General features: G+C 40.6%; 2 protein-coding genes and 1 pseudogene across 6 annotated transcripts; 1 reads left to right on the top strand and 2 right to left on the bottom strand.

Annotated features, from left to right (window-relative positions):
- Positions 1-527,917: 527,917 nt before the first annotated feature.
- On the bottom strand, positions 527,918-1,114,759 carry EFNA5 (ephrin A5). Of its 5 annotated transcripts, XM_089654422.1 has the most exons (7): positions 1,114,628-1,114,759; positions 1,110,606-1,111,886; positions 623,287-623,579; positions 553,111-553,176; positions 552,596-552,676; positions 536,202-536,258; positions 527,918-532,096 (listed from the first exon to the last, which is right to left on the bottom strand). In XM_089654422.1, the coding sequence occupies exons 2-7, from the start codon at positions 1,110,728-1,110,730 to the stop codon at positions 531,975-531,977; spliced, it is 744 nt and encodes a 247-aa protein (XP_089510548.1). In that variant the 5' UTR covers positions 1,110,731-1,111,886; positions 1,114,628-1,114,759; the 3' UTR covers positions 527,918-531,974. The 5 variants fall into 5 exon arrangements, with proteins under 5 accessions (XP_089510548.1, XP_089510547.1, XP_089510550.1 ...); XM_089654421.1 differs by lacking the exon at positions 1,114,628-1,114,759 and having other exon boundaries at positions 1,110,606-1,112,401; XM_089654424.1 differs by lacking the exons at positions 552,596-552,676; positions 1,114,628-1,114,759 and having other exon boundaries at positions 1,110,606-1,112,401.
- On the top strand, positions 742,775-744,172 carry LOC149444895 (paraneoplastic antigen Ma2 homolog). Its single transcript, XM_089654420.1, has one exon. It carries the CDS (start codon positions 742,877-742,879, stop codon positions 744,170-744,172), a length of 1,296 nt encoding a protein of 431 aa, XP_089510546.1. The 5' UTR covers positions 742,775-742,876.
- LOC149444894 (U2 spliceosomal RNA) lies at positions 954,838-954,952 on the bottom strand (annotated as a pseudogene).
- Positions 1,114,760-1,153,433: the final 38,674 nt, after the last annotated feature.

Genomic DNA, 1,153,433 nt, shown 5'->3' with positions numbered 1-1,153,433 from the left:
CACTGCTGCAATGGGAGTGTGGAGTGCGATCGTACCTGTCGAGAGGTTCTGCTTTGGATTGGCCTGTCTCATACCGGTTTGGGGTAGAAGGGTTGTTCTGACACTGGTATGGAGGTTGAGAGTCATGGCGTGCAGAGAAGTAGGCTTGATCTGTTACATCCTGACGAGAGTTCTCTCGCTTGCAGCACTGAGGAATTTGTGTTTTTTTATGCTCTGTTACTTGCAGTGTCTGGCTTATTTCCCTGAGGACATTGTTGGTTTCCTGTGGGAAGGTAGTGTCACTGATTGGTCTGAAGTGTAGGTCCAAGTACTCTGAAGTGCGTTGCGAGGGATCTTGCTCTCCTTGATTGAGACCAAGAACATTGCTGCGGTTGCTGCGTTCACTACTGAGGTTTATGGCTGCTTCTACGGTTTCTGCTTCAACCATGGCAGCTGCAGCTTCCTTTTCTGCAGCTTCACTTCTAGGTGTGCTTGTTGAGGTTCAAAGAGGCTTCTAGGCGTGACTTTTTTGCTTCTAGGTGCCACGTCACTGGCTGACACCGAACCGAAAACTTGTGATCTTGTTTTGCGTGAGGATGAGTGGCTGCAGTGTGTTGCTTGGCTGTATGGAACTGGCTGTAAAGTCGATTGCAGGGTCTCTGCAGACTATAGCTCTTCTGTGTAGCCAATCCTTTTCTTAGTTTGCACTAGCCAGAGTTTTACTGTCCTGAACTCGCTCCCCGTACTCCCGGAGTCTATTAGTTACAATAATATGATATGGCATAAATCAAAAGCAAAGTGTCTGCTTTTTGAAGAATCAAATAAAGAATAGTACATTCTTTGTCGAAAAAAGGGTGTCAATATTTCTGACCATGGCTGTATGTGAAATTGTACAATAGAAATAACAAAACTCCCATAGATCTTGATATTAGTTCCAACTGAACAAACAACAGATAATTTGTTTGTTCCCATAATCTAAAGGAAGTGTCTAGAGGAACGAATGTCAAAGATCTTTTACATAAATCTGCAAAATTGTGAAAAAACAGGTATCTTCTGTACTAATAAATGAATGAAGGTGAAAGGTTAAAAAAATGATGTGTCCAAGAAACCTATTGAATATTTAAACTAGGTTGTATTACACCCAATGGCTTAGATGAAGTATTGAAAGTTAATACAATCATATGATCTGTTCCAACACCTTTCAACTTTTTTTCATGATTCTCTTCATCTACCATTATTTCTTTCTTTTTGAGGCTACATCCATCTGGGATCTCTGGTCATGGTTAGACACACATCACCCCTCACCCACCTTTCTCTCTCCCCCCCCTTTAGGTCATTCCACATTACAAATCCTATTGGCTGCTGCTGGCAAGGATCAATATTCAGGTCTCTCCCTTCCTATAGATAGTAGCTTCTGTTCTTGAGATGTTTTTTGGACACAGTCCAAGGTCTCAGGAAGTGGACATTTTCAGCATGTCCAATCATATACTGTGTGTGTATATATATATATATATATATATATATATATATATATTTTTTTTTTTTTTTTTTTAAATCTTATAGATACATTTTTTGGTTTGATGATAATAATCTCAGTATAGACTTTAATGATATTCACTTAATATTGTATTATTTCTACAGTTTTTGGCTAAATTGCTGCTAAACAATATGAGTCTGTTTGTACTTAGCTGTGCTGATCTGTTCTTTATAGAATGATAGTTTGTGTGTTAACTGTTTTGATGCTATTTCCAACCAGAATGCAGACCAGCAGGGGTTAACAATTAACTAACACTAATTAATCTCCAGAAGCAGGTAATTGTAATGTACAGCGCTGAGCGAACTATTGGCGCTTTATAAATACTGTATAATAATAATAATAATATAATAATTGTAGGCTGATGAAGAAAGTTTGTTGTTCTTCCAAAAATGCTTTCCCTAGAATCACACACATTCACTTTCTCGGTAGTGTTACCAGGCTGCTCATGCTTTCCTGCACAGTGTTCCTTGCCAATGAAGCATCAGTTCCAGCGTTCCGCCGATCCATTGATTCATTAGTGCACACAGTGGCTGAAGCTCCTGCACTTTTTGCTACTCTCCTGGCTTTGCATCACGCTCTCCAGTGGCTTTCTCTCCATCCAGCTCCCAGTGGATCAAGCCACCCATCTGCCTGTGGTTATGGACTTCTGCCATAATGACATTCCTGCAAACACTTTATGCTTGTGAGTACAAATATATATGATTTTATTGATTTTTTTAATAAATTGACATACTCCACTATATTGGTTCCTTGGGCACCTCTCTCCCCTTCCCCATTTATTCACTTCTTTTCTAATAAATAACTGTTAAAAAGCATAGAAAATGGCATATCCAATTTCTCACTGACTAGTATGCAATGTCAATAAATGCCATACAACTGAATGTGGTCTATTTTTATTACACTATTAACACAACTTTCACCAAAGATTCACTTATTTTTCAAGCTGGATTTTATTATTATTATTATTATTATTATTATTATACAGTATTTATATAGCGCCAAAAGGTTTGCTCAGTGCTGTACATTGTAGTGGGGGACAGTACATGAGACAGTACAGTAACAAAACAATACACGAGGGGTTCGAGGGCCCTGCTCTTTTGAGCTTACAATCTAGGAGGGAGGGGATAGTGGTACAGGAGGAAGTGGCTGTGGGGGATGGAGCGGTAGGAGGAGTGGAGGAGATCAGCAGTTAGGTGAGGGTGGGGTAGGCTTCCCTGAAGAGATCGGTTTTCAGGGTGCGCCTAAAGGTGAGGAGGGTAGGTTACAGTCTGATGGATTGGGGTAGTGAGTTGGATGGGGGAAGTCCTGGAGAAGTCCTGCAGTCGGGCGTGGGAGGTGGAGACCAGGGAGCTAGAAAGTAGGAGGTCTTGTGAGGAGCGAAGATTACGGGTTGGGTGGTGTTTGGGTATCAGGTCGGTGAGGTAGTTTGGGGCAGCGTTATGAATGGCTTTGTATGTCAGTGTTAGTAGTTTGAATTTGATGCGTTGGGCAATCGGGAGCCAGTGGAGGGAATGACAGAGGGGGTGGCAGAAGAGGAGCAGTTGGAAAGGTGGATGATTTTGGCTGAAAGTTTTTCAAATCTTTTCTGAAAAAACAAACAAACCTGTAAATAGACCCAAAAGTGTATGTTCATTCAGAATTTGAATTGCAAATGTATTAAAACACCTGTTGAGTTTTCACTGCTATTGGGGCTCTTTTAGAGAGATTTAACCTAACTTCTTGTCCTGCTCACAGTGTTTTATGAGACAGGAAGTAAAGGAAACTCTCCAATAGCACCACTCAAACAGAAACAAAAAATTATCTAATAAAGTAAAGGATAGCTAGAACCTTAGTCTGGTATTTTTGTCAGTGTCTTTTATGAACATTTCCCTCTCTTCCTGTCTGAGGAAACCATTGTCAGCAGGACAGGAGGTAATGTTAAAGCTCTCTAAAAGAACTGATTTATCTGAGGTTAGCAGTAGAAACCTAGCAGAAGTTATAATCCTTCCCCACTCTAAAACTAGAAAAAACTTAGGAGGGCCAGCATTAATAGTCACTTAGGCTTTAGTGCATTTCAAAGTGTCAGCCCAAAACATGGAGCTAGCTCACAGGAAGAGAAAGCAGAAGGATGACCTCATTATCAATCATCATGCTGGGGATGGGTCTTTGATTAAGTTGTACTGCCTGATTGCAATAAAGTGGGATCAGGGTCCTAGCTAAGGGTCACCATGCATGTTACAATCTAACTATACAATTTGTGTACAGATTGCATTGCTGGTAGATCTAAAGGAGATTGTACAATCATGTTGTAAGGTGTGTAATAAGCTTAAAGCGGAGTTCCACCCAAAAATGGAAGCTCCACTTGTTTGCCTCCCCCCCCCCCTTTACTGCCATATTTGAACTTTTTTGGGGGGAGCAGAAACCTGGTTTTGACAGGGACCTGCTCCCACTTCCGGCTCAGTTCGCCACGGCAAAGTGATCCGGACATTTGGCCCCTCCTTCCTCTCACAGTATCCTGGGAACCTGCACAAGTCCTAGAAGACTGCTGGACCAATTAGGATACGCAGCGCCACTTGCGCATGTGCAGTGGGCACCCGGCTATGAAGCTGCAAGCTGTCACAGCCTGGTGCCCACAGTTGAGATGCTGGCGCCGCGGAGAGAAGCGACGGTGTGGGTGAGCACATTGCTGGATTCTGAGACAAGTAAGTGTGTGTTTATTAAAAATCAGCAGCTACAATTTTTGTTGCTGCTGACTTTTAATAAACACAAAAATGGCTGGAACTCCGCTTTAACATGCCTGAATAGAAAAGTGGTGGAACAGCATTACATCTCCTTGTGCAGGTAAGACTATTTAGTTACATAGTTAAGTTTAAAAATGATAGTAATATCCATCAAGTTTACTGTCTTACAGCAACTGCAGCTGTTGTCCACAGAAAAGGAAATGATCCCTGTGCAAATTCTCCCTGACACCCCAGAAGACAGTTGGATCACTTACCTAGATGAAAACATTGTTATATAAGCCTTTAGTCATTTGGATATTATAAGTTGCTAAAATACTTCTAGTTTTTTTTTTAGATTTCACGGTTGTGTTTCCTGATGTTGCCTAATATGGTAAAGCATTCCAGAGCTTAAAGTGTAAATACGGGCAAAACTTTTTTTTCAGTTTGAATAGAGTGGGGAGGGATTAGAACGCCTGTCATTTTTTTATTGTTGTATGTGTCCCCGTTAGGGAGAGGTAACCTCTCTATTTGTACTATTTGCCATTATCATTAAAACTGAAAGTAAAAGATAATCCCAATGTTTGGATTGTTCCCAGAAAAGTAATAGAGGGGAAATTTTCCATTGAGGATAGCAGTTCTGGTGACCTGGGGGTCCCCAAGGAATTCCCTTAATTTGCAGGAATTTCCTCTCACTTCCTGTTATGGGACAGAAAGTGAAGGGAAATCTCTACAATGGGACACAGCTAGTGTGTCTTGCTCTATCCAATATATATAGAAAAAATTGTGCCTATAGTTCTACTTTAGCCAAGCTTGAATAAATCTTGCTTAAACTGATAGAAGGTCTTCTTTTCTACATATACAACTGCCCCTGGTTTGTCTTTGGATAGAATTCATTTTCCAAATCTTTCAACTGGCCTGTTAATTAAGATTCCTATCTTTCAGTGTAATATTTTACTTTTCATTAATCGGAAAACTTTTACCTTATAGTAGGTATTATTTATTATATAAGGATATACTATATTTATATATACATTATTTTTATTAGCATTATTAGATGTATTTTGATACCTTTTAATACACCTGCAGATTCTTTTATTATCTGTTTGCCAGAAGTTCAATCACACTTGAGCAAACACTGGATTTTTGCTTTGTTGTATATATTTAACAGTCATGTATGAAATCTGTTAAAAATTCTGCGACAGATGGGTTAAATGCTTAGGTTTGTTATGATATGCATTTACATAAAATATCTTGGATTGGGCCTATCATTAAGTGTACCAACTAATATGAAAAACTATTCTCTAAAGACACCTGCAATTTTCAGCTGATCATGGCAAGTGATTAAAATAATTATTTTGTTTTACATGCACCAACAGGGATTTTACACTTTTAGACAATTAGAAGTCTTGTGATTTTAATCACTAGTTAATTCCTTAATGTGCTGAATTAAACATGGTTCCAAGAATCAGGGCTAGTGCTATCCAGAGTGTGAACACTTAAAACAGCCATGTAATGACTCAGCCAAATTCCTTTGGGATGACCTGAAGCTCTTGCTAGATATTTAAGTTTAATTATTTTGAAAAAACGAAGATGCAAATGTCAAGTAACTTTTTGCTTTTACAGTAAAAAAAACTTTATAGCTGTGCTCCTAGTAGAAGAACATCAGAGTATGTTTACACAAAATACACTTTTTTTTTTTGCATTACTGGCTAATTATCCAGAGATAGGGACTGCTCAACCAGATCTTGCTAGCGGAAGCCACAATTAATGTATAACATATTAGGAAGAAACAAAAACCCACACACAAAGCTGCACTGATGAGGTACAATATCAAAGTGTATTTCCATATAAAAAAACATTTTTACTTACAATCAGGGACCCTAACTCAAGAAATCATCCAAAACATCCCCATAACAGGTGAAAGGGGATTCACAATGATTGGTGATATATATATATATATATATATATAGTATATGGTGAAAGAAGTAATTCATCAATATACTGGACACTTGAGTCTATAAGTACAAAATATACTACATAGTTTAAAGACTTTGCTGAAAAAAATCCAGTTATCAATGTACATTGAAGGGACCTATTCATTATTAATAAGCTGATGCTCTTGCAGTGTTCTAATGAGGAAACGTGGAGTATCAGCATCCCTTTAGAAGTACCATTTGGGAGTATCACACCAAAAATGATTTATTTTTGATGCAGAGGATGCCTAAAACCTGACTTGTATCTTATTGCAGAGTTTTGGGAAAATCAGTGAGCCAATCACACAGCAGGAAATGACACATCTGGTGGAGTGCTGTACACCAACACCTCTGGGTTGGCATGTTGCATTGAATTTTACAGAAAATTACAGCAGCTGCATATTGAAAAATAAAGGTAATTTTGAATAACATTCAGTTACAATATGGCCTATTTTTCCCACAAACATGGCTTGAAAATCACTTTTCCTTATTCACTATTCCAAGATAATGTTGTTTTGCACAGTGACAATTGTTTACTCATTTAAAAAAATCAATCCAATTGCATTATAGGACTGGAATTGCCAGAAATTTTCTCTCAGCTTTTCAGTATCCAAATAGATATCTCAGTCTTGTAATTTGGAGAAGGCCTTGTTTTTCACTACTTAATTAGTTTAACAGTGAAGAGTTGAGTGATTTTGGAGAAACTGATTATTCCACAAAATTATTGATTTGGCTGTCAGCAAAATAGAAATCCTCAGTTCTGCTTATTGTGTTGCTTAGACAAATGTTGTGTACTGTTGGGTTTTTTTTTTGTCTTTTTGAAAAATGAAAAGGTAAAACAATAAAACAATGAGGCTTTTTGGTACAAGAACAGGTCCAGTGTAGTTGAGAGAAGCTTCCATAACCCTCCAGGAGTATAGACCTTCCAAGATATAAAGCCCATTATACCCATAAACCAATAAAAACCACCTTCATGTAACCTTCATGACTCCAATACATTTTAGAAATATGACAATTTTTACCAAAATCTCTAGATTTTCACTAAGAAAATTAATACACAAAACGTTACTCATCCCTACTGCTTAATAATCCAAAAGTGGATAAGTACCTCTATATTCTCAAATGATCTTTGTTTATACTGTAGATCCTATCACATTGTAAGCTAATTTCCACCTTTGCTTTAAGATGACACAGGACCAATTAATTAATGCCATGTCATGCTATATAACTAGGATAAACCGATTCACTTCAATATTTTCTAACATACAGTACTAATAATTCCATATTTATTATTTTTTAATTGAAACCTTGAAACATTTCATATAATAAGTAAGTTAATTTGTATTTTACAGAACTTTCCAAATTATTACATCATTTTCATCCTTTCATTGACTTGCTGAGAAAATTAATATCTTCACCTTCCAATTAAATTATATCTTGGTAATAATTGCAGTAACTTATACTCTTGTGGCAGATATTTCTTTTCCCTAAGGGAGAAACAAAAGTGTTAGTTATTCATTACAAGCCCTGTAGAGTCTCCTTAGCATTCTAAATGGTCACTAACTGCTTGCAGGTTTTTTACTTGACAGCCATCCATCACTTTTTCTGCATACCTTTTCCCTATGGATATATTTGGAACCAAGTCACAATGCATGAAAGTCCATTACTTAAAAAAATAACCTATACCTGAACATTAAGATGTTAGCATGAAAAATTAGGCCACATATAAAAATAATCACAGGTAGAATTATAGTTACATTTAACACTTCATTTGAGTAAGTGGGTGAACAGTTAAACTAAAGTATTTGTGTTTAATTAAAAAATAAGCTAAGTAAATCATTGTTGGGAGTCCTATTAGAATAGTACTCTACATTTTGGTACTTTATAGTTATAAGGAATATAATCACCTTAATGTAAAGAAGAATAAACTACTTTTTTGATCATAACACTCCTTACAAAATAGAAAATTTATGGTAAGGGTTATTGCAGATTTTCTAAACAGTGATTTCTCTATTTTTCATAAATGTAGACCTTTAATATTGTGGGACCTTGGGCCATGTTACTTCTTTTTCATGATGTGGAAACCTTTAAAGAATATTTAGCAAGTGTGACCATCAGTCTAAGAACTCTGCCTCCTTCTAGCAAATACTCTGCAGCATGGTCAGGTGAAAACGTCTCCTCAATCAGGAGTGTTTAAAGAGACATTGTCATTTTCAGACAACTCATCAACCCCTACAGCACAGGTGTCAAACTCGCGGCCCTCCAGTTGTTGCCAAACTACAAGTCCCATGAGGCATTGCAAGATTGACAGTTACAAGCATGACTCCCAAAGGCAGAGGCATGATGGGACTTGTAGTTTCGCAACTGCTGGAGGGCCACCAGTTTGACACCCTTGCCATACAGGGTTTATAATGCCTAGTCTTCCTCACCCAAGGACCTGGTAATTGAATGTAAGAACATTAATGGCCAGTTCAAGCTGCCCACACTAAACCTCTTTGATTTAATGTGTTGGAAGTGCTCTATTATAGCTGCAGTGAGCCAGAGTTAGAGGGCAGTGTGATGTGTTTTTTACCACAACACACAGCTCCATTTTTTCTTTTTTTCACAAACTTTATTTGAAGTACACAAAAGTGACATTTTATTCATGTCACTGTACAGCAGTGTTTCTCAACTCCAGTCCTCATGGACCCCCAACAGGTCATGTTTTCAGGATTTCCCTCAGATGAAACAGCTGTGGTAATTACTAAGGCAGTGAAACTGATCAAATCACCTGTGCAAAATAATGGAAATCCTGAAAACATGACCTGTTGGGGGTCCATGAGGACTGGAGTTGAGAAACACTGCTGTACAGCAATGTGGCGCATTCTGCTGCTGTACAGGTGCCTTCCCGTGCACTGTGAAAAAATACAGCATGTCTGTATTTTAACACAGCTCAGTGCACTGCAGCTCCCAGCACATACTGTAGAAAACTATTATTTTCTGTATATTCTAGCGGAGACTGGCGTTCCAGTGTGGAAAAAGGCTGGTCACCACAATTCATGGTACCCTGACCCAAGTTGTGTCTTGCTACCTGTCTGGCTTTCTTATTCATTCAGTTTTCCCTCAGATTTTGCTTTTGCCTCCTGCCTGTCATGATCTTGCCTTGATCTCCTATCACACTTTCCTGCCACCTGAAGTGACCTCCAGTATCTCCAGCTATGTTCGTGCCTTGTAATTCTGTGCTGCATTTGGTCCTGCCTGTTCAGTCAGCTGTCATATTTCAGTACAGAGAGGATCCACTACAGTAAGCTTTGTGTAGTATTGTAATCTTTATTTACAAATAATTTTGCTAAGGATGGAATCAGTCAAAACTCGAGCAATGTGTGCTCTTGCAAGTGCCATTCTGCTCATCAAACGTTGACTGAACCAGGTGGAAACTGTTGGCCAAACCATGGCTACATCCTCTCAGATGTAGTCACTGTTCAGTAGAGCTACTGTTTTTAAACAAATGTGGGTGCCACCCCTGCCAGAATATAGTAGCCAATAGTGGAGTATTATTGTGGGTGGGGGAATTAATTGATTTTCTATTGCTCATCCTGCAAGCTGAACAAGAGAAAATTGAACCATATATGTCTAACTTTAGAACCAAACTCTTGTTTTGTAAGAGACAAACTCAGTATTCCCAGCATAGTTTCTATTATAGGTCTCACTTTTCACATCAGTTTGTCTTTCTATTGTATTACATGTTTACCAACAATGAAACTGCTCAAAGACTAGTTGTATTTCATTATATGAGTATAGCACCCTCTTAGTTCAGCGAGGGGGAGCTAGACCTTAATGGTTAGCAGCTCTGGTGTGATAGTCAGAGGGGTCAAATTGTAGTCAGGGCTGAGAGACTCTGCAGGCCATCCCCTCTGGAATTTCACCCTGCTCTGAGGCTTTCGGAGGAGGGTCTTGGAGGCAGTGGGTGGATCTGAGGAGTGGCTGGTTGCACCTCAGCCAATCCCCAACAGAAGGAATTGCAAGGGGCTGGGACTCCCATAAAAGTGTTGTAACCTGCTCAGTAGTACGAGTGTGGTGGTGGAAGAGTGTGAGGGGTTGGAAGAAGATGTGAGGCTGGAAGAGGAAGGCTGCCAGGAGGCCTAGTGGGATGGGGCCTGCCTGTGAGCCTGGAGCTGGAGAGGCAGAAAATGTGGAGCTCACTGGCCCCCTGAGCAAGGACCACCTATACGGTAAGGAAGGAGCAGCCCGGCTGATAGGACTGGCAGCTGCCATCCCACAAGTGGTACAGGAGAGGATCTGAGTGAGTACACCTGCCCCCCCTGGGCATAAAGGGGAAGGAGCACTCTGGTGGGAAACCAGATTAGCCCCCTACTAGTGACTGTTCACCTCATCTAAAGGAACAGGAGCCAGATCCCCAGCTCAGGAACAAAGTCTCCAGATTGTTGGGTGAAGAGGAGTTCATCTAGGGCCTGGGGTGGTTCAACCAGGAGATGCTGGCTAGCACTCCAACAGAGACTGCAGTAGAAAAGTGAAGCTTGTAAAGAGCTGAAATAGTGAAAAGTTCTAATCCTCTCAATACAATAACAAAAACAACATTCAAGGACTGATTTCTGTCTTTGGATGAAAGCCTGTATGAAAAATGCTGAATGATTGACTGTGCAGGGCTATAGGGGGACCCAATTAATCAGCTATCCCTAAGGGGGTTCTTTTGGCAACCATCAGTTTCACATTGGTTTTACATTTATCAGGGAATTTCTGCCAGTCAGTTGGCTCAGACAAATGTGCATACACAAACTTCTGTACAAACCTTAGCCAAGCCCACATGTATGAGAAAGAATGCACATGGTTCTGCACATGCATCACAGCAAAAATAACGGCAGAAATGCATGCACAACCAAAGTCAGCATTGGCACCAGATGACCTAGTTAAGGGAGGCTCTAACTCAGTGTCAGTGCTGACTGGTCATCAGCATGTTCCTTGCACCCTGACTTGTATTCTGCATGTGAATCCTGCTATCAACCTGGATTCCACCTTACCTGTTCTGTACTGTTTTTCTTGGTATTGGGTTCTTCCATGACCTTGATCAAGCTCCGGACTTAATACTTAGTACTATTGCCTGATCATTGCTGACCTTGGCTTGATCATGACTCTGCCTGACTCTGCATTACGCCATTGTCAAGTGCCTACTTATCTAACCTGCTGATGCAGCTACCTGCTTCTGTGTATTGTCCTGCTACATGTCAGATGACATCTTCTGTAAGCTCTGCCAGCCAGAACGTTCACACAAGCCAGAGTTCCCCTTTAACTTCTGCTGACTATCCTATTGACTCCTTGCCTGATACTCCTGCCCACAAATCCTGCTGAATCTTCCTGGTCAGTATCTCCAGTTTGAAGTTCTGGGAGCTACATCATCCAGCACAAATGTTTCTATTTTCCCTTTGCACCCTCTGTTCCACCTTCCCCAGGTCAGTGTCCAACCTCCATGCCATTTGTTTGACAATCCTATTCACCTAGAAAATAGCCAAATAGTCATTATTGAGGAAATTGTGACCAGGAAGTACTGCAAAAAGAAGCAAGATGGATTTACACTCTGAATGCGACTTCCCCTCCAGGCCTGAATGAGGCATTAAGCTATACATCTTTCTTGTAATAAGTGGTAGGGTAGGACCATCCCATTGTATGGTATACTCTTCTGGGGAACAAATATTGGTCTTTCAAGGCTATTATGAGATGGGATTGATGTAGTCAAGTTATCTATGCTGATACATTATGTCCAATATATGTGTAGTCTTTATATGAGGCTGTATTCATATTGTTTCTGCTATAAAAGTTTGCAAATAAATAATTGTTGTTCATAAATTTAGGCCAAGATGTGTTCTACTACATGTCTTTGGTGAAAATAACCCAAATTAGGATGTATTATTTAGTTTGTAGGAAAGTTATAGAGTTAACAAACTATGGTACAGTATATATCTGAATATTGATCAAACAGTCAAGTATTGACGGCCAATCTAATTTCTTGAGGTCCAAGAATGTCAGAACAGTACAGATATCCCCCAAATGACCCCTTTTTGCAAAGTAGACAGTCTGACATATTTCATAAGAGGCATGGCGAGTTTTTTGAAGTTGTAATTTTTTTGTCCTAATTTTTTGGAAAATGAAAAAATTTAAAAAATGCAGCAGTACAGCGTCATCATAAAACTGGCATGGTGGTGATCAGGGACACTGACTGCTGACAGTACGAAAAAAAAAATTATAATTTTTTTTTTATTAGTTTTAATTGTTTATTACATTTTTTCTTTTTTTAAGATTTTTTTTCATATTTCACTATGACCAAAGTAGTATAATGTTACCATAGTAACATTGTACTACTTTGGGGAAGTAATCAGTATTTATTTATTTTTTTGCACAATTTGCCTATAGCAAAGAATTACTTTGAAATAAGCAAGCATTTACCTGAATGACATCGATTCATTCAGGGTTTTTTTTGTGCTTAGCTGTGATTTGGCCACGGCTAATCACCTGACAAAGCTGGGCTGTGATTGGCCCAGCTTGTGCATGTGATCGCTGTGACCATTCACAGCTAGACACACTTGTATACAATGGATGGCATGAAAGGAAGCCATCCATTGTATACAACTGTCATGTGACCTGCTGTGATTGGTCACAGCAGGTCACATGGTACTGGAAACGGAGCCGGTACACAGATCTGTCATTGGCCGTGTCCGAGGTACATGGCCGGTGGCAGATCGCGTCGCAAGCGGCCCTACGGGCAGGCAAACTGCGCATGCCTGAAAGGACGCCATATGGCGTCCACCCAGAGGGACGAGCTGCTCGCCCGGCCGCCTTTGTGCTATTGGCCGGGCAGGAACTGGTTAATGCCCCTCACCCCCCATAGGACCTTCCTGGTGGGTATAGTATGTCTTATCACTAGTTTTGTTCCTTCTAGTATGGTGGGATGTGTGACATTGTCCGCAGGACATTGTACATTGGAATTTTTAACAAAAAAATGTTTTTTGTGTCATGATTCATCATAATAAAGTACAATTGATTTAACTGATATGTGTTTATGGTTTATGTGGCTCTAAAGTCCATCTTTTCCCTTTGCCTATTTTTTCCCCCCATTTTTTTGGCTCATTGGTATATAGACTAATGTGCAAACAGGACACATCAGACCTCCTCTAACAGAACTGCCAAGAAGTGTGTCCTGTAAAGATATTTGTGTTAAAGCTTGTTTAGTGTAATGCAAATTTTCATAGATATATGCCATATGTTGTTTCTGTGGCCAGTATGTTTGCCTAATCCATGCAAAAAAAAAATTACCGGCAGAAAATCAGTACCTGATCCTCCTTATGCTGGTTTAGCTGCGCTGTTTAATGAAACATGTATACATAACAATGGATACATAAAGATTGAACATTCATGGCTCTAAACTGCTGTAGCACAAGTGATGGAATGGACTGTATCCAATAAACTATCTGTCCACCTGGAATGTACCCAGTGGTTGTATGCAAAATAATCCAGAATACAAATTAGATTAAGTTGGGTATTGTTAACTGGAATATGTAGTTCATCTGTGGCCTCAAACCAAGGTGGCCAGTGCAAGATCTTGCTGTGGTGGTGGGTAGGACAGATTCCTGTTGAAACAGTGTCGCAGAATGATGGATCCATCTTTGTTCAGGCATTCTCCAGGGTCAACATCTACTTCAGAGGCTAAGATGTTGGCTTAGAGTCTACACAACTGGTAAATCTCATTCTTGTGCAACTGTTTGCTGTGTTCACAGATGTATGATAGATCATCCCTAGGCTGCAACCTTTCACCTTTTGCTGCAGGCTGATGAGTTTTCAAATTTAATTTAAAAATGTAAAAATAGGACAGTCATCAAATTGGAACTCACTGGGGTTAATTTATGAAAACAGGAAAATGCAAAATCTGGGGCATGGTAGCCAATCAGCTTCTAACTTCAGCTTGTTCACTTAAGCTGTGACAAAAAAGCTGGAAGCTAATTGGTTTCTATGCAGAGCTGCACCAGATTTTGCACTCTCCACTTTTAGTAATTCAACCCCAATAACTGTTTTTAAATTATATTTATGAGGAATGTATTCATGCAGTCACTAAAACGTTCACTGAAATAGGATTACCTCTATTTTATGTGGTGCAAAATTTTGGGAATTACTGTTTTTTTGAATTGGAGTCTTCTTACGTAGATGCATTGCTTTGTGATGGATTCCCTCTAAGCCTTAATGGAACAAAATATAATTCATGTTATTTGGTGAATAGTTTTTCATTTTAGCTTTGCTGTATTCTGCAAAACAAATAAGATTTTAATTGCAGACAGCACACTCATCTACAATACATGCTATAATTGAATTGGACTCATATTCGTTTTAAGCATTTTATACAGGACATATTTGAAGACTTGCAATTTTATGTACACTTGGCTAATTCATAGAAAATCCCCAGTCTTTCAAATGTCTGGCCTACATCAGTATTTCAAAAGAATTTTAATTTGTTAGCATATCCCCTTTACTTGTTTTAATAAAGAGAATAAAGTGAAAGGGGTCCATTTCAATCACTTTCCATCATAACAATTCCTTGTGTTTTACTGGAACATGAAACCTTAGAGAGTTATGCCAATAGTTACACTGAAACAACATTCTTTTATTTCAAAATATGTTTATGCGAAGAACAAAACAGACAAGAGGAAGTAACTGCTCCCAAATTTTTCATGGGCACTTTAATCCTTTATTAATATGCAAATTTTGTTCTCTAGAAAGTTAATGTCGAATAAGATTTTTTTTCCTAAGACTGCTTCGAAATTGTCTTATTTTCCCAAAAGTCTCTTCTGAATGATTCTAAGTGAAACTCTGTTTTTATGCAAATTCCCTGGAGGATTTTGAATGCATTACTTTTCTTTGAAATTATATGAATTTCACAGAGCTGCATTTGTAAGACATTTAATAATTTATTTATCTTAAATATCCTTTCTAATAGACATGTCCCCTGGAGAGGCTGTCAATGTAGTGTAGATATTTGAAGAAATTTAACTCCTGATATAAATAAAGGAAAATAAAATATTTACTTAAAAAACACGTATTTTGGTCTGGTCTTTGAAAGATTAGTTTATGACAAGAAAATAACAAGCAGAACAGTATTTTCACCAAAAAGTGTGTATAGAGATTTAGATGGCAAAGACAGTGAACAGCTAACAGACTCCGTATTACTAAAGTGTAATACTTTATAGATCCCTGATGTAATGATACCCAGAACCTAAAGAGCTATCACATACAGTATATCCTCCAGCTATACTGATAGAATATATAGGTTGTCATTGTTGACATACCCTTCTAGAAATGCTAGCTCCTTGGATGCCATGCTGATCTATTACATTCAGTGCTTGTTGACCCTAAGTAAGTATCCATTTCAGAAGTTCTGATTGAACCTGCTGCTTGTTTCCATTTTAGTAAATCACAAAGCTGACTACAGTTCAATAACTAGCATTTATAAAATGTGCTGGGCAATTGCTGCCTAAATATTTATTTTCTTACATTTTTCCTTTACTTTCTCTTTGCTAGAACATAAAATTATTATATCAACATAGCCCTGTCATGTTACAGATCTTTTGACAGTTCTTTCATGGTGTATACCCTAGTGTGGATTAGCTGGCTGTGAAACTGGTGAGTATTGGGAACTGGAATGCACTCACACCCGGAAGGATACTGGATTCAAATGGCATGGAAAGTTTGAGTCTTCTGGTATATGACTCCTCATTTGCAGAAGCAGTTGTATCATATATCAAGAAACATCTTTTGAAATGAGCTTCTCCTAAAGTGAGTCTCTTGTATAAGCGTTTTTTTTTTTTAAGTTAGGTAGGTGAATGCTTAAGCCCCTGTCAGATTTTTTATTTTTATCTGTTTCCCTGTTGTAGATTTTCCCTCACTACCTGTCCAGTAAAACGTTGCCCCCAGAACAGAATGTGGTGAGAAATCTCTCTAAAGGAGCCCCAAATGTCAGTAAAACATGAGAGGGGTTCTAACCCTTCCCAATTAATTAAAAAAATAATTCTAGTATCTGTATTATATCTGCTATTATCCCCTTGTTTTGGGAATCCAAAAGAGTGGCCATCCAACAATGGCCCCTACCCTTCATATTCCAAATCCTTGGGTCCCTGCACAGGAACTTCAGCATGAAAGAGCCTATTCACCATAAATTAGTATGTTTTTGAAGTTGCTGAGGACAACAATGCCCTCAACAAATTCATCCCACCCACATACAACTTCTGGGGTTTGGGAAAAGTAAAACATTTTTCCCTGGAACCATTCCCCATTTAATAATACTTTTTCGTGCCAAAGTCAAAAGTTCTGTGCCTTAAGATCCCAGTCTAACACACCATGCAGTGTGTACTCCAAGAGGAACATGAAAGTGTTGACAATCCCCGCTTTTTCATGGTTCACCATTCTTGTCACCTATTTAAACAGTAATGAGAAGCTGCACACATCCGGAATCAAAAGCAACTGACGTGGTGAACAGTACCTCAGCTACCTTGAGCCTGTACTCATCCCCTACTCACACAGATAATCATTGATTGCTGCATAGCCAATCTTAAGTTCCAGTGCATATAAAGTGTTTGGCCATTAGCCTGTGTTGTTGCTGTATAACGACCAGAAGACTTACAGGTGATCACTTAAAGTGGCTGCACACTCTTCTGGTGGTGAGAGACCTGGAAGGCGGGCCACCTAACTAGTAACTGGACTATCCTGGGTTTGATGAACTTCAAATTTTGAACACCAAACCAGAACCCCATTGAAATCAATGGAATCCTAATCTGTCAAATTAAACACGTGACTTTTCTGGGCTAATAAACAAGGGGTGTTAAAAAGATAGCATGGGAGTGGGTGGAGTGGGCCTAGGAGCAGTGATTTTTAAAATTCTTAGAATGAAGCAATAAAAATGTCACAGTCCTTAAGGGCCTTTGGGTGCCCTAATCCTGCCTGTGGTGGGTTCATCTATGTGATGTACAGAAAGTACTGCAGCTGCACTGATATTTACAAAGGAAAAAAGTTTTAAAATTTCAGGCAAATGACATGTTATCGACAGCTAAGAGCAGTACACAGACACTGTTGTCTGCTCTGTATTTTGGAAGACCTTTGGAGGGGTTTGTATGCTGTTTCTGTTTTTTTTTTTTTTTTTTTTAAAGCTGGCAGTGAAAGTAATTTTCCAGCAATTTACACTGTATAATTTTTTTCTTCATAAATGTCTTGTTTTCTGTAGCACATCCTAGAGCAAGAAGAAACAAAATGTGTAGAGTCATCCCCAAAACATTCACCAGACCTTTTTAGTCTGGTAGTGGATTTTTAAGGGGTACCTTCCCTCTTTGTAAATCTATCATCAATCATGTTGCCCATTACTTGCTGACTCATTAAAAAACAACAACCAAGTGAACACAACCATAACCACCACCAACCACAACTGGCCACTGTCATTGCACAGATATAGCCAGTGGCCATATTGTGGCAGTGATTTAACTTCTATTTTTACCCCTTTGCTTATAAAGAACGGGAATTCCCTGTGACCTTAGGTCTTCCTAGGGATGCTGGGGTGCAAACGGGAAGCTGTTGTAAATAGAAATACCACTTCTATATTTGATTTTAAGTAATTGTCAAACAGGTGGGGGCTGAATGGACCTAGTTCAGGTGTTTGTCCAAAGGCCTGAACAGTCAAAGGTCATTCCATCCCTATACCTAACCAGGAAGTGATGGCCCACCAGCTTGAATACATGTGTCAGGTACACGTGTGAAATCTCCTTGTGACCAGCAGGTTTGCCATTCTCAAACAGGACCTTGCCTGGCAAATGGCAAATGGGAAGGAGTCAGTTATCTCTCAGTCTGGCCCTAGAGAGCTGCCATATATTCTGGACTAGTGTGACTCCTGTCCTCCCGGCATAAGAGCTGCAATACATATGCTAAAGGTTTTCCTGGGCCATTGTATAGGCTGAGGGGTTCTTGAGAGGGACTGGTGGTTCTGAAGAGTCAGAGTATGGGCTATTAAGGAGGAGGAGGTCATGGTGACTGTGCTGTTACTGACACCAAGGTGTTGGACACCAGTTCCAGTGGTGTGCCCTGTTCTGACACATTCCAAAACACAAAAGATTCCCTTAGTATGCGGTGGAGAAGATATAACATCCCTTGCCATTTTTGCTAGACCATGACAGCTTGGGATGCAGCGAGAGGAAAATCAGCTGGAGAGCAGCCTGGAGACCCTCATTGCTTAGGTTTCCGATATAAAGAATTCCTTGATTTCTTTCATTCATATGCTGGAGAATGAGAATGAGCGCCTTTCCTGCTTCTCCCCCTAGGAGGATTCTTTGCTGGTTTTTGCATAGCCCTGACCCTGGAGAAGTCCCTATTTATGGCTTCCTGAGACCCCCCATAATGATCAGCATTAATGCTATCATACAAGTAGTGTTCTGGTGAGTGCACATCCATATAAGGTGGTGGATTCTGTGACCTGTAGTGCCATAGACCATTTATAATCACTATTATTGCTGATAAGCACTTACGTACCATTTGGCACTTCTGTGACCTGTAGTGCCATGGACTATTTATATTCACCATTTATGCTCAGGTTTTAAGAGGTTTTTTATGATTCTATGATTTTATATGATCTGAGATGTTTTATTAAGTTTATATCACTTGAATATCGTATGACCACTTTTATTCAGATAAGCACTTTACGATAGCATTTGACACCTATGTTTTAGCGCTGCGCTTACATTTGAATTAACAGTGTTTTTAACTGTCAAAAGTGAGTGCCACTCAAATTGTGCCCTCCTGTTTTTGCTGCAAAAATTGGAAGAGCTAGCCCAGCCACAACACACCTTACCCAGCCCAACTGGTCAGCAGGTAAAAGCAGCCTCAGCTCGATTTATCCAGACCACGCCTCCCTGTTTTGCCCCACTCCCAGGGAGAACATGCCTCCAACATGTTTGCCCCCCCCCCAACGGAGAATCACAATGATCTTCATAATTAAGCCCAGGGGTGGGGTGAAACATGTTGAAGGCTTGGTCTGGATGAATCAAGCTGAGACTGCTTTTTCCTGCCAACTACTCAGGCCAGGTGAGGTGTACAGCGGCTGGGCTATGTCTTCCTTTTATTAAGCATGCTTTGGGTCTGGATGGACCATTTCTTACCCTGCGCCCTCACTAGTCAGTGGCATCCAACTCATTAGACCTTGACAGCCTGAGTGGGGACCCTTTCTCCTATTCCCCTTATCTACTTTGTTTGCCTATCAGACTGAAGTTTTCAGGGATATTTTAATTTAATATTATTACATCCCCTTTACTTGGGAGCACTGAATGTCTTGATGGGCTACTTATAGCCTCTCTAGCATTTTATATGCACAACCTTTTGACATTATGAAGTAGTTCATTTGCAGCTAAGAGTGAATGGCTAAGTGGCCTTTATAGTTTTCTCCTCCTCGCATAATGTACACAATGTAGGTGGGCATGCTTTCGTTAGGTATGTGAACAAGCAAGCAGTAAGTGAAGAAATCAAAAAGAAGCAGTTATCCAGTATTGGGACATGGGCATCTCACAGCTATGCTCTGACATCTGAGTATTTTGTTTGGCTGCTTTTAGTTATATCTCTGCTTGGATAAAGGCTCAAACTGAAACCAAGAAGCTAGGTAGCAGATTCTCCTGCCTTTAAATGATAGTGATTAGAGATGATGAGAAGACACTGATTCACTCAAATCTATTTGCTCATCCCTAGCATCCAAGTTTTCATCTATGATGATGATGAAACATTGCTTTTTCATTCAGTTTCGATTGCAGATATTCTGTTGTGTGAAATGAAAAGTATTATATTTTTACTGCTCTATGATCTGTATGATCTAGGCAGATTTTGAGATTCCAGTCTGATAGATAAACATTTGTAAGAACATTAGCTAGAGACAGATGGACAAAGTTAGGGACAGAAACTAAAAAACTAAAAAAAAAGCACACAATGTGGAAGACAGGAAAGGCATGTGTTCATACCTGAGTCAGATGTGACCACCAACCACACTGCAGTTAGTTGAAAACAACAAGTGACTTTTTGCTTTGTTACACTAAGAAGCATAATTATAAGGCATTTAAGAACAATGTGTAGTCATAGATTTCTGGTGACATGTAATGCCCTTGGGTGACATGAAGCTTAGTCTCTCCCTTTCTCTCTCCCTCTCTTCCCTCTCTCTCTTTCTCTCTTGCCCTCCCTCTCTTCCCTCTCTCTCCTCTCTTTTTCTCCCCCCTCTCCCTCTCCTTCTCCCCCTCTCCCCCCCCTCTCTCTCTCTCTCTCTCTCTCTCTCTCTCTCTCTCTCTCTCGTAATGAATGCACACATTTTACAAAACACATCCCTATTAAGGCTACCGTCACAGCAAACCACATCCATTGAGTTCCTTCAAGGTATGCACAAGTTTGCAATCTTCCTCCTCCTCCATCCTCCTCCAAAGTTTCCTTTATGTGAAAATTAACTGAACATCTTACACCATGTGTGCACTGAGTCTTAGAGTATGCACATGATTTAACCTCTCATTAAACAAATGGCAAGGTGCGCATGCGCAGTGGTCCAAGATGGCGGCCGCAAAATCACGGAGCTCCGACGACCCTCGGACCTACCGGTTCTCCTGTTCCACTTCTGCTGCTGCTAGAGACCCAGGAGCACCTTTTCCAAGGTCCTCCCATAGCCGCCCATACCACCTCCTCCAGACCCGCAGCCCTCGGTGCTGGACCACGTTTTTACTAGGCCTGGATCCCTGGCCTCAAGTAGCGGTGGCGGCCCCGGGGATCTCTCCAGATGATCTTCTGAGATGGATGGGATGGATGTGGACCCCCCCCCACAGCTTCACAGCTCTTCCCAGCGACCCCAGCTCTGACAGTGGACACCGTAGAAGACAAACTGCAAGTATTTTTGCGTAATATTACCACCACTATCTCTGCTGAAGTTGAAAAATTGGCCCTGGAGCTTAGGGGGGAGATCATTCAGATAGGAGACTGCAAAGACCACTTTGAGACTAAATTTGATGAACTGGTACAATATGTCCATGTTCTAGAGGAGGATAACGCCAACCTGAAACACTCTGTGTCCCAATTACAGCTTCAACAGGAGGATTTGGAAAATAGGGAGCGCCGCCAGAATATTCGTATTCGCGGCATAGCTGAAATGGTCTCTGATTCTCAACTCCAACATCACCTATTGTCCTTATTCACCACTCTAGCTCCTAGGGTCCCAGAGGTTGATTGCCGGTTGGACCAGGCCCATAGGTCGCTAGGTCCGAAACCCTCCGAGGGCACCAGGCCTAGGGATGTTATTGTACATTTTCACTACTTTGACTATAAAGAAGCCTTGCTCTCTTCTACTTGTAATAAGCCTTCTTTGGAATTCAAGGGAGGCAGGCTTCAACTCTTCAGTGATTTATCCCCCATCACCCTGGCCAAAGACAGGCCCTGAAGCTGGTCACTCTTCATCTCCAACAACATCATGTTTCCTACTGGTGGGGGTTCCCCTTCTAGCTCATGGTCTCCAAGGATAACACCCAAGTCACACTCCATGACCTGCATGAAGCGGACTTTTTTTTCAAACAGCTGGGGCTCCCTCCCCTGCCTGGAGGCATCTCCACCTCCTCCAACCCCATCAACATTCAAGACTTCCTGGTTTGACGAGCTCTGCCACCTGATGGTCTTGACCATAACAGTTTTGCTTTTTTCTGAGATAGGCATCTGCCACAATTAGCCAGTTGCCATGTTGCCCCCTGGAATTTCAAGCCTTCGGCCTCGATGACTCGAGATATGTCCACTTTCCCGGGTGTATATCCTTGTTGATATCTTTGTTTCTAGCCACGATCCTTACGGCTTTTGTTTTGAAGTATATATTTTTGTACACTAGGTTTCTTGCCTTGTTAATTGCTTGAATCCCTATCCCTGTTTACTTTCTGTATTTTTCTCATCGATGATCATTTTCTTGTATATTCTGGTTACACAGCTGATATAACTAATGTTGTTTTATGATGACTTTAAGGCTGTTGTCATATAATGTCAAAGGTCTTAACTCCATTCAAAAATGGTGGATGGCTCTGAAGGAGTTCAGATCCTCGGGAGCAGATATTATATTTGTTCAGGAAACCCACTCCAAACAGGATGGCTCTGTCCACTTTGCCTCTAGGAATTTCCCACAGTCCTCTTCAGCTTTTGACGCCTCCAGGAAAGCCGAAGTGGCTATATTGATTCAGAAAAACTGCTCTCCTCCTCCAGGGTTGACCCACTGGGTCGCTATATTTTATTGGAATGTATGTACGAAGGTTCCCCACTTGTCCTTTTGAACCTGTATACACCTAATTCTGGTCAGCTGAAATTTCTCTCTCAAACGCAAGAAAAACTATGTTCACTATCCACCCCACACATGATTGTTGGAGGAGATTTTAATTTGATTATGTCTCCTCACAAGGATAGGAAGGTTCTTTTTGCATCTACTCCTTCAAAAAGACAATGCTCCTCCTTGACAATTTTCTATAAACTGATACAAGAGCATCGCCTTTTTGATGCCTGGCGGCTTAGGCACCCTCTTTATAGACAGTTCACATTCTACTCTACTCCGCATCGCATGTTCTCACAATTGGATTATTTTTTGTTACCGCTCCCCTGATCCCCTTTATGGTTTCTTCCAAGATCAACCCTATAACTTGGTCAGATCATGCCTCTCTAACGCTTAACCTTCCTTTCCCTACCTCCCCCCTAAAGTCTGTCACTGGCGCCTCAATGAAAGTTTTCTACATTCAGACAACCTTCAAGAGGAACTCTCTCAGGGGCTGGAGGCATATTTCCAATGTAATGTTGGTTCAGTTGCCTCCTCTTCCACCCTATGGGAAGCTCACAAGGTGGCTTTTAGAGGCCTTTGTATCTCTATGGGTGCTCAATTGAAGAAGGTTTCAGTAAGCACCAGACAATCACTTTTACAACAACTCTCTCTGGCTGAAGGAGGGGTCCTAGACAAACCATCTGTCACTCGGTTTTGGAAGGTAACCCACCTACACAACCAAAGCAAAGCCCTTGACCTTTGCAAAACTGCCCAGTCTCTTGCCTAGGCTAAACAGAAATTCTATGAATTCTCTAAAAAACCTCATTGCATGCTTGTGAATAAACTCAAATCTCAGACATCCCCATCACTACCAGGTCACCTACTCCATTTGGATGGCAGACCCACATATGACCCGCACGTAATGGCTACTGTATTTGGGGAATATTATGAGAAGCTCTGCAACTTCCTAGAAGAGTGAACACAAATACAACACCTCCTGCGCTCAGGGACCCAGATCAGTAGAGGGCCAATGGATCAATAGTTTGAAGAGTATAAAGGTGTATGGACGTTTGTCCAAAACCAATCAAAGGCTATGCAGCTCCAATACAAAGCTGGGGAAGCTTGATACAAACTGTAGTGGAGAACAAAAACAGTGCTCACAAACCTTACGCATTACCTCCTACAATAAGGAGACACATGCGAATCCTATCTGAAGGGGAAATTCTCAGAATGACGCTGACGTGTTTTCAAGGGGGGTCCCTTCTTCATCAGAGCTTGATATTCATGAAATTTTGGCTAATTGGTTGGCCAGATGTATATCCAAGCTAATAAAATAAACTTATATATAAAATCTATATATAAAATCGAGCGCAGTGTATAGGTGTAAGTACGGTAGCTGCTTGCACAAAAAGGCACCTCGGGAACCTCCAAAGTAATTGATAAAGAATGAGAGTGCAGCACTAACCCAAATAGCGATTAAACATATGATAGACCACATATGATAGTGGATCAGTAAAATGTCAGTGTAAGTTCATCAGATGTGCTGAAAATGCATACAGTCTCCAATATGTAAAGAACCAAAAGTAGTGACTTTCAGAAATGATAATAGCCAAATAATGCACTAACCAGATAGCGCATATTAAAGCGCATGGAGCATTTAAGACCTGCCCCTGGTGCTCAGCCACTGTATCACTGGAGCCAGGAGATGTCATCTATAGGGTGACCACTAGATGTCATCTATCCGGATGGAAGCTGAGTCCAGCCACTGTATTAGAGGATCAGGCGGATGTCATCTATAGGGCGACCACTAGATATCATCCGTTCCAGGAGGAGCTGTGTCATGGATCCAGGGATGTCACTTGCAGATGTGTCCTTTGCTCAGCACAGCCCCAGGACCTTCAGAATTACAGGCTCCCCAGAAATAAAGAGCCCGTGGAAAAAGGCCTCAAATAGTGTGATATCGTTTATTAAAGTATTTAAATAATCAGAAAAGAACTTACTAACAACGGTTCAGCTGCTCATAAACGGCCAGACCAGAGGTACATGTACACAGGATATAAATAGCTTGGCACTTCCCTAACGCGTATCGTGTGAGTACACATCATCAGAGGGACTGTGCCAGTGGTAAAAGGAGTGTTTTTATACATAAAAAAGCGCCAAAATACACCGCAATGTGGCGGCGCCGTTATTGCCGGTTCGCACATGCGCAGTAGCGTTCGCGCGTTTGCGCATGCGCACTAGCGTTCCAAGCTAATACACAGAGACCAGGTGGGTTTTGTGCTGGGCAGACATTCCATGGATAACACGAGGAGGGTTATCGATTCTATCTACCTCATTAATAAATCCTTGACTCCTGCTTTCTTGTTGAGCTTAGATGCCCAAAAAGCATTTGACCGACTCAGTTGGCCTTATATATTTCTGGGCCTGGAGAGATTTGGGTTTAGCAGCCCATTTATGGCAGCCATGAATGCTCTATATTCCACCTCCCAGGTCAAATTAGCGTCATTCCTGTCCCCCTCTTTCCGGATGTCAAACAGTACACGCCTGGCATGCCCGCTTTCCCCCCTGCTGTTTATCCTTGTTTGGATTCCCCGGCCATTGCCATTAGATCCAACCCGGATATACAGGGGACACACACTAATGACTGTGACTTTAAATTGTCTCTGTTCACTGATGACATTTTGCTGACATTGACGGAACCCCATACTTCCTTACCTGTTTTGCACCGTACTTTACAGCTCTTCGGTGCCTTGTCGGGATATAAAGTTAATGCGTCCAAAACTGAAGCACTACCACTCCATATCTCACCTACAGTCCTATCCTCCCTTCAGTTGAACTATCCCTACAGGTGATGACCTCACTCCCTGAAATAGGTACTAATCGCACTTCCTCATATCACTCCATTAATTTCCCTCCTTTGTTCCATGCAATTTCTCAATCTTTAAAATCATTGGACTCTCTTCCTATTTATTTCCTAGGACAGATCAACATACTGAAAATGACTATATTACCCAAACGTTTGTACCTGTTTGAGACACTTCCTGTCCCTATCCCCATGCCCAAATTGCATTCTCTTCAGAAGTCCTTTCTCCATTTCATCTGGCATAACAAATCACATCGGATTGCTCGTACTGTCCTTCTTTCTCTCCCTCTCTTTTTTTTATTTTACATTTACCTTTGTGACAGCTTGTTGTAATATGTCTGAAAATGAATAAAAAGTTAATTACAAAAACAAATGGCCCAACATAGGGGGACAGATGCAGCAGGTTAGGACTCAACATTTTTCCAACACCTTAAGGAAAAGGGACATTACTGTATTTTGAGGGCAGTGAGGTACACATTTTGGAAAGAGAGGATCAATGGGATTCAAAAGGTGTAAACTGGACCTATTAGTGAAACTAAAACAACCATCCTGGGTTACCTGGTTAAAATTGCTGGGGTATGTTCCCAACATTCATTAGAACTGGAGAACTAGCTTGGGTAAACTATGAAATGTCTTCAACATTACAGAAAAATTCCAGTTTAATGCAACTAACCACTATAGCTATGCCATGACCTTCAAGGAGATTCTTGTCGTTGTTAACAGTTACTCAAGGTACAGTAAATACGTGCTTAAGTCCAGCTTTATATGATTTCTACAGTCAGTGAAGGAGCTGGAAGTTCAGTGCAGTGTGTAAAGCCAATAAAAGTTGTGCAAATTCCACACTCCCATGCTTCCTTGAAGACAGGAAGAGAAAGTCCACTCCACTGAAAGGGGTTGATTTACCAATGCAGTACAGTTCAATTTGTAAAAAAAAGTGAAGCAATTGTTTTATATAAGCATTTGTTTGCGGGGGAAAATAGATTTTGTCTGTATTTGGATGGCTGGAGTATAACAGCATCAACTTTGCAAAGAGAACATTTTCTATTTATTTAGGGTCCATTAAAGTGTTTTAGTGAGTTGACATGTGTTGCATTAAGGTAATCTATTCACTTGGGTGTGTCTCAACACACTAAATAATAAACTTTGTGGCAACACAGTGCACCATAGCAAACATAGCATTTACACCTGTTGTGAATTACTATAATTACTATAACAAACATTCTTTTGTCTAGCCATGATCCATGCCAAAATGGAAGAGACTGTATCAGCCAAGAGAAATGATGGCATTCTTGGGTGACACATTACCTACCCCCCAGTTTTTCAGAAATCTTTGTTGTTATAAATATATTTAAATAGCTCACTGGAAACCTCCTTTTTTTCTTTATACAAACAAAACATAGTAAACAATGATCCTTAGCAGCTGGAGTCAATATGTTCCCCTCACAGAAAAAAATGGTAATGATAGAAGTGACCAGTGCTCTCAAAATAATAAGTTCTATATTGTGTCTGTATAAGTGAAGATCAGATGTCATACATCCATCAACTTCTTCCTATGAATCCAATTTTCCTATACAGTGATCTCTAAAAAAAAGAAATATAATAGAGTGCAGTATGCTCAATGCACCATGCTTCAAATCCTGTCCAATGTGCTCACATTTATAATAAATAACCCTATGCGTATTTGTTTACTAGTGTTCTTCTTTATCTATTCTTACCCTTCATATACTTGGTGTATATCTAATCAATTATTTTCAGATTCACTTAAGTTCTGTGTCTCCTTGTGTCTGGTATGTCAGTGGTTGTCTCACATCAAGATCCTCACGATTTCACCCAAACTACAAAATACCAATATAGTGCAATACTGTTTTCTAAAAATCTCTCTCAGGTAGAAAGCCACTGTGCATTCCCATTGTATCACCCATTCTCAAGTTTATCACCTCACCAAAAACACTCCAAGCTCCTTAATACACTGTGCTTTTAATAAACCATTCCACCTTCTTCCTGCTCTTTAGCAGCATGACTTGTTTGAATGGTCACCAAAAAAAAAAAAAGACTAATAGAGTGTGATATTGCTTATAAACAATGCATGAACATACAACTTAAAACCACTCACATTTCTATACCCCCAAAATAGTTCATATCCCATTAAATGATACAGGTTTACCGCATGTACTCCATGCACTTTACCAGATTGGAATTAATGCAATCGTGTACGCTGGAAGTGCCAGAGCAGTCATTTTGGAAGTGGTTACAGGCATTTTTACACTGAATGTTTGTAAGTGCATCGATTGTAATAAATATATTATTTAATAAGGATTTACTGCACTATGGCCTCTGTATGATATCTCTTGCTTGGGAAACCTGGAGAGAAGCTGAAGATAAGAAGAGAATTGTTGAAAGTGGAAGAGTTTGGTGGACAGTGATTTGAAAGGCACCAATCTGGTAAGGTGCATGGAGTGACACTATTAAACACGTGCATGAGGTGGATCTGTATCATTTAAAGGGATATGCACTATTTTGGGGGTATGGAAATGTGAGTGGTTTTAATTTTTTTTTCATGCGTTGTTTATAAGCAATATTACACTCTATTAGTATTTTTCTTTTATGGGAACCATTCGAACAAGTCAAGTAAAGAGCAGGAAGAAGGTGGATGATTTATTAAAAGCACAGTTTGTTGGAAGTTTGGTAAGGAGCTTGGAGTGTCATTGGTGAGGTGATACACTTGGTGGATCCTTCTGTGGGTAATGTTAATATATTATAATGTGAGTTGCTTTCTATCTGGGAGATATTTTTAGAAAACTGTATTGCACTATATTGGTATTTTCGGTGTAATCGCGTGGATCTTGATGTGAGACAACCACTGTCATACCAGACAAAAGGAGACACAGAGCTGAAGTGAATCTGAAAGTAATTGACTGGATATACACCAAGTATATGAAGGGTAAGGGTAGATAAAGAAGAACACTGGTGAACAAATACACATTTGGTTATTTATTATAAATGTGAGCACATTGGACAGGATTTGAAGCATGGTGTATTGAGCATACTACACTCTACTATATTTCTTTTTTTTAGAGATCACTGTATAGGAAGATTGTATTCATAGGAAGAAGTTGATGGATGTATGACATCTGATCTTCGCTTATACAGAGACAATATTGAACCTATTATTTTGAGAATGCTGGGCACTTCTATCATTACCATAAAATCTTTATTGCTGCCTTGGTAGTTCTTTTCTGAAGATATACCCCCTTTATACGCCTCACATGCTTGGAATCACATCATCTCCCAGGGATTTCTCCCTTCTTTCCCTTTTTCTTGATCTTTTTTTTCCCCCTTCTCTATCACCTTATCCGCTGCTCTCTTTTGCTCTTTTCTCTCCCTTTTTCCTTCTTTCTCCTTTTGGTTTAGGATGCAGTAACTACATTTATTCTAATCAGATTCTCAACATTATGCCCCTCTGCTCTCATGAGCCTTTTGTTAGCCTTCCAGTCCTCCTATTATATGTTTACCATTATCTGCACTAGCCAATTACGAACTCTTGAGTTACACTATTGCTGATGGTATAATTTTATGATCTTGCTTGACTACTATACGGAAAAAGTCACACCAGCACCAGGGACTTGTATGTTTGCATAATCTTCTGTATGTTCTTATTTTGTTGTATTCTTGTGCACACTTCACATGTCCCTTACATTCTTTTTCTTTCTATGGTACTGTATTCTATGATACACTATATGTATTTTACTGTAACTGAACTCACCTATGTTCTGTTTAAACATTAATAAACAAATTTGACAAGAAAATTCCGAATGAATCCAGAATGAATGCCAATGCACATATACAGAACATTGTTGAATGAGATTTTAGCAAGTTATCACAACACATAGATATGAATCCAGTGATAGTATATCAGTCCAATGGAGTGGAGAATGTTTGAATACTTTAAATACTCAATCATGTGCAAGGGACACTGAGGAAGCAAGGGGTTTGCTAACAATTATTTTTCTAACAATTGATTGAATAACTAAAGTGAACAGGAACTCTAGGCATTTAGGACCAGTCAATCATGAAAAAAAAACACCCCTGTCAGTCAGTAAGAATGTTTCCAAGAATGATTGGCCAGAATTTCAAATCTTTTAGCAGGTAAACCATGCAAGATCCATTTTAATTAGGAACTACGCATGTCAGGTGTCTCGCTGGGTGAACAATATGTGTAAGTCACAAGATAGGCCATACAGAATTACGAATCCTCTGACAGGTAAAACAGTAAACATATATGTACCTCAATTATGTATATAGCTATGTGCCTAGGGTTTCACTTTAAAGTGCAAATATATTGCATCGTACTAAGCTTTATTTTGAAGTAATTTACTAAAGGGGAAATTGGATTACCTAGCAGTAATAACATAGTTTTACAAATACAGGTTTTACAATTGCTTAGTGGACATGTAGATGTGTATACGCAGTGGGATGCCCTAACACTCATTTTATTGCCTATCAAGTCTGCAGTTAATGCATAGTCTCGGTAGCTGATCAGCTTAACATGTTGGAGTGCAGTAAAACAAATGCTTGTCGGCAGGGAATAAAGATGGTGTCTTTTTAAATAAGATGGATGATAAATAGCCAAGTGTTATCTCCTTAGGGATCTGATAACATAAGTAGAATCAGTTTTCACAATATACATATGTAAGATTTTGCCCAGCTGGCTAAAGTTGTCAGCTTTATCAAATAACTATGGGTAATGTAATTTTTTTTCAGCTTTAGTTAGCCAATATAGAGCCTCAGAAATATATTCCATGTTTCTGCTTTTATCAGTTACTATGTAACACACAAAAAAAATCTAGCAACTAATAAGACAGAACGTGAATATACTCCAATTGCTTCGCATTGTTGATTCCTCGGGGAAGATAAGATGAGCACAACTTTTGATTTGTTGTCATTAGTGCTCAAAAATCATGTTTCATTGTCTAATAAAAAAGAAGCCAAATGACCAAACCCCTTTGATAATGTGCCATTGCCACGAAACGCGTTAGGATTAAGGACACCTCTCACACCATTTATTATCCACTGGTTTCATGCATCTGACTGTCGGCCATCTTTTTGGATTCTATGCATCAGCTTTTTGGACATTACCATGTAAGTGTATTACTTACTTTTTTACCTTTGAATAAAATACTACACTATCAAGATTTCTTTCTTTTGGGTCTTATTGCTGAGCCCCTGAGATGATCTCCTGATAAGAAAGTACACCAATCCTGGCGATAGAGGATACAAAGTGATTTCGTGTTACTGTAAAGAGGCGCACCCCCCCTGGTGGTAGGAGACGGCAAGAGTGGTGCACTGGTGTCCTTGAGGGCTTCACGCTGAGGACCATCTGGCTGTGACCAGGAGTAGGTCATTATACTCCAATGCGCATGTACTTGCGCTATCTGGTTAGTGCATTATACAGTCATTCCCCTATCACGGAAGTCACGGATTTCTTTGGATACATCACAGAACTTATGATTTTAGCATCACCATCACTATATGCACCTTGATTAGACGGATAGATCTTCATTACTCATCTGATTATTGTTTTAACAATTTAAGAATGTGGAATCTGGTGCATGTTGAAATATGAACATTTAAATCTGTTATTCATGCTAATTCCCTGTATTATACACTCAAGCGCTGCATTTTTTTATTTGAAGTCCATTAAAATATTATGTCATATGATGGGTTAGATTTGCTAAAAAAATATATACATACAGTATATATTTTTACTTCACAGCAAAGTAAATGGTCACCTAACTTATTAAATGAGGTGAAGCTTTGTGCACTTTGTTACCTAGGTTGCGTGTATTTGTGAATACACCCCAATCCTTGTAGGAGTATTAACGTGTACACAGCTAGATCTGAGAGTTCTTACACAAAAGAGATAGTTCCATCTGTGTTAAGGAGGTGTGGGTGGGACAGAATACAAGTGGAGAGCAGTGGCAAACAAGGCTTTTATTGAGTGATTTTGGGGGCATTTGATAGGTATAGCAAGGGTTAAGTCTGGGGGCACACAGCAGAGGGCAGTTCAGGCAGGCAATGGGTAAAGTCTGAGCACACAGCAGTAGGACAGGCTGGCAGGCAATGAGTAAGTCCGGGAACACAGCAGAGGGCAGTTCGGGCAGGCAATGGGTAAAGTCCTGGCACACAGCAGAGGGCAGTTCGGGCAGGCAATGGGTAAAGTCCAGGCACACAGCAGAGGGCAGTTCAGGCAGGCAATGGGTAAAGTTTGGGCACACAACCCAGGGCAGGCTGGCTGGCAATGAGTAATTCCTGGCACACAGCAGAGGGCAGTTCAGGCAGGCAATGGGTAAAGTCCGGGCACACAGCAGAGAGCAGTTCAGGCAGGCAATGGGTAAAGTCCGGGCACACAGCAGAGGGCAGTTCAGGCAGGCAATGGGTAAAGTCCGGGCACACAGCAGAGGGCAGTTCAGGCAGGCAATGGGTAAAGTCCGGGCACACAGCAGAGGGCAGTTCAGGCAGGCAATGGGTAAAGTCCAGGCAAACAGCAGAGAGCAGTTCAGGCAGGCAATGGGTAATGTCCGGGCACACAGCAGAGGGCAGTTCAGGCAGGCAATGGGTAAAGTCTGGGCACACAGCAGAGGGCAGTTCAGGCAGGCAATGGGTAAAGTCCGGTCACACAGCAGAGGGCAGTTCAGGCAGGCAATGGGTAAAGTCTGGGCACACAGCAGTAGGACAGGCTGGCAGGCAATGAGTAAGTCCAGGCACACAGCAAATGGACAGGCTGGCAGGCAATGAGTAAGTCCGGGAACACAGCAGAGGGCAGTTCGGGCAGGCAATGGGTAAAGTCCTGGCACACAGCAGAGGGCAGTTCGGGCAGGTAATGGGTAAAATCCAGGCACACAGCAGAGGGCAGTTCAGGCAGGCAATGAGTAAGTCCGGACACACAGCAGAGGGCAGTTCAGACAGGCAATGGGTAAAGTCAAGGCACACAGCTGAGGGCAGGCTGGCAGACAATGGATAAGTCCGGGCACACAGCAGAGGGCAGTTCAGGCAGGCAATGGGTAAAGTCCGGGCACCCAGCAGAGGGCAGGCTCGCAGGCAATGGGTAAGTCCAGGCACACAGCAGAGGGCAGTTCAGAGGGTAGCAATTCAGGGACTCACCAGCCGGCAGTGGCCTTAGCAGAGGAAATCTAGGCAGATAGGCACTAACTCCTCACGGGCCTTCAGAGGGCTGTGTGTCTTGGCCGCAGCTTCAAGATTACACAGACAATGTAGAACCACAAGTCCCAGCAGTGCACAAAGCAAAGCACAGTTCAATGCATCTCTTAGTTAGGCCTGTAGCCAGGTGTGGCTCTGTACACCCTGACTCAAGCTCTGCCCATTTTAAGAGTCCTCCCTCCCACATAGGGACAGTATATGGCCCTTTCAATTGACCAAGCCCCAAGCTCCCTATGCCAACATGTCTGGCTTTTCACAGCCACAAGACAGCATGCTGTCTGTGCATCCTACTGGGATAACTCTCACCTCCCACCCCCTGCAGGGCACAGGAACTTCAATTTATAAACAAAGCAGGCAAGCTGACTGTTGGCCACAGGTGTTAACAAAACAACACAAAAATAAAATAATATTTCTGCTGTCTGTCACAACCTGCAATATACATATGTGCATGAAACAGCATTTCCAACACAATATACAGTTTAAGTTCCTTGACCTATAGGATATTTACAATTTACCCACAAAACCAGGTTTACAATACAATGTACAATACAAGTATGAAGTTAGTTTACCTCTCAACCTCAGGTCTGGTCATGTTGGCTGCCGGGTGTCCCATCACAAAAAGAACTCTACAGCTTGGTGACAACCATTATATTCCCCCCTCCTTTCTGTACTGTGGCTAATATAATGCTCCCTAATTGGTTACTGTACCTAGAAAATGTATATTGGGTGCAGCCTGATTGGAAGTTCAAAGACGGCTGCTGTTTACAACTCATGATAAAGGGACAACAAAAGACCTGAACTTATATAGCGGAAAACTATATACATTTATACCAGTATTGAAGCTAAAAATAGTTTGATGCTGCAAAACACTCAATGGTTTATATACTGTATATTTCCATCTAACTAAAATATACTTGTAATTATAATGTTATTTATATCTGTTAATGGAGATTTCACATAAATTCATTATCTAACAACTTTAATTCTCCAATATATGATAGCTAAAGTCCAGTTTTGTTTTCCCCTTCCATAGAATTGGGTATTTAACCATTTGCCGCCCGCCCTATGGCCGAATGGCGGGCGGCAAATGTCATCAGCGTTCCGGGTGGACGCCATATGGCGTCCTCCCGCACATGCGCAGATTGCACTCCTGCAGAGCGGCGCAGCGGCGCGATCTGTCACCGGCCGTGTACCTCGGACACAGCAGATGACAGATCTGAGTATCGGCCCCGTTGCCGGTACCATGTGACCTGCTGTGACCAATCACAGCAGGTCACATGACAGTTGTATACAATGGATGGCTTCATTCATGCCATCCATTGTATACTAGTGTCTAGCTGTGAATGCTCACAGCTAATCACATGCACATGTGATTAGCTGTGGCCAAACCACAGCTAAGTACTAAAAAAACCACAAAAAAAAAACCCTGAATGAATCGATGTCATTCAGGTAAATGCTTGCTTATAGCAAAGTAAAAAAAATACTGATCACTTCCCCAAAGTAGTACAATGTTACTATGGTAACATTGTACTACTTTGGAATGAAATGAAAACGAGAAGCGCACCAACCTTGCGCATTACCTCAGTAACCAAAATTTATTAATTGTAAAAAATATACTCACAAACAGCGAATAAAATCAGGCATGTAAGTCCTCACAGGGACTTGAAGATAACATGAGTCCCATCAGGGGAGTGGGTGTTCAGTACAGCTGACGCGTTTCGGAGGGGGTCCCTTCTTCCTCAGAGCTAACTGAACTGTGAGTGCTCTCTCCTATATATACTCCTGGACTGAACCTAGGCCCTCCCCACTGGGTTGGGCAGTCTCAGGTTAGTAGGAGGGGCCAAGATATCGTCAACAGACAATCACTATTTGTAATGCCATCAGAGAGAAATGATATAGACAAACGTAAAATATAAAATATATAAAACCACATTTTGCATACACCACTTAGTATGCATGTAATATATCAACTTAGCGATGACACCAATGGAAATGATGATGATAGATAATACATGATGAAACATAATATATAGTAAATACTTAGTCTTATTCCATGATTCATTAGTGAGCGATGTATCAAGTGGACAATTCATCCAGAGGGCTTGTCATGATGCTGGATGAGTGTATAGCAAATAATGTAAAATAGACTTAAGTTGTTAGTCAATGGATGTCTTAATGGATAGGTGTCCATAGTGACACAAACATATGTATATATATATGTAGACATATAAACCCACACACAAACCTTCAACCAGAAGCTGTGTGATGTGTGCTACCAGGCAGCTGCATGTGCTTCATGATCGGATGATGGAGAATCCATGTCTCTGATGGATAGGATTGGATCAGTAATCTTGGATCCATAATATTGTGTAGTCAGCAGCAGAGGGAGATCTTATGCTTCCCTCTATAGCTGCAGGCTTACCCTGTGTGTGGAACGCACGCTAGTATGGCATGACTGCGCATGCGTGGACTAACATGCACATGCGCAGTATGAGGAGGACAGGTCCGTCGGCGCGATCACGTGAGCGCGCATCACGCGCATCTGACGGCCACTCTGTGCGCGTACACCGACACCGCTCTATTGGGCAAGATACCAGACCTGCCACTCCGCCCCCATCCTCTGACGAGGCTCTAGTTGGGGGAACTGTCTGGGGATTCCCCTCTGACGAACTTGCTGTTGAGTCCACGTCATGTCCAATCAAATGGGGTGGTCAGAAGGCCCTGGCTGCCACACTCCAGAGGTGTAATAAAGTGAAAGACATCAGCATGAGCATATGTATACATGTGTATACACTACATACACATGCGTGTATCTCCTTAGGTGCATATGACAGTAGTGTTGCCGGTGGGTATAAAATATGAGACATATAGGTATGTGTTCACATGAACGCCATCCATGCATCATGTATAGGACATATATAATATATAATGATAAATACAATAAGATAAAATAATAATATGATATAAGATATAATACAACTAAGACTCTATACACATAATTGCACATTAGATATAGAGGTAAAAACCACGATATTAGGCGCTTAAGCACCCTAGTACTGATAAAAGACATTAAAATGATCCAATGATAATGCCCGGCATCTTCTGGGACACATAAAGAGCAGCGCTTCTCGTGCATATGCAGTGGGCACGCAGCTGTCACAGCCGGGTGCCCACACTAAAGGGAGAACAACTCCGCGGAAGTGGAAGCGGGTACCTGTCAAATTCAGGTACCCGCTCCCCCTTCCTCCCCAAAGGTCCACAGTCTCTGGTCATCTCCTGTACTATGTCTGCAGTCCATTGGTTCAGAATATTTTTTTTCTTGTTTTTCTCCTCTAAAACCTAGGCACGTCTTATTGTCAGGTGCGTCTTATGGAGCAAAATTTTTTTGTTTGTTTGAATTTTTATTTTTTACACTAATGTACAGTTTGGAATATGCTGAAGAATTAGGGACATCCCCCAGTGCATCCCCAAAAAGGTTGGAGGTTCTGTTCACCAAAGTCCACCCCTTTCCGTAACATCAGTTTTGAATGTATACTCTAGTAATCATTAACAATGCAAACAAATTATTTCCTTAAAGCATATCTATGGTTGAAATGTAAAACATATTCATTTCCACATTGTATTCAAATTATTTCTAGACTACGTTTGTAAACGTACTTTGTTAAGTTCCCACATATTTTTTCCCTTAAATTCTATGACATACTGTATATTCATTATGCCCTCTGAGCCTGCCTTCTGAACTACAGAGATGCTGAGAGGAGGAGTTTCAGGAGGCAGAGTCAGTAGAGGAATCACAGCTTGCAGGCAGCAAGGTACCATGGGATATGTAGTCCTTTAGAAATTGAAAGTAAACAGCAGAGGATAAACTGCACATCATTCATGGGAATCCAGGAAGTTGTGGAAAGAGATGGTCAGCAGATAAGCAGCACTCACAACATGGAAGGTGTTTTTCAAGTAAATTTATATCAAAATGTCAAACATAATTATTGCATGTATTGCTATTACAACAATGATGTCATAAAATGAAAGTATATGCTGTGGCCAGAGATTTCATATACAGTACTTGAATAATATTTTACTCGTAGTCTTTTCTGTTAGCCTTTTGCTATTGTGCACCATTTGTCTTCACGCAAATGCCAGATGCAGGAACATAGGCACACTTGTAACACTCCTATTAATCATTTTTTTCTTAGACATCTTAACTACTAAAATGTGACATTCATTTTATGACAGGCAAGTATTTCAGCTGGTGTTTATTAACATACTGAGAGTTCTTTATGTCAACAGTAATTATCAGTATCAAAAATGCTTTGGGATTTATACACCTTTTTTACAAGCATTCACTTTTCGAAGTGAATACACACCTAGCAAAGTTAAAATTGTAGTATATTCTCTTTGTGAATTTGTCATATAACCTTCCTATTGCCTTGATCTAAATTAAGATTACTTTGCAACAATGGTAGGCAAAGCACATTAGAGGTGTAACTAGGACCTTCAGGACCCCAGTGCAAAAAAACATGAAGGGCCTCCGACCCAAGCCTGGACCCTTCCAGGGGCCCATTACTTCCATTGCAGAGCCCTTTCTCATGTTCTGCAGCTTGCTCCCTTCCTGCCCCTACATTAGATCCCCCCCCACATTAGAGGTTTCAGCATTCCCTGAGCCCCCTTTGCATCAGAGTTCCCCTTTACACTACATCAAAGTTCACAGGGTTTTCCTTACAGTGCAAGGGGGAAACTCTACGGACCCTGATGTAAAGGGGAATGCTGAAAATCTGAATTAAGGAGGGGTTCTTACATCAGAGTTTCCCTTTACACCACAGTCTGCAAAGAGAATACACTAAAGGGGTTCACTGATGTAGGAAGGGAGAAAGGATTTAAAGGGGACCTTTAAATTAGTGTCTCCCCTTACCTTAGGGTCTCCACTTTCTCCTTAAATCAGTGCCCCCCCCCCCATAGTGTGACTGACTGTGTGGCTTTGATCCTGCTCTCCTCCTACAGACTTTAATCCTCCTTTCAGACTCTTTAATGTCACCATGCACACTTGTGCCAAAATTTTATATCCCCCCTCATTCCCCCCTTTTGCATCAGACCAGTGGTGAACAACCCCCTGCCAGCTCAAGCCGAGACCGAGCGGCTGATTAGTAATCAGCTGAGCTTGGCTCTGAAGGGGGACACAATTTACTAGTCAGGTGCACAAGCAGGGGGCATAGGGGGGAGGAAGCTTGGGGACAAGTGTAGTTTTAACGGGCACTTTTCTGCTGTTTATGTACAGCTGAAAAGTGACTTTTTTTACTGGCAACACTGCTTAGGGCCCCCCACACTGGGGGGATCACCAGGGCCCGGTCACAAGTGCAACTTTTGGTAGTTCAGCCACTGGCAATAGTTTATTTACTTATTAATATCACTTCAGCAGTGGTAACAATTAACTTCTGCTTTGTCAAATCCAAGTCCTTCACTGATGTGAGAATCTACCCTGGCCGTTTAAAGAAATTTATATTTTGATTTAATTACTCTTTAGTCTATGTTCAGCCACAATAAATGTATTTTCTACAGGGTTCTAATGATAAGGACAATATACATAATATTATATTATACTGTAGTATTACAATTAATCAAACTGGATTTGTGATAACATTTATCTTTCTAAGTAGCCTCTATGGCAACATTTCACAAAGCATTCCTTTGTAATAAACATCTTAAAAATAACATTTTTAAAAGATGTTTATAGCACTGTGAACAATAACTGACTAAATAAAGAGAGCTAAAACCCTCTTACAAAGCTGCATATATTAAAAAATATTATATACTGTGAATATATATTCACAGTGTTCTTTTATTATATAAACTCAAAAGTCCCAGTTTGACTTGAATGCTACTCAAATTTATATATATATATACTTTCATTGGGGGGCGTGGTCTGCCGCGGCTGGATGATGGCCGCTTAGAGTGAGAGCTCCCGCCGGCCGGATCCCTCTACACCGCCTTACGGAGGAGCGGGGTGAGTGAGTGCTGTCTCACTATGGGGAAGTCGGACCGGACATCAGCCGGTGCCCGATCACGATCCCCACGGAGCCAGGGAACGCAGGGGCGGCATATACAGGAGCTCTTCCGCTCCCAGCAGCAGAGGGAAAGACCGCAGTCATCTCCTTCTCCCTCTGCATCCCCCTCGCCCCCTCCCTCTGCTGCCACTGATATAACAGCTCCCTCCTGCTCTGCCTTGTCGGCTGCTCCGGACACAGTGCCACACCATGACATCCATCCTGCATCCCAATCCCTGTCCTTAAGGGATCTTCATGCAGTGGCAGCAGACATCAAGGCCACCCTGTCTGCCACGCTCACTAATGCCCTAGGAGATTTAAGGGAGGATATAAGGGCCATGGGCTCACGCATGGAGCAGGTGGAATCCACCTCCAGGCAAAACAAATCTGCCATTTTAGACATACACCAAAAATCAGTGAGGCACACTTCTACTATCAGAGAACTTTGCAGACATGTTGAGGATCTAGACAACCGTGGCCGCAGACATAACATTAGAATACGTGGTCTCCCAGAATCAGTGGAAACTAACGATATCCCCAAAGCGGTAATGGCCATATTTAATGACCTCCTTGGTCGCCCGCCAGCAACCCCAATTGACATCGAACGTGTACACAGAGCGACCCGCCCTAGGAGGGGAGACGCAGACCCACCCAGGGATGTCATTTGTTGCCTTGTAAGTTTCCCGCTCAAAGAGGATATCCTCAGATGTGCTAGAGACAGAAGGCATCTTTCATATGAAGGCGCAGACTTACAACTGTTTCAAGACTTATCCAGCATTACCCTACAACAACGCCGTGCATTACGTCCCCTTCTGGACATGCTCCGATCACGTAACATCACTTACAGATGGAGGTTCCCGTTCTGCCTCTCTGTACAAGCTAACGGACAATCATGCAACCTGAGATCCCCTGAAGAATTGCCATTGTTTTGTTCCTCCCTGGACATACCTTTGATTGACCTACCTGACTGGTACAGCTCCATAAGATTGCCACCAGTTCAGGGCCCGGGATCGGTGGACAGTGCTATGGATTGGCATGCTCAATCTAACCGTAGAGGTCGGATGCCTCCGACGACTCCTCCGAGACTCCCCACAGGGGGCGCAACAGCCATCCTCAGCCCGACGGCCTCTCCTGCACATAGGAAGCCGCGGCGCGAAATCTAATAGTCCGGAATCCCCACACAGCAATACCTTTCCGGCGCATGTTTTCGCCAGGTTTCTATATTTTGCCAATTCCACGAACGCTTTCTTACAGTTTTGCCACGAAAGTTCCAGTTACCTCTTTGTGCACTGATCAATGCCTGTTGAACTTACACTTTGCGACACATACCTCTTCTCCACCAGGATGGCATCCTCTGCTCTACAGAACTTACATACAGTTATGGCCCTGTATACACTTAAAGGGCCTCCTCACTTCTCCCTACATGATATGGGAACGGACATTGACCGTATGCAAACCGGTTTCACCCCCCACATTGGGGAACAGTTTTTTTTTGGATCCATCCAGGTCATCGCTCAAACACACTCAGCTTCCTCTGGCAGTCTCTCCGCCCCCCGCTGTTTCTTGACCTGCGCCTCTTCACAGCCTCCTGGGCCCTCTGACCATCCGTCTGCATTCTGGAAGACTTCCATCCTTCAGCTCCGTCCTTATGGTATTAAATGAGCTTCACTCTTACGTCCCTGAAGATGTCCTGCGGCCTGCAAGAGACTGCTCAGTATTACGCTGTTCGCTCCCCCTACACCTTGGACTGCCCGGCACATCTTGGTCCTTCGGATGACGCCTCTGCCTGATCTGTAATGTATTCTCTTTGTGGGATTGTGTCAGTGACCTAATTTCTCTCTTGGGGGGCGGTTTGAGGGGATATGGTTACTGTATGCTGGGATGGGCAGTAGCGTTATAGGGATTGGTAGCGGCAATTACTGTACATGGAGTTTGGCTGTGTGGATGAGCATCGCCTCCCTCTGCCACTAGATAGTTCACTCGGAGGATTCAGAGGTCATTTTGTTCTATGGGTGTGTGGGTTTTTTTTTTTTTTGTTTTTTTTTTATATGTTCTTGTAGGTGTATGTGTACATGTATGTATATGTGTATATATATATATGCATATCAGCTAGCTCATTTCAGATTATAAGCTTGCATGCCTGGTTTTGATCCTAAGAAGCTTAGTCGCTCACCGGTGGTTGCTTAGGGGTTTCTGTGTGTTAAGCCTGTTATGACACGATTTCACATGTTTTGCTGTTGATGTCTAATTTTCCTTACGCCTTATGATACGGTTTGCCTGTAATATTTGTGAGGGCCCCTCACTACTCTACTCATAATGCTGAGTCCCTAACCGGTCTTGATCTCACACTAGTATAGGCTATCCTGGTTTGTAAGCGTCCGCGCACTTTTTCTACACATAGTGTACTGTTGCTCCTCGTTTTGCGGCCCCCAGTCATATTGCGCCTATGCCCCTTCTCCCAGTTCTCACCCTTTGAGCGTTACGTTACATTTCTTTCCCCGCAGAGGACAGGTGGTCATTTTCTGGTTATTTAATCTATAGGACTCCCGACACTATTTGCACCCTTCGTACCCCGCATCCTTCCTTTTTCCCTCTACATCATTGCTCACAGAGGGATGCCGGCCGGCAATGGTTCACTTCCTAGTTCTACGTCGACTTTGACCCCCACACAGTGAGCTCAGTGAGCTTATACTGATTCCTCTATTCGGCTACTATTATTATATCTTTTCTGGTCTCTCTCCCTTTTTTTTCTCACGCTTCTCTCTTTTTCTTCCTGAACTTCCTTTCCCTTTTTTTTTTTTTTTTTTCTCACGTGGAACAGCGGGTCTGTTCCCCAAGCCGTCTATTACCTATTTTCCTCTTTTTCCTTTTCTTGTTCTCATACGTCTGTTTTCTTTTTCTTTCTCCTTCTACTTCCCCCCCCCCCTTTTTTTTTTTTTTTTTTTTCCCCTTCTCCCCTCCTCCTTCCCCCCCCCTCCTGATCCGTAGTACACCGTTACATCTGACTTAGACGACACTAGATAGCAATCATGCTCTCTTCCACCTCAATGGCGGGTCATTTGTCTTTGAAAATCCTCTCACTAAATGTAAAGGGATTGAACACACCGGAAAAACGTTCCATGCTTCTCTCCTATTTACACAAACAGAAAGCAGATGTGGTCTTTCTGCAAGAGACGCACTTTCGACAAGACTCCATTCCCAAGTTATATAATTTCCACTTTCCTACGGTCCTCCATGCCACTAACCCTCTAGCTAAATCAAAGGGGGTGGCCATATTGTTCGCCAGGCACCTTCCGTTCCAAATAACAGATTCCCTGGCGGACCCCGAAGGTAGATATTTGCTTATAAAGGGAGTCTTTGCCAACAGACCAATCACACTTGCTAACGTATATGCGCCCAATATTAAACAGGTCCCTTTTATGCGTTCACTTACCTCCACTTTAGCGGCTTTTCAATCAGGGATGCTGATACTGGGAGGTGATTTGAATGTATGTCAGGGCAGGGCTGTGGAACGGACAGGTAGGCCTAGTGGCAGGGTAACGCACTGGCTGACGACAACCACCACCAACAGACTGAAGTCCCTCAGGGCGCGGAGTCTAAGTCCCAGGCTGCCCTTCACCAGGGCCCCTGATGGTGGGGATGGACTTGACGCAACCAGGGACCAGGTCGCGGCCCCCGAGACACCCCAGCTGCGGTAATGGCCGCCGCCAATGGCGTGTAGCTGGTGAGAATGACAATAGCGTAGTCAGACAAGCCGGGTCAATAACAACGGGACAAAACAGTACAGAACAGTAGACAGAGAATCACAGGTCACGGGCCGGGTTCAGCAACGGAAGGTCAGATCAAAGGGAAACACAGAGAATGGTCTTAGTCACAAGCCGAGTCAGAATACCAGAAGAGTCACGAGCGTATACACAGAGCTGTAGCAAGACAAAGACACAAGACACAAGTGCAAAGAGCATGTGCAGATCCCAGGCTTATATGTACTCAGCCACACCCCTCTGGGGGATGGACCTCAGAGACCTGAAGGCATAAAAGATTCCCATCATGCTCAGCAGAAATCCAAGATGGATGCTAGCACATGGAGTAACATAACCTCTGGGAAAAGGTAGGACCTTGACAATGTACCTTTGAGCCCCCTGATAGATTCCTCTTCGGGATGTTCTTTTTTGCCTTACAAGGCTCTGAAGCAAATACGCATACAACTTCAGCTCTTGCAACTACACGACTCCTGGCGTATCCTCAACCCTACCGTCAAAGACTACACTTTTTTCTCTCCGCCACACAACAAATACTCTAGGATAGACTACTTTTTTCTGTCGCAATCAGATCTTCCATTCCTCCATGCTGCTACCATAGAACCGATGACTCTCTCAGATCACCATCCCATCACTATGTCTCTACGGTTCCCCACTGCTCACTCACGCTCAACATATTGGCGTCTGGATGCTTCCCTTCTAGCGGACGCTGCTATTGAACAAGAGATCCGCTCTAAGTTGATTGAATATTTCTCTTTGAATAGCTCATCGGACACCTCTCCCCTCACGCAGTGGGAAGCTCATAAGTGTGTTATATGGGGTATCCTCATGGCTACTGCGTCGAGACGTAGGAGAGCCAAGCAGGAGCGCCTGAGACTCCTCACAGACAGGATTCACTCCTTGGAGAGAGCACATAAGCGGACTCTGGCTGCGTCGACCCTTGCAGACCTTACGAATACTCGCTCACAACTTCTTACGGAATTGGGTAAGGTTGTTAGGAAAAAATACATTCTTTCTCAAAAACTGTACTACGAATTCGCAAATAAGAGCGGGAAATTTCTAGCTAGAGCGCTTCGTGAGAAACGAGCCAGCATGACGGTACATAAAATCAGGGGCTCTGATGGCACCGAGGCTACATCTGACCCCGATATTGCCTCCCACTTTGAACGCTTCTATAGAGATTTATACAATCTTTCTCCGGAACGTCCCCCTATACATACAGACAGGTCCAGAACCTCCTTGATCTCCGAATTCCTTCGCCTTTACGGTCCTGCGGCCCTCTCCGAAGATCTGGTTCAGGCTATGGAAGGGGACCTGACCCTAACTGAGCTTCAGTCCGCGACAAAACAGATGAAACCGGGTAAGAGTCCGGGCCCTGATGGTTTTACAGTAGCTTACTATAAATCTTTCCTGGATATCCTGAGTGTCCCATTTCTTTTGGCTTTCAATACTCTCTCTCATCCTTCCCGATCGCAAAACCGCCTTTTGGAGGCTCACATCACAGTTATCCCTAAGAGTGGGAAAGATACCACACAGGTCTCTAATTACAGACCCATCTCCTTGCTGAATGTGGACATCAAGTTATTTGCGAAGATCATCGCTAATCGTCTTCTTCCCCTGCTCCCCTCCCTGATTGACCTAGACCAAGTGGGTTTTGTCCCTGGGAGAGAAGCAAGGGACAATACCATTAAGGCCCTTAACCTTAACCATTGGCTCCATAAGTCTAACTCTCCTGGTTTTTTTCTCTCCCTGGATGCAGAAAAGGCCTTCGATAGGATTGCGTGGGACTTCTTGAAGGCATCTCTAGTAGCACTGGGTTTAGGTGAGAAGATGCTTAACTTCATAATGGCCCTATACTCCGATCCGACAGCTCGAGTGAGGGTGAACGGTCATTTATCGAATTCCTTTCATCTAAGGAATGGCACACGGCAAGGATGCCCCCTCTCTCCGCTCCTGTTTGTCCTCTCCCTTGAACCTTTGCTACGGAAAATTCGCTCGAATTCCGATATCAAGGGGATTAGGGTAGCGGACAAAGACTACAAGCTCGCAGCCTACGCAGACGATATTCTCCTATTTCTTGCTGATCCTCACATCACCTTGCCCAACCTACTGAAGGATTTTGCCCTCTTCAGATTCTTATCGAATTTTAAAATTAACTTCTCCAAGTCGGCTGCCCTTAACATTACCCTGCCTGCTGAGCTTGTCTCCTCCTGTGAGCTCCAATTCCCATTCCATTGGGAAAAGGAATCCTTAACCTATCTCGGTATTCAGCTTACCCGTAATCTGGACGACCTCTATGTGAAAAATTTCCTTCCCGCTCTGCGCTCTCTGCAGGAAGACCTTAATAAATGGCATCGTCCTTCCTTCTCTTGGTTTGGAAGGGCAGCAATAATCAAAATGAATATACTTCCTCGCCTTCTATATCTCTTCCAAACATTGCCAATTCATTTACCCCTTGTCTTTTTTATATCGTGCAAAAGACTTTGCTCATCATTCCTATGGCATCATAAGCGTCCGCGCATTGCTTTCTCCCAAATGACCCTTCCTAAGCTTAGAGGTGGAATTGGCTTCCCTGACCTTCACCGCTACTACTGGGCATGTCACCTTTCCCGGGTAGTTGATTGGCACGTTCACACTGCCTCCAAGGACTGGATATATATAGAAGATGCGTGCTCACCCTTACCCCTGGCATCGATTCCTTGGCTTCTGCCGCAGCACACGCCTCATACCCTTCTCACTCACCCTTTGGTGGGGCCTACCTTAAAAACTTTTCGCTTGGCTTGTAAATTTGCATCCATCTCCGAAACACCCAACCCGTTAACCTCTATTCGTCTCAATCCTGCTTTCCCTCCAGGAATGCACAAGGACTTCTTACTGAAATTTTGGCCGCATAAACAGATCTTGGTGAAACATTTTCTCCACAAAGGCAAGGTGAAAACACTCAGAGAACTGACTGAAAGTCTAGGTGTCCACGATTTCCCTTTTTGGGTATATTTTCAGATTAGACACTATCTGCTTTCACAGAAACCCCCGTTCGACTGGGGCCGTTCTCTTACCCCTTTTGAAACTATCTGCGCTAAAGCTGAACCACGAAAGCACCTGATCTCGGAGATCTATCCCCTCCTACTGGAGAATCGGACTTATGACTCCCTCCCATCATGTCGAGCGTGGAATAGAGATCTTGAAACTAACCTATTGGACTTAGACTGGGACCGGGTATGTAAGCATTCTCATAAATGCTCCCTCAATGTCTCGACTCAGGAAAATGGCTACAAAATAGCCTCGAGATGGTACCGAACCCCTTGGAAAATTCATCGGTTCAACCCCGCTTTCCCCAACAGTTGTTGGAGATGTGGGACCTCAGATGGATCATTCCTTCACATCTGGTGGTCTTGCTCTGTTCTGCAACCGTTTTGGCAAGAAGTACACAGGCTAGTGGTGTCTGTAACTACCTTGCCTGTGGATTTCTCTCCGGCTCAATTCCTCCTTCATCACTCTTCCCTTTCCGGGGGGCAGTATTTCAAATCCTTAGCTATGCACATGATCAATGCAGCCAGACTCTGCATCCCTGTTCTGTGGGGTTCCACACGCCCTCCTTCTATACGCGATTGGCTCACCCGAGTGGGTAAAACGGCAGTTATGGAAGAACTGATTGCGACTGCACTTGATACCCCTACGAAATTTTCCCACACTTGGGCCTGTTGGACTCATTTCCTGACCACCCCTGCATATCAGTCTCTTATGGACCAACCTGTTTGACTTGACTTAGGTTCCCTACTGTTGTAACTCAGTTGTATTTGACCCGATGGTGGTCAACATACTCCTCCTCCTTCGTGTACATCCCACATTTATTTGCAACTAATGTTAATTTAGACTTCTACCGCACCTGATATGACCCGTATTGATGATCCAATAATTTTTGCAGTCAACCCCTCCCTCACTCCCTTCTACCCATATGTTTCCCTCCCCCCCCCCCCCCTTTTTTTTTTTTTTTTTTCTTCTCTTCCCCTTTTCTTTCTCTTTCTTTCCTTCGCGCTTCTCTCCTTCCTCTTTTTTTTCTCCTCTCTTATGCTTGTACAAGCTCCAGATAATTATTCCGCAGAGCATTAGGCATGATGTCAACATCTTATCTCCTTTCCCATTAGCGATTTCCATGACAATCTACTCCCATATACGCTCTCCGCCACCTCCACTATCTCAAACCTGTAGTTTGGACTTCTGCTTAGATATTGTACGCACCTTCCTTTCCTCCATAGCACCATACTTTGAGACATTACTGTAGAATGCCTGGTGCCTCCTTGCTCTATTCGTTTGACAAGCACACTGGAATATTGCAGGCACAACCTTGTCGTGGTTTTACTCATCCAATTTGTTCATTTCTGCATTGGATTGCATGCTCTTCTGTATGATATATGTTTTGCCACATGACCTATGTTCAACCCGTTTGAAATTTTATTCTGTCTTGTATCAATCTGTGTGTTTTGTTTTCAATAAACACCTCTTTTTTGGAAAAAAAAAAAATATACTTTCATTAACTCCATATGCTTTATTATTCACAGAGCACAAACATGAAAGTCATTCTTAAGACAATTTAACCACTTCCCGTCTGGCCCATGTATATAAACGGCCTGCCTGCACCTTGCTTCTGCGCACAGCACCGCGATCCGGTGCCCGCTGTGTCCTGTTCGAGGTCCCGATCATGTGATCACTGATTGGCCAATCAGTGATCTCATACAGAGTAGTAAGCAAGTTGTCACTGAAGGATCACAGAGGTCACAAGGTACAAGGCTAATCACAACAGCCTTGTACCATGTGACAAGATGTGACCAATCACAGCTCACACAGTAGTTCTCAATGGCTGCAAGAATGCAGCTAGAGAGAAGGAGAAATGATTGCTTTTGCAGCCTTTATGGGTGTAAAAGCAATCAGTGTAAAAAAAAAAATCTTCATCCCCCCCCCCCCCCACTGCTAGGGTGACGGTATGTAAAAAGAAAAAAAACCCATAAATAATAATATAAAAAAATTTAAAAAAATGTTTAAAAATTATAATTTTTGGTTATAAACTAATTTGGGTTATTTTTTTTTTTTACTAAAAAGATAACAGAATACATTATGGCCAAGATTTATGATGAAATACTATTTATATGCAAACTTTTATAAGAAAAACACTTTTTTCCAAATTTTTTGACTTTTTCATTTAAATAGCAATAAAAATAAAAATCCGAGTGGTGAATAAATGCCACCAAAATAAAGCTTTATCTGTCTCAAAAAAACGCTAAAAAATTCATATGAGTACAGTGTTGCATGACCGCGCAATTGTCATTCAAAGTGTGATAGCACTGAAAGCTGAAAATTGGCCTGGACAGGAAGGGGGTGAAAGTGTCCGGACTGGAAGTGGTTAAAAACAATACACATTTATTCAGCATAATAACAATGCATTACCCCTAACAGAATATCCAATGCATGCATGCAAATTGGATATGCAAATTGGATATGCAAATTGGCCTGGACGCACTTCCAGGGCATTTATTGAACCCATTGTAAAATCCATAAATTGGGAACTTTAATCTGAACCCTACTCAAGTCAAAGGGACCAATAAGCAAGGGCTTTTCAAACAAATGGCATAAGGAACTGGACACCGTCATGGGAGAAATGTACCAATGCAAATAAAAATTGAAACATTGTTCAGCAGGTAAAGGGTCCTTTTTTATGTGACTTAAAGGGGAAACACTATTCCTTTCTAATAAATGCTTGGGAGATTTCTTGTATGTGGTATTATGGACTTGTACGATTCTCACATAACATTAGCAATGCCATATTTCTTTGTTACTGTTACATTATTGTTTGGCTTAAAGTGTTTCTAAAGGTAGATGGTATTTTACTTTAATACATTCTCAACCTTAAGGTAAAAAAACCTTCTGTGTGCAGCTCACCCCAGCCCCCTTAAAGTTATCTGAGCCTGATCTTAATCCAGCGATGTAAAACAAGAACAGCGGCTCTCTACGCTCTCTCTTTCCTCATTGGCTCAGAGACAGTAGCGAGAGCCATCGGTTTCCACTACTGTCAAACACAGTCAGTGGAGATGGAGTGGGGGGAGGGGCTCAGTCATGCTCTGTGTGTCGATGGACACACAGAGCTGGCTCTGGATTGAGCCCACACAAGTACTTTCATAGCAAGTGGCTTGCTATGTGGGCACATGTCGGGGGGGAGGAGCACCGATGGGGACCTAAGAAGAGGAGGATTGGAGTTGCCCTGTGCAAAACCATTACGCAGAGAAGGTAAGTATAACCTGTTTGTTGTTTTTAAAAAATAAAAAGTATCCTTTACATTCACTTTAAATAAAGACAAGCCTCCCTATATTAAACAATTTCAAATCCAATAAAGGCTTTTGTTTACTTGTTTTTTTTCTAGCAGTTGAAGCCCCAGTAGAGCTAAAAGCTATAGGAACAATTGCCTTTTTAAAAAATGTAGCTAATGTCCTCTAATTTTTACCAATTGTCCTGTGGCAAAACAGTATTTTTAGTATAGCTTGTGACTTTTTTTTTTCAGTACCAAACTTTGTTGTATTAACCACTTGACCTCCAGAGGATTTACCCCCCTTAATGACCAGGCCTCTTTTTGCTACTCGGCGCTGCACTAATTCAACTGATAATTGCAATGCTGCACCCAAACGAAATTTACGTCCTTTTTTCACACAAATAGAGCTTTCTTTCGGTGGTATTTGATCACCTGTGCGCTTTTTATTTTTCACGCTATAAACAAAAAAAGGCCAAACATTTTGAAGAAAGACAATATTTTTTACTTTCAGCTATAAAAAATATATAGTAAACTCAAAGTTAGTTATAAATTTAGGCCAAAATGTATTCTGCTACATGTTTTTGGTAAAAAAAATCCCAATAAGTGTATATTGATTGCTTTATGTGAAAGTTATAGCGTCTACAAACTATGGTATAGATACTGCAATTTACGCCTTTTTGTGCTATACAGGGCTGCGCTAGTTTAACAGACAATTGCGCGGTCATGCAATATGGTACATAAATGAAATTTACATCCTTTTTTTCCCACAAATTGAGCTTTCTTTCGGTGGTATTTGATCGCCTGTGTGGTTTTTATTTTTTGCGCTATAAAAAAAAAGGCTGACAATTTTGAGGAAAAAAAACAATATTTTGGACTTTTTGCTAAAAAACATGTCCAGTAAAAAAAAATTTAAAAATCAAATTTAGTCATAAATTTCTGCCAAAATGCATTCTGCGACATGTCTTTGCTAAAAAAAAAACCCAATACGTGTAAATTAATTGGTTTACTTGAAAGTTATAGCATTTACAAATGGCGGGAAAGATACTGGGATTTTTAGGTTTTTTTTATACTAATAATGGCGGCGATCAGCGACTTATGTTGGCGATCAGTGATTTATGGCGGCAATCAGCACTGACACTGACACTGTACTAATGGCACTGGGGAGGGAGGGGTTAACTTTATTTTTCAGGGCAAGGCTTAACTGTGTGAGGGGAGTGTTTTACTAGGGGGCGGGGGTGTGTGCTGGATGGGGACAGGCTGATTGGGAGAGAGAAACTCTTCTGTCCCGATCAGCTTGTCCTGGAGCTGTCAGGGAGCTGACAGAAAGCACAGCTACTGCAGCTGTGCTCTCTGTCAGTGATAGCCGCCGATCGCCGGGACATAGCCGGTAACGATCGGCTGTGACCCGGCGACTGACATCAGCGGCTGTGATCGGCGGGACAGGTAGGCCTGTTTTAAAACGTGGTTTTGCCCAGCTGTGCCGCCCTGCCACCGTATTTATACAGTGGATGGGCGGCATGTGGTTAATAGTCTATTATAAGGCTGCTTTCACTGTGATCTGTTTTTCCTCCACTTTTGCATTAAAGAATTCCCATAGAACTCTTCACACTGATCCCTTGCAGGTCTGGTGTATTTTTCAAAATCTTGCTTGCTGCATTTTTGGTGCGGTGAAAAAAAGCACCAAAAACGTATTTCCCCATTAAAATTAATAGAAAATGCAGCAAAACGCATCAAAAGCACACCTGCATTGCATTTTTGGTGTGTTTTTGAGTCACATGTCCTTTAAAAAAACACACACTGCAAATTCAGCAAAAACGCATATGCATTTTTGATGCAGATTAGTGTGAAAGTAGCCTACATATTGAAGCAAAGTCCACAAAATCATTTCAAAACCACAACTTTGCATTCCAAAGATGAGACAGTTTTTTTTATCCTGATTTAAAAATTAGAGTACCATATTTCAAAGACAATAGCTACATACATAGCATAGTAGGAGAGTGTGTAAGTAGCTTGATTGAGCTGCTATGTAAGAGGGAGAGTTGATGCAGTTTTTATTAAATAAAAATAGAGTGCATTATTTGAGAGACAACAGCCAGAAATATAGTACAAACTCCATAGACAGTATTTAAACACTTAGTAGTAGGTCACATTTTCAAAATGACCCACAGCATGCAGCTTTTCAGCTTCAAAAATCAGTAATAAAATTAACACATTTTCTATCTATCTATCTCTCTCTCTATCTATCTATCTATCTATCTATCTATCTATCTATCTATCTATCTATCTATCTATCTATCTATCTATCTATCTATCTATCCCTCTATCTACTGTATCAAAGAATAAAGGAAATAATATTGTACAGACTCCGCAGGCAGTATTTGATTACCTGGAGTAGGTTAAGGTGACAACATTTTCAAAATGAAAACCTTGCCCACTTTTAACCACATCCACAATATACTTCCTCCAGAAAATCTTGCCCCGTTTTTTTATTTTTAAAGAATCTTTATTGAGTTTTGTTGTTTACAAAATAACAACCAACAGATGAGTTTGAAGGTATAGCATGACAACATGACAGTGTAGAAAAATTCCAGACACAATTTATTAGAAGCAAGAAGTATGGCACTCAAATGAATGGAGGTTAAGTGGCCCCAAGGATGGGGTAGATAGAGACCAGTATCTTAAAATAATCGTGCCTTAATAAGAGCAGTGAAGAATGTCAGAAGTTACCTTAGTTGAGAGCAAACAAGATGGGAGATATGGTGTTAAAGTGATAACTTAAATAATGTTTCTGGGTGATAGAAGTGTAGCGATATGTCGACCCATATCCATTATAGAAATTGCAGGTAGTGATCATGTATGTAGGCTGAGAGAAAAAAGATAGAGAAGAGAAAAGAAAAAAGAAACATGAAAAGGGATAACCAGGTTGAGAAGGAAGGGAGGCTAGTCGAAAAAGGGGGGGTGAAAAAGATTATAGGCAAGAGTAGAGGATGGAAGGGTGGGGAAAGAGAGGGGATGGGCAGAGAAAACTTCCCCAAGAGGCCATTGACTGAAGCAGACTTAGGAATGTCGATACAGTAACAGAGACTGAGTTTTTTTTTTGTGTTGGAATTGCTGAGAAGCAACAATGAGGGTGAGGTATAATGTGAAGAGTCGTTGTTTATGTTAGTTGACATAGATCCGTTGTCGGCTGTATGAGGCCCCTCTGTTATCCTGTTAAAGGCATGTGACTGTCAAAAAAAAAGAAGAAAAATGCAAGAAAATAATGTAAGCCCTCACAATTTGTTGATGGAGAGAGGAGAGGATACAGATGAAGAAAGAAGAGAAAGCAGAAGAGGGTTGAATACCTGGTAAAGGTGTAAGGGCATCACCTGTCAGACACAACAAGAATAATATATCTCAAATATGCATACAATAAGCAAAAGAAAACAGTACATCAAGAATAAGATTATGGGACCTGGTTCGTTACTGCCGAACCTTGAAGGAAGAAGTGTTGATCCGGGACGGAAAATGATCTAGAAATGTAAAGCTTCCACTTCCGGTTGTAATAACCCGCTCTATGATTATTGGGTGTATCTAACTGGAGGAGAAAATGAAGGTCCTGTTTAACATCTGAAATGCTTGGTGGATAGTTCTAGACCCATTTTTTAGTATATCTCTTCTCGCTACCAATAGGCAAGTGGAAAGCCACTGTTTATTATCTCTAAGTGTTGCGAGCTGCGTAGAGAGAATTCCTGAAGTAGGTTGTTCCAGATTGCCAAAGAGAAGGAGTAATGGATCCTTAGGTATTTGAAGATTGGTGATAAATGCTATAAAGTTAAGTATTTGGTTCCAGAAGGTAGATAATGGTGGGAAAAGCCAATATCTGTGTTGTAATGAAGGTTTGTAACATCCACAAAGTGGGCAGGTAGATGCGGAAGGATTAGAACTTGAGTATAGGCAAGGCATATATGCACAAAGCATGATCTTAAATTGTTGCTCACGCCAAAACTCATTGGAGTTAAAGGCACATGTATTGTTAAACCCTGTAAGCATTTGATCTACAATAAAGGCATTGTCAAAGTCCTTAATCCAAGAGTTCACGGAAGTGGAGGTTTTTAGAGGTTTCGTATAATGCAAATTTAATGGACCATATATATTAGATATTTTGTGTTTTTGATTCCTGGCTAGTACATCTATCATTGATGTGCGAAAATGAGTAGATTTGGTCGGAACCACCAAATTCACAAAGTTCCACACTTGTAAGATGTAAGTGGTGAGAAGGTAGGTTGAAGGAGCTTAGGATTTGTTGGAAAGGCAAGGGAGAACCAGAGGAGGTGTCAAACAGTTGTCTTACAAATCTAAGATCATGAGTATGCCACATTTCATATGCTGCATGTAGTTGTGGGAGAGAAAAAGAGGGGTTATGATGAATAAGAAGAAAGCGAGACAGCCAAGGAGAGACCACTAGTTTACGTCTAACCTCTTGTTGTCTTGTTGTAACCTCTAATGTAGAAGGGCTATGAGATCAAATGGATGGACCATAGCGGATTCAAGTTGATAGTTAAAGTATTTGGACGACTGGGTCAGCCAGTCTAGGCAGACACGTAGAATACATGAAAGATTGTAAATTCATATATTAGGAAGTCCAGACCTCCCTCACTCCTAGGAAGAAATAACTTGTGTAGTGCAATGTGTGGGTGACGCCCCTTCCACAGAAAGCTGGAGATCGCCTTGTTAAGTTTGGTTATATCAGTGTGCCTAAGCAGAAGCGGGATAGTTTGTAGGGGATACAATAGTTTCGGAAAGCTCACAGAGGTGAGACCTCCCCAGGAGCGACAGCGGCAGGTCTTTCCACATCTCCAACTCTCCTATAATTTTTTTGAATTGGCGAGTAATTAAGTGTGTATAGAGATGAGGCGAGTTTCCCTATTTTGATGCCTAGATAGTTGATGTGGCTTGTGGCAATTTTGAAGAGGGAATTTTGGGCCCATGTAGGAGGGAGAGCATGGTACAGAGGAAGAACTTCAACTTTTGTGAAATTTAGGATGAAGGCCCGAGCAGTGTCGGAAAGCTAAAAATGTGGCGTGAATATAAGGCAAGTCTAGGGTCGGGTTGGATGTAAAAATTAAAATATCGTCTGCGAATAGCGCTAAACGCAGATTCTGCTGGGCAATTTGGATTCCATGGAGATGGGAGCTAAATAATAGAAAGCGATCTAAAGGTTCCAGTGCTAGATTGAAAAGTAAGGGGGATAGAGGACATCCCTGCCTTGTTCCTTTATGAAGCTGTATGGGACTGGATATGCGGCCTGCTGCTATTACATGTGCCATTGGTGCTGAAAACATAGCTTGGACCAAATGTGTGAAAGGACCTGAAAAACCAAATTTTTGCAAAGCTAGGTAAAGCCATAGGAAACTGACATTGTCAAAGGCTTTTTTCGGCGTCGAGAGAGATAATCGCTAGATCCTGGAGTGGGTCAGTTTTGGCTTGGTTTAAGACTGTTAATACTTTGCGTATATTTGATGCGGTCGAGCATCCCTGTATGAAGCCCACTTGTGAGGGGTGGAGAAGAAAGGGTAAGATAATGGCTAATCGGTTTGCAATGATTTTAGAGAGTGTTTTTGCGTCCAGGTTTAAAAGGGATATTGGCCGGTATGACCTCGGGTCAGAGGGGTCTTTGTCTTTTTTTGCTATTAATTTGATATGGTCTTGGAAAGCTGACGGGAGGTATGCCCCTCCCTCCTGAATTGATTGGAAAACTGACTGTAAAGTTGGGGAGAGGGTTTTGGCCATGAGCTTATAAAATTCTGATGTGTACCCGTCAGGGCCAAGTGCTTTGCCATTCGCTAAGGATTGTATAGCCGTGAGAATGTCTGACTGTGATACAGGGGCATTCAGGGATTGGATCGCTATAGGATCTATTTGAGGAAGAGTAATGCTTTCCAAAAAAGAGTTGGCTTGGGATAGATTTATAGGATTAGGACCGTACACTTTTCAATACAGAGATGATTTCCTCCAGGGAGTGTTTTAATGCCCCCTGGGAGTCTTTCAGAGATGTGATCTGTGTAGGAGTGAACGGTTTACAGCACAGTCAGGCCAACAATTTACCTGGTATATTTCCAAATTTGTTATATTGTAAGTCAAGGTAGGATTGGTGTATAGATTCTTGGGCCGCTGCCCATATATCGAATTGGTGTTTAGCTTCCACCCATGCTTTCCTGTGTTCGTGGGTGTTAGAGTCCTCTAAGTTTTTCTGGGTCTGTCTGAAGCGGTTGCTGGCCTCTGTGACTTTGTGGGTGAGTTTTTTTTTTGTAAGCGGATGTGAAAGCGATCATTTTACCGCGCAAAACTGCTTTACCTGTTTCCCAAAATAATTTTGGGTTAGAGAGATGGGCCGCGTTTGTGACTTGGAAATCCATCCACCTTTCGTGAAGTTGCTGAGATAACTCTTGATTGTCTGCTAGAAATGAAGGGAACCGCCATATTCTCGGGTGCTGCATAGGGTTTAGGTAGTTTATGGAGATGGAAATTGGAGAGTGATCTAAAAATAGCAATGTCGTGTATGGCAGACGATGTAATGTGTTGCAATAAAGTGGAATTGCAGAAAAGATAATCAATTCTAGATAAAAAGTGGTGGACAGGAGAGTAAAAGGTGTATTCCCTGCCATCTGGGTGGGCCAGACGCCATACATCAGTAATTTGCAATGCTTCCACAAAGTTGCAGAGTGACGTGGGCGCTAAGTGGGAAGTATTTGGGAGCCTTCGACAGTGGTCGACTTTTTTTTATATCCTCCTGTTCATTCATGTATGAGTTAAAATCTCCTCCTGTTACAAGAGGAAGATGAATATATTTCGATAACTTCGAGGACAATTCTTGGAAGACTTGTTTAGATCATGAATTCGGGGCATAAACGCTAGAGAGGACCAGAGAACAAGAACCCCACCTAATGTGAGCTTCTATGAATCGTCCAGCATCGTCTGAGTCTATGGAGATTATTTCAGGGGTAAGTCGTTTATGTATGAGTATGAGCACTCCTGCTTTATTTTTGAGTGAGGGGGAGCCTATGACTTGACCCACCCATAGTTTTTTCATACGGGTGGAATCAGATTGTGTCAGGTAGGTTTCTTGAAGTAACACTACGTCTGCATTCAGCCACCGAAGATGGCGGATTATAGTCATGTGTTTATGGGGTGATCTCAGGCCCTTAACATTCCATGAGAATATACATGTCATTATGTGAGAAATGTTGCGATGTGTATAAAGGTGAAAGACTTACAGTTGTGTGGGGTAGGTCTGTCTGACTCCACGCTACCATACAGCCTCGTGTGTAGTGGTCTTGGTGTCTGAGGTAGTTGGGGTTCTCTGGGGAAGTATAAAGAGAGGGGAAAGAGAAATTTAACAGCTTTTCTAACATTCTGGCTTATTTGTTATTTCGTGATGCTGTCTATGATAAAGTGATTTACTATTATTATTATACAGTATTTATATAGCGCCAATAGTTCGCTCAGCGCTGTAAATTACAATGGGAGACAGAACATGCAACAGTACAATAACAATACAATACGATACACGAGGGCTTCGAGGGCCCTGCTCCTTGGAGCTTACAATCTAGGAGGGAGGGAATAGTGGTACGGGAGGAAAAGCTGTGGAGGATGGAGTGGTGGGAAGAGAGGAGGAGATCGGCAGTTAGCAGGGGGCGGGGTAGGCTTCCCTGAAGAGGTGGGTTTTCAAAGTGCGCCTAAAGGAGAGGAGAGGAGGTGATAGTCTGATGGATTGGGGTAAGGAGTTCCAGAGGATCGGCGATGCCCTGGAGAAGTCCTGGAGGCGGGCATGGGAGGAGGAGACCCGGGAGCTGGCGAGAAGGAGATCTTGTGAGGAGCAGAGGGTGCGTTTTGGGTGGTATTTGGATATTAGGTCGCAGATATAGTTTGGGGCAATATTATGGACAGCTTTGTATGTCAGTGTTAGCATTTTGAATTTAATCCGTTGGGCAATCGGGAGCCAGTGGAGGGATTGGCAGAGGGGGGGTGGCAGAGACGGAGCGGTTGGTAAGGTGGATGAGTCTGGCTGCCGTATTCAGGATCGACTGAAGTGGGGATAGCTTGCGGTGAGGGAGGCCAGTGAGGAGGGAGTTGCAGTAATCGAGTCGTGATATGATGAGGGAGTGGATGAGTTGTTTAGTGGTTTCTGGGGTTAGGAATGGGTGTATTTTGGAGATGTTGCAGAGGTGGAGTCTGCATGAGTTCGTTAGCGATTGGACTTTGGGCTGGAAGGATAGCTTGGAGTCAAGAATGACACCAAGTACTTTGGCTTGTGGGGTGGGCCTGATGGTGGCATTGTTGGACGTGATGGAAAAGTCAGTGGGGGGGCGGGGTGCGCGGGCTGGGGGGAAGACTAGGAGCTCAGTTTTGGAGAGGTTCAGTTTAAGGAAGTGGAGCGACATCCAATCTGATATGTCGTTCAGTAAGCTAGTGATTCGGGGGGGTGAGCTGAGGGGTCGCGAGATAGATTTACGTGTCATCGGCATAGAGATGGTAGTTGAAGCCGTGGGAGTGTATCAGTTGGCCAAGGGAGGAGGTGTAGATGGAGAAGAGAAGGGGCCCGAGGACCGAGCCTTGAGGGACCCCGACAGAGAGGGATACTATAGTTTTGCTTAACTTCTTCCCTACCGCGCTATAGCCAAAGGATGGCTGAGTGTGGTTGTCTAGTTCTGGGACGACGTCCATGGATGTCATACTAGAACAGACCCCCTGTGTGCCCCCAGCGGCGCGCACCCAGTGCCGCCAGTAATCTCTGTGTCTTATGGGCACAGCTAATCACGGGATACGGTAAATGGCCAATCACAGAGGCCTTTTACCACGTGATCAGCTGTGTCCAATGACACAGCAGATCACCAGGTAAATACAGTTGCTGGTTATCAGCTGCACTTTCCTCATGCTGTCACAGCATAAGGAAAGTACTGCCGATAACCTGCAATTGTCAGAGAAGTGATCAGCACTGATGATCGCTGCTCTGATGATCAGTGCCCAGCAGTGCCACCCACCTATGCCCATCAATGCTGCCCACCCATGCTCATCAGTGCCACCAACCTGTGCCCTGCAGTTCCACCCACCTGTGCCCAGCAGTGCCACCCATCAGTGCTGCTCAACAGTGCCCAGCAGTGGTGTCAGTCAGTGCCACCCATCAGTGCTCATCAGTGCCTCCTATCAGTGCAGCTTCATCAGTGCCAGCTTATTAGTACTGCCTATCAGTGCTGCCTGTCAGTGCCTCCTATCAGTGCCCATAAGTGTTGCCTATCCGTGCCACCTTATTAGTGCCTCCTACCAGTGCACATCAGTGCTGCCTATCAGTGCCTCCTATCAGTGCCCATCAGTGCTGCCTATCAGTGCCCATCAGTGCTGCCTATCAGTGCAGCCTCATCAATGCACATCAGTGAAGGAGAAAAATTACCTGTTTGCAAAATTTTATAATAGAAACAAAGAAAAACTTTTTTATTTGTTGCTTTTTTTTTGTTTATTACGCAAAAAAATAAATACCACCAAAAGAAAGCTCTATTTGTGTGAAAAAAATTATAAACATTTCATATGAGTTAAGTGTTGCATGACCGCACAATTGTCATTCAAAGTGCGATAGCGCTGAAAGCTGAAAATTGGCCTGGGCAGGAAGGGGGTGACAGTGCCCAGTAGGCAAGTGGTTAACAATGTTACCCGATCACTTGTTTTGCTATTAGGAAGATATGCTTTCCTTTTACTACTCAGTGCCCAAACCTCTTCTACATGCTTGTGGCATTTGTTATCATGTGGAGGTCCATGTTTTGTTGCACAGGGATCCACAAGTGTTCTGTGCATCCCTGTGCAGGCGGTCCCACTGCTGTCACTTTGGATGCAGCGGCTACATAGAAACAGGCACTGCTCCCAATGTGACATCAAATGCGAACGTGCACATAGTTCCCCATGCATATGTAAACGGTGATCACTCCACACATGTGAGGTATCGTTGTAAACATCAGAGTAAAAGCAATAATTCTAGCAGCAGACCTCATGTTTAACTCAAACTAGTAACCTGTAATGGCTTTTAAAACAACACCTTTGAATAATTTAAAATGCCATAGTTTATTGCCATTCCATGGACATGCACAACTTTAAAGCATGACTAGTAAGGTATCTATTTATTCATCTTATTTTATATTTTAACAAAAATTGGGTATTACATTGTGTGCACTAAAATCCATTTAAGTGTATTTTTTTCTGAAGATTTGCTTTTTAAATATTTGTTTTGCAAATATTGTACAGCATGAAACATGGTTGAACTGGATTGACGTTTGTCTTTTTTCAGCCAGACTAACTATGTAACTATGTAATTGCAAGAACTCCAGGACTTCTGCTTTCAAAAATATATAACATTTTGGGCTTTTTCTTGCGAAAACAAAAATGCAGATTTTAACATGTATGGGAGAAATGTCAGAATTGTCCTGGGTGGCAAGTGAATAAGAGTTCCAATTTCTACACTGTTTTCTGCAGGCGGATATTCATTTGGCCCTGCCTGATGTTTTGCAGATTAATCATGTTTCTTCATATAGGCATATACAAGTACCTTTTCAAATTTCCAACCAGAATTAAATTGACTTTATCTGTTAGTACTGAAAGTTGACTTTGCAAGTACTGAAACAGAGTATACAAGTTGAGACAAAGAATTATTGTATCTACACAAAAATAAAGCTATTTCTTTAAATTGTTGAAGAACCAGGCAGAGGAAAATAGGTAGACCATATTCTGGTAAAGGTAACACATTAGTTGCATCTGAAAAGGATGTGTTTTTATAAAATCTAATATAGTTGTACTAGGCAAGGGATCTGATGCCACAAATGGATTAAACGTAGAAGCTGCGATTTACAGATTTTACATATGTCAAAAACACACGTTAGGAAGAAACAGACTCTGCAGGTGTGGAAGACATTACAGAGTGGGAAATTTCAGATTTCATAGTAGTAATGCCCAAAGAAGGTGTGTCTGTACAGAAGACAACAGTTTCTACAATTGTTTGACACTTGTCTGAACCTGAAGTAGGTTTTTTACTTTATAAATGGATCACATTCTCATGTCTCTGTTTCATCAGCTATAGTTTCTTCTAAACGTGCCTGTTTGTTCATCTGCACAATCTGACATTAGAGACTGTGTAGAGTTAAACTCAGCTGTTTCAGCAGGGCTTCAGCCACTATTCAGTGTATTCTGACATCAAGGGGTCCCCCTGTCTAAATACAATGCCCAGGCAGGGCGAATTACTCTATCCACCTCGTTTGTGTGGATAGAGGAATCTGTTCCTTTTTTTTTTGCCATTCAACAACTCATCTATAGGCAGCTATAGAAATGGCAGAATATTTTTGCAGGTATATTTTTAGCTGACCAGGAGTTGAGACTACTTCAACCACTTTTTTTAGGAAAGCCCGTAGTTACTTTTGTGAACCAGTTTTACATTTTTTCTTTGGTGAACTACTTTTACTCACTTTTGGATATCCCTTTAGAATATAGATGTGAGTCTAACCTTTTGGTAACACAACTTCATTTTAATTAATATACCTCTGTGAAATGTATGCATACTAGTGTGGTAGAAAGATTTGCAGTCTAGACCTCAACATTGTTAGATGGCAAATTACTTTTCTCTGTTATATTTGGCTTGATGTCTGTTGACCTGGGGTTAGCACTTGGTTTCGAGGAATTAGCCTTTTGGAAACAAAGAAAAAATAAGTGCAGCTCTAAAAATAATAAGCATACAAAACTGAACAAATATGGATAACAAAAACATGAATATTAAACTAATATATTGCTATAGAGTGTCCACATATAAACAATATATTCAAGAAATACTGACTAAAAAGTTCAATAAAAAAGAAGAGCCCATATGCTCAAGTGTATGTGCAGCAGGGATAAATAAATCCAAATTTCAAAAAAGGCAAATTCATCAGCTTTAATATTCCACTGTGTTACATATGTAAATATGCATAAATTGTGTATATATATATCTATATATATATGTGTGTGTGTGTGTGTAAATACACAAACTCCTTCACACACTGCATGTTCACCTTGTGTGCACATGGAATACCTTACAAATGTATGTGACCATTTATGAGGATGTGGTCATACAGCACTCAGAACACACAGATGTTTGGCCTCCAAAAAATGACACAATCAAGCACTCTAGCCCTGGCAAACTGAGGACAAGTAAAAGAAAAAGACTGTCATAGTGTAATAAAGTTGGTTGCCAGATTTATTAAAATGTGCACTCACATCATTAGGAGACAAAGGAGTAATATAACAAAGTGTCACTGCTATCTGATCAGCCGCTGTCTCCTTCCATGAAGCCGCTTCTGTGCTAGTGTGCGTGGTGACTTCACTTCCTATAGCTCAATCCGATGCATTTCGTCATAGTAGACATCGTCAGAGTGAGTGGCTACAGGTTTATTTCTTTGCTAGAATCACTATTTATATATTTGTACATTGCAATCATGTTTCCTCTCACATGTCTGCTCTGCAGGGAAAATAAGTTTAATGTGTTTAACGATTCCTCATAACTGAGATCCTTCAGTCCCCTTACTAGCTTTGATGTCCTTCTCTGGACTTTCTCCAGTTCCAGTACATCCTTTCTGAGGACTTGTAAACAGAACTGGAAAGCATACTTTTTATAGCCAGAAGGTGGAGATTCATGCTCCTTGTTGAAAGGAATTGGCTCCCGTTCCTCTCTGTAGCCACTGACCCCCGTCAGCCCCCTGGCCTTGATCAGTGTCTGTCCTCAGGCCTGGAGCCCCCTTTGAGACACAGGAAAATGCACACAGACACAAGGTGGTATCTCAGAAGGAACTGAATTTATTCTTCCGTGTTTAAACTTATATATGAAACTTAAAACAATACATAGAAATATAAGAACCAATCAATTGACAGGTATGTATTAACCAATCAGAATATTACATACGTCAGTAATGCCCAATCATTTGGCATTTATGTTAATTATTATTATGTGCGTCAAGCATTAGTATAGAAAGTAGACAACTTCCCTATTTAACGCTGGCTATAGTTATTAATACTCTTGCAACAGGAAAAAGCCCACCGCAGACTTTCAGTCTTGTGCTAGGTAGAGGAAAAAAGGAAGTTACATCTGAAAGGAAAAGAGGAACCTCAGACTCTTATCGAAAGTAAGAAACAGTCTTAAAACACAAATTCATCTTTAAGTACTGACATAAGTCTTAAAATGGATACTTATCTTAAAATGGCAGATCTTAGGCTAAGAGACAAAATGGCGGTATGGTAATGCTGAAAGGCTAATTCCTTCAAACCCCCTCTTAGGTCACGCACGTGACCTTACACCTTTTTTACAGGTTGGTACCTGGGGCCCTTAGTAGGTCCTTTATCAAGATACTGATTCCACATGGTTCTAGTAATGGTGGCGTCAATAAGTTTCTGCATTAAACCTCGGATGCAGGGGATACAACAGCAACCACACAGAGTTAATACTGCAGCAGCCACTATAGAAATCAGCATAGTTTTCATCAGAGTTCCCCATCTACCAAACCAATTTTCAAATAAACCAGCTAGTGGATTTTCTACTCCTGAGTTTTCAGCCAATTCTTCAGACAACATTTGGAGGCCTTGAAGGGCTCTAGTAATGCTTCCATCAGGAGCGGTGTTATTGGGGATAAAAGTACAGCAGTAGGAACCAAACATTTTACATACCCCTCCTTTCTCAGCTAATAACATATCAAGAGCAATGCGGTTTTGCCAAGCAGTAAGGGATGTTGCATCAAGTTGGGCAGAGACCCCCTTTAGAGCATCTCTAGTATAGTTAACAAACCTTTGTTGATTATAATAAATGTAATTAATCCAATCCACATTTTTGTTAGGCTGTACCCATATAGCAATAGAGGCAAACCCTGCAGCAATCTGGTCCTGAGCTTTAAATTCATCAGGGACTCCTCTTGGTACACCTATAGCATCTATGTAAACTCTATTATCAAAGGAACCACGGGGTGCACTTCTTTTATACCTTCTAGATCTGGATTTTTCCAAGATGGGCAAGCTTCTTATCCCATCTTCTACTTTGATCATAAAGAAAGGCATGAGAAGATGGGTCAGAGCGCAGCTTCCCTTCCATCTGCTGGGGAGTCTGGCTCTGAGTCTCATATCTCCACACAGCCACCACACATCTGACAGTTGCTGCCGGTGGTCCTGAAACCATTCCTTCCGGTAGCCTTCTGCGGAGGTGCGGATGGTCTTAACACAGTAATTAGGTGGGAATGTACCTAAATCTTTACCCTTAGCATCATCATGTTCAAAGCAGGTAAAATTTCCTGGTACCGGTTTAGAGGCCAAAGGTAAATTTCGTAATCCAGTAACAGGGAACTTCTTAACAAAATCAGAACATTCCTTCTCAGTGATGTTATTTTTATACATTCTAATTAGGCAGGACATATTAGTTTCTTCTTCTAACAAAGGAACTGTGGCAAGTAGGGGGCGGGGATTGGCACATGAAACACAGTCTCCCTGTCCCTTACTTTTAGTGGTCCATCTCACCCATTCAATCCATTCATTTTTGTCAGAGTAACCAGTTTCAATGCTTAATCTGTCTTCTGATTGCATCACTACTCCTGTCACCTCATTATCCAGTCGATTCCTAACTTTGGGGAATGAATTGTCTATGGTATTGACATGGACTCTTGGGGAGGGTTTTACCTGTAATATGAGGTTGGCCCAGGGGTCTGTTCCTGACACAGTTATTCCCAACCTATATTCCCCACTATCTCTGACCTTTGGGTTCCTTATTGTGAAAATGATATTCCCTTGGCCTTTTGCTATAGAGATTCTTTGATAGGTGCCTATGTCCTCTAGGGGAATTCTAGCTGATTGGGTCTCCCATTTATGAGGGTCTGTTGTCCACCATATATTCTCCCAGTAACCACAGGGCTTATTACTCCCACACATGTACACATTATAAGGTCCAATATCATAAGTAACTTTAGTCGGGTCAAACACCTGGTTTTTAGTCAGAGTAAACACTATGGTCTGGTTTGAATCCTCAGTAGTCAAGACTGGTGTTTCCTGTAACCCCCATCCCTTATCTTGTACAAAGGACATTCTTCTCATCCTTCTCTTAGTGCGGGTTAGACTTCGTTTCTTTCTGACACTAGAATGTTGTGTACTATGGTTTTGTGTGTGCACTGGTTCTGCATTATCTGGGTCACTAGCTTGGATGGAGGTATTACATATACTCTTAATCACTCCATAATCATCTGGGTGATAAATACAGTTAGTTATTGTCCATACTGGGAGGAACACAGTCAGGGTTGCTAGTATGAGGAAGCAAAATGTCTGCCCAGAGTTCTGTGAGAGCATCAGAAAGGTCATCTTCTTCAAAGACTTTTACACCGGCTTCACTTCCTTTTCTTCTTCTGTATCTGTGTCTTTGCATTTGTCTTGCTTCTTAGGGGCTTGGTTCACCCTTTTTACACGGCTGGCATGGATCCAGGCCTTGGAATCCTCAGTCAGGACAGCGGTCCTGGTGACAGCGATCACAGAAGTGGGGGGCCCAAAGGGATACTCTTGCTTCCGATTCCTATGGAGGGCTTGTATCACCACACGGTCCCCGACTTGGAAAGAGTGAGTTGGTTCCTGTGAAGAAAGAGGAAAGGTGCGAGCAACATTTCTTTCAACCTTGTCCAAAGTTTCAATAAGTTTTCTCACATATTCTTCCTGAATCAATTCCAAATCCCGTCTTTCTACCATGAGTGGCTGTCTGGCCCAGGGAGTGGGAAAGGGCCTACCCATTAGAACCTCAAAGGGGGAGTAACCTGTCCTTTTAGAAGGAGTCATCCTTACCTCTGCCAAGACTGCAGGCAGTATTTTCTTCCAGTTTGCATAGGTACCTCCAGTAGCTTTCCTAATTTTATCCTTGATGGTCCTATTCATCCTTTCCACTATACCTGAGCTCTGAGGGTGGTAAGGAATGTGAAACTTCCACTCAATTTTGAGTGTTTTCACCAAATCCTGACATACCTTGGCCACAAATGCTGGACCGTTGTCAGAATTAATCTGGAGTGGACATCCCCACCTGGGAATAATTTCCCGTGTAAGGATCCTCACTACAGTTTGGGCATCTTCTTTTGTGGTTACAAAGCTTTCTACCCAGCGGCTAAACATGTCCACAATTACCAAAAGATATTCTTGTCTTTTTCCTTCCTTTGGCATGTGTGTAAAGTCTACCTGTAGGTGAGTAAAAGGTGTTGATGGGTATGTCAGGTGTTCATGTCTTGCCTTGTGAGGATTGTTTGGGTTATTCCTTATGCATGTAATGCATCTAGACACATATGATTTTACCAAAGAGGGAAGGCCAGGAATGAAAAAATCATTATCCAGCAGTTCACATGTAACCTGCCATCCCCTGTGACCTACTCCATGATACTGTGAGATGAACAGAGGTGCACTGGCCTTTGGAATGCATGGTCTCCCCTCTGTGACACAAAGTCCAGTTTGTGGACTTTTTGTCACACCAGCTGCATTCCACTGCTCAATATCTTCTGAGGTAGCATATGTCTGTAAATCCTGCAATGTTTGATCCAACAGTGGCATTTCAGGGGTGAGCATTGGCATTTGTATCATGGCAGGCTGGGTAAGGGCCGCCTCTTTTGCTACTTTGTCAGCTAAAGCATTTCCCTTTGCAATATCAGTTTGTTCATTTGTGTGTGCCCTACAGTGTAGGATAGCAAGGGATCTTGGCAGTTGTATGGCTTTGAGTAAAGCCTTCACCAGAGATGAATGTGAGATGGATTTTCCATCTGCTGCAATAAATCCTCTCTTTTCCCAAATTATTCCAAAATCGTGGCACACGCCAAACGCATATCTGGAATCTGTGTAAATATTTACATCCTGACCCTCAAAAAGCTGACATGCTCTTGTAAGGGCTATCAGTTCAGCGGCCTGAGCTGACTGGTATGGGATGGGTTTTGCTTCAAGTACTTTATCTGGCAACTGCACCACCGCATATCCTGCATGGTAAACAGTGTCAGTGGGTCTCGAGCAAGAGCCATCTACAAAAACATTCTGTGCCTCTGGAAGAGCCACAGAAGACATATCCTGTCTTGGGGAGGTGTCCTGATGAATCAATTCCAGGCAATCATGCTGTGGAACAACTTCATCCTGCTCTCCCTGTAAGCCTAATAAGGCATTCAAAATTGGAGCTGGACCTGAAGTGGGAGAGGTATATTTTATTCTCAACTTAGGGTTTGACAACAGTATAACCTCATATCCACTAAGTCTCTGGGCTGACATGTGTTGGGTATGTATATTCTTGAGTAGAATAGACACATTGTGGGTGGTATGTAAGGTGGTCTCATGTCCCAGAGTGAGTGACGTAGCCATTTGGACCACCATGGCGCATGATGCTAGTGCCCTGAGACATGCAGGCATGCCTTGGACCTGTACTGGAACCATTTTTGAGAAAAAAGCAACAGGGCGGAGTTTTCCTCCATGCTCCTGGGCCAGGACCCCTGCCATAGTTTTACAATTTTCCCTAGCATACAGATGAAACATTTGATTATATGCGGGCAGACCAAGACCAGGGGCTATTACCATAGCATTTTTCAGATACACAAAAGCATTGCACATATTATCTGACCATTTCACAAGATCTGACATTTCTGAACCTGTGGCTTGTCTCAAAATGTTGTCATAGTAGGAACAGTCAGGTATCCATTGGCGGCAGTAACCAATCATACCAAGAAAGGTGAGCATGTCTTTCTTGGTCAATGGGCGGGGCAGACCCATAAGAGCCGCAGCTCTTTTGTGGCTGACTTTCCTTTCACCTTTTGTGAGAACAAAACCAAGGTATTCAACAGTTTTCTGACACCATTGTAGCTTTTTCTTAGACACTTTATGACCACATTCACATAACCAGTTCATGAGATCTACACTATCCCCTTGGCTGGCTGCCCGATTAACACTACAGAGAAGCAAATCATCTGCGTATTGAACCAAAACTGAACCATGGCGAGGAGTCCATGGCTTTAAGGTAGCCTGGAGGACAACAGAGTAGACCACAGGCGAATCTACATACCCTTGCGGTAACTTACACCAAGCAAGGGTCTTTTTCCTGTAATGAAACGCAAAAATTGGGCGTGTCTCCTTGGCAACAGGGATTGAAAAAAATGCATTTGTCAGATCAATCACTGTGAAAAACTCAGCATCAGCTGGGATGGAGGAAATGAGTGTTGGTATATCAGGCACTATTGGGGCAATGGGAATCACAAGATCATTAATGGCCCTCAGGTCCTGCACAAATCTGTAAGAGCCGTCCGGCTTCTTAACTGGATTTATTGGGCTGTTGTATGGTGAAATCACCTCTTCAAGGACTCCTTCCTTGAGAAAGTGTTCCACCATGGGCGCTATTCCTTCCTCCTTTTCTTTTGACAAAGGGTATTGTTTGTGAAACACAGGTTGAGCCCATGGCTTCAGTGTGGCCTTATATGGAGTGCAGGAAATAGATCCCACATCCAAGGCACTTTTTGCCCAAACTTTGTCATTAATTGTTCCAGCAGGAAATGAGGGGTCTTCTTTAGTAATCATTGTCATGGCAGGGATGATTGGCATTTTGGCAGAGTGAGCCACAATACCACCTCTCTTTGTGGATTTCAAGTTGATGTTCAACTCTCCCAGGAGATCTCTCCCTAACTAATTAACTGGACAATTGGGTATGATTCTGAATGAGTGATCTAGCAGAGTGAAATTTTTCTCTGGTACAAGTGGGCCATTCAGAAATCATCTGTTTTACAAATAACATGACACTGGGTTTTAGATTGGACAGGAAAGTCTGAATCAGTAGACTATGCATGGTGTCTTACAATGTCAGTCCTGCCTCTTGTGTCCATGTCTCATTAAATCTTTTCCAAAAATCTAACACAGTTTCTCCTGACTTTTGCTTGCAGGCTACTGCGGTAGGGAGGGAGGATCTAGATTGGAAAGCTCGTTCCATTTCTTCTGAGACCTCTCTCCACATATTATCCCTACCATCTTCTGTGTTTAATTTATAATTTGTGGCAGTAATGTCGCCTGCTTCTAAGATGGATATGGTCCCAACATTACCCCAATTCCAAGGGGAAGTTTGTCCCAATATTCCATCGAGGATAAGGCGCATATCCTCTTGTGTGTAATTTCTACCTTTACATGCTTTCTTCAAATAGCTCACAGTAGCCGTTGAAGAAACAGTGGGTCTTGGACAATGTTTGACAATCCTATTTATGTCTTCTATCTCAATGGGTTTCTTTAATAGATTGTCTCCTATTGTCATGAAGGGCATCTGTTGTGTATTGGAATCAATACCATATTGGGTATTATGGCGTGTGTGTGATGGACTTAGCATGTCCACTATACCTAGACTATTAGCTGCTCTGAACAGCAGAGAGCCTGAACTAGCGGATTCATCAACAAGTGAGTCATCTGCTTCAGTAGTTGAAGAAACAGCTATTCCCCCTGTCGCTCCCTGTGTGGTAGGACTTTGAACCACACCCTGGGAGTGCGCGGGAGTTTGAACTGTACTAGGCTGTGTGGTAGAAATGTGAACAGCACTAGGTATTTGAGGGGTCTGTGGAAGTGTTGGTGCTGGAGGTGCAGTGGGGTGTTGGACTGCATAATGTCCGGCTAAAAAATCAATATCTTCTTCAGTAAGAGATGGATAAAGTTTTGTGGGCTGTGGGACAGGTGGGACATATGGGGGAGGGAATGGCATGAGATGGTGTGTGGGTCTGTCTATTTCTGACTCTAATGCATGTATTTTAGTGGCATCTACATTTCTAGCTTTGGCTTTATTTTGTTTCCCAGTTTGTCTATGAAACCAGAGAGGGGCAAATTCTAACCAATTTTGTCCTCCCTGGCCATATATTTCTGATCCCACTCAGGGTCTCCCTCATACCATGGGAAAGCCTGTTTATCCCCCAGACAGAGACCCCTAATCATATCCATATGAAAAGTATCATTACTCCCATCACGGGGGAACGGGTCAACACTTCCCATGAATTCACTCCAGTCTGCTAATTTATCCACCCAGGGGTTAACTAGATAGTAATCTGTCCCACAGATACGGGCTACATAATCTTTACATATCTCACCAACATTTGGGGGGGGGAGTTTATCCTTACTTTGACCACTTCCCATTTTTTACACTTACAAAGGTCTGTGTTACAAATCTGTCCTATAGGCTGTCCCAAAAGACAGGGGTCAACTTCCAAATGACAATTTACTTTATAAAAATGACTGGACTTAAGGTATTTATTGGGTCTTTCTCTAGTGGTTGACCAAAAGTGGAGATTATAACCTGGATATACAATACTTCTAATAATATCCTGACTCTGACTAACTCCCACTTTTCTAACAATAAGCCTACAACACAATTTGAACAAGACATTCACATAGGCACCCAACTCCGTGTCACCATGCTATCACCTTCTCTAGGTCATCAGCCAATAAGGCCTAGCTAAAGGGGTGGTGCGTCTTACAACGGAAGTTGACAATACCTTCAGTAACCGCTGGCCCATACACTTACCAACTGGGCACTTGTGTCACACAAACAAATTATCTTATACTTCTATGCGATAGGAAGAAAAGCAAAGAGTTGCAGGACAGAACTGATCAACCCCGGACTTTTTTCTGGTTTCTTTCATCAAAGAAACACTTTTCAGTCTCTTCTCATAAGAGACTTTGCAGTTCCCAAAACTGCCTCTAGTCTTTTTCCAAAAGACCTTGTGCTCCCCACAGCACTTTGCGCCTGGCCACTGGCGTCTTATGACGCTGAGTCCAGTGCTACCATAGGGCATGAGATTTCAATCAGAGCCTTACCGGCAAGACAGACTAATTGACAAAAATGACAAAAAATCTTACTTACCAAAGGGTGATTATCTCATCCCGGACACGAGCCCCCAATTGAAAGGAATTGGCTCCCATTCCTCTCTGTAGCCACTGACCCCCGTCAGCCCCCTGGCCTTGATCAGTGTCTGTCCTCAGGCCTGGAGCCCCCTTTGAGACACAGGAAAATGCACACAGACACAAGGTGGTATCTCAGAAGGAACTGAATTTATTCTTCCGTGTTTAAACTTATATATGAAACTTAAAACAATACATAGAAATATAAGAACCAATCAATTGACAGGTATGTATTAACCAATCAGAATATTACATACGTCAGTAATGCCCAATCATTTGGCATTTATGTTAATTATTATTATGTGCGTCAAGCATTAGTATAGAAAGTAGACAACTTCCCTATTTAACGCTGGCTATAGTTATTAATACTCTTGCAACAGGAAAAAGCCCACCGCAGACTTTCAGTCTTGTGCTAGGTAGAGGAAAAAAGGAAGTTACATCTGAAAGGAAAAGAGGAACCTCAGACTCTTATCGAAAGTAAGAAACAGTCTTAAAACACAAATTCATCTTTAAGTACTGACATAAGTCTTAAAATGGATACTTATCTTAAAATGGCAGATCTTAGGCTAAGAGACAAAATGGCGGTATGGTAATGCTGAAAGGCTAATTCCTTCACTTGTCACATGATGTACATGTGTTCCTTTGGACCAGTGATGGTAAATAACAAATTCAATCACCAGGTGGGGTTCTCACAAGTACAGTTTTGCTGTAGAGGTGAAATAAGTCCCTTCTATAAAGTTCTATATAGTGCAGGTGAGTAACCCCCAAATAGATTTTACCACTTTCTGTTATGTCCCTGCCAGCAGTAGCCTCTAGCGTTCCACAGACCGGAATCCGCCAAGGCGTGGAATCTAAGTCCCAACCTGCTTGTTCACCAGGGCCCCTGATGGTGGAGATGGACTTGGAGCAGGCCGAGACCAGGTCACTACCCCTTGGTTCACCCAGCTCTGGTAGAAGCACCACCGGAGGTGTATAGCAGGTGAGAGCCTGATGTGAGGAGGTAGAGAGTGCAGAGTCGGGCAGGCCTGGTCAGTAACGGTGAAGGTAGAACGGTACCAAAACAGTAGACAGAAGGATAAACAGGTGACAAGCCGGGTTCGGTAACAGGAGATCAGAACGTGCAGGATTAAACAAGAGAATGGTCAGACAAGCCAGGGATCAGAACAGGAGACAATCAGCAAATCAAGGTCAAGCAGGGTCAGCAACAAGGCAATCGCAATACAGGAAACACAGGATACAGGTAAGACCATCCGGAAATTAGAACACAGACCTGTCCTGTTTTAAATAGAGCGCCCTGGTTGGTGCCAGGCACGCGTCCGCGATCGTGAGTGCGCATGCGCGACCGCCGCTGCCATCGTGGGTGCCCAGGTCCCAATGCTCGCATGCTAGTGCATACCGCGCATGTGCAGACCCGTGCGCGATTGCGGCCAGATCTGAGGTCCCTGACACTTTCATACAATATCATTTTTAAAATTTTAGTAAGTGAATTATTGTGATTATTTTGGGCTTTTATAAATCACTTTCACGAACGCAATCCAATTTCTTAGCATTACCAACCTAGAAGCTAGTGACTTATCCCTATATAAATTATACCATTCTTACTGGGCCTAAGGAGATTATTCATGTTTTGTCGGTCAATTAATAAAATTGCTTTAGGCTTTTCTGTTTAAATTACAAGATGGGACTGATGGCTGCTGGATGATTTTGCATGCATACACCCAGGATTATTAGGAATATCAACATTATACAGGATATCTGTACAGGAAGGTATCAAGAGTGTTGCATAAACAAAAATGAGTAGGACCTTATGGACTCACAGGACAAGTTGAGTTATAATGAAATGCACACTTACAGATGCTTATATACCATGCTATATACTGTATAAGATAAAATGGTAGAAAAGGAAAGCCATGTAAACGCAACTTGGAAACTTCAAAGACAACAAGTACTAGGTCCAATTCTATTTAATCTATATGTAAGTGATATAACTATAGGTTTGTTGGGTAAAGTATGTCTTTTTGCTGATGACACAAATGTGTGGAATAGGGTTGATATCCCTGGAGATGTATGCAACAATGAATATGATTTGGCATTGCTGGAAGATAGGTAAAAAAAGTGGACATTGCAGTTCAATGTTTCTAAATGTAAAATAATGCACCTAGGGAAAAAGAATCCCTTGAGAGAGTGCAACATTGGGAGTACATTGTTGGCCAGCACTTCAGAGGAAAAATATTTGGGGATACTTATTTCAGATGATTGCAAAATAAGCAAACAGTGCAGCCAAGCATTGGGGAAAGCAAATAAAATTCTAGGATGCATCACTAGAGGGGTCGCCAACAGGAGGAAGGAGGTCCTATTTCCCCGATATAGATCTTCAGTTAGACCTGATTTAGAATACTGTGTCCAGTTCTGGAGACCTCACTTACAAAAAGATATTGATAAGATAGAATGAGTCTAGAAACTGGTAACAAAAATCGTGAAAGGTCTGGGGAATTAAACATTTCAAGAGCAACTTCCAGAACTTAACATGTACAGTCTGGAGGAAATAAGGGGGAGGGGAGACATGATTGAATTGATGCTTGGAATACTTCCAGCAGAGGCAGTGAGCCAGTCAACAGTATTATTATTATTATTATTATTATAATACAGTATTTATAAAGCGCCGATAGTTCGCTCAGCGCTGTACATTACAAAGGGGGACAGAACATGTAACAGAACAATACCAATACAATGCAAAACATGAGGGGATCGAGGGCCCTGCTCTTTCGAGCTTACAATCTAGGAGGGAGGGGCTGGTGGCACAGGAGGAGATAGCTGTGGGGGATGGAGTGGTAGGAAGAGTGGAGGAGGTCGGCAAGTTAGCAGGGGGTGGGGTAGGCTTCCCTGAAGAGATGGGTTTTCAGGGTGCGCCTAAAGGAGAGGAGAGTAGGTGATAATCTGATGGGTTGGGGAAGGGAGTTCCAGAGGATGGGTGACACCCTGGAGAAGTCCTGGAGGCGGGCATGGGAGGAGGAGACCAGGGAACTAGAGAGAAGGAGGTCTTGTGAGGAGCGGAGTGTGCATGCTGGGCGGTACTTGGATATTAGGTCAGTGATGTAGTTCGGGGCTGTATGGTGGACAGCTTTGTACGTCAGCGTTAGGATTTTTAATTTGATCCGTTGCGCAATCGGAAGCCAGTGGAGGGATTGTCAGAGGGGGGTGGCGGAGACAGAGCGGTTGGAAAGGTGAATGAGTCTGGCAGCCGTATTCAGGATCGACTGAAGCGGGGATAGCCAGCGGCGAGGCAGGCCAGTGAGGAGGGAGTTGCAGTAGTCGAGTCGTGATATGATGAGGGAGTGGATGAGCTGTTTAGTGGTTTCTGGGGTTAGGAACGTGCGGATTTTGGCGATGTTGCGGAGGTGGAGTCTGCACGAGTTTGTTAAAGATTGGACTTGGGGCTGGAAGGATAGGTTGGAGTCCAGAATGACACCCAGTACTCTGGCCTGCAGGGCGGGTTTGATGGTAGCGTTGTTGGACGTGACGGAGAAATCAATGGTGGGTGGTGTCCGGGCTGGGGGGAAGACAAGAAACTCGGTTTTGGAGAGGTTCAATTTAAGGAAGTGGAGCGACATCCAGTCTGATATGTCGCTCAGTAGGTGTGTGATTCGGGCTGAGACCAAGGGGGTGAGGTGGGGGGTTGAGAGATAGATTTGTGTGTCGTCGGCATAGAGGTGGTAGTTGAAGCCGTGAGAGTGTATGAGTTGGCCAAGGGAGGAGGTATAGATGGAGAAGAGAAGGGGCCCGAGGACAGAGCCTTGAGGGACCCCAACAGAGAGGGGGAGTGAGGGGGAGGTGGTAGCATTATAGGTAACGCTGAAGGAGCGTTGTGACAGGTAGGATGAGAGCCAGGAGAGAGCAGAATCTCTGAGGCCGAGGGAGTGTAGTTTTTTGAGGAGGAGGGGGTGGTCGACTGTGTCGAAGGCCGCAGAGAGGTCAAGGAGTAGGAGCACTGAACAGTGACCATTAGCTTTGGCGGTTAGCAGGTCGTTGGAGAGTTTGAGTAAGGCAGTTTCGGTGGAGTGTAGGGAACGGAAGCCGGACTGTAGGGGATCGAGGAGGTTGTTGTCGTTGAGGTGAGAGCATAGGCGGGTGTAGACTAGGCGCTCGAGGAGTTTAGATGTAAATGGGAGCAGGGAGATGGGTCTGAGGTTGTTCGGGTCATTGGGGTCCAGGGAGGGCTTTTTAAGTATGGGGGTGATGTGTGCATGTTTCAGAGGGGAGGGGAAAGTGCCTGAGGAGAGGGAGAGATTGAAGATGTGGGTGAGGGAGCGTAGGATGGAGGAGGAGGAAGGTCGTAGGAGTTGTGAGGGGATAGGGTCGAGGGGGCAGGTGGTGAGGTGGGCATCAGAGAGGATCTTGGAGACTTCCTCGATGGTAGTAAGGTCAAAGGTGCGGAGTGTGGGGGGAGCTTCAGTATGAGGAATGTAGGGTGGGGTGGAAGAGGACAGTAAAGTCCTCATGCACACTGGACATTTTTACAGCTGCTGTTTTTGGCTTTTGACGTTTTTTTCTAAAGCCAATAAACCCCACCCCCCCCCCAGCATGTTATCCTATGTGTTCATGCACACATAGGCTGTAATCAACGTTTTTTGGCAGGGGTGTTTTTTGCCTGGAAAAAAAACCCAGGACTAGTGGGTTTCTAGAGGAGTTTTTTAGCTGTAAAATGCTCTAATGCTGACAAACGCAGCAAAACATGGTAAATTGCGGCAAACCGGCATTTTTGGACTTTTTTTGGAGGGGTAAAAAAATGTAAACGCAAAAAAATGCAGCAAAACGCCGCTAAGCACTAATGCAAAAACGTTAAAAAACTTAAATTTTTAACGTGACTTTACACAGTAAATAATATCAAACATGCTTGAGACAAGCATAGATCTGTACTCAGACAAACAAGTTAACAGAAAACAAAGCAACCCCCCCCCCCCAGAAACAAAACCCCAAAAAACAAAAAAATGGGCAGACTTGATGGACCACTCGATCTTTTTCTGCTGTCACATTTCTAATAGAGCTTTTAAGAAATTGTCATTCCAAAAGTAGGCATATTAGGAAATAAACATGGGTACCAATGTTTAATTCCAAATGTTACTTCATGACATGAAGTCTACCACCACTTCATTGACACCAAGAGACACGTGTACACCCTGGTGTGTCAACGCATTAAGAAACATATCACAATGAACATTGTAATATGCATGTTTACTGTGCTCATACAATCATAGAAACATTGTAAACCCCTTACAACAGGATAGAGTTCTAGTACCATCAGATAAAAAGCAAATTAATATTATGTAAAAATACATATTCATTGTAAGTGCCAGAGAAGTATTGCTGAAAATGTTTCTTTGATGCTCATAGTTTGACTTACTAAAAGTATTCACTTGACAAAGTGAATGTTCACTTAGTCTAGTACACAGAATAAAGCTGCGTTCATTGTTAGAGCCTCCGCTACTACATTTTCCTCTCTGCTTAAATGGTCATCATGTCCCTATTCACAAGGACAAATATAAAAAGGATCTACCGTATTTTTCGCTCCATAAGACGCACTTTTTTCCCCCCCAAAAAGGGGGGAAAATGTCAGTGCGTCTTATGGAGCGAATATGGAGCGGCCGGTCCGGTATTTCCGCTGCTGCCGTGTCAGAATACCGGGCCGGCCGCTCAGCTCTGCAGTGGGACCTTAGAGATGACTGCTGACCTATGGGGAGGGAGGGGGAGCGGGTACCTGAATTTGACAGGTACCCGCTCCCACTTCCGTGGAGTTGTTCTTTCATGTTACCTGTTCCTCTATCCAGCGGCGCGGTCTTCCCGGCTTCTGTAGTGTGGGCATGACAGCCGGGTGTCAAGTGCGCATGCGCAAGAAGCGGTGCTTTTTGTGAATAGTAAGGCGGCACCTGGGACACATGACAGATCCCAGAAGCCGCCGGACCAATCACAAAGCGCAAGTGCTTCTCGCTCATGCGCACTGGGCACCCGGCTGTCATGCCGAGCGCCATTACAGAAGCCGGGAAGACAGCGCGCGGCTGGATAGAGGAACAGGTAAGATGAAAGAACAACTCCGCGGAAGTGGGAGCGGGTACCTGTCAAATTCAGGTACCCGCTCCCCCCCCTCCCCAAAGGTCAGCAGTCATCCCCTGTACTATCCAAAGTCTCTGGTCATCCCTATGCTGTCCGCAGTCTCTGGTCATCCCTGTGCTGTCCGCAGTCTCTGATCATCCCTGTGCTGTCCGCAGTCTCTGATCATCCCTGTGCTGTCCGCAGTCTCTGGTCATCTCTGTGCTGTCCGCAGTCTCTGGTCATCCCTGTGCTGTCCGCAGTCTCTGGTCATCCCTGTACTGTGTCCGCAGTCTCTGGTCATCCCTGTACTGTGTCCGCAGTCTCTGGTCATCCCTGTACTGTGTCCGCAGTCTGGTCATCCCTGTACTGTGTCCGCAGTCTCTGGTCATCCCTGTACTGTGTCCGCAGTCTCTGGTCATCCCTGTACTGTGTCCGCAGTCTCTGGTCATCCCTGTACTGTGTCCGCAGTCTCTGGTCATCCCTGTACTGTGTCCGCAGTCTCTGGTCATCTCCTGTACTGTGTCCGAAGTCTCTGGTCATCTCCTGTACTGTGTCCGCAGTCTCTGGTCATCTGTACTATGTCCGCAGTCTCTGGTCATCTCCTGTACTGTGTCCGCAGTCTCTGGTCATCCCCTATACTATGTCTGCAGTCCATTAGTTCAGAATTTTTTTTTCCTGTTTTCTGCCTCTAAAACCTAGGTGCGTCTTATGGTCAGGTGCGTCTTCTGGAGCGAAAAATACGGTATATATTTATTGGCCAATTGTATCCTACACTTTCTTAGTTCATGTGTAGAATGCCCTTCTGCCCAGCTACTGCTCCCCTCTGGCTTTTGCTGGCAGTTCCCAGTTGCATTTTGTTGGAATAGCAGTTATGGTCATGTGTCATGAGTTATTATTATTATTATACAGTTAAAACCTCTGGTGAACCACTCTACCTTTAAAGATATATTTTTGGTCCTTATATGTAAAATAGGAAAAATAGGAATTCCAGGAAATTTATTTTTCATAATAAATGACATAAAGTTTTTTTTTTCAATGAAACATAGTAGTTAGTCATTAAAATGGCATTTACTTCTATCAACGGTTCAGAAAAACTCAGATGCTTTCATAATGATAATTGCCCAGTATTGCAAGTTGGACTGATTAAAATTCAGAATTCAGAATGCAATACTTGGAGCTTATGAAAATTATCACAGAATAAGAAGCAGAGAGAACAAGAGGGTCAAGAAAGAAAAGCTTACTGTTATTATGTTTTGTATCATGTAACATTTGAGATAGTAATGTTTCAAGCAAATGTTTCCATTTTATGTCTAGGATTTTTCATATAGTTTACTACATTTAACAACCCAAATTCTATTACTTATAATATACATATGGACGTGCATTTAACCGCTTCCACGCTGCCCTGTAGCAGAAATACTGCTACAGGGCAGCATGGGTGTGCAAAAGCACGTATATATATATGTGATTTTGCAGTTGCGGGTAGGGTACCCATGCCGCAATTCGCGGCCTCGGCTGTCAATTACCAGGTTCTGGTCGATGATTCCCCGCCGCCACCTGGCAATCTTCAAGAATTACCAAAGGGGGAGAGACCTGTGTATATACAACACAGATCTCTCCCCTGCCAGCTCCTGCACACTGATTTGTATGGCTCTGCATTGGTGTCGCTGGAGATATCAGTGACACAAAGTCAGTTCCCCCCAGTGTCAGATTGCCTACCGCAGTCCCGCTATAAGTCAATGATTGCCGCCATTACTAGTAAAAAAAAATAAAAAAAATTCCAGTATATATACCACCATTTGTAAACGCTATAACTTTCACGTAAACCAATTAATTTACACATATTGGGATTTGTTTTTAGCAAAGACATGTAGCAGAATACATTTTGGCCTAAATTTATGATGAAATTTAGTTTTTCTTAATTTTTTTTACTGAACATGTTTAAAAAAATTTAGTTTTTTTCTTAAAATTGTTGGTGTTTTTTTGTTTATAGTGCAAAAAATAAAAACCGCACAGGCGATCAAATACCACCAAGAGAAAGCTCTATTTGTGGGGGAAAAAGGACACAAATTTGCATGATGGTGTAAATGTCAGTTAAAGTAACGCAGTGTCATATCGCAAAAAATGGCCTGGTCAGAAAGAGGGGGGGGGGGAAATCTTCTGGAGGTCAAGTAGTTAACTTAAGGAGTCCACAAACAAATGTTTTCTTTGCAAACATCCACCCACTACTAGGTAAAAAAAAAGTATTTATTGAGCTGAACAGCACAGTACATACAGTACCTTTGAGTTCATTAGATAACACCATGCTGTGCAACCCTAATGATGCTTGCAACAACTGAACTATATTAAGCTATCTAGGAAAATTGCAACATTGACAAGATGTTCACCCTCATGCACCACTCATGTAGCCTTAGACTGGGTTAACATATATGCGGTGCGGTATATCACATGTGATTCACACAGGAACCGCACCACATTCTTGTGCAAATCACATGCGATTTGTGTGCTGCATTTGTCCGGAGCACATCGTATTGATTTTTCACCATTGAAGTACTTTATTGATTTTTCACCATTCAAGCACTTTATATATTTTTTCTAATTTATATTTCATATTTTGATTGAACTATCACATTTGAAATTTTTATGGAATATTTTGTATATATGAGTTAGCGCAACACTATTTATATATGTTTTATGTTTTAAGTGTGGGATCACTTTTTAAGTGTTATTGCAGCTGCTCTATTTTATTAGCTCATTCACAAGTTTGATAGCGCACATTGTTTTATTTTATTTTATTTTACTTTAAAGCAAATGCCTGCTTTGCTATAGGTAACCTAAAAGCAGATAAAAACCACACACATTTGTGCAGGTTTATACATAATTACATGTATTTTAGATTAACTTGACCTGGTATCAGCCTCTTGCAATGCCTGTATAGTAAGGCTGGCATTTGAAAGAAAGAAACATTGCATGGAGTCAATCAATTCATGTGATGGCAAGAAGCATGCTGATTTGAAAAGAAAAAAGATTGACAGGAAAATTAGCTCATCAATGTGCTGCTTCTCCTTTTACTGTACAGTATCAGGCTGGGTAACATCCAGGAATCAGGGGAAATGGAATGATGCTTACCATGAGACTAAGGATATCTAGTGGCAAAAAAGTATTGTGGTGGGAATCTCTGGATTTCCATTGCTTCCCTTTTCCTCTATTGCATCTGTGTACTGTCACATGGGGACATGTAAGCCACTACATTGGTGATACATAGCTTTTACAGGACTTTCATTTTTCTCCTGGGATTAGAACAGAGCAGCTATATAGGGAAATGGAGGTAATACATCACTTGTTGTTTTTTTATATAACTTATTATGGGTGGTCCATGCCTGCCTGGTGTTTGCCATGTGCTAGGGTGGCCATCTTGTGAGTGTTTAAAACATTCTTTGTTTTTTCCACGTTTTCTACATTTTGCCATTTTTAATGTAGGATATACTTTTGGATAACTTTACTTAAAGCATAACTTTCTACATGTCCTTGTTGCTGATTTCCTACCTTAATTGAACATGTCATCCATCTTCTGGTTCACTCAGTAGTTGTTCTGAAATAGCCTATTAATTTTTAAATAAAACCATTAATTCTCTTTTGCTTCCTGTTTGTAAGACCAGTGGCTGTTATGCCTCCTATTCCCTCAGTCACTGGTCTTTTTTTTTTTTTTTTTTCCATAAAAGTTTATTTAGAAGTGACAACATGTTACAGGAAAATATAAAGAAATGCACAGACAGCATCAATCAGGTCATAGATACAGCTTAAACCAAAATACAGGAAGAAACAACATGGTAGAGTGCGACACTGTGGATAACAGAAGCATGGCAAATTACGGCAGAGATAGGCCTGTAGTACTCAAGGTTCAAAAATGTACAATAGAGAAGGTAATAACAGCTTACTTCCACCAAGTGAATATTGGCGTACTGGCCTATGCATGGAGGAAATGAACCTTCAGAGCCTAAACCAAAAGCAGTGCGCTATCATGAGGCCAAATGAGCATCGCAGTATAAGAGAAGATGTCATGAGTACCATTGACTATCCTAGAAGATATAAGCTAACCATACACCAAGTAATCCTGGATAAAATGAAGACTAAGCCTGATCGAAGACTAAGAGGTTGTCGAGAAAGAAAAGAAAAAAGGGGAATAGAAAGAAAGAAAAGGATAAGAAAAGGAAAAGAATGGGAGTCATAGTAGAGAGAGAGAAGAGAAAGAGGGGGAAAAAAAAAGGGGGGGGGAGAGGAGGGGGAGAGGGAGAAGGGGGGATAAGAGGCCAAAAAAAAAAAAAAAAAAGGGGGAAGCAAGGGAAGCGAAAGGTCCGGGCTGCGAAGTGTGTGTCAACAGTGTTAATGGAGATCATAAATGAGAGTGTCAAGAATTTAAACACTCACCAAAGCTAAGCAGGCAAATATAAATTACCGGAAAGGAGGTCATTACCACGCAGATTATGAAAGAACCAAGGGCATAACCAGAGGTAGGGCTGAGCTCGATCAGGTATCCCCACCCATGAGAGATCCGAATTCAGGGGTAGTTACAAAGTGGGTCCAGCAAGCCCAAACATGTGAGTATTTAGTTGGCATGTCAAGTGCAGTCGCAATCAGTTCCTCCATTTCCGTCACTTTGCTTATTCGATTGAGCCAATCGCGTATAGTTGGGGGGTGAGTGGAGCCCCATAGCACAGGAAGACAGAGTCGGGCCGCGTTGATCATATGCATCGCTAGGGACTTGAAATATTGACTCCTAGGAATGGGGGTATGATGAAGCAATAGCTGAGCAGCAGAGAAAACTATGGGCAAAGTGGTCACTGAAGTCACCAACCGGTGGACCTCCAGCCAGAATGGTTGAATAAGTGGACAGGACCACCAAATATGCAAGAAAGAGCCATCAGGTGTCCCACATCTCCAGCATACATCAGGGACAGAAGAGTTAAACCGATGAAGTCTGGAGGGAGTACGATACCATCTAGTGGCTAATTTGTAGCCATTTTCCTGCGTCAAAACATTATTCGAGCAGGAGTGGGAGTACATAAAAATGCGGTCCCAATCCGACTCCGATAAATCCGTCTTTAGGTCTCTGTTCCACGCACGGCAAGAGGGGAAAGAAGTGCAAGTCCTGCTGTCCCCTAGGAGAGGATAAATCTCAGAGATCAAATGCGTCCGCGGTTCGGATTTAGAGCATAAGGATTCAAATGGAGTAACAGGGTGAGTCCAATTATGGCGGGATTTATGGAAAAGCAGGAAGTGTCTAATCTGAAGAAAGGCCCAAAGAGAGGGAATTCGCGGATATTCAAGCTAACCTTCAGCTCCTGTAATGTTTTCACCTTGCCGGAGTGAAGAAAATGTTTTACTAGAATCTGATCGTGTGGCCAGTAATTTGATAAAAAATCCTTGTGCAACCCTGGGGGAAAATCTGGATTCAGGCGGAGCGACGTCAAGGGACTAGGAGAGTCTGAAACGGACGACGTTTTACAAGCCTTGCGGAAAACTTCTAACGTGGGACCTATCAAAGGATGGGAGAGGAGAACCTGAGGTGTGTGTTTCGGCAATAGCCAAGGGATCGATGGTAGGGGAGTGGGCGAAAAAGCCTTCTCCAAAAGGACCCAGTCTTTGGAAGCAGAATGAATGTGCCAGTCGACTATGCGGGAAAGATGACACGCCCAGTAATAGCGGTGTAGGTCAGGGAGCCCAATGCCCCCGCTGAGTTTGGGACGAGTTAGCTGAGAGAACGAGACCCGCGGACGCTTGTGATTCCATAAAAAGAATGAACATAGTTTCTTACAAGAAGCAAAGAATGTCATTGGAAGTAGAATTGGCAAAGTTTGGAAGAGATAGAGGAGACGCGGAAGTATATTCATTTTAATAATTGCAGCCCTACCAAACCAAGAGAAGCAAGGGCGATGCCACTTGTTTAGGTCTTCCTGTATGACTTTGAAAACCGGTACGAAATTTTTGGCATAAAGGTCGTCCAGATTACGGGTGAGATGTATACCAAGATATGGAAGTGCATCCCTCACCCACTGAAATGGAAAATGAGATTCACAGAAGGAGACGAGATCAGTGGGAAGGGTTATGTTGAGGGCGAATGACTTTGAAAAATTAATTTTCAGGTTCGACAAAAAGCGGAAAAAAGCAAAGTCTTTCAGCAAACTCGGTAGAGTGGTGCGAGGGTCAGCCAAAAAAAGAAGGATATCATCCGCATAAGCAGCAATTTTGTATTCTTTGTCTGCTATCCTGATCCCCTTAATATCTGGATTAGCGCGAAGTTGTCTCAAAAGAGGTTCAAGGGAAATGACGAACAAAAGCGGGGATAGGGGGCAACCCTGACGAGTGCCATTTCCAAGGCGAAAAGGGTTTGATAAGTGTCCATTAACGCGAACTTGAGCTGTAGGGCCCGAGTATAGGGTCATAATAAAGTTCAGCATTTTCTCGCCCAGGCCCAAAGCTACCAGCGATCCCCGCAAATAATCCCAAGCAATCCTGTCAAAGGCCTTCTCAGCGTCCAATGAAAGGAAGAAGGCCGGAGAGTTTGATTTGCAAAGCCAGTGTTGGAGATTAAGGGCCTTGATAGTGTTGTCCCTTGCTTCTCTACCAGGGATAAATCCCACCTGATCCAAGTTAATGAGGGATGGGAGCAAAGGGAGAAGTCGGTTAGCAAGCATCTTTGCAAACAACTTAATATCCACATTTAGCAGGGAGATGGGTCTGTAATTAGACACCTGAGAGATATCTTTACCGCTTTTGGGGATGACGGAAATGTGTGCTTCCAACAGCCTATGATGTGGCCTAGGGGACTGAGAAAGAGTATTGAAAGCGGAAAGAAATGGAGTACTCAGAATGTCCAGAAAGGATTTATAATAAGCCGCAGACAAGCCGTCAGGACCCGGACTTTTGCCCGCTTTCAACTGCCGTACTGCGCACTGCAATTCGCTGAAGGTCAGATCTTGGTCCAGCGATAAAACCGTCTCCTCAGAGAGAGCATTTGGACCATGAAGACGAAGAAATTCAGAGATTAGGGACACTCTAGGCCTGTCAATGTGCATTGGGGGACGTTCTGGTGGAAGATTATAAAGGGACTTATAAAAATGTTCGAACTGAGAGGCAATATCAGGATTGGATGTGGCCATCACACCCCCAGGGCCTCTTATTTTATGTATAGTCATATGGGAACGTTTTTCCCGAAGAGCCCGAGCTAGAAACCTCCCGCTTTTATTGGCAAACTCATAATAAAGCTTTTGGGAGAGGATGAATCTTTTCTTGACCACTTTGCCCAGCTCAGTGAGAAGTCGCAAGCGAGCATTTGTGAGTTCCGAAAGAGTCGACGCAGCCAGAGTCTGTTTATGTGCCCTCTCCAGAGAGCGTATCCTATCTGTAAGTAGCTGCAAACGTTGCTGTCTGTCTTTCTTACGTCTCGTTGCTGCCGCTATAAGGCAACCCCGGATAACACATTTATGAGCTTCCCACTGCGTAAGGGGGGAGGTATCCGAAGAGCCATTTAAAGAGAAATATTCACGCAGATCAGAGCGAATGTCTTGTTCTATAGCACAGTCTGCTAGAAGCGAGGCGTCTAAGCGCCATAGCTTCGAGCGAGCAAATTTCTCCGGGAGCCGCAAGGTTACGGTTATGGGGTGGTGATCGGAGAGGACCATCGGCTCTATAGAAGCAGCATGTAGAAATGGGAGGTCTGATTGTGACAGAAAAAGGTAATCAATCCTAGAATACTTATTGTGCGGCGGAGAAAAGAACGTGTAATCCTTAACAGTGGGGTGGAGTGTGCGCCAGGAGTCATGCAATTGCAAGTGTTGCAACTGCAAATGTATCTGCCTAAGGGCCTTAAAAGGCAAAAACGAACTGCCGGAGGAGGAGTCTAGCAATGGGTTTAATGGGACATTCAAGTCCCCCCCCCAGTATCAGCATACCTGATTGAAACTCAGCCAAAGTAGCAGCAGTCATACGCATGAACGTGACCTGTTTGGTATTGGGAGCATAAATGTTGGCAAGTGTGATGGGTCTGTTGGAAAAAGAGCCCTTTACAAACAGATATCTGCCCTCCGGGTCAGCAAGGGAATCCTGTAGCACGAATGGAAGATGTCTGGCAAACAGGATAGCCACTCCTTTCGATTTAGCCAGTGGATTGGTGGCATGAAGAACAGTAGGGTATCTGAAGTTAAAAAGCTTGGGTATGGAGTCCCTGCGAAAATGCGTTTCCTGGAGGAGGAGTATATCCGCCTTTTGCTTATGCGCGTAAGAAAGCAACATAGATCGCTTTTCGGGAGTGTTCAAACCCTGAACATTGAGTGAAAGAATTTTTAAGGACAGCAGTCCCGTGTTAGAGGCGGGAGAAAGCATGACTGTCGAGCTTGTTCGCGGAAGCCTGATGACACAACTGCAAATGTGCAGGGAGGGAGGAGAAAAGAAAAAAAAAAAAATGGGGGGGGGGGTGGAGTAGGAGAAGAGGGAGAGAAGTAAGGGGGTAGAGAGCGAGAGAAAAAAAAAAAGAGAAGGGGAAAGAGAACTCCCAAGAGAGAGAAAAAAAAAAAAAAAAGAGAGGGAGGAAAGGGGGGGAAAGTACTACACGGCTCGGGGAGAAGACCAGCTAGTCCACGTATGAAAGGAGAAGTACAGAAAGAAGGAGGAAAAACAGAAAAAGAAAAAAATTAGAGCCAAAGAGAGAGAAAAAAAAAAAAGGGGGGGGGGTGAGAAAAACGAGAGAGAAGAAAAAGTAGAGGAGAGAAAACTAATAATAGTAGCCTAATGTAGGAGGTCAGTGAAAGCTCACAGAGCTCACTGTGTGGGGAACGAAGTAAGCGTTGAGCCAAGAGTGAAGCAACCGCCGGCCGGTCGCCTTGTAAAGTGCATAATCAAAAAGACAAAACTAAAGGAGGGTGAGTGTTGAAAAAGGGGGGGCTCAAGCAAGGCATGTAATACTGTGTACAGTAAAGGCCAAGCTAAAAGGGAAAAGACCTTGGACAACCCCAAGAGGTGATAAGCCAGGAGGCGTATGCGGGTGCCCGCGGCGGGCACGCTGGCAAAAAGGGGCAACAGTGACGGGATAATAGGTCACAGATATTCCATTATACGGATTGAGAAGATATCGAGGGGCTAACCAATCCTGCACGAGGACAGGGCAAATTATATCCATATAAGAACAGAACCTACAGGCAGGATATGTAAAACAGTAGATCTGTGAGAGGCCGTAAGGAGTAATACAGGCTTATCAATTAAAGAAGCAATAATACAACATAACATATGAACAAATGCCATACAGGAAAAACAAATTTCAATTTTCAATACAAAAACTGAGGTCAGGAGAGAACCCTAGAAAACAGTATACCCCAGCATCAGGCATCCGTACTACTCAGGATCCCCAGACTCAGTGCCAGAACTGTTACCCCATGGAGACGAGCTCATCTAATTATAGCAAAATATGGAACGGATTCTACCAAAACCCCTGTGACACCCACGAGAATGAGCAGCACCTCTCCCATAACCAATGCTGAAAGGAGGGGGGGCACACCCCCAGGACTGGGGGGAAGCATAGAGCCCCAAGACAGCCGTAAGCGCTTACATAAAAGCAGGTCACAGGGGAGTACACCAACCGGCTCCGTGAGGCCTCAAACAAAGTGCGCAGAGGTGATGGTCATTCACGCGGCATCGTTCAGAATGTAACAGGGCTCCCATCAATCCCCTGGCAGCAGCAATGTGAGGTAGATCCCTCTCCCCCCCGTCCCACCCAACCCCCCTAAATAACAACTGCCCCTCATCAAAATCTCGTATCTAGTGCAGAACTCAAAAAGGATATCAAAAGTAACCACGGGTATCATATAGAGCACGTGTCCGAAGCAGGAGCAGAGGCAGCTCCCTCCGGTCAAATAGACCCCAAAAGGCTGCAAAAATCCTTCAGATGAAGCCGGGTCGCGGCCTGGGCTTGTAGTGCAGTACAAACTGGAAGGAGCCGGCCTTCCCGAGAGCTTTCACCAAACCGGAACAAGAGGAGCTTAAGACAGGAAGTGAACCGGGCACCCGGAAGGAGATAGAGACCCCTGCCGTGGGAGCAAGACCATTCTTCTTCAGTAGGCAATATACTGCGTGGAGATAGCTCCACGATGCAATAGGCGCAGAGATCCAGAGCAAGAGCAGTAGGCTTGTTAGAGCAAGGAGAATCCGCAAACCAATGGGGTGTATACCGGGTGTCGATCTTGAACAAGTCTCCTGACCTGTACGCTAATAAATATCACCCCAAAACCTGGGGAGGTGGCATATCACATGGATGACTAAAGCCTGCGGGAGCGACTGTAACGAGGCAACAGTAACCGTTGGGGCAAACCAGTAGAGCCCTACTCAAAGCAAAAGTAGCTGGCCAATCACAAATCAACAGGAAAACTGGAAAAACGGAGGCTGAGAGCCTGCTGGTGTAGCGGATCATTGGTTCTCGTGCCGAGGCTTCCTGTGCGCCGGGGAGGCCGTGGGACTGGAAGTGTCCATAGAGGCCCCTGCAGGGAATCGTGGAGGTGTCGAAGGGACCATCCGGCGCTGTCGCTGAGCAGGGTTAGGCCCGCCCGTTGCACCATCTTCAGCTCTCAGATCTGGGGCACGTGGCAACCTCATAGACCCGTTCCAATCGGGTAAGGCAATCGGAGGAATATCCAAAGCAGAGCAAAAAGATGGCAGTTCTTCAGGAACACGTAGGTTGAAATTACGGCCATTCACTTGAGCAGAAAGGCAGAACGGAAACCGCCATCTATAGGGGATGTTGCGCGTGCGGAGAGTATATAATAGGGGGCGCAGCGCCCGCCTTTGTTGCAGGGTCAGATTGGATAGGTCCTGATATAGCTGTATCTCCGCCCCCTCATAAGCAAGATGTCTTCTCCCCCTGGCGCATTTGAGGATATCCTCTTTAAGCGGGTAACTTTCAAGACAGCAAATTACGTCCCTGGGAGGGTCTGTGTCTCCCCCCCTAGGACGGGTCGCCCGGTGTACACGTTCAATAGCAATCATGGTTGAAGGTGGGCGACCTAGGAGGTCATTAAAGATAGCTATTACCGCTTTAGGGACATCACAAGGTTCCACTGATTCAAGAAGGCCCCGGACCCTAATGTTGCGTCTGCGTCCACGATTGTCTAAGTCCTCAATGTGTCTATAAAAATCTCGAATGGTCGACACGTGCAGCGCTGATTGTTGTTGTAAATCAGAAATTGCCGCCTGATTCTGCCTGGTATCCAGCTCCACCCGCTCCACCCTTGTGCCCATAGAGCGGATGTCATCTCTCAATTCAGTGAGGGCAGAGGTTAATGTGGTGGTTAAGGTGGTCTTTATATCAGCTGCCACAGCCTGGAGGTCCCTTAATGATAGGGAATGTGTAGCACGTGAGGAATGTGAGGAATCCAGCTGTGGCACTGTGTCCAGCACAGCATATTCGGCTGTGCTTGCAGAGCCTGTGTCAGAGACTGCAGAGGGAGGGGGAGAGGGGGAGGGAGCTAGAGAGGGAGAGGGCTGCGGCCCGTCTTTCAGCTGGGAGCGGAAGAGCTCCTTTATATGCCTCCCCTGAGTGTTCTGACCCCGCGGGGACCGCGATCTGGCCCCAGAGGGTGCCCTGTCGGTCTTCCCCATAGCAGAGGGGAGATGTCTCACCCGTCAATGCAGAGCGGCAGCAAGGTAGGAACCGGCCGGCGGGAGCTCCGTGATTACGCGGCCATCTTCACTCGCGGCTCGGCCACGCCCCCCCAGTCACTGGTCTTGGCACATCCCTTCTGTAGTTCTTTCTCCAGGAAGGAGTTCTGTAATTCAGCCCAGCTTACAGTGGTGGGTGGACCGAAACTCTCAGACACATTCAACATGTACAGACCTAGTGTACCTACCCACATTCACTACAATTCCCTGTGGTTGATGGGAACTGTAGTTCCCTTTTACTGCAGAAAGAGAGAGAGAGGAGAGGATATGATTCAATTCCTGCTTTTACACCTCCTCCTTGGCAGAGCAGATGCTGTTATCTTTTGAATTACAGAGATGAGTTCATGAAAATTCAATTAAACTTTTCTCCTAAATGGTAAGGATTTTCAAAACTGTATTAACTGTTTAGTGTTTTATGTCAGGGGGTGCACTAATATGTAATTTTTTTGCCTATCCCTGAGTCTTCTTTAAGCTAGGATTTTGTATATTTAGCTTTTTTGATTGACTATCATGATTTGCTCCTTTGGTGATCTTTCTTTGACCTTTACCCAGTATGTGTCTTTTTACCTTTGCATCACTTCACATCATTTTGTCATCACTATGGGGGGGTTGTTGGTGGGTGTCACTGACATCCCCAGTGACACAAATACAGTGATCAGTGCTAAAAAGAAAATCACTAACACCGTACTAATGGCACTGGGCAGGAAGGGGTTAACATGAGGGGCGATCAAAGGGTTAACTGTGTGCTGGAACTGTTTTACTAGGGGGCTGTGCAAGTGTGCTTCACTGTAAGCACACTGCTTTAATTGGCTTGTGCACAGCCATTCAAAGCAGTGTGCCCGAGCTGACAGGGAGGAGAACTGTTAGTAAACAAAACAGTTCTCCTCCCTATCAGAGATCATCGGAAATCACCAGGCGCCGGAGAGTAATCACCGGCTGGGACCAGGTGATTGACAGCCGCGGCCACAAATGGCGGTGCGGGTAGGGCGCGTGTGCGGCTCACACGTGCCCCCTACCTTGGAATTGCAAAATCAGATTTTGCACACACATGCCACCCTGTAGCAGTATATCTGTTATAGGGCGGATGGGAAACGGTTAATTTGCTATGCATACAGTATTACATCTGAACTATATATAATACTATATATGTTAGCACTTTACATAGTAGAAAAACGGTGGTCAACCAGATGAAAGGCAATGCTTTTGTATTCATCCTTTCTTACTTTGTAATTTGCATGTGCCCTCACTCAATCTGTACAAAAGAACACCAAGTAACCAGTATTGGGATATGAGAAGATGTCTACATACCCGTTTCAGTCTGAAAAAGTCTTTCTCCAATGAAACCAATAAAGCAAGCAGTTAACTTTTAAATCACTTATGTAAACAAAGGCTATTTCTTTTGAATAAATACATTAACTTACAATTAAAGGCAAAGCTTTTTTTTACATTTGGATAGAGTGGTCAGATTTAGAAACCCCTTATGGATTTTTAATGCTGTCTGTGTTACAGGGAGATTCATCTTTCTAATTGTTTTAACCATCAGTGTATTTAGGTACAAAAGTAAGGGTAAATCCAAACTTTTCAGTTGCCACCAGAAAAAAATAAAGGGGGACTCTTCCAGTGGGTACACCTGTTCACATGACAACTGTGTAAGAGGATATTCCTCACATGAGAAAGATATCCTCCCACTTCCTGTTGAGTCAAGCGCTTAACTTTTGCCACATCTTGTTATGTTACAAATAAAAAACGAAAAAAAAAAACACATGTACATAAGTATTCACAGTCTTTGCCATGACACTCAAAATTGAGCTCTGGTGCATCCTGTTCCCACTGATCATCCTTGAGATGTTTCCACAACTTGATTGGAGTCCACCTGTGGGAACTTCAGTTGTTCGGACATGATTAGGAAAGGCATTAACCAGTTGATATAAGGTCCCACAGTTAACATTGCACGTTAGAGCACAAACTAAGCCATGAAGACTTCCGAGACAGGATTGCATCAAGGCACAGATCTGGGGAAGGGTACAGAAAAATTTCTGCAGCATTGAAGGTCCCAGTGAGCACACTGGCCTCCATCATCCATAAATGCAAGAAGTTTGGAACCACCAGGAATCTTCCTAGAGTGATTAAGGGAGAAGGGCCTTAGACAGGGAGGTAACCAAGTACCTGATGGTCACTCTGAAAGAGCTCCAGTGTTTCTCTGTGGAAAGAGGAGAACCTTCCAGAAGAACAACCATCTCTGCAGCACTCCACCAATCAGGCTTGTATGGTAGAGTGGCCAGACAGAAGCCACTCCTCAGTAAAAGGCAAATGGTAGCCCGCCTGGAGTTTGCCAAAAGGCACCTGAGGAACTCTCAGATCATGAGAAACAAAACTCTCTGGTCTGATGAAACAAAGATTGAACTGTTTGGCCTGAATGCCAAGCGTCATGTTTGGAGGAAACCAGGCACCGCTCACCATCTGGAAATACCATCCCTACAGTGAAGCATGGTGGTGGCACCATCATGCTGTGTGGATGTTTTTCAGTGGCAGGAACTGGGAGACTAGTCAGGACCAAAGGAAAGATGAATGCAGCAATGTACAGAGACATCCTTCCTGAAAACTTGTTCCACTGCGCTCTGGACCTTAGACTGCGGCGACTGTTCATCTTGCAACAGGACAACGACCGTAAGCACACAGCTCACATAACAAAGGAGTGTCTACGGGCCAACTCTGTGAATGTCCTGGAGTGGCCCAGCCAGAGCCTAGATTTGAACCTGATTTAACATCTCTGGAGAGATCTGAAAAAGGCTGTACACCAAAGCTCCCCATCCAACTTGATGGAGCTTGGGAGGTCCTGCAAAGAAGAATGGGAGAAATTGCCAAAAAATAGGTATGCAAAGCTTGCAGCATCATGCTCAAAACGACTTGAGGCAGTAATTGATGCTAAAGGTGCTTCAACAAAGTATTGAGCAAAGGCTGTGAATACTTATGTACAAATTTTTTTTTCATTTTATATTTTTAATAAATTGCAAAGATTTGAAAACAACCTTCTTTCATGTTGTCATTATGGGGTATTGTTTGTAGAATGATGAGGAAAATTTAATCCATTTTGGAATAAGGCTGTAACATAACAAAATGTGGCAAACGTTAAGCGCTGGGAATACTTTCTGGAGGATGCACTGTGTATATATATATATATATATATATATATATATATATATATATATCATGCTTTAACACTCCTAACTCTATCCTAAATTATTATTATTATTATTATTATACAGTATTTATATAGCGCCAACAGTTTGCTCAGCGCTGTACATTATAATGGGAGACAGTAAATAAAAAAAAAAGTTGGGTACACTTTAATATCTTTCAAAGCTATCAAACAAGATGGTAAAATTTCAGCCTTCTCAACTTAGTCTTACAGAAAATACTGAATACCTAGAAAAATATTATCTCTAATGAAGGTCCCACCACAGTGTTATGTAACATATCAACTTCTGTCTTTACATATTTTCCATTTTTGGGTTGATTTAACCTGTAACTACACAGGACAATCCTATACTAAAATCAGCCATATCCCCCAACACTGTTATCCTTATCTGTAAGCACCAGCGAACTAATTTATAACTAATACATTCTAAAAAAAAAGCAAAGTCTGTGGTTTTTATGTGATTTTATCACATAGTAGCTGTAACGTGCTTTCACTTTATGGTTTGAATATTGCCAGTCATTTTCTAGGTAATGGCTTACATTTTTGTTATAGGAAAACATGGTAAACAGAAAAACAACAATATAAATTATTTTTCCACCATTTCAATGTTGTAGGTTTGAATTTGTTCTAATCCATGCTGTGTTTCATTTGTCATGCTGCTATATTTATTTTTATGTCAATATGTTCCAATGCCAAACAAATGTTCAGACAATTCAAGCAATAACATATTTTGTGTCCTATGGAAATGCCGTGAAAACTCAATCAGGAATTCAGGAATATTGTACTTTATTGTTATGCATCAGACACAATATTAGAAACATATGACAGGACTCTTGTACCTGCATTTTAGAAAAGTACAATAGCTGTTTGCCTAGTCAGTGAACACATTAGTCTTTCTTTTACCTGTAGCACACTTATTTCTTCAAGTGAAAGGTTTTGAAATTTATATTAAAAATGGCTATTAGAGAAGAGTTTAAAATTATTGTAAACGTTCAGGGTTTTTTTAATTAAAATAATAAACATGTTATACTAACTTGTTCTGTGCAATGGTATTGCACAGAACAGCCCTGCTCCTTTTCTTCTGGGGTCTCCTGCAGTGCTGTCCACTCCTCCTCTTCCATGTCTGCCCCGTAGCAAGGGCTTGCTATGGGGGCTGGCATGTGGGCTCGCTCACAAGCAAGGCTGTGTATGTCATAAACAAACACAGCGTGGCTCAGCACCCCCCCCCCCCCACTTCCTCCTGACAGGATTTGAGAGACAGAAGCAGGGAGATATTGTAGAAATGCTGCTCTTGGGCACAGCACTGGATCAAAAGTGGGGCCCAATAAGTATTTGCAGTGGGGGGGGTGAGCTGGGGGGGGGGGGTTGGGTTATTACTAGAAGATATTTTTTTTAAATAGTATTTATTGAAAATTTGCATATATACAATGGTCCACAAAACAAAATTTGTGATGAATGACCCAACACTAGATTCATTCTATAGTTGCCAACATCCCATAAATCATTTTATTCCAAAATTATCCTTCCATTTCTGAAGGAACCCTGGGTCACCTCAAGAATGAGCTGTCAGAAGTTCTTTGTAAGAAATGGACACCGCCATACTGGACCTCCAGTCCTGCAGGTTTTTTCAAAAAATGAAATATAAATAATAAAAATAAAAACTCTCTTTTATTGGGAAAGACTCAATATGAAATAATTCTGCTTCATGTTCGTTAAATGCTTAACTTCTAGATGGGGAACTTTTATAGGCTCCACCCTATCTGATTTGGATTCATGCATCCCTTGTGACTTACTTCAACTTCCCAGAGAGGCTTCACCAACAATATGGTCACACTGGTAATAGTTGATCTTACTGCAACTCCAATTCACTCACACCATAATGTAGCCCCACTGATCTTTTGAACATCACTGTATACTGATGGGGTTGGGCTTGATGTTTGAGTCGAACATAAGCTGTTGGCCCACCATGCCCCATAATGCACTGCCCCCTGACAGTGCATTGTGATTGGACAAAGCAATGCACCTGACTACAGGTCAGGTGCAATGCCTTGGACAATCACAGTGCATGATGATGTCACATGGGGGTGGGGTGACCCCCCTTGTGACATCATCACAGTATTTAAGAACTGTCAGGCCGGTGCAGCTGTCAGACAGCGGGAGCCACTGTCAAGACCAGAGCTTTTTTTTTTCTTTTTTTGGGGTGATGGCGGGCATCGTGATTGATGTTGGATCTACTTCAGGGGACATTTTTTAAATTTTTGTTTTTAATAAAGGACTTGTCAAAGACTGTCTTCTGTAATTTTTTACACTATATTTTTTTGTGTGAATAAGTAGCAGTATCATGTTCCCCATACTCATTCATATGGGGGGCGGGATCTGGGGGTCCCCTTTTTAAAGGGGGCTTCCAGGTTCCAATAAGCCCCCCCACCCACCACGGTTGTGGGGAAGAGGTCCTTGTCTCCATTAACAGTTGCTTTGGGGGGAGCCCCCCTGCCTCAAAGTACCCCCTCCAAGTTAAGGGCATGTGGCATGGTATGGTTCAGGAGGGGGGGGGGCTCACTGACAGCTGAAACATTAAACATTGTTTTTGCTACTAAAATACTGCATGACTTAATAATATAACTCATGCAGTATTTTAGTAGCTGTGCGGTATCTTACCACATACTCAGATGTGGTAAGATATCGCTTAGTGAATTGTCCCTGTTCAAAGTTTGAAGTTGAACTTTTGTTTGGTTCGAATGAACCAAACAGGGGGGTGTTTGGCCCATAACTACTGTAGATCACCCAGGACTATGGTCTTTGCTCTCTATTACTTTAGGTTATTTGATTTTTATGAGCGTCTATATGTTTACTTGCCTAACTGTTTGAATATGGTGTAGACTCCCTTGGGCCAGCTCCAACCTCTTGGGTTGGGGGTGAACCCTATGGGGCTCTCTATCCATGCCTTCCTATTCCTTCAGGATGTTCCTATAACTTGTACTAGCCATAAACAGCATCATGGGTTTAACCAATTACAACCTGTTTTGGTAGATTCACTCTTGTCAGGTCCATATCCTTACCTCATGCTGTACTGATATTATGATTTGCATATTTTAGGAAGCCCAATAAAAATATTTGAAAGAAAAATCATTACTGAAAAAGTTAGCCCTCTAATATATCTTTAGGTTTCCCACATTCATTTTTTTGCTATGTCCAGATGGTCAAGAAACCCCTCCACTCCAGTGTTTTTGTATTGCGTGATTGGTAGTCCCTGGTTACAGGTGTATAATGTTATGACTTACCAATTAGGATAATATCACAAAAAGTGCACTCACCACACAGGAACCATATTGGATATGGTAGCCAAAAAATGATCCCTACAACTGCCTAGACTTCCAGCAGAGTTAGTGAGTCAGTCAACAGTAAGTGGATTCAAACTTGCATGTGACAAACATAGATATATACTCAGACAAAAAATAAATAATAAAAGGCAAATACATATAGGAATAAAAAATATGGGGCCGACTTGATAAACCTCTAGGTCTTTTTTTCTACCATTTCCTTTCAATGCTTCTGGTGCTTCTAGGTCAGGAGATTCCCATGCCAAAAATATAGATAGAGAGAATTTATTACATCATTACATGTTTTTGCTAATTCTTAATCAGTGTGGCTGTGGCACCTGGAAAATTGTTATTGATAGTGTTCTTCTATGCTACTTTTAAAATAAGCATTTATTTAAGTTACATATATATTGGTTGGTTACATATATATGTGTCAGGGCTCCCAGGTATGACCAGAGGTGTGTGACTGATGCAGGGAAACGCAGACTTCAGATATGTGATAAACAATACAATTTATTAACACTAACCATACAAACATAAACGCAGTGCAATACTAAACATAATACAGTGCAAACAAACCAAACCAAACCACCCACAGATAACAGTACATACAAGCAAGCGTCGTCAGGCAGGCCGGGTCAATATCAATTGGGCAAGTAGGTACAGGGGGGAGCAAGCAGAGAATGGTCGGGGTCACAGGCCAGGTTCAGCAGGTAGCAAGCAGCGTAGTACAGAGGGTCAAGCAGAGGGATGGTCAGGGTCACAAGCCAGGGATCAGGACAGGTAGCAGAGAATCAGACAGGAACAGAGAGCAGGAACAGGATACAGGGCCCAAGAGAAACACAACACCAAGGCAGAGTCTGTGGGTCTGGCCATCCCTTAAATACCCCAGCATCATCAGTTCCAGGTGTTAGCTGGCTGAAAGGTTGAGTCTCTGATTGCTGGGAGCACCCGCTGGCCAGCCCTGGTACTGCAGATCAAAAGGCAGGTGAGTCCCACCATTGCTGGCCAGTCCATTCCTAACAGTACCCCCCCCCCCCCCAAGGAGCGGCCTCAGGACGCTCCAAACAGTCCTAGCTGGGCAAAATGTTCCACCGCCCGGGTCTGGTAACTGGCGGGATATCAAAGACTGGCACACCGGGCTGGACTCCGGGCAGAGGCACACCGGGCTGGACTCCGGGCAGAGGCACACCGGGCTGGACTCCGGGCAGAGGCACACCGGCCTGGACTCCGGGCAGAGGCACACCGGCCTGGACTCCGGGCAGAGGCACATCGGGCAGAGGCACATCGGGCAGGACTCCGGGCAGAGGCACATCGAGCAGAGGCACACCGGGCAGAGGCACACAGGGCAGAGGCACATCGGGCAGAGGCACATCGGGCAGGACTCCGAGCAGAGGCACACCGGGCAGAGGCACACCGGGCAGAGGCACACCGGGCAGAGGCACATCGGGCAGGACTCCGGGCAGAGGCACATCGGGCAGGACTCCGGGCAGAGGCACATCGGGCAGGACTCCGGGCAGAGGCACATCGGGGAGGACTCCGGGCAGAGGCACATCGGGCAGGACTCCGGGCAGAGGCACATCGGGCAGGACTCCGGGCAGAGGCACATCGGGCAGGACTCCGGGCAGAGGCACATCGGGCAGGACTCCGGGCAGAGGCACATCGGTTTACCAGGCGAAGCAGCAGGCAGCGGGCCACCGGGCGGAGCAGCAGGCACCGGGCCCCCGGGCGGAGCAGCAGGCACCGGGCCCCCGGGCGGAGCAGCAGGCACCGGGCCCCCGGGCGGAGCAGCAGGCACCGGGCCCCCGGGCGGAGCAGCAGGCACCGGGCCCCCGGGCGGAGCAGCAGGCGTCGGGCCCCCGGGCGGGGCGACCGGCGTCGGGCCCCCGGGCGGGGCGGCGGGCGCCGCGCCCCCAGGAGGGGCGGCGGGCGCCGGGCCCCCAGGAGGGGCGGCGGGTGCCGGGCCCCCAGGCGGGGCGACAGGCATCGGGCCCCCAGGCGGGGCGACAGGCATCGGGCCCCCAGGCGGGGCGACAGGCATCGGGCCCCCAGGCGGGGCGACAGGCATCGGCCCCCAGGCGGGGCGACAGGCATCGGGGCGACAGGCATCGTGCCCCCAGGCGGGGCGACAGGCATCGTGCCCCCAGGCGGGGCGACAGGCATCGTGCCCCCAGGTGGGGCGACAGGCATCGTGCCCCCAGGCGGGGCGACAGGCATCGGGGCGACAGGCATCGTGCCTCCAGGCGGGGCGACAGGCATCGTGCCCCCAGGCGGGGCGACAGGCATCGTGCCCCCAGGCGGGGCGACAGGCATCGTGCCCCCAGGCGGGGCGGCGGGCGCCGGACCCCCAGGCGGAGCGACAGGTCTCGGGCCCTCAGGCGGAGCGGCGGGCGCCGGACCCCCAGATGGAGCGACAGGTCTCGGGCCCTCAGGCGGAGCGGCGGGCGCCGGACCCCCAGGCGGAGCGACAGGTCTCGGGCCCTCAGGCGAAGCGGCGGGCGCCGGACCCCCAGGCGGAGCGACAGGTCTCGGGCGCTCAGGCGGAGCGGCGGGCGCCGGACCCCCAGATGGAGCGACAGGTCTCGGGCCCTCAGGCGGAGCGGCGGGCGCCGGACCCCCAGATGGAGCGACAGGTCTCGGGCCCTCAGGCGGAGCGGCGGGCGCCGGACCCCCAGGTGGAGCGACAGGTCTCGGGCCCTCAGGCGGAGCGGCGGGCGCCGGACCCCCAGGTGGAGCGACAGGTCTCGGGCCCTCAGGCGGAGCGGCGGGCGCCGGACCCCCAGGCGGAGCGACAGGTCTCGGGCCCTCAGGCGGAGCGGCGGGCGCCGGACCCCCAGGAGGAGCGACAGGTCTCGGACCCTCAGGCGGAGCGGCGGGCGCCGGACCCCCAGGAGGAGCGACAGGTCTCGGGCCCTCAGGCGGAGCGGCGGGCGCCGGACCCCCAGGAGGAGCGACAGGTCTCGGACCCTCAGGCGGAGTGGCGGGTGCCGGACCCCCAGGCGGAACGACAGGTCTCAGGCCCCCAGGCGGGGCGGCGGGCACCGAGTCACCAGGCACAACCGTGGGCTCCGAGTCAACTGGGATGACCGCTGGCACTGGGTCAGACATTGGATCGTCTGGCTGGACAGCGGGCATCGGGTCACCAGGCATCAGGTCATTTGGCTCGACAGCGGGCACCGCGTCATCTGGCAAGGCAGTGGGCTCCGAGTCAACTGGTATGACCGCGGGCACTGGGTCAGACATTGGATCGTCTGGCTGGACAGCGGGCACTGGGTCACCAGGCATCAGGCCATTTGGCTTGACAGCGGGCACCGCGTCATCTGGCAAGGCAGTGGGCTCCGAGTCAACAGGCACGACAGTGAGCACCGGGTCATCAGGTACCGGATTGTCTGGCTCGACAGCGGGCATCGGGTCACCAGGTATGACAGCGGGCACTGGGTCACCAGGCATCAGGTCATTTGGCTCGACAGCGGGCACCGGATCAGGTACCGGATCATCTGGATCAACAGCGGGCATCGAGTCAACTGGCCTAATAGGATCGTCAGGCTGGATCAGTTCATCATGCTGGGTAGAGGCATCAGGCCGAGTAGAGGTTTCAGGCCGAGTAGAGGCTTCAGGCCGAGTAGAGGCTTCAGGCCGAGTAGAGGCATCAGGCCGAGTAGAGGCATCAGGCCGAGTAGAGGCTTCAGGCCGAGTAGAGGCATCAGGCTGAAGAGAGGCATCAGGCTGCGTACAGGCATCAGGCTGAAGAGAGGCTTCAGGCTGAGTAGAGGCTTCAGGCTGAGTAGAGGCTTCAGGCTGAAGAGAGGCTTCAGGCCGAGTAGAGGCATCAGGCCGAGTAGAGGCATCAGGCCGAGTAGAGGCTTCAGGCCGAGTAGAGGCTTCAGGCTGAGTAGAGGCTTCAGGCTGAACCACGGAAGGCAGGCTCACCGGTTTGGATACTGGCAGGATGGTATTGGTTGGAAAGAATTTTCGCTTTTTTCTGGTTTTAACTACTGGAGCACTGCAAGTAAACGCAGGTCTGCAAACGAATGGAGCAGCTGGAGTCAGAGAAGAACTGGAGGATGGAACAGGAGAGGGAGCGGTTGCTACAGAGGGCTCTTTTACAGGGTTAAAGGCAGGATAGGTGCAGCGAGTGGGAACAGGGTACTGACATGCGGTAGATAGCAGGGCAGGAGGAGCTGTTGGGAATGCAGGAATAGAGCTTTGAGGAAATAGATTAGAAGCAGGACTGGGTCTTTGTAAGCTGACTGAGGCTGGGTGCAACAAATCTGTCCATGTCTGCAGTATGGGTTGAACAAAGCTGAGCTTACACAAAGCCTGTCTGGTCAATGACTGTACTGCGTTTATACAATCTCTTAGTGTCTGTGGTGAACATGTGGAATAACGCTCCAGAAAGTAACCCACATCATCCTCTAATAACCACACCAGGGACTCTACCTGGTCTGCACTAAATGGTGGCAAAAATTCATCCCTGCATTCGGGGGAACCAGATGAAACCAACTCAGCACAAACTTCAATCAAAGGCTGCACCTCAGAGAACTCTGTGCCCTGATCTACTAGAACATGAGCGAGCCGTATACATTCTAGCAGTTCATCCCGGGTATACTCCTTCAGAGTTTGATAAGCATACTCCCTGTCATCAAACACTAGCAGATATAAATATTCAACCTCATCCAGATCCATCCTTCCCATCAACAAGCCAAGATGGCTTCCCTGTGCAGCCACTTCTGGTCAGGATTGGCCTTGGTGTAATGTCAGGGCTCCCAGGTATGACCAGAGGTGTGTGACTGATGCAGGGAAACGCAGACTTCAGATATGTGATAAACAATACAATTTATTAACACTAACCATACAAACATAAACGCAGTGCAATACTAAACATAATACAGTGCAAACAAACCAAACCAAACCACCCACAGATAACAGTACATACAAGCAAGCGTCGTCAGGCAGGCCGGGTCAATATCAATTGGGCAAGTAGGTACAGGGGGGAGCAAGCAGAGAATGGTCGGGGTCACAGGCCAGGTTCAGCAGGTAGCAAGCAGCGTAGTACAGAGGGTCAAGCAGAGGGATGGTCAGGGTCACAAGCCAGGGATCAGGACAGGTAGCAGAGAATCAGACAGGAACAGAGAGCAGGAACAGGATACAGGGCCCAAGAGAAACACAACACCAAGGCAGAGTCTGTGGGTCTGGCCATCCCTTAAATACCCCAGCATCATCAGTTCCAGGTGTTAGCTGGCTGAAAGGTTGAGTCTCTGATTGCTGGGAGCACCCGCTGGCCAGCCCTGGTACTGCAGATCAAAAGGCAGGTGAGTCCCACCATTGCTGGCCAGTCCATTCCTAACAATATGGTTGGTAATGACACCCATCCACCCAGTTCAACCTGAGTGTGTGCATGTTTATGTCACTACCATTTTCCATATTCCAGTACATTGTGCTTGCTAAGAAACCTGCCTGTCTAAAAGTGTTCTGAATTTATCTACCCCCCCCCCCCCCCGGATACCACCAATTGTGGAAGGGAGTTTCACATCCTTACAACTCTAACAGTAAAGAACCCTTTACACAGTTTAAGATTGAACTGTTCTCATCTAATTTCATTGTGTGGCTATGTGTCTTCTTTATAGACCTGAGATTAAAAAGTTTCCTTCCGAAGCTAAAGTCATCATGATTTATATATCTCACTTATATCCCCTCTAAAGCACCTCTTCTCCAGCGAGAATACGTTTAATAATTCTAATCATTCCTCATAACTGAGACTCTCCAGCCCCCTTATTGGCTTTGTTGCCTTTCTCTGGACTCTCTCCATATCAGGGCCTTGGTCCAAACCTGGAACCTCTGCTGTGTCTCTTCTTATTGAGCCACCTGGAATGCTGGACAACTCCCTGGACAATTCCTTGAATGATCCTGTTTTGACCTTGTTTGTCGTGAACCTTGAACCCTTTGCTTCTCCCATAAACTTTCTAATTTAAGTCATGTCTCTGCATTTCCTGTTTGCCAGAATATTGTGCCTTTTTCAGCTAATATCTCGTTCTTGTCTCTCCTGCTGCCATCTGTGCCTTTGCTACCACTCTTCACTGACCTTTGGCTTGCTCCTCGACTATGCTTCTACCTGATCCCAACCTGCAGCCATTTGTTACTGAAATTTGGCTTGTTTACTGACTACGCTTTTGTTTGATCCCTACCTTCTATATCTGCTACTAGACCCTAGCTTGCTCACCTCCTGGTGGGGCAATCCTGAGGACTGTGACCTGGTACTAACACGCAACAAAATCCATGTCCACCATCATGAGCTCTGGTGAATACCGGTAAATGCTTAGACTCCGCCTCAGGTGAGCCCATGTCATTTGCCAGGGTGATGTGCTTGTATGCTTATCCTACTGGATGCTGGGAGCCTCTCTGTTGCTATAGCTACTGGTCTCCATGTCTGACCCCTGAAATTGACACTCCAGTTCAAGGATGTCCTTCCTGAAATTGATGACAAGAACTGGACAACATACTCAAGATGTGTCCAAACCAGAGTTTTGTAAAATGGTAGAATTACAGTTTTATCTCTTGAGTAAATAACCTTTTTAATGCATTCTTTTAGTCTGCTGGCCTTACTTGCTGTATCTGGGCACTACATGCTATTACTGAGTCTGTCATTGACCAGGTCCTCCAGATTCTTTTCCATCCTCAATTCCTCCAGAGGTTTTTTCCCTTAGTAAGTAACTTGCTTTCATATTTTTACCTCCAAAGTGCATTAATTTACATTTTTCAATATTGAATCTCATCTGCCATATAGCTGCCCACCCTCTAGGTCTTATTGTAAAGTTGCAATAGCCTGTTGTGAAGTTATTGCTCTGCTTAGCTTTGTATCGTCAGTAAATTTCCAGCCTCTATATCGTTTATGAATAAGTTAAACAGAATTGGTCCCAAGATCAAGCCTTGGGTTATCCTGCTCATAACTCTAGACTATTCAGAAAGTATTGCATTAATCACCACCCTCCGGACACATTCCTGCAACCAGTTTTCTATCAAGGTACAAAAGATATAATGAATGCCAAAGGACCTTAATTTGTAAATTAAGCTTTTATGGGGTACTGTATCAAATGCCTTATCGAAATGCAGATACACAATGTCCACAGGCCTTCCTCTATCCAAATGATAAGTTACCTCCTCATAGAATGTTAAAAGGTTGGTCTGTCAAGAATGTTCTTTTATAAATCCATGTTGGTTACTACTAATTATACTATACGTATTGGTAAATTCTTGGATATGGTCCTATATTGTCCCTTCCAATAGTTTAATATGTTAGGCTGACTGTACTGTGGGTTCCAGGTATATATCTCGGCCCTTTTTTTAATATTGGTGCCATATTTGCTTTTCAGTAATAAACTTGTACCATTCCAGTCAGTAAGCTGTCCTTAAAAATTAGGAATAATCTTCTGGCTACAGCATGGCTAGCTGTAGTGTCATTTCTCTCTGATGCTTCGTTTCTCTGGTATCAGCATGAGTCACTTCTGACAAGTTTTCCCAACATGAGATTAATGTGTGTAGGGGGGGCTGGTTTTTTTTTCTGATTAATAATCATTTCATCTGAGTTGTCAGTATTTCAATACTCTCTGTAAATTCCCTATGCAACATTCATGTCTACAAACAATTAAATACATTAATGTACATACATGATGTTAGAAAATTGCTATATTTCTTTTAGATACAGGTAGGCTTTAAAACTGGAGAAACAATCATTTCAGACTGGTGTCAGAATTCTTTAGGAAATGAAGGCCTATCAGTGTGAGGAATTCATAACAGAGACGTTAAAAGAAAGGTGAAATGTATTTTAGCGTCTTGCTAACTAAAGATATTACTGAACAAATGAACTTCTCTTTCTCCACTTTCTTGTGAAATTATACAAACACATTTATCTGAACAAAGACATGCCAAATGAAAAACTTTAGTGCAACAGAGAAAACCTTCAAAGTGGTAATTATTGTCCCTCAGCAGACCGCTAAACCTGCAACAATTTTACAAGCTAAGATTAAGATGTAATTACAAAGATTTCCATAACATAAACATAAAAATGATCATATAACGTAATATAAAAATAAACCCATACATGCTCATGTGCACCAATATAACCCCCTATGCTACAAAAAAAGGTAACATACTATTCTTTCAGGTCCTGAAATGTAATAGACAATTTAAACTTGAGCCTGAGGCAGTACACATTTTTGATGATTTTGTAACATATTTTTTCCTGATATTATATATAAATGTGTATTTTCTTTCTTCTCAGGAGGATAAAAAATAAAACAGGGATTTGCAGCATACCCTTTACATCTATCTACTTAACTACAGAATTATGAGACAATGAAGATTCATAGGAAGACCACAAAATAAAAATGATTTGAGCAGAACATAAACATCCACAACATACAAGCTTTATTATGCACTATTTGCAATAGCTGTGTAGAAATAAATCATTGGCTAGATTAAAAAAAAAAGATTCCCCCATCAACGCAAATACCACATGTGATTATTTAAGGTGAGCAGTGGGCAGCTGGAGGAACCAATTAGCACCGCAGGGAACACTGAAGTTCGACCGGAAGTGTCAATTTCTGCACAAATTTTAGCCTACCATTTCTCTTTATCAGAGCAGTGTTCAGCACAGGTAGCAGGAAAGATAAATATTTGTATTCTTTACAGATACAGTTTTGTACATATTCAATTAACAATTGAGCCACTTTAAAATATCACGAGGTCCTGCCTAAAACCCCACTGAATCCTCTTAATTTATTAAATTAATACATTCCGGCTGCATTTTCTATTTTCTATATGCTACTTGCTGCAGCGAGGAATAAAAAAAGCCTAATAGAGTTAGACTGCAGTTCTCGTACAAAAACAGCAGCCCAGCTCTCTGATACACCCCAGGACGATGGAGCTATGTTGATTAAAGCAGTGCTCAGTGGGGTATGTCTGACTGATTGGATGTGAGAGCAGCGATCTGACTCTAAAGCCTGGTACATACAGGTAGTTTTTTTTTCAGTATACTCAGCGTGCTAAGCAACCTGCTGCTGTAGGATGGGACAAAGTCCCCTTTTGCAGAGTGGAGACAGCATATAGCATAATCTGTGCAATGACACCTGCAAGTATTTGCTTAATACAAAAAAAAAAAAAGGTGCATTGACTCTACAAGTATTCTGAACAATTTGGGAGCATTAACAAATTTCAAATCTGGAAGGAAAAATCTCTTGCTTTTTTCACTTGACAAGTACATACCTTCTATATGACTGCTTACAGTGTATAGAGCATAGTGGTAAGCATGCAATCCTATCATTTTTTCAAAGCACCGTTATATTGAGATTGATATTGGCACACTCCTGGATTTATCATACCTTTACAGACTGATCCATATCACGTTTTACTGTGATTTTACCTTTATTCACCCTAGCGCTGCACTTTATTATTTATAGTAAGATACACTAAGCAGTGTCTCCGACCGTGCTAGCGGTGTTCCGGCTCTGACGTCACCTGGGTCCTCCCCACGCGTATTGTCATGAACCAAGTGACCCCTGATGAAGTCATGTGGTTCGTGACAACACACGTGGGGAGGAGCCACGTGACGTCAGAGCCGGAACACTGCTAGCACGGTCAAAGACGCTGCTTAGTATGAAAATATTTTTAATGGTATTGACTAAAATTAATAAGTCTTTCTATGAAAACAATGTGTCTTGGTGCATAAGAAGTCCATATTCCTCCAATCTATATCTGGTTATGCTTCCAGCCTTGTTTTCCCAGTGTGTCCCAACATGGTCTTTACCATGTAACTATAGATCTGTTTGTTTAACTTATATATTTGGGAAGATACTGCAGAGTTTAATTAAAGACCACATAGATGAGTTCTTGCTGGAAAAAAAATTAATTCATGAAAGACAGAAGTTGTAAAACAAATCTGATTTCTTTTTATGAGGAGGTAAGCAAAACCCTAAATAAAGGAATGGCTTTGGACGTAGTAGACTTGGATTTTGCTAAAACGGTTGACACAGTTCCCCACACATGGCTAATGTGTATGATGTCCTGATGTTCGCAACCTATATGCTACATAGTGTAGTTCTGACCTTCACATTCTATACACAGTATTGTGTGTTAGACAATGAAGGAGTACACTGATCGCACTCTGTATGCTTTGTTGTATGTTGCATAGTCCTTTCTATTGAACTACACATGATATTTTGTGCATTACAATGTTCTGACAGTTACATTATATAAACTATGTTGTACATTAAATAGCGCTGATAACTCCATATTCCGTTTTGTTTGTTACATAGTTCAAACTGCTGTGTTATGTATGTAAGATAGTCCTGACCACTGCATTATTACTTTACAGTCCTGAATGCTGCAGTTTATATGCTTTGTTCTTTATTACACATTTCTTAGCAATGGGTTTATTGTCTTAACAGCTACTGATTGCAAAGTAGTCCTCAACTGATTTAAACTAGTTCTGCTTTTAGGTAGGACCAGAAAAAGTGTTAGCTCTCTATATTCTGTGCGCAGAAAAGCATATATAATGGAGGATGTTCCCTCTTTAACCACTTCAAGTTTAGACACTTTCACCCCCTTCCAGACGAATATTCATCTTTCAGCATTGTCACATTTTGAATGACAATTACTCAGGCATGGAACACTGTATCCAAAAGAAATTTGTATAATTTTTTTGAGACAGCAGAGCTTTCTTATAGTGGTATTTAATCACCACTGGGTTTTTAATTCCTTGTTATATTAATTAAAAAATACCAAAAGTCTGAAAAGAAATGTTTTTTCTAGTTTCTGTTATAAAATTTTGCAAGTAAATAGTCTTTTTTTTATAAATTTTGGCCAAAATGTGTTCTGCTACCATTTTTTTGGTAAAAGTTACCCAAATCAGTTATTTAGTATTTTGAAAGTTTGGAGTCTACAAACCATGGTATATATAAATTTATTTCTTGAGTCCCTAAAATGTCACGACAGTACAAATTCCCCCCAAATGACCCCCTTTTAGAAAGTAGACAGTCTGAGGTATTTAATAAGAGGCATGGTGAGTTTTTTGAAGTTGTCATTTTGTACCAAACATTTTTTTGAAAATGATGAAAGTAATAAAATAGTTTTTTTTTCCCACAAAGTTGTAAATTTAACAAGTTGTTTATCTCACACAGCACAGGCATACTTACAATTACACCCCAAAACACATTCTGCTACTCCTCCCGAGTATGGCGATATCACATGTGTGAAACCTTTGCACAGCCTAGCCACATAGGGGAGCCCCACATTCAATGAGTACCTTCAGGTTTTCTAGGGGCAAAAAAATACACATCTAATTTCTTGACTACCTATTACATTTTTTGATGCCCTGGAGCACCAGAAACACCCACAAAATGACCATATTTTGGAAAGAAAACACCCCAATATATTTTCTAAGAGGTATAAGGAGTTTTTGAAAATGTCATGTTTTTGCCTCAAGTTTTTGGAAAATGTGGAAAGAAAATGGAAATGTATGCAATGTTGCCAAATAATACGATATTTCTAACACATCACACAGGCATTATTAGAATAACACCTCAAAACACTTTCTGCTACTCTTCCTGAGTATGAGGATATCACATGTGCAAGACCTTTTGTTTGGATTGTTTATGTACCGGAAGCTTACCCCACTCTGCTTGGCACCATGCTGACCCTCTTCACCTCTCGAATAGTCATACAGTAGAATTCTGAAACCCCTTGAAATACTTTCATCCCTATTGCTGGAGGCTGCTGATGGGGAATCTTGTATAGTGAGGGTAGAAGTGAAAATGGAGGAGCTGCAAAGGAAGAGTAGGTGTTCAGCCCTATTCCTGTCAATGGTATAATTAAGGTGCTGCTCCCAATGCAGACCTGCGGTGGGAAGTGATGTGACTCGTCATACACGTGGTACCCAAATGACCGATGGTAATGCAATAGATGATACTCTATAGGCAGAGACTGCAAAATACTATGCTGTGGTCTAGAGTAAATGTGTTATAAAAGATCCACACAGCTGTGCCCTGGGGAGAAAGATAGGTGATGACAGTGCCCTACACCCATGAAAATGGTGGAATAGGATGGTTGCTGAGAGAGCTCCCCCTGCAGGCTCCCTGTACAGTAATCAGCGGGTAACAGAAATCTCCCAATGCATACTTTCCAAACATGTGACCACAGTGACTGCCAATCACAGCAAGGGAGATTGTCACCAGCACACCAAGGATCACCAATAGCGGTTAAAATCCAATAATACACTATCTAGTCTTTCACTGCACATGCTCAGTTGCTCTGTGTCAAAACTGTAGAGGCAAATCTGCTGACAGCCTAAAGATCACTGCTGTTCAGGTGCGCTGGGTTGCAGCAAAATGGCAGCCTCTTGCAAAAAAGAAACGAGCAATGCTGGAGGCAGATTGCAGCACACACTAATTTTGGCAGCATAATTATTGATATGGAATGTGTGTTGCTTGCTAAAGAACTTAATGGACCTGAACTCCTCCTCCTGCTATTTAAAAATGTAGGCATCTTGATGCAGACCTTTTCCATTTTTTATTGAACAAAGAATAAACAAATTGGGACTTTGGTAGTGAGAAATTTGGTTCACTACTTACCTATATATTCAATGAGCACTGCCTCACTGGGTGACATAATAGACATTGTTGGCACCAGATTCTCCAAAGGCTACAAGCAGCTTCTTACTATTATTTTTTTAGCAGCCAAAACGATAATTTTACATATTGTAAATGGATTTATCTATACCACCATTGCACTGTTCTTAGAGAAAGTAATCTGTGTGTTGCAGATGGAGTGGGTGGAGGTTAATTTTGTTTTATATAATTTATGCAAATCTTTAATATTTAACAAAAAAAAACAATTAAAAGATCAATGTTTTCGATATATTCAATGGTATTTAACTAGACCAGTTGCAAAAGATCCCCCAATGGACCTCCCACCAGCAACTCCAAATTCGCAATTTTCCCCAATGTGTGAGGATTCTACCTTTCTATGTGGGTCTACATAACCAACCAACTAAATAATCAGCACCTGTTATCCTGGCAGAAGAGGATATTATTACAGGGCTATGCATATAGGACTTCAATGGCCAACTGGTTTGACCTTCTTCTTGTTTATAACATTATTCAATTTTAAAAAATTGTTATGGGATTTGGAGTCCATAGGTGGACTATGTTCATATTGACCTCTAGGGAGTAATAAGGTGACAAGTATCCTACTCTTCTCTTTGAGGCCCCTAAGCCTCATCGCAACCTTTCCAGGTCCCCTCTCCCTTCTTCCTCCCTCACCCCTTTTAGCATTTTTTTTCCTCTTTTACTTTCTCTTTCTTTGTATGTTTTCACTCCTTGATTATCTTATTTGTTTATGGTCTTACAGTTGTACTCTTACAACTTGTATTATGTGGTACCAAATAGTATGGCTTTTGGAAGCTCATTGAAGCTATTGAAGCTCATTTGAATAAGAAACTGTTGTAGTATAGATATTCTCATTTTCAAAATAGATCATCCTATTTTTTGATATGGTCTACCACAGATCTTATATTACTATGCTGTTGTTAGTCCTTCTTTGTTTCATATTGCTCATTGAGACCTATTTTTATGATGCTTGGCCAAGGCTTTGACCTTCCTTTTGTATGTAAATTGTTATCATACTTTTAAAAAAATAATAAAAAGATTGAAAGTGAAACAAATGGTTATGAACCTGTGGTTATAATTCATAGGAACTATAGGGTATTTGAAGATGCTGGTTCAGGATCCTTTTTACGCTTAACTCTTAAATGAAATATTATAAGAAACATAAATCCTGACAAAATTATTTACTATGAATGCAAAATGAATTCAGTGAAGAATTCTTTTGTCAGTCATAAACTTATAAACCTCAAAATTGTAACCATCAGGTCCTGATGTTTTCAATAATAGGAAGGAATGTTTGTCACCCCTCTACCCTCCCTTTCTGTAATCAGGGTCTAACAAATTCAGCTGACAGAGGGTCAACTGACACCAGAATACATTTCTGCTTTCAAGATTAATTTCATGGGACTTATGTATGCCTTCAAAATATTTTTAAAAAAGAAACTCTATTTCTTTCTGTAATACGTACATTTTCCTCCCACAATATTGGACTTTACAGATTTTAGGTTTAGATTGACAAATTTTAACTAACTGCTAAGAAATGTTCTTATCTAGCAGATTGGCATTCCCTATCTCCTGCTAGCAGGAAGGTCTCCAAATTTTTTTTCTCAGCTCCAAATATTTGGTGTACCCTTCATGGGAGAAATCATTCAAAACTGCAGCATTATCATCCCTGAAATTTGCATTCAAATCGACTAATTGTAGATCTTTCATTTTTTTTAATGAAAAATCTCTCTTTTCATAGGACCCCTTTAATTTAATTGACATGGAGAAGAAATATTTTTTTCATGCCATTTATTACAAATATAAATGTTTCCTTATTTTAAAAAAAAAGTCCAAAAGAATTGTTAATTTTTAATAAGAAAGATGCTTCCAAAAATTGTATTCTTAATTTTCACAAGTAAAAATATTTCTGAAACGGTATAAAATCTGAATGATGTACACTGTGTATTTTATAAATAATCAGTTCATGAAATTGTAAACTGATGTACACTTGCATTTTTTTCTCCTTTTCATTGCATAGGTCAAAGTGAGCTTCTTAGAACCATTTTTTTCCTATTTAATGGAATTGATTTAGTAAGGATATAGAGAATGCTCACTTGACAAAGTAAAGCTATATCCAGTATGAATCCCAGTCATGATAAGGGGAAACATATTTTTTCTTTGCACATATATGGATTATTGCATAGCTCTTATGCATTCACTTAACCATGTAAACATTTACTTCACTATGTGAAAATGGTTAAGCTCTTTAGAAATCAGCCTTAATATGTAGTTAGTAGCATTTTCCCAATTCGTCCTTTGTTTAAAAAAATAACTTTTTGGATCCTAGGGAAGAATATAATCTTCTCTGCTGTTAAATAATCTATTTTACATGAAAGAACAGTCACTGGGGTTGAGTTACTAAGGGAATCATAAATGTTCATGTAGCAGGTGAATGTTCACTTAACTTAAAGTCATTGTAAATGCTCATTTATTAAAGTAAAATAACAAACATATTATACTTACATGCTCTGTACAGAGAAGCCTTGATCTTCCTTCTTAAGTTCTCTGCCAGTGGTCCTGGCTCCTCCCCCCACAAAATGCCACCATAACAATCTGTCCCACTCTGTGTCCATTGACACACAGTGTGCGGCTCAGCCCCACCCCCCACTCCCTCCTCACTGGCTGTGATTGACATCAGCATGAGCCAATGGCTACCATTGCAGTCTTTGAGCCAGTAAGGAGAGAAATAGCTGAGAGAGATGCTGCTCATGTGCACATAGTTGGATTTAGATTGGGCTCAGGTGAGTATAATGCAGAGAATGCATTAAGGTAAAAAACCTTCTCCCTTTAGAACCACTTTAAGCTGGCCATACTGTGCATGGATGGAAATTTGAATGGTTCAGCAGAGACTTCCAAATTTTGGTCCATGTATGGGCAGACTGGTTGGTCAGTAGATCAACTTCTATACAACCAGCCTGTTGGAAACCTTTGTGCTATCAGCACAGCCAGCTATAGCTAGAAGTACTGATCAGTGTATTGTGATGGTCTGTGGATTGTGAAGTCTCCCTGCCATCTGAACACAATAGCTCTGCTCAAGTTTCAAGGTTTCATTTGCACACGTTTGGGTATTTCAAGTGAAACTTTAATGCTAGCAGGAAAGCTTTTTATTACAGGAGAAACATACTATGTTGTATCCGCAATAAATGCTTCTTTCTGGCCTGCTATCAAAATGCTTTAAATGTCAGCATGCCTTGGTCCTGAGATAAATGAACTCCTGTGCACATGTGAAGCTCAGTGTATAATGTCATCAACGAGGGAGCTTGCAACACTGGAGAGCAGGTAAGTCCCAAGAATTTTGGCTCTCCTTTGAAATGAACATAGTTTCAACTTACTCACTTTGAAAAATAATTCTTCTGTAAGCATTTACTAAGCCAACCCCACTGACATCCAAAAAGTGTAAAGAAAGCTTGCTTTGCACTAATACAAAAAAATACACTAATAAAGAAAATAGAAATGTAAACTTTCCTTGTCCTCAGTTTGATTGTTTAACAGCTTTCTTGACAAACCCTTACAAAAAAAAAATCTATTCCTTTTTAAATAAATACAATTTTAGATAGATAGTTAGATAGATAGATAGATAGATAGATAGATTGATAGATAGACTATTTGAGGTGTACTTTGCACTTCTCCTAATAGTTATATGCCTATAAAATACTTTAATGTATAATTTCTCAGTAAATGGTATATCATATTACACATGCTTGGTTGAATATTTCATATTATATTTTAATTATGTTAACTTTTGAGATATGCTACATTATCATTACTGCTGCATTTACTTCACTTCAGTTAGTTTTGAGAGGCATTATTTTACCTTTCAGAATCAAATCACTCTTTTGCATTTGTGAACGGATGTTAATCTAATGAAATGCATCCTTCAATGGCCCTCTAGCAATTTATTGAAGGATTTGGCATGACTCAGTGATTAAGTCTTTTGTACAATTACATCTTAAACAAATGTCAGAATCATCTCTTTAAGTATTGTGCTATGATAAAGCCTTCTAAAAAGTTTTCCTGTTTAGTTTTACAAATTGCAGATGGTTCAAATATACTTTTTTACAGCTTACTGTTGCTGGTATATAAATACTTAAGGTGAAATGTGTCCAACATATAAACCAGTTAGACTCCAGAGCAATGTTCACATTTCAACCATGCATCTATTAACTTCAGAACTAACTTTATTAAGTTACTTATGTACTTATAATAAATACATGAGATACATTGTCTTTTTTTGTAAATTGCTTTTGGTAATACCACTTCCCAGATTTTATTTAATATTCTAGAAATTTTTATATGTTAAAAAGTAAAAATTAGAAAACATTCTTTTCCAGATTGACTAGTATTAATTTACAACAAATTACAACCAGTGCTTCTGTGAATACAATGAGCTAATTTATTTTTCAATTCATCTTGTTTTTTATAACCCTACAAAATATTTTAATAGAAAAAAATCATGGCAGTTAGTTACAAATTAGGTCATATTTTGTTTCTAATTTTGTGTGTGTTCTGATGCTTAAGTAAAAAAATAAATAAATAAACAAAATAAACAAATATACATGTATAACTTTGTCACAGGCTGGACACAGTGGATATTTTGAATGCTATTGGCATGGTTTAACTTGGAATTTCAGTTCTGACTTTGTTTTTGGATGCACATAGTATGTAAATAACATTTTGAACATATTGATAAGATATGCAAGATAGCTTTTCTGTAGCTTGCATGGTGTCTAGTACAATTATATGTTTTTGATTTGCTGTGGTATTTTTATGGTTGTTTATACTATAAAATGATCTTATAAGGTGACACAGCTTGTGTTAGGTCTATTATTTTTTGATTCATGTTATTCTACTTATGTTTAGGGCATAGTTTGTATTTTTTAAGTTTAATTTAGATTGGTGTGTTGGTGTCTTAAAATTTTTTTTGATGTTTTGCCCATATCTGCCTTGCAGAGCTCAGAATTCTGGACCTTTTTCACATATGTGCTTTGTCACTTTTGTACCCCTACTAGACAGAACTGAATCCGACCTGCGATCCCCTGGCACACGCATGATTCAACTGTTTCAGTGCAATTTATATGAACATTCTTCCTTTACTTATTTAAAACTGTGAGATTGACCAAATATTTTTCTTAGCTTAGAATATTTATCTTAAAGTTCACTTAAGAAAAAATAAAATAAAGTAAATGCACATTTTTTTGTAGGTAAAAAAAATGTGCCTTTTATTTATTTTGGAGCCTGTAAAGCATTATATCTGCTAATTGCTGGTGCCATGCAGATCTCCAGCAGACTGTCAGTTTAATTCATGTCCTTGAATGAGCAGTTCAACACTAACAGGAAGACTAATGAACTACCACAGTGGTGTGGTAGTTCATTCTGAGCTACAAGCAAACATTCGCTCCAACACTCCATATCCTTGTTCTGGACATTAGCTCTAGTGGGTTGCAGAATTGGGACATCCTATTGCGGAGGAGGAATGGAATAGAATATTCCCATTTAGCCTTAAACTATCTATGTCATGTATTGCTTGGGAAATTAACCTTAAAATATTGTTGAGGTGGTACCTGACACCTTCTAGACTGAAATCAATATATACTGTACCTCTTACTATGACATCTAGTGGAAATGTTGCGAGACTCCTGGCATGAATACTTCTTATGATGCTCCAATAATCAATCTCAGCCACTAAGAGATCCATATTATTCCATTTTTGCTGCTCGTCAGGCAAACCATATACATTGGAAGTCTCCCCAGGTTTCTACCTTGGTTGAATGGTTGAAAATACTTAATGATATAATGGAAAGATTGATGGTTACTGACTGCAATACCATTAAAAAGTTTGTAACACACTATATTGCCAAAAGTATTGCCAAAAGTACTGGGACACCCCTCAAAAATATTCGATTCAGGTGTTCCAAACACCTCCATGGCCACAGGTGTATAAAATCCAGCACCTAGGCATGCAGACTGCTTCTACAAACATTTTTGAAAGAACGGGTCCCTCTCAGGAGCTCAGTGCATTCAAGCGTGGTACCGTGATAGGTTGCCACCTGTGCAATACGTCCATCTGTGAAATTTCCTTGCTACTAAATATTCCATGGTCAACTGTTAGTGTTATTATAACAAAGTGGGAGCAACTGGGAACAACAGCAACTCAACCACAAAGTGGTAAGCCACGTAAAATGACAGAACGGGGTCAACGCATGCTGAAGCACACAGAAGTAGCCAAATGTTTGCAGAGTCAATAGCTAATGACTTCCAAATTTTGCTTGGCCTTCAGATTAACACAACAACAGTGTGTAGATAACTTCATGGAATGGGTTTCCCTGGCCATGCAGCTGCATCCAAGCCTTACATCACCAAGTTCAATGCAAAGTATTGGGTGTAGTGGTGTAAAACATGCCTCCTCTGGACTCTAGAGCAGTGAAGACATGCTCTCTGGAGTGACCAATCACGCTTCTCTGGCAAGTCATCTGGGTTTGGCAGTTGCCAGGAGAACGGTTCTTACCTGACTGCATTGTGCCAAGTGTAAGGTTTGGTTGAGGGGGGATTATGGTGTGAGGTTGTTTTTCAGGGGTTGGACTTGAACCCTTAGTTACAGTGAAGGGAACTCTTAAGGCTTCTGCATACCAAGACATTTTGGACAATATAATGTTCCCAACTTTGTGGGAACAATTTGGTGATGGCTTCTTCCTTTCCAATATGACTGTGCACCAGTGCACAAAGAAAGGTCCATAAAGACATGGATGAGCAAGTTTGGGTTGGAGGAAATTGACTGGCCTGCACAGTCCTGACCTCAACCCGATAGAACACCTTTGGGATGAATTAGAGCAGAGAATGTGAGCCAGGCCTTCTCATCTGACATCAGTGCCTGACCTCACAAAAGCGCTTCTAGAAAAATGGTCAAACATTCCCATAGACACAGACCTAAACATTGTGGGCAGCCTTCCCAGAAGAGTTAAAGCTGTTATAGCTGCAAAAGATGGGCCAAATCCCAACTCTTTGCAGCCCACCCTTTGCAGCTGTAACAGTTTTAACATTTCTGAGAAGGCTGTCCACAAGGTGTAGGACTAAGACTGGGAGCCATTAAAGTTCATGTGTGTGTAAAGGCAGGCATCCCAATACTTTTGGCAATATAGTGTATTTGGCCAGCCTGGATTGTGTGTAAAGATTTACAGCAGTTTAAATATTTAATGACGCACTTCAATTCAGAGAGACTGCAGTATGTACTCTTACCTACTCTCATTCTTTTTTAATACCTTTTTCATTACTACTATTTTTTTTTCATTTACATGCTGTACCCTGAGACTCATATTCACCCCCCCCCCCCTTTTTCTCTTTATTTCCCACCCATTTGTTTTGCTGATATAGGAAATGGGAAGCAAACTGTTTTTGCCTTATATCTTATTTGATGGCCTTTTATTTAAATTTGAAATTTTTACCGTGGGTAAATATGAGCCATTTTTCTACCTCTGTGAATGGACATCTCTGATGCTATATTACATGTTTCATAGACTTAAAGAAGAAGTATAGCCAAAGCTCTTCTGGCTATACTTCTCTTACGGATCACAGAGGTGCAGTTAGTTCTGCACTTCTGTGACCTGTTTTCAGCAGACAGTGTGCTAAAGTCCACTGTTTGCTGATGTCGGTCTGGTTCTGAAAAGATCCCCACCATATGTTCTGGATCCACCCAGAACTCTGGACCAGCACCTGGCTCAGCCTCTCAGCAATCCACTGATAGCCTGTGCCAGCTCCACCCTCCCCCTCCATAGTCCAGAGCTCCAGTGAGCGCTGAGGGGGCAGAGCAGACAGCCAGAATCTGACAGCCTCAGCTCTCTGCTCAGAGTGGAGGAAGAGAACTGAGTGATAGCAGTGTTTCATCACTCAGTTCTCTGTGCAGAGCCAGCAGGGGAAAGACGCAGCATTGGATCAATGCTGCATCCACTAAGGTGAGTATAATGGGGGGTTTGTTAATACCAGATACTTCTCTTTTATTTCAATATGCTTCCTAAATTAAAGTCAAGAAAATGAAAATAGAATACTGAGTCCTGATGACATTTCCATCCATGTAATAAGGTATGAGCCTCATTAGCATATTACACTATGGTTTGTCAGTCCTATCATACAAAGTAAGGCTTTTTAACTCCCCAGTTAGTTGTTGCAAGATTCTTTGGATTATGCTTTTAAAAAGCACATCTTCAAGTAAGTCTGAATACTGCTGAAAAGTCCCCTAGTCCTCAACGCTGCTATTGTTTTCTTTTACTTTTTTTTACTTTCCTTTGTTCTGCCTGTAGATTATGCTCAATGAAGTCTCAACAACATCATCTCCTAGAGCATTAATCCTCAACTTGACTACTGTTATGCCCTGGGAATTTTTGACAACTCAAAATTCCTAAGACTGAGTTATAATGACGTGATTCTAGTGTCTCATAATGGGTTTAGTATTACCGTATTACTTATTGCAAGATGAAAAACCTCTTATGGATACTTGTTTATTTAGCCCCCTTAATAAAGAGCATTGCAACATTTCTATGGCTCTACAGTTTTACCAATGTCTTTATTAACTACCTTTTTTCTTGGTCCTACCCCTTTCACCTCCTAAGCCTCTCTATTTGTTATTGAGAGCAGTCATGACTTTGAAAGCTAGATGGAAGTGCAGCTAAATCCAATGTAAATGATATGCTGAAATAAATATATATATGTGCACTTGCAAAACTGTGTAAAACTACAGCACCTAAAATAGTAAAACCAAATGCAGCAAGTTCACTTTTTATGGAGAAGTAATAATATGCCTTCGATTTTTACTGCTTATACTTCTTGGTCTATTGACTGTTTCAAAATTGATATTTTTCTTTGAAGGTAACCTTTAGTAAAATATTTTTTTATTAAATTCTTAATCTGAATTATACAGATCTGTTTTATCCACCCCCTGCCCTCCATTTTTCTAAAATGGCTGCTAGGGGGAGCAGTTTTTTTTAAGTGGACAGTTAAAAACATATTTTTTCTTACTGTTGGTGCACATGCCTGATTGGTGCACAATGTCTATGATCCTGTTTTTATCACACAATTTAGACAAATTATACAATGATTTGTGTTATTTTTAACAAAGAAATGTAGCAGACATGTTAGCCTAAATTTATGAACAAAGATTATTTGTTTGCAAAATTGTATAACACTAACACTAAAATTGTATAAAACTAAGAAAAAAGTGTTTTAACAAAATTTCATTTATATAATAAAAAAAAAACCCAGTGGTGACAAAATACCTCCAAAAGAAAGCTCTATTTGTGTGAAAAAGTTATATAAATTTATTTTGGGTACAGTGTTGCATGACCAAGCAATTGCCAGGTAAAGTTGCAAAGCGCTGAACAGAAAAAAAAATACCCTGGTCTTGAAGAGGGTAAAACCTTTTGGAGGTCAAAGGCTTTAATCTGGTAGTTATGTACAAACATAATAAACAGCCTTGCCAGATTTCATAGTATGCAGAACTGGTAGAACCTACAGTTGTGTTCAAAATAATGGCAGTGTGTTGAAAAAAAGTGAATAAAGCTCAAAATCCTTCTAATAGCTTTTATTTCCATACACACAAAGGCATTGGGAACACTACACATTCTATTTCAAATCAAAACATGAAGAAAAATAGATCAAATTTGTGTTATTCCTCTAAATAAATTGAAGAAAAGTGAATATTAGACTGTTCAAAAAAATAGCAGTGTTTGTATTCTTCTTTACAAACTCAAACATTCACTATATAAGCTGAAAAATGTTTGAAGATTTTGCTTTCCTTTGAATCACTTAATTAATATTTAGCTGTATAAGCACTGTTTCTGAGAACTGCTGTACATCTGTGTTGCATGGAGTCAACCAACTTCTGGCACCTGTGAACAGGTATTCCAGCCCAGGATGATTGGACTACATTCCACAGTTCTTCTCTATTTCTTGGTTTTGCCTCAGAAACTGCATTTTTGATGTCACCCCACAAGTTTTCTATTGGATTAAGATCCGGGGATTGGGCTGGCCACTCCATAACATCAATCTTGTTGGTCTGGAACCAAGATGTTGCACGTTTACTGGTGTCTTTGGGGTCGTTGTCTTGTTGGAACACCCATTTCAAGGGCATTTCCTCTTCAGCATAAGGCAGCATGACTTCTTCAAGTATTCTGATGTATTCAAACTGATCCATGATCCCTGGTATGCGATAAATAGGCCCAACACCGTAATATGAGAAGCATCCCCATATCATGATGCTTGCGCAACCATGCTTCACTGTCTTCACAGTGTACTGTGGCTTGAATTCAGTGTTTGGGGGTCATCTGACAAACTTTCTCCGGCCACTAGACCCAAAAAGAACAATCTTACTTTCATCAGTCCACAAGATGTTGCGCCATTTCTCTTTAGGCCAGTCAATGTGCTCTTTGGCAAATTGTAACCTCTTCAGCACATGTCTTTTTTTTAACAGTGGGACTTTGCGGGGGTTTCTTGCAGATAGCTTGGCTTCACATAGACGTCTTCTAATTGTAACGTACTCACAGGTAACTTTAGACCTTCTTTGATCTTCCTGGAGCTGATTGTTGGCTGAGTACTTGCCATTTTGGCTATTCTTCTATCCATTCGAATGGTAGTTTTTCGCTTTCTTCCACGTCTTTCAGGTTTTGGTTGCCATTTTAAAGCATTTTTGATCATTTTAGCTGAGCAGCCTGTCATTTTCTGCACTTCTTTATATGTTTTCCTCTCTCCAATCAACTTTTTAATCAAGGTACGCTGTTCTTCTGAACAATGTCTGGAACGACCCATTTTCCTCAGAATTTCAGAGAGAAATGCACTGTAACCAGCATGTACAACATTTGCTGCCTTCCTTCCTTAAATAAGGGCAATAATTGCTACCTGTTTTTCAAAGAATGAATGACCTCACTAATAGAACTCCACACTGCTATTATTTTGAACATGCCCCTTTCAATTAGTGATTTAATTACACAGAATCAGCAGCATGCATGTCATGACTGTTGGGTCTGTTGGATTTCTATTACTCTACTACACTTGCTAGTAAACTATTTGCCATGTAGAAATATTATTTCTACCAAAAACAGTGATTGATCAGGTTAGTGATGTCTGACTGCTAATATTTCGAACACAACTGTATATAAATGGATGTTTATGACTGTGAGACTGTTCAGCAGATATGTTGCAAGTAATGTGGCAAAAGTTCAAAAAGACATGTACTCAGCATATGGTATAAAACTGCTTTGAACAGTGGATGCTATGGGGCCTGCTGGTGTAAGGGGACCCCATTACTGATTCTGTTGCAGCAAATTAGACATACAAAATCTGTGTGCATGTAGAGATAGCACAAATCCAGCATTGTATTATTAGGGGTTTGAGAGGTTGCTACTGACACTAAGGTGTCTGTTTAATAAACCAAAACAATTCTAGGATTATCACAGTTTATCTTTTGTCTGCATATCACAATGGTGTCTCTCTGCTGCACTGAGGCTGTTTAAAAAACAGTGAATTGGAATTGAGCTCATATAAGAGCTATGATAAACAATGGTGAGACATTATTGGGAGGGATTGCGAGGAATGCTTTTGAAGCTGCAAAGCCCTGTCTTGTGTGAGGCAACCTATGATCCACTTTAAAGGACCATAGGTAATTCCTCAGAAAGAAGAAAAAAAAAGATACATGTAAAAATGTCATAAGTTCCTGTACTGTTGGTATGTCATGTATCACAATCTCTCTGCATAGAAACAGCTGTCAAAGGAGATCGTTGGTTCTCGGGCTCTAAAATAGGCACTGTGGATTTGTTGAACTCAGACTCTGCAATCAGCTTTTCAGGCCTTCAGTTACAACCTCAGAAAGCTCATGGGACAGGAGACCCAAATATTGAAACATCAATAAAGTAAATAGACTAACAAACCATACCAATTGGTATGAATTGGACATGGTCCTTTTATTGTTGGTATTAATATTTATAAATAATAAGTATTTCTTAGCCAATAGCCAATATTAACATTAAATAATACACACAATAACCAAACCAGTTGTTAAAATTTTGTTCAGCTATTACAGCTTGAACTGATAAAAAATTGTCCCCACACGCCAGGCTTAACCAAAATAGGCCTGGCACCACACCTGGGCCACGCCCAATTCCACACAAGATTGCAAGTCAAGGTTAAATAAATCCAATGCAACGTCAGAAAGATGGACATTATCTGTATGATAAAAACCATGTAAACCGCCCTCCAAATCAATGTGCCTGAAAGACAAACCACTGATAGACGGCATAAATTTTGACACTGCTCCATTAATACTTTTACAAATCTTCTCCAAATATTTAAGTTCCGGGGTCAGCAACCAACATAACTGCAGAACTATTTCAGAAAAGACTGGCAACGCATTAGGTAGAACCAAATGCAAGTGAAAAAGGTCACATTTTGATTTGATAAAACAAATCCAACGTTTTCTGAAAATTAAAGTCATTACCTTCCAGATACACAATGATGATGTCAGGTGCAGACCAAGTGGAATATAACAAAGATAAAGCAGGGCTCCAGCCAAACCATGACATTCTGCACCTGTTGTACCAGCAAACAAGAAAATCATTGCAATCCAGTCCTAAATTAACTCCAATAAGTGCGATGAGAAGCACGTAACTTGGCCCAATACATGTATGAATGTCCTAAAATCCAGATGATGCTTGGGACCTGTGAATCAGAGAAACACAAATTAGACCTAAGACATAACAGTTCGATTTTTGACCACCCAAACCTTTAATAGCAGTGGAAGACCATCCCGTTCTGGAAGCCTCAGTTCATTTATGAAGGACCATCGTAAACTGAAAATTAGTAAGCAGACAATTGGTATCAAGAACTGAGAGATGAGACACAGACTGTGGGCGAACCAGTAAATATCTAGACACCAAAGTAAATGCACAAATAGGAGATCCTGGAATATTATGAATAAAAATACAGCAACCTCTTACCTCTTAGGATCAGTCCTACTATACCTTAAAAATTTTTTAGGATAACCATCCTCCAATTATAAATCAAAGTAAAAAAGACCAACAGAGGCAGAACAGGACCGGGGAACCAATTCTGAAACCCAGAAAACCCTGAAAAAACAAAGACTAAAAGAAACTTGAAATAAAGTCTCAATCGAAAAAAAGAAACTTTTCCATTAGCAAGAATCAATAGGCATAAATTTGAAGCAGTAATGGGAACCCTTGAATCAATGTGAGAATAACACTTGCGATATCCTTTAAGCACTTGCTTTACTGAGAAAAAACTGGAGCAAGGCAGGAGAGCACACCACTTCTTAAAAAGGAGACCCCAGCCAAAAATGTAACCACATGTGAGTAATAATAAGAACAAGACATTAGATAATCAATAAAGGACAGAAGCAAATGTTCTGAATAAGACAGAGGATGCTAACCAACAGAATTAAAAAAAAGAGCACCACAGAAGCCACGTAGTATTGTAATTCGCCCACGTGGTGGGAGCCAACAAATTTGCTGCACCGCTGCACAAACATTTGTTAAACCAATGACTACAGACTGTTGGGGAAAGATAACCATTAGGATCCGCATCAGTGACAAGGTTAGTATGTCCAGGCACATATTTAGATTTTATCCAAATATTCAAACCAAGACCCTTAAAGACCAGACGATGGAGAACAGACAGGATAGGTAAAGAATTAGACGATATGCAGTTAATAGCATAAAGCACGCATTTCTTTTCAGAATGAAACAAGAAACGAGAATTGTGCAGCTGCTCGCTGAGTTCCAAAGCCACCAATATAGGAAACATTTCCAAAAACACTAAGTCCTTAGTCAAACCCCAGTGGAACCACAACTGAGGCCAAGGGGAAGCTGACCAACGTCTTTGCCAGTATACACCATAGCTGCAAGCACCAGAAGCATCGATGAATAGCGCAATCAGAGAGGCATCACAAAACGGAGCATACCAAAAAGAACAACCATTGTAAAATGACAGAAACTTATCCCATACTTTTAAATTATCTTGCAAAGCAGAATAGATCCTAACAAAGGGATATGCAGATTTAAAACCAGAAATTCCCTTATACAGCCCTTTAGAAAACACCTTACCAATGGGGGATGATGCGCGTCACAAAGGCAAGCAGGACCAACAAAGATCGCAAAGTATGGAAAATGCCTTTCGGCTTAGAAATGACAAAGGAGACCAAAAAAGTGTAAACTTTTGATGATGATAAACATCTTTAAGACAGCATTCAGGTAGCGTAGAAACCGTGGAAGGAGGAATACTAACAGTCGGAACAGACCAAGCTTACAATCAGTCACAGCAGACCAAGCTTGTAAAATATTGTCCAAAGGAATAATAGAAGTAGAAGACAGAACACGCTTAAAATTGTCAGAAAAACAAGAAAAGGAATCAGCCAAACATGACAATAAACTATGGTTAGTAGACTCACCTCCAGGACATTGAGACGAGGTAGCCGTAGCAGATGTAAATAAGGTAGAATGATTAATTATCTCTGCTGGCTCATGTACAGCTACAGGAGACATAGCATGCCCAGTGGAAGGAATAACATTAGAAACAGCAGGTAAAGAATCAGAAAGAGAAGAATCAGCAGCTGAGGACACAGATGGGTGAATAAAGTCATGTCTTGTAAATCTCCTTATATAGGCTCTTTTCCAATGGCAGAATTTAATGACAGGTAAGTAATCAATCAATTTAAAGTAACCATTAAACAGTCAATCAGGGTCTGTCCCTATCCCATAGATAGGGGTCACTAATGAACTTCTCCTACCTTCATTCACACTAGTGCAGTGACTTTTTTTTTTTGGCACTGAAAGAACGTCAGTCACTGCAAGGGCACACAGAAAACAATTGTTTTCTGTGTGCCCTGCTCACACTGCTATGCAGCTTAGAGGCGCGGTGCAGTGAGCTGCGATAAAATGTAGACATGCTGAATTTTATAACAGCATACTGGATGAAACCACAAGTTACAACACAGCAGTTCAATACAACACACTGAATGACACCTTGTGCAGTTCAAATAAAGCTGCCAAAAAAGTAAATAAGGGAATTGTGCAATGTGGAAAAATGTTGCTTCATCACACTGTCCCCTCAGCTTGGCTTATTCCAATGCTCCTGTTTAGTGTGCAGGCAATGTGAATGGGCATTGTAAGTGTTGCTCCCACCCTATAAACATTAACCCCCATCCACCCCCACCCCAAGCTGACACAAATTACCATCCCCCACTTGAGGATGTGCTTTTTATGAATATAAATGCATAAAAACGCATGTTAATGTATAAGCATAGCTTCAAAAAAGTGCAGGCAAGCATTTTAAAGCATTTTACTGATCATTTATGCAATGCACAGCACCACGTGCAGGCAGTATGCCACCACAGTGCTTTGCAATGAGCTGCAGTGCATAGAGCTGAATGAAGTGTCATTTTATGACATTTAACCATTTCAGGACCTCCCTATAGGAGAAATACTGCTACAGGGCAGCACGGGTGTGCAAAATCACGTATATATCCGTGATTTCACATTTCTGGGTAGGGGGAGCGTGTGCACGCCCTACCCACACCGACGTACACTCCACTGCTATCAATCACTGGCTCCCGGTGATTACTCACCGGGTGATTGCCATGGATCTCCAACAGGGAGGAAAACTGTTTGTAAACAAAACAGTTCTCCTCCCTGTCAGCTTGTGCACACTGTTTTGCTTTGATCGCCCCTCATATTAACCCCTTCCTGCCCAGTGCCATTCGTACAGTATCAGCGGGTTTTTTAGCACTGATCACTGTATTGGTGTCACTGGGATGTTAGTGACACCAAGTGACATACTGCTAAGACAACTCTCTTTCACTAACTACTGATTACTAGACCACCCCCATTTCAGAACTAGCATGTAACAGTTGAAAGGGTGGGAGGACTTCACAAAGGATCTGAGATCTGAGATGCTTAACCCTTTGAGGACCATAAGGTTTTGGAACGCCAAAAGAATCAATTTTTTTGTTTTTAAAGTTCGTACACTTCAGTTGCTGTAACTAAGCCATTTCATGAAATAATTGGCAAAAAGCTAGATCCATTTGTTGTTTGTTGATAAGAACTAATATTTTGACTCAAACCAAAAAAAAAAAGAGTTTTAAGTTCTTAATCAGATGATACACGCAATTACAAACATGGGACAAATACATCCCTTGGTCCTCAAAGGGTTAAAAAGACTAGGGAGCTGCCGAGGACAGATTAATTAGCTGAAAATGAAGGTTAACAGTTAATTACCTTCAGGATTTTTTCTGCTTAATTGTTAAACCCCTGCTTACTATTGTTAAAAATGGGATTGGCGTGCGCTCTAAGCTCCCGATTGGTGTCATTGGAAATAATAACCTTGTTAAAATCATTCTTCCTCCCAAAATCCTTTATATGCTTTGGCACTCTATGATTTATTTGCCCTTAAAATATTTTAATGTGCTGCAATTTCTGCTCCAGCAGACACAAACTGAGTTGGTATACTCTGAAAAATTCTAAGGATTTGGGATTCATGGCACTGCCAGACTTCAGTTTACACTACTTGGCATTACAAGCCCTCTTGCATTTATTGTGTATTTAAAGATTACACAAGCCTGCAACATTCCAACCTAATACTGACTCCGTGTCTCATGCTATTGGACATACAGTAGCTATGTCCAAACGAGGTATTCCAGGGGTATGTAATCACACTCCACTTTGGCAGAATAGATCTTTGCCTGAGCTTTAAATGCTTCCACTTTCTGAGTTCTGGTGTAGACTATATATCACTCATTTAGATCCTAACTGGTGGGCGACTCAAATCCTTTTCCCATCTAAAGAAAACATTTATGCTGCTGAATTCTCTGCTTTTGTAATACCTTCTGCTAGACATGACTCACCAAGCAATTTGGGCCCATATTACATGTCCTGGCAGGTGATAGCTTGGCTGCTGCTTTTGTTTGCTTCTCCCAAACATATGATCTTGGAAGTCTACACAACCTTCCAAGACCCCACAGCATGAGCCCAGGCTTTCAATAGAAAGATTGATTTGGGTCTTAAAGAAGATGAGAACTGGGATAATAACCAGTTATAACCAGCCACCAATTAGTCTCCCTGAAAGCTCATCCATCTATTTATACTTCATCTTACCTACAGTCATGGCCGAAATTGTTGGCACCCTTGATATTTTTCCTGAAAATCAAGTATTTCACACAAAAAAGGTATTGCATTAACACATGTTTTGCTATACACATGTTTATTCCCTTTGTATGTATTGGAACAAATATAAAACAGAGGCAGAAAAGCAAATATGACATAATGTCACACAAAACCCCAAAAATGGGCTGGACAAAAGTATTGGCACCCTTAACTTAATATTTGGTTGCACACCCTTTGGAAAACATAACTGAAATCAGTCGCTTCCTATAACCATCAATAAGCTTCTGACACCTCTCACCCGGAATTTTGGACCACTCTTCCTTTGCAAACAGCTCCAGGTCTCTCTTATTGGAAGGACACCTTTTCCCAACAGCAATTTTAAGATCTCTCCACAGGTGTTCAATGGGATTTAGATCTGGGCTCATTGCTGGCCACTTCAGAACTCTCCAGCGCTTCTTTGCCATCCATTTCTGAGTGCTTTTTGACGTATGTTTGGGGTCATTGTCCTGCTGGAAGACCCAGGATCTTGGACGCAAACCCAGCTTTCTGACACTGGGCCCTACAGTGCGACCCAAAATCCTTTGGTAATCCTCAGATTTCATGATGCCTTGCACACAGTCAAGGCACCCAGTGCCAGAGGCAGCAAAACAACCCCAAAACATCATTGAACCTCCACCATATTTTACCGTAGGTACTGTGTTTTGTTCTTTGTAGGCCTCATTCCGTTTTCGGTAAACAGTAGAATGATGTGCTTTACCGAAAAGCTCTATCTTGGTCTCATCTGTCCACAAGACGTTTTCCCAGAAGGCTTTTGGCTTACTCAAGTACATTTTGGCAAACTGTAGTCTTGCTTTTTTATGTCTCTGTGTCAGCAGTGGGGTCCTCCTGGGTCTCCTGCCATAGCGTTTCATTTCATTTAAATGTCGACGGATAGTTCGCGCTGACACTGATGCTCCCTGAGCCTGCAGGACAGCTTGAATGTCTTTGGAACATGTTTGGGGCTGCTTATCCACCATCCGGACTATTCTGCGTTGCAATCTTTCATCAATTTTCCTCATCCGTCCACGACCAGGGAGATTAGCTACAGTGCCATGGGTTGCAAACTTCTTGATAATGTTGCGCACTGTGGACAAAGGCAAATCTAGTTCTCTGGAGATGGACTTGTAACCTTGAGATTGTTGATATTTTGCCACAATTTTGGTTCTCAGGTCCTCAGACAGTTCTCGTCTCCTCTTTCTGTTGTCCATGCTTAGTGTGGCACAGACAGACACACAATGCAAAGGTTAAGTGAACGTCTCTCCTTTTTATCTGCTTTCAGGTGTGATTTCTATATTGCCCACACCTGTTACTTGCCCCAGGTGAGTTTACAGGAGCATCACATGCTTGTAACATTCTTATTTATCCGCAGTTGTGAAAGGGTGCCAATACTTTTGTCCAGCCCATTTTTGGAGGTTTGTGTGACATTATGTCGAATTTGCTTTCTTTCCTCCCTTTTTTTGTTTTGTCCCAATACACACAAAGGGAATAAACATGTGTATAGCAAAACATGTGTTAATGCAATACGTTTCGTGAGAAATACATGATTTCCTGGAGAAATATCAAGGGTGCCAACAATTTCGGCCATGACTGTATTTGTTGCCATTTCAGTTAGCAAAATATAAACCATCTTATAGCCCTTATGCCTTAAATGTCAAGGGTCCCTTGCTCCTTTTTCCACCCGCTCTGGTCCTGCCCATAGATACAGGCTTACTTGAAGCAAGTAATAACTTTTTCCAACACATTATGGGTTCCCCAGTAAAGCTAGACCCTCAGATATGATGCTGAGTTATCCTGAGTATTTAGAATTAAATATTTATCTTCACTCCTTTTTACAAGCTTACTGCTAATAAGCTGATACCTAAGGTGTGGATCCAAGTTTCACAACAATGAAAAGAGGATATTAAAATGCTTCAGTATAAGAATCAAATCTATGACTATATAGTTTGCTTGAAAAATATTCAGAAATTTTTGAATATGTGGCTGGCAGAATCTTATACTTGCTGTCTATTAAATGCAGATCTAAGGGACGGAGAGAGGTAGTGCAACTCTATTTCCTCGCCCGTGCAGAATTTTATTATTAACAGTGTCTTTTATGTGTTTAGGTACATTGCCATATACTTATTTGTGATCTGCTATTACTAACAGTGGGCTATATTCACAAAGTGGTATCCACCGCTTTAAGATCCATAGTAAAATACCTCTTAGCATTCAAAAATTCTTTTGCAATTCATAAAAAAATGCTTGTAAATTAGGGTAGGAGTAACTTCATTGAAATTTGCAGTATGCAGTATATCTCAAGCGGTATTTTATCGCATGAAATTATACCCACTGGGATGGATGGAGAGGAATTAGAACACCGATCTGTGCCCTGTGGTGTATTTAGGTTTTGTGCTGCCCTAGCAACACAAAAACTGTCTGCAATCACGGACACCGACCAACACCCCCCCTTCCCCCTCCCATGGAGAGAGCCTGACATTTACCGACAGCATCCCTGCCCCCCACCTGGGAGAGCCTTCCATTACCCACCCCCACCCCTTCCCTGGCGATAGAGAGAAAGACACTCATCTTTACAGCTCCAGACATCCCCGGGAATGAGAATCAAGCTCTACATACACCATCAAGTAGCCAGCAGCCTCTCTTGGATCCCACCTCATTCCCGTTTTGCACGTGTCCCTTCTTTCATCCCTTCTTCTGGGAGGAGGTGCTGCCCCCTGAAAAATGGCACCCTAGGCAAGTGCCTTGTTTGCCTTGTGGTAAATACTCCCCGGTCTGTGCCCTTGTTAGAGAGATTCATTCCTTATCATTGAAAGTGAAATGGAAAGTAAATCCCACATTTTGGTTTGACATTGGAACACTAACAGAGGGGAAATCTCCCCAATGGGAAATCGATGGCAAAAAAAACCCAACACTGATGGGGGCTCTAACTGCCCCTTACTCTATCCAAAATGAAAAAAAAATGCTTTTAGTTGCACTTTAAATACATTTTTGCTGTGATATTTGGTGAATAATTGCTATATCTTTGGACAGGTGTGTTTTATTTTCCTAGAGAACAGCCATTGGGGGAGATTTACTAAAACAGCCCGGAGAATCGGGTGCAGCTGTTCATAGTAACTAATCGGTTTCTAAATTCAGCTTGTTCAATGAAGCTTTGACATTAATACTTAGTAGCTGTTTGGTTACTATGTACAGATGCACCAGATTCTATGTTCTCCAGTTTTAGTAAATCTCCCCCACTGTCATTTTCTAATGTTCTTGGAAATATCACTCTGGTATCCATCTGCGAAACCTTTAATTTGATGAAACCCCTCTCCTAACAGCTCAAGCTCCACACCTTTGTAAGAATACAAATGTCTATTCCTAATTTGATTCTGTCTTGGGAAAAAATGTTAAAAATATATCTCCAAAGATATTTGTGAAATATTAAAGTATTCGCACTACATATGACATATGTTTTAACAAGGGATTAGACCATTGTGATATGCATGTACATTGCTTTATATTTGGAGTTATTGGGAGGTTTATGCAGCAAATGATAAATACGATGTATGGAAATAAAACATCCTCTGAAAATCTGATGAAATGACAGTAGAAAATAAATATATCTTGATAAATGTAACATTTCTATATTTGTATCCATATTTTGGCTTCTGTACATTACTGTAGAGAGACTACTGATCCAAAAAGATAGAGACTACTCCAGATTGGCTATTATAATTTTAAATTCCTTCAATATCATATGCCTGGACCACTACTTACTTAACGCATGCATTTATTTCCTTTAGTGGGCTGACCTTAATGCTGTCTTATGTGTTATTTACCAAGTGTTTTTGGTTTTTGAGGTAAATCTTGCATAAAGGGATAGCAAATTGACATTTTCAGCATCACGTGATATTTGGCAAAAGCATGTCAGATCACCTAAATACCACATGTGATCGCTTTAGTGAATGGAGCTCAATGTTACTAAGATCCATATAACCTTTATTTTTAAATAGGACATGACACTTTTGTTTTAGGTATTCATTAACTGATTACCTCAAATTGTATGGACTTTGCTATATTATTTTGCACTTATTCCTACAAACAATTTGTGATTGGGTATCTCATTTCTTTTGTCTTCAACAATTTAATAACTTGCCAATTGTCTATGTAATACATTTCTTTTGTGTATGCTATATTCCAGAAACCTTGACTTATCTATTAATTTGATTGAATATGTACAACATAGGTGCATGTCGTTGTCGGCATTAATATTGTTACATTATACCCATTTCAATACAAATAAAAATGCTTTTGGATCAAGAAAGTCAATTACCTGCACTACTGCCCCTCTGTTCCCTGACAACTTCTATTCACAACACTGGTCAACTAGTAGTGTGCTGACTATGTTGACAGCTCTCCTGCTTTCTGTCCCTGTCATAGACATATTTTATGATAATAAAAAATAATGAAAGTTATGTTACAGCTGACTCTGCCAGGTACCACTGAGAGAGATTGTCAGGGCCCCCATCAAAATTTTGCTATGGGTTCCCATGGTCTGTTGCTATGTCTCTGAATGGGGAAAGCATCAGGGATAGCTGAGAGTTTCACTTTGCTTCTGAGTCGCAGGTTTGGGTCTATAGCTTTAGGAATACCATTGTTTGAACAGCCAGGAATAAAAAAAGAAAAAAAACACAGTACAGTTAATTACACCAAAATAGCACAAAGCAAAGCGACATGCACATGATGTACACAGAAAATTTGACAATCTGATGTGTGTTTAAATAAACATCTGCAGTTTCAGGTAACCTATAATATTTATTGCTTAGCATCATATGTGTTTATTTATCTAACATATTTACCACTGCAGAAAAACTTGTTTTATGTGTAGAAATAAATTGCTAGTTATCTATTTAATGTGACTGGAAACTCAGTTTAACTGAACTTAATGGATATTTTAGTATTGATCATTGGAGTTATTATTTTTCAATTGAAAAGGTAAGCACAATTATCTGTAATGGTCTGAAACATATTGTTATATCAGAAACCAAGATGTAAACTAGTAGTATACAGAGAGTATTAAGCAAAATGATATGTAGAGATGAGCGAATCGAAGTATCCGAAGTGGAATTCGAGTCGAATTTCGGAAAAATTTCGATTCGTGCCGAATCCGAAAAACAGCCTAATTCGGACGCGCGAATCGAAATTTTTCCGAAAATGGCGGCTGACATGTGCGGCGACGGAGCGGGGATGTCGGGGAAGGCGCGCAGACAAGGCGCGCTGCCCCATAATGCATTCCTCAACGACATGTGATCGCATCAGCCAATCAGCAGCCAGCCAGCCAGCACTGTGTAATGGTCGAGGTATATATAGCGGCCATTTTGGAAATCTTCATTTGCCTGCAGTCATTGAACAGAGGCAGACCGCTCTGTACTAGGGACAGGGACAGAGTTAGGGCCACAGAAACAATACTTGGGGACAGAGAGAAGTTACTTAGGGACAGAGAACCATTACTCAGGGACACAGACTTGTTAATGAGGGCCACAGAATCGTTCTTTAGGGACAAAGAAACGCTAGTTAGGGCCACAGAATTCATACTCAGGGACAGACAGAATTGTTACTCAGTGCCAGAGAATTGTTACTTAGGGCCACAGAAACGTTATTAGGGCCACAGAATTTTTACTCAGGGACAGACAGAATTGTTACTGAGTGCCAGAGAATTGTTACTCAGGGACAGACAGAATTGTTACTGAGTGCCAGAGAATTCTTACTCAGGGCCACAGAATTCATTCTCAGGGACAGACAGAATTGTTACTCAGGGACAGACAGAATTGTTACTGAGTGCCAGAGAATTGTTACTCAGGGACAGACAGAATTGTTACTGAGTGCCAGAGAATTGTTACTCAGGGACAGACAGAATTGTTACTGAGTGCCAGAGAATTGTTACTCTCACAGACACAAAATTGTTACTTGCACAGACACAGAATTGTTACTTGCACAGACACACAATTGTTACTCAGGGCCACAGAATTCATACTCAGGGACAGACAGAATTGTTACTGAGTGCCAGAGAATTCTTACTCAGGTCCACAGAATTCATACTCAGGGACAGACAGAATTGTTACTCAGGGACAGACAGAATTGTTACTGAGTGCCAGAGAATTGTTACTCAGGGACAGACAGAATTGTTACTGAGTGCCAGAGAATTGTTACTCTCACAGACACAAAATTGTTACTTGCACAGACACAGAATTGTTACTTGCACAGACACACAATTGTTACTCAGGGCCACAGAATTCATACTCAGGGACAGACAGAATTGTTACTGAGTGCCAGAGAATTGTTACTCAGGGACAGACAGAATTGTTACTGAGTGCCAGAGAATTGTTACTCTCACAGACACAAAATTGTTACTTGCACAGACACAGAATTGTTACTTGCACAGACACACAATTGTTACTGAGTGCCAGAGAATTGTTACTCAGGGACAGACAGAATTGTTACTGAGTGCCAGAGAATTGTTACTCAGGGACAGACAGAATTGTTACTGAGTGCCAGAGAATTGTTACTCAGGGACAGACAGAATTGTTACTGAGTGCCAGAGAATTGTTACTCTCACAGACACAAAATTGTTACTTGCACAGACACAGAATTGTTACTCGCACAGAGACAGAATTGTTACTCAGGGCCACAGAATTCATACTCAGGGACAGACAGAATTGTTACTGAGTGCCAGAGAATTGTTACTCAGGGACAGACAGAATTGTTACTGAGTGCCAGAGAATTGTTACTCTCACAGACACAAAATTGTTACTTGCACAGACACAGAATTGTTACTTGCACAGACACACAATTGTTACTGAGTGCCAGAGAATTGTTACTCAGGGACAGACAGAATTGTTACTGAGTGCCAGAGAATTGTTACTCAGGGACAGACAGAATTGTTACTGAGTGCCAGAGAATTGTTACTCTCACAGACACAAAATTGTTACTTGCACAGACACAGAATTGTTACTCGCACAGAGACAGAATTGTTACTCAGGGCCACAGAATTCATACTCAGGGACAGACAGAATTGTTACTGAGTGCCAGAGAATTGTTACTCAGGGAAGACAGAATTGTTACTGAGTGCCATAGAATTGTTACTCAGGGACAGACAGAATTGTTACTGAGTGCCAGAGAATTGTTACTCTCACAGACACAAAATTGTTACTTGCACAGACACAGAATTGTTACTCGCACAGAGACAGAATTGTTACTCAGGGCCACAGAATTCATACTCAGGGACAGACAGAATTGTTACTGAGTGCCAGAGAATTGTTACTCAGGGACAGACAGAATTGTTACTGAGTGCCAGAGAATTGTTACTCTCACAGACACAAAATTGTTACTTGCACAGACACAGAATTGTTACTTGCACAGACACACAATTGTTACTGAGTGCCAGAGAATTGTTACTCAGGGACAGACAGAATTGTTACTGAGTGCCAGAGAATTGTTACTCAGGGACAGACAGAATTGTTACTGAGTGCCAGAGAATTGTTACTCAGGGACAGACAGAATTGTTACTGAGTGCCAGAGAATTGTTACTCTCACAGACACAAAATTGTTACTTGCACAGACACAGAATTGTTACTCGCACAGAGACAGAATTGTTACTCAGGGCCACAGAATTCATACTCAGGGACAGACAGAATTGTTACTGAGTGCCAGAGAATTGTTACTCAGGGACAGACAGAATTGTTACTGAGTGCCAGAGAATTGTTACTCTCACAGACACAAAATTGTTACTTGCACAGACACAGAATTGTTACTTGCACAGACACACAATTGTTACTGAGTGCCAGAGAATTGTTACTCAGGGACAGACAGAATTGTTACTGAGTGCCAGAGAATTGTTACTCAGGGACAGACAGAATTGTTACTGAGTGCCAGAGAATTGTTACTCAGGGACAGACAGAATTGTTACTGAGTGCCAGAGAATTGTTACTCTCACAGACACAAAATTGTTACTTGCACAGACACAGAATTGTTACTCGCACAGAGACAGAATTGTTACTCAGGGCCACAGAATTCATACTCAGGGACAGACAGAATTGTTACTGAGTGCCAGAGAATTGTTACTCAGGGACAGACAGAATTGTTACTGAGTGCCAGAGAATTGTTACTCTCACAGACACAAAATTGTTACTTGCACAGACACAGAATTGTTACTTGCACAGACACACAATTGTTACTCAGGGCCACAGAATTCATACTCAGGGACAGACAGAATTGTTACTGAGTGCCAGAGAATTCTTACTCAGGGCCACAGAATTCATACTCAGGGACAGACAGAATTGTTACTCAGGGACAGACAGAATTGTTACTGAGTGCCAGAGAATTGTTACTCAGGGACAGACAGAATTGTTACTGAGTGCCAGAGAATTGTTACTCTCACAGACACAAAATTGTTACTTGCACAGACACAGAATTGTTACTTGCACAGACACACAATTGTTACTCAGGGCCACAGAATTCATACTCAGGGACAGACAGAATTGTTACTGAGTGCCAGAGAATTGTTACTCAGGGACACCTAATCGTTGAATTAAATAGTATGTCAGACAACATGCAGAGGAGTGGCAGAGGAGGCAATGTTTTAGGAGCGAGCAGACGTGGCAGCAGAGGAAGGGGTCGAGGCAGCAGTATTCGCAGCCAGAGGCCAGTGCTCCCGGTGTCATCCAGCGGTCGTGTCTCCACCGACAACCCTGCCGTCATTGATTGGTTGGCTCGGTCGTCTTCCTCTTCCCAGGTCACCTCTGACACCTACAGCCAACGGTCGGTGGGTACGTCAGACACAACCGTTAGTTGGCATGGCCCGGGACCAAGCCCACTGAAATCACGTGTCCTCTACCTGCCCCTGTCCTTTGCTGTTCCCTCACCAAGCGAAGTATCGCATGCTGTGGGCTCAGCCCCACTGTACAGTGAGGAAGAGCTAACAGAGGGCGGTCAGGAACGGGGGGAGACATCGGCCTTTTCAGCAGCCAAGCGAACAAGTACTGGCGAGGAGAGTGGCTCGGTAGCCGGTCTAGAGACAGGTCTGTCTCCTGACCCAGACGCAGCCGAGGGGGCTAGTAGTGAGGCGGAGACCCTACTTGATGATGAGGAGGTTGATCGCACTTGGCAGCCTCGTCGTCATCAGGCAATTTCTTCCGCATCATCAGGAGAAGAGGGTGGCAGCTTGGCAGCGAGCAAAACAGTCGGTGGGTTGCCCAGGAGACAGCAGCAGGGTCGCATCAGTGTCAGTGGAGCCAAACGTCCACGGAGTAGAGCACCAGCTCCACTGCAGCCTACCACCACGGCCAGTAGTGGTGCCGGTGCGCACGGAGGAAGTAGCAGTCAGCCAGTGAAGAGTAGCGGGGGCAAAGTTTCCTACTCGGTGGTGTGGCAATTTTTCCTCAAGCCGCCCGAGGAAGTAAACGTAGCCGTATGTCGACTATGTGGCCAGAAATGCAAGCGTGGCCAGGGGGCCCATGTTGGGACTACAGCGTTGCGTCAGCATATGCAGCGTCACCATTCGGTGGCCTGGGAAAACCGTGATAAACATACGGCGGTTCTGCCTGCCCCAGCCCCCGCTCCATCACCCGCTCCGTTACTTGCTCCGTCACCCGACGTCGTCAATCGCCCTCTATCAGCCAGTCAAGGCTCCAACACCTCTGCTGAGGGGAGTTGTCGCTCATTGGCATCTTCCGCTCGTTCAGATGCTCCTTCTCCTGCTACTCCTCTTCTCGGATTCCGTCAACAGTCTTTCTTGGAATCCGTATCCAAGAGACAACAGTTTGCGAGCACGCACCCGACGGTGCAAAAGCTGAACGTCCTCCTGTCCAAGTTGCTGGTGCTGCAGTCCCTCCCTTTCCAACTGGTGGACTCAGCACCTTTCCGAGAAATGATGGCTTGTGCCGCGCCGCGGTGGAGAGTGCCAAGCCGTCATTTCTTTGCCCAAAAGGCAGTGCCAGCCCTGCATTCACATGTAGAAGAGATGGTGGGCCAGTCTTTGAGCATGTCGGTCTCTGCCAAAGTGCACGGCAGCGCCGACGTGTGGAGCTGTAACTACGGTCAGGGACAGTACATGTCATTTACGGCCCACTGGGTGAACGTGGTGCCGGCACAGCCGCACCAGCAACTTGGACAGGTCACGACGCTTTTGCCTCCACGTTTGCACGTCCTTGGTCCAGCAAGCATGTCCGCCTCTACCACCTCTTTTTCCGCCGTGTCCTCAGCCGCCACCCCCGTGCCAAGTCCCATTACCCGACCGGCATATCACATGTGCAGGGCGCAACGGTGTCACGCTGTGCTGCACCTGGTATGCCTTGGCGAACGTAGTCACACAGGGGAGGAACTGCTGAGTGTAATGAACAGAGAAATCGACAGATGGCTGTCTCCGCGCAAACTAAAAATCGGAACCATGTTGACTGACAACGGAAAGAACATGGTGTCTGCTCTGCGTCAAGGAAGGTTGTGCCATGCGCCATGCATGGCTCACGTGTTCAATCTGGTTGTCAAGCGGTTCCTAAAATCCACCATCCCACTGCAAGACATCCTTAAAATGTCACGTAAACTGTGCATGCATTTCAGCCATTCCTACACCGCAAAGAACACCCTCATTGAGCTGCAGCGGCAGAACGGAATTCCACAGCATCGCCTGATCTGCGACGTTGCAACAAGGTGGAATTCAACCCTACACATGTTAGACCGCCTTTACGAGCAGCGAAAGGCCATCACCGATTTCCTGATGTTACAAGCGGATAAAGGTACTCCCCTGTGTAACTTAGATGTCAGCCATTGGCAGCTCATGCGTGACACCTGCCGCTTGCTCAGGCCCTTTGAGGAGGCCACGCTATTCGTGAGTCGGCAGGACTATGGGATGAACGACGTCATTCCTCTGTTGCACGTCCTGGAACAAATGCTGTTAACAATGGCTGGTCAGGGTGCGGTAGACGTGGCGCACAGATCTCAACGCCACATGACCCCTGTGGGGGCAGGACAGGAAGAAGAGGAGGAGGTAGAGGAGGACATTTGTGCTCAGGAATTATTGAGTGAAATGGGTGGTTTTTCCACTCAGCGGACAGGAGTGGAGGAGCAGGAGCATCTGGTAGAGGAGGAGGAGGAGGAGACAGAGGACCCAGACGCACCGTGGCAGTATGCTGTGGAGATGGAGGCAGGGAGTCCCTCGCATTCCTTGGCACAAATGGCCCATAGCATGCTCGGTTGCTTGCGTAGCGACAGCCGAATAATAACCATCAGACAGAGGGATGACTTTTGGCTGTCCACCTTGTTGGACCCTCGCTACCGGTCCAAAATGGTGGCCTTTTTCACACCTGCTGAGAGGGAGGCCAAAATTACGTACTATAAAAACCACCTATGTAGTCAGTTGGTCTCTGCCTTTGTGCGCCAACGTCCATCCTCAGACACTGTGGGCCCTGTGCGCTCGCGTTCCGCTGGCATGGCAGCAGGGGAGGGGTGGGGTGGTAGGAGCAGTGGCAGCTCCACCAGCAGCGGCTGCCTCAGTCTGCAGTCGATGATGAGTAGCTTTCTTCACCAGCGCAGTGAGGAAACTACTAACCAGCCGCAGCAGCAGCAGCAGCATCAGGTGGACCTGGAGCAGGAGCTCAAACAACAGGCTTGGGCCTACTTGGACAGCACCCTGCCAACCGAGGTAGACAATCCCCTTGACTACTGGGCAACGAAACTTGACCTTTGGCCCCAACTAGCTGAATTTGCCCTTGAAAGGCTGTCATGCCCGGCCAGTAGCGTGGCATCGGAGCGCGTGTTTAGTGCGGCAGGAGGTATTGTAACTCCGCGGAGGACACGACTGTCCACCCAAAGTGTGGAGAGACTCACGTTTGTGAAAATGAATCAGGCGTGGATTAGTCTGGATTTCAAACCACCAGTTCCTGACACAACTGACTAAATCCGCCATGAATCATGCCTCAAACATGTGCCACTTTCAGGTCTCCTCACACTGCTGGTGTGTTGAATTTTTTGACATAGGGTGCTGGCAGATTACGGGCCTCCTATAGCTGCTGCCAGGCCCCTAATCTGCCATAGGCCCCTATATACCGCCTCCTCCTGCTGCTGCCAGGTCCAGAGTCTCTCATGGGTCCCTGTACGGCCTCCCATTGCTGCTGTCTCCATCGCCACACTCTGCTGCCATGTGCCACTTTCAGGTCTCTTCACACTGCTGGTGTGTTAAATTTTTTGACATAGGGTGCTGGCAGATTACGGGCCTCCTATAGCTGCTGCCAGGCCCCTAATCTGCCATGGGCCCCTATATACCGCCTCCTCATGCTGCTGCCAGGTCCAGAGTCTCTCATGGGTCCCTGTACGGCCTCCCATTGCTGCTGTCTCCATCGCCACACTCTGCTGCCATGTGCCACTTTCAGGTCTCTTCACACTGCTGGTGTGTTAAATTTTTTGACATAGGGTGCTGGCAGATTACGGGCCTCCTATAGCTGCTGCCAGGCCCCTAATCTGCCATGGGCCCCTATATACCGCCTCCTCATGCTGCTGCCAAGTTCAGAGTCTGTCATGGGTCCCTGTACGGCCTCCCATTGCTGCTGTCTCCATCGCCACACTCTGCTGCCATGTGCCACTTTCAGGTCTCTTCACACTGCTGGTGTGTTAAATTTTTTGACATAGGGTGCAGGCAGATTACGGGCCTCACATAGCTGCTGCCAGGCCCCTAATCTGCCATGGGCCCCTATATACCACCTCCTCCTGCTGCTGCCAGGTCCAGAGTCTCTCATGGGTCCCTGTACGGCCTCCCATTGCTGCTGTCTCCATCGCCACACTCTGCTGCCATGTGCCACTTTCAGGTCTCTTCACACTGCTGGTGTGTTAAATTTTTTGACATAGGGTGCTGCAAGATAACGGGCCTCACATAGCTGCTGCCAGGCCCCTAATCTGCCATGGGCCCCTATATACCGCCTCCTCATGCTGCTGCCAAGTCCAGAGTCTGTCATGGTCCCTGTACGGCCTCCCATTGCTGCTGTCTCCATCGCCACACTCTGCTGCCATGTGCCACTTTCAGGTCTCTTCACACTGCTGGTGTGTTAAATTTTTTGACATAGGGTGCTGGCAGATTACGGGCCTCCTATAGCTGCTGCCAGGCCCCTAATCTGCCATGGGCCCCTATATACCGCCTCCTCATGCTGCTGCCAAGTCCAGAGTCTGTCATGGTCCCTGTACGGCCTCCCATTGCTGCTGTCTCCATCGCCACACTCTGCTGCCATGTGCCACTTTCAGGTCTCTTCACACTGCTGGTGTGTTAAATTTTTTGACATAGGGTGCAGGCAGATTACGGGCCTCACATAGCTGCTGCCAGGCCCCTAATCTGCCATGGGCCCCTATATACCGCCTCCTCCTGCTGCTGCCAGGTCCAGAGTCTCTCATGGGTCCCTGTACGGCCTCCCATTGCTGCTGTCTCCATCGCCACACTCTGCTGCCATGTGCCACTTTCAGGTCTCTTCACACTGCTGGTGTGTTAAATTTTTTGACATAGGGTGCAGGCAGATTACGGGCCTCACATAGCTGCTGCCAGGCCCCTAATCTGCCATGGGCCCCTATATACCACCTCCTCCTGCTGCTGCCAGGTCCAGAGTCTCTCATGGGTCCCTGTACGGCCTCCCATTGCTGCTGTCTCCATCGCCACACTCTGCTGCCATGTGCCACTTTCAGGTCTCTTCACACTGCTGGTGTGTTAAATTTTTTGACATAGGGTGCTGCAAGATAACGGGCCTCACATAGCTGCTGCCAGGCCCCTAATCTGCCATGGGCCCCTATATACCGCCTCCTCATGCTGCTGCCAAGTCCAGAGTCTGTCATGGTCCCTGTACGGCCTCCCATTGCTGCTGTCTCCATCGCCACACTCTGCTGCCATGTGCCACTTTCAGGTCTCTTCACACTGCTGGTGTGTTAAATTTTTTGACATAGGGTGCAGGCAGATTACGGGCCTCACATAGCTGCTGCCAGGCCCCTAATCTGCCATGGGCCCCTATATACCACCTCCTCCTGCTGCTGCCAGGTCCAGAGTCTCTCATGGGTCCCTGTACGGCCTCCCATTGCTGCTGTCTCCATCGCCACACTCTGCTGCCATGTGCCACTTTCAGGTCTCTTCACACTGCTGGTGTGTTAAATTTTTTGACATAGGGTGCAGGCAGATTACGGGCCTCACATAGCTGCTGCCAGGCCCCTAATCTGCCATGGGCCCCTATATACCACCTCCTCCTGCTGCTGCCAGGTCCAGAGTCTCTCATGGGTCCCTGTACGGCCTCCCATTGCTGCTGTCTCCATCGCCACACTCTGCTGCCATGTGCCACTTTCAGGTCTCTTCACACTGCTGGTGTGTTAAATTTTTTGACATAGGGTGCTGCAAGATAACGGGCCTCACATAGCTGCTGCCAGGCCCCTAATCTGCCATGGGCCCCAATATACCGCCTCCTCATGCTGCTGCCAGGTCCAGAGTCTCTCATGGGTCCCTGTACGGCCTCCCATTGCTGCTGTCTCCATCGCCACACTCTGCTGCCATGTGCCACTTTCAGGTCTCTTCACACTGCTGGTGTGTTAAATTTTTTGACATAGGGTGCTGCAAGATAACGGGCCTCACATAGCTGCTGCCAGGCCCCTAATCTGCCATGGGCCCCTATATACCGCCTCCTCATGCTGCTGCCAAGTCCAGAGTCTGTCATGGTCCCTGTACGGCCTCCCATTGCTGCTGTCTCCATCGCCACACTCTGCTGCCATGTGCCACTTTCAGGTCTCTTCACACTGCTGGTGTGTTAAATTTTTTGACATAGGGTGCAGGCAGATTACGGGCCTCACATAGCTGCTGCCAGGCCCCTAATCTGCCATGGGCCCCTATATACCACCTCCTCCTGCTGCTGCCAGGTCCAGAGTCTCTCATGGGTCCCTGTACGGCCTCCCATTGCTGCTGTCTCCATCGCCACACTCTGCTGCCATGTGCCACTTTCAGGTCTCTTCACACTGCTGGTGTGTAAAATTTTTTGACATAGGGTGCTGCAAGATAACGGGCCTCACATAGCTGCTGCCAGGCCCCTAATCTGCCATGGGCCCCTATATACCGCCTCCTCATGCTGCTGCCAAGTCCAGAGTCTGTCATGGTCCCTGTACGGCCTCCCATTGCTGCTGTCTCCATCGCCACACTCTGCTGCCATGTGCCACTTTCAGGTCTCTTCACACTGCTGGTGTGTTAAATTTTTTGACATAGGGTGCTGGCAGATTACGGGCCTCCTATAGCTGCTGCCAGGCCCCTAATCTGCCATGGGCCCCTATATACCGCCTCCTCATGCTGCTGCCAGGTCCAGAGTCTCTCATGGGTCCCTGTACGGCCTCCCATTGCTGCTGTCTCCATCGCCACACTCTGCTGCCATGTGCCACTTTCAGGTCTCTTCACACTGCTGGTGTGTTAAATTTTTTGACATAGGGTGCAGGCAGATTACGGGCCTCACATAGCTGCTGCCAGGCCCCTAATCTGCCATGGGCCCCTATATACCACCTCCTCCTGCTGCTGCCAGGTCCAGAGTCTCTCATGGGTCCCTGTACGGCCTCCCATTGCTGCTGTCTCCATCGCCACACTCTGCTGCCATGTGCCACTTTCAGGTCTCTTCACACTGCTGGTGTGTTAAATTTTTTGACATAGGGTGCTGCAAGATAACGGGCCTCACATAGCTGCTGCCAGGCCCCTAATCTGCCATGGGCCCCAATATACCGCCTCCTCATGCTGCTGCCAGGTCCAGAGTCTCTCATGGGTCCCTGTACGGCCTCCCATTGCTGCTGTCTCCATCGCCACACTCTGCTGCCATGTGCCACTTTCAGGTCTCTTCACACTGCTGGTGTGTTAAATTTTTTGACATAGGGTGCTGCAAGATAACGGGCCTCACATAGCTGCTGCCAGGCCCCTAATCTGCCATGGGCCCCTATATACCGCCTCCTCATGCTGCTGCCAAGTCCAGAGTCTGTCATGGTCCCTGTACGGCCTCCCATTGCTGCTGTCTCCATCGCCACACTCTGCTGCCATGTGCCACTTTCAGGTCTCTTCACACTGCTGGTGTGTTAAATTTTTTGACATAGGGTGCAGGCAGATTACGGGCCTCACATAGCTGCTGCCAGGCCCCTAATCTGCCATGGGCCCCTATATACCACCTCCTCCTGCTGCTGCCAGGTCCAGAGTCTCTCATGGGTCCCTGTACGGCCTCCCATTGCTGCTGTCTCCATCGCCACACTCTGCTGCCATGTGCCACTTTCAGGTCTCTTCACACTGCTGGTGTGTTAAATTTTTTGACATAGGGTGCTGCAAGATAACGGGCCTCACATAGCTGCTGCCAGGCCCCTAATCTGCCATGGGCCCCTATATACCGCCTCCTCATGCTGCTGCCAAGTCCAGAGTCTGTCATGGTCCCTGTACGGCCTCCCATTGCTGCTGTCTCCATCGCCACACTCTGCTGCCATGTGCCACTTTCAGGTCTCTTCACACTGCTGGTGTGTTAAATTTTTTGACATAGGGTGCAGGCAGATTACGGGCCTCACATAGCTGCTGCCAGGCCCCTAATCTGCCATGGGCCCCTATATACCACCTCCTCCTGCTGCTGCCAGGTCCAGAGTCTCTCATGGGTCCCTGTACGGCCTCCCATTGCTGCTGTCTCCATCGCCACACTCTGCTGCCATGTGCCACTTTCAGGTCTCTTCACACTGCTGGTGTGTTAAATTTTTTGACATAGGGTGCTGCAAGATAACGGGCCTCACATAGCTGCTGCCAGGCCCCTAATCTGCCATGGGCCCCAATATACCGCCTCCTCATGCTGCTGCCAGGTCCAGAGTCTCTCATGGGTCCCTGTACGGCCTCCCATTGCTGCTGTCTCCATCGCCACACTCTGCTGCCATGTGCCACTTTCAGGTCTCTTCACACTGCTGGTGTGTTAAATTTTTTGACATAGGGTGCTGCAAGATAACGGGCCTCACATAGCTGCTGCCAGGCCCCTAATCTGCCATGGGCCCCTATATACCGCCTCCTCATGCTGCTGCCAAGTCCAGAGTCTGTCATGGTCCCTGTACGGCCTCCCATTGCTGCTGTCTCCATCGCCACACTCTGCTGCCATGTGCCACTTTCAGGTCTCTTCACACTGCTGGTGTGTTAAATTTTTTGACATAGGGTGCAGGCAGATTACGGGCCTCACATAGCTGCTGCCAGGCCCCTAATCTGCCATGGGCCCCTATATACCACCTCCTCCTGCTGCTGCCAGGTCCAGAGTCTCTCATGGGTCCCTGTACGGCCTCCCATTGCTGCTGTCTCCATCGCCACACTCTGCTGCCATGTGCCACTTTCAGGTCTCTTCACACTGCTGGTGTGTTAAATTTTTTGACATAGGGTGCTGCAAGATAACGGGCCTCACATAGCTGCTGCCAGGCCCCTAATCTGCCATGGGCCCCTATATACCGCCTCCTCATGCTGCTGCCAAGTCCAGAGTCTGTCATGGTCCCTGTACGGCCTCCCATTGCTGCTGTCTCCATCGCCACACTCTGCTGCCATGTGCCACTTTCAGGTCTCTTCACACTGCTGGTGTGTTAAATTTTTTGACATAGGGTGCTGGCAGATTACGGGCCTCCTATAGCTGCTGCCAGGCCCCTAATCTGCCATGGGCCCCTATATACCGCCTCCTCATGCTGCTGCCAAGTTCAGAGTCTGTCATGGGTCCCTGTACGGCCTCCCATTGCTGCTGTCTCCATCGCCACACTCTGCTGCCATGTGCCACTTTCAGGTCTCTTCACACTGCTGGTGTGTTAAATTTTTTGACATAGGGTGCAGGCAGATTACGGGCCTCACATAGCTGCTGCCAGGCCCCTAATCTGCCATGGGCCCCTATATACCGCCTCCTCCTGCTGCTGCCAGGTCCAGAGTCTCTCATGGGTCCCTGTACGGCCTCCCATTGCTGCTGTCTCCATCGCCACACTCTGCTGCCATGTGCCACTTTCAGGTCTCTTCACACTGCTGGTGTGTTAAATTTTTTGACATAGGGTGCTGCAAGATAACGGGCCTCACATAGCTGCTGCCAGGCCCCTAATCTGCCATGGGCCCCTATATACCGCCTCCTCATGCTGCTGCCAAGTCCAGAGTCTGTCATGGTCCCTGTACGGCCTCCCATTGCTGCTGTCTCCATCGCCACACTCTGCTGCCATGTGCCACTTTCAGGTCTCTTCACACTGCTGGTGTGTTAAATTTTTTGACATAGGGTGCAGGCAGATTACGGGCCTCACATAGCTGCTGCCAGGCCCCTAATCTGCCATGGGCCCCTATATAACGCCTCCTCATGCTGCTGCCAAGTTCAGAGTCTGTCATGGGTCCCTGTACGGCCTCCCATTGCTGCTGTCTCCATCGCCACACTCTGCCATGTGCCACTTTCAGGTCTCCTCACACTGCTGGTGTGTTGAATTTTTTGACATAGGGTGCTGGCAGATTACGGGCCTCCTATAGCTGCTGCCAGGCCCCTAATCTGCCATAAGCCCCTATATACCGCCTCCTCATGCTGCTGCCAAGTCCAGAGTCTGTCATGGGTCCCTGTACGGCCTCCCATTGCTGCTGTCTCCATCGCCACACTCTGCCATGTGCCACTTTCAGGTCTCCTCACACACTGCTGGTGTGTTGAATTTTTTGACATAGGGTGCTGGCAGATTACGGGCCTCCTATAGCTGCTGCCAGGCCCCTAATCTGCCGTAGGCCCCTATATACCGCCTCCTCATGCTGCTGCCAGGTCCAGAGTCTCTCATGGGTCCCTGTACGGCCTCCCATTGCTGCTGTCTCCATCGCCACACTCTGCCATGTGCCACTTTCAGGTCTCCTCACACTGCTGGTGTGTTCCATTTTTTGTCATAGGGTGCTGGCAGATTATGGGCCTCCCATAACTGCTGCCAGGCCCCTAATCTGCCATGGGCCCCTATACCGACTCCTCATGCTGTGACGTTGCAACAAGGTGGAATTCAACCCTACATATGTTAGACCGCCTTTACGAACAGCAAAAGGCCATCACAGATTTCCTGATGTTAAAAGCAGATAAAGGTACTCCCTGTGTAACTTAGATGTCAGCCATTGGCAGCTCATGCGTGACACCTGCGCTTGCTCAGGCCCTTTGAGGAGGCCACGCTATTCGTGAGTCGGCAGGACTATGGGATGAACGACGTCATTCCTCTGTTGCACGTCCTGGAACAAATGCTGTTAACAATGGCTGGTCAGGGTGCGGTAGACGTGGCGCACAGATCTCAACGCCACATGGCCCCTGTGGGGGCAGGACTGGAAGAAGAGGAGGAGGTAGAGGAGGACATTGGTGCTCAGGAATTATTGAGTGAAATGGGTGGTTTTTCCACTCAGCGGACAGGAGTGGAGGAGCAGGAGCATCTGGTAGAGGAGGAGGAAGAGGAGACAGAGGACCTAGACGCACCGTGGCAGTATGCTGTGGAGATGGAGGCAGGGAGTCCCTCGCATTCCTTGGCACAAATGGCCCATAGCATGCTCGGTTGCTTGCGTAGCGACAGCCGAATAATAACCATCAGACAGAGGGATGACTTTTGGCTGTCCACCTTGTTGGACCCTCGCTACCGTTCAAAAATGGTGGCCTTTTTCACACCTGCTGAGAGGGAGGCCAAAATAACGTACTATAAAAAACACCTATGTAGTCAGCTGGTCTCTGCCTGTCTGCGCCAACGTCCATCCTCAGACACTGTGGGCCCTGTGCGCTCGTGTTCCGCTGCCATGGCAGCAGGGGAGGGGTGGGGTGGTAGGAGCAGTGGCAGCTCCACCAGCAGCGGCTGCCTCAGTCTGCAGTCGATGATGAGTAGCTTTCTTCACCAGCGCAGTGAGGAAACTACTAACCAGCCGCAGCAGCAGCAGCAGCATCAGGTGGACCTGGAGCAGGACCTCAAACAACAGGCTTAGGCCTACTTGGACAGCACCCTGCCAACCGAGGTAGACAATCCCCTTGACTACTGGGCAACGAAACTTGACCTTTGGCCCCAACTAGCTGAATTTGCCCTTGAAAGGCTGTCATGCCCGGCCAGTAGCGTGGCATCGGAGCGCGTGTTTAGTGCGGCAGGAGGTATTGCAACTCCGCGGAGGACACGACTGTCCACCCAAAGTGTGGAGAGACTGACGTTTGTGAAAATGAATCAGGCGTGGATTAGTCTGGATTTCAAACCACCAGTTCCTGACACAACTGACTAAATCCGCCATGAATCATGCCCCAAACATGTGCCACTTTCAGGTCTCCTCACACTGCTGGTGTGTTCCATTTTTTGTCATAGGGTGCTGGCAGATTACGGGCCTCCCATAGCTGCTGCCAGGCCCCTAATCTGCCATGGGCCCCTATACCGCCTCCTCATGCTGCTGCCAAGTCCAGAGTCTCTCATGGGTCCCTGTACGGCCTCCCATTGCTGCTGCCTCCATCGCCACACTCTGCCATGTGCCACTTTCAGGTCTCCTCACACTGCTGGTGTGTTCCATTTTTTGTCATAGGGTGCTGGCAGATTACGGGCCTCCCATAGCTGCTGCCAGGCCCCTAATCTGCCATGGGCCCCTATACCGCCTCCTCATGCTGCTGCCAGGTCCAGAGTCTCTCATGGGTCCCTGTACGGCCTCCCATTGCTGCTGTCTCCATCGCCACACTCTGCCATGTGCCACTTTCAGGTCTCCTCACACTGCTGGTGGGTTCCATTTTTTGTCATAGGGTGCTGGCAGATTACGGGCCTCCCATAGCTGCTGCCAGGCCCGTAATCTGCCATGGGCCCCCGTACCGACTCCTCATGCTGCTGCCAGGCCCGTAATCTGTCATGGGCCACTGTTGTCGCTTGTTGGCATATTCCGCTCGTTCAGATGCTCCTTCTCCTGCTACTCCTCTTCACGGATTCCGTCAGCAGTCTTTCTTGGAATCCGTTTCCAAGAGACAACAGTTTGCGAGCACGCACCCGACGGTGCAGAAGCTGAACGTCCTCCTGTCCAAGTTGCTGCTGCCAGGCTCGTAATCTGTCATGCGCCCCTGTACCGCCTCCTCATGCTGCTGCCAGGTCCAGAGTGTGTCATGGGCCCCCGTACCGACTCCTCATGCTGCTGCCAGGCCCGTAATCTGTCATGGGCCCCTGTACCGCCTCCCCATGCTGCTGCCAGGTCCAGAGTGTGTCATGGGTCCCTGTACGGCCTCCCATTGCTGCTGCCAGGCCCGTAATCTGCCATGGGCCCCTGTACCGACTCCTCATGCTGCTGCCAGGCCCGTAATCTGTCATGGGCCCCTGTACCGCCTCCTCATGCTGCTGCCAGGTCCAGAGTGTGTCATGGGTCCCTGTACGGCCTCCCATTGCTGCTGTCTCTATCGCCACACTCTGCCATGTGCCACTTTCAGGTCTCCTCACACTGCTGGTGGTTTCCATTTTTGTCATAGGGTGCTGTATGGCCTCCCATTGCTGCTGCCTCCACCGCCACACTGTGGCTCCACACTCTGGTTTTGGCCCCGTGACTGCCCAAATGAGTGAAGTGTGCGGTGATTCTAAGATCGACGGCACTCATCTGCATGTCATACTGACTGACAGTATTATTTCTCTTCCCCAGCAGACTCCAAGGGCATTTAAATTAAAGGTACAGTGTTCTGCACTAATATTAAGTCTCTCTGAAGCCTAGAAACACCCTTTTTTAAGTTAAATTCACAGCGAATTTATTCGACTCGAATCGAATATTGTCCACGAATTCGCCGAATCAGTCGAATCGAATTTTTCATTTCTTCGCTCATCTCTAATGATATGCATAGGAATATGACTGCGTTATAAAGCTGGCCATGCACACATATTTCTTTTCATTAACATTTGGACTGGAGGCATACAAATTTAACAGATTGCTCTATTCACACTAAACAGCAAAGATCAACAAACTTCCTGTGGTGGGATCACAATTTCTGCAATTTACAATGAGTTTGATGAACAGCCCATGAAATGAACTCAAGCACTTTCATCATCACTACTGGAAAAATCTTTTCTGCCCTACGTAGTCAAAACTGGTTGGCACCAGTGACGAGTTGCATAGAGATGTGCAGTATTCTTTTTCAAATGCTGATTTATGTATTGACATACTGTATCTCCATAGTCCTGGTCTATCCAGACAATAGGATAATTTGTTATACTGGCACCATCCACAGGTAACGTATCCTTTTTAATAAGACTCAAATGCAATTTTACTTCAGATAAGTGCTGGAAAGATAATGTTGTCCAGTCTTTTAAAGTGAAAGAACACAAACACTTTCCTGTGTCCTGTGTCTTTGAAGAAATAACACTGCTTTGGAAAACATGAAATAAACAGAGAGGGTCTAGTTAGAACTGAACTAGTTGGTGCTAAACGGGAAGGAAGAATATCACAAAAATAAACAAGTTGTAGTGGCTCTAAATTACTACTAGATGTAAATATACATTCTAATAACCTGATGCAGTTTAGTAAAACAACAATAGTGCCAGTTATGCTAGCTGTTGTGGTGCCTATTTCCCTTTTACTTTTGTTTTGTACTGTGTCTCCCCTGTGTCCATAGGCAGCGCTCTGCACTGATTCACTGACTGTATGGGGCTGGTAGTGAATTCACAAGGGAGGGGAGATGCGGCACCCCTCCGTTTACCCACCTATCGCAACTGAGTCAACATTGTTATTTAGAAAGCCACGCTTCCTGCTATCTGTCATTTTATGGTATGTGGCGTTTGCTCCCTGTCAGGTCCATGGTCTGTCTGTGACTGGGAGGGTAACACAATATATGTCAATGAATATACAGGTGAAACTCAAAAAAATTTGAATATCGTGCAAAAGTTCATTTATTTCAGTAATGCAACTTAAAAGTTGAAACTAATATATGAGATAGACTCATTACATGCAAAGCAAGATAGTTCAAGCCATAATTTGTCATAATTGTGATGATTATGCCTTACAGCTCATGAAAACCCCAAATCCACAATCTCAGAAAATTAGAGTATTGTGTAAAGGTGCAATATTCTGGGCTCAAAGTGTCCCACTCTAATCAGCTAATTAAGCCATAACACCTGCAAAGGGTTCCTGAGCCTTTAAATGGTCTCTCAGTCTGGTTCAATAGGAATCACAATCATGGGAAAGACTGCTGACCGGACAGTTGTGCAGAAAACCATCATTGACACCCTCCATAAGGAGGGAAAGCCTCAAAAGGTAATTGCAAAAGAAGTTGGATGTTCCCAAAGTGCTGTATCAAAGCACATTAATAGAAAGTTATGTGGAAGGGAAAAGTGTGGAAGAAAAAAGTGCACAAGCAGCAGGGATGACCGCAGCCTGGAGAGGATTGTCAGGAAAAGGCCATTCAAAACTGTTGGGGACTTTCACAAGGAGTGGACTGAGGCTGGAGTCAGTGCATCAAGAGCCACCACACACAGACAGATCCTGGACATGGGCTTCAATTGTCGTATTCCTCTTGTCAAGCCGCTCCTGAACAACAAACAACGTCAGAAGCGTCTTACCTGGGCTAAAGAAAAACAGACCACTGGTCTGTTGCTCAGTGGTCTAAAGTCCTCTTTTCTGATGAGAGCAACTTTTGCATCTCATTTGGAAACCAAGGACCTATGGAGGAAGAATAGAGAGGCACACACTGCAAGATGCTTGAAGTCCAGTGTGAAGTTTCCACAGTCTGTGTTGATTTGGGGAGCCATGTCATCTGCTGGTGTTGGTCCACCGTGTTTCATTAAGTCCAGGGTCAATGCAGCCGTCTACCAGGAGATTTTGGAGCACTTCATGCTTCCTTCCGCAGACAAGCTTTATGGGGATGCTGACTTCATTTTCCAGCAGGACTTGGCACCTGCCCACACTGCCAAAATCACCAAAACCTGGTGACCGTGGGATTACTGTGCTTGATTGGCCAGCACACTCGCCTGACCTGAACCCCCTAGAGAATCTATGGGCCATTGCCAAGACAAAGATGAGAGACATGAGACCGAACAATGCAGAAGAGCTGAAGGCCTGGTAGCTTCCATGCCATGCCGCATTGAGGCAGTAATTGCTGCAATTGGGGCCCAAACCCAGTACTGAGTACATATGCATGCTTATACTTTTCAGAGGTCCGATATTGTTCTATGTACAATCCTTTTTTATTGATTGCGTGTAATATTCTAATTTTATGAGATTATGGATTTGGGGTTTTCATGAGCTGTAAGGCATAATCATCACAATTATGACAAATCACTGCTTGAACTATCTTGCTTTGCATGAGTCTATCTCATATATCAGTTTTAAGTTGCATTACTGAAATAAATGAACTTTTGCACAATATTCAAATTTTTTGAGTTTCACCTGTAGATGTGTCCACTGAACCTAGAGGATACAAAAAAAAAAGAGAGAAAACATGCAAACCTATATGCATTAGTCCAAAAACATCAGATAAAATCTGGGATTAGCTTTGATGCTACAGTCTTGATACGTGAAGCAAACCTGGAGGGCAACCAGTTATTTTTACATGAAGGGCATAGCATGCGTAATCCCTTAAAGGTAAAAGTGGAAAGATCACTATGTTTTTTTAGTCCACTGACTGTCATCAAGATTCCTTGGGCATTGCTTGAGCTGTCAGCTATGTCAGCTTGGATCTTGGTAGATAGTTCTGCAGTGAACTGCAGCTGAAACCAAGGAATGAAGAATCAAAGTCTTCAAGGACATTGCACTTTTGCAGTTGCCAGATGTAGTTTCATCAATGACAGGCCTAGTCTGAAGATGCAGCTGGTTTGTAGTATCTCTGTAGTATCTCCTGAAAAAGAAGATGATGATTTAAAGCTGCTAATTACACAGTCCATGAACTGCTGAACACCAATACTGTAATGCAGGATCTCAGCATTAGTAGATTACTGGAGACCTATTGAAAGTTGTCTTGTTTCTATCATGATTCTCTAATTTGGACTTGAATGCTCAAAGGAAGTCCCATTGTCAGAATTAGTATCTCCTTTGAGGAAGGTCTTGAATTCTCTCAAAGATATTTTTACAAGTGTGCGTACGATTGAAATCTTTTTCTTACTGAACCGAGAAGCCTTGATAACAGCTTAGTTTGGTTCTTTGAGCAAAAGGATCATTATAAAGATCACCTTTGTGCTGTCCTTGTACCTTATGAACTCTTGTCTCCTCCCAGTAGAAGCATGATTTTCGCTTTATCTTCTGATGGTGATATGTAGACTTGAGTCCAGGAGTCCAGGCCTGGAAAACCCGGACTTGGACTCCCCCTTAAGCTCCCAGATATGAACGCATGCGAGGTGACACATAACGTCCATCAATCACCTCGCCTTTCATACTGTCACAAGGGGTAGAATTATATACAGTATCTCACTCTGGAGTCTATACCTATTTTAATACAAGAAAGGATTTTGCTCGCTTTAGAAACTGCAACTTGGCATTGCGTGCCACTATTGAGCTTATTATCTACCAGAACTCACAAATCCTTCTCCACCATTGATTCCCCCAGTTGTACTCCCCCTAGTATGTATGATGCATGCATATTCTTAGCCCTCAAGTGCATAACTTTACATTTATCAACATTAAACCTCATTTGCCACATAGTTTCCCAATTAAACACTGCAGGTTGGCTTGTAAGTTGGAGACATCCTGTAAGGACGTTATTCCACTGCAAAGCTTGGTGTCATCTGCAAATACTGAAACGGTATTTTGAATCCCAGACCCTATATTGTTTATAAATATATTAAAAAGTAAGGGTCCCAACACTGAACCCTGGGGTACACCACTGACAACCCTAGACCATTCAGAGTATGAATCATTAACCACTACTCTCTAAATACGATCTATTAGCCAGTTTTCTATCCATTTACATATGGATTTTTCCAAGCCTGTAGACTTTACCTTACACATTAGCAGTGTGTTGTGGGAAACTGTGTCAAACGCTTTTGCAAAATCCAAGTATACCACATCCACCGCCACCCCTCTGTCCAAGGTTTTGTTCACCTCCTCATAAAAATAAATCAGATTTGTTTGACAACTTCTGTCTTTCATGAATCAATGCTGTCTGTTGCTTAAAATATTTTTTTACAGCAAGAACTCATCTATGTGGTCTTTTATTAAACTCTTCAGTATATTTCAAACTATAGAAGTGAAACTAAAAGGTCTATAATTACTTGGTAAAGATTTTGATCCCTTTTTAAATATAGGCACCACATTGGCCTTACGCCAATCTAGTGGTAGTATGCCAGTCATTAGAGAGTCCCTAAAAATGAAAAACAATGGCTTTTAAATGACAGAACTCAATTCTTTAAGGACCTGGGTCTTTTCGCCTTTCTTCACTATTGCAGCTTGTAGTGGGTATAACATCCTTTATAATGAAGACAACATGAACACAACATTTACAAAGTCTCTGTATTTGTTTATTAGGTTTTCTGTTGTAGTTGGAAGACTAGAAATATTCAAGCCGATAACTGAGAAATTTGCAACATTCCTAGTGCTGGTTAAATCTTTGATGAACTTTGAAAATAAAGAGAAATTTGTAAAGGAGACTTGATGTTCCTCCTTAAACCTGTTGCCTATTTTTCATGGAAATTAACCACTTGAGCTCCTGAGGATTTACCCCCCTTAATGACCAGGCCTCTTTTTGCTACTTGGCGCTGCACTAATTCAACTGATAATTGCGTGGTCATGCAATGCTGCACCCAAATGAAATTTACGTCCTTTTTTTCACACAAATAGAGCTTTCTTTCTGTGTAATTTGATCACCTGTGCGCTTTTATTTTTCACACTATAAACAAAAAAACGCCAAAAATTTTGAAGAAAAACAATATTTTTTATTTTCAGCTATAAAAAATATATAGTAAACTCAAAGTTGGTTATAAATTTAGGCCAAAATGTACTCTGCTACATGTTTTTGGGAAAAAAAATCCCAATAAGTGTATATTGATTGCTTTGTGTGGAATTTATAGCGTCTACAAACTATGGTATAAATACTGCAATTTACGCCATTTTTCTGCTATACAGCGCTGCGCTAGTTTAACATACAATTGCGCGGTCATGCAATATGGTACATAAATGAAATTTACATCCTTTTTTTCCCCACAAATTGAGCTTTCTTTCGGTGGTATTTGATCGCCTGTGCGGTTTTTATTTTTTGCGCTATAAAAAAAAAAGGCTGACAATTTTGAGGAAAAAAAAACAATATTTTGGACTTTTTGCTATAAAACATGTCCAGTAAAAAAAAATGCAAAAATCAAATTTAGTCATAAATTTCTGCCAAAAAGCATTCTGCGACATGTCTTTACAAAAAAAAAACCCAATACGTGTAAATGAATTGGTTTACGTGAAAGTTATAGTGTTTACAAATGGCGGGATTTTTACGGGTTTTTTTATACTGATAATGGCGGCAATCAGCGAATTATGGCGGCGATCAGGGACTTATGGCAGCGACCAGCGACTTATGGCGGGACTGCGGCGGACATTCTGACATTGGGGGGTACTGACTTGGGGTCACTGACATCCCCAAAAACACTAATACAGTGATCAGTGCAAAAAAACTGACACTGTACTAATGGCAATGGGGAGGAAGGGGTTAACTTTATTTAGCAGGGAAGGGTTATAGGAGTGAGGGGAGTGCTTTACTAGGGGGCGGGGTTGTGTACTGGGCGGGACAAGGCTGATCGAGAAAGTGAAACTATTCTTTCTCGATCAGCTCATCCTCGAGCTAACAGAGAGTTGACAGACAGCACAGCTGCTGCACCGTTTACCGCCGATCGCCGGGACATAGCCGCTAACGAGCGGCTGTGACCCGGCAACTGACATCTGCGGCGGTGATCCACAGGACAAATAGGGTGGCAGCGCGCCTCGCACGCGCCCCCTATTTGTTTACAAAACACACGTTTTAAAACGTGGTTTTGCCTGTGAGTGCCGCCCTGCCACCGTATATGTACAGTGGCTGGGCGGCATGCGGTTAAAGGGCAGTTTTGCTACAGCTCGGTTTACACCAATGTCATCATAGCTAAGACCTAGTAGATATGGGTCTTTCTTGGCAAATTCAAATGCAAGAGGAAAATCACTGAATTCCTGAAACATCTAGTTGTCTCCATTGTTTAATCTAGGAAAATACTGTAGACTTTTAAATAAGGCAAGTGCCTTCAGAGCTGTCATAAGTTTCCATGTCTCTCCCATGTGTGATAAAGACCCTTGTCTGGTTTATGAATGTTCAAGTTTCTAAAAGTCTGTTACCTTGTAAAATGATCCATTCAGCTTAATTTAGAATTGCTAGACAAAATGTGTGTGTGTAAAAAAAACCTTATATATATATATATATATATATTCTGAATACCTTTTTTCTTTTTTTATGTAGCATCCTCCTAGTTAGGTGCTAGGATGTTTATAGTTAGGTTAAGCATAGCTGTGTTTCTCTGCTTACCAGAGAGGCTGTCAAGTAAATTCAGTGTGGTATTCTGCTTAACAGAGATTGATTAGTTAGGTCTGCTCATGTTGCTCCAATGCTTTTGGAGTTGGTCTGAAGTTCTGCCCACCTTCAGGAAGCTATGAGAGCCTTCCAAAACATGGGTAGGGGCTAGGCAGATGAACAACATGAATATGGATACAGCCCTGGCCAATTGCAGGAGAAGTCAGTCCCATTGCATACTGGGAGTGGTATTTATGTTCTGGGAGCACATGGGCTCTGGGCCTTTCCCGGGAGTGGATTACAGGTGGGTCAACCTGAGGGCCTGAAGTTAGAGAGAGTGACCCTGTTTTTTCTGGAAGCTGAGAGGAGCTGTCTGAAAATGATCTATCTAGTATCACTGGAGATAGTCACTTGGAAGATTGGAAGGAAGTAACCATTCTGTCCTTGGACTTGTGAGTACAGACACTGAGAGGTCTTGGGGACTATGTGTGCTTCGCTACTTCTCTGGTGCTTGATAGTCAGCATGGGTCTAAAAAGGAAAGGGAACACTGGATAGTGATCTGAAGAGCTTGTCCAATTGATGCTACTGCAAATGATTTTGCTAAGTTGCTATTACTTCTAGACTGTCACAGTCTGCCATAATGGGCCTGTACCTGAGGAGCTCAACCCTGTTATTACTATTATAGCCAAAGGGACTTGGCTCACTCCTAAAATTACTTGCTGCTATATGTTACAAGGAAATCTGCTATCTGTTCTTAACCAGGACTCCTGCATTGCTCAACAGAGAGTTGAGTTCAGATGTCTTCAGTGTGAATAGTTCTGATTTTGAAGATTTTGGGTTATCCTACCACAATTCTCCATCCCTATTCCCAATTCTACAATAAAACTCCAAAAACAAAACATCCTCTAGACTAGTTATTGAGGAGACAATGAGTGGAAGTGTGTGTGAGTGTATTTGGCTGAAGAAATACACTGTGCCTGGCTGTGAGGCGAAGCAAAGGGGAGCCCGTGGAAAACATACAAGCTGCTCTTTTGGGGGTAGCTCTACATTTATAAGTGATTACATGATCTCTGTTCTCAGCTGCATAAAGTTGGGGTGGATACTCCTTGTGATAATGGGGGAAGTGGTAGCATGTACTTGTATGGAGGACTGACACAGTCCAGTGTAAAATGCAGAGAAATAAATATACTGTGGAGAGCTGGGCATGTCAACAGGAGTCAGAGCACACAGCAGTACACCAGTCTTCCCTGTGATGAGTTGTGCCAGGGGGACATGTCAGCAGAAGTCAGGCTGTTCTCTCAGGTAGAAGTCAAAGACGAAAACTGACTGCTGCTGGGATGGATGCATGTGTGTGTGTGTGTACGCATAAGTTTAGCAAAACCTTTATCTAGACTTAACATAAAAATTAAAAACTGCTAAAACCTTTGCACTAACTCTACATATTCCTTTGCCCAAGAATCATATTCTTTAAATATACAAAGCACAGCTTGAAAAATTACACAATTATTTCTACTAATAATTTTGGTTCAGTTTCCTGATGTGCAGATACTGCAATCTTCTACTTAAATTTGAAATACAAAGTGACAAGTGACTGAAAAATTATAATCCACTCAAAGAATATTACAGGAATGGTAAAATGGTGTTGTAATGGTATTTGATTGCATTTCTCACCAAACCTATTTTACAGTGCAAAGGATGATAGATATGAAATATTATGGGTATATTAACTTCCACATGTAAATCTCTTTACAAATTTGCATCACATTATTTTGTTTGTATCAAAGAGTTTGGCATGAAATTCGTAATATCAACAAGCAATCATGCCATGGATTCCTTGCACCTTCAATAACCGCCAAACAGTTGACTGTCGATACGCTATTGCCACTATAGTAGCTTTACGTATGTACAATAATTTTTATTGTTTTAACAATTAGCTCACTCCATCTGCCTAGGGTGGTTTTATATCCACTCAGTTAATGAATATGCATTCAGTTTTTCAGGTCATATACCTCTCAGGCTAAGGGTATCATTTGAATTCTGTTGTGCTGTCATACCCCCCAACCACTATTTCTATGTCAGCAGTATTTGAAAATTATGGTAGATACAAGATTCCATGGCTAAATGGATGAAGTCAATCCAGGATGAGTTCAGAGTGAATACCAGCTTGATTGTGGACTAGCTGTGCAATGTAATGTAGGTATGAACTGGAGTCAATCAGTCAGTCAAGCATGCTCTGATGAGTTTCATTCAGAGACCAGACTTTCTCAGAGGGGTATGGTGCAACTCCATCTATGTAAGTTTTTCAATAAACAGGGAAAACAGTACAAGTCCACCAAAAGAGACTCACCTTTATACCTTAAATTATAGATTGAGGTGCCCTTTAATTGTCTCATTTCCAGTGGGTTGTACACCAGTGTGTAAATTATTTAAAGGTATATTCAAGCATGAAATAAAGAAATATAGAGTAGATGATAACCTTAGCATAGAATCATCATCCATTCGCAAAGGTCATGCTGTGTTGAACAAGATATTTTTTTATAGGGAGGTACATTTATATCAGCATGCTGGCAATGCTGTGCAATGTTAAGTCCAAACAAATGTATAAATGGGCCCTATTGGTTTGGGACCCACTGAACCCATTGTTCAGTTTTATTTTAATTAGGTTTTCTAGGTCTTCTTGTTCTAGGCAGTTTCTGGTTCTGAAAAGAGATTGACGGTGATGCTTTAATCTGGAAAGCAGCAAATCATTGTAAGTATATACCTTTAAATATGTAGGTTCCAGATGTTCCTGTCATCAGCTGAATCTTTTTTCAAGCTTAGCTCATCTACCATTAAACTTATTTTCAGTCAAGCAGGATGGTTCTCCTTCTCCAGGAGATGGTTCATCAGGTGAATACAGAGGGGTGAAGCATGGCTGGGCGACTGTCCTTTAACTGCACCATCATCTTCAGCTTCCACATCCATGCCTCAGCCTCACCAGTCTGTGCCAGCCCATCTAAATTTATCCTCTGGACCTTCTGCATTAATTCTGGGAACTGGGGATCAGTTTGCAACTACACCTCTCTCCTCCCCCATGTTACGGCAAGCTGGAAGCTTTGTCAACTTTTGGAGGTTTTGTCAGTTCAAGCACCAATGGACTGCATTGTTTAAAAGGGTCCTTTAAAGCCAACACATCAGATTGCAGCAGCCTGCATCTCTTTAGTCTTACTGTTTTCCCTCCACAGAACCAACATCATCTGTGCATACCCAGTGATCTCTTCAAGGAGAAAGTACATTGTAGGCCTGCACTGTACCTGAATGGGCAGAGACAAAGTTACAAAGTCATATGATCGCTAGAAGGAAGAGGGAGGACTTCCTCCCAAATGAGTCTCAAGTCCCTGGTCACCTTCAAGAGAGAAAGCAGACATTTTAAAATGGCAGGCAGCTCTGGGAATGATACAGCTACTGCTCAATGACCTGTAGACCTGTACGGCTTTTCCTTGTAAGCTGGATCTGGATCTGCTTTGACAGCCTGCACCCCTGGTCCCTGGTGAGCAGTCTACCTTAGACCAGGAAAGGAATTTTATCTCAGTTACTTAATGCTGACACTTTTAGGGTTGCTGTCCCTTCACATCCTTCCCCTGCTGAAGTGTGGGTAGGGGAAAGATGAATCTCCTGTTATCTAACTTTGGTAGCCAAACAAGTGTCACATCTTCCTTCATGTCACATGCTCCTTCTGTGCTTTTTTTTTTCTTCAAGCCCATCTTCTTCATTACTCTTATCTTCTATTAGGCAGGGGTTTCTGAGGGTTGCTACAAAGAGGCCTTGGTTATCAAAAAGGAGGATAGGAGGAGGCCTCTCACTGGGACATTTAATAACTATCTGCAGGCTTTCTGTATCTTTTCCATTGTTTGGGGGAGAGGAGAACTAAATTGTGCTCTGGAATTTTTCATCACCTACATAGGTGTATAAGAATTTTGGAGGACTTTCCTGGTTTCACTATGATGCAAAAATTATTGGTTCCTCACCAAGTGTAATGAGGTTCAAATGATGTAGGACTGAGGCTAAACATTATTGCCTCTCAACAAAACACAGTTTTGAAGACGTTCTATGTCAGGGACCTTCCTTGTAGTTTTTATAAAGGGGTGTGCCTTTCTTTTGGTGAATCCCAGTGCATGTTTGCCCAAACCTGTACATTGAAACATGAGTGTTCTATTTGTGGGAATTTGCACTCTGCGATTTGTTTTTTAACGTGTCAATAAGTATCCTTCTATGACTAACATAGATCTTTTGGTAAAAGCTTGGACTCCAGTAACATTAGTAAGAATGTGGCCCTGTTAAGTTGGCCTTGATTATTGCAGGCTGAAATCACTGTTTCTGCATGTGCACCTCACAGAGGATCTGTAAGTGTAGTATAGATATCTTTCAGTATGCAATGGTTGTTTTTTTTGGAAGCCTGCGTTTATTTTAGATGACATGTTTTTTTTAATGAGGCAGTGGGGGGTTGTTGGCTTTGGAGCATTCTGGGATGGTCAGTAGTGTTCAGGTTTATGGTCTAATTTTTAATTTTAATATGGCCTAACTCAAACTGCAGTTATGCTTGATTGTTCCCTGTGGCACTCTCACTTGTTTTACGGGATAATCAATTTAGTAACAAATGTATTCATTTGCAGGCAGACAACAAAGACTTCCTTTATACTATTAATTGTCTTGCCTTTAAGTCATCACACTGCTAAGGAATTTATTTTTATTCTGTTTACATTATAAGATTTGTTTAAAAGCTAAACACTTGGCAAAAAATACATTCACAAAATTCAGAGAGCTGGCCCCTACAGCAGAAGCAGAATTACTTCCTTTCCCAGATCACATGTTTCTTTTGATCTGAAGTTAGTTAATTACATGGTAAGGAATTCTGCTGCTAACAGTACCTGGAAAGTTTATTCCTTGGCATGGGAAAAATGTTGCTCATTTTATGCTGCTTGCAGCTCCTCCCCTTTAAATGATTCTCCTGCACTTTTCTTATGCTTTCTGTGATTTATTACATAAAGATTTTTTATTTGTATAATTTGCTTTCAGATGTTTCCTTATTTAGAAGGTTACATACTGATCCTGGGTGTTTATCCTACTTTATTGTTTAAAAGTTTATGAATGGTCTTAGGAAGCAACCTTTTACTCATGATAACCATCCCCTATGTCATTTCAGCTGGTTGGTGACTTGATTGGAGCTGCTACTTCACATTGTTCTAATGCCTATAAAGTGTTGTTATTTCAGACAGCATTGCCTCTAGCCTTTTTGGAGCCTAAAGGCTGAGTAAATGTCTAAAACTGGCCATACATTGAGCAAATTTCCTACAACTTCTGAGGAAGTGGCCAAAATTGTTCAATAGATGGCCCTGTTGGCTGTTCCCTGACATCCTTTGATTAAAAAATCCAAGGATCTTGATAGAAAAGTTTCAGCCAGACAGGGGCTGCATTCAATCAGATGCAACAGCTGCTCCAGTGTTTTGACAGTTGGCTGGGGCAACTCTCAAAAGACAAATGCCACAGTGGGAGAATTGTCCATCTGTATAGCATGGATAGAGGAATAAGCTACTAGTGATGGCCTGAACACCCCCGTTTGGTTCACGGTCGAACATTCCAAACTGAACGAAAGTTCAGCTGCGAACTTCAAACAGAGGCGACAATTCACTAAGTGGTAACTTACTGCATCTGAGTATGCGGTAAGATTCCACACAGCTACTAAAAACATTCCCCACTGACAGCTGAATGGGAAAAGAATTGCTGACAATTAAAATATTTTTAAAAAAAATGCATGGTCCCCCCCCCATCCATATCAAGCCCTGGTATGGTCTGGTATGGATTTTGAGAGGAACCCCATGTTGATGGGGACAAGGGCCTCTTCCCCACAACCATGGCTGGTGGTTGTGGGGGTCTGCGGACAGGGGGCTTATGTGAATCTGGCAGTCCCCTTTAATAAAGGGGCCCCCAGATCCCAGCCCCCCCATGTGAATGAGTAAGGGATACATTTTAGCGCTGCTCATTCACAAAACAAAAGTGTATTGTAAACAAATGACAGTAGACAGTGTTTGACAAGTCCATTATTAAAAACAAAATAAAAAAAGTCCCCTGAAGTAGATCCAACATCAATTACAATGCCTGCCGCCACCGCTGACCCAAAAAAAGGGGGAAACAAAATTCTCCAATCTCAATGCTGGCTCCCACCGCCTTACAGCTGCGCCAGGATGACAGTTCTTAAATACTGTGATGACATCACAAGGGGCGGGGTGGCCTGTGGCCAGGTGCTTTGGTTTGGCCAATTGCAATGCACTGTCAGAGCACAGTGCATTGTGGGGTGCGGAGGGTGAACAGCCTACTGAACGCCCTTACTGCCAAACACACGAACAGCCAATATTCGAGTCGAACTTATGTTCAAGTCAAATATAATGCCCAACACAAGTTAGTATTTTTTTCAGCCTTCAGGGTGAACGAAAAATCCATGTATGAAGAGCTTACATTTCATTTAGATAACTCTGACTTACTTCAGGATGCTTGCTGGAAGCTTTTGTTTACATACATTACAGATGATCTGCTTAGTAAAGGAAGGTGATTTCCCTTCAATGCGTTAAATAATATTCTTTGCTGCTCTGAAATGTTAGTCACTCAATTCATATCAGTCAAACTGTCTTTAATTTAGTTTTTTATGCATGCGGATATTCCCCCTCTATCTTGCTTTCAATTCAATGCTGCCTTTAACCACAAGCCTACAGGGCACTTATACCCCCTTTCTGTCCAGGCCAATTTCCAGCTTTCAGCGATGTCGCACTTTGAATGACAATTGCGCAGTCATGCAACACTGTACCCATATGAAATGTTTATGTTTTTTGTGACAGATAGAGCTTTATTTTGGTGGTATTTAATCACCTCTGGGTTTTTATTCTTTCTTAAACAAACCAAAAACCACTGAACATTTTGAGAAAAAAAAAACATTTTTTTCTTAGTTTTGTTATAAAACTTTGTAAATAAGTGATTTTTCTCCTTCACTGAAGTGCGCTAATGAGGCTGCAGTGATGGGCACTGATAGGCTGCACTAATGGACACTGATAGGTGGCACTGATGGGCACTGATGAGGAGGCACTGGTAGGTGGCACTGATGGGCATTGACAGACATCACTGATGGGCACTGAAAGGCAGCACTGATATATGGCACTGATAGGTGGCTCTGATAGGTGGCACTGACTGGCACTGATAGGCGGCACTGACTGGCACTGTTAGTTGGCAATGACTGGCACTATTAGGCGGCACTGATAGGCAGCACTGATAGGTGGCACTGATAGGTGGCACTGATTGGCATTGATAGGTGGCACTGACTGGCACTGATGGGTGACACTGAAAGGCAGCTCAGATGGGCACTGATATTTGGCATTGATGTGCACTCGTAGGCACTGATATGTGGCATTGATGTGGCATTGATGGGCACTGGCAGGTGGCATGGATGAGCACTGAGAGCTGGCACTGATGGACACTGACAGGTGGCACTGCTGGGGCTACGCTGATCATCAGGGCACACTGATCATCAGTGCCCTGGTGATCAGTGCACATGTCCCCTCCGAGGAGTGCCGATTACTGGCTCTCCCTCTCCTCACAAGCTGTCAGCGTGACAGCTCGTGAGGAGAGAAATTGCGATAACCGGCATTTCCCTGTTTAAATGCGATCAGCTGGGATTGGACACAGCTGATCACATGACTGAGCCAACATCTTCAGCTCTTTCCGTGGATCGGTGATCCGCTGTTTCCAAGGGTGATCAGTGCCCTGGTGATCAGTGCACATGTCCCCTCCGAGGAATGCCGATTACTGGCTCTCCTCACAAGCTGTCAGCGTGACAGCTCGTGAGGAGAGAAATTCCGATAACCGGCATTTCCCTGTTTACATGCGATCAGCTGTGATTGGACACAGCTGATCACATGACTGAGCCAACATCTTCGGCTCTTTCCGTGGATCGGTGATCCGCTGTGTCCAAGGGACACAGTGCACCGCCGATTGCCGGGCATGCACGGGGAGAATGGGAGGACATCATATGACGCGTTGCATTGCTTCCTCACTGCCTGTCAGTAGCCCCTGGAGCGTAGCCTTGGGCTTCAGAGCTAAGGGAGATTTAGATGCATGTCTAAACACTTAGCAGGCTGCGGGCAGGTTGTAGATGCGAGAATCACACCTGTTTAGGGGCGGACTGACCATTGGGGAACTCGGGCACTGCCCGAGGGCCTGGAGTCTGTAGGGGGCCCCATGAGATGCCCATGGTACCTTTCATAGGCTTTTTTGGGTGTGCTTGGAGTGTGGGCGAGGACACAGGTGCCCCATGATCCCCTATTGCCCGGTGGGCCCCATGAGTTGTCAGTCCACCCCTGCACCTGTTCCCGCATGCGCAACCACCCGCAGCCGAATTGTGCTGCTCTTGTGAGACACGCAGGGCTGTCATTCAGTCTAAATGGCATCCCCATGCAACTCAGCCCAGAGCATAATCACAGATGTGGGAACCACATGGTCAAAAGGTGAATGGGCTGCAGTGCCCATTAATGTAAACCTAGCAATACTATTTTTTTTATTTTTAACAACTTTATTGATTTATTTTTATTACCAAATAAAGTGCATTTTTCATATTTTTGGGGGTGGGAGGGTGGCTTTGGAGAGACATAATGGATCTAAACAGACCCTGAAGACTGAAAACAGTCCCTTTCTCTGCAGCCTGAGCGGTACGGTAGATGAATGGATAGGGGTCTGTATAGACTCCTATTCATCCATAAAATAGAATACAGTAAACAGTGTTTACTATGTTTCATTCACAAACTGACAAATACAAGTAAATACAGCATACTATGTGTCAGTGTTAGTGATTGATGAATACAGAAGTGATCTGTACCGATCGCTGTCTGTATTCATTGAGGAAAGTATGGGGGCTGGTAAACACTTGCTTACCAGCCCCCCCCCCACTCTCCATTGCAGCTGGTGGAAGGGTAAGTAGAGAGAGCTGGCTAGCAGCACTGCATGGTGGGGCCACGAGAGATTGGGGGTGCAGCAGGGGATTGGGTTTTTTTTAATGGAATGAGGAGAGCCACAGCTGCGCTCTTCCTCCTCACCCAGCTCTCCATCCTGACATATGTCAGTGCTGCAGCCAGGTAAGGAGGGAGAGCCAGCTAGAAGAACTGCATGGGGGGGCACTGAGGATTGGTGGTGCCACAGGAGATGGGGGGCAGAGAGTGTTTGCACTGAATCGGGAGAACCACAGCTGTCTATCCTGACAGCTGTCAGTGCTGCAGTTGGCGGGAGGGTGAGGAGGGAGAGCTGGGTGAGGAGGGAGAGCTGGATAGTGGCATTGCATGGGAGAGCTGCGGGTGATGGGGGGCCTGGGGCAGTTTACACTGAAGAGGGAGTCACAGCAGCTGGGATTATTTAACCCTTTATGTTGTGGCTTCCATGCAATTACTGGTGGGAGAGGCAGAGGAGGGAAGCCGGTAACTGCTTGGGAGTCACAGAGGTTCGGTGCTGGGGGGTAAATGGGGGGTTTGGGTTTTGGGAAATCGGTGCTGGGGGACATAGATAAGGGGGAGGAAGGGGCCAGAAAAAGGGGAGATGCAGCTTAGAAGCTAGGTAGGAGAAGTGGAGGGGAAAAGGTAGTGGGTGAGAAGCACAGCAGCAGTCGTGAGTTGAGGGGTGTCACATTTTAGGTTAGTAGCTCTGATCAGCATCTTGTTAGCCACTAATTAGAGTTGTTTTGTTCAGCAGAGTCTGCTGAACATTTCTGCTATGAGCTCATGGTAACTGAAGTGACCATGAGCTTATAGTAGAAGCAGGAATGTAAGGAATGTCAGGCTCGTAAGGCGTATGGACCTGGCCAGCTAGAAGCAGTGCTGTGTGAACCTGACTGTATAGACCTGGCAGCGAAAAGGTTAAAATCTGTTTTCTTGTATATGCATAGATTCCAGTTGTATAGTTGCATATCACCCATTACAGTGGACCCTAGACCATTGTAAGTGCAAGAAACATTCTCAAAACCAAGATGGCCAACAGAAATCCAGAAAGGCTGAGCAGCTTGGAAATATCTTGCAAATACTTCTATAGGAGGAGACCCTTAGAGGTAAAAAAAAACCACGCTGTAATAAATTTTACTATTATTGATTTTATCTTGGGTGGAAATTAAAAAGAATCATCTGTCCACTATGTTGGACATCATGCATCACTGGTTATATTTCAGCTACAATTCATACTATTACTGGGACTTTGTTTTTATTGAAAATAATACAGCTGCAGTAACTTTTTTTGTTGTAAATCAATTTATTTATGCTATTAGAATGTAATTTGCAGTTTTTGTAAAAAAAACCAAAACATTATTTTGTGCAGACACGTTCCATTATGTGAGTAAGGCCTCATGCACACTGGATGCTTTGCTAGCTCTTGTAGCTGCTTTACCTCCTGGCAGCAGCATTTTGGCTTAAAAAACACTTGACGCATGTAACACATGTAAGTGTTTGGGTGTTAATTCATTCAGTTGCTCAGAGTAATAATTTATTCTGGTAATTGAAATTAATTGGCTTACATGCATGTACACGTGTCAAGCGTTTTTTCAAGCGTCCTGGATGCGCTGGCAGTGGGCTGTTTTCTTCATCTAAACATCTCTGCCTCTAAACTCCACTAAACACTTAGTGCATGGACACATAGGCTAACATGAAGGGGCGTTTAGAAGCATAAAAGAAAAAAAAATGCCAGATGCCCCTAGAAGCAATGTTAAAGACATCCAATGTGAATGAGGCCTGATAGTTAATGTCTTTATATTTTAAAGAGCTCACATGCAGAACATGATAGAAAGGCCAAAAGGATAATGGAGAAAATACCATTTAAATTGTTTCTTCAGTTAAAACTTCAAACGCATTGAGTCCACTTGAGTGGACATGTGAAAAACTCCTTGGAAAATAAATTTAAAAAAATTAGTTACATTATTTTTTTTTTTGTATCCAAAGAGTAATAAAAACACTGAGGAAAAAAATCCTGACCGTCGCTTTCTTATTTCATTCATGAAAGAGTTTATGAACTCTCTGGATTATTTTAAAAAAACTTTTCAATAGCAGCTCTCTGCAGTCCCCTCCTTAACCACTTGCCCTCCAGAGGATTTACCCCCCTTCCTGAGCAGGCCATTTTTTGCGATACGGCACTGTTACTTTAACTGACAATTGTGCAGTCATGCAATGCTGCACCCAAATTAAATTTGTGTCCTTTTTTTCCCCACAAATAGAGCTTTCTTACGGTGGTATTTGATTGCCTGTGCATTTTTTATTTTTTCGCTTTAAAAAAAAAGGACCTACAATTTTGCTATTAAACATGTCCAGTAAAATAAATTAAACAATCTAATTTCGTCATAAATTTAGGGCAAAATGTATTCTGCTACATGTCTTTGCTAAACAATCCTAAAACATATAAATTAATTGGTTTACGTGAAAGTTATAGCGTCTACAAATAGCGGTATATATACTGGGATTTTTTTTATTTTTTACTAGTAATGGCGGCGAACTTATAGCGGGACTGCAGGACTGCGGCGGGCATTCTGACAATGGGGGGAACTGACTTGGTATCACTGAAATTCCGAGCGACACCAATACAGTGATCAGTGCCACTAAAAATCACTGACACTGTACTAATGCCCCAGGGCAGGAAGGGGCTAAACACTTACCTGAGTCTTCTCTCAATACAGCGCTGTCTCATCTGCAGCCACTCTTCTCCACAGCCCCCTCTCTCATAGGCTTGACTGAGAACAGTTTGAGTCATTGGCCTGTGAGGAAGGAGTGGGAGATAGTGCTGAGCAGCACTGTTTGTGTCTATAGATGCACACAGTCCAGCTTGGCATTGAGCCCATACAAGTGCCCCTTTTGAAGAGACTTGCTAAAGGGGCACTTAGAGAAGAGGAGAAGCAAAGAGCACCTACGGGGGACCACAGGAGTGTAAAGGAGGTTCAGGGCCATTCTGTGCAAATCCATTGTAAAAAAAACCTTTACTACCATTTTAAGCGCATAAATATATCCTTTCATTGCTTCAGGATTTGGACTGCAATGGAGGCAGCTGAGTTGGGCCTCAGTCTGGAATGTATTTATGGATTTACTGGTGGGATACTGGGAATTTGTATTTATATGTATGTCCTGTACTGTTAATTTATTACATTTTGCCTTTTTTTATTTTTGCATGTTCCCCCAAGATAGTGTGGATAGTAGAGTAGAGTACCTCTTTATAATTTGAGTGCACAAGCAGGACAGGATCTTGCAAGGATTAATTCTGAAAATATTTCCTTCTTAAGTGATCAGCTCCTTCTATTTTGGCATTGAGGCACAGGCATGTGTTGGGATAGATAACTGTAACTGCTATAAGGCCAAGGATCTTTTGGACAAAATGAAGCCATCAAAATGCAGTTTCCCTCTATTTTTCTGTTTATTTTTCAGGAGTAATGCTGTGACTTAGTGTGATTTGTATGTATAAATTTCATAAAAAGAATCCAGAAATTAAATAACAGAGCCATTTATAAGTTTTTTGCTGTCTATAGATGTTTTTTTTACTCAGAAACTGCAAGCTGGAAGGTAACCGAGGTCTCTTTAGAAAGGATATTGTTCATCTGTACAATATTGGGCTCCACACTTTGAATGATGGTCTTCAATTAGCAATTAGTTAGCATCAGGGGAGGAGCAGGCTTTTTGTTAAACCTGGCAAGTGGGTATTGTTGCCAACATTAGTGGGTGAACAAAGCTTGAGGTTAACGTTTTAATTATATTTAAGGTTTGATGTATGGTTACACTGGTTTATGATTGATTATTCTTTATATGATACTTTTTTTAAGGCAGAACTGAAGACAAAACTTTCTTTTTTTATTTTGGAGTGTGTGTGTGTGTGTGTGTGTGTGTGTGGGGGGGGGGGTGTTAAAACCCTTGTGTTCCATTGGGGAGCCTTCCCTTTACTTCCTGTATCATAGCCTACAACAGAACATTTTCCCTAATTTTCTGTACTATGACCACTCAAAATTTGGGATTTTGTTCATATTCACCTTTGCTGATAATGGTCACCAGGGCACACCTCCCGAATGGGGATACAGGCAGTCATACACATCTCAAAGGTGTTCTAATCATTCTCCCCTCTATTCACAGTAAAAAAAAAAAAAGAATTTAAATTCTATTAAAGGTATCCTGACAAATGTTTCCACTTTTCTGATGTCTAGTTTTAGTTGTTTATTTCTTTATTACTAATATTTATTTCCTTTTCTAGGTCGGTGTGTCTAAGTACTAGGATTTTGCCTGAAAAGACTAATGGGCTTGGGCTATTATCCCAGGTCTTTTATTTTGCCATCTACCATCAACCTTTTGCTTGAAAAGATATGTGTTTGTTCGTGTGTTTGTCTGTCTAGAAAGTAATACACAAAGCACTGTCTTACAATATCCTGTTTGAAACTAATTGTTCAGAATGAGTCATGGTGCCTGCCAATATTTTACTAATAATTCTATTATAACTACTAACTGCTTTTACTAACACTGTCACTACCATATCTGATGTTAATTTATGCATTTATTACTACTGCAAGTGCGCTGACATAAAGAAAAGCTAGTTTTAAACTATTTTGAGAAGACACCTTTTAAGGCTGTATGTATGGGGTGTTTTACTTTACCAAAAACATGAACAAAAATCTGTACATTTAAATTTTATGGTCCTGCATTTAAAAGTGTATGTAAAGCAAAAATGTTGTATAGGACAGTGCAATTGTTAAAACCTCTTTTGTTTCCCTTCATTCTAGAAACCTGTGAAGTGACAGGTGAGCCACATTTGCAGTTGTCTGAAATACATCTCCCTGCTCTCACCTCTTATTCTCATGACAACTCTAAAATGTTGAATTTTCCCTTACTTATTGACAATGGTCACCAATCTATTGTCAGAACCTTCCCAGTTGGGATACAGACAGCAAAAAAAACTTGTTGGAGGATCTGCCTACTCTATCTTCCTTCACTAAAAAAGTTCTTGCATTTCCGTGCACTTTAATTACTCTGCTTCCACCATATAATTTATATCATTGTAATACTACTTATACTTGCAAACAAGCATTTTCATCACTGTATCTTAAAATATAAAATTATGTATTGCTGCATCCTCAGCTTTGCAATGTGTAAAATCAAACTATGACAGTAACAAAATCTTAAATCAATAATATAGAAGCCTGGAAATGTTAAACACATGTAAACTGACTTGCATGGATTATCTGGTTGGATTTCACATAAATGGACATATAGCTCTTAAGTGGTCACCTCTTCACTGTTAATATTTATTACCTTTATGTTGAGAAATTGCTTTCTTGTAATGCAGACTAAATATACAGTGTAAAGAGTGTTCTTAAGCTTGAGAAATCTAAGCCATGGGCCAGGGCACCTCAGATGAAAAGCAGATGCATCTTATAGAATGTTGCCTTGAGATCTCTTTGCTGATGCTTTGATGGATTAGCACTTAAACTTAGAAGCACCAAAATAATATCTTCCTGGCTTCTGAAAGGTTTAGATTGAACTGATTACAAGAATGTGGATTCAAGACACAAACAGCACTCAGAAGCCCCTAAAGGATCAAAAGGCCATCATTTATCATCATTGTTAACTGTAATGCAAGTACCAGGTACATGGCACGTCCCCGCCAACTAGAATTAATGCTAAAACATGATTATTTATACGCAAGTCAAGAGTCTTGTCAAAATATTGCTCTTTCAGTCTTGTGTAAATGATAAAGTTCACAAGCTGACTTCTTTTTTGGTTTAACTACACCAAGATGTTTTCTTTCTAATATAATGTACTCTTGTCAACGGTCTAATTGAATCCTTTAGGTATACTAAAAGAAATTAAACTTTGGAAGCCTTTTTCAGTGTGTATAAGCTTGTCATCATTCTCTTGAAATTATTATAGTTCATAGCATGTGATCAAATCCTTGTGTGTTTTAAAAAATGGACATAAGCAAAAAATACTGGGAGGGGGAATTCAAAATGCTAATATAAAATTGTCTTGAAAAGTTAATTACACATCTGCTTTGTTTTACTACAAAATATGATCCAGCAGATTATTCTTATTGAGCCAAGAAGAGTGGAAGCTAAATAAAAAAAAAACTACACCCAGAAAGGAGAATGCCACATGTGCATTCTTTTTCCTGCTAAGAAATACATTTATCTACATTTTAATTAATAATGCTTTCTATGAAGTCTTGACAGTGATTAATAGCTTGCTCTTATGTATCATAAGCACTATGAGAGCAATGTTTTAAGATATATTACAGAGCATTGATATTAACTACTCAACCCATTCTCTAATTCACTGACCATTAACACAAAAAGGATAATGATTTCTACTGGCTTTAAAAGCAAGTGTGGCTTGGAAACAAATTTTGTTCTCATGGGAATAGCACACCTATCAACCATCTAATGTTTTAGCTTTCACTCATTTATACATTTATTCAGCCTACAGAGTATAGATTATGTTTTGTATAAAAGGGCCTGAGGTTTAATAGTGCATTTTCTTTTCAATGCATGTTGTTTTGTTACTGTGATATAATGAAGAGCTTAAGTGATCGAACATATCTTAATAATTAACTGCAGCAAAACATATCCAAAGCAGTAATAAAAGCTGAATCGTTACTAGATTGGCAGAACAGTGGCTAAGTGGTTAGAACTTCCTCCTGGCAGTGCTAAGGTCATTGGTTTGAGACCCAACCACGGCACCACCTGTCTGGAGTTTGCATGTTCTCCCTGTGCCTGCATGGGTTTCCTCTGGGTACTCCAGTTTCCTCCCACACTCCAAAGACATGCTGGTAGGTTGATTGGATCCTGTCTAAATTTGCCCTAGTATGTTTGTGTATGTATGAATGTAATTTAGGGACCTTAGAGTGAACACCCCTTGAGGGTTAGGGACTGATGTGAATGTACAATATATATGTAAAGTGCTGCATAAATTTACAGCACTATATAAGTACCTAAAATAAATAAATAGATGAAATTAAGGTAAAAAGGTAGACCTAAAGTGGAATTTTCAGGCTAAACCTAACTACTCTTAAAAATGCTCACTCACCTCTCCTGACATTTATGCTGACTATTAAATACGGTGTTTCCTTCCCTTATTCACAAACTTCCCCAAAACGCATATAAACACTTTAAACCTCAAAAAGTGTGATAATCTTATGAAGTATGCTTAGTATCCCAGGTATATAAATACAAATAAACCCCCCTAGTGCAAAATAATGACAATCAAATACAGTGTACCCTTCCCTTATTAACAAACTTCCCCAAAACGCATATAGACTTAAACCCCAAAAAGTGTGATAATCTTATGAAGTATGCTTAGTATCCCAAGTATAAATACAAATACAATAAGTGCTCTGAACAAAAACCACACAAGTCCCAAAATAATAAAATAGTCCTTCAAAATATCAAAGTCATTCAAAATCTCAAAATCAACCTCGAGGTGAAGACAGCCTCCAAAGTGATTTCTGAAACAAAAAAACCCAAAAAATTATAAACACAAGCTTAGTAATCCTCCAGGCAGGGTACTGATATATAATAATAAGTTCCTACAGAGGGATCTTCACAGCCGCAGTATAATACTCGTCTCCACATCAGTCTCCAAACGATGCCCACCATAAATTAAACCACAATAGCATAATTCCATAAAAACTTAAACAGAATATACTTTATTCATGTGCTTACATATATCTTCATCTTTAAAATTGCCATAAAACAAGAAATCAGCCCAGCCAGACCTCCGGAAATCCTCTGTCAGTGATCGCTGTGTCCGTAGGATCACATGACTAGATAAAAGGCCAATCACAGCAGCCTTTTACCACATGATGAGCTGTGTCCAATGACACAGCTGATCACAAAGTAAATGAAGTTGCCAGTTATCAGCAGCACTTTCTTCACAATGTCACAGAGCAGCTCTGCACTGATAATCAGGACACTGATTATCAGTGACCTGATTATCAGTGCTGCCCATCAGTGCCCATCAGTGTTACCCATCAGTGGCCAGCAGTGCTTCCCATCAGTGACCAGCAGTGCCACCCATCAGTGACCAGCAGTGCCACCCATCAGTGCCCTGCAGTTCTGCCCAGCAGTGCAACCCAGCAGTGCCCAACAGTGTAGCTAGTCAGTGCTGCCAGTCAGTGCACCATCACTGCCGCCCATCAATGCCCATCAGTGCTGCCTATCAGTGCCCATCAGTGCCCCCTATCAGTGCCCATCATTGCTGCATATCAGTGCAGCATCATTAGTCCCTCCTCATCAATGCCCACCAGTGCTACCTCATCAGTGCAGCCTATCAGTGCCCATCAGTGCTACCCCTTGGTGCCTTTAAGGAAGTTGGGGTAGGGTTTCTGATCATGTTACCGCCGTGATTGGCTATCACTATGATCACATCATCGGAAAGCTCCCGATCGCAAGTAAAGGTCAGGAGCTTTCTACTAGCCATTAAGGCCCACCCACTGAGAGGCCATATATATGCGTACGGCCAGCGGGAAGGAGTTACAATAGAAATGAAAGGCAAAACATTTATGTATACATAGAAAAAAACATTATAAATACCTTTTTTCTCTTTTTGTAAGTGATTGCATACCCTGTGTTCTCAGCTGCATAAGGAGCTCAGGGAGGATAAACAACATACATTGATCTTCCCAGTGAATGGATGTGCATGGGGGTGTGCCAGCACAAGCCTGATCATTGGATTAGCTCCCAGCACAGCCAGAAAACTGACTATGCTGTGATGTCTTGCATGTTGTGATCAGTTTTTAATAGGAAAGCAGTGGGACTGGCAGGAACACCAGGAATTTCACACAAAGGAAGCAAAACAAAGAGAACAGGATACGTTTCCATACATGTACATGGTACAGCAGTCACATATCAGGAACATGAAATGTCTAAAGTATGTCTTAAGGCTTTGATTAGATTATTTGGTAGATCTTTCCATTTGTTTAAGTTTTCACTCGCTTTCTATATAAACAGACAAGTGAGTATCTCTAAGTGGGAGCATAGTTTACATTCCCCAGTTTTCCTTTATCAACCTCTGTTATGTCAGTTAAAGCTGCTTTAATAAAACATAGCTACCTGTCCTTGCATTGTAATATTTGCAGATCGCTAGCAGAGTATGCAGCAGAAGGTATCACTCTTCCAGCGAGTGTGTTGTCACTTTTTGTGTATATTGTAGACGTCTTGTCATTTATCTATATCAACTATATTTCAGAGAAGTGTGTGTGTTCCTTTCCCCCCCCCCCCCCCCCCCCCCAAGGTGTCTGTGATGAAAACCAACCTATAGTTCAACCGATCAGAACATATTCACAGACACAGATCAAGCATTTTTTTTACACATAACTTATGAGAAGCACAACATGTAATAGAAAATTTATACCAAAGCGGCAGTACTTGTGAGAATAAACTCTATCTTTATATCACATAATTAAACATGTTCTATTCTTTGTACTTATTCTACTTTTTTCTTTTGAAAAATATCTGACTATAGACAGTGCTGGGTAATGGGATGACATGAAATGACAAAACCTGCCAAGATAAGGCATCCCCTCACTGGATCAAAGGCCATGCCCATAACAAATCTCCTTCAAATCAAGCATCTGCCAGGAAGTGAAAGAAACTCATCTTACTGTCTCTCTATACTCTATTATATATCTCATTAAAGTGAAACTAAACTGTACCTGAGCGCCACAAACTGAAAACACTATTTAATTCATTTTTACAGTTCAAAGCAGACTCACCAATCCATCCAGGTATGTATGCTTTATTTGTTGACAAATCACACCCCAGCCATCTTGATAAATGGCAGATGGTTCATGTAGCATTTTCTTCCTTGAATCTATCTTCCATTAGCTCAGGCATGCAAGCAGGAGGGTGTGCTTACCTGAGAAAGCCCATCCTCCAGATGAAATAAATAAATGGCCATGAATACTCCTGGGGTATATGACATCACTATGGCCTAGGCCAGAAACCAAGAAGCAACTGAAGACACTGACTGGTGAATGTGTGTGCATGTGTGTGTGACCCCTCTACCTTGCAGTCATTACATACCAACATTGTAGCAGCACCTGGGCAATAGGGGATCTTGAGCTTCCGCTAATTGGTAGCTCCATCACATAGTGTCCTGTAGTTCTTGAACGGTGTGCATGTAAGTGGTACTCTTTCCAAGGAATACCTTGCCCCAAGGGTATATCACCTATATTGTCTTGCATCTATGAAGTAATGCAGGTCCTGACTTGAACTCAGTTTTCAATGTTTTACTTTTCACAGTTTTTTTTTTCTTCATTGTTTTCACTTTTCACAGCCAGGGTTGTTTTTCTCTTTTTTTTCACTTGCTTTTTTTTTACATGTTTAAAGAAATCATTTTAGGCCTGAAGATTAGCTAAAACCCCCACATATTATATATTTAATGAAAGTACCCTGGAGAATAAAATAGTGTTAGCGCTATTCTTTTAAGTCACATGATATTTGTGCAATGGTTTAACAAGTGCAAATGTTCAGTAAAAAATACACTAGGGTACACAAACACAATATATTACCCAATTCTTGGTAATATATAAAAGATGAGCTGGGCTGAGTAAATATTTACTCAATATGTCAAGCTTTAAAATTGTGCATGCCTGAAGAATGATGACAAATTTCAGTACCCTATATTTTCTACAGGTAATGCTTTAAAATCCCCTACATGTCATCACTTGAGAAGTAACCATAAATATTGGACTTAAAACTATTTCCCTTACTCCAGTGTGCACGATGATATGTAACACATGTAGTGCAAGTGATGTTTCTGTACATTGGTTACCTGACAGCCGTGTTTATTTTCATGTGTGCATATAAGTAGGGGTAGGACAAGCAAAAATATTTTTTGGACAGGTTTGTGTGCTTGAGTGTAACTTTATATTTGACACTTTTTCTCTAAAGCTTTATTTAGATCACATACGAAAAGTCCCCTATGTGACATAAACTCTTTGTGACAGATTCTCTTTAAAGGGACATCAGGGTTCTTTTAGACCCCTGATTTCTCATCTGCCTTCTGTTGATGCTAATGGAGTTAAGCTGGCCATACATAGATTTAAATTCCCTGCTGAGCCGGATTAATTTAGATACATATGTTGGCATTGTGGTTGAACAGAAGACAATCTACTGATCAACATCTGTTCAACCAACCTGTTGGAAAATATCCACTCATTCAGCACTTCAGGCTATAGCCTGCAGGGCTGATCAGTGTATTTTGATGGTGCGAAAGTCTCCCCGCTATCAGAATACAAAGACACAGAAGGTAGGATTCCCCCATCCACATCGAGAGTGGATATAGCCTGCAGGGCTGATCAGTGTATTTTGATGGTGTGAAAGTCTCCCCGCTATCAGAATACAAAGATACAGAAGGGAGAATTCCCCCATCAACATCAAGAGTGTGGATGGGGGAGTCAGGTCAGGTATTTTTTGTTCATGCCTCTGGTTGAATGAAATGAATAGACTTATCTGTAGGCAGCTTTAGGACCATGCTCTATTAGCTTTTTTCCCTTGCCACAGTAAATGACCACAGAAACCAGAAGTGAAGTTATGCACATTGCTTATGGGTTCTTTGCAGCTTAGGGAGATCATGAATGGATGTTCCTTGGTCTCCCTCTCAGCCCTGGGACCTAAAACCAGACACAAAGCCTTCTTAAACAGTCTCCTTCCCTAGAGGGGAGGGCTTTCCCAGAAGAGTGGAGGGAAAGCTAGGTCCACGCCATAGATGAGAAGTTTACCAGAAATCAGTCAGCTGACAAAACAGACAGGACATGTATCAAAACTTGACACAGGACTTTAGAGCCTTCTCTCCAACAGCATGAATGGCACATGATATCATATAGATCATCCCTGGGTCCAGCTCTCTGCAAGATAAAGCACAAAAGTGAAAGTAAAACAAAATGCAACAAGGCTGCTAGGGGACATACTACATTTGTATAAGTATATATATACAGAGGGAAGCTACCACACTCTGTGTGAGGTAAATGCTTAGGTGCTCACCCACAAAAAAATGTATACAAATCCAAAACAGGTGCAAGGACACTCATGGGACTTGTATAAACATAAATCAAAGCAACATTTAGTGAAAATGCTTTGATGGAGCCAGTGGCGTAGCATGGGTTGTCAGCGCCGGGGGCAAGGCAAGTAGTTTGTACTCCCTAACCCATGGACTTTTAACACTCCCTACCTTACACTAGCACAATATTAAACTGTGGCCATGGAAAATCAAGGGGTTCCTTCACTCACAGCCTGAGCCGCTGATTGGCTTCCCACAGCCTTTTATTATTGGTTGAATCTAAGATATCTCTTTGACTACAGTAGGCTACAGGCAGCCAATCAGAGGCTCAGGCTGTAAATAATATCAGTATCCCCCCCCCTTACATCAGTTACAGGGAATGAGGGGGAGAGGGAAGGGAGATAGGGAAGGATGGAGGAGATTCCATTCCTTTAGATCCCAACAGAGGTCTGTACTTGCTCTATACCTGGTGTGACTTAACGCGGTACCCGACCCCTGCCTTTCTCAACAACTCATGACAAAGGACCAGCCAATCTCACACCATGCAGTCACTTGCGTAACAATGCCACTCTCAGCTGCACCCTGCACAGAGATTTTCCAGCTCGCGGGACCACAATCTATGTGACAGCAGCCTGAAAGCGATTGTTACTGGGTTAGGTTAACTACGCAATAACCCTTCTCACTGCCACCACCGCCTTTTTACAGAGAAGGAGGAAACTCACAAATCCTAGCAAAAACTATGATATTAGCATAAGCGTCTGCAACACACACTGTCACCACAGGCAGGTATATTCAGAGGGTATATTACATACAGTAGCACTATTCAAGAGACAGGGATTCTTTAGTTTGCATTAAAGCTTTAGACACAGTTTCAACACTTTTCAAAATATTTTATTACTAAAAAGGTCAAAACGGTGCAATTCAAATATTTCCATAAAAAGTTGTTGCAAGGACATAAAGAGAACAATAATGCAACAGAGAAATAAAGGAAGGAGATATGAAGGCAGAATACTTGCAAAGTCCTGCTTTAGCAGTTTCCAATTGTCCGAGAAATAATGTTGCTATGGCTTTCAAGTCCGTTAAGATGTTTCTTGATTGATGTTAAACGAGAGCTCCCCTCACCAGGCCTGTCAGTCCTTTTCTAAGATATTAAAGGGGTGTCACCTGAGAACAACTGACCAATCATCTAGGTTAGGGAATGGGTGCTAGGATTTCCATTCCCAACTTCAATTTCATAATAATATTTATAACCTCCAATATGTGCAGGTGGTTTTCTAGCAACTGGTAGATTAATATAAAGAATTATATTTCAAACCCAGGGATACCAAGCACAGCATACCTTTGTCACCCAGGAGGGAAGAGACGGCTTTCTTCCCTTTCCTATGTGCTAACATAGTCAGGTAGGACCTTGTTTGGTTCGGCATGATATGATCTATTCAAATATATCCCTAATATTAATGTGCCACGTTCCTGTTGAATTTCATGAATTGTTACATGTGGAATAGACGTTTTATGGCACGCTCTGCATTCCTAGAGCTCTAATGGCCTAACAGGTCATGCGTGATGGCTGACTGAGTTATTGTTTTATGATAGGGCAGAGGAAAGTGTCTTTGCAAAATAAACATCCTGTCGAGACTAATTAGCTGTTTACAGCTCTGGAGCTGGCCTATATTTGTATTTTACTTAGGATAAGAGGCTCTTTTGAAGTTTTGTTACAACTTACAGCTACAAATTCCATTTTCAAGAGGAGGGGAGAAAGATGGTTGTTCATGAAAAACAAAATGGCTGAGACCTTAACAAGATGGCTATCGCGTACATTTTCCATGTCTCTATTGTGCCTAATCATTACACCTGGGATTATGATGTATCTGATTCTTGGTCATAGGTCTAGTCTGCACTACATGAAGTTTATAGTAAGGGCTCATTCACACTAGCAGTTGGGTGGGTGATAAGACCCTAAAGTTGAGTAGCACTTTTACCAAACCTCAACCAATACTCCTTTTAGGTAAAGAGGCAGCCACTACAGGTGTGCACATGCTGCATTGCTTCGCAGCAGGAATTATATCCTTGTCACTTTGAGCAGTGAATGGGGCCACTCTGCAAGCACTGCGCAACCACATTCAAGGGCTTAAAGCAGGTGGTGAGGAGTTGACACAGCAATTTCACCTGCAGATCATTCTTCAGTGTGCAAAGCTTGTGGAAACTTAGGGATGCCCCCAACAGAGCAACCATTACCACAGGCCTCCAAGACTCTTAGACTGCCCTCACAGAGAAAGACTGAACCCACAAACACTGCACCAACAGACACCGCACCCACAGACACCGCACCCACAGACACCACACCCACAGACACCACACCGCCAGACACCATACCCAGACACCTCACCCACACTCTTCTTTATGATTTGATCACAAGACCCCCATCTTGCCCTTTCTGAAGGTGGACATTTCCTCTGGTCCCTCTCCAGATAGTACAGGTGTACAACATAAGTCCCAGCTGAGGGTACACACCAAAAATGTACAGCACACAGGGGAGAGTCTCCCAACCTGTGTTCAGTGAGATTGCTCAGTTACTTGCTATGACACATGCTCATAAAGCTGGTAGTGGTTCACATCAGAAGTCTCAGGACTGATTTGAAAATGGCGAATAGGAAGCCTTGTTCTTCGTCGAGGAAGTAGGCAGCCTTCTATCCATAGCAAAGCTCCTCCAGCCGCCCCTTCCACCAAATACCTGGCATGCCTCCCTAATCACTATCTCCAATTATGACAGTGGCTGGACAGGTGGGGCGGGGGAAGGCTAGGATCGAAGTTAGGATTTAGCTGAGCTTGTCATTGGTTGGAGCGGTACCTGATAAATATTATGTGCTGCCGAGGAAGTGAGCGAGGCACGAGGGAGTAAGTGGAGTGGTACATGTCAGTAAACTGTGACCCAGCACTGCACTAATACACAGGAAGGTGACAGGGTGCAGAGACGACTGCACACCTCTGCCCCCAGCTTTCTCAAGATACTAAAAGATGTTAGTGGACAGACTTATCTGATTTGGGTATATATCTACTGTATCTATATCCAACTATCTAACTATCTGAGCTGCAATATGTTTGTTAGGTTTGATCAGGTTCCCCCCCTATATCTGGTGGCTGATTGCTTCTGCAAGAAATTTCCAGGAACATAAATATTTATTCTTCATGTTGTATACTTTGGATATTTGTTCTATGTATTGTTATTTCTCTGTTTTTGTCAGTTGGGGGTATTAGCCACTGATTGAGCTCTGCTGTGTATGGAAATAAACAGGATTTAAGTGGCAGTGCTCTCAGGTGTGCTTTGTTTTGAGTAAGCTTGGCACATGTCAACTACCCTGTTTGGCTAGATAACAGGCATACCAACCTGGAGCAGTAATATTTGCCTAAATGTTTGGATTTTGCCTAAGTGCACTAGCTCAGTAAGTGTTTTGCTGATCCCAGTGTTAACAAATGTATACTTGTTGTTTTGAGAGACATGTTCTTTGTTTTAATAAAAAGATATCACATCATAGCTCACAGGAGAATGTCAGTCGCACCTTTAGACTATTGGATGATAATCCATTAAGAGCTCGCACTCATGATACATTACGTATTAATTCTGATGATAATGCTGGCTCTTTAAGATTATTATTCTGCAAGTTGGAGAGAAATATGATTAAAGAAACCAAAGTTTATTCAGACAAGAGTGTATTCACAAAGTTCCTGTCCCTTGAATGTATTCAAAGGGGTCTGAGAGTTAAAAAATTTCAAAGTTGATGATAAAAAAGCAGTGGACAAGCACATTATCAGCTTGCACATTCAATTTGATGTAAATCATTATTCTTTCAAAGACAAGAAAGATTGATAACTTACAAAATTAATTTTCATGTTATAACAAGAAATTATCCTCTTGAAGGATGTTTCTGAATTTGCCGACCTGGATATACAGTTGAATGAAAAAATGTGCAATATATATATGTAAAGTGCCTGTAATAACTTTAAACAGTAAATAAATACATAAAATAGATCGTATGGAAAAAGATATTGTTGCCATAAAGACAAATAGGAAGTTGATGAGAAATAAATTGAACTATGAATCCAATAATGTTTATACCAGGAAATGTAAGCATTCTTAGCATAGACCTATACATAATATCATCAAAAAATATGTGAGTTTTTTGGTTACCAAAGTTGAATATGTAGATGATAGTATGGCTTTAACAAATTCAGACCTATCACCAGAGCACTTAACTACTTCTATGAGTCCCACAAGAGCAGGAACAAAAAGGCACACAACAAAGGTATAAAAAGACTTTATGAGAGAAGAAACAGGTACAGTATAGGCGGCAACAGCCAATATTCCATCTGGGCTCAGACACGCAAAATGTGAAAATGTGCTGATTCTTTCCGATAGGATTCTGACTTCTGATTAGTTATTCCTCTTGTCTAAGGAACTCAATTTCTGTTCATATTAACAGTTTAATTTGTTTGAAACCATTTTGGATGTAAATACATTTGTGATAAGTATTAAAGTTACAAAGCATGATACTAATGCATGAGGAAAATAAACAAATTAAGTTTGATTTTAGAGATTACTGTATCATAAGAGATCTAGAGGATCTAGCTGCTGAAAGAGTCCTTGTCCTTGATTGGTTGGAGATGGGGATTTAGTCAAAAGTATTTAGTTTAAAACTTGAGCAAGAACTCATGAATCTTGCAGCTAGGGTATCTTTTGGCACCCATATTTGGCAGGACAATTTGACAGTGAAAGAGAGGTTGGATCCTAAAAGTTTGGAGAGTGATACCTCTATAGTTATTTATAATGCTAACAAGGGTGGCTTAGTAGTAGTAATGGGAGCAGACATGTATAGGGGCAAGGCAGCAAGACAACTATTTGACAGTAAGAAATACTTGGCACTCAGTTCTTATTACTCTTGTGAATAAAGGGGTTCGATTGGGCATCTTTAGTCCCACAAAAGCAGAATTATTAGTCTCTGAATATCAAGTTCTGCCTAAATTCTATCACCTTGTGAAGACACAAAGGGCTTAAATCCCTAGTGTGGAAGACCAATTATAGCAGGCATCAAATCCCTTGATGACAGGATCAGCCAATAATTGGATGGACAACTTCAGACTTTGGTGATCCAATTGCCCAGTTATTTCAGAGACACCAAACATCTTCTTAATGTGATGAATGATTTGGCTTGGGAGGAACAGTTCATATGGGTTACATGTGATATTGCAAATTTTTATCATCCACCCCTCATAACTTGGCTGTTGAGGTGGTTTCTTTCTATTTGAAATATCATACTGGGCTCCTCATTGAACATCACTTGATGTCTTGGAATATTTTTTAATTCACTATTACTTTATTGTTGATGGTATTTGTTACCTCCAGAGGTTGGATAAAAAAAAACATTCACACTCACTTGCCAGCATTTTCATGGGTTGGTCGGAGCAGTCCCACAAATATGAGGGTGACAATCTGTTTAGCATACATATTATTATTATTATACAGTATTTATAAAGCGCCAATAGTTCACTCAGCGCTGTACATTACAAAGGGGGACAGAACATGTGACAGAACAATACCAATACAATGCAAAACATGAGGGGATCAAGGGCCCTGCTCTTTCGAGCTTACAATCTAGGAGACCTATTTGCATTATATCAATTACCTGATTTGTGAATGTGATATCAAGGTAACAACGTAACCGTGATGGGTTTCTTGCTTATCTTAATGATAATCATTTAAATCATAACTTTACTGGCTGCATGGATAGCAGGGAGGTTTTATTTGTAGATATACAAATGGTAGAGGAACAAGGCAAGGTTTCTACTACGTTACATAGGAATCCCCTGGTAACAGCCTTTTACAAGCTTAGTCAGGTCACCCTAAGCACACAATCAAGGGTATCCTGGTGGGGTATTTTTTGTGACTGTGCCACATCTACAGTGACAAAGATGACTTTGATCAGTATTGCCAAGTCTAAAAATAGGATAGAGCTTTTGTGTGATGGCAGAAATTATGAAAAAGAAACCAACCTTTCAGCCTTGAATTTAAAAAGGTGAGCAGAATTATAGACGTATAATAACTCAAATTGTTTAATGATCAAACTTTCACCAGCATGTTACAATTAATGTTGTTTCTAGGTGAGCACCCTCTCTGGGTGATGCCCTTTCTCTTTCAACCTTGTTGTACTAAAGGCAATTACCACTGTGGCATTACCAGCTGTCCTTGTTGCTCCCATGACATGAGCAGTGACATTGTATGGTCTACTATGACTAGCAAAACATTTAAGATTAAAACCTTTTTGAATTGTAAAAACATATTTGGTATATATATATATATATTTATATATAAAACCTAAAATTTTGTTCAATTCAACAGGGGGTTGGACTACAAGGAGACCTATAAATTGCCTTCATGACCTTATTTACAACGTAGAGAAAGGTCACTCCATAAATGTAGCCTTTCATTTTAAGAACTGTTATACAGGGGATATTTCTGCTGTTTTGATTAAAATTATTGAAAGGGTGAGAGCTCTAAAGAGGAGTGAGGACGTGTTCTGTCTCCTATGCCACATCTTCTGGACCTCTTTCCCATGGATGGGCTAAGGTCAGATAAATATTTATGGTCCAATGACTGACTCTCCATCATTGATTCTCCCAGGGAAGCCCCTCCCAATGTTTATTTTGCATGCGTATTTTTGGCACCCAAATGCATAGCCAACAGTGGTTTGACCAACAGAGGAAATTATGGATTATCTGGCTTAGTACTCACTAATAGGGATGGGATTAATGTTTGAGTTGAACATAAGTTCTACTCAACTCATACATTATCCGTTCATGTGTTCGTCAAACACATGAACAGTACGGGGGTTCAGTGGGCTGTTCGCCCGCAGCTCCGCACAATGCACTGCACTCTCACAGTGCATTGTGATTGGCCAAAGCAATGCACCTGTTTTGTTTTTTGTTCAATAAAGGAATTTTTCGAAAGTCTGGCGTCTTTATTTTTTACTCAATTTAACCCTTTAGTGAATGGGTACCCCTTACTCATTCACAAGGGGGGGAGGAAGTATCAGGGTGCCCTCTTTTTTAAAGGGGTACCCTGATGCTAATGAGATTCTCTGCCTGCAGACCCTTATAACCACCGGACCAGGGTTGTGTAGAAGAGGCCCTTATCCCAATCAGCATGAGGACATCATCCCTGTGCCAAAAGCACATGACCTGGTCAACTGCCCTGCCAGGCCTGTGCTCAGATCAAGGGTCTGGTAGGAATTTAGCAGGGACCCCATGATTTTTTTCTCCCATTTTTGGGGGGTGGGATTCCTACCAGGTCTAAAGGGTCTGGTATGACTTTTAGAGGGAACTCCACGCACTTTCCCTCCCTCCCATTTTTGGAAGGTGGGTTTCCCTTTAAAAGTCCTACCTGGCCTAAAGGGCCTGGTATGGCTTTTAGGGGGAACCCCACGCACTGTTAAAAAAAAAATTACTGTGTGGTCCTTCCTAATCCCTCACTCCTAAAAATAAATTTCAGTCCTGCTGCAGCAGATTCTATACATTTTACAGATGTGCAACTTTGCGAACCAAACATGGGGGTGTTCAGCCCATCAGTACTCACTAAATGTTCATAGTTGCATAGTTACATAGTTAGCCTGGCTGAAAAACGACAAAAGTCCATCCAGTTCAACCATTAAAAATAAAAAAAGTAATAATCCTAAACCCACAGTTGATCCAGAGGAAGGAAAAAAACCCAGCAAAGCATGATCCAATTTGCTCCTGCAGGGAAAAAAATTCCTTCCTGATCCCCCGAGAGGCAATCGGATATTCCCTGGATGAACTTTACCTATAAATGTTAGTATCCAGTTATATTCTGTTCAGTTTGATACTAATATTGCTATACATATTCTTTGGCATGTGTAGTTTGTACTGTCTGACCCAATGTTCAACCTTCTTTGTCTTTGTTCTAAGATATTTATTTGCACTGCACTCTTTTATATTACCTTTGTACCTGTTTGTGCAAATTTATCATTGCAAAATAATAAAAGGTTTTAATGCAAAAAAAAAAGTGTACCCCTCTATTTTTAGCACAAGTTGTCCCGATCGTGGCGTCAGACCCCAGACCTTCTCACCAAAACTCATGACCGAAGGACTAGTCGATCTAAAACCGAGTTGCCACGTGCCTAACAATGCCACACCCAGCTGCACCCTGCACAATGATTTTCCAGCTAATTGGACCACAATCGATGTATCGGCAGCCTGAACGATTGTTACTGGGTCAGGTTAATTACGCAATTAACCCTTCACACTGCCACCACCTCCTTTTTGTACAGAGAAAGAGGAAACTCGGCAATATCAGCTAAAACACTATAATGTTGAGATAATCGTCTGCATAATACGGTCACCTCAGGCCGATTATGCAGAGGGTTAAACACACACAGTAGCACCTCTTTAGAGGCAGGAATTCGTAAATTGCAATAAAGCGCTATAGAAACAGTTCAACACTTTCAGAAGGAAAGATTTATTACTAAAAGGTCAAACGGGTGCAATAAAAATATTTACAGAAAATATGTAACTAAGATATATATATATTTAAACATACAGAGACTAACAGCACAACAAAGAGATATCAGAGAGAGGTGACAGGGTTAAGGTACTTGCCAAAGTCCTGGGTTAGCAAATCCAAGTTTCAGAGCGAAAGGGTACGGGTCTCCCCAGGTGGTACTGATGTTAAAATGAGAGACTTCTTCAATTCACACTCTTAGGCCTGACAGCCTATTTTGTAGTCCCCAGCAGGGGGTGTCTCTGAAGTCAAGGATCAATACCCCGCTTAGGGCGTGGAGGTATGGGTGGATACCTCAACTAGAGCCAAAATCTCCCCTAACTCATATTTTGGCCCATAACTTTCCAGCTGCCCAAGTGACTTTAGATTATTATGCAGACACGTCTAAGGGATTGATTAGATATGAATTATGAAAGTATACACTGTACTGTTCACGAGATCTACTTTTCTGTTTTCCTATTTATCCGGGACAATGCGAGTGACCTATTAAACCGTTCGCCATTTCGTGGCCAATCTGACGATAGGTCTGGTTTTTATGTAAGTCTCTCATATTCCAAGATGTGAGACATAGAGGAGAAATGGATTTTGAAAAGTGGTTATCTGATTTTGTCACCTACGCTGAGTTAGGTTTATTAGGTTGGAATCTCTTTCAACTCCTGGAAAAGCTTGCCTTATCTCTTACGAGGTGTTACAATTTGCAAGTTCTTTGGACGGGGAGGCCCCGGCTTCCTTGAGGGGCTTTATAGCTCCTATGACCCTTCTGTGACATTCCCAACTCACACACATACTGGTCAAATGTCGCTGGGCCTCTCTAAGGAGGGGGGGGGAGAATGAGGGAGAAATATATTTGTCAGGATGGTTAATCCCTTTGCCAAGATGGAGGTTGAAGCCAAAATGGTTGAACCGCGTCCATCTCTGGGTATACGCTGTTACACAAGTATCTAAGTTTCCAATATGGACACAAAGTCAAAGTGTTCCTTGAATAACAGATGTTCTAGTTCATCTATTTAGTTTGTCAGGCTACTTGCATCCATGAACATTCATTTTATTCTTGTACTAGTGTTCTTTCATGTTCTTTCATTATTAATTTTTGAATGATAACCTGATTCTATTACTCTTTTTTCATTGGACTTAGATGATGCAATTTGTATGCCATCCAGTTGAGCCACACTCCCTCCACTATTCCACTATCTCTATATTCCATTCCCCATAGACCCCTCCACTCCATATGGCATATATTTTTCTGATCTCTAACCCCCCATTTCCTAGTTCAAAAACTCCTTCTGCTTTTTATCTACATTCTTTTCAACAGAGCTGTGCCCTCCCCATTTAGGCTCCCACAGCCTCCTTGGCATGATTTGTGTCACAGGAAATATTTCTGAAATTACTACCTTGGAGGTTTGTTGGTAGCTACAGTAAGTCTCTACTTTTTTTTTTTTTTTTTAGGATGGTCCATCTTACTCAAATGTTGTAATTTGTACCAATGTGTAACATGACTACTGAAAAAAAAATTATTGAAAACTTGTGTTTAAAAAATTGTGTTTTAAAAATATGTTCCCCCAAACCAGTGTTTTTTAAAATGCAGACTAGCTATAAACTGCTGCCATTTACTGATCTGCTCACACTAGAACACTCTCAACCTTAAGATGTAGCATGTGCATCACACTATTTGAATATAATTGCTCTCTCATTTCTTTTGCACGGTCCTATCTACCCAACTCCAACACAACTGGCAGCTGGTTCACAATGCTTTTATGTAGAGCTAACAGCACAAGAGGACATCATGTGCAGAGTGTGACTGATCCTTGTCTGCTCCCAAACTCCACCTGACATGAACCACACTTTCAATTTTCATCTGCTCCATCTTAGTTTTTAAAGTACTTCAAAGTTTATACCCTCCATTGGTCAATGTCTGAAGTCAGCACCAGAAAACAACACTGGTGTAGTGTGAATACCTGTTAACATTTTGGTGATTCTCACCAAAATATTTTCACAATTTTCAGTTCCTGGACACGTGCAGTAGGGTCCTCTATCTTGCCTTGCATGCCAATCAGACAGAAAAATAAACATTTTTTAAAACTGGAGAAACAAAATAACCACCATTGTAATTATGTATTTGTGACAGCTTCCTCTTGTCTCTTTTGCTTAACACTAAACTCATTTCTTTACATCAATCATTCTAAAATATCAAGTATACCATGTCCCTATCCTCCACTGATGCACTTCATGGCTACTAGGGTAGAGCAAGCAGTGCTGTTATTTCTAGTCACATGCTTCATTTTATGCAAACTACAGTTCCCCCGGAACTGAATGTGTTTTCAGGTAGATATGTAGTCTATCTTGGGGACAAGAAGAAAATGGCTACATTCACATACAGTATACATGAAGGCATGGAGAATGAATGTAGACACCCTAGAAAAGGAAGTTTGAGAGAAGCAGGAAAAAGCTTACATTTGAGAAATTAAATGAAGGGAGAGATAGAAGGTGCATTCTACTTTTATTTAAGAAAAAAATGTTAGTTTAGTGTCACTTTAATGCTGTCATCAAGCATCCCAGTGCATTGGAATTATTCTTAGCTACATAACAAGATACTGTACCTCCAATTACGTAATTCTTTTCATCCAGCCTGTAAAAGGCTGTTTTTAAGAATGGTGACAGTTCACTATTGTGGATTTCCCCTCACTTTCAGTCCCAGTGACAGTGGTCATCAGCTGAAATAAAAGAAGAGAAAATTTCCTACTGGGTATACAGGAAGCCACTACAAAAAAAAAAACCTGTCAGAAGTCCTAACCCCTCACCACACTATCCAAAAATGGCTTTAGATACAGTATGCTTAAATTCAAACAAAAAACAATAACATCTGTATTTAATACGTAGAGTGACACTAGTTATCTTTGAAAACAGGTCAAAATCAGAAAAACCATCTTTTTGCCATTTATATACATTGAAAATAAATCATTCTATTGAAAACAATATCACAAAAAAGCAATTTTTTTACAAAAATATACTTATAGTACATATAAGTATTGCAGCACAGCGGGTAGCAAAGTGGCTGAATGGTTAGCATTTCCACCTTGCAGTCCTAGGGTCATTGGTTCAAATCTCAACCACGGCACCACCTGCCTTGAGTTTGTATGTTCTCCCTGTGCTTGCATGGGTTTTCTCCCACACTCCAAAGACATGCTGGTAGACTAATTGGCGCCTGTTTAAATTGGGCCGAGTATATGTATGTGAGTTAAGAACCTTTGATTGTGTGCCCCTTGGGGCACACAATCAAAGGTTAGGGACATATATGTATGTAAAGAGTTGTGTACATTGACAGTGCTATATAAGTACCTGCAATAAATAAATATTGCTAACTTAATAGGCATATAACAGAAAGGTAGAATGAGGTCTTGGCTGTTAGAGGTACACAATTGCTAGTTCTGAAGTGATCAAAATTGCTTTTCTCCTGCTTCTATGGAAGCTAGTAAGTATACTATATATATATAGTATTTAGGTACATATAGTTGTTTATTATTTGTGTATTATTGTTTATTAAGGATACTCCAGAACATCACCCCCTTCAAATAATTTTTCCCAAACTGAAAATTTTTATTTTAATTTGTAATAAATACAAAGGGCATTTAAGTCAAACAGGGACTTTTAATTTTGCAGGTATAAAAAAGCATGCTAGCGTGTCTGTACTGCACGCAGTAGTAAGTGGCAAGTGTGTCCTATTACTGATAGGCCGTGCACATGTCGCAGCCCAGTCCAGAGACTGTTAATCAAGATGGCAGACAACAGTGTTAGTGTGTTAGTTGCATGAAACTGAATGTAGTGATGAAGTTTCTTGTGAATGAAAGCGTAAAACTGATGGACATCTACTGAAGACTTCAAGTACAGTATGGTGATGAGAAGCTCAGCTGCAGTAAGACATTCAAATAGTGTAAACATTTCAAAGATGACCGTATGTCCATCACTGATGATCCTGGCCGTGGTCATTCCCAGCCCACAGCAGTCATTCCTGTAAACATTGAGTGCGAGGATTACCTTCACCTTGATAGTTGATGCATAACCTGTTGTGAAATTGTACAAGAGCAGGGGCGGACTGACCATTTGGAAACTAGGGCACTGCCCGAGGGCCCGGGGTCAGTAGGGGGCCCCATGAGATGCCCCTGGTACCTTTTTAATAGACTTTTTTGAGTTTGGGCAAGGACACAGAGGCCCCATGATCCCCTATTGCCCGGAGGCCCCATGAGTTGTCAGTCCACCCCTGTACAAGAGACAAATCTTTCTGTGGGAACGGTGAACACAATGATAATGAAGTGAAGCAGACTGTCCTAGGATGGTTCAGGGTTATTGATAAAGCTTTCTATGCCAAGATTTCCAGGCAATAGTTAAATGCTGGAATAAGTGTATAAATGTAGCAGAGGAGAATGTTGAAAAAAAATGCAGTTACAACTCCTTGAAATTCTTTTATAATATAAACTCAAAAGTCCCGGTTTGAATTGAACACATATTCATATACTCACATTGTTTCAACACTAACAGGAATTCTAGGTCCTTGTCACTGGGGATCACAGAATCCACCTGTGATGTTGTGTCAGTGGCATGATATTCTGGAATTACATATTTTGCATGTGTAATTGTTTTTGTAACTTTTATTTGCTTGGCTTAAATGCAGCAGCGGCACCCCCATCTACAGTAGATCATTGTAGCTTAAAGCAATAGAAAACTTGTTCCAAAACAAAAAAAAGTTTCCCATTACAAAATAATATCATAATGTGCTAAATGCATTGTATATTAGCACATTATGTGAAACTTAACTTAAAACGAAGCCCTCCAGCGGTGCAGTGTCACCGCTGACAGGGCTTTCATCTTTCTGGGTTCCTGGGTTGCAACTGATTGAATGGCTGAGCAGCCATTGACGTTACTTCTGCGCATGCGTACAAGAGTTTTGGCCAAGGCACTCAGCTCTCTAGGAACGGGTATACCGTTCGTACAGAGCACATGCGCCGGTGATGTCACCTGCTGCAGCTCTGTACAATATCTCCTAAACAGTGCACGTTTAGAATATATTAATTTTACCTACAGGTAAACTTTATTATAAGCTTACCTGTAGGTAAAAATAGAAATGAGAGATTACTACCACTTAAAAAAAAACTCTTCCCCTCTGAAGAAGAATGTACCTCATATCCTGTGATCTCTGAAAAGAGTTTTGTCAATCCCAGACCAGAGGCCTAGCCTGGCTGAAGGTAGAACTCATAGGCAGCTCCCAAACCACTCAAACCACTTGAATGCTATATACTTTGGAATATAAGGAAGATTGGGGTTCTGGTTGATAGAAGGAGAAAATTGATATTTCATATCTCCCTGAATCAAGGATAACATCAGTGGATCTACTGCCACCATCTCAGAGGGAGCTCTTAATGCTACACTTTGAGGTGGTGGTGCAAAAAACCTCTTTGCAGCATTTATTTATGGTCGCAAGATCCCCCGCACTAGAAATACAGCTGCAGGGAAAAACGTATGGCCATAGACTTCCTGCCTTTTACTAAATGAGGTACTTATATTTTTTTGGAGGTACTTTTTTAACTTTGGGGCTGCAGAGCGTACACTTGTTGCGGACATAGGCAAACTTCACTGCATACTTGTGCAGTAAAGTAATGTGCAGAAAAGCACTACATATTTTTCCTCTCTATTGCCATAGCTATCATTATTTTTTTTCCTCATAAGGCAGGTCAGGTAAACTCAGGCAGAGGCTGCAATGTAAACTGAGCCTCAACAACATTGTGTCCCTATGCGAAAACAAAACGGTTTCTTGCACCACCAGCTCAGGTGATGGCTACTACGAATACCACTTTGTGGGTGAGGTTAGAGAGGAATGTCTCTAATGGCTTTGAAAATGCTCTCTGGTGTGCCAAAAAATATATTAGATCTTAATCAAGGTGTTTGAGGCCAATGTTTTCTGAAGCAAGATAGAAAGAGCAGAAACTTGACCTTTGATAATGCTTAGAGCCAAACACTCATCCAGACCCAACTGGCCTAGCTAATTTCCCACAAGCCAATTTGTAAATTTGGACTATTGGGTTTCACGAATGTATTACTTACTGGGGATGGGCCGATATGGGCTTGAGACACTAGTCTGCCCTCCTGAACATGTTATGCCAAGGAAGCCTTCAGCACAGTGAGGGAATTTGTTACTGTGAAGCTCTAACATTAATTGACCCTTTTTCTTCTGCATATTTTCCTTGACCTGTACCAAAAGCCTCTGGAGCAATAGAACACAGGGCATGCTCTAAACAAACGAGGCACTCAAATCCTGGTATCAGAAAGAACCAACTGCTAGCCTGCAATATATGAAGCTATACAGAGGCTAGAAACAAAATACTTCAGGTGGTGTCCTCTAAACTGCCACTTTGAATGGACTTTGCCATCCTTTTTCTGCCTGCTCTCATAATGAGAATAACCATAATACCTGTAAGTAAGCTGACTAGGCATTAGCTGGTAACTTATATACTGCATTGAAGTGACAGTAAAATATAGAAAATCTCTGCTAGATAAAGCAGTAAGGAACATCATTATAATAAGCTTGTCAAATGCTGCTCTGTATCATTTAAATCTAAAAAATTCACACAGGGAATGGACACTCTTGGCTGACTTAATAAAAAAAAACCCTTCATATAGCATTAATTGACAAGAAATAACAGTGTCAAGTGTGACAGTTTTAGGGACAGGAATATGGCTGAGGATAGCAAGATAAATGCTAAGCCAGTCATATATGGCAATCCTATGATTTAATATTCTGGAAGAACTACAGGATTGTGAAATATAACAAACCATGAAGAAAGGAACACTTGATGACTGAAAACATGTAACAAATAATAATGATATCATATACTAGTTAGAAGAAGTCAAACTAATAAGCAAACACATGTGAAAGCACACACTTGATGAAAGAAAACTTAAACTAATGTGAACATTTTCATACTGTAAAAAAAAAATATATATATATATATATATATATATATATATATATATAATATTCCAAATGCACTGATATTTAAAATGAGGACTGTCATTGTGGTTCGCTTTGTAAAAATTAATGTTATTTATCATTTTTTTAATTTGATTACAATGCTTTCTAAATCAATGACTCAAAGCAAGTATTCAACAGGTGAAGTTGGCAGGTTTCTAGCAGCTTTCTAATCACTTTCTACATGTACAAAGTTTAGTATCACAGGTATCAGAAAGCATAAATGGAGGCAAACTGGTTAGGTATGTACAAGTGTGCATGCCCACACTGAAAAAAAAATACTTCTGGTGTTTCTAAAGCCGAAACTTTAGAATATAAATTCTAGATTTCCCATCGTCTTTTACTCTGTTGAGGATGAATCTCTCCAGAGGAAAGACAGACAGCAATAAAACCAGACTGGAGTGTCAGCACTTCCCCATTCAAAATTAGTTTTGGCTTCAGATACAGTATACTTTAACCCCTTTAACATGAATAAAGTAAGGAATAAGCTTTCATTATCCAACACAGATACCTTAATCAAGCCACAAAAGTTAGTGAGTCTCAATTTATTAACCACTTCTCGTCCATCAATATTTTTTAGAGTCGGAAATGCTGAACAAAGTAAAAGTAATCCAAGCAGCTAAAGAGCAGCTATATTACTTTTACAGGTTGAATTACTTTGGTTAGATCTGATGCTTTGGAGGCCAGAGGAGACATCTGAGGTCTAATAGTCCCCAAATCAGTCCAAAAAGAGCACCTGTCAAGGCTCATGCTATCACAAGGGATGTTGTTTATCTCTTATGATGGCAATAAAAGTGATTAAAAAAAGTATACATTTACAGTGTAAAAAAAAACCTTCCACAAAACAAATAAAAAAAAATGTAAAGGGTTCCCGTTCCCGCCTGCTCCCATGCAAATGAGAATGCACTTGTGAAAATGGTATCGCTGTGTCTGTGTTGGAGTGAGTGTAAATTGATTTTACATATATATTTTTTATTCATAGAGTTATTTGGCACACTTGACCGTAAAAGTCTGAAGAAGCCGTTGTTACCGCGAAACGCATAATTTTTCGCAACTCATATATTATGACCTTTGTATTATATCTTTTTTTTTATATTGTGTTGGAATATAATTTGTGATGTATTTTATATATATGAATCTGTCTCATTGATCTATTCTATTTATATATACACCGATAGGTCACCCTAGATTTCCCTGTTTTTCTTTTCCTTTTTTGCATACTCCTTTTTAGGGTGGTGACCTCTTGGTGTATATATTTTTTACCTCACTGCTGTACATGCAGCCTCACCACATATAAATATATTTTGACAACATCAGAGTGAGAACAATCATTCCAGCATCTGACCTCCTGTGTAACTCTAAACTGGTAACCTGTAGGGGCTTTTAAAGCCTTGCCTATGGAGACTTTTTAGATACTGAAATTTGGCGCAGTTCCACTGGCATACGCAATTTTAAAGCGTGATATGCTTGATATCTATTTACTCGGCATAACATCATCTATTATATTTTGCCAAACCATTGGGTATTATATTGGGTTTTTGTGCATTAAAATTCATAAATGTGCATTTTTTTCCCCAAAACATTGTGTTTGAAAAACTACTGTGCAAATACCATGTGACATAAAAATATGCAAAACCCACCACTTTATTCACTAGGTCCTAATGTTTGGGGGTTCTAAGTGATTTTGTAGCAAAGAAATTATGTTTTTTACATGTAGGAGAGGAATGTCAGAATTGACCCAGACTGGAAGTGATTAATACATTTTATTTTTATGCTTTGTAAAATCAAAGTATGCTTTTAACATATTTATACTAATAATTAGAAAATAATTATATAATATTAATTTTTATATTCCACAGTTTTCAGAAAAAAGGAAATGCAAACTTCAGAGGGCAGTAGAGGCTTTGGCGTTTAAACAGTTAAATGACAAATTAATGAGATTCAATGCCAGTAGAGAGTGGCGCTTAATCAAAAATTAAGTTGAAGTTGAGACCCCCATGTAGAACCAGGTTCTAGGATCCAAGGGGTTTTAAAGAGATACTGGTACTGATCCAAAGACTAACAGAAGTACTTACAGGCACTAAAAGGTGCCTGTGCTTTATCACCATTAGTAGCTTATGAACATTTTAGGCTAACTCAGGTTTATTTGAAATGTCCATTTGTAACAGCAAAGTATGACTACAGGCACTAGATTCCTGCAGTAAGTAATATATAACTGGAAGAGTTGGGTGATCTCTTTATCCATCAATGACAGCTATCCTCTGATCTTTATTTTTTGGAATTTAGCCTTCTCTTTATTTCACTTTCTTTTTTCTCTTCTCTTTTTCTTTTCCTTTTTAATTCCACACTTCAATATACTCTTTGCTGTTACATTATCTTGATGGTTTTAAATAGGATCTTTTTGTCTGTTTGTCTGCTTGTATGTGCACATGTAATGATCTTTAGCTGTACCCAGGTGGTGCTATAGTTCCTACAATGAGTCACCATACTCAGCTGTTCAGCCACCAAACAACATGTATCTCCCAGACATCTGCACTGAAAGAATATGATTTCATTTTTTTATATTATTTAACAAGATTTTCCAAAGCAAAAATTTAATAAAATGATACTTCTCACTTATTATTTAAAATGTTAGGCAGAAATCTGTAGATTTTTATTTCAGTAAGCTTCCTAATAAAGGCTAACAAGAAGGGCTTATGGGGAAGAATTATCCATGTATCTGTGAATCTGCTAACAATATATTAACCATATTTGAATATTAAACATGATTGCAGGAATGTAATTATATATGTATTATTCATTTATTTTGATGTGTGTGGCTATCTTTACAGCTGGTGGTTGAAAAACTGACTAAAGACTGACTAAAGGCTCAACTTTTGTCTACTAATGTCTTGTGCTTTTACTTGCCCTAGCAGAAGAGCATTTTGCACTCATCCTGTTATCACGGTAAATTAGAAATGAAGGTTCCTAGAGCGTTTGGACCTTGCAAGTGTTGAAAGACAATTTATGCATGTCTGTAGCTCAGAGGCCATATACACAGCCAAAAATTCAACCTTTTTTCTTTCTTTCAAGCCAGTTTTTTTTTTTTTTAAGAGGGCTTATGTTTGTGGCTCATTCTTTTTGATGTTTTCCATGCAGGCAGGCAAACAGGCTGGTGTTAATATTGCAAAGATCCAGATGTTTATTGTGACAGCCTGTTATGGGGTAACAGTCTTGATGTCACAGGTGATATCTAACAGGTGGTGAGCATTTTTTAAATTTTAATTTAAAAAAAATGTAAGGAGCTGAGAAAAGAAACCATGGAACTGGATCAAGTTGATTATTTCTAATAACCACATCAGTAGAAACACTGTTGTTTCTGGGAATCTTTAGAGTGAGTTTAAAAAAATCATCCATCTAGGAAAACCTTCTTGGGCATTTAAAGAGGAATTCCAGGATATTTTTTTCCCATGCAGTTGGTCTGTGCCCACAGTGCATGGGTTAACTGCTCATTTTTGTCTAGGGGTGAGGAGAGTGGAGATATACTTACCTAATCTGCTGATTCTACAAGCACAAGACTGGTCCCTGCTGCTTCTGCACCCCTTCATGCTAGCAGTTTTGTGCATGGACTGTTCGTGATGTCATCGTGCCCATAGACCGGCTCTGGATGTGAGGACAGCAGGAACAGTCCACATCTGGATGTGGGGGAGCGCTGTTTTCTGAAGGCTTGAAAAATCGGGTAGGTGAAGCCTTTCTGTCATCCCTGGACAAAAAGAGCAGTTAACCCATGCATAGTTCTGCTTTAAAATTAATATTACCCAACAATGTCTAGTACCTTGGCCTTTCACCCTAAAGTGGAGTTAAGTTATCACAAATAATATTTAGTTTTGTAGAGCATGTTAAGTAAAAAACAAATTTGCTTTTTAAAGTCCAATTTCAGACAAACTCCCCTGGCAACCAGTCATCAAATCCTTAACCCCTTGGAAGCCCCCACCTTTGTTGGTATTTTATGTTTACCCTTTTCAGATGTTTTCAGGCTTGCCCCGTGATACAGGGGGGTTATCTTTGCTTCCTCTCTGGTACTCAGTGGCCCTCAGTGATACAGAAAAGGATGACATCAGTGGCACTCTGCACCATAACACTGACTGCAAGAGGCCATTAGGGTACAGATCCTTTGTACCCTGCACTCACAGTATAACATCCTTCTTTTTATTTGAATGACACCAAGTGCTATTTAATCCAGAAAACCAAGAATATCTAACAGAGAAAGAAATTACTGTGGAAGACAGCTCAATAAAAAATGTGAGTATTGCAGCTAAATCTGATTTTGTTCTTCTAATCGTCATAGGAGAGAGTTTAGAAATGTAGCCCACAATTAAGCTTTAAATACAGTTTTCTTTGCATGCACTGCACAAATTCTGTAGAATGTTTGTGCACATTTTCCAGCTGCAGCTGGGCATCATATGTTTAGAGGAGTGACTATAGCAATTGTCAAAGCTGGTTGTAGTCCAAATCAGGACTGTGCAGAAAGAGGTGACAATGCTACGGATGAACTGCATCATTTTTGCTATTCACGAAAAGAGATTACCTGTGGATATGTTGACCTGTGGACCTTGTTGGTACAATTATTAATAATTGCTTGGGTATAGGAACATGTTCACCAACATATTTGGTTAACGTTTTGGGTTTACATACACTTTTACTATATTACCCAACTGGTACAAAGAAAGAGCATAGTTAGTTGTATCCTATGTCCATCAGTAGGGAATTAGTTTTAAACAATCTCATTGAAGTATTCTCATAAAAGCTGTTTTCCTATTGGTTGAGGTTTGTTCAGAAAAATGTGTCCTTTTTAAGTTCAATGTTTTTTTTATTAAAGTTTCAGACAGGTAAGTATACAATATACAATGCATCTTGAATGGAAAAAGGAAAATAGCATACATATGTATACATTTTAAGAGAAGAACATACATCCAACAGTATACATACATTGTAAATCAACAGTAGAAGCAACAAAATAAACAAAGAGTCAAACAAGTCAGACATCTCCAAAGCACAGTCAGTAAATCCACCTCTCTAGACATACATATCGATGTGACATTCAACATTTGTAAAGGTTAGTAATTGCCAAGTATTACAGAAATTACAATCGGCTTGTAGCTGCTTATGCTTTGTTATACCACAGTGTCCAAGGTTGCCATCTATCACTTATACTTAAGTATGACCCCTCGGTCATAGCAAACATAGTCTCGTACGTATGTTGCAAATGTACCACTTCCATCACTTCATAAATTGTAGGGGGTAAAGGTGATTTCCAGTGTCTCATTAGTACTAATCTAGCAGCAAGAAAGATATTTGTCACCACAGTCCTTAATGGATAAGGAATGTTTTCAATTCTTAGGTTCAGTATGACTAAGTTGGGAGACATCTCTATGGAAATGTCAATTATACTGGAAATGGTATGGAAAATAGAAAGCCAAATTTGGCTAATTTTTGCCTGGGTTTGATTGGATGACATAGCATAAAAATCAATTTTGCAAATCATCCTGTCAGTATTCTCTGAAATATTATTTTCAAATTCATTAAAATGTTATTCTCAGTTAGATATGTACTGTACATTGGTTAGTTATAATCAGTATGAAAATGCTTTACCTAAAATAGGTACAGATGTCTGTTTAAAATACACCAGTGTTTGCCACTGACTAAACTGAGCTCCTTTTAACAAGTACCAGAATAATTTCAAGATCAGCAAAGGAGCATGAAAAATAACAGTCATGAATTTTCCTGTCTACACTAGAGCATCCCCATATTTTCAGAATTCCATAACAATGGAGTCTATTTATTAAAGGAATATATGTTGTTTACTTTGAAAAAATGTTTTTCATGGAGCTTATTAAGTTTACCTTTTGAAAAAAAAAATAATAAGTGCACATGTTTTGTAGGTTAAAAAAAATGTGCATTTATTATTGTTTTTCTAAGGAGCCTGTAGAGCATTGCATCCACAATCAATAGATAACAGGTGCAATGTCAGGCTCCTGTAGACCCTCAGAATAGATGTCTGCCTGTACCCATCATATGTGCAGACAGTTACTGGAGAGCAGGAATATCAATGAAGATAGGGGGAGCAGGAAGATCAATGAAGATAGGGGAAGGGGGAGTGCTGAACATTTACATGTTACCCTAAGGGCTCATGTACACTGCAGCTGATAAACTCACATTTAGGAGCTGTCCAGTGTTTTTTTCAGCAGCCCCTGAACTCACCCTAATGTTTTCCTATGTGTCCATGTACACAGTCGTTTACAGGCAGTTGAGTTTACAGTCGTTTTTTTTAATGCAGAAAACTTCAGCGTTCAGCAGTAGATTTTATCAGCGTTTAAAATGCAAAATGCTTGTAAACACAGCTAAATACGGCTACAAGCGCTTATAGGCGTTTGCAATTTTTTTTTAACGCTTCCATTTCCAAATGCTGTCCAGAGCCTTTTTTCATCATGAAAAATGCATGCAAAGAGTTTTCCCGGTACTCAAATGGACCTAGCACACCATACTTTGAGGTTTTGCATGAAAAAAAATGTTAGACACTGCTGCAATAATTTCTGCACAGAAATGAGCTGGAACACATCCAAACACCACAAAAAAAAAGTGACAAGATAGAGCATATCATGCCTTCCAGATGCTGTATGTATGGCATAAAAAAAATCGACAAAGGACATTCTGGAGTTTATTACTCAACACTATCATCTCCTAACATATTTTTGGACACTATAGATCTACAAGCTATGGTAATTTTTGTCACTCCCATGTCATAAATACAGAACTAAACTGGAATTGTATGCTGGGACATGTATTTACAGAGGATTGAGCATGCCCTGCCACCTTTTACATGGACATAGGGTGAAGCTTATGGTGAATACTGAGTCTTGTGGTTCCTTAACAGCTAGAAAGCCATACATTGGGTATATTGCTTTTCTGGAAGTCCTGGCATATCACGTGTCCCTGATATATAGCGTGTGTCTGGCAGGGCACTCTGTGTTGTGCATTTTCAAAGTAACCTAATAGCCATAAATTGAACAAGACTGTCATGGTAGAACAGTATGTCATGTTGCTGCTCTAATCTAAGTTTAACATACATTGTTGGGTTGGAACAAAAAGGTTGGGACTTACAGTATCTAAGCAAATGAAGATAAGTATTTTGTATTTAGCACAAATAAGTTTAGTGATAACATTGTTGCACAGTTAAGTTTTTACCTCTACCACCAAAAACTATACTGAAAAATTCTTCATTTTAGGATTATAGTCATTAAACACAAGTAAAGTGCTTAAATGAACTCCCCAAAATGGTGGAAGCTGCTGCCTTGTATAAATGACAGAGATACACTCCTGAACTAATTAGAACCCATTATCATTGTCACCATTTTGGGATTTGAGCGCTTTAGTTGTATTTAATGACTGTTGCCATCCCACTGTCCCAGTGGTCACTTCTGGGCTGCCAAAAAATTACTCATGCACCTGGCTGTGCACAAAATATTGGTCCAATTGTTGCAATATAATGCCTGGCTTCTTTTTTCAGTTTACTATTTTAGGATGAAAACTGTTATTATACCAATATAATATGAAGTAATTTTTTTGTGTTGTCAAAGCCTTTCTTTCACTTAATCTGAGGGTTCTCCTATAGCCAATGTGATCTCTTTTCTTGAAAAGAAAAAATTCCAATGGCAATGCAAGGAGCGAGGTGTAAGAGTACCTTGTGTTATTAACCATTAAACCAGAAGCAGTAGAAAAGTTTTAATACAGGGAAACTGCTGAATAAATACCAAATTGGACTAAAATTGCACTAAATGATAACATTAGCTAATTATGAATGTTAAATACTTTGAAAGGATCGTACTTGAACTCAGATACTACAACTAGAGATGAGCGAAGTATTCAAAAATTCGATTCGGCTGATTCGGCGAATTCGAGGAATAAATTCGATTCGATGCGAATATATTCGCTGCGAATTTAACTTATAAAAGGGTGTTTCTAGGCTTCAGAGAGCCTTCATATTAGTGCAGAACACTGTACCTTTAATTTAAATGCCCTTGGAGTCTGCTGGGGAAGAGAAATAATACTGTCAGTCAGTATGACATGCAGATGAGTGCCGTCGATCTTAGAATCACCGCACACTTCACTCATTTGGGCAGTGACGGGGCCAAAACCAGAGTGTGGAGCCACAGTGTGGCGGTGGAGGCAGCAGCAATGGGAGGCCATACAGCACCCTATGACAAAAATGGAACCCACCAGCAGTGTGAGGAGACCTGAAAGTGGCACATGGCAGAGTGTGGCGATGGAGACAGCAGCAATGGGAGGCCGTACAGGGACCCATGAGACACTGTGGACCTGGCAGCAGCATGAGGAGGCGGTACGGGGGCCCATGGCAGATTACGGGCCTGGCAGCAGCAATGGGAGGCCCGTAATCTGCCAGCACCCTATGACAAAAAATGGAACACACCAGCAGCGTGAGGAGACCTGAAAGTGGCACATGTTTGGGGCATGATTCATGGCGGATTTAGTCAGTTGTGTCAGGAACTGGTGGTTTGAAATCCAGACTAATCCACGCCTGATTCATTTTCACAAACGTGAGTCTCTCCACACTTTGGGTGGACAGTCGTGTCCTCCGCGGAGTTACAATACCTCCTGCCGCACTAAACACGCGCTCCGATGCCACGCTACTGGCCGGGCATGACAGCCTTTCAAGTGCAAATTCAGCTAGTTGCGGCCAAAGGTCAAGTTTCGTTGCCCAGTAGTCAAGGGGATTGTCTACCTCGGTTGGCAGGGTGCTGTCCAAGTAGGCCCAAGCCTGTTGTTTGAGGTCCTGCTCCAGGTCCACCTGATGCTGCTGCTGCGGCTGGTTAGTAGTTTCCTCACTGCGCTGGTGAAGAAAGCTACTCATCATCGACTGCAGACTGAGGCAGCCGCTGCTGGTGGAGCTGCCACTGCTCCTACCACCCCACCCCTCCCCTGCTGCCATGGCAGCGGAACGCGAGCGCACAGGGCCCACAGTGTCTGAGGATGGACGTTGGCGCAGAAAGGCAGAGACCAACTGACTACATAGGTGGTTTTTATAGTACGTTATTTTGGCCTCCCTCTCAGCAGGTGTGAAAAAGGCCACCATTTTTGAACGGTAGCGAGGGTCCAACAAGGTGGACAGCCAAAAGTCATCCCTCTGTCTGATGGTTATTATTCGGCTGTCGCTACGCAAGCAACCGAGCATGCTATGGGCCATTTGTGCCAAGGAATGCGAGGGACTCCCTGCCTCCATCTCCACAGAATACTGCCACGGTGCGTCTGGGTCCTCTGTCTCCTCCTCCTCTACCAGATGCTCCTGCTCCTCCACTCCTGTCCGCTGAGTGGAAAAACCACCCATTTCACTCAATAATTCCTGAGCACCAATGTCCTCCTCTACCTCCTCCTCTTCTTCCTGTCCTGACCCCACAGGGGTCATGTGGCGTTGAGATCTGTGCGCCACGTCTACCGCACCCTGACCAGCCATTGTTAACAGCATTTGTTCCAGGACGTGCAACAGAGGAATGACGTCGTTCATCCCATAGTCCTGCCGACTCACGAATAGCGTGGCCTCCTCAAAGGGCCTGAGCAAGCGGCAGGTGTCACGCATGAGCTGCCAATGGCTGACATCTAAGTTACACAGGGGAGTACCTTTATCCGCTTGTAACATCAGGAATCTGTGATGGCCTTTCGCTGTTCGTAAAGGCGGTCAAACATATGTAGGGTTGAATTCCACCTTGTTGCAACGTCACAGCATGAGGAGTCGGTACGGGGGCCCATGGCATATTACGGGCCTGGCAGCAGCAATGGGAGGCCCGTAATCTGCCAGCACCCTATGAAAAAATGGAACACACCAGCAGTGTGAGGAGACCTGAAAGTGGCACATGGCAGAGTGTGGCGATGGAGACAGCAGCAATGGGAGGCCGTACAGGGACCCATGAGACACTGTGGACCTGGCAGCAGCATGAGGAGGCGGTACAGGGGCCCATGGCAGATTACGGGCCTGGCAGCAGCAATGGGAGGCCCGTAATCTGCCAGCACCCTATGACAAAATGGAACACACCAGCAGTGTGAGGAGACCTGAAAGTGGCACATGGCAGAGTGTGGCGATGGAGACAGCAGCAATGGGAGGCCGTACAGGGACCCATGAGAGACTCTGGACCTGGCAGCAGCATGAGGAGGCGGTACTGGGGCCCATGGCAGATTACGGGCCTGGCAGCAGCAATGGGAGGCCCGTAATCTGCCAGCACCCTATGACAAAAAATGGAACACACCAGCAGTGTGAGGAGACCTGAAAGTGGCACATGACAGAGTGTGGCGATGGAGACAGCAGCAATGGGAGGCCGTACAGGGACCCATGAGACACTGTGGACCTGGCAGCAGCATGAGGAGGCGGTACTGGGGCCCATGGCAGATTACGGGCCTGGCAGCAGCAATGAGAGGCCCGTAATCTGCAGCACCCTATGACAAAATGGAACACACCAGCAGTGTGAGGAGACCTGAAAGTGGCACATGGCAGAGTGTGGCGATGGAGACAGCAGCAATGGGAGGCCGTACAGGGACCCATGAGACACTCTGGACCTGGCAGCAGCATGAGGAGGCGGTACTGGGGTCCATGGCAGATTACGGGCCTGGCAGCAGCAATGGGAGGCCCGTAATCTGCCAGCACCCTATGACAAAAAATGGAACACACCAGCAGTGTGAGGAGACCTGAAAGTGGCACATGGCAGAGTGTGGCGATGGAGACAGCAGCAATGGGAGGCCGTACAGGGACCCATGAGACACTCTGGACCTGGCAGCAGCATGAGGAGGCGGTACGGGGGCCCATGGCAGATTACGGGCCTAGCAGCATCAATGGGAGGCCCGTAATCTGCCAGCACCCTATGACAAAATGGAACACACCAGCAGTGTGAGGAGACCTGAGAGTGGCACATGGCAGAGTGTGGCGATGGAGACAGCAGCAATGGGAGGCCGTACAGGTACCAATGAGAGACTCTGGGCCTGGCAGCAGCATAAGGAGGCGGTACTGGGGCCCATGGCAGATTACGGGCCTGGCAGCAGCAATGGGAGGCCCGTAATCTGCCAGCACCCTATGACAAAAAATGGAACACACCAGCAGTGTGAGGAGACCTGAAAGTGGCACATGGCAGAGTGTGGTGATGGAGACAGCAGCAATGGGAGGCCGTACAGGGACCCATGAGAGACTCTGGACCTGGCAGCAGCATGAGGAGGCGGTACGGGGGCCCATGGCAGATTAGGGGCCTGGCAGCAGCAATGGGAGGCCCGTAATCTGCCAGCACCCTATGACAAAATGGAACACACCAGCAGTGTGAGGAGACCTGAAAGTGGCACATGGCAGAGTGTGGCGATGGAGACAGCAGCAATGGGAGGCCGTACAGGGACCCATGAGATACTCTCGACCTGGCAGCAGCATGAGGAGGCGGTACAGGGGCCCATGGCAGATTACGGGCCTGGCAGCAGCAATGGGAGGCCCGTAATCTGCCAGCACCCTATGACAAAATGGAACCCACCAGCAGTGTGAGGAGACCTGAAAGTGGCACATGACAGAGTCTGGCGATGGAGACAGCAGCAATGGGAGGCCGTACAGGGACCCATGAGACACTGTGGACCTGGCAGCAGCATGAGGAGGCGGTACTGGGGCCCATGGCAGATTACGGGCCTGGCAGCAGCAATGAGAGGCCCGTAATCTGCAGCACCCTATGACAAAATGGAACACACCAGCAGTGTGAGGAGACCTGAAAGTGGCACATGGCAGAGTGTGGCGATGGAGACAGCAGCAATGGGAGGCCGTACAGGGACCCATGAGACACTGTGGACCTGGCAGCAGCATGAGGAGGCGGTACTGGGGTCCATGGCAGATTACGGGCCTGGCAGCAGCAATGGGAGGCCCGTAATCTGCCAGCACCCTATGACAAAAAATGGAACACACCAGCAGTGTGAGGAGACCTGAAAGTGGCACATGGCAGAGTGTGGCGATGGAGACAGCAGCAATGGGAGGCCGTACAGGGACCCATGAGACACTCTGGACCTGGCAGCAGCATGAGGAGGCGGTACGGGGGCCCATGGCAGATTACGGGCCTAGCAGCATCAATGGGAGGCCCGTAATCTGCCAGCACCCTATGACAAAATGGAACACACCAGCAGTGTGAGGAGACCTGAGAGTGGCACATGGCAGAGTGTGGCGATGGAGACAGCAGCAATGGGAGGCCGTACAGGTACCAATGAGAGACTCTGGGCCTGGCAGCAGCATAAGGAGGCGGTACTGGGGCCCATGGCAGATTACGGGCCTGGCAGCAGCAATGGGAGGCCCGTTATCTGCCAGCACCCTATGACAAAAAATGGAACACACCAGCAGTGTGAGGAGACCTGAAAGTGGCACATGGCAGAGTGTGGTGATGGAGACAGCAGCAATGGGAGGCCGTACAGGGACCCATGAGAGACTCTGGACCTGGCAGCAGCATGAGGAGGCGGTACGGGGGCCCATGGCAGATTAGGGGCCTGGCAGCAGCAATGGGAGGCCCGTAATCTGCCAGCACCCTATGACAAAATGGAACACACCAGCAGTGTGAGGAGACCTGAAAGTGGCACATGGCAGAGTGTGGCGATGGAGACAGCAGCAATGGGAGGCCGTACAGGGACCCATGAGATACTCTCGACCTGGCAGCAGCATGAGGAGGCGGTACAGGGGCCCATGGCAGATTACGGGCCTGGCAGCAGCAATGGGAGGCCCGTAATCTGCCAGCACCCTATGACAAAATGGAACCCACCAGCAGTGTGAGGAGACCTGAAAGTGGCACATGACAGAGTCTGGCGATGGAGACAGCAGCAATGGGAGGCCGTACAGGGACCCATGAGACACTGTGGACCTGGCAGCAGCATGAGGAGGCGGTACTGGGGCCCATGGCAGATTACGGGCCTGGCAGCAGCAATGGGAGGCCCGTAATCTGCCAGCACCCTATGACAAAAAATGGAACACACCAGCAGTGTGAGGAGACCTGAAAGTGGCACATGGCAGAGTGTGGCGATGGAGACAGCAGCAATGGGAGGCCGTACAGGGACCCATGAGACACTCTGGACCTGGCAGCAGCATGAGGAGGCGGTACGGGGGCCCATGGCAGATTACGGGCCTGGCAGCAGCAATGGGAGGCCCGTAATCTGCCAGCACCCTATGACAAAATGGAACACACCAGCAGTGTGAGGAGACCTGAAAGTGGCACATGGCAGAGTGTGGCGATGGAGACAGCAGCAATGGGAGGCCGTACAGGGACCCATGAGACACTCTGGACCTGACAGCAGCATGAGGAGGCGGTACAGGGGCCCATGGCAGATTACGGGCCTGGCAGCAGCAATGGGAGGCCCGTAATCTGCCAGCACCCTATGACAAAATGGAACACACCAGCAGTGTGAGGAGACCTGAAAGTGGCACAAGGCAGAGTGTGGCGATGGAGACAGCAGCAATGGGAGGCCGTACAGGGACCCATGAGACACTCTGGACCTGGCAGCAGCATGAGGAGGCGGTACGGGGGCCCATGGCAGATTACGGGCCTGGCAGCAGCAATGGGAGGCCCGTAATCTGCCAGCACCCTATGACAAAATGGAACACACCAGCAGTGTGAGGAGACCTGAAAGTGGCACATGGCAGAGTGTGGCGATGGAGACAGCAGCAATGGGAGGCCGTACAGGGACCCATGAGACACTCTGGACCTGGCAGCAGCATGAGGAGGCGGTACGGGGGCCCATGGCAGATTACGGGCCTGGCAGCAGCAATGGGAGGCCCGTAATCTGCCAGCACCCTATGACAAAATGGAACACACCAGCAGTGTGAGGAGACCTGAAAGTGGCACATGGCAGAGTGTGGCGATGGAGACAGCAGCAATGGGAGGCCGTACAGGGACCCATGAGACACTGTGGACCTGGCAGCAGCATGAGGAGGCGGTACGGGGGCCCATGGCAGATTACGGGCCTGGCAGCAGCAATGGGAGGCCCGTAATCTGCCAGCACCCTATGACAAAATGGAACACACCAGCAGTGTGAGGAGACCTGAAAGTGGCACATGGCAGAGTGTGGCGATGGAGACAGCAGCAATGGGAGGCCATACAGGGACCCATGAGACACTCTGGACCTGGCAGCAGCATGAAGAGGCGGTACAGGGGCCCATGGCAGATTACGGGCCTGGCAGCAGCAATGGGAGGCCCGTAATCTGCCAGCACCCTATGACAAAAAATGGAACACACCAGCAGTGTGAGGAGACCTGAAAGTGGCACATGGCAGAGTGTGGCGATGGAGACAGCAGCAATGGGAGGCCGTACAGGGACCCATGAGACACTGTGGACCTGGCAGCAGCATGAGGAGGCGGTACGGGGGCCCATGGCAGATTACGGGCCTGGCAGCAGCAATGGGAGGCCCGTAGTCTGCCAGCACCCTATGACAAAATGGAACACACCAGCAGTGTGAGGAGACCTGAAAGTGGCACATGGCAGAGTGTGGCGATGGAGACAGCAGCAATGGGAGGCCGTACAGGGACCCATGAGACACTCTGGACCTGGAAGCAGCATGAAGAGGCGGTACAGGGGCCCATGGCAGATTACGGGCCTGGCAGCAGCAATGGGAGGCCCGTAATCTGCCAGCACCCTATGACAAAAAATGGAACACACCAGCAGTGTGAGGAGACCTGAAAGTGGCACATGGCAGAGTGTGGCGATGGAGACAGCAGCAATGGGAGGCCGTACAGGGACCCATGAGACACTCTGGACCTGGCAGCAGCATGAGGAGGCGGTACGGGGGCCCATGGCAGATTACGGGCCTGGCAGCAGCAATGGGAGGCCCGTAATCTGCCAGCACCCTATGACAAAATGGAACACACCAGCAGTGTGAGGAGACCTGAAAGTGGCACATGGCAGAGTGTGGCGATGGAGACAGCAGCCATGGGAGGCCATACAGGGACCCATGAGACACTGTGGACCTGGCAGCAGCATGAGGAGGCGGTACTGGGGCCCATGGCAGATTACGGGCCTGGCAGCAGCAATGGGAGGCCCGTAATCTGCCAGCACCCTATGACAAAATGGAACACACCAGCAGTGTGAGGAGACCTGAAAGTGGCACATGGCAGAGTGTGGCGATGGAGACAGCAGCAATGGGAGGCCGTACAGGGACCCACGAGACACTCTGGACCTGGCAGCAGCATGAGGAGGCGGTACAGGGGCCCATGGCAGATTACGGGCCTGGCAGCAGCAATGGGAGGCCCGTAATCTGCCAGCACCCTATGACAAAATGGAACACACCAGCAGTGTGAGGAGACCTGAAAGTGGCACATGGCAGAGTGTGGCGATGGAGACAGCAGCAACGGGAGGCCATACAGGGACCCATGAGACACTCTGGACCTGGCAGCAGCATGAGGAGGTGGTACGGGGGCCCATGGCAGATTACGGGCCTGGCAGCAGCAATGGGAGGCCCGTAATCTGCCAGCACCCTATGACAAAATGGAACACACCAGCAGTGTGAGGAGACCTGAAAGTGGCACATGGCAGAGTGTGGCGATGGAGACAGCAGCAATGGGAGGCCGTACAGGGACCCATGAGACACTCTGGACCTGGCAGCAGCATGAGGAGGCGGTACAGGGGCCCATGGCAGATTACGGGCCTGGCAGCAGCAATGGGAGGCCCGTAATCTGCCAGCACCCTATGACAAAATGGAACACACCAGCAGTGTGAGGAGACCTGAAAGTGGCACATGGCAGAGTGTGGCGATGGAGACAGCAGCAATGGGAGGCCGTACAGGGACCCATGAGACACTCTGGACCTGGCAGCAGCATGAAGAGGCGGTACAGGGGCCCATGGCAGATTACAGGCCTGGCAGCAGCAATGGGAGGCCCGTAATCTGCCAGCACCCTATGACAAAAAATGGAACACACCAGCAGTGTGAGGAGACCTGAAAGTGGCACATGGCAGAGTGTGGCGATGGAGACAGCAGCAATGGGAGGCCGTACAGGGACCCATGAGACACTCTGGACCTGGCAGCAGGATGAGGAGGCGGTACGGGGGCCCATGGCAGATTACGGGCCTGGCAGCAGCAATGGGAGGCCCGTAATCTGCCAGCACCCTATGACAAAATGGAACACACCAGCAGTGTGAGGAGACCTGAAAGTGGCACATGGCAGAGTGTGGCAATGGAGACAGCAGCAATGGGAGGCCGTACAGGGACCCATGAGACACTGTGGACCTGGCAGCAGCATGAGGAGGCGGTACAGGGGCCCATGGCAGATTACAGGCCTGGCAGCAGCAATGGGAGGCCCGTAATCTGCCAGCACCCTATGACAAAAAATGGAACACATTTTCCACGGGGGCCCATGACAGCCCATGGCTGACATCGAAGTTACACAGGGGAGTACCTTTATCCGCTTGTAACATCAGGAAATCGGTGATGGCCTTTCGCTGTTCGTAAAGGCGGTCTAACATGTGTAGGGTTGAATTCCACCTTGTTGCAACGTCGCAGATCAGGCGATGCTGTGGAATTCCGTTCTGCCGCTGCAGGTCAAGGAGGGTGTGCTTTGCGGTGTAGGAATGGCTGAAATGCATGCAAAGTTTACGTGACTTTTTAAGGATGTCTTGCAGTGGGATGGTGGATTTTAGGAACCGCTTGACAACCAGATTGAACACGTGAGCCATGCATGGCGCATGGCACAACCTTCCTTGACGCAGAGCAGACACCATGTTCTTTCCGTTGTCGGTCAACATGGTTCCGATTTTCAGTTTGCGCGGAGACAGCCATCTGTCGATTTCTCTGTTCATTACACTCAGAAGTTCCTCCCCTGTGTGACTACGTTCGCCAAAGCATACCAGGTGCAGCACAGCGTGACACCGTTGCGCCCTGCACATGTGATATGCCGGTCGGGTAATGGGACTTGGCACGGGGGTGGCGGCTGAGGACACGGCGGAAGAAGAGGTGGTAGAGGCGGACATCTTTTGTGGACCAAGGACGTGCAAACGTGGAGGCAAAAGCGGCGTGACCTGTCCAAGTTGCTGGTGCGGCTTTGCCGGCACCACGTTCACCCAGTGGGCCGTAAATGACATGTACTGTCCCTGACCGTAGTTACAGCTCCACACGTCGGCGCTGCCGTGCACTTTGGCAGAGACCGACATGCTCAAAGACTGGCCCACCATCTCTTCTACATGTGAATGCCGGGCTGTCACTGCCTTTTTGGCGAAGAAATGCCGGCTTGGCACTCTCCACCGCGGCGCGGCACAAGCCATCATTTCTCGGAAAGGTGCTGAGTCCACCACTTGGAAAGGGAGGGACTGCAGCACCAGCAACTTGGACAGGAGGACGTTCAGCTTTTGCACCGTCGGGTGCGTGCTCGCAAACTGTTGTCTCTTGGAAACGGATTCCAAGAAAGACTGCTGACGGAATCCGTGAAGAGGAGTAGCAGGAGAAGGAGCATCTGAACGAGCGGAAGATGCCAACGAGCGAGAACTCCCCTCAGCAGAGGTGTTGGAGCCTTGACTGGCTGATAGAGTGCGATTGACGTTGGGTGACGGAGCAAGTAACGGAGCGGGTGATGGAGCGGGGGCTGGGGCAGGCAGAACCGCCGTATCTTTATCACGGTTTTCCCAGGCCACCAAATGGCGACGCTGCATATGCTGACGCAACGCTGTAGTCCCAACATGGGCCCCCTGGCCACGCTTGACTTTCTGGCCACATAGTCGACATACGGCTACGTTTATTTCCTCGGGCGGCTTGACGAAAAATTGCCACACCGCCGAGTAGGAAACTTTGCCCCCGATACTCCTCACTGGCTGACTGCTACTTCCTCCGTGCACACCGGCACCACTACTGGCCGTGGTGGTAGGCTGCAGTGGAGCTGGTGCTCTACTCCGTGGCCGTTTGCCTCCACTGACACTGCTGCGACCCTGCTGCCTCCTGGGCAACCCACCGACTGTTTTGCTCGCTGCCAAGCTGCCACCCTCTTCTCCTGATGATGCGGAAGCAATAGCCTGATGACGACGAGGCTGCCAAGTGCGATCAGCCTCATCATCATCAATTAGGGTCTCCGCCTCACTACTAGCCCCCTCGGCTGCGTGTGGGTCAGGAGACAGACCTGTCTCTAGACCGGCTACTGAGCCACTCTCCTCGCCACTACTTCTTCGCCTGGCTGCTGAAGAGGCGGATGTCTCCCCCCGTTCCTGACCGCCCTCTGTTAGCTCTTCCTCACTGTACAGTGGGGCTGAGCCCACAGCATGCGATACTTTGCTTGGTGAGGGAACACCAAAGGACAGGGGCAGGTAGAGGACACGTGATTTCAGTGGGCTTGCTCCCGGGCCATGCCAACTAACGGTTGTGTCTGACGTACCCACCGACCGTTGGCTGTAGGTGTCAGAGGTGACCTGGGAAGAGGAAGACGACCGAGCCAACCAATCGATGACGGCAGGGTTGTCGGTGGAGACACGACCGCTGGATGACACCGGGAGCACTGGCCTCTGGCTGCGACTAGTGCTGCCTCGACCCCTTCCTCTGCTGCCACCTCTGCTCGCTCCTAAAACATTGTCTCCTCTGCCACTCCTCTGCATGTTGTCTGACATACTCTTTAATTCAATGATTCTGTGTCCCTGAGTAACAATTCTGTGTCCCTGAGTAACAATTCTGTGTCTGTCCCTGAGTAACAATTCTGTGTCCCTCAGTAACAATTCTGTGTCCCTCAGTAACAATTCTGTGTCCCTCAGTAACAATTCTGTGTCTGTCCCTGAGTAACAATTCTGTGTCTGTCCCTGAGTAACAATTCTGTGTCTGTCCCTGAGTAACAATTCTGTGTCTGTCCCTGAGTAACAATTCTGTGTCCCTCAGTAACAATTCTGTGTCCCTCAGTAACAATTCTGTGTCTGTCCCTGAGTAACAATTCTGTGTCCCTAAGTAACGTTTCTGTGGCCCTAAGTAACGGTTCTGTGGCCCTAAGTAACGATTCTGTAGCCCTAAGTAACGTTTCTGTGGCCCTAAGTAACGTTTATGTGGCCCTAAGTAACGATTCTGTGGCCCTAAGTAACGTTTCTGTGGCCCTAAGTAACGTTTCTGTGGCCCTAAGTAACGGTTCTGTGTCCCTAAGTAACGTTTCTGTGGCCCTAAGTAACGTTTCTGTGTCCCTAACTCTCTCCCTCAATACAGCCAGGTCTGCCTCTCTTGAATGACTGGAGGCAAATGGAGAATTCTAAAATGGCCGCAATTTATAGCTCGACCATTACACAGTGCTGGCTGGCTGGCTGATGATTGGCTAATGCGATCACATGTCATGAATGAATGCATTATGGGTCAGCGCGCCTTGTCTGCGCGCCTTCCCAGAGATCCCCGCTCCGTCGCCGCACATGTCGCCGCCATTTTTAGAAAAATTTCGATTCGCATATCCGAAGTCTGCTAATTTTCGGATTCGTCGCGAATCGAAATTTTCCTAATATTCGAAACGAATTCCACTTCGCCAAGTTCGATTCGCTCATCTCTAACTACAACCATTGTTGCAGTACACTTCACCCGTAGGAGCTACTAGGTACAGTATGAGAAAACTAGGCAAAGTTTGGTTTGCTGGACTTTTTAAACCTGGTGGGAAATTTATGATACTCAAATATAACACCAATTCCTATTGAAGTCTATAAGAGGCAAACCTGTCACCTACCATCGTACGACGCTGCTGCTCTGCACTGCAATGCAAAATTATAGATTCCTTTTTGGCTGGTGTTTGTGAAAAAAAACTTGTCAGGGATCCTGAGTAACACCATTGACCAAATATGGTGTCACTCATAAACCCTGTCCAGTCTGTTTACAAGTGTCTGCTGTCTGAGGATCTGTCAATTTGCAGCAGTAGTGCTAACAGCTCTATATTACAGATCCCTGACCTGTTTGTATGCCAAGGGGTCATGCTTGTGAATTGGCAAGATATGGACATTTATTTTGGCTTTTCACTCAAACTTATTTAAAGGATCTGCCTTTTGTGTGCATGTACTTGTTTGCCTCCAAAACATTTGCAGAGTATATTGACTGGCTTAGTTAATTCATCTCAACAGGGCAGGCTAGATAAAATGAGCTCACTATGTGATGCACATGGTGTCAGACCACCGCTCTTCTCACCAACCTGTGACAGACTGGTTAGCCTCACACTGTGCTGTCACTTACGCAACAATGCCACTCTCAGCACTACACTACACAAAGATTTTCTAGCTTGCAGACCACGATCTAGGTGTCCACAGCCTGTGAGTGATTGTCACTGGATTTGGTTAACTAAGCAGTTAACTCTTTAAACCCATACTACCTGCTTTTACCGAAAAGCAGGAAAATTTCACAAGATTAGCAATACCAGCTAGGATTTTCAAATAAACATCTGTACACACACACTGTCACCACAGACAAGTATATTCAGTGATTTATACTACCATAGCGCTCTTCAAGAGACAGGGATTCTTTTAGTTTGTACTAGGGTGTTAGAGTACTCCAGAGCTGTCAACTTCAGGAGCAGTCTCCTTCTTTTCTGATATCAGGGGGGCTTTGTCAGAGACCATCTGACCAATAGGCAGCTGGCCATGGGAGGTCATTGCGTTTATGGCTGTACCATGGCCCTCCCTTACACACCGTTTTATACTAATATTAATATCTTCCAATAAGTACAGGTTGCCTTCTGGAATCTGGTAGATTATTGTTGACTTTTGTGTCCAGGGATACTAAACACAGGGTATCTTGGATAGGCTTGTCACCCAGGATGTATCTGATTGCTATCTCACCTTCTATATACTATGGCTTAGATATGTATGATCTCAACATTTTTGGTTAACACATTTTACTGCATGAGGTCTCTTCTTAATGGGTTTTATTGCACTACAAACCATGGGTGACAGAACTGAAGGGTTTTGTGACTGTTTTACCATGGGTCACAGGGGAGTGATAATCTGTAGATTTTTATGGTTAGCAGAAATAAACAGACATCCTCTCAAAACTTCAATTAGATATTTACAGCTCTGGTAGATGTCTGTGTACTGGTGTCTGCTGTCTGTAAGTTGAGTTAACAGGCTCTTTGAAATGTGAGTTAAAAGGCTATGGAGGTGCATTCCTAGGTATTTGCTGCTTCAATGCGTAACTGTTCTACAAAACCGTCATGGCTGACCTATGATTCTTAAATAACATGTCCTCCAGATACAGCTTTTCGCATGCTCAATACATGATATCATTATGCATTAACCTGCACATTGCAGCAAAGTGAAACATTTTTGGTTATTGTCCAAGTTGGCTGAAGTGTATTACACTGCTGCTTTCTGAACTTGAACTGAAATAATTTTTATTATATTTTAAGTGTGCCTCAATTATAAATTACTTTACTATATAATTGATGCTATCATACATTATTGTGCTTAAAAATTTTAGCAACTAGCAAATATTTTTTCTGTAAATCAGTGTACCGTTCTATACCAGTTTTGCTATACCAGAAAATGTTAAAACTTACACATCAAAGTCTACACAATGGTAAAACTAAATAGTTATTGTCAGACATTGTGCTGTTTTAAAATTGTTGCTGCTTAACATAAGACAATGTTTGTGAATCTTTTTAAACCCTAGTTATGGTAAAAGATTACCTTATGCTGTTTTACTTTTAAATTGTCTCATATCTGTGTCAGTCCACCCCTGATTGGAGCTCAACTGACCATGACCCTTTATTGTTGGTTTTATGGTTGGTTAAATTAAATGAACATACACCAATTAATTTATTAATGTATATTTAAATTAGTGTAAAACAAACACAAACATGAGATAGGCACTTTGACTGCAGCTAAGCTAAATCTAAAACAATTACCTGTAAATATAACTATCCACCAGTTCCTTGTTTAACAGAAAGGCTGGCACCAACCCTCACCTTGGCTGTTTCAACACAGCCCCGAATATCAGTGTTTAATATGTCTACTTCTATAGCCAAAAAATAAACACAGGGGCTGATTTACTAAAACTGAAAAATACAAAATCTGGTGTAGCTGGTCATGGTAGCCACTCAGCTTCTAACCTTAGCTTGTTCAATAAAGCTTTGACAGCAAAACCTGTAAGCTGATTGGCTTCTGCACAGAACTGCACCAGATTTTGTACTCTTCAGCTTTAGTAAATCAACCCCACGATGCCAGGCAACCTCCCTTTGAGCTTTGAATGATGGAAAGAAAATCTATTGAAATACACTGTAAGGCATTTTCAAACAGTTATTGCCAAAAGTATTGGGACACCTGCCTTTACACGCACATGAACTTTAATGGCATCCCACTAGAGAATAAGGGAAGGAAATGGGCAAAGGGAGAAAATGGACTTTAAAGGCACAGAATACATGAGCACATATCAGTAAAATCATTTGTACTTTATTATGACAATATGTCATGGCAAAAAACATTTTTAGTTAAAAAGTTCCATTGTACAATGTCCCCGCGGACAACGTCACACATCCCACCATACTGAAGGAACAAGACTAGTGATAAGACATACTATAACCACCAGGAAGGTCCTATGGGGGGGTGAGGGACATTAAGCCACTAAAAGAATGGCCCAACATGTTTCACGACAACAATCACTTCTTCAAGGGCTGAATAGTATAGTCAAGAGATATATACATATATATATATTAGTGGTATCAACTTACATCATATACATGTGAACATCCATATGGATATATCATAGAACTTACATATAATATTAATGTGTACCAAGAAACCAAAGACCTCCTAATCCCAGAAAGTCAACCTCCTCCACTGCTCATAGAAGGTAGGGGGCCATCCAGGAGCCAGATATGGGGGCACAAGAGTGGCCAGCAACCAGGGGCCTCATAGATCTGAAAAAAAAAACATAAAAGGGGGGGGGGGAAGGTCATGATATATACTAGCCTCAAACTGAAATATGCACAACATATGGGCTGCAAATCTTCCTTAACACCAGGCTATAAAAGTGATAGTAGTCCTGGTTGACTAAATATTACCTCAAAATAATGTTATGTAGCAAAAATCAGGATTTCAGGATGTTCCAATAAAACAGCCCTGAAAGGCAGAGACGTTCCGAAAGATATTATAATATATATACAGTACATTAATATTATTACATTATCAATATGTTATATTTATTTCAAGAGGGGGTTCTCCAAAATGCCCCATGATTAAATGATATAAGTTTAATGTAAGTATCAAATTGTAAGAAGTATACCTTGACCTGTGCATCAGAATGTCAACAGAGTACACAAAAAGTGCAAGAAGATGGATCCAGCCTTCTACTGGATAGTGAGTCTAAAGGCATAAACAAAATAGAAGGAAAGGGAATTATTATTTAGACCAATTAAATATAAACAGCAGGTCATCCTAATACAGTTAGGAATAATCTCTCTCACCAATATTGAAAGATGTCAATATTCAATAAAAGCACGCAAATTGTCTAGTGGGAAAAGGAGCGCAACCCCAAAGATCAGGAAACCCTCCACAAGGTGCATGGATTCAGAAACCCACAAGGCTGGACATCCCCAGGAAGAATGGCGCCGAAAGGCCCAAGGATGTGGCCTATTATAGCGTCCCATGCGCGGCGCATCCATGCCAGGACATATCTCGTCATCGCGTCCAGCCATTAGTGGTGATGCCGGTGCACCACCACCACGCATGCTCCAGAGAAGCACAGTGGGCTAGGCCTACTCAGGTGCACACTGAGGGACGGCACCCGTCAAAACTGTGCCGCAAACATCCCGCCAAAAGGACAAGAGATGCCGCAGCCACCCGGCTGCAGATCGGGCCCGGTTAAGGAAAGGTCTCAATACCCAGGGCAAGGAGGAGCAACTGCAGGTCTGGCCTCTAGAGGTCAGAAAGAAAAAAGGAGCTAGGCACACATAATTAGTAACATATAGCAACCACAATATTAATAATTACTGCAACATGACATACAATTTTAAACAAAAAATTAGGAGTGAATATTAATAGCATAATATGATCCGAACATGGGCTACAGCATGGCATAAAATTACACAAAGGGGAATCATCAAAGACCCTTAAAACACTTTCCAACAGATTTTGGATCAGACATAAAGATATATAGGACATTGTGGAAACACAGAAAAACAGAAAAAGATCAATACATTGGAAACAACCAGATATTACACACAGCTATACCCATAACTAAAGCACATATATGTCCAAGTGGGAGTAAATGGATTGAACATTTAATGATATGCAAACCCATTATATACAGTTTGATTGGATATAAGCCAGTAACAATTACATAGACCTATTATCGCCATTTTCATTGGCTTATAGAAACGGTTTTATGATATTATCTCATTTAGACCTGGAGGGTGGGTTGCATTAAGACATTTTATCCACATAGTTTCCTTACATAGTAATTTCTGATCCCAATTACCGCCACATGGATCTTTTGTAACTACCTCCAGCACAGTAAATTTGGCCTGTGATGTGTCAAATTATAATCCAAGATGGCGACTAATAGGGGTGACCATCTTGGCATATGAAGAATAATAGATATGGTCATGTATTCTCTGGTTAAACTGATGTATAGTCTTGCCCACATAGTAAGCTCTGCATGTACATAACATAAGATAGACCACTCCCTCGGTTTCACAACCAAATACTTCCCCATTAGGGAGTTGGAAACATGTTCCCATCCATACCCACGGACAATAACTACATTTACCACAAGCAGTAACTCCCCTAGATGAAACAGTGTCCCGAGCTACCAATGTATATTGACTGGACGTTACTGTATCTCTGATGGACCGGGCTTTCGAAATACAATTTCAGAATAGTTTGAAATGTATTTATGCAAAGTGGTGTCCTCACACAAAAGATACCAATAATGTTGCAATATATTGCGTAATTCCTGATGTTGTACCGAGTATTGAGTTATACATCTCACCGAGGAACAGTTGGTTTTACATTTGGATGTAGAATACAACAAAACATTTCTATTCTATTATATGCATTGCGTAATAATGTTCTTGTCAGGAATCTAGGAATGACCAGAAAGGTGTGGACTGACACAGGGAAACGCAGGTCTCAGGTACAGTATAATAATACAGTTTATTATTAGCCACCCATATATATATATATATATATATATATATATACGCACAGTGAACAAACTAACCTTCCACTAATCTTAGTAGGTGCAGGAACACAGGCGTAGTCAGCGCTGGAGAGGTGGAATGGTCAGGCCGGCCGTAGGGTTCTGTAACGACTGCCTGGTGGTACCTCTAGCTGTCCTCAAGGCAGGATTCCCCAGGGTGCGGAGTCTAAGTCCCAGTCTGCTTATTCGCCAGGGCCCCTGATGGTGGGGATGGACTTGGAGCAGACAGGAACCAGGTCGCGGCCCCTGAGTACACCTGCTAGTGGTAGAGGGATCCGCCAGAGGTATGTGCAGGTAGAAAGCCTGATGTGAAGAGGCAAAAGGTGTGAGCGGGGACGGCTGGATCCGTGCAGGGTGGATGGATGGCAGAGTAGTTAGCGTGGTCAGACGGGCCAGGTCAGCAACGTGCAGGCAGCAAGGTACCAAAGGAGCAGGCAGAGAATGGTCAGGGTCACAAGCTGGGTTCAGTAACTCACGGGCAGCGCGGTACAGGGGATCAGGCAGAAAGATGGTCAGGCAAGCCAGGGGTTCAACAGGAGACGGTCAGCAGAGGTTAGGATCAAGCAGGGTCAGCAACGAAGCAGGAACACAGGATACCAGGTACAGGGGTTCATGGGAAAACATACACCAAGGCCCTGATCACAGGCCTGGTCATGCCTTAAATACACCTTCTGCAATCAGCCCCAGGTTTGGCTGATTGCAGGAGTGAGCTTCTGGCTGCTGAGAGCACCCGCTGGTCAGCCCTGGTACTGCAGCCCACACGGCAGGTGAGTCCCACAACCAGTGCTGAGTCCATTCCTGACAGTTCTACTATAACCACGTATTAGCAGACGTTGTTGTAATAATTTGGCTTGATGTTTAAAATCTTGTAGATACGTACAATTTCGCCGCAAGCGGATATATTGTGCAAAAGGAATGCTTCTAACTAGTGCGGGAGGATGAGAACTATTAGCATGAAGTATCAACATAGTGGCAATACATCCCGTTGCATCTACAAACATTTGCAGATCCAAGAATGCAATTGTACTCTGATGTCAAGTCATGGTAAACGTTAAATTAAATGAATTCCTGTTGAGTGACATCATGAATTCATCTAGCATATCGACAGTGCCTGTCCAGATGACAAAGATATTGTCAATATATCTGAACCAGCACAATGCATGGTCCAGGTATTTGGTGAAAGCCTCATCTGAGAAAACTCAACGCTCCCAAGCTCCAAGATATAGGCTGGCATAAGCTGGGGCACAACAAGTGCCCATAGCTACTCCCTGTATTTGGAGATAATACTGATCCATAAACATAAATCAATTATGAGTCAGTATATAATAGGTCCACAATAAAATTGCCTACTGCCCACTGAGTACGGTCCTGTTCCCTCAGAAAGGATCATGTTACGTCTATCCCCCATGCATGGGGTATACTTGAGTACAAAACTTCAACATCCATAGTAACCAATATGGCATTAGACGGGATGGAAAGACTGTCCACATTTTTCAGTAAACCCAAAGTAACCTTAACATAGGAAGGAAGGAATACGTATAATATGGGGCATCAAGAAAAAAATCTACAAACTTACTAGCATTCTCAGTTAAAGAACCTATTCCCAAAACAATAAGTCTCCCAGGTGGATCAGAAGAGCTTTTATGGATTTTAGGTAAAGAATAAAAGGTGGCCTCTCTGGGGTATGCGGTATTCAAAAAAGTGTAGGTGTCTTTATCAATGAGGTCCTCAAGGAAGGCCCCATTGATAAGGTCATTGGATTCGGTAGAGAAACGTTGTGTCATCCGTGCTGGAATACGTTTGTACCATTGTGAGTTGTTAAGAATGGCAAGACACATATGCTCATATTGGTCTGTAGACATAACAATATTCCCTCCTTTGTCAGATGGTTTAATCACCAAGTTGGTTCTATTTTTAAGATGGTTCAACACTTTCCTCTGTATGGAAGTAATGTTAGTATCTGAAGTAGTAAGAGTTAGGCTTTTAATGTCCTTAATAGTAGCCATCAAAAATGTACAAATACGTGGATTAGTTGTAAGTTCAGGGAACTTAGTAGACTTAGGTTTTAATTGTTTAGAAGAAGAAACATAGTCAGGACTGACAGTATTAGTCGTAGGGTTATCTGGTTCACTTTCATCAAGCAATAACATTAAATCTTGAAGAATTCTAAAGTCCTGCATAGTAACATTTTTCCTACATTCCACAAGCTCCTTTCTTGTTTACTCCTAATACAATCCATATCAAAGATATATCTGTAAGTAAGTTTCCTCACAAACAGATATAAATCCTTAATAGTTTCATACTTATCTAATCTAGCAGTAGGACAAAAACTTAGCCTCATGCATAAAACAGCTAACTCATGTTTGTAAAGATGTTCAGTAGTCAAATTAATTACACAGGTCTGCGACTAAAAAGCTGTTTGATTATTTTCATTTAATTTCCATGTATTTTGGTGTGCTGAAAACAAATAAAATATTGAAAAAACTCCTAAACGTCATGATTTGCCACAAAATGCAAAATTGTCTTCAAATTTATCAAATTTTTGGTATTTTTTTTATATTAAGGGGTTTTAACCAAATTTAAAGTTCAAATTACTATTAATTAATTCACATAAGTGCATTTAAGATATAAAATGCCAAAAAAATCTTAAAGGGGTTGTCCGAGTTATGTAAAAAAAAATATAGCACTGTAAATCTGATGGTCAGCAATATATACATAAGCTAAGCAAGTTTTAGGGAAAAAAATTCTATTTCCTCATTTCCCTAGTTCTGTTCTTGACCTTTGTTGTTATTTGCAGGTGAACAATCTCTGCCTCTCCCCCCCTGCAAAGGGGGTGAATACAAGTGCTGCTCTGAGTGACATGCCTGACTACTGGGATACTCAGCAGCATGCTGTATGTGTAAGCCCTGAGTCTGTGCTTCTAATGGTAGAAGGGGTTAATCTTTCCTGAAGAATCCAGTGGGTGGGATACAAAATACCCTTGTTTTCTGTGTCTATGGGACAGTCGAGACCGACAAAATCACTGGACCAAGAAGAGTTGGCAGCCAGGGTGCTAACAGTCGGTGAAAAAAATGTCCTCCGAGAAACTTTGGTACCTTCCCATAAAGTTCTTCTACCACCTCTCCACATAAAATTGAGATTGATGAAGCAATTCGTAAAATCACTTCCAAGAGATGGAGAATGCTTCAAATACTTGCTCACCAAGTTTCCAGGCCTGTCGGAGGCAAAATTGAAGGATGGTGTGTTCGTCGGACCAGACATTAGAAGACTTATAGTTGATCAAGAGTTTGTCAATACCATGACGGATCCTCAAAAAGAAGGGTGGATTGAATTTAAAGAAGTCGTACAGAAATGTTTAGGCAATAACAAAGATCCTCACTACAAAAAGACCGTCGGACGAATGCTGAAAGCATTTCAAGCTTTAGGTTGCCTGATGAGTTTGAAAGTGCACTTCCTCCAGTCCCACCTTGACTACTTTCCTGAAAATGTTTGAGCTGTGAGTGAGGAACAAGGTGAAGGATTCCACCAAGACATTAAAGAGATGGAAAGGAGATACCAGGGAAAATGGAGCATTACAATGATGGCAGACTACTGTTGGATGCTTCAGAGAGACATTCCAGATGCTACTCACAAGCGTAAATGCACCAAGAGGAGCCTCACAGGGAAGAAGAATCGAGTTTAGTGTGTGTAGGTGAGCTCATTTCAGTTCAAAAAAGGATTTTCATGAAAAAATTGTAATAAAACTTTAATTTTATAAGTCTATTTCCATTTATTTTGAGGTATTGCCTTATTTAACATAGTTACCTAAATTGTCAGGAAACGTGATGTCCTATGACAAAATGGAGGTCATTTTCGGATTCAGTGCACCAAAAAACATAAAGATTACGTGGAATAACCAAAACAGCTCTTGAAAAAAATTTTTTTGCAGACCTGTGTTACATTCAGTTGGTTGTCCTTGGCTTGTTGTGAAACAATGTTTGCTTTGTTATGCGGGTTGTGCGTATCATGTAAGTATCAAGAGTGCTTTGCTTGTCCCCTTGATTGTGTGAATTTGGTAATAAAAAGTCATTAGTGCTGTGCCCCAATGTGCTCTGTGAATACCCAAATTGTTTAGTATTAGTGTTTTTATTATATAAAGTTGATGTAGCTTGTGAAGCTGAGGTAAATACTGTCATTATATTAAGGGCCTGTGTGGCTGTAGGGCCCATATAAGTTGGTGCATTAGAGAAAGTGGTTACAGATTCTAGTGAATGTTCTGAATGGGAAGAAAGTGTGCCTATGTCAGACATAGAATTCAGACATAATTTGGATGTTTTTTAATAGAATTAAGTTGATGAATAGGATTTCCCCCCATGTATTGACATTTTTGCGGTCCACTAGAAGGGTCAGATAGTGACATTGGAACATGTGGACTCAGTGGCTGTAGCTGAAGTGAAGAAATAGAGGAGATTCTGTCTCGTCATCCTGAGGGTGATTCCCATGTACCTCTGTAATTGGGAGGGGGTATTTGCCATCGATAGGCAAAGCCCTCCCCAAAAGCAGCTCGATCCTTAAAGATTTTATCTTGTTTCTTAGTAATGATATCTTTATTCATTTTAGCTAAGTACTCCTTAAGTTCCTGCCATTTTGAATTATAAAGAGAGTTATTTTTGATTGCTTCATCCCACCGTCCCACGCATCCCAGTCTTAGTCCATAAGGTTCAATACTGAGTTGGTCCACCCTTTGCAGCTATAACAGCTTCAACTCTTCTGGGAAGGCTAGCCACAAGGTTTAGGTGTGTGTCTATGGGAATGTTTGACCATTCTTCCAGAAGCGCATTTGTGAGGTCAGGCACTGATGTCAGACGAGAAGGCCTGGCTCATAGTCTCTGCTCTAATTCATTCCAAAGGTGTTCTATTGTGTTGAGGTCAGACCAGTCAGGTTCCTCCACCCCAAACTCGCTCATCCATTGTCTTTACGGACCTTGTTTATGGACCTGGTGCACAGTCATGTTGGAATAGGAAGGGGGCATCCCCAAACTGTTCCCACAAAGTTGGGAGCATGAAATTGTTCAGAATGTCTTGGTATGCTGACTCTTTAAGAGTTCTATTCACTGGATAAGGTTCAAGCTCAACCCCTGAAAAACAACCCCACACCATAATCCCCCCTCCACCAAACTTTACATTTGGCACAATGCAGTCAGGCTAGTACAGTTCTCCTGGCAACATCCAAATCCAGACACATCCATCAGATTGCCAGACAGAGAAAGGTGATTTGTCACTCCACAGAACACGCCTCCTCTGCTCTAGAGTCCAGTAGCGGCTTTACACCACTACATCAAATGCTTTGCATTGCACTTGGTGATGTAAGGCTTGGATGCAGCTGCTCGGCCATGGAAACCCATTCCATGAAGCTCCTATGCACTGTTGTTGTGCTAATCTGAAGGGCACACAAAGTTTGGAGGTTTTTAGCTATTGACTCTGCAGACATTTGGTGGCTGAGTTGCTGTTGTTCCCAGTTGCTTCCAATTTGTGATAATACCACTAACAGTTGACCATGAAAAATGCAATAGCAAGGAAATTTCACAGATGGACTTATTGCACAGGTGGCAACCTATCACAGTAGCATGACTGAATTTACTGAGCTCCTGAGAGCGACCCATTCTTTCAGAAATGTTTGTAGAAGCAGTCTGCATGCCTAGGTGCTTGATTTTATACACCTGTGGCCATGGGAGGTGAATCCAATGATTTGGAGGGGTGTCCCAATACTTTTGGCAATATAGTATACATACAGTGAGGAACAGAAGTATTTGAACACCCTGCGATTTTGCAAGTTCTCCCACTTCAATTCACATTGTAGGTGCATTCCCACTCTGAGAGACAGAATTAAAAAAAAAAAAATTCAGGAAATCACATTGTATGATTTTTAAAGAATTTATTTGTCTTGCACTGCTGAACATAAGTATTTGAACACCTAAGAAACAGCAAGAATTCTGGCTCTCAAAGACCTGTTACTGTGCCTTTAAAAAGTCCACCTCTACTCCACTCATTAATCTAACTTAGTAGCACCTGTCTGAGCTCTTTAAAGACACCTGTGCACCCCACAGTCAGTCAGACACCAACTACTACCATGGGCAAGACCAAAGAGCTGTCAAAGATCTGTCAAAAGATACCAGAGACAAAATTGTGGACCTCCACAAAGCTGGAAAGGGCTATGGGGCAATTGCCAAGTAGCTTGGTGAAAATAGATCAACTGTTGGAGCAATTGTTAGAAAATGGAAGAGGCTAAAGACAACTGTCAGTCTCCCTCAGACTGGGGCTCCATGCAAGATCTCACCTCGTGGGGTATCACTGATGATAAGAATGGTGAGGAATCAGCCCAGAACTACAAGGGAGGAGCTGGTCAATGACATGAAGAGAGCTGGGACCACAGTTTCAAAGGTCACTGTCGGTAGAACACTACTCCGTCATGGTTTCAAATCATGCATTGCATGGAAGGTTGCCCTGCTCAAGTCATCACATGTCCAGGCCTGTCTGAAGTTTGCCAATGACCATCTGGATGATCCAGAGGAGGCATGGGAGAAAGTCATGTGGTCAGATGAGACCAAAGTAGAACTTTTTGGTCTAAACTTCACTCGTCGTGTTTGGAGGAAAAAGAAGGATGAGTTGCATCCCAAGAACACTATCCCTACTGTAAAGCATGGGGGTGGTAACATCATGCTTTGGGGGTGCTTTTCTGCGAAAGGGACAGGATGACTGCACTGTATTAAGGAGAGGATGAATGGGGCCATTTATTGTGAGATTTTGAGCAACAACCTCCTTCCCTCAGTCAGAGCATTGAAGATGGTCGTGGCTGGGTCTTCCAACATGACAATGACCCGAAGCACACAGCCAGGATAACCAAGGAGTGGCTCCGTAAGAAGCATATCAAGGTTCTGGAGTGGCCTAGCCAGTCTCCAGACCTAAATCCAATAGAACATCTTTGGAGGGAGCTGAAACTCCGTGTTGCTCAGCGACAGCCCTGAAACCTGACAGATCTAGAGGAGATCTGTGTGGAGGAGTGGGCCAAAATCCCTGTTGCAGTGTGTGCAAACCTGGTCAAGAACTACAGGAAACGTTTGACCTCTGTAATTGCAAACAAAGGCTTCTGTACCAAATATTAACACATTTTCTCAGGTGTTCAAATACTTATGTTCAGCAGTGCAAGACAAATAAATTCTTTAAAAATCATACAATGTAATTTCCTGAATTTTTTTTTTAATTCTGTCTCAGAGTGGGAATGCACCTACAATGTGAATTTCAGACCCCTCCATGATTTCTAAGTAAGAGAACTTGCAAAATAGCAGGGTGTTCAAATACTTCTGTTCCTCACTGTATATATATATATATATATATATATATATATAGAGAGAGAGAGAGAGAGAGAGATTTATATAGCGCCAACAGTTTGCTCAGCGCTTTACAATATAATGGAAAACAATATAGCAACAATACAGTTCAATACGAGAGGGATAGGAGGGCCCTGCTCCTTGGAGCTCAAAATATAGGATATATATATATACACACTAAGCATTATATTTACCCGCTCTGTGCAATGGTATTGCAGAGAGTGGCCTCGAGAGTTTATTCTTATGGGGTCCTGTGCTGGCACTCTCGATTCCTCCTCTTCTCAGTTCACCACATAGAAAGCTGCTGCCTATGGTTGCACAGCTGAAGGATCGCTCCCAAGTCAAGCTGTGTGCACCTATTGACACAGACATCCCAGCTCGACCCTGCCCTCCTCCTCACAGCAGCAAGAGCCAATGCCTGCTATCTCTGAGTCTGTGAGAGGTAAGAATGAGACCCAGGACCGATGCAGCACCGATACAGGACTCAGGTAAGTATTTAGGGAGGGGCTTGCTGAGAAAGACTAGTAGAATATTTTTTAACTTAATGTAAGTAATTAAGGTTCTGGCTTTAGAACCACATTAAAGTGCATTTCCACTTTTCCAATCAAATTTGAGAACACCACACTATGGAGATTTACTAAAACTGGTGCACTCAGGATCTGGTGCAGCTGTGCATGGTAGCCAATCAGCTTCTAACTTCAGCTTGTTCAATTAAACTTTGACAAAAACATAATCTGGAACTGATTGGATTGTTATGCAGAGCTGCAGCAGGTTTTTCACCATGCAGTTTTCATAAATAACGCCTTATTTGTTGTGTTCCCATTCACATGTCATGCCTAAAAAATCTTTAGAAATATTTCTTACCTTTTAGATCAGGGGTGGGAGACTCTAGCTGTTGGGGAACTGCATGCCTCATGAGCCATTGCAAAATGGACAGTTACAAGCATGACTTCCAGAGGTGCAGGCATGATGGGACTTGTAGTTCTGCAACAGCTAGAGGGCCACAGTTGCTCACCCCTTTTTTTTTACATGTTTCTCAAAACAAGGTGTCATTGATGTCTGCAAGGTGTTTGAACAATATTAGAATGAATCTGTCCCAAGGTCTGCCCTCATTATACAAGGCAAGAGGGTGGTTTCTACATTTTTACATTCACAAGGCAGGAGGCAGGATTATGTGTGGAGAACAATAATCTGACAAGACAGACAGTGTTCAAATCTAGTTACAACAGATTTTAAAGTTCTGCTTGCACAGTACAATCCAGGTTATTTATGGCAAACACAGCTGCCCAGCCCCCTCACAAACAAAGATAACTACTTTGCATTTTTTTACTTGTTTTGCTCTGTGAATTGGGATATGTAGCAAATATAATGTAGGTGTTATCCCAATGTGGTGAATGTATCGGTATAATACTAGGTGATATCACAAAATAATAAACCAAAATGTAATAAAATGAAAAAAACCCTGACGCCAAAAAGCCACTTTCACCCCCGAAAGTACAAAAACATTCAAACTTTAATTCAGCGTCTCTGTGTAAAATAACCAGTGAAAATATTTCCTTAGTGAATATTCTTCTTCCCTAAAATCCAAAGAATCCTCTTCCTCCTCTTAGTGCCCTCAAGAAAATATAAATTTCATATAGTGCATTGTCGACAACGCATGATATTCAACATAAAATGCATTTTACAAAAATTGTGCCAATGCGTGCAAAATCCACTCCACCATGTGTGCACCTTTAACCATCTGTCATCCTTACTCTTACCATCTTATAAATTAAAAAAAACTTCTACACCATCTTCCTTTGTGGTTAGGTTACTGAATCCGCCCGCCTTCACATAGGAGGTGTACTTCCAAAGAAATTGCGTAAATTATAGTATCATCAAAATATTTTCACTCTTCTCCTGCTCCCCTCTTGTAAAAACTCCCAGTGCTAGTGTGCACATGGACCGCCACCTCTTATCTTATGCACCTTACCAGATAACAAGATCCATATGCTTTTAGAAAAAAAGGGGGGCTCCTCTCACTGTATATATTATCCAGTTCTCCAATGGCATCAAAACATGTGACGAAGTATAACCAACATAGTGCAGTAGGCAATAATAGGGTTAAAGCTCCTTTAATGATCAATTTATGCTTACAAAAAGAAAAGGATAAGATGTCTCAGCATGTATAAGACTGGCAACACAGTGTAAAACCCTTTTCCAAAATAGCCACTCTGCAACTCTCGGTTTACGTCCGACATCACATCCTGACGTGTTTCGTCACTTCCGGCTTCATCTGAGGCTCAAAGCATGGTCAAATTTGGTCCAGTGGAGGAAAAATAAGTTGTCTCCTAATCCCTTCGACCACAACTGGATATTCCCTGGATCAACAATCTTTGGTGTTATTAGCTATAAATGTTAATTTCCAGTTACATTTTGTGCATTTAGGAAAGCACCCAGCTCTTCTTTTAAAAACAATCTAGTGTGCTGGCCAGATTAAATTTTAACCACTTGCCTACCGGGCACTTATACCCCCTTCCTTACCAGGCCAATTTTCAGCTTTCAGCGCTGTCGCACTTTGAATGACAATTGCGTGGTCATGCAAGATTGTACCCATATGAAATTTTTATACTTTTTTTCTCACAATCTAGTGTGCTGGCCAGATTAAATTTTAACCACTTGCCTACTCATCAGTGCTGACCACTTATATGCAGCACTGATAGTCGGCACTGATGATGGGTACTGATAGCAGCACTCTGCAACTTCCGGTTTATGTCCGATGTCACATCCTGACGTGTTTCATCACTTCCGGCTTCATCAGAGGCTCAAATCATGGTCACCCACCTGTGCCCACCAGTGCCACCCACCAGTGCTTATCAGTGCCACCCACCAGTGCCCAGCAGTGCCACACACATGTGCCACACACCTGTGCCCAGCAGTGCCACCCACCTGTGCCCAGCAGTGCCACCCACCTGTGTCCAGCAGTGCTACTCACCTGTGCCCACCAGTGCCACCCACCAGTGCCCATCAGTGCAGCCCAGCAGTGCCGCCAGTCAGCGCCCAGCAGTGCCGCCAGTCAGCACTGATAGGCGACACTGCTGGGCACTGACTGGCGGCACTGCTGGGCATTGACTGGTGCAACTGTTGGGCACTGACTGGCACAATTGCTGGGCACTGATTGGTGGCACTGACTGGCGGCACTGCTGGGCTGCACTGATGGGCACTGGTGGGCACAGGTGGGTGGCACTGCTGGGCACAGGTGTGTGGCACATGTGTGTGGCACTGCTGGGCACTGGTGGGTGGCACTGATAAGCACTGGTGGGTGGCACTGGTGGGCACAGGTGGGTGGCACTGATCGGCACAGGTGGGCGGAGATGGTGGGTGGCACTGCTGGGCACCGATCATCAGGGCACTGATCATCAGTGCCCTGATGATTGGTGCCGATCCTTGCTCTGACAACTGCCGGTTCTCAGCAGTGCTTTCCTCACGCTTTGACATTTGTATTTCCCTGTGATCAGTGTGTCATTGGACACGGCTGATCATGTGGTAAAAGGCCGCTGTGATTGGCCTTTTACCACATCGCGTGATCAGCTGTGTCTGTAGGACACAACAATCATGGATAGCGCATATGACGCCATCCCAGAACTGGCCGGCCGCAGTGTAGCCGTCATTCGGCTATCTGCAGTCGGCAACTGGTTAAGGGAGTCTATTCTACATGTCCACAATTCATACTGTGAAGAGTCCTTCCAGCATGTGGAGATTAAATATTTTTTCCTTCAGATATAAAGAATATTCCCTTGTCTTTTGTCATGACCTTAAAGTGAATAACTCTATACCAAGTTTACTCTAAGGACCACTTATGTAGTTATTAATGATGATCATGCTCCCCCTTAATTACATCTTCTCAAGAGAGAATAAATTCACTTCAGTTAATCTTTCATCATAGCCAAGGTTTTTCATGCCTTTTATCAGTTTGGTTGCCCTTCTCTGTACTTTCTCCAGGTTCCCTATACCTTTTTGTGGATATCCTTATGAAATCTAATACTTTGTAAAGGGGCAAAATTATGTCTTACTCTGGAGTTTATATAACTTTTAATACAAGATGTATTTTGCTTGATTTAGTAACTGCAGTTTGTCATTGAATTATATTACTACTGTTACCAGAACATCCAGATCCTTCCCTACCACTGACTCCCCAAGTTGTACTCCCCCTAGGATGTATCATACATCCATGATGTTAGCTCCCAAGTGGGGAGATCTGCAATTTCATTACATTTATAAGAGATATACTTTTTACCCAAACTTGCCCAAGCATTACAGGATTAAATATCTCAATAAATTGATAACCGGGGATGATAAACAATTTAAAGCAAATAAAACTCCTTTGTTGTCAGTTAGGAAGAGGATTCTATTACTCCATACAGAAATAAATGCCCTCAATTCAATGTACAAATTAACAGAAACAGTTCAAGTACAACAACATTTCTAGTGATTCCTCTGCCAACCCAATCAGAATGCCAAGTGCCAAAACACCAATGACACCTCCAAACGGCAGCAAAACTAAAGGCGCATGCAGCATAGAGTAACTACAACATTTGTCCATGATAAAGTCATACTTAATAAATGATCTACAATTAAATGAAGATAAAAAGGAAGACTCAAGTTCCATGTTCTTTTTTATATCTGTATTTATACAGATAGGGGAAAGAGGAGATCTGAGATCTGAAATGGACAAATACATTTTATAAGAAAAATTATGAAACATAGGGGTTACCCTGGGTATAGATGTCAGCAAACCCAATACGAATTGCATTTCTTTAAGTTTGACTTTTTCTTGTTGACCAATCCATTAAAGTTTTCAATTTAAAAACTGTATTGGCAGGTAAACTAAACTCAATGCAGACAGTGTTGGTGGTAATTCCTTACAATTTCCAACACGTAGTGGGTAATAAAAATTTGTAAAATCTCTGAAAAAAATGTAAATGGGTAACAGGTCCAAGATATTTGAAGGAAGATTTAGTAGTCCACAGAATCTGTCTGCCTTGCCCTGTAAATTCCAATGCATTGTGTCAAAATGACAAAATTATGCCTAAATCTCCTGTTTTTCACAGAAATTTTAGGCAAATGAAAGCTCTTTTTGCTGATCTTTACTCAAGCCCAAGTTGGTAATAAAAATGGTCATTGTTGAAATTGTATTTTATGTTTGTTCCTAACAGAAACACATATTGATGTTAGTTTATTTGATCAGTAATAGACCAATATATTTATTTTTCATACTTCAATGTGTTTCTTTATAAAATAATGCACTTTGTTGTGTTTTGCTTTTGGATCGTACACATATTGTATGTAAATACTGTGTCTTCAAGCTTTCCTTTTTGGGAATATTTTGTTTTTCAGCATCTTACAGAAGTGTTTAAATTGATTATGCTAACATGACAGCACCTAGGGCATCACATTTCAGTTAACGTTAAAATTAAATTTATGAGAAATTCAATCTTTTATCTTTGATAATTGATTGACAGATACAATTCAAGCTGCTTTCTGTACAAGGTCTTCGTTTGCACAAAACACTTTCAAAAGCGTTGTATACAGTACATAGCTTGTCCTTGTACTGCATGGTGTCATTTAAAATACATTTTTGCTGTATGGAAGCAATTATAGTTATAAATGGAAAAAGGGTTACATGCAGCTCAGCAAATTACAATGAGTTTACATGTGCATCCCGATGTTTTCTTTTTAATCCTTGAGATAAAGGAGGAATCAAGGACATTTTATTCTCCTTCTTGTCCAGCGTAAACAACATAAACCAGTATAAGTATTAACAAAATAAAATATCACTGAACTCAATAAACCCCCCCTCCAAAAAAAAAAACAAACTGTTTTTATGTTTTACCTTATTATATGTTTAAATCAATAGTGACCACTTAAATGCTGTTAGAATTATACATGCAAAATATAATTTAAATAAACAAATTTTAACTATTTTTCTATGCCTGTTATGGGATAATGCACCGAATTTCATTCATTTAAACAAATGTTCTTGCTTTAAATTTGACATTACATTTAAAAAAATAAACAATAATAATAACAACTAACAATCAAGATAAATTTTATTGAACATACCAGTTTTAAAAGGGATCTGTTATCTATCCATTGTGAGAAATCACTTTTCTCTGACTGAATAAGTTTCTCTGACACTTACTAATGCAAAGCCTAATTCTAAGCAATAAAACAATTAGTGGACCCTGAGCTCCAATTTTAGGTATTGTCCCCTGCAAATTTAACATTCAGACTCCTGTCCACCGCATCTCCAGGTTGAATGATGCCTAGCACCTTTCAACCCATTTCCTGTAAGGCCCAGGGCATCAAAGCTCTCCTGCCTAGGATTACAGGAGTATTCTGCAGAGAGTAGAACACATCAAGGATTTGCTAACTACTGGAAGAAGAATAGAGTAAAGAAGATCTGTGAAAATACTGAATTTTGCCAAAACAACCCAGAAAAGAGCTATATATATTGTTTTTTCTTGGTTAAAGGGGTGTTTTCAGGGGAAGAGTGGGTATATGTATATACCCTTGTACCCTTGTGAGTCTGGAGTTAAGCTTTAAATTCCCACTAAAAATAATAATGGGAACATGTCAACTTTTCTTAATCACATTACTATTTTGAGTAAAAGTACTTTTGCATGGCACAATAAAAAAAAGGTGCCCCCAAGCTCACTGCCTACATAGCCTAAATCACATGATTGCTGGAAGTTAATCATTTGAGACCTAATTCTCTATCTGACATAACCACAGGACTCATTAAGCTGCTTTGGAATGCCTTACACAATTTTCTCTTAATTGCAATGATACCAGCTTTCATTAAAATTTTTATTAGATTTTGTCAAGCTTCAGTGAATTTGTATTCATTTCAAACAAGCAGTCAACCGAAAGGAGATCAAAAATTTAGTTTTTCCTTAAAGGAGCCCCACAGTAAAGAAAATACACTGCCACTGCTTACCTGTTTGTTTGTTTTTTGGGGGGGAGTTATTCTAGATGCCTGGCTGTAACCCAAATACATGGATTAAATAATATCTGATTCCAAATATTCTGATGCCAAATATAAGCATGCAGCATTGATAGTTTTCTCAGTACAGGTAACTTTTAAGGTTTTAAGGCTTTTTTTGCTTTTGAGTGTAGCATACAGCTTATATGATAACCACATGGCAATCGCTGTAATTTAAAAATAAGCAATATATTTGAGAAAAGTAGTCCTTAATACAAAGGTATTGTTTAACATTTAAACATTGTAATTTATTGAATATTCACTATACTGTAGGTTTGACAACTGTAGACTCCCTAGCGGTCTGATTATGTCAGTATTTCTGTGCTCAAAGTGGTAAATTTTTTTTGCATGGAAATATGTATTTTTTTTATTATAGGCCTGTAATTTTTAGGAATAACTCACTGAAATCTGTCTGAACAAGAGTCTAGTAAACATTCCGGGTATGTTAAAATTTGAAACACGAAATCATAAATTATAAATTTAATAAATAATCATAAAAAATAATATAATATTAAATTTAATTCAATAATGTAATCAAACCAAAAACACTGAAATTTGAAATATAGCGCCAAGTTCGCACATCACTGAGCAAAGTCGCAAAATCGTTTTCAGTGTCTGATGACGAATTTCCCTACGAATCATTATCACTCAATTCTGCAAGTAGTTCTAATTCGCTGTTCTCTAGCTGGTCTAAAACCACTTTTAACCTAAAGGGACACTTTTTGGACACCATGGATGTTTCCCAGTTTCCAGGCAGAAAGAACAGTAAAAATGCAGGCAGGGCACAGGAAAAAGCAGTAGGGACAAAATGTATGTGAAATGCTTTGATACAGTAATGTTTTACTATGTGATTTTAGTGTATTCAGTGAATGTCACTTTTTCACATTTTTAAATTTCCCGCCGTTCCGTCCCCGTACGTCCTAACGTTGCAGGGAACGGAACACAGAAAACAGATGCCGGCATCAGCCGGAGGACATTACAGGGGACACTGCAGGAGGGACATCTCAGGAGCGCAGGACAAGGTAAGTGAAGAATAGATCCCAGAGCAACGCTGCAAGGTATTCCCGAGTGTAGCTCGGGGTTACCGCTTGTAGTGCTGAAACTTTACCCCGAGCTACACTCGGGAATACCTCCACGGAGGTTAAGGGCCAATTAGACCAATGATCTTGCTTTTCTAGCTAACACTTAGCAGTGATATGTAGTAGTACTAGAAGTGCTAAAACATGTCAAAATGGTACAGATGATTTAAAACTAAATTGCATTAATATGTACAATATTATGCACAATATGAAGAGTATAAAATATTTATATTTGCATTTGTGTATAGGTCTGTGGCTTAAATAATATTGATGTTTTTAATGATAGTCCAGAGCTGGTTTTGGAAAATGCGTGTCTGCCTCCACAGATTAGAAGTACATTAGTGTCCAGTAATTGTGACTTATTCTGTGACTTTAGGAGATATAAAACTCTTGCAAGTAGCTGGTCCTGTATTTATCTTTGAACCGGTAATAGTACAATAAAAATGCTATATGTATATTTCCTAATATAACTTTTCAGTTTCTGTAACACACATCTCTCTGCGTTAGGAACAATTAAATTTTGAACCAGAAAACTGTAAAACAGAGTAAAATAGATATAAATAATACACACCTAATGGATATATAACCTATTTACAAATAACACAAAGCATTGCACAATGATGAGCATTACACATATTTTATTAGATATGTGAAAATATTTCATGAATTTAACCCAGAACGTTTTTTAATTTGAAATGCATAGTCAAGAATCATGTCTACTATGAAAATTGAACACAAGCCTTTTACAAAAAGAGTGGGTGCAGATGCTCCAAAGGTCATCTTCCAAGCAGCTTTGTGTGATGAATAAATATGTGACCACAAAGTTGATTCTCTGAATAATAAAGAGAAGTTTATGTCCACATGGCTTCTCAAACAGAGCTGCTTTGAAGGTGACCATGTTTGCATCTTTACTCAGGCTATGTTTAGCACCACAACATGTAGAATGACAGCCAAGGAAAGTACATGAAAAAAATAACATATGAAATATTGCAACAACACAGTTGATTACTGTTGGAAGATACTCATATGAAATATGTAAGCTTCTTTGAATTTTGCCTGAACACAGTCCTGGGAACATGTGAACATCCAATTATTGTCTTATCAGTTGGCAACCCCTTATTTCAAATACTGCTGTGTTCATTAATTTATTAATCTTGCAAATACTGTGAATCCTGCTACTACCTATAATTAACAAAAATCTGTAAATTGATAATGAGCTAAGCACTAATCATTATTGAAGTTGGTGTATGAAGATTAGTAAGTGCAAGCCTAAACGCTAATCTGTTGTACAGATGGATTAAGTCCTGAGCAAATAAAATGTAGTTCTTTTTTTGAGCAGTGATATAACAGGTGGAAGGGGAATCTTGGCATCTAACGCAGTCACTGTAACAGAATAAAAGTGGGACTTCCACTAGATTCCATTTCCCAAAAGAGCAGACCAACTTGCCATGTAGATCAGACAGCGATAGCAAACATTTGTTCAGATTAAATCACTCAAATCCCAGTTCAGATAACTTACTTAAACTTTCTATTAATAAATTGATGAAGTTTAATTTTTTAGAGGTACTTTCAGATAAGTTTTGAAATCCAGCTAAAGTGCATGTCCAGCAAAACCTTTATATTTGGACTGTTATATTTACTTTACATATTGAGATGGAAAGAACCTATAAAGACTATTTTTGTTGATTGAACTATTTTACCCACTTGTCCTCCAAAGGATTTACCCCCCTTCCTGATCAGGCCATTTTTTGCAACACGGCGCTGCATTACTTTAACTAACAATTGCTCTGTCATGCGATGCTATACATAAATGAAATGGGCTTTCCTTCAGTGGTATTTGATCACCTGTGCATTTTTCATTTTTTGCACTATAAACAAAAAAATACCGACAATTTTGAAAAAAAAACCACAATATATTTGACTTTTTGATATAAAACATATCCAGTAAAAAAACTTAAAAAAATAAATTTCTTCAGAAATTTAGGCTAAAATGTATTCTGCTACATGTCTTTGCTAAAAAAAAAAAATCCCAATACGTGTAAAGGTTTACGTGAAAGTTACAGCGTTTACAAATGGCGGTATACATACTGAAATTTTAATTTTTTTATACTAGTAATGGCAGCGATCAGCGACTTATAGACGGACTGCGGTGGGCATTCTGACACTGGGTGGGAACTGACTAACTGCCACTGACATCCCAATGACACTAATAAAGTGATCAATGCTAATAGAAAGCACTGTCACTGTACTAATGACACACAAAGGATTTCCCAGCAACACTTACCAGCCAGCCTGCAAAACAACCAATTTGGCCGTCTAACCGTTGGCGTTAAAAACAGAGGGTTTTGTTTGCACACATTTGCAAATACATGCGTTAGCCACAGTCCCACGTCAAGGGTCCTATGTATACTGTGGATCTAACTAAAATTTCCAAAGCCTCCATAGTAGGAGCATATGTATAAATGGATAGGTTAAAGACAGGTGTGCCTGGAGGAGCCCATCCCTCCTTAAAAGGTACAGGGATACACGTGACGCCCAGCTATACCAAAATGACAGCAAAGGCATCCAGTGTGCCCCTGCATCCAAATTAGCCAACCATACAAAAAATTGCAACCATCCCAACCTATAACCAACCTTAGCAGTAAGGTGCACATGGAAGGGCAATGCACATTACAAACAAACAAAGGATAAGGCAGGGCACAGATGATGGATGGAGCGGCTGCTCCTGCGCTCCAAGCCTCATTGTGAAGCCAAGTTCCGGTTTCCAACTTCCAGTTTCCATCTTCTTCAGCACCGCCATTACACTGGCAGCGCCACTGAGGGGACAAGTGCAGGAGAGGTCCGCTCTCCTCTGCTGAGAGGAGACACCCTCTCCACCACCGCGGGGGACTCAAGGAGAGGTCCGCTCTCCCCCGCCACAGGGGACACGTGGAGAGGTCCGTTTTCCACCACCTTGGGGGATCACTGCAGAGAAATTACTGCACTGCCCTCACACAGAGCTCAGTGGCCTTAGTATACTGCAGTATACCTCTGAGCATAGCGCTACAAAATAAACTGTAAGCCACTTGTTATTTACTGTTCCAAAACACATTGATTTTCTTTGTAGAATTTTCTGCTAAAATACGACTGGACTTTAATAAATGAATAATAAAAATATAAAAGTATTATACAAAAATCAGTTTAAGGAAAAACTGCAATAACTGAAAATATGTGCCTACTAACAAAAATCATATTGTCATATTAAAAAGTCTCTTTTTAAAGATGCAGGAGATAAACAAAAAAATACAAAATGTTCACTACAGGTTTAAAGCTGTAAAACTTGTTATTTTGATTGCACCCTTTTGCTATTAAGCTATTGCTGTTATGTTTAAATTGACATAATAAAGCTATGTTATAATTGCAGTTTTTTATATTTTGGACTCTTTATTGTAAAGAAAAATGTAATTTCATAAGCTTTAAGGGGGCGTGGTTGGGGGCAGGGCTGGGGCAGGGTTGGGGGACAGGCCAGGGGTAGGGTTGGAAGTGGACCTGGGCAAGGTTGGGTGGGGCAACTGGTGGAGAGTAAGGTTTGTGCCTGGCTAGTAGGTCTAGACTCAAAATTTTAAGACCTGGATTAAGGGCAGGTGTGGCTGCCATGGTGACGTTGGATTCACGTGTATATATACATGATTTGCATGTCCGGGTAGGGGGCGGGAAAGTGGTTAATACAGATAATGGCCCACTCTGTTATATTTTTATGAAAATCAGCCAGAAATATAATCAGTCACACCATGTTTAACAATAAATTACATTTATTTAATTTTCTAACTACTACTAATTAAACTATATTATGAATGGTTGCTACAGGATATGTACTTCTACTTTCTTTTAGAATTTAAAATCCATGCAAAATAGCAAGCATGTGACTAAGGTTCAGGGGCGAACTGACAACTCATGGGGCCCCTGGGCAATAGGGGATCATGGGGCCCCTGTGTCCTTGCCCACACTCAAAAAAAGCCTATAAAAAGGTACCAGGGGCATTTCATGGGGCCCCCTACTGACCCCGGGCCCTTGGGCAGTGCCCGAGTTCTCGAATGGTCAGTCCGCCCCTGCTAAGGTTTATTGTTTCTTTACAAGTACCATTTATTGGAATTACATTTTTAGGAAATAGTCATATTGTTCTTTTCACTTTTTATAATATGTACTGTAGGTGCAAATTTGCAATAGGCATTTACATTTTTGTAAACAGGAACTATCTCAAATATTTAATTTTCTAATCTAAAACTCACTACATGAAGATCTAATGATATATTTGGCAGGACCATGAAGAAAGCAAAGGATGTAACTCGGCAAGAACAGAAAGTGGGATTCAAATATGAAGTATTAAAGAACAAATCCAAAGTTAAGTCAATCATTAGATAGGGGATTGTATGAAATAAATAACATGCGTGTGGCCATTAGGTCCAAACTCCTCAACAGCAATAGAAACATATCTTACTTGGCAATTTGTGGTTATTGCTCCAGAAAATCCTCTCTTATTGGATGCCATCTTTAATCATAATAATACTAAAGCTGCATTGTAATGTACCTGTACGTTAAGAAGTTATGGTGATCATTAATGTTATAAACTATGCCTATAAGGTGTAATGCACTGAATTATTTAGTTAGTAGATGATTTTACTCATGCTTACATTATTATTATTATTATTATACAGTATTTATATAGCGCCAAAGGGTATGCTCAGCCCTGTACAGTAGCAAGGGGGACAGAACATGAGACAAGACAGTAACAATACAATACACGAGGGGTTTGAGGGCCCTGCTCTTTCGAGCTTACAATCTAGGATCTCCTGATTTTTTTAGGCTTAGTGCTAGATAACTTATTTCATTGCATTATGAAAGAATATGATGTGTATGTTACATTGGAACTAACCGTATGCCAGTTTGTTTTTTCCTGACTGCACATACACACATCAAATAATATGATGTCATAGCTGATTGCATGTGCAGCACCAAGGCAACTGCAGATCAAACAGAGGCTAAGGTAGCCCATAAATAAGTCATCAACAAGTCAGCAGGTTGAAAGAAAAAAATGACTTGATTCCCTCTTCTACACACTCGATGTGGATGGGGGAAACCTCCCCAGTGAACATATTCTGAGAGCGGGGAGACTTCCTCACTATCAGAATACACTAATCAATCCTGCTGGCTATAGCCATTATTGCTTATCAAGCAGGGAAAATCCAATAGGGGGTTGCACAGGTGCCAATCAGTAGAATAAAAAAGGATGACAGGCGCATGGAATAAGCAGTCCGCGTAATCTCTAGGCTGAATGTGGGCTCAGAGGTTGGCGGAGGAACAAACAGTCTGGAGACACCTGGTGAGCTGTGGTAAAGTGAAGCAATGACTCTGGAGTGGATAAGAAGAGAAACACAGCTCCTCTGAGTGTAGACTGTAAGATGTATTTAATGGTGAACATAAAATAACCACTCACATGTAGAAGATAATAGATAAAGTAAAGCTGGCTGGGCAGCAGGGAGCGCCAGGATGAAGCCTGTATTACAAGCATGGTAAATCTGAGTGAACTTCGGCTGGACAGCAGGGAGCGCTGGAGAGGTGTCAGGTTGAAGCCTGTAGTACAAGGCTGGCAAGTCTGAGTGAACTCCGGCTGGACAGCAGGTAGTGCTGAAGAGGTGTCAGGATAGAGCCTGTAGTACAAGCCTGGCAAATCTGAGTGAACTCTAACTGGACAACAGGGAGTGCTGGTGTCAGAGCCTGGGATCAAACCTGGGCCTTCTGCTATACTATACTCTGCCTGATCTATTGGATAATCCTGCCTTGTACCTTGTTTGCTCTTGAACCTTTAACTCCTAGCTCCTCCCATGAACTCCCTATAAAAGCCATGTCCATGCACTTCCTCCTTGCCAGATTATTGTGTCTTCCAGCCAATATCCCGCTCATCTGTACTACTGCCGTCTATATCGTTTATGACCGACTTTTGGCTTGTGACTGACTTCGCTTTCATCTTATCCCTAAACTGTTTGATCCGCTTTTGGTTTCCAGCCTGCCCTTCTTTGGTGGGGTGATCCTGAGACTGCGACCTGGTAGTCACATGCAGCCAAATCCATCTCCACCATTAGGAGCTCTGGGGAAAACCGGAGGATGCTTAGACCCCGCACTTCAGGTGAGCCTGCGTCATTCCCAGGGTGATCCGCTGGTGTACCAATCCTGATGGTTTCAGGTAAGCCTTACAACTGCTGTAGCAACTGGTCCCTGAACCTGACCCAGACCGTGACAGCTGGAGAGGTGTCAGGATAGAGCCTGTAGTACAAGCCTGGCAAGTCTGAGTGAACTCTGGCTGGACAGCAGGGAGCGCTGGAGAGGTGTCATTATGGAGCCTGTAGTACAAGCCTGGCAAGTCTGAGTGAACTCCAGCTGGACAGCAGGGTTCACTGGAGAGGTGTCAGGATGGAGCCTGTAGTACAAGCCTGGCAAGTCTGAGTGAACTCCGTCTGGACAGCAGGGAGCGCTGGAGAGGTATCAGGATGGAGCCTGTAGTACAAGCCTGGCAAGTCTGAGTGAACTCCGGCTGGACAGCAGGGTGCGCTGGAGAGTTGTCAGGATGGAGCCTGTATTAGAAGCCTGGCAAGTCTGAGTGAGCTCCAGCTAGACAGCAGGGTGCGCTGGAGCGATGTAAGCTGAAGCCTGGAGATGAAAGCCTGGCAATTCCCTGTGTACTCCGGAGCAGCGGCGATGGCGTGTGACATCATAGACATGCCAGGCTTTCATCTCTAGGCTTCAGCTTCAGCGCACCCTGCTGTCCAGCTGGAGTTCACTCAGACTTGCCATGCTTGTACTACAGGCTCCATCCTGACACCTCTCCAGCGCTACCTGCTTTCCAGTCGGCCATAATGTTCATTGCTCTAGATAACAACTCTGTTGTGTTGTGCCTTGTTAACCCCTTATGAACCTACTTATCTTCTACATGTGAGTGGTTACTTTATGTTCACCATTAAATACATCTTACAGTCTACACTCAGAGGCACTGTGTTTCTCTTCTTAGCCAATCAGTAGAATTACGTCTATATGACCAGCCTGCCCAAACATGGGGAAAAATGTGGATGAGCCCTGTTGAATTGACATAATTTTGATTCATGTATGGCTGGCTTAAGATGGCAGTTTCCTTCACAGCAAAGGACAGAATGGTTTAGTACCTCTTAATTTATTTCAAATTGGGGAACAGCAATTTAGGGGTTTTTTATGCATCATATACCCTCACTGATAGTTTAGGGAAGGTGCATAGATGACATGCATTTTTTTAGAGATATGCATGTCTTTAAAGGGTTATGTGGCAGAGTTAGATAGTAATAAAATGGGATGCACTAAGCTTTTGAGACTAGTATGGAAAATTTAATTTTTTTATCTTGTTGTTACTGGTAAATAATAGAAACTTCACACTTAATCGAATTTTAAATGCACAGACCATAATGGGTATATCTCAAAGAGAAGTTCTTCTCACCTATCTTGGATTGACAACATACCGAAAGGCCAATTTGTCAGAGTAAGGTGTAAGTGTAATGAATCTGAAGACTATATAAAGGACTTAAAAAGGTTTATTGAGAAAGGATGCAATGAGAAAAGATTATAACAAGATATTGAGACCATAACAAAGATGGACAGAGGGGGCATATTAAAACAAAAAGCTTTTCAAATTAAATATGAGGTCAGATTATAAATGTAATTATGCCGTTATTATATGTTTTTCATCTTTATAGCAAGAGATTAGGAAAATATTTGAAAAGCACTGGTAATATTTTAAACACATTAAACATGTTTTGACAATTTCCACTTCTTGAGGAGTAGCCTCCAGAAGTTCAATCCTACCTTTAGCCCAAAAGTCCACGTGGGTGCAGAATAAGTCCAAAAAGGTTTCCCTTCAGTGTCTGAGGACTCTCTCGAACTCTTCAGGCCTAAGTCTTTACACCCACTGGATGGCGTGCCACACAAGTCTAGTAGCTGGTCATGCACCCATAGTCTAGAAGGTGACTGGTTACCCTGCCGCCAGGGTCTAAAAGCTGTCTGTCTTCCTCACAGGTTGGATCCCTAAAGAGGTAAAACATCCAAAATACACATGCCCCCTATGCAGTACATATCCCAACACTGGGACCCCAAAGGGCAGCTGAAGGCCTAACACCAGAATCCCTGGTCTATGCCATTACCCTGATGCCAGGGTGTCCCATCTCAACCAGACCTTCCACATCTGGTTTGACAGAAACCGACCCACCACCTAAAAGCCACACAGGTTTACCCAAGGTATTCATTACCCAGCAAATGTCAATGAATGCACCTGGGATTGAAGAGATACTGCCTAGGTCAGATCAAGGTTCAGATGGAACTCTTGCCCTTTCCCAGAAGGCCTCTGCTACTGAAGCTGAACTGGGGAATACAGTTATTACTTCCAAAGTGGGTACCCAGATTATCAAGCCTTAGTGCAACAAATGGCTGCAAGGGAGACTCAGGAGGGGCAACAAATGGGATCTTAGACTGAACGGGTAGCCCATGCCAGGCATTCAACAAGCTTGGAGGCATAGCAAAATTAGACCCAACAGTGGATGAGACCCTAGTACCGAAGACTAGCTTGGCAGCAGGCACAAAATCATCAGAGGCAGGCTGGGCAGCAGGCAGTGGAGCATCAGAGGCAGGCTGGGCAGCAGGCAGAGGAGCATCAGAGGCAGGCTGGGCAGCAGGCAGAGCAGCATCAGAGGCAGGCTGGGCAACAGGCAGAGGACCATCAGGCTGGGCAACAGGCAGAGGACCATCAGGCTGGGCAGCAAACAGAGGACCATCAGGCTGGGCAGCAAACAGAGGACCATCAGGCTGGGCAGCAGGAGCAACACCATCAGGCTGGACAGCAGGAACAACACCATCAGGCTGGGCCTGCAGGAGCAACACCATCATCAGGCTAGGCAGGAGGAGTAGCTCCATTAGGCTGAGCAGCAGGAGTAACACCATCGAGCTGGACAGCAGGAGCAACACCATCAGGCTGGGCAGCAGGAGCAACACCTTCAGGTTGTGCAGCAAGAGCAACACCTTCTGGCTGGGCAGCAGAAACAACACCTTCCGGCTGGGCAGCAGGCACAACTCCCTCAAACTGGGCAGAAGATACAGGACCCTCCAGCTGGGAAGCAGGCACAGGATCAGAAAGGTCAGGCAAGTAATAAGGTCAGGACCACAAGAGGCAGATGGACCATCAGACATGAGACCCTCAGAGGCAAGCAGGTTGTTGGACACAGGACTGTCAGAGGCAAGCAGGTCACCCTCTGGTTGGGCATCAGAAACAGAACCCTCCAGTTTAGCATTAGGAACAGGGTTACTAAGCTGGACATCAGGAACAGGACCATCAAGCTGGGCATCAGGAGCAGGACCCTCAGGCTGAGCAGCAGTCAAAGGACCACCAAGGTGGGCAACAGGTAAAGGAACATGAGAGACAAGCTTGGCAGAGGATAGCAAATCACCAAAGGCAGATTTGGCAGCAGACAGCAGGGCCCCAGCAGCAGACTGAACCCCATCGGCAAACATAGAGGCAGGTAGAACTCTATTAGTAGGCAGCATAGAAGGGGACTAGACCCCATTAGTACAGTTGCAGGAAAAAGTATGTGAACCCCTTGGGATTACGTAGAGTTTTGCATGAATTGGGCATAAAATGTGCTCTGAACGTCATCTAAGTCACAACAATAGAAGAACACAGTCTGCTGAACATAATACTACACAAACATTAGATGTTGCCATGGTTTAATTGCACATAACATGTAAACATTCACAGTGCAGGGAGGAAAAAGTATGTGAGGCCCTAGCTTAATGACTTCTCCCAGAGCTAATTGGAGCCAGGAGTGGCCAACCTTGACTCCAATCAGTGTGATGATATTGGATGTGTTGCTGACAGCTGTCCTGCCCTTAAAAAGCACACACCTGTTTTGGGTTTACTGGTTTCAAGAAGCACTGTCTGATGTGAACCATGCCTCGCAGAAAAGAGCTCTCAGAAGACAAGAATTGTTGACTTGCATGAAGCTGGAAAGGGTTACAAAAGTATCTCCAAAAGCCTTGATGTTCATGTGTCCACGGTAAGACAGACTGTCTACAAATGGAGAAAGTTTAGCACTGTTGCTACTCTCCCTAGGCGTGGTCGTCCTGTAAAAATGACTGCAAGAGCACAGCGCAGAATGCTGCATGAGGTAAAGAAGAATCCCAGAGTGTCAGCTAAAGACCTACAGAAATCTCTGGCACATGCTAACATTTTTGTTGACACATCTACAATAAGGAAAACATTAAACAAGAATGGAGAACATGTAAGGACACCACGGAGGAAGCCATTGCTGTTCAAAAAGAATATTGCAGCACGTTTGAAGTTTGCAAAAGAGCACCTGGATGTTCCACAGCACTACTGGCAAAATATACTGTGGACAGATGAAACCAAGATTGAGTTGTTTTGGAAGAACACACAACACTATGTGTGGAGAAAAAAAGGCACATCCCCACTGTAAAACATGGCGGAGGGAGCATCATGGTTTGGGGCTGCTTTGCTGCCTCAGGGCCTGGACGGATTGTTGTCATTGATGGGAAAATGAATTCCAGAGTTTATCAAGACATTTTGCAGGAAAACGTACGACCATCTGTCCGCCAACTGAAGCTCCGCAGAGGATGGGTGATGCAACAGGACAATGACCCAAAGCATACAAGTAATTCAACAAAACAATGGCTGCAACAGCCCAGTGGCCCAGTCAGAGTCCTGACCTCAACCCGATTGAAATGCTGTGGCATGACCTTAAGAGAGCGATTCACACCAGACATCCCAAGAATATTGCTACACTGAAACAGTTTTGTGAAGAGGAGTGATTCAAAATTACTCCAGATCGTTGTGCAGGTCTGATCTGCAACTACAGGAAACGTTTGGTTGAGGTTATTGCTGCCAAAGGAGGGTCAACCAGTTATTAAGTCCAAAGGTTCACATACTTTTTCCTCCCTGCACTGTGAATGTTTACATGTTATGTGCAATTAAACCATGGCAACATCTAATGTTTGTGTAGTATTATGTTCAGCAGACTGTGTTCTTCTATTGTTGTGACTTAGATGACGTTCAGAGCACATTTTATGCCCAATTCATGCAAAACTCCACGTAATCCCAAGGGGTTCACATACTTTTTCTTGCAACTGTATACAGAATGCCATGAGGTTGGGCAATGGTCTTGGGATCAGTGAGGTCATGCTGAGTTCCTGGAACATAGGCTGGATGCAGGGTGATTTGGGGAAAGGATGAGGCCCCCGCTTGGTTGAATGAGACAGTCTGTCCAAAGGATGTATGGAACGCCTAAAACAGGCTTGAACAGATGTAATTTCCATAGGGTGAGGCCTGGTTGCTGAGAGTCCCAAATATAAAAAGGCAGAAGGCAGGATTGAGGATAAATCAGGAGTAGCCTGGCCCATGTTTGAGTTAGTGACAGGCATGGTGACAGGCTTGATTGGAGCAACTGGCATGGTGACAGGTGGAGACAGAGCAGCTGGTCATGGCAGGTAGGAACAGAGCAGCTGGCATTTTGTGGTTGGTGGGAACAGAACAGCTGGCATTGTGGCAGGCTGGAACAGAGCAGCTGGGGTCATGACAGGCAGGAACAGAGCAGCTGGCACTGTGACAGGTGGGAACAGAATAGCTGGCATGGTGGAAGACTGGGCCAGAACAATTGGCATCATGGTAGGCTGGACCAGAGTAGCTGGCATAGTGACAGGTGGCAACATGGCAGCTGGTGTGGAGGCAGGAGAGGACAGGGGTAGAATTGTATGAGTTGGAAAAAACTTCCTTTTCTTTTTAGATTTAGACACAGGAGTCCTGCAGGAGTGGTGGCAGGGCTATAAATATATTGTGCAGCAGATAGAGGAGTAGCAGCAGTACTGGGATCTGGTAGAAAAGAAGGAGCAGTAGCAGTGGAGAATTTCTGAGGGGTTTCCAGGGACAATGGAGTAGTAGAGGGAGCTTTCACTGGATTAAATGCAGGAAATAAGCAGCTAATGGAGACAGGATGGTGGCATACAGTTGAAAGCAAAGTATACTGAACTGCAGCAGTGGTTGCTACATGTAATGGAGGGGGGAATCTCTGAGCAAACTGGTGTCTAGAAGCAGAGGTGGATTGGTACATGTTAGCTGAAGCTGAGTAGGATATATATGACCAGACTTGGAGGAGGAGCTGAACAAAACTCAATTTACAATTCCCTTGTCTGACCAAAGAGTGTAGTGCATTGATACAATCTCACAGAGCCTCTCGTGGATATACTGAATAATATTCAAAAAAGTAGTGCTTGTCTTCTTCAAGTAGCCACACCAGAGATTCTAGCTGAGACACACTAAAAGGAGAAGAGTAATCATCACCAACTTGAGGGATGCAAGACAAAGCCAACTCTGCACAAACCTGAATTAGGGGCTGAACTTCACCAAACAAAACTCTGCCTTGATCAGCAAGAGAGTGAGTCAGACGGATGCATTCCTGCAACTGTTCCCTAGTCTGCTCCTTCAATATTTGGCAGCAATATTCCCTGTCCTCTGTTACAAGCAGTGCATAGTACAAAACCTCCTCTGAGTGCATCTTGCAGCAATCAACAAATGCTGAGACCTAATTCCCAGGTGCAGCTGATCTGATTGTTAATGGCTTCAGCGTTATGTCAGGGATACCACAGGCATCCAGCAAGGGTGATCAGATCAGTGGGCTGTACCTTGAGGAATCAGGAATAAGGGCTGAATAAGGTTAAAATAAGTTTATTAAGACAAATTACACACTTCTAACACTGGTAAACCGTAAACAATGCAAGTGAGAAATGAATGTGATGAAACACATGATGAAGTGCAAAAACCCAAATCAAACCTAACCAACTACAGTATATACAAAATGGAGGGAACACACATGGACAGTACAAGGTCAGGACAGAGACAGTGGACCAAGGGAGAAGGGAGCTAGGTACTGGAAGCAGGATACAGGGAGCAGGTCACAGGGTCAGGCAGGGACACAACTTGAAGAAAGAACACTGAAGCACTGAATCTCCCAACCAGGGGTGGACTGACAACTCATGGGGCCCCCGGGCAATAGGGGATCATGGGGCCCGTGTCCTTGCCCAAACTCAAAAAAGCCTATGAAAAAGGTACCAAGGGCGTCTCATGGGGCCCCCTACTGAACCCGGGCCCTTGGGCAGTGCCCGAGTTTCCAAATGGTCAGTCCGCCCCTGCTCCCAACAACCCATGTCAGATGCAGCCTAACTCTTTGGAAAGACTGACTGCTGGGAGAGACCCACTGGTGGTCAACGGAACTATACCCTTCGATTCCAGGAACAACAGTTCTGAGAGACTGGGTGGATGGGTGGATGTATTTCTATGTCTATTTGCTACAGCAAAGCAGGGGGCTAGCAAGATCACTAGGTATTTCACACAAAGGAAGCAAGGCAAAGAGAACAGGATACTTTTTAACACAAGTACATGGTACCAAAGACACATATTAGGAATATGAAATGGATATGAAGTTGGGGTAACATACTTTTAAGGAACGAGCTTTGAACTGAACAATTAAACATTTTGTTTGCAATTGTTTAATAAAACAATTACATGATGTGACGAATTGTCCCTTTGTGATACCATTTTGCCCTTTCTGTTCTGGTTTTTATCCCCTTTGTAAAGCTGGACATGTTTCACAGACATTCTACACTGTTTGTTTAGGGAAATGTGACCTTGTAGTCTTTCACTTCTATAGAGTTCCTAGGTATTGTTGTATTGTATGGTTTGTTGTGGGTGGGGAAAACCTGGTGCCAGTCTGTCTGGTGTGGGTGGGGTGAAGTTGTATATACTGAGCTGTGTTTAATAAAGATTGTCAGTTTCACCCTACACGAAGTTCTGACTCGTGTTTTTAGCTATAATACCTGCCTTGGGAGAATGCTGGAAGACTTGCCGGAAATGAGGACCATTGGGTGAGACGCACTGCTCCGCACGAGGAAGCCCAGGCGGAACGGTTCCGCCACAATTGGTTGGCAGCGGTGGGATCTTTCCTCATTGCGGAGAAAGTCCAAACCACCAACCGGGACCCCATCTTTTTCACGGAGACATCCCTGCTCAGCCAGATGGATATACGGGACCTCCGGAAGCCAGCCCTCCAAAGCATGCTTGTCGCTCGGGGAGGTATCGCTGGCTCCAAGACCAGAGAGGAACTGTTGGACGAGATTATGGCTCTGGACCAAGCGGATGCGCACCCCACTTCACCTGATGCACACTCCGCTACGCTTAAAGCGGACACTGCTCCACCAGAAGTGAACTCTGCTTCACAGGAGGAGTTGGAGGAACAGAGCAGCTCATCGGCCCCTGAAACACCAGGCCCACTTAGCACCGTACAGAGACCCCTATACCATTCGGATTTACGACAAGAGGTGGAGTGGCGTTTGTCTCTGTTTGGCAGCGCTCCCACCCCTGAACAGATTTCCAAGGCCCTGGATGATGCCACCCAACTGCGGCTTAGTCACTCCCGGTCATCAACCGAGGACTCGGTCTGGGAGAGGATTACCTCCTGCCTTCTCCAGACTGCAACCGGACCAAAGAAAATTCCCTACACTGCTTTTAAAACTTTCTCAGAGGTGGATGGGGACATTGATAGCTTTCTTCAGGACTTTGAACGTTTGTGCACCATCCATGGTGTGGCAACCCAAGACCGGGTCCCCATTTTGAGCAGCAAGCTAACCGGTCAGGCTGCAGACGCATTCAGGACTGTACCCGACAGCTACTGCTTGGATTATGATTTTGTTAAGGAACACTTGTTGGCCCGCTACGCTCTCACCCCAGAGGCGTATCGCTTAAAGTTCCGGACACTCAAGAAGAAACACCAGGACACCTTCACTGAATGGGGACATCAGTTACAACACACTGCCAGCAGCTGGGTCCGAGGGTGTCAGATCACCAAGCTAGAGGAACTGTTACAACTGCTCTTACTGGAGCAGTTTTACAATGGACTTCCAGGGGATGTTCGACATTGGGTCCGGGACAAACACCCCCTAACCTTAGCCGACGCTAGTCACTGGGCAGATGAGTACCTGGACAACAGGAGGCTAATAGAGCCCACCATTCCCCCTGCACCTCGTCCACAACCAGTGGTGCCCACTCTGGTCACCCGAGAATGCCTCAGACCACCCACACCTTCTGACCCAAAGTGGTCTGGCCCACGCTGTTATGGCTGCAACCAAACAGGGCACATCCGCATTCATTGCCCACGGAATCCACCAAGGCTCCAGAGCAGCCAACCCCCTCGGGGCACTTCCAACCGATCTACCACTCCCTATGGCCGAGCCTCTGCCTACTCTCTACAGCACCACCCGAGTGACACCGCCTCTTCATGGAGGAATTTTACCACCGAGGATGAGGACATCGGGGTCTTTCATGAGGCTAACCCTCTCCAGGCTGCCACCCCGGACAATCGCCGACACCACCAACAGGTTGTCCATGTTAACGGTCCTCAGGCCCAAGGATTACGGGACACTGGAGCCACACTCACCCTAGTCCAACCTCAACTGGTACCAGACTGGGCCAAGACCGGGCGATCTGTGGCGTTACGGGTAGCGGGAGGCCATGTCTACTGGATTCCTACCGCAAGGCTTCATCTGGATTGGGGGGCCGGGGTCAGGGACATTGAAATTGGAGTAATGCAGAACTTGCCAGCTGAGGTTCTCCTTGGAAATGATCTGGGAGTCCTGGTCTCCACTTTTTGGCACCGAGACCCCTGATGAAGCTCAACCAGTACCGATCGGGGAAGCAAAACGCCAATGCAGATGGGTTGTCCCGGCAAGCCGAGTTGGAGAAGTGAACCTCTGAACCGACCAGCCCCAAGCGGACCTGTTTGAAGGTCTCGCCGGGTCTGGCGGGTGTTACACAACGGGGGAGCCTTGTGACGAATTGTCCCTTTGTGATACCATTTTGCCCTTTCTGTTCTGGTTTTTATCCCCTTTGTAAAGCTGGACATGTTTCACAGACATTCTACACTGTTTGTTTAGGGAAATGTGACCTTGTAGTCTTTCACTTCTATAGAGTTCCTAGGTATTGTTGTATTGTATGGTTTGTTGTGGGTGGGGAAAACCTGGTGCCAGTCTGTCTGGTGGGGGTGGGGTGAAGTTGTATATACTGAGCTGTGTTTAATAAAGATTGTCAGTTTCACCCTACACGAAGTTCTGACTCGTGTTTTTAGCTATAATACCTGCCTTGGGAGAATGCTGGAAGACTTGCCGGAAATGAGGACCATTGGGTGAGACGCACTGCTCCGCACGAGGAAGCCCAGGCGGAATGGTTCCGCCACACATGAATATCACTTTATTGGAAAGAATAAAATTAACCCTCTAAATGCTCACAACCCTGAGAAGGGCAGGCATTACTATCAAAACATGTCAGAAGTGTGGCTAGAGCAGTGAGTGTCATCATCAGAGCGAGCAGTTCCTTTATTGTTTTCCAGCTTTTACACAGTGGTAGAGCATCCCAGACCACCTAGGTTCCTGTGGGTTAAGACACCTCTCTTCTTTCTGGCAAAACATCTTCTTAATCTCTAATCCACTCCTGAATTTACAACTTGTTCCCAGAGGTCTGGCCGTAGTAATGTGGTGGTCCTTTTCACCACTCGAGTAGTAACAATATGCTCCATTCACAAAGCAGTATCTACCACTTTAAGATCAGCTGTAAAATACCTTTTAGCGTTTTTCAAAACATTTTGTTGCAATTCACTAAAAAACGCTACTAAAATAAGGCATACTTTATTTCATCGAAATGTGCAGTATTTATCTCATGAAACCATTCGGTATTTTATCTCATGCAATATCATATCCAGTGCAGAGGGATTAGCGCTACTGTCAGTTTTTATTGCTGTCTCTGTCCCTATTAGGGAGATTCAGCCTCTCTATTTTTACCGTATCTCATTATCACTGAAAGTGAAAGGAAAAAAAATTCCCACATTTTGGGTTGACATCGAATACTAATAGTGAGGAAATCTCCCCAATGAGACACATATGGCAAAAAAATGGAGGGGCTCTAACCCTCAATTACTCTATCCAAAATGAAAAAAGGTTTTGTCTTTACTTACACCTTAAAGTCTTTTTTGCTGTGACTTTTGGAAATGTCATTGCTATATCTTTGCACAGGTCTGTTTTGTCATTATTCTCTGATATTCTTGAAAATGTCACTCTGGTAGCCATCTGCCAAATCTTCAAATTGAGGACACCTGTCACCTAACAGATCAAGTTCCACACCTTTGTAAGAATATCTGTCTATTCCTAATCTAATTCTATCTTGCGAAAATTTTCACCAAAGATCTCTAAAGATATTTGTGAAATGACATACTGTATGTTCTTATAAAGGATTAGACCATTGTGGTAAGCATGTATGTTTGGAGTGATTGGAAGTTTTCTGCACCAAATTATGTATATACTTATCTATACACGAAAAAGTCTCCGAAAATATGATGAAATGACAGGAGAAGGCCTAGACATGGCGGCGTAGGAGAGCACGGAGCGGGTGCTCTCCGAGTCATCTACACCATCCCAGATGCCTGCAGAAGGGTGACCTGGGGACTTAGCCATGAGTGACAGCTCCAGAGCAGGTCCGGCGGCCCGGGAGTGGAGAGAAGAAGGTGTGCTGGGCGGCGGGGCTTGCTGAAGGAGGTCCGGACTGACGTGCGGGGCTGCTGGGAGAGCGGGGAGTCACGGAGTCGACACGTGGGAACCGCAGAGCACTACTGGGAAGGGGAGAAAGCCGGCCGGCATCCGAAGTGAGAGTGAGGACACCGACTCGCTCCCCCCTTGCAGCATACAGGAGAAACCATATGTTCAATGGATAACCTGCTCCCCGTGTGTGTTAAGTTTATACACAGGGGAGTAGGGTCTGAAAAAGAAGACCCAGAGGAGTCCCCCTGAAGAGAGCAGTGGGAAGCTGAAGCTAGCAGCTGGTGGCTCGTAGCTGCCTCACCAGAAGAAAAGCAACCAGAGGGTGAGTGTGAGCAGCACGACCTAGCAAATTGTGATCAAATAGTGACTGCATGCTTAAAGAGGGGTAGACATCCTGGGGAAGATTGAATGAGTGTAAGAGGAACTAGCAGCCCTGGAAGAAGAAGGAGAACATAGTGGGAAAGTGGAAAATAAGTGCGTGTTGAAATCTAGATACCTGGTCTGTAGCTGTTAAACCAAGGTGGTTCCTGTATTTAACTGAATAAAACTTACAGAAGAGATGAAGAATAAAAACGTTAAAAGTAGTGGGCTAAAGGGGTCCCAAGTAGGCACGATAAAAAAATATACGTCTCAAGGTAATGTGACTCCAGAAAGATCTCAAGATATCGGTGATAAAAGTGAGCTGGAAATGAGCTTGGAAGCTAGCCCTAGACTCTCCCTGGGAATAAAGCATAATAGCCAACAAATATCAGAGAATGTGGAGAGGAAAGAACTGGAAAGTGAACTACAAGTACCAAATAAGAAAGAGATGACAGATACGTTCAAAAGTCTAGAAAAAACAATAAAACAAGAACTGACAATCATACAGAGCGATTTAGGGCAGTTGCTATTGCGGATGGCGGAGACAGAGGAAAGAATTAAAAACCACGCCCAATCTATCTCTGGTTTAGAAAAAAGGACAAAAGACATTAAGAAAGAGCAAAAAAGATTGCTGTATAGGATGGAAGTACAGGAAAACAGGGAGAGAAGGAAGAACTTCAGGGTAAAAGGTATCCCGGAGTCCGTAAAGGGAGAGGAAGTGAGAGACTTTATCTGTAAAATCCTAAACTCCATAAGAGATAGACCAGAAACAGAACAGGTGAATCTGGAAGAGGTTTTTAGAATTGGAAGGATTCAACATGGAAATGGAGAAAAGAAACCCAGAGATATAATTGTCCAATTCCAAAAGATGGGTGATAAAGAGGAGATATGGAGAAAGATTAAGGGAAGATCAACTATTAAATATGGAGAAATAAATATACAGATATTTGCAGATTTAACAACAGAGACACTTTGGAGAAGAAGATCTCTGAAACCCCTGTTAGAGCAAATGAAAAAACAAAATGTGCACTATAGATGGGGTATTCCTGAGTGTCTAATCGGATGGAAGAATGGAGTTACAGCCTACTTGAGATCTCCTGAGGATTTAAGAGACTTTTGTGATAGACTTGATTTGCAAATTATAGAAATTTCTGGTTGGGAGGAGGAGGTAGGAGACAGTGGGGCCAGAGTAAAGGAAGACTGGCAGTTAATTAGGAGAGGGAGATAGAGGAGGGTTTTTCCTTTTTTTTTTTTTTCTTTTTTTTTTTTTCCCTACTTCTTGTTTGCTCGAATGAAGTACCTCTTAGTGGAACCATCTTGAGTTTATGAAATAGACAAGGGGCATCTGGGGGGGTGGGAGGTGGGAGAGGCCGTTCATGGGAGGAGCTCAACCCCAAGGTATAATATCTATGAAGGGTTTAGATCCTCAACAGATTTATAGGCAAACTACAAGCCTAAAATGGGTGGGAGGGAGGGAGGGGGAGGGGGGAAGGCAAACTACAAGCCTAAAGCGGAAGGGAGGGAGGGAATTGGAAGGGGAGGGGGGAGAGGAGTTTTTTAAAACTGACATCTGGCATAAAAGAAGAGATAGAGGGAAAAGGAAGAAGAAAGGAGATGGTAAAATAGAAAGATGACAAATAAACAAAATATGGAGGAAATACAGTTCATAACTCATAATGTAAATGGGTTGAACTGTCCAGGCTAAAGATTTAGGTTATTCAGAGAACTACAGCATAGAGCGGCCTCAGTGGTATTCTTGCAGGAAACGCACCTCGAGTTAAAAAAAAACCTTAAGTTGAAATCTAGATACCATCCGGTTTGGTATTATGCGGACTCCCCAATTAAGAGAGCGAAGGGGGTGGCTATAGGATTTGCAAAAAATGTTAGGTTTGAACTAGAAGATAGGAATACCGATCCGGATGGGAGGTTTCTGTTTTTGAAAGGCAAACTGCAAGATATCGAGTGTACGCTAGCAAATATATATTGCCCTAATAGGAAACCAGAGATGTTTTTGAAAGGGGTTCTGAAGAAATTGATGGATGTTTCTAAGGGATACTTAATAGTGGCAGGAGACTTCAACCTATGTATGGACCCACAAATAGACACAACTTCTACAGTGCCGAGAGAGGGAAACAAGTCGATGAGATTATTGAAGAAGGTGATGAGAGAGAGCCAACTGGTGGATAGCTGGAGAATAGCGAATAACAGAAACAGAGATTATACCTTTTATTCTAACGCTCATAAAACATACTCCAGATTAGATTATATATTGATAGACCATCGTCTCATCAAAGATTTGTCTAGTGTTAAGATAGAAGTAATGACCCTTTCGGATCATGCCCCCGTTGCATTAAAATTAAGATGGGGAGGGAGGTCGTCGGGAGGCCTGACATGGAGGCTGAACGAGGCACTTCTCATGGATCAAGATATTGAACGGAAAATTAGGGAGGAGATAGGGAGATTTTTTGAAGAAAATGAAACGGGAGATGTATCAAGGGCTACAGTGTGGGAGGCGCATTAAGTATACATAAGAGGAATCCTAATTGCGATTGGGGCAAAGAAAAAAAGGGAAAGGAGAGAGATTAGTGAGCTTTTGAAAGAAATAGCTGAGTTGGAACTCTTACATAAAAATAATATAATGAAAGAGATAGAAGAAAAAATGATAAAAAAGAGGGAAGAATTAGAGAAAGTATTGGAGGAAGAAAAAACGAGATTTTTTTATAAAATCACGGGAGAAAGATATAGATGGGGAGCTAGGCCGGGAAAGTATTTAATGAGAACTTTGAGGAAAAAAAAAACAGAAACTATATAGATAAAATAAAAAATTCCAAGGGAGAATTAGTCCACTCAACTAAAGAAATCGCAAAGGTTTTTAAGGATTACTATAGTAAATTATATAATATTGCCCCCAACGACCCTACAAATAAGATCAAAAAGGTAAATGAGGAGAAAAGAAGAGAATATCTAAGAAATGCAGGATTACCAAAATTAAGCGAAGAATTATTAAACTCCTTAGAATCTGAAATCTCACAGGAAGAACTAAAAACAGCATTAAAAAGCTTTATGTCGGGGAAAAGCCCGGGCCCAGATGGGTATACTGTGAGGTACTATAAAAAATATAGTGACTTACTGTTACCTAAATTAAAGAGATATATGGATGCGTTGGGAGGAGAGATGGAGATGAGACAGGAATCCCTACAGGCCCAGGTGGTTTTGATACATAAGGAAGGTAAAGATATCTCCCAGTGCTCAAGTTATAGACCGATATCATTGCTGAACATAGATACGAAGTTGTATGCAAAGGTTTTAGCGAACAGGTTGAGGGATCTGATGCCAGATTGGATACATGGGGATCAGGTGGGCTTCGTCAGAGGAAGGGAGGGCCGAGATAATGGGTTGAGATTCCTGATGCTTATTCAGAAAAGTCAAACGGGAAAAAATCCAGTACTGTTGCTTTCAATAGACGCGGAGAAGACGTTCAACAGGGTTAATTGGAGCTTCATGATGGATACGCTAGAGCAGTGGTTCTTAACCTGGGTTCGATCGAACCCCAGGGGTTCGGTGAGTCAGTCTCGGGGGTTCGGCGGAGGTGAAGACTTACACCCGACTCATATGATTCGTGCAGTAAATATTCATTATTATGTTTTTGTTTTTGTGTGAAAATCATATTTTAATGGTTTTGTTCTTTGTTCTTAACGGTTTTGTTCATTTTGTGCACCTATGTATAAATATATACCTAAATATATACCTATGTTTTGAATTTTAAAAATCATATTTTATTTTTCCAATTAAGAAGGGTTCGGTGAATGCGCATATGAAACTGGTGGGGTTCAGTACCTCCAACAAGGTTAAGAACCACTGCGCTAGAGGCTTTGGGACTGGGTAATAGGATGAGGAGATGGATTGGAAGACTGTATGAAATGACAGGAGAAAATAATTTCATTACATGTAATGGGGTTGATTAACTAAAGGCAATAGACGGTGCACTTTGCCAGTGCAGTTGCTCCAAGGCTCAGGAAATGAGGGGGACCTCTGCTGATTTCCATCATCCAATCACGTGCAAGCAAAAGTGTAGGTTTTTTTTATATTTTCCTTGCTTGTGATTGGGTATTCTTTGTAAAGGTGAGCTTCCACTCATTTACTAAGCTCTGGAACAGTGCACAGTCTATTTGCCATCAACCCCAATGTTTCTGTGTTTTTATCCATTTTTAGGTTTCTATGCATTGCTGTTGAGAGACTGTTCCAAAAATGTACAGACTACTCCAAACTGGCTATTATATTTTTACAATCCTTAAAGGATAAGTTCACCTTTATACAAAATGTAATAAATGCACATATTTTCAGGTAAAATGTGCATTTATTATTTTTGTTACAGGAGCATGGAAAGCATTGCACCAGTGATCAGTAGATTGCTGGTGCCATGCAGGTCTCCTGCAGATCTGTCAGAATATTTGCTTGCTTGTATGGGATGTCCAAGCAAGCAGATATACTGACAGGAAGAATCAATGAACTACTACGGCGCTCCACAGCACTGTGGTAGTTCATTGAGAATTACAAGCTGCTAAGGCTCGGGACTTGTAGTTTCTCATTCACAGGACACAGTGAAAGAGTGGAACAGCCTGCTAGGCGGAGCCCCTCTCAGTCTTGTTTTTTTTTTTTATCTGACAGCTACTGAGGGTATATTCATAACATGCATTCATAACATGTTACCCTGAATATGAGTGTATCATGTAACATGTTATGAAAGGTGAACTATCTTTTAAATATCGCATGCCTGGACCACTACTTATTTAATGCATTTATTTATTTTTTACTCTAGTGAATTGCATTTAAGGCCCTTTTTGAGGTATTTACCAAGTAATTTTGCTTTTTGAGGTAAATATCGCATAAATTTACATTTTTAGCATCTCATGCTATATTTGGGAAAAATCTGTCAGATCACCTAAATACTGCATGTGATCTGCTTTAGTAAATGGAGCCCAATATGTAACATCTAATTCAATCATGCCTGAAAGAACAACAGCTAGTAAGGCTAAACTGTGATGTGATGGAAATTGAATACATTGTAACAAAAACCAACAGGTTTATACATGTTTACCAGAGTGATTGGTGCTCTGAGCAAAGTGCTTGTCCCTTACTAATAAGCAAGGTATTGTCAAAAAAGGGCTTAGTGAGCTGGGCACTGCCATGGGGGCGTTTGACAAAGCAAAATAAAACAAAAATAAAAATCTTTACAGCAGGGACAGGGTCCCCTAAATCTGACTTTGAGGGTGAAATGGGAAAATCATCAATCCTTCAAAGTGTCTGTAAACCCCTGAAATTAAAAAGAAACAAAGCATATGCTCCTCTAGTGTGTGCCTGCCTCAATCTATAGCTGTCAGGAAAGGCAAACCAGCAAGCAGGGTGGTTCCTTTGGACTGGTTTCTGTGCGCAGCCATAGGCCAGCATAATGTACTTTACATGCATTTAGGAAATGTGCACATGCTCGTACACCTGTGCTCATGCCCATCCTGCTCATGCCCAGCTGTGTTCACATCTGCGTGCACACACTCATGCACATCTGGCACCAATGTTGGCACCTGGGCTATTTAAACTGGGCCAGTGCTCTGTCTCAGTCTGTCTTGTCTGCAGAGTTCTTGTGCATCTGTGACTCTGCTTCTGATCCTGGTTACTGACCTGGCTCATCTTGACCATTGCTGAACTCCACCTGCACCAAACCTGGCTTGTTTCCTGACCTTCAATTCTTTCTTACCCAGGGGCGGACTGAACATTGGGAAACTCGGGCATTGCCCGAGGGCCCGGGGTCACTAGGGTGCCCCATGAGATGCCCCTGGTACCTTTTTCATAGGCTTTTTTGAGTTTGGGCAAGGACACAGGGGCCCCATGATCCCCTGTTGCCTGGGGGCCCCATGAGTTGTCAGTCCGCCCCTGTTCTTACCCATCGCTAGGCTGCTCCATCTAAACACCTACATTCATGGTACAGCTTATTTAGGAGGATTTTCTTCCTCATTGTATATCACCTCAGTCTAGTCACGTCAGTGGGCTGATGTAAGGGTTTACTAATCACTTTAATTTACACGCTTAGGAGATGCCATTAACCTCCCTGGCGGTATTCCCGAGTGTAGCTCGGGGTAACATTTCAGTACCAAAAGCGGTAACCCCGAGCTACACTCGGGCTTACCCTGCGGCACTGCTCCGGCAAGTGTTCTTCACTTACCTTACCCTGCGCTCCCACGATGTGTCCCCTGCAGCGTTCCCGGCCATCTCCTCCGGCTTCTGTGTCCTGTCCCTGTGACGTCGGGACGTACGGGCGCCGCCGCCGCCGCCGGCGGGAAATTTAAAAATTTTAAAAAATGTCATTTTTTTTTTTTTACATTTTACACAGTAAAACATTGCTGTTTCAACCCATTTCACATACATCTTGTCCCTAGTGCTTTGTCCTGCGCCCTGCCTGCATTTTGTCTATTCTTTCTGCCTGGAAACTGAGAAATGTCCATGGCGTCCAAAAAGTGTCCCTTTAGGTCAAAAGCGGTTTAGATCAGCTAGAGAACAGCGATAGTAAATCAGAACCACTTGCAGAATTGAGTGATAATGATTCGTGGGGAAATTCGTCATCAGAAACTGAAAACGATTTTGCGACTGAGCTCAGCAATGTGCGAACTTGGCGCTCTATTTCACATTTCAGTGTTTTTGGTTTGATTATATTATTGAATTAAATTTTTTATTATTTTTATATTATTTTTATGATTATTTATTAAATTATAATTTATGATTTTGTGTTTCAAATTTTATCATACCCGGGATGTTTACTAGACTCTTGTTCGGACAGATTTCAGTGAGTTTTTCCTAAAAATTACAGCCTACAATAAAAAAAATACATATTTCCATGCAAAAAAATGGTACCGCTTTCAGCACCAAAAATCGGAAATAATCATACCGCCAGGGAGGTTAAGCTGTATGTACTGTTACAGAAAAGTACAATTTTAATGGACTGCATCAACGACAAGGTATTCTAGTGTCACATATTTTGGATGTGCAATTAATTGTCTACCTTTTAAATTTAGCTTGGCTATACAGAAGCAACACCCCTGATTAATCTTAACTTGAAAACAATAAGATTTTTTTTAGTCGTTTTGCCTGCCACATGACATTTTTATGTTCAGCAGCAATAGGCCTGAATTGAACAGCAAAAGTAGAAGTTATAGGAAAGCTTACTTTTAAAATAAAGCTAAAGCTCTCAACTTTGAACACATTGGACAGTAGTGATGAACCAAACATTCTCTGGTTCAGTTCAAAGCAGGTTTAGTGAACATTAGAGAAGTTTGGATGCTGAATCAGAATCTTGCTGAAGTCAATGTGAGCTGAATATTAAAAAACATTTTCTAGGCTAATAGGCAAGGGGTTGTTTTACTGAAAATTATGTTTGACAGGGAGAGTGATTTTAGCAAAATGTAACGTGAAACATTCGAAGTGCAAAGTTCCTTTAAATAACATGCCTTGGGGGATGTCCTTAACTGGCCTGTGATGGCAAATCTGTGTGATCTATGCAACCTACTATAGCAAAACTGACATTTACAGAGAAAAAGTGCTTTTAAATTGCCATCAAAATTACAGCTCCTGTCCACTTTTTTCTGTTTGTAAACAAAACAGCCAGGGATTTCATTCAGTTACACCAGACCCTTTTCTTAGATGAGGGTCTGATATAGGTGTTAATGGGGGGCATACGCACATACAAAAAAAGGTCATTCAGGTCTGGTATAAATTCTAAATGGTTCCACATGCAGGAAAAAAAACATTAGATGAGGTTACCTCTACCATTTCATACCAGATCCTTATCTGAGCATGAAGCCTAGCTGGACAGGAAAGGGAGGGATACGTTTGTGCCCCTACCCTCCTAAACCATACTAAGCCACATTTCCTCAACATGGGGGTGCCTTGCCAGGGGGAACAAAGACCTCTTCCCCACAATTATGGTCTGGTGGTTGAAGGAGGTTTGTGAGCATAGCACTTATCAGAATCTGGAGCCCCCTTTAATAATAAGGAAGTACCCAGATACCTTCCCATGTAAACGAGTAAGGGGTACATAGTTCCCCTACTCATTCACAAAACAAATGTAAATAAACACACATATTGTTTTTCCACAAGTCCTTGCCCGTAAGCCCTATAGCAGAAGCACTGCTACAGCGCGACACGGGTGCACAAAATCACATATATATATATATATATACGTGATTTTAAATTTCTGGGTAGGGGGCACGTGCGAGGCAAATGCACCATACCCCTGCTGCCTTTCACGGCCACAGCTGTCAATCACCAGGTTCAGGCCAGTGATTACTCGCCAGTGCTCGGTGATTGCCAAGCATCTACGACGTGGAGGAGAACTGTATTCAAAGTCGTTCTCTCCCCTGTCAGCTCCTGTACACTGCTTTTGCATGGCTGTGCATAGCACAGCCATGCAAAGCAGTGTGCTTACAGTCAAGCACAAACACAGCCACACAGTGTAAAACAGCACAAAACACACAATTAGCCCTTTGACTGCGCCACATGTTAACCTCTTCCTGCCCGGCGCCATTTTTGTTAGCGCTGATCACTGTATTGGTGTAACTGGGGATGTCAGTGACACCAAGGCAGTTCCCCCCAGTGTCAAAATGCCCACCGCAGTCCCGGTATAAGTCGCTGATTGCCGCCATTACTACTAAAAATAAAAAATATAAAATCCCAGTATATATACCACCATTTGTAAACACTATAACTTTCACGTAAATCAATTAATTTGCACATATTTGGATTTTTCTTTTTTAGCAAAGACATATAGCAGAATACATTTTGGCCTAAATTTATGATAAAATTTGATTTTTAAAATATTTTTACTAAACATGTTTAATAGCAAAAAGTAAAAAATATTGTTTTTTTCTCAAAATTGTCATTTTTTTTTTTTATAGCACACAAAATTAAAAACACACAGGTAATCAAATACCACCAAAATAAAGCTCCATTTGTAGGGAAAAAAAGGACATAAATTTCATTTGGGTGCAGCATTGCATGACCGCACAATTGTGAGTTAAAATAAAGCAGTGCCATAACTAAAAAAAAAAAAATGCGGCACTGAAAATTCATAAAGTGACTGATGCATCAAGTGTGAGCGCTATATTGCGCTAAAGTGATAACAGTATAAATCAAGTGTACCATCATGAGTTGACGGAATAAATAGTGACTTATAAAACCATCATGACTTCAATATATAAGTACTGAAGTTATGACATATGATCAATAAAATCTGGAAAAAACATGTAACAGTCGAATTTTCCCGTGAAATCCGTGCACGTGACTTCCGTGATAAGGATCAGTAGTATGATTGCACTCACCAGAAGCACAATATTATTGCGCATGTGTATATATTATCCTCTGTGGTCATCTGGGTTCAGGCAAGGAATAGGAATCATCTGGCACACAGACAGCATACAAGGCATAACTCCAGACCTCACTCACAGGACCCTCTCAGCAGGGGCAGACTGACAACTCATGGGGCCCCAGGCAATAGGGGATCATGGGGCCCCTGTGTCTTCGTCCACACTCAAACAACACCCAAAAAAGCCTATGAAAGGTACCAAGGGTGTCTCATGGGGCCCCCTACTGACTCCAGGCCCTCAGGCAGTGCCCGAGTGCTTGAATGGTCAATCCGCCCCTGCCTCTCAGTATACAGGAACAGATCTTCAATACTTCTTCACCACCAGACAAAAGTAGCTCAAAAAAGGATGTTTCCACCTTAAAAAGCTCATTAAACACAAGCCAGAAACAATAAAGTGTGGCTCCGCTTCCAAAAACACCGCTCATACACGCGCACAGCGCTCAGCTCTCAGGCTACCATTCATGAGGGGGTGATGTAACTTGTTTACTGGTGACATCACTCAAGCCTCCGCACACCCGCTTCACCTCTTTTTCCCCGAGCGGCTGCAGCGCCCACGCAGGGCTTTCTCACCTCAATTCACCCGGTTCTAAGGAAACCCGTTACAATTCTGCCACCATTTTGTTGCGCCATGTTCGGGTCTGACATCATTGATTCATTTTCAGTTTTCTAGACAACTGCTTAGAAGAACCCATGGTGCTGATTGTTGGGGCAAGGTCAGATGAGTCTGGGCATTTAAAACCTTTGAGATTGACATAACCTGGTCTTCCCAGACGATGATTGAGAACAATCCATGACACTGGCAGGTATCAGCTTGGCAAAGGGGGCAGTACAAGATATTAACTCTGCAGGGTGCCCAAACTTTTGCAGACGCCATTTTTTTGTTTTCTGTTATTTTGAAAGTGTAAATGATGGAAATAAAATCTAACTTTTGTTGACATATTATAAGAATGTCTAATCTGTAATTTGATGCCTTTTGGAGATTTTTCCATCTTTCTTTGGCTTCTTTATGCACATTAATACAAATTTTTAGCTGGGGTGCCCAAACTTTCGATCCCCACTGTATATGCCTCAGCACCCCTGTTGAAGCATTTTCACTTCACACCATCATAACAAACAAATAAATAAAGTATTTCCCTTATAAAACAGCCATGCGATATGGTAGAGAACCTACCATAAAGAAGAGTAATGTGGTACCATAGCTGGGGAGCATAGGGAGAGCAGCTAGAGAAGGTCCCTCTGTCAGTTTGACTTATCTTCTGATCCTCTATATTTCTCCATGCAGCACAAACAATAAAAAAAGGAAATTCTGGTGGGCGAAAGCACCTGAAGTGAAACACACTCCACTCTCTACCACGCATGTCAATGCCAATGTCACAATCGACATAAACCACTGCTCAAGTGGATCTTGAGGATTTGGGTCTTAGTTTGCATGCAGCTTTGAAGCAATAGATCTATTTAGCCTCAGAGTGAAGTATCTTCTTGTCCTAATCATCACCCCTGTGGTGGGGATAGACTCTATTCAAAGCCAAGAATAATGGAATGTGAGTTTTTTTTAATGATGTCAATACACAAAGTGTTAAATAACCAAGCTATGTAGATTGACATTAGAAATGTCATATAAATGGTTGTACATCCATTTCCAAGACTGATATTTAGTTTTGCCTAAATAGAATGCATTGTATGCACATTTAGGTAGATATATTTACTATTCACAGCAATAATCATATAAATAATAATAAAACATATACAGTATGCTAGATCCTCAATGTGCATTAAATAAAATAAATAAACAAACAAACAAAAAAGACCGCATAAAGTGCTAAAAGAGCAAAGTGGAGAGTGTAATCCAAGTAAATCATGAATTATCAGTAAGTATTAATAGATAGCAACTAGATATTTAACAGCTTTGTATAAAATGCAAAATGCAGCTAGTTTACATTTTAAACAGAGATAGTGATTTTTAGAAACTTGACGGTTTTCATTTAGACATTGTATGCTTTTCATATGCTAACATCAGTTATCATTAAGAACTCTTTCTGAAAATTGGTCAATAAACTAAGGCAGGGGTGTCAAACTGGTGGCCCATCATGTCTCTGCCTTTGGGAGTCATGCTTGTAACTGTTAGTCTTGCAATGCCTCATGAGACTTGTAGTTTGACAACAGCTGGAGGGCAGCCAGTTTGACACCTGTGAACTAGGGGATACTTTCATATACCAAGTTTTGTTATTCAGCTTTTTTTGACACATTGCTCTATGATAGGTGTTATTCATAATGGCAAGGACTTGCTGTTGTTCAGTAGTTAAGTTGTTAAGGGAATGGCCAAGGGGCATATTTTCTCTATGTTTGATGATCAATCAAGTAAAAAGTTAAAATGTTTGGGGGGTTAGGAACTTTTTTTTTATTAACAAATTTTATTGGACTCACTGCACCACCTTCGTTGGTGGGTGTGTGTTCCAAGCCTAGAAGTGGGCTAGAAGTGATGGTCCTAGTGCTTCTACGTACGTTTCACGGTGAAGTACGTTTCACGGTGACTTCCTGAAGCGGTGTCTTCAGGAAGTCAATGCAGGAGCTACCAAAACACTGATGCAAGGAGCCATAGCAGAAGTGGAGCTTAAGTACCCTCCTAGCAGGTGTGGTCAGGTGGAGCTGATTGCTGGAACTTGCTGACTGCTGGGAGACACCTGCTGGTGGACACTAAAACTGCAGCTTTCCACAGAGGGAAGCACAGTGCCACCAGCAGGTGAACCAGGTCGTGACATACCCATTGGATTTGCTGACTACCTATCACATTTTCGGAGAACCTACAATTCCATGATAGTATAAACACCCCCCAAAGTAGAAACTCTAAGGTATTTGCTGATAAGTATGTTGAGTCTTTGGAAGATCTCATTTTTTTCAAAGTTTTTGAAAATAGAAAAACATTTTTATTTAACTCAAAATTGTCACTTTAATGAGATTTGTAACACATGAAACAAACAAAAGAGGGCAGAAATTAAATGACAACAGACCAGAAATAAACAAACAAACAAGCAAACAAAAAATGGACCAGAAATGACACCTGGAACACATTTCCGGCCCGAACCGCCGGTCCCAGCGCTCCAAAGACAACCAGACATCATTTTGGATTTGGGTATATCATGGGCACAGTGAAGGAAATACGTATTTTATCCCCTGCTGATTTTGAATGTTTGCCCACTCACAAAGAAATGATCAGTCTACAAATCGAATGGTAGGTGTATTGTAACACCGAGAGACAGAATAGCAACAGAAAATTCAATAGAAATGCATGTCTAACAAATGATGCACTGATTTGCATGTTCATGAGGGAAATAAGTATTTGATCCCCCATCATTCAGCAGGATTTCTGGCTACTAGGTGTCTTTCGTACAGGTAGCAAGATGAGATTAGAAGCAGTCTCTTAAAGGGAGTGCTGCTAATCTCATTTTGTTACCTGTTCAAAAGACACCTGTCCACAGGAGCAATCAAACAATCAGATTCCAAACTCTCCGCCATGGCAAAGACCAAAGAGCTGTCCAAGGATGTCAGGGACAAGATTGTAGACCTATACAAGGCTGGACTGGGCTACCAAACTATCGCCAAGCAGCTTGGTGAGAAAGTGACAACAGTTGGTGCAATCATTCGCAAAGGGAAGAAACACAAAACAACTGTCAGTCTCCCTAGGTCTGGTGCACCATGCAAGATCTCACCTTGTGGAGTGTCAATGATCATAACAACAGCGAGGAATCATCCCAGAACTACACGTGAAGATCTTGTCAATGATCTCCAGGCAGCTGGGACCACAGTCACCAAGAAAACAATTGGTAACACACTACGCCAACAAGGATTGAACTTGTGCAGTGCCTGCAAGGTCCCTCTGCTCAAGAAAGCACATGTCCAGGCCCATCTGAAGTTTACCACTGAACATCTGAATGATGCAGAGGAGGATTGGTTGAAAGTGTTGTGGTCATATGAGAGCAAAATTGAGCTCTTTGGCATCAACTCAACTTGCCGTGTTTGGAGGAGGAGGAATGCTGCCTATGACCCCAAGAATACCATCCCAACTGTCAAACATGGTGGTGGAAAGATTCTGCTTGAAACTTTTTTAAAAAAGGAATATCAGCTTTATTACATAGACATACTTTTAAGAGATACATAGTTTTTTTTAAAAAACATTCACTCTGACAAATATTACAAAAAACTTTCTTCACAAAATGAGAGAATACCCAAGAAAGGGAGAAAGTTACTCTGACGCGCTTCAATCATTCCACATTTTTGATCTTCTTCAGGGGGCATAGATACAGAGAGAATTTCTAATGAACACATAGAAATAAATAATAATATGCATATACAGTTGCAAGAAAAAGTATGTGAACCCCTTGGGATTACGTGGAGTTTTGCATGAATTGGGCATAAAATGTGCTCTGAACGTCATCTAAGTCACAACAATAGAAGAACACAGTCTGCTGAACATAATACTACACAAACATTAGATGTTGCCATGGTTTAATTGCACATAACATGTAAACATTCACAGAGCAGGGAGGAAAAAGTATGTGAACCTTTGGACTTAATAACTGGTTGACCCTCCTTTGGCAGCAATAACCTCAACCAAACATTTCCTGTAGTTGCAGATCAGACCTGCACAACGATCTGGAGTAATTTTGGACCACTCCTCTTCACAAAACTGTTTCAGTGTAGCAATATTCTTGGGATGTCTGGTGTGAATCGCTCTCTTAAGGTCATGCCACAGCATTTCAATCGGGTTGAGGTCAGGACTCTGACTGGGCCACTCCAGAAGGCGTATTCTGTGCTGTTGCAGCCATTGTTTTGTTGAATTACTTGTATGCTTTGGGTCATTGTCTTGTTGCATCACCCATCCTCTGCGGAGCTTCAGTTGGCGGACAGATGGTCATACGTTTTCCTGCAAAATGTCTTGATAAACTCTGGAATTCATTTTCCCATCAATGACAACAATCCGTCCAGGCCCTGAGGCAGCAAAGCAGCCCCAAACCATAATGCTCCCTCCGCCATGTTTTACAGTGGGGATGAGGTTTTGATGTTGGTGTGCTGTGCCTTTTTTTCTCCACACATAGTGTTGTGTGTTCTTCCCAAACAACTCAATCTTGGTTTCATCTGTCCACAGTATATTTTGCCAGTAGTGCTGTGGAACATCCAGGTGCTCTTTTGCAAATTTCAAACGTGCTGCAATATTCTTTTTGGACAGCAATGGCTTCCTCCGTGGTGTCCTCCCATGTACTCCATTCTTGTTTAATGTTTTCCTTATTGTAGATGTGTCAGCAAAAATGTTAGCATGTGCCAGAGATTTCTGTAGGTCTTTAGCTGACACTCTGGGATTCTTCTTTACCTCATGCAGCATTCTGCGCTGTGCTCTTGCAGTCATTTTTACAGGACGACCACGCCTAGGGAGAGTAGCAACAGTGCTAAACTTTCTCCATTTGTAGACAGTCTGTCTTACCGTGGACACATGAACATCAAGCCTTTTGGAGATACTTTTGTAACCCTTTCCAGCTTCATGCAAGTCAACAATTCTTGATCGTAGGTCTTCTGAGAGCTCTTTTCTGCGAGGCATGGTTCACATCAGACAGTGCTTCTTGAAACCAGTAAACCCAAAACAGGTGTGTGTTTTTTAAGGGCAGGACAGCTGTCAGCAACACATCCAATATCATCACACTGATTGGAGTCAAGGTTGGCTCACTCCTGGCTCCAATTAGCTCTGGGAGAAGTCATTAAGCTAGGGCCTCACATACTTTTTCCTCCCTGCACTGTGAATGTTTACATGTTATGTGCAATTAAACCATGGCAACATCTAATGTTTGTGTAGTATTATGTTCAGCAGACTGTGTTCTTCTATTGTTGTGACTTAGATAATGTTCAGAGCACATTTTATGCCCAATTCATGCAAAACTCCATGTAATCCCAAGGGGTTCACATACTTTTTCTTGCAACTGTATAAACAATTAGTCAATAGCATTTATATCATTACCATAATAGCACTTAAAAATAAATTTGAGTCAGAGCAATTGTAAGATGATGGCATCTGGGATGAACCGAAGCCCTAATGGAGTGAACATTCAAGGAGAACAAGGATGGTCAGATGTCGATCCCATGGAACCAACAGCAACTAGGAAACATCAGATCACCCTCTACACCTTCTACGAACATCACAAGAGACAAAATTACATACAAGGCTTATCTCATGGGCCTAAAAGATGATACTCAAAGTGATCGAGAGAAAGTAGGACTAACCATGTTCAAGCATGGCCAATACGCATAATAGACTGAGGTATTTTTAATTCAGTGGTGAAAATATCACTGGTCCCACAGGACTGCAACTCAGGGCAATTGATTAAAAGACTGAAATACTTTTTTCTTCAATGGTGAGAGTGTCACTGATCCCATAGAACAGGAGCCCAAGATAGTTGAACTGTGATGGAAATCAAAAGATTCTGAATATACTGGCACAGACTGTCTTAGATAATATTAAAAATCATCATTATTATAACTATCCACAATACTTACTGGAATATAGAAATGTAGAAGTATCCTTGCCTCAGATTAATAAAGTGTGGAGATATAAAAAAATCACAGCAGGCAAAACTGTATCCAGATAGGGTATCTATAATAAAAATCACACCAAACAGTGAGAGTACTGACAACTTAACATGATAATAAATGTTGATCTCCCACAGAGGGACAAAGATCTTTGCTCACCAAACCATCAAGATAGCTCAGGAAACCACTTTAAAGACAAGAACTCCAAACCACTGATAGACAGAGTGTAGGAAGCCTCAGTAAATATGAGCTGCATCCAGATTTTTGTCTATGGGAAAGGTAAAATCAAACCATAAACACCCTGACAACATTTTTTTTAGTGATAACTACTTCTCTTCACCGAAAGGACAAAGATAAATGCTCCCCAAACCATGAAGATAATATGAAAGACCACCTTCAAGACAAGAAGCCAAAAACCAACTGCAATAATGCATCCACTAAATAAGGTTCACTGTGGGATAATTATCTCAGCATGAGGTGATCTTATGCACCTGTGCCACCAGTCCAAGGATGAAGTGGCAAAAGCCACCAATGATGCCAAAATGGCATTTCCGTGGGGCCACCCCAGCGTCCGTGAAAGAGAGGGTCTCCCCCTGCATCTGCCGCCAACACCCGTCGTAATGGACTTGACGTCATGACGTCACTCCGGAGCCCGGTGTGAAGATGCGGCCACGCAGGCAACTCCATGCTGTGACTCCTGGGCAGTCATAGGTCACTTCCGGCACCAGAGATTGCCCCCCTGCAGGCCGCAAAAGAAGGGACCTTCTCCGCAATGTCAGGGGCGCTGGATAGTTCACAGGGAAAGAATTCCCCTCCAAACCAGCCATCACCCATGCCGGATGTTCAAAAAGATAGCCACCCATCAGCGTCATCCCGGGAATCATCTAAAAATCAACTAAGAATACAAAAAAAAAGAATTAGTAACAAAGATATTTTTTTAAATATCAAAAAATCAATATCATTCAATTCCACAACATATACAAACAACAATAATAATAGTGATAGTGCACATTCCCTAGACAGACGCCTAGCTTAGGCAAGTACTGTAAGAAAACATCTATATTTTATAATGTATGAGAGTGAGTCCAGGGATTATGGGCAGACTACAATATAGATAATACTGTTTTTTATGAAGAAGGAATTCAGTCGGTTTTACCAGAAGTAAATCCCTGCAGAAAGGATATTGCTTCATTCAAACCTGGAGGTACAGTGGCCTGCATCCTGTATATCCATTTTTGTTCTAACTGTAGGAGATTTTTATTCCAATCCCATCCGCAATCAGGAATATGAATACGATTCAAAACAATAAATTTAACTTGTAGTTGTGAGCTAATGCTGCATTTCTTCCAGTGGGGAGATATTGATGTCCAATTTACATACTATAAACGTGTTTATAAATGCAACTCCAAAATTCCTGTTTGGTCTTACCAATATAAAATGCGCTGCATTCACACGACATAAGATATACCACCCCTCTGGTCTGGCAGTTAGCAAAATGTTTTAATGTATGGAGGGTCCCATTAGGTAACAAATTTACTTTCTTCTTGTCCACCAAGGGACAGTACATACAGTTTCCACAGGGATATGTCCCATAATCCTGACAGTGCTTGTCTCTAGATTCCTCCTTATATTCACTATGGACAAGTTTGTCCCGTAGTGAACTAGCTTTTCTGAAAGTTATAGAAGGAACAGTATTTACAAATTGTTTCACCAAATCATTGTCTGTTAAAATTGACCAATGACGTTGCAGGATTTACTGGATGCATTATTGCAGTTGGTTTTTGGCTTCTTGTCTTGAAGGTGGTCTTTCATACGATCTTCATGGTTTGATGAGCATTTATCTTTGCCCTTTGAGAAGAGAAGCAGTTATCACTAAAAAAAATTGTGTTTATAGTTTGATTTTACCTTTCCCATAGATAAAAAATCTGGACACAGCTCCTATTTGCTGAGGTTTCCTACACTTTGTTTATCAGTGGTTTGGTGTTCTTGTCTTTAAAGTGGTTTCCTGCGCTATCTTGATGGTTTGGTGAGCAATGATCTTTGTCCCTCTGTGGGAGATCAACATTTATTATTAAGGTAAGTTGTCAGTACTCTCACTATTAGGTGTGATTTTTATTATAGATACTCTATCTGGATACAGTTTTGCCTGCTGTGATTTTTTATATTTCCACACGTTATTAATCTGAGGCAAGGATACTTCTACATTTCTATATTCCGGTAAGTATTGTGGATGGTTATAATAATGATGATTTTTAATACTATCTAAGGCAGTCTGTGCCAGTATATTCATAATCTTTTGATTTCCATCGCATTTCAACTAACTATCTTGGGCTTCTGTTCTATGGGATCTGTGGCACTCTCTCCATTGAAGAAAAAAGTATTTCAATCTTTTAACCAATTGCCCTGAGTTGCAGTCCTGTGGGATTAGTGATATTTTCACCACTGAATGACTTCGGGGTCTGCCTGAATCTATTGAGCAAGATCAGCTCCGCAGCGTGATTATGCATATCTTTAATGGACTTCTGGATAGACCTCCTGACTCCGTGATCGAGATGGAACGCATCAACCGCACACTGTGGCCGAAAGGTCGAGAGATAGAACCGCCGAGAGATGTAATCTGTTATCTAAATAGCTTCCACCTGAAAGAGGATATTTTGTGCAAAGCACACAATAGAATACAGATCACTCATGATGGGACTGAAATTCAGATATAGCAAGATCTTTCAAATATAACTCTGCAGCATCGTAGAGAACTCCGCCCACTATTGGACACCCTTAGATTACGTGGCATACACTACAGATGGAGGTTCCCATTTGGGCTCTCCGCTACTGCGCTCGGTCACACGGCTCAGCTTTGTGTTCTTGAGGATCTCCTACTCTTTTGTGAAACACTGGACATTCGATCACCTCACGTTCGTGAATGGTACAGTGAATTTTGGCCTTCCTCTATTCCTCGCACTCCCCCACCTGAGGACAGGCTTTCAGCTTCATCGATAGAGATTCTAGATTCTGCTCCTCCAGATGACAGCAGAGGGCACTCCTTCACAAGTCCCTCCAAATCCCTGGCTCACCATAGGCCTCAACAAGAGGCCTGATGCCCAGGAAAGTGCAGCAGGTCCAAAGCCAGCTAAGTCTGGTGGACAGTTTTGCAGTTTTTCTGTATAAGTTTTATTCCTTATGTCTTGGTTTCTCTCCTGTTCTCTCTCTCTGGAGCTGTCCTGTATCACCTTGCCTTCTGCAGCTGTTTGGTATTCACCTTACTTACCTAACACATGTGTAACTTGTTTTTTTTTACCTGAAAAATCAATGTGTCACATTGTGGTTGCTCATTATCATGATGCGGCAATGGGCATTCCCCATGGGCTGTGTATAGTAGACTCCACCTGTAGTACTTTGTCTTTTTTTGCTGTCCTTCCTAAGAACCATACAGTAATAACCTGTTTGAGATTTTATCGCATATTTCATTACGCTATTATCTGTTAGCTATGTTATTATACCTAGCTGGTTGCTCTATGCATTGTACGTACACTATGATTTACCGTGATTTTCTGATATGACCTTTCTATTCCCCAATGCTGCCTTACACATATGCACATTGCCAAATAGCGTCTGGATCCTCCTCTGTAGCTTACAGTCTCCCCTGGTAAGGCCCATAGCTCCCAAGTATCCACAAATCTTTTAACTGTCTTGGACACCCACCAAAAGTGCATGCTCTCTGAATTCGATTTTCTTCCGCTGATTATATCTGGAAGCCCCTTCCACATCCATTGGCAGGATTGTAGGTTCTTCCCTGCCTCTGGATACTTACCCATCCCCACCCCTCTGCTACTATCTTTGTCTTTCACACCCCCCACCCCCCACCCTTTTTTTTGTCTCATGCTCCCTCTCCTCTCGGCCACTCGTGCCCATTCCTCCTTGTTACTACTAGGGCTGCACCTCCTACTGTGTCCTGATACTTCTAGTTACCACACTTATGGCTCACCAAACACAACACGATCATCTAACCACATTGAAACTGATTTCTCTAAATGCTAGGGGCCTTAACGTCCCCAAAAAAAGGTCGCAGCTCCTCCTTTTAATGAAAAAGCAACAGCGTGACATAATCTTCCTCCAAGAAACACACTTCCAAATGAATAACAATCCAAAATTGACAAACCCAGCTTATCCAACTGTCTACCACGCAACTAATACTCATTCCAAAACCAAAGGTGTATCCATACTCATATCGAAACGTCTGCCTGTTCACATTGCCAACTCCTTGGTTGGTAAAGATGGCAGATACATTTTCTTGAAAGGCATGCTCCATAATAGGCCAGTCACGCTGTCAAATATCTGCTATCCGCATACCAAACAAGTTGCCTTCCTTAAGTCAGTAGTGAATCTATTGATTCCTTTTCATACCGGTGTTCTCATTCTCGGAAACGATTTTAACCTCCCGCTTCACCCTTTGCTTGACACGTCTACTGGCACTTCGGCGTTACCATATAAGGCTCTTGGGTGTATTAAACTACAACTTCAATCCCTATTACTTCACCATACCTGGTGCACCCTTCATCCTAATACGAAAGACTTTACCTTCTTCTCACTCCCTCACAACCGGCACTCAAGACTGGACTACTTTTTCATCTCTCAAATGGATTTGTCTCTCCTCACGAAAGCCACCATTGAACTTATGGTGCTTTCGAACCATAATCCCATTACCATTACCCTCACTTTCTCAATGACCAAGCCCCGACCAGCCTCGTGGAGTATGGACACATCCTGTCAGGGCTCCCGGTAAGACCAGAGATGCGTGAACTGACACAGGGAAACGCAGGCTCAAGTATGGTGTAACAATATAATTTATTAAGGGTTATACACAAATATAACGCACAATATAACAAAACCAAACCTCCAGCTGATAACGGAATGTACACAGATAAGAGCAGTCAGGGCTGGCGAGGTGGAGCGGTCAGGCGGGCCGGGTCAGGAATCATCGGGTAGACAAGACACAAAGGAGTAGGCAGAGCGTAGTCAGACGGGCCGGGTCAGGAACAATCAGGCAGACAAGGTACCAAAGAAGCAGGCTAGAGAGTGGTCAGGAATAGCCGAGGTCAGAAAAGGCGGAGTTCATTCAGGGTCAGGATCAAGCAGAATCAGGAATCAGGCAGGAAGCAGACAGGATGCAGGTACAGGGGCTCATGGGAAACATACACCAAGGCACTGACTGCAGGTCTGGCCATTCCTAAATACACCTCCTGCCAGCAGCCTCAGGTGATGACTGACTGCAGGAGTGAGCTTCTGGTTGCTGAGAGCACCCGCTGGCCAGCCCTGGTACTGCAGCCCACAAGGCAGGTGAGTCCCACCACCATTGGCAAGTCCATTCCTGACACATCCTTAATTACCGATAAACTGCACACAGCTTATTTAGCATCTTGTCTTCATTCGTATTTACTTGAAAACTCTGGCCCGGAATGTTCTCTTATTACTATATGGGAAGTGCATAAATGTGTATTGCGGGGGAAATTATCGCCTTTATGGCACACAAACGTAAGGACAGACAGGCACATCTTGACGCATTGCTCAAGAAGGTGCGGGACCTCGAAACGGTGCACAAACAGCCGCAAGCCCAGAAAACACTTCAGGCCTTACACGAGGCTCCGGCAGATCTACTCACAGAACTTGACCTAATTACTAAACTTAAATTTAGTTTAACAAAGAAATTGTTTTATGAGCAGGGCAATAAACACGGTAAACTTCTGGCGAGAGCATTACATGCTCAACATGCAACTACGATCAACTACGGTCCATACTAGACTAGCCACTACAATCCAAGACTCCCAATGGCCACTCCCTAGTCAATACTGAGGACATAGCAAATCAATTCGTCCGCTATTATACTGACCTATACAACATACACAAATGTACCCCTACAGCCACCGCTCTCATTAACAGACAGCAACTTATTAAAGACTTTTTGTCGCAATATAGTCCAAAACCAACAGCTGATGCATACGTTAGTCTCTTGAACAGACCCATTTCTAGAGAGGAATTTCTCCTAACCTTAAAACACATGAAACTGGGAAAATGCCCAGGCTCTGATGGCCTACCCACTATGTATTATAAGACTTTTTCTGTGAAAGTCACGGACCCCATTTTTACGGCTTTTAATGGCTCTCATCCGCATCAGTTGCAGCATTCTTTAGAAGCCCATATTTCCATGATCCCTAAAGAGGGTAAAGACCCCATGCTGATCCCTAACTACATACCCATTTCGCTCTTAAACGTTGATCTCAAGCTATATGCAAACATTTTGGCAAATTGTCTGCTCCCACTCTTACCTTCTCTGATCTCGTTAGATCAAGTTGGCTTCATTCTGGGGAGGGAGGCCAGTGACAATAATCTGAAAGCACTTAATGTTCAACACTGGCTGACCTCCTCCGCTCAACAAGGATTTTTCCTGTCTCTTGATGCAGAGAAGGCATTTGACAGAGTGGCTTGGGATTATATGCGAGCCACCCTGGAAACCATTGACATACCCGCCACTATGCTGAATTACATTCTAGCTCTGTATTCTAAGCCATCAGCTTGTGTTTGCATTATTGGTCACCTGTCGGATGCCTTCTCCATATCTAACAGTACTAGACAGGGTTGCCCTTTATCTCCCCTGCTCTTTGTATTAACCCTGGAACCTTTCTTATGACGGTTGAGATCTAACGCCAAGATCGCGGGTGGCCAGATTGCAGGAAGCACACACAAGATTGCTGCATTCGCAGATGATGTTCTTTTTATTTTTAACTTTTACTTTCCAATCTCCAAATCAACTTCGCTAAGTCATTCCCACTTAGTATTTCTCTACCCCAAATGGCAGTAGATGAGTGTAAAGCACGTTACCATTTTCTCTGGTAAGACAAGTCTGTTACGTACATAGGTATACAACTTCCACGGTGTTTATCGTATCTATATGACCTGAGTTACTTACCCATTTTGCACAATATTCAACACGATCTACAGACATGGCATGAGGGCCTTCTTTCAATGTTCTACTCCAACTAGACTACACACTTGCCCAATACCTCCTGCATCATTCATCCTTGCCCCGCTCTGTTTACCATAGATATTTACCTATGCACCTTGTAAATGTTGCCAGATGATGCATTCCATTGAAATGGAACTCCACACATCCCCCGACTGTCGTGGAATGGTTTCAGAGTATCAGTCACACTGCTGAAATGGAGGCACTTATAAACTTAACACATGACACTCCGACTAAATTCACCCATACATGGGCTTGTTGGTTCCACTATCTGGACTCAGCAGATTATCTAAGAGACAAGTCTACGCATACATAGTACAATCAGTAAATCTTGACCCCAGGTCTTATACCTCTTTCTTTCCAGAGAGGAAGCGGAGGTACTTCCTGGCCTATTTCAAACCCCGTTTTCAAAAATGTTTCTTTTTTCTCATTTTTACAGATTCCCTACTCGGGATCCACTGACACAAAAGAGTTTTATTGGTTTCTTTATGTATGCTTTGCTTGTTTTGCTATATCATTACCTGTTGCAGGATTTGTTCATTATTCTACATTGAGTGTTCTGTAATGCATTGTGGTTGTTTGCTTCATTGAACATTGGACTTATGTGATTCCCCCCCCCCCCTCTTTTCTATTCATTGTTACTGTGAGAGACCATGATGCCTTCTTGTGTGTTTTCTTTTATACTGCCATTAAGAGTTGATATGCAATTTCAATGTACATGTCTGTATTCTTGGCTTGTTATACTGAATAAAAATCCTTGAAATATAAAAAAGGCCCACACTGCAAACCTCTGTGCACCAACCCTGAGGATAGCAGTGGCCTGCACTTGTAGATTATACTACTTTAGGAAGTCAGTGAATTTGCAATCATTCTAAATCCTCACTGCATGTTTGTGGTGTGACTTACACAGTGCCAGACCCCTGCCCTTCTCACCAACTGGTGACAAAGGGCTGGCCAATCTCACATTGCGCTGTCACTTACGTAACAGTGCAACTCTCAGCTGCACCGTGCAAAAAGATTTTCCAGCTTGCGGAACCCACAATCTAGATTCCAGCAGCCTGAGAGCGATTGTCACTGGATTAAGTTAATTAAGCAATTAACCCTTTAAACGCCATCATCGCCTTTTTACCCGAGAAGGATGAAACTTACAATCTTAGCAATAACAACTATGATTTTAGAGTAAATGTCTGCAACACGCACTCTCACCACAGAGAGGTATGTTCAGAGATTTGTAATACAGTAGCACTGTTCAAGAGACAGAGATTCTTTTAGTTTTAATTAAAAGCCTTAGGAACAGTTTTAACACTTTTCAAAATGGGGTTTAATAATGAAAAGGTCAAAAAGGTGCAAATAAAATATTTACAAAAAAAGGTGTTACAAAGAAATAAAGAGACAATAAAGCAACAGGGAAATTAAAAAGAGTTGAACATGAAAACTACTGTACTTGCAAAGTCCTTGGTTTTAGCAGAATTCAGTCAATAAGCAAGGTGTTATCGGCTCTCATACCTTGACAGTTGTTCCTTTGTTGATGGTACACGACAGCTGTCTAAGGTTCTTAAAAATTTCCTTTTTCTGTGTTATGTGGGGTGTTGACAGAGACTATCTGTTTAAGGGGTGGTGTATCGTAGCCCTTCCTTACACACAGTTTTATATTAATATTAATATTAATATTTTCCATTATGTACAGGTTGCATTCTGGAAACTGGTAGGTTATTGTTGGACATTATATTTCATGTCCAGGGATCCCAAACACAGAGTATTATGGATGGACCTGTCACCCAGGAGGTAGAAGGCCACTATCTCCCTCTTCATATATGCTAGTTCAGTATGACTGTGATTTGTTCGATATGTTATTCCCCATTCAAATATATAATTAATATTAATGTGTCTTGGTCCTGTTGGATTTTATGAACTATGTGTGGACTTTGTTAAGTGGTGAATTGAGCAGAGGTCCCAGAGAGGTCACCCCATGTCTTACTGCTTTCTGGGTAAACATTTTATGGTACACTATGTGTTCCTAGCACTTTATTTGCCCTACAAACCATGTGTGACAGAACTGAAGGGTTTTGTCAAAGTTTTATGATAGGTCAGAGGGAACTGTTAATCTATAGCATTTTTTATGGTCAGTAGAAACAGACATCCTGCCAGGACTCAATTAACTGTTTATAGCTCTGCAAGGCCTGTGTGCTGGTGTCTGTTGTCCCTAAGTTGAGACACTGGGCTTTTTTGGAAATGTGTTAAAAGTTAAGGCTATGAATTCCATGAATTGCAGGAAGAGGGAGGAGGTAAAATTACTGGGCGCATGACAAAAATGGCTGAGACCTGAACAAGATGTCTTCTGCCTACAGCTTCAATGTGCCTAATGCGCATAACCATTACATATGGGACTATGGTGGGATTAGCAGAAGAAGAGGAGGAGGAAAAAATGGACTAGGTGAATTAGCATCATTTGCAGAAAACTGGCTGTTCTGCAGCAGGGAGGAGGAAGAAAAGGAATATTTAGTTAGCCACTTAACTACCTCCCCCATGTGCTGTGGCTATATAGATTGGCCACTCTGAGATAAAAAAAAAGGAGACATGACTTGCCTGTAGAGGGTGCAACCTGACTACTGCTTTGTAGACAAACAAATAAAAAGTACTGCTCTAATGCTCCTATCACTGATATTACCCAACTTGGCAAGTAATGAACTGCTGCAGATCGTATTAAAACAGGTTTTCAGGCTACAATATGCTACAGGAAAATGGCAATGATTGCACACAGGATTCTGACTCATTGTGACCAAAACTAAACCAGGCAATGTAAGATGGCTTAATTTCTGCTCTCCACCGTCAGGAGAGGTCCCTCAGATGCTTTTTGCCCTCTAGTGGCCTTAATAGTTGAGGCAGGCCATTGCTCTGTCCTGAAGAACCTGCTCATTCCTTTCTACCTCCTTGTGCCTCTCTTTTTAGGTCTGATATGAAATTCCTAATAAAAGGGATTTTCTTTTGCACCATAATTTCTCAGCTTTCTCTTACATGTCTCCTTCCTTCATACTTCTCTACCCAACTTGCTTGGCACTCTCTCAACTTCACACAAATCCAAGACCCTGAACCTGATTTAGTATCCTCAACTTTTCTGTCAGTTTTATAAAAACTTTAATTTTTACCTGTCCCATCTCCTTATCTTACCTGGGCATCAACCTCAACCCTTCCTTTTTTTTACTATACAAAGCAAATTACCCTCCTCTCTTTAAATAACCTTCTGGCCTTCTTGCCTCTTGGTTCTCCATGATCCATGTCCTTAAAATTACATATTTACTAAACTTCTTTACTACCTTGGGGTCAATCCCAATTCCTAGCTATGGTACATTAAACATGTTGAGAAATCTCCTGAAACTTATATGGAAAATAGGCAACAATAGGATCCCCTATGTAGTTTGCAATACTCAGCCAGCTGAAGTCTAACCAGTGAACCATACTATAATAATTTTCCCAGAGAACCAATTCAGCTTTCGATTTTAGCCTTGCCAGGTGTCATTGAGCACTTTGTGGTATTAGGAATTTATAACAAGTACTCAGTTTTGATATTTATGGACTCAGAAATGAAAAAGTTTGGCAGGGGAAAAAAAAACCTTGAAAAATTTATAAAATGATAGACGTACGCTTTCGCTTTTGAGATTTTACAGTCAGCACCTGTTGTAAACACAAGAGTGGATGAGGTCCCAAAAAGTGGTAGCAAGAAAGTTTCTCTGGTGCCTTCTTCTCTATAATGGCAATTTGCTATCTTATATAGAATACATTTTTCTGTTTTATGCAACATCTGTGCACATTTTAGCTTTTAAAATTTTCATGTGCAGAAGATCAAAAATGGCAGAATGGAAAATTGTTTATGGATACTTGAGTACAGCATTTACCTTCAGCAGACATTTTGGAAGCAATTGTTCTATACTGAAGTCCTCCATCACACATTTTGACTTTGCTGCAGGTGGCTCACCCAGGCTTGTTCCAGGAAGAAATATCTTTTGATGAGAACAAATATAAATTTAGAAGAAACTGAATACGATATGCTGGACATGATCCTCATTTTCATACTGCAATGCTTGCAAGGGAATATAGTTTGTTTTAATTAAAACTTTGGACTTTGTTTTTGCAGAATGAATAAATTCAGGTCATTTTGCTCCCAATTTTATTCCTTAATTCTTTGCTAATGCAAAAAGAAAAACAGATCAATTGTTCTTTTTATTGTTTGCATAATGGCCCTGGCACTTCACAGTGGTGTTTTGCAAACAGCTGAGATTTTCTACATGCATGATTCATTCCCATGTACCACCTGGGGTATACACTAGCATTTTAGATTTAAAACTCTCAGGCATCTCTTCCAAGTTGCTAAATTCCTAATTGGGTTCTGGATATGTCACTATGAGTCACACAAAATATTCCTTTAACAGATTGCAGAAAAATGCAACAATTTATGGCTCTTTGTTAGGTTGAGCTTCGTTTAAAAGAAATAAAAGAATTAAGGTGAAACTCTTAAGAAGAATCATTAAAATGTGTTTATTCATATGTTTTTCAGTGTAAGCAGAGAAACTTTTTAAAATGTCAATTAGTAGAATATATGTTACAACATTATGAGTTTTTGTATACAATGCAACTGCAGTATGGCCTATTGATTAGTTTAAGTATGAATAAATTACTGAGATCATTCCAATCAAGTGTAGCCCTCTTTTAGGGGAGGAATATAACAAATGGTTCTCCCCAAACAGGATAATTGGCTAAACCTGTAAGCAAATAAGAAAAGGAGAACCTTGGCAGAGTGCGCTTGATTATAAAGTTGGCAGTTCCTTCACTGTGAACAGAAGGGGTCCCCTTCCTGGGAAATTACTGGGGTAAATATAGCTAATAATAGAGATACCATCAGATGAATGTTGCAGCAAAGTTCACTTGCAGGAACTCCTTAGGATCAATGCAATGAGGCATTTTTTGTGAGCTTTTCAACAGCAGAAACCATGGGGTGGCACTGGAATTAAAAGTCAACCTATCTACCCTGTGTATAGTCTATAGTAGAGTCTAATCTGTCATGCAACTGGATCTCTAACTACCAGAAATGACCATCTGAGATACTCTGTCTGTCGCAAGGATTCAGCTGTACACTCAAGAAGCTATGGCCAACTTCAGCAGAGTATTAGAAATTGACATCGAAATACTTGCATATTAGTTACTTCTGGCCTGAATATAGCAGTATGGAAAGGAGATGTGGCCGAAACTCTCTTTCTCTCTCACCACTTCATCTGTCTGGGGTTTTAAAGCCAGCCTCTCAGAAACAAGAACACATAAAATTTACATAACAATATTTTAGCAGCTAATGCTAGAGGGCAGAAGATCCCCACTTTTGTTTTTTTATTACACTCACACACAGGGGCAGACTGACAACTCATGGGGCCCCCAGGCAATAAGAGATAATGGGGCCCCCTGCCTACACTCAAGTCAAAGCCACACCCACACAACACCCCACCTACATATTGCAGCTCAGCTGCATATAAAGGGCATTAAAAATAATTAAAAAAAATAATAAAACAACATTGTGGGGCCCCCCTCCATTCATACCATGCCCTTGGGGTCTGCAATGGGTTTTGAGGGGAACCCCCATGTCAAAATTAAAAAAAATGGTGTGGCCCCCCCAAGATCCATACCAGACCTTTATCCGAGCATGCAACCCGGCAGGTCAGGAAAGGGGGGACAAGTGAGTGCCTTCCCCCCTCCTGAACCATACCAGGCCACATGCCCTCAATATGGGGGGTTGCTTTGGGGGGTCCACCCCCCTAAAGCACATTGTCCCCATGTTGATGTAGACAAGGGTCTTTTCCCCACAACCCTGGCCTGTGGTTGTGGGGGTCTGCAGGCAGGGGGCTTATCAGAATCTGGAAGCCCCCTTTAACAAGAGGGCCCCCAGATCCCGGCCCCCCCATATGAGCAAGACAGGAGACAGTCTTTGACAAGTCTTTTATTAAACAAAGAAAAATGTGGAACATTTGTCAATGGGGAACCCTGCTGACAGCTGAAACATTAATGCCTGGTTTTCACTACTAAAATACCGCATGACTTGATAAAATAACTCATGCGGTATTTTAGTAGCGTTTTTGTGTGAATTCAAATGTTTTATTTTTTTTAAAAAACTATGCGGTATCCTACTCTTACCACATACTTGGATGCGGTAAGATACTGCTTAGTGAATTAGTGAGCCTCTAACCGTGCTCCTTAGTGACCCCAGGCCCTCGGGCAAAGCCTGAATGGTCAGTCCGCCCCTGCTCACACATAATTGGGTATTATGAGTGAGCACAAGTTCACCTTACTTACGAATCATTGATTTGCAAAGTGAACATTAACATCTGTTTGGTAACAAACACATTAGAGGTACTAGTAAGCAGGGACAGAGATGGTGCAAGCACTTGAAGAGTGCTTGAAAGGAGGAAATTGTGTCTTGTGCTATGATGAATTAAAAAAAGGATTTCTGCTCTTTGCTAGTCACCCTTCTTCATGAGATCACTGGTGCTAGAAAGGGTTTCCATAAATCAAACAGAAGAAAAAGTTCAGATCAAAGTTCCAAATTTTGTTGTCACCAAGGCATGCAGCTAAAACATACTTTACATCCACGTATACATTTCAGCCTTCTAAGAGCCTTAATCTGATATGACTTAAACAACTTAAATCACAGTTTTCTAACATACCATCTGCCTTCTAATAAAAAAATGGGAGACACCCTCAATCAGCAATTAACCTGTGATGTACTCCACACTTGTCATTTGTCTATAAAAATAAACATTTTATGAAATGTTAAAATACTACATATCTACTAAATACTACATACTTTCCTAATACTGCAGCAGAATAGGAAATGCACGCTTATACGTTGTGTTACATTAAAATGACAAATATATCGCTAAAACACTTTGTTTGGAGAAACCTATTTTTAAAAAATAATTTTACTCTCAATTCAGATTAAAATAGTTTACCTAAGAAATAAGTATACATCCCAGCGATGATTGAGGCCATTAGCGGCTCTTGCTTCTAACTTATGAATTCAAAACACTTCATGCTCTAATATATTTTTATGTAAGTTTCCACCTCTATCTGGAAGATTAACGTTTGCTATTCCAGAGAACATATTGGACTTGATTTACTAAAACTAGGGAGTGCATGTGCATGGTAGCCAATCAGCTTCTCTCTTCAGCTTGTTCAATTTAGCTTTGACAAGAAAATGGAAGTTGATTGGTTTCTATGCACAGCTGCACCAGATTTTTCACTCTCCAGTTTTAGTAAATAAACCCCATTGCTCCCTTTATGTCCTTCTAGGAATTTTCTGAACACATTAGATGGTTGGAGATCATCTGGATTACATCCTACCCAATAATGCTCCTTAATCCTTACTCCAAGAGGGGACATAGTGCAGTCCACATATTGCAGTGAAAATAGACTACACTCTCTTAAGTACACAACAAAGCATTTGTTCCAATTTATAAAGTTCTTTGTGTAGAATTCTTGTCCTGTGGTTATTGATTTGGCCACTATTGCATTATGTATCCTACCATAACGAAATTTCACTTGAAGGCAGGTTTGGTCCATTCACAAGTTCACACTGAACTTTGGCTGTTTGGGCATTTGTACAACGTTTGGTCAATTTTTGCATGTTGTACTGTAACCTGTAGACTTAATTGAGATAATTTTCAGAAAAAAAATTAGACAAGCACTGCAGTTAAACCTCTCGAAGTCTGCTGTTGTAGAACCCAGCTAGGCAGCACTCTTGAGTTTGTTTTCACTTTAGCTGAAAAAGTTTGGGAGTAAATTAGAAATAAATTATTATATTATTATTATACAGGATTTATATAGTGCCAACAGTTTGCTCAGCGCTTTACAATATAACAGGAGACAATACAGCAACAATACAGTTCAATACAAGATGGGTAGGCGGGCCCTGCTCCTTGGAGCTTACAATCTAGAAAGAAATAGGTACTTATAATAGGTAATTAAACAAAATTAATAACAACTAATAACTTATTGTCTTATTCTGTACAGGAGATGGAGACAATCACAACCACCATAGGTTTTTATAATAGTAGACTATCTATCTCAGTGGTCACTAAATGGCAGATAGCAGTCCGGAACCGGACCGAGGAACAGTCAGGTCTGGACCGCAGCCATACCACTGCTATGGCTGGGTATCCTCTTCCGGGCCTCTCACTCAGCTACCAATGTCATCCTCACAGTGGGCAGGGTGAGAGGTGCTGCAGATCGGGACTGAGGGGCGGGAGCTGGTGATTACCCAACTTGTTAATATGTAACGACTTCTGCTCTCTGCAGCTCGAGACAGAAAGTGTTAGTCTTTTCATATTAGCAAACCAGGCAATTGCCCACCTGTTAACATAAAAACTTGGGCAGCTCCCGCCCCTCAATCCCGATCTGCAGCTCCTCCCACCCCTGCCCACTATGAGGATGACATCGGTGGTGGGCTGGAGGCCCAGGAGAGGATACCCCAGAAGGATTAGTGCTTCTGCTCTGCCTAAGGTACCATAGGACTGTGCAGGAGAAGGATTGCATTAAAAGGGGCACTGTGTTATGTTAAGGGGTGCTGTGTTGTGATAGGGGTGCATTGTTGTGTTAAGGGGTGCTATGTTCTGTTAGGGGCACTGTGTTGTGTTAAGGGGCACTGTGTTGTGTTAGGAGCTCTGTGTTATGTAAGGGGCGCTGTATTGTGTTAAGAAGCACTGTGATGTTTAAAGGGGCACTGCGATGTAAAAGGGGGCAGTGATGTGAAGGGGAACTGAGAACACTGTGGGACTTCTTTAAAAAGGGGACTTTGATGTAGTGGGACTACAGTGTGAAAGGTATGCTAAAGATGATAATGTACCAGGGGACTGTGATGTGTTATATTGCTAACGTGGTTCAGACCTCAGCTGGAAGGAAATTTTGCTGACTGGACATCCATAAATTTTAATTCAAGACCCCTGATCTATCTGAACTCTTAGACAATTTAGCACTTTGAATGGATATAAAGAAGCGAAGACTGCAGATAGACAGGCACAATGTATGTAGGATGATTTGTTTAATCTGTGTATCACCTGAGTCTAGTCCTTCAATGGGTATATGTAAGGGTTTACAACCACTTTAAAAGAACAAATAAATGCATTGGCATAGAATGTTTGGTGAAGCCAATCTTATTTTGTAGAGTTTAAAGTTTTAGAGGGTATACAGGTGGATTACCCAAGACCTAGGGTGGGAAGGTAAGATTAGGGGACTGTAAGAAAGGGGGGGCAGGCTCCGACCGAAGGGAGCATAGAAAATCAGGATCTTATAGCTATACATCAAAATGATTCATTTGCAGGCCTGCATATCTTCTTCAGAATTCATGTGAATAATTATAATGTAATATCAGAAAAACCCTGAAAAGACATTACACCTCCCGAAACAACAGAGTGCAAAAGCTCTCCCTGTGGCAAGGTCTTTTTTAATAGATTTAAAGAGTTGGAAGAAGTTTAATTTAAATGTTAAAGCAGGAACAGCCAGAATGTGTGTGCAAAGGTATTTGGGAGATTGGGTTGCCCGTCAAAAAGGAAAACTTGGGCACAAGTCAGTTCCTCTAGGGATACATTTAAGGCCTTGACGTTCGACAGGGAGCCATATTTCTTGTAGAAGGCACAGTAGGGATATAATAGTATTTGTAAGGAAAAAAGACGTTTGTCTAGGTTATTATGTACATGTTTTAATAAGTGTACAAGGGATAAAACAAAATCAAAGGGGATAGGGGACAGCCTTGTCTAGTTCCATAATGAATGTCAAAGAGAACCAAATCAGTGCCAATAATATGAAAAGTTCTTGAGGGTGTGGAGTGCAAAGCCTTAATCCAAAATTACATGGGTTTTGAAATCCCTATATGGGATATTACCTCTTGCTTCCCTAATCTGCCTGAACTGGAGAGATAATCTGCTGGAGAAGTGGACTAAGTCTAATGGCTAGAAGTCACATTTCAACAAAGATATTGGCCTATAGGTGGCACAATAGAGGGGATCTTTACCAGGTTTTGGGATAACTGAAATCTGAGCCATGACTAGGTGGTTAGCATGCAAAGTAAAAAATATGTGTGACATACATTTCTTGCTCACAAGTTGAGCGAATGAGGAAGTGAGGGATGCTTTATGTTTTACTACAACCTGCAGATGAAAAACCTATATATGTGGAATTGAATGCTATGATAATTTTATGCTAAGGGTTTTGGGAAAACAAGCACAATATTTATTAGCCATAAACAATAGATCTGCCAGAAAACTTTTTGTCACACCTTGTATTTTTTACATAGGTTTTAATAATTTTTTTTGTTAGGAATATCAGTCTTTTCAAATTTTTACATGGAATAGACACCACCTTAATGTAAATAATCTTACCCATAATTTTAATTTTTTTAACAAATAATATTCCTATGTGCAAATAGAGAAAGCAACATTTGCTTATCACTTCTGCAGGGTCTGCTTCCTGCTTTGCACTCATTTTCCCCAGAGCTTAGTAAATGTGGTAATGCTCTGCTGTTTTCCATTATCCAATCATGTGCAACCAAAAATGTTTGTTTGTTTTTTCTATGCATCTGATTTGGTATTCTACTCAATGAAGCCTTACCACATTACATTTACTAAGGAAAATGAGTCTATTTGCCTTTAGTAAATCCAACCCTATGGGTTTGCCTAAAGTGTTTTTGCAATCATATCTTTTTTTAGTTTTATTAACCACTTGACCTCCTGATATTCTGCTACATGTTTTTGGTAAAAAAAATCCCAATAAGTGTATATTGATTGCTTTGTGTGAAAGTTATAGCGTCTACAAACTATGGTATAGATACTGCAATTTACGCCATTTTTTTGCTATACAGCACTGCGCTAGTTTAACGGACAATTGCGCGGTTATGCAATAGGGTAAATAAATGAAATTTACATCCTTTTTTTCCCACAAATTGAGCTTTCTTTCGGTGGTATTTGATCGCCTGTGCGGTTTTTATTTTTTGCGCTATAAAAAAAAAGGCTGACAATTTTGAGGAAAAAAAAAAATATATTGGACTTTTTGCTATAAAACATGTCTAGTAAAAAAAAATTTAAAAATCAAATTTAATCATAAATTTCTGCCAAAATGCATTCTGCGACATGTCTTTGCTAAAAAAAAAACCCAATACGTGTAAATTAATTGGTTTACATGAAAGTTATAGTGTTTACAAATGGCGGGAAAGATACTGGGATTTTTAGTTTTTTTTTATACTAATAATGGCGGCGATCAGCGACTTATGGCGGCGATCAGCGACTTGTGGCAGGACTGCAGGACTGCGGCAGACATTCTGACATTGGGGGGTACTGACTTGGGGTCACTGACATCCCCAGTGACACCAATACAGTGATCAGTGCAAAAAAAAAAACACTAACACTGTACTAATGGCACTGGGGAGGAAGGGATTAACTTTATTTTTCAGGGAAGGGTTATCTGTGTGAGGGGGAGTGTTTTACTAGGGGGCGGGGGTGTGTGCTGGATGGGGACAGGCTGATCGGGAGAGAGAAACTCTTCTGTCCCGATCAGCTTGTCCTCGAGCTGTCAGGGAAGTGACAGAAAGCACAGCTACTGCAGCTGTGCTCTCTGTCACTGATTGCCGCCGATCGCCGGGAGATAGCCGGTAAGGACCGGCTGTGACCCGGCGACTGACATCCGTGGCTGTGATCGGTGGGACAGGTAGGGTGGCGGAGCGCCTCGCGCGCACCCCCTACCTGTTTACAAAACACACGTTTTAAAACGTGGTTTTGCCTGCCCGTGCCGCCCTGCCAACATATTTATACAGTGGCTGGGATGCATGTGTTTAAAAGTAAAGAAAAGTTAAAACTCCTATGAGGTTATTTTTCGCTGCCTGTGTCCTGATGGGGAAAATTTCCCTTTATTGTTCTGAAGACGTAACAGGAGAGTGAATGGAGTTCTTATATTAAAGAATTGTCACAGGAACAGGTGTGCTCATTGAAAAAAATTACCTCACCTTTTGAAAACTCATGACAACTGAAATATTTTAGCTTTTGCTTCACTTTCTTACTTAAATGGTCACCAGGGCAAATAGAGGAATGAATCTTTCAAGTGGTGACATAGACAACAATTAACACCTGAAGGGTCTAACCTTTCCCCACTATATCTGAAACTAAACATCCTCTGGTGGCTAAACTACACATCTTTATATTTAAAATATTAACAATAAAATAAAGGGCAAGAATGTTACCCACATTTTATATTTTTGAGATTTAATATCTCTTCACTATGATTTGGTTAATATTAATAAGAATTCTTTGACCATCAGTGAAAGCTTTAAAACAACAACCAAATATATTGGTGAATAGTATGGAGGTTTAAACTAACACACAGAAATATATCTATTTACAATTAAAAAAAGGAAAAAAATAAAAGAATAAATGAAGAAATTATAGAATATAATACTCATAACATTAATCCACAAACAGGAAGACAGACAACACATAAGGCAAGCATGTATAAGTGCCAGAGAGATGTCCTGATAGCTGTGTAGCATGAAGGCCCCTAGGATCTTTGGATCTTCTCTCCACTGTCTCCCCCCAAGACCTAACCTATCTCTCATAGACTTGCATGGAGACATCCCGATTGTTGGAACTATCTAATCCATCTACTAAATCTGATCACATCCAGGATTGGACAATTTCCCCATCCCCTATATTTAGCATAAGCCCTTTACCAGCACCTCCTCTCACGTACCTTACTTGTGAGCCTGACAGCGGGAGGAAGGCCTCTTGTACAGCTCTGGTTCGAGGGCCACTGAAGGTGAAACATCAACCACAATATCACGGCGGGGTATGAGTGCCTGTTCAGTCCTGTAGTCTGTACAGGGATTGCTGGCACTTCTCTGGGAGATGGGATGGCTGGACCAGCTGGCGGCAGAGCAGGTTGGCAGCAGAGCAGGCAGGCAGGCAGGCAGGCAGGCAGGCAGGCAATGAAGCAGGCTGGTAACAGACTGTATGCAGGGTCAGGCAAGCCGGGTCGGTAACAGATAAGCGGATCAGACATGAACGGTAAGCAGAAGAATAGTCAGGTCACAAGCCAGGGTCAGTGTGGGAGCAGATCAGGCAGAGTCAGCAGGCAGAGGCAGAGGCAGAATCCAAGAAACAAGCTGGGGTCAATCACAGGTAATCACTCACAGGAACAGGAATACAAGAGGGGGAGCTGCAGATCAGACAGCACAGGCTAATAGTACTGCTGGGTTTAAATAGTCTGATTGGTGCCAACATTAGCAACGGGCTGTCACGTGTGTGCATGTGCGCACAAACGAACGCAAATGCACATGACTATGTGCAGCAGAACGGGCCCTCGCACATCTGCACCTGCTCTGCTGTGCACTATGGAGAGCATCTTCGTGACACCTCCCATTGTGATGGGAGAATTAAGTATGCCAGGTCATGGCTTTTGCTCGGAGGGAACACTAGGTATGAAAGGGAACACTAGGTATGAACATTAGGTATTTTCCCATGCCTGGGAAAATAGTGCATTCCTGGACAGATGGTCATTCCTATTGCATATCTAAAGAGAGGATACTTTGAAGTGGACATAGTAAACACAAAAGAGATTTAAATGGCCTGGTCTAGATAATTACATCAGCCCATAAAGTCTGAGATAAGGTAGTTAATTTATTTGTTGTCCCTTCTCACATACAGTATAATAAAGTATTCTCTGTAGCAAGCACATGTTCAGCACATCAAAACATTCCTACACTACAAAGCTATGTAGTAAATCAATTACTAACCGCTGAACCCTTGTTCCTATGTATATGTACAGTATACCTATATTAAACCAAAATATATTATTTCTAACCTTGTAACATGTTTAAAATATAGTTATACAAATATATATTTACAGTTTCTAATGGAGATTCTACATAAACCCCTCATAAGGCAACGAGAACATAAAAATTTCAAAGTCATATCAAAATGACTTTAATACAATTATCTGAATTATTGCATGTCACTGAAAATACACTAGACTTTCACTTTATGTGAAAAAGGTTGACTCTTCACACTAGACAAGTGGCGAACTAGCCCTAAATTAAACTCTGCCCTTGTACCTTCAAGTTTTACATTTTAATTAATTCATAAAAGCCTAATTCCACCCTAACACTTTTTCACCTATGCTCTACACCTTTTTCAGATGTCTTCATAAAGGTCACAACAAGCACAGGATCTTTTTATCTCTTCTCAAGTGCTGGGTGGACATCACTCAGTGATACAGAGAGTGCTGATTATGCAATGATGAAACATTGTAGTGGAGTGCAGGGTGCCATGGTTATGCCCCCAGTGGGTCGAGCCATGATGCTCTGCACTCAAAGGATGTGGTTGTAATGATGATAGGCATTATTCAGGCCTGAAGAGGACCAACAATGGATTTCAGGGATTGCAGGGAGGGTAAGTCTGGAGGGGAAAACAACAAAGAGGAGGTATATATTGCAAGCAAATCTATTATTATCTTTAAAACTTGCTGGGGGATTTTATTATTTAATTTATTTACTATTTTATTTAATCTTAATGTGGATCTGAACTTTAACAACCCCTGATAATTATGATGGTGACATTTTGGCATTATGGGGTTGATTTACTAAAACTGCACAAAAACCAATCTGCTTCCAGGTTTTATTGTCAAAACTTAATTGAACAAGCTGAAATTAGAAGTTAATTGGCTACCATTCAGAGATGCAATAGATTTTGCACTCTCCAGTTTTTTTAAATCAACCTCTATGTGAATTAATGACATCCGCCTATACAATGTGACTATGAGTGATGATGACCAAACAAGAAGGAGAACTGTTCTGGACAAGTGCACTTATGACCACTGAGCTTCTCCAAAGCTTTCATTGAGTCACCCTATGTGTCACTCTATGTAGGGTAGCATGACAGAGTCTGCAAAGTCTGCAGATTTCTGCAATGGGAAGAATAGTACTATTCTAGTCAAATTCTGGCATTTAGTTAAGGGTTCATATTTACTAGGTTTCCAAGAGTACTGTTTGTACCAAGTTATTTCTTTGGGGAAGAAGTAGTAAATTGCAACACAAACAGTCTGTATAAACTTTTTCTACATTTAATAGTAAGCTGCATTATCATTGCTCTCTGAGGGACTGACCTACTTTGCAATATACTCCCCCATGTCTTTTTATGACAACACAATGTCGTACAAAATATCTGGTGAAATTAGAGTGAACTTTTGTTGACAGAAAAGAACAACTGCTTTGCCCAGCTTGCCTATTTATCTTTCCACATTTAGGTCATTTCTGGCCATCATATATCAAGAAGATAACCTTGTACTGACTTTAGGCAATTTAAATATATATTACTGTTTTAATCTTTGTTATTTTTATGTGTTTTTTTTAGTGTCCCTAAAATAATGGGGCAATAGTGTTAAATTCAATGTACAGACCGTGAAGGAGCTCTTAAAAAATATAGGTAGCTGGCAACATGCACCCTCTAATTGACCTATTGGATTGAAACGCAATGAGGGCATTATGAAATGAAAAGAGGTAAACTTCTGGTGTCATCAGATCATTTAATATTACTAAGCTTAAAGTATCCTCAAATTATTTTTAAGTTTACAATTTGCATACTCCCTTTCTTCCAACCACATGGAATATATTTTCTCCCAAATACACAGTGTTTAATATCATATAGTAAAAAGCAAAACATATAAAAATAGATTGGTTTTATGTGTTTAATACATTTATTAGTTTTAACAAAGTCTGCAATGAGCTTGTTGGATAGAATATCAATAAAATAAGGTAGACCAGGCCTTGAAATTTCCACTCACCTGCTCGCCAATGGTGAGTGGAAATTATGGTGGGGGTGAGTGTGTCCCCCAGGGGCATATTTGCCAAAAGGCAAACAAGGCGTTTGCCTAGGACGGCACTATTTAGGGGGGTGCAATATCTCCCCCCTTTTTCCCACGGAAGGGACACTTAGTACAGGGGTGGGCTAATGTGTCTTACCTGGGTCATCGACCCCATGTCCCAGTCCCACGTTGATCCGGTCCACGAGGCGCTGCTGGCGGAGGGGTAGGAAAGTTGTCAGCGGGTCCGGTGTCTTCATTTCCCTGGATCGCAATGTGTGGGCAGGATGACATGCTGCCCCTGTCATCTTGCCATACCCCTGGATCACTCAACAGTCTATGGCAGCTTGTCCCTCCCTCTGCAAGCTCCGCCTCCTCACCGATGATTGGCCGCCAGAACTGTAGCTCAGGAAAGGCACACACGCGGCCAATCACCAGAGAGGAGGTGGAGCTTGGAGAGGAGCAGCGCGAAGATCAAAGAAGTGAGGGAGCAGCCGGCACAAGTGAAGAGGAGCTTGGCCGGAGAAGGAAGACAGCTTACCAGTAAGTGTCTGTGTCGTGCAGATGGTGCACATGGTGCTGCTGCTGCAGCCAGGTATGCTGGCTGTGGATGGGAGAGGGAGGGAGTGAGCCCAGGCTGGAGCAGCGGTCAGCAAGGTAAGTATCATTGGTGCAGGGGTGGACTGACCATTCGGAAACTCGGGCACTGCCTTAGGGCTCGGGGTCAGTAGGGGGCCCTATGAGATGCCCCTGGTACCTTTTTCATAGGCTTTTTTGAGCTTGGGCAAGGACACAGGGGCCCCATGATCCCCCATTGTCCGGGGGCCCCATGAGTTGTCAGTCCGCCCCTGCATTGGTGTCAGTGGGAGGAATAGTGCCCCATCATTGGTGTCACTGATACCAATGATGGGGCACTATTCCTCCCAGTAACACCAATGATGGGGCACTATTTCCCCCCCCCCACTGACACCAACGATGGGGCACTATTCCTCCCCCCACTGACACCAATGATAGGGCACTATTCCTCCCCCCACTGACACCAACGATGGGGCACTATTCCTCCCCCCACTGACACCAATGATGGGTCACTATTCCTCCCCCCACTGACACCAATGATGGGGCACCATTTCCCCCACACACACTGACACCAATGATGTACATGTGTCTGTGTATATATGTACATGTGTCTGTGTGTGTGTATTTCTGTGTATGTACATGTATCTGTGTGTATGCATGTCTGTATGTGCCTGTGTGTGTATACATGTGTCTGTATGTGTGTGTGTGCTTGTGTGTGTACATGTGTCTCTGAGTGTGTATGTACATGTCTGTGTGTGTGTGTACAGGTGTCTCTGTTTGTGTGTGTTTGTTGGTGGCGAGTAACTCTTAAGGCCTGGCTAGTAGTTCAGGACTTGAAATTTTAAGTTCTGAGGTAGACTACTTAAAAATAAGGGTTCTATTAAAAAAAAATTTAAAAAATTGTGAATGTCTCATAATTCGCCATAATAAATTATATCCATACTGTTTGTAATATGTGTGAAATGTCAGTTTCTATTTGTTGCCCTCACTGGGAGAATGTAACATTTCCTAAAATTGAATCCTAAATTAAAAATAGCCACAAGAACATTTGATTAAAAGAGTTAAAGAACATTCATGAGTAAAGAAAAAAAGCCTAACACTATAGGCTAGGAACATTCAAGCACAAGGGTAAAGGGAGACCTCAGGACTGTGTACAATCAATGGTGATTCCCATAAGAAAGTTACAAAAATGACTGAACTTCTAGCTGCAGTGTGAAGTGTAACATTTAGCAGTGGTATTTTGACAACTTACTGATCAGGGTTCCGTGTAGTTAGGGAGCCAGCACCCTTCAGCATCATAACAACCAGTGACTCATCCACGCTCAGCACATTCAACTGTCAGTGGGGATTCAGTGTAAACAAACAAATAGTGAGAAAAAAGCTTTGCCCCCCTTCTAAATTCATAACAGGCCTTTTAGGTCTGCTATGCATTTTAAGAGCAAACCGTTGGCCATTGACCATATCATATATGTCATTGACCATATACATTTTTGGTCAATTACTTCAATGGGATCCTGCATGCCCATTCACCCTCCAACCCCCTTCAATTCCTGGCCAACCAGGATTAAACATCTGGTATGGTTTTTTGAGAAAGACCATACCTTTTTTTCCTGACGTTTGTGTGGGGTTCCCCTTTAAAATTCATATCAGACCTGAGGGTCTGGTATAGAATTTTTTTTGTGTTGCATCCCCCTTAAAATCTATGCCTGACCTAAAGGGCCTGGTATGAATTTTGGAGGCATCCACACTATTTTCTAAACCTGTCATTTGGGAATCCCCAGCTGACAACTGAGGATATGATATGCCGGTTGGAGATGAGTCATTGGTTGTTAGTATGCCAGAGGGTGCTGTCACCCTAAGAACCAGTACCTCTGACAACAACCTGACAAGCAAAACAAGCTTCTTTTCTCAGTAAAATTCTTTCCTATTTAACCTCTTAATTAACTCCATCTTTCCCTTCTTCCCTAACCTTTTTTAGCTGATACTTTGTTGTTTATTTCTATTTTAAAATTTCATAATATTTAAATTTTTTGATATTATAGGTTTTGTGTTTTAATTTTAAGTGTCACATTACCAAAGCACAACATTCTTTTTAAATATCTTTGCAATGCTTTGTATTACAGTCATAATTTTATTGTTATTTTAAACATGACAAATGATAGAATACAATGTAACACTATTTTTTAAACAAACACTGATCATTTAGGAAAATATTATTTTTTATTTTATTAGGTTTTTATCTTCAGCTTTTTATTGCAGAAGAGACTTGCTATATTTCTTCAATAACACAGAATTACCTGCCTGCTCACAGTTTTTTGCTGAATTTACACTGAGCTGCACATGCAATCCCATCTAAGCCAGAATGACTGACTTCCATGCACATTACATGTGATGAAGTCATCCCCCACTGGCCAAAGTGAAGAGGCCAATAAAGTTATTTTGAAGAAGATGACAGCTCCAGCAAGGGAAGCACCTATTGCATTGCTAGAAGGTGTAAGTGAGTATACTGGGGTGTTTAGTTCCACTTTAGGTAATAACAAAATAATTACTGAATAAACTGTCAATAGCAGAAATGCAGACATTGCTATACATGGGTTTTTAGAGGGGTGAGACTTGTCCTTCTATTTGCAATAAGGGCTGGACTTTGCAATTATGTGCTCCATAGCAACTACACCAGGTCATTAAAACTGCATGCATGCACAGTGTGGTCTCTCCTCCAACTAAGCTCAGTAGCAGCCTCCTTTTGACTATGAAATATTGGTATTATTTTGCCTAATGCCTGTTTTATTTACAGACATATTTAAGATATTTTTGAAAAAAATGCCAAATCGTTGGTTTTGATTTTAATTTATGCAAATAGCTTTAGAGATTCCAAAACGGACTGCATATCCCCTGATCTACTGTATGACTTTATATGAAATGATAGATAATCCTATACTTACTGTAAACAAGTATACAAAAAGAAAAACGGAGTTTTAATTCCCCTTTAGTTTCAGCCTGATATAGAGATTGCATATTCAAAACAATAATATAGTAGATTCAATCTACTGTGGTAAACAACACAGAGCTCTGAACCAAGGAAGCAATCTATCAGTTTCTCATCAATGCAATGCAGGAGTGAGAAACTGAGAGATCAGTTAGTAAAAACAGGACATTGCACACACATTACATATAGCTGAGCACACATTTAACCCCTTAATCGCACTAGACGTTAACGCCTTTCCAGCCAGTGTCATTAGTACAGTGACAGTACAGTGTATAGTATTAGCCATGATCACTGTATTAATGTCACTGGTGATGTCAGTTAGTGAGTTCCCCCCAGTGTCAGTTAGTGAAAGATTGCTCACCGCAGTATCGCAGTCCTGTTATAAGTCACTGATCACCGCCATTAGTAGTGTAAAAAATAAAAATTCCAGTATACTGCATTTACCATAGTTTGTAGGCGTTAAAACTTTCATGCAAATCAATCAATATACATGTATTGAGATTTTTTTTTTTATCAAAAACATGTAGCAGAATACAATTTGTCCAAAATGTATTAACAACATTTTTTTACATTTTTTATTGGATATGTTTTATAGCAGAAATATTTTTTTTTTTTTTAAAGTTTCTGTCTTTTTTTCGTTTATATTGCAAAAAAAACCCCCAGTGGTAATAAAAATACCCCCAAAGGAATGCTCTATTTGTGTGAACATAATGAAATACTGTAAATTTTGTTTGGGTACAGCATTGCTTGACCGTGCAATTGCTAGTTAAAGTAACGCAGTTGGAATACCAAAAATGGCCTGGTCACTAAAGGGGTAAAATCTTCCAGAGCTCAAGTGGATAAAGAGGGAGATCATTGGAATTAGGTTATTTGAAACTAATAACAGGAAACTTTCTGCACAGAGAGTATATTGCTGGTATCTCCATGTGCTGGTGTGGGTTTCCTCTGGGTACTCCAATCGCTTACCACACTCCAAAACATACTGTTTGGTTAATTGGCTCCTGTATATAACTGGTCCTAGTATAATATTTTACTGTGTGGACCCAAGATGGCTGCCTCACCATTTGCCCCAACAGCAATTAATGTGCTTTGAGTCCTAAGGAAAAAAGTGCTATAGATATACAAAACATTACAATTAGAAAAATGTATAATGTGGTTGAATAATCTTGTGGCTGCATACTGGATATGTGTTTTATTGTTCTTACATTGTCCCTGGCCCAACTTGAAAAAGTCCTGGAATCTCTCAGTTTTTTTTTTTATCTTGTCTTTATCCATGTTTTTTTATAAATCAAGTGCACTTGAGGCTGCTTTTTTCTGTGATTCAAATCAAAAAAGGAAACACAACCCTAGAGCAGTATGTTCACTATTAAGACAGTTGCATGTTATTAACTGTGAATGTACTGTTTGTTGATAATTCCATCTAATGATTGATTTCTCTCGAATGGGAACGTTGGAAAGTGAGTCCTGCTGTCAGAATACAATAACATAGTGGGGAGGATTCCCCCATCCACCTTGACTGTGTGCACGGGAGAATCCGTTTTACTTTTTTGATCAGCCATCTGGTTGAGCAAAAGAAAATGGAATGTTGATGAGTCATTTTTGGGAGAGAGGAACAGGGTAAACTGACCTGCTGAGAGAAGGGATTGAATTACCTCAATGCATTTTCTGTAAACTGTGATGATATGCTCCACTGTGCCTTCAGTTATAGATATTATTGGGGGTTTGTTTTAAAACTCATTTACTTTTTGTTAAGAATTTTTAGATACTTGAATGCCCATAACCTGGTCAAATGTTCACTTTAAAGGCCATCAATGCAGTTTTGATTTTCATGTTAATCTTCAAGCATGAAACTTTATTGGAGTGCCAAAATTTTATTTTAGGCAATTGGAAATATAGGTGTCCGTTAATGAACCAGCGGTAAATGATCGCTGCTCAGTTCTCCGGCATTCTCGGAGAACACAATTCTCCTGTGAATGCCTTTTATGAAGCAGTGTAGATCAGTTCTCCGAACGGAGGGAGAACGATCTACAAACGCTGGAAAATGGCTGCTTTTACAATAATCTTGTGAGATTACAGTAACAGATCAGTTTACTAAGCAGAGGTAAATTATCGCTGCTTAGTTTGCGGTTCCTCCGATTCTCCAGCTCTGGGCTCGAGAATCTGGAGGGAGAACACAGATCTCCAGTGAAGGGCTGACATCACTCCTTGCTGATATCCTGAGTGTCATAAACTGTGAATGAACAGAGAATAGCTGCGATTCAGAGGATTCTCTGTGTCATAAACGGACACCTACGTTTTTATAAATTCTCTAAGGAGAAAAAAAGAAGAAACTATTTACATTTAAGTTCAATTTTACATATTTTACTTATTTTAATGATAGTGTAGTCAAATCAAAGCAAATTATACTGATAGAAGCGTATTCCAGTAAATGTTATGTAGTTAGGTAGAACTGCTGTTCTGCACTTTAGCATTTATACTAAAGTATGTGAAGATTTCAGAAAGTTAGAAATAAAAATATTAATATGTAAGCTATATCTAAAACTAGGTCTTTCTGTTGGATACAAAAATATTTTGTGTGTGATGCTCCTAGCTTTAGTAGTAAAAGAGAAATATGTTATGTATCCCTGCCTACATCAGCTTAAAAGGAAACCCACTAATTTAAGAACAATGTTAATCAACAGAACATAATGGAGAAAATGAGAACCCAAAAATTAGAACTTACCAAGGCAGTCAAGAAATCACTGGCATTGTTAAAGACAGATACACCCAATAATCACAATTGCATGCTACTATGCAAGGTCTCTGAAGTACCCCTACTCATACAATATTGTAATATTTAAAGACAGCTAAACAGTTTACAAGGCATCAAGATACTTTAGCATTGTTCTTGTGCCTTTGTTAACATATAATTTGGAACTAGGTTTCCAACAAAAAAGTAGAACAATCAATACCTCTAAAGTGATTGCAGAATGGCTTTAAAAGATGATAGCAAATATCATTCCAAGGTATCAGCACACCTCAGTAGTTACTCGCTGTATTAAATGATGGTACAGCCAGTGAATTAAATTATTGCATTGGTGAAGTGGAGTGAATCATGTTATGCTATGTATTTAAATATCTATGTAGATTCAAAAGAAAAATATCCAAATGTACTTTTATGAAAATAAAGGTATGGAGGTATTTAGATGTCACACTTGACATAAGAGTCAAACAGTCACATTTTTACAGTGATACTAAAGGTCCGCCTTTTTTTTTTTTAAAATAACAAACATGTCATACTTACCTGCTCTGTGCATAGTTTTACACAGAGAAGCTCCGATCCTCCTTTTTTTGGGTCCCCCACAGCTTCTGGCTCTTTCCTCCTGCTGAATGCCCCCAGAGCAAGATGCTTCCATACGACACACAGAGAGCTGCTTGGCCAACCTCTCACTTCCTCCTCCCTGACGGTGGTTGACAGCAGAGGGAGCCAATGGCTGTGTCTCAGCCAATGAGGAGGGAGAGACCTGGCAGTGCTGCTGCTCTTTTGTACATTGTTGGATCGAGATTGGGCTCAGGTAAGTATTGGGGAGGTGAGGGGAAGCGTCACATTGAAGGTTTTTTTCAACTCCATACATAGAATGCATGAAGTTGAAAAATCCTTAGCCTTTACAACCACTGTAAGAAGAGCTGTGCACCAGAAACAATTGTTGGTTTATTTAAAAAGGGTGGTGTGAATAACAGAGGCTACATGTATTATTCATTAAAGTGATATGAATGTTATTTTCTTTAAAATGAAATAGAGATTATACTTACCTGCTCTGTGCAATGACATTACACAGATGGGTCCCTTACCTCACCTTCTAGAGTCCTCCACTGGTGAACTCTGCACCTACTTTCCTGCAGGTGCTTTCTCAGCAAACCACATGCTCAAGGGGCACCTGTTCAGGGTTGCTCCTGAGTCAAGCTCCCCACTCTCTTCTCACAGGATTTGACTGTCAGCAGCAGGAGCCAATGGCTCTCAGAGTCTCCTGTGAGAAGAGGAAGAGAGAGAAGTGATGGTGCAGATGAGAAAGCACTAGATCAGTGGAATAGTCAGGTAACTGTTTAGGGAGTGGTAAAAAATGTTTTTTTACTTTAGAACCACTTGGGGCAATTTTGTAATTGTTTACATATATTAAAATTTGTATTTTTTGCTAGAACTTTACTTAAAACTCACAAACAAGATATATTTCCTTAACCTCCCTGGCGGTATGATTTCAGATATTTGGTGCTGAAAGCGGTATCATTATTTTGCATGGAAATTTGGCGGTTTATATTATAGGCCTGTAATTCTTAGGAATAACTTACTGAAATCTGTCCAAACAAGAGTCTAGTAAACATCCCGGGTAGGATAAAACTTGAAACATGAAATCATAAATTATAATTTAATAAATAATCATAAAATATAATAATATAATAATAATACATTTAATTCAATAACATAATCAAACCAAAAACAATGACATTTGAAATATAGCGCCAAGTTCGCACATCACTGAGCAAAGTCGCAAAATCGTTTTCAGTGTCTGATGACGAATTTCCCCACAAATCATTATCACTCAATTCTGCAAGTAATTCTAATTTACTATCGCTGTTCTCTAGCTGGTCTAAAACCGGTTTTGACCTAAAGGGACACTTTTTCGACGCCATGGACGTTTCTCAGTCTCCAGGTAGAAAGAACAGTAAAAATGCAGGCAGAGCACAGGACAAAGCACTCGGGACAAAATGTATGTGAAATGGTTTGGTACAGTAATGTTTTACTATGTGATTTTAGTGATTTTTGTGAATGTAACTTTTTGTCACTTCCCGCCGTTCCGTCCCCCGTACGTCCCGATGCTTGCAGAGGACGGAACCTAGATGACAGATGCCGGCATCCGCCAGATTACATTGCCGGGGACACTGCAGGAGGGACATCGCGGGAGCGCAGGAAAAGGTTAGTGACCGAGGGATCGCGGAGCAGCGCCGCATGGTAAGCCCGAGTGTAGCTCAGGGTTACCGCTTGTGGTACTGAAACTTTACCCCGAACTACACTCGGGAATACCACCAGGGAGGCTGCAGCAGAAGCCATGAGGAATAAAATGGTAACTGTTAAAAATTTATGTCACACAAAATTTGCGCAGCCATTTATCATTTTTCAAGAAAAAATACACTTAAATTAATTTTAGTGCACCAACATAATATATTATCCATTTAAAATTGTGCACCGCTGTGAAATGGCAAAAACTAGAGTACCTAAAATTGTCCATAAGTGACATTTTAAAAGCCTTTACAGGTTGTCAGTTTAGAGGTAAACATGAGCTCTAACAATAGAATTATTGCTCTTACTCCAGCGTTAGTGGTGATACCTAACATGTGTGGTGTAATCATCAATAATATACATGTTGCAGAACTACATGCAAGTTTGTATTTGCACAAGAGCTTGCACTTTTTGGGCAATTTAACTTTGTTGATATCACAAAGTGTGAGCAAGCCCCTTGTTATAGCTTTAAGCAGTGACAGATATTTTTCTTTATTGAGTCATCAGGGTTCCATAAGACCCCTGATATCTCCGCTGCCCTTTAAAGAATCTGATCAAACACAGATCATGTTTGATTTGATGCTTTCCTGGCTGTACCAGCCAGGGACTGACAGCACTGAAACTGGAAATGATGAAATCCTCATTGCTTCCAGCTTCATTAGTCACAGAGGAGATGGGTGAAATGTTGGGGAAGAATATCAGAACACTTAAGGAGAGTCCAGGAACATTGGCATGTCATATACCTTAGTTGGAGGCCGAGCTGACAAGAGGGCTTTCCTTGTGAATCTGGTCTGAGCACCTCTGAATGTGGTGACAGAGGTACAAGGCTCATTGGTAGCAGATGACTAGCAGGTGATGGCCAAGGACAGAGACATAGTCATGGTGAGCCAGGGTCATACATGGTACAGCAGAAGGAAGTGTAGTCAGGTAGGAGGCTGAAGTGAAGCAGGCAGAGCAAGGTCCAGCAGTAAGCCAAGGTCAGTACTAAGAAAGCAGGTAGAGTGTAGTCAGGCACAAGCTTAGGTCTGAATCTAGAATACACAGAGCAAATTCAGGAGCAAAACTGGTCAGCACCGGGAGGTCAGTTAGCAAAGACAGGAGCTCAGGAACACAGGTCACAAGGAAGATGAAGAACATCCAGTGATTAGCACACACCAGGGCCTCCTTTAAATGGGAAGGTTGGTGCCATTCTTAGGATTGTGCAAAGACCAATGCGCATGGATGTGCACACAGATATGTCAATGCATCAGTGCATATTGGTTACTGGCCTTAGCTTGTCTGTATGCTGGAACATGAGCATTAACTGCACAAAAATGACCATCAGTTGTATTAGTTTCCTGACAAGTGGGTAGCAGCAGGGGTACCCCTTCGAGCCCTGTAAATATGATGAGATGGTTGAAAAGCTGCTCAATCACTTACAAGAGAGCCATTTGCAGGCACTAAAAAGACAGTACTAGGATGCAGCTGCAGCCATGGTCTTGGTATAACATCTTGCTGCCGAAGCAATATACTGTTGTACATATACTGGGCAGCAGGTGGTTAAAATGCATTTAAAGACTAGAGTTTTGCTTCTATTCCTAGATATAAACATTTTCAAGGTAAGTTAGAATGTTAAATATCTTAAAAGAAATACAATTTACCACTATAATGATAAATGCAGATAAGCTGGATTTCTTATGCAGACTGGATTTCTCATGCAGGCACAAGATAGCATTGCAATGAAGATAATTGAGAACAAGCCACACATGCGAACATTGTAGTCAAAGAGCACACAAGAACTGCAGAATAGTAAACTTGCATGACTAAATATTGGTTCCCAAATGGCAGTCAAGAGTTACACAAACACACCGACATGCAGATAATACACCCCAGTCTCTGGTAGGAGTAGTCAAGCACTCCCAGAATCACTCAAGATTATAGAAACAGAATGATAGCGGTCATAAGAGCTGTCCAAAGTGGGTACTAAGATGGCAGGTGAGAAATCAAAGGCAAAAGATAAAAGGGAGTCAGTTATGAAGGAGAAAAAGCATTAGAAAAGAGGAAAAGAAGGATATTAGCTGTGCTTGACAGATAGAGGTAAGAAAGTACAGCCCATGGGGATTGATTTGCTAAGGACAAATAGGCTGTTTCCTGTGAAATAAAAGTCAATTTTTGCAAATTAATTTGCCCCTTACCTAAACTGGCATACAAAAATTAATAATATTTGTATGCATGTGTGCCTAAGTAAAGGGCTGGATTATCATTCCTTTTTGGGGGGAGTTGTCTCACTTGCTGTCCTGGTGAGCAGATCTTCACAGTGGGGCACAGACAACAATAAAAACTGACTCTGTTTTGAAAATGTTTTATTACTGCCTGTGCCCCCATTAGGCAGATTGTGCTTACTTACTGTCCATACAGGAAATGATGGACAGAACCAGACTACAAAAGCCTCTAAGAGGCTATCCAAAACGAAAAAAGCTACATATTTTGCCTGAAGTTGTGATTTAAATAGAAGTTCCCTAAATATCTGTGCTAAAGACGAAATAAATTTCTGGCATATCGGATGTTACATCAGCAACTTGAAATAAATCACAGAGATAAATTACAGTGCCTAAGGTTCTTCCAGAAGCCATTAGGGGTTCCTTGATCAGTGGTATACTGATCTTCTGGTCAACCACAGCATACATAGAGTACATCTGGTACTGATGTTCCTCAACTGACCACTAACAAAAGATGACCCTACAACTTTCACTGACTGTGTTCCTTTTTTTCCAGTAAAAAGAAAGCATAGGTTTCAAGTTAGAGAAGTACATTTGCCTTTTAATTTTGTTAATGTAATTGATATATTTACGATTTACTGATCACACTAATGTACTGTAAGCTGTAGAAATAATAACTTTTTGCAGGGGATCTAAAAATTATTTTAAGAGTTACTTTATGTTAAAAAAAATGAGAAAGTCTGGCTTATACAGCACAAATGATTATTTATACTAGATTGGCTAGATAAAAAAATATTTTGCCCAGTATTTATTATTTAGAAGTTCTCTGCTTTTAGCAAGTTCCATAAAATCATAGGAGCCCAACCGTGTTCTGTGCATGATTACAAAAGAAACCTTTAAATGATTTTAATAGCAGCAGGAAGAAACTATTGAATGAGAAAATATTATTGGGCATATTGTGACAAGCTGCAAAAAAAAGAAAAAAGCTAGTCTAAAATGGATTCATGAGTTTTATAGCACTGTTCATCTCTGATGTATGTCAAATGATTACTATAACCATAAGCAGAAAGAAGAAATCAAATAACTCTATTACCAAGAAACATAAAATATCAATGGTATTTTAATACTTATCAGAAAGACAGCAAGATATGGAACAAATAATAATCCAGCTTGAAAAAGGAAAATCTCTGATCAAAATAGAGAAAAGGCCCTGCAGGGACATAGAGATTTCCTATATAGCACTGTATATAAAATGCAATCTATTCTAGAAGAAAATGCCAGGCAGCTAAGTAGCATACAGTGTAATATAGATGTGTATATATATATATATACAGTCAGGTCCATAAATATTGGGACATCGACACAATTCTAACATTTTTGGCTCTATACACCACCACAATGGATTTGAAATGAAACAAACAAGATGTGCTTTAACTGCAGACTGTCACCTTGAACTTGAGGGTATTTACATCCAAATCAGGTGAACGGTGTAGGAATTACAACAGTTTGCATATGTGCCTCACACTTCTTAAGGGACCAAAAGTAATGGGACAATTGGCTTTTCAGCTATTCCATGGCCAGGTGTGTGTTATTCCCTCATTATCCCAATTACAATGAGCAGATAAAAGGTCCAGAGTTCATTTCAAGTGTGCTATTTGCATTTGGAATCTGTTGCTGTCAACTCTCAAGATGAGATCCAAAGAGCTGTCACTATCAGTGAAGCAAGCCATCATTAGGCTGAAAAAACAAAACAAACCCATCAGAGAGATAGCAAAAACATTAGGCATGGCCAAAACAACTGTTTGGAACATTCTTAAAAAGAAGGAACGCACTGGTGAGCTCAGCAACACCAAAAGACCCGGAAGACCACGGAAAACAACTGTGGTGGATGACCGGAGAATTCTTTCCCGGGTGAAAAAAACACCCTTCACAACAGTTGGCCAGATCAAGAACACTCTCCAGGAGGTAGGTGTATGTGTGTCAAAGTCAACAATCAAGAGAAGACTTCACCAGAGTGAATACAGAGGGTTCACCACAAGATGTAAACCATTGGTGAGCCTCAAAAACAGGAAGGCCAGATTAGAGTTTGCCAAACGACATCTAAAAAAAGCCTTCACAGTGCTGGAACAACATCCTAGGGACAGATGAGACCAAGATCAACTTGTACCAGAGTGATGGGAAGAGAAGAGTATGGAGAAGGAAAGGAACTGCTCATGATCCTAAGCATACCACCTCATCAGTGAAGCATGGTGGTGGTAGTGTCATGGCTTGGGCATGTATGGCTGCCAATGGAACTGGTTCTCTTGTATTTATTGATGATGTGACTGCTGACAAAAGCAGCAGGATGAATTCTGAAGTGTTTCGGGCAATATTATCTGCTCATATTCAGCCGAATGCTTCAGAACTCAATGGACGCCGCTTCACAGTGCAGATGGACAATGACCCAAAGCAGACTGCAAAAGCAACCAAAGAGTTTTTTAAGGGAAAGAAGTGGAATGTTATGCAATGGCCAAGTCAATCACCTGACCTGAATCCGATTGAGCATGCATTTCACTTGCTGAAGACAAAACTGAAGGGAAAATGCCCCAAGAACAAGCAGGAACTGAAGACAGTTGCAGTAGAGGCCTGGCAGAGCATCACCAGGGATGAAACCCAGCATCTGGTGATGTCTATGCATTCCAGACTTCAGGCTGTAATTGACTGCAAAGAATTTGCAACCAAGTATTAAAAAGTGAAAGTTTGATTTATGATTATTATTCTGTCACATTACTTTTGGTCCCTACAAACTGTTGTAATTCCTACATCGTTCACCTGATTTGGATGTAAATACCCTCAAATTAAAGCTGACAGTCTACAGTTAAAGCACATCTTGTTTGTTTCATTTCAAATCCATTGTGGTGGTGTATAGAGCCAAAAATGTTAGAATTGTGTCGATGTCCCAATATTTATGGACCTGACTGTATATATATATATATATATATATATATATATATATATATATATATAGTGCTCTGCAAAAATGAGTACATCCCAACAGATTTGTCAGAAAACCTTTACTTTTCTTTCAGAATCAACATTTTCTTTGGGACAATGGGACACTAATATACCACAAAATACACCCACAAATGCAGGCCGTTGATTGCACAAACAACAAAGTATTTTTCCTAACAAATTCATTCAAGTCCACATTGCAAAAATGAATACACCCCAATGAAAGTCTAAGGAGCAAAGCTAAATTTTAAACAACACAATTTGAATTAACATGAATTCAACTACAGCTAATTATTCATTAAACAGGTGTCCAGCAGAGTTGATTATAAAAGGGCGTTACTTAACAAAGAAAACTCCTCCCATTTCATGCTGTCAGCAATGGCATCACATGGAAGAAAAATGTCACAAGGCCTGAGAAAGAAAATAATTTCTTTACACAATAAAGGTGAAGGCTACAAGAAGATCAGCAAAGTTTTACTTATCAGACAGAATACTGTAGCAAAAGTGAAACAAACATTTAACAAAGATGGAACTACAACCATCTCACAGAGATGTCCAGGCTGTCCATGGAAGTTAACACCTCCACAGGAGAATCTTCTGAGAAGGATTGAAGAAAATCACCATGCAAGTTCACTGCAGTTAACTAAAGAAGTAGAAAGTTAAACTGGGGTGATTGTTTCGCGTATTTTTTTTGTCATAATTTTTCGGAAAATGTCACCAGTGCAGTACAGTGTCATCATATAACTGGCATGGCGGTGAACAGGGACACTGACTGGTGACCGTATGAAAAAAAAAAATATATATATATATATTTTTTTTTTTTTTATTACATTTTTTTTATTTTTTTGAAGATTTTTTTTTCATATTTTACTATGACCAAAGTAGTACGATAGTAACATTGTACTACTTTGGGGAAGCGATCAGTATTTTTTTTTTTTTTTACACAATTTACTTATAGCAAAGAATTACTTTGCTATAAGCAAGCATTTACTTGAATGACATCAATTCATTCAGATTTGTTTTGTTTTTGTTTGTGCTTAGCTGTGATTTGGCCACAGCTAATCACATGACATGTGCATGTGACCTGCTGTGACCATTCACAGCTAGGCACTAGTATACAATGGATGGCATGAATGAAGCCATCCATTGTATACAACTGTCATGTGACCTGCTGTGATTGGTCACAGCAGGTCACATGGCACCAGCAATGGGGGCCGGTACTTAGATCTGTCATCGGCCATGTCCGAGGTACACGGCCGGTGACAGATCGCGCCGCTGCGCGGCTCTGCAACCGCGCGAACTGCGCATGTGCGGGAGGACGCCAAATGGCGTGCACCCGGAAAGGTAATACATTTTTGCCGCAGCCAAACGGCTTTAGGCCGGAAGGCTAATGGTTAAATTCAGTTGTGTAATGACATGAGTACAGATTAAATGTTTGAGAATCGTTATAAGAATTTTGAAGCACTACTTTTGACTATTCCACATACTTCATTATGTTTTAGAAAATAATAAGCCACAGAGTTCAAGAAGGCAAATATATCCATATGCTGCTAATTTTATTTTCACCTTTCAATAACTTTATTTCGAAAAGGGCATACCATTACTATAAAAGCAAACTCTGTAAGGTCTAGCATGTCTGGAACCACCTCAATACTGTACTGAATAGCCTATAGGGAACAAGAATCTGGCTATGGTGGCTACCACATGGTGCAGTAACCCTTTCAAAATATGTTAAACTACTCTTCCTGCAATTAAAAAATTAAGTAGAGCACTAACCTAATAAACATTGTATGTAAAAACACAGAAAAAAACAAACATTTTAAATACTTATTGTTTTTAAACACTTTTTATTCACTTTTATGTGCCCTTGAACTTGCTAAACAATCGGACTATTCTGGGAGAGTCAGTTCCCTAGCACAGCCTCCCCCCTCCTTGCATGTCATATCCTCTCCTTTTCTAAGAGGGTTTAATTAATTTCTGTGCTGGCCAATCTTCACCCCCTCCACTTCTTCACCTCTTTACATAACCTTTTATGCAGCTTCTGGGGCAAGAGAGTAGGGGAAAACTATACAGTGTCACTTACGTATTAGGGCTGTGACATCACATCCAAGATGCTGGCAACCAGCAGCAGTCTCAGAATTTTTGGATATCTGTACAGAGAAGCTTTACAGGTAAATAATGTGTAAAATATGGTAAAAACACATAAAATATTATTGTACAGTAGATGTGGAAAACGTAACAGTGATTTGTGGAACACATGGCTGCACCACAGAGCTTGGTGGGAGTAGCACTCTAATCAGACAAGTCAACAGCAAAAGACACATCCACTTTCTTTCAGGCTCCATCCACACTAGGTGTTTCAAATCCGCCCATGATTTGAAAACGCGCTGTCAAAGTGTGAAAACGCATGATTGCGTTTTCAGGTGTCATTCCTTTGAATGGCACCTAAAAATGTGATGTGCATTTTTCCCCGCGGCAAATGTGACACAATCACAAACAAAAATTGCAGGATGCGTGAAGCCCAATAAAAATTCTGCCCGCGATTTGAAAAAACCTTGTGTGAACGGGATCTTAGCGTGCTGCTAATTCACTGCTTTTTTCCTTCTCATTGCTCAAAGGTACATACTGTAGCAGTCACTTTCTTTTAACCACTTCTTGTCTGGTCCATGTATATAAACGGCCAGACAGGAGCAGTGCAGGGACAGGTCGCTGTCTATAAATGTCCTCCCTGCTTGTGCGCGCTCCCTGGGAGCGGGCAGCACCGATCATTGTACGGAACCTCTGTGTGAGGTCCCAATCATGTGATCACTGATTGGCCAATCAGTGGTCACATGAAGAGTAGTAAGCAAGATGTCACTTCTGACATCATTGCTTACTACGTGTGAAATCTGTGAATGATCACAGAGATCACATGGTACAAGGCTCACAACAGCCTTGTACCATGTGACAAGCTGTGACCAATCACAGCTCACACAGTATTTCTCAATGGCTGCAAGAATGCAGCCAGATAGAAGGAGAGATGATTGTTTTTACAGCCTTTATGGGTGTAAAAGCAATCAGTGTAAAAAAAAAAAAAAATCTTCATCACCCCCCCACAAGTAGTACAGTGTCACTATGGTGACACTGTACTGCTAGGGTGACAGTATGTAAAAAAAGCATAAATAATAATATGAAAAAGTTAAATAAAAATGTAAAAAATAAATTTTAAAAAATTATAATTTTTGGTTATAAACTAATTGGGGTTATTTTTTTTACTAAAAGGATAATTGAATAAACTTTGGCCAAGATTTATGAAGAAAGAATATTTATTTGCAAAATTTTAAAAGAAAAACACTTTTTTTCAAAATGTTTGGACATTTTCATTTATATAGGAAAAAAAATAAAAATCCCAGTGGTGAATAAATACCACCAAAATAAAGTTTTATCTGTCTCCAAAAAATGCTAAAAAATTCATATGGGTACAGTGTTGCATGACCGCGCAATTGTCATTCAAAATGTGATAGCACTGAAAGCTGAAAATTGGCCTGGACAGGAAGGGGGTAAAAGTGTCCAGACTTAAAATGGTTAAAATGCCCTTTTCTTCTCCTGAAAGGCAAATAGCAGACACTTTATTTTAGAGTGCTGCTAATCCATTATTTCCCTTCTTGCCTTTCCTCCTTCTGAAGGGTGCATAGCAATCACTATTTACTTTAGAGTGCTGCCCAAACACAATTTTTTGCTCTCCCCTGCAAGAGTGTTTAGCTGCCATTTTATTTTAATGCATATTATTTACATATACAAAATTTACATTCTTACAAAATTTGGCCAAGTTATTTGTACTGAAACCACTCCCTTATAATCCCTTATAATCTAGCAGAACGTTTCTGGCCCTTTTCTCCTTTTTCGTATCTTTCTCGTCCTCTTCAAGCGTGCAGTGAAGCCATGTATTTTGAGCCTCCTAATTCCTTCCTTCCCCTTCTTCCTCCTCAGAGGCACAGAGCAGCCATTTATTTTGAATTTGCTAATGTGTCTTTCTCCCCCTTGTCCATCTCATGAATCATGTATTTTGAGCTTGCTAATGCATACTTTTTCTCCATATTCTTCTCCCCCTCATGGACATATAGCTGCCCTTTATTTTGAGCCTGCTAATGTGCTCTTTCCATCCTTCTCCACCTAACAAGCACATAGCAGCCATTTATTTTGGGTCTGCTAATGCACCTATTGTATCATCCTCCTCCACAAAGGTTTTGAGAAGTCACTTGCCTTTCTAGTGCTGCTCTGCACCATTATCCTCCTCCATTAATCTTGCCCTATCAAAGCCAACAGTCAACTTTGCTGCTGTGGAAGCAGATAACAAAATTGTCCCCAAATGACTCCACCCATTCATGACAGTTCAAAGCATTGGTTGTACAATGATCTTCATTGTACCAGCAATCAAAGTGTAATAAAAAAAAATTGCTGATACACCCCCCCCCCCTTTCAGAGTAGTACATCAGAATTGATACATTTTCAAATATACTGCATAGTTTGTGGACGTTATAACTTTCCTACAGACTAAGTAATATACAGTTATTGGGATTTTTTTTAACCAAAGGCATGTATCAGAATACATTTTGGCCTAAATGTATGAAGAAATTAGATTTTTTATTGGATATGTTTTATAATAGGACATTTTTTTCATAATTTTAAGTCTTTTTTAATTTATATAATAAAAATAAAAAATCCCAGTGGTGATCAAATACCACCAAAAGAAAGCTTTATTTGTGTGAAAAAAATTATATAAATTACATTTTTATACAGCATTGCATGACATTTGCTCGATAAAGTAGTGCAGTGCCAAATAGTAAAAAAATGGCCCGGTCATGAATGTGGGTAAAATCTTTTGAAGCTGAAGAGGTTAACATAAAAAAGCCAGAATATTGTCATGGTTCCATGCACAAAACCACAACCCTTCACTAGACCAGTTTCACAGGGAGACACCAGTCAGATTTTAATCTACAAATTTAATTTATGGTGTGCTATTTCCCAGAAAAATAGAAGAAATATTGTCCTTACTCTATGCACACTAAGCAATTTTAGTAGGCTGAATATTTACAGGGATATATGAAACAGGTTTTAAATATTTTACAAAACTATATAAAAAAAACTAATTCAGAAATATTGTAATGACTCCATGCACAGTTGTTGAGCACAGTAGTTAAGCACTTTTGGTAGGCTGCTGTTTCAAATGAAGACACCAGGCAGATTTAAAAAAAAATTTAAATTATGTTATTTTACAGTAAATAATGCACAAATATTGTGCTGACTCATACACGCTATGAAAGTAGCTTTTGTTAGGTCACAGTTTCACAGGGTGAGGCAGGGCAGGTTTATAATCAAGAAATCCAAATTAGTGTATTATTTCACAGAAAAAAATCCAGAAATATTTTACAGACTCCATTCACAGTATTTAAGCACTTTTACTAGACCACAGACGGAAGAGATCAGACAGCTTTTAATGAAAAAGTTAAAAATGCATGCCAGACCCTTATTTGAGTCTTCAGCCTGGCAGGCCAGGAAAGGGTCAATAATTGGTGTGGACTTTGAACAACTTCCCAAGAAATAATGAAAGCAAGGTTGCTATAATTGCAAAATATAGTGTAGCATATAGTATGTATCGGCATGTGAATAGATTAGGACAGCCATATTTATTTAAATAAATAGCAGAAAAATATTTCATGTGTTGGAAAATGCAGCAGAAGTTACATCACAGCATCAGCACAGCAGCACTATCGTGTACAAACCAGGAAGGCCAATCATGAAGAAGAATAAAGCAAAAAAAAGTTATAGATTTTTTTCCGACGCAGAGAATCACAACAGCACAGTAGCATTGGTACCAAAAGCATTTAGGACATAGCTGGGAGGCCGATGTTTGCAAAGAATTAGACAAAAATAGAAATATATATTTGTTTTCTTCAGAATGTGGTAGTATCAGGGGCTTCCAATATGACCCTGAAAAGAGAGCAGATAAGAGGAAAACGGCACCTATATAATGATAGAATTTTTACCCAGGGTGCTATAGCCTCACAACAAGAAGGCTGGTGGCAATTATGACTGTTTAGGTAAAGAAAGAAAAACAAATGATTTTCTCACTGATAGAAACAGACAATAATTGTCAGGCATGGGCAGGAGGATTGCTATTATTATAAGGCCCCTTTCACACAGGCGTTCCATATGTCCATTTTTCATCTGTCTGTTTACGGATGAAAAACGGACCCCTATGTAATTCTATGGACTTGCGGATGTAAACGGATGAACATCTTTTTACATCCGTTGCTGTCCGCATCCGTTAACATCCTTTTTTGAACGGAAGAAAACCATATTTTTCTTACACAAAAAAACCCGGAACAGACAAAAACCGGATGTCAACAGATATAAATGGATGTAAACGGTCCAAAAATGGATGTAAACGGATGAAAATGGATGTAAACAGGTGAAAACGGATATAAACAGATCTAAACAAATGAACAATGGATGTAAACCAATGTAAACGGATGAAAAACTAATGTAAACGGATGAAAAATGGATGAAAAAACAGATTAAAAAAAGGATGTAAACAGATGAAAAAACTGATGTAAACTCATCAGTTTTTTCTTTGATAAAACGTGACTGAACTGAAGAAAAAAAAAGGAACGCCATTGTGAAAGGACCCTAACAGTCCTAGGGCACCCAAGGGCACACTGAGGATGGAAAATCTGGTAAACAGTGGACCTTGTCAGATTGCACCTGTCAGCGAGAGTGCCCTAAAAATAGGTAAAATACAGTCTGAGTCTACTCACTATATACAGATACGCTGAAGCAATTCTATTCACAAAATTACTGTGCCACAAGTAAGCATCTCAAAGACTCACAGAAACCTCAGAACAAAAGAACCGTTAGAAATTCCTTCCATTACATATGCTTTTGGGAACACAGAATGTACAACACTGTTATATCCTAAACTAAGGAAAAACTTAATTTAAGTAATTATGGAACTACTTTGCAAACATCAACTGTTGAAGCAATAAGTGCCCAGATAGGAAGTGTGTAATATACAACAGTGTACAGGTGAAACTCGAAAAATTAGAATATCGTGGAAAAGTTCATTTATGTCAGTAATGTAACTTGAAAGGTGAAACTAATATATGAGATACACTCATTACATGCAAAGCAAGATAGTTCAAGCCATGATTTGTCATAATTGTGATGATTATGCCTTACAACTCATGAAAACCCCAAATCCACAATCTCAGAAAATTAGAATATTACATGCAATCAATAAAACAAGGATTGTACATAGAACAATATCGGACCTCTGAAAAGTAAAAGCATGCATATGTACTCAGTACTTGGTTTGGGCCCCTTTTGCAGCAATTACTGCCTCAATGCGGCATGGCATGGAAGCTATCAGCCTGTGGCACTGCTGAGGTGTTATGGAAGACCAGGATGCTTCAATAGCGGCCTTCAGCTCTTCTGCATTGTTCGGTCTCATGTCTCTCATCTTTCTCTTGGCAATGCCCCATGATTCTCTATGGGGTTCAGGTCAGGCGAGTTTGCTGGCCAATCAAGCACAGTAATCTCATGGTCATTGAACCAGGTTTTGGTGCTTTTGGCAGTGTGGGCAGGTGCCAAGTCCTGCTGGAAAATGAAGTCAGCATCCCCATAAAGCTCGTCTGTGGAAGGAAGCATGAAGTGCTCCAAAATCTCTTGGTAGACGGCTGCGTTGACCCTGGACTTAATGAAGCATAGTGGACCAACACCAGCAGATGACATGGCTCCCCAAATCAACACAGACTGTGGAAACTTCACACTGGACTTCAAGCATCTTGCAGTGTGTGCCTCTCCATTCTTCCTCCATACTCTGGGTCCTTGGTTTCCAAATGAGATGCAAAAGTTACTCTCATCAGAAAAGAGGACTTTGGACCACTGAGTAACAGACCAGGCCTGTTTTTCTTTAGCCCAGGTAAGACGCTTCTGACGTTGTTTGTTGTTCAGGAGCGGCTTGACAAGAGATGTACGACATTTGAAGCCCATGTCCAGGATCCATCTGTGTGTGGTGGCTCTTGATGCACTGACTCCAGCCTCAGTCCACTCCTTGTGATAGTCCCCAACACTGTTGAATGGCCTTTTCCTGATAATCCTCTCCAGGATGCGGTCACCCCTGCTACTTGTGCACCTTTTTCTTCCACACTTTTCCCTTCCACACAACTTTCTATTAATGTGCTTTGATACAGCACTTTGGAAACATCCAACTTCTTTTGCAATTAACTTTTGAGGCTTTCCCTCCTTATGGAGGGTGTCAGTGATGGTTTTTTGCACAACTGTCAGGTCAGCAGTCTTTCCCATGATTGTGATTCCTACTAAACCAGACTGAGAGACCATTTAAAGGATCAGGAACCCTTTGCAGGTGTTATGGCTTAATTAGCTGATTAGAGTGGGACACTTTGAGCCGAGAATATTGCACCTTTTCACAATATTCTAATTTTCTGAGATTGTGGATTTGGGGTTTTCATGAGCTGTAAGCCATATTCATCACAATTATGACAAATCACGGCTTGAACTATCTTGCTTTGCATGTAATGAGTCTATCTCATATATTAGTTTCACCTTTTAAGTTGCATTACTGAAATAAATGAACTTTTGCACGATATTCAAATTTTTCGAGTTTCCCCTGTATAATGTACAGCATACTGTATAGAGTGAAGAGGCCAGGACTATCTATGGTATAGAGTATAGCAGCCAGAACTATGTAATATACAACATAGCTTATAAGGTGAGTGATCAAGAGCCTAAAGAGTAGAGGGGTTAGGGCTTTATAATACGCAAAATATCATATAAAGTACAGGGATCGTGACTATTTAGCAAAAGTACAGTGATCAGGACTGTGTAATAGATAATATACAGTAACTTATTGAGTGCACATTTAGGACTATATAGAGAGAATACAGTGCAGCAGTCAGAATTATGTAATGTAAAACTTTGTGTATACTGTACAGTAATCTGAGTGCAAAGTTCATGCCTATGTAATTCCAAGCACAGCTTGCACAATGGAATAGTCAGGAGTAAGTAGGCCTGTTGATGGTGGTCAACATGCACTTTTATACTGGTGGTCAGTGCTCAGTGCATCTTCTTATGTTTGTGATCATTGTTTAGTGTGCACGTTTACATTAATGGTCAGTGCTTGTCATGCACCCTTAAATTGGTGGGTAGTTTTCATCACACACACTTACATTGATGGGCAATGACCAGTGTACATTCTTGGTGGTAAGTGCTCCGTGTGCACCCTTACCTTGGAGCCCACTGCATAGTGAGTTCTCTTACATGATGATCAGTGCTAGATGTGTTTCTTATGAATTGGTGGTCAGAGCTCAGTGTGTCCCCTTAAACTGGTGGTCAGGGCTCAGTGTGCTTCCTTGGTGGTCAGTGTGCCTCATTACACTGGTGGTCAGTGCATAGGGTGCCCCCTTACATTCATTAGTGCTCAGTGTGCCCCTTTATGTTGGTGGTCAGTGCTTAGTGTGCCCCATAACGTTGGTGACCAGTGCTCAGGTTCTCAACTTGATTACCCTCTCACAAGCAATTGTTTGAAGTATCCTCATGTAGATGGTAGGGAGTAAAAAGACAGGCAGTCCAATGGTCATGGGCAGTAAGTCCTTTGCTCATATTTAGTAGCTTGAGGAGGTGTCCCTTTGCTGGGTGCCTATTTCTCTCAGTAACAAAGATATGGTTGTCTTGGGGTGGAATTGCAGGCTGCAAACATCAACTTTGGGGAACACGTCCTTGATGTTTGGTGCTAGCAATGCTGCTTGATTATAGTACCTTGGCCTGGTTATAATGAAAGGGGTCAACTACGTTTATGGACTCATTAAGTGACAATAGCATTGGAGTACAGGTGGCAAGAAAATGTTTGAGGACCTTGGAAGCCATCGGCAACTAGACCAACCTGACAGCAAGGGAGCAAACAGTTCCCCTAGAGCACTGGAGCTGAAATTCAGTGTACCTTGCTCTGTGGACAGTGTGTTCCTTTTTTGTTTTTATACACTTGTAGGTCAATCTTCTGTCTCTCGCTTACCATGCTTCACCTTCATGGCTCTTAAATCAGTTCCTTTCACTCTTATGTGTACTGTACAATGTGGTCTGAGCACTATAAGCAAAAAACAAATTCTTCCTACAAACAAATTTAGCACTATGGCTTTCACTCCACCTGTATACTGTTGACAGACCTAGCAAAGAAGAATCTGTTGCTTTATCATTGTGTTTGCCATCTTAGCTCATGAAAGAGTTTGGTAAAACTACACGAAAGATATATCTTTTTTTTTTTAACACTTGTCGTCATAACTTGTGGGTGATTTAAGTACCTATCATTCCTATCTGTATGTATTAAGCTTGCATTTAAAATGCTTGTTATTATATGTGTTTTGACACCTGCTTTAACTCTTTATTATGTAATTTTAGCATGTATTGTCACATATATTTATTTATAGTAATAATGACAGTCTTTAAAGTATTTTATATAACATTACTGTGCTCGGTGAAGTAGTGGAGGATCCCTTAACTCATCAAATCGTTAGCACACAACTAAGTTAAATAGTAGTAATCAGGACAGCTTGAGAAAAGCCAGAACAGAAGCAAAAAAAATTCCTAAACAAATTTTCAATTGGTAAAGAAGTTTTTTAAAAAGTGAAAATGCACTAAGGTTTATGTTGCACATTCTCTGACATACAACCAAAGGATGCTCAAGATAGTATAGTTTTACCAGCAGATCTCCAGTGCATTTAGGGGGATTATGCCCACCCCTGTAACACTAATTTACACAAAGAAACACTTAAGAAACATTTTACTCTTGGATAATCCTTCAAAGGATTTACACAAATACATACTAAGTATGTCCTGTAGAATTTAAGTAATAATAATAATTAAGTGTAATTACAGTACACCTTTGGTGAAATTGCACATATTTTGTAGTCATTTGTTCAAGATAACATTATTGAGAAGTGCATGGTAGCCAATCAATTTGTAACTTCAGCTTGTTCAATTAAGCAATTAAGCTTTGACCAAAAAAACTGGAAGCTGATTGGTTTCTATGCAGAGCTGCATCAGATTTTGCACTCCCAAGTTTTAGCAAATCAACAACAATGCAACAAAGAAAGCAAAGAAAATAAAGAAATCCATATACTGTATGTATTATCTGGGTTTAAACTGTGTTGACAAGGTTACTGCCAAAGAATAAGGCTCATAGCTGAAGTACCAAAATTGTTCTGGTCCAAAAGGGGCATACAGTTTTGAGAATTCCAAGGTCCAAGTGCTAAAAATGTTGTAGAAGCCACATTTCTATCATGAATCCATCATCTTGAAATATTACTCATGTCTGCATTTTATAACACGTCTTCCTTTGTTTTATTGATGAGGCATTTACATTTTATTTAACCATAAAATATTAAGAAATCCATATTTTCCTGACAAATTTTTGTTTTTTACAGTTAGGTCCAAGAGTGCAGTGGTAATTGATGTGTATTGTATAAGTTCTTTTTATACTTCACTATGAAAGTATAAGTTTTCTGTATTGCTTAGGGGATATTTATTATTATTTGGAAGACTTTCTGAGTCATTCATTCACCTTTTCTGCTGGCTTTTAATTTTCAATTCCAATTAATAAAATTGACAGGTGTATTTTTAGGACAAAGCTTGGGCTAAGATGGAGATTGTAATGGCTTGTTAACAAGAGATTTAACGTCTTGATGACAACAGCCTTAAATTAAATCAGTTTATGGAAAAGATAGACATCACTAAAGCAGTAAACTATCCTATTAACACAAATCAAAGTACCGTATTTTTCACTCCATAAGATGCACCTGACCATAAGACGCGCCTAGGTTTTAGAAGAGAAAAACAAGAAAAGAAATATTCTGAACCAATGGACTGCGGGCATAGTACAGGAGATGACCAGAGTCTGCGGACACAGTACAGGAGATGACCAGACTGCGGACACAGTACAGGAGATGACCAGAGACTGCGGACACAGTACAGGAGATGACCAGAGACTGCGGACACAGTACAGGAGATGACCAGAGACTGCGGACACAGTACAGGAGATGGCCAGAGACTGCGGACACAGTACAGGGGATGACCAGAGACTGCGGACAAAGTACAGGGGATGACCAGAGACTGCGGACACAGTACAGGAGATGGCCAGAGACTGCGGACACAGTACAGGGGATGACCAAAGACTGCGGACATACAGTAGTACAGGGAATGACCAGAGACTGCGGACATAGTACAGGAGATGACCAGAGACTGCGGCACAGTACAGGAGATGACCAGAGACTGCGGACACAGTACAGGGGACGACCAGAGACTGTGAACACAGTACAGGAGATGACCAGAGTCTGCGGACACAGTACAGGAGATGACCAGAGACTGCGGACACAGTACAGGAGATGACCAGAGACTGCGGACACCATACAGGAGACGACCAGAGACTGCGGACACCATACAGGAGATGACCAGAGACTGCAGACACAGTACAGGAGATGACCAGAGACTGCGGACACAGTACAGGAGATGACCAGAGACTGTGGACACAGTACAGGAGATGACCAGAGACTGCAGACACAGTACAGGGAATGACCAGAGACTGCAGAAACAGTATAGGAGATGTCCAGAGACTACAGACAGTACAGGGGATGACCAGAGACTGCGGACACAGTACAGGAGATGACCAGAGACTACAGACAGTACAGGGGATGACCAGAGACTGTGGACACAGTACAGGAGATGACCAGAGACTGTGGACACAGTACAGGAGATGACTAGACTGCGGACACAGTACAGGAGATGACCAGAGACTGTGGATCCAGTACAGGGGATGACCAGAGACTGCGGACACAGTACAGGGAATGACTAGAGACTGCGGACACAGTACAGGAGATGACCAGAGACTGCGGACACAGTACAGGAGATGACCAGAGACTGCAGACAGTACAGGGGATGACCAGAAACTGCAGACAGTACAGGAGATGACGAGAGACTGCAGACAGTATGGGGGATGACCAAGAGACTGCAGACAGTACAGGGGATGACCAAGAGATTGTAGACAGTACAGGGGATGACCAAGAGACTGAGGAGCTTTGGGGAGGGAGGGGGAGCGGGTACCTGAATTTGACAGGTACCTGCTCCCACTTCCACGGAGTTATCCTCCCTTTAGTGTGGGGACCTGGCTGTGACAGCCGGGTGCTCACTGCACATGCGCGAGAAGCGCTGCGCTTTGTGAATGGCCCAGCGTCTTCTGGGATCTGTCATGTGGTCCAGAAGACACCGGACCATTCACAAAGCGCAGCGCTTGTCACATATGCGCAGTGGGCACCCTGCTATCACAGCCGGGTGCCCACACTAAAGAAGCCGGCGTGGGAAGAATGTACAGCGCTGGACCGAGGAACAGGTAAGGTCCTGCTGCAGAGAAGAGCCGAGCGGCCGGCCCGGTATTCTGACATGACGGCGGTGGGAATACTGGACCGGCCGCTCCATATTTGATCCATAAGATGCACTGACATTGTCCCCACTTTTTTTGGGGGGAAAAAAGTGCGTCTTATGGAGCAAACAATACGGTATATGTAAACCCAACCACTAAAACTTCATGTAAGCTTTAACATGTTAATGCCATATTTTATATAATGACAATATATACTATAAAATAAAATCATTAAGCATAATGTATACATAGTCTGCCCTGTGAATTTTGTCTCAGATATTAAAAGTTTCAAAACTGGTAGTGTTTTGGCTTATGGAGGTAAATGAATCATATGCATATATGGCAATAAACAGAATTTCAAGGTAACATACATGTATTCACAAAAAACATAATTTTATTATACAGTATGTGTAAAAGAAGACACATAAAGCTTTCAATACAAATATATATATATATATATATATATTTATATATGGTCCCCACATTATCCAACACCTACAAAGTATCTTAAAAGTGAGACGGTGATATATTTTAGAAGATAGGCAGGGGTTCTCAATGTGTTTCCCAGAGTAAATCTGCTTCTTTCACAAGCAAGAAGGGTGTAAACTATAATATAAAAAACATGATTAAATATATAACATAGAATATTTCTTATCAACAAAAATGACAGAATACACAATATTTTTCAATATTTCTGTGACTATACAAGGGTGATGTTCCCCCATGAGAACAGCTGTCTGGGCCCCAAGGCCAAGAAATGTCAACAAGACTTAAAGCAGGTTTTACAGCCAGATAATAATAAACCTAGCATATCTTAATTGTTTACGGGGGTAAAAGGAACTGACAACAGCTATTGTTAATCCCATGAAGGCTCTCAAGTATAATTGTGTTGCAGAGAAAGGGAAGAGAGGACAGAAAAGAACAAACAGTAGGAAAAAAAAGAAAAAGAGGGAAGAATGGTGGGAGCAGAGGGAGTGGTCCAGGACTCATTGGATTGGTGAGGTTTATCCAGTGGAATATAAAGATCCTGCTCAAAAGCAGTGACTGTGTCTTCTCCTTCTCATGTTTTCACCCATTACAGTGCTGTACTAGATTCACAGATATTGCAAATTGATGCTAACTAGGGATGGATGAAAATGGTGATTCCATAGTTCATTTTCAATATTGTAATATCTGCAGCTTTTATTAATATAGTGCTACCCCGAAAGGGCCGCTTGAATATTTGGGTCCCCTGTTGCTTTGCCTCAACCCAAAGAACAACCTCTACCCCTCTGGTACACCAGGTTAGATTCAGTCCCTGCAAACAACAGTGCAAAGGACACGATGAACAGATTAAGATTGTCAGGGATCTCCTCGATCCCTGCCGCGGTGGTCCCGGCGCAGGCGCAGTGCACCACCCTGTGCAGGGACACGGGCACTAGGTCCGGGCCGGCCGCGGCGTTCGAGTTCGCGCATGCGCAGTAGAAGCCGCGGCCGCCCGCTGGGCACCAATGGCAGCGCAGGGCGGGATATTTAAATGGCCCTGAGCTGTCATTCAGTGCCTTCTGGTCTTCCCTGCATCCTGTGAACCTGTGATCCTGTGCCCCTTGTAAGTTTTGACCCGGATTGTACCTGACCTTGCTGCTTTCTCCTGCTCTGACCCTTGCTTTACCTGACCTCTCTCCTGAATGCCCCCTATTGGATTTGACCTGCTGTTGCTGACCTGGCGTGTGACCCGACCATTCTATGCCCGCTGCCTTGTACCTTGCCGTCCTCTCTGTTACCGACCCGGCCCGTCTGACCCTGCTCATCCATCCATCCATCCCTTGCAGCAGGGTCTTCTGACCTCCTCACATCAGACTCTTCCCCGTGGGAGCCCCTTGCGCATACTACTACCACTGACGGGCGCACCCAGTAGTCACGACCTGGTCTCAGGGAGCTCCAAGTCCATCCCCACCATCAGGGGCCCTGTGAACAAGCACCCTGGGACTTAGACTCCGTGCGCTGGGGACGCCTATTCAGTGGAGTGCTAGTAGTACCGCCGGGCGGTCCCTTACAAAGATTGTCAAATAATGCTTTACTAGATAGTATTAGGTCAGCAGAGAAACAAATCATAAACTGTGAATATATCCCCACGATGCTAAACTTAGAATTAAACAAAATTATAACATTGTACAATGAGACAGCGGTACCAGTAAACCTTATTGTGAAACTGACAAACCTCCAGTAGGTCTATGATCTCAGGAACAAGAGGGGAAAGAGGAGACCCTTGGTCATTCAGCTCCCTCTAATCCCTGATACTGCAGGAAAAATAACAACACAATATACTAAATCTGGGCAGGAGTTCCCCTTTAAATGACTGAGCGGTAATTCCACATTACTAATACAGTCAATGGCCTCTCTGTAGATGAAGTCCCTTTAAATAGGGGAGTCCTAGAGGTGAGTGTATTACCTAATTCCAGGCTACTTATGATGAGGCACAGTTTTTCACTATGCAATGGTAACAACTGGATGAAAGAAATAAGCAGATAGTACTCCTAAACAGCAACTTCAAGGGAGGATTGTTGGGCATTCACCCGCTCACCAAACCTCTGGAGAGTGGCACAACCGAATTCCGCTGCATGATATCTGGCTCTTGGCAGTACAGGATGCTGCTTGATGGCCCCTGGGCAACCTGTCAACCCACTGGTGAAGAGACCTGCACAATGCTTAGTGATTGCCCGGTCCAATTTTCAAATAATGCAGTGGTCCCTGGAATGCTGAGGGTTGCTCCACGCTGTGATGTGGTACAGAGCAAATGAGCAGGGTTCACTTGGTGCACTGCTGAACTGTGGTCTGGAACTCCTGGGAAGAAGTCACACTCCCGTCTTTCAGCCTCCAAGTCCCCGTCCCAAGAGAGCTAACATGGCTGCAGCAAGGAAATATATATTTCTGCCCAGAATTCCTTGGGGTTTCCTTACTCCTGGTAGTTGTAGTCCAGATAATGCTGAGAAGTACTATATAACTAGGCTGTAAGACTGAAATTCCCAAGATCCTCTGCTTTCAGACATACTTCCCACTCTGTCAGCAGGAAATGACAGGATTACTCTGTCTGTGCAGCAAATGTCTGCAGAATGACATAGCCTGACCCAGCTACATCAAATAAAACCTGGTGATCCTACCATAAGTTTCCTTTTTTTATCCACTACCTTTTATAGATTGCAATAATCTACCCCTGCCTCCCAATTCTGTTTCTGCTAGTCACCCTGTTGTCAGCATCAGAAAAAAACACCCTAAAAATACCATATAACTAAGTGTCATTTGGTTATAGTTTATCTTTACTTTAAGACAACAGAATTATTGGTTATTTTTCATCGAGGGCTTCTTGACTAAAATTGCATGCCACCAGTCACTTGTTTTTAAAGAATTTACTTTTAATTACTTAAGTTTGTTGACAATTTTTAGATGTGCAGACACATAAGAAATCACGAACAGTAGCACAATGCTTTAAATTAGCTACATTGCCGGTTGCAGAGATAAATGCATTCCTAGCTTGAAAATAGGAAACAGCAATTAGTTGAATGTAATTACTTCATTCCATGATCTTGTGGCATTTTTTATTAGAGAAACTCTTTTACTGATCACTAGGGATGAGCTCTTGGTTCAGTCCAAACACAGGTTTGGATCAAACTTGGCATGTTCGGGCGTATATCTGAAAACTAGACTTTTGGCTTTTTTTGTCATGAGCGGAATATCATATATAGTAGCAGTCCCCCCTACTAGGTACCACATATGCAAGGGTATGTGGCCTGGTATGGTTCAGGGGGGATAAACACTTGTCCCTTTCTTCCTTGGCCAGCCATGCTGCATGCTCAGATTAGGGTCTGGTATGGATTTTGGGGGGACCTCATCCTTTTTTTAGTTTTTTTTCGTGGGATCCCCCTTGATATCTATACCATCAAGGATAAGGGTCTGGTGGGAACTTTTGGAACCTCATGCCATCTTTCTGGAGTCCCCCATTATCATCTATTTCAGACCTTCATCCAGCAGAAGGGTCTGGTATTGGTGAAGGGAATTTCCACTTTATAAACAAAAGTAAGTGGCCAATAGCTGTCATTTACCAGCAGTTTCATTTTAATCTTTGTAAATGACTTGTTTTGCTGTAGCAGGTTGTTTATATCACACAGATACAACATTTTTGGGGCATTTTAAGGTCATCCCCCAGGCATGCATATAGGAATTTTTCTTTTTTAATGTTGCCCTTTAAGTATTATTAAAATCACTGCTCCCCACCAAACAAAAATTTCAAGGTCAGGTGCAATGCTCATGATGATGTCATAAGGGGGCAGTTAAGTGACTTCATCACAGTATTTAAGAACTGTCAACCTGGTGCAGCTGTCAGACGGCAGGAGCCAGCATCGAGAGCAGAGAGTTTTTGGTTTTTTTTTGGCGGCGGGCATCGTGACATTGGATCTACTTTGGGGGACTTTTTTAATTTGTTTTTAATAAAGGACTTGTCAAAGACTGTCTCCTGTCATTTTTCTACTGCACTTTTTTTTGTGAATGCTTAGCATTAATCTACTCCATACTCATTCACATGGCGGGGTGGGATCTGGGGGCCCCCTTGTAAAATGGGGCTTCCAGTTTCTGATAAGCCCCCTGCCTGCAGGCCCTCACAACCACCAGTCATGGAGACAAGGTGCTTTGGAGGGAGCACCCCCCATATTGAGGGCATGTGGCCGGGTTTGGTTCAGGAGTGGGGGTGCTCGCTTGTCCCCTCCCTTTCCTTACCTGCTGGGTTGCATGCTCGGATAAGGGTGTAGTATTGATTTTGGGGATCCCCTACGCAATTTAAAAAAAAATTGGTGCCAAACCAATTCACCAACTAAAATACCGCATGACTTAATATTATAACTTATGCAGTATTTTAGTAGCTCTACAGTATCTTACTGCATACTCAGATATGGTAAGATATCGCTTAGTGAATTGTCCCTGTTCGAAGTTCGCAGTCGAACTTTCAGTGGGTTTTAATGTTCAACCATGAACCGAACAGGGGGGTGTTCAGCCCATCACTATTTTCTAATGGGTGTAAACACCTAGGCAAGGGTGACCAGGGTAATAAATGCAATTCTACAGTAAACATGGACTTATCAACAAACAAAACATATTCAATTACTGACTGAGCCATGCCCATTGAATAGTTAAATGTACATTTAGAGTCTCTACTGCAAAGTTGCCTATATTCCTTTCTGCCATACAAGTAGATGTAGAAAACCCTATAAAGTATCTGATTGACAGGGAGAGAACCTTGATCCATTGAACCTGCTCCCCCAAACCCTGTTCAGAATGTATAGTTTATGGATGTACGCTCCCTTGCTCGAGTAATGCAAATTAGAAATCAATTTGTTGGTTTATTTGTTTCAACAGCAGGTCAACTGCATTGGCAAGAAGACAATGTTTAATTTTTCCAGATCTATGTTGACTTTGAATTTACACTAATGCCATTTTGCTTAAAATAATATATTTTTTTCATTGGATTGTGGTGCATGTTGGTTTGTTCTCACTGTTGCAAAGCTGTGTTTTTCAACACTGTAAAGTAAGGCTTCCATTTTCCGAGAGAAAAAGAATTGGGTGAAAAAGAGAACCGTACTTTTTTATCAGTTTGAGTTTTTTGTCTATGAGAATTGAGGAATTTACCCCACGTACAAATGTACATTGTTTTTTTCACCTGTGTGAGGTAAGGTTTAAGTTCTTTGAAAATGGAAACTTTACCTCACATGGGGGGAGGGGGGGATATCCTGCTTTGTGCTTTGTGCAGCTCAAGCATTTCCTAGAACAAGAAAAATAAATAGACAACAACAAAATGCACTTGCCATAAACATTTTTAGTAATAGCATGCAAAATACTGTATATGCTGTATATTAGACAGGTGTGAACAAATGCTGTTAATTAAGAATGCCTTTGGAAATAGAAATGTTATTAGTTTAGTTTTATCAATTATCAAAATGGAAAGTAAATGAATGGAAGAGAAATCCAAATCAAATCAATATTTAGTGTGACCACCCTTTACCTTCAAAACAGCATCAATTCTTCCAGGTACATTTGTACACAGGTTTTGAAGGGACTCAGCAAGTAGGTTGTTCCAAACATATTGCAGAACTAACCATAGATCTTCTGTCAATGTAGGCTGCCTCAAATCCTTCTGTCTCTTCATGTAATCCCAAACAAACACAGTGATGCTGAGATCAGGGCTCTGTGGAGGCCAAATCATCACTTCCAGGACTCCTTGTTCTTCCTTATGCTGAAGATAGTTCCTAATGACATTGTATGTATAAATATGTATATAGATCTTGGCTTTCCTCATGGTCTGATCCTTCTGGAGTGGCCAGAGGTGAGGTGACTGGTGTACAGCTCATTGATGTGCTAACATTTGTGGGAGCATCGGAGAATCCGTCCTCACTCTCCTCCTCTCTTCTCTCCTCCTCTACTCCTCACCTCCCTCAGTACCTGACCGGTTAGATGTTGTCCTATAAAAAAACATAATAAAGTATATTAAACAAAAGTACCATGTGGTTACTTTTGTGAAATTGTACTTGGATGTGGTCAGATGTACACACACTCACATCCATTACATCTCAGCAGCTATTTATCTAATTCTAGTAAAAAATACAGTACTACAATAAAGGTTAAATGGGTCCTCCCTAAAAACTACAATTGTGCTTACTCCCTCTTACTCTGTCGACTTCTTAGGAATTATAGCTCCCTAGTATATAGATGGGTTTTTTGGGCTGGGGCTCCACTCCTGGGTGCCTCCTTCTGGGCTGTCAGATTATGTCACACACAATCCCAAACAGACTTCCATATCATGCAAAGTGCTTTTCCTAAAACAAACAAAATAAATGTGTGTGTCTATTTACTATATATATGAGTATATATACATACTGTGTGTGTGTATATACTGTATATATATTTGTTTTCTTTTTTGAGGAAATAAAATAATTGGTAAAAAGTATTGAATAAAAATAATTTAAAACATTTATTACATTTTAAAAAATGATTTCAATAAAAAAAAATATTGGGTGTCATGGATGGGAAAGGTCCCACACGTCAGGATGAAGCTGCACAGTGGCTAGAAGCTAAGCTTGTGTGATGACTTTACCCATGCTGACATTTAGCAGAAAACCAGCACATGCAGGGATCAGAAGAACAATACACAGAAGGCCCACTGGGAATTCATCCAATGAAAATACAATGGTTTCTTACCACTGTAATGTAAGAACACCTGTAAACACGAACACATCTAAATGTGACATTTACATGAGTTTACACATTTAGGAGCATCAAGGATTTTTTCTGCTTAAAAGCTCTGCAGCTTTGAAGGTTTCTTTTCTGCCTCTAACTTCTTCAGCCGCTAAATGCTTGTAAACACCTAGGTGTGCCTGGACACATAAGCTAACATGGAGGGGTGTTTAGATGCAGAAGAAAAATAAGATCAAGCGCTTGTAAATCAGGCAGCATTTTTTAGCTCAAGCTTGCATCAGCCCTAAATTAATTTTTCATTTGTCACATTTATGTTCTACTACCAATTATTTATATATATATATATATATATATATACATATATATACACACACTATATTGCCAATAATATTGGGACACCTGCCTTTACACGCACATGAACTTTAATGGCATCCCAGTCTTACTTCGTAGAGTTCAATATTGAGTTGTCCAACCCTTTGCAGCTACAACTGCTTCAACTCTTCTGAGAAGGCTGTCCACAAGGTTTAGGAGTGTATCTATGGAAATTGTTTACCATTCTTCCAGAAGCACATTTGTGAGGTCAGGCACGGATATCAGACGAGATGGCCAGGTCACAGTCTCCTCTCTAATTCATCCCAAAAGTGTTCTATTTGGTTGAAGACAGGACTCAGGACAGGCCAGTCAAGTTCCTCCACCCCAAACTCGCTCATCCATGTCTTTATGGACCTTGCTTTGTGCACTGGTGTGCAGTCATGTTGGAAAAGGAAGGGGTCATCCCCAAACTGTTCCCATAAAGTTGGGAGCATGAAATTGTCCAAAACATCTTGGTATGCTGACGCCTTAAGAGTTCCCTTCACTGGAACTAAGGGACCAAGCCCAACCCCTGCAAAACAACCCCACACCATAATCCCCCCGCCACCAAATTTTACACTTGGCACAATGTAGTCAAGCAAGTACCGTTCTCTTGGCAACCACAAAACCTAGACATGTCCATTGGATTGCCAGACAGAGAAGCATGAATCATCACTCCAAAGAACTTGACTCCACTACTCTAGAGTCCAATGGTGGCATGCTTTACACCACTGCATTTGATACTTTGCATTGCACTTGGTGATGTAAGGCTTGGATGCAGCTGCTCGGCCATGGAAATCCATTCCATGAAGCTCTCTATGCGCTGCTATTGTGCTAATCTGAAGGCCACATGACGTTTGGAGGTCTTTAGCTATTCACTTTGCAGACAGTTTGCTACTTCTGTGCACTGTACATTTCAGTGTGCGCTGACCCACATTTTACGTAGCCTACCACTTCATATGCTTTTGTTCCTAGTTGCTCCCACTGTGTTATAATACCACGAACAGTTAACTGTGAAATATGTAGTAGCAAGGTATTTTGGATGGAGTTATTGCACAGGTGGCAACCTATCATGGTTCCATGCTTGAATTAATTGAGCTCCTGAGAGCTACCCATCTTTTCACAAATGAACCAGAATCCAATGATTTTGAGGGGTGTCCCAATACTTTTGGTAATATAGTATTGTGTATATATATATATATATATATATATATATATAGTTAGGTCCATATATATTTGGACACAGGCACAATTTTAGTTTTTTTCAGATATTTACCAAACCATATCCGAGCTATAGTTATATAATGGATATGGGCTGAAAGTGCACACTCTCAGGTTTAATTTGAGGGTATGTACAAGCAAATTGGAGGAAGGGTTTTGGGATTACAGCTCTTAAGAGTAGCCATCCCCCCTTTTTCAAGGAACCAAAAGTAATTGGACAATTGAATCAAATGCTGTTTCATGGCCAAGTGTGGGTTACTCCTTTGTTATTTCATCATCAATTAAGCAGGTAAAAGGTCTGGAGTTAATTCTAAGTGTGGTATTTGCATTTGGAATCTATTGTTGTGAACCTACATCATGCGTTCAAAGGAGCTGTACATGTAAGTGAAACAGGCCATTGTAAGACTTCAAAAATGACACAAATCCATCAGAGAGATAGCAACAACATTAGAAGTGGCCAAATCAACAGTTTGGTACATTCTGAGGAAAGAAGAATGCACTGGTGAGCTCAGCAACATAAAAAGGCGTGGACATTCACAGAAGACAACAGTGGTGGATGATCATAGGATCCTCTCTAAGGTAAAGAAAAACCCATTCACAACATCCAGACAAGTGAAGGACATTCCCCAGGAGGTGGGTGTATCATTGTCAAAGTCTACAATCAAGAGAAGACTTCACAAGAGCAAATACAGAGGGTTAATCACAAGGTGTAAACCATTCATAAACCTGAAGAATAGAAACACCAGATTAGACTTTGCCAAAAAACATCTAAGAAAGCCAGACCAGTTCTGGAAAAGCATTCTTTGGATGGAAGAAGCTAAGATTAATCTGTACCAGAATGACAGGAAGAAAAAAAAGTGTGGAGAAGGTTTGGAACAGCTCATGATCCAAAGCACACATTGTCATCTGTAAAGCATGGTGAAGGCAGTGTAATGGCATGAGCATGCATGGCTTCCAGTGGCACTGGGTCATTGGTGTTTATTGATGATGTGACAGAAGACAGAAGCAGCCAAATGAATGCTGCAGTGTTTACAGATATACTGTCATCCCAGATTCAGCCAAATGCAGCAAAGTTGATTGGAGGGTGCTTCACAGTACAGATGGACAATGATCCAAAACACACTGCAAAAGCAACCCAGGAGCTTTTGAGGAAAAAGAAGTGGAATATTCTGCAATGGCCGAGTCAATCACCTGATCTCAAACAATTGAGCATGCATTTCACTTGCTGAAGGCAAAACTAAAAGCAGAAAGACCCACAAACAAAGACCAACTGAAGACAGCTGCAGTTAGAGCCTGGCAAAGCATCAGAAAGGAGGAAACCCAGTCTTTGATAAGGTCCATGGGTTCCAGACTTCAGACAGTCATTGCCAGTAAAGGATTCTCAACAAAATATCATAAATAATCATTTTATTTATGATTATATTCATTTGTCCAATTACTTTTGGTCCCTTGAAAAAGGGGGGATGGCTACTCTTAAGAGCTGTAATTCCTAAACCCTTTCTCCAATTTGGATGTACATACACTCAAATTAAACCTGAGAATGTGCACGTTCAGCCCATATCCAATATATAACTATAGTTTGAATATGGTTTTGTAAATACCTGAAAGAAACTAAAATTGTGCCTGTGTCCAAATATATTTGGACCTAACTGCCTAACTGTATATATATATATATATATATATATATATATATATATAGAGAGAGAGAGAGAGAGAGAGAGAGAGAGAGAGAGAGAGAGAGTAAGGAACAGAAGTATTTGAACACCCTGCGATTTTGCAAGGTCTCCCACTTAGAAATCATGGAGGGGTCTGAAATTCACATTGTAGGTGCATTCCCACTCTGAGAGACAGAATTAAAAAAAAAATTCAGGAAATCACTAGGTATGATTTTTAAAGAATTTATTTGTCTTGCACTGCTGAACAAAAGTATTTGAACACCTGAGAAAATCAGTGTTAATATTTGGTACAGAAGCCTTTGTTTGCAATTACAGAGGTCAAACGTTTCCTGTGGTTCTTGACCAGGTTTGCACACACTGCAACAGGGATTTTTGCCCACTCCTCCACACAGATCTCCTCTAGATCTGTCAGGATTTGGGCTGTCGCTGAGCAACACGGAGTTTCAGCTCCCTCCAAAGATGTTCTATTTAATTTAGGTCTGGAGACTAGCTAGGCCACTCCAGAACCTTGATATGCTTCTTACGGAGCCACTCCTTGGTTATCCTGGCTGTGTGCTTCGGGTCATTGTCATGTTGGAAGACCCAGCCACGACCCATCTTCAATGCTCTGACTAAGGGAAGGAGGTTGTTGCTCAAAATCTCACAATAAATGGCCCCATTCATCCTCTCCTTAATACAGTGCAGTCGTCCTGTCCCCTTCGCAGAAAAGCACCCCCAAAGCATGATGTTACCACCCCCATGCTTCACAGTAGGGATGGTGTTCTTGGGATGCAACTCATCCTTCTTTTTCCTCCAAACACGATGAGTGAAGTTTAGACCAAAAAGTTCTACTTTGGTCCCATCTGATCACATGACTTTCTCCCATGCCTCCTCTGGATTATCCAGATGGTCATTGGCAAACTTCAGATGGGCCTGGACATGTGATGACTCGAGCAGGGGAGCCTTCCGTGCAATGCATTATTTGAAACCATGACGGCGTAGTGTTCTACCGACAGTGACCTTTGAAACTGTGGTCCCAGCTCTCTTCATGTCATTGACCAGCTCCTCCCTTGTAGTTCTGGGCTGATTCCTCACCTTTCTTATCATCAGTGATACCCCACGAGGTGAGATCTTGCATGGAGCCCCAGTCCGAGGGAGACTGACAGTCGTCTTTAGCCTCTTCCATTTTCTAACAATTGCTCCAACAGTTGATCTATTTTCACCAAGCTGCTTGGCAATTGCCCCGTAGCCCTTTCCAGCCTTGTGGAGGTCCACAATTTTGTCTCTGGATTCTTTTGACTGCTCTTTGGTCTTGCCCATGGTAGTAGTTGGCATCTGACTGACTGTGGGGTGACAGGTGTCTTTAAAGAGCTCAGACAGGTGCTACTAAGTTAGATTAATGAGTGGAGTAGAGGTGGACTTTTTAAAGGCACAGTAACAGGTCTTTGAGAGCCAGAATGCTTGCTGTTCCTTAGGTGTTCAAGTACTTATGTTCAGCAGTGCAAGACAAATGCATTCTTTAAAAATCATACAATGTGATTTCCTGAATTTTGTTTTTTAATTCTGTCTCTCAGAGTGGGGATGCACCTACAATGTGAATTTCAGACCCCTCCATGATTTCTAAGTGGGAGAACTTGAAAAATCGCAGGGTGTTCAAATACTTCTGTTCCTCACTGTATATATATATATATATATTTTTTTTTTACTTATTATTTTTATTAACATTTGGATAACATTTGGATTCCATTGACTTCAATGTGGTTCGTAGTCAGTACCTGAATATCTTGTTTTATTGAGCATTTGGTGACCAACAATCCTCTTTTTTTTTATGCCCAACCTAATGTTTTATTTTGCAGAGTAGAGTAGGACTTGATCATGGAGGGATCACTTTGACACAGTTGGCCATTCTGAACATGTAATGCCAATGTATGTGAACCAAAAATAAGCAAAGTTTGCAAAAAAATATTTAAGGGTATACAGCAGTGTGCAGATCGTTGATTCAGAATTTTCAATTTTTTAAATGTACCCTACTGCTTGAAGCAAAAGTTTTGTATAGATGTGAGCAGCTAATGATTGATGAACAACAGGGAAGAAGAAAGTAGAACAAAAGTGGTACAATACCTTATTGCTCGAATTCAATGGTAACACATGTAGTAAGCATGTAATATGCACTTAATAGACAATACACTTAAAATGCGCCACACTTAACTGCACATGTGTGAACAAGGCCTGAATCAAACTTCTGCTTACTACATGCTAATGCCCTGGACCATGTTTATATGGCCTTTACATGAATCCATCTGTAGCAATTCTGATCAACCAAAGACTACAGTTTTTTTTAAACCTATCAACTCCATTTTTACATCTAAAATCAATGCAGGATGTTAATAGGATCCCAAGTTATAACAACATTTTGTTTTTAATTAACAACACAAAGCTCAAATAAATGAAAGAGCTTGTCAGTGAACAGAGAATCATTTGGAACAAGGAGGAAAATATTTGAGATCTGAGTTTATCAAGTAGACAGCTCCTGCTTTGTACAAGATAGAGCACAGAGCACTCAGGAAACATTTCAGCCACAATGAAAAAGTAATCATAGGAGAATGTAGCAATAATAGCATCCAAGTTGCTTACAAATATTGGCAGTAATTAAAGGTTGTATCTCGGGTGAAACTATTTAATGATATAGCAGCAGGGTAACCAGTCAAAATACATTCCACTGAGATATCAATGTCTGTTCCAAATTCAAGACAGCACTTCACTTCAGAAACTAGGGAAATAGCAAAACAAGTAAAATAAAAGTCAAGTGCAATATTTAATCACAAACCTAAATCAGACAGACATTAACGTGCTGTGAAAAAACAAGTGATATTAAATTTCAGGCTTGTGACTGTTATGGGATTTATCTAAGCAGAAAAAATGCTTATATCCTGCTGCAGTGCAGTATTTTACTGGCTCTGGTTTCTATATCAATACTATTTAGTACCAGATACAGAGATTTGTTCACTTATATCCTTTTTTTGCAATAGTAAATCATAGAAGCCAACTGTGCTTTATACCCAAAAACCCTGGTTATGAATGTCTATTCTTGAGTGCCACCCAACTTCAATAGTGATCTAAAGCATTACCAGCATAATACATTCAATTATTACTATGTGTTATTATTTTCTAGGCTTGTTAAAGCCCAAGTCTGCCTAAAACAAAACAATAAAAAAATAAGTACAAGGGATATTATTTGCCTTCAGTGGGATGTGTCCTTTGTGTTCCTGTGTCTTCCCTTCATTGAAATCGTCTTCCTCTGTTGCCCCCTCCCCATCTTCTAATCTTCTGGTGCAGGGGGGGTTAATAGAACTAAAGGGCTGTGACAACCGCTCATCAAGAGTGCCCAACTATGCCCACCCTTTCCACCTAGCTGTTACATTCACAGAGGATGTTACTATAGCTTCTATGAATGGAAAACATCCTATAAATGGAGGAGGAGGACCTAGCAATCTTCCACCCATGCTCAATTTTTTGATTATGTTTCATGCATATAAGCTGTAATACGACCTCTATGAATGGAGCAGCTTGGTAGAAAGGGCAAGTATAAGCAAGCCTTATTAATGAGTGCCTGTCATAGCCCTTTAGTTCCATTAACCCCCACCACATATAATATTACAGCGGTGGGGGTGGTCAGACCCAGCAGCATCTAACTGAAGGTCAGTAATGTCTCGTGTGCTGATCTTCTATTTCTTTATTTATTTGTTGTTGTTGTTTTAGGTAAACTTAGGCTTTAAATGCAGTTCTTCTTTAACTGACCCCTTCCCAACACCCCCAACATCTACTATTCACCTGTTCAGGTTCTTGCCATATGGCCCACTGGGAGCTGCACAGCTGCTGCATAATCACCTAGCTGAACACCTTCTTCTTCTGCACATGCATCAAAAAATTGCCATTTATACCTAGGGAGTAGCTGACCATCATTATGTTGCTTGAAGGACTGTAGGACATCTAATGGAGATTTTTCATTCATACACCAAAAGAGAAAGCCCAGCTGTATGACTTTGCAGCTCCAGTTAAATGATAATTGTACTTTTTAGCGATTCTTTAATGTCTATAACAAAGAACCAGTATTGTCAGAAATGCCATTACCTACCCCTTTGGAAAATGGTAACATTCCCTGAGCCAAACATTTATTATGTTCTGCCCTTTGTTTTGGGCTAGTAAAACGTGCATAAAATAGTTAAAACTCTTACCCTGAAATATTAAAATCCTGTATTTGTTTCCTACCAGTAACATATGGAGTGCTCCAGTCTCTTCCTACCAATATAAAATATACTAGTAAGTTCATTGCTTTCTGTCTAAGCTAGTCATAGGTCATTTACAGATGTGACCAGGGACATTACAATTTAAACATTTCTAGGAAAATGAAACATGAATGTCTCTTTGTGCTCTTTGAATCAAAGTGTAATGCATAGCTGAAACTTGTCAACCCTAAGACTTGGTATTGTTGATCAGGCATCTGATGTACTGCCTGCAGCAGTGGCCATTATTACCATCTGCATTTTAGCATTTTTCTTGCAAAGTCTTCCAAGTGCAAAACCATGCCCAACCATACATTATATGTTATCGCTAGTAGTGCAGCTGTTCTGAGCATTGCTAGATAATCATAATATGTATGGCTAACAAATGAGCAACTGCTGGTTTAGTCTAAAATGAAAATCTGCACTGTTAGAGAGTTGAAGCATGCTTGAAAAAAGTATTATAATTATTTCAACAAAATAAAAATTGGCTGAATAATTGTTTGCCCTGTTTTTTGAACTTACACTCTTGGAGACTACAGCAAGGATCTTACTGCAGGTACAAGTGGATAAAACTGTGCCATGTGTTACTGTGTGAAGACACAGGAGGATCTCTTTTCCTTTCCATTCTTTTAAAAACTTTGAACATTCTATATTGTAAGCAGGGGTCCAAGTTCTATGCCTTAAAAGACATTGCCAGAAAATAAATATTAGAGCTACTACTGCTGACTTGTTTTTAATGGTTCATTCTCCAGAACCATCATTTTCATCTTTCCCTACCTACATGGTGGTTATCTATCTGGAACAGATATGTGACGTCCTCACTAGGTATACTGTAAGTGGAGTGCTTTTGGCATAATTGATTTTGATGAAATCACCCTTAACAAAATTTTGGGTGAAGCAGAAACTTTTCACTATTCACTCATTGTCCTGCTTTGGTAAAATTTGTTTGAAAAAAAAGATCTAATTCTCTTATTTATTTAAAGGATTTTAGGGGTGGTTATTAATTATAGTTTAATTTTTTAATGTAGTGTTCAATTACTCTCAATAAACATATACGAAAAAAACTGCCACAAAATAAATAAAGTGCCAAAAGAATTAGTGACAAAGAATTAATGAAATATCAAAACAATCAAAGAACGTCCACGATAAGGTGTAGTTCATATATAGTTCCTTCAAGTGATATATATTCACCACAACCGTGAATTCCTTTGTGCTCAACACCCCATCAAAGTGCTAACTCACCAGATGCTGGTGTTTAATCAGCGTATCTTTCAAATATCAGTAGATGTGGAGTAAAGTAAGGGTCCCAACACTGAATCTTGGGGTACACCACTGATGACCCTAGATCATTCAGAGTATGAATCATTAACCACTACTCTCTGATTACAATCTTTTAGCCAGTTTACATACAGATTTTTTCAAGTCCGTAGACTTTGCTTTACACATTAGCCGTATGTGGGGAACTGTGTCAAACGCTTTTGCAAAGTCCAAGTATACCACGTCCACCACCACCCCTCTGTCCAAGGTTTTGCTCACCTCATAAAAAGAAATCAGATTTGTTTGACAACTTCTGTCTTTCATGAATCCATGCTGTCTGTTGTTTAAAATATTTTTTCCAGAAAGAACTCATCCATGTGGTCTTTTATTAAATTATCCAGTATCTTCCCAACTATATAAATGAAACTAACAGGTCTATAATTACTTGGTAAAGATTTTGACCCCTTTTTAAATATTGGCACCACATTGGCCTTACGTCAATCCAGTGGTGCTATGCCAGTCATTAAAGAGTCCCTAAAAATTAGGAACAATGGCTTTGAAATGACAGAGCTCAATTCTTTATGGACCCGTGGGTGTATGCCATCCGATCCAGGTGCTTTATTCACCTTTATACTGTCCAAATATTTCTGGATCATATCAATTGTGAGCCAATGTGGATCATCTGGGGCTGTGTCAATACCATGCCCATTATGGTCAAGAGCTCCCCCATACTCCTTTGTATACACAGAGCTGAAGAAGGTATTAAATAAATTTGCCTTCTGTTTGTCCCCAGTCACCCACTCTAGATTATTTTGTAAAGGGCCTACATGCTCAGACTGGACCTTTTTATTATTAATATATTTGAAGAATTTTTTGGGGTTGGTCCTGCTATCTTTTGCAATCTGTCATTCGTTTTTAATTTTTGCGGCCTTTATTTCCTTTTTGCATATTCTGTTATACTCTTTGAAATGTTTAAACGGTGATAGCATTCCTTAATTTTTATATTTAATAAAAGCTCTTTTCTCATTATCTATAGCTTTTTTAACTTTGGCCGTAAGCCACATAGGTTTGATTTTTAGCATTTTTAGCATTTTTAGCATTTTAAACTTGTTGCCCATGGGAATATATTTTGCAGTGTGTTCACATACAGTCTTTTTGAAGACCTCCCATTTCTGTGTTGTGTTAATCAATGGCAATATTCCCTCCCAGTCGAAGTCTTGGAGAGCAGCCCTTGGAATATTAGCTCTCTTGAAATTGAGCGTTTTTATTTTGGTCACTGCTACCCAGATGTTCTTTTATATGGACATTCGTAATACGCTCTGCATGGTTTGAGATTACCAGGTCCAGCAGAGCATCATTCCTAGTAGGGGCTTCTATGAAATGTACCATAGAATTGTCCTGTAGTAGGTTTAAAAATGTTTGCCCTTTAACTGTTCCTGCAGTACCATTACTCCAGTGAATTTCCAGGTAGTTAAAATCCCCCATTATTATCACTATCCCAGCCCTTGCAGCCCTTTCGATCTGTGCAAGGAGCTGAGCTTCCACCTCTTCATTAACACTGGGAGGCCTATAACAAACTCCCAATGATTACCTTTGTAGTACGCACCCCCATGTGCAGTTCCACCCATAATACTTCAGCCTCATCACACTCTCCATCAACTAGGTCCTCTTTCACACTCACTCTGAGATCACTTCTCACATAGAGACAGACACCACGACCTTTCCTATTTACTCTGTCTCTCCGAAAGAGAACATAGCCAGGAATATTAATGGCCCAGTCATGTGAAGAATGAAGCCATGATTCAGCAATACCAATTAAATCATAGTTCTCTTCATGCACCAAAGCTTCCAACTCACCTATTTTACTTGGAAAACTTCTGGCATTGGTGAACAAACACTTTAATTCATTGACACTTTGTTCACATGTATTTTGCATATTTTTTTATTTTCATACAAATGGTACCAATTCCACTGGTATTCAATTTCATGAATACTTAGTTTCCCAGGGAAAGGCCATGAACTTGCATGCTTAAATTCCATAAAGGGTGTGCCAATATTTGCCTTAAATGGGGTTGGTGAATGCTAAATAGAGGGGATTTGAAGTTAGCCAATTATGAAAGGCAATAGATTTGCCAACCAATCAGAGATACTCTATGAAAATTAATAGAGGAGAGGCCTATAACTATAAACGCTAGAGAGAGAGAGAGAGGGTCTCTTTTGAACCCCAGGGAAGAGAATGGGACCTGTAAGTCCAGTTCCATGGTAATTATGGAATATATCCCTTGCACTTATATCTAAATGTTTGTCTTATGTCTTTTCTGTCTCACTGTTTGTATTTTGTAATATGTTCGAGCTTTCTTAAAAATGTTTATTTTATGTAACTAGATAGATTTTTGTGTTAGTTTCCTATTCACCAATAAATTTTGGTTGTTGTGTTAAGCCTTACACTTCTGGGTAGAAACTCTTAATTTACCAAATCATATCAGAGAAATATTATATTTCATAATCTATACTGTAGATTTGGACAACACTGCTAATTTGATTTCATGTTTATTTGTTTTTAAACTAAGCACTTTATTGTAGGGATTCACCAATACTGGTATTGGTGCCAATACCTTGTATTTTAATAAATACTCGTACTGGTGAAAATACTCCTGATACTTTAATCAATACTGTGCAGTGCAATTTGTGTTCATGGACACAAATTACACCACAAAGATTAATATGCAATTTGAACAGGAATGCAATTCTTGTCCAAATCACATGTGGTTTCCCCACTGCTCTTGTGTGAAACCAGGCTTGTCATAGTCCGAGTTCACACAGAAGCAGTGCAGGAAATCTCCCTGCAGACATCCCATGCTGAGTTTCAGTGGTAGGAGAGGAGAGAAAGCGTCGGGGATTTGAAATCCCCGCCACTTTCTTTCCTCTCCTTGCAGTAATGACAGTTCAGGCTAGAGGGCTGTTGATTGGTCAGCACCATCCATGTGATGGTGCTGACCAATCAGATACCATCTAGCCCATACTGTCATAGATGCAAGGAGAGGAGAGAAAGCAGTGTTGATTTCAAATCCCCAGACTTGTGACGCGGCTTTCTCTCTTTGTAGCGATGACAGTTTGGGATAGACAGCATCTGATTGGTCAGCACCGTCCATGTGACAGTGCTGCTGACCACTCAGAGGTTCTCCAGCCTGAACTGTCATCCCTACAAGGAGAGGAAAGTAAGCGGCTAGGATTTTGAATCCCTGCCACCTTCTCTCCTCTCCTACCACTGAGACTTATCATGGGATGCCTGCAGAGAGGTTTCCCGCACCGCTCCTGTGTGAACTTGGGCTATAACAAGTCTGGGTTCACACAGGAGCAGTGGGGAAACTGCATGCAATTTAGACAGGAATTGTATGCTATTCTTTGAGGTAAAATGTTTGCATCCATTAACGCAAATTGCACTGCAAAGTATCAATAATCGGTATTGGCGAGTACTTGACCGAAAGTATTGGTATTCGTACAGTACCAATAAAAAAATGTATCAGTGCATCCCTACTTTATTGTAATAAGTTTTTATATGGAAGCAATGTTAATCATACCTAGCCAACGAAATCCAATGAATGCCAAGCTCACAGTAACACTATGAAATCTTTAGAAGCCAGAGAGTGTTAGCATAGGGTTAATGCCAGTGCTAAGCAAGTTAGAAAGGCACACATGCCTTTATTTGAAGATGTGTGAATTTATATTCAGCTGCAATATCACACATGACCATTGTGACAAATTCAGAGTGCACATCAACAAGGAAACGTGCAAGCAAATATCAGATAACAGCAAAACCAATGATTCCAGTATTGAAAGGATTTGTCTAATCTGCTTTTTTCTTGAGCCTTAAAAATGTCTATTTGCATAGTGCCCCTCACTCTTTTATGGCTGGGAATCTCTGGAGATTTGCTCCCAAGTAAACTACTACAGTCACAGTGAGCAACAAGCGTTAGTGAGGTAAGATATCTAGCTGTGACTGCATAATGCCTTTGTTTCCACCACATGCATTGCCTAATTCCCAAATTTTTCCCTGGCACTGATAACACTGTTCAACACAATTTTTGTCACAGACCTGCTCTGACCTGTTCCATATGTAATTTTTCCTCTTGTTTGCAAATATGATATCAAAATTTTTCTATCACCCATACTTCCGGAGTTATGTTCTAGTAACGTTTGTACGTTACTGTAAATTAGCCATTACAGTTTTGTTTGGGTATAACAGAGGATTAATACGAAAAATTCCATTGTTGTATGTTGTCAGCAACAACCAAAAATGCTGAGTCATGTATTTATAATTACTTGGCCCCTTGCCCTAATGGCCTAACTGATACCAGCAAAAATGCTGAGTCATGTATTTCTGTGTGAGTGGGACAGTAGTGACAGGAAAAATCATTACATCCAAAAACAGTGGCCAAAGAGAACATCACTAGTCCCAGGACACTTGTGGAGCCAAATAAAGTATATCTACCTCCACTCCATATAAAGTTGGGTCTTATGAAAAACTTTGTAAAAGTGATGGATAGAAGTGGACTTGGATTTGCATATCTAAGAAAGACATTTCCAAGGATCAGTGAAGTGAAGATCAAAGAAGGGATCTTTGTAGGACCTGACATTAGGAAGCTGATGAAAGATGAAAACTTTGATGGTCAGTTGAATGAAACTGAAAGAGCTCCATCTGTTAAATAGGTTACGTGTATTTGTAATTATACCCCAATCCCTGTAGGAGTATTTACATGTACACAGCTAGATCTGAGAGTTTTTACACAAAAGAGGTAGTTCCAGCTGCAATATACATTTATTGAACATTTATTGTTTGGGTTACATAATATATACAAATTACAGGCCAAGCAGTATTTGCAACACAATGTACCATTTAAGTCCCTTGAATTATATGATATTTACAAATTACCCACAAACCATGTTCACAATACAATATACAATACAAGTATGAAGTTAGTTTACCTCTCAACCTCAGGTCTGGTCATGCTGCCTGCTGGCCATCCCAACACAAAAGGAACCCTACAGCTTGGTGACAAAGCCTTCCATTCTGTACTGTGGCTAATATAATGCTCCCTGATTGGACACTGTACCTAGCAAATGTATATTGGGCACAGCCTGATTGTAAGTTCAAAGAAGGCTGCTGTTTGCCACTCATGTGAGATGTGCTAAGGGGACAACAAATTTTAAGACTGTTAGCCACGACTTCATGGGAAATAAAAAGGAAGACAACTACGCAGAATTAGTGGATACTCTACTGAAATCTTACCAGAAACTGGGATGTAACATGTCTTTGAAAATGCACTTCTTGGATTCACACTTGGATTTTTTCCCTGCAAATCTAGGAGCAGTCATCGATGAACATGGGGAATGGTTTCATCAGGATATTTCAGTAATGGAAAATAGGTACCAGGGCAAGTGTAGCTCCAGTACGTTTGCAAACTATTGTTGGACCCTTAAGAGGGATGTTCCTGAGGCGCAACACAGCAGAATATCATATACAAATACCTTTTAGAAGACTACGTTACAATATGCACCTATATATGCATATTGTAAATATGAGCAACATAGTGTAAATTTCAACTGGATGTCACTCCAAAATGTTACATGATGGAGAATTTCTAAGCAGATATCTGAGTTTGCAACCAAACACAGAACTAGAATAACCCCTGTTCATTTCTGTGACAGACATTTTTTTTTTATTTTGTTTACCAGTGATCAGTCTGAATTGCCATCTAATGCACTCATTTTGGTTGGAGAAGACATAAAATAAGTGATAGCATTGCATATGCAACTGCAAAAGCTTTTGAAATTTGCAGCTTATGTGCCTGTGTGGGGTCCCATTTGAAGATAAGAGCCTCAGTCAAAGGATGAGAGGTGGCAAGTGCATATAAACTTACTTTGTTTTAGGACTCACTTTGTTCCCCCCTTTGTACAACAGCAGATGAGCCAAAAGCAGTAGTAATACTAGCGTGACAGTCCCTTTGTAATGGAAACTTCAGGTGCTCTTGTCACAGGCAGGGTAGAGCCTTGGGGAACTCTCAGAAGTTCAAAGACCCAGAAGGCAAGCTAATTGGGTGGAGTCTCCAGATCAGATATGGGGAATTCCCAGGTATGTTGATAATATAGAGTTTAATAGTTAAATTTTATAAAATGTAGGGTTTCGACTAGTGCTGTATTTCTTTATTTGTTGATTACTTCACAAATAAACCTTAGTATTGCTGGCTGGACCATATTGTTAGGCAAATTCAAATCTTATGTGCAATTGCATTTAAGACTTTTTATGAGACTTACTACCTTATTAAGATTCCATCAATCCAAATATTAAGTCGGGGAGGAGCCAGAGCATGGCATCACCAAGGAGAATGGTATAGGAACTCTGCTTTCCTGTGAGAAAAAACATGAAGGAGACCTAGGAGCAGTGACATAACCCCACCCAAATCTTACCCCGCTCCCATAGATGCTGGGTGCTTAGGGCCAGTGTTGGGAGCCTCTGAAAGGGCAGCCTCGAAGGAGATAGGAACCCGCTTTCTCCCCTGGGGAGAGGTGGATGACATCCAGGTCTCAGTGGAGTGAGCAACCACATGACCACTGCAAGGACTGCTCGAAGGAAGCCTGGGAGCAGAGGGGAAGGAGAAGACAGTGCCATGGACCATAGAGCCACAGTGAGTGACCCCACACCAAGCAGAGAGCAGTGCTGAAGCCACCCTAAATCCTACAGACACTTGGGAAGTTGAATCCTTGAGGTGGTGAGTCTTGAAACACACTTGTGACATGTTTTTCAAGATGTTGAAAGGTGTAGGAAAACACTCTCTAGTGCGCCAAGTGTGATAAGATAAAGATGAAGGAGGAATAAAGAGGAAAACAGAAAAGTAAAAAACAAGTGGTAAAGAGGAGGAGGCTAACAAAATAAGATTATGGGGTCACCCCATGGCTTTAAAAAGAAGAGGAGGTGTCCCTGGGAAGCAGCACTGAAGAGGCAACATACAATCATCATAGGGTGAGATAAAATAAGCACCCCACACGGGACTGTATATATTTTTTTGGTGCCAGTCCACAGAAATCACTATGAGGAGCAGATCCATAAAAGGAGGTGGGGTGAAAACACCCCAAACAAGTACAATCACAGTTAAAAAATATCTGCCCCTATAGGAAAGAAGTCCAGAGGGAAAAACCCCAGAGAGACTGCTTGGAGTAAGTAACGAAAGAGAACAATATAGACTGGAAATATAAATCAGGTCAAAGGAACTTTGAATATGACAAGTGAAGTAGAAGGGGTAAATATTGAGGAACAGGAAGTATGCTTGCAAATGCCCAACAAATTGGGAATAGCAGAAATGTTCACAAAACTTGAACAATCGATAAAAAAGGATATGGCAGTTTTGTATAATGATTTGGGTCAAGTATTACTTCTAGTGGAAGAAACAGAAGAAAAACTGGACAAAAATGCTCAAGTAATAACTAAATTGGAAGAACGAATGGAAAAAATGGAGAAAAGAGAATATTATATAAGATGGAAGATCAGGAAAATAGAGATAGACGGAATAACTTGAGGATCTGGGGTATACTGGAAACATCCCAAGATGAAGATTTAAGGGATATGATTAAATCTTCAATCCAATAAATAAATATTCAATCCAATAATGGATAAACCAGGAACAGAGCAATAGAAGATTGACAGGATACATAGGATCAGGCAACAGCAGCGTATGACAACCGAAACCCAAAGAGATGTGATAATTTGTTTCCATTACTATGAGGATAAAGAGCATATCTGGAAGAAAGTGAGGAGGATTCCAGCAATTAAATATGGAGACGCAAGTTTGAAATTTTTCTTAGATATAGCCCCAGAAACTCTGGCGAGAAGGAGAACCCTGAGACCAATGCTGGAACAGATGCGGAAAGAAGGTGTTCGATATAGCTGGGGATTTCCAGCATGCCTTGTGGGATGGAAAAATGGATGTTCCATCAGACTGAGATTCCCAGAAGACCTGTGGAATTTCTGTGATAGACTGGAAATACAAATCCCTGATATCCCAGGATGGACAGAAGGAGTTAAGAAAGTTTGGACTTAGAAAATGAGAACTGGAAATCGGTCCCTAAGAAGAGGCTTTAATAGAGGAGAAAGAGGGGGAAGGAAGAGGATAGGAATTAAACACAGATCCCAGGAGGGGATGCATAGCCCCCCCCCTTTGGGTTGTTGTATGTGTGTTTTTTTTCTCTTCTTCTTTTCCCCTCCTCAGTGTTTTACATCTCCCCCCTTTTCCCATAGTATATGGGGGGGGGATCTGGGGGAGATTGGAGAGGCGTTTTAGGCATCAATAGGTTTGAGTGGGTGTGAGGAGTGGATGGGAGGAAGATAAGAGGAGGGAGGGCAATAGAGGAGGGTTTGAAGAGAAATGTAAATTATCAGGTGAGGCGATGGTTGCTCACCATTTTCCCAAGGGGGAGGGAGAAAGAGGGGGAGGATAAAAATAGACGCTCTAGCAGATATCTTCTCGTTACAAATTAGTTACATGGTAAATCACTTAGTTATGTTCAGCAAGGAACATGACCTACAATGTGAAAGTATTGAATAACCTGGGAAAAAGACATAAGATTCTTGGAAATTCACCAACGTTCTATTGGAGTAATATTTTTGCAAGAGACGCACATATCCCACGACACAAATGTTAAGTCATATTCAAAACATTTCCCGATTTGGTATTATGCAGATTCACCAATAAGGCGAGCTAAAGAGGTTGCAATTGGGATAGCAAAGAATGTGAGATTTAATATCAAAGAAAGGTTGACTAGATATAGACTTGTGAGCTTAGAGTTAAACGAAATGGAATATACAGTGGCAAATATTTACTGTCCTAATTAGAATCCAACTGTATTTTTGTAAGCCATGTTAAGGAAATTAATGGATTTTAAGAGGGACAGGTTGATCGTGGCAGGAGATTTTAATTTTTGTTTGGACCCTCAGATAAATACATTGTCTAATGGATGGAGGGAAGGAGATAAACAGTTAAGGTCCATTAGAGAAATGTTATACCAGTGTCAGCTGTTGGACCCTTGGAGAATTAAACATTCAGGGGAAAGATACTATATGTTCTATTCATCTGTGCACAAAATGTACTCAAGATTGGATTATATTATGATTGAGCACATATTGGTGGAATGATTAGTTAAGGCCGACATTGAGGTGACATCAATATCGGATCATGCTCCTGTCATGGTAAAGCTGCGTTTATTAGAAGAACAAAACAGGATGAACATGTGGAAGTTGAACAAGACACTCCTACAGGATCAGGAGACTGAAATGAGATTAAAAAAAGAGATTGAGCAATATTTTCAGTCAAATGAGACTGAGGAGGTCTCGGTAGTAACAATATGGGAAGCACAGAAGGCGTATATAAGAGGTATTCTGATGTCTATAGGGGCAGAAAAGAAGAAAAGGCGGGAAGAGAGAATAAGAACATTAATAGAAGAATTATATGAATTAGAACAGCTACATAAAAAGAAACTAGATACAGAGGTACATTAGAAAATAATATTAAAAAGGGAAGAATTAAAGGATTTAGTGGAGCAAGAAACAAAGAAAGTGTTTAATATGGTGGCAAAAGAAAGATACCAATGGGGGAATAGACCAGAGAAATATTTAATGAGAAGATTAAAAAAACAGAAATCAGCAAATTACGTGGAGAGAATTAGAGCTGAAACAGGTAAAATGGTATATTCAACAACTGAAATAGCTAAAGTATTTATAAAATATTACAGTAGGTTATATGATGTAAAACTTAAGAATCTAAAAGAAGAAGAAGTAGAAAGAACGAGGAAAGAGAAGTTATTCTTAAAAGCAGCCAATTTATACAAACGAAATGAAGAAAGTTTACTAGCACTAGAAAAATCAATCTCACAGGAATAAATACAAACAACCTTAAAAACACGATGGCAGGGAAGAGTCCAGGACCAGATGGGTATACAATAAGGTACTATAGGAAGTTTAAGAAACAACTAATTACGAAAATGTGTGCATATATGAATGCAGTTGGAGAAGGGGTGGAGATGAGAAAGGAGTCAATATACTACAATTATCCCTAAAGAAGGAAAGGATACGTTCCACTGCACCAGTTATAGACCAATTTCGTTACTGAATATGAATACAAAATTATATGCAAAAATATTAGCAACTAGGATGAAGGATTTAATAGCGGAGTGGATACACTTAGATCAGGTGGGATTCGTCCCTGGAAAAGAGGGAAGGAATAATGGCCTGATATCATTGCTTCTTTTACAGAGGAAAAAAGAGGAGTCCCCTGTGCTATTCCTGTTGATAGACGCCGAGAAGGCCTTCAACAGGGTAGATTGGGGATTTATGATGGATACATTGTAAGCAATAGGGATAGGACCTAGAATGATGCAGTGTTTAAAAAACCTGTATAGTTACCCATCAGCAACTGGAAAGATCAATGGCTCACTGTCACCAGGGTTTAAAATGTACAATGGAACCCTAGGCTAACATTACCAAATCTAATGAGAATATTAAAATACTATGGAGAATTATCAAATTTAAAGGTAAACCTCTTAAAATCAGAGATTTTAAATATTAGGGTCTCAAAGTCGGAGAAAACAATATTAAAAAATGAATTTCCTTTCACATGGAGGAAAAAATAACTAAAATATTTAGATATAAAGTTGACCTCGTCTCTAAAAAATATATACAAGGTAAATTACATCCCATTAATAAATATAGATAAAGAACGAGCTGAGGGGAAGCTCAAGAAGATCATTCTCCTGGATAGGAAAAACAAACTTTGTGAAAATGGTGATAATACCAAAAATCTTGTATAAATTTAATATGCTCCCGATATATATACCAATGATATATTTTGGGACCCTACAAAAAATTTATATTAAAATATATGGGCAGGAAAAAAAACAAGTAAAATATGGTGTCCTGTGCAGAGATAAATTAAATGGAGGTTTAAATATGCCAGATTTTAAGAGATACTATTATTCGGTAATACTGTCATGGTTGGTAGATTGGGTATATAATATAAGAGGGAAAAGGTGGGTAAAAATAGAAAGTGCACTTAGTGAGGCACCATTAGACAAAATTATTTGGATTACACAATGGAATGTTTTGGATTGTTTTCTAATAATGTTTTCTAATAACACTATCATATTAACATGGAATGTGTTTAGGGTATGGGATGTAATTCACAGACAAATGGGATAGGAGTATAATTCACCGCTAATTCCACCTGTAGGAACAAGTTTCTTTGCAGCAGGGAAAGAGGAAATATCAGGAAAATGGATAAAGGACGGAAATGCACAGTTAAAGGATATGAAGAAGGAGGAAATATGTTCTTTTCAAGAATTGAAACACAAAAAAGATGTATTTTATGTAGTAGATGAGTGGCGATATTTTCAATTAAGACACTTTGTAGTGGCACTTCCACAGCCAGTAAGAGCTGTAAAGGATCTACATTTATTGGAACAAATGTTGAGTTTAGGTACTATACAGAAACACAGTACATTGTGTATATACAAAATATTTACTAAAATAACCAGACCTATCTCTCAGCTGGTTTTGGAGAGATGGGAGACGGAACCTGGAACTCAATTAAATAAGCAGCAAAGAAGGAAAATATTTAATTCCGTACACGGGGCTGTGGATATGAAAATTGTTGAAAATAATTATAAATGCTTGGCAAGATGGTACATTACACCTAGTATAGCACACAAACAACAATCAGAGAATTCACAACTCTGTTGGAGAGAATGTGGGATAAAAGGGACTATGGCACACATATGGTGGGAATGCCCTAGAATACAAGAATATTGGCAGGACATAGTACAACAAATGCAAGAAATCTCAGGAGTCAAAATCTTAAAGGACCCATGGGTTTGTTTATTCCATGGTACTGAGCTGTCAGTGAAACAGTATAAGAATGATTTTTCATTTTTTAAATGTGGCACAGGGATTGATCCCAACGTTTTGGGGGGTCCAGGTGATACCAAGAGTAAAGGATTGGATACTTAGGGTAGAATATATTTAAAGGATGGAGGAATTATACCATAGCAAAGAGGATAAAATGGAAATGTGTTTAAGAACCTGGAAGGGATGGAGTGAATTTAAAACCTCAAAAAAAGTATATAGAACTGATGGGAGAGTAAAAAAGAGAGAAAGATATCCTGTGAGATGAAGTTGTGAAGGGAAGAGGGAAAGAAGAATAGGAAAAGAAGAGAGAGTGAGAAAATATGTAGTTTAGAAGAATTGAAGGAGAAAAAGAAGATAATAGAGGATAATGCGAGAGAAGGTGGGGAAGGGGGTGGGAGGAGACGGTATTGTGGGGATATGGTATGGGAAAAATAAAAAGGGGAATTGTTGAATGTTATGATATTATGTAAGGATTTTAAAATTTTTGTAAGTAAATGAAACTAATAATAAAAATATAATTAAAAAAAGAACAAATAGTAAGTAACACAACTTAACAGTAAGAGAAAAGAATGCAAATAAGAAAATAAAGTTGCTTATAGACTCGAGTTTACCTTATCTGTGGTCACTCCTTGGCTGAATGATCTGGAGGGAAAAAGAATCAGCTAGGATGGCTTTTCCTAGACAGTTCCTACTGATCCTCCTAAGCAAAGCACACCACTAAGGCATCTGCTCAGTGCATAAACATGCACACAAGACTGATATGTCAATGTGTTTATGCTATGATAATTTGAAAGAGTTACAGTCTGACAGTTGGATCTCTGGACTGTCATGTCTATGGACCACTTTAGTTTACGTAACTGCTTTTTGAATGCAGATTCTAAAATGTGCATCAGTGTTGCTGTGGTCAGGGTCTGTTGCACTGGTAAAAACTTCAGTGTAGACTTTTTCCACTGGTGGCCACCACTTACCTAAAACAAATGTTACTGGGATTTGTTCAGCATATCTGTCACAGTAAAGTGATAGTTTTTCAAAGTAAAGTTTTTTAAGAATCTGTAAGAAAAAATCTACAGCAGAGATAAAGTAAGTGTAAACCAGTAAATGCAAAATATTTGTATCTGATCTTTATATTACTGAAAATGTATATATTAATTAATTATGTAATACCTATACAATTGTTCATTTAAAATCATACTGTATTCAGAATAAATCAATGTATTTTTATTAAAACAGCTACTACAGTAAAAAAAAAAAAAAAAGATTCCATCAATCCTATTAAAAGTTTTTAAATACCATTAGCTATTGAACTTTAATTTTATGCTTGATTTTAGCTACTGAATCAACAGAACCAGACAGGACTGTGTTAGCATGTTTAAGGTTTTACAAATGCATTTAACTTCAATGACAATAGCATTTTACTATGTCGTAGCTGTTTAGCACTAAATTACCATAATCTTGAAATAACCAGTCTTCCGTGTACATCGGAATTTGTTGTCTAAGTATTTTCTTTTCTTTCTCTCCCAGATCCAGACATCATTTTTATGAATACAGTTGTTATTACAGGTCTGCTGACAAGGCAGGTGGTTATTCCTTTGAGACTCTCTACATTTTAAGTGTTGAGAGATAAACTGTCTTACAGTATCCAATAGGGAAAGACAAAAGTATAGGCTAGCAGAAATGTTTCCTTTGTTTTTATTCCTTAGTATATATCCTTGAAGTTGATGACATCATGTTATTAAAATATTTAAATACTTCTCTTTAACTTTGCAAAACGTATCATTCTATTGTGAAAACTTTAATCTTTTAAACAAAAATAATAAATAATAGTATGTCACAGAATAGAAAAAATAGCTTTATTTCACTTTCATGTATAATCACAATTAAAAAAATTATAATTTTAGTCTGGAATATGCTTAGTCATGTGTAAATATTCCTATGACTTTGCTTCTATTCTAATCCACACCTCCTTATTGGCATACATCTTATATTTAAGGCCCTGTTCCCACTTCACATAGTGGGAATGTGCAATGTTGGGGTCTTTTGTGTGCAATTTCAGGGTCATGCATAAGGCAGCCCTAAGCAAAAGGTAATTTAAGGCAGGTGAGGAGGTAATACTAGTACCTAAACATTTTTTTTACCTTAATGCAGGGAATGCATTCAGGTAAAAAATGGTTAGGCTTTAGATCCACTTTAAAGCAAACCTTTGCTCAGACTATGCACACTAAAGTATTTACATATTCTGAAGCTAAAAATTGCAAGGGGTTCCTTTTAATATTCCAACTAGACTCTTACCCAGGCATTCAGGTTGAAGTACCAGGAAAAGACAGTGAACAAACACCATAACTTTCAGAACTAGTCTGGGCCACATACTTTCCAACACTAGGGCGGTGCAGTCATTATGGGGATATGGCAAAACTTGCACCTTGTCCAAATTTTAAGGCATGATGGTCTGTCACGGTGTGGTATAAGGCTCAGAAACCAGTAGCTATAGCAGTAGAGGGGTTCACCAGCATAATAAAAACATAAGCAGGTCACCTTTGCAAATTACATGGGCTCACCTAAGGCATGGGGTCTAAGCATTAGCCAGTATTCACTAGAGCTTCTGATGGTGGAGATGAATTTCACAGCATGCCGATTCCAGGTCACAGTCCGCAGGATTGCCTCACCAGGAAATGAGAAAGTCAGGATCAAATAGCAGATAAAGCAGATAGGGAACAAGCAGAAGCACAGTTAATGAACAAACCAAATAGACGGTAACAAGTGTTTGCGGGTTGGAATTAAGCCAAAGTTGGTAGCGAGTGGTAGTGAACATACAGATGGCAGCAGGAGATCAAGGAGCAAGATATTGGCTGGAACAAAGCACAATAATCTGGCAAACAAAAAGTGTAAAGACATGACTTAAATAGGAAGTTCATGGAAGGAGCAATGAGTTAAAGGTTCAGCAGAAACAAGATAGAAAAATAAGGTTGTACAAGGGATCAGACAGGGAGCTGTCCAGCATTTCAGATGGCACAGCCAGAAACTGCAGAAGTTTCACATTCAGACCCAAACCCTGACACCCCTCCTTCCAAGATAGCCCCTGGACATCTTAACATTTTAGGCCTGGGTTTGTGAGGAAACCTTTGGTGGAATTATCTTGTCAATTTGGGAGTATACCGCAGATTCACAATAATTTTCCTCTGTTTCATATTCTCTCCATTAAACCACATACTGTAAGATTCTGGAATCAAGAATTCTTTCAACCACAAAATCTTTTTCGCCCTGTACCTCAATGGGTGGAGGGGGTGGAGTAATTCTCCCAGAAAAATGTGTAGTGATATGTGAAAAACTGGGTGAATCTTCACACTGTCAAGAAGTTGTAAGCAAAAGATGACCAGATTGATTTGAGCAGATATCTAAAAAGGTCCCACAAACCTTTTGGTCCAGCTTACAAGATGGGACATTCAACTTTTAAATTTTTGGTAGTTAGCCAAATCTTGTCACCAACACCAACAAAGTAGGGAGTGATCTGCGATGCCTGTCAGCTGCCTTTTTGTAATATTCCTGAGCCTCTTTCATAGCATCGATCAGTGTCTCCTGAATCTTCTGCAATGTAGTTAATCTGTCATTAAGTGCAGGAATTTGAGTTGAGATAGGGGATCAGGAATAAAAACTGGATGATAGCCAACATTTTAAAAAGGCTTAGAAAAGTGAAATTATGCTTAGAATTGTAATAAGTGAATTCGGCTGTTAGAAGATAGACCACCCAATCACCTTGAAGACAACTGACAAAGCACCAAAGATACTGTTCTAGAGTTTGATTGGTCTTCTCAGTCTGATATTTAGGTTGCAGATGAAAGGCAGCACACAAGGTAATTGTAACAACTAAAGCTGAGCAGAAGCTTTAGCAGAATTTTGAGGTCCATTGTATTCCTCTGTCAAACACAAGAGACAATGAGAATAAGTCCAAAAGCCATTTTGTAATTGAGGTTAATGTATTTAGGAGGATGATTGAGTAGTGGATCACTATTATAAGATTAAGATTGAGAAGATTAAGAAATGTCTTGTGGCCTGTAGGAAGTTCTTTTGAGGCAAAATTGTACATTCAGAGTTGCTTTCCTGAGGAGACCCAGACAACATCAATGATAAGGCATCTGCCTTGCCATTCCTTGGCCCTTGACCCAATACAAAATAGCACAATTGATTCTGAAAGAGAATTGGGTTCTCTAGAAGACAATCTCTTGGCAGAATGTATGAACTGAAATCTTTTATGATGAGAACAGTTACAGGATACTTGGACCTTTCTAGCAGATGCCTCCTCTTGGAAAACACTTACTTAATTGCCAACAATTTTTTTTTTCCAATGTCATAATTCTTTTCAGCTGAAGACGTTAACCAAGAGAAATAAGCACAAGGATGAAGCTGCATCTTTTCTCTAAATTGCTGACAAAGTATAGTTCCCATAGCAGAATCCAAAGCATCAGCTTCCATGATGAAAGGTAGTTCAGGATCAGAATAAACTAGTACTAGCACAGAAGTGAAAAGATTTAGTTTACTAAAAGCAGCCTGTGCCTCAGGTGGCCACAAAAAGGGTGTCCCTTTCTTTGTCAGCTGTGAAATTGGAGCAATTACCTTAGAGAATTTCCTAATAAAACTTCTGTAGAAGCTGGCAAATCCAACAAGTCATTGTATTTCCTTAACGTTTCTAAGGATAGGCCTATCCACAATTGCTTTGATCTTATCAGGACCCATGCTCATCCTTCTAGATAAATGATCCCAAGAACTGAATCTGGGTTTGTTCAAACTCACGTTTCTCGAGTTTTATGTAAAGTTGCTTCTTCCTTATTTTTTTAAGATAGTGCAAACATGTTTGCAGTGATTATCCAAGTTATCAGAAAAGATAAGAATATCAACCAGATATGCAGCCACAAACTGGTCCAATATATCTTGCAAAACATGATGATGATGAGGATGAAATTTTGACAATTTGTGGGAGCAATGCAAAGGCCAAAAAGCATGATCAAAGACTCAAAATGTCCATATCTTGGTTTAAAAGCAGTTTTTCTTTCATCTCAAGGATGTCCCCAGTAAATCTAGTTTAGTAAATACTTTAGCAGAGCAGAGTCTTTCCAGCATTTCAGGAAACAGGAGGAGTAGATAACTTTGTTTTATAGTGATCTTGTTCAAATTCCGGTATTCATTGCATGGATGCAAGATGGAGTCCTTCTTTTTCGATAAAGAACAAGGCTGTCCCAGCAGGAGAGGCTCAGTGTCTGACAAAGTTCTTCTTAAAAAATCCTATCAAGCCACTCCCTGCACACCTTTATTTCAGGTTCTAATAGAGAATAAATGTGAGCAAAGGGTATTTCTTCCCAAGGAAGGAGTTCAATCATAGGGACGATGAGCTGTTCAGCATTCTTTTTCCTCTCAGAAATTAATACAGCAGGTTGCATGTGAAAGTATATTCATCATTGGAAGGAAACTTGTATAATGACACCGATCTCCACGGAACTTGAGTGGTGCAGGCATACGTGTGTTAATGTTCAAAAAAATCTTTGCTGGTAGGTAACACCAAACTCTTGAAGCTGAGCAAATTATTGTCTGAAGGGAGCCATAGCAGTTTCTATAGTGGCCTTCATGTTTGTGGCCAGATTATTCTGTCATGGTCTGGGATCAAGCTTGAAGATTGAGTAGCTATACTATTGCTACTACTGAGTACTGCTATAGTAGCTATAGCAGTAGAGAAGCTCACAAAGACTATAAGGATAAATACACAAGCAGGTCACCCTGGTGGATGATGCAGACTCACCCAAGGTGCGGGGTCTAAGCACTAGCTTGTCTTCATCAGAGCTTCTGATGGTGGAGAAGGATTTTGCAGCATGCTGGTTCCAGACTGCCATCCTCAGGTTTGCCTCACCAAGAGGTGAGAATTCTGGGGTTAGGTAGCTAATGAAGAAGAAGACATAAACAGAAGTGTAGTTGCTGAACAAGTCAAAAAATCTGTGACAGGTGGTTGCAGGTTTGGTGAAAATATTGACAGCAGCAGAAGCACAAAGAACAAGATTTTGGCTGATGCAGAGAACAATAATATGGCAAACAGGAAATGCAGAGACATGATCTAAATAGGAAGTTTATAGAAGGAACAAAGAGTTTAGTATTTCATGAACCAAAGGTAGCTACAATCATATAACTATGATTATTTAAGATAAAAAAGATATAAATTAATCTTGTATGAAATTAAAATAACATAGTAGAAATGTATACAGATTTCCAGTTGTCTGGGAGGGGGGCCTTATAAACTCATATAGAGAGTATGCTCCACCAAAAGGCTAAAAAAGTATACCCACCTCTCTTAAAAAAACAATATGGTTTAATGATCAAATGCCCTACTTGTATACTGCTTGACAAAATGGGTAACTACTGTGTATCATAAGCACCCACCTAAAGATCAAACAAGAGCATACAATCTCTTCAACCAGTCATGAGTAGCACAAGAGATAGTCTCCATTCAAGTAATTCTGTCATCATCATTGGCGTTCTTAGGTTTACCAGTCTCGTGTCCACCGCAAACATCATGACGTCATCAAATCACTCCCCTATGCATTATCCCCCTGATAAAGCCACGTAACCATGTCAGATTGTGATCTTGGAAGTATGATTTTTTTAGTAGAGTTGGGGGTATAGATATTAGTGAGACTAATTTCTAGACGTGCAATTAATTTTGTTATGAATCAAAATTTGGATGAAATGTGCATATTTCAGAGATTCAAATGTATTCAAATCTCTGAATCACAATAATAACAAATTTCAACTAAGCAGAAATAAACTATAACGAAAACAATAAATTAATTTGTATTCATTCATTGCATTCAGATGACATGATGCAATAGTTTGGGCCTTTTGTTAATGTTCGCAGCATCCGGAATAATGTAACAACATAACGAAAATCCAAATTGATTTGAATACATTTGTTTTCATTCTAGTGAGCGTAGTGTAAACATATAAGATTCTTTTTATATTGAGGTTGAACTTGAGAGACCATTCATTTAATTTGTATGTATGTAGCCCAACAAACAAAGTCAATTGAGAATGGGTTAATTAATTCAACTTAATATCATAACAAATGAATACGTATTAACCACTTAAGGACCACCAGCCCACAACAGACTGTGGATGGGTGGCCTGTGCAGAGAAAGCAATGTCTGGTACTTTCTGCCTGCTTCCAAGTTTAGGGCATGTGTATGAGCACTCTCCTACCAAAGAGCACTGATACTGTCTGTATCAGTGGACATTATGTAATAACGGAGGATTCTATAAAAAAGTATGATGACTCCTATCTTTTCTCAATCTGAAGAGGATCAATCCATACCTTCAACATACATGGAAAGTCAATCTTTGCAAGATATACCTCCTGCAGTGAAAACAAACTAGGAACATTGTCCCAGATTTTATGATGTGATCGTTGAATAAATCCTTGGACCTTTTTCTTAATTTCCGTGGTGTGCTGGTGACATACTTTCACTCTAATTGTCTTCAGTTTCCAGACGGTTGTCGCTGCAAGACCCTTCTACATTCACAGCTATTTTGCAGGAACGTGTGCATCGGGACTAGTGCGTTTATAATTTTGGCACATAAAGTCGCATGACAAGACAAAACATATTCATTTTGATGGTACCATCTTAATCAATGCAACTGAAGTCTCAGTGATTAAAAAAAGGTTCCTGCACTTTTCTGCAACTTTGGTGTGACTTGCATGCCATAGATTGCTATGTTAACTCACAAAAGTGACAAACAAGTTACAAAGAAGTTGCAAGCAAGTTACAAGAAAGCCACACAACATTGGGGTCACAGCAGTGTAAACTGAGCCTAAAAGAAACTTTCAAACGAGGAGTGGAACCCCAAGTCCTGGATGGTAATTGATCAGCCAGGGTGATAGTAAGGTAAAGGAGTGTGAGTAAGGATACTAGGCCAACTGGCAACATAAAAATGCAGGAAAACAAAAAATGTTAGCAAAAATAAACTGTACATGCAAAACATGTCTTTTTTCCTGCGTTGGAACGGTAGGACAGGTACTTGGGTTCCAAGGATTGGCTACTATCTTTGTAACACCCTGCTGTAATGCAATTTGCAAGCTGTTAAGAGAAACACAAGATGATAGTGTATTGATATTCAGTGGCACTCACGCTCTGTAGAACAGCCTCATGCTGTATGCGGAACCACAGGACTTAGTTGGGAAGCAGTGTATCAAAGGACTACATTTCCCAAAGGAGCTGGCGTGTGGGCGGGGGCATTTATATACAAAAGCCTGGGAGACTGGACAGGAAGTGAGTGGAGGAAGAGCTGGGAGCAGGAGTGAGGAGAAGGTTGTGCCGACTGCTGGAGTATCGGAAAAGGCCACAGAGCTAGGGAAGAAAGAAGCAAGGAGGAGTCACTGACCGCCAGCCTTGCCACCCTGTTCATCAAGACATTCTGTTAGCAGGTGACCCGGAGTGTGGTGCCCGATTGGAATGCTGGAAGTGGGTCCAGAGAACCTTTGGGGGCCCCCCATAGAGAGTGAGAGACTGCCAGGACCTGAGTGATGCCACAGATTGGGTGAGAGAGTCCCATACACCAGCCAAACAAGTGAACACTGACATTCCTTTCAAATCTGCCATTTTCCCACACACAGTTGCAGACATTGCATATAGTTACCAAGTTCCCCCGGATGCTACTATTGAACACAGTTGCAGCATAGTTCAATCATCAGAGATGACCCCAGTGCATGCCTTTGGAAGGCAAAACCACATCATTCTTCCCTTAAACCATTGACCTACTATCTTTAAGGAACATCTGCCACCATTGCCATTAGTTACTGCAGCCCAGAGAGGAGTTGCCCTTTGCCAGCAAGTAGTTCTGCCAACTTTTGACACCTATCTAGAATTTTCAACCTGCTTTGTACATTCAAGGGACACCACCCAAGTCAAGTGCCACTTAAGGGGATAATACTTGTCCTTCCCTCTTTTTTTCCTTGTATTTATCCTTTGAGGGGCTGCCACCTTCATCTCTTCCCACTTAAAATGTCTGGATTGTTGTAGTGCACCAACTGAGCCCAAATGAGTGTGCAGAAAATTCCTCACTGCATTTTGAGGGACGTTGACTACCCTACTTAAAGAGATCTTTTCTATTTCAGATTTAAACCTTGCTATCAGATCCTGATGACTCAAAGTGAACTAGCTCCACCCTTGATAGTTTTCCTTGCTCACTGGGTACAAAAAGCACTTCTGGTTTGAGGTTTTGGGTTAACTTCTGAATAGCAGGCCTGCCAACACTGATTTAGATTTTGCTGTATGTGTTTGTTACTTTGCTTAGAGTTACTAAGAGTGGTAATTGCCATTACGTGCACATATACCACTTCATGCTGTTTGACCAAGCTTACAGCTAAGTTTAATATAAACATCATATCAGTTCACTCTAATCTGTGTGTGAGTCTATTTTCTGATGATAATTTACTTTGGTCAGAAGAGAACTGCAATGTCAACAGGGGTTGGGCTTTCAGAGAGCGACGAAAATAACTCAGCAACTCCTAAGAGGATAGTGCTACATCTTGATCATAGAGCAAACATATTTACCGAGTTAGGTGGACATGTCCTGCCAGGTCAAAGAGTCAAAGAGGTGCTATTTGGGTGATCGCTGTCCTGACGATGAAACAGCATCATTAGAATGTGCATCTTATAAGACACTGAAAACGTCTACTATGAGGCAGAGCTACAGACACTGGTATCATCCCATAGGAGCTGGGTTTGCACTGTGTATTCTGATGGAGCCATCTGAAGCACAGAATTAAGTGGTTTATACCTGAGTGCCATGAAAAGGCACGGGAACACATGAGTGTCATTATATTTATTTATGCAGTTTTTAAAAATAAAAAGATTTTATACTCTGGCACCCCTCTTGCCTTTCTCTATGGCTTATGTGGTGCAAGAAACATTGTAGAGAAATATAGGAACTGGTGTATGAAGGAAATCCCCTAGGAGAAAAAAAAGTTAATTTTGACCCACCTTAATAATAAGAAGTCAAAATATCTGGAGGGTTCTCCTGTGTGTGGAGGTCTTTCACAGATGCAGGCTATGGACATCATGTTGAGAAGCATTAGATAAACACAAGAAAAGTGTTATTAACCACTTGCCCTCCAGAAGATTTACCCCCTTCCTGACCAGGTAAATTTTTTGTGCTACAGCTCTGCATTACTTTAACTGACAATTGCGTGGTCATGCAATGCTGTACCCAAACTTAATGTATATCTTTTTTTTGCGCTATAAACAAAAAAATACCAAAAATGTTGAAAAAAATAATATTTTCTAATTTCTGTTATAAAACATATCCAATAAATTCAAGTTTGTCATCCATTTAGGCCAAAATATATTTTGCTACATGTCTTTGGTAAAAAAAACCCCAATAAGTGTATATAAATTGGTTTATGTGAAAGTTATAATGTCTGCAAACTACAGTATGGATAAAGGAATTTACACAGCTTTTACTTTCTGAGTGCCTCACTCACATTTCTTGTGGTGCTAAAATGCTAGGGCAGTACAAACACACCCAAATGACCCCTTTTCGGAAAGTAGTCACCCTAAGCAATCTGCTAAGAGGCATATTGAATCCATGGAAGATTTTTTTTTTTTGTGGAAAATGACACATTTTTTTTTACACAAAAGTTGTAATTTTAAATGGTATATTGCTCGCACATGCCATGGGCATATTTGGAATTACACCCCAAAGTAGACTCTGCTACTTCTCCTGAGTATGGGGATGCCACATGTGTGAGACTTCTTGGCATCCTAGCTGCATACAGGAGCTCGAAATCCAATGGCCCCTTTGAAAGACTTATGGTGCGTAAATTCCTCATTTCACTTCCTCACTACCTATCACAGTTTCTGAGGCTCTGAAATTCCAGTACAGCACAATCCCCCTACAAATGACCCCTTTTTGGAAAGTAAACATCCCAGAATATTTTCTAAGAGGCATGTTGAGTCAATGGAATACTTTATACTTTTTTTTTGCCACTAGTTTTTTTGAAAATTGTATTTATTTATTTTTTTTACACAATGTTGTCTCTTAAATGCTATACTACCGACTATGTGGATACCACACGTGTGAGACTTTTTGGGAGCCTATCCACATACGGGCATACCAATGACCACCTTGAAAGCCTGAAGGTGTGTAACTTCCTCATTTTGCTTTCTCACTACCTATCACAGTTTCGGTGGCCCTGAAATGCCAGGATAACACAACCCTGCCACCCAAATGACACTCCAAGGATTTTAATAAGAGGCATGGTAAGCATTTTGCAGATCTCATTTTTTTCTCACAAGGTTTTGAAAAAAAAAGTTTTAGTTTTCTTTCTTCATTTTCCAATTTGGATGGTTGTGTCTGCGTGAATTGAAGACAGGACGAAAACATTCCATTTATCCTTCCACTTTACTGCGAGCAATTCATCATTTCTCAAACAGGTTTTTTCCCCCTTTCCAAGATGGGTATTCACAAGCTGTTGGGGGAAGCCCCGGCGATTAGGTCGTATGGTGCCACATGCGCCAATTCCAAGATATATACTATATAGTGGCACGCTTGAATAAAAATTGTCCATGTATAAGTAGTACCCCATATTGGAAAAGGATACTACCAAGTCCCAAACTATCTTGCTACTACTCCACATGTAGTCTGGGCATCCGGGGGGCTCCATTTTTTCCCTCGTAAATATAAAAATTACATAAATATATGTTGCCCTCCCACAGGTCTTATACATTTTGACCCCATATCTGGCACACTTGCTGGGGAGAAATTTGAATGCAAGGTGGCCAGAAAAATTAATGAGGGACTCATCAACGCAGATGTTTTGCTGGAGAGTATACACATCTGCAAAATTTTGGTTAAGGTGATTTACGAGGGGCTGAATTTTGTGGAGCCAGTCATATTCAGGGTAACCCCGAGGATGACATAGTGTATTGTCATTGAAATGCATAAATCTCATTATATTCTCATATCTATGCCTGGCCATGGCAGCAGAGAACACGGGCATATGATGAATCAGGTCTGTGGACCAATACAACTGCAATTATTTTTTTTTAGTAATGCCCATGTTGAGGGTTAGGCCCAAAAAAACTTTAAATTTGGAAACCCTAATAGGTTTCCATGCAAATTATCTGGCAAGGTTTGAATTTGGGTTGGCAGTGATAAATTGTTGTGCGTATAAATTGCTTTGATCCACAATCAATCCATACAGATCTTTTATGAAAAACAGCTCCAAAAAATCAAGGGAAGTTGTTAAATATGCTGTTTCCACCTGAATTCTGAGTTGGGCAGTGAATGAGAGAAGTATGGGTGCTGCAGAATTTTTGGGCTGCCAATCAGAATTTGCAAGCACATCTGAAAGGACACTATGGGCTCTATGGGCCTGTGTTCGAATTCTTGGTGGCTGCGGGACACTACTTGTGCTAGCCACCGCACCATTTTGTACTGCAATTATGGGACTCGCCACATCACCAAGTGATACTGTAGTGCTGGTATGAAAAAGACCAGGATGTAGTAGGCCGCTGGTGCTCACCAGTTCACCAAAAGGTAGAGCGGCACTAGTACTGGCATTCTGCTGCATATGAGAATCATCATGAAATTGTAACACCTCAGCAACCTGGGAACAGGGTCAGGTATGCCTGACCTTAACAGGGACCTCTACTCCATCGTCTGAGCTATCTGTCAGGGTGCCGCTGCTCTCTACAGGTTTGTATTCTGAGGCAGATTCTGTCAGTGAGGCTTCCCTTTTGCTTTCATCTGACAGGGTCAGAATCCTGTAGGCATCTTCACTATGTGCCTTTCGTTGGGCATTTTGGCCACTAGATTTATAGGTACCTAGGGCGACTCACAGGAAAAAGAGCACCTGGCTGTGAGGGACTGCTTGAACCGCTACAAAAATTGTACCTGCTAGTGCTAGCAGAGATCAGGCCTGATCTTGCTAACTTTGAAGTTTTGTGTGCAATGTATCAAGTGACAGTGATCTACTGACACTGCACTTGCTGGTGGAGGAAGGGGGGGGGTAATGCAAGGTGCTGGCAGGTGTCAGGGCTGATCCTGCTAACGCTGCATTTTTGGGGACACTATAATATTGTGAATGCTGGTATAGTGCTGATCTGATTTAAAATATTGATCTGTACACTTTACTAGCAATGGAGGTTTATTGTATATGTATGTATGTATGTGAGTGTGTTTCTGGCAATCAAAAGGTTAAAGGTGATGACTGATGTAGTGGTGGGCAATATGACGCTATCTGGGAGGGACACTAACTGATGCTAACTGATACAAATGCTATCTGAAGTCGCCTGTGACACTAAGTGCCCAGTCATAGCAGTGTGATTTTAGGTGCGATTTGTGAATTGAAATTGCAACTGAAATCGCATCCAATGAATGTGAACGCCAATGTCTTAACATGTGCGATTTGCTGCAATGCAATTTCTAAAATAGTTTGGCACAGGAACAGGCTGAGATCTGATTCAGTACAGCCGATCAGCAGATCTAGGCCAAACATCATTTGTCTGAATCTGCTGAGTGATCGGTGCTGTACCGAATCACAGCACCGCTGGGCCGCAGGTGTGTGTGCACGTGCCCCTTGTCTGTGAACATGATGGGAGCGTGGATCACACATATATATATATATATATATATATATATACATATATATATTTTTTTGTGTGTGTGTGATTTTGTGCAGGGAGTCCGCTCTGTAGCAGTAAAACTGCTATAGGGTGAATGTTAACTGGTTAAGCACATTTTTACAAGACTGACAGGAGCTGGATTGGATATTTGCTATTTAAACTGCTTTTTTGCCAAATGAGGAGCTGGAGACGTGTGCAGTGGATTATGTGATTTTTGAGCATGTGGCACTTGATATTTTGTTAGATTGGAACATTGGACACTTTATGGATTTGAAGCACTGGTCAGTCAAATTGTATTTAACTGGGCACTGGACAATTTCATTTCATTATAATAATGCTCTTTATTCATGTACATATTTAAGCATTATATGTATATGTAATTAGTGCTGTATTTTATTTAATTGGACAATATTCTATATTCAAAAGACATGTGCATAAACAAATATTAAATACTCACCAAAGTCTCCAGGCAATGCTGGAGTTGTGGTAACATGAGATGGTGCATGGCACTTTTATATGCAAGGTCTGTGATGCTGAAGTAGATTGTTGTCATCAATTTTTTCTCTTTACAAGGAGTGCGTTGCATTTGAGTAGAGGGTAAGAATGTTTCTGCTTCTGCAGGGTCCTGAAAAGAACGCTGCTGACTGTTTTGTGTCAGAAATGAGGGGTGACCAGGATTGCTACTGTGACATGACTTTGCTTGAAGTGCAGTGCTGAGTATACATACGCAGATTTATACATCCCTGTTTATCATTAAAGAGAAAAGGCAGAGACAAGGCAGTGCAAATTTCTAGCCATTTGTAGTATTAAAAAATGACAATTTTGAGATAAAATAAAGTGAATAATTTCATCATTATTAAGCATTAGCATTAAACCTGATCCGGGCACACTTAGGGCTGCATGAAAGTTTTGATGAATGATGGTACAGGGTCATTTACCTGTTCCTTCATATACAATCTCATAGTTGGTCTCACTTAGAAAAATGGCAACAATACATAGGACAGCTGTGTTTGTATGATCTTCAGAACAATACTTGGAAGGAATCTTCAGTGAAGTCTTTTCGAAAGCTATATATTATTTGGATCAAATCATACATTTTGCAAAGCTAGAGTTGCAATTTAAAAGAGGTTCTAGCCTCTCTGCCTCCAGTCCTCTTTTATGACAGTACTGTAGATTGCAGGTCAATCCTAAACAAGATTTACCTTATATGATAACTACTGGCTACAGATAAGTCAAACATTAATAAATGCTGACCTAACCAATATAGAAAAATCTAAATAAAAAATGACTGTATATAAAGGGCAAGTAACAACCTGTCAGCATTTCGATATACTGTGTATTTAAAATATTTGATATTGCATGTTAAGCTAGCCATACACCGCTCAATTTTCTCTCATTCAGCCCATGGGGTGAACAAGAGAAAATCAATCCGTTCCCACATCCACGTGCATGGATGGGGAATGTCCACTGCCAGTTGCATTCAGTGGAGCTGCCAAATACAGACTCTGTTTCATAGTGTACAGTTACTGTTTAACCAGTAATTTTCCACCTGGCTCACTCAATTTCAACTTATGTGATCTGGGTGGTGCTTGCAGGGTTATCTATGTCTTGAATTCTAGTCGATTCAGCAGAAATCATCCAAAATTCAAATTGTCAATGGCCAGCCTTACTTGTCACCAATCTTGTCTCCAATTATCTTCTCCACTCCTCCCAAGACCCCCTGCTCTCTAGCTTCCATGTCTCTCATGCTCATCTCCAGGATGTCTCCAGAGCTTCTTCCATCCTCTGGAACTCGCTACCCCAATCTGTCTGGCTGTCTCCTACTTTGTCCACTTTTAGGTGATCCCTGAAAACTCATCTCTTCAGGGAAGCCTATCCTATTTTCAGATAACAACTGCATCTTTTATTTCTGCCATCAGTTCATGCATCACAGTTATTACCTTTGTTCCACTTGCCCATCCCTATTAGATTGTAAGCTCCCAGGAGCAGGGCCCTCCTAACCCTCTTGTATTGAAGTGTATTGTTGCTGTACTGTCTCCCTTTATATTGTAAAGTGCTGCACAAACTGTTGCTGATATATAAATCTTGTATAATAATAATAAGCGTAATAATTTGATTTAGGCATGCTTCTATTTTAATTCATGTGAATATTGTATTTTACTCCATGGTATTCTACTACAGTTACACTCGAGATAACTGAAATAATAATTTCTGTCTTCACTCCTGTTTGCAAAGGGGACCAAGGTCTCTTTCACATTAACAGCTGTTATAACATAAGAAATAGCCAGATGAGTTTAACAGTATACACAATGACATATATGCAATGGTGGTTGCCAGGTGCCTCTATTTATATATTATTCCTGATCCTGCATACCCAAGAATCCTTGGACAAGTGCAGTGAGCTAATCTGAAACCAGTGTTCAAGGCTGTGCACTTGTGGATTCTCTTTTTTTTAAGAACAGTTTCCTTTGTCTATTTAAACACAAATATACAGTACATAAAAGAAAAGGTCAAAGATCAGTACTAAAGGTTCTTCAAGACAAGACAAAAGGGTGGTGCATTCTTTCTTGATACAGCAAAGTAAATCCAGTACAGACTAGTACAGCATAGATAGCTTTTCTTGGCAATTAGAAAGCAGCTTAGAATTGTGCAGATGCTGTTGTGTTATTTGGTCACTGTAAAAGACAGCCTACTTTGTTACATGGAGGCTTCCATTGCTGTGATAATGAAGTATATGTGTCTGCAGGTCTGACAGGTGAGGTACTGGTACCCAGGTGTTACTGGCAGCATGGTGGTGCCATGGCTTGCATGGCGATGAAATGAAATTTGCAGAGAAGCTGTGTGTTTACTTACTGACAGGGACAAATATACTTTTGCACCCCTTTCTAAGACAACTGTCTTGTGTCACTCTTCTAATTCCCTGCTCAGCAGTATACAGTACGTATTTAAAATGGATGTACAGTATGTTTTGCACATATTTTCCAACATGCAATAATGTGAACAAAGCCTTAGACTAGGTTGCCTCGAGACCGAAAATACTTTCCATGGGAAACACTGCCTTAGAGAATGGAAGAGAGGTTAAGAACTAAGATGGGTAGAGGCTGAAAGTGGTAAAGGAAACATGGCAAGATATCAATTTTGTAAGGAGACATCCACCCAAGCCAAGAATACTTCTCTGTGAACCTACAAAGCAGCCTACATTCGTTAGAGGCTTACAATCATTAAGCTCATACACTGATCAGTCATACCTTTATGATCACCCACCTAATATTGAGTAGGTCCCCCTTTTGCTTCCAAAACAGCCCCTTTTTCTGTCAAAACAACCCTGATCCATCAAGACATGTGTGCCACTAGACCTCTGAAGGTATGCTGTGATATCTGGCACCAACGCCTCAGTAGCACATTCTTTCAGCCCTGTAAGTTGCAAGGTGGGGCCTCCATGGATCTGACTTTTTTCAGCACATCATACAGATGCTCAATGGGATTGAGGTCTGAAGGATTTTGGAGGCCAAGTCAACACCTCAAACTCGTTGTTGTGTTCCTAAAACCATTCTTGAACCACTTTTTCAGTTTGACAGAGTGCACTATCCTGCAGAAAGAGCCCACTGCTATCAGGGAATACCATTTCCATGAAGGTGTATACTTGGTCAGTAACAATGTTCAGGTAGGTGGTATGTGTCAAGTAACATCCACATGAATGGCAGGACCCAATGTTTACCAGCAAAACATTGTGCAAAGCATTACACTGCTTCTGCAAGCATGCCTTTTTCCCATACTGCATCCTGGTGTCATCTCTTCCCCAGGTAAGCGATGCACTTGTACCCAGCCATCCATATGATATAAAAGAAAATATGATTTATCAGATCAGGCCACCTTTATCCCTTGTTCTGTGGTTCAATTATGATGCTCATGTGCCCATTGTAGGCACTTTTTGTTTTAGACATGAGTCAGATTGGGCACCCTGACCAGTCTATGACTACACAGCCCCAAGCACAACAAGACTTCAGGGACATGTTTACAGGCTGCCTAATATACTCCACCAACTTTCAGATACTATTGTATTGAGATAATTAGTGTTTCCACAGAAACTGCCCTACTAAAACTCCCTAATGACCTACTAACTGCAAAAACCAACGGCCATTACTCCATACTCATACACCTCGACCTTTCCGCTGCCAAGAATGCCCCCCACCCCCATATTCAGAATTGGATATGAAAAAACATGGTGAAAATGATTAGGCACAAGACTGTAGAGGCATAATACAGGAAATAGGCATAGAAAGGAAATACGAAGTAGTATACAATAAACCATTTTTGCATTCAGCATTTAGTGTATTCAGTAAACTACAGCATAATTCAGTTATTAGATAAGTCCCCTCAGCCAACACTAGCAACATGCCTGGGGCACTATACCCAAATATTTAAAGAGACTAATGTGAAGGGGGAGGGGAATGAGGCATTAAGATGCATCAGATTTATTTAGGTGTAACAGGCTGGGTAGCAAATAGGCTTTAAAGTTTGGCTGGTTAAAAGGTAGAGAGAGAGACTCCCAGGATGTAGAAGAAGGGGATACAATTCTGAAATGAAAATCTGCAAAATAATGTGCATTTATTATTTTTTTGTAAAATGGTGTACTTATCCTTTAAAAGGGCAGACAGTGTCTCATATACAGTAAACTATCTTGCCAAAAGTATTGGGACACCCCTCCAAATCATTGGATTCAAGTGTTCCAATCACCTCAATGGCCACAGGTGCATAAAATCAAGCACCTAGGCATGTTGACTGCTTCTAAAAGAGAAAGAATGGGTCACTCTCAGGAACTCAAGCATGGTACCGTGATAGGTTGCCACCTGTGCAATAAGTCCATCCATGAAATTTCCTTATAAATACTCCACGGCCAACTGTTAGTGGTATTATAACAAAGTGGAAGCAACTGGGAACAGCTACGAAGTGGTAGGCCATGTTAAAGGACAGAGCGGGGTCAGCACATGCTGAAGTGCACAGTGCGCAGAAGTCACCGTCTTCAAAGTCAATAGCTAAATATCTCCGAACTTTGTGTGGCCTTCAGATTAGCACAACAACAGTGAGCAGAGAGCTTCATGGAATGGGTTTCCATGGCCGAGCAGCTGCATCCATGCCTTACATCACCAAGTGCAATGCAAAGCGTTGGATGCAGTGGTGTAAAGCACACCACCACTGGCCTCTAAAGCATTGGAGACATGTTCTCTGGAGCAAGGAATCACGCTTCTCTGTCTGCTGGCAATCCAAAGGACGTGTCTGGGTTTGGCAGTTGCCAGGAGAACGGTACTGTCCCAACTGCATTGTGCCAAGTGTAAAGTTTGGTGTGGGGGGGGGATTATGGAGTGGGGCTGGGCTTGGCCCCTTAGTTCTAGTGAAGGGAACTCTTAAGGTGTCAGAATACCAAGACATTTTGGGCAATTTCATGCTCCCAACATGACCCTTACTGTTCCAACATGACCAGTGCACAAATCAAAGTCCATAAAGTGATGGATGAGCGAGTTTGGGGTGGAGGAACTTGCCGGGCCTGCGCAGAGTCCTGACCTCAACTCGATAGAACACCTTTGGGATGAATTAAAGCAGAGACTACGAGCCAGGCCTTATAGTATGACATCAGTGCCTGACCTCACAAATGCGCTTCTGAAAGAATGGTCAAACATTCCCATAGACATACTCCTAAACCTTGTGGACAACCTTCCCAGAAGAGTTGAAGCTGTTATAGCTGCAAAGGGTGGTCCAACTCAATAATGAACCCTACAAACTAAGACTGGGATGGCATTAAAGTTCATGTGCGTGTATGGCAGGCATCCTAATACTTTTGGTGTATCTTGCCTACCTGATCTATGCTGTACAAAAATCATCCACCTTGGTCCTTATAACATAGCTTTCCAAGGCAATTGTCAGGATTGTGAAAAACAATAACAAGAATAAGATTCTCCTTTTTTTGCCAGTTTAATGCTAGAACTTTGACATACAGCCAAACTTCACATTTGCATTCTATGTGCACCTTGGTTTCTGTACACCTGGGCCACACAGGATCACATCTATTAGGGCCCTTTCACATGGGGCAGATTCCGATTATACCAGCAGAGGATGTGTCCATTAATCCCCTGCTGATGTGAGCAGAGTGGGCAGATGACAGGTTTGTGTCCATTCAGTTTCTGCAGTGTGGACACAGGCCGAGCCCCTTCTGCTCTATGGAACAACTGGTATCCATTTACTCCGCTGTCCATTTACATTTGACTGCCCTCTAATTTGATCAGCCTAGACTGTGGGGGACGGACCCCCTTACATTTTTTTTAGCAGACCGGATCAGACTGGAGGTAGGCATATGTAAATGGACACAAGTCAGTTTACACCCACCGATTCTTAGAGGTGAATGGAGGGTTCAATCAGGTCTGCCTGAAAAACTGACAGGCGGACCTGATCAGACCTTTTGTGTAAAAGGGACTTTAGGGACAAAATGTACTGTATACACAGTCACTGCTATTTGCCACCTGTCCAAATGAACATGTTTAACATAATAATACCTATTTAATATACATGCTACCTAATCTCACATGTTATTATTGTATCACATTAATTTTCAGGAACTTATTCTATATTGTGATGCCATCTTAGGAATCCAGCCACTCTAAGTCTTAAAGTCTGCAAATGTTACATTAGTATTCTTGTGAAAGCATGCTAGTGAGTTCTCCATCTGTTAATCAAGTGTATTATGTGTATGCTACTTTGTTAAATTATTAGTAAAGTGGGTTGCTGAAAACTATAGACTCAGTGTCTCCTCTTATCCTAATTGTCCAGTGTCTCCTCTTACCCTGGCTGCCTATAATCAATAAAGGATCCCATAACAACCATATGCAAGGTGCTTCAATGGGACATTTTGGGGCAGTTATGAAAAAGTAAGAATAACAATGGACATGCATGTGTATCTCTGAGAACAATTTTGCTTAGGCCTAGGGAATCCCGATCCCGACACATCTCATGCTGAATTTGCAGGACAATCAGACAAAGTTATCTAACCTGTTTGAAGACTGTTTCCTCTGGTGAGTATCCAAGTCTTCAAAGAATGAAGTGGATCTTCGAAGATGGGCCCTCCCAAACTGCAGTCCAGAAAGAAAAGGACTTAAGACCTGGTCTGTCACCAGAACATTGCTACAGGTAAGAAGTCAGGGTGTTCAGATAATTGTTTAAACTTGTACATGTTTAGATGTCAGTTGCATGTATGAAGACCGTGTGGGAAGTTAAGGATCAGGAGGTAAAGAAGGATTTTTTTTCTCCTGCTGCAGCAAATTTGATCATACTTTATTTGGATTTTTTTGCTTTCATCAGGATCAGCTGTGTGTATAGAATTGTGTATATGTAGGTTTTCTATTAGTTTGTTTTTTTCAGTTGGTTGAAAGGAATGGATTTTTTTCTTTTTTCAACCTAAGTAACTATGTAAGTTTTTCCTTTAACAGAAAAGTCTGTAGTGTTTCTACTATAACTGCAAGATATTTGATTTTGTTGATACAAACGAACCCACTGCTGGGTTGTAGGATAAATTATAGCATAAAACACAAAGCACATACATATTTACAGTTACAAAAAAATCATTGCATAAATAAAAGCAAAAAAGGAGGTGGGATGGGAAGAAAAAGAACCCTTCAAAAAGGCAAAACATTTGATTAAAATGTATACTGGGATGAGGTTCTATAAAATCAGGTAGTGCTATGGCTTTCAATAAAAACTGAAACTGTGACCAAACCCTTATTTTTAATGAGGGTCTGTTATAGGTGTTAAAAATGGCTTGGGGACCCCCTTATTCATGCCAGTCACCTCGGGCATATCTGAGCTTGCAAGCGCTTAAGATGTGGGAGCGCCAGATACTGGCCCCAGGTCCTATGTAAAGAAGTAAGGTGTACATAGTACCTCTTCTCATTTACAAAAAAATGTAAACAATAAATAATGACACCACACTTTTTGTCCCACAATTTGCATCCATTGTCAATCATGTTGTCCAGCGATGTAGATTCACATCGCTCACAATGAATGATGCCAGCTGAAACATTAAAAGAAAAAATCTTGCCATCCTGACATAATCTGCCTCTGTCAGTCACTGAATTACATATTCCTGGCACCACTGCTAAATCCTAGGTGATGTCATTGACCAAAAATGGCCAGCACTCTCCGTGCCTTTATTTATATGACTGGAGAGTCCCAGCCAGTAAATTATTAGGGTTTGATAATGTCAATGGTTGCTAAGGACACTGCTTCCCTAACAACCATTGACGGGAAAAAAGCTTTCATATATAGTAGTGGTAGCAATACTGTTACTTTTTATATGATGTCATCTTCTGCCAAACGAGTTAAAGGAGAAGTCCACTTAAGGGCAATTTGTCTCTGAGCCACAAACAGCACACATATAACAGTGATCTGCACTGGAGGCTTAAGAACAGAAAAATCAACGTACCCAATAACCCTATGAGTGGGTCGACTGAAAGGTTCACATCTAAAAGTCCATTATGTGTGCCCACAACCTCCACCCAATACCTCTGGAGTTTAGGACAATGCCACAATAAGTGTATCAAGGACCCCAGATTGACACATCTGGGACAGGCCGAGTCAGCCCCTAAGCCAATAGCACACAAACATTCCGGGGTCCTTTGCACTCTATCAAGAATAAAGATCTGGGTTAACCTGTGTGAAGGAGAGAGTGAAACAAAGGGAAGTGCCCAAATGATCTCTTCCCAGACGTTGTTCGATATAGACTCAATATCCTGTTCCCACTTTGCTTGAGAAGGCAAGGGGAGTTTATGAGCAGAGCTCTCAAAAAGGGCTAAATAAGTTGCTCACCGGTACAAAGGAGAACCCAACTAAAGAGGAAGAAAATTGAGCTTGCAAACCATGACACAACTGGCATATTGGTAAAACCCCTAGGATTCAAAGAATATTCCATTACCAGCAGCAAAGGATTGAAATAAGCCATTCTCATATAATTGTGCAAGAGTATGGACTCTGGCCCGCTTGCAACTGTGAAAACCCTGCAAGGCGAATAACTCAGGGAGCCTGTCATTGCCCTGTATGTGTTTCACTCATATTCAATGCACACTCACATGTTCCCATGGATAAAATAAAAGTTAGGTATACACCAGTTAGGCCTGCCATGACTGATGCCAGCCACTTTTCACAGCTGTATCCTCTGCATTTAATCCTCAAAGTAAAATCTTAGCATGTGCTCTTTGGCTCTGGTAAATTTAGGCTTAGCCTTACTCAGTAAATTTGTTCTACTGTTAACCAGGTTATACTACTGTATCATTTGCAACCTCTTGAAGTAAAAGACATGCCTGAATTCTTTCTCTCAGGTCCATTTGACCTATTATGACTGATTAAAACTGTCATGCTGCTGAGAGGTGGTAGGGCTTTATCACTGAGAGGCCGCATATATGCGGCCCCATGTAAACAGCTCTCTGTGTGGAAAGCATGTGCTCTTCCAGCAGAAACACCAGAAAGCTACTGATTCATACTAGCAATCAGGATCTTTCCAATCATATGACCGCTTTGACAGTCAATCACAGCAGTCACATGACCCAAATGCCCGCCTCTGCCTCCCAGCATTTAAAAGCTCTTAAAGGGACAAGAGGAGGCATTGGGAAGGGAATAATAAGAGCCTAATAGAAATTGGTAGGCAGACTGATTTCTACTTGCTGGTCAATGTGTGTCAGAGTGAAAACATCCTGCTGCATAGTATTTTTAATTTGCATTAGTATATTTTACCAATGGCAGTGCCCAACTTCCCATCCTTTGTTTGACAGTAGTTTGCTTATTAGTAATAAAAATGGCCAATATTTAATAACAAAATTGGTTCCACTAGCCTTAAGTTGATTTCTCTTGTATGTTTGGGTATGCTGAATTTCAAACAGAATTCACCAAACCCATGATAAATTGTACGGGTCGTTTGATTTGTTTGTATCTAAATTGTCCCTAGTATGTGTATGTATACATGTGAGATAGGACACCTAGACTGTAAGCTCTTTGAGGGCAGGGACTGATTTTGTAATATTTGTATTTGTAATAAATAAATTAAACCCAGGCAGATTCACTCATTGCCACTCTGCAAGAAAATAAATGTAACAATTGACAGCCAGGCAGTGGTTTATGATGCCTTAGGAAGATAATGTAATTTATGTGTTCCAAAATGGAACTTGTGCACTTGTACTAACGTATATGTTTAAAATATGATATGAATAAAGGCTCTGAACTTTTTCAAAAATAATTGTTATGGATGTCATGGTCCAAAGCTACAGTTACATTAGGAATACTAAATCTCTAGGCCCATTTATTAAAGAATGTGGTGCCTTTAACATTTACCAGCCCACCTACAAAGTTAGATGGAAACACTAGGAGTGTACATTGGAGTTTTTCTTTCAATGTTTAGTTTTGCATAGATACATTTAACTTGCTGTTTGGAGTTCCTTCTTCTCAAACAGCAAGCTTTAGCATTATTAGTATCGCCCCATAGTATTATTTCCTTTGTAGGTTGATCCTAGTGTCTGTAATCTTTTTTGTTATATTGGATGATCATACTCTATCTTACATAAATATTGATAACAAAAGACATGACTATTGCATGGCAGTATATCAAGAAAACAATCTGAATTTACAATCAAAATTAAGGTATCGTTACCTAATGTGACAGAGTCTAGCAGAATCTGAAATCAGACACTGCTTTTTTCATGTGGGTAGATTAACAAAGTCAGATTTCTCATTCATCTAATTAAGTTTAAGAAAACCATAAGGCTTTTATGAATTATTCAAATTACTGTCAGTTTAGACCAAGTCAAATGTAAGGCATTGTTATTTGTGAAAGCTTCTGTGTTTAATTTCCAATAATGTTGATAAATAACATTATAAAAAGCAAATACTAAACATAAAAAATGGCTTCTATACTTCCTGCTCTTAGTCAGTATAAAATAACTGCTGTCGTGTTACATTTCCAGTTCGAAATATTAAAGACATAAATCAAAATGAGATTATTTTACAAAAGTGGAGTTGGATAGCCTTGTTCCTGCAGCTGACAAATATGTTTTTTTTTTTATTTTTTTTTTGCTTAAATAAATGTCACTATCCCTGCAACCCTACTGAGCCATTCTATTAGATATTCCAAAAATGAAGTTATTTTGCATTATAATGCTCTATTCTTAGTCAAATATGTGTCCTGAATCGTGCATTAAGCTTATAATGTCGGCAATCTAAAATGATGGTTTTTTTTACAATACATACAGTAGCTAGTATATGTAGGCTTTTTCCTCCAGAGGCCATGCATTAAGCTAATTCTCTGCTACATAGAGTCTTAAAATGCATTTGCAAAACCACCATGCTGGCATGTCTTTTATTTGAATCTCTTTTCTTAGTCATATGAGGAATTTCATGCATGATAATTGGGAAACAATGTTGAATAGTAGGCACAAAAGAGGGAGGATAGGCAGGACTGCATTGCTCACAGATAACTGGCATTGTAACCACTCCTGTGAGCCTAATTACAGTGACATTTCCCCATAGACCACTTTTACTGAGCTACACCTATGGCCAGAGAGATGTGGGAATGCACAGTTCTATTTATGCCAAAGTGATATATAGATAAAATTAAACTAGGAATACCTGAACAGTGAAAATATGAGCGTAAAGCCCTTTAACCCTAAGCTGCCAGTCCCTGCTCTCCTCTTTTGATCAATTTTGCTATCTTTTCCTTTTTTTTATCATTTTTCACTTACAGTATTCAGAGCCTGTAAAAGACCCCCCCCCCCCCCCCCCCAAAATAAAAAAATTATTTTTTTTTTCTGAGAGCACAGCAGAAATAGAATAAAAAGATGGTGCTACTGATTTTGGAGATTTGTGTGTTAGTTGCACACATTTTTATCAAAAAGATATTTTCTATAAAAGTACACTAAAATCAATATTACTGCACACATAAATAACAAAACTTACAAAGTTTTAGTAAATAAATAACAAATATTTGGAAGTTTTAAATTGTGTTCATTTGTGATGCAGTGAAGTTCAAAGATATGCAAAACTGTAATTAAAGGGGCGGAGGCCCTCCAGGATGACCTCTTGACTGCTGTGCTCCAACTACAGAGGAAGAAACACAGTAACCTACAGCGGCAGCCACCTCTACTCACGGCTTGACAGCGGGCCACACTCCCCACATTGAAATATATCCAGCAAAAAGAATAAGCCCGCCAAACCCCCAAGCTCACTGTTTTCTTCCTGCAGCCCCAGCATGAGGAGTCCCAACATGGCACTGGCATACAACATGGAATGGCTGACTCATGTTCCCCCTGTCTGATAAAGAGGACTCCCTCACCAATTTGCTGGTGCCCAAGGACAGGACAAAATGATCAGCTCTTTATCTTTCTGCTTCTCCCAGCCACAGGGCTCCTGTAAGCAAAAAGCACTATGGGGCACACAGCACAGATCATGATGATGATGGGGAATGCAGGTACTCTCCAGCTGCTAATAATTGAAGTGCTTGTGAGCTACTATGGTGTATTAAAATACATTTTATACTATTAATATATAAAAAATATTTAATATTTTTGTGGTAGGCTTACACTATGCACATACTCATATTCATATGTGGCTCTAATTAATATAATATAAAATTGTGTCCCACTCCACTGACAATCCCAATTATATTTATGTGATCAAATATATCAATAATATATTGATATTTCAGTTAAAACATTGTGAAAAGGAAATATTTCCATAAACCTTAAAATGTGCCGTGTGAAATTCTCTGATGACAAAAATTATTAAACTGATCAGATTAAATATAATCAAATAAATATTAATTAAATAAAAATAAATGTAAATATAAACAATAGTCCACTTCGTGATAATATTGCAAAAAGTGCTCCTTCTCCTCTATACACTCACCTTAATTTTTTGACCAATCCATTAAGTGAGGTCAAACCAGCTTGTGTCCTTTATATGGATTAGTGGGTGTTTTTCAAACTATATCTTTATCCCAGATGAATGGATGGATAGATGAGTGTAGTGATGTGCTTTTTCCACTGAGGGCCTTGCCGTCCTCCAAAGCACTGTAATGCTTGATTAAGATGGATGGATGGATTTCTCCCTCTCTCCTCCAGGAGGTCTTTCCACTTCCTACAGCTCCTCTCCTTATTACTCCATGTATTGGTAACATGCAACCAAAAGAACCAAATCTAGGATACAGCCTTTCCTACTAAAAACACAGACTCCTTCCCAGGTAAAATTTATCCCATTTTGTATCCTAAAGAGAGTTTGAAACAGCTCCACAACTGGGGCCTGACCTCAGCCCCCTCTACTGAGCTACATAATAGCAATCCACCTACATGAATCCTTCTCACATGGGAATCGGTAATACCTAAATGCGCCTGTGTAGTGGGGTTACCTTCACACCTACTGGTGGTTTTTCTTTGCTGTATTCTAATCTGTATTCCCTCTGCAGGGAAAACACACTGCCACTATCTCTCTTTGGTGCAGGTGCACACTGTTGTTTGTTATTGTTATTAAGTCTCCTGTTATTGATTTATGTTTCAAAAGCTTTTTTTCTCTTCCATGCCAGTGCCAAATCCCTGTTTCAAGGATGGTGTATTTCTGAGCTTCAGTATAGAACCTTGATTGCTGTTATTATGTCTCATTGGGTGTTAATTTCTCTTGCTGTCCATGTCTTTTTTCACAGCATTTCTGTCCCTTCTCAAATGGTGCTTAAGATAAAACTAAAGAGTTTAACAGGCTGTACAAGAGGGCTATGCTAGGAAGTTCTTCTCCAAAAATGACGTGTGTTCTGCATACAGGAGACCCATTTTCGTAAACTTCATGCCCCTAAATGCCATCACTCGAAATTCTCAAACTATGTTTTCACTAATGCTGATACTAAAAGGAAGGGTATGATGATTACAATAAGGCATTTGATATATGTGGTGCTTCAGAGATAGCACTTTGGATCCCCTGCAAAAAAAATTACCTGGGCACCCATTTTTTTAGGTGAGTAGAGACCAGTGAACATTTGAATTTAGAGTTCAGACCTCTAACATTCCATGACACTAATGTAAAGTGCATAAGATATAAATAAGGAGTATCATTAACAGACTGTGTAGATGCTCCATACCCCAAATTTCCAGCCTCTGTTACCACCTCCATAGCCTACACCAGGGGTAGGCAACTGTGGCCCTCCAGCTGTTGGTGAACTACAAGTCCCATCATGCCTCTGCCTTTCGGAGTCATGCCTGTAACTGTCAGTTTTGCAATGCCTCATGGGACTTATACTTCTACAACAGCTGGAGGGCCACAGTTGCCCACCCATGGCCTACACCATTAAAATTAGAATGAATGGGTGAAAGGAGCCAAATGTGATTCTAAAAGTAAAATACCCAATCCTCCCTCCTGGCCCAACAGAGAACAACATAGCGGGCTTTCTCCCCAAACTTGAACAACCTGTAGGGGGCGTGCCCTAAAACATCCATGAGTGAGAACAGGAACAAATCAAACTACAGTACACAAAAAAAATCCATAGGTAATAACTGTACTCAAAAGTCATTTTGAAAAGAGCAGTCTAAAATGGTGACACATATGCCTGGATACATGAGCCACAGTAAGCCATTTTTATATGAGCTCCAGCCATGAAGCTAAAGTTCAAGGAAGGCCATCCAGCCATGCAGAGGCTTCGCCAGGTGAAGTAAAGAGTTACATCTTGCCTCCATGAACTACACGCAATTTGGCCAGATAACGCATACTGTAGGCCAAATTTTTGTTGTGCAACCTCTTCTTAACCTCTTCTTAACTTCTGTGTATGCGGCCCACTGTTTCTGTGTGGCAGCAGACAAATCTGGGAAAATCAAAATATTGCTCCCGTTATATGTCAGGACACCGAGAGTATGAGCTGCTATCAGAATTTGCTCCTTATCCTGGAAATGTAGGAGTTTGATGAGGAGGGGCCTTGGCGTCACTTCAGAAGGCAGGGGGCACAGAGATACACGATGGGCCCTTTCAATGGCGAAGAGTGTAGAAAAAGTATCCACTGGCAGAGCAGATTTGAAGTTGTAGTAGTATGTTTCCATAAAACATTCAGGATCCTTACAAATGGTGGTATTCCCCAGACAGACTAGCAATGATTTTTCCTAACCGCTCTCTTCTGTACTGGAGGAACTGTGGTTCAACAGGAGCACTTGCTCACATATGGTTAAGTTGTTCAATACTTGTAACTGCACCAGATCTGAAGTTGGCCCTATTGGAAGTAAGCATTGACACTTGTGAATACCATACCTTTCTTACTCATGCATTCAAAGTAGCCAGATTGTCCATAGCCAGACAGTTGAAACAAACAGTACCCCTGACTGTTCTTATAACTATTTAAATGCTTAATGACTATGCGCATCTTGAACTCATATTTGCTCAAAGCTCATCCCACTCTGGAAAAATGTAAGCGGTTACGGTCTCCTTGGCTTCCAAATCCTAAATGTGCTATCCCAACTATTTTCTCAACAATTTAATTAGCCTTCACAGTATTCCCACCCTTTCACATTGAGTACCTGCATGTGTCAATGCCTACCACTCAGGGAACATCTTAGAAACCAAAATCTCCTTATCCATGCTTTTGAAGCCCACCCATCTAATTACTATTGTGCCACTACTGGCTCATCTTATATCCTCTCCTTCTTCTAATTTCTTTTCTACTTTTCTATCTTTACCTGGTTATCATTAAGTTTTGCACTGTTCAACACAACTCTTGTACTTTAGGATATGTGGTAATACATCTCTTTCATTTACCCAACATAATGTATTGTATGCATACCGGACTTATTTTGTTCTGGACATGTACACTTTAGATTCTCAATAAAATAAATATTGGCAATAAAACTGTAAGTAAGCAACTTGTTGCTTTATAGCCACACCTCGTGGTTAACACCCAGCAATGTTGTGTCTGTGCTGCATCGGTGTGCTTTGCAATATAATGATACAGGGATACAGTTTCTCGAAATAAAGCATTTTACAACAAATGGCAACTTGTTTCAACTCACTGCCTCACATGGGTTGGAAAAGATGCAATGTTAAAAAAATAAAATAAAAAATGTTCAAGCACTGTGATGTGTTGTAACAATTCACTGCAGCCTACCATAACACATGCCCATTGTTTGAAGTGGTCCCTTATTGTGTTGGTGTACTGCAGTATACCAACTAGGTATTCACTGAATGTACCTGGGTTCAGTTTGAAGTGGGTTCAGCAAAAAGTGCTAAAGCTCGGGTGCCAAATTTTAACGCCCTTGAAGTAAATGAGACACAATGATAAAAAAGAGCAATGGCCAATTTATATGCTAGTATGCTAGGGAATGTTTAACTAATGGCATGAGGGGCTGGGTACTTCCCTGGGGAGCATATACCAAAGCAAAAAAAAGAAAAAAACTATTTGGGATCAGACATTTTACTATTGAATAAAATGAAATAATACAAATGCAAAATTCCTTTAAGTAACATGCTTGGGATGTCTTTATATGCAATGGCACATCTGTATAATATATACAAATTACTGCACCAAAACTGATATTAAGGTGGTATTAAAGCCAAAACCAAAAATGTTATATATTACAGCACACTAATGCTTGTATAGACCTTTTAAAAGATTTTTATTTTGTAACAGCCAACTCATTTTAGGGGCCTAGCACTCCCCCTTCATCAGAGATAAAAACTAGTCAACAGAGAAATTACAAGATTTCCATAAAATATGTTAAAAGCTATATATAACTATGTATATATAAAAATTGGAGCAGGTAACTCCTGTTATACTGCAAATCTTATCTTTTGGGGATCTAATTAACGGTGGGCTCCCATAATTCCATCCATATAAAACATCCAAAAACAAATGAAAACGAGACCTCCAAACTGCAACACTCGGATTTCAGAAAGAAAAAAGTGAGGTAATTAGAACCTTTTTGGGCAGTAAGAGAAATGGGTGTTACTCTTGTCTCAACCCCATACAGGGTAATTATATGAGAAAGGAAGCATTTTTTGTCCATCCTGGTAATGGTCATAAATATACCATTGGAGGATTTCATACATGCCAAACATCTTATGTTGTGTATGCACTAATATGCCCATGTAATATAGTTTATGTTGGGGAAACAACACAAAAATGATCACATATCACAACATTACTCCTCCATTCTTGCCAAACAGCCGGGCTCACCGGTTCCCAAACATTTTATGGAATATGATCATAAAGACACTGATTTAAAATTTATGATATTGGAAGAGGTAAAAAAAAGACAGGAGAGGTGGAGACAGAATTTTAAATTAAAACAAAGGGAGGTATGGTGGATCAATCCACTCAATTCTCTGCACCCTTTTGGTTTAAATAGGGATTAGGATTTGTATTTTTTTGTAATGTAGTATATTTATATTTACGTTGATTGTCCATGATTTCTTTCAGACTCATGAGAAATGGAACGGAACGACTGGCATGAAATAATTGATTTTTTCTGTTTTCAGGTTTTGTTTTTGTATAGTTGAAATTACAGTATGTTGATTATAATATACTGTAATATATGAGAAATTTATGTTTATTTTTTTTTTCATTTTGTTATGTAAAGGTATTTCCTAATATGAGAGTAATGCTATAGTGGTATAGATAAGATGCACCTGTGAAACCACACCCTGTGTTTAGGTATATAGAGTGATCTTATGATGTCTAGCATTACAATTGTAGCTTGATGAAGAGCAGTGTTATGCTTGAAACTGCGTAGTCGTGTTAATTTTTGAAGATACACTTGAAGTAAAGAAAAAATGTTTGCAACTTGGAGATCTCATTCTCATTTGTTTTTGTATGTATGTATATATATATATATATATATATATATATATATAGTGGGGTTAGCTCAGGTGGGGGATCACCTTCCCTGGGAAAAAGGTAGACCACACGGCAGGGTTTTCTTAAAATCTGACTGGTGGTCAGTTTTATTCAAAGGTTGCAAATATCAAAAACAAACAAAACAGAAAATAAACCCTTGCCATCCAGGCACTAACTAAACACAGAAGTTTTCCTCTCTCACTGGTGAAGGGCTTCTCCCTGTCACCAACAAAAATGAAACACTAAGCAAACCTTTTCCTTGTTTGTATAACACACACTTTCATTCACAGCTCTCTCAGGAATGGCTCTCTGAGTCCCAGGCCATGAGCAGCTTCTTGCTCCAGCCCTGCCCTATTTATACCACCTGCTGGTGGTCATCAGTGGACCACAAAACCCAGGTCCGTAACCAACTCTGCCATTGTAGCCCAGAAAAGCCGGAGTGGAATCCGCCTTACTCTCCCAGGTATGATTGCATGCGAGGTGACACATAGCGTCCATTGATCACCTCGCCTTTCATACTGTCACATATCCCCCCCCCCTCTGCTCAAGCCACTGCGGCTGAGCAACTGTCCCAACCAAGCAATGGACCCAGGAAAGGGCATCTACATTCTCCTGAAGTTTCCCCACTCTGTGCTCCACTGTGAATTTAAATGCTTGTAGTGGAAGAAACCACCTTGTCACTCGACTATTTTTCTCCTTGTTATCGCACATCCACTTGAGCGGGGCATGATCAGTAACCAATTTGAATTGTCTTCCCAACAGGTAATATTTCAGGGCCTCCAATGCCCATTTGATGGCCAAGCATTCCTTCTCAACAATTGCTTAATTTTTCTCATGTTTGTTAAGCTTTCTACTCAGGAAGACCACGGGGTGCTCCTCTGCTTCTCTGATTTGGGACAGTACAGCATTGAGTCCCACATCAGAGGCATCAGTCTGTACCACAAAGTCTGTTGTGAAATCTGGGGTCACAAGCACAGGTTGGGCACAGAGAGCTTGTTTCAGCCTTTGAAATGCTGTCTCCACCTCAGGATTCCACTCAATCATGACCGACCCCTACCTTTTGTCAGATCTGTCAGTGGGGCTGCAATGGTGGCAAAATTGGGTATAAAACGCCTGTAGTATCCTGTGATCCCAAGAAATGCCCAGACTTGTTTTTTATTTACAGGTTGGGGCCACTTTTGAATAGCCTCAATTTTATTGACCTGAGGCCTAATGAGACCTCGACCAATAATATAGCCAAGATATGTGGCCTCCTGCAAGCCTATGGCGCACTTTTTGGGGTTGGCAGTAAGACCTGCTTTCCTAAGCGAATTTACTACCGATTGCAAGCGGGACAAATGAGACTCCCAGTCTGGACTATGGATGACGACATCGTCCAAATAGGCAGCTGCGTATTGGTGATGTGGTCTTAACATTCTGTCCATCATTCTTTGGAATGAGGCAGGAGCACCATGCAAACCAAACAGCATCTGCTTATATTGGAAGGACACCTCGTGGGTAGAGAATGCCGTCTTTTCTTTTGTAGATTCCGCCAATAGCCTTTAGTCAAATCTAAGGTAGTTATGTAACGAGCCATTCCTAACCTGTCAATGAGTTCATCCACCCAAGGCATCGGGTACGCATCGAATTTAGATACATTGTTCAATTTCCTGAAATCATTACAGAAACAAATTGTTCCATATGGCTTTGGGACCAACACTATAGGACTTGACCACTCACTGTGAGATTCCTCGATCACTCCCAACTCTAACATGTCCTTTATTTCATTTGCCACTGCTTCCCTCCTGGCCTCGAGTATTCTATAGGGCTTTACATTTACACGGACACCCGGCTGGGTAACTATGTCATGCTGTATTACTGTGGTCAGTCCAGGTAGGTGAGAGAAAAAATCTCCATTCTTTCTCACAAACTCCTTAACGTCATTCTGTTGGGCTACTGACAAGGTTTCAGTTATAGGCACCTGAGGGGCCATGGGGACCACGTCCTTTTGGGGGCTTGGTACTGCCTCTCTCTGTCCTTCCAAGGTATTAAGAGATTAACATGATATATTTGCTCAGGTTTCCTTTTCCCTGGCTGGTAAACTTTATAGTTTACTTCACCTACTTCACCTACTTTCTCCCTAATTCCAAAGGGACCTTGCCATTTTGCGAGGAATTTACTTTCCACAGTGAGAACTAGCACCAGCACTCTATCCCCAGGGTTGAAGGTACGGATCCTGGCACCCCGATTATAAACCCTTCCCTGGGCATTTTGGGCTTGCTCCATATGTTTCCGTACAAGCGGCATGACAGCTGCGATTCTATCCTGCATCTGTGAAATATGCTCAATGACGCTTCTATAGGGCGTGGTCTCTCCCTCCCATGTTTCTTTTGCGACATCTAGCAACCCTCTGGTATGTCTACCATACAGTAGTTCAAAAGGCGAGTACCCTGTAGAAGCCTGAGGTACTTCTCTATAGCAAACATGAGGTATGGTAACAAAAAATCCCAATTTCTCTCATCTTTGTCCACCACCTTTTTAACATATTCTTAAGCGTCTTGTAAAATCTCTCCACAAGCCCATTGGTTTGGGGGTGGTAGACCGAGATACGGAGATGGGAGATTTTGAACAACTTGCATAATTCTTTTATGTCCCTGGACATAAATGGCATTCCCTGATCCATTAATATCTCTTTTGGAATACCTACACGACCAAATACCTGGACAAGCTCTCTGGCAATATTCTTAGCCGAGGTATTACGCAAGGGAATGGCTTCCGGATACCGGGTGGCATAGTCCAGTATCACCAGTATGTGCTGATGGCCCCGGGCAGACTTTACTACTGGACCCACTAGATCCATGCCCACTCTTTCAAAAGGTACTTTAATTATGGGTAAAGGGACCAGTGGACTACGAAAATGGGGCAAAGGTGCCGAATACTGACATTCTGGGCATGACTCACAATACTCTTTGACATCTGCATATAAGCCTGGCCAAAAGAATTTCTGGGTTATCCTCTCCTTAGTTTTCTCTATACCCAAGTGTCCACCCATTATATGCCCATGGGCTAAATCTAGTACCATCCGGCAAAAGGGTTTGGGGACCACTAACTGTTCTACCTCCTCCTCCCTTTGCTTTACCACTTGATACAGCAAGTTATTTTTAAGAGCCATGTAGGGAAAAGACACCCCTACATCATTTTCAACCGGTTCCCCATCAATCATTTTAATGTTTTCTCGGGCTCTATTAAGTGTGGAATCTCTCAGTTGTTCCATACAAAATACAAAAATCCTTTTTCTGACCTCTAGGTCAGGCACTACATTCTGTCCATTCTCATTAGAGCCAGAGATCATCTCTTGTCCAGTATCCTCAATGTCTGGGTTGGAACCCAGCTCCTCCTGCTCCCCAGCCATTACAGAGAAAGGAAAAGGATCTACCCCTTCCTCGGACACATCAACAGTTTCCACTTTCACTGTGCAGTCAAAGGGGTCAGGAGTGAGTTCCGGTGCTTCCCCAACAGGGGGAGCTCGGTCCTCCTGACTCCTCTCCTTGTCCCACAACCTCCAAAAATGGGGAAAATCTCTCCCCACTTTGGCTTCATGAAGCAGTGAGGGTACCACTCCCACTAAATGTGTCACAGGGCCCCAGGGAGTATCAATCTCAACCATAGCAGTCTGGTAATTACGTGTATCACCATGAATACAAATAACCTTAATAGTGCTAGGCTGTAACCTTGCAGGGTTTACAAAATCACCTTTGACTAAGGTCAGAACACTACCAGAGTCTAGCAGAGCAGTTACTGGCTTTTCATCAATTGCAATCACACACATTTGCTGTTCCATGCATTCCTGATATGCTGCAGTACATACCACAAGTGCAAAAAGAGACATGCGTTTCCCTAAATAAGCATTTTCACATTGCATAGGTTCATCATTTAAGGAACAGTTTGCAGCAATATGACCTAACGCATGACAACGATAACACTTTATATGTTCTGCACCCAGACCTCTAAATGGCCTCAGGGACCTTCCTGACCTATTTGGCCAGTCTCTAGGTACTGAGCTCACAGTCTCTTTATCTGAAACAATAGTCTTGTAATTTTTCCCTGAGCCTTTGACCCCTGGAACAGTCTTACTGGATCCTCCAGGTAGTTTTTCACCCATAGCGACATTGGGGTAGGGCCCAGATGAGTGCAACAAGTCCTCAGCAGCTGTATATCTCTCCACCAGGTCCACCAGCTCGTTTGCAGACTTAGGGTCTCCATGGCCGATTAACTTCCTCAAAGTGGCAGGCAGCGCACGTAAATATCGGTCCATGACCACACACTCCACAACCTGAGGGGCTGACAATACCTCTGGCTGGAGCCACTTCCTGGTGAGATGTATCAAGTCAAACATCAAGTGGCTTGTCAGTACTATAATGCCACTGATGCACCCGCTGAGCCTGGACTGTAGTGGTGACACCCAGGCATGCAAGGACCTCAGCCTTCAGCTTCTCATAATCCTGAGCAGCATCTGGTTCCAGGTCATAATAGGCTTTTTGGAGTTCACCTATCAAAAATGGTGCAAGCAGTCCTGCCCATTGCTCTTTTTGCCATCCTTCCCGAACAGCAACTCTTTCAAAAGTTGTGAGGTAGGCTTCCACATCATCATCAACTTTTGCAAAAAATAGCTGTCCCGTGCCATTTTCTGTTCCACTGGCAGCAGCTCTGCAGACTCCTTCTTTAATTCCAATAGGTGTTGGGCCACCTCCTTAAGGAGCTCTCGGTCTGCTTGTTGGGCCTCTGCAAACCGGCAATTCGCTTCCTGTTGTGCTTGTTGGGCCTCCATAAACTGGCGATTTGCCTCCCGTTGTGCTGCATTGGCCTGCAGCAAGGCTTTTATCACTTCCTCCATCTTCCCACTTGCTCAGGAAGTTGCCTGCCAAATTCCACCATAAATAGAAAGAGAGAGGGAGAGAGAGCCAGAAAGGACATATATTGCTCAAGTGACCAGAACCAAGAAGGAGAAAGAAAGACAGGAAAAACGTGCTCTCATTCTCGTTGAAGAAACAAGCCAAAACACACACACACACACATACACAAAACAGAAAAAACAGAAAAAAACACCAATACACCACCAATGAGAAGTATAAAAACCAGTTACATATAATCCACAAACAATATGGTATTTCTGCAAAGTGGGTCCTGGTATTAACTGTAGCGCCCCTCTAGATAGACAGGGGCAGCTAGTTATTTTTTTTTTGTTTGTTAGAAAGACTGAGTAGCAGCTTGGGCATGAGACAGTGGGTCAAATGTAGGTCAGGGCTGAGGGCTCTGCAGGTCAGTTCCTTGATACCTCTCCTTGCTCTAAAAACTTGGAGGAGATTCTAGAAGCAGTAGGCAGGGGTGAGGAGGGCTCTGAGGAAGAGGCAAGTCCTCAAAACGCGTCAGCCTTTTGGATGTCTATACTCCCTATTGCGGACTGTTACTCAGCGCGGTGTTGACCCAGCTGTTCTTTATGATGTGCCTTGACTATATTGTCGTTTGTGAGTACAACACATACTTTATTTTTTATTAAACATTTTTTATGGTAATGCACTAGGCCTGTGCGCCCTCTGTTTTTTCTTTCCTCATTCAGTATGTGAGGAGGGGCTGGCCTGCACACTTAGAGAAGTCTGGCCAATCCCCAAGCAGGAGGCTTGGCATGGGGCCAGGGCAGCCTTTAAGTGTGACTGAGCATGCTCAGTAGCAGGAGAATTTGGGTGGAAGATGAAGTGAGAGGCTGAGATGCAGGATCCTGGGAGGAGGCCCAGTGGGAAGGGGCCTACCTCCAGGCAGAGTTGCTGGAAAAGAGGATCACTCAACCTCAGGAGATCCCTGAGAGAGGACCACCTATGCAGCAGGGAAGGAGCCAGCCCAGCAGCTCACAGGAGAGGAGGAGTGAGTACTCTTACATCCCCCAGACCAGTTAAGGGAAAAGGGCATTTGGGTAGGAAATCTGACTAGCCCCCATCTGGGACTGCTTGCAGTAAAGAGACAGATTCTGGGTCCCCTTACCGGGGATTTACCCAGTTCAGCTGAGGAGAGCATTCATCTGAGGTCTGGAGTAGTACATCAGCAGAGGCTGGAAAGCTCTCCAGGATGAAACCTCTTTTTTCTGTATATAGACTTGTATATAGTTGCTAAAGAGTTGTCCTCAGTTCCAATTTATCCTTTGGGCATCCCATACACCCCTCAACCCCATTTAAGTTCAATACCCCTAATAAAACAAAACAAAAAGCAAGCTTAAGGACTGTTTACCATCACCAGAATGCAAGTCTGTGATAATGTGAGTTGCCTGGCTGTGCAGGACTATAGGAGGACCCAAATACTCCTAAGGGGGTAGTGGTGCTACATAATTATAGGGACACAATATATGAGTGTGCTGTAGCTAAATACAAGGAACACTAAAGCAAAGGCTGAAAAAAGTGCAGACCAAGTCAATGTGGTGTTGACTGCTAGGAATGATGAGAACATAGTTTATAAGGCAGAGACAGAAAGGATGAAGAAAAGGAAGCAGAAACAGACAAAAAACAAAAGTGTTTGTTGAAAACCCAGCCGGAAGAGGGAGGGAAGTGGGGCTAAAACAGAAGATACAATAGAGAAAAATCAAGACTGACTCCCCCAAATAATATAGGCACCTGGAGTGGAAAAGCACCTGACATTTGTGCATATTTAAGACTTAAATCCTCCATTACAAATGAAGAGTCTGGGCAGCCAGTGCATGTGGACAGGGACTAACCTATGCCAGAATCCCTGTAGGAAGGGAAGTGATAGTTGTAAAAAAAACCATACTGGAGCTGGACAGGTCAAAGGGTTAGGGGAAATGCAAAAGAAAAAAAAGGAGAAAACAAATAAATAATTAAAATTAGATGAATGCATATAAACCGGGACCATGCTATGCCTTTAACACTCTGGGGAGGGAAGTGGTAGGCATGGATAAGACCATACAGGGGCTGGAAAGGTCAGAGTCAATGTTGGATTAGGGGTGAAGAGCAAAAAAAAAAGGATGAAATTATGTGAGCAGGGACCATGCTATGTCAGCATCACTGAGGGGAAGAAGTGGTAGATATTAGAAAGACCATACTGGGGCTGGAAACGACACAGGGTAGGGGATGGAGTAAAAAGAGAAAAAAAGAGAATAAATACATGTGAGCAATGACTATGCTATTCCAGCAGCACTGTGGTAAGGCAGGTGGTAGGTATGTGGAAGAACTTGATGTGACTGAAAGAGTTAGAGGGTTGGGGGTGGGGCAAAAGAAAAAATACAGTATATATATATATATATATATATATATATATATATGTAAAAAATGAATGTGTGTGAGTAGGGACTATGATATACCAATATCACTGTGGGAAGGGAACCTAAATAGGTTGTAAGGTTGAGGGCGGGGCAAAAAAAATAAAAAATACTTACAAGTAAAACACTATGGGTAGGGCAAGGGAAAGAAAGAAAGTGTAAAAAAGAAGATTAATACAACCATCATATCTAATAATTGGTAGGTATCAATATAATAAATGTTTGATTTTGGGTTTAATACCCATTTAAGGAAAAAATGCTGTTTAAATTACTGGTAACTGCATAATGCCAGCACCCTGGTCACTGACAGATCTTGGTCACAGCTTCTGATTGGGAGTCAGCGATATGGGCTCCCAAAAATATGAATGCTGTGAGAGCCAGTCACAGGAGTCACATGATAGAGAAGCCACACTGTGTCATGGGCCCATTTATAGGGCTCCTGGCAATTGACATGAGGGGGCTAAAGTGTGTTAAATCTGCAAAGCTGGCCATAAATTCTTCTTTTTTTCTTTCAGCCAGTAGGCCGAATAAAAAAAACCAAACAGATTCCTCCATACATACAACAACAAGAGAAATATTTGGCGCGCTAAGAAGAACAAAAACAGATGTAATTAGTGATTATCATATCCATTTCCGAATATTTACAGTAGCTGGCCATCCTTCCAAGATTCTTATTATATTTCTATCCTTTATTTATTTCCTCTTGCTCTACATTATTTTCATTTTTCCAAATGGCATAGGTAGCATTATTATTATTATCATCTAGAATTTTTGTATACTCATTTTCAATAATATGGTATCACCTCAAAAGTACAAGGAGTGCAGCGCTACATCAAATTAAATGGGAAAAAAAAAAAATACAGTAAAATAATATCAATATAATTATATTGATATTATTTTACTGTATATTTTTTTTTTTTTTGCCATTTAATTTGATGTAGCACTGCACTCCTTGTACTTTTGAGTTTATAAGAAAGGTTTTGTGGTTCCTTTTAGTGCATTGGTCGCTTGTCTGATTGCGCTCACTAACTTATATATTTTTTAATATGGTATCACCTGTTTATGTACAAACATTTCTATTTTTACATATTTATTTATTTATTTATTTATTCGTACAGGAGCCTTATGGTCTCTATGGTATAGTGCTTAGTGAGATACATGCCTAATTTGCATTATTCTCCCTTTATATCCTCCTTATATGTTTATTGTATTTTAATTTAAGAGTGCTTAGTCTAACTAGTTTAAGAGAGGAAGGCTTGATATATTTTTTGTATTAACGTATGATGACACTTGGGTCTCGCCATGAGTTGGCTGAGCCCTACAGTCCACCACTAGCATTTGCCAATATATGACCCCTCTATGGCCTGATATCACTCCCACCTGCTCTGAGGAGCCACACTGACCAGGAAGTACTGGGAGCCACCAGCACAGCCAAGGACAGTGCTTTGGAGACTTGCCTGCAGCGGGACTAGCCAGGAGTTGCACAGGGGTTGACTTCAGGTTGACAAGTGCTCATTTGACTACTACTATTGTGAGTTGGCAATTTTGTGGAATCAATTATTTGCTTATATTGCTGCACTTAGATGGCACTGATTCTCTCTCTTTTATGCTCCATCCATACAAGTGGGGTGACTGGAAGAATCAGTCTCGCTGTGCCATTGTATTCTGACAGCTGGACAATTGGCTGCAGCCCATTTTCAAAAAAAATTTCCAATATTTCCATCCTACAGGAGTCAATAATTAGAGATGGATCGAAACTCTACTGGTCTCTGCTGAACCAGACGAATTTCGATCCATCTATGGCCAGCCTAAAGTGGTTGTAAAACCTCAATTCAGTGCAGCCCCCCCAATACTTACCTGAGCCTCATTGATATGCACAAGAGTCTCAGCTCTTCGGGAACTCTCCCTCCTCATTAGCTGAGACAGCAGCCTGAGCAAATGGCTCCTGCTACTGCTGTCAGTCAGCGCCAGTGAGCCAATTAGGAGAGAAAGGGGGAGGGGGTTGAGGCTAAGCTCTGTGTGAATGGACACACAGAGCAGCGGCTCAGGAATAAGTCTGCTCCTGTGCCCCCGTAGCAAGCTGCTTGCTACGGGGGCACTTGGCAGGAGGGAGGGGCCAGGAGCACAGCAGGGGACCCAAGAGGAGGATTGTGATTGCTGTGTGTAAAACCACTGCACAGAGCAGGTAAGTATGACATGTTTTTTATTTTTATTATTTAACTGTAAGTATTTGAGTTTCCAATTTAGGACCTGTCTGCCTTTAGTCATCTCTATTTTATGGTGGATTGAAGGAACTAGTATCTTACACGATAGAGATAAGGTTCTTTGTGTTTCCTTTTCAGTGCACGTGAAGTGACAAGGCATTCAATTTCTTTTTAGAACAACAGGTATTTTCTTTACTGAAATTGTTCTTAGTCTGAAAAGTGAAATTTAATATAGTCAACACAACCAAAGGACTAGTAAGCTGCAATTTATTACATTTTTGCTTTTGGGTTTAGGAACACTTTAAAGCACAGCAACACACCAGATTAAGGACACATTTAAAGCAGCTTAAGATCCACACTGGATGTCAGTACCAAATCCTTTTGTAGACATTTTTGCCATACATGATCACAGTCTGACAGTCCTAGTTTTGAATTTGTATTACTTTTATTTCCTTTTTTTATTATTATTTTTTATGTATGAAGCTAAAATATGTGTTCTTGGAATAGTTTCTACTTTAAAAAAATGTGGCCTTAGATGAATTGAAATTTGGCTGGTTCAGCAGGGAGTGGACAAATTTAATTCTATGTGTGACTACTGCAGTTGAACAGAAGTCGATTTACTGATGACTTAAGTTCAATTGCCCTGTCGGATAAAAGCCACTTGGTTAACGGGTGCAGCCAATGACTCTAGAGCTGATTTGTGTATTCTGAGTCTCCCTGTTCTCAGAATACAATAGTACAGTGGGGAGGATTTCCTCAACCACCTCGAATGCATGGATGGGGGAATTGGTTCAGTTTTTATTGTTCAGCTTGAAAACTGAACCTTGTATGGCCAGGTATGAAGGAGAAAAAGCTAATATGTAAGAGTCCCACACATAATTGAATATTTGTGTTGCATAGCAAATGTTAACTTTATGCTTTATTCCTTTTTGCTTTTCGTGTATACCAAACTTTAGGATAAAGCATCAAAAAATAATTCCAGGCACCGGTATGTTATACATAGTTACATTGGTCCAGCTTGGACCAATGCAACTATGTATATACCATACCTGGCAGATACCCCTGGAAGCTGTAAATCACTGAAGGAGACACTACTACTCCAGAGACTTCCACTCGCTTAACCTCCCTAGCGGTTTTCCAGAGTCTGGCTCGGGTTAAATCTTGCTGTCAAAAGCGGTAACCCCGAGCCAGACTTGGGCTCTCCGCAATCTAATTACCTGGTGCCGATCCGTGTCCCGGGTACTGCGATGCCAGCAGCCATCCCCTCTGTCCGTCCCCAGTCTCCTTCCCTGCTTCTCTGGTTCCCTGGTATCTCACGCTGATCAGTGTGATCAGCGTGAGTCTGCCGCGCTGTGCCGTCGGGGGGCGTGGCTTGCAGAAGGCGGCAATTATAAAAATAGATAACTGTCAAAATAAAGTGTTACTCTAGTGCATACATTGTAACTTTACCTCAGATATTTCCATACTGCAGTTTTTCAGTTTCTGTGACTAAAAATGGTTTTGCGCTCATGGCTTCCAAAAAGCGCCTCGCTAGCGCTAAAGCGGTGTATGATGAGCTAACGAACAGCGACAGTGAGGAGCTACTTGAATTGAGTGATAGCGACTCATGTGGCGATTTGTCTTCAGACACCGAAAGTGAAGACATCGGCGAATCTGAGATTGACGTGAGTGATCTGTGCACATGGTGCACTATTGATTGATATGCCAGCGACGCCAAGATTTCTATTTATCAGTGCACCTGGTATGAAAATCCACGTTTAAGGTGACAACCCCTTGGCGTACTTGGAATTGTTTCTGACCGATGAGGTTATTGAAATTATTATGATGGAGACAAATAGGTACGCAGCACAACAACTAGCTGCTCCACACAGCCGGTTTTCATGAAGCAGAAAGTGGGAGCCTGTCACCAAAGAGGACATTTGGCTGTTTCTCGGCCTAATTATTCTGCAAGGAGTGGTGGGGAAATCGCTGCAGAAGTGGTACTGGACCACCAACAAAATGCTCTCCACACCGTTCTTTGGCACCGTCATGTCGAGTACAGCTTTTCCCTCATCATGAATTTTTTGCACTTTGCAAAGAATGAGGATTTTGATGAATTGACTCATCCAGCTCCCAAGCTAAAAAAAATTTGGGAAGTCTCCCAAATAATTGTAAGAAATTTCCAGCAGAGCTATGTGCCAGAGAGAGACATCAGCATAGATGAAAGTCTAATGGCCTACAAAGGTAGGCTCAGCTGGATACAGTATATCGCGTCCAAGTGAGCACGATTTGGTGTCAAATCATATCTGCTGTGTGAATCCTCTACCAGCTACATCTGGAACACAGTCATATACACCGGCAAAGGCACAAAATTTTATCCCAAGTACAGCAACTACGGAATGGCAACATCTTCCGTCCTGTCACTGATTGAGCCTCTGCTAAACCAAGGCTACTGTGTAATACTGGACAATTACTACACCTCTCCAGAACTTTACGAGGTTCTTCTTCAGCACAAAACGGATGCCTATGGAACCGTTCGGGCTAACTGGCGCAACCTGCATCCATGTTTGCAAAAAACAAACTGAAGTCGGGAGAATTAGTTGCCTGGCAGAAAAGCAAAATGATTGCACTTAGATGGCGGGACAAGAAGGCTGTGTGCCTAATGAGTACCGATCACAATGTCTTCATAGTGATGGCACAAACAAAAGGTGGGAAAAACATTCAGAAGCCTCAGGTTGTCATTGACTACAACAGCACCATGGGAGGTGTCGACAGAGCTGACCAAGCTATGACTTTCTATCCGGCGATGAGAAAGCAGCAGAGGAAATACTATAAAAAGATTTTCCGGCATCTTCTGGAACAGTGTTTGTGGAATGCCTATATTATGTTCTGCAAAAACAGTGACAATCTTGTGGTTCAAGCGGACTTTATCTGGAAAGCTGCGGAATTCATTTTCCTCAAGCATCAAACACATTCAGTGTCTGTGGGTAGATCCGGACAGCATGCTGTGGGAGTTGTCAACCCAGAACGTCTGACTGGACGTCATTTTATGGACCACATCCCACCAACCCCAAAAAAGGCAGCACCTACACGGATGTGCGTGGTATGTTGCTCTCGGCGAGATGAGAGTGGTAAAAAAATTTGCAAGGAAATGAGGTTCCACTGTCCTGATTGCGATGCCCGACTTTGTGCAATCCCGTGTTTCAAAATTTACCACACCCGCGATGTTTTCTAAAACAAAATGCAGTGTCTATATAATATTGTTTGGACAGAGTTCCGTGTTTTTGATTTGATTACATTATTTAATTTATTATTATATTATAATTTTTTATTATATTATAATTTATGAATTAATTTATTAAACTTTATTGCACCAAAGATGTCTACTAGACTCTTGTTTAAACAGATTTCAGTGAATTATTCCTAAGAATTAGAGGCCTACAATAAAAAAAAACACATATTTCCATTGAAAACAATGTACTGCTTTTAGCACAGAAATACTGACATAATCAGACCGCTAGGGAGGTTAAGGTCTGGAGCAGCTACACCTTTGTTTACTGAACACAGTAGGTCTGCGAGGCAGGGCAGTGATGTCACTCTCTCCACCTCACCCACCATATTCTCCAGCGTATAAAACAACTTTTTAACCCATGAAAATCTTCTCAAAAGTCGGGGGTCGTCTTATACGCCGATATACGGCCTGTTGACACTTCCGAGCCGGTGTAGCCAGGGGCGTATTTGCCTAGGGCGGCACTTTTTAGGGGGGAGACGTGGTGCCGCCCCCCCTTCCAACGGAAGAGACACTAAGTACAGGGGCGGGCCGGGGGCTCCGGTCCCAGTACCACGACGATCCAGTCCAGGAAGCGCGGCTGCTCCTTCATTCAGTTCGGCCGCTCCCTCATTCGATGTTCGCGTGGTCTGCTCGGCTCCGCCTCCTCACCGGTGATTGGGCGCCAGAATTGTAGCTCAGAAAAGGCACACAGGCGGCCAATCACCAGCGAGGAGGCGGAGCTGAGCGGCCCCGCGAACATCGAGTGAGGGAGCAATGGTAAGTGTGCCGTGCAGATGGTGCTGCTGCAACCACGTATGCTGGCTGCAGCAGCACCATGCTGGAACAGGGGTCAGCAAGTGTCATTGGTGTCAGTGGGAGGAATAGTGCCCCATTATTGGTGTCACTGATACTAATGATGGGGCATTATTCCTCCCACTGACACCAATGATGGGGCACTATTCCTCCCCCCACTGACACCAACGATGGGGCACTATTCCTCCCCCCCACTGAGACCAACAATGGGGCACTATTCCTCCCCCCCACTGACACCAACGATGGGGCACTATTCCTCCCCCCCACTGACACCATCGATGGGGCCCTATTCCTCCTCCCCACTGACACCAACGATGGGGCACTATTCCTCACACCCACTGACACCAACGGTGGGGCACTATTCCTCCCCCCACTGACACCAGTGATGGGGCACTATTCCACCCCCCACTGACACCAATGATGGAACACTATTCCTTCCCCCACTAACACCAATGATGGTGTACTATTCCTCCCACTGACACCAATGATGGGGCACTATTCCTCCCACTGACACCTAAGATGGGGCACGATTTCTCCCACTGACACCAAAGATGGGGCACTATTCCTCCCACTGATACCAATGATGGGGCACGATTCCTCGCTCTGACACGAATGATGGGGCACTATTCCTCCCACTGACACCAAAGATGGGGCACTATTCCCCCCATTGATACCAATGATGGGGCACTATTCCTCCCACTGATACCAATGATGGGGCACTATTCCTGCCACTGATACCAATGATGGGGCCCTATTCCTCCCACTGACACCAATGATGGGGTGCTATTCCTTCCAGTGACACCAATGATGGGGTGCTATTCCTCCCACTGACACCAATGATGGGGTGCTATTCCTCCCACTGATACCAATGATGGGGCACTATTCCTGCCACTGATACCAATGATGGGGCACTATTCCTCCCACTGATACCAATGATGGGGCACTATTCCTGCCACTGATACCAATGATGGGGCACGATTCCTCCCACTGACACCAATGATGGGGTGCTATTCCTTCCACTGACACCAATGATGGGGTGCTATTCCTCCCACTGACACCAATGATGGGGTGCTATTCCTCCCACTGAAACCAATGATGGGGCACGATTCCTCGCTCTGACACCAATGATGGGGCACTATTCCTCCCACTGACACCAAAGATGGGGCACTATTCCCCCTACTGATACCAATGATGGGGTACTATTCCTCACCCCCACTGACACCAACGATAGGGCACTATTCCTCCCCCCACTGACACCAACGATGGGGCACTATTCCACCCCCCACTGACACCAATGATGGAACACTATTCCTTCCCCCACTGACACCAATGATGGGGTACTATTCCTCCCACTGACACCAATGACGGGCACTATTCCTCCCACTGACACCTAAGACGGGGCACGATTTCTCCCACTGACACCAAAGATGGGGCACTATTCCTCCCACTGATACCAATGATGGGGCACGATTCCTCGCTCTGACACCAATGATGGGGCACTATTCCTCCCACTGACACCAAAGATGGGGCACTATTCCCCCCACTGATACCAATGATGGGGCACTATTCCTTCCACTGATACCAATGATGGGGCACTATTCCTGCCATTGATACCAATGATGGGGCACGATTCCTCCCACTGACACCAATGATGGGGCACTATTCCTGCCACTTATACCAATGATGGGGCACGATTCCTCCCACTGACACCAATGATGGGGTGCTATTCCTTCCACTGACACCAATGATGGGGTGCTATTCCTCCCACTGACACCAATGATGGGGTGCTATTCCTCCCACTGAAACCAATGATGGGGCACGATTCCTCGCTATGACACCAATGATGGGTTACTATTCCTCCCACTGACACCAAAGATGGGGCACTATTCCCCCTACTGATACCAATGATGGGGCGCTATTCCTCCCACTAATACCAATGATGGGACACGATTCCTCCCACTGACACCAATGATGGGGTGCTATTCCTCCCACTGACACCAATGATGGGTACTGTTCCTCCCACTGACACCAATGATGGGGTGCTGTTCCTCCCACTAACACCAATGATGGGGCACGATTCCTCACTCTGACACCAATGATGGGGCACTATTCCTCCCATTGACACCAATGATGGACACTTTTCCTCCCACTGACACCAATGATGGGACACTATTCCTCCCACTGCTACCAATGATGGGGCACTATTCCTCCCACTGACACCAATTATGGGGCATGATTCTTCCCACTGACACCAATGATGGGGCACTATTTCTCCCACTGACACTGATGGAGTACTATTCCTCCAACTGACACTAATGATGGGACACTATTCCTCACACACTGACACTAATGATGGGGCACCATCATTGGTGTCAGTGGGAGGAATAGTGTCCCATCATTGGTGTCAGTGGGAGGAATAGTGCCCCATCATTGGTATCAGAGCGAGGAATTGTGCCCCATCATTGGTGTCAGTGGGAGGAATAGCGCCCCATCATTGGAATACCATACTAAAACACCATACCATATTGAAATCAAATCTGATGTTTTTTAATTTTTATTTGGTGTGCGTTGGAAGAGGGGTAGTCTTATACGGCGAGTATAGTCCAAACCCTATATTTTAACAGGAAAAGTAGGGGGTCGTCTTATACGCCCAGTCGTCTTATACGCCGAAAAATACGGTAATTGCTTCAGAATGGAAAACATTCACTGTATGGTGCCAGTGTTCACAATGTAGGAAAGCAGCCACTTGGCATGGGGCCCAGCAGCAAGTTAAGATCACAGGATTAGCAGTATCTGCTTCAGTTATTTCCAGCTTCTGGGGACATTGGCTAGGTATGGTATATTTGTAGTTATTTTGTAGTTGAACCAATATAACTATGTATAACATACTAATGCCTGGAATTAGTTAAATACTGCCTGACAAAATGCATTGTATAAAAAAAGAACCCTTGCGCATCATTGTGATCACAAGCTCAACATTTACCTTCTTCTGTTCAGAGTCTGAAGTAATTACACCTTGTCAGTTATATCAGTTCCCAGTTTATAATGTAGATGTATTGATGAGGGGGCGTGTGAACTGACACATGCTGAGTGTGATAATCTCTATATCAAACAAAACCTATGAGATCAAGAGAGGTGTTAGATTAGACAAGAATTCTGTAGCAAATATTAAAGCATTATAATGGATTTTAGCTAAACAAAAATGGGGGGAAAAAGCGTGGGGTCATCCACTAAAGTCCTACCAGACCCTTGATCTGAGCACAGGCCTGGCAGGCCAGAAAAGGAGGGGGGACGAACAACCCTCCCTGCAGCTTATCAGGCCACTTGCCCTCAGCATGTGGAAGGTTTGAAATGGGAACAAGGGCCTCTTCCCCACAACCCTGGGATGTATTTGTGGGGGTCTGCTGTGGGTGACTCATTGGAATCTGAAAGCCCCCTTTAACAAGGGGGCCCCCAGATCCCAGTCTCCCCCTTGGGAATGAGTATGGGGTACATATTAACCCTACTTGTTAACCAAAAAAGTGTAAAATGTGAATAAAAACACACCAGTTTTTGACAAGTCCTTTAAATAAAAAAAAGCCACAAAAATGGTTCTATCATTGTAATCCATCATCAATCATGGCGTTCAGTATTGTCATGATGACACCGACCCACCAAAATTTTAAACAAACGCTGCTCGCTGACCCCAAGTACTCGCCACAATCTGACATCTTCCAGTCAGATGTAAACAGTTAGGTGGAGCTAGCGTTGACGTCACCGCTAGCTCCACACAATTGTGCTGTAATTGGCCAAAGAAATGCACCTGACCTGTGTTCAGGTGCATTGCTTTGGTCAATCACAATGCACTGTGAGAGTGCCGTGCATTGTGGGACTCAGCGGGCGAACAGCCAGCCAAACGCCCTTACCACTCGTGTGTTCACCGAACACACAAACGGCCAATGTTCAACTCAAACATGAAGGCCATCACTATTAGAGACATGGTTAGAGTTAGGGTTAGCAGTAATTGTTAGCATTTAAATGCTGACCCTAACACTTACCACTAACCCTTACCCTAATGATTACCTCTATCCCCACCTCTATCCCTAACTCTTAACCCTAATCCTAGCTCTTAACCCTAGCCATTAACTCTAACCCTAGCTCTCAACCCTAACCCTGGCCTTTAACCCTAACCCTAACATGTGACTTTGGTCATATAAAGGTTCCAGCATTATTTTGAGGTGACTTTGATGCTACTTTGAGTGCCAGAGAGTGTAAAGTCACATCGAAGTCACATGAACAGTCTACATGAACAGAACTGTCATACTTTTCTATTAGTAAAAAAAATGCAAAATGCAGCAAAAACATGTGTTCAAAATGTAAAATGCACCGTAAAATGCGCCAAAAAAATGCATCAACCACAACCTGCATAGATTTGAACCTAGCCTTAGTGATGGAGTGCAGTTAAAACAAAAAAAACCTCACTGCAAGCTATTGCATCGCAATACAGTAACATACATATTTTACTTTACTTATCAGAGATTACTATCATGCTACCAGCAAGATTGTCATGTTACCAGTATGTAGGCAGGTGCAACTATATAGCCTACCACTAGGTGGCTCTGTTCCAGAATAGAAATCATTGTTATCAAGTGCTATGCCCATTTTCGTTAGAGTCCTCCTGTAGTGATGCCATGGGTCAGTCATGGCCTAGTTTTAGGACAGGATGGGAGGAGCCCTAGTGCAGTTGGGGAATGGGAACCAATCACCCCACACCAGTACAAATATAAAAAGCATGTGGAGGCCCTGTACAAGGAAAGGAGACCTGCACCCAGGAGAGTCGGCTATAGACTTCCTGACCATTATGAAGGTAAGGGCTAGGGTGGGTTGCAAAAGGCCTTCTGGGCCAGGCCAAGAGTTCCGTAAGTGAGGCTATTCCCTTGGAGGGTCTTGGGAGAGATGTACCTATGGAGGAGTGGACTACAGAGATCTCATTCCAGTGATCCCGGGTGGAGGAAAAGACTGTCAGAGGGAAAATGGCTGCTTAAATTGCTGAATATGTGTTCATGTACAGCATGACAGCTGTGGATCATCCACTAAATATGATTCCCAATACACTGTCAAGTGACTCCTGAATGTACATCGATGTGATGTGACTGCTTTGTGCCATTTTCCAAGTACCACCAATAGAGTACAGAAACCTTATTTATGTGTGGACATTTCTTCCTTTGGGGATATAAAGGTCAATAGCCGGGAATGCCATGTGGAGGCCTCAGGCATGGAGAGGGTCATTATATGGTGAAGGGAATAGCCTCAGTAGGAGGGTTAGTGTTTTAGGACAGGAGTGGGGCAGGGACTTGTGCTTTAAAGACAATATCCAGCTAATCAAAGAGCCCCTCGTACAAGACTGTCAAATCAGAGAAACTGACATGTAAAACAAAATGAAACCCTAGAATTACTACCATATTTGAGAGAGTCCCATTTTGTATGAGACACCAAATTATTATTAGTGAGCTTTCCATGCGAGAGCAAATCCTTTTTTTGAGACACGCTTGTGTAAAACAGTTAAAGTAACAATACCATCTTACTTGCTATTTTTCTTGTACAGTAAATGACATCAGTGTCTTGAGTCAAATATCTCATCTATTTCTTGGATCAGTCCATATTACCATTCTCCTGGATACTCAAGTTATTCAGTTACTGTTTAAAGGACCAAAAATAACAAAAAAAAAGATTGGGCTTACACTGTATTTAATGCTAGCCTTTATCAAAATGAAAAAAAACCCAAAATATTTAATGCCCAATTTCAGCCAACAGTTTTTATTTAATTTTGGATATCTCATAGGGTCAGACTCTATATCAGGTATTTATTGCTATCTAGGTTACTGTGTCGTTTTTTCTTGAGAGGAGAGCAAGGGGTGAGAAATCTTTAACCCCCCCTGGCGGTATTCCCGAGTGTAGCTCGGGGTAAACTTTCAGTATCAAAAGCGGTAACCCCGCACTACACTTGGGATTACCATGCAGCGTTGCTCTGGGATCCCTCTTGCACTTACCTTGTCCTTCGCTCCAGCGTAGTCTCCCCTGCAGCGTCCCCAGCCATCTCCTCCAGCGATGCCGACATCCGTCTTCCGGGTTCCATTCCCTGCAAGCGTGGGGACAAACAGGACATACAGGGGCCGGAACCAGCGGGAAATTCAAAAATTTTAAAAGTGACATTCACTCAATACACTAAAATCACATAGTAAAACATTACTGTATCAAACCATTTCACATACATTTTGTCCCCAGTGCTTTGTCCTGTGCCCTGATTGCATTTGTACCGTTCTTTCTGCCTGGAAACTGATTAACGTTCATAGAGTCCAAAAAGCGTCCCTTTAGGTCAAAAGCAGTTTTAGACCAGCTAGAGAACAGCGATAATAAATTAGAACCACTTGCAGAATTGAGTGATAATGATTCGTGGGGAAATTCGTCATCAGACACTGAAAACGATTTTGCGACTAAGCTCAGTGATGTGCGAACTTGGCGCTATATTTCCGATTTCAGTGTTTTTGGTTTGATTACATTATTGAATTAAATGTATTATTATTTTTTATGATTATTTATTATATTAAAATTTATGATTTTGTGTTTCAAATTTTATTATACCCGAGATGTTTACTAGACTCTTGTTCGGACAGATTTCAGTGAGTTATTCCTAAAAATTAAAGGCCTACAATAAAAAGACATATTTCCATGCAAAGAAAATGTACCACTTTGAGCACAGAACTATTGACCTAATCAGACCGCTAGGGAGGTTAATAGGCATAAAACAGTTTTAGTAGAATGAAGAAATGTTAAAAACTTCTGACAATGTTTTCACTGATGTCTCTAACTTCCTGTTCTGGTGACAACAGCACCTCCCAATCTTTGTACAGACGTCACAGAGACAGAAACTGAAAGATAATCTCTCCAATTGGGTTACAGACAGAAATAAAACCTTAACAGAAATTGTAACTGCTCTCCACTCTATCCAAAGAAAAAATTCACAGAAGATTTTAAATCCTCAATAAAAAAATAGACTCAGTATCAATTAAAAAACATAATGTTGCCTTGAATACCCTTATAGTTGTATGCACTTGTACACATCATCCTAGATAGAATACATAATACATCAATTCATCAAACACCAATCAACTAGTCTGCAGCTTCTTATTATTTCTTCAAAATGATAAACACAATAACGAGATCAGTCCAGCCACTGTATATAGCTGACAATAATACTGATTTACTAAAGAAGTAGATCAGGTTTACCTTGAAAGTGAATTTTCACTTATCTTAATGAATGAGGTGAAACAAAATCAAAATTCGGTTTGAAAAGAATAACTAATTACGTGAAGAAAAAATAGTTTTTTTGCTTGCACTTGATTAGATAATTAAAGTCAGCACATATTCATCTCATTTCCTAAGCTATTAGAATTTTTTCTTAGTTTAGTTAATAAGATGAATTTGTGCTGATGTCAATTGTCCAGTTATGTGCAGGCAAAAAAATGCTGTTTTTTCCCAACAAAGTTTTTTAAATTACAGCTTAAATTGAGATTAAAAAATACATCTTGAGTACAGGTATGTAAGTCTGTGTACACAAGAATAGTTACATCAACATTGCATACAATTAAAATGTTATGTTTTTAATATGTTAGTCAGCTCTTACCTACAAAGGAGTATTCCATTAAGGCAGGGGCGTCAAACTGGCGGCCCTCCAGGTGTTGTGAAACTACAAGTCCCATCATGCCTCTGCCTTTGGGAGTCATGCTTGGAACTGTCAGTCTTGCAATGCCTCATGTGACTTGTAGTTTGGCAACAGCTGGAGGGTCGCCAGTTTGACACGCCTGAATTAAGATATTACGGTCTTTTTGTTTATTTATTTTGTTTAGCATTTCCTTGAAAATGATTCAATTGTTTGGTAATTTTCACAGTTAGCTGGTTATAGACTAGGGTATAAGTATTTCCTGTCCTTGCTAGCTGGGTCAGAAACCCCATACTGCAATGTTTTTATAAAAGGGAGTTTCCATGAAATATAGGAAAAATTTGTACCACTTGACCTTTCATGAAGAAGCTGCTGTATTTAATCCAGATCAGAAGCAGAGACTATTAGGCAAGACATCCTGTATTCTAATAGTTTATTGTTGCACATAGAGTCTGTGTGTATCTGATGACAGAATAATCTCTGTCCGATTGTTTTTTATCTCACATGTACAGTGCCAGATAGGTAGGTCTGTGCTGCTGTATGCCTGTAGTGGTCACCTTGTAGTATATTTCCGAGGTGAACAAATTTATTGAAATAGAGTTTATATGCATTCTGTCCTACTTAAACTTTAGTTCAGGGCTCAATAAACAGCATAGAATAGAGCCAGGCTACAGTTGTGCTCAAAAGTTTACATACCCTGGCAGAAATTGTGAAATTTTGGCATTGATATTGAAAATATGACTGATCATGCCAAAAAATGCTCTTTTATTGAAGAATGATGATCATATGATGCCATTTATTATCAAATAGTTGTTTGGCTCCTTTTTAAATCATAACAATAACAGAAATCACCCAAATGGCCATGATCAAAAGTTTACATACGCTGGAATGTTTGGCCTTAGTACAGACACACAAGGTGACACACATGGGCTAAAATGCCAATTAGAGGTTAATGTCCCACATCTGTGGCTTTTTAAATTGCAATTAGTGTCAGTGTATAAATAGTCAATGAGTTTGTTAGCTCTTACGTGGAAGCACTGACTAGGCTAGATACTGAGCCATGGGGATCAGGAAAGAGCTGTCAAAAGTCCTGCGTAACAAGATAATGGACCTTTAAAAAGATGGAAAAGGACATAAAAAGATATCCAAAGCCTTGAATATTCCAATCAGTACTGTTAAATCACCTATTAAGAAGTGGAAAGTTCGGGGATCTCTTGATACCAAGCTAAGGTCAGGTAGATCAAGAAAGATTGCAGCCATAACTGACAGAAGAATTGTCCGGGATTCAAAGAAAAACCCACAGGCAACCTCAAAAGAAATACAGGCTGCCCTGGAAAAATGATGGTGTGGTTATTTTTAAGGAGTATAATACGGTGATACTTGAACAAAAATGAACTGTTTGGTCGAGGTGCCAGAAAGAAGCTATTACTGCACCAATACCACAACTGTATATATTTGGTTTCCCAAAGGTAACTAAAGGTCTGATTGCATAGTAGATTAGAAACTGTTAGGAATTGAGAAGCAGAATAGCTAGGCTGTCACTGAGTTCCTATGTCACACCACAGAATGTGCAGATAAGAAGCTGCTGCTCAGTCTGATCAATCATGGTTGGAGAATCCTCTCATCATCACTGATGCCGTATTTAGCTCTTCAGAACCATAACAGATGTTGAATCTGTGATCATATCCCAGGTACCCATGCAAGTAAATTTTACTGCAACTTTAGTTCGGAGTTATCTTTGCCTATATATACCTGGGGATATGTGTACAACTCCACCAGGGCTCATTTTGGGTTAATTTACTGATGTCATTTTTTTGTATTTTGGATGTATGTACTATAATGTAGAAATAACAAAACAACATAACCAGGCAATGAATTCCGAAAGAGCAGGTTTTATTGGTGTGAGCTGCAGCTGAGATCAAGTTCAGACTTGCTCTGAGATGTAGGTTTCTCAGGCCCCTTATATAACAAGGTTTCACCGTAGAATTACATGTGGTGCAATATGATTGGTTATCAAGACATACGTCAATGCAATTAACATACAAAAATAATGTAATGTCTACACATACACGCATTATATTTGTGAACTCTGTGGAGAGGTCATCTAGAATTAGTTCAACTTTTTAAATGTACATATAATATATCATATGTTACTATTTACGTTTCTAGAAATAACAACAATTGCTTAACAATAATAAATACTACTAATTAGTTATTAATATGCTAATTAACCACTTGCCCTCCTGAGGATTTACCCCCCCCCCTTCCTGATCAAGCCATTTTTTACGATATGGAGCTGTGTTGCTTCAACTGACAATTGTGCGGTCATGCAACACTGCACCCACATGAAATTTGTGTCCTTTTTTCCCACAAATAGAACTTTCTTTCAGTGGTATATGATCGCCTGTGTGGTTTTTTTTTGCGCTGTTAAAAAAAAACCCTACAATTTTGAGAAGAAAACTATATTTTTGACCACCTCCCGCCAATAGGAAAATGAAGGCTGGGACGAGACTCTTGTGGATCCAGGTGGGCATCATATGACATCCTTCCCGGATCGCGCCTTGCGCATGCCTGTGGGGCCGTGCTGCGGTGAGATCTGTCACCGGCTGTGTACCTCAGACACAGCCAATGAAAGATATGTGTACCAGCCCATTGCCAGTACCATGTGACCTTCTGTGACCAATCACAGCAGGTCACATGACAGTTGTAAACAATGGATGGCTTCCTTTCATGCCATCTATTGTATACAAGTGTGTCTAGCTGTGAATGGTCACAGTGATCACATGCACAGGCTGGGCCAATCACAGCCCATATGTGTCATGTGATTAGCTAATTACAACAAAAAGACCTGAATGAATCTATTTCATTCAGTTAAATGCTTGCTTACAGCAAAGAAATTCTTTGCAATAAGCAATCAAATTGTGTAAAAAAAAATAAAATACTGATCACTTCCCCAAAGTAGTACAATGTTACTATGGTAACAGTATACTACTTTGCTCATAATGTAACATTAAAAGAAAATCTAAAATAAAAGAGAAAAAAATTTAATACAAAATAAAAAAAAATAAGGAAATTGGAAAAAAATGTAAAAATAATTATAATTTTTTTTTTCGTACTGTCACCAGTCAGTGTCACTGATCACTGCCACACCAGTTATATGATGATGCTGTACTGAATTTGTGACAGTATGTAAAAAAACAATTGTGAAAATAATTTATTTAATTTCTTCATTTTCCAAAAAATTATTACAAAAAAATTACAACTTCAAAAAACTTTTCATGACCGTGCAATTGTCAATGAATTGTGTGAGAGCTCTGAAAAGTGAAGATTGGCCTGGGCAGGAAGGGGGTAAAAGTGCCCAGTATTGAAGTGGATAACAACTTCCCTTCCAGCCCATGTATATAAATGGCCAGGCGGGAGCAGTGAAGGAGCGGGTGGCTGTTTTTAAATGTTCTCTTTGTTTCCATGCCTGTGCACGCTCACTGGCAGTGCGCTGCGCCGAGATGCGGTGCCCGCTGTGTTCGGAGGACACAGCAGAACACCGATCGCTGTATGGGACCTCTGTGTGAGGTACTGATCATTGGCCAATCAGTGATCACATGCAGAGTAGTAAGCAAGATGTCACTTGTGACATCATTGCTTACTACTAGTGAAATCTGTGAATGATCACAGAGGTTACATGGTACAAGGCTATTCACAACAGCCTTGTACCGTGTGACAAGCTGTGACCAATCACAGCTCACTCAGTATTTCTCAATGACTGCAAGGATGCAGGAAGAGAGAAGGAGAAATGATTGCTTTTACAGCCTTTATGGGTGTAAAAGCAATCAGTGTAAAAGAAAAAAAAATCTTTATCACCCCCCCACAAGTAGTACAGTGTCGCTATGGTGACACTGTAGTGCTAGGGTGACAGTATGTTAAAAAAAACATAAATAATAATATAAAAAAATTAAATAAAAATGTAAAAAAATTTTTTTGAAAAATTATCATTTTTGTTTATAAACGAATTTGGGTTTTTACTAAAGAGATAGCTGAATACATTTTGGCCAGGATTTATGAAGAAAGATTATTTATTTGCAAAATGTTATAAGAAAAACACTTTTTTTTTAATTGTTTGGACTTTTTCATTTATATAGCAAAAAATTTTAAATCCGAGTGGTGAATAAATACCACCAAAATAAAGTTTTATCTGTCTCAAAAAAATGCTACAAAATTCATATGGGTACAGTGTTGCATAACTGCACAATTGCCATTCAAAGTGTGATAGCACTGAAAGCTGAAAATTGGCCTGGACTGGAAGGGGGTAAAAGTGTCTGGACTTGAAGTGGTTAAACATGTCCAGTAAAAAAAAATTAAAAAATCCAATTTCGTCATAAATTTAGGCCAAAATGTATTCTGCTATATGTCTTTGCTTTAAAAAAAAACCCAATACGTGTAAATTAATTGGTTTATGTGAAAGTTATAGTGTTTACAAATGGCGGTATATATACTGAATTTTTTTTTCACTAGTAAAGGTGACGATTAGCGACTTATAGCGGGGCTGCAGGACTGCGGCGGGCATTCTGACACTGGTGGGAACTGACTTGGTGTCACTGAAATCCCCAGTGACACCATTACAGTGATCATTGATAATAAAAAGCACTGACATTGTACTACTGGCACTGGGCATGAAGGGGTTAACATCTGGGGCGATCAAAGGGTTAACTGTGTGCCGTTTCACTATGGGGGCTGTGTGTGTGCTCCACTGAAAGCACACTGCTTTGTATGACTCTGCTATACAAAGTAGTGTTCAGGACACGGGAGAGATGTGTGTTGTTTACATGCAGGTCTCTCCTCCGTCAGAGATACTCGGCAATCACCAGGTACCCTTGAGTAATCACCATTCAGGACCCAGTGACTGACAGCCGAGGCCACAAATGGCCCTACCCCTACCCAGAACTGCATAATCACATACAGTATATATATATGTGATTTTGTGCAACCGTGCCGCCCTGTAGCAGTATTTCTGCTATAGGGAGGCACGGAACTGGATAACATCAATAATATGAAATATATGGGCTAATATAACCATTGCATTACATGTGTACATATATTTTGGATATTGTTATATGTTGGGGGCAGTAGTTCTTTTGCCCAATTATTTTTATCATGGCTTATTTTCCCAAAAAGAGAATCGCCTTACAGGTGCCCAGGTAATTCCAATAACCCCCACCCACACACACCCAATAGAGGACCATATTTGCTAGGTGAATTTTTACTTTGTTTCACCTTATTGACCAAGAAAAGTGAAAATGTACTTGACCATGTAAATAGTGACCATGTTCTACTGAATCAATTGCACTGTTTCTAATTTTTTATAATGTGGACAAGTTTATATGGCTGAAAACTTGTGTATTGCACACATAAATTCTAGCAAACGTCACTACATATTGTAATATTACTGTGTTATACTCTTAAAGAGGAGTTCCAGCCCCCCCCCCCAAAAAAAAAATTAAAAGTCAGTAACTCCAAATACTGTAGCAGCTGGCTTTTAATATTAGGGCACTTACCTCTCCAGGGATCCAGTGGTGTCCTCACTCTGAGCTGATTCCTCAATCGCCGCAGCAAACTGAGCCGGAAGTGGTACTGGGTACCTGTCAAAACCAGGTACCCACTCCCCCTAACAGGTGCCAAATGTGGTAGTGGAGGAGGCAGATAAGCAAAGCATCCACTTTTGTGTAGAACTCCACTTTAAGCCTCCCAATACACAGCTTGTTGGGTTTTTCCCACCTGATCAGTGCTGCCGGCTGTAGCCAGCAGCACTGATCATTATGTATCCAGCAGGTTCAGAACACAGTAGCACAGCGGGAATGATTCTGCCATCTACCTCAAATGTGTGGGTGGGGGATAAAATTTTGTTTTAATAAATGTAACTGCTGCCTTAGTGAACCTAGATTAGTATTTATTTACCACTTCAATATCGGGCACTTTTACCTCCTTCCTGCCCAGGCCAATTTTCAGCTTTCGGGATTGTTACACTTTGAATGACAATTGAGCAATCATGCAACACTGTACCCAAAAAAGGTATAATTTTTTTCACACAAATAGAGCTTTCTTTTGCTGGTATTTAATAACCACTGAGTTTTTTATTTCTTGTAAATAAACAAAAAAAAACCCAAAACTTTAGAAAAAAAATGACATGTTTTTCTTCATTTCTGTTATAAAATTTTCTTCGTTAATTTAGGTCAAAATGTATTCTGCTATATTTCTTTGGTAAAATACCCCAAATTAGTATATACTATTTAGTCTGCAGGAAAGGTATAGAGTCCACAAAGTACGGTATATATATCTGACAATCAATCAATCCTGATGTACTGACGGCCAATCTCATTTCTTGATGCCGAAAAAAAGACAGTCCAAGGTATTTAGTAAGAGGCATGGTGAGTTTTGTGAAGTTGTAATTATTTCTCACAGTTTTTTGAAAATTAAGAAATAAAACATTCACAATTTTCTTTTTTTTACATATTGTCAACAGTCCAGTACATCATTATCATATAATTGGTGTGGCAGTGATCAGGGACACTGACTGGTGACAGTATGCAAAAAAAAAAATAATAATAATAACTTTTATTTTTTTTAATTTTTCAATTATTTTTTTTTTTTTTATTACGTTTTTCTTTTATTTATTATTTGTATTTCAACACACTGTGACCAGAACAATACAATGTTACCATAGTAATATTGTACTACTCCGGGCAAATGATATGCATATTTTTTTTTCTACTCAGAAAGAAGGAGGAGCATCCCGCTCGGACATCAATCTGCAGGAAGGTGTTAAATCAGAAGTTTATATCAATAACATGGTGCTATTAGGATATCATAACACACCCAACAGTGCACCCTAGAGACAAAGACATGTCTACAACAACAAAAGAGGTATATCCAGTTGGTGACCTCCCTTGGGCAGCTTTACTGCTACAGGGCGGTTACTGTGTGCAGAATCACGTATGTATACGTGATTCTGCACTTCCTGGTAGGGCATGCGCACACGTGCCCCCAGTGTGCTGCTTCTGCTATGATTAGTCACAGCAGAACCTATCAGCGGATGTCGGCCAATGGATGATCGCCGGCACCCTCTGATCAGCCAGGAGCTGAACAAGGCAGAGCTGTGTCCTGTCATTGGCGATGTGCTTGATTTTGTTTCCCTGCAAGGCAGGGAATAAAATCCATCACATCCCTTAGTAAAAACACCAAATTGTACACATATAAACACTGGCTAGGCACACAGTTAACCCTTTGATCACGCTAGATGTTTAACCCATTCCCAGCCAGTGTCATTAGTACAGTGACAATGTATATTTTTAGCAATGATCACTGTATTAGTGTCACTGGTTCCCACAAAGTGTCAGTTAGTGTCACATTGTCCATCACAATATCTCAGTCCCACTATAAGTCGCTGATTGCCGCCATTACTAGTATAAAAAATACATACAAATTTCAGTTTATATACCATAGTCTGTAGACGCTATAACTGTTGCACAAACCAATCGATATGCGCTTATTGGGATTCTTATTTTACCAAAAATATGTAGCAGAATACACATTGGTCTAAATTAGTTTTTTTTGTTTTTAGAGTAAAAAATAAAATAACTCAGTGGTGATCAAATATCACCAAAAGAAAGCTCTATTTGTGGGGAGAAACATACATTTCATGTTTGTACAGCGTTGCATGACCACACAATTGTCAGTTAAAGTAACGCAGTGCCATGTAGTAAAAAATGGTCTGGTTAGGAAGGGGGGTAAATCTTCTGGAGGTCAAGTGGATATACACAAATACTTTATCAGACCTGGTAAATGTCACTCAGGTCAACCAGTGTGCAGGAAAATTAGAATTATGGTCATACAAGTATCTTTTTTTTATTTGATCAGCCAGCGAGGTGGATGGTGGACTTCTCAGCCATTGACTGATGTAGAACAGGAATGGCCATAGGGAGATCAAAATTCAGATGATCACTGCTGAACTGGCTGAATTTTCTTTGGCAAGATTCGGCCACTGTGAAAGTTTACTAGGATGTGCTTGTTCAAGGTCATCGTACTCAGGGATAATGTACAGTGATGTCCCCATTCATCTCTTTTCATCCATCTATATCCAGTAACTTATTTTTAGTGCCACCAATCTTCAGGGTTATACCTGTGCTCAGTGTGGTTACAGGGAACTTTGAAAGCATTCTAGTGCATTTCACAAAAACAGGAATTCATATGATCAGGTTATTGCATTCTTGTCTAGAATTGATGCCCTGAAAACACTTGTCAGCACTTGTAGCAACCATCAGAATTTTTAAAATGTTCTTATGGAGAGTAATGGAAGGAGAAAACTCTGGAAAAGTGTATGTCCTTAAAGTAAAAAATGTCAAGAGAAAAAATAGTAGCTTCCATTGTTGACCTACATTTGAAAATATTAGTTGACTGGCTATTATGCTGCCAGCTACTTAACTGCAAATCAATGCAGATCACCACTAGGGCATATAGAAAAAAAGTTTTTTTTATGTGCCATGTTCACATCACCAACGTGGAGACAAGGTCCCCTTCCCATGTTGAAGGCATTTGACTGGTGTAGTTTAGGAAGGGGAGTGCTGGTTAAGGTTCTGGTGTAGATTTTTGTCTTTTTTTACATGGGGTTCACTCTTAAAATCCATAGCAGACCCACAAGGTATGGAATTTGGGGGAGGGCCACATGCCAAATTTTTTTTATATTTATGGGGTGCTCCTTAATAACCATACCAAACCTTCTTCAATGATATGGTCTGGTATGGGGGACCCCGTGATTTTTTATGTGATAATAGTATTGATTTTGGAGGAGACCCATCCTCTTTTTATTTAACTTTTTTTCAATACCTATTACAGACCCCTATCTAGAATGGGTCTGGTATGTATTTATGTGTGTTTTGTGTGCGCTTGTCTTGGAAATCCAACAGACTCTTATCCAAGAGAGGGGTCTGCTAGGGATTTGCATGGGGGACAACATGTGCAAAATGTTTAGAAAAAACTAACTGCAGTGCAAACAAATATTTGCTATGGAGTAGCAAGCAATAGATACACAGAAGACATATAGATTTTTTTAAAATAAATATATTTTAATGAAAGTCACATATAATGCTTATTCACAACAAACTACATTAGATCCTGAGATTATCTGGCCATGAATGTTTTTATGTGGTAAGCCTTAAGCCAGTCTGTCCTGCCTTGGAACTCAGCTCACAAGGGCCATTGCATCCTTGATCGGGAGCATATTATGTTCCTCTTGCATTGGTCCATTAGGATTTATAAATGCTGTGTTGCATGCCATTCTCAAAATTGTAGTAATCACGGACACTCACAAAGTTGTGCAGCACATATGTTGCCTTCACCACACTCACTGCATGTTGCACTTTAATGTGTACAGCAAAATGTAATAATCTGCACTTTTTGGCTAGGATGCATTCAACCATCCTGTGGGTCCTATACAGTCTTTGTCTTGACGAAGGCCTCTCTGGTAAGGTTGTATTAGATGTTGATGCCTCCAAGTGCCTTATACCTAACTAATACAATAGGATAAGCTGGCGTATGTGTTCTAAATAATGTTCCTCAGGCAGATGCCAAACTTGTTGATACCTGAGTCCCTGCTGCTACTATAAGAATCACCATCTATGTATGTATTTGTAGTCAACATAAACTAGAGCATGCAGTACCAGGGAAAATATTATTTGTAATTAATGTACTTCAATGCATGGCAGCATGGCAAGACTAATTTGTTTTCCTCTTATCACGCCAACACAATTTAGGAAGTTAGTTACTTGCCAAAAAGGTCAATGATCTCTTGCCACTTTGCTTCTGTGGGTGTTGGCATTACAATCTGGTGTAAATTTCTCCATATGGCTTTGCAGGTTGCTAGGACAAATTAGTGTACTGTTGACTTACCAAGGAGGAATTCAAATGCAGTGAAGAATACAAATGCCCTGTATCTAGAAACTTGAAAACAACAAAGATGTCAGATTAATATTATGTTATTGTTTTTCCTATTTTGCAGTTATGATCCTGCAAACCAAATGGAGGAGCATCTATGACATTGTATTAAAAGAGGTATAGACTCCAGAGAAGAGATATCATTTTACTCCTGTACAAATCATTAGTAAGACCTCATTTGGAATATGCAGTTCAATTTTGGGCACCAATTCACAAAAAGAACATTGGGGAACTGGAGAAAGTACAGAGAAGGGAAACCAAACTGATGAGGCATGGAGGAGCTCAGCTCTTAGGAAAGATTAGAGGAACTGAATTTATTCTCTCGTGAGAAGAGGAGATTAAGGGGAGATATGATCACCATGTATAAATACATCAGTGGCTCATATAGTAAACTCGATGTAGAGTTATTCACCCTGAGGTCATCACAGAGGACAAGGGGGTACTCTTTATGTTTGGAGGAAAAGAAATGTAATCTCCAAACACAGAAAGGTTTCTTCACAGTAAGAGCTATGAAAATGTGGAATAGACTCCCTCAAGAGTTGGTTCTTTAAAAAAGACCTGGATTATTTCTTGGATACACAGAATATAACTGGTTACTATTTATAGGTAAAGTTGATCCAGGGAATATCTGATTGCCGCTCGGGGGATCAGGAAGGATTTATTTCCCTGCAGGAGCAAATTGGATCATGCTTTGCTGAGTTTTTGCCTTCCTCTGGATCAACTGTGGGTGTAGGATTATAACTTTTTTTAATGGTTGAACTGGATGGACTTTTGTCTTTTTTCAGCCAGACTATGTAACTAAGGATGATGCCTTCTTGAGCATGGTAAACAATTAGTAGAACAAAGGAGTGTGGAGGATAGCAATGAATATTACCTTGCCATGGCCACAGTCCTTATTGTCCAACAACTGACAGTTGAAAAAAGAGCAGCCATGACCCTGGACATGTTTATTGTTCTTAACTCCTATATTCCTACCCCTACCAAAGTGATTCCCATGGTCCACAAGATGCATTAATGGCACTTCCACCAGCACCATTGGCCAAGTGCCATCCCCTACATCCCTACTACCATTCCTCCTCACCTCCTCATTTATTATACCCATAACCTGAGCTGCATCCATTCTATGGCCAAGACTCACATGCAATGGACCATAGTCTGGGGTTGCAAAATCAGGGAATGCCAATGCTTGCACACCAGCAGCTTCTCAAGACCCAAGAAGAGACCTCTATATCATGGACTCTTTACTCGAGTACAAGGTAAAGCTGGCACCTTTATACAGGGACTGCACTCCCTTGTTCCAGCCCCACCATATTTGTTTGTTTTGTTTTATCAAAATGTTTTCTAATGGATGTTAAATCCATTATGTTAAATTAAGATTATGTTAAATTAAGATACGGTATACTGTATGCAGGGGAGACACTATGAGATTGATTTACTAAACTGGAGAGTGTAAAATCTGGTGCAGCTGTGCATGCTAGCCAATCAGCTTCAAAATTTCAGCTTGTTCAATTAAGCTTTGACAGAAAAAAATGGAAGCTGATCAACCACAATACATTATTTTAGGTTATTTGTTTCTGTACAACAGATAATGCATTTCACAATGTGTTATTCCCAACATTGCATGCATTACACATGTGGCTCTCTATTTAATCATATTTTTATTAAATTTAACATTTTAAATATTACAAAAACAATGAAGACTTCCACCCCACCTTTTCAAGGCTCATATTGTGGTTCTACCAAAAGAGGGTAAAGATGAGTCTTTGGTCACCAACTACCACCCGATCTCTCTACTAAACATGGATGTAAAAATCTATGCAAAGATCTTAGCCTCTAGGTTGCTTCCTCTACTCCCATCTTTGATTTGCACAGTCCAAGTCGGCTTCATCCCAGGAAGAGAGGGCCAAGATAACACCATCAAAGCCCTGAATCTACATCACCTGCTGACATCCCATTCTCACCCTGGATTCTTTCTCTCATTAGATTCCGAGAAGGCATTCGACAGGGTGGCCTGAGACTACATGTTTGGGGTGCTGCGTTCTCTCAGGCTCTTTCTTCATATGTATGCCTCCATTCAAGTCTTATACCTTAGCCCCACTTCATGCATCTGAGTCAATGGTCACTTGTCGAACGCCTTTGAGCTTAGCAACAGCACAAGGCAGGGCTGTCCGCTCTTTCCACTACTCTTTGTCCTGACTCTGGAACCCTTTCTGAATAAACTCCAGCTGAATTCCAACATAAAAGGTGTTGCTGTTAAGGATCTCATTTATAAACTCTCTGCGTTCGCCGATGATATACTCCTTTACCTGTCAGACCCCATGTCTCTATCCCCAACCTACTCCAGGACCTCAATATGTTTCACCAGCTACCTAATCTGAAGATGAACTATACAAAATTCTTTGCACTCAACATATCCCTTCCTGAAACTTTAGTCGCTCTATGCAAATCCAACTTCCCTTTCATTTGGGCAAAGGAAGCAGTCACCTATTTGGGTTTTCAAATCCCTGTACACTTGTCAGAACTGTACCCAAAAGCATTTTTGGTGGTGTTGGATCGCATTCGTCAGGATCTGCAAGCATAGGTGAACCTGTGTATTTCCTGGTTTGGCAGAGCTGCCCTCATTAAAATGATCAGTCTTCCTCAATGCCTTTATCTTATGCAAACTACTCCAATACGCTTTACTCCTACTTTCTTCGGAAACTTCAGATGCATAAGCTCCGCTTTTGTCTGGCAAGGTAATCCCCCAAGATTTAAATACTCTCGCCTTATCCTACATAAATGCAGTGGTGGTATTGGCCTTCCTGAAACCAATTGCTACCACAGTAAACATCTCTCAATAAACATCTTACGAAAAAGAACAATGTAGACATTCTGACATATCCAAAAACAAATAGATAAATCATATATTGTCCAGAAACATGCGAGTTTAAGCAATTTATAGAATACTAATATTCCCTTACTAAGCTATTTTCCTTTAAATTATGATTTAAACTAAATTTAAAAATTACATTCTTTATGCTTGACAAAATGAAGTTCTGCGGAAATCCAGGTCATACCAAAAAAGGAAAAAAATGGAATGCTCTAGACTTCTAGGCAAATTATATTTATCAGAATAAACAGCATAAAAAAGGGAAATAAAACTGCATAAAAAAGGGAACAGACATAACATTTATACAAAAAGGAAAAAAAAGGGGAAAAATAAATGTCTCTACAATGGAGCCATACTATTATTAGTTCCATTTGGTAACCCAGGTCCTGAATTCTGGAGAGAAACTAAAAGAGAGACATGGGGTCCAAGTATTTAAAAACTGTCCTGTTTTATACAGTAATTTTCCTGTGACAGCAGACATTCAAAATCACAAATGTCATCTAATTTCACCACCCATTCTGCCATTGAAGACACCGCAGCAGACTTCCAATGTCGAGGAATTACAGCTCTTGCTGCTGAAAGGAAATGTATAAAGACATGTTTTTTTGTACCAATTTAATAGGATCCAGAATGATAGAGTAAAACTTCTTTGGGTGTATTATCAAGTTTGGTATCCATTAATGTCTAATATCTGACATAATACCCTTGCATCTATGGCAACACCATAAGGTGTCTGAGACAGTGAGACAGATACCATTCAGAGTTTCTGGACATTTATACTATCTGGTAATCAACTTAAAATTCTCTTCTTGTGCTTTGTTGGCTAAAGACACTTTGTGATTTAAAAAAGGGCCTCTAATAGGGTAGGTTGTGTCTGGATCTGTTGAACATTTGGAATAGATTGCAGAAATGAACAGAGGTGATGCCTCTGAAGCCAATGGCCCACAGCTCTAGGTTCCAATGAACCTGCTCCCGTAGAAATAAGGCTAGGCTAATTTTCTATCACCATAGCTATTCTAGCAGGAGGAAATGCCAGATTATTAAATAAAGGTGACATAAGACCTATATATTGAGAAACCTGAATTTTATGGATGATCCAATCCAGTACCAAGTAGCAAGATTTTGTTTTGTTAACTTTGGGAATGTTTTAATATCCTTCTTAAGGTTGGGAAAAACCAAAGGTAGAGCCAGTAGATCCAATAACATCATTGTTATTTTGTCTGGCAAGGTAATCACCCAAGATTTAAATACTCTCGCCTTATCCTACATAAATGCAGTGGTGGTATTGGCCTTCCTGAAACCAATTGCTACCACAGTAAACATCTCTCAATAAACATCTTACGAAAAAGAACAATGTAGACATTCTGACATATCCAAAAACAAATAGATAAATCATATATTGTCCAGAAACATGCGAGTTTAAGCAATTTATAGAATACTAATATTCCCTTACTAAGCTATTTTCCTTTAAATTATGATTTAAACTAAATTTAAAAATTACATTCTTTATGCTTGACAAAATGAAGTTCTGCGGAAATCCAGGTCATACCAAAAAAGGAAAAAAATGGAATGCTCTAGACTTCTAGGCAAATTATATTTATCAGAATAAACAGCATAAAAAAGGGAAATAAAACTGCATAAAAAAGGGAACAGACATAACATTTATACAAAAAGGAAAAAAAAGGGGAAAAATAAATGTCTCTACAATGGAGCCATACTATTATTAGTTCCATTTGGTAACCCAGGTCCTGAATTCTGGAGAGAAACTAAAAGAGAGACATGGGGTCCAAGTATTTAAAAACTGTCCTGTTTTATACAGTAATTTTCCTGTGACAGCAGACATTCAAAATCACAAATGTCATCTAATTTCACCACCCATTCTGCCATTGAAGACACCGCAGCAGACTTCCAATGTCGAGGAATTACAGCTCTTGCTGCTGAAAGGAAATGTATAAAGACATGTTTTTTTGTACCAATTTAATAGGATCCAGAATGATAGAGTAAAACTTCTTTGGGTGTATTATCAAGTTTGGTATCCATTAATGTCTAATATCTGACATAATACCCTTGCATCTATGGCAACACCATAAGGTGTCTGAGACAGTGAGACAGATACCATTCAGAGTTTCTGGACATTTATACTATCTGGTAATCAACTTAAAATTCTCTTCTTGTGCTTTGTTGGCTAAAGACACTTTGTGATTTAAAAAAGGGCCTCTAATAGGGTAGGTTGTGTCTGGATCTGTTGAACATTTGGAATAGATTGCAGAAATGAACAGAGGTGATGCCTCTGAAGCCAATGGCCCACAGCTCTAGGTTCCAATGAACCTGCTCCCGTAGAAATAAGGCTAGGCTAATTTTCTATCACCATAGCTATTCTAGCAGGAGGAAATGCCAGATTATTAAATAAAGGTGACATAAGACCTATATATTGAGAAACCTGAATTTTATGGATGATCCAATCCAGTACCAAGTAGCAAGATTTTGTTTTGTTAACTTTGGGAATGTTTTAATATCCTTCTTAAGGTTGGGAAAAACCAAAGGTAGAGCCAGTAGATCCAATAACATCATTGCCCTTTCCAGCTGAACCCATAACTCTGTATGTAAATAATGAAACCAATCTACTACTCTTGCAATTATTGACGAGTAATAATATAATGTCACATTGGCGGCACTCACCCTTCCCTTCATTTTAGGAAGTGATAGTGTTTTAAAGTGTATTCAGGGATCATGATTATTCTAAATAAAAGCAATAAGCAATCATTGTAGTGTTTTGATGTACGTCATCAGGGTAGCAATTGGTAGTGTCTGAGAAATATATAGAAAACTTTGGCAGGACATCCTGCTTAAACCTAAGCTTGAGGCTCCTGTGAAAAAAATAAAAGTCAGTAGTTGCAAAAACTGTAGTTGCTGACTTTAAAAAAAAAAGCCAATCACCTGTCCTGTGATCTAGTGGTGGCCTCACCTCAGCCAGGTTCACCTGGTCCTGTGTCCCTGGCGTCAACATCCTAAGTGTGGGCAGCTTGTGGCTTCACAGTGTTGCATGACTGCGCAATTGTAATCCAATGCGTAACAGCACTGAAAGCTGAAAATTGGCCTGGGCAGGAATGGAGTTATAGTGCCCAGTGTTGAAGTGGTTAAGAGAGAGGACATAGAATTTTGAGGGAGTGTCATATATAGAAGAAGGCCATTTGCAAATAATGCTAATTTTGTATGATGACTTCCTATATGAAGGGCTATTATGTTAGGACTTTTACGTAGTGCCACAGCTGGATGTTTCATTGTTAAAACATAAAGAAGGGGAGACAGTGGACCATTTCTAATTTCAAAAATAGGAGAAAAGGAACCATTTATCTGGATTCTAGAGGAAGGGTGTGAACTGAGAGCCATTATACGAGCTAACATATTAGGTCCCAGACCGATTTGTGACAGGGTGAGCTGTAGAAACCTCCATCTCACAATGTTAAAGACTTTCTCTGCATCTACAGTATAGTCAAAAGACACATTGGGATTCTATGGATTTGTGCATACTGCAAGAGTAAAATGTTTTTCAGGGTACTGTCCCTTGCTTCACATCCTGATGTAAAATCCACCTGATCTAAGTGAATTAAATGTGGAAGCAAGGGTTGGAGCCTATTTACTAAAATCTTTGCATAAATTTTAAGGTCTACCCCAATTAAAGAAATAGGTAAAAAATTAGAACATAACGAACGGTCCTTGTCAGGTTTAGGAATCAATGCGATATGAGCCTCTAATGATTAACGGGGAATTATGTTTTACATAATTAATTGAAAACTTTAGTTATATATGGTACAAGGAGAACTTATTAGGTCTTATAAAATTTATGGGTATCCCCTTTAAGGCCTGGCTTTTGCCTAATGGAGTAGATTTAATAGCTTACTCAATTTCTTCTTTGGTAAATGGTCTTTTCAAAGAGGAGCTTGTCTCTACGTCTAGGGATACCTTTAATATAATTTGCTATGATTTCTTCTTGTGATTTAGTACCCATTGAGTAGGTTTGCTCAGGGATGTTGTACAATTCTCTGTGATGGTCACTAAATACTTGTAAAAGGAAATTTCTGAATTAGGGCCCTTAAGATGGGAGATAAACATATGTGAGCTCCTTGGATGGAGAACCCTTCCAATAGTTTACCACATTTATTACTAAATTTATATTTATAACAGTAGTCGAGCATCTAAAAGCTATTCAGTATGTAGAGCTAACTGTGATGATTGAATGATTACAGTTAACATTCACTTAAAATTACCTTGCTTGAGACCTGCAAAAGCACAAACACCCTTCCTCACTGCTACTTTATGAGCTGCTAAGGGATTTGTGTGTCACAGAGTTTCACTGCAATTGCGCACTTACCTTTCACTAGAATTTTTCTGGGTGAAGTCACAAATCTTGGTATAATGTCCAGATGTGTCCTTTTTTAAAACCCAACTACTCATCCACTTTTTCTTCAATAAAGCTATTGTTATGAAAATGATCAAGGCTATTGTAGTTAACATCACTTTTGCCAAAAATCTAACAAAGAGAATGTGATCCTCATTCTCTCTCTCTCTCTCTCTCTCTAACCACAAACAAAATAGGGATGTGATGTCAGACCAAATAGCCTAAAAATGCACATTAAAGCAACACAGATCAACATGCATATGATTGCATTTCAATGAATATCAGTGCAGTGCAATGCACATACATTTATTGGACCTATCACTGGCTTGGAACAAGCATGGTAAAGTAACATAAAACTCATAAGTCCTTGTCTACATAAATGTCAGGCACTCAACACATATTATCAGCCCACTTGGACATTCCTATATTCTGACAACTGCTTTCAATAAATGGAATGGTGGTCACTTTGTGAAGAACTGCTGGAGCTCTAGAGAAAGCAGATGCTAACTGAAAGTATGTATATTGGGTCACCTAAATTTTGAGACCTGATAATAAATGAGAATTGTTACATACACTTAAAAATACCAATATTTAAAATAAGTCAGTGCTTTTCCTGACCTCTCACCCAGCACTTGATGTTGTTTAGAGAGATGCAAGATTAAGTTTTAGTTACACAAAGCCAGTAATTCTCTCCCACTCTACATTTCATACTAACATGTTATTTTGTGTTGTGAGAATGGAAAGAGAGATTTGGTTCCCACCGATAATTTTTTTTTACCCTGGACCCACTAGTCTTATAAAACAGCCCTTCCGCTTCTTGGTGTTTTTGTACACACTGCCATTTAGGTAGGTAGCTTGAGTCAATCACTAAATCGGTGGAGTTCATAGATACGATTCCTCAAGCCTCTTAGGAAATCTTTAATATTTGGATATACATACAGAAAAATATAATAACTTTTTACTACCCTTAACATCAGTTTGCTTTTTAGATGAAAACTGCAGTTCAGTAAAAACCTAATGTCAGAAAAATAATTCTTGAATTTAAAAGTTCACTGTGAGAAACCATAAGCACTCCAAACATAGGCTTGTACAATTGAAAGATACGTGATGATTCCCAAACCATGAAGATAAATAAATTCTCACTTATTAAACCTTTCTCCATCATATACAGTAGTAACTGACCACTGCCAAACTGGATGGGCTTGTCAAACCTGTCACCAGTCTCAGCATCAACAGTTCCAGTAATCAACACTGCATTCTAAGTATTACCACCAGTTAAACTCTGCATTGCAACTTAAAATAGCAGTAGCAGTGTTGGAGACTTATGTCTGTTAACAACGTCTGGGAAAAAGAAAATATTTTCAAGAGGAAAATGCAATTATAATAGTTAAGGAAGTAACTTCTCTCTTCTCTAAGCAACAACACTAATATTGAAGCAGTATTGTCTGGTTTAATTTGTTAGAATAATATATTGCAACCTCCTAAAAATAAGGTTTATTCATTTCTGGCATTCTTCAGAGTAAATTAAAGGAAAAAAGTAAGCTATAATTAAAGAATCTTGATTTTTGTCTACGCATTGTTATTGGAAGAAACAGCATGCTCATTTATCAGCCTATTTAATGTCAATATTTTGTGGCAATATAATGACATGTTCTTGTTAAAATGAGAGGGAAACATTTAAATTGGAATAATGTGCTGTTAATGGTTAGCTTAAAGCCTCTCAAAGATTACCACATGCTGTAGTATTTTGTATAAACTTATGCCTCAAAAATGAAGCATATGTTAATAGCCATTTTTACTACCTCCTAAATTCTATTTATGGTGTTTATTTTCACTGTTAAAATGATATCTAGTTGAAACTCTTATATTCTTCATATATTATAGTATCTGGGATAAAGCCTACCTTCTTTGTACCATAATATCCAATCACATTCTCCTTTTTATCCTTCAGGTGTCAATTCTGTAGTGGTGACTAAAGCAAATGGTCATTTGTGTTATTCTGAATTTGTGCTAATTGGCTGGAACTGCAAATGATTCAGATTGGTTCTGGTCTACAACTTTTTTGAGCATAGAATGAATTAGGAAGAGATAGAGGAGGTTTTCATGAATGTCTGTATCCCCCATTAGGATAAGTTGAAGATTCATAAAATATCCTGAACAGATTATCTGCTTTTTGCTCTGATTATGTGAGCCATTGTTTTGGGATTCCCTAAAATTTTGCTTTGTATAATTATATTTTCTAAGTATAATGCAGAAAATCTGAACTGGAGTAGTAGCCAATTGCAGCTTTGATGGCGCTGCATTGGCATCCACCCAACTTTTACATAATTCTAAAATAGTATTTTAAATGTATTATGGGTATACTCAGGGTTGATATACAGTAGGTTGATACATGGTTGATATATAACCATTAATACAAACAGTTGCCTGAATAACCAAAGGTAACCGTAAAACATTTATATTTTTTACCATACTGTGTCCAGATGTCTTTTACTGTCCAAATTCAATGGATGGCCACTGCTCTAGGTCGGTCCACTAGGTTGGTGACTTTATTTCTTGCAGGACTAAGGGAGTGGTTTATGGCCTTGAATGCCAGTGTGGCTTACAATATGTTGGCAGAACAAAGAGACCACTATGGAAAAGAATTTGCGAGCATGTGCAGAATATTAAGAAGGGATACCCTAAACATAATGTATCCAAGCATTTTCTATTCATCATAATAAGGGCCCTTCCACACTTACCTTTTGGGGTATTGAGAAATATAATAGTCACTGGAGGGGCAGTCATAAAGTTTGCTCGCTGAGCAAGGCCGAATCTAAGTGGATTTATACAATGCAAACTCAAGTTCCAAAAGGCCTCAATGTGGAGTTTGATCTTAATTGTTTTATAAGTGATTTTTAGTTATTTATCTCACCTGGTTGTCTAATATCCTTGATCTTATATATGTTTTTAGAGTTATTTTATCTAGTTGGTATGCTGGCCCTAATAGGCAGATATTTATTACATATGTTTATGAACTAGATGTGAATCCTATGTTATGGGAGTGTCCACATAGTAGTATTATACATTTTATACAATTTTTGCAGTCGGTTTACATCCACATTTTTTCCACCTTATTTATATTATATTAATTCTTTTATATTAATATTCTCTATATACATATTTTTTCTATCCTTGGTTTTATTTTATTTCTAGTGATTTTTTCTATATGTAGTCCACACGATAGTGGGACACATTTACCTTCATTTAATTACCGTATTTGCCGGTGTATAAGACGACTTTTCAACCCCTGAAAATCTTCTGAAAAGTCGGGGGTCGTCTTATACGCCGGTATACGGCGAGCCGGTGTGTCAGGGCGGCACTTTTTCCAGGGGCGGTGTCCTCCAACGGACACTAAGTACAGGGGTGGGCAGAGGGGCTGCTGTACCTTACCTGGCTCCGGTCCCGGTCCCACGATGATCCGGTCCAGGAAGCGCGGCTGCTCTTTTAGTTCGGCCGCTCGATGGTCGCGCGGCCGCTCGGCTCCGCCTCCTTACCGGTGATTGGGCGCCAGCGCACACAGGCGACCAATCACCGGCGAGGAGGCGGAGCCGAACGGCCCCGCGAAAATCAAGCTGCCGAACTGAAAGAAGGAGCAGCCGCTCCTCTCCCCCACTGACACTAACGATGGGGCACTATTCCTCCTCCACACTGACACCAATGATGGGGCACTATTCCTCCTCCACACTGACACCAATGATGGGGCACTATTCCTCCTCCACACTGACACCAATGATGGGGCACTATTCCTCCTCCACACTGACACCAATGATGGGGCACTATTCCTCCTCCACACTGACACCAACGATGGGACACTATTCCTCCCCCACTGACACCAACGATGGGGTACTATTCCTCTCCCCACTGACACCAACGATGGGGCACTATTCCTCCCCCACTGACACCAACGATGGGGCACTATTCCTCCCCCACTGACACCAACCATGGGGCACTATTCCTCCTCCCCACTGACACCAACGATGGGGCACTATTCCTCCTCCCCACTGACACCAACGATGGGGCACTATTCCACCCCTGACACCAATGATGGGGCACTATTCCTCCCACTGACTAATGATGGGGCACTATTCCTCCCACTGATACCAATGATGGGGTGCTATTCCTCCCACTGATACCAATGATGGGGCATGATTCCTCCCACTGACACCAATGATGGGGCACTATTTCATCCACTGACACCAATGATGGGGCACTATTCCTCCCACTGACACTAATGATGGGACACTATTCCTCACACACTGACACTACTGATGGGGCACCATTAGTGTCAGTGGGAGGAGTAGTCCCTCATCATTGGTATCAGTGGGAGGAATCATGCCCCATCATTGGTGTCAGTGGGAGGAATAGCACCCCATCATTGGAATACCATACTGAAATACCATACCATATTGAAATCAAATCTGATGTTTTTTCATTTTTATTTGGTGTGCGTTGGAAGAGGGGTAGTCTTATACGGCGAGTATAGCTCAAACCCTATATTTTAACAGGAAAAGTAGGGGGTTGTCTTATACGCCCAGTCGTCTTATACGCTGGCAAATACGGTATGTCCAATGTGCGTTTTTATTCAATACAGCCTGGCTTAATACGTTTTTATCCATCAAATAAAGTTGATGCAGATTTTAATCCAGTTACACCCGCAGCCAATATCTAGGCTGTATTCCGGGCTCTATACTTATTAGGTTTCCTTTTATGTACATATTCCTGGTTCGTGTGACCATTAGAGGGATTGTTCATATGCAGATTTTATGTAATCATTGCTGGACTTCAAGAAAATGGCCACCGTGGGTTGTTCCTTTTGCTAATTGACGCCCAGGCTGACTATTTAAGCATTCTGTCACTAAGGGGCAGTTTCCCTGAGGAAGTCATGTGGTAATTGTGACACAATGCGTCGGTAACGTAGTGACAGGACGGGGAGTGGTGACATCATCACGGACGCGGACGCCATCTTGGAAATCTAGTGTACATACCCATAACATGGGAAAACGTTCTGTGTATACTATGGCAATGTGAGTGGGCATTTTTTATATATATTCTGGCTGGCAATAAAGCTTTGGAGGATCTTTTTCACGCTATGGAGGATCTTTTTTATGTTTGTTATGACCCTATGGTAGAAAGCGGATACATGTGAGTGCCAGGTTACAGGAGAGTGATCCAGAACATTGGAGGCTACCAGGCATTCAGGAGGGTACATCTGGAGAAGTGGTTATCTATTGGTTGATGTGATTATTCTACTAAGCGAGTAGGCCCTTGTGGTCACATAAAGGAGGTGAGGAGGCACTTTGGCCACTTACGGATATCACATCACAGTGTGTGGCACCTATTGTCTGTGGGTTCATTCACATGTGTGTGCGGGAAATTCTTGCACCTTGGAATTGCTAATATGGACTGCAATATAGCATGATGCATTGCATTGGGACACTTTTCTTCACATGTGCTATTTATTGTGTTCCCCTGTGAGGAATCACTCACTTCACTAATTATTGGTCCCCCGATTGGGGATATATATGTGGGGGAATCACGAGTTCAGTTTGTGACTGTATTTGTTTTTTATGCTCACGTATGTTTAAATTATTATATTTAGCGCTACACCATTATTATTGTAGGTAATTATCATTTACTTTGTGGTTAAAGTTTAGGTGGCAACTGCTTTTGATATGGTTCATCCATTCTTAGCGCAGGAGGTTTTCTTTCATTTTTTCGGTCCACGCTATTCACACCTCACACACTTAAGGTGTGCTCATCCATCCCCAGATGTATGATTTCCTGCGGCAGCATACATCTTCTTCCCCTCTACCCCTGGTACTCTACCCAAGATGGTCCAGAAGTCCAGATCACCCAGCTTCTCTGGCCCAAGGTAGTCCTCTGTTGTACAGCTACCTTCTCCCCATGATGCTGCCTCCCTTGCTGCTTGCTCAGCATCCCAGATCCTCACTCTGGACCTGCCACAAGTTAAGGGCTCTACAAACTCTTAGGTCTCTGGCCTCTGTCATGACAGTAAGCTGTGGGAGGTGATATGGGAGACAGTGGTGGACTTTTTTACTAAACAGGACATTCACACCATGGCCGCCTCCAAGGTTAATGCTTTCTCATGGAAGATCCATTACCTCCAGCAACAGATTGACACTGTAGAGAAGAGAGTGACCACACTGAAATCCGCTTCTTCCACCACAGATCCCCGGCTAATGGTTTTAGAGGCATCTCCAAATATGTGGCACCATCTTATTTATATTCAGCTGCACATCAATGATGGGGAGAAGTGGAACAAAATAAATAATTTACACCTGAGGGGCATCCCTAAGGTGACAAAGGGCACAGACCTCTGCTCAAAGGTGACAGCTATCCTTAATCAGCTATTGAGTAAGCCCCCAACATTGGAGCTAGAGCTGGACTGGGTTCACCTTGTACAGAGCCCCCAGGCCCCACCTTCAGCCTCCTCAGCCGATGCCTCGGCTGGACCGCCCAGAGATGCCCTCTGCAGGGTGCACCCCTATGTGCTCAAGGGAAAGATTCTGCAACAAGCCTGGTCCAGGGGTCCGGTAGACTTTTACGGAGTGACCGCCCAGATATACTCTGATATCTCCTGCTAAACCTGCACCGTGAGAGGTATGTTGCGCCGTCTGCTTGAAGTCATTAGGGAGTCAGGTGCTACCTACCGGTGGAGCCACCCATTTCAATCATTGCATGTAGAGATGAGCGAAGAAATGAAAAATTCGATTCGACTGATTCGGCGAATTCGTGGACAATATTCGATTCGAGTCGAATAAATTCGCTGTGAATTTAACTTAAAAAAGGGTGTTTCTAGGCTTCAGAGAGACTTAATATTAGTGCAGAACACTGTACCTTTAATTTAAATGCCCTTGGAGTCTGCTGGGGAAGAGAAATAATACTGTCTGTCAGTATGACATGCAGATGAGTGCCGTCGATCTTAGAATCACTGCACACTTCACTCCTTTGGCCAGTCACGGGGCCAAAACCAGTGTTTGGAGCCACAGTGTGGCGGTGGAGGCAGCAGCAATGGGAGGCCATACAGCAACCTATGACAAAATGGAAACCAGCAGGAGCGTGAGGAGACCTGAAAGTGGCACATGGCAGAGTGGGAGCAATGGGAGGCGGTACAGGGACCCAGGTCACACTATGGGCCCAGCAGCAGCGTGACCAGGCGGTACGGGGGCCCATGGCCGATATGGGGCTTGGTGGCACCTATGGAAGGCCTGTAATCTGCCAGCAACCTATGACAAAATGGACAACCGCAGGAGTGTGAGGAGATTTCAAAGTGGCACATGGCAGAGTGGAAGCAATGGAAGGCCGTACAGGGACCCAGGTCACACTGTGGGACCAGCATCAGCGTGAACAGGCGGTACGGGGGCCCATGGCCGATTTGACCTCATTCATCCCATAGTCCTGCCGACTCACGAATAGCGTGGCCTCCTCAAAGGGCCTGAGCAAGCGCAGGTGTCACACATGAGCTGCCAATGGCTGACATCTAAGTTACACAGGGAGTACCTTTATCCGCTTTTAACATCAGGAAATCTGTGATGGCCTTTAGCTGTTCGTAAAGGCGGTCTAACATATGTAGGGTTGAATTCCACCTTGTTGCAACGTCACAGCATGAGGAGTCGGTACGGGGGCCCATGGCAGATTACATGTCTGGCAGCAGCTATGTGAGGCCCGTAATCTGCCTGCACCCTATGTCAAAAAATTTAACACACCAGCAGTGTGAAGAGACCTGAAAGTGGCACATGGCAGCAGAGTGTGGCGATGGAGACAGCAGCAATGGGAGGCCGTACAGGGACCCATGAGAGACTCTGGACTTGGCAGCAGCATGAGGAGGCGGTATATAGGGGCCCATGGCAGATTAGGGGCCTGGCAGCAGCTATGTGAGGCCCGTAATCTGCCTGCACCCTATGTCAAAAAATTTAACACACCAGCAGTGTGAAGAGACCTGAAAGTGGCACATGGCAGCAGAGTGTGGCGATGGAGACAGCAGCAATGGGAGGCCATACAGGGACCCATGACAGACTCTGGACTTGGCAGCAGCATGAGGAGGCGGTATATAGGGGCCCATGGCAGATTAGGGGCCTGGCAGCAGCTATGTGAGGCCCGTAATCTGCCTGCACCCTATGTCAAAAAATGTAACACACCAGCAGTGTGTGAGGAGACCTGAAAGTGGCACATGGCAGAGTGTGGCGATGGAGACAGCAGCAATGGGAGGCCGTACAGGGACCCATGAGAGACTCTGGACCTGGCAGCAGCATGAGGAAGCGGTATATAGGGGCCTATGGCAGATTAGGGGCCTGGCAGCAGCTATAGGAGGCCCATAATCTGCCAGCACCCTATGTCAAAAAATTCTACACACCAGCAGTGTGAGGAGACCTGAAAGTGGCACATGGCAGCAGAGTGTGGCGATGGAGACAGCAGCAATGGGAGGCCGTACAGGGACCCATGACAGACTCTAGACTTGGCAGCAGCATGAGGAGGCGGTATATAGGGGCCCATGGCAGATTAGGGGCCTGGCAGCAGCTATGTGAGGCCCGTAATCTGCCTGCACCCTATGTCAAAAAATTTAACACACCAGCAGTGTGAAGAGACCTGAAAGTGGCACATGGCAGCAGAGTGTGGCGATGGAGACAGCAGCAATGGGAGGCCATACAGGGACCCATGACAGACTCTGGACTTGGCAGCAGCATGAGGAGGCGGTATATAGGGGCCCATGGCAGATTAGGGGCCTGGCAGCAGCTATGTGAGGCCCGTAATCTGCCTGCACCCTATGTCAAAAAATTTAACACACCAGCAGTGTGAAGAGACCTGAAAGTGGCACATGGCAGCAGAGTGTGGCGATGGAGACAGCAGCAATGGGAGGCCATACAGGGACCCATGACAGACTCTGGACTTGGCAGCAGCATGAGGAGGCGGTATATAGGGGCCCATGGCAGATTAGGGGCCTGGCAGCAGCTATGTGAGGCCCGTAATCTGCCTGCACCCTATGTCAAAAAATTTAACACACCAGCAGTGTGAAGAGACCTGAAAGTGGCACATGGCAGCAGAGTGTGGCGATGGAGACAGCAGCAATGGGAGGCCATACAGGGACCCATGACAGACTCTGGACTTGGCAGCAGCATGAGGAGGCGGTATATAGGGGCCCATGGCAGATTAGGGGCCTGGCAGCAGCTATGTGAGGCCCGTAATCTGCCTGCACCCTATGTCAAAAAATTTAACACACCAGCAGTGTGAAGAGACCTGAAAGTGGCACATGGCAGCAGAGTGTGGCGATGGAGACAGCAGCAATGGGAGGCCGTACAGGGACCCATGAGAGACTCTAGACTTGGCAGCAGCATGAGGAGGCGGTATATAGGGGCCCATGGCAGATTAGGGGCCTGGCAGCAGCTATGTGAGGCCCGTAATCTGCCTGCACCCTATGTCAAAAAATTTAACACACCAGCAGTGTGAAGAGACCTGAAAGTGGCACATGGCAGCAGAGTGTGGCGATGGAGACAGCAGCAATGGGAGGCCGTACAGGGACCCATGAGAGACTCTGGACTTGGCAGCAGCATGAGGAGGCGGTATATAGGGGCCCATGGCAGATTAGGGGCCTGGCAGCAGCTATGTGAGGCCCGTAATCTGCCTGCACCCTATGTCAAAAAATTTAACACACCAGCAGTGTGAAGAGACCTGAAAGTGGCACATGGCAGCAGAGTGTGGCGATGGAGACAGCAGCAATGGGAGGCCATACAGGGACCCATGACAGACTCTGGACTTGGCAGCAGCATGAGGAGGCGGTATATAGGGGCCCATGGCAGATTAGGGGCCTGGCAGCAGCTATGTGAGGCCCGTAATCTGCCTGCACCCTATGTCAAAAAATGTAACACACCAGCAGTGTGTGAGGAGACCTGAAAGTGGCACATGGCAGAGTGTGGCGATGGAGACAGCAGCAATGGGAGGCCGTACAGGGACCCATGAGAGACTCTGGACCTGGCAGCAGCATGAGGAAGCGGTATATAGGGGCCTATGGCAGATTAGGGGCCTGGCAGCAGCTATAGGAGGCCCATAATCTGCCAGCACCCTATGTCAAAAAATTCTACACACCAGCAGTGTGAGGAGACCTGAAAGTGGCACATGGCAGCAGAGTGTGGCGATGGAGACAGCAGCAATGGGAGGCCGTACAGGGACCCATGACAGACTCTAGACTTGGCAGCAGCATGAGGAGGCGGTATATAGGGGCCCATGGCAGATTAGGGGCCTGGCAGCAGCTATGTGAGGCCCGTAATCTGCCTGCACCCTATGTCAAAAAATTTAACACACCAGCAGTGTGAAGAGACCTGAAAGTGGCACATGGCAGCAGAGTGTGGCGATGGAGACAGCAGCAATGGGAGGCCATACAGGGACCCATGACAGACTCTGGACTTGGCAGCAGCATGAGGAGGCGGTATATAGGGGCCCATGGCAGATTAGGGGCCTGGCAGCAGCTATGTGAGGCCCGTAATCTGCCTGCACCCTATGTCAAAAAATTTAACACACCAGCAGTGTGAAGAGACCTGAAAGTGGCACATGGCAGCAGAGTGTGGCGATGGAGACAGCAGCAATGGGAGGCCATACAGGGACCCATGACAGACTCTGGACTTGGCAGCAGCATGAGGAGGCGGTATATAGGGGCCCATGGCAGATTAGGGGCCTGGCAGCAGCTATGTGAGGCCCGTAATCTGCCTGCACCCTATGTCAAAAAATTTAACACACCAGCAGTGTGAAGAGACCTGAAAGTGGCACATGGCAGCAGAGTGTGGCGATGGAGACAGCAGCAATGGGAGGCCATACAGGGACCCATGACAGACTCTGGACTTGGCAGCAGCATGAGGAGGCGGTATATAGGGGCCCATGGCAGATTAGGGGCCTGGCAGCAGCTATGTGAGGCCCGTAATCTGCCTGCACCCTATGTCAAAAAATTTAACACACCAGCAGTGTGAAGAGACCTGAAAGTGGCACATGGCAGCAGAGTGTGGCGATGGAGACAGCAGCAATGGGAGGCCGTACAGGGACCCATGAGAGACTCTAGACTTGGCAGCAGCATGAGGAGGCGGTATATAGGGGCCCATGGCAGATTAGGGGCCTGGCAGCAGCTATGTGAGGCCCGTAATCTGCCTGCACCCTATGTCAAAAAATTTAACACACCAGCAGTGTGAAGAGACCTGAAAGTGGCACATGGCAGCAGAGTGTGGCGATGGAGACAGCAGCAATGGGAGGCCGTACAGGGACCCATGAGAGACTCTGGACTTGGCAGCAGCATGAGGAGGCGGTATATAGGGGCCCATGGCAGATTAGGGGCCTGGCAGCAGCTATGTGAGGCCCGTAATCTGCCTGCACCCTATGTCAAAAAATTTAACACACCAGCAGTGTGAAGAGACCTGAAAGTGGCACATGGCAGCAGAGTGTGGCGATGGAGACAGCAGCAATGGGAGGCCATACAGGGACCCATGACAGACTCTGGACTTGGCAGCAGCATGAGGAGGCGGTATATAGGGGCCCATGGCAGATTAGGGGCCTGGCAGCAGCTATGTGAGGCCCGTAATCTGCCTGCACCCTATGTCAAAAAATGTAACACACCAGCAGTGTGTGAGGAGACCTGAAAGTGGCACATGGCAGAGTGTGGCGATGGAGACAGCAGCAATGGGAGGCCGTACAGGGACCCATGAGAGACTCTGGACCTGGCAGCAGCATGAGGAAGCGGTATATAGGGGCCTATGGCAGATTAGGGGCCTGGCAGCAGCTATAGGAGGCCCATAATCTGCCAGCACCCTATGTCAAAAAATTCTACACACCAGCAGTGTGTGAGGAGACCTGAAAGTGGCACATGGCAGAGTGTGGCGATGGAGACAGCAGCAATGGGAGGCCGTACAGGGACCCATGAGAGACTCTGGACCTGGCAGCAGCATGAGGAGGCGGTATATAGGGGCCTATGGCAGATTAGGGGCCTGGCAGCAGCTATAGGAGGCCCATAATCTGCCAGCACCCTATGTCAAAAAATTCTACACACCAGCAGTGTGAGGAGACCTGAAAGTGGCACATGGCAGCAGAGTGTGGCGATGGAGACAGCAGCAATGGGAGGCCGTACAGGGACCCATGACAGACTCTAGACTTGGCAGCAGCATGAGGAGGCGGTATATAGGGGCCCATGGCAGATTAGGGGCCTGGCAGCAGCTATGTGAGGCCCGTAATCTGCCTGCACCCTATGTCAAAAAATTCTACACACCAGCAGTGTGAGGAGACCTGAAAGTGGCACATGGCAGCAGAGTGTGGCGATGGAGACAGCAGCAATGGGAGGCCGTACAGGGACCCATGACAGACTCTAGACTTGGCAGCAGCATGAGGAGGCGGTATATAGGGGCCCATGGCAGATTAGGGGCCTGGCAGCAGCTATGTGAGGCCCGTAATCTGCCTGCACCCTATGTCAAAAAATTTAACACACCAGCAGTGTGAAGAGACCTGAAAGTGGCACATGGCAGCAGAGTGTGGCGATGGAGACAGCAGCAATGGGAGGCCATACAGGGACCCATGACAGACTCTGGACTTGGCAGCAGCATGAGGAGGCGGTATATAGGGGCCCATGGCAGATTAGGGGCCTGGCAGCAGCTATGTGAGGCCCGTAATCTGCCTGCACCCTATGTCAAAAAATTTAACACACCAGCAGTGTGAAGAGACCTGAAAGTGGCACATGGCAGCAGAGTGTGGCGATGGAGACAGCAGCAATGGGAGGCCGTACAGGGACCCATGAGAGACTCTGGACTTGGCAGCAGCATGAGGAGGCGGTATATAGGGGCCCATGGCAGATTAGGGGCCTGGCAGCAGCTATGTGAGGCCCGTAATCTGCCTGCACCCTATGTCAAAAAATTTAACACACCAGCAGTGTGAAGAGACCTGAAAGTGGCACATGGCAGCAGAGTGTGGCGATGGAGACAGCAGCAATGGGAGGCCATACAGGGACCCATGACAGACTCTGGACTTGGCAGCAGCATGAGGAGGCGGTATATAGGGGCCCATGGCAGATTAGGGGCCTGGCAGCAGCTATGTGAGGCCCATAATCTGCCAGCACCCTATGTCAAAAAATTCTACACACCAGCAGTGTGTGAGGAGACCTGAAAGTGGCACATGGCAGAGTGTGGCGATGGAGACAGCAGCAATGGGAGGCCGTACAGGGACCCATGAGAGACTCTGGACCTGGCAGCAGCATGAGGAGGCGGTATATAGGGGCCTATGGCAGATTAGGGGCCTGGCAGCAGCTATAGGAGGCCCATAATCTGCCAGCACCCTATGTCAAAAAATTCTACACACCAGCAGTGTGAGGAGACCTGAAAGTGGCACATGGCAGCAGAGTGTGGCGATGGAGACAGCAGCAATGGGAGGCCGTACAGGGACCCATGACAGACTCTAGACTTGGCAGCAGCATGAGGAGGCGGTATATAGGGGCCCATGGCAGATTAGGGGCCTGGCAGCAGCTATGTGAGGCCCGTAATCTGCCTGCACCCTATGTCAAAAAATTTAACACACCAGCAGTGTGAAGAGACCTGAAAGTGGCACATGGCAGCAGAGTGTGGCGATGGAGACAGCAGCAATGGGAGGCCATACAGGGACCCATGACAGACTCTGGACTTGGCAGCAGCATGAGGAGGCGGTATATAGGGGCCTATGGCAGATTAGGGGCCTGGCAGCAGCTATAGGAGGCCCGTAATCTGCCAGCACCCTATGTCAAAAAATTAAACACACCAGCAGTGTGAGGAGACCTGAAAGTGGCACATGTTTGAGGCATGATTCATGGCGGATTTAGTCAGTTGTGTCAGGAACTGGTGGTTTGAAATCCAGACTAATCCACGCCTGATTCATTTTCACAAACGTGAGTCTCTCCACACTTTGGGTGGACAGTCGTGTCCTCCGCGGAGTTACAATACCTCCTGCCGCACTAAACACGCGCTCCGATGCCACGCTACTGGCCGGGCATGACAGCCTTTCAAGGGCAAATTCAGCTAGTTGGGGCCAAAGGTCAAGTTTCGTTGCCCAGTAGTCAAGGGGATTGTCTACCTCGGTTGGCAGGGTGCTGTCCAAGTAGGCCCAAGCCTGTTGTTTGAGCTCCTGCTCCAGGTCCACCTGATGCTGCTGCTGCTGCTGCGGCTGGTTAGTAGTTTCCTCACTGCGCTGGTGAAGAAAGCTACTCATCATCGACTGCAGACTGAGGCAGCCGCTGCTGGTGGAGCTGCCACTGCTCCTACCACCCCACCCCTCCCCTGCTGCCATGCCAGCGGAACGCGAGCGCACAGGGCCCACAGTGTCTGAGGATGGACGTTGGCGCACAAAGGCAGAGACCAACTGACTACATAGGTGGTTTTTATAGTACGTAATTTTGGCCTCCCTCTCAGCAGGTGTGAAAAAGGCCACCATTTTGGACCGGTAGCGAGGGTCCAACAAGGTGGACAGCCAAAAGTCATCCCTCTGTCTGATGGTTATTATTCGGCTGTCGCTACGCAAGCAACCGAGCATGCTATGGGCCATTTGTGCCAAGGAATGCGAGGGACTCCCTGCCTCCATCTCCACAGCATACTGCCACGGTGCGTCTGGGTCCTCTGTCTCCTCCTCCTCCTCTACCAGATGCTCCTGCTCCTCCACTCCTGTCCGCTGAGTGGAAAAACCACCCATTTCACTCAATAATTCCTGAGCACAAATGTCCTCCTCTACCTCCTCCTCTTCTTCCTGTCCTGCCCCCACAGGGGTCATGTGGCGTTGAGATCTGTGCGCCACGTCTACCGCACCCTGACCAGCCATTGTTAACAGCATTTGTTCCAGGACGTGCAACAGAGGAATGACGTCGTTCATCCCATAGTCCTGCCGACTCACGAATAGCGTGGCCTCCTCAAAGGGCCTGAGCAAGCGGCAGGTGTCACGCATGAGCTGCCAATGGCTGACATCTAAGTTACACAGGGGAGTACCTTTATCCGCTTGTAACATCAGGAAATCGGTGATGGCCTTTCGCTGCTCGTAAAGGCGGTCTAACATGTGTAGGGTTGAATTCCACCTTGTTGCAACGTCGCAGATCAGGCGATGCTGTGGAATTCCGTTCTGCCGCTGCAGCTCAATGAGGGTGTTCTTTGCGGTGTAGGAATGGCTGAAATGCATGCACAGTTTACGTGACATTTTAAGGATGTCTTGCAGTGGGATGGTGGATTTTAGGAACCGCTTGACAACCAGATTGAACACGTGAGCCATGCATGGCGCATGGCACAACCTTCCTTGACGCAGAGCAGACACCATGTTCTTTCCGTTGTCAGTCAACATGGTTCCGATTTTTAGTTTGCGCGGAGACAGCCATCTGTCGATTTCTCTGTTCATTACACTCAGCAGTTCCTCCCCTGTGTGACTACGTTCGCCAAGGCATACCAGGTGCAGCACAGCGTGACACCGTTGCGCCCTGCACATGTGATATGCCGGTCGGGTAATGGGACTTGGCACGGGGGTGGCGGCTGAGGACACGGCGGAAAAAGAGGTGGTAGAGGCGGACATGCTTGCTGGACCAAGGACGTGCAAACGTGGAGGCAAAAGCGTCGTGACCTGTCCAAGTTGCTGGTGCGGCTGTGCCGGCACCACGTTCACCCAGTGGGCCGTAAATGACATGTACTGTCCCTGACCGTAGTTACAGCTCCACACGTCGGCGCTGCCGTGCACTTTGGCAGAGACCGACATGCTCAAAGACTGGCCCACCATCTCTTCTACATGTGAATGCAGGGCTGGCACTGCCTTTTGGGCAAAGAAATGACGGCTTGGCACTCTCCACCGCGGCGCGGCACAAGCCATCATTTCTCGGAAAGGTGCTGAGTCCACCAGTTGGAAAGGGAGGGACTGCAGCACCAGCAACTTGGACAGGAGGACGTTCAGCTTTTGCACCGTCGGGTGCGTGCTCGCAAACTGTTGTCTCTTGGATACGGATTCCAAGAAAGACTGTTGACGGAATCCGAGAAGAGGAGTAGCAGGAGAAGGAGCATCTGAACGAGCGGAAGATGCCAATGAGCGACAACTCCCCTCAGCAGAGGTGTTGGAGCCTTGACTGGCTGATAGAGGGCGATTGACGACGTCGGGTGACGGAGCAAGTAACGGAGCGGGTGATGGAGCGGGGGCTGGGGCAGGCAGAACCGCCGTATGTTTATCACGGTTTTCCCAGGCCACCGAATGGTGACGCTGCATATGCTGACGCAACGCTGTAGTCCCAACATGGGCCCCCTGGCCACGCTTGCATTTCTGGCCACATAGTCGACATACGGCTACGTTTACTTCCTCGGGCGGCTTGAGGAAAAATTGCCACACCACCGAGTAGGAAACTTTGCCCCCGCTACTCTTCACTGGCTGACTGCTACTTCCTCCGTGCGCAACGGCACCACTACTGGCCGTGGTGGTAGGCTGCAGTGGAGCTGGTGCTCTACTCCGTGGACGTTTGGCTCCACTGACACTGATGCGACCCTGCTGCTGTCTCCTGGGCAACCCACCGACTGTTTTGCTCGCTGCCAAGCTGCCACCCTCTTCTCCTGATGATGCGGAAGAAATTGCCTGATGACGACGAGGCTGCCAAGTGCGATCAACCTCCTCATCATCAAGTAGGGTCTCCGCCTCACTACTAGCCCCCTCGGCTGCGTCTGGGTCAGGAGACAGACCTGTCTCTAGACCGGCTACCGAGCCACTCTCCTCGCCAGTACTTGTTCGCTTGGCTGCTGAAAAGGCCGATGTCTCCCCCCGTTCCTGACCGCCCTCTGTTAGCTCTTCCTCACTGTACAGTGGGGCTGAGCCCACAGCATGCGATACTTCGCTTGGTGAGGGAACAGCAAAGGACAGGGGCAGGTAGAGGACACGTGATTTCAGTGGGCTTGGTCCCGGGCCATGCCAACTAACGGTTGTGTCTGACGTACCCACCGACCGTTGGCTGTAGGTGTCAGAGGTGACCTGGGAAGAGGAAGACGACCGAGCCAACCAATCAATGACGGCAGGGTTGTCGGTGGAGACACGACCGCTGGATGACACCGGGAGCACTGGCCTCTGGCTGCGAATACTGCTGCCTCGACCCCTTCCTCTGCTGCCACGTCTGCTCGCTCCTAAAACATTGCCTCCTCTGCCACTCCTCTGCATGTTGTCTGACATACTATTTAATTCAACGATTAGGTGTCCCTGAGTAACAATTCTCTGGCACTCAGTAACAATTCTGTCTGTCCCTGAGTATGAATTCTGTGGCCCTGAGTAACAATTCTGTGTCTGTGCGAGTAACAATTCTGTGTCTGTGCAAGTAACAATTTTGTGTCTGTGCGAGTAACAAATCTCTGGCACTCAGTAACAATTCTGTCTGTCCCTGAGTAACAATTCTCTGGCACTCAGTAACAATTCTGTCTGTCCCTGAGTAACAATTCTCTGGCACTCAGTAACAATTCTGTCTGTCCCTGAGTATGAATTCTGTGGCCCTGAGTAACAATTCTGTGTCTGTGCGAGTAACAATTCTGTGTCTGTGCAAGTAACAATTTTGTGTCTGTGCGAGTAACAATTCTCTGGCACTCAGTAACAATTCTGTCTGTCCCTGAGTAACAATTCTCTGGCACTCAGTAACAATTCTGTCTGTCCCTGAGTATGAATTCTGTGGCCCTGAGTAACAATTCTGTGTCTGTGCGAGTAACAATTCTGTGTCTGTGCAAGTAACAATTTTGTGTCTGTGCGAGTAACAAATCTCTGGCACTCAGTAACAATTCTGTCTGTCCCTGAGTAACAATTCTCTGGCACTCAGTAACAATTCTGTCTGTCCCTGAGTAACAATTCTCTGGCACTCAGTAACAATTCTGTCTGTCCCTGAGTATGAATTCTGTGGCCCTGAGTAACAATTCTGTGTCTGTGCGAGTAACAATTCTGTGTCTGTGCAAGTAACAATTTTGTGTCTGTGCGAGTAACAATTCTCTGGCACTCAGTAACAATTCTGTCTGTCCCTGAGTAACAATTCTCTGGCACTCAGTAACAATTCTGTCTGTCCCTGAGTAACAATTCTCTGGCACTCAGTAACAATTCTGTCTATCCCTGAGTATGAATTCTGTGGCCCTGAGTAACAATTCTGTGTCTGTGCGAGTAACAATTCTGTGTCTGTGCAAGTAACAATTTTGTGTCTGTGCGAGTAACAATTCTCTGGCACTCAGTAACAATTCTGTCTGTCCCTGAGTAACAATTCTCTGGCACTCAGTAACAATTCTGTCTGTCCCTGAGTATGAATTCTGTGGCCCTGAGTAACAATTCTGTGTCTGTGCGAGTAACAATTCTGTGTCTGTGCAAGTAACAATTTTGCCTTGACGTTACGCCGCCGTGTCAGGAGGTCCGGAGGCCCACCCATGGTTTTCACTGGTCAGTGTATAGAATCTTTTTTTCAAGCTGCTTTTACTGGCTACAGGCTGCAGGCATGTGTTTTGTAACTCCTTATGGTTTTTACGTATTGGATGTAATAAATATTTTTAAAAAACATACTACACTATGAGTATTTTTACTCCTTACACCTGGCACTGAGTTCCCATACCTCAGCCCCAGCATTTTTAGGTTCTTTGTGTGGACCCAAGGAGCAGTGTGATCCGACCAGGCCAGTATCGTCTTACCACCGACGGACCATCTGGGTACTATAAAGCAGCGCCTACATGGGACCCCGGCTACATGAAACCTGTACATGCGCATTGTAATTGCGCTTCTGGTAAGCTGGCAATTTATCTATTCCTGGGATTGGATTACATCTATACTCCCTGCGAGTCTCCCATCACTGAACTGTCTATCATCTTTAATATTTATATTTGACGATCGTATATATTTCAATTGCCACTTGGACATTGTCTGTAGCGCTGCACTTATATTGTTTTTATTTTGGTTGGAAGGGCTTGTAGTCCCTTTTTGTGCATTTGCCGCTCACTGGAGTGCGCTCACTTTTCCTTATTTTACACAGTCTGAGGGTAAAGGTGATGGACTGGCCAAGCATGTCTCCATACCTAAACCCTATTGTGCATCTGTGGGGCATCCTCAAACAGAAGTTGGAGGAGCGCAAGGTCTCTAACATCCACGAGCTCCGTGATGTCATCATGGAGGAGTGGAAGAGGACTCAAGTGGCAACCTGTGAAGCTCTGGTGAACTCCATGCCCAAGAGGGTTAAGGCAGTGCTGGAAAATTATGGTGGCCACACAAAATATTGACACTTTGGGCCCAATTTGGACATTTTCACTTAGGGGTGTACTCACTTTTCTTGCCAGCGGTTTACACATTAATGGCTGTGTGTTGAGTTATTTTGAGGGGACAGCAAATTTACACTGTTATACAAGCTGTACACTCAATACTTTACATTGTGGCAAAGTATAATTTCTTCAGTGTTGTCACATGAAAAGATACAATATAATATTTACAAAAATGTGAGGGGTGTACTCACTTCTGTGCGATACTGTATACAGTATGTGTATATACAGGTGAAACTCGAGAAATTAGAATATCGTGCAAAAGTTCATTAATTTCAGTAATACAACTTAAAAGGTGAAACTAATATATGAGATAGACTCATTACATGCAAAGCAAGATAGTTCAAGCCGTGATTTGTCATAACCGCGATAATTATGGCTTACAGCTCATGAAAACCCCAAATCCACAATCTCAGAAAATTAGAATATTGTGAAAAGGTGCAATATTCTAGGCTCAAAGTGTCCCACTCTAATCAGCTAATTAAGCCATAACACCTGCAAAGGGTTCCTTAGCCTTTAAATGGTCTCTCAGTCTGGTTCAGTAGGAATCACAATCATGGGAAAGACTGCTGACCTGACAGTTGTGCAGAAAACCATCACTGACACCCTCCATAAGGAGGGAAAGCCTCAAAAGGTAATTGCAAAAGAAGTTGGATGTTCCCAAAGTGCTGTATAAAAGCACATTAATAGAAAGTTATGTGGAAGGGAAAAGTGTGGAAGAAAAAGGTGCACAAGCAGCAGGGATGACCACAGCCTGGAGAGGATTGTCAGGAAAAGGCCTTTCAAAAGTGTTGGGGACTTTCACAAGGAGTGGACTGAGGCTGGAATCAGTGCATCAAGAGCCACCACACACAGACGGATCCTGGACATGGACTTCAAATGTCGCATTCCTCTTGTCAAGCCGCTCCTGAACAACAAACAACATCAGAAGTGTCTTACCTGGGCTAAAGAAAAACAGACCTGGTCTGTTGCTCAGTGGTCCAAAGTCCTCTTTTCTGATGAGAGCAACTTTTGCATCCCATTTGGAAACCAAGGACCCAGAGTATGGAGGAAGAATGGAGAAGCACACACTGCAAGATGCTTGAAGTCCAGTGTGAAGTTTCCACAGTCTGTGTTGATTTGGGGAGCCATGTCATCTGCTGGTGTTGGTCCACTGTGCTTCATTAAGTCCAGGGTCAACGCAGCCGTCTACCAGGAGATTTTGGAGCACTTCATGCTTCCTTCCGCAGATGAGCTTTATGGGGATGCTGACTTCATTTTCCAGCAGGACTTGGCACCTGCCCACACTGCCAAAAGCACCAAAACCTGGTTCAATGACCATGGGATTACTGTGCTTGATTGGCCAGCAAACTCGCCTGACCTGAACCCCATAGAGAATCTATAGGGCATTGCCATCAGAGACATGAGACCGAACAATGCAGAAGAGCTGAAGGCCGCTATTGAAGCATCCTGGTCTTCCATAACACCTGAGCAGTGTCACAGGCTCATAGCTTCCATGCCACACCGCATTGAGGTAGTAATTGCTGCGAAAGGGGCCCAAACTAAGTACTGAGTACATATGCATGCTTATACTTTTCAGAGGTCCGATATTGATTGCATGTAATATTCTAGTTTTCTGAGATTATGGATTTGGGGTTTTCATGAGCTGTAAGCCATAATCATCACAATTATGACAAATCACGGCTTGAACTATCTTGCTTTGCATGTAATGAGTCTATCTCATATATTAGTTTCACCTTTTAAGTTGCATTACTGAAATAAATGAACTTTTGCACGATATTCAAATTTTTCGAGTTTCACCTGTATATGTGTATATGTATATGTATATATATATATATATATATATATATATATATATATATATATACACATGTTACATATTTATATGCAAATTAGTAGCCCTATCAAAATTGTATTCAATAAGATCACTTGACCTGCATATGGGAGACCGAGAATAACCGGAATGCATGTCAACACTCATAGACGTGTGTGAGGTCCTATACAAAATTCAGACCCTTCAGTATATAAATCTGTAAATTAAAGATCCAAAAGACCTCACGTTTGCAAAGTAGCTTCAACACGTCATCACACAGCATTAAGTATACAGGGTATGGAGAAAATTAAGAGACCTTGCGGGGAAGGGGGTGATGTGTTCAAACTACTTTGCAAATGTGAGATCTTTTGGATCTTTCATTTACAGACACGTATACCAATGGGTCCCCTGCTTTGCAATTGTTGGTAAATGGGGGTTCCTAATGATTTTATATCTAAGGGGTTCTGCTTTGAGACATCTTAGCTGGGTTTTCCATGTGTGTAGCTCGTATGTCCCAGAGAGCTGGCTGTTTCTGAGCTGATTATTGACAGCTGTCAATAGAGTATATAAATATGCTCTGTAACTGGTGTGATAAGGTTATGAATAAGCGTGAATATGCAAAATAAATCAACCTTGCTCTCTTTTCCCCCATTGTATGTTGTTCTGCCTTTTTGGATTTTATAATATTTGAATAAAGTGGATTAAGTTGAAGTGCAACCATCAAAGATTTATTTCTTACCTACTTTCCAAATGAATGCAAGTGGTGATGTGGTGATTTGGATCTATCTATGGGACATCCCTCAGTGAATTTTCAAAGGAAAATGAGGAAGTTTTGGGAGGGAAGGCTAAGGAAAGGGTAATAAGGGTGCTGTTGAGAAAGAGGGTAAGGGAAAAGAGAGGAATAGAAAAAGGAGAAAAGAAGGGGAAGAGGGGAAATAAATGATATCAGGTAATTACTCAACCACATGGATCACCTAAGTTTTTATGTCATTTGAATCCCTGCACAAGAAAGCTATATATTCATGGGTGAGAATAAATTAATTTTAGTATAACCTGGTGCTTAAAAATTTATTGAATGAGACTTTGTTAGAGAAAATAATGTCTTTCATCTTCTTGATTTGATTTCTTTTGGTTAATCACAATGACAGACAGTGGTTGCTTCCACATTGCCGGGATACAAATTCTGGCTGATTTTATTAGGTGAATTAGTAATAATCACTTGAATGTTTTCCTATCTATGTTATTGTGGTGTAATGGAGAAAAGGAAGGATTGAATAGGATCATAAAGTATATGACGTTTTGAGAGATGGACCATTCCTTGTTCCAAAATGACTTACGTACACTACACAAATAAAATATATGTAAGATGTCAGTGCCCATTTTGCTATATCTTCAGCAATTATTTAGGGTTGATGGGGATATATGGTGGAGCTGGCTTGCACCCATCTTGACGTTGCAAGCCTTAATAGGTATGAATGTGGGGTGTCATTACGAAACTTCAACATTGGTTAGCTCTCCTCAATTCCCCACCAGTCAGAAAGGTAAGAGAAATACTGTATAACAGGAATAAAAGTCTAACCCATTCTCACTTCCACCAGCGCTAAAAAAAGATTATTAGGCTGGAGTTGCACATAACATAAAAAAATACATGAATGACGCATACTGCATTCTTCACAAGTACTTGATGTAGCACAGAAGCTTATTCAAAAGAATACTAAAAATAAAACTAAACCTAAAATATATATTACCCAAATAATTTCCAACTCTGTAGGCTCAATTCACAAAGGTAAAACACCGAAATCCAGATACTTTTTTTCAAAGAAGTGACAATAATTTGAGTCCAATAAGATTTGAAAGCTACACATGACTGAAATTAAAGATTCTTTTTCTTGTGTAAAGCTTTGGGAATTAATCAATATGGAAGTAATAATTCATACCTGCACAGAAGTCTGCATATGTATCTAATTATTCTATGCATCCTTTGGCTGTATATTAATTTCCAATAATAGCAAAAGTTAACACCAAAATGACAGTCTTTCCTCTCCTCTCCTCTCCTCTCCTTTTCCTTTTCTTTTCCTCTACTTTTCTTCTCTTTTTCCTTTCCTTTGCTCTTCTTTCCTTCCTCTCTCTCTTCCTTTCTTTGACTCTCCCTTCTTTCCTCCCTCTCTCCCTTCCTTCTGTTTTCTCTCCCTTCCTTCCTCTCTCTCTTCTTTCTATATTTTCTCTCTCCCCCTTTCCCTTCTACCTTCCTTCCTTTTTTTCTCTCTCCCCCTTCCTTTCTCTCTTTTCCTTCTTTCCTTTCTCTCTCTTCCTTCCTTTGTTTCTCTCTTGTCCTTCCTTTCTCTGTTTCTTCCTCTCTCTCTTTCTTCCTCACTTTCCCTCTTTCGTTCTCTCTTTCTTTCGCTCTTTCTTTCTGTATCGCTAAAGGACTTGCAAAGCTCAAGCATACTTCACGCTATGTAGTGTAGATTCATGCTACACACACACAACAGGAAGGTCACAATGCATAAATCAAAGTAAACACAGTTCATCTGACATGGAAATAACAGCCCATTCCAGTATTCCTTCAAACACCCTATGCACAACAGCAACCCACAGAGCTATGATCTTCACATTTGTGTCATACAATAGTGAGCGAGGGACTACTAGTAAGGCTAAGTGTCAGAAAATCTATGTTTTTGAAGTATGGTATTGGAGAAAAGTGTTTAGAGTTCTTGAACTGAAAGAAAAATAAATCAGTCAATACGCAAGTAAATACATTCAATCTCTCAATTGAAGGGCTGACACAGAAATTAAAGCTAAGATATTGTGGCCCAATAATATGAATGAAAATACTCACTATAGAAGGCTGTTTTGCTAAGAAGAATTCAAAGCAGAAAGATATGGGGGTAAGCAATAATGTTAAAACATGAGGTATCAGAGTGATCTTACTAACTAGAAGGGATGTGTGTACAACAAGGATTAGTCAAAATTACAAATCCTTTTGCAGGTAAAAAGGTAATCATATATCAAACATACAGTATGTTTAGATGTTTTCTTAGAAGTCAACTTTAAGGCAGGTAATATTCAGCACCTACAGACTAAATTTGAATCTGCAAGATCTTGGAGAAATAGGTGTTAAGCTGACACCCAGGACTATTGTAATTAAGTTTGATGGGGGGGGGATCCATTAAACCTTTGCTATGGTGCCATGTGATTTGTATTTATGTCCCTGAGAAGAGGGAAGGCTCAGGAACTTGTGTGCTGCAAAGTATTTAGTAGTAGGTAGGAGGTGGGTTAAAGTGGATGTTAATGTTTATATTATAAATCACCTTAATCAGTTTAAAAATACTTTTAGAAATTAAAAATAAAATGATATCTACCCTTTTTCTTTCTTTACAAGCAGTCACATAACTGCTATTCTATAAAATGAGCTTAGAGTGGAAACTCTTTGTGTTGATCAGCTGATCTGCTGACATCACACATTCCAGCTGCTGCCTCTCAAACAGAGCAAGCATGGCAGCAGTATTCCAATCAGAGTACAGGCTTGCCATACTTCACAGGCTTCTGCACACTTGGACTTCCTTTTGATGGGCTGGGTGTGGGGGTGGCAGCAGAAGTCTGACTGCGACAGTACATGCACACCATGCTCATGCATGGCATCCTGTAGCTTCCAATTAGAAGGCACAGGCACAAACTGTCCATGCTAGATGTGGTCAAATTAACCACTTGCCCTCCAGAGGATTTACCTCCCTTCCTGACCAGGCTATTTGGCGGCCCGGGCAGGGCGGCACGCGTGCCCGCGAACTGGAGATGCAAATCACGGATATATACGTGATTTTGCACAGCCCTGCTGCCCTGTTGCCATATTTCTGCTCACCAGGTATTTCACAGCCAAGTGAGCAATACAACATGTTTCACTGCATATCTGAAATATAACATTTTGGGGTGACATACATTTTAATTATAGTGACCAGGTGTGGTGTTCATACCTAAGTATTTACAGTTGTTAAACATATAACACTTTCTATACTCTGTACAAATTAGTTCCATTTCCATTTGTAATGTACTCAGAAGGTTGTACATGTTTTATGAATGCTAGGACTTGTTAATAAATAACTGTATAACTACTCTGTCTTCCAGATTACAGGACATAGCAACAGGATAATACTAACTTAACAGTAAAAACCTTTGGCATTAAGAAGGATAACTATGCAACAAAAATCCAGTTGATAATATCAGCATTAGCTTTCAATACAAAAAGCTTGCTAAAAAAAGTATGTAGCAATTTTCTAAGTACAGTGATTTGTGGGTGGAATTTTAAAAAGGACCCACACAGCTGTGTTGGTAACAAAAAAAGCTGTAAGGGGACAAGTTTGCAGAGATGAGGCCACTAAACTGTATAACTCACATGCTGGGTTGCTTTATATCAATGACATGGTCCATCCCAAAATTGTGGGTGATTGGCTGTAAATGTAATATGAAACAAAGGGAAGGAAACGTGTATTTGTATTAAGTATGCTATCATAATAAAAATAGCCATTCTCACTTTTCATGGTAGTGCATGTACATCAGCACTCTCTTATCATCATATAAACTTTTTCTCCAGGTTGACATTTCAAAAATTTCTGTCAAGGCAAATTTTTCAAAATAATACATATTGATAAAGGGATGGCTTAACTATGATCTAGAAGTTTGTAAGAAACAAAAGCACAACACTAATGTATTCAAAGAGTTTGAAAAAAAAATACAAGAGCTTCACACCAATGGTTTCAGAGACCAGAATTATTTATTTATCGCAAGTTAGCACAGTGATTATTAGAAAATAGTTTTACGGGCAGCCGCTGAGTGGTACTGCTGGAAACCAAACATTGTAAAATGTGTTACATCCTACTTAAGAGGCATTAATGCCAGTGACCAAAAATTCATGGACTTTTTAGGCACAGAAAAACAAATATATAAAATATTACAAACAAACTTTATTGATACATGATTAAAACACTGAACCCAGTGGAAATATGAAGTAAAAAGCATCCTTAGTCGGACAAAGTATATATCGATTAAAATGTGAACCTTCCGGCTTTCAATAGTGTATAAAGTATTGTTTCATAAATAGCTTGACATGTGAAGCTTCTTTGGTTGCTGGGTCAATTAGCAACATGAAAAATTAGATGGATCTTGTCAAGTGCCTGTGGTAGTGAGCCCTTTTAGCTCAGAGTCCCCAGGGCACAGAGTCTATGCCTCAGCCTGCTTCTTCACCAGAGCCCCTGATGGTGGGGATGGACTTGCAGCAAGCTAGAACCAGGTCACAGCCCCCAGGTGATGATGCAATGACCACACGCGTCAGCAGAGTACAATAGCAGGAGACAACAGGAAATCCGATAGACAAGCCAAGGTCAGGACGGGTGGAAAACAAGCACAGTTGGTGGACGATGCTGGGGTCGGTACACATGTAGTCAGATACAGAAGTAGCAACAAATGGGAGCTCAGAGAACTAAGAAGTTGTTCAGGCAAAGTGGGCTAGACTGAGCATGTCTTATATAGACAAGCAAATTAGGAGGCGGGCCAGGAAGTGATGCAAGGGTAGGAAATAAAACCCAGAGAATAGCAGGTGATGCCCATAGGTGAGCACAGACAAACCACACATGTGAAATGAATCAGGATACAAACAGCACTGCAGCAAGGAGGTAAGAATACACAAACAAGAATCTACAGGCTAACTTGTGACACATCTGTGCTTTGGATAACACTGGCACGTTATATAGGGGGTGTCCATCACCAAGAATCAGTACTAGGGGCCTAGAATCAGTACTTTATAGTCCAACTAGGTAGCATAATATCCAGATTGTAGTAAAATAATCACTCCGCACTGTAATTATCCATAAGGGGCCTTCTATAGTCCTTCACTTCTTCACTAATGTGGCTTCCTAATTCAAAGCTATTACATTGTAGGGATCCTTGTACTGTATGTCAAAACAGTGTAATATAGGCTGCTATTAGCCTTTTTGAGAAATTACGCAGACTGTGGGGCTGAACTCTCCTTGCCACTTATAGCAACCTATATTACACTGTTTTGACATACAAGGACTTATACAATGTAATAGCCTTGAAATAGGAAACCATATTAGTGGAGAAGTGAAGGACTATAGAAGTCCCCTTATGGTTATTTACGATGCTGAGTGATTATTTTACTACCATCTGGATATTATGCTAACTAATTGGACTATAAAGTACTGATTCTAGGTCTCGCAGGGATTACCACAATGCATTGCTTAAATTGATTCTATGTCTTTATTGGTTAAGGGCACCCCCATATACTGTGCCAGTGTTATCCAAACTACAGATGTCTGCTATTTTATGGTCTTAAGTGACCCAGTAATCAAAGAATCTCCTGAAGAAGCGCATCTCACAAAACATGGTGAACTATTTATGAAAGGATACTTTATATACTATTGAAATCTCACAAATTTTAATCAATATATTCTATTGTCCAACTAAGGGTGCTTTTTACTTGATATTTTCACTGAGTTCAGAGTTTTAATGATGTATTAATAAATTTTGTTTGTAATGTTATATATTTGTTTTTATGTGGCTATAAAGGCCATGATTTTTTGGTCAATGTCATTAAAGCTAGCACAGTGGCCAAGTGATTAGAACTTCTGCCTGGCAGCCCTAGGGTTGTTAGTTCAAATCCCAACCCTGACACTACCTCCCTGGAGTTTGCATGTTCTCTCTGTGCCTGTGTGGGTTTCCTCCCATGCTCCAAGGCATGCTAGTAGCCTAATTGTCTCCTATCCAAATTAGTCTTAGTATGCATGAATGTGAGTTAGGGACCTTAGAATGTAAGCTTCTTAAGGGCAGTAACTAATTGTACAATATATATATATATAAGCACTGTGTAAATTGATGGTACTGTATAAGAGTTTAGAGGGATTATTTCTTCCTGCACCCCCATTAGGGAGATTTGCCCTCTTTATTATTCCTGTTTACCATTATCATTGAAAGTGAAAGTAAAAGAATATCCCAAATTTTTGTTTGTCCACAGAAAAGTAATAGAGGGGAAATCTTCCAAAGGAGACACTAGTCCTGGTGACCATTTAAGGGATTCCCTTAATTTTCAGGGATTTCCTCTCACTTCCTATTTTGGATATGGGACAATAGGACAGAATGGGACACAGATGGCAAAAAAAAACCTGACAGGGGTTAGAACCCTCCCTTACTCTATCCTTACTTTCATCATATTTTCTACAGTACCACTTTTATTATGTGTTGAGGATACATTTTGCATTCAGAGATCTTTGGAGAATTCAGAAAAAAAGTTGCTCCTTCTTCTTTAGCAGTGTGTTATTGTGGGTTGTGGGGAATGGCCTATTTCCACAACCAGCTGCTGAAGTCTGTGTAAAAAATGCAACTTTTCTCCTGAACCCTCCAAAATCTTTTGAGTATTTTCCATCCCAAACAGTACCTCAAAGGTACTGTACAAACTCCCGAAATATGCAGATTCTAATACTTTGGATTTTTATGATAAAATTAATAATTCTGGACTCAGAAACCATTGGTGTGGCATTCTTGCATTTTTTTAAACTCTTAAAATATATATATATATATGTCAGAACAGCTTATTCTCTGAATTTGAAACCAATGTGCCCCACACCCACACACACAAACACCCACCTTCCTCCAGCAAATGATAATGTAGGTCTCATGTGGCTATTATAAACTACTAATAATGAAGGCTTTATGAATATATAAGATTTTCGTGAAAAAGGTGATGCTTTTTTGTGTAACTTTTTATATTTGCAGTTTGTTAGTATTATATTGCCAAATCAACTTTGTGCTATCACATATTGCATAAACCATATACTGTATGTATTGTCATAATCAGTTCTTCAATGTCTTATGATTACATGGGTTTTACTAGCTCCTAACATTACAAGGATAAGCTCTTCAGTCATCTACATAAGTGGATTTTCTCAATCCACCTCAAAGCACAAAATCTGTCTCATGAATCCAATTTCAGCAGCTTTTCTGTCCTGTTCACTTTCAGCTTTGTTTGAATTATACAGCATGTGAATGTGAAACATGCTGTGCTGGTTAATTTAGACAGGCTGACATAAAATGAATTAAAACCCATCCTAAAGATTTCATGTGATATGAGCTATATTCCATGTGTTTGGTGTCCACTGCCTGCCTTTATTGGCAGAATGCATCCAGATACAGTTTCACGCTAATGTTTATTACAGTATTCATTCATCTATTTGATGTTGTGCAAGATGTATTACTGATTCAAGCATGCTGAATTTATTTGTTAAATTATTTAAATTATATCCTGTGCAGTTTTGTGTTCTTCCACATGGAACAGGAGATATTGTATCTCACTGTCATACTGTTTTTATATTAGATGCACTTACACTTTCAAGTAGTTATAATGACTACAGAACATATAAAACGTGTTATTTCTCGGTGCATACAGTACTTGAGTCTGTCATTTTGTTCAATGTAATATGGCTGATTGATTCCGAAGTCTGCGATTTCAGTTTTGGAGGTTAATATTATTTAAAACTGGGCTCCAGCAGAATACCTTACTGTATTTGAAAACTGCTCTACCTCTCCCTACTTTCCCTTTCATAAGATGTTATATAGTACAGGTACAGATAAGTAACACTACCGACACAATTTTATGCAGTTCACCCCTGCTTTACCCTGTCTATTAAATTATAATTGTAATACATGTTAATATTTATAGTAATGGCCAAAAATATTGGCACCCCTGCATTTCTCTCAGATAATGCATCACTTCGCCAAGAAATTGTTGCAATTACAAATGTTTAGGCATTCTCAGGTTCCTTTCTTTTGTTTGTATTCGTATGACACAAAAAGTGGAGAAACAAAAAGCCAAATCTGACACATTCCATGCAAAACCCCAAAAATGGACTGGACAAATTTATTGGTAACCTCAATTTAATATTTGGTAGCACACCCCTGAAATCAATCTCTTCCTGTGACCATCAATGAGTTTCTTACACCTCTCTACGGGAATTTTGGACCACTCTTCTTTCACAATCTGCTCCAGGTTTCTCAGATTGGAAGGGTTTCTTTTCCCAACTGCTGTTTTAAGATCTCTCCACAGGTGCTCTATGGGATTGAGATCTGGACTCATTGCTTGCCAGTTCAGTACCCTCAAGCACTTTGTCTGAAACCATTTCTGGGTGCTTTTTGACATGTGCTTTGGGTCATTGTCCTGCTGTAAGACCCCTGACCTCTGACAGAGACCCAACTTTCTGACACTGGACCCTACATTGCACCCCAGAATTCGTTGATAGTCTTCAGATTTCATAATGCCACTCACATGGTCATCCAGTACCTGAAGCAGCAAAACAACCCCAAAACATCAGTGAACCTCGACAATGTTTGACTGTAGTGACTGTATTCTTTTATTTAAAGGTCTCATTTCTTTCTCTGAAAATAGTAGAATGATGGGCTTTACCAAAAAGCTGTAATTTTTTTTCATCTGTCCACAGCACATTTTCCCAAAAGGAATTTGCCTTCATTAAGTAAGTTTTGGCAATCTCCAATCTGGGTCTCCTACCATAGTGTCTCTTTTCATTCAGATGATGATGTATACTGTGAGCTGACAGTTGTAACCTGTACCTGAAGGTGAGCTTGAATGTGTCTGGAAGTTGATCAAGGTTCTTTATCCACCATTTGAACCAGGGGCGGACTGACCATTTGAAAACCCGGGCACTGCCCCAGGGCCCGGGGTCAGTAGGGGGCCCAATGAGACGCCCCTGGTACCTTTTTCATAGGCTTTTTTTAGTTTGGGCAAGGACACAGGGGCCCCATGATCCCCTATTGCCCGGAAGCCCCATGAGTTGTCAGTCTGCCCCTGATTTGAACAATACTTTGTTGCAATCTTTGATTGTTTTTTCTCTTTCATCCATGTCCAAGGAGTTTCTTGACATTGCTGCGCACAATGGATACAGGAACATTAGCATCTCTGGAAATGGACGTATAACCTTAAGATTGTCCATGATTTTCCACAATTTTTGTTCTCAAATCCTCAGACAATTATTTGCTGTACTTTCTCTTCTCCATGCTCCATGTGGCACATAGAGACACACAACAGAAAAGGTGAATCAATTTTTATACCATTTTAACTGGTTGTCGGTGTGATTTCTATATTGTCAGCACCTGTTAATTTCTACAGGTGAGTTTCATTACAAATTACAGGAGCATTACAAAATTGGAATGCAAATATTTTTTACAATTTTGAGAAGGTGCCAATAATTTTGTCCAGTCCATTTTTGGAGTTTTGGATGGAATGTGTCAGATTTGGCTTTATGTTTCTCCACTTTTTTGTGTCATACCAATACAAACAAAATAAGTAAACACGAGAATGCCTAAACATTTTTAATTGCAACAATTTTCTGACAGAAATGCAGAGGTGCCAATATTTTTGGCCATGACTGTATATGCTTGGGAGTTGTCAATAAAGTGCAGTGTAGAGATCACCCACTCTCTTGAGTCAATGGGGTTAATTTACTAAAGACAAATAGGCTGTTCACTTTGCCAGGGAATTTCTACTTGCAAAGCACTTTCCCCTTAGCTTAGTTATTGGGGTGAAGCACTGCTGACTTCTATAATCCAATCACATGCAATTAAAAATACAGATTTTTGTTTTTTTAACTTTCATTGCATGTGTTGGGTATTCTTTGCGCAGAGAATTTTTACCATATTCATTAAGCTAAAGGAACAGTCCCTTTGAAAAGCTAACAGCTTATTTGCATTTAGAAAATCATCCCAATGTTTTCAGTATAAAGAGTCATAAGTAAAGATTTATGTATTGCATTGCACTCATATAACCACTAGAGAATCCCATTACAATTTACTGCAAGAAAGCAGAGTAGCTTCTGCATTAGTTTAAAGGGCACTTGTATAAAATTATAATAAACCCCCACAATCTGTCTTTGCACTAGTTTCCAGTAATCCCCTGCTATATTCATAGCTGGTGAATGATAACTGCACTACAACTGCAGAGAAGGGGAGGAACCACTGTAGAGCCATATGTATATATATAGTGTATTAACAGTACTTCCCTAGACATAGCACAGGGTCATCTTAATTCCCTTAAAATAATAAAACACTGAAAGTTCTTCTGAGGCAAGGTGTTATACAGATCAAAGTACTTACAAATTGCTAAGAGTCCAAGAATTTGAAATGTTCTCATCCAAATTAAAAAAAGATTCAGTATGCAGACTACAATTCCAATCATAGAATCATTTTTTTTCTTTATCCGCCACATGATCGATGCTCATCTTTAAGGAAGATAGAATTACCGTTTGTGGATTGTGACAGTTCTACATATAACTACTTATATCAGCCTCAGGGACCTAACCATATGTCATTATAGACCACATAATCATTATCCTATAGAAAGACCTCTTCTGACTGGTTAAATTCCAGATACAGTTTAAGTTAATTTACCGTATGCCATTTTGTTCATTTATGATTTCCTAACTTATGATTATATAGCATGTGTTTTTTCTTATGATTACTTAGAAACATAAATGAATATATATGTATTTGAATAAGCTGAATATACACTAGTAGATTTTCAAACAACATGCATATGAAAATTCTCATCAGCCTGTCTGATGACTTAACAAATGTTGTCTGAAAGAACATCCAAAAAGGTGTGCTCTTAACATTCACTTTGGTAGTGTATGGACCTTCCCAAATGAAACCTACATATATGGTTTATTAGAAATTTGTTCATTCAAGAAAAATTTTCATCCTTCAAATTTTATAGTCACTGTGACAAAAAACGAACCATGATTTGAGCCTATTACTGATTAGAAAATCGAATAAGTGTTCTTAAAAGTAAAAGATTTCAAACAAAAGTCTACTAGTGTATGGCCCGCTTAAAAGAAGAAAAGAACATTCCAGTATTTGTGTCTTGTGAGATTAGGAAATGACTAGAACAAGATTATTTGCCTTTAAACGATCATCAGTCTAAAATAAATAAATAAAAACGACTCAACGTTTTTGCTATTTGTACCTATAACATAAGTTGCACATTTGCAATGTTTTATTTTTTATTACTTTAAATGATGACAGCTTTTTAATATACTGTGCTGTCAACAATTGTGACATACCCCTGGTATATTACACTTAAGGTAGAAAGGTCTCCAGCAGGGTGAGGTAGTGATATAGAAGCAGGATTCACACACTAGACTATCTTTATGCTTAAAGTGTTACTAAACCCACAACAGTAAAATCAGTCTGTATATACAGTAAAGCATGCTTGTTCTACTCACTGTGGAACCTAAGGGGTTAATCCTCCTCATTGTGTAAACAGGATGTCTGATCCTGTCTTTTCTGATCCTCCCCTTCTTCTACTGTCCCCAAATTATCTGCTGATAAAACAGAGCCTTGGGGGCAAGCTGCACATGCTCAGTTTTTTTTTTCTTTGGAGAGTGCATGTGATCAGCACAGGGCCAATCAGCGGATCAGGTCCAGACAGAGGGTCAGGGGTTATGCAGCCTCATTGGACAATCAGGGGAGAATTAAACCTTCTCCTACAAGCATTAACCAGTGCTCTGTTGGACACTGATAGAAGTCACAAGACTGCTCTAACTGTTGATGAGAAAAGGTATTTAGCAGTTTATATGTACTAAATTAATTGCATTTCCATGTTCTGTGTACTGTGGGAGACCAGATACAGTGAATTCATTGTCCTGGGTTTAGTAGCTCTTTAATGCAGGCTGATTGTGTACCACCGTGACCCCTGTTCCTAGATCACTACGTACAACTGTTATAGGTCAATGCACATAAAAGTGGTATGTTAGTTATACATATAGAGGTTGGTTTACTAAAACTGGAGAGTGCAAAATCTAGTGCAGCTGTACATGGTAGCCAGTCAGCGTCGAACTTCAGCTTGTTCAATTAGGCTTTGACAAAAAAACCTGGAAGCTGATTGGTTTCTACACAGAGCAGCTCCAGATTTAGCACTCTCCAGTTTTAGTAAATCAACCCCTCAGTCTAATAGTTAATAGCTGCTATCCTCTTATATTTCTTGCAAAACATACATGTTTTTGAGTTTAAAACTAGATTATATGGCAAAAACTGAAAATCATTTTCAGGTGATTTAAAACTTTACATTTTGCCAAACAATTACTTTGAATTTGGTGTCTCCTAGTAGAGTTTTTAAGTAATACTCAACATCTTTTTAGACCATATGTATCACCAATAGTACATTGAGAAATCTCCTGAGCATGTTTCCGAAATTTTCTTTAAACAAGACATTTAACAAATAGTTTTTTTTACCTTTTCATTAGTTCCTTTAAACAACAGATACAGTCAGGTCCATAAATATTGGGACATCGACACAATTCTAACATTTTTGGCTCTATACACCACCACAATGGAAATGAAAGAAACAAGATGTGCTTTAACTGCAGACTGTCAGCTTTAATTTGAGGGTATTTTCCAAATCAGGTGAACGGTGTAGGAATTACAACAGTTTGCATATGTGCCTCCCACTTGTTAAGGAACCAAAAGTAATGGGACAGAATAATAATCATAAATCAACCTTTCACTTTTTAATACTTGGTTGCAAATCCTTTGCAGTCAATTACAGCCTGAAGTCGGGAACGCATAGACATCACCAGATGCTGGGTTTCATCCCTGGTGATGCTCTGCCAGGCCTCTACTGCAACTTTCTTCAGTTCCTGCTTGTTCTTGGGGCATTTTCCCTTCAGTTTTGTCTTCAGCAAGTGAAATGCATGCTCAATCGGATTCAGGTTAGGTGATTGACTTGGCCATTGTATAACATTCCACTTCTTTCCCTTAAAAAAACTCTGGTTGCTTTTGCAGTATGCTTTGGGTCATTGTCCATCTGCACTGTGAAGCGGCGTCCAATGAGTTCTGAAGCATTTGGCTGAATATGAGCAGATAATATTGCCCGAAACACTTCAGAATTCATCCTGCTTTTGTCAGCAGTCACATCATCAATAAGTACAAGAGAACCAGTTCCATTGGCAGCCATACATGCCCACGCCATGATACTACCACCACCATGCTTCACTGATGAGCTGGTATGCTTAGGATCATGAGCAGTTCCTTTCCTGCTCCATACTCTTCTCTTCCCATCACTCTGGTACAAGTTGATCTTGGTCTCATCTGTCCATAGGATGTTGTTCTAGAACTGTGAAGGCTTTTTTAGATGTCGTTTGGTAAACTCTAATCTGGCCTTCCTGTTTTTGAGGCTCACAAATGGTTTACATCTTGTGGTGAACCCTCTGTATTCACTCTGGTGAAGTCTTCTCTTGATTGTTGACTTTGACACACATACACCTACCTCCTGGAGAGTGTTCTTGATCTGGCCAGCTGTTGTGAAGGGTGTTTTCTTCACTAGGGAAAGAATTCTTCGTCATCCACCACAGTTGTTTTCCGTGGTCTTCCGGGTTTTTTGGTGTTGCTGAGCTCACCGGTGCGTTCCTTCTTTTTAAGAATGTTCCAAACAGTTGTTTTGGCCACGCCTAATGTTTTTGCTATCTCTCTGATGGGTTTGTTTTGTTTTTTCAGCCTAATGATGGCTTGCTTCACTGATAGTGACAGCTCTTTGGATCTCATTTTGAGAGTTGACAGCAACAGATTCCAATTACAAATAGCACACTTGAAATTAACTCTGGACCTTTTATCTGCTCATTGTAATTGGAATAATGAAGGAATAACACACACCTGGCCACGGAACAGCTGAGAAGCCAATTGTCCCATTACTTTAGGTCCCTTAACAAGTGGGAGGCACACATTGAAACTGCTGTAATTCCTACACCGTTCACCTGATTTGGATGTAAATACCCTCAAATTAAAGCTGACAGTCTGCAATTAAAGCACATCTTGTCAGTTTCATTTAAAATCCATTGTGGTGGTGTATAAAGCCAAAAATGTTAGAATTGTGTCGATGTCCCAATATTTATGAACCTGACTGTAAATCTAAAGATTGTATTTATTGTTTTCATATGTCTCATTTATAAATTTCTAAAAAATCGGATTATCTTGCACAGGGCTGATCTAATAATCTACAGATTAGCATACACCTTTGTTTAGATAACTACTGAAAGCATAATTTTGAGTTAAAATTAGACTAAATCTTCAAATGCATTTCACATTGTTATATAACATAGGTAATATGCAGTATGGGATTAGGTTCATATTATTTCAATGTTTTCACACTAGTGACTTTCTCACAAAATATCACTGATACATGTTTCAATATTAAGAGTTATACTGATCTTCTAATCTTCCAGCATAAAATGCAGCCATGCCTGATAATTAGCACAGTTTGGGTTTGATGATAACAATTTTTTCCCCACTGTCTGTTATTGGGAGACAGCATTAAATTCTAAAGCAGCCTATAGATTATGCAATTGTCTTTCTTTTTACCACAGGTGGAAGGAAAGAAAATTGCTTGATTCCCCCATCATCACACTTGGTGTTGATGGGGGAATCCATCCTGCAGTGTTATTTTGTCCTGCTGGCAGGGAGCCTTCCCTGCCAGCAGAACACAATGCTGGCGAGTATAGCTGCATGTGCAGAATTCTGATCAATGGATTAACTTCAGTACAACCAGCCTGCCCATAGATGGAATGAATTTCAGCAGATCATAGCTGAACCATATGATATTCAATCCATCCATTCGATCAATGGCTGGCTTTACTCCAATCTTGCCCAAATGAGCTATTTCCTTTACTAACATGTGGCTGCTGTCAGCACTGTATAAATATATATGTGGCGTCAGCTACCCTGAACAGCACACTATAAAGCACTGTGTTCCAGAAGCGGTATGGGGACTTCCCATCTGGTGCCAGAACAAAACTGAGTTGGACTGAGCATGACTTATCCATTTACAGAAAGCCTTATATCTTGTCGGGGAAGAGGCAGGTGGATGTTATCACAATCTCTACCTCTTTAAATTACATGTATTTACCTATAAAATACAAGGTTGCCTGTAAATAGTTGATCAGCACTCAGCCTAACTTGATTTTTTTCCTGGCGTGCATGGGAGGACCCTGTAGTACTGCTGGAACAAAGCGCTATACACTGTATGTAGCTGATACTACATAATATTTATACAGTGCTGACAGTGGCTGCATTTATCTGTAAAGAAAATAACTTAGCTTGGCCCAAACAAACTATTTACAGTAAAGTACAAATGGAGTTGGGCTTTAACCGGTTGCCGACCAGCCACAGTACATTTACTGCGGCAGGGCGGCACTGTGGCACAAAATCACGTATATATACGCAATTTTGCATATCAGGTAGGGGGCGCATGCGTTGCGCGTGACCGCTCTACCTGCGCCGCTGATCACAGCCGCTGGTGTCAATCACTGGGTCCCAGCCGGTGATTACCCGCTGGAGCCCGGCGATTACTGGCAATTACTGACAGAGAGGACAGCTGCAGTGTTTACACTGCAGCTCTCCTCCCTGTCAGTTTTCAGCACGCTGTTCTGGAGAGTTCAGCTTTCTGGATCAGTGTGTTCCTGTGAAGAACACACCCCCCGCCCCATAGTGAAACACTCCACTCACAAAGTTAACCCTTTGATTGCCTAAAAATGTTAACCCCTTCCTCCCCAGTGCCATTAATACAGTATGCTAAATTTATTGGGAAGCTATCCAAGTATAAAAAAGATAATGGTGTACACACATGTGCAAAATTGCAGAAAATCCAAATGCAGAAATAACATGCAGCTTTAGACTGTATGATGCACTAACCAGTCAGCAAAGAAAGATGGCCGCCAGACCTCCGTGATCCGGCGGTGTGATGTCACGGCGTAGCGAGGCTCCTCCTTAACGTGTTTCATATTAACATACGTTTTCAAAAGGGTGTTGCCATAGCCACCGGACGTCAAGCATTCCTTATATAGGCACAGATTGCGCGCGCTAATTAGCGGGCGCCATCTTGCCAGAGATCGACACAGACTGCGCATGCGCGAGTAATGCGGGCGCCATATTTCTGTGCATCTCACTATTCGGAAAACACCTATTTAATGCGGATTTAATGCGGATTGCTATTCCATCAGTTTTTGGCTATTTTAGATTATGTTATAGTATATACTTTTAGTACCATTATTTAGTATATATGTATATGTGTGTGTGTATATATATATATATATATATATATATATATATATATATAAATATATATATATATATATATAATTTACTCTTAGCGCTGCATTATTTTTTGTTTCTATTTGTCTATTGAGAGGATTTGTGGTTCCTTTTTTGGTGCATTGGCTGCTGTTTCAATTAAGCGCTCGCTGAGCTTTGCATGTTTACATTAGTACAGTGTCAGTGTTTGTTTTTTTTTGCACTGATCACTGTATTGGCGTTACTGGGGATGTTAGTGACCCCAAGTCAGTTCCCCCCCAGTGTCAGAATGTCTGCTGTAGTCCCGCCATAAGTTGCTGATCTCTGCCATAAGTCGCTGATTGCCATCATTATTAGTATAAAAAAAATGGAAACGAATTTAAATTTTTTGAGGGCCTAACCCTCAACATGGGCATTACTAAAAAAAATTAATTGCAGTTGCATTGGTCCACAGACCCGATTCATCATATGCCCGTGTTCTCTGCTGCCATGGCCAGGCATAGATATGGTATAATGTGTTTTATGCATTTCAACGACAATACACTCGGCCGCCTTGAGGTGACCCTGAATTTGACCGGCTCCACAAAATTCAGCCCCTCGCAAATCACCTTAACCAAAAATTTGCAGATGTCTATACTCCCTATGTCTATACTATAAATCTGCGTTGATGAGTCCCTCATTAATTTTTCTGGCCGCCTTGCATTCAAACAATTTCTCCCCAGCAAGCATGTCAGATATGGGGTCAAGATCTATAAGACCTGTGAGAGGGCAACAGGCTATACATATAAGTTTTGGATTTATGAGTGAAAAGATAGTTACATGGAGCCCCCCAGATGCCCAAACTACATGGGGAGTAGTGGCAAGATAGTTTGGGACTTGGTGTCATCCTTTTTCCACATGGGGTACCACTGATTACGAGGACAACTTTTATTCAAGCGTGTCAATATTTAGACATTTGTACAATCTTGGAACTAGCGTATATGGCACCGTGTGACCTAATGTGTGACAACTAGAGATGAGCGAATCGAACCAGGCGAAGTGGAATTCGATACGAATTTCAGGAAAAATTTGATTTCCGTCGAATCCGAATATTTGCCTACTTCGGGTGCGCGAATCGGATTTTTCCCGATCAGCCGGCAAAAGTGTCCCTGCAGAGAGCTCCGCTATTTCTGACAGTTCTCTGACAGAAGGAACACATGTACAGCGGTTGAAACATTGTATCTATTTGTTTCCATTTAGGATACAGATGTTTTTATTCGGAAACAGATGTTTCAACCGCTGTACATGTGAAGGAGCTGTCAGAGAACTGTCAGAAATAGAGGAACTCTGCAGATACACTTTTTGCCGGTTTGGAATTATTCTTATTTTCATCCTACTTCTTCTTCTTCTTCCTCTTCATCCTCATCCTCTTCTTCTGAGGATGAGGATGAAGAAGAAGAAGAAGAAGAAGTAGGATGAAAATAAGAATAATTCCAAACCGGCAAAAAGTGTATCTGCAGAGCTCCTCTATTCTGCAGATACACTTAGAGGAGCTCTGCAGATACACTTTTTGCCGGCTTGGAATTATTCTTATTTTCATCCTACTTCTTCTTCTTCTTCTTCTTCATCCTCATCCTCAGAAGAAGAAGAAGAGGATGAGGATGAAGAAGATGAAGAAGAAGAAGAAGAAGTAGGATGAAAATAAGAATAATTCCAAGCCGGCAAAAAGTGTATCTGCAGAGCTCCGCTAAGTGTATCTGCAGAGCTCCGCTATTTCTGACAGTTCTGTGACATTCCCTCCATACAGCGGTTGAAACATTGTATCTATTTGTTTCCATAAATGGAACCATTTATGGAAACAAATAGATACAATGTTTCAACCGCTGTATGGAGGGAATGTCACAGAACTGTCAGAAATAGGCTATTTCTGACAGTTCTGTGACATTCCCTCCATACAGCGGTTGAAACATTGTATCTATTTGTTTCCATAAATGGTTCCATTTATGACCCTTGTGAACAAGTCGGAAGTGACGAAACGCGTCAAGGACGTAAGGACGTACAATACAATTTCAAACCGGAAGGAGCGGCACGGCCATCTTGAACACTGGAATTCAGCTATATGGACTGTGGGAGAGGATGGACGTTGGCGTTTTCTATGTAAGCTATGAATAAATTTGTGAAATCCCTTTATATACTTCATTGAGTCTTGTATTATCTGCCCCTTTTGAGGAACGGGGAAGGTGGATTGGAAGCATTTAAATTAAAGGTACAGTGTTCTGCACTAATTTAAAGGCTCTCTGAAGCCTAGAAACCCTTTTTATAAGTTAACTTCGTAGCGAATTAATTCGCATCGAATCGAATTTCTTCCTGAAATTCGGCGAATCGGCCGAATCAAATTTTTTGAATAATTCGCTCATCTCTAGTGACAACCATTAGAAGTGGGTCGATGCAGGGAGGAATATTCTAATGGTGGGCATACCACACACTTTTTCTGGCAGAGAGTTCTTCTCTTTTTTTCATTCAACCCACAGGCTGCATACAAAAAATAAGAACATAGCATATATACCCAACAAGGATCAGCGATGTACTGATACAGCACTGGACTTTGAATGGTTATACCAGGATGATGCCTACAGCTGCAGGCATTATCCTGGTATCATTTTTTTCAGCCGGCGATTGGCTTTTATGTAAAAGCAATCCTAGTGGCTAATTAGCTACAGGATTGCTTTTACAAGCAGCGGGAGATGATGCCCCCTCCACTGCTGCCTTCCATGGCCTTTTCGGGCAGTCCCGTGCCATCAGGGGAACCTGAGAATGCAGCCAGTGTTTCTGCCAGCTGACCATAGAGCTGATTAGAGACCAGAATCGTGCCAATCATCTCTATAGTCTAAGAAATCGGGAGCTAGGAGCATTTCATCACTTCAGATTTACAGGATATAAACAGCACCATTTGTAAATATGCAAAGCATCTGATTACACCGATCTTGGTTTGATTAGATAATGTAAGGGCAGAGGAGATATCTAGAGTCTGATAGACCCCAGATTTCTCAAAAAAGAATATATGACAATTAGAGATGAGCGAATCGAAGTATCCGAAGTGGAATTCGAGTCGAATATCGGAAAAATTTCGATTCGTGCCGAATCCGAAAAACAGCCTAATTCGGACGCGCGAATCGAAATTTTTCCGAAAATGGCGGCTGACATGTGCGGCGACGGAGCGGGGATGTCGGGGAAGGCGCGCAGACAAGGCGCGCTGCCCCATAATGCATTCCTCAACGACATGTGATCGCATCAGCCAATCAGCAGCCAGCCAGCCAGCACTGTGTAATGGTCGAGGTATATATAGCGGCCATTTTGGAAATCTTCATTTGCCTGCAGTCATTGAACAGAGGCAGACCGCTCTGTACTAGGGACAGGGACAGAGTTAGGGCCACAGAAACGAGAATTGGGGACAGAGAGAAGTTACTTAGGGACAGAGAACCATTACTCAGGGACACAGACTTGTTAATGAGGGCCACAGAATCGTTATTTAGGGACAAAGAAACGCTAGTTAGGGCCACAGAATTCATACTCAGGGACAGACAGAATTGTTACTCAGTGCCAGAGAATTGTTACTTAGGGCCACAGAAACGTTATTAGGGCCACAGAATTTTTACTCAGGGACAGACAGAATTGTTACTGAGTGCCAGAGAATTGTTACTCAGGGACAGACAGAATTGTTACTGAGTGCCAGAGAATTCTTACTCAGGGCCACAGAATTCATTCTCAGGGACAGACAGAATTGTTACTCAGGGACAGACAGAATTGTTACTGAGTGCCAGAGAATTGTTACTCAGGGACAGACAGAATTGTTACTGAGTGCCAGAGAATTGTTACTCAGGGACAGACAGAATTGTTACTGAGTGCCAGAGAATTGTTACTCAGGGACAGACAGAATTGTTACTGAGTGCCAGAGAATTGTTACTCTCACAGACACAAAATTGTTACTTGCACAGACACAGAATTGTTACTTGCACAGACACACAATTGTTACTCAGGGCCACAGAATTCATACTCAGGGACAGACAGAATTGTTACTGAGTGCCAGAGAATTCTTACTCAGGGCCACAGAATTCATACTCAGGGACAGACAGAATTGTTACTCAGGGACAGACAGAATTGTTACTGAGTGCCAGAGAATTGTTACTCAGGGACAGACAGAATTGTTACTGAGTGCCAGAGAATTGTTACTCTCACAGACACAAAATTGTTACTTGCACAGACACAGAATTGTTACTTGCACAGACACACAATTGTTACTCAGGGCCACAGAATTCATACTCAGGGACAGACAGAATTGTTACTGAGTGCCAGAGAATTGTTACTCAGGGACAGACAGAATTGTTACTGAGTGCCAGAGAATTCTTACTCAGGGCCACAGAATTCATTCTCAGGGACAGACAGAATTGTTACTCAGGGACAGACAGAATTGTTACTGAGTGCCAGAGAATTGTTACTCAGGGACAGACAGAATTGTTACTGAGTGCCAGAGAATTGTTACTCAGGGACAGACAGAATTGTTACTGAGTGCCAGAGAATTGTTACTCAGGGACAGACAGAATTGTTACTGAGTGCCAGAGAATTGTTACTCTCACAGACACAAAATTGTTACTTGCACAGACACAGAATTGTTACTTGCACAGACACACAATTGTTACTCAGGGCCACAGAATTCATACTCAGGGACAGACAGAATTGTTACTGAGTGCCAGAGAATTCTTACTCAGGGCCACAGAATTCATACTCAGGGACAGACAGAATTGTTACTCAGGGACAGACAGAATTGTTACTGAGTGCCAGAGAATTGTTACTCAGGGACAGACAGAATTGTTACTGAGTGCCAGAGAATTCTTACTCAGGGACAGACAGAATTGTTACTGAGTGCCAGAGAATTGTTACTCTCACAGACACAAAATTGTTACTTGCACAGACACAGAATTGTTACTCGCACAGAGACAGAATTGTTACTCGCACAGAGACAGAATTGTTACTCAGGGCCACAGAATTCATACTCAGGGACAGACAGAATTGTTACTGAGTGCCAAAGAATTGTTACTCAGGGACAGACAGAATTGTTACTGAGTGCCAGAGAATTGTTACTCTCACAGACACAAAATTGTTACTTGCACAGACACAGAATTGTTACTTGCACAGACACACAATTGTTACTCAGGGCCACAGAATTCATACTCAGGGACAGACAGAATTGTTACTGAGTGCCAGAGAATTCTTACTCAGGGCCACAGAATTCATACTCAGGGACAGACAGAATTGTTACTCAGGGACAGACAGAATTGTTACTGAGTGCCAGAGAATTGTTACTCAGGGACAGACAGAATTGTTACTGAGTGCCAGAGAATTGTTACTCTCACAGACACAAAATTGTTACTTGCACAGACACAGAATTGTTACTTGCACAGACACACAATTGTTACTCAGGGCCACAGAATTCATACTCAGGGACAGACAGAATTGTTACTGAGTGCCAGAGAATTGTTACTCAGGGACAGACAGAATTGTTACTGAGTGCCAGAGAATTGTTACTCTCACAGACACAAAATTGTTACTTGCACAGACACAGAATTGTTACTCGCACAGAGACAGAATTGTTACTCAGGGCCACAGAATTCATACTCAGGGACAGACAGAATTGTTACTGAGTGCCAGAGAATTGTTACTCAGGGAAGACAGAATTGTTACTGAGTGCCAGAGAATTGTTACTCAGGGACAGACAGAATTGTTACTGAGTGCCAGAGAATTGTTACTCTCACAGACACAAAATTGTTACTTGCACAGACACAGAATTGTTACTCGCACAGAGACAGAATTGTTACTCAGGGCCACAGAATTCATACTCAGGGACAGACAGAATTGTTACTGAGTGCCAGAGAATTGTTACTCAGGGACAGACAGAATTGTTACTGAGTGCCAGAGAATTGTTACTCTCACAGACACAAAATTGTTACTTGCACAGACACAGAATTGTTACTTGCACAGACACACAATTGTTACTGAGTGCCAGAGAATTGTTACTCAGGGACAGACAGAATTGTTACTGAGTGCCAGAGAATTGTTACTCAGGGACAGACAGAATTGTTACTGAGTGCCAGAGAATTGTTACTCAGGGACAGACAGAATTGTTACTGAGTGCCAGAGAATTGTTACTCGCACAGACACAAAATTGTTACTTGCACAGACACAAAATTGTTACTTGCACAGACACAGAATTGTTACTCGCGCAGACACAGAATTGTTACTCAGGGCCACAGAATTCATACTCAGGGACAGACAGAATTGTTACTGAGTGCCAGAGAATTGTTACTCAGGGACAGACAGAATTGTTACTGAGTGCCAGAGAATTGTTACTCAGGGACAGACAGAATTGTTACTGAGTGCCAGAGAATTGTTACTCAGGGACAGACAGAATTGTTACTGAGTGCCAGAGAATTGTTACTCGCACAGACACAAAATTGTTACTTGCACAGACACAGAATTGTTACTCGCACAGACACAGAATTGTTACTCGCACAGACACAGAATTGTTACTCAGGGCCACAGAATTCATACTCAGGGACAGACAGAATTGTTACTGAGTGCCAGAGAATTGTTACTCAGGGACACCTAATCGTTGAATTAAATAGTATGTCAGACAACATGCAGAGGAGTGGCAGAGGAGGCAATGTTTTAGGAGCGAGCAGACGTGGCAGCAGAGGAAGGGGTCGAGGCAGCAGTATTCGCAGCCAGAGGCCAGTGCTCCCGGTGTCATCCAGCGGTCGTGTCTCCACCGACAACCCTGCCGTCATTGATTGGTTGGCTCGGTCGTCTTCCTCTTCCCAGGTCACCTCTGACACCTACAGCCAACGGTCGGTGGGTACGTCAGACACAACCGTTAGTTGGCATGGCCCGGGACCAAGCCCACTGAAATCACGTGTCCTCTACCTGCCCCTGTCCTTTGCTGTTCCCTCACCAAGCGAAGTATCGCATGCTGTGGGCTCAGCCCCACTGTACAGTGAGGAAGAGCTAACAGAGGGCGGTCAGGAACGGGGGGAGACATCGGCCTTTTCAGCAGCCAAGCGAACAAGTACTGGCGAGGAGAGTGGCTCGGTAGCCGGTCTAGAGACAGGTCTGTCTCCTGACCCAGACGCAGCCGAGGGGGCTAGTAGTGAGGCGGAGACCCTACTTGATGATGAGGAGGTTGATCGCACTTGGCACTTGACTCACATAGCTGCTGCCAGGCCCCTAATCTGCCATAGGCCCCTATATACCGCCTCCTCATGCTGCTGCCAAGTCCAGAGTCTGTCATGGTCCCTGTACGGCCTCCCATTGCTGCTGTCTCCATCGCCACACTCTGCTGCCATGTGCCACTTTCAGGTCTCTTCACACTGCTGGTGTGTTAAATTTTTTGACATAGGGTGCAGGCAGATTACGGGCCTCACATAGCTGCTGCCAGGCCCCTAATCTGCCATGGGCCCCTATATACCGCCTCCTCATGCTGCTGCCAAGTCCATAGTCTGTCATGGTCCCTGTACGGCCTCCCATTGCTGCTGTCTCCATCGCCACACTCTGCTGCCATGTGCCACTTTCAGGTCTCTTCACACTGCTGGTGTGTTAAATTTTTTGACATAGGGTGCAGGCAGATTACGGGCCTCACATAGCTGCTGCCAGGCCCCTAATCTGCCATGGGCCCCTATATACCGCCTCCTCATGCTGCTGCCAGGTCCAGAGTCTCTCATGGGTCCCTGTACGGCCTCCCATTGCTGCTTTCTCCATCGCCACACTCTGCCATGTGCCACTTTCAGGTCTCCTCACACACTGCTGGTGTGTTGAATTTTTTGACATAGGGTGCTGGCAGATTACGGGCCTCCCATAGCTGCTGCCAGGCCCCTAATCTGCCATGGGCCCCTATATACCGCCTCCTCATGCTGCTGCCAAGTCCAGAGTCTGTCATGGTCCCTGTACGGCCTCCCATTGCTGCTGTCTCCATCGCCACACTCTGCTGCCATGTGCCACTTTCAGGTCTCTTCACACTGCTGGTGTGTTAAATTTTTTGACATAGGGTGCAGGCAGATTACGGGCCTCACATAGCTGCTGCCAGGCCCCTAATCTGCCATGGGCCCCTATATACCACCTCCTCCTGCTGCTGCCAGGTCCAGAGTCTCTCATGGGTCCCTGTACGGCCTCCCATTGCTGCTGTCTCCATCGCCACACTCTGCTGCCATGTGCCACTTTCAGGTCTCTTCACACTGCTGGTGTGTTAAATTTTTTGACATAGGGTGCAGGCAGATTACGGGCCTCACATAGCTGCTGCCAGGCCCCTAATCTGCCATGGGCCCCTATATACCGCCTCCTCATGCTGCTGCCAAGTCCATAGTCTGTCATGGTCCCTGTACGGCCTCCCATTGCTGCTGTCTCCATCGCCACACTCTGCTGCCATGTGCCACTTTCAGGTCTCTTCACACTGCTGGTGTGTTAAATTTTTTGACATAGGGTGCAGGCAGATTACGGGCCTCACATAGCTGCTGCCAGGCCCCTAATCTGCCATGGGCCCCTATATACCGCCTCCTCATGCTGCTGCCAGGTCCAGAGTCTCTCATGGGTCCCTGTACGGCCTCCCATTGCTGCTTTCTCCATCGCCACACTCTGCCATGTGCCACTTTCAGGTCTCCTCACACACTGCTGGTGTGTTGAATTTTTTGACATAGGGTGCTGGCAGATTACGGGCCTCCCATAGCTGCTGCCAGGCCCCTAATCTGCCATGGGCCCCTATATACCGCCTCCTCATGCTGCTGCCAAGTCCAGAGTCTGTCATGGTCCCTGTACGGCCTCCCATTGCTGCTGTCTCCATCGCCACACTCTGCTGCCATGTGCCACTTTCAGGTCTCTTCACACTGCTGGTGTGTTAAATTTTTTGACATAGGGTGCAGGCAGATTACGGGCCTCACATAGCTGCTGCCAGGCCCCTAATCTGCCATGGGCCCCTATATACCACCTCCTCCTGCTGCTGCCAGGTCCAGAGTCTCTCATGGGTCCCTGTACGGCCTCCCATTGCTGCTGTCTCCATCGCCACACTCTGCTGCCATGTGCCACTTTCAGGTCTCTTCACACTGCTGGTGTGTTAAATTTTTTGACATAGGGTGCTGCAAGATAACGGGCCTCACATAGCTGCTGCCAGGCCCCTAATCAGCCATGGGCCCCTATACCGCCTCCTCCTGCTGCTGCCAGGTCCAGAGTCTCTCATGGGTCCCTGTACGGCCTCCCATTGCTGCTGTCTCCATCGCCACACTCTGCTGCCATGTGCCACTTTCAGGTCTCTTCACACTGCTGGTGTGTTAAATTTTTTGACATAGGGTGCTGCAAGATAACGGGCCTCACATAGCTGCTGCCAGGCCCCTAATCAGCCATGGGCCCCTATACCGCCTCCTCCTGCTGCTGCCAGGTCCAGAGTCTCTCATGCCATGTGCCACTTTCAGGTCTCTTCACACTGCTGGTGTGTTTAATTTTTTGACATAGGGTGCAGGCAGATTACGGGCCTCACATAGCTGCTGCCAGGCCCCTAATCTGCCATGGGCCCCTATATACCGCCTCCTCATGCTGCTGCCAGGTCCAGAGTCTCTCATGGGTCCCTGTACGGCCTCCCATTGCTGCTTTCTCCATCGCCACACTCTGCCATGTGCCACTTTCAGGTCTCCTCACACACTGCTGGTGTGTTGAATTTTTTGACATAGGGTGCTGGCAGATTACGGGCCTCCCATAGCTGCTGCCAGGCCCCTAATCTGCCATGGGCCCCTATATACCGCCTCCTCATGCTGCTGCCAAGTCCAGAGTCTGTCATGGGTCCCTGTACGGCCTCCCATTGCTGCTGTCTCCATCGCCACACTCTGCCATGTGCCACTTTCAGGTCTCCTCACACACTGCTGGTGTGTAGAATTTTTTGACATAGGGTGCTGGCAGATTACGGGCCTCCCATAGCTGCTGCCAGGCCCCTAATCTGCCATGGGCCCCTATATACCGCCTCCTCATGCTGCTGCCAAGTCCAGAGTCTGTCATGGTCCCTGTACGGCCTCCCATTGCTGCTGTCTCCATCGCCACACTCTGCTGCCATGTGCCACTTTCAGGTCTCTTCACACTGCTGGTGTGTTAAATTTTTTGACATAGGGTGCTGCAAGATAACGGGCCTCACATAGCTGCTGCCAGGCCCCTAATCAGCCATGGGCCCCTATACCGCCTCCTCCTGCTGCTGCCAGGTCCAGAGTCTCTCATGCCATGTGCCACTTTCAGGTCTCTTCACACTGCTGGTGTGTTAAATTTTTTGACATAGGGTGCAGGCAGATTACGGGCCTCACATAGCTGCTGCCAGGCCCCTAATCTGCCATGGGCCCCTATATACCACCTCCTCCTGCTGCTGCCAGGTCCAGAGTCTCTCATGGGTCCCTGTACGGCCTCCCATTGCTGCTGTCTCCATCGCCACACTCTGCTGCCATGTGCCACTTTCAGGTCTCTTCACACTGCTGGTGTGTTAAATTTTTTGACATAGGGTGCTGCAAGATAACGGGCCTCACATAGCTGCTGCCAGGCCCCTAATCAGCCATGGGCCCCTATACCGCCTCCTCCTGCTGTTGCCAGGTCCAGAGTCTCTCATGGGTCCCTGTACGGCCTCCCATTGCTGCTGTCTCCATCGCCACACTCTGCTGCCATGTGCCACTTTCAGGTCTCTTCACACTGCTGGTGTGTTAAATTTTTTGACATAGGGTGCAGGCAGATTACGGGCCTCACATAGCTGCTGCCAGGCCCCTAATCTGCCATAGGCCCCTATATACCGCCTCCTCATGCTGCTGCCAAGTCCAGAGTCTGTCATGGTCCCTGTACGGCCTCCCATTGCTGCTGTCTCCATCGCCACACTCTGCTGCCATGTGCCACTTTCAGGTCTCTTCACACTGCTGGTGTGTTAAATTTTTTGACATAGGGTGCAGGCAGATTACGGGCCTCACATAGCTGCTGCCAGGCCCCTAATCTGCCATAGGCCCCTATATACCGCCTCCTCATGCTGCTGCCAAGTCCAGAGTCTGTCATGGTCCCTGTACGGCCTCCCATTGCTGCTGTCTCCATCGCCACACTCTGCTGCCATGTGCCACTTTCAGGTCTCTTCACACTGCTGGTGTGTTAAATTTTTTGACATAGGGTGCAGGCAGATTACGGGCCTCACATAGCTGCTGCCAGGCCCCTAATCTGCCATGGGCCCCTATATACCGCCTCCTCATGCTGCTGCCAAGTCCAGAGTCTGTCATGGTCCCTGTACGGCCTCCCATTGCTGCTGTCTCCATCGCCACACTCTGCTGCCATGTGCCACTTTCAGGTCTCTTCACACTGCTGGTGTGTTAAATTTTTTGACATAGGGTGCAGGCAGATTACGGGCCTCACATAGCTGCTGCCAGGCCCCTAATCTGCCATGGGCCCCTATATACCACCTCCTCCTGCTGCTGCCAGGTCCAGAGTCTCTCATGGGTCCCTGTACGGCCTCCCATTGCTGCTGTCTCCATCGCCACACTCTGCTGCCATGTGCCACTTTCAGGTCTCTTCACACTGCTGGTGTGTTAAATTTTTTGACATAGGGTGCTGCAAGATAACGGGCCTCACATAGCTGCTGCCAGGCCCCTAATCAGCCATGGGCCCCTATACCGCCTCCTCCTGCTGCTGCCAGGTCCAGAGTCTCTCATGGGTCCCTGTACGGCCTCCCATTGCTGCTGTCTCCATCACCACACTCTGCTGCCATGTGCCACTTTCAGGTCTCTTCACACTGCTGGTGTGTTAAATTTTTTGACATAGGGTGCTGCAAGATAACGGGCCTCACATAGCTGCTGCCAGGCCCCTAATCAGCCATGGGCCCCTATACCGCCTCCTCCTGCTGCTGCCAGGTCCAGAGTCTCTCATGCCATGTGCCACTTTCAGGTCTCTTCACACTGCTGGTGTGTTTAATTTTTTGACATAGGGTGCAGGCAGATTACGGGCCTCACATAGCTGCTGCCAGGCCCCTAATCTGCCATGGGCCCCTATATACCGCCTCCTCATGCTGCTGCCAGGTCCAGAGTCTCTCATGGGTCCCTGTACGGCCTCCCATTGCTGCTTTCTCCATCGCCACACTCTGCCATGTGCCACTTTCAGGTCTCCTCACACACTGCTGGTGTGTTGAATTTTTTGACATAGGGTGCTGGCAGATTACGGGCCTCCCATAGCTGCTGCCAGGCCCCTAATCTGCCATGGGCCCCTATATACCGCCTCCTCATGCTGCTGCCAAGTCCAGAGTCTGTCATGGGTCCCTGTACGGCCTCCCATTGCTGCTGTCTCCATCGCCACACTCTGCCATGTGCCACTTTCAGGTCTCCTCACACACTGCTGGTGTGTAGAATTTTTTGACATAGGGTGCTGGCAGATTACGGGCCTCCCATAGCTGCTGCCAGGCCCCTAATCTGCCATGGGCCCCTATATACCGCCTCCTCATGCTGCTGCCAAGTCCAGAGTCTGTCATGGTCCCTGTACGGCCTCCCATTGCTGCTGTCTCCATCGCCACACTCTGCTGCCATGTGCCACTTTCAGGTCTCTTCACACTGCTGGTGTGTTAAATTTTTTGACATAGGGTGCTGCAAGATAACGGGCCTCACATAGCTGCTGCCAGGCCCCTAATCAGCCATGGGCCCCTATACCGCCTCCTCCTGCTGCTGCCAGGTCCAGAGTCTCTCATGGGTCCCTGTACGGCCTCCCATTGCTGCTGTCTCCATCGCCACACTCTGCTGCCATGTGCCACTTTCAGGTCTCTTCACACTGCTGGTGTGTTAAATTTTTTGACATAGGGTGCTGCAAGATAACGGGCCTCACATAGCTGCTGCCAGGCCCCTAATCAGCCATGGGCCCCTATACCGCCTCCTCCTGCTGCTGCCAGGTCCAGAGTCTCTCATGCCATGTGCCACTTTCAGGTCTCTTCACACTGCTGGTGTGTTTAATTTTTTGACATAGGGTGCAGGCAGATTACGGGCCTCACATAGCTGCTGCCAGGCCCCTAATCTGCCATGGGCCCCTATATACCGCCTCCTCATGCTGCTGCCAGGTCCAGAGTCTCTCATGGGTCCCTGTACGGCCTCCCATTGCTGCTTTCTCCATCGCCACACTCTGCCATGTGCCACTTTCAGGTCTCCTCACACACTGCTGGTGTGTTGAATTTTTTGACATAGGGTGCTGGCAGATTACGGGCCTCCCATAGCTGCTGCCAGGCCCCTAATCTGCCATGGGCCCCTATATACCGCCTCCTCATGCTGCTGCCAAGTCCAGAGTCTGTCATGGGTCCCTGTACGGCCTCCCATTGCTGCTGTCTCCATCGCCACACTCTGCCATGTGCCACTTTCAGGTCTCCTCACACACTGCTGGTGTGTAGAATTTTTTGACATAGGGTGCTGGCAGATTACGGGCCTCCCATAGCTGCTGCCAGGCCCCTAATCTGCCATGGGCCCCTATATACCGCCTCCTCATGCTGCTGCCAAGTCCAGAGTCTGTCATGGGTCCCTGTACGGCCTCCCATTGCTGCTGTCTCCATCGCCACACTCTGCCATGTGCCACTTTCAGGTCTCCTCACACTGCTGGTGTGTTGAATTTTTTGACATAGGGTGCTGGCAGATTACGGGCCTCCTATAGCTGCTGCCAGGCCCCTAATCTGCCATGGGCCCCTATATACCGCCTCCTCATGCTGCTGCCAAGTTCAGAGTCTGTCATGGGTCCCTGTACGGCCTCCCATTGCTGCTGTCTCCATCGCCACACTCTGCCATGTGCCACTTTCAGGTCTCCTCACACTGCTGGTGTGTTGAATTTTTTGACATAGGGTGCTGGCAGATTACGGGCCTCCTATAGCTGCTGCCAGGCCCCTAATCTGCCATAAGCCCCTATATACCGCCTCCTCATGCTGCTGCCAAGTCCAGAGTCTGTCATGGGTCCCTGTACGGCCTCCCATTGCTGCTGTCTCCATCGCCACACTCTGCCATGTGCCACTTTCAGGTCTCCTCACACACTGCTGGTGTGTTGAATTTTTTGACATAGGGTGCTGGCAGATTACGGGCCTCCTATAGCTGCTGCCAGGCCCCTAATCTGCCGTAGGCCCCTATATACCGCCTCCTCATGCTGCTGCCAGGTCCAGAGTCTCTCATGGGTCCCTGTACGGCCTCCCATTGCTGCTGTCTCCATCGCCACACTCTGCCATGTGCCACTTTCAGGTCTCCTCACACTGCTGGTGTGTTCCATTTTTTGTCATAGGGTGCTGGCAGATTATGGGCCTCCCATAACTGCTGCCAGGCCCCTAATCTGCCATGGGCCCCTATACCGACTCCTCATGCTGTGACGTTGCAACAAGGTGGAATTCAACCCTACATATGTTAGACCGCCTTTACGAACAGCAAAAGGCCATCACAGATTTCCTGATGTTAAAAGCAGATAAAGGTACTCCCTGTGTAACTTAGATGTCAGCCATTGGCAGCTCATGCGTGACACCTGCGCTTGCTCAGGCCCTTTGAGGAGGCCACGCTATTCGTGAGTCGGCAGGACTATGGGATGAACGACGTCATTCCTCTGTTGCACGTCCTGGAACAAATGCTGTTAACAATGGCTGGTCAGGGTGCGGTAGACGTGGCGCACAGATCTCAACGCCACATGGCCCCTGTGGGGGCAGGACTGGAAGAAGAGGAGGAGGTAGAGGAGGACATTGGTGCTCAGGAATTATTGAGTGAAATGGGTGGTTTTTCCACTCAGCGGACAGGAGTGGAGGAGCAGGAGCATCTGGTAGAGGAGGAGGAAGAGGAGACAGAGGACCTAGACGCACCGTGGCAGTATGCTGTGGAGATGGAGGCAGGGAGTCCCTCGCATTCCTTGGCACAAATGGCCCATAGCATGCTCGGTTGCTTGCGTAGCGACAGCCGAATAATAACCATCAGACAGAGGGATGACTTTTGGCTGTCCACCTTGTTGGACCCTCGCTACCGTTCAAAAATGGTGGCCTTTTTCACACCTGCTGAGAGGGAGGCCAAAATAACGTACTATAAAAAACACCTATGTAGTCAGCTGGTCTCTGCCTGTCTGCGCCAACGTCCATCCTCAGACACTGTGGGCCCTGTGCGCTCGTGTTCCGCTGCCATGGCAGCAGGGGAGGGGTGGGGTGGTAGGAGCAGTGGCAGCTCCACCAGCAGCGGCTGCCTCAGTCTGCAGTCGATGATGAGTAGCTTTCTTCACCAGCGCAGTGAGGAAACTACTAACCAGCCGCAGCAGCAGCAGCAGCATCAGGTGGACCTGGAGCAGGACCTCAAACAACAGGCTTAGGCCTACTTGGACAGCACCCTGCCAACCGAGGTAGACAATCCCCTTGACTACTGGGCAACGAAACTTGACCTTTGGCCCCAACTAGCTGAATTTGCCCTTGAAAGGCTGTCATGCCCGGCCAGTAGCGTGGCATCGGAGCGCGTGTTTAGTGCGGCAGGAGGTATTGCAACTCCGCGGAGGACACGACTGTCCACCCAAAGTGTGGAGAGACTCACGTTTGTGAAAATGAATCAGGCGTGGATTAGTCTGGATTTCAAACCACCAGTTCCTGACACAACTGACTAAATCCGCCATGAATCATGCCCCAAACATGTGCCACTTTCAGGTCTCCTCACACTGCTGGTGTGTTCCATTTTTTGTCATAGGGTGCTGGCAGATTACGGGCCTCACATAGCTGCTGCCAGGCCCCTAATCTGCCATGGGCCCCTATATACCGCCTCCTCATGCTGCTGCCAGGTCCAGAGTCTCTCATGGGTCCCTGTACGGCCTCCCATTGCTGCTTTCTCCATCGCCACACTCTGCCATGTGCCACTTTCAGGTCTCCTCACACACTGCTGGTGTGTTGAATTTTTTGACATAGGGTGCTGGCAGATTACGGGCCTCCCATAGCTGCTGCCAGGCCCCTAATCTGCCATGGGCCCCTATATACCGCCTCCTCATGCTGCTGCCAAGTCCAGAGTCTGTCATGGGTCCCTGTACGGCCTCCCATTGCTGCTGTCTCCATCGCCACACTCTGCCATGTGCCACTTTCAGGTCTCCTCACACACTGCTGGTGTGTAGAATTTTTTGACATAGGGTGCTGGCAGATTACGGGCCTCCCATAGCTGCTGCCAGGCCCCTAATCTGCCATGGGCCCCTATATACCGCCTCCTCATGCTGCTGCCAAGTCCAGAGTCTGTCATGGTCCCTGTACGGCCTCCCATTGCTGCTGTCTCCATCGCCACACTCTGCTGCCATGTGCCACTTTCAGGTCTCTTCACACTGCTGGTGTGTTAAATTTTTTGACATAGGGTGCTGCAAGATAACGGGCCTCACATAGCTGCTGCCAGGCCCCTAATCAGCCATGGGCCCCTATACCGCCTCCTCCTGCTGCTGCCAGGTCCAGAGTCTCTCATGCCATGTGCCACTTTCAGGTCTCTTCACACTGCTGGTGTGTTAAATTTTTTGACATAGGGTGCAGGCAGATTACGGGCCTCACATAGCTGCTGCCAGGCCCCTAATCTGCCATGGGCCCCTATATACCACCTCCTCCTGCTGCTGCCAGGTCCAGAGTCTCTCATGGGTCCCTGTACGGCCTCCCATTGCTGCTGTCTCCATCGCCACACTCTGCTGCCATGTGCCACTTTCAGGTCTCTTCACACTGCTGGTGTGTTAAATTTTTTGACATAGGGTGCTGCAAGATAACGGGCCTCACATAGCTGCTGCCAGGCCCCTAATCAGCCATGGGCCCCTATACCGCCTCCTCCTGCTGCTGCCAGGTCCAGAGTCTCTCATGGGTCCCTGTACGGCCTCCCATTGCTGCTGTCTCCATCGCCACACTCTGCTGCCATGTGCCACTTTCAGGTCTCTTCACACTGCTGGTGTGTTAAATTTTTTGACATAGGGTGCAGGCAGATTACGGGCCTCACATAGCTGCTGCCAGGCCCCTAATCTGCCATAGGCCCCTATATACCGCCTCCTCATGCTGCTGCCAAGTCCAGAGTCTGTCATGGTCCCTGTACGGCCTCCCATTGCTGCTGTCTCCATCGCCACACTCTGCTGCCATGTGCCACTTTCAGGTCTCTTCACACTGCTGGTGTGTTAAATTTTTTGACATAGGGTGCAGGCAGATTACGGGCCTCACATAGCTGCTGCCAGGCCCCTAATCTGCCATAGGCCCCTATATACCGCCTCCTCATGCTGCTGCCAAGTCCAGAGTCTGTCATGGTCCCTGTACGGCCTCCCATTGCTGCTGTCTCCATCGCCACACTCTGCTGCCATGTGCCACTTTCAGGTCTCTTCACACTGCTGGTGTGTTAAATTTTTTGACATAGGGTGCAGGCAGATTACGGGCCTCACATAGCTGCTGCCAGGCCCCTAATCTGCCATGGGCCCCTATATACCGCCTCCTCATGCTGCTGCCAAGTCCAGAGTCTGTCATGGTCCCTGTACGGCCTCCCATTGCTGCTGTCTCCATCGCCACACTCTGCTGCCATGTGCCACTTTCAGGTCTCTTCACACTGCTGGTGTGTTAAATTTTTTGACATAGGGTGCAGGCAGATTACGGGCCTCACATAGCTGCTGCCAGGCCCCTAATCTGCCATGGGCCCCTATATACCACCTCCTCCTGCTGCTGCCAGGTCCAGAGTCTCTCATGGGTCCCTGTACGGCCTCCCATTGCTGCTGTCTCCATCGCCACACTCTGCTGCCATGTGCCACTTTCAGGTCTCTTCACACTGCTGGTGTGTTAAATTTTTTGACATAGGGTGCTGCAAGATAACGGGCCTCACATAGCTGCTGCCAGGCCCCTAATCAGCCATGGGCCCCTATACCGCCTCCTCCTGCTGCTGCCAGGTCCAGAGTCTCTCATGGGTCCCTGTACGGCCTCCCATTGCTGCTGTCTCCATCGCCACACTCTGCTGCCATGTGCCACTTTCAGGTCTCTTCACACTGCTGGTGTGTTAAATTTTTTGACATAGGGTGCTGCAAGATAACGGGCCTCACATAGCTGCTGCCAGGCCCCTAATCAGCCATGGGCCCCTATACCGCCTCCTCCTGCTGCTGCCAGGTCCAGAGTCTCTCATGCCATGTGCCACTTTCAGGTCTCTTCACACTGCTGGTGTGTTTAATTTTTTGACATAGGGTGCAGGCAGATTACGGGCCTCACATAGCTGCTGCCAGGCCCCTAATCTGCCATGGGCCCCTATATACCGCCTCCTCATGCTGCTGCCAGGTCCAGAGTCTCTCATGGGTCCCTGTACGGCCTCCCATTGCTGCTTTCTCCATCGCCACACTCTGCCATGTGCCACTTTCAGGTCTCCTCACACACTGCTGGTGTGTTGAATTTTTTGACATAGGGTGCTGGCAGATTACGGGCCTCCCATAGCTGCTGCCAGGCCCCTAATCTGCCATGGGCCCCTATATACCGCCTCCTCATGCTGCTGCCAAGTCCAGAGTCTGTCATGGGTCCCTGTACGGCCTCCCATTGCTGCTGTCTCCATCGCCACACTCTGCCATGTGCCACTTTCAGGTCTCCTCACACACTGCTGGTGTGTAGAATTTTTTGACATAGGGTGCTGGCAGATTACGGGCCTCCCATAGCTGCTGCCAGGCCCCTAATCTGCCATGGGCCCCTATATACCGCCTCCTCATGCTGCTGCCAAGTCCAGAGTCTGTCATGGTCCCTGTACGGCCTCCCATTGCTGCTGTCTCCATCGCCACACTCTGCTGCCATGTGCCACTTTCAGGTCTCTTCACACTGCTGGTGTGTTAAATTTTTTGACATAGGGTGCTGCAAGATAACGGGCCTCACATAGCTGCTGCCAGGCCCCTAATCAGCCATGGGCCCCTATACCGCCTCCTCCTGCTGCTGCCAGGTCCAGAGTCTCTCATGGGTCCCTGTACGGCCTCCCATTGCTGCTGTCTCCATCGCCACACTCTGCTGCCATGTGCCACTTTCAGGTCTCTTCACACTGCTGGTGTGTTAAATTTTTTGACATAGGGTGCTGCAAGATAACGGGCCTCACATAGCTGCTGCCAGGCCCCTAATCAGCCATGGGCCCCTATACCGCCTCCTCCTGCTGCTGCCAGGTCCAGAGTCTCTCATGCCATGTGCCACTTTCAGGTCTCTTCACACTGCTGGTGTGTTTAATTTTTTGACATAGGGTGCAGGCAGATTACGGGCCTCACATAGCTGCTGCCAGGCCCCTAATCTGCCATGGGCCCCTATATACCGCCTCCTCATGCTGCTGCCAGGTCCAGAGTCTCTCATGGGTCCCTGTACGGCCTCCCATTGCTGCTTTCTCCATCGCCACACTCTGCCATGTGCCACTTTCAGGTCTCCTCACACACTGCTGGTGTGTTGAATTTTTTGACATAGGGTGCTGGCAGATTACGGGCCTCCCATAGCTGCTGCCAGGCCCCTAATCTGCCATGGGCCCCTATATACCGCCTCCTCATGCTGCTGCCAAGTCCAGAGTCTGTCATGGGTCCCTGTACGGCCTCCCATTGCTGCTGTCTCCATCGCCACACTCTGCCATGTGCCACTTTCAGGTCTCCTCACACACTGCTGGTGTGTAGAATTTTTTGACATAGGGTGCTGGCAGATTACGGGCCTCCCATAGCTGCTGCCAGGCCCCTAATCTGCCATGGGCCCCTATATACCGCCTCCTCATGCTGCTGCCAAGTCCAGAGTCTGTCATGGGTCCCTGTACGGCCTCCCATTGCTGCTGTCTCCATCGCCACACTCTGCCATGTGCCACTTTCAGGTCTCCTCACACTGCTGGTGTGTTGAATTTTTTGACATAGGGTGCTGGCAGATTACGGGCCTCCTATAGCTGCTGCCAGGCCCCTAATCTGCCATGGGCCCCTATATACCGCCTCCTCATGCTGCTGCCAAGTTCAGAGTCTGTCATGGGTCCCTGTACGGCCTCCCATTGCTGCTGTCTCCATCGCCACACTCTGCCATGTGCCACTTTCAGGTCTCCTCACACTGCTGGTGTGTTGAATTTTTTGACATAGGGTGCTGGCAGATTACGGGCCTCCTATAGCTGCTGCCAGGCCCCTAATCTGCCATAAGCCCCTATATACCGCCTCCTCATGCTGCTGCCAAGTCCAGAGTCTGTCATGGGTCCCTGTACGGCCTCCCATTGCTGCTGTCTCCATCGCCACACTCTGCCATGTGCCACTTTCAGGTCTCCTCACACACTGCTGGTGTGTTGAATTTTTTGACATAGGGTGCTGGCAGATTACGGGCCTCCTATAGCTGCTGCCAGGCCCCTAATCTGCCGTAGGCCCCTATATACCGCCTCCTCATGCTGCTGCCAGGTCCAGAGTCTCTCATGGGTCCCTGTACGGCCTCCCATTGCTGCTGTCTCCATCGCCACACTCTGCCATGTGCCACTTTCAGGTCTCCTCACACTGCTGGTGTGTTCCATTTTTTGTCATAGGGTGCTGGCAGATTATGGGCCTCCCATAACTGCTGCCAGGCCCCTAATCTGCCATGGGCCCCTATACCGACTCCTCATGCTGTGACGTTGCAACAAGGTGGAATTCAACCCTACATATGTTAGACCGCCTTTACGAACAGCAAAAGGCCATCACAGATTTCCTGATGTTAAAAGCAGATAAAGGTACTCCCTGTGTAACTTAGATGTCAGCCATTGGCAGCTCATGCGTGACACCTGCGCTTGCTCAGGCCCTTTGAGGAGGCCACGCTATTCGTGAGTCGGCAGGACTATGGGATGAACGACGTCATTCCTCTGTTGCACGTCCTGGAACAAATGCTGTTAACAATGGCTGGTCAGGGTGCGGTAGACGTGGCGCACAGATCTCAACGCCACATGGCCCCTGTGGGGGCAGGACTGGAAGAAGAGGAGGAGGTAGAGGAGGACATTGGTGCTCAGGAATTATTGAGTGAAATGGGTGGTTTTTCCACTCAGCGGACAGGAGTGGAGGAGCAGGAGCATCTGGTAGAGGAGGAGGAAGAGGAGACAGAGGACCTAGACGCACCGTGGCAGTATGCTGTGGAGATGGAGGCAGGGAGTCCCTCGCATTCCTTGGCACAAATGGCCCATAGCATGCTCGGTTGCTTGCGTAGCGACAGCCGAATAATAACCATCAGACAGAGGGATGACTTTTGGCTGTCCACCTTGTTGGACCCTCGCTACCGTTCAAAAATGGTGGCCTTTTTCACACCTGCTGAGAGGGAGGCCAAAATAACGTACTATAAAAAACACCTATGTAGTCAGCTGGTCTCTGCCTGTCTGCGCCAACGTCCATCCTCAGACACTGTGGGCCCTGTGCGCTCGTGTTCCGCTGCCATGGCAGCAGGGGAGGGGTGGGGTGGTAGGAGCAGTGGCAGCTCCACCAGCAGCGGCTGCCTCAGTCTGCAGTCGATGATGAGTAGCTTTCTTCACCAGCGCAGTGAGGAAACTACTAACCAGCCGCAGCAGCAGCAGCAGCATCAGGTGGACCTGGAGCAGGACCTCAAACAACAGGCTTAGGCCTACTTGGACAGCACCCTGCCAACCGAGGTAGACAATCCCCTTGACTACTGGGCAACGAAACTTGACCTTTGGCCCCAACTAGCTGAATTTGCCCTTGAAAGGCTGTCATGCCCGGCCAGTAGCGTGGCATCGGAGCGCGTGTTTAGTGCGGCAGGAGGTATTGCAACTCCGCGGAGGACACGACTGTCCACCCAAAGTGTGGAGAGACTCACGTTTGTGAAAATGAATCAGGCGTGGATTAGTCTGGATTTCAAACCACCAGTTCCTGACACAACTGACTAAATCCGCCATGAATCATGCCCCAAACATGTGCCACTTTCAGGTCTCCTCACACTGCTGGTGTGTTCCATTTTTTGTCATAGGGTGCTGGCAGATTACGGGCCTCCCATAGCTGCTGCCAGGCCCCTAATCTGCCATGGGCCCCTATACCGCCTCCTCATGCTGCTGCCAAGTCCAGAGTCTCTCATGGGTCCCTGTACGGCCTCCCATTGCTGCTGCCTCCATCGCCACACTCTGCCATGTGCCACTTTCAGGTCTCCTCACACTGCTGGTGTGTTCCATTTTTTGTCATAGGGTGCTGGCAGATTACGGGCCTCCCATAGCTGCTGCCAGGCCCCTAATCTGCCATGGGCCCCTATACCGCCTCCTCATGCTGCTGCCAGGTCCAGAGTCTCTCATGGGTCCCTGTACGGCCTCCCATTGCTGCTGTCTCCATCGCCACACTCTGCCATGTGCCACTTTCAGGTCTCCTCACACTGCTGGTGGGTTCCATTTTTTGTCATAGGGTGCTGGCAGATTACGGGCCTCCCATAGCTGCTGCCAGGCCCGTAATCTGCCATGGGCCCCCGTACCGACTCCTCATGCTGCTGCCAGGCCCGTAATCTGTCATGGGCCACTGTTGTCGCTTGTTGGCATATTCCGCTCGTTCAGATGCTCCTTCTCCTGCTACTCCTCTTCACGGATTCCGTCAGCAGTCTTTCTTGGAATCCGTTTCCAAGAGACAACAGTTTGCGAGCACGCACCCGACGGTGCAGAAGCTGAACGTCCTCCTGTCCAAGTTGCTGCTGCCAGGCTCGTAATCTGTCATGCGCCCCTGTACCGCCTCCTCATGCTGCTGCCAGGTCCAGAGTGTGTCATGGGCCCCCGTACCGACTCCTCATGCTGCTGCCAGGCCCGTAATCTGTCATGGGCCCCTGTACCGCCTCCCCATGCTGCTGCCAGGTCCAGAGTGTGTCATGGGTCCCTGTACGGCCTCCCATTGCTGCTGCCAGGCCCGTAATCTGCCATGGGCCCCTGTACCGACTCCTCATGCTGCTGCCAGGCCCGTAATCTGTCATGGGCCCCTGTACCGCCTCCTCATGCTGCTGCCAGGTCCAGAGTGTGTCATGGGTCCCTGTACGGCCTCCCATTGCTGCTGTCTCTATCGCCACACTCTGCCATGTGCCACTTTCAGGTCTCCTCACACTGCTGGTGGTTTCCATTTTTGTCATAGGGTGCTGTATGGCCTCCCATTGCTGCTGCCTCCACCGCCACACTGTGGCTCCACACTCTGGTTTTGGCCCCGTGACTGCCCAAATGAGTGAAGTGTGCGGTGATTCTAAGATCGACGGCACTCATCTGCATGTCATACTGACTGACAGTATTATTTCTCTTCCCCAGCAGACTCCAAGGGCATTTAAATTAAAGGTACAGTGTTCTGCACTAATATTAAGTCTCTCTGAAGCCTAGAAACACCCTTTTTTAAGTTAAATTCACAGCGAATTTATTCGACTCGAATCGAATATTGTCCACGAATTCGCCGAATCAGTCGAATCGAATTTTTCATTTCTTCGCTCATCTCTAATGACAATGCCCATTGAAGTTATAGGTGTTATTTGCATTCCCTGTGATTGCATTAAAAGTGATCAGCAATAAAGAAAAAATGAAAGGAACAGTGTAAAAATAATTAAATAAATCAAAATAACTTAAGAGAAAAAAAAACCTTGCCCCCCCCTCCCCCGCAAGTGCACACCTGTGTGTGCACTAGCATTGACCCTGTGCCAGTATGTAAACAGCAGTTGCACCATGCATGTGAGGTATCGCCATAAACGTCAGATAAAGGGCAGTAATTCTAACACTAGACCTTCTCTGTAAATCTAAAATGGTAGCTTGTAAAGACTTTTAAAACGTTGCCTATGGATATTAAAAATGTATGCAGTTTGTCTCCATTGCACGGGGCATGCACAGTTTTAAATCATGTCATGTTTGGTATCTATTTACTCGGCATACCATCATATTTTATATTTTAGCAAATAATTGGCCAATATATTGTGTTTTTGTGCATTAAAAGTAAAAAAGTGTATTTTTTAAATTTGCATTTGAAAAATCGCTGTGCGAGTACTATGTGACATAAAAAATTGTAGTACCCACCATTTTATTCACTAGGGTGTCTGCTTTAAAAAAATATATAATTTTTTGGGGTTTAAATTAATTTCCTAGCAAAAAATACAGATTTTTTTCATGTGAACAAAAAGTGTCAGAAAAGGCTTGATCTTCAGGTGGTTAGAAGAGTGAATGATGTAATGATGTGTGGCATAAACTTCTAATGCTGGACATAAAATGCCCCCACCCCCCAAAACAACCCCTTTTTGGAAAGTAGACACCCCAAACTATTTGCTGAGTGGCATGTTGAATCAATAGAATTTATTTTTTTTACCACAAGTTTTTGGAAAATGACCAAAAAAAAATGTTTCTTGTTTTACACAGAATTGTCACTTAAATGATTTACTGCTCACACATGCTATGGGTATATGTGGAATTACTCCGCAAAATACTTTCTGCTACTTCTCCCGAGTATGGGGGTACCACATGTGAGAGATGTTTTTGCAGTCTAGTCAAGTACAGGACCCCAAAATCCAATAAGCACCTTCAGATTTTAAAGGGCTTTATTTCCTCATTACACTTCCTGACTACCTTACACAGTTTCGGAGGCCCTGAAATGCCAGGATAGCACCTAACCCCCCCAAATGACCCCTTTTTGGAAAGTAGACACCCCAAGGAATTTGATAAGAAGCACAGTAAGTATTTTGCAGATCTCATTTGTTGCCACAAGTTTTTGGAAAATGAAGAAAAAAAACAAAAACATATTTTTTTTTCTTTTTTTATATTTCAAAACCTTGTGAGAAAAACTAGATCTGCAAAATACTCACCATGCTTCTTTTTAAATTCCTTTGGGTGTCTATACTTTCCAAAAAGGGGTCATTTGGGGGGGTTGGTTCTATCCTGACATTTCAGGGCCTCCGAAACTATGATAGGTAGTGAGGAAGTGAAATGAGGAAGTTACGCACCTTCAGGCTTTCAAAGTGGTCATTGGATTTCAGGCTCCTGAAAAGTCTCACACATGTGGTATCCCCATATTCGGTAGAAGTAGCAAAATGTATTTTGGGGTGTAATTCCACATATACCCATGGCTTGTGCGAGAAATAAATCATTTAAATGACAACTTTGTGTAAAAAAAAATGTTTGTCATTTTCCAGAAACTTGTGGAAAAAATAAATTTTCCATGGACTCAATATGCCTCAGCATATAGCTTACGGTGTCTACTTTCCAAAAAGGGGTCATTTGGGGGTGTTTGCACTATCCTGATATTTTAGCACCTCAAGAAATGTGATAAGTCAGAAAGTCAAAGCTGTGTAAATCCCATTATCTATACCATAGTTTGTAGATGCTATAACTTTCACACAAAGCAGTCAATATAAACTTATTGGGATTTTTTTTAACCGAAGACATGTAGCAGATAACATTTTGGCCTACATTTATGACAACATTTTTGTTTTAATAATAAGCAGAAGATGCTATAAAATAAGTCCTCAATAATAAATAAATCCGTGCAGTCCAAATCCTATAAGTTCAAAATTAGATCAAATCCTTCTCAAGTGATAATGTGTTCGAAAAATCTTTCAGAAACTGTAATTTTCCTCAAAAAAAGAAAAAATATCACATAGTGTACTATCTTTTAAATTTAAACAATTATAAATTATAGTGACTTCATTCCAGTGAATACTCAATCACATTAATAATCAGTGAAAAAGTGAACAAAAATAAAAAAAACTGTGAATCCAAACAGTGAAATACCACTGTGAAAGTGACTCACTCTTCAGTGCTCATACTCAAACAAACACTGTGACACTTCTAAATGCAGTAAGGAATGCATACCCTTACCAATATTCCAAAAAACAGAAGCTTTTTATATCTTTCAAAAAGATAGGTGGGAGATAGTCCTCCTGTGGATCTTTACCCAGTTTAATCCGCCTTCATAATACTACCAGGATCCAAAAGCCTTGAGACTCCATATGTCCCCATCAAACATATAAGTATAAGCATGTAAGGGACAAAATAGTGTAATACCGCTAAGATAAATCATAAAATTGACCTTTAATTAAGGTGGTTACATTTTGCCAGCTTTAAAAACGCATTGAAATACCATACTACAGCTTTGCTGTCCTCCAGGAAGTGACCAGGGTAAATCAGATGGTCTTTCCCTCATCCAAAATGGCCACCAGTCGACTTCCGGTTCCCGTGTGCGTGTTGACGTCGCTTCCCCTTGACGCGTTTCGTCATCGACTTAATCATAAGATGCCCATTTCACCATCTGCCCCCTGGATCCTGTTCCCTCACAACTGCTACGGTCATCCTCTTATTCTTTCAATTAGTTTTTATTAACATTTTTAAGAAATATTAACATTAACAATAAAGTGAGTAACTGTGACAATAGTGGAATAAGTACAAACATGTCAAAGTTATCAAAATTGAGCCAATAGGATACGGCAACCAACACGTACAGATAATCAATCGTGAATGGTATTAATGACAGTTCCAAAATTATTACAAAAATTTAGACAATAGTATGCTGGCAAAATGCCCAGATAGACAGCATAAAAATACATGGTTGATGCCCAACAAAAGAAAAACAAATTAAACAAAAAACAAGGGGTAGAGTTATCACAGTGAGAAAAGATCTTGGACCAAAAAAAAAAAAAGGACGGAGCAGCAAGGAAGCTAGCGTTCCATAAAGAAAAAAACAAACAAAAGGGAAAAGGTCTAACAGAGTACATATATGTGCTATATGCAATTTATAATATCAATGGTTGTCATAGAATATCAAAGGGCAGGGAGCGGGAACTCAACAGTCCAGCGTAACCATCTAGTATTAAAGACCTTTAGAGTATGATTTGAAATTGCACAGGACCGTTCATACAGGCACTGAAAATGCACTCTATGGATAACTTCTGAAACTAGAGGAGATGTAGTGGATTTCCATGCTTTAATAAAAGTTAATCGGGCTGCAATTAAAATGTGAGCTACCACTGTTCAGGACTGGATTGGGAATACATTCAACGTAAGATTTAACAATGCCAAATGGGAATTGGGAGTTGTGTATACTCTGGACACCCTAGAAATCAATTTAAACACGTCTTTCAAGAAATTCTGGATACACCCACACTCCCACAACACATGTAGCAAAGTGCCAATACCACCACAATTCCTCCAACATGAAGGAGATGCATCGGGATAAATTTTTGAAAGTTTTAAATGGGGTTAGATAGCTGCGATATAGAATTTTTAGGGAACTGTCACAATGATTAGTGCATTTAGAAAGACTGATATTACAGGACCAAGCCACTTGCCAATCCTCTGGAGTAAACAATCTATGAAGATCTCTCTCCCATTTGCCTACACTTGTTAACACAGAGTGATCTGAATCATGTTGCAAAAAGTTGTAGAACCATGATATGCCCCTTTTAATCCCAATGGATTCGTCAGAGCTTGCCACATCTTTGAGTCCACCTCCACCCATGCGTTGGGAGTGGCGCCAAGATAAACCCAGATCTGAAGGTATGGATAATGGCTGCCCCTAGGCTGCAGAGCAGTGATATCCGAAATAGTGTAAAAACCTGCATCTCTCATAGGCTTCGTATAAGGATTAGGGATAATATGGTCATAGGTTGCCAATGGTAAGTCTCGCCTTAATTTAGGGAAAGCTGGAGTAGATGTAGATAGACCCATTAGCCTGGCTTCCAAAGTTGCCGAGGTCGAAGGAAGATAGTTACGTATTAACTTCGGAGAGATAACTTTTGCAAATAATAATGCCTGGAGGTCCTGAGCCGGGACTGTACTCCTCTCTATTTATACCCATAACTTATCCGAGGGAAGAAACCAATGCTGGAGTTGATCCAATAATGCCGCAAAGTAATAGTTGGATATTACAGGGAGACCTACCCCCCCCCCCTTAGACTTGTGTTTAATGAGAGCAGAAAACAGAATTCTAAGTTTTCCTCCATTCCAGATATATTTTTTCAACGTAATATCCACTTTACCAAAGTAGGAATGGGGAATAATGATCGGAATTGTTCTGAAAAAATATAAGAATTTAGGCAGGATCAGCATTTTAAAGGCCGCTAGTCTACCCAACCAGGAGAGCTCTGTTTTTCCAATGACTGCCAACTCCCTTAAAAGTGCCAGAAACAGTGTCTCATAATTATCCCTAAACACGTTAGAAGAGGGAAAGGATACACGGATACCCAAGTAGTCTAGACTTTTAGAGGACCAGCTATACGGGAACCTATCCTGCAGGCATTGTAAAACTTTCCTTGAAATACCTATAGGGAGCGCACAAGATTTGGTAATATTGAGTTTATAGTAGGAAACCCTGCTAAACGTATATCCAAGGTGGATGAAAGTGCTGTCAGGGAAGTCAAGAGGTCCGTCACAGTGAGAATAACATCATCTGCAAATAGACTGATCTTATGAGCCATATGTGCAATCTTTATACCAGAGATCAAGGGATTCAGTTTAATAGCTGTCACCAAGGGTTCCATCACTAAAGAGAAAATGATAGGGGAAAGAGGACATCCCTGTCTAGTCTCGTTGGTAATTGAAAAAGGATCTGACATAGCGTTGGATGTAAAAACATGCGCAGAGGGCACAGTGTATAACACCGTAATAGCTGATTTAATGTACCCATGCATTCCAAAATTGCCAAGAGTAGCGTCAAGATATCGCCAATGAACTTTATCAAAAGCCTTCTCAGCATCCAGGGCCAAAAATACAGTTTGCGAGTTACGGATTTCACTGATTCGTAACAAATTAAGCACTCTTTGTGTACTATCCGCTGCCTACCTTTAACAAAACCCACTTGGTCTGATTGGATAATAGAAGGGGTCACTGTTATTAATCTAGTAGCAAGGATTTTAGCATAGATTTTTAAAAAGTGAGTACACCCCTAAGTGAAAATGTCCACATTGGGCTCAATTAGCCATTTTCCCTCCCCGGTGTCATGTGACTTGTTAGTGTTACAAGGCCTCATGTGCAAATGGGGAGCAAGTGTGTTAAATTTGGTGTTATCTCTCTCACTCTCTCATACTGGTCACTGGAAGTTCAACATGGCACCTCATGGCAAAGAACTCTCTGAGGATCTGAAAAAAAGAATTGTTCCTCTACATAAAGATGGCCTAGGCTATAAAAAGATTGCCAAGACCCTGAAACTGAGCTGCAGCTTGGTGGCCAAGACCATACAGTGGTTTAACAGGACAGATTCCACTCAGAACAGGCCTCGCCATGGTCCACCAAAGAAGTTGAGTGCACGTGCTCTGGTCATATCCAGAAGTTGTCTTTGGGAAATAGACGTATGAGTACTTACAGCATTGCTGCAGAGGTTGAAGGGGTGGGGGGTCAGCCTGTCAGTGCTCAGACTATACGTCGCACACTACATCAATTGGTCTGCATGGCTGTCATCCAGGAAAAAAGCCTCTTCTAAAGATGATGCACAAGAAAGCCTGCAAACAGTTTGCTGAAGACAAGCAGACTAAGGACATGGATTACTGGAACCATGTCCTGTGGTCTGATGAGACCAAGATAAACTTATTTGGTTCAGATGGTGTCAAGCGTGTGTGGTGGCAACCAGGTGAGGAGTACAAAGACAAGTGTGTCTTGCCTACAGTCAAGCATGGTGGTAGGAGTGTCTTGGTCTGGGGCTGCATGAGTACTGCCAGCACTGGGGAGCTACAGTTCATTGAGGGAACCATGAATGCCAACATGTACTGTGACATACTGAAGCAAAGCATGATCCCCTCTCTTCGGAGACTGGGCCGCAGACCAGTATTCCAACATGATAACGACCCCAAACACACCTCCAAGATGATCCAAGATGATCACTGCCTTGCTAAAGAAGCTGAGGGTAAAGGTGATGGACTGGCCAAGCATGTCTCCAGACCTAAACCCTATTGAGCATCTGTGGGGTATCCTCAAATGGAAGGTGGAGGAGCTCAAGGTCTCTAACATCCACCAGCTCCATGATGTCATCATGGAGGAGTGGAAGAGGACTCCAGTGGCAACCTGTGAAGCTCTGGTGAACTTCATGCCCAAGAGAGTTAAGGCAGTGCTGTAAAATAATGGTGGCCACACAAAATATTGACACTTTGGACCCAATTTGGACATTTCCACTTAGGGGTGCACTCACTTTTGTTGCCAGTGGTTTAGACATTAATGGCTGTGTGTTGTTATTTTGAGGGGACAGCAAAATGACACTGTTATACAAGCTGTACACTCAGTACTTTACATTGCAGCAAAGTGTAATTTCTTCAGTGTTGTCACTTGAAAAGAGATAATAAAATATTTACAAAAATGTGATGGGTGTACTCACTTGAGATACTGTATCAGCATGGATGTCACACCACCTCCTCAAACTCAATCTTTCTAAGACTGAGCTCATAATATTCTCTCCAGCCCATGCCCCCTCCCCTGACTTCTCCATCAAGATCAATAATACAACCTTCAGTCCCTCCCCTCATGCCAGGGTACTAGGTGTAATCCTAGACTCCCATCTGTCCTTTCAGCCCCAAGTCCAATCACTGTCCAAATCTTGTAGACTTCACCTCTGTAACATCTCCAAGATACGCCCATTTTTAACCACTGAAACCAGTAACTTATTCACTCCCTTGTTATCTCTTGCCTTGACTATTGTAATTCCCTCCTCATTGGCTTACCTAATTGCAGGCTATCCCCTCTTCAGTCTATCATGAATGCTGCTGCCAGACTCATCCACCTTATGTACCGATCCATGTCTGCCATCCCTCTCTGCCAATCCTTCCACTGGTTTCCCATTGCCCAACGATTAAAATTAAAAACAATAACAATAACATATAAAGCCATTTATAACTCTGTCCCCAATTACATAACCAATCTTGTCTCCAAATATCACCCAAACCGTCCTCTCCACTCCTCCCATGACCTCCTGCTCTTTAGCTCCCTTGTCTCCTCCCTCCCATGCTCGTCTATAGGACTTCTCTAGAGCCTCCCCCATCCTCTAGAATTCTCTACCCAATCTATCCAACTATTGCCTACTCTGCCCACTTTTAGGCATTCTCAAAAACCTATCTCTTCAGGGAAGCCTATCCTGCCTTCAGCTAATAACCAACTCTTCTATTTATCCTATCAGTTCGTCCCCCACAGTTATTACCTTTTGTACCACTAGCACCTCCCTCTTAGATTGTAAGCTACAAGGAGCAGGACCCTACTAACCCTCTTGTATTGAACTGTATCGTTTCTGTATTGTCTCCCTTTATATTGTAAAGTGCTGAGCAAACTGTTGGCGCTATATAAATCCTGTATAATAATAATAGAAAGGATAACTGGAGCACAGAAATAAAGATGCCAGATTAGACCAGCTACTCAGGAACGCATATTCAAAACAATCCTAGTGTTTCCAGTGCTCTTAGGACAAAATGACTGAATAATTACTGAAATTCTGGTAACTAAAAATAAGCAATTACTAGAATTATCTGAAAATGCATTTTCAGGATAAACATTTCTTTTAAAGTATGTTTCGAGATTTACGCAGACCAGATAAACATTTTTTTACTAATACAGTGTAATAATGCCTTGTTGCTCAGTGTCACTCTGACCATTGTGTTCCCACCTGTTGCATATGATTAAAATTGTTCCTATTACTTCATTTCTTCTGTTGTTGGCATGTCATGATTTTTTCATCTACCTCTTGTGAAAGCCATTACCACCCTATTAACATTGCTCATCATAGAAGCTGTTTAAACAGTATTGCAGCCTTTTCCAGGTGCTAGCTATCCTTTGTAGGCTTTTTGCTACCAGACACTTTGAAGTCGATTTACTAAAACTGAAGAGTGTCAAATCTGGTGCAGTTCTGCACAGAAACCAATCAGTTTTCAGGTTTTATTGCCAAAGTTTAATTAAACAAGCTGAAGTTAGAAGCTGAGTGGCTTCCATGCACAGCTGCACCAAATTGTGCATTCTGTAGTTTTAATAATTCAGCTTCATTAGCTAGCAATTTCTTGCTGTTTTCTATGCAACTGGTAATATTTACAACACCGAGTGTATGGCAGATATGAAGCACTGTAACTTTTTAAAGTAACTTTCTACATAAGATATTCCTCACCTTAAATCTGCAGTACTGATAGATTTAGATGACTCAACCACTATTGGAACAAAGGTTGATATTACAAATTTCACTTATCGGATGATTCTGCTTTATTGTCATTGTTACTGAAGTAATAAGGAAGGCACAAGGGTTCATAGCACATGCCTAAAATAGGAGTATCCCTAATGATTAGGCAACCATTGTTTGATATATGTGTTTGTGGCAGAATTAAATGGTCGACTCTCAGAGATTAAAAAGGACCTTACCCCATTCCCCCCTATAAATTGTCAATCAAATATTAAGTGTTTAAACAAGTACACTTACTAATGTCTATGTGACTTTTTGGTCACTTCCATTGGTTTTCTTGCTGCCCCATGTGCCTTGTTCCCACTCCACTATTTTCATAGTTTGCTGTCAGTATTGTAATATTGAGTATGTATGAGATGAGATGCATGATGTCATGCATTTCATCTTGTGCATGCGCAATATGGCATTAGATCTATCTGTTCAGTACAAAAAAGCCTTCCACTGACATTTTGTGAGATCTCAAAGGGGAAGGTCTAGCAACTTATGCCCAAGGCCAGGGCACAGTGAGAAGGATCTAATGGTTCTGTTTCTTCACTGCTTGTGGTGTACCTCCAGCTACTTACTGCTTGACGTAATCCTCCTACATTATATTTTGGTTAATACATTTTACTGCTGTCTACAACTGATATGGTCTTGTGCATTGTGTGTTTTGTTCCTTACCTCACTTGTTTAGTTGGAGCTCCCTCTCCTCAAGTACCTGGTAGCACTCGCCATTCAGCTAAAGTCAGCAGTTTCTTACTTAGTGTTTGACTACCTACATATAAACATGTAGTTCATGTTTGTCACTTTTTGCATGGGTTTCAGTTTATGGGATTGTGTCATTTAGTTTCTACTAAGGCTGCTTCAGGAGACAGGGATTGTGAGAGCTGCAGGTTCTAGGTCACAATGTTGTTTGGTTTCCAGTCATCTTGTCACATGGACGTCTGATAAAGACAGGGAATACAAGTGGCCATTTCAGCACATATGACTATGTAGACTAAGACCACTGTGTTCACCAACAGGAGAAATGAAAATGCCATTAAAGTGGTTGTAAAGGCTGAAGGCCTTTTACCTTCATGCTTTCTATGCATGAAGGTAAAAAACTTTCTGTGTGCAGCAGCTCCCCCAGCCCCCTCAATGCTTACCCAAGCCTCATCACGATCCTGCGATGTGAATGACAGCCTGGGTCTCTGCCTCCTCATTGGCTCAGGCAGCAAGCAGGAGAATTGGCTCCCCCTGCAGTCAATCACGGACAGTCAGCCAATGAGGAGATAGGGGGCGGAGCCAAGCTGCAGGCTCTGTGTATGAATGCACACATGGAGCAGCGGTTGCCTCCATAGCAAGCTGCTTGTTGTGGGGGCACCCAACAGGAGGGAGGGGCCAGGAGAGCCTACGGGGAAGCCGAGAAGAGGAGGATCTAGACTGCTCTGTGCAAAATCACTGCACATAGTAGGCATGTAAATATGTTTGTTATTTTAAACAAAAATTAACCTTTAGAATTGATTTAAGCCAACACTGGAGTGCATGTAGATCAAAATGGCTGCAAAGAGGCTGCATAAGATTAGTGGCACCTAAATGTGAGAAAGAACTTAAAACAAAGGTAAATGATGTTTTATTAAAACCATGGCAACTGTTCATGATTCACAGTGCATTGGCAAGCTAAATGTAATCACATCTATATCCTTTACTAAGTGTAATATTCCTTCACTGTTCTTAGGTCAGTTCAAGTATTTTTGGCAGCTACCATGGGTGTTCATCTGACTCATAAACTATGATACACGTAACAGTAAGGTAGGCAACCACATAACCATCTTTACACATAAAACTTCTATTTTAGATGCAGTAGAGAAATATTATAAATGCAGAAGGCTCCTAAACGTTTCGTTTGAAATTCTTAAGAGTCCTATGAATTTCTGATATTGTTCTGCTTAGTCTAAAATATAGATTTTACAGTACAAGATGTCTGTGCTGTTTCCTGCCTTATTTCTATTCAGGGCTTACTTTAATGTATAAGGGTGAATTGTGTGATGTGACAACATCTGAGTTTCATCTAAACATTTACTGTGAGTAATAAGCAAGGTCTTTTGGTGTTCATATCACTACACTATAGGGGATCATTTACTAAAGACAAATATTCAGTTCATTTTGCAGGGGAATGTTCACTTTGCAAGGGAACCTACACTTAGCTAGTCACTTTGCAAAGACTACCCAATCACATGCAAGGACTTTTTTTTTTAAATTGTATTTTTTACATGGCCAGGAATCATTTATACCATTGTATAAATATGACCATATGGATAGTTGGGCAATAATGCTAACCTGCTGCATGCTTAGATTAAGGAATCGATGAATTTTGAGAAGGGGGGTATGAATATTTTTGCATGCTTTTCTCTCTGTAAATTCCCACCAGATGTGAAGGGCCTGCTATGGATCTTTGGAGTAGACCCATGCCATTTTTTCATGCTTGCTGTAGGATGTACCACAGCAAAAGCTAAATTATACTTAAAATATCTTCCTGAAGTACTTAACTGTCTCTCAAATAGACTAATGTCATTACTAGAATTTCATATTCTAGCATTTTGTACAGTGACCATTACTGACTAGACATGTGCATGCTGGAAATTTTCACTTTGTTTCAGATGCATTTATTCATTTTGTTTCGTCATATTTGTTATGTTGACCCGATTTGTTTTCTGGAATTCACTTCACTTCTTTAACATTCATTTCGTATATTCGTTGGTATGGGTGAATTCAAAAAATTTTCAAATACTTACGGAAAATCGATATATATTCAATATATTATTGAATCGGACAGATTTGAATCAGGATTCCATATTTTTGGACACTAGTGCAACCCACCTAGAGAAATGGAATGAGCTGATTGGACAATATTGACTAGCATCATGTGCATCTGAATTTACAAATGGCATGAAATTCGGATCTATTTGTTATCCAAATCAGAATTATTGAACACATTAGAAAATGTAATTTATTTAGCCATAGGCCCAAACTACTATTGCATCATGTGACGTCCTACGAATGAAATAAATGAGTAAAATGCATTTCTTAATTTCGTTATAACTTTTTTTTATTCATTGACATTCATTTTTATGTCCATTCAGAGATTCTTATACAGTGGGGATCAAAAGTTTGGGCACCCCAGCTAAACATTTTTATTAATGTGCATAAAGAAGCCAAGGAAAGATGGAAAAATCTCCAAAAGGCATCAAATTACAAATTAGACATTCTTATAATATGTCAACAAAAGTTAGATTTTATTTCCATCATTTACACTTTGAAAAAATAACAGAAAACAAAAAATTGGCGTCTGCAAAAGTTTGGGCACCCTGCAGAGTTAATATCTTGTACTGCCCCCTTTGGCAAGTATCACAGCTTGTAGCCAGCCAACAGTCTTTCAATTCTTGTTTGAGGTATCTTTGCCCATTCTTCCTTACAAAAGTCTTCCAGTTCTTTGAGATTTCTGGGCTGTCTGTCACGCACTGCTCTTTTAAGGTCTATCCATAGATTTTCAATTATGTTGAGGTCAGGAGATTGTGAAGGCCATGGCAAAACCTTCAGTTTATGCTTCTTGATGTAATCCCCTGTGGATTTCGAGGTGTGTTTAGGATCATTATCCATTTGTAGAAGCCATCCTCTCTTTAACTTCAGCTTTTTCACAGATGGCATCAAGTTACCATCCAAAATTTGCTGAAATTTTATTGAATCCATTTTTCCATCTTTCCTTGGCTTCTTTATGCACATTAATACAAATTTTTAGCTGGGGTGCCCAAACTTTCGATCCCCACTTTACATCTGAATCTCCAAAAATGAAATTTTCATTCTGAAAAATGATTCAAAACAAAGCAAAACACACATCTATTAATGACACAACCACTGATGTTATAAAAATCTAAAGATCATTCACTGCCCAGAAACTAAACTCCACAGGACCTATTTGACACCTATTGTTGAACCCCAAAGTAGCTTAGCAAAATTGTCACCTGTGTGAAGGCATATTAGTTTAATGCTGATGATGAAAGCAATTGTTAATTTGGTGGTTGAGCCTACCTAGTTTCTCTGCTGCTTAGTAAAACTTTTCAGCCATCTGTAATAACAAGTGCAAATTAAAGTAATCACACCCTGGGGAGATTTACTAAACTAGTATAACGTACTGGAATACAATAACGTAGTGTCATAATAAAAGCATTTGTAAAACAAAGCAATAATATTTATTAAGGTATTAAAGGGGGGTATTTACTAAAACTGGTGTACACAGAATCTGGTACAGCTGTGCATAGTAACCAATCAGCTTGTAGATTTTATTGGAAGAGCTTAATTGAACAAGCTGAGGTTAGAAGCTGATTGGTTATGATGCATAGCTGCACCAGATTCTGTGTACACCAGTTTTAGTAAATATCCCCCCCCCCCCTTTAATACCTTAATAAATATAATTGCTTTGTTTTACAAATGCTTTTATTATGACACCACGTTATTGTATTACAGTACATTATACTAGTTTAAAATGTTTTCTGAAGGGGGCATGGTTTGACCTCAGAGGAAGATGTTCGCTTAGACCCAGAGCTTCTGCCACCAGAGGAACACTATTGGCACTTTGAGAGGATACACCTGAACTAGACTTGGTCAGATTTTGGGGATGTCATCCTGCAGCTCTTCAGGCACCCACTCCCACTCTCCACGGGACTCTAACGGCAAGCTAAGCCTGAATATCCCTGAGATCTTCTGCTCGGAGACAAACAACATGGTGGCCTCGGCACAGAACCACTTACAATTAGCTACCACCCCCACTTCAGGATCACAGAGCTTGCCACACACCACTAACACTGCAGAAAGCTGGAGTCCACAGCAGCAACCTAGCCTAACTGACCTCCAAACCATAGCTGCCGATATCAAGAACACCTTGTCAGCTGACATTCAGGCACTGACAGGCCATATACAAAAGGCAGAGAGAACCACTGGGCTGCAAGGGGTAGTCATTTGATGAGTGGTTCAGACAGTGGATGCTCACACCCTCCAGCTTTGTGACATGCACCGCCACTTAGAAGACCTGGATAACCGAGGGAGGCGCCATAACCTGAGGCTCCAAGGCCTACCTAAATTGATAGATCAGGAACAACTCCTTCACACAGTAGCATCCATCTTCAATAATCTTTTAGACAGACCCCAAGCCACCTCCATAGAAATGGAGCGTATTCACTGAGTGCTGCGGCCAAAAGGTGGGGACCCAGACCCACCGAGGGATGTTGTCTGTTGTATAGTAAACTACCAGCTAAAGGAAGAGACTCTGTGTAAGGCTCGCAACAGAATACAGATATTCATATCTTCCAGGACCTCTCAAGCATAACCCTCCAACACCGTTGAGACCCTCGGCCTTTATTGGATCAGCTCCGCACCAACGGCATTCACTACAGGTGGAAATTTCCCTTCTGCCTCACTGCCTCTACACAAGGTCACACAGCATCCCTCCGAGTCCCAGAAGATCTACAGGAATTTTGTGACACCCTGAATATCCCTAGGGTGGACGTGCCCAACTGGTATGCTGAATTCCACAACTCATCTTTTTAGAAGTACCCCAGCGAGGGAGGAACCCATAGAAGCTCAGGAACTGCAGCTCAGATGCCAACGCTCACTTCCAAGAAGCCACCCACAATCTAATCTCTCAGGCTCACAGCAAGGAGCAAGTCCTACTAAATCTCCAGATCATAGGAGAACCCACCGTGATCAGTAAAGCGTGGACACTTCCCTCAGGCTGAGTCAGATAAGTTACTGTTAGACCCCCTCAATTCTTTGTTTTTCTCTCATCTTACTACTCCCCTACAAACCTGACCGGAACCTTATCTCTCCATGAGGTACATCAGCTTTACTCAACCCCTGTAATCTCTCATAGAACATTTCAGCACCATTAACCCCTATATCACATCTTTTTGCTAAGAACGATTCCCCTTTGATAACCTGAAGTCTTCAACACCTTCTGGCTCCACTACCCTCCATCGGCCCCTGTGTTAGATCACCCACATACCTATTGACCCTATGAAGTCTAACAAACTATGTCAATACTGAATGTTTCTTCTATCTGAGGAACTCATACCCTTCCAAGGAAATGCTCCCTCTCTTCCTCCCAATCCCGCCACTTTGCCCTACATCTGGCTTTCTGACCCATCCTAAATATTTGCTTAATGTCTTGATACTAACCATACTGTGCCTTTTAAAATCGCTGGTCAATGACTTGATATGTAGCTCTCATGGATATATACCTCCATTCAGCCTTATCCTTTTTGAACATGCCTTACAGACTACATGCTTATGGGTCCTTACTGACACATAACTATACCCAGGGGTTTCACCCCCCTCAGACTGTACCAACCAAAATTATTTCTCATTCAAATAAATCTCTGACAGTTACACCAAACAAATCCAGCTGTAGAAAGGGATTGCTACCACCCTCCATAAAGTAGCGTATGGTTTCCTCTACTAGGCTACATACTGTATCCTGATTATCACTATACTGCTACTGGTGCGCTTGGCTATACAAATATATAGGCACAAGATCTCTACCACCACCAATTGCTTAAAGGCTAGATTTCAGGGAATTATGGAACAAGTGCTTTCACAATGTGCCAAACCAAAACTCTTTCCTGTGAGAGGGAGGTCATTTTCCTTTCAAGAGCTTCATGACCTCTCACTTAACCACCTTGGACATGCCAAATATTGTAAACTATCTTTGTTTTGCCTCACTGGTATACTGATATATCTATCTGGCTGAATTGGGGGTTCTTGACATATGTGATTTTATCTATAATGCACTGAAAGCATAGAAGAGATCCAGAGCTGATAGCCAATCTTTTGCTTATGTCCACCTTTACCATCATTGAGGTCTCATTTCCTTCCCTCTATTCCGAGCCAGGACACTGATACCTGGGACAATCCAGTCGGCCTGTGATGTACCTTGGTTGAAGGCCAAGTTGACGAGAAGGCTTCCATTGCGGCTCTGGTCCGAGCACCCCTGAATGTGGTGACAGAGGCTCAAAGAAGCACAGGTGCCAATAGTTTGATAGCAGGTGATTGCCATGGTCAGGGATGTTGTCAAGGTGAGCCAGGGTCATGCACAGTGAGACAGCAGCATGATCAGAAGGCAGGCCTGAGTCAATACCAGGTTAGCAAGCAGAGCGAGGTCCAGTAGCAAGCCAAGATCAGCACCAAGAGATCGGGCAGAGAGTAGTCTAAGGCAAGCCGGGTCAGCAACGGAAGATCAGTCAGTACAAGCAGGAACACGGGTCACAGGAATATGAAGAACATCCAATGATTAGTACGTAGCTGAATCTCCTTTAACCACTAGCCTACAGGGCGCTTATACCCCCTTCCTGCCCAGGCCAGTTTGCAGCTTTCAGCGCTGTCACACTTTGAATGACAATTGTGCGGTCATGCAACACTGTACCCATATGACATTTTTATAATTTTTTGTGACAGATAGAGCTTTACTTTGGTGGTATTTAACCACCTCCCACCCGCCATATAGTCCAATGACGGGCACAAGGTGGTTCTCTCGTTCTGATAGGACGTCATATGAGGTCCTTCCATTCTCACCGCTCATGCGTGGCTCCAGGAGCGCGCAGTGCGGCAATCGGCGGTGCGCTGTGTCCCTCGGACACAGTGGATCACCGATCCACGGAAAGAGTTGAAGATGTCGGCTCGGTCATGTGATCAGCTGTGTCCAATCACAGCTGATCACATGTAAACAGGGAAATGCCGGTTATCAGCTTTTCTCTCCTCTCAAGCTGTCACGCTGACAGCTCGAGAGGAGAGGAGAGCCAGTTATCGGCATTCCGCGGAGGGGACAGGTACACTGATCATCATGGCACTGATGATCAGTGTGCCCTGATGATCAGTGTGGCCCCAGAAGTGCCACCAGTCAGTGTCCATCAGTGCCAGCTGTCAGTGCTGAACAGTGCCACCTGCCAGTGCCCATCAGTGCCACATCAATGCCACATATCAGTGCCTACCAGTGCACATCAGTGCCCATCTGAGCTGCCTTTCAGTGTCACCCATCAGTGCCAGTCAGTGCCACCTATCAATGCCAATCAGTGCCGCCTATCAGTGCCAGTCAGTGCCGCCTATCAGTGCCGCCTATCAGTGCTGCCTTTCAGTGCCCATCAGTGATGCCTGTCAATGCCCATCAGTGCCACCTACCAGTGCCTCCTCATCAGTGCCACCTATTAGTGTCCATCAGTGCATCTTATCACTGGACATAACTACAGCCTCATTAGCGCACATCAGTGAAGGAGAAAAATCACTTATTTACAAAATTTTATAACACAAACTAAGAAAAAACTTTTTTTTTTTCAAAATTTTCAGTGGTTTTTGGTTTGTTTAAGAAAAAATTAAAAACCCAGAGGTGATTAAATACCACCAAAATAACGTTCTATCTGTCACAAAAAAAAATGATAAAAATTTCATATGGGTACAGTGTTGTATGACTGCACAATTGTCATTCAAAGTGTGATAGCGCTGAGAGCTGGAAATTGGCCTGGGCAGGAAGGGGGTATAAGTGCCCTGTAGGCTAGTGGTTAATCACCTCTGGGTTTTTTATTTTTTCTTAAACAAACCAAAAACCACTGAAAATGTTGAAAAAAAAACGTTTTTTCATAGTTTTTGTTATAAAATTTTGTAAATAAGTGATTTTTCTCCTTCACTGAAGTGCGCTAATGAGGCTGCAGTGATTGGCACTGATAGGCTGCACTGATGGACACTGATAGGTGGCACTGATGGGCACTGATGAGGAGGCACCGGTAGGAGGTGGCACTGATGGGCATTGATAGACATCACTGATGGGCACTGAAAGGCAGCACTGAAAGGCAGCACTGAAAGGCAGCACTGATAGGCGGCACTGGTAGGCTGCACTGATAGGTGGCACTGATAGGCGGCACTGACTGGCACTGTTAGGTGGCACTGACTGGCACTGTTAGGCGGCACTGATAGGCAGCACTGACAGGCACTGATGCGCACTGATAGGCGGCACTGACTGGCACTGGTAGGTGGCACTGATAGGTGACACTGATAGGTGGCACTGATTGGCAGCACTGATAGGTGGCACTGATTGGCATTGATAGGTGGCACTGAGTGGCACTGATGGGTGACACTGAAAGGCAGCTCAGATAGGCACTGATATTTGGCATTGATGTGCACTGGTAGGCGACATGGATGAGCACTGAGAGCTGGCACTGATGGAAACTGACAGGTGGCACTGCTGGGGCTACACTGATCATCAGGGCACACTGATCATCAGTGCCCTGATGATGAGTGCACATGTCCCCTCCGAGGACTGCCGATTACCGGCTCTCCTCTCCTCACAATAACCGGCATTTCCCTGTTTACATGCAATCAGCTGTGATTGGACACAGCTGATCACATGACCGAGCTGACATCTTCGGCTCTTTCCGTGGATCAGTGATCCACTGTGTTCGAGGGACACAGCGCACCGCCGATCGCCGCGCTGCGCGCTCCTGGAGCCGCGCGCAGCGCACCGCCGATCGCCGCGCTGCGCGCTCCTGGAGCCGCGCATGCGCGGTGAGAATGGGAGGACCTCATATGATGTCCTCCCAGAACGAGAGAACCACCTTGCATCCATCATTGAACTATATGGCGGGCGGGAGACGGTTAAATAGGTAGCATAGAAATGCACCTATGTGTCAGTGCACACTGGATATTAGCCTGGGCTTGTCTGCGTGCTGGTACACATGAACGAGCATTAGCTGCACAGGATTTAGTAGTAGCTGCATGGGAATTAGCATTAGCTGAAGAAGAATTAGCATTAGCTGCACTAGTTTCCTGACAAGGCATTTTCCTTCCCCAATTTATCCTCCCCCTTTTAATATCTCCCTCTCCTCCCTCCCACCTCCCTTTCTCCCATTTCACCTTCTCCTCCCTCTTTCCTCCCTTCCTCTCCCTCCTCCCTTACCCTCTCCCACTACCCTACTTTGGCATCCCTACAATTTGGCTCCTACTACACACTGCACTCTACAGTTACTAGTCAGAATTTATTTCCTAATGTGATGTCATACCAATTAACGCTTACAACCATTCCAGCACCTTGCTCCATGTTCCACAAGCTATGCTTTGATTGGGACGGCATTATTCAGCTCCGGAAACTCTTCATGTTATTCAGACCAACTGGTGTGACAAATTATAAAGATCTGTATTGCAACTGTTGTCATTGACAATCCTGAAGAACAAACCCTGGAAAACTGACAAATCTTTTTACCCCTCCTATATGTCTATTTGTGTACTCCTACGCTTAACATTGACAAGATCCATAGATTACTTAACCTTATGGTACATACATAGGTCACATCTCTTAACCCAGGGTCTTCCATAATGTTTTTGTATTTTGGCGTGAGGTAGATCACTCCTCCACAATATGTATACTGCACAAAAATAGTACCACGGCCATTCTTGAGGTTTTAGACTTGTACCCGGCACATAACTGAATTGGATGGGACCCTTATTATGCCTCTGCAATGACCCACACTACCTTGCTAAAACAAAAGCCAAGGCTGTCTCAATTACCATGGGCACACCGTGGACTCCCTCTGTATATATTGTATCTAAACTGTGTTTACACATTTTGGTATCCTTATCTATTAAAAATACTACTATGTGCAACCTTTATATTTGCATATATACTATGCATATAGTTGCTCTGATTGGCCAGGCGCACCATCTATTCTTTGATCTCCTTATCTACCCCCCATTCGATGGTGATTACTGCACCTGATACCATAATTATTTTTTTTTATATACGGTACTTCAACACCACTGACATCTCTCGGACATAACCATTTAGAGGTTATATAGTTATATAGTCACCAGGACAGGTGAACAGACTCTCACTTGTCACCGGAACATCACACTTGGGCTGTATAGTCCACATCTTTATCTTTCCCTCTATCTCTCTCTTCTTTTGTACTAACACCTCCCCCCCCCCCCTTTTTTTTCTTTTCCTTTCTCCCCTCATTCCCACACCCTCACCCTTCCAATCCTCCCCTTCTCCTTCCCCCCTCTTGCTCTAACAATAATTCACATTACCAACTCAACCAAAAGTACTACTGACTCGCATGGCAAATCCCCAATGCTTACATGACAAACTGTGACTAAAATTAACTTTGTTGAATGCTCGGGGCCTTAATATACCAGAAAAGAGGTTACAACTTCTGCTCTCTATGCGTAAGGCCAAAGCTGACATTATCTTCTTGCTGGAGACCCACTTTAGGTCTGACTTCATCCCCAAGCTTAGCAATTCTTCCTATCCCACAGTGTTTCACGCTACCAACGATGACTCAAAGTCTAAATGGGTATTCGTCCTCATTTCCAAAAATTGTCCTCTGTGCATCTCTGGGAGAGAAGGTACCTCTTTTTAAAAGGAGAACTCCATGGGAAGCATATCACATTGGCAAACATTTATGCCCCTAGAGCTCTTTATACCATTTCATAGGGGTATTTTAATTTTAGGAGGCAATTTCAACCTCTCTATCCATCCATTTCTAGATACGTCAAATGGGATCTCCTCTCTCTCCTATAGAGCTTTGCGAGTTATCAAATCACAACTAAGAGAACTATTTCTACATGACACATGCCATACGTTACATCCCAAGGTTCGAGATTATACCTATTATTCAACTCCTCATCAAAGATACTCAAGGCTAGACTATTTCTTCCTTACACAAAAAGACCTCCCATTGTTGACATTGGCATCAATTGACCCTATGATTTTATCTGATCACCATCTCATCTCCAGGACACTACAGTTATCGGATGTAGCTTCCCACCCTTCGATATGGCACCTTAATCCCTCACTACTTATGGATCCCACAATTCTGACCACTATACACCAACACTTACAGCAATATTTGTTGTGAAACGATACCCCTGATATGCCGACGATAACTCAATGGGAAGCACATAAGTGCGTCATGCGAGGTGAGCTAATTACTATTGCTTTCAAGTAACAAAAAGACCGTCAGCTTCATTTAAACAACTTATTTAATCACATTTCTTCACTTGAACGAACTCACAAGCAGTCGCAAGCAGCCAACAATCTTCAAAATGATATGCAGGCTATGACAGAGCTCCTTGGTGAACTAAGTAAACTAAAATAAAGTTTTCTATGAGTATGGAAATAAATCAGGGAAACGCCTGACGAGCTTTACAATCTAAATGAGCAGCTGCGACAGTACACTTCTTAACTAATTCTGCAGCAGACACTGTGGTATCAAATGAGGAATTGCTAAACTATTGTGAACTATTATTATAAACTGTACAACCTTTCCTCCTCAGAGCAGTCTATAGATGATACAATTAGGTGCAAGACCATAACTGACTTTTTACAACAATACAGCCCTAAACTGGTAACGACCAATAAGGCCACACACCTTGAACGCTCTCTTTCCTTGGAAGAGGTGAATGTAGATCTTAAACATTTGAAGACAGGAAAGAGCCTAGGACCAGATGGCCTTACCGTGAGTTACTACAAAACTTTTGAGGACACCCTCTTACCCAGGTTCCTGTCTGCTTTTAATTCCCTATCCTCCCTCACCCCCTCTTCCCAGGACTTACTACAAGCACAAATAACAGTAATCCCCAAACAAGGCAAAAACCCCACCTTGGTTACCAACTATAGAATTATAGACCAATTTCACTTTTGAATGTAGACCTCAAATTATTCACAAAAATCGTAGCCAACCGCATACCACCATTATAGTTGAAACCTATCAATCTTGACCAAGTGGGTTTCATCCCAAGGAGAGGCAAGGAACCATAATTTAAAGGCAATAAACATACACTACTGTCTGACCTCCACCCACCACCCAGGCTTTTTTCTTTCTTTGGATGTGGAGAAGGCTTTCGATAGAGTGACATGGGATTACATGACTACGGTGCTCAAGGCACACGGAATACAGGAACACATGCTTCATTTTATCTTGGCTTTATATTCAAATCCCACAGCAAAAGTCCTAGTGAACGGTCACCTGTTGGATGCCTTCACCATATCCAACAGAACTAGACAGGGCTGCCCCCTATCCACTTTAATTTTTGTCTTAACATTAGAAACGTTACTTTGTCGGCTCAGGGCGAACCCAGATATCAAAGGGGTCACTATCTCAGGCCACACCCACAAACTTGCTGCCTTCGCAGACGACATCCTCTTATTCTTAACAGAGCCACATACAACCATTCCCAACTTACTTAAAGATTTAGCTTTGTTTAAATTCTTGACAAATTTACAAATCAACTTTTCTAAATCCCAAGCTCTAAATGTGACTCTACAAAAAGATTTCATCTCACAATGTCAAACCAACTCCCCTTTTGGATGGCAATGTAACGTGATCACGTACCTGGGAATCCAACTCCCTACCAGTCTCTCTGATCTATATGCCCTAAACTACTTAGCAATCCTTAATAATATCCAACAAGATCTACGGAAATGGATGGCGGGCCTATTCTCTTAGTTTTGGATGGTGGCCATCATTAATATTCAATATTCTTCCTAGAATACTGTATATTATGCTGACGATCCCCATCAGACTACCTTCTACCTTCTTTCCTGCACTTCGGAAAGCATGCACAGACTTTTTGTGGGAATCGAAAAACACCCTAGATTGAGCTTTGACAATTCTGAAGACAAAAGGGAACAGTTGGCCTCCCTTATATTTTTCGATATCATTGGGCTTGCCATCTCGCCAAGGTAGTTAACTGGAATGTACACTCTCCAGTTAAAGCTTGGGTCCAGCTTGAACATAACCTTGCCCCCCTACCCTTACACCCATTCCCATGGATTACACCACGCCATATTCCTCCAGAATGAAGGACACACCCTTTAACCACTTGCCTACAGGGCACTTATACCCCCTTCCTGCCCAGACCAATTTTCAGCTTTCAGTGCTGTTGCACTTTGAATGAGAATTGTGCGGTCATGCAGCACTGAAATTTTTAGCATTTTCTGAGACGGATAGTCTATTTAATCACCTCTGGGTTTTTTTATTTCTTGCTAAACAAACCAAAAACAACAGAAAATTTTGAAAAAAAAAAGTTTTTTCTTAGTTTCTGTTATAATATTTTGCAAATAAGTGATTTTTCTCCTTCACTGATGTGCGCTAATGAGGCTGCAGTGATGGACACTGATAGGCTGCACTGATAGGTGGCACTGATGGGCACTGATGAGGAGGCACTGGTAGGTGGCACTGATGGGAATTGACATGCATCCCTGATGGGCACTGAAAGGCAGCACTCATATATGGCACTGATAGGCGGCACTGACTGGCACTGATAGGCAGCACTGACTGGCACTGTTAGGTGACACTGGCTGGCACTGATAGGCAGCACTGATACATGGCACTGACGGGCACTGATGCGCACTGATAGGCGGCACTGACTAGCACTGGTAGGCAGCACTGATTGGCACTGATAGGTGGTACTGATTGGCAGCACTGATAGGCGGCACTGACTGGCACTGATAGGTGGCACTGACTGGCACTAATAGGTGGCACTGAAAGACAGCTCAGATGGGCACGAATATGTGGAATTGATGTGCACTGGTAGGCACTGATATGTGGCACTGAGGGGCACTGGCAGGTGGCATTGATGGGCACTGAGAGGTGGCATTGATGGACACTGGCAGATGGCACTGATGGGGCTATACTGATCATCAGGGCACACTGATCATCAGTCCCCTGATGATCAGTGTACATGTCCCCTCTGAGTAATGCCGATTACCGTTTCTCCTCTCCTCATGAGCTGTCAGCGTGACAGCTTGTGAGGAGAGAAATGCCAATAACCAGCATTTCCTTATTTACATGTGATCAGCTGTGATTGGACACAGCTGATCACATGACAGAGCTGACGTCATCGGCTCTTTCTGTTAATCGGTGATCCGCTGTGTCCCAGGGACACAGTGCACCATCGATCACCATGCTGCGCACCCTCGAGGGCACACATGCGTGGTTAGAGTGGGAGGACGTCATACGACGTCCTCCCAGAAGGAGAGTACCACCTTACGCCCATCATTACCTCATATGGCGGGTGGGAGGCGGTTAATTAGCCTTACCCTACAAATCTTCCAGATGACTTTTTGGAAATATAACCTCTCCTTATCGCCTGGCCCTTTAACACCTATCCGTAACAATCCAGACTTCCCTCCTGGCATGTCCAAATCCTTCCTTCCTGATATCTGGCCATATGCAAAGCATTTCTTCCACAAGGGGGCCTTCCTGTCTCAATACTTGCTTGCCACTCGCATGATGGGTCGATCATTTCCCTTCTGGCCCTACATGCAACTGAGGCACTACCTAGGCCACTCTGCATCACTCTCTGACTGGTCTCGACATAGCACTCCCTTCGAGGCATTATGCATGGAGACAGAACCACAAAGACACGTAATCTCAGACATCTATACCATCCTATTCACAGACAACCATCCTAAACCAAGCAAAACTTGCTTACGATGGGAACAAGAACTCAACATAGATATCAGCAAAGAGGAATGGGAACAAATCTGACTCTATATCCACAAGGGTACAGTCAATGTCTCTGCACAGGAAAATGGTTTTAAAATTCTCTCATGTTGGTATAAAACCCCCACTTCGACTTAATAAAATCTTACCGAAGATTTCCCCCAAATGTTGGCGATGTGATAATGACCTAGGGTCCCTCTTGGACATTTGGTGGTCCTGCCCACTCATGCAACCCTACTGAAAGAAAGTTCACCACCTCATCAATCAAATCACATCATACATGCTAGACTACACCCTGGCACAATTTCTCTTGCACCACACTTCCCTGTCTAGAAAAACATATCACCGGTCCCTAGCCTCACACCTAATAAATATGGCAAAGCTATGTGTACTGTTATGCTGGCACAGGACAATTCTTCCAACAACAACAGACTGGCTCCACCGCATTCATGAAATTGCCCAAATGGAAGAACTGGTCTATCAAGCTAGGGAGACGCCAAAATAATATACATCCACTTGGCCGTGTTGGCATCACTTTGTAGACTCACCCGAATATGCGCAACTCATGACATCAAACAACTAGACAACAACAGGGGGGATTCCCCTCCTCTCCTTCACCTTTCCCTTGCTTCCCCTCCTTCTTCCCATCCCACACCCCTTACTCTAATCTACCTCTCTCCCCCTTCCCCTTTTTTTTCTTTCGCTCCTCGTCCTCTTGTTCCTCCCTTCTATCTCTTCCTTTTCAATTTATTGACATCTCTGCGTATAATCAGCAGACATGAAAGACTCATTTGACTCTTTTCCCTGACCATCTACCATGTTATCACCTTGAGTCAGGTACTTCCCTGTGCTTTTGACCTAGAAAATACTAGAGAGATCCATAACTCATCGTTATCTTCTCTAATAAGTTACTACTCCAGGTTTGGAGTTTGCAATTTTTTGGTTGATTCTAATTAATGTTACTTTGTGGTAAGCTATGAGGTTTTCATCTATTGTCTAACAAATTCAGCTGTCTCTAATGTACTGCTTGCAATGAGGGGAGATAGTGATTCACGGGTACCCCCGATATATCTCTTTGGTTGGTAATCTGCTCTCCCACTTGACTGATTGTACACTGATTAAATCATTGTTTGCTGACTTCCATGTATGTATCCTTTCAAAATTTCAATAGAGATCTTGAAAATAAAATGTTTTCTGAAACATCTGTGAAAAATAAGACAGCTAAGTGATCAGTTTAACTTAATGATAGGGTTTCTTTTTTCAGTAGTCACATATATATAACATGATACATTAAAATTAAATCAAATTAGTTTTTTTAATTATTCTACTGAAAATAAATTTGAAAATGAAAAGCCCAGTGGCAATTCACCTATGTGGTTCTTAAAAACTAATTAACAGATTTTCCTCAGTCTTGGCAGAAATATATATCCCAGGCTGCCAAACATCAAAAGAGAAGAATGTCCCTAAGATTATCTGATTAAGGCTTGCCGCATCTGAAATTAAGAATGTGTCCCAAATCTCTCTTAACTGTTATAATATTGTCCACAGCCAAGAACAAATAGTTTACATTAGATGAGCCACTGATCATAAAACTGTCTGGGAAAAATTACCGGAGATAATATTTGAAATGCTTTGCTTTGGAAATAAGAATTTAAATGCATTTTATGAAACTGGATGGAGCATTATTAAGAATAGAGAATGCATAATGTAGTCACCAAAATGAACTCAAGAATCAATCCATAAAAAGTAAAAACACAAACTCTATTGCATATTTATTTTTTCACTTTAAAGACAAATAGAAAACTATGTTAAGTTTGTGTTCCATTTAGTGAAATCATAATTATTATTTATGCTTTCTTTATTTATAGAGCACCAGCATATTCCAAAGTACTAAAGCAATTAAAGTATACAATGCAGTTCAATTAATCATACAACAACACACACTTTTAATGACCCTGTAGCCAGCTTTAAAATCCATGTAAATAAGATCCCTGTAAAGACATAGTAAGCACTTCTCCTGCTGCCCGCACCACCAAATGCTGCTCCACTGAAGAGGAATCTCATGGTAAAGTTTCTTCTGAAACTGACTGTTTCTTAGTCCACTGCTGTGCTCAATGGCTTCTTCTGCTGACCCCTACATCAATTTAAAACATAATAGTGTCATGAGGGTCAGCAGGAGAAACCACTAAGCACTATGGGGGACACAGAAGATGAACACTCCTGGAAGTGGGTGGAAATAGAGGTAAGTATGTGCATTCTTCTGTACAGGTAAATCTTTTACTTAGACTTTAATATTGGTGATAGGTCTACACAGAACCCAGTTAACCTAACAGTAGGTTTGCTTGTATTAAGAAATCTGAGCATCAAAACAGAACTGGCAGCAAAAATAAGTTCCCTGAAGCAGACATTGCCTGGGATGTTTGTCCAGGCAGTCTTTGATGGGGGCAGGGAACATTGGGACTGGTTGATCCTCTTAGGTTGAGCCCTTGTATAGCAGAATTAGACTCTGATTACACTTTTCAGAAATAAAATGGTCACTGTCAATGTGATTTATGAAATCAGATATTTGAATGTCCAGATAGCTCAAATAGATAATGACTGGAGACAACACTAAGAAAATTAACCTTGGTAGAACTTGTAGGTGCAGCATTGTTCCTGGTCATGTGTCCACCATTGTGTATACTCCATGGAAATGTATGTCTGGAGTCTGTAATGCTTAACACTAGAGAAAATGATCTAGTACTAATATAATGTTCATAATGATGATAGCTCTAGAGATACTATGGTTATTACACCTGAAGTGTAATTTAACCCCTTTGGCATCTCCTGGCACTTTAAGGGGTTTTAAATACTGGGAAGGTGGGACTGGGTTTCTGATCATGTGACCACCACGATTGGCTGTCACAGCGGTCACATGATCGGAAAGCTCTCTTGCAAGTAGACATTGGGAGCTTTCTGTTAACCGCTGGTAACTGTGCCAGGAACACGCAGGGTACGCACTCTCATCAAAGATATGTTTACCTTTAAGCATGCATATATGTGGCCTCTCAGTGTTAATGCTCACCCACAGAGAGGTTGCATATATACATGCAGCCAGCCAGCACCAAGGAGTTAATACATAAAGGAGGTACTGTACACTCAATGGTTGCATTAAAAGTCACCACTAGGGCACTAACGGGCACTGCTGTGCGAAGGCATGAATGAAGTTTACTTTGTTATTTTGTACACTTCAAGTAAAGTTAAATAGCTTTATTTAACAATATACACACACACACACATATACTGTATATATATATATATACACACACACATATTATATTGCCAAACGTATTGGGACACCCCTCCAAATCATTAGATTCAGGTATTCCAGTCACCTCCATGGCCACATGTGTATAAAATGAAGCACCTAGGCATGCAGACTTCTACAAACATTTTTTGAAAGGATGGGACACTCTCAGGAGCTCAATTAAGTCAAGCATGGTACTGTGATAGGTTGCCACCTATGCAATAATTCCATCCTTGAAATTTCCTCTGTAGTAAATATTCCACAGTCAACTGTTAGTGGTATTATAACAAAGTGGAAGCAACTGGGAACAACAGCAACTCAGCCACAAAGTGGTAGGCAACGTAAAATAACAGAGCAGGGTCAGCGCATGCTGACGTGCACAGTGCGCAGAAGTCACCAACTGTCTGCAGAGTCAATTATTATTATTATTATACAGTATTTATAAAGCGCCAATAGTTCGCTCAGCGCTGTACATTACAAAGGGGGACAGAACATGTGACAGAACAATACCAATACAATGCAAAACATGAGGGGATTGAGGGCCCTGCTCTTTCGAGCTTACATTCTAGGAGTCAATAGCTAAAGACCTCCAAATTTTGCGTGGCCTTCAGATTAGCACAACAAAAGTGCGTAGAGAGCACTGCAAAGCATCGGATGTAATGGTGTAAAGCACACCACCACTGGACTCTAGAGCAGTGGAGATGTGTTCTCTGGAGTGACCAATCATGCTTCTCTGTCTGGCAATTCGATGGACGTGTCTGGGTTTGGCAGTTGCCAACAGAATGGTACTTGCCTGATTGCACTGTGTAAAGTTTGGTGGACAGGGGAATATAGTGTGGGGTTGTTTTTCCGGGGTTGGGCTTTGCATCTTAGTTCCAGTAAAGGGAACTCTTAAGGTGTCAGCATACCAAGACATTTTGGGCAATTTCATGTTCCCAACTTTGTGGGAACAGTTTGGGGATGGCCCCTTCCATGACTGTGCACCAGTGTCAGAGTCCTGACCTCAACCCAACAGAACACCTTTGGGATAAATTAGAGTGGAGACTGCGTGCCAGGCCTTCTCATCCAACATCAGTGCCTGATCTCACAAATGTGCTTCTGGAAGAATAGTCAAGCATTCCCATAGACACACTCCTAAACCTTGTGGACAGCCTTCCCAGAAGAGTTGAAGCTGTTATAGCTGCAAAGGGAAGGCCAACTCAATATTCAGCCCTACGGTCTAAGACTGGGATGCCATTAAAGTTCATGTGTGTAAAGGCAGGTGTCCCAAAACTTTGGCAATATAGTGTATGTCATCCTTTGTCCTCTTATAAAGTGTGTAAAAAAAGTCAGACCATGTCACTAAGCTTATAAGTGATTAGACAGCAGAAGACTAACCATGGCCACTGTAACTTTACAACATTTTTGCCAACCAATGTTTTATTTTTCCTTTGTTTCACCTAGTGATTCAACACAGTTAACACAGATAACACAAAGTCAAAGGATGACAACAATCTCTCACCTTTCTGTTTCATGAAAACAGAAATGTGATTGTACTACATAGCATGCCCCTCTCATAGTATCTATAACTGTCACAAATTAGCCTGCAGTTTCTTGTTTGTGTATTCTTATCTCCTTACTGCAGGGCTGTTCCTGATCCCTTTCACATGTGTGTTTGTCTGTGCTCACCTATGGGCATAGTCTTCAGTTCTCTGGGTTTTATTTGCTTCCCTTCCATCACTTCCTGGCCCTCCTCCTTGTTTGCCTGCCTATATAAGACATGCTCAGTCTAGGCCACTTTGCTTGAGCAACTTCTTAGTTGTCTGAGCTCCTGTGTGTTCCTATCTCCTGTATCCTGCTTTTGACTACTTGTGTACAGACCACGGCTTCGTTCTCTGACTGTGCTTGTTTTCCGCTCATCCTAACCTCGGCTAGTCTATCAGATTTCTGTTTGTCTCCTCCTATTGTACTCTGCTCCACATCCTCAGCTGGGCATACCCAGGGGCCACGACCTGGTCCCAGCTTGCTGCAAGTCCATCCCCACCATCAGAGGCTCTTGTGAAGAAGCAGGCCGGGGCTTAGACTCCGCACCCTGGGGAACCCCAAGTTGACTATCTACAAGGGCTCACTACCACAGGTGCTGACAATAACACAGAGGAGCATGGTTCTGTAGAGAACAATGCAATTGATAATGGTCAGTATAGGCAGAAAGCACAGACAGGGCTGGTACTAGACTATTTTGTGCCCTAGGCAAGACCAGCTACTTGTGCCCTTCCCCCCCCCAAAAAAAATTATTAAAACTTAAAAAAAAAACAGCTTAGAATATTAAATCAACAAAAAATTAAATTTCTAAATTTCTTTTAATTTGCAAGAATAAGTGGTGGACTGACCATTTGGAAACCCAGGCACTGCCCGAGGGCCTGGGGTCAGTAGGGGGCTCCATGAGATGCCCCTGGTACCTTTTCAGTCTGCCCCTGCACCAGCACCAATACCAATACAAAAGACAAAATCAGTGTCACGGATGGACTGTATCTGTGGCTGGCAATGGCAGGGTCACAGTTGCAGTGAATGGAGGATGATGGATCCACACTCTGACAGATAGCAGGCAGGAACTCCCTAGGCAATGGGGGGAGATAAAATGCTGTGGCAGCAGGCAGCCCACACACACACAGAGAACACCTGAACAGAGTGATCCCACACAGTTACAGATTCGACACAACACACCAACTCTGATACAGATCAGCAGACCCAGCAGGCACTAGAAGGACAGGCTTTGGGATCTTGATGATGTCATCACTCACTGACTCATTGCACATGTGACGAATGGCTGGCCGGCCGGTCAGGTCACACTCACACAGACACGAGACATCAGAGTTAGAAATTACCTTCCTCCACAGGTGCAGCTCCACCTCCGATGATAAATGGGAAGAGAAGGGCTGAAACTCCATAGCGATCAGCAGCCGCCAGCTGGCTTGCAGTAAGGGACTGAGTCTGAGAGGAACACTGGAAGGTGCTGCAGCTCAGCTACCTCACTGGCCCCAGACATCCGACATCTTCCTCTGTCCTTTCTTCCTCCCCTCTGGCGCCCCTCCCCTCAGATGATGTGGCAGCATCCCACACAGAGAGATTGCCATCCTGTGCTGTGCCCAAGCACCCCTAGATGGCAGTAAGCCCTAGGCAGCCACCTAGTTTGCCTAGTGGAAGCACCAGCCCTGAGCATAGGTGATCAGCTCACAATATTTCTGGCAAGATCAAAAAGTATTTTATTTTACTTATTAAATAGGTATAAAAATTGCTTTCAAATGGATACTTCACACTATAAGGGACCACATGAAATAAGTTAACTGTTAGGGTGTACATACATATTAATGTGGAAGTTCAGGCAAAATCTAACTAGGGCTAAATCTACTCTCACCCCCATTCTAAGCCTATTCTATCTAATCCTGTAAAGAAAAGATCTGCATACGTACCTATTCCCTATACGTGTACCCCTACCCATTCAGTAAAGGGTTACATTTAGAAAAAATAAAGGTGCCAGACTTTTGAAAACCTCCTTTATTTTAACAAAAAAAAAAAACTTTTTGGCAAGTCCTTTCATTAAAAAGAAAAAGACAAAACAATGGTTCCATTATTTGAATCCATTGTCAATCATGACATCCAGCATTGTCACGACAATGCCAACTTGTCAATATAATTAACCCGATGCCCGTTGACCGTTCGCACCCGCCCAGCACTTGCCACAATCTGACATTTGCCAGTCAGATGTAAACAATTGGGCAGAGCTGGAGGTGATGTTACCGCTAGCTCCGCCCAGTTGTTCTGTAATTGGCTAAAGCATTGCCCCTGACCTGTGATCTGGTGCATTGCTTTGGCCAGTCATGGCTCTCACAATGCACTGTGAGAGTATGGTGCTTTGTGGGACACGGTGGGCTGTTCGACGAACACACAAATGGCCAATGTTCGAATCAAACGTATGTTAGGCTCAAACATCAAGCCCATTCCTACTGGTGGAGGCTGCCACTGTTTGATTCACAATCAGCATGTTAATTCCAGAACAGTTAAGAATCTATTCAATACCAATTTGAGTCTTGTAAATGCCTTTCGCTCTGTATGCACTATAAAGTCAGACAATGACAGTCTTTAGCAGACAGATAATGAATATATCTAGTTTTAATAAACATATATCTCTTACATAATCATCAAAAAATGCTTATTGTTACATCTGAATTCTTACCCAGGGTTTAATTGCCACAACTTGCCCATAGTCTTATAAATGTTTCCAATCCCTGCTACAGTTTTCTTTTCCATCGTTCTGTGCATTTGCTGGCATCTCTCATGGAAAATAAAAGGCCATCTTATAATTTCTTGGGTCTATGTCAATGGTCAATTATATTCTATGCTATATTATTTTCTCTGGTAGAGCCAACACATGTGCAGAACAGCAGGGAAGAAAGACAAAGCTCCTCCTCCTCTCAGAGGGCCCTGTGGGGGCCCACCTGCAGACTTGACCCCAATCCATGCTGCCTGCATCAAAAGATACAGACAGCATGCCCCCCCACCTTCACAGGATCTGACTGACAGCAAAGCCTGTGAGAGCAGCGAGAGCCGGTATAGATGGGCACAGCACTGGACCTAGTGAGGACCCAGGTTAGTATAAGGGGTTGAGGAGGCAATGCTGGTAATGGAACATTTTTTACCTTAATGAAGGGAATGCATTAGGTTAAAAATGCTAAAGCATTTTAACTAATTTAAAACAAACCACTTTAACAAATTAGATTTGTGACAGGTTCACTTTAAAGAGAGTTCCTTTATTTATGTATTTCCAGCAGAAATATAATATATATATATATATATATATATATATATAGGGTTTGTTTAACAACACGCTGTTAGAAGTCATTGGGTGTGTCGGTTGTGCTGATTTTCAAAAGATTTTGTAAATTATCTCTTAAGAAAGATAGCTTTTCAAAAGGAGAAACATTTGAGATGAGACAAGACATTTCAGGTTTAATAAGCATCACAAAAAAGTGTAATTTCCATATCTGATTCAACACCTAGTTGCTAATATTATGCTCAACATTTATTCTACAGATACCTACTGTATACATGTTTTATACCTTATCTATTTTTCATCCAAAATATTGTGAGTGATAGTCCAGTCTGATTTCAAATAGACTATTGTCTACGGGAGCTAGCGTTTTAAGCAAAAAAAAATGAAAAGGAAATGCCAAGGATTTCACTTCACTTTTAAAGCACAACTAGAACATTCCTTGTTTGATGCTCTAAGCATGTCATTTGGTTTTATGAGTGGATGACAGGTGCACTTAAAGATAAAAGGAAAATAAAAAGCATTTCAAGCTTCAAGAGGTGTGCTGCTGACTCAGAGAAAAAAATGCTAAATCTAACTAATGACTTTTCCAATTTGTGGCATTGATTATTGCATAATGGCAGATTTGTCTTTGGATAATATTTCTTTTTGATTTAAAGAAACATTTAGGGGTCTATAAAAAAAAAAGCATAGTTATTTGTCCTGTGAATTTGCACGTACACTTGTTCTGTGTGAACTGAGAAAAAATAAATGTTTAGGTTATTTTCTTATTTGCATGATTGATAGTTCTTTTATTATTTGCATAGAGAAATACCACAATATGGCCAGTAGATCGAGCTGAGAAGCAAAGGAAATACATACTTCTTTGTAATAAGAGATGCAATGCAACAACTCTATAGAATGTTAAAGCGAATTAGCAAATATATGTAACCATGTGAAGCAAGTGTCATGATCAGGGGTCAGGCTAGAAGACCAGTTGCTATAGCAGTGGAAAGGCTCACACCAATACAAGCAGGATAGGTACACAGGCAGGTCACCGTGGAGGAGGAGTGGGTTCACCTGAGGTGTGGAGCCTAAGTACTAACCGGTGTTCACCAGAGCTCCTGATGGTGGAGATGGATTTTGCTGCGTGTTAGCACCAGGTCACGTTCCTCAGGATCACCCCACCAGGAGGTGAGGAAGCGGAGGTTTAGTAGCGTATTAAGCAGGTGAGGATCAAACAGAAGCATAGTCAGTAAACAATCCAAAGGTCGGTAATGAGCAGTCGCAGGTTGGGATCAGGCAGGAGCGTAGTCGAGGAACAAGCCAAGGGTCAATAATGAGCAGTAGCAAAATAAGGATGACAGTAGAGAAGGCAAGGACTGAGATACTGGCTCAAGAGATCACAATAATCTGGCAAACAGGAAGTGCAGAGACATGGCTTAAATCAGGAAGTTCATGGGAGGAGCAAGGGGTTCAAGGTTCATGACAAACAAGGTCAAGGCAGGATCATTAAAATAATTGTTCAGCATTCCAGGTGGCTCAGCAAGACGAAACATTGCCACTCACCACAGAAAGCCCAGGTTCAGACCCAGGCTCTGACAGCCATATATACTCACCTAATTTTCCCCTCAGGTTTCCTTGCGGGCATTGTTTCTAGGTGTGGGAGACTGATTATCCAGTACTGCAGATGTGTAGGCATTGGCTGGCCCCCAATAGAGCCCTTGTGTTAAGCTCAAGCCAATTTTGGATCCTGAGAGCACCCCTTTACTGGACAGCCAATAGGAAATGTCTACAACATGCAGGCAGTGACATGGACACTTGCAGAAGAACCCTACCTAGTCTGGACTCGGGCATCATATGACCATGGCTTTAGGTCATTTAGGTTTTTTTTTTTCTAATGCCAGCAAGCATTTAGAAGAGGATGGGATGTTGGTTAAAGGTTAAGTTCACCTTTTACAAAAATATAAGAAATGTAACTGTTTTTGATGAACATGTTACGTGTTACACCTTAAATACAGGTGTAACATGTACAGAAAGGTAAAGTTATCCTTCAACACTTGCCCAGACGTGGGCTTTAAATTACTGTATGTGTGTCATACCTGCAGGGAAAATTCAAACTGAGAATATGATAAAAATAATAGACAGACAACATAGGGTGCCTATTTCTACCCTGACAGTTCCACTAAGCACCCCAATCTATTATTTATCCCCTTGAAAATCCTATGTCAGTAACACTTTTCTGATATTCTGATAGTATCCTTATCAGCACTATTTATACTCTTCCTTTCCTCCAGCTTTCCATATGACAGTATTTAGTTTTGGTCATAATTTGCTCAAATATCAATGGATTGTAGGGGGCCTGGAGTGCATGTAGGTATATATACATATATGAGAAACAGCTTTGTTTTTTTATAACATTATAATATTTATAAACTGTATTTCAAGTTTTGATGGAAGAAAAAAAACCTATAAAATATTTTATACTTAATATTAAACTAGCAGCAAACTCAATGAGTGAATCAGATTAGCCAGAAGTTTCTTGCGATCAACATTCCATGCTCCTATCCATGAGTTGCCTTAGGTCTACAACCTGGTGCTCTTCTGCTGTTGAAAAACAATTACTGTCAATAGGAGGCAAAGGATTGCAAGATTTTTAGCTTAGCTACAGCTGGACAGCCTCTGGATGTATAAAGTGAGTAATACACAGTTATCATGTACTGGCATTAAATAGACATAACCTTTCAGTTTTGCAGAACTCATTTTTATGATAACACAATGTTCAATGTATGTTACAGATCAGTCAAAAAATGTAAAAGTGAATGAAACCAGCAAAAAGTTCAAACCCACTGGTTGTAGATGAAAGAGATGTCATCAAGCAATTTATTTATAAAGATCACTGTTTTTAAGGAAAATACAGGTGCTGGCAGTTTGCCTATTCATAAGGCTACTGTGTGATACTTTCTCATTTAGTATTTACACTAATATAAAATGTATAATGCAGATATTTGTACATATTTATAAAGACTTGTCCTTTTTTTCCCAATGAACATTTCATGAGATATATACACAGGGGCAGACTGACAACTCATGGGGTCCCCGGGCAATAGGGGATCATGGGGCCCCTGTGTCCTTGCCCAAACTCAAATAAGCCTATGAAAAAGGTACCAGGGGCATCTCATGGGGCCCCCTACTGACCCCAGGCCCTTGGGCAGTGCTCGGGTTTCCAAATTTTCAGTCCGCCCATAGACAGGCAGTGTGCTGCACAATGATTTTGCTTTATTGTACCACATATCTCAGTGCAAGTTTGTGTAAAGCAAATCAACCATGAGCTTGACCAAAAATGTAATTACAGCTACATCAATCTAAGCAATCATCTCAAATAAATTCTGATCCTGCATCCACTGACTCAATGGGGTTTATTTACGAAAGCTGGAGAGTGCAAAATCAGACTCACGTCTGCATAGAAACCAATCAGCTTTCAGGTTTTATTGCCAAAGCTTAATTGAACAAGCTGAGATTAGAAGCTGAGTGGTTTCTATGCAGAAGTGAGCCTGATTTTGCACTCTCCAGCTTTCGTAAATAAACCCTAATGCATCAATAATAGGTTTTGCATTTCCTAGCTTTCAATGTGTTATCCCTATTTTCTGTACTCTTCTTTCTGATCATAACTCCATTTGTCATTTGCAGGTGTCCTGTCTCCTTCACTGTAACTACACCATGCTCTGTACTTTGTCTCCACACTACTTCACCTTCTTTAGGCCTGCGTGTTGCTTGTATTGTACTATGGTTATTTAACAGTGTCTTTCCTTCTGCCTGACTGGTTCATTGTCAGACCAAGGGGTTTATTCATAAAACAAATTGCATAGCAATTTGTCCGGAAAAGATGTGAACTCATGTTGTTATGTGCGAATTGGCAAAATATATATTGTTCAGACTATTTTTCTCCTCTAAATGAATGTTCTTTTATTATTTTCAGCAGTAAAATACCACATTATGGCCACTAGATAGAGCTGAGGTGCATAGGAAATACATACATCTTTGTAAAAAGAGACACAATGTAACATTTCTAGAGAACACTACAGGGAACAAGCAAAATAAATGTAACCAACTGCAATTTACCTGCAGTTGACTTTCTTCTGACATGAATGGCTATAGAAGAAATGACGATGTAAAGAATAGGCTATTGAGGCAGGTTCCCACACTTCTGTCTTTTTACATGAAGACACACCTAGAAAGTTGTTCATCTCTTGTTTGAAAAGACCTACTGGCGATTCTGAACAAGCAAACATTTTTTTTTCTTGGGGCTGTATATTTCATAGTGTGGTTTACTTAAATTTCCTGGAAAACAACGGAAGCCTTTCATCTTTCACCAAAAAAGGGGAATGCCCCAAAATAAAATGCATACATGCATGGCTAAGGGTCTGGTATGGTTTTTGTTATCTTTTTTTTTTACTTGCCTCCTCCTAAAAAAATACTACCAGACCCTTATTGAAGCTAAGGCTCTGGTAGGAATTTTGGAAGAACCCCACATAATTTATATATTTATTTATTTAGTTAATCTCTGCCTCTCCCTTTCCTGGCCAGCCAGACTGCATGCCAGATAAGGGTCTGGTATGAATTTTCCATTGAGCTCTGAGCCAATTTTTCTAAATTTATTTGTATAATTTATACCAAACTACTACATTTTTTCCTCATGCAAGGCATGTGGCCTAAAATGTTTCAGGAAAGGGGGGGGATCATGCTTGTTGCCCCTTCCATTCCTGTCCATCCAGGTTGCATGACTAGATAATAATTTATTGTGGATTTGAAGGGGGGTCCCATGCAAAAAATGATGTAGTTTCCCCAAAAAATCTATACCACATCCTTCATGCAGTTTGGATGGCCAGGAAATGTAGGGGAAGTGAGCATGTAGCCTTCTTCCTGAATTATACCTGGCCACATGCAGGATTGGGAGAACACCTTGATAAAATGGCCCCGCTGGCAAGGTACCTTGTCCCCATGTTGATAGGGAAATGGAACTCATCTCCACATGCCTGACCAAGTGGATGTGTGGAATCTGGGAGCCCCCTTTAATAAGGGAGCTTAAAGATATTACCCCCTCTACATGAATAAGTGAAGGCTAAATAGTACCCCTTGTTACTAAAAAAAAAAAGTAAATACACACACACTGTGATTAAGTTGTTTATTAAATGTTTTTTTTTAATAAACATTGTCCCCTAATGTAAGGTCCAAGGTCAAGTAAAGGTCAATCACGTCATCTAGTGATGTACTGTAGATCCAGCATCAGTCATAACGAGTGATACCATGACAGCCTATCGATGTGGTGACAGATCAATTCCCTTCCTTGCACTACCACCACAAATATCAGCTCCATGATCTGTTGCTGGTCAATGATGTTACCCGAGATCCCCTGGTCATTTTGTTTACAAACAGGTAAGAAAGGAACTGTCATTTAGCAATAATATATTTTTTTATTTTTTTTATTTTTGGTGGAGTACATCCTACAGATGCACCACTTTACGTGCACGTTTAGGCATCATCCAAGCTTGTTATTTAAAGAATCATGTATTTTTAATGTTGCCTTTAAAGCTGCATCAAAAGACTAACTCCCCACTAAATGTATTTTTTTTACATTTTTTTTTTCATCATTGGTACATGTTCCCCATGGCAGGTCCCAGCTAGCCATGATTTTTGTTTACCCAAGGCTTACAAATTTATCTTGAAAAAGGCCATAACAAAAATACAAGATTCATATCCCATGGGGTTCCCTTGCTATGTTCTACTTATACAGAAATCACAAATCTCTACAAGATCCTAACCCAGGCTAGTTCACCCATCACTAACTAATATATGTAAGGCAATACCTTAGATTAAAGCTTGCATTTATTGTATGTTCTCCATAAATTGAGGGAAAATGTAACGTTTCTAATCAGGACTTGAAGGAATGCAATCGTAATGAAAACATTGATAGTGATGTGTGCACAATGAGTGCAGTGTATAATACATAGGCAATGCATACAAAATAGAATGAAAATATATAGTGCTGGTCAAATGTGCTAAACCTACAAGGTGATTATCCCAATATTGCAGAGCCATAAAAAACATGCAGAGAACAAAAAGGGACTTTTTAAGCACCAAAACTACAAAGAGAAAAAAATATCTTATATAAAAAATACAAATGTATTGAACATAGTACAGCAATGAAAAAACATAAACACAACACACAAAACATAATTTTGATGTGGATGGCAATGATTAGGCTATATATCACCAAAGAGAAAAACCCCCAACGCATTTCAATTAATTGAATTTATAATTTGATTCTTCTTCAGGGGGGAAGGTGAGATGCCATAAACAGTATTCTAGAAAATAATAAAGTAATTCAGTGAAGAGGGAAAAAAAAACACACACACACCATAAGAAGAGTGACTAATATAACCATTTATAAAAACAGAAATTCAAAGGATCCCTGATGGTTAATTCCAGGCATCGTCTATGCAAACAGACCCCTCAGTGGTCCAACTGAGTAAATGAATGCTAAACATGATCATAAAAACCATAGATTAGATATATTAAGTCTATTGGCATGCTATGTAATATATGTGAGAAAAGAGAAAAGGAACTCACATAACATTGTCTTATGGAGGTCAATAGGGAATTGAAAATAGTAATACACCCCTCTATCAAGCACTTACATCAACCCAGACATCTGAAACACAGGGAGATATCCATATGGGGAGAGGCAAAAATATAAAAAAACTGCCTTGCCCTAGATGAAATCTATAATCCACTTAAAGTATACAGATAGATGGAAGGCAATAAATATACCTGGACTAGAACACTGATGAGCTTCCCCTGTATGAGGTATCAAAGTGTTAAGGATCCGCCAGGTGGTGCCTCTGGCAGCCCACTTGACAGGATTACCCGAAGCGTGGAGTCTAAGTCCTGGTCTGCGTTTTCACCAGGGCCCCTGATGGTGGGGATGGACTTGGAGCAGAACCAGGACCAGGTCACGACCTCCGAGCAATCCCACCAGTGGCAGAGGGAACCTCCGGGGATGTGTGTACACCAGAAGAGAGCCAGATGTGAGGAGGCCGGCAGGACCAGGCAGGATAAACAGGTGGTTGTCACCGTGGGGGACGGCGAGGTACAGAGTCGGCAGGCAGAGAGTTGTCAGGTCACACGCAGGGTCAGTAATGTAGTCAGTCCGCAGAATGGTCAAACAAGCCGGGGCTCAGGATAGGAGAAGGCAGCGTAGTCAGGGGCAATCCGGGTCAAACTCAGGAGAAGGCAGCGTAGTCAAAACAATCCGGGTCAGAGCTGGAGCAGGCAGAGAGGTCAAACAATCCGGGTCAACAATCACAGGGCACAGGAACTCAGGTTACAGATCAGACCTTGCGGCAACCTGTGGCAGTGAAGGGCATCTTTAAATATCGCGCCCTGTACTGTCATTGGCCGCCCAGGACGCGCCCCTGGATGTCATTGGCCGCCCAGGGCGCACCCGCAGCTCCTACTGTGCATGCGCGGATTCATGTCAGCCGCGGCCCGCCGTGACCTGGTGCTTGTATCCCGGCGCAAACCGCCGCTAGTGCGCGTGCGCCGGGGAAGGCGCCGTGGCGGTCCCTGACATTGCCCCCCCTATGGGCACCCTCTGGGAGCCCCACTGATCTCTCCACCGCTGGTGGTTACGAAAGAACTCTAGGATGAGCCTGGGGGCGTGAACATTCTGAATGGGTTCCCATGAGTTCTCCTCAGGGCCATAACCCTTCCATTTTATCAGAAACTGCGTCTGGCCATCCCTCCTTTGGCAACTGAGAATCGTTTCTACTTCATACTCTTCTTGCTCACCTATGGTGACTGCCTCAGGGCATCTGGATTCTTGATCCGGGAAGGGGTCCGGTTCGGCTGGTTTCAGAAGTGACACGTGGAACACCGGGTGAATCCTGAAGGTCTCCGGCAGCTCGAGTTCGTAAGCCACCTCGTTGAAGTCTCGCTTGATTCGGAACGGGCCAATAAATTTCGCTCCCAGTTTCCTTGATGGACACTGCATCTTCAAGTTGGCAGTAGCCAGCCAAACCCGATCCCCAGGTTGAAGCATCAGTTCCCCTCTTCTCTTCCTGTCAAATGCCTTTTTGCTGTCCTCCTGGGCTTTCACGATGGCCTCCTGAACTGTCTTGTTATTGATCGAAAAGAAATTCAAGATATCTTGAGATGTAGGTACTGAACTTTCAGGCATCAGATCAGGAAGAAATGTAGGATGATAACCATAATTGGTAAAGAACGGGGATTGCCCCGTAGCAGAGTGGTTTGAGTTGTTGTAGGCAAACTCCGCTGATGGTAACAGCGTCAGCCAGTCGTCCTGTAGGTAGGACGTGTAGCATCTGAGGTATTGTTCCAACACTTGGTTGGTCCTCTCCGTTTGCCCATTGGTCTGGGGATGGTAAGCGGACGAGAGTGACAACTTGATTCCCAATGCTTCACACAAGGCTTTCCAAAACCTTGATGTGAACTGGACTCCCTGATCTGACACTATATCCTCGGGAACTCCATGTAGCCTTACTATTTCTTTGATAAAGATCTGTGCAGTTTCCGGCGCTGATGGTGTCTTTTCCAGGGGCACGAAATGGGCCATCTTAGAGAAGCGATCTACAATCACAAATATGGCAGTGTAGCCTTGAGATGGTGGGAGTTCGACAATGAAGTCCATGGCTATCATTTGCCAGGCCCTCTTGGGAATTGGCAACGGACGCAACAATCACCCAGGCCTTGCTTCTGGAGGGTTTATTCCTTTGGCAGGTAGCACAAGTCTGAACAGAGTGCTCGCAGTCCTTGACCATGTTTAGCCACCAGAACGAGCGCTGCAGAAGCTCCAGGGTCTTCGTAATTCCGAAATGGCCTGCCATAGGATGGTTGTGGCAGTGGCCCAGGACCAAGGTTTGGACTCCTTCCGGTACTACGATCCGATCCTCCTTCCAAAACAACCCTTCGCCGCTCTGGAGGGACGTCCCAGGCGGAGCTGGTAATCCCACGGAAGCGTCGAGAAGTTTGGAGCGCAGTTCCGTCTGTAGAACAAGGAAGTTTCCGGAAGGTAAGATCGTGTCAGGTTTCGATGTATCGTCGGGGTCCTCAAACATGCGAGACAGAGCGTCTGGTTTCGTGTTCTTAGAGCCAGGTCGATACGTGATGTGGAAGGAAAACCGGGAAAAGAAAAGAGCCCATCTCGCCTGGCGCGGCTTCAGTCGTCTTGCCGTCCTCAAGTACTCTAGGTTTCTGTGGTCGGTAAATATCAGGATGGGGTGTGTGGCTCCTTCCAGCAGGTACCGCCATTCTTCTAGGGCAGTTTTTATGGCCAGGAGCTCCCGATCTCCGATATCGTAGTTTCGCTCTGCAGGAGTCAATTTCCTGGAGAACAACGCTACAGGATGCAGTAGCTCCTTGGTGTCATTCCTTTGGGACAGGACCGCTCCCACCGCGTTTTCAGAGGCGTCCACTTCCAAAACGTATGGGAGAGAAGAATCCGGGTGGCTGAGAATCGGAGCAGAGGTAAATAGTTTCTTGAGCATTTCAAAGGCAGTTTGTGCTTCGGGAGACCACTTAAAGCGGATCCCCTGTTTAGTCAATTGCGTGATTGGGGAGACCAGACCGGAGAAGTTCCTGATAAACTTTCTATAAAAGTTCTCAAACCCGATAAAACGCTGTACGCCCTTCTTATCGGTGGGTATCGGCCAATCCAGGATTGCCGTGACTTTCCGGGGGTCCATCGCGACTCCCGCGGGGGAGAGAACCAGTCCCAGGAACGTGATCTTATGCTGTTCGAAACAGCATTTGTCTGCTTTAGCGTATAGCCTGTGTTGGCGTAAACGTTCCAACACCTGCATCACGTGATTTCGATCAATCTCCAGTGAGGGAGAGAAGATTAAGATGTCGTCCAGATAGACAACCACGAAGACATCAAGGAAATCACGAAACACGTCATTTATAAAATGTTGGAAGGTGGCCGGAGCGTTACAGAGCCCGAACGGCATGACCAGGTATTCAAAATGACCGAATCGCGTATGGAGAGCCATTTTCCATTCATCACCTTCCCTGATACGAACTAGATTGTAGGCCCCCCGTAAGTCTAGTTTAAATCTTTAAATATCACGCCCTGTACTGTCATTGGCCGCCCAGGACGCGCCCCTGGCTGTCATTGGCCGCCCAGGGCACGCCCGCGGCTCCTACTGCGCATGCGCGGATTCCTGTCAGCCGCGGCCCGCCGGGACCTGGTGCTTGTATCCCGGAGCGAATCGCCGCTAGTGCGCGTGCGCCGGGGAAGGCGCTGCGGCGGTCCCTGACACAAAGTGTGGAACCAACAAAATGTTTCTACAAATGGTCTCTAGAAGGTATACAAAAAATAAGATACTAAATGTAACTACTCATAATCAAACAACAGGCTAATAGTCACAGGTATACCTCTATCTTATGCCAAGATGGAAACAGACCAGAGAACCGCTTTCAGAAAGTGAACTGGGACTAAACAGCTTATATAGCTGTTAGATATCAGTGAGACCAAATCAAAAAGCACACCAGTTGCTCATTAGGTAATCAAACACTCAGTGGATGGGAGAGATTGCCGCCAACATCTGGGCTGGCATGACATCACTTCCGGAGCATGCGCCGCGTCGGAATGTCTTGGAAAATAAAGAAAAAGAAAAACACTTTTTACTTTACATAAATTACAGAAATAATTATACAAAAAAGGAAAAATAACGACCAAACTTCATAATGAGAACGTATACAGATGATCAGTACATAAGACGTTTGTAGGGTGTTTGTACCAGCTAAATTGTTTGAAAATATATAGTGCTGGTTAATCCCAAAATTGCAGAGCCATAAAAAACATACAAAGAAGAAAAAGGGACTTTTTAAGCAACAAAACTACAAAAAGAAAAAAAGATCTTATATAAAAAAAAAATGTATTGAACATAGTACATCAATGAAAAAACATAGACACAATACACAAAACATAATTTTAACGTGGATGGTGATGACTAGGCTGTATATCACCAAAGAGAAAAACCTCAATGCGCTTCAATTCATTGAATTTATAATTTGAATCTTCTTCAGGGGGGAAGGTGAGATGCCATAAACAGTATTCTAGAAAATAATAAAGTAATTCAGTGAAGAGGGAAAAAAAACACACACACACACACACACCATATGAAGAGTGACTCACATCGCCATTCAAAAAAACAGAAATTCAAAGGATCCCTGCTGGTTAATTCTAGGCATGGTCTATGCAAACAGTCCCCTCAGTGGTCCAACTGAGTGAATGAATGCTAAACATGATCAAGACCTAAAATGTTGGGCCCTGAAAGGGGTATTCTTTAATAACAGAGCGGGTGATATCAATGATTCTTTTACAAAAAGAAATTAAATGGATTTATTGTTTAAAAGCTAATGTATTTCTGGGATTATATTAAAAAATAAGCTTTAAACCATTCTTGGAAGGCTTTGTTTCTGGCAAATCAGAACATGATTTGCAATTATGTAGCCCTGGATTGTGTGTCTTGGTTTTCTATAAAATGGAATTGATTTCTATATTTATATTATTTTCTGTATTCTTCTGTTTAAATTATGGATAGTTTGTGTTTTGTCTGAGATCGCTCTGTATTGGAAGATATGGGAAATTCTTTTCCCTTTATCTCCCTTTTGCTGTGTCACTTTATTATCTCTTTTGAGAACCTTTATATTGCATTTTCAACATTATTGTCTGTATATTGCTTCTGTTATTAATTTTCTTTTTTTTTTATTTGTTTTTATGAATGGCGATGTGAGTAATTCTTCATATGGTGTGTGTTTTTTTTTTTTTTTTTTTTTTGTTTTAGGTATCTTTGCTGGTCTTCCTTATGGCGTCGCCTTGCATCCAGCACGTGAGGCCCCCCATACACGTCCACTCCTGGAATGGGGGTTCTTTTTGGTTTTTGGTCCCTTCTCTCCTATGCTTAGTTTGAGCATTTGTTTCCCTGTCTCCCTTTTCATCGGAGATATGTTGCATTGCACACACGGGTTGGCGCTGATCATGCCTGACCGGAAATGCCATTCCGACGTGGCGCATGCACTGGAAATGATGTCATGCCAGCCCAGATGTTGGCGGCGGACATCTTTACTGAGGGGAGACAATCTCTCCTATCCACTGAGTGTTTGATTACCTACTGAGCAACTGATGTGCTTTTCCATTTGGTCTCACTAATCTCTAACGGCTATATAAGCTGTTTAGTGCCAGTTCATTTTCTGCAAGTGGAAGCTGTAGCTGGGGCGGTTCTCTGGGCTGTTTCCATCTTGGTATAAGATAGAGGTATACTACTACTGATGTATTAAGTTCAATTAATTTGTATTTTTTATATAAGATGTTTTTTCCTTTTTGTAGTTTTGGTGTTTAAAAAGTCCCTTTTTCTTCTCTATATGTTTTTATGGCCATACAAAGTAGAATACAATTTTATAGAGAATTTACAAATTTCCTTTTCAATAACAGTGTACAAAAGGCTCACATTTACTAAGGTTCATGTAAGTTAAATTGTTCTTTGTAAGAGCAGTAGTTTGACAAAATACCCTTCTAGAGGTCTCTATATTGTATAATAGATATATGAAATGCACGCAAAACAGTGTAAAAATGCATTGTGCACTTTTGCGCCATCCACTGGGTTAATGACCAGATCTCAAAAAAACTTTACCCTGCAGAAAGCACTTCAAATAATGTGCAAAAATATTTATTTTATTTATCCCAGTAAATAGCTGCATACAGCAACTTTTAGGCACAGAGTGTATACAGTACGTCACTACTATATATTGGATAGAGGAATATTATCTAATAATCCATCAACAAAAGAGAAATTTGTGCACATTATTCAAAATCCCTGTTGCATATGAGCCTTTTTTGAAGTTCAAAAAGTGTATATGCTAGCAGAAAAAAATTACTGATGTTTAAAAATGAATGCAAATTGATATCACACTCCTGTAGTGTGGTACGTCTACATCCTGGGCCACAGCAAGAAATATATAAAGTTGCCTATACCAAAAATAAATTTCTTAACTGAACAAGAGAGGAAAGTCTGAATGAACAAAATGCCCTTCTAGAGTAACCTACATTGTATTACAAATGTATGCAATGTACATTGAACAGTCCAAAAATCCCTTGCACCATGGTCACCATTCTTTTGGCATTCACTGAACTGAAGCCCAGAAAAGACATCAAATAATGCAAAAATAGCTATTTTATGTATACATTATTAGACAACAGTTTAACAAAATATGCTATCCAGTAATGTTTTGAGCTTCATAAAACAAAATTCAAAATGGAAAAAGACAGGAAAGTTTTGAAAGTGCTAACCAACACCTTACTACAAGGGTTAAACTTGGGTACAGGATTTATGAGTTCCTATGTAAACCAGCTGCATTTTAGTAACTCATATGTTTTACTAAAGCTGGCCATACTCAATGTTCTTTTGAATGTTTATATGAACATTTGCACAAAACTTTGTACAAAAATTTTCAGTGGCTTGAAGAATGTTGATTGGAAGTACTACAAAATTTCCTTTGCTTTTAATATTCCATTTTGGAATAAACAGACTTTAATTAAAATGAAAACCACTTACACTGTTAGAAATTCATTTGTTCAAGAAAAAGTTTTTATCCTGCTTCTTCAAATTTCTTCATCACAGCAAATGAATCTGAATTATGATTTGATAGTTGTCCTGTGGACAGATTCTCTGACCTGAGCTGTGGATCTCTGCAGTTTCTTCAGAGTTACCATGGGCCTCTTGGCTGCTTCTCTGATTGAAGTGTTACTAAACTCAAGATCCTGCATTCTCTATATCTGGTCTTCCACAGTACAGAAAACATGGGAATGGAATTATTTTAGTAAATACAAACTGCTAAATACCTTTTCTCATCAGAAGTTAGAGCAGTCTTGTGACTTCTATCAGTGTCCAGCTGAGCACTGATTAAAGCTTATAGGAGGAGTTTTCTCTAGGAGGATGTAGAACCCCTGACCTCTGTCTGGACAATGCTGATTGGCCACTGATCACATACACTCTCCCAAGAAAAAAAAGCTCTCTAGCAATACACACCAAATTGAGCATGTGCAGTGTCTACACACAATATGATTTATCAGGAGATAAGAGGTAAACACTGGAAAAAGGGGAGGATCAGAGAACTCAGGATCAAACAGAATTTTTACGCAATGCAGAGGATTAACCCCTTAGGTTCCACAGTGAGTATAACAAGAATGCTTGACTGCATATACAGACTGATTTTACTGTTGTGGGTTTTGAAACACTTTAATGGCTGTCAGTTTAGGTGGACGGCCATATCTTGGTAGATTTGCAGTTGTGCAATACTCTTTTCATTTTCAGATGATGGATTGAACAGTGCTCCATGAGATGTTCAAAGCTTGCGATATTGTTTCATAACCTAACCCTGCTTTAAACTTCTCCACAACTTTATCCTGACCTGTCTGGTGTGTTCCTTGGCCTTCATGATGCTGTTAGTTCACTGGTCTCCTCCTCCCATGCCCGCCTCCAGGACTTCTCCAGGGTGTCACCCATCCTCTGGAACTCCCTGCCCCAACCCATCAGATTATCACCTACTCTCCTCTCCTTTAGGCGCACCCTGAAAACCCATCTCTTCAGGGAAGCCTACCCCACCCCCTGCTAACTTGCCGACCTCCTCCACTCTTCCTACCACTCCATCCCCCACAGCTATCTCCTCCTGTGCCACCATCCCCTCCCTCCTAGATTGTAAGCTCAAAAGAGCAGGGCCCTCGAACCCCTCGTGTATCACATTGTATTGGTATTGTTCTGTCACATGTTCTGTCCCCCTTTGTAATGTACAGCGCTGAGCGAACTATTGGCGCTTTATAAATACTGTATAATAATAATAATAATAATAATGTTCTCTAACAAACCCCTGAGGGCTTCACAGAGCAGCTGTATTTATACTGAGATTAAATTACACACAGGTGGACTCTGAAGGCAACTGGTTTCACTAGATTTTAGTTAGGGGTATCAGAGTAAAGGGGGCACACCACATTAGAGTAAAGGAATACAAATGCACACCACATTTTCAGATATTTATTTGTAAAAAATTGTGAAAACCATTTATCATTTTCCTTCCACTTCACAATTATGTGCCACTTTGTGTTGGCCTATCACATAAAATCCCAGTAAAATACATTTACTTTTTTGGTTGTAGCATAACAAAATGTGGAAAATTTCAAGGGGTATGAATACTTTTTCAAGGCACTCTAAATGTACTGTATGTCTAAAGAAAAATTGGCAACTATTGCTGACAACCTTCTAAATACACAATGTGCCTGGTTTTCATGCTGGTCCATTTACTTCAATACTTTTATAGTTATTTATCCAAAACAAGTATGTAGCTAGTGAAGTCAGAGATGTTGATATTTGTTCCTTGTCAGTGACTTTAAAATCATTTAAAATTTGGAATCAGAATGAGAGCAAGGCAACTTGATTGTTCAGTAGCTGAGAGTTTTCATTTCCCTGAGATTTCAGAGAAAATTGGGAAATATTATGTGGAGGTATTTACAGTGGAAGTAAAGTAAAAGAGTAGCATCACAAGACTCCTATGAATGGGGTGATTTACTAAAACTGGAGAGTGCAAAATCTGGTGCAGCTGTGCATGGTAGTCAATCAGCTTCTAACTTCAGCTTGTTCAATAAAGCTTTGACAAAATAAAACTGGAAGCTGATTGATTTCTTTGCAGAGCTGCACCAGATTTTGCACTCCCCAGTTTTAGTAAATCAGCTACATGGTGTAATTATTTAAAATATGACAAAAAAACAACAAGTTCAAAAAACTTGCCATTCCTCTTACTAAATACCTCAGACTGTCTACTTTCCAAAAAGGGGTAATTTGGGGATATGTGTACCATTATGACATTTTTGGGCCTCGAGAAATGATATCGTCAATACAGCAGGATTGATCGATTTTCAGATATATACCATAGCTTGTAGACTCTATAACTTTCCTACAGACTAAATAATATACACTGATTTGGGTTATTTTCACCAAAGAAATGTAGCAGAATACATTTTGACCTAAATTTATGAAGAAAGGTTATTTATTTGCAAAATGTTATAACAAAAACGATGAAATACACATTTTTTTTTATTTTTTTTTTTTTTATTTAGCAAAAAAGAAAAAAACCCAGTGGTGATCAAATACCACCAAAAGAGAGCTTTATTTTTGTGAAAATGATAAAAATTTAGCTTGGGTACAGTGTTGCATGAGTGCTCAATTCTCAAAGTCCGACAGTGCTGAAAGCTGAAAATTGGCCTGAGCAGGAAGCTGGTAAATGTGCCCGGTATTGAAGTGATTGATAAAAAGCATCTTCTATTTTAGATGTTTAGGTTTTATCATTATGATATCTTCATGTGCTCCTATATACTCTTTTAATTGCGATCATGTGTTTAATTGTGATCATTGTGAGGTGTTTCCTCTACTATGATTGAATAATCAAGATGTATATTGTTCTCTTTTTTTTTCTGGGACATTATTGTAACAAGTCTGTATACCATCTGTTCCTCTGTCTATTAGTAATAATACACTTTCATCCTTTTCCAACATAATAATTGAAACATAATATTCTTTCAGAAAAGTATTTAATCAGTTAGGCAGAAACAAGGCCTAGCTAGGAGTTCTAATTGAATATGTCCATAATTTCAGAGACTTTTGTACCTCTCTGTTCTTAGTTCAACACTTGCTTTTGTTGTCATATAGTTAATTTTAAAAATAGCACATCTTGAGCACGGAAATTATGTTGGGATTTTTCTTAGTATAATTGCACAGGAAGACTTAACAGAATTCAGAAATAGGCAACAGCATTAATAAAGTGAATGGAAGCGCTAAATTACTGTAATAGATTATAAAAATTAGGTTTGTTCAATTTAGAAAAATAAAGACTCAGAAGGGGTGACCTAATTATAAAGTATAAATATAGCCAAGGACAATAAAAACGTTGACTAATGAACATTATATGCCAAGGACAAAACAAAGGACAAAGGGGACGTCACTTCAAAAGGAGAAAGTTGTAATTTGAAGATTTCTCACTGTATAAGATTGTAATGGGAACAGACAGTTATCAAAAGACTTAATTTTAAGTGTTGAGATTTAAAAATGTATATATTTAAAAAGTCAGCTTACAACAGATGTTTAACTCCTTTGTAACCAGATGTTTTTGATGCTGAGAATTTAGGAACACTAGCATGCAGTTTGGTTAACTTGACAATAATTCTACTCAGACTAGTCTGCATGTCTAAACAATGTTTATATATTTTTGATGCTTTTATTTGATTTTATTAAAGCCCTGCTTTGTTTTTTTATTATAAGGTGACAAATGTTGAAAATAATTTTTTATTTTTGTATTTCTGTATTTGGGTTAATATTAGTTTGTATTAGTTTGTATGTAATTGTATCTGACAGTTACACTCCTGATTGTCATTAGGGATGGGAGCTATCAGTGACAACTAGGACTGAGAGCCACTAGCCATACAGTTTTAGTTTCTGGCTCCCAAGACATTTGTTTTTACACATATCCAACATGAGCTGTGATTATTACATTCCCAACCTAACCCTGTGCATAGATTGTCCAGCTGGTAGGACAACAATGTAAGCACCAGCAGACTGAGAGTAATCATCACTAGGGAAGGTTAACCAGTCAGTTAACCCTTTACACAAAATAGCCACTACCACTTGTTTTACCAGATAGATGTGCCATTCACAGTATCCTGACCTTAAAATGTCTGTATTATTCGCTGTCACACCCAGGGCCGCCATCAGGAGGGTACCACACTACTCTTGTAGGGGGCCTGGGCACATAGGGAGGCCCAAACAGCAGGAGGATCGGTGGGGCAGGGGATGGTAATTGCAGAACGATGCCCTGTGTATGTGCTTCATGGACAAACACTGTTCTGACAGGAGTGAGAGTCCGGAGAGCACAACACAGAGCAACTCCTCCTGGCTTTGTAGTGGTTTCCCCCTGTAGGTTGAGGGTGCATCAAGCTTGCAGGAAAACTGTACACAATGAGGGGGGAGGGGAAATGATAGTTTGAGCCTGGGATGTTTGTACAGGAGGGGGGATGGACAGCTATCTGTCTTTGCTGGGAAGTGTAATGAGGATTTTGGGGGGTGGGTGTCATGCTAGGAGGAGGGATTGGGAGGGAATTTGAGCCAGGAGGGGGATTGAGAGGAATGTGTATGCTAGGAGGGGGATTTGGGTAAGGAGAAACAATTTGTGCTGGGAAAGTTAATTGCTAGGGGGTTGTGGATTTGTGGAGGGATTGGGGGGAATTTGTACTGAGAGGGGGGATTTGGGTGGGATTTGTGCTGGGAAGGGGGATTGGGTGGTATTTGTGCTAGGAGGAGGGATTAAGGGAATTTGTGCTGGGAGGGGGAATTGGGGGGGGTGATTTGTGCTAGGAAGAGGGATTGGGGGGATTTGTGTTGGGAGGAAGCAATGGGGTGGGATTTGTGCTGGGAGAGGGGGATTGGGTGGGATTTATGCTAGGAGAAGGGATTGCGGGGAACTTGTGCTGGGAGGTGAAATTTCTTATAGGGAAGGGGGTTGTGCTAGGAGGAGGGATTGGACGGATTTGAGCCAGGAGGGAGATTCAGAGAGATGTTTGTGCTAGGAGGGAGGGATTTGGGTAGGGAGGAAGAATTTGTTCTGGGAAGGTTATTTGGGAAGGGGTTGTGGATTTGTGGAGGGATTGGGGGGAATTTGTGCTAGGAGGAGGGATTGGAGGGGATTTGTGCTTGGAGGGGGGATTGGGGGCAAAGATTTATGCTGGGAGGAAGAATATTTGCATTTTGAGGGGGGGGTAATTTTGGCTTGCAGACAGAATTTATGCTTAGGGGTGATGTGCTGATTAGTGCAGTTTTTCTTTGAGGGGGAGGGATTTATGCTGATACAGGATGCTGGGATCAATAGCCACATTCCAGGGTAGTCAGGATTTCAGGGTAATCCTCTCTGGATTGGTAAATTCTCATTTGTGGCCTGGAATTCAGGGGCTTGGAGAGACTTTAGGGGAAAGAACCTACAATCCCTGGATGTAGAGACTTTGGTCCCAAAAGAGATAACCCACCTGCCTCGCGGCTTTAAAAGCACCTGTCTATGATGTGGAGTGGAGTAGTCCACAGCTGTCTGGTGACTGAGACTCTATTTTGCTGAGCTCCAGCAGCTTGTTTTGTACCCCCAAACAGACAGGAACCCTAAACCAAGGGACCAAAGTACTAGAGACAAGGCGGCACCTCCAGCACTGAATGTTTGTAATGACATGGGGTCCTGGGGTGTGCTGAAGAGTCTATTGATGCTAGCTGCTAGGGGATCTATTGTTGCTGGGTGGGATATGATTTTGTGTGGCGATCTATTTTGTCTGGGGAGCTCTATTGTTGCTTGTGGGGGGGGGGGCTTATGTTGCTGGGGTCAGTTGTTGCTGGAAGGGATCCACCATTGAGGGAGGGGTTTATTGTTGCTGACTGCTGGAGCGTCCATTGCTGCTGGCTGCTGGGAGATCTATTGTTGTTGGAGTGGTATTTTGCAGTGGGGGTGAATTCCTGCTGGGGGGTCTATTGCTGCTGAGGGAGGTCTATTTTACTGCTTTTCTTGTTATAATTAATAGATGCCATACAACTTACTTAGAACCACAAAATGATACTAAGTTCTATATTCTCTAAAAGGGGCGGTACTGGGAGGTGGGTAGGGGGTGGAACCAAGGTACGGTCCTCGGAGGTGAGTAGGGAGGGGAGACAAGAGGTGGCTCAGAAGGTGGGGAGGTTCTACACATATTATCTGAGAAAAAAGCCCTGACTAGAGGTGAGCCAATTTGTGGAGCTAACTATACCAGGATTATGGACTGTTTTCCTTTTAGCTGAAGGAAGCTGTAAGTGTTTGAAAAACCAATAAGGACTATTTACTTTAACAAGTGGCTGGCTGGTGATTCTCCATATTACAGATTTTAAAATGAAAAAATACAAGTGCAGTTTGGTTCATACTTGGTCTGGCTCAGAGTAAGCCCATTCTAATGTTTGCAATAGTCCCTGGCCTTCAGCAAGTAACTCTCAAGATATTTAGTACTTTTGCTCATAAAATGAGTGCCCGCAGCTGCTGATGTGGCCATCTTTTCTTGTCCCAGGAAATGGTGTCTGAGAAGAAATGCTAAGTGGGAGAACTTGCACAATCGCAGGGTGTTCAAATACTTCTGTTCCTCACTGTACATACCCATGGTCATGTGTACCCTGCCACTGAGAGTACTGTCTAGTCACAAAGACACATTCCCTTTCACATGCTGGTGGAGGGCAGGGATAGCCTTCAAGGCAAAATAATGCAACACCAGCATTTTTATCAAGCTTGCATCAAAACATTGGGCATGGGAGTGATACGGAGACATTTTGTTCTTACACTCCAATAGCTTCAGAAAAAAACACTTGCCTTAAAAGGGATGCTGCTGACAAAGGTTGTTTAGGTAATGAAGAATTCTGCAAAGATTCAAGTCTTCACTTGACCCTACTCAGCAATCTGATGGTCATGTCTGGGTTTGGCGGTTGCCAGGAGAACGGTACTTGCCTGACCGCATTGTGCCAAGTGTAAAGTTTTGTGGAGGGGATTATGGTGTGGGGTTGTCTTTCAAGGGCTGGGCTTGGCCCCTTAGTTCCAGAAAAGGGAACTCTTAAGGCATTAGCATACCAAGACAGTTTGGACAATTTCATGCTCCCAACTTTGTGGGAACAGTTTGGGGATGGCCCTTTCTCTTTTCCAACATGACTGAGCACCAGTGCACAAAGCAAGTTTCATAAAGACATGGATGAGTGAGTTTGGGGTGGAGAAACTTGACTGGCCTGCACAGTGTCCTGACTTCAACCCGATAGAACACCTTTGAGATGAATTAGAGCAGAGACTGCAAGCCAGACCTTCTCATCCGACATCAGTGCCTGACCTCACAAATGCGCTTCTGGAAGAATGGTTAAACATTCCCATATACACGCTCCTAAACATTGTGGACAGCCTTTCCAGAAGATTTGAAGCTGTTATAGCTGCAAAGGGTGGGCCAACTCAATATTGCACCCTACAGACTAAGACTGGGATGCCATTAAAGTTCATGTGCGTGTAAAGGCAGGCGTCTCAATACGTTTGGCAATATAATGAATATCTACCTTTGTCCTCCTATAAAGTGTATAAAAAAAGTCAGACCATACCACTGAGCTTATAAGTGATTAGACAGCTGAAGACTAACTATGGCCACTGTAATGTCCCAACTTTTTACCAACCAATCTTTTCTTCTATTATGGAAAAAATTAAAACTTCCATTCTGTTACATGCATCAGGCTATTCACTTCCCCTCCACTGTCTTTGTTACCCCCTACCTGCAACCCTTCCCCACCGGGGGGAAAAAGGGGTGGCCACCCCTGCCTGATGAACCAGTTCTATATGTTTCTTGGACCCCCAACCAGTTCACTGGTGTCTGCAAGCATGATGACACTGATTTTGGGAAACCTTACTGTGAGAGAATTTGAGCTAAAAGGAAGATGAACAATGCTCCTCCTACCTCTCACTTGGTAATGCTGGAATTGATAACCCGGGACATCTTCCAATATTGCTTAAACCTGTAAGCTTTAACCTGACTGCAACTTTATGCATTAGCATCATATTTCTCACTAAGTGTTTCAAATAAACAGTAGAGGTAGCCGGAATAGAGAAAAGGAAGAGAAAGGGTATTGCATTTAGCCCATATGACCTTTCTGACCTATCTGAGCTCTTTTTACTAGGAGTAATAACCTGCAGTTGCCACTGCCTCTGGCTCTAACACCCTAATCTTAGGGGCAGGGAAATGGGGGTCTCAGTAAAAAGGTGAATCAGTAAGTCTATTCCAATTTAACGGGATGCTGGCTTGTTGATTTTCTGATACAGAAAATGAAGGGAAATAAAGGGCCACAGAGAGAAAAAAATAATCTGATAGGGGTTTTAACCATTAGTTACTCAAGGCTTTGACCTTGTTTATACTTTAAAGTTATATACCACCAGTTAGAGAACTGCTGCTAAAACAAAATTGATTACACATGTATCCAGATACTGCTATAGATGGAATCATGTTCTGCATTCCATGTCTGCAAACCTGGTGATAACTGTTGGCCTCTGGATATAGAACAGTGTCTTAACATGAAACTCATTAGATGTCCCTGCAAACTATTCATATTCAGAAAAAATTATTTAAATTCCAGCTTTAATAAATATATTGTATTGAAAGCAAAGCCAAATAAAGAAGCAAAAGTTGACTTTTTTTAATTAAGTTTATTTGTACGGACACGTGTATATACAAATACAGTTTATGATTTTTTTTTACATTTTCTTTTAAATTGGTATAATGTAAGCATTTCAAAACAGCACTCAATGAATAGTAAGTGCAAAGCAGGGAAGTACAAGCACAGGACCACACTGAGCTGGACTTTCTTACCCAGATGCACACACAATGAGTGGCTTCAATGAGATGTCAGGAGTAAATATGAAAAAGCAGATTTTGTAGCCTCGTGGGTAACCTCCAACATGCCAGCATCTATGAAACTGTACAGACAATGGCAGTAAGCCTATCATAGAGAGATTTGTCTCAGATCTGAGAAAGGTTTGGGGGTGAATGCCTGGAAAAAAAATGGTGGTACCAAAAAGTAGGACAGATCTGCTCATTCACTTCTGGAAAGGAGAAAGACAGAAAGAGCAGAAGTAACAGAAACAGGGTAGAAATTAAGACATGTAACCAACAGTTACATGACAAGTTAACAGAACTGAGTACAACCCTTAAAAAATATTGGAGATACATATAATCTTACAGTGATTAACAGACCGTGAAGATTGTGGCTCTTTCAGACACAAAAAATGCACTACGCAAAGTTTAAATGGCTAACATATAATTTATGAGTTAATCATTCATTCAAAGACTCACCTTTAATTTAAATATACCATATGAATGGTAAATTTGCATGGAGGACAGTATGCCATCATGAATATAAGACCCCCCACCCAAAATTACCAAAAAATCCCTATGTTCCCTTATCCCAACATGCCAAAAATACACAGGGCTCTAACATCAGTTCTATAAACATTTAGTACAAAACATCATTGATAGTTACATGTTGTGTTGTTCTGGGTCATGATTCGGTGAGGACAGTGGTGAGTGATCATGTTTTATAGATGAACCTTTTTTTTGTTGCTTTCAAGCTTCATTTGATGAAAGCCATGATTACTTTTTATGTTATTGTGGTCTGAAATTCTAATGTATTCACTTAGAAAAGACATAAGAATTGAATTAATACTTTATTATCAAACACTATATACAACATAGGTTGCTAATAATACAGAATTTAAAGAATGTAGTTTTTTTCATTATCTTATAATCTTTGCCATCCAAGAAGGTATAGTACAAAACAATATTCTAATCTAACATGAAATGTTATTTTGTGTATTAAAGGATACACAGTATCCACCGAACAGACTAATGCTTAATCCCCCTGCTTCAGGTTGCAAAGCCTCTGGCCACCAGGAAAATGGGTTAAAAATGTACCCAGCCTGGGCCATAAAAGTTTATGGGGAAAAAAAGAGAAAGAGAAAGTAGCTGAGAAAAGAAAAGAAAGCCAAAGAGACTTCAAGTGCAATGAGCAGCTTTAATATTTGCCCCAAAATCCTTCAAATTTGTTTTTTAAATGTTAAAGAAAATAGTCTTTCAGTATTTAATTGCTTCAAAGATTTCTTTGTCCATCACAAGATTCATCTTGCTCCCAGTCAAATTGTCTATGGATACAGGGACACGTTGTTCCTTAAAAACATGGTGCACTTTACTGGATTCATACTTTTATCATCTGGTGGGTAACTGATGCAGCCAGTCACAAAACCTTTTTTTAATATTTATTTATTACAGTGCATTACCTATGTATAAAACATATGTATATAGAGCCTTGAATTTACACCATGCTTTTCATACTATTCACTCACATCATCCAAAGCAGCATTAGGTGAACCACAATTCAAATAGACAAGAGACAATTTGTACCTGTTTCAAAAGGCAATTTAGCTGAAGCAAGATAATTTTAAAATTGGTAGGGATACCCTTTCTTGTGATTTTGCTCGTTTGATTCTATCAAATTTCTTAATACAATTTTTTTAATATCTGGTTATTTTAACCTATAACTTTACCAGCACAGGGATTTATGCTCTGTTATTAGGAAGGTGTTGCTTTAGGAAGGGAAACAAAACTTTTTTTTTTTCCTTTAAACAAAATAATATTTAAAGCACAAACATCTAAATCAATGTTAAGGCTGTTAAATTAATTAACATCCATCAACAATAATGCACAGGAGCAGCAGTGGTATTGCGAACACATTTTAAATACCAAATTTAATGTAATGTAAAACAACCTAATGCATGTATCTTATATATTTTATTATTACTATATCACAGAATTTTTAATGGCTGTTAAAGAGTGTGGACATCATTTATAATTGCTTTTAACAATAAAATTAGTCCTGGGTTTTTTTTACTTTGTAGGTAGATTTTTGTGCTAACACTGTAAAGTTGTTCAATGAGGATCTACATTATATGAATGACTCACATTGTTGTCAAATACGCCTACAGCATAATACAATAATTCTTTCTTAGGTTACTTGTCTGTGCTTTATTGTAGTTTATGATGTAAAAAAAATTGCATAATACTATTGTTCTAGATTAAAGCAACCCAGGTCAATGAGAAGTTTTGAAGGCCCTAGTTATACCTCTCATTGCATTCTGATCTAGAGGAAACACACAGTTGTGAAAGTTATAAAATGTTTTTGACTAGCTATGACCATTTGTGTATGTCTGAACCTTTTTTTTTTACAAATACAAATATATTAAAAGTATTATTGTACTTGATTACTTTTTCTTTTTTTATATTAAACATAATCACAGTTTGTTAAAGGCTTTATTATGTAAAGTACATTTGGTGAATATGAAGTGTCTGCATCATGTCCTTTGCTATACATCAATAATAATCATAATAATACAGAAAAATAAAACTCAAGGCACCCTGAAAAGTTATCAAGTGTCCATAGTTCCAACAAAACAATAGGTAGCTGTTCATTTATTCAACCAAGTCTTGTCCCATTGCTAAATATTTATCAGTAACTACTTATTTAAGCAGAAAAAACATGTATCCATCCATTAGTTTAAATATTCCTTGGTTATGCATATATCAGTTTGAAAATATTTCCTTAAAATCTTTGGGAACCTTCTGAATTCAGCATTTTACAAGCAAAATGCAATGTTGTTGTTTACACTTATTGGGGTAGATAGCAACACAATGTATTGCAGACACTCTGTCCCTACAACTGGGTTCAAATGGGGTTAAAACCTCACTTGACTATCTTTCAGGGTCAGACTGTTTTCCTTTGCAGTTGATTATAAACCATGCATATCATTCTGATAAATAATTTTTTGAGACTGTCTTATAATAGTACAATGAAGTAATTTCAGTACAAAAGAAAAAAATGATAAAAACTTAAGTTCAGTAACAGACTTACTTTTTTTCACATATATTGTAGGACTTTGATCCAGGGCAGTTATCTATGGCTGCCTCCAAGAATTTAAGCATGGTCATCTTATGTACAAAATGCATGTGAGTTGTGAAACAGCAAAATAAAATTGTAGCACCTTGGAGATCTATTTTATGGTATTATCTGCCTATATTATAAATAGTAGAACAGCGTTCTGCACTCTAGATGACTTAAAATATAGAAAAAAAAATATTTAATAAAAATCCCCCATGCCCCTCTGCTTATCCCTTAGTGCAGGTAAGAGTGCTTAGGAGTGTCAATATCGTCTTCTTAGATAGACATTTCCTTGGGAACCCTTAGGAAATTCAAATTATCACTGTTTTAATGCATGTTTAACCACATTTGTTAATAGCGCTGTTCATCAAAGCTGAATTTCGTTGCACATTCTTTTTCATTTCATCCAAAATCCATTTTTTGTTGGTTAGTGTCTCCTTGACTGTCTGCACAAAAGTGTGTGATTTCCTAAAACCGAATGATAAGAGAATTTTGTTTCACTAGTGTTGCTAATAAATTTTGGCATGTCATTTTAAGTTCCTTTTAAAAAGTCCTGGAAACAAATGTGTCGTCTATATTGTATTGTATATTAAGTACTTATTTTTCTGGAATTTAAGTTCACTTGATATTGGGGAAAAAATAAGAATTAAATGAAAAGCAGAAAAAAAGGTTCTTTCTCGGGTGAAGCAATCAGATGGATCTTTGATGTTCCAAGACCCTGTTATATTCTGCAGCTGGTCTGTGAAGTATACTGTGCTATAACGTCAAAAGAATTGCCAGGAGAAACAATAGGGTTGTCAAAAGCCAGTTTGGTATTCTCAGTGTAGGTGCTGAATTTTCACCACGGGATGGCTCAGCTGATTCATGAATTGTGTCATCTGTTCAAATACAAAACACACAGTCAATAATTTAACTGTAACATCCATATTCTTGATGACTGTCATGTTACATTACACATTAAATAATACACTTTCTTTCATTATATGTTTCCCCCATTCTCCATTCTGTTACTGTTTTTTCTATTTGAAACATTTTAAGGTGATCGTTTCAAGCATTTATGACATTCTTTAAAAATATATTTTAGACTACTTTTATATGTAAAATGTACACAAGTATTCTCATGCAAAAATATTCATATAAGCATTGTCTTTATAGAACATATCCTTCAATGAGGCTACCACTACAGTAATAGATATGTTGAGCAGAAGACCTTTCCTTTACACTGGTGAGCACCTAAAAGGACAGACAGTATATTGGAGGGTCATTTCTCAGCATTAGATAATGTTATAGTCAGAAAATGGAGCAGACACTGTAGCCATCTGACAAAGGTTTATTTAAATTTTACTCTAGCATTCAAACCTGTGCAAAACTTAATAGTACATTAATAGCCCCATTGAAAATGCAAATATGTATTTAAAAAAAGATGAAAATCCTGTTAAACCTTAGATAGTTGCCTAAATGGGCACTTTAAAGAAATAGTTTCTGAAGAAAAAGACTTAAAGGTCCGTTTTTTCATTTAAATATTTTACTACATTTCATGGCAAAAAGTTTGTGGCTGCCTGACCATCACACTTACTGTATATGAGTTTTTTTTCCATTTCAAAACCATGAGCATTAATGGGGAGTTGCCCCCAACCACCCCCTTTTGTGACTTTTGAGACAGCCTACACTCTTCTGAGTGGGATATTCATAAGATTTTTGAAATGACTGTGGGATTTTTCCCCTATTCAACCAAAAGAGCATTTCCATCGGGGAACAAGATCAAAATTGCAAAAGGATTGAGGTCAGGGCTCTGTGAAGGTCACTCAAACTCCTCCACACCAGTCTCATCAAACAATGTCTTTATGGACATGGCTTTGTGCACAGAGCCACAGTCATGCTGGAATAGAAAAGTAAACTTGTATGCTCTAGCATTAAAAGTACCTTTCACTGGAAACTCAATCATTTGGAGGAGTGCCTGCATACCTTTAGCCATAGAATGTATCCAAAGTTGATTGCAGTAAAATAATGTGCAAACTGTCACTTAATTATAAAGACATTTGCCATGCATTTGGAGGCTTATTTATTTTTATTTTTGGCAGGCATGTGAATTAATATCCCATGTTAAGGAGGTGGCGAGCATGTAGTTTGCTGCCTTGAAGAATCCAGCCTGCATACTATTCAGCATTGAGAGATGTTTTAATGGGATTATTAAACAAAGAACAACACTCAAAGTGTCAGTTTTAATGTCTAATATGGCCCTGAATCTTTGGCAAACCCAATGCCTAAGAGGAAAATGATGTGGGGTGTTTATGTGCAACCTACCAACTCCTCTAGGTGGTTAATAACTCACCTCCTCTGATGAAACACTAATAAGGAACTTTATACCCCTCAATCATGCATTAGTGTGTGGCATTACAGTATACCCAATACAGTATTAGTGGCAGTGATATTTAGTGGAGATCCCATGCAACAACCACTCGAGTGCTTACAGCACAATTAAAACCACTCTCCTCTCACATCTTGGTGACCGAGAAGTGTAAAAAAGTGCATTCTCTCATTTGAAATCCTGACCGAACAGAACAGTCCATATTCAGACAATGATGGACACTTTTAAGAAATTGAAAACTTTTAAATACATTTTAATATGTGAGCTTTAATTTTTAACCTGTCACATATAAACATTCAGTGGTGAATGGTCAAGGTGTCCAAAGAAAGAAGAAAGTGGGACACGAGTGGGAAGCAAATTAGATGCGCAGCTACAATATGTTACATATAAACCCCACAAATACTTATGCTATCATTCCCAAGTGATATGGGGGCTGGAAAGCAGGAGCAACAATAATTTGAAAACAGTACACTTTTTTTTAAAACACCTTCAGTCCTGAAGACTGGTATCTTTAGGTCCTGCAGACTCCCTGGCCTACATGTTTAGTAGGCAGAACTAGTGGTGATACTGATAGTGATTTTATTTTATTTTTTTTATATAATTCTCCAAAAAAGAAAAAAGAAAACAGTTTTAATAATATGAAGAGTGTCTGGCCTCATTCTCTGGCAACACATTTGATACTAAATGTAGCTACTGCCTTCAAATATAACTAAATAATGTTTGTCACTCATCAGGTTAAACATTTGTCAACAAATGTGTGGTTTCTGCAAGTGAACCCAGGCAGATAGACCTGCCATGACTTTTAAACAATTTTATGCTCCTAAAAACTGACAAACCTTGTGATATTCAAAATAATTATAAAATGTTTAATACATATGTAGCATGTTGAAAATAACATTTATCTTTATCCTGAACATTACTGGTCTACAGGTAAGCCCGAAAAACTGTATAAATGTTGCTATACCTAAGATAAAGCAATGTGACAAAGAACATTGCAATTATACATATCTCAGTATGCATGATAGATGAGCTAAAATATTACGACTAGATAAACTGAACGATTAAGTACACATACTAAACTTTTCGCAAAGCAGTCCTCTCTGTATACCACTATTCCAAGATACAGCTGCTCCATAGCAAGGATGATGTTATAGGAGGTGAAATGATAAGGAGTTAATATAGTCTAATGATTTGTATTAGATGGATATAAGCAATGGTGATGTAATCTAGCAGTTGGTATAGAGAGGGAGCTCCTTAGTTGCTTTGAAAAAGATTTTGGATGTAACTGTACAGCTGTGTTACTAAATAAAGTTAATTGTGTACAGTAACATTTTCTTTTATTTTGACTTCCTTCAACAAATTCTAAAACAGCTGATACGTGTCTTTAGTATGTGTCCATAAAATTATCAGATCATCTGGTAAGGCAACATAATTCACAAGTATAAATAATTTTCAGCATAAATACATGAAACAACACCATAATTTTATAACATTTCAAATATGTTAAAGAGCAAATTCTTCCACCATGCTTTCATTTCTTCTTCTTTTAATACAAATCTTTTTTTTCCTACATAAAGATACCAATTAATGAGATTATTTCTTTTTTAACAATAGAGTTTTTTTGTATTTTAGGTTGCAGGGTCATAGCTCAACCTTAGAGCTCCAAGACTACAGCATCACGATTTAAGCAGAATGCCGTTATCACCATCCTTTCTATTTTCCCAATTGGAAATAAGAACAAAGATAAGATTTAGAGGTTGGTGTGGAATTACCACATTCTTCCTGAGTTACAACAAGGCACTAATTTTAACCAGACCCTTGTGTAATTATTAAAGGTCAATGCCACCAAGAACTGATATTTCATATTATGAAGTTACCAGTGGTTTAAATCACTTGTCCATTTTTTAGATCACTCTGAAGTTCAAATGATAAGAGTTTTCTGATACAGTCTGCATCTCCACCTTCTGCCACAAGGTTTCATTGAAGTTGTCACTTTTCTTCACAACTCCAACTCCTACTTATGTCCTTGTTCTACATTGTATAAAATCCTTCAGGACATTTTGGAAAGGCTACAGCAGGTGAAAAAGACTGAAAATCTGGTGAGAGCATCTAGCCACTGGAATCTCCAAGAAACATAACCATTTGGCAAGTGATTAAACCTACCACTGAATATAGTTGTAATAGCTGAACTTCTATAGCTGAAATTTAATTTTTAGGTGGATTTAGCTTTTAACACACCAGATTACACCCAGCACTGAATTTTTAGTGTTAGTCATAATTATCATCTAACTAAAATGAGAAAGTTGCTAAATTATTTTAGATTATGTTGTCATTATGAATCATGGACAGCCTATGTAAGCACTAAGCAGGGTTTGACAATGTTGTAAGCTGTCCAGATATCATGGCTTTGGCTTAAATATTGGATTTAAGAAGTTATTTCCTAACCCCTTGCCATCATTTCTATACATTAAATTATTCACTTTTAAATGCAATAAAGACATTTTACAGAAAGACAGGCAGGAATGGTGGAAGAAGCAGCCACACACAGCTCTATGGTAAACCCAGCATCCGCCCCAAATTTAGCCCCACAAAATGCAAAGACTCATCTCACTGACTGAATTCTGGGCTGGTCAGATTGGCAGGTAAACTTGGTGCTTCAATGAGATCAAAGCCTGCAGGGGAAAAGAGAGGAGTACCACTATGCTGCATATGAGTACTAGGAGGTTATGATAATGGGTGTGTGCTGTAGTCGACTGTTCCCCATGCTCTTTGTGTACACGGTTACTGTAAGCCAATGTGTAGAAAGCAGATTTGGGTATGTAGTTTACAGAGTAACTGGAGACTGTTACTGTCACCATAGTTAAGCATATTCTCCAAGTTTTTTTTCAATTGGTTGTTGGAGTATTCACATGATTTTTATGGTTTTAGGAGTTTATAGTCTTTTCAGTATCTGAACATATATTCATTAATCAATTGGAATGTAAGAATACATGTGTGACATCACCATAAAGTGTCCCCATTATGCATTAAGCATTTTGAAGTACAGCACTAGATGGTATAATTTTATAAACAGAACACAGACAATAAAGTGCTGAACTTTAATATGTACAGTATGCATCTTTATAAGGACCTCATGTCTAGTGTTTGTTAAGTGTCTATATACAGTCAATCTACAAGACGTCTCCGTGGTCTCATTGTGGATTAATGCAGCATTTAGGGAACGTAAAAGGCAACATAACACTTTAAGCACTGGACATAACCTGATTGACTTCATAGAATTGACAGATCATGAATTAATAAAAAGTAGAATAAGCCATCACCATGGCAGATGAAACTAGAACTGTGAAAGGATGACAGGGGGTGAAGGTCTTGAAAGAAAATGTATGAAATGCTGACTAAACCAGACATCACAATAAAGTGCTGTGAAAAGGACAGTGGAATTTAAGCAATTAAAACATATAAATTATTTTTGACAAATTTAAAGCAAGTTCATTGTGTTGTTTATGAATGGTAAGCTCCTCCTCTGGGTAGCAAGCATCTTAAGGTGCCTGCATGAACTCTCACATTCTTTGCAGAGTGCCCCAGTACTGCCATAGTACTTCAAAGACAGTAAAGACAGAGTGTCCCAGAGTGCCCCACTACTTTAAAGACAGTCAGAGTTTGAGAGTGAGTAGCTCTGCATAAAAGATAAAAAAAATGCTTGAAAGAATATGTAAACACCTGTTCGCCAGAAAAAAACAGAATACCATCCCTAAACCATCCACTCCATGTCCTTTAATGCCCATACTTTACAGGTACAGATTAATAATGCTTCCATATAGAAATCCCATAAACGTTTCCTGCATTTTCTCCTAAGTTATTTTAAATATCAGTTAATTGTGTTGTTGGAACAGATGATTAAAGAGCAATAGAAGGACTGAACATTTTACCTTTCCTTAGGAAAATGCTGTTTTAGGTGCTCTATTGTGTCAGCAATGTGACTAGCAATGAGATCAATTTTGAAAGTGTGAATAAGAGATCAGACTGGCTAATTCTTTAGCAGAAATCATGGCATACAGGTGAAACTCAAAAAATTTGAATATCGTGCAAAAGTTCATTTATTTCAGTAATGCAACTTAGAAGGTGAAACTAATATATGAGATAGACTCATTACATGCAAAGCAAGATAGTTCAAGCCGTGATTTTTCATAATTGTGATGATTATGGCTTACAGCTCATGAAAACCCCAAATCCACAATCTCAGAAAATTAGAATATTGTGAAAAGGTGCAAGATTCTAGGCTCAAAGTGTCCCACTCTAATCAGCTAATTAAGTCATAACACCTGCAAAGGGTTCCTGAGCCTTTGAATGGTCTCTCAGTCTGGTTCAGTAGGAATCACAATCATGGGAAAGACTGCTGACCTGACAGTTGTGCAGAAAACCATCATTGACACCCTCCATAAGGAGGGAAAGCCTCAAAAGGTAATTGCAAAAGAAGTTGGATGTTCCCAAAGTGCTGTATCAAAGCACATTAATAGAAAGTTATGTGGAAGGGAAAAGTGTGGAAGAAAAAAGGTGCACAAGCAGCAGGGATGACCGCAGCCTGGAGAGGATTGTCAGGAAAAGGCCATTCAAAAGTGTTGGGGACTTTCACAAGGAGTGGACTGAGGCTGGAGTCAGTGCATCAAGAGCCAGCACACACAGACGGATCCTGGACATGGGCTTCAAATGTCGTATTCCTCTTGTCAAGCCGCTCCTGAACAACAAACAACATCAGAAGCGTCTTACCTGGACTAAAGAAAAACAGACCTGGTCTGTTGCACAGTGGTCCAAAGTCCTCTTTTCTGATGAGAGCAACTTTTGCATCTCATTTGGAAACCAAGGACCCAGAGTATGGAGGAAGAATGGAGAGGCACACACTGCAAGATGCTTGAAGTCCAGTGTGAAGTTTCCACAGTCTTTGTTGATTTGGGGAGCCATGTCATCTGCTGGTGTTGGGCCACTGTGCTTCATTAAGTCCAGGGTCAATGCAGCCATCTACCAGGAGATTTTGGAGCACTTCATGCTTCTTTCCGCAGATGAGCTTTATGAGGATGCTGACTTCATTTTCCAGCAGGACTTGGCACCTGCCCACACTGCCAAAAGCACCAAAACCTGGTTCAATGACCACGGGATTACTGTGCTTGATTGGCCAGCAAACTCGCCTGACCTGAACCCCATAGAGAATCTATGGGGCATTGCCAAGAGAAAGATGAGACATGAGACCGAACAATGCAGAAGAGCTGAAGGCCGCTATTGAAGCATCATGGTCTTCCATAACACCTCAGCAGTGCCACAGGCTGATAGCTTCCATGCCACGCCGCATTGAGGCAGTAATTGCTGCAAAAGGGGCCCAAACCAAGTACTGAGTACATATGCATGCTTATACTTTTCAGAGGTTCGATATTGTTCTATGTACAATCCTTGTTTTATTGATTGCATGTAATATTCTAATTTTCTGAGATTGTGGATTTGGGGTTTTCATGAGCTGTAAGCCATAATCATCACAATTATGGCAAATCACGGCTTGAACTATCTTGCTTTACATGTAATGAGTTTATCTCATATATACTATTTTTTCGAGTTTCACCTGTATAATGCTTAGGCTATTGGCTACATGAATGGTGAAGGAGAGCTCTGAAGTATTTTACTCTCTAGGAATAAGTTGATTAAAATTTTTGTGTAAACCAATCAGTATATGATTATTGGGGTTTTTAACCAAAAATATGTAGCAGAATAGACATTGGAGTAAATTTATGAAAAAAAATCAGATTTTTAAAATGTATTTATTGGATATGTTTTTGATAGCAGAAAGTAAAGCATATTATTATTTTTTTTTTTTTTTTCAAAATTGTTGGTCTTTTCTTGTTTATATTGCAAAAAATAAAAAACCCAGTGGTGATAAAATACCACTAAAAGAAGGCTATTTGTGGGGAGAAAAAAATAACAAATTTCATTTGTATGCAGTATTGCATGAATATGCGATTGTAAGTTAAAATAATGTATCACTGTGTATACAAAAATGGCCAAAAAAAGGGGGGGGTAGATCTTCCAGAGGTCAGCGGTTGGATTTCTTCAACATTGTGCTTTTTTTATTCCTCATGGTAAGCAAACATATGAGGTTTTTGATAATAAATAAATGCATACCATTTGATAATTTCTAGAACTATTGGGCATGACCCATGACAAAAAGCTATAATAATCTATTAGTATGCAAATGTCAACTTTATTGGTTTAGTTTTACCTGGAGAAAATGGTAAAATAAACAAACATGGTCTAAATATAAAGTAAGTGCACTTTAGAATTTCATGTGTCTGTCAACAGTAAAGGCTCAAACTTGTTGGGTTTTACTCAACCCATATTAACCCACAAATAAGTGGAACTTTAAAAGTGTAAAAAGTGTGATTGTGGCTTTTGTGAAAGCTTGTTAACATTTTGTAAGGGTTAAGAAAGGAAAAGAGTAACAACTACTGACATTTGCAGCTTGAGCCATTTAAGTCCCAGCTGGAAGAACTCCTCTTATCATGGAGGACTGGCAAAAAGACAAGGGAGAGACCAGACAGGCCTGCTAAAACAGTGCTTATGAAGAGTCACATGGAGTGACACAGCTGGGGAATCTTGTAAATTGTCAATAAGAAATATCCAGATATGATTTTTGTAATTTTAAATCCCAATTGAGAAGGACTGAGAGTTCAATGGGTTGCTACTGCGCAATTGTGAACTGTGTGATGGGAATTTAGCTTTACCATACTGCAAGCTTCTGCCCCTCTAGGAACTGATTACTCACTTATTCTATTTAGAAAATAATGATTGTAAAATACTTATGAATGATTCAATATTTATTAATATTAGACAACCAGACTGAAACATCTGTGTTCATTCTTACTATATATATATATATATAGTTGATTTACTGCAAGCACACACACACACACTTGTATAGACACTTACTCATACTGCGTGTATATATAATAAATTCTACATCTTACAACAGAGGAAGAAAATACTACATATAATAGACAACAGACTTGAGCGGAACAGGCCTACAAAACTTTGGGTCAGTGTACTGAAATACAACTAACGTTTATTAGAAATGTGCTATATGTGCAGTCATACCTAATATTCTGTCATTGGGTAAGATTACTTTCTTTCAAGTGATGTCTGTACAGTGGGTACTCTGACCATATAGGGTGACTGCATTTACTCCTCCAGTGTGTCTATGGAAGAGCACTATAGCCACCCTTGGACAGCAGCATTGTCACCCTGTAGAGATGGTAGTGTTAGATGGACTAGTAGATTTAGATTGACTTTCCATTTGTGACTAACAAAAAAAAGCCCAACTAACAGCTTTTAACTTTTTAACTTTTTAGCTTTTTAACCTCTTCACACTGACAGTATGCATATGTGCAGCCTCTCGGTGGGTGGGCCTTGACACCAACAGGTCCTATATATGCATACTAAAATGTAAAAAAATCTGTGTTACCTACACTTACTTGAGATCATGTGACCAATGTGACAGCCAATCATGGCGGTCACAGGATCATAAACCTCGCCCCACCTCCTGGCATGAGAAATCCCTTAAAGGGCCAGAAGACACCGGGGTTATGGAGTTAAGCAGTTTCAGCAACAGTTTTTTTTTTTTTTTTTAAATAAAGGTTTTAACTAAGTGAATAAAAGCTGACCATCATAAGCACCTCATCAGTGTTAGGTGGTTTGTCTCAATCCTTAAACTGACACTTTAGGTGGACAGCTGGGTCTGTTAAAGGAACTAAAAAAATAATAGACTTGCTGGCTGGACTAATAGGTATTAAAACTATGTTGAATTGGGGTTGAGAAAAATATAAACTGCTGTGTTAATGCTATTAACAGACTACATCATATATGTAATGTTTTATTATGTTGCCCATAGTTATACTTTAAGAATACATAATTAAGGAATTTTAGAATTTAAAATCTGCTTTCTTCATAATTTTAATTCTTCCCAATTACTCATTATGCTATCTCTTCACTACAGCCATTATTAGGTAAAAATACATAGATTTTGTTGAAAACCCAATGCAACCATTATCCAAGTTACAGCCATTATGTTTAATGTTTTACCAAATTTATCAAATAATTCAGTTAAAAGATGTTTAGACAATGAAGCAATGTGTATAAAATTTCTTCTGCAGGCACAAACACATAAATGCTCATATGTTATGTTTTACGATCAGTGCTTATAGTGGACAACCGGAAAAAATCCTGATGGCAGCCAGTTAAAAAAGGATCTAATGCTGGTGCCTCAAGCCAGTATGGGCATCTTGATGCTGTACACATCACCATTGGGTTTGTATGTTAAGTCAATAATAACCTGAAATTTGTTAGCAAAACATGTTGCGATGCACAGAATCAGATCGCATGGGTGTGAATACCCATGTGATCAGATTTTGGTGCGGACAACAAAAAGGGTCCTGAACTATTTTGGTGTCGATGAGGAGCAACCTGAGCCATACAAATGTATGGCTCAAATTGCAGAACATAGACATCGTATGTGATTTGCACAGAAATGCGGTGAGGTTCCTGTGCAAATCAAATGCGATGTACCGCACCGCATCAGCATGGACCAAGGCTTAATATCATTTACAGAATTTATTTTATTGGCTATTTTAGATATCACTTAATTTATATCATAATATATCTATGGGAATAATTTTTGATGGAGATATGTTTCTTAAATTCAACAGCTGGATTTAATTTCAGAATGGATTATTAAATTATAATGCTCCCTGGGCAAAGTAAGCTACGAGCACAATATATGTAAAATATAACCTCAGTAAACTGCTCATTTGTTATAGCATTTTATGCATATCTTGATTGTGGGATCTAAACACTCCAAAGTAGTACTGTGTGAAAATTACTGTTAAAGGTATTTCATGTAGGAAAATGGAGGGACCATACACAAACATATGCACAAGAGTCATACATTCTACAATGGAGGGTCAAACCTTCAACTCAAATAGAAAAGTACCCATAGGAGTAACATTATAACCAGCTAGATAGGCTGCTATACCAATTTTCCCCTGTATCACTAAAAGTAAAATGTGAAAATGCCTCACACTTTACATCTGTCTGTAGGATTAACAGTTTATGGGATGCAATTTACTTAGCATTAGGACTCCACTTTTAGTAGCAGGTAGGAGAAATGTATTAGATTTAGATTACACAAATATTTGATGATACCTAGCTAACCTGGAAACCGTTACCCCAAACTGAAAGGGGCAAAGTAAAGCACAACTTATGACTTGAAATAGGGTGAGGAAGAGGATAAAATATGGGATAGAGCAGCTTGTTTAATCATCATCTGCCATCTACTTTTTATTAGTATAGCTGTCCTACTTTCTGTGTGTATTGCCTTTTTAAAGGTGCAAGCGTGCTTTGCAGCATTTGTACTGCATATTGATCTTTTCTTGTTGGCCTATATGCTGTCTATGAGATTGTTATGTACCAGCCGGTTGTGAACGCACGGCTCAGGTGGAAGTATTGCTAATGATTCAAAAATACAGACTTTGCTGAACACAGAAAAAACAGCCAGGAAGTGTCTTGAACTAATAAAATAAATTCTCAAGAGTAATGTTACAAAATGTGAATTTATTGGCAGAAGATTGGATGAAATCTGTCAGACAAAAGAGAAAAAATGAGGTACCCTATTATTAAATTATATTTTGAGTAAATATTAGGGGTTTTTTTGCACAAGGTATTGATGTACAGCAATGCTGAAACAAACAGATTGCTTTCCCTGCTTAAAAGCAATAGCTTTCATCTGTTTGAGTTTATTCCTTCAGTTTTTTGCTTGAACGAAAAGGTCAAGTCAGGTCATCATTTGTTTTCTGTATATTTACCAAAAACTAGAGCAGCTAGATGTTAATTTCAAAATCAATTATTTGATTTATGAATGATATGAAAGGCCTTCCTTTATTCCCATTCAATATTATGAGTTAAAAAAAGGCAAATTGTACAGTGGAAGTTTGTACACTGCTCAAAAAAATTAAAGGAACACTTTTTAATAAGATATAGCGTCAAGTCAAATAAACTCCTGGGATATTGATCTGGTCAGTTAAGTAGCAGAGGGGGTTGTTAATCGGTTTTAGCTGCTTTGGTGTTAATGAAATTAACAATAGATGCACTAGATGGGCAACAATGAGATGACCCCCCAAAACAGGAATGGTTTTACAGTGTCACTACAGGTAGCATGAGGAGATACTTGGACCCTACAGAGATTGCACAGGCAGTCCAACTCCTCCAGGATGGCACATCAATACATGCCATTGCCAGAAGGTTTGCTGTGTCTCCCAGCACAGTCTCAAGAGCATGGATGAGATTCCAGGAGACAAGCAGTTACTCTATGAGAGCTGGACAGGGCCAAAGAAGGTCCTTAACCCATTAGCGGGACAGGTATCTGCTCCTTTGTGCAAGGAGGAACAGGATGAGCACTGCCAGAGCCCTACAAAATAACCTCCAGCAGGCCACTGGTGTGAATGTCTCTAACCAAACAATCAGAAACAGACTTCAGGAGGGTGGCCTGAGGGCCTGAAGTCCTCTAGTGGGCCCTGTGATCACTACCCAGCACCATAGAGCTCGATGGGCATTTGCCATTGAACACCAGAACTTGAAGGTCCGCCACTAGCAACCTGTGCTTTTCACAGATGAGAGATGGTTCACCCTTAGCACATGTGACAGATGTGAAAGGGTCTGGAGAAGCCATGGAGAACATTTTGTTGCCTGTAACATCGTTCAGCATGACCGTTTTGGTGGTGGGTCAGTGATGGTCTGGAGAGGCATATCCATGAAGGGAAGCACAGATCTCTACAGGCTAGACAGTGGCCCCCTGACTGTCATTAGGTATTGGGATGAAATCTTTTGACGCATTGTCAGACCCTATACTGGTGCAGTGGGTTCTAGGTTCTTCCTGGTGCACGACAATGCCCAGCCTCATGTGGCGAGAGTATGTAGGCAGTTCCTGGAGGATGCAGGAATTGATACCATTGAATGGCCCCCATGCTCACCTGACCTAAATCCAATAGAACACCTCTGGCATATCATGTTTCAGTCCATCCAAGGTCGCCAGGTTGCACCTCAGACTGTCCAGGAGCTCAGTGATGCCCTGGTCCAGATCTAGGAGGAAATACACTAGGACACCATTCAACGTCTCATTAGGAGCATGCCCCGACATTGTCAGGCATGCATACAAGCACATGGGGACCATACAAACTACTGAGTACCATTTTGAGTTGCTGCAAAGGAAGTTCAGCAAAATGGACTGGCTGCATCACTTTTTCACTCGGTTTTTGGGGTATCTTTGCATTCAGTCCTCTATAGGTTGATAATTATCATTTCTATCAAACGATGGGACATCCTTACATTCCTAACATATTACCTAGTCCATATCAGTACATATATAAAGCATATGTTTCCCCATTGAGATCCAATGTGTTTTCAAAGTGTTCCTTTAATTTTTTTGAGCAGTGTATTTTGTTTTTTCAGAGCCACATGTATATCTTTAATATAAATAAAAGTGATAAAATGCTATATTCTAAGAGAACATCTATCAACTAAAAGTAAATATAATCCACCCTTAGTAGATGAAAATGATATGCATGTTCGCATACATATTCCTGATATGGAGGAATCGAGCTGTGTGCTAGATTTGGCACAGTGACCCAAATTGGCATAATAAGGGGAGAATGAGAATGAGAACCTTCCCAAAAGTGAAGCAGAAACTCCTGGTTGTCACCAAGATAGGAAAGCACAGAACATGAGCATCAGAAAGCATCAGAAAAAATGGACATTCAAGTCAAACCAGGACTTTTAATTTTACAGTTATAAAAAGGGATGCTAGTGTGGTGGTACTACACACAGTAGTAAGTGACAAGTGTGTCCTATTATTGATAAGTGGCGCACATGTCACGGCCCAGTCCAGAGACCATTAATTAAGATGGCAGACACTAATGTTAGTGCGTGCATGGAACAGCATGTGGTGATGAAGTGTCTTGTGAACAAAGGCATAAAACCCACAAATATCTACAGAAAACTTTAAGCACAGTACAGTGATAAGACGTCCAGCCACAGTAAGATATTTCAATGGTGTAAACATTTAAGAGATGGCCGTATATGTCCATTAATGACAATCCTGGACGTGGTGGCTCCCAGGCCACTACAGTCATTCCTGTGAACTTTCAGAGCATGAAACACCTAATCCAGGATAATCAATGCATAACCTGCCATGAAACTGGACAAAAGACAAATCTTTCTGTGGTCAGCATTTCAGCACTGATGACGAAATGAAGTAGGCTGTCATAGGATGGTTTAGGTGTATTGAAAAATCTTTCTATGCTGAAGCTTTCCATGCATTAGATAAGTGCTGGGATAAGTGTATACATTTAGCAGGGGAGTATGTCACCAAATAAATGCAGTTTCCACTCCTTGAAATGTTTTCTTTTGTTATATAAACTCAAAAGTCCCAGTTTGACTTGAATTCCCCTCATAGTATTAAAACACATCTAAACCTCCAGACCAAATACAAAATGATGGTCCCCCAGGAGCTGTTTGCCATTTTGTGCAAGTCTGCATAGATATTTGCACATTATGGCAAACTTACCTAGCAAAGTGATCCCCTCAAGTGCAGCACAGTTGCCAGCGCTTACATCTTCACCAGTCTTCTTCAGACGTCTTTGACTTCATGATTGGCTGAGCTTGAATGATGTAAATCCTATGCATGTGCAAAGGAGTTAATTCCCCTTGGCACAGAATGAGTGCAGAGACTGTGCACTGAGCTGCCCAATTGTTGCTCAGTGTACATTTATAGAAAAAAACATCAATGATAGAAGACACATACATAGTTTCTTCTGTCATCCAAAACGTCTGCCTCTCAGCACTTTTTACAAAGTCCCACTTTGCAGTTGTAGGCAAGAGTCTCACTCTGCAGTTATAGGCAAGGAACAGGCTTTTCTACTCAGGATGTGGCTGCTTCAGAAAAAAAAAATATCTGTACAACAGTTCACAAATTTTGTTTTATTCACCCAAATTGTATTTAGCTGATTTAAACTGATGCTTCATTTGGGCTTTAATCTGTCTCACTGCTTCTATTTAACATTGATAAACGACCTCTACTGTGATTTCAACTGTTCCTTTCAACCTTGTATGTTGCAAATATAAACAGTTAAACTCTCCAATGCTTTCCTTAGCAAAATTATTAGTGGCACAGTTAACTGACCAATTGGTGTAAATCACATTACCAAAGGTAGAAAACTGCTGCAGATCCCCACTTAGTTGGTCCTGGCTTACAGATAGTGAAATGTTTGATGGTAGACAGCTCAAATTCCTGCCTCTGCCCTTGTAGTGAACACAGACAGCTCTTTTTCCTACCTACAGTTGTGTTCAAAATAATAGCAGTCAGACTTCACTAACCTGATCAACCAATGTTTTTGGTAGAAATGATATTTCTACATGGCAAATAATTTACTAGCAGGTGTAGTAGAGCAATAGAGATCCAACAGACCCAACAGTCATGACATGCATGCTGCTGATTCTGTGTAATTGAATCACTAATTGAAAGGGGCATGTTCAAAGTAATAGCAATGTGGAGTTCTATTAGTGAGGTCATTCATTCTTTGAAAAACAGGTGTCAATTATTGCCCTTATTTAAGGAAGGAAGGCAGCAAATGTTGTACATGCTGGTTACAGTGCATTTCTCTCTGAAATTCTGAGAAAAATGGGTTGTTCCAGACATTGTTCAGAAGAACAGCGTACCTTGATTAAAAAGTTGATTGGAGAGGGGAAAACATATAAAGAAGTGCAGAAATGGATAGGCTGCTCAGCTAAAATGATCGCAAATGCTTTAAAATGGCAACCAAAACCTGAAAGACGTGGAAGAAAGCGAAAAACTACCATTGGAATGGATAGAAGAATAGCCAAAATGGCAAGGACTCAGCCAACAATCAGCTCCAGGAAGATCAAAGAACGTCTAAAGTTACCTGTGAGTACTGTTACAATTAGAAGATGCCTATGTGAAGCCAAGCTATCTGCAAGAAGCCCCCGCAAAGTCCTACTGTTGAAAAGAAGATGTGCTGAAGAGGTTACAATTTGCCGAAGAGCACATTGTAACCTCAAGAGCACCTGTTTTCCAAAAGAGAAATGGGGCAACCTGTTTTCCAAAAGAGAAATGGGGCAACATTTTGTGGACTGATGAAAGTAAGATTGTTCTTTTTGGGTCTAGTGGCTGGAGACAGTTTGTCAGACGACCCCCAAACACTGAATTCAAGCCACAGTACACTGTGAAGACAGTGAAGCATAGTTGCGCAAGCATCATGATATGGGGATGTTTCTCATACTACGGTGTTGGGCCTATTTATCGCATACCAGGGATCATGGATCAGTTTGAATACATCAGAATACTTGAAGAGGTCATGCTGCCTTATGCTGAAGAGGAAATGCCCTTGAAATGGGTGTTCCAACAAGACAACGACCCCAAACACACCAGTAAACATGCAACATCTTGGTTCCAGACCAACAAGATTGACGTTATGGAGTGGCCAGCCCAATCCCCGGATCTTAATCCAAAAGAAAATTTGTGGGGTGACATCAAAAATGCAGTTTCTGAGGCAAAATCAAGAAATACAGAAGAACTGTGTAATGTAGTCCAATCATCCTGGGCTGGAATACCTGTTCACAGGTGCCAGAAGTTGGTTGACTCCATGCAACACAGATGTACAGCAGTTCTCAGAAACAGTGCTTATACAACTAAATATTAATTAAGTGATCCAATGGAAAGCTAAATCTTCAAACATTTTTCAGTTTATATATAGTGAATGTTTGAGTTTGTAAAGAAGAATATAAACACTGCTATTTTTTTGAACAGTCTAATATTCACTTTTCTTCAATTTGTTTAGAGGAACAACACAAATTTGATATATTTTTCTTCATGTTTTGATTTGGAATAGAATGTGTAGTGTTCCCAATGCATTTGTGTGTATGGAAATAAAAGCTATTAGAAGGATTTTGAGCTTTATTCACTTTTTTCAACACACTTCTATTATTTTGAACACAACTGTATATGCCCAGCTGTTAACCTCATAAAACTCACAATTGACAGCCTTCCTCCCCCTCTTTGCTCTCAGCTGAGTGGTGGATAAGCAGAGAGAACCTGAGAAAGCATCTCCAGCTCTGGTGCTATGTGTATTTTGCCTGGTGCAGACAAAGTAAAAAAAAATAAAGCAGATACCTCCTAATTAACAAGCAGTTTGTGCTCCCTTTGTAAACTAAGAGTGAGACCTCTAAGAAGACTGGTGTATGTTTCATGCCTGCACCACTCTTTGTTAATTCCCCCCTCTTTGTCATAAATGTCCACAGAAAAATTTTCCAAAGTTACAAGTTAAGCAAAGTCATGGAAGCATGACAGCAAAATCTTACTTGCCACTGGTTAACTAACACGATGTACTGAACAAAATCAGCAATGACAATAAATTCCTCTTATAATAATTTGCTGTTTATTTTATTTCATTTTAACTGTCTATTTTAATTGTTTGGGAGATGGGCTTGTTTTGACAGATGGGCTAGTAACACCATGGGAAGTCATAACACATTTTGTTTTGTTCCAAAACGTTGTAGTTATTTTTAGAAATTTGCCTGCATGTAATATGTCCCATTTTGTCCTTTACTTACAGATGTGCAACTCAGAGAGCTCTCTTTACTGTAATAAGGTTGGTCGTATCAAAACATGAAAAAACTGTTAATTGCTTAACATATGGCATACTACTGTTTGTTGATTTAAATCTCTGTTGTAGGCTGTCATTATTTCTACCACAGGCAATTGTTGCTTTGCACAAGTAAAGGTGCCTCAAGAGGCTTAAGACTTGGAAGCAGATCTTGTTTTTTTTAAATACATTGCACCCCACTAACCTTACAAACTAGGGTAGTTTATTAGGGATACAGAACCATATGTTCCTTGATTACCGTGTAGTCAACCCCTTCCAGCTCTCTTTGAATTCTCATTGGCTACAAAATGTGGAGTGGAGGATTAAGTTAGCCATAATTTTCCTTTTTCTAACTTCTAATTAAAATATCTCTTGACATGGAAGAAAATCTTCCATTTTGCAACAGTTTTATTTGCTTGTTTAAAAGATTTCCACATTTGCTTACTCTTACTACACTATGACTACAGGCAAAACTTTATTTTTTTAGTTTTGAACAGAATGGATATGATTAGAACACTTGCTATTTTTTTTAATTGCTGTCTGTGTCCCTATGAGGGAGTTTCATCCTTTTTATTTGTCCTGTTTACCATTAGTGAAAATAAAAAAAAGTAAATTTCAAATTTTAGGTTGTCCTCATTAAAGTAAGAGAGGGGAAATCCTCCAACGGAGACACAAGTTCTGGTGACTGAGGAGCCCAAGGAATATTCTTAATTTGCAGGGATGTCCTCTCCCTTTCCTGCCTTGCCTACAGGACAGGAAGTGAAGGTAAATCTCCCCAATGGAACACAGATGGATAAAAAAAAAAGTGACAGGAGTTATAACTCTCCCTTACCCCTGCTTCACATATATGCGGCCGTGCGGGTTGCATTTTGCGCAGGCACGAGGGCCCATTCATTTGAATGGACTTCCGTGCCCCATGACACATGTCCCTGCACTTCTGAAAATGCAACCCGCACGGGAACCTTGGTTCCCAGTATGGTTGCGTGTTCCAGTGCGGGTGGCGTGCCATTAGAATTAATGGCACCCGCTCGCGGGTCCGCATTCCTCTGTGCGGGTGGTGCGGCTGCATGGATTTTCATGCGGATCTGCAGCACCAGCACATATGTGAACCTAGCCTTAATCTATTCAAAATTGAAAAAAAAGGTTTTGCTATGTTTCCACATTAAATACCTGGAAACCAGCTGAGAGAGTCAATTACAAAGTTGTATTAACCACTTGCCGCCCAGCCACTGTAGAAATACGGCGGCAGGGCAGCACGGCTGGGCAAAAGCACGTTTTAAAACGCGCTTTTGCAAAACAGGTAGGGGGCGCGCCGCCGCCCTACCTGCACCGCCGATCCCGGCAATCACTGACAGAGAGCAGGGCTGAAGTAGCTCTGCTTTCTGTCAGTTCCCTGACAGCTCCTGACACGCTGATCAGGAGAGAAGAGTTTATCTCTCCCGATCAGCATGTCCCTGTGCAGTACCCACCCCCGCCCCCTAGTAAAACACTCCCCTCACACAGTTAACCCTTTCAGTGAATAATAAAGTTATCCCCTTCCTCCCCAGTGCCATTAGTACAGTGTCAGTGGGTTTTTTTTTGCACTGATCACTGTATTGATGTCACTGGGGATGTCAGTGACCCCAAGTCAGTTCCCCCCCAGTGTCAGAATGTCCGCCGCAGTCCCGCAGTCCTGCCATAAGTCGCTGATCGCTGCCATTATTAGTATAAAAGAAATTAAAAATCCGACTTTCTTTCCCGCCATTTGTAAACGCTATAACGTTCACGTAAACCAATTAATTTACACGTATTGGATTTTTTTTTAGCAAAGACGTTGCAGAATACATTTTGGTCAAAATTTTTGACGAAATTTGATTTTAAATTTTTTTTACTGGACATGTTTTATAGCAAAAAGTCCAAAATATTGGTTTTTTTTCTCAGAATTGTCAGCCTTTTTTTTTTATAGCTCAAAAAATTTAAAACGCACAGGCAATCAAATACCACCGAAAGATAGCTCTATTTGTGTGAAAAAAGGACATAAATTTAATTTATGTACCGTATTGCATGACCGCACAATTGTCCGTTAAACTAGTGCAGCGCTGTCTAGCAAAAAAATGGCGTAAATTGCAGTATCTATACCATAGTTTGTAGACGCTATAACTTTCACACAAAGCAATCATTATACACTTAGTGGGATTTTTTTTTACCAAAAACATGTAGCAGAATACATTTTGGCCTAAATTTATAACCAACTTTGAGTTTACTATATATTTTTTATAGCTGAAAGTAAAAGCTCTATTTGTGTGAAAAAAAGGACGTAAATTTCGTTTGGGTGCAGCAGTGCATGACCGCGCAATTATCAGTTGAATTAGTGCAGCGCTGATTAACAAAAAGAAGCCTGGTCATTAAGGGGGGTAAATCCTCAGGAGGGCAAGTGGTTAATGAGGGTGAGGGGGGAATTCTGTTAAATGCACCTCTAAAATTAGTGAATGATGGCTCATTGTATTTGAAAAGGCATCAAAATTAAAAGAAAACTAAATCTGTATCTGCGGGAAAAGATCCCTTAACTACAAAATACCATTTATCTGCTTTGTAAAATGTGTGTACCTCTAAATAAAATTAAAAAAATGCATACATATAGTTTAACCTCAAATGAAAACATTAATGGTAAACAACAGAGATGGAGTTACACATTCAAATGCTTTGAATTTTTAGTTTAATTATGATGTCATTGTTGTCTAGCTGGCTCAACAATGGGGAAACTGATTTTCACCAAATAATTACCCTAACCCCCAAAAGTGTTATGTTGCTTTATTAGTAGATTTGCTATGATAACTACAGGAACTGACACATACAAAAACTATCACAAATTACAAGGTCACAGACAGGGGTGTATTGTGTCATGCGTATATCAATAAAGAAACACATGACCACATCATGAAGCACTAATCTAAAATCAAAGTTTTACAAAACTTTTAGGAAGTACATGAATACATATAATCAAACACAAAACGTCATCTGCATGCGAAATATCTATTTTGATTTCATAATTAAAATTTTAGTTTAAAAAGGAAAATTTAATGCAACTTTTGCAAGCCCAAAAGAAAGCAGGTATGCATAATGTCCTCCATGCATTGCATAAACATGCTCAAGGAATGAGGGTAACTATGAAAACCGTATCACCGCTCTACATAGACAACATGCAAGACATGCAAGGCTTGGAATACAAAGCACCAAAGGGAGAAAACAAGTTGGTTAAAAGAGATTTCTCTAAGCATACTAACCTGCTGGTTCTAATGAATTTTCTACTTTGTCGTTAACATCGAAAACACGGTCATGAACACCTATAGTTTTCATACAGCTGTCTATAATAAAAATAGAGATAATAGCCAAATATGTTAGTGAGATCTTTCCAGCTCCACCACTTTCTTTATGTTACTTTTTTATTTTTAAATTTATGGGTTTTTTTTGTACTGCATGTTTTGCTTAGAGCATTTTTGAGCTATGGGGCATTTTCCTTATGCCAAGCATACAGTATTGTTTTCAGTCAATCTAGACATCAACAACATTTAAGAAACAACAAGTTAGCAGGGAGGCATGTTTGTAACAATGCTCAATGAGGAGTGATTAGAAATAAAGATGCAAAGTAAATCACAAACGTTGATTACTGGTATCACAAAAGGCTTAATATTTACAAACAAACAAAGAAAGGAACAAAAAAAATTTAATGCTTTTAATTGTAGCACACAATAAAACATGCATCTGAGGGCCATGTCTGAAGCAGACATAGGGCACTTACTTGCTGGCCGTACATAAACTCTGAGCTTTAAGCAGGATCTTCTTCCATTATCTGGAATTGCTGAAGCTGAAGAAGAGAAAAAAAGTTTCATTTTAAACTTTTGTTCAAAGTTATCACAATGTAGTTGTATACTCTTAGAAAAAGGTTCATGTGCAAATTGATTGCATTTCTATGGTGTTTGAAGCTGTTGGAAAATTAAGATGAAGGGCATGAATTTAACCATTAAACCAGTCTTCTTTAAATGCATACAAGTTTGCATCAGAAACTGACTAGCAAACATCTACCATCCATCACCCAGTTGAGGCAAGGGAACTTTTATTGGAAGTGACTTAAATGATGAATTTGGGTCAATTTAATTTTGGTTTTTTTTCTGTTTTATGTTTTACCCTCATGTTTAATTGTTTACCAAATACAATTTTAATTTTTACAGGTAAAAATACAATACAGAGTGCTGCCATGACACCACTTTCAGAAGGAATATTAGGCTTTCCAAACAAAAATGGACATAACTGTAGCTGTTTGCTTTTAGACTGTGTTGCTCTAGATTAATGTTTGTAGGAAATTATAGAAAGCAAGCAGAAAAAGAAGAGAGAAGGGTTCAGTCACAAAGCAAATTTGTCTCTTATTCGCTTTTACAAATGATTATTGCAATGTGATAGCAATAGCCAGAAATGCCATACTGTAGTAGTTCAGCCTGCTGATTGTAATGCTATTCTAATATAGGTGTACGTTTATTAAGAGATAATTGATCTCATTTCAGTTCTCAGGAAAAAAATAGGCTCCTCTGTCCCCCTGTTTATGAAGCAGAAAACATTTTGTTTTCAGGAGAAGTGAGTTTTTCCAGAACAGCTGAGATCTGTGTAGAAGGGGGAGGTCTGCATGTGATCTCCTGAGATAATTGTGTGGTTATAGATAACCTGAGTCTAAACAGTGAAACCAAAGTTAAAAAGACCATGCAATTACATGAAAATATTTTTTGTTTTTATTTCAGGTACTTATATAGTGCCGTCAATTTACATACAGTATATATTGTACATTCACATCAGTCCCTAACCCTCAAGGGGCGTACAATCTAAGGTCCCTAACTCACATTCATACATACACATACTAGGGCCAATTAACCTACCAGCATGTCTTTGGAGAGTGGGAGGAAACCAGAGTACCCAGAGGAAACCCATGCAGTCACAGGGAGAACATGCAAACTCCAGGCAGGTGGTGCCATGGCTGGGATTTGAACCAATGACCCTAGTGCTGCCAGGTGGAAGTGCAAACCATTTAGCCATTAATAAGCACTGATCACTGATACTTTTTGATGTACATTTGGCACATTCTTTAAATGTTTTGGGTCCTTTTTATTGCAAAGTTTGGCATTGTTTACGTGTACTTTGCTGCTTTTTAACATGCTGTATATTTTAACATGCATTTTGGTGCGGATTTTTAAATGTGCATTTTGGTGCTTTTCTAAACACACATTTAGGCACTTTAATGTACATTTTGGCACAGGTTATCTTAACCCGCATTTTGGTGTGGTTTGTAATACACATTTTAGCACTTTTCTTAGCATGTATTTTGGCACTTTTTTAACGTGCATTTTGATTTGGGTTTTGGTTTTCATATTTTGGCAAACCGAACATCTGCTAGCCACTTTTGGGTGCCATGAACCAATATTGACACCGCAAACATGACATGCATTTTGCATGCGTTTTCAGAACACACACAAAAACGCAGGTAAAAAATGAGCCAAAATACATGTTAAAAAGCACCAAAATGCACATAAAAATTTCAACACACATTTTTAATAAAATGTGTGTTGAAAAAACCAGTAAACTGTTTGTTAAAGAACTACACCAAAATGTGCATTAAAAAGGCCACAAAAAGCCAAACTGAACCTTCTTGGGCATGGAGTGTTGTGTGTTTTTTCAATGTGCATTTTGGCGCGTTGATAGTGTATTTGTCAAAATGTGCAACAAAATGCATGTCTGCTGAAAGCATTTGGGGTGCCATTAACAATGAATGGAACCCAAAAGTGCACTACGCATTTTAACACAATTTTAGCACAATTTGGAATTGCGGCAAGAATTGTGCAATTCTGCCAATAATTCTGCATTGCTCAGATGTAAATGGATCCTAAACAACAATACACTATAACTACACTGTAAGTGTGTGTATACATATATACAGTATATATACTGTACAGTATATTTAAAACAAATATACATATATAGTTACAATTTATATCAATGTTTAACCCCGCTAGTGCTGATATTAGGAAGAAAAAACCTTCTTCCTTGCATAATAGCAGCTTCTCACCAAGATTCTCCAAGGATGGAGAATCTGGGATGGAGATATTTTAAAGAGATGGCTGTCACGATCACGGCGTCAGACCCCAGCCATTCTCACCAAACTCGTGACCGAAGGACTAGCCAATCTAAAACCGCCATGTCACGTGCATAACAATGCCACACCCAGCTGCACCCTGCACAACGATTTTTCAGCTAATGGACCACAGATCGATGTACCGCCAGCCTGAGCGATTGTTACTGGGTCAGGTTAATTACGCAATTAACCCTTCACACTGCCACCACCTCCTTTTTGTACAGAGAAAGAGGAAACTCGGCGCTATCAGCTAAAACACCATAATGGTTGAGATAATCGTCTGCATAATACGGTCCTCGCAGGCCGATTATGCAGAGGGTTAAACAAACACAGTAGCGTCTCTTTAGAGGCAGGAATTCGAAATTGCAATAAAGCGCTATAGAAACAGTTAAACATTTTCAGAAGGAAAGATTTATTACTAAAAGGTCAAACGGGTGCAATAAAAATATTTACAGAAAAAGATGTCACTAAGATATATATATATATATAAACATACAGAGACCAACAGCACAGCAAAGAGATATCAGAGAGAGGTGAAAGGGTTAAGGTACTTGCCAAAGTCCTGGGTTAGCAAATCCAAGTTTCAGAGCAAAAGGCAGGGGTCTTCCCAGGTGGTATTGATGTTAAAATGGGAGACATCTTCAACTTACACTCTTAGGCCTGACAGCCTATTTTGTAGTCCCCAGCAGGGGGTGTCTCTGAAATCAAGGACCAATCCCCGCTTAGGGCGTGGAGATATGGGTGGATGCCTCAACTAGAGCAAAAATCTCCCGTAACTCATATTTTGGTCCATAACTGTCCATCTGCACAAGGGACATTCCACCCGTGGGTAGATTATTATGCAGACAAGTCTGAGGATTAATTAGATATGAATTATGAAAATGTGCACTGAACAGTTCACGAGATCTATTTTTCTGCTTTTCTATGTATTCCAGCCACGAAGATTAACCTATCAAACTGTTCGTCTCCTCGTGGCCAATCTGACGATATGTCTGGTTTTTATGTAAGTCTCACATATTCCAAGATATGAGACATAGGGGAAAAATGGATTTTAACACAGGTTATCTGGTCGTGTTTCCTGGGAAGGTTCTTTGAACTCCTGGGAAAGCTTGCCTTATCTTATACGAGGTGTTATATGGTACAGCTCACCCAGACAGCTAGGCACCTAGCTCAGAGATGTTTTATAGCTCTGGGGTTCCCTGCTGCTTTGGCCTGCCAGTGACCCACAACCAGCACACACACACTGGCCAAATGTCTCCTCTCAGAGAGGGAGGGGGAGGGAGTGAGGGGAGAAAATGGATACCCTTAACAAAATGGAGGCTTGCGTCAGCCTCTGGGTATACGCTGGTTACAATGGCCAGTGAGATCTTTAGATTTCACCTTCATAAACTCTCCATCTCTGTAAAAGTGAATGACAGAACAGTGTCCTATGATGAGAAGTGAAGAAAATGTTCTCCGCTCCTTACCTCAGCTTGATAAACTGGCACACCTGAGAGATCAGCTGTGATCATCAGGATCTCAGCTTTTCTCCCTTTCATAAATGGACACCTTAATTGCTTCAGCTCTATTAGGACCAGTCAATCATGGCTATATAGGAACAATTTGAGCACATCGTGAGATAACTGATCATGGATGGGTTTACACCAAATGATAAAAGGACTGGAATATGTTTGAAGATATTATTGCAACTACCATTCAATGAACAATTTTGATGATAACAGGTAGATCTCTAAATTCCCATCATTCTTTTTTGAAAGAATGTAACTTGCAATGAAACTCTTATTGTTAAATAGGCAGTATAAAAAATAACTATTTAAAAGAGAACTTCACTTTCATTATTAAAAATGATATGACAAATACAATTGTTACGCAAATCATTTTGTAATTTACTGTTTTCATTGCAGACTGCAGCCAATATAGTTTTCAAATACTGTAAAAAAAATCCTATGCAACCTGGTGATCTAGAAACATATTTATATACATATAATAGGAATTTCAGTTTTGGTGAGAGTCCCTAATTGTTGACACTGCAACTTTCCTCATTGAAATACTAATACTTCACCAGGTGATTATAATGCACCAGACCATCCCATAACATGCTGGAAAGAAAATGGCATAACAAACAGCTATTACTTCAGAAGAGAAACCTGCAATAATGTTTATTAAAATGGTTGTGATGAACAAAGAGGTTATCTTTTTTTTTTAACAAAAGTGCAATTGCTCTTTAATCTTTCAAAGGAAATAGGACACCAGGTGTGTTCAGTTCCCTTCATTTAAATTTACGTGTTAATTTTCTCACATATCTGCTTTACACCACTCCAATCTGCAGAAAGTAACTTGCAGGTCCAATTATTCAGCTTATGTCATAATGAAAAAAGTGAGAGGTGGAGATTGGCAGAGGAACTTCACAATACAAGTCCTAATCAGTGAAAATCAATATGCTAATACCACCTTTACACATCGGGTATTCTAATCAGCTCCCATTAAAAAAAAATAGCTGAATGGTTTTGATAAATGTTCTGATTCATTTAACGTTATGGTACATGTGTACATGTCTAAATAATTTAAATTATGATAGCACATTAATTAAAACATAAGTAGCAATAAATCTATATGTCTGAATGTCTTGAAAGTTATGTGGAAAAACTTTAGCAATCTGCTTGTGAAATTTTTTCCATATGATCATACAGCCTAATTTGGACAATGTTTCATAAAACTCCTTAAATTATCTTCATGCATACCACCAAACAGGCAGATGCTCTTGGAATGTGAGATAAAGCATCCCAGAACAGGGACCTCAGCTTCCAGTGTAATGAAAAAAAAATCATTCTCATAGCTATACAGCAACCACAAACCAACCTGTTCACATTTTGGTTAGACTTTGAACTTTTAGGTTAATTAAGGGAACCCCTTGGGGAAAAAAATTAATGAGCAGATAATTTATACAAGCAGTCTGTGAATTTTAACGATGATTAATTGCTACCTTTCTGAGGGTTTTTACCACATTACCAATTGTAGGGCATTATTTTGGGACATAATTTAGAGCAGCAAATGAATGGTTAGCTGATAATTCATTATTTTTGTTTTTTAGAATTTACATGCTGTGTTTATTTAAAAAACATTCACCAGCTGCATTGATCTGTGCATTCACGTGATCAAGCAACATTTGCCAGTAATTGGATTGTCCCATTCTTCAAGGGGAAATACAGATCTCAGTAGCATTTGCTTTATTTTGTAATGTGAACAATGTTACATTTGCTACCAAATTGATGTGTGCTATTCATTTTGTTCTGAATCAAATTTGGACAAAATTTTCATTATTTAGGGATTCATATGTATTTGAATCTTTGAATCACAATATTAACTTAGATTGTAAGCTCTAGCCAGCAGGACCCTTTGATCCCTCCTGTATGAATTTGTATTGTAATTGTACTGTCTGCCCTTATGTTGTAAAGCGCTGCGTAAACTGTTGATTCTATATAAATCCTGTATAACAATAACAATTAACGAATTTCAACTCATTTCAATATATCCAAAATAAATTATAATGAAATAACAAATGTATTAGTATTCATTTGTTTCATTCAGATGACATGATGCAATAGTTTGGGCCTTTTGTTAAAGTGTTTCTAAAAGCTCAAGGTTTTTTACCTTCATGCATTCTATACAAGAAGATTAAAAACCTTCACTGTGCAGCATTCCCCCAGTCCCCCTAATACTCACGTAAGCCCCCTCTCAATCCAGCGATGTGCACTGGAGTCTCGGCTATCCCTGTTCTCATTGGCTTAGACAGAAGTTGTAGCCATTGGCAATCACAGCCACTGAGCCAATGAGAACAGAGAGGGGGTGGGACCGAGTCACAACTCCATGTGTGAATGGACACACATGGAGCAGTGTGTGCCCCCATAGCAAGCTGTTTGTTTTGGGGGCAGCCAATAGGAGGAAGAGGCCAGGAGCGCTGGCAGGGGAGCCAAGAAGAGGAGGATTCGGGCTGATCTGTGCAAAACCGCTGCACACAGCAAATAAGTATAGATGTTTGTTATTTTTTCTTGAAAAAAATAAGCCTTTAGAATTACTATAATGTTTGAAACATCTCAAATAACGTAATAACAAATTGATTTGGATCCATTTCATTTTTTTTGCATTAACATTTATTATAAAAAGTGCACTATATATGGAATAGAAGTGAAAGGATGGTTGCTGCACAACTAACCCTAGGAGTCCAATGTTGAGGGATGGCCTCAGCTGTTCTGGCCATGCCCTTAGATGAGTTTCACCCCGCTCACCCATCTGTGACCAAGCCCCCGGCGGGCGGGGTGAAATACATCAGAGGGCGTGGCCAGAGTAGCTGCTGAGGACATTCCTCATCATTGGACTCCTGAGGGCGGTTGAGCAGCGTCCATCCCTTCACTTGCATTGGCATGTTTGGAGCGGTGCCATAAGGTATACTTTTCACTACATATGGAACAAAAACATAGTGCAATAAATACAGTAAAGTATAAAAGTGGCATAAGATGATGATTCCTACTTATTGTGTTTGGGTTGGATGGAGGTGGCTCTATCAGAATCTCTGAATCATAACATAACAAATGAATCCAAAATTAATTTAAATCCATTTGCTCTTTAAATACAAATCGATTCAGAACAACAAATATATGAAACAAATCTGAAAATACGAAACAAATTCTAAAAATGAATCATCCTAACATAACGAATATGACAAGAAGAAATTATTCACTTATATCCAAAACACAAAATTTTCCATTGTGCACATCTCTATTAGCAAAATCCTTCTCTACTCTCAGTAGGAAAATACAGCATCCCATAATAATGGTGGTGTTGTGCTTATGTGGGCTGGAATGTGGCGCATGTAAAGCCACGGGTTGGCTTCAGTCTATATTTTCCTTTGGCTACTTGGAGACTTGCACCAGTAGTCTAAATTTCCTTTTACCGATTAATAGCTGTACTGTTAATGGCCACCTGTATACTTATTTGTATAAATTATGTACCAAGATACAGCTATTACATGCATTTTCTCGCAAGATATTTTGTATATGTCAATATTGATCACCAAAGTTATTTTAATCTTCAGACTGGCTAAAGTTTACCTTTTTTTGGTGGTTATGAGTTACTGTTCTCTGGAAGGCATGAACATTTATTATAAATCCTTCTCTACTCTCAGTAGGAAAATACAACATTCCATACTAATGGTGGTGTTGTGCTTGTGTGGGCTGGGATGTGGCGCATGTAAAGCCACGGGCTGGCTTCAGTCTATATTTTCCTTTGGCTACTTGGAGACTTGCAACAGTAGTCTAAATGTCCTTTTACTGATTAATAGCTGTACTGTTACTTATACTTATATATATATATTACCTGCATTTTCTCTCAAGATATTTTGTATATGTCAATATTGATCACCAAAGCTATTTTACTCTTCAGACTGGCTAAAGTGTACTTTTTTTGGTGGTTATGAGTTACTGTTCTCTGGAAGGCATCAGTGCTCTGTGGACTCTACCTTCTCATTAACAGGTAATAAAGTCATCATTGCACAGCATTTGTAATGTGTTTTAGTTAAATCTGTCATTAAGCGATTCATGCTCATTTTCATCTCCATAGTACTTAAGAATAGCATGTATTTAAGGTTTAGTTTTATACATAGAAGTGTCTTTAGAAGTGAGATGAGGAAAGGAATTACTTGGCACAATTTAATAATCAACACATCGTAAGTGTCAGCTCATTTCACACAGCTTTTTTAACGTTTGACATCAAAACAACCTTTCAAGAGGAAAACAAGTGGTTGAGACAAAATAATCTACATGATGAGTCAACTGTGCATCAAAACCCAAACATTCTTTTTTGGAAACGAAATACACAGAACCCCAAACTTCTTTTAACTATATAAACCAGGGGTCCTCAAACTACGGCCCGCAGGCCGCATGCGGCCCGCCAAGGACATTTATCTGGCCCGCCAGGTGTTTTGAAATATTTGGCATCCCCCTGCGTACTTTCACGGCGGCATCCCCTGCATACTTTCACTTTCATTCCACCAGCACCGCTCTGACTGACTCTGCCTCTCCCTCAGCTCCCTCACCTGCCCCTCGGCTCCGCCTCGGCTCCACCCCCAGTGATAGTACTGTGTGCTGGGGATGAAGATCTGGCCGGCGCGGCGAGTAAATGATAGAGAGGTGGAGCCTGTGATCTCTGGAGGGGCTGCCTGCAGTTCTCCCGCGCTGGGCAGTGACAGACAGCCGAGGAGAAGGACACTGATCAGACTGCATTGAATTGATGGACACTGGTGAGGCTGCATTAATGGACACTGATCAGACTGCATTGAATCAATGCAGTCTGATCAGTGTCCATTAATACAGCCTCACCAATGCCCATCAATGCAGTCTGATCAGTGTTCATCAATGCAGCCTCACCAGTGTCCATCAATGCCATTGATGGACACTGGTGAGGCTGCATTAATGGGCACTGATCAGACTGCATTGATGGGCATTGGTGAGGCTGCATTAATGGACACTGATCATACTGCATTGATGGACACTGGTGAGGCTGCATTAATGGACACTGATCAGACTTCATTGATGGGCATTGGTGAGGCTGCATTAATGGACACTGATCATACTGCATTGATGGACACTGGTGAGGCTGCATTAATGGACACTGATCATACTGCATTGATTGGCATTGGTGAGGCCGCATTAATGGACACTGATCAGACTGCATTGATGGGCATTGGTGAGGCTGCATTAATGGACACTGATCAGACTGCATTGATGGGCATTGGTGAGGCTGCATTGATGGGCACTGGCGAGGCTGCATTGATGGGCACTGATCAGACTGCATTGATGGGCACTGGTGAGGCTGCATTGATGGGCACTGGTGAGGCTGCATTGATGGGCACTGATCAGACCGCATTGATGCGCAGTGCAGTCTGTATGTCTCTGTGTGGGCAAAGTTAATGCTGGTATATTGTTTTTGTAGTGCTGTATATATATATATATATATATATATATATATATATATATATATATATATATAGGTATTTTACTAATAACTAATTTTTTGTTGAAAATATAGTCCGGCCCTCCAATGGTCTGAGGGACACTGAACTGGCCCCATGTTTAAAAAGTTTGAGGACCCCTGATATAAACTATAGTTTTTTCTTAACTATACTTTAAGCCAAAGTTCCCGGGATAGAAACAACAAATGTATGAATGTATGAAAATATGTAGTATGGGCCTTAGCATTCTAAAAACTAATGACCACCAAACATTACTTGACACTGTATCAAGGACATATTTTTTTTTTTTTTTTTTGCTTCATCCTTAAAGGGCTAGTTCATCTTTACCAAAAACCACCTATGCAGACAAGGGACTTCTTTAGATAAAAACAAGCTGAGCAGTTTTGACTAAAGTTGATTTATGACCTTGCTATAGGTGTAGGCCATTAATGTACCTGATGAAGCTTGACCTGTAAATTCCCTTTAAGGAAGTTTTCTACTTTTGTTCAAAGCAAATACACCATTTTTACACAATCATTGAATTGTTTTAATAACTAGAACTAATATGGCTCTATGTCAGTACTATGAAGCCATTTAATCATGGTGTAGATATAAAGATTGTTTCAGCGAGCCACTCTTGGGAGGCCTACATAGCTATAACCAATGACTTTTCTATCAGCTTGTGTATGGCTACTTCACTCCAAAATGTCATTAAATTGGTTGAAAACCTCTGAAGTGAAAATTCAACAAAGCATTTCCTTCTATAGTGTGTACTTGTGTCAGTTGATTTATGGTTGCTCTCTCATTCTTTTGCTATCTCCATGAGTCACTTCTGATCGTTGTTGGTGCATTCACACTGCCCCACTGCAGTTTGGCTTCAGTGCAGGTGAAGCACAGCATGTGCATGTTACAAGTACAGGTTAACAATGGTTTCTCATAGATTTGTCCCACATTTTTTGTGTATTTTCTGAAAGCGCACAAAAAGTCCTGGATTCTGCATCTTTGATGTGCTCTTAGAAAATGTGCCACAAATGCAGGGCATAATAAATGTTTATGGGAAAGCATGGGTAACAAAACTGCAGGTACACTGCACTGCACTTGCACTGCCACCAAACCACAGTGGCAGTGGTGTAAAAGTGTTCTTATCCTGACACCAGAGAGCCCTGCCCTCATATATGAAAGTATCTGCTGGAAGAGTTATCTCAGATATGTGATGCAGTCCCAATGATTACTACAATGATTATTTGGGAAGACTTGTAGATATCTGTTGTGCACTCCAAAATGTTATAGTTATAGTAAATGAATCTTGATACTGTACATGTACTGTTTGTTTTCCCTTTATTTTGCCTTGTACTTATCCCTGTGTGTATAGTTGTTCTCCCTTATAATATGGTATATAGCTCAGTTGTTGAGCTGATTTAAGACAGATTATTAATCTAGGAAATGAATCAGTGATTTTCCAGCACAACATCTGCACACTAACCAACACAGTGTCTGAAGGAAGAACTGGCTGTGTAACAAACAATCAGCTTCTCCCCTTTGTCCTGACTTTCACTGCTTATGGTCTCATTGACATGCAAATATAGCTCACTATGGGTACAGTATAATATCCACATTTGTATTAGGTTTCAGCAAAATACAGATCAGTTTCTTGTTTCAATATAACTATAATAGAATTAGGTTTTATATGCATTTCCTATCGATTTAGAATGTGAATGATTAATACACAATCAATACAGTTAATATGATAAATATGAGTTCACGTTTGGTGATCAATTTATGTAACTGATATGCATTAACACATAATCAATAAATGTGTCAATGTTTCACATAAATTCTCAAATGATCTCAAATGAATAAATTAACATATGTTTCTAGCTTGCAGATAATTTATATTTCTAAATTAACATTAATAAGGGTTTGACCTTTACATATAATAATTCTGTACATCTGATTGTTTGCTATGCAGATCAAAAGGAAGGCAAACATGCCCTGTACAGGAGTCAGTATATGCATAGCTAATATCTTGGTACTCTTTAAAAATTAATGATTGTAAGTGACCAAGATCAGGGTAGTATCACTATGTTTACATGTTTTTCTCTAGAATAAATTGTTGATACTGATAACGTGTATACATTGTTCCATCATTTAGTTATATTTCATCTTGTCTTTGAAGGGAGCTAATTGCTCCCATAATTGCCCAACAAGTCAGCGTTGGGGTCCAGGCATTACATATAGCTCACATGCAGTGCACATAGCAGCCATTGAAAAGTGAATTAAATTATGCTAGAACTGCTTGCCTGACAGCCAGTGTCACGGCTGGGACATGGTCCCCTGTTGCTGAGCAAGGAAGGGATTGTTCAATGAACTACACTGTCATTGGAACAGAGCTGCAGTATGTACAGAAGGGGAGAGAAGCAGGCTAGAAAAAATCTGAAAAAGAAGGGAACTGGAAGCTGAAAACGAGGAGAACTGGAAACACAGCCTTCCTCATTATCACCTCTATCAAAACACAAATATAGGGAGACGTCTGCTTGAAAGCCATATGGCACAACACCCTCTTATTCCAGCCTCACCTTAGATTATAAGTAGCACTGATAGGGTCACAATTGAGAACCTCAATACTAGTTTTGCTCTAGAATGTCACATCTCAGCTAGGCTCTCCAGGAATGGTTAACGTTTATGCAGAGACCAGTAAAAGATAAGCAAACCAGAATGGACGGTTTTAGGATTCACATTTTTCAAAACCATTGGAGGCAAATTTTATTTTAAAAAAATGATTAAAAAAAACCTGTTCCCTTATGGAGAGAGTGCAACCGGATCACTTTGAATTGGTATTCAACCTGGATCACCCCAGTTTGTGTGTTTGCAGGTCTTTGTCAGAGTGGAAGTTTATTATTAATGAATAAAGATGTTTGCTTTTTATCAACATTTTTTAATTTAGATAATAAAATGTTGTTTTTTTTTAATTATTGTGTTTTTGCATAAGTGTATTTGTATTAATGTCCAAATAATGCACTTGCAAAAAATGGAAAAATAGCAGTTTTTAATTAGAATGAAACACAACACACCACGAAACTGTCAAATAAAATCCTGTTTTCCCTTTTGGTGGTACATTATTACATTTTTATGGCCTCTAGATGGCACTGCATACTATTACTCTTTAAAGTAGTCTCCTCTATCTAAAAGGCAAAGGTTATCTAAAAGTTGCAAAATTTCACCCTTCCAGAGGCTGAATACCCTGCAAAATTATGTGTATTGCAAGTCCTTCTATAAAGCTGGGGACAACAATAAAAACAAGATAACATTTGTTATTTCAACATAATAGATTTACCCATTCTATTGCACCAGAATAAACACCCTTAAAAAAAGATACCTATTAACATTAATTTACTTGTATATATTCTTAAACTATTGCTTACATTAGCATAGACAAAGGCAGAAGGTTGCTAACAAATACCACAAGAATTAGTTATTCTGTAGCTGTTGTATAATGTACCAGCTCTATGAGATTATTTATTTCCCAATGAATCAAATCAGTATTGGTTCTGACTTCTACAAAATGAAATCTGATTATCCCTTTGTAATATATTAGGAAATACAAAAATAGTTATGATAGAACACTAATAATACATGACAGTACATAGATAATCTGACATAACGATAATAAAACATGATGGAATGTCTACAAACAAAACAAGCAGTGTATTTGTCTTGTGCTTCATATAATCATTGTTTTTCACAAATTATTACAAAAACAATGTTTTTTTATTTGACCTGCACTTGGAAAACATATTCATTGTTCTGCATATTACAAAGCAGGAAAATAATGGATGCAGGTATTATCGTACAATAGTTATATAAATAACTTGGAGCAAACGTGCTATAAAATGTATACAAGTAAGATATCCAACTGAAATATATCTCATTGATACACATTTGTGTTGTTAGGCTTTCTTATTAAAATAGAACTGATCTCAACAGTGAAGATGTGCTATGTTATAGGAAAATGTACCTTATATCTGGAATAGTAGTTCACTTCCTTTTATATTAAGATGTCTAGGCACTTTTGTGCTTACAACCTCATAGCTGTTAAACTACAGTGTAAATCTAAAGCTTACATTTGTTTGGTTCAGCCTTCAGATTCCTCCATCTAAGCCAAACAGCCAGCTGCTGTCATAAACCTAAACAGCAGCTGCATCTAACTGGATGCAGCTACTGTTTAGCCCAAAAAAATGTGGTGTGTCTCCTTTACGTTTTCAGTCTAAAGATGTTGGGTGGGAAGGTGGCAACAGGTACTATAAACCATTAATTCACCTAGAGGGAGGTATAGGTTACAGCTACATAGTCAATATATGGGAAAGCCATCACCCCAATAGTAAGCATGAAGCAAAGAAAAAGAGCAAACACTGGGGTATTCAAGGGATGACAGATGCTTTACAGATACATCTTTAGTCTATAATAAAAAAAACCTGATATGATCTTATTTTTTTTATTTATCGACTAAAGTTGTATGTATAAAGCATCTGTCATATTTGAAATTAAATCCTGAAGAAGCCATTTCACCACAAAATGCGTTATCTTAAATAGTGACAGTAGCTAACTACCTTATATGCGTTTTTAATATTCATGGTATTTTTGTAGTCATTTTTTATATATGTTTATTACATTGTTACAATAAAACATTGAGGTTTTTAATATTGTCTCTTTGTATGGATGAATACTAGTCAGTCATCCTCGATCACTATTTTTTTCTCTTTGTCTATGGAAGGTGGCAACAAGGTCACCCACAGAGTAAAGTTTGGCTAATTCATTATGGCCTGGCCAAAAGTTGCATAGTGCATGGCCAACTTAATTCTCTGCTGCTTCTGTCTGCTAGTGCCAGGTGATCTGGAGTGAGATGTGGTCATATCTATACTGTGATGCTCACTGTTGTTCTTGCTAGTGGCTCTGGCATGAGGAAGCAAAGCACAACCTCTACCAAGACACCAAGTCATGGTCAGTAATGACTGTAGCTATGAACTTTTAACATTAACCATTTTGGAAGGAAGATAGGATCATAGGCACTGGGGGGGGTCCTCTTTCCTATTTCTGGTTGATTCTACTGTATGTCTGCACTATTTATTGTCCATTAACACATGCCTAAAAAAGGGTCCCTGCATGGTCTGAAGCATTGCTTTTCTATGTGTAGTGCTACCCCCGTAGGAGCCACAGGAATACTATCCTGGTTTTCCACAAATACTTTGCCCTGCAGCCAATCACATAGGCTCATGCACACGTTTCTCCAATAGTCTGTCTAGGGGTGTTGTTTTTATTTTTGGAGAACTTGGATAGGGATGGGGAATTAGGTGGGATACTCCTGAAATAAGAACTATGTACAATTGAGGACTTTAACCTCCTTGGCGGTATGATTCTTTCCGATTTTTTGTGCTGAAAGCGGTACCATTTTTTTGCATGGAAATATGTAGTTTTTTATTGTAGGCTGTAATTTTTAGGAATAACTCACTGAAATCTGTACGAACAAGAGTCTATTAAACATCCCGGGTAGGATAAAATTTGAAACACAAAATCATAAATTATAATTTAATAAATAATCATAAAAAATAATAATAATATAATAATAAATTTAATTCAATAATATAATCAAACCAAAAACACTGAAATTTAAAATACAGAGGCAAATTCGCACATTGCTGAGCAAAGTCGTTTTCAGTGTCTGATGACGAATTTCCTCACAAATCATTATCACTCAATTCTGCAAGTGGTTCTGATTTACTATCGCTGTTCTAAAACCGCTTTTGACGTAAAGGGACGCTTTTTGGATGCCATGGACTTTTCTAAGTTTCCAGGCAGAAAGAACATTCAAAATGCAGGCAGGGCACAGGACAAAGCAGTAGGGACAAAATATATGTGAAACGCATTGAAACAGCAATGACAGCAAAAATGACATTTTTTAAAAATTTCAAATTTCCCGCCGGTTCCGGCGCCCGTACATCCCGACGTCACAGGGACCGGAACACAGAAGCCGGATGCCGGCATCGGCCGGAGGAGATGGCCGGGGACGCTGCAGGGGACACATCGCGGGAGCGAAGGACAAGGTAAGTGCTGCAGGCACCCCCTGAGCAACGCCGCATAATAAGCCCGAGTGTAGCTCGGGGTTACCGCTCTTGGTATAGAAATTTTACCCCGAGCTACACTCGGGAATACCGCTAAGGAGGTTAAGTAATCTCTTGGATAAGCTATGACAAAGTCTGTGCTTGACACAAACGGTAGACTTCAGCTTTAAGGCAGCAGTAGTAAAAGTAGTAGCAAGCTTGAGTCCTTTGTAGCAAGAGGTTAAATGGACAAAGGTCTTCGGAACACCAGGTTGTGCCCCCTTTAGCCCAGACGCACAGCTGACTTCCTAGCACCAGAGGGGGTTGAGTAGCACACAATCTCTAAGATCCTTTAACCACTTGGCAACCGTGCTATAGCCGAATGATGGCAACAGCACATTTGTCCAGTTCTGGGAGGGTGTCATATGACGTCCTCCTAGAACACACCGTCTTGCGCGCCCCCAGCGGCACGCAACCGGCAATCTCTGTCCTACGGACACAGTTGATCATGTGATGTGGTAAAAGGCCAATCACAGCGGCCTTTTACCACATCATCAACTGTGTCCAATGACAAAGCAGATCACTGGGTAAATGCAGTTGCCGGTTATCGGCTGCACTTTCCTCACGCTGTCACAGTACTACCGGTAACCGGCAATTGTCAGAGAACAGATCGACATTGATCATCAGGGCACTGATCATCAGTGCCCACCAGTGCCACCCATCAGTGCCACCCACCAATGCCCAGAACTGCCTCCATCAGTGCCACCCAGCAGTGCCACCCTTCAGTGCCCAGCAGTACTGCCCCTCAGTGCCCAGCAGTGCCACTAACCAGTGCCGTTAGTCAGTGCCACCCATCAGTGTCCATCAGTGATGCCCATCAGTGCCCATAAGTGCCGCCTATCAGTGCCCATCATTGCTGCATATCAGTGCAGCATAATCAGTGCAGCATTATCAGTGCCCATAAGTGCTGCCTACCCATACCACTTCATCAGTGCCCATCAGTGCTGCCTATCCGTGTCACCTCATTAGTGCCCATCAGTGCTGCCTGTCAGTGCCCATCAGTGCTGCCTATCAGTGCAGCCTCATCAACGCACATCAGTGAAGGAGAAAAATTACCTGTTTGCAAAATTTTATAATAGAAACAAAGAAAAACTTTTTTTTTCAAATGTTTTGCTCTTTTTTTGTTAATAGTGCAAAAAATAAAACACCCAGCCACGATTAATTACCACCAAAAGAAATCTCTATTTGTGTGAAAAAAATGCTAAAAATATCATATGGGTACAGTGTTGCATGACCGCGTAATTGTCATTCAAAGTGCACTGAAAGCTGAAAATTGACCTGGGCAGGAATAGCCCAGTAGGCAAGTGGATAAGGGTGTCTATACTCACAAGGTCAAAAAGCAGATGGACGCCTTCCTCTGTGATACCAGACCAATTCAGTTTACAGCCGCTCAGTCAGCTTCAATCGAGGCTGCACCTCAGCATTCAGGTCCTCAGGCCACCCACCAGAGGCCACATGGCAGTAGTTGCCTGGGAGGGCAATGTGCCCTCTCCCAGGCTGGAACAATCCTATACAGGAAAGACCCAGAGCCCAATGTGCTCAGCAAATATATACAGTTACCCAGCATGCCATCAGAGCCACTTTCTCTGAGATAGGCTGAGTCTGCATCAGTAATCATGTTGCCATCTGCATTGCTCCACACCTATGATCTAGAAATTTCCCAAGCTTTCTAGATGCAGAGGAAGCTTTCATACTGGCATCAGCTGGGCAGGATGAGCAGACCTAACTAGCAGAACACAGCAACACTGATTATAGTGTGCAAGTTATGCTTTTACATAGCAACAATGACATACAGCACACACTGTCTACAGTGGGACAACTAAATGTACCTATCAAAATACAAACTAAATCTAACTATCTACACCTAGCACCTATCTAGGAGGGAGCGACATCTGCAATCTTACCAGAATAATGAGCTTTGCACTTTGAAACAAGCTTGTAGTTATGCTGGCGACATATTTTATCCATGTTGTACATCATGATCTGACATACATTGTTGCAGCACCCTTTTAACACCTTCCCGCCACTCGCAGTTGTGACTGGGCGTCATATGATGTTCTGTCAAAATGAGTCGCTCACGTGGCCGCAGGGCTGTGCAGCAATGCGATCTGTCACTAGCTGTGTCCACGAGACACAGCCGATGATATATCACTACACCGGCCCGTTGCCAGTGTCATGTAACCGCTGTGACCAATCACAGCAGATCACAGGTCAATTGTATACAATGGATGGCTTCCTGTCATGCCATTCATTGTATGCAATTATGTCGTTAGCTGTGACTGGTCAAGACAGTCACATGATACAGACAGGGCCAATCACAGCCCATCTATATCATGTGATCAGCTTTGCCCAATCACAGTTATTCACAACAAAAGACTGAATGAATCAGTTTCATTCATTAACAATGATTGCAAATATCAATGAAATACATTGGTATTAGCAATTATAATGTGTTAAAAAAATGTAAAAATAAATCCTGATCACTTGCCCAGAGTAGTTCAGTGTTACTATGGTAACATTGCATTGCTTTGGTTACAGTGTGCTGAAAAATAAAATTGTAAAAAAAAGAAAAAATGGAATATAAAATAAAAAAAATAATAGAAACATTTGAAAAAAAATACAAATTCACTTATTAATATTATTATTATTTTCATCTAAGAAATGTAGCACAATACATTTTGACCTAAATGTATGAAGAAATGTTATTTATTTGCAAAATTGTATAACAGAAACGAAGAAAAGTGCGTTTTTTTTTCAAAAGTTGCAGGTGTTTTTTTTTATTTAGCATAAAATAAAAAACTCGGTGGTGATTAAATACCACCAAAAGAAAGCTCTATTTGTGTGAAAAAAATGATAAAAATTTAATATGGGTGCAGTGTTGCATGACCGCACAATTGTCATTCAAAGTGTGACAGCGCTGATAGCTGGCCTGGGCAGGAAGGGGGTATAAGTGCCTTGTATGGGAGAGGTTAATCACTTGGTAAGCTGCAGTATGGTGTGCTAGAGGAATAGATCACATGGTCAGTAGTGTGAAATGATCAGCAACTGGTAGACCGTGTACCAGTCTCATCTTTTCCCCACCTGGTGATGTTAAACCCCTCCTTACCTCTGTCATGTGTTTTCAGCATCAACATGAATGCCTTAGTGTGAAGGGACCCTAATGGTCCCTTCACACCCCCCATAGGCTGATGACCTTTAATTGTATTCATTAAGGAAAAGGGCACATTTTTTTACAGTAACAGAGCATTATAACCTTTGTAAAAAGGAATTCTTGATTTGTTATCAAGAAGCATATTAAAGGTGTTACCCACAAAAATAATAAAAGTGACAAGAATTATTTAGCACTTGCTTTTTTTACAGTAAAACTCAAAGCACGGTTTATTAATTCTGAAATGTTAATGAAGGATACTGGTGACAGGTATCTCTAAAAAAGTTTGTAGAAAAGGTTTTTCGCTCAGTTTCACTCTTATCTTCACTTACAGGATATGCAAACCCAGTGACTAACAACTCATACATGCTTTAACATGTTATTAAAATAGGTCATATTCAAGACTTTTAAACTTACAGATTTCATTAAAATAATACCTGTTGATGATGCCCTGAAGGTACTTGTTCAGCCACTTCCTTTTATATGGTAACAACACTCTGTCCCTGTCTCCCATATGTTCTCCTGCATCACCCTGTCACATGCACAAGCATGGCCCACTGAGAAATGACCTGCAACAATTGCTGGAGAGGAAGTGGCTTCAAACAGGCTGCAAGAAATCACCAATGTTGATGGGCAGCAAGGGATGAAAACGTGACTTATGTATGCTTTAGCAAACCAACCTCTTGCCCGCCACCCCATAGCAGATGTACTGTACAAATACGTGATTTTGTATTTCCGGGTAGGGGACATCCACGCACGTGCTGCCCTACCTGCGCTGCGATTGGCACCTGAGGATGTCAATCACCGGGTCCCAGACAGTGATTTTTGGCAAGGACTCGGTGATCGTCAGCGAAACAACACAGATCTCTTTCCTGTCAGCAAAATACAGACACTTACCTGTCCCTTGGTCCAGCGGCATCCTCACCATCACTGGTTTCACCAGCTGCCTTCTCTCCCTGGCACTGGCATCTTCAGTGTGAGCACTGGGCTGTGACAGCTTGCGGCTTCACAGTCGGGTGCCCACTGCACATGTGCGAGAAGCGCTGTGCTTTGTGAATGGCCCCATAGTCTTCTGGGACCTGTCACATGTCCCAGAAGACTACGTGGAGGGAGGGGGGGAGGACAACTTCTGCTTCCGATCGCCTAGGTCAGTGGTGGGCAACCTTTTTTTTCAACTGAGCCAAATCTCGCCAAAACCACGATTGAAATTTATTTTGAGAGCCACATTTTTAAAACTGAAAATACATCTCCCATATAGTAATTCATCCCCCATAGTAATTCATCCCCCATATAGTAATTCATCCCCCATATAGTAATTCATCCCCCATATTAATTCATCCCCCATAGTAATTCATCCCCCATATAGTAATTCATCCCCCATAGTAATTCATCCCCCATAGTAATTCATCCCCCATATAGTAATTCTTCCCCCATAGTAATTCATCCCCCCCATAGTAATACATCTCCCATATAGTAATTCATCTCCCATATAGTAATTCATCCCCCATATAGTAATTCATCCCCCATATAGTAAGTCCCCCATATAGTAAGTCCCCCCCCATATAGTAAGTCCCCCCCCATATAGTAAGTCCCCCCCCATATAGTAAGTCCCCCATATAGTAATTCATCCCCCATATAGTAAGTCCCCCCCCATATAGTAAGTCCCCCCATATAGTAAGTCCCCCATATAGTAATTCATCCCCCATATAGTAAGTCCCCCCTGTGTCAATTCACTTACCTTTGCTCCGCGCGTTCCTCTCGCCGTGCTTCCCGCGCCGTTCTGGTCTTCAGAGCAGACTGTGAGAGGAGAGGAGTTCGTCACGCTGCCCCGCCTACATCCTGGCTGCCCCGCCTACATCCTGACAGCTGCAGAGTCCTGACTTTTGGGCGGCCGCCCGAGAGGAGGGAGGGGAGCGGGCGGCCGTCCGAGAGGAGGGAGGGGAGGGGAGGTGAGGGGGCGGCCGCCCTGCACACGCCCGTCCGAGAGGAGGGAGAGGAGGGAGGGGAGCGGGCGCCCGGCACACAGAAGAGCCGCATTTAAGCTTGTAAAGAGCCGCATGTGGCTCGCGAGCCGCGGCTTGCCGACCACTGGCCTAGGTGATAGCAGCGGAAGTGGGAGTGGGTACCTGTCAAATTTGGGTACCTGTTACCCCCCCCTCGCTCCCCAAAGGCGCCAATCCTTAACAGGGAGCGTGGGGCAAAGACTTCAAGTAAAACCTCCCCTTTTGGATGAAGCTCCACTTTAACCCTTTGATCGTCACAGATGCTAATTTCTTCCTTCTCGGTGTCATTAGTACAGTGTTGGTGCTTTTTATTAGCACTGATCACTGTATTAGTGTCAGTGAAGAGGTCAGTGGCAGTTAGTTCCCACCCAGTGTCAGAATGGCCGCCACAGTCCTGCAGTCCCGCTATAAGTCGCTGTTCGCTATTACTAGTATAAAAAAATTTAAATTCCAGTATATACAGTATACCGCCATTTGGCTATAACTTTCACATAAACAAATGAATATACACTTCTTGGGAATTTTTTTTTAGACATGTAGCAGAAAACATTTTGGCCTAAATTCATGAAAAAATTTAATTTTAAAAAATTTTTTATTGGTTATGATTTATAGCAAAAAGTAAAAAATATTGTTTTTTTTTTTTCAAAATTGTCAGTCTTTTTTTTATGGCGCAAAAAATGAAAAAGACAGAGGTGATCAAATACTACAAAGAAACCTCTGTTTGTGGGGGAAACAAAATTGTATAAATTTAATTTATGTACAGTGTTGTATGACCGCACAATTGTCCGTTAAAGTAACGCAGTACCGTATCACAAAAAATGGCCTGGTCAGAAAGGGGGGTAAATCTTCTGGAGGACAAGTGGTTAATTGCCATTCATTTAGGATTTACATATACAGTACACTGCTCAAAAAATTAATGGAACACTTTGAAAACACATCAGATCTCAATGGGGAAAAATATCATGCTGGATAATACTGATATGGACTGGGTAATGTGTTAGGAAAGTAAAGATGCCCCATTGTTTGATGGAAATTAAAATGAACAACCTACAGAGGACTGAATTCAAAGACACCCGAAACTCAAAGTGAAAAGATGATGCAGGAGGCTAGTCCACTTTGCTGAAATTCCATTGTAGCAACTCAGAATGGTACTCAGTAGTTTGTATGGCCCCCACATGCTTGTATACATGCCTGACAATGTTGGGGCATGCTCCTAATGAGACAACTGATGGTGTTGTGGGGTATTTGCTCCCAGATCTGGACCAGGGTATCTTGTTCCCTCACAACTACTACGGTCACCCTCTACTTCTATCCTATGCTCTCTCTCACACATCTTCAATCTGTTCCTCTCTACTGGCAGCTTCCCCTACCCCTTAAAGCATGTACAGATCAATCCCATACTTTTACTACTAGACCACCAGCTCCTTCTCAATAAACTCCACTGCCTTGGACTCCAAGATTCAGCTCTATCCTGATTCTCCTCTTACCTCCTTCAGTGTTATCTATAACTCTGTCTCCTCCTCTTCACTTCGTTTTTCTGTAGGAGTCTCCCAAGGCTCTGTATTTGGACACCTTCTCATCTACACTTCCTCTCTTGGTCACCTGATAACCTCCCATGGCACCACCTACGCCGATGACACCCAAATCTATCTCTCTTCTCCTCACCCTTTCAGTCTCCTCTGACATTACTAACTTACTAACTGACATATCAGCATGAATGTCGCACCGCTTCCTTAAACTAAATCCCTAGCCGGAAATGCAAAATCACGTATATATAGGTGATGTTGCACACCCGTGCCCCTCTGTAGCAGTATTTCTGCTATAGGGCAGACAAAAACCTGACATTTTTACATGGGTTTGTGTATATATTATATAATATATATTTATATATATACTATATATACTGTATATCATATACCTTATCTTTTTTGCTTCACATTATGGTAGCTGTGCTGTCATTCTTAATAGATACATTTTTGATACCCCCACCATGATCACACCCCCCAGTTACCACCCACACTGATCACACCCCCCACACCGACTTTCCCCCCACACACATTGACACTGTCACTACCTGGTAAAATCACTCTGAAGAGTGATCCAAGCTCTCTTCAGAGGTCACCACAATTCATGTCAGGACAGGAAATGAGGGGAAATATCCCCAAGGTTTAAACTGACAAAAACAAACTGACCAAGCTGCGTCAAAGTATACCTTGTTTGTTGTATTGTTGGGTCAGAAGCCAGACCTTCCCCACTTTGTCTTTTCCCCTATGTTGGCATTGTGTCCACAGTAGCATTTGCATTGGCAGAGATGAGTAGGACTGGTCATAGAGGGATTACTTTGATGCAGCTGACCAGCTTAAACATGTATTGCAATATGTGTGAACTAAATATCCCTATTTATTGCAGAGTCTGCTTGAAAGGGTATATACCAGTGTGCAGAGGGTCCTTCAGAATTTCTAGTGTTAATATGTGGCTGCACCCCTTTAGCACCTGATCGATAAATGCATGCACTAGCTGTTGGGATTTGAGCACAGGTATATCTTGTTTATCACCCTGATTGGATCAAAGATAAAAATAAAGACCTAATTGGAATCTGAATTCCTCTATACTCTCTGTCTGGAGAAGGCACATAAGGCTTTATTGTAAAATTGGTCAGTATACACACTGGGGACTGGCAGGAAGGGTAGTGGGAGACATTGCCAGGCAGTGGATGCTCAGCCACAGGTTATTAGAGCAGTCCCGATGGAACTCCACACCTATTTACAGCAGTGAATAGCCCTGCCACGGCATGGTATTGGTCGGCTCCATACCCAGAAGACGTGTGACCATTTCCAGCCTAAATGACAACAGCTCTGGCTTATCTTGACACCGAGTCTCAAAAGTGAATCCCACCCACCGACCATTCTGTGCAGCCATCTCTCGGTAGAGGGCAGGCCTGTTGTCAGGGTGCTTACAATTTTGTTGCTGCAGTGTGTTGGGGTGAGGTCCGACATGTCTAGGCACGGTCTGTGCTGAGGGATAGGAGGGGATGAATGGTTTTGGTTCGGTCTGTGCCCTTGTAAGTTTTGCACCTGGGGAGATAGCATCGGCTGCCCCCCCATGCTACGCCACTGCATATATATATATATATATATATATATATATATATATATCCTAGATTGTAAGCTCGAAAGAGCAGGGCCCTCAATCCCCTCATGTTTTGCATTGTATTGGTATTATTCTGTCACATGTTCTGTCCCCCTTTGTAATGTACAGCGCTGAGTGAACTATTGGCGCTTTATAAATACTGTAGAATAATAATAATATATATATACACACAGTATATATTGACCATGTCAGTACATCCACTACAATGTGATGCAAAAAAGGTTGTATTAAGATAATAAACAAGTCTATGTACAATAAAGTGGATTTGAGACATATACCATATATTTAGACATATACCATACCAGAAATGATATAACAAAGATAATCACTATATAACATGTCAGATCCAAATATACAGATACAGTAAAAAGATATATAATACCTGGCTTATAGCATACAAAGACAGTAAGACAATGGAATAGGCAGAAAAATGAAGTCCTCCTGGAGACCGGTATTTCAAAGTATAGAAACCCCTTTATCCTAGAAAACCTCCCCGAAAGGAGTTTTTCTAACTCAAAATGGTAGTTATGTACTTAGTCTTCTTTACGATCTTCTACACCTTTTTTTCCATCACAGTGGTCTTAGTGTTCTGATTTCCTTTGTTCCTATGAATGGCATACTGTATATAGGGGGGGTGGGATGACTCCCTGAGTGATGATAAGAACCCATGTGTTACTTATGTATTGTTTTGGATTAAGAAAAGGTATGCAGGATATAATCTCTAATTCCTCTAACTCTTCTGCAATAAGCACCATCCTCTTTACATTGTGGCTGTACCTCCCCTGCACACAGTGGGGAGACAGTTTGGTTATGCAGATTCACCATGTATCATAGAGGATATGGCCTCATTTTTTTAAGCTATTTTCATAATTACAATATAGGAAAACTGTGATCATTACAAATGAGTTTAATGCTGAAAGCAACATACCACACTGCTAAAGCAGAGCTTAAAGGTATCACAGCAGAGATAGTGCTAGAACAAAAAACATTAGCCGAATGCAATTACACATTTAATAAGAGCGCATTCAATAGCTCTTTTAACAATTTTATTGGAAATTGCTAGAGTTAAGTCCTGTGTGAATATACCTTGGTTCTTTTTTTTTTTCCTTTACTTTATTGAAGGTACTTGGTCTAACTCTGTGTTTTAATTTCTATTCACCACGTACATATGGAGCCATCATAAAACTGGCATGGGTTATTGAAGCTTTCGCAAATTGCCGATTATAAAGGTAGAGATACGAAACAGCACAGGATATAGAGAATTGTTTTATCACTTAATAGTAAAGGGAGATGGGGCAGAAAAAAATAACTTTTGTGGGTTTGCCTTGAAAGCGACATTTAATTACACATAATTTCCTGCATTTTAAAAGCTGCAATTCCGCAGCACTACACCAAATGTTGCTATAGAACAAAACACATAAACGACTTCCAGCACGTACAAAAAGAAGCATGTGCTCAAAGTATCATGCCTGCTATAGGTGAAAGTTAGTGAAGTGCCCTCAGCACTTACAGCTTTCTCTACATAGTTTAAGTGACCATGCATGAGTCTTTTTATTGTGTGTTGAAAAGATCGTTTCTATTCTACTCTAGGGAAGTCAGCCCTCCTGTAAGCTAGCTCCTTTGTTATGAATATGGAACAGATGGAGATGAATCTATCAGCTCTGCTGGAACAAAAACACTTACAAGCAAGCTCTATTAAATACTCTGCTCAGCTCTTTGATACCAGAAGCTCTTTGTGAACTGCTGTGGTGCTCCAATTCTTTAAAAAATGATATAGTTCTTATTAAAGCAAAATTACTTTCTCTAATAAAATATGTATAATCTTCTTAATAATATACATCTGTAAACTATTGAGAAATAAGGAATTAGCAGTCTTGATCATTTGTTCTTCCTTTAGGGAATTAAATGTTCTTTAGGTATTTCCTAGAAAGCCTTGTTGCATTTTAGGTATATTTGGCAACAAAAAGATATTGCCATTTTTAAATAATAAATATCTTGTGTAAATGCCTGTTTGTGTTTGTATTTTTTGTTTTCACATGAAATATATTATTATTATTATACTGGATTTATATAGCACCAACAGTTTGCTCAGCCCTTTACAATATAACAGGAGACAATACAGCAACAAAACAGTTCAATACAAGAGGGAAAGGAGGGCCCTGCTCCTTGGAGCTTACAATCTAGGAGGGAGGGGCTAGTGGTACAAAAGGTAGTAACTGTGGGGGATGGACTGGTTGGAAGAGTAGAAGATTCCATTATTAGCTGAGGACAGGATAGGCTTCCCTGAAGAGATAGGTTTTCAGAGATCACCTAAAAGGGAGCAGAGTAGGCGCTAGTCTGATAAATTGGGGTAGAGAGTTCCAGAGGATGGGGGAAGCTCTGGAAAAGTTCTGGAGACGAGCATGGGAGGAGGAGACAAGGGAGCTAGAGAGCAGGAGGTCTTGCGAGGAGCTGAGTGTGCGGTTTGGGTGATATTTAGAGACAAGATCGTTGATATAATTTGGGGCAGTGTTATAAATGCCTTTATATGTTATTGTTAATGTTTTGAATTTTATCCGTTGGGCAATGGGAAGCCAGTGCGATTAGGTAGGCCAATGAGGAGGGAGTTGCATATTTGACAGAAACTGTGTCCCCTTATTCTGTGCCTTATAAATAGGGATGAACTTCGAGTTCCAGTCATCAAAGAGTTTGGCCAAAACTCTAGCCGTTCAAGGTTTGTCGAACTAATGGCTAGATTTGGCCTGTTTGCCCACCAGAACATCTGGCTGCTGCAGCAGGAAGTGATTCATTTATCGGTAGGATTGCGTCTGCCACTAATGAATGACTGACAATCGATCTACGTTGTAGATGGCATGGTTGATAATGGATTGAGAGCATAGGACCTTTTTTTTTCTTTTTGAAAGATGATGCAGCTGCAGCTATTTACTATGTACATTTTTGAGTGAGTTAATAAAAAAGGAGTACCATGTATACCTTACTCCCTCACATGGTGAGGATGTATATTTGGGGACCCTCCTATGTTACACAGGTCTTATAGATTTTGAAAAATTCCTGATTCCCCACAGACCCCCTCCTCTATACCATGGACATGGGGAAGGGTCTCTTGTTCTCATCAATGTGGGGGTGATTTGCCAGAGTGAGACCCTGATAAGGTATCCCCTCCATGTTAGGGGTATGTTGCCTGGTATGGTTCAGGTAAAGGAAGGGCATGCTCATTGTTCCTCTCCTTTTTGGCCAGATTGGGGGGGGAGACATACACTCTAAACTTTCAGTGAAAGAGGATAAAATAGCTTGAGGATACATGAAAGGAATCAAGCTGATGCCCCTTTTTATTTTAGTGGAAAGCCCCTTTTAGCAAGATAAAGCAGCACATGAATTTAAACATTGATTTAATATATACAAAAACAAAGTGTTTTGTTCACTAAAATGTACAATCTATAAAATAATATCTACACCCTAAAAGTGACAAGTGACAGAGAAAAATAATAAAGTACCTTTTTCCTCAACTGTACTACTGACAGGATTCTTATTTTTAAGCAATGCAATAAAATAAATGTCAGAAAATAAAGACTGTTAAAAAATTAGGTTGTTTGTACATGTAGATATAACATTCTAAATTCTATTAAATTTGATTTGGAATCTTTAACCCACAGTGCTTTAACTGCATAAAGGTTCAATGATCTCTGATATATGGAGTGTCAAAACTCATAAGAATTAGAACATTGATTTACTGTTGAATCTAAAGTTCAGTCACTTAGGTTCTGTGGATAAACTTCCTTAAGAAATATTGATAAAATGTCCAGTGTTAAGAAACTCAGAAGTCACTAATCCATGCAAAGAAGCAATGGTATTCAATGCTGAGTAGACTGTGGGGTCAGCTTATAAAGATCTGAAAACCCTGACCTATCATTACTTTATTAGTAATTTGTAGCACATTGTTAGCCACTTTACAGATATTTAAAAAGAGCCAAAATTCCATGGAGTACTATAATAGACATAGGGACTGATTTAGTTAAAGAGACAGTGTTACCATGCCCATGCAGGGCAAAGTGACAGTATCTATTTAAAGGGCACCCCACCTCCTTATACTTGCCTTTCCTGCACTCTTTTGAAACTCCTTTTGCCACAGTCAGCAATTTATGTCTGTGATTCGGGAGAAACAGTGACTTCATTCCCTTGGGCATGTGACAGCATTCATTACACCAGAGCACTGTCTCAGAGAAGATCACAGTGCAGTTGGCTGCAATGGAGGAAGATGCAGGCAATTGGAGTAAAAGGGAGTTGAGGAGGGCATTTTGCAGAGACACTGGGCTTGATTTTTTAAAAGCAAATAGGCTGTTTGCTTTGTAAGGGAATTTTCAATTAGTATGGTACATGAGTTGAAGTTCTGCTACTATCCATCACACCGTTTTTTATTTTCTTGTCATTCAGTAAAATTTACAAAGCGAATTTTCACCGCAGTCCTTAAGCAAAGGAACATTCCCTTGCAAAGTGAACAGTCTTTTTGTCATTACCAGTGATGAAACAAACTTTCCTGAATTCAATTTGAGCAGGGTTTTGAGAACATTTCTAAAGTTTGGGTTCTTTAAATCTGAGCCCCATTAAAGTCAGTGACAGCTGAATGTTAAACAACAGTAACAACCATTTTCTAGGCTAATAGGCAAGTGATTGTAAAACAAAGGGCGTGGAGGGGGGCACTGCCATGATAAACATGCAGCAGAGCAAATAGGAGTTTGTAAAAATTCCTTTTGGGGACAGCGGCAATTTTAGTAATGCTTAAAGTGAAACATTAAAAATGCAAAGCTCCATTAACCAGTTCCCACCCAGCCCATTGTAATATGAGGGTTGGGCGGTACTTTTGTCCTTCCAGGTGGATGTCATATGGCGTCCTCACAGAATGCACCTTGTGCGTCACTGTGCTGCAACACTATCTGTTACCAGATGTGTCCACTAGACACAGCTGATGACTAATCACTGTTCTGGCCTGCTGCTGGTACCATATGATTGCTGTGAACAATCACAGCAGATCACATGACAATTGTAAACAATGAATGGCTTCCTTTCATACCATTCATTGCTTACAATTGTGTTGCTAGGTATGAATGGTCACAGTGATCACATAGTACAGAGGGGGCCAATCACAGCCAATCTGTACTACGTGGTTAGTTGTGGCCAATCATAGCTAATCACAATAATATATACTGAATGAATCAGTTTAATTAAATAAAAATGGCTGTTTATAAAAAAAAAAGGAAATGTAATAAAAAAATTATAAAAAAATATATATATTTTTATTATTATTTTTTACATACTGACACCAGTCAGTTTCTCTGAAAAATGTGGAAAAAAATTTTAATTTCTTCATTTTCCAAAAAAAAACAACTTGAAAAAAATTGCCATGTCTCTTACTGAATACCTCAGACTGTCTACTTTCCAAAAAGGAGTCATTTGGGAAATATTTGAGCTGTCTTGACATTTATGGGCTGTCATTACATCAGGATTATTTGATTTTCAGATATATACCATAGTTTGTGAACTCTATAATTTTCCTACAAGCTAAATAATAAACACTGAGTAAGGTTATTTTCACCAAAGAAGTGTAGCAGAAAACATTTTGGCCTAAATATTTTAAGAAAGATTATTTATTTGCAAAATTTAATAACAGAAATGAAAAAAAAACACTTCTTTTTCAAAATGTTTGGTATATTTCCATTTATTTAGCAAACAATTAAAAAAATCCTGTGGATTTGTGTGAAAAGCTCTATTTGTGTGAAAAAAATTATAAACATTTCAAATGGGTACAGTGTTGTATGACCACGTAATTGTCATTCAGCGCTGAAAGCTGAAAATTGGCCAGGGCAGAAAGGGAGTAAAAATGCCCGGTATTGAAGCAGTTAAATAACATGTCTATGGGATGCCATGACTACATGTGAAGTGGCGCATTTGTGCATGTATACAGTACAACCTACTACAGCAAACCTGACATTAAGAAAAAAGTGGCAAAATGACAGCTCTTAACTGTTTCATTCTTTTTGTAAACAGTGACTGGGAATTTCCTTCATCTATAACAGACCCTTATCCTAGATGAGGGACTAGTGTGGATGTTAATGGGGACACCCACACAAAAAACAGCATAAGGGTTCCCCATAATTCATACCAAGCCCTTTGAGTCTGGCATGGATTTCAAGGGGGGAAATTCACTTAAAAATCAAGAAAAAAGCATGGGGTTCTCCCAAACATCTACACCAAACCCTTTTCTGAGCAATCAGCATAGCAACAAAGGAAAGGGGAGGGTGAGCATGCACTACCTCTTCTGAACCATACTCAGGCCCACAATTTAAATCCATAGTCAATCACATCATCCAGCAGTGTGTATACTTATCAATCACAAACTATACCTGCTGGAAGAAAATAATCTGACAACCCTAACAGGATACAAATCACTCACCAAATGACAGCTCCCCAAACCATCATTGAAAATATAAGGAAAGGAGTGGGTTAGTGGTGGCATCATAGCCCAAAATGACCATGGTAATATTTGGTCAATGCTATTGGCCAAATATGGCCATGTGGCCATATTTAGGCAATGATATGACCTACTATGCATGCCCCTTTTCTTACATGGCTGATTAAGTGTATGGGCTGAGTGATGTCATTGGTTGGTAAGTACACGGTGGGTAAAGGAACCTGCTGCTTTCTTGGAAACCACTAACAGCTAGAAGCTGTCAGGTTCATCCATACTGTCATCTTTATCCACACTTGGACTAAACACTCAGCTCATCCCTAGTGTTTAGTAAATCAACTGTCTCTTGGCCTTACATGGACAGGTAACAGTGTATTTTTAAAGACTAGAGGGTGTTTACATAGCAAGGTGAATATTCAGCCTATAGTAAAGTTTTTAGTAACAAAAGGTGTCACTTTGAATGCCAAATCACGTTCAAGGGAAATGAAAAACTGATTTTTTGCTTTTATATGATTGGATTATTGAAGTGAACACAGCTGCATCCCACTAGCTCAGTGAAAATATACTTTGCAATGTAAAAATATACTGTGCAAAGTAAACAGTCATTCATACTGAAGTAATTCTATCCCAGTGAAACACACATGAATTCCATGAAATCAAATGTTTCACCAACATAATGTTCTATTTTTACCAGATCTATGCTAGATTATTTATTGGTATTGCTGCTGTAATTAACAGGAATTTTGTTCATCATTAGCCTTATCCTCTTTTCACTTGCTTGTGGCTCTCCAACTGTGTGGATACAAATCTGTATGCCTGGTGTGACAAAACAAAAATAATAACAGGCTCTGCCCATTTTAATTATAGCAGCTGTACCAATAACGTTGCCCATTATATAGCCAAGCATGCCAACATAATGGTTTTATCTAGATTACAGTGGTAGAAGGAAAAAAATGAGTTAAAGATTTGAGATTTTGAAAAAGGATTAGAACAACAGATTTTGCAGTTACAACAATGTGGGTAATAAGAAGCTGAGAAACACCAGGGAAATTCAATTGATGTCTTTTTTTCATAAATAGAGAAAAAGGTGTTAAACTGACAAAAAAGAAAGAAAATTATTATATCACTTCCTTTTTAAATAGGTCCCTATAAAATCTGCTTCCTGAAAATAGAAAATATTGTATTGTTTTACCAAGATAGAGAATGGAATCTCAAGTCAAGATGCAATTTGAATTCATTTACAGTTGTATTGATACAGTTTGTACAGATCTTAGTGTCAAAGCATGGTTTTTGTTCTTGTATGAAAAGCCACTTCTACATTGTAACACATTTCTATTGACAGACACAGGCCAGCAAGCTCTGTTATATTACATTTTGCAAGCAAGTCATAAAATATTTCTCCATAGGCATTGTGCCGTCCTCATCCGAAGGAGCAAGAAAAGCCAGTCAAAAGTGCCATGAATATTTATAAAAGGCTCTCTCCTGCTGAGGCGAATAAAATACATGAAATCGTACATACCCTGTAAACATTGCAATATGACCATTTTCACCAGTGCAGAGCACCTCATATTGGGGGAGGAAAGTACTTGCTCCCACCACCACCGATACCAAGAGAGAAAAGAGAGAAATCCCCTGGCAATTTACCTCTAAAGAGTCTCTCTATGGACTAATAGGTTTATTTTCAAATACAAATACAAGTGATATCACAGTGGCTCAAATATCAGCAAATTCTAATTTTGAGTTTATAAAGTTGCAAAAGGCCACTTGCCTAAAAATGTGGGAAAATATTCTGCTGCATGCAACAGAGTGCAAAAATACATTTAAATATAAATGTATTCTCCTATTATTCTGGCTGCTAAGTTTCTGTATTTCCAAGTATCCAGTATACAGTATGTATAAAATGCTATATAAATAAGCATATCTTCATAAAACATATGAAAAAATATGACTGGATCTTGTATGAACCAGTAGGGATCCTGCTGTTCATCCAGAAAAGGTAGAACCCCCCCCCCCCCACACACACACACACACACACACACACCATATTGGTTAAAAAAAGGAAGTATAATGTATAAAGGTGATGTGGGATCCGCATTCAATCAGTTAAACTGAAAGGAGGTCATCCAAGGAGAACAGGAGTGAAAATCTGTTTGTATTTACTAGTGATGAGCAAACTAAGCAAAGTTTCACAGACCTCTTGAAACAATATAGAAACCTGAACACAGCACCATACCTAACTTCTATGAAAGCTGAATCTTGATTTTTTTTTTCTGTCCTTTTTCAGCCAATTTACATGCAAGAAGATTTCTGGGTTCTAAATGAATGATTTCAGCCTGCAACAATTGGAAATTCAGACAGTCAAGTGAACCTGGTCATTTAGTTCACCCATTCAGCAAAATGGAAATAGATCAGGTTCTGGTCAAGCTTATAGTCAACCCATTCATGAAGCTCATCTCTAATAGTGACCACCAAAACAGTGGAATGTCCTGGTATTAAACAGCACAGCTTTCAAAGTGCTTCTTTTATACATTATCTAATAATAGATAACAAAATTCAATGTCAGAATTAAGTTTAGCATAAACTGCCTATCAAGTTCCAACTTTAAAACAAGGATGTTCCTGTACTACATGTTTAATACATCAGAGTCATAATCTGAACATTATCAAACTGCACACAAAGCTCCAACATCATTGATATGAAACACTATCTATTATTATACTAGGCTCTGCTCACTACAGTAATAAACTGCTTACATTATAATTGTGCCTTACACCTAGCACTACTGATTTAAAACACAGATACAACCTTATGGCAAAGCAACAGGTTCACTTTAAACCCATTCCCAGCAGAATATACTTACCTTTCCGTATACCCCCACAGCTCTAGTTGGCACAACGGGGGGGTTCAGAGAAAGTATTTGGTACTTCCAGGTATGATGAAGTATGGGACTCACTCATGTGACTGCATTGAGCCAATCATAATTATGGCAACTTAGAATTCACACAAGGCTAAACAGAATGGTAGGGGATTGAAAAGAAGGTCTGTGGAGGTCTGCATAAAGCACAGATTCATTTTAAATGTGAAATAAGCCTCTTGTTTTTAGGATTTGCAGTACACTTTACACTTTTTCTAGGGAAGGTCTTCTTGATCTATGATGACCGTACTCTGAGGAGCTATCTTTTCTCACTGCTTATTAATGGCTACTGTGTAGAAGTCATGATTTCTATATTAGCACTGATGACAGATAACAAGCCAGACAGCTATATGTAAGTTGGAATAAATGGCTATACAATACTTGACTGTTTCTTGGTTATTAACCAGAGGTTCTGGATGTACAATTGGCCATTGGGGAATAAGGGAAGTGCATGACTCTGCCCACTGTCTCTTAATAAGAAATATAGCGCTTATTTTTGGATTTGTGGTGGAAGTGATAACATGTAAATACCTTTTGTTTTAATAAGGGAATACTGCACTTTTACCTGAGAATCAGTCTAGACAAACCTCTCGAGTACAGTTATATATAGGAGTGTATTACGTCTCTTCAATCGAAAACATCTTGTTGTGGAAATATACAAGTTCTAAGTAACTCTTCCATTCAAGTTGCAGCAATTCCATTTATTGAGATATATGATTTATCTGTCTCGGTGAAAGAACATTATTAGAAAATACACAGCTTGCCGCTCGCTTTTCTGTATCTGAAATAATCCTTTCACCAAACAAGAGCATTAAACCCTCTTGACATGTGTAAAATAACTTGACTTTTAGACTCAATACAGAAATGCACAGTACATAATAAGCGACATAGGTGCTTGAATGATGGAATGCGCCGCGGAAGGGTAAAAACAGATTTGACAATCACTTTTAACAAGTTCATGAAGTTATATTTCAGAAATTTACATATACATTACTTTTACAAAGTTTCTGCTTTCTAGTCTTTAACTGACTCCATTGAAATCAGTACATTAACAAGTCCATCAATAAAAAAATCTACTGGTAATGTATTTCAAAATTTGCAAAATATCTATCAAATTTAAGGGAAACACCAGGAAATGGATATGGTATGGGCAAGCAGTGAAACATGAGATGATTGCGTATTGTAAATAACAGCGGTCATGTATGGGACATGCTGATAGTTTGGTAACATACTGTATATTCAGACCCTCAGATGAGCATTCAGCAGATGCTTGGGTATTCTATAGACTTAAATACCTGCTCTGGGAAATCTAAAAGGCATCCCTTGCAGTGAGACTGCTCCCACCCTGCAAGGGTTAATTGCTTGTTTAGGTATAGGCAGCTTGTTAAGGTAGATTTACTTACCCAATCCTCCAATTCCTCAGTGCTGCTAGACTGGTACTCAAAGCATCTTCTTCCCCATGCTGCATAAATCCAAGGCCTTGATGTCATCAAGGTCAAAGCAGGGTCCATAGCCCTGCACTGTACATGAGGACATCAAGAGACAGTTCACTGCAGGAGCATGGGGAAGAACCATCTGCAGGGGAAGGGAAGAACCAGTTAAGTTAAAGTGTTTCTCCTATCCTCTAGATTAAATGAGCAGTTAACTCAAGCAGGATGGTGCAGCTCCAAATCACAGGATAATGTATACGTTTCCTGGAGCTGGGCTTTAAACAGGTGTAACACCTACACATGATAAAGGCAGAAAGGAGCCAGATATGTTCTAAGACCAATTGACAAAACAAAGGCCTTACTATTATCTATGAATGCTCCAAACCTTCACGTTCTTCCACTTGGATTATTTTTATTTTTTTTATTTTATTTTACTGATGCAGAATATAATAGCTTGGTTAGAGGGGATAGTAGATGAGTAGTAAATGATAATTTCTAAATACTGATTCTCTTTGGCTTTTGTAGCTGTTTACCGGGCAGCTGCAGGCCACACTAGAAACATATTTCCCAAAAGACTTTATTAGCAACATTGAAGAATTGTAACATGTCTAGTTGTAAACTTACAACCTTACAAGCTATTTACTCAACAAAGTACTAAAAAGAGCTGTAGTGTTGCAACATTATGTCTTCAGGGCAAAGGTCAAGTGTTCCCTATTTTAGAAATAGCACTTAGAAAGCACCACAAACACTTAAGTGAATAACTTAGAAAGTGATCATAAAGGCAAGACATTTACAATTCAGGATCTGTTGCTAATGCATAAGTCAGGGAAATAATAATCAAGATGGCACCTCAATCAAGACCCAATTGACAGACCTCATGGCATACATCTTGCCAGACATCTTGCATATAGTTGGAAAACTAAGGTAGTAATAGTAATAATAAGAATAATAATATTCATAGTGATAGTAATGGTCATTGTCACTTTTGTGTTTAAGATTTGTTTTAACATGTGTATACAGTTGTGACCAAAATTATTCAACCCCCACTGAAATTGAGTGTTTTGGCCAGTTTGACATTGCTTTTGATCATTCAGTCATCTTGCTTACATTTACATTAAAGAGGCACTTGTAGGTCAGACAAATATAACATAACAGTTATAATGAAATAACCACAAATGTCTTTTCTGTGCTCACAGCATTATCAGTTTTATTCAACCCCCAAGTGACATTCAATCTTAGTACTTAGTACAGCATCCTTTTACAGTTATAACAGCTTTTAAACGTGAAGCATAGCTTGACACAAGTGTCTTGCAGCGATCTACGGGTATCTTCGCCCATTCTTCATGGGCAAAGGCCTCCAGTTCAGTCACATTCTTAGGCTTGCGCACTGCAACTGCTTTCTTTAAGTCCCACCAGAGGTTCTCAATCGGATTTAAGTCTGGTGACTGCGATGGCCACTCCAAAATGTTCCAGCCTTTCCTCTGCAACCATGCTCTAGTGGACTTGGAGGTATGCTTGGGATCATTGTCCTGTTGAAAGGTCCAACGTCTCCCAAGCCTCAGGTGTGTGACGGACTGCATCACGTTTCCATCCAATATCTCCTGGTACTGAAGAGAATTCATGGTACCTTGCACACGCTGAAGCTTCCCTGTACCTGCAGAAGCAAAACAGCCCCAAAGCATGATTGACCCTCCACCATGCTTCACAGTAGGCAAGGTGTTCTTTTCATCATAGGCCTTGTTCTTCCTCCTCCAAACATAGCGTTGATCCATGGGCCCAAACAGTTCTAATTTTGTTTCATCAGTCCACAGAACACTATCCCACAACTTTTGTGGTTTGTCCACATGGCTTTTGGCATACTGCAGTCGACTCTTCTTATTCTTTGGAGACAGCAAGGGGGTACGCCTGGGAGTTCTGGCACGGAGGCCTTCATTACGCAGTGTGCGTCTTATTGTCTGGGCTGAAACTTCTGTACCCACATCTGACAAATCTTTTCTCAGTTCCTCAGCAGTCACACGGGGACTTCTCTCCACTCTACGCTTCAGGTAGCGCACAGCAGTCGAAGTCAGCATCTTCTTTCTGCCACGACCAGGTAGCGTTTCAACAGTGCCCTTTGCCTTGAATTTGCGAATGATGCTTCCTAAGGTGTCTCTTGGTATGTTTAACATCTTTGCAATCTTCTTATAGCCATTGCCCTTCCTGTGAAGAGAAATCACCTCTTCTCTTGTCTTCCTGGACCATTCTCTTGCCTTCACCATGTTTGTAACCACACCAGTAAATGTCTAGAAGGAGCTGAGTATCACAGTCATTTTAAAGCTGCCTAATTGGTGCTTATTATGCTTGATTGCTGCTCGGTGACATCCACAGGTGTTTTCAATACCTGATGGAAAGCACCTGTATGAACCTCTGTTCTTCAGAGTGGTAGTCTTTAAGGGGTTGAATAATTGTGGCAATGAAGAAACCACATAAGAACCATTTACTACTGTATTACATAAACAATTGATGTCATTTTAGTTGCATTTGGGTAGTTACAACGTCCTTGTAGGATTTGATTCTGAATACAATTCCAAATGTACACTATAGTCCCTAAACCCCTTTACAGCATTGGGGGTTGAATAATTTTGGTCACAACTGTACTAGAAAGTTTTTCAGCCAAGAATCCAAAAATTCAATAGCTTTCCAAAATAATCATGTAACATTTGAACAATAAGCATTTACATGATAGTATTTTATAGTAACTAAAATCCAAAGAGCTGGTCAAAATGTGGGGATCAGCAATCATTTGGGAAAATAGCCATGGAGATCTTTCGTCAGGAGGACAAAAAATTGAGAGTTGTAGGTGCTTTTGTTTTTTTTTTTGAGATAATATTTCTTCTTTCTGAACAAGGTTTTTGAGAGATCCAGTTTCTCTCCATCAGAACGTTTTGACATTCTAAAAAGTCCATCTCTCAAAGCATTCTCCTGAAAAAAGTATTTTGTACAGTAATAATCTGTTTTGTCAGAGGCACCCTAATACCGCTCAAACCATATCTTCATCATAATCCAAATTAAAAGGTATGCGCTAATAACAAACTTATACAAAAGTGTATGTCATCATCCAAAAAACATTAGTGTTTTAAATAAATTAGAGTGTCCAAACATAAATTAGTGTCCAAAAAAATATATATATCTTCAGTGACTTGAACCAATTGTGAGAAATCCACCACCAAAGGAGATTAAATTAACTCACCAGAGCTAATGGCTGGTCAGATTATAAACCAGCAACATATCTTCATCATGCCTACTAACAGATCTGAACTTTGCATGAGTGATCCAGAGCTTTTGTGGGAAAGAGCAGTCAATGCATTTTTTTGTATTACACTTCTCTTTAAGCTTTTACTTTGTAAGCTATATGTATTGTATACTTTATTAAATATGTGATGTTGAAAACTGAGTATCCACAAGAGCATAGAAAAACAAGTTAAAAGAAGCCCAAGGGGCAAGTAATTAGTAAACATCCCTTTTCCAGTGAAAGTCCTACCAATTTACATACATGGTATTGCTAATTTTGCTTCCATGTGTTTTTCTAAAGAGAGACTCTACTATAATTTATTGCTAGCTGCAACACGGGGTGCATATCTTTGTGGTTCCATGAATTAAATCTGAGTAGGAACATTATTTAAGGTATGACAGGACCCTTTTATGGTAAGCAAACTTCCTGGAAGCGATAACCTTTGGCAGAGGAAGGAAGCTGAAAGACAATCGCAGAGCAGATGTGTATGCCAAATCAGGGTTCTGGTATGCACAAGATTCTGCAAATAAAACACTTTCAGTATGAGTTCAATCATTTTAGATTCCCTCCAGTATGAAATATGAACTTGACAACAAATGTCTTGTGTGCTGCTCTGCTCAGCAGGCTGATTATGTCACAGCTGTGCCAAAGACACAGAAAGCTCCACACTGCCTGTTCAATAAGTCTGCCTTATAATGTGGCACGAGCACAGAAATGCCATTCAGGCAGCTTTATGGGACTAGAAAATGAGATTTGTAAAGATAACTTTGCATTATCCACATATGTGGTAACCAAACTCTCTCCTTACCAGCCAGGCGATTACAAAGTTTTCCCAATTTGTTCATTGATTGATTCCAGAAGAGCCCTACCATGGGAACACATGTTACAATGAATGGATGAGAAGTTAAGGCTGCTCGTCTCCAGAAATGAGAAAGAAATAACCAACTGTCTTATTTAATTACAACAAACTATGTTGGTTTAATGTTTTGGCTTTGAAGAAGATAAGTGTTTTCAAAGATGGAACAAAAAGTTGCTGTATTGCTAATTGTAAAATAACAGCCTGATCTTAAAATCCATACAATCTGTATTTACCAGTTGGTATCACTAGGTTCTGTTGCACAAATTATATTGCGATTATTTAGCTATTATGTGAATTAATACAAATCTAAATATTTGCAAAGAAAAAACATAAATTTTATTTACTGAAATTGATATGATACTCCGAAAAACATTGGCATTACGGCTAAACAATCTGCATTAGCATTACGGCTAAATAAACTGAATTTACAAGAAAAATCTAGGTCTGCTAGATTTTTATTGGTAACAACCATTTAGTAGTTGGGTAGGTCCACCATAACAATGTTTATAAATCTATATAGTAGTTGCTCAGAACACTATAACCTTGCTACTATGTGTGCAATGATTAAGAGTCATGTTCCATACACTTGACTAAAGCTAGTTATAGAAATCGCACTTTGATAGAACAATCAAACTTTTAATTCCATTTTTTATCGAAGTCACAAAATAATGGAAAACATACAATGTTGGTTTTAAATGACTGCAAGGAGATGGAATCAAAATTTCTCCAATTGAACATGGTGGAATAATAAAAATATTATCAAGTCTTGACTTCGCAATTAACTGAATTCTGGTGGTCGATCAAACTCGTGATAGGTGTGTGATATGTTACTTAGTGTCTGATGATTACTTGTGGCTCAAAAGCAGAGAAAAATGATTGAAAACTGCCACATGTACAGTCAGCTTACTGCTCTGAGCTTCTATCTATTCACTTGTTATTGTTTGCAGCAGTGTTGCTTAACTACAGTCCTCATTGAACCCTATGTTGGCAAACCACATGGCTCTCCACTGGCAATTTCAATCACTTTAAGCTAGCTTTTAATTGCCATAGATTTAACTGATTGTTCCAACCTACCACCAATAGCTTTGATTGTTTTATGGTTTTCCATAGAAACTGTTTGTGGTTGGTTGTTTTACTCTATTTAGTCAGTTTTGCAATTAAATTGTAAGTGATAAAAATTACCATAGAATGCCTAGTTTATGGTGATATGTCAGCTCTCCTTATAGTCCCACAGGTGACATAATTAATGTACACTTGCTGCAATTATAACCCTTATCTTGATTGGAGTTGTATACTACTAATTTACAGAAAATCACAGCTCTTGGCACTACAGTGCTTAAATGGGTAAATGTTCCCAATTATATTCTGTCTTATTGCTGCTTCTTCAGTTCTGTCAGTTATATAGCAATTAAATAGGATGCTGTTAATGACCACCAAATGTCAACAGAGAGATCAATGATCTTTTACAGAACCACTCACTGTCATATATGAATGGTATCCTAAAATATCTACAGGTATCAGTAAAGTGTATCTAAACCGAAGAAAAAACAGAATGTCATATTTTGCAGCTAACCAGTCCTTATATTTGGTTGATTTATTTGTTTTTTTCAGTTGTTTTCCTCTTTATTTTCACCTGGTGATCATGGCAGTAACAGGCTCTCTGTCCTAGCATGACAACTCTCACTCAGTTGCACTGTGACCCTATGAGAGGACTACAGAAAACATACTCCTATTCTCTTCTCCATAAAAGGGAGTAGGGTGCTATAGTTCATAGAAGAGAATGGGAAAAGCTGATACTGTTGTTAAAAAATTTCAGTTCAGCAGTGCACAATGTGTTATAAGTTTTATGGCCACACAATTTTTCTGTACTTCCTGAAAAAGGAAACTAATGCCGCCACTACAGAAAAAGACTGGTAAGCTATAATCTATCCTATTTTTGTTCTTGAGTTTAAATTTACTTTATAGTCAAAAAAATATAAAAAAAACAGTACTTGTGCTGAAGGTTCTTTACAGCTAACTACCTATGCAAATGTACATCAGTGTGTTGACAGAAGTCTGCAAAAGAGGAATCACACTGCATTATGTGTAATAGCTAGTAAGAGTCAAGAGCACTAAGGTTCTCTAATGCTTAGCTGCACTTTGCTTCTAAGCTGTTAAAGTGGAACAAAACCTCCTTTACACCCAAGGAAGCTGCCATCTTAGCCTCTGTTTGATCTGCAGTTACCTTGGTGCTGCACATTTGATCAGCTATGACACCAGCCATTTGAGAGCTTGCAAGTTCAATTGGGAACACAAGTAACTATGACAGTTTTTATTCATGGCATGCATTGAATGTAACTGTTTGAACAGAAATCATGGTCTGCTGGGAGGCCAGTTCTATCTGGTGAGCAAGTGGGATTACATATGATCAGGTCAGGTCCCTCTATCACACAAGTATCCTTGTCTTTCAGTGAAATTTTTTAGGTAAACATTCAATCACACAAGCTGAGCATTAAAGCAATTCTAAAGGTTAATTTGTTTTGCGTAAACTAACAAACATGTCTATACTTACCTGCTGTGTGCAGTGGTTTTGCACAGGGCAGCCTGGATCCTCCTCTTTTTGGGTCCCCTGCAGGCTCTCCTGGCCCCTCGTATCTGTCAGGTGCCCCCCACAGCAAGCAGCTTGCTATTGGAGCACTCGATTTGTCCATTTAAACACGGAACCACATCTTGGCCCTGCCCCTTCTCTCCTCTTTGGCTGACTGGCTGTGATTGACAGCAGCGGGAGCCAATGGCTCCCGCTTGCTGTCTCAGTCCATGAGAAGGCAGAGATCTGTGACAGCAGAGGTTGTCATTCACATCCCTTGATCGCGATTAGGCTCAGGTAGGCATTGAGGGGGCTGGGGGAGTTGCTGCACAGAGAAGGTTTTAGAAGTAGAATGCATGAAGGTAAAAAACCTCCAGCCTTTACAACCACTTTAACGTTGGGGTAGAAGAAGGGTTCTATGCATCAATGAGGTACAGACTGCCTCCAGATTATCAAAAGCAAAGAAGAGACATTTTAATAAAATGTAAATAAATTCAGTTACAAAATAGTCTGTGTATCAATTATATGTTATTATGTGATATCATTGTTAGAGAAAGTAGATTTATCCTTAAAAGGGGTCTCAGATATGTCAGATGGCTGCATAAACCTTACGTAGTTGTGTCAGTTGTGTTCAATTCCTTAACAGAACTGTTAGGATACTCAAATGGCCAGACAGTTCAATCGTCTCTTTCCTGTTTTCAGTACATTGCATACAGCATTCATATGCTACAGTCCTATTATTAGACAATGATGTCACGTCCAACCAATGCAGATGGTACCCAGCAACAGAAATACTGTTGAACAAAGCTGAGGGCAGCAATCCACTCTGCGTATTTACAGGATTTTATAAACAATTACATGCTAACACTGGACAGCTTTATGAGTGTTAAAGACAAGTATCAGTGAAACCAAAATCAATGTATTACAGCAAAGAAATGGAAACACCTTTCCTATAATGTTTATAAACTTGTGTATGTGGCATAAATGTCTTTGCAATTCTGGAATGGGTTTGCAATAGTTCTGAAAAACAAGGCCACCTTAAAGAGAAGCTAAAATGGATGTGAATTATTTCTGTTTAATTGTTTTAAAGGTTTTGAATTGCTGTTATAAATTATAGTTACTATAATAAAATATAAATTATAGTTACTCTGCAGGATATATACCGATTTTTCTTTACAAATAATCTACATGACAAAGGATTACTAATTTTTTATTAATTTTTATGGGTTATCTAAGGAGACAGCAGGCTTGTTTCCCGCCCCATGCAGATTAAAGCTGCTTGCTGCTGTATATGGCCTCACTAAGTAGATTCACTTCTCTGTCTGTTCTGTGAATTCTGAAATTTTAGTTTTCACCAGATCAAAAACAAGACAGGATCTTCCAATGGAGACATCTATTCTGGGGCTCTAAGAAGAGAATTCCATTCATATTGCATACGTTTCTCTTAACTTTCAGTTGCAATACCATGACAGGGAATTAAGGGAAGTCCTATTTCTACTGTCTGCAAAATGAAAAAAAAAAAAAGTTATTTGCTATACATATGCTTCTGGTAAGGGTTGTGTCAACGTTCTGATTATTTATTCCAGATATATAAACAATAGACCTCTTTCAGCAAAGTTGAAACCTGAAGAAAATGAACATGTGAAAAAGAGACTAGAGCTCCACCTGCTGGCATAGGATGATAGGAAGCTCCATCAAGCTCTAACAATGTATCTGTTAGACTTTAAGCTGAACTCTTGGCAATGATATATAAACATGTGTTGTATATGGTTTGCCTAAGCGGTTGTGGATTATGTAAAAAAAAAAGAAAAAAAAAATCCACAGCAAGTAAAATATTTACTGGTATAAGCATGTGGTGACCACAGCACATGTGTTGAAGAATATATTTTCATAGTAACATTTGGGGGATGCATCTGCAGAGCTCCCTGTCTCTTCCTATAGATTTAGGCACTCTAGCAAACAACATCTTCCAAAAACAGATAATGTACTTACCAGTCAGTGGTGGGATGTGAGCATAAGTGAAATAACATTCACAAATGGGCTCCTCCCATGCCAGTTAGCACCAACATAATAACATGAGCGCTACTGGAAGAGGGTAACTTTAGGGCTGTTAAGTGAGCAGTCACCCATGCCAATTTGTGCATTACCAAAATGCAAGGATATAAATGGGCCCTTAGAGAACTCCTTCCTCTTATGTTACGGGAGTTCAGTTTTAACCTATGAATTCAATATAATGCTTTGTATAAGACTTTACAGTATATTATTTCCCGTCTATATTTTCATGGTATTAGGTGTTTCTCTACATTTTCATGCAGAGAAATCTGTCTAACAAAACTTACAATGGCAGGGCTTGGACAATTTATAATACCGCCATGGCTGCTTATGATGGTCACCTCTTATTTGCACAGAATATTACTTCCAAAAGGAAAGAAATTGTTACCACAACCACTCAAGCATCCTTGACATTGTTAGGGTGTGTCCCGATCCCTATCACTGTCACTTTAGGCTAGGATAAAAAATAGTGATCCTTTAAAGGGTTTTTCTTTTTAGAAAAGTTCTAAATCCTGCAGCCAAATCTTAAAATTCCCTATGTATGTAATCACTGTAAAATTGAAAAGTATATTAGTAGAACACTTACAGTGCTCTCTTTGGCTGGTTAACTTATTAAATAAAGTCTCTTTCAATCTTTAAAATGGTACATTGACATTCACTACACTTGAGGTTGTAATGACAGTTACCATCAGCAGAGCTGCTGAGCTACATCTTGTGAGAAGTTTGATTCAGCCATCCGATGGATGGAGTTCTGCAGCACCAGTATGAAAATAGCTATTTATAATTGACTTAATGCACTGTGCAGAAAATGGCTTATTTTATTAAAAAGGTATGTTAAAACTTATCATTTGACTGGATGAAGCAGTTTAATGTCTTCATAAACTGATTTTCTCACATAATCCACATTGCTTCCATTTTGAACAAATTAATTATGTCTTATGCTTAATTAATAGTTGCAGATGTACATTTCAGAATAGCTGGTTTTGATGTTATTTTTTTTCTATTTTTTCAAGGAAATAAACAAAATATAAAATCATGTTAAAGAAATAATGATAGAATGTGACATCCGAGACTTTTAATAAATGTATTTACGCAGTTTTCAATTACTCACTTATAAAAAAAAGCCAAAATCATCCCACGTGCTGGACATTTTTATTGTACATTGGATTAATAAACTTTATTAGATTAATAAACTAATGTGTATTTTTCAGCACTTTTTGCATGTATAGAAGTAAACAAAGGGATTTGCCATACAGTAACAGAATAAGACGTGTCTACCAGCACAGGGGAAATCCTAAATGAGAAAAGTGTGAGACCCCCTGTCATACGACTACAGCAAATGGCTAAAGCACTGCTTAGATTTCAATGGATGTCTGCAGGGTAAAACATCTTAGTAATGCTCTGTAAATAGAGTACAGCACTGTATGTGCATAGGAAATACTACCTTTAATCTCATAACCACAACTCCTAACACTTTGACATACACGATCCACCAGCGTGACTAGTGTTTTTTCAAATCAGGCAGTATCATTTAAAAGACATCTGTAGTGGGAAAAACTAGAGGCTGTAATTTCTGACCTCTCTTTCTGAAAACAATAGTTCCCTGGCTGTCATGGTGATTCACTGGCTGCAGTACTTTCTGTGTACAAAGTTTGAAGATTTGAAGCTCTAAATTAACAGACTCTAAATATGAAAAAAAATACGCCATTAGGATTTCATCCAACTCTCCCTTAAAGGAGAAGTATAGCCCAAGCTCTTTTGGCTGTAGTTCTCCTGTGGATCACAGGAGTGCAGTTCGTTCTGGACTTCTGTGACCTGTTTTCAGGGGACAGCGAACTGAAGTCTGCTGTTGGCTGACATCACTCAACCAGTCCAGGCTGGGGAAAGATGCCAACTTCACAGTCAGTATCCACCCCAGAGTTTGGAGCGGCACCCAGCTCAGCCTCTCACCAAAGCGCTCAGAGCCTGAACCAGCGCTACCTCCCCCTCCAGAGCTCAGTACTCCAGTGAGCGCTGGGGGGATGAGCAGACAGCAGAGACTGACAGTCCTGCTCTCTGCTCAGAGGGGAGAGGAGAACTCAGTGATCAGTGGTCATGTGATCGCTGAGTTCTCACCCTTAGAGACGCCGTGGGGCAGATGAAGCATTGGACTGATGCTTCATCCACCTTGGTAAGTAAATGGGGAAAAAAAACCATACTTCTCTTTTAAAGAGCATATCTTATCCTGATTAGAGATAGAATTAGCCTACATCATTGGAACAATGTTAAAAAACAGAAATGATTTTATTCAGTACAAAATAATGCATTTAAAAAGGTAAAAAAACACCTAACAAGTGCTCTATATATAAAACATACTTCAAGAACCCAAGGGCTTCAAGAGCTCATAACAACATTAAAAGATTAACAGGTGTACATCAGATGTGTTAGCCTTGAGATAAGTTGATGCTTTTCATGGACAATTTCACTTCTTCATAACAAATATCAGTTATTTATATTATATGTTGAAGTTTTCAAACAAAAGCTACAAGCTCTGTTTCTACACTGCCAAAGTTAAGTGAGTGGAAGGGGGACCCCAAGAGCTGCTAGCATGGATATTTAGGAACACCTAGCATAGCTTTCATGGTGGCCAAAAGAACAGCAGATGCCAAAGATTTATTAACCATGAATTCATCTCTGAATCGCGTGATATATTAAAGATAGGAACCACCAAATCAACAATGGCTACCAGACCAGTTAGAGCAACACTTATAGTGACTAAGCTCCCAAAAAAGATTTATATATAAAATATATACAAACTTAGTGTGTGCTGTAAATTGCCTCTAGCAATTGTTCCTGCTTTATATTGCTGGAGGCTGCCAAAGCCCCTGAATAACAGTAAACTTTTAGGCTGTCAGCAGATCGGCGTCTACAAATTTGGCACAGTGCCTAAAAGTAGAAAGTAACTGAGCATGTGCAGAGCAGGGTGAGACAGTGTATTACTGGATTTTCAACAACATAGACACTTATTGTATTTTCAACATTTTTTTTAGCTATACTTGTAAAGGGGTCAGCCTGAAGTGATCTAGTATAACTTAATTTTCTGACTAATGTTCCACTTTAAAGTATATTTTACAGTATATATAGCACTTTTTTTAGTTGTTTGCTACCTTTTTTAAACCAATTATTTTGTACTTTATTAAATTGGTTGTGTTTTTGAGTACACTGCTCAAAAAAGACATCCCAAAAATCAAGTGAAAAAATAATGTAGCAGGCTAGTCCATTTTGCTAAAATTTCATTGCAGCAACTCAGTAGTTTGTATGGCCCCCACATGCTTGTATGCATGCCTGACAACGTTGGGGGCATGCTACTAATGAGATGACAGATGGTGTCCTGGATATTTCAACCCTAGATCTGGACAAGGGCATCACTGAGCTCCTGGACAGTCTGAGATGCAGCCTGGCAGTGTCGGATGGACCGAAAAATTATATTACAGAGGTGTTCTATTGGATTTAGGTCAGGCGAGTGTGGGGGCCATTCAATGGTATCAATTCCTTCATCCTCCAGGAACTGCCTGCATACTCTCACCACATGAGGCTGGGCATTGTAGTGCACCAGGAGGAACCCAGGACCCACTGCATAAGTGTAGGGTCTGACAATGGGCCCAAGGATTTCATCCCGATACCTAATGGCAGTCAAGGTGCCATTGTCTAGCCTGTAGAGGTCTGTGCGTCCCTCCATGGCTATGCCTCACCAGACCATCACTGACCCACCACCAAAACGGTCATGCTGAACAATGTTACAGGCAGCATAACATTCTCCACGGCTTCTACAGGCCCTTTTACATCTGTCACATGTGCTCAGGGTGATCCTGCTCTCATCTGTGAAAAGCACAGGGTGCCAGTGGTGGACCTGCTAATTCAGGTGTTCAATGGCAAATTCCCTGTCCAGCTCTCCTACAGTAATTGCCTGTCTCCTGGAATCTCCTCCATGCTCTTGAGGCTGTGCTGAGAGACACAACAAACCTTCTGGCAATGGTACGTATTGATGTTGCATCCTGGAGGAGTTGGACTGCCTGTGCAACCTCTGTAGGGTCTAAGTACCGCCTCATGCTACCAGTAGTGACACTGACCCTAGCCAAATGCAAAACTAGTGAAAAACAGTCAGAAAAGATGAGTAGGGAAAAAATGTCAGTGGCCTCCACCTGTAAAACCATTCCTGTTTTGGGGGTCGTCTCATTGTTGCCCATCTAGTGCACCTGTTGTTAATTTCATTAACACCAAAGCAGCTGAAACCGATTAACAACCCCCTCTGCTACTTAATTGACCAGATCAATATCCCAGGAGTTTAAGAGACTTGACGCTCCTTTAATTTTCTTGAGCAGTATATTTTTCTAATTATGTAGAATACTTCTATACCTTAAAAGTCCCATTTATTCTCAATAGTTTTTTTTACTTTAAATATATTTGCTTGTTTTAGGTTAGTGTCTCAAACTATTAAAATCAGAGACCAGACAACTAGCATTTTAAGGTGGTCAGCAATGTCAATCTCTGTATTTCCTTTTAGTCCACGTTACTTTTAGTGATATGGCCAACTTGCCATATGATGCTTTTTCAAAATGGTGTATATTAAACACTTGTAAAAGCAGAACCTTATTGGATTCTGTGTCCTGTAGGCCTGTAGGCCATCTCAGTGCTTCTCATTCTTACCCAGTCATTCCAATTGCAAATCTGATTATAAGACTAATGAGATAGAAGAAAGTTTGTCTTGAATAACACGGGAATGGCGTTGCCAGATTACCCAGGCATATTGTGCCATGTCACTCTGTATTGCTATAAACTGTGAAAGGCAAATCAGCAGTCTACAGAACAAAAAGTGTATTAACAGCAATCAAGTGCAGCATATGTAACCCACGTTAAGCATGCGTCTAAAGAACAAACTCTGGTTTTGATCTCAGCCACTGAAGGCTTTGTTGATTAACCTCTCAGCTTTTGGAAAAATGAATTACATTGTCTCATGTCTCTGCTGTATAATTTTATCTGAGAAACAACAAATCAAGTCTGCAGTGAACCCTAACACTCTATTGCAAACAACATTAAAACATGTTCTTTCTTAAATTAATAGTTGGAACTGTTAATCTTTATCTAAGGGTCCAATAACTGTTTTGTTGCTTATAACAGTGTGGAGGAAAAAAATGTCTTTCAGAAAGCACTTTGGCAGCCACTCTGCTTGTTATTAAACTTGGAAAATGGTTATGATTAATATAGATTACTAAGTACACTTTTAATGCACGGACGTGACACAGACTAATTTATACTGTTTTGCTTCGGCAAGCACAGGCTATCATAAAATAAGGTTCCGTGTCATATCATATAGCTGCATTCCTTGAACGAAAGCTACCACAGGTGCAGTTTAACATGCCAGTAATCCTATATATGATTGCTTTGAAATAATAACATCTGCATGCATATCCACAATACATTGCGGGTATGTTGGTGGGAAATATAAGACTCAAGCTCATTTGTTGTCCTAGACTGGCTAGACACGGTTTAACACAAATTTAAGAAAATATTTGAATCTCTTCTGATTTTCATGTCAGAAATGAGACAGTGTGAACATAAACAGAAGACCGAATAGATAGTATGCATTTCACAAAGTGTCTGTCAATGTGCAACTAAATGCAGTGATCTGTTTCATATTAGTTAAAGTGGAACTTCAGGCCAACAGCTAAATACACAGTTGAAATACAAAATTATCAACTGTTTTAGCTGTCAAAAGGTTTGCATCTCTGTTCAACCAATCTTGTACAGTAATTCATATCACAGTACATAGCCAAGAAGATGACTACACTATATCCTGGTTGAGATTCAGAACTTCCGAGGTCATCTCTTTGCTTACTGGAGGTAAATCTTGATTCATTGTCCAATAAGCATGCTATGTGTGAAAATGCAACTCTGGGAGCTGCAAAGCTGGACCAGGAATGTCAACTGCTTGACTGTGCAGTGTGCAGAGATGTATGAATAACAAGATTGAACACTATTGCAGGTCCTTTGTTTAACCACTTGGCCTCCAGAGGATTTACACCCCCTTCCTGACCAGGCCATTTTTTGCAATACGGTGCTGCATTACTTTAACTGCCAATTGTTCGGTCATGCAATGCTGTACATAAATTAAATTTATGTCCTTTTTTCCCACAAATAGAGCTTTCTTTTAATGGTATTTGATCACCTGTGCGGTTTTTATTTTTTTGCACTATAAACAAAAAAAGACTGACAATTTTGAAAAAAAAAAAACAATATTTTTGACGTTTTGCTTTAAAACATATCCAGTAATAAAATAAAAAAAATCTAATTTGTTCATAAATTTAGGCCAAAATATATTCTGCTACATGTCTTTGCTAAAAAAATCTCAATAAGTGTAAATTAATTGGTTTACGTGAAAGTTATAGCATCTACAAATGGCAGTATATATACTGTAATTTTATTTTTATATACTAGTAATGGCGGTGATCAGCAACTTATAGCGGGACTGTGGCATTTTGACACTGGGTGGGAACTGACTAACTGCCACTGATATACCAAGGACACTAATACAGTGATCAGTGCTAACAAAAAGCACTGACACAGTACTGGGCAGGATGGGGTTAACATCTGGGGCAATCAAAGGGTTACCTGTGTGCTGTGCATGTTTTACATGATGTACTGTGTGTGTTTTACAACAGAGACATGCTGCTTTGTATTTCTCTTCTTTGCAGAAAAAATACAAAGCAGCATGTCCTTGCTGGCCTTATACACAGGTCTCTCCCCTGTTAGTTTTACATGGCGATTGCCGGGTGCCGGCGGGGAATCTCCCAGGTTATTGACATCCATAGCCACAAACATAGCGCGGGTAGGGTTGCACGTGCGCTTGCCCCCTACCCGGAAATGCAAATAACGTATATATACACTATAGGGAGGTGGGCAAGCGGTTAAAGCGGTATTACTCACCTCCTTATTCCAGCAATGCAGTAGTTAAATCCCTTGTTGTCATCTTGTCCCCAGCTACTTCCAGGAGCCTGGTTTTCGGCCTCTTGATTATTAGGTTAGGAAATTATGTTATCCCACGCATGAATATAGGAGTCCTTATTCCGGCACAGCTGGGGTGTGCCAGGAATGCACACTGAGCTGTGTATGTGCAGCTCAGTGTGCATTCAATAGAATACTGCAAGCAGGCAGGTAAGTGTTTGTTATTGCAGAGACACAGCACGGCCTGTTCGCAGTTTTTAAGTAATTACATTTAGTTCCATTTTAATAAGGTATTCCACAAATATGTATGTCAATTGGATTTTAAACCCTTGCTGCCGCATGTACATGTGAGGCTGCATGTATGCATGCATGTCTTTGCTCTGGCAGCATGCTTCACAGCATATAATAGAGAGCCCTGGGTCTTGTACTAATGACTGGGAACTGGAAAGTCTGGCCATCACAGTGGTCAATAACCCCTGTGTATGCTTCCTCCTCTGAATGTGAAAAAAAATTGAAAATTGTAAAAAAAAGAGAAAAAATAGCTAAATCAAGGTTTGTTCTAAGTCAATGTCAGTTTTAGAGTCAAAGGTCAGGGTCAATGGTCAGGGTCAGTATATTTTAGGTAAGAATTTAAAAAAAAGCATTTGTTCATATTATTATCAGCGTCAGTTAGTGTGTTTTGGGTGGGACAAACAAAAGCATAATGCTCACCCTTGCTTCTGGCCCATGCTACAGATACCAACAACAAAGAACATACACATAAGTGATATTGTTGTGATTGTCAAGAGCAGGGGAATTTATTTTGGGTGGTTCTTTGGTAAGTTACTGTAATAGCATGAAAAATACAACTATATTTAAAACAATGTTTTTTTTTTACTATTTTGTTCCAGTTTTCCTTTAATAATTAAAAAAATATAAAATATCCATTACCATTTAACACCAAATGAAAGTCCACTTTGTCTTGAATAAAGCAAGATATGATTTACCTTGATACACAAAGTAGTTGTGATGATATGTACAGTTATACCAACACATGTCAAAGTTGCAAAATTGTGTTCAGGCATTAGGATTTGTTTTACCTTTTGTTATGAAGGGGTAAAATTCCCTTTAGGGATCATTTACAAATTCTTCAGATGGTAGAGCTGTTAATATGCAACTTAGTAGGTCTGGAATAATTTTTGGTCTAGGCCCATTTTTACTTCTCACTGTCAGCTTCTAACAGACATTTCTAAGGAGCTTGGCACATTAATGATCCTGTTGCTGGTGAGCTGTTGCCAGTGACAGGATCACTGAACAGGACAGAGAAATACTCTATTTTATTGCGTTGCTCCCTTGCTAGCCAGAGGAACTTTTGCTGTTCTATGAGTATTTTCTCTGTCTTCTGATGATCCTGGATCAGCACAATGCCATGGACCTAAGGCAAATTATTTAGTATCAGATTCCTTACATTTGTTATGAAACGTCACAGGGCCCTTATTTGCTTGTTGTATTGGGGCCGTTAAATGTTTAGTAATGCCTCTGGGGCCTTTTTATCATTCAGTTTAGGCTCTAAGCATCTCTATGTTATCTTCAAACACTCATTTTGAAGAAATAGTCAAATGTTTAATATTGCTCCATTTAGTTTCTTAAAGTGAACATGTGCTTCCATTATGCAGGACCAGATAATAAGTTCACTCTAGGACCGACCCTAAGGAGCTTATATTCACATTTTCTTCACTCTCCCAATGAGAATGAAGAAAAAAAGAAAATAAAGTATGTACTTGCATGCATTAGGAGAATGTGATTTACTCCCCTATGACATCACTGGTACTTAGTGATTGGCTGCTTAGGCAGTCATGAGGGGCAAAAAAACATCCTCAGTCCTAAACAATGACCTGTGAGCTGAAGCTGAAGTGGACAAAAAGAGTGGTTGAAAAGAAAATAGAAAGTTGGTATAAATTGTTTGAGGGCCTTCATTTATGAGAACCTTTTGGTTTGCTCTGTATGCGCAAAGCACGGGTTCACTTGAAAGGCAACACTTGTTTACATGGCTGGAATAACACATATATCTAGTTAAAATTAAGAAACAAATAGCAAATTATTTTAATTTTGAATAAACATGTGTGAACCAAGTAGTATGCAATAACAAGCAATTTCTGTTCATAGTGGTACATGTAATGTGTTGTGATGTTTGCTCTACACAATAGGTGTGGAATGAAGTTTACTTTCCCTGTGTCATGTGTTTATACATATATAAACTCCTTTTGATGAGTTAGAGAGGCATAGAAAAGAAAAAAAACCCATGGATGGCATTGAGTCAATGGTCTACAACTAATTTATTCTAAATGCCTGTCGAAAGCTTTCTTTTTTTAACATTTGCTCAGTGTTCCATGTTGCACTGAATACATCTCCTATTGTAAAAGCAGTAGTGAGTGTCTCGCCCTTTCATGGTTTGGCTCATCAGCATGAAAGAAATGATAACTATCTTATGCATATTTGAGCAAGGCCATTATAAATATACAAAAATATATTCATAGAAATATTTTTTAACATTTTTATGAGATGGACTTCAAAATAAAAGGAAAATATAATGATAAAATAAATGATTCACATCTAAATATTTGAATAAAAACTTGGTGCCAATGCACTGAATTCCATGTAAATGTGTTATATTTAAATGGGAACATGCTACACAATTCTAACAAAAATATTGCTAACATTTAACAAAAAAAGTTATAGTTTATTTAGAGATATAATAAGTGAGCGACCCACTGGTTTCTTAACCACTTGAGCTCTGGAAAATTTAACTCCCTTCATGACCAGGCCATTTTTTGTGAAACTGCATTATTTTAACTGCCAATTACACATTCATGCAAGTTTTTACCCAAATAACATCTATGTCATTTTTTTCCCCACAAACAGAGCTTTCTTTTGGTGCTATTTGATCATCACTGCAGTTTTTATTTTTTGTGCTATAAACAAAAAAAAAACTAGATCCATCACTTCACCCAAGTCAGAACAGAGCTCTGCCTTGTTTACATAGGCAGAGCTCCATTCTGTGTCTCTGCCTGACGATCGGCGGTTGCCAGAGGACATCCACTGCTTGGCACCCGCAGATCGGTTTCTGCTGTGAGTAATCACAGCCAAAGTGGCCCAGAGGTGGCATGAAAAAGTATGAATCATGTTTATATATGTGATTTTGCACAGGAGGACTGCCCTGTAGCAGTAAATCTGTGATAGGGCAGTCTTTAAGTTGTTAAAACCGAACTCTACTGAGCTTAAAAACATTTCATGTTAGTGACACCTATATCCTGCATATTCAGAATATAATGCTTGTTTATTCTAGGAAGGATATACTGTAAATTATTGTATAACTATCCGTAACTCAGAATCCTACAGTCTTCTCTCCACTGATTCTGGACTCACAAAGACATTCTCTTCACCCATCATGTGGTTACCCATCTTGCCAAAATAATCACTCATAATGCAGAACCAGTGGCCACCACTGAACCTGTATTATATGTGATGACATTGAGGGCCTGCCCAACGTAGGTGTGGGAGCAAGGAAGAGCTTCTGGTGCCTCTACACTGATAAATAAAGAAAGTATTCCTCTCTTTTACATTCCCTTAGACTAAATAAGCTTTATATCGTGAACATATTTGGGAGAAGGGGCACCCGCATGACTGAAGTTCAGCTTTAAATGTCTTAAGGACTGCTGTAGAGATACCTCCCTTTAAATAGTTCCAAGCTCTGTACCCATTCACCTAACTATAGTACAAACTAAAAATGCAACAAAGAGAATGGGATCTTCCAATGGGCACCTTAGAATGATATCCCAGGGAGGGTTTGAGAACCTTTCATTTAACTCTTCACAATCTAGAAAAAACTGCAACATCAATCTTATGTGCGCAAATCCACTATAATAAAAATATTACTATTCCTATGGTATTCTTTTTAGAGAGGTGGCCACTGGCTACAAGCTTATCTCCCTGTCACAGTCATACCCTTTCAGTATCAGTTTTGAAGACAGTGGGGAAAAATAAGAACTCTTGGCAAGTTTTCTAGTCTGGAAAAAGGTTATCTCCAAAAATGAAAGTGAAGGGAAATCTCTGTAATGGATAGCAGTAAACCTTGACAGGGTTTCTAACCTAACTTTTTAGTATAGGTACACTCCTTTTAGGTTTGGAGTAGAGAAAGGTTACGACCCTGTTAAAGTAATACTAAAGATATTTTATTTAAATAATAAACATGTTATATTTACCTGCTCCGTGCATGGGTTTTTCATAGATCAGCCCTGAACCTCCTCCTCTCGTGTCCCCCAACGGCATTACTGACTCCTCCCTCCTGCCAAGTGCCCCCATAGTAAGCATTTTTGCTAGACACACAGAGCATGGCTTAGCTGCCCCCACTCCCTCTTCACTGGCAGCCATTGGCTCCCAGTGCTGTCTCTAATCCATTGAGGAGGGAGACAGCCTGGAGAGCCACTACTCTTGTGCACATCGCTGAATCAAGATTGGGCTCGGGTAAGTATGAGGAAAAAAAACCTTCAGCTTTTAGAACCATTTTAACCACTTACACATTTACCCCTGCCTGATAGGACAATTTTCAGCTTTGAATGACACTTGCACTTTGAATGACAATTGCATGGGCATGCAACACTGTACCCAAATTAAATGTTTTCATTTTTTTAGACAGATAGAGCTTTCTTTTAGTGGTATTTAATCACCACTGGGGTTTTTATTTTTGCTTAACAAATTAAAAAAGACAAAAAAAATGTAAAAAAAATGTTCTCTTAGTTTCTGTTATAAAATGTAACAAATAAGTGATGTGCATTAATGAGGCTGCACTGATGGACGCTGATAGGATGCACTGTTGGGCAATGATGAGGCAGCACTAATGAGTACCGATGAGATGGAACTGATGAGGCAGCACTGATAGGTGGCACTGAAGAATGGCACTGATGGGCACTGAAAAGCACCACTGATGGGCACTGATGAGGATGCACTGATGAGTACTGATAGGCAGCACTGATAGGTGGCACTGATGAGCAGAACTGATGGGCACTGAAAAGCAACACTGATGGGCACTGATAGGCAGCACTGATGTGCACTGATGGGGCTGAACTGAAAATCAGGGCTGCTCTGATTATCAGTGTATCATCCCCTGTGTCAATTGCTGGTTACTGGCTCTCCTCTCCTCAAACTGTGATAGCGAGTGAGGAAAGGACTGCTGTAAAATGGAAAATGTTTGTTTACAATATGATCAGCTGTGATTGGACACAGCTGATCATATGGTAAACGACCGCTGTGAGTGGCCCTTTACTGCAATCTGTGATCAGCTGTTTCTGAATGAAAAGTATAAGGGGGGCTGGGGGGGAGCGCACAGAAGGCTTTTTTGCCTGTATACATAGACTGCGTGTAGGAAGAACATTTCTGCTTTTAGAACCACTAAACAAAATTTTCATCTTTGAAAGGAAAATGTCCAATCACGGAAATTCCTCTTAGCTTCTTGTTGATGAAACAAAGTAAGTGAGAGGAAATCTCTTTGAAGGCTGTGCCCAAAACTAGTATTCTCTTTCGGAGATTTCCATTTGCTCTCTGGTTTGGTCACAGCTATAAAACTTTGCATTTTCCATTGACAAATGGTCATCAGGACAATTAGAGATAAATCTATGTAACTGGAACACAAATAGCAATGAAAACCTGCCAGGGTTGTTAACACTCCACTTTTCTATCGAAAGCTAAAACAATGGCTTTAGATATTACTTAGATGTACAAAAAATCTTTGTATTCTATTCTGCAAACATGCCCTTTTGTAGTGCAGTAATACCTGGTTTGCAGTCCAGTGTAACTTAAATTAATTTTGCAAAGGTATTCTGGAAAACTATTCCTGCAGGAGTTAAAATCTGTCAAAGTCCCAGGCACGGTGTGTGGCTGGCTCACTGAGCCCATCTGATGCACTTGATCTGTCTGTCAAAATGCAGTTCTAGCTTTGTGCCTCGCACTGCCTGTATTATATTACATTATTTACTTAGCCATCCTTGTTGCACATTAAACTGTTTTATTTATTATTATTATTTTTTATCAGGCTAAAGCAGAATGTACAATAAAACTGCTGCATTATTAAGTCCAAATCTGGAAAACAGCTAATAAGTGAAGTATTTATCTAACCATTCATCTTACTGGCTTGGTCTAAGCTAATTATATTTTACAAATTGATTTAATTGAATTGGCTTACAGAGCAAGCTGAATCCATAGATATGTATTTTATGCAAAATGAACATATTCACGTTTGCATTCAATCAAATTTCCCTGTGTTAATAATTTCATTTACAGTAAAACCTCTTTTCTATGGTTTCTCAATGTGAATAGGTTTTTCAAACATAAATTGTAACAAATTAATATTAGCGGACTAGCGGTATAGTGTCGCTTTGTAGATTACGCACTCTCATCATACATCTCATTTCAGCATATCTCCATAATGTTTTAACAGTAAGAGTTTCAAAATATAAAGACAAACCCTATGTGGGGTTAAACGTTTGGGAACATTTCATCAGTTCATAGTATTGTATAACATGTCAAGGAATAGGCAAGGACAAACTTAAGGAACAACTCCACACAGGGCACATTTTTCTGTGTGGAGCTGGGCAAGTTTCAGTCTCTAACTGACTATTACTGCTGCCTAGACACCCTCAACAAAAATTTCCTGCTACAAAAACAGTTGTTCTTTTCCAGTGGAGAAACCTCTTCCATCAACCTATGTAATGATTAATTTAAAGAATCCACTAGAGAGCTCTGGAAACAAAAATACTATATCATATATCCTCTATGTATAACTGCTATGGGAACATATAGAGATTGACGTACTAAAGGCATATAGGCTGTTCACTTTGCAAGGAAATTCTCACTTTGCAAGGGAATTTTCCCTTAGTTTTATGAATGAGGTGAGATTATTTTTTCAAAGAATACCCAGTAAAGTGCAAGGTACATGTAGAGGGTATATAGTATAGTATCTTTGCTTGCACATGATTGATTGATTGATTGATTGATTGATTGATTGATAGAAGTAAGTAGACTTCACTTTTCACAATAAATAAGCTCAGAACAAATGCCATAGCAAATTGAAAATTCCCTTACAATACAGTCTATTTTCCTTTAATAAATCAACCCAGTGGTGTCTGTAGGAATATATGAAAAAATAAATTAGTCCAGGATATTGGTAGCTTTGCTGGAAGACAGATCAGGCTGCCATAATGAGGGCTCATTGACCCTCATAGGGAAAGGGAGCCTTGACTAATAGGGGCATGGCTTGAAATTGGGCGTGGTTACATGTTCTGTGTAAATTGGCTGAAGTCTATTGGTCAGATGACTTGAGGTGAAGGGGTGGGGCCTGAACTCATTTATAATGCTGTTCTGAGGTGAAATCTTGACATTTGAAGAACTGCGTTTTAGAGGAGTTGCCACCCCGCCCACCCTATTGTTGGTGTGACACAGCTTATTCAGCGGATTTTGGACCGTGCTAGTGACAAAGTTGCCATAATGTCCTTGATTGGAATATTGGAATTGGTCTAATGTCTGTCCAGCACTTATGGTAAGGACAGGCCCCTTTAGACTTGTTTAACCTAATGTTAAAATGTACTCATAGTACAACTGTGACTGGCACTGGTTAAAATGGTTAATTTAAATTGGTCTGTGTTTGAATTTAAATAAAGCTGTGGCCTTGGCCTTTTTTCCAATTAAATTATTTTACGTGTGCTTTTCTTAGATTGGGGGCAAGGTTAAGGTAATATCAATTGGGATTCAGGCCTATGCTCATCAGCAGTCATGAGTTTAGTTTGACAGCTAAACATTAAACCCTACCCCCCTCTCCAAGGGAGAAATTGTTCTTTCATGCAATCACTTTTTTAGACTTTTTTGGATTGTGCCCTGAGTTATACATAATTGTAAAACAGTTTTACACTTTGCACAGTAAATACAGCTTCGCTTATCGCATAATGTCTACAGTTTATTACTGAGCATATTTTAAGAACAAATGAGTGTTATACACTCTGTGTGATACTAAGTTTACAATAAAGTCTTGCACTGTAGCAGAGCTCAAGTTACATAGTTAGTCTGGCTGAAAAAAGACAAAAGTCCATCCAGTTCTGTGACGATCGCGGCATCAGACCCCAGCCCTTGTCACCAAACATGTGTCCGAAGGACTAGCCAATCTAAAACTGCGCTGTCACGTGCATAACAATGCCACGCCCAGCTGCACCCTGCACAAAGATTTTCCAGCTAACGGACCACAATCGATGTACCTGCAGCCTGAGAGCGATTGTTACTGGGTCAAGTTAATTACACAATTAACCCTTCACACTGCCACCACCTGCTTTTTATACAGAGAAAGAGGAAACTCGGCAATATTAGCAATAACACTATGATGTTTGAATAATTGTCTGTCACCGCAGGCAGGGTATACTGAGGTTTAAACACACACAGTAGAGCTCTTCAGAGACAGGGGTTCTTAGTTTGCATTAAAGAGCTTTAGAAACAGTTCAACACTCTCAGAAAGTAAGATTTATTACTAAAAGGTCAAAAGGGTGCAATAAAAATATTTACAGAAAAAGATGTAGTCAATATATATACACTATATATAAATATACAGAGAGCAATAACACAGCAAAGAGATAACAGAAAGAAGTTTAGAGAGATAAAGTACTTGTCGTCAGCCTTGGTTTAGCAGATCAAGTTTCCTGAGCAAAAGGGCCTTTATCTCCCAAAGTTGGTTCCAATGTTAAAAGGGAGAATTCTTCAACTTAGCTCAACTCAGCTCAGCTTAGCTTAACTCCACACATAACAGCCCTTTTCTAGGAACTCAGCAGGGGGTCTCCTTGAAGCAGAGAACCAATCGCCTCATTTGGGGAGGGTATTGGGCGGAGACCTAAGCTAGAACCAAAATCCCTCCCAAGTTGATACCAGGGCAATAACTTTCCCTGGATACCTGTAAGATTCTATCCACGAGTAGATTATTATGCAGAATCACCTGCCGAACGTCTAGATATGAAATATGACATACCTGCTGGGACGGTTAAGGAGATATCATTTTCTGCTCTCCTGTAGATTCCAGCTCAGAGGAGTAATATATCAGACAACTTGTATTAAAGCGACCAGTCTGAATATATGCCTGGTTTTTATGTAAGTCTTCCATATCTCCAGATATAAAATTATATGTAAAAGGGGATTTTTAAATGTGAGTCCGTTTTACGACTACCTGGAATGTCTTTGAAGCTCAGTGAAGGACTGGTTTTATGGCTTTACAATATCCCAGATTGAGAAGCTAACAGACATCTGGGCACCTGCTAGGTTGGGATTTATAGCCATGGAGCTCTCCCACTGGGGCCTGTTGCATTTTGAACTCAGCATACACACACAGACCACATTCCTGAGGGGGGGGATGAGGGAGACTGATTTGGGAGTAGAAAATGATACAAGACGGAGGCCTTTGCCAAAATGGAGGTTCGCATCCATCTCTGTGCACGATTGCTACAAGTTCAACCATTTAAAAAAAAGTTATAATCCTAAACCCACAGTTGATCCAGAGGAAGGCAAAAAAAAACAGCAAATCATGATCCAATTTGCTCCTGCAGGGGAGAACATTTCTTCCTGATCCCCCGAGAGGCAATCGGATATTCCCTGGATCGACATTACCTATAAATGTTAGTATCCAGTTATATTCTGTGAATCCAAGAAAGAATCCAGGCCTTTTTTAAAGCAATCCACTGAGCTGGCCAGAACCGACTCTTGAGGGAGTCTATTTCACATTTTCACAGCTCTTTCCATATTTGGAGATTACATTTCTTTTCCTCCAGATGTAAAGATTGTCCCCTTGTCCTCTGTGATGCCCTTAGGGTCAATAATTCTACCCTGAGTTCACTATATGAATCACTGTATATTTATATACATTGATCATTTCCCCCCTTATCTCCTCTTCTCAAGAGAGAATGAATTCAGTTTCTCTAAACTTTCCTCATAGCTGATCTCCTCCATGCCTCGTATCAGTTTGGTTGCCCTTCTCTGTACTTTCTCCAGTTCCCCAATGTTCTTTTTGTGAATTGGTGCCCATAATTGAACTGCGTATTCCAGATGAGGTGTTACTACTGATTTGTATAGGGGTAAAATGATATTTCTCTCTCTCTCTCTCTGAAATCTATACCTCTTTCAATACAAGAAAGGATATTGCTTGCTTTAGAAACTGCATCCTGGCATTGCATGCCATTATTAAGCTTGGGATCTACCAGAACCCACAGATCCTTCTCCACCACTGATTCCCCCAGTTGTACTCCCCCTAGTATGTATAATGCATGCATATTCTTAGTCACCAAGTGCATAACCTTACATTTATCAACATTAAACCTCATTTGCCACATAGTTGCAAAGTTATTAGAGAAAAAAATGATTTACAATGCGCTTTGTTACTAAATCTGTAGTTTCTTAGGAGCAGTCTCTGGCAAGTAATACAGTCACTTTTACACCATATCATGCCAAAACCAAATGTTTCAGTTTTGTACTTTGAAAATGGCTTCTTAAATCTTAAGCAGTGGTCAAAAGTAATTGCCTATTATTAGAATGACAGCCCTGCACCCTAAACCTAGCAATCATTTCCTTACATTTAGCCCTTAGGTATTGCACTCATTCATTGACCAAGGTACTATTCTTGATCCATACCATAGCTAACACATGAACTTATCTCAAGATGTATCTCCAACAAATTCTTTAAACTCAGATCTGTAATATAAGTTCATTGGAGTTCCTTGTCCTGCTCCCTAGACAATTATTTGTTTAAATTGAAGTTAGGCTGAGTGAAACTTTTAGGCTCTATATACTGATTTCTTTGTCATTGAGATCCCAGAAGGTGATCAGGTAAAAACTTGTATCCACCTAAAGTCAAGGATGATAATAATAAAGGTTACAATAGGTGAGGAATTAAACTTTCACCAAATCCAAGAGATATTAAAACAGAACAAATAGTTCAACTACAAATCCCAGGCTGACAAATCTGTTTTGGTGGACCTGGTCTTTAATTTATAATTTATGCCTCATAAAATTTTGTCTTGTTAGTTTGCAGTTTGACTAATATATGTGTCAGGTTAACCTGAACATATTGGTATATTTGAAATAGATGTCTATTGGCCATCAAAGCCTTAAATACTTGCCAGAAAGCAATCATATTATGAAGTAGGGAGGCATACACGATTCGTTGTTGCCAGCCTCAATTTGAGTTAGTGTCCATGAAGATAAAATGAGACAGTCCATTACTATTACATAGGATGGTGGTGAAAGCCTCTAATGTGCTTGCTGTTTAATGTTCAAGGTTTCTGCAGTCCAGCTAATTCCTTTTATTTAGAGTTTGATATATGTGCAAGCTAAGCAATACTGATATTTGATTAATATACTTGAGGAGTAATTTTATTTTGAACAAACGTGAGCAGTAGCTGTCCTATAATTCTACTGTCTACATCACCTTGTACTACATACACATTTAAAGGTTTAGTTTGCCCCACACTATTTTATTTTAGGTACATTGTGGAATTTTGAAAAAATTATTAGCCTCATATTATTCTTCAATACAAAATTGGTGAGGTTACCTACACCGGAACTCCCAGCTCTAATCACTAGTATTTTAATATTATAGAAATCATCTGCAGGTTTCAGACTCCCTTGGATGTTGCCAGAAGAATGGGACATCATGTTGAATGGTTGCATGGCTGAATACTCAGAATCAGGGGCGGACTGACAACTCATGGGGCCCCTGGGCAATAGGGGATCATGGGGCCCCTGTGTCCTTGCCCAAACTCAAAAAAAGTCTATGAAAAAGGTACCAGGGGCATCTCATGGGGCCCCCTACTGACCCCAGGCCCTCGGGCAGTGCCCGAGTTTCCAAATGATCAGTCCGCCCCTGCTCAGAATGTATATGATTGTATGCAATTCAAAGCCAGGAACCCAGTCCACAATCCAAATGCTGACTCTGGATGATGCCTGAGCTAAGATGGTGCTCACATTCTGGAATGAAAGACACAGTCAGAGAGTTTACTGTGATCTCTGTGAGTGGTAATAACTATCACCTGTTACACTTACACATCACCTAGCCTGCATGCACATGTTATAAAAAGTATTTAAAAAAAGACCTGGATTCTTTCCTAGATACACAGAATATAACTGGATACTAACATTTATAGGTAAAGTTGATCCAGGGAATATCCGATTGCCTCTCAGGTGATCAGGAAGGTTTTTTTTTACTTGCAGGAGTAAGTTGGATCATGCTTTGCTGGTTTTTTTTGCCTTCCTCTGGATCAACTGTGGGTATAGGATTATAACTTTTTTTTTTTTTAATGGTTGAACTGGATGGACTTTTGTCTCTTTTTCAGCCAGACTAACTATGTAACTACGTAACTATATCTGACACTAGATCCACTTTAAACTTTAGGGTTCAGGTGATGAGATAGTTAAGTGTTAGAGTCAGCCTAACGATCAAGCTAAGGTTAGAGATCTGAAGGTATGGTGGGCAAACTGGGTGCCCTAATGCTTTTGCCTCAGTTTTAAAAGCAAACTTCCTAAATGCCAAGTTTCTATCATCTCAAGGTACAAAAGTCTGCACTTTCAAAGTAGCTGCTAGTTTGGGGGATACAGTCAGTTTTTTTGTACAAAACAAGGAAAGTGAATTTTAGGCTGGACATACATGGTTGAGCATGATAAATTAATGAATACTATTCAATAATCCAAATAAAGATGTGCTCAAGATTTCTGACAGTACTGTTCTGCAATAAAAAGTCAGCTCCCATGACCAAAGGTCACTCTGTCCAATTTTCTGCAAAAATAAATGCCAGAAAGTGAAGCTTAAATCTAAGGTGGCTTAAAGCCTACAGTTTTTATTCCTTTTTTTTAGATCGAGTTGGGATGGATTGCACTTTTTTTTTATCACTCCCCTTTAGGTGTTTCCATTAAGTATATTCACTCTCGCTATTTTTCCTCTGTCCGTTGTCATTGACACAGAAAGTACAGTATTTTCTGGCGTATAAGACTACTTTTTATACTTAAAAATATACCCCATAAATTGGGGGTCGTCTTATAAGCGGGGTATAAAATGTGAACCTTGAGTTTGTTTGGGTCAAGCTGGCTGGATGTGTGGTAATACTGTACATACAGTATACCGTGCTGAGCCAAGCTGGCTCAAAACAAATGTCTCTATGACAGATTAATCTGTCAGCCCGCTGGATGTGCGGTATATATAGTATACTGCGCTGAGCCAAGCGGTTTCAAAACGTACCGGTACATCCCTACTGTAATCAGCCCACTGGATGCGTGTATGTACGGTAGCTGCGGCTAGATACAGTATACACTGGGCCAATCACGGCGAGTGATGTATTCTCTAATGAATACAAAGCCTGCTCGGATTGGCTGAGTTAGAGAGGTGGGCTGATGATGTCACAACCTCAGCCAATCCGAGCAGGCTTTGTATTCATTAGTAGAATACATCACTCGCCGTGATTGGCCCAGTGTATACTGTATGTAGCCGCAGCTACCGTACATACGCATCCAGCGGTCTGATTACGGTAGGGACGTACCGGTACATTTTGAAACAGCTTGGCTCAGTATACTGTATATATCACACATCCAGCGGGCTTACAGATTAATCTGTCATAGGGACATTTGTTTTGAGCCAGCTTGGCTCAGCACGGTATACTGTATGTACATTACTTCACATCCAGCGGGCTGTATATATACTGTATACTGTATGTAGCCGAAGCTACCTTATTACCGCACATCCAGCGGGGTGTAAATATACTGTATGTAGCCGTAGCTACCGTATTACCGCACATCCAGCGGTAACCATCTGATTTGGAATTTGATCCATATGATGACTGTCTTACAAATGTATCCCAAGATGTCATTCATAAACTTATGATGTCAGAGGATGAACATGAGGATTTTGAAGGATTTTAAGTACCGGTAAGTCATAACCATTTCAATAAAAAAAATCAGATATTTTTAAATGGTGTTGCCTTGGAAGGGGGGTAGTCTTATACAATGAGTATAGCCCAAAACCTATGTTTTAACTGGAAAATTATCTGAATAAACACCCAGTTGCCTTATACGCCGGAAAATACGGTAACTTTTTTTATAGCTGTCACCAGAACAAAAAGTGAGGGTATATCTTTCAAAGGGAAAACTGTCCTGGTGACAACTGTCTAAAAGAGTAATTCATCTTCACTTTTTCTGCCCACCTCATGTTCTACTCCTAGTGGAACACAGACAGCAAAAATAAACTGACTGGGGTTCTAATTTTATCTAAAACTAAAAAAGTTTAGGGTATATATACACTTTTATATGTCACTTACTTCTCTCACTCAGCTAATATGCAGATCCTCCTTCCCATGTCAGCTTTTTAGTCTGTAACTTGAATGAGGGGATGTTAAAGAAAAGCAGGGCTCAACCAAACCACTGTAATCTGCTTAATTATACTAATTTCTGATACCAAAGGAAATTGACAGCATTTTTCACAGGTGCTAGTGTTAGAGGAAAGTAGACTTCCATCTGGAAGATCACAAGAGGGATTTATGAGCTAAACTAGAACATATGTAAAGATATCCAGTTATTTCCCACTCTAAGAAGTCAGTACTAATTAAAAATCATTATAAAGGGACTCTTTTATAAGACAAAACACCTGTGTGATTAAGCGCTCATAGAAGCTGTCATTTCTCCACTCAAGTGTAACATGCTAATTCCAGAGCAGTGATGCAGAGAATTGATATAGCTTTACTGTCTCAGCATCAATCTGCAGCATCAGTTAGAGAATGACATCTTCTTCCCAAAGAAACTTCCAACACAGTACCTTTGATGTGTGTCAAATTCTTTCTAAAAACAAAATGTACCCAAATCCAAGCAAATATCAACTGAAGAACAAATTCATAAACAATCCAAAACTTAAAATATTTAAAGTGATCTTGAAATCAAAAAGTTAAAGTTTGCAATTTTAGATGGATCATCTAGAAACATTAACTGTACCTAAGCAGTACCCTGAAAATTCTACAATTTGTCTTGAATTGATCTTGAAAAATAGCAGTATACTTTGTGTGCCTTCAGCTTCATAGCTATACAGTATATCTGCAGTGTGAGATCATCTAATGTACTGCTGCCTCTTACTGCTAGTCTCCCATGATCTGGAGGGAGTTTTGGAAATGTCATAACCATACTTATCACTTATCTCCTTGCTGGAGAAGACACTGTCCTTGAGAGGAACCTGCAGTGCAAGGATCTGCCTGCCTCTGCTTCATTCATTGTATGGATCTGTAATACCTCCACCACTGCTATTTAAAGAATTTCTGAGGACAACGCTTTTGTTAAAAAGTTTTTTTTTCCTGTCAAAGTAGCCTTAAAGTAGCCTGTAGCCAATAGCAGGCTGTCTATTGGCTATGGATCTGCACACTGTCTGCTGTCAATCAAAGGGGAGCAGATCTGGTTGGTGAACTAGTGTCTTTGCCCATCCAGCTACAAAACCCCTTGGATACTGTGCTGTCTGTGTAACAGCTGCAGTAGAAGGGAGAGAGCTCAGATGCACTAGGAATGGTGTGTCCATATGGACATGTAATGTGCTACTCTATGCTATGCTTGCCCCAAAATCATGTACTTGTTCCCAGATTAAGATTTTGTTGATCATTGCTGCAACTACTCTAAACTAATATCTGATAGGCTCTTTACAATTTCTTGCTTCTCTTCATTATGCCCTTATGAATAAGCTTGATATTAGTATATAACAATCAATTAAGCAGTTTATTAAAAGCCACATTATGCCTTATTAAACAGGGTTTCCTGATTAAAAGAATTACATTCAAGCACAAGCTATTCAGGGACAACAGAAAGTATTTATCTATGTCCGAGAAGTAAAAATCAAGTGTGTTAGTTCAGTTACCCTACACCTTGACTAGATTTTTATATTATCTTCTCAGTTAACCTTTTCACCATGTCACCCATCCTTGGAGCAGCAGTGACAAGTAAACTCATGTCCTTCAACTGCACAATGCTTTGGATCACTGGTGTCATGTCAGACAAGGAGATGAAAAGGCCGCCTGCTTGGTAATGAAAGGCATGTATGCTGCATATCATTGTAGAGTTCTCAGGTCAATACTGGAGGCAATACCTTTCAGAAAACAAGGGCCAAGCTGCATTGCTCTCCTATACCCTATAAAGTCTGTCAACAAAACTTTGTTAAGCCACTAGGGTAGAATAAAAGCACATCATTACATGTAATATCTAAACTAAAGCTGAACTCTCCCCCAATCACCCCCCAGACTGTAAGAGTTAACATATAGGAGTGGAGGAAAAGGCTGTAACACTTATCTAACTCCTTGATACACCGGCAGCCAGCTCTTTTCTCTCTAGGTTTTCAGGGGGCTCCCACCATCCTCACTTACAATGCAGGACTATTGATCTTGAATTGTATGTGATGATGGAACAAAATTGAGTCAAGCTGAGTGCTTCTCAGCCATTCATGGGAGACTTTGTATTTTCTGAATGAGTACAAGACTTCCTCTAATTGGCTTAGGTGGAGATTGTGACATAATCTGCCCAACTTTGTACCTTAGCCAATTCTGATCTTAGAGAAATGTCACATTTATGGAGATCCCAATTAGAAGAATTTCCCATCACTTTCTGCTTAAATGACAATGGTCGCCAGAACAAATAGGGATGTGAATCCCACCAGCAGGGTCATGTATAGCAATAAAACTAGCAGAGGGTCTAACTCTTCACCCTCTATCTAAAACAAAAGAAAAAAATACCTTTACATACACATTAACACTCACCTCCAGGAATTAGGTAAAATATAACCTTGCGGTGGGTACCCCCACACTGCAATGTTTAAATGCTTGTTTAGTCTAGGGGTACATAAATAAGGTGTAATACTTTATTCCAGAGTTGCTGCCTCTCTACAGAACTTCAGACCCCAATTGCATGTTCATCTCCTCACATACTTTGCAGGGTCAATAGCCCTGCACTGCACATGAAGTTGAGGGACTATCCTTTGAGGACTACCACCTCTGGGAGAAGAGAACAACAATGGCGTGAGGAATAGGTTGAGTAATCCGTGTTATAGTTGTACTGCTGGACTAAACAAGCATTGAAACCTTGCAGCACAGGAGGCCCCACTGCCAGGGAAGTTTTCATCTAATTTCAAGATTTCAATACAGCAAGGAGCACACTTATAGAGAAAAATACAGTTTAAAGCACTCACCATGCTTTACACATCATTCTAGTTTATCCAATGTGATTGGTTAAGGAACTTTGTTCAGTTGTAATTGGTTTAGAATGGTTAGTGCATGTGCCCTGGGTACAATGGGGCAATACCACCGAGCACGCACACTCCGCTCCTCACAAGACCTCCTTCTCTCTAGTTCCCTGGTCTCCTCCTCCCATGCCCGCCTCCAGGACTTCTCCAGGGTGTCACCCATCCTGTGGAACTCCCTGCCCCAACCCATCAGATTATCACCTACTCTCCTCTCCTTTAGGCGCACCCTGAAAACGCATCTCTTCAGGGAAGCCTACCCCATCCCCTGCTAACTTGCCAACCTCCTCCACTCTTCCTACCACTCCATCCCCCACAGCTATCTCCTCCTGTGCCACCATCCCCTCCCTCCTAGATTGTAAGCTCGAAAGAGCAGGGCCCTCAATCCCCTCATGTTTTGCATTGTATTGTTATTGTTCTGTCACATGTTCTGTCCCCCTTTGTAATGTACAGCTCTGAGCGAACTATCTGCGCTTTATAAATACTGTATAATAATAATGTATAATAATAATAATACTATTGTCGGTTATATCATGATATTCATCTTCATGAAAATCAAATGAACCAATTTTCTCACAGTGTGTACTAGGCTTGAAACATGTTAACAATGCATTGTTTAAAAAAGTAACCCTTGAAACAATACACATTAAAATGAAATAAAAATAAAATGCAAAGTTTTATAACTTTTCTCAGACACCTATAGTTTGAATGAAAAACCTTATGAGTATCATGGTATGAGCATCAGCAGTCTAGTGAATGTTTAGTAAAGGACTTGGCTCTACTCTTTTCCAGTGATTGATAAGCAACTACATTTCTTGGGCCACTTTTTAAGTATTTTCACTAGATTTGCAGCAGGAATGTACAATTACATAATTTATGTATGTAATATGTATCTATATTACTTTAATAATGTTCAGAAAAGTACCGTAATATTTACTCAACTGGCTGCAAAGAAACTATCTTCACATTAATTAATGAAGTTTGTTATATTGTGCTGAGGCTGCATTCATTAATATCTATATTTGCAATGATTTGCTTGTAACATTTTAACACATCTATCCTGAGTCCCCTAAACCACATTTTATTTACAGGAGTGAAATCACATTTGTGTTGTTCCTACTACTAAACTGTTTTTGCAGTCAGTTAATAAAGATTTGTCTCAATGGTCCATTTTTATACTGTAGTTTAAGGAGGAAAGAGTCTGTTTATAAGTGCGGTGAACAAAAACCATATGCTACAGAAATGTAATGTATATTTCCTATAAAAATGTTACTTCAAGTGTTGCAGACATACTGAAAGTGAAAAGCCAATATTACTTTCTGGCACTGTTTAAATAGCTGTTACATCACTATATACCCGCACTGCATTACTGTATACACAGGATGGGATAAGATTACATAGCTAGATAGACAGAGTGATTGAAAGCCTTAGCAAGAGCTGCAGTTTATGAAGAAAACAGAGTTACAAAAGCCAACCAGCAATGTGCGAGCTGGAGTAGGATAAGGCCAGTCCAAATCTCTCTTTAGCAAAATACATTTTTTTTCTGTGGAGAAGAGTCAGAAAAAAGTATCCCCTTTAAGCATTTAAGCATTATTCTCACATCCAATTCCAGTCGCAAGGTTTAAATTCTATAGTCATTCCCTTTAGTACAGGTGAAAGCAGATACATACAAAAGTTTGCTTGTATTGTTGGTTGAGCATTAGAATTGTACTACCTATAGCATTGAGAAAGATTTGAATAATGTTACAACTAAAGGACAAGTTTAGATTAAAATAAAAAATCACAGTCCCCATTTTCTATCCTTTTAGCCAATTCTAAGCCAATTTCCTTCCCCATCCAGGTGCCCACCTACCTCTCTAAGACTGTGGCGGCCACAGTATTCATATGCTCTGTTCAGGAATTTTCTGAATGCTGTCTTCCCATCAACTGAAAAAAAGCCATACCATTGGAGTAAAGCTTTATTTAAGTCTATGAAAAGTTAATGAGAAGTGTACGCCATTTGGGAAGATTTCTGAAAGGATGAGGCCATTGTCATTGGAAAAAGGTAAGTGAGCCCTTGGGTGAGGGTTTTAGCTTAGAGTTCGATAGAGGAATAGGGTGTGGAAGCCAAGAACATTTTACCTAAATCTGAGATTGTTCTATAGGGTGTTCATCTACTGGTATGTGTTCGTAAAATTAGAAGAGTGTGTATAACAGCAAACAAATAGCAAACAACATACCTAAAAACTAGCATAACAAATTGAGTCATAGTCTGGGAATTGTTATGCCACTCTCCAAACTCTGTTTATAACATTCATTTTAAGTCAACTAAAAGTCACCTCACTTTTCCTACAGCAAGCTTTCAGAAGCAATCACGTGCACAGGACACGTACTGTATATGTAAGCATGATGAGCCTAGCGCATGCTATATCATATAACCTGTATATTTACTATAAAAGCATCATGTAAATTTTAGAGGGAGGTTCTTTAGGTACTCAATACAGAAATATTTTAGGATACTCACATATATAGTAATATTCTCTTCCCGGTCTAAATTCAAATCCTAATGAAAAGGGAGTGAAGAGTTGGAATTTCTCTGAAAACTTTAGAGGTCCATTGGAGGAGTGGGGTCGATTGCACTCCCATCTTTTGAAGCCTTTTGATGTGTGATCACAGGAGCTGTAGCCATCAAAGTTCACCATGAACAAAACGTAACGTTCAGTTTTATCTTCAGGCACAGAGTCCTCATAATGAGGGCAGAATACATCTAGATAGTCGTTGATACAGACATCAATGTGGTAGTCACCCCTCATAAACCTACCAGAGGAAAAAAAAACAGAAAGTCATGTTTACTGTGAATAATCAATGTTCAAAATATATATATGTAGATAACACAGGTATTTGGTAGCCTAATTTTGTCCCTATAGTATTTATTTTGTAAATATATATATATATATTTATATATATATATATATATATATATATATACTGTATATATATATACACTGCTCAAAAAAATTAAAGGAACACTTTGAAAACACATTAGATCTCAATGGGGAAAAATATCATGTTGAATATCTATAGTGACATGAATAAAATAAACTTATATATAAAATCTATATATAAAATCGAGCGCAGTGTATAGGTGTAAGTACGGTAGCTGCTTGCACAAAAAGGCACCTCGGGAACCTCCAAAGTAATTGATAAAGAATGAGAGTGCAGCGCTAACCCAAATAGCGATTAAACATATGATAGACCACATATGATAGTGGATCAGTAAAATGTCAGTGTAAGTTCATCAGATGTGCTGAAAATGCATACAGTCTCCAATATGTAAAGAACCAAAAGTAGTGACTTTCAGAAATGATAATAGCCAAATAATGCACTAACCAGATAGCGCATATTAAAGCGCATGGAGCATTTAAGACCTGCCCCTGGTGCTCAGCCACTGTATCACTGGAGCCAGGAGATGTCATCTATAGGGTGACCACTAGATGTCATATATCCGGATGGAAGCTGAGTCCAGCCACTGTATTAGAGGATCAGGCGGATGTCATCTATAGGGCGACCACTAGATGTCATCCGTTCCAGGAGGAGCTGTGTCATGGATCCAGGGATGTCATTTGCAGATGTGTCCTTTGCTAAGCACAGCCCCAGGACCTTCAGAATTACAGGCTCCCCAGAAATAAAGAGCCCGTGGAAAAAGGCCTCAAATAGTGTGATATCGTTTATTAAAGTAGGTAAATAATCAGAAAAGAACTTACTAACAACGGTTCAGCTGCTCATAAACGGCCAGACCAGAGGTACATGTACACAGGATATAAATAGCTAGGGAAGTGCCAAGCTATTTATATCCTGTGTACATGTACCTCTGGTCTGGCCGTTTATGAGCAGCTGAACCGTTGTTAGTAAGTTCTTTTCTGATTATTTACCTACTTTAATAAACGATATCACACTATTTGAGGCCTTTTTCCACGGGCTCTTTATTTCTGGGGAGCCTGTAATTCTGAAGGTCCTGGGGCTGTGCTTAGCAAAGGACACATCTGCAAGTGACATCCCTGGATCCATGACACAGCTCCTCCTGGAACAGATGACATCTAGTGGTCGCCCTATAGATGACATCCGCCTGATCCTCTAATACAGTGGCTGGACTCAGCTTCCATCCGGATAGATGACATCTAGTGGTCACCCTATAGATGACATCTCCTGGCTCCAGTGATACAGTGGCTGAGCACCAGGGGCAGGTCTTAAATGCTCCATGCGCTTTAATATGCGCTATCTGGTTAGTGCATTATTTGGCTATTATCATTTCTGAAAGTCACTACTTTTGGTTCTTTACATATTGGAGACTGTATGCATTTTCAGCACATCTGATGAACTTACACTGACATTTTACTGATCCACTATCATATGTGGTCTATCATATGTTTAATCGCTATTTGGGTTAGCGCTGCACTCTCATTCTTTATCATCTATAGTGACATGGACTGGGTAATGTGTTAGGAATGTACAGATGCCCCATCGTTTCATGGAAATTAAAATTATCAACCTACAGAGGACTGAAGACAGAGACACCCCGAAAAACAAAGTGAAAAAAATGATGCAGCATGCTAGTCCGTTTTGCTGAAATTTCATTGCAGCAACTCAAAATGGTACTCAGTAGTTTGTATGGCCCCCACGTGCTTGCATGCATGCCGGACAACATCGGGTCATGCTCCTAATGAGATGACGGATGGTGTCCTGGGGTATTTCCTCCCAGATCTGGACCAGGGAATCACTGAGCTCCTGGACAGATCTTGGACAGTCTGAGGTGCAACCTGGCAGTGTTGGATAGACTGAAACATGATATCCCAGAGGTGTTTTATTGGATTTAGGTAAGGCAAACTGATTGCATATTCTCGCCATATGAGGCCGGCAGTAGGAACCCAGGAAACACTGCACCAGCATAGGGTCTGATAATGGGTCCAAGGATTTCATCCCAATACCTAATGGCAGTCAGGGTGCCATTGTCTAGCCCAGGGGTGGGCAAACTTTTTGACTTGAGGGCCGCAATGGGTTCATATATTGGACCCGGGGGCCGGACCAAGAGTAGATGAATGATGTGTATGTGTCATCCATAGTAAGTATAGTAATATTCCCCCATAGTAAGCATAGTAATTAATCCCCCATATAGTAATTCATCCCCCATAGTAATTCATCCCCCATATAGTAATTCATCCCCCATATAGTAATTCATCCCCCCATAGTAATTCACCCCCCATAGTAATTCATTCCCCATAGAAATTCATCCCCCATATAGTAATTCATCCCCCATAGTAATTCATCCCCCATATAGTAATTCATCCCCCATAGTAATTCATCCCCCATAGTAATTCATCCCCCATATAGTAATTCATCCCCCATAGTAATTCATCCCCCCTATAGTAATTCATCCCCCATAGTAATTCATCCCCCATATAGTAATTCATCCCCCATAGTAATTCATCCCCCATATAGTAATTCATCCCCCCTATAGTAATTCATCCCCCCTATAGTAATTCATCCCCCAGAGTAATTCATCCCCCATAGTAATTCATCCCCCATAGTAATTCATCCCCCATATAGTATTTCATCCCCCCTATAGTAATTCATCCCCCATAGTAATTCATCCCCCATATAGTAATTCATCCCCCATATAGTAATTCATCCCCCATATAGTAATTCATCCCCCATAGTAATTCATCCCCCATATAGTAATTCCTCCCCCCTATAGTAATTCATCCCCCATATTAATTCATCCCCCCTATAGTAATTCACCCCCCATATAGTAATTCATCCCCCATATAGTAATTCATCCCCCATAGTAATTCATCCCCCCTATAGTAATTCATTCCCCATATTAAGTCCCCAAGTCCCCCCTGTGTCAATTCACTTACCTTTGCTCCGCGCGTTCCTCTCGCCGTGTCCCGCACAGTTCCGGTGTAGCATGAAAATCTGTCTCCTATAAGGATCTGTCCCCCTCGACGTATCTGCGCATGTGCCAGTTTCAGGCATCGGCGATCTCCGGCACATGCGCAGATACGTCGAGGGGGACAGATCCTCACAGGAGACAGATTTTCATGCTACACCGGTCTTCAGGGCGGACTGTGAGAGGAGCCCTCCGCGGGCTGGATTAAAAGGTCCGCCGGGCCGTATACGGCCCGCGGGCCGTAGTTTGCCCATTGCTGGTCTAGCCTGTAAAGGTCTCTGTGTCCCTCCATGGATATGCCTCCCCAGACCATCACTGACCCACCACCAAAAGAGTCATGCTGAATGATGTTACAGGCATTATAACATTCTCCATGACTTCTCCAGACCCTTCTCCAGACCCTTTCATATCTGTCACATGTGCTCAGGGTGAACCTGCTCTCTTCTGTGAAAAGCACAGGGCGCCAGTGATTGACCTGCCAATTCTGGTGCTCAATGGCAAATGCCAGTGAGCACAGGGCCCCCTAGAGGAAGTTGGGCCATCATGAAGTCTGTTTCTGATAGTTTGGTCAAAGACAATCACACCAGTGGCCTTCTAGAGGTCATTTTGTAGGGCTCTGGCAGTGCTCGTCCTGTTCCTCCTTGAACAAAGGAACAGATACCAGTCCTGCTGATGGGTTAAGGACCTTCTACCGCCCTGTCCAGATATCCTAGAGTAACTGCCTGTCTCCTTAAATCTCCTCCATTCTCTTGAGACTGTACTGGGAGACACAGCAAACCTTCTGGAAACGTCATGTATTGGTGTGCCATCCCAGAGCAGTTGGACTGCCTGTGCAACCTCTGTAGGGTCGAGGTATCACTTAATGCTACCAGTAGTGACACTGACCCTAGCCAAATACAAAACTAGTGAAAAACAGTCAGAAAAGTTGAGTAGGGAAAAAAATATCAGTGGCCTCCACCTGTAAAACCATTCCTGTTTTGGGGGTCATCTCATTGTTGCCCATCTAGTGCACCTGTTGTTAATTTCATTAACACCAAAGCAGCTGAAACTGATTAACAACCCCATCTGCTACTTAACTGACCAGATCAATATCTTGGGAGTTTAATGGACTTGATGCTATACTCTGATTAAAAAGTGTTCATTTAATTTTTTGGAGCAATATATATATATATATATATATATATCTATAAAATTAACAAACACTGTTGTATGATTTACATAATGGTGATATTTAAGACATACAGGGGTTGTTTTACTAAAACTGGAGAGTGCAAAATCTGATGCAGCTATGCATAGAAACCAATCATCTTCCAGGTTTTTTTTGTCAAGTTACAAGCTGATTGGCTACCATGCACACCTGCATCAGATTTTGCACTCTCCTATTTCAGTAAATCAACCCCACAGTTTTTGGCTTATAAAAATTGGCTTGTCTTTGGCACCAAAATTTCAGCACACAACAGTTCTGGGTAAATAACTTTTTTACTTGTAAATAAGTAAGTAAAATAAATGTTGTGTTATCATTGTAATTAATTCTGTTAGACATTTTTAGGATGCTATTGTGCCAAAATTACATGCTAAAAGTTTTGACCTTTTACAATGTGCCAAATTACGTTCACTGAAAATACTTCACCAAATCGGTGTGTTAAAATGAAATGGTCTAAGGATGCCTATCACAAATATGCAGGGGGTTTATAATAAATTTATTGGGGGAGTTTCATGTTTGTGCATGAAAATTCCAATAAATTATAATCATCAAGACCCTCTCCTCCAATCCTCGCCGACTCTTCTCCACCTTCAACTCTCTACTCTCTCCACCCCCAAATCCACCCAGCACCTCACTCACCGCTCTTGAGATTGCCAATCACTTCAAAAACAAGATTGACACAATTCGCAAGGACATTGCCGCAAATCACACGCCCTCTCAACCCGTCCCCTCTCACACAGCTACCCCCTCATCCCCCCTCCCCCTCGACATAACCCGCAGGGACTTCGTTGCTGCTCAAACTACCTCCAACCCCGTTCCCCCTCACTCAGCTACCCCCTCATCACCCCTCTCCCACGGCCCCACCACTGCTCTGACCTCCACTTCCACCCCACCCTACATTCCTCATACTGAAGCTCCCCCAACACTGCACACCTTTGACCTTACTACCATCGAGGAAGTCTCCAAGATCCTCTCTGATGCCCGCCTCACCACCTGCCCCCTCGACCCTATCCCCTCACAACTTCTATGACCTCCCTCCCCCTCCATCCTACGCTCCCTCACCCACATCTTCAATCTCTCCCTCTCCTCAAGCACTTTCCCCTCCCCTCTGAAACATGCACACATCACCCCCATACTTAAAAAGCCCTCCCTGGACCCCAATGACCCGAACAACCTCAGACCCATCTCCCTGCTCCCATTTACATCTAAACTCCTTGAGCGCCTCGTCTACACCCGCCTATGCTCTCACCTCAACAACAACCACCTCCTTGATCCCCTACAGTCTGGCTTCCGTCCCCTACACTCCACTGAAACCGCCTTACTCAAACTCTCCAACGACCTTTTAACCGCCAAAGCTAGTGGCCACTATTCAGTGCTCCTACTCCTTGACCTCTCTGCGGCCTTCGACACAGTCGACCACCCCCTCCTCCTCAAAAAACTACACTGCCTCAGAGATTCTGCTCTCTCTTGGCTCTCATCCTACCTGTCACAACGCTCCTTCAGCGTTACCTATAATGCTACCACCTCCCCCTCACTCCCCCACTCTGTTGGGGTCCCTCAAGGCTCTGTCCTTGGGCCCCTTCTCTTCTCCATCTACACCTCCTCCCTTGGCCAACTCATACACTCTCACGGCTTCAACTACCACCTCTATGCCGATGACACACAAATCTATCTCTCAACCCCCCACCTCACCCCCTCAGTCTCTGCCCAAATCACACACCTACTGAGCGACATATCAGACTGGATGTCGCTCCACTTCCTTAAACTGAACCTCTCCAAAACCGAGTTTCTTGTCTTCCCCCCAGCCCGGACACCACCCCCCATTGACTTCTCCATCACATCCAACAACGCCACCATCAAACCCGCCCTGCAGGCCAGAGTACTTGGTGTCATTCTGAACTCCAACCTATCCTTCCAGCCCCAAGTCCAATCTTTACCAAACTCGTGCAGACTCCACCTACGCAACATCACCAAAATACGCACGTTCCTAACCCCAGAAAAAACTAAACAGCTCATCCACTCCCTCATCATACCACGACTCGACTACTGCAACTCGCTCCTCACTGGCCTGCCTCGCTGCTGGCTATCCCCGCTTCAGTCGATCCTGAATACGGCTGCCAGACTCATTCACCTTTCCAACCGCTCCATCTCCGCCACCCCCCTCTGCCATCCCTCCACTGGATTCCGATTGCGCAACGGATCAAATTCAAAATCCTAACACTGACGTACAAAGCTGTCCAACATACTGCCCCGAACTACATCACTGACCTAATATCCAAGTACCGCCCAGCACGCGCACTCCGCTCCTCACAAGACCTCCTTCTCTCTAGTTCCCTGGTCTCCTCCTCCCATGCCCGCCTCCAGGACTTCTCCAGGGTGTCACCCATCCTCTGGAACTCCCTGCCCCAACCCATCAGATTATCACCTACTCTCCTCTCCTTTAGGCGCACCCTGAAAACCCATCTCTTCAGGGATGCCTACCCCACCCCCTGCTAACTTGCCGACCTCCTCCACTCTTCCTACCACTCCATCCCCCACAGCTATCTCCTCCTGTACCACTATCCCCTCCCTCCTAGATTGTAAGCTCGAAAGAGCAGGGCCCTCAATCCCCTCATGTTTTGCATTGTATTGGTATTGTTCTGTCACATGTTCTGTCCCCCTTTGTAATGTACAGCGCTGAGCGAACTATTGGCGCTTTATAAATGCTGTGTAATAATAATAATAATAAGGGTTCAAAATACAGGTAGCACTTTTTCTCGAAGCTTAAGACCAGATGAGGCTTAACCTTCCCTATAATTTAGTAGAGGATTAGGGGTCTCTCTGCACATATTGCATTCATGCATGTGTTGTTTGTTGTTCATTTGTTGGTACTATATAAAATGATGATAAAGATAATTATTATTCTTGCTATTATTATATGACCAAAAGTAATTATGGCATTATTAATATAAATAAACGTTAATGATTTAAAAAGAAGGAATGTGTTTTTTCTGCTTTTACTGCAAAGTATGTTAAAATTATTGAATATTTCATAACATATTCTCAGCAATGAGCCAGTTTCTGCTATGATTTATGACATCAGGACAGCCATATTTATTTAGTTACACTTTGCTGGCACAAATTTTTAAGACATATACAAAGCCCGGTACAGCATTTACAAGAAACGTAAAAGCAGTGCAGTTTGGCTGCCAAACTACACAGAAAAGAATCTGCAGCTTTATGATAAAAGGATTCTGGGATATGAATTAATAGCGCTCGTGGTAACCTGACAGCTCTGAACAAGAGCCAGATGATAGTTGTAGCCCTAGGAAGTCTAGCCCAAATGGGTTTTCTCTTTAATTATTATAAAGCATTTTCAGACATGCAATACTAGAGAATTTGCAAGTGTCAGTCTTGTGACATTTGACACCGATGTGCTTTGAATGATAAATTAGAAGTGAAACTTAAATCCCACCCTTGCCTTTGTGAAGACAAAAACTGTATGTAACAGATTTAACTGAAGACACATTTATGAGGAATGCAAGACCGTAGACAAAGGTCTACAAGAAACATTTTGTAGTTATTGTTACATTATATTGATCTTTCTTAAATAGTAACAATTAGCAGAAGTAGCTGACAATGACGATAATATTTAGTTTGGAACCACACAGCTATTCTCTTACACAATGACTGGAGAAATCTAAATTATTGCAAACATTTGTTGAACATTATTGTTTTTAAAATAAATCACTTGACCCTTAAAGGCCAAATAGCATCACTTTTGGTATATTGTTATAATGGATTTTTTTTCTTACAGAGCATAATAATATTTTAATTTCTTACAACCTTTCAAACCCAAATTATAAGGCTGCCATAAGTGACTTGTGATTATATTGACTCAATCAATCACAATCTCTAAGGTGCTAACATTATTATCATTATTTTTTAAACATAATAATATTAATATGGTTCCCGTGAGGTTGATTTACTAAAACTGGGGAGTGCAAAATCTGGAGCAGCTGTGCATGGTAGCCAATCAGCTTCTAATCTCAGCTTGTTCAGTTAAGCTTTGACAAAACAAAAAATCTGGAAGCTGATTGGCTTCTATGCAGGGCTGCACCAGATTTAGCAATCTCCAGCTTTAGTAAATCAACCCTTTGAAGTTCACATTAAAAAATGCATTTAACATTTTCCATGACTATTAAATATTAGAAGACATAGAAGCACTTCTATGCTCTGTTTTATCTCATATGTTGTATCTCTGCAGCATTCCTATTATAGTGGTGTTGGCCAGTTTTAATTCTTACGCCAACCATAACCGGTTCAGTGGGGATTAAGGGCTAGGATTCAAACCATCTATGTGTAGGCTGACTGTCCATCTGTGGTGGAAGGAAAGAAAATTGTAGCATCTATGGCCTGCCTTAGACTCCCAATAGTGGTATTCCTTAGCAAAGTGACCATGTTCAGAATAGTATAGTCAATTTCCCTCTAACTTCCAATTATAATGTTGCAGACTGGTTCTAATTCCCAGACTCCCATAATTGGTTTGGCTTAGCAAAATAACCATGTTCAGAATAGTATAGTCACTTCCTCATATTCCTTTTTGTAGTGGTACAGACCAGTCATAATTCTCAGACTCCCAAAAGTGGTATGGCTTAGCAAACGACCATGTTCAAAATAGTGCAGTAACCTTTGTTGTATTCCTGTTATAATGGTACAGACCAGTCCTAATTTACAGACTTCCTAAAGTAGTATGGCTTAGCAAAACACCATGCTCAGGTATGTATAGTCCCCCCCCCCATATTCCTATTATAATGGTACAGTGCAGTTCTAATTTTCAGACTCCCTGTGTTGGCATGGCTTACCAAAATGAACATGTTGAAAATAGTATACTCCTTTCCCATTTATCCCTAAAAGAGTGGCACAGATCACATCTAATTCTCAAACCCCCAAAGTGGCTTTGCATAATGACCAGAATAGTATAATAAGATAGCAAGGGATGATCTGTAAGATGCAGGCATAAGGGCAAAACACTAAGGCCCACTTCACACTTGTGTATGCTGAGTTCTGCAGGAGACAGCCCATTCATTTAAATGGGCTGCCCTACTCACAGAATTGTGGAGAAAGGAGTCCTGAACCCTAATTAAAAATTGTGCCGCATAGAATAGCATGGTGCTGCGCCAATATGAAGTTTTGTGCATGCAGAAATACTGACATTTTGGCAAAGCATGGAAGTGCCATTAAGAATTAAAGTGGTTCTAAAGGCACACGTTTTTTTTTACCTTAAAGCATTCTATTTATTAAATAGTTACTAAACCCACAAATCAGTCTGTATATTATTATTATACAGTATTTATAAAGCGCCAATAGTTCGCTCAGCGCTGTACATTACAAAGGGGGACAGAACATGTGACAGAACAATACCAATACAATGCAAAACATGAGGGGATTGAGGGCCCTGCTCTTTCAAGCTTACAATCTAGGAGATATATGCAGTAAAGCATGCTTGTTATACTCACTATGGAACCTAAGGGGTTAATCCTCTGCACTATGTAAAAAGGCTGTTTGATTCTGACTTCTCTTATCCTCCTCTTCTTCCAGTGTCCCCCTCTTATCTCCTAATTAGACATATGTGTGGAGACACTCTGCACATGCTCGGTTTGGTGTGTATTGCTAGAGAGGTTTTTTTTTTTGGGGGGGGGAGTGCCTATGACCAGCACAGGGCCAATCAGCACTGTCCAGACAGAGGTCAGGGGTTCTGCATCCTCCTAGAGTAGAATGAAGACTCCTCCTACATGCTTTAACCAGTGCTCAGCTGAACATTGTCTTCTGTTGCTGTAGGGAGCAGGGGGAAGGGGTGAACCACACTATGGACGAACAGAATGGGGCTCATGTGTTAGCCTGCATGAGTGCCCCCATAGCAAGCAGCTTGCTATGGAGCCACTCAGCAGGGGGGAGGAGCCAGGAGTTCCATATGGGACCAGAGAAGAGGAGGATCATGGCTGCTCTGTGCAAAACCATTGCACAGAGCAGGTAAGTGGGACATGTTTGTTATTAAAAGAAAAAAAAAATGTTTCCCTCCTCTCCTGTGTTGGGAACATGCATGATTGTGTGCACGCTTCTGGAATGCTACAGTGTGAACTTAACCTAAGGGTTCTATTTATAAATGTTTTCACACAAGATTTTCACAACTTTTACACATTTTTATAATTGGATTTAAATTGGAAAAGGTGTGAATCCTGGGTAAATGTTGTTTTAAAACATTTATACACAGACCCCTTAGTCTCTCTGAGTTTTAGATTCCTGATAATAAGAGAGAGGTATGGCCACCAAAGAAGCATCTTTGCTGAACATTGTGACCCTGAATGTGTGAATGATAGCAGCTCACCCATTACATGCTATTTCAGTTGGCATGTCAGTGCTCTTTGACAGGACAGCTGTGGGAGCTGTTATAAATAATTTGCTCTGAAAACGTTCTGCTCATTTCGTTCATTAACGCATAGTAAACTTTCCGACAAGATGTATACCAGTACCATTTATTGTAATGAAAGGTCCATTTAAAAGTTCAGAGTTTACACTGGAGCAAGGCACAATCTATGTTTACTATTCTTAAAAGAGTATAATGTCTACAAAACATCATCTTTAGATTAATGAAACAAAAAGCTTATTAGAGGAACCAGTGAAACCAAGAATTATATATTATGGGTAATGCATGCTTCACAGGAGCTCCTCAATCTATCACATTATATTGATGATACAATAACCCTTGCTCAGTGACCTCCCTTGCTATCATCTAATTGATCTTCTTCCAGCAGCAGTCACAGTGATGAAGCTGAAGTATAAACAAAGAGTGAAAAGGGGTCATGGAATGCTTCACTTTCAGAGTTGACATGTGGAAAACTGTATAATGTCTCCTTTGGTGCTCTCTCAATTCAAAGGAGTGCCGGGTGTCTTTCACGGGCTTGATAACTGTTATTATATGCGTTGTTTATTTAAATTGCACAAATCGAGAATACATATTAGAAGACGCGCAGGCTAGTGAGATGTCCAAACAAGTGCAAACAAAACTGCATTCTTTTAAAACAAGGATGTTTTTCAGTGATGGAGCTTTAACAGACACAATAAACTGACCCTCAGTAAAATATGTTTTGAATTTTATAACAAGAAAAATTTACTTTTTACCTAAATCTTTTTTTCTGTAGCTTCTAGCTCCAGATATGTTTGGATATAATAGGAGATCTCTTTTATGTAGAAGTGATTCAAACAGCTGCTCACTTGAATCCTTTGGGATTATTATATTATTATTATTATACAGGATTTATATAGCACCAATGGTTTGCTCAGCACTTTACAATATAAAGGGATACAATACAGCAACAATACAGTTCAATACAAGAGGGTTAGGAGGACCCTGTTCCTTGGAGCTTACAATCTAAGATTCTAAAGCTGGTCGAAATTTTGCCAGTTCAGCAGGGACCGGACTAATTTCAATCAGTGTTTGGCCGCCCCTTGTATACAGGAGTCAATCATTTCATCAATTTCTGTCCGCACTGGAAAACCAATTGGATGCAGCCCCTGATCAGTATGTTCAGACAGCAGAGAGCCCCATTGTCAGAATACAATGTCCAGACAGGGATGATTCCTCCATCCATCTTGATTGTGTGGATGGAGGAATCTGTTTTTTAGCCCATTGGGTGAACAAGAAGAAACTAACAGTGTATGGCCAGCAGAACTTCACTCTCTCAATCGACATTGACTATTTGTAATCCTTATGCTGCTAACATTAGTAAATATGTAGGACAGTATATCAGGTTTACTTGTTTAAACTGTTTACATTTTTTCAGTCACTTCCTGGTTTCCATGCCTAGGCAAAATTATGTCATACATCCCAGGAGTCTTCAGGAGGGGTTTTCTCACCTAAGCACACCCTCTTGCCTGCACAGCTGGGCTAAAAGATTCCAGGAATTAAATGCTGCATGAATCATCTTCCCTTACTCAAGATGGCTGTGGCCAGAAAGTGATTTCTCAGCAAAATAAAGCAAGGAGGCATGGATGGATAGGGGAGATTGCTTTGAATTTTAAAATGAATTAATTATCTTTTTCAGTTTGCAGTTTAGTTCCACTTTTAGAACCCTGCAGCTACATTCAAAATACAGGATGAAAGAAGACTGGTGAACTCCAATTTACTAAACTCTTCTGAAGAGAATGAATCTGGAGTGCACAGCCCTTTGTGCTTTTTTCAAGTTTGGTACAAATAAAATTAAAGGCGCTTTTTTTCATTTTGTATAAAATAAGGGAGGGATATAACCCATGTCAGGGGATCTGTATCTGATAAGAGGACATTGGGGAGATTTCCCTTCACTTCCTGCCCCTTATCCAAAACAGGAAGGCAAAATGAGGGAATTCCTGGTTGTCTCCAGAATTAGTCTCCCCATTGGAAGATTCCATTATGCTGGCTTTCCAAATGAATTTAGAGGGATCAATAACACATCAGAAATCAACCAGATTCATTTGTCTCATACAGTGAATTATATGGGTCCATGTAAGAAATAAAATTAAAAATCTGTTAAATAAACAGCAGAATGGAAAATTAAAAAAGTCCTAACATATACTGATTATTATCAGTCTATCTGTAAGTCAAACTTTACTATGTTCACTGGCACACAGCGTTTTTAAAGTAGAACTAAAGTCAAAATGTTTTTTTCAGTAGATTAGGTTTATAACCCATCAGGTTTTTTGCCATCTGTGTCCCATTGGGGAGAATTCTCTGCACTATGTGTCCCATAGCCAAAACTAGAAGTGGGAGGAAATCCTTCTAAAGTGAGGGAATCCCTGGTTGTCACCAGGGTCACCAGAACTAATGTCCCCTTTGGAAGGTTTCCCCTCTATTATTGTTTTGGGGACTATTTAAATTTTAGGATTTTTCTTTCGCTTTCACTCACAGGCTACATTTACACCTAGGTGTTACATTTTCAAGTATTTTTTTCAAGCATTTTAAAGCGTTATTGAGCCTTTTTTTTTTTGGAGCAGAATTGCACATTTTTGCAGCCTTTGTCGGGTTTTTTTTTTCAGGCATTTTTCAACTAAAGGGTGTAGAGTGCTGCTGAATATGGGCAGAGAGATGCTGTTTGAGCAGAAAGAGTGTGACAAAACACTTATAAAAAGCTCATGTTGCTCTTTTCAGTTATTTACGTTGAAGTCTATGGAAACAAAAATGCACAACTCTACCTGAAAAGTAACTCATGTGCTTTTTTTGAAAAACATGTGTTTTGCTACAAGCAACAGGATGCTCAGATGTGAACAAGCGCTATGGAAAACAGTAGGGTTTTGCTTGTTGAGTGTTTTTGAGCTTAGAGCTACAAGCTACAAAACAGTCAAATGTGAATGGGACCTCAGTGATAACAGTAAACATGACAAATAGAGAGGATCTCCCTAATGGGGGGGTACAGACAGCAAAATATATATATATATATATATATATATATATATATATATATATATATATATATATATGACAGGTGTTCTAATCCCTCTCCACACACACACCTGCATATATATGACCTTTATGATATGTTCACACTATTTGCAGTGGCCTGCTTTTTTCTGCACAAGAAAAGCACAGATCACCTCTAGGCCGTGCCAAGGCACATAGAAAACAATTGTTTTCCTTGTGTCCATTTTACCCTATGGCTGGTGTGATGTATGGTGCAGTGCAATGGATGGCACCACGTCTGATCGCACTACAGTGCAATGCACTATACTGCTCTGCATTGATATTAATGACCTGTCACTATATGACACTTCAAATTAAGTAAAAAGATAAAATTCAACAGTGTAACTTACTGAAATGCAAACTTACTGAAATGCAGATTACACTACCCCCTGCTGGACCTCAGACAGAAACTAGTCCACGTGATAAAACACTGTTTTACCGTGCATGCTTGTGTGAACCATCCATAACTTTTTCGCCTGCCAATCCATTTTGGTGCTAGGATTAAAATACTGTGTATGTCTGATATAAGAAATAATTGAACTCTCTACCTTTCCTCCCAAGTTGTAGCACTGTGTGCTTGATAAATGGATAGCAATGCTGTCACATGATAGCAGGTAGAGAGTCCCTAGCCCTGTGTTATCCCCATCCACAGATACTGAGCCCCGATTCAAACTATGAATCACACAGGAGCACGCAGCACGTTCCTGTTCGATTCACATACGATCCAGTGCTGTGCCATTTGAGTCCATTCATTTTTAATGGGCTCAAATAGCACTGCATCACACCAAAAGAAGTGCATGCAGCTACTTTTGAAAATGTATTGCATCCTGATCGCATGGTACATTTATACCATGTGATCTGGTGCAGGCAAATGCATTGTGTTTGTGACCTGCATTTGGGACATCGTTAACTTACCACTGACACTCACTGCAGAAAGCATCTGCAGTGTGTTTTGAACATGGTGCAGTAATGCGCATGGATTGGGGATTTCCCACACAGTGTTATAGTGCAAGCTTAGGCTTAGAGGTTATTATTATTATTATTACAGGTACTTATATAGCACTGTCAATTTATGCAGCACTTTAAATATATATATATATATATATATATATATATATAGTGCATTCACACACAGGGGCGGACTGACAACTCATCGGGCCACCGGGCAATAGGGGATCATGGGGCCCCTGTGTCCTTGCCCAAACTCAAAAAAGCCTATGAAAAAGGTACCAGAGGCATCTCATTGGGCCCCCTACTTACCCCGGGCCCTCGGGCAGTGCCCGAGTTCCCAATGGTCAGTCCGCCCCTGTTCACACAGGAACACAGGTCACACAGGTTACACAGGAATTCTAAGAGGGAATGCAGTGCTGGGGATGAAAAGGTGCACCGATGGTGTAAGACAGCTGAGCTAGCTGAGGACCTGGAATTCTCTCTCCCCGATATGTATTTTAAAGTCCTCTCATTCTATTAAATTGCCACATTTATGGCCAGCCTCATGGATCTCTGGTGTTTTCATTATCAGAACCCATCATTACCCAAGTATACTATTCATAGAAAGTAGGACCTCAATTTCTGTTTGTGTGAACTAAAATTATTGTATTTTTATGGAAAATAAAGATTTTACACTTAATTGCACAAGTATTATGGGAAAAACAGAATCAAGACTGCCAGCTTTTATTCAATGGGCCCTCCGCTTTTAGAAATATATCATTTGGGGATGTGTTTAGTGAATGTTCCAATCTATAAAATGTATTTTAGTATGTGTATGAATAAAAAAATATATATATGGAAAAACTGGCCCAGCAGCAAAGGGGTTAATGATTGTTGAATTGTCGCAGGTTACAATACTTTAATAATTCGACCTCAAAGCTACCAAAGTTCACGGTTACTTTCATAAACTCTCGGATGGCGGATCTGAAAGCTTTAGATGATTTAAAAGGCTAGTGAAAGGAAGTTTTAAGTTTCCTTCAGCCACAGGTGGAAGTCAGCAACACATGGATGGTAAGCCTTTGACCTCTAACACTACAGCTGCTATAAGCACAAAAAGAAAGCTTCCTAATGCTTGTGTATGACGGTCAGCAAGGATCATCAATCAACTTTACAAGAACGTGTCCACAAATCTGTTATTTTCTCTGTGACTTGCCTGATGAGTTCAAATGAATAATTTACAGTATTCTAAAGTGGATTCCGATGTCATAGTAATATTCAAAATGATTTTTTTAAACTGAATGATCATTTTTCAAGGCATATAAACATGGGGTCTGAAAAATTCACACGTCACCTAGAGGCTGAAATTTGAACAACAACAGAAGTATTGCTAATGATAATAATTAATCAAATTAATATGTGTTATATGTACTGATGACTTGTGTGCTAGATATTTCATCTAGTTTACTATGTCTGCTCCCAGCTTAGGCAAAAAATAAAGAATTTGAAGACATTTATCAAAATCGGGCATAGGGTAACAAATGGTATATGCCATGAATCTAAAAAAGATTGTTGTATGGATGCCACAGTAAGCCTGACAGAACCTATAGCAGGTAAATAATCTCAGCTCCCCCTAGCATCCAAGGTCAAACCGCAAATGCACATTTTACTATATAAAACCCCAATTTTTTTCATTCTTTATTTAAGGGTATGCAATAGAACAAAATAGTATGACATGACAGCATTTCTTGATAGAAATTATCAGTGGTAATATGTGAAATATGAAGAACAGAGAGGCTAATAGTCACTAACCATGTAACACACCAGGTGTCAAAACAGTAACGTGTAGCAACTAACAACCAAGGCCAAGATGCCCTTGAGAAGAAACACTGCGATGAGGTAAAAAATATATAAAATAACATGACTTGCATGTACGTACCGAGAGGGGCAGACATTGACCCTCTACAATAGGGGGCACCCTGCTCTACATCATCATCATACCAGGAAGCATTTTCCATTGTTTTTCACATAGGAACGTAGATAAACTAAGTGCCGAAAAGAAGATGAATAAAAGCCAGGGAAAGGGGGCTGGGGAGGGGAAAAAGAAAAAAAAGGGGTGTGTGTAGGAGGAAGGAGGGGGGCTATGGTGGGGTTGACAGCACAAGGAATCAGGCATTCAAAGCTGAATAACCTCAATTTAAGAATAGGTTAAGCCTACTACACACAATCAGAAAGCCACACAAAAAATTCAGCTTTTAAAGCGATCGTACAATAAACTGATCGTTAGTACACAACTTTTGTCCAAAATCATTTGAAGGGACAAGCACGATAATTATTTTTGATTGTACCAGATTTGTGTTTAATCAGTACAGTTTTCACCCAAAAATACAATACAAATACAATACAATACATTACATCACTTTCAAATTTTTATTCTGCTGTACAAGAATTCTTTTGTATCTTTAGTAACGTCTTAATTTTAGATAGGACACTAGCATGCAAAAAAAAAAAAGAAGGATGATCATTCATCCGATATTCTCATTGTGTGTACGGGGCTTTAAGTATTCATTCGACAAATAAAATATGTCCCAATAAAGCCAGAGTGCATAGTGTTCTTCTGTCTTGTCCCTGAGGACTGCAGTAAGGTGCTCCATCTGATGGATGTCATTCACCCTGGAAAACCATTGCGATATGGAAGGTGGGGCTTATTGTTTCTACATATTGGGGATGCATGCCCTAGCGGCATTCAAGAGGTGCTTCAGTAAGGACTTACAGTATCTTTTGCTTTACATAGGTGTCAAATTAAGGAGCATTGCATCTGGGTTGTCGAAAAGATAGTAGTCTGTTAGTTTGTATACAAGTTGCAGGACCTGTTGCTAGAAGGAGCAGGTCTTTGGGGTATTTTAGTCCCAGAAGATGTGAAATAGCATACCAGTCTAGGTACTACATTGCCAACATAATGATACTAAAACCAATGGAGTCCGGTACCAGTAGTCTCCTGATATTTACTACAAAGGGAAGATTTGTGAGCAAAGAAAAGTACCAAATTCTTTTGGTCTTCTGAAAACGTGGAATTTAGATCTCTTTCCCATTTGCAGATATGGAGGGATTTGCTGCGTAGTGACTGCAAGTAAGATACCATAAGAGGCAGAGAAAACAAAGGTCTTTGAATGGAGTAGGTTGTCTATGGAAGCAGGAGTGGTCTGCAAGGGACTGGAGGAAATTGGATAAGTGCAACAGTTTCCACTGGTCCAAAGCTGAGGAGTTAAAAGCACCAAACAAGGCTGATGGATGGACTCATCCAGAAGGGCCAAGGAAGGAAGAAGCTCTGACTAGGTTAAAGTCAGGTTGGAGTTGAATAGCTTTATCAGTTAAACCCGGAGCGAAGTCAAGGTTGCGGATGATAGGTGTCAGTGGAGAGGGAAAGCTGGATATTGCTTTCAGCTTATAGTATCTAGAAAGTTCAATCAAGATGGATTTGATCAAGGAGTGGGGAAAAGTCAATCAAGGGTGTGGAACTCCAGCCCACGGAAGGTGGCAAGGGTTTTAAGGACACCCATAGTTTGTGAGAGGAGTGCCTGTACCAATCGACCACTATCTAAGCTTGGGTCATTGCAGGAGTGACCTTTTAAGATGGGAAGGTTTGCCTTGCCAAACATCTGATGAAGGTTGCCCAGAGCTTTAAAAAAATTCCTGTGGCAGCTTGACAGGCAAAGCCTGCAGAAGGTATAGGAAACATGGCATAACATTCATCTTTAGGACGTTGCATCTACCAAACCAAGAGATAGCCAGAGTTTTCCACTTCTCCAATTCTGCAGCGAAGGTAGCCAATAAAGGCTGGAAATTGTTTTAGAAAACAAGGTGAAGATTAGAAGGGATTTGAGTCCCTAAGTATTGGATGGCTTGGGGGGCCCAACAGAAAGAGAAATTAGTACTGAGATGAGCAAGGGATTGAGGGGAAAGGTTAACATTGAGGGCTTTTGTAGATTGACTTTAAAATCTGACAATATGGCATACACACAGATTTCAAACAAGGGGACTGGTAAAGAGACAAGTGGGTTTGATATATAAAACAATAAATCATCTGTGTAAGCAGTGATTTTATGATGATGCATACTAGTCTCAAGGCCTCTAATGTCTTGGTTATTCTGAGCACATTGCAGTAGTGGTTCTAGTAAGAGAATAAAAAGGAGCATGGAGAGGGAGTAACCCTGTCTCATTCCATTTTCAATAACAAAGGATTTGAAGGTGACTCCACTTACCCTGACAGTAGCAATAGGGGACGAATAGAGAGCGGAAATCCAAGATAGGACAGGGGGTTGTATCCCAATGTGTTGCAAGGTGGCCTGGAGGAAGGTCCAAGTCTTCCTGTCAAAAACTTTTTCTGTGTCAGTTAAAAGCAAGATGAAAGGTGTGTTAAGGTGCTTGGCTCTCACAATACATTAATAGTCCTAATCATGTTATCTTGGGCCTCTCTGTTACGAATAAAAGTGGCCTGATCTAGGGGAATGATAAGCTGGAGAACTGAGCCCAGTCTCTAAGCCAAGATTTTTGTGAACACTTTTAGGTCGCAGTTAAGTAGGGAGATAGGTCTATAACTAGTGCACAGGAGCGGATCTTTGTCTGGTTTTGATTTAACTGAGATGCTTGCGTGTAGGAGGTCTGCAGGCATGGCATAGTCATCTAACATTAAATGTATTAGTGAAATGGAATGTCAATTGTTCATAAAAGGCTTTGCAGTAGGAAGTGGTGAAGTAGTCAGTCTCAGGCACCTTTCCTGCTGGGGATACAGCTAGTGCACCTGTAAATTCTTTAGGGGCACTAGCAGTGGAGGGATAGAAAAAAACCCAAATGTTTTATATTGAAACTTACCAATCATGGTGTGGTGGCTGCATTAGTTTCCTTTTTTAGGGTTTTGGCCTTTATATTCACCTGGTGATCCTGTCAGCAAGTCTATTATTTTTCAGCTTCTTTTAAAAGACCAAGCTGCCCAGGAGCAAGCGGCAGTTAGAGGGTTGAGACAAAGCATTGAACACTGACTGGAGTGCTAACAATGGTCAGCTTTTATTTATTTATGTAAAACCTTTATCCCAAAATAAGAAAAAAAATATTGCTGTAACTGCTTAACTGAAGTTCAGCTTTGATTTGTTAGTCAAGTCCATCTAAATCCGTTATTTTATATAATGATCCAACAATTTGCACAGAACTTTACAATATAAATGCAGACAGTACAATTACAATACATTTCAGTACAGAGGGAATAGGAGGGCCCTGCTTGTGGAGCTTACAATCTAAAGGCAATATATTAAATTTTTGGTTTGGGGTTTAATACTACTTTTAAAAGTACTGCTAAATACAACATCCACCCAAAACTGACATTGTAATTTTGGATGGATATCACCCTCTGGATATAGCTAAATGATGTCTTCAGTTTGATTTCTGCACCATAGCTCCAAACTCTACCCACCCATAGGAAAAGTAAGACTCTATGGGGATGATTTACTAAAACTGGAGATCAAGGCCCAAGGATCAAGGCCCAGGGTTGCCAACTTTAAACTAGAGTTCACCAATCTCTTGCTGAACTGATTTACAGTCTGTTGGGGGACATAAAGTAAACGGGGGGGGGGGGACTATACCAACAGGTTGAAATAAAAGGGTGGCTTTATGCCAGTTAGCAAAGTTGGCTGCAAGTATTATTAGGTCATTTGGTGTATAATTCAGCCTTTGAGGAATCGTTAACTAATTACTCTCCTCCGGCAGCCTTCCACAACCTTTCAGGTAAGAATCTAAGTGTTAGGAGCTGTATAAAGTCAGGTCGGTGCTCCCATATACCTCTACTTATAATCAAACAGCTTGTTAGAAATAGGCTATTGTACTTTTCTTTTTCATATGATTATAAATGGCTCGTTGCCCAATGCTTATCGAGAAATCTGATGCAATGTAAAGGCTATTGATTTCTTGAATGTGTTACAGCAGAACAAAGTATGAATACGATATTAATAATATGACTAAAGGAAATAATGACAAACTAATTACGACTAATAAGAAGCTAAATCATTTAAATGAGGTGCTTGGTAAAATAAGCACGGGCTCAAATAATACTTGGAACATCATCTGAACTGTAAAATGATATTTGTACTTTTGTCAGCATGATCTCAAGGTCATAGTTCTTCTATTTACAGTGTTTGTCCATCCTAAATTGATTTCTCAGTTTTTAGTAGATGCTTAAAGTTTATTTTCTCTTTTGCTGTCAAATAGGGATAACATCTACTGTATGTTATGATTGTTACATGTCCCCTGACTTACAAACAAAAATAAAAAATTGCTACTTGCCTGTCTGATCTAGCTTCTCCTTCTTTGTAATGTTAATGTGTGGGTTTTGGAGTTATGTTTACCATAATGTACCCCATATGCACTGTGCTGGTAACTCTCCATATAAGTTGTAGACTATATGTAGACACTGTCAGTTCTAACAAGGGGTTCAACATCTCGAGGTGTTGGTGGTACATGACTGGTGTAGAATAGATGTGCTAGGTAAGACCATAGCTACTAAACCATACCCCTAAACAACTCTCTCTCTCTCTTTCAATCCATGTCCCCCTCCGCCAAACTCTAATTATACCAATGAAGGAGACCAAACCACCACTGAAGAAAAATGGCCATTACGGCCTTTTGCTAACAATTCAACTTAAACAACATAAAACATTCCTTAAAACAGAAACATAACAGTAAAAAGTTGTTGGTCTTAGAAGGCACAAAACAATACCATTATCCCCCTGCGGAACCTTAACCATAATATTAATACTAAGCCTCTGGCCGCAACGCACCAGTTCAAAGACAAGACACACAATCCACAATGCACACCCTCCACCTTCCAGTTAAACCTTGGTTAACCGAAATGCACCCGGGCACACCATACCACACCAACAATGGGTCTCAACCAATCACTTTATCTTCAAATTATTTTCCATCTCCAAAGACCAACAGCCGCCCCAAAGCCAGAGCAAACTGGGAACAAGAAGACCCAAGCAACCCCAAGGGAGGGTGAGAGGGAAGTTTCTTCTTCCGATGCCACTCCTGTACTATATCGTTTGACCCTACACTACTCCCAAAGGTGCCGAAGACCCACCCCACACTGCCAATCAGGTAAGCCTAACATGTTTTACGACCTTCCCACCTTTCCTTAACCCTTTACTGTCTGTCCTACCCTATTCACCTATTCATGTCTGCCCTCCGCTTTTTTTTTTTGCTACGGCCACCGCTTTGGTTAGGGAGATTTACTAAAGTTGGTTCACTCTGGTGCAGCTGTGCATGGTAGCCAATCAGCTTCTATCCTCAGCTAATTCAATTAAGCTTTAGCAATAAAACCTGTAGGCTGATTGATTTTCATGCAGAAGTGCACCAGATTTAGCAAATAAATTCCTGTGTGCTATTGCACTTGAAAAGTTGTCCCCAGTTTGCCCCTTACCTGCACATCTATTCTAAGCAACAAAAGCTGTATAGAATCATATGTATATACCTACTCCAAAGAAAAAAACTAGAAATGTAAGAAATGCTTTTTAAAAAATATTTTTGAGGTATGCTGTGTGAATGGGGATACATAATAAATATATACTGGGGGGGGGGGGTTTCTCAAATTTGCCTGCAAAGGTGGAAATGCAGTTGTGCTGGCACCCTTCCCTGCACAACCATTCACTGGGAAGGTCAGTGTGCTACAGTTTCTCCTCTTTGAGCTTCTTATGCAGCTGAGAACAGAGGGTATGTGCTCATTTTTAAAAAAAAGGGAAAAATAGTATTTACACTGCTTTTTTCTATGTATACATAAATGTTTTTCCTCTTATTTATATTTTCAATTGAATGTGTTGTTTTACAAGGTGAGGATTTACATACACTTTGAGTGCATTTATCTGCTTAAAAGCATACCAAATAAAACTCTTACAGTATAACATAATTTATTGTGAATTTCAGTAGTGTTATAACAGGATCTGTCCTTTAAAAGCAATTTTTTTTAGTTGTGGATAGAGTGGAGAGGGACTAGTACACCTGTCAGCTTTTTATTGCTGTCTCTGCCCCCTTTAAGAAGATTCACCCTCTCTGTTTGTCCTGTTTACCGTTATCACTGATAGTGAAAGTAAAAAAAATGACAAATATTGGGTTGTCCTCAGAAAAGTTAGAGAGAAAACCGTTCACTGGAGGCACTAGTTCAAATGACCCTGGTGACAACCAGGGATTCCTCGCTTTGGCGGAATTTCCTCTCATCTCCTGTTTTGGCTATGGGGCAGGAAGTGAAGAGAATCTCCCCAACGGGACACAGAAGGCAAAACAAAAACTTGACAGGGTCTATAACCCTCCCTTAAGCCAGCCATAGATGGAGCAATTTCCTTTCCTGCACAGGTTGGAGGAAACAAATTCGCTCAATTCTCCGATCAATACAGTCAGTGTTGATGGGGGGAATTCCCTCTCCGCCGAGCCATCTTTGCTGGTAGAACAAAGTGATTACTGCTAGCGGCTGTAATAGTCACTACCAATAATCACATGTAAAATTAAAGAGCCTGGTTGTATCGAAGTTAGCCTATTAATCGACTTGGGTACATTCAGCCTGCCCATACATGGTTCGAATCTCGTCCTGATTCAGCAGGGATTCTAACCATCTATAGTCAGCTTTACTCTATACAAAATAAAAAAAAAATGTTCTACCTCCATTAATGCAAGTTCAATTAATTGTGCTTCTCTCTGTGTCCATGTGGCCAGCATGGTTAGGTGCCCCGCTACTTGAAATTAGTAAGCTCCCCATGCAGTGCAATGCACGGCTACTCCTGTATGTATACCTATGCCCATGTGTATGCTATCTTAGACTGGTCTATAATAGATTCTTTCCAGCTGCTAAGTTTGAATGTGGGTGGCATGGTTTGATTACATTAAAAAACAACCAAAGAACATTTCAGATTCGCTTAAGCAGACTTCACACCACAGGAAGACATCCCAATGATGAGTTTCTTGAGGTATTTTTATTGCCATTTGATTATATGACTAGAACAACTAAGCAATATGCAAGTGGTATCTAAAAGTGTGCATCAATTCCTTGGAGATTATAAATAATTATTAGCTCACTTGAAAAGACCTCATCTATATGTAAATGATTAGGCAGACACTTGTTTTTGACTGTATTATGTGAAAAAAGTGAAATTTTAGTCACAAAGGAAGGACTCTCATGAAGCTAACAGAGTCACCCTTGTATTAAACACATCAGTTAAATAAAAAGTCCTCTTAAATGAAGGCTTTCTCAATGGGTCTCATGTTTATAAAAGATTGAATATATGAAGATTTCCTTACAACTTTCAAATGTACATTTCTATACATTAATTTCATTTGTTTGCAGTGCTTCTTATATGTTATAATAAATTTGTTATAGCATATGCTGAACCTTCATTGTCACAAACAGACAGGAATAAAAATGTTGGTTAACTATTTTTTACTACCGTTGACTAGAAAATTACATATCACAGAATTGTTGAAAGGCTTGAATTAATGTGGTTTTACAATCATTGCTTTGCTTGCATTATGAATTAGTATAGTCGGATTCAAATATTTAAGTCTATTTGCATATATTTTAAATGAATGTTGGTTTGTAAAAGGCACCTGATTATAATCATGACAGTGAATAGAATTTATAATGGACAGGAAAATGTACAGGGCTTTAAAAGAGTAATAATGTAAGCCCACAATGGAAGAGATCTTCAGCTGATGCTACAGGTTTTCATTACCTTGAACAGTTTGTTTTTATGCCCATTTGGGATGGGTAGGTTTGCTTCCTGAGATCTGTCCTGTTCAATTTTTTATCTCTCTCTGAATGTTAAACCCTAGATGATGTAAAACAATATCCTTATCTTACAAAAATAGTCCATACACATTTAGTACTTATTGGCCATGTAATCACAGTTTCTTACTTACTCCTTGTAACAAACTCCATGAGCTTCTGAACCCCTTCTCCTCATCCTTCAGTATGTTTTGAATGAGCAGTGCACCTTGGTTGTGGTCATGTACACTGCTCTATGCAACTACAAATCCCAATCCCAGTTATTTACATCCTCCTTGTAACGTCCTCCATGAGCTCCTGAACCTCTTCTCCCCATCCTTCAGTATGTTTTGAATGAGCAGTGTACCTTAGTTGTGGTCATGTTCACTGCTCTATGCAACTACAAATCCCAATCCCAATCCCAGTTATTTTTGTCCTCCTTGTAACGTCCTCCATGAGCTCCTGAACCTCTTCTCCCCATCCTTCAGTATGTTTTGAATGAGCAGTGCACCTTACTTGTGGTCAAGTAAACTGCTCTATGCAACTACAAATCCCAATCCCAGTTATTTACTTCCTCTTTGTAACATCCTCCAGAAGCTCCTGAACCTCTTCTCCTCATCCTTCAGTATGTTTGGAACAAGCAGCACCGTAGTTGTGGTTCTGTACGCTGCTCTATGCAACTACAAAGTTCATAGTCTATAGCTCCTAGTCAATTTTGGAAGCAAGCAAAAGAGGGTGGCTACCTTCTTATACACAGTGGGACCATGAAGAACAAACGTAGACACCCACTAACAGGAAGTTGGATCACAAAAAAAAAATAATAATAATCTGGAGACTTGGAAGAGGCTTAGAGCATTAGCAGGTACTTTTTGAGTTAAGAATATATAAGTGAATAAAGTTTTTTTTAACCAGGCTTCAGTGTCACTTTTACTGGTAAGGAACTTCATAGAACTGACATTGTGACATTTTTGAACTTTAGATCAGATAAACAGAATTGGCTTGTCAGTGGTCAGATGTGATATAAGGTGCTGATTAGTTCCTATTTTTGCTGCATTTTTAGTGCAGTGGGGTCAGAAAAACACAAATAAGTGAGATATTATGGACATCAACTGAGCAGCATGAATCAAGTTCATGACAAGGAGCTTCACCTGTCTATGGCAGTTTGGTTGTCTGGATAGAGCACAGGACTAGCATTAATAGAGGAGTAGAGGGACAGCTACAGTGCCTCCTAAAGTGGAATTCCTGCCTAACCCTAACTACCCTGAGAACTGTTCCCTCCCCCCTTCTAACACCCATGATGACTAACCTGTGTAAGGAAGGTATATTTTCAGGCTATTCTGGTCTAGTCACATGTTAGCCAGTGCAGCTGAAGAGGAGAGAGTCATTAAAGACTATGGGTCTATGGGTGTTGTCACTATTTCAGGCTTTTCTAGCCATGGTTGGAATGCTCTCTCCCACCCTCGGCCACACCGATGGCAGACACAGGGAAGATCACATGATCGGATCGGAGTGGACTAAAAATAGGTAAGTATATAAATCTTTCTTAAACAGGTTAATTCACATAGGTGTTAGGAGGGGGCTGATTTAGGAATAGTTAGGCTTAAGTTGTAATTCCACTTTAAAGTGGTTCCAAAGGCATGAAGGTAAAAAACTTCTTATGTGAAGCAACCCCCAGCCCAGCCCCCCTACTAGCTAGCTCAGTGGATTGCTTCAAAAAAGGCCTGGATTCTTTCCTAGATACACAGAATATAACTGGATACTAACATTTATAAGTAAAGTTGATCCAGGGAATATCCGATTGCCTCTCAGGGGATCAGGAATTTTTTTCCAGCAGGAGCAAATTAGATCGTGATTTGCTGGGCTTTTTTGCCTTTAGGATTATAACTTTTTTTTTTTCTATGATTGAACTCAATGGACTTTTGTCTTTTTTCAGCCAGACTAACTATGTAACTATGTACTTACCTGAGCCCCATCGCGATCTAGTGCTGTGCACGAGAGCAGTGGCTCTCTCATCTCTCTCTCTCCTCACTGGACAGAGAGACAGCAGCAGAAGGAGCAAGCCGTGGTGGGGCCAGACTCTGCTCTGTGTGTCAATGGAGAGAAATGTCTCTGGCACACCAAGGATCTCCAATGTGGGTCCGAAAAGGCTTTAATGAAGGTGTACATAGTTACAGCAAGGCAACGTTTGGGAGTCTCACAGGACCCCTTCATCAGACATGTGTCAATGGACACACAGAGCGTGGTCCAGGATTAAGTGTGCATGAGTGCCCCCATAGCAAGTAGCTTGCTATGGGAGGACTCAGCAGGGGGAAGGAAATAGGAGCAACAGTGGAGAACATCAGGGCTGCTCTGTGCAAAACCATTGCACAGAGCAGGTAAGCATAACGTTTTTTATTTTAAAAGTATACAATTGATGTTGACCTGTGCTAGGTGAAAGACAAATAGGAAAACAGATTACTAGCTGTCCATAGACCAGTAGATGGTAGCAAGTGAACAATATAACAATGTTCTGAACCACTATAATTCAAAACTTTCACTATAAAACTCTATACACATTAAACCCAGGCAGGAATCCAAACTTTTTCCAAAAATATTTAGATTGGTATATGTTAACCTATCATTCTGTTTTGGTTGTCTGATAATATAACAGACATCAGGAGAGTAGAACATAGGCACATTGCATATAACAGAACACAAATGATGCCAGAATCGTTGTACAGACCTGTATTATGAGAGTCACATGTTTCTTTGCCATGCCTCAGTTTAATATGATATTCCTCACTGATTTTCAAACGTCAACTTCAATTACTAGCCCCGGACAAGGAAATAGAACCTAATTCTGCTATGCAATACCTGCACAGCTAAAATGAATAAGAAATAATCACCAACAGTACAATCAACTTCTGTCAATAAATAGTAAGGGACTCTGATTTGAAGCTACTAATAGTAAAACGAATATCAGGATCAGGGCTAATAAAAAATGAAGACTTGTAAATAAGCTAGAAGGTAAAATAATCACGAACTTGCACATGGCTCGGTACATTACCCTCATTACATGCAAATTTAAATGTGTTTGTTCTTCCTAGTTTGATTTGCACATATGCTACAACCTGAGCCTTGTGCCGAGGCTTCACTAGCACTAAGATTAATAGTCAAGGTCAAGCACTGATGATGAAATCCAGCTAGAATGTAAAACAGAGGAAATAATAGGCAACAAGCAGTTGTCTGCACAACGCCACTGAGCTGTTTAGAGACAATGATGCAGTGGTCCTACCTGAGCAGACAGAAAGTTTTTTTCTTTTTTTTTTTTCTTGTTAAGTCCTCTATTCAATTATAGTTTATCAGGGTAATTAAACACTGAAAAAGGATGCCAGGCTAATTGTTAGATTATGATAATTACACGCCATAGCTTCACTAAAGCTGATCAAAATAAGATGTGGTTGCATGCATTTAGTTAAAGCTGTTTTGTAATCTCGGGCTGCAGCAATGAAAGCAAGGGGCCATTTATAACTAGTTCATTACAAATCAGCCAGAGAAGCTTATTATTTGTAACCTTCCTTCTTCACCCAGTCTAGTGGAACAAAACTCCACAAAGGTTGTGCCCAAACGACTGCCTTGGATTGGCTGGCTTCCATCATAATTACACAGTCGAATAAAATTAGGTTAGCTCAATGGAAAAAGATCAGACTTGGAATTACTGTGTCAAACAAGAGTTTGCAGTAACTCGACTCCAAGGTGAATCTCAACTAGACAGAACTATGTGGATGGTGAGATCTTCTGTTTTCCAAGCTAACAGGTTACTTTATATTGTTGGTTTCAAGTTCTTGTGACTACTTTTAATACATTTCCTAGTTACATAGTTTATAATGTAGAAAAAAAGATACAGTTCTGTTCAGGTTAACCTATGTGTGTGTATAATTTTTATTCTCTAACAATTCCCATAGCACTGTATATTATGCTTCCTGAGGAAAACGTCTAAAAGTTTTTAAGTTGTCGACACTCACACCTAGTACCATTTCCTCGGGGAAGGATTTCCACATTTTTTACTGCTCTAACAGTAAGGAACCCTCTTCGCAGTCTAAGGTTAAACATCTTTTTTCTAACTTCAGATCATGGCCACATATCTTCTTCAGGGACCTTAGAGTAAACAGTTGCTGGAGTTGCTTTTGATATATTTGTACATATTAATCATATTCCTGCTTAAGCATCTGTTCTCCAGAGTGAATAACTGTAATCTATGCAGTTGATAATCATACCTGAGGTCCTCCATCCCCTTTACTATGATGTTACTTTTTGCTGAACTCCTTCTAGTTTAACAATGTCTTTCCTGAGGACTAATGACCAAAGCTGAACTGCATATTCCTATAAAAATATACTGTGTTGAGACTAGAATGCTAGACTTAAAGGTGTTACAGCAGAACTATACTCACCTCAGCTCCAGTGATGTGGAGTCCCTCTGCTCCCTGCCTGGCCAATGACACCTTGGGGCGGTTGGCTTTTGGGTTTTGACCTCTGACCTCTATCATTGGCTGGACTGAGATGACATCACCCCTGAGCATGTGCGAGAGTACAGCCAGATTCAGTAATGATTTGGTACACGTGGCTCACTGTAAAAGGGCGAACAGGCAGGTAAGTAACTTTATTGCAGAAGAGATAAAGCTTGTCTCTTCTGCATTAAAATTCTTGCCTGTTCACCAATTTTTTACCTAAAGTTTCACTTTAAGATGCCACATTCAAGTGAAAATACCATCAAAGTAAGCCTCCAATGTGAATTCTGACTTATACGCGTTTAAACATTTTGCTACAAGGCATCAGTGCAACTGTTTTGGGTAACAAAGATCATCACATTTGTGAATCAGTAATTTTTCTGGCTATGTATTGGCACTATTTCTTAAAATGCATGTTTTATCCTACACAATAACAAGTTACTAAAAAATGTCCAGAAACCAAGATAAATGATGCTTTTATATTTCAGCAACAAACACGTTGGCACAGACATTCGATACGCAGTTCCAAAAATGAGGCAAATGAATTGGAGGAGGACATTATTTTAGAATGTTTAGCTAGCAACTCTAGGGACTTCTATCAATTATGATCATTAATGTCTTGTAGCATTTGTTTATTATGTTACAGTTAGAGATGAGACAATCTGTTTGAAAATGACCCAAATTTGAGTGGGTTAAGCGTGGTTTGCATGCATTCAGACAGGCTGGGATTGGCAGCCTTGCAAATGTCTAAGGGTCTGGTGTGTCTGAGAATATCTGTGGGTTCCCATGTAAATCCCTAAGGGTTGTGTAACCTCAATGAATTTAGAATATGTAAAAGGGCAAAGTTCACTTTATTATTTTTATGCATGGCCCTTTGACTCTAATTTTAACCTGTTGCTGCATGTATAACACATAGTGCAGCAGCAAAAGGGTGGGCTTTAATACCCTCACACGACATCTATGGGTCCCTGGGTGGCAGATGTTTGGGCTGTCAAAGACATCTCTTGGTCTGGACTAACTATCAGTAGCCAGCAGGACTAGCTCTTAATCATGTGACCACTGTTACAACAAATCATAGTGTACTAACATCAATTTTCTCTTTGAACACTTTCCTGGATTAGGCTCAGACAAAGTAATTGCTGCAGCAACAGCCAGCTGAAGACTGGAGACATTACAGGTCAATGTACATGTTTGCCAGCACACCACTGATCAACAAGTACTGTCAGAAAGATTTATTGTAGAATGATCACATCATAATGGACAAAATGCAACATTTCAAAGTTGCGCAGGACCCCTTTGACAGGACCCCTTCATCATCACATGCCTGAGGAAGTAGTCATGCGCAATTCCAAAACATTGCACTTTGTCCAATGCGATGGGGTTATTCTACAATAAAACTTTTGAATGGTACTTGTTGATCCATGGTGTGTTGGCAAAGATGTACATTAGCCAATCAATGGTCACATGATCGCTTATCCTTCTTGACCCCTAGGCATTCAGAACTTCTTAAAAAGACGTTGGGGTGAGAAGGGGTTAATGAGAAAAAAGTGGCGCCATTTAATGTATAACTAAAGAGAAATTTTTTTAAGGTTTGGATAGCATGGAAAGAGATTAGAACACCTGTAAGTTTTTTTATTGATGTTTGTTATTGTTATAGGGACATTAGTTCTGGCTACCCAGTGGGATTACATGGGAGGGATTTTCTTTCACTTTCTGTTTTAGCTATGGGACAAAAAATGAAGCAAAATCTCCCCAGTGGGACACAGATAACAAAAAAACCATCAGGGGTTATAATCCTCCCTTTCTCCATCCAAAATTAAAAACAATTATTTTGGTTCTTTAAAAACACAATTTGCCAGTGGGTGTAGTAAAGTTTGCTTACAAGACTGATAGTAATTTGTATGTGTTAAGACTTTTTAAATTTTCCATCCTTCTGTTTAATTATCAGATGTTTCCATTTTCTTTCATATGAACCCATATAATTCACTGTATAGAGATGAGGCAGCTGAATCTGGTTGCTGTCTGTCAAAATGATGTGTTGGCCCCTCTAATTTCACTTGGAAAATCAGCATAATGGAAAAGCAGCATCAGCATATGCAGGAGATTGTCAAAGGATGTTTAATTTATCTCTAAATTGACACAGCAGAACAGCAAGGCGGAGATATTTTTTTAAATAGGCTTGCCATAAGCATCATTTAGAGTTTCGGTGGAAGTCTCCATTTGTTCCTTCATTTTTTCATCAATCCTTTTATTCCACTAGTGAGTAATATTAATACCCTCTGTCACAATCAAGGTAAGTGAAAATTTTTCTAAGGTTTGACCCTAGACTCTCCATTAAAAGGTTTTTCTCTAGTGCCTCATAGTCCAGACACCTGCAGGCACTTCACTTGTGCTCAGTGTTTTTCTATGGACTGAGGGCATTCATCGGTGACATAGACTATGTCACTCAAGGTAATGACCCATTCACAATCCTGTCAGCTGTGACTGAACCTGAATCTTCCATCTCTAAAATGACTGCAAAAAAGTCAGGTGAACTTTCCACAATCCCTAGCTTTCCAAGCCTCTCTCCTTTTTTGTATGTTTAAGTGTTAAAACATCATATAGGAATGTTTGGCAATATTTTTGTTGTGTCATATTAACCAGGATTTTTTTAAGTGAAGCAGCTAACGATGGTAACCATCCAGACATGTAGGTTAAACAGCTTGTAAATATTTGTCAGAAATAAAAAAAAATGATTTTAAAAGATGATTTTTTTTATATAACTGCTTATGACTGTCTAGTCTGCAAAGCATCAAACTCAGGGCAGCTATTGAGATAGTTCAGGCATCTTACATAGATGTCTCTTGGGATGTTGCTGCTGGACCTGGTCCAAGCACATCTATTTAAGAGGAGGCAGTAAGATAGGACACTGCCAGGGTTGTATCCTAACTTGTCCAGATTGACTTCATATACAAAAATATAACCAATTATTATTTGAATTAAACTGATTGCTGCATCTATCATACATTTTTTTGTAATCGATGCAATAGATTCAGGAATCACCTGCAGCTCTTATGTAAGAGCTAACAAGGAGCAGATGAGGGCAGCAAAATATGTACCGGTATTTCATTTGTAGAAATTCTCAAGTATTCACTAACATGTCTCTTTCAAGTGAGATAAGCATCCACAAAAAATATAAGAATTCCAAAGTGCTCTGTGATCATTATAAAATGATTAGTTCATTTTAACTCACATAAGATCTGTCATCCTTAAAATAAAGACTCACTTTAGCACTATAACAGGAACTAATATTGCTTTTATAATTCCTTTGTGTTACATTTGCTTCATTATAGTCACTGCTGGCTTCTGCATTTTTTCCTGACATCCCTATGCATGCAATACCATATAAGACACTTCTGGTTCTCTGAGGCAATAGACAGAGCATTCTGCATTTTAAAAAAGAACGTTATTTCAAAGTAAACATGGGTGACCCTTTATTCTGATCTTTAAGGATCTTTGTTCTGTAACTGTCTCAGAAGTGCGGCAGTTGTCTGCTCTGAAAAGCTTCTCTGGGCAGAGTTGGGCCAGACGTGAGGATGATAAAGTGAGACTGTGAACTGAGGGGCACCTTCATGCTGTGTGACATGGCAGTGCATTGATCCTCGGGTGGTTAGACTGGTGTTCATCTTCCCCTATGCCTATGGCTTTAATCCCTCCAATTGCTACCTCTACCTGCGCATCGATCGCACACTGCAGTGGGAATTTTGCTTGCTAGGAAAGGAGAACATTTCTGCCTGTTTGTAGCATAAACCAGAATTACACATCAAAATAGTTATCTGATGGAAATAGTTTAAAGAAGGAGCATTTAAAATACTGCATTTGGTAATACAAATTCTGCTATTTCTGCTGCAATACATTCCATACAAATATACTGACCATATATGCAATATTCAAAGGCCAAGTAAAACATAACTTTTAATTATGTGGAGATGAATGAAGTTGGGAGTTTTTTGATTCACATAATGTTTGGCACAAAATAAGTCCGCTTTGGCAAATTGCTTTGGAGTCTATAGGCAGGGCTAATTTGAGGCAGTTTTAAGAGTCCAATGAACTTTAAATGGCTCCTGGGGAATACAAAGGCTCCTTTCAACTATGGACCTATTATTTTGGGGTCCAAATTAGCATCCAAATTTGCCAATGCATGACTTTGTTTCCAAACAGTCCAATTGATCACCTTTGATATCATCACTGGCTGTTTTTGTTTTTTTTTAGCAAATTTCAATGAATCAGTTCACATTGCTAAATGTAAGGATAATTTCAATGAAATTCCCACAAAGCTGAAATCGATAATCTTGCAATGTAGTCAATTTTGGCAAAATCACTCCACTCATACTTCAAGTAGGGTTTCTATAAAAAAAGAAGTTGATATGCAATTTCATAACACACCACCATACTAGGTTGAGTTGACTGTTCTCAGGATCAAAAATAAAGGAATGTTGCACAGTTCAAATTCAGTGAATGAAAAGCCCTAGAATACAGATGTAGAATGAAGACGGAACAACCAATGGCCAGAATAAACAGTTATTCAACAATACATACTACAGGCTTTAGAACTGAAGGTCTGTTAAGAAGACAGACACATAGCACCAGTTCACGTACCATGATATTTCTAGCTGCTAGTGATGTGCTAGCACTGCAAACTGCAGAAGTGTAGCTTACAGTCTAGCCACTGGAAACATTTTCCAAGGGCTACAATTCCATGGCAGTATTCATGCCTATGTAGAAGAGTAGGGGTTGTCTGATAGTATATCCACAGGTGGTGCATCTGTTTCTCCTGCCACCCAAGTTCCAAGCCTGTACACAAATCTTCTCTGTGCTAGCTGATACATTAGCCCAATGGGTGGCAGCCTTCAACCACAATCACACTGTTTGCCATTTAAACAAGACCTTTAGTATGGATAAATGCCTGTGACTCTCTTTACCTAAATCAAATTACTTCAGTTCAGTCACATAAATTATTATTTATAATAATAAGTAAGCTAGCATTTTTAAATAATTTACTAACTCCAACATTTGATAAGCTATAAGGTATTATCTTTTAACTGAAAAGCTGTTTTTTTATAGTTATCTATAAAAACTCTCAGACATGATGTTCTAAACATCTTCAAGTCATTAATCTTAAAATAATGGTCTTGTGGAATTCTTAATTTACTACAGGAAATTTTCCTATTATCAGCAAAACCACATTCAATACTAGAGGGACACTGGACCCAGCTTGATTGTACAAATCTATAGCATGTGCTCCATTATGACCCTATTAGTAAAAGTAAAAAGCATTTGTATTCTTATATCCTTCAATATTCTCCATATTGTCTCAGCCATTAATGCTCCCAAAGTGATCAATTAAAAAACCAACATTACACGGTGCAGCAAACTTCTCTGAAAAGTCCTTTATAGCTTTGTTTTCAATAAAAAGAATATTGCCATGTAGAGTAAAACTAACTAGAGATAAATAAAAAGTTATGGAAAAGTCATGTAACATACTTCCATTTATTTTAGTTAAATATCAATTGTAAAAGGGTAGTTGTCAATTTAAGAAAAAAAGATTTTGCTTTAGTTGCAGACTCCTTGAATCATAGCACACCTCCAGTATAAACCGCTGATTTCTGCCAAGAAATAGACTATACAGAAGCACAGTGCAAGGTAGCAGAATGATATGACATCTTGCCTATTGCTGTTATCAACTGCCAAATGTGAGGCTTCATACCCATAGCAAGCAGAAGTCTGTCGATCATTAAAATAGTGGCTGTGGTTATCACTATTGCCTTAACTGGGATTCTAGATTTAAAGGATAAGTTCACATTTTAACAAAAAATAATAAATGTACATTTTTTTGCAGGTTTTGCTTGTGAAGCCTCTAAAATATTGCACCAGTGGTCAGCAAATCACTGGTGCCATGCAGGTCTCTCCCTGACCTGTCAGTGTATCTGCTTGCTCGTACATCCGGTATGGGCAAGCAGATACTTACTGACATGAAGGTTCAATGAACTAGCACAGCACTGTGGAGCAATGTGATAGTTCATTGAAAACTACAAGCCGGCAACAGCAAAGGCTGAGCTTTCTTAAAACTGTGACAGCTAACGGGGAGGAGAGGATCCCCAGCTAGCTGTCACAACAGGGAACGGGTGGGGTCAAGAGGCCGGTCCAATTGTAACATGTTACATGTTACACTCTGAATATGGGTGCAAAATGTAACATGTTAGGAAAGGTGAACTTATCCTTTCATTTCCGCTAGGGCTAGATTATATATTTAGTCAATGCTTTTATATTTTTCTGGGTTGTCCTGTTTCCTCTATAAGGTACACTAGTATATTAATTGACATCCGTTTAATTTAACCGTAGCATGTGTGTGATTGTGAAAAGGACATTAGAGTATAATCTCCTCCAGGTCAAGGAAATTATATAAAAAGGACTTATTCTGTAAAAATGTACAAAATAAATACATTTAAATGAACAACCTAGCAACAACTACATACGTATCTAAAACTCCCCTATAGATAAATAAATGTTTATTCAACCAATTGCTTGTGCTTTGATTAGAGAATGTGTTGAGACCTTTTAACAATATTTAATCCTGTCATTTTCTTGTAGTAGTTTTGTGAAATTTCCAAGAAAAAAAGATTTTTTTAAGTAAAAAAAACCCCATCAAATGATATGTACTCTTTTGTGTGCCAGCCTCCTACAATCCCCTGATGACCAGAGTAAAGTCTACTTCATATTGTTCAATAAGAGCAGCAGGTTATAAAGTATATGCTTCGTTTACACTGTTTAAAAATGTGGTTGTATAAAGGATACCATTGTATGAAAAATTAGGTTTATATATGAAAGGCAAATCCACTTCAACGAATTCCTACTAATCACCTGTTCTAGGTTATGCAAAAGCTTCTCTGAGGACACTTGTTGAGTCTTTGGACCAGTTTGAATGTATGTTGGCTTAACTCTGCTCCAGCCCTGGCATCCTATTGATGAATGCATTCCATGGCTAAAGTTGCATTGCATCAGAACTGCCCAGAAGTTTCAGCAGGCTTAGACTTTTTATTACAGCTAACTAATATAGCGTAAAGCAGTGCAAACCCTTTAAAATTCTACTTTCATCTTTCAGAAAGATTTTATGCTCCACTGCTTGTGATGGCGGAGAGATATTTCCCAAATCTACGTACTACAGGAACCTCGGTGTTTCCCACCTACGGAAAGAGTGGTGCAAAAATTACCAGTACAAAAGACAGTTCTCACAGCAGCAACTGATTTTAAGCAGAGAGATAAAGAGAGAGTATGTTAAGCAGCCCAAGTTTCAGGCGGTACATTACCAGTGGACCTGTGAGGTCCTCTTTTTTATTCTCGCTGCAGTGGTTTAGTCAATTGCATTGTTTACTGTAGTGCATCAGCTGTTGACTGATTGGTTTCATTCATTGGCAAGAACGGCCTTTTAAAGGTTTTGCACTTACACAACTAATAGAAAAGGTGATATGACAGAAGTAATTTGCCACCATTGCTTGTTGATCCACACAAGATCTGAATAGTAGCATATGCAGCCCATGTGTTTATCCTGGCAGTCTTCACCAAGTAAAGTGTGCTTGTAGGATTCTCTTTTCTTACTGTGCCCTGAGGCATACACTAAAATCCATTAATGGATATTGAAAACAATACCCTATCTGTCAAAAGCCTTGTTGGCATAACACACAGTTCACAGGATTAAGACAGATGCCTGGCATGTCTACTAGAAAGAGCATGATATTCTGATATTGCTAAGGATTTTCTGCACCGAATGAACTTGTGCTTTATTTTTAACATTCAAAGACATCATTCAGCAGGAAATGAATCCGGGGAGTGTGATATTTTTTTTCTTAAAGCAAAAACAACATACAAAATTGAAAAGGTAACATTATTACTACAGCCTAAGTCATTGCAATGTACTTCCACACATACTTTTCTTGAGAAACATCAGTTGTAAAATTCTGAGCTTGGAATGCATACTCAGATCTAAGATGTGATTGTTAATATTTTGCTGGCTGAATCTAAGTTTTTGGCTGAGCTCTTTAAACTTACATGTTATGTTGATAGATTTCTGTCCACTGAGCAACATTAAAGTAAAGCTAAACCCAAACACAAAAGTATTAAGTAACACACACATATATGTGATGAGTTGGGTCACAAGGCTACCAGTTTCTATACTGTGTTGAGTGTTAGGCTGTTCACACTTGAGTAATTTTTTTTTTAATTCAACCAGCAGGTCTAAGTAAATAAAATGACTTGATTCACCCGTCCACACACTTGGGGTGGATGGGAGAATCCCACTCACTGAGCTGTTGTATTCTGACAGCAGGTAGACTTTCCAACCTTCAGAATACACTGATCAGCAGCCCTGTGTAACGGACAACCTGACAGCACCTCTATCAGTCCCCTGATAGAGCCTCCCCAGAGTGCGGAGTCTAAGTACCGGAATACTTGCTCACCAGGGCCCCTGATGGTGGGGATGGACTTGGAGCATTCTGGGACCAGGTCGCAGCTACCGGGTATCTCTACCAGAGGTAGAGGAGTCTGCCAGAGGCTCCTGTGGGTTAAGAGTCTGATGTGAGGGAGCCCGGGGATCCCTGAGGGATGGATGAGCAAGATCAGAGTCAAACAGGCCGTGTCGGTAACTAGCGGGTCGGTGCGGTACAAGACAGTAGGCAAGGGATAGTCGGGTCACACGCAGGGTCAATACCAGAAGATCAGATCTATAAGGGAGCATCCAGGAGCAGAGTCAGGCAAGCCAAGGGGTCAGGACAGGAGAAGGCAACAAGGTCAGACAATCCAGATCAGAGTACTCACAACACAGGCAACAGGATACGCAAAGACCATTCAGCAACAAGTGCCTGTGCCGAGCTGGATTAAGTAGCCCGCCCTGCACCTGACAGATGCAGCCTAGGTCCTAGTGCCTTCCCATTACTGTCATAGACGACGGGTGCGCCTGGGTCCTAGTGCCCTGCTGCCTGCATGCCCTGACAGACACCTACGCATGTGTAGACCCATGCGTCGCGATGGTCCCTGACACCCTGGCTAAAGCTAGAAGGACTGATCAAGAGAAATGCTTCCAAGAGACTAGTGGAGCACAAGTTGATCGATAGATCGACTTGTGTACAACCAGCCTGCCCATGTATGCTGAGCCGGCCAAATTTTCATTCATGTATGGACAGCTTTAGGGTTCGTCTTTAGGACCCTATGTCATAGTCTAATGTTGTGGACATTACCCAATGGGTTCATTCGAGTAAAGTTGCAGCAATAATGCACCAATCTTCACTCCCCGAAGAGGCACATGATGGCTGTTTGGGGTAAATTAAAAGGGGCTTAGGGACAGTTTTTTTTTGTGTGAGAATGGATGAGAGTGGGGCAGGTGAGTGGGATGCAGGGTTTTCTTATTTTGCACAGAGATGGGCTGTAACATGTTAATGTAATTTCAAAAGTTGTTATGTCATTGATCCTGCCATAACAGTCCTTCTGATCATTGATATGTATTATTATTATTATTATTATACAGTATTTATAAAGCGCCAATAGTTCGCTCAGCGCTGTACATTACAAAGGGGGACAGAACATGTGACAGAACAATAACAATACAATGCAAAACATGAGGGGATCGAGGGCCCTGCTCTTTCAAGCTTACAATCTAGGAGGTTGACACTAGAGTTAGGGGACAGGGAGTGGATAAAGGAAGCTGAAGGAGATCAGCAGCACTAAGATACGAAAAATTATGAAAAAAATACCATTTTAGAGAAAAATGTTTATTGTACATCCAGTTAGAGTTTAGATCTACTTTAAAGAGCAAATCCACTTTCACGGGAAAAATATAGTACATAAAAAATAAATTAATAATATACTGTATGTACAGTTGCTAAACAGGCCATATTGTAATTTAAGGTTATGAAAAATGTCCTATCCTTTTCAGTCTGCAGCACTGTAATTTTCTGTAAAATTCAATGAAATATGGCAAGCTGAAGGGTTTCTGCACATACAGTGGGGATCAAAAGTTTGGGCACCCCAGCTAAAAATTTGTATTAATGTGCATAAAGAAGCCAAGGAAAGATGGAAAAATCTCCAAAAGGCATCAAATTACAGATTAGACATTCTTATAATATGTCAACAAAAGTTATATTTTATTTCCATCATTTACACTATCAAAATAACAGAAAACAAAAAAATGGCATCTGCAAAAGTTTGGGCACCCTGCAAAATTTATAGCATGCACTGCCCCCTTTGCAAAGCTGAGACCTGCCAGTGTCATGGATTGTTCTCAATCATGGTCTGGGAAGACCAGGTGATGTCAATCTCAAAGGTTTTAAATGCCCAGACTCATCTGACCTTGCCCCAACAATCAGCACCATGGGTTCTTCTAAGCAGTTGTCTAGAAAACTGAAACTGAAAATAGTTGACGCTCACAAAGCTGGAGAAGGCTATAAGAAGATAGCAAAGCGTTTTCAGCTGTCAATATTCTCTGTTCGGAATGTAATTAAGAAATGGCAGTCATCAGGAACACTGGAAGTTAAAGCAATATCTGGAAGACCAAGAAAAATATCAGACAGAACAGCTCTCAGGATTGTGAGAAAAACAATTCAAAACCCACGTTTGACTGCACGATCCCTCCAGAAAGATCTGGCAGACACTGGAGTTGTGGTACACTATTCCACTATAAAGAGATACTTGTACAAATATGGTCTTCATGGAAGAGTCATCAGAAGAAAACTCTTCTACATCCTCACCACAAAAATCATCGTTTGAACTTTGCAAATGAACATATAGACAAGCCTGATGCATTTTGGAAACAAGTTCTGTGGACCGATGAGGTTAAAATTGAACTTTTTGGCTGGAATGAGCAACGGTACGTTTGGAGAAGAAGGGGCACAGAATTTAATGAAAAGAACCTCTGTCCAACTGTTAAGCATGGGGTTGGATCAATCATGCTTTGGGGTTGTGTTGCAGCCAGTGGCACAGGGAACATCTCACGAGTAGAAGGAAAAATGGATTCAATAAAATTTCATCAAATTTTGGATGGTAACTTGATGCCATCTGTGAAAAAGCTGAAGTTAAAGAGAGGTTGGCTTCTACAAATGGATAATGATCCTAAACACACCTCGAAATCCATGGGGGATTACATCAAGAGGCATAAACTGAAGGTTTTGCCATGGCCTTCACAATCTCCTGACCTCAACATAATTGAAAATCTATGGATAGACCTTAAAAGAGCAGTGCGTGATAGACAGCCCAGAAATCTCAAAGAACTGGAAGACTTTTGTAAGGAAGAATGGGCAAAGATACCTCAAACAAGAATTGAAAGACTCTTGGCTGGCTACAAAAAGCATTTACAAGCTGTGATACTTGCCAAAGGGGGCAGTACAAGATATTAACTCTGCAGGGTGCCCAAACTTTTGCAGACGCCATTTTTTTGTTTTCTGTCATTTTGAAAGTGTAAATGATGGAAATAAAATCTAACTTTTGTTGACATATTATAAGAATGTCTAATCTGTAATTTGATGCCTTTTGGAGATTTTTCCATCTTTCCTTGGCTTCTTTATGCACATTAATACAAATTTTTAGCTGGGGTGCCCAAACTTTCGATCCCCACTGTAGCTGGTGTACTGAATTTCCCAAAATGTGTCCTGCTTGTGTGATTGACTCCAAGAACTCTGCACTAAGATATAAGTCAGATTTTATGTATCCTCTACAACAAAAAAAATCAGTTTTCGTGGGATACTCCCAAAGGGTTAATTGCTTCTAGAGGGATGCAAACACTACAACGTTCTTCATCAGAACGCTGCAGGTGGATCAGCTGATTAATAATGAAAAAGTTACTCCCATTCACATTCACTCTGCCCACAACGAATAGCAATTCTTTCGGGGCAGAAACAAGTAGGGCACTGCTACAAAGTTTGTTAAAATCCTTGCAATGTACATTGATCACCCAACAGGGATTGTTTTTTCTCAACAAAAGTGGAGTTACTCTTTAACCACTTGCCTACTGGACACCCCCTTCCTGCCCAGGCCAGTTTTTAGCTTTCAGTGCTGTTGCACTTTGAATGACAATTGCGTGGTCATGTAATACTGTACCCATATGAAATTTGTATCTTTTTTTTACACAAATATAGCTTTCTTTTGGTGGTATTTAATCATGGCTGGGTTTTTAAATATTTTTCTCTGTAAAAAAAAAGACAGAAAGTTTTGAAAAAAAAGTTTTTCTTTGTTTCTATTATAAAATTTTGCAAACAGGTAATTTTTCTCCTTCACTGATGTGCATTGATGAGGCTGCACTGATGGGCAGCAGTGATGGGTGGCACTGCTGGGCACTGATGGGTGGCACTGATGGGCAGCACTGATGGGTTGCACTGATGGGCACAGGTGGGTGGCACTGATGGGCACAGATGGGTGGCACTGCTGGGCACTGATGGGTTGCACTGATGGGCACATGTGGGTGGCACTGATGGGCACAGGTGAGTTACAGTGGTGGGTGGCACTGATGGGCACAGGTGCTAGGCACTTCTGGGCACAGGTAGGTGGCACTGATGGGTACAGGTGTGTGGAACTGCTGTGCACAGGTGGGCAGCACTGCTGGGCACTGATCACCAGGGCACTGATCATCAGTGCCTTGATGATCAGTGCCGATCCCTTCACTGACAAATTCCGGTTATCTGCAGTACTTTCTGCACGCTGTGACAGCGTGAGGAAAGTGCAGCCAATAACCAGCAACTGTATTTACCCGGTTATCTGCTTTGTGTCCAATCGTGGTAAAAGGCCGCCATGATTGGCCATTTACCGTATGACACGATCAGCTGTGTCCATAGGAAACAGCAATTACTGGCGGCGCCAAGTGCACGCCACTGGGGGCGCGCAGGGGGGCGTGTTCTGGAATGACGTCCATGGACGTCGTCCCAGAACCAGACAACTGTGCTGTAGCCATCCTTCAGCTATAGTGTGGTTGGGAACTGGTTAAATACCTTCTTCAGCTCTGTGTACACAAAGGAGCTCTAGTCCATAATCGGCATGGTATTGACACAGCTCCAGATGATCAACATTGGCTCACAACTGATATGATCAAGAAATATTTAGACAGAATAAAGGTGAATAAAGCACCTACACTAGATGGCATACACCCAAGGGTCTTTAAAGAACTGAGCTCTGTCATTTCAATGCCAACCTTGGACAGAGGGATGGCGGTGGACATGGTAAACTTGGATTTTGCAAAAGCGCTTGACACAGTTCCCCACACATGGCTAATATATAAGGTAAAGTCTACAGGCTTGGAAAAATCTGTATGTAAATGGATAGAAAACTAGCTAATAGATAGTATTCAGAGTAGTGGTTAATAATTTATACTCTGAATGGTCTAGGGTTGTTAGTGGTGTACCCCAAGGTTCAGTGTTGGGACCCTTACTTTTTAATATATTTATAAATGATATAGGGTCTGGGATTAAAAATCCCATTTCAGTCTTTGCAGATGACACCAAGCTGTGCAGTGGAATAACGTCCTTACAGGATGTCTCCAACTTACAATCCGACCTCAATGCACTGTTTAATTGGGCAACTATGTGGCAAATGAGGTTTAATGTTGATAAATGTAAGGTTATGCACTTGGGGGCTCAGAATATGCATGCATCATACATACTGGGGGGGTACAATTGGGGGAATCAATGGTGGAGAAGGATCTGGGAGTTCTGGTAGATCACAAGCTTAATAATGGAATATGATGCCAAGCTGCGGGTTCTAAAGCAAGCAAAATCCTCTCTTGTATTAAAAGAGGTATAGACGAGAGAGAGAGAGAGAGAGAGAGAGAGAGAGATCATATTACCCCTGTACAAATCATTAGTGAGACCTCATCTGGAATATGCAGTTCAGTTTTGGGCACCAATTCACAAAAAGAATATTGGGGAACTGGAGAAAGTACAGAGAAGGGCAACCAAACTGATAAGAGGCATGGAGGAGATCAGCTATGAGGAAAGATTAGAGGAACTGAATTTATTCTCTCTTGAGAAGAGGAGATTAAGGGGGGATATGATCAACATGTATAAATACATCAGTGGTTCATATAGTGAACTTGGTGTAGAGTTATTCACCCTGAGGTCATCACAGAAGACAAGGGGGCACTCTTTAGGTCTGGAGGAAAAGAGATTTAATATCCAAATACGGAAAGGTTTCTTCACAGTAAGAGCTGTGAAAATGTGGAAAATGGGGAATAGACTCCCTCAAGAGCTGGTTCTGGCCAGCTCAGCGGATTACAAAATATAACTGGATACTAACATTTATAGGTAAAGATGATCCAGGGAATATCCGACTGCCTCTCGGGGGATCAGGAAGGAATTCTTTCCCCTGCAGGAGCAAATTGTATCATGCGTTTCTGGGTTGTTTTTTTTTTTGCCTTCCTCTGGATAAACTGTGGGTGTAGGATTATAACTTATTTTTTTTTAATGGTTGAACTCAATGGACTTTTGTCTTTTTTTCAGCCAGACTATCTACGTAACTATGATGGGCACTGATGAGGCGGCACTGATATGTAGCAGTGATGGGCACTGATAGGCTGCTCTGATAAGGTGGCACTGATAAGGTGGCACTGGTGTCCATTGATGAGGAGGCACTGTTGAGGCTACACTGACATGTGGCACTGATGGACACTGATAGGCAGCAATGATGGACACTGATAGGCAGCACTGCAGGGCACTGACTGACAGCATTGACAGGCAGCACTGATAGGCAGCAATGACTGGCGACACTGCTGGACACAGATTGGCAGCACTAATGGGCACATATTTGCAGCACTGCTGGGCACAAATTGGCAGCACCATTAGGCACAGATTGGCAGCACTGATGGGCACTGATGGGCAGCACTGCTTGGCACAGATTGGCAGCACTGCTGGTTACTGATGGGCAGCACTGTTTGGCACTGATGTGCAGTAATGTTGGACACTGCATTGATAATCAGGGCAGGGATACTTTCCTAACACTGTGACAGCATGATGAAAGTACGACCGATAACTAGCAAGTGTATTTACATGGTGATCAGCTGTGATTGGACACAGCTGATCACGTGGTAAAAGGCTGCTGTGATTGGACCTTTATCATATCATGTGATCAGCTGTGTCCAAAGGATACTAAGCATGTATTGCAATATGTGTGAACAAAATATCCCTATTTATTGCATAGTCTGCTTGAAAGGGTATATACCAGTGTGCAGAGGGTCTTCAGAATGTCTAGTGTTAATATGTGGTTACACCCCTTTAGCACCTGATGGATAAATGCATGCACTAGCTGTTGGGATTTGAGTACAGGGATCTCTTGTTTGTTGCAAAGGACACAATGATCACAGAGAGCCCTGAGTGCGCACTGCTGGGGGTGCATTCTGGGAAGATGTCATATGATGCCCTCCCAGAACTGGATGACCGCGCTGTAGTCGTCATTCGGCTATAGCAGTGGTCAAGAAGTGGTTAATGACAGCAGGATAAGTCCTTTCTTATTTATTGGGACTGCAGGAGCCTGGGACATCTCATTATTCTTACATGAAATAGCCCATATCATTTCACAGTAGCTTTCTTTCCCTGGAAATCTCCTTTAATTACTATACCATCTTGTCAGGAGCTGACAGAACTATCAGGTCTTAACACTATTCTCTGACCAGAGCACAAGTAAAACATTCTCTCCAGGGTGCTTAAAGTGTTTTATACAGGGCAGAGTTTTTGTTGCACAGATCTGAAAATGTATCTAGTCACAGCTACAACAATGAAACAATTTTCAGTCCATCTGTATGAAAGCTCCAGTTCATGCTCGCTCACCTCGAAGTGAGTGCAATGCTGCCAGGAGTCTCCCGAGAGAAGGCAGACTTCAATTTTTCTTCTCTCAAATCTCTCATTTTCAGAAAGAATTGGAATCTTTAATAAATATCGTAATAAAAAAGAAACACATTTATGATTCCAGCAGTGTGAGATCTTCACAGTGGGAAAGCGGTGAGGCTATATTGCAGATGCCCCCCTTTAGGATCATGGTGAGTTGAAAGCAGAAGAGGATAGTGAATGAAGAAAAAAATCAGATCGCATTAATGCCGGGTATTCCTTCTGGATAGAAGGTTTTGCCAAAAAAAAAAAATCATATCCAAGTATTACATTCACTAGTATCTGACTCAAAACTAAAAAAAAAAAAATTTACATCATTTAAAAGTTAATTTTAAAATTAGGTGTGACGTGAATGGACAGCTTGGTTAATTGCCTGCAAATTAGCTTATCTTGCAAAATGACTTATTTGAAAACATAACACTTGAACATTCTGTAACTCTTGGCAGACATGCCTAGGATTAATAGTCTAGAAAGACAGCCAAAGACTGATGTTAGGTAGCAGCAAATCACGGGCCAAGTGAGTGCAATTCTTGGGTTTATTAAAGGGCCAATAATCTCAAGATACAAATTACCTTTATAAACAAACTAGTAATAATATTTAAAAATGTATGAGAGCTCTTAATTGTTCCAAACTGGCAGAAGTCAGTACTGAACTTCCATTCCTAGAGTAGCGCAGTGCAAAATACTCATATATAGGAAACTATTGATGAGAAGCACACATTCAAAGGGAAAACGCCTCCAACTGTTATATTTTAGCTATTTCAAAGATGATGTATATGTATATATATATATATATATATATATATATATATTACACTTCCTGCAGTTTGTCTTAAGTATATAAGTTTAAAAAATATTTTTAATCAGATAGGAATCCCACAGTAGAAGTTTATTATACAAATTATCTTGTTCCTTGAGGCAAATATTCAGGGTACAGTGACAGCAAACTTTTAAAGGTGGTCTAAACCCTAATATAATAAATAATTTCCTTTTCCATAAATTGCTGTTTCCGCCTTTTTTTTTGGCATTTCAGTACTGCTAATCCCCTCCAGCTTCTTTCAGCCACCTCCTGTCTACATGTACTCACTCCAGAGTCAGCTATGCATCATTGCTCAGGACCAACTTTCTGACAGTGGCAACAGTGGCCCATGTTTGTGCAATGTTTGTTGGCACAGCAACTTTGGTCTCACTCAGGGGTACATTTGATTGGATGACAATGCAGGGATGGAACATGCCAGCACACCGACAAGCTTGCTTCAACATACAAAACTCTTTATTCTTTTATGATCCCATAGAAAAGCAAAATGGTAAAATATTATATGTGTTGAAAAATAAGGGGGCACTAGTCGGTCTTCTACTTTGTTGATTGATGATTCCTTATGTGTTTGGTTTTTGTTTATCACATGCCTGAGTAAGGGTTTCTACACCCTATATAATCATACAAGAATAAAGAGTTTTTCAGTAAAGCAAGCTTGTTGGTGTTCTGGAAACATAAATAATCCATGTTGTACATGACCACTTGTGAGTCATTGCAGCACCCTTTTGAGCAGCCCATAAATGATACAATTTAGTTTCCTCCCACCATGGGTGGAAGGAAAGAAAATTGCTTGATTCCTCTATCAATACAGTCAGTGATGATGGGGGAATCCCTCCCACACAGCTATTGTGTTTTGTAGACAGGGAGCCTTCCCTGCCAGCAGAACACAATGATCACTGCTGGTGGTTATAACTACCAGTAGTGATCACATGAAAAAAATCACAGGCTGGTTGTACTGAAGTCAATCCATGGATTGACATTAGTACAACCAGCCTGCCTATAAAGGGGTTGAATCTTGGCTGGCCCCTGCTGAGTCAGTGAGATTCAATCTGTCTATGGCTGGCTTTAATCACATGGTCGATTCCAGTGTGGTGTGAAAGAGAAGTACACCACAAGGGTAACACTGCAGAAGCACAACTGGTAGACAGTTGTCACCCAAAAGTGCCTGAATGAGAACCTTAATGGCAGGATTACTGGGTATTAAAATGGAATGAAATATGCAGATTTAAAATAACTGAAAACTTTTGAAACTTCATTATCATTCTAGCTGATGTAATACACTGCTCAAAAAAATTAAAGGAACACTTGGAAAACACATCAGATCTCAGTGGGGAAAAATATCATGCTGGATATCTATACTGATATGGACTGGGTAATGTGTTAGGAACGTAAGGATGCCCCATTGTTTGATGGAAATGAAAATGATCAACCTACAGAGGACTGAATTCAAAGACACCCCAAAAATCAAAGTGAAAAAATGATACAGCAGGCTAGTCCATTTTGCTGAAATTTAATTGCAACTGTCACATGTGCTCAGGGTGAATCTGCTGTCATCTGTGAAAAGCACAGGGTACCAGTGGCGGACCTGCCAATTCTGGTGTTCAATGGCAAATGACAATTGAGCTCTATGGCACTGGGCAGTGAGCACAGGGCCCACTAGAGGATGTTGGGCCCTCAGGCCACCCTCATGAAGTCTGTTTCTGATTGTTTGGTCAGAGACATTCACACTAGTGGCCTGCTGGAAGTCATTTTGTAGGGCTCTTGCAGTGCTCATCCTGTTCCTCCTTGCACAGAGGAGCAGATACCAATCCTGCTGATGGGTTAAGGACCTTATACGGCCCTGTCCAGCTCTCCTAGAGTAACTGCCTGTCTCCTGGAATCTTCTCCATGCTCTTGAGACTGTGCTGGGAGACACAGCAAACCTTCTGGCAATGGCACGTATTGATGTGCCATCCCAGAGCAGTTGGACTTCCTGTGCAACCTCTGTAGGGTCCAGGTATCATCAGTAGTGACACTGACCCTAGCCAAATACAAAACTAGTGAAAAACAGTCAGAAACGATGAGTAGGGAAAAAATATCAGTGGCCTCCACCTGTAAAACCATTCCTGTTTTGGGGGCCGTCTCACTGTTGCCCATCTAGTGCACCTGTTGTTAATCTCATTACTACCAAAGCAGCTGAAACTGATTAACACCCCCCTCTGCTACTTAAATGAACAGATCAATATCCCAGAAGTTTAATGGACTTGATGCTATACTCTGATTAAAAAGTGTTCTTTTAATTTTATTGAGCATTGTACATTTAGTTACTGGGTTTAAATACACTTTAAACTCAAGAGGTAATAATTACATACATTCAGGTATAACAGCTTGTATTTTTTAAAACTGTAAATATATTTTAAAGAATTTACATTTTGTATTGAAGTGGAGATATTTTCAACTACCCAATAGACTTTTGTATTCATAGAACTTTGCAGGAGGTCCCTGCTGAGCCAGCTAGCATTTCAGCTGAACATTTGGTTGCACTTGGCTGAACAGAAATATAGCCATTTCTCATTCATGATTCAATGAGAAAAAGTTTACTCTGCTACACTTTTTATCACATATCTTTGTGGACCAAACTTCATACATACATTTTGTACAGTATGTAACCGAAACCAACAACTCATCGTGCAACCTTGCATACATATATATGAAAGAAGAATGTCAGGATATTAAAACAAAGGTTAAAGAATATGTGAACCCAACATTTCAGATTCCTGATATGTGCCTGCTGTACCATGTACATGTATTAAAAAGTATCCAGTTCTCTTTGTTTTGCTTCCTTTGTGTGAAATCCCAGGTGTTCCTGCCAGTTCCTCTGCTTTCCTATTAAAAACTGACATCACTATGCATGAGAAACCAGCATGGTCTGTTTTCTGGCTGTGCTGGGAGCTAATCCAATGATCAGGCTTGTGCTCCCTGCATTCACTGGGAAGACCAGTGTTCTGCTGCTGTTTCTTCTCCTCCAGCTCTCTAGGCTCCTTATGCAGCTGAGAACAGAGAGCATGTGATCACCTATAAAAAACTGAAAAAAAAGGGGGGGGGGTTCATATGTGTGTACACTTATGTTTTGCCATTCATTTCTATTTTAGACTGAATGGGTTGTTTTACAAGGTGAGGGTTTACATATGCTTTAACCTGCGGTGTGTGAAAGTTTACCAACCTATAACCACACTATTGTGGTATCTCCAATGCTAGATCTCACTGATATTCCCCCTTACACCCAGTACACCCAGGATCAAGATGCAGACAAGCATGTTTAGTAGCATTGCTCCTGGTTACAGTCACTATTCCAGAAAGGCAAAACAGGATTGCAGTTACAGATGCAGGCAGATGACTACTTGTTCCTATGGTACATCATGAGTCAAACCTAGCTCTTGTTGGCTTCTTATGTGGAATAAACCAATTAGCTATGTATGGACTTGCTGTCCTGAGTGATGAGAGTCCCTGATGGTCTTTCTGCATCTGTGAGTACAGGTTATTGCTATGCATTGCATAAGTATAGATGCATGTCACCATTTAATCCATACATCTCATGTATAATGAGTTTGATCTCTATGTGCAAGAAGGGAAAGGAAATATTATGACATTTCACATTTTGCCTACATTTCTGGGTTATGCCATTTATTTGCAAGGACTGCTTTGCAAAGTCAGTATACAACTGGTTTGTGAAAAGAATCTTTCTATGTCAGTATTTCCTATACTGTCCCATGTAAAAATTGTAATTACGGTACTTCTGTTTCATATTTTCAGTCTGACAGTTTGACATATTACTGAAACTATACATGAGCTAATGCTGACTGGAACTTTGCAACCGTGGGCTTAGACTTACATAGCAATTCTGAATATTGAGGTCTGCTGTAAACAGAAAATAAAAACTTTATAGTGCTAGAGAAACTTTTACTGTTTAAGATCTTAGAAACATTAGTCCATCCACTGGTTAGATATGTAGTTATACTATCATTTTTGCCATTAAATCCATTAAAAAGAGGAGAGAGGTCAAATATTCAGCAGATCTGTATTTTTTTTAGTCTTTGTAGAATATAAGCTGAAACATGCCCTCAAGGTGTAGGGCAATGAAGTACAATATACCGTACAGTCAATTCCTGTATTCAAAGACACCATTTTCCTCCCCTTTGCTGTGGTTTCATAGCAAGTCCATTCCACGCTTCAAAATAGCTTTCTTTAATGCTATCTGTGAACTGCCAATGCCTGTGGTGAAAAGTTAACATTGAGGCAGATATAATCAAATCAGTTTTACACCTGCTCACCACCACAAAGGTTCCACCAGTAACATCTGTAGATTCTTTCCTCAAATGATAAATCTTCTTGTATTATAAAGACTTTTTTTCTATTTTTGAAGATAATTATCCTATTCCAACTCCCAGGCGCAAAGGTAATTTAAGGCTTTGGCCTTCACCACAATTGTAGACAATATGTTGAGCATATGGAGGTCATTTTCTTTACTTCCTAAGATTTTTCTCTGTAGATTACAGGGAGGGATGAAAATGTTCTAGTTTGTTTTGTGTGCTCATGCAGTAGGCCTGATGTGTAAGTTAAATAATATAGGGCTTGATGCATCAAATGCCTGTAAAATGAACAGTATTCCTTCTATAATTATCACCCAGCATTGTCTTCTTGTTAGCACTTGTTTGAGTAAAAGTTTGTAAAGGAAAAATCACAAGGCCGAGTGATATTTAAAATTACTACTTATGCTGCATTCAAGTGTACCACTCATTTTGAGTACCGTGCTTAAAATGAAATTGAGTGCATTTATTTGCTAAGCTCTCTAGTAACATTGTAAATGTTAAAAGAATAAAAATAAACTGAGAATTTCCAACTGCTTGGTATCTGAAGCATGTGAATTGGCATATGCATACAGAATACCTGGTGATCCTACCATGATGGCACTTGTTAAGACACTTCCTGTTGGCACACATTACACAGGCATTGTCTACCAGCACAATGGTGTGCAGACAATGAAGAGTGGCCAAAAGAATTTGAAGGAGATCAGTGGGAAACCAATGGAAGAAAAAGATCAAAGGCAGTATTTTAAAAGAAAAAAAATGAATTGTTAAAGCCCAACTGACATTTCTTATTAATATAACTCAATACATTGAAAGCACAGTAAAAAGCTAAATGTCAAATGTTTTACTGGCATTAAACTTTTTACTGGTATGATGCCTGTAATTGATCCCTTGCAAAGTCACTGCTCCCAGGCAAGTGGCAGCAGATAAAGAATGTCTTTCTGTTGGAAGCAGCAATCTCTCTACAGTGAGCAAACAAGCCTCCTGCTTAGTTAGGATTCATGTACACTGCAGCTGATAAACTCACATTCAGGAGCTTTTCTGCATTTTTTTCAGCAGCCCCTGAACTCTCCCTAATGTTTTCCTATGTGTCCATGTACACATAGTCGTTTACAGTCATTTACAGGCAGTTGAGTTTACAGTCGTTTTTTTGAACGCACTAAACTTGCGCTCAGAAGTAGATTTTTAAGCTTGTAAATGAGTGTAAACACGGTTAACCGTGTTTATAAGCGTTTGCATTTATAAGTGTTTTTTAAACTATTCTATGTCCAGATTATGTCCTTTTTTCATCATCAGAAATGCATGCAAAGCATTTTCCATGATTCAAATGGACCTAGAACACCAGCGCAGTCAGTTCAAGGTTTTGCGTGAAGGAAAAAAATGGTAGAACGTGCTGCATTGCTCATGATGGGATCCATAGTGAATACAACCAGAAAAGACAGGTCATCTCAACACATACTGCTCTCTCTGCTTCTGCTCTCTCAATTTCTCTCAAAATGTCTGAAATAGTTTTTTTTTTTACTGTTTTTCAGTGCATTCTGGGCATCTGGGAAGGTCTCCTCAGGTTATCTTTTAAAAACGCTTCTAAACTCAAATGCTCACAAATGCGCATATACGCGCATAAACGCAGTATGCAAACACAGCTAAACTGAAGTTTTTTAACCTACATTTTCCAGCAGTTTCCATTGTTCAGAAGAGTTTTCCAAATGCCCCGTGTACATGAGCCCTTTGAAGAACAAATCTACAATCAGCATGGAGTGTGAGCTTTGCTATTTGCAGAGCTGTAGCTCTAACTAAGCAGGAGGCATGTTGGACTACTGCAGAGAGACTGCGGCTTCCACAAAGAAATAAGCCAATTTTATCTGCTGCCTCCTGTCTGGAAGAGAAGATTTTTCACTAGTGCTCAGATACAGATATAACACCGTTAATGTTAGTGTTTCTAGCTAATTTAATAAGACACTTCAATTGGACTTGGAACAGTAAACACACAGAGCTTTAGATACTAAAATGCCATCTAGTTCACAACCCACTTTAATACCGTCCTTTCAGCAAGGTGTAGAATGCAAACAAATTAACCCCTAAGTAGTAACTATGGGCACCAGCAAAAATTTTATTTGTTCAAATGGTAAACCCAATGCCCTAATTATTAATTAATAGGCAAATAAATAGTGGGGTATATGCCTTTGTGAAAAGAGGTAGTGACACAAACCAGAACCATACTAACACTGGAGTTTTCAGGAAGTATAAAAAATATTAGTAGATATTTAGACTTTTACCAACCTAAATGCACATTTGCTTGGCCAGGGATTATAGCCTGTCTTTCCCTGATATAAGTGCTGCTTATGACATTGTGAAACCACAACTGTATAGCCAATCGCATTGAAAGAGAAAATTAGCATATGTAATGTGTAGTACCTTATATACTTGACTCATTTTCGTTATGTTTTACTCAAAAAAAATGTGCTTTTGAAAACAGGATCTGAATTAGAGCAGATTTCTTATTCTCATTCAAAAAGTGTGACATGAACAATTATCGGCTTTGCGACAATGCAGAAAGGCTTTACTTTCCAAGTGTAATCACTATAAGTAGTATCAGTAATTAGGAGGGCAGAGGTGAATGAGAGAGTGCTTGTTGGCATAGATCATCATTAGCTATACAGTAAAGAGCCTTACAGGGCATTCATTATTCTCTTATAAATCAAGCTCTGCTATTAAGATGTATCGGGTGCTTATCACTAGTGGAGTGGACAGCTCTACAATCTCTGACTCTTCTCTAGTCAGTGAAGAGCATGGCATTTGATAACATCAGCAGCAGAATTATCTCATGCTGGGACCATTCTGTCACTATAGTTAGAAACAAAAAAAGGTAACACATTTGCAAACCAAAAGGAAGAGGGTTACAACTGTCCTCATAATTTTAGATCTAAACATACCAGGGCTTCACTACCCAGTAAGTCACTGACTCAGAACAAACATGCAGGACAGGAGTTCACATGTCAACGCCTATCATTTTGCTCTTGGTCTGTGAATCACTAGGTAGTCAAGTCAGGATTCTGATGATTGAGTCTGCAGTGTTATGCAGGACATAGACGGGAAGAAAACCGGACGTTTTTTTTTTTAGAAAAAATGAAAAATTGGTCGTTCAATCAGCTGACGTTACCACCATTGCTAAAAAAAAGTCGGCTGATTTTCATCCCGTCTACAGCCGGCAATTATATAGAATATGCAGAAGAAGAAGAAATAGAATATACAGAAGAAGAAGAAATAGAATATAAATAAGAAGAAGTAAAAGTTGCAACATTGTATCTATTTGTATCCATTTCTGATACAGATGTTTCTATTCGGATACAAATAGATACAATGTTGCTATACTTTTAAATGTCAAATATAATATCGGACTGAAATTCTTTTTTTTTCTTCTTCTTCATATTCTATTTCTTCTTTTCTTCATATTCTATTTCTTCTCCTTCTTTATATTCTATTTCTTCTTTTTATTCATATTCTATTTTTTCTTCTCATTCATATTCTATTTTTTTGCCTTTTCTTCTTTTCCTTCTTCTTTCATGTCACTGCTTATTGTCACTGCTCATGCGCATTTTTTAAAATCGGAAACAGATCGGCAGATTTGTCCATCATTGCCACGAAAATCGGCAGAACGACAAATTTGGCCGATTATTTTCCTGCAGGGCCGATAATCGAAAAGGGCAAAAATCACTAAAAACGGCCGACCGATTACCGCACTAACGATCCGAAAATCGTCCAAAGTTTTTCGTCGGCCGATGTTTGGCCTTTTTTCATCCCAACTATGGCCCACATTATAAAGTAAGTCAACAATGGTTGATATATTTACATATACATACATACAGTATATATAGATATTTAAAATGGTTAAATAACCCAAGATTTTTGTTTTACATTTTGTAGGTTAAATATGAAATAGTGCATGTCAATATAATGAAATATTCCCCTTTTAAGCCAGCAGGCAGAGCTATTGACTTCTTTATGTTCTTCAGTTTCGTCTAATTTTGTGTTCTAAAAAGCCCATTGTAAAGTAAAACTCCCCAGCAAACTATTTGTTAAAATTTGTACCCCAGCACTTGCAGTTTACAACTTTCAATGCTGCTGGCTTATGCTCTCTCAGTGTTGCTTCCCTGAGCATCCTTTCTTCACAAGAAAGAGTTAAAAGTGGACAATGCAGTCTCCAGTTAGTCTGTTAGCTTGGAGAAGGGAGGAAGAGTAGGGAGGCGCAGGGGAGTGCTTTGCCTTCCTAGGCTATGGGACTGTGTGTTTCTTTTGATGCACACAATGTAGGGAGAAACAACTCTAGTCACCACATGCAAAAGGTGGCTCCATACTGCATTACAAGGGAAATGAGCCCCCCTGAAACAGAAAACCTGGGGCAGCAGTCATGGCACCAGTCTAAACAGGAATATAGGCAAGGATTAAAAGATAAACAGCTACATATTCAGTAAATGTTTATACTGTATCAGCTGCTAAAAATTCTTAAAAATTGAGGGCTTAACCACTTCAAGTCCAGACACTTTTACCCCCTTCCTGTCCAGGCAAATTTTCAGCTTTCAGCGCTATCACACTTTGAATGACAATTGCAACACTGCACCCATGTGAATTTTTTAGCATTTTTTTTGAGACAGATAAAGCTTTATTTTGGTGGTATTTATTCACCACTGGGATTTCAATTTTTTTTTTTGCTATATAAATGAAAAAGTCCAAACATTTTGAAAAAAAAGTTTTTCTGATAAAATTTTGCAAATAAATAATCTTTCTTTATAAATCTTGGCCAAAATGCATTCAGCTATCTTTTTAGTAAAAATAAAATAACCCTAAATTAGTTTATAACCAAAAATGATAATTTAAAAAAAAATGTTTTACATTTTTATTTAATTTTTTTACATTATTATTTATTTATTTTACATACTGTCACCCTAGCAGTACAGTGTCACCATGGTGACACTGTACTACTTGTGGGGGGTTATGAAGATTTTTATTTTTGTTTTACACTGATTGTGTAAGAGACTGTAAAAGCAATCATTTCTCCTTCTCTCTGGCTGCATTCTTGCAGCCATTGAGAAATACTGTGTGAGCTGTGATTGGTCACAGCTTGTCACATGGTACAAGGCTGTTGTGAATAGCCTTGTACCATGTGACCTCTGTGATCATTCACAGATTTCACATGTAGTAAGCAATGATGTCAGAAGTCACATCTTGCTTACTACTCTTCATGTGATCACTGATTGGCCAATCAGTGATCACATGAACGGGACCTTGCACAGAGGTCCCGTACAATGATTGGTGTTCCACTGGTTTTCTGAGGACACAGCGGGCACCGGATCGCGGTGCTGCATGCTTCCAGGGAGCATGCACAAGCAGGGGGCGGGGAGGCCATTTATAAATGGCCACCTGCCCCTGCACTGCCACTGTCCGGACGCTTATATACAATGGCCGGACAGGAAGTGGTTAATATAACTTTAACGCAGCTCAGGTAGAAATTTGCACATGCCAGTGAGTCAGTCAGATCAGTGTCTTCTCCTCTTCCCATTGTATTACTCCATCTGAGGTTTCAGCTAAAATAAAAAGTATGGGTTTCTATTTTTTCCCCCAATTATACTTGCCTAGGTGGATGCAGCATCAGTCCGATGCTGCATCTGGCCCCGACCAAACTCAGCGATCACATGACCGCTGATCTCTGAGTTCTCAAAGCTGCTCTGTCTGCTCTGCCCCCCCATGCATTTACTGGAGCCCTGGAGGGAGAGGGAGCAGCTGGCTCAGGCTCTCAGCGTGGCTGAGCCAGGTGCCGCTCTAGACTCTGGAGTAGTTCCCAACTTTAAAGTCGGAACCTTTTCCCAGCCTGGACTGGTGGAGCGACGTCAGCTAACAGTGGGCTTCAGCTCACTGTAAGCTGAAAATGGGTCACAGGAGTGTAGAACAAACTGCACTTCTGTGATCCATAGGAAGAGAAAAGGAAGATCCATAGGATAAGAGCTTTGACTGTGCTTCTCCTTTAAAGACAGGATATCAGAAAGGGAACCACTTGTGCTGTGCTTTCTCTTTAGAAAGCCCATAGTGCTCATTGTATCTGTTGTTATGTGAGTTCCCTGTATTAAATGTAGCATCATATACATTTATAAACACAAAAAGTGAAGTTTAAAATTATTTTTAAAAGATTTCTATCTCTCAAGTATTTTCCTTCAACTTAAAAAATATTTTTTTTTTTCAGTGCAACTTTATACAGCTTAAACATTATTTAGGATTAAGTATCTATAGGCAAAGGATCTAGTGCTAAGATGCAAAAGATCTAAACTACATTGACGATTTTAATATCATTCAGCCAAACAGATTAACCTCTTAGAAATTTCACTAATTGCAGCACTTTGATTTCAATGTGTTGCAGATGAAGTGACTGCCAACAGGAGACTAAATTGTTTAAATTGTTATTAGCAAGATATTAAAATCGCCCATGAAGTTTAGCTCTAGGCTTGTGGAAAATTGTTCAGTATCTCTGCTTATTATACTGCAAATGCCACCCATACAGAGCTGATGTGCAAATGTCCCATCCAAATAATCTTTCTTCCTCAGATAGCATAGCATCCATATTTTGAATTAGGTTTCTAACGGAAGCCTGCAATTTAGCTCACATTTAATAAATACTTAAGGGCATATATAACAGTGGCTATTATTATAAATAAAGCAGTTAGATTAGGAGTTCCTACTTTTTAAGAAAATAAAATACTGCTCGTATATCTAAAGTACATCATTGTACATTATACTAAAAAAATCAATGTGTGCTGTTGGATGCAAGAACAAGAGAAGACTGGATGGACCAATAAATGAATTGGGCACCAGATCTTACAATACCAAATGTAGCTAGACGTGGGCACTGTAGGTGCATATTAAAATCTTAGCTTCTGGTCTTGAAAAAACTTGCTACTTTGGTTGGGCTGTCCAGTGTAGAGGCAGTCTTAAAATATAAAACAAGAAAAAAAACATTTGGAGAACTGCACAGACTGCAATTGTTGATCTCCTAAAAATCCTAGATGACTTGCTTTTTTTGGCTTCAGTACGTTTTTAAGTCAGAACACTAGTACTGCCTACTTGTTCTTTGTCTAGAGCTCACAAAGTGTTGAAGCCAGAAAGTCAGCTAACAGCCAGGCTACTAACATTTTAAAAGCAGAGGTAAGCCTTGGCAGCCTCTATATTCTTTCAGCAGATTTTCTTCATGGGATCCAGTCAAAGCTGCCCTTTGCTGCTGAAGAAGCAACTTCAATCTTCCTATGGTACTAGAAGTCTTCTACCTTCTAGGTAAAAAATATGTTCAGACAGCCATAGTGAAAACGAACAGGTGTGGCTTCATACCACCAAAATATCGTGAAATATGAACGTTTAGGAGTAGTTGAGGAGGAAATGATGATCTCTCACATAGGTGACATTAATTGCAACACAAGCTTTAAAGTGACCTTGACTTGGCATAGAAAAGTGCCTTAGTAACAATAGTGCTGAACTGCTTGGTGCCTGCAAGTACCTGTGTACTGCATATCAATCTTTAAATCCCTGTGAAGCCCCTTGGGTTCTAATCTCAGGCCCAAGCCTTACACCAGGTCATAGCTTTTCTCTGAGTTAAAAGCCTCATTTAGCATAAAGCAGCACCATTGAAATGTCAAATGCCAAAAGCTTCTAATGATCACTTATGCTCTGTCATTTGATCTTGAATTACCATGCAGTGCTTAGTGACGAAAGGGCTGGATTATGCCATGGAGAAACATTCGAAAACTTTTTTACAACCTGTCCCTCATAAATAATTTACTATCACCTGTACTTACCTTTAGCAGTTTTGAGGCCAGGTCATGGTCCCTTTAAGGGCTGGCCCCTGTGTCATTCCTGCTCATTCTCATGCAGTGCGAATTTGCAGCCCCTTTATTTGTTTGGGCTGCAAATCATACTGGAACACAGAAAATGTAATGGATACAGTACTTTTGGAAACCAAATCGCATCAAATTGCATGACACTGCAGTAGCATGTGATTTGGTGCCCACAAATGCACTTCATTTGTGATGCCATTAACATTACATTGGCACCTGCAGCAGATTGCAAAGACAGTGCACTTTAAACGCAGTGCAGGAAACACGCACGGAACGTGCCTTTCTACAGAACTGCATTCTGGTGTGGACTGGCCCTTAAGTATATATCAACTCAATAACAGAATTTTCAGCTTACCAGCTCTTAGATGTGCACCTGATATACCTACTAGTAATACACTTCCTGTACCGTACAATATTTGTCGAAAAACAATGTTTTCACCTAGGACAGAACTACAGAAAGCCCTCCCCTGCTCTTCTTTATATCATGGGGGAGGGGTTCTCTAGTCCCCAGAGATATCTAGGAACAATCTAAATGAAAGAATGCCACACATGCAGATAGCCCAGGAAGTTATCGGCTCACAGGTTTTCTGGCAGGATCAATGGATATATTTTACACTTATTAATCAGGTATAACAAAACGCAATCAACTGTATATTTAACAAACCAAAGGGGCCAAATAAGATAACTCCATTGTTAGGATTTGCATACACTTAATAGAATGTTAATGTAAATCTGCAACCTACAGAAACCTGTGCAATTAAACCTGCAGGGGAAACCCACAGAAAAAAATGAAACAATAATGCAGATTACTATAGAACCACCATTAGGACTCAGCTCTGCAAATACATTTCAAGTCAATTCTTCAGCAGATAAGAAAACCACTGGGAAATTCTATTTGTAATTAGGATTAAAACAGACAATTAAAGTTCATTTGTACTGGGAGATTTTTTTGACTCTTTGATACATGTGTTTTATGCAGAGAATCTAGCTGTGCAAGTTTAGCCTTTGCCAGTGTGTACATTAAATCATCCATTTAGTTTCCCTAGGGTGCATTAGTTAATAGGGACTTTAATGATTTGCCTGAGCCTCCTTTAATTTTTTAATCATTAGTACTGTCATGACACTTATTATATATCTCTGGCTATTGTAAGTGAAACAGAGTGCTCATTCCAGATTCCTTTAGTATTTAAAAAAAAATGGTCACTGCTGACTTAAGACCAGTGTTGTACAGTGAATGACACAAACCGCCTTCAATATATATTATATAACACTAGGGATGATACTCAAAAGCTTGCCAATCACTCTTCAGCGTCTTCTAACGGTATAGCACACTTTCTCTGCTTAAAGGGGAACATTAGTGAAAAAGATGGCAAACAGACAGGATTTTTAACCCTGAAGAAACAAACTGAGGTTTATTTACTAAAGGTGGAGAGTGCAAAATCAGGCTCACTTCTGCACCAATCAGCTTCTAGCCTCAGCTTGTTAAATTAGGCTTTAGCGATAAAACCTGGAAGCTGACTGGTGGTTTCTATGCAGACGTGAGCCTGAGTTTGCACTCTCCAGCTTTAGTAAATAAACCCCACTGGGTCCTTATCTGACTGTCCACAGGGTACATTGAATTATGCATGTGCAGCTTGGTGTACACCTTTGACAATACCAAGATGAACGAACTCCGGAACATGTGCAGGAGTGAAAATGGCTACAGACTGGTATCAAGTAGCCATCCGGCTGAAGATGCCAGCAGCTGACAGAGAGCTCCTGCTTAACGCAAGAACTGGAGAGAAGGTGAGTATAGTTCTGCTTTAACAAAAACTTGTGAGATAAACTAAGAAACTAAACACCAATATAGTGAACGTTGGACAGTAGCCCCTAATGCTTTTATGTTACAGATTCCAACATAGAAAAGTCTTCTTCAGACAGAAGGTATTCACATGTCTCATTTCATCCCATACCCCAAAAAGTGGACAATTCTTCATTTCTGGACAGTGGGCAGAGACATACAAATAATTTCTTTATCCCCCATTGGCCAAAGGCACATCCAGATCTGCTGATGTACAGTTCTGCTTTAACAAAGATTTGTGAGATAAACTAAGAAACTGAACACAAATATAGTGAACATTGGACAGTAGCCCCTAATGCTTTTATGTTACAGATTCCAACATAGAAAAGTCTTCTTCAGACAGAAGGTATCCATATGTCTCATTTCATCCCATACTCCAAAAAGTGGACTATTCTTCATTTCAGGACAGTGGGCAGAGACATACAAATAATTTCTTTATCTCCCATTGCAAAAATAGCCTAATATTATAAAGACATTCAGACTATTTGTCCTTTATCAGTTCAATACATTGAACTATTGATTCTATGCAGTAGGGCTTAGACCCAACAAGACCGTATAACCGTACAGATTATTGCCAGAAGGGAATAAAGTAATTAAAAAGTTCTAATTAGATCAATGGCTTTTTGATTGCTGTAGTCTCCTCCCGCCAGAACCAGTATTGGTATACTGTCTTGTTAAGTTACAGACTCCAAAGTTTAGCTTGAGCATAAGATACCCAAAGAGTTAAGAAGTAACATGAAAAAAAAAAAAAACATGAAGTACCAACACTATCCAAAAAACACCATGGGGTTGATTTATGAAAATTGGAAAGTGAAAAATCTGATGCAGCTCTACAAAGAAACCAATCAGCTTCCAGGTTTTTGCCAAAATGTAATTGAATGTGCTCAAATGAGAAGCTGATTGGCTATCATGCACAGCTGGACCATATTTTGCACTCTCCTGTAAATTAACCCCCATATCTCTGCTAAAAAAAGAAATTATATTAATATTATGCAACAAGAATCCAGAGGGAGCCTCATAAAGTCAGACAGTTTATACCCTGTTATGCTCTCTCTCTCTCTCTCTCTCCCTCTCCTTATCTCTCTCTCTCTTCCTCTCCCTCCCCCCCCCCCTCTTCTCTTCTTTTCTCTTCTCTTTATCTCATCATTTTCAAACATACAAGGAAGTAATGCTAGTAATTGAGGCCTCATGCACACTTGAGCTACAAAATATCTGTTTCACTGGCATTTTACTTTTTTTCTGCCTCTAAATGCCCCTCCATGTTAGCTGATGTGTTCATGCACCCATAGGCATCTACAGGAGTTTAGAGGCAGGAGCATTTAAAGATCATCACTTGCGTGTTCAAAAGAGGAGCGTTTTGGCTGAAAGAAAAATGCCAAAATGTGCCTAAACAGGTGTAAATGCTTGAGCATTTATTAATTGCAATGGAAAAAAATTAATGAAATGAATAAATGCCGAAGCACTTGACCCTGCCAGGAGAAAAGCATTTAGAAGAACACCAATGTGCATGGGGCCTGACTGGTGTGTTTTAGGCCAGTAAACCTTTGGTTGGATGTTCACTTTTCTATTGCTCTTGGCTTCCATCATCTCTTAAGGAAATCTGAGCAATCAGAAAAAAACCTTAGCATGACCTGGTTGCATGTTGTATGTCCTCTAAAGATATAAAAGCCTGGTGAAAGTAAACTCTCTGGATTGGATGATAATCATCCTATGTCTAGAACGATCATAACAAGAGAAGATATCTTAAGTACACAAACATATTGGGAAACATAGTGAAAACAGCAATGATGTTCAAATAGCATTAACCCATAGTAATTCGTTTTTCCAGTATCCATAGCACCTATAGTAATCAATAACCAGCATCTTTTATGGATCTTCAGAAATGTGAGTTACTAGCCTTGACCCAACCCATCTGTTCTTTGATAATTTTCTTTTCCCCCATTCATTTCTATATTAATAAAATAATAATAAACTGTGCTATGAAAAGATTGGATGCAGTTTTATCTATTTGCTTGTTTTAATTTTTTCTTTTTTATCAATTAAGCAAACTTTTTGTAAGGAAACCACTGCAGCCTTTTACTCTGAACAGTTTTTACTGACTGCAGAAGAAAATTTTTAGAAAAGTTTGTTATTACACGGAATGAATATTGTATATGTGTAGCTTATCTCTTGCAATATTTAATTCTATAAAAGGTCAAAGACTAATTGCATCAGACAGAGTGTCTGCATAGAAATGAACACTCAATCAGTAGCTACATAGTTTTGCTTTATTTTGTCTACTGAACTTGCAGAACATAATGACTTCAACCTACTGTTAGCTATTTTGCCAGCAGCAAATGATTAGTGTAAGTCTGAACGAGCAGTAATGTGCAAAAGCAATTATGTTTTTAGGCTAGTTATTTAGAAAAATGGACATTTTTCCATCATTCCAAAGAGACAGATTAGTTTACGCAGTTCGTAAAAGATAGAATAAAAATGAGAACAACATGCAGATATGTTCTTAGAATAAGGGCAATCTAATCATTCAATAACATTTCTTCAGCAAGCAATTTAACATGAAATGAGAGTGTCTGTTTATATTGTTGTACCTTTTACAAAATGCCTTTGAAGTATTAACCACTGAAATCTATATCCTTGCTCTGGTTAATGTTACTCAAACAGGCCTGAGTAGAGTTGATATTTTAAAGCATACAGTATAATTGCAGAACTATTATATCATTAGATATAATAATTAGTCAATTGTGACATCATCACCACCACCATATCATTATGAACAACACATGGAAGATACAGAGGTCAAATACAAGGCACAAACTGTGTGTTAGGATACAGAGTATATCTTCATTTTTATTTTTTAAGGTATTGCACATGAAATGAAGGTAAATATGAAAACTGGCTAGTTATTATGTGTTGGCTGAGGGGAAGAGTTGTCATGTTTTTGCCAGCCATATGAATATATGTGGCGGCTGAGTGGGTGGGTTTTATCACCGCACATATGCATCCATGGGGAATGGCTTTTCTGTGCTGAGAGCTTGCTCACAGTCAATCACAGTGGTCACATGATCAGAAAGCTTGCCTCCACCTGTCGGCATTTAAAGGGGTTTAAGTATGAGACTTTGCTTTTATTGCTCTTTGATCCTATAAGTTAGTTTCATCCTCACTTTCTGGAAAACCACAGCAAGAATACAAGCAATATGGGGTTAATTTACCAAAGCCATATAGGCTTTTCACTTTGCAATAGAATTTACCTTAGCTTAGTGAATGAGGTAAAGCTCTGCTGGCTTCCATCATCCAATTGTGTGCAAGGAAAAATACAGTTTTTTTTGTTTTTTTAAACCATGATTGGGTTTTTTTGCAAACAGAATTTTTACCACATTCACTAAGCTAGGGGAAAATTATCTTGCAAAGTGAATTGCCCATTTGCCTTTAGTCAATCAACCTCCTTGTAGCTTCAGAAAAAGAAAACATTGAGAGCAGTAACAACATTCACTGGTTCTAAACCTTCTCAACAATATCAAATAGTGTTTTTGTCTCCATTAGATAGATTTCACTTAAAGTGATCCTAAAGGCTTTTTTTTTTTAAAGACAAAAATAACAAACATGTCTATACTTACCTACTGTGTGCAGTGATTTTGCACAGAATAGCCCAGATCCTCCTCTTCTTGGGTCCCTCGCAGACTCTCTGTCAAGGTCCTACCTTTTCCCAGAGGTTATGTTACTTCATGTGCTGGTATCCATCTTGGATTTCTGCTGAGCATGGCGGGAATCCTTTATGCCTTCAGGGCTCTGAGGTCCATCCCCCAGAGGGGTGTGGCTGATGACATATAAGCCTGTGGTCCGCACATGCTCTTTGCACTTGTGTCTTGTGTCTTTGTGTTGCTATTACTCTGTTCTGACTCTCGTGACTCTCCTGGAATCTGACTCGGCTTGTGACTCGACTATTCTTTGTGTTCTCCTTTCTGACCCTGATCTGACCCTCTGTTGCTGAACCTGGCTCGTGACCTGTGATTCTCGTCTGCTGTCCTGTACCGTTTTGTCCCGTTGGTGTCGACCCGGCCTGCCTGACTAATCTATTGTCTGTTCCACCAGCTACACGCCATTGGCGGCAACTGAGGTGTCTCGGGGGCCGCGACCTGGTTCCTGGCTGCGTCAAGTCCATCCCCACCATCAGGGGCCCTGGTGAAGGGCAGCCTGGGACTTAGACTCCGCACCCTGAAGGACTTCGGTCTGTGGGTGGTGGTTGTCATCAGTCAGTGTGTTACATTGTTATTAGGCCTGCCTGTCCATTCCTCAGCTCCTGCCCTGACACTCTCCTGGCCCCTCCCTACTGTCAGTTGCCCCCACAGCAAGCAGCTTGCTATGGGGGCACCCACTGCTCTGTGTGTCCATTCACACAAGGAGCCACGGCTTGGCCCCACTTCCTCTCTCTTCTAATTGACTCACTGGCTGTGAATGAAAGCAATGGGAGCCAATGGCTCCTGATTCTGTGTCAGCCAATTAGAAGAGGGAATCCTGGGATAGCTGAGACTACAGTTCACAGCACTGGATTGAGAGGGGGCTTAGGTGAGTATTAGGGGGAGCTGTGGTGGATGCTGCACACAGAAGGTTTTTTACCTTCATGCATAGAATGCATAAAGGAAAAAACCTTGAGCCGTTAGAACCACTTTAATTTCAACAGTAACACCTTGTTAATGGAGAGAAAGTGAAGTTCCTGCTGGACATGGGTTATTGTAAGTTTAGCTATCAAATAAGATAAGGTATTTTTAGAAACATATGCTTCTGATGCTAAAACATTCACTGGAAGTAACAAGTTAGATTGAAACATGGCTTGGAAGATTGTGATTGGAGCTGCAGGAAACAAGAGAGAGGAAGGCACATTATTTAGGCTCTGGAAAGTACCTTCTTACTACTGACCATGTTAGATAGTCTATGGAAATCTTGTTGCAACGGATTATACAAAATCCATATTAGCATAAATTATGTGAATTTACTGATTTTAGCCCATTTGCTGTGTGTATGGGATATCATTAGTAGCACACTGGTTGCTTTCCCAAGTTGCTTGAGATTGCTCTTTTAATCCTTGACTGTAGTGAAATGCATTCATTTCAGGCTATTATCATGCATTAATGGACACAAATGGAATTTTTATTCGATGGCTGAGGTAGCATTGTTATTGCTAGCTTAATTTGGATTATGAAATACATTTACTGAAATACTGCAGAAATTGCTTTAATGCTGTCATGTTGGATCAGGGTGTCTAGTTTATTATTTGAATATCAAGCTAAAGGATAATTCTTTTCATATTGAATTTGATAGTTATGCATTTTATGTTATTGTATTATATAGCTGTTTAGCTATGCAATCATGTTTAATATGTGTAGATATTCATATTTTCACAAATGTATGGCTTTGTAGTGTTTTAAAAATAAAATAAGACTAGTCCCCAATTAGGTCCTCCTTACTGTTGATTGTCAGCGCATGGCAGGGTGTGGATCCATGGCCGCTATTCAGTCCAATAGCGATCTTTGAATCTGCCAAATGCCATGTGCTTTCCATCAAAATGAAAATGGACCTGATGTAGAACTAGTCTTTTAGTTCACCATCAGGCACTGTCCACCCAATGACAGATATAATTTCCAAAATATTGGCATTGCCATATTTGGGTAATGACATAACCACATAACATGTCCCCAGCATTTTTGTTTATATTTAGCTTTCAGCCAGGGATTCTCCTGGTCAACAGCAGAATGGAGCAGAGATGGAGCACTTTGTGGGAAGTTGTAACATACATGGCAGCCTCCCAGTACCAACACATCCCACTCTGAGTATTGAAGCACCTCCATATGTCAACTCAGAGCTGGTCTTAATTACCACTAGTTTCCTCATCTGTAAATTGGTGGAAATTCTCTAAAGGAGAAGTATAGCCAAAGTTTTTATGGCTTTACTTTTGCTATGGATCAAAGGAATGCAGTTCGTGACCTGTTTTCAACCGACAACAGGCTAAAGATTGCTGTCGGTTGGCATCACAGAGCAGGTCCAGGCTCTGAAAAAGATCCTGACCATATGGTCAGGGTCCACCAGGAAGCCGGGACCGGCAGCTGGCTCAGCCTCTCAGAAGCGCCACTCACTTGGATCGATGCTGCATCCACTTAGGTAAGTATAATTTTTTTTATATATCGCATACTTCTCTTTTAAGAATCTGTCCCCACATTAGCAACAGGTTCTTAAGTGGCAGTAGTAAGAACTACCTGAATTGTCACCCGTGTCGGTAATGTTACCAAAACTGGTGCAGAAGCTTGCTTGATATAGGCACAAGTAGCTCTAAAGAGACCTACCACAGAAAAGTGCTGTAAAACCTTTAATGAATTTGAAAAGATTTGAAGCTATGGACTTATTATACATTGTATAATATAGGAATCTATTCCCAGAAGGAGGCACATTTTCTAAGGCAGCCCCACAGTCTAATCATGACCTGTCCTCCAGACATGAAGAAAATTCACTAAAAGGAATATGTCAACCTGTCTATTAGATAGACAGGGAAAATATCCATTAAACACATTTATAGTTTAGCTTTGAACAATTCTGAGCTGGCAAATTTTTTACATTCTTGTTGCTGAAGTAAAAGGCAGCCAAAAATATCTATCCCAAGACTCTTCCCTGCTACTAATGGATTTAATGCTAGTGAGATTAAATTGCCTTTGCAATAATTCATCTATTTGTGTGAGGGGGTGAAATAACAAACCTGACAAAATGTGGACTCTTCCTGTTCTCACGATGGTAAAGCTCTAAATTACATAAGATTTGCTGCCTTGTCGTGAGAAGAATATAATTTTTTTCGAAATAAAAGGCATGTTGCATAAAACCAGGAGACTTGAATGACTGGGGCAAGCCATTTACTGTAGAAGGTTTATGATTTTTATTGTCTTTTAGAGACAGGGAAACCACTAATTTCTATTTAATGATGGATCAACAGTTCGTTGCCTCTCCAAATATGCCTCATCCTGCCTCATTATCCATATTATGGCTGTGACTACATGTAAGTTATTACATGTGCTTTCATTAATGGAATAATTCTAAATAAATAACCAAGTAAAACAAATGAACTTTGTCCCATTTATAGATGTGTTTGACATTTGTGTCAAAATAGCAGCTTGTTCCAAATGAACCCTTATCAATGGCTGCGTTTGCCATTTAGAATTCCTGGGCCTATGCCTATAACAACAAATAAAGGGAATCTATAATGGTTTTGTATTTATTTTCTTTCTTTATTATAATCAGGACTAAATAAATTAGTCTTAAATTACATTTAAACTACAACTAATGTTTTGTTTTGTTTTTTGGATAGAGTGTATAGTAATTAGAATACCTGTCAGGTTGTATTGCTGTCTGTGTCATATTTAGGGAGATTCACCCTCTCTATTTGCCTTGGTTATCACTTAGATTGAAAGTGAAATAAAATCCCAAATTTATTTTATTTATTTATTTATCGAGTTTATATAGCGCCAAAGGGTTTGCTCAGCGCTGTACAATAGAGGGGGACAATACATGAAACAGAACAGTAACATCAAACAGTACACAAGGGGTAAGAGGGCCCTACTCAATCGAGCTTACAATCTAGGAGGGAGGGGGTAGAGGCACAGGAGGAAACGGCTGTGGGGGATGGAGTGGTAGGAGGAGGGAAGGGCAGCGGCTGTTAGGTGAGGGTGGGGTAGGCTTCCCTGAAGAGGTGGGTTTTCAGGGAGCGCCTGAAGGTGAGGAGGGAAGGTGACAGTCTGATGGATTGGGGTAGTGAGTTCCAGAGGATGGGGGAGGACCTGGAGAAGTCTTGCAGTCGTGCGTGGGAGGAGGAGACCAGGGAGCAAGATAGAAGGAGGTCCTGTGAAGAGCGAAGGGTACGGGTAGGGTGGTACCTGGGAATCAGGTCGGTGAGGTAGTTAGGGGCAGTGTTGTGAATGGCCTTATAGGTCAGGGTGAGCAATTTGAATTTAATGCGTTGGGCAATGGGGAGCCAGTGGAGGGAGAGGCAGAGGGGGGTGGCAGAGGTGGAGCGGCTAATGAGGTGGATGAGTCTGGCCGCTGAGTTCAGGATGGTCTGAAGCGGGGAGAGCCTGCACTGGGGTAGGCCGGTGAGGAGGGAGTTGCAGTAGTCAAATTTTGGGTTATCACCAGAACAGGAAAATGGGGGGAAAATCTTCCAATGGAGACACCAATTCTGATGACCCTGGTGACAACCAGGGATTCCCTCACTTTGCAGGGATTTCCCCTCACTTCCTATTTTGGCTATAGGACATGGAAAATTTCCCCAATGTGGCACAGATAGAAAAAAAACAGTGACAGTGGTTATAACTCTCCTACTCTAACTAAAATGAACAAAATGTTTTAACGTGAGTAATTATTTAAAGGATAAGTATACCTTTATTTAAAAAAATAATAAATGCACATATTTTTGCAGGAATTCACAGAAAAAAAATTTTTTTTTTCACACAAGCCTGCAGAACATTGTGCCTGCAGTGCCACTGTGGCAGAGGGGGCATGTAGTTTCTTCATTCACAAATCCCTGATCACAGATAACCAATTTCAAATGTGATACCAGGGGAGAGGAATACTTACCTGCTGTCACAAGGAAGGGGTACTAAGAATAAAAGGGGTTAATATTGGGTGTAACATGTTCAAAAGGTGAACCTATTCTTTAAGAAGGGGTTGAACCAGGGCACAGCATTTACTTTTTACTGTTTTTACCTGCATTGTTGCTCTTGCAATAGAGAGCGATATTCATCAGCATTTCAGAAAGCAGAGAGCAACACCCATTAGGGAAAGTGGTTGTTGAACTTTGCTGTTTTATGCTACTGGCAACATGTCACCTCAATAACGTTAGCCAATGTCATATGGCTTAAGAAATGACACACATGCTATGAGCAACATTATAACTGAAATATGCTACTTTCCATTACTGGGTGATGATAAGAGGTCACATATGACTCATTCCAATTGACACTGACAATGGCTTTGATACTCTTATTAAGCAATCAGATTCTAGGTTCTTGTTCTCTGCTGCAGTAAAGAAAAGAAAAGCAAAATATTGTCAGTCGCTCTATGGGAATTGAATTTCCCTTGTGTGAATGGTTTTATTATAAATAACCATTGTCCCTAATTGCATAAAAAAAAGATCAGGAGCTAATTTCTGTATATAGTATTTTTGCAGATATCAAATATTACATAGAAAGAAAAATTGGGCTAATGATATATAAGAATGACCTCAGGAGATTTACAGTATTTTATGGTGAAGTCTCCTGTGATTGCTGTTGTAACAACTTCAAAACCGGCTCCTGCCTGAAATCGGCTTAGCAGGGAGCTGAAAATCTATGAATGCTGCTTACAGAAATAAATCAAAAAGCGTAATTATTTACTTATTGTGAAAGGAACCTGTTTCTATAAACTATAGTAGGACAGCAGTGTGGAGAATACAATACTCCATCAACACCACTGCAGGAACACTGGCCTGTGGATTATTCTAGCAAAGGGCCAGGCAAAAATTAGCCTTGTGTGTCATCATGTGTCTAAAACAGAATTACCTCCAGTGAGCAATTACATTCAGGCCGGGCTCTTTTCTTCCAATCAGACCTTTCCGTACCCTCATTTAACACCGTGCCTGTTACAATGTAAAAGGATTGATGGGTAAAGAGTTACAGAGTATCTCCGATCTGACTTGGCTGCCGTTCTGTACATATTGATAAAGGAGCAGACACCTTATAAAAAAAGAATCCTGCTTTGTAGAACAGTGAAATCTCTGCTCCGTCCCTTTCTACTCCAAGTCTTTCATTATTTGCTGCTGACTATGGCTGCTCATGAGGGAGCATGAACTACCCATGAGTGTAAAATAGATATCTCACAAATTGATTCAGTAACACCACACAGACATGTATGAATAATGAGACTCCACAGACGCTTGCCACAAAGCAAGTATATCAGCGTATCTGATTTATTGACATTTTGACTGTAAAATCAAATCTGGAGAAGTGAAGCTCTGGACATAGTATGTTTAGTTGGTCTTATGATTTATTTTCAGCTGATTGTCAGTGTAAGAGGAATTTTCTGAATGTATGCAGATGTGTGTTCTCAAAAAAGTATGCAAGTCTCTATATAATAGATGCTGGCAAGAAACATTATTACGTTAAAATCTATGACAAGGTAAAATAAATGTCAATCCAAAACAAAACAAAAAAACCCATGCGCAATACATCTTTGCAATACATGGACATTTCACCATGTTTTATCCCTTGAAAGACCCTACAAATACAGAAAAATACTTGTTCATCTGCCAAAAATGCACTTGGCTCCTAATTCCTGTTGTGAGCTGACAATATACAGCATTTCTGAGAGCAGAAAGGTGTCATCCCTGCCCAGCTCTTTTTTGATAAACTACTCAAACCATCTCACCCTATTATCTCCATAACCTAGACACTTATAGTTCTTTAGTCCCAAGATAAAAACTAGGACAGCTAATTAGATTAATTGAAATAATACATGAAGTCTGCACAAGGCAGGACACTTATCAATCAGATATCATCAAAATATACCAAAATATTTTAATGGTCTATTTATCAGCTCTGAAGGGAGCAAATAAGACACATTGTTTTTAGGGTTTGCAGACACTTTAAAGGGTTCATTCTCCATATCTTATAAGGAAGGGAAGGGTGTGTACTCATAATGACAATAACAGCTATATGTAGTCACTTCCAGTGGAGTGATTGCTCCAAGAAATGAATCCACATGCCACTGATGGAATCAAGAAGAAATTGTCTACCATCTATGATAATAAACTAGCAGCAACATCATGGAGGTTTTGTTTTGCTTCTGCAGGTTCAACAGAACTAGACATGTCTTACAATTAAAACAGGACTAACTTTATAGACATTGGTAATCTTTAATTCGTTCATAGTGGTTCTTTCTGAAACAAGTGCAAAGTAAGGTCCAATATCCAGAGTACGGAACTAAAGCCAAACCTCTTATAAGTTAATTTTAGAGTAGGAAAGGGTTAAAATTCATGACTTTTTGTATGTTTCAATGGGAAGATTTTCCTTCACTTACTGTCTCATGGCAACAAAGTAAGTGAGAAGAGCAGAAATCCTCTCTAAGAATATGGCCACCAGAACAAGGGTTTAATTTCTGGCCAAGTTAGGATTGTAAACTTTCATTCATTTTTAGTCTCAGTGACAATGGTCACAAGGACACATAGAGAGGGTGAATCTTTTCAGTGGGAAAACAGACACCAATAAAAACCTGACAAAGCTTCCAACTCTTCCCAACTCAGTACAAAATAGAAAAACTTTTTTGGCTTTAGATACACTTAAGTGTTAAAGAAGAACTGAGCATTCTGCCTTAAATCTCACACCGCAAATATACTGTTATGAGCCTGTAGTCACAGGTGACGATGATCAATCACAGCGATCACATAGTACCCAGGTATATTGGTCACCCAACAGCAGTTTATCCAGTGTGGTTTATAATTGGCACTGGTTAAATAAAGGGTCGCTGATCCACCATTGAAAAAAGTACCACTGTACAGAAGTAAGTACACTTGCATACACTCTATTGCCAAAATTATTGGGACACCTCTCTAAATCATTGGATTCAGGTGTTCCAATAACCTCCATGTCAATGGGTGTATAAAATCAAGCACCTAGGAATGCAGACTGCTTCTACAAACATTTGTGAAAGAATGCGTCGCTCTCAGGAGCTCAGTGAATTAAAGCATGGTACCATGATAGGTTGCCACCTGTGCAATAAGTCCATCCGTGAAATTTTCTTGCTACTAAAAATTCCACGGTCAACTATTAGTGGTGTTATAACAAATTGGAAGCAACTGGGAACAACAGCAACTCAGCCCCAAAGTGGTAGGCCATGTATAAATGACAGAGCGGGGTAAGCCCATGCTGAAGCGCACAGTGCGAAGAAGTCGCTGTCTGTAGAGTCAATAGCTAAAGATCTCCAAACTTCGTGTGGGCAGATTAGCACAACAACAGTGCGTAAAGAGCTTCATGGCATAGGTTTCCATGCCTGAGCAGCTGCATCCCAGCCTTACATTACCAAGTGCAATGCAAAGGATAAGATGCATTGGTGTAAAGCATGCCACCACTGGACTCTAGAGCAGTTAAGACATGTTCTCTGAAGTGATAAATCACGCTTCTCTGTCTGGCAATCCAATGGATGTGTCTGGGTTTGGCGTTTGAAAGGATAATGTTACTTGCCTGACTGCATTGTGCCAAGTGTAAAGTTTGGTGGAGGGGGGATTATGGTGTGGGGTTGTTTTTCAGGGGTTGGGCTTGGCCCTTTAGTTCCAGTGAAGGGAACTATTAAGGCATCAGCATACCAAGATATTGTGGACAATTTCATGCTCCCAACTTTGTGGGAACAGTTTGGAGATTGCCTCTTCCTGTTCCAACATGACTGCTCACCAGTGCACAAAGTGAGGTCCATAAAGACATGGATGAGTGAATATGGGGTGGAGGAACTTGACTTGACTGAGTCCTGACCTCAACCTGATAGGACACCTTCGGGATGAATTAGAGTGGAGACTGTGAGCCAGGCCTTCTCGTCCGACATCAGTGCCTGACCTCACAAATGCACTTCTAGAAGAATGGTCAAACATTCCCATAGACACACTCCTAAACCTTGTGGACAGCCTTCCCAGAAGAGTTGAAGCTGTTATAGCTGCAAAGGGGGGGCCAACTCAATACTGAACCCTACGGACTAAGATTGGGATGCCATTAAAGTTCATGTGTGTGTAAAGGCAGGCATCCCAATATTTTTGGCAATATAGTATATATCCACTGAAGTGATTAGCTTCAAGTGATATACAGAGATTAAACAAATCTTCCTATATAAGTCATACCTGTTTATCTGCAACCATACCTTCTCTACAGCCATTCAAAGTGTACATTGTGAACAGCATTTCTGAGCTTCAGAAGGCAAGGGGCGGGGTCTGATCATAAGAGCTGAGTATGACCAGAGACCTGAGATATGATATGCACACACCCACCTCCATACAGTTTCATAGGGAAACATGTACAGCTGAGGCTGTCAATCACCTGCTGTGTGCTAGAGGAGGATTGTGGCCTTATCCTAGGTTTGCTTGTTATCAGAATAGACTGACCTGCAGAGACAGCAAATGAATGTGAGACGAGATAGAAATCACAATGGGTACTTTGGATTGCCGTAAGTACACACTACAGAAGGATTAGCTTTGTTCAACTTTTATTTCAGAGCTTTAAAACTACTTTAAGCTAAAAATGCTGGGGGGGGGGGGGTAATATTACTTTGTGATATCTCAAGGATAAGCTCTATTGATACGGTATGTACCTTTATTGAGGAATTTTATTGATGTTTGTTCAGCTGTGCAGCCTAATAATATCAATGATAACACTGTTCAACAGGTAAAAAATTTTGGGCATAAAATTAGCTAATCTTACATAATTTTGGGGTGCTGAAAATGAAAATGACCCTAAAAAATGTTGATTGGCTCTAGTTTCCATGATATATTCACCCATCTAATGACGTAAGCCATTCAAAATTATGATGCAACTTCAGCTGCATATTGCGCAATTGATACTGGTGACCAATAGAAAATTGCATGTATACTGAGATGATGCAATATTAGCCTTTAATTGCATCACTTCACTGCATAAAAGCTGCAGTATCTGTAGCTGATTGTAGTTCGACAGCGTCTTTACATTTCATTTTATGCTTATATAGGCTACTCAGTAATGCCTCGAACTTGTGTGAATAAAGCAGATAATTTCTGCTATATCTGCGGTGAAATAACTTTTATCTCACAAAAAAGGAAGATAACAGGAATGATTAAGAAAGCCTACAACTTGTATTTTGGCTGCAAGATAGGAGACCAGGACAAGAGCTGGGCACCACATATATGCTGCAATTCTTGTGGGACGGCACTGAAGCAATGGTTGAATGGAAAAAAGGCATCTATGCCTTTCGCTGTGCCAATGATTTGGAGAGAGCCAACAGATCATGTTAGTAATTGTTACTTTTGTATGGTGCCTCCAATTGTAAAAGGGCTAAATAAGAAGAAAAAGTTATCTGTGCACTATCCAAATATTCCATCGGCAATACGTCCAGTTCCTCATGGAGAGGGGCTACCAATTCCTAAACCACCAGAATCCTTCGTGGTTGAGTCAAGTGAGGAAGAACCTGAAGCGTGTAGTCACGTGCAGTTGTAAGAGATAGCCCTTTCCTCGAATACAAGAGAAAAGCCAAGAGAAGCAAAACCGACACAAACTGAAGACAAAACTAGTGAGAATCCTAAGTATTAAAATGATTCAACTTAGCTTATGGCTATAATTTTTCTTGGTAATCCTATGCAATATATTATGCCATTTAGGCTTTGTTATGTAGTCAATATCACTTGCTTTATATTTGTGGAAAGACATCTATCTATATAATTATTGTGCATTATGTAGTCATTACGCCTATAGTAGAAAACTTTCCGTTTACAGAAAAACTAGAGCCAATTGACAAATTTCATTGTTATATTTGAACTCAGAATGTGAAAATCATTAAGAAATGGATCCTTTTGTTTCCAAAACTGGCAAAAAATAAAAATTTGTTGAACAGTGTAATCAGTAATACTCTGGTATGTTGCTCTTTTATTATAGCATCAACTGTTCACCTAAAATCTAATGGAAGCAACAGCTTTTCTAGATAGTGCCAGATTTGCCAAACGGCCAACCTTGGCCTGAAATGATAGTGCTAACTCACATCCAGTATTTATTCGCATGATTTGCTAATAATAAACAAATCAGAAATAAATAGGACAGAAACCTTGCCCACATATTAATATAATTATTTTTTTAATTCCTCTGTATGGATTTGTATGTAAGTACCTATGTATTAAGCATGTGTGTGCTAGGTGAAGATCATTCGTACTTTTAATAGAGAAAGGCGCAGCTGGTTCAGAATTACTCATTAACCACTTGAGAATTACCTGGGTTTTCTCAGCAGAATCAGCTCAGCTGCACTGAACCTGCCACTAATTGCCTTCCTTTAATAGGAACTAGCTAAAACAAGCAGGGAGCACATGGGACACACAAGAGATTCCAAAACCTCTGTGCCGAATTCTTATTTGTGCACATGAATTATGAAGACAGATCTTTCAGTCTTATACATTAAGTAGTTTTAAACTTGGGTTGGACTGAAACACATTACAAAATAATGCAATTTATACTCTAATTAGCAATTAAAATAGTGGGGACTCTCTAGTAAAATGTAATTGGAGCAAAGAAAAATGAATGGCTTTGCTTATGGCGTTTCAGTAGATATAAGTCAGCTTCCTGGTTAACTATGCTCGTGAAATGACAGCTGGCATTTGATTGGCTGCTATGGATTTATAAGGTCCATATTGATTCATGGATGGCATTTTCATGGAATATGTCGCTATTTAAAGCTTATTTTAAATATATATTATATTACTGTCACCTCAAGTGGAATTTTATGACAAAAAAACCCTTTACATGTCACCCATTTTAACAATTAGCCTTGAGCTTTCACCATCTGCTGTTCCTTACAAGTCTCTGCACTACATTCACATACCCTAATCAAGAACAGCTTAAAGCGATACTAAAGCTTGTTTTTTTCTGATTAAAATAACAAATGTGTTATACTCACCTGCTCTGTGCAATGGTTTTGTACAGATCAGCCCCGATCATCCTCTTCTCAGATCCCTCGCTGGTGCTCCTGACTCCTCCCAACTGCCAAGTGTCAACTATAGGAATCTGCTTCATAGTCAGGTGTCTATTCAGACACAATTCCTCTGCTCAGCCCCATTCTCTGATCACAGGTTTTGAATGACAGCAGCGTGAGCCATTGGCTCCCACTGGTCTCAGGCAAGCCTGTGAAACCTGGAAGAGAGGAGAGGAGGTGCTGCAGATGTGCACAGTGCTGGCCCGATATTGCCATCACGTGAGTATTTGGGGAAGGCTGTGGGGGGAACTGCATGCAAAGGGTTTTTCCCATAATCCCTTTGCACCAAGAATACTCAAATATATTGCCATTCGGTGGGTGGGCCTTGACGCCAAGAGGCTGCATATTTGTGTACCCAAATGTACATAAATCTTTGCCAAGAGTGCACACCCTGAGTGCTTCTGCCACAGTTACCAGGGGCCTAATGTAATGCAGCGATCGGGAGCTTTCTGATCATCTGACTGTTGTGACAGCCAATCACAGCGGACACATGATCATAAACCCCGCTCTGCCTCCCGGCACCAGAAACCGCTTAAAGGGTCAGGAGTCGCAGAGTTAAGGGGTTAATTCAAAGCATTAGGGCAAAAAACCTTCACAACCACTTTAATTGAATACTGGGAATTCAGCCTTAAATCAGAACTAAAACATGCTATCCTTTAGAACCAAGGCCATGGTGCTGCCCATGTGATCAATTATAACACCATCTATTTGGTGGCTTGATAGTTTGGTTGACAGCACAAGCAACAGTGGCAATTATTATTTTTCATGGCATGCCTTTAATATAACTGTTTTGGAAAACAGCTACATTGAAAGGTACAGTTCCACTTTAATGTGGCCACACACTTATTGACTATTTGATGCAACTGAAATTATTAAATGAAATAGGAATCATAAACCTCAGACCCACCATTCCATCAATTTAGTCATTGTTTGATTGATTTTGATGCTGACAAGTTGACTAGCCATGAAGGAATGTTGTCAATCATTTCTGTTTAATTAAACAAATATTTGCTTGTGTCAGACAACCAGTTTTAATACAGATCGATTTTAATTTTAAATAGCTTGTTTCTGATAGACCATATTTTTCAATTGATACATTATGGGTACTCAATATTTCATTCATGAATCGCTCGTACATAGATCAATTGCACACTGATATGTTTATGGCCACCTTCAGCCTGATCACCAAGTTTGCCTTTTTACTCTGAATAGAGGCGTCTCTCCTGCTTCTGACTAAAGCTTCTATCTGACTTCTTATGCCTTGGACTGTTCCTGCCTATTGTTTGGACTGTGTTTGTAATCGTCTCTGCTTTTTATAATCTTTGGTTTGGTACCTCTTTTATTGTCAATCATCGCTCCATTACTTATCTAAAACCATCTGTCTGAAGAGTTACACTACTATAGCATCTGTCCTGCTTGCCATTGGCTGTTGGGCCTACTGAACTCTGTGACACTCGACAAAATCATCTTACAGGCACTCAGAGAAAATGCATAGCTGCAAGAAGTCCATATAAAAAAAGTTATAACAAAGAAAGCTAACACACACTGAAGTATTGGACCAGGCATTAAATTTTAGTACAATCTGAATATGTTGAATTTCCACCTGAGTAGGAAAAACAGACTTTTTTCATATAATGTACTAAACGGATGAAAAGAAAGTGCAAACATATGTTGGATATGGAAAAAATATATATCAAAGAAGGTCCAGATAGACACGGACTAGATTTGCTTGCTCATAAATCAGGAAAGAGGAGGATTTTTAAATGTCACTTTTTCCTTTCAGCTAGAGTAGAGCTGCATTTCTAGTTGACTGATCTAAAACTGTAAAATAATGAACCATTTAGGATGAGGAATTACCATAACTCTAAGAGTTTGGAGTGTTATACTGTTTTTCATTTGTTTTTTCTTCATATTGTAATAACATCATGTAGCTGATAGGCTGGAAGGTTGACCAATGGGAAGCACAGGGCTGATAAACGCCATATTTTCCAGCTATTGTAGAAGAGCTGTCTATTAACAAAGTATTTAATTAATTGGAATATAATCATATTAGCTCCTTTTTCATATATCACTTTCATGAGTATCTGTTGTTAGCACTGAACTCTGACAGGAGATAGGATAGCATTACAACCCTTTGCTCAGCCTGGTACTGCTCTAACAGGAAGAGAATCAAAGAAAATCACAAATGAAGTACATTTTGAGAGGTAGGACTTCACTATTATAGCAATTCAAGATTTGGGATTCAATTAATACAAATGTTCTGCGGTAGACAGAACAAAAACCCCCAGAGCTCAAAGGATTTATGCATCTACATGGTCCTAACTGTATATGAAAGTGTGAAGCACTCATAGATCTTCAGTTCGAAAGCTTTGCTGATGCAGCCCTCCTCATACTGGGGAATTTTAACAAGCAACTGTAAAGAGAGCAAACAGGAGGGCTCAAATGCCTAAGGCATAACTGAAAGCTTTTAATAAAATACACACAAATGACAATTTCATACTCACAAAGAATATAGGATAAAAGCAGTGTATCACACCAAAGTCAGTGGTAGTAGAGTGTTACCTGGTACAATGCACCACTCAGTTGGCAGGCTAACGTATTTCGGGGGAAGCACTCCCTTCCTCAGAGCTTTGCCAAACAAAGCTCACATACCAAACTTTTTAGCCTGCCAACTGAGCAGTGCATTTGACCAGGTGACACTCTAGTACAGGGGTGGCTAACCTGTGGCTCTCCAGCTGTTGTGGAACTACATTTCCCATGAGGCATTGCAAAGATGGGAAGTTACTGACTTGCAGAGGCATGATGGAACTTGTAGTCCTGCAGCAGCTGGAGAGCCACAGGTTGGCCACCCCTGCTCTAGTACCACTGGACATGAGTTTGGTGTGATACACCGCTTTTAATCTCTCTTTCTCTTGAAAATGTATTTAAACCCTAACAATGAACTTGTCCTATTTGATCCTTGTTGGCCAGCTAATGGAACAGTTGTCCGGGGTTTGGTTATAATTATAAACATGTCAACTGTGAAACATCCTACACAAACCCACCACCCCACCCCGAAACAGTTAGCTTATTGAATACCGATTTTCTTCACCAATGGGAAATTAAGTCCCTGGACTACCTTGATAAAAAGCTGATGAACACCTATGGCTACTTATACCCAGCTAATTACCCTCCTGAACTACAGAAACTCAAACACATGCTAACTTCATAGAACTCCTCCCCCATTTCTTGGATTGTCCATATCCATTCACTTAAAATGGCCCTATTACATAAACGTCTTGCCATCTTTCACACTTAAGCTGATGATGCAAAACAGCATAATGCCCTTTATATGGAATAAAAAAATTCCCCAGATCTTCAGGAAATCCATGTACATGCACAATAGAAATGGAGGATCGAAACTCCCTAACTTGGTTAAATATTATTTAGCAGCAGAGTTAGCCCACATAACTACCATACCTATGCCCAGGAATCCTCTTGGTGGAAAATATTAGGAATCCTTAATATTTCTTCAGTTACTGCCAATTCCCTCCTATAGATCCCTAACCACCTATGTCCCTCTGCTCTTTATCCCTATTTTGCATTAAGCTAAGGGTATGGAACTCTCTTAAATATTGCAGTTCACTAATTTAGGCACATTTACCCCTGTCTACCTTAATGGAACATCTTAAGTTCCAGTCTGCCATAGAAATTCCTCATGACTTCCAATGGTGGGCAGAAAATTTTTTAACACCATATTTCATTGGATCAACTCCTCCAACCTTATCTCTGGGAATCTTAACAGAGCAGCACCAAATCCCTTCTAATGGGATTTTTCAATACATACAAATACAACATTGGTTCAGGTCCCTCATCCCCAGACTTCTCATCACAAACATTCTCACTCAGTTTGAAAATGCAGTATTTGCCCAGAAGACCCAGACATACCTAAATTAAAGTGGTTATAAAGCCTAATAATTTTTAACCAAATGCATTCCTTTTAGCATATATTAAACAATATTAAACAATGCCCACAAACATTTCTTAAAGGTCTGGTCCATAAGAGTTACCTAAGAACTCACCCCTATAGACCTTCTTCACTCACCACATTGTAGCCAAAATCTCTCGGGTTTAGAATCTAGGCCCAGGACATGGTCTTCCCTTTCCTCCTCTTACTCTTTTCTTCGCTTCTCTTTTTTATTATTCCTATATTTTACTCTTTGTTATTGTTGCCTATAGCTACCCTCAAGTGACCCACCTTGAGTTGTGGAAAAAAGGGCTGTTCACACCTATTTAAAGAGGAGCTTCAGTCTCTTTGTATTTGTTCTTTTGGACCATGCAATGCCACCTTCTTGACTGTACTTACCTAAAAAAAACAAAAACAAAAAAACAACATAAATCTTTGAAATAGAAATAGACAGGACTGACATTAGTGCTTAGAAATCCAAAGCTAAAAATACACTGGGATTTACTAAACTTGGAGAGTGCAGAATCTGGTGCAGCTCTGCATAGAAACCCCTCAGCTTCCAGTTTTTTTTGTCAAAGCTTAACTGAACAAGCTGAAGCTAGAAGCTGATTGGCTGCCATGTGCTGCACCAGATTTTGCACAATGCAGTTTTAGTAAATCAACCCCAATGTGCTGTCATGTCAAAGAGAAAGATAGGAGCACATCAATAATCTGCTATTGTACAGCGCTGAGCAAACCCTTTGGTGCTATATAAATACTGTATAATAATAATAATAATAATCACTGTATTTGTCTGTTCTTGCAATGTGTTTAAAGGGAAAAAAAAGGGGAAATGTGCATGTATGACAGATATCTACTTTTTAATTTTTTTGTCTTGATATATGTTTCAAAGTGACAAGTAAATAATTGTTGTTCTGTATTGTAATGTAAAGTGAAATAGTAAACTAAAATTAATATCCCCCAAAGTAATTCGGTATAATCAATTATATCATACGTATAATGATCTTTCACCTGGATTTACTACATAATTTAATGCCAGGATCAGGGAATATACTGTCTGCAAAATCCCACAAAACAGCCTTTCTCAAAGCACTATAAGTCCATATATTATATTTTTTTTCTGTTGAGCAGACATGTGCTGACATTACCCAATAAAAGAAGAGCCCTGTGGTTAGGCTTAGCAGGCTTCAGAGGTTATCATTCAGGGTCAAACGGCAGAACTACTACACAATATTTCACAAGCTTTCAAGGACTTTAATCACGTATAAATGCTATATAGAAGCACCAGATTTACTATACATCTCCCTTGCTCTACTTTCTCTTTAGGCAAGAGCTGGATACATGGAAAGCAAACATCACCTAACAGATATTGCATGCCCATTGTTGGTGAACCATAGCAAATCTTGCTATAAACACACTGGTACTGAAAGTGTTGCAGCAAGAGGTCGATATGTCTCACATGCTTTTATACAAAAGCAAATACCCAACCAATGCTAATGTATAACCCTTCCTACATATTTATTTAACAAGAGTATGAAGTTGTAGACCTGTGAAAAATCATTATGCTACATACAGTATATATATTTATTCTGTATTCTTATGTATATATTAAGCATACTTCATATACATTGTTCTCCTTCTTCTGTCTATGGCTGTTGCTTCATGTGTAACATAATATTACCTAAATTCGTTCTAACGTGACTATCTCACATAGTACAATAAGAGTATCCTATTAAACTTCAATTATACAAATGCCTGCTAGCAAATAATTTCATGATTAATTACCCTAATTTCTCTTTTAATTTAGAGTGGTTTGTTTTATTAACAAGAATTTACACATGGGAACTGCTATTAGGGAGCTCTCTTCAGCGTAAAGCTTGTGTACAGTCAAATGTTTGCAAGCAGAAATTCTAATTGTACCGAAAGTTTTGAAGGAAAAGTGGCAGAAAAACACATTATAATAACCCAGTATTGTACAGATGATTTAGGAAGGTCAGGATCTATCTCTGCTTGCCTTAGGCAACCTTATGCTTGAAACCTAGTTATAAATGACATTTACTTTGTTTTGCTAGTACTTAAGAGGTCACTAAGGGCATTAGCCCAGTAAGCCATATAATGTACTTCCTAAACCAAGGATCTGGTGGACACATTTTACTATTTAGGGTTGATATGTAAAGTGGTCTGAAACCTCTGGCTGAAACTAGAGCTGGAATGAACTACAGACAGACTATCATGAACCAGTTCCGCACCACCCTATAGCAGAAATACTGCTACAGGGCGGCATGGGTGTGCAAAATCATGTATATATACGTGATTTTGCAGTTCCGGATAGGGGGCACACGTTTAATAGCAAAAAGTTAGTATACTATACAAAATATAGGTTTTTTTTCAAAATTGTCGGTAATTTTTTTATTTATAGAGTAAAAAATAAAAACCGCACAGGTGATCAAATACCACCAAAAGAAAGCTACATTTATGGGGGAAAAAAAGACGTAAATTTCATTTGGTTGAAGCCTTGCATGACCACGCAAGTCAGTTAAATTAAGGCAGTGCCGTATCGCAAAAAATGGCCTGGTCAGGAAGGGGGGTAAATCCTCTGGAGGGCAAGTGATTAAAAACTACCTGTGTTCCATCGGAAAATAAACATTTGTTTTAGCGGAAAATTTAAAGCATATTAAATTGGCAATACAAAACAAGCACTACATGAGGTTGGGCACACGCTCTCCACTCTGTTGCTAAGGACATGTTATCAATGTCAATCTGGAGCTGTGCAATAAGACAATGATATGTGTCAATGTGTCATTGTCATTGTTTTCAAGGCAGATTCACAATAAAAAAAAATGGGTAAATGGTGACTATGGCCATATTTGATGGTCATATGGCACATGTACAAGAGGCAGCACCTAGTCACTACATTTATAAAATACAGCTTTTTGGATCCTTGTCAGGTCAATCTCTTTCTGAGAAAGGGATGCAGAGGTGGCTGACAGCATTCACAAGGTTTTCCATATCTGAGATAATCCTATTTCTTTTTTCCTGTTTTGAGGTACAGTATGTACACTAAAATAGTATGTCTAAAAAGACATGTGGTCTCTAGTGGCATGCACTTGCTTTAGCCTTTGAAAAGATGGCAAAAGGAATTGTGTCTGCAGTCAATATCGACATGTAGGATAGATCGAAGATAGAGCCCTAAAGACACCATGCACATCCTTCTGCACCGAACATAACCCAGCCTACCATGTTTATATTTTAACTGCCCAATAATAATATGCTGACAGTTTTGCATGGTCTGCAATGTTAAATGTCCCTTTTGGTTAAGGTTCAGGCAATGAAGTTCCTCTCATAAGGCAAGGTGAGTTTCTCTAAGAGTGGCATTCTTACTTTGTTGTTTGGCCCCCAACTGCAGACTTTTTTTTCACAGACAGGCTAATGAAAAGAATATTACATGCTCAGTTCAGTGTAAAAGCCAGATGACAGGCAAGAAGAAGCTTTATCCTGTCTGTCAGCAATTTTTCAAAAACTTGGCTTTACTACCACTTTAAACTTCCTAAATCTGACTCTTCAGCTTTAAAACCAGAGGTCAGAGGTCATCAGACAAATGTATGATTTTATACTCTTTACAGCTTTTGAGAGTAACAGTTTTATACATTATATATTATATAAAATATAACTTGGTGCTTCCCTATAGTCACCTTAAAAATGGGGATTTGTTATTTAACCGCTTTCCCACCACCCTATAGCAGAAATACTGCTACAGAGCGGCAGGGCTATGCAAAATCACGTATATACAGTATACGTGATGTTGCCATTGGTGGCCTCAGCTGTTGATCATTGGGTCCCGGACGGTGATTCCCTGCTGGCACCCAGTGATCGGTATCATCAGTATCACTGATGGGGGAGAGACCTGTATGTAATCAATACAGATCTCCCGTCAGCTCCAGAGCAATACAAAGCAATGTGCTGACACAGTGAAACACATACACAGTAAAACAGCACACAGTTAACCCTTTGATTGCCCCAGATGTTAACCCCTTCTTGCCTAGTGCCATTAGTACAGTGACAGTGCTTTTTATTAGCACTGATCACTATATTAGTGTCACTGGAGATGTCAGTGACAGTTAGTCAGTTCCATCCCAGTGTCATAATGCCTTCCACAGTCCCACTGTCCCCCAATAAGTCTCTGATTTCCGCCCTTACTAGTATAACAAACATTTTTTCCAAAAATTCCAGTATCTATACCACCATTTGTAGACGCTATAACTTTCACATAAGCCAATTAATGTACACTTAAGGGAATTTTTTTTTAGCAAAGACTTGTAGTAGAATACATTTTGGCCTAAATTTATGATGAAATTAGATTTTTTATTTTGTTTTACTGGACATGTGTACTAGCAAAAAGTCAAAAATATTATTATATATTTTTTCTATTATATAAATTTTTTGTTTATAGCGCAAAAAATAAAAACCGCTTAGGCAATCAAATACCAAAGATTGCAAGAAAGCTCAGTTTGTGGGAAAAAAAGGACATACATTTAATTAGGGTGCAGTGCTGTATGGCCGCGCAATTGTCAGTTAAAGTAATGCAGCGCCATATTGTGAAAAATGGCCTGGTTAGGAAGGGGGGTAAATCCTCTGGAGGGTAAATGGTTAAAATTGGTTATTTATTTCTAGTACTTGTGTATGAATTTAGGTAATTCACAGGGTGGCAACTTTCAAACTGAACTCTCAGACTTAGACTCAGCTTACAAACAAGTAAAGTTAAATATAGGAGCAAACTTCTAGAAACAACATTGCATAATTACTGTATAATACTGTATAATAATATAAGATTATTAAGATGATTAAGTCCTAATATTATATCCTGATTAGTCCAGTTTTAACTGGTCCTCTTTAAGTAGGTGTTGATCTTTTTCATGATGACTCCTTAACCGCCTCCTGCCGAAATGACGGGCGCAAAGCAGTTCTCTCATTCTGGGAGGACATCATATGACGTCTTCTCACTCTAACCACGCATGCACGCTCCTGGGGGTGCGCAGCTCGGCGATTGGTGGTACACTGTGTCCCTGGGACACAGCCGATCACCGATCAATGGAAAGAGCCAAAGACGTCAGCTCTGTCATGTGATCAGCTGTGTCCAATCACAGCTGATCGCATGTAAATAAGGAAATGCCAGTTATCAGCATTTCTCTTCTCACAAGCTTTCATGCTGACAGCTCGTGAGGAGAGGAGAGCCAGTAATCGGCATTACTCAGAGGGGACAAGTACACTGATCATCAGTGCCATATCAATACCACATATCAGTGCCCATCTGAGCTGCCTTTCAGTGCCACCAATCAATGTCAGTCAGTGCGCCTAACAGTACTGACAACACTGTTCAACAGGTAAAAAGTTTTGGGCATAAAATTAGCTAATCTTACATAATTTTGGGGTGCTGAAAACGAAAATGACCCTAAAAAATGTTGATTGGCTCTAGTTTCCATGATATATTCACCCATCTGACGTAAGCCATTCAAAATTATGATGCAACTTCAGCTGCATATTGCGCAGTTGATACTGGTGACCAATAGAAAATTGCATGTATACTGAGATGATGCAATATTAGCCTTTAATTGCATCACTTCACTTCATAAAAGCTGCAGTATCTGTAGCTGATTGTAGTTCGACAGTGTCTTTACATTTCGTTTTATGCTTATATAGGCTACTCAGTAATGCCTCGAACTTGTGTGAATAAAGCAGATAATTTCTGCTATATCTGCGGTGAAATAACTTTTATCTCACAAAAAAGGAGGATAACAGGAATGATTAAGAAAGCCTACAACTTGTATTTTGGCTGCAAGATAGGAGACCAGGACAAGAGCTGGGCACCACATATATGCTGCAATTCTTGTGGGACGGCACTGGAGCAATGGTTGAATGGAAAAAAGGCATCTATGCCTTTCGCTGTGCCAATGATTTGGAGAGAGCCAACAGATCATGTTAGTAATTGTTACTTTTGTATGGTGCCTCCAATTGTAAATGGGCTAAATAAGAAGAAAAAGTTATCTGTGCACTATCCAAATATTCCATTGGCAATACGTCCAGTTCCTCATGGAGAGGGGCTACCAATTCCTGAAGCACCAGAATCCTTTGTGGTTGAGTCAAGTGAGGAAGAACCTGAAGCGTGTAGTCACGTGCAGTTGTAAGAGATAGCCCTTTCCTCGAATACAAGAGAAAAGCCAAGAGAAGCAAAACCGACACAAACTGAAGACAAAACTAGTGAGAATCCTAAGTATTAAAATGATTCAACTTAGCTTATGGCTATAATTTTTCTTGGTAATCCTATGCAATATATTATGCCATTTAGGCTTTGTTATGTAGTCAATATCACTTGCTTTATATTTGTGGAAAGACATCTATCTATATAATTATTGTGCATTATGTAGTCATTACGCCTATAGTAGAAAACTTTCCGTTTACAGAAAACCTAGAGCCAATTGACACATTTCATTGTTATATTTGAACTCAGAATGTGAAATTCATTAAGAAATGGATCCTTTTGTTTTCAAAACTGGCAAAAAATAAAAATTTGTTGAACAGTGATCAGTGCCACCTATCAGTGCCAGTCAGTGCTGCCTATCAGTGCGCATCAGTGACAGATCAGTGATCATCAGTGCTGCCTATCAGTGCCACCTAACAGTGCCAATCAGTGCCACCTAACAGTGCCAGTCAGTGCTGCCTACCAGTGCCAGTCAGTGCCACCTATCAGTTCCGCTTATCAGTGCCACCTATCAGTGCCATATATGAGTGCTGCCTTTCAGTGCCCATCAGTGATGCCTGTCAATGCCCATCAGTGCCACCTACCAGTGCCTCCTCATCAGTGCCCATCAGTGCCACCTATCAGTGACCATCAGTGCAGCCTATCAGTCCCCATCACTGCAGCCTCATTAGCGCACAGCAGTGAAGGAGAAAAATCACTTATTTACAAAATTTTATAACAGAAACTAAGAAAAAACTTTTTTTTTTCAAAATTTTCAGTTGTTTTTGGTTTGTTTAGCAAAAATAAAAAAAAAACAGAGGTGATTAAATACCACCAAAATAAAGCTCTATCTGTCTCAAAATAATTATAAAATTTCATATGGGTACAGTGTTGCATGACCGCGCAATTGTCATTCAAAGTGTGACAGGTCTGAAAGCTGGAAATTGGCCTGGGCAGGAAGGGGGTATAAGTGCCCTGTAGGCAAGTGGTTAAACTATAAAAATAAACAAAAGAAGTACATCTATATGATAAATAAGTGTATGTTTTAATAAAATATGATATGTGCACATTAGAAATATAAGACCTATTGTTATTAGGCAAAAAGGGCAATTGACTAGTTAGATAGATTCCATTAATAAAATAGAAGAATTGATAGTGGAAAAAAATTAATTTAAAGTGAAATTGATTTTATTCTTAATTAATCTTCTCTTAAAGGTTTGTAGCCGCATTAATTTAGTGATGTTATGTACCAGTGCCCTTTAATCTAATGTACAATCCCTGGGCAATCCACATACATGATTATATTAATTCTACTGATGGATTATATGCTATATTAACTAAGTCGTGTCTTGGTATTAAATTAACTAAATGTACCTTAGGTAACTACAGCAGCATTAAGTGTTTCCTATAACACTAAAAGGGTGGACGTACTTTAAGCCCTGGTTCACACCTGTGCATTTGTGTGTGCATTTTGCAGCACATAAATACACATGTCATGAAAATACATTGATTCCAATGAGACCATTTACATCTGCATGCTGTGTTGAACTGTGTTGTAAAAAATGAGGCAAGCCTGATTTTTTATGCATTTTCTTCTGCTGCGATACCCAATATAATAAGAAAAATGTATGTACAATGCATGTTAACAGCGGACAAAAAAAAATGGATAAAAGTGGACATGGACATACGTAAACCCAGCTTAACCTCCCTAGCAGTATGATTATGTCAGTATTTCTGTGCTCAAAGGGGTACTTTTTTTGCATGGAAATATGTTGTTTTTTTATTGTAGGCCTGTAATGTTTAGGAATAACTCACTGAAATCTGTCTGAACAAGAGTCTAGTAAACATCCCGGGTATGATGAAATTTGAAACACAAAATCATAAATTATAATATAATAAATAATCCTAAAAATAATAATATAATAATAATAAATTGAATTCAATAATGTCATCAAACCAAAAACACTGAAATTTGAAATAAAGCACCAAGTTCGGACATCACAGAGCAAAGTCACAGAATCGTTTTCAGTGTCTGATGACGAATTTCCCCACAAATCATTATCACTCAATTCTGCAAGTGTTTCTGATTTACTATCGCTATTTTCTAGCTGGTCTAAAACCGCTTTTGACCTAAAGAGACGTTTTTTGGACGCCATGGACATTTCTCAGTTTCCAGGCAGAAAGAACAGTAAAAATGCAGGCAGGGCACAGGACAAAGCACTAGGGACAAAATGTATGTGAAATGCTTTGATACAGTAATGTTTTACTATGTGATTTTAGTGTATTTAGTGAATGTCACTTTTTAATATTTTTACATTTCCGTCCGGTTCCGACCCCTGTATGTCCCCTGTACGTCCTGTAGTGTAGCTTGGGGTTACCGCTTTTGGTACTGAAAGTTAACGCCGAACTACACTAGGGAATACCGCCAGGGAGGTTAAAAATATATTCGAACCAGTAGTATCTCATCAACGTGTGTGCGGTGTGTTCGGAGTCCTATCTAATGGACTTGTTTCACACCAGCAAATAGCAGTAATGGGCTTTAGTAACCCTCACAAGAAATAAAAATTCTGCTTCCACAGGGCAAAGTGTATAATGTTTTTGATTGGTCGCTTTGGGTTGCCGAACGCCATTGTTTTGTACTTTGCTATCTATTGGATTTAAGACTTTACTTCTTAGTAACATTCACATATAAAAGCAGCTAGGGTGGTCAGGGCGTTTTAAGATTTATTCATCTCCTCTAAGAAGTCCTCCTCATCTTATCAGGAGGCTCTGGCTCAACAGACCGCATGAAGATTCCAGAACATATATATTATATCATAACTTATCAGCAAGTAAAATTCCTTGGTAAAATAGGTACGAGGAATGTTTTGCTTCAATGGAAATATTTTTGTAGTAGGTTAGCTTAAAACCTTTTTATGAAATCCAAGATTACATTTTCTAAGATCATTTGTCGCTATGAGTTGTGAAAAAAAGACAATTATTCAATACATGCTTTAACTAAAATGCAGTAAAAAAAAAAGACTTTAATGTATTCATTAGCTGTAGGGGGTATTGTTAGAATCAAAGAAGGACTGAGCTTCGCTGAAATACCTTTACATGTTCTTGAAAAAGATTTAAAAGTGGTAACTCCTTCTTTGCTCTAGGTGATGTAGAAACTAATTTCTAGTTTGCCCTGAGTGACATTGTCTTTTTTATTGATTCCTTTGTAAATGTATTTAAACACTACTTCTCTTGCAGCCTGATAAAACACTGTAAATTATGAGCAATATCAAATCCATTAGCTGAAAATACAACAAAATGAAATAAGAAACTGGAATATTTCTATGTTATTTCTGCAAAATGCAGCAAGGCTGTAATGAAAGTTTCATACTGAGTTTAGATTAAGGAGGAGGAAAGATCTACTGGTATACATCATAGTAAATAAAATAAACTTGGAAATTGGGTTTCCAAATAACACAAAAGTAGCACACATGACTTAATGTAACATGGAGGAATGACTGCTTTGATGGAAAGAACTACACATTCAATGGAAGCCATCAATATGTGCTTTTATGCCTTTTTAAATTTTATTATACTGTTTCTTGTACAGGTGCAGATGGCATTGTACTATTGATTGACATTTATTTATTTCAGGTACTTATATAGTGCTGTCAATTTATGCAGTGCTTTACATATATATTGTACATTCACATCAGTTCCTAACCCTCAAGGGGTGTACAATCTAAGGTCCCTAACTCACATTCATACATACACATACTATGGACAATTTAGACAGGATCCAATTCACCTACCAGCATGTCTTTGGAATGTGGTAGGAAACCCACACAGGCACAGGGAGAACATGCAAACTCCTGGCAGGTGGTGCCGTGGCTGAGATTCGAACCCTCAACCCTAGTACTGCCAGGCAGAAGTGCTAACCATTTAGCCACTGTGCTGTCATATTCTTTTAATCCTGTGATTGCCTAGCTGGAGTATATACAGCTTAAGAAGTATATATAAAGAATTTTGGCATGCTTCCACAGAGCAATGCACCCTATTTATAAATATAGTTCACCATATTTAGTATTATAGCATTTTAGTGATACATACGTCATGCTGAAATCTATAGACACATCTTTTAAAGTCGTAAAGGCAGAAGATGTTTCTAAAACCTGAGCCTGATCTTGATCTCGAATGATGTGCATGGGAGCCGAGTCTCTCTCAGCTCTCTTGCTCCCCATTGGCTCAGATACAGCAGCAGGAGCCATTGCTGTCAATCAGAGCCAGTGACTAGGATCACAGGGCAAAGCTGAGTCCTGTTCCCTGTGTCTTATGCTCTGGGGGCACTTGGTGTGGGGGAGTGGAGTCCAGAGCGCAGGTGACGGGACTCGAAAAGAGGATGATTGGGGTTTATTGCAAACCTATAGTCATTGAAAGTTAGCTTTCAATGACTTTAGGTTTTTACATCTACTGAGTGGAGATGAGAAAATCAGATCTGGAAGACTGGATTCCCCCCAAAATGCTCTGCCTGCTGTGGATGGGGAATGGTAGTGTTTTTTCTACCCAAACCTTGTAACTGGAAAAAAAATGCAACTAACTCTGGGAAATTTAGGGTCATTCAGAATTTCATGTGAGACAGATATAACACATTCTAATGCAATTCTAATACTCTGAGATGAGAAGCCTCACCTCACAATGCCTGGAGGAAGTGGCCATAACAGAGCGTGTATCATATTCAATAAAGTAACATAAGCACTGATAATTATCTTCAGTAACCCATATTAGGCCTAGTGCATAGCTGGTACATGTACAATTCACTAATTAACCAATCTAATTAATTTCCATGGGTTATTACACTTTCCCACTCATCATTGCTATTTTCATTTATTAAATAATCATTATTATATGTACAAGAATGACTTATAGTTTCATCTTTTACCAAAATGCAAACGATCCAATTTGCAATTTGACAAAAGTACTCTCATCAGTAACAATGGATATGTTTCCATTTCCTGTGCAGTTATAAAATTGATTGCACCTAGCGGTCGTCATTACATCACCATCCTGCATGCAATACCTACCTTTATTTAGGAACATTGACTTAGAGACAATAACAGATTACATTTCTGTTTACAAAAACACTAGAAACGTGTGTTTGGTGATGAAAACTATAAAGTTGCTTATCTTGCCTTGCAGATTTCTTAGTAAATGGAGCATGTATTTTTCACTTGTCAGGTAGATAGTGCACTAAATGCTAGGCACATCTTTCTACAACAATAATTCCACTCTGCAAGCCCTGTCGGGAGAAATGATTTCCTCTCTACAATTTATTTATTTATTTTTGCTCCATCAATACTGTAATCCCCCCGAGTCTAGAGCTGGAACATTAACATTCCCTCATTTATTAGCAGCCAATTTTTACATTTGTAACCTTGAAATCACTGGTAAACTCCTGCTAATTAGCCAGCAGAAATGACAGGGAGCATTGACTGATTCCAAGGCATACAGGCAATATTCTTTTAATTTGTTTCAGCTACTTAGAGGAAATGTGATCCAGAAGATCGTGTTTAAATTTGCTGCTGTACAAGCTCTTATAGTGTTAACATCAGACAGCTGCTTTTGTCCAGCAGTTTAGCGAGGATTCCGTTCATTCATACCGTGAAACATCAGCAGATTTGTACTTCCATCCAGTTTTCCTTGAGAGCAGAATTAAATTCACTTTCCTCACAGGCCTGGGTATTTGCATGCATGGCTAACCTGTTGAGATGTGCTGGTCATTTCCCAAGCTTCTCCTAAAGAATTGAATTTTCAAGAAGCCTGATAACATTCAAAGAGAGCTACTTAGTAGCATATCTAAGTGGTTAGCTCAGTCAAAGCCCATGTTTCGAATAACTTTGATACAGTGGAAAAACAAAGTAAGTCACTGAACCCATGTATTCTATTGTAGATAGCCTGACCTTGCAGAAGGCGATATCTTTCTATGTCTGCAAATGTGAGTATCATCACCCTGGACTGTATCTTTACCAGGCCTGTCTACTTCCTGTATAAAGGACTCAGAACAAAGGTCAAATTACTTCTCTAAATCATTGCAAATATATTGTCCCAATACAAATGGAGCTTTTGTGTTTACAATACTAACATAAAAAAAAAAGAACCACTAAGCCTATTAAAAAGATTACTCTCATAGATGTAGATGTTCCCACACCTGTTCAGAAGTTGATACAGTATATCCAATAATATAATTACATTTTTCATGAAGCTAATGTAGCCTAGTGTTTTAACTATTGTAGGTTCAAGATATAGATGAGAAGTGATCACTGGCCAACCCTCTCAGTCTCAAAATATTATTATTTTTGGTGGTTCAGATTTTCAAAAGACTTCTAAGGGAAATAACCAGATACTGCTTTAAAGGCTGTTTCTGTCTTCTGTCTGTTTCTTTTTGTGCCTGAACACTATTAGCTTGACTGCCAGTGCCACCAGGTCCAAACCTTAGCTTCCTAGAATAATATGTAAAAGAAGTGACCCCTCAGGGCTGCCAGGAGCTTCCCAAACCATTTTGCATAACTTTAAATAATTGTGTGCTCTGCAACAAATTTTGGAACACGGTTCATTATTTTACTGGATGTTCAAAATTCCAAAATATGGAGGTTTATGTGTTTCAAAAATTTTGGCCAAACTGCAACTTTTTAGAGGTTTACTCATCTCAATTAACTAATCTGAGCACCATTTGTTCCATTGACCTTGTCAGGGCCTGGACTTGAACCTGGGACCTCTAGCAGTAACTCTTCTTACTGAGCTACCTGGGATGCTGGACCACACTCTGCCTGATCTATTCAACAATTCTGCCTTGTCCTTTGTTTTCTGCTGAACCTTGAACTCTTTGCTCCTCCCATGAACTTCCCGATTTAAGCCATGTCTCTACACTTGCTGTTTGCCAGATGATTATGCCTTTTCCAGCCAGTATCTTGCTTTTGTCTCTCCTGCTGCCATCCATACCTTCGCTACCAACCTTTGGCTTGTTTCTTGACTATGATTCTGCCTCATCCCAACCTGCTACCACTTGTTATTGACCCTTGGCTTATTTACTGACTATGCTTCTGCTAGATCCCTACCTGCCATATTAATTACTGGATCCTGGCTTGCTCACTTCCTGGTGGGGCGATCCTGAAAACTGCGACCTGGTACTAACATGCAGCAAAATCCATCTCCACCATCAGGAGCTCTGGTGAATACCAGTTAGTGCTTAGACCCCGCACCTCAGGTGAGCCTGCGTCATCTCCCAGGGTGACCTTCTTGTTTACTTATCCTGTTGTTTGGTCTGCTGCTATAGCTACTGATCTCTGAACCTGACCTCTGACGGTGACAGACCTAATGCAAAAGATGTCATACATTTGGCCTAGCCAAATAAGTTCAGCATTTTATGAATGTTTATAATGTTTCTATGATAATTTACTTTCTGTAGACAAACGAGAGCATTTTCAAATTACCCTTTTCCATGTTGGACAAAAATCCTAATGCAAAAGATGTCACACATTTGGCCTAGCCAAATGTGTTCAGCATTTTGATAAATGTTTTATAATGTTCCTATTATATTTATAATGTTTCTATGATAATTTACTTTCTGTAGACAAACCAGAGCATTTTCAAATTACCCTTTCCATGTTGGGCAAAAATCCATTATGTATAAAAATTTAAAATATTCCATCTCCAGTGATGTTACATCATGTAATCATGATACCAAAGGTTGAAACCAATGCCAAACTTATGCACCTCAGTCTTTCTTGAGTCAAGAAAGCTTGTATCTATTAAAGTATTAAAGAGGCTAAATGTTTTTTGCAGTCTATAAATTAGGGTAAAAAAAATTTTTACTAAGGCCCATGACTCTTGGTGCTATCAATCAAGTCCTATGAGGAGAAAACAGAGGGTGGAGCCGAGACACACACAACCGGCCTGTGCTTGCTATGTGAGCAGACACAGAAGTGGAGGAGCCAAGAGCATTGGTGAGGGACCACAGAAAAGGAGGTTTGTGGATGCTCTGTGCAAAACCGATGCACAGAGCAGGTAAGTATAACATGTTTATTATTTTAATTTAAAAAAAGCTTTAACCTTACCTGCACCTGAAACATGACCTGAGTGTTTTTATCAAATAGTAGAATTTCACCATAGTATTTACTTTGTATATATTGCCATAGATCCTATGGGGCTGTGGTTGAAATTGTGACCAAAACTACACTATTGAATGGACTTTTAATATTGATAAAATATCTCACTCTAAGGCATTGAAATACTTTACAATAGATGGCACATATTTATGTGTTTGAATATTATCTATTATAGGAAAAATGATCGTCAACTATTATCTGTTCATTGTCTATTGTTTTTTGTTCTGTTACATCCTTTCCTAAGTATGGATAGGTGTATTGTGCAAGTTGTATCATTTATAATTTCATCAGTGACAAGAAAAACATAAAATACTTCAAAATAGTTAAGGCAGTTCTTTTTATATCAAGAAATTCCTACTTATTATTCTTTATCTAATATGGAAAAGAGACTACGTAATTCAAAGGGAATATAGCAGCTAGTAAGGATTTGCACTTAACATCTGATATCTGAATTAAATGGTACTAATTTAGAAATTGCTGCACTTTGATTTCATATTTATCCAGTTAAAATGTAAGGATAATTTACTCTGGATGTAATATACTTTAAAAAGCATTCCTCTGCTCAAAGATTAACCAAAACTCTGTAGTGGGAGCTGAGTCAATGGACCATAGAGATACCATGCTTTGAAAAGACTTCGGTTGCTTGCAAGTTTGTCAGTAGATGCTTGTTATGCTCATAACAACGTTGTTTAAGGTCTAGTGGAAAAATGTACGACATGCTGAAATGTTTAAAAATAAACCGCTTTTAAAAGGTAAACAGTACATGCTGGAACAAGGGGAAATGAGCAAATGTCATCACAAAGTTAAAAAATTAAGGCCCATTCACACCGGCAGCCACTTGTGTGCTTTGTGGAGTACACTGTGCTGATGTTTGGAATACAGTGCATCACACTGCTTACTTTTTTCTTTCCAACTTTACTGGAATGTCATGAAATGTCATTCCACTCATGTTTATTCACAGCAGTGCATTGTTATGTGCTGTGGTACATAGCAACACACTGCGGTGAAAAAACGTAGTGTATGTCCTACTTTTTTCCAGCACAAGGGAGTGAACTGAACAAAAAAGACATAAGGAAATTCGCTTTGTCCATGCAAGACTGCTCTCAAAAAGGCTTTCCAGTGCAACCCAAAGCACGTGGTGTGAATAGGCCCTTAATCTTTTTTACTACAGGTCCAAAATAGGGAATGCTGGGGACCAGAGCCATTAAAAATGTTCTTGTGGGATCAAACAGAAAAGCTGCTCCTGAAACCATAAATAACACAGCCCAACAAAAAAATATTTTTAGACCTGTTCTTGGGGTTATCTGGGGTGCTAAAAATTGCATGGGCTAGACTGCATCAGCTCTAGTTTCTTTGATATGGTCAAATTTATATAATTTTTTAGTCAGTTTTTGAAAAGATCTTGCTGATCAACTTGTTCTTCTGTTACCTAGTTTGTGATTTTGTGTACAAGTTAGCAGATATAGTGAGAGTGTTTGCTTACTTCCAACCTTAATTTTACATTGGAAACATTGGATTCTAAATTTTAAGTTATTACCAGTATTATACATAGCTATGATCGTATAGGAGGTGTGTGTATATTACCACTCATATAGTGTCTTTTTTGCAGATCGAGCACCATAGAGGTTATGGCCCATGTGTTGTTTTCATGCTGCAAGGAGATTAAATAAAACACTATAATAAAATATCCTGGTTTTTGACAGGCGACCAGAGTGAAGAGAGGTATATGGCATTTATGCTGTATCTCAAAAACTAGAGCTTATAGGGGATAAAATGGTGCAATATTTGGAATCAGCAAGTCAAATATACCCAGGAACATGTCTAACATTCAAGGCATCAAAATGTGTGTTGGCTTGTGTAAAGTATGGGTTTGTAAAATAAGGTCCTGCAAATTATATTTATGATAGGCACACACTGTCACGTTAAAGCTGACCTCCAGGCAAACATCTATATATACATATAAAATCCATATACAGGAGATGTTTTACCTGCCAAAGTATTTGTATTTCTGTTCCATCCAGTTCTGTTATTTACATAGCCCCTTACACAACACATCCGGGGGATGACACCATTTATAGTTAGGAACACAATGGTGCCTTCTGGCTGAACAGTGAAAGACAAGCAGCAGACTAATTAGGTCATCCCAGTTCTTATTGTGTTCTGACCTATTATCAGCATGTTGATTTGAAACATATTTTAATGCTGCATGAGTTGTTGGTTTCGAGTCCAGTCTCTCTCACTCTCTTTCTCCCCGGCTGAGTGCTGCTGTATAGGTATAAATACAGAGTTGCAATATTTTATGTTTATAATATGTGCCTGGAGAGTCTTCAGAATAATATGCGTGGTGTGGCCCACAATTTGTACAAGGATACCCACACTGTAACAGTATTCCACTGATGCACCATTTTTAAATATACATCTGTTGCCCACAGGAGCCAGGTTGTTTTTATGCATTGGAAAAAAAGTTCCAGGGCATCCTCCTGGCCCTCCATGATTTCATGACTCCCTTGATTAGGCTGTCATTTTTCCTATTGTAGAAAAGCCTGGAATACAGAGATACAAGCACCATCCTGAACCTGAAAGCATTTCATTCTTAGTGCACTTAGAGTACAAAAAAGCAATTGGCTACTTAGCTGAGCCTTAGCCTTAATTTTCTTCTATTTAATATCATGCAAATAAACGTAATTATGTCATTACTGTTGAGACAAAGCCAATGATAATTTTCTGGTTGCTTCAGCGCATCTTCATAAATAGTTCAGAGGTAAATTACTTGGACTCAGGTTTTAATAACTTGCTTAAGTAAATTGAAGTCTTTGGGCATGAATCAGTGCCGTATCATTTTGTTTTCCAATCTAAATATATCTAATAGTTCAAAGGGAACAACGTGTTCTGCTAAACTCAGTTAGGCAGCAACAAAACTGTATTACAATCCAGCTCTTCAGCAGTAAAAAAAAAGGTATTTGGTTTCTTTGTTCGTGGTGTTAAATCTGAATTGATACTTGAAAAACTAAACCCTCTGCTCATCCCTGATGTCTGGACAGAAATTAACATTGAAATGCTTCACAAGCCATACATTTGTGCCTAGTTTTTTGCCAGATGTAGGGTTCCTATATGAAAACACATTTATAGTTTAGCGTTCTGCCAAGGGATTACTGGAATGAGAGGGTGAGAGGACCCAAGGATTGTACAACCATTGATCTAAAGTGCATACTGCCATATGATTGGAGACACTTCATACTTATTGCTGAAGTACCAATTTTGTCACTTTTGAATAGATTACATAAATGCTATCCAAAGTGATTACATATTATTTTAAACTGTACAGATTATAGATAAGGGTTTCACTGCCATGCCAGAAAGCTAAATCTAAGCACCTTCTTGACATATTATCATGTCTTCTGTGCTCAATAGTCTTACGTGAGGATTGGCAAATCTGTCCAGGTTCAAGTCGTCATAGGTTCGGCCAATCTCGAAATTTGGCAAACCTGAATTTAGCAGCGAATCCCAATTGAAGTGAATGGGATGAATCTTGTTTGTAAATTCTGGCCATTTTAGGGCTCATAGGCAAACTATTGTAAAAAAATTAAAATAAAAGGCATGGGAGGTTGGGCACAACCATGGGACTTTAAATAACACGCATGGAGGGTGCCTTAAAGTTGAATGTGAGGTTACACAACAGTATATTTGTCACAGAAAGTCCCAGCGGCAGCATACAGTGGCAGCAAATATATTTTGCAGAGGAGTTAATTTTTTTTTCCAGTTAGCTTGGCCTACATACAACAGCATACCCCAATCTGATTATATTTCAGTTTAAAAAGGCTTTTCTCAGGCAGTTTTAGAAGCGACACATGCTTTCCCTGATGAGAACTTTTGAACTGTCATTTAGAATTGAGGGACCACAGATGGTACAGAAGAGTAAGCCAGTAGCAGGATATTTTCAATGACAAAAAATTGCCAAAAATGTGATAAAGAAAAAGAGAACAGACAGGTGTTTTATTATTAAAATAGCTGATGCAAGATTAGGCCCAAATTTACTAGAGATAAAGGTTGAGGTTTTACTATAAGAATTAAAACACCGCAAAGGAAACAGTAGTGTAAATTTGACCAGGACAGTTTTAACCAGGGATAATAGTCCTAACCTGTGTATGACTTGTGTGAGTGATGAAATGCACACTGTTCGACGGCAAATCTGCGCAAATGTGCACAAATCTTGAACCCACAGAAATCACCTTGAACCCATGGTACCAGTGAACCCAACCTCATCCCTAGTTTCAAGGTGCTGAGAAAAACATTTTGGATTAGACAAGTGTGTATTTAGAACATGTGGCATTTGGCGATAGAGCAGGGACCTAGGAAACTGAGAACATATTTCGATTTTAAAGTCAATGGAGGAAATTGCTGTTGAGTTTAGTTTAGTGGCACTACTTCTCTTCAGTTACACTCTGTACATTATTCCAGAGAGGACTTGTAGCAGAAATTATCAGTCCTAATGTCACTGTTTGTAAAGCTGGGTACACACTGTAAGAAAATCGGAAGAAAAATTAATTAGGAAGAACAATCGGTTGATTATCTGATCATTAGTATAGTGCTTTTGACAGCCATAAAAATGAAGTTACAAGCTAGAAAATATTTATCATATGTGAACACAACATCCAATTTTCACTCAATGTGTACAGTAATTGTACAAAAATAATCAAAAAAAAAAAAACGTGCAATATCATAAGAAAAGAAAGACCCGAAAAAAGGTGGCAACGAACATAGAAATCACACAAACATTTACCTTTGTTGTACGAGAATTTACATACAAGTTAATAACATTGTCAATTACGTCTTGATAAGCACCTTCGTGGAAAATCGGGTGATCCTTTGTCCGATTTTCTCATAGTGTGTACCCCACTTATCACTAGACAGTATACTTATACTTCCACTTACTGCTGCTGCCTACAATAGAAAGGTAAGGGATTTGACCTTTCACTTTGTTTTTACTAGTGGTTTATTTATTGCGCCCTTCTTCAATATATCAGTAGATATACAAGACACAAAGTGATGATGCTCTCTAATTGTTAATACAGCGTTACATGTATTTTTTAAATGCAAGCAGTAGAAGTACCTGAATCTGATCTGAAACCAGACTCTTGCAGTCCCTACACAACAGAGCTGGAGTGTAAGTGTAAGAAGTAGTACAAGGAGCTAGTTGGTTCAATGACTGACACGAAGCATACATATAGGAGAAGAAAGCAGATTGACAGAGAGATGAGCTTAATAAATGTGTTGATACTCCTTTCACTGTCCAGTCACAAGCTGAGGTGGGTCCCAGATAACCTGGGCTCAGAGGAAATGAGATAAACGATGCTGGCCATCAGATGGAGGACATTTTGGAGGACAGTTTGGAGGAACTATCTGAATTGAAGCTAAACATCGAAGGATGGGCTAGTTTTATGATTTAGGCAATTTTGTTGTTGTTTGCCTTTTAATAGTCTTTTCATTTTCATCCTGCAATTTTATGCCAAAGTTCTGCTTTAGGGGCATAATGGAAGAACCCAAAATGGGGCAAAATAATAACACATTGTTTTCAAATAAGCTATCGATTTGCTACACTACGCAATAACATTGGTACCTTTTCAGCTGCAAAAGTATTTGACTAGGAGCTAAAAATCAATTCCCAGCAGCCCATAAGATTAGAAATCAGCAGCATGTAGGAGGTTCACTGCTGGGTTTGAATCACATTGTCTGTAATGACTAGCTGACTCCATGGCGCATACAGGCAAGCTGTTGTTTTTGAGAACAGCCTAGAGCCGTTACACACCAAACATTGTATCAGATTTACATTTTTTTATGTTAACTAGGTTATCCAAAAGCAAAAAAACTGTCACTTGCACATAGGTATTCAAATATAATATCTAATTTTGTGTTTGCCTAGAGAGCTTCTTTAAACATATATAGTTTTCTGATTCATTGCCATGAAAACTATAATTATTTTTTTACTAATCCCTACAAGTATCCCTTCCTAAGACGTAATATGAATGAGACAAGCTGAGTTTTGGGCTCTATTCCCAGCAATTACTCAGTGTAAATTTAGAGGTGTTACCTTCTAAACAACATGTGGAATTGGAATAAATTTAAATCACTTAGCATGTTATGAAAAGCTAGTGCTTTTTTTGCCTTACTTTTAATTTTAAATAAAGCCTTGTTTCCTGTAGAAAGCTGTAAACAAATTGCTAAAGAAAACAAAAATGGAAATATACGTAATCATCAATATCTACTGTAAAAGAAGGGAAGCTATTTCAGGTTAAGCTGAGCACTGAACAAAAGTATTAAATTGAAGTTTTAAATAGTAGTACCCTCCAGGGCCAAACCATCTCGTCAGAATACTTGTGGCCTTGGAGTATCTGGGAGCTGTGATACACAAAGAGCAACTATACTTCATGGTCACCAGCTCTGGTCTCCCCTCTTTTGTGCAACACTAAGGCTCAATACACACCATGTAAGTCTGCTGTGTCAAACGTTAATGTGTGTTGCATAAAAGGAGCTCATTCATTTGAATAGGCTACAAACCCGCCAAAACAGACTGAAAATCGCATCTACAGCATTTTTAGTGCACCTTAATGCACAGTAGTGCATTTCCATGTGTTACAGTGCATTGCAAATCAAGTGCATTCTGAAGATGTATTGGAGGGCCACTCAAAATTAATGGCACCACAATGCACCAACACAACACACCAATGCATTGCAATGGACCAGCATGGTTTAAATGGGCCCCTATTTTAGTTAGGCTGTTCACTGCAGTGATAGGCCGGAAACATTGACTATATCAACTAGTCCACAAATTCCTTAGCTCTTGGGATGCTCTTTAAGAAAGTATACCATAAATGGCATGCATGCACCTTTAAATAGTATTTAGTGTAAGTGGCAGTTTACTGCTTATTTTCAACTCAAATATACATTTTAAAGTTAAAATTCTGCTGGAAGACCAGTTCATGTTACCTAAAGCTCACCACATCACAGCTGAATAAAAATCAAACTTAAAGTATATGTATAGCCAAAACTTTCTTTCTAGCTTTTGATTAGAGTAGGTATTTGTTAAAAACCCTGTCTGTTTATTTTTTTTTCCTGCATGTGTTGTGTTGGGAAGATTTTCTTTCACTTCATGCCCTGGAGGTGCAGCAGGTTTAAGAAAATTTCTACGAAATTAGGATTATACCTCCCTATTAGTACAATGGTTGTTACCACTGAAAGATCTCTACTCATGTCTTGTTCTAGTGACTACTATAAAATGTTGGATTTCCCATCACTTTCTTATCTGATAATAACTGTCACCAGGACAGAAGGCTAAATATCGCCAAAGTGGACACAGATGACAATATATCCTTATAAAGCTGACCTATACCTAAGATCTACTGTTAGGCTGTCAACAAGGATTCATTAACATGGTTGAATGTGAAAAACCAAGCTGTTAAAATAAAAAAAGTTAATTAAAAGTTATGATGAGAGGTGTCATCCTTCATTCTCGTAATCTTTCAGGTTACTGTTAGGACTTTAAAATAACTAGATGCATATCTTATCTCTGGTTACTGGCATTCCTTTTACAGAGAAGTAAATGAAGTGAAACTTCTCTAACTCCGATCAGCCATTCAGCAAAATACAGTTTTTTTATGTACATGTGATTGGGTATTCTTTGCAAAGCTAAGGGAAAACTCCCTTGCAAGGTAAACAGCCTATTTGCTTTTAGTAAATAAACCCAAAAATTAACAAAATTGGGGGCTAAAAACAGGAAGAGCTGTGATAGATTGTACATCCACTAATAGGGTGGCCTTGCAACCACACACCACTCTAGAATGAATTTAAAGTTATATCATTCACAATTGATTTGTCTTATGCATTTTAAAGGTTACTTGAGTCTAGGTCTGCTTTTAGGCCTCTGGCTAACACATCACATACAAGGTGTGACAATTTAATTCCCGGAGTGCTCACAGCATAGCACTTTGGTGGTGAGTCACACAGCCATTCACGCTCGAGAATGTTCTATCCTGTTCTAACTTGCACTCGCCTGGATTGCAGACCAATTGATTTTAAGGAGTAATAGAAGAAATAACACATATGTATGTTGCACTGTTGGCAGAAAATGAGTGAAAGCAATCTGGAGCAGCAGAGTGAGATCAAATTTTGTGTGAAAATTGTTAAAAAAGTGAGTGAAACTTTAGCTCTGTTACAACAGGCTTCTAGTGAACATTCCATAAGGAAATCAAGTGTTTTTGAATGGTATAGGTGGTTTAAGAAGGGGTGGGAAGATGTCCATGATAGTGCAAGAAATGGGCAGCCAAAAACGCAAAGAACTGATGCAAATGTGGATTGAGTGCGAACAGGTGTACTCTCAAAACGAAGATTGAGTGGGCAAATAATGGCAGAATAATTGAACATGAACAGGGAAACAATGTGTCAGAGTGTAGTGGAGGATTTGGGAATGAGAAAGATTTCCACAAAGGTGGCGCCTCGAATCTTGACAGAAGATCAGAAAAAAAACATCAGTTTCAAATTCCTTCCTATCTTTTGAAGAATGCACATTTTTAATTGTTTTAAATTCCAGGAATTAAATTGTCACGCCTCGTATACTGTTATATTTTGTAATGGTTTTACTGCGCAAGTGTTAGCAACTGAACAGGTTTGGAAATATTCATCATAATTGCTTGGAAACACCTCTACCCAAGTGATTCAGTTTTACCTATTTTCATGTGCCAAGTGTTGAAGGGTCTGCCATCAAATAAGAAAAAAGATACACAGAGGATTCACATAGCTATTTTAGAGTATCATAACATCCCAGTAATTGCTTGCTAGCACTAATTAACCCCTCCTCTCCTGGAAAAGCCTGTGCACATTGATCTGCTCAACTAATGCTGCATAATGAGCAGTAACAAAGTCTAATAAGGATTTCTTCCAGGGGTCAGCCTGCGGGATTAGCCATAAAAGGTTTTCTAAAATACACAAGATATCCACACAGATGTCTAGGAATAAAAAATGGTATCCTCTGATAACAAAATAAGCCAGAATTGCAAACTAGCATTTAATTTATGAAGCTCAAACAGCCAATAAACTCCCTGTAAAATAATCATGAGAAAAATGCAAGTGGAATGAATGTATAAAACTGCCACAAAAGTTGCAGCATGTAAAATCAGAATAAATGAATAAAAGACAAGGCCTGATTAGTTATTATTAAAAGGCCAGGATCACACGGGTTTCCTTTACAGAATCTGCAAAAGTCCCCCAGTAGCTAATTATTTTTACAAAAGAAAAGAAGGAGCTAGCTGCAGTGCTTCATTTGCTTTTGTCAGTAGTTTACTCTCTACTTCATTAGTCAGCTTTTTGGTAATGAAATATAATGGCGTATAAAGTTTGAGCTTTTATGGACAAGCCACATTACAAAATACGTATCCGTCTGACTATATATCACAGAGCATTAGGAAGCTTAGGTATGCCACATTATATTGTAGCCACAGCAAAGTGCTCCAGTTAAACTGCACTGCTGCAGGTAGCAAAGTATGCTGCTCTCATTTTTTTACCAGCATGTCATTATTTTTTATGGTTTTTTTGCAGGGCTCCGATACACAATCATAAAACATACAGTAGAGCTGTTCTAAATCACGGGCAAAAAACAATAATGATGAAACAGAATTGCAATAAATCCCAAACCAATATGATGAAAAGAAGGAACAATGGCTAGATATTTTACAAAGCAGCTTCAATAATTTTAAAGCAAACCTGAGCAAAAGACAAGCTAGTAACCTGGTAGCATGAGATTAATGCAGGTGCCTACATGTGCCTTGCACATTTCTTTAGGTATGTGCTCTAGGATCCCAGAACTTTGGGCTGCTCTATCACGTAAATGCTGCCCTATGATTAAAGTGTTTGTTCACCTTTACAGAAAAAATGAAAAGGTAAACACCCTCGCCCCTGGTCCCCTTTGTACTTACCTTAAGTGATGCTCAGCTGTCGGCACCCATACAGACACTCCAACAGTCGGGGTATTTGAAATCCTTGTATTTCACCCATTTCGTTATACAGCAGTTCCAGGGTGGACTAGAGCAATTCACAGTGCAAGCGTTTAGCAATCAGAATCACTCTGGTCTGTCATAGAAGTGCTGCCCAGAGAAGAGGGAATAAAGCAGGGATTTCAAATCCTTGGACCACTGGACTGGCTACCAGGGCACTGACAACTCAGAAATGCTGAAGGTAAAACACTTGGGGCCGGGGGTTGGGGAATCCCCCAGCCTGTAAAGGTGAGCTAACACTTTAAGGTAACGCACTTGTCATATTCTTGGCCAGCGAAGGCATGCTATCATGCTCAGAAATGAATTGTGAGGTTAGGGACAGCAAAGGTAAAAGTGTGACCTGGTTGGTATTTGCCATGACTTAGCTCCCAACTACCTGAAAAAAGAAAGAAGGTACACTTTTAGCACAAAATATGTAGACAAAAGGACACATCTCTCCTACACCCCTATTTTATGGAACCTGAATAATTACCACAATCCCACCATTTGTTTTAATTGCTATTTTGACTTTTCTCAAAATAAAACATACAATTATTTACATGTTGGATGACAAGTTTAGTGTAGCATAACCCTTGGCAGTTAAACAGTACACTTTTTTTTATGGAGGTCTATACTTCAGATACAAAAGAGGGACAACTGTGGAAAAGTGGGATAGAGAGATTTGGTTACAATAGAGGGCTAGTCCCTCCAAGTGAGGGATAGTTGGGAGCTGTGCCATATATTTAGAGACTTGAAAATAACTAATAGCATGTGCAGACATGTATTTAGTGCCTTTATTTACTTATAAATTGCAATATAAACAATGTAATAATGAAAAATGTGCTATAAGTAATCAGTGGCAGTTCACCAGGTGCTCAGGAGTTCTAGCTGGTCTTAAATCCACGAGTACATCAAAGCCATTCCAAGATTATCCCATTTAATCTGTCATCAAATAATAAAAAAAAAATCATAATATTTTGGATGAAACTAGCACTTCATCAGGCACTTAAACTGACCTTGTCTGTCCACTTAAAATCCAATTGAAGAAGTGCTTTTATAATCACATCTCCAGTGACACAGGTATTCCTAGTGTCAGATGCTAAATAGTCTGAGAGAGGATGTAGTGCTGGTACAGAGGGAAGGTAGGAGACACAGGGCTTCAGTTGAAGCAAACATAATTCCCCTTCTATTGCAGGAAGCTGCCATTTGGATCTTTAAGGGACATGATAGGGTCTCTTTAATACACTGACCAATCCATCACCCTTATATATAACCCTAACACCCCGGGCTAGGGGTAAATAATAGGGCTGAAAATATGCATAGGGCAATCCCCTTTATATTATCTGTTCATATGTTTTTTTACAGCAGGTTTCAGTGCTGCTGCACATAGGATTAAAGGAAGATAATATCCCTACAAATACAGGTGGTTGTATTTATAGGTGCTGTATATTTACTATTTAATGAAAGCATGCAGTAACTGCATTAAATTATGATTTTGGTATCTGACTGGAGTTCAACTTTATTATAAAAATACCATAAATGATAGGCTGTGTTAAGATAAACATTCTTCACTTGGGCTATGAAAGACAGCATTTTTCAGAAAATAGGAATCGGAACTAAGCCTTACTATTTTAGACTCCCAGAAGGACAAAATCCTTCACCTTCTCCATAGTTCATTCCTTTCCTCCCACACACAAGAGTCATGTCACAAACCATTGAACAGATGGTGCCAAGGCCCAACCAACCTAGCCTTCATTTTCCCAGCTATTCAAGACACTTGCTGGAGTGATTGTGCTCACTGTGGCACGTTCTTCCACATGTGGTTGGACTGTCCTAAAAATGAAACCTACTGGGACTTCATATGCCAACTCATAGCACATGACCCCTTGCCTATTCTTTTTCAACTTACCCCTCTGTCTATAAAACAATATAAACTCAGTGTGACTCCTTACTTAATTAACACTGCAAAAGGACTAATTCCTTTCCAGTGAAGCTGGGAAAAACCACCACTGATTTTTGAATAGATCAACAAAGTAAATGACATAATGAAAGTAGGGAGATGGATGCAACTTTGTAAGGATCAGTACAATAAATTGTACAACATTTGGGCAAAATGATTTTACCTCTTAGGATCGCTTGACGCCTACATGAGGGACATATTACAGGAAATGTATAGTATATAAAATGATTACATTATCTGAAATTGCAATTCTTGTATTTTTATAGGTTAATGTGATATGCTGTTGAATATGATCTGCTGTTGACCCTTCTTTCCTTCCCAAATCATTTCTCTTCTCTACCTTTTCCCTTCAGATACTGACCTTCAAACCCAGTCTCCCAATATCCTTTCTGTCTCATTGCCCTATCCCTCCTACCAAGTTATATTAGCTGGTTGTGTTGAAAATGTCATGTTTCACAAAATAAATTGGATGTATCATAATTCTTTATTTAAAACTATGAAACTTGAACTAAGATTTTCAATTTTACACTGTAATGTTTTTGTTGATCCAACTTGCTTTATTAAATATATTAAATATATTTTATAGCTTGCAAAAACTTTGATAAGGCTTAAATGTTTTAAGTTGCAGCCTGTTTCACTCCTTTATCCGGAAAGGTAAAAGGCCAAAGCTCATATGGACTTGCTTGCAAAATGCTCTGGATTGTGCTGGATAGGCTATACTTGGTTGCAACCTTTATTACTTGGCAGCTCTGTTATCTCTTGACTTTGGATATGGGATAAAATAGTGAGAGTGTATAATCTCCTTACTAAACCATTTGAGCTTCAAATTGCTAACTCCTATATGTAATCACTCATCAAGGATTTAGGTGGTGTACGAATAAAACCAATCTTCATCCAGTTCTTACCGATGCTCTTAAAGTAAAAAATATGGCTTTTTGATTCAAAAATTCCTTGTAGCATAATGCTCAGCTCTCCAAGTGTTTATTCATCCCAAACTATGACATACGGTACATTTCTTGAAGATCCACTTTTTATTGAATCTTTGTTTAGGTATTTTCAACAATTTATTTACCTAAGGCGTTGCTATTAATTCTATGATGCCAATGATGTCATGCAACCACCCAATTCTTTGGTATATTGGGACCCTCCTAGGAATTATAATTTTAATTATTTTAAAAGCTTCTTTCTCCAGAAAATTATTTTTTCTTTATACCAAACCCTATGCACTTTGAAGGCTAGTTTTCTAGTCTTCCTTTTCCTAGTTAGCATGCACATTACAATCTGACTGTAAAATCAGTTTTAGACCTGGCAAAACTATGTAATACAAGGACCTACCTATGCTATCTAGTTAATTTGTATCCAATCAAGCAGGCTTTGCACTACATACTCATTGGTAGATATAAAGGAGATTGCACATGTGTAAAGAGCTTGAGAAAACTATATGGAAATACAAGGTGAGATTATTGACCCTATGCTTTTGTACTTAGATTTTAGCTGGAAATATTCTGGGAAAGTGATCTATGAACACTGGAAGTGTTAAAAGTAAATTTTTGAAAATGTGAAGCCACTGTTTGAATTCTGCTATATCATCTACACTACATGGTCAAAAATTTGCTGATACTTGACCAACACACTATTCCAAAAACATGAGCATATATATGGAGTTGGCTCATCCTTTGCATCTATAACAGCCCTCACTCCACTGGAAAAGCATCCACAAGACTTCTGAGTGTTTATGTATCAACTGGTGGCCAATCAGCCAAAGGAGCATTTGTGAAGTCATCTACTGGTGTTAAATGAGAAGCCCTATCTTGCATTTGCAATTCCAATTCATTTAAAAAGTGAAGGTTGATGTGCAGGTCACATAAGTTCCTTCCCATTAACCTTGTCAAATCTTGTCCTTTGGACAAATCATGGACTTTGTGTACCTGAAAACAATACTTTTTTGGGTGGCCACATACTTCTCATCATATAATGTATATCTTCACCCCCCCAGCCTGTTTCCATTCATACATTTATTGTAAATGTATATATCATGGTTACCTGCACATAAAGCATCACAAAAATTTTTTAAGTAGAGTAGTGGAAGGTTTAACCACTGATTTAGCCTTTTTGCTGTCTGTGTATCTGTTGAAGACTTTCAATTCTGTCACTGAGACATAAAGTTGTTGTAAATGTTCTCAAAAAACTTCAACAAAGGTTAATCTGACCAAGGTTCTAGCCCTACCTCAATCTATCCAGAACTTAACCAGTTCTGGGTCGGCCTATTGTAATATCACAGCTAGGCGGGACTTTCATCATTCCAGGTGGACATCATATGACGTCCTCTCAGAACACACCTCGTGGTGGAATTTGTCACCGGCTGTGTCCACTTGATACAGCTGATGTCTGATCACTGTATTGGCCCACTGCCAGTACCATGTAATCACTGTGACTAATCACAGCAAATCACATGACAGTTGTAAATAATGAATGGCTTCCTTTCAAGCCATTCATTACAATTGTGTTGCTAGCTGTGATTGGTCACAGTGATCACATGGTACAGAAAAAATCCATTACAGCCAATCTGTACCATGTGATTAGCTGTGGCCAATCACAGCTAATCACAACAAGATATACTGACTGGATCAGTTTCATTCAGTAAAAATGGTTGTTTATACCGGTGAAATTCACTGGTATAAGCAATCATAGTGTTTAAAAAAACTTGCCCAGAATAGTAGTGTTACTATGGTAACATTGTATTTCTCTGGTCACAAGAGTAAAAAAAAAGAAAAAGAAATTGAAAAAATTGGTTAAAATATTGGTTGGACTTACACTTTAATTATAACTTCTGTGTCTCCTTCAGTTTTCCTATATTAGTGGTGTACCCCAAGACTAACTAAGTAACTATGTAGCTATATTGCATCAATATGTTTAATTGTTTTTGTATATCAAAAGGTCCCTTTCTAGCTAACATCTATACACCTGTATTGGGAATTCATCAGATACTTTGTCCCCCTTTCTTGTTTTTACCAGATTTATTGGTTTGTTTAAGATACAGTATGCATTGAAATAGTATCACACTACAGTACTTATATTGTTATATTTTGCTTATTCCTTCCATTATATACTGTATATTTCAACTATGGCATTACAGTTCTGTACTCATTTTGTTGTGACCTACGTTTGTAACTCTAGCTAACGAGTTTTTATTGTAATCCCTGATGTTATATTATTGTGTTATTTTGTCTCATTGTGGATTTATACTTCTGATGTGTATCTCAATAAAAGCTAATAGCGATTTAAAAAATACCGTAAGTACAACATAACCATACTCTGCAGAGATGAAATGCTTCAGTTGTGAGTGTTTTCAGCAAACAGTGTTAGCATAAATGGCTGTTATCTAGGTTACAGTGCATGTGTTATAGTTCATTGCTTATTCACCATCAGAGGTCTGTGACAAAATCTTGACAGTACAGTTACAGTAAAATATGCCAGATGCCATAAAAGACCCAATTTTAAGGCATATATAATATTTCTTTTTGTTTTATGATTTTTTGTGGTTTACTGCAGCCATAAGTTAAATCCCTGCACAATGTGAAAGTGAATTTTTCATACATATTTATAAGGTTCTATGTTGTTCACATTATGGATTGCAGGAAAGTCTTGAATGAATTGAAAATGGCTACAAATCTGTGGCTACTCATTCGCTTGGTTTTGTACTCCATTGTTAGCGTAAAATAAACACTTGTGTTAAACTCCAGGCAACACACTATATTTATTTAGATGAATAACTATGTATGTATAGGAGTATGACATTAAATGGAAAAATATGTTATGTTTCACAAAGTTTGGCGCCTTTAACATAAGATGAGGCACCAGAAAATGCTTCTGACAGCAAGAAAACCATTGCATACAATGCAGTTCATCCAACAGTCTTCCCACCACCATCCACACTGAAAGTATGTTGCTATGATATAGCCGCAGCCAATATCCAGCCCAGATTCTGCTGCTGTTTAAAATTCTAGAAGATCAATTACATTTACATACAATTCGATGTTATGTCATTTATTATTAATAATATGTTATATTACAATTACCCACTGTATCATAAGCAACTAAAATATCACATATTATAGTTGCACTGATCATTTCCAGGTGGGTGTTCAGTCTCGGGGTTTTCCTTAGCTTTGAAGGAAGATTTACACACAATTTTTAGAGTAATATGAACAAAGTTTATCACCTTTATTAAAGTATTACTAAACTCAGGACCCTGTATTCACTCTATCTGGTCTCCCACAGTACACAGAACATGGAAATGCAATTATTTTAGTAAATATAAACTGCTAAATACCTTTTCTCATCAGCAGTTAGAGCAGCCTTGAGACTTCTATCAGTGTTCAGCAGAGCACTGGTTAAATTTTGAAGGAGGAGTTTTTTTTCTGCTCTAGGAGGATGCAGAACCTCTGACCTCTGCCTGGACAGTGTTGATTGGCCTTGTGCAGATCACATGCACTCTTCCAAGAAAAAAAAACCTCTCTAGCAATACACACCAAACTGACCAAGAGCATAGTGTCTCCACACAATATGTCTTATCAGTAGATAAATGGGGGACACTGGAAGAAGGTAAGGATCAGAGAAGTCAGGATTAAACAGCCTTTTTACACAATGCAGAGGATTAACCCCTTAGGTCCCACAGTGAGTATATCAAGCATGATTTACTGCATATACAGACTGATTTTACTGTTGTAGGTTTAGTATCACTTTAACTATGTACATAACAGTCTTTGTGTCTTTACTGTCTTTACCAAACTTCCTAGTCTGCTGGGTGTTATTTGTTTTTTTTTATCTTCTTATGGCTATTTACTAACAAAGTTTCAAAAATACATAGGTCATTCCATAAACGGTACCAATGTGGAACACCAGGTGCACGGGCCTTTATCATTACTGGCCATGTGTTTGAAGTGTGGGCTCCAATTTTTGCTACTACTTTTAAAATACCTGCCTAGTGCTAATGGTCATATAATCTGATATTAGCAAAAGCCTAGTGATCCAATGTCACTTAGGATGGCTCTTTTTGGCTGTATACATGTAAAGGTGTAAAGAAATAAAAAAGAAACAAGATTTAAAAATACCAATGTAAATAATGCCAATACATGGAGACCCCAAAAAAACAGATAACTGGATATCAGGTAAAATACCAGCAATACGTATCTTATTATTATCTTTTTCAGGCTAATTGAAGCCTTATCTGTTCACTGAGCTATTGTATATGATAGTAATAAAATAGGGATGTTAATTGCACTTCTATGCACCTGTTACAACGTGGCACACTTATATGCTAATAGTGACTACAGCTAAAAAAGTTTTTTTTTTTCTTATAATTCTAAAAAAAGTAATCTTAACAGTGTTCTTTTCTAACCTTTCAAATATCTTTAAACAGCACTGTGAACTATAAAAAGAGCTACAGCTAAATGAACATATCTCTGATAAGTAACAGACTATTTTTCCTTCCGCCAAGCAAAAACAGTGAACTTTTGGCTTTCAACTGAACTGGGACTGTTGTGGAAAGCCCAGAGCAGGTCTCTGAAGGTAAGCTTACAAATCCTTTATTTTTCTTGGAGTCGGATCTGTTGCATCACTACCTTTTGTTTTATGATATTTCAGTTTCTGTTTGTGTTATGCAGCTAAAAGTCCCAGGTCAGATTAAGTAATAGTGTGTGGCCTCAAGTGAATCATTTTATTTGGTGCTAAGTATTTGGATCGCATAAACTCTATACAATGGAACATTGCGGCTCCACAGTACTATTGAAGGAATTATCACATAGACTAAAAAGAACCCTCTAGACTTCTTTACTGACAGGCAACCCTTTATTTTTTTCCCAAAAAATTTTTCAGATATTCATTTACACTCTTTACGATTTTGTCATTCATATGTCTTAAATGCCTTTATTAACCCTTTATTAGGCAAAAAGAAACATGCAAGCTGTAGCATCCCATAATAACCAGTTTCACCGCACTGATTGCATGAAACATACAGTCAGTAAATCACACTGATTGATTAGGGGTTACCTGCAAATGGTAATTTTTCAAGGTATATTCCTGCCAGCTTTCAGAAATTGTCACATTGATACAGGATAACAAGTCTAAAAGCATGATACAATTTTAAAGCCTTTTTGTTAAATGAAAGCATTAAAAAAGTCACTACACGTACATACAATCAATGCAAAGTTGTCCCTTGTGCTGCTCTTTGTGGGTTTTGTTGAAATCTTCAGTCCTCTGATTCCTCCCAATCCTGCAGCAGTAATCTTCCTGTGCCACAGGAGAATAATAGAGCTTAGCCGCCTGCCATATGCACTTGGCCAGTCCTTTCCACCTTCACCACCATTCATAAATGCTCTACTATAGCTTCCATGATTTAAAAGCGCTATTTAAATGGATGACATGAAGATGAATGATGAGGATGAATGATGATGTGTTCCTCCTCCATTCCTAGATATTTTTTAATTCGTAGAAACTATAGAAAGTTTTCTATGAATGAAAGAGTGGGGCAGAAAGGGTGGGTCCACACTCTTGACAAGTACACATGGCAGGACCCTCAGCTTGTATTACCCCCACAGCACTAGAAGATTACAGCTGTGGGGGTATAGGGGATGAACAAAGGACTGAAGATTTCAACTAAATCCACTGCCAGCAGCACAAGGGACACTTTGCATAGATGATTTTTTTTTTAACTGTTTTGACTTAGACTTTAAAGAAGACTACGAGGACAGCCTCTTCTTCTGTGCTAGCTTAGATCTTCATATTTAGTAGAAAATATTTAGCTATTTATAAACAAATATATGACATGAACAAGCAATCAAATCTACTGGCCACTCGAGATAGCCCCATTAAAAAGTGTCTATCAATGTGCTTGAATATAAAGATTGAGTTTGATGTGGAAGCTGATGCCAAACCTCTGGCGTATTTTTTGTTCTATAAAATGTCAGGTTTATAAAAATACTGAATGCATTCTTGAAGGCAGACAGGCTAATTAGATGTATGTCTGTACTTGAGGATCCCATGGGTGCCAGCGGCCATCATTATTGTTACTTGCAAACATCATAAGGATTGTCTTGGAATGCACCATAAAATCGATTGCTATGTGTACAAGCGAATGATGTAAAGACACTAATCATTCTAAAGTATCATAAAACTACCCATGTACTCAATTTCACATAATACCATAGGTTTCATCATAACTACATTTCAACTGCAGCCCACATTTGTTTAAAAATAACTTGTCCCAGGGATTTTTTTTTATAACACTGGGAAAATGTTAACTTTTTAAAATCTATATACAACAGATATATGCAGCAGATATCCGAACAGAAAAGGGGATGCGAAAGAAAGACAGTGCACTCTTATTCCATGCAGTCAGTCAATAAAGGCACCAAGCAGTCAAAGGAGTTGATTTACTTAGGGGTAGATTTACTAAACTGGTACATTCAGAATCCAGTGCAGCAGAGCATGGTAGCCAATCAGCTTCTAACTTCAACTTGTCCAATTAAGCTATGGCAATAAAACTTGGAAGCTGATTTTCCATGCTCCAGTTTTAGTAAATAACCTCCTTTTTGTTCAACATCAAATCAAATTTGTTTTATGTGACATTGTTCTCTTTAACTGGCAATACTCCATATATCATTGTGCAACTTCCTTTAGATCAACAACTATACAACGAGTAGACCTTCTTGGCTAGATATCAATGGATTGCTTAAGTAGACCCTCACACTACATTTTTGGAAGACCTAAGGAAGGTTATACAGTGATTTTGCACAACTGAACTGTAAAGCGATGCAATGAACATGAGAGTCAAATTAAGAAAAATTATTAGCACAGGATATCAAAATATTATTGAATAAAATGTGTGATTTGTCAGCAACAATGTGAAAAAGCAGGGGTAAGGTAATTACCAGAGTTGAGCAATTTTTTAATTGATCTTGGATTGATCTATCTGTGTACCTACTCCAAATAGTGAATGCAATTGTATTAGGCTGGACATAATGGTTTTGGGTATAAAAATAGAGGAAATGTGTTATCCATAGTAGCTAATGCCCTTGTTCATTCTCTAACTTGAACTAAAAAATGACAGCTGGTCAAGTCGCTCCACTTTTTGTCAGAAATCAGCCTTCAATGTGTCTTATGCTCCAAGCTAGCAGGATTTTAGTCTTCTCCTTTTCTTTTTTCATATTGACTACTCTTTTTTGTGTGCACATGTGACAGTAACAGAAAAATAAATTGAAAGGAGCACTGAGGCAGAGTGTATTTCACGCACTAGTGCCAATATTTCATATCTCATGAACCTCGGGAAAACAATTCATTGGACTAATTAGTTTACAGTGTTTAAGCAGCTTGTTTCCCGTCTTTAATCTCCTTTATGCAATGCTGTGAACAAAGCCATATTATCGTCTGATTTTTTTGTACAGTTTAACAAATATAATCTTTTCTTTCCTTGTGGAGATTACTTCATTTAGACATCAAACTTGGTTGGAATTTTCACCCATTCTTGTTTTAGTGGGGGGATATAAACAGCTTAGCTGCCATTCAGTTGTCTTTTTTTCTCCTTAATAGACATAAATATTAAACCAGAATCCATAATCTGTCTTGGCTTCCAACGCTTCCACCTGCTGCCATTATTATAGTAGAATTCAGCAGTTCAACATGTGTTCCTCTTTCTGGGTTGCCAGTCGTGAAATGCATGCTAGTGCTCTCTGACAATTCCTGAATGCTTTCTACACATTCTTTTCAGTTGAATATAAATATGGTACATAAGAAAGCAAAGTTTATAACTGTTAATTTGCATTCCTGTCTGTGGCAGATATAAACTACATAAGTTATTTTGGTGTTTTTCAACTAAGAAATGTAGCCATTTGTTGGCAATAGGTGTGAATAGGTGTGAAAAAGAGGAGACTTTTGCTTAGTAAAGTGAATGTTAATTTTGCCAAGTGAATATAGTAAAAAAAAAGATGATGGTGTGTTCACTTTAAATACAATTACGTATAAGGGAAATAGAAACAACAGGATTTTTGTTAGCACATGACAACTAACAAACATGGCTTACTTAGTAAGCTAGGCGAACATTCACATTGGTTAATGAATAGTCTCTACTCCGGCGGTAACGCAAACCAAATGGGTTGCAAATGCAGAAATCACCAGCAAGCAGATACAATGCTTATTAGACAGGGGAGTAGATAGGAGGCGGGGGGTGGGGATATGGAGGTCCAAATCTCCCCTAGAGCATCTGTCCATGTAGGTGCAACAGCTAGGGCTGAAAGTCCTGCCTCCTGTCTGCCGACATTCTCAGTGGTGGGTCAACTATGCCTGCTGGTCCTGCCCTCTGCCAACCCCTGTTCTCAACCACAGTATGTTGCATGCTGTGCTGGTAGAGAGGCATATATGCTGGTGGGAAGGTGATTGCTTGGAGACCTGTGATTGAGTCAGCAGCTCTCTGATCGATGACTGCACCTGCCTAACCTGAGCCAGCCTAGATGAAATCATAAAGTGAATAAAACTTTTCTTCTTTGACAACCAATGTGTGGGTGCAGAGGGGGGCTGAATGGGGCATGCTAGAAGAACTACTTCTAATCAGGAGGGGTGGGGGTTAATTAATACCATTAATGCGGGAGAGGGGGTAAAATAACACTACCACTGACCACCAATGAAGAGGTAAAAGGTTATTTAACACTGCTGTGATTGTGCTGAGGTTTGCACGTGTACGTTAGACTCTTGATTTTGGTAATTAAAGCACTTTTTTGGGTACAAAGATGGTAGCATGTGTTACCTTGCACGGTAGGTGCAAGTACCTTGCAGTAAGTAGGCTCAAATTTAAGGCCCCTCCCATTGTTAGCGCAATTTTGTCACACCAGCAAGTCACTCTGGTACGCCATCTAAATATTCTTCTTTGTTTGCCAAAGCATGACCCCCCCAAAAAACATAAAATATATCTATGACCCTTTAATAGCATTTCATTAAGATTGTCCATATAGTATCACTCATATAGAGTTGGAAAATATAGGTCAGTGCATATCTACAGGGGGTGGAAGGTAGACCTGAGGTTAGCAAACACCAATGTAACTGTAATTCCTTATTATCAGTTGTGTGCTCACATTGCCCTCTACACTAACTATAGGAGCAATTGCTTTATTTTCCCTCTCCTATGTTGCCATTTACTGTTTGAGTCAGATGTGGGGTCATTAGACTTAGCTGAGCTTTGACCCAAAAAGTAAAAATGAACAGTTTTTTTTTTTCAGTGACATGTCAAAGATGACACAGGTAACATGATGTGTATGATGCCAATAACATGACGTGCAATGTAATTATTTGAAATGTATAAATATATGTTTTAAAGTTTAACGCCAGGAAAGCAGCTAAATGCACTGATGAAATACATACAGTATATGGAACCTGTTTTACCTGAGAAAAGATTTGTATTTCTGTCCATTCGGTCCTGACATTCATGCAGCCTGGCTACACTGCACAGTCAGGTAGGAGACAGCTCTTTCTCTGTTACAATTAGGCTTTATTCATACAAGCATATTTTCCTTTTTTTTTCTGCACAGAATGCAGATTCTTGCTGGTGGAGCCAGCAGTTCCTGTGTAAAATGCATGCCTAATACATGCCTTCTGTTTAGCTGCATTTAGTCAAGTTTAAACATAAAGAATTTAGATACAATTGTTTCAATGACTTTATGGTATTGATTTACTAAAACCAGAGAGTGCAAAATCTGGTGCAGCTCTGCACAGAAACCAATCCGCTTTTAGATTTAACTGTCAAAGCTTAAAGTGTTACTAAACCCACAACAGTAAAATCAGTCTGTATATGCAGTAAAGCATGCTTGTTATACTCACTGTGGAGCCTGAGGGGTTAATCCTCTGCATTGTGTAAAAAGGCCATGTGATCCTGTGTTCTCTGCCCCTCCTCTTGTTCAAATGTCCACGTCTTATCTCCTGATAAGACAGACTGAACCTGTAGCCATATGTACATGCTCAGTTTAGTGTGTATTGTTAGAGAGGTTTTTTTTTTCTTGGGAGAGTGCATGTGATCAGCACAGGGCCAATCAGCACTGTCCAGACAGAGGTCAGTGATTAGGTAACCTGCTAGAGCAGAAAGAAAACTCCTCCTACAAGCTTTAACCAGTGGACATTGATAGAAGTCACAAGACTGCTCTAACTGCTGATGAGAAAAGGTATTTAGCAGTTTATATTTACTAAAATAATTGCATGTTCGTGTTCTGTGTACTGTGGGAGACCATATAGAGCGAATGCAGGGTCCTGGGTTTAGTAACACTTTAATTGAACATGCTGAAGTTAGAAGCTGATTGGCTACCAGATTCTGAAAGCTCCAGTTTTAGTAAAACATACTACTGTTTCATTTAGTAAATGCATTTATATGTATACTCACCTAAAATCTGATGCAATATACGACCCCAGCGGTGTCCTATTTTTCCTGTACACTGCTAAACATAGCACAAATTTAGGTTTGTAGATATAGCTGTGTGTATGGGCATATTGATTCCTATAGTGTTGTGTTTAGATGCCTTCAAAACTATATGCTGTATGCATCTGAAAGTTGCATTTTAGACACCCATGTGAATGAGCCCTTAAGGAATACAGTGGTGTCCTTTATGAACCCCAAGCCTTCTGATGGGACCCTGAAAGAGTAGCAGAAGACTAAGTAGGCCATCGCTGCTCTCACTCTGCTTTCTCCTATCAGAATTTTTATTGTAAGCCTATCTGCATGCAGCACACTTCTTTGGTTTCAAGTGCTGACTCTCCCTCTTTCAACCTATATGTAGCTGTAGAGCAGATGGTAAAGCTGGTCATACACTCTACAAACTGATTGTATAAACTCTGTACAATCTCCTTTAGATTTATAAAACTATGTATTATGAGGACCCATCTAAACAATCTATTCACTTTTTTATCTAATCTGGCAGGCCCTTTCACTACATAAAGGAGATTATACATGTAGCAGGAGATATTAATCCTGTCTCATGGCTGTGATCTGCTGACTGGCCTCTCCTGTGTAACCTGACACTTGCCCTGACACAGACAAAGCAGTGAGGGATTTCAGCCCCCCCTTTCTCCTCTCAGACTGTAAGAGAGAGAGAGCCAATTATGAGAGCCATTAAAGGAGCCAATGTCAAGGACTCTTTCAAGCAGGAAGTGCAGCTGCAAAGCATTGTGGACGATGGAGTTTTGAACAGAAACGGCCTTATAGGCTAATATGGAGATAGAATTAAAAAAGAACCACGAAAGCCATCATGCTTAGGGAGAGCAGAGTGAAGGGGATCTTGGGTTTCTCCTGAAGGAGGGGGAGATTGCATGTGGCAGGAGAGAGATTGGACCTGGCAAAGAAGTGCTGATGGGCAGTGCACTGCATGCTTGGTGATCTGCATCAGACAAAGGAACATCCAAACTGAGAGAAGTGGTCTACAGTACAGTGCCTACACTGACAGTGTGAAGTGCTCATCGTGAGGTGACCAGAGGAGCCTGTCATTTTCCAGGACGATCGTTTGGGCCTTTGTCACAGGATCTGGTGAGAGGGATTTCTCCCACTGTCAGATGACAGGAACATTGCACACATACAGAGACCTCTCATATTCACCAGGCACTGGGTTGTGTAGATGGCCCTGCTGAACAGACACCATGTTCACTTTGCTATGCAAATACTGCCACAGGATTACAATTACACTTTAAGTGTTTAAGGAGTTTAAGTGCACCAACGAAAGTGGCTAGCTGAAGATCCCAACATTCATCCAGTTACAAAGAGACTAAAGTTACTGGTGCCATACGAGCACGCGCATGCGTAGTCAGGCCTCTATATTGCCTGGTGTGTGAGGGAATGGCTTTACCTTGAAAGTAGCTATTAAACATCAGTTGGGTACAGTGTTTGCCTATTGGGGTCATGGTGTCGGGGGTTAGAAGGGAGAAGTCTGACACAACAGAGAGTCGTTCTGCTCTCCTTCTGCTTGGACATCATGGGGCCCATTTTATGAAGAGGAGTTAAATCCACTTTGAGGTTGCCATTTAAGTGTTTGCCTCTGCTCTTGGGGTTATTCATGGTTGGAATCCCCTAGGAGCAGCCTGAGTGTAAAAGTGAGTTATATTGCTTTCCATCACAGTATTTGTTGTTCTCTTGATTCTCCTAACATATACCTGTTGTTAATGTTTATTATTTCCCATAGAGGTCTACAGTAAAGCTGATCTCTGTGTTTTATTATAAAGTGTGTGCTTTTCATTGGTCCTTGCACTTACACTATTGCCAGGTGTGCCAGTGTGGGCTGAGACAGTTCTTGGGGTTGAGAGGCAGAGTGGCGGAGTGAACAAACTTAAGCAGCCCCTTCGGGGGTACCGCTACATGTGGGGGCTCGTCCGGGATTTCTTGCTGCTCAATCACCCAACAACCACTCAAGCAGTGCCCTATACCAACTCCTAAGATGGACGTCGCAGCTGCGACCAAGTGGTGCAGCAGGGAAAATGCTTGCCCAGAACGGAGTGTAGTGGTCGAGTTCCCCAGAGAAATGGGGACCGAAGAACAGATTACCAAGATAGTGAATGCACTACCCACAGAGGGAAAGAAAACGTGGGTGATAGATGTGATACCCGCCTCAGACACCACCCTGGCATATGCCCTGCTAGAGTGGAAGAAGGGGATCCCTGACAGTTTCCAAGGAGCCAATATCCAAATAGAGGATGGGACAAGGCTCCAGTTACTTCAGTTGAACATCCCCGGGCCTAGTTGTGCAAAACCTGAGAGGGAAGAACCCCTGTCCCAGACACCTCTAGCCACCATAGGCCCGGAATTCCTCACTGCATTGGGGGACTTCATGTTAAAATGCCGCAAAGACCCCTCTCCATACACAGGGATGTATCGGAAGCTCCGATTCTTCTCGGGTAGGCAACCAATACCTACTGGGGAGGATGGCTTTGAAGAGTGGCTAGACCAAGCCATGCAAGCACTAAGTGAATGGGACATTCCTGAGGCCCACAAGAAACAGAGGATTACGGAGAGCCTAAGGGGCCCTGCATTGGAGGCCATTCGCAACCTAAAACTTAGCAAACAGGATTGCACTGCTCAGGGCTATCTAGATATTTTACAAGATGTATTTGGGCGCACTGAGAAGGCTTCAGACCTCATCTATCAGCTAGAGCATACCTACCAAAATGAAGGGGAGAAACTCTCCAGTTACATGGGACGTCTAGACAAGATAATACACCAAATTCTGCTAAAAAGGGGAATAGGCCCTGAAAGAGTAGATGAGGTTCGGGCGCAACAAGTCCTACGGGGAGCCAGGCCCCTAGACCCTATTGCCATTCTATTAAGAACTCGGCGAGATGGTGGCCTCCTGAACTATCCAGACTTGATCCGGACTGTGAGAGAGGAGGAAGCCATGTTGGATGACAAAGAGACACAGTCAGACTCTGTTGTAGGGGTCCGGGTAGTCAATGTGGGAGGTGACACCCCTGAAGTTGAACTCCTTAAGACTCAGGTGTCCCAATTAATGGAGATGGTGACCTTACTAATGGCGGGACCGTCGGGTTTAGCAAGAGAGACGAGAGCAGTTTCTGAAAACCTGTCAGGAGTTGCCCCAACGCAAGCAACTAGTCCCACCATTCAAATGACCTGCTTTAATTGTGGAGGGACTGGACATGTCAGGAGAGTCTGTCCGAGCCCCAGGAAGTCTGAAGCTAAGCGCCAAAAACCGGCGGAAAACTTCAGAGGGCCCTGGTGAAGGAGCAACCCAGGGACCCCACCACCACAGCTAGCTCCACTCAACCAAGAAAAAGGGGGGCGAGGAGAAAATCTGGTCCTATCCAGAAGGACCCCACCATCCCTTACAAACAGCCTAGGGAAGATGCCACTTCACCTCAGGGAGTCAGTGCACACCTCAAACCTGGGAGTCAACCACGGCTTAGGCCGAGTCAAAACTCCCCCAGGAGGGGAGTAAGGATAAGAACTGCAGAACAGAAGAAGACGGCTACCTGTTCACCACTCCCTGAGAATTTAGTGGGACCCTCCCCTGTCGTCCCGATTCAGGTAGAAGGGATTTATACCAGGGCTCTTCTGGACACCGGAGCCCAAGTAACCCTTCTGTATCGAGATTTCTATGACAAGCATCTGAAGCATTTGCCCTTGCAGAAGCTGGAAGATCTGGAAATATGGGGCATAGGAACCCAGAAGTTTCCCTATGATGGTTACCTATCGGTCAGACTAACTTTTGATCCTTCCATGACAGGGAAGGCTGAGACTTTCGAAGCCTTAGCCATCATCTGTCCCCGGCCGCCTGGGGCCAATAGGAGTTCCCTAATCATAGGGACCAACACCAATCTTGTCAGAAGGCTGTTGGCGCCATTGGTCGAAGAGCCCAATGATCAACCCACTTCTGTACATCCCATGCTGAGGCAAGCATATCAGCGCCTGGTACAAGAAAGGAGAACCCCAGCGGAAAGAATAGGGAAGATATGGCGCCTGGATCAACATGAGAAGGTGCTACAACCCGGAGAGGTGGCGTGTTTACAGGCATCAGTCAAATTGACCTGGAAGCAGCCAGGCCCCTTCATTGTCCTTGAGGCTGGTGGCTGTGAAGAGAACACAGGAGTGGAGATCCTCCCGGAGGTAGTGTCAACAAAAGCGCTACGGAGGAGCCACGGAAAGGTTTCGGTCAGTGTTCATAACCCAACTGCTGCCCCAGTGAAAATCCCAGCTCGGGTGCTGTTAGGACATGTGGATCCTGCAACTCCAATCTTGCCCACTGAGCTAGGGGACGGAAGAGAGAAAGAAATCCCTGTCGATGCGTTTTACCCAAGGAACACCCCCCTTTCCCCGGAATGGAGAGAGAGAGCGAAGAATCAACTCCTAGGGTGGCGGGCTGCATTCTCCAGAAGTGAGTTCGATGTGGGGTGTGCAGAGAGTGCCCATCATCGGATCCGGCTTCGAGAAGACGCTCCATTCAGGGAAAGGGTTCGACGAGTTCCATTGGGAGATTTGGAAGACCTGCGTGAGCAATTGGCAGAGTTGAAGAGGACAGGCATCATCAGAGAGTCCCGAAGCCCATACGCCTCTCCGATAGTGGTGGTCCGGAAGAAGAACGGATCTTTAAGATTGTGCATCGACTACCGGACGCTAAACCGAAGAACTGTTCCTGATCAGTATACCACCCCCAGGATAGAGGATGCTTTGCAAAGCCTATCAGGGGCAAAGTGGTTCAGTGTGCTGGACCTGAAGAATGGGTATTACCAGATCCCCATGCACCCAGAAGACCGAGAAAAGACCGCGTTCATAACCCCAATAGGGTTCTTTGAATTTGACCGGATGCCTCAAGGTTTGTGCAACTCTCCAGCCACCTTTCAAAGGCTGATGGAGAAGACGGTGGGTGACATGAATTTAATTGAAGTACTGGTATACTTGGACGACATCATTGTGTTCGGGAAGACCCTAGAGGAACATGAGGAGAGATTGGAGAAGGTACTCAAGAGACTTCATGATGAGGGACTGAAGTTGTCTTTGGAGAAGTGCCAGTTTTACCAACCCTCGGTCAATTACCTGGGTCATATCGTATCTGCCGATGGAGTGGCCACTGACCCCAAGAAGCTGGAAGCTGTTACTTCATGGCCGAGGCCCACAAATGTCACAGAGCTCAGATCTTTCCTGGGGTTTTGCTCCTATTATCGCAGATTCGTCCAGGGCTTCGCTCGGATAGCCCGTCCACTCAATGAACTGCTCAGAAACGAAGAAGACAATGATGATGCAGATCTTTCTAGACCTGCGAAGCCAGCAGTGGGACCCAGGAGGCCTAGGGAATCTATTCAAGGACAATGGACAACCCAGTGTGAAGAGGCCTTTGAACGGCTGAAAAAGAGTCTAACCACCGCTCCAATCCTGGCCTATGCAGACCCAGCCAAGCCATATGAATTGCATGTGGATGCAAGTAGAGATGGGTTAGGGGGAGTCCTCTATCAAGAACAGAATGGATGCTTGCGACCTGTCGCCTATGTGAGTCGGGGTTTGGCGTCCGCTGAGAAGAACTACCCCACCCACAAGCTTGAATTCTTGGCCTTGAAGTGGGCAGTAGTGGACAAACTTCGAGATTACCTATATGGAGCAGAATTCGTGATAAAAACAGATAATAACCCCCTCACATACATTCTCACTACAGCTAAGCTGGATGCTACTGGCCACAGGTGGTTAGCTGCCTTATCGGAGTTCACTTTCAGCCTCAGTTATCGGCCAGGGATTGGGAATAGGGATGCAGATGCCTTATCCCGAAGACCTCACTGTTCCAAGGATTCCCCAGAAGAGTGGACTCAGGTGCCCTCTGAAGGGGTACGAGCCTTATGCCAAGGAGTGGAACACCGAACAAGAGGTGGGTCCAGGGCAGAAGACATTGGGATTTCGGCATCTGGCGTTCCCAGGTGTTATTGCAATGTCACCCAGGTTGGGGGTGAAGGCCTGCCCAAGCTTTCCAGGAAGGATCTGCGAAGAGATCAGTTGGAAGACCCCCTCTGCGGCCTAGTATTGAAGGCTTTAGAAAGCAAAAGCCCTGATTTGCTTCTTACATCGTCAAGGGAGGCCCGGCGGCTACATCATGAGTGGGATCGGCTACAGTTACGCCACGGAGTGGTCTACCGAAGGGGCCCCTCTGATGATCCTGAAGAGAAATGGCAGCTATTTTTGCCCGCAAAACACAGAGAAACGGTGCTGACTGCTCTCCATGATGACCATGGCCATCTGGGACCAGAAAGAACCTTTTGTTTGGTAAGAGACCGCTTCTACTGGCCCTGCATGCGGACAGAAGTTGAAAGTTACTGTCACTCCTGCATCCGATGTATTCAGAGGAAGACTCTGCCTCAACGAGCTGCCCCAATGGGCCACCTTCAAAGTCAGGGACCCATGGAGTTGGTGTGCATTGACTTCCTGTGCCTGGAGTCGGATCAGAGTGGACAGGGAAATATCCTGGTAGTGACTGACCATTTTACCAGGTATGCCCAGGCTTTTCCTGCTAGAGATCAGTTAGCATCAACTGTGGCAAAGATTTTAGTAGAAAGGTTCTTTGTGCATTACGGACTACCACAACGTATCCACTCAGACCAAGGGAGAGATTTCGAGAGTAATCTCATCAAGAGACTCTTGAGTCTACTAGGCATCCAAAAGTCGAGGACTACTCCATACCATCCTCAGGGAGATCCTCAGCCAGAGAGATTCAATCGTACCCTCCTGAATATGCTCGGGACTTTGACTTCAGTGCAAAAGCAACACTGGAGTAAGCATGTAGCAGCCATCGTACATGCCTACAATAGCACTGCCAACGACGCTACAGGATACTCTCCTTACCGGCTGATGTTCGGCCGGGAAGCTCGACTGCCAGTAGACTTGGCTTTTGGAACCTCTGTAGACCATACCTCTGCAGCTTCCCATAGAGGATATGTGGACCGCTTAAGGAAAAGCCTGAAGATTGCTTATGAGAAGGCTCAAGCCACCTCAGATGCCAGGGGACAGAGAAACAAAGAGAACTTTGATCTCAGAGTGCGAGTACAGGACTTACAATCTGGAGACAGAGTCTTACTGAGAAATCTGGGCATCCCTGGAAAACACAAGCTGGCGGATAGGTGGCGATCAGAGCCCTATGTCATCTGCAAACAATTGCCTGGATTGCCAGTTTACCAGATTCGACCGGAAAAGGGTGTTGGCCCACTCAAAACCTGGCACCGCAACCACCTTTTGCCTTTGTCAGATGCAGTCCGTCTACCATCACAATCTGATCCACAGTCTACCCCCTCAACTTCTCAGAGAACTAGACCTGTGACCAGGTCTCAACCCACACCACCTCCTGTAAATGAAGAGGACAGTGAGAGTGAGGAGGTAGGGACAGATTTGCTGTGGCCATCTGACATTTCCGAACCCACCACTCCTTGTTCCACTGGAGTGACTGACGTAGTTCCTCTTAGGCCAGAGGCTCCTGAATTTGTACCTCAGGCTCAACATACAGAAGATTTGCAAGAGCCTGAGCCTTCTCTACCCGAGTTAGAACCTGAAGACTCTGGGTCCATTGTTGCTGAGGGAGAAGACGTGGAGGAAGCTGAACTGGGAGAGACAGAGTGCGTTGAGCAAGAAGCAAGGGTTGATGAGTCAGTAGTGTCAGAACCAACATCGGAAGCAACGCCAGAACCATTGCTAGAGCCCAGAGAACAGAGAGAGCGTAGAGTTATTCAACCCCCAAAAAGACTGACATATGATGTGTTGGGTGAAAACTCTGAGGAAGTAGTACATGCTTCTAGAAGGAATCTCGTGACGCCTGGTTCTCCTACAGCAGTTTCGGTAGAGAACAGCCCCAACTCACCCCCTGGCACATCTGGTTGGGCCATTCCCATTAGTGTGGCCTATGGGCAGGACAACCCTCACTTTGCTACATGGTGGGAGGTTCCTCTGCCAGATTCTTATGCAAGTGTGAATAATTTAATTTCCTGTGTGTACTAACTTTTTTTCTCCGCATGTATATATCAAGCATGTACCAGGTCAAGGATTGTTACTGCCTTTGGAGGACCAAAGGTTCTTTGGTGGGGGGAGTGTGTAGCAGGAGATATTAATCCTGTCTCATGGCTGTGATCTGCTGACTGGCCTCTCCTGTGTAACCTGACACTTGCCCTGACACAGACAAAGCAGTGAGGGATTTCAGCCCCCCCTTTCTCCTCTCAGACTGTAAGAGAGAGAGAGCCAATTATGAGAGCCATTAAAGGAGCCAATGTCAAGGACTCTTTCAAGCAGGAAGTGCAGCTGCAAAGCATTGTGGACGATGGAGTTTTGAACAGAAACGGCCTTATAGGCTAATATGGAGATAGAATTAAAAAAGAACCACGAAAGCCATCATGCTTAGGGAGAGCAGAGTGAAGGGGATCTTGGGTTTCTCCTGAAGGAGGGGGAGATTGCATGTGGCAGGAGAGAGATTGGACCTGGCAAAGAAGTGCTGATGGGCAGTGCACTGCATGCTTGGTGATCTGCATCAGACAAAGGAACATCCAAACTGAGAGAAGTGGTCTACAGTACAGTGCCTACACTGACAGTGTGAAGTGCTCATCGTGAGGTGACCAGAGGAGCCTGTCATTTTCCAGGACGATCGTTTGGGCCTTTGTCACAGGATCTGGTGAGAGGGATTTCTCCCACTGTCAGATGACAGGAACATTGCACACATACAGAGACCTCTCATATTCACCAGGCACTGGGTTGTGTAGATGGCCCTGCTGAACAGACACCATGTTCACTTTGCTATGCAAATACTGCCACAGGATTACAATTACACTTTAAGTGTTTAAGGAGTTTAAGTGCACCAACGAAAGTGGCTAGCTGAAGATCCCAACATTCATCCAGTTACAAAGAGACTAAAGTTACTGGTGCCATACGAGCACGCGCATGCGTAGTCAGGCCTCTATATTGCCTGGTGTGTGAGGGAATGGCTTTACCTTGAAAGTAGCTATTAAACATCAGTTGGGTACAGTGTTTGCCTATTGGGGTCATGGTGTCGGGGGTTAGAAGGGAGAAGTCTGACACAACAGAGAGTCGTTCTGCTCTCCTTCTGCTTGGACATCATGGGGCCCATTTTATGAAGAGGAGTTAAATCCACTTTGAGGTTGCCATTTAAGTGTTTGCCTCTGCTCTTGGGGTTATTCATGGTTGGAATCCCCTAGGAGCAGCCTGAGTGTAAAAGTGAGTTATATTGCTTTCCATCACAGTATTTGTTGTTCTCTTGATTCTCCTAACATATACCTGTTGTTAATGTTTATTATTTCCCATAGAGGTCTACAGTAAAGCTGATCTCTGTGTTTTATTATAAAGTGTGTGCTTTTCATTGGTCCTTGCACTTACACTATTGCCAGGTGTGCCAGTGTGGGCTGAGACAGTTCTTGGGGTTGAGAGGCAGAGTGGCGGAGTGAACAAACTTAAGCAGCCCCTTCGGGGGTACCGCTACATACAATCAGAAGTTTATAATGTATGGTGCAGGGGACTGACCATTTGGAAACTCGGGCACTGCCCGAGGGCCCCGGGACAGTAGGGGGCCCCATGAGATGCCCCTGGTACCTTTTTCATAGGCTTTTTTGAGCTTGGCCAAGGACACGGGCCCCATGATCCCCTATTGCCCGGGGGCCCCATGAGTTGTCAGTCCGCCCCTGGTATGGTGCCTTTTGAAGAGGCTGAATCAAATTAGGCTGCATTTAAAAATATATATGTTTAATGATTTAATAATAAATGATTAACTGTATTATTGTGTATTTAAAGCAGTTTGCCACTCTGTAACAAAAAAATTTAAAGTCAACAGCTACAAATCCTGCATACATAAATACAATAATCCTGTTATTTTAACTTTTTCAAATAGAAACACAGTATTGTATGGGTCACCAGGAGGTTGCAGGTAATATCCTTTCCCCTATAACTACAGATCGATTTCCTCATAGGATAAGGCTGCCTTGTATAATGTTATTTGCCACCCAAGTAAAGTTATTAATTTTCTTTACAGCACATATAAAAGAGAAGAAAAAAAAAAAGTCGCCCTCAGCAGATTTCTGTTGCTGACTCCTGCCTTGTTTAAGGCCCATTCCTTTTCCCATGATGTCAATCTGCCTCTAAAGTTCATTCCTTTTAATTGTCAGATAGATTCATCATAAACCTAATTACCGCCCAGACAATATACTGTAACATATGTACGTGTCTGTCCTTATGAGCACCTTTAGGATTTGCAGACAGCCATTCAAGTTGATACAAGTCTGCTGAGTTACTGTGTTCTTTAATCATCTACTTAAAATGGCAATAATTTACTAATGGCAAATACAGTCTCAGTGAAAAAATAACTTTCCCTTGTAAAAATCAAGAAGCAACTGTTACAATATTTTGGTGGCCTATTAATACTAATATATTTTACAATGTTATTTCAGGTGAATAATCACACTGTATACTTTCTATAAATTGTCTGTGCTGTGCTAGGTACTTTATTGAGAAATACAGTAGGAAAAAATAGCTAGCCAAGCTCAGCTATATACACTTGTAATTTTATTCCAATAATTTCATTTTTGAGGCTGCACATAAAAAGGGATGTGGTACATTTTAATAAGACGTTTAGGAATGTATTAAGGAAAATCTGTGTAGAGAGAATATTAGGCTGTCCCTGCAGACCTCTCCTTTTGGAAATGGTATTCACATGGCTGTTATGACGACCCAAAAGCTTCAAGCGACTGATCCAAAGAAGTAAGTAAATCTGAAGTCTGAACTGCACAGTGAAATTGTTTGCAACAAGCTTGTTCTGGGACACTGACTCAGAAAAAAATTGAGGCAGCCAGGTAACTAGCATTCTCATAAGGATGATTGCTATATGTCACAAATCGGGACGATTCTCAGTTCTCGTCAACTTTTTAAAATACCTTCCTTTTTAAAATTGTCTGGCCAACCAAAAATCCAGGATGGTATTCTTACAAAAATGTTACATTACTTAGTCCGGCCTTTTTCAACCAGGATGCCCAGGCACCCTGGGGTGCTTTCAGGCATTTGCAGGCAAAATGCCTACAAATTGCCCAAATGTGTATACAAGCCAGAAGGTGGATCAAGCCTGCCTTTTAGTACACACGGCCACAGGTTTTCATTGTGCACTTTTATGACCTTCTAGCTGCCAGCATCCTAACAACCAATGCCATCATCAGTTGATAAGGAGGATGTCGAGGGCCTGCAGAGCATCCTTGTTTAGTCCCCCGTACCTCTCTGTCAGCACATTAGGGAGAACTGAGGGAGAAATAATGGAATTCTAGTCAGTACTTGTGGAAAAGGTATATTTGCTTTGGAAGAATAAATCACCTCTAACGTTGGGTGCCCCACATGAGTGGATGTTGCTGTGTTATGTAAAACTATTAGAAGAGTTTTTTACATTTTAGAATGTAAAAGTTTAAAGAGTGCCTTGAGATTGTCCATAATTTTAAAGGGTGCCTTGAAATTGTCCATAATTTTAAAGGGTGCCTTAACTGAAAAAAGGTTGAGAAACACTGACTTAGTCTAATAGAGAGCAAATACGACAAACAAAAAAAGAATGGATTTTAAGGCACCAAATATAAAACTTACATGACACTCATTTTTATATAAAAATATTACAAAGTTTATTTAGGTAAAATCACATAAACCCAACTACTGTATATACTAAATATTAATGACATTATTAACACTTCTGTACTCTCATGTCATAATAACAATGTGGAATACCTGCATGCACATCTGAGGGCACCTATATAGTGATAATTTCTCCTGGTGCTATCCACAATAGTACAAGGCATAACAGGCTCAATGCAATTTACAGATAGCAAGGCTTCTTCCCTAGGAGCATAGAGCAAGAGAGTCTGTGATACACACATATTGAAATAACATTTTTGATTGTTGTATTTGCTGATTGTTTGAGGAGGTAGCACCCTTACTATTTCCCCATGGTCTAATAGAGATTCATTTCAGTCCATGATTGATTGCTGTAGGGTAAGGATATGCTCCATTGTTACCCAAAACAACAACTTAAGGGCCTGACACAGTGGTGAATGGGGTCATTTGTTCTTTATAAGGGCATTTTTCCTTAACCCTTTCGCTGCCACAGCCATTTTTGTATTTTTTTGTACACGTTTAAAAAATCATTTTAGGTCTGAAGATTATACAAAACAACCAGACATTACATATTTTCTGAAAGCAGACAGCCTAGAGAATAAAATACTGGTAGTTCCAATTTTTTATGTCATAGGATATTACTGCACAAACCACACTGCAAAAACCACACTAAAGAGAATTTTTGGGCAAACAAACACAATAAATTACCCAAATGTTTGGTAAAATATAAAAGATGAGGTAGTATCGAGGAAATAGATACCCAACATGCCAAACCTTAAATCTGCGTGTGTCTGTGAAATAATGACAAACTTCAGTGCTCTATATTTTCTTGAGACAACACTGATGTATTTGTCATCAGTTTAGTGCTACAGAGGAGGCTTTGTGCTAGAACTATTGCTCTCATTCTGGTGTGCACAGTGATATGTAACATGTGTATCACAATCGACGTTTGCATACATAGGCGCCCCCAACAAGTGCATTTACTTTTGTACGAGTGTATATGTGGGGGTGGGCTCTAAATTTATTGGGGGGATGCTATATGCGTGGGTGTAACTTTATATTTTTGCAATAAAAAACTTTTTTTTTCATCACAGAGGACACAGAGTCCCCTATGTGATGATTTTTAGGTAACAGGTTTCTCTTGGCTTCACCCAATGTATCACAATGCAGACCGCATTGCAATACATTCCTCCCTGGCTGGTACAGCCAGGAAAAGTGACAGCAGTGACTCAGAAGTGACGTCACAGCTTTTTGGGTCACAGCAAGAAGGGGAGGAGAGCGGATGTGTGTCTGCTCCCCTCTCTCCAACTCGCCCCACTGGCACCCCCCCTCCCCGTCAAGTCCATCCGAAAGGGTTAATAGTTATCAGATACCAGCTAACATACACCCCCAACTTCTGCTGCAATATTCACCTGCAATCCAGAGATTTCCCTGCAGTATTTTTTCTGCTGTTAGATATCCTCAGTCTAGTGGCCAGCTAAACTTAAAACCACTTAATTGTATATTTGGAGCACCATGGTGCTTCCCTGTTTGTTTTTTCAATTAAACACATATTGCCCACACCACTAGGCCACATCACTAGTCACTATGTCATCAGCATCTAGCGACAAGGATCACATCTGATGCCTTCAGCTGCCATTTTGCTCTAGCTGGTCGTCCAGTGTGTCCATGTGCCTTTAAGGAGGAGTATGCTCCCTGCAGGCAAACCTGCCTGCAATTTATTAACTGCTATATATGATCCAACTTGGAGACTTTCATAACTATATAGTTAGGACCGCATTATACAGAGGGGTCTTGATGTGGGCACTGCAGCTTCTACACACATTTTGCAAATGTGTGCCACAAAACCCTCTGTTTTAATGTGAATTGTTAGACCGGGTCAGTTTGGTTTGTTTGCAGGCTAGCTGGTAAGTGTGCTGGGAAATTTGTTAGTTTGTGGTGTGCATTGCCCTTTCATGTGTACCTCACTGCAAAGGCTAGTATAAACTGGAGTGATTGCCTTCTTTTTTGTATAACTTGTTTTTAGAATGTAAGGGAACATCAATCACAGCAACCTAATGGCTAGTACAAGATGAATGTACCAAAGAAACTCTTGAAGAAACCCAAAGAAACCCTGGTCTGGTTCACACCAGTGTGACTTGTTATGTTACTTGCAAGTTCAGAATTGCATGACAAGTCACACCCCATTAATGCCAATGGCCCTTGTCAAATCAGTGACACTCAAGTCGCATCAACTTTGAAAATATTTCCTGTATTATTTTTGTGTTACTTCATTGTGACTGGCATTGACTTCTGTTAATGAAGTTTCAATGAGTGTCAGCAAGCCACAATGAAGTAGCACCTGGCTTTGAAGCCACATTGATCTGAACAGGGCTTAACCTCGTTTGTGTAATTACACAATGCTTCTAACATCATTGTGCTCGATAGATATTCTACAAAAAAAAAAACTTCACATATGTTTTAATAACAAGTAAAGGTTTTCAAGATCTCAGCTCCTCAGCTAGGTCATTCAAGCCCCCACCTTGGCATTGTTGGTGCCTGGACACAGATGAACACTTAAATAACTATTAATAACTATATACTACATTTTTATTTTATCAAGCATACAAGCCCAAGTGTCCATTACATGCATAGGTTTCATGAAATTACCTATTTGTGATTTACTGTACTATGGCTCATTTACAGAAACAATCAAATAAAGGTTAAGATATAGCTTTTCTCTCAATCCTATATGCTGTCTGAATAACGATGAGACTTAAGCTATCAACTGTAGATGGGGCACTAGCATTTCTCCATCAATTTTGAATTTTCAAGGCAGCTCTGAAGCTTTTCATCTGTTTCATCTCCTATAGCCCCAAACACTTTGAGATGGGCAAAAGTCATCAGGTGCATGTTTCTTTGTGGCTGATGGTTGATTGATTTTTTTGTACATATGATGAATACATTGAGAGTTTGACCTGGATTGGAAATAACACCGCTTATGATTTTTGGAGAATTCCTGAGCAAGGTCCCATTACTGTTCAGTTTTACACTTGATTGAAACAGGATATGAGAATCACACTAGTAAATTAAATTTACTCAAGGTTTCCCATGCAAAAAGAAAAAAAAAAAAAAGATTACAGCCTGCATTGGCCTGTGCGGCAGCCAAAATGAAAATTGGATCCTCTGAGGGAAATGGAATCAGAGAAAATACTGAGATAAGTCCTAAATGCATCTTTAGAAAATATGAGAAATATGAGCACCAAGTTGAAGTATCCTTGTCTCGCTGGCCCTACATTTTTTTCTTTTAGTTACTGAAATTGGCAATATGCTGTTATGACACTAGTTATTGTTGACCAACCAAACTTTCTTTATCACTGAGTTTTTATCTTAAAGCTGTATTTCAGATACACATGAAAACACATTTTACCTAAGTTATGTATTCACTAAAAACATAACATTTTATGGCAAATGAAATCAAAGTAAGTACATGGATATGTCTTTATATTAGTAATGTATAGAATAGGTGCAGCGCTGAGATCAAAATCATAAAATAAAGAGCAATAAATCCAATAGACTGCAAATTCAATCATAAACAAGCAGAAATAAATAAATGATTATATCACTATTCCAAAATTAACTGTGAAGTGATAATAGTGCTTGTAAAGTGACAAAAAAAATGACATTTATAAGTCCATAAAGTGACAAAGTGAATGATAAATAATATAAATGATATATATGTAATGCCACTCAAGGTGGCTAATAGTGCTGATAACGTGACAAAGTCCAAAAAGAGCATAGGGTATGGTGATCCACTTCCTATCTCCAATCATAAGGTGATGTGTCCGGTAATAGAAGAATTGTGCACTCACCAGATGCGCAATAATATCACGCATTTGAGAACACAAGTATCTCAATAGGTCAGCCGGATCCTCTTAAGGGTATGCACAACCTGGTCTGGATTCCCCCTCTGGATCATCCATGGGCAGCAGCACCTCTATCCTCCTCCTTTTTATATCTCTTCTAAAGCACAGCATAATTTACCAGACACCTCACCTTATGATTGGAGATAGGAAGTGGATCACCATACCCTGAGATCTTTATTGGATCTTCACTTTTGTTTTTGAACTTTGTTACTTTATCAGCACTATTAGCCACCTTGAGTGGCATTACATTTATATCATCTATATCATTTATCATCCACATTGTCAGTTTATGAACTTATAAATGTCATTTATTTGGTCACTTTACAAGCACTATTATCACTTTACAGTTAATTTTGGATTAGTGATATCATCATTTATTTATTTATTTCTGCTTGTTATTATTGAATTTGCAGTCTGTTGGATTTATTGCACTTTATTTTATGATTTTGATCTCACCGCTGCACCTATTCTATACATTACTGACTTTGGAAGGTTTTTTGGTACCTTTTTGGTGTCACAGCAGCTTGCTTGTAGCGCTAACTTTATCTTTTATGTCTTTATATTAATTTCCTGCAATTCCTTGCACAGCAAGAATAGGTGAAAAACTTTGAGCCAGACAGGGCTTTCTTGACATGCACGGAACTTTCTGTTTAACACTGCGAGTGACCTCAAGGGAAGAAAAAGTACTTATTATTGTTTGGTCAACTCCCTCATTGTTTTACAAGTTGGATGGTGATGGGTCTTTGACTCTGCTCTATGGGAAACTACAGAAAAAAAGGCATAGACCTTGCTGTGCTGTCTGAAAGGGTTACCTTCATCGCAAGACTAGCTGAACCAAACTGGAAAATTTACATTTAAAAATATGTATTTGGCTACTTTATTGAAATGTATCTTTGAGTATCTCCATTATACAGTATTGTCTGAAGCAGGAGTTTGAAGGTAAGTACAAGCAATCATTTAAATGTTATTCTATAGACTCTATGGATACAGTTAGCCAATATCCATACAACAAAATTTGATTTTGCTGTTCATTTGCAAATTAGTACACTTTCTCCTTTCACCCTAAATATGTTCTTCAAGTTGTCCATTGACTGTTAAGTGTGGCAAAGACTGCAAAGAAAAACCGGGGATCAAGTACATTTTTCCTGACCATTGGTTCGTATTGCTCTATATGTAGAAAAGGACCTCACTGTGCTATGATGATGTGACTCCAATGCACATGCCCTGGAATGTTGTTGTTACAGCCCAGCCAATAAAGTGTTTGAAGAGACCAAACTAGGAAAGAGGATTGGAAAAAGATGGAAGCACCCATGAAAGCTGCACTGCAGAACTGGAGGGGATCATTTGGTAGGTGAATCTGCCACAATGTGCTAATATGCAGTGCATACTAGTACTTTATGCCATGACACTCCCAATGACCATTTATTGAACTTTTTGTCTAGTTCAATTTCACTTTAATCTTTCCTCACTAGCAGACCCTTAAATGAGGCAAAGTCTTTTCCCTATTAATATCTGCATAATATTTTCTTTTTCTTTGTTCTAATTTTTGTATAATCATTGCAATAGTTTTTTTGATATGTTGTACTGTGTACATGTAAGACGAAATGCAAATATATTAGTTGCTTATATTCTGTAACAATTAAAATTTAAGTAAATTTCAACAAAAGCTTGAATATGACAAAGGTTACAAAAACTGGAGAACATCATTTGCTGCATAGGACTTTAGAAGTGTTAATAGGAACATCAATTCCATTATACTTTTGTCTAAAATATGAACAACCTGTAACAATACAATGGAACAATACTTCTCTTGGCAAATACCTATTGTGAAACAGAATATAAAGCCTTACATTGTTCTTAGAAACAATAAAAACATTACTCATACTTGAATTAATCCAAAATTTATGTAAATGCAGGCATTATGCAAGAAAAACACATTCATCGATTTAAAAGTATAAACAGAAGGTGTGTCTGTATAAGGTATGACAACATATTTTAATGTCAAAAAGCTACAGAACAAGAATTACTTGGTGATACTTTTAAAAGAAGAACAGTAACAACTGTATTCATTTAATTCCCAACCACAGAACTACCTGCACGGGTTTGTGTGTTCTCCCTGTGTCTGTGTGCATTTCCTCATGGTACTCCAGTTTCCTCCAACACTCCATAGACATGCTGGTAGGTTAATTGGCTCCTGTCTAAATTGAACCTAGTATATACAGTAAATGAATGTGAGTTAGGGACCTTAGATTGTACTCTCCTGGAGGTTTAGACACTGATGTGAATATACAATATACTGTATATATAAAGTGCTGCATAAATTGACAGAACTATATAAGTACCTGTAATAAATAAATAGATTCACCGATGGTCCGTACTACCGTTCCTGTCAGTAGTGGATTGTTATAGAGTACACCCTTGTAGTTTCCTAAGACCCCTGCCCTGAGTAGGTTTGTTGAAAATCAGCAGTCCACTTACAGATTTCAGAAGAAGGTGAATAAGAATGGACTGAGGAGCTTGAAGTGTATTTCAATTGCCTTTGAGAGATACTCTTATACCTCATTACATAATCAGAAGGAATCTATAATGGTAAAGCAGACCTATCACAAACCAGGACATATGAAATTGTGTATTCAACAAATATATAAACTGAGGTTACCTTCAGTGATTATCCCATGTACAGCATATGGCTGAAAATATTTTTTTGTATAGATAATGAATTGTTAAATAATAATAATAATAATAATAAATTGTTAAATGAATGTTAAGATCTTAAAATATTCTGTTTAGAAAACCATGTGACCGTCGACTCAACCAATGAGTGGATGAGGTAGATGTGCTCCTTTTTCTTCATAGAGAGCCATCATCAGCTCCTCAAACAGTGACCTCAAAGTAGAAGAAAATCCTAACACTAACTAATCTTAAAAATGTTCCTTCTTCCCTCCATCTACCTATCTTGTGCACCATGTGTAAAAAGATCTGATTACCTACCTATTTTTAATCTGCTCCAGTCCAGTCAGGTGATCCCGCAGCTCCAGCTCCCCTGTGTCAGTAAGCTGATGCTGCAGGAAAGAGGAGAAAGCACCGACAATGGCTGGGCCATGGAAGTCTATTGGTGATGACTCCTGGAATTCACAGGCATTGTCAAGAGTTGGAGCTGCAGGATCCCATGACCAGAGGAGTAAATGTAGCCACTAACACTTTCCTTTCACTTTAAATAGTTTGTTTGGACCAAGCTGGTCCAAACAAACTATCTCCATCACTTACTGCTGCATCCACCATCAGAGCTGCATAAACTTCCTTTAGCATCAGCTACATACAGCACTGTGTTCTGGCAGAGGTACGGGGACTTCCTCTTTGCTGCCAAAACAAAATTGCTCAACCATTCACAGGAAGCCTTGCATTTCTATCAGGGAATACAAGGTTTCCTCTGATTGGCTGAGGTGAAGAAGTAGGCAGATGATGTCACAATTGTCACTTCCGAGGAAGCCTCATTGCCAATCAGAGGAAGCCTTGTATTCATTGATAAAAATACAAGGCCTCTGTGAATGGCTGAGAAGCACTCAAGAAACTCAGTCCTTCAAATGAAATAGCACACACATACACAGAAATTGCCTCAGAAAAATCAAACTGTATGTAACTATTTTAAATAATCAGTAAAAAAAGTTTTAATCATATTAACTATGCCACTAGATGTATAATAAAATATAGCTGAAAGCCCTTTGTCGCTAATTGACTTCAACTTAAGCATTTTCGTTCTCAATTTACATCAATTATTCCACCCAAAATGAGTCTATATGAATATTTTCTATGAGTAAAGCATTCTTAATATATGAATGAGAAGTAGAGGTTTTATTCAGTCTTCTATACATATTTTAGTAATGGTTTACAAGTATAAAGAGAGATTCTGATAAGAAAAATTACACAGCTCGATGGAAGAATGTACAGTCGTAGCATTCTAATAGTCATCTCACACAAAGGCTGCTGGTATTTATTGATATAACTGAAGGAAACTTGTGGAGAACAAATCTTTAGTGAAGCAGAAGAACTTTATGGAGCTATGAAACATAGGTGACTTGAAAGCTCAAAAATGCAACTAAATAGCATATGCGTATATAGACACAATATCAATGTTATCATGTTTAAATATAGCTGCATTACGTAACATCAAAATGTTTCTTTTTACTGAAGCTGCTTTTCTTTTTTTGATTATCAAACCTAGGAACACACACACGCACATCCATAGCAGAATACACAAACTGAATTTAATTCAAATTGCATCGGTTATTACTATGGTCATATATGCTTTATAACGCAATTGAAAGAACAAATATTGTTTATTTTCCACCTGTGTAAGACCAAACTCAGTTATTTTGCCAAACACCTTCCATCACCATCTTTCTTGTCTTGACTTGTTAAAATACTGTATGTGTATGGACCAGCCAAGATTCGAACCATCTATGGGCAGGCTGATTGTACCCAATTCAATTGTTGTACAACTTGGGTACAACCAGCCTGCTGAATTTTTCATGTGATTATTGTTAGCTGCTATAGCCTCTAGTAATAAATCGCTATGTTCTCTTGGCAGGGATGGCACACAAAAGCTCCACTGGTGAGATTCCCCCATAAACACTGACTGTGTTGATGGGGAAATCAAGCAATTTTCTTTCCTGCAGCCATGGGTCTATGGGCTGCCTTACCTCTACACCGCAATCAAATATGAAAAATATATAAGGATGGTGTTGCCATTTAACTCCTTTTGGCTGTATTTGTATCCTGTGATAAAAGTGAAACATCACTGCTGACTCCTTTATTAATAAAGAAAAATCTATTATCAAGCTTTTACCTAATAATAAAGAAAAATCTATCATCAAGCATTTACCTAATATCTAAGCCATTAGTTCTAAAACACATTTTGCATAATGAAAATCACAGAGCAAGATTAATTGTAAAAGAAAAAAACACATATCAAATACACTAGCATTGTGAATGTGATCTGGTATGGCATGAATTCTGAATAAAAAATAATGAATCAGGTGTGAAGCCATACAAAGAACTGACCACTTGAATGGAACCAGGTGCCTAATGACTGTTTAGAATGGATTTAATAAATTTTAAGGCTTTCTTTCAACAAATACTACATTGTATGGCTTATCCTTTTTCCATGTAAAACCTTTTTACAGTAAAAATAGGAGCCCGGTAAAAAACAAGAGAATTTCCCTTTGACAGTCTGAAACTGTACACCCCACTCTATTGTAAGAACTGCTAATTGAACTCCCACTATACAATTCTTCTCCTTTGCTTCCCACACCATTTACTTTTTTTCTGATTGATTACTTATAAAAGTGGGCGTGCTTGGAAGACACAAAAGGAGTAAGGATTTTCTACTTGATGAGGCACATGTTCTATATTGTATTAATGAGGCACATGTTCTATATTGCATTCTATTTCTGTATCCTATTATATGATATGTTGCACTCATTCAATACCTGAAAGAGAAAATTGAAGGAAACTGCAATTAAAATATAAAATATAAACATACCGTACAAATTATTTGCTGTCACCACTGATGTACCTGGGGGAAGTTTGGGGCAGTTTGCACCGGGTACCACCACTTAGAGGGTGTTCATGGTCTCTTTTTTCAATTTTACTTTGCAGTGTGAAGTCACACTGCAGCTAAGCAGCAAATAGGGTGGACAGATGGAGAGATTTGCACTGTGGCATGCATCATTCTCTTTCATTGGCATAGGTTTTTCACATCACAATGGCCATGCTCTTTGCCTTTCTCTTCCCCTGAGTCTATGCAGCAGCAAAGGCTTAACATAACAGGAAGCAGCATTCTGTGGCAATGAGTAATCATTGTGCTATGTAGCACCAATGGAGTTGCATGTCCCATCAATGTGCCTGTTGGCAGTCCAATGCACTGTAGGAATTAGGGACCCTGATTCAAGGGGAAAGGGGAGCCTGTATCCTGAAGAGGTACTCAAGAGTCTTCCACAGGGGGAACATGGGGACATTCAGCCTGAAAGAGATCAAGAGTCTTCCAGTAGCCCTGGTCTGGTGGTGAGTTACACCATGGGGGTATTTACTAAAAAAGGAGAGTGCAAAATCTGGTGCAACGCTGTAGAGAAACCAATCTGCTTCCAAATTGTATTGCCAAAGCTTCATTGAACAAGATGAAGTTAGAAGCTGATTGGCTACCATGCACTACTGCACCAGATTCTAAGTGCTAAAATCACCCCCCCCCCCCCCCCACCCCTATGTGTCATAAACCATACATATGATATTTTGATGTTTGGCATGAGTTGTTACAAAATGAGCCATCCTGGGTGTCTAGATTTCCTAGATAGTCTAGATAAGTACTGCCATATGGACACAGCAGGTCTTTGTACCCAACGTCATGTGATCTTGGGCAGTTCTTTCTAGTACTAGTTGTAGGCTTTTACGTGTCAAAATACATTTTGTTACATTCCAACACAAGGAAACCTGCTTGTAAAAGTTTAGGTTGATAGTCAACCATTCACTGCTAATGCGTAAATTCTTGTGCTTCTTCTCCACCTCATTCACTCACTATGACCCAGTGTCAAACCTGGTATGACAATATCCCTTTTCATCCATGATGCACTGCATAATGTCTGAGTGCTGGGCCCAAATGCTCTTGGTCAAGGTCAGAGAGAGCGTCTTTAGCTTTGTGTAAGCTCCAAAACAGTCTATCCTTAATTTACACTGGAATTTTAATCAGTGCACTTATAGACAATGGGTAAGCTTGTAAGTAAAAGTGGGGGCTGGATATCACATGAACCTATTACTCCTAGGGGAGATTGAACAGATTACACACCCCAAATGTTTTAATGAAATGCAGATTCATAAAAAGAAACAAATGCCATAAGAGCTTAAGCAGTTGTTAATTCTTCTTTTTATACAGAAATGTTATTCTTCAATAAATGTTGCTTTTTATGTTTTGTGTAGGTACACATTTATTACCAGTTATAAGCCCATTTCAGAAAATATTCTTAGACAAATTGTTGAGATTTTCTAAAATCACCACCTGACATACTGTATGTAATGATCTAGTAAAGTGGAGAGCATTCAGGCTGCATCAGGCAGTGATTTCTCTTTTTTTGGGTGACAGGGAAGAGGTTGTCCGATCTTTGTGACATGTGAGGAATCAAAGGTAGGTTCCCCCATTGTACTAGTCCACTGTCCAAAAGACCACCTTACTGGTTCCCTAGGAACTTATATTGCCCAACATATAACACATTCAATCTTCTTCATTAAAACCAGAGCAAAGAAAAGTGAAGCTATTGCCCATAGCAATCAGTTGAATGAAGCGGTGGGTTATAAAATGAAAACTGAAATCCGGCTAGCTGCTGCAGGCAACAACCCAATATATACATTACTTTAGTATTCAGAAATGAACCCCATCGTGTATGATCAGCGCTGTTTTTAAATGCCTGAAACAAATTTTCGAAACATTTCTTTCCTCTCGTATAATTTCTGGCAGGAGGCAGCAGTTCTCAACAATGGGCGATATTGCAGAGTGCAGGAAAAGGTCTGCGTGCATGTTTATGTGTTTGGTTAGACTTTCCCGTACAAGTAATTTGGTCAGGGACTGCAAATCAGATCAATAGCTAAAAGTAAGCCGTAACTTGGCACTGCACAAACCTATTGACTGCAGTCTCATTTTTTATACAAATGATCCTCTTGTGCGGCCGAGCCCATCTTGTAAAATTTTCTAGCAGATGCTGCAATTAACTTCTTCAGTTTCCTGCAGCTCATCACACATGAGCCTCCTGATTGTAGGAGTCTTTGTGATGTTTTTTTGCTTCCAGTGGTGGAAGAGGTATTTCAATAGGTATGCAGAAAAGAACAAATCAAGGAATTACATTAACATTAATCTTGCTGTGCACTCTCTGACTGATTTGTAGATTTCTTTTACTGATTTATAAAGCCAATGAATCATCATGGAATAAAGTATATACTATGATGAATTTACTTATGTTTATTAATGATTGAAGTATAATGATTCAACTCCAATCTCAGATGGATTACCTTGGCAATTCTACTAGGAGTTCATGCTCATTTGCTAACTGTAGAATAAAAAAGAAATATTCTGTTACAAGGTCTCAGTTTTTCAGAATAAATGTGGGCAATAGTGTATCTGACATTCTGTAGAGAAACATAAGCCCAGGTAACATGGGTATATACCTTGGCCTACTTTAACATGGTCCAGGTTCCAGGCCTGGAACAACCCCATTGCCACCACGAGTGATGTAGGGGTTGATTTACTAAAACTGGAGAATGCAAACTCTGGTGCAGATCTATATAGAAACCAATCACCTTCCAGATTGTTTGCCAAAGCTTCATTGAACAAGCAGAAGTTAGAAGCTGATTGGCTGCCATGCAGAGCTGCACCAATTTTTGCACTCTCCAGTTTTAATAAATCAACCCTATAGTGTTTAATGATCACCCCTATGGCTTTCAGTCATTGGACAAGCAGGCAACATTATTTTAAATGTTTTCCTATTCAATCCTTCTTTTTAGAGCAATGACTGTTGCACACTGCTGGAAATCAACATATGTTTTCTCCTGTCCTCTCACATTTTGGTCACACCATTATTGTACTGTTTTATACACCACTTTATACAATCTCATGTGGCACCTCATCGAAAGCCCTAGCAATGTCTCTGATGAGACCTGTCCACTTTTCAGCGATCCCTGAAAACTTTTTTCTTCAGAGAAGCCTATCCCACCTCCACCTAACAACTGCATTTCCATGTTCTTCATCAGCTCATCCCCCAAAGTTAGTACCTATTATATCACTCGACCCTCCCTCTTAGATTGTAAGCTCTAAAAAGCAGGGCCCATTGATTCCTCCTGTATTCATTTGTATTGTAATTGTACTGTCTGTCCTCATGTTGTAAATCACAATAATTCCAAAGTCCTGAGCTTACTTGGTATCTCTTCCGTTTATTTATTTACAGTTGTGACACAACTTAAGCCGTTCATAGACAGTTCAAATCTCGGCCTGTTCAGCAGGAGCCAGCCGAGATTAGAACAATGTGTGGGCAGGTTGAATGTACCCAAGTTGATCGATTAATCAACTTAGGTACAACCAGCCTGCCAGATTTTACAAGCAATTATCACTAACAGCTGTTATAGTCGCTAACAATAATCACTCCCAGCGGGGATGGCTTCCACTTCCCCCAACACAATAGCTTGGCGGGAGGGATTCCCCTGTCAACGCTGTCTGTGTTGACGGGGACCCGAGGTGGCAGGAAAGACATTTGCACCACCTATGGCTTTACTAATCCTATAAAGTAATACTATTCTTACATTTATTTTTTAGACAAAAATACATTGTTCCAGATGTTTCCTATGACCACCATTGGCCTTCATCTGTACATCAATGATAAGCAGGGCCTCCAGACATACATTAGTAAAATTTTTGGCCCTCAGTGTAGTTGACTCATACATTTTACTCCAGATTTGGGCCTACTGTACCAATACTAGAAGTTTTGCAGACTGTACTAAATATTATGACTGGAAACCTCCAATTTTAAACATTTTTCTTAGATAGTTCTACAGGAAGTTTAACTATATTATTATTCAAAGACAGTTTGTGGTGATTTTTTTTTTCTATAGACAGCACAAACCTGGAAAAAATGCCTTAGGGAACCTAAAGTTTTATTCCAGGTCTACCCTTGACATGAGGTACACTTATTTGCGGGGGGAAACATACAGAATGAAAGACTAAGACTCATTTTACAACCTTTATGTTACAGGTATTTTAATCCAAAATGGCAATACTAACCTTTGTAAACAAAATATGCAATACACAGCACAGTGTATATAGAGAAGTCTATATATAATTATAAAAGTATATATCAGTATGTACTCTTACGCATACTTTTAAAATACTTCATTGAACTAGAATCACACTGTGCATGGTGAAGTTCAGAATCCATAATAATGCTAGAGATAAACAGAAGATTTCTTGCACGCCTGGGACTGCTCACAGAAGGGCACATTGAACAATCTAGCCTTATTTATGGGTTGTAATACATGCAGCCTTAAAGGTAGGCTGCAAATTTGAAGGGCATTTCGATTGATGGTAATTGCAAATTAGACGCAGAAAAATATACGTTATCCCGTTAAAGATTTTCACTTTCTAAATATATATATATTTGTGTTCTTCCACAAGTTACTCAACAGTAGAGGGTCAAATGAAAAAAGAAATCCAGTTAATGAAGGAGATTTAAAATATTTTCTCACTTCATTAACTTGTGTAATCTTTATAGCTGTTCTATATATCTATCAAGACTATTCTTTCCTTTAATGTATTCAGTTATAATTTTCATATCCATAACTATGTAAGAAAGATTTGGCCAAATGAGTTTAGCATAACAATTACCTTCAAACTATCTTTCCAAATCTGTCTATCTATAAAACATCCTATTGTTTTTTTTTTTTCTGGTTAATAATGACTGCCATAGGAAATCTATTAGTCTTAATAACTATAGTGTTTCACTTCTTTATGACCACCAGATGGCAACCCAAGCTCAACAGCCTCTTTAGCTGCATGATTAAAGCTGAACTCTAGCCAGGAGGAAAATATTATCATTATAATGATGCTTCATTAACTACTGCAAAAATGTTGACCTTTGCTTTGTAATGTTTATTTTTCCATGTTTTTTACCCCTCTAACATGCCCCTTCTATCTCATGTTGTATTGTTTTTATGGTTTCTGCAACCAGGCCAGCTGTTTTCTCTCTATGGAGAATGTCTCCCAGTCACATAATCTCTTCTGTGTTGTTTACTGAAGGGAGCAGTGATGTGCTGACCTCACACTTCTGGTCCATTATCAGTGCATTTCCCAATCATGGTAAATGTAGTTCCTGCTAAGAAGTTCAGTGATGTGGAGCACCTGCAGAGATTCAACATCCCCCCCCCCCCTCTCCAAGTGCTCCCACCCCCGGGGACCAGGACATGACGCAATTAACATAAGCATAAAATGATATAACACTGCAGAAAAGATTGGCTTATTGAAAAAGTAAGGCCTTCATTATAAAAATGTATCAGTATTTTTACTATGCATGGGGAAGTGAGATAGAAATTTAAAGTGGCCAGGATCCTGAAGTTCAGCTTAAAAGGCTAATTCAACCTTTCTGCCTATACTTACTATTTGGGGTGTAACATGAAACATGGTCACATTCTGCAGCCCCCAGCCCTCTTACCTGAATTGCGGAGATCTTTTTCTCGCATCATCCATTAACCTCCACAAACTGACATCACTACACATGTAGTCCAGTGTTTGCTTCCTCCAACCCCATAATTAAAGGTCCATACCCCCTGTGTGGACCTCAGCCTTAATGAATAGTCTGTAGGAGCCAGTGATTGTACTTGCAATGTACTGATCATGGTTGCAGCGATAATCAGGTATTCATATATTTTATTATTTGTTTCAGGTACTTACTGTATATAACGTCATCAATTTATCCCCTCCCTCCTAGATTTTAAGCTTGAAAGAGCAGGGCCCTCAATCCCCTCATGTTTTGCATTGTATTGGTATTGTTCTGTCACATGTTCTGTCCCCCTTTGTAATGTACAGCGCTGAGCGAACTATTGGCGCTTTATAAATACTGTATAATAATAATAATAAGTTACACAGTGCTTTACATATATATATTGTACATTGACATCAGTCCCTAACCCTCAAGGACCATACAATCTAAGATTCCTAGCTCGCATTCATACATACACAAGACAATTTTGACAGGAGCCAGTTAACCTACCAGTATGTCTTTGGGAGGAAACCAGAGTACATGGAAGAAACCCACACACACACAGGGAGAACATGCAAACTCCAGGGAGTTGGTGCCGTGGTTGGAATTTGAACCAATGACCCTAATGCTGCCAAGCGGAAGTACTAACCATTTAGCCACTGTGCTGTAAACCTTCTTTAAAAAGTCTAGTAGACCTAAATGAACAATTATTTATCATTTTTCCAGAGTTGTGCTGTGTTGATGTGGGTGCTGTCCTCTCTTAAAAATGCTAGTTATCTGACAGTCTCTGGCTTAAATGCTTTTAAAGTCACTGACCTGGATGAACATACTTGTGCCAGGTCAGAGATTCAAAAAGAAACCAATCACCAAGACAGCCAAGTAACTAAGCATATCTGTCTCTATGTTGGATTCCTTTAAAGTGACAAATGACAAGTACTCTAAATCCAACTTAATACATTTAAAACATGTTTATAATGGATGATATTTAGACATCAATGCTTATTTTATTTGTCTTTGTTATTATAGTTAAACACAAATCTATTATTAAATATGTACAAGCATAAAAATACAATAGAGTAATGCAGATGTCTATTTAATCACAATATTGATGACTCCCAAGGAAGTCCTTTGTTGCTAGTTCCATATGGCTTCAATCTTCAACACAACAGAATTATTATGATTCTGAAATTTTACAGTGAAAAAGAAATAGAGGTATTTATGTTATTTTATATCAAAAGAAACCTGGTGATTGTGCATTTAACCTTCAGCCCAAATTATTAAACTACCTAGCTCAATCTGAGTGTCTGGTTTGTCCATAATGTGTAGTTTTAAATAATAGCAAATGTAAAAATGTTTTGATAATGTACTACAATTTACTGTAACTGAAGACATATGAAAATCATCATTTGTTCTGAGAAAAAATTGAACTATTTTCTTTTTTATTTGAAGACTGAAGCTATTAAAAAAAATGTTACCATACACGGTTTATGTGTTTTCTGATCCTTAAAGCACCCGTACATATCAGATGAGAGTCTGGAACTAACTAGTAGCACTAGTGTTAGTACAGATGACATATGTAAGACATGAAAGACACTCTCTGTGCTACAGGACCCCTTGGGAAAGGGGAGGTTTGATTGGGGAAGGCTTAGAATACAATATCGTAACCCTCCTTTATCCTTAACTGGATGATACTATAGAGCTATAAACTTTATTTAATTTAGTTGTAGATATTGGATGTTCAATATTAGATGTTACATTGTTTCATTGTTCACTGCAACTTGCAGTAGAAGCAGATGACAACAGTACAATGCCCTAGACCAGGGGTGGGCAAACTTTTTGACTTGAGGGCCGCAATGGGTTCATATATTGGACCCGGGGGCCGGACCAAGAGTAGATGAATGATGTGTATGTGTCATCCATAGTAAGTATAGTAATATTCCCCCATAGTAAGCATAGTAATTAATCCCCCATATAGTAATTCATCCCCCATAGTAATTCATCCCCCATATAGTAATTCATCCCCCATATAGTAATTCATCCCCCATATAGTAATTCATCCCCCATAGTAATTCATCCCCCATATAGTAATTCATCCCCCATAGTAATTCATCCCCCATATAGTAATTCATCCCCCATATAGTAATTCACCCCCCATAGTAATTCATCCCCCATATAGTAATTCATCCCCCATATAGTAATTCATCCCCCATAGTAATTCATCCCCCATATAGTAATTCACCCCCCATAGTAATTCATCCCCCATATAGTAATTCACCCCCCATATAGTAATTCATCCCCCATAGTAATTCATCCCCCATAGTAATTCATCCCCCATATAGTAATTCATCCCCCATAGTAATTCATCCCCCATATAGTAATTCACCCCCCATAGTAATTCATCTCCCATATAGTAATTCATCCCCCATATAGTAATTCATCCCCCATAGTAATTCATCCCCCATATAGTAATTCATCCCCCATAGTAATTCATCCCCCATATAGTAATTCATCCCCCATAGTAATTCATCCCCCATAGTAATTCATCCCCCATATAGTAATTCATCCCCCATATAGTAATTCACCCCCCATAGTAATTCATCCCCCATATAGTAATTCATCCCTCATAGTAATTCATCCCCCCTATAGTAATTCATCCCCCATATAGTAATTCATCCCCCATATTAAGTCCCGAAGTCCCCCCTGTGTCAATTCACTTACCTTTGCTCCGCGCGTTCCTCTCGCCGTGTTCCCGCGCCATTCCGGTGTAGCATGAAAATCTGTCTCCTATGAGGATCTGTCCCCCTCGACGTATCTGCGCATGTGCCAGTTTCAGGCATCAGCAGCCGATCGGCGATCTCCGGCACATGCGCAGATACGTCGAGGGGGACAGATCCTCATAGGAGACAGATTTTCATGCTACACCGGTCTTCAGGGCGGACTGTGAGAGGAGCCTAGCTCCCCTCGCGTTTGTCATGCTGCCCTGCCTACACACATCCTGACAGCCATCCTGACAGTATCACGCTCTGCGGGCCGGATTAAAAGGTCCGCTGGGCTGTATACGGCCCGCGGGCCGTAGTTTGCCCATTGCTGCCCTAGACTGCTGCAAACGTCCGGAACAGAGCTCTACAGGTATAAAAGGCTATCATGGTTGGTATAATATTTGCCATCACAGCCTATGGGGCCAGGGCAGGGGGAGCAGTATTTTTATTTGGTGGGTAGCTTATACAACTCAACTATTGAGAACATTTTCCCCTATGGAGGGAGCATTATTCAATGACCATTAATGTAAACAAAGGGGGCATCATTCCTAGGCATCAGTGTAGAAAGGGGGCATCTTTCACTAACCACCAAAATACAAGGGGGGCATTTATTCCCTTATTGTCAATGTAAATGGGGTACTTCCACTGACCACCATTGAAAAGAGGGATTTTGGGTGATCCCCTATTTAAAGTGTGTCTTTCATCACCAATATATTAGGAATACATTTCCCACTGACCATCATATAAAGAAGCGATTTTTCACCGACCACAGAAGAAGAAGAGGAAATTTTCACTGATTGCCAACATAAAGGGGCATCTCCACCAACCACCAAAATACAAGGACCACATATTTCCACTACAGCTAATGGCAAAAGGAACATTTCTACAGACCACTAATATAAAGAGGAAATTTTTCCAAAAGCCACAGGAAACAGAGGCTTTTCACTGATCACTAAAATTCAAAACGAGGGGTAGGGGGGTAGTTACCATTTAGAACCAGTATACAGGTGGAGGTTTTATATATATTGTCATTGTGGAAGACAATGCATGCATTCTGTAGTTCAGTCCATCATTTGTCTACTTGTGAGCTAATGAAGGTGTTTTTTCTCTTCTTCGTCAAAATTATTCAAAGGATCTCTGTGATTTCTGGTCACACTTCTGGCTATCAACAAGATAAGAAATATTTGGTGAAGACCATATTGCTTTCCAAATATAACATTATGAACAGCCGCTAACAATACTTCCCTATGTATGTTTCTAAAAAGCCTATTTTAGATTTGATCTCAGAGGTAGAGAGTTCCTGCCTTCTTACGCACTCTTAAACCCAACATATCAGATCTCTGCTTGAGGGGCTTCAATCAACTAGGAACACTTTATCACATACTTTAGACTTGCCCAAAGATTTGGCAAGGAGCGGAATCTATCATCCACACTGTTTTAGAAATTAAAATTCTACTTCATCCTTCCACATACTTGTTGGATCTTACCCCATCTGCAGTGTCTAAAGATGCCATAAAGCTACTCTTGTAAGCACATACTGTCACTAGATGTTTGATCGCCTCTCAATAAAAGTTGACACACGGCCCAACAACACCTAGTCTATGCTTTCACATTCATGAAATCAAACCCATGGAAGCTCTGACAATTAACATGAACAACACTCTAGCAGCTTTTGAATGGGTGTAGGATCCATTGGTCTAATTTGATGCCTGTTTGTAGAAGATCTATTGAAGATATATCCCACAATTCAAATTGAGCTAGCCATTACACTCTCTCCCACTCCTCTACACTATCCCCTCCCCCATTTTTGGTCTCCCTCTCTACCCTTTTATCCACATATCAACATGATACTACATTCTTCTTTTCTCTTACTATCCATCCCTCTCGACTTTGTTTGATAACAACTACCCATCTAATGTGCTGCCAGTAACTAATTATGAACCCAACCTTGATGTGATATATAGCTCATGACTGGCTGACTTTTTAGGAGAAACAGATGCAACCTCTGTAACTGTATTTTTGATTAAAGATACTGAATGCCACATTTATACAAATTAAAGATAAGATTTTTGTTCTCCTGCTAAATCTGAAACATCATGTTTTTATGGCTATACATTGGATTTTTATGGATATACCTTGTTATAACGGGATACATTTTCAATAAAAATCAATTTAAGCAAATATAAAATAAATTATACATAAATATCTTCTAAAATGTATTTGTATTCTATTAGTGAACGAACATATATTTCTATCAAGAGATAATTTTTCTCAAAGCTAAAGCATTTATTGACATCTAACCATCATTTAATATCTATGGCTAGTTTTACTCTCAGAGAAAATGGGATTAGGGTACCACATAGCTTCAGCTTTTTCTGGATATGAAAAGCTTTACAGAGGGATATTTCTAAATAGTATTAATAGCATCAGCTTGTATTTTTATTTAGCCAGCCTTATGGTTATGGAGGCACATGGCAGGCCATGTTTACACTGTGAAGGAAAGAGCCTCGTGTTTCAACTCAAACACCTCAAGCATGACTACAATAAAATCGGTTTACTGCACACTCATCTAGCTGTACTTTTTTTTGCTTTTCCTTGCTTTAACAACATCCTCTCATCACCTCCTAAAATTTCCCACTGTCCTCCACAGCCAAAGGTTCAGTGCATCAGTCCTGGAGAGAAGGAGAGAGTATGGAGTTTTATTGGACGCGATAGTGATGAAAGGATTTTGTAAAATGGCTGACAGATGTTTGCAGCACGGATCATAGACTTTTCAAAGAGGGTTGATAAATATTAGGAAGAGGTCCAATGAATATGAACCTGTGAAGTAAGGGTGCCGCGAAAAGGCACAAAACAGGTTTAGTAGATGAATGACCTACACCATGTTAATACATGGCAGAACTAAAAGCGGATGATAGAATTGTGTACGCTCATTTTTTTTATTTAGAAGCCAATGTTCACACAGATAGCACATTAGACTGCTGCTTGTTAACTGTAACACTGAGAAACTAGAATGCATTAAGAACATTTCCACGGAACATTTATAGCTGCTATGGAAACTTTGAAGGCAAGGATCATGCCTCTTTTTAGATGCTATACAAGCTACATTATTCTATGGATATTCAACATTAAGTGCAAAAATACATTGCTATGAAATTTGTACCATACATATAAATTACATAAAATCTATAAGGAAATTCTGGTCAGTAAAGAGTGGAGGGAAAGAAAATGTGCTGCCTTTGGTAACCAATCAGAATTCAGCTTCAATTTCATTATATGATGGATGTGCGATCTGATCAAAATGATCCTTATCTGCAAACAAACAAATAGGCGTATATTTCCTTCTAATCAATTTAAACTCAATTTAGTTGATTAACCAGGGCAGAAAATTACCAGTTGTGTTGGATGGATTGGTAGTATTGTTCATAATTTCAATCAAATTAAGAGATTGCATTATGAAAACTGCGATGATAACTGTGAACGTATCTTCCAACAGTTGATCAAGTCCACTTTCCCATGTGTTCCATATGCATCCAATAGATTTTCAACTATAGATTGGTTACTTCTATCAGAAGAGATCGATTGGAAAATGATTTAATCGATTTTGAAGCATGTATGGCCACTATTATTGTAAAACCTGTCTTAGCTAAAGGATTGCTAAAGTTTGTTTTTCAAAACAGAGACTCTTCTTTCTCTAAGTATTTTTATAATTCAGCTGCAATTTTTTAAAGCATTTAAAGAATAGCTCCATTTATGTATAATTGCTAAGCAAACCATTACATAATTTAATGTTTTCAAAATGGCCTTTCCATTTCTATTTGTAGCCGTTATTTTCTGAAACTGCCAGAAAAATTTAAATGTTACTTCTTTACAAAATGACAAACTGTACAGAATGCCCCCAGAAATTTCATTTCCTGCTTGTGTGATTGGTTCACTGCTTTCCCAGATGTTTACATAGAGCTGGAAATAAAATTAGAGACATCAAAAGGAGATTTGTTTTTTTGCTGAGATACTTTCTGAGACAGCTGAAAAGACGATGATGTTTCTTTTTTTTTTTTTTTGCAACACTGAGATTGCTCAGGTAGTCATAATGAAGGCAGATACTCCCACTTGGTAGTCAGTTTAAAGCGGAGTTCCACTCAAAATCGGAAGCTCTGCTTTTTTGCCCCCCCCCCTCCACTGCCATATTTGGCACCGTTTGGGGGGGGGAGCGTGTACCTGTTTTTGACAGGTACCCGCTCCCACTTCCGGCTCAGTTCACCGCGGTGAAGTGAGCCAGAAGTTCGGCCCCCTCCTTACTCCCGCAGTCTCCTGGGAACTTTCACAGGTCCAAGGAGACTGTCGGACCAATTAGGAGGCACGTCATAACTCGCGCATGTGCAGTGGGTACCAGGCTGTGAAGCTGGAAGCTGTATGCATGTGAGATAGGAACCTTAGACTGTAAGCACCTTGAAGGCAGAAGCTGATGTCAGTGTACAATGTTAGAACTTGCTTCAAATGGTAGAACTTAAAGGACATAGCCACTCGCTTTTATTATTTTTTAAGAGCTGTTCTTGCCCAATTTTATTTAGAAGAAGGTTATATAAATCAAAATCAAAGGGTTTCTCTTGCAGGGGTTTAAGCATTTCTCTCTTGCAAAGAAATGCCCATATAACCTCCTGACTTACACATTTACACTGCTTCTCTGGTCTTACACTTTAGGCCTTTGGCTGTCTCCTACAGACAGTCTTCTCACAAGACTCTATGCACAAGTCTTGCAGCCCCTTGCTGCTCTGGCTCCCACCTCTCTCCTAGGTAGAGCCCTCTTAACTCCTGGGTGAAGACCTCCTGACTGCCAGGGTGGGGCCCAGAACTCTAATCAGGTCTCCCCTAAAAGCCTAGCACATGCCTGTCCATTTATTCTGTTGGTGGTTCTCAAAACGTGGACCCAGGATTGGAGGTTTCATCACTCTCAGATCTCTATGAAATCTCCAGACTCCAGATCCCAAACCAGGTTTTAAAAAACCGATGAGGAAACTTAAAAGTCAGTTTCCTCTGAAAGACACATGTTTTCTGGAGCCCCTCAACCTGCCTGGATGACAATCCTGGGTCATTAACTTTTTTTACACAGTGGCAGGGCACAGCTCTGCTACACATCTCCTCCCCTCCTTTTTGTTTCAACCCAGGAGGGAGCAGAAAACACAAGTCTAAACTCCTTGCTTTGGCCCCTCTTTACCAACCATCACATGCAAGGGCCCGGTCTTGTCTGATTCCAATTTTATCATTAAGGGAAGCTCTACTTCCTGTCTCATGAGGTGACTTTCCCTGCGACCCCCTGCTACACTTATTTAGGATCTAAAAAACACACCCTGTAAAGCAATTAAATAAATTGTTGGCGCTATATAAATACCTGTAATAGATAAATAAATACTTTCCAAAAACATGCCCACTTTAGACAGTGATGGAAGATTAGGAGAAAATGAATAGCCCTGTAGTCATTGTAATATAGATGCATCCTGTATGTAGAAATATTTATTTAATGTGTACTTGTATATAAGTTTCTCTCATATATACAACACACTTGCTGCCAGGAACCCCATTAAAGGCCAGATTAGTCAGCCTCATCTTGTCTCAAATAGCTGGAAAAGTAAACAATAGCTTGAGGTCAGCTGCAAATGCAAACACAAAGTAAGATATCTTGGGGTCTGTAAAGTTATGACAGCTGACCTACATCATGTAAATTTGAAAAAATACTCCTCTGGATTTTGGCACCACAAAGCATTTATAAAATGTTTGGAGACAGTGGCATATTTTCTCAAACAATATAGGTTTTTAAAGACGAATAATAATATAGTCCGATTTACTAAATGCGAGGCGAGGTCAAGTGAGGTGAAGTATATAGAAGTGAATCTGAGTTGAATTTAATAAAGTATGAAATGAGGTGAGGAGCACTGCACCTGGGTGCCCTTCAGACATCAAAGGCTCTACATGGGATTAAAAATAGAGCTTTGTTTACTCATGATTGGAAGTTTATAGTGAATACAGGTGAACTTCAATGCCTATTGTTAGGTAAACCAGGCCCAAACTGTACCGCAATAAGATATTCTGATGTAAGACGTAGTACAGTGATGTGATGGGAAATGGCGTGGACCTTTGTCAGCATTTACCATTCTATCTGTATCTCCACCCCTGGAAGAACCGCTTGGTAACTTTGGGTTCTCTGTTCTGTGTCTCGACTACAAGAACCCTCTGACACACCCTCTGACACATCTCTTTACTAAAAATCACTGCAAGTACGAATAAATTCACAAGTGTAAATTACCTTTAATCTGGCTGTGAGTTACCACCAGTAAATTTAGTGGTAAATCTCATAATCTATTGATAAGGGGTTAGAATAAATGGAGAATTGAACATAGATGAACCCGCAGCTGATTGATTATAGCACAGTCTGCTAGACACAGCAATAACTGTTTATGTTAAACTGGCAAAAAAAACCCATTTTTATTTATTTTGATTAGAATCAGAAGGGCAAGATAGTAGATCAGCAATAAGCAATATTTGTAAATGTAAACATTAAATGCAGCATAAATGATGATAACAATACACTAGGTGCACTCTTATGCCCCGTACACACTATAAGAAAATCGTACAAAAATGTTCGTACGAGGACCGATCTTCCGATATTCAAATTGTTATTACACAGCTTTCGAGAGCCGATCACAGCAATTTGTGCGATAATATCCAAAGGGAGAAGCATGAAAAATTTTCTCGTACGATACCAGATCGTACAATTTTATTTTAATCAGTTCAGTAGTTGTCCGAAAATACAATACAAATATAATACATTACATGACATCAGTTTAGAAATTCTTTCCTTTCCTACGAGAATTTTCATGTCTTTAGTAACCTTTTCACTTTCGATGTGAGACTAGCAGGCCAAAAAAAAACGGCTGATCGTTCGTCCGATATTCTCATCGTGTGTAAGGGGCTTTAAGGGATTAGCTGGGATACAGCGTCTAATAAGAGGTTCCTCTGGAACTAAATAAAAGAGACAAGGCCCCAGGGCAAGGCTCTTCGGCGGGCTAAGCGTTGGGGCCTTTTGGCACATGTTAAGAGAGTCAATAAGTACTACAGGCAGAATTAAATCTATGGGGTAACTGCAAGGTAATTCCTAATGTCTCAGTCACTAACAATGGTAATAAGTAGTGGCCACAAATTATTCTCAACAGACCAAGGAGCACAATGGCAGTGGTGACTCCTGATAAATGTCTTCCTCACTCGCAGTTGCCCGTGGCAGGTAGCAGTGAGGTCTGTGTCCTGGCAGTGGCTTCATCTGTTTGCTCTCAAGTCACACTCCCATGGGCTTGGTCTTTCTGTTAAGGATTGAACTGTACTGCAGATGCCTGTGCTTGGCTCTCTCTGGCACTGTAGGTGGAGTTCCTTGACACAGTCCTGTCACATCTTGGCTCCTGTCACCTTAGCTCCTGTCACACTGTGAGGAGAGTTCCAAAATTGCCCAGGAAGGGGAATATCTGGTTCAATCCAGTTCTCTCCTCACAGAACAGGCTTGCCAGGGGATGTAGTCCATTATCTATTATTTGTTATGGGCAGCCTTTCACTGGGGATTACATGTCCTGGTTTCTCACTGTTACTAGGAGAGAGGGATGGAGAAAGACAGCGGCAGGTGGTCCGGGTGTCCCCCTGTCTCGGTGCCACTCTCGGCGCTGCTGACTGGAAGGGGGGGGGGTGAATGGGGAGTCAAGAAGACAGCCGGCATCTTTCCTCTCCCCTGTGACAGTGCCACTGCCCATCTTCCTATACTTCACCCTGCAAGAAGAGCGAGCAAGAGGGGTCGACTTCACCATCATATACAGTGAATAGTCCAGGCAACAAATAAGAGCAATCAATGAGCCAATGCAGCTAAAAAGTGAACCTTAATCTGGGTATTGTATAATCCACTGCAAGCAGATTTCCACAAGCTATCTTACAAGGTCAGTGGGAGAGCAGTAGAAGTATAGTTTCTGAAGTCAGAGTAATGTAGTTTCCTATGTCCCCTTCTTTCTGTTTCCTGCACTACCAATCCCAATTCAGTCTACTAAAGAAGGCTTTATTCTGGCAGCTAGCCATGAGAAACTTCTTAGAAGTAGCATTTTACCATAAAGCTTATGTGCATGGAAGGTAGTAAGCGGGGTTTCAGCATCAAACATAAGAACGTACTAATGCTAGCCATACACGACTCACATTTTTCATAGATTCTTGGGGAATCAGATTAAATTCAAGCTGCAGGAGGCTCAGCACTACTCAGTTCTACAAACTTTGTTTGAAAAATGAAAGAGCCGTGAAAAATTGATGGTCCTTATAGATGCTGTCACTGTTTGGGTATTCTGATAGCCACACGTGTCAATGGCTGTCAGAACAGAATAGCTGGCAGTGCAGATATCTACATGGTTGGAGGAATCTAAATTCTCCATGGATGGAGGATTCTATTGATCTCTTTTGTTCAGCCCTATTGGGGCCAAATGAGAGAAGTTAAAAGTGTGTACAACTAGCCTAAGATCCCCAGATCACAGACAGAAGGCATTGGGGTGAATGTGTTCACTATAGCAATGTCTGGGTCAAAATTAAGCTGTAGAGCATGAAGGCTACGTTCCCTGCATGCATCTCAAGTTTTCATTTTCACATTTGTCTTAGGTTTACCTTTAAAGTACACTTAACCAAAAATGATCCATACCCCGAAACTACAAATTCAATATTACAATATAACAATCCTTAAATGGGGTGGATTCATCTGTCTTTTTTTTAGACTTTTTTCCTTTATTTTCACCTGATAATCCAGCCAGTAAGGCCCCTTTCACACAGAGTGAAATCTGATTTGCTCAGTAGGGGATCTGTCTGCTGATCTCATGCTGATCATATCACAGTAGGTGGATGACCGTGTCTGCTCAGTTTATGCAGAACAGACACGGACAGAACCTGCTGTTCTGCTCTATGGGCAGCCAGGTATAAATGAACCAGCTGTTTATTTATACCCATCTGACCTCTGATCCGATCCACCTAAATAGAGGGGTCCATTTACACTTGCCTGTCCATAGGGATACATTCACCATCTGATCAGGTCCTCCTGAAAAACTGAGAGTAATGGAGCCACCCTTGGACAGCAGCACTGTCATCCTGTGGAGAGGGTAGTGATGTAATAGATGGACTTGACTCACAAATTAAAGTTTAACTCCAAATAACACTTATTAAGCAAGTACAGCAATGGGGTTTTTTTTACGGACCCCTTAGTGTTGAATTATTTGTTCCAACCCTTTGACACTTTGGTTTCTGGACAGCTTGGTCTTTCAAAGGAAGTTGAAAAATAACAGACTTAAAATGGCCATACACATCAAGATTTTTTAGAAAGAACAGATTTGTCTAATTATGCTGCACAGCAGAGACGGACGAATCTCCCTCTGTGGCTATTGTATTCTGAACAGCTGTCCAAATACCCTAAATGTGGCTGCATCTGATTGAATGCAGCCATTGTTCCATTGACAATTTTATGCCCGGCTCGTTGGATTTTTCAGTCTAGAGATGTGGGGCAGTAGGAGGTTGACAGGGTCACCCACTGTTCGAAATTCACTCGGCTCATCAGGAACTATCTGAAATGTGATCAATGTATGGCCAGCTTGCTGGCAAACAAGGAAAAAAGCCTAAAAAAGAAAACAAATGCAGCTACCACATCCAAGAGTTTGTAAGCCGTAATTTATTAAATTCATGTTTTGGGTTTAGATACACGTTAAATTACCATGCTAAACATTACAATTATGCGTTATTAAAGCTGGCAGATATTTAAAAAACAGAAATGAGTAAAGTTATATATTAATTAAAAATCATTAAAAAGTATTTAAATTAATTGCAGCTAGTGTCAGAATTGGTCTTGATATCAGCCTTCTGTAATTCCCTGCTCAACGGGTGGCAACTAGTAGGTTCCTTTTAGGTAATAAAGAAATCACTTATTGCATGCTGAGGTTTATAAACAGAGCCAAAAACCAGCTCTATGCACTTTTCCCAAGCAAGTCACATGATTCTGAGAACACATGACCAAGAAGCTTTAAAAAAGCATTCATAACAGGACAATGCAAAATAACGCAGGGGATTCTGACTACCGCATGATCCAGTGCGTCGCAAATTCAATTCCATCATCTGACAATAGAAATATTTGATTAATGAGTCCATGGAGAGCACTTTATAGTGCCCTAGGATGGGATAGCTGGCAGGCATATGACACTCCATCAATATGGAAGGATAGCAGACTGAAAAGAAGCTCGCTGATACTATACATCTGCTTCCTAATAGCACTCATGCTTCTATCCCTTTCCTGCTCATTGCCTACAGAAACCGCTCTGCTGAGAGTCTGCACCGCCAACAGATGGCCCATGTAAAAGGTGATATGAGGAGCAGCTTGCAAAACGTACTGAAAACAAATAGAATTACAAACTCTTTGCCTGGCACTGTGCATCAAATGTTTATGTGTGAGTGTGTCTTTGTGTACATGTATGAACGTGTATGTGTACATGTCTATTGTCATTGGGCTAAGCGTAAACTGTGTGTTCTTGGGTGTGTGTATGGACATGTTTAAATGTGTACATGTCTATTGTTGCTGGGTTAAGCATGAACTGTAAGTGTGTCCTTGTGTGCATGTATGTATATGTATGCATGTGTGTAGTGTTGGGCTTTATGTTTGAGTCGAACATCGGCTGTTTGTGTATTTGGAGAACACAAATGGTAGAGGTATTCGGTGGGCTGTTCACCCGCCGCGCTCCACAGTGCATTGTTATTGGCCAAAGCAATGCACCTGACCACAGGTACAGTGCTCTGGCCAATCACAGCGCATGATGATGTCATAAGTCACCCTTGCCCCTAGTGATGTCATCACAGTATTTAAGAACTATCAGGCCGGTGCAGCTGTCAGAGGGTGGGAGCCAGCATCGAGAGCATTTTTTTTTCTTTTTACAGGTCAGAGGTGGGGGCGGGCATCGTGATTGATGTTGGATCTACTTTGGGGACATTTTTTTTTTAAATTTAAATAAAGGACGTATGAAAGACCGTCTTCTGTCATTTTTTACACTACACTTCTTTTTGTTAATGTGTAACGGTACCATGTACCCCATACTCATTCACAAGGGGGGGGCAGGATCTGGGGGAGCTTCCAGGGGGCTTCCAGATTCTGATAAGTTCCCCTTCCGCAGACCCCCCACAACCACTGGCCATGGTTGTGAGGAAGAGGCCCTTGTCCCCATCAACACATGGACAAGGTGCTTTGGGGGGATCCCCCTGCCCCAGAGCACCCCCTATGTTGAGGGCATGGGCTTGGTATGGATGGGGGGGACCCCAAGTGTTTTTTAATTGCAGGGCAATGCCGGCAATTCTTTTTACATTCAGCTGTCAACAGGGAAACCCGCTGACAACTGAAATATTAAAGAATGTTTTCACTACTAAAATACTGCATGACTTCATAATATAACATATGCTGTATTTTAGTAGCTGTCTGGTACTCAGATGCGGTAAGATACCGTTTAGTGAATTGTCCCTGTTCAAATTTCACGGTCAAACTTTCATTAGGTTCGAATGTTCGACCATGAACTGAACAGGGGGGTGTTTGACCCATCACTATGTGTGTGTCCATGTCTATTGTCACTGGGCTAAACGTAAATGTAAGTGTGTCTTTGTGTGTGTGTATGCATGTGTATTCATCTAATTGTTACTGGGCTAAGCATAAACTGTGTGTCCTGGTGAGTGGTTATGGTTGTGTATGTATGTTTGTGTATCTATTGTCAATATACCAAGCATAAACTGTAAGTGTGTCTGGTGTGTGGTTATGGTTGTGTACGTATGTTTGTGTATCTATTGTCACTATGCTAAGTATAAACTGTGTGTCTGGTGTGTGGTTATGGTTGTGTATGTATGTTTGTGTATCTATTGTCAATATACCAAGCATAAACTGTAAGTGTGTCTGGTGTGTGGTTATGGTTGTGTACGTATGTTTGTGTATCTATTGTCACTATGCTAAGTATAAACTGTGTGTCTGGTGTGTGGTTATGGTTGTGTACGTATCTTTGTGTATTTATTGTCACTATGCCAAGCATAAACTGTAAGTGTGTCCTGGTGTGTGGTTATGGTTGTGTACGTATGTTTGTGTATCTATTGTCACTATGCTAAGTATAAACTGAAAGTGTGTCTGGTGTGTGGTTATGGTTGTGTACGTATGTTTGTGTATCTATTGTCACTATGCCAAGCATAAACTGTAAGTGTGCCCTGGTGTGTGGTTATGGTTGTGTGCGCATGTTTGTGTATCTATTGTCACTATGCTAAGTATAAACTGTGTGTCTGGTGTGTGGTTATGGTTGTGTATGTATGCTTGCGTATCTATTGTCACTATGCTAAGCATAAACTGTACGTGTGTCTGGTGTGTGGTTATGGTTGTGTACGTATGTTTGTTTATTTATAGTCACTATGCTAAGTATAAACTGTAAGTGTGTCCTGGTTTGTGGTTATGGTTGTGTACGTATGTTTGTGTATCTATTGTCACTATGCTAAGTATAAACTGTGTGTCTGGTGTGTGGTTATGGTTGTGTATGTATGTTTGTGTATCTATTGTCACTATGCTAAGCATAAACTGTAAGTGTGTCTGGTGTGTGGTTATGGTTGTGTACGTATGTTTGTGTATCTATTGTCACTGAGCTAGGTATAAACTGTAAGTGTGTCTGGTGAGTGGTTATGGTTGTGTACGTATGTTTGTGTATTTATTGTCACTATGCTAAGTATAACCTGTAAGTGTGTCTGGTGTGTGGTTATGGTTGTGTACGTATGTTTGTGTATCTATTGTCACTATGCTAAGTATAAACTGTAAGTGTGTCCTGGTGTGTGGTTATGGTTGTGTACGTATGTTTGTGTATCTATTGTCACTATGCCAAGTATAAACTGTAAGTGTGTCCTGGTGTGTGGTTTTGGTTGTGTGCGCATGTTTGTGTATCTATTGTCACTATGCTAAGTATAAACTGTGTGTCTTGTGTGTGGTTATGGTTGTGTACGTATGTTTGTTTATTTATTGTCACTATGCTAAGTATAAACTGTAAGTGTGTCCTGGTGTGTGGTTATGGTTGTGTACGTATGTTTGTGTATCTATTGTCACTATGCTAAGTATAAACTGTAAGTGTGTCTGGTGTGTGGTTATGGTTGTGTACGTATGTTTGTGTATTTATTGTCACTATGCCAAGCATGAACTGTAAGTGTGCCCTGGTGCGTGGTTATGGTAGTGTACATATGTTTGTGTATCTATTGTCACTATGCTAAGTATAAACTGTGTGTCTGGTGTGTGGTTATGGTTGTGTACGTATGTTTGTTTATTTATTGTCACTATGCTAAGTATAAACTGTAAGTGTGTCCTGGTGTGTGGTTATGGTTGTGTACGTATGTTTGTGTATCTATTGTCACTATGCTAAGTATAAACTGTAAGTGTGTCTGGTGTGTGGTTATGGTTGTGTACGTATGTTTGTGTATTTATTGTCACTATGCCAAGCATGAACTGTAAGTGTGCCCTGGTGTGTGGTTATGGTTGTGTACGTATGTTTGTGTATCTATTGTCACTAAGCTAAGTATAAACTGTGTGTCTGGTGTGTGGTTATGGTTGTGTACGTATGTTTGTGTATCTATTGTCACTATGCTAAGTATAAACTGTGTGTCTGGTGTATGGTTATGGTTGTGTATGTATGTTTGTGTATCTATTGTCACTATGCCAAGTATAAACTGTAAGTGTGTCTAATGAGTGGTTATGGTTGTGTATGTATGTTTGTGTATCTATTGTCACTATGCTAAGCATAAACTGTAAGTGTGTCTGGTGTGTGGTTATGGTTGTGTACGTATGTTTGTGTATCTATTGTCACTATGCTAAGTGTAAACTGTAAGTGTGTCTGGTGAGTGGTTATGGTTGTGTATGTATGTTTGTGTATCTATTGTCACTATGCTAAGTATAAACTGTGTGTCTGGTGTGTGGTTATGGTTGTGTACGTATGTTTGTGTATCTATTGTCACTATGCTAAGCATAAACTGTAAGTGTGTCGGGTGTGTGGTTATGGTTATGTACGTATGTTTGTGTATCTATTGTCACTATGCTAAGTATAAACTGTAAGTGTGTCCTGGTGTGTGGTTATGGTTGTGTATGTATGTTTGTGTATCTATTGTCACTATACCAAGTATAAACTGTAAGTGTGTCCTGGTGTGTGGTTTTGGTTGTGTATGTATGTTTGTGTATCTATTGTCACTATACCAAGTATAAACTGTAAGTGTGTCCTGGTGTGCGTATATGGACATGTATGTATACGTGTGCATGTCTACTGTCACTGGGTTGAGCATAACCTGTACGTGTCTATTGTGACTGGGCGAAGTGTAAATGTAAGCACCTATAAAGCAGTATGCTGTCTCTGCAGAAATGAGTTTGTATGCTCTGGTATATTTAAGGCTCCTCCTGTTTGCCTCCCTTAGGCTCTCGGCACTACAACACCTCAACAGCTGTCACTAAATTCTTTAATGGCAATGTTTTACTTAGCAACACATTTGAAAGCAGCATTAAGGATAAGGGACTGAGTCGCAACCACAGTGAACACTTTTTTTTCTGTTTAAGCTCTTTACAATCACAGCAAACTTCTGGCTATATTTCCAGCAACAATTCAAAGAAGTAAAAATAGGCAATGAATAAGGCTAGCAATATTACCAGAAAAGTATAAAATTGTATAAGCAAGGGGGGACCTGTCAGCAATTCACATAAATGCTTCAGGGCCCATATCTTCATCCATGTACTGAGGGCATAGCAAGCCTCCTTTTATGCCTGATATAGTAACTATGGTATCATGGTGGTTTGCATTTTTTTCTTGAATCTGCACTATTCTAAATGTCATGTAAGGTCAATCCAGCTCATAAATGAATGTAACCGCCAGTACTTTTCAGTTCCATATGTAAATTAGCTGGATCATTCTCACACATCCATACAGCTTGATTTGGTAATTAGAAAGACATGAAGGCTGCCACAGAGCAATGGTGTTGTGCCAAATGTAGTGAGCCATAGCAAACACATTTCAGATTGATGTAGTCATATCAGAAACGGGATCATTTTTAATTGGCTGCCATAGACTACTGTGGTTTTCACATTATGCTGTTGTTTTGGGTCCAGAAACCTAGCTTTAGGTGTTAATGTTGCTTTTAGCACCTATAACCCCTGTCACCTGTCTCTTACACTTATCATCACTTTAACACTTAAGGCGGCCATAGCTGGTTTGCATCTCAGCCGGTTCAGCAGGGACCGGCTGAGATTAGAACTATGGTATCTATGGGCAGGCTGATTGTGCACATATCGATTATTGTACGACTTATAACCTGCCTGATAGATTTTCTATGTGATTGTTGCCAGCGGCTATAACCACTAGCAATAATCACTGTGTGCTCCTGGCAGGGACAGCTCCCTCCCACACCCCCCACTGAGGGAACACAATAGCTCCACTGGAGGCATAACTCTCCCGTGTGTTGATGGAGGAATCAAATGGGTTGCAGGAAAAAAAATCACATAATCTAAGACTGGCTTTATACTTTTCCTCCCTGTAATTTTAAAGAATGATTGTACCAATGTAGCTATGCATATACCATACCTGTGTGGCCCCTCTAAAAGCTGAAAGTCACCATAATATATAAACTGCTACTCCAGTGATCTCCCCTTGCTTGTGCTGAGCGGCTGCCCTGCTGCATTGTGAACTCAAGAGGTTACCCACTCAGCAATGGCGCCACTCAATGATTGCTTTGGGTTTTCTAAATGAAGGTATAGCATCCTCTGATTGGAAAATGTTAGATGTGTTTTATTTTAGATGGGCTATCCACAATAAACATGTTCACATGTCCAGCGAATCCAGCATTGTTCCGCTGTGATCCAATGATTTGCTGCTGCATGCTGGGCTTGTGCCGCCATCTTCCTTTCAGACTTCATTGGGAACCAGCTGTTTCTCTTTCTGGTTCTTTCAGTTGGACTCCTGATGATGCAGAGCCAGTCTGATGCCTCCTGGAATATGCACATGACATATCAGGAGTGGGGTAAATGTAATTCTTGCCTAGGTGAGAGTGGAGGCAGGGGGGTGGGCTGGAATGGGAAAAATTTAGGTGATTTTTTTTTTCCAATTTATTTCCAATATTTTCAGATTTTGAAGGGAGATGATTACAGTTATGTAAAGTGATTTTTTCAGTTATAGTGGAAAGTGAAAAGCTAACTATGACTAAACCTACTCCCACCCCCATTCTATGCCTATTCTATCTAACCCTGTAAAAAAAAGATGTGTATATTTATGCATTCTGAAGCTGATCTGGTCTGGTCCCATGATCAACTGTCAGCAGTGGCTTCAGTGTAAAAGAGGGATCGCCAACAATGGATGCCCCATAGTAAGCCTATGGGTGACATCATCACCCAAGCATTTGCAGCCATTGTCACTGCTCCCTCCACTACAGAGAAGCAGCCACTGGAGGGATCATGTGACTGGACTAGAGCGGCTTCAGAATAGGCATATAGATCTTCTCTTTAAAGGGTTAGATAGAATAGGCTTAGAATGGGGGTGGGAGTAGGTTTAGCTTTAGTTAGATTTTGACTAAACTTTGACTTTGAAGTCTGCTTTAACTAACCATTACGATGAACACTTAGACGGTTTCAGTGCAATTTGTAAAAAAAATCTGGTGTGGTTTCATTCAACGGTTCAGGTTTGATTCAGGTGCACATTTTTAAAGTGTATGATGCTGGAAAATCGCACCTGAAACGGACTGAGAATTATACCTGACTTTAAAATTGCATTGCGGCCAGTCTGCACATGTGAACCAGCTCCATAGAAATCTGGTTTGGTTCACCTATCATGCGATTCAGATGCAGTTCAAAAAAACATTCAATTTGTATATATGTGAACTGAGGCTTGAAGTGACACTAAACCATATCCTAATACTCCAAAAATAATCCATACATATCCATCACTTAATGGATTCTGCAATCTATTTTTAATGAAGTTGTTTCTTACTGTGTTTTGTTTTTCTGCCTTCTTGTAACATCTTCCATGAGCTCCTGAACCTTTCCTATTCTTTCCCTAGTCCATCTCTGGAGAGAGCAAGAGAAGGTGACTATGTTGGTACATACAGCGGGACCATGGAGAACGACCGAAGCCGTTCTCTAACAGGAAGTAAGATCAGGGGTGGACTGACCATTTGGAAACTCGGGCACTGCCCGAGGGCCCGGGGTCAGTAGGGGGCCCCATGAGATGCCCTTGGTACCTTTTTCATAGGCTTTTTTGAGTTTGAGCAAGTACACAGGGGCCCCATGATCCCCTAATGCCCAGGGGCCCCATGAGTTGTCAGTCCGCCACTGGATCGCAGGAACAAAAAAAGGAATTTGGAAATTAGGAGGGGGTGAGAGTAATAAAAGGGACTTTTTTTTTATAAGAATACCCACTTGAGTACATTTTTTACAGCAAAGTTCAGTGTTGCTTTAGCACTTAGCTACCTAATACCAATGATTTTCCTGCACAGAAATCACAAAGCCACTGCTGTTTTTAACACTCACTTCAATTAGATTTTTGCTACTGAACAGACCTGATGATGTATTACAAAGTAGTATTTTCTGAGCTATGTGTTCATTTTTGTTTTAGTTTACAATGTTGTAGCAAGGTTGTACAAAATGTTAGGTTCAGGCTTTTATCTTAGAGCCAGTTATTATCTGTGGTACAGCCAGATGTCAGTGCTCAGTTACACTATGCTGACTGCTTAAAATGATGTACAAAATACTTTAAGTGCACCCAGTGATAAGCAAAGTACCAGTGAGTATCAAACAAGGGCTCACTATTGAGATCAGTTATCTCTTTGGTGAAGTCAGCTTCAATACAGCTCAAGGTTTGTACAATAGGTGCTCTGACAAGTACTTATTAGGAAAAAAAACCCTTGCAATTTCACAAAAAACACCCTTGCAGTACCCTCCCTCCATATTGCAAGGGTTAAATGCTTGTTAAGTCTAGGGTAGAGGAAGAGACTACAATACCTACCTTATTTTCACTCCCTCGCTGCCAGGCTTCCTGCATGCTGTGAAAAGGTCGCCCAAAGCCTTTACTCTAAGGTGCTCCAGCTGCTGATCAAATGCTAACATCTGCAAGTAAAATGCCAATCCAATAGCCCTGCATTCTTTGTGAGGTTGTTGAGGGCCTGTCCACAACTCCTAGCATCAGGGAGAAGAAGAAAGTTCTAGAAGCCTTCCAGAGAAGCACAGCAAGAAAAAAAACTAAGTATTACAGCCACTTTCTCTACTCTTAGGCTCAAAGTGGCTCTAAAGGCTCAAGGATTTTTACCTTCATGCATCCTATGCATGAAGGTAAAAAACCTTCTGTGTGCAGCGCCCCCTCCCCCAGCCCCCCCCCAATCCTTATGGAGCCCCCTCTCATCCAGCGACATTCAGGAAAGCTTTTGCCGCGAGGGGACTCTCCCTCCTCATTGGTTGAGACAGAAGCGGGAGCCCATTGAGCCAATTAGTAGTAGAGAGCAGAGGACGGGGCCACATCATGACTCAGGGACGAGCATGCAGCAGTGCCCCCAGGGCAAGCGGTTCTCTCTGGGGGCACGAATTGAAGGAGTGAAGCCAGGAGTGCCAGCGTGGAACTGAAAAGAAAGAGGATCAGGACTGCTCTGTACAAAACCACTGCACAGAGCAAGTAGGTACAGATGTTTGCTGTTACAAAAAAAAAAAAAACCCTGAAATTTTAGTATCGCTTTAAAGCATATGTAAACCCTCACCTTACAAAACAGCCCATTCAGTGTAAAATAGAAATGAAAGGCAAAACTTTATTGTATACATATAAAAGAAAAACATTATAAATACCCTTTTTCTCCTTTTTTATATTGGTGATGCTCTCTGTTCTCAGCTGCATAAAGAGCTGGGGAAGGAGAAACAACAGCACAGAGAATGGCTGTGCGGGAAGGGGGAGGTGTGTGAGCACAAGTCTGATCATTGGAGGAGAGCAAGCCGAGTGCTCAGCACAGCCAGAAAACTGACCACGCTATGCTCTTGTGCCTTGTGTGGTCAGTTTTTAATAGGAAAGCAGAAGGACTGGCAGGAACACCAGGGGTTTTACACAAAGGAAGCAATACAAAGAGAATAGGATACTTTTTCATACATGTACATGGTGCAGCAGGCACATATCAGGAATATTAAATCTCGGGTTTACATATTCTATAATTAACATGTATCCCTTGTGGTGTAAGGGTGGGCACTGCAAGGGTGTTTTTTTGTCTGTGAATCCTGGAGCTGTGCTTTGTGAAGAAATATTCTAGAACTTCGAAGATCACTCAAAAAATACAATTGGGTTACTAAATCAATATTGTGCCATCAGTCATTCATAAAGCTGAACTATAGGCAGATATAAAAGATACAAATTAATGCAGTTCTTTAGTCATTAATATATAATGAAATATAACTTCCTTTTTAAACACAAGCAGTGTAACTACCTTATTTTGACTTTGCAGTCTCTGTATAGCAGAGCTCAGGCTGGGGGGAGATGAGCTCATCACTGTGCTGCTTCTCCTTTACTGTCCATTCTCAGGCTGCGTTCAGAGAAAGTGGGTTGGATGATGCTGGCTGCCTTTCAACATGGAAGACTGAGGACACCTAGTGGCGGAAAAAAGTACTTTGGGGGACAGTGTAGATTGAGTTGAGTATTAGGTTGAGTATTGCAACAAAAGCTGATTTTTTTCATTTATTTTTTTTTTTTTACTGGAGTTCTGCTTTAACAATACTTGTATGCAATACTTGATATGTCAGCATGTCTCCAAAGGAAGCCTAATGTAACAAACTGATAGTAAATATAAATTAAATAGTATTGTATGATTGTTAATCATTCCCCATTAAAAGCATCTTGTGTGATATAGGCAATAAAGGGTTACAGTTATGTTTTGAAAGGTTAAAGGAGGTTGATGATTCAGTTGTGTATTTCAGGAGATTTTGCCCCTCACGTATGTCTGTTTGACATAAAGGAATAGGAGAGGCAGGTCTGCCCAGTAGAATACAAATGTGACTGGAGAGCTGAGGATATGTTTGTGGCTGCAGGGGAAGGAACACACACTGTTTAAAGAAAAGTCTGTGTGTGGCCTTTATATTGAAGACATTTATACTGCATCTTTAAGTGATTAATTTCTACACTGTTCCCAATACAATCATGGAGAATCCAGCTGCATGATAAAAATCTGACTTCCCAAAGTGCTTTTTCTCTCTCCATAAGCAATTTTTGCCTCAACACAATAACATGTCAACATAAAAAATGACACTGTCGATCAGTGGCTAATATTCAGGATCAGAATATCAGGAACAAACAAATGTTGCCAATTACTGTCACAGAAGTCCAGGCTGGTACATAAGGGTGGCTGTTTGTTATATGCGGTGACAGAAATGGCTGCATTCGCCCATATTTTACACTTCTTATTTTATGTGTGTTTGATTTATACTTCTCATGGTGAGGTGAACTGAGTTCATCTTGCTCCAAGACAGTATAGTAAGCACATGCAAACTAGGATCATGCTGTTAACAAAAATTATACTAGTTTATTAACTGAACTGTTCATTAAATATTAGCCAATGATCTGCCCCTGCAATCTAGTCTGCCAGGTAGGCATGTGTGTTTCGTTATGAATTTTTGACTTTCAGAGATTCGGATGCATATGAATCTGCGAATGGACATATTAACAAAGAAAGTTATAAAGATCTAAAGAAAGTTATAATGAAATGAACAAATTTATTCACTTATTGGTTTCATTTGGATGAAGTCACATGATGTGATAGTAGTTCGGACCCATGGGAAAATGAATTAAATTTTGAAATTTGTGCAGTAATTCAGATTCAAGTAAATTAGTGATTTAAATTGAATTTGTAATTGTCACAGTCAGATCAGTTCCACGGTCTAATGCAATTCTTAGGTTTGAAAAATTTTGGGCTGCTGATTGTTACATTATTCATTCTGTTGAGTTTGAAAATATTGACTCCTCCCCAATAGTTTCAATATAATAATATCAAATCAACCCAAACTATATAGCAGTCTTCTGAAAACTGCACAACGTTTTCAAATCTACCTGGACCCATGAATATACAAAATAAATAGCAAAGATGCGAAACAAATTATAACATAATGAATATGACGAAATGAAATTCTTCAATGAAAAAATACATCCGAAACTAAACAAAACGAGAATTGTCCGCCATGCACATGTCTGCTTCCAGATTTACTTCAGCCCACCAGTACTTTTCTCACCAACATTTATTATAATTTTTTTTCATAAAGCTTTTACAAAATTGGCTTAGCTCCTGAAAAGCATATGCTTGGCACATCAGGCATATGGGCTGGTGTCCAAATGACTGGGGGGTTGCCAGCATGCAGGCCACCCAACCCATATGTTCCTCGCCACCAGGGGGGTACTACAAGGTGTGTGGAGGCTATCTAACAACACCAGCTTAGTTCTGAGCTAAGCTCCTTTGAATTTAACTCATCCCCAAAAGGGGTCTAGCCCTGGAACCAGTAAGGTGTAAATACTGTTTGTGAGGCTGCACAGTCCAGCGCTCTATAGCTGGTTTATCGAGGGAGGCCTAATTAGTAAGCTTAACTTTCCCTTGTAGCATACACCTAGCTCTGAAATGTAGAGAGTTGGAAGTCAGAAAACCACACACTTGTGTATCTTCTGCCCTGCCACCATGATCCCATGTATTTCAAGTGTAGCAGTCTGGTATTGTAAAGGGTAGGGGGTCTATCTGGATGTGATTTAGCAAGATTTGGCCACCTTTACTAATTGATGTAAAAAAAGAACAATGAATACAGATTATATGGGGCTAGGGTGTGTGTTTAAGAAGATAATGGGACCCATCATGGATTTTATTAGGGAAATAAGAGGGAGCTTCTGTGGAGGTTGTAGGTCATCAATGATTTGCAGCTGATAGGAACATATTGCAGAATAGACCAAGAAAAGCTTGTAGGAAAACCACTTTTCAACAAAATTTTCCTGGGTAACACAGACCACGAGGTATTGTGACAAGAGGCAATGTTCAGTCAAAGCTGTATATATGTCTATAGATAAAGATCGATGGACTACAAATGGGACCCTTTGGACTTTAGGTCTGCTAAAGCACAATTAGTATATCATTTTGCTATCTATCCTTATTTTCAATGGCTATCTAAAAAGTGAGTCCCTACCTAGCATTGCTTAATATACAGCATACTCTTGCCAGCCATAATAGCTAACCATAACATTCCCAATCATTTATGAGTCTACGTTAACCAAAATGAAGTGTTCACACCAATCATGCAAATAAAAACTGACAGCAGCAATATCAAATATCTGAATGTGTGTCAGATGTAAACAGACCAATTTAGTTAAAGGTAAACTATATATTCATAGAAATGGAATCTTAGGAAGGAAGAGATAATAAAACCATGCAGAGATAAAAAGATGTGTAAAGGGAGTTGGAGTAATTGAAATATCGTAAATGATTATAGCAATCCCTGTCCTATTTTTAATGTAAATAATAACAGGCCATGGTCATAAAGAGCATTTTTGCAGTCTGGAAGTTTATGTTGCTTGTGCATTGATTGAGCCTCTTGTTGGCTCTTGGTAATGGATCGTATGGGTCAATTCTACGGCATATAGTATTTGTTTATTGAGTTTTTCTACATTAGGGATGTGCTTTGCTAGTTCATTTTCTCAGCCTAATTCATGGGTGATTAAAAAATATATTTTGTAATTTCTTAGTCATACAAAGTATTTTACTGCATATGGTGATTCCACACGTCTAAGTAAATGAGCTACTTAGTAAAAACTGTATATTGTATACATGATCTGGTTACTACATACAGGATCCACAGGATCCACTTTACCGCCATACTCATACATGAGGCGCTTGCCAATTGTTTAAATGTGAGTGCATATTTATAGTTTTTTATTTAAATAAAAAATGTTTTAATAAATGCTACACTTAGGTAGTGGTACTTTTCTCTCCTTATTTTTTCTGCTTTTATGTGGTTTGCTGGTGGGAGCCTCCCCAGATCCTGCTTGGAAGAGACACTGTGGACTGTGGACATTATATGAACATATGTGCTTCTGGACAAGGGGCATGTGGATGGAAGGAGAGAGCAGGGTGATAGAGAGATCAGCTCAACAGTGTGCTGCTTCTCCTTTTACTGTCCATTCACAGGCTCAGGAGAGACCAGACTGTATGGGGCAGATTTACTAAAAGTGTGCTTAACCTGGTGCAGCTCTGCATAGAAACCAATTGGCTTCCAGTTTTTATTATCAAAGCTTAATTGAACAAACTGAAGTTAGAAGCTATCTGGCTACCATGCACAGCTGCACCAGATTCTGAGTGATCCAGTTTTAGTAAATCTCCCCCTATGTGTTGCTGAACTGCACAAGAAAAAAAAATCAGGTCTTTTTCCCTGCCAAACAATTCTGTACTGTATGGTAATGCTGTATGGATCTCAGGCGTTAATGAACAGAAATACAGCAGCTTTTCCATATGACTTTCTTCTCGGTGTTTAGCGGTTAGCCTGGAGTCCAGGTTATTTGTGTTGACAGTGAAAATGCTGACCGGAGTCAAAGTGGAGCCACTCTTTAAATATGACACAACTCAGGTAAACGTGTGTTAAGCTCCAGGCAGAATGTCTACTTTAACAAAGCTCCATTTCCTAAGCACTGCAGCCAACTGATACCAACAATACTGACCGTTTCATTTAACAGACTGCCTAAAAACATGACCCTGACTTTACTAAGAGTCCTATAAATGCGCCTTGAGCAGCTGCTATTCAATAACATGATATCCCCATCAGAATAGATAGATTCTTCTTATGGAACACAGTCAAACAAAACTGCACAAAAAGACACTGCTCCAATCAATGAAGATTTTTGTTCTGTTCCTTTAGCCTAAATACATCTGGTAATATTCACCTGGGAACTCCTGTTTGGATTCATCTTCAGGAAACGTCTACATAGATGAACATTATATGTGATTTGGTGTGTTTTCTTTGCCCGTGGATATGTCTCAAAGAAAAAAAAAATCTTTTTTGTCTGGATTAAATGTATTTTTTTTTTCCTTCTCATCGCATTGAGCCAAAAAACTGCGAGTGATTACTCCGCTGTGTTCCTTTCCCCTACACTTTGTCAGGTAGCTGCAAGCATTAATAATGGTGTTCTGAAAAACAGTTGTCAGGAGATGTTAAAATCTGAACAATTTGCTGAAGACTGTGAACATCGCAGTTTACTCTGTGTGCTTATAGTGTAATATGTATCTTTTCCATTTTTTTTTATCTTTTTAAATTGGATCTTTCCGAATATTCTGATGCTACAGTGAAGCGCGCTGAAAGCTTACACTGCACTTTAGACTGGCTGACGTGACGAGCTTGCAAATAATGTGTGACAATGGCAGATGTATTATTATTGTTAAACCAAGCATTCTGACTGTATGATTCACTGTAGCATCATATGTACATGGAGCTTGAAGGGGTACTAGTGTCTACTGCTTGTACTGCTGATCCTGCAGCCATTGGGCCCAACAAAACAATGGTGTTCATAAGAGCTGTAGTACTGTGAAGATTGAACCTATGGAGTACTGTCTGGAAGGCCCATCCAAAACTAATACCATGGTATTTGATTAGATTATGGAGAATGTAATACCAGCTTTATGACTTTTTTGTGATATTAGTAAGAAATTGCCTTATACCCCTTCGCTCTTTGATTCTCTTCTAGGCTGACATGGTTCATTTAGATTTAGAAAGAACACAGCATGAGGAAATAAATAATTTTCAGAATCTCGACAAATAGGGGTCTGTTTATTTAAAAATTGCTTTGCAAATGTCTCATCTGTAGCACCCTCTAGTGACACTAGAGAGATAGGTAAATTTAATTGGTTACTCATTACTTAGAGTGAGCATGTCTGAGTAGGGTCAAGTTCAGGTCAAAAAAAAAAAAATTATATAAAAATTATTCCTGCGATAAAAAACTACAAAATCTAAACTGCTGCTGTGCAAATTTGAAAAAACACAAACAATAAGAAACATAAATAAACAGCGCAAAAAGAGATCTCTAAATCCAATCAAAAAAAATTATTATATAAAGTGCAAAATAAATATATCATAAACCATGAATTAATAGTGAATATAAAGAGGGTTTAGGATCCCTTTAAAATCCCTAAAGGCTTCTCACTCACTAAGTTCTGGTGAGTGCATTTGATGTTGGTTTGCACGGGTGGAAGGTGGAAGTTTTCCTTGTATTTGAAGAATTTTTGGAACTTCTGATTTTTATTATGCACGGACTTTTGGTGCTTAACATTAATACTACTGGGGCTATTCAAGTTCAGGTCAGGCCAGGTTAGGCTGGATGAATCAGAAGGTTGGAAGCTAGGTTCTGGAGGTCCATGGAAACTTCCAGAAGCCAGTGGGCAATGGGGTGGAGACCAAGATTTGCATATTCATGGGAGTCTGACCAATCTCAGGTTGGAGGCCCTGGTAGTGTGGAAGACTGCCCCTGGATATAAGAAGCCTTCTCAGCAGGAGTCTGGAGTTGGGTGGAAAATGAATTACTGAAGGTGCTGCTTTGTAGCCTGGGAGGGGACCCCAGCAAGGGGGAGCCTGTCTCCAGGCTGTAGGCTGCAGAGAAGGAAAGGAAGCTGACAGAGGGAGCTCCACTACCTTACAGTCCACCAGGAAAGGATAGCCTGCAAGCAGGACAGAAACTGGCTAAATGAGAGGACTGAAGGCAGTTTATCTGGAGCTAAAGAATAAACAACAGTGTGAGTACCTCTACACCCTGTGGCCAATAGGAGAGAGGGCTGCTGAGTGCAATACTTAATCAGTTCTCCCTGGGACAGTGCTGCAGGCCTGTATTAGAATCTCTTGTTCCAGGGTACTCTTTAATAGACAACCAGGTGGATGGGAATTTCCTAGTTAGGGTCTGAAGAGAGTTCATTTATTCGGAGACTGTGCCATTGATGCATTAAGAGACTGTGCCACTCCAGCTGAAGTAGAAAGTTCAAGATTTGCTTTTTTGTACATAATCAGGAAGTTTGTCCAGAGAGGTTTTACTGCAATTCCTGTTGGGTATCACATATATCCCTAAACCTATCCAAGTTGTTTATCCCCTAAATAAAACAACAAAAACAAGCTCTTGGACTGGTTACTGACTGTCCAATGAAAGGAAGTCTGAAAATGCATGTTGCCTAGCTATGCAGGGAAAAGGGGACCCAATTCTCAGTGGCTCCCTCGGAAGTGAGCGCTATTCATCATTTGTGTAAATTTCATGAAAAACAACCGCTCCCTTTGTAACCAAGCCCAGTGCGAAATGTGTAAGAGGCATGGCCCGGGAGGAGCCTAAGTTGAGACTTGAGGCTGTTCTTCATTTGAATCTATACATGGGCTGTTAGGAGTACTTCTATTCCACAATAACAACGGTAATGTTTATAATATATTTGAAATGTCAGTTTCTATTTGTTGCCCTTCACAGAGTGAATGTAACACTCCCTAACATTCGATCATAAGAGAAAAAAAGCCTTAGGGCCTTATTAACACAGGCTTTATGATCAAGTCCACCTGTAAGTTTTTCAGGTGGTCCTGAGCAGAAGCTCTATGGACAGACAGATGTAAACCGACTTGTGTCTGTGTACACCTACCTAACTCCGAGTTCATCTAGATTTGGAAAAAAAATGGAAAAGGACTACATCTTCTTCAATTTTTCCAGAACTAAATGTGATGGATCAGAGGTAACCGGATGTAAATTGACATAAGGCCATCCATAAGGCTATACATAAGGCTCCACCTGTGTCCACCCTGCTGTGCGAAGTAGACTGGCTCCCTTTGAAAGAGCCCTTGAGGACATTCAACCAGAAGAGTTAAAAAAAAATTCAACCAATAGGAAAAAAGCATAAAGCTAAATATGAGAAAGACTTGTGCACTGTGTACACATTTTATATGCACAAAATGTAAGGAGACTTCTGTGCTCCTTTTTCTGTATCCTCACTGGTGGAGAGTCACTCTCCTGGTCATTATTGCCACTGGGACTTAAAAAAAGGGGGAACCCCAAATGTTCTCATTACAATAGAAATAGAGGGGACATATTCCAATGGGTAAACTTTTTCTGGTGACAACTATCTAAAAGGGAGTTTCCTCCAACATCCTATTGTGTCTACATAACATAAGTGAAGGAAAATCTCCTAAATGGGACCCAAATGGTAAAAGAAACCTGAAAGAGGTTTTAATAATTCCCTTTATCCAAAACTAAAAAATAGAACGTTTTGGTATTAGATATACTTTATGAATCCTTAAAGAGACAATGCCACCTCATGTAGAACAACATAATAGTATTGGCAAAGGGCATCCTTTTTGACCCCTTAAACCCAAATTATTTGCAATCTATAACAGCTCCTTGCTCCTTTATAGCCTTTCTGGTTATGGGGAAGCATTTGGATGAGACAGTGCCTGGGCCTAGCAGCCAATGACTTCGGAGTGATGTCCCCATTTCCCAGGATTGCCAATATGGCAGCACTGGCTGCAGGAGGAGCAAGAAGTTGCAAGAGAGGTTGTTTTTTTGGGGAACTTCCTTTGCAGAGACATGCCACTTTGCCCTTCATGGACAAAGAGAGTTTCTCTTTAATAGAATCTATCCACTCATTACACAGGCATGAATATAAGCACATGCCCATTTTGCCAATATGGCGCTTGAATACCTTGAGTAAATGGTTTTAAATAAGAAGCATTTCCCTGCCAAGCTTCTATTACAAAATTGTCAGATTAGTGAAACTAAGAATAAAACTACCACCAAGTGATGTAACGCTGGAGACAGCTGGTTAAAGCATTACCATGACATAGTGTAAAGAAATACAGTTTGGGCAACATGTTTATTAGTGGAACTCAGTCAGCAAGGTTTAATAATTTCTTGCCAGATAAATTCACTTAGCTTCTATGAACAAGCAAGCAGGGAGTTAGACCAAGGCAATTCAGTGGATAAGGTCTGTTTATATTTTCTAAAAACATTTGATACTGTGGAGGTTGCTTTATAATAACAAGGAAAGTAGGCCTAAGGGAAAACTGCTCACTTGAATGGAACATTGATTAAAGGTTAGGGAGAAGAAAGGAGCAACATTCTTAAAGTGAGACAAAGTTTTGGTGCTTGATCTATGACTTTTCTGCTTTTTACTTTAAGTAGTTGCAATTAATTAAAAAATTAAATAACATAATGTCGTTTTGTGCTTAAATAAACTTTACTGAGCAACATGAAGTACGCATAAATTTTATAAACTTTTATTATCAAGTAAGATAAGATCTACACATATTGGCTCTAAATCTGGGATTTAACAGGCTTTTATCGTGCTTAGATTAATAGGAAAAGAGGTAGGCAAAGACACAAAGAGAGAGAGTAGTAAACCGGTAAGAAAGGTTAAAATAAAAAGTAAAAAAGAAGGGATGTCTAGAAATGTATTACAAAACACTAAAACTGAAATTCAATAGAACATTCCAATGTATTAAAACGTTTAATAGCCCTCCGATGCTTGAGGCCGGCCTGTCCATAGTTTATGTTTCTATTTCATACTTACCTTTTCTAAATGTCTTCAGGCCTGTCACGTCATGAACAGGGTTCTCTTTGGATCTTCTTCCAGGTGGTCGATGATCCTTGATGATACAGAGAGGGACATCATTGTGATGACATCAGTGCTGATATCTGCATCAATATATTCTGAGTGTGGAGTGCTGGGATAACACTTCCTCAGAGGGTCTACCTATGATGCCCTGTACTCACAATATGTCCTCAGTCTTCCAGGTTGAATAGCACTGAGCATCATTTAACCCTGTGGCAAAATGGAGGCACCATGGGGGAAAAACTCCAAAAAAAAGAATTGCAATTGCAGAAAAGGCTCCAGCCCAGAGTTGGGCTTTAAGGGTACTGGCATGCAAACAAATGGTTGTTATCAATATCATCTGGGGCTGGTGTCAGTGGATTTTGATTTGGACATTTACAAATTGGCTGATGAATTAAAAGTGCTTTATGCAAATTTATTGTTGCACATAGCACCTTTTAGCTTCCAAGTGTCACTTCTGCAGTCCAAGCCTAAAACTGAGACAAGCATGGTATGGGTGTACTTTTCACACATACCCCTCCTTAATTTGTCAGTTAACCTTAGTGAACACATAGGCATTTTTCACACAAAGGGTCCAATTATGTCCACTTGTCAGTGTTTCAGGCAGACTTGATTGGACCCTCCATTCACCCCTATGGACTTGTGTCCGTTTACACCCACCTACCTGCAATACAATCCGTTTTCCGAAAAGAAAACAGAAGGGGATCCGTCCCCCTCTGTCTAGGTGGATCAGATCGGAGGGCAGTTGGGTGTAAATGGACAGCATAAACTGAGCGGACACAGACCTGTCTTCTGCCGCTATGTTCTGATCAGCAGGGGATCAGCGGACATATCCCCTGCTGATCCTAACATAGCTTGAAGAGTCACTACTGAAGCCTCATACCTAAGTCTTACAATGGGTTTGCAAGTTCTGTTGAATCCCTTGCCTTGTATTTCACCATTAGGACCCGTGTCAATGAATTGTGTTGATGTAATGATGACATCAGATAATTTAGAAGTCATGGATATTTGCATTTAACCTGAGGTTGACCTTCTTCTAACCTGCATTGGACCTGCTTCAAGCAGGTTTTGCATTCCCATAGAAGTGCAAAAAGATTGCGAAACCTGTTTGAAGAGAACAAAAGCCCCTTGATACAGACTATTACAAATTCAGTTATGTACTTTTACCTTTTCATCTTGTAAAATAAGAAAACATTTGCTTATCATAGCTTTTGGAGAGTTATATATACAAGGGCGCATCTCTCCCTGCACATCTGACATTACATTAGGACCAGGAAGTTGAAATCTGGAACCATCTGCTGGTGAAATAGTATATTCAAAAATTCAGACTTGATGTACCAAGCAAATGAACAAAACTGCAGGCGGCAACGGTGTCCTACAGAAGTTGCTAGGTGCAGCTGTATGTTACGATTGGAGGGGTCTTCAGAAGGGGACACATTTTAGTTTAGTCCAGTAAAAGCAACTGAAGAACATACTTTAAGAAAATAAATTTGAAATGCAAGCCTCTTTTCTTATTGCTGATTCAAACCCTCTGTATAAAGACACAATGTCTATTCATTAAAGTGAAATAATAGAGTAGCCTTTCGAATACCTCCTTAAACATTTATATTCCATGTTGTTCATGTGGTAAGATTTCCCTTGAAAATATTTTTCATTCAACTATAGTATCCTCTGTAACTTTGCTATATGGGAATCCACAAACTATTAGAATTGCTTAGAAACCTATTCTTCAGTCCACTTATAAAAAAAAAAAAAAAACAACTCCTGTTTAGCTAATTTGAATGTTGTAGTTAGGCATACATAAATTTGACAATGTACATCTAGGGTCTATTCACAATGAATACCAATCAGTCAGCTCCTTTTTTTTACTCCTCTGCACTCAAGTTAGTGAACTAGCAGTACGGATTTTGGGGGGCTTTGTAGTTCAATTGGAGAAGCTTAACATCTTTGAAGGTTTGAATATATCATACAACTATGCAGACATAAAAGAATTTAGGAATAAAAGCAGAGGCCCCACTTAACGTTCTCCATGCTCTTTCAATGTTTGCATACTCTTGTGAATAATTAGAGAATTCCTATACCAAAACAGATTAAAAAGGGCTTTTTGCAGATTTAATTCTCTTGTTTGTTGGGCTTGTTAAGGGCCATGGTAGGTCATGATGATTGACAACTCTTTGGTGTGTGTTTATCGGGCTTCATAATACACATACATTCTCGGAGAGAGTCCAGGGATTGGACTGTGTCTAACCCTTTGGCTGCCAACCAGTTTTAAAATGCATAGCTGGGCTATAAGATCGTTCCTGTCCTCCCATTAATAGGGTTAATGAAAAAGCATCAAGCTTTCGCATCAACCCCGAAGACTCTAGAAAGGCGAAAGTGGATTCCGTCATTCCAATTTATGCTCTTTGTCAATTAGTGCCAGTAAGAGAACTGGAGGGGAATTCGCACACATAAAACACACAGTACAATAAAGCTCTGTTCACCTTATTCCTCTTTTATAGTCCCTATTCCATTGCCTTTACTACTGAAATGGTCAGAGCATCCATTTTCCCCTTCAGTTGGATTTTGGGTGTAAAATAGTTGTATGTGTTGAGAAACCACATATTTCAAAAGAATAGTCTTTACTGGAAACATATAAAATATATTAGAGAGAAAATGTAATCGGATCCCCCAAAGACTTGATCTTGCTCCAGATGGAAGAGTAGGCATAATTACAATGATGGGACTTGTTTAAAATAATATATGTTCATTTGGCTGTATCATTAATGACTATACATTCAGTTAGTGGTAAAGTTAGATTTAATCAGAGCCTGGTATTTGTTTAATCCGTTGGGATTACAGAGTGAATTTAAAATGTGTCCCTTCCCTATCTGGAAAGACATAAAACTTTGCCCTTACATCTAATTGGAACTAACCGTTTTCATTGATATGCTAATATATTTAATGTGACACAATGTAATAAACCTGTCTCTTATTTATTGACATTGAACTGTTCATGTTCTTAGACTCCCTGCATATATTGGCATTCTTTGCCTGTGTTAAGGTCATGCTATGTACAGCCACTAAGAAAACATATATCTCAACAGCTCCTTTGTGAAGCACTGAGCTAGTCTTCATTTAAAGGCAAGCAGGAAGCAACAGGTCAGTGAGCAAGAAAAAAAAAAAGGAAATGCAATCTTTCATTGTTGAACTAGACAATCTAAAAGAACTAATGCTAGCCATCTACTTAGACACAATTAATACAAGGAAAACAGCAACATTTCCAGGTTCCCAAATAAGCAATAGGTGCAGAATACTTACAAACCTTCAATTGAAACTAGAAAAAAAGGCAGTTTGCCATTGTTGAATTGCCATTCTCAAAATGCTAGTTGCCTGACTTTTGTGCAGACTCTCCTGCTTTGGTACTTTGAGTGACTGAACCATATCATGCATACAGGTATCATGCATACAATATTTTACTTTGATATTTCTGATATGCCTGTAGCACTACCCTCGTAAGGGCTGCAGAATTTGGTTTGGATCCCCCTATGCTTTGCACAGCCAGGCAACATGCATTTCCACACTCTGCGCACTGGAGTCAGCAAACAATCCTTGAGCTCAGTTTTTTTATTTTATTAAGGGGTTAAACTTGGATGGGGTCTAGGGGTATATGGGATGCCCAAGGAATTGTAGAGTTTGAGGACAACTCCTTAGCACATATGTACAGAGATTTGGATTAGCAACAGTCTTTTCTTGAAGAGCACCAAAGGCTCTTAGGTGTAGCTCCTCCAGTCCCGGATGATTCCTCTCCCCAGCTGTCTGAGGATATTCCTGGGCAAGGGGGCCCAAGAGCTGTTGAAACAGTCCCAGATGAGAAGCTAGTTGGGTCTTGCACCTGACTGCCCTCTCCCCTTATCTGGCCCAGGGGGTGTAAGAGTACACACACTGTCCTTTCCTGTTAGCTTGGTGGGTTGGTGGCTGCCTTCAGGACTTATACTGGGCTGCCTCCTTCCCTGCAAACCCAGGCTGTCCTCCCTGGGAGATGTTGAGGCAATGGAGATTCTCTTTTCCAGCTACCTGCCTGTAGGTAGGCTCCCCACCCTGGGGTCCCCTCCCAGGCTCCACACTCCAGCCTTCCTCAATCCATCTTCCACCAACATTGTACACCTCCTCCCAGGCTCTGCAACATTTCAGGGTTGCCCTAGTCACCATGACCAGCCTCCTGTCAGAGGATTGGCCAGGGTCCCTCAGACTTACAGATCTGGGCCTCCTTCCATTCTCCACTGCTTTTTCAGAAAGATCTTAGGTTTCTGGAAAGGTGGGAGGGCTCCAGAAGCCCTGACCTGTTAGAGCCTCCCAGCATGTCCTGAGGTAACCTCACTACCTCACTCCGAGGCTGAATCATCCCCAGGCTGCTACAATCTGACAAATAAACTAACTAACCTGGAGGGTGTTACCTGTCTAATAATCATTCCAATTCAGTAGCTCAGAAAATCAGGATAATAGCCAAGCAGCTAGCATTTTCTAAGATGGTTATGAATTGCAGCCTTTTTTATATTAAAGTAGCAGAAAAGTAGCTCCTATGATGTGTGTATATAAGGCAAGTACCTTATAGGAACCTTTTTCACTTTAAGAAAAAAATATTTTAGCCCTCAAATAACCTCAAACTTTCTAATTAAAACTGACAGATTTCAACATCCACACAAGCGATGTGGATACAGGGATCTCCCCAGTCATGCAATTGTATTCTCATAGTGGGGACCCCCCTCATCCCCTTCAGAATACAGTACAGATCAGTGCTGAAGCCATTGGCTTTTTATCAACAGGACAGAAGCTGACCTAATGATTGACTTCTGTTGAAAAGACAGGGCTACACACGGGTCAAAATTTGGCCGGGTCAGCAGAATTTCGATATGTGTATGCCAGGCTTAAAGCAAGATCTACAAGCTTATGTTGCATTGTAATGTAGCTTTGAGTGTTGATTGCAGTCTAATTTTGCACTTTTTTTCCTCCTTGTACCTTCTGAACCTAATATAAAACTTCTTTAAGAAAAATTTTGCCTAGAGATACACTTTAAAAAACATTGTGGGAGATCATGGCTGATAGTGAAGTATACCCCCGGTTCTCACAATGGACAAGTGAACAGCTCTACTGGTAGTTCTGAGAATAGCAGATGTCATAAAGACACACAATTTTACTTTGTTAAATGTCCACTATAGATTTTAGATTATCTCATAATCGATTCAGTGTTTTTTTTTCTAACCAAGCTTGGTGTGGCAGTGAGGAGAGAGAGCTAATGCCTCTGAGCCACGTGTTTTAGATAAAATCCTTCAATGCCCTACATATCTAGACAGAACAGCTGTTAACAGCCCCATAGTACATATAAAGTTCTGGTCCACATCATAGCACATCATCAAATACATCATTTCATGAGGCTCTTGTTACAATTTCTGGGTTAGTAAGTATTCAAAGCCATAATTGTTGATAATGCTACTGGGTCAACAAAACTGTTCCCACTGTTTCCCACAATCCTCTACTACTTTAGACCTGAACTGCTTTTTATGCAGCTGATTTTAGTGGCCTTGGACTATCAATAAATGGAAATTGTCCAGCATGCTAAAATAATTCTCCTCCGATGCTACAATCGCCTCCTTCTGTGTGGGTTAATGTGTTATGAAATCTATGGAGATGTATGCTATCATGTGCAGTCTTTCCGCTTCCATAGCGTCACTCAATGGCCACTTGAATTGTTGTGATCAGTGCATGTAAAACAACAATTTCTGTCAACAATTTTTTGTTCGCTTAACTGCAGCACCTGTTCAGTTCCCACAATACACCTATTATTAGAGATGCGACAGGCATATTTAACATCTTACACAGCTCCAAGTGATTTCATCACCATTGAGGATTCATCTAGGGGGTTTACTATATCTGTTCTAACCTTCTTGTGTTTTGTTACGACTACTGTCATCATAGTTTGTTCAAAACTGTCAACGGTCTCTCCAAGTTTCATAATGGCAGGGTGATTCATTAAAGAAGTCATTTTTGTACTGGCCTAGAAACTCTGTATTTGTTTCAAACATAAAATCAAGGGGGGGGAAGTAGCTAAAATAGATAGATAGATAGATAGATAGATAGATAGATAGATAGATAGATAGAAGCCATGGTAGAATAAAATAACTACAGTATGATTTCTGTAAGCCTAAATTACCTGTATATTTAGCAAAACCTGCAATATGTGTCATTTTTAGTCATGCAAAAGCAAAATCTCCTGCTTACTGATATTAAGCGATCTATTTATAAAAAAGTTCCCTGTGCGAATGCCTTGACATTCAATCCTCGTAATGTGTCTAATATGTTTATTGATAGCTCCAGCTACTGGCCATAATGTGATATTTTCTTAATTGAAGTGTTTCAGGAAACTTCTGAATTTAGGCCACTATGCATATTATGCACATTAGGGGGAATATTCAAGACGGCTTATTATGGGGCATTTTTTTTAAAAAAAATTACACTCCTTAGTGATCTAAATGTTTGCAACAAGTAACAAAGTATGTACTTTTCTATATAATATTATGTGCACTTTCAATATATTTGAATTATTGGACCATTATTGGACCATTATATATCCTGCAATCAAGCTCCAGTCAATAGTGAAGATTCTCGGTGGTGCTGAAATTGCCAATGTAGCAGGCTCCTTATAGTCCAAAGTGCATTTAGAGAGTTAAATATAATCATCCTTCAGTTTCATAATGATTGCATGGATACGTTTAGCCCTAAGAGCATCTGTGTGTGTGTGTTTTTTTTAATCTAAACTACTTTTAGATGATATGTCAATAATTAGCATGAAACAAGCCAAGATAGAAGCACCTTTCAGTAGCATCCTATAGATTGAGCCTCAGTATTCCTCTGCTTCCTGAGGTACAGCATTTCCATTCTAGCTAATTGGAACTTAGTGTTTTCATTGATATGCTAATATATCTAACGTGACACCATGTAATAAATCTGTCTTTTCTGTATTGACACAAGCGTACTCGTGTTCTAAGGCTTCCTCCAACTAATGGTGTTCATTTCAGTGTAGTTTGCTAGGTCATACAATGTACCTAGGAAAACATATATCTCAACAACTGTCTTGTATACAATAAGCACGTCTCCTCTTATTTAGAACCAGAGAGGAAACAAGACGTCAGTGGACTAAAATGTTTAACTCGATTCCTAATGATAAATGGCATCATTATAGCAATATTACCCTAGCAGTGTAACGATTTTAACCCATATGCTAGCTTACATCTGTTTGCAGAAAAAGAAAGTAATAATAATAAAATTGCTGCATAGTTTTATTATAATTATGCATGTAAGAGTTCTAATAGAGATATTTAAAGATTTTTATTATTAGCCTAAAATGTTAGGATCATTGGTATGCAGAACGCTGCGTTCACACAGATTTATTTATTTATTTATATCTTTCTTTAATATTCTGGGGTGATTTACTTAAGAAGCCTTCACTACACGGGCAATTTGTGTTATATTTCAACTGTATCATGATCATGTAGCACAAACTTCCCCACTGACTTGTACTGCAATTGTCAATGACTGTAAATCGTCTTGATCTTCCAAAGGACTCCACAATTGATTGCATACAGCCATAAGAGCACAATATTTTTATTATTAAGGTATGGTTGGCACGTTGCAAGGGATTGATGTACCTTTTTTATGTAACCTTTAGAGTTATAGAATATCTTTTATTGTTTTAATATTGTTACACTTTAGTCACTTTTCTATCTCTGTACACCTTTAAACATCAAAGAAATAAATGCTTATTTCTGTAGTGCTGTTTATAAATGGCACTGAAGAAATCACACTTGGGTGGCCACTGCTCACATTTAGGGCTGTGAACCCAGCCTTCCTTAGACAGCTTGGTTCACTGACTGAGTCAATCTGAGCATCTCTGTATCGTGTGATCATTGTGGTGACCAATCATGGCAATCACTAATATAAACAGTGTTTACATTGGTAATCCCATAACTTCCTTTTACAACAAAGGAAGGTGGAACTAACGAATGAAGGAATCAATCAATGATTACTTGCTGTTCAGTGACAACAGCAACATTTGTGGGTTTGATTTCTAACCCTTTCATCCCCCCTCTCCTGTTTATCTTATCTCCATGTTGTCTCTGTTGCCTGTGGCCTGCATTTTAACCCTTAACCTCTCTTATCCTGTACATCCATACATTGACCCCTTTATTGCCACCCTCCACGTTATGTGACCTGTACATTAACCCTTTCACCTACTCCCCCTTTTATATATGCATATAATGTATCTAATGCACCAATTCTGAGCACCATGTTTTAATTCCCTTTATACAAATGGTATAAATTTAATTCTGGTCCAGTATTTTATGACTGGGTATTTGACATTCAAACTATTTCAGCACTGGAAAATGACAAATGGCTTGGTAATGAAGGGTTTAGCAGGCTTGTTCTGAAGTGGTTAAGCACACTTATCACTTTTTACGAGATACGTGGAGCTACCATTGCTGACCTCCTTCTAACATGCCAGAGCTCCTGCTCCACATACATTGTCTACTCCATTGCTACAAAAGTATAAAAGCCAAAGAAATGCCTTGACAGCCGGTCAACAAGTATTTTCAAAAGATGTCAGCACTGGCATGTGAGGAAAGTTTAGAACCTCTGTCAGGATTATTTGCTGTCCCCATATGGAACAAATGACAGGTGTCAGAAAGGAAAGGAAGCGAGTAGAGATCCCTATGGGACATATAGCATATAAAAGTTGACATAAATCCCAGCTCTTCCCCAATATATCCAAAGCTATATGAAAAATGTTTTGGCTTACATTGGCCTTTAATTTGGACACTGACATGGTGAAAATGTGTTTCTTTATCTTAAAGTGCATATCCAACCTCTACCCCCCAGAACCCCAGTTCTTTTTCACCCTGCGCCTATTTTTGAAAGTGACCACAGTCCCCAGCCTTGCCACTCTGTTGATATTATGGGAGCTTTCCCTTTTTACATATACTTAGTCTAGTTGAAAAAAAAATATATGTCCATCTAGTTCAGCCATTAAAAGGTAAAAAAAAATATACAATTCTATATACACAAGCCTATACCCAGAGTTGATCCAGAGGAAGGCAAAAAAAAACCAATAATGCTTGATCCAATTTGCTCCAACATGGGAAAAAAATCCTTCCTGATCCCACAAGAGGCAATCAGATATTCCCTGGATATTCCTTTTTGCCCGGAATTAGTGGTGAAAAGTGTGATCATTCTAAAATACATGAGCACTGTTTAGGGCTGTGATTATGAACCCTCAGGGGTGTGTACATGACAGCCTTGGCTGTCCAATATTCAACCAGACCTGGATTTGCTGAGTGACATCAGCTGACAGTGGATTTTAGCCTTCTGTCAGCTAAAAACGGGTCACAGGAGTGCAGAACTAAGTGCATTCCTGTGATCCATAGAAGTATAGCTAAAATAGCTTTGGCTATACTTCTCCTTTAAGAAAAAAAAATGTAAAAAAGGTAAAATAAAAGTTTTTCTTTGCTAAGGAACTGTTGCTAGTCCTACCTGTAAATCTTTTATAACATAAGCTGGGTTCACACTAGCCAACGCCAAAGTTGCGTAATTTTCACTGCAATTTTGGAGTCCTACTTTGAAGTTACTTTTTATACGTGTTTTACACTCTCTGGCACTGAAGTTGTTTCAAAGTCAGGCCAAAGTAGTGCAGGAACCTTTTCTGAAGCCGAAGCATTTTCAGCAGTGTCAATTGGAATAGCTCTCATAGAGATACAAGACGTTTCACATGTCCTGCGACTTTGGGTCTCACAGGTTAGATCCTAAATTGCAGGAATGTGAACCCAGGTCAAAGCTTGCCCTCAGTTTCTCACTGTCATTCTGACAGCTCTTTCCAGGAAACCAATCACTGTACTTAACAGCCTTCTGTTCAAAATAACAAGCACAATACATTTTTTGATGCTGTGCATTCCACACTGACCTGCTCTTCACTACTGCTACCTTTTAGTGTATTTGCCATGAATATTCATACCAAAGTACAATGATGTAAATGTGCTGGTGTAAGGGACATTGATATTTTTAATATCAACTTAACTCTGCTGAGTTTTCTTTATTACATCACCTTCATATTTTATTAACATTGATAATGTGATAGTAAAGGAAATAGAGAATGCACGAGAAAGATTGGGAATGTGAGCCAGCGGGGTGAAAAAGAGAATGAGGGAGAGAGGGAGGGGAGCAAGATTATTTTTCTATCTTTCATAGTTACTAGCTATAAGGAATGCTAACAGAGGTAGTACAATGACATTTCTTATTGCCATATAATATTTCACAGTTACTGAAGAGTTCATAGAGAAATTCCATAATACCAAGTGACAGCATGTGCAGAATGTGGACTTTTCAAAACCAGCTCATTCATAGATATTTTCTCATAATTCTACATAAAATGTCATTTTACTTCCGGAAATATTCCCATTCTTCCCATTCTTCCAGTACATAAGTACTACCGCTGTGACAGTGAGACCAGAGCCTCACAACATGAGATTCACCACTTAAGAATGTGACATAAACTGTGTATGAAACTTTAATGATTGTTAATGTGGAAACAGTATGTGTAACAAGGGGGGGTTTCAAATAAATATCACTACAACAGAGGTTAATTAGAAGTATTTAGAATATATCTAGCATCACAGATGGAGTGGGAGTGGAAAGTAGAAAGTATACTAGTACTGAAGGAGTAACATAGCATGTTTATTACACAGCCTGATTGTGGACTGGGCAGAATTTACTGGATTTGGCACTACAGTCATCACTCTTTTTTGATTTGGGATAGTGTGGAAAAGATTAAAAACACTATAGCATTTTATTTCTGTATGGTTCCTTTTGGTGATAGACTTTGACAATAAGGCTGGCCATAGATGTATCTTTTTTTTATGATCAGTCAACGGGCACACAAGCGAGGTGGATGGAGGAAATTGGCCACAGCCACCGATCGGATGAAAATTCTCAACTTCTGCCAAGTGGGACTAGCCATAGATGGATTCAAATCCGGCTAGTCCCAGCTGAGCAAGCCAAATTCCGATCCATCTATGGCTATTTTAAGAAAAGGAAATCTGCCTATAGGGAACTCACACAGGAACATTAGCCTGACAGGGGTTCCAATCCTTCCTTGTTCAATTTAGGATTAGAAGAGGGATTAAATAAAATTAAAAAAAAATGTTATTTTGCGTTAAGGTGTTTTAGGTAGGATAAAAAAAACAAAATGCACATTTTTGCTTTTTGGCCCTACTACAAGTACAAACAACAAATAGTATACATACATACATATGGTATTACTGTGAGCGTCAACATTAACAACATTTATTTTGGGAGTGCTTTGTGGTGGTGGGTCATGGTAATAGCAAGAAACATACAGATAACATTAAAAAAATCCTAAAAAAATAGGCAACATCCATTAACGGTTACCACCAAATGAAAGTTCAATTTGAAAACAATGAGGTATAATTCACCTGGATGAAATACGTAGTTGCAACGTTATATACAGATTTACAAACACATGCCAAAGTTGCAAAACTGTGTTCAGGTCTTAAGATATTTTTTTTTGCCTTCAGGCATTAAGGGGTTAAATATCCTATTGCTGTATTATCTACACTGTATCCATGGCCAGCTTTACTGGAACCTAAAGTGAGAGGAATGCTCCCTGATGAAATTACTGATAGCAATAATACTTAACAAAGGTTGCAACCTCTATCCAAATAAAAAAACATGCATTGACTGGAGTTGTACTTTAAAACAGAATTTCCATTTAAAAATAAAAAATTAATATCTCAGAAGTTTTTCAACTAAAAAGACAGTTTTTGCTGCAATATTCACCTTCTCTCCAGTGCTGTCCCCTGCAGACTAGTGGGTTTGTTCTCCTGCTGCTTCTTTTTCAGGTTAAATGACAACCACTGTCAATCAACCCACTTCCTGTGAGCCCAGACTGTCATGGATACATCCCCTGGGGGTGTGTCATTACATCAGCCTGGGCTCACTTGATGTAACGCTCCCTTTGCTGGGCTCTGGTAGGTATAATGAGAGAATGATGAAACAAAAATAGTTAAGTGTTACCATTTCTAGGGAAAAAATTTAAAACATTGCTGACTGTGTAGAAATGGCTGATGTCCACCCAAAATTTAGATTAATTTATTTTTGTATAGACATACGCCTCAAATATTCATATTACATGTTGAGACCATTGACTAGAACTCTGGGCTGTGCAGCTTTTTTAATATTAAATAACTAATTCCTCCAAAGTCATTACTGATGACAATGAAATCCGCAATGGCTATGCAGGGGTTTCACATGCTCTCCAGAGGAAGGTGTATGTATGTATCTACTGCATAATTGAAAATACTTTTTTTCAACAGGTATTGAGAGAAGTACAAAATGTATAAAGGTATTAGTTTTCATACGTCTCAGTCCTTATTCTCGCTTGCATGAAAAATCTCTTTAAATCCTGGAATATTTAAAAAAGTATCCAAAATGTTCAATTACAGGGAGTCAAAGTCTTGTATCGAAAATGAGGTTTTGCTCAGAATCCCACCGTTTTGCAACAGCTGACTCACAAATAATTTATGTTCTGCTCTCAAAGAGATTTTCTGTTTTCTTTTTACATTGGACGGAAAGTAATATATTAAAATATAATCTGAGGAAATAAAAAATGTGTTACTTATTTTCCAGTGGTGTGCATTCTCCTTCTTAGACGTGGCAATTCAGATGGAGAATCAGTTACAGATGGAACATAATTTCTTAAATACATTACATTTAATACTTTTAAGTCTGGTATTATAGACATCTGGACATTACAAAAAATGTCTGCCCCTGTTCAATAATCCTGTATTAATGGAGACAAATACAAATAGTTTGTGGCAGAATAAATTATTAATTGGCTTCATCTGTACTAAGGCAAAATCTGAAACCACAGAGGGCTTTATGAATCACATATACGGATGCAATAATGAAGTTAATTTGGTTAACTCTACAAAATGAAGAAATTGTAATATTTCTGTTTCTTCTTATATGGTAAGTGAATGAGTACTCTCTAATTATGAATCTCAGATGGTTTGTGACAGGTATAACTTCAGCTTGTGATTTATCTAATAATGAGTGTCAATACAATGCCAAATATGAATAAGGAGTATTTAGGAGAATGGGTACAAAAATATTGCTTAACTGGCCAATCTTCCTGTCCCGTAATATGTTTTCCTGAAGTGAACTTGTGAAGAACCACACAGAATGACAGGATATGTGATCCAGCTATCCTTCTCTTAAAAGAAGCCTGGGAATATGTTGTAATATATCATTACCAGTGGTTAGAATTACAGGATGTAATGAGAATTCCCATTAAGGCCCCCTTGAGTGCTGCTCAGCCCACCGTGGCTCTCACTAAGCGCTCCTCATCACCAGCCTGTTGGCAAGCTCGATTAGCTGCTACTTTCTGCCTGGGACTTTTCCATCCATCTTCATAGGATAGGGTACGCACATATTCCCCCATATTGTGTCATATAAGCTCCAGGCCAATGGCCCCTTCCTCTTACAGTACTCACATTTCTCTGACCCACTGCTCAATTTATTAAAGAATGTCCAGACAGAAGGCTTTTTAATGCTTTACTGAAGAACAATATAAGTAAAACTTGGCACAACAGATTCACATCGTCACCCTTTTCTGTGGTGAAGAACACTTCGCTGCCAACAATATGACCTTCTATAGTCCAGCCATCTTCCCAAATTCTCTTTCACGAGTCCCCTCAGCATTGGGTACTCACATGGAATCTGTCCCTAGGCCTAGGACTAGAAGGCCTTCTTCTCCCCAGGCTACAAACCATGCTGTAATCCAGGGGTAGTCAGTTCTCATCCACCTTCTGCCTAGGGCCCCACACACCAGAATATAAAGGGAAAAGTACTCAACCCGCTAGCGTCACCAAGGGAGTGGTCTTTCTAAAAGAGGCACTACCACCTGCTTACAAGCCTTTCTCAACCTTTTAAAATGGAGGAATCCTTGAAAGACATTTTCGTATCCCAAGGAACCCCTGCCAATTATTACTATATCTACAGCTCACCATAAATTACCATGGTGGTCAATGAGAAGAATGCTTCTTAAATTGGTGTCCAGTGGGAAGAATACTTCCCTTATTGATAGCTAAAAAGTCAGAAATTGCTCGTTGCTCAAGGAACCCCTAGCAAGCTCTAGAGGAACGCTAGGGTGAAAACCTTCTGTTTTTAAATTACGTATATGTGTAGCCTAGGGTTTGGATAAAATGGGTAAAGATTAAAACCCATGTCATATTTATAAAGACTGTGTCCCATTGGGGAGATTTTGGTTTACAACCTGTCCTGGAGATGCATCATGAATTGAGAGGGAGTTTCTACAAAGGTGGAGGAATTCCCCTGTCATATAGTTGTCACTGGAACAGGCATCCATATTGTACATTTATCCCTTATCTCCTGTTCCAGTGACAGCTATTCAGTTTTGAACTACCCATCACTTTCCTTTCTGTCTCAGTGACAATGGTTTACCAGAACAGATAGAAGGAATAAAAAATCCCCAGCGCAGGTACAGACAGCATAAAAAAACTTAAAAAACCATACATACACTTTATTTAGCTGGGCAACTGACATTACGGAGCACCACAGGCAGTGAGGGTCATGTGATCATCTTTGTACATTCACATGAACAGAAAGTATTTGTGATTGCCGGCTCCCAAGACTATTTTGGAAAACCCTGAGTCTCAGTGAGATGTAGTGCTCCCCTGACAACAAGATAGGAATACAGGAGGAAGAGATGACATTGTGTACTATAAAGAAAGCTCTAAATATAGTCTTTCACCTTTAGCATACTGTATGTGTAATTGACTGCTTATTTAAACAAAAGAAGCCCTATTAATTAATTTATTCCTTCGACATATCAAAAAGAAATATGATTTTTTTTTATCCTTTGCTGTGGTCATAGTTTTCCATATTTACCTTAGGGCATTCCTTAAATGTTACATATTGTAAGAAAAAAACTGTTCATTAAAATCTCTCATATTTTATGTTTATCTTGCTTTTCAGAAATATAGGTCATTTGCCTATGCCTACGTATGTATAATTACATCTCCACAGTGGCAGCAGGACATATGGAGCTCTACAGGAGAACTGTCAGCTATGTAACAGATTAAAATAGACACTAGTAAATTAATGAATTTACACAAAGACATAACAGGATAAAGTAGAATGATTAACACTCTCATAAGGAGTTATCACAGTCCCTGTTATGAAATGACTTAACTCAGTCATTAGCTTAAACAAGACACAACTTCTCCACCTATATTGTGTACGTACTCTGTATTTAATCATACTGACAGTCAAGTGAAAGTTCATCCTTCAAGCACGAGACAAGATGGTATTGCGAAGCAGATTGAAACAATGCAGAATTCCTTTTAGGGCTTGTGTACACCAATGAGTGAGCATTATGCTCTGGTATAACACACAGCAGCAGATGTGTGTTGGTAGGGTCAGTGCAATGCATTGTTATAACGCATCACACTGTTTAGTTTTTCTTCTTTTAATGGGATCGAAGAGTCAAAAAATTACATTTCAATCAAATCTATGCACTACAGCGCCTTTGTGAAGTGCTGCAATGCTTTGACATCTTGGGCAGTGAATTAAGCTGCATAAAAATGCAGACATGCTGCATCTGTATACAGTGCACAACACTTCTGTGTATGTATAGTGTGGACATTTGTTTTATATGTACCCTTGTGTTGATCCTGCATTGATCCACGTGCACCCAGTGCGAACGAGCCCTTAATCAAATATATCTTAACAAACAGCTGCAGTGCTCTTTACACCTCCTGTGTCAGGACACTACAGATAGTTATTGACCATGTCCAGGGTGAATGTATTATTACATGGAGACTTTTCTTATTCAGACTCTTTTTTGATGACCCCCTTCACACCTGATCATTGTGTTGCAGTATGTCTTTCACAATTTTTGCCCTCTGAAGAGCAATCCCCATTCAAATTACTTTTCAGAGGACATTTGACAGGCAATAAGAAGGCATTGTATTGCCTCCTCATCACTTGATTTCACCTTGTGATGCCACACTACCACACCACAGTCACTTGCATTGAATGCAGTTGCAGAGAGACCCCATTGAACTCAATGGGTGAGTTGGTGCCTCCTATCCAACTCTGAAGCCTGAGTTAAAACGTTCACAACCTCAAAGTAAAGCATTGCATCACAGCCAAGGCACGTGTGCAGACCTATCCAGCTGTATTGTTAGGATTCAGGTGGACGGCCAAGGCAATAAAACTGTAGCTCTGCCACCTGTTTTTACTCACTAATGAAGTGAAAGAGCCCTTATTGCACACAGACTGTCTTATGTGCGCTCTTGATGACATCATACGACGAAACATGTAGGGTGGGGCTTGATAGTGCTACACTTGTCCTCTGAGAAGGAACTGCTTTTTGCTGGGATTTAAAGTGCCATACACATGGTTTTTATATAAGTGCAATTTTAAACATTGTTTACCTAATAAATACAGTATTACGCTATGGAAGTTTCTCTTTGATGTTTTTACGGTGGTGGGGAGTACTGTGGAGGTTCTGGAGGAGTTTTGTCACAAATGACTGATCTAGAGGTTTTTCCATTATGGAGTCTGTCAACAGGGTATAGAGGTGTCAAGACCACACAGATGGCCAACTTTCCTGCAGGAGAGAGCTGCGACATCTCATGCGATATTTGACCTACCATTCCAGGTGGTCAATTATCTGTGGCGAGTGGGGCTCTGCAGGGGGAGCACTAATTGGAGCACTACGCACAGAGAATTGCTATGGATAAGAAGATTCACTACTGTATCACTTAATATTCACACCGGATGCGGATGGGGGTTTCTTTGGGATTTTTTTTTAACTTTCAATTGTTGTGGGACTTTTATATGTTTGCACATTATTGGGACAATAAGTGGGGACTCTTTGTATAGTAGGGAGTTCATTCATTTATTTATTAATTATTTAAAGCAGTTTTTCGGAGAGGTATCGCAGCAATTTTTATGTTTGCACTCACAATCTAATCTAATTAGTAAACTGCCTTTTGTTTTCTCCATCAGCTCATCTCCCCACAGCTATTACCTTTTGTGTCTCTCAACTCTTCCTCCTAGATTGTAAGCTCTGACGAGCAGGGCCCTCTCTTTCCTCTTGTGCCAAATTGTATTGTAACTGTTATGTCTAACTTCATTTTGTAAAGCACTGCACAAACTGTTGGCGCTACATAAATCCTGTATTATAATAATAATCTGAGTATATAACTGATTATCAGCTTTAACCATGCAACCAGGTCTCATTTGTAGATTATTGGTAAAATATTGTAAGTACAACTGAGTTAAAAGAGAAGTAGGGTTTTTTTCCCTATTTATACTTACCTAAGTGGATGCAGCATCAGTCCAATGCTGTATCTGTCCCCCACCGCTCTAAGGGTAATAACTCAGTGATCACACGACCGCTGATTACTGAGTTCTCACAGCAGCTCTTAACAGAGAGCAGTGACTGTCAATCACCGCTGTGTGCTCAGCCCGCCCAATGCGCACTGGAGCGCTGGGCTGTAGAGGGGAGAGAGCTGCTGGCTCAGGCTCTCAGCGGCTTGCTGAGAGGCTGAGCCGGGTGCTGCTCCAGATTCTGGGGTGGACACCGACTTTGAAGTCAGGATCTTTCCCCAGCCTGGACAGATTGAGTGACGTCAGCTTACAGAGGACTTAATCCACTAATCCACTGTCAACTGAAAATGGGTGGCAGGAGTTCAGAACGAACTGCACTCCTGTGATCCACAGGAGAAGTACAACCAAAAAAGCTTTGGCTGTACTTCTCCTTTAAATACAGTAAAAGGGCTCATCCACATAAGCATCCAAAATGCAGCTTTTAGATGCTTAGGGCATATCCTTGTATGCATTTAAATGCAGCACTTTGGGAATCAGTGGGGCCAATAAACACAGCTGCATCTACAAACAAAAATGTGTGCCACATTTAGGGGCATCCAAAAAAAGTAGAACACAGCTGCATTCAGGTGTATATTTTGAGTGTATATGTGTAAACATATGTAAACACACATACCCATAGCCATGCAAAGCCATTAGAACAATTGTATGCATCTGCAGCACAGTGGCTAAAAAGTTAGCACTTCTGCCTGGCAGTACTAGGCTCGCTGGTTAGAATCCCAACCACGGCACCACCTGCCTGGAGTTTGCATGTTCTCCCTGTGACTGCGTGGGTTTCCTCCGGGTACTCCGGTTTTCTCCCACACTCCAAAGGCATGCTGGTAGGTTCATTGGCTCCTGTCTAAATTGGCCCTAGTATGTGCATGTATGAGTGTGAGTTAGGGACCTTAGATTGTGCACCCCTTGAGGGTTAGGGACTGATGTGAATGTACAATATATGTATGTAAAGTTCTGCGTAAATTGACGGCGCTATAGAAGTACCTGAAATAAATAAATCTAAACACTATACACATCTAAATGCTTGTACCTTGTATTTTACCAAGATCATCCACTAGCTCTGCCAGTAAGAACCTGCATTCTGTACAGAAAATATGTCCCTGCTAATGAATTCTAAAACTGGCTATACATGGCTCAGAACTGATTCCCCATCTACACATTTAAAGTGGATGTGGGAATCCTCCATGCTTGGTCATAGTATTCTGAGAGCAAGACTTCCCTGCCATCAGAATACACTAATCGGAACTACATCCAATTAGATCAAAGCAAAATTTTCCAACAAGTTAGATTGGCTCCTTATGAACAGGAACAGATATAGATAGATCATAACTTGGCCAGCTGCAGAACCAGCTGAATTTAAATCCATCTATGGCCAGTTTACCAAACAGCAAACAGATAGCTTTCAGTAATAAAATGCAAACACATTCATCAAAGCTAATTTTCGATTGGCTGTTATAGGTTACATCTTTCTAGCATTTGGCCCATTTTGTCTTTTTCAATGCCTTTGTCAGAAAATGATCAAAACAAAGGTACTTAACTCCATTGTGTAAATGCAAACTGTGTCACTTCTTACAGATCCCCATTAATAAAAGCAGATGCTGTATTTTTGTCATTAGTTGACTACAAAGCCCCAAAGTTAAAGAAGCGTATTACAAGATACAAATGAGGCACCACTAGATATTTAAAGCACATGTTAATTAACTCAAATTTGCAAGTGAGTGAGTGAGAAGGTAGAAAATGATTGACAGCTGAATGCCTTCCATATTGCAAACTCCTGGATGCGTGTAAATCTTTAATGAATTCTGTTGCTAATCTCCCTTAACAGTCAGATGCTAGCAATATCATTGCGAGTTAACATAATAAATGGGCATGTTTTAAGGGGTGTGCACAAATGATCTTGTGATTGCTGGCAGAGACTGTTTGTATAAATACAAACTACCCATCCATGAACTGTGTTTATATTGGATCCTGCATAGCGTGCCTAAGTGAAATGTTCTAAATCCTCTTCTCACTAAGGCGTTGGGGGGATTTTCCTTCTTGTCTATTGATGACTCGGCTCTTTTGTTTTGAATCCAGTGTCTGATGTTTCCAGGTGAATTATCCTGGATAGGGCTGGTGGAATGTACGTCCATATCAATGCCTTATGTTATACAGTGTTGCATCATAGTCTTGTTGCGTTTCTATTACAATGGTTTCTTGTCAAATCAAGCCTCTAGCATGAAGATAATAGAAGCCAAACTTTTCAAGGCAACAGTGTGTTTAAATTACATGAAAAATGATGCCAAAAAAAGAAAATCTACAGCCTGTTTTTTTTCAAAAGCTAGAAAGCTAACGGGGCTTAGAGGAACTTTATTGTTGGCAGAACTCAGGCATTCCTTGTAAAGCATGTAAGACACAGAGATATATAGTATCAGTGTCTCTTAAGAAAAGGAAAAGGCACCAAGAAAAAATGCCACAATTTTATTTTCGGACTAGCCTAAGCCAATCAAATCCAAAAGAAAACCCAAATACCACTTATGGAACTTAATTTAAATACAGCGTTTTAAAAAGGGCACGTTGGGAAACACTTTTCTATTGACAGTCTAAAGCCATGGACTAAATGATACCAGGAAAAGTCTGTTTTTCCCTTTGAACCGTGAGTTCTGCTAAGTTTATGTCAGGTGTGATGAAGTGAGTGTAATAGTGACAAACCCCAGCGACTCGCTTTCCCGTTCCCCTTTGCTTTCTCATTCATAGGCTTTGTCTTAAGCTTCCATAGAAAGGAAAAAAAAGTAAATAAAGAGTAAGCCTCATTTTTAGCAGGACCGCAAAACTATTTGAGGGGTCTTTGGGGACCGTATGTCGCCAAGACAACTGAAAAAAAAGTACCAAAGACAGATGTAGATACAGAACTTTTTCAAAGCCAAGCCATTCTGGCGGTTCATAAATCACCGTTGTCACTTTGTTACAACAATAACTGTTCTTATGTACTGTACTCAAGCTATCCTCCTTTGTATGGCCTAGTAGATATGGCACACAGACTACAGCTGGTTTATCACTCAGAACACTAGATCTGGAATGCAGTCCATACGTCTGAACACGAATGCACTGTTTGTAGATAGGCGGCTGCAGGGGACAAAAACAATCAGAATAGCTAAATATAGCATTCAAGTGCAAACCACTAATGCATAAAGGTTGTCTGCTATAGATAAATCTGTTCAGACATCATAGAAATATCAGCCAACGTGAAGAATGCACGATGGTAATTAACAAATCAATGAATGTTTGTGTGAATCTATCTTATTATTTTTACGATAGCATTTAAATCTGCCTAATCCTTTTCGGATTAACTGTGATGATGGATTGGAATGGATCCTTGTTTGCCTCTTATTATAATTTAACATTACAGCATGAAAGAGAGTGATTGCAATTTCTACCGGTAATAGATCATGTTGTCACTCTGTACAATTGTTTAACAGAGTCTGCAAAGTAAACACATGCAGCATAATTCCAAATCCTTTATTTTGTAAAGGACAGAAAGACATTGGTGTCATTGGTGTAGTGGATGTTTTAATTTAGACCAGAATACGTGTAATCATAAGGGGCCTCTGAATCTCATGCCAGTGCCTAGCAATCCATCTGGACAATGAAATGCAAATTAAGGGTATACTTGGGATAAGTTGACATTTTGTAGGAGACCAATGTTCGCAATACATTACTTATGACTATTTTGTTCTTACAATTACCTGCAGCGTTGTTTGAACACATCTTCCAGTGCTCTGGAAGATATTTGTTAGCAGTAGGAAAAAAATACATTTCAAACATGAATCACAAGCATTGTGATCATGATCATGGTTTTAGTAGGTATTTATGTGTCATGATGTTTTAATTAACCACTTCAAGTCTGGACACTTTCACTCCCTTCCTGTCCAGGCCAATTTTCAGCTTTCAGCGCTATCACACTTTGAATGACAATTGCCTGGTCATGCAACACTGTACCCATATGAATTTTTTAGCATTTTCTTGAGACAGATAAAACTTTATTTTGGTGGTATATATTCACCACTGGGATTTTTATACTTTTGCTATATAAATGAAAAAGGCCAAACATTTTGAAAAAAAAGTGTTTTTCTTATAAAATTTTGCAAATAAATAATCTTTCTTCATAAATCTTGGCCAAAATGTATTCAGCTATCTTTTTAGTAAAAAACAATAACCCAAATTAGTTTATAACCAAAAATTATAATTTTTCAAATGTTTTTTTACATTTTTATTTTAGTTTTGGATATTATTATTTATGTTTCTTTTTTTTAACATACTGTCACCCTTACAGTACAGTGTCACCATAGTGACACTGTACTGCTTGTGGGAGGTGATGAAGAATTTATTTTATTTTTACACTGATTGCTTTTACACCCATAAAGGTTGTAAAAGCAATCATTTCTCCTTCTCTCTGGCTGCATTCTTGCAGCGATTGGACACAGCTTGTCACATGGTACAAGGCTGTTGTGAATAGCCTTGTACCATATGACCTCTGTGATCATTCACAGATTTCACTAGTAGTAAGCAATGATGTCAGGAAGTGACATCTTGCTTACTACTATTCATGTGATCACTGATTGGCCAATCAGTGATCACACGATCAGGACCTCAAACAGAGGTCCCATACAGCGATCGGTGTTCCCAGGGCGCACACAGGCAGGGAATGCGGGAGGACGTTTATAAACAGCAATCCGCTCCTGCAGTGCTCCCATCCGGCGGTTTATGTACATGGGCTGGGCGGGAAATGGTTAAAATACTTTTCTTCAAATTTGATGGGTCTGAAGAGGATGTCCTTGGATTGAAGAGAGTGCCAGAAGTATGGTGAGAGTCTGGTTCAATTATTCTTTGTTCTTATTCTTATAAAATAATAGCCAATACATTTCAGGGGCCTAACTGGTCCCTAATTCCTCAGGGCCTCATATAACATATATGTCAATCAGAATTGTGCAAAAGTCAATATATGATGCAATTGTGCTACAGTGTAGAAAATAATGTGAAACAGGAGAAGTTATTCAGGTTAACTATGAGGCAACGTTAAATGTACTTTTTAGCACTGTTTCCATTGCTTTTATAACATTGCTAAAACAGCAATCATGAAAAAACTTGAAGAGTCACTCAAAGCTGGGACATGAGTATCTCCCTGCTGGTGCTCAGAAACTGGGAGCAGACATCAGATTTACTCATCCAGAAGTGTCAAACTGTGTTGCATGGGATGCCGCTCAGACCAACCCAGGGCAAAACGCCTGAGAAAGTGGCCAGAGCAACACTGGCTGAGGCCACACAACTAGCTAGCACTGGCTTGGCCACCCATGCAACACAGATTGCTAAACCAATGCCTTACAGTTTAGCAAAACAGTAGTTTTAAAGGAGAAGTATGGCCAAAGTTATTTTGGCCCTACTTTTCCTATGGATCACAGGAGTTCCCACTGTCTGCTGACATCACTCAGTCAGACCAGGTTCTGGAGAGAAGCCTGACTGGCAGCAGGCCCAGCCTCTCAGAGAGCCTCTGAGAGCCAAAGCCAGGCATTCCCATCCCCTCCAGAGCCCAGTGCTCCAGTGAGCACTGGAGGGGCAGAGCAGACAGCCGGTGACTGACAGTCATGGCTCTCTTCTCAGAGCAGCCAGGAAAACTGAGTGATCAGTGGTGTTTGATCTCTCAGTTCTCATTGCAGAATTGGCGGGTGATAGATGCAACATCGATCAATGCTGCATCCACTCAGGTGAGCATAAATGTGTTTTTTTTTTCATTAACCCATTCTTCTCTTTTAACTTTGGTAATACACGTAAAATAGAAAATGGAAATATATTTTTAAATGTAGTTTTCATATTTATATTGCTTATTATATATCATTTGTTTTTCGGATCATATCTTTTTAATCACATTTTTTAATATAATTTATAAAGTACTTATACATTTATATAAGCCACTAATAGAGTCCTTATAGAAAAACTTGTATAATAGCCCACATTACTTTCCACACTTTATCATGCTTATATCACATGTTGACCTTAATGTATGCACCATTCTGATGAACGCTTAATATGTTATTCATATTCATAATAAAGAGTGATTGGTTAAGCCCCTGAAACACAAGGGCTATATTTCACTCTCATGAAGAATATAATTATACTGGATGCTCAATTATTTCTCTGGCACTCTCTTTACTCTACCAATCCTAAAGTAATTGTGAACATACAATGTTAAAGACACTTTATAATACAGTTATATTTATGCAGGAACCGTAACTGCTTTTGCTTAGTTTCAGAAATGATCTTTGGTACCTTTTGCACATAATTAAAAAGTTATTTTATGTGACAATGCATCTCTTCTTTCTGATAGTGATGGGAAGGGTTACAGGACACTGTGCAGACACACCATGTGCCTATATTCCATGGTCTGTTTAGTCTGAAGCAAGACACAGGTTGTGCTTGAGTAGAGGGTATGTTCAAGAGTCAAGCTGTGATTAGGAGAGAGAGCATGTAAAAATAACCCAATACTGGCATGCCATGTGTCTGCACAGTGCCCTGTATCTCTGAATGGGGAGCCAAAGAATGCAAACTGACCACACAAGCACAGATCAGTTTTTCTGTTCAGTATAGTCAGTTCGGAACAAGGAAGAAAGGTGACATACATAAAAATTTTAGAGACTGTGATTTATATAATACACATATGTGAGCACACCCATGTTAAAAAAATAAATCTTTAGAGAAACATGCACTTTAACCCCTTCATGCCTAAGTGTAAAACAAATCTTAATGCCTAAGCACAATTTTTGCAACTTTGGCATGTGTTAGTAAAACCGTACATAGCATCACAACTACTTTGTACATCCAGGTGAATTATACATTGTTTTTTTTTCAGGAGAAATTGGACTTTCATTTTGTGGTAAATGGTAATGGATATCTCTTGATTTTTTTTTTCATTATCAAAGAAAAACTGGCCCAAAATAGTAAAAAATTATATATTTTTTTAATTTAGCTGTGTGTTTCTTGTTGCTACCATAACCTACCACCAAAGAACCCAAAATTAATTTTTCAGCTCTTGACGATCACAGCGATACCATATATGTATATGCAATTTGTTGTTTGTACCCACACTACAGCCCAGAAACAATAGTGCTCATTTTGTTTTTTTGTTTTTTTTTAACCTTAAACACACTGACACTGATTGACACTGATACCAGCTAAAAAAAAAAAAAAAAAATCCTGACCTTTGACATTGACCTTGACCCAAACACTAACCCTGGCATGGAACTAGATCAAAGCTTCATCTAGGTATTTTTTCTTTATTTTTTAATATTTATTTATGTATCCTTTTTTTTTTTTTAACTAACACATTTTTTGCTTTGTTTCTCTATGCAAGGAGAGAGAGAAGGAGATACAATGTATATCTCTCCTCTATTCAGATAGAAAAAAAAACAAGGGCGGGCTTCAGAGCTAATCAGAGGCTATCACAACGATCATGTGACACAGAATCAGGAGTCCCAGGTCCTGATCATTTGAATGGGACTCAGGGCCCTCAGAGACACCTCGGTCCTTGTGCTGGGAGCACGCTGTGCGGCGCACTCCCAGCACAAAGACAGGTGCGCAAATATGCGGCCCCACGGAAAAAAGCCCAGTTCTGTGAGGCCGAATATTTGTGTGACATCAGCGTCAAGGGTTTAAAGTAGTTCTAAAGTCAATATGCTTTTTACCTTCATACATTCTCTGCATTAAATTAAAAAAATGTCCCAGTTGTTGTAATCCCCCAATCTACTATATACTTACCCGAGATATCTCAATCCAGTGCTGTGCACATTTGCAGCAGCAGCACTGATCCTCTCCTCACAGGACACAGAGGAAGCAGCAGGAGCCAAAGGTTCCTGTTGCTGTCAATCAAATCCCATGAGGAGGGAGTGGGGGCTGGGGCTGAGCCATGCTGTGTGTCTATGGATGCATACAGCGGTACTCAAGAGCACATGTATCCCCATAGCACACAGCTTACTACACTGCTCCAAATTATTATGCAAATTATATTTTTATCATTTACCTAAATAATTGATGTAAATAACAGTCAGTATAATTCTCATGTTATCAACTATTAAGAGTACAATTCAAATTTTATTGAACAAACCTCCTAATGATAACAGGATTTTTTTTAAACATAAAACACTTCCAATGCACTGTTCCAAATTATTACGCACAGTAAGTTTCAAAACACTTTATAGGTTGTAAAGAACTGAAAATTGTCATTTGTTGTGTTTGCAGCATATTTACTGAAATCAAAAGCTATTTCAATCAAACTTTTAACAACATTTTAACTTTTTAAACATTTTAACAGGTCACGTTACATTTTAACATAGGACCCCTTATTTGATAGCAGCTTCACAAGTCTTGGATCTATTGAACTTGTGAGTTTTTGGACAGTTTCTGCTTCAATTTGTTTGCAAGATGTCAGAATAGCCTCCCAGAGCTGCTGTTTGGATGTAAACTGCCTCCCACCCTCATAGATCTTTTGCTTGAGGATGCTCCAAAGGTTCTCAATAGGATTAAGGTCAGGGGAGGATGGAGGCCACACCATGACTTTCTCTCCTTTTATCCCCATAGCAGCCATTGATGCAGAGGTATTCTTTGCAGTATGAGATGATGCATTGTCATGCATGAAGATGATTTTATTACGGAAAGCATAGTTCTTCCTTCTGTACCAGGGAAGAAAGTGGTCAGTCATAAACTCCACATACTTTGCAGAGGTCATCTTCACACTTTCAGGGACCCTAAAGGGGCCGATTAGCTCTGTTCCCATGATTCCGGCCCAAAACATGACTCCACCACCGCCTTTCTGACATCCCAGCCTTGTTGGAACAGGGTGGCCGTCCACCAACCATCCACTACTCCATCCATCTGGACCATCCAAGGTTGCACAGCACTCATCAGTGAACAGGACTGTTTGAAAATTAGTCTTCATGTATTTTTCTGCCCAATGCAACCGTTTCTGCTTGTTAGCATTGGTTAGTGGTGGCCGAATAGAAGGTTTATGCACAGTTGCAAGACTCTGGAGGACTCTACACCTTGATGTCCGTGGGACTCAAGAGGCACCAGCAGCTTCAAATATCTGTTTGCTGCTATGTAATGGTAATTTAGCAGCTGCTCTCTTGATCCGATGCATGGATCTGGCAGAAATCTTCCTCAATGTGCCTTTATCTGCACGAACCCATCTGTGCTCTGAATCAGCCACAAATCTCTTAATAGTGCGATGATCACGCTTAAGTTTTCGTGAAATATCTAATGTTTTCATACCTCGTCCAAGGCATTGAACTATTTCACTCTTTTTGGCAGCAGAGAGATCCTTTTTCTTCCCCATATTGCTTGAAAATGGTGCTCTGCTTAATAATGTGGAACACCCTCCTTTAGTAGTTTTTCCTTAAATTGGGCTCACCTGCCAATCTAATTATCAAAGGTGTCCGAGATTGTTTTCAGAGATCAAAAGAGCCCTGAGACACAATGCCATCCATGAGTTAAACTGAAAAACAAAACATTTAATCTTTGTGACACTTAAATAGAATTTGCATAATAATTTGGAACAGGGTGTACATGGGCACACACAGAAAAGGAGGAGATGAGAGCATTGACAGGGGACCCCAGAAGAAGAGGATCTGGGCCGCTATAGGTAGGTAGGTATAGCATGTTTTTTCTTTTTAGGGGGAAAAAAAGCTCTACCTGCCAAAATGTACACATAGACATAAATGGTGATCAATATTTTGGACTAGTCACAAGCAGATACCTCAATTCATGAGGAAACTAATATTTAACCATGTTGGATATTTTTAGCCACTGACTATTGATTCCTCCATTATTAGGCTAGTAATAATGCTTTTCCATTTCAATAAAAATCTATGCTTAAGTGTAGTTCCTAATAAATTCACTTCTCTATTTCTATAAAGAATTTGAGTTATCTTCACGATAGCTCAAATGATGCCAGAAGTTTACAAGGTTTAGGTGTACAATGAAAGTATATCAGCTGTCATTTTGTCAGCCTGCTTTTGATGCAAATACACCTGTAATACTAATGGAAAGGCAAGGCCAAGAAGGTTGGGTTTCTACAATAAGACAGCAGTCTAAAAATACACAAATGAAAATTGTAACAGCACCAAATACATTTTCTTTGATAGAAAACAATCTAGTTTCATACATTAATATTGTTTGTCCTTGCATCCTAATAACATTTATATGTGTGCTTTAAATGTCTTATGCTTTGACATCCAGTTATTTTCTTGTAGGATGCAACGCACAGACATAAATTCTTGGTTAAGAATGTGTGGAGGAAACATGTTTTTTTATCTTGTGAGTTGTTAGCAGCTCGATGGAACTGTCAGGAACTGGCTCTATGAACTTAGAGTGGAAATTTATTAGTGGGAAAAAATATATTACAAAGGAAAGATTACCCAGTGTTTCTAGAAGTATAGCAACCTGGAGAAGTGTAATATAGTGAAAGTCAGGGCTTGGCAGACATCTCATATTCTGTATCTCTATGTTCTCAATATAAGTATATTTGTCTTTGTACTGTCAGGCTCTTTTAGTGAAACCATAGTAGATCTGATGATTATCTGAGACACACCTAACATATTAAATAAAAATCCAGCATGTCCTCTCTAAAATGTTTGGTTGTGAAAAATTGCAATATTTCCTGCAAACCTATATCTTAACGGAATTCTATCAATCTAACTCTACTAAAATTATTGCCAGCTTTTATTACAACTCAGTACTGAAGCAATGCACTTTTTGCTTTTAACCTTATGTAAGATGTCAAAAAATAGCGATGTAAAAGTACAGCTAAAGAATAGAATGGATGACAGCATTGAAATCTATTACAATGTTAAGGCCTTATACACACTGGGGCTTTTGTAAAACACTTTTCTCCTGGCAGAAGAAAAGCAGCTTTTAAAACATGGCTAAACTGTGTATTTGCAAATGCGTTTAGGGGTGTCTAGGTGTGTCAAGTACTTGGGTGGTAATTAATTTCTTTGGCCAGAATATTAATTTATTCTGGCCATTGAAATGAATAAACGCTAGTGCTTAGGCACTTTTAGACACATTTACACATGTTTAGGCAGGTTTTGGCTTTGCCAAAACAGCATGCATGATTAACTAAAACTGGAGCCCTCAGAATCTGGTGCAGCTGTGCATGGTAGCCAATCGGCTTCTAACTTCTGTTTGTTCTATTGAGCTTTGGAAATAAAAATTGGAAGCTGATTGGTTTCTATGTACAGCTTCACCAGATTTTGCACAGTCCAGTTTTAGTAAATCTTCCCCATAAGCTAACATGTAGGGGCATTTAGAAGCAGAAAAAGAAGTCAAAACAGGCATTTTGTAACTCCAAAAATGTGTTGATGAGGCCTAACAGGCATGATTGGTTGATTTCCAGCTTTAACAGAACTCACAGATGTGAAATGCGTGGGCTGCTTATGTGCATCTTCAGCACAGAGGTCCCAAATAAAAAACTGTTACCAATCTGGAACCCAAGCTGGAAGCAAATCTTTACCAAAATGACAGCAAAGTCATACAAAGACAAAAAACAATATCCAGTTGGCGCCAGCCATATGTTTATATGTAGCCGCTCGGAGGGTGGGCCTTAATGGTGAGCGGCCGCATATATGCAGCCCTGTATAAACCACTTACTGTGCATGGTAGCCTGCTGTGATTGTTAACCATTAGCCGCCCGGCCTATAGCCATTTGGCGGCGGCAAAAATGCTTCACCTTTCCGGGTGCACGCCATTTGGCATGCTCCCGCACATGCGCAGTTCGCGCGGTTGCAGAGCCGCGCAGCGGCGCAATCTGTCACCGGCTGTGTACCTCGGACACGGCCGATGACAGATCTGAGTACCAGCCCCCGTTGCCGGTACCATGTGACCTGCTGTGACCAATCACAGCAGGTCACATGACAGTTGTATACAATGGATGGCTTCATTCATGCCATCCATTGTATACTAGTGCCTAGCTGTGAATGGTCACAGCAGGTCACATGCACATGTCATGTGAGTAGCTGTGGCCAAATCACAGCTAAGCGCAAAAAAAAAAAAACCTGAATGAATCGATTTCATTCTCGTAAATGCTTGCTTATAGCAAAGTAATTCTTTGCTATAAGCAAATTGTGTAAAAAAAAAAAAAAAATGCTGATCACTTCCCCAAAGTAGTACAGTGTTACTATGGTAACATTGTACTACTTTGGCCATAGTAAAATATGAAAAACAATCTTAAAAAAAATGTAATAAAAAATTTAAAATAATAAAAAAATTAAAAAAAATAAAAAAATATATATTTTTTTTTTTCATACTGTCACCAGTCAGTGTCCCTGTTCACCGCCATGCCAGTTATATGATGACGCTGTACTGCACTGGTGACAGTATGTAAAAAAAAAAAGTGAAAATATTTTTTTTAATTTTCCGAAAAATTATGACAAAAAAAACAGAACTTCAAAAAACGCGCCATGCCTCTTATGAAATACGTCGGACTGTCTACTTTGCAAAAAGGGGTCATATGGGGGATATCTGTACTGTTCTGACATTCTTGGACCTCAAGAAATTAGATTGGCTGTCAGTACTTCAGGACTGATCAATTTTCAGATCTATACCATAGTTTGTGAACTCTATAACTTTCCTACAAACTAAAAAATACATCCTAATTTGGGTTATTTTCACCAAAGACATGTAGCAGAATACATCTTGGCCTAAATTTATAAAGAGCAATTATTTATTTACAAACTTTTATAACAGAAACAAAGAAAAACGTGTTTTTTTTTCAAAATTTTCGCTTTTTTTGTTAATTTAGCAAAAAATAAAAACCCCAGCAGTGATTAAATACCACCAAAAGAAATTTCTAGTTGTGCGAAGAAAATGATAAAATTTTAGTTTGGGTACAATGTTGTATGACCGCGTAATTGTCATTCAAAGTGTGAAACGTGAGAAATGGCCTGGGCAGGAAGGTGTGAAATTGCCCGGTATTGAAATGGTTAAGCTCCCAATGCATACTTGACATCAGGAGCTTTACGATCATGTGACCACTGTGACAGCCAATCACAATGGTCATATGACCCAAATGCCTCCCGGCATCTAGAAGCTCTTAAAGGGCCAGGAGGCATCAGCGTGAAAGGGTTAAAAGGAAACAAATAATGAATAATTCATGCAGCTCTATATTCAGATTTCAACATGGAGAGGCAAGGAGTGCACATGAGAACCATTGCAGAATACTGCTAAAACTGTGGTATAATGCTACCTACCTACCTACAGCTATTGTCCTACAAGCTGGTTCTGCCTTAAACCCCTTATCCTTCCAAGGGTGAAACAATGTTTTTTAAAGACAATTAAGAATTTATTAGGTTGGTTCTCATGTTGTAGAATTTTGTAATGCATTTTTAGCTTGTAAAATGTAAGGCTTTCATTACTAAGAACTTCCTGACATAGTTCCCCATATATGTCTGTGATGTTAATCATAATTGATGTGCTATCACTTGCCAATACTCTGATTTTGAGTTTGGACACAAATACAAATAGCGACCCATTCCAAACAGTGCCCTAATGGAATCAGAGGTGTGTGTGCTGTGCACAAAGCCATGTACACCCATACAATATGCACATGCATTTGTGTACAACCATGTACAGTATGTTGAAAAGATCATTTCTCTGTCTCTGAAATAAATAGGCTAACCACAGCCTTCTTTCTATGAACAGTTTAACATACTTTATGTAACAATGTTTAGTCTTATAAGTAGCGACATACAGTGAAAAAGATTAAATGAAAATTGATTGGTAATATAAGAACATAGCATCTCCCATGAAAGCATAGACTGCATGTAACTGAGAAAGGAAAACTGCCACGTGTGAAGGAAGCAAAATGAAGATCAGTGCCTCAGAGGTCTGGATGTAGGGGAGGTGGCGATGTAGCTTTTATAGCACAAAGTCCTTTTAGAAAGCAAGATGAGTAAATAAAATCTATATATTTAATTAACCTCTTGGCAACTGCGTAACGCATAAATGTGGTGGCAAGAAAAGTGGGCTGCTGCACATACATCCACAGCAGAATGAGGTTGTGTGTTGGGCGTGAGCTCACTGTGTGCTCCCTGCACACTGACCAAGCTGTCACCGACAACTCTTGGTCAAGGCTTCTGATGTGGAGCTAGCATGACAGGCTACCGATATTATTATTATACAGGATTTATATAGCGCCAACAGTTTGCTCAGCGCTTTACAATATAACGGGAACAATACAGCAACAATACAGTTCAATACAAGAGGGATAGGAGGGCCCTGCTCCTGGGAGCTTACAATCTAAGAGGGAGATGTGACTACCATGAGAGCCAAGATACTAAGGAGTTAAAAATATTAAATGTAGATGTCCATAGCTGTTGGACTGGCGTAATTTGTCCTGCGTTACTATGGGCACAGGGGGGGTACATCCGCTTTCAATGTCACTGTATATAACAGGTAGTGAATTGTATGGAGGCCACTTAGGAATTGCTTCTATGCATTCAGAAGCAGCTAATTATATACTCAAGTATACTGCCAGTAGTGATTTAAACAAGTGTTTCATTTTGAATATAAAAATGGCCACTATATATATTTAATATTGCTACTTTTATCCAATAAACATCTGCAACTGCATAGCAGTATTCTAAAACTGAATTCTGTGTGTATTCTAAAACTAAAACTGAATTCTGTGTGTAGACAGGAAGAAGAAGCATTGTATCTCATAACCTACCACCTGTACATATATATATATGTATATAAACATGACAGCATGTTTAACCTTCTATTAAACTTGTACTTCCTCAGGCTTTGAAAACAGCTGCTGTCACTGCTTTTAACCTTTCTACTCGACTATCTCAGCAGCTTTTCCAGCCACCAGTCCACAAACAGGTAATTTCAACCAGTGGTGTAGCACAAGAGAAAAATGCATTTTGCACTGTACACTTTAATATCCATGTACATTTATAATTATTCCGTTGTACATTCTCATGTGACACTGCCTTACTACGTACTCTTAAGGTTAACTGTGAAATGATGTGTTTACCGCCGTGATCAGCTCTTTGATTTTCCACCCTTGTGAAGTAAAATGTTACATTTCTCAGTATACACATAACATACTTTATGTAATCACCCGTCACAGTGGCTCTGTTGGACTTTAATAAAAAGAATACAGTAAAAATTTTAAATGAACTTCCAATTAGGAAGAGAATGCAGAACTTATCATATTCCGTTATTTGCATTTTACAAGCTTGCTGTTGAGCTGAGAAGGTTTAAGGGTGCTTATCTGGCATCCTTCTGCTTTATTTCTCTATTAAAATTAATCCCTTGTAATAACAAATGAGGTTTAAATGCTTATTATGTATGTAAATGGAATGGAAATAAAAGTATCTCATATTGTAGCTGGAGCAAAGAAATGTGTTTATAGCCCATAGTAGGAACAACAGCTGATTAATGTCAAATATAATACAACATACAAAAACTGCTTATTCTATTTTTTATTTAATGTGAAGAACATTTCTAAAAAGTGGTACACATGCACTGTGAGCTGTGTGTTTTATAAATAGCTGATGCCCCTACCTTTCAGCATAAAACATAGCTAGATAAATGGGTTAATTAAATTCATATCTTTATGCACTGGTGGAACTACAGCCATAGCAACCCGCACATTGGTTGTGGGGCCAAGGTCAAGATGGGGAGGCCAGTCAGGACTCCAAAGATAAGGAGTGGCCTGCTTAGGGCCCTGAGATGAGGATTGACCTGGTGAGGGCCCCTGAGATGAGGAGTGACCTAGTGGGGGCCCCTAAAATGGGGAGTGGTGGACTGAAAGAAGCTCACCTAAGTGTATCCTGGGATTCAAGGCAATCTACAGACCAACAGTGAGTGCCCAAAGCTGGAATGCTGAGCATCCCAGCACTGGGCAATGCTCCATCAGACATCATGGGAAAGCATTGTAGATCAATGCCGCATCTGATGCAGAGCAGCTACAGATCTGTCAGAGTCGCAGCCGCCTGCCAGTGAGTGAAATCTTTTTCCACTCCTGCTTATGTGAACTGTCACATAAATGGAGAGAGAATGAAGGGGTAGCCTCACTCAATTCCCACAGGGTGCCTGTACTAAACAGTAGTAAGTGTAGAGGGGGTCTTAGGAAGTAAGCAATCTCTGTTTGAATTTCATTCCTGCTGTTTCCTTTACAGCCCTCTGCATTACAGTGCCCCAGATCTCCACAGTGCTTTCCAGCCCCTCATTAGAGCTCTTCTTCCCACCATAATGCTCAATGACTGAGACAGCAGCACTATCCTGACCCTGCAGAGCCCCTTACAAGAAGACAGAAGGCACTGTAGGGGGCTTACAGTGCCTTCTGCCTTCTTGTAACCTTCTGCAGAACTCCCACACCCCCACATTTCACTCAAGTCTGCCCCAGGACTCCTCTCCACCTACAAATCCCCACAGTCCCCTAAAGTGCCCCTTAGTCTGCTGCAGAGCTCCCCCCCCACAGGGCCTTCTTTAATGCCCCCTGCCCCCAAACAGTGCCCTCAGCTTTCTACAGATTCTCAAGCCCCCACAGACCCCCACAGTGCCCTCAAGCTCCTGCACAATCCTTGATATTTTTGCTCCCATTGACACTGTCAGGTCATTTCTTCCTCCTAATGACCATCAAAGTAGATGCATTTTTCCTTTCACTGCCCACTGCCTTTAACCACTTCCTGTCCGGACACTTTTACCCCTTCCTGTCCAGGGCAATTTTTAGCTTTCAGCGCTATCACACTTTGAATGACAATTGCGCGGTCATGCAATACTGTACCCATATGAATTTTTTACCATTTTTTTGAGACAGATAAAGCTTTATTTTGGTGGTATTTATTCACCGCTGGGATTTTTATTTTTTTTACTATGTAAATGAAAAAGTTCAAAAATTTTGAAAAAAAAATGTTTTTTTAAATAAAATTTTGCAAGTAAATAATATTTCATCATAAATCTTATCCAAAAGTTATTCCGTTATTTTTTTAGTAAAAAAAAAAATCCAAATTAGTTTATAACCAAAAATTATAATTTTTAAACATTTTTTTTTACATTTTATTTTTTTATATTATTATTTTTTATTTTTTTATTTTTTTTACATACTGTCACCCTAGCAGTACACTGTCACCATGGTGACACTGTACTACTTGTGGAGGGTGATGAAGATTTTTTTTTTTTTTTTTTTTACACTGATTGCTTTTACACCCATATAGGATATAAAAGCAATCATTTCTCTTTCTCTCTGTCTGCATTCTTGCAGTCATTGAGAATTACTGAGTGAGCTGTGAGTGGTCACAGCTTGTCACATGGTACAAGGCTGTTGTGAATAGCCTTGTACCATGTGACCTCTGTGATCATTCACAAATTTCACACATAGTAAGCAATGATGTCACAAGTGACATCTTGCTTACTACTTTGCATGTGATCACTGATTCGCCAATCAGTGATCACATGATCGGGACCTCGTACAGAGGTCCCGTCCGACGATCGGTGTTTCACTGTGTCCGGAGGACACAGCGGGCACCGGATCGCGGTGGTGTGCGCTCCCAGGGAGCGCGTACAGCTAGAAAAGGCGGGTGCCGTTTATGAACGGCAACCCGACCCTGGACTGCCACCGCCCTGCCGTTTATAAACAGCAGACGGACGGCAAGAGGTTAAGAAATCTCCTGCTACTTACCACTGACAATGCATTTTTTCCCATACTGACCACTGAAAAGGCCTTTTTCCCCACCAGTGAATGCTGACGAGGCATTTTTTCCTCCTCTTTACCGCTGACATTAAGGCATTTTTTCCCTCTTACTGACCACTGTTGTCAGGCCATTTCTCCATCCCTTAAACAATGATGCCAGGACATTTGTTCCTCCTACTTACCACCAATATGAGGGCAGTTTTTCTTTTCTCCCACTATCAGGCTCTTTTTTTTTCATACTGACCACTGACATGGGACATTTATTCATCCTACTGAATATTACCTTTTATGCTTACCCAATGGTTCAAGAACATGAATTATGACTGGTGGGTTCTATATCATGAATACATTTCTTTGAGGGTGGAAGACAACATGAAATATTTTGCTATAGGGCTTTATGATTTCTATTTATTTACCTGTCCGCATGTTAAACATTATATGATCTTACTGAATAAAGGGTTTTACTCCTGAAGCTGAACAACAGGCAGACCTAAGAACACACTCTAATGCAACTCCATATTTATGTTTTATTATTACACTATTATATGTATTTTTTAATGCAAGCAATGTAATTATCTGAATTCTACCTGATATCATCATTATTGACCCTGTACATCAGAGCTTTGGAATCTCACAAAGTGAAGCCTCACAAGAAGCCAAACAGATGTACTATAGTACTCGTGAACTAAAAAGGGACCTTCTGATAGGAGGCAAAGTGGCAAAGTCATGAGCTCATCAGTCAGCATCTTCTCCTTTACCGGGGGAGGACAAGACCTGTCAGTGATATTTCAGTGAAGCAGGAAAATATCAGGTGTCTTTCCTTTCTAGACAGGGCTGTGCCATGTGGCAGAGGTATGCAAATCTCAGCAAAGGATAAACAAAAATACAAATCATTTGGCAGATAAAAGGGTTCCAATGTATGTATCTCATGTGTGTATTTAGCTGGTTGCCTGTTTAACTTTAAAGTGGAACCTCACTCTCTCAATCAACATGGGCTATTTGTGGGCAGCACAATGGCTAAATGGTTAGCACTTCCACCTGGCAGCACTAGGGTCGCTGGTTCAAATCCCAACCACGGCATCACCTGCCTGGAGTTTGCATGTTCTGCCTGTGACTGCGTGGGTTTCCTCCTACATAGGTTAATTGGTTCCTGTCTAAATTGGCCCTAGTATGAATGTGAGTTAGGGACTTTAGATTGTACACCCCTTGAGGGTTAGGGACTGATGTGAATGTACAATATATATGTAAAGCGCTGCGTAAAATTGACAGCGCTATATAAGTACCATAAATAAATACATTTGTAAGGCTTATGCTGCTAGCATTAATAAATGGATAAGAAAGTATATCATATTTACATGTTGTAAACTTTTTTTTTACATTTCTTCAGTTACTTCCTGATCTCCATGCCTAGGCAAATGACGTCATACATCCCAGGAGTCCTTAGGAGGGCAGGGAGGGTTCTGAGCTCAGCCAATGACTGAGTTAGGGGCAGATAGGTTCCAGGAAGTAAATGGTACACCTGCCTTTACTGAAGATGGACAGGGCCAGAAATGCTAGGGTACTTTTTTCATAATGATGTCTCAGAAAAACAAAGTATGGAGACATGGATGGATGAGGGAGTTTGCTCTGAATATTAACAATGAATTAAATTGCATTTTTGGTTTGTGGTGCTCAGATACAGTGCAGTTCCATTTTAAGGCCCCTTTCACATAGGGAATCCGATCACATCCCCTGTCAGCATTCAGGCAGACCTGATCAGAAGGTCCATGCATTCCTATGGACAGGCAGGTGTAATCATACTTGTGTCCGTTTACACCCACCTACCTGCAGGTCCGATCCAGATGGAAGGGGATCCATCTGGTTCTGTTTAGGTGGATTGGATTGGAAGGTAGTTGGGTGTACATGGACAATGGAGTCCATTTACCACCCACCCATGAAGCACAGTAGACTCTGTCTGTATCCACTCTGCAGAAACTGAGCGTGCTGTGCTCTGATCGGCAGGGGATCTGTGAGCTGCTCCCCTGCTGGTCAGAATGGAATCTTCCCTATATGAATGGGGCCTAAAGAATACATGTACTGATGCTGACCTCTTTCTTTCTAATGATAATTGCCTAGCTGTCCTTAGTTTGACTACATTCTGAATCATTGACAGGAAACAAGCTAATTAAAAAGTCAAACATTTCAGAAAAGCGTGGTAGCAAGGCAAGGCATATTTTTTAAATTGCAGTAACCTATAGCAAACATTAGAAATCTTTTTTTTTACAAGTCTGACTGTAGCAGAGTGTGTCTGATTTGGTGCAATGGTCTAGCAATAAAAAGTATTTTTTAATAAGGCCTCATTTGTTCTACAGGCTGATAACAACCTCATCTAGTTTGCATAGAAGCAGTATCTAATGCAAACATTTAACAACTCTGGCCTTCCTTTCCAAAATTACAAATTAAGGTAAACTAAAGAAAACAAAAAAAGGGTAGATTAGAAGTGAAAACCAGAGTGCAACAAGCAAATTAAAAATAAAATAAAACAATGACACCACTCTAAGGAAAGGTTCTCCTTCAAAGTTAAAACTAATTTACCCTGTTATAGATACAGAGGCACAATCCATTAGGAAATGTGTCCCTTGTGATAAACTATTTGGTAACAATAAAGTAAAAAAACTAAAGAAAACCAATTATCTTCAGGTTTTTTTTTTTTAATAAATAACTAACAGGAGTGAAATAAACTACAAAGAAGAGACATTAGAATTTCACTTTTATATACATAAGCTGCTCAATATTGATTTGTTCATAGTAAACCTTTCTAATGACAATTACTTTTTACAAATATCAAAGGTCTAAATACATTTATGTTTTTAATAAAATGTATTGCTAGAAATTCTAAGGGTCACAATGGGTCTATATCATTACAACTGATGAATAAAGAACTGGAAAAATGATGTCTTCCAATAACTAGTATCTCCAACTGTGATTATTATAATACACTAATGAAATAATTGATCTAAGGATTAATCTGATTAATGAGGTCAGACATTATTTAATAGACAATGGCAATAAATTTGAAGCTACCTCATCGAAATGACACCTTCCTCTGATAAAAACAAAGACTTAATCATTTTATTTGATGGAAGGTGACTTTTTTTATCCTTGCTTGCTGTGTAAGTAAGCCTCAGTGTTCCAGGAAGCTCAAAGTTAATCATAAATAGATTGTTTTATAAAAACATTGCCCAGAATGTAACAGGAAAATCTACAAGCACATATGTGTGGTTAATGAAATAAAACCCTATTTAGGTTTAAACAGCATAAGGGTTTTCTTGCTTAAATTTCAGATTCATCAGTTACCCTAGCAACTAATAAATTATGTGATGATGAGGTTTGCCAACCTGTTAGCAAAGAAAAAAGTAGTAAAAATGCATGAAAGTGCCAAGGAAGCCTTTTAAGAGATTAGTATAAGCTGAGGAAACAGCCTGAGGTTACACATTTCAAGTCAAAGAAGGAGCGGAGGCTTGGAGGAGTAACGTATGGGCCGTGGGTAAACATATGCAGGTGCTTTCGGCTTTGACACTTTAAGCATTAACACTTTAAGTATGACAAACAGCTAATGTAATCTGTGTACATGTCAAAAAATATTACATGGACATTTCTGATTTATATTGAAAATGTTTTTGTTTTTGGATCACTTGCTTAACTTCCTAACTTGCACATGTCACTTAATTTTCTATGCTATAGAGTGCTAAAACAGCAGTGTATGGATGTCTGTGAACAACCACGCATCCCTGTCACCCTCTATAAATTTCCAGTCTGTGAAAAATGAAGTTGCTACTGAATATCTGCCACCCCTCTCTACTAATCCCTCCACTGGCTTCCCATTGCCCAACAAACACAATTGAAAACATTAACAATAACATATAAAGCCATTTATAACTCTGTCCCAAATTACATCACTAATCTTGTCTCCAAATATCACCAAAACCATCCTCTCTGCTCCCGCACAACCTCCTACTCTCCAGCTCCCTTGTCTACTCCTCCCATGCTTGTCTCCAGGACTTCTTCAGAGCCTCCCCATCCTCTGGAACTCTCTACCCCAATTTATCAGACTATCGCCTACTCTGCTCACTTTTAGGCGATCTGTGAAAAACTATTTCTTCAGGGAAGCCTCTCCTGCCTTCAGCTAATAATGGAATCTTCTACTCATCCTACCAGTCCATCCTCCACAGTTATTATGTTTAGTACCACTAGCCCCTCCCTCTTAGATTGTAAGCTCCAAGGAGCAGGGCCCTCCTAACCCTCTTGTATTGAACTGTATTGTTGCTGTATTGTCTCCCGTTATATTGTAAAGTGCTGAGCAAACAGTTGGCGCTATATAAATCCTGTATAATAATAATAATAATAAAAAGTAAATTATTAAATAGATCACACGCTCTTGCATCATTAGACATGTAAAAAATGAATGATTGGTCACAGCAGGTCACATGGTCCGAGGTACACGGCCGGTGACAGATCTCGCCACAGCGCGGCCCTGCGGGTACGCACAAAGAGAGATCCGAGAAGGACGTCATATGATGCCCTCCCGGAGGGATGAAGTGTTCGCCAAGCCGTCATTTGACCATAGGCCAGGTGGCAAGTGCTTAAACCCAAAAGCAAACATTTATTATTTTGCAGCTTACTAATTCTTAGATGTGATGGCTGCATTAATTTTCTGTTTTTGGTTTTCTTTCTTCTATTTTCATCTGGTGATCCAGCCAGTATGTCTGTTGTTTTTCAAAAGAACAAACATTCCAGCAGAATGTATCAGTTACAGAGATAAGGCAAACCATTTAACACTGACAGGGGTACTTACAATTATCAGTTTTATTTATTAATGTAAAACCTTTATCCCAAAAGGAAAAAAACTGTTTTCTGTAACTAACTGTAAAGCATTAGCAAGAGTTTGGCTTCAATTTGTTAGTGCATTTAAATTTGCCAGTACATCTAACACTTCCCTCCATCCAGACCAATGATGCTGCTGTCTGTTATTCCCCCAGTTTTCCTTCATACAGACTGGTGTCTCACTAATACTGGAGGTGTTGTACTGGCCAGATCACCAGGTGAAAATAGAGAAAACGCCTAAGAAAAGAGAAATGATGCAGCGACCACATCTAATGACTGGTAAGCTGAAATATATACATTTTTGGTTTTGGGTTTAATAGCACTTTAACCCACATCATCCTCTATTAAATCACATCCTAATTTGACTTTACCCACTGTCAGTATGCTTGCTCTGCAATATTTCTCTATTGTTGAACCTTGTGGTTGTACAGGTATTTTGGGAACCTAACAACGCCCCTACATCTGTCCCTTTCTGTACTCTGTGCTGCATATGAAAAAAATAAAGAAAGGGGAAATAAAGAAACAAACTGAAGTGGTAGTAGTGTGCAGGCTCCTTATTACTAAGGTTATTTTTTCAGTACTCTATAAATTCACATTTTTCCAGGATTGTTATGCAGTAATCCTTGAAAATGGTAAAAATGTCTAGTAAATGTATAGTTCTTGTGAATAAAATTGTATTTTTTTCCCATTCCATTTCGATATGAAAATGTCAGCATGCAAAAACCTAAAATTACTTTTGGTCGGGGATATTGAGCACATATTATTATTATCTGCTGCCAAATTGAAATTTATGCTGTAAATACTCTCCATGAATGTTACCGTAAAACCAAAATATGTGTTTTATTTCATTTTTTTTTTCCCAAGAAAAGAACAATTTTATCACTAGAGTTGGAAGACTTGTACCTGTTGCTAATGCCAATTAACAGAAAAATATGTTAGCGTAATCCTCACCTGGCTTAAAAAGAGCCCAAGGTAACATTACTACTGAATTGCAGGCACTTACATCAAGTACATCTATTAGACTTCTTAACACTCCCTGTGTTCCTGCTGAGCCCCTTAGGTCTTGGGCTCACGTCGTGCACACCAAGGCCAACAGGATCTAGCAGCGCCCCATCAGATAGGGTTTAATCTTAACATGCAAAGAAGCTGAGGCCCCCTGTACAGCCTGGACATAGACTATAAAAGCCTCCCCAAGGTGACAGTTATTGAATCACAAGCTAAAGGCCTGTGCCAATAGGAGTTGGTTCACTTTACACATGTTTTTCATTCTCATAGAAGCCGATATGAATGTAAAATGGAACAAAAGCAGATCAGAAGGAAGCCAACTTTGGTTCAAATGCACCTGGCAATGAATTGTAAATGAGCTCAGAAGCATCTCAAACTGATATCAGCTGATACCTTTTGGGAAGCCCAAAGTCTATTGATACAGGCCCTATTTGCAGGAACCGTTTTTAAGGCCAAATCAAGTAAATTCATTTTAACAACTTTAGGAACACTCGCCCGTAATGTACTGAGAACAGGTGACCCGTACAGGCATAGCGACACACCTGTACACCCTGCCCCGGCCCCGCCTCCTGCTGTGATTAGACACATCAGAAGTTTGTCAGCAGGTACCAGCCAATGGTTCATGGCTGGGACCTGCCCATCAGTTATGTCAAATCACAGCCCAAAGCGTTGTGTTGACAGTCAACACAAGGCTATGTACAGTGGGGACAATCTCTTTGCTTCTTCAGGGAGAGGGAACAAAGAGATTTTTAGAAAAAAAAAAAGCACATAATACACACATTAACACTTATTAGGCACACACTTAACCCCTTGATTACCCTGAGATGTTAATCCCTAACCAATCAGTGTCATTAGTACACTGGCAGTGTATAGTATTATCACTGATCACTGTATTAATGTCACTGGTGATGTCAGTTAGTGTACCTCCCAGACAACGTCAGCTAGCATGCGATTGCCCCCACAATATACAAGTCCCACTTTAACTTGCTGGACACTGCCATTACTAGTCTAAAAAATAAATAGATACAAATTCCAGTATACTGTATGTACCATAGTTTATAGACACTATAACTTTCATGCAAACCAACCAATATACACTTATTTGGATTTTTTTTTACCAAATACATGTAGCAGAATACATCTGTGCCTAAACTAATAAAGAACTGTGTTTTTTATTTTTCATTGGATATGTTGCATTATAGAAAATTTAAAATATTGGGGTTTTTTTCAAGATTTTTGGTCTTTTTTTCAGTTTTATAATAAAAAATGAAAACCTCAGTGGTGATCAAATACCACCAAAAGAAAGCTGGTGATGCCAGTGTTAGTCAGTTCTCACCCAGTGTCAGTTAGGGTCAGATTGCCCGCCACACTATCACAGTCCCAGTATAAGTCGCTCATCACAGCCATTACTAGCATAAAAAAATAAACTCTAGTATACAGTCATGGCCGAAATTGTTGGCACCCTTGATATTTTTCCTGAAAATCAAGTATTTCACACAAAAAAGGTATTGCATTAACACATGTTTTGCTATACACATGTTTATTCCCTTTGTATGTATTGGAACAAATATAAAACAGAGGCAGAAAAGCAAATATGACATAATGTCACACAAAACCCCAAAAATGGGCTGGACAAAAGTATTGGCACCCTTAACTTAATATTTGGTTGCACACCCTTTGGAAAACATAACTGAAATCAGTCGCTTCCTATAACCATCAATAAGCTTCTGACACCTCTCACCCGGAATTTTGGACCACTCTTCCTTTGCAAACAGCTCCAGGTCTCTCTTATTGGAAGGACACCTTTTCCCAACAGCAATTTTAAGATCTCTCCACAGGTGTTCAATGGGATTTAGATCTGGGCTCATTGCTGGCCACTTCAGAACTCTCCAGCGCTTCTTTGCCATCCATTTCTGAGTGCTTTTTGACGTATGTTTGGGGTCATTGTCCTGCTGGAAGACCCAGGATCTTGGACGCAAACCCAGCTTTCTGACACTGGGCCCTACAGTGCGACCCAAAATCCTTTGGTAATCCTCAGATTTCATGATGCCTTGCACACAGTCAAGGCACCCAGTGCCAGAGGCAGCAAAACAACCCCAAAACATCATTGAACCTCCACCATATTTTACCGTAGGTACTGTGTTTTGTTCTTTGTAGGCCTCATTCCGTTTTCGGTAAACAGTAGAATGATGTGCTTTACCGAAAAGCTCTATCTTGGTCTCATCTGTCCACAAGACGTTTTCCCAGAAGGCTTTTGGCTTACTCAAGTACATTTTGGCAAACTGTAGTCTTGCTTTTTTATGTCTCTGTGTCAGCAGTGGGGTCCTCCTGGGTCTCCTGCCATAGCGTTTCATTTCATTTAAATGTCGACGGATAGTTCGCGCTGACACTGATGCTCCCTGAGCCTGCAGGACAGCTTGAATGTCTTTGGAACATGTTTGGGGCTGCTTATCCACCATCCGGACTATTCTGCGTTGCAATCTTTCATCAATTTTCCTCATCCGTCCACGACCAGGGAGATTAGCTACAGTGCCATGGGTTGCAAACTTCTTGATAATGTTGCGCACTGTGGACAAAGGCAAATCTAGTTCTCTGGAGATGGACTTGTAACCTTGAGATTGTTGATATTTTGCCACAATTTTGGTTCTCAGGTCCTCAGACAGTTCTCGTCTCCTCTTTCTGTTGTCCATGCTTAGTGTGGCACAGACAGACACACAATGCAAAGGTTAAGTGAACGTCTCTCCTTTTTATCTGCTTTCAGGTGTGATTTCTATATTGCCCACACCTGTTACTTGCCCCAGGTGAGTTTACAGGAGCATCACATGCTTGTAACATTCTTATTTATCCGCAGTTGTGAAAGGGTGCCAATACTTTTGTCCAGCCCATTTTTGGAGGTTTGTGTGACATTATGTCGAATTTGCTTTCTTTCCTCCCTTTTTTTGTTTTGTCCCAATACACACAAAGGGAATAAACATGTGTATAGCAAAACATGTGTTAATGCAATACGTTTCGTGAGAAATACATGATTTCCTGGAGAAATATCAAGGGTGCCAACAATTTCGGCCATGACTGTATATACCATAGTTTGAAGATGCTATAATTTTCACGAAACCAATCAATATATACTTATTGGGATTTTGTTTAATCAAAGACATGTAGCAGAATTTATGAAGACATTTTTCTTTCATTTGGATATGTTTTATAGCAGAAAGTAAAAATATTGTTTTTTTTCTTTCAAAATTAAAAAAAAAAACAGCGGTGATCAAATACCACCAAAAGAAAGCTCTATTTATGTGAAAAAATTATATAAAATTATTTTTAGTAAAAGTAGTCCAGTGCTAAATAGCAAAACATAGCCTGGTCATGAACTTCTCCCTCCAACCGCATGTCAAATCACTCACAAACACATGCAGGCTCCATCTTCGCAACATTGCCAAGATACGCTCCTTCCTCACCCCAGACACCACCAAACTTCTAGTACACTCCCTCATCATCTCACGCCTTGACTACTGCAACTCCCTCCTCACTGGCCTACCCAAGTGCAGGCTCTCCCCGCTCCAGACCATCCTGAACTCAGCTGCCAGACTCATCCACCTCACCACCCGCTCCACCTCTGCCACCCCCCTCTGCCTCTCCCTCCACTGGCTCCCGATTGCCCAACGCATCAAATTTAAACTCCTAACCCTGACCTACAAAGCCGTTCACAACACTGCCCCTGACTACCTCACCAACCTTATCACCAAGTACCACCCTACCCGTACCCTTCGCTCCTCACAGGACCTCCTTCTATCCTGCTCCCTGGTCTCCTCCTCCCATGCACGACTGCAGGACTTCTCCAGGTCCTCCCCCATCCTCTGGAACTCACTGCCCCAATCCATCAGACTGTCGCCTTCCCTATTCACATTCAGGCGCTCCCTCAAAACCCATCTCTTCAGGGAAGCCTACCCCACCCTCACCTAACGGCCATCCTCCCTCATTCCTCCCACCACTTCATCCCCCTCAGCCACTTCCTACTGTACCTTTTACCCCCTCCCTCCTAGATTGTAAGCTCGTAAGAGTAGGGCCCTCTTACCCCTCGTACATTGTTTGTTGTTGTTGTACTGTGCCATGTTTTGTCCCCCCTATTGTACAGCGCTGAGCAAACCCTTTGGCGCTATATAAACTCGTAGTAATAATAATAATAATAATAATGAAGGGGGTAAAAGTGGTGAAAGTAGCAAATGTCTTTGATGAATGTAATCCATCCAACAATACATTTACAGTATTACTGGACCTACACCTGGCTGGTGTGTCACTTTAAGTAAAGAAGCCCTCAACATCTACATTGAGTGCCCTAGATTCTACTACCTGCTTGAATATACAGTAGGTGTAGATTGGACCAGCTGAAATGTGCTTTAACAATAACTCGTGCTGTGTCCTACAGCTTGCACTTGCCATTGAAGTAAATATAATCTGTTATACACAAAGTAAGTCATGTCTTTCACCCCAGGCATAAAGATATTGCTGTGAAGACACAAAGGTTTTTCCATGTGCATATGCCCAGTAATGTTCTAGGACAACTACAAATAAAGGATTCCCACTTGTGAATAAACCAACAGGGTGGCAGTTGTTTACTTCTCTTTAATTTTTACATGTTCAGAAAAAAGCCTTATTATTAAAGTAGACATGTATCTTTGTTCTGCCTGTTCTTACATTTTAATATTTATCACCATTCCATTTTGGAGTAATGGCTGCAGCACATAATGCTATGCCTCTAACTGGAACAAAATCTGGGTAATCTTATGTTCCTTTTTTAAGTTGGTAAATACTAAGTTATTAGCATACCATAATTGAACTTGCCACCACCAGCTAATTAGATTAATGGACTGGCTGGCAGTGAAGCTCAGTAAATTTGTGGTGCTAGTGCTCAGTGTACTAATAGAGGGAATTACTTGACTGGACTAGAACAAATAGAATAAATGGTATTATTTGGGCGAGTTTACTAAAGCACCCAGTGAAACACGTTATATTTCACCTGAGCAGTTTCAATCTGTAACACCAGTTTTTTTGTACAAAGTGACAAATACAACAAAGCTAACAGCAAAACCAAGGATGCTGATCATTTAATTACTTTAAAACAAATAAGCAAGCAAAATAATGAGTAGCGTAGATGAAAAAAAGACTCTACAAACATCACAGGAATATGCATGCACATGTCTGAATAAGATGAAACATGTACCAAAAACATACTGCAGTAGTTGGGTTTGACTGCTGAATATTCAAATCTGTAAAGTAAAGTAACCATTATATCAGCATACTAACTTCCAGACTTCTGCTTGGTTCTAAATACTCTATGTAACTGGAATATATCACATGGGAGCAACTCAATGCATTTAGGCATCTATACATGGTGAAGACGACTTGCTGAAGTTCAAACCAAGCATCACAAAGAAAGAGGATTTAAGTGACTTTGAATGTGGCATGGTTGTTGGTGCCAGACACGCTGGTCTGAGTATTTCAAAAACTGCTGATCTATTGGAATTTTCACACACAACCATCTCTAGGTAAATCGAGATTCATCAGACCAGGCAACATTTTTCCAATCTTCTATTGTCCAATTTTGGTGAGCCTGTGTTAATTGTAGCCTCCTTTTCCTGTTCTTAGCTGACAGGAGCGGCACCCGGTGTGGTCTTCTACTGATGTAGCCCATCTGCTTCAAGGTTCAACGTGTTGTGCGTTCAGAGATGTTATTCTGCATACCTTGGTTGTAACAAGTGGTCATATGAGTTACTGTTGCCTTTCTATCATCTCAAACCAGTCTGCCCATTCTCCTCTGACCTATGACATCAACAGGGCATTTTTGTCCACACAACTGCAGCTCACTGAATATTTTCTCTTTTACAGACCATTCTCTGTTAACCCCCTAGGGATGGTTGTATGTGAAAATCCCAGCAGATCAGCAGTTATTGAAATACTTAGACCAGTCCTTCTGTTACCAACAACCATGCCACGTTCAAAATCACTTAAATACCCTCTATTCCCCATTATGATGCTCAGTTTGAACTTCAGAAAGGTGTCTTCACCACATCTAAATTGCCTAAATGCATTGAGTTGCTGCCATGTGACTGGCTGATTAGTAATTTGTGTTACCAAGCAATTAAACAGGTGTTCCTAATGAGTGGGTATATATATATATATATATATATATATATATATATATATATATACCTGGGTCCTTTTTCTAAAGACTTGACTCAGATGGTGCTGCCACTACAGGAAGCATTTACCTAGTTGATTCAGTTTTACTTTATTAGAGATTCAAAGAAGGTCTTACCTTAACTCCAAGTTAATTAATAACACCGTGTGAACAACATTCTTCCCTTTTTTTCCTTTATGCTTAGTAATATTACTTAAGGCAGCCAGGGGCCCTATTTGATACTTCTAAGATATACCTGGTTAAACACTACAGCAGTCTTCCCAATTTTGTAGTTAATTTACATAATGCCTATGGCACTTATGATACAGGATAGCACGGGCAGAGATCTGTAGTGAGATTTCTATCTCAACGGTTATATGTGGAATTAGCAAATAACATTGTATTTCAATGTTTCACACTGAAGTATTAATGAAAATTGTTTCACTGTTGTCCGTCAGGTCTGCTGGAATAATAACTTTCTTACTGTAAAACATTTAAAGCCGAAGTTTAGGTATGGAGATTTTTTAAATAGTTATATTGGTGAAGTTTTGACCAATATAAGTATGTATCTGCCATACCTGTGGAATACTCTGTGAAAGCAGGAAATCATTGTAGTAGGCACCACTACTACAGTGATCTTCACTAGCTTTCAGGTCCCATGCCAAGTGACTGCCCTGCTGCACAGTGAATATGGAGGCTGAAACGAGAACCATGCACAGAACGTCTTGTATTTTTCTAATTGAATGCAGGGTGTTTTCTGATTGGACAAAGTAGAGAGGTCAGTGGTAATGTCATACTATCTACTTAGTCCAAATAGAAAATGCCTTGCATTCCCTGCAGGGATCCAGAAAACAGTGGCGATCACTGTAGTAGTGGTGCCTACTGCAGTGACTTCCAACTTCCACATGGATACCATAGGTATGGCATATGCATGTTTACATTGCTCCAAGGCAGACCAATGTGACTATGCTTTCAAATTCATACGTGAAATTCAATTTTAAGATGTTTGACTAAGGGATATGTCAAACGGGCGATTTTTCAGCTGGCAATACAGAATCACTCAGGTGAGGGAACTGCGTCCTCTAATAGAGTTCTTTGCTGACCCCATTAGCAAAGGCACATGACCTCTTGGTGAGCCCATCGCTGTTGACAACTTGCTGTTTGCCGTCAGCTTTTGGATTGTAGGACAGGTAAAACTTGTCAATTTTAATTTGGTAATATACATGTATACATTTTTAGAGTCAATAAATTATTATTATTATTATTATACAGTATTTATAAAGCGCCAATAGTTCGCTCAGCGCTGTACATTACAAAGGGGGACAGAACATGTGACTGAACAATACCAATACAATGTGATACACGAGGGGTTCGAGGGCCCTGCTCTTTCGAGCTTACAATCTAGGAGGGAGGGGATGGTGGCACAGGAGGAGATAGCTGTGGGGGATGGAGTGGTAGGAGGAGTGGAGGAGGTCGGCAAGTTAGCAGGGGGTGGGGTAGGCTTCCCTGAAGAGATGGGTTTTCAGGGTGCGCCTAAAGGAGAGGAGAGTAGGTGATAATCTGATGGGTTGGGGCAGGGAGTTCCAGAGGATGGGTGACACCCTGGAGAAGTCCTGGAGGTGGGCATGGGAGGAGGAGACCAGGGAACTAGAGAGAAGGAGGTCTTGTGAGGAGCGGAGTGTGCGTGCTGGGCGGTACTTGAATATTAGGTCAGTGATGTAGTTCGGGGCAGTATGGTGGACAGCTTTGTACGTCAGCGTTAGGATTTTGAATTTGATCCGTTGCGCAATCGGAAGCCAGTGGAGGGATTGGCAGAGGGGTGTGGCGGAGACAGAGCGGTTGGAAAGGTGAATGAGTCTGGCAGCCGTATTCAGGATCGACTGAAGCGGGGATAGCCAGTGGCGAGGCAGGCCAGTGAGGAGGGAGTTGCAGTAGTCGAGTCGTGATATGATGAGAGAGTGGATGAGCTGTTTAGTGGTTTCTGGGGTTAGGAACGTGCGGATTTTGGCGATGTTGCGGAGGTGGAGTCTGCACGAGTTTGTTAAAGATTGGACTTGGGGCTGGAAGGATAGGTTGGAGTCCAGAATGACACCCAGTACTCTGGCCTGCAGGGCGGGTTTGATGGTAGCGTTGTTGGATGTGACGGAGAAATCAATGGGGGGTGGTGTCCGGGCTGGGGGGAAGACAAGAAACTCTGTTTTGGAGAGGTTCAATTTAAGGAAGTGGAGTGACATCCAGTCTGATATGTCGCTCAGTAGGTGTGTGATTCGGGCTGAGACCAAGGGGGTGAGGTGGGGGGTTGAGAGATAGATTTGTGTGTCGTCGGCATAGAGGTGGTAGTTGAAGCCGTGAGAGTGTATGAGTTGGCCAAGGGAGGAGGTATAGATGGAGAAGAGAAGGGGCCCAAGGACAGAGCCTTGAGGGACCCCAACAGAGAGGGGGAGTGAGGGGGAGGTGGTAGCATTATAGGTAACGCTGAAGGAGCGTTGTGACAGGTAGGATGAGAGCCAGGAGAGAGCAGAATCTCTGAGGCCGAGGGAGTGTAGTTTTTTGAGGAGGAGGGGGTGGTAAACTGTGTCGAAGGCCGCAGAGAGGTCAAGGAGTAGGAGCACTGAATAGTGGCCATTAGCTTTGGCGGTTAGAAGGTCGTTGGAGAGTTTGAGTAAGGCAGTTTCGGTGGAGTGTAGGGGACGGAAGCCGGACTGTAGGGGATCGAGGAGGTTGTTGTTGTTGAGGTGAGAGCATAGGCGGGTGTAGACTAGGCGCTCGAGGAGTTTAGATGTAAATGGGAGCAGGGAGATGGGTCTGAGGTTGTTCGGGTCATTGGGGTCCAGGGAGGGCTTTTTAAATATGGGGGTGATGTGTGCATGTTTCAGAGGGGAGGGGAAAGTGCCTGAGGAGAGGGAGAGATTGAAGATGTGGGTGAGGGAGCGTAGGATGGAGGAGGAGGAAGGTCGTAGGAGTTGTGAGGGGATAGGGTCGAGGGGGCAGGTGGTGAGGCGGGCATCAGAGAGGATCTTGGAGACTAATTATAACAATTATCCTTGGTGTTTGATCCTGGCAACATCTTTTCAGGTTAATAAAACAGTCTTTTACAGCTTCAATGGTTATGCGCACTGCATAAGTTGACAATACTTCCCAACTAGTAAGCGTCTAATGGCATACTGTAATAAGCAATGTTGTATAGCAACCAATCAGAAAAGCTTGTTTCTCTGACTTGCCTTCTTTAAGCTGCTAAAATCTAAATAGTTAGTATGTATTGCCCCCTACCTTTCTGGACTATTCTATAAGACTATTGCTATGTTTTCAGGTACCAGCTTGATCCTCTGGGTTTATATCAGCCCAAATTCTGATTTTATTAGTGCTGGAAACAAAACACACATATAGTACTGGCACTTCTGAAAACAAATGCAATTTATTTTAGGTGACAACAAGAAATATCTGCTCCTCCTCTGGTCTATAGAGACCTGTTATTTGGGCAGCATGGTGGCAGAATGGTCATCACACCACTCAAATTCCACCTGGAACTTTGGGGTCTATTTAAAAATCATTAGTTAGACAAATATCACAAGCATTTGTTCATTCTGTGCACATTAATTGTCAGCTCCATCTATTGGTCAAAATGTGGTATATTTTATTGAAATACCTAAGTAAAATGTACCACATTTTAGCCATTAGATGGAGTTGACATCATAAAAAGTCATAGTATTACAGAAAAAGGGGAAAATATGTTTAGCCTGGACACATGCTTGTAACATTTGTACTACAATGTTTTATAAATAGACACCTATCTGAATTTCCTTCTACAATCCAAAAACATTGTAGGTTAACTGATTTGGCTCAAGCTTGAGTGTAGAAGTTACTTTAATGAGAAGGGCTCTATACCCTGTAACATACTGGTGCTATATTACTATGGGAAATGAATAAAAATAATATTATGACCTGCTGTAATGTCCTGCACTACAGGCATCTATGTTTTGATATGTCAGCTTTAGCTACTGACCGCTACAGGTTTCCCCATGGCAAAAGCTCAATCGCTTTAGTTAATGTACAGCTAAAATCAGTTATAGTTGTTACGGGTCAGTGACTTGATGGAAATTGAAACCCACGCATCAAAAATCTTACAAACATAAGACTACAACTTGCTGTGTAAAAGAAAAACTAGAGTTGTTTCCTAGATAGATAGATAGACAGATAGATAGATACTTATATAAATACAGAGAGATACAATACTTAATTTAGTATAAAAGCAAAATTCCTTTAGTCATCAAATTTTTAAGCTGGTCATACACTGATCAAAATTTTGCTGGTTCAGCTAAGACATCCAAACTTTGATCAGTGCGTGGCCATCTCCACTTAACAGAAACTGATCATTTAATCTGCTTCTGTGCAAGGGACATGTTTAGAAAATGTTCCTGAATCTGTGACTGTTACCAATTAGCTGAAGCTGCTGATCAATGTATTCTGACAGCAGCAGATGCTGCCAACAGAATGCAATGGGGTTGATTTACTAAACCTAAAACACTTAGAAACTGGTACAGCTGTGCATGGTGGCCAATCAGCTTCTAACTTCAGCTTGTTCAATTAAGCTTTGACAATAAAACCTGGTAGCTGATTGGTTTCTATGCAGAGCTGCACCATATTTTGCACCCTCCAGTTTTAGTAAATCCACCCCAATGTCCCATGAGGGATTCCTCCGTCAAGCTCTATTGTGTGGATGGAGGAATCTGATATTTTTTTGTTCAGCACGTTACTAACTGCATATGGCCTGCTTCTAAAAAAAAACCTTTAAAGAACAACCTCTTCATCCACTGCCATCAATTTAGTGCTGACTCACGATGGTTCTTTTAATAGCTGACCTAATATGACTTTCCCTAGGGTTTCTTGACAAAGTGTGAATGTAGAAGTAGATTTCCATAAATTTCCTTCAAAGGAAAATCCAGACTAATGCCAATATAAAAACGGTGACAAAAAACCTCTCCACTATAGGAGAAAATTAATTTTAATTATCCAATCAATTGGAAAGCAAATTCCTGTTTTTTTTTATTATTATTTAATGGATAATTAAAATTAATGTTCATGTAATTTATTGTATGAAGATTCTCAACATCTATCAAATCAACTCAAATGTCTCTTGTGAATTCAAAAGACCCCAATACTCCAAGACTAAAGTGCAAAATGATGCCCTTTAAAAAAAATTCTGAAGGACCATAACTTGAAGCAAAACAATGTTTCATGGAGCAGGGCAGATAGCCCTGATGTTGTTCAAAGTGCAGTGTCCATTTATAGCTTTCAAATCACTGTAAGCAATATTAAACCCAAAAACAAAAATTTAAAATTTTGCAGCTTACCAATCCTTAGGTATGATGGCTGCGTTTTAATTTTTTTTCACAGCAACACACTTCTTGTCTTAGGGTTTGTCTCAAAAACCTACAAAAAGCCTAAACTTTTTTTTTTTTGGGGGGGGGGGGATTAATGTCACTTTCAGGCATTGGAAAACTAGCTAGGTACTAGCTAGTACTTTGCACAAAATCACATTTTTGTTTCTGTGTTTAACCTCTTCCGTACAAGGCACTTTTGCCCCCTTCCTGCCCAGGCCAATTTTCAGGTTTCAGCGCTCTCACACTTTGAATGACAATTGCGCGGTTATACAACACTGTACCCAAACTAAAATGTTATCATTTTCTTCACACAACTAGAGCTTTCTTTTGATGGTATTTAATCACAGCTGGGGTTTTTATTTTTTGCTAAATTAACAAAAAAACAAAAAAATTTTGAAAAATAACACGTTTTTCTTTGTTTCTGTTATAAAAGTTTGCAAATAAATAATTGTCCTTCATAAATTTAGGCCAAAATGTATTCTACTACATGTCTTTGGTGAAAATAACCCAAGTTAGTATTTATTGTTTAGTCTGTAGGAAAGTTATATAGTTCACAAACTATTGGATATATCTGAATATTGATCAATCCTGAAGTTCTGATCTAATTTCTTGAGATAAAAGAATGTCAGAACAGTACAGATATCCCCCAAATGACCCCTTTTTGCAAAGTAGACAGTCCGACGTATTTCATAACAAGCATGGCGAGTTTTTTGAAGTTGTAATTTTTTGGTCATAATTTTTCAGAAATGAAGAAATTAAAATGATTTTCACTATTTTTTTTTTACATACTGTCACCAGTGCAGTACAGTATAACTGGCATGGCGGTGATCAGGGACACTGACTGGTGACAGTACGAAAACATTTTTTTTTAACTTTTTTTATTTTTTTTAGTTTGTTTATTATTTTTTATTACATTTTTTTTCTTTTTTTACATATTTCACTATGACCAAAGTAGTATAATGTTACCATAGTAACATTGTACTACTTTGGGGAAGTGATCTCTATATATATATTTTTTGTTACACAATTTGTTTATAGCAAAGAATTACTTTGCTATAAGCAAGCATTTACCTGAATGACATCGATTCATTCAGGATTTTTTTTTCTTAACTGTGTTTTGGCCACAGCTAATCACATGACACAGCTGGGCTGTGATTGGCCCAGCTTGTGCATGTGATCGCTGTGACCATTCACAGCTAGCCACACTTGTATACAATGGATGCCATGATAGGAAGTCATCGATTGTATACAACTGTCATGTGACCTGCTGTGATTGGTCACAGCAGAAAACATGGGACTGGCAATGGACCGGTACACAGATCTGTCATCGGCCGTGTCTGAGATACACTGCCGGTGACAGTTCGCGCCGCTGCGTGGCTCTGCTGGCATGGAAACTGCGCATGCCTGAAAGGACACCATATGGCGTCCACCTGGAGGGACGAGGGTTTTTGCCGGCTCCCATTTGGCCATAGGCCGGGCGGGAACCAGTTAATACTGCTTGAAGTTGGATCAATGAAAGGTGAATTTAGATTGGCTTATATGGATTTCAGTACATCATCTGCTTTGCCTTTTTGTTATTATTATTATTATTATTATTATTATTATTAATAATAATAATATTCAGTACAGAGATATATGAATTTGAATTAAAAAACTTCTGAAGGACCATAATTTAAAGCAAAAACATTGAGAATGATTTATAAAGCAAGACAGATAGATGTCTCTTAAAACAGAAAATAATTAAAAAAAACGCACAGCAAATAATTTGATAATTTGTCTTTCTTTTCTGAAACTGGTATTTTTTTTACAATATATAATAAAATCAACATCTTCAACATTAACCCAACCTCAACATCAACTACATCTAAACTGCATATCTCATCAATGATGACAAGTGTAATTCACAGACTGATAAGTTCACTTGCCATGTTCATATTACCTGGTGAGAATGAATCAAGGATTACAGGATGCTACAGCTCTCATAAAGGAAAGGACATATTTGTAGTAATTGCTGTAAACCACCCAAAATTCCAAAATCAATTTTCCTGTGAGGCCTAATGACAGAATATTTATCTAGGCTCATGAGAAAAATATAGTTCTCAAGTGTGATGCCTTCCAGCTTATTTTAGGAGCCAAGTTTAATCAATGGCATCAACCAACATGACAAGAACAAGGAATGGGCTCCCTGTCTAAAGAAGAGATTTTGTAGATGTAATCAATATGCACTTTCCTCTCCTTATTGCTTTTTAGGCTGTTTACTTCAAAGAACCTGTGTCACTCATTATTTAAATAGTAATTAGAATATCCTGGTGATTCAGCATAGAAAAGAGGGCATATTGATCAACACTTCCGTGTGCTAGGTGTGACCATAACCATTACTGGTAAATGCATAGCTTTATAGAAAACTATGCTATTCGTGACCTTCTATACATTTAATGGTGATGTTTCAAAATCATATGGTGAAATAATTTGAAGCTCATAATACTTAAATAGTATTTCTGAATATAATCTGAACCACCACTATGAGTTTGTAAGGAGGAGTCTCACTGGGCCAGTTTCAGTGACAGGCAGTAGGACTCCAGGACTGTTGCAGGGACTTTTGGTGGGCCCCACTAACTTTATGGGCCAAAGGCAACGGACATATTTTTAAAATGATTAACATGGCCCTGCATGAAATAGATACATGGTGCAGAATTTATCCAATTCTAGCTTCCAACCACAGCAGACTATGTGCAACAGAAAAGATTTTGGTCTGGCCAAAGGATCTCTCAGCAAAAAATAGTGCCCCTATAAGGTGCCTGCCAGGCTACATAATGTGGTTTTGCCAAAGGCTGCTATGATAACGTGTAACCCCTACGAAATGTTTTTGACCAACAAAGGCTGCTGGTTTGTAGTGTGTGTTTTCCAGCTTACACTTCTAATATATTAGAGTGCTAATTTAAAGGAGAAATATGAACTTTCAGTCACTGTTCTCCATTCTTCTCCTCCAGCAGTCAAGTTCAGCGCTGGCCTGGGAAGGCGGCAGGAGCAGCTGGGTCAGCTTTCAGTGGTGCTCTGAGAGCCTGAACCAGCTGCCAATCAGGCACTTGGGTGCATCCCAACAATATGTTTGGGATCCTTACAGAGCCTGGAGCGGCTCTCTGACGTCAACCAACAGCAGGCTTTAGCCCTCTGTCAGCTGATTCTGGGTCACAGGAGAGCAAACGTAAGTACACTCCTGTGACCCAGAAGAGACTTATGACCAAAAAAGCGTTGACCATACTTCTGTTTTAATGACATTTTCCTCCTTTTGGGTACTTGCCTCTTACATGATATGACTATACTCAGAGTGCTAAAGAGGTTTTTAGCAATAGTGGCACTTTAAATACTTTATAGAAGCTTGAGAAAATAATTAAACTAGATGCATGCTCCTTTTATTGGTTCATATCAGATCTAAACTTGCACCGCCAAAAACGAATAAATTGTTAATAACAGCTATGATGATGTCAGTTTGATGCAGTCATGCTTGTAGCTGTAACATCATGTTGCTACACCTCTGCCAATGATTGAAGATTGTTCCCTTTCTTCAGCAGAAAAGGAATCTGTAAGCTAGCTCAATCAATAGAAGATCACAGCAGGCTGAGGTTGAGAGGGGACAGGCAGCTCACTCATCAGCCATTGTGTTTGGTGAGAGATGTGCCTGTTTATGGACATCCTAAAACAGCAATATAATCAGCATTGTGGATTATTATTTATAAACCTGATCGTATAATTGTCCAGTTATATAAAATTAATAATAATAAATAATAGTCTACAGGGTCTAAATTGAATTTCAGCCAGTCACATGCGAAACAACCAGACAATAATCTTATAAATATGTATTAACAGACTTTTAAAAACGATCTTTTTTGTATGTTAGACTTTTGACTGCCTCAGCTCTACCTTACTCGGGGGATCGGGCCAGTAACAAAATACATTGGCCTTTCTACCTACAAAAGGTCCCTAGGCTGTTTAGCCCGAGGGCCAAAAACACATTTGAAATGAGATAGCTCTGCTAGTGTAATGTAAATATATGTCATTAAGAGTTGTGGCCTCATGCTGTGATATGGTTCCATGATAAGGCTTGGGATGAAGAGCACATTTACAAACACACATTATTAGACCCTGGGGAAAGAAAAGGTATGGAAATTAATTCCTCTGCAAAATGTTTAGGATCTGGATGCAGGGACAATGCTTCTATTGAATGAAAATAAGTAAATAAATATATTTTTAAATATGAAAACAGGTAGATGAAAATTCAGTATGCCACATATTCAGTATGTGTTTTATTTTAACTTTAAATGTTTAAACGAAAAAAACAGAAATAAATCATCTTCTCTCCATAAGGTAATGTCGCTCAGAAATTGCTGTGAGCAGCTCAATATGTGAGATCTTTCAATGCAAAATACTTATCAAGGGTGCATAGTAATGTTACATACAGTGGATGAATCCTGCTTTGTAGACCCATAGGGACCCATCACTTTAGAATACTTTAACAGCTGATATGACAAAGCTGTCCATTACCTAAATGGACAGCACTCTCTATTGATCAGAGCTGCACTTAGCAATGCCATTTATCATCATATAGTCTCTTCCGTCATCTTTGTTGGGTTAGATGAGTAAAGGGACTGAGCAAGGTGTCATGGGGTGGCCAAAGTACACACTAGGTACAAATGACAGGCGCGTAATGTGTTGAGCGTGCTAACCATAAAGAGATGTTTCTTTGTCTGTTTCATGTGCTATTTTGGAAATTCATAATACAAGATCCCAAGCAGAAACTGTCATACGTTGAATGCTACAGGTAAAAAAAAAAAAGTTCTAAGAAAAGAAGAATGATCCCATACCCCTACTTTATATCATACATGTATGTGTATAAAATATCCTGAAGGCTTCTTGGGATGTACAATCCAGCTAGCAAATCACCTGCAATGATTGATAAGTATTTGGGATGCTTTTTGGGAAAATGAAGAATAGCATTTGTATGTGCCAAGATACTATCACATTAAATAAGAAACCAGGCACAAGGTGCATTATTTTTTAGTCAATCTAACATATGTGTGAGGCTATATGTGTTTTTTATACACTTGCTGCATTAATGAACGTAAAGAGTAAAAAAAGTTATGACCTTAGCATTTATAAATGCATAAACAATATGGGATTGGATTTAACGCCAACTATTACAAAGCATAGTTTTGAGCCAAAGACTGATTCAACAACTTGATATGTGGAGTGCAGATCAATGGCACCAGCCTTCTGAGATGTCAACTCTATGATATGAGTCAAAAAGGGGTGACATAGGGATCGCTGAATAATATTTTTTAAACAAAGTTCACAATATTTATGAGGTTGTGTTAGATCCTCTCATGAGAAGGAGCTAAGTGTTTTCCATTTTTTTTCTACTGAATGACATATTCATTCTACAACGTGCATTGATTTTGACCATAACATAGTGCACTTTATTTCTAGGCATTTCCAATCGGAAAACTTCCATACCCAGATTTCCTCTGAGACTCATTTTATGAAGCTATAAAGACTGTCAACCAGAGACAGGAACTCTTCGGCACCTGAGCTGCAGACTCAACTATCAAATAACATTTAATTGCCAGATGACAGTATGTGGCTGGACCTGAATTCCGATCTCAAAATATTATCTGTATTACTGCCTGTACCGAATAGATGGTTATGGCACTGGCAGATAAAACCAATTAAACTAGGAAATGGACATTTTAAGATCTTAATTATCAATAACATTTCATTATATCTTATATCAAAAAGCTATATCAAATGGTAAGTGTGTCACTTGGAAGATAGTTAAGGTTTGTAGAACAGTATTAATTGGCTCCACAGAGTACTTCTAATCTTCTACTTAGCGTAATTCGAACTTTGTTTGACTTTTTGGCACATTGTTGCTGAATATTGCTGTTTTTCTCTAAAGGTAGTTTAGGCCTTGAGAAGTCTAATTTATATTTGATGCCATTTAAATATGAAGAGAAAAACATCAACTTTTCAAATACATCCAATAAACCATTCAGTCTTGTAATTTCTCCTTGTATTTTAGTAATCAGTACCCTGATTTGGTGGGGAGCAGTGATTTTAATAATATTTAAGGTAAAAAATTAAACTGCCAACATTCCTTTAAATAAAATGCCTGGGGAATGTGCTTAACCTACCTGCCTGCTTCCCTTCCACCTAAAAATATATATCAGACTTTTATATGATCATGCAGTCTGGCAGGCAAGAAAGGACAGGTGCAAGCATACAGTTCCCTCCCCTTCTGAACCATACCAGGTCACAAGCCTTCAATATGGGGGTACCTTGTCAAGTAGGATTCCCCTGGCAAAGTATCTTGTCCCCATGTTGATGAGGACAAGGGCCGCTTTCCCACAACCATGGTCTGGTTGTTGTGGGAGTCTGTAGGTGGGGGCACAGCAAAATCTTTATAAATAAGGGAAGACCCAAATACTGCCTCCCATGTGAATGAGTAAGGGGTACTCCTACTCATTTACAAAAAAGTGAACATTAAAAAAAAAAAACTTACACAGCTTTTGACAAGCTCTTTATTTAAAACAAGTCCCACAATGTACATTAATTGTCAATCACGTCAGCCAAAGATGCATATCCACATCAACCATTATGAACGACGCCTGACAACCGACAACATGATCTGATCATGACTAATCACCTGCAAATGTCAGCTCCAGCGAATGACAGCTAAGTATAAACAAAGGGGCCAGGTCTCCTGGGTGATCATATGTGGTCAATGATGTCATGAGACTCCCAGTAACTGATCAAATGGTAAATACATACATCTGTCCAAAGACTAGCTTCTCTAAGTTGTCAGTGTTTTCAGTGCTGTTTTTTCTATTTCTCTTCAATGTACAAAAACTCAGAATGAACAGCTTAATCAACCAAGTAGGTGTAAAGTGCAGAATATGATTTTTATTAAATTATGTTATATTGAGAAAAAATTGGGGGATGAACATTGGGGGAAGAAAACAGAAACCAGAAAAAACTAAAGTTTATGTGCTCACTAAAGACAAACAAACCTCTGACAACTGTAATCAGAATAATTTCCTATACAAAACCAAAAATGGTCTTTTTTCTATAATATATAGGAGTGCAAGAACGTCTGTCAGATGTAATTGCTGTTTGTGTCCTCCTAGGGAGCCCCTCCCCATCTATTTTTACTGATAACCACTGTCATCATAGTTGAAAGTGATAAAGAATCAAAAAATTTGAGTTGTTACCAGAACACAATTAAGGGGGAAATCTATAAATCTTATAATAGGGACATTTGTTCTAGTGATAACTATCTAAGGGGGAATTTCCCTTTCTTCAGAGAGATCTCCTCTTACTTTCTATTGCATCTTCTCAAGGAGTAAAGAAAAATATCCCCAAAAAGACACAGACAGGTAAACATTTATTGAGACCATCCTACACCATCTAAGCTTAAAAAAAAAAAGTTGCCTTTAGATATATTTTAATAGTAATATATACTTTTCTTTCCTTCAGTTTTTTCAGATGAAATCTATTGTTGTAAATATATAACCCTTATTTTTCTTTTATGGTGGAACCCATATTTGTAAAGCTGAAGTGTTTATATGTATATACGTTTATATGTATATAAACAATGCACTCTTATGCTGCTGTAGATATTTTTATACCACTAATCTGGCAGTGTATGCCTCTAGTAAATAGACTTTGCACATACAAAATAAAAGACATATGTTGCTGAATCTGTTATGCTATGGTTTGTGAAGGATTAACTGGGACAAAATGTAATAGTTCTCACTGTGAACATTGGAGCAAGAGCTAGCTGGACGTCACAGAGCCACTCTTTGCTCAGGCTCACACCCAGAGGGCTAATTGAAAACAAAAGAACTGTCAAAATTACTCTGGATGCTACCACCAGAATTTAACTAATTATTGATACCCCGAAGCAAGATGAAATAGGATTGAAAAAAAAGGCTCCTTAGTAGGCATGTCCAGTTAATTCAAAATTATTATAGAGATAATTAAACATAGAGCTTTCATAAGCAATTTTTATTATAACGATGATGCCATCCTTTTCCAATAAATGAAAATATACTTATTACTGGTTTATTACATGGTTTTCTGTGTAGAATAGGTCACCTTCCCATGGTGCTGCTCGTCTCGAGTTTCCACCCGTCGTTATAGAAGGAAAATGAGAATGGTTCACATATCAAAGACATTAAGGATTAAAACCATTACCAATAAGATTACATTTTTTATATAATTCTTCTCAACCCAGGCTGGATTTTGTCATTCTCTTGCCATCTAATTAAAAATGTACTATCCCATGGGGCACTGACATAAAGAAAACTAATATAATTTCATGGTGGTCGAATCATATTCAATGTCTCTAATCTGCTTCACTCAAAGAACTTTAAATGTGTTAAAACTTTAGTAGTTATTAAATTTTTACCACATTAGAAAATGAAGAACATCCCTGTCAATTGGAGATGATATGCTACTCATCATTAGTACTGCAATAGATCTTATCTTTCTTCTGGATTGTTTGTGGCATTTTTTAAGAGAAATAAAGAAATATGGGGACTGCCCATATGCATTTCTTTGTGAAAATGCTAACTTCCTGACCATCTCAGGCTTCAGGACTCTCTGAATCACTAACCTGGAACATACATTCAGCAACAAAATCATAACTCCAGGTCAGAGAATTCAAGAAACACTCACACAAACATATTCAAGAACCACTGAACCAATGTGGCAGCCAGACATTTAACATTTTCAGATGGTGAGGTCTACACCAGAAGCTTGCTTTCTCTTGGAAATTATGTGGCGCCTCAACAACTTCATGATTTCCTATTTTAGACTGTATTACTGTTTTTACATTATGTTATTCCCTTCGTCCAGACCAAATTTGTGGGGGTTGTCATTGCTGACCTCTCCTTTGAGAATCTGTTCCAAGATTTTCATGCTGAAATTTTAAGTGTTTTTTATGTGTCCCTGACCTTGAGATAAGAAATCCTGATGCTTTTCTGACACTCATTTACATCATGCTTTTCCTGGATCTGTGACCCAGGAGTTTTGAACCCAGACATAGACAGTCAACAATTATTTTTAAAATAGGACCAGCCATGGCACTTTAAATAGGAAACCGTACAATCCAAGGAAGCCAATCGCATACTATGATGATTATTTACAATAGGAGAAGAAATTGTTCATTTAGCAAATTGAATGTTTACTTTACGTTAAAATGAGAAGTATGGATGTTTGGCTGTACGTCTCCTGTGGATCACAGGAATGTAGTTCGTTCTGCACTCCTGTGACTAGTTTTCAGCTGACTGCATGCTAAAATCTGCTATCGGCTAACGTCACTCAGCCTGTCCAAGCTGAGGAAAGATCTCGATCTTATGGTCAGATTACACCCAGAATCCTGGACCGACACCTGGCTGAGCCTTTCAGCCAGCCACTCCTGCCCCTCAAAAGCCCAGCTCTCCAGTGAGTGCTGGAGCAGTAGAGCAGAGAGACAGAGACTGGTAGTTCAGTTCTCTCTGCTTAGAGTGGCAGGGAGAACTGAGCGATCAGCAATGTCTGATCACTCAGCTCAGTTCTCACCCTTAGAACCAGAGCAGGGACAGATGCAGCATCAGATCAATGCTGCATCCACCTAGTCAAAAAAAAAAATCCCAAACTTCTTTTTTAACCAATTCAATACCATGCAATTTTACACCTTCCTGCCCAGGCCATTTTTCAGGTTTCAGCGCTCTCACACTTTGAATGACAATTGTGCAGTCATAAAACATTGTACCCAAACAAAAAATTTATCATTTTCTTCACACAACTAGAGCTTTCTTTTGGTGGTATTTAATCATCGCTGGGGTTTTTATTTTTTGCTAAATTAACAAAAAAGACTGAAACTTTTGAAAAAAACACACGTTTTTCTTTGTTTCTGTTATAAAAGTTTGCAAATAAATAATTGTTCTTCATAAATTTAGGCCGAGATGTATTCTATTACATGTCTTTGGTGAAAATAACCCAAATTAGGATGTATTTTTTAGTTTGTAGGAAAGTTATAGAGTTCACAAACTATGGTATAGATCTGAATATTGATCAATCCTGAAGTACTGACAGCCAATCTAATTTCTTGAGGTCCAAGAATGTCAGAATAGTACAGATATCCCCCAAATGACCCCTTTTTGCAAAGTAGACAGTCCGACGTACTTCATAAGAGGCATGGCGAGTTTTTTGAAGTTGTATTTTTTTTGTCATAATTTTTCGGAAAATGAAAAAATAGAAAAAATTATTTTCACTATTTTTTTTTTACATATTGTCACCAGTGCAGTACAGCATCATCATATAACTGGCATGGCGGTGAACAGGGACAATGACTGGTGACAGTGTGAAAAAAAAATATATATTTTTTTTTATTTTAAATTTTTTATTAAATTTTTTTTATTTCTTTTAAGATTTTTTTTTCATATTTCACTATGTCCAAAGTAGTACAATGTTACCATAGTAACATTGTACTACTTTGGGGAAGTGATCAGTATTTTTTTTATTTTTTATTTTTTTTACACAATTTGCTTATAGCAAAGAATTACTTTGCTATAAGCAAGTATTTACCTGAATGACATTGATTTATTCAGGGTTTTTTCTTTTTGATTTGGCCACAGCTAATCACATGACATGTGCATGTGATTAGCTGTGACCATTCACAGCTAGACACTAGTATACAATGGATGGCATGAATGAAGCCATCCATTGTATACAACTGTCATGTGACCTGCTGTGATTGGTCACAGCAGGTCACATGGTACCGGCAATGGTGGCCGGTACTCAGATCTGTCATCGTCCGTGTCTGAGGTACATGGCCGGTGCCATATGGCGGCCTCCCGGAAAGGTAATACATTTTTGCGGACGCCATTTGGCCATAGGCCGGGCGTCAAATGGTTAAATACCTTATCATGGACAAAGGAGTTGAAAAACAAACAGGATTTTTTTCTTGCATGTGATTGGATGTTTAAATTGAAAACATATTCTACTTATTTACTAAGCTCAGTAAACCTTTTTTTTTTTGTAAGTGAACAGTACTCTTTCTAGTTGCTATCACATCTAGTTAGAAGACCTGTGTTAGGTTAGGTAAATTTTTGCAATGCCAGATTATATACAGTATGGGGTATTAGGTTAAAGTTTGTTTGTAATAAACTGAGTTCTAGCCATGGAATGGAATAATGATGATCATAAAAATCTTTGGTTTCAATTGTATGAGTCGCCTGCATATTTTCAGGCAGATCTGTGATTTATTAATTTTAAAGATTCTCTGCAGACAAGACAAATCTTCATATTCAGGCCAGTCAAGCAATTTGTCAAGTCTTCTGATCTTCATTCAATTTACTTTTTGTTACAATGGGTCATAGAGTTGTATTTTGTTTCAACATTAGTAGAAAAAAAAAATGAAACCTTTATTACCTAACCAGAGTACAAATAACAGAAACTTTCAGGGCACAAGGTTCCTTCAGGCTGATTTATTGTAAGATAATGAGCACACGCTTAAAGTGCTTTTGCTTTAAAAATAATACTATTAAGGTAGACACCATTTATTTACTTTTTATTTTTCATAAATGCCTAAAATGTCTGTAAATGATATCACACTGTGTTGCTAGGAATACAAGACGGCATGAAGCTGCATTTCCGAAGACATCTGTGGCTTGGAAAGTGCAATGAGGGCACAGTGGGGCATTAATGAAAAAAATCTGAATTTTAGACCTCATTAATGCCACAAGGGTCACACTACATTGAGAGATCCTTGGGAGACATTTAGCAAACAAGACAGAAAAGCTCAGTGGCATTAGGAACATTTGACAGCAGGGAACTCCATCAGATTTCCCTATTGTAAAGAAGGTAAGGAAAAACAAATGTATAATGTTTCAATATGGTATCACAACTTCACAACACATGGAACAGATTTCACAATATCTGCTATAAACAGTAAATGCGTTTATTACCTAAAATGCAAAAACACAATACCTATATATTTCATATATACAATACCTACTCTATATCAGATTCACAACTATCTCCATGCAGAACTATTAAGAAATATCCAACTGGGCCAAATTTAGGAACAATAGTTTCTAGGTACATTGGTTAATCAATAAGTATGGAAAAGTTATCTCGGCAGCAGCAGCTGAAGATACTAAATCCTGTCAGGTCCTTTCTAATGAGTAATATCTCTATTCTAGGTTGCCTATAAATGGAGTTCCTAAGGCTGCAACTAGTTATGTGCAGTCATATAACATAAAATCTGTAGATTGTTAAGGTCTTAATTTGTAACTTCTTCATTCCCTCCACTTGCTTATACTGCAATTAAAGTGTTACTAAACCCAGGACATTGCATTCACTATATCTGGTCCCCCACAGTACACAGAATATGGAAATGTAACTATTTTAGTAAATATAAAGTGCTAAATACCTTTTCTCATCAGCAGTATATAGCAGTGACCTTTTTCAGTGTCCAACTGAGCACTAGATAAAGCTTGTAGGAGGAGTTTTCATTCTGTTCTCACTGTCCTATGAGGTGCATAGCCCCTGCCCCTTTTCTGCACAGTGCTGATTGGCCCAGTGCTGATCACATGTACCTTCCCAAAGAAAAAAAAAACTCTCTAGCCATGCACAACAAACTGAGCATGTGCAGAGTGACTCCTAGAGCTCTGTACTATTAGCAGATGGATTGGGGACAGTAGATGAAGGGGAGGATCAGAGAAGACAGGATCAAACAGCCTTTTAACATAATGTGGAGGATTAACCCATTAGGTTCCACAGTGAGTGTAACAAGCATATTTTACTGCAAATGCAGACGAATTTTACTGTTGTGAGACAAGCGCCTTGGCTAATGACAGATTAATCTGTCAATTAGTGAATTACCTTTCGGCAAATAATTCAAGAATGATGCAAGGCATTAACAAAAGCTAATTCTTACATCTGAGATTACAAAGTACAGATTTTGAGGTTCTATTAAAATCCTAGGATAGTGATCTGTTGCTTATGTTTGTTATAAAGAAACAGTAGCTAATCAATCAGGCCTACTCCACCCAAAATTTAGAATGGAACTTTGGATGGAAGGGGAAAAATGTATTACCACCAGCACACTATTACCTCTTTGTCTTCTTTTTCCAGATTAATCCCTCACTAAAGCTGATCATAGATGGATTGAATCTTGGCTGGTTCAGCAGGGACTGGCCGAAATTCAATCCATCTATGGGCAGGTTGAGTGTACTGAAGTTGATCTATTGATTGGCTTCGGTATAACCAGCCTGTTGGATTTTTTTCATGTGATCACTGCCAGTGGCTATAGCCACCGGCGGTGATCATTGTGTTCTGCTGGCAAAGAAGGCTCACTAACAGAACACAATAGTGCTACAGGAGGGATTGCCCCATCAATATTAACTGTGTTGATGAGGAAATCCAGCAGTTTTCTTTCCTTCTACCCGTGGAAGGAAATAAATTTGCATAATCTGTGGGTTGCTTAACTTTAATTGAGAAAATGCATAACCATCTCATGAGAGAAGGAGTTAGAAATTTTATTTTTAAAGTTTAAACCCTCTACGCTAAAAATTAAGGGTTCTAATTATTAGGTTTTTCAACCAAACTTCACACAGATTTAACACAAGATTTGCAATTTATTTTAATAGAAGCATATTTCCAATGTGAGATGGTGTTAATTGAATCTTGGGTGAAAACATTGTTGAACTATATTTTTCGGGAGTGAATGACAGTGAAAAGTGGAGAAAAGGGATGACTGAGATGACTAAATAGTGGTGGTAGAAAATGATAGCAGACAGTGGAAGGAAAACAAAATAGTGACAGAGAATGACAGTAGGAGGACATATTAGAGGGTAGAAGCTACTGGCCTCCTTTGGAACTCCTCCATAGGAACACTCCCAAAGTGGGCTTCATACAGGGTGGAGCTCACAGCCCAAAAAAAAAATAGATATATATAGTTATTTTCCTTCAAATGGTTTTGCTGTTCGTTTCTGAAACACAGATTATTTTTTGACATGAAACACTAGACCAATAGGTAAGCTTTTATTCCTGCTGGTTCTTTATGTATCATAAATGTTCCCTTTCAAATGTACAGTAAGTTGTCATATAGCACATTATGAGCTTCAAAAATCATTTATTTAATGTTATACTTACAAGAATATTTGGGTGAAAACATTTACTAATTATGAAGCAATGTTTGTAGTTATACATGAAGCTTTTGATAAATCTTATACTCACATTTTCCTAACGCCTGCTGAATGCCAATTAATATGATACATGTTCAAAAAATCAACACCATATCACTTACAATTATGTTGAAATTACTAATGTTGCCACAGCTGTCAGCAAATTTTCAGACTGATGGCGCCTGCTACTTGCCCAAGTGATAACGAAAGGAAGTCCAGGTCAAAGGTTTCCAGCCAACAAATTCCAAAGAAAGATGTCATTACACACTTCCACCTTCACCATTGTCTGACACCAAATATGTCCAACTTGTCAAGGTCAGTGGTGCTATCATGCACGACACTTGTGTTGTAAGTCTTTTCATCAAGTCAGCTGGGTGAGCAGAAGTCACTTTAATTTTCCATACACTTCAAATTTTAAAAACTACCAACCATTAAACCAACAAAGTAAAACATGTTTTATTTGGCCATCTGGTTATGGGAAGGAAATCACTATGAAATACAATTATTAAAGTGCTGCCTAACAACCCCTAAAGTGCTTTAAGGTCAAACAAACAGCCACATGTAGAGATACATAATACTGTATCTGCTGACTTCTAAGAACTCATTTACTAACACTGCTAATATTTCTTTTCTACTGATTTATAAACTGAATTTCCACTTTTGCAGTCAAATTTGAGAAAGCCCCTCTATGCTATATGTTTGTTATGTGTTCCCATTTACACAGCATACCTAAAAATTGCCTTTCTAGCTGTTTTTTGCTGCATAATTATACACGGGACTCTATAGGCAGCTTTTATAATTCAGAATAACTTCTAAAGCTGGCCATAGAAGGATCAAAATGTGGCCTGTTTATCCATTTCTAATGACTGTCTTCTAACAAATGGGCTTGTTAAGAAATTTCTGCTCCAAACTGCTGAAGTGCTGATAAGTGTATTCTGACATCGAAGGAGTCCCTGCTGTCAGAATACAACAACACAACAGGGAGGATTCCAATATTCACCCTGCTTGTGTGGATGGGGAAATTCTTTTTTTTTTCCAAATAGATAAAAACTGAACCATGTATGTCGAGCTCAAAGTGGTTGTGAAGGCTGAAGGTTTTTTTACCTTCATGCATTCTATGCACGAAGAAATACCCGTTAGCCGCTTCACCCTTAGCCCCCCTTATGCTCACCTGGGTCCGATCCCTGTCCAGTGATGTGCACAAGAGCAGAAGCTCTTCCAGGATGCTGCCTTCTCATTAGCTGAGACACAGCAGTGGGATGGGGATGTGTGGATGGAGAAATTCTTTTTTTTTCAAATAGATAAAAACTGAACCATGTATGTTGAGCTCAAAGTGGTTGTGAAGGGTGAAGGTTTTTTTACCTTCATGCATTCTATGCACGAAGGTAAAAAAAATACCCGTTAGCCGCTTCACCCTTAGCCCCCCTTATACTCACCTGGGTCCGATCCCTGTCCAGTGATGTGCACAAGAGCAGAAGCTCTTCCAGGATGCTACCTTCTCATTAGCTGAGACACAGCAGTGGGATGGGGATGTGTGGATGGGGAAATTCTTTTTTTTTTCAAATAGATAAAAACTGAACCATGTATGTTGAGCTCAAAGTGGTTGTGAAGGCTGAAGGTTTTTTTACCTTCGTGCATTCTATGCACAAAGGTAAAAAAAAACCCAGTATGCAGCTTCACCCTTAGCCCCCCTTATACTCACCTGGGCTCGATCCCTGTCCAGTGATGTGCACAAGAGCAGAAGCTCTTCCAGGATGCTACCTTCTCATTAGTTGAGACACAGCAGTGGGAGCCATTGGCTTCCACTGCTGTCAATCACAGCCAGTGAGGAGGAAGTGGAGGCGAGGCTGAGCTGCACTCTCTATGTCTCATAAACAAACAAGGGCAGCTCAGGAGCAATTAAGCACGAGCTCTGCTCTGAGGGCACTTAGCAGGGAGGATGGGCCAGGAAAGCCAAAGGGGACCCGAGAAGAGGATTAGATAAGAAGAGTATGTACAGTATGTCATGTTTGTAAAGGTTCAGATTTTTTCCTTTAAAATAACGAATGCTTTAAGGAACCCTCTGGAACAGATTGGTTTTATAGGTGCACTAACATACACAGCACCACCTGAGCCTTGATATCTTTAACTCTGATGTTAGAACATACAGTGAGCTCATCTAGTTAACAACTGATAATAAGATCTACCAGCTCAGTACAGATAGGATTAATTATTCTAAATATATCTCCCAAGACCCCCCTTCCCCCTTAACAATACAGAAAAGGGGAAAACTAAGAAGGATTTTTATGGGAGCAGCAATTGGAACATAAAGAAAATATACTTTAAAACTGAGCTCTAGGCAAACAGCTATTTACCTAGATGAAATACATAAATGAGAGCCATTTTACCTGTCAATGATGGGTTATGATGTTGCCCAGGATACCCTGGTTCTTTGTTTTTAACAGCTGCCATCCTCCAGACCAATCATTTTGTGGGAGTGAAAGGAGCAAGGGAACAGACAAGTATCTGGAGGAGGGACATATCTAGATGCTCCTTGTTGTTAAAAAGGGGCTTCCAGATTGCAATGAGCCCCCCTGAGTGCAGACCCCCACAACCACTGAGCCAGGCTTGTGGGGAAGAAAACAATGTTCTTTGGCAGAGAGGTCCCCTTCTGGTAAGGTACCTCCCCATTTTGAGGGCATTGGACCCCCCATATTCAGGATGGGGGGAGCACATGCTCATTCCTTCCCTTTTGCAAATTGTCTGGTATACAATTATAGGGAGGAACGTCATGTCATTTTTTTGTGTGGGATCCCCCCATAACGTTCATAACAGATTTGATGTGGTGTGAATTAGGGGAGGGAACACACCATGCCATTTTTTTTCCATTAACATCTATATTAAACCCTCATCTTGGATAGGAGTCTACTATAAATGAAGGGCGTCCCAGGCAGCTTTGTTTATAAACAGAACAAAGCTACTGAGAGCTGTCATTTTGCTGCAATTTAAACACACCTTTTTCTTTGTAAATGTTAGTTTTGTTGTAGTGTTGTTACATTGCACAGATGCACCACTAAATAGACATGTTAAGGGCATCCTCCTGGCATGTTATTTAAAGCCAATTTAGGCATTAATAAAATCACTGTGCCCCATCAAACAGAATTTATGTTTTTTTCCCTGTTTTGATACATGTTTCCCAGGGAAGTTCCCAGCCCTCCGTGCTATTTGTGTGACAAATCCAGGCAAATTAACCTAGAAAATGGCAATTACTGTTTTTTAACTGTAGCACCCTCCTAGATAGGTGCTAAGTTTAGATAGCTGTAGTTAGTTGGTTTGTGTTTTGATATGTAGATTTAGCTGTCACACAGTAGATGGTGTTGATATAATTGTTGCTAAGTAGAAGCATAACTTGCACACTGTAATTAGTGTTGCTGTGTTCTGCTGGTTAGGTCTGCTCAGTTTGCTCAGCTTCTGCCAGCCTGATAGCTCCCTCTGCATCCAGAAAGCTTGAGAGGTTTCTGGGTAATAGGTGTGGAGCTATGCAGATGGAAGCATGAATATTGATACAGTCTCAGCCTATCCCAAAGAGACTGGCTCTGATGGGATGCTTGGTAACTGTATATATTCAGCGAGCACACTGAACTCAGGGTATTTCCTGTAAAGGAATTTTCCAGGCTAGGAGAGGTCACGTTACCCTTCCAGGTATCTACTGCCATGCGGCCTCAGGTGAGCAATCTAAGGGTCTGAATGTAGAGACCTGGGTTCTACCAAAGCTGACCGAGAGGCCGCCTACTGGTGATCTGGTCTGGTATCACAGAGGAAGGTGCTCAGCAGCTCTTGAGAATGGTTAGTACAGTCACCCCCTAAAGGATCCCTGAGATTGTGTGCTACCTAACCCCCCCTCTGGTGCTAGGGAATCAGCTGCGGGTCTAGGCTGAAGGGGACACAAGGTGTTCCAAAGAACTTTGTACACTTAATTCTCTACCTCAAGTTACTACTACTATTACCACTACTACTGTAGCCTAAAAGCTGAAGTCTACTATCCGCTTCAAGCACAGACTTCCATCATATCTTATCCAAAAGAATATTTAAAGTCCTCAACTGTGCATAGCCTATGTTTTTGGAGTATCCCACCTAATTCCCCACTCCTATCCAAGTTCTCCAAAAATACAAACAACAACAACACCCCTAGACTAGTCATTGAAGAAATGTGTGAATGAGCCTATGTACCTGGCTGTGGGGCAAAGTATTTGGGGAAGACCTGGACAGTATTCCTGTGGCTCCTACGGGAGTAGTGCTATATAACATTCAGGTTCTCGTTGACTTCAGTGTGGTTTAGATTCAAAACCAAACTTTAGCCAAGTTTGAAAAATCTGCAATGAGTCAAACCCATGTACGTTCAGCTCATCACTACTGCTAATAAAGATATTTCTGAAGAATTAATGATGTGTTAGGATGTCCTTGCTATTTGATCTGCTTTACCCATAGAAGAGGGATTTCTTTCCATGCACCACTGCGGGAACTTGAGGAGGTATGGCTAAGTACTCTCACACTATGCATCCCTGTCTGGCAGGGGTGGAGACATAATTTCTTTCTGCTGCAGATTAGTAAAACGTCCTGGTCAACCCCCCACCTCTAGCCTGTGACTGGACAATAAAGCCAGCACACTGAGATGTTTTTCTCTCACTCATCTATCTTCTTCTATCAACGTGCTCCTTGCTCTACTTCCACCTTCACCAGTCTGAGCACTGCCACAGAGAACTGCAAGAAGCTAATACCAAGTCAAATTCAGGCAGCTACACTGCTATCATTTAAACAAAAATCCATTTAAGGATTTATTAATGACTACAAAACTGCATTCATTTTGTTCAGCTTTAAATGAGTCTTTGGTTGTTTTACTTGGCACTGTAGTTTTAGATCAATTGCTAATGCAGAAACTATTGCACAATATTAGACCAGATTAATTCCTATGAGAATTTTACATTTTACACCACATATTTAGCATATTATCTGCCAGTAATGTAAAAATTCTAATGCCAAGTTTGTTGTAAATAACATTCGCACTTCACTCATTCTGAGGTCTTTGAAGAGCTCTGGTAAATGTGAAGAAACCTCAGTTTCTCCAAGCAGTTCTAAACAAATTTATTAACAGTGTGCTTGAATAGTTCAAGCTAAACATAAGCACCAAAGATATTTTCTTCCACTTAAAACTGTAATTGACTCTTTTATTGCTAGCCTGTCAAAGGAATGATTCCAAAACATAAATTCAGTGGCTATGTTGAATTAAATTTTAACTTCAGGAAGGAAAGTAACAGCTGTCTTTTAAAGTAGCATTGAATAGTTCATATAATTGTGTGTTCCTGGACAATAAAGTCTTGTTTGCCCCTTTTTTAGGCTTTTGTGTGCTTGCTCCAAAAAGTATGGGTTGAATAGAATTATTTTTGTTATTTTTTTAGCCATCTTTTCACACATACACAAGTCTAGCCTTTCTCATCTCAATAATCAGCATTAGTTTAGTTATAAGTATATACTATCTTTTCTGTTTTTTACCAAATAAATTCATCGGAAAATAGATCCCAAGCATCTGAGTTCCAGAAATAATGTTTTTGAAATAAAGTATTAACTAATGGAAACAGGGATATAAAAATGTAAGCATGTAGCAAAAAACAAAACAGGGAGCCACTGTCTCTACAAATATACGTAACACAAGTAGGTTTCTACAAATATTCTGTGATCCTTTTCCAAACTATCAATGTTTGTGTTTGTGAGTGGGAGGGGGAATTAACAGCACTGACCAACAATGTAGGGGAAAGAGGTTAAAATACATTTCCACCGACCACCAGTGCTGGGGGAAAGGGGTAATTTATAATTGCCACTGACTATCAATGTGAGGAGGGGGATTAACCACTTACCTGCCATGCACTTATACCCCCTTAATGCCCAGACCAATTTTTAGCTTTCTGTGCTGTCACACGTTAAATGACAATTGCGCAGTCGTGCACCACTGTACCCATATGATCTTTTTATCATTTTTTTCACACAAATAGAGCTTTCTTTTGTTGGTATTTAATCACCACGTGGTGTTTTATTTTTTTGCACTATAAACTAAAAAAGAGCAAAAAATAAAACTTTTTCTTTGTTTCTATTATAAAATTTTGCAAACAGGTAAAATTTCTCCTTAACTGATGTGCGTTGATGAGGCTGCACTGAGAGGCAGCACTAATGGGCACTGATGAGGTGGCATGGATAGGCAGCATTGATGGGCACCGATAGGCTGCACTGATGAGATGGCACTGATGATGCGGCACTGGTGGGCATTGATGAGGAGGCACTGTTGATGCTGCACTGATATGCAGCAATGATGGGCATTGATAGGTGGCACTGATGGGCACTGATGGGCAGCACTGACTGACGGCACTGACCGCACTGAATGGCAGCACTGATGGGCATCACTGCTGGGCACTGATGGGCACAACTGCTGGGTGCCCTGATGGGCACTGATGGGCACTGGTGGGAGGCACTGCTGGGCACTGGTTGGAGGCACTGCTGGGCACTGGTGGGTGGCACTGTTGGGCACTGATCATCAGCACCCCTTCTGATTGGTGCAGATGTCCTGTGTGTCATTTGCTGGTTATCAGCAGTACTTTCCTCATGCTATCACAACGTGAGGAAAGTGCTGCACATAACCAGCAACTGTATTTACATTGTGATCTGCTGTGTCATTGGACACAGCCGATCACCTGGTAAAAGGCCGCTGTGACTGGCATTTTACATCATCATGTTGTCAGCTTTGTCCATAGTACACAGTTTTCATGTAGATAGCCATATGCGTGCCCTCCCAGAACTGGACAACCACGTTGTAGCCATCATTCGGCTATAGCGCGATTGGCAAGTGGTTAAATTACACTGCCATTGATCATATATGCAGGAAAGGGGTTGATGGTGGGAATTACAGCATTGCATTGGCTACCAATGAAGGGGTTTAAATAGCATACCAGTGTCCACCAATGCTGTTATTTTTGGGGTCACTGATGCTAATTCTGGGGATTAATCTTGAGGTCACTGACACCAATGTTGGAGACTATTGAGGTAAATGGCACTATTGCTAACAGCTATAATTGCAACCACTGGCACCAATTCTGCAGATTATTACTGGGGTCACTGATACCAATGATGAGGGCTATTACTGCAGTCACTGACAGCATTGCTGGAGGTTATTATTGTGGTCACTATCATCAATGCTGGGGGTTATCATTGCGGTGAGTGACACATGCTGGGGGTTACTATGGAGATCACCAATTGATGGTGACCTTGGCTTCAGTGATGAGGCATCGCCGAGCTCGCTACCCCCCACTGACATCTTCGCTGTCATTGGCCAGGTGGGGATGATGTCATTCCCTCGCATGAGCAGCTGTTCATTGAGACTTGGCATTGGTGAATTTGTAAAGTGAACTGCGCGTGCACGGCTCACTGTACAAAGGTGGACGGGCAGGTACTGTGAGTAACCTTAATTCAGAAGAGACAAAGAAGTACAATTCCTGCCTGTTCGCCCATCTTTAATTCTGGCCTCATGTTCCACATTGACTAATACTACAGAATGATGAAAGTTGATATACTTATTACCCCTCTAATTAACCTGTTCTACAGCACAACAGCACAAAAACAGTATTATAAAAGGAGAAAAGACATGTTTGAGAGATGACAACAGGCTATTAAGATATAATAAACTGGGAAAAAAGTATGTTTTATTGTACAATTGTGGCTGGACAGGTTGAATAAGGCTCCGGCTTGAATAAAAGAGAAGGCAGTATTCACTTCAGCTCTTTTTATGTTGTAAGACTTGAAGTACGCGACACACAGCTTCTGTAACCTAGTGTCCACGGCAACCCTCAGCACATGACAACCAGAGAGAACAAGGAAGAGTGGTCCCAGAGGAACTCAAGGAGGGCACAAATCCCAAGTGCACCTCTGACACGACTGCACACACCAGTTCCTAGGAGACCGCCACTCTCTGATGAATACATTGTTTGTACTTTGAAGTACACGAGTACAAAGGCACAGAGAAGCAGTGCTGAGTATTGTAAACTTTTTTTTGTTGTTTTGTTTTTGGAAAAAAAAAATGCTTCAAATTGCAGTCCCTCTAAAACCGTAACAATCCGTATCCCAGAAAAGACAAGAAGAGCTTTACCATGGGAACATTTAGAAGGAATAATAGGAATACATGTGTGCAAGTTTTTTTTTTTCAAGAGTCTAAACATTGCCTGCTAATTGTTTTTTCTATTCTTCCATAGATGTTTTACCTGCAGGAAAAGAACCCACAGTGATTAAAATGTCTGGCAGGCTGGATTTATTGCTGAGCTGTCTTAAATTCAAAAGACTGAATCTCATGATAACGTAATGGTGCAAGAGGTTAGACAAAAAGCTTCATGTGTTATGATGGTCAGAAATTTGTTTGGCTATTTTTTTTTTCATATGAGTTCTACAAAAAATGCACACACTTCAAGAGAAGTAATATTACAGGAGAGTGACAGGATGCAATGTTTACAATATCAAGTGTTTCAAGTAACACAAAGAAGCTGGTTCTTTATCAGTGTTACAACCAAACAATAATGCCTAGTACACATGATGAGAATTCAGAGGAATCATTGCCTTTTTTTTTTCTTTTATTTTGCATGCTAGTATCGTATTAAAAATGAAGAGGCTACTAAAGTTATGAAAATTCTCTTAAGACAGAATACAACTTTGCAAGTGATGTAATGTATTGTATTGTATTGTAATGTATTGTATTCTTTTGTTTCTGAGCATGCAAAGTCTTGGTAACTAGTTTTTTTTTCCATACAAATATTACACTAATTACATAAACATTGTTTGATCTGTTAACTTAAAAAAGTTCATGCTCATCCCTTTGGATATTTTCTCATGAACTGTCATGATCGGCTCTTGAAAGCTGTGTTCTAATGATCATATTATTGGACAATCGCTCCGAAAGCTTTTTTTTATCCAATATTCTCATCATGTGTACGAGGCTTAACTCAAACATAAAGAGAAATACAAAGGAATAAACATGCTGAATGACATGTGTGAGTGGTGTGCTCCTGTCTCTATCTATGTGACAGTGTAAGTTCTTTTTCATATTTTTCCCTTGGTTTGCTGTGTATAAAATTAACAGATGTTGCATATGTTACTAGGTTGGCCATTTTTGGCACACATAGGCAATTAACTGTCAATAGTCTTAAAGGGGTTTTCCACCTTTTGAATGGAAGAAAGAAAGAAAGAAAGAAAGAAAGAAAGAAAGAAAGAAAGAAAGAAAGAAAGAAAGAAAGAAAGAAAGAAAGAAAGAAAGAAAGAAAGAAAGAAAGAAAGAAAGAAAGAAAAAGAAAGAAAACTTATCTCCAAACTGTCTATACTTAGGCTTATTATGCTGTTTTAAAAGTTGTTAGGGTTTTAGATTTGGAAGAACTCTAATACAAAATATTTATTTTCGTTCTGAAACACCTTACCATTCAACTCTAGTTCCTCCCTCTCTGGCCTGATGGTTAGATCATTTTCAGCAAATCTAAGACTTTTAGTATACATTGCTATGCACGGTTACAGCTAATAGTCATAAATAACAGTAATAATAATCATATATTAAAGGAATAGTCAGCACTCTTTGCACACCTTGAAGGATGCACTGATTTGTCAAGGTCCCAATGCAAAGTGTGGTCCCTAACTCTACTACACTTTCCAAAGGGGCCTTGATGAATCAGTGTGACTTCCACATTCATTTGCAAACATGTTCTACTATTACCTCTGTTTTAATATATAGTGTGTATATATATATATATATATATATATATATATATACAGTGGGGATCGAAAGTTTGGGCACCCCAGCTAAAAATTTGTATTAATGTGCATAAAGAAGCCAAGGAAAGATGGAAAAATCTCCAAAAGGCATCAAATTACAGATTAGACATTCTTATAATATGTCAACAAAAGTTAGATTTTATTTTCATCATTTACACTTTCAAAATAACAGAAAACAAAAAAATGGCGTCTGCAAAAGTTTGGGCACCCTGCAGAGTTAATATCTTGTACTGCCCCCTTTGGCAAGTATCACAGCTTGTAAACGCTTTTTGTAGCCAGCCAAGAGTCTTTTAATTCTTGTTTGAGGTATCTTTGCCCATTCTTCCTTACAAAAGTCTTCCAGTTCTTTGAGATTTCTGGGCTGTCTGTCACGCACTGCTCTTTTAAGGTCTATACATAGATTTTCAATTATGTTGAGGTCAGGAGATTGTGAAGGCCATGGCAAAACCTTCAGTTTACGCCTCTTGATGTAATCCCCCGTGGATTTCGAGGTGTGTTTAGGATCATTATCCATTTATAGAAGCCATCCTCTCTTTAACTTTAGCTTTTTCACAGATGGCATCAAGTTACCATTCAAAATTTGCTGAAATTTTATTGAATCCATTTTTCCTTCTACTCGTGAGATGTTCCCTGTGCCACTGGCTGCAACACAACCCCAAAGCATGATTGATCCAACCCCATGCTTAACAGTTGGACAGAGGTTCTTTTCATTCAATTCTGTGCCCCTTCTTCTCCAAACGTACCTTTGCTCATTCCGGCCAAAATGTTCAATTATAACCTCATCGGTCCACGGAACTTGTTTCCAAAATGCATCAGGCTTGTCTATATGTTCATTTGCAAAGTTCAAACGATGATTTTTGTGGTGAGGACGTAGAAGAGGTTTTCTTCTGATGACTCTTCCATGAAGACCATATTTGTGCAAGTATCTCTTTATAGTGGAATAGTGTACCACAACTCCAGTGTCTGCCAGATCTTTCTGGAGGGATCGTGCAGTCAAACGTGGGTTTTGAATTGTTTTTCTCACAATCCTGCAAGCTGTTCTGTCTGATATTTTTCTTGGTCTTCCAGATCTTGCTTTAACTTCCACTGTTCCTGATGACTGCCATTTCTTAATTACATTCCGAACAGAGGATATTGACATCTGAAAACGCTTTGCTATCTTCTTATAGCCTTCTCCAGCTTTGTGGGCGTCAACAATTTTCAGTTTCAGTTTTCTAGACAACTGCTTAGAAGAACCCATGGTGCTAATTGTTGGGGCAAGGTCAGATGAGTCTGGGCATTTAAAACCTTTGAGATTGACATCACCTGGTCTTCCCAGACCATGATTGAGAACAATCCATGACACTGGCAGGTCTCAGCTTTGCAAAGGGGGCAGTGCATGCTATAAATTCTGCAGGGTGCCCAAACTTTTGCAGACGCCATTTTTTTGTTTTCTGTCATTTTGAAAGTGTAAATGATGGAAATAAAAGAGAATATTGTTGACATATTATAAGAATGTCTAATCTGTAATTTGATGGCTTTTGGAGATTTTTCCATCTTTCCTTGGCTTCTTTACGCACATTAATACACATTTTTAGCTGGGGTGCCCAAACTTTCAATATATATACCGTATTTTTCGCTCCATAAGAAGCACTTTTGTTCCAACAAAAAATGGGGGGAAATATCCGTGCGTCTTATGGAGCGAATATGGATGGAGCGGCCGGCCCAATATTCCCCCCGTCACTGCCGCCATGTTAGAATACCGGGCCAGCTGCTCGGCTCTTCTATGTAGCAGAACCTGCTCCTCGGTCCTACCTGTTCCTTGGTCCAGCAGTGTCCTCACCACCTCTGGTTTCACTGGCCTTCTTCTCTCCCTGTCACTGGCATCTTTAGTGTGGGCACCCGGCTGTGACAGCGTGTGACTTCACAGCCGGGTGCCCACTGCACATGCGTGAGAAGTGCTGCGCTTTGTGAATGGACCCATAGTCTTCTGGGACCTGTCATGTGTCCCAGAAGACTACGGGGAAGGAGGAGAACGTCCGTTTTTCGATCGCCAAAGGTCTGCAGTCACTGGCCATCTCCTGTACTATGTCTGCAGTCTTCGGTCATCTTCTGTAGTATGTTCGCAGTCTCTGGTCATCTCCTGTACTATGTCTGAAGTCTCTGGTCATCTCTTGTACTATGTCCACAGTTTCTGGTCATCTCCTGTACTATGTCTACAATCTCTGGTCATCTCCTGTACTATGTCTGCGTTCTCTGGTTATCTCCTGTACTATGTCCGCAGTCTCTGGTCATCTCCTGTACTATGTCCGCAGTCTCTGGTCAACTCCTGCACTGTGTCCGCAGTCTCTGGTCATGTCCTGTACTATGTCCGCAGTCTCTGGTCATCTCCTGTACTGTGTCCGCAGTCTCTGGTCATCCCCTGTACTGTGTCCGCAGTCTCTGATCATCTCCTGTACGGTGTCCGCAGTCTCTGGTCATCCCCTGTACTGTGTCCGCAGTCTCTGGTCATCTCCTGTACTATGTCCGCAGTCTCTGGTCTTCTCCTCTAGTACATCTGCAGTCTCTGGTCATTTCCTGTACTATGTCTGCAGTCCATTGGTTCAGAATATTTTTTTTCTTGTTTTCCTCCTCTAAAACCTAGATGCGTCTTATGGTCAGGTGCATCTTATGGAGCAAAAAATATTGTATGTATATATATACATATATATATTTTATATAAATACACTAACACTATATAGCGTTAAGGACTGCTGACTATTTTTTAATTTCACCACAGTTGGCTGCACAACCTTCTATACTGACTGTGGGTGACAGTGAACGACAGGATGGCGAATCTAAAAAATAATAACAGTCATGTATTTGCCTCCAACCAATTTACACATTTTGTTTAATTGTGTAAAGTGAAGATGCAGCTTTCTACTCCAGAATAGTTTAGAGGGTAAGGTCAGGGTACTGTGTCAGCTGGATTCTGCCACAATAATAAAATGTCTGTTGACATTTTATTTGGCCTAGAAGTCCATCTGCACTACAGCTGCAAGCATCTGCCATAGTGAAGCAATGTAGTAATCCGCACAAGAATTAAATGTCAAAGGACACCTCATTCATATGTGTTTGACAGGAGCTGCCTGGACTAATGAAAGACTGAGTGAGAAATCCTAGCACTTTCCTACATGAGCAAGATGTGTATTAGCACCACAGGATCCTAAACTTATTTGGGAAGAGTCAGTTATTGACATCAGTTCCTCAATGTTACCAAGCTATCCGTATTATGGTGCCCAGTTTCCCAACATACCATTAATGTTGATGGATTGAAAATACAAAAAATAAAATAAAATAAATCAATAATAATAATTGTAAGTTTACAGTCAAACAAATCATCTAAAATTCACCAATAATGTCAGATTCACATAAAGTCCCACGTTGTTTGCATTTAGCAATTTTACACACAATAGATGTTAAAACAAAAATTGTTATGTTAACTATCCTACGGCTCTTAATTTCTTGATGAACAACAATATCCAGCATGCTTTGATTATATACCCTTAGGGATATAAGAATATAAAACTAGAGAAACATGTCAGTCATTATAATCCACTGAAATGAGATCTGGTACTTACATTAGTGGCATGTCAGGATTCATCTGCTGGCACAGATAAACTGGTTTTTCCCCTGAGTCTGCTTGGCATTTTCTGGCATTTCATTTCCTCTTTAGACCATCAAAGCTCACACAGAACAGATCAGCAATCATCATATTTTTTAGAAACCAGAAAGTGTAGTCTATTAAGCTAGCCATAGACAATAAAGGGTTGTTGAAATTTCTTGGTCTAAAATAAATATATATGTTTGGATCATCTCTGGCCAAAAAGTACCAAGTTGCTCTTGCTGCTAGAACATAGATCAGTCAAATGCAAATGGAGCCTCTGCACATGTTTTCATACTTAGCAAGAACCCTAAATTCCCCATTATGGTGTAGTCACAGTAATAACTCACACCCCATCAGCCTTGCTGCATGGGAACTGCTGCAATTCCTTGGGAAGTAATGACCCCATCAGTTATACCACCAGACATAAAGCATATGTCAAAGTAAAATAAAAATAAACATATGCAGTACATCTCTGTATTGCATGCACCTTTCACCATGTTCTATCCTTTTAAAGACCCTGCAGGTACATAAAAATACCTCTTTATTTGCCAAAAATGCACTCAGCTCTTAATTTTCTTTTGCAGGCTGACAACACTCAGCAGTTTTGTGGAAAGATTGGTGTCAGCCCAACCTACAGTAGTTTTGCTAAACTACCCAACCACTTACACTGTCTTCATCTTCTAAGCATAGGCACTAAATGCCTTTTAGTCTTAAAGTAGGATTCCAGCATAAACCTACCTAGTCTTAAAATGCTTCCTCCACTCCACCTAGCACCTATGCTGGCTAACCTATGTAAAAAAGATGTATATGCTTACCTATTTTAATTCCACTCTTGTCAGGTCGTGTGATCCAGCTCCACTGTCTCAGTCAGTAGCAGCTGCAGCTGCAGGGGAGAGGAGGGAGCACCGACAACAGATGGGCCATAGTGTAGTCAATAGGTGATGGCACTTCTCCAGGGTTTACCAGCTATTGTTGGGAGCTCTGTCCTCTCCCCAACAGTCACCGCTAGCTGACATGGGGGATCATGTGACAGGTATCAGAGCAGGCTAAAAATAGGTAGGTATCAGGGGCGGACTGACAACTCATGGGGCCCCTGTGTCCTTGCCCAAACCCAAAAAAGCCTATGAAAAATGTACCAGGGGCATCTCATGGGGTCCCCTACTGACCCCGGGCCCTCGGGCAGTGCCCGAGTTTCCAAATGGTCAGTAGGTATATACATTTTTTTGACATGTTAACTAGCATAGTTGTTCGGGGTGGGGAAGAGACATTTCTAAGACTTGGCAGGTTTATTCTGGGATTATTCTTTAAGACAGGAATGGGGAAGGCTAAATAAATACTTTGAGATAACACGCAAAGTTCATTAGGATTTGTATACACTTTAAGGCCTCATGCACACAGGGCGTTTTTTCAGCCACTTTTAGGGGCGTCAGGTGTTTTTTTTACAGCTCATCCATGCTATCCTAGGTGTCCATGCACACATAGACTTTTAGGAGCTTTTAGTGGCAGGGGTGTTTACAGGCAGGAAAAAAAAAACAGGGCCAGTGCATCCAGGAGCAGCAGAGTTTGCTTGATGTGTGTAAACACGTCTAAGGCTGGCCATACATTATACAATTTTCTTGAGATTTTTGCTTTAGATTTACCAAAAAACATATAATATGAGGTCAAATCTAAACAACACTTTCAGTTGTATCCAATCAGGCAGGCTCTTGCACTACATAGTTGAAGGTAAATCTAAAAGAAATTGGGCAGAAATTGGACAGGAAATTGTATAGTGTATGGCCAGCCTAAGGCTGGCCATACATTATACAATTATCTGGAGATTTTTGGTTTAGATTTACCAAAAAGGAGGACAAACCTAAACAACCATTTCAGTTGTATCCAATTAGGCGGGCCCTTGCACTACACAGTTGAAGGTAAATCTAAAGGAAATTGGGCAGAAAATTGGAAGATAATTGTATAATGTATGGCCAGCCTTAGTGTGCCTAAATGTGCATTAACACTAGACGCGTTTAGCGCTTGAGCATTAATTCCTTTTAATGGCCAGAATAAATTATTATTAAAGCATTAGACACTTTTTCTGCCAAAATGCTGCTACCAAGTGGATGAGCGTTAATAAAACATCCTGTGTGCATGAGACCTTAGGAGTTTCCTATTTTTTGGTAAAAGTAGAAAACCCCCTTTAAATATATTGCATATTCCTGAGCAGGGGCGGACTGACCATTTGGAAACTCGGGCACTGCCCGAGGGCCCGGGGTCAGTAGGGGGCCCCATGAGATGCCCTTGGTACCTTTTTCATAGGCTTTTTTGAGTTTGGGCAAGGACACAGGGGCCCCATGTACCCCCATTGCCCGGGGGCCCCATGAGTTGTCAGTCCGCCCCTGTTCCTGAGACTATTTTGATTCACGTTGCTTGTTTATAAATTTCTCATAGAGCTGATAGGCAGAGAAAATTATATTACTCTCAATCTTTCAAATCTGGGGCGGTAAAATATACATAAAATTAGTATTCCATCTAAGGAGAAAGGTTTTTCATCTGAATATTTCTTTCTATTGTGCTGCACCACTCCCAAACTGTTAATTACTGAAAGCATAGGTCAGAGTCCTGTTGTTTAAAAGCTTCATGTAGTGAATCAGCAACACACATTAAACAATCCATCGACTGGCATCAAACCAGGGTTCTAAGGCGCAGGGAGCTCAAAATTGTTCATAGTACCAAGCTGTACCAAATTAAAGCAATTAACTGTACTTTTCCCCTGTTCTGTGTTGTTTTTAGCTATCTGGTACAGTGTGCTCATTTTAATGCATTTATATAGTAATTAAATTCTATCAAGAATTAAAATTACAATAATTATTAGAAACTACTGGAAAAGGTAGACTTTGTTGGACAGTTGACTTTTGATTTCATATGTTTTATATCTTAATGGTGTTAGGTATAAGGTTTCAGTATACCAAAAACTTTTGTTAGCAGTCCCAGCAACCCACAGACTTCTGGTATGTTTTATGAACACACTAGAGATCCCGACTCTCCCATCACAGACAGAAAAGTTTAATATATTTTCTTTTCACGTGAACAGTAGTATGTTGCTGTCAGTGCTAGATCGTATTAATTCCTATAGGAATAAAACATGGAGATAATGGCATCTTTTTTTGGCCTAAAGCTTTATAGGACTATGACCAGGGCAAATTTATTATTTCCAGCTAAAGGTTTTCAACCCCCCAGAGTACTAATAATGTAGAAACCACCAGATGACAAATTAGTACCCACTATGTGCCTAATGCTGATACACTGTATAATATTGGCTTTTCAGTTAAAATAGATAAACAATAAATTGATGTTGTAAAGTATCCATGTTTTTTAATCCAAGTACCTGAATTTTAACTAACATCAGCCTCGTAAAATCCCTATACAATAGTGCTGAAACTTAGGCTGTCTATAGATTCCTAGTTTTTCTTTTTTTTGTGGATTAGCCAGAGAGAACAGGGAATTACTCCATCCACACACTCGAAGTGGATGTAGGAATCCTTCCTGCTATGCTATTGTATTCTATTAGTGAAACTCTGAGACACTGCTCAGCGCCTATGGCCTGCAGATCAACAGAGGTTGTCTAACAGTCCTGTCTGACACATCAATCATTAGACTAGCAGCTTGGGAGAGGGAACAGCTGCATTGTGAGTGATTTTCCCCTGTCTACCTCTACATCTCCACAGGATGTGGTGGCCATCAGGAGGAACTAGTGAGTGTTTTCGGTGGCCAGAAATGACACTCCTTGAAGTTTTAGTTCCAGAAGATGAGTTCAGCCTGGGATATCTCTGGATCAGAGTGGTGTTTAGTGGTGAGGCCATTATGGGAGGTAGCTGCTTGCTTCCTTACAGGTACAGTTTGTCTGGCAGAAACTTAGAGATCATTTAGTATAAGCAGCACACTTACATTACATTACATATTACACATAGTTAGGCACACTTTAACCAACTTAACAACGTCCCAGCCAGTACCATTAGTATAGCGACAATGTATAGTATTATCACTGATCACTGTATTAATGCAACTGGTGATGTCAATGGCTGTTAGTCAGTGTCAGTTAGTGTCAGATTGCCCGCAGCACTCCCACACTCCCACTATAAGTCGCTGATGCTGCCAATAGTAATATTTAAAAAAAGTCCAGTATATATACCATAGTTTGTAGATACTATAACTTTCATGCAAACCAATCAATTTTATTTTATCAATTACATGTAGCACAATAAATGTTTGCCAATATTTATAAAGAAATATGTTTTTATTTTTTATTTTTTTTATTGGAAATGTTTTATAACAGAAAGTAATATATATATATATATATTTTTTTCAAAATTGTTGGTGTATTTTAGTTTATATTGCAAACAATAAAAAAAACCCCAGTGGTGATCAAATACCACCAAATTAATGCTCTATTGGTGTAAAAAAAATTATATACATTTTATTTGGGTACAGCATTGCATGACCACACAATTACCAGTTAAAGTAGCACAGTGCGGAATAGCAAAAAAAAAAAAGATTTTACCTGGCCATGAAGGGGTTAAAACCTTCCAGAGCTGAAGTGGTAAAAATGGTAATACAGACCATGTTATTCTGAAGCTTGAAACACAATAGCCAGTATGAAACCCAAACTGCTGTGTAAATTCTTGCTACCTGATTAACCTCCTATTTCAGTCTGGCTACACCACACCACTCTAGGATCAATCTTGCTATCATCATAATCCATTGATAAATTCAACATTACCACAAAATAATGGATGTCCATCAGCTCATCTGTACAAGGACCACATATTTGAACACATATTTTGTCTTTCAAGATGCTTGTGCTTCTTGAATGTTTGGCCGTATTGTGAAATAGGCAATCACCATACAGATGAGCCAAACACAGTACATAGTGCCCACACTTCAGGAAACTCCAGCTGTGGTGCCATATTTCCATAGTGCACATGCATTTCCTAGAAGGTATTCTAAGAATAGCCAAACAGCAAAAGAACTTGTCTAGCCACCCACTCTTGATCTACATCACAAGCAAAAGAAACCTGTTAAACATCCTGCTTTCCTTTGCTTTACTTTACTTTGCATACAATTCAGTTGATGATATGTCTGCATCTAATGATGATGAGTCAGATCAAGCACACATCTTAATGCATGAGCAGCTAAACACAACACTTCCTTGTTTTTATCAGAGAGTCCTATGGGAAATGTTTTCTCAGAGCTGCGGGAGGACAGTAGACAGGTGTTACTGTGTGTATACACTATAATTAGGTGTATCAGTATTTGGAAGAATTACGTACGCCACTCATTACATAAGGAAATTGTTTCTCTTCCCCGTATGTGGTTTTTAGTCTGTGAAATCACGTACAGAAGCTAATATGTGAGCATAAAGTCCTATGCCCGCAAGAAATGCACCCTATAGTTCAAAAAGTAAATTTGAACTGGTCTGATGTGTAGCATACATTAAAATTAAATGACTTATATATTGAGTTCAGAGGAGCTAATTGGGTATATTAGCAATAAGTATGTTGAATATATTGGTCTTCTTTGATATATGGCTCTACACATCCCAGGTATTGACCAAGACTGACATAAGAGTAATGATCATGTGCATGGAGCACCTCAGACTATTCCTCTTAATTGCAATTCATCTGGAAATCTAGCAAGCAAAATAGAAATCTGGTCATGTGATAAATGCATGAACTATCTATTTGGTTATCGGTGACTTTATCTTTGATTCCTTTCCAGCAGTTTTGCAACATTATTCAGATTTGCCTGTATGAGTAGCCTCAATTATGTCATATGGGTCAATATGCTGTGGTTCAAAGAATGGCCCTGATATATATGCAATGTTAACTGACACAGATACAAACTGTGCTATGATGTCATTGCTCATTGTGTGGTAACAAAACAGTGGACGTAAGAAGAACTAAAATTGAAATGAAAAATTGTGTACAGGCAGGCTCTTTATTGCAGAAGAGACATGCAATGTCCACTGTACACTGAGCGCCACATGTGCATGTGCTAGAGTGAGGTCATCCTATGCCAGCCAAGCAAGATGGCCAAAGACCGGAAGAAGCCTGGGAGAAAATGCCAACAAGGGATCTCACAGGTGTTGAACAGTTGGAACTAGGGTAAGTATATCTTTCTTTTAGATCTGCTTTAATTGTCATACTTATCAGAGGACCTACAAGGGTAAAAAGTTCCAGGAAGGTTAGCAGGGAGGGGGATTTAAGGGGGGGGCAGGATTTACAACTGTAATTTTAGCATCCCATGCCTTTAAATCTCTAAAGCCAACCATAGATGGATCAAATCTTGGCCAGTTCAGCAGAGACCAGCTGAGATTCATTCCATCTATGGGCAGGCTGGTTGTATTGAAGTTGATCCATCCATCAACTTCAGTACAACCAGCCTGTTGGATTTTTTTTGCATGTGATTACTGTTGGCAGCTATGGTCGCCAACAGTAATCATTGTGTTCTGCAAGCAGAGAAGGCTCCCCACTGGCAGAACACAAGGGTATTGTGAGAGGGATTCCACCATACACACTGCGTTGAATTGAGCAATTTTCTTTTCTGCAACCCATGAATCGGGCGATTTATTTTCCTGCAACCCATGGTTGTTAGAAAGAAAATCTCTTCATCTATATCTTGCCTTAGACTTATATATTCTCTATCTGTTGGCAATACATCCTTCAAATTTACAAGATATTGCTTTGCTTTTAAAAGTGAAGTGTTATGGTCCATTCTACATTTTTACCAGCTTTATTCAAAAGCGCAAATAAACTTACCTAGCAGGGGCGGACTGACAACTCATGGGGCCCCCGGGCAATAGGGGATCACAATGGGGCCCCTGTGTCCTTGCCCAAACTCAAAAAAGCCTATGAAAAAGGTACCAGGGGCATCTCATGGGGCCCCCTACTGACCCCGGGCCCTCATGCAGTGCCTTTCACTCAACTTTCAGCGGCATACCTGCTCTTAATTGTTGATACCCAGTTGGTAGCTATGGGCTCCTGCACATCATTACTCCTATTGCTGCATTACAATACGCAGGCAAAACAAGAAACAAGTTTGCATTTATAACTATAGCAATGCAAAGAGGGTACTTTAAGGTTGCTAATTTGTTTATCACGGTAGTTCAATTAAGTCGTCTCATATAAAGCTGACACATGATAAATTTCATCACAGAATCCAACGCGCTGGTAAACATCAGAGGCCGAGGACGTGTGCACACCTTTCATAAGTAAGACAAATGACCCATTTTCAAAGAATGTTTTAAATAAGATCGCTAATTATGTATTTACCTGCAGAGCTTGCATTGACCATACAAGACAGCAGAGACATAAAATATTCACCATGATTGTACCAAGTTAATGTTAATTAGATGTTATAAATGTAAATAAGGGTAACAGCAATTAGATTTGTAAGGAATTAAAGGATCAGTAAGCCTAGAATACAGGCTGACTTATGTAAAATGACTATTATTAACATTCACAGCAATATAAGGAAAAGTCAAGATCAAATGACAAAAAGTTGCTATTATGTGAGTGGTATTTTGCTACACACAGCAGGCTTCCTGTCCATTAACTCTATAAAATGACACAGCAGTCAGCTTCTCTTAGCCTGAAATAACCAATAACATCAAACAATAGTTTGCACTCAGCTAAACAGAATAGTGCACAAAGCACTGAAAGTTCTATTAAAGGGTAACTCCACGTTCATGGGGAAAAATGGAAAAATAGCAAATAGAAAAAAAAAATAATAATAATATTGCACAGTGGTGTATTTAGGTTTTGTGCTGCCTTTGGCAACACAAAAATTGGCTGCCACCCCCCTCCCCCCGCGGAGAGAGTTTGACACCGACCAACACCACCCACCCTCGCCCATGGAGAGAGACTGACATTGACCAACAACACTCATGTCCCCCCCCCCCGCCCAAGAGAGCCTTCCACTACCATCACCCCCCAATACACCAGATGCCCAACCACCTGGCAAGAGAGAGAAGACTCACTTTCACAGCTCCAGACATTCTCAGGAATGAGAGTCGGGCTCTACATACACCGTCAAGCAGTCCGCAGTCTCGGTTCCCACCTGGACCCCATGCCATGTGTGCCCCTTCTTCTGTCTCTTCTTCCAGGGGCTGGTGCTGCCCCCCCCCCCGAATAATGCCGCCCTAGGCAAATGCCTTGTTTGCCTTGTGGTAAATACGCCCCTGATATAGCATATACAACTGCCATAATGTAAATGAATGTTATTAAATATCCCCTTTCCTTTTCAATCTGTAGTGCTATATTTTCTGTAATATTTAATGCAATGCAGCCTGGAACCATTTGTGTACAGAACACCCCAGAAATGTAATTTCCTGCTTCTGTGATAGGCTCTCTGATTTCACAGAAGTCTGCACTAAGATACAAGTCAGATGTTATGCATCTTCTGCAATAAAATTGTCATTTTTGTTGAAATATTCCCAAAGAGTTGATCACTTCTAAATGGATGCAGACCCTGCATTTCCCCCTTCCCCAGAAATGTATTTTCTGACTGTGTGATTAGCTCACCGATTTTCACAGAAGTCTGCACTACAATACAAGTCATATTCTAGGCATCCTTTAAAACAAAAAAATTCATTTTTGGTGAGATACTCCCAAAGGGTTAATCACTTCAAAAGGAATGCACTGCAACTTGTCTTATTAGAACACTGTAAGTGCATCAGCTGATTAACCATTTGCCGCCCGCCCTCTGGCCGAATGGCGACCGGCAAATGTCATCAGCGTTCCAAGTGGACGCCATATGACGTCCTCCCGCACATGCGCAGATTGCGCTCCTGCAGAGCGCGATCTGTCACCGGCCGTGTACCTCGGACACGGCCGATGACAGATCTGAGTATCGGCCCCCTTGCCGGTACCATGTGACCTGCTGTGATCAATCACAGCAGGTCACATGACAGTTGTATACAATGGATGGCTTCATTCATGCCATCCATTGTATACTAGTGTCTAGCTGTGAATGGTCACAGCTAATCACATGCACATGTCTTGTGATTAGCTGTGGCCAAATCACAGCAAAGCACAAAAAAAAAAAAACCCTGAATGAATTGATGTCATTCAGGTAAATGATTGCTTATAGCAAAGTAATTCTTTGCTATAAGCAAATTGTGTAAAAAAAAAAAATACTGATCACTTCCCCAAAGTAGTACAATGTTACTATGGTAACATTGTACTACTTTGGTCATAGTGAAATATGAAAAAAAAATCTTAAAATAAAAGAAAAAAAAAGAACAAATAATAAAAAAATATATATATATTTTTGAAACCTGAAAACTGGCCTGGGCAGGAAGGTATAAAAATTGCCCAGTATTGAATTGGTTAATAATGAAAAAGTCACTCCCATTCAGATCCATTCTGCTGACAACAAACAGCTTTTTCTTCAGAGAAAAAAACAGGTAGGAATCAACTACAAAGTTTGTTAAAATCCTTGCAATGTACATTGATTACCCAGAGGGGATTTTTTTTTAACAAAAGTGGAGTTATTCTTTAACCGCTTCCCAACTTCCCTATAGCAGAAATACTACAGGGCGGCACGGGTGCGCAAAATCACGTGTATATATACGTGAGTTTGCATTTCCAGGTAGGGTGCCATTAGCGGCCACGGCTGTCAATCACCGGGTCCTAGCTGGTGATTACTCACTGGCACCCGGTGATTGCGGAGCATCTCCGACGGGGAGGAGAACTGTTTATAAACAAAGCAGTTCTCCTTCCTGGCAGCTCCTGCAAACTGCTTTGGATGGCTGTGCACAGCACAGCCATGCAAAGCAGTGTGCTTACAGTGAAGCATACGGACAGAGCACATAGTAAAACAGCACACAGTTAACCCTTTGATTGGCCCTTATGTTAACTCCTTCCTGCCCAGTGGCATTAGTACAGTGTCAGTGCTTTTTTTTTAGCACTGATCACTGTATTGGTGTCACTGGGAATGTTAGTGACACTAAGCCAGTTCTCCCCACTGTCAGAATTCCCGCCACAGTCCCACATTCCCATTATAAGTCTCTGATCGTCGCCAGTACTAGTAAAAATAACAAATAAAAAAAATCCCAGTATATATACTGCAATTTGTAAACGCTATAACGTTCACGTAAACTAATTAATTTACACATATTGGGATTTTTTTAGCAAAGATATGTAGCAGAATATATTTTGGCCTAAATGTATGACGAAATTTTATTTTTACATTTTGTTTACTGGACATGTTTAATAGCAAAATGTCAAAAATACAGTTTTTTCCCTCAAAATTTTATTTTTTATAGTGCAAAAAATAAAAACTGCACAAATGATCAAATACCACTGAAAGAAATCTTAATTCGTAGAAAAAAAAAGGACGTAAATGTAATTTGGGTGCAGCGCTGTAATTCTCAGTTACAGTAACGCAGCGCATAAACACAAAAAATAGCCTGGTGAGGAAGGGGGGGGGGGGGTAAATCCTCAGGAGGGCAAGTGGGTAAAGGGCTGCCATTTTACCCAAAATAATATTTTAGTCTTTAGTTAAGAATCCAGTGGCCTTCTGGCTTCCTATATATCTTGGACACTCCAAAAATGAGATCTGCCCACTTTTCCATGTTCTATAACTTTCTATGACAATCTTCATCAATTAAATTTAATTAAAACTCCAATTTTTCTAGTAGTTCATGCATAAACTACCAAAAATGAAAAATAACAGTTTTAGGTGGGTTGACCCCTTACAAGCAGAGCAGCTGATTAAAGTTGCTGTGATTTATAGTACATCAATAAACAAGATATCCCATTGGTTGCCCTTGGCTCTATTTGATGTTACTATTAAATAGACTGGATGTAATGCATTACTCCAGTCTTTCTTCTATTGTGTTCCAGCCATGTGACAGGGTGTGTCAATGGGGAGTCGCGTGTAACTCACATGCCAATGAAGGGTTTCTTTCAAGTCAAAGATAGTGACAAATTGCTATTTGCTAAGGACTATGCAAGCACAAAGCACCAGACTCACTCTATATTTTCTGCTTGTTCTTTGTAGGACAAGATGGATGGACTTGTACTGCAAAAAGGAGCATTGGTATATTTGTTGGCCTTTTAAACATATTACACTTGATGCATTTCAAGCTGTCAAGGTGATTTCAGGTACAGATCAACTTTTAGCAGTGTACTATAGTCAGACATACAAAAGTTCATTTTTGATTTATTGCTAAGGGATAGTTCAGTCCATTGCTCTATTGCTGTATTAGATTTTTGGATGAGTGTTTATGACCTAATACAAATGATCTATTTATTTTGTTCCATTGTGAAAGATAAAAACAGCGTTAGCAGTTATCATTTACAAATAAGATGAGCTTTTTTCTATTTATGCTGTCCAATATGCAATCACTGCTTAGTATCTGGAAGAGATATAGCTTAATATTTCATATGGTGTTCACCCAATTTAGTCTAATACATCGAAATTAGCATATATATCCATGTACAGAACCTTTGTACTTTACAACAGCAGCAAAACAATACTGTTTCCATATTGCTCTGTTTCCGCCACCCCCCTCTGCCAATCCCTCCACTGGCTTCCGATTGCCCAACGAATCAAATTCAAAATGCTAACACTGACATACAAAGCTGTCCGTCATACTGCCCCAAACTACATCACCGACCTGATATCCATATACCACACTCCGCTCCTCACAAGACCTCCTTCTCTCTAGTTCCCTAGTCTCCTCCTCCCATGCCCGCCTCCAGGACTTCTCCAGGGCGTCACCCATCCTCTGGAACTCCCTATCCATCAGACTATCACCTACTCTCCTCTCCTTTAGGCGCACCCTGAAAACCCACCTTTTCAGGGAAGCCTACCCCACCCCCTGCTAATTCCCGACCTCCTCCACTCTTCCTACCACTCCACCCCCCATAGCTATCTCCTCCTGTACCACTATCCCCTCCCTCCTAGATTGTAAGCTCCAAGGATCAGGGTCCTTGAACCCCTCGTGTATCGCATTGTATTGTTATTGTACTGTCGCATGTTCTGTCTCCTATTGTAATGTACAGCGCTGAGCGAACTGTTGGCGCTTTACAAATACTGTATAATAATAATAATAATTGTTGATACATAATGTTTGTTTAATAAAAGGCAAACATTGAAGAGGGACAGCAGAAAAAAGGCCAGTCAAGTCTGCCCCATTTTTGTTAGGCTGTACAAATAGGCTGTACACTTTGCAAAGGAAGTTGCACTTTGCAAGGGAATTTGTCCCAGAGCTTAGTCAATGTGTTGAAGTTTCAGTTTGCAAAGAATACCCAGTTACACACAAGGAAAAGAAAAAAAAACAGCATTTTTGCGTGCACATGACTGGATCAAAGATCAGAGACTCACAAAAATAGAGGACAGACATCGAGCAACTGGTCAACAACAAACCAAGGATTTACTGGGGTTATTAGCCTTCCTAACCCTCTTGTATTGAACTGTATTATTGCTGTATCATCTCCCTTTATTTTGTACAGCGCTGAGCAAACTGTTGGCTCTATATAAATCCTGTATAATAACAATATTAACGGGCAGCACAGTGGATAAATGGTTAGCACTTCTGCCTGGCAGTACTAGGGTCACTGGTTCAAATCCCAACCACAGAACCATCTGCCTGGAGTTTGCATGTTCTCCCTGTGCTTGCGTGGGTTTCCTTCAGGTACTCCAGTTTCCTCCCACAGTCTAAAGACATGTTGGTAGGTTAATTGTATCCTGTCCACATTGGCCCTAGAATATGTATGTATGAAGGTAAGTTAGGGACCTTAGATTGTATGTCCCTAGAGGGTTGGGGACTGATGTGAATGTACAATATACAGGTGTACCTTGCTTTACAAACTTAATGCGTTCTCTGGGACACTTTGTATTGCGAAAATCTTGTAAACCGAAATGCGTTTCCCATAGGAATGCATTGAAAACCAATTAATCCATTCCGGAGGTCAGAAAAAAGTAAAAAAAAAGTCGCTGCCATAGGTCAGTGCCGGTTTTTAAATGTAACTACCGGCTTTTTTTTTTTTTCGGCACTATAGCTGACAGAATTAGCTGTCACTTTCCCCCAGCTAAAAGAAAGAACGTTTCCTTTTAGTTTATTTCCCCCGAGTTAAAAGAAACAATTTTTCCTTTCAGTTTGTTTCCCAGGATGAAAAAAAAAATATCCTTTAGCTCCAGGGAAAGTGACAACTAATTCTGTGAGCTATAGTGAAGAAAAAAAAAGCCGGCAATTGCATTTAAAAATCGGCACCGACATCCACTTCGTATTGTGAAAAAAATTTGTAAACTGAGGCATTATTTCCATTGGATTTTCATTCGTAAACAGAAAATGACATTAACCCAGGCATTCGTAAACCGAGGTACACCTGTATATGTAAAGCGCTGTATAAAACGACGACGCTATATAAGTACCTGAAATAAATAAATGAAATAAATAAACCTAACAACTTACTCTCAAAGCCATGAAATTTAAAGTGGTTCTAAAGTGAAACCATGTTTTACTTGAAAGCATTTCCCGCAGTAAAGTAAAAAAGCCACACTACCTGTTCTACCTCCAAATTCTAAACACTTACCTGGCTACTTCTCACAACTCCTCTCTCGGCTGCAGCACCGCTCTCCTTTCACTTCCAGGTCTTGTAAGAGACACTGAGAGCAAAGGAAGCCATAGGCTTCTTCTGCTGTCTGTCAAGTTCCTTTGAGGAGGGAGTGGGTGGGGTTTACCATTGCTGTGTGTGTCTATGGACACACACATGCCCAGCTCAGGAGCACACGCACATGGGTGCCCCCTTAGCACCCAGCTTGCTAAGGAAGCACTAAAGGGGGGGGGGAGAGCAGACAGTGTCAGCAGGGGACTGCCAAAAGAAGTTAGGGGCCGCTCTATGCAAGGCCATTGCACAAAGCAGGTAAGTAGAACAGCTATTTTATTTTATCACAAAAAATGATCCTTTACTGTGACTTTAAAGTCTAACTTCAGCAAAAACCTTCTTAGTAGACTTGGGAAGAGTAAATATGTCTGTCAAGTTAATAGTGCTGACCTTGACTGCATTGGAGGTGTTCGCCTCAAGAGTATAATAAGGAGAATGGTTGTCACAGGAACAGGAAGACATAGATTGTAATAATCACCTGACAGACTTCACATTTAAGTGAAAAAAAGTGTTTTGTTGCAGTCTGTATTCCCACTGGAGATATTTCTTATCATTTCTTCTCCCACTAGGAAGTGAAGGGAATCCCCCCATTAGGGACAGTGATTGACTAATATAGGTTCTATATCTTCCCTACTCTGTCTACAAGTTGGGATTTCAGCTATGTAAAGATCAATCCAAACAGCATTATTATTTTGATAAAACTACATCCACATAACTAAACCTCCTCCCCTTAAATATGAAAATGAGCTTTATGTATCACAACAGAGACTGTGCGCAGCATCAGCACTACATTAAAATGACAACACACTAGGTGGAGATTTACTAAAACGAATGCACTCAGAATCTGGAGCAGCTGTGCATGGTAACCAATCAGCTTCTAAATTCAGCTTGTTCAATTAAGCTTTGACAATAAAAGCTGGAAGCTGATTGGTTTCTATGCAGAGCTGCACCAGATTTTGAATGCTTCAGTTTTAGTAAATATCTCCCCAGTATTCCTATTCCTAGAACATAATATTATTAACTAATAAAATAAACTGCCTTAGGGCTCGTTCACACTTGACTTTATTTCTAACTCTTGCCAAACGCCCCTATAGCGATTGACAGGCAATAGACAAGCATTTTGGAAGCGTGTTTAATGCTCCTCAAATGCTCCCTAAATGCTCTCAAAACGCCCTATGTGCGGTTTTGAGGCATTTGATAGGTTTTGCCAAGTGTTACAACCACACCACAAACTCCTATAATGAAGTTAAATGGTAATAACGCTCTGCAACCGCACCACAAATGTCTGCCAGTTGTTTGCGGAGCGGCACCATAGACTTGAATGGGAGGCTTCAACTCCTCCTGACTCGAAACGAGGCGTCAGTTTTGCCGTGACGCAATGCGATGTGACACTATTGCCTTCTTTTGAACAGCACTGTGTGCTGCCATGTGCAGAATTTTCATAGGCGTTTGAGAAGCATTAAAACCTTTCCCAAATGCCTGTCTGACACCTGCTGACAAAGCTAGTGTGAACGTAGCCTAACAAATAACATATCAACATATTTAAAACCATCCTCATGTTATGTGACAAAGTCTAATACAAGATGACCTTACAGGAAAAATGTATCTAGTAATATTTTGAAACACAGTAAATTCGCCATGTACATCGCTTTCACTGACATTTCTAGAAATAACATTTTTGTAATAACTTTGTATGTCCTGACTAAAGTCAATCCACTGGCTCATTCTAAACATCTCTCTTCTGTTGACAGCATTCTGTTTTGCCGCCAAGTCCCTCCCTTTGTGCTTTTATCGATTACCTTGTGCGTTGTATTATATTATTAATCTTGCTTATCTGTTGTAGGTTTATGAAAGATTATCCAGCCACAGATCTGGTGTAGCTGCTCCTTCAGAAAGGTCATGTGTATTATGGATATTAGAGCACATGAATGTCAAGAGATTTTTGTCATAAAATAAAGACTCCAATTGTCCTTATGAGGCACGAAGGAAGATCTGTCAAAGCAGCATGACCCTTTCAGGAGCAATGCCATTTTTTATACTGTATAAAGCTTACTCATGTGGCAATTTTGTGTTAATTATATGGCCCAAAGAGACAATCTGGATAGAACAGGGCTATAGGCCGTTTGTGTGGAGTAATAACAAGCACTTGTCAAACAATTTCTATATGATGGAGCCAATTTTCCCTTTTCTCTGGAAAAAAAAGTGAAGCAACTGTTCTGACACTCCTATACTCCTCTAATCTTTGACAAGTAAGAATCTGCAGTGAGGGATAGTCAATAAAAGCAGAGGTGTCACCACCCAACATTCTTGAGTGTCATTTGCCTGTCTATGACCAGCCTAAGGTAGACCACATACAGCCTGAAAAAACAAGAGATACAATCTATTGGACCACACCTTGCAGCACAAGGGTGGCTCAGAGATACAGTTACAAATATAAGTATGCTTAAGCCTTGTGCACATGATGAAAATATTGAACGAATGATTGTCCATTGTTGTTTTGCATGCTAGTTGCCATGTCGAAAGTGAAGAGGTTACTAAAGTTACAAAAATTCTCGTATGACATAATAAAAATTCTTAACCTCCCTGGCGGTATGATTATTTCAGATTTTTGGTGCTGAAAGCGGTACCATTATTTTGCATGGAAATTTGGCGTTTTATATTGTAGGCTGTAATTCTTAGGAATAGCTCACTGAAATCTGTTCGAACAAGAGTCTAGTAAACATCCGGGGTAGGATAAAACTTGAAACACGAAATCATAAATTATAATTTAATAAATAATCATAAAAAATAATAATATAATAATAATAAATTTAATTCAATAATATAATCAAACCAAAAACACTGAAATTTGAAATATAGCGCCAAGTTCGCACATCACTGAGCAAAGTCGCAAAATTATTTTCAGTGTCTGATGACGAATTTCCCCACGAATCATTATCACTCAATTCTGCAGGTGGTTCTAATTTACTATCGCTGTTCTCTAGCTGGTCAAACCGCTTTTGACCTAAAGTGACGCTTTTTGGACGCCATGGACGTTTCTCAGTTTCCAGGTAGAAAGAACAGTAAAAATGCAGGCAGGGCACAGGACAAAGCACTAGGGACAGAATGTATGTGAAATGGTTTGATACAGTAATGTTTTACTATGTGATTTTAGTGATTTTTGTGAATGTCACTTTTTGTCATTTTCAAATCTCCCGCCGTTCCGCCCCATACGTCCCGACGCTCGCAGAGGACGGAACCCAGATGACAGATGTCAGCATCCGCCGGATTACATTGCCGGGGACACTGCAGGAGGGACAACGCAGGAACACAGGACAAGGTAAGTGACCGAGGGATTGCGGAGCAGCGCCGCATGGTAAGCCCGAGTGTAGCTCGGGGTTACCGCTTGTGGTACTGAAACTTTACCCTGAGCTATACTCAGGAATACCGCCAGGGAGGCTACTGTAATGTATTGTATTGTAAACTGTACTGCTTAAATGAAAATCATATGATCTGGTATCATTCGAGAAAAGCTTTCATGCTTGTCCCTTTGAATGACGTGTACTAACAATCAGGTTATCACACAATCGCTTTGAAAGCAGTATTTTTCGTACAATTTTGATCGTGTGTACTAGGCTTTACTATCATTGATTATCACACAATCAGATTTTGCAACATATTTGGACCAAGAGTTGAAACCTTAACTAGCCACATCCATCCATTCACCATCATCAAACTCATTGTTCTTTGATAAACCTCTTTAGGTCTGTGGCCATCTTTGGCTTATAAAGTAATGATGTGCACAGTGGAAAATCCTATAAAACCAAATAAGATATTAGTTTTTTTGAAGTCATTAACTGAGAGATGTTCTCAGATTGGTTGCCATGGATATTGTCCTTTGATCAACAATCGTTTAAAAACAGTGTTGCATGGTTCCTAATTTTGGAAAAGTCCTCAAGCCTGAAGCAGCAAAAATTAAGGGAACCTTACATATTGGAACATTTACTATATTTTTCTCCTATACAAGCCTGAAGAAGTCAACGGGTAGAAAGTTCTTGTTTTATACGATAAGTGAAATTGTACTGTCACAAACATCTGCAGCCACAGTATGGCCTAATTATATTATCAGATTCACATGAACAGTGGATTTGGAAGGACAGCCAACATCTAAGTTGTTGGGTCAGTGTTCTGCCTGTGGTTGTCTTGCTCTCCTAGCTGGGATTATGATAAAAATGTAAAGGCATCCCACATCTAAAATGAGCCATTTAGCTTCTTCTGATCTATCATAAAGGGAGATTTGGGGAGCACTTAGTGGGGGTCCAAATTGTTTGCCAATCATTCCATTTAAACACCCATTTGAACAAAGCCTACATGTGATTTCCTGAAGCCCATACATAAAAGAAAACAGTAAGCATGCATATGATTATCATAAGCAAGCTTCTGCATATATCACATTATTCCATTCTATTCTAGAGCACAATTTCTCAACTAATGGTATGTGTCAAGGACACTTCTTGTATGTCCAGGAATATTGTTCACTTGCCCAAGGAAATGTATCATAACAGAGTACAGATCTAACAAAGTGGAAATCATATTTAACCACGTGCCCTCCGGAAGATTTACCCCCCTGAATGACTAAGCCATTTTTGCTATTTGGGTATTCGGCACTGCACTAGTTCAACTGGTAATTCCGTTGTCATGAAATGCTGTACCCAAACGAAATGTATGTCCTTTTTTTCACACAAATAGAGCTTTCTTTTGGTGGTATCTTTTCACCACTGGGTTTTTTTAATTTTTGTGATATAAAAAAAATTAAATACATTTTTTTAATTTAAAATTTAGGCCAATAAATGAAAAAAGACCGAAAATTTAGAAAAAAAACACTCTATTTTCTACTTTCGGTTATAGAAAATATCCAGTAAACTCAAAGTTAGTTAAAGTTAAATTTAGGCCAATCTGTATTCTGCTACATGTTTTTGGTAAAAAAAAATCCCATTATCAATTTGTGTGAAAGTTTTAACGTCTACAAACTAGGGTATATATTGGAATTTACGCAGCTTTTACTTCCTCACATTTCTTGAGGAGCTAAAATGCCAGGGCAGTCAACCCCCCCCAAAAAAAATTACCTCTTCTTGGAAAGTAGACACCCCAAAGAATTTGTTGAGAGGCATGTTGAGTCTATGGAAGATTTTCTTTTTTGCCACAAATTTTTTGAAAATTATTATTATTTTGTTTTACACAGTTGTCACGGGGACACAACATGTGAGAGACTTTTTGGCAGCCTACCTACATACAGGCCCTAAAAATCCAATGACCACCTCCAGGCTCTCAAAAGGTATATTTCCTCGTGTCACTTTTGAAAAAGAAAAGAAAAATAAATTTTTGTTTTCTTTCTTTGTTTTCCAAAAATGTGTGGCAACAAATGAGACCTGCAAAATACTCACCATGCCCCTTAGCAAATACCTTGGAGCGTTTACTTTCCAAAAAGTGGTCATTTGGGGGAGGTGGGGTGCTTCTACTGTACTAAGGTCCATAATGACATTGTACTACTCTGTGGGGGGGATGATCAGGGATTTTTTTTTTACACTTTGCATTGCAGGAACAATAAAGATTATTGCACCTACAATTAAATGTTTGCTTTAAACTGTCATGAATGGATTAAGTTCACAGCTCAAAATACAGTAATCTGTGATTGGCTGGAGCTGGTCACATGGTACAGGGTGCTTTGATTGGCCCCATGTACCATGTGAGAGCTGTAGGCCAATCACAGCTCACCAGGAAGAGAAGCAGAGCTGTTATGAATCATATTGATATCATATTGATTCATAACAGCTTTGTTGTCATTGTGATCATGTTATCACAAGGGTACGGGTACGTCGCTGGTCCTGTAGCTGCCACCCCTGCGCGCTACATTGCGGGCAGGCAGACGGAAGGTGGTTAACCCTGGGTGAAGTCATTATTTTTAAGGCATCTATACACTTGAGATGTCTTGGAGAATTAGTAACAATCTCATTTCTGTGCACAAGTGGATCAAGAAATCATAGGGATAATTTTTCTTGATATCTGCCACCTCAGCCTGCAGGAGGGTAAACAACACTGTAAGCCTAACAGACTTCTCTGCAATGCACATGTGCTATCAGACTGCAAGCTCCCAGATAGCAGGACAGAGCCATTTGTTGCCTGATTGGTGTTAGTGTAAACCTATATTGTCCAATCACATGTTGGTTCCTGACTGTAAGGCTCCTATCACAAGGCCCGGATCCAGTCTTGCTCAGCAGAGGATCCATCCTCTGATCCCTTGCTGAGCTAAACTGAGCAGAGCTGCCAGATAACAGGTCCACGTCCGCTCTGCTTATGCAGAATGGATGAGAGCACAGCCCGCTCTTTTGTATGGGCAGTAGGATGGAAATGACCGGACCACCCGTGGTCTAATTCTATGTATTCTGTGCACAATGTAGGCAGGTGGCACTCCTTAGCACCCCTAACCACACGTAGCATTAGACCCTGACCGCTTCAACCCTGGCAGAACGACCACACTAAAAATCTTAAACGACGCAGTCGCGTGCTGGAACGAATATGGCGCAAAACCAAATCCCCTCTAGCGTTCTCCCTCTACACATCCGCCTTCCTCACCTACTCCTCCTCCCTCCATGCCGCCAAACAAGCCTACTTCGTAGCCCTCATCAACACTCTCTCCACCTGTCCTCGCCGGCTCTTCTCCACTTTCAACTCCCTACTCTCCCGCCCCCTCCCCCATCCAGTACCTCACTCACCGCCCACGAAATTGCCAATCACTTCCAAAATAAGATCGACGCAATCCGTAAGGACATCGCCAATGCTCAACCTACCTCCCCACCTAGCCTCCTTCCCAATATAACCCCATCAACTCTCCCCTCCTCTGACCTCGCAACCGCCCTACCCCCCACCACACCTAACATCCCGCACACTATAACCTCCCCAACACTCCGCTCCTTCAGCCTTGCTACCACTGAGGAGGTCACTAAGTTCTTCTCAGAAGCCCGCCTCACCACTTGCCCCCTTGACCCTGTCCCCACACAACTCCTCCGGTCACCCTCCTCCTCCGTCCTATGCTCCCTCACCCACATCTTCAATCTCTCCCTCTCTATTGGCGCATTCCCTTCCCCCTAAATCACGCGCACATCACCCCCATACTCCAAAAACCCTCCCTGGACCCCACCGACCTGAACAACCTTAGACCTATCTCCCTGCTGCCATTTACTTCCAAGCTCCTTGAGCGCTTAGTCTACAATCGCCTAAGCTCCCACCTCAATGACAACAACCTCCTCGATCCCCTACAGTCTGGCTTCCATCCCCTACACTCCACCAAAACCGCCCTACTCAAAATCACTAATTACCTGCTAACCGCCAAAGCTAATGGCCACTACTCAGTCCTCTTACTCCTCAACCTTTCCGTGGCCTTCGACAAAGTTGACCACCCCCTCCTCCTTAATAAACTACACTCCCTCGGCATCAGAGACTCCGCTCTCTCCTGGCTCTCCTCCTATCTATCCCAACACTCCTTCAGCGTTACCTATAACGCTACCACCTCCCCCTCTCTCCCCCTCTCTGTTGGGGTCCCCCAAGGCTCTGTCCTCGGGCCCCTTCTCTTCTCCATCTACACCTCCTCCCTCGGCAAACTGATACACTCCCACGGCTTCAACTATTACCTCTACGCCTATGACACCCAAATTTACCTCTCCACCCCTCGCCTCACCCCTTTAGTCTCCGCCCGTATCACCCACCTACTGAACGACATATCAGACTGGAAGTCGCTCCATTTCCTCAAATTGAACCTTTTGAAAATCGAGCTCCTGATTTTCCCCCCAGCCCGCGCCCCCCTCTCCATCACGACCAACAACACCACCATCAGTCCAACCCAGCAAGCCAAAGTCCTAGGTGTCACTCTAGACTCAAACCTGTCCTTCCAACCCCATGTCCAATCGTTGGCAAACTCATGCAGGCTCCACCTCCGCAACATTTCCACAATACGTACGTTCCTAACCCCAGACACTACTAAACAACTCGTTCACTCCTTTATTATCTCATGTCTGGACTACTGCAACTCCCTTCTCACTGGCCTACCTCATCACAGACTATCCAAGCTTCAGTCTATCCTGAACTCAGCGGCCAGACTCATCCACCTTACCAACCACTCCGCTTCTGCCACCCCCCTCTGTCATTCCCTCCACTGACCCCCGATTGCCCAACGCATTAAATTAAAACTACTAACACTGACATACAAAGCCATTCTTAAACTACCTCACCAACCTGATACCCAAATACCACCCTATCCATAATCTTTGCTCCTCACAAGACCTCCTACTTTCTAGCTCCCTGGTCTCCACCTCCCACGCCCGACTGCAGGACTTCTCCAGAATGTCCCCCGTCCTCTGGAACTCACTACCCCAATCCATCAGACTGTCACCTATCCTCCTCACCTTTAGGCGCACCCTGAAAACCCATCTCTTCAGGGAAGCCTACCCCGCTCTCACCTAACAGCCGATCTCCACCACTCCTCCTACCACTCCATTTCCCACAGCCACTTCCTCCTGTACCACTATCCCCTCCCTCCTAGATTGTAAGCTCGAAAAAGCAGGGCCCTTGACCCCCTTGTGTTTTGTTTGTTACTGTATTGACTCATGTACTGTCCCCCACTATAATGTACAGCACTGAGCAAACCTTTTAGCGCTATTTAAATACTGTATAATAATAATAGATAGATTGATTGATTTTATAGATGAGAGAGATAGATAGATAGATAGATAGATAGATAGATAGATAGATAGATAGATAGATAGATAGATTTATTTTATAGGAGAGAGAGAGAGAGGTACTGTAGATAGATAGATAGATAGATAGATAGATAGATAGATAGATAGATAATCTAAATAGGCTGCTGAAAGCATTAAAAGCAGGGAATTCTATATAATATTATGGTACTGGTATTAAATGTACAAATGACAAGATTAAATCAGGAAGAACAATGGCAATAACTGGCTTTACTTAAATGGCTAATAATAAAAAATGTCATTTAAGAGGGTATCGGAAAGATGGTCTAACCTGTATTTGGAACACTTGGAACTGGACTGATTGAAAATATACTGTATATTCTAGCAGGTATAACGCAAACATTTTAGTAGGTCTAATTTTTCCAAGTGTCTGAAAAAGAATTATTTGTGTTGCCCATAACAACCATTCTGAAGCCACCAAGAATAAAAACGTGTGTATATGTTAACCATACCTTACTGCACACATGTGCTCACATGCATAATAGCATTCATTTCTGTTACAAAGAAAAAACCCTCAGTGTAACACGGCCAGTACACAGGCAGCATAAGCAGGCATTGTTACAATACAGTGAGCTATGACCTGACCTAAGTTCTATTCTGTAGAGATGAGCAGAGCGCAACAATTTACATATTTATAGCATAACAAGTGGAAAATATGCTTTGCATTATTGGGCCTACATTGAATTTATACTGCGCGGAACTATTTGCATCTCAAGCACGCAGGACTTCTGAAGTGGAAATTGATCAGCACCGCAGTTATGGATGGGCTATACTATTATTATTTTTTTTTTTACTAGAAAATATGGTCTTCGGTCTCCTTGTATTTTCTATGATTTATAATTGCAATAGGGTAAAGCCTCTTCCAGCTGTTCATATAATATAGCTCATAATCAAGGTCGGGGGCCTAGATCTGCAAAGTGACAGGAGTAATGTTAATACAACATAATTCACACAGGGATAAATGTCAGCTTAGAATCAAGTGGCATACAAAAAACTTATAAACCATCTCATACTGGCCAATATCGTCCAAGTCTCCAGGGCATCCACTTTGAGACAAGGTTAAGTAGGTAAAGAAGAGCTTAGACTCACATTCCTGACTGCTTTCCAGGCAAAATAGAATTGCATTTTTTTGGTACTGTAATGACTTGAAAGGACAAAGAAGTAAAGGAGTTGGAATGGCTTACTGGAATGAAGGAACAACCTAGGAATCTATAAAGTGTTAGTCCTGCGATAGCTCAGGAAACGGAGGAAACAGTAAAAACTTCAACACAATATCAATTCATTTTCTTAGGATGTTACCAATACTTACAAGGCCATCATAAAAATGTCAGCCAAAAAAACAGGCCTGCTGGAAATGAATGTTCGGCGGTGTAATACACATAAAGGTATAAAGTCGCTCACAGAGCTTTCAATTTCATTTTTAAGATCCTTGTTTTATGGCTAGATGTTTATTTGTTTCTGTCTGTAAAAGTTAAATTTATTTAAAGCAACCATTTTTATTCAAAATGTTATAGAAACACTGCTACAGGGCGGCACGGGTGCACAAAATCACACACACACACACACACACACACACATATATATATATATATATATATATACAATATGAAAAAGTGCAGTGCTAAAGAACAATATGTCTATACTGGATCAGAGGCTGGCCACACCCTCAAATAGACAATATTAAGTCCAAACGAACAATGTCCAATAATAGTGACAAGTGGATGAAACGGTGACTTCGTTACTCCCAGTGAGGCACTCACTAAAAACCATGCAAGAAATATGAGAAATGCGCACTCACCAGATGCGCAATTTGAAAGCGCAACAATAAAAGCCAGAGGTCCCCTCTTGTCCTATGGAAGATGCAGCTCACACTGGGCAGGCTTACCCACAATACTGGTGCCTTTAGAAGTCTTCTCTACTGGTGGAAGCTGCGGGGGGGGGGGGTCAGCATACATGAGTCACTCTCCTCTGGGCCTCAGGGTGGTCACCATAGGGTCCTGGGGGATTAAATGCTCGATGTGGAGCAGAGAATAGTGGCCATAGTGTAGTAGGTCAAAATGTCAGTTTTTTATTAATAATCGTTGCAGCACAGTGTACCTGAGGCTTTCCTGCAGGTTAGCTGTGCTTTGCCATAGACTTCTATGATATCCTGTGGGTGTGGTGAACTTTCTGAAAGTGCACCAAACCTGCAGGATATAATAAAAGTGTGTTCCCTGGTTTGAGGTCAAGAGTCACTTGAGAGAGCTACATGTGGCCCTCGGGCCACAGGTTGACTACCCCTGATCTATGGCCTGCTTTAGTAAATCATAAGTTACATAGTTATTCTGGCTGAAAAAAGACAAAAGTCCATCCAGTTCAACCATTAAAAAAAAAGTTATAATCCTACACCCACAGTTGATCCTGAGGAAAGCAAAAAAACCAGCAAAGCGTGATGATCCAAGCATGATTCAATTTGCTCCAGTGGGGGAAAAAATTCCTTCCTGATCCCCCGAGAGGCAATTGGATATTCCCTGGATCAATTATCATATGTATAGTAATGAATTTTGAAACTTTGATATTTGCCTGGATTGATTGATAAGAAGCAATTTTGTGTTAGAAGATTTAAATAGGGCCTGTTCAAACATATCTACTGCATAGTGGGACAGTATTTCATGCTTTAACATGCTCTGTATCAAAGTGGCCAATTGATTTTAAATGGACAGCTAATGCACTGCATTTGGCTAAAAAATGTACCTGCCAGGGGCAGACTGACAACTCATGGGGCCCCCGGGCACTAGGGGATCATGGGGCCCCTGTGTCTTTGCCCAAACTCAAAAAAGCCTATGAAAAAGGTAATAGGGGTATCTCATGGGGCCCCCTACTGACCCCGGGCCCTCGGGCAGTGCCCGAGTCTCCAAATGATCAGTCCGCCCCTGGTACCTGCACAGGTTTTGTAAAGCTAAACATTACAAAGCGCAGCACTGTATGTCACTGTGCTGTCCTTGTGAAACACAACTGTGTTTCCAACTACCGTACTTATGCATTTGGGTCCAATTTCAAAAGGAATAGCACAGCAACATACACCACAAAGATCCATACATTAGCAAGTGCTGTGGTAACACACAGTAAACTGCACATATTACCATGTTATAGATGTAAAGCAAGCCTAGGGGTTTTGTATGGGGCATTTCTCCAAATCCTCATCACTCTACTTATGTAATTGGCAAATTATCTCTTCCAAATGTCAGTATAGAGCTTGAAGGCAATACACAAGAAGCCTATAGCAATACATTTGCTACCTCTGACAATATTGGAAGGTTCATCTTTGACTAAGGCAGGCCATAGATTACCGTATGTGATTTTCTTTCCTGCAGCCACGGAATCCCTCTCGCGGAAATATTGTGTTCTCCCGGCGTGGGGGTGCTGTCCCTGCCAGGAGGACACAGTGATTACTGCTAGCGGCTATAGCCACTGGCAAAAATTTCTTGTTAGAAGTCCAACATGCTGGTTGTACCCAAGTCGATCAATGGATTGACTTGGGTACAATCAGCCCGGCCAAACATGTATGAAATCTCAGTCAGTCCCTGCTGAACCAGCCGAGATTCAAACCATCTATTATTATTAGTATTAATATACAGGATTTATATAGCGCTAACAGTTTGCGTAGCACTTTATAATATAAAGGGAGACAATACAATTACAATACCTTTCAGTACAGAAGGAATATGAGGGCCCTGAAAAATACTAACAAACATAGCATAAATGTACAGCTTAGTAGAACGGTGGAGATGGCCATAACAATGGTGGGGTGTCCAACTGTCAGTGTGGTCGGCTATCTGACGCGTTTCTGGGACGAGTCCCTTTCCTCAGAGCTGAAATGATCAGCTCTGAGGAAAGGGACTCGTCCCAGAAATGCGTCAGCTAGCTGACCACACTGACAGTCGGACATTGAGTACTTTTCATCCCTTTTTATACTATAATAAACCTTGGATAATGCACTAGGGGTGTGCACCTCCTGTTTGCTCTTTTTTCAGTTTTCAAAGATCACCTAAGGCAGACAGGGTGGGGGCTGATTGGACATACTGTGGTAGGGAGTTCCAGAGGATGGGAGAGGCTCTGGAGACGTCCTGGAGGCAAGCATGGCCAGCTTATGAGTCCTACATATATACAGGGATGTTAGGGGTGAAGTATTTTTTTTTCTACTACAGCACTTAGAAGTGTGTGGTAAAGGCCGAACCTTCTTCTTGGCACAAGTTTTGAGTATCTAGAACAAAGTTAGTCGTCCTTTTATTCTACCTAGAATGTCATACTGAAACTGTCAGTGTTTTTCTCTACAAAGCTGCAGTTTACTAATTCTTGGGTGGTATTTATTCCTTAATGAGTGCAAAGGAGCTCCTTATCAGATATAGGGACATCTCCACCCAGGTGCCTTTGATGTTTGAACCCATGATCACATGCCCAGAGGCAGTAAAGGGGTTAAGTAGTAGATGGCTTTACTTTCAGCTGCTGAAGTCACTGAACTGGAGATAATTATTCAGCAACTGTGAAAATCCCCAGTCTTCTGTATTGCTCAGCTGCAGCTGAATTCAATGCTAAGTATACATTTCAGCATCAGCAGCAAACAGTGAGGACAACCTTAATAGCGGGAGAAAGTAATGTACAAACAGTATATACATGTGAACATAAATATTCCACAAGACAGACGGAAGCATTACTAAATCCTCAACGTATATTCAAGCCCCGCAGTGCACAGGCATGTAGCATTAGCATAAAAGGTTTCTTGCAATATCCCCACTGGGAGGACAAAGAATACCAGATCAATATACGTCTACATATTACACAACTCATTGCTCTTCCTGGGAACTAGAACTACATATTTCCCTAGATTATATTTAGCAAATCACCCACACCGAGTTCTACAAACAAGACAACAGCATTAGCCGCGTTTTGAAATCCACAGCTTTCATTTAACCTGCCGTACATTTTTAATTTTTTTTTTTTAATCAATTCCGTTTTATTACAAAGTCGGCTGCTCATGCATTTCCTAATCATCTGCTATTTATGAGAGGTCAATATTCCTGTAAACGGCTCTATATCACGTCTATGGCATCTTTCTTCATAACAGATAGAAATGTGTGCACTGTCATGCATGAGAAATTCACTGTGTAATCTAGCAGTAAAGAATAAACAAACCGCAGTGGTGGAGAGAGAGAGGAAGAGAGAGACAAAAGGCAAGGCATAGCAAAATAATAACAATCTTTACCAAAGCTGTGCAGTGATGGTGGTCAAAGTTAACTCTTCCCGGGAGTGTTATTTCACCACTTCCCGCTATAATGATGACTTCAATCCCAGGTGATGTCATGTTTTCGAGATCTTCCAATCACCCGGTTCGATATAGGAACATGAAACTAGAGAAATGTGTCTCTTTTATAGAGGAGGAGTCTGACTTTAATTCCCTATCCTGCATCAGGCAAAATAAAGATTCTGAGAGCCCGATTTCATCCCTCAACAGTCAGATTATCTTTGAAAACATTTGAAAAATTAGGTCTAAGGGTTTAATTTACTAAATGCAAACGGGCTATTCACTTTGCAGGGGGATTTTCCCTTGGCTTAGTTAATGTTGTGAAAATTCACTTTGTAAAGGATACCCGATCATGTGCAGTGGTGTATTTAGGTTTTGTGCTGCCCTAGGCAACACACAACAGAGAGAGCCTGACATTGATCAACAACACCCCTGCCTCCCACCCCAGTGAGCCTTTCACTACAACTGCCACTCATACACCACCCACCATCCCCCATGGCGAGAGAGAGAGACACTCACCTTAACAGCTCCAGACATCCCTGGGAACGAGAGTTGGGCTGTGCATACACTGTCATGAAACCCGCAGCCTCTCTCGGAACCAACCGGGTCCCCATGCCACGTGTGTCCCTTCTTCCGAGGGTCAGTGCTGCCCCCCCCCCTAAAAAATGCTGCCCTAGGCAAATGCCTTGTTTCCTTGTAATAAATACACCCCTGATCATGTGTATGGAAACATTTTAAAAGCTGAATTTTTGCCTTGCAAAGTGAACAGCCTATGTTCCTTTAGCAAATCAACCCTTAATTGTACAACAATCCCTACAGGCCCATAGAAAATTAAGGGCAGTCCGACATTCAGGTAAATAGGAATGAGTTCAGGTGTGTTTGGGTCCTAGTCCAAACCAAGCTGAGTGAGGCTACCAGAATGTTGTCACCTGTGCTGGGCCATTAATAAGCGGCCAAGGCATTGCTCCATGGCTGTAGGTCATGTAATACCCTGGCCACAGATGAATAGTTCAGTACAGGTGACAGGTTCCTGGTTCCTGGTGGCCTTGCTCAGATGGTTTCAGACTAGGACTCAAACTCTTCTGAGCTCAGCCTTACAAGTAAGATCTGAGTAGCCTCAGGCATCTTTGCTGGGCAGCACATCCCTGAACACAAAAGGTCACATTGGAAGACTGTTCTCATTATTTATTTATTTCAGGTACTTATATAGCGCCGTCAATTTGCGCAGCGCTTTATATATATATATTGTACATTCACATCAGTCCCTAACCCTCAAGGGGCGTACAATCTAAGGTCCCTAACTCACATTCATACTAGGGCCAATTTAGACAGGATCCAATTCACCTGCCAGCATGTCTTTGGATTCCCATTATGAAAACATTTGTGCTTTAGGACATGTTGTCATGAAAGGAAATAGGGCAAACTGCCCTATATGCCCCGTATGTAAGTAGCAGGCACCTAGAGATGCATATACTTTTAATAGCCTACCTAACCTTCGTGCTATGGCAATTTCAGGCAATTCTGACATGCAAAGTCCATTATTGAGAGTGCCCAAATGTTTTATCCTTCTCTACCTCCTGCACACTCCTAATGACCAGTGAGGCTGCTTTTCATAGTAATAGGCCAGATGCTTAGTGGCAAGCTATGATGTTACCCAGAAGTATAGAACAGCTGAACATTTGGCCATGAAAGGAAAATTTCCTGGACTGCTGCAGGTATTTTACAGACATCTCTAGATGCTGGTGTTTCTTACCTTCAATAGTCTGACCCCTCCACCCCCAATAAAGTCTCTTTAAGCCTTACCCTAGGTTCACACCTAAGCCTTTGTCCGCAGCGTTTTGCAGAAACGCAGTACAGTCCATTTAACATGACTTCCTATGGGACATGTTCGCATCTCCGCGTTTTCACCAGGTGCGTTTTTTGGAAAGGGTCAGGAACTTTTTTAAACGAAAAGAGTTGCATTTTTTTTTTACAATGGAAACACTGCAGAAAAGCATGTAGTACATTTTTGCTGTGTTTTTGATGCATTTTGCATTTGAATCTATCTAGCAACAAGAATTTTTTTTTAAACGCAAAACGCATCAAAAATGTGTCAAAAACGCAAAACGGACCTCAAAAAGCACTGCAGAAATGGATCAAAAGAAAACTGCATAGGTGTGAACCTATCCTAAAGAGCAGGCAAGAGAGCCATGCTGCATGTATCTCTAGCACCAGATTTTTATGGGAAAAACAATAGTAATCAAACAGATTTTTGTAACCTGTTTCCCAAAAAAGATAAGTTCACATTTTGAAACATGTTACGCCCTTATTTAAGGTGTAACATGTAACAAACAGTCCCATGCACCACCCCCCCCCCCCCATGACAGTGGGCAGAGGGCTCTCTCCCCACACCCACACCTGTAATATTTTAAAAAAAGCTTGGCTCTGCAGGGCACCACCTACACAGCAGCATCATTTATTCACAGGGATCTGCGAATGAATGAACTACAAGTTCCATCTGCGGCAGACAGCTTGTAATTCTCAATGAACTACAAAAACTATGATGAGCGCCCTCATAATTCATTGACTTTTCCTACACGGCAGTAACTGTCTTCCCTTATAGGAGGTACAAGCAGACAGCTCTACTGAATGTCTGCAGGAGCCTGACATTGCACCTGTGATCCACTGATTGCAAGTACATTGCTTTGCATGCTGCAATGTTAAAAAAATAATAAAACACACACTTTTTTCACTTGCAAAATCACGACCATTTTGTTTTTTTAAGGTGAACGTAACCTTTAAGTCTTAAAGTGGTAGTAAAGTCTGTTTTATTACTTTTATTACTATAATAAGGCTTACCTGTAGGTACTGTAAATATCTCCAAAATGTGTACTGTTTGGAAGAAATTCACTTGTAAAGCAGCACCGGCGCATGCGCTCTGAAGGAATGGTATGCCCATGCCATTCCGTCAGAGCTGCATGCTGTAAAAAGTGTCTTTCACGCACACTGTGTGGGAGTGACGTCATCGCGGCTCGGCCGTTCTAGCCCGGAGGCCACAAATCCAGAAAAAGGATCGGGTGAAGTGGAAGCCCTGTGAGCGGTGAAAGGCCGCCAAATCTTTGGAATGCCATACATTTTGTGACATTTCCAAGATTATGACTAATAATTACAGTATCATTTGTGATCTGAGTACTTAGGGCTGCTCAAGAATATTTTACATCCTGCTGGAAAATATTTTCAACATGATCTTTGATTGGTTCCATTCCCCTGACTACCTACAAGATCTGCAAGTCAGAGACACCCGTATGTTATATCGAGCAACACATTCATAATGTGACAAAGATCCCATATATGATTTATAAACTTTACATTTAATATTGTGTTCACTAAAAGTGAACGTTCTTTAAATAATACATTTTTGCTACCATAAATATGGGGGACTGTCATCACTCACTTCCTTCTGAAATGCTAGTGGCCTGCTTGCTAGTCATATACGTTTTCAGTCACTGGCCTGGAACAAGTATTAAAATCAGGAAAGTCAGAAGTCCCTATCTGCATGCTCATCCTCTCATGACAGGTTTCCTTTAAGTGCTGATCCAAGCGCCCTGTGCTGTGCTGCTATGAAAATAATACTATGATGATATCGTGCCAACAAATATAAAACATTTTCTGATTTGTAATAAATAAAGACAGTCGCGTAACATATATTTGATAATAAATAAAGCCGGAGCAGAAACTTTAGGTCAGTTCTTTCAATGTTTATTGGATTTGGCTGTTACTCTGCAGATCTAGCAGTGTGCAGCATACAGTATATAAATAGATGCAACTGGTCTTCATTCAACAACCCTGCAGAACCACATTGCACAAGCTGTGGACTGCCAGCCATTACACGAATCTGTTTTTCTTCTGCTTTCGTGTTAAAAAAAAAGCTGAAGAAAAAACCTGTGCCCAAGTATTCCTATGGAACTTTTCATACTGATCTGTTGCGGGTCCTGTGTATTTTTCAAAGTCCTGTATGCAGCATTTTTTGTGGAATTTTGATGTAGGAAAAAAAAACGCACCAAAAATGCACCCTCCCCCCCAATCAATGGAAAAGGCAGCAAAAACGTATTGCCCAACGAATAAAATTCAAAACATTAACAATCACATATATAGCCATTTATATGTGCCCCAAATTACATCACCAATCTTGTCTCCAAATATCACATAAACTGTCCTCTCCACTCCTCCCACGACCTCTTTAGCTCTCGTCTCCTCCCATGCTTGTCTCCAGGACTTCTTCAGAGCCTCCCCCATCCTTTGGAACTCTCTACCTCAATCTATCAGACTATTGCCTACTCTTCCCACTTTTAGGCGATCTCTGAAAACCTATCTCTTCAGGGAAGCCTATCCTGCCTTCAGCTATTAACAGAATTTTCTATTATTTCTACAAGTCCATCCCCCACGGTTATTAACTTTTGCACCACCAGCCCCTCCTTCTTAGATTGTAAGCTCCAGGGAACAGGACCCTCCTAACCCTCTTGTATTGAACAGTATTGTTGCTGTATTGTCTGCCTTTATTTTGTAAAGCACTGAGCAAACTGTTGGCGCTATATAAATCCTGTATAATAATAATGTTTTAAAAATGCATCTATGGTGCATTTTTAAGTCACATGTCCTTTAAAAACGCACGGCAAATGTGGTAAAAACACATATGCTTTTTTGCCGCTGATCAGTGTAAAAGTAGCCTTAAAAGGAAACCTGTCATGAAACGTGGAGGCTGCCATTCCTGCTAGTTCCATGGCTTTCATACTGACCCACTTTCTTCAATAGTAAAAGGTGCTTTCACACTGATGTGTTTTTGCTGCTTTTTTACAATGCTAAAAATGCAACAAAAATGCAACCTCTTTAAATCCTATGGGGCTCTTCACAGCACTGCGCTACGAATGCCATGTATTTGGAAAATCCTTGCATGATGCATCTTTAGTGAGTTTTTCAAAAACAGACCAAAAAAGCAGGTCCCCATTGAAATGAATAGAAAATGGGTCATAAACACATAGATGCATAAAAAAATGCACGTTTTTGGTGCATTTTTTGAAGTCCTGTTTGCAGCATCTTTAGTGAAGTTTTGATGTAGAAAAAAATGCACCAAAAATACCCCCCCCCCAATCAATGGATAAGGCTGCAAAAATGTATTAAAAATGCACCTATGCTGTATTTTTGGTGTATTTTTGCATCACGTGTCCTTTAGAAATGCACTGCAAACGCGGTAAAAATGCATATGCTTTGTTGCCGCTGATCAGTGTAAAAGTAGCTTCAAAAGGAAACCTGTCATGGAAAGTGGAGGCTGCCATTTCTGCTTATTCCATGGCTTTCATACTGACCCACTTTCTTCAATAGTAAAAGGTGCTTTCACACTGATGTGTTTTTGCTGCTTTTTTACAATGCTAAAAATGCAACAAAAATGCATTCTCTTTAAATCCTTAAATTAAAAACGTTTATGCATTTTTACCACATTTTTCAAGGGATCAATGTGAAAGCAGCCTTAAGTACTGACCCATAGCAAGTATACAGATCAGGAATTCACTGCAGGTCAGGTCAGTGACACAGTGGGGGTAATTTACTAAAACTGGACAGTGCAAAATGTGTTGCAGCTCTGCCCAGAAACCAATCAGCTTCTAGGTTTTATTGTCAAAGCTTAACCACTTCTGACCACCCTATAGCAGAACTACTGCTAGAGGGTGGCACAAAATGACGGTGATCGCCGAGGAACACTGACAGAGGAGAGGTCTTTATGTAAACAATACAGATCTCTCCTCTGTCAGCACCAGTATGCTTCTTTGTATTGCTCTGAATAGCAGAGCAATACAAAGCAGAATGCTTACACAGTAAAACACACAGCACATAATGTGAAACACACACAGCACACAGTTAACCCTATGATCACCCCAGATGTTTACCCCTTCCTGCCCAGTGTTATTAGTACAGAGTCAGTGTTTTTTATTAGTACTGATTACTGTATTAGTGTCACTGGGGATGACAGTGGCAGTTAGTCAGTTCCCATGCAATGTCAGAATGCCCGCCGCAGTCCCACAGTCCTGCAGTCCTGCTATAAGTCGCTGTTCGCCGCCATTACTAGTATAAATTTTTTTTTTTAATTCCAGCTACTGTGTATACTGCCATTTATAGACTATATAACTTTCACGTAAACCAATTAATTTACACGTATTTGGATTTTTTTTGCAAAGACATGTAGCAGAATACATTTTAGCCTAAATTTATGATGAAATTAGATTTTTTAAATGGTTTACCGGATATGTTTTAAAGCAAAAAAATCAAACATATAGTTTTTTTTTAAAATTATAATTTTTTTTGTTTATAGTGCAAAAAAATAAAAAACACAGAGGCGATCAAATACCATCGAAAGAAAGCTCCATTTGTGGGGAAAAAAGGACGTAAATTTAATTTGGGTGCTACATTGCATGACCGCGCAATTGTCAGTAATGCAGCACCGTATCATAAAAAATGGCCTGGTCGAGAAGGGGGGTAAATCATCTGAAGGGCAAGTGGTTACTTGAACAAGCTAAAGTTAGAAGCTGATTGGTTACCATGCACAGCTACACCAGATTCTGAGCACACCAGTTTTAGTAATTCACTGACATCCAGCCAACTAGTAATTTCAAAGCAGGCAAGCAATGGCAGCTTCCATATTTATTTTATAGCAGGTTTACTTTAAAGAACTACAGCTCCCAGCATCCCCTTCTAGCGATCAACATAAGGGAATAGTTTGCACTTACACTATGTAAAGCATGTCAGAAATGCAAGCCCTAGGGAATAACATGTCACATGATCGAGATTTGTAGGTCGTATGCTGGCAAAGGTGATGAAACCATGTTTTAACTACAAGAAGAACATATTAAATGCCAAAAGAAATGTTCCAGTTTGCTTTCTGCTTGGAATTCATCATGACAGAATTAGATCTAATGAAAATTGGGCATGCTTTATTGCCTAACTCCACAGAGCAGAGTCATGCAGCTCTATAAAGTGAAAGGAAAATTGACTAGATAAAAAATACCTGTGACAGTTCTGTTGCTGTATAGAATACCGACTACTAAAGATGTCCTGATATCAAAGCCGGTGTCATTAGCTCTCTGAGAGAGGCTTTCTATTGCCAGAAATGGAGAAAAGACATTTTGGAATTCTGACTATAAGTCGATGTAATTACATTTTGGTCATATGTTAAACAATTTAGTGCAAATCTATTTCGACATATTGTAATGAAGCTCAGAAAAAACATGTGCCTATATTTCCATTGGGAATTGTCTAGTGGGTTCCCAGAGTAGCTTCTGAGTTATCTAGTTACAACCGTTGAGGGGACAGAAGGAAATGAGAGACAGAAGTTTGTGTAGCAGAGTTAAGCAAGGGCAATTACAAGTATTTCAAAGTGTTGATTCTGGTGCTGCAAGTTGTGAATGACTGTAAGAGGTGGTAAAATAACACTCACATCCTCTTCTTTTATTTTCTTTTCTTTTGCTGTTTGCCACGTTTGACCTAAAGGATAAAGACTAGCCCTGGGGTGAGAAAAGTGGAGCTGGTCTTGTCAGTTGTGAGGCCTAGGCCATCTAGCAGTGATTACAGCTAAAAGCCACAAAGAGAGTCCACACTGGAACTAATTGTTGCTGTAGAGGAAATGTAATACAATCTCTAGCTTTTCACACAAATATGTGTGTGGTTTTGGCACGAGGAAAATTAATATGGGTGTTAAAATCAAGAAGTATTGTACATCATTAAATGATGGGTCATACAAAGGGAGTTTATGCATCATATCTGAGGAAGTTATGTAAGGAATGCATATCGACTTGCTGGATAAAACAAAGAAAACCAGGCAGAGCTGTGCCTTCGAATATTTTCCAAAGAGCCACAATGTACGTTTGTTTTAATGTAAACAAGTGGTAGGAATGTCATATGGGTTCTGTGCTATTTTTGTGGCCTGAATTAAGTTTCAAGGGTTCATATTCTGTTGCAAGTTTTAAGTTACCACAAGCATTAAGACTGGGATCTATGGTATAATTGTGGAACATCTACATTTTTGAGCATTCTGGTCATGGTCACACCACATACTGCAGTGATAACAGTCTCTGAATGCTAGTATTTGCAGCCAGAAACAACGAAGCCAGAAAATATGAACTCCTAGGCACATTTTCTATCCCTTCTCATGCTTTTCTTGTTGCTGTACCAGGAAAATGTGTCTACCAAGGCCAAACTAGCTTTTAAGATCACTGCATGTATCTGAATGGTACAAATACAGCCTCCACTCAACACGTAACATGTGATATATGACATGTGTGTTATGGCATCCAGAGGATAAGGGGACCCAAAGATAATATTTTGGATACCTGTGTCAAAGAAAGCAATCAAACCTACAGTCTGTGCTATACAACTCTTTCCTGGAACAATATTATTCTCTCATGCTTCTAGGATTTCTGTAAAGCAGAGGAAATAGTGAAATAAACAGTGACAACAGGCAAACGTAAGACATGTCTGTGCATTGATAATGCCATCCAGGAAACAAGGCAACTGGGCTAAAATCAGAATTTACACACAATTTACCTGTAATCTAAAATGTCTATGATATCAGCTGACAGATTAAAATAGTCATATGGTTTGATTTACTAAAAGCAAATACATTAACAGAGTCTCTCAGTGCTTTCAGCCTAAGTACCAAATTTTGTTCATGCTAATATAAAATGAAATCCACATGGAAACTAATAGGTTCAAAAAGGGCACTAGTTTCAGGAGACGATGCTCCAAAACTGATAGGGTAATGTGATGTGGTGATGGCTCAGGGTTGTCCAGTCAGCCACCCATAGTATCCACCAGGTCAGGCTGGAGCTCAGGAATGGATGGATGGATGGATGGATGGATGGATAAGCCAGTCAAGGAGTTCCACAGCTGAGGCACAGCTGAGGCACATTTGACTTGGGAAGGATCCCTAGGCAAATGGAAAACACAACGTAGCCAAATGTAAGAATTACTAAAACATAGTATCATTTATTAAAACCAATATCCACACTTACATCCAGGTTAGAGAAGTGCCGCTTGAATGTGGAGGGAATCAGTGTGTATTGAGCTGATTTGGCTTTGGCTACCTTGTGTTTTCCATATACTAAAAGCAAATAGACTGTGCACTGTGCAAGTGCATTTGAACTCTGCACTCTGCTCCAGAGCTTAGTAAATGAGGGGAAGCTCTATTGACTTCCATCATCCAATCATGTGCAAGCAAAAATGCCTTTTTTTTTTAATTTTCCTTGCATGTGATTGGGTACTTTTTCAAAGTGTCAAAGTGAAGCTTCATCTCATTTACTAAGCTCTGGAACAACTGCACTTGCAAAGTACAAGGTCTTTTTGCCTCATCAACCCCATAGTGTTTCTAACAACGACAGCAGACTCTTGTTTATGATTCTTCGTTATGCAACCTTCTGCCGTAAAAGCTACAGGGCTATGAATTCTGAAATACATGGCTAGCATTATCACAAAATCACATTTAGGCTCATGCAAGGAATGAGAATATTGAGAAATAAGCTTTCATAGGATTATTACCCTAGACTCTCTATTCTTTAACCCTAACAGTAGTCCTAACCCATTGCCTAAACACATTACTAAAACTAAACTCAACCCTACCCTTATCAAGAATCTTCAAGTGTAATGTGCAGCACTGGTTTCTAGGCAATCTGCTCATCCTTACAGGCTCCAAGGACAAATATACCTAGGTGTAGGAAATGAAACAGAACAGAGCTGAACTCTGCAGGTTAAACGTCCTTTATTCAAAAAATATGATAAAATGCATTTACAAGAGATGACTTCATCAGAACATAGCTCCAGGTTAATCAATTTCCATCAAATGTCAGGTCACAGCACAGATGCCAATATATCACTTTCTAGAAACCAGCAAAAAGGAGAGATAGGATATAGAGGACAATGATGATAAAAACTGTAAAGAACACTGAACAGCCAATGCTTCTCCACAGTAGTGCAAACTATCCGGTGTGCTCTGCTCATTTTAATTTCCTACTCTTATCAAGAGCCTACCATTGCTGTGCCAAGATCTATCAGTGTTGAGCACCAAAAATACTAATGGGAAAAATACACATTTTAAACTTACAGTCCTTTTGATTGGAATATGTTTTAAGATGCAGGGATAGTCAATCCATCTATCAACCTTAGATTGTACACCCCTTGAGGGTTAGGGACTGATGTGAATGTACAATATATATATGTAAAGCGCTGCATAAATTGATGGCGCTATATAAGTACCTGAAATAAATAAATAAATCTATCAGCATCATAATGATCTTTGCACAAACATGCCAGTTCACATCAGGTCAACCTGCTTGTTTGTGCTCATGGAGGAGGGAGGTAGGAGCTCCAATCGAACATATAGGAAACAATATTGGTAGGAGAAAGCCCCATTTTATCTATGATCCAAAGCCCCCAGCAGCCAGATTCATGAAGGTGTCTACAAAGCTGTGGATATTCTCAGATGAGACCACAAATAGCTGGATTAGAGAAACGCTCCATAATGTTCTTTGTCTTTGATGCAAGTTAACATGTTTCTTTTCTGGACAGTACATTTTATGCAATAAGACACAATTAAAGTATAAATAAAGGCATCACGCTTTTTCTTTTTTCTTTTTTTTTAGTTTTGGATGGAGTAGAAAGGGTTTAGAACACCTGCACTTTTTTGTATTACAGTCATTGCCCCTGTTAGGTAGATATACCCTCTCTTTGTTTTGTTTATTGCTAACATCAAAAGTGAAAGAAAATCCGCCACAGGAATGGAGGGGAAACCCTCCAATGGGGACACTAGTTTCAATGACCCTGGTGATAACCAGGGATTTCCCTAACTTTGCAGTGATTTCCTCTCACTTTTTGTTTTTGCTATGGAACAGGAAATGAAAGGAGTTCTCCCCAATGGGATACAGATGATAAAAAAAACAAACTCTCAGGGGTTATAACCGTCCCTTACTCAATCCAAAATGTAAAAAAAGGTTTGCCTTTAGTTCTACTTTGACTATATAACCCTCACCATTCTTAAATTGTGTGACTGATCCTATATGCGGCTTAAAGTAAAAGGTTTGTTTCCAGTGTTCATATGAAGCTCAGTTAATCACTCATTTTAACAAATATTTAGACCAGCCAAATGCTTTTAGCGTGAGCCCCACAATTGAACACTGTTTAATGTTTATACAAGCTGTATTTTTCATCTGTGGCATTACAACATTTTTTTTGTTTCTTATAAATTTGGTTTTGCACTGATGTGTTTTCTTTAGAGATTATTCCTATCCCTTGTATCCATCAAAGGTGATAGTCATTCATCAAAAGCAATATTTATCTCTCATCTGCTGTCTCTACTGCTCTAAGGGGCTTATTCATCAAGCTCTATACAGATGACATTTCCATGAATCACCACACCAGAATAAAAGAAAAACAGGTTCTATGGATCACATTTGAAATAAAACAAGTACGTGATAGATATAGTACTGTACAGAAGTTATAAGGAAATCAAGCCTAAGACCTTATATGATGCCACTGCCATAATCTCCTAAGGTATTGTGCCAGCAAATTCAAATAAAATCCAGGCATACAGTGTATATATAATATATAAAAATATATATGTAGCACCTTCCTATATAGGTGCTAGGTTTAGATAGAGAAGAATTAGTTTGTGTTTTGATAGGTAAATCTAGTTGTCACACTGTAGTCAGTGTGGTTATAATTATTGTTAGGTAAAAGCATAACTTGCACACTATAATCAGTGTTGCTGTGTTCTGCTAGTTAGGTCTGCTCAGTATCTTCAGCTGCTGCCATCCTGATAGCTCCCTCTGCACCCTGAAAGCTTTAGAAGTTTCTGGTTAATAGTTGTGGAGATATGCAAATTAAAGCATAAATTTTGCTACAGACCTGGCCTATCCCAGAAAGAGAGGCTCTCAAGGCATGTTGATTAGCTGTATTTATTCAGTGGGCACACTAGGTTCTGGGCATAGGATTGTTCCAGCCTGGAAAAGGTCCAGTAAGCCTCAGGTGGGAAAAATGAGGGCCTGAATGCTGAGACCCGGGTTCTGCTACAGCAGACCGAGGGGCTGTCTATTGAAGATCTGTTCTGGTATCAAGGAGGAAGGCAAACATCTGCTCTTGGGCCTTGTGAGTACAGACACCCCTAAAGGTTCTTGGAGACTGTATGCTACTTAACCCTCTCTGGTGATAGGGAGTCAGCTGTGGGTCTAGCTAAAAGGGACACCTGCTACTGTTCTGAAGAAGTTTGTCCAATTAATCTCCTATCTAAAGGGACTCTGCTCATGTTTGCTACTACTACTACTACTACTGCTGCTGTCTTAAAGCTAAAGTCTACTGTTTGTTTCCAGCACAAAGTTCATCAGAGCTTATCTGAAAGAATACTTACAGTCCCTAACAGTACATAGTTTCTGTTTTTGGAGTATCCCAACTAATTCCCTCATCTCTATCCAAGTGCTCCAAAAATAAAAACAAGAACAACAGACTAGAATGGTCATTGGAGAAACGTGTGAATGAACCCATGTGTCTGGCTGCGGGGCAAAGCTTTTGGGAAAGACCTGGACAGGATTTCTGCAGCTCCTATGAGAGTAGCAATATATATATATATATATATATATATATATATATATATATATAAAGAATTATTTAAAGCTGAGTTTATGCTGCCTGTAAGGTTGAACAGTGATCACCCACCTTAACCATTGAAATGAAACGTATATGTACATGCATCCCTGCACATGTGCAAGGACACCACACAAAGCTCAGGGCTCCATCCTTGAGATTTAGCTTACTATTGGTGATCAGATAACGAATTCTTAAGTAAACATTAGATCATCTGAAATCTTTTTCAGCACATGTATATAATATACACATAGCAAGATATGATTTTGTTACATTTCAGTGCCATTCATGCATGCCAACACAAATAGTTTTATAATTCTATTGATTTATAAAACAAAATCATATATGAGCAAAAGCATCTGTAAAGGGAACCTGTTGCTTTGTATTGCATGAACACAGTATAGGTGCACTTTAAACATCAATCTTATGGACTAATTCACACCAGCCACTGATGCTGGTGTGTGGTGTGATCACTAAAGTGCCAATGCACTGATTGAGGCATATCACACTGTTCACTTTTTTAGAATCAACTTTACTGAAATGTCACACAATGACTTTTCATTAATTTATATTGGTCACTGCGAGATGAAAGGCAGTACATTGCTTCACACTGTGAATTGGACACATAAGATGTGACGATTGTGGCGTCTGACCCCAGCCCTTCTCACCAAACTTGTGGCGGAAGGACTAGCCAATCTAAAACCGCGCTGTCACGTGCGTAAGAATGCCATGCCCAGCTGCACCCTGCACAAAGATTTTCCAGCTAATGGACCACAACCTGTGTACCTGCAGCCAGAGAGCGAATGTTACTGGGTCAGGTTAATTATGCAGATAACCCTTCACACTGCCACCACCTCCGTTTTGTACAGAGAAAGAGGAAACTCAGCAATATGAGCAATAACACTATGATGTTTGCATAAGCGTCTGTATACCACTGTCACCGCAGGCAGGTTATACAGAAGTTTAAAACACACACACAGTAGCGCTCTTCAGAGGCAGAGGTTCTTTAGTTTGCATTAAAGAGCTTTAGAAACAGTTCAACACTTTCAGAAAGTAAGATTTATTACTAAAAGGTAAAAAGGGTGCAATAAAAATATTTACAGAAAAAGATGAAGCCAATATATATATATATATATATATATATGAATATACAAAGAGTAATAGCACAGCAAAGAGATAACAGAAAGAAGTTTAGAGGGTTAAAGTACTTGCCGTCAGCCTTGGGTTAAACAGATCAGGTTTCAGAGCAAAAGGTCCTTATCTCCCAAAGTTGGTTCCGATGTTAAAAGGGAGAATCTTCAACTCATCTCAACTCAGCTTAGCTTACCTTCAAGCATCACAGCCTTTATCTAGGAACTCAGCAGGGTGTCTCCCTGAAGCAGAGAACCAATCACCTCATTTGGGCGGGTGTGGCAGGCGGAGACCCAAGCTATGACCAAAAATCCCTCGTAGCTTATATTATGGTTCATAATTTACCCTGGATACATATAACATTTATCCATGAGTAGATTAATACGCAGCATCTTCTGCTGAACGTCTACATATGAAATATGAGATACCTGCTGGGATGGTTAAGGAGATAGTATTTTCTGCTCTCCTGTTGATCTCAGCTAGGGGATGTAATATACCAAACAATTTGTATTAAAGTGAGCCGTCTGAATATGTGCTCCATGTTTATGTAATTATGTCCTATTTGAAGATATAAAATTATATGGAAAAGTGAGTTTTTAAGTGTGCATCTGTTTTTACGACTACCTGGAATGTCTTTGAGGCTCCGTGAGGGCTTGGTTTATGGTTTGATGATCCCTTCTCCAGCAACAGTCTCGCAGACATAGGGGCACCAGCTAGTGGGTTTTTATAGCCATGACGCCCTCCCAATGAGTTTGCTGCCTGTGATCTCTGTCATCAAACAGACCACATGTCACTCAACAGAGAGGGAGGGGGGATATCGGAGGAATATGATTTGGGAGAGAGAGATACAAGATGGAGGGGTTTGGAAAAAAATGGATGACCGCATCCATCTCTGTGTGCATGATTGCTACATAGGACATAAGGCATTTTACCTTGTCTTGCATGGGCCTGCATTGGAATAGCCACTCAACGCAGTCCCACCACACTTGGTGTGAATAGACCTTAAAGAATAACTCCACTTTTGTTGAAAAGAAAACATTACCCTCTGGGTGATCTATGTACATTGTAAGGATTTTAACAAACTTTCTTGCAGATTCCTAACTTCTGTTATTCTGAAGAAATAGCTGTTTGTTTGTCGGTGTCCATGTGCAGGATGATTCTATATGGGAGTGGTTTTATAATTATCAATCAGCTGTTGCACCTGCAGAGTTCTAATGAGGAAATTGGCAAGGTCTGCAATGCTTTAGATGAGATTTCCAGAATATTTTACCAAAAATGACATCTTTGTTGCAGGGGATGCAAAAAATCTGGCTTGTATCTTAGTGCAGACATTGCTGGTTAAGTTCTGTAAACAGACTATGTGCAGAATGCGTCCAGGCTGCCACATTGCATTGCATTTTACAGAAAATGACAGCGCTGCAGATTGAAAAGGAAAATATAATTTTAATAACATTCAATAACAATATGACTTGTGTAGCAATTGTATACGCTGTATTATTATTATTTTTTGTATTTGCTTTTTCCCATGAAAGTGGAGTTACCCTTTAAAACTGTTTAAGAAGCATTTCTGAAGAAAAATAATCTAAAAAGATTTTGATAATCTTAATTTTTACAGTTCTGGATAGAGCAAGGAAGGGTTAAACTTATGCCTGGCTTCTACTGCTGTCTGTGTCACCAAATAAAAATAAAGGAGAAACCTTCTGAATATGAAACCTGTTCCAGTAACAACTAAAAGGTATTTCCCTTTCTTTTGAGAGATATCCTCTCGCTTCCTGCTGTGTATTAAGGCAGAAAGAAAAGAACAATCTCTCCACTGGAAACAGACATCAACAAAAATAACAACAGCGGTTCTTGTCTTTCTCTACCCTTGCCAAGTCAAAAAGAAAAGGAAGCACTTTCTGGCTTTATATATACAGTTGTGTTCAAAATAATAGCAGTGTGTTGAAAAAAAGTGAATAAAGCTCAAAATCCTTCTAATAGCTTTTATTTCCATACACACAAATGCATTGGGAACACGACACATTCTATTCCAAATCAAAACATGAAGAAAGATATATCAAATTTGTGTTGTTCCTCTAAACAAATTGAAGAAAGGTGAATATTAGACTGTTCAAAAAAATAGCAGTGTTTGTATTCTTCTTTACAAACTCAAATATTCACTATATAAACTGAAAATGTTTGAAGATTTTGCTTTCCTTTGAATCACTTAATTAATATTTAGTTGTATAACCACTGTTTCTGAGAACTGCTGTACATCTGTGTTGCATGGAGTCAACCAACTTCTGGCACCTGTGAACAGGTATTCCAGCCCAGGATGATTGGACTACATTCCACAGTTCTTCTCTATTTCTTGGTTTTGCCTCAGAAACTGCATTTTTGATGTCACCCCACAAGTTTTCTATTGGATTAAGATCCGGGAATTGTGCTGGCCACTCCATAACGTCAATCTTGTTGGTCTGGAACCAAGATGTTGCACGTTTACTGGTGTGTTTGGGGTCGTTGTCTTGTTGGAACACCCATTTCAAGGGCATTTCCTCTTCAGCATAAGGCAGCATGACCTCTTCAAGTATTCTGATGTATTCAAACTGATCCATGATCCCTGGTATTTGATAAATAGGCCCAACACCGTAGTATGAGAAACATCCCCATATCATGATGCTTGCGCAACCATGCTTCACTGTCCTCACAGTGTACTGTGGCTTGAATTTAGTGTTTGGGGGTCGTCTGACAAACTGTCTCCGGCCACTAGACCCAAAAAGAACAATCTTACTTTCATCAGTCCACAAAATGTTGCACCATTTCTCTTTAGGCCAGTCAATGTGCTCTTTGGCAAATTGTAACCTCTTCAGCACGTCTTTTTTTCAACAGTGGGACTTTGCGGGGGCTTCTTGTAGATAGCTTGTCTTCACATAGGCGTCTTCCAATTGTAACAGTACTCACAGGTAACTTTAGACCTTCTTTGATCTTCCTGGAGCTGATTGTTGGCTGAGTCCTTGCCATTTTGGCTATTCTTCTATCCATTCGAATGGTAGTTTTTTGCTTTCTTTCACATCTTTCAGGTTTTGGTTGCTATTTTAAAGCATTTGCGATCATTTTAGCTGAGCAGCCTATCATTTCCTCCACTTCTTTATATGTTTTCCCCTCTCCAATCAACTTTTTAATCAAGGTACGCTGTTCTTCTGAACCATGTCTGGAACGACCCATTTTCCTCAGAATTTCAGAGAGAAATGCACTGTAACCAGCATGTACAACATTTGCTGCCTTCCTTCCTTACATAAGGGCAATATTTGCCACCTGTTTTTCAAAGAATGAATGACCTCACTAATAGAACTCCACACCGCTATTATTTTGATCATGCCCCTTTCAATTAGTGATTCAATTACACAGAATCAGCAGCATGCATGTCATGACTGTTGGGTATGTTGGATTTCTATTACTCTACTACACCTGCTAGTAAATTATTTGCCATGTAGAAATATCATTTCTACCAAAAACAGTGATTGATCAGGTTAGTGATGTCTGACTGCTATTATTTTGAACACAACTGTATATATTACAGGTACTTATATAGCACCATCAATTTACACAGCACTTTACATCAGTCCCTACCCTCAAGGAGCTTACAATCTAAGGTCCCTAACTCACATTCATGCATAGTAGGGCCAATTTAGACAGGAGGCAAATAACCTACCATCATGTCTTTGGAGTGTGGGAGAAAACCAACGGAAACCCACACAGGCACAGGGAGCACATGCAAACTCCAGGCAGGTAGCATCATGGGTGGGATTTGAAACTACAACCCTAGAGCTGCTAGGTGGAAGTGCTAACCACTTAGCTATTCTGCATACACTATTCTGCAAAATCACAAATATACATTTTACTATAGATTTGCCCACTGCTGTAGATTCCTGCTATCATTTTCAGGTAGGAAAGTCATAGTAAACATATGACAGAATGATCTAAAATGTAACGTCATATGTTTTAGAAATCATTAGATTTAGATTGTCCTTTTCTGTGAGTACTGAATCTCAGCTCAGGTTTAACCTTCTTCAGCAGACAATGACTGATAGTAAAGTATGCTTGGACCATTAGGTCCAAAGTATAAACAAAAGTGTACAGTAGGATTGTCATTCAAAACATATGAAGAAGGTTTTCTCCTTTAAACGATTATCTTTAAAATACTAAAACCTCTTGTGTGGAAATAGTACAAAAGATCAACAAAACCTAATGTATCAAAGTAATGGCTTTGAGCAGTTATACAAACAATTAACTTTAGTATATTAAATCAATATGTACACTTTACTGTACCACTTTCCATCTTGAGTGTGTGAATTTCTGTGGAAGAACTAGTCATTCCTCCTATTTTCCTTCTCTTGTATACCCTCTCCTCTCATTATGTGTTGGGTCTCTGAATTAGAATGTAATAAAGCAATATGCCAGATTTTGATGTGGTAGGGTGTACCAAAATAAGAAATAACTGCATGTGGTTTAAATCATGACAAAAGAATTTAATGAAGACTTTCTTTACTTAATGCTTGTACTGGGAGCTAGTGTTCCAGTTTGTACTACATTCTCACAGGCATTGAAGTAGATCTAGACCCAATTACTAAAAGATCATCAAAGCTTTACCATATTGGTGGGATTCAAAAATAGTTTTCAATATTTTTAAATGTGCTGCTTTCGTTAAAATGATACCTGGTTTATCTGCCATGCCTTGTTCAGGCACTTGCTGTTGTGGGGTGACAATTGTCTCCCAATCGTGCGCCTACATTTTCACCCTAGAAATTCTGGATGGACCCTCTGCACACTGCTATATACCCTTTCCAGCAAGCTTTGCAATAAAAACAGTGTGCAGAGGTCCATCCAGAATTTATGTATTAACATGTTGTTACACCCCTTTAGCAAATGATAGATAAATGCATGTACATAAGCTATTGGGATTTAAGCACAGGAATATCTTTTTTCTGTTGCGTGAAAGGTCAGCTGAGCAGCCTATCATTTTCTGCACTTCTTTATATGTTTTCCCCTCTCCAATCAACTTTTTAATCAAGGTACGCTGTTTTTTTAACAAAGCCTAGACCTAAACCTTTTAGCTCTCCCCCACTTTGTGTATGTTTGCCCCATATTGGCATTGTGTCCCCAGTAGCATTTGCAATGGCAGAGACAAGTAGGACTGGCCAAAAGGGATTACTTTGACTCAGTTGACCAGCTTAAACACGTATTGCAATATGCATGAACTAAGAATCCCTATTTTTTGTTCCAAAATTTGCTGGAAAGGTGTGCAGAGGGTGCATCCATAATTTCTAGTATTAAAATGTGGTTACACCCCTTTAAATCCAGATAGATAGATAAATGCATGTACAAGCTATTAGGATTTGAGTACAGGTATATCTTGTTTCTGTTAAATTTTTACCCTGTCACATGTGCCCCTGATGTGGCCTACAATGGGGCAGCCATGTAAACATACATTGCAAAAGCATGGTCCAACATAATCAGGAAGCCAGTCCTGAGAAATTATGTGTAGCCAACATTACACTGAGTACATACAAACAGGAACTGGATGAAAGGGGCTGGAAGAGATCAACAGCATTGAGATATAAAAAAAAAGGAAAAAACTTAAAACAGTGTTTTTTTGGGAAAAACAGGCAGTTGTTTATGATACACAGTGCTGTAGCAAATTAAGTGTGTTTCATATAGAGATTAGTTCTACTTTAAAGATGACTTAATCAATGGTGGCCTAAGATCCACCGCATTTATTAGAAGTGGAACGGTCGGTCACATATTTTCCATTAACCTCAACCACATTGTCTGTGTCTTCCCATGAAACGGATCGCACCATGACGCCATGAGCTGAAGCAGGATTGTGAAATTTAAACAGCTTCTTGCAGAGCAATGATTCAGTTTTGCTACCTCAGTGACCATCTACATTATATTCACATCTTGGTCACATAATGACTGCCGATTTGTTCCTCTCTCAGTAACTTGATTCTCCAAAGCAGAAATGTTTCTTAAATTAGGTTGACTTTTGGCAAGACTAACAAAAATACAATGAGATGCTATGTATCCTGCATTGTAATCAGGAGAGAGTATCCAATCAAAAAGAATGAAGCATTTCAAGCCTCTGCATCTTAAAGGTAACAATGACTTCTCCTAGAAAAAGGAACAGGTAAAAAAACAAATGTCTATCTTTTACCAGCTTGTATTAACTATTAAAACAGAAAGAACTCCAAGCAAAGGGATTCTTGTAATATCCGATGTATAAACAAAAACACCTCTACTGAGATATTTGCTACATCAGGGTTGCTACTCTGTCCTTTATAAGCTATACTTTTATTAATGCCGAATACTACAGTTTGTGCTTTACTTCTGGCCTGCTGTGGATATGAGGGTTGAGTATATGAAAGCAGCAGTCCCCTGTTCCCTCACATCCTGTCCTATGGACACAACCAATAAAGAAAGGAAAAATTCTCCAAAGTGAGGAAAACCCCTTGGAAGACATGTCATGGCAAAAAGCAAAAAAATTATCCTCTGTTACTGTTTTACCAACAACTCAAAATGTAGGATTTTCCCCCACTTTCTTTTGAAGTGACAGCCATCACCAGGACAATTAAAAAGCAGAACACAAATAGTAAAAATAATATTTCCCTACTTTATTCAAAACTATAAAAAAAATTGCTTTGAAAGCACTTTCATTTTGTTAATAAACTTTGCTGAAATCTTTAATAGCTTTGAGGCATGGTTTGCATTAATGTCAATCTTTATTGTGACTTATTGTTGGCTGAATTGAAATTATTGTGTGGTTCTTTGGAGACGTTAGGGGCTTCATAAAGGCTCCTAAACCTTATTGGGCAGCCCAGTACTTGGGTGGTACATATTATGGAATTATCTCTTTGTTTATGTAGCATAGCACCAGACTGTTTTTTAACTTGTAGACAATACCCGTTGCAAAATTTCAAACTGAACCAATTGGTTTCTTGTCTAACATGTGACAGAAACAATTGAGTACTGACGTGATACTTTTTTATTTGCACTAACATACAATTTTGAGGACAAGCTTTCGGGGTATGTCCCCTTCTTCAAGGTCCAAGCAGTACTATTACAAAGTTTTAGCAGAATGTTAGAAGAGATGTGGGGGATGAGAAAAAAAAAAGCAGAAAGAAACACAAGCCTAGGGCTAGCCTAGAGATAAGACACAGCAAAGACTGGGGGGGGGAGAACAACACTCACAGAGGGAGTCATAAAAATGTTGGATAATGAGTGAGGAATCCCATGTCCAAATTAAAGCCCTTATCTCTAGTGTCAAATAGAATTATCATTCTTAGTTCAAAAAATCATTCTTGTCCTCAAAATTGTATGTTAGTGCAACTAAAAAAAGTATCACGTCAGCACTCAGTTGTTTCTGTCGCAAGTGCACTAATACAGCTACAATCACCTCTTGTCTAACGTGAAAGTTTACATTTATCAAGATCAGTAAGTTGCCTGTGTGGCTAAAAATGTTGGAGTGTGTTCATCATGCTTATTTAAAGTGAAGAAGCCATTTGGATTAACATCACAGAAGTCCATCTGAATGTGACTATTACTAGCTGTCCATCATTGAGATTTAATGATTAACTGTTGCTATTATTCCCAGTGCAATGCTACTCAAATGTTACAACTGATGGCAAAACCATCAAACTAAACTTTAGTCAAGCTAGGCTACCTTCAAGAATGCAAATCAAGAAAAAAAAAAATGTTTTAATACACGAAAGATTTGACATTTTCTTTATTAATACTCTTATAGATGTATTTCCTTTCTTATTTTTTGTATTGCTATATAGTTATCCATATCTGTTCTTCTCTCTTTTTATATGTGATGGCTCATTGTTTCATCTTATTGAGCATATTTCAAAGTACCAGCGACACTGAGTTGTGCCAAGTTACTTTACATCTTACACACCACAGTGCTTTGTAGGAACAGAGAAGATAATTTAGGATGACAAATTACAGGATATTGAGATCCCTAGCAAAACATTTCCAGTAAATTTACCTTCAACCAGCAAACAGGAAGTTGATAAACTGGATGACATATGAAAGGAACATTGCAGCAGCAAGGTTAATTTCATGAGATACCATAAAAATTCTGTTTAGTAGAACGGTGACATTAGCTTAAAAAAAGATTAGCGGGAGCCCAGTATAACATTCTGCTGGAATGTCCTGTGCTTCAATGTTAAAGGATGCATCATTGTTCTGTGGCGGGCCAGGCAGCTGGCACTACACTTTGACCTTCAACCTCGTCACAGCAAGGAGCTCATTTACAACCTCTCTAGCATAAAAAGCTGAAAGAACGGTACAGAGAATGAAAAAAAAAGTAAAAACACTGGCCGCTCTCTTCATCAATGGCAGCACGCAGGTCCAGTCAAGCTTCACAATTCCCTGGCCTCATGAACTCCTATTTTTCATATGTTTACCAAAGTCTCTTTTAGAGCTGCTTTCACAGGCTCCTGAGTTAGCAATGGCTTTTATTCTTGCCTGAAATTTGATTAATTTGCAGCATTTAGGTGTTCCAAAGGGACAAAGCAAAAGGATTTTATTTAAGCTTATCAACACGCCACTGATGTTCTGACCCAAAAGTGAAAAACACAGTACAGACTGTTAACCAGCAGACTAGCACCAAAATACATTGCCTTTCTGTTTATGGGAAACAGACGTATTCAAACATCACATATGATGGATTGAAGCTGGCCATATGCACTGAGATAAGATCATTAGGAAATGAACAGCTTACCATATGTATACTTCCAGACTTCCTAGCATGGGAAAGAGGGATACTTAAAGGTAGCAATTTTTTTAGGAAAAATTCACACCAATTCAGATTTCATCTGTCAGATATGGAATAACTGACATGTCCATATTTATCATGTAAAATGTGCCTTTTACATATGTGTACAGGTTAGTACAATGATCCCCTTTGACAAAATATGGATGCTGATGTGAAGCATTCAGAACCCCAAAACAGTAGTTCTAACTTGCAAGCAGCCCACACATCTTCCCACAAAGCATCATGGCTTCCCCAAAGTTTGTGACATCTTTGAAGGCAGCTGTCTACTCTTTCAAGAGCAAATACAGCAGTGGTATAATTGTTTTTGATTATCCCAGTTTATCAGATATACTCAAAAAACCCTCCTGGCCTTCCTAAGTTTATTCGCACCATACAGAGCCCAATATTTTCATGCAATTTTACTGCCTGATCATGGTATTCTATTGTGTAGTTTATATTCATATTCAGACTAGTACCAAGCTCTGTGAGGTGTTTTCTGTTACACAGAAAATGTCTAATATTAGGGATCATTTATTTTTCCTCAGAGGGAGGAAAAAGGTCCTTCACCACACACATCAGTGGGACTTCACCCAAACACCCAATGGCATTTGCAATAGGCCCACTCTCTACATTAAGCCAGATGAACATGTCAAATATCTGCAAATCTGCACGTGTATTTGAACATCTTTGTATGAACATTACCAACTGACCTCTTTTCTAAGAAAAGGAAATTAAACTGTCAAAGCACATACCACCCATTGGATAGGAAAGGGGGACATCTGAACATGACCTAGTTGAGCAGAATATATCTCAGCATTATTTGTCTTTCCTGCTGAGACATCAACTAACTTAAGTTAGCTACAACCTTTTTCTTGCCTAAAACATAATTGATTTACAGCTTTTACCTAAAGTAAAGATGCAAATGGACTTTGCAAGGGCATATTGTCACACAACCGATGTTCTAACCCTAAAGTGAAACAGATTTGCCGGTGGCAACACAATCCAGAATCTTAACCAGCAGACTAAGTAAATGTCAACACCTTAGCTGAGTATCTTCTATTAATAATGACACACACGTTTTCTTCAGAATGGTGCTCTACCCTCCACTTCTTCACACTCCTACATCTCTAGTAGCTACATTATGAATTTTCTGCTTTTGTGAGCATCATTGTAACAAGGACTTTCAGCTTTATTTTTCATAAAGCCCACACAGGCAACATCAGAACAGAAAAAAATCTATTCAAGATTCCATTTCAGGGCCACAGCTATTCATAATTGCAAGCCGCCGTGCAGACTAAGTTAATATTAGCTGCAATATTAGAAATCACATTTTCCTTTTTTTTTAAGTACACGTTTCCAGACATGCTTCTCTGAAATGACAGTCTTTATGGCAATTTGGTAATAAATCTTTGCTCAGCAGGACCATGATTCAGAGAGGATGAAAAAAAAAAAAGACAGAGAGATATATAGAGAGAGAGGAAAAATACAACGAAAGGTCCAGTGAATCAGCAATCATCTCCCCTGGGGAATACCTACACTTTCCTCATTCCAGATTCTTTTTTGTCACTGCACTTAAGTGCTGGCTGTTGATCACTACTAGCAATCACTCTTGGCTTCCTAGCTTATGACCACTTGTGCCATCTTTGACAAATCGGCAGAGACGGGACTGGAAGGCCGGCGAAATATTATTTGTCTGATTCAAGAGGCAGGCATCAGTGTTCTTCTGATGAGTTCTATTAAAAAAATAATAAATCCTCAGCTCAGTGATTTCAGTGTAATTATTTCAAATTGACAGACACATTATAATACAGCTGAACGGGCTCCCTGTTTGTCTCATTCTTGCCCTCCCTCCTTCTCAATACACACTATTAAAAAAAAAATGGGAGAAAGAAAAGAAAATCTACATATCAAACAGCCTTGGGCTAGATCATCTAAAGAAGCAATATGCATGAGTCAATATGTCAGCATTAAGATCAGATGAAAAGCATGTTAAGAACGAGAAATTTTTCACTGTGAGACCATCTCATTTTGATTCTAATTCCCTGGTAATAGTTACGTTAAACCAACATTTTACTGTAATACAGGTGTTAGATGTTTAATGGTGGGATAAAAAGCTATCCTCTCTGGGTCTGTTTTTTAGGCTTTAAAGCAGAACTAATGGGAGCAAATCTTACCTCTGCTTACATGGTCCGACATCCCTTGCCGGAGCCGGCATCTTCTACCTGTCCTCTTCTGGTTGCCGTCCTGCAGCCATCCTCACCTGATGACATCAATTCTGTACAGTGTGCATACTAAGGAGTGCGGTCATCCCAGCTTGCTGTGCCGAGATGTAAACTGAGCTGTGCTTGTGCAGTTCAGTGTACATTCCAAAGAAGACTGCAAGCAAGCAGAAAGGTAGATTTCTTTTTTTGCAGAAGAGACATTGCATGTCTCTTCTGCAGTAAAGAGCCCGCCTGCTCATAGTTTTTGAAAGTGGGACTTTAGTTTCACTTTAAGTTTCTGCAAGGGGCAGTTTTCAGTATACAAGAAAGCAGCCAATGAGTTAAAACATATTTAAACCCAACAACATTAATAATTTCATTTATTGCAGCTTACCAATCCTTAAATGAGGTGGTTGCATTAGTTTTTCCTATTTTATGGACTTTCCTTTATAGTCATCACGCAATCCTACCAATGAAACAAATAACAATACCTCCATTGCATCAATGGAAATGTTGTCACCCTAGAATGCTCTCTTAATTTTGACTCCAAACATATCCCATCTCTTCATCTCCATTACATAGGAGCAGGGATGGTGGTTGTGGTTGCATTTTACAGAAGATAGCAGGGAAGGGAAAAAAGATTGTGTCAAGAGTTTAGTTTTATTTGCAGGAAGTCACGGGGACACTGCATTATTAGCAAGATTAGCAAGTATTTTATGTACTTGCAGAAAATTTACTTAGCCTGAAAAAAAAGAAAAACAATGCATCCACCACATCTAAGGCCTGGCAAGCTGAAATGAAGTTAGGAATGTGATACTATAATATATACATGGCTATGTAATCATCTTTTGCTCTACTCTTTTGTTCTGCCTGAGGAACACTTTGGTGCTTATCATATCCCCTATGTTAAATCCCTTTGAGTGCTACAGTAAGTTCCACCCTTATTATTAAAGGCAAACTTGCTCCAGTAGACCTATGGGAAAGAGAGTGATTATGTTGTTACTGCATCCTTGAACTGATACTTTACTGTCCACAGGAGCAAGGAGCAGCAGGAGACATTAAATGAGAATCTTATCTCATGCTGTCTATAAAAGGCACCACCTAAGATAAGATTCTTCACCTGCCATGATAATGATAGACACAGGCATGGTTTCTGGACTGCCCTAATGCCTGCCTGTTTGCAGGGTGTCCACACACACAGAGACAGCTGCTAATTTGATATGAATAATTATGACATCTTGATATTTGGTTATTCTTCTACCAAAAATACATATATCAAATTATCACAGGACACCAAAAGTTAAAAAGTATAATGAGACCAAATGGGATATATTTTATCTACATTTTTTTATCCGTATTTCAGTACAGAGAACTGAACAGAGATACAATCTGAATGGCGATAGTATAATTTGCACCACAAGTGTGAAAAGAGACCAGAGTGAAAGAATGACATTAATTAGAAGGTCAAATGAAAACCAAAATGCAACAAAAAAAAACCCACAAAACAAACTAAACAAAGACTAAACTACAGTAGTAAGGTAGTCTTATCTTTTTATCCTGTCTATGTGCATGGATATCTGTGTCCTGATCATAAGAAAGGGGTTGTCATAAAACTTGCTACTCACAGTACTCAGCTATTTAAAGTTGTTCAATCCCTTGAGTAAAAACAAACTAAAACAGATAACAGGTTCATCTTTATGGTTTTTGGCTTACAGGTCATTTGTGCTATTTGTTCCATGTTGTTAAATAAGTCCTTGAGAGCAGAAAGACTGGTTTTAGCAATTGAAGAGCTATTTACAAGTGAGTGTTAAATGTCAATATTGTTGGGTTTATACCTGTGAAGTTTCATTGTAGTGCACTTAATGGCTCATTGAAACCCTCTTTTTGGCATGTCAGTGTGCTTTGCATTAATTATCATTGGGTCCTAAACATGCATTCACAAGCCAAAAAACGTATCTGCCTCAATTTTTTCCAGGTTCCCCTATTGCAACACAAGGGTTCTATATTAGTGAAAAATGAAAAAAGAGAAGGTTTGGATTTTTACGACGCTGACACACTCTTCCAGAACAAAAACAACAACTATTTAAACTAAATTTGTAATAAAAGTTAATTTTATTTTAAAGAGTTTTTGTTCTTGTTCTGAGAGAGGGTATCAGCACCGTGAAAATCCCAACCTTCTCTTGTTCATTTTTCACTGGTTTTGCATACATAGGGATGTGGTGGATAAATTTATCAACTGGACCTTTTATTATTATTTTCTATTAAGGGTTCTATATATTAAAGTGGAGCAGTAACTAAAGGCAATTTTGTTTTTAGTTTTGGGAATTGGAACACCTGTCACCTTTTATTGCTATCTGTGCCCCCCCCCCCCCCTCCAGTTAGGGATATTCACCCTCTCTATTTGTCCTGTTATCAAGAAAAGGGAAGGTAAAAGAAAATCCCCTAATAGTGGGCAAGTCTGCCAATGGGTGGGGACACTAGTTCTGGTAACCCTGGTGACACCCTAGATGACACCCCATGATTCCTCTTACTGTTTTGGGAGAGGATATGAAGGCAAATCTCCTCAGTGGAACAAGGATGGCGAAAAAAAAAATTACGAGGTTATACCCTTCCCCTACTCTATCCAAAATGAAAAAAAAAATAATTGCCTTTAGTTACAAATTAAATACACTCAGGTGTTCTCAGGACAGAGTGGGATTGGAGTGCCATTGAAAACCATGCCAATGCACTGCAATGTTCCAATACCGCAGCTTAGCACATGTGGAAAAAGCATGTAGGGGGGAGCACAACATGCTTGCAAAAGTGTGAAGAGACCTTTACTGTGAATTGCAATGCACATCACCACTTGTTGACATGTATGCTTACATATGTTGCTAAGCACTGACACATTTTCCTGTGTTTCCATTGCTTCAATGTGCCTTGGTATGTCAAGGTGTTATTAAAGTGATATTAAGGCAACTTTTTTTTTAATAAAAAAAATAATAAACATGTTATACTTACCTGCTCTGTCCAATGGTTTTGCACAGAGCAGCCCTGATCCTCCTCTTCTCGGGTCCCCCCACCAGCCCTTCCACCCTCCCATCCTACTGAGTGCCCTCAAAGCAAGCAGGGGCACCCAAGCAAGCTTGCTCAAGAGCAGCTTCTTTGTGTGTCCAGTCACACACAGAGCCGTGGCTCAGCCGTGCCCCCTCTCTCTCCTCATTGGCTCACTGGCTGTGATTGACAGCAACAGGAGCCAATGGCTCCCAATGCTGTCTTAGCCAATGAGGAGGGAGTGTCCCAGGAGAGCTGAGGCTCTCTTTTACATTTCTGGATCGCAATGGGTCTCAGGTAAGTATTGGGGGGTCTGGGGGGGGATGCTACACACAGAATGCTTTTTTACCTTCAAGCATAGAAGACATGATGGTAAAAAAACCTTCAGCTTTTAGAACCACTTTAACACATGTGTGAGCTCAGCCTAAAGCAGGCCAAAGATGATGTGATTTTCTTTACTGCAATCAGTGAAAAATTGCTCAATTCCCCACAGTGTTGATGGGGAAATCCCTCCCATAGGGAAAGGGGGGGGGGCATGGGGAGCCATCAATGCTGGGAGAACATAATGATTATTGCTAGCAGCTATAGCCACTGGCAATAATTGCATGAAAAATCCAACAGGCTGGTTGTACCAAAGTCATACAACAATCGAATTGGGTACAATCAACCTGCCCATAGATGGTTCAAATCTTGGCTGGCCCCTGCTGAATCTGTCGAGATTTGAACCATATACAGTATATTTGGCTTAAATGAGTTTTGATAAAATAACATTTGGGAAGGTTTACGAAGGACAGATAGCTTATTTGATAGGGTGAAAATTCACTTTGCAAACAATGCCCAATTATGTGCAAAGAAAAAAAACAGCATTTTCACTTCCACATGACTGGATGCTGCAAGTCAGCAGAGCTTCACCTCATTCACTATGCTAAGGGAAAAAACACTCTTCAAAGTGAGCTTCTATTTGTCTTTAGTAAATCAACCCCAATGTGTTTCCACATGTCCCTTGCTAAACAAATCTTTTAACTAAAAGAACAACTGTTCTGTAAACAAATCATTAGTAAATGATCGTATATCGGTAAGCATTTCACAGACCAGTTTCATTAGAAAAATGAAGCATAAAGGATCGATTTTTCTAATTGATCACTATCGTTCTCCTTAAATACTGTATGTCCAGAGACAGTGGTATCAGATTGGCATATAACCATGTACACTAAGCCCTGGTTTACTCTGATGCGGTGCGGAATTTGCAGCGTTTTCAGTGTGAATTCCGCACCGCATCACAATCGCACCCTGTTCATGCGAACAGCTGCGGGTGTGTATGTTAAGTTAGCAACACCCTGAAAGCGGTCCACAAAGCGAAGTGCGATATGCAGAATCGGATCGCATAGGTGTGAATACCCATGTGATCCGATTCTAGTGTGGACCAAAAAAAGGGTCCTGCACGTTTTTGGTGTGAATGCGGTGTGATGGCTCCAATCGCACCTCACACAAATCGCATGTGATTTGTACAGGAATGCGGTGCGGTTCCTGTGCGAATCACATGCGATATACCGCACCGCATATTATTATATTATTATACAGTATTTATAAAGTGTCAATAGTTCGCTCAGCGCTGTACATTACAAAGGGGGACAGAACATGTGTCAGAACAATACCAATACAATGCAAAACATGAGGGGATTGAGGGCCCTGCTCTTTCGAGCTTACAATCTAGGAAATATGTGAACCCAGGCTCAGTCAGTACAAGCATGTATATATAATTCAGTGTTGTTAACCGTCCATTATTTTACAGACAGATAGTAAAAACCTGACACTTTTCTCCTGCCTGTAAATGTCCGTAACAGGAGAAAAGTGCCAATGAAAAATGGCCGCAATGACTTGGCTTGAAACTGCGCAAGGGCAGTTCTGGAGTCATCCAAGTCCAGGACCATTGTGATTGTGTGTTCGGCTGGTGAAGGCCACAGTGGTTGGTTGCAAGGCGATGGCGTTGGGGAGTGTGATGATGTTTTTGTCATGGCGAATCTCCCACCACAGCGCCAGCCTATAAAAACCCAGGCCAGGAGCAGAGCGGCTGTGCCGGATGGACTCGATGGGACAGCTGCAAATCCACATGGCCTTGGGCCAAAGCGGTCTCTCTGTTGGGCAAAGCGAAGTGGCCTCTTCGTGGGGGCAAATCAGTGCCTCTGCTCTGTGCTCTATGGGGCAAAACAAAGTGGTGTGTGTGTGGGGGGGCAAATCAGTGTCTCTTTTGAGGGCAAACCAAAGTGGTCTCTCTGTGGGGGCAAATCAGTGTCTCTGCTCTGTGCTCTGTGGGGCCAAAAACAAATTGGTCTCTCTGTGGGGGCAAAATAAAGAGATCTCTCTCTCTCTCTCTATGGGGGCAAAACAAAGCAGTTTCTCTGTGGAGGCAAAACAAAGTGGTATCTGCCTCTCTGTGGGTGACAAAAACTGATGGGTTATAATAACCTGATCTTATGGTATTGCAAATAACATGAAAAATATGTTTTTTACCTTAATATCTACCTTAAATTACATTGCTAATTGCATATTGTACTTATTTGTAGCTTAAATACTGAAATGTGCACTTAAATCTGCAATTATGTAACTTTTGGAAATGCCAGTAAAAACTTGGCTGTCAGTGAATTTCAATTTGGTAGGTTGGCAACACTGGTATAATTATGCCACAATTGTAACAATGATCCTTAATTTGGCCTACCACCATATCTTCTATATGGACACATTAATGTGGCAATACATAATATTTTTTAGATTTAAATTGTCAGAGTAAAAACAATTTTCACAAATAACAATTCCTAAAAATGTATCAAGCCGAGAAGAGTCATAGTTAACAACTGTCAGTATATTTGTTGATCTGGCAGGTCTGATTGCGTGTGGCCAGTATTAACATGTAGTGTTATGGTGAGGTCCGATTCAGCTAATATACACTGTGGGTGGTATATACAATAAATTCTTCCTGACATTAAAGGTCAGAAATGCTTCCTGATTCCAATGACATAAACGCCTCAAGGTATTTTATATACTGGCTGTATGGGCAATACTGTAAGGAATGAATGTGCTATATTCTTAAATCCAAGTCTACATACAAAGTGCCAACACATACATTAATTCACAATGTCTAGAACAGTGTCAGACCTGTTAAATGTATACTCCAAAGTCCATATAAATGGTCATAATATACTGATGGTCATATGTTTACCAGAAAAGAAATAGATAGATACCTTTTTTATATGTTTTGTTAAAATGTATAATTCCCCCATCAAGATTTGCCCCCTATATTACAGGTCCCTTAGGTTATAAACCAAATAAATCTCATTTAAAAAGTAAGCATCTATAAATGGAGATGTTGCAGCAAATAATTATCATTTTTGGTTATAAACTAATTTGGGTTATTATTTTTTTTTTTACTAAAAAGATAGAGGAATACATTTTGGCTAAGATTTATGAAGAAAGATTATTTATTTGCAAAAAGAAAATCACTTTTTTTCAAAATGTTTGGACTTATTCATTTATATAGCAAAAAAATAAAAATCCCAGTGGTAAATAAATATATCCAAAATAAAGTTTTATCTGTCTCACAAAAATGCTAAAATATTCATATGGGTACAGTGTAGCATGACCACGCAATTGTCATTCACAGTGTGATAGCACTGAAAGCTGAAAATTGGCCTGGACAGGAAGGGGATGAAAGTGTCCGGTGTTGAAGTGGTTAAAGAGGCAGTGCAAATTACAAGTATGGTATGCAAAACTACGTAACCCATATAGGCTTTTGGATTTAGAGCCCATGCATCAAAAGGGGCAACACGCATGCATTCCTGACATCCACTGATGGGAACATCTCAGATACTGGACCTGAATAGGTGCTTTTCATACACACAGGCACTTGCCTAACTGTCTAAAAGGATAATGCCTGCAAAGTGCAATGGGCACTGATGTTGAAGTCATGGGTATTTTTATCTATAAACCCCCCCTCCAACCTTGTGTATGGAAGTCAATAATTCATGTAAATCAGAGCTCTGCTTGTCTCTCATTATCATGCAAAATGCTTGCATCAGTTTATTTATGTTCCCAAGTACATTATGAAATTTCTAGGTGAACATAAATCAAATCTAAACCCAGGAACAAAAAATCCAATAATTGCAGCTTACCAGTCCTTAGATGTGGTGGCTGCATTAGTTTTCACCTTTATTTTCCCCTGGAGACTCTTTGGGGTTTATTTACTAAAGCTGGAGAGTCCAAAATCAGACTCCCTTCTGCATAGAAACCAATCAGCTTCCAGGTTTCATTGCCAAAGCTTCATTGAGCAAGCTGAGGTTAGAAGCTGATTGGTTTCTATGCAGAAGGGAGTCTGATTTTGGACTCTCCAGCTTTAGTAAATAAACCCCTTTCTGTCCTAGGGTGACAATGCTCACTCATATTTTATCCATGGAAAGGAAAAGATGTCACTTAAGACAGAAGTTTTTTAGGACTACAGAACACTATAGAACACATCCTCCTCACCTCTTGTGCCGTTCACATTGAGAAATATATTTCTGACAGGATCAACAGGTAATTTTCTGCACTTATCCAATAGATATAGCAAGGACTACAGAACACATCCCCCTCGCCTCTTCTCCATAACAAAGGAAGGAGGTGTTGTGTCATTCACATAGAGAGCTGGGGAAAAAGTAGTGCAGTATAGGCAGAGAGCATAGGAATGCATCAGCTCAATATATTTCTGGCAGGATCAACAGGTAATTTTCTGCACTTATCCAATGGATATAGCAAGGACTACAGAACACGGCCCCCTCACCTCTTCTCCATAACAAAGGAAGGAGGTGTTGTGTCATTCACATAGAGAGCTGGGGAAAAACGTAGTGCAGTATAGTCAGAGAGCATAGGAACTTATCAGCTTAATATATTTTTGGCAGGATCAACAGGTAATTTTCTGCACTTATCCAACAGATATAGCAAGGACTACAGAACACGCCTCCCTCACCTCTTCTACATAACAAAGGAAGGAGGTGTTGTGTCATTCACATAGAGAACTGGGAAAAAAGTAGCACAATATAGGCAGAAAGCATAGGAACTTACCAGCCTAATAGATTTTAGGATCAACAGGTATTTTTCTGCACTTATCCAACAGATCTAGCAAGGACTACAGAACACATCCCCCTCACCTCTTCTCCATAACAAAGGAAGGAGGTGTTGTGTCATTCACATAGAGAACTGGGAAAAAAGTAGCACAGTACAGGCATAGGCATAGAGAGCATAGGAACTTACCAGCTCAATAGATTTTAGGATCAACAGGTATTTTTCTGCACTTATCCAACAGATATAGCAAATTCTTTCAATGACATATTTAAAGTGGAACTAAACTCTCTCAATCAACATCAGATATTTCAATACTTATGTTGGCAGTATTAGTAAATAGATAGGACAGTATATCATATTTACCAGTTTTAAACTTTCTGTTTACATTTCTTCAGTTGCTTTCTGGTTTTGGCCCATGCCAAAATTAATCCATACATCTCAGGAGTCTTCATGGGCAGTATATTTCATCTGGAGTACAGGAGGGATATTCTCACCTAAGAACACCCTCCTGCCTGAAAGCCTGAGCTAAGGACAGATGGATTCCAGGAAGTAAATGCTACTTGAATCATCTGCCCTTACTTAAAATGGCCTCTGCTAAAAATGCTAGGGGTTGTTTTCAGAATTCTGTCATATACCCCAGGAGTCTTTGTGGGCATTTTTCTCTCATTTGGAACTGAGGAGGGGCTTTCTCAGCTAAGCACACCCTCCTGGCTGCATGACTGAGCTAATGGCAGATGAATTCCAGGAAGTAAATGCTACATGAATCACCTACCCTTACTCAAGATGGCCTCTGCTAGAAATGCTAAGGAGTATTTTGCAACATGGAGACGTGGATTGATTGGTGAGTTTGCTTTGAATAGTAAATTGAGTGAATTAAATAGTGTTTTCAGTTTGTGGTACTCAGATACATGTAACAGATACAGGTTTTTTTACTGTTCCACTTTAACAGAACAAAAGAAAGAAAGAAATAGAAAGAGTCGTTAATTGTTGGGATTTACATTTAAAGCAGAACTTCACTCTCTCAGACAACATGGACTAATTCTAATCCTTATGCTGCTAGTATTAGTAAATACATAGGTAAATATATATTGTATTTATTTGTTTTAAACCTTTTTTTTTTGCATTCCTTCATCTACTTCCTGATTTCCATGCCTAGGCAAATGATGTCATACATCCCAGGAGTCTTCAGGAGAGGAGGGAGGGTTCTCAGCTCAACCAATGCCTAAGCTAAGGACAGATGGATTCCAGGAAGTACCTGCTACATTAATCATCTGCCCTTACTCAAGATGGCTACCGCCAGAAATGCCAGGAGGTGTTTTTCAAATGATTTCTCAGCAAAATAAAGCATGGAGACATGAATGGATGGAGGAGTTTGTTTTGAATATTAAAAATAAATTATATATAGATTTTAGGATCAACAGATATTTTTCTGCACTTATCCAACAGATATAGCAAATTATTTCAATTAAATCCTTTCAATGAAATCAACATCAGCTATTTTAATACTTATGCTGGCAGCAACATAAGTATTAAAATAGGTAAATAGGTAGGACAGTATATCATATTTACCAGTTTTAAACTTCCTTTTTACATTTCTTCAGTTGCTTTCTGGTTTTGGCCCATGCCAAAATTAATCCATACATTATTCCATACATTTCAGGAGTCTTCATGGGCAGTTTATTTCATCTGGAAGAGTGCAGGAGGGATGTTCTCACCTAAGCACACCCTGCTGCCTGAATGCCTGAGTTAAGGACAGATGGATTCCAGGAAGCACCTGCTACATGAATCATCTGCCCTTACTCAAGATGGCTACTGCCAGAAATGCCAGGAGGTGTTTTTCAAAATGATTTCTCTGCAAAATAAAGCACGGAGACATGGATGGATGGAAGAGTTTGTTTTGAATATTAAAAATAAATTATATAGCATTTTTGTTTTGCGGTAGTCATATGCAGTGCAGTTCCACTTTTTTATTATTATTATTATTATTATTATTAATATACAGGATTTATATGGCACCAACAGTTTGCGCAGCGCTTTACAAAATGAAGTTAGACATTACAGTTACAATACAGTTTGGTACAAGAGGGAACAGAGGGCCCTGCTTGTTAGAGCTTACAACCTAGGAGGAACTTTAACTAGCGAGCTGTGTTTTTATTTGCATACGCACTCCTATTTTCAAATGACTGTGTTGAATTTTTATGGATCATGTGACATTGCAATGATCTGCATCTATAATTAAAAGTAAAACAAAGTAAACAGTGAAAAGCTGAATCAGTATGACTCATGCAGCAACATAAATACACATTTACTAGCTATAAAACCTCTGGAATGAAATCCAAATAGTTTTTATCCTGAGAATTGCCAGGCAAGTCGAACTAATCATCAGGCCATCATCGGACTGTGGTTTTATCTCGTGTGAAGAATCCACTGTTACAGCTGTGTCATTTTAAAAGGTTGATATCATCATAAGACCCGAAAGAAAGAAAATCCACTGCTGGATAACTCAGCCCTATATTATAACAGCGGTTAGAAAGATTTTCTGATATGAGGTAAAATTACAGTCTTGATGACTCTAATCCATAGCGGGCTAGTCTCTGCTCATCTGCAGTAATTCATCTCTGGATCCCATTATTATATTGGAGCTCCAAAGCAGAAATTGGGAGTTTCCTGGAATGGCCCAGCATACCCCAGAGGGGTATGCTTACTAAATTGATGTGTTTTATCAGATTTCTTGCAGCAAGAGACCTGGGCCTAAATTGCTTTCTAGTGTCAGTGGTGGAAGTCCCACATGTACCGCAAGGGTTACAACTGCCTACATACTTTGACAAGATGAAGGAAAATGATACCTCCTCTAATGCAAACAGCAGGGGCTTGGTAATGTGTATCACAATTCTTTCATTAGTAGGAGTGAAAGTGCAATAGCACAATGATACATTAGCCTGCTGAGCAGTAATACGATGGGCTGTAAATAACTAGGAAGCCATATGAATTTTAAAACTGAGCACTCCCGCTAGTGTGAACTTTAAACAGGATGCTACATGTTATTTATCCTGCAAAGGACAGATAGCATTCAGCTCTAGGGAGAAGGGAAAAAAAAAAGAGAAGGAAAGGTTTTTAATCATAACAGTACATTGCGAGCCATGCACACATCATTTTTTAATATATTCTCGCTGGTTAATTGCTCAGCTGCCTAATTAACTCCCTAAATTTTAAAGAATGACACAATCCATTATAATTTAGTAAGTTTTCCATTTTAAGCCCTGGGAGCCGGAATGTGCTGTGCTATGTAACCATTGCAGATTATTCTCCATCAAGTTCCTTGGAGAGACTTAATGCTTAAAGTGCACCTGTTTTCTTGTTTTTATGACACCAGCCACTTCCAAAGGCCCACAATCTCTAGCTGCCTTTCATTACGTAAGCACATCTGCGCTCCTTGGAGCGTTCAGAGGTTTGACACGTGACATGTGTGAATCCTGACTTCCTGGCAAAGTCAAGAGCTTTGACACTCCTTCATAGGACACAGTCCGCAGCATTTCAGTGTAACCTACGGAGAATGAGTTTGAACTGGAAAATAGAGATTTCAAAGATTTTGGCTTTATTTGAAAAAACTGGGGTTAATATAGAGTAGATAACTTTGACACAAGTTAAACAAATGATTTGAGTATTGCTTGTAATGATTGAATGACTGTCGCCAAGGATTTTTTTCTCAGAAAGGAGAAGGTACTGCCCCCTTCTGAATCACCCCTTGTCTCCACCCCCCACCCATTTCAGAGAATTACTCCTTGGTACCACCCCTTTTAGAAATGAAGACCCAATTATCATTTTGTGGTGCTAAATAGTTTGGATGGAATCTATCAATGATAACAAGAAAAGCAATAAAATAGATCCCCTGCATCGAGAAACAATAGATCCCCCCTCAACAAAAGAAGACCACCACACAACAAAATCCCCCCCCCAACAATAACACCCTGCCAGCAGCCAGCGTCAATAGACCCTCTAGCATCCAGCAACAATAGGCCCGTCCCTCAACAGAAGATTCCTTCCAGCAACAATTGATCCCCCAGCAGCAAGACATCCTCACCAGCAACTATAGACCCCTCCTGAAACAATAGATCTCCCCAGCTAGCCAGAATAAATCCCCCCAGCTAGCTTGCATTACCCTGTGTTCCTGCTGACACACAAATTGAGTGTTCAATAAAGGGCAGTAAGATGTGCTGTTGAGTCAGAGGATGTACACACAAGCCTGCTCCTAACTAGAGATTATGCCATCTAGATTTTAATTCCGTAATAGCAGACAACAAATACAGTGCTACTACTGGGTGTTCCTATTAGGTAGCCTAGCACGCACCAAGGACACTGAAGCATAAAAGCACCCTGCATTAAATGTTTCTTTGTAAAATAAGGATTTAATAAAAAATAAAGATGTAAAATATCAGGTTTATAAACTTAAAGTGGAATTGCAGCCTAGCACTAACTGTGCTTAAAAATCTCCCCCTGCTACCTATCCTGCCTACCCTGTGTTTGGTTTGTTCATGTGATCCTCTTTGTTAGTGAGCAGCAGCTGCAGGGGAGAGATGGGAGCATTGGATAATGACTGTGTATTCCAGGGACAATCACTCATAGGCTCCCATGTCTCAGCCAGGGGCACTTGCCTAGGGTGACATTTTTCAGAGGGGCAGCACCTCCCCCCAGAAGAAGGGAGATGAAGAAGGGACACGCAAGCCATGGGAACCAGGTGGGATCTGAGAGAGGCTGCGGGCTGCTTGATGGTGTATGTAGAGCCTGACTCTCATTTCCAGGGATGTCCAGAGCTGTGAAGATGACTGTCTTACTCTCTATTGCCAGGTGGTGTATAGTGGAAGGCTCTCACAGGTGGGGGGCAGGGGTGTTGTTGGTCAATGTCAGGCTCTCACCCTGGGAGGGGAAAGGGGGGGGTGTTGGTTCATGTCCGTGGGGGCAGATGATCTTTGTGTTGCCTAGGGCAGCAAAAAACCTAAATACACCACTGGTCTCAGCCATTGTTGGAGCTCTCTCCCTAATCCCTTGGCCAATGCTCACTGACACAGGGGAGTTTAAGATGTGGAATAACATGACCAGACTGGAGCCAACTATAAAAATATAAGTACACACATTATTTTTGAGCAGGGTAGGCAGGATAGGGAGCAGGATGAAGGTGGGAACATTTTTGAGCATATTTATTGTTAGGTTAAAATTCCAACTTTTTAAAAAAATTGGATTAAAACTATAATTTTAATTTAATAGCCCAATGTTATCAATAGATGCATAACGTAGTTACCAATCAGAGAGGAGTTTATTTTTGTCAGTCTCAAATCTGATTTGAATTACAGTCAATGATGTTTTTGGCTGCAGGGGATTTGTCTTCATGATCCAGTTTATTTAAGTCAATAAATGGGGTCCACTACTACATCCCCCAATGCAAACTTTAACGCACACTTTTGCCAACCACGTCTCCTTTGGTAAATGGCAGTCTTCTAGGTTTATATGGAATTGCCCATAATTCTCAGTATTTGTGGAGTCACATACATTCTACCCAGTCACTGGCAAAGGTTTTATGAAACAGCGGTTCAATCAGGGCGTGTGTAGAGAAGCAAAGGCATCAAGCTTTCAGGTGTATGTTTAGAAACATTTAAGATGCATCTGACCTGTTTACAACTGAATTTGCATTCCCATTGACTTTTATGGGCAGAAAGGCAACTGATATAAACAAATATCTACATATACATGCCTTAACTTGTATTTCTTTTTATTAGATCAAAGCATTGATTGTACAACCCTGGATAACCTACTTTGTGGCTATAAAATAGTTTTTACAATCCAAACACTTATCTCTGTTGGATAATCTTAAAAGCTGCTACATGAAGTCCCTGTAAGATTATACATTTTCTATTACTTTGTAGTGATGCTGCTTCTGTATGAAACTATCTAATCATCAAAGGAGGAAAAATTGAACTGTAATAAAAAAAATATACCATTTGTGGATAGCATACAGGAGTTCCATTCACTGAATAGGATCATTATGGGTATAAACTGCAACCATTTCTGCATGTCAACTAGAAGTTACAAAGGTATTTCTTTGGAGTTATGCTGACAGGAGACCTTGGATGCTAACAAGACATCAGTGAATGGGGTATGTTTGGGTGTAGCACCAATTACATGAATGCTATGTTGATGTGAACTAACTGTTGCATGCACTGTTATTATAAGTGTTATACAGTACTAATGAATGGTAACGCTTTCCTTTCATGTTCTGCATATTACAATATAAGACTTTTTTAGTTAGTGGCCCCGAGACCTCCAGATATACCATTGGCTATCTGCCAGTACCATTCAGTTAAAAGGATAGCAACTGCTTGATTTTTGCTTTAGCATACACACGGCAGAGTAAATTATAGCTACCATCTATACTCCTACCACTGACTTTGAGCTCTAATTGAATGTTCTCGAGCAGAGATACTATAAACAAAAATGCCCTTAAATTTACAGTAATTGCACTGGTACTAAAAGTCACTAATTACAGAGCAGAACGTGCTCTGCTCTGACCTTTTCTGTTTCATCGTCAGTGCCAACAATTAGTCTTGATTAATATTCTGCTTTTCTCATGCAGCCATTTTTAAGCTTAGTGATCACCGCCACTTAAAACCTAGCAGTCTGCCTTAGTTGTGTATCAAAGCCTTCTCCCTGCAAGGAATCTGAATAGGTCTGGCAAAAACACTGATTTACCTATTAGCAGAGAAGCTGCAATGTCATCCTTATAATCACACTTAATCCTTTGCATCAAATAATGAATACATGGGCAAAGCTTTTACTTGCATGTGAGCAATTATAACAAGTTCCTGGTAGTCCTCCAAATGCATTCCTGACATTAATTTGTGAACAGTGCGACTTTCTGTAATAGGATTCTTAGACAGGTGACTTAAATAAATGATTTATATTTATTTATGTTGTCTAAAAAAAACTGGTACATTGTGACTTCTCATACTATGGAACGCCAGGCAAATCTGAAATGTTCAATTTACCTTACCTGCATATTCTCAAAAGTTGCTATATGCAAACCATTGTAGAAAGAGCAGGGCCCTCGATCCCCTCATGTTTTGCATTGTATTGTTGTTCTGTCACATGTTCTGTCTCCCTTTGTAATGTACAGTGCTGAGCGAACTATTGGCGCTTTATAAATACTGTATAATAATAATGTTGCGTTTCTATTGGCATCTGCACACCAGCTGAAATTTCACATGAAATCATGGTCTCCTAGATTGTAAGCTCGAAAGAGCAGGGCCCTTGAACCCCTCATGTTTTGTTTTGTTACTGTATTGTCTCATGTTCTGTCCCCCACTATAATGTACAGCGCTGAGCAAACCTTTTAGCGCTATATAAATAATGTATAATAATAATAATGGTGCCTGCAGTGCTTACCCATATGGAAGAAAAATATATGTGAAATATATTTAAAAAATATTCTTCAAAAATATATTGACATATACTTGAAATACTACATTTCTGGCCATATTCAATATACTTAAAAATATATTTTAACAAATAAAAAAAAAAAAATATATATATATATATACTGCATGTTGAAATGCGTTTTTAATATATTACAAAATATATGGTTCGAATCCCAGCCATGGCACCACCTGCCTGGAGTTTGCATGTTCTCCCTGTGCCTGCGTGGGTTTCCTCTGGTTACTCCGGTTTCCTGCAACACTCCAAAGACATGCTGGGAGGTTAATTGACTCCTATCTAAATTAGCCCTAGAATGTGCATGTATTATGTGTATGTATAAATGTGAGTTAGGGACCTTAGATTGTACAGTACGCCCCTTGAGGGTTAGGGACTGATGTGAATGTACAATATATATGTAAAGTGCTGCGTAAATTGACTGCGCTATATAAGTACCTGAAATAAATTAAAAATATATATATATATGGAAAATATGTTTTAAAATATATATTTTTTAAATATATTCTTCAGTTATTTTTTTAACATATAAAAAAGTAATTTTAACATATATTTTTACATATATTTGTAAATGCATTCCAAAAAATGTAGATTTGTATCTTTAAAGACATACAGTATATTTGAAAGAGTATTTTTAAAACTATTTTTCATATATTTTGTAATATAAACGCATTTCAACATACAGTGTATATATATATATATATATATATATATATATATATATACATATATATATATATATATATATATATATATATATATCCTTTGGATTGTAAGCTCAGGGCCCTCACATTCCTTCTGTACTGAAATGTATTGTAATTGTACTGTCTCCCTTATATTGTAAAGCGCTGTGCAAACTGTTGGCGCTATATAAATCCTGTCTAATAATAATATACATAAAAATACATTTTCAAATACATTGAGTATGGCCAAAATTGTAGTATTTCAAATATATGTCAATATGTTTAAGAAGAATATTTTAAAAATATATTTCACATAAATTTTTCTTCCATGTGGGTAGAATAGATCTCACAGTACAATTAAAGCTTATAATGTGCAGGCCTCCTTCCCCCTATACAAATTGCTAGCTCATACTATGTCTAAAAGGCATCATAAAAAAAATAATCTTATATTTATTTATTTTTTTATTTTTATTTATTTATTTCAGGTACTTATATAGTGCTGTCAATTTATGCAGCACTTTACATATATATTGTACATTCACATCAGTCCCTAACCCTCAAGGGGTGTACAATCTAAGGTCCCTAACTTACATTCATACATATACATACTAGGGACAATTTAGACAGGATCCAATTAAACAACCAGCATGTCTTTGGAGTGTGGGAGGAAACCGGATGTAGGAAACTGCATATGTGCCATACACCTGTATTCTGCCAACAATGCCCAGTCCATGGTGACAAGCTCCTTCTGGCAAGATCCTGGAGAATAAGGAGCAGTCCAAATCACGAAAGAAGATGCTCTTGGATTGGACTGGAGTGTCCACGTAATTTGTGGTACTCATCATTCCCAGAATTCTTCCTGGAAAGATGGTAATTTACTACCAGCAATGAAGAGGACAGGGGTAAAGTAAGTAGAAATCAAATTTGTTATTTACAGATACCTTTTTTTGACATATTATTAGCTAACGATTTTTACAGTGATAGAGGGACCAGAGATTATAAATGGACCTTGCCCTCTACTACAAGGTTTGATTTAATGGGAGTGGAAGGAAAGGGAGGATCAAGAGTTACTGACACAACATTATCTCTCCTTTCTGCAGCTTTAAGTGTGTTTTACTTCCTACATTTATATAGGGTGTGGAAGGATTTTCAGAGTTCAACCAGGTTTGGATGTGTATTGGCAGGTAATAAATGTCTTCAGGCTTGCTGTATAGGGACTGCAGGGCCACCCATGGCTCGAAATTTGCATGATTCATAGGAACTGGCAGAAATTGGAGCTGTGTATAGCCAGCATTAGGTCCCATTCAGACCATGGTGTTACAGTGACACATGCCAAATGCATGGTAATGCACCTTGCCATCACATAATGTTGCACATTTAAGAACTATATGTGAACTATGAAACTGTGGGAAACCTTCTGGAGAGAAGATTGGATATTTCCAGTGTATTTGTTCTGTGTCCTAATTAGGTAATTGCATGAATCTTCAGAAAGTACTGGCTTTTTCCGGGCTGAAAGCACAAACATTTTCAGAATCTCATTCACCACTCAATTTCCCTCTAGTAGGGATCATTGAACCTATATATGCATTCATTTCACCAGGGCGGGAATAAGAAAGGCAGTTGTTCTGTCTGCATACAGGCCCTGCCATGATTGAAAAATAACTGGCTTAGCATAAGCACAGGATGGGCAAGTTGCTTCCAGACTGTCAGTCACTAGCCTCTGTCTGTGTAATAGTGACCACCATGTGTATGCTCTCTGCGAAGAATGTGTCACGCCCTTCAGCTGTCAGATTGAAATTCATGAACCTTTTTAGCACGACCTTTTAACATTTCATTTAAGAAAAAATTTCTAACACTATAGACTATCCAGAAAGGTTGTCTGCCTTGGTGCCAATGCTCATTATATCACATTGAAAATACTTCTAAAAGAGGAGGACGCTATGGATTTCAACGGTGCTTAAGGATGAACAGGCTTAACTCTCTTTTCTGGTCTTTATTATCAAAAGATGATAAATACAGTACATGTATGCCAATCATTGTTATATCAAATAGAACTGAGGAAGGGTTAGACCACCCCAATTTGAAATGTTAATATTAGGTGAGGCATGGTAGATTGAATGAGCCTATGTCTTGGGTACTTAAGCAGCAAGATCCCCTTGCAGGAATTCCCAACCTGTCCACCTTAAAGTTCACCCTTGAAACATGTTACATGTTCCACCTGTATTTAGGGTGGAACTTGTAACATGTTCCAGCTCCTGCCTCCTCCCTGTGACAGTGGGTGGGGGATCTTCTCCTTGCACCCGATGTCACAATTTGCGGGGCTTGGCACACACAGCCACATCATTCATTAACAGTTCTGTGACTGAGGTGTCCTTTTATGAAACTGAGATCAGCAGTGATCCTGAGGATCGTTGCTGATCTCCAATCATTAGTGGTTTAGAAAACAGAGATGATCAGCGGAGAACATGTTCTCCGCTGATCATCTCAGGACACAGATGGCCAGTATATGAAGGAGCGATGTCAGCCCTTCACTGGCGATCTGTGTTCCCCCTCCAGATTCTCCAGCCCAGAGGTGGAGAATCGGGGGAACCGCAAACGAAGCAGCAATAATTTACCACAGCTTAGTAAACAGTGTTTGACAGATTTCTTACTGTAAGCTCACGAGATTATAGTAACAGCAGCCATTTTCCAGCGTTCAAAGCGTTTGTAGATCACTTCTCCCTTCATTCAGAGAAGCGATCTACACTGCTTCATAAAAAGGCATTCAGAGGAAAATTCTCTCCTCTAAGAATGCCGGAGAACTGAGCAGTGGTCATTTACTGTTGCATGATAAAAGGACAACTGAATGAACTACAACTACCACTGGACTCTGTAGCCGACGACTTATGGTTCTCAATGAACTGTGAGGGTGCTGGTGAACACTCTCATGTTTCATTGATTCTTCCTGCAATTCAGTAACTGCCTGCCCATACAGGAGGAATGGGCACTGAGAGTCTGCAGGATCTTAGCATTGCGATACAATCTGCTGATTGAGGGTGCAATGCCTTACAGGCTGCAATGTAAAAAAAAAAATCTTCTGTTTGCGTGGTTTATAAGGAAAATACATACAAAATTATGATGTTGTGGTACAAAACGCCTGAAGTACTCCATGCCTATAACCCGAATGCTTCTTCTGCCTGCTGGCACTGTGGGAAGGACTTTGGCTCCCTCTACCATATTTTGTGGACATGTGGATCCATTACTCCTTTTTGGGAAGAGGTTTTGTCCTTCTTAAAAATGCTATTGCATACCTCTCCCCCTTTCGAGCCTTTATACTTTTTATTGAGCCTGCCATTTCCGGGCCTACCCAAATTGGCAAGGAAACTCTCCGCGCATGTTCTGACTGCAGCCAGAAGAAGCATTCCTATGTGTTGGCTATCCTCTATACCTCCTTCGCTGCCGACTTTGTGTAAAATTATTGCTGATGTAAGACAGATGGAATACTTGACCGCTCTACATGCTTGTTCAATTGCTGTGTTTGAGGCAGTGTAGAACCCATGGGATATCTTTATTTCTTCTCAACCTACCCATATTGTACAGTTCTAACGGCATCTCTACTGTTATTCTGTGACATTATATGTTCTCTTGTTTTTCTTTCAAATGTGATATTTATATATATATATATATATATATATATATATATATATATATATGTGAAAACCAATAAAAACTGTTAATTATAAAAAAATAAATAAATGCGCTTTTTTTTTTTACCTGCAAAAAGACGTGCATTTATTTATTTATTTATTATTATTTTTTTCATAAATGGTGAACTTATCCATTAATATTTTTGCTGTTCCTGCCCACCTTTGTGTGTTCCAACTCATCCTTTTGTATTCAGCATAATAAAAAATAAATGAAATATAATATAACATAATCACCATAGCAGGAATTCAGACCAGGAAATCAAGCACGTCGATCTTACAAAAAATGATTTAAGAATTTGTCAGGTCATAAATTTTCCAGTATTTACAACAATTTAAATATCAGTTTTGGGCAGATTGACCATTTTAGGTTTTATAACAAAGAGGCTGCCTGATTTTTTTTTTTACCGTAAGGTAAACCTATGTGGCTTTTCACTAGTCCGGGCCTGTATGTATGCACAGGATATATGTATTTTATGCAGCACCTTTTAGCCGTGTTAAGAACTTTCAAGCAATGAAAGCGGTAAACATAAAAAGGAAACAAGTAGAATTATCAGTTGCTCATGTTTCTTGAAGGCTTTAACACCTCTGTCTAAGCAGCAGACATTACAGTGCAATATTGTCAGCTGGATACAAGCCATGCTACTAGATAACAGAACAGGTTTTTCCTATTCTGAAGGGATGAAAGATCTGACATTCTTTTGTGGCTAAGTCATGGGTTAGAAAGCTATTAATGACTCAAAATGATCATGATTCCACACATGTGTTATGTGTGATTCTCCGACAGGCTGACACAACCCTCCTGATCCAATGAGAGCATCTGCAACAGATGATCTCTCCTAGGAAGGTTATGTGAATGCATTTTAGAGCACATGTATCAGCAATAAAACATTCAAAGTGAAATCTTTGAACATTCCATGGAACTCATGCATTAAACAAAAATGAAATTATACCGATAGATCTAGACCTCTAGTCAGACATAAGTTAGACATGATACACAGAGAGATTCCATTATGCTCCGCGGTGTCATAAATTCTCGGAATCTCATGCACGTGCCTGATGATGGCACCCCCTTGTGGACAAAACTGATAAACTGCAATAGCATAGGGATCTATTTCCATAAAGGGAGGTTTTTTTTTATACTTATGACTGGTTTACTATATAAGGAGACTCTGTCAACAACTTAAAAATTGCAAGTATTTTAAATGCTTACTTATATTTTCCATAAACATTTTTTTTTAAAAAAGCATGCAATTTGCTGGGGAACAAATACTCCATAAAGCCTCAATCCCATAGCAGAACCCCGTCCCTGCTAGCAAGTCAGAATTCTATTCTCTTCTGGGAGTGTTTACTTACTGTCTGTGCTGGATCAGCTACTCCTCCCTATGTAATCTTTATGTAGTAGCCAGGGGAAGAACAAAGGGGAATTTTATAGTGTCACTTGAGTGACAGCTCTGAGTCTGCTAAGGCTGCTGCGATTATCCCAGCAATCTCAGGGATTTTGGATTTGCAGGTAAAAAATGCATAAAATGTGTTAAATGTAAATATCATTTTATGTAAATATTTTTTAAAATGAATGGTCTGGAGACATGTTCAGCTTTAACCACTTGCCCTCCTGAGGATCTACCCCCTTCCTGACCAGGCTATTATTTGCGTTACGGCGCTGCATTACTTTAACTGACAATTGTGCGGTCATGCAACGCTGCACCCAAATTAAATTTACTTTCTCTTTTTCCCACAAATTGAGCTTTCTTTTGGTGGTATTTGATCACCTGTGTATTTTTTATTTTTTGCACTATGAAAAAAAAAGAGACAATTTTGAGAAAAAAAAACTATATTTTTGACTTTTTGCTAATAAACATATCCAGTAAAAAAATTTAAAAAATCAAATTTCGTCATAAATGTATGCCAAAATGTATTCTGCTACATGTCTTTACTAAAAAAAATACCAATACATGTAAGTTAATTGGTTTGACAGTTTTTTTTTTTTGTTTTTTTTTTAAGTCCGCAAACGTGCAACTATATCGAAAAAACCCGTAAGTGTCCGCAAAAAAGTGCAAGTGCAAAACACCACACGAAAAACGTGCACTTAGGGGTGTGTTTGTCCTACCCCCGAAAGGGTTGGACCGTTCGCCTGATCCCCCGGGGCACGAAGCTCCTGACAGGGACAAGGTTCCCATTTGGTCCTCCTGGCCAAAAGGCCTGGTGGACCACCGTTCCTTATGCCCAGCCGAAGCCGGACATCCAGTACTAGGCGAGGGGGTTCTCCCGAAGAGAAAACCCCCTAGGGATCAGGGGAGGAAGGAACCGTATGGCCACACATCCTCCCCCTAGACTTCAGGTAAGGCCCGAGGACCCACACCCTCCATCCGTGAAAAAAACACACATAAGAACAGAAAAAGTGACAAAACGTGGGAGTGGTAAATAAATAGAAAATAAAAAAGTGGTACCGTGCCTAATAGTGCACAGACCAGGCCCTGAGGCCTGTAGCAAAAATTGCCCCGGACTTAGCCAAAAGACCTGGTCCTTAGGGCGCTGTGCAAAAAGAAGTGAAAAAACAGTGGCCATGTGTCATCTTCACACCGTGGGGTCCCACACCCAAGTGTTACTAGTGACACCCCTGAGAGCGTCTTCCCCAGGGGGCACTGAGTTTGCGGACTTTTTGCGTCCCCAGCCCCTGGCCAGACCAAGGTAGCATGCTCAGATCAGGAGGTACTGGGTCTTTCCAGTCTTCCCAGAGGAATTACTCCCAAGGCCCCAGAACGAATCATGGCGCTCCCTGGTTTCTGTCCCTCCGGTACTAGCCTTCCGGACCCCCATCATACCAGTGAGGGTACTATACAACAACCATCCCCGTAAACTAGAATGGTCGGGAGCACCCCCACTGGACACTGATAAGAACAGATACTACACTTGATCTTAGCCAAAAGGCCGAGAAGCGATATTGGTTTGACAGTTATAGCATTTACAAATGGCTGTATAGATAATGGAATTTTTTTTTCACTAGTAATGGTGGCAATTAAAGCGGGACTGCGGCAGGCATTCTTACACTGGGGGAAACTGACTTGGTGTCATTGACTTCCTCAGTGACAACAATACAGTGCTAAAAAAAAAGCACTGACACTATACTAATGGCACTGGGCAGGAAAGGGTTAATTGTGTGCTGGGAGTGTGTTACATACAAGGGTGTGTGTGGGGGCTTTACTGTAATCACACTGCACTGTGCACAGCCATCTGGAGCAGTGTGCCTGAGCTGACAGGAAGGAGGACTGTTAGTAAACAAAGCAGTCCTGCTCCTCATTAGAGATGCTCAGTAATTACCAGGTGATGGCAGGGAATCACCGTTCGGGACCCAGTGATTGACAGCAGCGGCCGGAATCACAAAATCATGTATATATACGTGATTTTGCGCACCCCTGCCGCCCTGTAGCAGTATATCTGCTATAGGGCGGTTGGGAAGTGGTTAAACAAAGCTGTACTAAAAGAAACATGAACACTGTGATTGCTGATGCCCTTCAAAAGCTGGACATACAATTATAGATTTCTTTCATTCGGCCTGAGGGCTGAGTGAAAGAAATTTAAGATTCGTCTTTCCAAACTAAACAGTATAAATGGACTAATCCCCCCTGCCAGCTATTGTATTCTGCCAGTCAATGCCTGCAGCAGTCAAAATACCCAAACAGTGCCTGCATCTGAGTGTATGCAGATGCTACTCTGCAGAAAAATGTTCACCTGGCTCCTTTGACAAAGGTTTGTCCAGCTGGGTGGTGCTGACAGGGACACCCACTGCTCAAATGTTTGGACAATTAGGCAAGAATCGGCTGAAATTTGAGCCGTGCATGGCAAATTTTATAATACTATTTGCCTGGCTGTCTCTGATTTCTTTAGGCACTGACCTGCAGCAAGTGTGCAGATTATGAGGTCAGAATACTGATCTGAATACTAGGTCAATACCTGAAAAACTACCAATGTCACTGAACAGCAGTAGGACAGCCAGGAAACTAGCATTTTTCAGAAATATGCAATAATGACTACCATATTTGATTCATCTAGAATAGATCAAACATGCAGCCAGAGGGGTGTTAGGAAATGTATATGCATACTGTTTACTTCCTGGCCAATGTGAATCCTCGGAGGCTGGAGGGAGTGATGTCAGCTCCAGGTACAGCAGCAGTAGGTGTGGCACATGTTTGGAACATGCATGCTCTTTCATCAGGCCATGATAGAGCATGCATGTTCCGAATACATGCCACACCTACTGCTACTGTACCTGGAGCTGACATCACCCCCTCCTGTCCTGACAATCCACACCGACCAGGAAGTACTGGGAGCCACCAGCACAGCCAAGGACAGTGCTTTGGAGACTTGCCTACAGCAGGACTAGCTAGGAGTTGCACAGCGGTTGACACTAGTTTGACAAGTGCTCATTTGACTACTACTATTGTGAGTTGCCAATTTTGTGGAAATATATTATTTGCTTATATTGCTGCACTTAGATGGCGCTGCTTCTCTCTCTTTTATGGTCTCAGAGTCTATTCTAGCTCTTTTTGAATCAGCTGCCACTGAGTCAAGCATTTTAGGAATATCCCTTAACCAGAATCAAAATAAATCTTTGCGTTCAGAATAAATAATACATGAAAAGCAGCTGACACAGAATTGGAGACCATCTCTCAACATAATAAAAAGCAAAAAAAAAGTGCAGAGCTGGATAGTGTGAAAAACAAATTAATTCTTCCAAAAAACCATCCAACAAGAACCACATTCAGTGCATCAGAAAATTATTCTAATCACCTTTGGTCTTTACTTGTGTGGTTAATATACTAGCTATCACAGTGTACATCTGTTTTTTTTTTCTTCTTAGTGCGCCAAATATTTCACTTGTTCTTAAACATCTTCACAAGCAGGTCAACAATGGCAGCTTTTATGTTTGCCTCAAAACAGGTTTCCTTTAAAGAAGGCGCAGCAGAAGGGGTTAAAGCTACAGGCTTATATTGATGGTAACTTCACCTGCAGCACATTTATCTTTTCATTGGTCCCCCATGGCTCTGTTTGGCTGCTGGGAGGAAAGAAAATACTGATACTTAAAACCCGTACACACGATAAGAATATCGGACAAATGATTGTCCCGGATTTTTTTTGCTTGCTAGCCTCATATCGAAAATGAAGAGGTTACTAAATTTACAAAAACTCTCATACGACAAAATAAGAATTTGGAAGTGATGTTATGTATTGTATTGTATTTTATTGTATTTTCAGACGAAAACTGTACCGATTAATGAAAATCATATGATCTGGATTTTCCTGCGTGTCCCTTCGAATAATTTCGAATGAAAGCTGTGTACTAATGATCAGATTATAGTACGTTTGATTAAAAGCGGTATATTTTGTACGATATTCTCACTGTGTGTACAAGGCTTTAGGGGCAAGGGCATCCTCTTCCTTGTATTCTCAGGCACCCAATGCCATCAGAAAGTCCTTACTCTTTTTTTTAAAGAGGAACTTCTTAATTTCTTCTCTGCTTTTTTTTTTTTTTACCTGTGATGCAGGATTTTCAGCAGAAAACATACTCACCTGCCCAGCAAATCCAACATTATCCAGCTTTGATCTACTCCTATAGACTGGGTCCAGCACCGTCACCTTCCCTTCTTACATCATGAGGAGCAAGCTGCCTCCCTTGGGTTCTTGCTATCTACCCCTGATGACATGCCACCAGGTCTGCCCTCCAGCTCTGTGTCCCCACTCCTGGAATTGCAGCCTTCAGGGATATGTGACAGGAATATCCCAGGAAGCTTCAGGAGCAGGATATGTCATTCTCTCCTAGATGAAAATGGAGGCAGGGGGGTGGGCCAGTTTTAGAAAAAATAAAAATGTAAAGAAACAAACTAAAAAAAAAATTACATACTGGAAGGGGGTGGTCAGCACCAGTTTCTTTTTAAATCCCACAATAAGTATATCAATTTAAATATGTTATCAATTATTATTATACAGGATTTATATAGCGCCAACAGTTTGCTCAGTGCTTTACAATATAATGGGAGACAATACAGCAACAATACAGTTCAATACAAGAGGGATAGGAGGGCCCTGCTCCTCGGAGCTTACAATCTAGGAGTTATCAATAACATTATTAATCTCTATATTGTGTTATTCTACTATTTTTGATTTCTAGATGGCAAAATTTTGCATGCAACTAATAAACACCTCCAAAAATGTAGGACAGAATTATTAATTTCATTGAATTTGTTACCAGTCTGATGAAAAACTGCATTTAACAAGTTGTACAGAGTAACAATTTCTGCAGACATAATTGCAAAATTTAAGAACATGGACTAGGCAGTGGGTATGAGGGATATATAAAACAGAAGTTAATTGGGTGTTTTCTCCAATGTGAGAGGTCAGCACCCTTTTTTCAAAGTGCAAACTGACTCATTTCAAGGTGACACTAATTTACAACACAAAGTTGTTTATGAACCTGAGTTCACACATTGCAAATGAGGCTTGAGGAGCATACTGCATAAGCATTAAATGAAAATATGAAATGCAAAGATATGAATTTGAAGAAAGCTCAATAGTAAATCCATGTAACACATGCCTTAATGGTATAACAAACATTGAAAAAAGTGGTGTGGAGAAACAGTGATTATATGTGACTGTGCAGCAGCCCAAAGAAGGAATACAATGTTAAAAATGAGCACACATGAGCAAAAGTGTTGTTAGTAATTCAATAGTAGCAATGTACAAAGTAAAAAAAAAGTGTTGTCTTAGTCTATACAAAACTAAAGGGTCTAGATATAAAAAAAAATGCTTTGTGAATGTCTCAACATTCATGCAAGCATAACAAATAATACCCGTAATGTTTGTAATATGTGTGTATAGTTTCCTTTGGGAACATGAAAGAATGTCAGTTGCACTACACTTAACTCTTCTTACAGTATTTTTAAATAATCAATGAATAATCAATAAATTGACTGCATACAGCAATATCTCCTGCCAAAAACCAGCCTTCCTTGATGCATTTCACCACTCCTGGCTTGCTCACAAGGATAGGGGATGTCAAAGGATTGTCAAGGAAGGCTGGTTTTTGGGGGGAGATATTGCTATATGCAATTGATTCCTGTATTATTAAAAAAATACTGTAAAAAGAGCTAGTTATAGTGCAACTGACATTCTTTCATGTTCTCAATAGAGAATGGAGATGGATTACTATGGCTGGCACCCAAGTTGTCAATGTACGAGAGGCCAGTTTTGAGTACTGAGCTATGGATCTGTGTTTATAGTTTCCTAGTTGCCTTTTTCTGGGCAAATATAACATTTCCTAACATTTGGTCCTAGTAGAAAAATAGCTATAAAAACATTCTACCATGTGAGTTAACATTTACCAATAAATAAATAGCCTGACACTACTGGCTAAGAAGTAGGGACAACAATATGAGAGAGACTTCTGCACCGTGTACAGTCTAAGGAAAATCTTGTGCAAATGGCCCAAGAAACCTCCAGATACAATGTGAAGCAAAACATTTAACAGTGATATGTATTAACAGTGGTAAATGTGACAGCTTCTTTCTGGTTGTGAGGGAGCTGGCATCCATGACAACACCATTATGTCATTGACCAGATATGAATTTTTCCATATGTTATTATTATGCAGGACTTCTATAGCGCCGACAGTTTGCTCAGCACTTTACATTATGGAGGGAGACAATACAGTTCAATACAAGAGGGATTAGAGGGCCCTGCTCCTTGGAGCTTACAATCTAGGAGGGAGGGGATAGTGGTACAAGAGGTAATTAGCTGTGGGGGATGGAGTGGTAGGAAGAGTAGAGGATTCCAGTATTAGCTGAGGGCAGGATAGGCTTCCCTGAAGAGATGGGTTTTCAGAGTGCGCCTAAAAGTGAGCAGAGTAGGCGATAGCCTGATAGATTGGGGTAGGGAGTTCCAGAGGATGGGTGAAGCCCTTGAGAAATCCTGGAGACGGGCATGGGAGGAGGAGACAAGGGAGCTAGAGAGTAGGAGTTCTTGCGAGGAGCGGAGAGTACGGTTTGGGTGGTATTTAGAGACAAGGTCGGTGATGTAATTAGGGGCAGTGTTATGAATGGCTTTATACGTCAGTGTTAGTGTTATGAATAATGAATAAATATATGAATAATTATGTCACCCAGAGACCCCACCCTCTTTGCTTATATTGTTGAGATGGGGACTGGGAGACGACATTTGACGGGAGTCAAGAAATGGGTTAGGATATGCAAGCAACTTTTTTTTCTGTTCAAAGGTTTTCAGGCATTAAGCCTCATGATTGATTGGATGTGCATTGCTGGATGAGGTCATTTAGATTTTATTAATGGACTTACATTGTGGGATTTTTTTTTAATAAAGGACTTGTCAAATAGTGTGTATGTGTTTATTTACCATTTACTTTTTTGTCAATGAGTACTTTGTAACTGTTATTCATTTACATAGGGGAAGGGTGGTATCTGGTGGCCCCTTATTTTTTAAAAGCCCCTCCACAGACCCCCACAACTAACAGGGCCTGGATTTTGAAGAAGAGGCCGTTGTCCTCATCAACATGAGGGCAAAGTGCTTTGTCAGGGGGTCCATACCAAACCTGAAGGATTTAGAATGATATTCTTTTGGAAGGGGGGCTCACACCTTTATTTAATTTTTTTACACCATCCCTGCTGTATGCTTACATTCACCTGCTGGTCAGGAATCCCCAACTGACAGCTGAATGTGACAGATGGACACGAGTCACTGGCTGTTAAGACACCTTCAGATTCTGGCTTCCTAACAACCAGGAGGAGCTGTCACATTTAGCTATGGTAATAATGCCACTGCTAACTGTTTCACCTCACACTGCAACTGGGCGTCTGTTTGGCCGAACACCCATCTGTTTTCCTGTTTTCACAAGATTCTCCAAACACTACACAGCACTGAAGTCTCCCTCATTATTTCCCTTGCTGGTCAAATGTTCTTAGCCTTTAGTATTAGGCTATTTTCTCTGTTGAACATTACCTCTCATGGTCGAATGTTCTTCAAGCTATTTTTCTATTAGGACTAAATTTTAGAAAATGGTAAATTTGCATAGTAAAAGGGAACAAGGAAACTATAATACACATATTACAAACATTACAGCTCACATGACAGAATCAACAGGTATTTTTTGCACTCATCAGCTTCAACAAACATTCGAAAACACTTTCAATTGTTTAGTTGACAGACTAAAAGAGACCAAATAATAAAAGGATTAGGCTGGAAAACTTTTTAGGGTTTACATATTTTAAATTCTATAATGTCTCACATGGCAGAAGTCATTTTGTCACTTCTGAAATCACTAATAATAACTCTGCATGTCAGTGAATCCATCACCTGTGAGCTGCTGTAAGCAACAGAGCTATGCACAAGGAAACAAAAAGTATTTTTAAGTGCAAATTGGATGATTGATATGAACACAACTTCACCTTATTCACTAAGCTAAGTGAACATTCTCTATTTATTTAGTATTTTAGCTAATTGACTGCATGCATGGTACAAATGTGACTCCTAATGGTTACAAAACTGGCATGAATATGTAACAAATTTACTAAAAGACAAAGGCCTCATTCACACAGCCATAAAAATTTTACTGATGTTATTACACATATGTTTTCTAGGAAAAAAGTTTGTGTGTAATGATCGGTAAAACACTTGCATATAGATGCGGTTAAATGCGTAAAGACACATATGCGTTCATAACTTGATTTTATGATCATTTATTTTCCCCTTTGTTTAGACTTAATTTACTCACTTGCAAATGCATGTTTTTGCATTTATATATGTAAGCGCATAAAGAGCATTTTCTAAAGTTTTTTTAATTCTGTGTTATGGATCTAAAAGCAGCTAATGCTTACGCACCTGCTTTAATGACTCCATTGAAAACAATGCAAATGCATTCAGATCATAATAAAAAAACACTTGAATACGATTTTTTTAATGGCCTTGTGAATAAAGCCTAAGGATGATTTATTTAAAACAAAAAAGAAGATGATAAGGAAAGTTGAGTTGTAATCTTTAGACCAGTTATACCCTTTCTTTTGCTGTCTGACAGGCACTTAAAATGGCAGCCAAAATCTTACTTGTTGCACCCTCTACTAATTGCAAACTAGACAGACTTGTTCTTTAGATCTAAAATATAGATATTCTTTTCATGTGATGTATCTAAATGACGTTATTAATTGCAGAGCATTCACTTTCCTGTCATTTAAGAAGTCATACTCATTGAGCTCAGGGTGTCTCTGACTCTCAATGGTTGTGGTTTTTTTTCAAAGCTTTTTGTACAGCATGGCATAGCCTGATAAATGATTCCACACCCTTTCATGTAAAAGACCTTTCCAACAGACTGCAGGCTCCTTGTACACGTTGTCAGTCCAGTTCCCTAACTTCAGGCTTAAAAGCATTTTGTCCAGCTAATGCAGAACCTGCTGTCCCCAGTGACATAGACCTTCTGTCTTCGTTCATCTCACTATTTCATAGTGAGAGTAGGGAATACAATCAAGAACAAGCAGAAAATATAATGAATGATACAAATACAGGCCACTTCCTTAGGGTCTTCTACTATCCGTTTATCACTGTACGTTAGATAACTGCTACACCATAAGGAAAAAATGCAGTGTGGGATGTAGTTGTGATAATAACCCTACTAGTTTCTATAGAAAGATTTGTGTAGACCTAAGTGAAGTTTATGATGAGACACATACACATTCCTGAGCTGCCTGAAATAAAATGCACAATTATGAACCTCTGAATTATTTTTTCTATAAACATTCATGTGCAATCTGAAAGGAAGATAGGGCAGAGACTTTAGCTTTCATCAGTATTAACATTAAATCAAGACTCCTAGTGAATGAATATTGCTTTGCTCCAAAAAAAATTTATCCTCTCCACACAGCTACAAGTTGAATGTCAATGTATGGTTGAAAATTAATTTTAATTAATTTTTCTAAAAAAAAAAGATATCCTATATAAATCCAGTTTCCTTCTGCTTTTAAGTATCTGGCATGATTCCTTATGTCAGATCCCCACTAGTAATTATCAGTTTACAAACATGACAGATGGGGTCCCCAAGGGAAACAGATTATTTAATAACTTTAGAAGGGTTCTAATATGACCTGATCTATGAGCAAATCAAGATTGCCTGTTCATAGAGTAGTCAAAATATCCAACACTATGGGTTCAATTACCTAATTCATTCTTTCTGTAAGATAATAAGCTATTATCTTTACATGAAAGAAATATGCCATCCCACAAATGAATTTCAACAGACAGTAATTGCTTCCATGCAAACTAAAGTTTTGTTATACCACTTAAAGAAATAAAATGCAAGATACCACTGGTGTAAGCAGCTTTAACAAAGCATCTCAGTTATTATATCATAAAAAGAAAAATCATACACTTTTTTATAGTATTAAATTCACGTTCTGCTGTCCTGAAGTACATTTGACAGCTTACATTTGGGAGATGACCCTGTGTCAACAACCTCTGGCTTTTCTATTTGAGAGATAGAGAGAGATTAGTCCATAGTCTTTCTCTCCTAAGAAGATTTCTTCTCCCCCATGGAAGAAATATAAAAGGCAATTCTGTCCCAAATGTCATCTAGACTTCACAGACGTCTTCTCAATTTTCGGGCCTAACGAATGGCTATTAAAGAACCCCTTGGGCATGACACTGTGAAAAAAGGCAAGGAAAAACTTAACTTTTAAGCTACTCTTTTTGGTCTTAGGAGAACCTCAGACCAAAAAAGAAAGTGATATTCAGAGATGTGGCTACCAGCTTAAGTTCAGCCTTGAAGGATTTGAGTTACTAAAGTTAAGCCTGTGTGCATATTAAAAAGTGCAATTTTCAACTGCCAAAGAAACTACTTAAATTCATACCCGCATTTCACAAAGACATGAAGGACATCACTGTCTGGTAGGGAAAAAAGACCCAGGAGAGAGCACTCCTTGTTGTGCAACTGTTAACATGAAAAACTGTCTTGTGACAAAGCATGACTTCTTCCCATTAATCCTCGAAATACTGCATACAGAAAAAACTGAAGTCTTTCATAGTTCCACTTCCAAAAGAAGACATGGGTGGTTAATCAAAGAGGACTAAAAAGAAAAAAAAAATTTAAAAAGCATACCGTGTGAAACGAGCTGTCCTCTGAAAAGAAAAAGTCATAACTGATTAATCGGATTAAAGTTGAAATGGTGTATATTAAAAAGATAGATCTCCATGACTATACCACTTCATAAAAGACCAAATCTACTATTGGTCTATTTCCCTTCAAAGGAACTTACCTCATGACTGATTCCTCACCATACAAAAATTCCTAGAGAAAATTCTATTACCTTCTTTAGTTGTATTAAATAAAATGCTGTTTTTAACAGTTGGGCATTCATACTTTTTTGGATCAAGTAAATTATACAGAAACTATAAAAAGGATGTGTTGGCAACCAATAATATATTATAACCTTTGCTGGAACAAGAACAGTTGAAATCTGTGACTACATGAATGACATACAGCAAAGAGCATAGAGGCTTCACAACCACAGCTTCTAGATGGAGCACACTGTAGTCTAGGTTAGGGGACACTTCTGCAATCATACCAAGTAAAATATCAATTGATTTAATCTAAATTTTGTTGTCATGAACTTTGAAAAAAAAAAAAGTTTTTAATGGGGGGGGGGGGGGGCAAATTATAATTTTTTTATTTGGCTTTAACGTTACGTAGATAAATAGATATGCCTTACTAAAACTGGCCATGCATGGCTTGAATTTTGGTAGATGCCTGAAATCAGTCAAAATTGGAGTCATGGGTGGTCCTGCCAACACCACTCATCATGACAGATATCAGTTAAGAAAATGAAAGAGAAAACAGTAGGCCAAACAGTAACTGCAGCCAATCAGCTGCAGTCACTGTTTGGGTATTCTAAAGCCCCATACACATGAATATCAGCCGGTATCGGCCAGTTCAACAGAAACCAGCCAACATTCAGCCCATTGAACGGGCATGCTGGAAAACCAGAATCCGATCGGCATCTGATCAATGCTGGCAGCCAATGGCTGCCAGAGCTGACCAGTGTGTTTTGGTGGGGAAACAGTTCCCCTGTCAGAACACAATATCTCAGCAGGGAGATCGCTGTACTAACATTGCATAGTTAGCCCAGCAAGCTCCTCCTGAGCTCTTCAGTTTTTTTTTTTTTCAATCAGGCCACTAGGTTGAATGAAAAAAAACGAATAGTGTGTACCCAGCATAACAGTCATGGGTGCCGACTGTCAGAACACAACATTCAACAGAGGTAGATTCCTCCATTGATGCTGTTTAACATGGTTGGGGAAATCAATGGGTTTTTCTCATTTAGCCAGCTTGGGCTTACTGAGAGAAATCTTTAGGTGTATGGCCAGCTTTAGGGTCCATTCACATGACTGTTTACAAAACAAAACAACAGTTGATCTTGTCATGTAAACTAAAGCTGATAAGCACTATTCCTGGTTACAGTGTGTTTAATTAAAGCAGAAATAAACTACAATACACTTAACTACTTTGGGAAATTTGCATTCTAATCAAAAGCAAGACAAGCAATACAATCAAGAAAAGAATTAGTCTATGTTCTTTTATATGTGCATTAGATTTAATGTTTCTACAATTCAGATTTATTTAGAACTTACCCAGCATTTTTAAGTAAATTCTTCATTATCCATTAATTTTTATTTTGTTTAGGTTTATTAGAATGAATACATTTAGTGCATTATTTCCAAGAATATTAAATATACACGCTGAACCCAAGTACGTTTTATAAGGAGGTGAAGAACACAATCTGAATAAAATTAATCTCATTGTAATAAATTAGGCCTAGGAAACTACTGTTTATCATCCCTATCTGAATTTCAGAAGGAAATTGGCAAAACACTCTTGTTCCATTATTGCTTTGCCTGTAGGGTACACACACTATATCATGCATTTAAAGTCACTTTCTCTGAATTTTTAGGCTATCACCTTTTTGTCATTTATATGGCATTCCCTGTAGAGTAAAGCAGCTTTTAGCTTTTTTTAAAGATAAAAGTAGGTCAAGGTTGTAGCCAAATGGATCAATTCCAGATTTAACAACTCTCACACTTGAATTCCTATATCCTTCTTGCAACAAGCTTTAAGCCACAGAATTATACATTACGTAATAACAAGGGGGGGATGAGAAATTAAAAGAAAAAGAGAGAAAATGTGAAGGTCGGGAGTAGAATAGGTGCTTTATAGGAACATATACAAAGACAAATAAATATGAAAATAAAAGAAAAAATTGTGAAATAACAGCAATCAAAGTAGTTCAGGAAATTATTGTAGAAAATGAGATAATTGTGTTCCAACATACTGGCAGATTGGCTGTGATTGCTTCACAGAATGCTATTTTGTTTAATCATCGTAGCTGTATTTAAGAAAGAGGACCCCACCAACTTCAAATTTTTTTTTGCTTGTTTTTTATTACTATTATTTTTAATCAGTTGTAATGCTCTGAGTAATACATGCATGTTTTATTTCAATGCCTGCAGTAGAAATATCTTGAGACATAACTGGTTACTAAGAAAAGCAGAAACAAAAGCACAGATCACATACTTACTTTGTGAAAAAATGGTGTTTGAGGGAAAAAAATCTACATATTGCTCACAGCATAACTTTAAATCTTTTGTCTTGAAACAGAAAAATAAAGATTGCCATACTATAGATACGTAGCCAGTGTCAGAACTTCATCTTGATATGTCCGTTCACATATAGAAATTGCCACATCTGTGAAATCTGCACTTTTCCACCTATGCTGCATGTCCAGATCATTTATGGGAAAATGACAATGTTCAAACAAGGGTGACATACACATTATTTTTCTCTTCCTGCATTTTAGGACTGGCCTATATGATGTTTTGATCTACGTTGTATCTTTTCTGCCTCCTGGGATATTGTTATTTCATAATGTTTGTATTATTTTTTTCTTAGTACAAATTGACTACACTTGTGACTGGACATTATTGTAAAAACAATACTTACAGTCCTGAAGAAGTGGAATGACCCTTGAAACGTGTAGACCAATCTGTACCGCTTTTACTCTCATATAAAAACTTGCCCATTGTTTTTAATATTCATGGTATATATTTTATATGTGAATTCTCTTTGTAAAGAAATGTGATCATATTTAACTATTTAATTTTCTTTATTTGACTCCAGGTGGCATATGTTAGAAAGTCCCACTTGCATATTTCTTTATTTTATTCTATATGGGATGATGCCCTCAGAAGCCTAAATTTACTGTGTTGACCAATGGTATACTCCTCTACCACATAATACTATTCCATACACATGCTGATCTTTTTGAAGGGAAATCATATCAAACTATTGGAATCAAATATATTGGGGTTGATTTACTAAATGTATAGAGGCTGTTCATCTAAAAAAGTGTATGTGCACACATGTTCTCTTTAAAAAGGTAATGTTAGTAAAAAAGTTGAGCTTGATTTTCTAAAGGAGTAAATGTTCACCTAGCAAAGTAACTGATCCCTTAGCTTAGTGAATAAAGTGAAGCTGACTTTACTTTGAATATCTAATTGTAAACAAGAGAACTTAAAGAGCAGGATTTTGCCTTGCACATGGCTGGATGATTGATGTGAACCACTGCACTGTTTGCTAAAACTGGCCATAGATTAAAAAGCTGGCTATAAATTAAAGGTCAGCAGGGCCTGTCCAAACTTCAATCCATCTATGGCCACTACATCTCCAGAGATGGTCTAATGATCGCCTTCTCTCGAATGGGACTGTTGGAAAATTATCACACGGTCAGCTCATGCAGCCAATGGATCAATGTATTGTGACAGCAGAAGATTCCCTGATGGCAGAATACAAAAGTGCAGTGAGGAGGATTCCTTCATCCACCTCAAATATGTGGAAATCCATTTGTTTTGTTTTTTTTGATCAGTCAGATTACTGATAAAAAAAAAGGTCTATCTATGGTCAGTTTAACCACTTTAGCCAAATGAAGGCTACAGCACGGTTACCAAGTAGGCCAAATGAAGGCTACAGGTGGGCATCCAGACATCTCCATGATCGCTGTGTCCTGCGGACACAGTTGATCACGTGATGAGGTAAGAGGCCAATTACAGCAGCCTTTTACCATGTGATCAGCTGTGTCCAGTGACACAGCAGATCACGAAGTAAATACAGTTTCCGGTTATCGGTAGCACTTTCCTCACGCTTTCCTCAATGCCATCAGTCAGGGCTGTCAGTCAGTGCCTTCAGTCAGAGCCACCCATCAGTGTCACCCATCAGTGCCACCTACCAATGCCCATCAGTGCAGCATCATCAGCGCCTCCTCATCAATGCCCACCTGTGACACCTCATCAGTGTCACCTCATCAGTGCAGCCTATCAGTGCTCATCAGTGTTGCCTATCCATGCCACCTCATCAGTGCCCATAAGTGCTGCCTATCAGTGCCGCCTCATCAATGAACTTTAGTGAAGGAGAAAAATTACCTATTTTCAAAATGTTATAATTGAAACAAAGAACATTTTTTTTTTAAAATTTTTGCTCTTTTTTTGTTTATAGTGCAAAAAAATAAAACACCCAGTGGCGATTAAATACCACCAAAAGAAAGTTCTATTTGTGTTAAAAAAGATACAAATTTCATACGGGTACAATGCTGCATGACCGCGCAATTGTCATTCAAAGTGTGACCATGCTGAAAGCTGAAAATTGGCATGGGCATGAAGGGGGTATAAGTGCCCGGTAGGCAAGTGGTTAAGCTAAATGACTAAGTTTTACATTGATTTACTAAAAGATTAAAGAATATGCTTACCTTTTAACAAAAAAATAATAAATACACATTTCTTAGCAGGTACAAAAATGTGCATTTACTATTTTTTGTTGTAGCCTGGAAAGCATTACACCAGCAATCAGCAGATCACTGGTGCCATTCAAGTCTCCTGCAGACTGTCAGTGTAATCTGTCTGCTCATACAAGCAGGCAATTTTATACTGATTGGAAGAATGAATGAACTACCACGGAGCTCAACAGTGCTGTGGTAGTTCATTGAGAACTACAAGCAGACAGCTGCAAAGGCTGTTGGGACTTGTAGTTTCCCATTCACAGAACTATGAATATATAATGTGGCCAGGTGGGTGGAGACCCGCACTACCGTTTTTTTTCTAAAATTGTGACAGGTAGTGGGGGGGAGAAGATCCCCCGCTAACTGTCACAACAGAGGATCAGGAGGGTGTGGGGTCCAGTCCTACAGTAACATGTTACATGTTATACCATGAATATGAATAGCATCTTACTTATCCTTTAAAGAATTTTCACTTTTCAAACTGAATGTTCACAATGCTAAGTGAAGGATGCTTAATAAAAGTGAAGTTTTGTTCACTGCACTCAACCTAACACATGCAAGCAATATATAGTTTTTTTTTCTATTGCCCTTGATTGGGTAGATCTTCAATTTGTTTTCTAAGGTAACATTCACTTTGAAAATTCTACTTTTGTAAAAGTAGATAAAATCTTTAGTAAATCTTTGACAACAGAAATGATTGTACTTCCTGAGCCAGTGAGTTAAACAGTAGGCTATGCAAATGGAGCAGTAGAATTACAGGTTTATATGCTGAAAAATGAAACTATCCACTCTTCATAAGGTACTCAAAGTTTAAATGATTTCCATCATTAACTTTGTAGTTTTACAACCAGTGAAATAGTTCTCCTGTAATTTTAAATAAAATAATTAGAGGGTATGCTCCATTAGAAACAGCTTCCCAGCTCTCTTGCCTGCTATGCCTTATATTCAGTTTGCCTGGGGAAATTTACAGGCTCAGAAAGACTTGGTTTTATTAAACAAGGGCTCTGCTATCTGTTCCAGGCCTGCTCTAGAAAGGACATCCCAAAGAAGTTAACAGCAAGCAGTTGTCATGTAAAATGTAGCATGGTAATGAGTTTTCTGAAAATGATCACTTAGTCTGTGACTGGAATTGCTTAATGGGACTGAAAGCATTGGTGGTGGCTGACTCAGCATCTGTCAAGGTGTTTAAATAGGTAGTTCCAATGGATACATCTTTAAATTTGCATATATATATATATATATATATATATATATATGCAACTATTCAAAACAAATAGTTTCGTTCAGACAGAAAGGGTGTCCACAGAGCTGTCCTGACACACATCAAGCTGACTATAATGCAGATAAGCACTCTGTAAATGTTTAGCCTTATGATATCAACATGGATACCACCGTTTTTCCAGAGAAGAAAAATAAAATCTCTTGCAGTCGGACTCCCCCCACACTGCTTTGTTTAAATACTCTTTTATGCATAGGGTACCAATGAAAACAGACTTCTACTTGCCTAATTCCTTACTCCTGCAGGCTCTCTCCACGCTCTAAGACTGATTTATTTATTTATTTTAGGTACTTATATAGAACCATCAATTTAAGCCATGCTTTACAAGTATATACGGTACATATATATATATATATATAGTACATTCACATCAATCCCTAACCCTCAAGGAGTGTACAATCTAAGGTCCCTAACTCATATTCATACATACACATACTAGGGCTAATTTAGACAGGGACCAATTAACCTACCAGCATGTCTTTGGAGTGTGGGAGACAACTGGAGTACCTGGAGAAAACCCACGCAGGCACAGGGAGAATATGCAAACTCCTGGCAGGTGGTGTCATGGTTGGGATTCAAACCTATGACCCTAGTACTGCCAGGTGGAAGTGCTACCCGTTTAGCCACTGTGCTGCCCTCACAGCTTCTTTTTCTAGGGTGCTCCCTTGGCTTCAGGCATTGTAGAATCATCATGAACAATGCAGGGACAACAGCCCTGCATTGTATGTGAGGACACCGAGATACTGCCCACAACCTGAAGTGGAAGGGAGAAGAGTTGAGCACTAGCACTAGTTGGTAGCAGCACAGTGGCTAAATGGTTAATACTTCCACCTGGCAGGACTAGGCTCATTGGTTCAAATCCCAAACATAGCACCACCTGCCTGTAGTTTGCATGTTCTCCCTGTGCCTGCGTGGGTTTCCTTCAGGTAATCCAGTTTCCTCCCACACTCCAAAGACATGCTGGTAGGTTAATTGGATCCTGTTTAAATCAGCCCTAGTATGTATATGTATGAATGTAAGTTAGGAACTTTAGATTGTATGCCCCTCATAGGGACTGATGTGAATGTACAATATATATATATATATATATGTGTGTGTAAAAGCACTGTGTAAATTGACAGAGCTATATAAGTACCTGTAATAGATAAATAATAATAGCTGCCTATGGAGAATGGAATCAGATAAGTATGAGTCATTTTTAATAGTACCCTAAGAATAGACCAGCATTTAACTAATTTAGATTGTGGGGAGCACTACTGAAACTGATTTTTTTTCTTTTCTCAGGAGTTTCTCCCCTCTTCCTCCAATGTGTATTTATAGGGATAATAAGGACCTGCATACTTTAAACATATAGAAATTCATTCTGAAGGAGCTTGTAGACATTATTATGCTGCATACCAGCTAAAAAATGTAATAGTTGGAGAAATAAACACTAATGTGCAAAAAACATGTGTCAGGCTTTTTTGTGCATAATAATGCATCTGCACCATAGAAATTTATATTTTCCTTCTCTAATTTGCATAAGTCGTAAAGAAAAAAAACCAATAGATTTATGTGCAGAAAAAAATCAGATCAACCCACATGAAAAATATAAAAGCACGTGTATGACACACAAGCAATACCATGCTAGCAAAAACCCACTTGTGCATATTTATAGATCTGGAAGACGATCACAAAAACTGAAAAAAAATGCCGACTACATCGATTACTCATACAAAAAGTTACGCAGAAACAAAGTTATTTTTAAGTCCTCATGCACACTGGACATTTTTATAGCTGCTGTTTTTGGCTTTTGATGTTTTTTTTCTACAGCCAGTAAACTCCCCAGCATGTTATCCTATGTGTCCATGCACACATAGATTGTAATCAATGTTTTTTGGCAGGGACGTTTTTTGGCTGGAAAAAACCCCCAGGACTAGTAGGTTTCTAGAGGAGCTAGCTGTAAAACGCTCTAACCCTGAAAAATGCAGAAAAACACGGTAAAAATCTGCAAACTGGCATTTTTGGACTTTTTTTGACCAAGAAATATTTTTTTTGGGAGGGGGAAACGCTAAAAAACGCAAACACAGAAAAACACAGGGAAACGCTGCTAAACACAGTCAAACACCACTAAACGCTAATGCAAAAATTCTAAAAAAAAGCTGAAAAACTAAATTTGTAACGTGACTTTACACAGCTAACGTTACCAGCGTTATCAAAACACCCAGTGTGCATGGAGCCTTAAATTGTCAGGGTCATCAAGGGAAAACAGTGATAGAACAGTGATATACTGTATTTATTTATTTTATTCTAAAAGCTTTTATATCTTCCCCTCTGCATATGTATGCACACACTTTAATTCATTTATATATACGCTACTCAAAAAAGTAAAGGAACACTTTTTAATCAGAGTATAGCATCAAGTCAATTAAACTCCTGGGGTATTGATCTGGTCAGTTAAGTAGCAGAGGGGGGTTGTTAATCAGTTTCAGCTGCTTTGCTGTTAATGAAATTAACAACAGATGCACCAGATGGGCAGCAATGAGACAACCCCCAAAACAGGAATGGTTTTACTGGTGGAGACCACTGACATTTTTTCCCCTACTCATCTTTTCTGACTGTTTTTCACTAGTTTTGCATTTAGGTAGGGTCAGTGTCACTAGTGGTAGCATGAGGCAATACCTGGACCCTACAGTGGTTGCACAAGCAGTCCAACTCCTGGAGGATGGCACCTCAATACGTGTCATTGCCAGAAGGTTTGCTGTGTCTCCCAGCACAGTCTCAAGATCATGGAGGAGATTCCAGGAGACAGGCAGTTATTCTTGGAGAGCTGCACAGGGCTGTAGAAGGTCCTTAACCCTTCAGAAGGACCAGTATCTACTCCTTTGTCCAAGGAGGAACAGGATGAGCACTGCCAGAGCCCTACAAAATGACCTCCAGCAGGCCAATGGTGTGAATGTCTCTGACCATACAATCAGAAACAGACTTCATGAGGGTGGCCTGAGGGCCCAATGTCCTCTAGTGGGCCTTATGCTCACTGCCTCGTACCATAGAGCTCAACTGGCATTTGCCATTGAACACCAGAATTGTCAGGTCCACCGCAGGTGCCCTGTGCTTTTCAAAGATGAGAGCAGGTTCCCCCTGAGCACATGTGACAGATATGAAAGGGTCCGGAGAAGCTGTGGAGAATTTTATGCTGCCTGTAACATCAGCATGACCATTTTGGTGGTGGGTCAGTGATGGTCTTGGGAGGCATATCCATGGAGGGACGCACAGACCTCTACAGGCTAGACAATGGCACCCTGACTGCCATTAGGCATCAGGATGAAATCCTTCGACCCATGTTCAGTCCCTATGCTGATGCAGTGGGTCCTGGGTTCCTCCTGCTGCATGACAAAGTGGCGAGAGTTTGCAGGCAGTTCCTGGAGGATGAAGGAATTGATACCACTGAATCGCTCGCCTGACCTAAATCCAATAGAACACCTCTGGGATATCATGTTTTGGTCCATCTGATGCTGCCAGGTTGCACCTCAGACTGTCCAGGAGGTCAGTGATGCCCTGGTCCAGATCTGGGAGGAAATTCGCCAGAACACCATCTGTTGTCTCACTAGGAGCATGCTCTGACATTGTCAGGCATGCACACAAGCACGTGGGGGCCATAGAAACGACTGAGTACTATTTCAGTAAAATGGACTAGCCTGCTGCATCATTCTTTCACTTTGATTTTCGGGATGCCTTTGAATTCAGTCCTCCGTAGGTTGATCATTTTCATTTCCATCCATCCTTATGTTCCTAATACAATGATGTGTATACCTGATGTGTTTCTAAAGTGTTCCTTTAATGTTCCTGAGCAGGGTATATATATATATATATATATATATATATATATATATAATACCTACTGAAAGGGTTGACAAGCATATGCATCAAAACATAGTTTCACTATAAAAAGAAGAAACATGAACTGCTTATCATAAGAAAAAATTCCAAATCCTGCATTAGTTTCACAGCTGATAAGAATAACATAAGACTTTCTGAACGCACATAAGGCAACATCATCCAAAGTCTTTAAAATGACATTCATCCATGTAGTCCATCATCTAAGCTACTATAAAGTTTTATTATAGATGTATTGCAATTTGTTGCATCCATTTCGGGTAGCTAAACGATGAAGAATGAGAAAGTCTTGTGTTGTTTTACCCACAGTAATCTAATTGATTCCAGTGTCAGGAAAATCATTCACTAATCTATAAGTAGAAAGATTGATAGTTGCACTTTCTTGTCTTATCACAAGCTGAGCCACTGATTCTACAAAGAACATTGAAACAATGACACTTCCCCAGATAACAGGCATTTGGCCCACCAAGTCGCACCATTTTTTATTCTTACTGTCAAGCAAAGTTTTAAGTTCTTCTTTCTGTTGCTGTTATTTCTGCGAAATTATAAACATCTATTATAAATCTTTTCTAATAGTTTGGGTTTCCAGAGCATTTTACTTTCTTAGGGTTATTTTATTTTCCGAAAGACTACAATACTGAAATTAAAGTGCCACAAATATATATTGCCATTTGATTTTATGTAAAACAATTTTTAAAGCGGAGCTCCACCCAAAAGGGGAAGTTCCACTTTAAGGATTGGTCCTCCACTCCCCATTAATGGTTGGCACCTTTAGGGAGTAGGAGCAGGTATCCGAAATTGACAGGTAACCGCTCCCACTTCCGCTGCGATTGCCTAGGCAATCAGAAGCAGAAGTTGTCCTCTCTCCTCCTTCCCACTAGCCTTCTGGGACATATGAGAGGTCCCAGAAGACTTCTGGACCATTCACAATCACCCTCGCCTGCGTAATTGTCTCTTTGAACCATTTTCCCATTCAGCAACAGAAATAAGCTGTTAGTCAAAGATATAAAATACATTTACTTGTGAAAAAATGTCCTTTTCAATTTTCAAGTGTATTAAAAAAATGTAAAAATAAATCAGTTGGGGCCTTCTGCCTTTTACCTCCAGAATAGTTGAGTATAATAAAATGGCAGGTCATTACACACTTTTTTGAGGTTCACTTTATTATATATCTAAATATAAATATTTTTTTCCCTACTATGGGGTTACTATGGGAATACCATTGGTTAAGCTACTACCACTATTAAAAAAGTCCATTAGCGGGTGCTTTATGTAGTATCCCTGTGTCCTGTGCTTAATGTAAGCTGGGACCATAATGGGATTTTATATATGAATATACAATAATCACAATATATAACAGAGCATCTACTGAAGAAATCAATAAAATAACCTATTACACTTGCATACAACGTCTTTTTTCCATCTTAGGTAAGTGATGATTAACATTGACTTGCTGCAACATGTGTATAAACATTTATCCTTTATAGTGTGTTAGTATTATAGATTTTGATCTATCTATCTACCATCCAGGGTTGCAAATAGTATTGTACTGTATATCAGTATGGCCATCTACAGTACAATTAAAGGAAAAGCTGACTTTATTGAGGGTGTAACATGTAACATGGTACAAATGCAATGGTCTCCACACACCGCCTTCCCGCTACCCCATTGTGACAGCTAGCAGGGGATTTTCTCTCCTTGCTAGTTGTCACAATCTGAAACAAACACAGCCATATGGGGCTCCGCCCACCCGGATGCATCATCCATTCACAGTACTCTGTGAATGGGAAAACCACAAGTCCCGACAACCTTTGTGGCTGATGGCTTTTAGTTTTCAATGAACTACCAGGGTGCTGTTGAGCACTCCAGGTAGTTAATTGATTCTTCTTGTTATTGTGTAACTGCTAGTCCATATTAGAAGTATGGGTAGGCAGATGCACAGACAGTCTGCAGGACCGTGGCATCATACTTATGATCTGCTGCTGCAATGCTTTAATGATCCCTAACAAAGAAAATAATAAATGTATATTTTTTACCAGCAAAAAATGCATTAAAACGAACTTATTATTTAAATTCAAGTAAAATGCAAAAACACTAGAATAACATTATATGTATTATAGGAGACATAAATCTCTATACAGCAACAAAGGCTAAATGACTGAACCTGCTCCAAGTCTTTATGAGGTATTTCAGAAAAAGTACAGACAGAGGTACTGCAAATGGGGCTTCATACTCATGTGTATTATATTACTTACATATGTCAGCTTAATCAATATTTTCTCATAGATCACAAAAGGTAATAAGAAGTAAGTTTAAAGCCTCTTACATCATAATCTTTTAATCTAATTTTTGTGTTTATTTTTCTATATATAAATGAATGTGCCATTACAAAGGGAAACTGTGTCAGAAAATGAGATATTTAAAGGCGGTTTTAAATGAAGAGGACTGCCAGTACAGAATCAACTGACAAGATTCTTGGAAAATTCTTCCTTCGTGTGTCATATCCACTGTTTATTACATGGCAGGCAATCTGCTTTTTAGTGTTTACTAGGCAATAATGGAGAGCTCTATGTAATCTGTTATCTGTGTTAACCTAAAAAAATCCTAGCATGCCTGTTTGATGTCTTATGTGTGTTGATACAATATTTTGTCCTCCATACACAAAGAGGTTATCACAAAGCTGTGCCTTTTTATCTTGCATCACTCTTGACTCATGTATAGTGAGATATATATATATATATATATATATATATATTCTGCTGACAATTGAACCTGAAGCAAACAACTGCTGGTTAAACTTTCAGTTTCCTTTTTTTGTTAAAATCCCAAAGCAATGACATAAAATGGTGGTTTTGACTGAGGACCACAAGGAGATATGATTGAAAATGTCCTGACCGAACTAGGAGGAAAAACCTGATCACTTTCAATAAATTTACCATATTTTTTCTACATTTACGATTGGATATTTCCATAAACTATCTTAGGGCTGTCAATTTGTTGCCCAGTTTTGACTTCACAATCGACTGAAATCTAGTGGTCCATCAAATGTGTGTATAATAAATTGCTTAGTTTCTGATAATTATTTGCAATGGAATGTGCAATTCCCGATGCATGGAAAGCAGTTGAAACTGATGTAGCCCATAGATTATGTGGTTTTAAATATCTTGATTTCCCCATCAATACAGTAAGTGTTAATGGGGGGAATGCCTCCCACAGTGCTATAGTGTTCTGTCAGTGGGGAGCCTTCCCTGCCACAATGGTTACTTCTAGTGGCTATACAACAGAAATAATCTCATGTAAAAAATCCAACAGACTGGTTGTACCCAAGTCGATCAATGGATCAATTTGGGTACAACCAGCCTGCCCATAGATTAATCAAATCTCTGACGGTCCTTGCTAAACCAGCCAAGATTGGATCCATGTATGGCCAGCTTAACTGAAAACTGCCACGTGTATGCTTTAAAGACAGTTTTTATAAGGCAGCAACCATTGTGTAGTGATCATAGATGGAGAATTTCATTATCTGAAGATAGCAGTTGTCTGTGTATTTAGTAATCCTATGACTGCTTCTATGTTCCTCTGCTTAAGTTTACCATTTATCAGAGCTGTCCCATAAGGCATAAACCTTTATGTACAAATCTGATAAATATCCTGTGAAAACGTCTGTGTTTATACTAAAATCGTGTTGTCACACAGTCAATTTACTATCTAAAAATGATTTTGCAATTCTTTACTATCTTTCATTTGTTATAAAGTTGTCCATCATTCTGTGTAATGCTGGCTGATTTAGAATGACAATCTGGAAACTGTAGCATTGGCCAAAGGGTCATGAGTGTCTGAACATGTTAGTGGCGTGGCATTTAGCACTCTGTTTGTGATTTTAGATACTTGGTTCTCAGTACTGTCTAAATAAATTAACTCTTTTTCATCAATCACTGCAATGTGGACTGTATGATGGGAAGGAAGTGCTTTCACAAAAGTAGACATTCAAAAGAAAAATTAAGATGACTGTCAGCAAAGGAGATCCTGTGGAATGCAGAGGTCCAGCACTTAGGGAGTGTCTGCTAAAGTTCAAGGTTGTGAAGAAAGATCATAAAATTAGAATGTTTTCAGCACTCACCAGTGATGGAACGTCACAACTGCGTTGAAGCAACTTTTTAAAAAAATCACCCTGCTTCCAGACAGATGTTTGACTTGAAGCAATAGCATAAAATGGTGGCACAATTGTGGCCAAATTAAAGAGGGCACTTTGACTCACTAGGTCCATCGTAACTGTTTAGCAAAAGATTTTCTGGGCCCCTGTGCTTCTGAGCCCCATAGTAGTCTCATAATCTGCTATTGCTAAGCTTTTGACACATATTCCAAACTGAGGACACTAAACCACATTACATCAAAACAATAACTATCAGCGGAAGGGATGATGCATGGATAAGCCAAACAATTTGGAGACAAACGGACACATAAAATGGTTACAGAACTGTTCTCTTACTTCTATCATACTTATACCTTCCAGCTGGAGGTAGAAAAAGGGCTATTAAATATTATGCAGTACAATTTGTCTAAGAGCCCATATTACTTATAAATCCATGTGATTGCATTTTGTAATTACACAAGATTATACAAATCTGTTAATAACTGGCCAGTAAGACTCCTCCACATTTGACTGATTGTTGAAAGGATATGACAGCTTCAGAGGAAAACTTCCACTTGCAGGAAATTATCCCCTGTACTGTAAGTTATGAATGAGAGTGTAGTTTTCGTAAAAGTCTAGGTCCCTCGTAAACTGGTAACTGCTTTTTTCCTCTCTGCATGTTAAATATTATATGCGCCATTAGGATCAAATGTTATTGCTGTGTACTAAAGCACAGACTGCCAAGTTAATGGCTTCAGACTAACCTGTTTATAATTTACCTTTAAGGCAAAATGACTCAACTTTTTGCACTCAGTCCCAGCTACTCTCCAGTGACACACACCACCAAAGGGCATAAGGAGTAGACAGACATTTAAATGTTGTTTAAGAAATTTTGGCAGATTATAAATCATACACAATTGTAAGGGAAAAATGCCTGAACCAGGCAACTTTTTATATTAATGAGTATAAAACTACTGTAAATAAAGAGGCCTGATTCCTGCTCAAGGGCTTGTTGTATATCCTCTTTCACTTCTAGGAAAAAACAGACATTTTTAAAATAGCTCAGGTCATAAGTGAAATGTTTAAAATTCTGTTTTCTCTATAGGTGACAACTTAACATTAGCATTTTTACAATTACTCCCTGCTTGGTGTGCGTTAACGTTAAAGTGCTGTTTAATAATTACACGCTGCAGAGTGGTTTCCGTTTTCAGTAAAGGATTATTGTTCAAAAGCAAATAATAATGTGAAAAAGCAGATGTAAAAGTAATGGATTTTATAGTTTTCAAAAATGCGCTGATTCCAAAGTACATTAATAACATGTTCTAGCTATTATACAATTCCAAAAAGCATCATTTCACAAAAATCTGCTGGTCAATTAAGCCGACAAATATCAAAGGCTGGCGAGTAATGTGGGTTTCATTATTGCTATTCACGGCATCCAAAAAGTATCTCACATGACAATGGTGAGTAAGTTTTGAGTGTTATGTGAAGAGGATGACATAATTGGAAGTGCTTCATGATGTACAGTATCTAGGGATTGATTATCCTATGTTATTGTGTTTTTAAAGATCCACAGTTCTTTAGCAGTGGCTGTTTGATACCACTGGAAATGTTAACCTTGAAAAGCTATTGGTGGCTGCTACAAAATTTCCTGCCATTTTTATGATAATCTAGGCACCAGATGGCACCCTTTTATAGCTGACAAGGAGTGACATATCATTTAGCGACTCAAGTCTTTTTAATACATTTAAATATTCAAGGTCAGAATGCCCCTTTCACAAGAGACATGTTTCCATCAGATGGGCAGCCTTTTAATTTTAACAAATGATGACAAATGTGTAGACTTACCTATTAATACTATCACTTCCTCCCCAATTCACACATACCAATAATGCACATGTCAACCTTGCCAAATTACATTTGCTATTTAAGTGAAAAAAGTAGCTCTTACTTGCCACCAATAAAACGTAAAGCCTATGCCAATATAACATGCACTGTGGGTATTTAACATTACTAGAGACTGCAATCAAATAGAGCACAACCAAGGGTGCAGAGCAAATATGGCTGTCTACATGTACATGTAATTTCAAACTGTAAATAGAAAAACACATTTTAATTTATTCTCAAACCTTGATTATGTGTATGAGTTTATCTCTAATCTAAATTCATTAAAAAGAATACTGTTTCCTTTTAAAAAAACTTTTAAAAGAACTGCATGACATGCAGTACCCGTTTATTGGATATGTTTGAGCTACACAATATATTATATGGATAATATTATAATTAAAATATATTTTTAGGGCTACTCTTTTATCTCTATTATGATCTTCATAATTAAAACAGGTTTTTTTTGTGAATGCATTTCAATAATAACTACTAATATCCTTCTGTAATGTTCTACAGACCCAGAACATTACAAAACAAGTCTAGCTGAAAGTGCCTACTACTAGCTATACCATGATATGAGAATCTTTAGAGACATACTTTGATTTTCAGGTTTACATTTTTAATTTTAAACCTGTTCAGACTCTTCCATTTTCAGTAATGAATGTATTTTATTAGATTATAGAGCTTCAAAAATGTTTCACTGCTCTACTGGTTACTTATAGTGGTTGTAAAGGCTGAAGGTTTTTTACCTTCATGCATTCTATGCATGAAGGTTAAAAAACCTTCTGTGTGCTACTCCAACCAACAGCCCCCCTAATACTCACCTGAGCCCCCTCTCGATCCAGCAATATGCACTGGAACCTTGGCTGTCCTGAGTGTCTTGGCAGAGAAACAGCAGCAGGAGCCATTGAGGAGAGATGGAGAGTAGGGCTGTGGCTTATTGACACAAAGAGTGGGGCTCAGGAGCAGGCACACACTAGTGCCCCCATAGCAAGTGACTTGCTAATGGGGGCACTGGTCAAGGGGGAGGAGCCAGGAGCAGTAGTGGGGAACCGGAGAAAAAGAGGATCAAGGTTTTACATAGAGCAGGTAAGTATGACATGTTTGTTATTAAAGGTTAGTTATTTTTAATATCACTTTAAAGTGATTCTAGAGTATTTTTTAGAAATTACAAACATGTCATACTTACCTGCTCTGTGCAATGGTTTTGCACATAGCCACCCCCATCCTCCTCTTTATGGGTCATCAGCTGGCACTCCTGGCTCTTGCTATGGGGACACTCATGAGGGCTCGCTCCCTACCCATGCTCTGTGTATCCATTAACACCACCCTGCTCCCTCCTCACTGCCTGTGATTGAACCAATGAAGAAAGAGAGAGTCAAGGGAGCTTCTGCTCTTGTGTACAGCTCTGGATCGAGGTCGAGGGGGGCTGAGGGTGAATGCCTTAAGGTAAGAAACCTTCTGCCTTTAGTACCACTTTAAATAGCTTACATCAGTCCTTGCTACTGAGATTGAACCATATTTGTTGGTGGATTAAAAAGAGAACAAGATGCATGAGTTTGTTGTGAACTCTCCATTCTTGACACCAGTTGTGTTTTGTAGTTCAAGTAAACAATTCCCCCACCCTTTGGCATCATGGTAATTTTTCAAACAGATCACCCAGAAATATGCCAGCACACTGAGCAATTTCCATGACTGCATTTTAATCTAATTTTTTAACTAATTAGTGACAGATTTTTCTTTACTCTTGTGATTATTCTTTTATTGGCTCTGACACTGGGGATACAAGTGATGGACTCACTCAGTTTATATGTTGCTGTTTCTCAGGCCTCCCAGAAGGAAATAACCTTTTTACCTCTGCTATTAGCAAATTCTCCTTGCTCTCAAGGAAAAATAAACAAGACCAAGGAAGAAGCTTAGAGAGATAGTCAATCTCAGACAGTCTAAACTAATAACTACAGTACTGCTGATGCCAATTGCATGACACACTAATCAAAATCAGCCGCAAAAGTGACCATGAAGTCAGGCCCTTTTTCGTGACTACCTCACGCACTTGATTATTCCAATTGAAATCAGTCATTAAAAACAACACATTAATGCCAAGTAGGCCAGTTTGCAAAAGTTATGTTAGATGGCAACATGTCATGGAAAATATTCTCCTGCAGTTTATGATGTGTTTTAATGACGGGCAGGCTGATCCGTAATTTAATTTAAATGATGTGATCCCCTAGGTGCCGGAGACTTGCATGCTGTGCATTACCACATTGGCACTGACGGGTCTGTACTTTGGTATGGTAAATTCTAAAAAACCACAAATATTTTAAGGCTCAAGAAAATAGTGACCTCATCCTCGTGTTTTCTCAGCTGATATTAGGTTTGCTTTAAATTCACTTTTCCCTTATCACATCTTAACTGTATTCAAGATAATCTATGTTGGCACTGCAGCTTTCATTCAAAGAAACTTGGCCAGATTTTAGAGTTCATTTAACTGTAAAATTCAGCACAGTGCTTCCTGATATAAATGAAATAAACTTTGTTGGGATTCACTTCAACAAGTAATACATGTCTTAATTATTACATTTAACAAAAACAGTCTGCTCTATAATGCCATATGACCCAGTGTTTTATGGCACTTGTCTGCCATTGATCCCTGCTGATGTTGGCACATTTCTCTATCTTAGAGGGAAGGGGGGAGGAGTGATATGAGTCACATCACCAGTTTTCTTTAAATTATTATTTTTATTATTATACAGGATTTATATAGCACCAACAGTTTGCGCAGTGATTTACAATATAAAGGGAGAGAGTACAATTACAATACCGTTCAGTACAGAAAGAATAGGAGGGCCCTGCTCATGGAGCTAACAATCTAAAGGAAGGGGGAGATGATACAAAAGGTGATAGCTGCAGGGGATGATTTAAAGGAGGTGACTCAAGTACAGTTCTTAGGTAGAGGTGGGGTAGGCTTCCCTGAAGAAGTGAGTTTTCAAAGATCGCCTAAAGGCAGACAGGGTGGGAGATGACCGGACATACTGGGTTAGGGAGTTCCAGAGGATAAGAAAAGCTCTGGAGAAGTCATGGAGATGAGCATGGGAGGAGGTGAAAAGGGAGCTAGGGAGCAAGATGTCTTGGGAGGAGCAGAGCAGGCGATTTGGATGATATCTGTGGATGAGGTTGGTTATGTAGATAGGGACAGTGTTGTGGATGGCTTTGTATGTTGTGGTTAGTATTTTGAATTTTATACGTTCAGTTAGTGGAAGCCAGTGGAGGGATTGGCAGAGAGGGGCAGCAGTCGCTGATCGGTTGGCAAGGTGTATAAGTCAAGCAGCAGCATTCATAACAGACTGAAGGGGGATAGCCTGTGTAACGGTCACGGCCAGTGAGGAGAGAATTGTAGTAATCAAGGTGAGATATAACCAAGACATGGATAAGTTGTTTTGTGGGGTCATTAGTCAGGAAGCTGCGGATTTTGCGAAAGTTGAAGTGGCAGGATTTAGCCAGTGATTGGAAGTGGGGCTGAAGGAGAGGTCAGAGTCTAGGATTACACCTAGCATCCTGGCATGAGGGTAAGGACCGATGGTTGTGCTGTTGATCTTAATGGTATAATCATGAATGGGGGATCAGGGAGGAGTAAATATTACAAGCTCGGTTTTAGAAAGATTGAGTTTGAGGAAGTGGTGTGACATCCATAATGATATGGCATTTACTAGATTTGAGATATATGAGGAGATTGAGGGGGTGAGCTGGGGAGTAGAGAGATAGATATGGGTGTCGTCAGCATAGAGGTGGTATTGGAAGCCATGGGAGGTTATCAAATGGCCCAGAGAGGAGGTGTAGAGTGAGAAAAGGAGGGGCCCAAGGACAGAGCCATGAAGAGGAGTGGAGGAGGAGTTGTTGTATGTGACGCTGAAAGTGCACTGAGAAAGTTAGGAGGAGAACCAGGAGAGAGCAGAGTCATGGAGGCCAAGGAAGTGAAGTTTACTGAGGAGGAGCGGGTGCTTGACTGTGTCAAAGGCAGTGGAAAGGTCTAGCAGTATGAGTACGGAGTAATGGCCAGTGGCTTTCTGTACAGGGACACAAAACAAAATGAGTAGTAGTGCTACAAGATAAAATAACTCTTTTTTAGGTGAGGACCCGTAAGTACTGTACATACCTTACAGTACACCTTCCACTATAGACAAAGAAGGGCTACCATTGCCAACATCCTCTAAAAACGATAGATGCTTGTCATGGAACAAGTACACAGTACACAAAAAGTCAAAATTCCTTATTGTTATGCTTATCTGGTTTTGTGACCAGCAAGTATTGACAATAAAGCATTCCTTTGAAGGCCAGGCAACTAGCCTTTTTTGTAAAAGAGGTCGGCATTGGTTTACATAACAAATAGACACAGAAGATGCTACTGGGCTAATGGATGACTGCACACATGTCCCCAGTCTCTACATTGTGTTTATTATACAGCCATTAGAGTAGCACAGGATGTGGCTGCCTATCCCTGGCCCTATATAAATTAGATTCCATTTACAATTGTCCAAGAAAAGCTTTACTACATAAGTGTTCCAATACATTCCAAGGGAATGCCACCTGACTAATTAGGATGCTTAGTGAGCTGAAGTTCTAGATTCAATTGTTAAAAAAGGCCCATGTTCTTGTCTGCCATCTATTCTAAAGGTAAAGTGGAGTCCATGATGTCTGCCTCATATGTTTTAACAGATAGCATGGAACATAAGTACTTGGACACCTCTTCTCAAACTATGAACCAACCAGTAATCAGTAGAGATAACCTCTCTCATACTGGTCACAGCTGCAGCCTGCACCCAATTAAACACCTCAGTGCTGCCTCCTCATTTCTTTTGTTATACATACAGTGCTGGATAGTCTGCATGCAAATACATGTAGGAATCCTGCTTTACGTACAGTTTGATAAGTAGTAACGTACTCAAAGAACAGTAAATAGCAGTGGATAAGAAATGAAAAAGTAAGCATTCTTTCAGTGTCTTGTCAGCTTTTTTAAGACTTCTTCAGTGAAATACTGGCAAACATTTTAAACATGTCTGATGTAGACTACATCAACTTGGTGGCTTGGAGATGTATCTAGACAAATTTCAGCTGTACAGTCAGTATATTGCAGTAGAGTTCTTCCCATAACCTACTGCCCTGTTTCAAGTCGCTTAGTGATTGTCCCATAATCCTGAATAGACTAGATAACAGTGGTTCAAACTAGCGACAATACCTAACCAATAACTAAACCTAATATTTTAGCCAAAATAAAAAACAGATTTCTATTAAATTACATTTGTAGAAAAGAATTCAATTAATAATATCTCTTTCGAGATGCTATAAGGCGTTCACTTCCAAAATAAAGGGGCGGGACGGAGTACATTTATTTTAATTACATCATTATAGTATATGTTCTTTCTTATCATTTCAAGGATGTGTTCTGTATAATGCTGTATAATGTCCCTTCTTCTCTAGGCTAACATCTATTTTAATATTTGTACCTATTTTAAGTGCTTATTTTAAAGCCAAACTCCAGACAAGCAGCTAGGTAAACAGCTAAGGTACTTAAAAAAAACTTAAACTGTTTTACCTGTCATAGGATTTGTACTTTTGTGCTACCAATTTTGTGATCTAGGCACTCCTGCCAGATAGCACAGCCAAGTTTATGACCAACAGAAGCAAAGTAACTTTTCCAAGAACACTCTTCTAATCCGAGAGCAGATAACTGAAACAATGAAGGGCATATTGGATATTATTTTATATAATACTTGGGATTATGAGGAATTTAAACCCTGGGTGTTACCTACCATTTTCTCCTCCACCTTATCATATCAACTATGGCATGGAAGGGAGTCAATGATGAGGCAGAAGGAACTGACAATGTTGTAGAATAGCTGTACTCTTTAGTTTGCATTTTAGTGAATTCTTATGATTATGGGGCTTTCATTAATAATGACTTGTGGTAACTTGCTTGGCATTATTCTTTTGCTATAAGGGAATCTACAATGCCTTAAAGTCCTTTAAGTGTAATTACACTGCATCTGAGCACCGCTAGCAAAAAATGCTATTTCATTCATTTTTAATATTCTAAGCAACCTCCCCATCTCTCCATGCTTTATATTGATGAGAAATCACTTTTACAAACACCCCCATAGCATTTCTGACCATCTTCAATAAGGCCAGATGATTCATGTATTTATTTATTTTTTATCACAGGTACTTATATAGCGCCATCAATTTACATAGTGCTTTACATATATATTGTACATTCAAATCAGTTCCTAACCCTCAAAGGGTGTACAGTCTAAGGTCCATAACTTACATTTATACACATACTAGGGCCAATTTAGACTGGATCCAATTCACCTACCAGCATGTCTTTAGAGTATAGGAGGAAACCGGAGTATCTGGAGGAAACCCACACAAAGAAAGGGAGAACATGCAAATTCTAGGCAGGTGGTGCCATGGTTGGGATTTGAACCAATGACCCTAGTACTGCTAGGCAGAAATGCTAATCATTTAGCCACTGTGCTGCCAGTGCAGCATTTACTTTCTGGAATCCTTCTGCCTTTAGCCCAGGCATGCAGGCAGGAGGGTGTGCTTAGCCCCCTCCTGAAGACTCCTGGGATGTATGAAATCATTTGGCTAGGGCTGGAAACCAGAAAGTAACTAAAAAAAAGTAAAAAAAAAAGTTTAAAACAAGTAAATATGATATACTTTCCTATCTGTTTGCTAATGCTAGCAGCATAAGGATTAAAAATAGTCACTGTTGATTGAGAGAGCGAAGTTACGCTTTAACATATGCTTTGTAACTTGTAGATTGATCGAATTGCCTCCTCAACTCTTGTCTGAGAAACATAACCACTAGAACTAGTACAGGCTGGTTTATTACTCTGCATGTGTGCAATAATCTGTGCAAAGACCCTTGGGGACCCTAAACTGTTAAATCCAGCCCTACAAGTTCAGGCAGATGGGTGCTGGCACTTGTAGTTCTCAAACAGCCTTAAGTACACCAATTGCCTGTGGCTATACAAAGTACAGAAAAGGCAGTTAAGCCTTTCATTCATTCTCTATTCACTGCGGTTTTTCTGCAGAGATAATCTGATAGCAGCAGCCTGCCTCTTTTATGGCCTTTTTTTTCTTTTAATTCCATGCATTGCTTTTTCTGCATTTTAATTTTTTTTCATTTGTTTATACCGTGAAGTGTTCTCCACATCTTTATTAAAATTCAATTTTCAATATACCAAAATTCACTATGGATATAACGGTAATAACAACTTCAAATCATGCTTGATAATTACACCACAGAGTGTGTTTAGCTGGATGAAAAGATGTTTTCCAATGCAAAGAAAAGAAATAGGAATATATATGCAGATCTCATTCAGAGGAGCATATTTAACATTACCATAAGTAATGAAATCCACTCTCCTAACTGAGCAATTCTGCTGATACTTGTAGCAGAACAGATGCTTTAGCTGAAGCCTATCTGCTCACACCATTCCTGCTCCCATAAAAGAGAAATCAGTGCCTGACTGACCCTCTTTTTGTCAGCTGTTTTCTCTTCTTGGCTACAGGCATATAATTATATCTGAGATAAACAGTAAAAACATAAGCAATAACTGCAAAAGTAACATCGCACAGTGTGTAAAGTATGTTTTTAACCATTTCCACACCAGCAATAGCAGACAGACATTAGATCAGGTCTATATATTGCTAGATTGTTCTGGTGCCCCCATGATCCACCAAATCTTATTTGAGTTTTTAAACTAAGGGCATTCCAAGAGGAGCTAGTTGGATGGTTTGATCTTTCCATTTTTCCTTTCTCAATGCAGAAAAACATGAAATATATTATTAGCTGATCACTCTGTGCCTCAATGTTCTCAAGCTGCATGCTCCTTTCCTAGTCCAATGAAAGAGCCGGGTGCCAGAGCCCAAGAGTCCACTAAGGCTCCATGAAACTCTTCAGAACAAACAAGCAGGCTACACCCCTATGACGTTTTTACGATCTGACTTGATTTATTAAACAGACAGCACACACTGCATCCTTCCACCTAGGGTCAATCTATGATTAAGCCCTGTACGGGTGAAATGCATTGAGTGAAAGGATGCAGTGTGTGCTGTCAGTTTAATAAATCAAGTCGGATCTTAAAGATGTCATAGGGCTGAAGCCTGTTTGTTGGTACTTTAGAAATGTATTTTTGTCCTAAAATAGAGAACTATTGCCTTACTCAATAAGACAGGTTTTTTTTTTAAGAAATACTAAAGGAGCAAAGCAGAGTTTACTTAGTACTTAGTAAATACTGAGAAGCTGTGTTTGCTTCAATCATCCAATCCAGTGCCAGCCAAAATATTGTTTTTTTTATTTCCTTTGCTTATGATTGAGTAGTCATAGTTGCCATGCAGTAGCTTTGCCTTACTTACTAAGCCAAGTTAACATTAATATCTACAGCCATTAAAGCAATATTTAGGCCACATTCAGACACATCCACACATTATGCCACATATTAATGTGTGCTGCTTTAGGGATGTTCCTTCAAAATAAAACAATATATACAAATATATATTATTACTTCCACTATCAGCAAGCAGGGCAGTGACCACATCAACTGGATCTTGCTCTTGTGCTCTGCCAATGTTTAATCTCTGAGTGTAATCTATGATTCAGTTTAAAATCTCCTTTTCCTGGAACTGTTAGTAAAGCCCTGAAAAATCTTTTCAAAATATGCTTAATGTTCCTTTATAATTATTCAGCAACATATCCACTTTTGTGTGTTGGAAATTAACAGTCATAAATTAAATGTATAAAGCAGCCACAGCTGTTTAATAAATAATTAGAATTTAGTTGCATAGTTGAGGCCCGTTGCTAATTTGTGCTGACAGGCCATATTTTGAAAGATTTATCCTGGCCAGTTTATGTTCCTGAAAAATTCATATTTTATTATTTTTGAGCAAGTCGTTGGAATTTATCCTGCTTCTTATTGTCTTTTTAGACACATTTATTAATATCTATTCAAATGTTTTTAGCCAGATGCCTCCAAAGATTCTTTATTTCATAAAGACCATATTCTGGAACCCAAAAAGAGCAGAAGCAATAAACTTTGTTTTCCGGTCATCATTTATCTGTATTTCTGGCAATAAATAATAAGTTAGCACGACTTCATATTGTTAAATAGCATTAAACACATCTAAAGCATATATTGCCTCAAATAATGAGTCATATATACAAGGATATATGTTTCTGGTACCAAAAAATTATGAATTATGGTACTTGAAATGGGAATGCCAGGAAATTAAATAATTCTGGTAACAAACCTTTAAACATCTACTGTACCTGAATGGCATCCAGAGTAGCCATGGCCTTAACCTTTTATATATATATATGAGCTTTGCTGTTTGATAGAAAGTCCATTTCACCCATGGATACACCCCCATGAAAATGAAATTATGTAATATGAAAAATTTGTAAGTGAACAGGAAAAGCTCCAAAAATTGAATAGGGTTTGGAGTGCATTCCACATCTGATCATACCAGGAAAATCACTACCTTAGCATACTTTCCTACTTAAACGTCTTAAACGGGACTCATTAGAATTTAAGCTCTTTGAGAATCAGAGAATGTGCACTTTACAAAATGAATGTTCAGGTGGTGACGATGCATTGATTTTAATCATCCAATATTGCTCAAACCAAACTACTGCTTTTTTCATAGACTCACATAAGGAAGAAAAAATGCAGCATCCTGGCCTTTCTGACAGTCAGAACTCCAGGACTTACTAATAGTAATGAATTTTTCTGCCCTTCCTGTCTCTTACATGTTCCTATTGGCCAGGAAGGAAGGCCTCCCATCATAGGAGGAATTCATGGCTACCCTGTGTTGGATCTTTGACTGTCACAATGACCTGGGATTTGACCTTAACAGAAGGGTCTCATTTGCTGCTGCAGAGACTCTTAAGGCCTGTACTTTGCACCCACAGCAGTTTTAAAAATAGATTCATTTTTCATGAACATGATTGCATATTTAGTACAGTCACTTAGTTATATAACATTATTTACTATGTTAGTAAATTAAACCCATTTCTTCATCTCAGGGTAGACCTTTTATTGGGGTAACTTTAAACCCCAACTCCGGGAAACAATAAAATGATACCATGTAGTGGGAATACGCCGCTGCATGGGTTAACTGCTTATTTTGTCTAAGGTAGAGGAGAGGAACTTACCCTATTCTCCACTCCTTCAGCAGATGACACTCCCTCACACTCCAGCAATGGACTGTCCCTTGGCATCATCACATCCAGTGCAGGGATATGGTGCTGGTCTTGATGACGTCAAGACTTTAGACTGATGGTATGTAAAGGAGAAGACACTGCTGGGACCGGTCTAGCAGCAGGGAAAAGTGTAGGATTGGGTAAGTAAATCTGCTTTTCCATGTCCCCTCAAACTAAATGAGCAGTTAATCCTTGCAGTGTGGGTACTGTATAACCGCAAGGGATAATTCTACAGTTTCCTACAGCTGGGCTTTAAACAGAACATTTAAACCATTTCAATAGATTGCAGCAGTTGCCTAAATTATATATTAGTGTACAGTTAGAATACATGCGTTGACCAATCAATATGCAAGCTAGTTTTCCTGGTGATGGTCTCATTATTTTAGGAAATTTACCAAAAGAGAGAGACTGTTCATTTAGTTTAGTAAATAAAGTGAAAATACATCAATCATCCAATTTTTTAAATTTTTTTTTTATACCAATGCAGTGTAGTAGTGAAACACAATCAAATCAAAACCAGCTGTAAATTGGAAGATTAATGAATGCTGGCTTTTGATAGCCTTCCTATGCATTTTTGTTTTGCAGAAAATAGAAATGTTAATCCAGCAAGATGCATATAAATTATCAACATAGCACAATTAGGCAACACTGTCAAAATACATTTTTCACAAATGCATTATTTAATTCAATATATTTCTCTGACTTCCAGTCCTCTTTCTCTGAATTGTTCACTTGAAGATGATAGACACAATTTTGTTTTGTTGATTGTACTATACTTCCGTGTGTAAATGTATCATATGATAATTTCTTAAACAATCCAAGACATAGTATGCCTGAGTACCAATGAAGACATCCATTAAGAGTATATAGTATAAATTACTTAGAAAAAGAACTGGCCACCCACTTTGAACCACACAAACAATGAAACAACTGATTTTCCTTAACATCTCAATCATGAAGCATTTAACTCTCTGATTTTTTCTTTAGATTATCCCAGCTCATTATATTCAGATAGACCCTTTGCTTAGCATGCTGTTTACTTTGGTTTATTTTCACTCTGTATGTCCCTTTTCTTTAGACTGTCAAATACATATTTTAATTCAACCGTTCACCTTGATAAAAACCAAAGTACATTTTTGGTTGTTGCCACTACACAAACTGATACATTTAGGTGGCACCATAGAAATCATAGAATAGAGCCAGTCTATTATTGACACATTTAAGCCAAAATAGACAAAAAGCTGTTTTTAGGACCTGACTTTAATTCCTAAGGGCAAAACCAAAAGCTTTTATGCACAAAATACATACTAGATATTCTAGTTAGGACAATGCAACACCTAAGCTGAAACTTTGTTCGTGCCCACCTGCATTCTGTAAATTGTTGTTTCTTGGTATAACATTCCTCAGTTGTCTTGTTCCTCAATATTAACTCCCCTCAGTTGCCCTTTCGGATATAGTGATTGGGAACCAATCAGCTGGGTGCTAGAGCTCATAGTTTCCACTTGGCTTAATTTGCAAACAAGCCAGAACCTGTTAGCTCAGCTATCATAGAGGAACCTTGACAGAAGTGGCCAGAAGGATTTTAAAGTTGTATATGACTGAAAAAAAAAAGTTAGTTTTGAATTTTTTCACATTTTGTCTACTTGACAATGCATCAAATAAGAGCCTCATATGTCCTTAAAATACAGGGTAAATAGGTCATTGAATATTGTTAAGTTAACTCATCCATACTGCATTTAATGACTCCTGGTCATAAATAGGTTAAAGGGAAACTCCATACACAAGAAAATCTTTAGAAAACTGTTGATTTCTATCTTTACCAGAGTCAGCACTTAAGGTTTTTTTTTTCTTATTTTTAAAACCTGCAACAATAATTGTACCTTTAAGAGTAATATTAATATATTGCATGCTGAAACTAAAGGTAAGTCTTTAGCAGTTGAATTGTGGTTAGTTTTGTATGGAAGCGCATTAGACTCAATGACAAATTTGTCTGTACGACCCATAGAAGAAGGCCATCTACCAAGACCTAAAATCAGACTATTATTTTTCTTTCACGTGCTGCTTTCAGAAACAAGACACAAACACACAAACATATAGCAGGGTCTAAATTAACATATTTAAACTCACAATTTCTTATTTTAACACATATATGCTTATAAGCGTGTGTGTATACATGTGTTTGCTTGTGTGTATTAACATGTAATATTATTGTCATTAAAACTAGATAAAAGTAATTGAGCAAAAAAATGGTTGCTCTAGGCAAAAAATTCAATTTTTGTGCTCGTATTCTTTACTCCAGTTTTCAGGAATCAGCCACATTGAGTTGCTATGAGGCCAGAGGAGGTGCCACATTGCATATTATTTTTTAAATTAAGCAAGAGCTGTTAAATCACAATTGTAGCTTTCTTATTTGACAATGATTAACCAGCGATATAATTAAAACATTCTTATGCAAACACAGAGCTGGGTCATATTCATATATTCATGCTAAATTATTCATCAAGAATCACTTTAAAAATCTTAAACTAGAACTCATCACTCATCAGTTGCCAAAATGTCCTAAATTGTTCTCTATTATGACATCAACTTGTATTTCAGTTCCCCCTCCAAGCACCACAAAAATGAAACAATACCGGTTTTTGAAAAACACAATTTGTCTCCTATATCCGAAAGATATTTCTGAAATGTCAGATTAAAACAGTGGCATATTGAATTGCAGCCAACAGCACATTTCAAGCGTTAAAAAAATTGAAGTGTCACCCAACCTGTCTGTCATGCCGAGAAACCTGCAGGAGTTGTTCTCACTTAGGTAGGGATTAGGTAATCCTTAGATAAAGATTTTCTTTTCATTTCTACATTCAGAAGCTGGCAATGTCTCAGCTGGTCTAAACATCATGAGCTGACATGAACTACTGCTTTAATAAAGATGATCTAGCACCAGGTCTTTGGTTTTTTGCTCACAAAACCTGGTAGTCTTCCAAGATTCATCAATTTTTTTATTATTCTAACAGCTGAATCCAAACACGTCTACATCTCTGTTTTTGGTCAATTAGAGTCATAATCAGGGTCTTATTATAACAAAATAATATACACCCGGATACATTTTATTACATTAAAACCTATAATAGTTTTTTATTGTTCACAGAAAAAAACACACATTGGCTCATGGATAGGATGGTATGACGAATTATTACCCAGCATCATTCAAAAAAAGTTAGAATTTGTCTTCATTCATAGTAATAGTAAGAACTAAAATATTTTTGCTATAAATGAGTCCACAAACACTGAGTACCATTTCATTTTATATGAATACCTACATTCTTTACTCATATAATACATTTGATTCCCACTCCCCCAGCCAACCTCATTGTAGTTTTCTTTAAATTCCTTCATCCTGTGCAGACAACCAGCCAGACCTTAGCTTTCCTTCCATTGTGTATTGTGTTGCCTGTACTTCTTACTTTGCGCTTGCACTGGACACTGCCATAGGGAGTGATAGGTCTACTAAGCCCAGCCAGCACTTACATTACTTTTTGTGGAAGTATACAGTACATGCATAAAGTTATAAGTAAAGGAACCAGAATATGCATTGGAAAGAAAGCCAAGAGCTTTAAATCAATAAACAGTTGTCTTTCGTGAATACAAAATTAGTTTACTGGTTCATGGAGCAGCTCTACCTTTTTATTTTAATCCAAAGGACATAAACTCACATTTAACAGGCTTCAAAATATTTAGAGCACTTGAAGGTCTTTTTCACACATCTGGCCTAGCTGGAAGTTGATGATACCTTTAAAACTTTATAGAAATCATTACGTATAAATATTTACATGGTACCTTATAGGGTATATATTATAATTTAAAGCAGTCCCTGATTTAAAATGAGCTTAAATCTTATTGATGCCATTATAATGATAAAACACAGATACACAAGCGCACACACTCACACACTTCAGTTTCTATTTAGTCTAAAGCTGATTAAACTAGGAGAGTGCCATTGGGTTATGGAAAGGAAATTGAAGCAAACAGAAAACCAGACAATGAGAAGAACACACCACTCCATGAAAGTAGCATCACTGGTGGACAGAGACCCTAGCACTGTAGGGTAAAAGTGCTAGTCAATTAGTGACCAGGTGACCCTTCCCCAGACATGAGAAAAAAAGTACACAAAATACTTCAGGGTCGGGTCAGAATTTTTTTCCCAATGCTTACCAGTCTAGATTCCCCACTAGCATACTAGTAATAATTAGGGCTCACCTTTTAAAATCAGGGTCCAGCACTAATCAGTCACTAAATAAAAACTAAATAAAACCATCCTTTCCCAAACTGCTTTTGCTGATAATTCTTTTTGTACTTGCCAATGATAACTGAATTTAAACACATCAATTATTAGATTTGGAAGAATGCACAGATATTTTAAGGTCATTTAAAAATTCCTGTGTAATATACTTTCATCCCACAGCCTGTATAACAATATTTTGTTTATAAAAAAAAACACTGTGTAAAATGACTGTGTTGCCATCTAAATTGGTGTCATTAATCATAATAATGTTAGCAGTCCAAAAGAAAAAATGACTATACAGACTAATCCTCATAGAGATGTGCCATGGAAGGATTCACATGACTACGTCTGTGTTTTCTAGCAATCACGTATAATATAAAAAATACTTGCACCAATAATGTGTTGTTTTTGTCTTGATACCTGAACATTGGCTGTTCAATTGAACTGACTGTATTAATTTTTTCCTTTATCATTTCTTGACGGTAGCGCCGATGAAGCAGGGTGAAAAGACTGGCATCTATTCATATAAAGGGGAAACCATGTGGAATCATTTACTGATAGAAGACACTGCATAAGGTAGAATTGACGCCAAGAGGGCTTTACAATGTTTATACAGTCCTTCTTTAAATAATTTTACATTAGAAACTGTGACATGGATTAAGTGTACTGATCCTCATAATCATTTGTTTAGGAACCATTAGACCCTCAGGAAATCATTTTCACTTATCATGCAGTGTAAGTCAATAACCCCAACTGCAGCCAACACTTTCTGTTAACTTTAGATCTTTCTTCTTTTTAGCCTAGGATCAGACATATGCGGTGCCAAATCACTGCGTTTTCCAGTGTGATTTAGGTATCATTCGCAATTGATCTTCAATGGCAATGCATCTTTAATGCACTTTTGTGACAGTTGCATTTTTGGATCAGAGGTCTCTCTCACTCTCTCTCTCTCTCTCTCTCTCTGGTCTTGCAATGCAAAAACACCTTAGAAGCACACTGGAATGTGAACACAGTTCCAGTTCATCTCTGATTTACATTATACTCTATGAGCTGTGAATTCGGAATGCATAGCTCCAAACTCGCACAGGACCCTTTAAAAAAAATGCTATCAAAATGCTGTGCAGGTTGATTGCATATATGTAAACCACTTCTATAGGAACACATTTGATCTCTCCTGTCATGCAAAGCACTGCCTTTAAAATTGCATCACAAATCACATATCTGTGAACCAGGGCTGATATTTACATGTATGCGGTCTGGTGAACTGCGGTAATGTACCTACATTTGCATGCACTGTTTCATGCAATAGCGCATGTTACATTAACAACAGCAATACCCCAAAACAAATGTTCAGATAACACACCTGCACTTTTTTTTGCCTTAACAGTGACTATAATGTACAGTAGTGTTATACTGTGGGCTACAGTGCAGGGTGTACCAGGTGTGTTCTTTGGGGTGCTGGGGGACATTCAAATTGAATGTCACTGACTCATATTAATCAATGCATAGTGTATTACTGTGAGGTGCAATAACACCCGCTCTACTGCAGCACATAGGTGTGAAGTCAGCCTAAAATATTGTAAGCTCTAAGATTGTAAGCTCCAAGGATCAGGCCCTCTTAACCCTCTTGTATTGAACTGTATTGTTGCTGTATTGTCTCCTGTTATATTGTAAAATGCTGAGCAAACTGTGCACGTGTCAAGTTGGCATATTTTGTACGAAGTGCTAAAGAACCTATAGATCTTTCTAGTAAAGCTACTGTATGTTGAATATGTAACTCCTCTCATAGGAATCATTGTTTACTGGAAGCCAGGTCCCTTGATAAAACATGTCTTTAGCATTCCCCTGCGTGGTTTGCTTGTTGGCCTGTGATTATTATTTAACCACATACTGCTACAGGGAGGCAGGGGTGGGTTAAGTCACATTAATATATATATATATTATATATATGTGATTTTGCAGTTCTTGGTAGGGGGCGCATACGAGCCACGCGCGCACCCACCATTCGCGACCTCGGCTGTCAATCACCGGGTCCCGGCCAGTGATTACTCGCCAGCACCTGGTAATCACCGAGCATTACCGAAGGGGGATAGAACTGTATGTAAACAATACAATTCTCTCCCCTGTCAGCTCCTGCACACTGCTTTGTATGGCTCTGCGTAGCAGAGCCATACAAAGCAGTGTGCTTACATAATAAAGCACACACACAGCCTCATAGTAAAACACACACAGCACACAGGTAACCCTTTGATTGCCCCAGATGTTAACCTCTTCCTGATCCATGCCATTAGTACAGTGTCAGTGCTTTTTATTAGCACTGATCACTGTATTGGTGTCACTAGGGATGTCAGTGACACCAAGTCAGTTTTCCCCAGTGTCAGAATGCCCGCCAAAGTCCCGCTATAAGTCGCTGATCACCATTACTATTAAAAAATAGTTACGCTATAACTTTCATGTAAACCAATTAATTTACACATATTGAGATTTCTCTTTAGAAAAGACATGTAGCAGAATACATTTTGCCCTAAATTTATGACGAAATTTGATTTTTAAAATTTTATTATTGGACATATTTAATAGCAAAAAGTAAAAAATATTGTGTGTTTCTCAAAATTGCCAGTCTTCTTTTGTTTATAGCGCAAAAAATAAACAATGCAGAGGTGATTAAATACCACTGAAAGAAAGCTCAATTTGTGGGAACAAAAGGGTCGTAAATTTCATTTGGGTGCAGTGTTGCATGACCGCGAAATTGCCAGTTACGAAGCTCCATAATGCAAAAAATGGCCTGGTCAGGAAGGAGGATAAATACTCTGGAGGGCAAGTGGTTAAAGAAGCTTTTGATATCAACAGTGCAAGTCTTTTTTTAAGGTGCATATCAAATAATATTCTTTGCTGTACAAGTGCATAAGTGAATGCACCTTTAACTTAAAAAAGAGGATTAGCCCCACTCTCCTTATCACACATATGGATAGTTGTTAACAAGGAAACCAATCTTTATTCTGCCTTTATTCTGTCTAAGAATAAGAAATAATGGCACCTGTCTGTAGTAGCATCAAAGAGAAGATGAGAACTGCCCTTATTGGTCAGAATAGAGCATTCATTTGCTTGGAGCATTAGAGGGCAATAAACTCTTCGCACTTAATGCAAAAAGAAATTATGTGCAGTAGCTCTACATCAACCATTTTTTTTTTTATTTCTGGAGTTTACATATCCAGGTTATGGAAAACATTTTTGGACGGGTTCCTACAAGCTGTTGTCCATGACTGTAATTGCCAGTGTTGCTAATAAAAACCCCTGAATAGCTGCTTGTTTATTATTTCAGAGTGAATAGACAAAAAAAATGATTAAAAAAAATCAAGTATATATCTGTAGTAAAAGCATATCTATACTTGTGCTGAATCCTTGCAATGTTGGGAAATTGCTACCCAGATAAAATGTTCATAAGGCCATTGTATTTAGCACAGTAGATAATATTTGGTTCTGTGATGGACCTTCATAACCTGAATTAATGGTGAATCCTTCATCCTGTGATGCTTCCCCACTGCTCCCAAACTAGCCTTCACTAACCCCCTCAACCCCCTCCTTCCAGCTTCTTACTTACCTCTGTAGTGGAGACAAATCCCGTACTCCGATTCACCTTTTCTTCAGCACCAGCTGTGATTGTGCACTGAACAGTCTTGTATGGGGCCATCCTATGATGCAGATCCAGTGTTCAGGACATCCCCATACAAATCTATGAAGTCTCAGTACTTTGACAGCTGATGTCAAAGAAGATTTCTGCCTAAAATGAAGTATACAGTGTGCAAAATTTGGCTCTGCTACAGAGATAAGTAAGAAGGTAGGATTTGTGTGTGTGTTGGTGGGGGGGGGGGGGGGGACTACAGTTTAGTTCAGGAGTGGTTGGGAGGAGTTTTTAGGGGATGTTATGGTAGAAAAATCATCCTTTAAAGTGTATTTTATCCAGTTGTGCAGTTTAAGAAAGGCCCTCTATGGCCCCAATGCACACTGGGCATTAAAAACACCACTTTTAGGAGTGTTTCACTTTTTTTTCTACCTCTAAACCCCCCTGAAGGTTAGCCTATGTGTTCATGCACACATTGATGTTTACAGGTGTTTAGAGGTTGGGGCATTTAAAGGCACAAAAAAAAAACCACTGCCAGCGCTCTCAGGAGCAGCAGTGTTTCCGCAGAAAAAATGCTTCCGGCATCTAAACGCACCAAAACATGTGTAAATGCAAATTAGCATTAATGCTAGGCATGCTTAGCACTTGAGTGTTAATTAATTGTAATGGTCAGAATAAATTATTATTCTGACCAATGAAATGAATTAATGCCCAAGCACTTGACAAGCCTAAACGCTGCTTTAGGCCAGGTTTTGCTACTGCTTTTATCCTGCCCAGAGAAAGTCATTCAGGAGAGCTAGGCAAATGTTCTGTGTGCATGAGCTCTATATATCTGTTATGTGTTACAATTCACACAGCATATTTATTTTTTTTAAATCTTTTACCTTTTTCACTGAGGAGAAGGCCAGGTAGAAATTTTGAAATGTCTCACAGTGTCTATTCCTCATTAGCATACAATGGAGTAGTTTGTTTTTTGATAACAGTGTTCAATTCTAGTTTACAACTGATAATGGAGATCTACCAGCCCAGTGCACACAGGTTTAATTGTGGTACACATTAACTCCTCAATCCCCTTGCATTCCACAGGAAAATTAAGACAAGAATTAAATGTAAGAGGAAGTAAACCGCTAAGCATCAGATTTTAAATGTTTTTTTAAAGTTATTCTTTATCAATGAGAACATGTAACAAATATAATGTAGGTATTAGCCCAATTTGTCTGCAATAGGGGAATTAAACTTTAGGTGTTTTTAGCCTTAGCCCCAAAATCCAGACAAGAACAACAGATTGAAATCAGAGGCATTTTCAGTGCAAGAATGAAGGAAGCAAGAGATTAGAAAGCAACATCATATTGGCTCATTGGATTACTAGTGGTCCTGCTTCTTCTCTTTATCAGACCTGTATTATTGAAGTGCCTTTAGATGAGATATGTTAGATAGATTTATCTGCAATAACACAGGGCGCATTTCTGCTAGCTATACATTGAGTTATAAAAGCAAAATACGGAGGTTACTCTTTGTATTTCCAAAGACTGTTCTGTTCTTATTTTTTTTCTCTGTTTAGATAAACAAGACACAAGTGATTTAACTAATTTTGATGTCGCTAATACGATAGGGAGACCTGCCATTCTTAAGAAGGTCCCCTCCATTTTTAATTATTGGTGTAGTCCTCCATGTGGCACACCATCAGAGGAGATCAACACAGGAAGAATAAGAAATCAGACACACATAATACAATTATATAACACAATGGCCATTTTTTGCATACTAACCTACACTATAAAATCAATCTATCTATCTATCTATCTATCTATCTATCTATCTATCTATCTATCTATCTCCATCTCTATATCAATGCTCCATGGTTGCACTAAACTATGTAGCTCCACTGAGCTGTTTAATGTTACCATACCGTGTGTGCTGCTGGCATATTCTGAAACAAATTTGCATTATTAGTCATTTTTGTGGTAGCAGCTGACATAAAAAAAAATCAATGGCATCTGTCGGATGCACGCAGAGATGTACATTAAATTTGTAGGTTAATAAATCCTGTCTGATGTGCTTCAACTATAAATATTTTTTTTCTTGTACTGACCTGCTTTCTTCTCTATCAAAATGAAAAGGAACATTAACTTACTTCTCAGTGCGTTTCAACCTTTTGGTTTGCTTGGCAATCATACAAGATTATTAGCGGTCAAAAAGTTCATACAATATGAAGCAGCTGTCCAACTGCAGACTTTGCTATGATTTGTCATTGTCTGCCTGAAGAATTTATGTAATCAAAATGGGATTTTCGCAGCCATTAGAGATTTATTCTTAAGTTACAAGACTAAATTGGCAAAATACTACTTAGATCAATAACAAATAAAGATGGGCACCGTTGACTGGTTACTTATTCAATTTGCTGGGGACCTTGTGTTCTTTTTAAAGTTTGGCACAATTGTCACTTTTGTCAACCAAAGAAAAAAAATGTATTGACTATAGTATTTGGTTGCTTTAAGCATACCACCGACAAAAAAAAAAAAACCCTTAAATCTTCCAGCAGATTTGTTTTCTTTGATCTGCCCCTTCAAGTTATTAACATTAACGGCAGGAGAGGTAGACCCATCTGAAAAATAGTGAATGATATTACATTTGAGCTGAGCTAAAACTCAGCAAGTGCTCCATGGCTTAGGGCACAAAAAATATTGTGCTTCACCAGTGTGCAATAGGGGATTGTAGATTTAAAATGACAGAATCAGCTGAGAGAATATCGGGACATGCTGAAAATCAACATTCTCATGAATAGCGTGGGGATGTTATACAAAACCACTCCTACTATTCAGCTACAACTACTCAAATATATAGCTTAAAAAATGCTATGAACTGCAGAAAATACAATAGATAACATAAATTGATACCATAGATAGAATATTATTATTTATTGCAGGTACTTATATAGCGTTTTACATATTTAGGCAGCGTTTTACATATATAGTGTACTTTCACATCAGTCCCTGCCCTCAAGGAGCTTACAATCTAAGATACATACATACATACATACACATTTAAAAATGAGTGCATATACACTTTTACAAAATACCACTATATCCTAAAAAAGATGAGCAATTCTTTGTGGAGATTTGTATTGGAAAACAGATGTTCTCACCAAAGAGGAACAGTAATAAACTCAACTAGTAGGACATATCAATTAGTGTAGCTCTGAATTCATAGAGCTGCAGCTACAGTAAAATTTGTTCTATTCAATGATTGTAGTATAAGCCCATGGTGGATAGACATTCCACAAATGTGAATCAATTTCTGAAGCAGCCTGAACAAGCCATAGAATTTCAAGCGTCAATAGAATGTATGACATATGTATTTATATAAATCATATTTTATAGTGAATTATCCTGTTCTGTAGTCGGCATTCATCAGAGACTTTTAAGAACACATATTGCATGTTATTCCTAATACTCTGGCGGTCACGATTTTTCATGAAGATCACAGAATGTCTTAAGAAATATGTAGAATGATGTATTATGAATTTAACTGCTTGTCCATTTTCCCCTTCTATTTTAAGTGAATTCCGTATCCATATAAATGTCGTAAAACAATTTCCTTTAACTGGAAATGAGTTACAATGTATGTAAAGTTTTAGCACATAGCATATATATATATATATATTTTTTTTTTTTTTTTTTTTTTAATCGATACTTGTTATGGAAAACATTACATGACAGTCTTATATGTCTGTTTAGTGCTGGTATGTTACACATCACATTATTGTAGTTCAGCAATGCTATAGTAGTAGTGCTAACAACAATAGTATTATTAGTAATAGTATATTTTAACAAGGAATCTGGGTGACCATGAGGGAAAAAAAAAAAAAAAATATATATATATATATATTGAAATGCAGCACCTGTGAATTAAAGCACATATATAGTGACACCACTAATGTGTCAAGCTAACGTAATGATTTTTTTGTGTGAATATGTTTTATTAACGCATTCTAATGTGATATAATAACGGAAACATGCACCAATATTTTAGCATTTTGTAAAGCACATGAATTGCAATGAGGTCACCTTTCATCAGTTGAAAGGCCCGAAAAGCACCACAGGACCCATAGATGTAGACTGCTTGGTGATAAATTCACTCATATATGCTATCTGCTTGCATTCACAATATAAAGCCTAGTGTTTTTACAGCTGACATAGCTTTTTCTTTATGTATAACTATTATAGAAAAGATCTTTACATGGCTGCCTGTTAAATACATTTAGCTGATCAAATTTTTTGCTATGTATAGATTGAAAGACTAGAGGACCGTAATATAACCAGGCGTAAATGATGGCATTATCCTATGTGAATATCTTTTGTTAAAACATCTGTGTTATCGCAAGTCTGTATTATTTTGCCTTCTAAAATATTTGGTCTGTTACCACAATGTTTGTTGATACGTGGAAGGCAAATGGAAAATGGGGTTTGTTAAGATGTATAGTAGATTACAGGGCATGGGTCCAAGAGAGTGAAGTACAGCATATGGTTAAGCAAAGAGCTCCTTGTTGAATCGCTACTAGATAAACAATCCAGGTATTTTAAAACTGGCTGCACTGTTTCCTCCCTGTATAGACCTTTCACCTCCCACTCAAATCTCCAGCGGTAGGCAGACTGTGACTTTCTAAATTTCTTCTACACTACCGTAGGCATGGAATTAACATTTGATGGGAAGTAAAAAAATTAATCGCCAACATTTTAACAGATGCCAGAAACTTAGATGAGAATGTTTACTGTGAAATACTACATTTTAATGCACTTATATATATATATTTTTTTCATTCAGTGTTTAAAATTTTAAATGTAAGCACACCTCCTAAATCCTTCCTGAAAACATTTTTACCCCACTCTTTCTATATTCTACCTTGAAAAGTGACCCGGCCTTTAAGAACTTTTTTAAAGGTTACCTATAATACTGCAGGAACGTTTGTTATGCCTTCTAAGTGTGAAAAATAGTCTATCCTATCCTCTTTTGCCCTACAATGATATCTGTGGTCATTTGGTGCCCATGAACTACCCTACTATCTAGAATTATTAGGTAAATGGGTTAAAAACAATATCCATCTCTGTGGTTAACTTAAGCTTTTGAACTTCTAAAAACATTTCAGAAACACAAATAAAAAGCTACAACTGACCAACCTACTGAAGAAATGTGCGGCAAGTCAAGAAAAAAGTTGAATAAAACAAGGCTAAATGCGCAAGAGGTACAGAACAAATTTCATTAAAGATATAAACCATTTGAATACTTTAGAGTTATAGTTCTCTGCCAGCCAGTACATAGACTAGTATGAACTAGATCATAGAGTAGTAGGATTTATCAAGGAGCAGGGAAAGCTTTATGCCTAAGCTGACGGACAATTCTCCCCGCAATAAAAATTAAGCAGTAATATGGGAAAGCTTTTTGAAAAAGCAAATTTTATTTGTTTTATTTACTCTGTGGTATAAACTTCAATTATCTGCATTTATTTGATGGCTCCTCATATTGCAGTACCCGTCTGTGTTCATGCAAACAGCAGATTCTCAAGTGTTTCATAAAAGGATGAAACTAACAGAAAAGATGTCTTTTTCTCTTTTTACAAGTCCCCTCTGTTATTTTTTTAAAAGGCTATTCAAGGTAGAATTGTTGAAAATGTTTTCCTATGCAAGATGATTTCATTCTATCTAGGTGATTGAATATAGAATAATAAACAGATCAGTGAATATGCCACAACAACAAAGTCAACAACAGCTACTGAATGCAGCAATTTAACTTAAAACAAAGCATGCATTTTTTTCTTTTTTTTTTGCTCTCTTTTCTTTTCCCCTAACTAAGCCCTGCTTTAGGCTACCCTCAGATTGAAACCTATTGGTCTGTATCTTCTTTTTTCAAGGACGTTTTTAGAGTTAAGCAAAAGCAAAAAAATAAAAAACAAAAAATAAATAAACAAATAAAATCAAACTAATCTCCCCAAGGCTAAGATTAATGAATGCCAGATTAAAATGGTATAAATAAAATAGGACTAAAAGGCATTTTCCACAAAATGATACTATCCAGATTAAATCTTTATAGAAGTAAACTCTCTTTATGGAGCACAAGTAATAGTTTGCAGAGAAAGCCAGCGTCTGGCATAATAATCAGTATTGGGGTCCTAGATTCAATTTTCATTACGGACTCTTTTGCATGGAGTTTGTAGGTGCTTCTCTTGTTTACGTTGGTTGCTATCAAGTGATCTAATTTCCTCCCTCCATACAATGATGTACTGCTATGGTAACTGGATGTCACTAGCATCAGCACATATGACTGTGATAAGTACATATGGGTGCAAGTTCCTCTGAGGCAAGTACTGTTCAGTGTTCACTATTAAATAGTGAGAAATATGGCACTGCTATGTAAATGAGCAAATGAGTCTGTTATTAATATTTTTCAGGGCCTGTTTACAGCTTGGCATTTTAAGTATATTTTAAACTGCACCTAAAGTGAATGGATAGTTCTTTATCATGGTTTTTAAGACACGTCATCCTCTATTAATGGTTTTATTTTCTACTTTTTTTTTTTTTTTTAATCCTGTTGGTGTTGTCTTCATAAAGTGAATTTTCTATAGGGCTAAATAGCGGCACACACAAAATGCATCTAAATGTATTTTAGTCCATGGAGCTTAATGGAAAAGTTCACTCAGTAATGAGAAATATTTCCATAAAATGCATACTAAAGCGCACAAAAGATACTTGAAAAATGCATCACAGTAGTTTGAACAGGTTCTGTTTTAAATTTTATTTATTATTTTTATCATTACCCTGTATTTAGAAAAATCCAGAAAACAACATATTACTGTGCATTGTATTAATATCCTAAATACATATTTAAAAATATTATTGGCTAAAATATTCATATAATCCTGCTCCTAAAGATCTCCTGCAGGTTCATCCATAACGCTTGATTGGCTGTCTCATGTGGCTTAATGATAATTCAATTGGCAAGCAACAAGTGTGCTGCTTAATTTCTGCAACAGTTTGTCTAACCTTCTGAACTTGAGGGAGAAACCAGCCACTTTAACTAGGTCTCTGGTCACTATCAGATGGTCCTTAAAAACCACACTGTATACGTATAAAAATACATGTATGTAATATTATACAGTATAACACAACAATACATAATCTAGCCGGAAGGTTAGTTAGCTTGTATGTTGCATTATACTTTTGAAGACATTTGTGAGATATCTTACTCCATTGTGTTACTATACAACTATGGCACTAACATTTCACAATAATGAGTTAACCATTTCATTGTAATTACATATTTTTTTAAATTTGTGTTCAGTCAATAATTCTCCACTAATATTTAATAATAATATATTTAATGTAAATTTACAAGAAAAATTGATTGATAGATAGATAGATAGATAGATAGATAGAAAGATAGATAGATCTTAATGCAGTGCTTCACTGCTCCCACCCTTAGATTCATCAACGTTAAAGAAAGAACTTAGTTGTCATTTGCTCTTGATATCAGTCAGGCAAAATCAGATCAAATTACTTCCACCATGTGGTACTAATTCACATATTGGCAGGACAAAAGAAACGTTAGCTCATTATAACAGATGTGACAAGAGTTCCAGCAATTTTAAATATAAATATATATATATATATATATATATATATTTATGTATTTTTTAATTATTAATTTTTTGTGTTTTTTTGTAATTGCTGTACATTAAATGAACACACCGTCACATAAATGGCAGCTTGGCATTGAAAAGATGTAAAACATAACTATGGAAATTAACAGATGTAACAGATAAAATATTTACTTTATTTACTGATAATATAAAGTAAAGTGTAGAAACACACATACATATGTAAACATGAAAATAATGAATTAAAGGTATCCCTGCAGCATGAAGACAGCAGTAAGCTGTTATTTCTCAGTTCCTCCACAGAGACAGGGAATAATAGCTACCAGTTTTTTTAGTTTATTATTTCAGACCGATGGTGGGCTTCCGTGGTATTAACTGAGAGCCAGGGATTGCACCAGTTCACTCCTCATTCACATTATTGCATAGAGGGAATGAATGTTCCAGCACCTTGATTTTGACAGCATGATTTTCACTTGATTGTGTGTGTCGCAGTCACTTGAATGGGCTGCCCTATGCGCATTTGTTGCTACTTCGGGCAACAAGCTTCAGACTATTTTTAAAAGTGCAGTTTGCCCTGAGTGCCATGTGTTTTGCTGTGATTTCCATACAATTTGGATTCATGGGCAGAATCGCCATAATTTTGCCCAAGAGTCCAAAACATGAAGTCTGAATAGAGCCTCGGGTCCTAAATTGTGTGCCAAAGTACCACCATGCTCATGCAAAGAGCGCCAACAGGAAGGAAAGAAATATGCACTAACATCTTTCTGTAATAGGTATTGTGCCAGTAAGGGTACAGGACTCATATCCCTGTCATTACATTTAAAGGTAGAAGAGGGCAACATCAGGCTTTAAAGAGTTGAAAAACTCCATCCAACTCAACAGACTCTTATCATCATTATGCAAACATTTTTTCTTGCTCTACTCAATTTATCTTTAGCATCATAACTTTCATCTTTACTTTGACTTGAAAAATTTCCCTGGAGGGACACCTACTTTTTCCATATTTAAAATAATATTCTAGTCAGGCATGTACATCTAATTAATGTGCATAACTCAAAATCATGATTTATATTGCAACACAACACAAGATGCTGCAGAAAGACTGAAGATGAGCAACTGTCTATATCATTTACCATGTGTTGTGTTTACATATTTCACAAATTCTAGATTTGTTGGCAATATGAGACAGCAGGGGTTATTTATCAATGTCTTCATTGTAAGTGAACATAAATTGTAGCAAATCTAATAAGAGAGAGAAAAAATGGAATTCAGCTGAAACAAATGGAGTAAAAATACAAAATAGCAAATGAAGCTTTGCTCGCATGGAATAGATTTGAACAGGATTGTTTCTCATAATAATGGTGGCATTTCAGTGAATTTCTTTGAATTTGGTTACTTGTTTACACTTACATAAAGGGTAGAGTACTTTTTTTTCCCAATGAGATTAAAAAAGATGGAAATACAGTGGATATAAGTCTACACACCCCTGTTAAAATGTCAGGTTTTTGTGATGTAAAAAGCGAGACAAAGATAAATAATTTCAGAACTTTTTCCACCTGTAACATGACTTATTAACTGTGCAACTCAATTGAAAAACAAACTGAAATCTTTTAGGGGGGGAGTGAACATAAAAAAATAAAATAATGTGGTCGAATAAGTGTGCACACCCTCTTATAACTGGGGATGTAGCTGTGTTCAGAATTAAGCAATCACATTGAAAATCATGTTAAATACTAGTCAGTACACACCTGCTATCATTTAAAGTGCCCTGATTAACCCCAAATAAAATTCAGCTGTTCTAGTAGGTCTTTCCTGACATTTTCTTAGTCGCATCCTACAGCAAAAGCCATAGTCTGCAGAGAGCTTCCAAAGCATCAGAGGAACATCACTGTTAAAAGGTATCAGTCACGAGAAGGGTACAAAAGAATTTCCAAGGCATTAGATATACCATGGAACATTGAAAACAGTCATCATCAAGTGGAGAAAATGTGGCGCAACAGTGACATTATTATTATACATTACTAAGAACTTGACGTCCCTCCAAAATTGATGAAAAGACGAGAAGAAAACTGGTCTGGGAGGCTGCCAAGAGGCCTACGGCAACATTAAAGGAGCTGCGGGAATATCTGGCAAGTACTGGCTGTGTGGTACATGTGACAACAATCTCCCATATTCTTCATATGTCTAGGCTATGGGGTAGAGTGGGGAGTTGAACTTTTTGGCCATAATTCCAAAAGATATGTCATCATTAATAGCCATTTAAAAAAATTACATGGGCATTTTGATTCAAAATCCACTTTAATATTTTTTTATTCCTCATTTACACTTTTCCTAACCTTTTTATTTGGTTGCTACCCAGTTCTGGATATAAAGATATATGCCGACTTAAAGAGCCATAGCTTTGAGGGCAGAAAACAGATATCATTAACTTTAAAAGTAAGACAGATGCGTTAAATTCTAAGCGTTGTGGTGTGACAGTATGCACATTTTTGACACAGAACTGGAGAACCTATGGACCCCAGTTGTTCCAGAATTACATATCTTAACCTGGGTCTGCTGGTACTTGTTATTTATCTAACAAGGAGACATGTCTAATTCCATTCCCACATGTTCATTTCTTCCATCTATAAAGCTCTTATAGATCAGTTATGTCCTAATTCCCTGCCTACATTTGATCTGTAGAATTAATTTAGTTAACTTAAATTAACATTGTACTTATTATCAAGAGAAGCAATTAAGAGTTGCGAGCAAAGCTAAAGAATGATATTTACCTTTCCCTCTGCTGCACTGTGGATAGAAGTTTCCTAAAAGATCTTCAGCATCCAACACATCTGAGTGATGCAGTATATCAATGGAGGAAACCACAGAGTGTCATCAGGGGACACTGGAAGTATCGAATACAGAAGATATTTGAGCAAGCCGATCTCTTAAATGCAGCCGAATGGTGATGTGGGTAGTGGGACAGGTAAGTATGAAATGAAGAACTCCCTGCAAAGCAAACATTTAATCTTTCTACAAAAGTAAGAATCACTTTTAAATTAAATATACATTAAGATCTTCTGCCTTTATTTCCATGTGGCTGTAGGTCTATGTAATTTCCTTATCTCTTCCTATTTGTGAACCAAGGTAAGTAAATGTAAACCGTATAAACAATGGCAAATACTAATTTGCTGGCTCCTACTAAACTTTCTTTATAATCTCTTTTTTGAGCCATGGCATTAACATTACAGAATATCTGCATCTATTCTCCTCTAAACAAACTCCATTGCCACCTCCATAAAGATGATATCAATACACCTGTAATAACTTTGAAAACTAATATGCTTGCCTCCCATTTCTCTTGCAAGTCATTATCACGCCCCACACTTGGCCCATACAAGTTCATACTTCTGACCATCATACAATCAAATTCTCTATCTTTAAATATGATGCTCCTAATCCTCAAACCCTCCAACAATAACAACACATCTATACTCCTCACCTAACATGCTAACTTCCCCTCCTGACGTTGCACCTAAACCCCAAAAGCTCTCTAACTCCATCTACTTTCCCTTACTGTGACATCTGCCTCGAGTCTATTCTTATACAACTGCACCATCGCTACCCCTTCCCTCCCCAGATAAATGTTCTATTCAATTAGTCTTCCCAATCAAGTTCAGTGGATGTTTATATTATTATTTTTTTTTTTTATAATTTCCCTTAAGCTGATTAGGAATTTGAAATGAACTCAGGTTTAATGGCCTTGTACATCCAAATTATTTTTAAGCATTGTAAATTTAAATAGAAAACACTGTACACACTGTATGCAATTTAAGAAGGATTTTCCAGAAACAAGCTTAATTCTCAATAATTGTTGATTGTAGAAAAATGTTCATTGCATGAAATCTTAAAGTGAAAAATAAAAAAGAGTAACATCTGGATTGTACAAGCAGCCTGTGATGATGCCTCTTTCTAGCTAAAATGCTCCTTTGCAGTCTTGGGTTTAACACTCATGTGCCTCTAGCAGGCTAGCAGTCATTTAGTTGGAGTCAATCAGGCGTGTGATTAGAAATAATAACTCAATGAAGCAATGAATTCAAAAAGGTTAGATATTCGCTGAACTGAAAGTGCAGGTTATCCCATTATATATCTTTTACTGAAGACTTCAAAAGAAATCACAGCGTATTTCTGTGGAACGAAAAGATGGCAGTTACTCAAAGTCTCTTTCTTAAGCTCCAGTTCAAGCCATCATTCATATAACATTTCTTCACTGCCGCTGATGCAAACCACATAAATACTGCATGCCACTTTCTGTTGGACCTATTCCTTGTACTGAAACTTACCCTGACAACAAAACATAATTTAAATCCTTCTTTCTTATTAAGAGCATAGATGTATTATAGGCCATTTTCTACCTTCTCTGTGTAACAGGGTTCTTTTCCGCTTATGTCATTGGAAAATCAAGCCAAAATAGTCTAATTAACCCCTGAACAAAACTGTTAAATTATACAGAACAGAAATGTGTTTAACACCTACCTTCAGTTTATATGTTTTTGTACAAGACTTTTACAGTATCCTAAGGAATGGACTTGCATTTGGAACTGTTTAACTCATTCCTTTAAGACTTATGGACATTATATACATATTTTTTTAGTAATGCTGTATATTTATCTTAAATATTAAAGTTGGGATAGTAATACTGTAAAGAACTTATTTAAAGACTATTAATGGTATTACAGAAAACTGTTAACAATATAACAAAATTCTTTATTAGCAAAGTCTGGCATGGCATTGGTAAATTGCAGATTTTTTTTTTTTTAAATATGTGTTAGTTGATGTTGTTAGTAGCCTATGAATTTTATCAAATGAATGAAAGTTAGAACTATGAATGAAAATTCGAAAATATATTTATTAATAATTTAAAGTGTATCTAAAGCCACGGAAGGGTTCATTTCCTGCTTTCTTTTGTCTTCATCCCATTGGGGTGACTTCACTTCCTCTTCGAAATACAGCAAAAAGTGAAAAAAAAAAAAAAAAACCATAATCCTTTCCTACACTATCTATTACTCTTTTGGTGACAAATCCAAGATATTGGATTTTCCCAGACTTTCATTCCCAATGTTAATAGTCACCAGGAGAAACAGAAAGGATGAGGGAGGGGGGGTCTCTCCAACAGGAACACAGGCATAAATTAAAAAAAATGACAGAGATGTTAAAGGATAGGTTCACCTTTTGCAAAAAAAAATAAATGCACATTTTTTAAGGGAAAAAATGAGCATTTATTTTTTCTTGCTGCAGAAGCCTGTAAACCATTGCACCAGCGATCAGCAGATCCTTGGTGCCATGCAGGTCTCCTGCAGACCTGTCACCATATCTGCTTGCCCATACGGGATGTACGGACAAGCAGATATACTGACAGGAAGAATCAATGAACTACCATGGTGCTCCACAGCCCCATGGTAGCTCATTGAGAACTACATGCCGACAGCTACTAAGGTTTTTGGGCTTGTAATTTCTCATTCAAAGAGGACTGTGAATGAGTGATGCGGTCGGGTGGGTGAGGCCCCACATAGCTGTGTTTTTTTTAAATGTTGACAGCTAGAGGGAGGAGAAGATCCCCCACTAGCTGTCAAAGGGGAGGAGCGGGGGCTGGTCTATTCATAGCATGTTGAATGTTATACCCTGTTACATGTTAGCCTGAATATGGGTGTACCATGTAACATGTTATGAAAGGTGAACTTATCCTTTAATCTTATCTCAGTCCATCTAAAACTGAAACAAACTTTGGTAGGAGATACTCTTTACCTATTTATCATTTTCCCATTTGAGGTGATCACCTGGGGTAAAAATTCATTAAAATGTACTACAATGTAGTAATGTAGTACATTTTAATGAGTTTTTACCCCAGGTGATCACCTCAAACTACATGCGTGTTACTTTTTACTATTTATTTCTATGGCCACCAAAATGCACAGATTCAGTATTCATGCAGATTGCAGCACAGAGATATAAGGAGGTCTAAAAAATTTTTCAGGCTAGCTATTGTGGTTTATCTGTGGTAGCTGACTTTTCTTTACTGTTGAGATACACTGAGAAAGCCCATTCACATTTTTGCGGTTTAATGCATGAAGTTCACTCATATTAATTCATGCACAGGCTTGCCTTTTATTTTAAAAGTTCAAATCTGTATGCATTGAACTTCATTGGCCAAAAATGTTTAAGTTAATTTTTGATTGGTCGGCAAGTGTCTACTGATGGAAACAGCAGTGCACATGAACACATGACAATAAACACAATAAAACAACACAGGGCAATGCACACACACAGATATGAAGCCAGCCTCCTTCAATGAAAAGCCATTCTTATAACAAATTAATCTTTTGAAACAGACTTTTGATAGGTGGTCTATTTTACTTATGGTAACTACATGAGGGAAGAATTTTTTTTTTTTTTTATTGGTTCATTTTATATTGTCACCCTAAACTTTCCACAGAAGGATTATGGTGAATAAATAATCTATAATACTTTTGATATTCCTTAAATAATGTTATGATCTATAATATTGTGGTACTTATAAAGTCACTGAAAAATAAATTCTGTTTAGATCACATACATACTCCACAGTTTGAAATGCAGAAGTTAGTTATTTGTAATCTTCACATAAGTATCTCTGCTAGGATAAAATATGGAAATAACATATTTCAGCACCACTCTCTTGCTCATTAATTAAATTTTTGTGTAAAGAAAATGTCCATCATTCCAAGTAGTTAAAAAAAATCATGTATTTAGTCAAAATAAAAGAAGGCTTACAGACAAGCATATGTTCATATCACTTCTTTTTTAATAAAAATAACGATGACATTTTTTTCTGGAATACTATGGATTAAATCTTGCTGATTCCAACAGATAACATGATAAAATGATAAAATCTATTGCAGCTAAAACATGTATGTAAAGGTAGAACAATTCTGATTAGATTATATGCCATGAAAAAAATGTATGAAGAATCTTTGATTAAAATGTTCAATTTTCAGAAGCAAAAGACTTGGCAATGATTGCCCATTTAAACAACTTCTGTTGTTTTCTAGCATTTTTACTGCTGATTGTTAAAGTTAAAGCACTTTGACAGCCATTTCACTTTATCTTATTAAATAAGGCACCTTATCTTATTAAAATAGACACCTTACTCAAGTTATTTGAGCGTTGCTTAATATATCTGGTCAACAATCAGGCTATGAAGAAGGTTTCATGGTGATGGTTTCATTACCATAGTCAGAGATATGTTTTAAAATATCTATGTGACCAGGGCCCAGTTGTTTCCTTTTCTATGAAGAAAATGGATAGTGACTTCTAACATGTATGCACTGAATTTATTAAATAGCCAGGTTAAAGAAGAAACATTGTAGAGGAACCTTGTAGCATGCAGATGTGACTAAAGATGGGAGGATGGGGAAAACTCCATTTTCAAAGCTCAGGAAATAAATGATGAAAGAGAGCAAGTGTTAGATAAACCACAAGACCTAAAAACCCATGCTAAACAACATTTTTAGCTTCTCTAGAACCTTCCCATAAGTGGGATATATGCAGTAAGGATATGGTGCTAGATGACAGACAGATGCCACATTATTTGATCTTAGTTAGTAGGGATGAGTAAAAATTGATAATCACCATGGATTTCAAATTTGCTCTGCAAGGTGATCTGCTCTGCGGACTGATAAAGAGATCAAAAGGGCTTCTTTCTAGTCCACATTTGTATAACTTATTGGAAACGAGAACCAAGAAACCTCCATGACTGAATTATCTGCAAAGGAGATCTTATTTTTGAAGTTGTAGAGGGTTTAAGAGAGTCTGAAATGAGATTCTACATCCCTGGATTCTAATATGACTAGTAAGGAAGAACTATAGTTCTTCAATAGGAAAACGTCTACTGTCCCACAATGTCCTGTACTCTCTTCAATTTAACAAAAGCAGATCTCAAATGGTCTAAAGGTCTGTGAGTTTAGAAGGGTCTGTGATTCTATGTCAGAATCTGGGATCCCCAAATGAACTCATACTATACAATACAATAAAGTAGCAGATTAGACAAGATTTACTAATTAATACTGATTATATCTGAACATGTAGCAGAACTTTAGCTTAAAGAGGTATCACTGAAATGTAAAAATCCTTGTTATGCATGTTTCAGATCCTTGCTGTGATTGGTGAGCTAGCATGGTCGACAACACACCACCTTCCCCCACTGCTGTTCGATCATGATGCTCACAAGTAGAAAAATACATAATTAGTTGTGAGTGACAAACAGCGCACACAAAAGAGAGGGGGGGTGGTGACAGCACTTGCCTTTGGCAGAACTCTCGAGCTGAGCCCATTGTTTGTCTCATACCTCTGGAATTTTATGTCATGCAGTTCATCTTCAAATGCATGCACGTAACTATGACTTAACAACATGAATTCCTTTATGAAAGGGCACATATGCAGTTCTGCCGTCTTCCATCCCTGTGTTCTGTTAAAGTATATGAGAACCTATACCTTGTAAAACAAACCATTCAATTTAAAATACAAATAGAAGGCTAAACATTTGTGGAAAAAAAACATTATAAATACCTTTTGCCTCTTTTTTATAAATTATCACATACCCTCTATTCCCAGCTCAGAGAGTGTGTGTGTGTGTTGTGGGGGGGGGGGTGTTTAAACAGCAGCATGCTGATCTTCCCAGTAAGTACGGGGGGGTTCAGGACAAGCCCAATTATTGAAAGAAAGTAGGCTAAGTTCCAGCACAGCTAGAGGACTGACCACACTGTGCTTTCATGCCTAGTGTGGTCAGTTTTTATTAGAAATGCAGGATGAATTTGCAGAAACACCAGAGATTTCACACAAAGTAAGCAATACAAAAACAACAGGATATTTTTTCATGCAAGTACATGGTAATCAAGGCACATACTGTACCAGGAATTTTTAATGTTGGGTTTAAATATTCTTTAACCTCTTGATGCCAGCAGTACGCATATATCCAATGTTGTCACTCTGTGGGTGTGCCTTAACACCATGGGGCTGCATACATGCAGCCCTCTTAAAACAACTTACCATGCTGAGAGCGCACTCCCAGCAAGGTAGCCGACAGGGATTGGTAAGCTACCGATGCATACGTTTGATCGGGAGTTTTCTGACCATGTGACTGCTGCAGCAGCCAATCACGGCAGTCACATGACTCGAATGCCCACCTCCACCTCCCAGCTTTTAGAACCCTTACAGTGCCAGGAAGTGGATGGCATCAAAGGGTTAGTGAAGTAGGAACCTTTGAATTACAAGATCTCCTATTTACAAAATGTAGTGCATTGTGGGAATGCAATGTAATATGAGTAAAATGAATGGAAGATAGAGCAGAAGGGAGCATGTAAATTGTGCAATTTTTCCATGTAACAGCCACTGATGTAAGCCTTCACAGCACTGGATAACAGCCACTGAGGCCAAAAGCCAGTGGCTGTGATGGAGAGAGTTTTAGCAAAAACAGCTACCTGCGGGTAATAGCATACACACCATTGCACAAACAATAAAAAACTTTAGCTTTAATTGAGATCCAAATTGTTATTAATAAAGGTCAATGACTATGTCCTAAGTACAGTAACCCATAGCACCCAATCAAATTTCACTTTACTTAAATTAGAAAAAATAAGACTGTATGTATTTAATTTTAATGTACTTAAACTGAGTGAAAAAAGTAATGAGAAAGTGTTATTGTGTGAATAGGCCCATATGCATTTTACAAATATTCATTACATGTTTTGAATTTCAGAGTATTTACATGGATTAAAAACAAAGCCATGACTTTCAATGTGCAAGAGTACCCTGGTTTAGTATGTTGAAAATATATGACTGAACATAATTTTTCCAGAAGTATGTTTTTTTTCAGCATAGTCCTTTTCTACTGTAATGCTTGTGTTATTGAACACCTTCATAAATCACAAGTGGTGCACAAAACTGCTTTCTCCATCTTTCTCCTAATCTTTACTGGGAATTTATGGTAGAAGGACGTTTGTAAATTTAAGAGCCCATCAAAGTATCTGAAAGCGTACCAGTCCTAAGTACTCATTAAGTGACATTAAACATAACTTTTCATAAAGTACAGAATGGATGGGCTGGCCAGCTTGCAGCTACTAAGACAATAATTTATAGTTTGTAATATTGCCTTATTACTTCCAAAAACATAAAAAGAAGCATTTGGCAGCTGTGAACCGTGTGGTCAGTGCTATGAATCATTAAGGGAGGCATAAAGAAAAAAACCTTTTATACTCTCGCCGAAAGTGTAAGCTATTTTGATAGAGGGAGCCTGACACTTAAAAAAGTTCCAAGCTGACTTTGAGTCTCTCTCTCTAATGCAGGCTTTGCAAAATTCGGTCTCTCTTAAAATTCACAGAGCGGCGTTTCTCATATGAAAATATACAGGAAGAGCTCAGCTTTCAAGGCTGCCAAATGACTTTGTCTGGGTCTACTGTATGTGTTCCAGTATATAAAGTAGATGTAGGATTTCAGTCTCAAGTATCTATGGCTTTGAAGTACTGACATCCTCATATTCAGGGGTGGCCTCTTGCTAAAACGGATTGGGGAGGCTGCGTCCAGGGTCATAAGGCAACAAAAAATAGCTAGAACAGCACAGTTTTATGTCTTAAAGGGCCACTGAACTAAAAATGAAATCATTTCACATGAAGAATTTCATTATAATATGCACAAATCTCTTGTGAGGCTCTAGCACTTCACAAAACCTTAGAGATAACAATGAATGAATATTTACAATGTAACCTGAAGCATGGTTTTGGTTTACAAGTCTTGGAGTGGCTTTGTCTGTGTCCTTAAGTGACATTACTAGATACAGTATCATCTGTTTGTAGATCAATAGCACACCCAAAAATCACAGTTTTGGGGTTGATTAACTAAGGGAGTATTTTATGGAATAAGCCCAGTATATCTGAGTTTGCTTGAAACAGGCAATCATTTGATCACAGTCTGTTTCTTTTTTGCATGGTTTGATATCTGAAGATAATACAAAATAACAGTTTAAGCTTAAATATACTTCTATTATTAAATATTATTAATTCCCATTTATCTCCAATATCTTAATGATGATATCCAGATGCCTTTTCAAATATATGTGTAAGTGTCTTAAATAATCAGAACTATTGGGCTAATTATATTGACTTACAACACAATTATCTAAAATCTAGTAAATGAAGGACAAAAATAACATCCAAATTATGAACATTATGGACATTGGGAGCCTGCATACTGTTTATGGGTGAAAGAAGCAATGCTATAATGACAATATACATAGATATGGTCTATAATCAGATCTAGCATTCGTGTCAGCCAGTCATTAAGAGTGGGAGTATTTTTTTAGCCACACACAAGCAACTGACCCCAAATGATGATATCGTCAGCTGTTAATGTGTATATACACTATGGCATAACATATGGAAACCTCCTTAATAGAAACCTATGTATTAGTGCTCATTCATACTATAGGGCATGCTTAAAGATGCACATAATACACATGCTGGTATACATCGTGAATGCTAATGGCTGTGCACTGGAATGTATTTTTAAATTGTGGTGCTCCTGGGTTTTTTGTTTTTGTTTGGTTTGGTTTATTTTTTTTTCAGCTGTAGGCAATTTTTTTTATATACTGCAACACATTATTGCTTGTAAATGCATAATCAGGACACACCAACACAGCATTTTGGTTAGAACTGAAGCAGTAGGACATAAGGCAAATATCTTTGGTCTTGCATTGGGACTGCATTGATCCCTTAGATATATAATACAGGGAATTTAGAGGTTATGAAAAATAAACTTTTTCAATTGGACTAGTGCAACTGAGTTGTAGCTTTGCTACTCCAGATACTATTATAAGATATCATGATACATAAACACAAAAGAATGTCTACATGATTATATTAATACCAAAGTAAATATAATACATGGGAAATAATTAACCCACCCGGCAAATATCAAGCACTTTTAACAACAAAAACCAACAAAAACAGGTATACAATTTAATATACTATTCATTCACCAAAAAAATTTTTACAATTAAGTAAATATTGTAAAAAATAAATCACAAGTTTGCACCGGTAGTTCAGGTAATACATAACACATAAAGTGTTGATATTATTTTTGGCAATTTCAACACAGATGTCATAAGAAGTGGTTTAGAATGAGGAAAACAATATATATATATATATATATATATATATATATATATATATACATATATATAAAACGCAAGCACAGAGGGATATCATAATATTTTGATCTAATTCGTTGTAAGATATGAAAAATGTAAACATTCAGTAACGCACAAAAGCTGTAAAAGAAAATAATGCTTGCCAATAGACAGGAGTAAAAATATTGCAAAGCTCAGCTAATACAAATATTAATATAAAGCAAAATGTGCATTAAAATAAGTATACATAACAACATAAAACATGTAGCCAAATGTAATAAATCTAGAAAATGCACAGAAAGTAATTAAAAACATGACAAAAGAATAGGGTCAGGAAAATTTAAACTAGCTGTACAGAGATTGTGCTGTGCTCTGAAAAAAATCCAAGATGAATAAACAATAAAATATATAATCTTTCCCAATGTCTCTCACAGTGAGATGTCTCCCAGAACAAAGAACAGAATGCTGTCATTATGCCGAGTGAAGAGTTTTTCTTTTGCTATTTTTGCACTGTAAGTAAAAATATCAGATGGCACTGTAAAAGAATATTTACTTTAACATTTTTAAGGAGCGATATCTCAAAACACAAAATAATGCATCTGTGTGTTTTTTGAGAGTTTTTTATATATATATACATATATATATATATATATATATATATATTAGATAAAGCAAGAAAACACACAGAGTAGACACACCTAACTACTTCAAACATCCAGAGACCTATACGTGTGTGTATATATATATATATATATATATATACATAAACACACTTGGATATGTATATATATAAATATACATATAGATAGCGAGAGAGATAGAGAGAGAGACACAATTGCAGAGGTACTGACTGGTGATAGTGCTCCATTGTAAGATGCATAAGACAAAATAGCAAAATTGTGGATTGCAAAGTGAAACACATCATAAAGACATTAACCGAAGACAACAGCGAATGGGAGATCAACCTTTAGCGCAGGCGTGGAATGCATTTTATTCCAGCAATGAAACAGTCGAATTTTCGTTGCGTGCCAGCAAAGAGGTCTCATCGCACCGATAGCGTGCAGAGGGTTGACCATATGATCACGAAAAGATTTGATGCTCGAGTGACTTGGAACTGTTGATGTAAAAGTAGTGTGGTAGAGTGCATTCTCTCAGGAAGGACAAGTGCCATCTAATTCGTTGTGATGGATCAGTGGCTTTGGTATCTTGTCACTGTGTCATGTGGGTAGGACAGCATTACACCTCCCATCAATTTGTGTTGTATTCATATTGTGCATTAACACTTGGCCCGTTGCGTTTAATATTCGCAATTACAGCTGTTTTGGTCCTTTTATGCTTAAGATTATTATGTTTTTCTTTTTCGATTATGCCACCGAGTCATCACTGTATTTTGACAAAACTGTTATTATTTTTCATAAGTTACCAACATAACGTTCATTTCACACTGACCACAAAACAAGGCGGTTTAGATTAATGCTGTAATTGTGGTACATACAAAGGTCTGCCTGCTTGCAAAATTGCCTCATCTGATTCCCCCGTAACATAAATAACTGCAAAATAAAATGACCTATATAGTTCAAACAATATTACTCAGCGCATAAGGCGGCTCCAAGCTTCCAAGCGCCTATTGTACCTGAAACAAGTTTAAGCTACTTAAGCCGTAATTCATTTTTTCATCAATTCTTTAATGTAATTTAGCTAGCTATCAATCACGGGGATCATAAAACACAGCTTGCTGTGACACGTAACGTATGAATTTGACAAATTGTCTATAGGAGAGATTGCAATGAAATGTCTTATTTCATACAGAAGCAAAGAAAAGGTTACATCCTAAAACAGATTTGTTTTGCAATGAAAAAAAGTGGCATTTGATATAGTCCTTTCGCCTCGTCATGTTTATACAGCTGGGTTTGTCTACCTATTTGTGTTAAATAAAAATGCCAATGTACCACCAGGATTATGTCTAACCAATGCAGTACAGCAAAACAATTTATTTAGTAAATGAAACACCGTGACAAATGCCCCATCTCTCTTCTTTAATTGTTCATGGTAAAAGCAAGCACCAAAAATGTTTGTCTCGTAAGTGTGAGTAAAAAATGTTAATTTCCTACCTCATCTCTCAGAGAAAAATGTTATCTTAAAAGCACAAAGCACATCTATAATAAACTTTTTTAAACGGTATATTTTGTGTATAGCACAACAATACAAATGAATACAGGCTAGATGATCTTGGCCATGTATACTTCTACCAGATGAGGCCTACAAGGCTTATAAGGGGAGCTTTATAGCTTGCCTGTCGACTTTGATGTTTTCTGTCGATGATGTCATTCACTTTTTCAATAGCTGGCATGCTAAAAGAAAGAATGTTTGTATTGTTGAAAATGTGTTGCCTAATCGTTGATCCTTTAGGCCTAGTCTCTACGGAGTTCTCCCCTGAGGTATAGACTGATACATAACTAGAACATCTGAAATCTCTCGGGAGATTTAAGTCCTGATATAATGAAAAGTTGCCAAGGCATTTCTCTTTTGTGTCTAATTATTACCTTTTGTTCTGTTTTCATCTCATTGTTATGACACTCGGGTTGCTTAGAGTAGATAAAGTAGAATAAAACACTTTCTGAGTATTATTAACTCAATTAAAGCTCAGGCACTTACATGGTTGAGCACTGTTCACCCTCCCTCCTTGGCAGATGATGTTCATTAGGTCAAGCATCCCTGTACATGGCTATGTGCAAACCTATTGGCAGTCAGATCTGTTTTCAGGGAATAACGCTGAGGTTTTCCATGGCAGATCTTCCATAACAATATCTCTCTAATCTATAAAATAAATCAATCAATCTGTCTACAGTATCTATCTATCTATCTATCTATCTATTTATCTATCTATCTATCTATCTATTTATCTATCTATCTATCTATCTATCTATCTATCTATCTGTCCATGAATCTGTTGTTAACTATACATTTATTTGTTTACTGTACTCTCCCATTGTCATCTATCTATCTATCTATCTATCTATCTATCTATCTATCTGTTTCATGGCAGGAGAACAAGTCCACTATAGTTCAAAGGAGCTTCCATAACCCTCAGAAACTATTTAAAGCCATTAATTGCCCTATTAAAAACAATTAATTTTGCAGTGATTGTTGATTCCAATTCAGTTTTTCTAAATTTCTGTTTTTCAATGAAATTTTGGGGAAATGAATGCTCTCAATTTTACTCATTCCTACCCAGAGCCACATATGTTCTGACCTTTATCCATATGTACATCACTGTAGTATTTAAAAGAGATCTCACAACTATATCCGTAAGTATCAATGATCTGATTAGCACATTTTCCAAACTTGGTTAACCTGACCTTTTTAGTCTTTTAGCATACTTTATAGCTAATGTCACAATCTGTTGAGCAAGACCCCATATGAAGTCCACAAATTTTGAGGTCCCCAGATTGCTAGGAATAGTACCTTTTCTAAGGGTTGTAGTAAGGTAAAGTTGAAGAGTGACTACACATAGGGGGCTCAGATTGAAATTTCTCAATATGTGGATGATTGTTTCTGGCTCATTTCAGCAGCAGGTTTGTAGTATTCTTTAAATCACATATTGGTAGTTCAATATATGCACAGTATTTTGTGGAGGAGTTGTATTGTAACTGATAATTACTTTATGAAATTTGTTATTAAACTAAGTCCGGGTGTGAAAAAGGTCCAGTCTATCATACTCTTAAGTTCTCGGATGCATACTAGTTCCAGGGTAGTGAATATCGACCAAAGCAGCTCATGAATCTAAGACAAGTATGTAGCCAATGAGGTAGGTAATGAGCAGATTCCATCAGATGCTTCTCACAAAGGAGTTTTGTTTTGTTACAGACTGCCCTTGGCATGATACCATTTTACATTTCCAGGCCTTGTTTATGATATTAATGATCTATTGCATTACTGTTTGCATTTTCATTTTCTGCTTGCTTTGGTATGCTACAAGAATTATGTTTTTTTTTATATACTTCAAGATTAAAATCCAAAATTGAGCAGGGACTTCCCTGAAAACTTGATTCTCCTAGTGCAGATTAAAAAGGAAGGAGATATTTATATTCTTTACAGAGGAATAATAATAAAAGTTATTAGCCACTTTATCACCTGAAGCAATGTCACCAGGGAAGCATTTAGCATCAAATACAGGAATTAGTCCTTCCTCAGCTCAGAGGCATGGCTCATGGAGACTACAGTTATACAACAAGCAGACAAGTACAAATAAATACAAACGGTAAGCAGATTATTTAGCGTACAAGGCTTGATTGCAAGGAAGAAGAACACGGATTTCACTATTTTAAATCATTAATAGGGCGTGCAGAGTTTGTAAAACATATTCTAGTATCAGCTAGTACTATTTTATTGGAATTTAAAATAGATGCACTGAGATATTAGGAAAGAGCATGATTTTGGTTCTCTGTCTCTCATCATCAGTAATTCATGATCAGAGTGCCAAAAGAAGCTTCAAGGCACACTATAACAAAAAATATTATATTCTGCTAAATCTGTTTTTTTAAACCTGTAATAGTAGTATCCACTATAGTATTATTATTTTTTTCTCTCCTATGCCTTATTTTTCTTTACATTGTCATGCAGCCCAGCAAGAACAACAGTGACAGGGGTTAGGGCAAATTATTATAACTGAAATAGTCAGGTTGAACTTTTTCTTCCAAAAAAAACCTTTTGCTGTGCAGTGTTGTAATAGCTGGACTTGAACTTTATTTTGTTTGTAACTTGTTTAAATTCCATTTAAAGTCAATCTAAGACTACCCTGTCTACAGGGTGACAACACTGCTGTGCTATTTCACTGCAGAACACATAGTGTTGTCACCCTATTACAGAAAGGTCAAATGTAACAGATCTGCTGCCAGAAGCAACAGGTAATAAAATGTTTTACACAGGAGACTCAGAAAACAATGCTGTTTCAATGCTATTGACAGACTGCATCACATCTTATTGCAGCCTTCCTCAACCTTTTTACTCTGGAGGAACCCTTGAAGTAATTTTCAGGTCTTGAGGAACCTTTGTGAAGCCAATTAATCGTGGCTCATTGGGAAAAATGCTCCTTACATTGGTGATCAGTAGGAAGAATGCCCCCCTTTCGGATAGCTAAAAAGCTCATTGGTGTCATGCCACTGACTCTGCCAAGTGATTGTTGGCCATGGAACTATGCTGGCACCATCACATAGGAGGTTATTCTGCCACATGTCAAGGAACCCATAGCAACTTCTATAGGGACCCTAGGATTCCACGGAACCCTGGTTGAGAATGGCTGTCTTATATATTTGTATTTTAGTTCTCCTCTTTAGGCACAATCTATACAGAACAATTATTTCTCTCTGGAACTTCTAAGTTTTAGAAACCCTGGATGCAAATTCTTAAAAGCTTCAGTTCTCACTATTTTCATTGCATTTATTATACTATAAACCAAGTTAAAGGTTATTGTAAAGGCAGTTTTTTTATAATTAAAATAAAAAATATGTTATACTTACCTGCTTTGTGCAATGGTATTGTACAGAGCAGTCCCTTTCCTCCTGTTCTAAATTCCCCTGCTGGTGCTGTCTACTCCTCCTTTCCTGTCTGTACTCCCATTGAAATCCCTGTGCTATGGGGGCATAAGTGCAGGTGCAAGCTGCGTGTGTCCATGGGCACATACAGTGTGGCTTGGTCACACCTTTGCTCCCTCAAGGAGTTGACTGGCTGAAGCAGCAGCCAATGGTTCCTGCTGCTCTTAGTCTGTCCTTTGACAGTAGGGAAAGAAGAACTGCAGTCGGGCACAATGCTGGATCAACAGAGAACAGAGGTAAGTTTCTGTCGGGGGGGGGGGGGACGACTGCTATTGACCGTTTTTTACCTTAATGCAGAGAATGCTTTAAGATAACAAACATTTTGCATTTAGAACCATTTAAAAATACAAACAAGAGTGTAATGACCACAAAATGTATTGAACAGGTGGGTGGAACTGGATATCTTCATATAATGTTCATTCCAGTGGAGTCCATGAAAAATGTAAGAAGCCTTTTGAGTGTCATTGCTAGCCAGAGTGAGCTACTCAGAGTCTAGTGCGAAATGGCATCTCAGTAGGACCCTTGAATATGGCTGTCTGATGACCTTACAAATAAAAATCACAGCCGGTCACTATTTTCAGTGCATTAGTCCCTGGAGGTGGATAAAGTCTGGACAGATGTGACTTTTTAGAGGATAATCAATATAGTGTGTGCTGAGAAGATGACCCCACACATAAAACAGTCACAGTCACAACTGAGACCAACCATCCCTGGGGACAAGTAAAACCTTGAGCTATTCTCAGCCACATTTTGTCACCAGGGTGGTGTTACACAAATATGCCGTTATGTGAAGTAAATACTCCATACTGTCCAAGAGTGTAGCCTATCATATTAGCAAGCATAAAAATATGAACAAAGAAGTTCATATATGTATCTGTAAAGCAATGTGACCAATGTGATCCCTGCTGTATAGTTGTTATTCTATGGCCACAGCCAGGCCATGCTATTGTAGTAATTAGAGTTAATGAGCGGAGGGAAATTTTTCGAAATTATGTAATCAAAGAGTGAATTTTTTCCCATTGTAAGCACATATTTGTAACCTCAAAGAAGTCAAGAAAAACTTCTTCGAGGTCAACAGCTTTAGCACAGTATTTGCATACTGTTAAACTTAATTGGCTTTTTTTTCAGTTTTAAGCTGACCATACATGGATCAAATTTTGGCCAATCCCTGCCGAATTACTGTCTTATGTCTAATTAGTTTTATGGCATTTGGATGACCTGTACACTGCTGACTACACTACAGATGCATCTAAATCTATTTCTGTTGCAGTCAACTTTCTTGATTCCCTGACTAAGTAAAGATCATTCAGTATTCATTAAAAATAAACACAAACTGTCTGGCTGTGGTCATTGTATAGTGAATATTCTGCTCACAGACCATATTGTTGTGTACATAACTCTGCTTGCCTGTAATGCTTGGGTGATATCTATGAAAAGAGACAGTTCCATTATATTTTATTATACTCAGTACACACTGCTAAGGCTGGGAAAAAAACAAAGTTTTCCACAGCTCCCAGAAGGACTTTTATGATGGTAAAATAATGGGTGTTTATTTTCTAGGTATATTTTATAGGGCTGTATGTTTATATTTCAGATGCAGATTTCCTAAGCCTGATGTGCTGCAATAATAAGATGTCCAGTAGAAATGTGAGCTTATGCATTCCTGGCCTCTCGGTTTGCTACAATTTCCTTCCTTCCTATTCATTTTCACACACAGACGTGTGAGAAATAGCTTATGAAGCCAACGTAGGCAGAGTCTGAAAATCGAGTTAGAACAAAGTAAAACAAATACAAAGAGAAGAAGAGAAAACACTCCCCTGTCGATACTGTCTACATGGGCGCTCTTTAACTCGTGTAGTAAAGTTATCTACACTTATAGGATCCCCATACTGAGGAGCATTAAAACAAAGAACATTTATTATTCTGCTTTGAACTATTAACTGTTTTATGAGAAAAACACACACCTGTATTTAATAGCCCTCATAATTTTGTTTTTTTTTTTACTCTGCTGTGCTTGTCGATACAAGACTGGCCCTACCTTCATGTCTGCCTTTGCAAGCACTCTACAGAGTTAAGCAAGAAAAGTAGTGCTTTCATATCTTTATTATGCCACATTGTTCTTTGTGCAATGTATATGTGTTTATGCACAGCCTTATAACTTTAGGAATTAAGTTACCCATAGGTGTACACTGATTTTTGCTAGGTCAAATGACAATCTAATGTCTAACGGCAGCAATGGCACCCAGTAAGGGCCAGGAAAAAAGTGATCATCTATTTTGGAAAGATCATGATTATTTTCTCCTTTTCGTATTATAAATATTTCAATTTTGGAATAAAAAGGCTCTAATTTTCACCATGACAGCTAATGTTTTGGAGCAGACTATTTGTGTTATAGAACAGTGGTCTCCAAACTGCAGCCCGGGGGTCAGATGAGGCCCTTTGCTTACTTTTATCTGGCCCATGGGGCACTATTTCATCCACTAATACCAACAATGGGGCATAATTCCCTCCACTGACACCAATGAAGGGGACAATTCCTCCCAATGGCACCAACGATGAAGAACAGTCTCTCCCAATTACACCAACAATGGGATCCAAAGATGGGAAACAATTCCTCACAGTGACGCCAAAGATGGGGCACAATTCCTCCCTCTGATGCCAAAGATGGGGCATAATTCCTCCCACTGACACCAAAGATGGGACATTGCTTTTTCCCACTGACACTGGGATTTTCTAATTCCAGTAGCCACAGTCCAGCCCTCCTAAAGTCTGCAGGACAGTAAACTGGCCCTTTTTTTAGAACGTTTGGAGACCCCTGTTATAGAATACTCATTTTAATTGAGCTCTATTAACATTTAACACAATACAAACTGTGTTCAGCCAACAATTTTAAGCAGTATATGTGTTACATACAAAGGCTAGTTATTATGACTACCCAAGTCATGGTAGGATCAACTGTTAAACAAACAGTTCTATTCAATAAGGAAAACAGTAATAGGTAAAATGCAGTAGCCCATAGGGGTTGATTTACTAAAACCAGAGTGTGCAAAATCTGGTGCAGCTCTGCATGGAAACCAACCAGCTTCCAGTTTTTTTTGTCAAAGCTTAATTGAACAAGCTGAAGTTAGAATCTGACTGGCTAACATGCACAGCTGCAGCATATTTTGCACTCCTCGGTTTTAGTAAATCAACCCCATAGTGGGGCAGCACAGTGGCTTAGTGGTTAGCTCATCTTCCTTGCAGTAAATGGGTCATGAGTTCAATTCACGCCTCCTGCATGGAGTTTGCGTGTTCGAATCCCAACCATGGCACCACCTGCCTGGAGTTTGCATGTTCTCCCTGTGCTTGCGTGAGTTTCCTCCCACACTCCAAAGACATGCTGGTAGGTTAATTGGATCCTGTCTAAATTGTCCCTAATATGTATGAATGTAAGTTAGAGACCTTAGATTATACACCCCTTGAGGGTTAGGGACTGATGTGAATATTCAATATACATATGTGTAAAGCACTGCATAAATTGACAGCACTATATAAGTACCTGAAATAAATAAATAAATAGTAACCAATAAGTGGTCATATTTTATTATTACAAGGGCTTTAATAAATTGGTAAGTGATACTGGATTGAACTGGTTGCTACAAGTAAATATACTTTGTAAATGATCATTACTCTTTGGAGTGCAATTTTAAAGTGGTTTGCGATGTTCTTTTGAGTCTAGATTTGCACCTTTCTATACTATTGCAATGCCTATGTTTTTGCATGCTGACCCCATGGGCATAATAGATCATATTCAAATAAGATATTACTAAGGATTAAATAATTTATCTGCCATTGGCCTACACCATTTTGAGGCTTCTGAATTCCATAAAAAAATGTTTTTATCTTTTTGAAGTTCATATTGCTGACTCTGTCACCACTTTCTCTCCTCTTACTATAAATCCCTGACAGCATGCCAAGTCAAGACATGTTACTTCTGATGTCTTCTCCTCGGTGGGCGTGCACACGCGATCCTGCACTTTCTCAGACTGCTCAGTCCGACTTGGCTGTGCCAGCTGGAGCTGCCTCACTGCACATTCGCATCACATTAATTCCGCTTTTCTAACTTTTCCACTTCTGAGCACTATCAATTATGCACTAGAATAACAGAGGCCTAGCTCGGCAATGTAACATAAAGGCCGATTATGAGTGTAAATAATTTAAACACCTGCGTGCCATGTTCCTTTTACCAGTGATATGAGGCTGGCAGAATATGAAGTACTATTAGGGCAGGCTTGGCTTTTTATGCTTTTCAACCTGCCTACTGTGGAAAGGCACCTGAAAGGCATAACTGGGAGATCTATATAAACAGCATCAAAAGAGTTTCATTTTATGGCATGTGTAAGAAAATACTTTTAGTTCTACAGTGTTAACAATTCATTTTCCACAAAAAATGGAAAATGTTGTCTTTAAAACTTCATTTCAAGGCTTCTTGATTTTCTATTAACATATTTCTAGTGCTGTAGTATAAAATATAGGCAGAATGAAAGGGAATTATGCCAATATAAATGTAGACTTTTATCCATTCTTTTTTTCAATGGACATGTACACTGGCAGGATAAACTGTAATTAAATGCTAACGATGAAAATTGATCTAAAAAGCAGAATTTGTGTTGGTATAAAATTCATTTTTTAGGGACTATTCATTTGTCTTGGTGCAAAAAAATTTGACAAACTTCCAGGGCCTTTTCAGCATGCTTCTTTCATGTTGTTTTACTTTCATCCTACAAGTTGAATGATTGTGTTTTTTCTTCAAGGTCCCATGAAGGAAAAAAAAATGTAGATTCTGTGTTTTTTGCAGACTGGAAAAACATACCATGGAGACTAAGTAAATAAAATATTTCCTATTTCTGAAACACAGCATTTGACCTGCGGCCATATTGCTCTTTGCGTTTAGAGGAAGTATACAATGAATTGTGCTGACATTATCTGCGTTTAGAATGCTGTGTTAAACCATTAGTCTGAGCACGCCATATGCTGTGGTGGCAGAATCCAGAAATTCCATCTACACACATAATATGGCTAATGTCACTTTGTCCCAGATGACGAGTGGTGTTATCTAATGACAATGAAGCAGCAGATGACCATATATTCTTTCTGATGGCAACCGAACACCTGTTGTCAATATATCTCATTATTGACAGGACCTAGGACAGCCTCAATCAAGTTCAGCATTACTTGCTATTAAAATGTGGTGTTTCACTGGGAAAAAAAGAGAGATAAAGAGAAAAAGAAAAGAAAAGAAAGCCTTGTTTAAAGTATCCTGGCTTGCACTACAGAAGTGCCTTACATGCTAACCAGTACAGTACATATCTACAGCCTTATGCAGATGAGGTCCATTACGCAGAAATCATACTTTCCACAGAACACAATTTTGGCTCCGCAAAAATTTATATTTTTCAGTAAGTACTTTCTTGGAAAGATAGATAGATAGATAGATAGATAGATAGATAGAGAGAGAGATAGATAGATAGAATCATATTCTATGCAAATACACACACACACGATTAATGCAATTATCATACACAATATAAACCAAAAGAAACATTATGTGTGTTTATATGGATTTTCTGGGCACAGCCACATCAATTTAAGAAAAGTTAAACTATAGCCTTAAAATAACAGTCTCATTTAATCACAGCCACATGATTAGGCAGATGCAGCCAAACTCTCTAAAACTTTATTACAGTTATTTTCTAAAATGAGTTCATTATTTTTTTATGCCAAGGTTTAGTAACTGAAGTTGATCATGGAAACATTTTAGTGCCGCATTTCTTCACCTTTCTAAACCAGTTTTTCCAAGACCGGATTTTCCTGGTGCCCTGTACTTATCATATATATTTTACATCTCCAAGATGAGTTCTTGCTGGAAAAAAATATTTTAAGCAACAGACAGCATGGATTCATGAAAGATAGAAGTTGTCAAACAAATCTGATTTCTTTTTATGAGGAGGTGAGCAAGACCTTGGACAGAGTGGTGGAGGTGGATAAGGTATACTTGGATTTTGCAAAAGCGTTTGACACAGTTCCTTACACGTGGCTAATGTGTAAGGTAAAGTCTACGGGCTTGGAAAAATTTGTATGTAAATGGATAGAAAACTGGCTAAAAGATCGTATTCAGAGAGTAGTGGTTAATGATTCATACTCTGAATGGTCTAGGGTTGTCAGTGGTGTACCCCAAGGTTCAGTGTTGGGACCCTTACTTTTTAATATATTCATAAATGATATAGGGTCTAAGATTAAAAATCCCATTTCAGTTTTTGCAGATGACACCAAGCTGTGCAGTGGAATAACGTCCTTACAGGATGTCTTCAATTTACAAGCCAACCTCAATGCACTGTTTAATTGGGCAACTATGTGGCAAATGAGGTTTAATGTTGATAAATGTAAGGTTATGCACTTGGGGGCTAAGAATATGCATGCATCATACATACTATGGGGGGTACAACTGGGGGAATCAATGGTGGAGAAGGATCTGGGAGTTCTGGTAGATCACAAGCTTAATAATGGCAGCAATGCCAAGCTGCGGTTTCTAAAGTGAGCAAAATCCTCTCTTGTATTAAAAGTGGTATAGACTCCAGAGAGTGAGATATCATTTTACCCCTGTACAAATCATTAGCAAAACCTCATCTGGAATATGCAGTTCAGTTTTGGGCACCAATACACAAAAAGAACATTGGGGAACTGGAGAAAGTACAGAGAAGGGCAACCAAACTGATAAGAGGCATGGAGGATCTCAGCTATGAAGAAAGATTAGAGAAACTGAATGTATTCTCTCTTGAGAAGAGGAGATTAAGGGGGGATATGATCAACATGTATAAATACATCAGTGGTTCATATAGTGAACTCGGTGTAGAGCTATTCACCCTGAAGTAATCATAGAGGACAAGGGGGCAGTCTTCTGGTGGAAAAGAAATTTAATCTCCAAACACAGAAAGGTTTCTTCACAGTGAGAGCTGTGAAAATGTGAAATAGACTCCCTTAAGATTTACATAGTTACATAGCTAGTCTGGCTGAAAAAAGACAAAAGTCCATCCAGTTCAAGAGTTGGTTCTGGCCAGCTCAGTAGATTGCTTTAAAAAAGGCCTGGATTCTTTCCTAGATACACAGACTATAACTGGATAGTAACATTTATAGGTAAAGTTGATCCAGGGAATATCCGATTGCCTCTCGGGGGATCAGGAAGGAATTTTTTTGCCTGCTGCAGGAGCAAATTGGATCATGTTTTGCTGGGGTTTTTTTGCCTTCCCCTGGATCAACTGTGGGTGTAGGATTATAACTTTTTTTTTTTTTTTTTAATGGTTGAACTGGATGGACTTTTGTGTTTTTTTCAGCCTGACTAACTATGTAACTATGTAAGATCTGGAACGGGAATTTTTCTTGGCATTCTCAAACGTCTATCCAGTGACAGGCATTCTCAGAATCAATGATTAGTTGCTTGATGGGGTTTCTTTAAATGTATATTACCTTGAAGAACCTTTTTCTTCATTTTATACTTGGACAGTTATTCAGCTATATTGATCTTAAAAAGGTTTACTGCTTTGCCATGTAAAATATGGACTCCAGGATGTTTTTAACAATGCTGATAAATTATGCATTAAAAAACACACAAAATGGTAATATATTGTACAAAGTAATCTCAAAAATAAACACTGATTATAAATTTAAAGAAAATGTTTAATTAAGGCTGCCATACATTGATCAAAATTTGGCTGGTTCAGCCAAATTTGGCTGGTTCAGCAGAGACTGTCCGATTGTATGCACTAGCTGGTTGTACTGTCTATTGATCAACTTGTGTACAAACAGGTGGGCTCTGAGGAAGAGGTTAAGACCTTGAAACATGTCAGCCTGTTGAGATTTTATCGTTCTGTTACTCTATGATGTGCTGTTTCTATGCAATGAGCTTGTACTCTCAGCTGATTTTGTGAGTATAATACTTACTTTTTTACAATAAAATCATATTTTAAGGATAATGCACTAGGCCAGAGTGCCATCTGTTTTATTTATTAATGTACAAACAGCCTGTTGGGTTTGTCCTGAATGATCAGTGTCGCTGGCTATAGCCGGAATCACAGTTCATTGTATTCTGCCTGTGGAGAAGGCACAGTGGGAGCATTCCCCCACCAACATCAAAGGTGTAGATGGGGGAATCAACTCAATTTTTTCAATCAATCTACTGGTTGAATGATAACAAATGAATAAAGTATGGGCTGCCTTACTGGTGAATATTGAGGCTTTAACTTTTATCTACTATTACTTATAATCATTATTATTTCTGTTTAAAATTTAACAAATAGCTCCTTAAAGTACTATTAAAATAATATTAAAACTACTACTAGTAATAATGACATATTTTATATATTATTTTACACATATTACATAGCTGAGATACTTGATTCCCATTGCTGACAGCATTTTTTAGATTTGCTTTTCATAAAGAAGATAACACTTCCACGACGTGTAAAGAAATCTTTGAGTGTAATCTTTATATTCCCGTAGCTGTTAGAGCACCTGGCACGTAGTGAATAATCCTCTGCAAGAGATAAGTATAAAGAAAATAAAAAAGAAGCAGATTAATGAGAGATAGAAGATCAGGAGGCTTGTCAATCAATGCCTGCTTGTTGGTTGAAACCTATTCAATTGGGTATAATAATGTATTTTTATGTTTATATGTATTTTCCAATGAAGGTTTTTTTGTGTTTATTAAAGGTGTGCAACATATTGATGTAGTTTCAATAGAGTGAATATCTGTAATGAGGTGGTATGATAAAATTTAGAGAACAAAGGAAATCAATAAATATAGGGATATGGGCACACAGCAAGCACAGCTAAACCCAAAAACCTCAAAAAGTAGTTGAAAACTACAAAAGGTTCCCTGCCAAAAGGGAAGATGTTAATAATGAAGATAATCTATATGTTTTATCTACATGGACAAGTAGTCTTTAACTCACAGAGTTAAACAAATGGAGGTATTAAAGTTAGAAGCAAAATACATTCCATCTATTACTAAAATAATTAGACTTTTTAGTCAAACAGAGTCGTAACTATTTTATCAGTTAAATCCCAGAAGGAAAACAGTCACTTAATTCCATATCTATATTCAAGACCAGACTGGCATATTCATCACCCCTTTCTTCGCCTTTTGATTATAACGCATATAATTTACAGCACAGTTGTTGCCGAGTTGTAAAACTTACAGCTGATTCAACTTTAAGTCAATTTTAATGCCTGAACTGGATTTTCATCTTGATAAGTAGGAATTTTCTGTAAAGCTGACCTTATTGCGTCTCTTTGTTTGATCAAATAAAGGGGGGCTTATAGACTGGGGTGATTATCCAGCATTAATAACCTCAAATAACAGGCTTGGCAGCCAATAAAGATTTATTGCAGATAAAAAAAACTTTTCCTTTTTTGTAGTCAATTGATGCATGTGCATTTAGCAAAATCAGATAGGTAAGTAACCTTGACCACAACTGGATCTTAGGCAGAGAAAATAAAAAATCTCGGCAGTAAGTCTCCATTGAAGAAATAACTTTAATTAACGAGGGATGACAAAAACTCTACGGGACAGTAAAGCTTTTGAGTTAATACAATATCTGTATTAATACAATATGAGGAGGATTATCTGCAAATAATGCTTAAAAAATAAATAATTTCCTCAAACTTGTCTTATATCTGATTTCATACACGGGTATAGATTGAACAGCAAGCTGATTTTATTCTAGAATTAACAATCATGCAAGCTCAACTCAAGGTAGGTGTCCAAACTACAATCAAAATGCCTTGCTAATATCTTTCTCTATGTTCCCTTGGAAACAATAAATGTTAAAGCACTGTGAACAAATGGCCGACATTTTCAAAATAAGGTCTGTTGAGCTTTTTTTTATTTTTCTTTATTTCTGTGTTGTGCGTGCAAAAGTCTGCAGCAAGCCTGGCTCTTCAGTGAGATCACAAACATCCTTTAATATTTCATCTGACCCAAACCACAAAGCATGATGAAACTCAATACATGAAAATGCTTTATCTAGTCCGACACAAACTAATAATTCAGCACAATCCCCATCACCAGAGACTTGACAATGATGGTGGAGGAAATGACATCAGAGTAGCTTGGGGCCTGCTGTCATCATGGCATTCACTTCCCATCAGAAAAAGTTTAACCATTTCTATGCCACCTATTGATGCCTACATCAATGCTAAATAGAATGCTGTCACTTGTGATGTAAACGTTATAGTATATCCCCTAGGAATCAATATTCTTTAGACATCTGTAGGACCTGTAAGCTTGTTTACTATAAGTATATGTCTCAACAAAAGATCAGATGTAGAACATTGCTATTGTTAAGAATAACCTATGCCAGTGGTTGAACGACACTGAGACCACATCTTAAAAGCTCTTTAAACATTACTTCCAGTTATGAGTTGCATATGTCCTTCCAATGATAAGGTTCCTTTGCATAAATTACCTGAATATAAACCATTTATAGTTAATACATTTTGCTCCAAGCTCAATCAAAACTAAACCCGCTGCAAATGCCCCTCATCTACGCAATAGGATCCTCCCAAACTCCTTAATAGAAACAGCAGGCACCTCATTTTGCTATCTTTGTACAACAGAACACATAGGACCACAAATATGTAATATTTAGTTTACTTACACCTTTACTGCAGGCAAAATTTGAGTACGACTCTGCAGAAATATAACTGAAATAAAATATGGCAACCACTTATTTATTTTATAAAAAACACTGAGAGCACCAGATTCCTTCAGAATCAGGCTATTAGACCCACCAGAGGCCCAAACAGAAAGTAAGAGAAGAAATGAAGATGTGTACATGCTGTGAAATTTTTCAATACTGGCAAATAAAGTTTGTTTGCCCCTTAGAGATGCATTGGTTTAAGAAAAGTTGCTCCCTCTGCACCCCCTGAGGTTTAACTTTAGCAGCACCCTTTAACTATACAAACAGGTTTCCATCCAAGAATTTATTTTTCACTTACATCTTCACTGGGGAAAATACTGAATTTTTGCTTACCACAAACAATAAAGGAGTCTTTTTCACTAAAAGTACCTCTGATAAAGTCTGACAGTCAAATTAAAATGTTGAGCAGAAATGTAGCGATATGGATCAGTGCCATCGAACAAATGTCTTTAAAAAAATGGAAAGGGTATGAAATGAAACAAATCAAGCACAAATATTAATATTCCAGTCAAAATAAACCTAATCGGCAAACCAAGCAAAGACTTTTCATCTCAATTAGGTTGTTTTATACAAACTCAAAAGTCAGATATTTTTTTCTTGTTTCTTTGCATTTTCATGATGATTATTTCTCTGCTTTAAATGAGGCCTACAGGGAGAATTCTTGGTGTACATGACCTGTGACTGGAATGCAGAAAATAAACTTGATCATTATTGTTTTGTCTTGTCATAGACACACACTGAAGCAGACACAATGGTAAAAGGGAGAAAGTCTAATTAATCTATATGTTGGTACTAGCTACCTGCATGGCTGCATAACAGAGCTCCTGCAACAATTAAATACTAACACAGCTCTAGTCAAGCTTCAAACAAAAGAGACTGCACAGGTTGACAACTTACAATTTGTGTGTCTGGTGATCTCAGTTCAACCACTGAAAGCCTTTGGTCTATTTTAATTGCTTTTAATCTGTGTTGATGTAAGATACTGAGAAATATTCTTTTATATTTCTTTTTCATTAGGAATAGAGAAGGCTGAATTATTATGAAGAATCATTAGACCTTGTAAGACACACATGGTTAAAATGACTTTATATACTGTACAAGACAAACATAATGCACTATACCAATCTATATTTTGTCAGCATCTATCAAATATCAATGTATGTATTTATGTATGTATGTATGTGCTCGTCCACTGGCTAATTCTACTGTTTTTTGTTTTTTTTTAAAGTATAGATGCACACATATTTGGAGGAATTCCATCACTGTCTGGATGACTTCATAGGATAATATATGTTGAATTTTGGCTGTCTTTTTGTATAGCACTAAGGCAGCCCATACAGTATGGTTTTTTTTCTTTTAACCAGCAAGTTGAACCAAAGAAAATGCCTTGATTGCCACATATTTGATGTGTATCAGGGATTCTCTCCGACTGTGGTGTTATATTCTGACCGCAGGGAGCCTTCCACACTGACAGAATACAATGATCAGTGTTTCCAGTTGGAGCTGGTAGCACTGATCATTCGAGAAAAAAAACAACAGACTGGTTGTACACAAGTCGATCAATAGATTTTGATTCATAGATGGCCAGGGTGGATATTAGTGACTCGCCCAAAGGAAATTATATGTTTCTGGTAAAATGTGAAGAATGAGGATATCATCCAGGTATATACCACAATGATGTCATTTGTACCTTGGAGCTAGTATGGCAAAACACAACATGTAGTTATGTAAGTACTTTCAGCTAGAAGAACTAGGGTCGATGGCTTGAATCCCAGTCACTGCATTACCTGCCTCGAGTTTGTTCTCCATGTGCCTGTGTGGGTTTCCTTTGGGTACTCCAGTTTCCTCCCATGCTCAAAAGACTTGCTGGTAGGTTTATTGGCTCCTGTCTAAATTGGCCCTAGTATGTGTATATACAATATAATTCTGAATTGGGGACCTTAGATTGTGAACTCTTTGAGGGCAGGGACAGATGTGAATGTACAATATATGTGTAAAGTGTAATGAGTAAAGCCTATATAAATTACTAAAATAAATAAAATAAAAAAATAACATTGCAGAGTTTTTATCAATGATATCTAAACATCATAAATTAAAAACAATGTTAATTACTAGATTAACTGGATTAGAATTAAAGATGAATTCTAGATAGATACAATAACACCATTTAGTTCCGTTATATATTAACACAAAATTATGTATTTTAAACACAACTTGTAAAATAAACCATATATGTCTTTATATTAGCTTCCTGATTTTCTCTGTACAGTGTACTGAGAAAAGGGATAACAGTATGAGCTAGCTAGCACTCTATTGCTTAGCACAGTTCTACAAGTTAAAACTATAATAACGATTAGAGTAGGAGAGTAGAAGGAATGTTGCTGCTCCTAGTTTGTCCATGTAATAGATTGGGAGTGAATCCTTGACTAGGGTTTATTGCATAATAACAGTATAGAAAAATTAGGTCACTATTCTGGCTGTGCTGTTTGGAAGGCTTTCCTGGATCACAGGGCTGGTTTGACAAACTTACAAAACCTTTGGCAGGTAAATAGTTCTCATATGTATTTCAACTGTGTATTCAGCTGTTTGCGTAGAGATTAGTACACCCACCCAACCATTGGGGCTACCCTTATGCTTATGCAGAAGGAGAAAAAATCGATTCTATTGGTGATAATTCCTTCGAGCTTGATGTTTCCTTCTAGCAGGGATTACATGACGTTCATTTCTCTCCACCCTCAAAGATAATAAATTCAGGATGCAACATTTCTGTGGCCACTGGCGCTCCCTACCTGAAATTCGGGCCATTTTTGAGCCTCCTCTCCCACTGTGTAAGGTGCTGCAACTGCATCACTTCCTAACTCACCACTGGGGAAGGGTGCTCTCTCTTTTGCCTCCCACAGATTGAAAATCTTTGCTTATCAAAGGAAGCGATTCCACATGGACTGTTATAGGCATATCGAATATTATCTACAATAATGTACAGCGCTGAGCAAACCTTTTGGCTCTATATAAATACTGTATAATAATTATCAAATCCACAGAGCTTGTCACCTGCGGAGTACCTTCGTGATTTGGGTACTACTTTTACAGAACAGCAGAGGGACAGGATTATACAGAAGTCTCAAAAGGGTTCCATCTCTAGTAGGTTCCAAGAAACTGCATAGAAAATCCTAACTAGATGGTATAGAGTCCCCAGAATCTTATATCAATTATTTCACCAGAGCTCCTCGTTATGCTGGAGATGTCAAAGGGAGGTGGGCAGCATGCTCCATGTTTTCTGGACCTGTGATGGTCTTAAAGATTTCTGGTCACAAATTAAACACTGGATTTAGAGGTTTACTGATATCAAGATGCTGGATGATGCAGCCGCTTTTCTGTTACATTTTACCCCCTTGTCCTAAAATGTTACAAGCGTTCCCTCTTACTTAATTTGCTGACCGCTGCAAAGGCAAATATCCCACTATTCTGGAAACAATTTTCAATTTTCCTATAACTGCATTATTGATGTACAGAAGCACAAATAGAAAGGGTGACTCTCCCTAACCAGGAAACAGACAGCAAACAAACAATAAATACAATTTTTTATTTTAATTAAAGTGACAAATGAGGACAATAATATTACAAGAGCACTGACCTGCAAAAAAAAACAAACATTTTTTATGTACCTGTCCATTAGCTTGTTTGCTAAACTTGACTCTAAAGCAGACCCCCCTGCACCAATGCAATTCAGTTCCTCAGGCTGGCTGAATGGCAGGTCTCCCCATTGGCCACTGGGGTTCCTACTGCTGATCCCTAATCACTGCAGGACACAATAGTTACATAGGGGTTTGTGGGAGGAACCACAGCAGCCAGCTGTGACATGCTATTCCACATAAAGTGGAAGTTTGGATACAGATAAGTGCCAGGAGAGTGCAGATGTAGCATACAAGCTGATGGACGGGTATATATAAGGCCGCTTTCTTACATGTTAGCCCTTTTGTAATTTTGTTGACCCCCTGTAAGGGTCACTTTGACAATCCTGTTGGTGTGCAAAGAGGGCATCATGGCAGCACTTACTAAGAGGCATGATGACCTGGAGGTTAAGATCTTTGAGGAAACCTTAACAGGAAGAGAATCAATTATCTTGTCTCACTTCTTTTGAGGCATTTTGTATGAGGGAGTTTATCAAACCAGACATACAAGTTCTATCCCACCAGTTTTCCAAAGAGTACAAAAAGGACAAAGGTTAATAAGCAACCAAAATCAGCAGCATGTCATTATTTAAGACCTAAAAAGCATCACAGTTAGTGATAAAAAAAATTGTTACTTGTAAAATAAATGTATTTCTGTGCAAAGTGTTGATGATGACACCTTTAAAATCCGTAGCTGAACTCACTGCATGCTTTCCAGGCAAAAGGCCTATTCATTTTGGTTTTTAATAAGTAGTTATGTGCAGTTGGTAAGAGAGTCCATTTATAAGAAAAACTGCCACTTCTGAGTCTATTTTTGTCTCCTTTGTTAAGTTAAGCAGTTCATATGCCCTTTATTTCAAACAATTCTACAATTTTTATATTCTGCATATTTGATCATTCTTGTATTATTTAGCAGGTCATTTATGCTGATATAAATTGCTAAAGACAAAGTGGATTGTATAAATGATTTATTACATTTTAACCATTTCATAAGTGGGAAAGTTCCTGCTTGCCACTTTTGGACACACAGACACTATTATTATTATTATTATTGTTATTATTGATTTATATAGTGCCAACAGTTTGCACAGTTTTACAAAATTAACAGACACGGGACGGTACAGTTACAAACCAATCAAATACAAAACGGTTCAGGAGGGTTCCACTTGTGAGAACTTAAGCTCACCATACACGAATTGAAATTTGGCTGGTTTAGCAAGGACCAGACGCATTTCAATCAATGTATTGGCAGGCAAGTTGTACACAAGTTAATCGATTGACTTGTGTACTATCAGCCTGTTGGGTTTTTCCCAAGCGATCAGTGCAGTGGCCAGGGGAGCTTTCCACACTGTCAAAATGTAATAGCACAGCAAGAGGATTCTCTTATCTACCTTAAATGTGTAGATCAGGGAATAGGATTTTTTTTTTTTTTTCGTTCAACAGGTTGAATGAAAAAAATGATCAATGTATGGACTGCCTTACAATCTAATTGGGACACAACTCTTTATCTAAAGTTTAGCTGCAAACAAAAAGCAATCACATGCTGCAACTCCCTCCTCACCGGCCTACCCCAGTGCAGGCTCTCCCCGCTTCAGACCATCCTGAACTCAGCGGCTAGACTCATCCACCTCACCAACCGCTCCACCTCTGCCACCCCCCTCTGCCTATCCCTCCACTGGCTCCCTATCACCCAACGCATCAAATTCAAACTACTCACTCTGACCTACAAAGCCGTTCACAACACTGCCCCTAACTACATAACCAACCTGATTCCCAAGTACCACCCTACCCGTACCCTTCGCTCTTCACAGGACCTCCTTCTATCTTGCTCCCTGGTCTCCTCCTCACACGCACGTCTGCAAGACTTCTCCAGGTCCTCCCCCATCCTCTGGAACTCACTACCCCAATCCATCAGACTGTCACCTTCCCTCCTCACCTTCAGGCGCTCCCTGAAAACCCACCTCTTCAGGGAAGCCTACCCCACCCTCACCTAACTGCTGCTCTCCTTCATTCCTCCTACCACTCCATCCCCCACAGCCACTTCCTCCTGTACCACTACCCCTCCCTCCTAGATTGTAAGCTCGAAAGAGTAGGGCCCTATAACCCCTCATGTGCTGTTTATAGTTGCTGTACTGTTTCATGTATTGTCCCCCCCTCTATTGTACAGCGCTGAGCAAACCCTTTGGCGCTATATAAACTCGATGTAATGTAATGTAATACATGCTGCCTTGATATTGATTGGCTCACCAAACCACTACACTCTGGCTGAAATGTTCCCCCTGGTTCTGGATCCTGGATTCTCTTAGGTTCTCATTCTTGCTCTCACTTTAAAAAAATATTATATTATATATTAAAAAAACAACCTCTTGTATGCAGACTGATAGCTGGTCTTATTTATTTGAATTAAATTCTTCAGTAAAGCTTACTCCTAATATTTTTCATATTCTTATATGACACTGTTGGCTAGTGCCAAAAAGCATTTGTTGTACAGTCTGCTACAAAACATACCTTATTTAATCAAAAAGTGCAGAGAGAGAGCTAACAAATATTCTTTCACTCAATTTTCAGCCTTAAGTAATGATACATTTCTCATCATGATAATATTTTCAGTTCACAGTATCACAACATTTTTTATCAACTGCCTATGAAATGTTGGATAAGAACAGCACAGGTCAAGTAAGAGTCACTTCTCCCTGCTTAATGTACATTTTGAAAAACAATGTTCTCTCTTCCTCAAGCTAGGTACATACATGTCTACTGTTCAGTTATTGGAATTATCATGCTACATTCAAATTTAGCATATATAATGTTACATTGTCATTACAGTATGTTGTACATAGTATTATACATAGTTTTATAGAAAACGATAAATGAGAATACTAAATATATTATGTTGTAGCCACATAAGATACAGTAATGCTGTACACCCGAGTTGCTAGCTTCAGAATATGTATTTAATACATGACAATAACTTTGTTCAATTAAATAATTAGATTTTTGTACAATATCTGTTTTGCAGGTTATTTTAGCCATTTGCCCTCCAGAAGATTCACCCCCCCCCCCTTCATGACCAGGATTTTTTTTTGCTGACAATTACATGTCATGTAAAAAAAAAAAAAAATTAAACATATAATTTTTTTAACACAAATAGAGCTTTCTTTTGATGGTTTTATTTTTTGCACTATAAACAAAAGAAGACTGAAAAGTTAAAAAAAAACTTTTTTTTTGTTATAAAACATACCCTATAAAAAAATAAAGAAAAATAATATTTCTTCATAAATTTAGGCCAAAATGTATACTGCTACATGTCTTTGGTAACAAAAATACCAATAGGTGTTAATTGGTTTGTGTGAAAATTATAGCATCTGCAAATGACGGTATATATATATATATATATATATATATATATATATATATGACATTTTTTTTTATAATTGTAATGGCGCTGATCAGCGACTTATAGAGGGACCGTGACAGTACAGCGAACATTTTCTCACTAAGTGACACTGACTAACTTCCACTAACATGACCAGTGACACTAATTCAGTTATCAGTGCTAATAAAATGCACTGACACTGTACTAATGACACTGGGCAGGAAAGGAGAAACATCTGGGGCAATCAAAGGGTTAACTGTGTGCCTAACTATGTGCAATATGTTGACTGTGTGCTGTTTTACAAAGTGATGTGACAAAGCAGGAAGACAAAAACTGTTACATCCCACAGTCAGTAGAGAGATCTGTGTTGTTTACCAACACAGATCTGTCTCCTGAAGCTAGCTCTGACGATTGGCAGGTCCCGGCTATGAATCACTGGCCGGGAACCGCTGATTGGCATTTCAGAGAACTAATGGCAGCACAGGTAGACGGGCGTATGCAAGCGTGCACCCTACCCAGAAACGCGAAATCATATATATAAGTGATTTTCCACAGCCATCCCACACTGTAGCAGTAAAGCTACAGTACGCGATCGACAACTGGGCAATGACTAATTTCCAAACACAAAAATATTTATAATAATTAAAAAAATAATCAATATTAATCTGTTTAAAGCCCATCTATGGGAAAACCCACCTCTTACTACTGCTAAAGGAACACAGTAAAAAATTGCTATCTAAGGCCAGGTTCACATCTAATCACTAAGGTGCAGTGCATTAAAACATTTTCTGTTTTTTTAACACATTAATGAATTGGTTGGCATGCACCTCAGTGGCCCAAAAATAGGATGTGCATTTTTCTTGACAGCATATCACACTGCAAGACGCAGCACTCCCCCATCAGCAACTTGCATTTTAGTGTCTATCAGATGAAGCATGCGGTGCCACACGCTGTAGTAACGGGATAATAGAATTGGGGCCTAAATGCCCTTTTCTACATACATAAAGCTGATTCCTTTTCCATTCTGTTTACTACTGGCAGGGTACTTCTTAGACTCTCCATGTCACTGTGTACATAACGAGGGGTATAATATTTTGCATTGCAGCATTAAATATACAGTGCAATTCTAAAGTGCCTGCTGACCTGCTACTGGGAGTTGAGGCTTTGAAATAGGCTGTTACACCCATAGAGATGTGCTCTCAAATTTAATGAATTGCGTGGGTCCCATCTTTGTATGTGCAAAAATGAAAAAAATCTTAAGAGATCAAACACAATATCCCTGTAACATTGCCAGGGATCAGCATTCTGAGAAGCAAGCTTAGCAAATCAAACTTAAAGTCAATTTCCAAATAAATTACAACTTGTGATAAAAAGTCACAATGCTAACTTTTTTTTAAACTTTCCTATGTGTGCAGGCTTTTGGGACGTGAAAGGCAAACTTTTGGGGTACTGGAAAAATTATATTCTTTTTTAAACCACAACATAGAAAAGGTGGTTTTCTTATATTTTATATGACGTATCAACTACAGTTACAATCATTTTGCATGTAGATTCATTTCAGCAAAGCTTTCAAAGGTTAACGTCAATTTTCTTTTCTTGTGATTATTTTCTTTTCTTACATTTTTGTAGTACAGTGCAATATAGAGAGATCCACTCTTTTGAAGTCAATTTGATTTAATTCACCCGGGACAGTACCAGTCATTAATGGTCAAGTCACTTGGTCACCAACGATTGATCTACCAACAAGGAATTTGCTGAGACCTAATATTACTTATTGCATTGACCTTGAATAGGTCACATGAAATTGGCTTTGGAAGGATAATGTTTTAATACCCCTGGAGATCCCCATGCTAAAATGGATGGATTAAACTAAAACAATGTCATACTGAAAATATTCCCATGTGCCGCCGGATTATTCCCATGAAACTAAAGAACAAAGCCAAATTAGTTTCTCCGTGTGTGTATATGAAATGGGTAGATGGATAGATCAAACTTCAGGTATGTAGTTTTAGAGTTTCCACCATCTTCAACTATCTTAAATGTCTATAGGCTGCTACAATAACTGAAGGTTTATCTCTTGTACTCTGGCATTAGACACAGACCATCTGTATAAACTTCACCTCCTGTCCTGTAGACCGTATTAGATTTCATTGTCAGCTTTATCATTTGTTATTTTGATTGCATAAGACAGCCTTTTCAAAATATTACAACGTTCTGCATCTTGTATTTAAGTATTACATCTCTGTTTTGTGCGCTTAGAACATATATATATATATATATATATATATATATATAAATATAAAACATTGCCACTGTAAAACAGATTAAGGGCAATAAAGCAGTTTTAACCTCCCTAGCGGTCTGATTATGTCAGTATTTCTGTGCTCAAAGCGGTACATTATTTGCAATGGAAAGATGTTGTTTTTTTATTGTAGGCCTGCAATTCTTAGGAATAACTCACTGAAATCTGTCCGATCAAGAGTCTAGTAAAGATCCCGGGTATGCTAAAATTTGAAACACGAAATTATAAATTATAATATAATAAATAATCATAAAAAATAATAATATAATAATAATAAATGTAATTCAATAATGTAATCAAACCAAAAACACTGAAATTTGAAATAGAGCGCCAAGTTCGCACATCACTGAGCAAAGTCGCAAATTCATTTTCAGTGTCTGATGACGAATTTCCACACAAATCATTATCACTCAATTCTGCAAGTGGTTCTAATTTACTATCGCTGTTCTCTAGCCGGTCTAAAACCACTTTTGACCAAAAGGGACGCTTTTTGGACGCCGTGGGCGTTTCTCGGTTTCCAGGCAGAAAGGACAGTAAAAATGCAGGCAGGGAACAGGACAAAGCAGTAGGGACAAAATGTATGTGTAATGCTTTGATACAGTAATGTAATACTATCAGATTTTAGTGTATTGAGTGAATGTCACATTTTTGAATTTCTTGCCGGTTCCGACCCCTGTAACCCGGAAGATGAATGTTGGCATCGGCCAGAGGACATGGCTGGGGACGCTGCAGGGGGGACATCGTGGGAGCGCAGGACAAGGTAAGTGCTGGAGGGATCCCAGAGCAATGATGCAGTGTAATCCCGAGTGTATCTTGGGGTTACCGCTTCTGGTACTGAAAGTTTACCCCGAGCTAAACTTGGGAATACCGCCAGGGGGTTAAAACCAAAAATCAAATATTTTCCTAAAAGAAGTGGCTGTATTATATTTTTTTCTCCTATATTTTCAACTGGAGATCCTGCCAGTAATGCACTTCCTGTCATAGGATGTCTTCATCCTGGATGGGGAGCAATAGAGACACCTTTGGACAGCAGCATTGTCAATCTGGGGGAGGGTATTGTTACATCACTAGAAGATTTAGATAGACCTGACTAATAAATTAAAGCCAAACTCCAGCTACCACTTTTTAGGCAGTTACAGCAACAGATTTTGTTTCTTTTAGAAGATTTTACAAAAATGAATAAAATCTGACCACTGACTACTGACCACTGTAAACACCCCTGTCAGTGCTAAATGGTTTATCTCAAACCTCTAAATTCCTATTTACTGGGCAGCTTGTTCTGGTAAAGCAAGTTGAAAAATAACAGACTTATTGATAGGATCACGAACTGAAAACAAAGGGAAAAGCCTCAAAAAAGAAAACAAATGCGGTCACCACATCTAAGAACTGGAAAGCTGCAATATAATACATTTTTGTTTTGGGTTTTAATATTGCTTTAACAAAAGCAGATAAAAAGTGAATGAGAATAGATGTTCACATCAAACAGCTAATGCAATGCCATCTGAACTGATTCACTCCTCCATGCTTCACGCACACCAAAAGACACTCTTTGACCAATGCTAAACCCAAATAAGAGCATTTAGGTCCTGATGATATAGCACACCCATAAGCCCATTTGCCACAGCATCTTCATATATTAAGACCTACTGGCCCATGCACTGGCTGATTAGATTACAAGGCTGCATTTGACATAATATAAATCTTTACAGAATCTGATGATTACTTGTGGCAATGTAATACAAAGCATATTGTGGACATTGTATTTTTAGCCACCATGTCCAGGCACAGAGCACAACCTTTATGCAGCGTTTTGTTACAGATTTGGAGATTTAAACAGAAGACTCCAAAAATTGTAGTTGATAATTACTTGACAATGCCAGTACGAGTGTAACACTATAAATGATTCCTATTTTGCATCTGTCTGACTCCTGTTTATCCTTCACTGACCCTCAGCATTCCTATCCTAATTAAATAGTTTAAATTGAGCTCTACAAGGTGGAAAACGTAGGAGGAAACGCTTAGTGAGCATGGCTGAGTGCATGCCAATTCTAAAATATATATTTTTTTTTTTTCTATATCGTGTATACACTCAGCTAAGCATGTCTTCCCAGCTTTATATCATTTATTAGGAGAGAAATCTCTTTTGTAGAAGCAATGTTTCCCTGATACAGGATGTATAATAAAATGAACAATGACAATGAAAATCGTCCAGGCTCAATAGACATGTTTGCTTGAGTTTAGTGAATTAGTGCATGAATAGCCATTACCCAAGTACTGTATGATGGGCATTGTACACTCACCTATAAGCATCATATTTGCTTTTAGTACATACGGGACACATTTCAGAACAGCATCACTAGAGATCAACAGCCTGCTTACGGGTCTGACCTTACTTATGAAAAAGCTGTAGGCATCATAAAAGATTTGCTCCAAAGACAGGCAATCTTTAGCACTCCAGCTGTGGATGAACTAAGTACATACTGGCTAAGAAAAAGACTTAGAAAACTGCTTGAGATGAAAAAGATTCAACCTTTATGTGTCTGTGTTCACTCATGGCTGGGGCACTTTAAAGAAGCACCTAATTGAAGCACTGGCTTTATTGATCAGTCCTGTGATGGCTCATGGTTACCTTGATGTCATTGATTGCATTGACCAGTCCTCGCCATTATCAAACTAATTAGAGCTGTCACAATCAGCCAGTTGTTACACTACAGAAATACATTTCCAATACAGCCTGAGTGTTACAAACACTACACAATAGAACATAGAAAATAGCATACTTGCTGCATGTTTATAGGAAATTTCCAGTTTAAATTCAACCTATGTTCAAGGCAGGTATATGTTTATAAACTGGGTATATGCTTAAAATAGTCGTATAATGTTTAATAAATTCACAGTGACCTTTGCACAATTGGTTGTTTTAGAGATTTGATCTTTTATTCACAGAAGAGTACATCAGTGGCATAACAATAGCCATAGCAGCCCATACAGCTGCAATGGGGCCCGAGAGCTGAGGAGGGGGGGCATTAGAAGGGTTGTTAAGGCAAATTTAAACAAAAAATGTATTTGTGCAAGTAAAGACAACACATATCCATCACTGTATTATTATAGAATATGTAAACCCAACATTTCATATACCTAATAGGTGCCCGCTGTATCATGTATTTGTATGGAAAAAGTATCCTGTTTTCTTTGGATTGTTTCCTTTTTGTGAAATCCCTGGTGCTCCTGCCAGTCCCTCTGCTTTCCTATTAAAAACTAACCACACTAGACATAAGAGCACAATGTGGTCAGCATGCTCAGTTTTCTGGTTATGCTGGGAGCTAATCCAATGATCAGGCTTGTAGTGACACACATCCCCATCCCACACAGCCAATCACTGGGAAGATCAGTGTGTTACTGTTTCTCCTCCTCCAAAAAGGGTATTTATAATCTACAACTTTCAAAAAACCCACAAGAAAGAAAGGATACAGCACCACAATGTCTAATGAACAGGATATATTTATTGGACATAAAAAATGACAATGCACATCCCATACATTCCCTCCCCCCACCGCCCGCCCAAAAACTGTCCCCCACCCCCAAAGAAAACCCCTCCAGAAAGCACAGCTTCACCCCAGCAATAACCCCCTCCTCCACCCCCCAGGACACCCTCAACCCCCACAGCAGACTCCCCCTTCCTCTCCTCCCCTTCCCCCCAAAACAAAATATCAGAAAGAGATGCGGGTGATTTATAATCTATTTAAATATATACACAAATGTTATCTTTCATTTATATTTTAAACTGAATGGGTTGTTTTACGAAGTGAGGGTTCACATATACAGTACTTTAAAGATTGCAGAGGTTGCTGTTGACATTGACCCTGTACCCCCTGTAACATTTCCAATCAAGATGAGTTGAATCTATACATGCAGAAGACTCTGCAATAATTGTTACTAGCAATAAATCTCTTTGCAGGCTGTGCAGTAGCTGTTATAGTATATTGCCAGTCTTAATAGTGTGGGGTTATTGTCCTCAGAATTTTTGGCCATCCAAGCCAGCACTGAAAACAACCCTTTATACAGTCCTCCTCTCGCTTTAAAAACTCCTTTAAAAGACGCTTTTAAAAGTGTCTTCTCAGCTAAAAACTGTAGTTCAGCAAAAACTCCACAGCACTGCCAGTATTATCATAATGTAAAACACCCGGATGACTGGTATTATTTCTGCAAAAAACCTTTTATTTCTTTTTTTTTTTACTGACTACTTCTCTACAGCTTTCAGCACTTGCTGTGGAAAAAGTGTGAGTGCTCAGAATTTACACTGAGGTCCTGAGTTATTAGATTATGAAAAAGACTGGTAATCTACAGGGAATAGAGTGGCTAGCTTGAATATTAAAAAGCTAAAAGTTAACTTCCGGCATCAATACCTCCCCTTTCCTTACAACTTCTGTCCACAGAACTGATCCACCACAATGTGAAGCAAAGGAAGCTGGAAGGAATGTAAAAGTTGTTAACCCCAATAACCATTAATTCAGAAATTCTGTAACACACTTAATTCAGCAACAAAGTCATTTTCAATTGCCTATCTTGACTATTATTGAAGAAATCAACTACCACGACTCCCTACTACAGGGGTCCTCAAACTTTTTAAACGGGAGGCCAGTTCACTGTCCCTCAGACCGTTGGAGGGCCGGACTATAGTTTAAAAAAAAGTTAATGACACCCGCAGTTTTGTTCACATGTTATGGCCCCCCCATGTCACTGAACCCCCCCCCACATGTCAGTGTCTTCCCCATGTCACTGACCCCCACCCATGTCAATGTCCTCAGCACATGTCACTGGCCCCCCACATGTCACTGTCCTCCACATGTCACAGCCCCCCCATGTCACTGACCCCCACACGTCACTGTCCTCAGCACATGTCACTGACCCCCCACATGTCACTGTCCTCCGCATGTCAAAGCCCCCCCATGTCACTGACCCCCACACATGTCACTGTCCTCAGCACGTCACTGACCCCCACACGTCACTGTCCTCAGCACGTCACTGACCCCCACACGTCACTGTCCTCAGCACATGTCACTAGCCCCCCACATGTCAGTGTCTTCCCCATGTCATGGTCCCCCCCATGTCACTGAACCCCCTACATGTCTGTGTCTTCCCCATGTCACAACCCCCTCCTCCCATGTTACTGTCCTCTCTCCGATCCATGATGCTCCCCAATACGCATCTTTGATCCATCTTGCTGGAGCATCGGCGGCTAGTGATCCGTGGGATGAGCGGCGTGTGTAAGTGTAATCAGCGGTGCAGCAGAAAAGGGGTTAACTGTGACAGCTCTGTGCTATGGTTGTTGATTGGCGATCGGCTACTTCTGCCGAAAACCGTGACATGCGCAGATGCGTCAGGGACACACATCTTCATAGGGAAACTCATCTTGCTGCTGTGGCATGCTGGGAACTGTGCGAGCCCCGCCCATTGTGTCATCTCCATAACGACAGCTTGGTTGGAAGGTGAGGGGCGGGGCCGGTGAGGCAGTGAATTTTGTATCTCCTGTGTGTGCCGCATATTTCAAAACACCCGGCGGGCCGGATAAATGTCCTCGGCGGGCCGCACGTGGCCCGCGGGCCATAGTTTGAGGACCCCTGCCCTACTACATCCGGGAGTGTGAGAAGGAGCTGGGTAAAGACCTGTCGGACTGTAGTATAGATAAAATAACATCCTTAGCTCATACGTCATTGGTTAACTCAAAAGCCCAGGAATCTTGTTTCAAGTTTCTATCCAGATGGTATAGGGTTCCTGACAGGCTATCCCACATTTTCCCAAAAGGATCTGGGCTTTGCTTGAGAGGGTGCAGGCAGAGGGGCACTTTCCTATACCTGTGGTGGGATTGTCCAGCTATCCGTCCTTTTTGGTCCGCCATTTGGAATATTATTCATGAGGTTACACAATTGCAACTGGCAGACGATCAATTTCCTATTCTATTTCATGACACAAAACAATTGGTTGAGTCATACAAACACTCCTTGATGCCCCATCTCCTCAATGCTGGTAAATGTCTTATCCCAATTCAGTGGAAATCTCCTGCAAGACCCTCAGTCAAAGAGTGGCTACTGAAGGTATAGGATATTATGGAGGGGGAGGAGTGGAGACATCAATGTGTACATATTTATGATAAGTTCTATAGGTGTTGGGCCCTATGGCTTGATTTTCTTACTTCTGACTTAATGTTGTAATTGTTGTATTTCATTCTGAAAGACGTGTTTCTGTTATCAGTCTCTTTCAGGGACTTTCTGACCAGGACGGGTCATGTATTTTTTGTGTTTTCTATGGCTAGCTTTTCTTCTGCTTAGCCCTCTTTTTGTGCACTATTCTATTCCCCTCCCATTTTTATTTCTTTTTTCTCGTAACATTCTTTTTTGGTTTCTGTAAGATTTCAAGCAGATTATCCAACAATGTTTGTTACTAGCTGGCCATTGTATTTGACTTCTGCAACATGTTATATTGTTGCATTCAGGAATGCACTGCAAACATTCTCATTTTAATACCCCTTCAAATTTCTTCCTGGTAACAAACATCATTGTCTTTAACTGATTTGCTCTACAGAGGCCAAGATCTTCTTTAAAGAAAATTATCACCTAATTTCAAGTAATGTTAAACAAATCATGACATGTTAAGAGAGCTACCATGATATGTGCATGTACATAGCTCACATTAATCATTTTTGCATAACAGATCATAGGGAAGAGACTAAGAGAGGGATTTACTAAGCAGAAAAAAAGATTCATCCTTGCATGACTTGGAAAATCAGACTGCTCTGCGCTGGATATACTTGGGCGGTTAGCCATACCCCCCTGTTCCGGTTTGTTGCATTGTTTTCACTACATGAACACAGCTTGAAAGAAGATAGAAATAGGAATTATAGACCCCATCTCTGCATGAGCTGACGAAATCCATACTAGGGGTGGGGATGATTTACTAAACGGTGCAGGTCTTAAGCTACATCAGCAAACCTGTGTTTATTTTAAACACATAGCAACATTAAAGGGACATCACCACTTTGATCATTTTCCTAGAATTAAACAAAGAGCTTGAAACAAGCACAAGTTTTCTTGGACGAACATAAAACATACTCCCTTTAGTAAATCATGCCTTAGATTGCTGCATGTACTATGGACTACAGATGAAATATTACAGATCCAAAATCACTATTCAATGGAATTCATTTGCTAAAGATTTTTTTTACATTGTACAATAGGTACTGAAACAAAATACAAAAATAACATATTCGCTAAGCTAAGCCAAACCATAGGTGGAAGGAAAGAAAATGTCTTGACACGTCAGTGTTGATGGGGGAATCCCACCTTCAGCACTATTGTATTCTTCCAGTGGGGACCCTTCCCTGCCTGCAGAATATAATAATTACTGCTAGCGGTTATAGCCACTGGCAATAATCGCATGTAAAAATCCGACAGACTGGTTGTACCCATCAATGAATTAATATGTGTACAATCAGCCTGCACATAGATGGATTGAATCTCAGCTGGTCCCTGCTGAACCAGCCAAGATTCGATCTATCTATAGCTGGCTCAAGTGACCATTCTCTGATGCTTTAGTAAACAAAAGTCAGTGTGTATATTTTTTATACCATTTTTATAGCATGCTCATCAATACCAATGATTTGTTTTTCCATTGGATATAAGTAGGTGGTTCAATTATATTAATCAAGGCTTGTTACCAACAAAACACATACAGTAATAGCATTGACATCTCTTGCCCATGCATAGGCCTATGTCACATTTCTGAAAGCTTTGATTTAATGGCTACAGCCACCTTTTTTAAAAAAAATAAGTAAATAAATGCACATATATTTGCAGAAAAAAAATGTGCATTTGTTTTGGGTTTTTTTGCCAATGAGCCTGCAAAGCATTGGAATATGCATAATCAGTGGGTGCAATGCCTGGCTCAAGCTATATGTCTGTAGTTCTGCATGGACTTTCACTTTGGGAATTGGAAGAGGTCTCATTTCATTACCAGTGTGGCGATCACTGCATTTGTGTTCCATTTAGAGCTACAAGTCCATCTGCCACAGTGGCAAATGGGACTTGTTGCTGATTCATTCACAGATCTCTGTGAATGATTGACATGGCTGTGTGGGTGGAAGAGAACCGCTGTCAAAGGAGGATTCATTTTAGGGGTGGAGAGATCCACTTGGTACCATGTTACATGCTAAAACCTAAATATAGGTGTAACATGTATCATGATCTTAAATGTGGACTTGCCATTAAATTGACTTGACAGGCAAGCTTCAGGTCAGTGCACCTAAACTGCACTCTCGATATGACAAATAAAATATCGTTCTTACCTCTGACTTTCAGACATGCTGGATGAGTAGAGATGAAGAGTGAAGATTCACTTCAATTACCCAATTATACAAATTTCTGTTCCTGTTTATTTATTTAATCTGTACATGACTGGACAATTGAAGTGACTGCTCACTCTTTTTTTGATGGAAGATTCTCAGCTTCCTTAGTATATCAGCCTCACAGCCCCAATGTTTATAATATTGTGGGCTTGCAAAAGAAGGATGTCTCCCTTCTACTGTATTTTTGAGTTTGTTTTATGATGGTATGTCCTTAAACCTGGAAATATGAAAGATGTATTGGTATAATCTGTAATATTTACCCTCGTTTATATCACTTCCATTTCTCAGATGGACAAGAGATGATGGCACTAAGTAATAGGTTGGTATTAATGATACGGTACAAGCAAGCACAAGCTTCAAACATATCTGTCATGCTTGCAAACCTCAACATCTGCTCTAATAAGAATGGCATGGTCTCAGGTGAAAATTCCAATCCCAATTCTTAGTAATTTCAAGATAGGAGACAATTTAAATAAATTATAGCCTGGGGAAGTCAACCCCAGCACTCCAGCTGTGATGAAACTACAAATCCCATCATGCCTCTGCCTCTGGGAGTCATGTCTATGGCTGTCAGTCTTGCAATGCCTCATGGAACATGTCCACAACATCTGGAGTGCTAAGGTTGCCTATCCCTGCTACAGAGCTTCTAATTGTTTTTTGTACCTGTGAACATTACAGATGTATGACTACAATTACATAATGGTATTACTGATGTTTGGTAAATGTAGATACCTTACAAAATATATACCTGTATGAGCAAGGGGCAGATTCGCTTATACGTCTATAGACCAGGCCTTAAAATTGAAGTCCAGGCAAAAAGTTAAATGAACAGATGAACTACATACATGGCAGCTGCTTTGACTTTTTTCTGTTCATCCATTCCTGATATTTTCACATATCTGGTATGCAGTACAACCCTGGCTAGAAAAAGTTTTTTTTTTATTGCTGCTTTTAAACTTATAGGTCTTGTCACCTCCCCAGTCTGTGACTGGACATTGAAGAAGAAGCAGCACGCTAATGCACTCTCCTCCCTTTTGCTTATCAGAGCTCTTCTCTCTCAGCCTATCAGCGTGTCCCTTGTTAGCACCTCAGCACTGCAGGACAAGTGACTGGCTCCTTGTGCTGCTTCTCCATCTATTTTATGCTCTGCTGTTCATGGATTGCATAAGAATGATACCAGGGCAGATTTAGGTACTTATACTACTTTCATTTAAAAAAATAACTTTGATGATGTTTTAATAAATACATAGCATATTGATTTGTGTATTTTATAAGCACAAGTTCACTTTAGATCTACATAGCAGTAAGTTTACTTGTGTTATAAAAAAGAAACTCTATTTCATTGCTTGTTATTTTTTTTTTTTTTTGCTACTAGGGTGACCTAAAACTAGAGCTATAAAACTGGAGCTAACTGCGGGATGCTGTAAAACAGGATGTGTATCTTCCTAGAAATCACACTCCTGATGGACATGGATTAGGATAATTAACAGGAATAACTTCCTCTAAATGTCTATTGCTTTTACCACTCAATAGGAGAGTATGCCATGTCTTTCAGGGGCTGAGAGTAAACCATGTGCGATAAATTGTTTCTTTATACCCACAGAGCCCAGAAATTCAAGAGACAAAAGTTTAATCAACATGATTGCTCTATGATTGCACAGTCCAACCATTCACAATAGGGTTTTAACCTTACAATCATCAAGATTCTAAGAATAATGTAATACTAAGAACACTTTCTATGTATTGCTTCTTATAGAAAGTTAATTTACTAAAAAAGTGAAGAATGTTCACTTAGCTTAGTGAATATAGCAAAGTTATGTTCACTCTGATGACTCAGTCATACAAAGAAACTGGATTTTCCTTGTACATAATGAAGTAGATGACGTGAACACAGGTCCACTTTATTCACTAAGCTAAGTGAACATTTAAAGCCTGACTATAGGCAGATACAAAATTAAGTGCTTGTTTTGTCTAGGAGAGGATAAACGTGGATGGTCTTTTGGATCCATGTCTTTTGGATGAAACTTAGACGGCCATAGATGGATGGGACCGGCTGAGTTTTGATCCATTTGTGGGCAGGCTGATTGTTCTGAATTCGATCCATCATTAAAGTTCAGTACAACCAGCTTGTCAAATCTTTTACATGCGATTACTGCCAGCAGCTATATCCACTAACAGTAATCATTGTGTTCTGCCGACAAGGAACAGCAGAACACAATAGCTCTGTGGGAGAGATTCCTCCATCAGCACTTACTGTGTTGATGGGAAAATAGATCTATTTACTTTCCTGCAACCCATGGAAATTGAATCATCTATGGCTTGCTTTATTTTGCTCCCCTGGCAGACAGCACTCCCCCATGATCTGACAATGGCATTCACACATTCAGGGCAGAGCTATGGACCCTGCTCTGGTCTTAATGATGTCAGGACCTTGGATCAATAGAGTTTGGGGGTGCAGAAACTGCGGTGACCAGCCTAGCAGCAGGGAGGGGCAGAAGATTGGATAGGGATAGCTCCTTTTATTTTTCACGTAGACATAAATGAGCAATTAACCCTTGCAGTGCGGGCACAGGCTCACTGCATGGAATCATTTTCTATTTGCCTGGAGTTGGGCTTTAGTTTATTAAGTGAACGTTTTCAATCCTCTAGCATATCAAAACTTATTAATCCATCCTGACTGTATAAAAAGTATAACTAAACTATCACAATATAATACAAAGTCTGCATGCTGCAGAAGTGAAAAAAGTGGCAAATGATTTGCGAATCAATGATGCTTTATAAATATGTCACACAGACAGCACATCTTTCAGATGCTTTTCTACATCTAGCCAATTGTGCTATCTAATGCCAGCTTGTGGTTTACTGAATTCAAATGCGAAGTAACAAAAGAAACTTATTTCAACCAGCCTAGACTATTCAATCTGATGCTTGTTGGCTATTAACTAAAAAAAATATATGGCATGTTTTTTTTTTCCTCCCAAACTTTACATTGTGCGTTCATACAGTATTTAAACAAAACATTTTGGATTTTGTACATTCTGTCTAGATTTTATATTGCATCACACAGAAAAAAATACCTCAAGAGAAAAGTCCATGACCTTCCCGCTGTCTGTGTCACAAGAGTAATATTCCTAATATTCTTCAGCCATGGTTGTCGCAGTCCTCATATTAAAACCTCAGGCTCTTATAACATATATTGAACTCACAGTAAAAAGGAAACAACCGTGCATGTGACATCGTAGCTATTGATTTTGTATTTGGTTAATTTGCGTCAACCGTATTATAGCGTTACAGAATAGATGTGAGTTATGTGAGATGGGGTGCTGTGTTTCAGGGAGAGCACACAAGCAGACTTATCCAGTAACAACTCTTATATGTAACTAATGCATTTTATTCTAGTAGACGAGGATCATTGTTAGTCCAAGTTCCCTAAAAATAATACACTTAAGTATATTCCTAATACACTCAAGTGCATCTCTTAAATGTGTTTATTGACCAAATCCCAAAATATACTATTTTCAGCTAATATGATAGAACAGCATTGAGTTATGCAAGATATATTATTGTAATAACTGGCTAGACTGGTTTATTAAAAAGAAAAATATCTGAAAGAAAGCAAAGAGTTTCTGTTGCCCAGGGCAGCTTATCAAAGTCCTGCTCTTATTCTGTCACTCTCATTAAATGACATTTAGAATCTGATTCTCTAGAGTGTAAAGCAGCCTCATAAAAATCAGTCCTACTACTGAAAACTGTGTGCTGAAATAGTGTCCCACCCTCTTAAATACATGCACATGTGTTCTCCCTTTAAACACACAAAATGCACAAAATAGCTGTTGATTGTCTAGAAACACAGTGTGTTAGCAGACCAAGGGGAGAACATAAGATACGTTCATTGTTAGTAACCACATACATTTTAACAACCCCCCTCCATTCAACTAGACTAGTATTAGTTAAATTATTAAGTTTTTCCAACATTCTGCAAACCTACTGTAACTGGGATACCTCTGTGATGAAAGTTACTAGTGAAAGCTGACTATACATGGATCGACATTTGGCCTGTTCAGCAGGAACCAACAGAATTTAAATCTATGTGTTGGCAGGGATATTGTACAGAAGTCGATCTACCACTGAATTCTGTACAGCCACCCTTTTGGATTTTCCCTACTTGGTCAGTGCCACAACAGATGTACGTTACTAGTGAAAGCTACTATACATGTATCGAAATTCAGCTTTTGTCAGCAGGAACCAGCAGAATTTAAATCCATGTGTTGGCAGGGAGATTGTACAGAAGTCGATCTACAGACTGAATTCAGTACAGTCACCCTGTTGGATTTTCCCCACTTGATCAGTGCTGCCAAGTATCGCTGCCAGCTCTGGTCAATGTAATCTGCAACAGGGAAGCCCTCCACTATCAGAATGCAATCACTCTTCAGGGAGGATTCCCCCAATCACATTGAGGACTCAAAAGCAAACATGAGAAGGAGGCTCACCAGTATGGTGCATTACTGTAAGACTCTTTATTACATAAAATAAATATTTCAATATTCTCACAAAAGAAATGGTGTCACATGCATGTAACAATATCATCACACCACCAGATGCGTGTCCACCAGAATGAGTGCAGCTTAAGTGTTTCAAGGGCAATGATGTCTTCATCAGAGCTCATCAGAGCTAATGCACTAAGCTAGTGTGCCTCCTTCTCAAGCTTGTTTTTGGGTACTGGATTTCCCTGAATTGAAGAAGCCAGCAAGACCTTAGTGTTTACATGAGTGGTCTACACTGGTGAAGATTAACAGTGGTCGTCTCAAACAAGCTAGAAGATCTTCTCACTCTGAGCCCCATAAGGGCTGAATTGCCTGGAGGGTTGACTTACCTGTAGTGTGGACTTGTATTTTTTTTTTTTTTTAATGACTCACCTATGGGCTGCTTAAATCAGAGCACTAAGCTCTACCTATAGCTGAACTGTGACTTTTAGGTAAATTTAGATCTCAAGTGATAACATATATCATCTTACATATGTATATGAAAATGATCTATAATTGTCTGCATTTCAACAAAGCAAAGGAGGAAGGTCCCTTTAATCAAGCTGTATTCAAACACTGGGGGAATCAAACAAAAATGTACTAGTGTTCTTTCTGGTTTTACTTCTATCAGTGACCCCACTGGGGAGATTTTCTGTCGTCCCTGTGACACTAGGACCAGAAATGAAAGAAGTGGTTGTCTCCAAGACAGGAAGACTTAGACAGCAATAGGCATGTTGTTGGGTGTTGGTGGGAAGTATCATGGCTTGTAGTATATATTCAGAATCCAGTAGACCAGAAGACACCACTTACATCTAAAATATCAGGTTTTAGTGACTGGACCTTTAAATCAGTAAAGCTGACCCTACATATTACAATCTGATGTTTAAACCTCTGTATATTTTACTTTATATTTCCCAAGGATTATATTGTACAATATGCCTATCATGGTGTGGCTATAGGACCTTTACACGCTCAAGGAAATAACTTCCATTCTCTGGGACCAGGAATGGAACAGTTTGTAAATTGAGACTTGACTCTTGAGACACAATATAGGCACAGACAGCTTTCAGACTCTTAGCGCTAGCGGCATTTACAGTTTAAATCCTGGGATTGTCATTGAGTGAGGTACAACACTTTCTAGCTCAGCAGAGCTGCAGCAGGGAAACTTTCTTAATCTCCCTAGATATCTATGTTAGCGCTCAGTGTTTGAGACTCTACTGCTTTTCCTGAAGGAACTAGAATGGTTGATGTAAAAATTTACCTGACAATTCAGTGTCATAGTCAATATCTCAGTGGCAGACATGTCTGTGCTTCTATCATTCTCGTTTTGTGTTTCACTGAAGCAGACAGCACAGTACTTAAAGATAAAGAAACAATACACTTCCAGCAGAAAATAAAAAACAAGCAGCATGTGCAGCTGCTGGAGACCTGAAACCTTGAAGAATTCCTTGAACTAAAAAGCTTCAACTGTATAAAAAAGTCCAATAGAATACTGGTGATATATCCTAACCAGTCAATCAGATGTAAGATTTTATCTTAGAAAAAAGTCTGTTGGATACTCACTGGTTGCCATTGTGCAGATGTAAGCTCAGTTATGAGAAATGTAAGGGTAGTGTTGAGACCCTAGAATTAGCAGTGATTGGGCTGGGTATTTGGTCTCTGGGCTAGCAGCTTCTTGGAAAATAATTTCAACTGTTTAATAACTGAGCAAATCTGAATTGAATCACACCACGAGCTAATAGTCTAGATATAATGTTTTTCAAAAATGAGATAAAAGACTTTATCAGGCAGCCAACTCATTTCAGGAGCCACAAACACTATTCATCGGGCCTTGAAGTGAGAAATGTTATATTCTGGACACTATACAAGGCATACATTTTTTTAACCAGGTAGTAATGAAGGACAAAATCTGCTAGCAACATGAACCAGCTTTTGATAGACTTTGTGTTTAATTAATTAAGTAGTTTAAAAGCAAGTACTTTGTAGTCATTCCAGTATACAACCCTTTTCACTGTAAGCCCTGATGAAGAGTTTGATTTGTGGCCCCGAAAACACATTGGCTCTGTGCTAAAGTCTTCTAGTGCATTTTGAAATAAATGTATATATCTGGATGGATTACTTACTGGAGTGGTGCTTCTATATCAGATTTATTCATTTAGCTTAACTATTTCAGACTGTGATATGCTCCTTTTCCGTTACATGGTATGATACTATTAAATACATATTTCTGCAAGTCTGTGTGAATAATGCAGTCACTGGGAATAATCTTAATGATTTTAGGATTAGCCAGGTGTTTTTGATAAAGCAACATATTAATATTAAACAATTTTTGTATTGTGATTATCACTATGTGGCATCTTCAGCTGTAAAACGATTCAGTATTAGTTTGGTTGTAGATTATTTTTGTTATTTTGTGGTTATACAAATTCAGCCAAGGTTAAGTAGGTTTCAAACCACAGACCAGACACAACTACGGATTTGCGTAGTTTTGAAATAACCTTTACAACAAATTATTATCCAAGGATGTCCAGGTAATCTTAAGATTGCCCGCATAATGTCTGTGCTTCATTATTCTACATAAAACAAATCAGACTAATGCAGCTTTTGCTACTATTCAAAACATAAAGAGCAAGCAGATTGTTTCTATGGATTTTCTGAAAGCTCTTAGTAAAAAGCTTGAGTCTAAATAACAAACCACTTGAAATAAACTATAGTAGATAAGAGACCTTTGCATTCCTAATAGCAGTCATTTCCGTAATAATAACCTTTGCCATATGAGCAACATGTTGTACTCTGTGGTCTTTTGTCACCATGGAAACGATAACCAATGCTCTTTTACTGAATATGATGTATGCAATTTGATGTAATCCACTCCCTTTTTCTTTTTAGGACTCTATTCTTCATTGCACTTGCAGTTTCCCAAACCCGTCTCTCTATGCTTCAGTAATTTGCTGTTGGGACAGTGTCTGCAAAACTTCTCCAGTCTGGCCACCTGGGCTACTGAAGGGTCATCATCAGTCCCTCTGTTCTGAATGGTAATTGTCTCACAGAGTACCCTATCAGGAATGTGAAGCAGCAGGGCTTATTAAAATGCTAAAGGGCAGTAATCCCTAAGGACTTCCAGCTGCTACAGTTTATGAACTCAGCTTGACAAGAGAGTGAAACATAGGAACTGATGGTTGGGAACTTAGAGGAAGGTTCACAGAAAGATAATTGGAAGTGCAGCAATGTTTTCATATTGCACATTAATACTAATCCGCAACATTGCCACTGTTTACTTATATGGATCATGACATATAAGGAGCCATTGTACTGGTGGTTAACCCTGAATATGAGAATCAAGTCATTAATCCAGCATAAAAATCAATGTTAATAATGAACAACAACGTCTAAGTGCTAAAAATAATATTCATCTAAGCCTGTATGCGTAGGCCATAAAACATAATGTGATACACAAGGCATAAAATTCAATAAAGAACAATATGTAACATATTGGAACACACAGAGGCCATTTATAAATGCTGATTCACAGTAGATGGAGTCTGATTGGATGACAAGGGGACGCAGCTTGCTGTTGTTCTTTGTGTCACCTTGTTAATTAAGTCATACATGGATCAAACAGCAGAAAATGCCGATATCAATTTTGTGAATTATTTGAAATTATTTCAGCTATTGTAGACACATATTACTTTATAAAGACAATGGGGGTCAATTTTATTTGTTTCTAACCTATATTTTGGAAGCTTAGGTCAATACATCGAAAATTGATACTTCAATTTTGGCCAGTTACAGGACGCTCAAATCATTCTTCAGCTTCATACTGTATATATACCTTCTTGGAACTCTAGTGAAGAGATCTTTGGATTTGAATTCCCAGTTTGAGTCATCTGTCATGACCATTACTAAGAGGTCTGATTCTCCCTGATGGGTTTTTCAATAGTGCTATATTTACAGTAGGTGATTGCAGTGGGGGGGGGGGGGGTTGAGACTCCTCTACACAAAAAGGGAATTAAATCTATTGTTGTTTCTTGGCCAGAGATAGGATTTGTACGGAAGCCCAGAAATAAATGTCACAAGCATTGGCTAAAGCCGGCCATAGATGGATCAAATGTTGGCAGTACAGCAGGGACTGTTCAAGATTTGATCCATTTATTGACAGGCTGGCTGTACTGAAGTTGATTCGTCGATCGACTTCAGTACAACCAGCCTGTCAGATTTTTGTGGCTATAGCCACCAGCACTAATCATTGTGTTGTGTTGGCAGGGAAGGCTCTCTACTGGCAGAATACAGTTGTGCTGCAGGTGGGATTCCCCCATTAACACTGTCTGTGTTGATGGGGGAATTGAGCAATTTTCTTTCCTGCAGATTGAAGATTGATCTAATATAGTAAAATTATATTTTTTCCCTTTCATGCCAATTCCTGCTTATTAATTTCTATTAATATTTCTCTATGCTGAACAGGGGTTCCTTTCTGGTACTGAATTGATAACAAATGCAATGAAATGTGATGAGCGTTAGAGGACCATGGGAGTTGAAAAGAGGGACAGATTGGTAATAAACGGCCTTTACATGATAGACTGCCAGGAAATGGGCATTAGAGGAAGTTTTAAAGTTATAGAAGAATTCCTAACTCCAGAAAGAGAAGAACTAAGACCTGTTAACACTCCATCACATTGTATTGCAATACAGGCTTTTTTAATACTTGAGATGCTGCTGTGAGCTACATTAGATATGCCTTTCAAAATGAATGGGCTGCAATGCATACCAATGCACAAAAATAGGTCTTTTGCAGCCAACCAACACAAGTATGGTGCTTTACAGCATTTTGTGATGAAGTGTGACCATTACTGCTCAATACCACAACAGGCTGGTGTGATTGGGTCCTTAAAAAAGAATTCCAGGTATGGCAGCTTTTACATAGTCGCATTGGTGCATCTTGAACCAATGTAACTATGCATATGTACCATTCCTATGGTATCCCACAAGAAGCTGGAAATCACTGTAGTAGACACTACTTCGGTAGTCTATACTAGCTCCTGGGTTCTGTGCTAAGCCAGAAAAGAGATCAGAGGCTTGGCGCAAGATCCCTTCAGAGAATAATTTGCATTCATTGAGAAGATGCAAAGCATTCTGAGAATGGCAACGCTGCCAAGTGAACAACCTCCTGTGCTTAGAATGCAGTAGGGCAGCTGCTCAGTATGGGATTCAGAGCTAGTGGTCATCACTGGAGTAGCAGTGTCTGCTACAGTGATTTCCAGATTCTAGAGGGTTCCCCCAGGTCTGGTATATGCATAGATAGATTGGTCCAAGCTGTAAAAATTTTAAAATGCTATACCTTGAATTCTTCTTTAAGGGCCCATTCACACCATCCTGTTGTGGTAATGAGCATTATTAGATTGATCTAAGCTAAGCCAAAGTAACTAAATTCATACCTGGAATTCTTCTTCAATGATCCTATGACCATTAACATGCATCATCCGCCAAACAGCTAAGTATACAGGTAAAATACATTCCATTGATGTGCACTGTTTTACCTGCCAAATATTTACAATTCTGATTTGCCACTCCTGGCATTCATATGCTCCTGTCAGGCTTCTTAGCTAGACCGGTATCACCACTATTTACGTTTGCAACTTACTGGCTTCTTGTAATTTCTCCCTGTTTACTCCTCAATAGAAGTGCACCATTACACTGCTGAGGTGCACGCTGTACTCTCTTCTTCCTCTATATTGCCTGAACACACGCCCAACCCAGCTCCCAGTGCCTGAAAACATATAATAATGACAACATCATGGAATGCATTGGAGCTTTCCTGGCTTACAGTGCAGAACCTCCCTTATACAGTCTAAATCCTGAGAGCGGAATGTGAAAAGGTAAAAGAAGGGATTTTAGGCAGTACACTGTGTTTTGAAATACTTGTTTTATTCAATGAATATACAGTATAACTGAAATACATTTTTTAGAATATGTGCCTAGAGTTCTGCTTTAATGACATAGCTTTACAATAGCATTTATAAATGAATGAATGATTTGAGGGATTCAAAGTTTAGTCCCTAGCAGCTCTGAATCTTTTTTAACCCAGGCCAAACTCTGGACACCTCAAGAAAAGATCTTTTCATCTCATTAGCTTAAGCAGATTATTATAGCACAAACGGCACCTTGCCCATGGCTCTCTCAGAAGTACTAAAAGAAGTTAGAGGATGTTAGCTGAAGGTTTTTGTATTCTTGACAATAGAGAGAATGACTTCTTTTTTTTTTTTTTTTTTTTTTAATCCTTTCCAGTCATCGTTCATTAGCAACAGACACCTTGGCTTAAATTCCTTAGACAAACACTGCGGTGCTATACAATGCCTGCTGCGAGCAGGCCCTGCAATTGCTGCAAGCTGCTATCACTCTGTTCATCATGTAAGCAATTTATGAATATTTGCATTTTTTTCATTTTATAAGGAAAGTACTCCCAGAACTTCTATTTTGGTCTGTTTAATAAGACAGTGAGTAATTCTGAATGTGCAATAAACCACAGTAATAAAATAGCAATCTTTTTTTTTGTTTTGACTGCTTTGAAGTAATATACATTAAAATGTTGTTGCTATAAATTTTTGTAGATCATTGCTCTGTAGACTACGTTAATAAATAAAACCCAATGAGCAAAATTAAAGTGATATAATGCCTGCTTACTGCTTCCTGATCATTGTGCCTACATTGGCTGAGCGCTCTTAAAATTGGCCATTGACTGCCACTGACTAGATGAAATGTCTCTTAGGGGACCTTCATACCAGCACATTAATCCAGATCCTTAGTGAGTGCCTCCACTTTGGTTGAGAAAAAAAACATTCCCCTCTGGGTGATCTATGTATATTGCAAGGACTTTAATAAACTTTGTTGCAGATTTCTACCTTTTGTTATTCTGAAGAAATAGCTGTTTTTGTGTGTATCCATGTGCAAAATGAATATGAGTGGGAGTGACTTTCTAATTATCAACCAGCTGCTACACCTGCGGGGTTCTAATGGGGAAAGTGGCAGGGTTTGCATACCTTTAGACATGATTTCCCTTTGGGGGTATCTCACCATAAATGACATTTTTGTTGCAGGAGATACCGTACTCAAAACCTGACTTGTATCTTAGTGCAGACATCTGGGAAAACCAGTAAGCCAATCACACAAGCAGGAAATACATTTATGGCTGGCATTCCGTACACCATCTATGTACAGAATGCCTCCAGGTAGCAATATTTTATTGAAATGTACAGAACATTACAGCACTATAGATTGAAAGGTATTTTTTAATAATATTAAATTGCAATAGGACTTGTGTTGCAACTGTGTATGCTATATTTCTTTTTTATTTGTCATTTTTTTCCCATGAAACTGGAGTTGCCCTTTAATGTACAATATGTAAATACTGACTTGTTCTTCCAAAGTCAAATACATGATGTCATGACAACCCCCCTACACACACACACACACACACACACACACACACACACACACACACACACACACCACCACCACCACCACCACCAAAGTAAAAACCTCTCTATTGGTTGGATGGAGTCAATACATTGTTGTAGGCTTTCATATGTGTATTGAGTGCAAACTAAGAAGATGACAAAACATACCTGACTAGCTCTATGAAGTGTTGACTAAGCTTTTGTAGCAGAATGCCACTTTATCTTTTTTACTTTCTTGCTCATGGGCAACCCATAAATAATGAACCTGTGTTCTTTCATTTTCACAAAAAAGTTCTATATTTTTTTGTTAGCTTCAAAGCATAATCCTATGTAAAATAGAGGATTGTGTATTCCGCGTATTCACTTTACATATTCTCAGTTTTTTGAATGTGCCAATAATCATTCTTGTGTAAGAGACAATGAAGTAGGTTAGGTACATCAGAAACCTGAACACTAATTAATGCTGAATGTTGAGTCAGGGAGCAGACAAGTTCACTTGATTCCTGAAAAACCCAGCTATGACAAGACTTCACTAGCTGACAATGTCCTAAATCAGCTATGGACTAGCAGTTTGAGCAATGGTGATATTTAACACTGATTTTATGACTTATCCACTCTATAACATCCACATGACTAGTGCTTAAGCAAAAGTAAAAGACAGTTGGCACTGCTTTAATGGTAGCAGGACAGCCAAGCCTGTGTTATCCACATGTCAGCAATCTGGCATAAGTTCCCGAACTGTATATACACTTATTTCCTCCTAATAATTTGGCAAATGCTATCACTGCCTGAAGAAATCATTATGCTGCTTTGGGTTTGGAGTTATGGTGGTCATAGGCTTTCGGTTTTTTAACTGTGAAGTCACAGGCGTTGATTTACAAAAGGAGTTGAGTTGTTCATGTTGTGAAACTGTGTATTTCATCCAACATGTGAAAGCAAAATTTTTTTTTTCCTTGAGAGAACATAGGTTAACTTTTGTCACTAATCCAACTGAAGATTCATTATGCAAAGTGAACTTTTTTTTAATCCCTTTAGTAAATCAACCCCAAAATGTTGTGGGAAGGGAGGACAATGATGGAAGAAACTGTAATTTAGCACCAGTTATTACTTTTGCAGCCTCTTTACATGCTCATTGGTGATGTTAATAGCTTATAACAGTACTTTTAGGCCTCTAATGGCAACTGGCAACTATTTGTTTTTAATTTGTTTTAAATTAAAGGAGAAGTACAACCAAAGCTTGTTTGGCTGTACTTCTGTGGATCACAGGAGTGCACTTCGTTCTGTTTTCAGCCAACAGCAGGCAAAATCCCGCTGTTGGTTAACATCACAAAGCCAATCCAGGCTGGAGAAAGAGCATGACCATATGGTTAGGATCCACCCAGGAGCTTGGACCATCCTCTCAGCTGCGCCACTGGGAGACTGAGCCAGATGCTTCCTCCCCTCCCTAGCCTGGCGCTCCAGTGAGCACTGGGGGGGCGGGCAGAGCAGAGAGCCAGAAACTGGCAGTCACCACTCTCTGCTCAGATCGGCAGGGAGAACTGAGCAATCAGCGGTGTTTGATCGCTTATTTCTCAGTCTTAGAGCTGGTAAAGGACAGGTGCAGCATCAGATCGATGCTGCAGTCACCTAGGTAAGCGTGATTTTAAAAAAACTTTCTCTTTTCAGGCAGAACTATAGCTTTTCTGCAATATCCAGAGCTCCTAAAATCAAGGATCCTCTGGACATTGCCAAAAGGCCATAGTTGTACCGGAAAGTTAAATAAGCATAAGCAATATAAACTGTTCTTTATATAGCTCTTTGACAATACTATATAGATAATATCAGAAAGATACTTACAATATGTAGTAAACTAGAACAAAAAGTTGTTTATGCTGGCCTTAGATGGATCATTCTTTTTTGATCAGACAGCTGAAAAAAAACCCAACAGATTTCACCATCCACTCATTCAAAGTGGATGAAAGAATCTTCTCAGCTGTGTCATTGCAGCACTGACTGAATTAAAAATTTCCAACATTCCCATTCGAGAGAAGCTGACCATTAGATCACATACAATATCTCTAGCGGAAACGGTTATAGATGGATTAAAATATGGCTGGTCCCTTCTGAACCTGCTGAATTTCAATCCATCAACAGATGATGATTTGGTCAAATATGACTAAAAGCAGTTTGCAAAGTGTAGCAACCCAAATCAACCAAAAAGCATTCATTTTTGTTTTCTGAATGCTCTAAACAGATCAATGGTGAATTGGTATCTGGCTATGGTTTAACCACTTTGAATATCACCTTATAGGCAGGATACACACTTTTGTGCTTTTGTCACAGCATGTAACATTTATTTTGATTAGACCTACACCTTTTTTTTCAATGTAGAATGCCACAAAGCCTAGTTGTGTTCAATTAAAAAGAGGTCATATCGTGTTGCATTGGGGTGGCATTCAAAATGAATGGCACTGCATAACACTGCTGTATGTGCATTATAATGAATCGTGATACTATAGGTGCTGTTCATTTTTAATGGCACTGCAAAGCAATGGGGTACATGTTCATTTAACCCTGCATTATGCGAGATGTAAATCTGACCCTAATAAATGAGTTTGTATGATTTTGCTTGGTTAGAGAAAAGCTTAAATTATAATATGTCCTTTCAATAGGTCTAAGCTATTTTTATGGCGTTTATTCATTTTGAAAAGTACTTTACAAAACCAGTAGGCAATTTTGTTTCCTATATTTTCCAACTAATCACTAATGGTCAGAGCATTATCTTAGTACGTCATCAGTCATATTCCACTAAAAAAGTTACACTGTCTAATAGCTTTAGAAACACTGTTATGTTTGGCACAGTTACATCCCATTCTGCCAAAAATATCACATAATAACAGTCATTGCAGTCTGAGATCCTTTTTGTGCGTTTCCTCAAACTTTCTAAAAAAATACGTTTTCAAAAATCATGTTCTTTTATTTCTCAGTTTAAAATTTCATACCACCTTTTGTGTGGGAAAACATAAATGTTTTAAGATTACAATATCAAAAGCCTGTGAAGTGAGGAAAGATTTTCTGTTGGAGTTGGTAAGGGAAAATAAACACTATCTTTGTGGGGTATTCCCGAGCCTGGCTGATATGTAAAGTCAGTTTCAGCAACTGGCCTGAATTATATGCTTCACTGGTGTGAACATATACACTGAGCTATACATGTGTATGTATATACTGTTCATAATGTAAATGTTTAGAATGCTAAATCCAATAATTCAAAACAAAAAAATGTTAACTGGTGTTCTGTAAATTATATAAATGCAGCAGTTTCTTAAAGTAGCATTGTAGGAAAACATTAGAAGTAAGAGTACGCATGAACATCACATGGCAGACGTCTGATTTAGCAATTTTTAGCAGGAAGCCCCCTCCCCCCCAAAATTAATTGGTTACATACCGACATGGGAACAGTTAATCAAGCAGATTTGAAAAGCTGCCTTGCAATAGCCGCACATAGGTGAACGCTGTTTGCAGAATCAAAAGTTCATTTAAATGAGCAAGAGGCACTGAAACACAGGAATCAAAACCAAGCTTGACATGTTTCACACACTGGGTGCTTACTCATAATCTATGACCTAATGTGTGAGCATCTAGCTTGTTGTGTTGTAGCAATACCAGGCAAGATTCAGGAGGCACAGCTTAAGCTGGTCATGCATGGTTCAGTTTTTTTTTAATTCAGCGAGCAGGTTGAATGAATAAAACTGACCCAATGCCCCTATCCACACATTCATTGGATTGGGGAATCCTCCTCGCCATGTCATTGGTGGGGAAACTCCTCTGCTATCAGTATACACTGACCATAACTGCAGCCTATAGCACTGTTAGAGCTGCTTTTATCTGAACAGAAGTCAGTCATCAGATTGACTTCTGTTCAACTACAGTGGCAACTTCAGCAGCAGCAGCATACAATCCATGCATGGGCAGCTTTACTTTGCTTAGCGGAAGTGATAACAGGTTTCCCTTACAGCAGCAGAAATTCAATTGCATATCTTAAGCAGGCCATAGATGGATCAGTTTTCTCCTACAACCAAGGGGTAGAACACAAAAAAACTGACCTGATTCCACACCATCCACACATTTGCGGTGAGCCATTGAGTTATTGGATTCTGACAGCACAGGCACTTCCCTGACATCAGAATACACTGATCAGCTTTCCAGCACTGATCGAGTGGGGAAAATCTAACAAGATCAACTTCTGTACAACCTCATTGCCTATACATGGATCAAAATTAGGTTGGTCTCCGCTGGCTGTCTTTAGAAAGGTTGCCTTAATTACTATTGATGTTGCCTTTCTATGACCTCCATATTGCTTGAGGTGATTGTAGCCGTATTAGTGCACTTGCGACAGAAACAATTGAGTACTGTCCGTGATCATTTTTTTTATTTGCACTTACAATTTTGAGGACAAGCTTTTGGGGAGTGTCCCCTTTTTCAAGGTCAAAGCATGTACTGCTTGGACCTTGAAGAAGGGGACACTCCCCGAAAGCTTGTCCTCAAAATTGTATGTTAGAGCAAATAAAAAAAGTATCACGGACAGTGCTCAATTGTTTATGACCTCCATAGAAATCACCTGTAAGCTTAGCTGGTAGAACAGTAGACCTTAATAGAGTGCTCTATGGATTTGATTGTCTTCCAGGGGGGTAGCCCCCATAGAAATAATTTGTAAGCTCCGCTGGTACACCAATACACCCTAATAGTGTGCTCTATGGTCAACTACATCTGGCATACAACAATCCATCTATGGCAAATAATTTTCAATCTATGAAAACAATTTAAAGACCATCCATAAAAATAGGTTGATATGTAGATTAAAACCAAAGCAAACATGTACATAGATAAGTTACATAATACTTGCAAACATTTTCCTGCACGTGAGAAATCTTAGTGAGAGGTAAACATTTTCTATTTCAACATGGTAAATGGAAAGATCAAATATGTTGCCACAGATGACACTGCAGGTAAAGATAGGCATTACCTGTGGATCTGACAAGGTATTCAAGGTAAGGCACGCCTCCAGAAGTTCAGGAAGCTTTATCGTTCAAGTTTTAAAAGGTTTTCCATACACCAATAAGGCAAAATCTGGTAGGCTTTTGGATCATATAGATTCCAAACAGCTATCACATGATTGTGTCAAGCATGCCATCCACCTAAAAGCTAAGATTACTTTTTAGGAAATAAAATGCACATATTTTGCAGAAAAATAAATGTGCATTTAGTATCCTTTCCTACAGGAGCCTGCAAAGCATTGCACCCTCTATCCAATGTGCAATGTGAAATGTCAGGCAACTGCAGATACTTACTACAGCTTTCTTTCCCATACCTCTGTATGGGCTTTCTGTTGGAAAGTTTGAGGAAGTGTCAATGAACTACGAGGGCATTCATCAGCACCCTTACAGACCATTGAGAACTACAAACCATCTGCCACAATGGCAGATGAGACTTGTAGTTTCTTCATTCACAGATCCCTGTGAATGACTGTCCCGGCTGTGTGGGCAGCGCCCCACACAACTGTACTGTTTTTAAAATGTGAGAGCGGGACAGTGAGATGGAGGAATCCCTGCTGCTGTCACAGAGGAAGTGGTGAGGGGGGTGAGCAGGGTATGAGCTGGAACATGTAACATGTTACACCCTAAATAAACATGTAACATTGTTCAAAGGTGAATTTAGACTTTGATGTCCAAGTGCATACTGTACACAGTATGTCAAAGTTCAAACTAATTGACTCTAATCAGGACACTGTGTGGGGCCTTTACTGGATTTGTTTGCATGAGCAAAAAAAAAAATTTCAGAGCTGCTCAGATTTTAAAATATAATCAATAATTAATTATTCTCCTTTTTTGAAGCTTCATGACCTGTAGTATGAAAACAAGCTAAACTCACTGATCCCGTGAACTAAATCTCCAGAATCATTTGCTGGACATTCCCACAGCATATGCATAGCCAAAACCTTTTTTTTTCAGATTTGTATAGTGAAGAAAGGGGTTAAAACTCTTGTCCATTTAAATTTTCCTTTTTGTCTTCATTTACAACACATATGTTGTGCAAGGGCCTGCTAGATTGGAAACACATTGATTGGATAGATTAGGTAGGTCCTTGTATTACACATTTTGGTGAATTTAAAGTTGATTGTACAAATATTGTAATGCATATGGTATTCCTTAGACAGCTGTGACTAGAACAGAAGTCCCCCTTGGAAGATGTCCCTTTACTTTTTGTTCTTGTGCAAACTGTAAAATGTTGGATTTCAGATCTCTACTTATCTCGGGGACAAATAAAGATGATTAATTTCACAAGCAGCGACAGCAAAAAAAATAAAAATTTAACAGAGTTTCTAAACACTACTCGTTCCAAAACTAATATAAAAAGTGTTGGCTACGCACACACTTTTAAGAAATCATGTTCTCAGATACTGACCCAATTCTGACAAAAATAATTTCCTGACTGTTTCTGACCAGAAACCAGAGAGACTGCATACTTGTTTCAAGTCAGTGACTTAGCATTTTGAATCAGCATTACATCAGTAATGGATCAGTATTTTCAGAAGGAGAGGTTAGCAATGACAACCTCCACAATTTTCCTTGCATCATAAGATCATTATAATTTTATAGTAGGATGATGTGTCTGTGCTGCCTCCATCTTTTCAAAAATTCACTTGCATATGTGTATCTAAGCTTTGGAATTTAGTTTGAATTAACTTCTAAAGCCAATCTATTTTTAGTTTCTCAGTATAGTAAACCAACCAACTCTTCGACTGCTGAGTTAAGCTGGACATACATGAATTGAAACTCATCTGGTTTAGCAGGAACCCACTAAATTTCAATCCATGTATGGACCAGCAGCACTGATCATTATATTCTGGCAGTGGGGAAAGCTCCCCACTATCAGAACACATTAGCACAGTGGGGGTGATTCCCCCACCTCGAATGTGTGGATGGGGGAATCGGATCTATTTTTGTTTGTTCAACCGAAAAAAAAATAATGAATGTGTGGGCTGCCTTAATTTGATCTATTTGTAACAGACCTTTAGGATCATAGAAAATGGATAAAGGCCACAATGTGGTCTGTCGGTCTGTGGGGCTGTGCCTGCTCTGCCTGGGTTAACTTTTTCTTTTGTCCAGGGGAAAAGAGAAAGCTGTATACTCACCCAATCAACTGCTCCACTATCAAACGGCTCTCCCCCATGATCCAGGAGTGGGCTGCTCTTGAAGTCTTCATTTCCAGAGTTATGGGTATGATGGTGTCAGGAACAGTCCACTGCACAAGACCGCTAGACCGCAGGAGGACAGGAGCCACAGGGACCGGTCTTGTGTGGGGAGGATTGGAAGGTCAAGTAATTATAAATCTTTTCTCCAATCCCCTGGACAAAAATGAGTGGGCACAGCCCCACTGCATGGAAAAACTTTTTTTGCCCTGAGTTGGTCTTTAAACATCAACACTATGGAGTTGATTTACCAAAGGCGAATACAGTGTGCACTGCAACTGAAGTTGCTCCAGAGCTTAATAAATGAGGTGAAGCTTCACTCTGCAAAGAATACCCAATCACAGGCAAGGAAAAGTAAAAATAAAAAGCATTCTTGCTTGCATATGGTTGGATAATAGAAATCAGCAGTTTCCCTTAATTTCAGAACTTCCCCTCAGATCTAGAGAACCTGCACTTGCAGTGCACAGACTATTTGCCTTTAGTAAATCAACCCCTATTGCTGCAGTCAAGGTGTCTCTACCCAAAAGAAACTTTCTTTAGGGTGGAGACCCCATGCTTGCAGTGATAATAGTGATGTTTGAATAAAAACACTTGGAAGAGTGGAGCCTGGAATGTGGCTTTAGGACAGGTGACAGGAGAAGGTCTTGAATGTTTCAACTTGTCCTTTAAGATCACTTAATACATAATATACATAAAACATTGTGGAAAGTTTAGAAATGCCACATATAATTCTACAAAGCATATAACTATAACAAAACCAATAACACAAATACTACTAATATAATCAAATCTGAAGAACTGTATTGCTAATGTAATCCTTAGGTTATTATTTTTATAACTTTAATGAACAATACCCATTATCATTATCGTTATCATTTTACGATCATGTGTTATTGTCAATGCTCCTTATTCAAATATTCCAGCTGAGAAAAGAAAAAAAAACTCCTTATATCTTAAAACTTTATCTTGTAAATATCTAGTGGGATCAGCTAAGGCGAAATGCTTGCTAAGAAGATTCAGTGTTGTCTGCAGATAAAGATAACAAGCGGCTGGCTGTGAAAGTGACAGGGAAGCATCCGCTGTAGAAAGGCCCATTCAATCTGTGTTCCTCTCCCTGTGAGTTTTCTGCAAGCTATGGGTCAGTATGGAGAACAGAAGAAATTTATAGACAGATTTAGCAACTTTGATTTGTTTGCGCAAAGCTGCCACAGGAAACGTTGTTGAATCATTTCCAATCAAGTAGGAAGCAGATTCAGATTAATCTAAATTGGAAATTGTCTAAAAGACAGATGCTGAAATCTGGTTGTAGGGAGAGTCAACAGATTCAATTTTATCTTACGTAAAATTTAGTATTCTTCCATTCTAGCAACTCCAGTTAACAAATATTTTACTTGCATCTAAACATCATACAACCTTTCATAGTATGCATTCATATATGCATATCACACCTGTTCTTGTGTCATTATCACTATGTTTTCAGCCATTTTAGGCTAAAAGAGGCTTACCAAAGGCTTCCCACTGTGTCCTTCAATGGAATTACAAGACCGCTGCGTATAGGAAAATGTCTCTCTCCAGGACAAGAATTTTATCTTAATTATCTTCAGTTCTCATTTGAGGTATAGCTCTTGTATATAAATCATCTGTCTTCAAAATATAGCCCCATTTTAGAACGAGCATGGGGAAAATATATATCTACAAGGTATAATATACCACATACGGTAGCAATCCTGCAATTACAGGACTTTATTTCGGAAACATTTTAAGCTGTCAGTGTTGAATCTCACTCAGGTGCTTTTCAAGATACTGTGGTGTAATGAAAAGGATTTTAACAGACTTCTAATTTTGTTTTTTGACATGTATTGAATGACATCATACCATTTTTTTTCTGTTCATTGATGGCTGTGTTATAGCATGGCATGGTGTTATTTTTCTATCACTCATACCAAATTCTATAGAAGTCATGTAATTCTCAGAAGCTTTTCGGAAAATGGTAGATCAGAGAATGGACTGTACAGGAGTTGTGCATTGCCTGAGTAATGCCTTTTAATTCAATCCTGTGAATCCTGATCATAATCATGTTGACATGAAAATGACCAAGTCTGTTCAGATTGCATATAGCTTTGTACACCCTCTTCCACATTGCTATCCATGAAGATGCTGGGATCATTCTCCTTCACAGGGCAGCACAGTAGCTTAATGGTTAGCACTTCCACGTGGCAGTACTAGGGTGGTTGGTTTGAATCCCAACCATGACACCACCTGCCTGGAGTTTGCATGTTCTCCCTGTACCTGCATGGGTTTCTTCCCACACTCCAAAGACATGCTGGTAAGGTAATTACTGTAGATCCTGTCTAAATTGGCCTTAGTATGTGTATAACTGCAAGTTAGGGGCCTTAGATTGTACACCCCTTGAGGGTTAGGGACTGATTTATATGTACAGTGCTACACAGCACTATAAAAGTACCTGAAATAAATAAAGGTATAACCTCTGTGTGAAAATTCACAACCTACATTTTTAGAAGCAAAATGAAACAGTTTAAGGCCTGGTTCACACCAATGCAGTTTGCTTTTGATCCATTTTTGCAATGCTATTTTGTATTTCGCTTAGCATTTTTACACAAGCGCTTTTGCCACGCTTTGCTTCTTTTTCAGCTTTTTTTGTTTTTGTTAAAGGGGAAATGTTTTTGTTGCTGGGAAGAATACAAATGCAAAACAGTGCAAAAAGCACTACATGCGTTTCTGCAGTATATTCACTGAACTGTATTGCAGCAAAAACACTGCATTTAAAAGAGTCCCTGACCCTTTCCAAAAACACAGCTGCTCAAAAAAGCATAGATGTGAATGTGTCCCATAGGAAACCATGTTAAATGAACTGTAGTGTATTTCTGCAAAATGCACTAAAAAACGCATTGGTGTAAACCAGGCCTAAGGGCCTGGAGACACTCTATGTTTGTTTTTAAATTAGGTCAGAACTCACAAGCATGCTACATGAATCTCATCCTAAATTTCTGTAAATCTGAAATTCATGACTTAAATAAACTGTCTTGAATTTCCTGCATTAAATCAGGAATTTCCTTAATAGTGCTTGCCTTAATCCGTGGTCCCACAATCTACTCCTAGCCTGTTCCAGCTGTGATGTCCAGTCTTCTAGAGCTTCTGTTCTTGGCAGTCCCTGAACAGTTGTGATGCTGCTCCTATCAACAGCATGATCATGTTCAATGCAAAACGAGTGGCTACAGCTGGTCCTGTGTACATGATGATAGCTAAATGGTTAGCACTTCCGCCTGGCAGTACTAGGGTCCTTGGTTTGAATCCCCACCACAGCACTACCAGCCTGGAGTTTGCATGTTCTCCCTGTGCCTTTGTGTGGGTTTCCTCCCACACTCCAAAAATATGCTAGTAGGTTCATTGGATCCTATCTAAATTGGCCCTAGTATATGAATGTAAGTTAGGGACCTTAGATTGTACACCCCTTGAGGGTTAGGGACTGATGTGAATGTACAATATATATGGCAAGGACTGTGTAAAGTGATGGTGATATATAAGTACCTAAATGAGAAAAAGATGATACTGCTATTGATGGGCCAAAAGGATCTACTCGACCTGCAGTTGGACTCATATACCCTAATGGTCCACACTTGTCCCTGTGCTGCTGTGTAGCAGCCTACAAAGAGTGTCTCTGTGTGTCCTTGAAATGGAGGCTATTCGTTTACTAATCAATCCATCACAGGGCCACCAATTGTATACTCTACCTTAAGAGAAAACAGCTTTCCAAGCATAAAGCAAAAATATTTTACAAACCGCATGTTAAAATAAAGTAGTGTATAAAGGTATTTGAAGGGAGTTTTTGTGCACCAGTCCCCCTATCCTTCTGGGATTCATACAAGTCTCATGCACAGTTATGGTTCTGGTTCAGGCTTGATCAAGATGTTTTCTTTAAGTTGCAAAAGTGTATTAAAGTGCACGCCATGGCCCTGAGGGGCCAAATAATAGATATCTTGACACTTTGAAAATGTACATGTATTTGTGCACACATGGAACTCATAATGTAAACACTCTGATTAACTTAATGTGGTTGAATGACGAGACACATAGTTCACTTACACAAATTCTAACAAAGAACTCACACTTTGCACAAATAGCTGTGCCGATGAGTGATATGTAGCAGCTACTTATGTTGATCCAGTCTCAGACAACAGCCCTATATGTTCTTTGTTTTGCTCTCCCTTTTTTCTTCTAAGCCCTGGAGATCAGCAGGGAGAGAGTTAAGGCTGTCAGGTCGTCAATACACGAGGCGGAAATGTGTTTCTGGCTTTTCCACTAATTAAGGCAGTTTTACACTCTGTAGAGTATCATGAACTATTGCTGTTTTTGGTACAGTTTTCCTTTTCCTCAACATTGAACATCTACAAGATCATTTGGGAGCTCTATTAAACTAGCTGAGCTGCCTTTCTTCTCCCTGTAACTCATGCATACTTTGGTCTTGGCTATGGAATGCTGACTAACAGGGAACAATAGAGGCCTTTCAGGACACCAGTGTCTGGCCCTAGAAAAGGGTTCAGATTCAACACAGTCAATATTTACAGCAATGTGGAGCCAATGGCACGAAGACTACTTATAAATTTCAAATTACACTGATTACTATCATTTTATTAAAACATGCCAGTCGTAACGACTGGCATGTTACTTACAAAAAACAATACACACCACATCCAGTTTGTTGAGTATTTATTATTCTTCTTTCTACAACTGAGATACATTTAAATGACATCTGTTGTAATTTGGGGACAGAATCACTATAATTGTTATATTATAGTTTACAATTATAAATAAAGGCATGCTTTTTCAAAGGCCATCAATTCATTTGTTTGTACAATCGGAATTATCTGTTAAAATGATAAAGGCTAAATTATTCTGCATTGAACGTTATTTAATAATATCTTTTATTTGACAGAACTGCACTCAATAGATCTGAATATGTGTCAGCTGTCTATTAGTTTGTAGTAGCTATATGAGTGCTATTTGTGTGGCCAATTTAACCGGTTCATGCTCTTCTATCATTCCTAAATATTTTAACACCCATTCTAAAAGCCATCAATCAGTGTTCAGCCAAGGATCTTTGAAGTTATGTGCCTTGTGTGCTAACACCATGCATAGAGAACAAATCTGCAGTAACTAACAGCAACCAGTTAATGGATACATCCACCTTACTGCAATAAACTGTTGGATTGTGATCTTTGATTAGTTTATATGGCACACTGTACATCAGTGCTATTTGTGCTCAGCAATAACCATTTAGAAATAAATAATCAAATATTCGATAAGCAGCCCGTCATAGGCAGCGATATTGTATGTATCTCATCATCTGTATTACGGCTAAACTCTAAGCAAATATGGAAAGCCTCCATTTAATCCAGTAATTAATTGATTGAAGAAGATCTAAAGTTAATAAAGGCAGAGCCACTGGAAGGGTTAAATTCTCATCACATTTTTTTTGCTGATTTCCCTTTAATTTCTGTAAGCAAAACAGGAAATGAAGGGAAATCTCCCTTTCAGTTACAATTGAAAATATTGGAATGAAAAAATACTGGAATCCTCTACTCTTCCTACCACTCCATCCCCCACAGCTAATTACCTCTTGTACCACTATCCCCTCCCTCCTAGATTGTAAGCTCCAAGGAGCATGGCCCTCTAATCCCTCTTGTATTGAACTGTATTGTTACTGTACTGTCTCCCTCCATAATGTAAAGCGCTGAGCAAACTGTCAGCGCCATATAAGGCCTGTATAATAAAAATAATAATAATAATATTGAATCTTCTCTCCCTTTTAGCCCGAATTCACACCTGAGCAGAGTGTATTCCTGGTGACTTTGAAGCATTTTTGTCAAGCATTTTTCAGAAGTACTACAGGTGTTTTACAGGTGTTTTTACATGTGTGTCAAGCTTCAGGAGTTTGTTTCCTGGGCTGGGCAAAGGAAAATTAGCATTTCTATAGGAGGAGAGGAATTCTTCCAGCATAAAAATGTCCACAAAAAAGTATCTCTTGTGCATTTACAGCACTCCCATTAAAGTCTATGGGACCAAAATAAAGCTCATGTACTTTTTTGAGCACAGAGAAAATACAAAAGTGTGAATGCAGGTTAAGTCCTAGGACAGATAGGGTAAAGCTTCTATGTGAAGACACAGACAGCAATGAAACATAATTATTATTATTATTATACAGTGTTTATATAGTGCCAAAAAGTTTGCTCAGCGCTGTACAGTATAGTGGGGGACAGTACATGAGACAATACAGTAACAAAACAATATACAAGAGGTTCGAGGGCCCTGCTCTTTCGAGCTTACAATCTAGGAGACATGACAGAGGTTCTAGCCCTTCTCTACTCTCTCCAAAACTAAAAAAAAAAAAGTGTTGACCAAATTGTACTTTGAAAAATTGACTTTAGGTCCTCTTATAAATTAACACTTAGGGGTTTATTTACTAAAACTGGAGCACTCAGAATCTGGTGCAGCTGTGCATGGTAGCCAATCAGCTTCTAACTGCAGCTTATTCAATTAAGCTTTAGCAACGAAACCTGTAAACCGATTGGTGTCTTTGCAGACGTGCATGAGATTCTGAGAGAACCAGCATTAGAAAAAAATCCCTGTAGGTCTATTCACACCATAACACTAGAATTAACATATGCTCGTCGATATACGCTGACATGCATTTTTACACATTTGCAGTGTTTATTCCACTTCAATATGCTTTATTAAAAGGATTCATTTTAAGTAACAGTAAATGTACATTGTATTGATACACATGTTACACTGAAAAAAGTAGAGCTGTACTGTTTTTCAGCACAAATAAATGTGGCACAATACAAGTGTCGAAATGCCTTAATTTTGAAGCATTGCATCTATAGTGTCCATGCGTTAGGAATGTGTTGAGCAACACATCCCAATAAAGTATGATTTTACCATCACAGCCCTGAAATGAGTAAAATGAACCTCTGCTTCTCCAACACTTCCAGGTCTCTTTTGCATGTAAGTGTAGGTTCTGTGTGTGACAGAGGGACTGTCTAACTATTCTAGCACATTGAGCTAGCGTAAGCACCTGAATTTGTCTAGATATGAACCTCCTCTTATTCTCTGCATAACTAGACCCAATCTAATAAAGGGAAGGTCAGAGCTATAAGCCAATGAGGCATTAATGCATTGTTATCTAACAAGGAACTCTGAGAGAAGGAGAGAGCAGAGTGATGATCTCCTGAATGTGCTCCTACTTCTTCATCAAAGTCTGGAGTGAGCCCTAAATCAAGCCTCAGCTGCAGTTTAGTCAACAGAGCTATCCCAGGAGTGCTGGAATTGATGGTGTTTAAAATGTTTTGGCAGTTAAAATAATTCCCACTTCCTTAATTCACACTTTTGGCTGTCTCTTTGAGCTATGGTTTTCAGTGCCGTTTTGTTGCAGTGGCAAGCCATCCTAGGAGAGCCCCTATGACTGCAGCCTATATAAAGTATACCCAGACCCAGATAAAATGCACCACACAGCACTTTCTGGTAATGCTCTTTCTGGTTTGGTAAACCCTTTGGAACAAGTACTTAGCCAATCATACACCTGTGATACTTGGGCATTTGGCTCCAAAAAAATCACCAAAACGTACAACAGTTAGTGCATTTTTTTATGTGTTTTAGATGCGTTTTCTATTCATTTCAATGGGGAGATGCATTTTTGTTGTTTTTTTTTAAATGCATCAAAAATGCAGCAGGTAGGAAATTTAAAAACGCAACTGAAACACAACTGTCTGGTGTGAAGAGTTCCATAGCATTTAAAGGGATGCATATATCATTCATTAATCTTCCACTTTTTATAAATGAAAAACCAATCAAAAACTGACCAGTGTAAAAGGGCCCCTAGACATAGTGGAGGTTATGTACTAAAACTGGAAAGTGCAAAATATGGTGCAATTCTGCATAGAAACCAATCAGCTTCTAGGTTTTATTGTCAAAGCTTAACCACTTCTGACCACCCTAAGCTTAATTGAACAAGCTGAAATTAGAAGCTGATTGGCTACCATGGACAGCTGCGCCAGGTTCTGAGTGCACCAGTTTTAGTAAATCTACCACAAAATGTGTATATGTGGTATTGAGTGCTGTCCATGTTTTAAAAAAGTGTAAGAGAAGAGGGAGTAGAGTGGGAGGGTGGAGAAGGATGTGTGAGATTTGTTGGGATGGAAGGAGAGTGACCTGGGAATGTGGCCATTTCTGGCCCATTGGTAATAGAGCAGGAGCGGACTGACCATTTGGAAACTCGGGCGCTGCCCGAGGGCCCGGGTTCAGTAGGGGGCCCCATGAGATGCCCCTGGTACCTTTTTCATAGGCTTTTTTTAGTTTGGGCAAGGACACAGGGGCCCCATGATCCCCTATTGCCCGGGGGCCCCATGAGTTGTCAGTCTGCCCCTGTAATACAATGTTTGTATGCTGTTAAAGTTCAAGGAGTCAGCAACCCATGTCTCCAGGTAAAAAGTTTGTGACCCAGAGATCCCAGTCTACAATGTTTTTTATTTTAAAAATATCAAGTTATTGTATTTAATTGCAGCACAACCGCTACAAAGATCAAAAAAAATTGAGCCAAAGTAAAGCTGTTTTTTAGAGGAACCAGTCAGTACCTTGTATAAATTTTTCAGTAACTACCAAATGAAACGTTTTAGTTTGTACATGCAGCACCTCCATTATGATATCTTTCTAGCACTACATCATGTATTTGAAGTCAAGAAAACCAAAGTTCAAGCTAACTGCTGTTGAACAACAAAAGCCTAAGAGATGGGACCCCAGTACGAAGAAATAATGAGTTCCCAGCTTGCTCTGTAAAAAGAGAAAACACCCTTAATAACAACAACTGAAAATAAACACTGATTTATAGAAACATGCAGCTAGAAATAAATGTGAAAGTGTCTTGGAGGCAAATCAGAAGAGTAGATTTCAGGTAAAGCATGGCCCATGGTTAGAAATATATTTTTTACACATTGCTGACTTCCATTCCAATACTGCCTCTGGAACTTTTTGCAGTCATCTATTCTTCAGCCCTTTCCTATGGCTGACATCATAAAACAGTATCATGTGCTCAACACCCAGCAAACAGCATTATCTGAAATATCTCTTTTGCACACATATTTAAAGGTTATAAATAGTGCAAGGCTGCATGTTTTGTTGGTTCTTTGAAGCGTGCTTTTGCTTCACCACTTCTAATGTTTAAAAGTTTCTTTCTCTAATCTATATTTTGAATCAGCTTACACCATTATTCAGAATGATTCATTATACATGTTATTTTCTAAACATTTTTGCTTCTGGAAAATGTCAGAGGATAAAATAGAATCCAGCAAGATGAGGGTAATAGATTAGTATACTTAGCACAGACCCAACTCTTTCCAACTGATACCATCAAAGAACTTGAAATAAAAGAAGCCATTTTCTGTTCTGCTTCACTTGCGTAGCATGCAGCCTGCTATTTCAATGCACATTTTCTTAAATTCTTGCAGACATGTACAAACAACTTTCTACTGCTTCCTTCGACTATAACTTAAAAGGTGGGAAATTACAGCTGGAACCTGAAACATGTCAGGACATTATAGAGATGATAGTTGCTGTCACTTTTTAAATTAAAGGTCCTTCTGCACTTCACGGAAAGCCACAATCTGTGTGCTGTGCTCTAATGTTTTTTAGGACTTTCTATTACAGAACTGGTATTACACAGAACAGGTATGCGCTTAACATTCTTATGTTATTTAGACAGGAATAAACAAATAAAGATCTGACTGGGGAGTAGACTTAGCTACTTCCTGTCATCCGTGCCACACAAAATAGAGGCAGTTGGAAAAGATTAGTGCAATTGAACCATAGATTAAAGAGCAAACATGGTTCTGACAGTGATGGGATTTCTGGGAGTAGGAGATGATGCCCTGACGTTACCTGCCTGTCAGTAAGAGCTGTCAAAGTGCTGTATCACTAGAAAAACTCACTGACAAAGAAAATACCAATTCTCGGCTAGACCTTGCTACATTATCCTGTCACCGATTCATCATTGCTTCCTCTATACTTTAAGTGTTCTTTTTTTTTTTTTCGTTAAGGTTCATGCTGTAGAAAATTGAACTAATGGCACAAATATATAGATAACACAGCAAGTTAAACTAAGAAATACTTAATGTGATAGTCTCAGCACATAAAGAAAAATAAAAGTTTATCTACAGCCAAAACTTTTTTTTTTTAGCTTTTTATAATGTAGGGAATGTTTAAATTTGTGTGACTTTTTAAGCTGTCTGTGTCCTGTTGGAGAGAAGTCTTTTCACTTTCTGCCCTTGAGGACCAGCAAGAAGTGGCAAGAAATCTCTTCAAAGTAAAAAGGGAATTTCCTTCCTAAGCTGGACATAGATGGGTAGTTTTTGTTTTGTTCAGCCAGTGGGCAAATGAAGTGGATAGATGAAACCCCCACTGGGACAATGTATTCTGACAGTGGGCCCCTCCATTGTCAGAATACATTGATCAGTGGCTGCAGTCACTGCTTGACAGACATTTTCCAGTGTGCTCCTTTGACTTCTGTCAAACAGGGATTATTATTATTATTATTCTACAGGATTTATATAGCGCCAACTGTTTTCTCAGCGCTTTACAATATAACGGGAGACAATGCAGCAATACAGTTCAATACAAGAGGGATAGGAGGGCCCTGCTCCTTGGAGCTTACAATTTAGGAGATAATCACAAACTGATCAAAATGTAGCAGGTCCCTTCTGAACCAGCCAAATTTTGCCAGTCTATGGCCAGCTATAGACAGTTGTCACCCATAGATTTTCAGTGTGTGGGTCAATAGTAAGCAAAAGAAATAGAGAGGGTGAATTTGTAAGATAAAAAACTAAACACACTTTAGGGGTTCAAAGATGTCCACTTTGTCAAGGCTTGAAATATTGGTTCAAATCAAAAGTGGTTGTGGCGATAACAAAGAGGAATGTACTGTAAAAAGACATGCTTCTCAGAAAACCCTGATTACACCTTTGATTTGACCCAATACTTCAGTCCCTGATGGAGGTATAGTTTAACCTCCAAAAGGTGTTGGCTACAAATATGGATTCTTTTTGGATTATTTTAATATATTAAATATTCACTGGACTCAAACTTTTAGGTATGGCATCTATATTTTTCTTTCTGCTTTTGGCTTCTACAGTTGTGACCAAAATTATTCAACCCCCAATGCTGTAAAGGGGTTTAGGGACTATAGTGTACATTTGGAATTGTATTCAGAATCAAATCCTACAAGGACGTTGTAACTACCCAAATGCAACTAAAATGACATCAATTGTTTATGTAATACAGTAGTAAATGGTTCTTATGTGGTTTCTTCATTGCCACAATTATTCAACCCCTTAAAGACTACCACTCTGAAGAACAGAGGTTCATACAGGTGCTTTCCATCAGGTATTGAAAACACCTGTGGATGTCACCGAGCAGCAATCAAGCATAATAAGCACCAATTAGGCAGCTTTAAAATGACTGTGATACTCAGCTCCTTCTAGACATTTACTGGTGTGGTTACAAACATGGTGAAGGCAAGAGAATGGTCCAGGAAGACAAGAGAAGAGGTGATTTCTCTTCACAGGAAGGGCAATGGCTATAAGAAGATTGCAAAGATGTTAAACATACCAAGAGACACCTTAGGAAGCATCATTCGCAAATTCAAGGCAAAGGGCACTGTTGAAACGCTACCTGGTCGTGGCAGAAAGAAGATGCTGACTTCGACTGCTGTGCGCTACCTGAAGCGTAGAGTGGAGAGAAGTCCCCGTGTGACTGCTGAGGAACTGAGAAAAGATTTGTCAGATGTGGGTACAGAAGTTTCAGCCCAGACAATAAGACGCACACTGCGTAATGAAGGCCTCCGTGCCAGAACTCCCAGGCGTACCCCCTTGCTGTCTCCAAAGAATAAGAAGAGTCGACTGCAGTATGCCAAAAGCCATGTGGACAAACCACAAAAGTTGTGGGATAGTGTTCTGTGGACTGATGAAACAAAATTAGAACTGTTTGGGCCCATGGATCAACGCTATGTTTGGAGGAGGAAGAACAAGGCCTATGATGAAAAGAACACCTTGCCTACTGTGAAGCATGGTGGAGGGTCAATCATGCTTTGGGGCTGTTTTGCTTCTGCAGGTACAGGGAAGCTTCAGCGTGTGCAAGGTACCATGAATTCTCTTCAGTACCAGGAGATATTGGATGGAAACGTGATGCAGTCCGTCACACACCTGAGGCTTGGGAGACGTTGGACCTTTCAACAGGACAATGATCCCAAGCATACCTCCAAGTCCACTAGAGCATGGTTGCAGAGGAAAGGCTGGAACATTTTGGAGTGGCCATCGCAGTCACCAGACTTAAATCCGATTGAGAACCTCTGGTGGGACTTAAAGAAAGCAGTTGCAGTGCGCAAGCCTAAGAATGTGACTGAACTGGAGGCCTTTGCCCATGAAGAATGGGCGAAGATACCCGTAGATCGCTGCAAGACACTTGTGTCAAGCTATGCTTCACGTTTAAAAGCTGTTATAACTGTAAAAGGATGCTGTACTAAGTACTAAGATTGAATGTCACTTGGGGGTTGAATAAAACTGATAATGCTGTGAGCACAGAAAAGACATTTGTGGTTATTTCATTATAACTGTTATGTTATATTTGTCTGACCTACAAGTGCCTCTTTAATGTAAATGTAAGCAAGATGACTGAATGATCAAAAGCAATGTCAAACTGGCCAAAACACTCAATTTCAGTGGGGGTTGAATAATTTTGGTCACAACTGTATATGAAGGGCTCCCCAAGACCATTTGCACGAACCAGATGCCTGTCCAGTACTAAAGGTGGTAGTTAACTTTCTATTTGAACTTGTACCTAGATGTAAGCTTTCAATCAAGCTTACCTGTAGGCTCAATGAATATCTCCTAAAAATGCACTGTTAAGGAGATATTCACATCTTCAACAGCTGATGATGGCACCTACTGATCTGCAGTGAAGCTCTTCATTCAGGGCACACAAAGAGCCATGGAATGCAGAGCTCTGTGCCGCTCCCATGCACATGTGTGGGAGTGATGTCATTGTGGCTTGGCTATTCAAACGGCCAGAGATTCCAAACCAGAAAGGAAGACTGGATGAAGATGGAAGCCCCAGAAGCCATGACAGTGGGCCACTGGAGGGCATTATTTGAAAGGTACGTTTGTCATAATGTACTAGTATACGGTGCTAACTAGCACATTATGGTATAAACCTGCAGTTATTTATTTATTTTTTTATTTGACCAGTTTACTACCGTTTTAATAAACCTGTAACCATCATTTCCATACCACCCATGAAATTAGACCCATTCTGGGGATCCAGCAACACCTAATCACCCTAACCTACTCTTACTAAAATAAATCCAGAAATGGTTATAAATGCATTTCAAACAAAAACACTAAGACTTGAAACGTTACTTTTTTTTACTAAATATTCAAATATCTTCTTCACTCTGGTTCACAAGCATTCACATCTAAGAGACCCTTGCTGAATTCAGATCTGCTGCAGTATGATTCTTCTCTGTTTCTTTAAAATATAAAGATAAAGGTGACTTGATTTAAAATTCTCCTTGATTCAAATTTGCAACCATGAGCTATTTCCTTGTTCGGCTTTACAGCTTCCCATGTCACCTGTTTGCTTATTGGACAGAAGTGCTGATGTTGATTTTCTATCCAGTGAACAGGCTGGTGGTTGAGAGCTGACACTGGAAGCCACAAAGCTGAATGAGAAGTGGCTGGTGAAACAATTCACATATATGGATTTTCACTGTTCATTTCTCTTTTTGCCTGGAGTGTCTCTTTAAAAGATCACATGACAATTCTAGAATTTGCTTCTCTACATCATTCAGCTTCCACAGTTTGACAGTTCATAGTGGGGGGCTGGAATTTGAATGAACATCAGAAGACTTTAACTTGGCTGCGAAAAATATTGTTATTTTCGGTATGTGAAAAGAAAGTAAAAATGCTCATTTTTGGTAATGTGTTAATAATTTGAGCTCAGTCATTTTTGAAGTTAGCATGAGAAAAATCTGTGCTTTTGTATGGAAATTTGCACCTGCTATTTCCTGCAGGGTTTGTGGGATGTAGCTTGGGGCAGTCATTAACATCTTAAGACAATTACTATTATTTCATTAATGCCCTAATGATTATGTAGGCTGTTTTGAATCAACAAAACAAGTATAGAAAAGCACAATCCAAAATATCCAATTATCATTCTGGAATAACAGATAATATTTTGGCACACACTTAACAATAAAAGTGAAAGTAGACAGAAGGCAGCATCCAGAAGATTCAACAATCATACAGTCTTTCTAAAGTACAAATGTGGCATAAACATGCATGGTTACATCAGCAAAGCATGTAGGTTTAATCCCTGTGCATACATCTCTGGTGCCAGTCTTGTCTCTTGAGCAATAGTAACCAACCAAGAAAAAATTTCCAATAAAATCCATTGTACCCTCAAGAATTATCAATCAGTGAATACCTTATCACAGGCAAATTAGAACATACAGAAAACAAGATGAGACTTTAACAGCACCACTAAGTTAAAAGTTTATATACATCTTTATTAGATGCCACCATAAAACCATCAAATATAAAAGCAACAATATAGAAAAAGCTGTTTCTAACTGTGTCACCATCGCATGAATAATTACATAATTTTTACATCCTCATATCAATCATTTGCAGAGTTCTTGAAGCAATCCAATGCGTTTCAGAGTAAATTAACTCCTTCCTCAGGGAAAAGGGACTCTACAGAAAAATGGCAACATATACAGTAGGTGGATCAAAGCAACACAATCTACAGTCACAGCATAAAAACAGTATAAGCGGTCCTCATGTCAAAAATATGCTTCACAGGATCAACACACCCAGGGCCTCCCTGGCTAAACACTGGGGCTGTTCGTCAATGATGGTTCATAGCCTTATGAGCCCATTGGGAGTGTTGAATGTCTATTTGGAAAACCAGCTTAGGAATATCCCATTATGCATCCTCCACATAGTCTATAGTTAAGTGAAATATATCAGATTATGTATAAGATTCAACCAGAAGGAGGAAACAAGGGAGACCTCAGTCCCAACGGGCAGAAGGTTTATATTCAAATGGATATCCATTTGAAAAGAAACTTTCTGCCCATTGGGACTGAGGTCTCCCTTGTTTCCTTCTTCTGGTTGAATCTGATATATATTCTGATATATTTGACTTAACTATATACTATGTGGAGGACGCATAATGGCACATACTGTTGTTTTTTTTCTTCTGTATGTTCTAATCAATTCAGGGGTGTAGGCCCCTATCTAAGTACTGTAAAATTATATTTATTACCACAGGGCAATGGTATTCCACATATAGAATTTTTCTATGACCTGTTTTCTATTTTGACCTTAAAATAGAACTCCAGGAACAAAATCATTCTTTAATGGCATAAATCATATAAGTTATCTCTAAAGACAAGCATCTTATGCTCAGGTGGTTGCTGCCTACGGTATAAAACTTCTCTGCATATTTTATGGCTCTCACAAACCATTCTTATTCTGGCACTGTAACTGAGACATCCAAAAAGTGTACAGTGATGCTAGGTGGGCACTCACTCTTCACCTCATTGGATTCGACTAAATGAGGGGGGAACCAGTGGTTTACCCACCCCTCCTCTCCCCTCCTCCAATCACAGAATGGCTTGCATTCAGTGCAAACAATGCAAGGCATTTTCTAAACGGAGCAACCCACTATTTCACCATTCAGGTATCTCAGCTAAAGTGCCAGAACAAGAGCACAGTGGGGAGGAGCCAAAAGCAATGAACAGATGATTTATACAGTAAGCAGGAGCCACCCAATCATAGGGTGCTTGTCTTTGGAGGTAACTTATATGGCTTGTGCTACTCCTAAAAAAAAACAAAAACGAAGTTCAGTGTTAAATGCAAAGGTAGACCAATTGACTAGACCTTTTGTCTACTCTACAGGTCAGTGATTCTCCATTTTTTTGACTATGACCCCAGGAGTTCATATGATTATTTATAAAATGCATGAAATATTTTAACTGTGATAGTTCTTAAAATGTTGTATATTTGTAGAATCATTTTTTTCACAAGAAATGTCTAAATATTTAATTAATTTTGTTTTGTCTAAATTTGTATTGATTCTCAATTGTTATTTTATCTTCACCACTTTTCTACACTCCTCAACCAACACTTTATTGAACTTCAATTTTTAGAGGCTGGCAACATTTGAATGAGTAAAAACTATGATTTTTACATACAACATACCTAACATAGGAAAAACAATAATATAATGCGCATGTGGTAAACTCAGCTGATCCATTAGATAAAACCTTCAGTGAACTGAAAACACAATTTTCCATGGCAGCAAATTGCAAATAACACAACATGTTCTACTTTGCCGAATTGACCCTTATGTATCATTTTATGAGAGAAGCTGAGCAATTCTTCATTTGTCATTGTTTGAAAAATCAGAAAACATGCATTTTTCAATTAAGCGCTAAAAAAGAAAAACACTTTTGTATGGACCCTCAAAAATCTATTGTGTGCCTCCACATCAGGTCCTGACCTACAGGCTGCACACCAAAGGTAAAGTCAACACAAAATGTTCATATTTACACTAATATGTTTTGAAAAGTTTTTATGTGTGTGGGTGTAAAAAAAAAAGCCTTAAAAAAAGAAAACAAATCTAGTCACTATACCTAAGGACTGGCAACCTGCAATATATTTGGTTTGTATTTTTGGGTTTAGAAACAGTTTATTTCCACTGTCACTTTATTATTTTTATAAGCTATCAAACTTTCATTCCTTGTCTTCCTGATTTCATTTTGGGTTTTTTTGAAAATGATGATGTGGAATGGAGGAGTTATAAGGTTTACAGCCAAAAAGGATGTATATAGCTGGGTGAGAGGACTGAGATTGTAACATATGCATACAATTTGTATTATAGACCTTGCTCTTGTATACATAAGTGATATTAAACCTGAAAGGATTCCAACCTTTAAACCCCTTTTCCTTTATATCAGTATTTTCCTTTTTCTGTGCTGCGCAGCTGTCTGGGTGTGGCAGGGGCTCGATCGATCGGGCAATCAAAGTAAACCAACACTCGGGTGGGATACAAGAAAATTGCGAAGTTTATTACGCACATTACAGCTTATATTGACAAAAACCACAAACCCAAATTATCCAATAGTAAGACAAACCCAAATTATCCAATAGCAAAGCATACCTTTCTTTTTCACCCAGATACTAGACAAAGTTTAACTTTCCCTAAACAGTTAAACCCCAGTCTGTACATTCTGCCTATTTGGTTATGTCCCCGGATCTCTTATCTAAGTGTCAATCTATGATTTCTAAGAAATTTTGAGAACATCTGCAATATAGCCTTCATCCTGATACAATTGTGGTTATACCTGTTACATACACATTCTAAAACATATTCTAAAATGTTCCATATAAGCTTGAATATAATGCTGATATTTCTTATTTAATTTACTTAAAGCATCACTCTAACTCGTTATAAGACAATGTAAGCATAATGAAAACAAAATGGTATATGAATCAATAGCCCTAGCTCATATTTTCCCACAAAACCTTTAGTTTTTTTTTTTATAACAAACAAATTATATGTACCGGCTCTGTGTAATGGTTGTGCACACAGCAACACAAATCCTACTCTTCTGGGGTCCCCCGCTGGCACTCATCGCTCCTTCCCCCTTCCGAGTATCCCCTTTAGCAAGCCACTTGCTAAGGGGGTACTCTTAAAGACTTGCTCTTGTCCTGCTGCAAGCATCCATTGACACAGACAGGGAGGCTTCACCCTGCACCCTGCTCCCTCTTTATAGGATTTGATTGACAGCAGCAAGAGCCAATGGCACTGCGAGGAGGGAGAGAGTGGAGAGAGATACTGCTCTTGTGCATACAGCTGAATCGATTTGGGATTCAAGTAAGTATAACTGGGGGCTGAGGGGGGATCCTGGACACAGAAGGTTTTTACCTTAATGGAGAAAATGCATTACGGTAAAAAAAACTTTAGACTTTAGATCCACTTTAAAGAAACTCAATAGCTCTTGTATAATACTATTAATACACTGAATTTATATAGCACCAAGAGTTTGTATAGTGGTTTAAAATATAAACACAATTTATTATAAGAGAGTTAAGAGGGTCCCTGTTCTTGAGAGCTGACGATTTATTATTTGAATATATTTGAACACTGTTTTCTTTGATATGCTTATACCTAAGCATGTTTATATATATATTATATACTATATATATATATATATATATATCATAACAAATATTGTGGGTTACCAACTGTATGGCTACTACAGTAGCTAAAAAAAAATCCTCTTCTTTCCTACCTAGTTAGTGGACTCTTTATTTAAATGAACAATTGTTACATTGTTATGTATACTGCTGATATCACCAGGGTTGATGTATAGGGGAAGGGAGGCAGCAGGCATTCTTGATGTGAAACCTTTTTGGAAGAAGCAAAGGAGAGCACCCAAAAAATACAACCCGGTTGATTGTATGTTCCCCAACAATGATCATCTGGGAATGTCTGCTGCTGCCCATACATCCTGGTTAAAATCAACTCTTTAAAATGTTAAAAGGCATTTTTTGCGTGACAATTTGTTTGGATTCCACAAACAAAAGTAAAAAGATGCTGTAAAGGGATTACATGACCTTGTCAATCATTTTTCATAAGTACATAATAATCCTGTTGCATCATACAGAATTATTTATCAAAGCAAAAGCATATAATGATAGATTTAAATATAGTAAAAACAATCCTGACCATCATCATACCTTCACATTCAAGATTGTTACCTTTAAGCAGAGCATTGTAAATGACAGTAAACGGTTTAATCTTTATAGGACTCCCCCGCTGTGTCAGAAATGTACTAGTATGTCATGTAGTGAACCAAATTAACATATTCACAAGTCCTGAGTACTTTTGTAGCATACTGTCTTCACGCTTATCTTTACTGGATTTGCACCTACTCGGAAGAGATTTAATTAAAAATACCTTTCACGTTTTCTGAGAACGTCACAACAAAAAAGCAATTCAAATCTTGAAAGAGGTGATTATATGTGTGTATGAACAGGTGTCTGACAAAAGAAGATATCATAAGCAGGCAAATGATAGTGCTCTCTGTAATTGTTTAAGCAAAGCAATCGAGAATAGATATGTATGGACTAATGCTTTTCAGAAAATGTATAGATACTTGAATTATCCTGTCATTTCTACAAGTATATTCACATTTATTTCTACAGGAACTCCTAAAGAATGAAGATGGATTTTATTGTGTAGGACAAATGTACTACTTTTTTTTTTTTTTTTTTTTTTAAGTATTTGAGAAATGTTTAACATCTGATAAGTGTAGATAAGCTTAAGGTGGTTGTCTACATTTACAAAAAATGGAAGTATTGCTGTTTCTGAGGCACTATGAAGCTCCTTATAAACACACTCCCACATTGTGGCCTGTCCATTGCATTAGCAGTAATAGGTGCCAGAATTGCCTAAAAAAGAGAGCAGAGGGTCTGGTTCCACTGATTCATTTCTGTAGTGTAAACAATTCTTATATTTAACCACCTCGTTACCGCTATATTAAAAAAAGAATGTGGGGATGTGGATGTGTATTTTTGGAGTGCCATTTATAAATGGAGCTTTAGAAAGCACACTCAGTAGCCAGCGCACTCAAGAGTTGTGATCTGAACTATCATTTGGCAGCTCAGACTACAGTTTGGTGTACAGAGCCATTCAAAGTTGCTCTGTACCTTGTGATCACTGTACTTCAGACACAGTCATTGCACAATAGTAGTGTGTAAAAACATTCAGTCCATTCACAATGGAGTAATCTCCCCTTCTTCCATTGTGAATGGGCTCAATGTTTGTTAACACAGCAAGCAGGAGGATTGGCAAGACAAAAATGAGGGTAAGTGGTCTTAAAATGTGGGGGTGTAAAATACCAGCAATGATTGTGGGACTTTTTTAACCCCTTCCTGTCCGTCTCAGTGTCCCTTTAAAAAGTTCTGAATTCCCAGGGGGCGGGAAGGATCAGCGATCATGTGACCACTGTGACTGGCTGTCTTGCTGGCTGTTGATCATAAGTGGGGACTGAGAGCTGTCTTTCACAGTTTAGTCTCTGTGCTGGGAGTGAGTACACTCAAATCACAGAGACTTCGGCCACGCAGTGACACATATGTGAGGCGTGTGGGCGTTAAAGCCAATTTTTTGCCACCACACATATGTGTTACAAAGGCAGCAACAGGTTGCCACTGACCACCAAGAATTTCAGTTTTTTCTAAAGGTGGGGGAGATGTACAATACCACTGATCACCAATGATTGTGGGATTTTTTTTTAAGGGGAGACTGACAACCACTGATTGTGAGATTAAAAGAAAAACAGTGGTTATTAAATACCAAAGACAAGTTCTGTTTAAAAAAAAGATATAAAATTAATTTGGGTACATTATTGCATGACTAAAAAAATCAAACTATCACAGTGCTAAAAATTTAAAAATGTCCTGGCAACGAAGGGGTAAAAACAGGCTAGTACTCAAGTGGTTAAACAAGATTTACAGATATCAGTTTAAAAGCTTTAGACGCCTTAAAAAACTGGAAGTACTGTAAGTGTGTTACTGGCAAGATTTCCAGGTAAAAATAGGAAAAGAAAGTCTGAAAAAAGAAAACAAAATTTGGACACCCACATTTAAGGTCTAGGAAGCTGCCATGCATTATATTGTTTTGGGTTTAGATATACTTTAAAAAATGTCTGTATAAGGAACATATGAGCAACGCACTACCAGATACCAGAAGTAACAATTTTAAATCACTGCTGTTTAATAGTATGTCTAATATTAAACCTACCCATAACCCTCAACCCACAGTCCTTAATCTTCCCCTACACACAGGCTAATGGCTAAAAAAAAGGCCTAAATTCTTAACCTTTCCTCAACACTTACAAATTAAGAAGAAAAACATTACTCCTAACACATACAAGACACTAACATTTATCCACTTAACTCTTAACATACCTGAAAAGCTAACACTAACCCTTAGGCCCTGTTCAAGGGCGGACTGACAACTCATGGGGCCCCTGGGCAATAGGGGATCATGGGGCCCCTGTGTCCTTGCCCAAACTCAAAAAAACCTATGAAAAAGGTACCAGGGGCATCTCATGGGGCCCCCTACTGACCCCGGGCCCTCGGGAAGTGCCCGAGTTTCCAAATGGTCAGTCCGCCCCTGGCCCTGTTCACACCTGTGCATTTTAGCTTTAGGTGTGGTGCATTAAAAAATATCCTGCTTGCTGCCTTTTTGATATGATGTCATTAAAATGCACGTTACATCGGGTTCAATGGTACATACCTAAAACACATGTAAAACACAGCTAAACTGCAGCATATCTAAACCGCACTGACAGATGTGAACCCAGCCTAAAAGAAAAACTAAAGCCCCTTTCATATGGGTTGGACTCCATTATGATCATCATGGGATTTGTCCGCTAATCCCCTGCTGATAAGAGCAGAGCGGGTGGATGACAGGTCCATATCCACTCAGTTTATGCAGAGAAGACACAGACAGAGCCCACTCTGCTTATTGGATGGCCAGGAGTAAATGGACTACGCTGTCCCTATACACCTGACTGCTATCCGATCCGATCCATCCAAATGGAGGGGGATGGATACCACTGCATTTTCTTTTTTCTAGCAGACAGGATCAGACCTGAGGTAGGTGCATGGAAATGGACACAAAGTCCATGGGGATGAATGGAGGGTCCAATCAGGTCCATCTGAAAAACGGACAGGTGTACTTGATCGGACCCTCCGTGTGAAAGGGGCCTTAAAGAGAAAACCCTTACACTAGCACTGGGGCAGCACAGTGGCTAAATGGCTAGCACATCCACCTGGCAGTACTAAGGTCATTGGTTCAAATCTCAACCATGGTCCCCCTGCCTGGAGATTGCATGCTCTCCCTGTGCCTGTGTGGGTTTCTTCCGGGTACTCCAGTTTCCTTCCACACTCTAAAGACAAGCTGGTAGGTTAATTGGCTCCTGTCTAAATTGACCCTCATATATATATGTAGGATTGTAAGTTAGGGACCTTAGATTGTACGCCCCTTGAGAGTTAGGGACTGATGTGAATGTACAATATATATGTGAAGCGCTGCATAAATTGACGGCGCTATATAAGTACCTATAATAAATAATAAAATTACCCCAACACTAAAAAGTTAACTCCTAAACAAGCTTCTTACTCATAAACAACTTATTTTGCAATATAACTACCTAACCCTGTGCTAGAATTACCTATGTAATAGGTAACAAGTCCTAAGCCAAAAACCACCTGGGGGTGGACACAGCACCGAGAACTATTGATCTCATTTACAAACATGATTAAGAACTTCTTTAGATGAAACAACTTGAGCTTCAGGTGTAGCAGCCGTTTAAACAGAGGACATTGCCAGTGCATATGTTATCAATTAAAAAGAGTGACAAACTGGCAGAAAGCAACAATTTCCGCCCAATAAAAAGTGAAAGGTCCTTCATGCCCCAAGTTGGTATGGCTCCAATGTCAATGATGATGCATATGATTCTCAGTCTAACAATGAACAGATTTTATTCCTTCCAGTATTACAACTGCTGGCACACACTGGCTGATCAATAAAATTATATTGGATATATCCCGTCTTCCAAACACAAAGTGCTAATGAAACTCATTTGAATCTTTGCTTCCAAACACTCATTCGCTTATTGTTAATCACTAGCAATGATTGAAAAAGTAGGTAAGTATGAGATGCAGCAATTTAAGACCATTTACCACTTTTCCTAACGCATGAATGATTATGTAATAGCTAGATTTAAAATACAAATATTATAATTTTACTCTATGAAATCCTGTTATTCACTGTATTGCTTTCCCTGTATATTTATAGAGTTGTTTACTTAAAGTGTTCTCCAGATTCTGATCCTTCTATATAGTAACATAAAGGGGTGCCACCTCCTTAACCTTCTGCCTTTCTTCATGGCTTTGCCAAGCAATGTCAGATGTTAATGTTACCTGCAGTATCACTCAACTAAAATAAAAACTGGCAGTAATGGAGAATAATTAGCTGGCAAACGGTGATATTTAGCTGAAAGTGCATGCCATAATAAGAACTTTTGCAGGTAGAAATATAGAACCTTAGAAGAGTGAAAGCAGAAAAAGATCAAGTGATCCATCGAGTCTGCCCCACATATATATATTTGTTTTTTGTCTCAAGCATATTTGAATCTTCTTACAGTTGACTGACTCACTACCTCTACTGTAAATCTATTCCAAGCATCGACTACTCTTTTGTTAACATAATAAACCTGTTATATTAACATAATCTTAACGGTAGCAAAATAATATAATATAAAAACACTTTATGTTTAAAAAAAACACATAAGTATTAGTGTTTTTATGGTTTTAACAAGAGTATACATATGTGGAAGAATAAAAAAAAAAATCAGAGCTGTATGAGGCCACTCCACCTCAACACATCACAGCTGTCGATTATGTGGCAAGGCACAGGCACAGCACGGCACCCATGTCTCCCACTGATCTTAATGCAGGGTGAGCACAGAAAATAATTACTGGTGTCTGGTTGAGAAATCAGCTAATTTGCATATTAACTTTCCTCTCAGCTTCAGAAAAAGACACATTGTGAATAGGTTATAATTAGAGATCCAAAGAGGTCTGCCATCAGGAATAGTTTTTTTTCCTTCTAGACTAGAGTGCTCCTTTAAATTCTAGGATCATCCCTGAAAATTAGAGACTTATGGCAACAGCATTACTGAACTAATTTGCTGGGTATACATAAATTAAGCTGAAACCAGCCAACAGATCAAGCAAACAGCCATGCATACAGGGCACGCATACAAAGCACACATGCATACATGTCTCCCTGTTAACACTACGTGGTGTATTCTAACTCATAGTCGAGTGTGTAATTACTTTCATTGTTCCCCTAACGGGCATAGAACATCTCTCATATTCCTTTGTTAAAACGGTAAGGAGGACATTTATTACAATACCCGCAATTCAGTTTTGAGAACACTGGCCGTATTGGAAGATGCTAGTGAAAAGATGTGTGGATGTGAGTATTATGTATTTATTACAATTATTTTAGCTATTCAGACCATTGTGTTTCAGAACACCCAACATGTGTGAGTGTTATAAATTTGAAATGGTTCCCATCACACAAAGAACCTCCCTGTGCTGACAATGTGCACTAATAGAACAGTTAGCATTCATTGCTCAGTGCTAATTAACTACAAGGCAATGAAACCTTTAAGTATTGCTAAATTAGCACTCAACTGGATGAAACGAAAATTGACTGGCTGCTTCTGTGAGGCTGCTACCACATCTGAGCATTTCATTCCTCTCAACAAAGATTGGACAACACGGCAAATCCATCAATGTGCTTAAGAAGGTTTTCAGCCAGAGCTGCAGAGCTGGCACTCAATTTTACATGGTCTTTTAAAAGTAAAATCATTTCAACAATTAATTGGTATATTTGGGAGTTTTCTTTCATCCCTGGATGCTAAAAAAAGATATACAAGTGGATCCATTGCATGTTACCTTAAATACATGGCACAATGCATTTTGTCCAGAATGTGCAAAATGTGCAATTTTTATCATATTCACCCAGTATGTTTGCATCTACCTGTCTGGCCAGTTCTGATATAGTACAGTACTCATAGTGACCAATATGAAATCTGCTTTATTTAAAAAGTTCACTAAACGTGCTAAAACATTATTATTATTATTATTATACAGTATTTATAAAGCGCCAATAGTTCGCTCAGTGCTGTACATTACAATGGGGGACAGAACAATAACAATACAATACAATGCAAAACATGAGGGGATCGAGGGCCCTGCTCTTTCGAGCTTACAATCTAGGAGGGAGGGGATGGTGGCACAGGAGGAGAAAGCTGTTTGGGATGGAGTGGTAGGAAGAGTGGAGGAGGTTGGAAAGTTAGCAGGGGGTAGGGTAGGCTTCCCTGAAGAGGTGGGTTTTCAGGGTGCGCCTAAAGGAGAGGAGAGTAGGTGATAATCTGATGGGTTGGGGCAGGGAGTTCCAGAGCATGGGTGACACCCTGGAGAAGTCTTGGAGGCGGGCATTGAGGAGGAGACCAGGGAACTAGAGAGAAGGAGGTCTTGTGAGGAGCAGAGTGTGCATGTTGGGTGGTACTTGGATATTAGGTCGGTGATGTAGTTCGGGGCAGTATGGTGGACAGCTTTGTTAGTCAGTGTTAGGATTTTGAATTTGATCCGTTGCACAATCGGAAGCCAGTGGAGGGATTGGCAGAGGGGGGTGGCGGAAATGGAGCGGTTGGAAAGGTGAATGAGTCTGGCAGCCGTATTCAGGATCAACTGAAGCGGGGATAGCCAGCGGCGAGGCAGGCATTACATTAGATGTAAGCTGCAATTATCCAACAGCACATACAGGCCATTCTTGATATGTTATGGATAAATTACAGGACATATACTTCTATTTCTAATTTTCCATTGAAAATAATGACAACTGATGTCACTATATTCCTAGTACATCTTTTTCATCCCTACTTACTTCCTATAGACTCTACAATACTATAAGGTAGGTTTGCCAGCATGTAGGGCAAGGTGCTATTGCTTACTTTAAAGTATGATCAGAGATGCGGTGGAGATGTAAGACTGCGATGTACAGTCAACAATTTACTGTCCCATTCACTATGAGAGACAAACGAATGTGACACAGGTGATGCCTGGACAGTACTATAGCTTATGTATAGTGCTGCACTTCAGGACTGCCATCTTGGAAGACAAAGATAATTCTGTAGACAGATGCATGTCTCAGTAGCTTCCTGCTTTCTCCAATTCACCCAAGAAACTTTCAGTATTTCGAGTTAAGTCTTGAAGGTCAAATGCTATGGCAAGTTCCCAGCACCGACATAACTGTAATGCAGGGCAGGCAAGTGCAACTGCCATCTAATGCTTCACACACACATACTTTTAATATATTTCTGGTAGTTGTACTATGTGGAAAAACATAATGTGGTATGTTTGCTTAAAGAACAAGTGTATGTTTTAGGCTGATAATTTGGAGGATTTTATTGCAACAATTCAACCTTGTAGACCAATTATTTTCTAAGGACGATCAAAAGTGACTGTTAAATGTCTTATTTTCTGGTGATGGTCAGAGGACTTTAGTTTTCAAATACAACAGTGTTACCTGAGCGGTTGTGAGCATGGCATTTTACTGATTATTACAGTCACTTTGCAGTACTTGCACCCACAGATCAATTCCATCCAAGGACACCATTTTTAGAGTGTTTACATGTTCTGCCCATGTTTACATGAGTTCACCCATGGGTACTCTAATTTCCTCAAGTATTTCAAATAGGCTCTATGAAAGTGTATCTGTATCTACTGTATATGGTGGAGACACTAGGGTTGGTTTGCTAAACCAGTAGACGTTCATATTGCAAAGTGATTTTTTTATATGCTTTTGAATAAGGTGAACTTATGCTGCGTTTAATCATCCAGCCATGGTAAACAATGGAAGTAATGATTGATACAAATGGTATAAAGTTTGTAATTGGATAGACAAATATATAGATAGAAAGATAGGGACTGATTTACTAAAGAAGGTAACAGTCTTTACTGAAACAATTGTGCGAACAGCCACTTAATTTATCCAACTACGTGAAATTCAAATCACTTTGAATGCCGAATAATGTGCAGATGCCTCAAAGTGTGTGTGTGTGTGTATATATATATATATATATAAAAAAGAAAATATATATTAAATATATGTAGTTAACATATAGGGATCAATCGCGCATGTACATGCCATACACCATGAAGGAACTACAGTATTTTGCTACCCAGGTGATAGGTGTTGCATAAAACTGCCTGTAAAAATCAGTGACGGTTGTGGCTGTATGCTAAGTGTTTACTTTCTTAAGGGACAGATGAATGGCTCTAGAAGCAAACTGTCTGCATCCAGGGGTGCACATCTATTCTTCAACACAAGTAAATGCTCAGATGTGCATTACCAGCATACAGCCGCAGTCTTCCATTGATTCTATGGGCAAATGCATGCAACACCTGTTACTACCAGGTTCAAAAATATGCTTGATTTTTGATGCTAGAATTATTTGGATGCAATACAGATGAATTATAATTTTAAATAAGTAAGCAGATTTTAATTTCCTTTAGTGGTATGACAGCATTGTCAAGAGAAAGTATAGCTCTGCAGAAAGCACACATAGCATAGCTGTGAAGGTGTTTTCCAATGTTTTTTCAATTTAAAAGTTTAACGAAAAAGACAGTGTACATCATGATGTTAGCTAATAGAGCAGAACCCCCCTGAGAATCATTTAATTAGTTTTATTTTTTTACAGTATTTCAAATAAAATATCCCAGAGAGGCTGTCACAGCTGACATTGGTTTTGTCAGTGAGGTTCCTTTTTGCTTGATTAATTAGTAATAAAGAGACACACTTTTTGGCAGCTCTTATTTCTACTCTACTTTCCCTGAACAACTGGAAATACTTTGGGGAGCCACAAAAACACTATTAGTGTTTCAATACTAAGGCGTAATAAATGTTTTTCCTTCTAATCAATAGTAACTGCTGACAGTGTGCATTAAAGCACCTAAACAGTTAACCACACTGATTTTTATATGGGACAGCCCAAGGAGTGCAGCCATATTGTCTCATGAATCTTGTGCCCTTGGGTTGCTTTTTGATCTCTCTACTAATGAGAGGATGGTGGAGGAACCAGCAATCATATACAAATTTGCATACAGAACCACTAGCCATAAAGATGCAACAGTAAGAACTGTTAAGTCGTATGCATTACATGTAAAGTGATGCACAACAAAGGAAAGTGTAGATACACGTCTATTGATATTAGGGCCTATAGATTGGGAGAACAGCTAAGACACAGACTTTCTGCCTGAAGGCTTGGATTTATTACAATATTTCACCTAAAAAAAAGTATAAAACCATTTGAATGGAGATGTAGTGCTGAATGGTGAGCTTTCTCCCAGTTGTATAACAACTGATTACCTTTTGCGGGACCTACTCTATGAGCTGGCAGTACAAAAATTCATTTGACATTTTACTGCAGAGAACGCAATTGGATGAAGCTAAGCTGGCCTCACTGGACATCATTGCCCCACTGAAGTATTTCTCCACTTTCTAAATATTATGGTATGCGTAGGTACAATAGCACTTACTGCAGTAAAAAATAGGCCTCATTTATCACATTGCCGTAACAGATAACATACCATTACGAGATAGATAGATGGACCTGAGGGTGCCTTTACTATTTACCTCTATTTTTAGTCATTATATTGGATCCACAAATGTATGCATACTCATATCCAGGGCACTGCCATGACATTTCAACGGTATTATGATATTTCTGCCCAGTACATATAGCAGGTATACATGTTTGCACCACATCAAAAACACATCTAAAAAACTTCGGGGATGCCATTATAACTAATTTCTAAGATTAATTACAAGGCATTCACATATGCGTGACTTAATGCCAGCTTTATGGCGGCAAGAACTTTTCACGCAGCATTGAAAGCGGGCATCAGGATTTCATAAATCCGCACTATTAAACCTTGAAAGATCATCAGAGCGCAATCTAAAATACGGCAATGAATATTGGACAAACAAAATTTACATACCATAATGAGCGCTCAGCGAAAATATTGTGGCCATTGTAACCAGGCTGGCAAGTCACCATAATGTATTACAGATAAAGGGAATATATGAATAAAGTAAATAAATGGACTGCCGCCACACAGAAGGGTTTAATTATCATAGCTTTACCCTAATGCCCCAGATTCTAAGCCATTCATGCATATGGCTAGCCGATCTCATTCTTAGTTCTGTTTGGAAAATATTATAAAGTAGGCATTAACTTGTGAGTATTTGACTGGAGCCTCCTACTCAATCTAAAATGAAATCTATGCATTTCTGTGTGAGATATGGGCACACAGCAAAATAATATATTTGAATGAAGATGTAACACAAAGAAAAAGTATATGTTTGGCAACAGGAAATCTTATCAGTTCTTGTTAGGGGAACGTTATTGTTGACCCAAGCAAATTCAGGCTTTGTAACTCCTTGTGAGCTAGAAACCTAAATGTTCTGTGGTTCATGATTACAGTATATCTGGTCATAACAATCTATTGAACAGTGTTATTAGATTTACCTCCACATTTATGCCGGTGTTGTTTTAATATAAGAGAAAGAAAGAAAGAAAGAAAGAAAGAAAGAAAGAAAGAAAGAAACAAAGAAAGAAACAAAGAAAGAAAGAAAAGTATTGCTATTAACCATGACCCATATCAATATGCAATGTTTTAATTAGCATCCAAGCTTTACAATAAAACAAATAGGAAATTGTACAAATATGTATATAGATCACATATCCTTAAAAAAAACATATCTCTGTCCAGATGTCTTTGATATGTGCCATAATTTGTATCCTCTCAATTATAAGCAGATGGGATTGTACTGATGTACTGTAAAGGCTGAAAACAATTAGCTGTGCCTGTATACTACAAAAGTAGTTTTCAAGAAAAAACTTATTTCATATTAGCAAGTAAGATTAAAAAGTACACCAAAAGATTTATATGAAAAACAGGTTAGAAAAAAGTAAATCTAATGAACTATGTTTAATATATTTCCTTGACATATTATACAATATTTATTTGGTATATACTAGAGTATCCAACTAAAGAGAAAAATCTAGCATATAAAAATACAAATATAAAGCTAGTAAGAAAAAAAAAATGTCCTTCTGATTGTAAGCCTCCCATTACCATTGGCAATTCTGAAGCCTTTTTTACGAAACCAGACTATCCTAGATTCATTTCAGATATCCAGTTAATGTGAGGGGCATGAAAATAGAAATTTCTTGACAAACTCCTTGGGTACTTGAAATGAACACAAGCTACGCAGCAAATGACTCCTTTAGTAAGTTGACTATATTATTTTTATTTTTTTACACTCACTGCGTCAAGCTGTGCAACATATAAATACTAAACACAAGTATTCAAGTTTTTTTTTGTACATGAATAAACACTGTAATTACCGTATAATAATTTAAAAATAATAATTAAACATTCAGGCAAAGTGCGAATTAAATGCCTTTATTTGGTTGTTTCTATGCAATAAGACACAAAATAATGTATAGTCTAATAACAATTAATAAAACTAAGCCTAAGCGCTGCAATGTGCAGCCCTTGTGCAACAAAAAAAATGCCTTTCATTTACTCTCTCTGCTTGCTGTATTTTTCGAAGAGAGAGCAAGGAACTAGCGGCAATTATGGGTTTGACAGACACTAATAACTTACAGGACAGTTGGAAATAGAAGCCTCCAGAGCACAGAGCAACATGAGCAGACAAAGGAAGATTTTTGATACATTTTCTGTCCACACAATTAAACAGGAAAATATTATCATTGCAACTCAATGACATGTCTGAGGGCCATCTGTTCAGCTAAGTTAGGTGATCTACTACATACTACAGGATTCAATGAAAATTCACAAACTTGAGTTGGAAGAATCACTTTTGTGAATTCTCAGATCCAATAAAATTTTTAATCTGAAACCAAACATAGAGAATATGCCTCTTCTAAGCATGCATATTCCCTGTGTGTCAACTCAGCTTAAGCAGTTAATACCCATGGCACACTGGTTAGAAGATCTCGCTTTCACACCGTGAAACCAACCAACCTTGGTACATACAAACAGTGAGCAAACCTGCCACAGTCTGCATATCAGTATTTGTACGGTGTGAATGGCTTCTTTCTAATCATTATTAAAATTATTTGTATTGTTATTAATATTATAAGGACGACTGCTTAGTAGAGCTTCTTTGTAATAATCTATATTTTTTGATACTGATATACACTGGAATATCAATATAGTTTTTTGGGACTTGGGATAGTGGAATGTTCCATGCTTTGGTGCACCATAACTAAAAATAAGCCATACTGCATTTTACAAAAAGAAACTCTCTTTCTGGCTCTTTTGCAATCCTACCCTCAGAATATTTTTTTTTAATTTACCCTGAATGTAAACTACTTCATTATCCTTTTGTAGAGGACATTTTTTACACAAAAGAAATGAGAATGCATCTATTATATGAAATAAAGTATTTAGCTACCTATGGGTGTGTTGGAACTATAAGACACAGTAAGTACCCAACCAGTTTATGATGGTGTAGGTTTCAATTTCTTGATGGAAGCAGTATTTAACTTGGGCCCCAAATGGGTTCCAAGGTGAATATTTGATGTCTCAACATTTTTGGACAGGACCTTGATTTTACTGAATTCTACTGGAAATTGGGAGGAAGGCTCCAAACAACAGCAAACTGACACTTACAGCTCCTTGAAAAAGTAGAGATTATATCAGACAACCTTTTACTCCCTTATAGCATTTTTGAAACGGATGATGGTTTATGAGGGTTTCTATCTATCTATCTATCTATCTATCTATCTATCTATCTATCTATCTATCTATCTATCTATCTACTGTATGTCCATGTTTGTTAATTAAATCAGGTTGTTAATAATAAAATCTAGCACCTCCACAGCAGTCATAGAACTACAAGTCCCAGCATACAGGGGCTTCTGCTTCCATTGTTCTGCAGCAAACAACCACAAGTTTTATACTGAGCTCTAGACAAAGCAGTTTGTATTCTGGCAAGGTTTTGAAGAGCTATAGCCATGAGTAGGTAGATAAACAGCCTTCTCCAATCCCATCAGCAATCCAGCCAGGTCTCTTCTAATAAAACATAGCTTTCTTGTTCATGGGAGGCACGCTCACTCCAATGGAAATACTGACATTTACAGAATAGTCTGCCACATACTATATGCTGCCTGACTGCCTGGAAAATCGGTCAGCCAATAAAAAGTCAAATTGGCTTTCCAGTCATAAAATGAATGACAGAAGGAACAATGTCAAGAATGACTTGCTTTTTTCTTTATGGCCAAAAAGTGTCAACATTATGAATATAAACAGATTGGTTGTAAATGGTGATATTATTATCTGCTAGGTGCATTTTATTGTGCTTGAATGGTTAAGTAAGACCACCTCATTTCTTTGCCTGAAAGATTCAACAGAATTTCTGTCATGGCAAAAGTGCCAATATCAGGTGCAATATATGTATCTACTCACTGCATTACTGGTTTCCATTATGTATCTACCTGCATAGAAGACAAGGATGTGGAATAAGCCTAATTGGTTTTTTGTATTTCTACTATATACTGTATATAGATAAAATTACCTTTCTATGTGTTAATGTAGCATAGCCACAAAATGTAAAGTGCTGAAAAACTGAAGAAAAAAAAAAAGACAGACTTTATACATAGTAGTAATGATTTCACCTAAGATACATACATTAACTTTTATTATGCACTTTTATAATGTGCTATTGCATGATATATTAATACATGCCATATAGTGCACATGCTATACATATACGTGTTTGTGTGAATGTGTACAAATATGCACATACAAGATTGAAAGCATCAGCATCATTTACTGGCCATGATTAAAAAGCCCCAAAGATAAATTGTTTTAACACCTTAGCTCAATAGAGTAGGATGTACAACCTGCAGCCTGGGCTAGTTAGTTGTCAGCAGGAGCAGACATATTTCCACTCAGTCAATACAATTATAGCATATTTAGCTGTAACTGTACCTGACCTATAAGTAAAATGTATTTCATTTATTCTTCCTGCCGTGGAAGACATTTATTGGACCAGAAAATCCTCTTCGAATCATTTTTTTTTAATTCGGTGCTGTCCCTCTATAATCCAGGAGAAAAAGATCTTGTGATACCACAAATCTACATTCCAGTGTTCTTAGGACGGTCCGTAAAGCATAATCCCTAAAATAGGAAACAGGGCATTGCACAAATTTGTTTAAAGCAATAATGAAACCAATTGGTGGGGAAAAGATCCTAGATAAAACGTGCAAACCTGCTTCAGCAAACACACAAGGATTGAACCGCCAAATTTACAATGCCAAAAAGTATTGTTCAGTTCACTCGAACTGTAAATCTTTGGCCAGATTAGAACGATTTGGGGAAATAAATGCCATTCTGCATACTTAGCAGTGTCATGCTCTGCGAGGCTTTTGTGTTCATTCACTGGAGCAACTGAGGTAACCAGCAGCCATTTTTGAAGAAGCTGTGAGAAGCCATTTTGTGATTCGACAAAGTGCATCACACAAAAGCTTTCCCTAACGTATCCTTCTACATGACTTCACCTTAAAATCTGTTTAACTTGACACAACTAGAAAGAAGTTTGTGTAAGTGCTACCTTCTTATGAGACCCTGCAGAGACAACTAACTACAGTAAGCCTACGCTATAAATTAAAAGTAAGTAGCCATTTGTATACAAATGAGATGAAATACTAGAAGGGAAAGGTTCATAAAGACCTTGAGAAAGAAACTATGCTTGACAAAACTCCTACATGTCTACAAGAAATGTATTTACATAAATGTGTATAAATGAATAATAACTATGGAAGTACACAAGTGAATCAAATTACAGGTTATAAAAACAGAAAATATATCCATACTGAGAATACTTTACCAAATTAAATGTTGAATAGGTAGTTCAACTCAGCACTGGCTGACCTTATTATTTATTAAATGGTATTTATGAAAAAGGGTTGTAAAGTCCAGTTATCCTTTATAACTACAATATTAGCTGTTACTTGAACCACAAAGAAGAGCCTTCATCCAATGAGTCTTAAAGTATTTAACGAAAAAAAAAAATTATAAAAGACAGTTTCACCTTCATCGCTCGAATCACCCTAAAACTCTACTTAATTAAACAAAGTGTACTTCGCCAAACACACAATGAGAGAATTCATCTCCTTACTTCCTCTTAGATGTAGAATTTTGCCCATTAACTTTTAGTGTCTTTCCATTTCTACTACAGTTATACTACCATAACGTAAGACTGCTGCCTTAGGCAGGATTTACATATATCCGGGGCAAGGAGTGCCGAACATAGGACAAAGTCACATATTGGCAAATGGGCACAGCCTATTTATTGCCATAATTAAACGTGGTGGCCGAGTTTTATACATCTTTCAAAAATGTTATAACTTGAGCTCTTCATATCACCTTACATATATGCATGCTCATTAAAAATGATGTACTTCTAAACTGTTAATTAAGAGTTTCATATAAAAACACCATGAAACAGATATGACTAATCACTGGAGAGTTTTCGCACACTCCTAGTTTTAGGTTCTGTGCAATTAATAAGATCATTTGAAAGCATCATGAGAGGGAATTTTTCACTTTTCACTGTAAAATGACAGAACAGAATGCAATGTTTTTGAATGTGCATACATGATGGTCTATAGATACTCTTAAAACAGAGCAAACCAACTTTCCTTAAGCACTAATTGTATTCATTCATTTTGTTAGCCCAGCATGGAGCGGCTCGATTGCTGGGTCCATAGCAACAGGGGACAGAAAGAAAGGCTCATCTTTATCTGTCCCTCTACAACAGGAAACGGGGCCAGTGGGTGGAATGTAGTGCTTTCATTATGGGCATTTGCAAAAGATTAAATAGGAAGAATTACAGGAGGGTAATTTACCCTTAACTAGGTGCCCTTCATTCAAAGGATGAGGTCTGTAAAACTACTGTTGATTGCATGAGATCCACAAGGGGAAAATACAGTCTCTTGCAGGAACCCATTTGAAATAACCAAGGTATTCTTTCAAAGCTATAACAGGCTAGAGTAACACTATTAAAGCCAGCAAGCTGCATGTAATGAACTACTGAAAACACTCTTGCTACACTTTTAATCATGAAAAATTTATTGGGCTGGAGGTCTCTTTGTCCCTCAAATTGAAATTGCCAAATCAAAAACCCCTCTGGAAATTGGAAGCAGGAACCAATGTTTCAAGAATGTGACTATTTATTTTAACTTGCTGCCCTCCAAAGATTTCCAAATCTTGAAAACAAGCCCAGAGCAAGTATAAACCTGGTTCTGCAGTATCGAGAGACAGACTTAGACGAATTTAGCTGAAACAAAGCTATTTCAATAGCCAGCCATGCAAAGAGTACTATAGTCAAACTTCTCTTGCCACCATCTGACTGCAGTTGTTATCACTTCTAATCAGAATGGCCATCTACATGTACGTAAACACATTACAGCCATTAGGACATTAACCTGCCTATTAATACATATACTAAGACAACAATCTACATTTATGAAGCAATATCATATCCATTGGGCAAGACACTCTTGATTATGATGAACCATTCTATGATTGGTTGTGAATCAATTCACCTTGGTCACATATGTATATACATTTTTATATCTTTTAGCAAAAAAGAAAAACAAAACAAATGACATGGCATTCTAAGCAAAAACTAAGAAATCAGAAAAAAAATGAATATATTCAACAAAAGTGGTTATTGGTGTATGTAGCTGAGGCATCTGTGATGGAACTCTATAGTTTGCTTTTGTGCTTTCAGCCCTTGTAATAAGTTACTTCTGGTACTGGCTAAGCACATAACGACTATTCCAGAGTATATACCAGAGTATATAATGAAAAAGCACGTATACTAAGCTAAAGAAATAGATTACAAGGTTAATGGCCAAATCATATTTCCGCTAGCACGGTTCAAAAATAATCTTTATTTTGTGAAGTCAAACTTAGCAGACAAATGTCACAGCTTCAGCATATTGCTAATTGACAAGCCTGACATAATGAATGATTTGTTATGGATGCAATATTTCAGGATTCCAGGCAAACACATTTTGGAGCAGACACTTTTAATTATTCCAGCAGCTTTTTGGCAAAAAGTCAAAAAAGTTCAGTAGTGGTTCCTCACATACATTTTCTGCCTAGGAAAGATGTTGAACTGAAAATCTACTTAGAGAATGCATCAGGTTGTTAATATAACTTATAATAGCTGCCAAAAGTTACTGTACGTTAAACTAAGGGGCATATATTTCAGGATTATATTTCCAAGAAAATAACTTGCAATACCAAGAGCGGACAGTTAGTCATTTAAATAAAGTAGTATTTTACATGGATGCAGGTTTTTGGTATAGTTGCCTGTGGGAAGTAGGGGAAAGCATCAGTGTTCTTAAAAAGTTAAGCTTACCTATATATCACATAAACCCTGGCAGTCTTACTGGTGCTTTCCAATTCAGACTTTCACTAGCACTCCTGTTTTATTACAGGGGGCTCCATCTACAAAAGCTAAAGCCACTACACTCGTTACTTTGTATCTTGACGTTCCAGAACAAAAGAAATGTTCTTATCAGTTGTTTGCATGTTTTACAGTGCAATTAATGAACTCTGAAAGGCATTTAATAAGATCCAGATTCAGGCTGGCATTTTGCAAGAAAAATGAAAGCACATTTTGGCCTTGCTTTTAAATTTACTGCCAGAATCCTGCTTGACATGCCCCATCTAAACTTCTACTTTGTAAAGTACACACTACTTTGGATCAGTTTTAGAAAGGCGTTACAGTAAAAAGGGTAAACTATGATGTGCTAAATAGTGTGAGGTCACTTAGGAAGTTGTTTTATTGCTTTGTTGTTTCTTGAATTTTGTAGGGTTTCTTTTTTTTTTGGTCAACAGTTATCATGATATCCAGATGCTCTTTTTGAGTTTAGATGCCTTCTCTTACACAAGGTTGAAGTATTCTGTCTCCAAACCTATTAACAGCCAGTTCCTTTATAACTTGGGTGTATCTACAAGAAATATCACACTGGTTCAAAGGCATAACGTGTCTAAAGAATTTTTAGCTTTCAAATAAATTTTACTCCGCTGTTGAAACATTTTTGGTATCATCTGTAAATACTGTTAACTTTAAGATTATGCCACTGCTCCTTCTTCACTGTGAGAGTTTTCTGCAGGCAATTCTGATCTATTAAAAAACATGACCTGTGACAAAAATCAATGTACTAATCTCAAACTAAACAGCAGTATCACAGGCACAAGAAGCAGATAACCTGTGATAAGATGTCCTCAGCCTAACGGGAAAGGTAACAAATGATTTGGAACACATCTGTTTTCAGAAAATAAAAATATAGAACCCAGGTGACTTTCCTGAACATATGGTCAACATTTTGAAAAAAAAAAGGAATGTAATTTTATGATAGCGTAGCCAAGCAGTTAAAGGAAAAAAAAAACACCAAACAATAAAAAAAGCTGCCTCTAACACCAGTCCCCATAACTCAACAAGTTATTGCTGGGCTCTCTCCATAAAAGTTTTATTCAAGTCTGTCTTCTAGTGTCTTGCACTTAACCAAAACACACGCGCACACTTTAATCACATTGGTGGGCATTATTTCCGTTGTAATTTGTAGGAGTTTTGAGTTGAGTCCTATTCTCATATTTCTATGTTCTAATCATCTTTAACTAAAGCATCTGCAATGCCCTGCAAAACAGTTTTACGGAGTCCTTCCTACAACTAGAAAGAAAACACATGTTTATGTAGAGTTAATTAGTAACTAAGCAGATGACTGAGATATTTTGGCTCAAAGCTTCATTATGTTTCAAAGAAATGTACTGCCTTACATGGGGGAGTAGATTCCAAAAGGAATTGAAACATTAGTGGAGTTTGACAGATCAATACGGTTTGTTTGTTCAATTAAGGCTGCTGATATTGCCTAACCATCAATGGGGAACTCTTCAGAAATAAAACAAGACAAGTAAAATGGGGGAAAAAAACAGATTGTGGCTACTTCAACCTTTTTTCTTTCTTTTCTAAATTGTTATGACCAGTTGATGAGATCACATTTATTACTCTTGTAAATTTATAATCACCATGCTTTATGCTACTTTTTTTGCTGAATACAGAGATAAAACTGTAACATAGGAACGTTTACAAGAAATAAACTGGTGTTTGCCATACATAGGCAGATCTTTTAACGACTACCATAGAGTATGCAGGTTTTAATCCTCCCTGTTGCTTTTTATAATTTACACACAGGCAGTGATGGGACCAAGCGACTGATAACGCTAGTACAGAAATCTTCCAGCAGGCTGGGACATTTTTCAAGTGACATGACAGCTTCCGGATGCTCACATTTGGCCTAAGCTGACCCATTATTGCTAGTCATGCTCGAGTCGGTCATATCACTAGTAAAATTTAAACACTGCATGGCCATCATAGGCAATGGACATGACAGAGCTATTAAGCAGAAATAAGTTTTATTAGCACATGTTGAATGCTCTGAGAACAAAAAAAAAACTGCCTGCTGATGTCTGATTCTACTCAGCCCGGTTGTGCAAAATGAATTGAAGATGATAGCAGTGAAAGAAGTGTTGATAGCAAAAATGGTGTAGGTAGACATAACGGAATGCTCAGTACACCAAGAACATATCCAGCGTGACGCCTAGTGAGTCATTGATGATGCTTAGTTCCTTTCTGATTGTAGGAAAGGATACTGCCTCTTTATACTGCAGAAAGTCCAATATTCCTGCATGCCTTACTATAGATTTGTGTTACCAGCAGTTCTAGTCTTAAGATCTACACTCTGCAATCACAGTACAACAGCAAAAGAAAACAGTTGACGAATACGTAAGAGGAATGCCTTCGTTTCAATTTGTGTTGCCAGCATTGTTAGCCTTGGGACATACGGTCTACAACCACAGTGAAATAGTAAAAAAGGCCAGTTGCAGAATATGCACTTATATATTACTTCTTGAGTGAGACGCTCTTACTCCATGAACAGCCAAAATGAATTTTTCTTTCCTGGCTTTAGCATGGCTTTAGCACTTAGCCCTGGTTCACACCGGCGCAATTTCAGGTGCGATTTGGGAATTGAAATCGTACCTGAAATCGGATCTAATGAATGTGAATGTCTTAACATACGCGATTTGCTGCAGTGCAATTTCAAACATAGTTGTATTACTTTTTCTGCAGTTTGCTGCAATTTCACATATAGACTACAATAGAAATCGCACTGCAAAACGCAATGGAAAACGCAAGAAATCGTTGGGAAATCTTCAGAAACGCGGTGGTTTTAAATGGCGTCCAGTGTGAACCAAGCCTTAGATCATTCCAGCATACATGCTGCTGCGGCCAGCTCTGGCCAGCGTGTGTTTAGTACAAAGCGGTATGTCAGTTGTTAACCTCCCCTCCCTCCTCCTTACCTGGGGTTGGTGCTGTTCCAGTACACCGCATAGCGATCAGCAACCACCTTGGAGCCAGGATCCTGGCTGCAAACACACATCCAGAGTAGCAGAGAGAGAAGCGTCAACATCTCCACGTGCAACATCACTCCCGGCCAAAAAAAAAAAACACAGAGGGGTGCGAAAAGAAACAAATAGAGGGGCACAAGCGTGCGGCAGCAAAAGGCAGCGATTGTGCAGTAATGGGGCTTTTGCTGTTTCTTAGAGTTAGTAGGAAAAGGTGTGTGAATGTGTCAGGGACACTGCTGCTGCAGAAGGAAGGATAGCCTGGCTCAGGGAGGTGCTGGAGGCCGTAAGGCTGTTGTGACTGCTGCTGAGAGCAGGACTAACAGGGCGGTGTACATTCACACTGTGCTCCCTGCACACAGAGCATGGCAGGGAAACAAGGGACACATTCCCAGGGGGGAACCTCAGGCACTACCGTCCAGATGCCAACCTTTACTTCCACACTAAAGCAATGGTGCTAGTAGATTGAGTGTGTCATAGGGAGGGCTGCAATCCTGTGCACTCCAGGGTATATATATACACCACTTCTTGTTCTGTACAAAGTTACTCTGCATTCAGGCAGTTGTGTTTGTGGCACTTGCTGCCGGTTGGAGGGTTTGCCCAATGTCAAGCTTTTCAAATAAAAATTGTCTTGCTGACACTCAACTTGTTGGACGTTGAGTATCAGATCAAACCTCTCCAAGAGAAGCAATAGTCCTACAGTTGTTGTCTCCAGAGATAGTGTTGTAAAGTAGAAGAGCTTGAGTCTGTCTGAACTGCCTGAGTGTTTGGGGGTACTTTATGTATCCTCGCACCCCGCCTCTGTCCTTGTCCTTCCTTGTGAGCTGGGTGATGCACTAGAAGTAAGAAGAAAAATCGAACAATCCTCTGAGCCGTGTGATGTCTTACATCCAAACTCAATGCACAGGATGCAAATTAAATTGTTTTATATGGGGGCAAAAAAAACCACAACAAAAACAGCAAACTCCTGGAAATGCATCCAAGTCTTCTGCATAAAACGGCCACATACATAAAGATGAGGTCCAGATATTGCCATAGGCATCAACAGGAGGGGGAAAAAAAGTCACTCGCTTACTTTTTTTTTTTTTTTCCGCAAAGCTGTCCAGTCCCCAGGAGATCAACTTGTAAGAGCAGGAAGCAGTTTGAAATAAATAAAATGAGCCACAATATCCAACATCACACACATGAAAAGCAGACGTCTATACCGGCTTCACAGCTACTGCAGCTGCTCCCATGCTTGGGAAGGAAGAGAGAAAAGCAAAAAGGAGAAAAAAAAACTTATTACACATCAGCAACCGGAAAATAAAAGGGGTACCGCAATGGATGAAGGGTTAAATGTCAGACAGGGAGGAAAGGGGGGAGGTAAAAAAAAAATTGTAGGATGAAGTAAAATCCCCCACAAAAAAAAGTCCCACCCCTTGTTAAGCCAAGGATTTGAAGCCTATAGATCTTGCATGGAGCAGACACACTGTGAGAGCATTTCAATCTGTGCAGTCCTTGCTGTGGAGACAGATTCCAGGCAGAGGTACTGTGTGCATATAGAGATCTATAGGAGAAAGGTGGGTGCTGACACCCACAGCGGGCGCCCAGGTACGACCACTAATCTTGCAGATGATGTATTCATGAGAAGCACACACAGCCGCCGGGTGATCATGTGAGATCTCATGCACTTTACTAGGCACAAGGAGGAGGGGGACTGTCAGAGCCCAGAGCAGCCACTCAAGGCAAGGGCTGCTGTTTGCTTAGACATTTCCATAGTCTAGCTCGCTCATTTTTCCTCTCTGCAACAGGATTGGTGTGCAACATGAGAAACAGGCGGTGCTTACTAACCAAGAGAAGGAGAAACAGAAAAAAAACCTCCCCACCTTCCCTAAAGCTGGACTAATTGAATTACATTGAAATCTGGATGCTTAACAGGCACTACTGAAAGAAGCACAATGTAGCCGGGGAAGTGCAGCCTCTGGCACTATAGATTAACCCTTTAGAAGCCCGAGGATACTCAGCAGCTCCATGCTTTCATCATGTAACCTGCAGGGCTTCTCCTGTGCAGTACACAGCTGTCCACACTGACACACTGCCTGCTACTTACTGTATGGAAACGACGTGCTCTGGACCCATGGAGCCATCCCAGCCTTCACACCGGTGTACTCATACACATCCCAGAGAGAGAGAGAGATAGTGGGATGGATGGATAGATAGATGAGAGGGGGAGAGAGAATAGATAGATGATAGATAGATAGATAGATAGATAGATAGATAGATAGATAGATAGATAGATAGATAGATAGATAGATAGATAGATAGATAGATAGATAGATAGATAGATAGATAGATAGATAGAGGATAGATGATAGATAGATAGATAGAGGATAGATGATAGATAGATAGATAGATAGATAGATAGATAGATAGAGGATAGATGATAGATAGATAGATAGATAGATAGATAGAGGATAGATAGATAGAGAATTGATAGATAGATAGATAGAGGGGTGGACTGACTATTTGGAAACTCAGGCACTGCCCGAGGGCCCGGGGACAGTAGGGGGCCCCATGAGATGCCCCTGGTACCTTTTTGATAGGGTTTTTTGAGTTTGGGCAAGGACACAGGGGCCCTGTGGAAAGGAATGATATGATATGAGATGAAAATAGATGACAATGGGAGAGTACAGTAAATAAATAAATTGATAGTTAACAATAGATTGATGGACATACCGATAGATAGATAGATAGATAGATAGATAGATAGATGAGAGTACAGTAGATAGATAGATAGATAGATAGATAAGAGTACAGTACATACATAGATAGATAGATAGATAGATAGATAGATAGATGAGAGTACAGTAAATAGATAGATAGATAGATAGATAGATAGATAGATGAGAGTACAGTAGATAGATATATAGATAGATAGATAGATAGATAGATAAGAGTACAGTATATAGATAGATAGATAGATAGATAGATAGATAGATGAGAGTACAGTAAATAGATAGATAGATAGATAGATAGATAGACAGATAGATGAGAGTACAGTACATAGATAGATAGATAGATAGATAGATAGATAGATAGATAAGAGTACAGTACATAGATAGATAGACAGATAGATGAGAGTACAGTACATAGATAGACAGATAGATGAGAGTACAGTACATAGATAGATTGATAGATATATAAGAGTACAGTCGATAGATAGATGAGAGTACAGTAAATAGATAGATAGATAGATAGATAGATAGATAGATAGATAGATGAGAGTTCAGTACATAGATAGATAGATAGATAGATAGATAGATAGAAAGATATATAGATGAGAGTTCAGTACATAGATAGATAGATAGATAGATAGATAGATAGATAGATAAGAGTACAGTAGATAGATGAGAGTACAGTAAATAAATAGATAGATGAGAGTACAGTAGATAGATAGATAGATAGATAGGAAAGAGTACAGTAGATAGATGAGAGTACAGTAAATAGATAGATAGATAGATAGATAGATGAGAAGAGTACAGTAGATAGATAGATAGATAGATAGATAGATAGATAGATGAGAAGAGTACAGTAGATAGATAGATAGATAGATAGATAGATAGATGAGAAGAGTACAGTAGATAGATAGATGAGAGTACAGTAGATAGATAGATAGATAGATAGATAGATAGAGAAGAGTACAGTAGATATATAGATAGATAGATAGATAGATAGATAGATAGATAGATAAGATAGATAGACAGATAGATGAGAGTACAGAGATAGCTATATAGATCATTTTGATGACAGCTTTTTAAAGACATATCACAGTTGGCAATCAATATTTAGGCAATATTTCAAAATCAATATTATTTTATTGTATTACATAATTACTTTAATTGGGTTATCCCAAACATAATATAGAAAACTTGCGTTTTATATTTACAATGATAACTGAGTTATTTATAAAAAGTCTAAGCATCGAATCTCTAACCAACCTGTGGCACTCCAGATAAAGGTGTTTCACCGTCTGGGACTTGTGGTTCATATCCCTCCCTATAGCAGTAGAACACAAGGTCAGAGGTATTCTGATTGTTCTGCACAAGCACATCAGCAGACGTTTGGTATGTATTGTTCACACCACAACTAAAAGAGGCAGAAGAGACAAGCCTTGCTTTAATGGAATCTCTGTAGTAGACACCCATTTAAAAGGTTTCAGCCCAGTATTTTAACATAGTGTATATATTTAAGATGTTATCTTCTTCCAGTGTAAGTAAAAGCTCTGGATGATTATGACAATTTTATGTAATATCTTGTAGTGATAAGACCTTCTGAAGCAGACATGGATTGTTTTTGTTGAGTGCATTGTCTATACAGTAATTATGGAGCCATCATTAGTCAAGCAGCAGAGCTGATATTCTTCAACTCATCAGACCCAGGAAGAACAAGGCATATTCACTGTTAACATCATGCAAATAGAAAAGCTGCAATTTTCTTCTTTTTCTTTCCTTTTTTTTTTTCTACGGCTGCACTCTTTCTAGGAAAGCTGAACAATCTAACAATTTGCTAAAAGTCATAGTGATTTCATTTTAGTCTTATGGATTCTCTAGCATGTCTGGCAATATGTAAATATATATATATATATATATCAGTTTATACCATTGTTATTGCCTTGTGGATTAAATTGAGGATATAAGAATGAGCAAAAAACGATTTGTGACAACGAGCCAGATGAAAACCTTTTTCTTTCTGTACTGCATGAAAACATTAAAAGTGAATGGTTTCTATGGGTTACTACAGACTGCGTAGAGTCTCCGTACTAGGTGTTACCTTCATACAAAATCTGTGCCGAATTTTAAGCACATTTTCAAAACCAAAATACTGAATCTGCTTTTTACCAATATATTTAGGTTTAACCCTTTACAGTATAGTGGAATTCTGGTCAGACTGCAAATCTAGATAATGGGGCTGATTTATGAAACTGAAGCAGAGGCAGCGCAGCTGTTGCCAGAGCAACCAGTCTTTATTTTTGTTATTGATGGTAATCAGTGGTAAAGCCTCATTGGTTGCTACGGCCAACGCATCCACGTTTGGCCTTTCCTCTCATTCAAAATACATAGGGGGAAATTTACTAAGACTGAAGCATGCAAAGTCTGGTGCAGCTCAGCATAGAAACCAATCAGCTTCCAGGTTTTATTGTCAAAGCTTAATTGAACAAGCTGAGGTTAGAAGCTGATTGGCTACCATGCGTGGCGGCACCAGATTTTGCACCCTCCAGTTTTAGTAAATTTACTCCATAGTATTTATTTAATTACATTGCAGGATCTATTTTTTGTTGCCACCTGTGGAAACCAACTTTTTTTAGTTCATATTTTATAGTGTGCTGAGATGTGCAAAGCAACCAAATTGTTCTGGACCCTTAGCCTAACTACGACTGTTCCATATTTATTTAACCTCTGTGATTTTTACTTTATACTACCTATTCTAAATATGGTATCTGCTAAAAAATCAACAAACTATAAAATATGCGGAATTTCACCAAGCTGTAAAAAAAAACATCTTCTGAAGTGATGTCAAACCCTCAGAGCTATTTCACACATGTGCGGTGCGGACTGAAGCTCAGGTTTCACAGCTAATTGATACAGAAGTTGTTCACCAGTTCATATCAGGTTTATGTCAGGTTCAGGACAGGATTAGGTCTGGATTTTATGCTGTTCACACATATGCAGTTTAGAAATGGGTTCCATAAAAGTCAATAGCCTGTAATTCGCACCTGAACTGGACCATGCTGCTCAGGAATCGTAAAGGACTCTTTTTCAAACAGCACTGAATCCGCACGGCCAGTGCCCCAGACATATGTGAACAGGCACCATAGGAAGCCATGTTATTTCACATGTCATGCAGATTGGATGTGGTTCAAGCTGCATTAAATCTGCATATATGTGAACCGGCACTCGGTTATTAGCAGCTGATTTAATTGCTTATGAGTTATGCAGCTTCTTCACCATTTAAAGTAGAACTATAGGTAAAATGTTTTTTTCATTTTGGATAGACCTAGGGAGGATTATAACCCCCGTCTGATTTTTTTTCAGCATCTGCGTCCCATTGGGGAGATTTCTCTTCACTTCCTGTGCCATAACCAAACAAGAAGTGAGAGGAAATCCCTGCAAATGAAGGGAATTCTACTGGACTCCCAGGTCACCAGAACTAGTGTCCCCATTGGAAGATTCCCCCCCCCTCTTACTTTTCTGGGGAGACCCAAAATCTGAGATTTTCTTCTACTTTCACTTTCAATGATACTGGTAACCAGGACAAATAGAGAGGGTGAATCTCTCTAACAGAAGCACAGACAGCAATAAAAGCTGACAAACGTTCTAATCCCTCTGATCACTACCACACGTTTCAGGGTGGATCCTTTCTCTTGCAGTTTCCCATGGAGCCTCCCTTGCATGCAGGGACTACATAGTGCGCATCAATAGAAACACAACACTCCATAGCCTAGGATGGAAAGGGACTTCCCTGCTTCCCCACACTTTCTTCAAGCATAGAGACTGACTGGAGACTGCACTATCCACTTCTAACCCTTTCCTGTGAAGAACGGAAGTTCAGGGAAGCAGTTCTGAGAGAGCAACAGACAGCAGCATTGAAATTTCTAAACTTCTGGACAAATAGTTTACTGGGGGTGCTTATTTTATTGTGTTTAGGGTGCTAACCTAAAAGTCAATGAGGGTCTCTGTGGCACCCTAGGGACTCTCCCTGATGGAGATCTGTTGACTACCGAATCCTACAAATACTGTATGATTGATTACTTCTCATGTTTCTTCTTTTCTACTACCCACTGTACACGTCCTAGTACATTACAATGGAGCAGTTCCGATTTGCATTGTATTAGACTGTCTGTTGTGAGGTCCCAATTGACCTAATCTCATTGTTCACTAGCAGACACCATTTTTGTATCATACTATATTATTATTTACCTTGCATTGTTATGCATTTTTTTCTTCTTTCTGTAAAATAAATAAAAACCCATACTGTATGATATTTGCCTTTGAAAGACAATGAGGGTTTAGGACTACTTTAAAGGTTATACTTGACAGTCTTTTTTTTAAGAACATATAAGAAGGTCCAGTTAAGTTTTTGGCCAATGCCCCATGAGTTTACATCTATAATAGTGCATTAAAAAGCTATGATTTAATCCATGGCAACCAGCCAGAAATCATCAATCCCTAGACTGATAAAATGCAACTCAAGAAAGCAAAGTGTTCTAATTGGTTGCTTTGGGTTACTGTCCACACTCACTGTTGGTACGATATTATTAAGTAATCCTGCTTGTCTTTTTCCCATTAGGTTTTAATCTTGCATCTGATCTCAAACTTATAATGAAGGCAGTTTTGTCTGAATAAAAGGGCCATAATTAAAAGACAATGTATTTCGTTAACCTCTGTGGGTGACTCTGATGCTGCTATCGATCAACTGAATTTGTTTGCAAATTGGAGCACAAATCTGATGAAGAGCGTCGTTACTTGGATCTCTCTCTTTTTTTTTTTTATATGCACATCAGACACTTTCCGCTTTGGTTGTCTAATTTAAATTTCCTTCATTATGATAGGGGATGGGGGAGAAAGTTTCCATTTCTGCTTGACTATAATGAAAAATCGATACGCAGTGTCTTTAGCTAATGTAGGCGAACAGTCATTTTATTCTCTCAGTTTTTTGTATAATTATCTTACATATAATGGTGCCAAAGCTGTCATGCTTCAGTGGATGATAACCTTCCTGGCATCAGACCAGCAGTGCATTACAGGGCTACAAGTCACTTGTTTCAGCAATAAAGAGCAGGTTAAGGAGCAAGGTGACCAATCTGACCAATCATTCCATCAATACAAAATTCTAATTTCTCATTTTTAATTCTGAATTCTGATTTCACTGAGAACCTTTTCATATATGTATTTTTTTTTCTTGGTATAACAGGTATTTTAAAAAGTTCCAGCTCTGGCTGTAGATTTTTGTAATAATTTATTTTGAAACCACTTTGATATTTATATTTTCAGTTTATATTTTACACACAGTTATGGCATAAGATTTGTTCTGTATACTTATTCACACAAACAGGTATTTTTTAATATAGCCAATCTGTTTCTACTTACATAAGCAAAAAAAAAAGAAACTTAATAAAAAAACAAATAACAAACTAAATAGCAAAATAAAAAATACAAACCCTTTTTCAAGAAATTATAAAAACAAAGCTTGCATATTTCATTTTCACTCCAGGTTTTTTTACAGACTGAATCCTTCCTACAATTTGAAAGCACCCACACTCCCTCTACTGGCCATTTGTTGCACTACATTTAGAGATACAGGGTAAACTTCAATAGAACAACAGTGGATTTTTTTTTAAATTAAACAATTTGAGCACAAAAATCAAAAACAAAAATTCTAAACCCAGTCCTAAGGGCTTTTATACAGAGGTACTGAGAGGAAATGTCAGAACTACCTTTCAGGGTTTGTTTACCCCATAGCTCATGCGTTTTCACATTGTATTGTGCTGCACTGAAATCTGTTTTTAGTCTTTTTCCTTCATTGTAAACTTCTCTGCATTCATCATGAACTACATCGTGTTGAACTGCACTACAGCGCTTCACAACAGGCTGCACCAAAATGCAATCTGTCCTAATGTATTTGCTGCTTATACTTTCTTCCTCTAATGTGGTCTGATTTGTGCTTAGAGAAGTCAAGAGCAAATTGCGGCACTCCTACCAATAGACACAGGAGTCCGGTTATAAAATAGTAAATGTGACTTCCACCAAATATTCACTGCAAGTAAATCAAACAATGTTATTTAAACCACATATACCAGAAAGATTCACCTGCAATTAATTGTTTGGTGAAGGTTACATTCGCTGTTTTATTAATCCCTTGGCACCAGCACCTCCTGGCCCTTTAAGAGGTTTGTGATGACAGGAGGCGGGTGGAGTTTAGGGTCATGTGAGCACCGTGATTGTCTGTCATGGCAGTCACGTGATCAGAAAACTCCCAACTGCAAGCAGTGATCGGGACGTTTCCGTGGGGTGCTGGTAAATGTGCTGGGAGCACGCAGAGCGCACACTTTTGGCACATCTGTTTGCATTGGGTATGCAAATATGCGGCCCCTCAGTGCCAAAGCCGAGCTGCCTAGATGCGGCATATTTGTGTGCACTCACTGCCAAGGAGTTAGTGTTCCCCATAGTGTATGAAGCAACATGTAGTTTCATAATAGGAAGTAACTCAGGAAGGAGTTCTAATTATAGAATAGGTAAGGTCTGAAGATGGAACCTTGATGGACCTCTACTAAACAAGGAAGTGGAGAAGCTAGAGTTGTAAGTGACAGTGAAGGAACTTTGAGATACCGAAAACCAGCAAAGAAGCAAGTCAAGGAGGCCAAGGAAGCAAAGTTTTTTGAGGATCAATGAGTGCTCAGCAAAGACAGCAGAGAGGTTTAAAGCCAACCTTAGATGGTTTGAATCTTCAGTAGGGACTGGCCGAGATTCGAACCATCTGTGGGCAGGTTGATTGTACCCAAGTCCATCCATCGATCGGCTTGGGTACAACCATCATGTTGGATTTTTACATGCGATTATTGCCAGTGGCATTAGACACTAGCAATAATCACTGTTTTCTCCCGGCATGGACAGCACCCCGTTGGAAGAACACAATAGCTTTGCGGGAGGGATTCCCCTATCAACACTAACTGTATTCATGGGGAAATTGAGCAGTTTTGTTTTCTATTACCCATGGCTGAAGGAAAGAAAGTGACATCATCTATGGCTGGCTTAAAAGTAATAGCACAAAGTAATGGCCATTGTTTTCAGTAGATGATACTTAGTTCAGAGGTCAGTTTCTGTGAAGTGTTGCATCAGAAATCCAGACTTAAAGGGATCAAGAAGGTTGTTATTGGTGAAATGGGAGCAAGGAGATGCGTCTAGTTTCTGTAGATCAGTGGGTCCAACAAGGGCTTTTTTAGGTATGGGGGTGCATGTTTTAGAAGGTTGGAGAAGGAACCAGTAGAGAGGAAGAGATTTAAGTTGTGAGTTAGAGAGTGTAGAAAAAAGAATGAGGGCAACATCGTTGGTTTTGAGGGAATAGGGTCAGGTTTTTAGCTTGGCATTAGAAAACAAGTTTAGCATCCTTCTCTATGTTAACAGGGTTAAAAGAGGGAGCACATGGCATATTAGGTGGGGAGTTATCTGGACATCATGAGTTCAATCTAATTTTGAAAAGAATGGCAATCTAATAAGAAGTGGATGAATTAGTGGGTGGAGTCAGTGGAGAAAGAAGGCCATGCCTTTTTAGACTTCTGCTGTTATTTAATGCCTCCACTGGCTTCCAATTGTGCAACGGATAAAATTCAAAATCCTAACACTGACGTACAAAGCCGTCTACCATACTGCCCCGAACTACATCACCGACCTAATATCCAAGTACCGCCCAGCACGCACACTCCGCTCCTCACAAGACCTCCTTCTCTCTAGTTCCCTGGTCTCCTCCTCCCATGCCCGCCTCCAGGACTTCTCCAGGGTGTCAACCATCCCCTGGAACTCCCTGACCCAACCCATCAGATTATCACCTACTCTCCTCTCCTTTAGGCGCACCCTGAAAACCCACCTCTTCAGGGAAGCCTACCCCACCCCCTGCTACCTTGCCGACCTCCTCTGCTTTTCCTACCACTCCATCCCCCACAGCTATCTCCTCCTGTACCACTATCCCCTCCCTCCTAGATTGTAAGCTCAAAAGAGCAGGGCCCTCGAACCCCTCGTGTTTTGCATTGTATTGTTATTGTTCTGTCACATGTTCTGTCCCCCTTTGTAATGTACAGCGCTGAGCGAACTATTGATGCTTTATAAATACTGTATAATAATAATAATTTGTTTGCCTGGTCCTCATTCTGTGTATAGTGAGGAGTGCAGGTGTGTCCAGGGAAGATGAGAGCAAGTTATTGTAGACAGAAATGGTGAGGCTGGGGCAGGACATTGGTGAGATTTTGTTGTAAAAGTAGTCTATTGCAAGATAGAAAAGAAAAGCGCTTAAGTGGCAAATGTTTCTATAGGTAACTGTTTTTCAGCTGGAGGTATAGGAGGTTGAAGAGAGGAAGAGAATGAAACTAATAAGGTTGTGATTAGAGAAAGAAAAATGAGTACTGAAAAGGTTGCAAGGAGTGCAAAGGTGGAAAAAAGATCAAGGCTGTTGCCATCAGAGTAAGTAGAAGTGTGACCTTTTTGCTAAAGTGATATTAAAGGAAATAAAAAAAATAGCACACATGCCATGCTTACCTGCTCTGTGCGGTAATATTGCACAGAGCAGCCTGGATCCTCCTCTTCTCGGGTCCCCCGCCGCCGCTACTGGCCCCTCGCTCCTGCCTGGTGCCCCCAGAGCAAGGGGATTGATTCCCAGAAATTAAAAGAAGAAGAAGGGTAAATGAGTTACTTTGGGAGTATGACTTATATGAAAGTACATGCCGCAGTACCCTGGAGGTTTTATCAGCATGTGGGCTCAAAATTAGCAGAAGGTGGTGAGTGCAGTAATAGAGAGAATGCAGGAGTGAGGTGATATGTAGTATATGGATGAATAAAAGAAAGAGAGTTTAGGGAGAGGGAACAAAATTGTGAGAAGGAAATGGAAAGAGCAGAGGTTACAGGGTGGGGACACTAGGAAGCAGATTGGAAAAGAAAGAGCTGAAAGAGCCGAAGAAAATATGGATGTTGGATTGTTTTCTGCTAATAAAAAAAACAGCATGGGGCCCCCCAAAATACCTAACTTTTTACCTTCAAGTATTCTATGCATGAAGGTAAAAAACCTTCTGCATTGAATGCACCCCCCCAATCCTTACCTGAGCCCCTTCTTATCCAGCAATGCTCTCGACATCCTCTGCTGTCTGGGGACTCTTCCTCCTCATTGGCAGGAGCCCACTGGTTGCTGTCAATCTCAGCCAGTGAGCCAATGAGGAGAGAGTGGGGAGCAGGGCCAAGCCACGGCTCTATGAGTCTTATGGGTGCAAATAGCAGCGGCTTGGGGATGAACACTCAGCGGTGCCCCCAGGATGAGTTGTTTTCCCTGGGGGCACTGGGGACAGGATCCAGGAGTGCCGGCGGGGCCCAAAAAGAAGAGGGCCAGGGCTGCTCTGTGCAAGCCCATTCCATGAAGCCCTCTACACACTGTTGTTGTGCTAATCGGAAGGCCACACAAAGTTTGGAGGTCTTTAGCTATTTTACATGGCCTACCATTTGGCGGCTGAGTTGCTGTCATTCCCAGTTGCTCCCACTTTGTTATAATACCACTAACAGTTGACCGTGGAATATTTAGTAGCAGGGAAATTTCACGGATAGACTTATTGCACAGGTGACAACCTATCACGGTGCCATGCTTGATATCACTGAGCTCCTGAGAGTGACCCATTCTTTCACAAATGGTTGTAGAAACAATCTGCATGCCTAGGTGCTTGATTTTATATATCTGTGGCCATGGAAGTTATTAGAACACCTGAATCCAATGATTTGGAATGGTGTTGCAATACAATATAGTGTATTTTTGTGGGAAACCCAGAGGAAAATGGGAAAGCCAGGAGGGAAATGTCAATTACTGCAATGTAAATTACTTTTTTAATGACATTTTGGCTGCAGTACCTTCTACATATTGTACAGATGCGCTCATATACAGGTTGGTTTAGGGCATTCCCCAGACATGTTTTTTAAAGGAATTTTGCAGTTTCAATGTTCTGCTTTAAGCATTATTATAAACCCAGCTCTCAGCTGAATGGCATTTCTACAATTTTCAGGGCATCCCTGAAGCATGATATCTAAAGAAATTTAGCATTTTAAAATAATTAACTAGAATTAAAGAATAATAATGGGGGGGGGAATGCCCAGCTCCCCATGCTTGGCAATTCCTTACCTATTATGGTGTGTTCTGCTCATCACTACTCTCTACTTAGACCAAAACAGTTCAGATGCACCTACAATCAGGACCTACATACAGGTTACTATCCTTGATGAGTTTATGGCATGGATGTCAAGGAGGAACCCCATGCAAAATTGAAAACAAAGTGTGGGTTCCCACCCAAAAGCCATTCCTTATCCCAGCATGCAACCTGACAGACCAAGAAAGGAAGGATGAACATACACCCCCCTTTCTGACCCATACCAAGCCATATGCCCTTGACATAGGGATGTTACCTTGTCAGGGGAATCTCTGGCAAAGCACTTTGTTCCTGTGTTAATGAAGACAAGGCCTTTTCTAATACAAATGCTAGCTTAGGGGTTATGGGATCTGCCAGTAGGATACTTATCAGAATTTGGAAGGCCCCTTTAAAGTAAAGGCTCCCCCAGATAGCCACTCCACACCACTTGAATAACAATAATAAATACTTATTCACAAGAAAAAAAATTAACATAAAAATACAGAGTTTGACAAGACCTCAATAGAAAACTTCCCACAATGTATATTCATTGCTAATCATTATGTAGGATGCTTGCCAACCCACCAAAACAAAAAACACACCAAAAGCCAACACAATCTATGCCGGCAACTAATCACAGAGAATCATAGCTCCCAGACTGACAGGTGAAAGTAATCAAAGGAGTGGGAAATATCTAGTGAGGTAATTAACCAAATATGGCCATGAACATATTTGGTCAATGACATCACCCAGGATCCTCCATGATGTCACTGAACAAATAGTGTCATGTCCATATTTGGCCATATCACTAGGGATATCCTGCCTCCACTGGAAGCTGCAAGTAGTCACCTGACTAGATGTTTCAGCATGTTTTTTTCTATTAAAGGGATGTCATCCATCGTGACTGACATGGATCTACATCGCTGGCTGAAGTGATTGATGATAGATTTACATAATGGGACTTTTTTTGTTAACCACTTCCAGCCCACCTAGCTCATATATATGCGGCCTCTCTGGCCTATCGCCGAGCAGCCGCATATATGCTGTCCTAGTTAACCAGTTTACTGTGCTGAGAGTGCGCACAGTAACAAGCGTTTATCTGAAAACTGCAGATGCATAATTGTGATCGGGAGCTTTCCGATCAGAATGCCTGCCTCCACCTCGCAACATGTAAATCCTCTTAAAGGGCTGGGAGATGGGGGTGGAAAGGTGTTAATCAAGTGTGTGGTGTGTTTATTTTCTCTTTATTTACTATATTTTACTATATACCCCTTACAAATTCCTGTAGGAAGTAGATATCTTATTTTACAGGGGTCTTACAAATTCTGATAAGCGCCCTGCTCACTGACCTGCACAACCACTGGGCCAGTTCTTTTCCTCAACATAGGAGCAAGAAACTTTGCCAGGATGGTCTCCTCAGGCAAGGTACCTCCCCCATTTTGAAGGCATGTGGCTTGGTATGGTTCAAGAGAGGGGGTGACCACGATATGGGTCTGGAATGATTTTGGGGGGCCCAAGCTTTTTTTATTGTTGTTTGTGTGTGCTTCCCCCATAAAATCCATACCAAACCAGAAGAAATCGAGGATAAGGTCCAGGAATGTACTTTTAGTGGAATCCCGCAGTTTTTTTCCATAGATGTCCCCCTTGACATCCATGACAGACCCTCATTAACTAGTTGCCGACCGCAGGTAACCAAATGATGGCTGCACTGCGGCCGGCCAGTTCTGGGAGGGCGTCATATGATGTCCTCCAGAATGCGTTCTCCTGTGCGCCCCCCGGGGTGCACACCGGGCGATCTCCATAAACGCTGTGTCCTACAGACACAGCTGATCACGTGATGTGGCAAAAGGGCAATCACAGCGACATTTTACCACTTGATCGGCCGTGTCCAATGACACGCTGATCACCGGGAAATGCAATTGCCTGTTCTCGGCTGCACTTTCCTCACGCTGTCAGAGCTTGAGGAGAGTACTGCCGAGAACCGGCAGTTGTCAGAGCAGGGATCAGTACCGATCATCAGGGCACGGTTAATCAGTGCCCTGGTGATCGGTGCCCAGCAGTGCCACCCACCAGTGCTGCCCACAAGTGCCCAGCAGTGCCACCCACAAGTGCCTATCAGTGCCACCCACCTGTGCCCAGCATTGCCCAGTAGTGTCACCCATCAGTGCTCCAGTCAGTGCCTCCCAGCAGTGCCGCCAGTCAGTGCCCAGCAGTGCTGCCAGTCAGTGCCCAGGAGTGCCACCTATCAGTGCCAACTATCAGTACCCATCATCAGTGCCAGCTCATCAGTGCCGCCTATCAGTGCCATCTATCAGTACCACCTCATTAGTGTCGCCTATCAGTGCCGCCTATCAGTGCCCAGCAGTGGCACCTATCAGTGCCCATCAGTGCTGCCTATCAGTTCAGCCTCATCAACGCACATCAGTGAAGGAGAAAAATTGCAAAATTGTGTAATAGAAACAAAAAAACTTTTTTAAAAAAATTTTTGCGATTTTTTGGTTTATAGCGCAAAAAATAAAACACCCAGGGGTGAGTAAATACCACAAAAAAAATCTCTATTTGTGAGAAAAAAATGATAAAAATTTCATGAATACAATGTTGCATGACCGCACAATTGTCATTTAAAGTATGACAGCGCCTAAAGGTGAAAATTGGCCTGGTAAGGAAGGGGGTATAAGTGCCCAGTAGGCAAGTGGTTAAGGTCTAAAAAGAACTGCTGGGTCTAATCAAATCACTGTAAATGCAGGTAGGCTTACATTCCACTCTCCATAGCCCCACAAAATGCACATTTCTGCAATGTATCAGTGGCAATATACAGCACAGAATATAGTACTGTATATACCAGCACCAAATAGCTATGCAGTAGCCCACTATACTAGAAAACTCGCTCTTCCTCAAAGCACTTTCAGCTATTCCTCAATCTTACTAAACTCTAACGCACTGGTAAAGGGATGCTTTTGTTTAACGCAAACACAATGTAGTAAACAATGATCCTTCTCTTAGCAGCTGGAGTCAATCTGTTCCACTCACAGAAAGAGATGGTAATGATAGAAGTGACCAGCGCTCTCAAAATGATCAGTTCAGTATTGTCGCTGTATAACCGAAGATCAGACGTCCTGTATCCATCAACTTCTTCCTGTGAATCCAATCTTCCCATACGGTGATCCTTCATATACTTGGTATATATCCAATTAATTTCTCTCAGATTCACTTCAATTCTGTGTCTCCTTGTGTACTTCAATGATCGTACCACAATGAAGATCCACACAGTTTAAATACAAAATATCAATATAGTGCAATACTGTTTCTAAAAATCTCTCTCTGATATAAAGCCACTTACATTAGAATATATTAACTTTGCATAGAAGGATCTAGAAAGTGTATCACCTCGCCAAAGACACGCCAAGCTCCTTATCGAACTTCCAATAAACTGTGCTTTTAACCACTTTACAACCGCGCTATAGCCAAATGATGGCTACAGTGCAGTTGTCCAGTTTTTGGAGGGCGTCATATAACATCCTCCCAGAACGCGCCCCCCATGCACCCCCGGCGGTGTCAGTAATCGCTGTGTCCTACAGGGACAGCTGATCATATGACTAGGTGAAAGGCCAATCACAGCGGCCAATGAGACAGCAGATCACAAAGTAAATACAGTTGCGGGTTACCGTCCCTGTCACAGTGTGAGAAAAGTACTGCCAATAACCAGCAAATGTCACAGAGGACATCTACAATGATAATCAGTGCACTGACGAACAGTGCCCTGATCATCAGTGCCATTCATCAGAGCCCAGCAGTGCCACCCATCAGTGCTCATCAGTGCCACCCACCAGTGCCTATCAGAGCCCCCCATCAATGCCCAGCAGTGCCACCCATCAGCGCTGCCCAGCAGTTGCTCCCATCAGTGTCCAGCAGTGCCGCCTATCAGTGCCTCCAGTCAGTGCCATCAGTCAGTACCGCCAGTCAGTGCCCATAAGTATCGCCTATCAGTGCCCATCAGTGCTGCCTATCAGTGCCCATCATTGCTGCATATCAGTGCAGCATCACCAGTGCTTCCTCATCAATGCCCATCAGTGCCGCCTCATCAGTGCCAGCTCATCAGTGCTGCCTATCCATGCAACCTCATCAGTGCCCATCAGTGCTGCCTATCAGTGCAGCCTCTTCAATGCACATCAGCGAAGGAGAAAAATTATCTGTTTGCAAAATTTTATAATAGAAACAAAGAAAAACTTTTTTTTCCACATTTTTTGCTATTGTTTTGTTTATAGTGCAAAAAAATAAAAACCCCAGTGGCCATTAAATACCACCAAAAGAAAGCTCTATTTGTGTGAAAACAAATGATACAAATTTCATATGGGTACAGTGTTGCATGACTGCGCAATTGTCATTCAATGTGTGATAGCACTGAAAGCTGAAAATTGACCTGGACAGGAAGGGGGTAAAAGTATCCAGTGTGCAAGTGGTTAATAAACCATTCCACCATCTTCCTGCTCTTTACCAGCAAGACTTGTGCAAATGGTCCTGAAAAAATAAAGACTAATATAGTGTGATATTGCTTCTTACCAGATCGGTGCCTTTCAAATCACTTTCCACCAAACTCATCCACTTTCAATAGTTCCCTTCCTAACTCCAGCTTCTCTCCAGGGTTCTCATGCAAGAGATATCATACAGAGACCATAGTGCAATAAATATTTCTAAAACTATATAATTATTAACATCTAAGCACGTACACATTTATTTATGTTGCACCCACCTATTTAGTTAGTAGCAGCCTGGGCAATAGTCAGCTGGGTCAAACTTGGGTCAGGGCTGAGAGGCTCTGAAGATCAGTTCCTTCATACCTGCACCTGCTCTACAATCTTGGAGAAGATTCTAGAAGCAGTGGGTGGGGGTGGGGGTGAGGATGAGCTGGTCTGCACTCTAAGGGGATTCCGACCAATCCCCAAGCAGGAGGCTTGGCATGGGGTCAGGACAGCACTTAAAAGTGACTGAGCCTGCTCAGCAGCAGGAGAGTTCAGGTGAAAGATATGAGGAAGCTGAAATGCAGGAGCCTGGGAGGGGGCTCAGTAGGAAGGGGCCTACCTACAGGCAGGGTGCTAGAAAGGAGGATCACTCATCCTCACCAGCCACCAGAGCAAGAACCACCCATAGACCCAGGAAAAGAGCCAGCCCAGCAGAGAGCCTGAAGACTGCCACCTACCTACTTCTATGACTGAGTGAGTAGTCCTACACCCCCTGGGTGAGTTAAGGGAAAAAGAGCACTCTGGTGGGAAACCTGATTAGCTACTTAACCATCACTGTTTCATTTAAAGTGGCAGCTGCTGGATTCCCTTGTCCAGGGATTCCCTCAAGCAGCTGGATAAGAAGAGGATTATCTGGGGTCTGGGGTGGTAAGCCAGGAGAGGATGGAGAGCTCTCCAAGAAAAGTTTTTTTGCTGTGTAAAGACTTGTTCATAGTTGCTAAGGTGTTCGTCCTTGGTTTGCAGTTACATTGGGCATCCCATACACCCTTTACCTTATCCAAGTTTAACACCCCTTAATAAAACATGAAAAGCAAGCTCAAGGACTGTTAACTGACCCAAACTGCAAATCTATGGAAACATGCCTGTTGCCTGGCTGTGCAGGGCTATAGGGGGACCCAAAATCTTCAGTAACTCCTGAAGATTTTTTTTAATTGCATTATGGCCTCTGTATATCTCTTGCATGGAAACCCTGGAGAATAGCTGGAGTTAAGAAAGGGACTGTTGTAAGTGGAGGAGTTTGGAGGAAAGTGATTTGAAAGGCACCAATCTGGTAAGGTGCATAGAGTGACACTATTAAACACTTGCATGTGGTGGATCTATATCATTTAAAGGGCTATGCACATAAACAATATTAAACATATCATTTTGAGTGCGCTGGTCACTTCTATTATTATGGGATGCTCGGCTAGAAAATCTTTATCTGTGTTCTTAGACTAGGCGGCTTCGAAATTGCCACTTTTCTGTTAACCCTTTGAGGACCAAGCAACGTATTTGTCCCATGCTTTTAATTGCGTGTATCATCTGATTAAGAACTTAAAACTCTTTTTTTTTTTTTGGTTTGAGTCAAAATATTAGTTCTTATCAACAAACAACAAACGGATCTAGCTTTTTTGCCAATTATTTCATGAAATGGCTTAGTTACAGCAACTGAAGTGTACGAACTTCAAAAACAAAAAAATTTATTCTTTTGGCGTTCCAAAATCTTACGGTCCTCAAAGGGTTAACCAATACATTCATCAGCTCTATGTTTGCTTTAAGGATTGCCTGCCCTTGCACCTCAGTTTATGCAATGTTTTGTTGTCTCTCTTAACCCTTAGGGCTCGTTCACACTTGGCTGTTTTACCAACGCTTGCCAAACGCCCCTATAGCGTTTGGCAAGCGTTGGTCCAGCGTTTGCGGATCGTTTTTTAACGCTCGGCAAACGCTCCGCAAATGCCGCATGCGCGGTTTAGCGGCGGTTGCTAGGTGTTTGCCGAGCATTAATAACGCCCCACAAACGCCTATAATGCAGTTTGAGTGATGTTACCTCTCCGCAAACACCCCGCAACCGCGTCGCAACCGCACCGCAAACACCGGCCGGGCGTTTGCGGAGCGGCACCATAGACAAGAATAGGAGGCTTCAATGCCTCCTGACTCGACCAGAGGCGTCTGTTTTGCCGCGACGCAAACGCTCCCATTAGAACAGCACCATGTGCTGTAATGTGCAGAATTGGCAGAGGCGTTTGGGAAGCGGTAAAAACGCTTCCCAAACGCCTCTCTGCCGCCTGCACACAACGCTAGTGTGAACGTAGCCTTAGTGTTCCTTGCCTATAGACTCTTCTTAAAGTGTATCACTTAAAGTGAAATTAAACTTATAAACATGCAACTTATCAGTCTTTAGATGTTGTGGCTGCATTAGTTTTCTGTTTTCAGGCCAATATATGTTCTGTAAATACAGAAAAATACCTGTTGATCATGTTAGAAATTTTAGAACCTTGTAACTTCTTGTGCACTGAACTATAATCCTAAACACTGTTATCAGCTTGTGAAAAGCATTGAAGACTAATATAGCCCCACTCTAGGGCTACCTGGGAACCAGTAACTACTCAATAGACAGTTGAACTGTCTTTTCATTAAGAATGCCTTTACCAACATTCTGGGGTAATTCAAGGGTTCAGTATGTGGAAAAGTTTATGAATATGATGCTAAATCTATTTTATTTTTCTTTAATAGCGGTTGATGTCTATGCCTAGTACTCCCATATTTTAAATACAAACAGACTACCTTATTGAAAGTTTTGTGATAATAAAATTAACTTTTACAGAAATATTTAGGTATATATGTTGTATGCTTATAAGACGCACTTGAAAAGTCCCCTGTATACAGTTTATTTTTGTGGATATATTGTGATTTTGGAGATGTGGGGCATTCACATCATGAGCTGGTCATCCATTAGACACTGTTATCAGGTTTCCAGGCTATCTTCTGTAAACTATAAAGCAACACCCCTCTATGTAATGGTGATGAAGATGTTGTTTTTAGTCCAAATCAGAAGAGCAGCCGGGGGGTCAACACTGCTTCAGCACAGATACAGTGAAATGAATGAGTGGTGTCACCCCAGAACAGTGTAATTGGAAGATTCACCAAGTGAAAAAAAATGTAAAAAGTCCCCCCAAAAAGAAAACTAATGCAGCCACTACATCTATGAACTGGTAAGATGCCATTTATAAAATTATATATCACACTGTGCTAGATAATACTTGGCTAAATTACCAACATATACCTGCAAAAGAGGCCAGCAGCAAGACTTAATTTTCTGATTAAAGTTCCACTTTAAGAGCCAGTTTACGGGGGTGTGTCCAAGATGGCGATCAGAGTGGATGTCTAGGAGGAGAGCTCTGCCGCCTCTCTCCTGCATCCATCTCCATCCTGGGGGTACCAGGATCCCGCTGGCATAGGGGTTCCCTGCGGACCCATTCTGCAACCTAGAGGAGAGATTTGGGCCGGATTGACCCCCGTCCACAGAGCCGGAGGATCTCGGCCTATGCAAGGCCCAGACCTGGCTTGCTGTGGCCTATCCAAGGCCCGGAACTGGCCTGCTACAGCCTGCCCGAGGCCTGGACCTGGCCTGCTGAGGCCTATCCGAGGCCCGAACCCGACCTGCTGTGGCCTTCCCAAGACTGGACCCAGCCTGCTGCGGCCTACCCGAGGTCCAGACCCGGCCTCCTGCTGCGGCCTACCCGAGGCCCGAACCTGGCCTGCCGTGGCCTACCCGAGGCCCAGACCAGCCTGCTATGGCCTACCCGAGCCCCGGACCCAGCCTGCTGCTGCCTACTCACAGCCTGGACCCAGCCTGTGTCCCACCTGGATCCCGGAGAGGTGAGCTGTCAACTGGGGGATTGTGGTGCCCTCTGCTGTCCCCTGCATACCGACCTGTGAGTCATCTGGAGGTCCATGTGTTCCCCTCAGGGGAAAGGAGGACCCGGTTTGGGGGTGGGGATGGGGATCAGGGAGGGGGATATTGGGGGAGTGGGTTTTTTATGTTTTTTGGTTGTTTTTTGTTTTTCTTCTCTGTTGCAAGGTGAATTTGATTGTTTATGTGCTTCAGTCTGTGCAGGGTATTCGGCTAATATACAGATTTTTCTGATGTCTGGTTTACAGTTTGCTGTTTTTTTTCCCATGGTTCAGCTTGAGTGGTTACACATTGGTTCTCCAATATTTATCTTATGGTGCCCCCTGATCTGAAATGTATCTCCTGGAATGTGTGAGGCCTTAACTCCCCCCGTTAAGCACTCCTTGGTTTTCCAATTTCTCAAATCCTATGCCGCACATACAGTCATGGCCGAAATTGTTGGCACCCTTGATATTTTTCCTGAAAATCAAGTATTTCACACAAAAAAGGTATTGCATTAACACATGTTTTGCTATACACATGTTTATTCCCTTTGTATGTATTGGAACAAATATAAAACAGAGGCAGAAAAGCAAATATGACATAATGTCACACAAAACCCCAAAAATGGGCTGGACAAAAGTATTGGCACCCTTAACTTAATATTTGGTTGCACACCCTTTGGAAAACATAACTGAAATCAGTCGCTTCCTATAACCATCAATAAGCTTCTGACACCTCTCACCCGGAATTTTGGACCACTCTTCCTTTGCAAACAGCTCCAGGTCTCTCTTATTGGAAGGACACCTTTTCCCAACAGCAATTTTAAGATCTCTCCACAGGTGTTCAATGGGATTTAGATCTGGGCTCATTGCTGGCCACTTCAGAACTCTCCAGCGCTTCTTTGCCATCCATTTCTGAGTGCTTTTTGACGTATGTTTGGGGTCATTGTCCTGCTGGAAGACCCAGGATCTTGGACGCAAACCCAGCTTTCTGACACTGGGCCCTACAGTGCGACCCAAAATCCTTTGGTAATCCTCAGATTTCATGATGCCTTGCACACAGTCAAGGCACCCAGTGCCAGAGGCAGCAAAACAACCCCAAAACATCATTGAACCTCCACCATATTTTACCGTAGGTACTGTGTTTTGTTCTTTGTAGGCCTCATTCCGTTTTCGGTAAACAGTAGAATGATGTGCTTTACCGAAAAGCTCTATCTTGGTCTCATCTGTCCACAAGACGTTTTCCCAGAAGGCTTTTGGCTTACTCAAGTACATTTTGGCAAACTGTAGTCTTGCTTTTTTATGTCTCTGTGTCAGCAGTGGGGTCCTCCTGGGTCTCCTGCCATAGCGTTTCATTTCATTTAAATGTCGACGGATAGTTCGCGCTGACACTGATGCTCCCTGAGCCTGCAGGACAGCTTGAATGTCTTTGGAACATGTTTGGGGCTGCTTATCCACCATCCGGACTATTCTGCGTTGCAATCTTTCATCAATTTTCCTCATCCGTCCACGACCAGGGAGATTAGCTACAGTGCCATGGGTTGCAAACTTCTTGATAATGTTGCGCACTGTGGACAAAGGCAAATCTAGTTCTCTGGAGATGGACTTGTAACCTTGAGATTGTTGATATTTTGCCACAATTTTGGTTCTCAGGTCCTCAGACAGTTCTCGTCTCCTCTTTCTGTTGTCCATGCTTAGTGTGGCACAGACAGACACACAATGCAAAGGTTAAGTGAACGTCTCTCCTTTTTATCTGCTTTCAGGTGTGATTTCTATATTGCCCACACCTGTTACTTGCCCCAGGTGAGTTTACAGGAGCATCACATGCTTGTAACATTCTTATTTATCCGCAGTTGTGAAAGGGTGCCAATACTTTTGTCCAGCCCATTTTTGGAGGTTTGTGTGACATTATGTCGAATTTGCTTTCTTTCCTCCCTTTTTTTGTTTTGTCCCAATACACACAAAGGGAATAAACATGTGTATAGCAAAACATGTGTTAATGCAATACGTTTCGTGAGAAATACATGATTTCCTGGAGAAATATCAAGGGTGCCAACAATTTCGGCCATGACTGTATTTGTATTTTGCAGGGAACCCATCTGACGGGCCGTAGGATACTGAGTTTCAGGAGAGCTTGGGTTGGTCATTATTATAATGCTACAAACTCTAGAGGGGTTAGCGTCCTTATACACAAGTTGTTACTGTTCACTCTCCTTCATCTCAAGCTGGACCCCGAGGGTAAATATGTTATAATCCATGTGATAATTAACTGTTTTGAAATGGTAATTGTTGGGCTCTAGCTTCCTCCTCCAGCTTCTGCACTTTCGTTGGCTGCCTTGACTCCGCTCCTGGCCTCCTATCCCACAACCCATGTTCTTCTTGCTGGTGATTTTAATCTTACTCCGGACCCTAGTGTTGATAAATTATATCCGGATGCCAGCGGGAGTCGAAGTTGGCCAAGTGGGCAGAGCTTCATCAGTTGACAATTGTATGGAGGTGGAAAGATCCTGGGACCAGGGCATACACTTGTCACTCAGCAGCACATAAAACTTTGTCTAGAATTAACCTACGTTAAGCAAAGGTTCGGGAGATATCCATCCTGCCACGAGGGATGCTGATGCCCCAGGGGAAAAGGTCTGAAGGTTATCCCGGTATTGGATCACTGATCCTGATGTAGAACCCCCTCTAGGGAAGGCATTGGAGCTTTATTGGAACTCTAATGAGAATACTGCTGCGCCTACTTCTACCTGGGAGGCTTGTAAGGCTACTTTTCGGGGTCAATATCAGACCCTGATAGGGGGGCTGCAGGTTAGATGGTGGGAGGAGGTGGACTTGGTGGACTGGAGGGTGCAGGCAGCTGAATCTAATTATGTGCTCAATCCAGATCCTGTTAGTCATCACGATTTACAGCTGGCTATTAGGGACACCTTGTTGCTTCGCACTGAGGCCTCCCGAAAGGCTATTCTGCATCAAAAACAACATATTTTTGAACAGGGGGATAAGGCGGGTAGTCTTCTGCTTTGTTTTGCTAGGGAACAATCTGCCCAGTCCAATATTGCTCTTATACAGGCTTATTGATCCACTTTCCATTAACCAGCGGTTTGCTGACTATTATGCCAGTTTGTCTTCCTCCAGAGCCGCCTTTACGTCACTGGATTTGTCCCGTTATCTGGATTGGGTTGACCTGCCGTCTCTCTCTGCGGTCTAGAGGGAGCGGTTGGAGGCACTGATTTCCCTGGAGGAGATCCAGCAGGCGATTGGTGCTTTTCAATCGGGAAATACGCCGGGCCCGGATGGCTTTTCAATTGAATTCTATAAAATGTACATTGAGCAAATGGCTCCCCATTTTCAAACGCTTTTTAAAGCACTCCTAGAGACAGGAACTCTGCCCTCCGACATGCTTCAGGAGGTGATTTTGGTGATTTTGAAGCCTGGGAAAGACCCAACTCAATGCTCCTCCTACCGGCCAATTTCCCTCCTGAATACTGAAGTGAAGGTACTCGCCAAGGTGCTGGCTGGGAGACTGGGTTCAGTTATCTCTGTGGTGGTGCATCATGTTCAGACGGGTTTTATGCCAGGGAAGGGTACAGACATTAACATACGGAGACTGCTCACCAAACATTTCTGTGGCTCATGATAGGGATGACTCTGGGGTGGTGCTGTCCCTGGACATCGAGAAGGCCTTTGATTTGGTTGAGTGGGAATATCTATGGGAAACACTGCATTGCTTTTGATTTGGCCCTCATTTCATTTCATGGATTAGGTGCCTTTACAGTGTGCCATTTGCAACAGTACGTACTAACAATATCCTCTCCCCCTCTTTTGCTCTCCATAGGGGCACTTGGCAGGGCTGTCCACTTTCGCCAGGCTTATTTGCCCTGGCGATTGAGCCCTTAGCCTGCCTAATTCGCTCTTCCAATTCTTTACATGGCCTACCAGTGGGTGACTGGGAGGATAGGATTTCCCTCTATGTGGACGACACTCTACTATATTTGAGTTACTGTAATTCGTCTCTTAGGGAGGCACTGAGTCTTATTGATCACTTCGGCAGTTACTCTGGTATTCGCATTAATTGGGAGAAGTCCATACTGTTTCCTCTTGCATCAGGGCCCTTACCCAACATTTCCTTCACCCCTATTAGATCGGTCTCTTGCTTTAAGTATTTGGGTGTGAATGTGCAACGTGACTTGAAAAAGTTTCTAGCGGACAATCTTTACCCCCTTGTCCAACAGTTGCAGACTAAATGTACTGCATGGTCTTCCCTCCCGATTAGCACCATCGGCTGTTATCTGCTCTCCATTCCCTGTTGATGCCACTCTCTACCCCTAGAATGCAGGGGCTCTTTGATAAATGGCACACGGACCTCCCTTCGTTATCAGAGGATGACTGGGAGGATTGTCTTCTACAGTGCCTCCCTACCATGATTTCGGCCAGGGACCGCTTCATACAGCTTAGATTTATCCATAGAGTATATTACACCCCGCGGCATTTTGCTGTGATATATCCTGATAGATCAGCCACATGTCCTCGCTGTGATATGGACATGGGCACGTTTCTCCATATGTTCTGGGAATGTTCCAAGCTTCACCCCTTCTGGGCCGGGTTCTTGGATACTGTTAACGCTGCTAGTTAACTGTCTGTCCCCATGCATCCCCTGTGTTGGATTTTAGACACATATAATACTTCTTTTAGTGTCTTGAGGCGATTATGAATGAAAGAGCCGTTGAAATAAAAAATAAAGTGTGATTTTATTTTATCACACAATGGCTTAAAATAACAATGTAAAGCGTATCATGAACAGTTCCATGTAGATAAAACCAGAAATATCAAGCAGAAGTTTAAAGAAAAGGCACCATTATTGTCATGGCTGTCTGACCATGTACACCTTCCATGTTCTCCTTGTCCTTCTGGAGTGTTTGGGAAGAAGCCGGAAGTAGACGGAAATGACTATTCTTGTCTTGTAGCACCTGTTCCAGCTTTTCAGAATGTTCTCAGACGTGTGTGTGTGATTTTGTATGAATCTCCTTGTGTCCATTGTCTCATGGTCTTTTATGAGGCAAGTACGCATCATACCTTGGGATTCTTAAGACCTTTTATGGAAATCGGTACTGCTTGGCAAAGCAATTTCATAGAATGGAGGGGATGCACACACATAATGTTTTTGATGAACAGGTACATATGTTGATGATGTAACCTCAACTATCATATTTAAATGATAATATAACTTAAGAACGTATCTTTACAACATATCAATGTATAATCACTGTATAATCACTATACTATATATATATCAATATTAGCAATTTATAACTTATACTAAATACACACAGATACTATTAACAATACATTATGTACACTTCTAATACCCTTGACATTTACTAGAGACTTCTAACCAGCTGTGCCTTAATATAGAATACTCAGCTATCAGCTGGTTTAGCTAGTCTCAGCTTAACTAACTCAGATTTTACGGTCTCAGCTATAACTGAAGAATTGTAATACTACCATTGGTCAAAGACCATTCACACATATTAATATTAATTATGATTAATCATAAAAACCAAATATTTTGCAGGCTTGCCATCAATATAAGTGCCAAATCATAAATTTGATTAATTAATTTCCTTCACCCTGATTATGTTGCTAGGCCTTTTGGACCTTGTGAAGACGTCTAAGCATAATAGAATGTTTGTCTTCTATGCTTTTTACTATGCTAGGAGAGAAATTCTGTTGAAATGGAACCAGTCGGTTCTGCCGACAGTCTCGGGATGGAAATCAGCAGTCTTCTGGTGTACAAACTGACTTATGGACTGGGTGGGTGGAGGCTCAGGGCCTTACGGTATAATAATTGACTTATTCTCTTGCGGGTATGTCCAGTTTGTACTGTGTACTTGCTTGGTTATTGTTTATGTTTATGATTTGCTTTTCTTCTTTGCTTCTCTTTTTCTTCTCCTCCCACTCTCTCTTTTTTTTCTTCCTCTTCTCCCCCCCCCCTCGGGGGTTTCTCTATTCTTACCTTTTCTACTTTCTCCCCCCCTTCCCCCCCTTTTTTTTGTCAAGGATGTTCAGTTGACTCCGTATAATATTTAGCGTTGGAATTCCATGTGAATTGTATTTATACTTACTGCCTTAAGTTTGCCTGTTCTTATGTACCTTGCCTTGTTTACTTTTGTTCGATTTCAATAAACACAACAAAAAAAAACCAGCCAGTTCACACCATATGCAATCAAGTTAATTTTTTCTGCATCAAAATCACATGGACAGTAGGTTACATGGATCCCAATGGCAAAGTTCACATCATTGCAGAGTGTCTCAGTACAGTCAAGAAAAGAAGAACATGCTGTGATTTTTCTGCAAAGAACTGCACTGGAATGCAGCACAACGCATAAAAAATGCAGTGGAAAGCTTTACAGCAAAAAAAAAAAAAAAAAAACCCTGGAAACTTTGGTAAGAAAAAACTCGGAGAAAAAAACTCATTGAAACACATTGAACATGTATCAAAAACACGCCAGAACGCATAAAAAAAGCACATACAGAAACGCTTTCGGACTGCGTTTCTGTGGTGTGAACCGGCCCTCAATCAGATGCAGGCATTGTTCAGGTATTCTGACAACAATGCGTATTGGCTGTCAGAATACAACACCAATTGTACAGATTCACCAATCCATGCTGCTTAGCATGGATAGGGAAATTGAGTTGTTTATATTAAATCCTAGCATGTATAAACAGTATAAGGGCTGTGGTATTATGGTTGTGTTTTGAACATTTATCTCTGCTTTGCCCCTTCATTGAAGCAATGTGCTTTTAAAGAACTCATCTTGCAGCCCCTGGGATTGGCTAAATACCTTTGAAATCAATAAGCCCTAACCATTGATTACTGAACACTTTCTACATGACTGTAGGAAACTGCATATTCAACCATGCCAGAGCAGGTACTGGGCATTTTTATATAATATGAGAATCATACACAACCTTGTACAGAGGATAACATTTGGCTTTAAACTATTTCAAACATTTTTATGTTTCCCAGCTATGGTTCTTTTTAAATCATATATCCTATTGTGGGTAATGAGAAATATATTACAATCTGATCTCACTTATTATGTTCACATTTTGAGAATGAAATGGTATAATGTGAATCTTTCTTTTTTCTCTGAGAAAATTACCTAGAATGCTACAAAACTTAATTATTTGAGAATTTCCATTATTTATTAGGACAATTACTTTTACAATTGAAACGCTATTACTGTTCATCTTGGTCTGGTTATACAGTCTAATTATTAAGCCAAGCTATGTCCACAGTAAGAAGCAGGATTTTTCTGAACCCACTGTAAAATTATTTTCTTGAAGTCCATTGAGTCTATAGGGACAAGGGAAGTCTTAAAGTGTTTCTAAACCCAGAACAGTAAAATCAACTTGTATATGCTGTAAAGCATGCTTGTTATACTCACTGTGGAACCTAAGGGGTTAATCCTCTGCATTGTGTAAAAAGGCCGTTTGATACTTTCTTTTCTGTTCCTCCCCTTTTTCAAGCAACCACCTCTTATCTCCTGATAAGACAGACTGAACCCTAGGCATTTGCACATGTTCAGTTTGGTGTGTATTGCTAGAGAGGTTTTTTTTTTCTTGGGAGAGTGTATGTGATCAGCACAGGGCCAATCAATACTGGCCAGACAGAGGTCAGGGGTTTTGCATCCTCCTAAAGTAGAAAGAAAATGGACAAAGCTGGCCCAAGCTGGCAGCAAGTGGGAGCAAGTGTAAACTCTCTTGCAGTGCTGGGACACTGGACTAAAAGGCAACAGGGTACAGAGAAAAATGGCAATAGAGCACAAGAATACACTGAGAGACAAACAAGAAACACATGCTTTGAGTGCACAGGTGCTGATAACAAGGTTGGATGAATCTCACAGGGGATAAGAAACTGAAGTGCAAAGAGGGATACGAAGGTGAAGGAAGACAGAATGCAGGTAAAGGTGCACAAAGTGACAAGAGCAGCATACATACTGGTGAACACAAGGCTGGGACATACAGCAAATCCAAGGCTGGAAACAAGCTGCAACACACGGGGAGCAAAAGGCTGAAAAGATGCTGGGACATATTTGAAGCAAAAGGCTGTCAGGAAGCTGAGACACACTGATACTAGGTGCAAGGAATTCTGCAGATCTTTAGAAGCCAAAGAAAACATTTGAACATGGGTGGCTCTGGTTTAGTATATCAACATTGAGCAACCTGCATGCTAAGACCCAGTGCTGGAACATGGAACAGATGACTATGACAGGAATATTCACTGCTTCTGCTTGAGAATCCCTGTACCTGGAGACAAACCTGTAAAGTGTGCTTTTGAACCTGGAGACCAGGAAGTTCATGTTGTTCCCCACCTGCAACACAAGCCTTTAGAACAGGTAAATGGACCACTCCCCAGAGTCCAGGCAGTGTTCAGTTAATTATTCACACCTAGGATGAACATGGCGAACAAGGCAGGAATGTGAAGGATCAAAACTACCCATACCCATGTTACTTCCCATATTAATGTACGTCCACATTGTAGCATTGTTTAAATGAATTTGGATCAGATAACCTTATAGCAACAAGACACAGACAGCCAAATAACCTGAACTTGCAGGCTGTTGATTTCAAAACAAAACGTTTTGACAACCAAGTCTCCTGTACCTACAGGGTGCTCTGGACTGCTCCCTAGTCAAATCATCTGGCATCTGTCCAGAGGATCCTCCAGATAATGGAAATTATGGACGTCTACAATACTAGAGATGGATTCCTGAGCCACAAGGCCATGGACAATATAGTCATTGTTGTCAATTGAGTTGGTCTGTACAGATATTTGATTTAGTTGTTCCACAATACAAAATGTTGCATTGTAGAGATCTAGAATGAAAGTGGACAAATGGGACTGTCTCAAAGGAGGTCACCTTCAGACCCAAAATTTGTATGTAAAGCAATGGATTGGACAACTTCTGGACTGGAGAGCTAGAATCTGATATCAAGATTATGAATTTTCTCAGTGGAAGAAATGCTCTGACCTGAACTGTGTCCAGAACTATATCCAGATACTCCTAATGGTGAATGGGTTCTAGTACCAATTTCGAATGGTTAGGAATCCATCAGAACTGTTTTAGTAGTCAGCTGGGTTCATTTAATAATATCTGATGCAGCTGTGCATTGTAGCCAATTAGCTCCTGCAGCATTGCACCAGATTTTGCACACTCCAATTTTAGGAAATCTCCCCCAGTCTGAAAGCCGAGCTCCACCCAAAAGGGGAAATTCTGCTTTAAAGACTGGTCCCCTGCTCCCTTTAAAGATTGGCATCTTTGGGGAGTGGGTATTCAAAATCGACAGGTACCCCCTCCCACTTCCGCTGCGATGGCCTAGGTGATCAAAAGAGGAAGTTGTCCTCCCCCCCTCCCTCCCCATAGTCTTCTGGGAGACATGATAGGTCCCAGAAGACTACGGTGCCATTCAGGAAGTGCAGCATTACTCGTGCATGCGCAGTGTTCACCTGGCTATGAAGCCACAAGCTGTCCCAGCCGGGTGCCCACACTGAAGATGCAGGCACATGGAACACCAGACAGCTGGTGAAAGAGGCTGCGGGGAGGACACCGCAGGATTGTGGGACAGGTGAATGGCTGTTTTTTAAAAGTCAGCAGCTACAGTTTTTGTAGCTGCTGACTTTTATTTTTTCACAGTGTGACTGGAACTCCGCTTTAAGATCCAAGATTGGGTGCATGCCACTTTGGATATGAAAATGCTGAACAAGTAGAAAAATCTTAGGAACTGTGCTGCCACAGGAACTGAAACAACACCTAGGGGCAATAAAAATAGGATGACCTCATCTGAAAATAAGACAATAAAAAAGCTGTCAAGTTTTAACACATAAAAGCATGTGATATCAGTACTCCTCTTCCACCCAGCTCATTTTGTCCAATAGGATTCTCTCCTCTGAGCTTAATATATTTTAAATAAGGGTTCTGCGCCATTTGCATTCTTATGTGTTTTATATTTCTTGGGCTACTTTTTGGTTGAAATTGATTTTTTTGCTAAATTACCTATTTCACCAAAGAGGAGTTTCCTGGTATTGTTCCTTAAAATGTTTTGTATTCTTTTCACGGAGTATAAGGTGTTCTGTGTTTGGAGGAGTGGAGATATTGATGTTCAGTGATGTGTCCCTTCGTTCAATCACAGAGTACCTTATGTAAAAAAAAATACAAGACATTTCATGAATAGAGGAGGTGGAGTGTGAATAACCCACATAGCTCTCAATGCATGCAGTGTGCTAGAACCAAGACTGGAATTTTCAAAGCCAGCAGTTTGCCACTTTGAGTGGTGTCAGAATGTGTACAAGCTTTTTTCCTAAAGCTGCAGCATCCACCAATGGGACCCACATCATTAGGGGCAATTATTCTTTACATAACAATTGTGCAAATAGTCAAACGCTAAAGTTTTCTGTCATGCACTGCACCTGCAGCCATGATTCTGGTATACTTTTAAAGTAGCAAATGGGCTTTCTGCTAAAAATGATCCAAGGGGCTCTACAGCCACCCAATCATTTTTACAGGCAATGGAAGGGTGCCCCCTCATCCTGCTGCTGCCCACCACCTTTCCCGGGTACTCCCATCCCAGGGAGTCTTGGACCAATATAACCTGCCACATGCATTTGGAAGAGTGGGAGAAACTTCTGTGATGGCAGAAACTGGATACTACAAGCCACTTTAGGGTTCGCTTTATTTACTTACCGCTACAGACTTGTAAAGCAGCCAATCAAGCTAGTCTGTACTTGATTGGCTGCTTTGTTTAACCACAAGCCTACAGGGCACTTATACCCCCTTCCTGCCCAGGCCGATTTCCAGCTTTCAGTGCTGCTGCACTTTGAATGACAATTGCGCGGTCATGCAACACTGTACCCATATGAAATTTTTACAATTTTTTTGTGACAGATAGAGCTTTATTTTGGTGGTATTTAATCAACTCTGGGTTTTTATTTTTTCTTAAACAAACCAAAAACCACCAAAAGTTTTTTCTTAGTTTTTGTTATAAACTTTTGTAAGATTTTTCTCCTTCACTGATGTGCGGTAATGAGGCTGCAGTGATGGGCACTGATAGGCTGCACTGATGGACACTGATAGGTGGCACTGATGGGCACTGATGAGGAGGCACTGGTAGGTGGCACTGATGGGCATTGACAGGCATCACTGATGGGCACTGAAAGGCAGCACTGATATATGGCACTGATAGGCGGCACTGGCTGGCACTTTTAGGTGACACTGACTGGCACTGTTTTGCAGCACTGACTAGCACTGATAGGTGGCACTGATAGGTGGCACTGACTGGCACTGACTGGCACTGATAGGTGGCACTGATTGGCAGCACTGATAGGTGGCACTGATTGGCATTGATAGGTGGCACTGACTGGCACTGATGGGTGACACTGAAAGGCAGCTCAGATGGGCACTGATATGTGGCATTGATGTGCACTGGTAGGCACTGATATGTGGCATTGATGTGGCACTGATGGGCACTGGCACGTTGCACTGATGAGCACTGACAGCTGGCACTGCTGGGGCTACACTGATCATCAGGGCACACTGATCATCAGTGATCTGATGATCAGTGTACATGTCCCCTTCGCGGAACGCTGATTACCGGCTTTCCTCTCCTCTCGAGCTGTCAGCATGACAGCTCGAGAGGAGAGAAATGCCGATAAGCAGCATTTCCCTGTTTACATGTGATCAGCTGTGATTGGACACAGCTGATCACATGACCAAGCTGACATCTTCAGCTCTTTCCATGGATCGGTGATCCGCTGTGTCCAAGGGACACAGCACACCGCCGATCGCCGCGCTGTGCGCTCCACAGGGAATGTTGCTCATCCATTGTGATATCAATAAAGTTCAATTAAAAAAAAAGAGCCAGTTTAAAAAATTCAATGAAGTAAATAATAACGTTTAAAAAATGTTTTAAAGTTTCCCCATCCCCCAGTGCTCACACGCAAATGTGAACATGTACAAACGTCCCGTGATTGCACCACACATGTGAGGTATCACAGCAAACGTCAGCTTGAGAGCAAGAGACCAAGCATCAGACCTGTATAGCTTTTAAATCATCGCCTATGGATAATTTAATGCACCATAGTTTGTCACCATTCCAAGGGCTTGCACAATTTTAACCACTTCCGGACTAAAGCCGTGTTCCACGGTTTTACCAGTTTTACCGCAGTGATGCCTGCAGCCAAAACTGCTTTTTAGAGACAGTGGTTGGCTTTCTTGTACAATCAATCGGAGCAACTACTAGACACTCGATTGCTTGTAAAATCAGCGGGGGGAGGACGTCAGCTCTCCTGGGATCTCCCACCGGGAGTCCCAAGCAACCAGCTGGCGCATCTACTGGCTGGCCACACAGCCGAACAAATCTGGAATTGGCTTTGATCTGCTCTCCATTATTGTAAACAGGAAGCGATGACCTGACATCACTTTTGGTTTACTCGGAATCTTTCAGCGCCATTTTTAAAAATCTGAAAGCATCCAAAAACAAAGATCTTGGTCTCTCATAGACCCAAGATCCCTCCATAAAAATTCCTGTCACGTGTCTATTGCTGTCACAGGGGATGTTTACGATTACGTGTACTCAATGTAAAAATTGGGTTGTGCATTGTGATTTTTTGTAATAAAATTGAAAACAGTGTATTTAATTCCAAAAATTGCGTTTGAAAAACCGCTGCATAAATATTCTCTAGGTTCTCTGCTTTAAAAAATATATATAATATTTGGGGGTTCTAAGACATTTTCTATTAAAAAATAGGATTAGAAAATGTAAACAAAAAGTGCCTGGAGCTAAAGTGGTTTTTAAATCATGACATGGTAGGTATCTATATAGTCAAGTAACGTCATATTTTATATTTAACCCAAAATTGTTATATTGTGCATGTATGCAACAAAATGTATTAAAGTGTATTTTGCCCTGAAAAATTGCATTTTATAAACTGCTGTGCAAATATCATGTGACCTTAAAACAATTCAACACTCACCATTTAATTTATCTGGGACTTTATTTAAAAAAAAAAAAAAAATATATATATATATATATATATATATATATATATATATATTCCAAAAACAAAAAATCTGCATTTTTTTTCTAGAAAACTACTTATATATATAGTTTGGGGGTTCTGAGTAATTTTCTAGAAAGGAAATGCTGATTTTTTTGCATGTATGTGAGATATGTCAGAATTGCCTTAGACCAGTGGTGGGCAACCTTTTTTTTTCAACTGAACCAAATCTCGCCAAAACCACGATTGAACTTTATTTTGAGAGCCACATTTTTAAAACTGAAAATACATCCCCCATATAGTAATTCATCCCCCATAGTAATTCATCCCCCATAGTAATTCATCCCCCATAGTAATTCATCCTCCATAGTAATTCATCCCCCATATAGTAATTCATCCCCCATAGTAATTCATCCCCCATAGTAATTCATCCCCCATATAGTAATTCATCCCCCATAGTAATTCATCCCCCATATAGTAATTCATCCCCCATAGTAATTCATCCCCCATAGTAATTCATCCCCCATATAGTAATTCATCCCCCATAGTAATTCATCCCCCATATAGTAATTCATCCCCCATATAGTAATTCATCCCCCATAGTAATTCATCCCCCATATAGTAATTCATCCCCCATAGTAATTCATCCCCCATATAGTAATTCATCCCCCATAGTAATTAATCCCCCATATAGTAATTCATCCCCCATAGTAATTCATCCCCCATATAGTAATTCATCCCCCATAGTAATTCACCCCCCATAGTAATTCATCCCCCATAGTAATTCATCCCCCATATAGTAATTCATCCCCCATAGTAATTAATCCCCCATATAGTAATTCATCCCCCATAGTAATTCATCCCCCATAGTAATTCATCCCCCATATAGTAATTCATCCCCCCTATAGTAATTCATCCCCCATAGTAATTCATCCCCCATATAGTAATTCATCCCCCATAGTAATTCATCCCCCCTATAGTAATTCATTCCCCATATTGTGTCAATTCACTTACCTTTGCTCCGCGCGTTCCTCTCGCCATGTTCCCGCGCCGTTCCGGTCTTCAGGGCGGACTGTGAGAGGAGAGGAGTTCGTCACGCTGCCCCGCCTACATCCTGACAGCCAATGTTTGCCACGCTCCGCGGGCCGGATTAAAAGGTCCGCCGGGCCGTAGTTTGCCCATTGCTGGGCTAGCTGCAGAGTCCTGACTTTTGGGGCGGCCGCCCGAGAGGAGGGAGGGGAGCGGGCGCCCGGCACACAGAAGAGCCGCATTAAAGTGTGTAAAGAGCCGCATGTGGCTTGCGAGCCGCAGCTTGCCGACCACTGCCTTAGACACACAGTGGTTTATAGTGACTTATTTGAATAATATTTGAATAATCTTTAATACCTACAAACACAGCATAATCTAAAGAATTTTTATTACCTACATGTATTTGTAGAACAATAGCTAAAAATAGTTTTTTCACCATTCACATTTTATTATGTTTAAGTTTATCACTTCTTATACAAGTAGAATAAAAGAAACAGAATACAAGTGTTACTTGAATCTGACAAAGCATTTGTAGATTGAGCCCCTGAGCAACTTATGTGGAACTGGAAAAAAATATTCTAACTAACAAATTAAAGGGCTTTAAAGTGCTTTTACAGATCTGTTATGAAGATCATATTCACATTATATCATTTGAAAAAAGGTAATTATCATATATAGTCTGTCACTGCTGAATCAAAGTATTTATCTGAACACCAAACCAAAAAGGCTCAATCAAATTATGTATTGATTTCAGCAAATATCCTATCATAATTCCTCCTTCGGGCTAGGAGCAGGGACACGTAGGAAGTGGTAATCTTGATGTCATAAGCTAGAACAATCTGATATCAGGATTTTTAAAGCTAACACCCTCAAGCATTGCATTAATGTTTTCTACTTGTAAAACAAAAAAACAAAGCCAATTATGTTGCTGCAACATGACCCTTTATAAGCCTTTAAAGAAGGTCTGGCACTAAACTGGCCCAAAGACTAAAACATAAGCCTCTTGGTGCCCTAATCTTAGGTCCCTCTCAAATGAAACCTTCAACATTCCATGTTATTTGTGAAGGTCAGCCTATTGGCTATCATACTAGCGTGGGAAATGAGAAAAGATGGACCAGTCTTCTACACTTCTCAAAAATGCTGATATTTGTGTAATGGGTACCTTAAAAGTTATATTCTATTTAAACACATAGGTGTTTGTTCATTGAATAGAGATAAGCCACGATAATGATTAGTAATGGGCTAGATGTTCGAGTCGAACGTAAGTTCAACTCAAACATCAGCCATTTGTGTGTTCGGCGAAAACAAAAACGGAAATGGGTGTTCGGCGGGCTGCCTACCACGCCCCACAATTCACTGTGCTTTCTTTTACAAAGAATTTTATTATAGAAAAGACAGGAGCAGCGAATCAGTCAAAAACAGATACATTGACCAACAGGAATAAAACATACAAGGTATTCGATGAATATTACAGAATACGTACTGATGGAGAGACATAGAAATAAACAGCATACTTAAGTGCCGAGTACAGAAAGAAAGAAAAAAAAAAAAAAGGGAGAAAACAATAAGTTGCAAAAATGGGAAACATTTATAGACCAATGAGAATATAAACTCTAAGGAAAAATTGTCACTATATCAGCTTATAGAAAGCGGAGATGATATGAGATGGAACCTCTTTGAATAAAAATGGGCATTCCACACGCAGGGCTCCCGATGGAGTCCAGCATAAGGATATAGTATTGCTGGTGCGGCACTCAAAGCAATAATCACAATCAGTACACATAGCATGAAAACAGACTAGACAAAAGGAAAGAGAGGAACGAAGAGGAAGGAGACGAAAACGAAAACAAAAAGGGCTCCAGGGGGATCGCAGCAGAAAAAAAAAGAAAAATAAACTGATATGTAAATTTTATATCGACAAAAGGGACTGGTAGAATCTCCATGGTTGGGCTATATCAAGCCAGGGACGCCATGTCTGCAGGAATTTTGTGTGGGTGTCTAACAGTATAGCAGTCAGTTTTTCATTGACCATTATGAAGTTCATCCGGTTTTTGACAGCCTCGAAGCTGAGGAGGGGAGTCTTCCAAGCCCTTGCAATCGTCAGTTTGGTAGCCATAAACAGGTGTGATGGCAGCTGCCGTTCGGGACGAAGTAGGCCCACTAATGGTTTAAATAAAAGCGCTTCATACGGGTTGCGCTTAATGTCTGTGTGAAACATAGTATGGAGGAGGGCATAAACTCTGATCCACAATTTGAAAACCTTAGGACAAGTCCACCAAATATGGACCATAGTACCCATTTATTGACAGCCCCGAAAACAAGTCGGGGAATATGTAGGGATAAAACGAGCCAGACGAGCAGGCGTGTAATACCATCTATAAAGAACCTTATAAGCATTTTCTAGTATGATAACATTCCTAGAGCATTTAGATAACGCTTGGGTCATGGTCCGCCAATCCTGTTGACCCAGAGTGCCCCTGAGTTTCGACTGCCAACCTTGATAATAAGAACGGACCGGAGGCAGTTCTAGAAGAAGTAATAGAAGAATAGACCAGAGAAATTAAGCCCAGAGCATGGGGTCTATGTCTACATTGATTTTCAAAGGGGGACAACCTGTAGGGTCCCGAGTGCGTCTGTATTAATGTATTGATAAAGTGGCGGATTTGAAGATAGCCATAATGTTCCTGCAATGGGATATCATGAGAGGAGCGCAAAGTTTCAAAGGTGAGTATTCGAGTGGGAGATAGCATCGAATGTACATCATGGAAGCCATGTGCTTATCACCAAGAAAACTGTCCAGGGTTATCACGACCCGGGGGGAATAATGGGTTATGTAGCAAACGTAGAAACGGTAAGTGGACAGAGATGAGACCAGTGGACTATTTAATAGAATCCCTAAGATGAAGCGTTAGCGTCAGCGTTGGACTAAGGGATGAAGGTCGATGAGTAGAGGGAAGCCAAGGCAAAGAAGAGAGTTCACTGTGCTTTCACAGTGCAATGTGATTCACCAAAGTAATGCCCCTGATCACAGGTCAGGAGCAATGCTTTGGCCAATCACAGCACAATTGGGTGGAGCTACTGGTGATGTCACCACTAGCTCCGCCCAATTGTTTACATCTGACCAGCGAATGTCAGATTGCAGCAAGTGCTCAGGGGGTGCGGATAGTTCGGCAGGTGTCAGGTTTTTTTTTAATTTTGTTGAGTAAGAATCGTTGTGACAATGCTGGACGCCATGATTGACAATGGATTACAATGATGGAACCATTTTTTTGGATTTTTTTTTAAAGAGGACTTGTCTAAAACTTTTGTTTTGTTTTTTGTTCAATAAAGGACTGTTCTCTTTACTAAATGTAACACTTTAGTGAATGGGTAGGGGTACAAGTAACATTTTAACTTATTTAAAGGGGTATCCTGATGCTTACTGAGCTTCCTTGCCCGCAGACCCCCACAACCAGACCCCCACAATGAGGTAGAATGGTTTTCATTTTTTAACAATAAAGGTTTGGAACTGTTAACCTTTTTGGTGGCCAGAAAAAGAAAGAAACTAGTATACCTAGATAATGAAATTAACAAAACGAAGGCAAATCTGCAACCATATATAGGGAAGGATGAATATAGGGCAGAATCTAACCGGCTAAAAATTCTCCTTGATAAAACTGAGAAGGAACAGAGAATTAAGAAAAGGAAAAAATATGGGAGAGACTGTAAGGATTATGCAAATAAAGAAATCTTTAAATGGCAGACCCCCAGCCTTCCCCCTCTATCACAGTCTACAACCCAGCCGGATGGGAATGTTTCTAGACCCTATATTCATCCAAATAAAGGCAATAAAGGTAATGTCCCAAAAATAAATCCCCAAAAGACAATGGGGACACCAAAGAGAAACAATTACAGGGTCAATGATGATAGACCCCCTACTACACCTAACCCCATGCAAGACCAATACAACATACCTACATTTAATAGATTTCAAGGGTTTAATCAGATGCACAAACCTTTTTATGGGGATAGGAACTTCAGACCGTATCCCAATCAGAATTTCAATCATAATAACAACAGAACAGGGGGTAATCGGAATGGTAATGGAGGGCATCCCCATAAACCGCAACAAGGGGGTAACTGGAGAAATACAAAAAACCATAACCAGGGGAATCAAGGTAATAATAACTACTATTACCAAGAAGGAGGGAGAGGGGACTGGACCCCGGGGAGGCAACAGTACAACTCCAGTCAAAACTGGGGCTCATCGCCTAGGAGATACCCGCCCAACAACCATGGCCCTCAATACCGTGGTTACCCACAAGCTCCTGTACAAACAAATGGGAACTACTCGTATCTAAATCCTGATCAACAATACTCTCACCCCCAAAATCATTTTTTAGGAATAGGCCCGGCAAGAAAAAGAAGCACACGGTCAGAGGAAGGAGAGGAGGAAAGAGGGTACATAGACAACAAAAAAAGAAAAATGTAAATTCCAAAGGTATTTTCAATCTAAGTAAACAAGAACTAACTGAAAATGAAATTAATCTCCTAAACAAAGGGCTGAAATTTGCCCCACGGGCTAAACTTAACAAATTTGATACATATATCGATATTCACAAATTTACGAGGAAACTGGCTATGAAAAGATACTTTCTGAATGCCCCTCCCACAAGTATTTCCTCTAATTCTGCCAATAGCACTTTTAAACACTCAGGCCTTAAGAATGCCTCTTTGTTCAATCCCCCAGCCCATTCGTATGTTAATGTTTTTAAAAGTCTAGTTTTAAAAGACCTGGAAAAGATTAAGGTCAGGAATAGAGACAACTATAAACATAGAGATTCCCTGGTAAAATCATTACTTGAGGAAAAGGATTTGGTAGTGCGCCCAGCCGATAAAGGTGGGGGGGTAGTTATTATGGACAAGATAGATTATATCAAGCAGGTTTATCTTATCTTAAATGATAAGAATACCTATCAAACCCTTGATCGAAATCCTCTGGTCCCTTATAAAAGATCCTTGAAGAGTATCATAAATAAGGGTTATGATATGGGCATTTTAACTAAAAAAGAAAAAGAGTATTTGTGCCCCATTTCACCCAAACTACCAGTTCTATACTGCTTGCCTAAGATACACAAAGATTTGACTAACCCCCCGGGGAGACCTATAGTGAGCGGCATTGGCTCTTTAAGCTCAAGGATTGGTGAATATATAGATCATTTCCTGCAGCCCCTGGTGGCTATGACACCAGCATTTCTAAGAGACACAAAACAAATGCTTGTAGACATTAAAACCATAAAATTGAATTCTCCCACATATTTGGTCACAGCAGATGTGTCAGCACTTTATAGTAGCATTAAGCATGATGATGGAATGGCGGCAGCAGATTTTTATCTTAATATGGCCACAGACATCCCTGCAACACAAAGAATATTTATCTTGGACCTTCTTAAATTTGCTATGACACACAACTACTTTTGGTTTGGGAATGAATTTTATTTACAAACTACGGGTGTCGCTATGGGCGCCAAGTTTGCCCCAAGTCTGGCAAATTTATTTATGGCTAGGTGGGAGGAAGATCTCATCTACTCCAGGGAATGGCCTAACCTTTTGTTTTATCGGAGGTATATTGATGACGTGTTTTTATTGTGGCAGGGGGATGAATTCACTCTTAAGAACTTTTTCATTACATTAAATTTTAATGAATTAAATATTAAATTTTCTTATCAGTATGATCTTAAACAAATTGATTTTTTAGACCTTACTCTTTTTGTATCGGAAAGGACCGATAAGGAAACAGACCGGAACAGTTTCATTCCACTTGATAGTTGCCATCACCCAAAATGGCTAATGAATATCCCGAAAGGTCAATTCCTTCGAATAAAAAGAAACTGTGATAACATTGAGGATTTTCACAGACAGTCTATAACTTTAAAAGAAAGATTCTTGGAAAAAGGGTATGATGAACCTTTCCTGACCAAAATAATAAAGGAAGTACAAAATAAAGATAGGAATGAATTACTCAAGCCTACCACAGCGGCCAATAATAACATTGTCTGTCCATTCATTACTAATTTCAATACCCAATATAAAGATGTTTCCAAGATAATTAAGAAAAACTGGTCCATTCTTTTGAATGACCCAATATTGGGAAAAGAATTACCTAACTGCCCGGAGATTATTTTCCGGAGAGCACCACCACTTAGGTTGTCTCTAGCCCCCAACATTGTGAACCCCCCAAAAAATGTAACCTTTAATTTTGGGCATAAAGGCTTTTATCCATGTAACAGGTGCATGATGTGTGTTAACAATGGCACACATAAAAGACCGGTGAAGACTTTTGCCTCTAATATTACCAACAGAACCTATGAAATTAAAAGTACCATCACCTGTAATAGCACATATGTTGTTTACCTATTAGAGTGCGGCTGTGGGAAACAATATGTGGGGAGGACTACAAGAAGGTTACGGGACAGACTGCGTGAGCACCTAAAAAATATTAAAAAGGGTTTCAAGGACCACTCACTATCTTTACACTACAGGTTGTGCCATAACAATAATCCCAAATGCCTAAAATTTGCTGCGATAGATATCGTGAAACCATATTGGAGGGGCACCTATAAAAAGAGATCGGTTTCCAAACTGGAAACTAAGTGGATTTATGAGTTACAGTCTTTTTTCCCTCAAGGCTTGAATGTAGACCTTGACATTAATTGTTTTATTGATACAAGTTGATATGGTTTTAATCATTTTTACAATGTTTTAACTTCAATTTACACTACTTGCATATTTTTACATGTTTATATACTTTTCATGTATTTTTTATAGTTTTTACTCCATGTATATGTAATATGTGTAATATAAAACATCAAGGCTCAGGGGGGTGTTTTTAGGCATTGTTTTTTAGCAGGTATTAATTTTTTGTTGAATTCGATTGATGTCTGGCCATATTTAAATATATATTTAGGGCAGTGCAATAGGTGCTATTAAATTAGCCTTTACCCAGTGAATTCGACTGTACCCCTACCAAACTCGATTGGAAGAGAGTTAGGGACAGTCTAATAATACATATTACATTCCCTACGGTCAGTATATGCGGTTATATTCACTGTCTGCCGCCCCTGTTATACCTGTCGTTGTTATGACAGGGCAGGTGAGAGAGATCTTCTGCAATGCATAACAGTCGCCTACCCTGAGCCGTGATAACCAAGAAAATGGCCGCTATCGCATGCTTTGCGCATGCGCGAGCAGGCCAAAATGGCGTCACCGGCTTTTTTGTTCCACCGCGCATGCGCGTGGAACAGTATATATAGGTTTGTCCGGCTAGTGCTCGCTCCCTTTGATAACGTGCTCGTCCGCACGAAACGCGTCAGGGTGGAGCCTAGCCGGTGACGTCACGCCGTTCCGTACCTCGTGGA

This window comes from Staurois parvus, unplaced genomic scaffold, assembly GCF_062004578.1.
Source record: "Staurois parvus isolate SC_StPar_1 unplaced genomic scaffold, SC_StPar_1.0 ptg000768l, whole genome shotgun sequence".
NCBI lineage: Eukaryota > Metazoa > Chordata > Amphibia > Anura > Ranidae > Staurois > Staurois parvus.
Note: the sequence above shows the minus strand (reverse complement) of the source record. Positions and strands in the feature narration are given on the sequence as shown.

Excerpts from the sequence above, each read along its gene's own strand:
- EFNA5 (XM_089654422.1), bottom strand. The coding sequence starts at position 1,110,730 with ATGTTGCACGTGGAGATGTTGACGCTTCTCTCTCTGCTACTCTGGATG. Across the intron at positions 623,580-1,110,605 it reads TGGAACAGCACCAACCCCAG|GTTTATGAGGGGTGACTACC; the intron begins GTAAGGAGGAGG and ends TTCCTCTGGTAG. Across the intron at positions 532,097-536,201 it reads TCTGACCAGCCCAGAATTCA|ATGACACAATTCATGAATCA; the intron begins GTCAGTGAGATG and ends GTATTTGAACAG.
- LOC149444895 (XM_089654420.1), top strand. The coding sequence starts at position 742,877 with ATGGACGTCGCAGCTGCGACCAAGTGGTGCAGCAGGGAAAATGCTTGC.